This window comes from Ambystoma mexicanum, chromosome 4q, assembly GCF_040938575.1.
Source record: "Ambystoma mexicanum isolate Mex_15411 chromosome 4q, UKY_AmexF1_1, whole genome shotgun sequence".
In the NCBI taxonomy this organism is placed as follows: domain Eukaryota; kingdom Metazoa; phylum Chordata; class Amphibia; order Caudata; family Ambystomatidae; genus Ambystoma; species Ambystoma mexicanum.
In genome coordinates, this window is record NC_090928.1 from 1,066,664,023 (window position 1) to 1,067,798,680 (window position 1,134,658).

The 1,134,658-nt window shown below is 45.7% G+C and overlaps 2 protein-coding genes across 7 annotated transcripts; one reads left to right on the forward strand and one right to left on the reverse strand.

The window, feature by feature from the left end:
* Positions 1–39,299: 39,299 nt before the first annotated feature.
* SUSD4 (sushi domain containing 4) lies at positions 39,300–517,835 on the reverse strand. Of its 6 annotated transcripts, none has more exons than XM_069608625.1 (9): positions 517,713–517,835; positions 516,518–516,656; positions 321,734–321,946; positions 259,051–259,230; positions 248,074–248,262; positions 169,716–169,907; positions 119,086–119,230; positions 78,175–78,563; positions 39,300–39,810 (listed from the first exon to the last, which is right to left on the reverse strand). In XM_069608625.1, the coding sequence occupies exons 2-9, from the start codon at positions 516,618–516,620 to the stop codon at positions 39,782–39,784; spliced, it is 1,440 nt and encodes a 479-aa protein (XP_069464726.1). In that variant the 5' UTR covers positions 516,621–516,656; positions 517,713–517,835; the 3' UTR covers positions 39,300–39,781. The 6 variants fall into 6 exon arrangements, with proteins under 6 accessions (XP_069464726.1, XP_069464724.1, XP_069464723.1 ...); XM_069608623.1 differs by lacking the exon at positions 517,713–517,835 and adding an exon at positions 517,453–517,606; XM_069608622.1 differs by lacking the exon at positions 517,713–517,835 and adding an exon at positions 517,324–517,424.
* Positions 517,836–848,380: 330,545 nt separating this feature from the next.
* CCDC185 (coiled-coil domain containing 185) lies at positions 848,381–852,847 on the forward strand. Its single transcript, XM_069608628.1, has one exon. It carries the CDS (start codon positions 848,673–848,675, stop codon positions 850,410–850,412), a length of 1,740 nt encoding a protein of 579 aa, XP_069464729.1. The 5' UTR covers positions 848,381–848,672; the 3' UTR covers positions 850,413–852,847.
* The last annotated feature ends 281,811 nt before the right edge of the window (positions 852,848–1,134,658 follow it).

The window sequence follows — 1,134,658 nt, forward strand, 5'->3', positions numbered from 1 at the left end:
TCGGTTATGTACTGCAACCCTTCATCTAGCTGCCAGTAATTGTTCATCAAATATAATGTATTTACGTAGGTGTCTTCATATGGGAAGGTTCCTTTGGACATCAATCTCAATGTCGCTGTCTTTCCTTGGAATCTTCCTCCTGTTTGCACCATTGCGAGATACATCAGGCATTGGGCTTGTGCTGCTGGTATTTTGGTTGCTATGAACGTTAGGGAAGCACTCATTGTGTAGGGGATTACACAGTAGACATAACAGCTCTCCCTGGTGGTTTCCTTACTTACTTTGGTCATGTGTTTGCATCACATGTTGTTAGATACTCGTGCTGTGTCAGTGAGATACATATCATCTCCCTTCATGTCTGTGTCAATACTACACTTACCTCTCCTTACCTTATCAGCAGTGTCTTCTCTTCCACCTGATATGGTTGTCCCTCCTGCCTGGGATGAGGTTATGTTAGCAGAGGGCACAGGGGTAGTTCTAACAGTAAGGTAAAGTTGCAAGAACACAAATCCCATTAAGCCGCTGGGAATTAAGAGACAAACCATGATAATAATGCTCTTTATTGTTTCCTTCTTACCCAATTACGCTGCTTGATCCTTGCAGCCTGAAGATAAAGTTGCCCGCCTGAAATTCACGAAGAAAAGCATTATTGTATTAGTATTTGTCAGTACCCTTGAGCGCCACAAACTAAATAATGACTAATAGCGAAGGCAAAAACCTCCTCCCAGACCTTTCTTCCTGAGGGGTGTCTCAATGTGGGCAGAACCGGGAATTTGCTGTGCTCCAGTTGTGATAAAGCTTGGGCCAATTAGTCTACAAAAACAAGGAAATACACTTTAGGGGATCATGCTCTAAATCGTCTGGGTCTTCTTACATAATGCTCAAATTGGTTGGAGAAACTTTCAGGGTTATGAATGGGAGGTAACATTAGGACAATAACCTATACAACCCTTTCTACATTCACGTAGACCTGCATGTGCAAAGAGGAAAATAACAAACAGAAGTGTTTCACTCAAAAATATGTGTGTGCGCAAAAAGGAAAATAACCAACAGTGTCTCATTCATCAATCTGTACTAGTGTTCCGGTGGCCATTTCTGCTGCTTGGGATCGTCTAACCATGGGATGGCCAGGTCTCCCTAACTCAGTGAAATCCACTTGCACTTGTAGTTCATCGCGGCCCTGAACGTTGGCCCTGTCGGTTACTGCAATTCTGTTGCCAGGTGAGGCCACTGCTTTGTAGAGCTTGACGTCTTGAAGATGGTACCAAACGGACTTGCCTATGAGTTTGACGGCTTTGTCTGCTATGGCCACAACTATGTGAGGGTCGGTAAATCGAGGTGCATTCCAGCACCTTATGAAGTTCCGGAGAAGAACAATGTCTCCCGCTTTCACTAGGTGCTTTAGTTCAGTCTCTTGTGCTGTGTTGTCGCTGTCAATGTCTTCGTGGTCTTCAGGCTCTCCCTGGATCCACTGTATCTGCAGAGATAAAAGAAGCACTAGAAACCATAGAAGTAATACAATCAAACATTTCTTGTCCTAACACATCTGCACTGTTCTCACGATCTTTCAATGCCCTTGTGGGAGGAGCCAGAGGGAGATGCATGTGCCGACCTGTCACCACCTTGTGGGGCATTAAATGGTGGTCAGAACCTGGCTTGTTGCGCAGTTCGAATAATGCGAACAGCAAACAGTGAAGTCAGTTATTCTTTGTGCTCTGCTGAGTTTTGGCAATGCACTCCTTTAGCAGTCCATTTTAGCGTTCACACCCCCCATTTTCTTGAGGGTGGTATGCACAGGCAAATTTGTGTTTGATGCCTAGCAAGGTTGTGATGTGCTAAAACAGTGAGGGCTGTTGTCAGACCTTAGGACCTCACACACGCCGCATCTTGAGAAAACCTCCCTAACTAGCAACTAAGCCGCTCTAAGTGCATCAGCATGGGAACAGGGCCCAGCCTCAAATCCATCTGGAGAATGGGCAGACAACCACTATCATGTGGCGGTACCCTTGGCAGATTTGGATCATGTCTACATAGTCCACGTGGTGGTACAGAAATGGGCCTACGGGTCTTGGTATAGCTCCTCTCATAACTCTCAAGGTATGCCCTGCTGTAAATTGTTGGCATGTCAAGCAATTGCTAATAAAATATGCTACATGTTAATTCAAATTGGGGCAAAACCATGTTTCACACATGCATAAAGCAATGGCCTCCTTCCCTGTGTGTGTGTGGGATAATGCAAGTGTGCCAATGCGGTTTTCAATAATGCTAGTGGTATGACCAACTTCCCTGTGTTGTTTTGTCGCCATAGGGCATCTGTTGGAGACATGGAGCATCTTCTTTTTATCCATATCTCCTTCTCCTCCTGTGGTACAGCTTCCTGCAGTTCCATAATCTATGTCTCTGGTAGTGCATTGTATCCCCCCCTCATCACCATGTTCCTTACTCCTCCCTGAGCCTTTGGCCTCTCCTCCAGTTCCCACAGTTTTTCAAAATATGCGGCACACTTTGCCTCATAATCTACTGCTTAATTTCCTCTTGAGTATGGGTCTTACCCTTTTGTGTGGGCTAGTGCTACATGTTGTGTATATATGATCACATCAATCAATTAGCCCAATAGAAAAGCATGTTGCACAGGGGTCCCATCTGCTCTTCTGAATCCCGTCCTTAGCCATTGCGCCAGTCCTAAGTGTACTGTCAACGTCACATCTGCGCTTTCAGAATAAATTGTCACATACTTCTCTACATTGTGCTCCAGTGCTAGTATAAGAGCCACTAGTTCTGCTGCCTGTGTTGAGTGTGTAATGGGATGGTAGTCGTGCACTCACAACCACCTCACTTGTCCCATCCTCCTCCAGTCTTACCACTGCAGTCCCAGTACTTCTGATCCCGTCTGTTTGATCAATTGTCAACAGTCAATGTACAGCACATATTGCCATTCAAGTGAGTCTCCCTCCACCTTGTGTGTCTCACTGAGCATCTCTATGTTCTTTGTGCAGTCGTGTGCGTATTCTCCTACCTTGAGTACATTGCTAAAAATAGTGGTGGGTTTACAGTCCTGCACCTCACTATGTTCAGTCCTACATTTGATAGTATCATCTCATATCCTGATGCTCTCTGTGTGGTCAGTGTGCTCTTTGGGTTATGCAGTATCGCAAAGAGGGTGTGCTCCATGTATAATGTGGTGGTGCACACCATTGTCACTGCTGATGATGATGATTTTTCCACTCCGGAGGCTGCAGCTGCCAATGATTGTTCTCACAGATAATGTCCTCTCATTTCTGGGTCAAGTTGTCCACTGTAATCAGCAATTGGCTTGTGGCCCATGCTTGTCTTTTGTGTCAGTACCGCCTTCATCACTACAGCATCAGTGTGTGTGAACAGGAAAAATAGTTTTTGTTGTCTGGGGTCCCTAACACTGGAGCTGTACTTATTGCTTCCTTCAGTTCCTCAAAAGCCTCAGCCATGTCTGTGGTCCATGTCAGTGTCTTTGTTCCCCTTTGTGGTTCTTTCAGTGCGCTCAAGCGTGGCCTTATAAATGTGCTGCAGTCAAAGACCAATGCTCTGCAGTAATTGCACAACCTCAAGAACTTTTGCATTTCCCTTACTGTCCGGGGTTGTGGTGTGTTGCGTATTGTCTCTACTCTCTTTGGGGCAATGTTTCAGCCGTCCAATCTGTCCAATGAAGAGTACCTCCTTTTGACAGCACTGTAGTTTGGCCTTGTCCACCTTATGCCCCTTGTCAGCTAACACTGTCAGCATGTGCACTGAGTCCTCTCTTCACTGATACTCTGTCTGGCTGCAATTCAAGATGTCATCTACATACTGTAAAACTATACTTTCTGTCTCTATGTTGCTTCGATCCACCTGTATCACTCTGTTGAAAATGGATTGTGACTCGCAGTACCATTGTGGTAAACAAGTGTGTTTCCTCTAATGGTTTTGGTACATAAAACTGGTCAGGTCCTGTGAGTCTGGGTTTAGTGGCACTGAGATTAATGTATTCTTCAAATCAATGACCGTGAATCAGGTAGCTTCCACTTCCACAATGTTCAACATTGGAAGATATTAATAATAAATTGGATCAGTTTAAATCGGAAATTGAAACGTAGAAAATCAGAAAATTCTGGAGAGACACAATAGACTATAAACTTGACATTGTGTATACTTGGAAAGAGTATTACAATAAGAGGAATCCACAACCTTTTCCTGCAAGACCAAGGAGAACGTCAGTTTCACAAACGTCATCTGAAGCTTCAGGTTCTGAAACTGAAGAAGAAGCTTGTTTAAGACAGCAACAAACAGATTTGAGAGAGGGAGGAGAGGATCTGAGAAACCAACCCGGAACAAGTGCAAGCGGGCCTTTTTTAGACAAAAGAAAACCCAAAGATCCAAAAAGAAAAAATCCAGCACGCCAAGTGAATATTCCTCAAAAGAAAACCTAGTTATTAATATATCATCATATCAAGAGAAAATTGATCTTTTTAGGTTAATTCGAAAGATGAAATTGAAAGTATTTTTTGCTACTACGGAAGGAGTACAACCATTGGAACTCTCAAAATATCTTGAAATGCCACCAAAAAGTGTGTTCACACTGCATACACAGAATCATATTTTGGAAATCTTTTATAAACAAACATTAAGAGATTTCAAATCTATTTCCTTTCAGAACAGAAATATGATGAGTAATTTTTCCAAAAATGAAAGACTGGCATTGGATAAATTGTGGCAGAATCAAGACATTATACTGAAGCCAGCCGATAAGGGTGGCACATTAGTAATAATGGACCGAGTGAAATACAAATTGGAAGTGGAACGCCAATTGAACAATCAAGATATATACCTGGAGGTCAGTTTTGACCCTACAAATCGAGTGAGAACATTAATCAATTAATTTTTGGATGAAGCAGTAGATCAAGAGTGGATAACGGATAAAACAAGATTATTCTTAACCAAGGATTGTCCAATAATGCCGGTATTGTATATCTTACCAAAGGTACATAAAAATCTTCAGAACCCTCCAGGTAGACCTATTATAGCAGCAACCGACAGTCTTCTAGAATCATTGGCACAATACATTGATCAAGCAATTCAGCCACTTGTGCAAAATACTACAACATACATTAAGGACTCTACAGATTTTTTATTAAAGATCAAGGATCTTGAATTTGAAGAGACTACAGACATTCTTTTTACAATGGATGTTTGTAGTTTGTATACAAATATCACACATGATGCCGGCCTGGAGGCAATGGAATGGTTACTACTGTCATCACAAGAATGCAAGGCAAACAATATGTGCATACTGAATTTATTGAAATTGGTCTTGAATAATACTTTTTTCCGTTTTGAAAATAGATACTTTATTCAGATTGCAGGAACATCAATGGGGGCCGCTATGGTACCTGGGTATGCGAATACCTACATGGCGTATTTGGAACAAACAATGGTTTTGAACAATCCACAATATCAGCCTCACTTAAGAAGCTTTATGAGATTTATAGATGATATCTTTGGTATTTGGAGAGGTTCTCATCAAAGTCTCCTTCAATTTTTTGAGTACTTGAATCAGCTAGCACCAAGAAATAAGCTCACGACTCAGACCAACAAAAACCGGATCCAGTTTTTGGATATGGAAATCTATGTTAAAAACAATCACCTGCACACGACCATCTATAACAAACCCACGGACAGAAACAGCACATTGATGGCATCTAGCTTTCACCCATCTACTGCAATTCAAAGCATACCCTACAGTCAGTTCTTAAGGTGTCGCAGACTGATTTCAGAGCCAGCTGAGTTTGAGATTCAATCTAACAAACTGAAGGAGAAATTTTCTAAACGTGGTTATAAAACAACCACACTAGAAAGTGCCTTAACGAAAGCTTCAGCAGTCCCCAGAGCTAATACATTGGAACGGTCACCAAAGGAAGATTCGGAAGCGATGGTATACGTGACAACATACTCTCAACAGAGTCATAAAATCAAGAAAATTATCAGAAGAAATTGGCAAATGTTGAAAATGGATCCTTTGTTAGCACATTTGTTTGAGAAAGAACCAACCTTTGCATATAGACAGAGTAAATCTACAAGAGACTTTGTTGTTCGATCTGATTATCAAACACCGGTTATCGGCCCTAATGCGTTCAGGGGCACTTTACCCTGCAATAATTGTCAGCATTGCCATAATGTGATTAAGGGAGCAAGCATTAACCATCCTCATACAGGAAAAAAGATCCTCCTTAGACACAGTAGTACATGTGATACAAGCAATGTAGTGTATGGAATTAAATGTCCATATGGACTATTTTATGTGGGGCTGACATCAAGAAAAGCCAAATTGAGGTGGAGTACGCACAAATCTAACATCCGATTGTGCTCAGTCCACGCACCAGTGGCACAACACTTTAAAGAATACAAACACTCAGTGGCTCAGATGAAAGTGGTGATTTTGGAGCAAGTCAGATGCTCTAAAAGAGGGGGTGACATACAAAAGTTACTGAGACAAAAAGAGGTGGAGTGGATTGAGCGGCTAGACACACTTGAACCAAAGGGTATGAATAATGAGTTTGATTTGACTTGCTTTATCTGATGTGATTCTTTGTTGATTTTCTGTTTATTATTGCGAGTATAACTGCTTTTTTTATTCACTTTTGGAATTGCCCTATTTCCGGTCTTAAAGTATATATAGAACTGTGATAACTGAAATTGGAGTGTTGATCCACCTGTGAGGATATGTTCACGAATAAAATGAATATGAAGTATGTTAAATAAATAAGGGAAATGTAGTTAATTGTCTCTGTTTGCATGGCGAGCGCCCGTGGTACCTGAATGAATTTAGGCATTGAATAGATTGGAATACTCTGGTCGCGTTAATATTGGACTACAGTTAGCGCCACATTATTGTTGGGAGAAGAGAGGATCAACACCAAGGAAGCATGTCCCAGTTCACTTTTTTGTAGAGCAGGGATGGTTTTGGTTTATATTTATCATATATAGTTGCCCCTTTTGAGAATGGAATTTAGTGTAGTTATTGAATAGACATTGGTATAGAGCTTACCTGCACTGGATTTTATATCCACTGGGGGGCTTTCTTTCTCATACACGCAATATGTACATGAGTGTATTATTTTTTGATTTTCCGACAAACAAGTATTCACAACTGTCTGGACAATCCGAAGGGAGCTAATTATGAATAGTCTATGTTTTTTCGAATTGTGTGACCCGTCACGGATAGGCCGTCACGTGATGACGTTGGTATCACGTGGGGCGACACCAAGGGACAGGCATCATATTCACTCGCGATCACGTGATCGGGTTGATCACACGACTGATTTAATATATTTAACTTCACGCCCGCGGGACGGGAGGCTGTGATTGCAGCCAATGCGACGTTCCTGCGTTGCGTTTGATACATATTTGTATTTACAAGCATTGGTATTGTTGTAGGTCCCGTAAGAGAGGTACATTTGGTCACGTGATCAGAATCACGATCACGTGACTTATTGATATCCTATTTAAAACCGCACCGCGGGACGGGAGGCTGTGGTTTCAGCCTTTTTTCGCCGTCACTGCGTTACGTTTGTGATACCAGTTTAGTTGAGGGCAAGTAAGTTTGGGATATGGGATTTTGGCTTTTTTTTGATTCTTTTTAGATTTATTTTGACACAGATGTAGCGAATAGCAGATTGTGGTGGGTAAAAAGTTCATTATTATTGTTCTCTCTACAGAGTGATTGCAATATCTGGCCAGACCCTTGGAAGATTAATCAGGAAGTAACACAGAGTCAGAATTGACTATAGAGACCCTGGATATTTCCAAGGTCAGTGAAATTAGCTTAAAATTCATTCGTGGGATACTGGCGCGCTCGCTGGAATATAGAGGCAATATTGGTACAAATCTCTGATTTTTGTTAAATTTACTTTTAGGGTACAGAGAAATTGTTAAAAACAACACATCAACACCTGAAGAAGGGGTGAAGATAACCCCGAAACGCGTAGTGGACAAACATCATGTGATTGTGTGGGGAAACAAAACCCCTTTTGTTAAATTGAAACTTACCTTAGAAATTACAAATTCAGCAAATTTGCTGAACAAAAAAAGCTTTTTTACAACAAATATTGCTGTGGTTAAGAATTTTCTGCTCTTGTTTGATGAAATATCTTTGTATTTGATGAAATCGTGAAGTTCAGATGAGCAAGAATGTTGTAGGAATGATGAATACAATTACCTACTAAAAGACATTTACGGAGTATGTTTTTTTATGTTTTCTGAAAGTTTGATTGAAAAGAGGCTATATTTTCTGAATTGATTGAAACATTTTAAAGAGATTCTTTCTCAATTAGAGTGGCCAGATATATGCCCCATAGGTTTAGTATGGCATAAAGTTGTATTAGCTTCCACTGGGATGCCACACAATTTTGTCACCACATTTGCTGCTACTGGATACTCTGCTTCTACAATGTGGTAAAGAGGTCTTAAATCCTGAAAAAAACACCATTACACCCCATTGGCCTTGTGCACATGTTACACTGCTGTGTTGCATGGCGATTCTGATGGAACCAGAATGCCTCTCTCAATGAGGGTATTCACTGTCTCATAAATGACCTTGTCTGCTTCCTTAGTGAGGGGATATTGTTTTATTCTGGGCAAAATTGCTCCTGGTTTCAGTATAATCTTCACTCCTCCTATGCTCTTGATTCATCCCACGTCATAAGGATTTGTGGGCCATAACCTGTCTGGTACCTTGGCCATGTCCTCCTCCCAGAATGTGGGTGGCGCCTCCAGCACCATTGGCATTCTCTGTGGTACCTTTCTGTGATGAATCTGTAACCAAAAGGTTACACCCATTTCAAACACCATCTCCACTTCCAGTCTCTCCTCCTTTAACAGCTCCTCATCTGTCAGTGTGGTCAATCTGAACCATTCTGCAACTGCAATTATTGCTCTCCATGCCCTCCTTGTGTCATCCATTGAATGTACTGCAATACAATCCTCCCTTGCCAACACTGCCTCAATCTCTATGGACACTATTGTTCCTTCTGGCTCGTCCAATGGTGTCTCTGGCTTGAAAAGATATTTGTTTGGAACACGCCACACCTTTCCTGCAATGCCTGGCATCCACGCAATGGCAATGTCAGTCCCATATTGAAACATCTCTGGGTCTACTGGCACACCCCTCAGTACCATACGTCCACAATGTGCTTGGACAATCTGTTTTACATTTAGCATGTGAATGCCTGGTGCTGAGCACACTATGCCCTTTTCTGTAAATGAAATGGTCAGGTTTAGTCTGCTCATGATGTCTTGTCCCAGTACGTTTACAGGTGTCAGTCGAGAGTAAAGTGAAGGTAGTGATAAGTTGTGATCTCTTATAGATAGTGAGAAATTATTAGTAAAAGGAACCACTTCTCGAGCCCCAGAGAATCTTTGAGTGTTCATGGCATCGCCAGACAACTTAAATGTTCCTTCCCTAATACAGGACCTAGTCGCCCCAGTGTCAACAAGAAAGGAAAATGTTTTGTCACCTATCGCCACCCCTATGCAAGGTTCCTCCGCAGGGTTGGGTGTGGTGAACAGAATGGGACACATCAAAGTTGTCTGTGGGCTGTCCTATTGGGGGTAATAGATAGTCCATTCCCTGTAAAGGGGTTGTTCCCCACCACAGTGACTCCTCCCAGTCGTCGGACAAGTGCAGTTGCCACTGTGTCGTCTTTTTGTGTATCATCGTCCCGGATTTGTGCTAGCTGTTGTGTGCTCTCCCTAATCTGTGGTGCTTGTAAATACTGTGGTATTGGTGCTGACATCTGTGATACTTGTGTCTGCGCCTGTGGTTGTGGTTTTGCTTGTGGTTTATCTTGGGGCCTTTGCTGATATGCGCCTTGCATTTGTCTTTGTGGTTGTTGATCCTGTACATAATAATCTCATTGTCCCCCATGATATGAGTGCTGTCCTTGTTCTCCCCATTTCTGTAGTGTCCCTCTAAGTTGACAGGCCCTTGAAATATGTTCTAGCTGCTTGCAGGTCCCGCAGTGTGGTGGCTCTCCGCCCCGTCCTGGGAAACCCCCTTGAAAATCCCCTGGGTTCTGCTGCATCTGCTATCCATACCCTTGAAATCCCCCTTGGTTATGATGCATCTGTGGTCCGAAGCCAAGCCCCCTTGATAAACCTCCCCTTCCTCGGAATGCCTGCTGTGGCCGCTCCGCCCCATGTACCCTCCTCCCCTGGGCAGTGTGACTTGTTGTGGTTGTTGATACTATTGCTGTGTCTGTAGGGTGGGGCTGGTTATAACCACCCCTTCCATTGCATACCTTGATTGCTTCCGCTGAACTAGTTTGTCCTCATCTGTCTTCCTATCTTTGGCCTTTTGTTTAACCTTCTCCTGCCACAATCTACAATGGTGTACTATTATGAACTGTATTTTCGGCCAACCCTTCAGTTCCATTCCCACCAATTTCTTCAGATTCTTCTGTACTGGCTCGGGTAGTCCTTGCAGTAAAATATGATAGAATATTGCTATTGTTTGGTCTGAAGGCTCTCGAGTTTCAAGTGTCCTAAGCTCTTGAATTTGCTGAATGACTGCTCAGGATCTTCATCTTCCCTCATTTTACGTGACTTGATCGCCCCAATGACTGACTTGTCTGGGTATTGTGTTCGTAAGGCTTGCCATACTGCTGCCCTACAGTTTTCGAATGGCGTCCCATCATGGTCTGTGTTCTGTGTTGTCAACCATGGGAACCCCGCCCTCTTCCATAAATCATCAGCTGCATACCTACCCTAATATCAATACCATTAGTCCCTTTACGTCACCTATCACAAGCCTGTGGCCAGCTGTCATCTTCTCCATCTCATAAATCCATTTCCCTGCTCCCACGCTCAATGATGGTAACCTACACTTCACATTCTCCTTGTCAGTGTGCTTCCAGTGCACATACTGAGGCCTCAACTATCCCCTCTCTAATAAGGGCATCTGTGAGTGGGCTGCCCTCTCTTCCGGTGTCCTTTGGTACAGCCTAATTTGTCCCGGCCCTCTCTCTGGATGGGAACTGAGGAAAAGGGGAAAGGGGAAGTGATCCCTGCATTCTCTGTGTCTGGAGCTGGGAGGAAAACACAGGCAGAGGTGGTGGTGGCGCACCCTGTGATAGGACCAAGCTAAAGAAAGTGCTTCAGTGTGCGCCGTGTCCGGAGCTGAAATGAGTGTAGTAGGCTGAAAAAAACCCACAAGAAATAAAGAGGAATCATGTGCACCTTGTCAATGGGGCAAAGGAATATAACAAGACCAGAGGTGCCATGTTGAGCTCTCCATGCACGAAGCAGGAGAAAGCAGAGGCAGTAAGTGTTTTGGTGTGCTCTTGGACCGAATCTGAAAAGGAAAAGAAATACATGCTGTGCGCTCCGTCACCGGTGCTTTCAGCAGGGATAAATACATGGAAAGAAAGTTAGTGCTGTGCGCTCCATAATAGGAGCAGGAAAGTGAAGGAAATAATAGTCCAGGTTTGCCCTTACTGGATGGGAATAGTGGTGGTAGTGTACGTATGCACCTTCTGGAAAGGAAAGGCTACATACAGACAGTGAGTGGCATATTGCGTCCCAGACACAAGTACACCTGAAAGTGAACAAGAAGGTTGCAGCTCCAACGTGGAGTGCTTGTGCGCCCTGAGCATTTACAGAATGTATCCCCATAAAAGAGACTGTGCCAATCCAAGTATCCCTGTAAAAGAGACTGTGCCAATCCAGTCTCATCAGACCTGTCTGCGGCGTTTGATACGATCAATCATAAGACCATCCTCCAACGTATTGGAAAAATAGGGAGAGCCGCAAAAGTAGGACTGGTTTGACTCTTCCCTGCAGGATATAACCCAGCAGGTGGTCCTAGGAGCCTTCCTCTCAGAGCTAATATGGTTCAGATGCGGAGTACCCCAAGGCTCAGTGCTCTCACCACTGATCTTTAATCTTTATATCCGCCCTCTATTTGAGATATTGAGGAAACACGGATTAAGATTCCATTCATATGCCGACAACACGCAGATCTATGTGGAGACAGAAAATGTGTCAGACGCATTTGAAATGAGTGACCTGTGCATGCAAGACATAAAAAAATTGATGGCATGTAACCAGCTGCAGCTTAATACAGCCAAAACAGAGAGAATAATATTCGGATCAAAGAAAAAAAGGAGAAGTGAAGAACAAAATTTAATACCGCAGATTTTGGGTGAAGAAAACTTGGGTGCATACGGCAGGAAAACCTGGCCAGTGAGGCCCAGGTAGGGGCCAAAGTAAAAGCTGTATACCATTCCCTGCGTATGCTCAGGAACATACTCCCTTTCATTGCATCCCAAGATCACTCTGTGGTCGTAGGGGCACTGGCAAACTCCCATCTTGACTACTGTAACAGTCCGATTACAGGGATCCCAGCGATACAGATGATGAGACTCAAGAGGGCCCAGAATGTGGCAGTTAGGTTAATCGCCCATCTTGGAAAAAGGGACCATGTCTCAGCATCACGGAGAGCGCTCCATTGGCTTATGGTGGAGGATCGAGTTCAAGGTGGCATGCCTTATGTATAAATGCTTCTATGAACTCGCACCTAAATACCTGAGCACCAGAATCCACCACTATCAGCCAACCAGAGATCTCCGGTCTGGAGCCAAACTTCTGGTGGATATTCCTTGGGCCAAACTGATTTTGTAGGGGAACAGGAGATTCTCCGTGTTTGGCCCAAAGTTATGGAACCAGCTACCAACTGCCATACGATCATGTCCATCATTAGAAGGCTTTAGAAAGGAACTTAAAACTTTCCTATTTAAGTGAACCTAAGAGGTAGGGCCGAGAACAGTGCTTCACAGTTAAAAGTCGAATCATAGTTAACAGCTGCGCCCGAATGCAGTTTATTCTGCTTGGTGCACGTAAGAAATAACCAAAATCAAAATCAATCACCTGCGAGAGTGAACGGTCAGGCAGACCACATAAAGGCCAGTATTGCCATAGCTATATATCAAATCTGTATCAAGAAAGGCTGTATTGGCCCCACAGGGCACACCTGAGGCAAGTCATCACTGTTTAGCTCCCCAAACTGTTGCCATGGCTGAGGAAGAGGATGGAGTACTGGCGGCTATCAGAACACTCCGTTAACAGGGACAACTGGCACCATTAAGTGAGCTTGATGTAACAGGGGCCCCATCCAGCCTTGGGCCTCGGTGGACCTCATGGGTCAAAAGACTCAAACTGTATTTTGAGGCTGTTAAGGTAAATGAACATGCTAAATCTCCTACCCTGCAGTACTCAGCGGTCCAAAAGTTATCTAGGACACTTCGGCCCAGAGACAGCTCCTATGCTGTGGCCATCAAAGTGCACAATGACTATTTCACTCCTATGGTAAATCTCAACTACGAGCGCTTTAGGCTGAGTTCGGTGAGACAGAATGAGGGAGCCTGGACTCGTCTCACGGGAGGCTGAGGCATTGTGCATTATCATGTGCGTTAGGAAATAATGAGGATGAAGATATCGGGCAACAGGTGATCTTTGCCAGCAGCGCCACAAAAATGAGGAGACAAATCCTCAGGGAGCCAGGCGTAATGCTGGCCAGAATCCTAGAGGTGGGGCGATCCCATGACCTTGATGAGGTGACAGCATCTGCCATGGATGCAGCAATGCTGAATCTGAAGCTGGAAGGTGTCTGTGTGGTAGGGAAAACCCAGGGAGGTAGAACCTTTAAGAATAGTGAATGGCCCAGGAAAGAGGCTGGTGCAGGACATGCCCCATCCTGCCCACAGTGTTTATGAGCCCTACAGCCAAAGGTCACACATGTGGGAGGTGCGGAATGGCTGACCATTTTGCAAGGGTCTGTCGAGCCCCAGCCCCAGCACCAGCCACCCCCTCAAGGGAATATGCCATACCGAGAGCTGGAGGGCCACCGCCCAGCCTGTTGCTCAGCTGGTGCCAACAGAAGGCGAAAGGCCTAAGTGGGAAGAAGAAGATGACAAAGATGTCTTCTTCCTTTTCAGTGCACAAGATGAGCAGGAGTGTAGACATCACATGCCTGAAGACTGCAGCACTCTAGAAATGACCACCCATGGCAAATTATCCCAGCAACTGTCTCTACCATGTGACCACAGTGATCTGGTCCCTGCCGTGTGCTTACAGCAAATCTGGCCGGCCTGTGTGCTCCTGGGCCTGACACAACACTGGAGCTCATAAACTAGTGGACATTCAAATTTCTGTCAAATAGTCCCCAATGTCTGTGGTCCTTAGGGAATAGAGATAGGACATTGGGGGAGGGGGTAGGTTAACTGGAAGTAAATTGGGGCTGGTCTTGGAAGAGTAAACTGGACGACAGTAAAGTGCCATTGAATGATTAATGGCCGAGAGACGTACATGTTAGATGAGCAGTCTGAGGTAAAGGTGGTAAAGCAGATGATTTGGTTGTCATCAGCCAACATGCGGTAGTAGAAACTGTAAGAGGGGAGTTTTCCAAGAGAAGCGGTATAGAGGGTGAGGAGTAGTCGACTCTCGAAAGAGCATTGGAAGACTCCCACTGGAAGGAGAGTGGAATTAAATACAAACAAGTTTGTAGACTTGGAGAATGTTATATAAGATGGATCAGAGAAAAACCAAGTGCAGTGGCTGTGAAGTCATGGTTAGGAATAACTAAATATATGAAAGGCTGCGGATCGGTCAATAAGGATGAGAATTCACAGAATTTAGAGTAGAGGACAGTAGTTAAAACGTTAGAAAAATAGGTTAGTGCTGTTGATGTGGAGTGACCGCTCTGGATGCCTGATTGGAGGGGCTCAGAGATTGTTAACCTGAAGATAGTTGGTGATCCAGTTGAAGACAGTATGTTGAATGACTTTGTTGACAATTGAGGAAATGAGTTTGGTAAAATAGTTGGATTTAACTTAACCCAATGCAGGAGTCATCCTTACAGGAGGCCCAGAGTGAAAGGTAGTAGTCTTTGTGCCAGCAAAATAAATGAAAAAGTAGGTTGTTTTGCGGCATCGAAGTTAAAGGGGGAGCCAGGGCTGGGAGAAATGTGTAGCAGGCACAAAGATGAGTAGTGGTGTTTCAAGGGAAAGCTGAGGGCCGAGTTGAATTTGAGGAAGACTTGCTTAATAAAGCAGGGCATGGTTTGAAAGAAGGAAAATAGAGAGGACCAAACAGGTAGAGGTTGATCCAGGACACTAGGTTTAAAATATAATTTCGTAAGTGAGGATTTGGAGGGAGAGAACAGAGGGGGAATAGTGACCTTGAAGTTGACAAGTGTTCAGATGGAGGGGATTAGATGCAGAGAAAGACTGAAAGACATGGTAAAGGGAGTTGCATTGAATGCGTAATGGTTGGACATGGGTTGGACATGAATGACAGTAAAGGGGTGACCAGAGTAGATAATTAAGTTCAGATTGATCAGGATAAGATTTTTAGGAAGATTGAATCCTCCTAAAAGGGCAATGCTGCAGAGTTGGTGACACTGCTTATAGTTGGGGCAGGGTTACTGGAGTCAGCAGTCAGTTGTTGGGATGTGGAGTACTGTGCCTATCTTGGAGATGTCTAGAGAGATCTCTGATTCAAGAGGTTGAGAAGAGAGGAGAGGTAGGAGAAGGTAAATGGTCCCAAGTAGAGAGTGAAGCCGTTAAAAAATAAAACAAGAAACCGTGTAAGATCTGGGAGAGGGGCAAGATGGCCTGAAGAGCGTGTGTGCAGGTAGGAGCAAAATGGGGAGATGAGGTTGATGACATATTAGGCTTTGCATCAACTAGGGCAGAGAGAGCATCCTAATAGGCTACCAGGAGTGAAGGGCTGCAGTCTTTGTGCCAGCAATGGAGTTGGAGCTGCATGTTGGTTTTGTGGTGTCTAATCTCAGTGAAGATCCTGGGCTTGGGATGATGGCAAGCAGAGATAATGGTCTGAAATGGCTAATGTTGAAAGGAGGAGGTAAGGGCCAGGTTGAAATCAAGGAAAGCTTGCTCGTTAAAGCAAGGGTGGGGTGACCACAAGTAAAGAGGCCTGACAACAGCTAATATGGTGGGCCTCCAAGTCTCAATCATCTTGGCTGTTTAATATGTACCTGCAAGGGTTACTGTACCATTTAAGTCACTTTCATTCATCATTTCAAAACTATGCTGATGACAATTGCATTCAGACTAGGTGTCTGACCTTTGGATCCCCACTGTGTTATTACTTGCCTTTCCAAAATCCAAGGCTGGATGATTAATAATACCCTCTGTTTGAATGCCTCAAGATTGAGCATTCACGTTGACTGGCCCCCTCCACCTTTGCTTCCTTTGCTAAGGCTGTACACTCTTGGGGCCTCTCCTTCCTGCCGTCCAAAAACCTTGGAGTTGTTTTCAATGGTCTTCTCTCCTTCTCTGTGCAAGTTCAGGAGCTTAAACAAGTCATATGTACAGCTGCACTTGCTCAAATACATCCTTGCCCTTCTTAATAAATCACAAACAGCGCTAGTGACATACGCAACTGTCCACTCTTGCTGGACTACTGCACCAGTCTGAACTTGGGTCCACCAAAACCCCTTACAAACCAATGTCAATTAATTCAAAATAAGGCTGCCAGGTTGAGACCTTTGATCTCTCTTTAGTGGCTCACAGAAGACCCTTGCATTGCTTTCAAGACCATGTGCCTCATCCACTGGTATACCGGCCCCAGGCTAGCTCGAGAAATACGGTTTTACGAGAATCCCCACATGTGCCGGCTTACGGTCATTAATGCTTGGTGACTTCTGGAAGACTAAGCTTGGTGGGCACACTCTTGACTCACCTATGTAATAACCTCCTGTTTGCTCTAAGATCTGAAGAAAACCCTCTCCTGTTCCGGAAGAGACTAAGGGCCTCATTACGAGTATGGCGGAGCGGGAAAGAATTGGCGTTAACGGAATTACTGCCAATGTTACTGCTCCGCCATACTACGAGTATGGCCATGGAGTGGAGGATTTACCTTCAGCATCATGCTGGTTTAACACTCTAGCGAAAAATCGGCAGAATTACATCTGCAGAATAACCGCTGCAGCAATTCCACCAAAAAAGTCCCATTGAATCCTATGGACTAAAAGAAAATGGGGATTTACACTGCCACCGGCACTAGTAATCCAGCAGTAATACCGGTAGTCCAACTGGCGGTAATGGTAATTCAGTTTGGTGGTATCTGGGCAGATCTACCACCCAGATACCACCAAACTCGTAATAAGGCCCTAAGTATTTGTATTTATTGTGTTTATATAGCGTTTTACTCCAAAGCGCTTTACATTATAACAACAAGATACATAGAAGATTATAACGGTAGAAGCAATTTACAAGACATGAATCAAACCAACAAAACAGGGAGTAGAGAAATTAGCCTGTAAAGGTAAACAACAGAAGGAGGGAGTGAGGAAGGGGAAAGGAGGAGGGAGACAGAATGGGGATTAGGGTGCAGATGCATGGAGGGGGAGGTAAGGGTAAGAGGAAAGGAGCGGGTAGGGCGAGGCGAGTAGGGGGAGATGTGAGGGAAGAGAGAAGTGAGAGGAGGGTATAAGGGTGGGGAATGGAGAAGAAGAGATTTCAAGGAAGCACCAAAGGAGGAAAAGGTGGGGATGGTGCAGATAGAGAGAGGTAGGGAGTTTCAGTGCAGGGGGGGCAGGAGCCGAAATGAGACGAGGCACATGTGGAAGAGGGGACAGTGAGTAGGAAGAGATTGGCAGATCGGAGGGAGCGGGAAGGGGTGTAGAATGAAGGAGGAGAGATAAGGGGGAGCAAGATCATGAACAGATTTAAAGACAGGAGAGAGGAAATGTAATTTAAGTTGGGAGTGAAAGGGAAGCCAACCAAGGTAAGAAAGCATAGAGGAAATGGAGTCCTGAGGAGCAAGGAGACAGAGGGTACAGATGGCTGAGTGATTGCGATTCTGCAATTTTAATAGTACAATTAGGGGTGAAGACAGGGAAGAGGGATTTGAGGGGGGTGAGATGAGATGCAGGGAGTCCAAAGAGGATAGAAGAACAATAGAAGAGGCGAGAGAAGATGAGGGAGGAGATTAAATGTTTAGTTGCGTGGAAGGTGAGAGAGGAGCAGACTTTACGAATGTTGAAAAGGTGATAGCGACAGGCATGAGAGGTAAGAGAAATATGGTGGGAAAAGTAGAGGAAGGAGGCAAAGAGAATGCCTAGATTGCGAGCATGGGCAGAGATGGGAAGATAAGAGGGGGAAGTGAATAAAAGGAGGATGAGAGGGAGGGGGAAGAGTGTTGGAGGGAAAGAATAAGACTTCAGTCTTATCAGTGTTGAGAGAAAGAAAGAGGGATGACATCCAGTTTTTAATGGCAGTAAGACAGGAAGAGAGATGAAGGTAGAGGTCAGGAGTGAAGGAAGAGAAGGAAAGGAAGAGTTGGGTGTCATCAGCATAAAAATTGTGAGAAATACCGAAGGAAGAGATGATGGGGGCAAGAAGAGAGGTGTAAAGAGAAAATAGAAAAGGGTCAAGAACAGAGCCTTGGGGTACGTCGTAATCCAAGGAGAAGGTAGAGTAGGTACGCCTCCCCAAGAGACAGCAAAAGAGCGGGAGGAGAGGTAAGAGGAGAGTCAGTTGAGAAAAGAGCCTTTGAAACCATAGGAGGAAACAGTGTTGAGAATTCAGGGGTGATCGACAGTGTCAAAGGCAGCAGAGAGGTCAAGGAGGAAGAGGACAGAGGATTGCTTAGAGTAGCGAGCGGTGAGGAAGGAGTTGAGAATATAAGTGAGAGCCGTTTCATGGCAGTGTTTAGGTCGGAAGCCAGATTGAGAGGGTGGAAGCAGGGAAAGGTTAGAGACAAAAGCTGAGAGCTGGGAGTAGACTAGGCGTTCAAGTAATTTAGAGAGGAATGGGAGAAGTGAGATTGGACGAAAGTTTGAAGCAAGAAGGGGATCGGCAGAAGGTTCCTTCAGAATAGGTATAATAGTAGCATGCTGAATGCGGAAGGGAAAGTAGCAGAGGAGAGACAGATGTTGAAGAAGGAGGTTAAGTAAGGAATGAGAAGAGGGTAAATCTTAGGGATAAGGAGGGTGTAGAAGAGGATTGGAAGGGGCCACCGTAGGATGGGATTGGGACAGGAGGAGGGAAACGTCAGAAGGGGAGACAGGCGAGAAGTCAGACATGCACGCTGAAGGAGAGTGGGGGAATAGGGAGGGGGAATAGGAAGGAGAGCAGTTAATGTTTTGGTGAAGAGAGAGAATTTTGGAGGAAAAGAAGTCAGCAAAGTCAGAAGGAGAGAGGAAAGATGTAGCTCAGGGGTAATGGGCGGGCGGGGAGAGAAGACGGGAGAGGGTTTAAAAGATACGGCGAGGATGAGAGGCTTGGAAGTGTAGAAGGTTGGAATAGTTTGAACGTTTAGCAGAGCTAAGGCAGGAGTCGTAAAGAGAGTGGTAAGAGAAATAGGAGGTTTGATTAGATATAGATTGAAATTTGAGCCAGTGTCACTCAAGGCGGCGAAGCATGGAGAGAAGGTGAGGGGAAAGCCAGGGTTGAGAGGGTTTGCGAGTAGGTCGGAAGGGAGAGAGGGGGTAACGTTGACCGAGAGTGGAGGAGATAGAGGAGGACAGAGAGGATAGAGCATCATTGGCCGAGAGAGAAGAGAAGTCAGAGAGGGGGTGAAGAGAGGAAGAGCAAGTGTCGAAAAAAGAGAGAAGGACTAAAGTTGCAGAGGTCACGTCAAGAGAAGGAAGTGGGGGAGGGTAGAGGAGCAGAAGGAGGGAGAAGGGGAGTAAGGGAGAAAGAGAGTAAAGCATGGTCAGATAGTTGGGTAAGGTAGAGATGGAGGAGGAGGAGTAGGTTGAATTAAAGATAAGATCAAGAGTGGAGCCAGAAGAGTGAGTAGGAGAAGAAGGGAGAGGAGAGAGGAGGTAGGAGCCAAAGATGGAAAGAAGAGGGGAAGGTTGAGGGGGAGTAGGGAGGTGAAGGTTGAAGTCACCAAGTACAGTGAGGGGAGAGGGAAAGGGAGAGATAGAAAGGAGGTGGTCGAGGTCATTGTAGAAGGAGGAGAGGGGGCTAGGAGGTCGGTAGATGATTAGAAAGGAGATAGGGTGAGAGGAAGTAAAGGATTTGTACAGGTATTCGAAGGAAGGGAAGGTAGGAAGGGGCAGTGAGGCGGTAGAAGAAAGGTATTTAGGGTGGAAGAGGAGGCCAATGCCACTGCCATGACCAGAAGAATGAGAGATGTGAGAGAAGGAGGAGGAAGAGGTGGTGAGAGAAGCAGGGACAGTAGAGTTGTGAAGGGGTTCCAGGTTTCTGTTAAACAGAGGAAATTAAGGTTAAGTTGAAAGAACATGTCCAAGACGGCTACGGTCTTATTGCAGAGGGATCTGGCGTTCCAGAGAGCAATGTTGATGAGGCTGGAGGGTTGGACAATAGGGGGGTAGATAATGTTAGGACGAAAAGGGAGGGTTGGAAGGGGATGGGATGAATGGTGAAGGGGGTGCAGCAAGGGAATGGACATGAGAAAAAGGGGAAAGGAAAGTAGGAGAGGGAGGGGGGAGGGAAGGAGAAGGGAGGGGAGGAGGGGTAAGAGTAGTGAGGATGAGGAGAGAGGAGTCTGGCAATGCGCATGACAGAGGGGAGGAGAGAGTGCTGTGATGAAGAGAGAGTAAAGTGAAAGGGAGATGATGTATTGAAGAAGAGCGAGATTGAAAGGGAGAAGGAAGGCGTCAATGGGGAGAGGGATAGCGCTAGGAGCAGACAAGGGGGACCAGGTTGAGGCGGGGGGTGGTCCGCAGTCCAGAATGGCCCAGAATAAAGCAGTCAGGGCCACAGTAGGCCGGGCCCAAGAGAGCAGGCGAACCTCAGATCAGAGGGCTCAGGTGGAGGCAGGGGGACCGTGGGAAAATAAGAGTCCTGGTGGTGGGGCTAGCAATTAGGAAGGGTCAGATGGAATCAGCCGGACCACAGTTCAGAAAGTCCCAGGTGGTAGCAGACGGCTGTGGGAAATGAAGAATCCTGGAGGTGGCAGAGAGGCCAGCAGACAAGAAGGGCCCCAAGTGGTGGCAGGCAGATCACAGAACAAAATGGGCTCAGGTGTTAGCAGGTGGTCCACAGTTCAGAGAGTCGCAGGTGGTAGCGGGCGGTCCGTGGTAGATGAAGAACCCTGGAGGTAGCAGGGGTCCAGCAGACAGGAAGGGCCCAGGTGATGGCAGCCGGACTACTGAACAGAAGGGCACAGGTGGTAGCAAGCGGTACGTGGGGAGTAAGGGCTCTGGTGGATGCTGGGGCAAGCAGACAGGGATGCTCCAGGTGGAAGCAGATGAACCGTAAATCATAGGAGCCCCAAAGGCAGCAGGGGTTTGTGGCTAACTGCAACACGTCAGTAGATTAGTGAAGAGAGGAGCCAGCAGCGATGCCTCCATGAGGCGGGTGGCAAGGAGACCACTGCCGGCGGTGGAGGGCCCTGCGGAGGCGAGAGGCCAGCCACGGTGGAGGAGGAGTAGACACAGCAGCCTGTGTTCAGGAGATGAGGAGCAGGAGCTGGAGAAGGCACAGCCGAAGTTCCTTATGAACGTAGAGGGTCAGAGCTGACAGGAAGACCCGGGTAGAAGTGGAGCTATCCTAAGGCTGAGGCGTATGAGAGCGGGTGAAGAAGTTAAGAGCTGTAGGTGGAGGTCCAGTGTTCCCCTTAAGCACAGCATCAGTGTCCAAGAGGCGTGTGTAGCAGGAGCAGGGAAGGCACGGCCGAAGTGCCCTCAGACAGAGAGTAGCTCTGTCAGCACGGCCGAAACGCCACATAAATGCAGAGGGCCGGTGTTGAAAAGAAGGCCCAGGTTAAGGTGGAAGCCCGCCAATATGAGAGGGAGCAGAGAAGAAGTCAAAGGCAGCAGGCAGAGGTCCAGCGCTCCCTTCAAGTCGAGGGCGGGAGGAAGAGTGTCCGGTGGTGGCCGAGGACGACCCGGTGGAGTCGAGGGGCCCACAGAGGTGGCGGCTGGAACAGGAAGGATGCAGTATCTCCACAGATGCTATAGGGATCAGGGTTAGGAAAGGTCCTGCTGACGGAAGAGATAGAGCGGGTGAAGCAAATCCAGAGCAGCAGGCCTGCGTGGAATGAGGGCGGGATGAGGCCTGACCGCCAAGGAAGTGACCGGAGTCCCAGAGCTTGAGGGGAGGTCCGATTCTTGGAGAAACTTGGTCCGGATGTGCCCCAAGGATAGAACTGCAGGAACATAGAGTGGGGTTAAGAAAAATTGTTGCAAGTACTGTTTTTTTAGGGTTTGAAACAGCCTGAGCGGTGTCCAGACATTTGGTCGACCTAAAACTGGTCGAATGACATTTGGTCGACGCAATTTGATCGAAAACCAAATGGCTGAATTTTTTTTTTTAATTATATATTTATTTTTCGGGTTTTCGTTTATTACAAAAATGGGTTTTTAGAGGACCCCCCCAAAAAAAAAAAAAAAAAAAGGTGAAAAAAAAAAAAAAATTCGACCATTTGGTTTTTGACCAAATTGGTTCGACCATTTGTCTGGTCGACCAATTTTTTTCGACCAACTGTCTGGTAACCAGCCTGAGCTATGGAGACGCTGGGTCAAGCAGCCAAGCTTCTGCGCTCCTAAGTAGGTTCTTATTTAAAATTAACTTTGCTTTATGAACTTGATCCAAGTTCATAGGCATTCCGATTTAAAATGACCTTTCCTTTATGAATGTGTTCTACTGGCCATAACCTTTTGAGAATAGTCTTTTGTCCTATTGCCACCTACCCCACTTACTGTGGTTCCTGGTATTTTCTATTATGTTCTTTTTATTGCTTTTCCTTGTCACTGCTCTTCTCCCCTTTCTCAACCTTGACTTCAGTGATCCGAATATCTCAAGAACTGTAAATGATCATATTTGGACCCTCGCTACTCCATCTTGTAGAGCTACGAAGCAACTGCTCTTAATGGCCACCTTACATATCACTAATAAACAGACACATGTCAGCCAAAGGAATTGTGTTTAAAGTGTTGTTTAGGTAATGGGCAGCTGGAGGTGAGAGAGGGGGAGGAGACAGGGACCTAAAAGGAACAAGAAAGTGATCTAATGGAGCGGGATTGATGGAGAGGATAGATAAGAGAAGGGAGTAAGAAAGAAAAATATGTTCAAGGGAACAGTCATGGTTGTTTGTTTGTTGTTGATGGAGAAGAACCAAGGAGTGGTCAGAGAATACAGAATCAAAGTAAAGTTGAAGAGGTGACTGAATTTTGGTATGACTGAAGTCCCCTGGTAGGTCATTGCTCCTAAGTCAGCGATGTTGGGCCTGAGGTGCAACATGGAGCCCACCAGGATGTAATTCAAAGCATTCCTTACTTAGAGCAGAACTGGAGAAAACCTCACCTGTCTAATTCCTCAGTTCTGATGAAGTCCCTCGGTTTTCACCAAACACATAGAAACTACAATGCATTGACTGCTAGATTATCACACATTTGTATCGAATAAATATTGTTTGCAAAAACATATTCTCGTCTGTCCTAAATATAAATTAGAAAATACAAAACTACAAGCAACCCTTACTCAGCACAACCCAAGCACTTGAGGCTTTGCTCTTTACATAGCATCAAAAGGTTGCTATGCACAAAGCATAGTTCTCAACCATCCCCAGGGAATGGCGTGGCTATGTCATTGTGCCTACAAGAGGTTCTACAACCATGTGTAGCATGGCCTTCTGGTAGGACCAGGGTGCAGAGACATGCCCTTGACAAGAGCGGGCCCTGCCGGTAAGGTCACTGTGTCTTATGGGCACTGCAGGTACGATCAGTGAGGTCGGGGCAAGGGTGAAGAGAGACCAAAGCCCAGGCACATTTCCTGCAGAGCTCTGATGTAGGGTACACTGTATATTTTGTATAGTATTGTTTATTTATATAGTGCCTATACACAGGCAAGTGTTTCAAAGAGCTCAAGGAGGGTGGGAACACCGGGAAAAAAACAACAGTCGCTCAGAGCCCTTGAAACTCTGAGACGATAACAGTTTGCACAGGCAGAGTAAGTGCATAAAATACATTTAACAGTGTGGGAGACGGCAAATATGCCTGACAGCGATTCTGCAATTTTAACAGTACAATTAGGGGTGAAGACAGGGAAGAAACAGACGATCTTCAAGCGTGGTGCATACAGATCGAGAAGTGCACAGAGGGTCACAGGGAGGGGAGAGTCAAGTGCACTCTCTTCGGTTAATTTCTCAGTGTGTTAAATGAGGGTGGGGTGTAGGGCCCTGAGGCAAGTGCGAGAGGACTGGTGGGGGTGCCGGGGTCCAGTGAGACTCTGTCTTTACTGTGCTCCTATTGCAGCGTGTTTATTCACTGTGCAGGTCTTTACCATACATGTCCTTGTCATGCAGGGAATGGAAGGGAGGTAAGCCAGAAAGAGGAGGCAGGAGATGCTCTGGGAGCTGGGAGTGGACGGTGTAGCAGAGTTGGGTTCAGGAGCGCGACATCCTGGATGGGGCAAAAATTGGCAAACCAAGGGGTGGACTGCGAAGGGGGTCAAGGTGGCATTTTCCCCCAAGGCTGGCTGGGCTGTTACTCCCTGGGCCAGAGACTCAAAATGTTAAATAAATAAATGATAAAGGTGAAATCCTTCAGAATCTAGTCTGCTTGAAGCAACCAAATGCTCCCAGGCCTCCCCATCTTCTGTTTACGTAGGGTGAAACACTGGTCCTGATTACAGCGGTGTTGCAGATGTGCCTGGGTGGTCCTCCAGAGTGGGCAGGTGAGAGCAAGAAGAGCCTAAGCACATGGGAATGTTCATATCCACCAGCAGTAATTTGGGCATTTAAATGACAAGATTCTGTGAACCAGGATAGTAATTCTGGCACCACTGTGGGCTAAACACTATTGGCCTGTTAGTTATCAGCACCTTATCACAACTCCTTCTTGCCAAGGCAGTAAGGGTCCATATCTTAGTGTGTGTCCCGAGTTGTATTCTGTAAGAATGCTTCCCCTTTCCTCTGGTGAATTTCTTGATCCCTTGTGAGAGCTCATTTCAAAATGATTCTAATAGCCCACTGAATAGCACAGATGGAGATTACTATATAGGGCTTATAGAAATGGCTGTTGGACTGTTTGTGGGAATCACTATTGGCACAGTTGAAAAACACGACAGAAAGATCTAACATTCACATATTAATCGTTAGAAGACTACAAACTAAGGGGATCATCAGAGTTGGGTGGATTTTTTCAAGAAATACCGCTGGAGAGAGTTACCACCTCCACCAGTGGCATTTTGGAAATTCTGTCCAATTCAGAGATTACCACTGGTGGAGATGGTATTTTTGGAATACCTCTGGCGCTATTTTAGAAGTACCGCCTACGCAAGTAGTAACATAAAAAGGCCTGCACTTCCCATCTGTACAGAGAAAACAATTTTCAAAATATTGGGCCCCATTTGGCTTTTTTAACTCCACCTCTCAGGTGAATCTTCTTAGAATACTGCCATCGATGTTCCCGTGGATTGCCGCCGGTGGTACTTGAAACCCTGAATTGGGCCAACAGTAAAATCACCAATATTTGCCGACTGACGCTGATTTTACCATTACCAGCCAACTCTGAATGGCAACTACATTTTTCATTTTGTCTTGTCTACAACATTCTTATCTGACCAACAAGAAACATACAAATCAACATTTTCACATATGTAGTCACATGAACACAGATGCGTTCTTCCCCAAACACTTTACCCGATTGCAAAAACATTCATCCACATCACCACAGTCATACAAACTGACCATAAACACAGACACCAACGACCCTCCACCTTCCTTGAAAACTCAAATGACTATTGATTTCACTCCTTCTCCATCACCAGATCCCGGATAGACTTGCCGTTCCTTCTGGTTCCATGAACTAAACATGCAGCCAACTTTCTAGAAAGTGCATCGTGGGAGCACAATGAAAGTCATGTCCCCCATTTTGCTCTGCATTGTCGAAGGGCAGACCCTGTAGTCACATTTACCAGCAAGATCCCAACCACAGCTTTTTTCATCTCTGTCAGAGGCTGATTAGCAAATCAAGGTGTTCTATTGTCTACAAGGGAAATGGAAGGGGGTGTGTGAAGAGGAATTGTTGACTGAGCAATATGAGGACGTTAACGCGGAGAGACGGAAGGGAAATTGATTAAGGGTTAAGGGATTTCATTTAATTTTCATTTTATTGGTTATTTATAACGCGCAGAGTGAGCAGCAGAGTGAGGTCGCAGACTGTGGCAGACCGGAGTCTTTCTGCAGTGTTCTGTACTTTTCTCAGCACACCTTATTCATAAAAGGGCCTCCCACCCGCGGAGCGGCCGCAGAGCGAGCATCATAGTGAGGTCGCAGACTGTGGCAGTCCGGAGACTTTCTGCAGTGTTCTCTACTTTTCTCAGCACACCTGATTCATAAAAGGGCCTCCGCCCGCGGAGCGGCGGCAGAGTTAGCAGCAGAGTGAGGTCCCAGACTGTGGCAGACCGGAGTCTTTCTGCAGAGTTCTCTACTTTTCTCAGCACACCTGATTCATAAAACGGCCTCACACACCCAGAGCGAGCAGCAGAGTGAGGTCGCAGACTGTGGCAGACCGGAGTCTTTCTGCAGTGTTCTCTACTTTTCTCAGCACACCTGATTCATAAAAGGGCCTCCGCCCACGGAGCGGCCGCAGAGTTAGCAGCAGAGTGAGGTCGCAGACTGTGGTAGACCGGAGTCTTTCTGCAGTGTTCTCTACTTTTCTCAGCACACCTGATTCATAAAAGAGCCTCCCACCCGCGGAGTAAGCAGCAGAGTGAGGTCGCAGACTGTGGCAGACTGGAGTCTTTCTGCAGTGTTCTCTACTTTTCTCAGCACACCTGATTCATAAAAGGGCCTCACACACGCAGAGCGAGCAGCAGAGTGAGGTCGCAGACTGTGGCAGACCGGAGTCTTTCTGCAGTGTTCTCTACTTTTCTCAGCACACCTGATTCATAAAAGGGCCTCCGCCCGCACAGCGGCTGCAGAGTAAGCAGCAGAGTGAGGTCGCAGACTGTGGCAGACCGGAGCCTTTCTGCAGTTTTCTCTACTTTTCTCAGCACACCTGATTCATAAAAGGGCCTCACGAGCAGCAGAGTGAGGTCGCAGACTGTGGCAGACCGGAGTCTTTCTGCAGTGTTCGCTACTTTTCTCAGCACACCTGATTCATAAAAGGGCCTCCGCCCGCGGAACGGCCGCAGAGTTAGCAGCAGAGTGAGGTCGCAGACTGTGGCAGACCGGAGTCTTTCTGCAGTTTTCTCTACTTTTCTCAGCACACCAGATTCATAAAAGGGCCTCACACCCGCAGAGCGAGCAGCAGAGTGAGGTCGCAGACTGTGGCAGACCAGAGTCTTTCTGCGGTGTTCTCTCCTTTTCTCAGCACACCTTATTCATAAAAGGGCCTCCCACCCGTGGAGCGGCCGCGGAGTGAGCAGCAGAGTGAGGTCGCAGACTGTGGCAGACCGGAGTCTTTCTGCAGTGTTCTCTACTTTTCTCAGCACACCTGATTCATAAAAGGGCCTCCACCCGCGGAGCGGCCGCGGAGTTAGCAGCAGAGTGAGGTCGCAGACTGTGGCAGACCGGAGTCTTTCTGCAGTGTTCTCTACTTTTCTCAGCACACCTGATTCATAAAAGGGCCTCCCACCCGCGGAGTAAGCAGCAGAGTGAGGTTGCAGACTGTGGCAGACCAGAGTCTTTCTGCAGTGTTCTCTACTTTTCTCAGCACACCTGATTCATAAAAGGGCCTCACACCGGCGGAGCGAGCAGCAGATTGAGGTCGCAGACTGTGGCAGACCGGAGTCTTTCTGCAGTGTTCTCTACTTTTCTCAGCACACCTGATTCATAAAAGGGCCTCACACCCGCAGAGCGAGCAGCAGAGTGAGGTCGCAGACTGTGGCAGACCGGAGTCTTTCTGCAGTGTTCTCTACTTTTCTCAGCACACCTTATTCATAAAAGGGCCTCCCACCCGCGGAGCGGCCGCGGAGTGAGCAGCAGAGTGAGGTCGCAGACTGTGGCAGACCGGAGTCTTTCTGCAGTGTTCTCTACTTTTCTCAGCAGACCTGATTCATAAAAGGGCCTCCGCCCGTGGAGCGGCCGCAGAGTTAGCAGCAGAGTGAGGTCGCAGACTGTGGCAGACCGGAGTCTTTCTGCAGTGTTCTCTACTTTTCTCAGCACACCTGATTCATAAAAGGACCTCCGCCCGCGGAGCGGCCGCAGAGTTAGCAGCAGAGTGAGGTCGCAGACTGTGGCAGACCGGAGTCTTTCTGCAGTGTTCTCTACTTTTCTCAGCACACCTGATTCATAAAAGGGTCTCCCACCCGTGGAGTAAGCAGCAGAGTGAGGTCGCAGACTGTGGCAGACCGGAGTCTTTCTGCAGTGTTCTCTACTTTTCTCAGCACACCTGATTCATAAAAGGGCCTCCCACCCGTGGAGCGGCTGCGGAGTGAGCAGCAGAGTGAGGTCGCAGACTGTGGCAGGCCAGAGTCTTTCTGCAGTGTTCTCTACTTTTCTCAGCACACCTGATTCATAAAAGGGCCTCCGCCCGCGGAGCGGCCGCAGAGTTAGCAGCAGAGTGAGGTCGCAGACTGTGGCAGACCGGAGTCTTTCTGCAGTGTTCTCTACTTTTCTCAGCACACCTGATTCATAAAAGGGCCTCCAACCCGCGGAGTAAGCAGCAGAGTGAGGTCGCAGACTGTGGCAGACCGGAGTCTTTCTGCAGTGTTCTCTACTTTTCTCAGCACACCTGATTCATAAAAGGGCCTCACACCCGCGGAGCGAGCAGCAGAGTGAGGTCGCAGACTGTGGCAGACCGGAGTCTTTCTGCAGTGTTCTCTACTTTTCTCAGCACACCTGATTCATAAAAGGGCCTCACACCGGCGGAGCGAGCAGCAGAGTGAGGTCGCAGACTGTGGCAGACCGGAGTCTTTCTGCAGTGTTCTCTACTTTTCTCAGCACACCTGATTCATAAAAGGGCCTCACACCCGCGGAGCAAGCAGCAGAGTGAGGTCGCAGACTGTGGCAGACCGGAGTCTTTCTGCAGTGTTCTCTACTTTTCTCAGCACACCTTATTCATAAAAGGGCCTCCCACCCGCAGAGCGGCCGCGGAGTGAGCAGCAGAGTGAGGTCGCAGACTGTGGCAGACCGGAGTCTTTCTGCAGTGTTCTCTACTTTTCTCAGCACACCTGATTCATAAAAGGGCCTCCGCCCGTGGAGCGGCCGCGGAGTTAGCAGCAGAGTGAGGTCGCAGACTGTGGCAGACCGGAGTCTTTCTGCAGTGTTCTCTACTTTTCTCAGCACACCTGATTCATAAAAGGGCCTCCCACCCGTGGAGTAAGCAGCAGAGTGAGGTCGCAGACTGTGGTAGACCGGAGTCTTTCTGCAGTGTTCTCTACTTTTCTCAGCACACCTGATTCATAAAAGGGCCTCCCACCCGTGGAGCGGCTGCGGAGTGAGCAGCAGAGTGAGGTCGCAGACTGTGGCAGAACAGAGTCTTTCTGCAGTGTTCTCTACTTTTCTCAGCACACCTGATTCATAAAAGGGCCTCCGCCCGCGGAGCGGCCGCGGAGTTAGCAGCAGAGTGAGGTCGCAGACTGTGGGAGACCGGAGTCTTTCTGCAGTGTTCTCTACTTTTCTCAGCACACCTGATTCATAAAAGGGCCTCCAACCCGCAGAGTAAGCAGCAGAGTGAGGTCGCAGACTGTGGCAGACCGGAGTCTTTCTGCAGTGTTCTCTACTTTTCTCAGCACACCTGATTCATAAAAGGGCCTCACACCCGCGGAGCGAGCAGCAGAGTGAGGTCGCAGACTGTGGCAGACCAGAGTCTTTCTGCAGTGTTCTCTACTTTTCTCAGCAGACCTGATTCATAAAAGGGCCTCACACCCGCGGAGCGGCCGCGGAGTGAGCAGCAGAGTGAGGTCGCAGACTGTGGCAGACCATGGCCTGACCACGGCCCCCAAGGGCAAAACTACCAGCATGGACCTACAGCCTCGCATGGACGAGACTAACAGGACTGCCTCCGCACTGGAAATTTTGAACCAAATATCAACATCAAGAGAAGAGTTGCCGCTGCCACCATCGGAAGCGGTTCCAGGTACAGTGTTTTTTTCCCCTTCTTTTTCGCAGTTGATGGCACTTTAAAGTGTCCCCCTGCATCTGATACCCTAGGCTCTCCAGCCCTCTCCTCCCCCCGCCCTTCACTGCTTTGTTAAAATCCCCCCCTGTAACTTTCCTTCCCGTTATTCCCCCCATTCCCTTCCCCTTTCCCCGTCCCTCTCCTCCCGCCTTACCTGCCCGCACGCCGGTGTTGAGGCAGAAGCAAACCGCCGGGTGCTCCGGCCATCGAAAGAATCTCTCCCGGGAAGAGGGAACCCCCGGAAGCGTGGTGAAAAGCTACCGGCACCAAAACGGGTGCCGAAACGCACCATTTCAACGGATCAATCCGAGCTCGCCATGGACTCCAAACCTAAGAACGCGAGGCTGTCGGCGAACACCCCCAGCTGCGGTGACTTCTCCATTGAGACGGGAACGGAGCAAGTTCTGACACCGCCTTTGGGGATGCGGAGTAGCCATCTGCAAGTGGAGTCCCCGCCGACTGTTTCTCCCGAGACGATTGTGCCGCCCTCTCGACCTGCGTGTGGCCCCTGGCACGGGAGCGGCCCCAGGCCACACCGAAGCAGATGGATTGTGGCTCTCTGGTTGTGTGCATCACGAACATCAGCAGCCTAAAGGGAGATATCGGTCAGATCGAAAAACCACACAGAACTGTGCTCCCAGATGGCTACTGCTACTGATGGCGAGCCATTACAGCACACAAACAACGATGGTAACGAACAGGACATAACGATTGGCCCAACAGGGGCTGTAATGAAAACCCTCTGCGCTGCTCAAATACACAATGTGTTTCCACTGGAAAATCCGGAGAGTCTGACAGATGAGCCTCGACCAACACAAACTCCCTTTAATGAAAAGAACACAGAAATATTGAATTGTAAAACTCTGCACCGAAATCCTGCTGTTTTCAATCCTGTCACGGACGGATGCATTGAGGAAATTGTACTCGCCACTGAACTGGGTATTTCTAGTAAGAGCCCTGAAAAACCTACAGTTGCATGTATTCAAATGAAAACTTTATCGAAAAGAAAAAAAGAAAAATTGGGAGTGCAAAACAAGGGCCAAAACACTTTACCCTCAATGATGAACACCAAACCTCACCAATACAATCACAACAAGGTGAGAAGTAGAATGACCTCAAGATCCAAGGCTCCCCTAAACAAAAAAATGGGGCCAAAATTTGGACCTACTAAAGTTTGTACAGCGGCAGCTCTGAACGACTTCTTCAGGAAAAAGACGGAGCTACGTTTAAACCATCAGCAAGAGTTGTCGGACTGCGAAATCCTAGAGAGTTTGGACGAAGCAGAGGTAAATCCATTAAATTTGGACTGCCCTGTAGAAGAAGACTTCATAACTTCAGAATCTCCTAATACCATCTTACCTATGACAGAGGCAGTGGTTGCTCCGCCACTTAGATGGCACTATTCAAATAAACACACGGACATGGCTAAAAATACCGAATCACCGAGGAGGACCATTGAAAAGCAACCAGGATTCATCCTCTGTTGAACCAAGAACAGAAACAGAGAGTACCGAAGAGGAAGGCTCGAAGCAAAAGCCCAGTACAAGCTTGTACGAAACTGCACTCACAAAATGCTGTCTTACCCCAGAGTTACGAAATGTGGAATTAAGAAGTGGGAAGAGTGCTGGGTCTCAGGCAGATGAGAATCAAATGGCTTCGACAAGATCCCTGGCGCAGATAATGGAATGCGGCCAAATCAACTCTTTGAAAGAAAACGAGATTAAAGCGTCAAAAACAACCCCATTGCCCTATGTTCCAATTCCCATGCGGAGACTTAGCGAAACCCAACAGTCTTCTCCGCTAAATTCCGTTCAGCAAAAAGTGGACTTAACAACAATAATGTCCACAGTCACGATTGCCATGGCGCCATTCACAAAGATGTATGAGAATATAAACGACACGCTGCGTGATCAGGTGTCCATGCTGGCCACAATGCAATTAAAACTGCAATACTTGGAAGGCTACATTACGGGGTCCCAAGACCCTGAAGCAGGCAGAAGAACGTGTTGGAAAAGGCAGGTTGTAACCTGCCCATGTCACCATCTTCCTGATTCCCACTCACCTGCTGATGAACTTCCAAAGCGACGATTGCAATATATCAACGCCCAACAGACAGTTCTGTCTGTGACAAAGGACGAGACAGTGAGACCACTAACCCATCAGGATAGAGTTCCCGAAACCTCTATACACAAACAAGGGGTTGAGCCACTAGACGCCATTATTGCCATCTTAGAGGAGGGAGAAGAACACCTAGAGGCAACTCAACAAGTGCATATGGAACCGGTGGATCAAGAAATACCAAACCCCTTTTCCTACACAAAGACTGGGGAAAACGTGAAAAGACCAAACAAAGGCCTAGACATAAACCCAAAGATTTTTACATATGGCATATTTACTCAGCAAAAATCCATCGTTAATAGAAAACCGAAGAAGGACGACAATATGCCAGAGGTTTCACTGGTCTCCCAACTCCGACCAAAGCAGCTAAAGATTGCCGTCAGGAAAGTAGGCCCCTCTGCTAAACCAGAGAAGAAAGTTATCGCCCGTAAGAATGGTGAGACAGAAAAACGACCCCAATGCACAAAGGAAAACGCGCCTGTTTTTGTTTTAGAGGAGCAGTCAGATTGGAGCATCTTGACAGTGGATAAGACAGGGTTCGAAATCAACCCAAAGAAACCACCAAAGAGAAAGGTAAACAAAGTTATCACTGACTCTCCTAAAAATGAACCACTGCATAAGGTGCAGGTTTATGAACTCTCTGAATCACCATCAAAGTCCCCAGAGAAAATTCAAAGATCCCAAAAAGGGGAGCTTACGAACACCACAAAATCAAGGGCAAACGCCCGTGAAGAGAAAAGATCTGAGCGGGGACGTAGAGGTAGCACAAATATATGGAAGAGAAATAACTACCTGTCCACACCTGTCCATGCTCGAGGCTGGGGCCACAAAGAAGACGGGAAAAAGCCTATAAAGTCCAACAATGAAAAGGGAAAAAAAGACCTCGGATTCATATCTTCAATACATATCTGAGGTGAACACGAAGAAAAAAGAAGAGAGCGCACTGGAACAAGATCGAGATCGGAAAAATGAATCTAAACAAATCGTGAGCACTCACATGCTAAGGCTGAAAAACATTAACTCAAAGCAGGAAGATTTGATTATGAACAGAACTAACATCATCAAAATCCTAACTCGAATTCCAAGCCTGCAGCATATTGAAAATAAAGATCTTTGGATGGTGGAACCAAGTACTTCAGGGAGAACTGATTACTCCTATATACATCTTACCTCGGAAACTATCAAACGCTATCTATTGAGAGAATCCAAAAATCTGCTGTCCATGGGTTTCGAATTATCAGAAACCAAACGCTCTCATGAACAAGGGGTCCCAGCAAAAAGAAGTGAAAGAGAAACAAGAAACCAAAAGGACACTCAGCAGACGACTGATCATGAGCGCACCCGCTACATTAGCAAAATGCCTCACGCCCGTCCAGTACAGATCGCTCAAAGCACAAATAAATCAGGAACTGGTACCCTTAACCAGAAAGAAAGTAAAAGATCTGAGACAAACCTTCAACCGGAATTTTGTCGGGAACAAATCTTTTCCCGAGGCAAAAGGTTCCAGCAACCCTCTCGTAACGATGAAGCCCAAAATAGCTATGGAACATCAAGGTCAAATCAAGCTGAACCATGGACCTGGCATAAAGCAGATGCCAATTCTAGAAAAAAACACTAGCCACGAGCGACGGATAAGAAGGCCTACCTACACACGGGCCAGGAAAAAGCAAAGGAGAAGCAAACTTCATCACCAAAGCCATTAAAATTCGGTTGCTGGAACACGAGAGGCTTTGCTCACCTAACCAAGGAAACTGATGTTAACCTGGGAAATTTCGATGTACTGTGCCTACAGGAGACCCGACTAACCACCAAACCCCAGCTAGATGGCTATGAAATTATATTCACGAGTGCCAGTAAAGGAGTAACAGGACGACCTTCAGCAGGCCTTATTACCGCTATTAAAGCAGGGTCGGGCCTGGAAATCTCTGAAATACTAACATCCCCGTACTGGATTCAGGCTTCGGTACTCAAAAGAAAATCTTCCCTTTTAGATCAAAAGGAGAGCATGGTCCTCTTAGTAAATGTGTATTGGAATCCCTTGACAACAACGAAGAATTCATTAACGAATTCCAAAATGTTTTGGAGGAAGCCCAGAAGAAAAGGATTGACCATAGTACAATCATAAATGGTGACTTCAACGCCATTTGTGAAGGAATCGGAAATCGTTCTAATGTACTAACCCAAAAATCTCCAGCACGGGAGAGAGGAAAATTCCTCGATAAAATAATGTCTGACAGGGATATGTACAACCTTCATTGGCAGCGCATAAAAGCAAATCTGTCGATCCCGTCATGGCAAAGAGGTGAACAAACAGGGACGATAGACCATATATTCGTCTCGAGAGACATCTTGCCAGAGATCCGCTCCTTCATGATTGGACCAACAACCTTTAGTGATCACAACCTCTTAGTGATAGAAGGTTGGGCGTCCAGACCACAAACAAGTTTGTGTCCCTTACCATTGGAAAAAGGCAAACGAGTCAAGATATCTGAAAAAGGATTGCTGGAATTGGAAGCCCAATATACACGTTTTGGAAGTCAAACCACGACAGATCCAAAAAGAAAAGAGATCGACTTGGACTATACTCCCTTGCTAACCGGGTATCTTATGGCTCCAGCAAAAACATCGACCTTGAAGAAAGATCATTCTCACTCGTACAGCAAAGACTTAGTAGAAAAAAAGGAAAGAGCATAGAAGACTCAAAAGATTGTTACAAAAGGTACCTTCTCTAGAGAATAAGGAAAACTGGCTAAAATCAGTACGTCAATACAGAAGTTGGCTGCTAAACCACCGCCATCAATTATACCTGAATTACTCTCAGCAAATGCTGTCTGCCATCTGCGGAAATAAGCCCAAGGACTTTTGGAATTTGATCGAGGGAACACAAAATGACACCAACGATAATATCCAGAATAATGTGGGAGAGGCCCGTTGGATTGAACACTTCTCAAAATAATTTGCACCCACTTCGGATGTGAATACAATCGAACTTCCAAGAGGGACTGCCAGAAAGCGGAAACTCCATGGATCATCCCTGATGATAAAGACTCCATTTTAAAATAAACTTAAGAAATTAAACAACTCGAGGACACCTGGTCCTGACGGTATCAGCAATTTGGAATTGAAAAAACATCCTGAGCTGTGGGCCAACATCATGAGTGAGCTTTTTGCAAACTGCAATAAAACCAGAGCAATACCACCGACATGGCAAAAAGCAAATATTGTACCAATCTTCAAAAGAGGTGCAACTGATGATCCAAATCAGTACAGACCTATTGCCCTCCTAGACGTAATGGGAAAAGTTTTTGCATCCTTCACCCTAGATGCTTTCCAAAACTGGTCTCGCTCCACCAACGCAATGCATCCATTTCAGAACGGCTTCATTAGAAATTCTGGAACAACCACTAACATCCTGCTCATGAGTGCCCTGAAGGCTAAAGTTCTGCAAGGTGGCCTTCCAATCTACGTTGTCTTTATCGACCTGGTCCAAGCCTTGGACCAGGTCGACAGGCAGCGTCTCTGGATGAAACTGGAATCAAAAGGTTGTCCTGATTTAATCTTAAGCCCTATAAAGGCTTTGCATTGTGGGACCTCGATTCGAGTTCCCCTCAGTGCAGATGGCAGTCTGTCGGAGGAAATTGGAACAGCTCGAGGAGTCAAGCAGGGCTGTCCTTTGGCTCCATCCTTGAACAACTCCTACATTGCAGACTATGGAGATTCAATCCATATGGTCAGGCATTTTCCGCCGTCGATGGGTGGTGAGAAGATAGATCGCCTATTGTACGCAGACGACATCATCCTGATGGACCTAACACCCAGGCCTCCAACGCAGCTGGACAACATGGTATCTTATATGTCTGAAAATAACCTTCGCTTAAACAACGAAAAGACTAAAGTGCTCATCTTGGGCAGGCCCGTAAAGAAGAAGCATAAACTCATCTGGCATTGCGACTGCAAGAAACTAGAAATAGTCGAGGCCTTCAAATATCTCGGAATTACAATCAGCAACGATAGGGACGAAAAGACCATGCAAGAAACACTCTGGGTAAAGTTAAAAAACCTCACAGCACAAGCAAAGGCTTTGGCCAAGAAGCATGGCCGCTTCTCGATTATTCCTATTCTGAGATTCTTTAAATCTAAGGTTGTCCCTGCCTTAATATATGGCATGGACGCAATGCCTCTGGCTGCGCACACCATATGGGAGAAATTTGAAGGTTTTTTTTTGGCAAAGGGTCCTTGGCCTAGCTACATCTACACCGATTGCACTTATAAGAAGGGAACTCTGTATATCGTCATTGTTGGCAACAAAATTGAGAGCAACTTTGATGTTATACCGTAAGGTAATCAACAACCCAGAAGCACGTGTGTTGGATCTCATACGCAAAGAACTTTCTGAGGGTGTTAATTGGATGCTTGTAAAATGGGAACAAACTAATTTGAAGATCTTGGAAGAACTGGATCTGTCGGTTGAGACACTTATTCAAAATCCAAATAGAGTGTCGAAAAAACTGTTTGAAGCAGACTGGATCCACACACAAGAAGTGGCCTACACGTATTCTCTTACAGCTAACTTACCAACTGCACCAATGAAGCTCAACGCCACGTGTGGTTACTTGCACAGGTTTCCAGATAAGAGCCTTAGTCGTTTGTTCCTAAGATTCAAACTAAATCAGCTAAAAACCAACGAGATCCTGGCAATCCGCAAACAACCGCCATCAAACATCTGCCGCTTCTGTCATTCAAAGGATAATATTGAAAGCACAAAACATTTGATAATGGAATGTTTCAGCCTAGAAACTGAAAGGGTTCGGTTTCTTATGGACCCACTGAAACACTATTCAACTCTTGATGAAGAAAACCTGTGGACACTGTTGACCAACGGGAATAACACCCGCTGTGTCATAGGAGTAACTCTGTTTCTTAAATCTCTGAACCTTTAGTAGATGAAACGAGCTTTGTGAAGACGACTATGGAAAGAAAGGAATACGAACCCTCTGTAGGCCAACTCTACTCTCTGCCCTATATGCCGGGACTTAGAGTGAAAGAATAAAGAATAAGAATAAGCTAAAGATAAAATAAGGAACTGTTTTAAAGGAAGTTTGCAGATAGGCCTTCTGCAAACTATTCATTTTCTTTTTTTTTGTAAAAATTGTCGTACAATTAAATCAACAAAAAAAAATAATAATAACGTGCTTAATACCCAGAGGGTTCTAAGCGCGGACCTGGGGATTGAACCAGTGTTGCTCTGTGTCGTCTTGCTGCCAAGGCTAGCGCATTGCCTCTGAACTATCCTCCTGGCCCTCAGGTGCAAAAGAGGAAAGGAAGTCTGATGGTTAATTGCATGGAAGGTGCTGAAGGGGCACCAAGGATGTGGTGCAAAGGAAGGACACAGAGTCTGATGGGCAAGGAAAATAGGGTAAATGAGACAGAAGTACACATCTTGAAAGGTAGACCAGCAGATTGAATACCTGTTCCTGAGATCTGTGCAAAACTGCATGTCACTGTACCAGATTATGGGGCAGGCTCAACCCCTTTCTTTTTTCTGACACATTGATGCATAATTGCTCTATGAACATATGTTTCAATTAAGGCTTCTCTTATATTTCGTCTGGTTGCTTTGTCGTGTGACTTGGTGCTTTGAAAACCAGATTTATTGAACATTGTTCTAGTTTATATGACTAACTTTGCAGAATGCTTTTTATTGGTTCTATTATTGAAGATTGAACCGGAGAAGACGAAGTCTCCTCTGCTGACTAAGTTTAAAACTGTGCAGCCAGAATGCTAGCGCTTAATTCCTCACCTGCTACAATTGACACATTATGTTACCCCGGGCAAATCACATTTCATCACTGTGGCTTGTTTTCCTTAGCATTCTGTAGGGAAAGTCTCACTCATATGGGTTTATAATGGATAGTGGTACTCCAGAAACAAATATTCACCATTTATATAATGTGTAATCGTGGGGAGGCACTATGCCAAGTGAGGGTCTTGTGTTATAGGGGGCCGGTAACCAGTGTGCCAGGTATGCCTTTGTGTTGTGTGGTGTGGGGGCAGGAAGACGGGTATAGATCGTTTGCCATGCCAGTTCATGTTTGGCTCTTAGAATGAAGGCAGGCTCAAATCCCAGATTTCCCATTTCACCAAATTATATTATCCTGATGAAATCATTTTACTAGGTTTGGTGTATGGGGCAGGTGCCCTGGCGCCAGGGTCTCTAAAAAAACCACAAATATACCTGAAAGATTAGTGGCATAAAAGCAAAGCAATGTCAATGAGTACATGGGGGGACAAATTGGTATTATGTTAAGTTGTTCAGGAAGACGAGGACACTGCTTTGTGGTCTTAGGCCACTGCACCATGGGCCAGAAAATTACACTTGCCCCCCAGGACAAACGTTGCCAGTCCTCTCGTGGTAAAACCCCTTCCTGGTGAGGTAGAAGAGTACTGAGCAGACCGGGGCATGGATCAGGGAGTGGAACGACAACTGGGATGAGGTGGAAGAGGCCCGCCCCCATCAAAGCGAGGTATTGGCTATGAAGCAAGTGTGCCTATGATGAAAAGGGTGTTGAAGCAAATGAGCCGAGGGGAGACCAGGCCTGATAAAGTCATTGAACCAACGTAGGGCATTCCATGTGGGCAGCCAAGTCACTGTGAGAAGGTCAGAGTGTGGCAATGAAAGTGATTGTTCCCTGCACAAGTGCAATAGGAAACACTAATAAAATAACAAATAACAAATAAAACATTTGGAAATTCACAGACAACTTCAAATAGAGTGCATTATGGTGACCAATCAAAAGCATCATACATGACATCACTGATGATATCATATGTTCACATCCCTGGCGGCAATACTTCTATTGATCCTGCTGATTAATGTAGGTGGTTCATAATATTGCTCTGGCCATAATATATTTAGCAGGAGCATGTATATACACACTCTGTTAGGATGATCTTGATTGGCCTTTGTGGCTCAGCCATTATGACACGAATCCACTAGAGAAATATTGACAACGCAACACACTTTTGCAAGTAAATAGCTTCTTTGTTTCTGGAGGATTACACCTTTTTAGGTAAGATAATAGTTTCTCCATGAATCTCACAAGACAGCAACTGTTTAAAAATGTATATTGCTGCTTTTCGATTTTACATTGCTTTTGAAACAAAAAAAATATGAATGCAATAATTTAATTTAGAGATAGGTAAGAAAAGATAACTCAAAATGGTGCGCTGTCAAAGTAAGTGCCATAGTTGCATGGACGATGCCTCAAAGGGCATAGGAACCACCAGTCTTTGTAAACACATTTACCGTGGTCGGATGTGCTTCGACAGGGTGCGCGAGATAGAGAGCGCTAGAATCCTCCATAGTGATGCTCAGAGCCTCGTATGAACAGGCGTCGAGATTCCACGAGTGATTAGTGATGCTAAAGAAATGCGCATAAAGCTTGTTGACCGGCACCAGCGATACATGTGGTAAATAGGGGATAAGACATGGTGACAAAATCAGGCGTGAATATACCAAATGCACCACAACGCTCCTCTGTTCCAGTCTTTAAAGTCCACGGTCACGCGCCCGCTCATGACCTGTGTGTGTCAAGGATCCTCGTCCATCAATGGAATTTCTGCAAAACAAAAACAAACATGGTCATTCATGTGGCATTTTGAAATGACTTTTGTTGATATATTTGCGGTCTGTAAAAAAATGCACACGTGGAAACAGGGATTAACAATGTAGAATAACAAAAGCACAATAGAAAAAGTCAAAACCATGAATTGTTTTTTTTAACTTTATAGTCCAAGGATGTGCAGGAAAAAGGCAGTCCATGAAGAATAACGATTCATGGTTCCTGCAGGCAGTTGCCAATTAGGCCACACACGGGCAGACCAGGTCCAGCTGACACGGGTGCAATAAATACTCAGAGGTTCCACACTAATTATTCCAGATGACATCACTCTCACACAAACACGCACACACGCACACACGCACGCACGCGTTCAGCACCACCTATAAGCAAACACCATTGCTTAGGAGGGTATTGGCATAGTTGTCCTAATGCCAACTTCCCATTTGACCGCATCATTTTGACCTAATTTGGGAGGTCAAATGGTACACTTTAATTATAAAATAGTTGTGGGGTGGGGTAAGGGAATCGGTTGAAGTGGGGGTAGGTCAGGGGGCCTGAGGGGTCTCCCCCCACATTAGGGGAGTTGCGGGGGTCTCCCCCTGCAGTAGGTTAAATGGGCAGTAGGTCAAGTTTATTATGTCAAACAAACCATATCCCTTTGGGGTACAGCTGGGTGAGAGAGGACACGTCAGGAGGAATACACAATATTTTGGGTGTGGCTATTTACTCACCCATTGAGTGCCCATGTACATGCCAATTGCTGTGGCCTTTAACACCCACTAACTGCCCCTCCCCACCTAAAGCACATCCTCCAGGGATCTCTGAGCTTGGTAGGTCGGCAGTAACAACAACAACTATGGAGCAGCCAGTGTTATTTCTGCTGAGTTAATGGCTCAACTGAGTACGCCTTCAGTTACTTGATTTACATATTTTCTTTGCACTGAAGTCCTGGTAAAACGAGCACGGGCAAAGCCAGGTTTGGCTTGAGCAGAGGTTTTAGGTTTATAACCTGGGTCGGCCTGGATTAGATTTAGACCAACTGACAGAAACGAATCAAACCAGCGTGCAGGAAACTGCTTTATTAGGTGTAATTCAAGGATATTTAGGAGGCATTCCAAAAGGAGGCCCATGCTGTCCTCCTCAGCACCTCCGACTCCCACCAACATATGGCATCGAAGACACATGCGACACATGTAACCTAACGAAAATGCAAAGAAGTCTAAAGCAAAACATTTTACACAAACTCAGAAGAGTGAACTTAGAATGCCAGCACTTTAGGAACTGGGGCTTTCATTAAAACGACCCCACATGTATGCTTTGGGATAGTTCTATAGTCACCCCAATGGTACGTTTTATGAGAATTAAAAAGTTGCACATGCATATACCACATTCACCGCTCAGCCACAGAGAGATGATTAGGGTGTGGCACTTTAGCGGGCCTGCTGGTGGTGGGAATCGGGTCTGTCATAGTCTCTGAAATGTTCTTGCAGTGTAGAGAACATGCTAGCATGGGAAAGACACACTGAGGGCTTGGTACTCACAGGAGCAGAGAGACCTACTTGGCGGAGATCAGAGGTCACGAAGCAAAGCATTTGGGGCGTAGAGTACAATCTAATGCAGGGCTTGAAAACCCAGCATACTGTCACAAATATCAGCAATGGAGTACCCATGTCTAGCTCATCATTCGGCTAATTTGATTGAAATAATCCTTTGTCTTCATTATGTAGCTAGCCCTATTAGAAAATGCGACGGGCATTCCAAGCAGAACAGTATACACCGCGAGGGTCGCAGACACAAGATACCCAAAAGAATACACAGTCTTGCTAATGTCTTCATCTGCACCCCAGATCCCCCACAGTCTCGCTGCATTTTTCTGTGCTCAAAAAAGATAGATGATTACTCCTCCCTAAATAAATGTTCTCCCTAAATAAATTTACTATCAGAAACAGATAACCTCTTTGTCTGATTAGCAGACCTTTCAGTCACGTCAAAGATTCTGGTTGCAGAGAAGACATCTGAAGAGAGGGTTTGCTTAAGGAATGATTTTGGGTTGACTGTGTCCCCAGCTGACTCTCCAAAATCAGAAGCCATATTCAAAAGGTAAATAAATAACATTCCATTCATAATGCTTTAATTCAACAACAATGTTATAAAAGCCAACATTTCATCATATAAAAATACATTAAAATAATTTGTCCATAAATATAAAAAACAGAAAATAAAGATAAAAAAACGAATAAGATGTGCATCCCAGCTAATTCATAAAGAAACAAGGCATCATTGTCAATTCATATTGTGCCTTCTTCCGTATTAGCCTCCAGGCTCACCCAGTATTTGCAGGTAGCATAAAATGCAAATGGCTCACTAGAGCTGGTAAAAATAGTCATGGCCTCAGCAATCGTACGACAACCTTGGGCCTTCAATAATGGCCTTAAAAAGTGTTTTCTTAATGACAGGGTGGCAGGACAGAACATTAAACAAGCATTGGCAATGGCAACAATTTGGGCTTTTGTGGGCATCTAATAGCAGTGCCTGCAAAAAGCCTAATACTTTATAAACACGGTCAATCAATGGGTGGGAAAATAACCAAACGCCTACATGCTTTGTCTCGTCTCCAACATACAGTACTCAAACAATCCTAAGAGATGCAACAATATGCACCAAAACGGAAGCGCCTGCAACTTTATCAGTACTGGGTTGCAAGATAAGCTAGCAACCAAACAAGCGTTTGCCGCTGCGCCTGCAAGAAAAACATAGGTTTCAGCTCTGCACTACTAAAAAGAAAAGAAATATCCCGAAACGTGATTGTCCTAATTCTGTTCAATCACAAATGGCTAAAATCCTGATTCCACCTCAATGGGATTCAAACATGTGAACTATATATTGCATTCTGTGCTCAGTCAGCAGCATTTGCTCAACTCGGCCATCTATCCTAGCTAGAAAAGCTAACATTTTTCCCTTGCCTCTAACCTGCCTCTGTCCCTCACTTCCTATGCCTCCACTCTAGCACTTCACCCATTATGGTCACACCCTAAGCGCAGCTGGCCGTACTACCTACGTGCACTTAAAAATATCCAAAGTTGGTTGTCCTTAATCTATGTATGTCCACTTATCGGGGTACAGCCTTGGAGCAGCAGCAAAGGTGCAGAGATAGTTTGGTGAATTCCTGCCCTGTTGTAAAGTGGATGGGACAAGAGCCTAAAATGCTGGGAAGCCTCCAGACTGGTCAACAATGCCTACTGACTGGAACACAAGCAACCCTGAGATCCTGAGTGTTCTCCTCCCAAGGAGAAAACAAGATGCATGTAGCACCTGCTTTAAGAATGTCCCTTACACAAAAGCGCTACGCCAGAGACCACTGGTGCACAAGCAAGCCAATACGATTGGAGGAGTGGAGGGGCATTGGGAGATGCACACTTCTCAACGCAGTTTGTCAGTGCAGGTAATTCGCATAAAGCCTAGCTTCATCACAGAATGGCCAAGTAACCACCTTTGATTGACCCAGAAATACTTTCCGGGAGCTGAGCCTGCAAACTTACTGGCATTCTATTCTACTGTCCCGTGGATGGTATTGGAGGAGAGTTCAAGTCTCATATGTTTTCAGGTGATGACACAACAAGAGTTCAACCTCATGTATTCATCTGGTTCTCATCGTCACCTTTGGGGGGGCATACCTCGCTCACCAGGTGGCGAGGAGAAGATGCACATTTAAGCGCTATTATGTTTCAATCAAGGAGGTGGAGGGAAGATGAGTTTATTTAAAAAGATCTGGGGTAAATTTCTTCAGCTTTATTAGACTTGATGGTGTGCATGTCTATATAAAGGAGTATGGGGGTGGATATGAGTTGTTGGGATTTGCTTTGGGGTTTATCTTGTAATGTATGTAGCTGTTTAGAATACTGTTTTCATGAATTTGGAATTATTATCTTCTGGAGTGTCCTGTTGTATGTGATTTTATGGTTTTGTATCTACATTTTAAAATAAAGAGTTAAAAAAAACAACAAAAAAACCCCCGAGATCCTCTCCAACGTGAGCACTGTGGGTTTTCGTGTCTCATTGCAAGTTTCTTATATGATCACTTTACAGTTGGTTTAAAAGAGGCAGGGAAGAAAAACAGAAAGGAAATGCATCGAAGGACAAAAATAGCGATGGGTGAGCTAGACAATTTATGTGTGAAGCCGAGCACAACAAGTCAGATTGTGGGACCATGTGGGGCAAACATCTACATGACCGCTCTCAGCTAACAGAGGCAATCATTGAGGCAGTAAGTGTTCAAGCACTACATGACATGTATCATAACATTGTCGATTTTGTGTTGTAAGACATTGATAGATATCAAAACTGATTTAAAAAGGATGAGCAACAGACCGAGCTATATTAAAAAAACAAGGCAATGAACCACAGAAAGGATAGAGATTACTGCTGTCGAAAGTATTGTAAATTACTTTAGCGATTTGAAAAAAGATTATATTCATATGATTCAATGTATCATTTTATTTGGAAGATGCATGGTATCTTTCTTATTCAAAGATGGCTGCTAGTTTCGGCCTGTTTCCAGACAGCTTCCTTAGAGACAGTCATCCAAGATGGTTGCCTCCATGGAAGAGCTCAAATAATTCCGAGATGGGCAAGAATGGGTGGGATTAGCCATATTGATTAGCATGGCTAGGGTCAGGGAATGGTAGAGATTTAATAACCTAACAACTGTCCATCCCTTCTCAAATGTCATCTCTATTGGAAAAGCATTACCGACTCTCATTTAAAGCCCATATTTGAAGGTCTTATGTTAAAGCTCTTATTTTAATGACAATAGTTTCGGCTTAAAGTTAGTGCTTTCAGCGCCCCCTAATAGCCCAAACTTAAAATGGGCCATATTTTCAGTCATGCAACCACACAGCAGACAAGAGGAGGATACGTTATTGTTCATTTGTGTTGTAAACTTGCAATCAGTAAAATCCCAAAACGGAATTTCATGAACAGTGCTCATGTTTTGGGTTTACATAGTCCAAATAGACCTCATAGCCCTTGTTAACCTTTATGCTCCAAAAGTGTGTCAGAACCGACAAGTATGTTACCTTGGTGTGATTGTCACAGTCAGCCATACATAGGGATGCTTCCTTGATCACTGTGTGGCAGAGGTGGTTATAGAGCTTGGATTATTCCTATACTCCCGAGGCCCAAGCTGTATAACATGCACAAACCAAGGCAAAGAAGTCTCCCTGCCTGGGAGAAAACATCAGTCAGGGCTGCTAATCAAACCGAAATTGTCCAGATAGATTGACCAGGGGGAAATCTGGGCTGATGAAGAAAGGGAACTGCAGAGAATGCAATTTGAAAACCAGGGCACAACGGATGCTAATATCTCAATGTCCTGTGATCTACAGTGAATATTTTGTACTGAGAAACGAAATTTGAAACTGAATGCATTTTGGTGCAAATATAATGTGCAACTGCCTTTGTAAAGTTGGGTACTATTTCAAATGTAACTAGTGGTCTAAGCCGGTCCCAAGTTATTTTGTGTCATTATATTGTTGCAAAATATCATTGCCTAGGTCTTGCATTCATGTAGCTGGGGGAGCCATAGTCATTCATCAGATGTTGATGCAACAAAAATAAGTTTAGCAAATAATTTGATTTATTAAGAATTGTGTGAAGTGCAAACCCCTATATTCCCTTATCTTTAACACACAGACATATTCATGTGCAAGGTGAAACAGGGGATTTGTAACATTGTACATGTTACAGGGAATAGTATATTTTCAGCCCGAAAATACTTGTATATACTCTTGTTCAAAGGAGGTTTGCCTGGCATTTCGGTGCTGGACTGAGCTTGTGGACAGGACAAAGACTGATATGCAAATGGATATTCCTCCTTTGTAAAAAGTACAGTGAGCAAAAAGTGATGGCTGCGGACTCTCAGAGTGCCACGCTGTAGGCTATGCCCCCCCCTTCCCCACTTTGACCCTGGGTGTGAGCTGGTTCCCTGCAAACCTGATTACTACAGCTACTAGAAGTCCTTGCAGCAGAATCATCACCGATTGATAACACCTGCACTAGCTGTGAGCTGCAAGCAAAGAATGCCTCCCAAACGATTTGAAGAGCACAGAAACCGGTAGGAGGAGAACATCAGTCGCTGAGTAGGTTAACTGTGCAGGGAACCATTGTGCGCCCCCTCTTTCCTGGACGGTCAATATTCATGGATTTCTGAATGGTGGAAGCTTCAGAATCCCATAGGGTGCTGCACTAGGGTGACACATGCCTTGATTTAGAGTGCCACACTGTGGGCTACTCCTCCCCTCTTTCCCCACTGTGGGCCTGGGTGTGAGCGGGTTCCCGGCAAACCTGATTACTACAGCTACCAGAAGTCCGTGCAGCAGAATCATCACTGATTGATAACACATGCACTGGCTGTGAGCTGCAAGCAAAGACTACCTCCCTGACGGTGTGAAGAACACGGAAACCGGTAAGAGGAGAACATCAGTGGCTGAGTAGGTTAACTGTGCAGGGAACAAGTGTGCACCCCTCTTTCCTTTACTGTCAATATTCATGGATTTCTGAAGGGTGGAAGCTTCAGAATTCCATAGGGTTCTGCATGAGGGCGACACATGCCTTGCTTTGGAGTGCCACACTGTGGTCTACCCTCACCTCCTTTCCCCACTGTAGGCCTAGGTGTGAGTTGGGTCCCCGCAAAACTGATTGCTACAGCTACCAGAAGTACTTACAGCAGAATCATCACTGATTGATAACACCTGCAATCGCTTTAAGTTGCAAACAAAGACTGCCTCCCTGACGATGTGAAGAGCACAGTAATTCGTAGGAGAACATCAGTGAAGGAGTAGGTTAACTATGCAGGGAACCAGTGTGCACCCCTCTTTCCTGTACTGTCAATATTCATGGATTTCTGATGGGTGGAACAGTCAGGATCCCATAGGGGGCTGCACCAGAGTGCCACATTCCAGCACAAAGCTATTCACACACTTAGATTAAATTGCTCCTAGGCACAAGTATTATGCTTATGACTCACTTAGATAGAGGACGGATACATCTTTGCTATGCAGTAACCTTCAAGTCACACAAGAATACATATGAATTGCTTGCTGACGCTGAATGCAACAAACATGAGTGGCCATGTAAATCAAAACTGAAGCCACAGCCACACTGAAATTAATTGAAGGCACTGAAAGGACTCGAGAATACAGAGAGACCAGGCTGTCTGTGCAGCAAGCGTATATATTTTGGCCAGAGACACAGAGGGAGAGAACATTTCATGTGTAGAAGCTGAAAGTCCTCATAAATGTGAGCAGGCAAATTAAGTTTGTGGTCCCTGCACACGTGATCTGAACCTGGAAGACAAAGCCTATTCATTCGAGCCAGACAAAGACAGTTGTTTCCATCCAACTGAAGACAGATGATACAAAAGTAATACCAGGTTGTAAGCTTAATGTTCTGTCTCAAGGCCTAGAAGATCAAAGATTGCAACCCTATTGGGTACAGACAGCACCTTTGAGTCTATTCCCACCACCTTTAAATGTTGCTTATGGGCTGGTAGTTTTCCAAAGCACCAAGGCTGAGAAGACCCTCTCTGACCAATCCACCCACTTTCCATGCAATCTCACAGTTAGTTACAAGACCCAATGGTAGTGCGCTAACCTGACATGCCTGTAGTTGCAAGACTTAGGAGGTGGTCACAGAAGGGGCCACCAGACACTGTTTAGCCAATGAAAGTACTAACCCTACACGTTTTCTATATGTAGCCTACCGTACTACAAATCCCATTTTACCTTAGGTTTTTGAAATCTATCATTTATTTTGTGACATCACTTCACATTATAACCCCATGACGAGGCTCTAACCAGTGAGCGAGTATTGGAAATCATGGAATGTCCATTTTGAGTGCAGGGGAATTCCCCTGGACCAGTTCCTCTTGCGTATATTTGGGTAAATTAACAGACCCCGCCTTACTTCACAAGCTTTAGAATAAATGACGTAAATGGTAAATAACTTCCAAATGCTGCGTCCAACCTGGCGCTGGCATCCAAGCAGTAGTGTTTGCAAAAGGCAGATGGGGAAGCTCAAGTAGCCACCTTGCTGATCGTCTGTCATGGGACGTGTCTTTGGAAAGCCACAGCCGTGGCCTTTGCTCTGATGTTGTGGGCGTGCATGTTTGCTGGCAAAGCCCTGTGCTGCCCCTCATACACCTCCTTAAGGGCCATCACCATCCACCTTGCTATAGAAGCCTTGGAGGCTTGACAGCCTGGTCTTGATCTGCCAAAAGTGATGAACAAGGCATCCGATTTACGGAAGCGCTTTGTCCTGTCCAGATAAAATCTTAGAGCACGCCAGATATACAGACAGTTCACTAGCTTCCGATCCCTTGGATCCGCAAAGAATGTTGGGAGTACTATCTCCTCGTAAAGGACGAAACAACCTTGGGTAGAAAGGCAGGGTCCACCCTAAGCACCACCATGTCCCGGTGACATGTGGAATAGGGGTCTGAAGACACCAGAGCCTGAATTTCGCTGATCCGGCCTGCTGACGTAAGGCCAACCAGCAGAGCAGTCTTAATGATAACAAGCCTGATCTCTGCCAATGCCATGGGTTCAAATGGTTTGTGAGCCAGGGCGCCCAACACCACGTAAGGTCTCATACCAGATGTGGACTTTTGACAGGAGGGTATAATCTGGTCAGACCTGCCAAGTGCCTTTTACACCCGGATTGGAAGAGGAAAATATGTCGTCTCTGGAATTCTTGTAGGCCCCTATATCGCCAGATATGTACGGCAGGTGTCTTCCTGCACACCTGAGGGAGCCAGATCTGCAGAGAAGGATAACACATAGTCCAGTGAGCATGTCAGCGGATCAATCTTTTTGTCTTGGCCCAGTGGCAGAATCTGGGCTACTTGCTCCTGTACTGAAACGTGGTGGAGTTGCTTCATGCCCCTTGTAGGATAGCCAGGTTGTCCTGTGACAAGTGTAGATGCTTCAGGGTGACCTGTTCAGGAACCAAGCTGCCAGGGCTAAATTCTGCTGAGCGGGGTGAACCACTGTGCTGGACCCAGAAGGTGGTGTACTGGAGGTTGGTCCGGCAGTCGGAGGAGCTCTGAGAACCAAGGTCTCGCAGGCCACCATGGCTCTATCAGTATGAGTCGAAGGCTCAGAGATTCCCTGACCTTGCAGATGACCCTGTGAATCAGCGGAGTGGGAGGAAACGCGTATGCACTCATGCCGTTCCAGGAGATCTACAACGCATCCCCCGGAGATACCCTGCCTTGCTCCAGTCAGGAAGCGAACTAAGGGCACCTCCTGTTGTTCATGGTGGCGAATAAGTCTACCTGGGGTCGGCCCCACCTGTCGAAGATCCCCCTCAGGAATGCTTCATTCAACAGCCACTCATAGCTGTCGATCCCCTGCCTGCTGAGTCTGTCTGCCTTCAGGTTGGACTCCCCTGGAGGAGGACTGCTGATAGGTAAATGCTGTTTGAAAGTGCCCACTCCCAAATGCCGATGACCAGCTGGCAGAGGTTAGGGGACAGACATCTCCACTTGCATGTATTACATCAAAAAGCATCCCTGCTTGTTGATGTAATACATGCAAGTGGAGCTGTGTCTGGATGTAGACCGAGTTGCTGTTGACAATGGGGAGGAATGCTTTGAATGCAAGCCAGATGGCCATCCTCTCGAGTCAGTTGATGTGTTCCATATGCTCCTGTCATGATTACACTCCATGGACAATAGTTGTCCAGTGTAGTTCCCCATCCCGCTAGGGACGAGTCCGTGGTAATGGTGATCTCCAGGGAAGGTTGCCTGAATCGTCTGCCCTCTAATAAGTTGATATCTGCACTCCACCACACCGGGTGTGGGTGCTGTGGTATGCGGACTAGAGCTGCCTGGGAACCCGTCTCCTGATTCCAAGAGGCTGAGAAATGCAGCTGCAGCCTCCTCATTTTGAGTCTTTTTTTTATTTTTATAACACTGTTTATTTGGGTTTATACAACAAAACACCATGAACATAGGCATTCAATTGAAAGTTACAGCTGTAAAGACAGTAATAGGCAGAAGGGTCAGGGGGTACATTGGATATATCAGAAAAACAAAAAAGGATGGCAGTTCAACGTACATCGGGTGTCCAAGGGGGGGGAGAAAGGAGGGAAGAAGGGGGTCGGGGGGCGTGAGAGACATTTCTTAGTACACATCTAGCCATTTCCCCCATATCTTCTCGAATTTCTGGAGGCAACCTCGTGCGTTGTAGATGCGGTGTTCCATAGATGTGCACCTGCTTACTTCGTTGATCCATCGGTTCAGGCATAATGACTCTGCTGCACTCCAGGTTGCGGCGACAAGCCATTTCGCTGCTCCCAAGTCACCGCTAGGAATGCTAATTCATATTTGGTGATTTCCACCTCTCCCCAGATCACCAGGAGTGCCATTTTGGGGTCCTTCATGATTGGTGATCCTATTATGTGTTTATGTTTATGGTTATGTTTAGCATTTATATAGCGCACCAGGTACCCTAAGGCTTACGGGCGCTTAGAAAACGACAACACAAACAATACGAAAACAGACAAGAGTAGAAGCCAACTCCAAAACAGGTTCATATGCAGAAATCCTACACAGGTCAAAGTCTGTCCTACGAGAAGAGAGCGGTTTTCAGCCCCTTTTTAAAAATGTCTACGGAGGTGGTAGTCCTCAAAGTGACAGCCAACGAATTCCAATTAAGGGGGGCTGCTGAGATGAAAGCTGAGTCTCTGGATATTTTGGTTTTCACGCGTGGCATAGACAGAGTGTTTGTTTCGTCCGAACGAAGGGATTGGGATTATTTTTTACTGAGACTAGTTCTTTCAAGTAGAGTGGCATAACTCAATGTATGCATTTTTGAGTGATAAGGAGCAGTCTAAACATAATCCTGGCCTGTACCGGTAACCAGTGTAAGCTGCGCCGTGCCTCCGACACATGGTCTCTTCTTGATAAGCCCTTCACAACCCTAACTGCGCCATTCTGTATTACTTAAATGATGATTCCATTCCATTATGATGGAAATGTTATTGATGCATTCGTCCCGGAAGGATTGTAACACGTCACAGTCCCAGATCATTTGAAAGAAGATGCCCGTTCCCTGTTTACATCGTAGACAAGCCTCATCCCCGGTCGCTCCCCATTTGGCAAGGGCTGTCCGAGGACAATAGGAGCGGTGGAGTATTCTGAGTTGCATCAGCCTCAGTTTAGCCTCAATACCCATCTCTCGGGGGAACATCAGTGCATCTACCCAGTCCTTTGGTTCCAGCTCACCCAAGTCCCTTTCCCACTTCTCCTTCAATTTAGTAAGTTCCTTAGTTCCGAAAGAGTTAAGATCCTGGTAAAGCGTGGAGGTGACTTTGGAGATATGTTGCGGGAGAATGTTGGTCTCCAGAGGGGAGCAAGGAGGTATAGTAGTTATGTCCAGGAACTGGGTGTGCATGGCATGAACAAGTTGTGCATGCCTAAACTGGTCCATAGGCGTCTGGCCAAATTTATCGTTCAGGGTTTCAAACTCTAGTAGGCGTTCCTCTTGGATCAGGTGTGCCAGTGTGGATATCCCTTGCTTTTCCCAGTTCTCGAAACAGCCCATTCTTTGTATTTCTGGGAGGTGCGCATTGTACTATAAGGGTTGGGCTAATGTTGGTTTTGCTCCCCAACGAATATGTTTGTGCGCTTCCCTCCAGGTATGGCGGGTATGAAGTAACATTCTTGGTATTTTCGATACTCGTCCGTTGTCAGCGTATAGGGCCTGGAGGGGTGGTACAGGGTGCATAGCTGCTGTCTCTATGCGGATGTGTGGCAGTGTGGCATCACCATGTAGCCATTCGTTTACCACTCCCTACTGTGCCGCTAAATAGTATGTGCGAATGCATGGTAGTCCAATGCCTCCCTCGCATACTGAGCGCTGCAGTGTTGTGAGAGTGATTCAGGATTGTCCCCCCCCCACAAAGCAATGTGCGTAGGTTCTTGTCGATTAACGCAAAGGTTTCGTGGAGGCTGGGGAGTCGAGCATTTTGTAGGACATACAAGAGTCTCGGGAGTGTCATCTTGAACATCTTGAAGAGCGCTGCGCTGCCCATTAAGGATAGTGGGAGCGATTGCCAATGGGAAACGTCCCTACTAATTCTGTCTAGTACAGGTTGTAGGTTGAGCTGAAAGAACCTATCCACAGTTGGGCCAATACGTATGCCCAGATATATGAAGCGCCGAATGGAGACGTGGTAGGGGCAAGTCTAGGGGATAGCGGCGTCACCTCCGTAAAACAGGAAGTACACCGTTTTTTGGATGTTCGCCTTTAGGCCGGCAAAATTTTGGTATTCCCTAAGAGTATGGGACATAATTGGGCAGGAGCTCACAGGGTTGCTAAGGTATATCAGGAGGTTGTCTGCATATAGTGAGAGTCGATCCTCTCCTCCCCTGGGCAGGTGAATCCAGATGTTCGGAGTTTAATTGCTAGTGCCTCGATAGCTAATAAGGATAGAAGGGGGGACAAAGGGCAGCCTGCCTGGTTTCGCGGCCTAGTGGAAACAATCTGGAAGACCTGCCATTCACTCTCACAGTTACTTCTGGTGATGTGTAGAGAAGTTTAACCCAGGAGATGAAGCCCTGCCCGAAGTTCATCCGACCCATGATATCCCACAGGGGCTCCCACCGACCGAGTCAAATGCTTTTTCGAAATCGACCGCTAGCAGGGCTAGTGGGCACGGTATCTCTAGGGCCCTGTCGAGAGCAAGTTGGACTCTGCGTAGGTTCATGCGGGTGGACTTGTTGGGCATGAACCCACACTGGTCTGGGTGAACGAGGGATTCAATCACCCCAAGCAGTCTATTAGCAAGTACCTGTGCAAGGATTTTTGCCTCTCCGTTGATCAGCGAGATGGGCTGATAAGAGGCACAGTCTTCTGGGGGCTTCCCAGGTTTAGGAATGACCACTATGTACGTTCTTCTGAGGTCAAGGGGGGAGTACGCCCTGTTCTTTTCTCCGGAGAAACATGCAGCACATATGCCATGTTAATGCATTGCTGAGGCGTTTCCATTTTTCCACTGCGAACCGTTAGGCCCCAGGGTCTTTCCGGATTGAAGCTGTGCTAGCGCATCCTGCATTTTAATTTCTGTGATCTCAGTGTCTAGGAGCTCTGCCTGCTGTGTGGAAAGTCTCGGACCTCTATCTGGTCAAGAAAGTTAGAATGAGCGGGTGTGGGACTCACTACGGATGGGGAATAACTCTACTATGTCATAGTCTGCTGTCAGCAGCTCCCCATCGGGTGATTGGATGGTCCGCACATGCTCCTTAATTTGTTCGTGTCTCTCCAGCCAGGTGAGGGTCTTACTTGCCTTATCCCCTCTCTCGTAGATTTGGCTCTGGACCAGCCAATGAGCAGTCCGGGCGTTGTCTAGGGCTATGTTGCTGAGGGCCTCTTGTGGCGTTATCAAGGACTCATGTGAGGCCCTGGTTCCCTGCACAAGGAATTGTTCCTCACACTCGGACACCCGTCTTTCAGCATCCGCAATCTTCTGGGTGTGTTGCTTACTGTGGGCCGACACCAAGGAGATGGCTTCCCCACGTAGGACTGTTTTGCATGCCTCCCACATCGTAATCGGGCAGTCCACAGAGCTTTCGTTTATTTTGAAGTATTCTGTGGTTTTTTTCTCTAGTCCCTCTGCAATCTCGGGCAACCCCAGTTAGTATGTATTCAGACGCCAGGTGGTGTGTGGTCAGTGGCGTGCACTCTTCAGGGTTATAAGCAGAGTGGAGTGATCCGAGATACCCCTTGCCAAAAATTCAGCTGATATGACCCTATGGGACACATTGTGGGGGATGAAAGCATAGTCAATTCTCAAGAATGTCTCATGTGCATTGGAATAAAATGAGAACCTGGTGTCATTAAAGTGCAGTGTTCTCCAAGTGTCAGACAATCCCATTGTTTCGGCAAAAGTGTATAGCGCAGTCGGGGTACGCTGAATCCCGGCTCCCCTGTGCAATCTATCAACAGCGACCTCCATGACTTCATTAAAGTCCCCTCCTAGGACCCACAGGTCTGCTTGTTCCTCTAGCAATATGCTCTGCACAGAGTTCCTTCGTGAGTGTGGGGGGAGCATAAGCCGCAATGAGGCCCCATCGCGCTCCCCATATGTCACAGAGTACCACTACAAACCGGCCGCGGGGGTCGGTCCGCACTTTCCTGACCTGCAGCGGCACTCGTTTGTGGATGAGTATCATCGTGCCCCTGGCACCTCTTGAGAACCCAGCCTGGTATGTGTGCGCGCAGTTGGACCTTTTAAAGAAGCCAATGCCGATTCCGATCAAATGGGTTTCTGTGAGGAGGGCTATATCTGGTTAGATCTGGTTAGTATCGATTGAGGTATTGGAGCACTAGTCTGCACTTGACACAGGAACCAATGCCATTGACGTTCCAGGTCAATAGGGACAGTTTATCAGCGTGCGTCCTACGCGCGTGTGCAGCATTTTGAGATATCATTTGTCATTTATTTATTTGTAAAGCGCAGCCAGGCCCGGGGGCATATGGGCGCGTAAGTTAGATCTGGTTACAGTTACAATAGAAAGCAGTCAACAGTAGTTACGTTACAGTTACAGAAGGTACAAACATAGTATTGCAAGTGCATACAAATATACATTAAATGACATGGTGTGCCGGCATCAGTCTAGCGTGCTAGGATCCGGAGGATAGGCTGTCAAGGAGTCCAAATTGTGGAGCCAACACCTTGTGTTATGTTTGAACAGGTTGAATGAGGATTCTGCACGCAATGGCGCGGGGAAAGTGTTCCATAATTTGGAAGCTTGAACAGGGAAGCTAGCTCCACAGTTATGAAGTTTGAATCGCGGTATGGTCATGGTATTAGTTTGTGCTACCCTGAGTGTTCTTGAGGAGGTGTGGGGTGTAAATTGGTTTGTAAGGTATGCTGGGGCAAGGTTAGCCCTGGCTTTGTGTATGAGGGCCAATGATTTAAGAGCTATTCTGTGCTCGACAGGGAGCCAGCGTAGTTTACGTCTGGTCTCGGATATGTGTGCTTTTTTGGGGATGTTGAGGGCAGCCCTGATGGCATTGTTTTGGACTACTTGCAATTTGTTGATGTTTTTGTGACTAGTGCCCAAGTAAAGGGCGTTGCAGTAGTCTAATTTGGATAGGACTAGTGCTCTGGCAAGAGTAATGCAATTGGGTGTGGAGATGAACGGTCTGTATATAATATGTCCTAGTGACCCTGACTCGTGTATATGTCCCCTACCGTCCCCAGTCCCGGTGCCCCCTGCCCATTGGTCCCGCCTCTGCCAAGTGGGTATGTGATATAAGCTCTGAGTGTCTGGGTGTACCATTTTCGAGGGCTTGTTTGGAGGCTGCCATGTAGCTGCATAATTTAAACCAGGGCATTTTGGGTGCCCCAATCCCAATGGATGAAGTGTCTGCGCTTCCTGCGCCAATAACAGATATCTTGACTCTGTGTTCTATAATTCTTGGTAGCCAACACCCGTGAACTCCCCCCACCCTGTACTCCTCCCACCCCCAACGGGAAGCACCTGTCGCCCAAACATATAACCATGAACAATACAAACTTATTCGGGGAGCTCCCCATGGGGTTAGGCCGCTGCTCTTCCTTCCTGTTCTGGGCTGAAGGTGGCGGCCACAGTGTCAGACCCCTTGGGTAGTTGTGTTGCTGCCCAGGCATCACAGTGTGGGAGCGTTCACCCGTTCTCTGTAGTGCTTCACTGGGGTGCAGTGCCGACTCGGATTCCGGGCCAGCGGGGGTTGAGCGGGGTGAGGTCTGTTCGGGTCTAGGTTTCTGTCCAGATGGCCCAGGAGGCGATCGACGGGGGGGCCAGGCCCATTGAGGATTTGAGTTTCGACCCATTCCCATGCATCTTTGGGAGTGTAAAACAGATGGGCGACACCCTTATGTTGGACCTTGAGTAGTGCCGGGAAGAAAAGGGCATATTTAATTGACAAGGATTGGAGCTTTTTCTTCATCGAGTTGAAGGACTGGCGGGCCTTCTGGACCTCATTAGTGTAGTTGGGATAGAACCCCACGCGGTATCCGTTGTATGTGATGGGGCCTGAGGCGCGGGCCATCTGGAGTATAGCGTCCCGTTCCCAGAAGTTTAAAAGGCGTGCGAAAATTGTCCTTGGTGGGGCTCCGGGGGTGGTCTGACCAGGTGCGCCCGTTCGATGGGGAAAAACTCAGACAGCTTCTTGGGAGCAAAGACATGGGCAAGCCAGTCTTCGAGGAAAAGTTCAACGCTAGGGCCTTCTTTCTCCGGGATCCCGAGAATCCTTAGATTGTTGCGCCATGCCCTTCCCTCGCTGTCTTCTGCACGGTATTCGAGTTGATCGACTTTTTTTGGCAATTGCTGCCAGTTGCTTCTCCAATTGGCGGACTGTGTCTTCTGTGTCCGATATCCTTTGTTCCGACTCCCCAACTCTGGACGACAGGTTGTGTAGGTCTTGGCGGAGGAAGGTCACCTCAGAGGACAGCCCTCCTCTCTTCAGTTGTAGAGACATCCTCGAGTCGCCAATCACCTTTGTGATGTTGGTAAGGGAAATTGGAGAGTCTTGGGTTTCTTCCCTGGGTTCTCCACCATCAGGGGTTTGTGTTGCATGTCGGTGAGGGGCCCCTACCATGGAAAGGTCAATTTTGCTCTGCAGGTCCTGCCTTTTAACCTTTTTTACCCATGGAGCTGTTGCACGGTCTCAGTGAGGCGCTGGGTTCAAAAGAGCTGTATCTATCTTTTGATGGGTCCCAGCGTCAGGGAGCTGTGTGTGTGTCTAGGTCCTATTGATGCTGAAGTGGGTCGGGAGCAGTGGTAGCAATAGGACGTGCGGTCGCTCTGGTAGCAATATGGCGTCCCCCCGTTGCACCAAGGGTGGGTCACTCACCCCCAATCTGTCTGCACCCACAGGGCTGGGTGTCGCGTGCAGTGTAGTTGGGTGCGGTCTGGTGCTTCCCGCCAGGTTGGGCGGATATCAAGGGTGTCTAGCATCAGCATGGGAGGAAGAGGGGGAGTGGCCCAGGCAGTGCCTTGGATCCGGGTGCTGCCGCAATGGGCCCCAGTATGTCAGCTGGGCACTCAGGGTAGGGGCAGCCTCAGACACCCATCAACTCACGTGTCCAGGCCCAGGACTGCTACGGGTCGGCCTGCAGTATTAGAGGGCTGCAGTCAATGGCTAGGGGGCCGGCGGTGATCTCCAGTTACCCTGGTTCTCCTCCATGTGGCCCACTGCTGCAGATCCAATCCCTGGGCCCGTTCCGTTGTCCTTCCGGCCTAGAGGTCCTGATGGGGAAGGATGTCGGGACTCGGCGGGTGCTGAGCACCAAGTGTTTGGGACCGCTTGAGCGGCCGCGCTCATGCAGGTGGCAGAGCCACAGCGTTGTAGCGTCTCTGCAGGCACACGGTCCTCATTCTCCAGCCAGTATGGGCAAGGAGGAGGGTGGGCAGGTGCACTCAAGTCCGGCGTCTTTCAGCGTTCATGCCAGCACCTCGCAGGCTCTGCGCTGCGTCTCCGGGGTTTGGGGCACCTAAGAGGCACTGACAGTGGGTGGGCAGCAGGGAAGACTACAATTCCAATCCAGTCCCCCAGGATGGTGTGGTCAGCTCTCGGTGTGGCAGCGGGGGAGAGGGGTTGATGGAAATCCGCTGCAGGGGAGGGTGCTCTCTTCTATGTCACACGGGTGTCGGTCTGCTCCCAAGCTGCTCCTGGCTGGTCCTGTGGATCGTTCCCTTTGCGGAGTGTCGGTGCTGCCAGGGGTCAGGGGGGGCCTTGTTAGACCCGTCTGGGTACCTGCTTATTCTTTTGCAGGTTTCCCAGCTGCTCCTAGTGCATCAGAATGAATGGAGTCATTCCCTAGTTGGCGGGAGACTCGTGGAGGCCAGGCAGTTGTGAGGCGGTGCGCAGCTCTGGAGTTGCTGGGGCTGGGGCCTGGCAGTGAGTACAAACCCGGAGGGAAGGGGTCCCCTCCCGTCATAGCAGACCGTCACACGGCTAATGCTGCAGCCATGCAGACTCGCCGTTGCATATGTAGGAGGTGTGGAGGGTTGGAGATCAAGTGCCTGATGGGTCCGTTGGATGCCGAGTGGGGGTGGCCCTTGCCCTTCTTGACCGCCTGTGTCCCTTGCTTGTCAGGCCGTTCTCTGTGGCAGTTTCTGGGTTCCCCGAGGCTCCAGTGGTGGCCAGGCAGTGAGGCTTGTTGCTGTACGGTCTCAACACCAAGATGCTGCCGCAGGCACCTCAGATGGCCACTGGTGCGTTTATCAGCATCCAATCCCCGATTTCACTCAGGATTTTGGTAGTCCGTTGGTGGGATGGTCTGACGTGAGGGCAGTTGCTTTTCTTTACAAAGTCTGTTCAGGGGGTCCGGATATTTGAGGAGGTTGTCAGCAGCCGCTGGGAGCTACATTTTTCACGTCCTCATACGCAACTTGCGCAAGCACCTCCTTTTTCCTCATTTTGAGTCTTGTGTACGGCACCGCGGACAGACAAGCCACCATTATTCTAAGCATATGCTGGTACCACCATGCTGAGGTCACTGGTCTGCTGAGAAAATACCTGGGGACCTTCATGATTGCTGTGATTTTGTCTGCCAAGAGCAAGATCCTCTCCACCCTTGCACCCCAAATTAGCCCCAGGAATGTTAAGGACTGAGTGGGGAGTAACTGCAACTTCTTGAGGTTGGTAGAGAACCCCAGATCATATAGCAGGTGCATTAATGCTGAAGCTGTGTGTTGTACAGCTTCAGGAGATTCCGCTCGGACTAGCGAGTTGTCGAGGTATGGATAAAGGTGGTGGCCCTCTGCCCTGCGACAGGCCGCTACCAAGTTCATTAATCTTGTAAAGACCCTTGGGCCCGAATTGAGGACAAAAGGGAGGGATTTGTATTGAAAATGAAAGGCCATGATCCTGAACCTTAGGAAGGAACGATGGGGCTCCAAAATCGGGATGTGCAGGTAAGCATCCTTCAGATCCAGGGAGCACATCCAGTCTCCCCGAAACAGTGTCCCCGCGATGAGTGCTGGAGTAACCATCTTGAACTTTTGAAGGGGTAGGGAAAGGATCAAGGAAGAGAGGTCTAGAACAACTCTCAGGACAGCCTGGTTATTTTCCTGAATGGCTAATATCCGGGAATAGAAGCCCATGCCGCGTCGCAAGGCTGGAACCTCCTCCACTGCCTGACTCGCGAAAAGTGAGCAGATTTCCGCCAAAAGAGTTGCCGTCCCGATCTGTGGGAGTGGAGGAAAGAGGAAATTGCGGAATTGGCAAATGGAAGCCCGTGGAAACTACTGAGAGGATCCATGGGTCCACAAACATTGCCCGCCAGGAGTGGATGTGAAGGGAAAGCCTGCCTCCAACTGGAGTCTTGTGAATCTGGATGGCGTTGTCGGCGCTTTTTACCCTCGGAGGTTGGCACCTGGGAGGGGGACTGGAAAACCCCTTGTGGGAGGATTTGTGCTGCATGCCTGTGCTGGCTAGGAGACCAGTCGTAGTGCATTTCTCCTGAAAACCCCTGAAGCCACCGAAGGACTGGGGTTTTTCCGATCCCTGGTGACTTCGGGCTATAGGCCTTGGGCACCGATTTTGTGATGATTAACAAGGACTTAACTGTTTGCAAGCTATTTTTCTTCTGGTCAAGTTCCTCATCCGTGGTCGAGTGAAACAAGTCCCCCCCCCCCTCCTCAGATGGCAGGTTGAGAAGGCGTTCCTGCACATCAGGGTTAAGCTTGGTCACCTTAAGCCAAGCTGTCCCCATATCAGTGGCGATACAGACAGCTCTACCTGCTGTGTCAATGTGCGCCACAGGAGACTCCATGATATCCTGGCCCACGATTTTGGTCTCTGCCAACCCAGCCTTGAATCGCGCCTTACTATGAGTGGGGAGCACTGGTAGGAAGTCAGCAATCTCCCTCCAAAGCTTTTGATTCACTACAGCCAACATGGCGCCAGCGTTGGCCTGGCGCAGGTGGAGCGTGGCATTACAGTAAATCTTTTTGCTGTAGAACTCCAACAGCTTTTCCTCCTTCCCTAGGAGTGCGTAGGTGGGTGCAGATGAGGAAGACTGATTTGGAATAGTGTGAGGCCGCAGCTATAATGGAGGAATGTAGATGTGGATGCACCAACAGTATGAGTGAGTCTCCCTCTGCCTGCCTATACTTGGCATACAGGCGTTTCTTGGTAGGCTGTGTGGAGTGTGGCTTTACCCATCCCTTTTTGGCCAAGGATTCTACATCCTTTTGCAGGGGGATGCCAGTCCTTGAGGTAGGATGGATGGTCAGAACCTCGGCCAGGACCCCCACCTCAGGTTGTTCAATTTGTGGCTGCGGGATGCCCAGGTATTCTGCCACACCCGCCAGCCTCTCGTGGAAAGCCTTGGATGCGTCAGCGTCAGCTGTGTCACCCGCTGTGTCTTGCAGGTCGGGAGCTGTCGATGGAATGCTGGGTGCGGGCAATTGTGGCGTGCTGACTGGCAGTACCTGGGGCTGTGCTGGAGTCGGAACCACTGTGACTGGTGTGAGCACGGGAACCAAGGACTGAACCGGGCCCATGTCTGGACCACGGTCAGAGCCTGAGGTGGTACCTGAGGGAGCATGTCCTTGATGACCCCACCTAGCCCCCATGGATGGTGCCCATCTGCAGTGATTTCATGAGGGTAAGGAACTTTTCAAAGAACCTATCCTCACATGCAGGTGAATGGCCTGGGTGTTTGGTGCCGGGCCATGTGGCTGTTGAGGTCTTGCCGGTCCTTGTTGCAGCAAGCTGGGGGCTGCGTACCGCCCCTGTGATGTGGTCGGGTAAGACGTGGACCAGGTAACTAGAATTGTCTAGTCCCATCTAGACGTGCGTTCCCATGCCTGCATTCCTGAAGGAGGAGGCTCTGGGTGAGCCGCCATCTTGTCTGGCCTTATTGAGTTTACATGGGGGTTACAACAATCAACTTATTATGCCCGGCGACCAGTTTTCTTGTTGTTGCTTGTAGAGAGTGTTTCATACGTGAGGAAACGGAGGTCAAAGCCCCAGCTCTGATAAGTATAACAAGTGTTTAGTCCTCACCAAGAAGCTGCGCCACAGATCAACATCGATTTAGAACGGTTTATTTTGTTCAAATATTAGTCCCTCGTGTCGCGTCGGCTCTCCCCATCTTGTCTGGCCTGGTGGCCATTTTGTCCTGCCCCGCACCAAATGTCTGCTGCGTGGAGCCTGATGAGCTGGGCCCAGTCTCCACCTGCATGCTCAAAAGCGAAGGTTCGGACCTTCCCTGCACCTCAGGTAGAGACCTGGGAGGTAAATTGCCCTCACCCATGGTGCCGGTAGTGCAACTGCTATGTATTGGCGCACTCTCAGCGGGAGCCCGGTGTTACAGCAAAGTCCCTTGGGGAGGTGCCCGGTACCAGAGTCTTTTACGGCCCCTCAGCGGTGGGAACGGGAGGATCTTGCGACCAATTGGCCTGTTGGACGATAGCTCTAGGAGCCTCGGCCCGCCTGCTGGTCTTAGGACCTGGAAGGCCCCTCCAATTTGGGCGCTTCCCTGGGAAGAAGTAACCCTTGCGGGGGTGCAGAGGAAAACATGGCACCTACTTTGGGCCTGGTCTTCCTTTTCATGTATTCTTGATGTCCTCTGGAGGTGATCTTTCGAACAGCTCCCTTCACCTGGCCAAACGATTCTTCAGAGCTCGTGGGGTCATGGCATTGCACGCAGAACAGCCGTTCAAGCCCTGGTCGGGGCCAAGGCACCGGAAGCAGAGTGGGTGGGGACCGAACGTTGGGAAGGAACCCTCGCAGGCCGGACACCTGCTGAAACCCACCACCGTCGTTCCTGTCGACAAGGAAAAGGACCGAGGAGTGGCACCGGTGGGCGGTGTCAGGAGAGCACATTCTCCTAGGAGGGCCCCCGTGCATCTAAATTTAAAGGGGAAGACAATTTTTTCTGTTGAAAAAGGTTCTATTTCCCGTCCCTAGCGAGGGACGCTCCTACAGTATGGAGGAAAGGGGACGGGACATGGGAGTACCATTGGTACTATTGAATAGGATACAATTGCTGTACACACAGACATCAGTTCACATAAGATTAGAAAGCACAGGTAATCTATCAAAGTGAACAGACCCCACTATGGCTCTTGAAGAAGTCTATGATTAGCACCACTTATGTTTAACTTGTATATTGCTGACATGTCTTCTGCCTTGCAAACAGCTTGCATATTTCCACTCAAAATTGAGAGTGAGTATACTCTGTGGCTGGAATATACTGGCAACATTGTGTGGTTAGATCATACACCTACAGGTCTTCAGCGGGCCTTGAGTGCTATGCCTCATTACTCTAGATCTAATAAGAGTATAAATATTACAAAAACTAAGATCATGTGCAAAAATTAAAACTAAATAAACGAACTTGGATGTTAGATCAGAACAAGCTAGAGCATTGCATGATCAAAGGCGGTAGAAATATAGGAGCGATCGTGAGTTTTGTTAAAAAAACACAGTGGATAGAGCAAGATTTTTCTATTGAAAATATATACACAAAGAATTCTTCCAGGAATATTGTATGGAATAGAAGCAGAGATCTATGATGAATTATCTTGGCTTAATAAATTAGAAGCCAAAAATTGGCAAAATATTTTAGGTCTTCTCAAATAGATTTCGTATAAATAGTCTTTCTTGATTTGGCAAGTACTTCTTTACAAACTAAAGCACTAGAGAAGAACAATGTTTTTATAAAAATCATTAAAAACCAAGATAATCCCACACAGCAGTTGATAACACAAGCAATTAAATCAAATGGATCTGTAACTTTGAATGAAATGAAGAATAATTTTGAAGAGTGGCTAGAGTAGATTCATCTTCAAATTGATTGGGAACTTATTTTTGAATTCATCAAAAAACAAGTAAGTGTTGAGATCATAAAATGGGACTATAAAAATAATATGTGGGTTGAGCAAAACAATACACAGGAAATGATCTCTGTGACATATATTATCCAAGCCAAAAGTTATTTCAAATTCCCTTCTGCTTTATGTGAAAATTCATACTACCACGACTGAATTTTCTGCCTTGTCATGCTGTGCTGGGACCTAGACTTAGAAGTGAGAATGTCAAAATACACGTGTTAGTGTAAATTGCAAGACAAAAGGGAAACAATAGGACATTTTATAACAGATTGTGATGCACTATCAGTGCCAAGAAGACTCAGTGGGCCTCATTCCGAGTTTGGAGGCAGCTATGGCGCTACTAGCGCCATGGCTGCCTCCAAAATCTGTCCGACTCCGGTCTGGTGAAGGGAATAATTACCGATCCAGTCCAAGGTGGGTGAGACCCGTAATTCCCCATTCACCAGAGCCATTCCCCATTCCCATTTGAGCCCCTATAGGGCTCAATGGGAAGGTGGCAATAACGGTACCGCAAATTGCGGTACCCTTATTGACCCCGGATTCCCTTAACGGGTCCCGTCCATAACACCTGGTAAAACCAGGCGTTAAGGGAGGGACCCGCTAAGGGAACTCGGAATAGGGCGCAAAGGGATTACCGGCACCAGTGTCCTTACCGGTGCCGGTAATCCCTTTGCGCCCACCTCGTAATGAGGCCCAATGAATACCAATGAATTTTAGTTAGGTTCTCTGAGTGGGCAGAGTGCGTCTCTCATTGTTGCAGTATTACGGTTTTGGCTCTATTTGGAGGAAATGTGAAATGTGTGATTGTATAATATTGTGATATGAAATGAGTATGATGTTTTAAGGAATATTGTTCTTCGATAATTCTAGTGTTTGCACACGTCTTTTAATTAATGTGGACATTTTATTTAACCTGTAATGCATTTTAAATTTGAAAAAAAAGTTACAGAAGTTGCAGACTGAAGGACCCATTGAGCTGATTGAACCAAAGCTTGTGCACTGACCACCGCAGTGGGAACCAAGAAATAATCATGGACTGTTATCCTTTACTGAGTATCACTGAACGAATCTTCATGCTACAGGTGCCAGCACCTTTTCCCAACTGGACATGCATGATTCATACTACTAGGAAGGACTACACAATCAGTCCAGAACCCTCACAGCATTTATAACTTCTTATGGCACTTTCCATAATACCCAAATGCTTGTCTGCAACCTCAACAGTTCAGGGATTTATAGACCAGATATTGAGTGGTATCGCTACCTTCAAGATAATATATTAGTTTACAGAAGGAATATAACTGATCATATGCAACATTGAACAAATCGCTCCTCACATTGCATGAAGAGTAAAACACAAGATGTAAAAGTGCATTTTTTGATCCAAGACCATAGAATACTTGGGGGTACACCATCACGGACAAGGACATAAAATCAAAAGCGCGGGATGCTCAAGACCATCGACGAAGCCCCTGAACCTTCAAATAAAAATGAACTGTGAAAGTTTCTAGGCCATGCTGAATATTATCCCAAATGTGTATCTTCGTTCTCTGAGCGCACCAATAACATGAGCCACCTGCTCAAGAAGAAAAGTGAGTTTATCTGGACAACGGACCAAAACAGGGATTCCAAAAACATGAAGACGTGCATTATCAATGCACATTAATTGATCCACCATGGAGCATGTATATTACAACTGATGCAAGTGTGTATGGACTTGGGACCCCTCTAACCCACAAAAATGGAAAAAAAGGGAGAGTGGTAAATCTGAGTTCAAGAGATTGTCCTCTGCAGAGACAAATTACTCAATGATAAAAAAATAACTATTGATCTGTGTATGGGGGGCCGAATACTTCAGAATATACGTGTGGAGAAACAAGTTTTCATTATGATCAACCACAAACCCATAGTGCATTTATTAAGTCCATGTGGCACTAAAACGTCCACACCCAGGATAGAAGGTGTTGCAGCGAGATTACAAGAGCACACCTTTCAAATAAAATGTCTACCAGGATGGGAGCACTATCTGTCGAGACTACCTCTGAAAGAAAGTGACCAGGATACGTTTCTGAAAGACAAATGCTCCGTGGCCTCGAACGGTGATATGACTGGTGAAAAAGGAGTCAGAGTGGAAAAATGGCATGAAAAAGCCATTTTGAAAGATCGTTCCTGAACTGATATATATAGAAGACCTAATGGCACTGGTAAAACCGGGGCCAGTAATAACGGCTATTTTTTGCTGGTGGGGGCATGATTTACCTCCTGCTCTTAGATCAGTCGGTCCAGAAAAGTGCTGGTATACGGAAAGTGATGGTATATGGAAATACCAGCACTTTTTAATTCAGACGGGCAGTGTCCTAATGACCCCCTGAGAGTACATCCTGCTCCTCTGACCAACATAGAAGTAGGTTTTACAAGACCATTAGAAAGTTCAAACAGCTGCCAATATGGAAAAGTCAATATCTATTAAAATGGACAGGGATGCATTTTGTTTCAGACATCACCACCAACACAGTCATTGAAGTAATGAAACAAGTAATTTATCATGAAGGAATAGCTCAGAAGATGGTCACAGATAACAGGGTGAAGGTCCCTTCTCACTAAATTGAGAAATGCCTCGGTTTGAACAACATTGACAAAAGCAGCTTTATACCACTCCCAGGCCAATGGTTTGGTTAAGAGTGCCACCCCATACATAAAAGGGAGCATATAGCTTTGGTATCCCAAATGTATCCAATGAAGACTGCACTTGGAGCGGTAGCAGCACATCGCCTCATTACAAATTCGACCAAAGCAGTCTCTCTGTTCTAAGCAGTGAGAGGTCACAGGGTTATAGCCCCCCTCCCCCACTCATACCACCCTGTTGCTTGATGGCAGCGAAAACAAGTCCAATAGCTGCAGGCTCCATATTATGGCACATCTCAAAAGAACAGAAAAAAACAGAAGTTGCATGACAACAAGAAAGCGGTCCAGATGCCGGTTGTTGAGACAAGAGAGCGAGCCAAAATCAGAATGACCTAGAAGTATGCTTCTACAGGGTCCCAATGCAGTCTACTTCTGGGATTGATTAAGAAAGGTCCCAGTCATGTGCTAAATGAAGATGACAAGATGTGGACCACGCATCGAATCGTGCTGTATCACCCTGGTAAATAACATCATAAAGATAAAGAGCAAACCAAAGCAGAATTAGTGTGGGAGATGTAAGCAGCAATGAGAAACAATTAGTCTCCTATGCAGACCACTCTTGCTAATTGGAGAATGATAATTGAATATTCCACCAGAGATGAAACTCCTCACAAGTAGCCTCACGAGAAGCCACTACTCTAAACTGGCACATGAGCAAAGACTCCCCCAATGCCCGCCTTTTGCTTTTTCCCAGGTTACACCAAAAGAAGTGGAAGACATTATTAAAGGTCTAAAACACTCATGCTGTCAAGGAGACACTTGCCCTGCCTCCATCATTAAGGAAGGAGCCAAAGAACTGTCCCCATTCATCGCCACCATGATAAATTCATCATTCAAGTCAAGTCCAGTCAACAACAATCTTAAGTAGGCCTGGGTTATGCCTCTTTAAAAAAAACAATTTCGACCCCAACATTCCCACGAACTATAGACCTATCACTACCGTCCCTTTCCTCTTAAAAATCCTGGATAGATTTGCATACCTGTAAATCCAGAAACACCTGGAGGAAAACAACTTACTTGGCCTTAGACAATAAGGTTTCTGTCCCAGACATGGAACAGAGACAGCCCTCCTGGATTTGAAAATCCAGATGGATGAGGCGAAGGACAAAGGCAATTTGGCGATCTTACTGCTGCTATACTTGTGTGCGGCATTTGATTTAGTCGATCACCAAATCCTAACTGGCCATCTGACCACTGCAGCTGCCTTCTCCACCAACGCCTCCAATTGGATCAAATCCTTCTTATCCAATCGAACCACCAGAGTTTTCCCACCTTCAGCCTCAGCACACCCGATCCCTATACACTGGGCAATTGCGTTTCACCAACGCTTTACAACATATTCACGAAGCTCCTCTTCGATCGCCTGGACAACATGGGTGTCATCTACACAAACTACGCAGATAACACCCAGGTCCTCATCCCGCTTAGAGGCCACTATGATGAGGATTCCAAGCTAATTAATGAAATCTACTTAGAAATCTAGGCTTGGATGGCCACTAATAGTCTCTGCCTCAGTGACGAAAAGACTGAGCTCTTGATTGTTGGCACCCAGGCACGCCTAAACAAACTGAACCAGAGATACATCTCCTTTAATATTGATGGAAACATGATCAAAGTTGCTAAGGAAATAAAAACCTTGGGAGTTTATCTTGATTCCACCTTATCCCTAAAGAAACAAGTCAGCGCTGTGCCGTCTTCTACAGCCTATACTACCAAGTTAATTAACGGCTGTAAATCCTATGTGTCCACTAGCAGTTGCATAACGCTAGCCAGTGCCTTAGCGCTATCAAAGATGGATTACTGCAACACATTTTCCCTAGGATCCACTGAACGGATTCTCAACAGGTTACAGGTCCTACAAAATAACTCCCTGAGAGCAGCACTTAACATTCCAAGATCCAGTCATAGTTCAACTCACAGACGGAAAGCCAACTGGCTATCAGTTCGCGATAGAATCACTCTTTGCAACACTGGCAATCACACATAAATGCCTGTTAAACTCAGCTCCCAAATACCTTTTGGACAAATTCAGCAAACACAACCATCTCGGCATACCAGATCTGTGCATGCCGATTGCCTCTCAGTACCAAGGTTCAACCAAAAAACTGCAGGGGGAGTCAGCTTCCCAGTTCAAGCAGCCAAATGTTGGAACTACCTGCCTCTCACCATCAGGCTAGAACCCACCTTCCTTGCCTTCAAAACCAGACTAAAAAGTTGGCTTAATGATAAGCCCATCAGATGAGGCTATTGTCTCTATGCTGCTGTTCATTATGCTCTCCACCTATGACTGCCTATATCTCCTGCTCTCGCTTGTAATATTTGTCACTAGACCTAACTGTAACGATTGGTCTACCCGACTGCTTGCTAATATCTTAATACCTGCCTATAACACTTATGTTTTCCAGCACTCAGTTACCTGAGGGTTCGGTGCGCGATACAAATGATAAACAAATATAAATACAAGCAACACAAGAATGAAGGAAAGTGAGCCCAGCAAAGAATCAACAGAAAGGCATATGCAGCAGACTAAGCAGAGACGAGACAGCCTGCAAGTGAGACGTCGCAGAACAATAAGGCCTCTGTGCTGGTACTGACACTCCCAAATGAATGGAACATAGTGTCTCATATTTAAGCACCACTACACCAGTAGTCAGATCACATGATTATACCCCCCCCCACTCATACCACCCTGTTGCTTGATGGCAGCGAAGACAAGTCCATAGCTGTGGGCACCATATTATGGCACATCTCTACAGAAAAGAAAAAAACAGATGTGGCATGACAACAAGAAAGCGGTCCAGATGACAGTTGAGACAAGAGAGCGAGCCAAACTCAGAATGACCTAGAAGTATCCTTCTACACGGTCCCAATGCAGTCAACTTCTGGGAGTGATTCAGAAAGGTCCCAGTCATGTGCCAACTGAAGATGGGAAGATCTTGACCACACATCGAGTTGTGCTGTATCACCCTGGTAAAGAACATCATAAGGAAAAAAGAGCAAACCAAAGCAGAACTAGTGTGGGAGATGTAAACAGCAATGAGAAACAATAAGTCTCCTGTGCAGACCACTCCGGCTAGATGGAGAATGATATTGAATATTCCACCAGAGAAGAAACTCTTCGACAAGCAACGCAAGAATGAAGGAAACTGATCCCAGCAAAGAAGCAACAGAAAGGCACACGCAGCCGACTGAACAGAGCCGAGACAGCCTGCAAGTGAGACGTCACAGAAGAATAAGACCTTTGTGCAGGTACTGACACTACCAAATGAATGGAATACAGCGTCTCATATTTAAGTGCTGCTAGCTGTTAAGGATTTCAGTCAGGCGACGCACACCTTAGTCTCGGCCCAGTATGCAGCGCGCGATTGAAATGATTATGTTTTATGTTAGATTCAATATTGAGATGGTACACCACTCATATCACACCCCCTTTTGAAATTCCCCGGGTCACAATGGACCATGAACCAGGCTGGTTGATAACATGTAATATTTATTTATTTTTAAATTCAAAAGAAATCATACAATTTTTAATATGGGGCAGCAATCACCAATGGGGTGATAACAACAATAGAAATGTAAGCAATGCACTGAGTTTAACCTTCTACTGACAACTACAAAACACCAGGGAATAGGAGCACTTTTTGATTTTAGGTAAAATAGCACTTGAGTTGGAATGTCCCCTGCAATGTTCCCTCAACCCACAAATAATCAATTCTAAGTGGATAAACAGAAGCAGCAGGTAATCAGGAATGACAAATGGAAAACAGAATTGAAATCCGACTTTCTCTCCCCAAACAAGAGAGAAAAACGGATTTTAAACCCTGGCAATGCTAAAAATGACACTTGGAAATGGATGAATAAAACAATGAATGTTTATAAAACTCTTGCAACAAAAACAATTCTTTACTGGAGCAACACTGGAAAGATAGTAGCAATCACAAGCAATGGATTGAGCAAAATCATACAATTCGAAATTGAATGGAAGATTTAAAACAGTTTATAATCAAAATGATGCGTTGTAATTTTAGCTTCCCTTTGCAATTCCCGCCTGAATTTACCTAACCGGTTTTTAATAAAAACAGGTGGAATTTTGTGTTGGGGTGTAGCTATGAATCCTAGATACAGAATGGAAGTGTAATGAGGCCTCTAGCTGGTAAAGTGAGTGAGTTATGCAAGATCTAGTGAGGTGCGTTTTTGAGAAAATGAAGGTGCGAAAACGGAACAGAAATCAGTTTTGACAAGACAGTTTTACTCTACACTACAGCATTCAGGCTAGGCTACTAGATTGAGACACAGTCTGCTCCAGGGTTGACTCACATATTCGACCCTAGCACCTCTGCGCCATCCCTGGCGGAACCAGTCCGATTACTCGAAAGAGGACTAAGTGCTTAGGATTTCACAAGACAAAATTATTAAAGATGTTGGCGCTAGCACAAGGAATCAAAGGCAGGATTTCAAGAATGATTTTTGACAATATTACAAGTTACCAGGATAAGAATAGGATGACTTAGAGAGTGGAATTAAGGACAATGCAAGGCAAGGTATACTATAGTTTCCTATGGTTCCTATTGATACTCATAGTCCACTTTTTAGTTTGGATTTTGGACAGTCAGCGGTTCTGGTCACCACATGGATCTGGATTAACAAAGGTCAGCCTGACAAAATCAGCAGGACAGGATCAGCTGGGCAGGGACTGGATACCAAAGGATAGTTCTTCTGGATTGGCAATTCTGGTGACTGGATACTATAGGTCATCAGGGGAGCAGGATAGCAGCAGTATGCAGTGAGTGGCGGCACACAAAGCTGGATTAGGATGCCAAAAGTACCACAGTTTCTCCTGGTTACTGGGAGATTAGTGGGTTTTAATATTGTAGGGTAGGCCTTGCTGGAGCAGGATCAACAATGCTTGGGTTTTGCACTGGGCCCTGGAATAGGATCAGAAATGCCTGGCCTTGTTGTTGGGATCTGAAGCCTTGAAGATGAAACAGGAACACAGCACAGGAAATCTGGAAGAGTGTCTGTTCAGGGTCTTGTCAGGGACCCTTATTTATAATGCAAAATGCCATCATCAAGGTAGAGGCTGGGCAGGTTTAACTACACCCGCCCCTAAACTACTTGGATTGGGCAGTGGAGCTAGTCTCTGCCTCGCTCTCAGTGGGTTGGATTTCTAAGGGGATGATATCAGGTTTTTGAGGTGAGGTTTACAATGTCCCAACACTCCCACATTTACTTTACATAAAATCCGATTTTGCCAAAAACATACATTTCTTCACTTGTAATCTCTTGGCAAATTATACACACAGGTTACATATGTGCAACCCAGATCAGTCCAATCCTCAGGTCTGAGCGACATTGTTTTGCCTTTCCTACACATTTTTGTAATTTTACACATTAAAGATTTGGCCTAAAATTCCACAATTTTATACACAAATGCGAATTGTCCCCAGGGATGAATGTACAAAATGTTATGTTTGCCACATTAATACTTTCCTTGGAATCTGTCATATTTCATAACTTCTGTTCCCCATGCAGCAATGAGTTCTACCAAGTTTTACAAACTAGCCCACAAAATTAGATTTAACACTGAACTTTTAAAATTAAAAATGTTTCTAATTCTTGCTGCAGAAATAAAAGTCTCTAAAATGTCTTTATAACATAATCTTTGCAACCAAAAGGCAGTCCCTTTGTTGACAGATCCTGTTTTTTTGTCTTGCTCCAACTGCAAGCAGTTGCCATTTCCTTCCAGGCAAGGGGGTTTCCAGTCTTAATTGAAGGTTTTATTGTCCCTTCACACTTGACAGGTTAGTGTCCCAGGACTGCTATTATCCCAGCCTGGAGCACAGACGAATGTCTGACGAGCATGTGAACTTTCATTGTCCTGTCCCATTCAAAGTTTTTCAAGCTGGCACTTCGCACCTACGTGTCCTGGATTTATGGTGTATCTCCCTTTCTTGGAGGAGTTTTGTGGCTGGTAACTGGAATAACAGGGTTTTCTGAGAGCTTGCAATTACAGCCTATGTGTTTTAAACTGTTTAATTTCTTACTTTGGGTCTTGAATTAAACAAACCTATGACAGAAGATATCCTATGTGTGTATTATCACCACTAACATAATTGCTTTACATTGCTAAGTAAGCAGGCTTTCATCAACAGTTTATTTTAAAACAGGCAATTTTTTTCTCTTCAGTCAGCATAGCCCATTTTTCCACATGTGTTAGAAACTGCTAGCATTTCTTTCTTTAATTCGGTTTGCAGCTCCTCAGATTGCCACCGTCTTTGCAGCTGTAGTCATTTCCTCGCAGCAGGAGTTTTATCTAAAGTACAGATACATTTATCCTTGACCTGGCTCAGCACCTGGATACATTTTGGCAAGAAATAAACGCCTGTTCCCGTGCAAGTGAAAAGAAAGTTGCTTGTTGATTTCAAATCTACTTTGACAGGACCTGTCATTCAGGAATTATGCCCGGTTTTTCTGAGGTACACCGACTTATCCTGGGCTTGGCAGGGCCATTTCCATCACAGTGATTTCAGAGTGCACAGATGGAAATAGCATAACAAAGCATTTTGAAGGGGTGACATAAGGGGAATCTTTGGCTTTTGCAGCAATGCAGTGCTGCCGGTTCACTTGATTCCATATATATATGTCTCAGAACACACTGGCATACTTTTTCAGAATGTCCCCTTGTTCCATCTTGCCTGAAGTGTACTAGGCAGGATGGTGCAGCAGTCTTTTGTTGCTGCCAAAATGCAGTTGTGAGGTCCTGGTGCGCACAGGAGCCAGCGCCGCCAGGTTGCTGTTTCTTGCGCAAATGCAGTTTGGTGATGTGGTGTTATGCGGTTGAGTGGGTCAATATATCCCACATACCCAAGCCAGTGGGTGGTATTGGCTGGGGCCGAGTTAAAGGCCTGTGCGTAGGAAGGGCATTTAATGAGGGTCCCAGGAAAATACCACCCGATCTGGCATGCCGGAGAGGGTAGTAATGCTATTAGCCCCCCGGGTTGCCTATTCGGTAACCTGGGATGCTAAGACCAAAGTATTTCGTTTGAATGGAGGGGACGCCCCGTTCATTCAAACAAAAAACACATTAAATATGGCCACTATGGATCTGGAAGACAGGGCTTTGTACAGGGCCCCTCTTCCATTTCCATGGCACCACAGAAGACACTGGGAGGAAGAAGCAGCTGCGTGTGCCGCCACCGTGCAGAGGTAAGCAGGTAAGTAGGGGGGGGGGGTTAAAAAAAGGAACAGAGGGAGGGGGCAAGATGGTGGGCGCTGGAAGCAACAATCAGGTTGCTTAGTAGGCAGGCTTGCATTAGTAGATGCAGCCCACAATCCTTGCAAACTAATTGGTTGCACACCCATGCTAATTTTTACTAAGAAATAGGAGAATGTGTTATTCTGGTCTCAGGCGTTCCTCCAAGTACTGTGGAGACTTAAAACAAATTGAAAAGCCAAAGCACACGCAGGAGCAAGGGTGTGCCATGCAGAGGTGGGCAGCTTGCTAAGCATATGCTTAGAGAGATTCCAGTCACTTGCCCTTCTGCCGCTCATAAAACACTGATCGAACAGACATTAACGGAGAATAAAGCATGCGCTGCACACTACAGAATCATGAATCATCTCTACTTGAGTAACTTTGTGCATTGATATGCACACACCGCCAGGGTGCTGCTATTCCTTGGAACACCCCATCCACACAATATGCATCGCAGGGTGACCTGCAGCTTCCCCAAGCAGAAACACCCACATTGAGACTAGAAGGCATGTGGTCTAAATATGGGTGATTCTTTTCCATGCCATGTTTCCTCTATCATACGGGTTTATTATATGGAGCCGGTAGAGCATGGTGATTTCATGGGGAGCACAGTCATGCAATTGCGACCAAAGCTTCCGCTATCTGCTGTCTAAAAGAAGTGCGGAGTGGGGACTCCCATTGGGACGAATGACCCTGTCAGCAAAAACTGCTAAACGCCTGTTAGGCTGCTTTGATGGGTGGTTCCACTGCCAGGCAGCAGGCACGACAACTACTTGGTGGTAGGGGCCACCCATTTCTGTGAGAATGCGCGGACTTTTTTTTTTTCCCTGTACGATCTTGAACACTGCTCTCACACCTGTATTATTGCACATGATCCCCTTAGCTTTAGGATACTTCATTTAGTTTAGTTTCTTTATTTATACCGTGCCGAACCCTGAGGTACTTATAACATATTCAGTAAGTTACAGGCATATTGATAGTAAACCGGGACAATGGCAGGAAAAACATACTAAGTGCAGGTGACCAGGGTTAGATGGTGGTCACAGGTTGGAGAGATATAGCAGAAATTAGTTAAACAGATGTTAGGCAGTTCTGGTTGGCCAGACAGGTCTTAATATTGGCTCTGAAGGTCCAGAATGAGGGTTCCGTTCTGAGGTTGAGGGGTAAAGCGTTCCATTGTTTGGCAGCTAGGTCCGGGAAGCTAGAACCACCCGCTTTTTCTTTTTAAATGAATTTGGGAATGGAGAGGCTGTGTATAAGTATAAGGATCTGGTTGGTGTATCTGCACTTATGCATTTGACATAAAATTAATAACCAATTTGCTCAGTAAGAAAGTAATATAAATCCAAACATTCTTTTTCTATGAAATGTTAGTTTTATTTCATAAAAATAAATAGCGGTATTGAAACACTTGGGAACATATCCGAAAGAACATAAAATTTAACAAAAAAGGGTTATCCAACTCTAGGCCTCTTGCTGGATCCATATGGGATTTTCAGGACACCCCTCATTATTATTCATGAGATACATTTGCATACAGTGATTAGAAATATATTGAAATAATTTTTCATGAATATTCATGAGGGATACCCTGAAAACCCATCAGGTTTCCGGCCCTGGAGGACTGGAGTTGGACAACCTAAACAATGACTTTTTATGATACACAAAACCCTTTAACCGAGTTTTGGAATAACCAGACCAGCTTTCGTATTTGAACAGTTTAAGACAGTAACTAATTCCCTTCCTCCACAATGTTAAAACCTTCCCGCCAGGCAATTTAGTTTGCAGTACAAGTTAGCTACATGAATAAAAAAAATAAAAAGGTTTCCAGTAAGCCCACTCAAGATCCGAAGTTCTCATCTTCCTGCGTGACACACCGGTCTTCTCTATCAATCTACACTACCACTCGGCCAGTCTCCAAACACCAAGCACAGAGTACTAACACGGATACGTGTGCAGGCACTGGTCTGGTTTTGCGAGGCTCTTTTGATAACACCTATGATATGTTCTACCTTCTTCGATTGACGTGCATATCTGTTATAAACTCGGATTGGAACTTCCATTGCTGTAGGACCATTTAGTTGTATCAAACAGTTAACAATGAAGGTCCCAGAATTAGTCCCTACACGTGAGAATGCCTCAGTGGACTGGGAATACGTGTTTATGGGCTACGAGAAAATAAGCATGGGTCCAGGATCCCTCAACTGGAAGGAAATACTTGGCTTTGACCAGTCGCCTGTCAGGACCCTGTGCCTTACCAAGAGGCAAAGTTATCCTGGGTTTCCCTGCAATGTTTCCCATGGCAGAACAGTCAGTGTTTTATTGGCACAGGCTGAGCCCGATAACTATGGCATTCACAGGAGAGGGGAAACTCAGGAATGCTTCGCTCTGAATGCAAGCAATATAGTGCTGTACTTGATCGAGTCAAAGTGGTCCTACTGCTGGTGGATGGCAAGATGATGGAGCTTGGAAGAAATCGTCAACTGCAGATTAACTGGGGGACTTCAATACTAATCTCAACGTTGCAAGCACTCACGCTATCCATGAAATGCCCACAGAGGCACAGCAGAGTCTTTAAACACAATTGAGCACATGCCTTACAGACGAGGGGGGAAACATTACTGCAATTGCGTCATAAATTATGTCAATCATTGGATCGTGCTACAAATATCACTCTTGGGTGAGAAGTCGTGTACAAAGTGAACGTCTTCCCCGAGTTCCTGTACACTCCATGGCATTTAACATGCCAAAGAAGTGTACTATCGAAAGATATTGTGCCATTCCAGGGGCACCCAGAGTTGCATTAGACAACCGGCACCGACCCACGTTTTCCACAGCCCTTGGTCCACCTGATATTAGCAGGTATGTTTAAGCATCTGTGAAAAAGGATTAAAAGAACACAAATAATGCATCCGACTAGATTTCAGTGGAAGTTGCCTCCTTTTATGAGCTATAAAAGCTCAGAGACAGAAGTGTTCTGAAAATGGAAACAGCAATAATAAGGAAAGATTCTGAGTGCAGAACACTACCAAGGTTGTCATTTTTAAATGGCAAATGTCCATGAAGGTGTCTTTTTAGAAGTACCTGTACTTGCGTAATGGTTGCGCTCCTCTAAATGTTTAGGTGGCCATAGCATCTTAACCAGAGTTCTGAGCGAATATTTCTCACAAAAAAAGGAACTTGTTTGGCCACCTGCATTGTGTAGACCTCGTTGCAGTTTCTATAGGTCTCCCACCTCCAAGTGTTCACTGGCTCTTCAAACTCAGGCTGGAGAGCCCCCCAGAAACGGGAAGGTAGATCAGCTAGCTATGTGCTAGCCGCAAACATGGGGCCAGACTGCAGTTGGCAAGTCCGGATCCAGCAGGGCAGGTTTAGGCCTCCATCCTTCCCAGATGGAAAACAGTGGAACAATGTCAAACCATGAAATGGAGTTATACTTGCTTCTTGCATCTATTTGCACACCACTTAGCTATGGGCAACATCTAACATGATGGTGCCTGGGTTTGGAAGACCCAGGAGTGCTGAAGGAGCTAGCGTGAGTTTTTCACATGTACTTTGAGAGCAGGTTATACATTTTCAATATCTAGGTGATTCTTATGTTTGCAAATATTTTGAACAGTTGATACAACATTTCCCACAATCTTCAATAGTTTTTTTCGTAAAAAGAAGATTTTATTCCGGAAACATAGGCATTCTTTATGATGTCCAATGCATTTCAGTCTCGTGGACCATCTTCTGGGACCAAGTTCTATAAAAGTAGCCAAATACGTTGAGTAAATCTCGAGTGATTGTGGATATGGTTTTCATATCATCTCCAAGTGTATTATACAGGTGTGTTAGTTACCTGCCTGTGATTACGTCACTCCTACATAGGTTTCATCGTCTTCTAATGCGCTGTGCCCTGGTGGGCTATCGTTAGGTCTATGGACTAGACCTGGGATGGTCTTGTTTTACCTGAGATGCAAAATAAAGGTCGACTACATCTTCTTAATGAGGCGTGGGAATCTCAGAGTTCAAGTAAAACATGTTAACCTTGAGAAGTCAAGGCATGCTCTCCTTCCCCGATGTCCTTTATCTAGACCTTACAAAAGGAATAGTAAGCTCTTCTATCAATATAGCGTCTATTGGATTCTGAGCTATGTCCCTAGATTGGGATCGCAAAGGTATATATCCTTTAGCATACCATCGCTTACCTTAGAATTCTCCTCCAGCTTCCCCTCTGGACATCAGGATCGTTCTGGTGTTGAACACTGTGTCCAGAGTGGCCTTTTAAATTCAAAAATGGCACCTGCAATTGCGTGCGTGATGATGCAATCGTCCTGGTAACATCATCACGTGCCGGGTGACAACATCATGTGGCGGCTGTCAGTTTCGTTTTTTCTTGATTTCTATGTATGTAAATAACGTTTGTGCGCGCATTAAAGTGATCCCTTAGATTTATGGGCGTTCGGCTTGAAATAAAGTATTTATGGTCCTGAATGGAGTGTTTACTTGGTGGTGTAGTTCGTCAGGTTACTGAATAAGTGAATCAAGTGCATACATTTCCAGAATGGATCGACACATTTGACACGGTGCGGCGGCATTGTTATGTCTGCGTATATGGATTACACAGGTTAAACAATATTTACATAGTTTGGTGCGAAATCATGATGTTCATAATTAGGTTATGGTTACAAGTATTCTAACATGATGCAATGTAAATGAACATATATTACACAAATATGTATCGGGGATGTGGATAAAAAACGGGATGTGTAATACCTTGAATACATTTCTAGGATAACAAACGAACAGAGGCACTTATCACAATGACCCACTGATACGCGCACACACAGAGTGCCCAGAGAAAGTCTACAAAAATATAGAACGACTGGTATATACCCCAGGCCAGGGGGGGGGGGATGGGGGAATAACTATGCAAAGGCCACACCAATACTGGAGGAATTTTGCAGAAACTTATCAAAAATAGATAGCAAGACAAAATGACAGTACATAAAAAGCATGGCATGCATCTATGTGCTCAAACTACTCCAGGTTTGACTGTTGGTCTATGCAGGGGGAGAGTATTAGGTGACCACTTCTTTATTAAGGAATGATAGGGTGGGTGAGATACGGATGGCATTTGCTGCTTCGCCTGATCCTGTAAATGCATATTTTTGATGCTATTTTACATGGAACATAAATCATTTATTACAACAAAAAAAGAACACATTCTAATTGACTGAAACAAAAAAAAAAAAAAAAAAAAAAAAAAATCAGGTTTTTGCCAAGTGCGCATTCAAATCATTAACACTCTTATTGCTACAAAGATTACACTAAAAGGCAAACTGTACCAGAATTGCTGCATTTGAAAGATGCAGCCACTATGGTATTGTAGTTGCACGTCTTTATCCAGCTACAGAGTTCGATTATTGACTAGCTTTAAAGCATTACACGTGCATGCTATGAAGTGCTGTTGTGACTTTGCCGCTACTTGCACACTTTTCGAAGCAATTAATCCCAAAACAGTATATTAAATATTTACCGTCTGCAATGTCAATGCTTGGACTCGTGGATGCTGCTGTTGGCACTGAGTTTTCTATACCAGGGATGAGGCCTGTCCTGCCTGAAGAAGGAGCAGGTTCCTGGTGACATCCAGAAGAGAAAAGGAGGTCCTGAAGAAGCTCAGAAGAGCCTAGAGAGTCCTGGCATATCTGAGCTTCTCCAGGTAACAAGTCTGTGTCCAAATTGCCAGGGTATGCTGGTGGATTCTGATCATCTGCACGTGGAGGAGGCCCCTGTCCTGCAGAGGACATGTGTCCGGAGGCCAGTGCATGCAAATCACTGCTCACAGCCTCATCGTAGGAGGGCAACATTACGGGAACCCCATCCACCACAACAAAGTCTGGGTCCACTGGACTATCAAGAGTACCTCTGAAATGGAGACAAACACACCATCAGTTATCTTAAAGATAAATAATAAAGATAATAAGTGCGTTATTCTTGCAATTGTATATTTTTTTTAACAAACCATCTATAACGCTTCCCATACTCAACTGATGCAATTTATCAGTTAGACTACCCTCTGCTGTACAAATGGCAAACTGCTCCTCTGTGTGCCCTTCCAATTCAACAACAGCTATCATGCTAACAAACAGAATGAGCACGGTTCTACAGGGTCACCTTCACATTAACTATTACAAACATTCGGAATAATTTTGAGTTACTTCTTTCAACCCCCGGTACTCTCCTCACAGAGCACAGCGGTTCCGTGGTCGTCAATGAACAGTTAATTACAAGCTCAACATTTCAGTCTCTAAAGAGCAAAACGCTATAGGACGAATGCCTCCTCACAAGCTAAAACTGACAGTATGTGCTGTAATTATGCTACTTTGCAATCATATGCCATCACAGGGACTCTAATGGAACAGGGTTGACAATTATGTGTCTACAAAGTCACATCATAGAGGCCCGTGTAATCCATGGATTAAATTTAGATACTGTTCTTATACTGCTCATACCTCTCATTCCATCTGATACAAATTGGCCTTTCAAATTTAAAGTAGGTGCTGTAATTATTCTATTATGCAATCGTATGCCATCAGAGGGACTCTGCGATGGAACAAGGTTGACAATTACGCATCTATAAAGACACATCATAGAGGTCAGTGTAATCGATGGAATTTAGATACTGTTCTTACACAGCGCATACCTGTTATGCCATCTGATACAAATATGCCTTTCAAATTCAAAAGAAGACCGTTACTGAAACGTTTAGCCTTTTCAATGGACATTAATAAGTCACAGGGGCCTACGTCCCCTTTCTGGGAGCGATCTGTGGTAATCCAGATATTAAGAAGGGGGAAAGAAGTGTCACTATGAATTACCGACTGATAATGACCTTTAAAATATGCTAGAATGGCGTATGTTACGCAAGGAAAGGCTAGTATTTATACAAAACTTATGAGAAACTCCCTTTGCTAATTGCATACAGAGGCTCCAGCTACTGCAGAACACGGGTTCTAATACCGAAAGAAAGGCTGAATGCACGTTTAGTGCGTATTTGGCCTGGTAGAAAAGAACTAAGCCCATAATACAGAATAACGGGAGCGGGGGTGTGCCCCGCTCCTCTAGTTCGGTATTATGGGCTGCGGGGGTGCCTCCTACATAAATTAAATGCCCAGCGGGGACAAACAACCAAAATCCTTAACTCTCAAATTACAAAATGCGATCAAGTGGGCTTCGCAATTTTGTAATTCAAGCTTTTGGGATTTGGTTTTATAACACAGATCCGCAAAAAACAACTGACTAATATATCCTTTTGCTCAAATTCTGAATTTAGAGTATCGATTTAGTATGGAACTGATTAACAAATGGAAGTACTTTGGCAAAGTGGACACAGCACTGGCATACGCCAGGCTTCACGACAAGGGGACAGCAACATCTGCTCTGGAAAGATGTATCTGGAGTAATGAATGCAGAAGTTTGAGATTGCCATGGGTTGCTGCCCTTCTTTGACAGGTCTATTTGAGGCTTTAGTGAAGCATGCTCCAACTCTTTCAGTTACCAGCATGGTCTTCTAACTTCTAAAAGGTTTTGCCAACACATACAAAATAGTCTGACCGAGTTCCCATCCTGGCAGAAATGCAAGGCCCTTTCAAAATCCTGATTGCAGGCTGGTTCTTCACTACAACTCAAAGGCATGGAGAAAGAATGAATCCCCAGTTGCAGTGGCAAAGCACGATGAACTGCGGTAGGAGAATACGATCAGAAGAAGGAGGTTAACCACAAAAGTATATACAAGCAGGCCATTGATACCAGTCATTTTAGAAGAAATACATTTTCAGATAAAAACAAAAAATCAAACTGGGGACCTTCTGGCATTCCCTCTCAATCTCGTTTGGTCTCCCCTTCCTACATCTAAAGTTAAAGATCCACTGCCTAAGACATACCACCTTCATAATTTGGCAGTCCTTTTATAGGCAATGTGCCTGCTTTAATTCCCCTTAGACAGATCTGTACAGGGGTGAATTCAATGTACCTGCTTTCAATCACACACTGTATTGATGTGGAATAAAAAAGAAACGAAACCTGGGTTTCTTATTAGGGCAGAGAACATTTTAGTTGAAATGCAGTTTTCACTTATTGTACAGCACCAGTTTAGCTGGCAAAAGGTTCCCATAAAGAAATGCATAGCTTGAGGCTCACGTCATGGGCTGCACAGCAAGATGCGCACCACAGGAAACCACATTGTGAACCTTACCACGATGATCCAGCTCATCTTGCAAATTTCCAAAAATCTCACTTAAAAAGGAACTTAATTTAGGTAGATTTGAGGCATCACTCACCTCCCGCACTAACCATTATTAATACTTTTTTTTTAATGGGATTTTAGAGTAAAGCGAATGGTTATAATGTCGTTCAAAGAATTGTGAATTGACATCACGTTTCTAAGGGATTTTAGTGTAAAGCCAAAGGTTATATGGTTGTTTAATGTATTGAGTTTTTTAATCATTTTAGATGTGTTATATGTGATAAAGTTTTATAAACTAGAAACACAATAAATAAATAAGAAATAAAATAAATACTTTGGATCACCGCATGTGTGTGGGTAAATGAGCTAGATAAAAACAAATAAATAGGCCTGTTGGGGGCGAAATCGTATTTCCTCTCTGGCGCCCAAAATGTAACATGAAAACACTGAAGAGAGGAGCCTTATATCTATTTCCAAACCTGTGAACCTAGGTACATGTCCCTGCAGAGTCTACCTATCCCTTTATGCAGGTGTGCTAGCCTGAGCGAGCTGTGGTGGGCCGCCTATCTAGGTGAAAGATAGAGGGAGAGCTGTCCCCTTCTGCACCAATTGGTTACTAAAAAACAGCCATTCGTGTACATTAATGTACACATGTTGGTTTTGAATTGGTCGTAGTCTATTTTATTCTTGACTGTTTCACCATCATATATAAAACAAATGTCTAAAACAATCTACTGTCTGCAGACATGGGAAAGGACTGCTATGTATATTCCTATGCCCTTGTGTCTGTTCTTTATTATTCTTGGTATTATTTTCTGTTTTTGCTGAATGAAATTGGCAAAGGAAACAAGTGAGAAACGACCTTCACTTGCAATGATTCTGCACCCCTCATTTGCCCAGGTGTGTGTTGTTGCCTTACACATCAGCTGGTATTGTCAACCGGTTTCGGTGGAATGCAACTGGTTTATACCAGCTTCGTCAGCACAGTGGTTCCATCTGCAATCATGAACCTGGGTGAGTTACTGTTCCATTGTCACAATAATTCCGCAGCAATGTTTCCGCAGTCTGGGTCCCCTTGTCCCGTGTGTGCGCAAGTGTTCATTTGTTGCTCCCCACGTCGCGGCTCTCCTGTAGAGCCAAAAAAAAGTGTTTTAAACGAACCAGAGGAGAGAATAATTTTGAATGACTCCTTTTGTGACTGGGGTGTAAAACAGCGATAGACTGCTGTGTAGAGGGTTTGATGGGAGAGAGCAGGATAGTACATGGAAGAAGGCAGAATGGAAGATGTCTAATGCCTGACACGGAACTGCTTAAGGAGCCGAGAGGACTAGATGGTTGGGCAATTGCCAGCCAGGAGCTGAAGGGACATGAAGAAAGGTAAGAGCGGGAGCGATGCTAAGCCCTGACCGAGGACCTTTTTAGTTTTTTCAAAGTGTCCTGTCAGGGAGCCCTCTCTTCGTTAGTTGGGGAGAGGGAACCCAAAGATCAGACCAACAATAAGAGAAGGGAAAACAGAAAGAGACTTTATTAGACCGAAGGACGATGCAGCAGGTGTTGGAGCTGCAGGAACAGTGTGACTTGTGGGCTGGAGAGCAGAGATAGTGTAAAGGAAGCCAAGGAGCAGGGAACACTAGGGGAAGGAGAAGGGCATTGAATAAGGAAACTGCCACTGCACAGGAGTGCCTGAAAGGTACCCCAGAAGAGTTGTGAGGTGGATAGTGTCATGTGCCAGATTTCGCTGGAACCAACGATTGTAAGGTCCTTGGAGTTGGACACACTTCAGAATCCTGACAAGGGCTACAAGGTTTGCCAAGATGTAGAGAGTACGAGTACCTTAGAATTCAGTAGAAGGGCACTAAATTCTTAAGAGTGAGAAGGTCCCCATGTCCCTTGCGTAGAGAGAAGGCACTATATTCAATACAGTAAACAGAGGCACTTTAACCCCAAATCAGAAGGAAGGGGACAAAGTACTATTCGCCTGGTCTGGATTACAAATCTGGGTGCTGCGACCCTGTGAAGAGGACCTGTGGCAAATCAAATACGTGTGACTCGAACCTGAGCCCCAAGGATGGCTGTGACCACAAATGAGACCATGACCCATATTACTCTATTCTTTCTGTATTTTCCCTCTCAAACCACATCTCTCCTCTTTGGTCTTGGGTTTTGGCCTCCCTTCACTCTTATGACTTTCCTCTCCTTCGGTGTAGCAGAAGTGTCTCGTACCACCTCCAGTCTTCTCGGCCTCCCTTGGACTACCCTGGTCTGCTGAAATCTTCCTAGGCTGGCTAGCTGGTTTGACTTCTCCACCCGCCTCTTTCCTTTGCACTCGGTGGAATGCTGGTCTTTACTTTGCCAGTTCTTCTGCATGTCTTTCTCAACCTCTGAGTATCTGCCCGCCTACCTCCAATCTTGCTTTCCTTCTCTTTCCTATCCTCACCTTCACCTATGGAACAGCCTCCCTGCCACTCTGAAACTTGAGGAGAACCATCTCCAGTTCCGGAAGCACCTCAAGACCTTCCTCTTTGCTTCTGCCTTCGCCCCCCCTTCTCCCCTGCTGATCTGTTCTCTCTCGGCACCATGCAGCTGGTCTACCCTCTATCTTCCGGGCCCAGGTACCTGTTCACCCTGACACCCCCCGCACTGCCTCGGGTCCACCCCTTGCACTGGGGTCTGTATCTGCACCCATACAGTCCTGCCCTTTTTTTCTTCTGCACTTATCAGACACTGAATCTGCACCGTTTGCTGCCTTAAACCCAGCACTTGCCACTTACTGGCTGCATTACCACCGTTTGTTCCTTTATTATTTATTTATTTATTATTATTCATCAGTTTTCTCCTTTGATCCGCACTTTCCACTTCTCCCCCCACGCACTTTTCACCTCTCCCTCGCCCATGCACTTGCGCGTTCTCAATGTCACTGGGCCTAGTAAGATCGTTGGTTAGTTCTCCCCTGTTCCCCTCCCTTGCCTTGTCGCGGTCTGAAACACTTGTGTATGAGCGCGATATAAATAAAATATCAATATCAATACCTACCCAGCAGAAGTGTTTTAAACACCCCATTTCTCTCCTGACCTTCGTCTTCTGACGTCCAATCTTTCCCCACATCCTCCTTTCTCTTCGGAGGATCATACAACCACAATGCCAATCCTCCTTTACCTCCACCTTCTTCTCTTTGTATCTACCCTTCAACCACTGTCCCTCTTTACTTCATCTTTGCTCTCTCAGTATTCTCCCTCCAACCAAGAATCCCTTGTTCACCTCCTATTTCTTCGTTATTCAACCTCCATACACCAAGACTTTGCCTCGTCCACTCTCCTTCAATCACATATTTCACTATTCCCACCAGTCCTACTTGGTTTCTCCCATGGAATTAAGCACATGATAGTCGTCTTGAAGTTCTCGCATGAGTAATGGCGAAATACAGTATGGCCAGCTCCTGTACTACCATGAGACATTTGCAAAGCCTTCAAAGTTATTAAAGCAAGCCGCTGGGTCCTTTGCCTTCTGTATACTTTTGCAAGAGGGAGACCAGCAGTGTGGGCCCCATGGCCTGGAACTGCTGCTGCAAGGTCAGTTGCCCACTAAGAGTGGAAGTCCTTGAACTGCGGTTCGCTTTCTTATACCCAAAGGCTGAACACCACTCTGTTCCATTGGGCTCCAGTTGCTTGAGATTGTATAAGGTAGATGGAGGAGCCTTGCCAAATCTTACTCAAACTTCTTTCCTTTCTTTAGTCTTGGGGCTTCACCTCCCTTTGACAACTCTACTCCTGGTATGAGCATCCCACCCTTTGATGTAGCCGCACAGTCACATACCTTCTCCTGCCTTCTGTACCTGCCTTTGTCTGACCTGGTCTCCTAGACCCATCCTAGCTTGGCTAGCAGGTCTGACTTCACCTCCTCGCTCCTTCCCTCTCAGTATACCTCCTTCTCCCCTTCCCTGGGTCTGGGTTCCTAATTCCTCATCCTCTTCCTCCCCCTCACCCTCTCTGGTTATTTGCCTGCCAAATGCCAATCCCTCTTTACCTCTATCCTCTCCCGACATTCACCTCCTCTCATGTCCACATTCCAACCTCCAATCTTTCCTCACTGCCTCCTTTCTTTGATGTTGACCTCCAAATCACTCTTTCCTCGCTTGGTGTTCACACTAACCAACCACCAATCCATCACCTCTGCTTTCTTCTCTTGGCATTCGCCCTCCAACCACTAATCCTTCTCTCTTGCCTCTTTTCACTCTTGGTATTCACCTTCCAATACTTTTTTACCTTCTCCAACCCTGAAGTTCGCCAAATCTCATCTTTCACCATCCACTCCAGTGTCCATCCATCTCAAGTTCTCCTCTCCAACACCTTCACCAATGACCCACACCTCCAGACTGAGCTGCTACGTTTATATACTGTAATCTCCCCCCCCCAATTGGGTGAGCGTCTGAATATGTGTGAGCCTGATGAGTTAATGTGACATGGGTCAGGTGGGCTGGAAGCGGGCCTGGCCTGATATATTTTAAGGCCTTTGCCATCTTCTATTTTGTTTTCACCTCTGTGATCCTACCAGGTGAATTCTGCACTGATCCGGAGCACCTTGTTTCTAGCGTATGAAGTCAAAGAAACTTTTGGCAAGTGAATACAACCCTAGTTATCTCTGTAAACCCTTTCTGCGCAGGTAGGCTGAGGTATTGTGTATGCCGTGGGTACATTTTTCACCGGGAACGTCTTTCTCTATTTGAGCACCTTTAGATCAGTAACTTTATATCTGCTGGGTTCTGGTTTGGCTGGATGTATTTTTATTTACAAGAAAGATCTTCCCCTTAAGCTACATTGTGCTTGCAACTCTATCAAACCCCTCTTTATGTTGAGTACCTGAAATGTGTCTTTCTTAAAGAGAAATTCATCTTTGTCTATGCTGCTGGTTTCAAGTCTGGATATTGGTTGTGTTAGCTTTCATGAGGTCTGTCTAGCAGACAATTGGCCAAAGGGGGAAAGGTTTTTCTTGTGCATACCCCACCTCTTCAGATGGAGACTCAGTGAGGTACTATTCATTACACACCAAAGCAGCGTTTTTACCTGTCCCCTACGAAAACACAGAAATTGTATTTGTCACTCTATAAAGGGGCCATTCACATGACCAGTTGCAAATAATGTAAATCACAGCAAGGATCTTATACATTTGTTACTGCAAGTCCCTAGTTGCCTTTGTTATCAGCATGATAATGAAGTATGTTGCATATGACATTTTCAGCCCATTAGGAACTGGCAGACCCTTCCAAACGTTTCCCAATAGCCACACTATTCCCCATCTCCCGAAGCACCAGAAAGGTTAGCAACCATCATTAACTCAGTATTGCAACAGGGGATTATTGTCCCCAGTACCAGCCTATGTAACACTCCCATTTTAATGTGAAAGAAACAGCAAAGACACATATTGCTTTATGCAGGACCTGAGTGTTCCAAAGTCTGTAGTGCAACCTTTTCTGGAAGCCCTTATTCCTGCTACAATACTTTCAGATAGTTCACCTTTAACTATCTGCATCACTCTCATAGATTTATGGCTCTACTTTTCCCCCCACATGGATTCATCCAGACTTTCACTGTATGTTCACCTTTATGTATTGAAGGTAACAAAATAAATAGGCTAGGATGCCACAGGGGCACCCAGAATCGCCAACCTTCTATTGAAAAAGTATCTGGATGATATTTCATTTCCTAGACATTCTCTGTTAGTACACTATGTAGACAAGTTACTCCTAAATGTTACCCTGTTATAATTGCTGTAAACAAGATACACTAGCACTATTAAAGGTCACAAAGCCTCCAAACAGAAAGTTATGCCAGGCAAGAGTACATTATTTAGTGTCCAATATTTGTGTAGGGACCTGATATTTAACATACACCAGCGTAGCGGCCATTATCAGAAAATGCCCAAACCTGCTCCTGCTACTGAGAGCGATCATTTTTGGGGATGGCTGGCTTTTGCCAGCAATGGATATTGCGCTATGCAGCCCGTGTTAAGCCATTAAACAATCTCACATGTTCATCTGAGCCTTTTCCAGGGTCTCCAGAAGCAGGAACAAACATTGACCATTAGCTTATTATAGTACTGCAGTAGACTCTATTACTGCTGGATTTAGCCCACCACTGTCTTCATTCTGTAGCAGCCTCTGCTTTAGTAATGTAATTATAAGAAAATCTAGTGCTGGGATCCCTGTTAAGATTTGCTTTGCAACAAGTGGTCAATGCGTTGTTGCTTAAAACAAAAACACAACACCTGTCTACTTCCAGACTTACGAAATATGAACTGATTTTGTTAAACTCTCATATTACTTTGAATCGTTGTCCTGTTCACAACACTGCTTCTCTATTGCCAAACCCAGCTCAGAGTTGATCGCAGGACTGCATTATTGTCAAATCCAATGTCACAAAACCTAGAAAAGATGTCCTTCAAATAACATTACAGAATCCAGATTTCATTTTATTTATTTTGTAGATGGTTCTTGCCTTCATGATATTGGCAAACTAGTTGATAGTAATGCTGTATGTTCTTCTACAACTATAATAGAAAGTGTGCCAGTTCTGTGAAGGCATCATGAAGTAGACCCAGACAACGGAACAGTGTTTAAGTTTCAAACTTTTATTAACTTAATGAAGGTGTTGGGAAAAGACCTATCTTACCCTAGGCAAAGCAGGGATTTCCCTACCTAACTGAAACTAATCATAGTCTATGTCAGGAAGTCCAAGCAATATGTCTGTCTGTGTCCAAAATCTATTCTTGCCCTCACATCTAAATCTATACAATGTGTAGGGATGTCAGCACCAAATGAAAAGTGTTCAACATAAAAGTTCAGAGCTTCTTCCAGCTTTATGTTGGAAAGGGGTTCCCTTCACCAAGGTTCAAATAGTTCACACTATCAATGAGGGGTTCCCTTACCCAAACTTCCAAGTCCCTAAAAGTTGCTAAATAATTCAACTCCGTGGGACAATTTCCAGCTTCTTCAGGTTTGGTTCTCATTCAAAAACATTCAGCTCGTATTCACATGCATTTCTTTGGTTCAATCAAGCAGTGGCTCTCCTTAGCTGGGTATACTCGGTCTGGGCGCAGTTGTTGGACCTCACAGTCCACCCATTACAGGTTACACAACCGGCACACCTTACTTGTATTTGCTTCATGCCACAGTTTCAGCAACAGCCATCCTAAGCTTCCCTGTACACTCTCCTGCGAGGAAACACTTGACCAAAGCATCTGGAGCCCTTTACCAAGGTTTCTCTGCATTTTACTCTTGTATACAGGTTTCCGTTTCTCAACAGTTCATCTCTTTCATTATCATTCAATATATGCCAATGTTTGCTCATCTCTTGGCAAGGCTCATTTGCCTCTTGGCAATATATATCACAAACCTGGCTCTTGGCAATGCTTGTTTACCTCCCAACAATGTTAATTCAATATTTCTCAACTTACACTGTATGCTTGACATGGCCCGGGGTCGCCTTACCTCTGGGCAGAGTTACTGGTTTCCAGTTGCGTGTCTGTGGGCTTTGGTGTGGCGCTGAATAACCTCCTCTGGTTCTCCCTGATCTGCACCACCTTTTCACGGCATCAGGGTCCCTTTTCCCAAACTCCACTTCACCCTGCTGCTTTTCCCGGAACACTGGTAAGCGCTGTCCTCACAGTCTTACAGCTGTGGATGCCTAGGGAGCTTCTTTCTGCTCCTGGCGTCTCTGGAGCTTTCCACAACGCTGGCTCTGCTTCTCCGGGCTCACCCACAAGTCTCCACCTGGCTTCTGCTCCTCTGCTGCTGCCGTCTCTCTGGGTCTCTGCCGCTCGTCCTGTGTCCCACCGTGTTTCCAAAAGGAAACCGAAGTTCTCCCTCCACCCAGGTGATTTTCCCTTGCATAAGCACCCCCAGGGTCAGGATCCAAAAGTGATGGCCTTTACCTGGCCCCATGTGAGGAGAATATATTGGGGAAAGAAGTGAGGATGCCCTCAGATTCCTCACAGTTCCCAATGTGGTTTCTGTGCAAATAGCTGAACTGATTGCCCCAATGAGAGCATGTGCATTGGCAAGTAACAGACCTTTACTATATACACTGATTCTCGCTATGCATTTAGAATTGTGCAATTATGGAAGCAGCAATGATTTTGAACTGTGGCAACTTCCCCTATAAAGATGCACACTTTTCCTCTGCTCTCATGATGCTCTTAGGTTACCTAACCTAAGGAAGTTACTGTTCCAAACTGGATGGCTCACCAATATTTTCATACGGTTATATGAGGAAATGCTTTGGTAGTGATAAAGAAATGGCTCTTTCCTGCCCCCAGGCTGTATCCTTGTTTCTACAACCTGACCAAATACAGCAGCTTCCATTAACATCCCTAGAGGACCTTTCCATATAACAGGACAATGTGACAGAAATGAGAATAATCATGGAATGTTGCCAGGTGCCTGCTAGATCTAGATCTTTGAATTTTCCCAGATGGCTGCTTAGTTGCACCAAAGGTGCTACTAGCTTATTTTGCTCACGTGCACCATTGAGTCGGACACATGACAAAAGGTTTTTGGTATGACCCATTCAAACTATAGCAGAGCAACACTGTAAGCTATGCATTATGCATATTCTGGCCATCCAATAAAAACACTGACTGTTGAACCATTCCGATCACAGTGCCGACAGCCCTTATTTTCCTCTCATGTCTCATACCAACCGAATAAGAGGACAAAAACTGTGCTGCTCAAAGAAACAACAACTCACAGCAGGCACAAGGAGACGTGATCGCATAGCGTTGCGTATGGCATCTTCCACAACCTGGTCCTGCCTTTTGCCCTTCAGCCTTACCGCTACACCTCCCGGACACCGGGCGCCTAAGCACCACTTCAACTGCTGCTCTTCTCAACGACTCTCCAGCAGGGCACCGAGACCAGGCAGCAGAACAACAGTGATCTGCTTTGGGGGTCAGCACTCTGGAATGAGCACGTTCATCACCAGTGTTAAGAAGCCCACTGGACACGGCTTGGTTCTACTAAGTGTATTTATTACAAATACAATTATAGACTAAGCAACAACCAGCCTCTGGCACCCAGCTCTTCCAGCCATTATTCCAGCGGGTCCTCGAATTCCTCCCGCTCCCTCACACAAACATTCCAAACAGCTGCCATTTCCAAGGAGATGCATCACAACAGTTTCAAATACATTTTAGTCCTGGTAGACATTTTTCAGGATGTGATGTATCTTACCCAAGCAGAAAATGCTGATACATAAGCAGAGGTGAACATTTTGATTAAGAATTCATTCCAAGGTTCTGAGTGACCGCAAGCAAAAATAGTGACTGAGTAAGCCATTTTACTGGACAGGTGGTAATAATCTTTATGCAGTGCTGTAAATCCAGAAAAAGACCCACTACCCACATCATCCTCAATCAGCAGGGGCAATAGAATGACTGGAATTTTAAAGAATAATATAACAGAAATATGCCCAGAAACAAATCACAAATGACCAGATGCACTCCCATTGGCCCTCATGCACATGAGTAGTATGATAAAGTAGAATAAAGGTTTAAGCACATATGAACTACTCATGGGTTGTCCAATGTGTTTAGTTTAATTTAGTTCAGTGTGTTTATTTGTAAAGCGCAGCCAAACCCTGGGCTATCCAAGCGCATTCATATTTTAGAACATCATGGTTACAGAGGGTTGCACAACAAGCCACGGTACAATAAAATAAATAGCATATGGGACCGGGTTACAGGGTGGTCCATGACAATAGGGAGGCATAGAATTGATCAGAAAGGACCAAGTTACAGAGAGGTCCACAGTTGTGGATAATACAGTGTTAGGAATGACAAGAGTATGCTGTGGGTAGCCTGCCCGTTATTGCCGAGTTAAGAGCAGCTCTTTCACCTTATCTCTGAACGACCAAAATGATCTATCAGCTCTGATTGTCATGGGAAGGGCATTCCAACATTTTTCTGCGAGTACAGGGAAGCTTGATCCTCCCGCTGTTTTAAGGTTAAACTTCGGGATGTTGAGCTGGTGTAGATACGGGGATCTGGTTGGTCTACAGGAGCTATGTCTGGAGAATGTATCTGATAGGTAGCGAGGGGCTGTCAAGGAAAGGCACTTATGAGTAATGACTAATGTGCAAAGTTTGATTCTATCACGGATAGGGAGCCAGTGAACTTCCTTTCTGATTGTGGAAATATGGGCCTTACAGGAGAGGTAAAGCGCACATCTAAGGGCGTTGTTTTATAGTATCTGTAGTCTGTTCAAATTGCGGTTAGTCTAGCCTATGAAAAGGGTGTTGCAATAGTCCAAACTGGATAGTACCAAAGCCCTGGCTAAAGTAAGGCAACTGGCCGTTGATAAGAAACGGTTTACAGGCATTGATAAGTTTATTTGTATAGGCCGTGGATGAGATAGCAGCATTTATTTGTTTTTTGAGTGAGAGTGTAGAGTCAAGATACACGCCCAATGTTTTGACTTCTTTTGAGACTTTTATGACATTACCGTCAATGATGAATGATTGGTACCTGGGGTCAAGTTTGTTGAGACGTGACTGAGAGACAATGATGAGCAGTTCCATCTTGTCGTCATTTAAGCAGAGACTGTGGGTAGCCATCCCTGCTTGGATTTCAAGGTAGATCTCATTTTCGTTTTTCAACATCTTCCTCATAGTTCCCAGTGAGTGTAATGAGTACCTGGGTATCGTCAGCATAGTTGGTATATGCGACACCCAGGTCGTCGAGGCGGTCAAGGAGGAGCTTAGTGAAGATGTTGTAAAGCGCAGGTGAGATACAAGAACCCTCTGGGACTCCACATTGGATTGGGACAGGGTCGACTGCCTCAGAGGGGGCAAAGACCATGGTCGTTCTGTCAGATAGGAGGGAACAAATCCAATTGGTGGCATTCTGGGAGAATGCGGCAGCCGAGGAGAGATGTTTTGTCAGGATTTGATGGTCGACTAGGTCGAAGGCTGCTGACAGATTCAATAAGAGCAGGATGGCCAGGTTGCCCTTGCCCTAACTGCATCAGTAATGCTAGCTCTATCACAAACCTGTATTGAAAGGTACTAATTAAATGTGTCAGGCTTATTTACTAGCAGGTCAAGGAAGCATTGTCAAAAGAACCAGAACAAATGGATCATTTCTTTGAGGCGGTGGTTTGGATCTACGTGAAAGTACATAAACATATGATTTCCCTGGCACCCAGCTGGAAAGGTCGTAAATCAAGTCCTCCTAACAACTCGTAACACTGTCACATGTCAAGAATGAGCTAACTGGACCCTCATGTCTCACTGCAAAAGGTTTATGTCCTTGAGGATGTTATGCCTCTTATTGACAGTGTTTTATTTGCATTATTAAAGTATCACTAGACCAGAAGGCACTGTCAAGTACAAGGACACAGGTAACTGTTTAATGCTAATGAAACAAAGTATTGTGACTCTCCATGAGAGACATCATCAAACTGTAAATATAACTGACCCACGTACCGAAGACAGTCCATTGTCGCATGGCAAGGAGAGATATGTGGGACTGCTTTGTGGTTATGTGTAGTACATTATTATTTAAGGTTTCTACCTGGTGAAGCTGAATGCACTATTGGCCAAGTTCTCCCAGAATGCTATGCCCTTCATAACAAGATTTCTCATAAAGAATGCCAAGGACTATTGTCAGCAACTACCCCTACCTGCATAAACCAGCCTTACAAATAAATCCCACTATTATTACAACTGCACCCCATTCTGCCTTGACATAGAACGATGAGATCAGATCAGATGGCACAAGCCCATCCACATGAGTGATTTGTTGGCATGGCGCACAGACGTTCTCCATTTTGGAAACAAAGATAGAAGATATTGGTGTGTGTTCAAGTGGTATGAAGATGGTCCATCATGTAACAATTAATCAAATCCCAGACTTTTCCATTCCCCATCTCAGAAGGAGAAGACAGTTTAGCTGCTCCTGATTATTGGGAGGCTGATAAGGATCTCATTGTTTTCTGGCCACACAAAAGTGTGCAATGGCAACTCTACTGGAAGGGCATTGCGACCGAATTGACGAAATTCATCCCTTCTCCTCAAGGGGAAGTCCCCCCTGTGAGGCTATGAGGGTGAGCCTGCTCTGCAATATCCTCCCTAGGGGTATAGGCAAGTGGGACCTCACTGGAATAGACTCCCCATTAGGGGACAAGGACACCCGTTCTTGTGAGGAACTCCCAAAACCATGTCACATGATGGCCTACATGGGGCGATTTAAGATCCAAAGTAGCGACAGACCCGAGACCTGGCTGAAGAGAAAGCAATGTTATGCCATCACCAGGAAGAAAACGAAAATGTCTCTTTAAAAAAAAAAAATCTACAATCAACTGGGATGAGGAGGCTGAAGAGAGTGCAGGCTGATTGAAGCGGAGAGAGAGGGGAGGCCCCCTGGGAGCATAAGAGCTGGAGAAGGTGGAGCTGGAGAGAGAAGCAGAGCACGCAACATTCAGACGAGCTCTGAACATGGGAAACAAATGCTCAAAACCTAGCGTTTACAGAAATCAAGAAGCTGAGGCGAGTGGATCACAAAGTTGGACAGTGGCATGACTACGAGGATGTTGTGGTGGGCAGGCTGCCCATCTAACAACGCCAACACCGTACCAATCAGGAATTGGCAAACACTCTTGTCTCCCATCAGGAAACCGAGGCACCAAGAGAACCCACAAAGAGAAGACGCTGGCAGAAGAGAGCCGACATAGAAACCGAGCAAAAAAGAAGGTTGCACACCAGTACAGTCCCCGTTATATTTTCCCAACAGACTAAAGCTAACTGGGAGAATGAGAGAACGGGAGACCGAGCGGGGCTCATTATGCAAGCACAGAGACTCATCTCAGTACAACTGACGAAGTCTAAAAACTAAATCTGATGAACCTGAACAGTGTGGACATAGAAAGAAAAATCATAAATAATCCTGAGCGAGGGATCAATGGAATGCGATTTACACTATCCAGCGGAGGGAAAACACCCAGTTACTCAATGAATGTTGAGGAGAGCATAACAGAGAATTAATATTCTTAAGTGAAGGGCAGAGAAGTCTCAGGAATAAATAATATACAAGACAGATTACGCCAGGAAAGGTTGAAGCATAATTACATAGAAAACAGACATCACATAGGAAAGAACACTTTCCACGATTACCCAGAACATATTAGCCCGAACCAAAGGATTCAACAAGGGCCGAAGAAAGTAATTCTGAATACTGAGGGGAACGCGCATTTTGAATATTGAGGGAAATGGAGCAGAGAAAGCATTTTATAAAATGAAAGATAGAGCAGCATCAGGAATAAATGATATACAAGACAGACTACGCAAAGAAAAATGTAAGCCTAATTGTAAATAACACCTAAGAAAAGACACTTTCCACGGTTACTCAAAGTACATTAGTACAAATCAAACGATTCAGAAAAGACAAAATAAAATAATCATTAAAGAGGAAAGAACAGCCAAAAGTCTGCAAAGAGACCTTCAGGAACTGGTACAGAAAGTAACAAGAGAATATTTGAAAATGTAATATTAACAAGAAACTTGAGTGATTAAGAGAGTGTGTGGATGCTATGGGGAATGGGCCGCTTAGGAGATTCCATTTTCATCGCATGAAGGTGGTGTTTGCAGCTAAATGGGCAACATTCCCCATGGAACCCCCGACACACGAATGTACAAGAGCTATAACAGCAACAGACGGGCGGAAGGAAGGGGTATCCATTCTGTACTCTCTGGTTCAGGCTCATTCACCTTCTCACAACACCATGAAAGAGACATGGGAGCAGGATTTGGGGTGCACAATCAGTGACGAGAAATGGCTTAGATGTTGCCAGCTCACCAGATCTGTTTCCCTAAATTTGGGGCTGAGACTAATCCAATTTAAAATTCTTAATCAGTTACACTATTCCCCTGTTAAGCTTGCTAAGTTTGTGACCAACTGTACGTGGAAATGCCCTAAATGCGACGCCGCCAATGCAAATGCATACCACATGTATTGGGCCTGCCCCCTAGTGGCAACATTTTGGGGCGAGGTAGCAGAAATCCTGGAGGAAATCACTTCTATCCCCTTTTCACCCTCACCACTGAAATACTTGTTTCGGGACATAGGTGAAGCAGCTGAAACCCCTAGACGACTATTCAACGTAGCATGTATAGTTGCTAAACGCTGCTTGTTAAAGAACTGGAAGTCAATGAATGCACCCCGGAAGAACGATTTCCTTAGAGAACTCACCATGGTAAATGAGTGTGAAGAACAATTTGTTTTGACTGTCTCTGCACCATGCCGCCCAAAAGACATTTGGGCCCCATTTAGACATTACCTCTGTAACTAGCTGTCAGATAGTGACTTTTCCCCCCCTACTACCTCATGAAACGTAAAACAATGTTTGTTATGCCTTGATGATAAGGTTGTTGTAATGATAAACTATGCAGCTGATGTTGTGATGATCTGTTCTGATGTAACTCTCTATTAAATAAAGTTTACAAAAAAAAAGAAACTTGAGCAATTAAAGAAGTGAAGTGCGAGAAGCAGCCATTAGGAGAAGGTGGTCATTCTCCTGACCTTACTTTGTTGGAATAGTGATAGGCTCAGCTAGCATTAGTTTTGCACAGCAGCCTTATTCCTTTGGACTTTTACGGACAAGCACCTTAGTAAAATAGGTAGGCAATACCCCATAGTGATAGGAAAAGTTAGGCCTTATTCTTATTGTTTTAATAAACACATGTTGGAAACGTCCTCAGAGTTTCCGTGCCCTCATTCTGACTTGCCACAGTATGTTGAGATTATCTCTGAATATAACGTGATAACATGCTACCAGTTTCTAATGTGACCTGCACACTACTTCAATAATCGCTTTCCCATGCTCTAAATGTGACATATCTCAAAGACCATTCTGAATTTCTCCTTAGGACAGTTAGGTTTTCCCTACCCATGCCATGATTTAAGGTAACATTCAATTTACCCAATTGATCAAAAGATGCCACTATCTGTCTAGACTACAGAGAGGTGTGATCCTCAAGAGAAGCAGAAGAGACTGGAATGTTTTTAGAGGCCAATTATACAGAGGGAAATTAGGAAAGTTGGAACAGGCAACAGGCTTTTTTTTTTTTTTAATCGGGGGACAACGGACTCAAATGGAAACAAGTCTTGATGAACTGAGCACTCTCTCTGATCGGAGTATGTTGATAAAGAACATATTAACAAACATTGTTCGGAATATCACATCTGCAGGTGCACCGATTGAATGGGACATTGCCTGTGCTGAGGTGCAAAACGTCCTCAATTACCAGCTTTGGAAAAATCCATGACATCGAGAACCAAGTCTTGCCTAGGGCTCCTATGCAAAACTCTGTAATTCTGTCTGATCTGTGGGCATGTCGTTCACTCTTGAGGTATTCTGCATCGCAGTGCAAGCACTCAGGGTGTTCATTGCAAGCATACGGCCCATTTCAAGTAGTGTGGCCTCTGCACCCATCAAATACTGCAGGGATGCTGGACAGAATGCCTATGGGAGTGGGTCATTCATCCTGATGTATGGTGGATAAGGACTGCTGAAGTAGTAGTAGATTTTGCACAGGGGCCCCTGAGGTAACTTGTGATGCCTGGTTGGGAATTTGAAATCAATGGGAATCCTGGCCATTGACACCTCCACAGCTGTAATGCATATGTAAACTCAGCGCAGGTCAAATAGTACCAGTGGGAAATCTGTAGGGAATGTTGTAGGGTAAAGGGATTCCCCTACAAGGAAAGAAGCAATTTGGAAGTAAACTGGATCCTCATGCATGACATCACTTTTACAAAACACACTCTTTTCAGAGAGCAAGTAGCCTGTTGGCCAGGATAGTTATACAGGTAAGTATAAGTTATGACACACCCCATTTAATTGAACCACTTTAGTGCCTCATGCCTTCCAAAATGTACTTGAGCTCCTACCCCAGATAGACCATTTTGAATTTGGAGAAACAAATAGAGCAATGTGACTTTCAGGCAGCATATAGAGCAGTCACCTTAGGCACTCCAGAAGGACATTGTGTGCTTCTCAACAAAAGCTGTATCTCACGCCCTCTCTGGGCAATACTGTAAATAATAATAATCCTGAATGATCAGTGAAGTATGTTGCTGTTGTTTCGAAATAATTGTGATAAGCAAAATTCGGTGTACATCCACACACAACCAGATATCATTGAGTTACATAGTTTTTATAGGGCAAGAAAGCTCTCTCCGTGCCCCGTGAGACGATCAATGAAGCATGTGCATTGGAACTGTATGAATTCTATTAGCAAACAAAGTAGAGGTAGGGTCAGTAAAATAAAGGTCAATTCATATTTGGCCGGTTAGGGACAGAAGCATGAATTATGTAAACCTTTGAAAATAAAGATATAATGTATTCCGATGAATACTTGTGCTTTGAGCACAAAAGAATGGAATTGCACATTAGAACTGCCTTGAAATAAAGGCATTACAAGGACAGCTATTTTTGATGCAATTAAGACCCATACATTGTTGTTATGAAGCAGTCCTTAGCTCTGAGAAGCAGTAAAACCTAAAACCGCATGACCCATAGGACACAGCCTTGTGGAATAAGAGGAACATAGCAGTTGACTAGATTCAGTGAGAATGTGAAGGTGAGAGATGGTACACGTGACAAAGTATAGGGGAGGATGTGTAGGCAGGAGACAGTGCCGTCTATAAATTGTTACTGTGAAAGGGCATGAGAATCGCTATCTTAGGTGAGGTAATGAATGACTCCCTATTAGTGTTTCAAAAAAGTCTATATAAAGAGACGTTTCTCTGTGTCGGGAGTTCAAACTGACTGTAGCATTTTGCAAATAGAAATCGCATACTAGAATGTGTTCAATTATACAATTGCTATAAATGAGCCTTAGTAAATGACTGAAACACCTTTGTTGAATCCCCGCCAGGGGATCTGCTGGCGTGCAGGCCGCAAAGCCAATGATACGCGGGAGACGGGTATGGCGTACAACCTTCTTTATTGCAATACCGGCGGCAACTGCCGCAACCTTCCCTCGTCCCTCCCCTTTCCCTGACGTCACGTCCTGGACATTTCGTCCCAGGGTCGCAACGGCAGCCCGCCCACACAACGGTGTGGACCAGCTGACATCTCCCCCCCTTTTTAACATGCAAGGTTATTGTCTTCTTTCTCAACCCATTTCCTCGATGAGGCGAAGTGGTTTCATGCGGCTCCTCTGGGGCCGCCTCGGCTTGCTTGGGGTCATCCTTTCCGTTGCAAGTGTCGAAGTGTTTGCTTCACTTCCTGACTCCTCCCCGTCTCCATGGTAGGGTTCTTCATGAAGTCTTTCTACTTCACTATCTAAGTCCCTATCCCAACGGTCTCCTTGGTGCGGCATGACATGTTTGAAATGCAAGCTGTTCCTGGTCACTCCTTTGTGCCGTGACCATGGTGCCTTTCTTGTGTGTAATGATGAGCGGTGGGTGCAAAGGTGGCTTCTTCCTTTCTGTTTTTTGGTTGTCTGAGACATAATTCGTCACCTGGTTGCATGAGATTCTCGCGAGCCCGTCTCTTCCTGTCGGTGACTTCCTTTGTTCTTGCCTTGCTCGCTTCATCGTTCGCTCTCGCCTCTCGTTCCAGAGTTGTCAGTTCTTGTGGTCTTGAATCCTCTGGTAGCCTCGTTGTGATCGGCCTCTGGAACAGTAGGTCCGCAGGGCATAGTCCCGTCATGCTATGGGGTGTGTGTCTGTATTCCCAGAGCAGCTGGTTGAGAGCTTGCTCAAATGGCTTGTTTTGCACGTGTGCAATTTGCAATGTCCTCTTGGCGCTGGCCATGAACCTATCGGCCATGCCATTCGTCTGGGGCCAGCGAGGGGTTATTCGTCGATGTTGGAACCCCATGTAGTTTGCAAACTTTTGGAATTTGTGGCTTATGAATGTGGGACCGTTGTCTGACTTTATGACCTTAGGAATACCATACGCTGATAGCATTCGGTCGAGTGCTGGGATGACGCTTGATGTTGCGCTACTTTCCACAATCTGCGCATCTGGGTATCGAGAATGTTCATCCATGAGTACGACCACGTGTGTGCCATCGCTCAGCAGTCCAAACAAGTCTACTGCAAGCTCTTCCCACACTTTGTTCGGTAACGGTGACGTTTGTAATGGGTTTGGGTGTGGCATTGGGGCTACCTGTGCACAGATGTGGCAGCCTCCCACGATGGTTTCTACCAGGTGGTCAAGTTGAGGGAACCACACCTTTTGGCGGAGAAGGCGTTTCATGGCACCCACGCCTCGGTGTCCTTCGTGGGCCAGGTGTATTATCCTTTCCCAGAGGGTTCTTGGGACGATGACTTTGCAGCCTTTCAACAGTACGTTGTTTTCTATCACCGTTAGTTCCTCTCGAACTTGGTCGAGCAATTTGACGTCTTCCCCCGTCATCTCCGATTCTGCCCTTGCTTGTTGTCTCATGAGGGTCTGCTTGTTTGTCTGCAGGCAGTGCTTTGCGATTCGGAGTGCTGGGTCTGACTCTGACTGCACAGACAGCTCCGCCCATCCGACCGGCAGTGGCTGTAGATGATGTATGATGTAGTTTATGTAAGCGTCTGCAATGGATGGTTGAGACGCGGTTAAGGCCGTTGGGTGATGCGAGAGGTAATCCGCAGGATTTTCTTCTTTCCCCGGTCAGTGCTTTATGGTGAATTTGTAGTCCTGTAGTCGTAAACCCCATCTGGCTATTCTCGGCGGCATCCTGGCTTTGGGATTGCCGTAGATGGTGAGGAGTGCCTGGTGGTCTGTGACTATTGTAAATTCTTTGCCAAACAGGAATAGATGGAAGTACTTGCAGGCCCATACTACCGCCAGGCTTTCTTTTTCCACTTGTGAGTATGCCTGTTCCGTGGTCTTCAGGCTTCTGCTGGCATATGCCGCTATGTGGGTGTTGCGTGGTGCTTCCGGGTCCTTTTGGATAAGTATGGCGCTGAGTCCTACTGGGCTGGCGTCCACAATATTTTGGTGTCTCGGTTGGCGTCGAAGTAGGCCATGTCTTCTGCCTGCGATATGGTGCCTCGGACCGCTTCAAATGCCTCTTGGCACTCCTTTGACCAAATGAATCGTGTGCCTTTGCGCATGAGCAGGCGTAGTGGGTTGCTCATGGTTGCGCAGTCTTTCAGGTATCTGGAGCAGTAGCTAGCTAAACCCAGAAATGATCGCAGGTCCTTTGTGTTTGCGGGGGGAGGTGGGTGGCTGAGTTGAGAGCTTTGACTTTTTCCGGATCTGGTCTCATTCCTTTGTCCGAGAAGATGTAACCAAAGAATCTCAGTGATCCCCTCGAGAATTTGCATTTCGCTTTGTTTAGCGTTAGTCCTGCTTCCTCCATTGCCTGACGCACTCTGTGTAACTAGATCGCAGAAAGGCATCCAAAGGATACGATTCAAGGGTTTTGGTATCAAGGATTTTTATTAAACCTGATACAAATTTAATGTATGAAACAAATCATGATTTAATCTGCACTTGTAAAAAACAATTTACATAGCAGGAAACAACTTTTGTTAAAAAGAACACATCTAAATAGTAAAAATCATCCTATTCAATCGTCCAAGCATTCATCCACATACATCCATCCAACAAACCACTCATACCAAGCACCAATGGGTGTACAATATAAAATCTATAAGAAAATTCATGACATACAATACATCAGAAGAATTTATAGAAAGAATGCTCAATCAATCTGTCGGGCCACAATAGATAGTATCAGTGGCCTAGGCAATTGAAATGAGTCCCAGAAGTCTCCGACCATGACCTCATCCCAATCCACACTCAACCGCCAAAACCCTTGAATCGTATCCTTTGGATGCCTTTCTGCAATCTAATGTCATATTAATACTCCCATCCAGGGTGTGAGGTCCCCTGTGTCTTTCAGAGAACACACTCTGTAACGTCACGTCATGTTCCTCTTGCGTCTTGCCGTATACTAGAACATCGTCTGAATAGCTCAGGCAGTTATGTGTCTAATCACTTTGTGCATCTCTTCTTGAAAGATTTTGGCGGCGGAGGAAATGCCAAAGCCAAGTCTTTTGTATTGAAAAAGGCCAAGGTGGGTTACAAACGTGGCGATATATCGAGATTCAGGCGCAATTTCAATCTGGTGGTAACCTTTTGTCAAGTCTAGTTTTCAGAAGACTCTTGCTCAGTGAAGGAGGTGGATCATGTCCGTGATCCTGGGTGCTTGGTGCCTCTCTCTCTCAATGGTGATGTTGGCTCTGTGCATGTCGACACACAGGCGTATGGACCCATCTGGTGACTTCTTGGGGACAGGGACGATGGGCGATACCCACGGTGTGGGTCCCGATACGGGTTCAATTACGTTTGATTAATTTGTCAAGTTCCTCTTCTACCTGCCTTTGAATGTTAAATGGAATACCTCAGTAATGCTGGGCCACAGGCTTGATGAGTGGATTTATATGAAGATGTACCTTCCTGTTCTTTAGCTTCCCCAGGCCGGCGAATAGTTTCGGGAACGATTGCTCAATAGCATCTGGTTTGGCGAAATATTTATGAGCCATCAGCTGGTATAGGATGTGGACCAAACCCATGTCCACCGCTGTTCTGAAGCTTAAAATGCATCCACTGTTAGCTTTGGTTTTTAGGATGTGCAACGGGATCTTTGTTGTGTGCTCCTTATGAGTGCCCCAGGCCGTGATCATGCATTTGCACGGCAGGGGCGTCGTGGAGCCTTAGGAGTAGATGTCGACCGCAGCTTTCTTGATCTTTGGCGGCGGTGCAAGTGATTCATATGCCTGTTCGCTGATATATTGACTGTCGCTCCGGTGTCTATCAGAAATTTCAGCGGGGTGTTGTTCACGTGAAGTTTCAGTACAGGGCTGTGTAGGGTAGCTGCGGTGTTGTCATTTATGGCCCACACGTAGCCCTTTTTCCTTTGATCTTCCTCCTCCGACGGGGTGTCGCTGCTTGTGGGGGACCGTGTCTCAATGTATCTTACGAAACGCCTTCTGTGGTGTGAGCGTCTCGTGTCCTCGGACGACCGTCTGTCTTTGCGAGTGTAGCGGCTCTTCCGATCGCTGTCTTTTCTCCTCATGGGTTTCCGGTCATTCTCCCCTCTTGACCTGGGTGAGCTCTTGGGAATGTATCTGCGCCTGTCTTGAGTTCGAGGTTTGTTTGGCGTGTGTATCGGCGCATTCTTGCACATGGCCCTGTAATGATCCATGCCTCCACATGCAGCGCATTGCTGTCCTAGGGCTGGGCATTCCCCCGCATGGGGGTATTCGTACCCGCATTTGTAGCAAGTGGTCTCGTAGTGTTTTCCTCCTTGAGTGGGGTTCGAGTACAGTTTGTTGACTGTTTGAGTTCTCCCAGTGTTTTTGTTGGAGGGACACTTTTCCTAGATTGTCCAGTTGTGAGTCGACTGCGGCTTCCATGCGGGCCAGAGCCAGGATTTCTTCTAGGGATCTCTGTTTTTAGCTATTAGCTCCATGGCTGCCTCCAAACCGGGCTCCTTTACTGGGTTCCTGCAATGGGGACTTACCGGGTCATTCCGACATAGGAGGACCCGGTAAGTCCTCCTTGCAGGAACTATTCCCCATTCCCATTGAGCCCCCTTAGGGCTCAATGGGAATGGGGATGGAGGTAACAATGGGCACATTATGAGTGTCCCGTTGTTACCTCCCTCTTCCCCTCGCGGGACCCGGGCAGGACACCTGGTTTTACTGGCATCCGATCCGGGTCCCGCGAGAGGAACCTTGTAATCAGCCCTGACGGAATGAAGGGGAGCGCTCCCGTCCCGGCCCCCTTCATTCCGTGAGCGCAAGCCTCGTAATGAGGCCCATTGTCCAAAGCTTTTTCGGACCATTCACTTACTGGTTAAAGGCTTCACATTCAATATATCTGAAGCCACATCCAACTTCAATATATTTGATTTAATATTTAAACACAAAGCCAGTTACTATTGAACCTAGCGCATCTTCCAAGATCCAATCAAGGGTGATTAGAGAGATAGGTTTACAGTTTTCAGCATCCCGTTAATTTTTCCTTGAGGATTATTTGCAAACATTGCAAGAAGTATAGGGCAAAAATGTGCATCAACTGCTTTATTGAAATTCCTGTACTTTGAGAGCCTTTTCAATAGATAATTGTCACAACTTTATTATTAGGCCATCTGCCCTTGATTTTTTACATTATTTTTAATAAAAAAACATCAACTGACTCAGATTTCATCCAGAAAAGTGACCGATCCTCGAATGATTTTCCATTTCTATCTGAGGAAGGCACACCGGGCCTGTTATTGACTGAGGGCACATGAACTGGCATTATATGGAGCGCAAATCTGACTGAAATAATCTTTGAAAGCATTATTTAGTTATCTGTCGTGGTTGATCCAAAAAATCTGGAACCTAAAAGGGGCCCATTTTATTTTATATGCAAGCTAGGTTTTCGCTTAATTAACAATGTTTTGTTTAACTACATAAGAACACACATTTTATTTATTTAGTTAAAAAAGTTGAACATTCTTGAAAGAACAGTCCATGGGCAGATGAGGTTAAGCAATCCCAAAGAATAAACAGATTGGGCCTCATTACGAGTTTGGCGGTAGCCGTGCCTGCATTACAGGCACAGCTACCGCCGAACTCGCTTCTGGCACCGCCACCCGCGAAGGGGCACTTACCGGCCCATTACGAGTTGAATGGGCCGGTAATTACCCATTCGCGGGTGGCGGTAATGCTGGGCTCCTCATCCCCATTCTGCCCCATAGGGCACAGTGAGGATGAGGAGCATGGATGCACCGGCACCATTTATAACGGTGCCGCACAGCCCGGTAGGTCAGACATGGCGGGCTGTCAGGGACCCGTGAGGGAAACTCGAAATAAGGCGGCACGGTATGGACGGTGCCAGTTCCATACTGGCACCGTCCATACTGTACCGCCATGGTCGTAATGAGGCCCATTATAAATGCTGTTAAGGTTTGTGGTAATGAAGGTAGTTTGAACATATTCACTTGATAACGCAGTTTAGTTTCTAGAAGCTACAACAACAAGGCATACAATAAGCAGTGTCACATAGCAATTTGCTATGGAATTCTGTAGGTTTGCCAATTAAATTGACACTTGTGTAGCAAATCTAGTTATTTAATTTACCCTGTTCAATGAAAGCACAGCTCACCCTGCATTCCTCTCTTGACCTCAGGGAGCTCTCCACCCTCCTTTCTCTGTTCACTGCAAGTTCAAAAGGAGTGCAGCAGTAATCTTTTCTGCCACTCAAGTGCCAAAGGCAGGTGTGGGAGTGCAAGGCAAGAATTTGTTTTGTTTTTCAAATAATTGCAAACCAGAAGTAATTGGTATGATGCTTTTATTGAGTGAACTATATCCTGCCTGGCAAGAACAGCATGTCTCATCAATGTCCTTTCTTCTCCTGCTGTCCCCTCTTCCCCTCCTTTGCTTCCTAGCCTTCCCATGCTGCCTCCTCCTTGGCTATCTTGCCCTCTCCTGTTTTAGCCCCCCCCTCAGGCTTCTTCTACACCTCTGCAGGTTGTACCTCTGATTTATACCCCTCCCCGGAAGTCTTTCAAGGATGGCAACCTTCTCCATATTGCTACTCCAAACTCTTGCTCAGCTGTCAAACACTCCTCCAACATCTGCTGCCTTCTTGAGGAACTTGACCTCAATGTCCTCGGTCTCACTGAGACATGGTTCACGGCCAGATCTGCCACAAACTTTGACACTCTCCTCCACGACGGTTACAAGATCCTCTCCGATCCCAGGTCCAACCGTTCCGTAGGGGGTGTAGCCCTGATCTTCCCTGAGTGGATTCCTGCCTCCGTCATTCCTAATCAGGCCTACTCCTTTTTCGAATGCCTTGTTTGCAGGCTCTCTCTCTCCTAGCCATTCCCTTACTGTGGCTACTATCCATCGGCCACCTGACCAGATCTCCTCCTTCCTCTCTGAGTGGGCGGACCTCTCCTCTTCCCTCCTGGTCTCGACCACTCAACTCCTCCTTCTTGGAGACTTCAACATCCACCTGGATGCTTCCTGTCCTTCCTCTGGACTCTTTCGCAACCTTTGCGACTCTCTCTCACTCCCTATTCTCCCCTCTGGCCTGACTCACTCTGCAGGGCACACTTTGGATGTTCTGATCTCCTCAGACCTTCCCCTTTCTATCCCTCTCACCACTCCTCTCTCCTGGAGTGACCACTTTCTCCTTTCCTCCCAGCTCATGCTCTCTACCCCGCAGGCCAAACCAACTCAGCACTGCCACCCACCTTCGCGGTCATCCGACCCATGAAGCACGTGTCAGTTGAGGCCTTCGCTGCCACTTTCTCACCCCCTCCTCCCCCTTTGGCTTACTCACACCCTGACACAGCCCTTGCTATATCTGATACTCTTGATGCTCTTGCCCCTGTCATGAGGATCCGCCTGAAGCCCAAAGCCAAGTACAACTCCTGGTATGACTCAGACCTCATCACCCTCAAACGCAAGTGCAGGGTGACTGAGAGGAAATGGCGTGCTTCTGGTACATACTCTGACAAACTGGCCTGCCGCCTACTCCGAAGGCAAGACTGGCTCTCTGTTCTCACCAAGAAGAGAGCTCACATCCAAGCCCACGTCTCTGCGGCATCTAACAACTTGGCTGAACTCTTTAAAATCTGCAAGGAACTGGCCAATGCTGCTGCAAGTCGCTACCTCTCCTGTCCCCTCCCAGGCCCTCTGCTGGCCTCTCATTTCATCTCTAAAACTCAGGACATCCTGCACTCTCTCTCCTCCTCTCCCCTTCCACCCTCCACCCCCTTCTCTTCCTCTGGCCCCTCTTCGGCTACCTCTCCTCCCTCCTTCTCTTCCTTTCCCCTGTTCTCCCCAGACAAGTTTTCTAAACAAGTCCGATCTATGAAAGTCTCGTCAAAACAGGTTCATCCCTGTTCCTCCAAAACCATCAAGTACCACATTGACTCTCTGGCTCCTGCTCGGTCCAACTTCTGCAACCACTCCTTTGCCACTGGAGTGTTCCCCTCTCCCCAGAAGCACTGCCTTGTGCACCCTCTTCTTAAGACGACCCGTCCTGCCCGGCTAACTATCACCCAATCTCCATCACTCCTTTCCGGGCAAACTCTGGGAAAAGTTGGCCATCTTCCAGCTTAATCTACACATTGAAGCTGTTTGTTGTCTCCGTGATCATCATTCTGGCTTCAGAGCTGCCAGAAGCATGAAAACTGCTCTCCTGAACATCCGTGAAGACCTGCTCTCCAACCTTGATTCCAACACCCCCTGTGTCCTCATCTTACTTGCTCTCTCCTCTGCCTTTGACATGGTCAACCATGCCATCCTGCTCAACCGTCTCCATGATAACCTGGGTATCACCGTTCAACTTGCGTCCTTCTTCTCCTCTATCTCGATCTGTACCTCTGGTGTTCCCCAGGGGTCTAACCTCTCTCCCTGGCTGCTCAGCCAATACCTGGCACTTCATGCCTACCGCATTGCTGCGCTCAGCCTCAACTTCCAGTGCTAGGCGGATGACACCCAGCTCATTTTCAGGCTACCCTCAGCCACCTCTTCTCCCTCTCTCATCTCAGACTGTCTGTCCGCCATCCAGGAGTGATGTGCAGCCAATGATCTCTACCTTAATACCAGTAAGACGGAGATTCTCCTCATCGGCATACCCACTCCCTCGGTTCCTGTCACGCTCTGGCTGGCCTCTCTTGGCCCTCTCCCTACTCCCACCTGTGAGGCTAAAAATCTTGGGGTCATCTTCAACTCCACACTCTCCTTCTCTCCTCACATCTCTGATGTCTCTAAGAAGTCACACTACCAGCTGCACCTGCTCAGAGGTATTCTTCCTTTCCTCTCCTTCCCCCAGAAGCTCACTGTCTCCAGAGCTCTGGTTCTCTCTAGGCTGGACTATTGCAACAGCCTCTTTCTAAATCTGCCTTCTTCTACTCTTCGCCCTCTGCAACTCATCCAGAACAGGACTGCGACCTGGCACAGGAAGTGAGCTTGGGTCTGAACGCCACCATCCTGAAAGAATACCAAACCGACAAGGCAACCAGCGCCTATTTACAAGACACATGGCCAAAAGGGATTTCGTCAAAGGAACAACATGAGGTACAACCTCAGGAAGTAGGATATTATAAATTTAAAATTACTCAACCATTGAAGTTGACACGGTTCAGTCCTCAAACTGAAAACAATAGACATATGGCTCTCAACACTTGGGAATGTAGTTGTTCAAAAGAGAATGTATAACTATATGCTTGTATTGTATCACAATTAGGAAGGACAGTACCAATTGAACCTTGTACTAATTAAAATGCACTCAACTAGGTGTAACACTCACACCAATAATGTAATTCTGCCTTGAGGAAAATTCGGGAAAGAGCGAAACAATCGCACGTGCTTCCAAATGGAGCATGTTGGCACTTTCAAAACCTTTCCATTTGTGACACTGGACACATGTGGCACTTTGCAAACCACTTGCAACTTTGCAACACTGGACGCTTGCAACCATTTGTAAAACATGATAATGTGTAACAACTTATAAACTGTGATAAATTGCAAAGTCTTCTTGGTTTAGAACCAATACAATTACGCAATTGGAATCTTACGTGTAGACCAGTTTACTTTCATTCAAATGTTAGGCGCTGGGAACCCAACAAACACATCCGTGATGATCTACTTACTGACTAGTGGATTTCAGTCATTGCTGCGTTCTGCTGCCAGGCTAGGCCCCCGGGCACACTCACTCATTAGATACCCCAAAATTAGGGGCAGGCTCACTGCCTATTATACACTATCCTTTTCTCACAATAAATGATTAAGTAACACTAACCCATTTTGCAGTGATGTGGGGATTGTGCCAGTGATCATAGAGTGTCCCCATTTAAATTCCAAGTGTAATGAAGAGTTCATAAAATTATGTAGTTTTAAATGGCTTTAGAATGAATAAGAGCCGAAGAAAAGCTTTGTTCAAATTGACCAGGTTGCTGCTTCAACAATTGTGCAAGCTGAAACTGGTATAATGCCCCTGAAAAGTCAGCCTAGTGTAACTAGTAGCAACCAGGGAGTGCATATTTGCTGGGAATAGTAGCCTCTCATACTTAGACTATTAACAGTGGTGTGAGAAACCCAAGGGTGTTTTCACTAGAAATTCCCAGGGATCCTTTGTTGAGGTGGCCAGGGAAGGGCCATCGCACTTGGATCCCAACCCTGGGGGCGGACAAGTGAGGGAGGATCACCTGGGCAGGGGGCCCTTTGGAACTGCCGGAAGAACGCCCTTGGGCGAGACGCGGTATCCCCTTCTTGTCAACACACCCCTACCCGACATCCCCTCGGTGTTTGCGGGATCTTATCACCAGAGTCCCGTCCTACCCCAAACTTTCCCCTTACAGAAAAGAAGGCAAGGCCATCAATTGAAACTAAGACCATCTCTAAACATCAATGCAGACTATCTTCCCTTCCATAAAACTAATTTTTCAGCGACCTTACAGTCATACCACCTTTTCTGACAAATGTCTACACCCTCTTTATTCCTCTTTTATAGGACACTAGAACTCCCATAATACCATTCCCCTATTTAAATACCCAAAGACTGAGATAAGGAAGACAGGGACTAAGAGTATGAGGATTACCAAGGTAAAACCCTTTGAGAGACAGAAAACAGACGTTCACACCATGACAGTAGGCTGTCCCGATAATTGAGTCAGGCAAGGTCAGGCAGACCCAACACCTGCAGCCTATTAACATCTCCCAGGTGGTCTTGTTGCTCTTGGCAGGGAGGCTGCACGGCTGAGTTCGGCAGAGGATCCCTACCTAAATCCCAAGCACTTAGAGAGTACCGTGGGTCAGACTCAGCACGGGTACAGGGAGGCCGCGTGGCCGAGACCTGCAGGAGATCACCAAGTGTTGACAGTCTGCTAACCAGGAGAAGAAAGGGAGCCGCGAATGGGAGAGCAGAAGAGGAGGAGGAACAGTGTGGAGGCTTCCAACCTCTTTCCCCACCTACATTGGACTGGGTTTGTTCTCCCACCACGGGTGACTGGAGGATGCCTGTTACCCTCCCGGGTGAACGACAGAGTTGGGGAGGAGCCAGGCCAGCGAGGGAGACCCCAGTCGCATTAAAGCAAAAGTGAAGAAGGATACAAGGTGAGCACAACCAGTGAGTTCTTAAGTGCTATGGGAGAGAGCCGGGTTTGTGACATTTGAAAGTGTTGCAAGTAACAGAGTGGTCCGGCGAAGATATTATAAGTACCTTATCGAAAGTCTCTGTTGAACTGTGAACTTAGACTCCCAGAGACAGGATGAGTCGTGATCGCAAGAACCCAAAGTGCTGTGAAGGGCACATGTGAACTATTGTAAAGAAGTCAAAGTAGTTATGCATAAGGCTGAGAAGACAATTGTGTGAGCGCCTAGGAACTTGAGCCCGACTGAGGGAAGTTAAGCAAAGGCGCATGAGGGCTCGAACCCGGCCGGGGGAAGTCCAAAAAGAAAGTGTGTTTCAATTGTTAAAAGCAGGTTTGAACCCGATGGATAGAAGCCTGCAGTGAACTGTGTTCTTTAAGCTGGCAGGCTCGAACCCGACAGAGGGGAACCAACGGTAAAATTGTGCTCAACAGTAAGGATTGGCCCAGAGACAGGGGAGAGAAGCCGCTCGGGCCTGGGGAACATTTGAATCCAGAGTGTTGAAAGAAGCCCGGACTTGGGTGAAGGAAACCCGAGGGGCGAGTTATGAATATCGATAACAAAAGCTGTGTTGAATTGAAACTGAGGAAGCAAGAGAAGTCTATCGATAATTTTGACACTTGAATCCAGAGCCAGGAGGGTCAGCCCTGAGTGATAAACTATTCCAACTCTAACTTAGTTGCTTGAAGATGTGCTTAAATAAGAGACTGTATCCGCCAACCACATTATAGCAGCTCTCTAGCCCCCGCAGTTTATTCATGGGGAAGGGAGTTGCCACAGAACCCCATTTGTCATCCTGACTTATTTTGATGCACTTTTCTCTTACTACTAGTACATGTCCCTGCACCCAGTTTTGTATGAGTATTGGGTAGGGACGTCATTTCACCAAAATTCCAGGGGTAGCAGAAGTGACATCACACAACCCTTCACCTCTGATGACATCAGAGGATGTGATGTCAATTGACCCCCAGCCCACAGTGACATCACGGGAAGCAGTGGAACACGACACCTTGACAAAACAGGAGTGGCATCACAATGCATGGAAGAGGTTACAACATCACTATAATGTGATATACATTTCATACAAGAATGGATCACCTTATGTTATCGTTAATATCAGTGTGAATAGGCCCATATTACCAAATTACTGTGAATGCAAGCAGACGTCCAAGGCCAAATGATAATGATGTGTTATTATATAACAATTACGTTTAAGCGCTTTATACAGAACAAATATACTTACAATATCACCCAACCTGTGTTGGTACTCATTTATCGATCTCCGAAAGATGAAAGGCTGATTTGAGGTGTTAAAGAACAGACTAAATCAGTGACTCACCCCCTGAAGTGTGCCTGAAATAAACTTTAATGAGTCTAACAATTATTGTATAGAATTCCAGAAAGACAAAATTATTTGTTATTCCTATTCCTTCTTATTTAGGATCACTGCTCAAAGTGTTACACTTGTCGAACCCCCTGTTTTTTTAAGAGACCTGAACAAGAAACCCAGCAACTCCCAAAATAAAGAGCCACATAGTGCTGGCCACAGCCCAGGAGCTTACATCTAAATAAAAAAAGAAATCTATTTGTTGTTTCTTTTTTTGTTAGGAGTAGCAAGGTATACCACAGGGGTAGCAAGGGAGACCTTATTGTTTGACAAGACTGACTAGACTGTTTCTGTGTTATGTAATGGTCAAGCTTACTCCCATTTTAGTGATAGGGCATTTTAGGAAGTCTCCAAACCCTTTTCAAAATAATAAAGGTTTTCAAAACTTGCTCTTTGGTGTTGTGTTCATGCTTTTAAAGCCATGGGTTCCTCACAGCAACAAAAAACGAATTCCAGTGCTACAAATCTATTGATCTCAGCAAAAGTGCATCTGCAGGTATAAAAAGTACCCTCAAGAGAATTGTTTCTACAGAGATAAATAAGTAGTAGCAGTGGGCCGCAGTTTCTGGCTTGTGTCTGTGCAAAATCACATGCCTGCCTATGATGCTACCTGGGCACATAGTCTGAGTTTAATAATGGGAAAAGCCGAACTACAAGTCCCAGAATGCAAAGTAAAAAACAAGACTTTATAGCACCTACAGATTGGAATGGGTCATGGTGGCAACTATGTGGGCACACTCCTTTAAACGGGTGCTGGTGGATCCCTCCAGTGCAGCTAATCAGGGTTATTCATTCCAGCCACTTCCTTCTCTTGACAATGGGCCTCATTACGAGGAGGGCAGTAAGGGGTTAACGGCGCCGGTAAAGGTGCCGGAGCCGTTAACCCTTACCGCCCCATTACAAGGTCTGCTCGCGGGACCCGCTCAGGACGCCTGGTTTTACCAGCCAGCCTTAGTGGGACCCGCTAAGGGACCTCTGAATGCAGCGGTAGGGGGTTAACGGCCCCGGCATCCTTACCAGTGCCGTTAACCCCCTACCGCCGTACTCGTAATGAGGCCCACTGTCTTTTTCAGGGGCAATGCTTCTGATAGCACAATATTAATTATATATCTGGCAATAATGTATTTGCAAAGTACAGATCCCCAGGAGAATCCCATGACAATACTGATATATATGGAAATTTTACAAGCAATCAATTGTGTTGGAGTTAGGGACCTGACCCCCGACCCAGTGCATGGCGGGAACTTTGCAACCCCGGGAAAACAAACCTACCAGGGCCTTCCGGCCACAGACGTGAGCATTATGGAGGCGGTCGAGGGTAGGAGTCAAAGAATACCTCTTCTATTCCATGTCGCTTCATCAGAGTCAATCCGACAACCCCTGAGACTGGCCACTACTTCATTGAATCCTAGTACCACTCTGGAGGTCCCACACCGAAACAATACAGGAGGTCTATGCCAAGGATGCCATGTGAAGCAGACACCTATGGGACGCAGAGCCCGGGCCCATTGTTGAGATACTAAAATCAGCTACAAGTTCAACTGGCAGAGACACCTTACACAGCATTCTCCTGTGTGCCATCAGAGACCCTCAAATAAAATGTCACCATACCAGCACCTGGTAGAGGTCAACAAGAAACCAGACAAGTACATTGTGGGGTTCTATAGGTCTTGCAAGCATACCAACAGGTAAACATATCTTGGTCAAAACAGCATGCAAACCAATCCACCCAAACTGCAGGGTCCCATCTGCCAGAAGGAACCATTGCGGAGCTTCGCCTGCAATGGAGAAGGAAAGCTGCCCGAGTTGGAGGCCATATGTCGACCTTTATCTTGGGATGCCAGATGGGTCCTGTGGGACAGCATGGCAGCAGGAGGAGCAGACAGAGTGACCATGAACACTGAATCGAAGAGAGACGTGGCAGCAAGTAAAGAGGCAGGTAGAGAGGGTGAGCTACGGCAGAGCAGGTAAAGAGGGTGGCACTTGGAGCCCCAGTAGCCATCTTTGAATCATGCCCAGCAGTCTTAGAGATACTCTGAGGAGCCGAGGGTGAGATTAATACAGCAAGGAGATGGATAGGCCTATTAAAAAGGGCCAAAGGAGACCTACGCAGGGTATAAAAAGTAGGCTGCATGTAGTCATGGCTTATAAAAAGCTCTGGGAAATGTGTTTAGGAGTCATATGTAGCAGAGAGAAAGGGAGTAAGGCCCAGTGAACAGGAGCCCGACCCATCATATATCGGCTAGCCTTGCTGAAAGAGGCAAGAGCCTTGAGGAGATTAACTCCTGAGAGAGCAAAGCCAGTGGTCCTGTAGCTTTTACCAAGTGAGGTGGGCAATATACCCCTTAATTAAGTGCTAATGGCACTATATGTCATCCCAAGAGAGGCAGACGCTGTGTCTGGGACTGTGATTAAGAGACAAAGAAATAAAGCAGACATTCCGTATTTTGAAGGATTATAAATAACGAGATGCTATCTATATCCCATTGACTGTGTTTTGGAGCAAAGAAGTGGGCTGGGCTCTAGATCCCGGAGACTGCCTTGTAGAGTTAAGAAGAGTGCTTGTGCTATATACCAGAGAATGGAAAAAAGGAGCGTGCTGTGGGACATATCCCAGAGACAGCCTTTGAGAGTCGAGAAGTACGCTTGGAGATCTATGCCAGAGACTGTGCTTAGAGCAAAGGATCCCGAGGAAGACTAGTATCATTACGTGATAAGAAATCTGAATGCACCATAGTATGTCATGCTCTTCCACATTTTGATTACATTGGTATGTCTGGAACCTCATTTTCCTTTTTACGATCTATATGTGTTTATCATATTCCCATCCTTGCAGGGATGAATAGGATTTATAAAGTGTGAACCTAGCTGGAAAGCAACGAAGTGCTCTACATAGGGGATGCAGCCAGGTGGCTACAAGTAAGGGTGCATGGGTAGGAGAGAGGTTGGGATTGATAGGGGAGGCAATAATTGGGTAGGTCCAGATGGGGAAATAAGGATTGAGTAGAGTGATTTGTGAAATGCTCTTTGAAGAGTGGGCTCTTCAGGTCATTCCTGAAGTGTAGGCTGGAAGTGGGGATGGCAGTCTTATCTGCATTGGTAACTTGTTCCAAAGAGAGTGCACAGCATGCAAAGGTCTGTATCCTATATTTCCCTCAGTTTCAACATTGGCGATGTTGTGGCTTCTGATGGTGCACTGACCTCTGAAGTTGATGAATTTCTCGGCCAGGTGGAGTGATGTTCTGATTGCGACTGCTTTGTAGGGGATGCAGGATGTCTTGAACATGATGTAGCCAGCGCAGCGCCTTGAGAATGGGAGTGATGTGGTATAATTTCCACAGTCCTCTGGTGGGCATGCTTTAGCCTGCCGTTTGGATTTCAGAGGGGCCAAGCTGGCACCTGGGGCTCCTGCGAATGGGGTGTTGCTACAGTCCAGGTGGGAGATGACCAGGGATTGTTCAACAGGTCTGAAACCTGGGTCAGGGGTGAAAGGCTTCACTTTGCGAAGGAGCATGTCAAGAAGCAAACTGGGTGCTATATCCCTGAGCCTGTACTTAGGGATGCGGGTGTCCCTCTGGTTCCGTGATCGAATTGCTAAGAAATCTGAACTCTCCATTTGTTCACATCCGTCCCCCTTTATTTAGATTGTTGGGACATCATTTTCGTTTTTAGATTAAGCCCCCGATTACATGTAGATGTGTATCCCCATTCCCAATCTTGTGTCAAGAAGTGTTTTGGGTGTTATAACTCTCAACTTTCATGTAAATCTGAGGACTGAAGGTAGACAAATACCCAAATGCCCTATAGCTGGTCTCTCTCTTTCACATTGTTTTCAGAGTGTTGCAAGCCAGGAACACCCTTTTCATTTTGCGATAAAGCCCTAGTAACTAGTTTTATGCCACTCCGATCCTGACAACGTCAATGAACAACTTAAAAGCCTGTTTGTACTGTGAATCTGCCACCTTAAATGACTACTTCTAGTCAGGAAATCAGCCCTGTGATCTGCACAGATCTAACTCATACAGATGCTGGTCCAAGTGTGGCTGTCCAGGGAATGAGGGATCTGTTGGAATGTTTATAAACATCAAGGCAGTGGGTAGAGTGCCTTTTTTCTCCAATTTCGGATCCTCTTTAGGTAGCTAATAAAAGGCCTCATTATGAGGTTGGAGCTTAGGGTAAAATGGGAAGTATATGCCAAATACTGCCTGTTTACTGACCTCTACATTACAAGGTTGGAGGAAAAGACCTTGGATTTCCGTTATGAAAATCCACCATTTCTTACCTCCACCGCTCAGGTAGAGATAAAGATAGTAACATAGACCAAAAGCTTGTTCAAGTTTCTCCACTGTACAGTAGGGAAGCACAAGTGATTTCCTTCAATACGGAGAAAGGACATTTTTCATGGATTGGTGTAAGGAGGTAGAAAGGTGGTCATCTCTGATGCCTACTGACTAATGTAATGATTACAAGGGTCACATTTGATCCTTTCATACATACAAAAATTGTACATTAGCAGTATGAACCAGTAGTTTACTTTATTAATGTCCACCATCAATATGATGGTGGAAAAGGATACATTTTATTTACACAGCATTGGTTGCATCATCAAGAATACCACTGGTGGTAGTGTTAACTAGCACCGGCATAATTGCCGACAAAATAAATCGGCCCATCTCGTAATGACACAAGAAATGTAGCCTTGTCTGTCAATTTATTCAGTTGCTCATGTGAAAAATATTCCAGATAAAAGGGTGCTTCCAAAAAGTCACCATCACCCTCCACCTCTTTCCCAAAGAGACCATTTTTCCCACTAATCCCCCTTAAGACCAACACAATTGTTCCAAAGGTAAAAAGTTATGAGGAGTTGGGCCACAGTACTGCAAAAAGTAGCCCAGCATTGGCATGCTGGTACCAGTTAGTATAGGTTAAGGGAAAACAGAGGGGTGCCCACAGGGACTTCTTGGGAAGGGTATGTGTGTGGGGTAACTTGCCAGGAGTAATCAACATGAGTTTGACTAATTGTGCACATATTGGTAGCATTTAAAAGCGGTGGTGGCAGGTGGCTTGGGTGGGGGGTGCCACCCCCAATCCCGATAGGCAGCTTGAGGCAGTGTGCACTACACATACTCTTCAGCATACTGTGAATACGGAGTAACTTCCACTTGCTTTTACAGTTCACCAAAATGAATAAATGATCTTTGCTCTGCGCTGTTTATTGCCCATGTATTCATGGTGAGCAGGTGCAGGAGTGTGCCCATCTGCTACTCAGCATTTACTCTTCTCTCCATGGAGGCTTTAGGCTCCAAGCAGATAGCGTTAGGTATGGAGAGATTAGGATGCGGTTGGGGTTCAAGAGTTTTGGCCCCACCAGTATGCTTAAATTGGCACAGTTTGTTTTGATACTCTTAATTGAGCCCTCCTTATAACATTTCATTGGCTGGTCCACAGCCATTGAAATTCGGTATATTACGGGGTGGAAGGGCGTTGCGAGTAAAAAGTAGGTAGTAGCCAAAGAGCAGCTGAGCCATACCAGGTGCATGTGCAGACCTCCAGCATCTTGGAGGTAAGCTAACTGGGCCTCACTTCCTTGCTGTGTCTTTGTCTATCCATGCTGGTAAACTGCACAGAATAGAAAGTAAAATTTACTTTGAATTCCCTGCACTTGTACTGCTTTGCCCTGAGCCTCTCATTGGGGATATTTGCTTGTGTTTTTGTATATCCAGCCTTAGTTCACGGTCGAGGCACTTTAAGAGACAGACGAGAAGGCAAAGTCAATTTATTTTGTTCTAACTCTAAAAGAAAATAAATTGCATTCTCTTCTGTTCTGAGTGGCAGCAGACGTTGACACAGCAGGACACTGTTGAGACTCGACCAGTGGGGTCCCACAGGCCAGCCCTGATCAGTGCTGGGGGCACTCAGCAGATACCAAGTGCTGTGGTCACATGGCATGGACGGTTGGAGGGATCACCATAATTGGCATGGTCACAAGGCAAGACATCAACTGCCAAGGGCTCCCAGGCTAGCAGCTGTGTTGTGATCACACAGCTGGACAGTTGCCTTTGTGATCCCAGTTTACACATGCTGATCTGGGGTCACAGGGTGTGAGCCTGCAAACCCAATAATGAGACACAAGACAGAAGTGCCAGTCATGGAGTCTGCCGTCATTCTGAGACACATTTCGGCTGAGGCTCCTTTTCTTCACAGTCAGTCATGACATCATCATGACACATATCCTTAAAGGAGCAAACCCAACAGTCACCAGAAACTCGCTCATGTCTTTTTGCCTGTGCAAATGTGAAAAGTTATTGTGTGCGGTAGGTAGATGTTCATAGCCCCAGGCGGTCTCTGTTCAAATTCTGCTTCGTTCCGCAGTTCAGACCTGAACTGAAGTTACTCACCAACTACAGGCACCAAACTGATGAAATCTATGTATATAAAACAAAGTCGTGTTTGTTTGTGGGTTTGTATGTGGCATTTTTGGGGACGTAACTCCTCATGAATGGTGAGGTCTGGTGTCATGAATTGTACATGGCATATTATTTATTTAATTGCCCAATTAATGTAACTATTTCTGGCTCGATAGGTCATCCCGTTCTCGAGATAATTCATCTTTTTGGTTTTCGGATTTGTTTTTTGGTATTACTTTTGTGGTGTTACACCGCCATCTACAGGTCATTTGTAGAAAGTGCTCATCATCGCACATTGAAGCTGAAACATGATCAACACCTGATTAATTTCAATCACCAAATTTTGTAAAGGACAGGTACTTCACCCTCATGACATCAAAAGGAATTTTGTTACAATTTGAAGATGACATAGTTGATTCAGTTGATTTGAATGAGGTTCCATGTTTAACAAAATGACATCCTTCTTCTATATTCTCTCCTTTCATTAATGCTTTAATCCCACAAATGTATTTTTACAGAAATGCCTCGAAAAAAGAGAGCACTATTTAATCCCACCCGAATCAAAACAAAACATCAAAAGCTGAAACATGATCAACATTCTGAAGAAGGCAGATCACAAGATCATGAAGCTGATAGAATTCAACATGCTGTCAGACAGAACAATGAAAGAACCTGAAGCAAGACTTACTAATCAGAGAATTCTTGCGGCTAAAAAAATGACACTGTTGAAGAAACTGAAGTGAGACTTACCAATCACAGATTTAAAAATCTGAGAGTCGAAATCCCGAGTGAAGCCAGGTAGTTAAGCTAGTCAAATATAATTTGAATTGAGGCCGTGGAACAGGAGATTTTGGAAGAGTGTGAACGGGAGAGTTAAATAAAAATCCCCTTTGCTGCTGGTTTCACTTCAGCCTCTCGTCCACAATCTCATGTCCTCCCAGAACCAATTGATCCTGCTGATGAACTGTGTGAAGCCTGCACCCGTACCGCCATGGCCATTAATACTGGATGCATGTGCATGCGATTTGGGTGCATGCATGAAAAAGCATCAATGAACGGTAGTGTGGTGTCCTTTCACTTAACACCTTAAAGCCACACAGAATAAAGTGCTTCTCCTTCGGTTTTTAAAGTGACTTGAAAGTAAGAAGGCTGAGTTTTCAAAAACCCAAAGGTGATTTTACAATGCAAATAACCACCATGAGAGGCTCAAAGGAGAACAAGTATCTTTTCTTTCAATTGTGAACACTGGTAATGTACAAATCTGACAAACAGTCACTACTGCAAGAGTTAGTGCACCACTAACACGTCTTGGTGAGGAAGAGATATGAATGAAATTATCCTCCTGCAGACAACCTCAATGTTTTTGGTTTAAAAAAAAGCCAAAGCAAGAGTTTCCTCATGATGTGTGCAGGACAATTAAATATCTTCCAAATTGATCTTCCTCTTGTCTTGGAAAAATACAAGGTGTGCAAAGTGAATACTGTTTTTCTGATGTCAACATGCATGTAGGGGATTGCAGAGCGTAATATGAATTGGTGAAACCAGTTAGAATGTATTTTCTTACTGTGGCATAGCATATTTTACTTGGCATCAAGAGTGAAGGCAACTTGAGTGTTATGTGGCCAGTCCGGACATGTTGACTTACTGTGGCATGGCATTTTTTACTGGCAAAGGCAACAGATATCACCAGCATTATGAGCAAAGCAAACATGAATATAGTCTTACATCGGAATAGAATATTCGTATACACTGGTGTAGCCAGCATGGACAAGTATGTGCACAGCGAGCATTTCTGGCATTTATTGAGGGCAAAGGCATCATGAATGTGAATTGGGAAATGCTCCTGTGCACTGTTGGTGATTTGGCATCTATTGGTTTTGTTCATTGGTTAACATACAAAGCCAATTGTAAACTGTAGCTTTTTACCCAATATTTCACAGAATGTGTGCTGAAAAATGCACAATTTAAATCCACTTTCTTTACCATTTTATTTGGGGGGGGCTCTCAACCTTCCTTGTTTTGTTCAGGCTCCCTCGCTACACTTGATCACTCATTAAAAAATTCACCAGCAACCACTTTTTAAAAGCTTAGTAAAGCCCTCAGGACATGAGAAGAGGACTGCAGTTCTAAATCACTGATCGCACGAAGGAAGAAGCAACACCACTCTGGTACTTGCTTAGAATACAAATAACAGCATTTTACTGAAGCATTGCATTAAAAGGTTTTACAATAGATAAAAGCAAAACAACAAACCTTGGACGGAAATAGGTTTTAAACTTCGACTGGAAGATCTTTGCAATGATGACCAACAGAAGCACGAGTAGCACGCTGGAAGCAGTAAACGCCAGTATTTTCCACGTTGTCAGCAGGGTTTCCTGTGCATTTGGCCAAGCCAGCTCTGTTGCAGAAAAGGAGACAAACAACAACACACTCATTACTGGATCACCAATGCTTTCCAAGGAAACAGATCCGGGCATGGTTTGGTTATAATTAGCACATGAATACTGCCAACCCTAGCCTAAAGAAACCTTTGCTCGACCCTAGCCTCCTCACTAGCTACCGTCCCATTACCACCATAACATTCCTTTTCAAGATTATAGATTGCATGGCCTACCACCAAGTACAGATTTACCTCGAGCACCACAACCTAGTAGGCACCAGACAATCTGGCTTCCGTCCTAAACACAGTTCCAGAATCAGCCGTCTTAGACCTAAAACATCACCTAGACATCATTCAAGATTCAGGCAACGTAGCTATGCTCCAGTTACTAGACCTCGCTGCTGCATTTGACTTGGTCACCACGATCTACTCCAATGACACTTTGGTTCCAACTTCCACTTTTCAGCCCCAGCTACAGCCTTGATCATAACGTTTGTCAGTGAATGGACCCCGGGGGTAGCGATTGGCGACTCTGCGATTGACCCCATTGCTGAACCTATAGGGGTCCCCCAAGTCCCCTGTCGCTTGCTCACTCTGTACAAGTACACTAAACTTCTATTCAACCTGCTTGACTCCTTCGACATAAGCTACACCAACTTTGCGGATGACACACAAATTATCATCCCCATCTCTGGAAACTACTCCTATAACACCATCATGATTAACAGGGTCTACAACACCATTCAACATTGGATGGCAATGCACAAACTTTGTCTAAATGATGACAAAACTGAACTACTAATTGCAGGCTCCTCACACCGCCTCAAAGGCCTAGACCAGGCTTGCTCATTCTTCCTCATTGACGGTACCCCCACACCTGCCTCGAAACACGTCAAAGCATTAACAGTTCCCCTTGATGCAGACCTTTCCATGAACAACCATATCAATGCCCTCGCCTCCTCTACTGCCTACATGGCCAAACTTATCGCATTGAGCAGAACATTTACTCTCCACTGAAAACTGCCTCACACTTGCACAAGCTATTATCATCAGCAAGTTGGACTATTGCAATGCCCCATGCCTGGGCACTTCGTCAAAAAACCTTGACAAACTACAACTGCTACAGAACAAAGCCCTCTGTTCGGCCTTGGGTATATGAAAAACAGATCACATATCCGCAGCCAATGCACAAGGTTCATTCGCGTCCCATCAAAGCCTGCATTGACTGACGCTCGTTCATAGATGTATCTACAAAGAAGCCCCCACCTACCGCAGCAACCATATTGCCCCAAAACCCTACGTGCGTCTGCTATGTTCCTCATCTTCCCTCTCTGTGTCCACCGTTAAATTTTGCAGCAAAAAAGGGGAGGCGCAAGTTTCCTTGTATCCGCCCCCTCACTCTGGAACTCGCTTCCTCCAAACATCAGAAACGAATAGGCTTTCCTATCATTCAGAATACTGGTAAAAACCTGGCTGTTCAATAAATAGGACTACGCTGTCCCGGCCTTGCTCCGTTGGGTGCCCTCAGTCTGCTCTGCCTGTCCTATACTGAATAGGACTGTTAGGTTTATCCAATGGTTACCCGGAACTCACGCTGCAATACCTCTGGATCTGGGTGTTTCACAAATGTAATAAATAAAGTAAATAAATAAATAAAGCAGAATGCTAGAAACACTGGCTTTGTTCACCTGGCAAAGTCTGCCTTTCATCTGGATTGTTGCTGCCTTTTGCCACAGGCCCCCTTTTTCTTTTGCCATGCGTCTGATGGACACCTTCCTCGTACTCCTCCCAGCTCCTGACGCCAGCCACTTATGTCCTTTCCAAGGCCAGCAATGGTGCCTACACCACCATGGAAATGAATGAGGGGTGCCAGCTCGAGCTCTCTGGCAGCCATTTCCATGGTGGCAATGTTAAGGGGGGCTATGTGTGGGTGCAAACGCTGCTCACACGCTTGCTGGAGTCAGTGTACACTAGAAACAATACAACAGCCCTTAGCAGCCCTGCTCCTTTCCCCAGGGTGCGAATAGCAATAATACAGAGTCTGGCGGCCTATAGACCGGGGCGGCCATACCAGGTAGTAATAAACCACTGCACGCCAGCGTATTATCTTGGGCGGTGGGCTGTTGCTATCTAGTGCCACCCACTAAACTCTACTTTATTGCTTAGTTATTATATGGAGTATTTCTTTACATCTGACATAGGTAGCAAGGCAGTGCGGGCATATTGGACTTGCATCTCAGCGATTAAATGACACAAATAACTTTGCAAGATCTATTACTACTGGTTGAACAATGAAATAGCTAAAGTACAGGGGAGAAGGGCTCACATATTTCAAAACTCCTAGCAAACAGAGAAACAGTTACCCATTATGTGTTTGTCTGGAATGATAAAAACAGGCATCCATTGCAAATACCTATTTTTCTGCCAAAACCTAAGCTATGTACAGTATGCAGTATTCGGAGGACTGATCTTTTCGGTCACTACCACTCGATTATGAAAACAATTAGCTCATACATGTTAAGAGTTTTTAAAGTTTGCTCTCTTATGTGAAGAAAAGCATGGGAGCTTCCATGCGCAAAATTAGAAAGTTCATTTTGAGGGGATCCCCCACATCCCGGTTGCCCAACTTTTTCACTCCCTTTCCAATGGAACGTAGCATTTTCCGCATTTTACACAATTGTACAGTAGCGGTTTGTTCCACTTCTGTACAAAATGCGTTTCCATTCTCAAGCAAGTGTGGAATGGATTCAAACAATGTATGCAGATTTTCACAAATCGTGCATGCAGCGTTTCTGGAAATCCGCATCGGTCATCACCAGCCTGGCAGACTTCTGATCATCATGCAGATTCCAAGATGTCCCGAGTACAGTGAGCGCAATTAATGCATGCAGTAGCTCTTGGAAAGACATGCTGCACTCACAATAATGACCACACACTACTGCATACAAAGTGTCTTTTAGGAAGAAAACATGTATATAGCAACTTTGAGGGTAAAGATCAGAACACAAATTCAATGATCACATTTGAATTGAAGGAAAATATTGTTTAATGTGGCCCTTAATGATAAATTCGATCTGTTTGTGAGCACTGCAATAATAGTGTTATTATGAACCAATTTAATGGCACCCAATCTCTTTATGTCAAAAAGATGAAAGGCTGAGTCTGTCTTGATAGGCTTAAATTGACTACAAATTACAGCCGGATCTCTGCATCCATGCTGAATTCGCGGATCTATATTGAAATAAGCCATTTCTACAAAGATGCTGCCGATCCCATGCAGTACACTGTATTGCTCTAATGTACTTTACAAAGGGGCATCCACTAGAAGGTACACACAGCTGGAAATGAATACGCCATGCAGCATAGGGGCTTACACTGTCTGCATAAGCCAATGTTTTCACTAACAAATTTAATTGGATTAACAACTCTTTGGGGAGAAATGGCAAACCTTTTTTAATTAAACTCAGGATCTAAGAGGCGATTATACGGTTCTCTTGATACAATTGGGCCATTCTGCTGCACCGGTACCAGAAGTGCTGAGCTGACCTAGTTAGATATATTCGGCTGTCGTAATGCTTCCCCAAAGAGCACCGATTATTCTGGTACAAGAGTAGCTGCGAAAGGATTCATTAGTTTGAACTCTTCTGTGTGCCGACAATAAAAAACAGGTGGGGGAGGCTAGGGTTGGGAAGAAGCACATTGCAATGAGTGACCTAACTTCAGGAATTCTTGCCTGCGATGATGGGTGCATAAAGGAAGGCTGGGACAGACATCATGGCAGAGGATGCCTCCGTCGGCTGTGTGTGTGGGGGGGGGGGGGCGGGGTGTAAACACGCCTGCATTTTGCGGTTTCCTTGTTGATCTCTGGGTAAGTGGTATCTCAAATGTCCTCTTTATCCTTCAGCACCTTCAATTAAGCACCTTATTTTGCACCCCATCCTCCACCGCAGTCATTTAGAAGGCATAATATTTGAGCCATCTCTGAACTATTAATTAGTCTTTTGAGTGTGAGACTTCTAGCCATCTTGTGGGCTGAGCAAAATAATATTTTGGAGTGAGTCGTTTCATTTCATTTTGGCAACTGACATTGAACTCACCAACGAGTCCTCTGCTCTTGGAAATGTCACTGGTATTGAGGATATTTACTATTGCTCTCGTAAATAATCCCAATCCCTGGTTGTGGTCCAGCGTTTCCAGTTAAAGTTATGCAAATTTGTCCATAGTAAACATGTCGTCCATAGTTGTGATTTCGTGCATGCAAGTCTTTTTCACAATTCACTATTTCACACCGGGCTATCCTATCGCTCCCCGATTTCTTCAGAACTGATGTTGGGGCGGCCGGCAGAGACATCCATAGTTCAGCGGGGAATCCATCTGCATATCTTCCAGCCCTGCGCAGAGCAGCTTTTTTCTATAGGATGTGAACTAGCAGTCACACTGTTCCCCAGACTGTACGTCTAAAGCAGTTCGTTCTTTGGAGATATGGCATTTGATGGAAAACATCATTAGGGATTTTGGATGCACTCCATGATTGAGGAATATCCTCCCTTCCCCTCTTCCATAACAGTAGGCTTAATCTGTATGTATACATTATGTACTGCAAACCTAGCTGTAAATCAACTGAGCGCAGTACAAACAAAAGCAAAAAATACAGAGTTCAGGACAGGGTAGGAGAAGTGCCATCTAGTCAACAGGTGACGAGGTGCTCCTTGTAGTTTCACATTTCCACACACTCCACACATTTTATGCATATACCCGGGTCACTTTTTGGCTTCACAAAATCTTCACTCTTTCAATCACCTATCAATGCCACAGCAAGAGTAGAGGTACCTATAACAAGAAGACAAGCATGGGCAGAGTATGAACAGGCATTACATAACCCTTTAGCTATCTCTGTGAATCATGGAGGCAATGTGAAAGCCAGGTGGCATGCAGAAAAGATATCTCAACACATCCCCTGCTGCTGCCTTACTGAGAGGATCCACGCATGCTGTACATCTCATGCAGCCTGACACAATCAATCAGGTAAGCCCTGCTGGGCCTCCTATGTTGATCACAGAGGGTGTGCTCCCTTCCATCATGACTGATGCCACCTCCCACGCTGCATCACAGTCACAGATCTGCTTTGTTCCGTACGCAATGCTCCCTGATTGGATGGCCGGAGGTCTCCATGAGACCGGGAGCCGGCAGGCAAAGCCAGCCCCCACTGAAAGGCCTATACCAAAAGCTCCTGTCTTGGCCTGTCTGGGCATGGCAGGGCCTCTCCTCATGCCACCTCCACACTTAATGCCTCCTCTGGGATGAGATCTGCCCCAGCATACAACCTGCTCTCCGCTTTACCATTCCCAGGTAAACCTCATCAGTTCTACCTTTATCAGACTTCCCTGCACACTCCTCATTCCTGTACCCCCTCCAACCAAATTCCCCATAACCTCACTCTCCCAACCACACAACCAGACCATGCTCCATCCCCTCCATAGTCAGCCACCTCTCATTACCCACCTCACACCTGTCCCTCCCTCCTCATACGCCCACCCGCACTCACTAGAAACACTCGCCTACGCTTCTATGCCAAGCCATTCTCCACACTCATACCGCCACCAAACCCACTACTTGCACAAGTCACCTCAACCACTTCATCCAACCCTGCCACCATCCCCATTCATACCAGCTCCACATCACTCCTCTGTGCCCTAATGAACGCTCGCTCACTGTCAGCACATGCAATGAAACCTGATCCTGCAGCAGCAAGCCCTGCTCCATCTTTAGCCTTACCCACAGGCTACTCCACTGACTCACTGAGAAAGGTGGCGGAGTCGCAATCAACTTCAAAGACTGAATCCGCTTTAGAACCTCTACTTCAAAACGTACAACAACCAACTGAAACCTGCTCTCCTTGCAACTCTATCTCCCTCTATCACCATATCCTTCCTATACCACCCTCCAAGTCCCATATCCACCTTCAAAGACAATATCACAGAACTCTTAACCTCCAACCTTAAGCCCATCTCTAAACTACTTCTGCTTGGCGACCTAAACCTAGGCTTCAATGATCCCTCGGACACCAATGCTACCTGCCTCACCAACACCCTACATAACTTTGGAGGATTGGGGGGGCGTGGCTATCTGGCCATGGAATAGGACGTGCTTCGTGAGGAGCTCCTGATGATCCGACTTTATTTTTGCTAAAGTTACCCGCTGAAACTGTAACGAGCGCCTAGAACTTTGGGGATCACGCGTTGGAAGCTGCACACTAAGTGGAGTTTGTGGGAGAAGTTCATGGTCCCAGGGAATCGTGAGATATATATGTTTTTGTTGGTACGGCTGTGTGACCACTTCGGTGCCAAGATGGTGACTAACAAAGGAGAGGCCTCCGAGGAGAAACAAAACTGATTCCCCGGAACTGCGGGACATGGCTGTGGACGATTGCCTGGAGGACGAGTACAACAGGGCAATATGGAAAAGTGTTCGAGATAACTCAGAGAGAGTGCCCGGCCCGGCGTACGCTAATGGAGCCTTGGCGATCTGACTGCAGGAGGAGATAGCATAGGATACTTGGGCGACAAGGCCTACGGAAGTTGAATGAGGAGTGTGAGTCCATAGCCCACCCGAAAGACAATTCGGAGTGCCATCTTGAATGTGAGTTAGGAGACCTGGGAGCCAGACTATTGTCGGACCAAGGACAGTGCAGCAGCTGCACCAAGACCGAGCCGTACAGGAGTGGAGGGCAGCGCCATGTCGGCAAAAGGGTTGAGAGTCAAGTCCAAGCAACCCACGATGGAGGTCTTTATGAAAACACAGCGGACCCCCTCAACATCTGTGCAGATCATGGTCGTGACTCCCGCGGAAGATGCCCCCGAAGGGGATAAGCACCAGATCCTGGAGGCTATAACGGGACCGAGTGCTAAATGGGACTTAGCAATGGCGGACTTACGCACAGCTCTGGAGAACAAGATTGATGCTGTGGGTACGGAACTCATCCTGTTACCTCAAGATGTCAGGGAACTTGCAGAAAGAACTAGTGGTCTGGAAAGTGAGGTGAAGGTTAACACCGACGTTAGCACGAACAATGCGAAGGAGATTCATGTCTTAAATCAACAGGTTGCCAACCTGGAAAATCATGTGGAAGAGGCGGAAGGAAGGGCGAGGAGGAACAACATATGTGTGGTCGGTCTGCCGGAGGGGGAGGAAGGCCAAGACCCCACAAACTATGTGGAAAACATGATCCTACAAGGGATTGGAGCAGGGAATCTTTCGCAAGGGTTCATGGTGGAGCGGGCGCATCGCGCCCTAATGAGTAAACCCCGGCCGGGGGCCCCGCCAAGACCGATCATCGCGAGGATCCTGAATTACAGGGACAGAGAAAAGATCCTCGAATATTTTCGTACGGGTAGTACGATAGAGAGAGCATCCACCAACATCACAGCATACCCAGACTATACGATTCTGGTGCAAAGGCAGAGGTATAGTTACGTCGCCGTCAAAAGAAGGCTGAGGGCGGCAGGAGTCAAATATATACTGCTGTATCCGGCACAATTGAAGGTGCTACATAGGAACAAAGCGCTATTTTTTGATACACCGGAGGATGTTGTCACATGGCTTGACTTGCAGGGTTGCCCGGAACAAGAAGCGGATCGTGATCGGCAGGAGAATACTGAATGAAGATTTTGTAATACGGACATTATGAGGGTGAGTGGAAGGAGGACCCTGATTGTACAGGGAAATTGTAACTGGCTGAACTTTGAGCAAAATCCGAGCCTGGTGCTCGACATGGACTGGAATATAGTGAGTGTAACTGCAATTGGTAACTGTCTAGCATCTGTATGCGTAATATTTCTTAAAAGGAGCAACAGAACGTGGACGACCTACCCCGATAGATTATTAGTTTTAGCGGCCATTAGGGCGGCTTTACCCTACTGACCCCTGAGTAGAAGTATGTGGGGGTGCCTGAGATCCAGGAATGGAGCTGGGCAACAGTTGGGGAGGGTGTTGTTGAGGAAGGGATGGGTGGGTAGAAGGTGGGGGATGGGAAGTTGAGTGTGTATGTGGTTATGGGAAGTTTAAGTTTTGTTTCAAGCCTATTTGGAGGAATCAGTGTGTTGCACTCGCGTTGCATGCATGGGCGGAATCGGCGGAAAATCGGGGGGGGGGTGCTTATCAACGACCTATGGGAGACCTCAGGATAATCAGGTGGAATGTCAGGGGCCTTACCAGTTATTTGAAAAGAAATAAAGTCATGATGTATCTGAAAAGGCAGAAAATAGATATTGCACTACTACAGGAGACGTACTTGACGCGAGAGAAGTTGGACCTGGTTAAGAGAAAGTGGAGAGGGACTGTGGTGGGCTCGCCATACTCTGCATACGCTCGGGGTGTGTTGATCTGGGTGGCACCGCATGTCCCGTTCCAATCGATACAAGAGGTAGTTGAAACTGATGGAAGGATGGCTACATTGCGAGGGCTGGAGGTATGCATAGTAAACACGTATGCCCCCAACCAAAACACAGCAGCATATTTCAGAGCTCTGTGTACCAACCTTAGTATGTGTATAGGGAGCGCGGTGATCTGGGGTGGGGACTTTGTGTGTTGAATCCTGTGGTGGACAGATCTGATGGCGGGGTGGGTAAACCTAGCCCGGCGGCGAGAGCGTTGCAGACACTGCTAGTTGATTTTGGCTTTACAGATGTGTGGAGGATGAAACATCCCACTGAGAGGCAATACTCGCACTATTCAGCCCCGCATCAACTGCACTCTAGGCTTGATTATGTCTTTGCTACAGCAGATGTGATGTCTGAGATTACTCAAATCGAATATAAGGCTAGGGTCCTCTCAGATCACTCGCCCCTGATCCTCGGATGGTAATATTGCCCCCCGAGGGCGAGGATCCCTACATGGCGCCTCCGAGCAGAGGCGCTTAAAGATCCAGTCTTTAGGGAAGACATAAGGGAAGAGATTACTAACTTCTTTGAGCAGAATACTGGGAGTGTTGATTCCGCGGGCACATTATGGGAAGCTTTTAAGGTGGTGATGCGGGGGGCGGCCATTGCTAAGTCAAAGGGGTTACAGGGTGGGGTCTTGGCTGACCTACAGAGGACGGAAACTGAGCTAGAAACAGCATTGAAGAACGGTGACGTGGACACGGAGCTGGTACTCCACCTACAGCAACAATGTGCAGGGCATTGGGAAAGACTCTGCAATCTCAATTATAGGAAATATGTTGAGAGGCAGCACGCGGGGGGGAGATAAGACAGGCCGCCTTTTGGCCTGGCTATACAAAAGCGAGACCCCTAGGCCTCCGATTAGGACCATTATTAGGGAGGACGGGGATGAAGTGGCCACACAAGAGGGGGTTAACAAAGAGTTTGCGGATTATCACAGAGTGCTGTACGGGGATGATGAGACGGGTGACCAACGCAAGATGATTGAAACGTTAGAAGACATAGGGCTGCCCAAGATCAGTAAAGAGGGAGGAGCTAGATGAGCCAATTACGTTAGAGGAGTTAGAGGCAGTTGTGAAGCAGTTGCCTACCAGTAAGACCCCAGGAGCAGATGGGTTCCCAGCGAATTCTATAAAGTCTACCGAGAGGAAGTTCTCCCCCCAATGCTGGACATGCTTAACGATGCATTTGAGATTGGACGGTTGCCTGAGTCGCTCAGAGTGGTGATCATAATACCGCTACAGACCTTTGTCGATGCTAAATCAGGACAGCAAGATTCTAACGGCTGTCCCGGCAAATCGATTGCAGGAAGTGATTGGTAGACTGATACATCCTGATGAAACAGGTTATGTCCCGAATAGGAATATAACACAACCATAGGCGACTTCACCGGGTGGTCGAATGGGGTAGCAGGAATGAAGGTCAGATGGCGATAGTGTCTCTAGATGCAGTTAAAGCTTTTGATTCGGTCAAGTGGTCATGGCTATTGGCTGCCTTGGAAGGGTATGGAATGGGGCCGGGTTATATCAGGTGGGTGAAGATGTTGTATAGTGAGCCGCTTGCCAGGGTCCGAAGTGGAGCGGTGATGCCCCTGGTCCCTGATGCTTTACATTTTAGCCCTGGAGCCTCTGGCAATATGCCTTAGGGCAGAGTATGATGCGATAGGCATTGAGGTAGGAGGGGAACGACACTTGATATCCTTGTACGCAGATGATTTGTTACTGTACTTGCAATACCCAGAAGAAAATCTCCTATACATACTTGAAGGGATGGAAAGGTATGCAGAGTTGTCGGGCATAGCGGTGAACCCCCAAAAGTCTGTCATATTCCCGCTAGGTAACTATAAGGGGACCCCTGTAGATAGACTACCGGTGCTACAAGTACCATGGGCAACTAGCTCTTTTCGTTACCTGGGCGTAGATGTATACCACACGGTGGAGGAAGAACATAGACATAATACAGAAGTAGCCGTTGAGAAAATTAGGAACAGCATGCAGTTCTGGGCAAAGCTGCCCTTGGCGATGATGGGGGGGGGGGGGGCTATGCTCAAGATGGTAGTTCTTCCCAGGCTCCTGCATTACTTTAGTAATATCCCATACATGATACCCAAGAGGTTTTTCAGTAAATTGAACAGCATGTGTAGGGACTCCCTGTGGCATGGTACCCGAAATAGAGTGGCGTTTCGGAAATTGCAGAACTTTTATGAAAACGGAGGTATCAGACTGCCTCATTTTGAGGTTTACTATTTGGCGAGACAGCTACAGTATGTGGCTAAGTGGCTCTCTGATGAAGTGACCCCTGAGCACAGGGTGCTTGGACAGGACTGCGCCCAGTTTTATTTGAAAGAAATGATCTGGCTGCCTGAAACCGAAATGAGGGGGCATCCTGCGATGTTGAGGTTTGGGTGGAAAATCTGGCGTAGGGCATGTCGTTTGATGGAAGTCCCATGCCCGTGCCTCCCGCAGATACCGCTGGTTGCTTTGACAGGAGGGGATAATCAGTTGAGGGTGATCATTAGGACCTACTGGGAATCGGTGGGGCTGGTAACGCTAGGCGAGGTTTGGCAAAAGGGGTCAATTAAGGAGTTTATAGAACTCAACGAAGAGGCGGGGCTACATACGGGCCAATATGTCACATACATTAGGTTGGTGCGGATGATTAGGAACACCTGGCCAGATACAGTTTTGATACAAGAACCAGATGCAGTTTTGGGAGCAATATATGATATATCCGAAGGAGGGCATGAGATCTCGAGACTGTATGAGATGGTGATGGCTAAGGTGGGGAAGGTATTGACACATCTGAGACTGGACTGGGAGGCGGAAGTGGGGGCCCTAATGGAGGATGGGGTGTGGGAGCGTGCCCTGGGCTATCACAAAAAAGTGTCTAGAAATGCCAGATTAAAACAAATACAGCTGTATGTAACACATAGGGCATACATGACCCCCTTGAGGATATCTAAGTTTCGAAACACTAGAAGACAAGCGTGTCCTAAATGCAACCTAGAAAACGCTGACATGGTACATATGTTTTGGTCGTGCCCGATCATTGGGTGTTTTTGGGGAGAAGTAGCGCAGAAACTGGCTGATAAGGGGGTTACTTTTGTTATAGATATGGCCTGGGCCCGCTTACTGGGCGGGTTCCCTAGGCCACGGAAACTCAAGCATATTGAGAAACTGAGAGATCTAGCGTATGTGCTTGCAAAACGTAGGATTGCCATGGGGTGGAAGAAAAGCCACAAGCCTAAGGTGGATGTATGTTGGAAGGACTTGCAGAAATGGGCAGAAGCTGAAACGGTGGCATGGCAAGAAGCGAGTGGCCTGGCTGGAGAAGGAGAGGCAGGCACCTTGTTGGCTTGGAAATCGCTAATAGCAGAATTGTTTGGAGTAATATCAGATCCAACAGACTCCGAAGAGAACAAAACCCGGCCGCATGTACCAGACATTGAATGAGATTGACAAATAGGCTCATGGGGGGAGGGAGGGGTTGTGGGAGCAGTGATTAAGATAAAATGATGTGTAATGGAACTATTATGATTATGCTGCTTGTTTGGTTTGTATTGTTTTGTTTGCATGAAATCAATAAAAGAAATAAAAAATAAAAAAAAACTTTGGAGGATCACAACGTATCTCAACCCCCGCACACTCGCTAGGCCAGACCCTCTACTGGCTTGCTATCTGTAATACTTAACTCATATCCAACACACCTTGTCTATGGTCTGACCACCACATTATCACATTCACCATACCAACTGACATTCAACACACCCCTGACCCATCACCACGCCTAATGACCATATCAGTCTGCACACGCAACCTCACCAAAGAACATCTCCTACCCCTCCTCGCCAACTCACCTTGCCACTCTCCACTTCTACAGACCCGACCACCCTCAAGGCCTACAACGATCTGTTAGTAAACACAGTTGACACCCTAGCACCCCTTAAGCGGTGCAAACCTACTACACAAAATAATGCCTGGTTCACTCTGGCCTTGTGGCCATCAGGGCCAAAAAACGTGCATGTGAAATGGAATGGCTCTGCAACCCCTCTGTCTCGCCCTAACTGTACTTCTCTACCATTGCTAAGGAAGATAAACTAGCAATACATGCTGCCAAATCAGCAAGCCTCAACTCGATCACCAATGCCAACTCCAACTCGCGTGAATTCCTTGCCATTCGGCATGAGCTCGAAACCCCCACCATTCCTCCCTCACCCATCACCATCAGCGACACGGTGCAAAGAAATACAGAAACACCCTCTCTAGTAAGATTGCTTGTCTTCAAAATAAAATCTTGGCCAAACAACAAACTATCCTCGCTAGACCTGGTTGCCACCCCAAACCTCCTCCCATCACTCCTCCTTCCCACCTTTCAACTTCCACACAGTTACTGCAATGGACCTCGATTGCATAAGCAATGGACTTAAGCCATCCCGTTGCAAATGCAACACCTATCCAGCCCCACTCATCAAAGACTGCGCTGACCCTCTCCTGCCATTGATTCTTGCCATCATCAATACCTCCTTCGAAACTGACACTGCCCCCCCTCACTCAGAGAAGCCTGGGTTTCCCTCCTTCTAAAAAGAGAAACCTCCCAAGTCTCCCTCGGCAACTCCACTGCACCCACACGACTATCTCCTGCGGAGTCCCCCAAGGCTCCTGTGTCTCCCCCACCCTCTATAACATCTTCAGTAAACCCCTCTTCGATCTTCTGAACTCATTAGGTATCTCCTACACCAACTATTCTGACGACACCCAGGTCCTTATCCCCCTCTCCAGGACATACCTCGATTACACCACCAAGCTCAATACATCTATGAAACCATAGATGCTTGAATGACAACACAACAGAGATCCTGATTGTTGGCACAAACACTTCCCTGGCCAATCTAGACCCAGTCTATCAATCATTTTCAATTGATGGCAACACTATTCCGGTCTCCCCAGTCATCAAGACCTTGGGGGTTCACCTTGATGCCACCCTCAGTATGTCGCAAGATGTGAATGCCATCGCCCCCTCTGCTGCCTATCCTACAAAACTCCTTAATGTCTGCAAACCCTTCCTCTTCACTAACAACCTCACCATAGGGTGCTCCATTATTGGCGCCAAATTGGACTATCGGCTGGCACTACCAAACAGAACCTCAACAAACTGCAAGTAATCCAGAACAATGCCCATCGATCTACCCTGGACATCCCAAGCCATGAACTGATTTCTGCCCTAAAAAGATATGTCCACTGGCTCCCTATCCGCTACTGCATCAAATTCAGAACCCTTAGCCATCACCCACCAATGGATCTATAACTCTGCCCCATTGCACCTATCACAAAGGATCTACGTCTCTCAACACTCCAGACCAAAGCGCTCAAACCACGGCCATAAACTCCTTATTCCCAGATGGAAACGCTCAAGAGTAGGCAGCTCCAGCTTCGCAGGGGTGCCCCCCCCCCTCCTCTGGAACTCCTTGCCACTCACTTTATGATCAGAACCATCTTACATGACCTTCAGGAAGAACCTTAAGGCCCTTTTCTTCAACTGACCGACTATGTTACCGGCCATTGTCCATTCTCTTGCCACTCTTCGTCATGCAACCAGTGCCCAGCTACCCTCGGGTTTGTGCACGCTTTACAAATGTATAAATAAATACATATTAAATATATATTATTTCAAACTGACAAATCTGCATAGAATATTCTTCCAGGTCCCACATGTCTATGGTAACATTGCACATCAAGGTTGTCCTTTTTCTTTTAAAGGTGACTGCTACCGCCATTTTGTAACATAAGGACCACAGGAATCTGGGGTTTTACTTAGAATGTCTTTATTAGCTCAGTGTGTTTTAGACACATGCCTACTGGAGCTAGGGGAACACTCTTAAACTGATTTACAAAAAAAGGGATCAATCTGTAAAACCGTGTCAAAGATGGGAAAACGGTGCACTTCCCTGCAACTTGTGATAGAGCTTTTTTAACGCAACAAAAAGTCTTAAAGGATAGTTCCGGGACTTTTTTTTTTATTGTCCCTACGGTTCGGCCATGTGTTTTTAAGCATAAATCGGTAGATCGTAGAAAACTTTCCTATGGACCATACCCGACTTTTCGTCCATTAACGCACTCGAAATCAGCCGCCATTTTCTGATAATCCTCTCACTTGCCGCATCGCCCTGGCTCACCTGCTTTTGCGGCACTAAATCAAATCCCCCGCCCCTGAAACAGACTATCAAAACATTCATATTCCCCGCCTCTATCCGTGACGTGACTGAGCTGCGTAGGCAAACGCGCCCAGGCGTCTTCTACGCGACTCCACACAGAACCCGGAAATCAACACAGATGAGCTCACACAACACAGCGCGCCACAATCGGGAATATGAAACTGTACTTTTAAATTAAACTTCAAGATTGTAAATTTGGTAAAGTACATTTATTTGACATCAAATGTTTTCAGAATATTCAGCGATTTTCATTTTTATTTGCTCACGTTCCAAAAAGTTCGTTTTGAGGCACGCGATGTTCCTTTGCTGTACACAGGGTCTTAGATCATCTCACAATACAGCGCCACAATTCGGAATATGAAACTGTGGTTTAAAAGCAAACGGCAAGATTGTACATTTGGCAAAGTACATTTATTCGACATCAAATGTTTAGAGAATATTCTGGGATTTGCATTTTTCTTTGCTCTCGATCCAAAATAGTTCGTCTTGAGGCAAGCGATGTTCGTGTGCAGTACACAGGGTGTTGGTTTACGATAAAATAAGCTCTTCGGTCGCACTCATAATCGCATGGCTGTTCCAACAACGAGGCACTAGGCCACCACAACGGTCTGTATGTTGCATCTAGCCGTTAGTACCGCGTAAGGGCATACTTGTACTTGGCGATCGTCCCATAAAATGGTCAGGGTGGTAACGCTGTTCACGCGGAGAAGCAACTGGCGGTTAAAAAAACCACCCGCCGGTGTCTGGTACTCGTGACACATGCAGTAATGCATGATGTACCTGTTTGAAAAACATAAACAATGAAATTAGTCTCACCATCAGATCTTTATTAAAATTATTCATTTTATATATTAGGTCGGGAAATTATTTCATAGCTAGGACAGTGCAACTGGGTATTATACATCAAGGGGTGGCTGTAGGATACTGAGACAGTCCCCCAGTGCAGGGGTTGACAGGGAGGCAGTGCAGGTGGAGAGTGGAAGGGCCCAGGACCGAGGTCGCAGACAGTGGACCAGTTGTAGCAGGGGAGAGGGAGAGAGAAAGCAGAAGCAAAGAGGAAGGTTTTGAGGTGCTTCCGTAAAAGGAGATGGTTCTCCTCAAGATAGTGCGCGGTACAAAACAATATGCCACATAGAACGAACAAGTACAACTTAACCCGTCTTTAAAGCTACTGTATAGTAATTAAATTGCGGTATAAACTCATCTAAAGAGTTACTTACATTATATTTGCATTTTCCATTGTGTCTGTGCGTAGGGCAGCCCCGAAATACCACTCCTTCTATGCCGACGTTATTTCTTCTAATGAACGAACATTAAATGGCTATCGTTTCTGAAATTTTATTCATTATCGTTTCTTACGTTATTGCACCACACCCCCAAAAAGAAGTCTTTCGGGATGGTCCCGGCCTGTCAAGGTCAAATAACAATAGAACCTTATACTGAGTCGTGGGCCATTCCGGCACCCGAGCAAAAAATCAAAGCAGCTGACCTTCACTTTGAACGAGCACACATTCCAAGTTAGCTACATTCAGTGTAAGGCCATCTCACAGGACTTGAAATTTACACTCCATCTTTGCATTTTGTCTGCGTGCTTTGGAACCCCAGAGAACCATAAATACGGAGACATTGTATATTTTTTGAAAAATGATTTATATTACTGTTTGGTTTAATTTAATGCGCAAATGAACAAGGTTGGATAGACACATTGCATGTACACTGAGCAATCACTTTTATTTACACAATACATAGCTACACATATTCAATGGCCCTGCGACATGAGGAGACTCGAGAGCAAAGTCACAGGTGACACCCGGGTGGTTCGCACTACTGCAAGGTGAAGGGAGGGGCAAGGGTGGAGAGACACATTGCATGTACACTGAGCAATCACTTTTATTTACACAATACATAGCTACACATATTCAATGGCCCTGCGACATGAGGAGACTCGAGAGCAAAGTCACAGGTGACACCCGGGTGGTTCGCACTACTGCAAGGTGAAGGGAGGGGCAAGGGTGGAGAGACACATTGCATGTACACTGAGCAATCACTTTTATTTACACAATACATAGCTACACATATTCAATGGCCCTGCGACATGAGGAGACTCGAGAGAACAAACAATCAAATGACAATCATTTAAACCGTGATGTGTATTTCTCAATGAGCTCTGCTTTAGGTGGACATGGAACAGAGGCAATGTTGGGTGGCAATGCAGTTGTCCCCTGCACTGGTTTGTTCACTACTCCGTGTATGTGCCTATCTAGGACATCAACAATAAGTCTCTCAATAAACTCATATTGCATATCCTCAAACACTGGTTTGATCACCCATTGTTTACTTCTTTTAGTGAAGGCCTTATTGTAGCGAAGCGTCCCTAAAGTTCCGGTCGTCCTACTTTGTTGACGGCCAACATTATGGTTATGTGCCAAGACCGCTAGAAGAGTCCGATTTATCATGCCCTCCATGCCAAAATGCAATCGTTTTGGCCTGTACTTTAGGCACATATTGTGGAACACCTCCAAATCTCCTGTGTGGCAGAATTCCGTGAGTCTCCTCAAATCTCTTGTTATAGTTTTATCAAATACAATCTTTTCAATGGCTTTGTGAGTGGGTGATGAAGGAATCAACCACTTCTTCTTCCGTGCCTCCTCTGTGGACAAATGGCCATGTTCACAATTGTGGAAATGTTGGTTTGTGTTCCAAGTGTGAACGTTTGTACAGTGTAGCATTACTGACCGCCATTTTTCCAGTAGAATTTCCAACGACCCTCCACATGTTTTTGAGCTCCACCAAAGATGGTTGCTGATTGACTTGGACCACTGTGAAATACCTTGCGTTTCTTTTTTTTTACCTGCAGCAGACATTTTTTTATTGATTGTTTTTGCAAGATGCCAAACGTCAAATTGGTGATTTATATTTTTGTACTCTTCTCTCATTGTCTTGGCAATTGAAACGTGTCTGTCCGTGGCTATCAGGTCGATCACCATTCCCCGCGATTGTAGTTCTTGCAATGATGCTACAAAGCCAACTTTCTCCATGGCCACTGAGGATGTACTTTGTGACACCTGCACGACCACCGAACTCACAATTTTCTTACTTTCCATGTCCTGAAAGTGGTAGGTGCAGTACTTGGCTGAAAATCCTGGGCTGTCGCACTGTCCATCACCGGCTAGCCTGAACCGTTTGCCCGCGAATGTACTATCAATAGACATTTTTTCCATTCTCCAAGCTTCGCTAATGGCTGGAAATAGATAATCGGTTTGGTATTTGTAGAACTGAGTTTTCGCAATGAAATGGATTCCCACAAACTGAAAGAAAGACTCTTTTTAAAACTTGAACCACTAAAAAGTGCAGCCGCTGCACAAAGTAGATTGCCTGCTGGCAGTTGCCCCAGCATGGGTTGTGCAGACCATGAGAAAGGATGATATTTTGTACAGGTGGCATGTATTTTAAGGTTAGTGCCTCGAATTGCACGAGTCACATTAATCAATGGCTCCCCACATACTTCCCCACCAACCGAATGCCCACATTTCATTCGAATAATAATATCAATCAAACAACTATCGAATACAATGAATTTGGCCTCTTTCCTTATACTGTCACTCTGCATCCCAGCTGGTTCGGCCTGTAACGTTGAGGACATGTCACTCACATGAAAGGTAGAATCTATGATATCGTCTTCCGCTATGTTCAGTGATATTGATGGTGTTTCATTGTCGTCCACTTCATTTTCTTCCATTGCAACATCTGTTCCTTCTCCGGCGATGGGTGAATAAGACAATTTCTTCAACTTTCTCGCGGTCTTAGTTTTTGCGGGTGTGGATTCTGTGAACTGATCTCCGACTGCATCCGAACTACCAGGAGGACATTCACTATCAATGGCTGGATGTGGTATAGCTCCGTTGTCAATCACTTCATATTCTTCCCATTGGCACGATGCATCTCCAGTCTCAAGTCCCTGCCAAAAGGTTTGACAAGCAACATCTCTCGTTCGCTTCACTGTCTGTGTAGATCTAGTTCGTACACCCACTCGCAACTAGAGGACTGATTGGAAAAGGGATGTTCAGTTTATACACAACTTACAGTATTGAACTATTAACAGTGAAAAACAACATCATATAGTGACCAGGACACTAACCTTCTTTTGCTTTCTTTTCTTTGTAACTTTCTTGCCTCGAACTTCAACATCAGGACGCTGTTGCTCCGACTCGTGTGTGCATGTCTCCACTTCCTCTTGCGCTGTAACGACTGTATTTTCATGATAAGCACATCCATCACGCACTGACGCTCCATCGACTCCCTGAAACATAGAACTTTCATTAGTATGTATAATAATATCGAAAACACAAAATGTACTTGGGGACCAATACCCACGTACATCTCAATAGCAAAACACGAATGAACGCTTTGTGTAGAACATTCAAACGACAATTATTCACGCATTGTTGATCTAGTTAGATGGAACTGTCAAGATCCATACCTCGGGCTCCTCATAGACTTCCATTGATGATATTATTGAAGATGATGCTTCAGTGACTCCCTGAAACACAGTAATTGCATTAGTATGGTTTTCTATTTTGATAAAAAGAACAGAAACTTTGTGCAGGCGTCAACGGCTCATCTAAATAGACCTGCACAAATGATCAGTTGTCTAAAATAAATAATGGATATGTAAATATGATTCGATTTGCTCGATCGTTGGAAGTGTCACCACCCAGAGATCTGCATCAACTACTAGGGGTGATGTTCTTGTAGAAGAAGGTCCGTCATCTCCCTGAAACATAGTACTTGCGTTAATAAAGAAGGAAGTATAGCGGATGTAATCACGTCATATGATTTCGCTTGATCGAACTGTCAGTATCCATACCTCGAAATGCATAAGAACATCAAGGGACGATGTAACTGCGGTGCACACTTCTGCAAGCTGTTGCGCCGACCCGTAACTGCATGCTCCCCCTTCTTCTTGGACTAATGCTCCATCGACTCCCTGAAACGTAGGACTTTCATTAGTAATGAACACAATATTGAAAAAAGAAGACACATAGGAGGGGGACGACAGAAGGACATATCAATGGCTAAAAACGAAAGAAACATTGTGTGTAACAATCACGCTACAAGAATGCAAGATCTGATGATCTCCATCGATGGAACTGTCCGGAAACGTACCTCGAGCATCTGAGTGACATCAACGGTTGTCGTCAATACGTTGGACTCCTCAGCATCTCCCTGAAAGACAGTACTTGCATTATTTTGGATAACAATAATTATAACTGAAAACAAAGACTAGAGGACGAGTACAAGGGTGTACCATTAGGTAAAATAATTACACGATCAATTAAAACTATTGATTTACATGCCTAAAAGTAGTCAATGGTAGAATAGCCAAGTAAGATTACCCGATAGGCGCTTGAAGTGGCTGATGACTGCAATAACGACACGGATGGAGAATCTTCCGCCTTCATAGTGAGTGGATACATAAATGGGGAAATTATTGTTAGCTACTGCTACACACTACCGCAAGGCCGAGAGATAAATACGTAAACTTGACTCACCAGTGGAGGGATGTGGACGAATAGAGTGGGAATAGCGGTTGAGAGCAATTTTCGCCTCGCTCGCGGTGTGTTCTTCTTTATTAGCATTGATGTGGAGTACATGTCTGAGCTAAAGTGCCTGATGCAGATGCGGTATCGATCACCCCTCTTGTCCGCAAAGACTTCTAGGACTCTACTTTCAAGCTCAGACGGTGGATATCCGCAATATCGGACCCATTCTCTGATCTGATCTATTGTCTTAGGGAAAACATGCATTATAGTACCTTCAGATTTATTATGGGTCTTCGAAGGGCAACCGCCAATGGAACAGGCAGGCATTGTGGAAAGTTCTGAAAAGTAAAGATCAACAATTCTCTATGAATACCAATGTGTTAAAAAATTAAATGACACATAAAAGGTTCAATGCAAGGTTCGTTTTGTTTCTTGGAACTATACACGTTATTCACATGCGGATAAGTATTTGAATAACTTTAAAAAAATAGAAAGATAATTTGACTAGACTCAGAACATGTGACTAGTTCCTTGCATGTACTGTCTTGAACGAAAAGAAATTGAACGCAAAATGATTATGGTACCTTGACGAACAAACAGTTATATTCCGGGATCAGAGTAGTTTTTTGTCGTAGAACAGGGAGCAGTTCACAGGTTGCAAACTGACGAGTTTCCTCGAAGTGGTCACGGAAGTTCACAGAGACAAAGAGCAGATAACCAGCACCTTCACGGGTTGACTAGCAAAGCGCAAAGAAGTGCTCATTAGAAATATGAAGTGGGTTATAAAGAATTCGAAACAGGGGTGTGTTTGTGAATGAATGACGTCTATATGTCGTGGCATTATGCGGATTGCAGGGGGCCGTCCAGCGTGAGGGGGGATGCTTGGCAGGAGACACGGGGTCTGGAGGTAGACATGGGAACAACAACCCATGCTCTATAGACCACTTTGAAGTGTACATGGTCTTTGGCACCTCTTGGCCTTTATCGCTCCCTGACAGCTCCACTTGCCAGCACAAGTACCCCGGTGCGAACTGCCTTTGATAGGGCGGGGGGGGTGTGGATTGGGGCGGTGGTCGTGCAGACAAGACTCGTTTGCCGCAGGGCCTCACCAAGGAGAGGCCATCTAACTGCATGTAAGAGGCAGGCTGCAGGATCTAGTACATGGAAGGCAGGGGGTGAGTTTATAAATACCTCACCCTCCCAGGAGAATATATGGGTGCAGTTCACCCTGGAAACCCTGGATGCCTAGGCAGTTAGTCTTATTATGATCAACCATATTGATTATTTACCTATAACCATGTTTTGTGTCAATAAAATCCAACGGCCTTCCTTTTATTGCCAACGCTTGAACAAAGTGGTGTGGTAAAGTATTTTTGGGGGAGGAGGCAAGGCCGGGAGGCTTGATGCCAACCCGCAAAATAACATATGTATGTCTGCTGCATATGGGTTCAACGAGACATGTGGTGTGACAAGACAAGGCACAGGAAGACTATTCAATGGAGACACACTAGATTCATTTAAAAAATCAAAACAACCATTGTTAAAATATATGTTGGGTTTTATTTTAGATCTTAATTTCAATTGAACATAAATAATAAACATTACACATTGTAAAGTTCCGGTTGCAGCACATCCAGGGAAAATCCGCGGTATTGTCCACTGTCGCTGGGGAAATGTTGTCTAATGGCAAGTACCGCACAGGCAGGTATTACTCTCCGAACGCGGTGTCCGAGCCTCCCGTGAAGCCACCAAGTGAAGCAACGATAGGCCACCAGCCTGTACCACCTGTGAAAATGAAAGATGCAAACTGTATTAAAATGACAAAACTTTCATATCATTATGCTTTGAAAATTAATTCTATCTAGAAAATGCACAATATGGAAACAATTTACATGCATTCGAATGATATGTAGATGTAATTTTATATGTGGGAGACGACCATGACATAGTAGTGGCATCACTGACATCACAACCAGAGTATACTTACTCGTTACTCGGATTACGTGGACGAACAGTACCGCGAAGTTCGTGCATAAGCACCATCATCATCCTCAACACGGTCCGTGAGAGGCAGGCTTCCCTGAACTCTGGCAGCTCGGTGATGCATTGCGGACTTGGCTCGCCTTCCGAAATGTAGGCCAAGCACCCGGAATTTTCACGGCAGCAGCAGTTCTCCTCCTCAGTTGGCATTAGCTCGCACCGATTGCACGTGCACCAGGTGGAGACGCCGTTCATGCGACATGGTCCAGGCTCTTCATCCGTTGACTGGTCCTCCCAACTGCCGTCCGAATCCCCATCGTTTTCGCGTGCTTGCCTTTCCAGTAGTTCTTCCTCGGTGTACTCGGGCTCGTACATATACGGCATTATTGTAGCCATTGTGTGGTAAAGAAAGTAAAATAATTTACAGAGATGGTACAGGTGTTCACAAGGCCTAGAAGTGGCGAAGGTAGCTGACCAGAGCACAGAAACGAGTCACAGAATACTCAAAGTAACACAGAGAGAATAATGGAATCGAAAATCTGCTGCTGTGTGTTGTGAAACGGTGTGTTTATACTTATTGAGGAAAGAGGCGTCCTGCCATTTCCATGGCGACACGTCATTAGCTGAGGCGCAGCGATTGTTGACACGAAACGTGCTTTGGCGTTGGGAAATGGGCGGTACGCGTCTGCTGATGTCAGGCTCAGGGGCGGGGGATTTGATTTAGTGCCGCAAAAGCAGGTGAGCCAGGGCAATGCGGCAAGTGAGAGGATTATCAGAAAATGGCGGCTGATTTCGAGTGCGTTAATGGACGAAAAGTCGGGTATGGTCCATAGGAAAGTTTTCTACGATCTACCGATTTATGCTTAAAAACACATGGCCGAACCGTAGGGACAATAAAAAAAAAGTCCCGGAACTATCCTTTAAAACTAATTCTTAAAAGTCTTTGTCCCACCAGGGACTCACTATTTTATAAACCAAAATCCAAAAGCAAGCAAAAGAAGTCCAAACCTAAACTTAATGTGTCCTCTAGCCACCTGGCTAACCATAAACTACTAATATTCTCCAAACTCAGTCAGCAAAAGGGGTCATAAACCTAAGCTTTGACAGTCTATACCGGTTGTAGAAACACAAACATAAGATGCACCCTTGGATAATGACCTCCATGCTGTACTCAGTTTTCTTGGGGGTCCTTCAGTGCTTTCCTCAGCAACTTCTCCCTCAGCTCTCCCTCTTGTCTTTCTTTCTGAACGTGGGAGACCTCCACAATTATGTTCTTAAGTCACACTGCTTTTAGGCCTCTTCAAAGTCAGTGGTTCTCTTTTAGGCCAGCTCTGCTTTGGGGTTTCAACACCCAGCATGTGGGTCTTTCCGTTCTTGTCCTTCAGGTCTCTCTATAATCTCTGGTTACAACCTCCGGGCTCATGATAATTCTCTTCGGGGCCTGCTTGATGTCTTCTTAACAGATTTCTCAGCACAACATTTCTCGGGTCTTTTCACAATATCTGGTTCTCAACGCCAGACGCTTAGGCATGAGTATCGTCATGAAGTCTTGTTTTCCCTGGACCCCTTCACACACTATGGCTCCCAGTACAGTTCATTAGGTCTCTCCACAACCTCGGATTAATCACACAATTCTCTTAGGTCTCTCCATAACCTCTGGCTTTCAGTTACATTCCCTCATGTTTCTTCACAACCTCTGTTGCTTAGCTGATTCTTCCAGCTCTCTCCGGGATCCCTGATACTCAGTGCAGCGCTCTTGACTAACCAGGTTTTATCTCCCTGTCCTTTTCAGGAAGTGCTCAGTCTGGAGGCTCTCCGGTTTGTTGCAATCCTTCAGGAAGGACTTTGCCTCTGGATTTCATCCTCCAGATATCACTAGTCATCATGGCTTGGCCTGTGGTATGCATCTGCCAGAGCATCCACTGTATTGCACATAGCAGGCAAACTACCTTCCCCCAGGTAGCGGTCTTCATGTATCCAGGGAGCGCGGTGTAGCATGTCCGCTCCCTCCCAGCTTTCACCATTCTGTGCTTGTCTCCAGTTATAAGTAGATGTGATGGTTGGAAACCTATCCCTTATGTTCTTAGTTTGTTTTTCTACTGTGCTCAAAATTTGCGAAACGCTCGCGGTTCACCTTTTCTCTGTAAAGTTACTTGTCTGGTGTCCTGGGTGCGATTTACCAAACCTTTTGTATTCACTACTGCTGCACAGTCAGAGTCTAATTCTCCATAGGCATGTTGGGACTTGTAATCTTCTGGCCTCTTACGAGCTAGTGACATCCTCAAAGTGAATATGGGAATACCGCGTCTGAGGGCAGATTGAGTCCACAGCAATCCACCCTCTGGGAGACACATCAGGTAGCAGCCGGACATGCCCATTGCCCTGTGGCTCCCCTCTATAGAAGGATGGGGATTTCTCCAATAAACACACTACCTGGTTTCGGCCCACTATGAATTCAGATTTCTTTATCTATATCTTAGTATTACTTCTTCATTATGTTGATCAAAAGTTTTTTTTGCCAAGTGGATGGTCAACATATGTTCACACACATTATTTTTAAGGCCCTACCCAGGGAGACAGATTAAACGCCTGCGGGAGACCCTTTAAAGAAAAACGAAGAGAAATTTGAGTGGCGCGAGCGGAGCACTGTTGGTGCCAGTTGGAAAAAGCCTGACCTTCATTCCAGAGGGTCGAGCATTGTGCTCCCCTCAGCGCAATAAATAAAAAGCCACACATTCCTGCTTGATCCTGCCATTTCTGATGCACAGCGCCAAGTTTCCAGAAAGCATGCCGCACCATCTCCACCACTGCAGGCCCAGGCTCACTCGAGTGCACTCCCAGTAGGGATGAGGATTGCTCATCTTCATCGCCGCCTGCTCCGTAGGACGTGTCGCTGACGTGACGCGACAGCCAGAAAGTGGAGCGAGCGCCGTGCGACTGTTGCCTGGCCTGTTCACTGTTATGGTGGGCACGTTGTTAATCCCCAGGCTTCCGCTGGCATACATGCCCAGGGTGAAAGTAATTGTCTTGGGCCCCCCATTGCTGCAATTAAAGCTGGGCAGCACTTGAAATATGCAGTGCAGCCAAAAATGGCTGCCAGGGGCCGCAAAGCTACTGCCATCATGCGGGGCTGTCCCTGGCATGTGCAACTCGGTTTAACAGACATATGTGTCCCCCTCTACACTGCTGCTGCCCTTCCTGGTGTTTATATGACCCAGGGGCACCATACACCACCTGATGCCTTACAAATGACCTTGCCAGGGTGTCTCCCAGGTAAGGAGTTTTGTACATATTTTAGTAATATAAAGTGCACTTTATAACGACTTACAAAAATATTTGTAAATGATTCTTTAGATTTGAATGCAGCTGCTTAGGAATAGTATTAGTGTTTCCAGGGCACTCATCACTATCCCATGTGCTGACCATTTAGAAAGGGAAAGCTGTTTCGCTAGGGTCGTACGCAGGTGACATATGGGGTTATTCCAATCCAATCGCTCTGCAGACAGCGGAAAACGTGTTTCTAAGAAATGTTCTGTCACCCAGTCTACTTCGATTTATATATCTCACCTAGAAACCGGACAAACTTATGTAACAGATATTGTACAAGCCAGAGTGATCCTTTTTTGCCACCGCATCTGGACAGACAAGGGGAATAATTTATTTAAGGCTCTGATCCACAATTTGAAAGACCTTAAGTAATTGAAGGAAAATCGACTGGCACGTCCATTTTACCTTTTTGCTTCATATGCTGGGTCTGGAATCACGTTTCAGGGACCATGCACAGTTGGTTGGAATTTCAAAAAGAATGCAACTAGCTATAGTTGTGCGCCTTACTGATACATAGGAATGGATGATTATGATAATGAAATTGCTATGCACAAAAATTTGCGTAAAAGGCGCGTATGTGTACCGAAAATTATCACACGCCCTAAAAAAGGTGTTGTTCAGGGTAACCCTATTACTGATTATTTTGCCAAAACTCCAACCACTATCCCTACCATAAAGACACAGCATGTGCCCAGTGATAAGGAACTTTGAAATATGGCATCTGTTGATTTAGTGTCTGACCTGACAAGTGACCTTGGATGTGTGAGTGCCAAGCTCCTTTGCGATGTCTTTGGTGCCCACTTGAATACCAATTGTGAGGATCTTTCTGAGGCTAAGGGTTGTAACAATAATGCCAATCCTAGTGTCATCCCTAGTCATCTTGACCCTAATGCTGATGATTTTGTGCCTGATATCGCCAGCTCTAGCACCATTAACCCTACTATCGCAACGCTTGGGGCCACAAGTATTAGTGGCTTACCTGCCAATGGTAGTACTAACGCTATCGTTCATTGGAGCCATATTAATAATGGTACGAGCAATATTGACATATCCATCTCCGAGCTTGAGGAACTTGATATTGAGTACTTGGGCATTGATCCTGAAATTTCTTTAGCGGAGGTCGCTCCTACCCCAATGTTCTATACTCCGCCAACTAAGATGGCATTATCATTGGGACCTGATAATCCTATTGCTCCCAATGGCAATCCCGTATCGAAGAATGATGGCGGCTTTGACGTTGAGATCCCATCTATATTTTGTTTTAACACTATGTCATCACCTAAGGAAAAACACTGCTCTTTTCACAATGTTATTACTGACTATGGTGAAGGATCACGTGTAAATGATGATGTGGATTCAAGTATGAATTCAGATGAAATGTTCAATGCCCTTGAAAATTTGCTCACGATGTTACTTGAAAAATGTGCACACTTAGAAACTAAAATCGATGTCCAATCTCTACTAATTCACTCCTCATTGAAAGAGCATAGTTGTGAAGTGTGTGCAAGTAAGTGTAGTACTTCTCCCATTAAAACCCTGCCTGAAGTACATGTTAAGAGAAACGTTAAAGGTCAATGTGCGACTGTAGTGAAAAAGACTACCCTGGTCAAAAGGAAACCTAGTACCGTCCACCAGGCCATCATGTACAGTAAGCGTATTGTTAAAAAGCACAAACACCGAGCTATCGGATTAGCTGATGGATTACCAAATGGGTCAGAAGTTCCCACTGTAGAAGAAGCAGTGAATATCGGTGACCAAGTAATTGATATCACTCGGGTCAATGAGTTGCCCTCAAATAATATCCAGGTTGTTCCAAAATCTAATTGTGTGCTGGTAGAATCCTTGCAGTCTTCTGTAATGGCAATTGAGCCATTAACAAGGCCGTTAAAGGCAACAGGACCTACCAATATGCCTGTGATATCTAATCAATCCACATTACCCGATGCCTGGGTTTTAAAAAACACTGTAGATGCTTCTTTATCCAATGCTAACATTGACAGTGGTGGGGAGGGTACTGGAAGGCTATCAGCTCTTCAAATTACGTTAGTTCATATGGAAAAGTGCCCTTCCCCTCTGAACCGTGCTGCGGTATTGAGCCTATTCAAAACCATCGTTCCATTAAGGGTAATCACCTCCAGTGATATCCGTCTGGTTGATCAACTTGAACTTCCGAATCGATACATTACAAATGTGTGTTTTGAAACTGAAGCTACGCTGAACTATATCATGGGTTTTGAAGTTGAGCTATTGCGTCTTGGCTATGCTATCCATAAAGTATTTATACCTACTGTAAAAACGCGCAATTGCACTGTAGATCAGAGGCCTAACATTACTATCCCATTTGTTCCTATTGCCAACTCACAAACAAGTGCGGTATATGAGAAACGTCCGCCTATTCAAGGCACCAATACTGTGTCAAACAATACTGATGCCATCCCTGAAGGTTATTGGCAATGGCTGCCTCTGAGTTTCAAGCCCCGCTTTGCTGAATCTCGCAAATGACCAGATTCATTGCAGTTGCTCTACTCCTGGAATACCCGTGGGCACACGCATTTGTTCCAGGACGAGGGGTTGATCGAATGTATGGCACTCTTCAACATCCTCGCACTTCAGGAAACATGGTTGACTGTGGAAATACAGATAGATGATAGGAACACCGTTCATCAACTTGCCTCTAAGGGCCCCCTTGGCCGTCCGAAAGGTGGGTTGTTGATATCTGTGCATTCACCATGGATGATAACGAAAATCTCACTATCAACCGAGCATGTATTAGTAGCTAAAATAAGTTGGCTGTCGGTCGCTTTAATTGTCATCAACATATATGATCCTCCTAATATGGCTAATACGGCAAAGAACATTATGACGGTTGATACTGTGTTGAAACTATACAACCATCGCTACCCCTTATGGCTTCTGGGTGATTTGAATGCTAAAATTGGAGATTACTGCCAATCGGACGAGCTGTTGAGCGTCTCGTCTAAATCTAAAATTCACCCGTTGTCCAATAGACAAGGCAAAAAATGGTTAAATGTAATACAGACTCATAATCTTGTGAAACTTAATGGCCTAACTCCCAGTGATGTCCCTATGAACTACACTAGGGTGGAGGGTAGATCTGCAGCCACACTTGATTATATTTTTACCAATCAGTATGGTTTTCACTTCGTTATTGATATGGGTGTTGTAGAAAGAGATGAGAGCGACCACCTACCCCTGTGTTTATTATTTGCTACTCCAGGAAAAGAAGTAGAGAGTCATGACTATGATGAAAATGGGATGCTTAGCATCAATGAAGGTAATAATAGAATTGTCTGGCACAGTCGTAATATTGAGCATGTATCCCAACTTGTATATACTTTACTACCGGAGTTTATTAAGGAGGGGGTGTCTGGCATGAATGCTGGTAATTTAATCTTGCAAAACTTTACTGAGATTATGCATAATATACAGAAACAAGTGGGTGACCGTAGAAAATACAAATCATCTGGTGAACGCTCTAATATGGTTATTCCGCGTAGGCTTGGGAATGACAAAAAGATCAATGAAGCAAAAAAGAACCTACGTAAGGAAATTCGCAATGTAGTAAGAAACAATGATTCTCTGTTGACAGAGTTCGCGGTTGCATGCCATATTAAAAATCTTAAAAAGAACTATAAAGATTGGCTTAAAATGCACAAACGCAAATGTGAAACCAACTTGTGGAAAAAAATCGCATTGGTCGCCCTGTCTAACAACAAACAAGGTATCTGGCACCTGCTCAGGAAACACAAAAAACGTGATTTGACAATCAATTGTATTACTGAAGAAGTATGGGCCCATTATATAAATGGTACACTGGGTAAAGTCGAATTAGATGCTAATATCTCTCTACCACCTGAAGTTATATGGGATTGTCAATCTTCCGAACTCGACATAGTCAAGATTATTGAAAATCTTAAGAATTCCCGGGCAGCTGGACCTGATGGGGTCTGTAATTTAGTTCTGAAAAAGCAGCCTGAGTTGTGGGGTGCAGCACTAATGCTATTATTCAAACAAATAGGGAAGCTTGGTGCAATACCTCCATCATGGAAGACAAGCCACATTCTAACAGTGCACAAAAAAGGGTCATGGGACAACCCGGCAAACTTTAGAATGTTGGCTATGTTAGATGTTTCTTCTAAGATCTTTACCAAGGTATTGCTCCAGGAACTTAATGTATGGATTAGTGATCACAATATCCTTCCCTCTAACCAAATTGGCTTTCGTGCCAAATCAAGCACCACACACAATCTGCTACTACTCACATCATCGATTGAGCATGCCTGGAGTACACGCAATCTTAATGTCTATTGCGCATACATCGATTTCTCTGCGGCATTTGATACTATTCTTAGAAATAGACTTTGGAAAAAACTCAGCTCATGGGGGATCCCACAAGGTCTCCTAAAGATGCTTATGTTACTACATTCAGAGACCTCTGTACGCATTAGACTTAACGCGGCTGGTAAACTTTCTAAACCCATGGCCACTAGTTGTGGTGTGAAGCAAGGCTGTATGATCGCTGCCATCCTGTTCAACCTTTACCTGTCAGATATGATGAAAGCATTTCTCATCCCAGAGGCTAATCCCGTGAGAGTTAATGGTGTGACTATTGGTTGGCTTGCCTATGCTGACGACCTGCTGTTATTGGATTACACTCCGGCGGGTCTTCAACATATGCTTGACTCCCTGGTCACTTATTCTTCTGAAAATGGATTGACCATTAATATTGACAAGAGTAAGATAATGGTCTTCTCAAATAAACGTAGAACTAAGAAACACTCGTGGAACCTAGCCCTTAAAAAAGTTGAACAGGTAAAATCTTACAAATATTTGGGTGTTATTATTGATGAAAGGTTGAATTGGGATGAACAGTGGTCTACAATCAAAAGCCGTTGCACCGTAGCCGCAAATGCTCTGAGTGTATTTATTGGGAGAAATTGTTGTTTCTCTGCCATTGCAGTTCTTAATATCTACTTGTCAAAAATCAGATCAATGCTCCTCTATGCTGTTGAAATATGGGGCCACAAGTTTGTCAAACGTGGCGTGGTTTTTGAATCCAAACTTTTAAGAAAACTCTTGCGTCTACCCCGAAATGTGAGTGTTGAATACCTATACTTGGAATTTAACATCAGAAGTTATTTGTATGCATATATTTGTCAATGCGTTTTGTCGTATGAGAAAGCTGTGACACTTTCCACTAATACAATTTTTGTCCCATATGTCAAAGCCTACCTTAGTCTTGAAGGGAATGTGCTGATTGGTACAATTGGTATTATCCAAAGGCTCCATCGCATATGGTCTAATGGGTCTGTCCCAGGAACTATGTCTCTACTTGCCTTCAAAATGAGACTTAAGAAAAAAGTCCATGATTACTGCCATGAACTTAATACGGTAAATTTAGCATCTAAAAGGTTCAGTGGCTGGTTTTTAGATGAGTATTTGAGTAGAGTTTCGTCTCCTCAATACATTATAGCCTATCCAAACACAGGTACTTTTCGCACTTACCTTATGATGAAATTTAACTCGACTGTTGCATTAGAGACAAATTGTGTCAAAATGGGGTCTCCACCAACGTCAAAGTATTGTCGTCTATGTGGAGTAAATGTTGTTGAGTCCCTTCACCATCTCATTATGTGTTGTGAAAGCTTAAATGAACTACGAACCACGTGTTTTAAATCCTATAATAATGGCATTGTGTTGACTGACATATCTGATCAATGGATGATTTTTATGAGAGGAAATGATATGAATCTGATATATTTTATTGTTGTTTTTTATCTGAAGATTGTGGCAATTTTAAAATGTATTGTATAGGATATATTGGAAATGCAATATGTTTTTAGATTTTGTGTATATATGTTGTCTGTTTATGTGTTATACAAAGCCTATTGGCTAGATGTATATCTAATTAATAAATAAATATCTTTCCGCAGACACAAGGGAGAATGGAATGCTGAAGAGCATGCAGGTCAGGACCTAACACCCCCCCCCATCCTCCGCTTAGTCCCATGTGGGGTCTGCAGGTTTCTTTCTTTTGTTAGTAACCAACAGCATCAGAAACACTTGTGTACAGTCGCTTTATAAATGACTCATCATATCAATAAGCCTACTAGAGCATGGCTGGATGTCTTGCCCTTCGCAACACAAGATATATATTAAAGACAAAGGCAATGCCACAATTCTACTCCTCCTAGACCTCTCAGCGGCCTTTGACCTGCTCAGCCATGAAACCCTTTGTAGTCACCTAGCCACCGCAGCCCACTTCTCCGCCTCTGCCATCACATGGATACAATCCTTCCTGGCAAACGGAACCATGTGGGTTTTCTCAACAGCCGCAGCAGACCCCATCCCCATCACATGCGGGGTCCCACAGGGATCCTGTGTATCCCCCACTTTGTACAATATATTTACAAAGCCCCTATTTGACCAACTGGACCATCTGGGTGTCACCTACACAAATTACGCAGACGACACCCAGATACTCCTCACCATCACAGGCAATTACCAAGCAGAAGTCGCCCGGATCAACAAAATATTCCCTATCATTCAGGCATGGATGGCCTTGCATGGCCTCTGCCTGAATGACGAGAAGACAGAGCTCCTCATGGTCGGCTCCCCCAATACCCTAACTAAACTCAATCCCAACTACAACAACATCACGATCGATGGACACACCATCCCTATTGCCAAAAGCGTGAAACACCTTGGCTTCTATCTGGACGCCAACACCAACCTCTCCAAACACACCAATATGATCGCCTCAGCCTCTGCCTACACCGGCAAGCTCATTAGGGTCAGTAAACCATTCCTATCACCTAACAGTTGCCTCACCCTCGCCAGAGCCCTCATACAATCCAAACTGGACTACTGCAACAGCCTGTACCTAGGTGCTAACCAATCCGTACTTAAACTTCAGGTACTACAAAATAACGCTCTGCCCGCAGCCCTCAACATTCCCAGACGAGAACATATCTCTGCTACTAGGAAAGTCTGCAAATGGCTCTCCATACGCCAGAAAATTGATTTTAAAACCATCTGCATCACGTACAAGTCCCTCAATCACCTAGCACCACCATAACTAGCCAACAAATTCACCATGAAACCTGCTACCAGAACCACTAGATCCTCCAACACTTTATGCCCGACAGTGCTCAGATTCCACCTAATAAGAGCGGGAGGGGCAAGCGTCACAGTACTCGCCTCCAAAATCTGGAACACCCTACCTCTCAACATCAAAACTATCGAGTCCCTCCAGATCTTCAGGAAGCAGTTCATCAGCTGGCTCCTAAACAAAGAGTAGCCCCACTAGCATCTGACCTCTCACCCCCTGCACAGCAACTGGCTCTTGTACTGTATTATATTGTAACTGTATATTGATAACTGTATATATATATATATATATATATGTATGTATGTATTATAAATATGTATGAAGTATGCAACACATAGATACTTCACAATGTTGTAACCGTGTACTTAAGCGCCCTTCTACCCCTGGGTTTGGAGCACTATACAAATAAAATAAACAAACAAACACATACTTGTCACCTCTGCCCATGCAGGGCCACAGAGAACCTGGTTAATTTCATTCTATTTTGCCCCCTCTAGAAAGACATTAGGAAAACTTGGTGAATAAGTATAATTAAAGATAGTGGATTTAGACACTACAGACCAGCCCGTACCTTTCTATTGATGCGCTCAGAAGTGAAAGTTGCATTTGCTCTGGGCTCTTACTTACACTGGGCATGGTCATGTAGGACAAGGGCTAGCCTTAGAAGACTAATAACGATTAACCATGTCTGGGTGGGGGTGTCCGGGGGAAGTACCCATATTTGCATTGGCGTAGGGAATTGCACTATAGAGGAGTTCTGTGAAGGGCTAGCTTTGTGCCGAGGGGGCACAGGAATACCTGGTGGTCTATTTACTTCTACAGTCATACTGCCTGGTGAATTGTTTGTACTGTATTTGCTGCAGAGGATTTTATGATTCTTTTTATGAGATTTTTGATACCTACATTTTGAGTTTTAGAATAAGAATGTGTTTATGTTGTTACAACTCTAATCTGTATATATATGTAATCTTTTATGGTGGTTTCTGAAATAAAGAAAGATTAGTTTTTTTATAGTGTGACATGTGTTAACCACTTTTTATACAAAAACTAGAAAACTGCTGGTGTACTGAGGCCGAGTTAAGATGTCTATATTCCAAGCAATAACTAAACAGACCTGTACACCGGCATTCCTTGGTGTTCTATATTTCTTCTAACTTAGTGTTTTTCCTAAGGGTTATGGGAATCCTTATACTTATTGTTTTTTCCTAAAACGGTCCTTCCCATAGAGTTGCAAAACCAGGGTGATCTAGAACTCAGGTAAGCAGGGAGATGGGGCTGGGGGGGGTCGCTGCAGACCAGAGTTGTAGTCAGGAGAGTCTAACAATTTTGGCCTTAGGGTAATTTAGTTGGGCCCACCGCATTGATACCAACATATGTAAATGCCTACACAGTGCTACTGAATGGGCGTCTACAGATTTTGGGCGGGCCTTGCCCGCTCAGGCCCTACCCTGTCTACGCCTCTGCTGCAGACAGGTAAGAGGTGGGATAAGTACTGCATTATCAAGCCCACCTATACCTGTCTCCGGGTAAGTGCGAACAGACCATCCCCCTGATCCATACATTTTCTTTAAGTGCTTAATTTAGTTAGCATTATAAGGTATTTGCTTACATACATATTAATGTCATAGTTGTTTTCTCAGGGGCATAGTGTTAATGTGGGGAGAAACACTGATCGCTTAGGATGCCACTATTTTCTCTTTGGAGCACAATACCTAAACCATAACCTGACCGGATGGTGTGTTCCTTGATAAGGGGCACATGGAATGTTGAGCTGGAGAGGCAGAAGCCTGGACACCACTGTGGTGATTTTGAATGATTAACCTGATGCGGGGTCCATTGAGGAAGAACGGTTGGAAGGGGAAAACGGTGTGTGTGGGGGGCAGCCACTTCAGGAAACTACCACTGCCTATAGCCCTGCATGGGGCTGTTGTGTGCATCCCATGATCTAATCTTGGGCACCCCTCGATGCCTAATAAGTAACAGAAGCAGCGGAAACAAACTCGGACCCCAAGCCCGTCTTACTGGCTGCTGCACTGCTCCCAATGGCGGATAAAAGAGGGAAATGCAGCTCATCCACTTCCCTATCAATTAATATTGCTGGTGTTCCGCAACCTAGCCTAACGTTTGCCCTCGCCCTACAGTGTCCAGAGAGGAGGAGGGAGGTGTGTGGCATGAGGGGCAATGCTCGGTAGGATCCAGCGGCTCAAGCTCCCAGTGAACGCTGTACGGCCACCGCAACAGAAAAGGGAAGGCTCTTCTGGATCCATGGCTTAAGCACTGCCCTAGCACCATTGAAGGGCGAACGCAACGAAAGGGAGGAGTCATTGGCTGGGCTCGCTGATCAAGTGAATCAGCTATGGACGGAGCTCGGTTTCGGCTCGGTAGTAACACTGGGATCAACCAAATTGACACCCACAGCCTAGCAGGAACCAGAAGCAGGGCTGCCCTGACCATACCGCTGGACTATGACTTGGCAGAAGCTGAGAGAACATACATGGAAAGAGTCGTCAGACAGGTACCTGAGGTTGGGGCCCTGTCAAGGAATGGAGTAAGGTGGACCTTGGCAGAATGCAGTGGACCGTTTGTGGTATATAATGATAATATACATGCTTTATATGCAAGCCTGATTGTCCCCCCTCCTGTCTTTTTCTCACCTTCTATTGCAACCAAGGGATGGAAGGGGGTGAGCAAGCATCCAACTTACTGCTGAACACCTTGGGCCATGCGATTATCTCAAATCCGAGTCAGTGCTGTTAAATGTGTAGAGGTGACCCAGTAGTAGTTTGTTCTTATTATTTTGAATTTACATATATTGCCAAGATCTGCTTATGCCTTTCTCCCCGATGTTATAGGACTGAAGTAAAAAGGGGACTGTAGTAATGGGAGCCGTCGCTTGTGGTGGTTTGTTTTTGGTGCACTAACCAGGGAATTTAAGTTGCGCAGGAAACAGTGCCCAGGATTATTTGCTTATTACCAACTCTTGTCTACCAACCGGGTGGCTGAGAAGCATCCTACTAGGCATAGCATTGTCACAGGTTGCAGTAACATTTAGCCAATTCATTTCCAGCTGGTTTGGGGTGGGGTTAGGTCTGTAAAGCCCTACGGCTTTGCTTGGCAGCAGCGACTAGTTACCAGGCGTTGTGGTTATCAATTGAGTTACACGTTGACGGTTTTAATGCCCAGCTCCATCCACACAAGCTGGCTATCAACTGTATCGAACAATTGGCAGTAACTTAGAAAGGCTCTGTAGAGTGGCATGTTCCTTGCACCTCCCGTGTTTCCAATTAAGAGTTGTGAGCAGAAGATCTTGAAGCACATTCAGAATCTGGAGGATCTTGAAGATGCCCACTTCAACTGATGGCGGATGTTATTATCCTGCATCCATTTTAAGACTCCCTGCAAGCATATCTTGGTGTGTATGGTCAGGATTCTAACAATCTGGTTAATTGGTTATCTATATTATATATTATGCATTTATCACCTTTTCTATATGACGGAACATCGATGCTGGTCTAACATGTAGCAAAGAATTGCAATTAATTCAATAAAGGCGGCTTTCAACATGGGCATCCGCCAGTTCTGAAGCTCAATAGAGCAATCTGGAAATAGCATTTGGATCAGGGGCTTTGCTTCTTCGCAATTCACTCATATATGCCACAATACACCATTCTTTCATCTCTTCTATTGCTTCTAATTTACTTTGCTTCTTTTCAACCCTCTCGAACAGGCTTTTCTCCTGACCCACTTGTAATGTTTTATTAAACTTTTTATAAGATCTTCGGGAGAGGAGAACATGGTCTCAAAGAGGTTTCATCCGTTGAGTTTCTGAAACCTCTATTCAATAATGTTGATAAAATGTGGGATACCTTTCATTACTTATAACCCATACTATCTTCTGATGCTTCAGCCTCTGGAAATGTCCGCATGCTATCGGAGCTTATAAGCTTCCTTTTGTCTGATGACCTATTTAAGGTGGCTTTGTATGGTGTCTTGTCACGGTTTACGTGGAAGTGTAGACTGGCATGCACGTAGTTGCACTGGAGGAGAAAACCAGCTTCATGAAAATGACTTTGCCTTGTCTTCCCCCTTCCTTCTGGATGGATTTTAACGATGACTCTGGTAGTCGGGCAGACAGGGGCACAAACTGCCTGCCAGACAATGCTGGACAAGGGCTCAGGGATGTTAATGTCCCCATCTCCTCCGGAACATGGGGGAAATCTCTATTAGCAACCCAGAGCGTTCATCTGTGGTGCATATTTATTTTATTAAGTGTTGAGGACAATTGCGGCTCTGAGGAACATGAGCGCACAATTTCCCTTTTAAAAAAAACTAAACAAGATTACCGCCAGGGGAAAAGTAAAGGGAGTAAATCCATTTACTATTTCCATGGTCACGGCTGGGAGTGGGCCCGATGAGTAGCGAGACCCCTGCACTAAGGGTGCGAGGTAAGTGTAAAAGTGGGGGAAACAGGGAGGGTGGAAGCAATGTGGGGTGCCGGAAGTGGGAAAATGCAGACTGTGGACAGTGGCAGAGTGGGAGACTATGGTGGACATAAGGGAGAGGGGTGCGTGTAGACCAGGATAGAACACACAGGCAGTTACTGCTAGGTTCTACCTCCATTCCCAGCCTACTGATTGACCATCCCTTCTGCCCCGGGTGCTAATAGTTGTGGACAATTATTCCAACTTCTTGGTCAATTCCTGGTGTGCTTCTTTGGTAGTCTATTTTATGTGCGGGATCTTCACTTTCAATTTCATAATCTTCACAGTGGCCACGATTTCCTTTTCTTTGGTCTCCATGAAGTCAAACTCTGCTTCACAATTGAAGACCTGCACAACCGAACCCTAGTTTTCAGAATTTGCACTTGGATCTCTGCTTGGGGTTTAATGATTACTGCCCATCACTGCCCATTCCATATTACTATCAATAGTTCATTGCCATGCGCTGTTCTTTTAGTGATTTTAAACTCAGAATTTTTACAGGCTTTCAAATGTCGTCATGATGAAATTGATCACAGATTTAAAGCTATGAAACATGAGAAGGCTCAGCTCTGGGGAGTCAAATGAGTTCTACGCAGATATAAGGTTATGATTTGTGATAAATTAAGCAGCATCTCTTCTTTTGAATCGCTTTTATTTTGCATAGGGAAAAGCCAGGTCTTCCAAAAGCACCATATACCCCAGTCCATGCATAAATATTCTTGGGGAAATCATCTAGTATCCAAATTCTCAATTTTGTACTATTTTCTTTTTATCTGCCTCCTGTATCGAATCGGAGGATGTTGTCCCTTCTCCCCTAGAGGGAGACCTCTCCCATCGGGCCACAGCAGTCCATCCAGAGTACAACAGTCCCCTTGCAGTGGTGCACCAAGGGAAGATCAAATGGGGAAGGAACCCCCTTATGGGATTAGCGACGACTATGTCCAGAGAATGCAGTTTGCCCCTGCGTTAGTAGCCCTAAACCCCTCGCTAATTTTCTGTCCTCCCCTCCCTTCGGTTCATAAGGCCGATATCTGTTATAGTCAGGTTAGTCAATCTAATACACTTGACAAGCTTCAAACCTTAGAAAATACAATGTAAGTTACACCTGACTCTGTGATAAATCCGGAGAAGAAGAGTATTATCAGGAGTCCTATGGAGAAGCGATCTAGTTTCCCAACGAACGCGATTGGCCAAAAGCAACTCCCTTTCCCAAGGCGGGAGTTTAAACATCAGACAGCTGAGATGCAAAGGAAAGACTATCTTCCAAGGAGGAAACCGGCAAGCCATGCCGCGTGAGAAGGGCGAGAGCCAGCTGGAGGGAAGCCGAGAGCAGAGGAGGAGGAAAACACAAGCAAGATTCCCAGAATCCAGGGCTGTTCAAGTTGTGGCCGTCTGTCACCTCCGGACATCCGCAGCACCAGAGAATTGCCCTGCAGAGAGGAAGCACTGCCAGGAAGAAGCATATGTCAGGAAACCTGCTGCTCACCAGAACAAAGCCCCAAACGGGACCGGAGCTTCCAGAGAAGCTGCAGCCACTCAGGAAACACCAGTATCTTCCAGTGGGAAGCCAACAGGTACACAGGTTACCAGAGTGGTGCAAGTGGTCCGGGGTAGCAAAGGGGTGAAGACGGAGGCTGCAGAAAGAAGGTCTGGGAGCCTGGTAACATACACCCATTTGAAAGCCAGAAAAGAAAGACAATTCAACATTGCAAGCCTGGGACCCGCACCCATATGAGAATCGAAACAAGGCCAAACTGAATATTCAGAGTCTTGGACCTGCACCCAAAGAGCCATGCTGGAACTGTTATTTGGCAGGAGAGTAAACCAAACAACTGTGAATGTTACGAGTCTGGGACCTGCACCCATAGAGGGACAGTCCATGAGAGCACGAAGGCTTGCCAGGAGGGTACACCAAGCCAGATTGAATGTTGCAAGTCTAGGACTGCACCCAAATGAGAAGTTTCTTGAAAGAATAACTGCTTAGCAGAGAAGTGAACCGGGCAGTTATATTGCGAGTGTGGGTCCAGCACCCAAAATAAGTAAAGGAAATACAGGGCAACAAATCCTACACTTGGCAAAGAGATTGTTCCTAGATGGTAGGATAAATAGGAGAAGCATGAGGAGGATATTCTTGTGAACTGACTATTGACATTTGTAGAAGCAAGCACAGGCCTGAGGGGCCTCAGGAGGAGATAATACTATAACAAAGGACTGTAGGGGAAAGGATTACAACCCCAACTTTGGAGACGTACAGTTTTGAACATTCCTTTATTTGTGCCACTTTTCGCCCAAGAGACTGGGAACTTTTCTGTTACTTGGAACCACATAGAACACTTTTACTTTAGGAAGAGATCATCCTTGCACAGTTGGTTTATGGTGTTAGGGACATAAGGAGGCTTTCTGAGACACAATAGGGACAGACTTTATAATTTGGACATTCAGATAGTTTTATTTGTTTACTTAGAGGCAGGGAAGCCCCTCTTAGTTTTAGGGACAGAGGCATTTTTCCAACCCTTTTTCATATAATAAATGTTTCTGCCCAAAAACATGCTTTCATTGCGCCCGAGCCTTACTTCTGCACCGTCGCGCACCTTTAGTATTTTTCTAATATGCAGGGAGAAACGGGTGGTTTCCGCAATTCACATGTCTATCCCTGGAGAGTGGAGACTCTGATAAAGCAATTCTAGATTCAAAACATGTCAAGTGATACATAACAGGACACTCAGCACAGCACAAAGGACCCATCCTTGTGTTTGTAGTTTTAGGAACTTAATGGATGGAATTGAGTAAATTGGGCACTGATAGTTGACCATAAAGCCTATCCTGCAACACTTCTCTAACAGCAATGTTACTCCAGATCTCAACGTTCTGAAATCCTGTACCCCTCCACTTGTACTACACCAGAATGCCTCGTATGTAAAAGACTTTACCCAGAGTTTATGAGAAAGCATACCCAGTCTTCATGTCATAACAACCTTACATAATTTCCTTCCCTAGTATTTACCCTTTTACAATTTAAACAATTAGAAACTGGAGAATTGAGAGTCAGGATCAAGAGTCCCTTAGAGTTTAGCATTTGCTGTACATGTAAACAGGAATCTGAAGTGGCAACATTTAAACATCTGTTAATCCATTGTGAAATGATAAAGGGCAACACCAATAACATGTATAAGTTCAACAACCCTGCCTTTGTAAATATTGATGAGTTCCGGCATCCTATTTCACATGGTAAACAAATCTCTCTGCTCCAACATGTTTTATATTTTTGTCAATGGCCACATTCAGTATGGAATTGCAAATTAATAGGTATATTTAAATTTCCCTTGTCAATTATCATAATATTTTGTTATTTTAATAGTTTGAGGAAGTATGTGCTGTTAAGTACATATTGTGCTATTAAGTACATATTGTATACATTATTTTAAGTTGTATGGGGATGAAATGTGCTATGATTTTACTTATTTTGCTTTTATTCCACTTCCTTACCCCCCACACTCCCACCTTTTTCGTCAATCATGTGTATTTGTATTTTATTAAATTTATAAAGCGCCTTTCACAAAATCATCCATGCTCTCCCCTCATGCTCCTCTTCCATTCTCCCCTTTTTCACCCTCTCCCTCCTCTTACCACACTCATGTCCCCCTTCCCTCCACATAGTATCTCCCCCCACATGCCCGCCATCCTCAGGACTTTGCCCCCTCACCCACTCTCTTGCAAACTCCCCAACGAAACAAACATGATTTTTGACCTGCTCTCCGACGAAAATCCAGACATCCTTTTTATCACTGAACCATGGTTCTCTGATGCCTTCCTCCCCTCTGCACACAAGGCCTTCCCCCCCCCAGGCTACTTACTGATCACCCACAACAGAGCCAGCAGAGCAGGTGGAATAGTCGTCCTCCACAAACCTCATCTCACAACTTTAGATGTTGAGAAACAACCCTGCAGTGATGATTACAAAACCCTGCTAGCCAGATTCCAACTGTCTCCCACATTCTCCCTCAGTTTCTCCTTCCTTTGCAGAACCACAGGCTCTGAGTGACTCTGTACCGGCCATCTTGATCTCTCATCCCACGTTTACCGTTCTTGGTGATCTAAACATCTGGTTCGACAACCCGGAAGCCCTCAATATGACCCATCTCATATCAGGCTCCATACATTGGAGGTCACACCTTCAATATAGTGTTCAGCTCATCCAACCTGATCTTATCCGCTCTCACCCACCCCCTCATCTGTACTGATCACTCTACTAGGTTTTTCTCAGCCCCAACACTTGCGCCCTCCCTCTCTCCATCCCTCCCTCCCAGCCTCCCCCTGCCCCTGCAGACTGCCTCAGGATCCCGCTCTGGAACAAGTTAATCATCTTCCTGGAGTTATCATCCTCCCTACTCTCCTCCCTTTCCAATCTCCCCCTCCCCAGGCTATTTCAACAAATGGTTCTCTGATGCTCTATCCCTCTTAAACCCCATAAAACCCCCATCCCACTGCTCAGGTCCGTCCCACAGGTGGTTCAGACCTCCACTCTTTCTAGACATACGAGAGCCTCCAGATTTGAAATTAGGGAAGCCAAACATGCCTCCTAAACCTCCTGCATCGCCAATGCAAACAACCCCTGTAAAGAACTGCACAAGATCATCTCTGAGTTCAAGACCCCCCCTCTGCTCTTCCTCTCTGTCCCCTGTCCCCAAGCACACTGACATTTTCTGACCATTAGTTCAACATAGCTATTGAAAGGATCCTCACCATCCATGCTAAACTATCACCCTCTTCCACCCCATCATCGACCCCTCCCTTACCATGCCCCTGACACGCACACCCTTTAGTTCCTTCTCTGCAATCTCTACTCCAGAGTTTAAGGCTTCTCTGCAATAGCCACGCCTAAGGATCCCTGGGAGATCCTTAACCCCCAATCCCCGGTTCTCCTCAAAAACATTCTCTCCTCCACATGTGCAGGCACCCTTGCCAGATCTATAATCAACCACTCACTAACAGCTGGGATCTTCCCTACAGCTTACAAAACCTCTCATGTCAAACCACCACTAGAAAATCCCTCTTTTTACCCCCTCATCCCCTTAATTAAAGCCCATCTCTAACAATTGCTTCATAGCCAAACAAATAAATCGCATTGCATACTCTCAAGCTCAGTCTCTTTGCCGAACACCACAGCCTTCTTGACCAATCTGACTACAGACTCCCTCCATGGAACTGAATCCTTCCTTGTCTCTATCTGGGATCACCTGAAAAAAAAATAGTATATTCTTAGGGCTGTGCCACACTCATTCTACTTGACCTCTCAGCAGTCTTTTACACAATCAAGCACTCCATCCCCACAAACAGACTCTGACCTAGGCATCAGGTACTCTGCCCTCAGATGGGTCTCCTTCCACTGCGACTGCTCCCAAATGGTCTTTATCCAACCTTTCTCCTCCGCCCACCACCGGGTCCCCCGTGGAGTCCCGCAGGGAGCCTCCCTCTCCCCTCTCCACTTCTACCTCTATCTTTCACCCCTCCCCACACTTACCAGCTCCCACAATCTCACCTGTTACAACTACGCTGATGACACTCAGATCAAACTCAAGATGCCAAACTCAACTTCCTCCCCCACCCAGACCTGGCATCTTGCCTCTCAGACATTGAACTCTGGATGATGAACCATCAACTGCACCCACTGCATCCCCCTAGGATACACTTTCAGCTCGGACTTGACCCTCTCCAGTCAATTTTGTCTTCAGATCATCCACCTCCTTTCTCCACATCCTCAAGCGGATCTTTCCTTATCTCTCCTACCCCTATAGAGTCTCTGCAATCATGCTCATCATGCTAGCGCGCCTGGACTTCTCCAACTCCCTCTACCTAGGCGCGCTTGCATATCAACTCAGAAAGCTCCAACGGATACAAAACTCTGCAGCAAAGCTCCTCTTTGCACTCTCCTCCAGAGAACACATCTCTCCCCGCTCTCAGGATACTTCACTGGCTGCCCATCAGCCTGTGGGCCTCTTCATTTGCATTACCCACCACGCCATCCACAAGAAAGGCCCCATGCTACCGCCTCACCCAAATCCTCAGAATAGGCTCTGCAAACTTTCTGGTAGTCCCCCGTTTCAAGTTCTCCAGCTGAAGGTGGCTTTTACTCCATCCATGCACCCACCTTCTGGAACTCCCTCCCTCTCGCAGTCTGTCACAGCGAGGATCACTTGGCCTATAGGAAAGCCCTCAAAACATAGTTGTTCCCACCCTCCTACTGATCCCCCCCCTTTCCCCTGCCCACTCCCCTAACGCTCTCGCACAAGTTTCATCCAGAAGGCATATCCACCCCAGACTCTCGGCCACGTATCCCTCTCACCACTACCTGCCTCGTCTCTCCTTCATCCTCTGTGCTCCCCCACCTCTAACCCTGCCATGGGTGTCGCCAGCCCCACATGGAGGACTCAAGAAAGTAATCCAGTAATTTGCACATGATACAAATCCTGACAATGGGCTGAGTATTGCATCCATACGGGCTCCGAGGGTGGGCAATGCATCGGATCATCCGGGAGGAGGACAATCAGGCACTTCAGTTCCTTCTTTCATAGCTGCCACTGTATGTGTCTGTAAAGCACACGAGGGGGGCCATGCTGCCATGAAAAAAACATGAATCGGGGCCTTGCTCGCACTAGAAAGAACCAGGGTAAGCATTATGTATTCATTTACCACTTAGATCGTCTGTGAAACGTAGCACTGCTCTTTGTAGATAGATGGAACCCAGGGTGTAGACATTATTTGTACATGTAACCCATTTTCTCCCCTTGCCCACCGTACCTTATAGCATAGCGGAAGGAACGGTTCATTCCACACACCCTGCACTCACATATAACACAAATACTACAGCACAACACTTCTGCCAGTAGAATGAAAGTACCTTTAACGACAAAAATTCGAACTGTAGCTTCTCACTTAATTCTCTATCTCCTTAAACACAACCCACCCCTGTTTAGTTCATAGTTTACCTCTGCTGCGCCCAACAACAAGCCATTCAGACATGGGTGACTAGCAGGACCTTGGCCACTGTGAGAAACCTGAAGGTGTCTCACTTACTAGTCCTCTGGGATCTGTCATCCAGGTGGCCAGGACATGGTCATCGCTATTGGATCTGGTTTGTGGGGTTGACCACTGCGGGAGGATCACCTGAATGGGGGGGGGGGTCCTCGGGGAGTGGAAGTGGGACACTGATGGGCGAGATGCAGTATCCCCTTTCTAATAGCACCTTTTCCCCATCCTAACACATAGGAGTGGAAGTGGGACACTGATGGGCGAGATGCAGTATCCCTTTCTTATAGCACCTTTTCCCCATCCTAACACGTAGGATGCTCAGAAACTCTGCCCCTCCCCCCTTTCCCCAACACAAATACTGTCTTACACCACAAAAGACAATGGACTAACACCAGAGCCATTTACCCGACATGTCCGAACACAAGGGTCAGGCAGAGACAGGCAATTAATAATAACCGGCTGTGTGGAGCACGAGAGCAAACTACGAGCAAGGCAGACCGCACAACAAGACAGCTACTCCAGGATGGCAGTTCAAGAGGAGGAGAAAAGCGTCGAGAACTGAAGGGGCGACAAGGAGAGAAGCAGCCTTGCCCTTCGACCGAGACCCGCAAAGCCTCCATAGAAGGATTCATAAGACTGCGATCAATAGCCGACGTATGCTGTGGTCAGCGGTCCACAGAGCCCTCCTCCTCTGATGACCAAGGTAGGGAGAGACGCGTGCTACCGTGGTACCATCCTTGACTCCAGAGACAAGAAAAGCCAAGCAGTTCATCGCAGCCAGTGAGTCAAAGGGAGAACCGATAAGATACAGAACTGTGTTGAGCGAAAGTTGTAAATGGCAAATTACAAAGCAGTACAAACAGCTGTGAATGGGTAGCTTGCCAACAACTGACAAAGACAGGATGATGAGCACCAAACAGCAAGTGCTAGGTATCTTGTATGTCTCGGCCAACTAAAATATATTGAGATGTGGTTAACACTCCAGGGGAAAACCAGCTGCAGAGGGGCACGGCGCCACATGAGTGCTCACTCAAAAGACTCTGGCTGATCCCCTTTATTGTTGAAACTACTGATACCTTAAGGCCTTACGAGAGCCACAAGGAAAAGGTCAAAGTGGTCATACAGGGGTCCAGTAAAACCCCCTGTACAGTCGAAATTCTTTGACTGGCAAGTAATTGGAAAGCTAAGGGAAAAATCCTGTATCGTGATAAAGTAGAAGGAACTGTGTGACTGGCAAACATGAACCCGGCTGAGGGATGCCTGCAGAACGGGGTGAAGCATGATGCACCAATGAACATTGTGTTGACAAGAGTTAATCCTGCGGAGGGATGTCAACAGTGGATTGTTTAAAAAGATATTGAGACTAGTGCGTGCAACAGGTGAAATCCTTTGAATCCCCTGTCCCCAAGCACACTGACATTTTCTGACCATTAGTTCAACATAGCTATTGAAAGGATCCTCACCATCCATGCTAAACTATCACCCTCTTCCACCCCATCATCGACCCCTCCCTTACCATGCCCCTGACACGCACACCCTTTAGTTCCTTCTCTGCAATCTCTACTCCAGAGTTTAAGGCTTCTCTGCAATAGCCACGCCTAAGGATCCCTGGGAGATCCTTAACCCCCAATCCCCGGTTCTCCTCAAAAACATTCTCTCCTCCACATGTGCAGGCACCCTTGCCAGATCTATAATCAACCACTCACTAACAGCTGGGATCTTCCCTACAGCTTACAAAACCTCTCATGTCAAACCACCACTAGAAAATCCCTCTTTTTACCCCCTCATCCCCTTAATTAAAGCCCATCTCTAACAATTGCTTCATAGCCAAACAAATAAATCGCATTGCATACTCTCAAGCTCAGTCTCTTTGCCGAACACCACAGCCTTCTTGACCAATCTGACTACAGACCCCCTCCATGGAACTGAATCCTTCCTGGTCTCTATCTGGGATCACCTGAAAAAAAAATAGTATATTCTTAGGGCTGTGCCACACTCATTCTACTTGACCTCTCAGCAGTCTTTTACACAATCAAGCACTCCATCCCCACAAACAGACTCTGACCTAGGCATCAGGTACTCTGCCCTCAGATGGGTCTCCTTCCACTGCGACTGCTCCCAAATGGTCTTTATCCAACCTTTCTCCTCCGCCCACCACCGGGTCCCCCGTGGAGTCCCGCAGGGAGCCTCCCTCTCCCCTCTCCACTTCTACCTCTATCTTTCACCCCTCCCCACACTTACCAGCTCCCACAATCTCACCTGTTACAACTACGCTGATGACACTCAGATCATACTCAAGATGCCAAACTCAACTTCCTCCCCCACCCAGACCTGGCATCTTGCCTCTCAGACATTGAACTCTGGATGATGAACCATCAACTGCACCCACTGCATCCCCCTAGGATACACTTTCAGCTCGGACTTGACCCTCTCCAGTCAATTTTGTCTTCAGATCATCCACCTTCTTTCTCCACATCCTCAAGCGGATCTTTCCTTATCTCTCCTACCCCTATAGAGTCTCTGCAATCATGCTCATCATGCTAGCGCGCCTGGACTTCTCCAACTCCCTCTACCTAGGCGCGCTTGCATATCAACTCAGAAAGCTCCAACGGATACAAAACTCTGCAGCAAAGCTCCTCTTTGCACTCTCCTCCAGAGAACACATCTCTCCCCGCTCTCAGGATACTTCACTGGCTGCCCATCAGCCTGTGGGCCTCTTCATTTGCATTACCCACCACGCCATCCACAAGAAAGGCCCCATGCTACCGCCTCACCCAAATCCTCAGAATAGGCTCTGCAAACTTTCTGGTAGTCCCCCGTTTCAAGTTCTCCAGCTGAAGGTGGCTTTTACTCCATCCATGCACCCACCTTCTGGAACTCCCTCCCTCTCGCAGTCTGTCACAGCGAGGATCACTTGGCCTATAGGAAAGCCCTCAAAACATAGTTGTTCCCGCCCTCCTACTGATCCCCCCCTTTCCCCTGCCCACTCCCCTAACGCTCTCGCACAAGTTTCATCCAGAAGGCATATCCACCCCAGACTCTCGGCCACGTATCCCTCTCACCACTACCTGCCTCGTCTCTCCTTCATCCTCTGTGCTCCCCCACCTCTAACCCTGCCATGGGTGTCGCCAGCCCCACATGGAGGACTCAAGAAAGTAATCCAGTAATTTGCACATGATACAAATCCTGACAATGGGCTGAGTATTGCATCCATACGGGCTCCGAGGGTGGGCAATGCATCGGATCATCCGGGAGGAGGACAATCAGGCACTTCAGTTCCTTCTTTCATAGCTGCCACTGTATGTGTCTGTAAAGCACACGAGGGGGGCCATGCTGCCATGAAAAAAACATGAATCGGGGCCTTGCTCGCACTAGAAAGAACCAGGGTAAGCATTATGTATTCATTTACCACTTAGATCGTCTGTGAAACGTAGCACTGCTCTTTGTAGATAGATGGAACCCAGGGTGTAGACATTATTTGTACATGTAACCCATTTTCTCCCCTTGCCCACCGTACCTTATAGCATAGCGGAAGGAACGGTTCATTCCACACACCCTGCACTCACATATAACACAAATACTACAGCACAACACTTCTGCCAGTAGAATGAAAGTACCTTTAACGACAAAAATTCGAACTGTAGCTTCTCACTTAATTCTCTATCTCCTTAAACACAACCCACCCCTGTTTAGTTCATAGTTTACCTCTGCTGCGCCCAACAACAAGCCATTCAGACATGGGTGACTAGCAGGACCTTGGCCACTGTGAGAAACCTGAAGGTGTCTCACTTACTAGTCCTCTGGGATCTGTCATCCAGGTGGCCAGGACATGGTCATCGCTATTGGATCTGGTTTGTGGGGTTGACCACTGCGGGAGGATCACCTGAATGGGGGGGGGGGGGGGTCCTCGGGGAGTGGAAGTGGGACACTGATGGGCGAGATGCAGTATCCCCTTTCTAATAGCACCTTTTCCCCATCCTAACACATAGGAGTGGAAGTGGGACACTGATGGGCGAGATGCAGTATCCCTTTCTTATAGCACCTTTTCCCCATCCTAACACGTAGGATGCTCAGAAACTCTGCCCCTCCCCCCTTTCCCCAACACAAATACTGTCTTACACCACAAAAGACAATGGACTAACACCAGAGCCATTTACCCGACATGTCCGAACACAAGGGTCAGGCAGAGACAGGCAATTAATAATAACCGGCTGTGTGGAGCACGAGAGCAAACTACGAGCAAGGCAGACCGCACAACAAGACAGCTACTCCAGGATGGCAGTTCAAGAGGAGGAGAAAAGCGTCGAGAACTGAAGGGGCGACAAGGAGAGAAGCAGCCTTGCCCTTCGACCGAGACCCGCAAAGCCTCCATAGAAGGATTCATAAGACTGCGATCAATAGCCGACGTATGCTGTGGTCAGCGGTCCACAGAGCCCTCCTCCTCTGATGACCAAGGTAGGGAGAGACGCGTGCTACCGTGGTACCATCCTTGACTCCAGAGACAAGAAAAGCCAAGCAGTTCATCGCAGCCAGTGAGTCAAAGGGAGAACCGATAAGATACAGAACTGTGTTGAGCGAAAGTTGTAAATGGCAAATTACAAAGCAGTACAAACAGCTGTGAATGGGTAGCTTGCCAACAACTGACAAAGACAGGATGATGAGCACCAAACAGCAAGTGCTAGGTATCTTGTATGTCTCGGCCAACTAAAATATATTGAGATGTGGTTAACACTCCAGGGGAAAACCAGCTGCAGAGGGGCACGGCGCCACATGAGTGCTCACTCAAAAGACTCTGGCTGATCCCCTTTATTGTTGAAACTACTGATACCTTAAGGCCTTACGAGAGCCACAAGGAAAAGGTCAAAGTGGTCATACAGGGGTCCAGTAAAACCCCCTGTACAGTCGAAATTCTTTGACTGGCAAGTAATTGGAAAGCTAAGGGAAAAATCCTGTATCGTGATAAAGTAGAAGGAACTGTGTGACTGGCAAACATGAACCCGGCTGAGGGATGCCTGCAGAACGGGGTGAAGCATGATGCACCAATGAACATTGTGTTGACAAGAGTTAATCCTGCGGAGGGATGTCAACAGTGGATTGTTTAAAAAGATATTGAGACTAGTGCGTGCAACAGGTGAAATCCTTTGAATACAAGCCGTAGTGAACCCAACAGAGGGAGGCTAAAATTCGAGAACAATCGGAACCCGGAAGAGGGGGAGCTTGGGGTGAACAGCCATCACCCAATGACTTTTGAATACAGCAGGAGAAATCTTTTGTAATAAAAGCTGTAGTGAACCTGACAGAGGGAGGCTAACATTCGAGAAGGGTCTGAGCTGGGAAGTGGGGGACCAAGGGATGAAAACCATCACCCAACGTACATACAGAAGAGGAACTTTTGTTTTGGTATTTTTAACACATCAGGTCCTCAGAGACAAGAGACTTTTTTTGTAGAAAAAAGAGACTTCACCAACGAAGATCCTGATACCCGAGAACGGAACTGTTGTCTCGTGCTTGGAGAGCTCGAGAGTGTGCTGTGCTCAGGAGTCCCGTCTTGTCCAGTGCTCAAAACGTGGGCAAGGGAAACCCCTGGCTGTAACATCCTGACTTATCATTTGTGAACACTTCTTTCTTTGTTGTGAACCCTTTCCCACACTCTTCTTGTATTTAGTTGTAAAGATTGGCAATCGTTTTTTTTTACTATAGGCCCCTTTTCTTTGACAAGGCGCCACTAGGACTGCCTTATTATTTGATGGTCGTAGCTTGCTCCCATCTTAGGTTTAGAATAGGTGTTTTTTCAACCTACCTATGCAGTTTAATAAACATCCTTGAACTGTGATCACTTGTGTCTGTCTTTACTGTTGCCACCATGTGTTCCTTACACCACCCTCACACAACTTAATGGTTGAAATGCACCCATGCATAATAGCACCTCCCAAATATTTCCCAAATGTGGACTCTGGTCCCTCTGATGGCATTGAACCAAGAGCGTGTTGGGACCATAATTATGGTGAAAGGCGCTATACAAATGACTAAATGAATGAATTAATGAATGGTTTGTACCTTTTTAATTTAAACTAAACAGCAGTATAAATAAAGTATGTACACAGAAAACTCCTTAAAAACATAATTATACATTTCTACTGAGACAAAGCAGTACTAACAGCTGTGCATGCGTAACTTGCCAACAACTGACAAAGCCAAAATGATAAGCACCAAACAGCAAATGCTAGGTATCTTGTATGTCTCGGCCAACAAAAATATTTTTAGATGGGGTTTAGTACAATGCAACTCAATGCTGTAATCAGAAGAGAAAGTGCAGGTCAAACAAAGGTATTGCTTGCATTCAAGTCCTTGTGATGACCTACCTGTCTGAACACAGTAGACTTTGAAAGACGGGATCCATTCGCCATCCCGGCATGTGATGAACCGGTAATCATTGGTGAGCATGTAGCCGTGATCGCAATAGAACTCAACCACCGTCCCATGGTTGTAACTCTCACAAGGCTGTGGATGGCAAATGTAATCTCCGTGATTCACCATTGGAGGTAGTGGACAAACTTCGACAAAAAAACAAAAGAGAAGAGAAAGACTCAACAACAGCAGCCTCCTTCGTCTGAATATCTCCAAAGACTGCAACTATTGCTTTGGCAAGTAAAAGCGCATAGGCAAAGCAGCGTTTATTTTTACAAAAATGACATTATAACATTGCATCATCCATTCATGTTGGTCTTCAAATCACTGTAAACAATAACACGTGCCCCAATGATTTAGAATCTCAGTGGCAATGCTGTAAATAATGAAAGGCAAGGGCTTTCACCCTTGACACACGCCGTGCCTGAAAGTTTAATCTGTGTGGTTCTGTGCCTTACACTGGACATGATATTCACAGAACAACCATATCCAACATATTCAAAAGTTATACATGTAATTGCTGGGGCAGAATTCCCTTTCGGGGTTGGGGTGGGGGGGGATCTGCTGTCCTATTTTAGGGGAAACCTAGAATGTATGCACTTTCAGATAACTTCATTTAAGGATTTTGTCATTTGACACATGTAATTGACCTCCCCAACTACGGACCCACCGTGTGTTCCATAAATAGGGATAGTTTTCTAGAGTGCTGCTGCATCCATTCGCCCAATTTCCAGTGCTGCGTGGCATTGCAATTTTCTTTTAAATCAGGACAAGCACATGGACCCATTTTCCTGGGATTCAGCAGAACTTGTTTATTAACTCGCTAAATCTTCCCTTTCCAAATAAACTTAGAAAACAGTCTCTGGAGGTCTGTTTGGACCTTGTCTGGGACCGGTATCTGGAAGGTTTGAAATAGAGTCGTATTGGCAGCATGTTCATTTAGAAGATTGCTATCCTGCCCATTCACACATTGTTATGGCCTACCCAATGTCTCATGTCCATTCGTTTTTTTTTTATTATTTTAAAAAAAAATGTACTGTGTTTTAGTTCAAACAAGAACTTTTCCCAAATATACCAAAGGAAAATTGATCATGTTAAAAAAAAAAAACAAACACAAAATAAAACCACATTAAAGAACATCATAATAAAAAATAAATTACAGAACAACACTCAATCACAATACATCGAAATCATCAGTAAAATTTATTTTAAAAAACTCTGTTAATTTTCAGCAATGCGTACGTGCCATTCAGCAAAACGTACCAAAGTTTATACTGGTGTCACCCTAAATTCTTAAACAACATTTCCCAAGTGTTTCTCTCTCTAGGACCCATCAGACCGCCACATTCAACTGTTACATGTGGCAAGGTCTCAATAAGATTCAGATGCACAAAATCGACAAATGTGGGTTTCTCTCAGGGTATGCAGCCTTGCCCCTTTAATCTCATTGCTATTAAGAAAATATAGTCTCACTTTCATAAAAAATCTTCTCCAATGAGAGTTGGGGAATTTTTGTAAGTAGCATTGTAGTATGGACAAGGATTTCCGTTCTAATATATGAAGTGGTGAAGAGTTTAAGACTTAGCTGTTTTGATTGTGGGAATCCAGTCGGCTTGCCACAATCTTTTGTTCACTTGCAGGAGATTTATAGATAAATGTTCAACTGTCATCTCTAATTTATTCAGAGCATACTTACATGCATTCTCCCAACTAACCGAAGAGTTAACTCTTCCCTTTTGAGACTTGCTGCATATATAAAGAGATCGATCTTTGGCTGTCACAATTTTCCTAAAACGTGTTAGATTTTTCCAAGTAGCCATTACTCGCAGCAACAGTAGGACTAGCTCAAACCGGATCATAGAAACAAGCGTTCCACTCGGCACCCCTAAAAGATGTTTCCAATATAGTCCCTCTAGAAATTTGCAATATATCGTTTCTCAAATAATAATGGTTTCATAAGTTAGAATCGGGACTGCCTTAGCTTTATAAAAACTCAACACCGGGCAGATAGAACATTTACCAAAATGCTTGTCAATTGTTTTGGTCTGAACAGTTAGAATCTTCAGTTTTATCCTTAACAGGAGGATTTGTAGAGATTTGTTTTAGGTCGTGAAATGTGGGAATCACAGAGGGTAGGAGCCCCTCGATGATCAACTGAATCCTGTTCGAAGTGCCAGCATATAACTCTCGGATAATGGCAATCAGGTATGGTGCACGCACCTACTTTGAGAGCTTTGTTCACAATAAGGCGTGACTAACACTGTCAACGCTATGCTAAAATCTATAAAAACTGGTACAAAGACTGCTTCCTTTTCAAAGATTTCTGATTTAAGATTAATCATCAGACCATTTGCAGACGTACCCTTGTCCTTAACAAAACCTGTTTGGAAAGGATCTAATATTCCAGCCATCACAGCCCATCTTCTGAGTTTCCAGGGTACATCGAGGAGTGCTATTGGTCTATAATTGCCAGGATTTATCCTGTTAAAGAAGATTTCCAAGAGGAAGGGATTTCGCTTTGGGGTATAATCTTTCTAAACAATGTTGTTGGAAGGAAGGTCCACATGCCCGGGATACTCCTTTGGGTTATACTAGAAAAACCATTTGGCCAATGAGCCCTCATGTTTTTACTTTTGTTTACTAAGATAAGGGTCTCCTCCTCTATGAATTGTAAGATTCAATCTGCTTCCTTCAAAGGTAAATCCTCTCCTCAGGTAGAAAGACATTGTTGTCTTCATATATTTCCAAGTAAAAAGATATCCAATCAGCCTCCGAGACAGGATTCAACTGTAGCCTTTCTTGGAGGGTTTAAGTAGTTAATGATCCCCCAAAATTGTTCTATATTATGGACATGAGCCAGCATCACGCTGGTCAAGAGTTTGTTTATGTTACCAATTGTTATATCGGTTCTCAACTCTATGCTTAGCATTTAATTTAAATTCACAGGGAAGCCAGTTTACACTCTGTTGTTCTTTTGTGATAATGGAGATGTGAGGTGCACCCACCCATTCCTGAGCATGAACGAAAGTATAAGCTTAGAACCGGTCTATAAACAGTCAGTAAAACACTAATCGTTACGCAAGCTGCCACAAAGAGTAGAATCGTTTGTGCAACACAAGTAGAGTGAAAAGTAGTTTGCATTCACAGGAGTAGGGACAGGTTGCAGAATACCCAGAGATGGGCAGGCAGGGAGAGGTTGCAGCATACAGGGGAAAGGGAACAAAGAACAGTGCATGCAAAAGACACAAAGAACACCAACAGGGCAGAGAAAGAACCATTACTTAGACCAAACAATTATTAAGGTTAATTACTTTAAGTTGGTAGCAGTGACAAATCGATACATCCTTGAATGCCAGGTGCAAGTAGCTACAGTGCCAATTGATCCCATAATGAATGAATATACAGCACACCAAGTGGCTGCCGAAGGAAAGCGCGCACACACACGTTAGGATAGCAGAAACTCCAATAAATAGATGAAATTGAGTTCTGAACAGTTGTCCTCTAAACGTGATCGAAACAATGGTTATTATTTCCAGGCCCAATTAGATTGTGCACCGGTTAGTTTCTTAGTACATACAGAAAGAGATGACATGCCAAGGCCACCAACAGACTAGCAGATAAGGCCTCAAGCCTGGGAACGGTAAGGGAGTAACTTCTTTAACTTAGATCATAGTGATTCGCCCATCTCTCCTTCCCCGATACGTGCCTTGGCACTGCATAACAGTGCCCGAGGCCGGATGAGCATATAGCTGACCAATCAAACCCTGTTGTTCCTATTGACTAGTGTAGTAGAGTGCCAACCAATAGCATGCTACTCGAAAATGTATCCTTTGTAGAAGGATGAACCTAGGAAGAGTTATTAGTTCTAGAAGAGCCAATAGCAAAAGGTTTACCTATATATAACTATATGTTCTATATTCTACTAACCAATTGAGTGAGAGAGCAGAGTTTTTTTTTGCATGATTACCAACTATGACATTGGTTATGACATTCTCTGTGTTTAATAATGTCATTTTGAGATTGTCCTTTGTATGCTCTCCCAGCGGCCGTTTGGATCTGAATAAAGCTGGGTTTTCTCACGTACTTGAGTTAATCCATTATTGGGGGTTTTCTTTGATTGGTGTATTTGGGGCCTTAACATTCTCCTAAGTAGCCTTTTCCGCAAAACTATCTCATAAATAATTGTGAGAATGACGCAATTTTTGGGATTTAAATTGGTGGAGGATTTTATATCGGCTTCTTAAAAACTCTTCATAAGAATATGTAGCTAAGTTCTCCACTAAATAGGAATCCTGAAATACTAGAGCCAATTGGGAATTGAATTTGTTCACGGAGTATGTATTCCATGCTATACGGTTTCCAGCCATGTTACAATTCACATTCATCGCCAGGTAATTCAAGTGACCTCCATTAAAAGGAACTTTCAAAATTAGCCATAGGCAAACATGGTCACTTAATGGAGAATTCTGCACAGAGAGAGATTCACAACTAACAAAGATTTCTTAACAAACAAAAATAAAGTAAATAAAGAAGAAGTATGCCCATTACTCCACATATGTCTTGGAGGGACACCCCCTGTTATATTCCCATTAACCACAACTAGGCCCCAATCATTCAGGACCTCAAACCATACCTTACCCTGTAAATAAGAGGCCTTAGTGTAGTCCGATTGAAATTCCCACCTATTATCACTTCCAGGGAATCAAAGTTCCTGGTTAGACTCTATAATCTTTTCAATTACAAATAGCATTGCTTCCAAGCCAATAGAAGGGAGGATTCCAATAAAGATTAATAATCAGCGTAATGGGATAAGATTATCTTTTTTAATAAACCTAAGTTATTAAAAGTTAATGAAATGGGTTGAATAAAAAAAAAGGGGCTGCTAAACTCAATGGCTGTGATGCCTATACCATTGCCGAGGGGCACCCATGACCACCATAATTAGCCTGATGTAAACCCATCCAACAGTGGTTTTTGGAGTAACCAAGTGTCTTGTAATAGAAATGCATCTGCGTGTGTTAAGTCCCATGCCCCAGGTTGAAATAGGTGCATATGTCCCCTCGTATTCCAAATCAAGATATGCAGGGTGTACTCATAATTTAAGAGAATTGCTAATGATTATAAGATGAATTTCCATTTACAGATTTTTCCAACCACTGCCAATTATCCTCTTGCTCAGATTGGCCATTGTTAGTGCTCACGCTAGTTATTTCTCTAGTTTTCAAACCCTCCCCAAACCCTGTAATTCTCAAATTCTTGTCCTAAACTGGGTTGCTTTGTAGCCCATTCCTCCCTCCCCCGTTATCACTAAGATTTTGTTTCAATAGTTGCTCCTTGGATACAAATAAATCGTAACCTTGGCAAAGAAGTTGATCAGCAGCAGATAAAAGCATATTGTACACAACTGTCGATCTTAAGTGCAGAATGATCCTGTGCAGTATCAAATCGTCCCAAAAATCCACCCAATCTATGTCAGCTGATTCAATATCACACAAACGTTGAACAGACCTAAGTAAGGTAAGGACATTCTCTTCGTTTAAAATAATTTGGTAATTCACTATCGGATGTTTTTCCACTATTAAGTTCTCTCAAGTGATGAAGCAGGGTTTTTGGTGGACTTTCCAGTAGATCGAGGGGCTGATTTTGCAACAAGAGCTAGCCATCTCTGCTCCAAAGTCGTGAAACAGTTGCCACCCATAGGCTCCATCATTTTTATTTCTATAGTTTCAGATTTTTATTTGTGTTTTCCATTTTTATTTAGCATTTGTTAGGTGCTTATACAACTGAATAGTGTTTCAAAGAGTCACAAGGCGAAATGGGAAGGGAACAGGGGTAAAATAAAAATGGCAAAAACAGTAAAAGAAACAGTCATGGTCCTAGTAGGCCTTGTGGCATTCTGACGTGCAAGTGCAGTGAGGAGAAGTGCAGGATGTAGGGGGGTGGGCAAGTGCTGGTGGAGTTCCTTGTCCACCGGAACGGAACCAGTGTCTCGATATACCTCACTTCAGAACTAGAAAAAGTCAGATTAAAAAGCTCTCGTTTCATCATATTTACCCTACACACTGAAATGGTTGTGGGAAAATGCTTGAATTCCCTGCGCTGTGGGCGGGAGTTAGCCAGCACTGGGGCAGAGATTTTCAATATGTCATTTGCTAACCAGCACATCTTATGCTCTTCCAGGGACCACTGCGATTTTACTATTATGTCTGATGTGGGTTGCAAACCGACTATTACCAAAGCGAAAAAGAGTGGGGACACTGGACATTTCTCTTTGGAACCTCTTTTCAAAGGAAAACACTCAGAAAGAGTGCATTACCTCCTCATTCTAGGTCTGGGCTCTTTATAGTTTTTTTTTTTTTTTAATTTTATTGGTTTAAAACAAACCTTTAAAATATTGCACAAACATCTACACAAAACAAGAGTTTTACCGACTCCGTCATCATTTATCAATGCCCCCGACTGGATCGATTTCGTTCTCCCCATACCTTCGGACAGAGATAGTCACCCAGACCTCTCTTTGGAACCTCTTTTCAAAGGAAAACACTCAGAAAGAGTGCATTACCTCCTCATTCTAGGTCTGGGCTCTTTATAGTTTTTTTTTTTTTTTTTTTTTTAAATTTTATTGGTTTAAAACAAACCTTTAAAATATTGCACAAACATCTACACAAAACAAGAGTTTTACCGACTCCGTCATCATTTATCAATGCCCCCGACTGGATCGATTTCGTTCTCCCCATACCTTCGGACAGAGATAGTCACCCAGATTTCCCCTTAAAGATGGTTTTTAAGAGTTCTCAACCCTTTTCTCCGGCTCCTTATTGACCTGCATTCTCTTTTAATTTCGCTACGATAATAGCCAGAAAGGAAGTCAAGGGCAAGATTAGTTTCATGTCCAGTCCATTCCACATTTTCCGCCACCACTCTTCTGCACACGCAGAACGATTTGCATCTGACCATTGGCCCAGATGTATTGATCTAGCGTCTCTTAGAGCTGAGCAGAAGAGGACTAAGTGTTTTAAGGACTCTAGCTCCTTATTACAAAAGCGACAAGTAGAGGTTTGTCCCGCATTACACGCCCAATAACTGGTTCGCTCTTTAGTTCTTAATGCATTCAACCGGAACAGTAAAAATAATCTTCTTGCATTTGCGTTTGGAAAGCGGGACAAATATTTTTGCAAGATGTTGTACCCTCTTGCTTCCATAGGAGAGTCTGTCATCGCATTAGCCATCAATCGCTCACGACATGTATTTATCCAGTCAGCACGCCATAGTCGCACTTTTGCGGCCGCAGGATTACTATGGAGCATTTGTAAGCTGATGTTGTTGATCACCAGAAGATCTTCACAGCGTTTTATCCATTGAGAAAGGATATCTGGACTTCCTGGTGCCGCCTTGTGAAATATCTGGAATTGAAATATTCCCGCTTCTACACACGTTTTTCGAAATAGTGCAAGTTGATTCCAGCATATTCTCGCATGCAAAGAGATTAATGCTAATTCATACCGTATACAGGCAGTTGCGATTCCAGGTGGTAGATTTAGGGTCTTTGACCAGAACATATGTTCTAGTGAACTCCAATGTGTTGATGGACAACCAAAGGCATTTTCTGCACCATATACCAGAATTGGTACTACTTTTTGTTCATAGAAGTTGCGTAATGGTATCATTAAAAATTGCCCGTATTTTTTGTGAATAACCAGACCTTGACAGGCCAACTGGCCACATTTCCTTTTTGAATCGGCCACCCAAGGCTCCTCACAGATACTGGAATTAAGTGTCATGCCAAGGTATTTTACACTTTTTGATATCTGTAATTTCTCTTGATTTAGAGACCATGCATACTTTGAGCCTTTTGAATCGTGACTCGTTTTCAAGTTCTCGAGCACCAATATTTCTGTTTTAGATGTATTGATCTTCAAATTATTCTGGTAAACGTAGTTCTGTACAGCATCAAGTTTGCGTTGGAGCCCGATAGGTGTTAAATCCAGGATTACTAAATCATCTGCGTACAGCAGCCAGTTTATCTTCGATCCCTTGAGATTAGGTGGAAAGGATCTCACTGTTTGAATCGCTTCACCGATATCGGAGATGAATAGACTGAAAAGCGCGGCTGCTAGTGGGCAACCCTGCTTCACTCCTTTCAGTGTCTTGATTTGGGTGGACAACGTTCCTGAAGGATCCAACCGAATGGCAATTGAGGTGTTTGTGTGGAGCTCTTTAATTGCCGCTAGTAGGCCAACCGGGCAACCCCACAACTCTAGTTTTTCCCACAACAGTTCACGATCGATCATATCGAAGGCCATAGAAAAGTCGATGAAGGCAAGATACACTCTCGTGTTCGTTCTTAGGGCTTCCATTTTAAGCAGATTTAGAATCAGCAGGTTTAGCGAGCATCCAACAAATTTCACAAAGCCCGCTTGTCGTTCATCTATTTTTTTCGCTGTTTTGGCCCAGTCAGTTGCACTTGCAAGAGAGATGCAAAAATCTTACCCAACACATCAAGCAAGGCCACCGGGCGATAGTTTTTTGGTGATGCTCTATTCCCCTTCTTGAAGATCGGCACAATAATGCCAGTCTTCCAAGAGGTTGGGACTTGCTTTTGTTGGTTGATTCTCGTAAATAGATCATAACATGTATCAGTCCATAGGTCCGGAAATTGTTTGATCATACAATTAGATAACCCGTCAGGACCGGGCGCACGAGAGTTTTTAGCTCTCACAATTATCTCTCGGATTTCATCCTTGGTAAAGTGTAGGTTCCATGATGTTATGTTGGAGATTGGCACAATTGGAACAACGTCTTTGGAGTATAGGTCTGTAAAGTGCTTGACCCACTCCTTTTCTAATACTGGGCACGCTTGCAGAGCCATTTGTGAGGTTTCCATGCAGTTGATGGTACGCCAGAACTCGCCACTGTTCTTATTCCTGAGCATCTTCATCATTGCTTCGGCGTCGTTTTGCTGTAGTACGACTCGATGACTTTTAAGCCAGTTTTTATAGGCTTGTTTAACCGCTTTGTTTTTTGCAGTTCTTTCAGACTTGTGGCCCTGATTGTTTTTTCGAATCTCTGCTCTCATAGATCTTTTCCGTTGCATTATCGTAAGGTCAAAGCTATGTTTTTTCGCAAATGACTGGTTTTGAGACCAAGATTCTTGCTTTTGAACTGAGACAGAATTGGCGTATATTCAACCTCTTTCGTCGTTGCCTTAAACTGGCGGCTTATCTTCACCACGTCCTGTTCTTTCAGTTTTAAGCGAATACTTTGGAGTTCCACTTATTGCATTGCAGGCCTTTCGTGTCAAGGAATCTAAGTTCCAGCATATCGTGATCACTGTTGGGCATTGAGCGGATTTTCATAGTTTTTATTTTTCTATGCAACGTATCGGATACAAACAAGTAATCGATAGTGGAACTTTGCCCATCGCGCTGCCATGTGGACTTAGCTGGAATGTCACCCTGCGTGTGACCGTTTAACATCGCAAGCCCTCTCACTTCCATCTCTTCTCTCTATATCTCTGCCAAGCGGTTTTTAGAGGAATTCCGAGGTTTGAAGAAATCGATATTTAGATCACCACAAACTATCACTGCGCTTCCACTGCTTGATTCCAGCAACTTATCAAGGATTGCAGTAATTTGGTCGACGAATGGCAGTGAACCAGTCCGTTGATGGTTCCAGTATACATTAATGATATAGATTGCGTCACAAGCATTGGCAGCAGCAGGAGTTTTGCGTATCTCGCAGACTTGAATGAATGCAGTGTAATTGACTGAGTTGTGCAGTCGGTAGCCCGATGATCTTTTGATCATTGTTAACAGGCCTGCAACTGGACGACCCTTCTCGGCTTTAATTGCTGGATTTAGTGCACACTCGTACTCTGGAGCTATTGGTAGTTCGCACATCCAGGTTTCCTGTAAACAAATAAATTGAAGATCTTGTGCCCAATTGTTGTTTAGAAGATGTAAAAAACCGCGTGTGTTCCATGAGGCAAAGTAACATTCCTGCTCGGTAATAATATTTGGGCGTTAGCTGATCGAATGAGCATTCAAGGCCACAGCCATCCATTTCCAGTCTTCCGCCCGTTCGGGTTCCCTTTGGTTATTTGTTTGTGGTGGCACGTAATTTCCTGGGCATCTCCCATTTTCAAATGGTAATTTTAATTCTCTCCATTGGGACGATTCGACTATGCGGGTTCTTTTCTGCCGCCGTAAAGCCTTGGGACGGAAGAGATGGAAACTGGGCCGTGCACGAGCGATCGATCTGTTCAGGATGGACCTGCCGATTTGATTCTCCTTGAGCTAGTTTACTCACCTCTTCGTGAGCTTTAGACGTGCATTTCATGGGAAACTGGATATCGCCAAGCTCAGTTATCGTCGCATCTTTATCATTTTCTCGCTGTTCCGGGTTTCTCGCTTTATACGTGTCGAAGCCCATTGATTGTAGTTCTTCATTCACCTCCAAGATTGCATTTGCGATTAAGTTGGAATTTACATGTATAATCACCTTATCGGTGCGACGTTCCTCAGGAAATTCGATTATTTTCAAGTCTTTCGACTCCAAAGAGCGAAGTCGAGGTACATAGTGAAGCAGTTTTAACACATTTGATCTGTTCAAAATTAGTTTATCCTCGCCCTCCAGATGCTCAAGCACTAATTTGATCAGCAATGAGGGTTCTGTTTGTCTAAGAGCATGTGGCGCTGTCTTATTTTTCAGATTTAGTGTCGCCGGGGAGGCCTTATGAAAGACCAGTTTCTGGGATTTCTCTGTAATGGCGTCGAAAACAGGGGACACCTCTGAACAGGATTCTTTTTTTTTGGCAAATGGCCCAGTTAGATCAGATTTTTGAGACATAAGTAGGCCTTGAAGCCTTTGTCTTTCCCTTTTCGCATGCAAGGTCAGGAAAACTGGACTCCTCTGCTCTCTGATTATGTCAGGCTCCTCATTAACCTGTGGCATAATCTCGCAAATTCTATTTTTGGTTACTCGATTGGGGCAAGTTGAAGGAGTTTCACGTTGCTGTGCTTCCAACTTAGGACAACTTTGATTTTCTGGGGCTGGATTCTGAGGGTTATTACTCATGTTTTTACCAGCTAAAGAAGTACCCACTTCTTGAACGGCGCATATGTCATCAGCAGTTTTATTCGCCTCATCATCAGGATCGCTGTTATCTTCATACACGGACATGTTCAAGAGTTCTGTTTGTATGACTAAGTCATCATCATTCGACGGACTCTGCGACACCTTGGACTTTAAGTCATCCAATTCATGATGAGCATTTTGAGTCTCCTTAATAGTATCTGCTAATTTCAAGCTGGTAGTAATGGCCTTGTCAACTATTTGGAACATGTTTAAGTTCCGCAGAAATTTGCGAGCTCCTTTTAGTTGCGATTTTTTTCTGGCAGGCATGTTTTTTTGCTTTTTCAATTGTACGTTACCAGACTTTCTGCCAGCATGTACAGGCGAATGCACTTCGTTGTCTAAGCTTCCGAAGATGGAAAACAAGCCTACAAGCTTTGGAGTTGCCACTTTTGCGAGTTGCAGCTCGGGGGCCAACTCTGTAGTTTTCTGTACTATAGAAGTGCCAGAGGCCATTTGCACGTCCCCTAAAGCTGGATTGAATGCATTTTTTGTTTGCAGAAATGCTGTGTTAAAGGAAATATCAAGAGAAGATGTTTGGCCAACGTTTTTATCCCGAGGTTCACTCACAGTCATTTGTTTATGCGCCTCCATTTCCAGCGTATATGATCTGTCATTCAGTGATTCATGTGAGATGTTAATCACCTCACTTGATACAGCATCAACTGCCTTATCATCCTGGAGGACTTGCTTCAATTGGTGGATTGGTTCTGAACGTAGAGGCGACATCTTAGCCGACGGTGAGGAACTTGCAAATGTATCCACATTAGGGGGCAGGGCTTTACTTCCCGGCTCTTCTGGATTTTCGTCGCCCAGCCGGTCTTCGCTTTTTTTGATAACATGTGATCTATGAAACAAGGACAAGGCTTCCTTTGCAACCTCAGCGAATAATTTTTTATCAATCATGTCATTCTTTTTTGCCTCTTTTACTGCTGTGATGCCAGCCAAAATTTGATGCGATACATCTTCTTGTTTATGTCTCTCTATCTCTTGCATTGATTCAAGATGGATCAGTTTTGAATTCAACAAGGCTAGTAACGTAGTGACGTCCTTGACATTGTCGCTCAAGGATTCGTATAACTTAGTAAAGGGTGCCATTGAGATTGCCATTGCCGATGTAAGCGTCATCATGAGATCGCTAGAGGGTACATGAACACAAGGCGCAGTTCGATCTTCTGCTATCTTCCTCTCTGTCTCAGGAGCAGAACGCCTCCCTCCGGCCCATTTCCTCCTTATCTTTGGGAAGGGACGGTCTCCCATCGAGGAATCTGACGTTTCCGAATCATCAGACGTCACTTCACAAGTTGAACTTTCCCTTACACCGAACTGGGATTTCTTGTTATTAGAGTGACCGCTCGTGTGTGGGATCGGTATTCTTTTCTGGGAATCGACAACGTTACCATCTTGAGATTGAAAAAGGCTCTCAGGCGATTCTGCAGTGCATGCTTTGCTTCTTTTGTAGTTGCTCGATCCCCATATATCACGATTTAATTCGGTGACATTCGTACATGTTCTTTTCTGAGGGGCTTTTGGAGATATTTCGGCTGTTATGGTAGATACAGATGGCCGTTTGCACGATCTGGATTTATTTAAGTTAATCAGATTCTGTAACACGGCCGAGACGACCTCTAGTGAGTTTCTTTTGTCATTGCTCAACGGGGCAGCTTCTATAACGTGGGGTGTAAGCGGGCTCGAATTCTGATGCCAAACGGTCGTCTCACTGGGCTCTCCACAAGGGCTGTCGTTCAAAGCGTTATTACTGGCAGACCTAGCACTGTCTGTTCCACTGGACAGCCCGGTATGGAACTCGGGGCGAGCAGACGCTGCTGCGTCAGTCACCGCGGCAGCCAGATCTCCCAGGCGCAACACCAGCCCCGGGACGCCCACATTACCATCCCCACACGTGACCTTGGCTGCCGCTGAAGGCCGCGCCCCCCCGGCCGGCCCACCTGCGTCATCAACGAGCTCCGCGGCAGGAGAGTCAGACGCTGCACTGGACCACCAGGCCGCTGCGGCCCCCTCTGTAACCGGGACGCCTCCAGCCACACCGGCAGCAGCCGCCGCGCACAACGCTGGCAGCATGGCGCCACTGCTAGTCGGCTCATCCAGGTTAGATGTGCTCGTATTACTCGCCAAATCAAGGTTATTCTTTGCCCTCTTCGATTCGTTCGAGGATGTTATAACTATGCACCCCTCTTCCTCCGCCTGATGTATATGGAGAAATGGGGCGGCTAGGGGGGGTGAATTGAGTTCAGCCAACACTGGAGGAGCCAGGGACGATGGCGAGTTCTGCTTAATGGGTGCAACCTCGTCCATGGATTGCACGGGTTCAAACACCTCTTCCAACTGTGTGGCAGCGTTGTCATCAGTTAAGTCAGTATTACCAGATTGCGACCCGCAAGAAAAATATTCACTCACTTTTTGTTGCTTCTGATGATGTTTGCTTGGGCCATGGTAGTCGTCGCTGTTTGTCTTACTTGTGCTCTAGTCCTTCGTGGCACCTTAGACGTATGTAGATTTGATGGATCCATTTCTCGGGTAGCAGTTAACCTGTGCGATATCGCCGTACGCCGCTCGGCAAACAGCAAACAGTAAGATCCACAGCCCTTCGGTCCTCAGGGCTTAGCGCCACAAGGGTGAAAGAGGCGGCCTTATATACCTTGTGACCAGAGTCAGGTGACCAGGTCAGCTGCTGCTGTTAAAGGTATAGGCACACGCACCTCAACACCCTCTTCTCCTTCTCCTTCTCCTTCCACTCGGCACAGCAAACAGTAAGATCCACAGCCCTTCGGTCCTCAGGGCTTAGCGCCACAAGGGTGAAAGAGGCGGCCTTATATACCTTGTGACCAGAGTCAGGTGACCAGGTCAGCTGCTGCTGTTAAAGGTATAGGCACACGCACCTCAACACCCTCTTCTCCTTCTCCTTCTCCTTCCACTCGGCACAGCAAACAGTAAGATCCACAGCCCTTCGGTCCTCAGGGCTTAGCGCCACAAGGGTGAAAGAGGCGGCCTTATATACCTTGTGACCAGAGTCAGGTGACCAGGTCAGCTGCTGCTGTTAAAGGTATAGGCACACGCACCTCAACACCCTCTTCTCCTTCTCCTTCTCCTTCCACTCGCCACAGCAAACAGTAAGATCCACAGCCCTTCCGTCCTCAGGGCTTAGCGCCACAAGGGTGAAAGAGGCGGCCTTATATACCTTGTGACCAGAGTCAGGTGACCAGGTCAGCTGCTGCTGTTAAAGGTATAGGCACACGCACCTCAACACCCTCTTCTCCTTCTCCTTCTCCTTCCACTCGCCACAGCAAACAGTAAGATCCACAGCCCTTCGGTCCTCAGGGCTTAGCGCCACAAGGGTGAAAGAGGCGGCCTTATATACCTTGTGACCAGAGTCAGGTGACCAGGTCAGCTGCTGCTGTTAAAGGTATAGGCACACGCACCTCAACACCCTCTTCTCCTTCTCCTTCTCCTTCCACTCGCCACAGCAAACAGTAAGATCCACAGCCCTTCCGTCCTCAGGGCTTAGCGCCACAAGGGTGAAAGAGGCGGCCTTATATACCTTGTGACCAGAGTCAGGTGACCAGGTCAGCTGCTGCTGTTAAAGGTATAGGCACACGCACCTCAACACCCTCTTCTCCCTTCTCCTTCTCCTTCCACTCGCCACAGCAAACAGTAAGATCCACAGCCCTTCGGTCCTCAGGGCTTAGTTATAGTTTGACAGTATAAAATATCACCACCTCTCCAAATCCAAATTTGCTTAAGACCTGAGCTACTCGGCTCAAGGCTTTCTCTGCGTCTAGTCTGAGAAGTATAGCCTTGTCACTCTATCGGGTAATCTTATCAATTATATGCAGTACTTTCCTGATATTGTTGGCTGCATTACTATTGGGAATAAAGCCGTATTAGTCCGGGCCCACCACCGCTGGAAGCATGCTCTCGATTCTATTGGTTAATATCCTCATTAAAAATTTTGCATGTAAATTCATTAGCAAAGTGGGCCGTAAAATGAGCACACAGAAGGATCCTAGCCCGGATTGGGAATTATTGCCATTTTGGATTCCTCCAATAAAGTGGTTATCTGCCCTTTAGTGTTAAAGAAATTAAACAAGGCATTCAATGGCCGAGCCAGGACGAGGTCAAATGTTCTATAAAACTTAGCTATAAACTGGTTGGTACCGGGACTTTTATTCAACTTAAATAACAAGATTGTTCTCATCTCCTTGTTTATTTATTTTATTTATTGAGCATTCTGTCCTTCTAGACGATCATCTAGTCATCAGTCCTTCTAGACTTTGGGCCTCATTAGGAGTCAGCAGGTAACCCTGCCGGTGCTACCGGCGGGTTGCTGCCGGACTTGTAAAATGTTACCGGCGCCTGATTTCCTGGTGCCACCGGGAGATTACAAGTCCGCCGGCCCGGGAAGTGAGGCACCGGTAAAATGTAAGTTCACATTCCCATAGAGTTCACTAGGACTCTATGTGAGTGGGGACAAGGAAGCACCGGCACTGTTGTTAACAGTGCCAGCGCTTCCGTGGCGAGTCTGCCTAACCTGGCCACTGCGCTCGGCAGTGTCTGACCTGTCAGGCGCAGCGGCCACAGCAGGCAAACACTGGTGAGTTTACCGGCACCCTTGTTTCCGGACCGGCAAACTTGTAATGAGGCCCTTTACCTAGTTCCACGTTGAGTGCCAGCAGCTTGACCTCCTCAATGCATCTATCCTGCCAAGTAGTACTGGAGAGGTCGGATTTGTCAAGAGGAGTAAAGAATCCTGCGAAGGCTGCAACTTTTTCACTTTCTGGGCCTACCAGGCGGCCCTTGGCTGCCTTGAGAGCCTGAATAAATACTTGGTTATATTTGAATTGAAGTTGCCTTGCTAGCAGGGCCCAGCCTTCTTGCCCTTTTCGAAAAAGCACCTCCAAGATTTCAGCAATGAACTCTTTACCATCTTAATAAGCTGGTTGAGCTGTGCTCTAGTAGCCACCAGTTTTCTCTGGAGAAACAACATGAGACCAACAGGCACATTCAGCCACTTGCTTTCTCAATTCAATCTTTTAGTTTCTACTGAAAGCTCGATAAGATTCCCTCTAAAGATCACCAATGCATCTGTTGAATTCGACATTGACGTATCCTCTCTGGATAGTTCCCCTGAAAGAATGTGAGATTGTTTCAGAGAAAGCCTGCTAATATAGTGTGTTCCTATGTTTATAGCTCTCGAGTTTCCACTGGACTTCATGCTTTCTCAGTTTCCGTATCAAGGTCTCAACTGTCAAAGGGGCATAATCTGACTCAGAGAGACACTTTGCCAGATCGATGGACAAGAAAAATCATGTCAATGAGGGAATAAGAGCAGTTTCATGTAAAAAAAAAAAATTCAAATAAAATAATATTCCTGTCTATCCGGATGCAGCAGCCTCCAAATGTCTGCCAGCACCTCAGATTTTAATTTTGATCCAATTCTAAATGACATTGCCCCTGCAACCCTGTATTTATTCCTCCCAGAGCTACCCTACACCTGGTTCCCCACCATAATCAGATCCCCATCAAATATGAACTCCCCCTAAGCATGCTGTTCAACCAAGTACATACCACGGTTTATAAATGCCTCTTGGTTTTGATTGGGGCATTTACTACCATGACTGGGAATGCAGGGTGAGTAGAGTACTAGAATTTGCAAATCACAGTACTGATCTTATAAAAGTTAAGTAGAACCTGCTGCCAGTGAGGGGGTTCTTACAAGATAGTGCTCTTCTGTCTTGGCAAGGGATAGAGTGAATTTGGGTTGAAGAACCGGTATCACCCGGGCGCTAGTTCATTGAAGTTTTGACTCTTTGTATGATTGTATAAAGATTTTACAAAGAATTGGAGCAGTCTTATCACTTTATATTTGTTGGTGATTTATTAATACACTCAGCAGACATGTGTTTTGACCCATAATGGGTCTTTTTCAAGGCTGCAGTGACAGAACAAGGTGTGATGCATATGCAGTTTAAGAAAATAATCACCCGAGTGGAGGGGACCAGTGCAGTGTTTAGGACAGTGAATTTATATTGTTTAGTTGAAAATAAGACATTGTTGTGTCGTTCAGGAGTTTTCAATAGGCAAATTTACAGGCATGGTACAAGGTTGTGTGTAACAAAGTGGATGTCCTGATTCCAAAGGTAAGTTTAAGGAGCTTTATTGTCTTTGTCCTATACTCCATAAGTAACACGGGGATGGTAGGGGACACAGATGACACGACATCAATAGGGAAACATCAGGCTCACCCCCACCCCCATACTTCTCAGCTCTCTCTCACTATCTGTCTCTAACGGTCCCCAGTAGAACCTCCAAAACTAACATTCCACCAGCTCATGACATCACACACACAGCTGCCCTCTAAGCCAGATTAGAGCACCTCTCCTTCCCTAGGGAAACACAAGAGAATGACTAAGGTAACGCAACCAGCACCAAACCCTAATCATCCAAACACAACACGGTACCAGAAATACCACACACAGCGGCCGCCTATGCCCAGAACCCTTGGCAACTTCAACTTATAGGAACCACACAAAAGGAAACTATTCACAGGCCAAACCGGACCACGTAGAAAATGCCAACGGAACACTAACTCCATGACAACAACATGCCACAACCCACAACACAACTCACAAGTCCCTTGGTTCTCACCCTCGAGGCCTAAAAACAATAAACTATGCACTTACGCCTGTCCTGAGCTGCTCCTCAGAACCTAGGGCCGCCACCCCTAGCCACACTATTGTTAGATAACATTAACAACTACCTAACCAACCTACCCTCCTACACACTAAACACCTTCCACTCCGGTCTGCACCACGGAGTATCAGAGCAGCCCCTCTGAGCACAAACCAACCGCCCCCTAAACGGAGCAACAACAAATGCCCAATAGCAATCAAGGGACCCACACAGCACAACTCTGACTGCAGTACCACAAACACTCACCCATAGTGGTCAGCGTCGGCCCTTGGACCAAGCACTACGGAACAACATGAAGATTCAAATACATCTCAGACATAGCTACCAAAATGGAATTTAAAGTAAACGCTATGAAATATACCACAGCAAAACACTGCGCTGAGAACCACGCCCATAGTGACCTGCCCTGATATCCAACAAGACATTATTACCGCAACAACACACCAACTCTAACCACGACACACGGGAATATATACCACTGAGAGCAAAAACACCATAGCGACCTACCCTGGGGCGAAACCAGGAACTATGAAACAGATAAACCTGCCCTAAAATACACCACAAAACATAGTGACCTACCCCGGCACTAGACCAGGCACTACATAACAGAACAAAAAAATAAGGGCAGATCTGGAATGGCACACTGCATAAATTACGTTCCACACTGCAAGAACTATTGTTCCTAGAAAGAAAAAAAGAAAAAAAAGAAAAACTCAGTTCACGAGTGGCACCCGACATGTACGGGTGCAGTGCAGGACACCTGCCTCCCCCCCCTCCCCCCACACCAAAGAAGAGGGATGGCAAACCCTAAATTTACATAGGAGAAAGGGCACTAGCTCCACGGAAGGTCACAACAGAACACCTCACAGGCACAAGACAACAGCCTTTAATAACATACCTCTAACACTACTCCCTGGGACCTAAAATGGGGATGCCAGGTACCTATCCCTCTAACCTGGGCCACAACATATACTCTCACATAACCACACATACGGCCCAAACACTAATCTGGCTTGAATGTCCCATAGTCACGATTGGCTTGAATGTCCCATAGCCACGCCAAACAGCAGGCACCTTCCAAACTCATGACAGGTTCCAAAATTCGCCCAGAATGACAAAGTCACTCCGATAGCATAAGGACAGCTAACTGGCTACAAGTTGTCTCAATCCCAGTAAAAAGTTCTCGCTAAGGAGCGTAGTACACTGCCACGACTCACTGCGAACAAGGCTTGGGACGCAGGAAATTACGGTCGCCGCCACGTGACCAAGATCATGCTTCTCAATACGATCTCAAACAGTTCCGTTTGTAAACATCCGGAAACATCCAGAAGGCTGAGAACTGGGCGACACGCAGGAAGAAACAACGTTCCCTGCGCACGTGACTTGTTGGAGACGCCTCTGCCAGTTGTGACGTCACCAGATGAACTGGAGTCACTGTCCAATCAACATCAGACAGAGAGTTACATTTTCCTTCTCAGGCGCCGTCAAAGACATGCGCGTTGTACTACCAGCACAATCCTCAAGCGCCTGAAATCACCCACAGCGGACGCACCGCAGGAACTATAGAAGGCACCCCCAACAGCCACGCACCACTCCGCCAGCTGCATCAGGGAGGGGGCCACCTTCCCACAGCCACTATAAAAATAGGCCCTCATTACTCCAACTGGCCACAAAGGCCCAAGGCTGCCCCTCTGCTGCGATGTGAAGAGTTAAAACACGGTCCTCACTGGGGCAACAGACTTCAAGCGGCGGGCCAACTGCATAAAGACCCGCCTGTGTGCGGGGGATCTCACGGGGGTGGTGTCCCAGGATTGCTGCACCCCCCAGAAGCACCGTTGGAAGGGCAATCCACCTACCATCCCATCCTCGTTGTTAAGACTGATTTCCTATACTCTGGCCTGGTGGACAGATGTATAGAAGGCCAACCTATTTTGTGACAGGGGCAACTCTGGGAAGCTGTAGCCAAACCAGTTTAAGGTAGCAGTGACAGGCGGTCTAGGCGAAGATCTTCAGAGGGGTGAGATCGTAAAGGGTCACACAATAGGAGTCACAAATTACCCTTAGACAGGATGTATAAAAATACAGTTATTTAATTATGGCCAAATACACTATAAGGAAAATGAACACAAGCATGTAGACTTATCAACCAAGATCATCATACTAAAATACATATATACAATCACAGGTTCAAGTGCATAATGCACTCAAGATACTCATGCAATGGAATGAATAGATGAGTATTAAACACAAAAAGGTCCACAGAGAATTGTCCAACCCTACGTTGCCTGGGGCCTTGTGCCCTATTGTTCAGGATACAAAGATACAGCACTCAGGAGGCAGGAGAAAATGTAGTTAGGGTCTCTGGGGCCAATGATGGATTCTTAGAGCCAGGGTTCAAGATAGACAGTGTCCAAAATTCACCCCAACAGTTACAAGTCTTGCCAAGGCAAGTATTGGAAAAGCCAATAGGTTTAAGATAAAGAGTATTGTAAGTCATTTGACTTACAATCGGAGTGTAGGGGTATGTTAAAAGCTCAATAACTTACCCCCCTCACTCCGAATCTTCCCAAGACTTTCCAGAACAAAGGAAGGGTGTCCTGGTTTGCTTTCCACGCCAAATTCCGCAGTCCATGATTTTCATGGGTTGCAGGTTCGAGTGATTCTCCGGTTAAGATCTTTTGCTGTTGCAAGGACTCTTGATGAAGAAATGCAGAAACAAACAATGCAGTGCCCTTCTCGGGACTGGAGGCGGGTCAGAAAAGCAGGTTTCGGACCGTGCCCGACGGGCACAGCGATGCAGCAGGACTTGGTGGCCGCGGTCGGACTTTCCGGCGTTTCTCAGGTCCCCTTGGTGCTAGGATGCAGAAATTTCACAGAGGGTGTCTTTGCAGTGGCAGCTGAGGGTGTGCCAACTTTCAGGCGAAACTCAGAATGGCAACGAAGATAACCCGGTAGCCCCAAAACGAAGCTGGTCAGCCACAGGACAATTCCCAGGCACTTCCGAAGGCAGTTTTTATGTTGGGCACCGAGTAGGCTTCGGGAATCGATGGTCCCTTCAATCTAGGGGTCGCAGCACCTTCGCAGGCCTACTGGAGATCAAGAGACAGACAGGGCTCCACCGGGACTGCAGCAGAAGTTGGTTGCCAGGCCTCCTTCAGACAGGTTACATGTTTCTTTGTAGGTCTTCTCAGCTGGACGGATTCTTGGCTCCTTCAGGTTCTTCCAGTATCTCTGAGAATTGCATGCAGGGGCCCTCTTCTTATCCCAAAAGCCAGGTAGGAGTCAAAACTCCCACTAGCCAACGGCAGAACTAGCCCATACACACACCCCACAGTGGTCCAATCAGGTCCACTGGCAGGAATACTCATGCATACCACTCAGACACACAGGAACCAGGATGTGGATTGGGGTCAGATTGACCCAGCCCACATCCTGCCTGCAAACACACAAAGCCCTCCAGTAGGCCGCCAAAAGCTCCTGCTTTCCCGGGCACTGGAAGTCCTAATAAGAATCTTTCTGACCTCTGAGGCCAGGAAGAAGGCTAAACAACAAGATGCAAAAAGAATGGACGAAAAACCTCGTGGCACGGCCATGTTTGGCCAGTAGCCACAGTAAGTAGCCAAACGTGGTAAACGCGGTTAGGCTAACACGAAATTCCCCAAAAAGTGGGGAAAAGTCACTGCTGCCACCAGCCCATCTTTTAAGCACCTCAGAATAACCAAACAATCCTTTGAGTGTTAGTCTAGGGCAAAACCAAATTGAACCCCATTGCACTGCAGGGTAAGCTGCTGGGTGCAATGATAAAAAGTTACCACATGTGATACAAAGTAACCACAAGTAGCAACATAGTAACAATATTAAGGGAAACACGGTTTCCCAGTACCGATAGCCTTAAGGACATATAGTTTCCCCATAACATGTGAGCAAAGGCTAGTACAGTGAAGCTATAGGCTTCACTGCACTGCAAAAAGTACATGTCAGATTGAAAAATAAAAGCAAAAAATGTAGGGGTTCCATAAAGATGGAAGGAATGGTGCAGTAAAGAGAATCTTTCCTAACACTCGTCGCCAGTGTACAAAGTGGATGTCCAGATTCCAAAGGTAAGTTTAAGGAGCTTTATTGTCTTTGTCCTGTACTCCATAAGTAACACAGGTATGGCAGGGGACACAGATGACACGACATCAATAGGGAAACACCGGGCTCACCCCCATAGCCATACTTCTCAGCTCTCTCTCACTGTCTGTCTCTAACGGTCCCCAGTAGAACCTCCAACACTAACATTCCACCAGCTCATGGCATCACACACACACAGCTGCTCTCTAAGCCAGATTACAACATTGTGTTTATACAGAGTGGTGTGAACCAGGCGTACATTGGTTGTTGTGAGTGACATGAATTGTGAGTTGTTACAGTTAGGTAAGCGTATAGCATGGATGATTACATATGCATTGCAATGAAACATGTTGTTTTAACATTGTATTGTAGCACCAACGAAGGAAAAGACGGAAAGAACAAAGAAGTATGTTGCGGTTAATAATGGAGGGATTGATGCCAGACCGTATGTTTACGGGTAGCGATCCGTAATGTGTTTGTCTTACCATGTGTGGTGATCACAAAGCATAAATTATGTTTGATGAGCTTTGTCAATAGGCTCTTGTTGTATAAACCTTCAAAAGGAAATTGACGGTGGTGCAAGGATCAGCGCTGCCCATAGGGGAATTGTATCCCATGGCATGAATTGAATTGGCGAGAGTTACAGGCATAGGATGCAAACTTATGTTATGGCTGTGCATGGTCCGGGGGCATGGTATGCAATTGTTAATTATAGCCATGTAGTATTACAGTTAACGGGTGAGGCGGCAGGGAGCCTAAAGGTGCACCAGTAATTACAGGGCCGTAATGCATAAGGGAGAATCCAGGTCCGGGGTGAGGGCCGTAGAGGAGTGACAGGTCAATACCCAAGCAGTGACTAGTGAGCACAAAGATGTAGGTCCTCGCTGTTGGGAAAATAAGAGTGTAACTGAAGAGGGGGAAATGGGAGGGAGGTGTGGGGGGGAGGGGGTTTGTATATTTGCTGCCCCTATCGTTAAGTGCCTGGCCAGAGGGAAGGGTTGAGGAGGGGGTTGTTATGTGACACACCTATCTTTTAGGTATGGCGCAGTGGGAAGGTGTCCCTAAAATTATGCGCATCATGACGCATATGTTAAAATAACCCACAGCCACTCCTCAATGGTGGCAGAGGTAAATATAAAGGGGAAGGAAGAGAATTAAACTTCACCAGTAGCCCCTCCTGAATTGTGGCTGAGAAGTAAAGTAAGCATATATGAGAAGGAAGGGAATTTAACTTAAATGGGAGGTCAGACACGGCTGGATCAATTAACTGAGAATTGCGGCCAAGAACATGCTTGTTAGAGCGCTTACCTGTGGGCCACTGCATCAAGATGGGTCAGTCACAGCGATCATTCAATCCAGGCCATCATCTTGGATGGTGGCTTAAATAAGCCGGTGCTCTTAATTGGTTGTGACAAAGCGAGGCTCTAATTGGTCCTGGGGGTATCCAATGGGATTGGTGTGCTAGGTGCAACCTGAAGGTCTTTGACTCATTGCTGAATCACATTGGTGGAATGTGAAAGGATCCATTGAACTTACTAAACAAGGTTTTATTTTATTTTTTTAAAGAGGAAACCATGACAGTGGGTTTCTATGCGTACCTTTTAGGCTGATATGGGAATGATTGTCAGTGTGTGAGGGAGGCCATGGTTTGAGGATGACAATTACAAGGGGGTGAAGTCCATAGATGGCGGTGCAGATGTACCCGTACCTGTGGATGCCTGGGGTCACATCCATGTGGCCAAGTGGTGGCCAGGCTTGTGTGATAGTGCTGGCCGTTGTCCATCTTCATGGCAAAAAATTACACGGGGGGTTAGTGGGTGGGTGAATGGTGCATCAGGAGTGGTTAACGGGGTCGAAAGAGGGGAAGAGGGGCTGTTGGCTGCATTACATTCAGCCGGCTAGCTTGCAAAGTCTATCATGTGAATTATTGTAAAAGCAGGGTTGGGAGGCCAATTAGCATGGGAGGAAGGATGCAATGGAGGGATAGCATAGACACAGTTCACAGAAAAAAATTAATTCATGGTCAGTATTGAAACCCTTGCTGACACATCTATATTTGCATATTAGTCTTGCTTCCAGTTATTGCAGTCTTAACTCACGCTTAACTGATTAAATCCCGATGAATTGTATGTCGCTCTTGTTGTCTAGCTGGTGCATCTCTTGCCAATGGGTGGCCAGTGGATATCTTGCATCCTGGGAGCTTAGGAGGCTTAGATGTTCGTGAATCCTGGTTCTCAGTTCTCTAATGGTACTTCCAATGTACATACACATGATTACATAGATAACATTTTGTTTTGCAGTTAATTAAGTGTTCAATTCAATGGCGATGGCTTTTATTGCCTGATTTCGCTTCGCTTTTTTGGCGTGTGGGCACATGCAGCACATGCTACATTTGTGAAAGCCAGACGCTTGTGAGGCAGTGAGCCAATTATGGCATATTGGTTTCAACGGCACCATTTAAGATGGGCTGAGTATTGTTCTTAGGGTTGGATCCTTGGTGAAGGAGAAATGTAGTTTGTCTGGTACCCATTTCCCGATGTCTTCATCAATCGACAGCAGATGGCAGTGCATACTTAGGATTTTTTGCAATTTATAGCTGACTTGACTGAAACGTGGTACATACATTGATGGGCCTTCCATACGTTTGCTCTTTTCTTTGGGGTGTAAGTATCGCTGCCCTGTTGACAGTTGTGGCAGCTTTTATTGCAATTGCAATGGTCTTCTCTTCGTATCCTCTGTTAGGGAATCTTTCAGTGAGAAGTTTGCATTCCGTTCGGTATGCGGGATCATTACTGCAATTTCTTTTCGCACTAATAAAATCCTCTTTTGTTCTTTATGACAGGCTTCCTGTGACAGCTTGTTGCGAATAGCACTGAGGTAACCTCTGTTGGTTTCATGTAGGTTGTGGTGTGAAGGCCTTCGGTGTCAATGGAGATTCTGATGTCAAGGAAATTAATGGTTTTATAACTTTGATTCCCAGTCAGTTGGATTGAGTTTGTATTGAGGTATTCTTTGAACACAGAGTTGGTCAGTTGTGCCCGACCAGATCATCAGTATATCATCTATGTACCGATACCATTTGTAGATATGGCAGGCAAAGTCTGTGTTGGCAAAGGCAAAGACTTGTCCATAGTGGTTCATGAAGAGATTGGCCACTGCTGGTGAGTATGTTGCACCCATAGCAATACCTTTTGTTTGTCGGTAGTATATACTGTTGAACAGGAAGACATTGTTAGTTAACGAGAATTGCAATAGTTCTTGGAGCCCAAGCTTTGGAGTAAGTGAAAGCGATTGCTTTCAAAGCTAGCGTGTGATCAATCGATGTATAGAAGGACTTGACCTCTAGGGTCACAAGTAAGTATCCTGATTTCCACTTGATTCCTTGGAAGATTAGTAGGGTGTGCATTGTGTCCCTGAGGTATGTTGGGATCTTGGTTACCTCGGCGTCTATTACATTATTAAAGTGCTTTGTGATGGGTTCATTTACCCAACCAATGCCGCTTAAAATGGGTCTGCCTTCTGGGATTAGCGTGAAGGCCTTGTGTACCTTGGGCAAAAAGTAGATTGTCGGCATCTGCAGATGTAAAAATGACCCCTCGGTTCCCCTCTTCCGGGCACACACCCTTCTCAATTTTCATCTTCCTGCTTTCGGGTTCACTATAGCCTTTCCTTGGTTTACGAATCCTAATGTCTTTTTAAACAATTCTTCAGACTTCACCCCTTTCTGTAGGTATCCTTCTGCCAGGTTCACTCTTGCCAAATTTTGCTAAAAAGTTCACTGTGGACATCCCTCGGTTGGGTTCACTTCTGTCAACACACTGTTCATAGGCCATTGGATACCCCAGGACCAATCAGAGCCTCAGGCGTCACCCCTTTTTGTCAGCATCCTTCTGCCGGGTTCACTGTTGCCAACTTTATCAATCGTGCCTTTCACAATCACCCGTCGGTTAAAGACTTTCGACTGTACAGTAAATTTTGCAAGACCCCTGTATGACCACTTGGACCATTCCTTTGGGCCTTCCCGAGGCCTTCAGGTATTAGCAGTTTCAACAAACATGGATTGACCAGAGTCTCTCGAGTAAGCACCCACATGGTACTAGATCCTCTGCAGCTGGTCTCCCCTTTATTCTAACAGTTCTTTGAACTTCCCTTAAGTTGCTACTTTGTGGCTTTTGTTCAACAGTTCGGTTTTCTTATCGGTTCTCCCCTCAACTCACAGGCTGTGATGAACTGCTTGGCTTTTCAAAATAGCTAGAGTCAAGGCCGATACCACGGTAGTAGGCATCTCCCTTGGTCCTGCTTATCAGCGTAGGCACGCTCTGTGTACCGTTGACATCTGCTGCAACACACTTGAGCTATTGTCTGCGGTCTTACAATTCCTTCTGCAGAACACGAGCGCCTAAATATGGACAGCGTCGCCAGGTAACCTTTAATGGTACCCACTTGAAGGCCCCAATGGGCCAAAGAAAGCAAAAAAGACAGAACCATGGGAATTTCACATGCAAAAGGATCCACATTCTTAACCCTGCACCAGTCGCAGAACGTTCTCCAACGGCAACGGTACAGGGACTTTGTTGCGGGCCTTCTGGCCGAAAGCAACACCTCCATCACGTCTTCAGGGAGGTCCCAATCCTTATTCCTCAACCTTTCAGAAACCAAGCGTGAAGGTTGAGGGACCTGACCTCTGGATGGAGAACCTAACCCCCCTCCCGTGAGAGCAGATCGTCTCGGTAGGGAAGACGACGTGGAGGGCAGATGGACAAGTCGAGAAGGTCCAAGTACCACATCCTCCGGGCCCACGCCGGAGCAATGAGGATCATCCGGGAACCGAACCTCCGTAACCTCCGCAGCACTTGCGGGATGACGGGGACTGGAGGAAACGCATACAGCAGTGGGAATGACCACTCCACCACGAATGCGTCTCCTAAGGCTCTGTTTGGAGGAAATTCCCGTGAGCAGAACCTCTCGCACCTCCGGTTGACACTGGAGGGCGAAGAGATCCACTTGAGGGGTCACCCAAAGAACGAAGATCTCCAGGAGAATCTCCTGAGCCAACTCCCACTCGTGAGAGATCGCGCTCTGCCTGCTCAGAGCGTCCGCCGTATCGTTTTCGTCTCCTGCCAGATGAACTGTCGAGATCGAAACTTCCTGCTGGATTGCCCAGAACCAGAGCTGCATTCCCTCCCTGCACAGAGGAAGTGACCCTGCCCCCCCCTTTTTGTTAAGGTAGTGCATGGCCACCGTGTTGTCCGTCAGGATCAGGACATTCTTTCCTCGCACAGTCGGCAGAAAAGCCTTCAGGGCTAGCCAGACGGCCCTCAGCTCCAACAGATTCATATGGATTCTGGACTCTGACGGAGACCAACGACCGCTGACTGTCAACTCGTTGGCATGAGCTCCCCATCCCGTGAGGGATGCATCCGTCACGATCGTCACTTCTGGCCAGGGCAGCCAAAATGGAGCCCCCCCCTCATCAGATTGCCTTCATCGGCCTACCATAGAAGGTCCTGGCCGACCGAAGAAGGCACCTGAACAGGGTCCGACATCCTGTCGGAGGACTGAGACCACTGGGGCTTGAGTGCCCATTGCAAAGATCTCATCCGCAACCTGGCCTCTGGCACCAGAAGAATGCAGGATGCCATGAGGCCGAGCAGTCTCTGAACTCGAACGCTAGGAGAGTCTGGGCAAGTTGAAACTTGTGCACCATCTGCTGAATGTGATGAGCCCTCACCTGGGGAGGATAACACTGCACCAGGGACGTGTCGAGCACTGCTGCGATGTACTGGAGCCTCTGAGTTGGTGTAAAATGGGACTTCAAGTTGAGGGAGAAGCCCAGCTTGTGGAGGGAGTGGCAGGTGACTGACAGATGATCCAGGACTTGCTCGGGAGAGCGCGCCATCAACCAATCCTCCAGGTAGGGGTAGACATGAATCCCCCCCTTTCCTGAGGTGCGCTGCCACCGCTACCATGTGCTTGGTGAAGACCCTCAGGGCAGAGGTCAAGCTGAACGTCAGGACCCGAAACTGAAAGTGCGAGTCGCCAACCGCAAACCTCAGGTACTTCTTGTGCTTTGGATGGATCAGCACATGAAAATAAGCATACTTGAGGTCGAGACACACCAACCAGTCCTGAAGTTGAAGGGCCTGGAGGACTTGAGAAAGAGTAACCATCTTGAACTTGTCCTTCCTGAGGAGTTTGTTGAAACCGCGCAAGTCCATGATGGGTCTCAATCCCTGGTCTTTCTTGGAAATCAAAAAATAAGGGGAACACCATCCCTTGTTCCTCTCCGCTGCAGGCACCAGTTCTATGGTACCTTTCTCCAGCAGGGATTGAATTTCCTGCGCAAGGAGCGGATCCGGACTCTTCAAAGAGAGATTCCCCGGTGGATTGTCTTGAGGCCTTTGCCGGAAAGGAAGACAGTAGCCGTGGGTTATGATCTCCCGAACCCACACATCTGAAGTAATGGCGCGCCACTCTGCAATATGCTGTGCCAGCCTTCCCCCAACCGGCGAACCATAGGACATGGCCTCATGACTGAGCTGAAGCGGCTGCAGCGGTGCCTGAGGGCAAAGAGGCAACAGCCAGCGGCCTTGGCACCTCGAGTACCTTGTTTTCCACCTCTGGCACTCCTACGGTGGCCCCTTTGACTGGCAGCTCCTCTCGCTTTACCAAAGGATGAGTAATAACGAAAGGAACCTCCCCTCCATTGCTGTCCCCTAGGACGAAAAGGCGGAGGTTGTCGAACTGCAGCGCCCAACGACTTTGCTGCAGCTTTGGAAGTCTGCAACCCCTGAAGGGTCATGTCAGCCTTGCTGCCAAAAACATGTTCCCCGTCAAAGGGCATGTTGAGGAGCCGGGCCTGCACATCAGGAGCAAACCCCGACTTCCGCAACCACTCAAATCTGCGTATCACGGTGCTCACCGCCATGGACTGGCAGACGCAATCTGCCATGTCCAAACCCGACTGAACGGCCTCACACATAGCATCCTTGCCATCCTGAACAATGGCATGGAAACCATCCCGTTCATCCCCTTCGGGAATATGTTCAGCCGCCAAGGAAACACAGTTCCACAGAGTGTGCGTGAAACGAGACAAGGCAAAAATGGAGTTGGCCGCCTGAAGCGCCATACCCCCTGCAGAAAACACTTTCTTCGCCCAGCCGTCAAAACACTTGTCGTCCCTATCAGGAGGGATGGTAGGGTACGATGACTGCTTTGCCGGGGCCGTAGCCGTCTGCACCACCAAACTCTCCGGAGTAGGATGCTTGGACAAGTAGCAGGGGTCACTACTGGCTGGGCGGTATTTTCGCGGCAAAGACTTGCTCACTGCTGGGAGCAGTCCAAGCCGCTGCCACCCTTCTTTGCAGAGCCATATGGAATGGCAGTACCGGGTCAGTTGGTGGACCAATGTCGAGGATATCCGTAAGGTCATCCATGAACAAACTCCCCTGGGGGAGGAGACCAACCTAAGTACTCGGTGACCCGTGACATAAGTCGCCGGTACGAAGAATCGGCATGAGTGCCAGGCTCAGGCCTACAAAACTACACCTCCAGAGAGGTGTCCACCCCACTAGCATCAAGCAGGGACTACCTCAGGTCCTCAAACTGGCTATCGCCCAAGAGAATCTCGTCAGGCACCATGCCATCATCAGAGCCCTCATCCACCTCTGAAATGAACTCCAGATGGCGGTAAGAAGGCACAGAACTGGAACAAAAGCCATATTTGACCTTGGCCAGAGCCTTTCTAGGTGGTTCCCCCAAGCCACGGGGTACCCCTGTCGACACAGCCCCGAAAGGCGTCGAGGGCGTCAAGTGAATCAGTGCAGGCGTCGATGACAGACGCGGCGTCGACAGCATCGACGGCTTCGACACAGGCCTCGAAGGCGGAGCCCTGAGCGTGTCCCTCGACATCCTGGACGATAACGGCGTCGACGACTTCCTCGGAGGCGGAGCCTCGAGAGAGTCCGTCGACGACCTTGGCGCCACAGGCGTCGAAGTCTTCCTCGAAGACTTCACAGGTTCACGCGGTCTCGAGCACGTCGAGGACCCAGACCTGGACCGGGCATGCCGAGAACGATTCCCCTTGTCCGAGCGGGACCTTTCCCGCAAATCTTGATGACCACCCGAGCCCGAAGGCGTGCGAGCGGCGTCTCTCGGCTGAACACGACCGACTCCACTCGGAGGCGCGGACGGAACAGTGCCCTGCGATTTGAGAATCGCCAACATTTTCTTCCCGAAGGAAGCCCATTCCTCTGGTGTCGCATGCTTGGTTGGGTAAGCGACCTGACGACGGGCAGAGTCCTCGGATGAGGACGGGGAAGGCGACCGAAGACGGCGCTTCCGGGAGTGCCTCGAAGAGGCAGAGGAGTGGCGAGACCGACTCCGGGACCGAGACCCAAAGGGTTTCCGACGACGACGCAGAGAGTCGCCCCTCGAGTCGTCCGTCGAAAGCCCCGCAGACCTCGACTTCCGGTGCTTGGACACCTTAACTACCGACAAATTCTTCTTGCGCTCCTGCAAGGCATCGATGTGAGCGACTGGCAGTCGACACAGTCATCCGTGTCATGGGCCTCCCCGAGGCACCAGAGGCAGGCGTTGTGCGAGTCTGTGACCGACATCTTGGACCCACAGTCCCCGCACTTCTTAAAGCCTGGACGCGGTGTGGTAGACGAGGTAGACATCTTCACGAAGAATAACTTCACAAACGAACAGGTTCGAAGAACCGAGATGAACAACAGAAACTCCAAAGAGTCGAGGCGTACCGAGATCCACGAAGGGAACACGTTTGCAGAAAAAACAGAACTGAGGCTACGGGCGTCGTGCGTCCTACTTATCACATCGGGTGACGTCCAAAGCAGCACAGCTGTGGTGATCACTGTCATAGATATGGAATACGTCGGAGGACCCAATCCCCTTGAAGTGGTACATACCCCACATCCTAACTTGCATCCTCCCGCCCCCCCCCCCCACCCCCCCCCCCCCCCCCCCCCCAAGTATCATCGTTTGATACCGGGAACGCCACCACCCCAGAGCAGTCCACCCATGACCACACAGAGGGACATCTCAGTCCAGTCTTCAATGTTGGGGAGGCTGAGCAGGCTGAGCATGACAGCCAGGTGCCCAACACATCCACAGGTGCACCCGCAGGGCCACAGCGGGCAGACCTGCTCACTGCACTCGTTTGTGAGTTTGTACAGGACAACTGTCAGGCCAGAGAGGAGTGGCGTACAGAGTTAGCTGCACTAGGCCAGTCCATTTCAGACAACACAACCTCCATGGTGAGATCCTTCTCGGACAACACCAGCCACCTCTGCGAGGAGGTCTCGGCCCTCCGCCAGGTGCTAGGGCGCATCGCGGATGCAATGGAGGCAGGGCATCTGGCCACACAACATCAGCAGGCGGCCACACCGTCGACCTGCAGTTCAACACAAACGAGCCCGCTCTGCAGGTCAGCCTGTACACAGCACCGACAGGAAATGCCGCCCCCTGGGTCAGGGAGTGCAGAGTAATTGTTATGGCAGCCTCATGTAGGCTTCGGGGACCCAATGGGACTTGTGTGGGGGAGTTGTGGGGGGGGCGGAGGGGTGGAGGGTGTGTGGGGGAGTCTTGGGAGAGGCAGGGGGGTGAGGTTGGTTGAGGGTTTATCACTTAAGTTTACTTTCTTACATTTAATACACCGGTTGTTTAAAAAAAATACCTGAGTGGACATTCATCAATGCGCATGTGTCAATTATTCTGTTACAGTGCATGGTGTAGATTTACCCCCACACCCAGTGCCCTCTGACCAACCATCATGTCACCCTCTGCTGCCATGTGTGTCACAAATATTGTGCAATCACGGACTTGCACACAGTACGGGCCTCCTGTGCATCGCCATCGCGATGATGTCCAGCCACGTCTTCTTCCTCCCCTTCATCATCACCAGGTGATAGCAGTTCAATGTCAGGGGGCAGGGGTGCATTCCAGCGGATACACATATTGTGTAGCTCGACACATGCCATGTTGATCTTGGCCACCATCTCATTCCTGTAGCGGAGTGCCCCACCCGACCGGCTGTGGCAGTGAAATCGTGCCTTCAACAGGCCAAAGGTATGCCCGATGTCGTCACAGGTACGGGAATGGGAACAATTGTAGTCCTCATCGTGCCTGTTCTGTATGTTACGGACAGAGGTGAGGAGACATGGCTTCAAGGGATAGCCACCATCAGCTGCATGCGAGGCAATTGTAGGTAATTGTCATGTGAATAATGTTGGACAGCTGTACTAGTCATACTTGCCAGCAGTAGATCGTTGGTCACATGCACATGTCCCTGGTTGTATGCAAGCAATTCTATGGCCCTCAATGTGTCATGTGCCAGGGAATAATGGTGTGGGTAGCATCTTCAAGATGATACACGGTGTGCTCTGTAGTATTGCACTTCATGCATTGTGTGCGCATATTGCTGTGTTTGTGTGACTTTGCTGATTAGTTGTGTTGTGTATGATTTTCTGATGGCGAGCATTGGCAGTTGCCTCTGCAGTTTTTGCCATTATGCACTGGTTTTTCCCATGGTGACATACAGCATTCCTGTGGTTGATGCGGGATGATGTGCACCACAATGTGTGATGATCTTGCTTGTGTCACCTTCCATCTCAACCTGTTTGTGTTGGTGTAGTTTGTGATTGCGTTAAAACACCTCCATGGCATGGAGGCCACTTTGTGTTTCTGGTATCTCCTGGGGAGTCCGTGGTGGAGATATGTATTCCGTTGTGTGCTTGGGGTGGAGCACCGACAGTACCTTCAGTTGAGGGGGGGTGGCGTGCATATTTCAATGATACTGGCAGTCGTATATCATGTCCACAATGGTATTGATGGTGTCACGGTCCAGACGGTATGGGGTGTGGTTGTGCTGCGGGGTTGGATGGACTGTCTATGATGTTCGGGATTGGGGGCTGCATGCGTGGTTATGCTGGCTGCACTGGTGGGGCATGCAGGGCCTCTCTCACCCTCCTTCTCTTGCTGCATCTCCTCTGTGGTGCCTGCTGTTGTTGCTGGTGTTGGAATGCATGCATGTCCTCCAGCTGAAGTGTTGATGATGCTGTTGTATTGATCTTGGTGCGGTAAGGTGTGTGGGTGTGCTTATTTTGTAGTGGGGCAAACTCCATTGCCTCCACCTGTGCTGACTGTGTGCTCCTGTGGCATTTTGGATCAATGCACATGACATTTTACGGTAGGTCTGCGATGCCGGTATTTACGCCATGCCGGTAGGCACTTTTTACACCTTCATGAAGCCGTAATTTGCATGTCCGCTTACCTTGTGCTCTACTCCACTTTACGGCATGCCGCTATTGCCGGCATGGTGGGTCGCGTGCCCGCACCCAGACCGCTATTTACGACATCCTACTTTACGATGCCGTTAATAGCAACGGGGAGGTCAAAATGGGCCGTAATGGTAATCGATGCCGGTATTCCTTTACCGGCATCGTTGTTCCCTTTGCACCAACCGCGGATGACCCCCAAGGTCTTATTCTTACCTAAACTAAAAAATAATCACTGTCCAAAACACTGCACTGGTCACCTCCACTCGGGTGATTATTTTCCTAACCTGCATATGCATCAGACCTTGTTCTGTCACTGTAGCCTTGACAAAGACCCATGTTGGGTCGAAACACGTGTCGGCCGAGTGTATTATTAAATCACCAACAAATATAAAGCGACAAGACTGCTCCAATTCTTTGTAAAATCTGTATACAATAATACAAAGAGTCATTACTTCAAGGAACCAGCATCCGGGTGATACCAGTTCTTCAACCCAAATTCACTCTGACTTAGAATGTCCCCCCACAAGCTATCCACAACTAGGAGGTTGCTCTTGTGTATCCTTCTCTCAACGGGACTCCCCAAGCACTGGATTCACCCAAGATGGCAGGAGTAAACCACCCCCTCACTTTCACATGTGCTCTGCTAAAAGCCCCAGCGTCCATATCAGGATACCCCTCAATGTTCATGGGGGCACACTCCCCCTGATCCCTGCCCGCTCGGTACAGGCTTCCAGCCAGTAGCATGAGCTGGACCCCTGGAGTAGTGCGAGGGGTCAGAAATGAAAGCCAGACACTAAGTTGTCATGTTTTTGGTTATAGACTTGTGTTCAACTTAAATGGGTTGGGAAGAAGCCTCTCTGACCGTATTCTAAAAAGGAGTGACGCTACCTAAAACCAAAAACTAAGGATCTGTCTGTCAGGATGTCATAAATCAAAAAGCTGTCCTTGTGTCTTATATCCTGACACTCACACCAAAACAAAATTAGGTGACAGGGGAAAGGTCTATAACCTGGTAGTGTTCTTAAACAAAAGTAGAATGGCTCCAACGTAAATGGCCTCCAAAGTGGAAAAATACCTTAATTCCAGAGGGTGATCCTCTTACCCTGGATTCTTCAAAAGTATCACAAATGTATTTGGGACTAACAGTTTTTTTATGCCTTCCTTGGTTCACAACAATCATGTTATAATAACACAGTTCAACCTTGTAATTTCTCCTGTAACACAAGATCCTTCTTTGTTCTAGAAAACACTGTTTCTGCTTGACACTCCTAGTACGTTTGCAATTTGCCTGATATACTCTCCTGCCAGGACTTCTGCTCGTCTTGCACTTTCACTTTATTTTCAAGTAGCATATACCCTTCTTGCTGGCTTGGTATATATACTTGATAAACAATCCTCTTTTTATTTAATTTTCTGAAATTGTATAATGTACAAAATCTTCTGCTATTTTGATTCATAAACAACCTTCTTGTTGTTTCACTTTTAATAGCTTCCCAAGGTTCAAATTCTCTTTTGTGTGGTTGATGCAACGCCCCAGCGTCCCCACTCTGCTCTTGCAGACTCACCAGCTCACTGTAGCATTTCCAGGCTTCCTCGCACTTCTGTGGCGCACCTTTGATGCTGGTCTCCCACTGTGGGTGGCTTGGACGTCTCTCCAGGCTCTCTCGTGGCTCCGCTCCTGCACGCTGGCTTCTCTCCGGCTCCCGGTAAGGACAACAATGTTTCTCCTGGCTGCCGGATGACCAGGGATGCTCTTGCAGTTCCTGGCCTCTCCACAGTATGTCCTGCTCGCACCACATTTCTTTCCTTCTTCTCTGTCGGTGAGCCGTTTCACTTCACCACACCGGCTCGCACCTCCAGCATCAATCCAACTTCCCTGGAGATGTCAAGTCTTCTCCTGAGAACCTTCTATAAGCTCATTGAACATTTTTAAACATTTCACGCACAGGTGATTTTCATCCAATGACAAGCACATTCACCATGCTTGCTGCTCTGTGTAAATTCCTTTATCCTTCTCATCTCAGTACTTGGGGGGTTTGTGGGAATTGAAGTCCAAAGATATTAACTGAGGCTTTAGGTGTTTGTGGGAATCAAAATGATTGATGGTTGCTGATGCATAATTCTTAAAGGGTCTTTCTTAATGAGCCCACATGAATGATCACTTCCAAATGCAGGAGAACTATAACTGAAAGAGGTTCTTTTGGAGCTTTTACTCTTCAGTTATGGATGGGAGTTTGGCCTAAATTGAATTGTATTGGGAAAAGGTTTCTTCCTTACAGGGGGAGGAAATAGATGATTGGCAATAGGCCATGAAGGTATTGAGCAATAGGCGGTTTCCCTCATGGGGATTTGGGTAACACTGCAATCTCATCCAGTGGAGCCAAGCCCCCCCTCCCCCCCGGTGGCCATCTCCTCCCATGTGTTCCTCTCTCTTATAGCCACCCCCAGGGTCAGGATCAGGTAGCAGCTTCGTCCCCTGCCCACATGGGAGGAGCCTAGCACCAGGGAATTTGTTATGACTCCACTGGATAGTCTAACCTAGCCACTATCTTGAACAGGGATGCTTTTTTAGCACACCGTTTTGATCCATTGGTTTATTAGATCCCCCTACAGAAATGTTGTTCAGTTGAATGGTGGCAGCAGCAGCAGCAATTTAGTTTTGCCTTCACCAGAGGTGTAGTCTGCTTTACTGCATTAGTAGCTCAAAGCACCAGTATTTTTGAAGTCCTAACCTTGGACATTGTGTTTTTGTGCCTTTCATTTGTTTAGGGAAACTGTGAAACACTCCTAAAATGGCCGTTGTGCAAACATGGACTCCCTCAGAGCACAGATCAGCACCATCAGGAGAAGTTTGGACTGGTCTCTATCCCTAGGGAGGCCAATATGCACTCTGTCTGGGGGACCTAAGTGTCTGGCGGTATTTAGTGCCAGCCTGATTGATGGCCACCAACACCTTTGTATGGCGGCCCTCTTGTGAGACTGGAAGGCTGGTTTAGGCCAGTCAATGATTGAATGGGCATATCTGGGGGAGATTGACTATTCTTTGGTTCTGCTGGATCTATGCAGGGTACAGTTAACTGCTGCCGTATTTTGCCTGCTCTTAAGGATCAGGCCTGAGCATAATGGCTTGGTCTTGTGCCCTTTACCTTAGCATCAGTTTCCTCTTTTGGCTACTTGATATCCTTGCAGTGCCGTCCTTATCCTCCCTGAGATTTCCTTACTGGATGGGCTGGATCTCCCATCCTGGGATCTGTTTCCGGGCCATTTTCCTGTTGCTTTCGCAAGATATCCTCCCAGTTTTGCATCTAGCGGAATGAAGCTGCTGTCATCTAGAAGGGTGGTGGGACACAACTACCACATCTCTGCTGTTCGCCTGAGCCATTCTGGGTCACCTCCACCATTGTCCCCATTATGGGCCAATTTTCTGCTACGTGGCTGATAGGAAGGCCAATTATTTGTCTTTTGAGTTGTTTTTGGTGTTGTTTGTCCAGGGTTCAAGTCCCTGGGTGACTGGATCCTGTATCGTGACCTGCAAGAGAAATTATTTACTCAATGGTTTGTTTTGCCATTCATACGACTTTTTTTTGGAAGTGCTGCTCTGAGTACTTCCCTTGGGGATCTCGAATTTTAAGGATTTCCTAAAATGCACCCTCAGGGGTCTACTGTTCCCACAACGTGGGGCGTAGGTTTTTGCAGGTCCCCTTATACCACAGTTCACCATTAGTTAACAATGTCCCGAATCCTGCTTGCCTTTATTCTGTCCTGTTTCTTCTAGTCCTCGAACCGGAAACTCTTCATAAGATCTCCTCTGACGTTCCCTGGGTTTGGCTGCACATTTCGACACACCTGTGAGGTAGAAAATAGACTTACCTGACTTTATTCCTCAACCATTGCTCTGCTTATTGGATTTTTCCTGTTACTTCCAATGGGGAATTGGTCTTCAACTATAAACACTTAAAAGGTTAATCTTGAATGTACTCATCTGAGCAGAGACATTTTTCCGGAGTCCCAATTGGGTTCCTGAATAGGGGGATCAATCACTGTCGAATTTCTGGGGGGTAGCAATATTACCAGATGTCCATGTAGGATTGTGACCGTGGAGCATTTTAGCAGCCCTGCTTCACAAAATTACTCTGATCTATTGCAATGTGAAATAGCTGTATACAGTGATAATATGCTTGAAGCCTGCAGGAAGGAACTTTTGACCTGTATGTAGGATTGATTCAGTTAGGACTGCTTCTTACTTGGGAAGGATGTGTTTTTGAGATAAGCTTTTACATGTCGAAGGCATGAGCTAAGGGAGTTCATCAATCCCCATGAGCCGTCACTGCAAAGTTTGATGGACTTTAGGAGTGTGGCTATGGATAGCAAATCGTCACTTGCAGGGGATGGAGTCTGGAGATTTTCTCATGGACAAACTACCCTTCACCCCTCAGGGCAGATGGATTCTAGGCATTATTACCAGGACAAAACACTACATGTTACCTAGGAGTATAAAGTCTGCCCAACATCAGACTTCATTTCACCTGCTAAATTCTGGCCATTATCTCACTTACAAGAAAGATGTACAACACTCATTTAGCCATTCAAATAATGGGTTTCAGAGAAATTACCGGGTCGCAGGAACAAAGCCAGTCTTATTACCTAAAGGAGGGATGACTCTATGGATTTATAGAGTATAAGAATCTGTCCCCTATACGGAGAGTGGATTCAGGGAATTTGCTTGGGAAACAAAAAATAATATTCCCCTTGTATAAAGTAGAGGTTCTTGGGATTTACCCATTGACAAAGAAAACGTCAACTATAGGAAGATAGGTTTCACCCATGTACGAAAGAACCTAATACTTGTCGAAGGAATGGGCTGTGGGGATCAGCATAAGAAGAGAACCAGCCATTGAACTTTGAAATTGTGCCAGTAAGCATTAAACAAACACAAGTTATTGTTATTGTTTGGGAAAAGGGTTTCGATACTAAGCAAAGAGGTGGTGAGCCAGTCACCTATAGCGAGGATTGTTTCTGGGCAGTGGCCCCAGGTAATCTAGTTGCTTGTGGGAGGGATGGGTGTTGGGGTTTCACCAGAGACAGAGAAATTGGTGACCAGCAGGAGGACGGTTCTGGAAATGTAGACAATTCAATAGCACTCAAGAACCTGTGTGGAACAAGCAGAGTGGATTATTTACTTAAGGTGAGCTCCCACAACACCCTATTCAACCAACCAGAGACAGGCCAGGTTCCTCCGCAAAGTATCCCTATCTTACACATGCGTGGCATAGACCAGCCTCAAGTGTTATCTCTGCCAGATGTGACGGGGATTAGCGACCCACAAGTACAATGCAAATAAGACGTTTTTAAAAAACATCACATGTTCATGAATGGATTCATGAGATGAACACAGGCGACATATGTTTGTTAACTGTAAAAAGTATAGATTCTGGGATTCACGTACCCCGGGATATAAAACCCGTCACTCAGAGGAACAACCAGTTCTGTGTTTTCATCTAAGGACATACAACACGTCACTTATAACAAGGACATCTTCTGACCAGTCACCAGGGGATATAAAACTGCTCAAATGTGGGATGGGTTCATAAGGATGGGGAAACGATTGACCCTAGAGCGGATGTGTTCATGCAGGGAAGCCAAATGTGCTTTCTGCAGAAAGAACGGGTCTGGGCATTCTCTCTAGAGACTGGGGACTTGCAGCAAGGATGTTTTCTGTTGATTAAGCATGTAAGATAGCTTGGACGATTAAGCACTCTCCTCAGGCATTTGTACTTTTAGTCTAGAAGGCACAGGCTCAAAACCCGGCAAGGCCAACTCAGCCCTTCACTAGTCTGACGTCGATAAACTAAGTACCATTGAAATGGCTAATAACTACACTTATTATTACAAGGCTTAAAGGGTCAACAGCAGGAAGTGCTTCATAAAACAGTATGTTTAACCTAGTGGCAGAAGACCTGTCAAACAGTATAGACCTGTAGAATCAGCATACAGGTACAGAGCTTGGTTACAGGTCATTTGGTCGAAAATAAATGGTCGACAGGACAAATGGTCGATGCAATTTGGTCGAAAGACAAATGGTCGAATTTTTTTTTTGTATTTTCACATTTTTTTGGGGGGGGGGGGTCCTCCCCAGCCCCCTTTTTTGCTAAAAAACCCTTTTTTTCTAAACGAAAACCTGAAATATATATATATATATATATAAATAAAAAAAAATATTCGACCATTTGTCTGTCGACCAAATGACTGGACAGCACAGAGCTTCACATCTCTCATACTGGATGGTCCATTAGACTGTCACAGGGATACAAGGCCCCCCCTCCAAGACAGGATGAGTTGAAGGGATTATCCCAGGGATGCAGAGCATTTCACCTGCAGTGCAGATTGAGCTCAGTGGGTCAGAGCAGGCGCACAGCTGTTCACCTCCTAGTCTACCGCTAGCTTTTGAGTGGGACAGTGTGTATCCTTAGGATAAATGGCTTCACACCCCTCACCAGAGGGTTGTGGGAAAATCTCCCCAGCGGTCAAAAATTGTCAATTTAATTGGAACACGTACATGACAGAAGTACTCCTACGCCTCCATTTGTGATTGCACAGGAGCATGATTAATGCGAAGCATCAAAAAGCACTCAGAAGGATACACAAAGGAATGTAGACATGTTAACGTTTAATTACATTTTTCCTAATTGCTACACATGTTTTATTAACCGTTTCCTTCGTCAAAAAAGCAGCCACATTTTTTTTATAACCTTTCATTTTTTTATTTTTTTTTTATACATCAAAAACCTGTACTACCAGCACAAAAATGCAGGCAATTTTTCAACAGTTGCTGCACTTTCCTACACTTACTGTATCGCCTATGGCTAGATTATTCCGTTATAAGTTAGTTGTGCAGATTCTTGTGGGAAAATAACATTCATGTAATAACAATCTTTAGGTGTCGACCACGATGCCGACTTCCCTTTCCTAGATATTCCATGAATGGGGCAACAGTCTCGGCTATGCAGTCCCTACCTCATGACTGGCCCCTACCTCATTACTGGCCCCGAGAGGTGCGACCTCATCAGCCCAACTCTCAGAGAGTGACTGGTGCCTGCAACTTGGCCTGCAAGAGGAGACATTTACCACCTTGGTTGTAGTGTCCTTCCTGAGCCAGGACTTCAGGAGCTGATCTCTTTGAACTCTGGGAGAGCGTTTTTCTCTACAGACACATCTTGAGGGGGGTCGCCTGGGTCCATGGTCATGGGTTTCTTCAGGTCGCCAACTACCACGGTTTAACTTTGGGTAACATTGGTCGAAATGCTGCTTAGCTTCCTTTCCCCCTGGGTCTTCTGGACCTTAAACCTGGAACTAGAGATCTGCGTGGGGGTCTCCTTTGAAGATCTCTGGAGTTGGTTGAACTTTCATTGCATCTGTGGGGTACACAGACTTACCTGAATTTATTACACAACCGTGGGGTACACAGACTTACCTGAATTTATTACACAACCACGGTTATGCACAAAAGGTTTGTCCCATTACTTCCTTGGGCAACGTTTCTTCAACTCTAAACTCATAAAAAGTGAGCCTTGAAGGTACTTACTAAAACAGTGACATTGTTTCTGGGTCCCCCTTGGGTGCCTGGAGATTACTACCAAGAACACAAGAACAAAAAATGTAGCTGGTATTTCTCCAAGCAAGCCATACCTTCGAAATGCATCTACAAGGCTATGACACACCAAGTTCCACCCTCTTTGGCAGATTCGTCTTTTACCAGAACCCACAAGATCACCAGACTACAATGCAAGAGATGCATGAAGGAAAATGGTCTTTTCCTTCAATTTAAGCATGGGAACCGAGCTAATTTCGAACCCTTTGCTTGTTCAGAGCTCGCATATTTCTCATGGAATGCATGAGAAGGCCATCCAGTCCTGTCTTTGCTTGGAGTTCTGGGAATTGGTTTCCTAAATTTCAAATTGAAGAGAAATTCTACAAGTCCTAGAATCCAAAGAGGAAAACGCAGCACTGAATGGCCTTCTCACGCATGGCCACCAGAAGCTTGAGAGCAGTGTTTCTTATGTTCAGGGATGGATCTTCCCAGGTTCATTCCTTAGAATGCTAATACTGCAGACAGCCTTGAGAGTTGAGTGTGATACTCAGAAAGTGGAAATCATCTCTGTGCTCAAAGTGGATGGGGGCGACCACCATGGAATGCATCATGCACAGAGCAAGAGCTCATGGGACATCGTTTAAGCACATGTGAAAGAAAGATCTTTACTTTTATGACTTGAGGTTGCTCAGGGAGAAAGTTTAGCGGTTTGCTTTATTTTTCCGTGAGAGATCTCCTGAGCTCGTGGGAACTAGGTTAAAACTATTTTCAAAGTTTTGATAAGTGAGTGTATGTAAGTTTCACACCATTGGAAGGCAAGCTCCAAATGTTGTTTTTTAAATATTTCTTGTGTGTATTTATTTCTCCATTGCATGGTACCAAAGGGGTCCACAGATAATGTACCCTGCAAAGAGTTTGGCTTTCAGCCCACCCCCTGTCACACTACTTCTACTATGCAGTCTCAAAACTGGCTAAGTGTTTGAATGTGTATAGCTCACCATTAAAGGCATTTCCCCTTAGACCTATGCATGTGAAGATACTACCCGCATTACATAGGTTTGAATAAGTGTTGGGTTTACATAGGTGCAAAAAAGGAAGAGTCTGGCAGCTTGGAAGTAATATTAAAATGCTGATAACAATGTACATCGTGCATATATCACACACAATACCCACATTTCCGATTAGATACATACAGAACAAGTGTGGTTACACAACTTAATGGTCTTACTGGCTCCTTATACAGATTCTGCTCACTGTACAGCCGAGGTCAGCAACCTGTAGCTTTGTAAATGTTTTGGACTACAACTCCCACAATTCATCACCATTCACTAAGTTGGATAGGGATGATTGGAGATGTAGTCCAAAAGTCACACAGAGCCAAGGTTGGAGTCGTCTGCAGTATAGGCTCACATTTTGTTAAGACATCATCACACCTTGAACATCGCTTTCACATGATTGGAAAACATGAACTAGTGCATTAGCAGGGTCAAGTATTAATGCTATTAATGTAGTCTTGCAGGCAGTCCTGTAAACAACTCCCACAGAGCAGCAGATCAGAAACCAATCTCCTTTATCCTTTCCGGGTTTGATAAATTAAGCCCCACACCAACCTCGGTGGTAATAACACCTTGTGCCATGTTCTGGTATGAAGATGAGTGCGTGTCGCGAGAATTGTATCACACATTTGGATGATGAGTCTCTAAGTGTAGGGCCTTACTTTTTTTCCCCCTCTGATCGTTTTGCAAGCTATTCACTGTTTGTACAAGTGCTTCCAGGTTTGATGTTCCTTTCGTGATGCCTTTGGATACATAATTCGATGTGTTTCTATTTTCAAATGCTCATGATTCCTTTGCTTGCTGCTGGGCTTTTAACACTGTGTGGCTGGCTGATGTACACATCTTTTCCACGTGGGATTTATGCCTGGAAACAGCTCATGTATTATGCATGCATAAATCATGAATGATTCACAGAAGGCGAATGTAACGCACAATATAAGCAGGCCAGCCCGTAATGCATGTACACATGTGTGCAGAAGAGATGTGGACAATTTGATGTGTGTTGGCTTATTATTCCGGAGTCCGCTGAACATAACGAGTCATGGGGCTAGAATTCATTCTCGTATCTCTTCCACAACCACCACCGCTATCTTTTTTGCACTGCCTAAATAAACCTGTGGAAATATGTTGAAACTTTTTGCCATCTTTGCAACAAGTAGGTACCTGCAGTTGATGTGGCATGCATATTCAACAGGGTCTGCACTACTGCTGGAAGGACCTCGTCTTCTGTAGGAGGCTGCCATTTAAGGTATATTTCCCTGGACTTTCAACAAACCTGATTCCTATACATCCATGTCCAGCTCTTTGCTCCAGTCAACCCCGCAATTGCCAACAACCGACATGGCAGAAGTAAAAGTCTTTAGCTAAACGTAGGCCTTTGTCATCATACAGGATTCCCCTTTTATGCCAATGGCCATGCAAACTTCAAGGCTTCCGCAATAGCCTTTGGCCCTTTTGACCAGATGTTTATTGCAGGCACAAATAATCGCATAGTTCATACTTATGTCTCGGGTAACTTTAGGATTTCATCACCACGATCCCAAGGAATTGTGAGAGCACTAGGATTTCAGCTCGGATCCAGGAATCCCACAATACAATTCTCCCTTTGGCCAGGGGCCAGGAATTATTCCAAATAGAAGTGGCTTTTGTAAGATGAAACAACACTGCATTTACCAGCAAGTGAAAGAAATGCCCTTTTTCAGTTGTAACCTGTTCCAAAGAGCCTACAGGAGATTTGCAATGCATGTATTTTGCTTTTATTAAGCACACAAAACCCTGAAACATCTGAGCGCTGGTTACAGAAAGTGTGAGGTGCATTACATAAAGTGTGAAGAAATCATGCGGTTACGTTGTAAAAAGTAAGTGGTATAGGCCTCGCCTCAAGGTACGGGGGGGCTGCAGTAGACATACTAAGCAACATAGAGTCATATTAGGTAAAAACGCATAACTGGAGAGCTTCACCTCATGGTGCGGGGGGATTACAACAAGCATACAATGCAGCATAGAGTCAAATTAGGTAAAAGTGCATAACTGGAAAGCCTCAATCATGGTACGCGGGCTACATCAGGCATACTCTGCATAGACTCCAAGTAGGTGAAAGTGCATAACTGAAGAGTCTCCCCTCATGGTACGGGGGATACAACAAGCATACAATGCAGCATAGAGTCAAAGTAGGTAAAAGTGCATAACTGGAAAGCCTCAATCATGGTACGCGGGCTACATCAGGCATACTCTGCATAGACTCCAAGTAGGTGAAAGTGCATAACTGAAGAGTCTCCCCTCATGGTACGGGGGATACAACAAGCATACAATGCAGCATAGAGTCAAAGTAGGTAAAAGTGCATAAATTGACAGCCTCCCTCAAGGTACGGGGCTACATCAGGCATGCAAAACAGCATAGAGAAAAAATGGGTAGATGTGCATAACTGGAGAGCTTCACCTTATGGTGCGGGGGACTACAACAAGCATACAATGCAGCATAGAGTCAAAGTTGGTGATGCGTAGAAAGACAAAATCTTGAGCATAGCTCAGGTCCAGAGGGAGGGAGTAGTCAAAGGACCGTCGGCATCGGGGTGTGCACCAGGAGTACAATGGATGGCAGGGGATCCTTGAGGTGGTGCGATACAGTGTTGGCAAAGAAGGGGGAACAGCAGGGAAGGGCGGATAGATGGCATGGGGAAGAATGCTGTGACCTTGAGAGCATGGAAACAAGGCACATCAGAGCGTTCTGCAAGGACCCCAGAAAGCAGGAGGGACAACCGTATGGAATAGTGCTGGGGCAGGGTGTAAAAGGGAAGCCATGTGTCTGAGGATAAAGCACCAGTCTTACCAGTGTGAGAGAGACAGGGTAGCAGGGGAGTTGCTAGGTCTGGAAAAGACCCGGGGCTACGCTGATGTCGGAGTTGTTGGGACTCGGGGCTAGCTAGTCTTTTGGCTGTAGCTCCTGAGATTCTATCCGGGGCTACAACCAAAAGATCAGGGGCTACAGCCCCCTTAGCCCCCCCCTAGCAACGCCCCTGCAGGGTAGTGCTGTACCCAGGAGTCACGGAGCAAGCCGGCATGTTGGAGAAGAACGGGTTATGGCCTGCATGCCGGACACGGCCGGACAGGCCTGCAGCCTTTCCCAACGGCCTTCCCCAGCAGAATGAGCGGCTTTGCCTGCCGGCTGTGGGGAGGCTCGAGAAACAGGCAGAGGCCAGCCAATCAGAGCGGATGGTAGGAGGCACTCCTCCCTTCTCAAGGTGCAGTGCTGGATGGTCGAATATAGCAGTGGCCATCTTAGCAGGGCAACGGGGTTCGGTCTGGACTATGATGGTAACAGGTGCCACAGAGACCAGACCCGTCGACTCCTTGATAGTATGGCGGAGGAGAGGCAGGCACAGGCACAATCGAAGCAAAATGTTGAAGCAAAAACCACCTCCACAGGGAGTTGAGCATGCGCTGCCGTCTCGATCTGGATCTAGTTTGCAAAGCTTCAGGTAGAAAGCAGCAGATAGCCTTTATAAGGAGGTAGCTGCCATGTTACATAGGTGCTTGTAACCTCTTCAAGTCTTAGAAAACTACCTCACATTTTGAAATGGATTGCTTTGGAAATTTTAGGGTGAGGTCAGTACTAGTGTAGATATGTTTACGTAGTAGGTTTATTTTAATTCAACTTTCCCCACAACCTCAAATTCATGCATGACATGTTAGTATCTCTTTATAAGAGTCTTCTCTGGATTTTTATCCAAAATGTCACATTATGTCCACTGCAATTGCCACAATTCATCCTCTGGAAGAAGAGATCAAGAAGAGCAAGCGTGGTCCGTTCCTAATTAATTTCATAAACACTACTGGCTCTAAACTCTGTTCCTCAAGGAATCAGGGAGTTGAAGTGGCAGGGTCTCATTCCAGGAGCAGCAGATTTGATAGTTTTACATTCCTCCTTTTTTAGTAGTGTACTCTTCGTACCTCAGGTTGTCCAGTAAGGAGGCAAGTGTTTCAATACTTCGATGGTGCAGAAAAGGGATTCAGAGGACATCTCTCTTTAGTACCACTTTCAATACAGATCATCCCAGACAGTAGTCCATCAACCATGACTTCTGCAGTGGGACCGGCGTAAAGAGGCGCAAGACCCTTTCTAAACTTGGGGCCACATCTCATCTCTTCTCCAGGGTTCACAAACGTTTACAAAATGCTTTCTGTGCATCAAGGCAAAGCGAAACCTGCAGGGGACATGTGTTGGAAATATCAAGCAGGTCCTGCAATTGTGTGAAATTATTATACCCTCTTATTCTTTCTATCAACAGGTTTAATGGCGCAAGCGTTCAGGCAACTGAAGAATAGTTTAGTTAACCTTTTTCAGTCAATATTCAGTACTAGCTGGTCAGCATTTAGAGAACATGCGGGTTTGTTTTTTCCAGCTTCTTGATAACACAAACTATGCTGTGCTTCATCTCATCTGGAAAGTCACAAAATGTCTTACATATGTCCATGAGGACCTAAGAGAGTCTTTACTGTATCGCTTAGTGGTTTGTTGATGGCAGCGGTTTCTTCCTGAAACGTGAAATCTTTATCCATCTTCATGGCCTCATCTTGAAACACAACTTCCTGTGACTTTTAATATTTCATAGGAAGTTGTCCATTTAATGCCCGTCCACTTCCCTTTTCCTGTATACAGTCGCTGAAAAGGACTTAAACTCTGCACACATTTTCCTGTCACCAGTAGGCAATGCACTAGCTGACTTGTTGACTAAACGGATTGTTCTGGAAGCCACGATATATATAATTCTGTGGGCAAGGACCTTTCCAGATTTCTCACCTGTGTTCCAGGACGTTTGATGAAGGCAGAAGGTGCACCTTCAGGCATAGCTGTGTGCGTTTATTAATCTCATTTTAGATCATTCAATTGACCCTCCAGTTCTCCATCATGTCTGTCTTCTTGCAAAATCCCACCTTTGTGAAAGAGGCGACCATGGAAAGAAGCTTTTCTTGAAAGACCTTCATTGAGAGCCGAGATGAGCTATAGTGTCCACTGAGTGCTCATTACTTGAGATCTTCGCACCGATGCATTAAACTCAAAATATTTATTGTCAACGACTTAACCTAGACCACTAGATTTTTTATCAGTAAAATAATAGAATTTTGGTAGTAAGGAAAGAGAACTTTTGTCTTATTTCACAAGATTTAAATTTGCTTAACGGTAGTCATCACCGTTTCAGCATTTTTTTCAGGACTAGACGTAAAGCTCACATAAGGGTTTCTCACTAGAATTCCTCAAGCCCTGGTACTGGCGGTCTCAACAATGTCATTCTGAAATTAACTAAAAATTATCTTCACCTGCAAACCACATTGTATTGGGTCCTGGTGATCCTGGCTAAACCATTGACAACAAATATTTGCGATTTAGCGAATCAGTGCACACATCCCTGTACATACACTGGTCTCGTGTCCCCAAATTCATAGCAGTGGACTAGTAACAACATTAACACATCTGCAGCTCGTTTGCCAATTCCTTCACATTGGCTGTTCTGTTGCACCAGAAAAGACATCAAGCTCTCTGTCCTTCTAAAGATAAGTCATCCCGCTTAGGATACAAGAGTGTGTGTGAATGGAAAATCAGCAGCATTCGAGTCTCTGTGCAAGAGCCCATATAACAGGTGTCAAGGAGGCAGGAGAATGCCGGAAAGCAAGATAAACATTTCTCAACAACACCCCATGGACAATCCTCTGTAAAGCTGCACGTGACGACGTGTCAGAAAACTGCAAAAGCCCACAAGGAGTCCAGAAGAAACCCTACTGGGAGGTACTACACAGTACTTCAATGGACTCAGTAAAAATACATGGTTACACTTCCAAGATGAACTACAAACTATGTCCGATACAGCTGTAGATGATTTAATCCCACCACAAAATGGGCACTGCTGCAATACGCATCAAGCAGAGTCCGAGGCAAATTTACTGCAGCAACCATCCCTGGGGGAAAGCGAGTGCACGGAGCTGAACATGGATCTGGCTGTTATCTTTCTCAGATACTGAAAGGTCTTGACCCCTCGGCAACGGTGTAGTCAGAATATCACCACAGTTGGGCGGAGCCATAGAAACATTGGCCTAGGGCTGGCATCCCCATAAACTAAGGGAAGTATATATTTCTAAATGGAACGTTTGCTTGTGCACGCTCATGCGACCTGGCCCATATTTAACTTTGTTAGGCTATCTTCATTGCAAGTAATAGATGATACAATTGCCCAACTAAATGGGACTCATGTTCTTGTCTCTATAAGGAACCAAAGAAGAAAGGACCATGCCCAAATTCAAACATATGCAAAGGTTCCACAAAGATCTCTAGAGATCTACAAATCTTTGAACCTGGTGCCATTGCTTGCTATATATACACATATTAAATGTATGCATATCTTCAGAAGTAAATTTTTTTTAACATCTGTAATTTTCAACCAAAATAACTGCCCAGTCGGAACATTCTAAAGCTACTCATACAGACAAACTGCCCCCCTTTATCACACCATTACTGTTGCAGAGGAGGAGCCAAATGCCTCTACAGGAAATCCTGCCCCTATTTTGCCTATATGTTTGAAGCCGGAAATTGCGACATGAACAACGATAGTAACTATCCCAATACCACAAAGAATCTTCAAAACAAGGTATCAATTGAGAAAGCCCTACATGATGTACCCACTGAGGGATGACAGTCTCTTAGGGGAGATCCCTGAAGAAGTGTAAAGATGAATGAAAGAAAAGATTGGTGAAATCACATGAAGTAAAGACGACGCACCAAGAAGTGATGATGAAGAAGAGAATGCATAGACCTTATAGAATCGGACGAGATAAAGAATAGAGTAACAGTTCATGTGCAAAATGAAGATTGCATTTGCGTAGAACACTGAAGAAAATATAGGTCGATTTATAACTGTACAGATGCTGCAACGTAAGTAGACTAAGTAATCATGAAGGCTGGCTATACGTAGTGAATAGACTGCAGGCGGTGACACCAATATATATATGCGCAGAATCTGGATATTCAATGTTGCAACTTTAGTAAGACAGGACCCGTGGAAGAGAAGGGCTGAAAGTGTGGCGCAGTCGAGAAAAGCAGCTGAAAATCAAGGAAGGATCAAGAAGGTTGTCTGGCACAGTGTCAAGGGTTGGGGCAGCCAAGAACTGGTTATCTATTCAATGAGATACAAAGAACATGAGAAACGAGGCAAGCTCCTGTTAAGGTGTGACGGAAACACTGAGTGCCAAGTTTTATTCATTTAATATCATTAAATGTGAAGAAAGGTGCTCAAACGTGGTCTCCTGTCACGTGGGATGTATGGAAATAGAAAATGGGCAAGCTGCAGCGAGACTTGAAGATAAGAATGTGCTCGCACTCCCTTCTATTCTCAGGAGCAGTGATACTTTGCAAGGCCAAGTTCAAAGACAATTCAAATGGTAGACGGCATGAGTGATGATGGATGGTGGGCTAATTGGGTGGGGAGGCATGGCCAAGTCCACCCATAAGCATCTGGGGTACCAGCTTGCATGCTGCTAGCGGGTCGAATATTCCTTAAGGGCACAAACATGCCAACCAATTATACAGGGCCATGTATTGAAGAGCCCTATAGTTTGAGAGCCAATGGTGTGTCATGTATCTAATAAATATTGAGTATGACTTGCACAAGGGGTGTGCATAAGTTGTCCACCTGACTGTAGAGACCCAATCATAGTCCAATCCCCTACAGAAAGTATACCTAGATGTTCCCTGTAGACATATCACAATCCCAAGTAGGTTTTCTTAGTTTGCAACGTAGTATGACGTCAAAAAACCATCCTTGTATAGCAAAAATGTAGTATATGTGATGCTTCAAGATTATGCTGCGAGACGTCCGTTGATGTCCGGTGTACTCCCTGTTTTAGACAATTGAAATTAAAACAGGTTACATTTTGCCAACTTCCTGTATCGGTCTGGTTATTGGTGTAAGAGTTATTCTGCATCCCCATTCAGCTAGAAACGTGCTACCTCATTTAAATGGACCCAACGGTTCACTGTGTTTACATAAGTTGCCTAACACATGCTGAACCTGAGCTTCCAACTCATCTACAGATCACCTGAGCCCAACACTGTCATCGAGACTTCACATACTTTATCACCACCATGTCTTTCATGCATGCAAACTACATATTCCTCAGCAACTTCCACATCCCCGACAACCCAGCAACATAGGAAGTGAAGGTAGATCTCCACCCCCTTCGACACTCGGAACCTCACACAGTACACGAAAAAAAACAATGCACAGGAAAGAGAATATCCATGACCTCATCATCACTGCCCTGCTCACAGTCCATTACAGCTCTCTAAATGTGTTTGGCTGGTCAGACCATCTGGCAATCCCCTTTAAATGAATCATACTTTCCCAGTCAAGCAAACCTATCTGAAACCCAAGCAACAAGCCTTCAGTTTATTCAAGAACTTCCAAGAAGCTCTGACAGAAAACCTTGCCACTGCACACGGGCTGATCTATCTCAGAGGAACCAGAACTGAGACTTGCTTCACCAACTAGTCAACACCCTCAAACCAACATCAACTGCTATGCTTCGGTGTAACAATGCATCCTCAAGCCTGAACCTTCTGCACCCAGGTACACTCAAGAACTCAACCTCAACAAAAGAACCATTAGAAAACAAGAAAACACTTGGCGACATTCCTGAAGCGCATACAACCTCTTCCTGCTCAAGGAACACTGTGCTACACACAGATGTCTGTTATCACTGCCAAGGCCAACAGCAAAGCCCTTTTCAAAGCCATCAGGCATTGCATCATCCCTCTCTACGGCCCATACTTCACTCCATTGAAATAAATCCTCTGCATCAACTGCCATTATCAAGAAGATCAGCATGATCCACCAGCACAAAGATACCCCATCCTACAACTGACAGCACACAACATACCCCATCTAAAAAAAACACAGCTAACTGGACAGCTTTCTAGACACTCACCATGGAAGACCCTACTGCCAGCCTAGCATTTCTCAAGACCACATCGTACATGGTCGGGGCATCCCCCTACTCCTGTACTGAAGGCCCTTCCGATTGAATCACTCCTCCCTTACCTGCCAATTGACATTTCCCTTACTCAAGGCACCATCCCCCTCGATCCTAAAAACCAGACAAATCCTCCTGCTTCTCAAGAAACCAACACTGTCTGGCTACCACAGCAACTACTGTCTCAGCATACATCTTCCTTTCCTAGGTGCGATCCTTGAGAAAGCAGTAGGGATGCAACTCTTCCAGCACCTAAACACCAACAACAACCTTCAATCCTACCAATATGGCTTCAGACACAGCACATAAATGGGTATCATCAAGGTGATCAACATGCTCTTAACATCCTTGCCAATGACCATCCTTGCCGCCTGTTACTCCTCGACCTCTCAGCCATGTTCAACACAGTATACAACCAGATACTCACTGACATTGAACATCACTGCATGGTGGATGGGGGATACCATCCTCAGCCGGTGCAAATCGTACCTTGCTAACCACCACCAATTCATCTAAGTGGATTCCTCCAGATCATCAACTCTACTCATCACCTGTGGAGTGCCCAAAGGATGTACCCATTCCCCCTGGCTCTTAAACCTTTACATGGAACTGCTCAGATCACTCCTGGCTCCACACAACATCCAACTCCACCAATATGCAGATGACACGCAGCTCTACCTCGATATCTGGCCCATCATAGACATAGGTGCAAACCTGCCTTTTAATGATCCAGTACTTACCTGAAGCACAACCCCTCCAAGGCCGAATTCCTACTACTAACCAACAACAACGAACACTCAACACCCTTACATCCAGACCTGGCTCCATGCTATGAACCTTGATGGATTCACACCACAGTTGACCACCTATGCCAAGTCCCTTGGGTTCTATATCAACAGAAACCTCTCTTTCAAGAAGCATACAGCAAGTAAGACACAAACAACTTGGTACCAACGACTCTGGAACCTCCCTTTCAACACCAGACTTTCCTCCTAACTTCTACATTTCAAGAACAGGTTCAAGACCTTCATCATCAAGGAATGGTTCCTCCTGAACACTTCGGTCTACATCCCCGCCACTCTACACCTAATCCGAGAATGGCCAATCTGCTCCCAAGTTTCCTCTGCTGATTACTTGTAGATCCCTAGATGCCAAATTGATTGATGGCCTCTCCCCTCCCCTTTTAGTTCCCTACTTCCTTGTATTAATGCTGCAATCTTCTTCCCTCGCCATGTACTTCCCTCTATGACTTGTGAAGTGCCACGTTGATTCTCGGTCTTGGTCCATGCTCAATACTCTAAGAAGAATTGCTCGAAAATGATATTCATTTAGTGCAGTTGTTAGCTAATGCCATGTTGCATTACTGTACAGTGTGCAAATATTGCACAAGTACCATAATACAATATGTGAGCCTAAAACCAGACCTGGATCATTACTTTATACTTGGCATGGGATCACTGTAGATCATGCAAAATGGTCTGTACCATTGGACTTAAGTAGAGCCCAGAAGAGTCAGTGTGATAAAGTTAAATACGTGTAGTCATTTTGATGCAGGCATTCGGTTGTTGCCATGTGTAAAATGCATAACATTTGTAGGAAGGGAGAGTGTTCTCCTGGCTATCTTGCTTTAGATCCGTGATGGCTCCTAGTGCATACCAACTGAATGTAGAACAACCCATCACTTGCACAAATAAAAGCGGAAACTGTATCGCAACAACCAGTGTGTTAGAACTATCCTTGAAACTACTAAAGCAAGATAGCCAGGAGAACACTCTCCCTTCCTACTCAACAATTGGGGTACTGGCTAGACCCCTAAAGCTCCTGTGATCTTGCGGCACATGAATCCTATCAGTACGCAAAAGGAACAACTGAGCTCAAAGGTCGCTTCTAAACCTAGAGCCAACCAAGTTTCTACATGCATAACATTTGTAGTTTTATACAAAAGCTGATCACTTTTTTCAAGTATCAAATGAGCAAACATGCATCCTCATCACTTTTCAGAAACGGGTCTGTAGTGTTCCGGGGAAGGGTATTCCCCACCCAGACAGATGCTACCCTAGTCAGTGCCCCCTTTAACCTTGTTCCAGCCCATGCTCAGCAAGCTACCTATGCCCTCACCATTGGCATGTCAGCACAAACTGGTAGATGACAGGAGGGATGTGATGTCAGCGAGAAATGGAATGGAGCTGAATTCCCATGGATGTGCAGTCAGCAATACGAACACTGATCCGTGAATGTAAAATGCACTGATGCTACTAACCACCTAGTACGGGGAAAGGTTAACTTGCATAAAAGGCACATCTCTCAACGCTTATGGGCAGAGTGTCATATGGCTACCCTTTGTAACTTAATGAATGATGTTTCTACCGAGCCAGAGAGAGTTCAATATAATCAGAAAGACTGAGAAATGAACTGTGGAGCTGAACAGGGCATTATGTTAGGTAGAGAGAAAAACGGACCGTTGATCACCTTAAAGAAAGGCACTGTTCTGCCGGGCGTGCGCAAGGGCGGAGTCTGACGCAACACATGCTGGCCATAGGAAGAAAGGTGCAAGAAACCAAAGGGCCATGTTCACATGTTCCTCAGGGTCAGTGGCATTACCTGTGACCACCTTTAAGAAGAGTGACATCACCTTTAGGATCATGCATTTGAAGAGACCATCCTCAATATTAATGATACCATCTATGGCACTAATGCGTGACATTTTCAGAAATAAATGCGCGATATTAGACTTTGAAACATTTGGACACTGTTTCTAGACTGAGCAGCGCCCATTTTATCTCTGTAGTTTTGGTTATTTTTGATGCTTGCAGATTATTTACTTGCAATATATTTGATTGATCTGTGCCTGAATGAACCATTTTCATATATCTCTTTGCCTTTTTTAAAAATGTTTTAGCTTTGAAATGTTTTTTTTTTTTTTTTTTTTTTAAAGAGGTGTTCAGTTGTTGTTCTACTCATTTTCTTTTCGATCAATGTTGGAAATATTTTTATTGTTGAAGTCTCAGGATGTACTTTATTCATGATTTAATCCTATCCTCTAAATTTTTGGGGAAATAATGTTTGATTTATTGCTACCAGGGTTTGCAACATTTACTGCTGGTGTGGTGCGATTGTTTAGGACACCCCTGGCAGCGAAACAAACTCGTTTGAAGTGATTGTGTCTAATGCACTTCCACCCGGAACCGTTCTTATTCCTGCCATTAATTGCAAGCATATCCATATGGAAAAACAGGAAGTTATCAGGGACGTTATTTCACCAAAGTGCCTGGGGTAGCGGAAGTGACATTACATGACATTTGACCATCACAGGAAGTGATGTCATTTGACTCCCCACCTTGAAGTGACATCACAGGAAGGGACAACACATATTGTTCCTAAGTACACTACTATAAGTCATACTCCAAAATAAACAGCCACATGACACTGGACTCAGCCCAAGGAGCTTACATTAAAAAAAAAAAGTAAACATTTTTTTTAAAAAATATCTTTTTTCATAGCGGTAGCAAGGGAGATCACAGGGGTAGCAAGGGAGACCACAGGGGTCGCAACTGCCACCCCTTCGACCCCCCCCCCCCCCAGTGCAGTCCCATTTATCGTGTATGCATGTACCAACGCCACCGTGTGTAGGATTCGAAGTTCCCCACGTGATATTACGTGCGGGGTGAATTTGCGTGTTAGTTATGTAAAGAGGCCCTGATTGGAGGGGTACCTCAAGATGCATATAGACGATGTGTGTAATTCCAAGTACTAGGAACATTGAACGCAAGTAAGAGATGCGTTTTAATCTGATCCTTGATTGGGAGGGGTGGCGTGTTCCTGGCTTGAATAATAGACCTATGGCTTGCCGTCCAAACAGATGCTGCTTCTGCCCCTGGCCGCCAGAGCCAGCCGAGACTGGCAGACGCACTTCTCGCTGCATGTGCTCAGAGGCGGCTTTCCAGGCGTTATTATAGGCAGTGTGACCTTGTTCGGGTTGAATAAATCAAGATAAGTTTATCTGTAAGTATATGGATTCATCTGGTAGCAATCTGGGAGACAGGCCCCCTGGAGCAGACATATAGGAAAAGACTGCACACTCCCATTCCACGTATTGATGCCCTGTGTGCATTCATGAAATAAGCCTGAGCAATGTTCCCACATACTGCGGGAGAGCAGCATTACTAACGTGTTTTTTGCACCTACCATATCACCGCACCAATCATGAGGCACCGGTGTACCCCCACCAACAGAGGGCAGCCAAAGAGGGAGGGGAGGGGGCTATGCCTCTATAAGAGGTATGGACAGTTTCAGAGTAGTGCATATGGAGTGAGTTGGCGAGCAAGTGACAGAAGCTCCTACAGGCTGAGAGGGTGGCGAAGGAGACACCAAGATGGTGGAGAAGGAAGGCAGAGGAACCAGTGAAAGGTAGAGAGGAGGCCGAGGCAAGAAGGAGTAGGAGAGAACAAAAGGAGGTGAGAAGGATAGAAGTGACAGACAAGGTAGAGAGAGGAGATCGGAGAGGATTAAAGAGAGGAAGAGGAGACAACTGGAAAGAAATCGGAAGGATGCTGGAGAAGACATTGAGAAGTAGGTTGAGAGGTGGCATTGGGAGGATATTGGAGAAGATACCAGAGAGGATGTTGGAAGGAAACACATTGTCTCGGGAAGATAGCTCAGCAGCAACATGCTCGCCGTAGAAGCAAAACGACACAGAGCAACACAGGTTCAATCCCCGGGTCCACGCTTAGAAACCTCTGGGTATTAAGCGCATTATAAATAACCTATCATTTCACTGGATGCGTTCAGGAGAAATATCAAAGGGGAAGCGGATGACCACTGTTTCCTCCCGTGGTTGCTTGTAGATCCATTGCTGAAAAATTGCTCACCCTACCCTGTTATAGCCCCACTCCCTTGTTTTTATGCTTCCGTAACCATGTTCTTCCCCCTATGATTATAAAGCACTCTGTTGCTTCCTGGAGCTAGATCAACGCTCAATGAATAACCTAAGAATAATAATAAAAGTTGAAGACAGTGTTTAGAAGGTGGGTGGAGGAGAAACTGGTATTGGTGGAGGTACAAGCTCAAGATGAAACAGCAAGAAGGTTCCGGAACAGAAACAGGAGGAAGAGGAGAGGTCAGGGGGTGCTAGGAAGGTTCCCTTAGGCAAGAGAGCCTTGTGGACCCATCAATGAGCCTGGGAAGGATGGGGATCTGGGGAAGAGCCAGGAACCTGAAGCAGGGAGGTGTTTAGGAAGCTGTAGCAAACCCTCCGAGTAAACTCATCTTACTGTCTCTTGGTAGAACCTGTTCAACACAAGGAGAAGTAATTCTGGTATTGATAATGTGCTATTCCACTTTGTTAAATTGCCCCAAACCTAGAGATATCCCCAATTACACCTTTTATCAAACATAGCCTTTCTATCAACGTTGTGTTGATCCTACTCCGCTTCATGGCAGTGTTTACTATTAGTCATTAACCAGTTTAATGTAGAGCCAAATAGAAGGCTTTGCTGTTCTACACAGAACCTCAGATCATCACTTACCCATCACAGTAACTCCTACTAGTTTCATCTTCATGCGCATTTCTAGGAGGACACTATCTGAACGGAAATGTCTCACCAGGAGAGCAGCTTTGCTGTGGCCAAAACGTCAGATAACATCTGGAAACGGGGATCTAGTTCCCCCATCTGTTCCTGGGGCCCGACCTTAAAACCAGAGGAGCCTTTCTCTTATTTCTGTCAATTCTACCCTTATTGTACCTTCATAAAAATGTGTAGTTGTGTGCTCTGCTTCTTTCTTCCTGCAAAGACATAACCAGTCGCTCTCAGATAATGCTCCATGCAAACCCACTCAGAAAACACAGGCTTTGGCGCGGGGGAGGTCTTGAGACCTGGCCGCACCCTTAAGGAACGGATGCCAAAGGCAGCACCCCGCATTAGGCAATCGATAACCTGCTATGAATGCCAGTCTACCGCTCTTATCCAAGAGAGTCACTAGCAACAGGCTGGTTCCATGACACACGCCATAACACACGAAGTGCAAATGCACTGTAACAATACCTTGCGCTAGAAACCAAATCTGCTTTTGAACGTTGTGTGCCCCCAACATGCCAATCCGGTGAGGGGAAACCTTACCCCAGCCACGGATTTTGTAGGGAATGCAGATTCAGAAAACAGCGTTTCTATGTTCTGTTCCTTTCCAAAGTGGGTGCACTATGTTGATTATTCTTTACGAAACTTCTGCAACAAAACACAAACAGGCGCACAAACACTGCCCCAGCTTTGACACCAGTGGAGATCTCGCACCCTCCAAGAAAAAACTACACATCTGAAATCATATCTTAGCATTCAAGAGTCACAGAAGGACAACTTGCATTCGATAGAACACATTTCGTTTCTCTAGAGACCTTTCCATATAAATATATAAATCCTCAGAACAGCCTGCCACGAGCCTGGAGGCATTCCAGATGCCTCTACATTCTGTAGGCGGGGACATTCCGAAACCTCACAGTTCTGTTATGTTTTGTTATAGATTTTGGAATGTTTCCCTCCCCATCACCAAAGGCACGCTTGACAATGGCTATTCTCTGGGGATTCCTGAACATGGACCCACACCTATTCTGTGCCTGCTGAGAGAACTGGTTTTATACAAACCTACACCTCGTACAATTTTAGCCTCGAGGCACAGAGGTACCTTATTTTTGTATTCACCTTACACGCCGATTCTTTTTTGTTGTTGTTCGAGAAAGGCAGTGCAAAAATGTCCACCCTGCTGAACGAAATATGACAAAAAGTGTTCCCCTTTAGAGCGAGGCATTCAAATGAGGCAGTCAAAAACGGAGCGGCTTCGAGGATTGTTACTCACCGAGGTCGCACATTACACAATGATCTTGCGTCTGGTTGCAGGCAGCCCATGTGCTGGGTTTATTCATGGAGGGAGCATTGCACCATTGTAGGTCTAGCGTTCAGCTATTCAGACATGCAAAAACACTGGCTTTGTGCTGCTAGAGCGGACATTGCCCAATGCAAAACTATGCCCATTTCATCTTCCAGGACTCTTTCTAGGGTGTATGGAGGGCTCTTAGGACAATCTACTGTAGCGCACCAAGAGAAGATCTTTAGATGTTCCTCAACGTCCTATGCAGGCCCAGATTGCACCAATTGGTAATTATGGAATAATACATACTTCGTCTAGAAGCGTTTGGTGCCATGTTGTAGAACGCCTTACGGTATTGCGCACAGATACAAGTCATAGTAACCGGAAATGAGAAGTAGTCCATCGTCAGACCAGACCGTCTGCTACCAAACCACCAATTCTGAGGCAGGGTGGGCGCAAGGCTCCCGGATTCTTGGTTAAGCCATCAGGGGAGCAAAGCTCATGAGTGAATGGCATGATTGGGGGCAATGGACAGCATAAATGAACCTAATCTTATACAAAAATATACAATAGTACAATGTTCACGTTCATTGTGAAAAAGAGGACTCTGTTGCAAATGATAAACCTCTGCATTTGCTATCTATGCTTGATGAGCAGCTCGCCTGTCCTTGCTGGATGTGACCTGAGCCGAGGGCTCCATGCCAGACCTGCGGGCACAGCCTGCTTACTGTGCAATGCCGCCGTTGAAGCAAGCCATTTCTCCTCTGCAGTTCAATTGGAACAGCCTGCACGGTCTCCTGTCACTCACTGCCATATGCAATTAATGTCCAGTGTCACCGGGCAGCCAGGAGGGAGAGCCACGATTGGCTTGGCTAGATCGATGCCTCAGCACATCTGGACCCATCACGTCAAATGCATTATCCCATCCATGAGATGCAGCAGCACACAGCTGTGGGGCTGGTGATGCCTGGCTGACTCCATTATCAGTGAGCAAACACTGCAGCCAGCTCAAGTGATAGGACTGCTTGAAAACAATAACTTATGTTGACAGTACTCAATATCCATCACAAAATGCTCAATAAAGTAGGACATCAAACAATCAGGCAGGAACCAATGTGTGCAGTGTTTGCGTAGGCAAAACAGCATTACACAAACTAATCCAGCACTCAAAGTGCAAAGCCTTGTTTAAACAAATGATGCTTAACACCATCTATTGTCACAAAAACAGACATTTAATATTGCCTCAGTTATCTTTCCAATAATAATGTTCCCACTAATCTTCAACCACTCTCCAAAAGCACACCTCTTAGAACTCCTGTCTGTTTCATACACACTAGAAAATGATTCTAACTAAACAAAAGGGAATACGCCCCTTCTAGGGACTAGGGAGGTGAGCCTGCTATTCTTAACACCCCTAGGGGACAAGAAAAGCGGGATATCAATGGGGTGACCACCCCCTTCAAGGGACAAGGAAGCCCTGGGTTAAGCCGTTACCATACCGCCCCCTCTAAGCCCCAGTCCCAAATCTTAGCAGAATATATGGGGGTAGAGCCGTGCCATAATGTGCAGGGCCCTTTAAAGGTGACTGGCTTGGTTTCTGACCCAGTTCGGTTTAAACAAACCATTAAAGAAAGGGACCAATGATATGTCTTCTCTCATTCTAAGAAGAAAGTTAAAAGGTCAGAAACCCATATAGAAGCGGAGAGAGCTAGCCTGAGGGCAAAACACAGAAGCCTGTGCTGGAGCTCAGAGGGAGGGACATCTCCCTTCCAGGAGGAGGCAGGGCCACAGGGGGCATTAGGAGAATGATCCAGGATTTGCGCCCCCTAAATGATGTGGTCCAAAAGGAGTTTACCATGGTTACTAACACTGCCACAACCTTGTGTAGCATCCCCAAGGAAGCCACCAACTTTATGGTGGTGGATCTCAAGAATGCCTTTTTCTCATTACCATTACATCCAGATTCACAGTACCTCGCCGCCTTTACGCATGGGGGAGGAGGTTTGAACACACCAGATTGCCTCAGGGGTACTGTGAGAGCCCCGGCATCTTCAACGGAATACTCCATTCAGGTTTAGGCAACATCCAAGTTTCGAGCATGATTATCCAGTATGTTGACGACCTGATGGTGCGCAGTGACACTAAGCAACACTGCAGACATGACTCAATTACACTTCTACAGCTCCTGGCTCACAAGAGGTACAAGGTTGACAAGGCAAAACTACAATAATTTCTACAAGAAGTTTTATACCTAGGGCAGTTTATATCAGCAAATGGTAAAAGAATAATCCCAAACCTCTTTGCCTCTATGCGTGACCCCCCATAGCGCATGACAATAAAGGAGTTGCAGAAGTTCCTAGGGTTATGCAATTATTGCAGGACATGGACCCTTGATTATCCAGCATATACCAGGCCGCTTTTACAGGGCCTAAAAGAAGCACAAAAGACTGACAAAAAAATAGTGTGGACTGAAGACATTTTACAAAATTTCAATGACCTCAAAAAAGTGATTTCTACTGCCCCTGTGCTAGCAACACCAGATTCTGCTCAGGAATTCTACTTACTCTCACACTCTAACGGCCAAATCATGACTGCTGTGTGGACACAGAAAAGCACAATTGGCCACAAGCCATTGGCCTATTACAGTGTCATGCTAGACTCAGTGATGCTAGGGTAGTTAACTTGCAAACAGGCACTTGCGACAGCAGAATTTGCAATTGAGAACATTTCTGCCATTGTGATGAGTTGCTCCGTTACACTCTACGTGGAACATGCAATTTTTGCCATTTTAGAAAGAACAAAATCTACTCTAACTACCCAAAGAACATCTGCATATGAGATCATTCGCTCCAGAAATAAATATCCATATTGTATAGTGTAAAACAGTGACTCCCACACCATTCATAACAGAAATGTGCACTGATGAGGATTTGGACAGATTTGACTGTGATGTATGAGGGGGAAGAGGATGACATTCCAAGGCAAAAGACAGCCCACTTGAGGGGGCGGGACATCCTTTATTGATGGGGCAGCTAAAATTGACCAGGAGACAGGCCTCAGACATACTGGCACAGCAGTGGTGTACCTAGTGGATGGTGAATACGAGACATTGATTATAAAAATACGAGCAATGCTTTATTCTGCGCAGGCAGCAGAGCTTATTTCGGTCATTGTAGTGCTGCAAACATCGCAGGGGTGTTACGTGACCACGGGAGGATAGCTTAACGGCAACGTGCGCACCTTGGAAGCAAGAGGACACGAAGCAACACAGGTTCGATCAATGGGTCTGCGCTTAGAAACCTCTGGGTGTTTAAGCGTGTTATAAATACGCAACTAAGACAAAAAAAACAAATATGCAACTAAAAAAATTAAAAACTATTCTTGTAACAGCGCCTCGATGCCCGTGGGCTGTGTGAGCGCTTTAAAAATACAAAATAAATAAAAAAATAAAAATGTATTCTGTTTCGGCATACACCACTACAATGGTGCATGCCAGTCTTTCGTGATGGAAAACAAGAGGCTTTAGGAGGGTGTATGGGTCCCCAGTACAGCATGCTGCATTACTAGACAAACAAATGGTCACACTTTCACAGCGTTCTGTGGTGGCGAACAACACTGAAGAGGTGTCACTCAGAAACGCTGCCGCAGACACAGCAGCCAAGATGGCAGCATATCTCCCAGTACCAACTGTAGCTGAGTATGTTGTCACACCTGCAACTGACCAGCCACCAGTCTCATACAATGCCCTGCCCATAGCACAGATTATTATTACCTGAACACTCTGCTTTTATACTTTGTTAAATCCCTTTATCTGGATAATACTGTACAGATCAGAATAAATCAGGAAGGTAATTTAAGTGATGTTTTTAAGATTAATCATGGCTTTAAAGAAGGATGTATGTTAGCCCCTACCTTTTTAAATACATATTTTACTGGCTTAGGCTTGGTTCTGCAGAACTGCAAGAATCATCCGCCATGTATCGCACAATACCCGGTTGCTTGGCTCTCCTATGCGGAAGATATGGTTTTATTTGATCAGTTTTGGGCGTACAAAATATCTTAAACGCACTAAAAAAGATTTCTTTAGAGAATTAATTAATCATTAATTTAGCTGAACTAAGATTATGACTTTTAAATCCAATAGACTGAGCACAAAAAGGTTTAACTGGGCCATTCAAGGGGAAAAAATGGAAGTCTCAAGGTATGTGTATCTTGGTTCTCCGATTACTAATAACATGATTACAGAGGTTTATCCCCAAATCCCTCACAGATAGAGTATCAGACAAGTTTAAGGCAATTCAATATTTTATTAAAAAATTGGGGGGCTACTCTATTGAAGAGCTGGTACATCTGTATAACATGTGTGCTTCTGCCCATTTTATATGGCCTAGAGGTTTATACCTCAAAAGCAACAATATGGTTAAGCATCCTAGAGGGTAAGATTTGCAGATCTACGCTAGGACTTTCACATTCTGTTCCGGTGGAAGCAATCTGTTGTGATCTAGGTATTATTTCCCTACCCACAAGGAAAAAGATTTGAACATGTTTGTTCTATATTATAATCCTTATGAATCAGGATAAAACTAAAACCTTACATGTGGATTTCTTGACTAGAGAAGGTTCCTTTCAAAGCTTTGCAGCTTTGAAAGAGTGGAGAAATGACAGTTTTTTGGGGCTAATATAGGATGTCCATGTGTTTCTACTGATAACCTTGCCAGCAAATTTAATGAAATTAAATAAAATAAAAAACTGAAATCTGGGACATAAATGAAAGATAAACCTATCTAAGAAGAGAAGATATACTGAATATTCCAGACAATGCATCCCAGTGGACACCCCTTGTAATTATATGAAAAGCATGCAAAATGCTCAGGTCAGACGCTTTTTAATGCTTTTAAGGTTCAATGAACTCCCGACATTTATGAATCTGAGTGCTTGGTTTAATTTACCTTACAAAGATCAGCAGTGTAGACTGTGCAAAAGGGAGGTGTGCAAAAGGGAGGTTGAAACCCCTAAACATCTTTTTATTAATTGTAAGAAGCTAAAGCCACTATATGAAAGAGCTTATGGTGATAAGGTTTACTCCCTTGTTTTTATCCATACTGATGAATTCTGGTCTTATATTTTTATGGCAGAGAATTTGTAGTGCATGCATTAGAAGCTATATGGTAGATGTGGGTGTGAACGCTATCTTGCGAACAGCAGCCATCTAATAAATAATAATAATAATCTGGCATTTATATAGCACTACAAACCCTCAGGTATCTGAGCGCTGCTTATTATTACCCACGGTGTGTGGTGCTCAATAATGCACGATAATGGTTCAATGTCTTAAAATCGTGGCAAAAATGGCTGTGTTTACAAAATATTACAGCAGAAATGCCATGGTTTTGCCGCCACAATCATGTAAAGGATGTGGGAGACACCCCCGCAACCCCCAGACCCATTATACCATTTAAGGGCAGTGGGGGACACCCCCGCAACCCCTGCTCCCCTTAAATGGTATAATGGGGTACACCTTTACTGGATCAAACCACAGCATTTTGGGCGCAATTTTGTTTTACCAGTGACATTTTTGCAGTGATTTCATTACCTGATACCCTAATAATGTAGGCCCAGGTACGGCAAACAGCATTATGTGTGTTAGTATTAGATCCTTGCATGAGCGTGGACACCACCCCCACCCTGGCCAGGTTTCAGAGATCCATAATATCCTCCATTGTCCAAAAAGTTACAGGCTTTCTCACCCTGGGAAGAATGCACCTTGCAAGGTCCTGAGAATAGAGCAGAGCACCACTTGGCAGTACCATCCCACGGAACAGATGGTCAAGGCCCTACTGCCCCCAATGATCCCCACATGAGAAATACAGCATTGCAATACTTTCATCCCAAGACCCTTGCATGTCCCAGTACCATCCAGACCCAGACCACTGACCATAAAACCTTTACACCCCTCGGTCGATCACTAAAATCAGAAGGCAAGGCTATCACGCCTTCAGATATGGGTCATGTGATTTGTGCAGCAAGCTGCAGGGTGGTGTCAAATTATAGCCTAAAACGAAGATGAAGGACCATGGGAGTTGCTGATCTGTCTAGGAGTGAGTGGAGCATCTGCCAGGGAGTGAGTGTAGCATACGAGTTAGTTAGACCTCGGCTCTCCCCCCGGGCTCATCCTTGTATCTGCCAGGTGCATTGTTACAACGATAAAATAACATTGCTTTTGCAAGTAACTAATTAATTGTTAGGCCAGCTTCACTGTGGATGACAAGGCCAGTAACAGCCACGTGGACGAAGATGGACAGACGAAGACGGACCAATGGCCTGGCATCCCATATGGAGCAGGGCCTACATGTATGGGACTCCTCCAATTAGCATTGCAGAATTATAATGTATATGATTACATCATCAGTGATGTCGCTTGGGATTCTAATGTGCCGCACATGCCTATGGAACATCAGAACGTTTGGCGGCAGTAGAATTGTTTGCTGATGCACTTCTATTTTGTTGAAATAAATACTTGTTATCCTTGCAAGCGTTGTCTTGGGCCTTTTTTCCCTAGCGTGTTGTATTTTTTCTGGTGTGAGCGTGCAGGGGCGGGCCTTCACAATTTATAAGCTTTGTAATAAGTAGTCATTATTGTTCAGAGGCAAATATATAGGGAGGTGGGTGGTGGGCTCAGAAAAGTTGCGAATCTCGAGAACAGGCTGAGTCGAGTAATCTCAACCCGATGACAAAGACCGACCTCGAGTCATACTAAAGTCATACTAAAGTCGTGACTGTATTGTACCGGGCAGGGAGCCTGGGACGCTAGAGTGGGCGTGGCCCAGATTATCGGCTGCTATTATTGGGGATTACCCGTGAATACATAGGTAATTCATGGGAGGTTTAATGGAGTGATTGATTGGTTAACCGAGGTGGAGTGCAGACAGCGTCCTTTCCGCAACGACTATTGCGACTTTCTCCCCAAATGCCTAAACCTCAGTTTGCCATGACTGGTGCCTCTCCGCACATGTGTTTATACAGCCGCCATTAGCCACTCGCCACACCAGGTCGAGTGGAGTCTTTTAAGGGCTCGCCCGAGCTGGCGTAGTGAAAAAAGGTAGGCGCCCTTTTGTTATTAAATGTGCATGCAGCGGTGGGTCTCATTTAGTAACAGTAGGGTGCTGATGCAGAGATGTAGCACCCTAGTCACATGATACCTCCCTGCACCGATGCAGGAGCCAGGAGGTTTTCATTGGAATAGGGCGCTCATGCATTCGCATGCATGCACGTCCTACTCCAGTGATGAACCCCCTGCGAGGTGCCAGAGCAGGGAGCGACAAAACAAATGTGGCGCTCCTGTCCCCCGTCCGACCCCGCCTCTCTCCCTGTCGACCAGGGGCGCACAGGGATGGGGGGGCACCAATTCGCCCAGGGTGCTGCTGCCTCCAAGGCTGGCCCTGACCACCGCTCACGGGGATCACGATAACAAGATACATTTGCCTAGTAGGGACACTTGCAAAAAATCACCACAGGAGAGTCGAAGAACACCACCAGTAGGAGGTTCGGGGGGTGCAATTTTTTTTAGGCTGCAAAGTGCGCTACAGCAAACAGGCTTTCCAGGAAAAAGCGCGTCTTGTGCGTATGTGCGACAGGAAAGCAGTTAAATCATTGCAGGACAACTTCCTGCAGTGCTTCAGTTAAGCCTCCTCGGACGGTTTGAAGTTCAGAAAAAGCCACATATCTTCGGAAAATAGGGTCTGGAAGTCAAAGACTTAAATAGATAGCAGAGTGTTTATAACAGGACATCCAGTTCTGGCACCCGAGAGGTATTCTTAAACGTGCTGTTCTTCCCTTCACTGTGAGCACATTGGGGGTTTACAAATACAACTACTCATTTCCTTTCCATTTTGGTGTCAGGCTTAAAAACAGACGTAGGAGAAATCTAACGGTCATTTGTATGGGGCTTCCATTTTGGATGACATTTGCTGGCAACATTTGAAGCACGGACGTTTTGGGATATTGAAAAGAATGGAATAACTTCCACATTTTAGGCTTGGACATGTATGACTTTCTTCAAAAATGGCACTCAGAGAAATTAACTTTATATCTTTGTCTTCAAGGGAGGTATTTACTTTAATTTTGGTTCTTGGCTGGCGCTCGCGCTAATTGACTTGGCAAAATAATGCTGTATCTTCTGGATTGGTCTCAGTAGAGCACATCTTTCCTTGCATGTTCCCTCTCCTCCGAACACCCCTCCCCCCACACCCTTTGCACCTTCCGCCTCTGCACTCTTTCTACCACCGTCTAATTGTGTGTTCCGCGAGACCCACTAGAGCACAACTTTCATTTGCCCATTGTTTAGGTCTTGCTTTGGAAATAAACCTTGGGTTGCATTGCTTTCCTTTGGTAAATTCGCTCTTTAATTAAGTGCCAGGCGCGGCTATGCAAAAAGGACGAGCATCCTCGTCCTTGGCAATTAAGGGGTTAAGGACCTCTTTTCAGGTGGCATGTTAAACCGAGGGAAATAGGGCACTGCCTGTGCTCTCAGTTTCAACCAATAAAAGCGTCTAGTAAGCCCCAGTCACAGGAGCCACGCAGCAAGGAATCGCGAGTTTCACTATTGTGGCACCAGCGCGATGGGAAGCCGGTACATTATACACTGGAGTACAGCTGTTCAACAAGAAAAAAGCTGAAGTGACAAATGAGGGACTGTAAACAGAGTTGACCTACAACAGCTCCCCGGTTTAATAATCTTTTTAAAATGATATTCTTTTTTGGTTTAGCACCTTGCCTTCTAACAAAGTTGTGGCCTGTGGGGAAGTGGGATCACGACACGGGCCAGGAAAATCCCAATCTGGAGATTGTCAGTGAAGTGTGATTTGCCAAGTAGCCGGTGTGAACGCTTGCTAGGTACTGCTGCTGCTGCGAGGCCTGTGACTGATGGCTGTGCTGCTGATTTCCCTCCTGGGGGGTGTTGTGTGGTGAAGCTTTCGAGTCAGCAAGTATAACCCAGATTATAAATCCCTCAGCGGCAGGGCCCGGGCGTGCTGGGCTGGGGATTTCCTCGTGGTGAAGACTATTTCTGCGTCAGTGTAACTGAGACGGCTCACCGCCCTTCCAAAAACGCAAACATGCATCACAACTTTCAAATCGCATATATGAGAGACTGACAACCATGGCCAGCTTTCCTTGGGCCTCATTACACGGTAGGCGGTAACCATGGCGCTATTAGCGCCATGGTTGCCGCCGGTATTTTACTGTGTCCGCCTTGGTGGATGGCGGAATTACCGCCCTACTCCAAGGTGAGCGGGGGCGGTAATTCCCCAGTCACCAAGGCACTTCCCCATTCCCATTTTTGCCCCCACAGGGCATAATGGGAATGGGGAAGGCGCTAATTATGGTACCGCAAATTGCAGTACCGTAATTAGCACCAAGGTCCCTTTGCGGGACCCTACTTTAACGGATGGTAAAACCAGCCGTTAAGGTCGGGTCCCGCAAAGGGAACTCGTAGTAAGTAGTAAGGGTTTACCGGTACCGGTGCCCTTACCGGTACCGGTAAACCCTTACCACCTACCGTGTAATGAGGCCCCTTGTGTCAGATTAGTGTAAGGGATAGTGTAAACTCCCTTGTGCCAGGGAGTTTTACACCATCACTCTTTAAGATCTGTAGTGAAAACGCGCACTAAAGCAACACGTGCACTAGCCTTCGCATACTAATAACATTCGTCCGAATTTCCATAGGAAGGCACTGATGTTTTCCCGCTCAGACTAAGAGGCCCAAAGATGCAGCCCAAGGCATGTGGAAGAAGCTGTGCTAATGTTTTCTCCCATCACTGCAGTGTTACATAGAGTTGCTTTGAGTAATTATACAGGTGCACCGAAGTTAACAAAAAGATAACACAGAGTGCAACATAATAGTGGGCTTTATCCTCCAGCGGTGGTGTGGTCTACGACTCACATTTTCATTTTATATCGAATTCCTCAGACTATGTGCCTCTTAATGAAATCAGATTAAGCAACCTAATGTGCTGTTTTAAAATCTTGCGGGCATCCATTTTGGATTACGTCTATATGCTTTTTTGAGTCAGTGCCCTGGTGGCAGTAATCGAACAACATCTCCCTTCCCCCTGCTTGCAGGCCCTCTTTAGGTAGAGGGGGCTCAGGCTTTTTTTTTACTGCTGTCAATGCAGTGAACTCTGAAGACCACCTGTGGTGTTATAAGTTTCAGAAGACTGGCATGTCTATAGAAATGAATTTGAAAGATACCCACCAGTCTTATGAAAGTTATAACGGAGCATCAGCAATGGACTAGTGTTGTGTAGTAATTTAGTCTTATCCCTCAGCGCCACCGCCCTCCCTCTCCAACCCACCCCTTTCTTTCAGTTCTCAGGATGTTCCCCGAACATTTTCAGCAAAGTTACTCCACTGTCTGAGACTCATGCATGGTTCGTATAGCTTGTGCGATACAGTCCAGGCCATCAGGGTTCCTCTTTCCCCCATTTCCCTGCTTTACTCTTGCAGCTCCATCACAAACCCCACACATGGGGCTCTGGTTTCTGAAGAGAGGTGTGTCCAAAGATGACTCTAAATCCAGGTCGTGGTGGTTGAGGAGTCTGGACTGATCAACTTCCATAGGCTGCTGAGCGTTCAAATGTATTGGTATTTCAAAGAATTTTAACAAACTAGAATCAACGGTACAACAAAATTATGCAAAACAATTAAATGAACATTCCAGTGTATAGCAAGTGATCCATGAAAAGAGAATGAAATTGAGTAAAGGAAGATAAAGATAGTAGAGGAGAAAGTGTGTTCCAATTGTAGGTGCAAGGAGAGTAAATGAGCAGAAATGAGGTTGGAAACACAGACGTGGCGAAATTGAGACAGAGAACACGGACAATGAAAATGGTAATAGAAAGGAATCAAGGTAAGGAGCCATACCATGAAGGTATTTAAAGACAATATAAAGAAAAGTAAATAATAATACACAAGATTTGAAAGAAAGTGCAACATATAAGAGAGCAGGGGAAAAAGAAACATAAGGTAAAAGGCAGACAAGAAGGCGAATATAATCCCAAGCGACATCAATGATGATGTAATTATATACAGTACAATTCTACAATGCTAATTGGAGGAGTCCTATACATGTATTGTCTGATCCATATGGGATACTAGGCCATTTGTCCGTCTTCGTCTGTCCATCTTTGTCCACGTGGGTGTTACTGGGCTCGTCATCCACAGTGAAGCTGGCCTAACGATGAATTAGTTACTTGCAGAAACAATGTTATTTTATCATTGTAACAATGCACCTGGCAGATACAGGGATGAACCCGGGGGGAGAGCCGAGGTCACACCATCTCCTATGCTCCACTCACTCCCAGATAGATGCTCCACTCACTCCTAAACAGATCAGCAACTCTCAAGGTCCTCCACCTTCATTTTAGGCTATAATTTGACGCCAACCTACACCTTGCTGCACAAATCACGTGACCCATATCTGAAGGCGCGATAGCCTTGCCTTCCGATCTTAGTGATCGACCGAGGGGTGTAAAGGATTTATGGTCAGTGGTCTGGGTCTGGATGGTACTGCAAGGGTCTTGGGATGAAAGTATTGCAATGCTGTATTTCTCATGTAGGGATCGTTGAGGGCAGGAGGGCCTTGCTATCTGTTCCGTGGGATGGAAAAAAGAACAAAGAGGTGAAGGCCGAAAACCAAGAAGAAGTCTCGAGCAATAAAAAAAGCCGAATGATGACAAGGGATAAAACCAATGTTTGTGGAGCATGAAACAAGTTAGACAAGCTTATGTGATGTTAAAAAGATGGAACTGGCAGGACCAGCACTAGCATAAAAGTGAGAGGAAAAAGGAAGTGTAGGGTCAAAAAGGACTCCAAAGTTGTTGGCAGAATAATAGACAAGCAGATTAGAAGAAGAGGGTATGAACAGAGGAATTGTCAAAGCAGGGAATAAAAGGACCTCAGTCTATACAGATTGCGATGTAAATAGTGATCAGGCATCCAAGATTCTATTGGCAGTAAGCAGGCAGAAAGTGCAATGAATAGTGTCAGAAATAGAAGAAAACGAGACCAATCTGCAAATCGGCGGTGTAGAAATCATGTGATAGAGCAAAGGTAGAGATAATGGAGGCAAGAGGAATAGTAGAAGGTCCAAAAAAGAAAGAGACCCAGCCCTGAGCCCTGAGGGACACCACTATATTGAAGAGGAAGTTCTAAAGAGGTTTTCCCTAGTGAGGGATCAGAAAAGCCACGCTTAGGAAGATAAGATGTAACCAGTACAAAGCCCCATGAAACCAAGATGAGAAAGAGAAGGCAAAATAATGTGATTATTGACAGTGTTGAATGCCACTGACAAATCAAGCAGACCCAAGATTGCTTAGAATATCAAGATGAGAGTTGCAGACTGAAAGAAGAGCAGTTTCAGTTGAATGAAAAGGGCGGAAACCAGTTGGTAAATTGGAAGAAGAGCCAGGTTATTTAGGTGAGCAGAGATCTGAGTGTAGACAATATTCTCGAGAAGCTAAGAAATGGAAGCAATAAAACAGGACTACAGTTTGAACATAAGGAGGGATCAAGCAAAGTTCTTTTTTTCAAATAGGATGAATAGAGCCATGCTTTAAAACGGAGGGAAAGGTTAAAGTACACAAGAAGGCACAGTAACATATGGAAGAGAGGCATAGACCTTGGGAATGAGAGAGGACAGTTAAACATCACAAGACTCAGAAGTGGGATGAGCCCTTGAGACAAAAGAAAAGACCTCGGCATCATGAGAGAGAGAAAGGTAGTCACAGAAGAAGAAAGAGGAAGGGAAGAAAAAGGCATAACCGGGAGAAGGAGAAGAAGGGATGATAGATGAATGGAAAAAAAGTCACCTTCCATGACAATTTGTAGGCAAAGTCTGAGACATAAAGAGAAAAAGTAACGGAATCAGGAAAAGGATGGGAAAGGATACAATTCAAGGAGGACAGGAGGAAAAAAATAATCAAAAGCTGGCCACAGTAGTATTGTAGTTTGGGACAAATAGCATGGTATCATAAGAAGTATGAAGGGAAGTTAGCAGACTACAGTCTGAAAACGATGGTGTTTTCCTCCACCGATGCTCCGCACAATGCAGGATGAGATGAGGAGTGAAGAGAAGGGGTGATCCATGGCAAAGGCGGTTTGTGTGATGGAGAGAAAGGAGAAGCAGTATAAAGAGAACTGCGGGTGTCACTCAATCCAGAGCTGAAAAGAGAAGTCCCAGAATCAGTGAATAAGTAGGAAAAAGGGAAGAGTGAAGTGTAGAAATAAAGCTCGGGAACTGGACACGTTGGAGATCGCAATGAAGAAAAGTGGAGGAAGTAGAATGAGAAAATAAGAGTAAGGAAAAGAATAAAGGGATCAGAAGAATACATTGGACAGCAAGTATTATTTAAGTAACCTGGACAGTAGAAAAGAAAATTCAGAGATGAGCCAGAAACATGAGATATATGAAGGCAGCAGGTTGGTTGTCTTCCTGGATTTGGAGGATATTCTTGCTCATATCAAGGATGTTCAGCGCAGTCCCCTGGATGGTTAAAAGCCCCATTTCCAATTATAGAAGAGAGCCATGTTGTCATTAAATGTATGGATCTAAAAAAGTAATGCCTTTTCTGGGATTTAGATATCAAAAAGCAGGTTGACAATTGGTCAAAAGTTGGTGCGAGCCAGAGGAAACACATTCTCCTTTTTAGGATGGGGATCTGTTTAAATCTGGAGAGACTGTGCTAAATAGCAATGAAGAATTGGACAAGGTGCTAAACATCAGACCCATAGTGTTGATATGTTCTTTTATTCTGGGGCATGTCTCTTTTGGGCTGATGACACAATAGACCGAGAGGTGATCTTGCGGATGTCCACTTCTTAAATGGGCCTCAGTGTGTCTCAGTACTACAAAGATTTTTACCCCGCCTTCAACACTGCAATGAAACCCGAGTGTAATCCCTTCATGTTGGAGCAATGGCTGCACTTTTCCACCTGCATAACACTGTCAAATCAAAGCGTGTTATGAGAAAAGTGTGGGACCAACTTGGGAATCTTTTGTGGCCCCATATTACGTAGCATCATGATCATGTTTGTGGATAGTTTTTAGGGCATCCCAGGTACTAAATGACCAGTTATCACAGCAACCATCACAATTTCAAATGGCTCTCCCACCTACCAAAGCCATGCCCTCAAGCCATTTCCTCATTGTTTCTCGCTCTCCGTCTTCCAGTCTCAAACAGAGCTGCACCACTCCCAAAATATATCAACCCATCCCCACATAGCATAGCTACATTAAATCCGTTCAGGCTGCACCCCAGAGCTGTGCCACTCCCCCAAAGTATCAACTTCCCCATTTCTTCTAGCCCTCCCACAGAGCGAAGCTTCTCCCTCTGTTTGAGGCATTAAAAGAATAGCTAAGCCACTCCCTCAATTCTTTCAAATCTCACAGAAAGAACAGCCACTCATTCAAGCTGTTGTGGCCTGGAAAATCCACTGATAGCCCAGAAGGGGCCAGAGACCCTCACAGGAGACCAGACAGGAATAAGCCACTCAGAGGCCAAGCTGATAGATACATAGATTGTTATTAGAAACAAAATAATACAGAATAGGCAGGAGTCAGCTGAGGCTTGGAAAGCACGCAATGACAAGCATACAGATTGCAATTAGGAGCTCTGCGGTTGTGGCTAAGAGATGTCTCTTTTAAGCCATCTATTGGCATGAGCCCAAGTGACATGTTGCATAAGAGGGACAGACCCCTTTCCTAACTGGAATCTAAGACAATAACAAGTCAGGTAGTTACACGGTCAGTATTTATTTGGCAAAAACAAGTTAGCAAATGTCCCATTCCATAAATGGCATTGGCATAGTATACGGAAAGAAGTGCAGCCGGTCATGACGTGTGTTGAGAAGTTATGAGTCAGACTGGCTGTTCTGGAGCGGTGTGCAGAGTGTACGCTGCGGGGACAGAATGGACCTAATGTAATATAGATAATCAGGATAAATATGTTTTCACCTCTGCCCCACATTGGTCATACCCCGAACAGGGTGTAGATCAGAGAAGCCAATCACAGAAATAAAGAGGAGAACGCAGAAAAGACAGTGTTATGTTATTTTACACCTTTGCCTCAATGTCCAAAGCGACAGCCATAAATCCATAAATCTCATGCTGTGTAGCTTGTCGGAATTCTGCGAGCTCAATACCATCGTCAAGGCACATCAACTTGGTGTCTGTCGGCATAGGAGATGCTTGTCCAGGACAACAGTTGAGGAGGAAGCGGATAAAACAACCAAGAATGGCGAGAGCCACAATAAAAGCCAGGAAAATCATGATGCCGTGCAGGATGGAAGAGCCAATAGAGCCAAGCACAGCATTAATCCATGAAAATAGAGCCCATGATCCATCTGTATATGCTACATTATAAAAGTATATTTTGCATGAATACTGCCTGATAGTATACGTTGGCCCAAGCACATTCATATTGCACTATAAATCGCAATGAATGAACCTGAAACAGGCTGACTACATTGCCATTTTGAGTTATCCGCCATTTTGATCGCCTCTTGCTTTCTGTCCCATGTTTAGAATTGTGTTTTCAGCTCCAGCAGAGCAAAATGAACTTTGTACTGTCTCCATGATGTCAACGTAGATAATAATGTTGAAGCTGCTAAAGTGGATCGTTTGTCCTACAATGAGAAACCTTGGAGTTAAACAAAAGCCGCACTAATCAGTAATTTAGATACCATCTGTTCCAATAGTGCCTTCTCCGTTCAAACAGCAAAATAAAATGATGAATAGTTGAACGCGGTCTTCTTGCAGAAATCTTTGTTTTCGCTCCTTGAAACTAAGCTGACTTTAAACTCAAGAACAAATGATAGACAAATATAAGCGAGCAAAATAAGTAATGTTACCTTTGTGTCTTATTTCCCATGTTTTCCAAACATATTTAAGGGAAAACAATGAACTATGTAAAGATGTTTAAACATGAATTAGTTATGTGAAAAGGCTATGAACGCTAGGTAAATGTATTACACGAAGAGGGGCTGGACGATGTGTCCGGGATTGTGGAAAACTTGTATAAATACTTGTGTTTTTGAAATATCCACACTCTCTCATCTCACAGTGTCTGGTTGCACACATTGTGGGGCGTTGGGAGCGAGGCAGCTGCCTGTTGATAAATAGTACATTGTACCTTTGGACTCATGACTGGCGTATTTCTATTATGTGGTATTAATCCTCGATATTCTTTAATCTATCAACATGTAGGGCAGAACCAAATGGTCTGTAGGTGGCTGATGACCTCACTTATCCCTGGTCTCCTGTGTGGGTCTCTGGCCCCAACTGGGCCGTCTGTGGCTTTGCCAGGCCACAACAATAGCGATCTTAGATTCTGTAATGCTGGACAATAGGTTAGCAAATATTCTAATTTTTTGGTGGCATTCTCGTTGTTACAGAGACCACAGCCTTTAATGTAACGGGTACCTTTTGACCTAATCGTTTACATTTCTCTTGTGGGTAGTAAATATAGCCTAAAGCATAGAAATCGGAGTGACCAAAACTAATTTGGTAATTTCTATAAACACCTCAGGATTGAACCCAAACTCTTATACAATTGATCATACATTTTTTTTAACTAACATGGGATTTTCCACCAAATGGTCCGATGTTTCATTGCTATCATTAGGAATAGCTTTGGCCACCTTCCTAAAGTCAGCAATTGGCCCAAGATCTTCAGTGAATGCATTTTGTTTGAAATCCTTAAAGACTGAATCAGTTGTTGGCTTCAGAATATGCCTGTAAAAAGAACGTATTTTCTATTTAAGCCATCCCGTCATGGGAGCCAGGCCGTATTTACATCCTAAGGATACAATCAGTAAGCAATCTGGGAGATTAAGTGCTCGCTTCCAGATGATAGCTCAAGTGTATTCCATTCGACTGACCTAGACACTTTGCCTATTTCCTGGCCATACAACATGGCTGGAATTACTTTTAAATCTATAAAACTCACTGAGAGGTATCATAGAAAATCTACAGATCTTAATATTAATTCTGTTCATTTGGGCAGTGAATTGAATTGACTTGTTTTTTGGTCTAGTGAAGACCAATCCTTTATTTTGTGTGGAATCCATATTGGATCCCAGGTAGATGGTATTTAATACTGGCAACAGAGTAGAAGTACCAATCTTCCATGTATAACCATAGCCTTTCTTTGCGTTCGAGGGAAACAAAAATCAATAGTTTTATCACCATTAATTATTACATCATTACTTACAGCATAATCATTAATTGCATTAAGACGACGTAATATGAACTGCGTACGATCTAACAGGACGACATTGTCTGCATACGACAGCCAATATACAGGAAGACTGCCAATTCTTGGTGGAGCAAAAGTCGACGGAGCAAGTAAACCCCCAAATCAGAAAAGTATAGATTGAACTTTAGCACACTTTACCATCTTCTGCTCAGTTGACTCATATCAGGGAGAGCTGGTTATTAAGTATTTTAAGAGTAAGTGGCATAAGGCATTATAGCCCTGCACTCACCTTCCTATTGGTGTGCTCAGAGGTGAGGGTGGATTTTTCCCAGGCAAATTATTTAAGCAGGACATGGAAAAGATGAACCTACTTAATGTTGTCCACATCAAAGCTTTGCAACTCTCTCATAGAACGGACTACTTGAAACATTTTACTGGCTCAGCAAATCCCGGTCTCCTAAGCAGCGGCAGCCACATCTAGACCCTCTTCCAAGGATGGGCAGCCAAAAGCTTCCCTGAGCAGCTGCTCCCTTGCCACTATACATTGGCCAAAATAAATGTCCACCAAATAAAACATAATTAAAACAAAAACAATCAATACATAAAGGGGTCAGAAATAAATGAAATAAAATGTGATCACCACACAAATGTTTTGACAAACAATTATGAAAGACTGAAAGGAAATTAAGAAACGCAAAGAAATGCCCCCAAAATGAAAGTATAAAAAAATGACAACAATCATCAGATAAAGGGGTGAAAGAAACAGATTCAGAAAATATATCAAAACATAAGCAAATGGGAAAGGACAAAGGGAATCCAAGGAACATATAATTTGGCCTATGATAGAAATAGAAAAAAACAAATACTATGTAAAATAACTCCAGATCCTACCCAAAACTATTCCCTACATGGTTATTTCTTTCTTGTACACACTCACCCTCTGAAGTCATCACGAAGTAAGACACAAGCAACAGAATCCATTTTCTAAAATGAAGTGTTTATTTTTCAAATGTCAGGATGAAGTAAGGCCTAACTGGCCCTATGCTAACGTGGAATTTCCCTACCTAAAGAAACTGAGTTGAACTTTAATGACAAAGACTATCCTTAAAGGTCCGTCTGTGTCCAAAACGTATGCTTGCCCTCACAACTAAATCTGTACAATGTGTAAGGATGTCAGCAACCAAAGAAACCGGGTTCAAAATAAAGATCTGAGCTTTGTCCGGCTCCTGGATAACTTTCAGCATACTCTTCCCCAAGTCCCAAACAGTTCCACAAAAAGATCTCGAGGCTCCCTTCCCAAGTTCAACCCAATTCCAAACAGTCTTGAGGTTCCCTTTCCTAAGTTTAACACAGTTCCTAATATCCTCGGTGTTCCCTTCCCCAAGTTCGACACAGTTCATTGTTAATTCAACTTTCTCAACTTGCAGGATTATTTCAAATTCCACTTTTTATCCTTTCAAGCATTTCAACCATTCACTTGGTGTATTCTTCTCTTTATCCACTGTATCACTTGTTATGCAAAACAACTTCAACCACTTGATTTTCTATGGCTCACTCCAAGTAGGGATCACTCGGTCTAGGTGTAGTTGTTGGACACGGTCCACTCATCACAGGTGACGCAACCAATAACCCTTGGCACTTTGTAATGTTCACTGATTCTCATTGGGCTCCCTTGTCATCATAGCTTTCCTCTCTGCACATGTGACATTAGTCCATCTGTATTCTGGTTAATCCTTAAAAGTCCCTTGACTCTGCCAATGCATGCCTTTCACCCAGTACAATTTGTGGTGTTTATTCCTCATCACCACCTTGCTTTCACACCATCCAATAGTGCTTATAATTTGCCTTTCACTTGCTTCACAAACCCCCACTACTAAGTTTTCCCTTGGCTTTGTAATTTCACATTGTACATATAAAGTCTTGTTCCTGGTTTTCACTGTGTTCATAAATACACATCACTTTCTCTCCACTCGTGCAGCATTTTTGCATATTTTGCATAGTTTAAAGCTTTTCTTAAGTTCGGTATTCAAGAATTCATTCAACTCTGTGTAGCTTATTCGACATTCATTAATGCCCATTTGGTCTCCAGACCCATTCATTGTTCACTTTCACCTTCTCAGCATCTTTCTCTGTCCACGCTAAGCCCCTGGAGCGCTGCGGCACGAGTGCTCTCTCCCTGTCACTCACTGGTGACCACCAGGGGATCCGCCCCTGCATATCCAACCCCAGGGTCAGGAGTCAAAAGTGATTGGCCTTTCCCTGGCCAACTGAGCAGAGGAAGTGAGGACACCCTCAGATTTCTCACAACTCCCATTGTGAGCTAGCTTGTTCATCTGCCCCAGGCAGTAACAGTACGTGAGTTTGTACTTTTATTAAGTCCCAAAGTGTTCTTTATGGAAGTTAGTTGCTGATAATCGATGTGAATTCATATATGAATTGTAAGGTTCCTGACTGGACATTTTACACCATTGTGAGATACAAAATTAGGGCCGGAAAACGCTGCAGGGTTTTCATAATTCTGCTTGAAGTTCAACAGTTTAGCAGGCGTATCTGATCAATAATAATCAAGAAGCCTGCAATAAAAAATGTTTGCCTCCCTTCTCTCCAATGCAAATCTCATGCATATTTGAGTACCACATTTGTAATGCTCGCAAAGCAGCTACAAATATTTAGCATGTACCAATCATACACTGGAATATGGCGGCTCTAGAAACAACAAACATTGAAAACTGCTCAATGAATTACAAAAAAGGAGCAGATTGCTGGAAAAAAGGAAGCTAGCCGGCGGGTGTGAAACATTCGAGAGACCCAAACAACTGCAAAGGATCTTGAGTCTTACCTTCTATGAAGAGAGCTTGAGTGAAAAGAGGCTTGGTAGTGGGACGAGTGCCTGCACAGGTGAAATTGCCTGTGCTCGGGTATCATTTTATTAATGCTTGTCCAGGACCCTGATGGGTATTTACTGAAGGATACAGCTATCCAGAGACTGGAGTTTGGAGCCAATCAGCTGCATTTAGAAACACTCAAGTTGAGGGTGGAGCACATTCCAGTGTAACTGTACAATAAAGAAAAACAACAAAACAACTACCGATTCTCGTTGGGTTTTGCGTTGGTGTTCTGGATGTGAGAGGAAGGGACGTCTAGGTTTACAGAGCAATGCTGGTGGTTGTTGAAAAGGGCAGATTAAAGAACCACAAGTCACAGGTGCATGCAATCACAGGCATCTGACTGCTACTGCCACAATAGAAACAAATACAATGAATCCATTTGGGTGCAATTACCTTCCACATCAAGGCACTTGGGTGGGCTGTCAGACCAGATGAGGTTATACATGCACTCCACAAACTCTGCCCCTTCCAGTTTATATCCGGGAAAGCACTGGTAATACACCACCCTTCCCACTGGGAAGGAGGACTTGAATTCCGATATGTTAATAAAACTGTGTGGCAGAACCAAAGGTCTCAGGCAGCCTGCGAATGAAGAAACACAACCTTTATTCAAGCTGCAGGTGAAGGGTGTCAAGTCAACTTTCATGAGCATCTATTAAATTGCATCTGTCATAACTTACATTGGATTTAAAATTAAAAAGTATATTATCCAGTATTTATTTATGCATTCACACATAATTTAACATTCAATTTTTATATGTAATAGGATTCCCAAATGCAAACTGTACCACATCAACAGAAATAACATCAAACGGGCACATCTTTGAGAGATATCCCCATAAAGCATAGAGCAAGTGAACGTAGGATAGCACAGGGGCAACGCGCGGGTCTTGGAAGAACGACCACGCAAAGAAACAGAGGATCAAATCGCGGATCCACGCTTAGAAACCGAACTCTGCTACGGCATTAGGTGCGTAATAAATAAAACAATTAAATAAAAAAACAATTAAATGTTCCTATTAAATATGACCTAAACCTAAAACCTGTGTGAACAACTAAGGCATAACGAGCTGATCGTGTGCAGGCTGGAAATACTTGCCTATTACAGATATATTTCTCAGTTAAGAAATGTCCGATACTTCTTTTGCCAAGAAAAAAGAAGTTACTATTAAAATAAAAAGCACACGTGGCAATTTTTTGATTGGAGATCTGTTGAAGTCATGTGAATATAGTGTTATAGGTTGTTGTGAGCAAGCGGCAAGGTGCCGCGAAAGGCGTAAACGTTGCCACTGTGGGCTAAAAACGATGGGAGAGCCACCGTTTGATGGTGGCTATTGTGTGCTGTGATGTTATGACCAATTGAAAAATAAAGGAAGATCCAAAGAACTGGAGTCCTGAGGATTATTCAAAACTGTGCTGGAGAGTGCTGCTCAATTGACTGGTGGATTAATCAGCTTGAAAAAAGATAGTATTTTAGGGGTGCCTTCTTGTGTAGAACAGCTAATGTTCAAGGGCATTGTGTAAGCCTTTAAATTTGAGATGGTCTTTCCCCTCTGAAAACACCAGACAAATGATTTTTAAAAAAAATGTTTTAAATCGAATGAGGTTATCCTGTGTAAGAAGTTTATTAATCAATTAACTCGTAATCCCGTACAATTGTATTAGGTTTGAAATGCAGAAAAAAAGTAATTGAAAGGAGGGATCGGCTGTTTTACCCACTCAGCCTTTTATTATTTTCACAATGAATAGGAGCAGAAAAAAAGTAATTGAAAGTAGGGATCGGCTGTTTTACCCACTCAGCCTTTTATTATTTTCACAATGAATAGGAGCAGAAAAAAAGTAATTGAAAGTAGGGATCGGCTGTTTTACCCACTCAGCCTTTTATTATTTTCACAATGAATAGGAATGAGAAATGTTTATAAAATATTGAGTTCAGTGGAGCTAATTGGCATTTGAGACATTCTTACTACTCCGTTGGCATGACATGTTCAGGAAATGGACACTAAACCCTTTTGAATAATCATTGTTTCAACTGACTTTTCTACCATTAAACCATCATTAAGGATGAACTGCAATTTTGTATGGTGCCAACTGAAGCTGTGCATTTAGCAAAGTATATCTTCATGTATTATGCAGAAAGAGGATCATAAACACTGTATATGCGATCAGGAAAGCACAGTAATCAATAAAAAGGTTCTTTTATAGGGTGTAATAGGGGTTGGCAGGCAGGCAATGATCCAGGTATTACAAGGAAGCAAAAATATCAGTATAGATATCTAAGGAACAGCATAGACTGGCCTTTTAAATAATGGTCAATATATTCAGCTCAATCAAGAGAGAGGACACCAGAGTATCTGGGACTAGTTTTGCACTGGAAAACCAATAAAGTCCTTGATTACTCACATCAGGCGCACAAACCTATTTCAACATTGATCTATTTCAGAGACAGGCCAAAATGTATTATGTACCAGGAAAAAACACTGCATTCTGGATTCCCTCCCTACCCCTGACCACAGAGCCGAGAGTCTTGAGGCTTTTTTTTTTTTAATTCAGTGTGACACGGCAAGCGATCTGTCCCTGTTAGGTGGGGGAAGGGAACCGTCTCAGCCTAGTGTAGGAGCCTTACCAAGGTTAATGGAATAACCAGTCCCCCCAGACCCCGAATAGGTGGGGTGTGGGATTTGAGAGGGCCCTAGTTCCTGCCCTGGCCCTTGTGCCTGGTTGTAAGACAGCAATGCAACACTCCATCACCCCATGGCTGCTCATCGTCATTCTGGCCAGTGCCCTTCTCCTTCAGCCGCCTAAACCCCATTTGCAGGCAGTGAACACCCTGAAAGAGAAAGATTGACACCCAAGAAGCAGAACGTGCAGCGGAGCAGCAGGGATAGCGTGCCCTGCTCTGGAAAACACAACATGGCAAATTGGACTGCGGAGCCCTCTCCCACCATCCACCCACCATTAACGAATCCTTGCCAGCAGAGTCCCAGCACAAACATGGGCATGGAAAAGGGCAGTGCTTCGGAAGGATATTCACTAAAACCAGAAGTAACCACAGGCACGGATGTGGCAGAAGTGGCCTTCCTTTTCTCAAGGCGCTCTTCAATCCATGTCAGTGTCATTGAGTGACTTCTGACTTCAGAACCAATTTTATACAGTATGGCCATAAAGGACAGCACTAAACTACGAGCTGTGAATGTATAAGGACCGTGTTTTAAAGAATCTCGCAAGGTTTCCAACATTTCACATAGTGAAATGGCCTGTAGTGATAGTGATTTGTTGAATGGTTCTTGTTGGTCAGGTAACAAGGTCGGAGATCGTGAGCTGTTAGCGGAAGGGAGTTGTCCCGAGATATCTTTTACCTCTTTCACCATATTTGCACCCTCCGCAAGTTCCACTAATGTTGTAAGTAAGAGAGAAAAAGATTTGCCTAAATGTTCTGACAAGTTGAAGGTATTAAGGGAGACAGATGTGCCAGCCAGTTGTGGACGTTCGGACGCTGCTTTAGTGAAAATGTTTGGAACTTCATTGGCACCTTCTCGTGATCTGTCCACTAAGGATCCTTCTCCTCACTTCAATTTTTACTCGGCTCTCTTTGTTACAAGAATCGGAGGTCAACTTAGAGTGAGATGGACCAAAAGAGTACGGCTGAAGTGTGAGGTTGATGGGAGGGGAAATGGTCTAAAGAGCTGCTACGTCGTTTGCATGGTTTTCTCCCAAGATCATACATTGTTGGCATTATTGGGAGGCAGTGTGTACTTCCTTAACAGTTACAAAATAGCAGACTAGTCCCCAAATATCAAGCAATCCGGTATGACGAAAAAACACTTACAGATCTCTGCCGTGTCGGTAGAGCACGTTGCTGATCCAAGACTGTTGTAGAACAAAACTCAATCGCTTACCGCCCGCCACGGCATTCACAGACGACTGTACTTAGACCTGCACTTGGCCGCTCTGCACAGGACAAGTTATCCCTCCAAGCATGGGACATGTAACAGCACTCCTGCGCTCTGACAAAAGACTTCAGAGGTACTGCAGCTGACACTAGGAAAACATGTAAAATGGGAGTGCTTTGGTACACAGAGTGCAAAGATGAGAATGAATGCTGCGCAGAAAGTCTCCCTTGAAAGACATCTTTTGGGGGGATCCACATTGCCATCTGTGAGAAAGGAAATGGTCACCACTCCGATATAAACAGATTGATGACCAGCGTATGGTCAAAGGATGTGTGTGTGCTGGGAGCTACAGTGAAGAATGAAAGCAGAAGCAAGTAAGTACAGGCTGAGGGAATCTAGGAAACCATGTCTGCCATCACGAAGCTTGGAGCCAACAGAAGCACAAGTGCCCTCTTGGAGCATAGCCAAGAGAGACAGTGATCTACGGTCGACTTCCTAAATGGAGCCATATGCCACTGGACCAAGCAAAGAGCTGCCATTGAAGAAATTCCCTCATGAAAACGTAGCGGGACACTCTTTGCTTCAGCTAGAAAGGGAGCAGTAAGTGTGCACGCGCTTTTCAGTGCTGTATCAAATGCAATCTGCTGCTTTTAGAAGAGAAGATCACTTTGTTCAACTCAAACCTGCTCCCTCTTCTAAATGACAATTGCGCGCCAGCGCTGCTTCAGAACTGGTGAATATGTCCAGAATAACATGGTTTGCTGATCTTTGCCATCTGAAAACTGCGTTTCCTTCCATGCCCAATCGAATCGCACTCTGCAAATACCTTCAAATCCTACTCTTGAACACTTGGGCCTACTGTGCGGTATCATAGACCCTGGAGTAGGCAGCATGGCGATGATGGCGTGCACACATCATCTTATAGTAAGCAGGCTATAGCTCTAGGATAATGAGTGGGGTGTCTGCCAGATCCAAGGTCAAAATCCCAAATATTTAAATATTTTAGAATTGGTATAACACATTCCATCCAGTAGGAGCAGTTGATAAATGTGTTTCTATTATGTTCCTTGATTCTAATTCCGCTAATAGAGTTATAGTCATTTGTATACGAGTGTTTGGGGTGCAGGTGGTTCATGTCCCATTATGGTGTTTCCTCATTGCTTCCATGTACCCCACTGGCCTCTCAACCAATTATCCACCTAGAGCAATCCCACCAACATATTCCCGTATACCCAGTGCGATGAAAAGGCTATGTATAGTCAATCCTCCCTCGAGGCCCTTTTGCAATGACATTACTTCTGAGAATTGATAGTCGGGCCATCGCCTCATGCAAACCAAATATGGCGGATAATTTAGCATCAAATACTTGACCATTCATTCCAGGACGGAGACTTTCGGTGCACTATATGAACCCACATGGTTTTAAATATTGTTGGCTTACAATACGGTATTGCTTTTGCATGAGCTATAGAGAAAATTACGCTTGTGCCTCATTGCATATTGTATCAACACTGATTTGGCCATATGCTTCTACTTTAGTGTTTAATTAAGAAGGCTTATATGTGCAAGATTAAAGATACTTGCAGCGTAATACCTTGGGTAAAATGCAACATGTTAATTCACATCAAACTGATGAGTCCCTAAATAGACCAATTCTGAGGAGATAGTTTATCAGCAATAAAGCAGGCATAGCAATGTCTTCATTGGTATAGCTATGAATTTGTGATTTAAGTTCTATGACGAACCAGGGCACAAGTAATGGGGCTCCTCACGCACAACGCCCCTCTTCTGCATTAGGCACCAGCAATGTCAGTAGCAAAGCAATGACTTGCTATCCATACACTACCTAAAGCATTATGAAAAGTATCAGCTAGAAAACAATAACTTGGGTACAAGATTATTGAGCAATACAAATACTTGTAGGCCTAGATCATAGACTCATTATGTTCTATACTAACCCCATACCTGCTCTCAAGGGGGCGTGGGAAGAGAGCACTGTGCACACTGAGGAATGAGTGCCACCTTGTGGCTCCACCCTCACTTAACTCCACCACCTCATGCACCATCAGGCTTTGCCCGTTAGTATTTATCCATCTAGGTATATGATCTTAAGGACACACGACCCTATGTAGAGAGGGTGGCGGGATGGACCTATGCATGAATGGGGACTATGAACTAGTATCACAAGGGTCACTAAATGGAGTACCTTTTCCTTTTTTTTACGCCCTTTCCACCACATTTAAGTTATGATTATAAAGCAATCAAAGTAAGAGCGAGAGGTGGCCGCAAAAGAGAGCACGATTGAAACTAAAATACTTTCATCATATGCCTAGATTGCGTGTCTACTCAAATGCAATGCTGCGATCCAGGGAGAATTCGTTTGCAAAAAGCCTCAGAAATACAACTTAAGACGCATTGCCCCCCATATCCCATTTGGATGCATAGGGAGAGTCTAAAAAACAAAATAGCTCTCCAGGATACAGCAGAAAAGCCACTGAACCTTAAAGGTCTCCTCTGAGAACCATTTGAGGTTTTGGAATCTCTTGTGCAACTCTGACATTTCAAAACTCTGTGCATTTTCAAATAGTGCAGAATACCTTTTGACTCATCTGTTGGGCTTGGAAGAATGCAATCAAAATATTTCTTGGTTAACATGGACATCTCTTAAAAAGTACAGCCCAAAAAATAGTGGTGGGATTCGAGGTTCCTCTTTTCCTATTGTCATGAAGTTTTTTGGGCTCTTCTGCTGGTAGAGCCGTTAGTCCACTCATCTGGCTATCATGGCAAACCTCAACAGGGGTGAGTTCAGAGGCGAATTTAACGGTCGCCAGGCAGACAAATGGCGACCGGGCCCCTGTGCTAGGCCCCGCCTCTTCCACACAGCACAGGGCCCTTTCTGCTGTGACGACCCTGCTTTGCAGCGGAGAGTTCTCTGCTCGCTATCCCTGTGACTGCTGCCAGGGAGCGCACATGCCATCGCCTTGTGGCTCAGTGTGGATCTTAACACTGTTTGTCAGCTCTCAGCCCTGAGATGGCAGGCTTTTATGTGACAGCTTCCACAGTAAAAACAAAGCCAAACAAGGTTGGTGCACAATGAAGAGAGGTTTGGTCACTGATGAAAAATAAAACGCAGTTCTTGTGGCGTGTTTCTCATGTTAGTCGTCACAGCGTTAGGGGCTTTGTTATATACAAATGTGAGTATCTCCTTCAAAATACATGCTGCAATGTTATTACGACAATCCACATCAGCACGTTGTTCTGTGTTGCTTTTTTTTTTTTTACTTTTCCTTTACTTAGGAAGTTTACGGAGCACAGCCCTATCCTAGAAGGCACCATATGGCCTGATTTACAAAAGCACTTTTCAATGGAAAAATCCCATTGGAAACGTTTTGTAAATCAGGCCCATAGGGGTGTGGTATGGTTGGGGTGTGTCACAGCAGTCTATCATCTTTCAAAAAAAACAAAAAAAATGAATAAACTAACAGATACAGTATCTGGTCCTGCAGCGATCACAAGCAGCTCATCACACTATTGTCACAAACATCGTCCACATTGATCTGTTTTGCATCTAAAGTGCACGCAGATACAAAATATTGTAAAGGGCTCTGTCATTCCATACTAGTAGACCCTTATACAGATCCAAGGTTTTCACTCTCCAACCCGTGCAGCAAAAGCTTAACACTATGCAATTCTGCCGTTTTGCAATGCATGGCTGCAGCAACGCCCGCCAAACAGAATGACATCACATTTCTGCTACAAGGACACGTATGTTCTCTAGGTTTACACTATTTACCATTGATAGCAAAGCCTGCTGAGGAGGCCCAGCTGTTTCCAGTTAGTCAGAAGCCTAGGTAACTATGATAAAGACAACTCAATAAAAAATAGCTTTTGTCCATAAAGTTTGCCAGTGTGCACTTGTGACCACAATTAACTTCGCCCACCCAAAGCTCCACCTCCATGACCCGCCCACCGAGGGCCCTGTGTCAGGTGCTGCCCACGGGGCCCTTTGCTGTAAATCTGCCACTGGGCGACTTCCATAGATTTAAATTCAGATCAGAAAATGGAGAAGAAAGGCCACAGGGAGTAAACAGGCCTACATGTCAAGGCAGATCAATTAAGCAGGAGCCCGTGTTCTAGCCAATAGGCAGAATGTTGAATTGCCTTTGCTGCATAAGATTGCAATTGTGCGTCATGGGTGGTCATGGACATAATTTAGGGACCAAACAAGCCCCATCTGTAGGCCAGTGATCTAGAAGGTCTTTATTGGGAAACCGATAGAAATGCCCTGTGATGCGGTGGGGGGGGGGGGTCTCGTATTTAATGCACCATTTTTGCTTAATGTTTGCATTGGTCCGGGGGACCAGAATCCTTCCGACTCCTCAACATCTTTCTCACCAGCTGCATATTGCCAGATGGAACCCGTACATTCACAGTGAAGCTCAGTTGAGAGCCACGGTGGATGTGTAATCAGTTCACCCTAGAAGCTCCTCTGCTGAACTATATGAATCCATTGGGTTTGTTCTGATGCTTGGAATTCCCTTGGAAAGCTCCCTTGAAAACAAACTTAAAGAAGACCTCGGGACAAGCACATCTGTGAGGCTCTGATGGGCACTCAGTGAAATCCTCAGTGTTAGGTCTAGCGTGTTGCTTAGGCGGCAAGAGTACTTCGGTCTGAGGATTGTTAGTGGACCACAGAGAAAGCGCTTCAGGAACTGGTGTTTCATGAGTGCCAGGAGTGCCCCAGCACCAGAGGAGTCCTCTCCGTTATCACCAACTGCTCTAGGGAATGTGTAACAGGGACAGGGGGGCTGTGGAAATACCAGCCTACTTATCTTCTCTGCTTCCTGGGAGGTGGAGGGAGAGAAGACCCCCAGAAATGCTGCACTCATCAACGGAACACATAGGGAAGAATGCAAGAGGAGCTCCAGGGTACCACAAATGGCCAGGCCCCAGAAATGCAAGACTGATTGTGCCAGCCAACGTCAGGACACTGGCACGCATGGAAAGCACATTTCTAAATGGGGGCTGTGCGACAAGAACAGTAAAGATTATCAAAGTCCAGAGGAGGATGGTTTGAAAGAGAGCAGAAAAAGAAGGTGTCACGTTACTTTAAAGTACTATTTAAAAGGGGTTTAAAGGGATGCAGTGTCCTCTCAACAACACTGGGGCTGGTTAAAAGGAACTTAGCGAAACTGTGGGGATCTAATGTACCCTGCAATATGAACAATGGGTAACAGATGTGAATATATGCATATCGGGGGAGCAGCGCGTCTACACTGCCAGGGGTGCCCTGGGAAAGCCCGAAAAATCTGGCAGAAATGGGAAGATGCACAATAAACTGCCAATTCCTATATACTAGGCAACTTTGAGTAAATAATGCGAAAAGGATAGAATGCAAGGTACTGTAATTACTGGAGGTGACGGATCTGAATCCACGTCTTGTTGTTGGTTCTTGGTTTACTCGCTAAGAGATACAAGTCTTGTTATGTAATGCTTAATGTGCAAAACCAATTAAATGTGTTATCAAAAAAAGGTGATGCAGCGTGCTAACGTGACAAGGCCAGTATGCTGGCCTTGTCAGGAGGGGCAAAGGGTGGGAGGACTTCGGAGAAGTCCAGCACCAGTCCTAAACCTGGTGACACTGGAAAAGATGGATCAAAGTCCTGCCTAACCCAGAGGGAACACCAAGCAGCCGCCGAGGGGAGCAGGCAAGTTCACACGCTCTCACAGGGGCTTCCTAGAAGAACAGAGACCAATAGGAGAGAGGGCCCCACCCTGCCCGGATGAACTTAGCAGGAGACCCCAGCAACCTGGGCCCCAGAACATAAACCTAAACAAACAAACATTGGCCTACACAGGCCATCAACCTTACACAGCAATGCTGAGCAGTGGGAATGGGCAGGGCTTAGCCCCTTCTTTTGCCTTTTCGGGTGCCACACACGCCCCGGGTGGGGAAGAAAGGGTCAGCTTGGCCAGGGAGCTATCCACTCCTGGCAGGAAAGAAGGGAAGGCGAGATCAGAGGTGAAGGACGACTAAGATAGCAGTGGGAGGAAAGACGGAGTGGTGGCTTGTGCAGACGATTTGTAGAGCAGGTGAAATATTGGCTTAAGAGTTAAAGTGGTACTACAGTTATAGTGTGCGTGTTTGTCTGGTGAATGTGTAGGTAAAGTAGTATAAGGAGTGATTGTGAAGCGGATGATGCTGAGTGGGAGGCGGCTGACTCAGAAGTGGTTTGGAGGGAGGAGGTTTAGAGCAGAGGAGTGAGTAGTAGAGGGAGGAGTAGAGAAAGGAGGGAGGAGTAGAGAAAGGAGGGAGGAGTAGAGAAAAGAAGGGAGGAGTAGAGAAAAGAAGGGAGGAGCAGAGAAGAGGAGGGGCGAGCAGAGCAGAGGAGGGGAGGAAGGATCACAGTAGGGAGGAGTAGAGTGGAGGAGGGAGTAGTAGTGTAGAGGAGGGATTAGTAGTGTGTAGGAGGAGGAGTATTTGTGTGGAGGAGGGAGGACGGGAGAAGTAACATCAAAGAGTGGAGGCGAGAACTAGAAGGAGTGCAACATCATAAAGCCAGGTAGGAGTCGTCAGGAGGAGGAGGGAGGTAGAATGAGGTAGAGAGAGTAGAGGGGCATAAGTGAGAGTGGGCATGCTAGAACCAGCCTGAAGTCCCATTAGAACACCAACCTTTGGATAGAGAAGAGACAAGTAGGAGGTCCCTGAGGGAGCCTAGATTGCTGGCATTTAGACCATTGTAGCACAAGATAGCCGTTTGAATAGTAAAGGTCAACATCCAGTAGCACTAACCAGTGCTTATGAATGCATGAGTAGGGGAGGAGGGTCAGATTAAGAGGAGGAGAGGGATGACCCTTAGTCCCACAAAAACCTTTGGACACTCTACAACTGAGCGATTCTTGTGCCATCTGTGACACTAAGCATACAGCAAAAATCAAATGTGCATATTTTGGAGGTGTATATACCGTTCTTACAGTACATGCCTGCCTAGAAGAGTTTCCAACCCTTCAGCACTCGAGCCTCTTAAATTGAGACACAAGAGAAATCCCCAATTCTCCAAGAGCCTAAACATACACTGAAGGAGCAAGACCCTAACTTCAATACACTCAAATTCCACATCCATTTTCTTTCCATGCAAAATGTGCAACATAGGAGGCTATTTTGGAGGTCTTACTTTTTCAGATGTTCTGTTTGTTACCAAGCGATTGTGAGTGGATTCAGAGATAATGACATCCATGAAAACGATTGCCACTAAAAGACTACAATCAAAGCATTCTTTATTGCAGTGTGGTCCCTTTCCAGCAGGTTTTGCTAGAGGGAATGAAAATAACTAATGTAAAACACGTGAGGTTTGCTAGATGAACCCGCTATGATCTCGAATCAGCAGCCTCCACCATCTGGATAATGAGGTGTGGCATTTAGTGCTGGATGCAGGACATGTCCTATGGGTGCACAAAGACATGAGATACACCTCACCTTGACACACAGGCAGATTATCCCAGGAGCCGTCGTCTTGACACGTTGACGCCATGCTGTCCAGGTCTGGGTAGCGCGTCTGGAATCCTTCGTGACAGCTTATTATCAACCTACTTCCGGGCTTGTACGTCTTATTGTGTATGTCAGCATCTTGGACGTGAGGGATAAGGCAATCTGAAACTTTACCAAGAAATCAAAATGATTCATCTTTCAGAAACATCAAGCAAGCTACAATGAAAACTAATACACATTTTATTTGACCTCAGAGGCATACAAATAAAAGAAACGCATAAATCCATAGTTGCATGCCCTTTACGTGAAAGTGTGTAACCAGAATGCATTAAGCCGCATAATTGCTCCAATGGGCTGTGACTCATTCGAGGCAAAGATCCCTTAGACAATTGACATTTTCTTCTCCATGTAATAAGGTGAATGACAAGGACCCGTCTGCCTTCACCAAGCACAGGAATTATGCTGAAATGATGTGGGTTCTAGCACTCTCGCTATACACATTCATGGCACTACATCTATCTGTGCGCCTGTCTGTGTGAGCGCAATGATGTCCACCTGTCTGTCCATCTAGCTACCTATGCGTCTTTCCGTCTTCCTGTCTGTTTATCCGAGTCCAAATGTCTACATATCTTCAAAAACAAAATGAAGCATCATTACTGCAGTTATTGGTTTTCATTCATTAATGCCAAAAAGCCATGTGTTGCATATCTGATCAGTATAAATGATATGCACAAAAATATATAGTTAAACTGAAAATGGACGGATGCACCATTATGCAGAAGTACAGCGAATCGATGAGCAATAGTAACATATTTAAATAGTGCACTTAAATAACAGCATATGCACGGAACAATACATTACTGATTTATCTACATTTAAGGGCATTTTGTATTCGACGACTTGCACTGCTACTTTAACAACATTGCATGATTCATCAATTACCCGACATGTGAGGAAATAGGCGTGCATCTATTACAATGACGGCAGAATATCAGTACAACTGGTGAACGGGCACCCCGAGATTTGATGTAATCACAAAAACATGTATAAAGCTGGTTACCTGCGGTGGAGTCATGTACATTAACTCCTATGAGAATGTGCACTGCATGACTATTCCACCAGTGATCATTAATCATATTTCCACATGGGAAGAAATAGGGATTTTGGATTAGAGATTTAATACATTTGAAATAATTGCACTTGGTGCAAAGCCAACCTATGAGACTTAGAACAGTTGTAGAACCAACCAAGCAGAACATTTTCTACGCTTAGAGTAACGCGAACCTACTTCACCAGTGAAACAATATTCAAAAGTTACACCAATATGACCAGAACCACAACTAAACGATCCCTGAAGTCTTAAAGCACAACATAGCAATCACAGTGGAATTACCTAGCATGGGTGCACTAAAAACTCCTCAGCCAACAGGTGACCGCAAAATGGCCCTCAATGTCCCAAACCAGCACCCCCATGAACAACCCAGCACATACAACCAGACGCAACTATCAATAAAATGTATGACAAGGTAACCCCTCCAACTGGCGTATAACCCCGAGTCATTCCAGATGCATATTCCCCACAATTGAAACCCTATAATGTTATGCAGGTTAAAAGCTACAATGTCAGATTCCCAATTTTGTTCCAAAACCAGGAGGGCACACTGATGCTAGGAGAACAGACCAACCAGAGTCTTGCCACCAGAAAGATCAGCTACCTTGGGAGCTGCAGAGTCCCCCACCTGTTCCCACTACCCTTTCCGAAACAGAGAGCTTAGTTTTGACTGTTGTGGCTATATATTTGATTTTTAAGACCCTCGGTCTTTGACCTTATGTAAATATAAGGCAGTGGGAAGGCATCATGAAGTAAGACACAGAAAACAGACTCACTTCTCTAAAATGAAGCTTTTATTTCTCAAATACACGCATGGAGTAAAGCCTAACTTGCCCTAAGCTAAGGTGGGATTTCCCTACCTAAAGAAACTAAGGGCAGTCTGTGTCAAAGTTCAACTCAAAAGCCTGTGTCCAAAACCTATGCTTGCCCTCGCAACTAAATCTATACAATGTGTAGGGATGTCAGCAACCAATGAAACAGTGTTCAAAATTAAGGTCGGAGCTTCTTCCAGCTCCTGGCTTGCTTATAGCTTCCTCTTCCCAAACTTTAAAACAGTTCCACAAAAAGACCTTGGGGTTCCCTTCCCAAATGAAACACAGTTTCAAATATTCTCTGGGTTCTGTTCCCCAGGTTCCACACAGTTCAGAGTTAATTTTCTCAGATTTCAATATTGATTCAAAATACACTTTGTAACATTCCAGGCTTTTCAACCATATAATTGAATTATTCTTCTCTTTAGTCACTTTAACACTTGTCAGGCAGAACCAGGCCTCAGGAAGGCCAGAGACCACAACCCACTTCAGTCAAGCTGTAAACGAAAGGTGGTGTTTCTGTCCTCAAAGACGGCCAGCAAAGCCTTTAAATGTTTGTATAGATGTTGACTCAGAGCAGATGTGGCAAAAAGTGATTGGAGGTAGAGCTAAGAGAGGATCCATACAATCAGAGCATAAGGTCAACCAATCAACAGCTGTGATAGTTCAGGCCCCAAGAAGGGGGGGCTATATAAAGCTGCTAAAGACAACAGAGACACTGGCAGCCAACCATATGCAAGAAAGCAGCCTGGACATTAATGAGCGCCAGGAGAGTGTAGAACAGCTTAGGCCAGGAGAAGTGAGCTGGGCACTCGATTCCCGAGGGAGCTGATCAAAATGACCGACATAGTGGAACAATATACCTCTGAAGAGAGCTCAGTATGCGTTCCATTGAAGCAATAAGAGGTGAGCCAGGCACTATCCTCCTGGTTGGATTCAAATAGCAAGCTGGGCGTTCTAGCCCTGTGCCTGTGAGGTCAGCCATAAAGCACGCTCTGTGATTTCTCCCTGTGACTGACTTGTGCGGGGAAGCGTGTTGGAGATATAACTATCAGGAGTGACTCGAGCACAGGCCTGAAAGTAGCAACTTTCATACTTGTTAACACGCTTGCGAGAGAATCCCAAAGAATATCCGGTTCCTGAGAGCAACAGGCAACCGTGTACCGCAAGGGAAACCCTCTGTGGGAGGAAAACGCTTCTTTCTCTTGGAGATGCAGGAGTGACAGCCCAAAGCTCCGTGGCTTCCAGGTGTAGACAGGAAGACGACTCGAGAGAAGTCCTCAGGAGGGAATGAAGAGCACTGCAGCATCAGAGGAGTGGGCGCGTAGAGGAAGGCAAAGAGCAGAAACCGGAGGACCTGGGAAGTCAGGAAAGAAAGGGAGACTGGAGTGCAGGACGAAGCGGGACAGCAGGGCAAGGAGATGCGCTCGGGTGGAGACGTCCGGCACTATCTTGGAGTGTGTGTCACAGAACAAAGTGCAGTGTATCTCCATTTGTGCCACAAGGACCAGGTCAGATTCTTTTCCTGACAATAGCTATGCGAGACTGTGTTGAGAGTGGGAACCGATGGGCGGCCAGTATCCTCTTAAGAGATTCCTTCTAACTTAGATTTCTGCCCATCTGGCCATCTTTTGGTGGCTTTTCCTTTATTATGAACATCCATTTCTGTTACAGACAAACCACCAGGTCTCAAAGGTGTCTCTACCGATCCACCCAGAATAGAAGGATTGTGAAAGCTGCTTGGTGTCACTTGTAATTTACAGATGGAATACATCTGATTCAGGGGGGAGTTCTGTAACTCTGATGTATTAAGTTCCAGAAATAATATGTTTTTAGCAATTTTTACACCTTTCTGTAAAGTTGCTCTCCACAGAGGAATAACCCTTTAGTAGTAGATAAACCTCGATTTCCCACATGCATTTACCCAAGCTGCCTCCTGATCGCACTAATACAATCTTTGAAAGAGTTTTGTCAATTCGATGCACCCATAAAGTCTACCATTGCTGCAGTGCGTTGTGCTTGATGGCAAACTTTAGAAGATATGTGGTTGTCTGACGCCTTCACTCTTTCAATGACCTTGCGGTCTTTGTGCAAGCTTACCTGGATCCCTTGCAATTGGACTTGCAGGGAATAGGAAAGGGAACCGTAAAAAGCCCAGCTGTACCATAGCCAGGAAAATGAACATAAGCATGCTGTGAAGATATGCTATTTTATACTGATGTGACTATTGTGTGGCAGTTTCTTAAATTAGAACAGATAATAGAGTATATGTGGCAATGTTTTATTTGTTGGCCCGGTGGTCAAGAACACTAATCTCTTTGTTTGGCTGCCACAGCGGTTCCTTCTCAGGCTCTCCATCGAATGCCCTTGGGAACTTTAACCTAAATTTTCAATGTGTATTGGTCCTCTAGTCTTCCATGTCCATGGTGGCAACTGGAAACTGGGATAGTTTATTTGATTTGATATGGCATTTATAAAGCGCCTGCACACAATAGGTTCGAGCATGCATCACTTTCTCTAGGGCTCTGGGGAGTGTGCCTTGACATTCAGACGTGTAGAACTTTCAAGGCTCATTCTCTCAATGTGAAGCGTCTCATTCGCTCTAGGAAGTATTCCTGCGAGTTCACAATGCTCAGCCTTTCAGTGGGTCTAGAAACTATTCATTCAAGTTACGGGTTGTAGTACTTTTCCATCAATGCTTTCAATGTGCTTCAGCCTCACCCTCTGGACCTCCTGACCATCACCAGTGTTCTTGCCTTGCAAGCCCCTCGAATGATCTGTAGCTCTCGGGCCTTACTTCTGGTCTCTAGATGCTCTGTCAGTCACCACTTCTGTTGCTCTTCTTCCTCCGCCTTTTCATTGCCTCCTTTCCAGTGTTCACTTGCTCCGTAATATGTCCGGGTGTTGCTTGCAGCATGCAGTGTTCGTGCACATGCATGCATGCATCATTTCATGCATGCAGTAGCTCACCATGCACTGAGGCATACAACACAGTCCGTTTTCCAGGAAAAGCCTGTACCTTGAAATCTCAGTGACCGCTGTCCTCAGAACAAAGGTGTCAGTGCTAGAACTTCAATTCACAGAACAATAATGCTAAAATACTTCTATATACTCACACAAACACACACACGCAGTATTATGTACTAATAGATATCAGTTAGTGGTCTCTGCTGTATATATTATGTTTTCCGGTGCAATTACACCGGGCTGTGAGTTGCACTCCCGGAAGGCTATGTTCAATTATTATCCGCCAGCGTCGAGAAAATTAAAAATATTAATTTATTCTTTAAACATAAAATGTACAATCCCAGATTTTTCGCCAGAGAATCTGGAGGCATGACGCATTTCGCTAGGATCCCGTAGCTTGTTCAAAATATATATATATATATATGTATATATATATATATACCAACAAAATGGTACTTCATTTATCAAGGACTGTGTCAGATGTGTACGAATTCAAGCTTGTGACTGCATATTCTACAAAGATGTCGGCATTGCGGACGAACTCTCATCATACAATACACTCTCGATTGAAAAAACGATCTAGCATGAATTAAATCCTTCCCTAACAGCAACGCACAAGAACCTGCTACAGCGATACACCCATAACCTTAAACAGTACTTAATCATTCGGACAGAGAGAATGAAGAAACTGGAGCACACCTGCATAAATCCCAAATGGTCCAATGATAACTTCAATCTATTATGCATAGTACCTCCTTTAACAATGACACCACACCCACAAATCTAACAATACATTGATCTTCCGACAACGATAGAACAGCTTTCCCTCAATGTCACTTGTTGTAGAACCGGGAAAGCATGTGCTCTTTGACATGAAGGTCCCAGCCTTTATCAATATTCCCCTGCTAGTGTGACCAATCGATTCCCTTCCCTTCTGTTCCTCACAACATTCACCTTTATACTCAGTCTAGATCGTCGACACTCAGACGTGGCAGTCACAGAATTAACAGTATGGAGTTTCACCAGGGGCACAACGCCTGGGCAAATAAGCCACCAAACGTCCAGGATCTGACATATTGTCATACTTTGGCAGGGCATTTTCAATAGCAAAGCCAACAGGAGTATGTTCTTACGTGGGGATTCTACCATACATTGGCAGAACTAGCGTGTACATGTTTTCTTATAGTATCATTACTGGCATTATGCAAAAATCACACAGAAGTATGTTCTTAAATAGGAATACTGGCATCTATTGGTGGAGCCACCATGGAACAGTATGGGCAAAGCCATCTTGAAAATGTGTTTATGCTGGCATATATTGTGGGCAAAGGCATTATGAAAAAATGTGTTGGGGAAATGCTCCTGTGCACTGTTGGTGACTTGCAGCTATGGCATTTTATTCATGAGTTGCCCTACACCACCAGGTGCAGACTGTCTGGCTATTTACCCAACTCACTCAAAGTGTGCTGGAAGATTCAGCATTGTAACCTGTTATTAAAAAGAAGCTTCTTGTGCGGTGGAAGTGAGAGGAGAGAACCACCATGAATCCCTCTTTTTAGCTCTGGCATATCTGTGGGAAATATTTACACCCCTTCAATTAAAAAATGGACCAGTCACCACTGGTGAAGGGGCTGAAAAAGCATTTCAGCATATGGAGACGTAGGCCTCACCTCTCCCACAGCATAGCAACATGAACATGTTTCTGCTTTTAGGGAAATGCCCAATATCTAGCCCTGATTTGTGCATCTCATAGATATATCCCCAGAAGCTTCTACGGCGGCCAAGTACACTAGGTGGGATCGTAGGAGGTGATGTTTCAAATTATTATGAACCTCCCCCTAATTGCCTGTTTACATAAACAGTCCCGACTTCTCCCTTTTCCCATTCATAGGATCTTCTCTTTATTGACCGATGCATTGATTTAGGGGAATGTGGTCAAAGTGTAATTACCAAATAAAATGCACCTTTTCCACAGGGGACATCAACTGTCCACAGGGATTACACCTTTATCATTGTACAATAATGGGGTGCCACCTCCTTTTCACTGGCTGTATGTTTCAAAGTTATCTTCTATTTGCAGTATATCATCCCAGTTCCTAGTGGAATATGCTCAGTAGGGACCCCATTTATGTCAAAGCTTCAAGGAGTATCCAAAACTGGAAACCAACTGCCTTGAGATGCCTTGCTCTCTATTTAGTTCAAGGCATAGTGCAAATGTAACTCTTAATTAGACCTCATATGCTGGCATAAAAGAACCTTGGTGCAAAAGCTACAGCATGATGAGGGTGCTCTGAGGAACTGCCGACGTGCATGCAAGAACCTATTGGGGACATGCTGTACAAAATCTGTATGCATTCAATCCCACGCCTAACCACCATGCAGGACATTTGTAACCCCAGTAGTAGCAGAAAAGGGAAACATTCAATGTTTTAGGCAGTTGGAGTTTCCAACTGCTCAAATTGGCAAATGTCAAACTGAAGTAAGAACAGTGATTTGCAACCGCATTCTTCTCCACATTAAAATTACAAGTGCCCTTCAGTTGAGACTGACCGCACTGGACAAAGTATATTTCATATAAATTAAACTCATGTTTACTAAGCCAACTGTATTGTGGATTGATTTAGGGGCTGATTCATGGAATTATTTGTGTCGAAAAACGGGGATTTGTGCGCCATTCTGCCCGCAAATCCCCGTTTAACAAATGTGGATTTGCGGGCAGAATGGCGCACAAATCCCTGTTTTTCGACGCAAATAATTCCATGAATCAGCCCCTTAATCTCTGTAAAGTGCAATCCCATTGACATTTTTTAAGCAGAAGGTTTACCATATGCACCGTCAATTATTTACAATATACGCCATTTCATAAAAATTAACTTTAAACAATGTTCAAATTAAAGTTTGCGTGCCTTCAAAAGTAAAAGAAAAATGAAAAGGTCTTTGAAATGCTTTAAATAATGTATGTGTTAAATTGACTTTGTTTACAATTGGAAGTGGGACAAAAAGCATTGCCATTGCATTGTCCCTTTAAGAACATAAACTTTGTTCAGATCTATGACAATACATAGCTTTGAGGCACGGTTGCCAAGGCAAAGAGTGCTTTATATGGCCAGAGGTCAGCCACCTGTCAAGAGCAAAGCCTATCATCAATAATTAAATATACCGATTAGGCTGGGTTGCACACAACAGCATACACAGGAATCCAGGATCATCTAAAGAAAAGAAAAATAACTCCAAAGTTGTTTCTCATGGTATGTGCTATCGTGCAACTTCAAAAATCACTGGATAATTTCATAACGAAGGTTTTGGGTCCAAAGCGGACTAAAACCTAGCACTATCACATTAACAAATATTTTGGAGATATAAAACGAGATATCACTGGTGGTGTTCGCAGAGTAAGAGAACCAAAGTTGAAAAAAACTATCAAATGATCCTGCATGAAATGACACTGGATGGGTACATTTTGTCAGCCACATCAGCACAAACACAAAGACATTCTGGAGAGTTCTGCCATTCTTGGCGAGTCTGCAGATAGGGAAACCTGCCTGACAGGAGAAGTGCTGGTGTGGGATTACACCTTGGCAATAGCTGGAGGGTCCCCTTAAGAAGGCCTTTCGTCAAGAGGAAGCCTGATGCAGAACATTTTGCCTAAAAAAAGTAGATTCCTAGAGAAGGACTTTGGAAGCATGGGACAGATTGGAGGACCAAGGGGACTGGGTGAAGTGGCCTGGAGTTGCAGATGTCCTACCTTTCCTGGGCCTTTGTACAACAACTCCCCCAGTGCACACTATTGACACATAGCTTTGGGTGTACTTATTGCCAGAAAATGAAATCCCTCTCTCGCTCACTCTTTCAGACTTTCCTACTCCTCTTGCTCTCTTCTACTCTCATCCCACCTTTGATCTTACTGGTATTTCCCGCCCTCAACCATTCGCTTCCCTCTCGCTCAACTCTCCCCTCTCAGTCTAACCATTTACTGCTTCTCCATAACTTCTCCTCCTCTTCCACAATCTTTAACTCCTCTCTCCCCATGACCTTCCTCTACTTATATGCGGCCTACTTCAACCTCCTCTGTCCCCACCCTTTGGTCACGCACTCTCCTAGCTAATGTCCCCCTTCATACACCAAGTTCTCTATTGCCCTCCTACTCTCACTTCCTTCTCCATTTCTCTCTCACACTCTCTTCCAGCCACCCGCTCTCACCCACAATAACTCATTGAAGACCTTTCATCCTTGTTTTGTCTGGCTGAGTTTTTATAGCCCAGCCTGTGCCATGTCAGTCCTCCACGGGTTCCTACTGGTTGTTGTGGTCACCTGTCTTCCTCTCCCCCTTTTTGTATGCTGCTGCGTTCCTCAAGCTGGAAGGGAAAAATCAACTCTTGCTGCATGGGTTTTTCCCACCATGTAAGTTTGTAAGAGTTATTTTCCCATTTTCATCTGGCGAAGCAGAGGATGGAAGCCTCTGCTTGACTGGGTGGTGATTGGAAGCAGCAATCATAGTGTAGTGTTCCATTTTTTCTGCAGAATCCAATCAGGATCCTCTTTGCTGCCGCCCAGAGTCTTCTTGGATGAGAAGTTCTTAAAGAAAAAGAGAAGAGACGTGGCCAGAAGGGAGTCTGCAAGGCAGTGTGGTCAAGACAATGGCGAACATGCTTTCATACCATACACTTTCACGGACGTCAGGGGCTAGACTCCTCCCACACTCCCCAGCGCCCTCACACCACCTCGGGGGTAGGATCAGCTCTGGCAACTGCTTTGGTAGGTCACCTACCCCGAGGCTGGGAGGGGGTCTGCTCCCCTTTGACAGGGTCAATATCCTGACCCAGTCACACCACTTACCAAACTTGGAGAAGGACCACCTGCCCTATTGAAGTCCATCTCCTGTGAGTAAACAGCTGATGCCAATCTTCCCATCTACTATTGTATTTCTCAGTCTCGGAATACACTAGAATTCTTGTTCTCCAGCTTACTCCCCAGTGCCATCACCGAAGCTTCAATGTTATGCAATGTTGGTTGGACCACTCTTAGGGCGTCCATGAGAAGAGACATGTCATGGGAGAAAGCCGTATCAGGCCCCCCTCTCTGTGATCCAGGACTTGTAGGAGTCCTTAACACGAAGGGTGTGCTCCTGTTCTCCCGGAGGGAGGGAGGGTGGGGGATCATAGCGGTAGAAGCATAAAAGGAGATTGTTGTGCTATTTGCAATGTTTAAGGGAGTTAATCTCACAAGTCAGCCCAAGAATCCCAACATCCATCCAGGCCTGGTATGTTCTGGATGCAAGACCAGCTAACAACTCCCTTTGATCCCACTCACCTCTCGAGCCCCCTTCCTTCTTACACCACAACCGTCTTAAAGGTACACAAGTCTACAATGTCGGCTCACCAAAGGTATAAGTGGTTGTTTGTGCTGCCACTGCGTGTTTACCACTCTCCCCAAGATGAGCAGGACCGCTAAGTGAACACCTGTGAAGGAACCCCGCACACAGAAATCGCTCCAATGGGGTCTGCCGCCCCGCCATCTTGTGGTCGTTCGTGGTAAAGGGGGAGCAGCCCAACAATGATCTCCTGCAGGCGTGAATCACGCGGGAACGTTAGCATGCCGAATAGCCAAATTCGGACTTTTTTTAAGTAGCAAGATTAACTTTCCTGTTGTTGAAGTTTGCTCACACTGGATGCAGTGCATCGGGCTGCAATGTGTGTTTGTTCTCCGTATTTTCCTTACTACTGTTGCAGGCACACTAATAGCACCTGACCTGCCAAGAAGACGTTTAGCTTCCCCTCAGCACAACGTTTATTCAGCAAGGATAAGCAGTTGCGGGACCAGTGTTATTGAATTACCAGATAATAGTGTGCTTTTTATATAGCGCTTTAATCTAAAGCGCTTTAAATATGACATATTTTCTTTTCCTGTTATATTCGGTTTGAATAACCTTTACAAAATAGAAAATAAGCAAGTATATATCTTACATGGGACATATTTACATACATTACTATGATGTTATGTTTCATACAATTTATAAAGTGCACACACTATACACCAAACCATCAAGGATTGGAGACGCCAACACGAAAAGTATGTCCAATAAGAAGAAAGGTTTAACGTTGTTGCCTAAAACATAAGGGATTGCTTTCAATATCTTATGATTCTGGCAATTGATAACACATGCTGCACCAGCAATTATGATCCCACATGTGAGTGTTTTGAATAGATATTACACGGTGTGCGTCTAGTAAATCGACTCCTCTCTTGCTGGATTCATTTCACAGGTGACAATAGCGCCACCCTATGTAACTGGTTGTTTTGGAGGCAGTACCCAACAAACTGCAGACACGTTTAACCCCCACCCTGATGAATGCTGATCAGAATTCATTTATTTATGGGTTGTTTATAATGTGCCTATACACAACGTGTACAGGCGTCAATATAGAGCTGAAACCCGTCAATGGATTCATAGATGTTGGAAAGCATTGTGACACAAGTGACCAACAGCCTTTTATTTTAGGGGTTTCTAAGAACGGACACTAATGGCCTGATTAGGAGTTTGACAGTAAAACATCTGGCAATCGACAGTATGATCATTACCGTTACCACGCGCAGTAACTGTGACCATTCCACGCGGTTATGCGTTCCCTGCCAAGCATTCAGTAACAGAAATAATAATTATCTGATGCAGATGCAGGCAGAAACAAAGAACGGACATCTGTCAAACAGCACACTGCTAGCAGACACCACAGGATTACAATCCATTGAAAATATCGCAGGGAGTAAGACATAAAGGGAAAATGACCACCTCCCAGGAGTAGGGATGGACGCTTGAGGAAATCCAAGTTCACTGTCCAGGAGCTTGACAAGGAAGCACACAGGCCCTCTCATTTCCCACACGTGCTCAGCGATGGAGGCAGGGTAAGTGACAAAGTTGCAGCTGTGTCTGAGCATCACCATAGCAAAGACATCAAAAAGAGGAGGAGGAGTTACTCGAAGAGCCAGGTACCTTCCATAATATCCACACTCCGGCAGGAGTGCATGGCCACCGGGGGCTCGGCGCCAGATCCATTCATCACAGACCTTACTGGAAACAGTGAGGCAGATGTTGGGGCAGAACTACAGGATGCAGGTGGCGAGGACAACTCAAGGAAATTACTTTGGGTGAAAGTCGTGCATTATCGCATCATGTATTCTGGAGGGGCGGACCACCTAGGCGATAAGAAGAGCATGGCATAAGCTACATGATCACTATTCAACAAACCTATATGCAGAGCTCTTGGATTTCCCCTGGTCATACATGGGACAGTAATATGATGTGTGTACATGACATACCTGCTCACACATGCAGGACTAATGTGCAGAGAGACATTCTGCAGAGGACGACATGGCCCTAATTTATAGAATAAATATGAATATCTAATGCTCACTGTGATGAATGAACTTCCGGGGGAACCAGTGGTCCAGGGATGAATATCAGTTTCTAGACCATCAATCAGCCCAACACCTCTAGTACACCAGAAGAGATCTGAACATATTGGAAACACAAGCAAATTATTAACCTCCTTGTCCAATTTTGGTTATGTGGACGGAACGGCAGGCTTATCTCGGCAAGGTCGCGGATCGTTGGTTAGTTACAACACAGCGAAAATACAATTACCCATTTTTTATTTATTTGATTTATTTATTCATTTCTATTGCGCCGGTAACGGTTAAGTCTCGGGGCGCAGATACATGGACACGAGTGAACAAACATTAAAAAAACGAGACAGACTATGTGGTTATTGAAGTGTCTGGGGGGTGTCTCTGTTGATTTTAGTTGAAGAGATGAGCCTTCACCATTTTACGAAAGCGTAGGTAGTTAGTTTCTTTCCTCATGTTGGTGGGCAGATTATTCCAGAGGCCTGCTGTAATGATCGGGAAAGATTTACCCAGTCCAAGATTTCGTTTGTGTGTGGCTACCGCAATCTTGTTTTGGTCCGTTGATCTTAAGATACGGCTTGGTGTGTATGTGTGTATTTTAGATCTTAGGTAGCCTGGTGCCTTCCCATGAATACATCTATGGGCTAGCCTGAGAGCCTTGAATTGGGTTCTACTTTCTACTATGAGCCAGTGCAGCTCTTTCCTGGATTTGCTGATGTGGTCGGATTTGGATTTGCATTTGATAATCCTGACCGCATTGTTTTGGATGGTCTGATAGACTTGTAGGTATTTTTTGTTTACTCCTACCATTAGTGCATTGCCGTAGTCCAGGCGGGATAGAATGGTTGCCCTGGCCACAGTAGCGCAGTTGCTCTCAGAAATATATGGTCTGATCTATTTTAGGAGTCTTAGGTAGTAGTTACATGTTTTTTTAATGTATTGTGTTTGTGCTTCGGCTCCTAGAGATGCTTCCATCATCATACCTAGTGTTTTCACTTTGTCAAGTACCTTGATCTTTGTTTTTTCAATCTGGAACGTGCTGTAATCTGGAGAAAGAGAGTTTCTGGCCTGTTGGGACCCACAGACCATCAACTCAGTTTTCTTGCCATTCAGGCACATCCAGTTTAAATCCATCCACTGTTCAATGATATCGTATATCCTGAGTAAGTTGTCATTATCTTTTTTTGTGGTCCCCGCTGAGTTCCAACACTAGCTGTGTGTCAGCAGCGTAGTTTGTAACGAAAATATTTACGTCATCTAATATATAGCATAGATATCCGATATATAGGTTGGAAACTAGGGGTGACATGCTGGCTCCCTGTGGGACCCCGCAGAGTATCTCTCTTTCCATGGAGAAGTTGTCTCCCCAGTGAACCCGAGATGTCCTGTTTTTTAGGACATTTTGCTATATGTGGGTAAGACTACACATGAAATTAGACAGCGTATATCTGAACACAGGAGCTGTATACGAAATAGAGTGGCAGATAAACCGCTAGTTGAACACTTTGTCAAAATGCAACACAAAAATACAGACATGAGGTGGTTTGTACTTCAACACATTAAGACCAACATGAGAGGAGGCGACATTGGGATAACATTGCATCGCATTGAGCAGAAATGGTTCCATACCCTGAATACAGTGCATGATGGTTTGAATGTTTCGGTAGAATGGAACAATTTGATTACAAAAAAGTGACTTCCATATGAGGGGCCAATATGAATAACAGATGTGGTTATACTTTACAGCTGAACATTGCTCTAAGGGGTATATACCGAGAATGTTACACAAAATGTAGGATTCGGATTTACTGTATTTGTTCTCCTATTCTTTGCATTTGCTTGACTAATGACTATTATGTACATGAAAACAAGGTTTTAAATGTCTAATTTTGGAATATATAATTGTGTTAGGAAAAATATGGTAATGCGAATGCTATGAGCTAATCTATTGGTACCTCAAAGTCCATGCTGAATAAGTGCTATATGTAACATATGAAGGGGTTTAAATGATATGTAATAGATTCCATGCCAATGCAGTAAGAAATCAGCTGTTACAATCACCCACTTGTTTATATTGAGAAATGTCGAAAAATATTGGAATGTGAATGCAATAAGCCAATCTACTGGTACCTTTGAGTTCATGGCTATCAAGTGCTGTACGAAACCTATGAAGGGGTTCTAGATGATATGCAATAGGTTTTATCCCATTGCAGCAAAAAATATTTGTTGGAATCATCCACATGTTTACATTGAGAAATGGACCCAGTTCCCTAAATTAGGGAGTCGGGCAAAATACGCTTTACCTTTTGTTAAGGTGTTTTACATGTGGCGCGACCATGCGACATACTGGCCTTTTGGCCATACAGCAGGTTACGCTGTGACATATGGGCACGTGCATACCTTGTTGTGAGTCCCGGGGCTGATCTAGACTGTAGGTTGGTCCGTCTGTAGTCCTTTTTTAGTGTTTGGAGCACCGTTTAAATAAAGTAGTCCTTCACCTAGGTTTAGCCCACACGGATCTTGAGCTGCGTGTTTGCCGGAGCCGAGCAAGTGATTACAGCTGTGTTAGAACTCAGTCTCCTTACTTAAGCTAAACGCTAGGTGTGTTTATGTTAACATGTCGTTGATAGCATGCCCGAGAGGTATGCGAGCAGCCGTTATTAATATTATGAACAACACAAGTGATGTGGCGGTTTTGATACCGGGGGGTCAATAGGAGCAAGTGATTATGGTTTTGGAACTTAAACTGTTTATTAAAAGTACACTTTGCAAGTGCTTGTGCTAGCACGGTTTTGACAGCATGCCCAAGAGGTACGCGAGCAGCCATCACTAACATTACTAATAACACAAGCAATGTGGTGGAGTGACTCTGGAGGGTCTATAGGAGCGCCGTGTATCCCACAACATTTTGTCTTGATTCATAGACATCTTTCATTTTCTTGAATATACGGCGTGCGGCACGCAACATGTATGGAGAATTAGCACTGAGGGTTAGTGGATATGGGGACCGCCAAGGGGTCTTTTCTCCACAGAGCATCTTTATATGTTTCATTTCCCATTTGTATGGACCTGCACACACGGTGACATAGGCTATGGGTAATGAGGTGCTACTGGCATTAGATGGTGAATTCCCATTTCCTAACCTTGGGAATATGAGAACAAAACATCTGGTTCTCAATACGGGTATTATTCGTTTCCCCTGTAGCACCGTGAATGGTCTATTGAGTCGGTTATTCCTACGCCGGTCTGAGAGAGATTGGTTGGTTGCGACTCTTCGGTGAAGGATCCCGGGCCGCACCATGGGTGCATGTAAGTGTTTTTCATCTTCATGATAGAAAATAATGGGATTTTAACATTGTCATGAACACTAAGGTGTGTGTTTATGTTGGTTCCATAGGTACAGTATTTGCACTGATTCCAAAGGAGGATTAATGTCCACTATCCAATTCACCTGCCCTCGATTTGGAACTTGGGGGTGAGTAGGGACCTGTGTGTTGATTGATCTGTGACACATTGTGACATTATAAGTCACTGTTTTCTTAAGAAATAGGGATGACACCTTGTTTTTATTATTGTTTTTAGATTTGCTACGGGCCCATACTTGTTAAGAATAGGGCGAAGTATTCTTTCTTTGCTCTACGTCCTGGAGAAGGTCTCCGACCGAAACACGTGTCGACGTTTTTTTGAGAGTGTTATCTGACCTAATATGGTATCGGATATATCACGACACCTAATATCAGGGACTGGGTCATTGTCCAATGTATTAAATGAAGGGAACTGGTATAATCATACTTCCAATACCTACTGATGTATGAAACACCACAGGTGTTCTTATTGTGTAAATGGTTGAATGTGTCTTGTATGTGGTTTTGATTGTTGGTATGACATTGTTTTTTTATCAATTTTTAGGATATTTAGATGATTTTTTCCTGTGATGAATTTACTGAACAAAATTTGAAATGCATTAAAACTAAGTGTCATCCCATTCTCCTGATCCAATCTTGGATATAAGTGAACTGTTTTTTAGGAAAGACATTATCCATTTTTTTGTTGCTGGTGAACAGCAGGTTATGGTCTAGCAGATCAAAAGCTGCACTGAGATCCAGTAAGATAAGGAGACCTGCCATTCCCTTGTCCTTGATGCTAAGCATCCATTGATAAAAGGGACTGACCAGTCAAGGTTGTGATAAAAATATCTACTTTATTATTATTACAACAGACAGCTCTAGCACAATACAAAATACAACCCACCCTGTAAAGCAATGCACAGGACAGTTCCAAAGAAGGAAAGGGGGCGCACTCTGGATACTGACAGGAGGGTAGTCGGTAAAGTAATTAATTACAATAGTTCAAGAATACTTGGTTTCAACACAAAGGGAGCAATGGGTGTTAACACATCAGTTGGGTCCTTCGGAGAAGGACCAGGTGAACAGAACCACAATGTAACTTGTGCTGTAGATGTTCTTGGTGCTGGACAGGGCCGTGTCGGTTTCAGGGCACCTTGCAGCTTCGTGGACAGAGATCAAGATGGGAGACAGCTGCAGGTATCAGGCTGCAGGCAGTTCAGCGAGCGAGGATGTACAGATGGTTGCAGGCTGGCCTACATGGCCCTCAGCGTCACAAAATATTGTCTTAGTGCTGGTCGGCAGGTCTGAAGCACTGGTCGAGGCATCTCGGATGGCATTATCGACTGCCATGTAACAACAGTTAGCAGTGCAGTCGGTTGCAGCTCGAGGGGCTTGACTGGCTCTAAAATGTCCTTTAAGGCAGACATCGGTAGATGCTTGTCGATGCCCCCCCTAACTTATTCACTGGGCTTGTGGTTGAAACCATGCATATCAAAGGTTGTTGGTGTTTCCTGGTTGCCAGGCCCCATGTGGGCCTGTTTGAAGAATACTCTATTAGTATGCTAATTATGTTAATCCCTGCCACCAGTATGCAGGGCTCTACAAAAGGACAGGGTGGATCCATGAAGCCTTTGATAGTTACCTAGGCTGGCTATGACAGAAGGAAAGTTTTCTTGGCTGTCATATCCCAACTAAATATGACAGTGGGGGCGGAGCCTGTAGGACATGTCCACCCAGAGTGCACAGGTCTATGTGTATGTCATGCGGTGAGCATAGAAAATGTTTCCAGATTAGCCCCCACACATTTTCCAGAGGTTGATCTACCATCACTCAATTTCATATAAAATTTCAAAAAAGCCAGTTGAGCGCACACCCACCCTGCCGATGGTCAGATTCCTCTACTTGCATGTGCTGTAGACCTTGCAGGGTGCTGTGGAAGTCCCCACCACAGATCCCACACTGGCTACTGGTAGACAGTAAGAGGGATCTGAGCTGGAGGGGTATGGTTGTGCCGCTGTATGCACCGCTGTACTCTTCCCCGGTCATTTGGCTGGTACGGTGGGAGGAGTCCCCGATAGGTAAGACAGTGATTTGTCCACCCCTTCACCCCCTCCCTCCGATCATCCCCAATGAGAGTGTGGTTACGTTTAGTGAGAGTTCAGGAGGCCTAGAAGCTGGTTCGGACCAGTTACCTCACTAAATCCAAAAATGAAGTCCTGCTGGCGTCAGCTTCTGCAGAACAGGACGGCTTGCCTCGTTGCTAAAATGTCTGAATTGTTCGCCTCTCCTGAGGTCCCTATGTACAAATGTCTCAGCAAACTTCTGTTTGACAATGTCTCAGTATGTAGATCTGCTATCTGTTGTGCTTTACCTTCTGCATAACCTCTCCTTAAGCTTGCAGGTGACTGGTATGGAGGACAGTGATGAGGGCCGGGAACACCATGGAGCAATATCAGGTTAGCAGACATAGGGTTTTGCATGCATGTCCGTTTGCTCATGTGGAGCAGTGGTGGAGTGTCAGTGTGGCACCTTCAGAGTTTGTGTCCGACGCTTTCCCTCTATTCTTTTCCATGTATGAGGTTCCCAGGGATCCAGTGGTGCACCATGCTGACCGGAGCTGAAGCTTTGCAAAACGCCAGTAAGAAGCAACGGAGCCCATGCGAGACAGCGCTACTGATGGTAACATGAAGCATGCGCATCAGTACAGGCGTGGCATAAATAGTCGTGCCCAGCAATATGGCACCCAATGATTCCTGATCCCGCGAGGCTGCAAAGTCTCTCAAGGAAGTAACAGGAGTCTGCTGCTCTGCACAGTGGTTGTGGGACTGGCTGTGATCACCGCACCCATGTCCAACTTTGCTCCAAGAAGTGGCCTTATGGTGAATCAGGGGGATTGATTTGGTTTGAGTTATGCGGTGTGCCTTGAGGTGGGCCCTTTCCATGACAATATCATCTCACCCCTGTTAATACTCAATGGACACACCCATAACTGCCATATTGCACCCTGCAAAACATGTTGCACTGACCAGCGCATCATAAGCACCACTGCACCATCCACAACAACAGGTAAGAAGCCCCTCCAAAAACCAGCTGTCACTATTTCTGCCAAAGGTAAGAAAGGGAAGGAGAAGCCCTCTGCCCATCCTGCTCAGCCATTCCTACTAGCAGAGCCTGTCCAACCAGCCCAGCCAGAACAACCTTTCCAGCCAATGCAATCCAACCAGCCTAAATAGGCACTTGTGGCATGACATGTGGCTGTGGAAGCAGTCTAGAATGCGTTGTGACTCATTGCTCCTCCCAACTGACGTCCTTGGACATATCTGAAGAACTCATGAAGCCAACCCACACACAACACCTACACATGTAGGCACGGATGACACTGGTGGAGACCAAGGCAATGCAGGTGTGTGGTCAATATGGGATTACTACCTCATGACCAGCACCATGTCACTCCTGCACAACATTCCACACAACCCATGTCAGTCCATATGCCATCCGGGATGGATCCGTCTGATAGACTGGTTGACTCAAGTGTTAGGCCATCATCACTCGCTTGACAGAGATGGAGACACGGATCTAGCAACAGGAGGACCTATCAAAGAAACATCTGAATGTGCTGCAGCACATCAGAAAGGCGGGAATGCTGCATGGCAAAATGTGTGGTCAGCATGTGTCTAGTCTGAGAGAAAATTGATATCCTTGTGGGTGCAAAAACATTTTAAAGCCAACGAATGAGGCTATCTGGCAGTTTGGGGCAGATTGAGTAGTCCATGCAGCAGTTCCATTCTGTGGTGTCAAGGACCCCCATGTCATCAACCTATGAACGCCACAGTTGAAGGTCATAGGCGGCACCTACAGCTGACCGCATTCTCGCAAGCAGACTGTGTGTTGGGTTGACTTCTGGGGTAGTAGGTGCGTTGGGGTGGACTTGTGTGGGGGGCGGAGAGTGGTTGCTGTGAATGACTTGGTGAAGGCGTGTGTTAGGGTGGCAAGCAAAAGACATCTGAGCATCATTTACAATAAATGGTGTGATTGAAACATATGCTTCAGAAGAATCCTGAAAGAGTATGCCCTTCATTCATTTTAGCAGTCAATGGTACAGTTTTGTACGTTCTGTTCTATTGCACACATGCATGCATGTACTCCTTTCAAGGTGACATGCTGCATATCACCTAATGCATTCAAACATGCAGCTAACAGGTGAAGATTTGGAGTTGCAAAGCTACTTTGGGGCTTGCCGTGTCCGAAGACAGCTATTCCTTGTCCTCAGGTTGGCTTGCAGTACACAGATGTGTGTAACCAAGAAAGAAATCAGATGTCACCTCTGAACGGGGAGAAGCCTTGTTACACCATTTGCGGCCTCATGATCAGTCCTTCCCGCACAACATTCTGGGGATGTCTTGCTAGTGGTTCCTCCAACTCATCGCCCTCATCACTTAGGTGGAATATTCACATTGTGTGGCATTGACACATTGGGCTTTTTGCACAGATTATGGGGCAGTCAACATGCAATGATGATGTGGCGAACTTTCTATGCTGTTGGTACTCTTGTTCAAAGGAGGTTTGCCTGGCATTTCGGTGCTGGACTGCCCTTGTGGGTGGGACAAAGACTGATATGCAAATGGATATTCCTCCTTTGTGAAAAGTAGAGTGAGCAAAAAAAAGTATGGCTGCAGACTCTCAAAGTGAGAAATAAACAGAACAGGTTATCATGCCATGTTCTTTGTAGAGAGAGGCGCCTGCTACCTTTTTTGCAACTGTCTATGGTGTATACAAAAGGGCTCCACTCGTTTTCTGGAGGAAATGGAACCTTGATTTGAGGAGTCCAAAAGGCCTGCTTAATGATGCCGCATTTTTGATTGTGGGCTGCATTGTACCACCTCCTCTCTAACCGCTGTGTTTTTTGTAGGATGTCAAGAACCATAGCCAAAGTGGATCTTCAGAATCACCTTTAAGGTAGTGGGTAAATTGTCAACATTTCAATTAGTTCTACTTCATAGACATGGCACATGTATGGTCATGCGTGGGTTGGATGCAGGGTTGCTGGAGCTAGAGGGTGGTCTTGCATCTCAAGCACAGCGCATAACATTTGTGATCCCCTTCACCAGGCACTCCCAGTGCTCAAACCACCTCCACTCACAAGGCACTTCCTGTGCTTAGCCCTCCACCAGGCACTGTGGGATACATTTACCCATTCAGTAGAATTCCGCTCCATCTCCAAGCTGCACTTCAGCAGTTACCAGCAGAATGTCTGCACTGGCTCCTTTTGAGCACCATTACCTCGTATCAACACTGCATTTGCGCCTACAAAATTATGGTTGTGCTGTCTTGCCAAGCACCTAGTGGGCAAGATGGAACAAGGGGCACACTCAGAAAGGCTGTCAGTGTGTTTTCTTACATGCACCAAGAAGAAAATAAAAAAGCAGCGCTGCTTTGCTGCTAGCTCCACATTTCCACTTTGAAAAACAAAATATTTGGCTTTTAAAGGGATGGCGCCCTGATGCTCTTTTTCATCTATTCAAACTTTACACAATTCTGATCCAGGGAGATCCAGCTGTGCCCATACACATTCAGATTGTGCTACAGTAAAAAAAAACATTATCACTGAATGACAGGCTGTGTCAGGCAAGATCTGGGAAATCACCATAAACATTACCCTCAGCCATGCAGGATAACACTCGACTTTTTGCTACAGAGGGGGTCATTGCAACCCTGGTGGTAGGGGGCTAATGGGGCCAGTAGAGCTGCCAGCCCTGTTAACCCCCTACCGCCTCATTACGGGGTCCGCTCGCTGGACCCCGCTAAGGATGCCTGGTTAAACCAAGCGTCCTTAGTGGGTCCCGCGAGCGGTCCAGCATGCTAACAACGGGCCTGTCATTGTTGTTAGCATGCTCCCCATTCCCATTTAGCCCTATGCGGGCTCAAATGGGAATGGGGATGCACAGGGTCTGGGTTCCCTGAATGGGGAACTACCGGGCCATCCAAGGTCGAATGTCCTAGTATTTCCCCATTCAGGGAACCCGGACCCAGTACCCGGATGGGGGTAGCCATGCCGCAAATAGCGGCATGGCTACCTCCAAAGTTGTAATGACCCGCCAAGTGTCCAAATAAACCCTTCAAAAGAAACCCTAGCTCTCTGAGCATATGTCAATTTCAGTGGACCTTTGACTTGAACATACTGTTGTGTGAGAGAAACTGATTAGGGCTGCAAACTATGTTTGGAATCCAGATGGGAGACAAAACCGAATTTGAATGGGACATCCCGGCAGAAGTCAGCATGTGTCAAAATGTGCTTTGCAAACAAGAACAATGCCGGTTTTAAAAATGTAATGATGAACAAGCCCCTGTCCTTGCATACAAATGTAAGGGGGGTTTGGGTAAAATCTAATATAATGTTTTATTTCCACAGACTTGCTTCTGCTTCCGAACAAATTAAAATAAATAAATGCATTGGCTGTACTGGGGAACCAGCCAACAGGTTTCCTGCTCAATTTACATGGACATTTGTGTGCTAGCAACAGGAGTGGCCTTCCCCCAAAAGGAGCCACAATGAATTTCTGGGACACCTACATGTTACCTTTTGCCCTTGGAAACTTTGAATGGCCAAGAGGAAGAAACATCACAGACTTTGTGGCTGGGCTCCAGCTGGACACAATAGAGTTCCAGGACACCTATGTGGTACTTTGGAAGTGACACTTACCATTCACTCCAACTGGGAAATCCCATGGCAACCCTGGGCTAAACTGACATTTGGTGGTAACCTGGAATAGAATTGTCCTAGTTAGACTTGGCTCAAAAGACTATTTTATGAATAAACTTTAAAGACTTAATTCTATAACCGGAAAATGCAGAAATGTAAAAGTTGTACATTTTAAAGGTACATTTTGTGGCTTTAAAACTAGATATTGCAACTGTCCATAGCATGTACGAGACAAACGCCAGGAGAATGTGAATCATGGGAAAAGTATATATGGAGCGTTAAAAATTCATGGAAATATGCACTATGATAATATGTACACATGTTTAAAATTGTGGGATTTTGGGTGAAGCAGTTCCCACTAAAAAATCGCGAAAAACTATTAGAAGGGCAAAATAATGTCATACAGACCTGGGAGTTGGATTACCATGCTCTGTATGAAATACACCCTTTGCCTATGTAATATACAAAAGTGCCACAATTGTACAAATGTGTGATTTATGTTAAGATTGATTTTAGGCAAAAAGGACTTTGGGATGGCTTTGCACCTCATAAAAACGCAACCTGATACTGAGTCTCCTCCTTGAGAAGGCGACTAACATAGGCTGACCTATCCAGTTCTTAAGGGTAGGTCTAGCCTAGTTCTGCCCAACAATAAACCCTGTGATGTCATCCGCCTTATAAATAAGGTGGGAAGCTCACAGAGAGACTCTTCTGAATTTGCCAGCTCCTACATATCCTGATATTCACCATTCATCTTGCCAGATTCCAGATTCTACTGCCAGGCCAGGGCATAGCTGACCCTATCCAGGAAAGACCATTGATCCAGAAACCCCACTAAAAATCCCAATAATCAGGAGGAACAGCTGTGGTACCCTTTTGGGAGTATCCTATGACCAGACCGGTTTTTACCCACTATCTGCATGCCAGCTGTACCCCTGCTATGCAGTGACCAGACAGGCCCAGCTGTTGTTCTGCTATGAGAGTCCCTCGCCTTGCTCTGACAGAGCCTTTGAGTCCAGAACCTGGTTGGCTGTCCCAAATCCCAAACTCAGGTGCGGATTGTGAGTATGTCCCCATCCCATAGCTAGACATAGCCTACCCCATCTTGATACTTTGTCTTTGTCATAGTCTCTCAGCAGCCCCATCAATACCCTGATAACTTGTTTAAAACTGTTCAAATTCTCTGTGCATCCTCTTCTTGATTTCATAGTGTTAGCTCCATTCTTTCATTCACTTCTGTCCTGTAAGTCCTTAGCAATATTTTGATTAAATAAATTAATTTTCCCTAAAGAAAAGAGTCACACTGCATGAACGGTTACAATTGCAGCGTAACTTTTCTATACTTGGGCAGCGTTCCTCTTTTCTAGCCATTAAATTTAGTTTAAGTGAAACTTGTTTTATCTTTCCAATACGATTTTATTTATTTTGTTAACTGCTTTATTTTACCAAAACCGAATTCCATTCACCTTGAATTTCTCATCCAGTTCTTCAGCTATAGTCACTCTCACACCTTCCTATTGTCCCTGTGATGTGCATCCATCACCCAGCCTAAAAACCGCATTCCGATTCGGTTTATTTCACCTGTTTTTCTGAAAAAACTTTTGACATTTAAAACTGCAAAAAGAGTAAATTGCAACTTTTCAACGTGTGATTTTCGCTGCATCGTGTTCGTACTTTCAAGTTGTTTTTTTAACTGTATGCTCTTTGTTGATACCTTGCCTTGTAGTTGCTAGTGTTTTACATTCCTGACACTGTGATAAATCATATTTACCCCATTGATTCAACCGCACATGAATTAATTATTTACCGATTCCGAAAATGATTTACTGCAATTGCAAAGGTTTTAACACCCGGTTTGGCTCCCATTTCGTGAGGGAAGGTCGGATTTTAATTCTGTTTGTTCACCAGTGTCCCGAGTCCATGCTGCTTTTTTGCATCCACTCAGATTCATTCGATTCATAGGGTTTTGAGAGAGCATTTCAGGGGGAAATCTTAACTCTGGTGCCCTCTACCCGAACTGTCAAACTGACAGAAATTCATCTGTGCTTTGGATATGTTTTAGTAGAAGGTTAAGCAAGTGTATTTCATAAGTTTACATTGTAATTATCACCCCATTGGTGATTGCTGCCCAATAATTAAATTGTGTGATTTCATTTGAATTTTAAAATAAATAAATATTGCATTCCCACCAACCGTCCTGGTTGAAAAACTGGGTTACGCTGTAAACGCGCCTCCACAAAACAAAGATCTTAAGTACCAGGCCTGTGTATAAAACGAAAGCTAAATCAACCCCCAAATAGACAAAAAGCAACATAATACAGATTAGCCTTACATAAATAAAGTAATAAAGAAAGAACACTTTCCAAAATGACCACAGTACAGATAAATAGGGCCAGGGAGAACCTTCTGCACAAGTTATTTGTCAGAGTGGAATGACAGCAGCAAGATGAGGAAGTCTGGCTAGGAGAGATGATGCGACAGGTATCCGCCATGATCACAGATGTGTGGCAAGAAGGTAGCCTGTTACATCAAGCCTTAAGGGAGTTCTACATGACTTCAAATCTAAAAGAATAGCATATTAAAATGGATCCAAATCACATCCTACATGTATTTCCACATGATGGTGATGCAGGCGAAATTTGAGGAAAATAGAACTCTGGTGCAAAACCAATCTGAATTCTTAACTCAAATTCAGACTGAGCTAAAACTAGAAGAAGACAAATTGAAAAAGAGACAAGATCCGAAGGTCCAAGTTGAGAACGATATCAACAGTTAAAAGAGGACTTGGCTCTAGAACAGCAAACTAATGTAGACCAAGAGGCCCAATTAAATGCCTTAAGAGTGGAGTGTCAAGAAAAGGTTGACTCTTTGGAAACACTCAACTGAAATTAAAACAACAACTAAAATATAACAGAACCTGCTCAGAACAAATAACCATTTTACAAAATCAGATAAAAAATCTGGAAGAGGAGAATAGCAAATTCATCATTAAAGAACTCCACTCTCAATCAGAAATTGAGGAAGAGCGCCAGAAATTAGGCGTCATAACACAACAAAGGGATGACCTGGCTGAACAAAGGGGCGCTCTGTATCAGGAAAAAGAGGCCCTTTACCAGGGGATGTGCAGTTTAAAAATCAATCTGGGGAGAAGGGAGTCAAACCTTCTGGTGCTGACTGGCATAAAAGAAGAATGTGATACATTAATGGGACATAGGAGACAAATGGAACTCTAGTTAGAGCAGGCCATAGAGGCTCTAAATGTGCAGAAAAGGGAGGTTCACCTCCGACTACAGAAATTTTCTCATTGTTCCCAGACCATACAGGTAGCACAAAGAGATAATGAGGCCCTCTGTGACAAGACCGATGGACTCCACAAGCAGGTGGCAGCCCAAGAACGGGTCATAGAGGCCAGTAAAGTCCCGATAGCCGAGCAAAAGGCTCAGAACTTTGCCTATTATCAAGAGGTAGGGGCTGAGAAGGAAAAGCTAGTGAGGGTGGAGAAAGAGTATGCTAGATCTAATCCAAACTGGAGGGACCCCGAACAGGTAGAGGGGGACAGGGAAAACCCTGATCATAGTATGATGACCGCTGTACTAAGGGACTCAAACCCATGTAATACTTTATGCACTGCTGACTTCATGTCTACTGGTTCATATGAGCCAGAAACCATGAGGCCGTCAGAATTAAATAGGCATAGCATGAAGGAGCCGACAGGTCAGCGCCCCCCCTGAAATTGATAGAAGGGCGTCCCTTTATAGATACAAAAATATAATGGCTGATGTCTCTGACCAGGAAGCCTCCTAGGACGAGAAAGTCAAGGAATTAGATGTGCAGAAAGACTATCTACAAAAGGGACCAGTTGGTTCGATTTGCACAAAAACAGCATGAAATGAGGCCCAAAAAGAGCATTCTGAAGACCTCCACCCAATCAGGGCAGTGAGGGGGATCCTCTGCAAACCATGGAAGCAGGGAGGAGTCAGAAGACTACTCTCCTGTGCGCCACAGGGGAGAAGAAACTAGGCCCCAACATTCTGCGAGCCCCTCCCAAACTCACAGAATCAGGGAGCGCCTAGAAGATTATGAGGGGACTTCAAACAGTAGCACCTATGAGTCTGAGGGCGAATGGACTCAGGTGATGCGGCAAAAGAAGGCAAATAAACTAAAAAGAGTTCTGGTGAAAGACCCCAATAGGCAGATCAAGGCCATTAGGAATTGTATAACACTGTACCATAAAAATGCAAAATATTCTGTCTGGGAGCATTTGGAACTCTATGAACAAATGATGGACACTTTTCACATAAAAGATAGCCAGAATTGTATAGATTATGCCAAATGGACATGCTCTCCAGAGTACTCCAGCTTCTTTGCTGGACTGGAAGACAAAAACCATTCAAGATGGTCCACCTACAAGGCGGCCATCTTGAAGCACTTTTCCACATACAGAAACCCTAAGAGGCTCGCAAAGCGGCCTACAATTTACAATGCGGAGAAGATCAGGCATCACAAGAATTTGTGCAGGAGCTAAAACACGCCTTTGCACAGACCACCAGGAGGGTGCACACGGATAGCAGAGAGTTTATAACTACCTACTTTCATGCGCTCCCAAAATACATCATGACCCAGCTGGTGAGGGATTTTCATGATAAAAGGTCTCTGGGCTGGGTAACAGAGCAGGCTACCCGGATATATGAGGTCCAAAAACCTGCAGAAAATAAAAACCAGGTAAAGAACCCCAAACCAAGCAACCCCCCTGCTGCTGCTAAGGTGGCAGAGGTGAAGATTGCCCCCATTTTGGACCTAGAAATGGAGGAGCCTAAAAATGTACCTACCCAAAACCAGCTAAATCATAGTGCAAAAAGGCCTTCTGGCCAATCAGCAACAGGTGGCAGTCAGGGAGGTAATCCCACCAATGGGACCCCTAATTCTCCTGATTATATAAGTCCCAGATACAAGGGCAACCAACCTTGGGGTATGTATGGACTCCCCCAGCCCAAGGGGGTATCCAACCAGATAAGTACTGCCCCGTGAAATATCCCTCCTAACTTCCCTCAGGAAGACAGTAATCCCCCGAATACTGGGTTAAGCTTCTTTCCCCGGTATCCACAAAACCCCAACCTGCAGGACAACCCTCCTTTCTTTCCCCGCTTTCAGGAGCCCAGACTACCCAAACCAGGAGAGGGGAGGCCAAGAGTGGAGGGTTACCAAAATCCCCAATACCCAAGGTACTCCAGGAGAAGGGATAGTTACCCTTTCCGAGAACCACTGAGGTATGAACAAAGACCCCCGTACCAGCCGGAACGGTTGTCCCAATTGGAGCGCCAGGTTCAGAACCTCACACAGGAGCTTGGTCACAGAACCCTCAGATGAACATGGTGGCTCAGAACCCCTCAAACCAAGGGTCTAGCACTTCCAGAACAATGCCAGGAAGAGAACCCAGACAATTCACCGGTTCTAGAGGAGGTGGCACGGGGAAAGGTCTGTGTAAAACCCTAGAAGAAGCTTCCTTCCTCACCCGTGAAAAGCCCCTGAACACCCAGGAACCAGAACTAAAATCTCTTGCCCCTGTAAATCTGCAACCCAGGGAACAGAGGGTGAGTAGGAGAAATAAAGACCTCAAAAAGGCACATTTTGTGGAGGAAGTTAGTGTCCCCCAGTTTGAAGGGGAAGAATCCTTAGAGGATGCTGGGGAAAAAATCTTCTCCTTCAGGGATAGGGGAATTCCACCCAAAGAAAAATGGGTCCCAAGAGATCTGCATGAAGACTGGGTGGGTGTGGGGACTGATCCAGAGTCACCCATCCCTGAACCCCAGAATTGTCATCCTGAGAAAAAAAATAGTAATAGAGTGATCCTCCCCAAAAATTGGTTTTAGTGATTGCCACCAGGTAAGAGGGGGCAGAACAGAGCTAAGGGAAACAGGGGATTCCAAAATCTCCACTATTTCAGGATGCCAAGTTTTTATTACAGATCCCCAGACTCTGGCACAGAAAACTGTCCAAAACTCCACTGTGTCAGAGTCCAAAATAAAGAAATTGACCACTCAGCTTGCCTAAAATGCCCATTACCTTTGTCCGCTTGAGGAGAAGGAGGGGAGGTTTTATGACCCGGTGTGAGTGCAAGAGCAATGTGCATTTTCTGCACTGGTGGACACTGGATCCCAAGTCACTCTTCCGTCAAAAAAGGCCTTTGAGCAGCTAAATTCAGGAAGTGGGAGAGACACCAGATCCCTCTCACCCCTCTTCCTGGACAACTGCAGAACTTTGATGGGAATGAAATTCCTGATGAGGGGGCTGCGGATTTGGAAATTAAAATTGTGAGACACAAGGTGAAACACCCGGTCATGGTCATGACTCCAGAGGGAACACCCTGTCTACTAGGGAATGACATCCTGCGCAGTTTGTCCTCCCTAATAGACTGTGTGAACAAGGTCCTCTGGACTCAGACTAACAGGCCAGTAAAATTAAAACAGAGTGTCAACCATATTAGTTTAAATGGCACATGCCACATGGTTGAACAGAAGTCTGATCATATTGAGTTTCATTTCCAGAATAATCAGATACCTGACGCTACAGTAATTGCTGTAGGACAAAAAACTGGTGATGGGAACTCCTCTCCATTCCTGAAAATCAACCTTCCTTCCAGTTTTAAGTGGCATTCCACACTGGAAGGAAATACTTTTAAATTGTATACTGATCCCCAATCTGAAGATCCCAATTCTATAGTCAACAGTGATGAGAAACCAGCTCAAAGTTTAGCTGACATTCAGAAAATTAGAAAACAGTTGTTCCTCCCTATTCAGTTAAATGAGGGGAAGTAGTCTGTTCTCGCCCGAGCGTGCATGAACAACGGAAAGAGCATAATGAGCGAAGTCATGTTCAGAAAGCTCCCAAAGGATCCAGCAATTCCCACATTTAAATGAATCGATAAGTGGGAAATGGGCGGGAAACTCCCAATTCCAGACATCTCCTGCCTAGCAGGTGTATGCTCAAAATGTCTATAGGTAACAAAAGCATAGAACAGAATTGTTGGGTCGTGCGAGATGTCCCTGCTGCATTCTATTTAGGCAGTGACATTCTCAATATGTTTGCAATTCATTTGGACCATATCATTTACAATCCCTGGACCCGACTACGGGGCAATCCAATGGGCTTTGATGATTCTGAGAAAGTATTTTGGTCAGCTCAGCTGCTGCCGTATGCAGTTGAAGCTCAAATTGGGGAGAAGGTCACCATCCCAGCAGGGACAAGACTATTCCCACTTGAATTAAAAATTAAAAGAGGACAGAAACTGCAAACTCCTGATGCATATGTACACCTACAACAGCAGGGGTTGGGGTTAAACCCAACACCATTAGTCAATGTAGAACACAACACCATTCTAATATTGATGGATTACAGAGACCCTAGGAGTATCACTCTGGGCGCAGGCACCATTATTAGAATGGCAGTTGATGACCAACTGTTTTCCATGGATCTAGGAAATGAACTGTAAGGACCAATCCCCAATGACTGTTTTGACAATGACATACCACCAGAGAGGATCTTCACCCGGCAAGGGGATAATTTCCTGGTGTACTCTTCCTGCCCTTACGGGGAGGATGAGGTGACCTGTGACATCAGGAAGGATGAGGTGATATTCCAGGTCCACAATGACTGCTTCTCCTACCTGAAACCCTCTGTGCAGGTCAATACTCTAACCAGAGACCTCTCGACACAGCTGGAGGAAGCCGCTGCGATAGCAAAACCCAAAGTTTTTCCAGGCTTCAGGCAAATGGTTGAAGAGCGGGTCAACCTAGCTGATGCCTGTCAGACTCCGGAGCAAAAGAAAAAGTTGAAACAGGTGTTCTTAGATTTTCAAGATCTCTTTGGTGTGGACTCTTATGACTGTTGTCGCACTGAGATCCATACTACAACAATTCCCATGGACCCTGGAATGACTCCTGTGTTTGTGAAGCAACATCGCTTGCCTCTCACATCCATGGAGTCCCTGACAGAAATCCTCAAAAACCTGGAGTCCTGTGGGATAATTCGTCCAGTCCACAGCACCTTTAATAATCCGGTGCTAGGGATTGGAAACCAAATGGCCAATGGAGACTGTGCCCAGACCTTAGGGAGCTCAATAAACGGGTTCACATGTCCCGATGGCCTCTCCCATACATTGAAAAGAGGAAATTGGACAGATATGGCACAACCTATTAATGTGGGTAATAGTGTATTGGATTATTGTCTAAGTAGGAAATTTAAGGAAAATAGAAAATAAATATGAGGTGCAGAGGAGAGATAGGCAACCTTGACACCTAGGTTGCACAAAGTTATAAGAAACAAGATAAATTCCCAATTAAGGAACTCGCGTCCCCTGCACACTTTCCAATGTCTGGAAAACCAGACCAACAATTAGTTTGTATACTAAACAGTGTTTCTAATAATATCTTTTGAAATCATTCCATTAAACCAAACATAAGAAGGTGATTTATTAAACAAATCAACATTCAGGCAAAGTAGGTCACAAGAACCAAAATTAATATTTATTCTTGATGTTGAAACTGTGGATGGCCCAACGCGTTTCGAGTGGTACAACCCTCTTCATCAGGGGCAAATCAAAAATTCTAAGGAAAGATATGTACAAAATTTACATTAGAGTGATATTTTCTGTTAACAACAATTTTGCAAAACAAGTTGTTTCTGCAAACTTCAACTGGTATACAGACTAATTGAATGAGCATAATAAACAGTAGATATCCAAAGTTCTGGGTACATTGACGTAACAAATTAACATGTTTTAACTGGACAGCTATCATAACATTTCTATTAGAATAAAAGCAGTAGATCGGTGTCATGGGATTACTTTATAGACTGTGCTGTGCACAAAGGTGACTATATGATCATGGAATAGATATAACCAGTGTAGACTAAAGAGTAACAGCAGATAGAAGTAGCTCTAACCTTGTGAATTTAGTAAAATATCTTCAAGCAAAGAGGTAGTAGGTCCGGGGAGAGTATCCCAGGTAACCGATGAGACAGTACAAGATGAGCATTGGCAACGGACTCATATCTGTAAAAGAGGAGTGAGTATCAGAGCTAGTAAGAGGGTGCAGGAAGAGAAAACTAAGGCTAAAAAAATAATAATCAACGTACAACTGATGGCGATCTATCTGGACACTGGTTAATACGTATAGTCATGGTATAGTTCCCAAGTTTCTTAGTGGTCCAAGCAGGTGACTTGAAAAACCCAGATTGTAGTCAATATCTTTTCCAATGTTCAGCAGGTATCCACTGTCACTAAAAGAAATAACAATGGGAAGAGTGGAATAAATCTTAGCAGGAAAAAAAATTGTGAAGAGTGTAACTAAAGAGGTGGAGGACTTAGTGGGAAGGAGGTACTGCACAGAGAGGGCTCCTGTGCATATTAAGAATACCTTTGGTAGGTAATATCTTACCTGTTTAACAATAGCGCTGCCAACTGGAGACCGGAGCCCAGAAGTAAAGCCGATGCCATTTGCAACACTGTGCATGTTTATATTGTGTTGTAAGGCGTGACGCCATCACGCGGATGCATGTGACGAGGCGTGCTCAAATTGGAGTATAATTAGAAGATATGCCATACGTATTATGTGAGGAAGACATCACAATAGTGGAACTATTGTCACTGTCACAAAGTGAGTAATTGTTGCGGAAAAGTGCGAGGCAGAGTAACGGAGGCCCGGGATGTTGATAACATGACGTCATCACGTCAGCGCGTGCATGACGTAATGTGTAAACAAACCCGAGACGGCGAACTTGCAATCCCTACAAGGCACATGGGAACTCAGAGTTGAGTATAAAGGCCCATGAAAAAGATGCAGGAAAGCAAAGTACTTCTAGTTCGGCTGGAGACAAGGCCAATCATGCTAATGGTGTGAACAGCGCCAAAACATGGCATCCGTGTCACGGAGAGTTAATGTAATTAGAGGAACATAAAAACACTATGTGAGCAGCCCAGAAAATGCCCCCAAAAAAACAACCTAATAATATCCGGGAGAGGGAGATCAAAATCGAGGTATGGTAAAAAACAGCTTGCTGTTATGTTAACCAGCTAATAAAAGGCCCCTGTAAGGGGAAGAAGGTGGTACTCGTTGCTCAGAATGAATGTACCAGAGGATATCCAGTGCACAGAACAAAAGAGTGTTCTGTTAGAATAGTGAGGACTTAGTGTAGGACCACTGTAATTGGTTAATAAAGCGACCATTATGTAATTATTAGAGTACATTGACCAAGGACTGGCCCTGATCCAGGGGTCAAAGGTATACACTGCCATTGACCTGACAAAAGGGTACTGGACCGTGCCTGTCAGTAGGGAGGACCAATACAAGCTGGCCTTCACCTTCGGGGGCAGCAGTACATGTGGACCCGGGCTCCCTTCAGATACATAAACTCCGGCAACAAATTCAACATCTTCCTACATAAGGCCATGCCCGACTTGGGTTAAAGTGGTAACCTGGCCTATGTGGATGATGTCCTGATAAAAAGCTCAACTGTGGAGGAACACATAGCAGAAATCCGTTATGTTCTGACCCCCCTAAAACTCAAAGACCCCACAACTCTGCGTGAACTGCGAAGCCTCCTTGGACTGACGAATTACAGTAGGAAGTTCATTGAGGATTACGAAGAGGTCACAAGACCCCTGATCCATCTGTTGAAGACGGGGGTCAAGTGGGAGCGGGGTCCAGAACAAGCCGAGGCAGTAAAGCAACTCAAAAGAAGTCTCACAAGCATCTTTTCTAGCTTACCCTGTCAGAAACAAGGAGTTCTTCTTGGAGACAGGGTTCTCGAATACCTGCTTGACAGCAGTATTATATCAAAAGCACGACCAGGTTAATAAAGTAATCTCCTATGCAAGTAAGACTTTATCCTCTGTGGAGGAAAAATTCAACGATTGTGATAAGGCACTCCTGGCAACGATGTAAGCATTGAAAAATTACCGCCTGTTTATAGAGGGGGAACACATCACATTAGAGACTCCACACCAGCCTTTGCAATTCCTCCAAAGTGACAGAATCCGGCCAGGCAACGCTAGTAATTCCAGAATTACTTCCTGGATTCTGTCAATGCAAGCCTTTCCTGTGTAGGTCAGATATGGCCAAAACAAGAAGAGTGCCCTCGCACAAGATCTGGCTGACTTGCATGATTGTGCCAGAGAAAACCGTCTCGAGTACGAAAGTCGTCTATGAAGAAGACAAGTGCGAGGGAATGCCCACAGTTTATGTGGACTGGTGCTCCTACCATGTTGACAACAACGGGGAAAAGGAACTGGTGGCTGGTGTTGGGAATGTCTGAGTGAATGATGCCCCAGAACCCTCCGCTGGGTACAAAATCGGCCCCATAGTCGTCAGGTGGCAGAGTTGATGGCAGTTCATCAAGCAATCCTCACTGACGTCCAACACCAACTCCATGAAATGGTCATGATCACCGACTCAGATTATGTCCGGAATGGGTTTGTGGAGCACCGCATTTAATTGGAAAATCAGAGGCATGCTATGCGCTAATAACAAACCGCTTAAACAGGGCAAGCTAATACAAAATATTGATGATCTGGTCACCTTTAATGGATGACCATCTATTGGAAAAAAGATTAAGGGTCATTCCAGAATAGAGGGGCCAGACAAAACTGGAAACGACCTAGCTGATCTGCTGGCCAAAATGGGAGCCATCCAGGGGTATCTCCTTGAGATAAAGTCCCTGTTGGGGGAAATATGGGTCACTGCTGTCACTAGGTCCCAGACAAATGCTCATGGTGAACTCTCAACTTCCCAATGGAGTAAGGAGACCCCAGATGCTGATTTAATCATGGCACAAAAAGGGGATCCGATTATTGGAAAATATTATCAACACATTGAGGACCCTGAGAACTTTCCTCTGACGGACATCGATTACATTGGGAAGGAGGACCTCTGGGTATTGATGAAGTGTCCCAAAATGTTCAGAATCCAAGACGGTTTGTTGGTAAGGAGATCCATCTCTGGCTGTGACCAGTGGGTGGTACCTACCTCATTTCAAAGCCTGATGCTTAGTCACGCCCATGACACGGCCACAACCGGTCATTGGGAGTTTCACACTACTCTAGTAATCTTGTGGGAGGTTGCATACTAGCCACACATGGGGCAGGACATTGACCAATATTTGAAGGGGTGTCTTGTGTGTGCACAATTTCAGCCAGCTTCACTCACACACCAAGCTCCCCTCCAGAAGAGGGGGATGACACTGCCTTGGTCAGATTTACAAGTAGATTTCATCGCGACCGTGATTCGTTCCTCTAGGGGGAATAAGGACATGCTAACCGTGCTAACCTTAACATTCTTGATTCCAAATGGGTATAATGTCTCCCGGCCCCAAATTGCAAGGCAGAAAAAGCAGCTGCCCTAATGATAGACCACATCTTCTCACATTTTGGCATACCCCAAAGGATTGAGCCAGACCGAGGTAATCACTTTCCAGCGAAGTGAACACAAAGATGTGGGAGATACTTGGGGTAAAAAGGAAAGTTCACATTGCATACCACTGTCCTCTAGTGGGGGAGTTGAGAGGTACAATAAAACAATTGTGAGCATTCAAACAAAGTTTGTGGCAGATTCTGGGACTAGTTGGGACATACGATTACCGCTTGTCCTGATGGCCATCAGATCTACACCATCTTCTGCGACCAAGATGTCTCCATTTGAGCTAATGACCATAGAACACAAGAGCAGACACTGATAAACGCCTCCACAACACATGAGTATGTTGAGACTCTAAGAAAACACCTTCAACATGCTTTTGCGTATGCTCAGCGGAATCTGGAAAAATCAGCAAAGGGGATGAAGACTCAATATGACTTAAAAACAACCAAAAAGGAATACCAAGTAGGAGACCGGGTCTAATTGTACAATTTCGAAAGGAACCTGACCAAGGAGCAGAAATTTCTCCCCAGCTGGAGCGGACATTTTGAAATTGTAGATAACATTTCACCTGTCACCCACAGAATCCGTATCCCCAAAGGAGAGCTGACAGAAGAGAAATGGGTCCATATTAATCAGTTAAAGAGTTGTCACCCTAGGCACACTTTGCTAATCGAGGAGCCCAGAGAAAATCAAATAGAGGAGACATCTGGAGAATGACAACCAGACAAAGAAGAACTAGAAGGGAACAGGTAGGTTCATAGGCATATCTGTCTAACAGGGAGTACTTTTCTTCATTATCAGTGCAAAAAGGATATCACCAAAAATTCAAGTAGAAATCAGTATTTATCTGGGTCTTGTGAAGGATGTGTTGTTATTGTCTTCACACTGTAATGATCATAATGCATGTGTGTTCCACTGCTGTCGACCTTCCGGGAAATGCAGTCAGTGGGAAAATGTTGTAACCGGTTCTTATTTATTCATTAGATTCGTACTGGTTCCACCCCTTCATATACCAAGGAGGACTTCCCCGTGGACCCAGAAAGGAAAGGCTGAAGGAAAATCTGGGGGTGTCACTCCACACTACAAAGAAAGACCAAAGGAAAAGATGTGGTTGTCTCTCCACACTCCAATGGAAGACAACGGGGGGATCGTGATGCATCACTCCCCGATTGAAGAAGGGCTCCACCTGATGAACCCCACTTTGCCCTACTCTCCCACGACAAGAAGTCTTAGAAGAGTCGGGGGGGATTTGTGGGATACATTTAACCACTCGGCAGACTTCCCCTCCATCTCCAAGCTGCACTACAGCAGTTACCAGCAGAATGGCTGCGCTGGCTCCCTTTGAGCACCATTTCCTAGAATCAAAACTGTGTTTGCGGCTACAAAATGATGGTTGCGCTATCTTGCCAAGCACCTTTTGGGCAAGATGGAACAGGGGGCACACTGAGAAAGGCTGCCAGTGTGTTTTCTTACATGCACCAAGAAGAAAATGAAAAAGCAGTACTGCTTTGCTGCTAGCTCCACATTTCCAATTTGAAAAATATTTGGCTTTCAAAGTGATGGCGCCCTGATGCTCTTTTTCATCTATTCAAACTTTACACAGTTCTGATCCAGGGAGATCCAGCTGTGCCCATCCACATTCAGAGTGTGCTACAGTAAAAGAAAGCATTATCACTGAATGACAGGCTGTGTCAGGCATGATCTGGGAAATCACCAGACACGTTACTCTCAGCCGTGCAGAAAAACGCTTGACTTTTTGCTACAAAGTGTGAAAATAAACCCTTCAAAAGAAACCCTAGCCCTCTGTGCATATGTCAATTCAGGGGACCTTTGCCTTGAACATACTGCTGTATGAGAGAAACTGATTAGGGCTGCAAATAATGTTTGGAATCCAGATTGGAGAAAACAGAATTTGAATGGGACATCCCAGCAGAATTCACCACTTGTCAAAATTAGGGGTGCACCGAACTTCGGCTTCGAGAAAGTATTCGGCCGAACTCCGGCTGAAAAATTGTTATTTGGCTCTGGCCGAATAGTTTCTCGATATTCAGCTCTTGCTGAACACTTTTTCTTCTCGTTTAAATGAAAATCAACATTTGAGAGAGACAGAAATATGTTGGAGACTAGAAAATAAAAATGGAATGAAGCAATGGTGCTATTTTTATTTTTGTAATCCTGAAAGTACAAAAGCGAGACTCAATAGAAGAGCATAAGCCATTTATGCCTCAAGTTTACACTTTGGGGCTTTTCTTATTTAATTTGAAGAGACAAAAGTGACATGAAGCAGAAATCACATTTCTGCTGTGCTTTCCTTCTCTGCCTTCATATACTACATGTTTTAAAACCAGCATGTATTCTCATGCTGGCATTTTACTAATGGATTTCTTTTAAATGTACCTGCATGCAGCCCCTCTCAAAAGTAGGGCGATTCCATAGCAATCCATTCAGAATGCTTTCTGTAATTCTAATTTGTGGGCAGCATTTACAATTTTAACAAGCGGAGGAAAGAGTAAAGGCGATTGTGCCTGTTAGTACTCTTTCATTTAACATTCTATTTTGTTAGCATGTACAATTGCATGCAAGTGACCCACTACCGCATAAGTGCTACCGTTAGTGGCTCCTTGCACCCAATTTACACTTTGTCTGACAGCATCCCGATAAAATGTCAGAGTAAAGTGCATTATATGTGTGTATTGGAGTGAATGAGAAGCAAGTATTATCTTTTTTATAATGGGAATGTCTTTGAAGGAAATCACAACAGTTAGTTGACAACGGTAAGTTGCAGGTAGTCAGTTATGCCAGGCAGAGTGATGTGCCCCCGCCTAAGAGGCATCTCGGAGGAACTTCATGTTGGCAAATCTATCCAATTTCCTTGGGTGCCAGTCTGCGAGAGGGGGCATGGAGAGATAGATGTGAGGACACACTATAGCACATAGTCAGAGAGCTATGTTTTACTAGTTTATTGATTTGGAGACCGAGGTATTTGGAAAATGGAAAGCATCCCAACAGGTGGGCTGCCTCTTCTAGGTCAGTAGGGCTGGGGGAAAGTCAGATACATATCAGGCAGTGCAAGATGTGACTGACATTTCCCAAACCACATTAGCCTCTTGGGCAAATTAGCTTCTTGTGAAATCTGCATACATGAAGCCTCACACTTTGTGCATCACTGGATTTGCATACACAACATCGTTCCATACATTTGATCCCGGTTTTCTCGTTAATCTGTTTTTTTCTAGCCAAGTTTGTATGCTTTAAATAAGGATATCTTGATTAAAATGAAGAGAAATAAATGAAAGATGGGAAGATAGCTAAACTGGTCCTTTCATGTTTGTTTTAAAGTGTTTTTCTAAGTTTGTAAGATGATTTATGAAATAAAACAACTATTAGGCTTCACATTCGGCTCTGACCAAATACTTCATGAACTATTCGGTATTCGGCCGAATACTAAATATGCTATTCGGTACACCCCAGGTCAAAATGTGATTTTGCAAACAAGAAAAGTGACTGTTTTAAAAATGTAATGATGAACAAGGCCCTGTCCTTGCCTAGACATTTAAGGGGGGGTTTGGGTAAAATCTAATATAATGTTTTATTTCCACAGACTTGTTTCTGCTTCAGAACAAAGTAAAATAAAAGAAAGAAATAAATGCATTGACTGTACTGGGGAACCAGCCAAACATGTTTCCTGCTCAATTTACATGGACATGTGTGCTTGTGCTAGCAACAGGAGTGACATTCCCCCAAAAGGAGCCACAATTAATTTCTGGAACACCCACGTGTTATCTTTTGTCCTTGGAAACTTTGAATGGCCAAGAGGAAGAAATATCACAACCCCATCAGACTTTGTGGCTGGGCTGCAGCTTCACACAATAGAGTTCCAGGACACCTACATGTTACTTTGGAAGTGACACTATTCACTGAAACTGGGAAATTCCATGGCAACCCTAGCTAAACTAACATTTGGTGGTAGCCTGGAATAAAGGAGTGCTAGTTAGAGGACAAAGGCCTGCCCATTTTGGCCCAAAAGACTATTTAATGAATAAACTTTAAAGACTGCTAACTCTATAACCACACAATGCAGTAATGTAAAAGTTGTACAGTTTAAAGGTACATTATGTGGCTTTAAAACAAGATATTGTGGGTTGTCCATAGCATGTATGAGACGTAAACGACAGTAGAATGTGAATCATGGGAAAAGTACATATAGTGGTATGTTAAAAATTAATGGAAATATACCCTATGATTATATGTACACATGCTTAGAATTGTAGGATTTTGGGTGAAGCGGTTCCCACTAAAAATCACAAAAAACTATTAGAAGGGGGAAATAATGTGGTACAGACCTGGGAGTTTGATTAGCATGCTCTGTATAAAATATACAATTTGCCTTTGTAATTTGCAAAAGTGCCACAATTGTATAAACATATATCACAGATTATGTGCAATATATGTTAAGATTGATTTTAGGCAAAAAGGACTGTGGGATGGATTTGCACCTCATAAAAACACAACCCCAAAAACTAAGTCCCCCCTCCTTGAGGAGGGGACTAATACAGGCTGTCCAATTTGGTTCTTAGGGGTAGGTCTAGCTTAGTTCTGCCCAACAATAAACCCTGTGATGTCACCCACCTTATAAATAAGGTGGGAAGCTCACAGAGACTCTCTCCTGAATTTGCCAGCTCCTGCGTATCCTGATATTAATCATTCATCTTGCCAGATTACAGATTCCACGGCCAAGCCAGAGCATAGCTGACCCTATCTAGGCAAGACCATTGATCCAGAAACCCCACTAAAAATCCCAATAACCAGGGGGAACAGCTGTGGTATGCTTTTGGGAGTATCCTGTGACCAGACCGGCTTTGCCCCACCATCTGCATGCCAGCTGTACCCATGCTATCCAGTGATTAGACAGGCCCAGCTGTTGTTCTTCTAGGAGAGTCCACCACCTTGCTGTGGCCAGAGCCTTTGAGTCCAGAACCCAGTTGGCTGCCCCAAATCCCAAACTCAAGTGCAGATTGGGAGTATGTGCCCCATCCCATACCAACACATAGCCTACCCCATCTTGATACTTTGTCTTTGTCCTACTCTCTCAGCAATCCCATCAATACCCTGATAACTTGTTTAAAACTGTTCGAATTCTCTGTACATCCTGTCCTTTATTTCATAGTGTTAGCTCCATTCTTTCATTCACTTCTGTCCTGTAAGTCCTTAGCAATATTTTGATTTAATTAATTATTTTCCCTAAAGAAAAGAGGCACAGTGCGTGAACAGTTACAACTGCATCGTAACTTTTCTATTCACGGGTGGCGTTCCTCTTTTCTAACCATTACATTTAGTTTAAGTAAAACTTGTTGTTTCTTTCCAATCCGATGTTCTTTTTTTTAACTGCTTTATTTTACGAAAACCAAAATCCTTTCACCTTGAAAATCTCATCCAGTTCTTCAGCTATAGTCACTCTTTCACCTTCCTATTTTGCCTGTTATGTGCATCTATCACCCAGCCTAAAAACCGCATTCCGATTCTGTTTATTTCACCCGTTTTTCTAAAAAAACTGTTTTGAAATTTAAAACTGCAAGAAGAGGGAAATTGCAACTTTTCAACGTGTGATTTTCGCTGCACCCTGTTCGTACTTTCAAGTTGCTTTTTGAACTGTATGCCCTTTGTTGATACCTTGCCTTGTAGTTGCTAGTGTTTTACATTCCGGATACTGTGATAAATCATATTCACCCCATTGATTCAACCTCACATTAATTAATTATTTACTGATTCCGAGAATTATTTCAAATGCAAAGGTTTTAAAACCCCATTTCATGAGGGAAGGTCAGATTTTAATTCGGTTTGCTGCTCAGTGTCCCCGACTTCCTGCTGCTTCTTTCTATCCACTCAGAATTCGATTTATATGGGTTTGAGAGAGCATTGCAGGGGGAAGTCTTAACTTTGGGGCCATCTACCCAAACTGTCAAATTGCTCCTATTCATCTGTGCTTTGGATATGTTTTAGTAGAAGGTTAACCAAGTGTATTTCATAAGTTTACATTGCAACCATATAGACCCAGCTGCCAGGCCACGTTGCAGCCTTAGGACATTTTTTGAATCCTTACAAATTCCTGCCTCTTTACCATATTGAGCAATTGCCAGGGAAAGATACAGGGATATCACTTTAGGACACCCACAATAGGGTGCGCAATAAGGAAACTGAATTGAAGTTTTCCTTTTTTAAACGCAATTTTCAGGTCACATTTTGAAACTAAGAGGGTAATTCATAGAAATTTGCACAAAAGTGGTGCAAGCGGCTGGCGCACAGTGTCCCCGTGCGATACACTGCGCCAGCCGCATGCGAAAAAATCCTTTTCATCGCACAGCGAATTCATGGATTTTAGCCTCCGAAACCAGCCGTGGTGCAGAGTGGCGCAGCGACCCTGCAGCAGCATCAGTTACGCCCCCAAGAACGCCCTCGCGCAAGGAAAAGCCTTCAAAATTCCCAAATCATCGCAAAGGGCTGCGCTAACCCTGGACCAGTTCACAGGGCTGCCAAACAGCAAACGCCAAGCTGGGAATGTGTATTTCAGTGGTTCTCGGGAAGTTTTCACACGCGATTGTCCTGGGTACGTGTACATCAGGGGTGTGTGGGAAGTATCACACGCAAAAACAGCAGGGTACGTGCATTTCAGGGGTGCGCGGAAAGTATCACATGCGATTCCATCAGGGTACGTGTATTCCAGGGGTGCGCGGGAAGTATCACACGCAAAAGCAGCAGAGTACGTGTATTTCAGGGGTGCGCATGAAGTATCACACGCGATTCCATCAGGGTACGTGTATTCCAGGGGTGCGAGGGGAGCACCACACGTGAATTGCACGTGTGGGTCCTCCCAGGTGTACCCTCTACACCCTCCACGGCCCCTGCAGGTGGCCCACACCACAGGGGCCTACCCTGCACATGTCCCGCAGGCAGCCCATTCACCATGTCCATGCCCCCCAGCCAACCCACATGTCACCTTGCACTTCTGCCCACCAACGCATGTCCCCCTGCACCCCCACCCCCCAGCATCCAGGGGCACCCTCCACCAGGCCCCCACTCATGTCCAACTCATGCCTCCCAGCACCCCCACCCCCCAGTAGTGCAGGGGAACCCTCCACCAGGCCCCCACTCATGTCCCCCTGCACCCCCACCCCCCAGCAGTGCAGGGCACCCTACACCAGGCCCCCACCCATGTCCCCCTGCTCCCCCACCCCGCAGCAGTGCAGGGCACCCTCCACCAGGCCCCCACTCATGTCTCCCATCACCCCCACCCCCAGAAGTCAGGGGCACCCTCCACCAGGCCCCCACTCATGTCCCCCTGCACCCCCATCCCCCAGCATCCAGGGGCACCCTCCACCAGGCCCCGATCATGTCCAACTCATGTCTCCCATCACCCCCCACCCCCCAGCAGTGCAGGGCACCCTCCACCAGGCCCCCACTCATGTCCAACTCATGTCTCCCAGCACCCCCACCCCCAGCAGTGCAGGGCACCCTCCACCAGGCCCCCACACGTGTCTCCCTTCACCCCCACCCTCCAGCAGTCAGGGGCACCCTCCACCAGGCCCCCACTCATGTCTCCCATCACCCCCACCCACCAGCAGTGCAGGGCACCCTCCACCAGGCCACCACTCATGTCCAACTCATGTCTCCCAGCACCCCCACCCCCCAGCAGTCAGGGGCACCTTCCACCAGGCCCCCACTCATGTCCAATTCATGTCTCCCAGCACCCCTACCCCCCCCCCAGCAGTGCAGGGCACCCTCCACCAGGCCCCCACACGTCTCCCATCACCCCCACCCCCCAGCAGTCAGGATCACCCTCCACCAGGCCCCCACTCATGTCTCCCATCTCCCTCACCCCCCAGCAGTGCAGGGCACCCTCCACCGGGCCCCCACTCATGTCCCCCTGCACCCCCACCCCCAGCATCCAGGGGCACCCTCCACCCGGCCCCCAATCATGTCTCCCATCACCCCCACCCCCCAGCAGTGCAGGGCACCCTCCACCAGGCCCCCACTCAGGTCCAACTCATGTCTCCCAGCACCCCCACCCCCAGCAGTGCAGGGCACCCTCCAACAGGCCCCCACTCATGTCCAACTCATGTCTCCCAGCACCCCCACCCCCAGCAGTGCAGGGCACCCTCCACCAGGCCCCCACACATGTCTCCCATCACCCCCACCCCCCAGCAGTCAGGGGCACCCTCCACCAGGCCCCCACTCATGTCTCCCATCACCCCCACCCTCCAGCAGTGCAGGGCACCCTCCACCAGGCCCCCACTCATGTCTCCCATCACCCCCAGCCCCCAGCAGTGCAGGGCACCCTCCCCAGGCCCCCACTCATGTCCCCCTGCACCCCCACCCCCAGCATCCAGGGGCACCCTCCACCAGGCCCCCACTCATGTCTCCCATCACCCCCACCCCCCAGCAGTGCAGGGCACCCTCCACCAGTCCCCCACGCATGTCTCCCATCACCCCCACCCCCCAGCAGTCAGGGGCACCCTCCACCAGGCCCCCACTCATGTCTCCCAGCACCCCCACCCCCCAGCAGTGCAGGTCACCCTCCACCAGGCCCCCACTCAAGTCTCCCATCACCCACACCCCCCAGCAGTCAGGGGCACCCTCCACCAGGCCCCCACTCATGTCTCCCATCACCCCCACCCCCCAGCAGTGCAGGGCACCCTCCACCAGGCCCCCCACGCATGTCCCCCTGCACCCCCAGCAGTCAGGGGCACCCTCCACCAGGCCCCCACTCATGTCTCCCATCACCCCCACCCCCCAGCAGTCAGGGGCACCCTCCACCAGGCCCCCACTCATGTCCAACTCATGTCTCCCAGCACCCCCACCCACCAGCAGTGCAGGGCACCCTCCACCAGGCCTCCACACATGTCCCCCTGCACCCCCACCCCCCAGCAGTCAGGGGCACCCTCCACCAGGCCCCCACTCATGTCTCCCATCACCCCCACCCCCCAGCAGTCAGGGGCACCCTCCACCAGGCCCCCACTCATGTCTCCCAGCACCCCCACCCCCCAGCAGTGCAGGGTACCCTCCACCAGGCCCCCACACATGTCTCCCAGCCCCCCCACCCCCCAGCATCCAGGGGCACCCTCCACCAGGCCCCCACACATGTCTCCCAGCCCCCTCACCCCCCAGCATCCAGGGGCACCCTCCACCAGGCCCCCACTCATGTCCAACTCATGTCTCCCAGCACCCCCAGCATCCAGGGCACCCTCCACCAGGCCCCCACTCATGTCTCCCATCACCCCCACCCCCCAGCAGTCAGGGGCACCCTCCACCAGGCCCCCACTCATGTCCCCCTGCACCCCACCAGTCAGGGGCACCCTCCACCAGGCCCCCACTCATGTCTCCCATCACCCCCAACCCCCAGCAGTGCAGGGCACCCTCCACCAGGCCCCCACCCATGTCCCCCTGCACCCCCACCCTCCACCAGGCCCCCACTCATGTCCAACTCATGTCTCCCAGCACCCCCACCCCCCAGCAGTGCAGGGCACCATCCACGAGGACCCCACTCATGTCTCCCATCACCCCCAACCCCCAGCAGTCAGGGGCACCCTCCACCAGGCCCCCACTCATGTCCAACTCATGTCTCCCATCACCCCCACCTCCCAGCAGTGCAGGGCACCCTCCCCCAGGCCCCCACTCATGTCCCCCTGCATCCCCACCCCCCAGCATCCAGGGGCACCCTCCACCAGGCCCCCAATCATGTCCCCCTGCACCCCACCCCCCAGCAGTCAGGGGCAGCCTCCACCAGGCCCCCACTCATGTCTCCCATCACCCCCACCCCCCAGCAGTCAGGGGCACCCTCCTCCAGGCCCCCATTCTTGTCTCCCATCACCCCCACCCCCCGGCAGTGCAGGGCACCCTCCACCAGGCCCCCCACTCATGTCCCCCTGCACACCCACCCCCCAGCAGTGCAGGGCACCCTCCACCAGGCCCCCACACATGTCCCCCAGCCAACATGTCATCACAATCTAGATCCCTGGCCCTTATGGTCAGCCTCCAAATGCCAAACACCCACCCGAGTATTGCATCCACCCACTTAGAAATGGCACTAACATGATAGAACCCCAATTGCAAGTGAACTTGAAAATGAACACATGTCCCTCACATAAACCCAATGGGTGTCAGTGAATGTCAAAACCATATCTCAATATGCATGAAACCAATGAGATGATACAACACATTGAAGTTTGAAGAAAAAATATGTATTAAAAGCAACATAAATTGAATCAAAATAAACAAAAAATGGGAATTTAAAAAAATAAAAACCAGCATGTCCGTGAAATAATGCAAAACCACAAATCATAATCCAAAGGAAAGGTGTCCAAAGTCACAGTCCACAAAAGTAAATCCAATGGAAAATTAAAATCGAAAACCATTGCTCCATGGGTAAATCATAAAAAAAATGAAAATCCAACAGTCAACTATATACAGATCAACAAACCTATCTAATAACACTACCTAATAAAAAAAAAACTATATACAAAAATGAGGCCCATTGTCCAAAAGGTCCCAAAAAAATGCAAAACCAAAAGGAAACCTAACACTAACTACAGAGCTATTTACAAGGGCAGCGGGCTAGTCCGACGGCTCACTTCGGGATGTTCCGGGCTAGGGCATCATCGAACTCCTGCTCAATGTCCCGGAGGCGGTCCTCCTCCATGGCCCTGAGGGTCCGCAGGGCCGTCGACATGTTCACCTCCAACTCCCTGCGGATTGCCTCGAGGCACTCAGCCCGCCTCAGGGCCCTCCGCATGGAGTTCTCCGCCCTGACCATCGTGAGCCGTGCCTCTTCCGCCCGCTGCCGCTCCGCATCTATAGCGTGGCCCAACCGCTGCCACACGGAAGACACTTCCCGTCCTGGGTCCTCCTGCCCTCCGGCCGATGCCTGCCCCTCCGATGTCAAAGGCCCCGAGCCATCATGGCTCCCACCACGTTGCTGCTGCTGCTGTGCCTCTGCCCGTGCACTGCCTCCTGCTGCCTGCACATCCTCCGCTGGCTGGGTTGCAGTCGTTGATGTGGCCAACCCTGCTGGACGTCCGACTCCCAACTGTGGCAGGGATGCCTCCTCCACCAGACTGGCCGCACCGTCAGAGGCAGCTCCACAGCGCACCCAGGTGACTAATGGGTGGGAAGATGGCACGGAGGACGACTGGCGCATAGGGGGTTCAGTTGAGGAGGGGGTCGGAGCAAGCCCCATCAAACGGAGGAATCCGGCCTGGGTGACCTGTCCCAGTAGGCCGACGCGGTCAATGAGCCATTCGAGATGACGTGCAGTCTCCTCATGAAAAGACTGCAGGTCACCTCGCATGGCCCGTTGACGCAACGCCACACCAGTCAGGACAGGCTCAACCCGGACCCGGATAGCCACGTCCGCAGGCAGAGGAAGGCCAGTTGTTGTGAGCTCATCCCCTGCCTGAAAACGTCTCTGGACGTAGGCATCCCTGCTGGTGCAAGATGATGCAGTGACAGGATCAGGGACAGGTTTGCACACAGGCACCTCCGCGGCGACCTGTGCTGCCTCCTGTCCCTGGTCCTGCACTGCACCACTAGCACCAGTGGAATCCCCACCTCCAGACCCCGTCTCTGTTGCTTGCACGGCCTCCTCCTCCACCAAACCCCCCCACCAACCTGGATGACTCCGTGCCATCTTCCCCCGTTGGGCCCTGTGGGGTCCCAGCTGCCCCTTCTGCTGCCGAGGAGTCCAACTCCGACCTCCGCCTCTTGGACCTCCCCCCGGCAGCTGCGGCCTGGGACGCGGCACCGGACTCCTCACTCCCCGACGAGATCACAACCTGGGAGGGGAGCCGGGCCTTGCGTCTCCGGCTGGCGGTGCGATCCCTGCTGCTGTGCTCCACAGCACCTTCTCCGCCCTCTTCATCGGTTGACACTGCAGACAGGGAGAAACAAAACACAGGCATCAGGGCACTGTACAATGGACACATACACACATGACAGTTGTACATGAGTGGCATTGGCAAACCTCAGACATGGCATCACAATCACCAACACACATATTATTTCAACTTGCACACATGAGCCATACCACAGCCATATCGCAACTGCCAGCACCATCCATACACATACAACAGCATGAGCAGGCAAAGGTGAGCCAGAAATCACATGCAACACAGGGAGTGCACTACACATGCACGCACACCACCACACTTGCATGCATGTGTACACCTCTGCCAACTGTCGCAGTGTTCAGATGGGCATCCATGTCACATCTGCCAATCAGGCTTCCACATCCCGCTGTCACATGCATCCATGTTGCATCACTCTTGCACCCTTGTCAAATACATGCACATGTACACAGTGCTGATACATGAAGCTGAAAACAACATACATGCGTGACATCACGAACATGCCTACTTACATACACATTCATCCAAACATGCGTGCCCACACAACTGCATTTGGCATGCAAGCCTACACACACAAGCACCATCCATGTCTCACACATGACAGCCCTCGCATGTGTTAGCCTCACGGCCCTGTACACCCCCACCAATACTCGGCCCCATACAAACAGATGTGCAACGTGCACACTACTGGCAGATCACCACACGCACAGCTTACAATCATGATGCATGTACACTTACCGCTCGACTCCAGACGGGTCTGCCTCTCAAGGACCTGGACGTGGAGCACTGGGGATATGCGTTCCAGGACCCTCATCTGATCTTCCGACAAGTGGCCCCGGTGCCCCTTAGCATCCGCTGCCTTCAAGAGGCGCCGGGCCTTGTAGAGGGTCCTGGACCTGAAGTCCTCCCAGCGCTTCTTGACATGTTGGAAGTCGCGGACTGCCACCCCCTCCACCAGGACACCAACTTCGGTGGCAGTGAAACTGGTGCCCCTCTGCCTCTCTGGCCGGGGGTCGTCAGTGGTGCCAGATGTTGCAGTGCCCGACATGACAACCCCAGAGGCAGGAGTGGGTGGGCAACTGGGTCCTGGGGCTGGGCTGTGGCACGATGGAATCCCAGTCGGGAGTCTTCGGTTCCAGCAGGGCTGGTCACAGCAACAGCACCCCTGGCTGATGTGCAGGCAGCAAATGGCAGGGCACGTGGGCAGCAGGCAGTCAGACAGCAGCAGATGGCAGGTGGGAGCGTGCTCGGGGCACTGGGGGGCAGTAATTCGGTCTTCTGGGCAGGAGCGTGGTCTTCTGTGTGCTTACGCATGGCCAGCTTGATACGGAGTGATTTGGCATGTGAAAATCATGCACGTCTGCGTGTAATTCGAGGAAAGGCCCTTAGCGCGTAAGCACGTCAGCACACGTACGTTAATTCATTGGCCCAAAGGCCCCCATGCGCATCTATGATGTCACGCGCATGGGCGTAGAGAATGGCGCGTGTAAAAAAAAAATACACGTATGCGTGTCAAAGCGTGCAATTGGTGGAAATGGCCTCATCGCGTATGCGCGTCTGTGACGTGTGTATAAAAGGTACGTGTAGAACGCCATTTCCTTGTACGTGCTTTTCGTGGAGAGCGAATGTGTGAAATCTGTACTTCTTGTCGGTTCACACGCGATTTACTTCACGGCGTTTCAAGTTCGTACTCCCTGTTACCTCTGACAGCTTTTAATCTTTTCCTCTTTTTCCTAGGCCTGTTTCCTCAAACAGCATTCCCTTCTACTGTTGTCCTGTCTCCTCAGACAGCGTACAATTCTTCTTTTGGCGGGGGTGTTGCCAACGCGCACACGTGCATATTTTTCACGCTTTTGTTCCTGGCAGACGGTGAGTCACGCACGTATTTAACATCTGTGCTTGCCCCGTGTGTCGCATATCCCTTCAGAGGTCATTCTAGGCTGCGTGTGACACGCATACGTTCATTCTTGTGTTTCTGGGTGCCACAGCGTAGTGCAGGTTTATTTTTCCACACACGTGGTCTAGGAGGGGTTGCGTGCACCTTACTTCCTTTTTATGGGGTGCCTGTGCGTTGCGTGACCCGTCATCTTTTCCCAGGGGTGTCATACAGCCTTGCTAGAGCACTAGGGTACGATTACCATCTGGTACCCAACCCCTTTGACCCCCCAATTGCCCAGGACAATAGTTCACAGCGACTCCCATACACACAATAACATCAGTGCCATGGCTGGGAGGCGAACAAGCCGTTAGGGTGGCAAAGGTGGCCGAGCCCCAAGTGGTGGCCGTGGTGGATCCGGTAGGGGACGTGGCCGTGACTTGCAGGGTGCCCCTAGCCCCCCATGTGTGGAGGACCAGTCAGGGACACCCATGGGTCCACCCCCCTGGTTGAGGGTAACGTGGCTGACACCATCCATGCTCAGCCCTTGTTGGACCAGCCCACTGTGGAACCAGACCAGGCACAGGGTGACTCCATGGCTGACTTCCAGGTCAGCAGGTCTAGGCCACGTGCGCCGGTGCACGTTGGTGTCATCAGGCCACGTGGATCAGGGGCAGCTAGGTCATCTGCTGCCCTGCCTAGGCAGGCTGGGGAGGCTGCAGGGGCAGCTGCGGCTCCATCCACCCCACCTCTCACACACCCAGCCAGGACAGTGTCGGTCCAAGTCCATCCTGCTGACATTCCCCCTGACACCATCACACTTGAGCTAATGCCTGCACCAACTCCCATGCTGAGTGTGCAATCCCACACTCCTAGTACAGAGTCTACCGGGGCTCCTGCCCCTAGTGTCCAGAGCAGCGTAGGACACTCAGGATTCCCACCACCTTCCAAGCGGAAGAGGAAGAGTGCTCGTCCAGTAGAGGCTGATGCCCCAGACACGGCTACACAGTCCGGCCCGTCAAGGAAGCCCAGCTTCAATGAGGCCGAACTGAATGCACTTGTAGAGTATGTGTCCGCACATGACCGCGAAATGGTGATTGTTGCAGGATCCAAGACCACACCTGCACAACGTCTGGCACACTGGCAGACCATCGCGGACATCATAAGTGCCCTTGGAATCGTGAGGCGCACAGCTACTGAATGCTACAAGTGCTGGAATGACCTGAAGCGCAGGGCAAAGAATAAGCTGGCCTCAAGTCATGCCGCTACTCTAGTGACTGGAGGTGGGTCTCCAGCAGAGGACATAGAACTCACTCCACATGAGCATGTTGCTGGGACCTACGTCACGGAGGAACAGATCCAAGGCGTGGGAGAACTGGCAGATTACGAGGCATTGTCCGGTGAGTGCACATGCATGTGTGTGTCATCCATGTGCATGGTGTGTGTGTGTGTGTGAGGGCTTCTGTTTGGGTGCCAGATGAGGGTGTGTGTGCCTGAGTGGTTTGGGTCACCAATGTGCCTCATCCAATACATTCTGCGCACCAGCATTTGGGTATAGCAGTATCCCTTCTGCCAACATTAGACATCTAGCCAAACACCACGCCAGTTGCCCTTGAAGTGTCATCTTGCCACAACATTGTTGCTTATTTTCCTCTGTTTATTCAGGCAGATTGTTTGCATACCACCACTTTTACTAGGCATTTCTCAGTCCTATTGTCACGTCCGACATGGCTATGGTACAGTGGACTGGCTTTGTTTCCTGGATATGATTTGTTTAGACATGTCCCTGTGCGGAGGGCCTGAGCCCCCTCCTGGGTCTGCACCATCTCCACAACCCCAGCAGTATCAAGTGCCTCATCCTCCAGGTTAAACATTTGAACCATTTCAATGAAAATAATCAATTTCATGAGCAAACTAGACTGAATGAACAATTGGTGCCCTCCTCTCCCTCTTCACTTAATGGCTAGGGTACATGCCATCTGTGTGATGGCATGTGTAATTGACCTGCCAATCACAGGCCAATGTGTGATGCCACTGCTAGGCAGCATGCAGCAAATGTGTTCATCTTCCATCTTGGTGTCATCAATGTGTGCCATCTGCCTCCCCTTCACACGCAGTGACGGTGCATGCATGGGAGGGTTTTAGTCATGTGGGACATGTGTCAATCAAGTACTGTTTCTGTAGCTTCTCAGCCCTAATTGTGTGCCATAGTGCTAATGCCTGTTTCCATTTGTTTTCTGTTATGTCTTTGCAGGGGATGAGGCACTTGATACTGCTGGGGTTGTGGAGATGGTGCAGACCCAGGAGGGGTCTCAGGCCCGACCGACCACCAGTGAGGGACGTGGTGTGGTGGTGGGTGAGAACCCACAACTGCTGCAGGTCGTGCTCTCAAGGGGTGTCTCTGGCTGCACCTCCCCCGAGCTGTATTCAGGTGTCGATTCGGATGATGAGACCTATGTGCCGTTGCAGGTGAGTGTTCCTGGGAGGGATTCTGTTCTGTCCGACCCACCTGCACCAGGTTTAGAACCCTCAATGGGGATGTCAGTGTTGGCAGGTACGCCTTTGGTGGTTACGGATGCAGGGTCACACTCCGCAACATCTGATCCTGTTCCTGGGCCAGCAGATCAGAGGGGGAATGCAATCCTGCAGCCTCAGGCAGTGCCGGCACAGCAAGGCGCAGTTCGCCTTGCCCCAGACAGGTGTGGTGCCCGCCGACGTGGTGGCCGTACGCCACCTGGCAATACCGCATGGGAGAAATCCATATACAGTATGGCAACCCAACAGGCAGCATCATCAGAAATGATGGCTCAGGCCATGGATAGGGTGGCCACTTCCATTGTCCCCCCCGAAAGGCTGATGGAGCGACTACAGCAGGCAACAGACTCCATCTGCCAGTCACACAGGGAGGACATGTTGGCGTCTGACAGGGACCGGCGGGCGGCACTGGCGACTCTGCAGGAAGCCATTTCCTTAGAGTCCCAGGGCCACAGGGAAGCCCTGAGGGTGGAACTCCTTCACCTCAGGACGACTCTTGTTGAGCTTGAGGCTTCAACAAACAGAAGGACAGAACAGCAGCTGGAGCGTCTCACACGTATGCTCTCAGCTGAGATGCAGGCAACTAGGGCGGAGGTCCGGGCATCCCGTGAGTTGTTGCATGGGGACCTACGCACAATTATCCTCCAGAACGAGACCTTCCACACCCGCATGCTTGCTGCCATGGAGAACCAGACTATGGCTTTGCGTGGGCTGCCTCCCATAGTGCCACCACCTCCTGATGCAGCTGCAGAGGGTGAAGAGAGCGACAGCAGTGATTCTCTCACAATAGGGTAGCCGTGCAGGCCATGAGCCCATGGAGGTGTTTTTTTTTCGCAAGATCCACACAGGTGGGTTTTGGTGTGCACCCTGTCCACGGACCTCCTGGGTGGCCTCCCCAACCCCCTCCCGCCCCCCCCCCCCCCGGGCCCATTAATGGCCTTTTTTTTTCTCGACAGTGTGTTGCCTTGTGTGGCTCCCGTGGGCATGCGCTGTATTGTGGCTGGGCACATGCAGGCTTGTCATGAATTTGGGTCAGATGCTTGGGTTTGGTGACACACCCCTCCTGCTTCCCGTTTCCATGGGCTTGCAAAGGGTGTGCCCAAGTGACATTGACGTACATGGTGACGTTGGACTCCCATTTGATGTGTGGGCAGTCTGTAGTCAATACTGTGTATACATTCATAGTGCATATTGTTGTTGTATTGTGCACTGCATGGTGTATTGATCTGTGCCTCTACATCCATCTCATCCTCCTAATTTTCAGGTCCATTTCTCATGTCTTCACAAGGCGGTCTACCTTGGAACTGGAGTCCATGTTGTAAGCAGTGCACCTACACTCTTGCGTGGCGCTAACACTGTATACTTGGAAGTGTTCGAAGTGCTGGCATTATCAGGTAGTGAGGCTATCAATTTTCTAAGTCTGTAATGTCATGTTTAAGGTAGGTTGGAGGTTGTGTAGGTGACTGGTATTCTTGGTAAGTATTTGGTAATGTGTGTTGTAGGTCCTGCATTACTGTGAGCATTTCATGTGTGGCCATGTTTCCATTAGGGACACTGTAGTTGGTGACACTTGGGGCATGTTGTGGGGATTAATTTGTTTGCTCTCACATTGCATGACATGCCATGGTGTGTTGTGTGGCCGTGCCGGGGAGGGGTTGGGTGACATGGCACTGTTCTCATGTAGTATTTTGCAAGTGGGTATTCATTTCTGCTGCATGGAAGTGTGTCTTTTGATGACACGGCATTGGTGGTGTTTGTGTAGGTAGGGATGCACACATTCTGACACTTCCACATGAACAATCTCAGGCTGCTATGGTTCTGACAGTTGACTGTCCCTTTGTTCGTCATAATTGTCAGGTCGAGTCATCATTGCTTATCAGATGGTATGTGCCAGGGCTGTGTGCACTCCACAAGGGTGTGATTTCTATGTGAAGTAATTAGCCACCAGCTGCGTACGGGCTGCCTCACTCCGTGCCCTTTCCCCTCCCATGCGCAGCGGGCGTGCATGTGGTTGGGGATGTGGGGGCACCACCATGTCCACAGCCAGGCCCCGGCGTGTTGCAACATTGTGCAGGACGCATGCTGCCACTATGATCCTGCACACTACTGGGGGCGCATATAACAGCTGCCCGCCAGAACGGTCAAGGGAGCGAAAGCGTGACTTGAGCACTCTGAATGTGCGCTCCACTATGCCCCGGGTTGTAATATGGGCTGTGTTGTATCTTACCTCGGGAGGCGTGATGGGGTTCCGAATTGGCGTCATCATGTCGGTGCTCAGAGGGTAGGCACTGTCCCCTGGTGAGGAGGTGATGGGTATCATTAGTGGGGTAGTGACATAACTCTGCATCTGACATGCATGCATGTGCAGTGGCTTTCATACTCACCAAGCAGCCATGTACCGCCATGCCGCCCAGCTTCTAGGTCCCGGCTTAGGGTACACATTCGGTAAATGAAGCTGTCGTGGGTGGACCCTGGATAGTTGGCATATACTGAGGTTATGATTCCCTTGGCATTACATACTACCTGCACGTTGATGGAATGCCAGTGCTTGCGGTTCCTATAGATGTGCTCAGATGCCCTGGGGGGGGAAATAGTGCCACATGGGTGCAGTCAATGGCACCTAGCACTTTGGGGAATTGTGCGACACCGTAGAAATCCAGGGCGGCAGCCTGCCTTTCTGCAGGTGTCCTGGGCAGGTATATGTGCCTGCGGACTGATGGGCGTGCAGTGATGATGTTCAAGACCTGGTGTAGGCAGCATGACTGCGTGGCCTGCGACACACCACCCACTATGGCACTTGTCCGCTGAAATGATCCAGTGGCCAAGAAGTGCAGTACATTAAGGACCTTCTCCAGCGGGCTGAGTGCTTGGGAGCACAGGGGGGGTGATGTGAGGTCATCCTCCCACTCACTGACCAGGTCCAGTATTATGTGTGGTGGAAACCTGTACCTCCCATACACCTGGTCATCTGGCATCCCAAAAAGGCTGATTCTGGGAGTGAAAATTCGGGCCCTCTCTATCCTCCTCCTCCTCCTTTGGTAACCCACGGCCACTGCTGCTAGGAACGGTATATTCATCCTGGCGTCTGAGCTTGTTTGTTGTTTGCGCGCACTTTTATGCTGCGCGGGTCGACGTACGCCTGCTTCATGCTGGCGTACGTGTTTCAGGATTGGACCATTTATTTTTTGGCGCGTTGTAGGCGACCGTGTGAATCTTCCCGCCCACCCCAGGAATACACGTAACACGCTCTCCCAGGCCCAGTCGCGAGTAAATATTCCCGGCCACCCCTGGAATACACGTACCCCACTCTCACAGGCCCAGTCGCGTGTGGAACTTCACGCGCACACTGAAATACACGTACCCTGCAAATTTGCGTGTGAAACTTCACACGCACCCCGAAATACACGTACCCAGGGCTATCGCGTGTGGAACTTCCCGCGAACCACGTAATACACGTAGCCTGCTGGTATCGCGTGTGGAAGTTCACGCAGACCCATAATACACGTACCCTGATGGTGTCGCATGTGAGACTACCCACGCACCCCAGGAATACACATACCATCGCACAGCTGGGGGGTGGGGGTGATGGGAGACATGAGTGGGGGCCTGGTGGAGGGTGCCCTGCACTGCTGGGGGGTGGGGGTGCAGGGGGACATCATGAGTTGGACATGAGTGAGGGCCTGGTGGAGGGTGCCAATGGATGCTGATGGGTGGGGGCGCAGGGGGACATGTGTGGGGGCCTGGTGGAGGGTGCCCTGCACTGCTAGGGTGTGGGGGTGATGGGAGACATGAGTGGGGGCATGGTGGAGGGTGCCCCTGGATGCTGGGGGGTATGGGTGCAGGGGGACATGTGTGGGGGCCTGGTGGAGAAGCCCCTGGATGCTGGGGGGTGGGGGTGCTGGGAGACATGAGTTGGACATGTGTGGGGGCCTGGTGGAGGGTGCCCTGCACTTCTGGGGGGTGGGGGTGGTGGGAGACATGAGTGGGGGCCTGGTGGAGGGTGCCCTGCACTGCTGGGGGGTGGGGGTGGTGGGAGACATGAGTGGGGGCCTGGTGGAGGGTGCCCCTGACTGCTGGGGGGTCGGGGTGATGGGAGACATGAGTGGCGGCCTGGTGGAGGGTGCGCCTGGATGCTGGTGGGTGGGGGTGCAGGGGGACATGAGTGGGGGCCTGGTGGAGGGTGCCCCTGGATGCTGGGGGGTGGGGGTGCTGGGAGACATGAGTTGGACATGAGTGGGGGCCTGGTGGAGGGTGCCCTGACTGCTGGGGGGTGGGGGTGATGGGAGACATGAGTGGGGGCCTGGTGGAGGGTGCCCCAGGATGCTGGGGTGTGGCGGTGCTGGGAGACATGAGTTGGACATGAGTGGGGGCCTGGTGGAGGGTGCCCCTGGATGCTGGTGGGTGGGGGTGATGGGAGACATGAGTGGGGGCCTGGTGGAGGGTGCCCTGCACTGCTGGGGGGTGGGGGTGATGGGAGACATGAGTGGGGGCCTGGTGGAGGGTACCCCTGGTTGCTGGTGGGTGAGGGTGCAGGGGGACATGTGTGGGGGCCTGGTGGAGGGTGCCCTGCAATGCTGGGGGGTGGGGGTGATGGGAGACATGAGTGGGGTCCTGGTGGAGGGTGCCCCTGGATGCTGGTGGGTGGGGGTGCAGGGGGACATTGTGGGGGCCTGGTGGAGGGTGCCCTGCACTGCTGGGGGATGGGGGTGATGGGAGACATGAGTGGGGGCCTGGTGGAGGGTGCCCCTGGATGCTGGGGGGTGGGGGTGCAGGGGGACATGCGTTGGTGATCAGTAGTGTAAGGTGACATGTGGGTTGGCTGGGGGGCATGGCCATGGTGGATGGGCTGCCTGCGGGACATGAGCAGGGGTGCAGGGTAGTCCCCTGTGGTGTGGGCTGCCTGAAGGGGCCGTGGAGGGTGTAGAGGGAACACCTGGGATCACCCACACGGTCAATTAACGTGTAGTACTACCCGGCACCCCCGAAATACACGTACCCTGCTGAAATCGCATGTGGAACTTCCCGCGCACCAGGAATACACGTACCCTGCAGGATTAGCGTGTGGAACTTCCCGCGCACCCCGGAATCCACGTACCCTGCAGAATTAGTGTGTGGAACTTCACGCGTACCCCGGAATACACGTACCCTGCAGAATTAGCGTGTGGAACTTCACACGCACCCCGGAATACATGTACCCTGCACAATTAGCGTGTGGAACTTCCCGCGCACCCCGGAATCCACGTACCCTGCAGAATTAGCGTGTGGAACTTCACACGCACCCCGGAATACATGTACCCTGCACAATTAGCGTGTGGAACTTCCCGCGCACCCCGGAATACACGTACCCTGCAGAATTAGCGTGTGGAACTTCCCGCGCACCCCGGAATACACGTACCCAGGCCAATCGCGTGTGGGACTTCCCGCGCACTCCGGAATACTCGGACCCAGCGAATTCACGTGTGGGACTTCCCGTGCACCCCGGAATACACGGACCCAGGCTATTCGCGTGTGGGACTTTCCACGCAGCACAGAATGCACGCATACGCTATTTTTCACACAGCGGGTGTCCGTGTTTGTCGCGTACCCCTTTGCACATCATTTGTCTTAGAGGGCCACAGTATGTGACATTCATCATAGCTGTATATAGGTGCTTTTTGTTGGCGCTCATTTTGGTGCACATTTATTTCAGGGGCAGGGACACTACCGCCTGCTTTCTTGTGGCGGACGTGTTTGGGCCTGTGCGCTGGTTTGACAGTGCGCTGGTTTGCACTATTGGATTCCATGAATACGTGTTGTAGGCGAGCGTGTGGGCGTTCTGCGCACTTGCCTCCTGTACTTCCCCCGTGACGCCAACATTTTGACGAGTTGTTCCCCATTCCGAGTGTTACGCCCCGTGTTCCGCCTACTTTTGTTGTGTGCGCCGCGCTATGTGCGATTTCGCTGTGGCCGTGGTGCACGCCGTTAGATATCCTATGCGCCGGCGTGCGCTGTGCACTTTTTCAGCGCACATCCAATATTTTTCTCGCGCACGGCCTTCCATGAATCGATGTGCACTGGTTTCCCTGCGATTTTTGCACTTTTACTGCGAATCGCACGTTTTGGCACCTCTGCGCGGGAATTTTCGGCACACATTAATTCCATGAATCGACACCTACTTTTTTGTGTGTTATGTTGTTCAATGTTTTTGTCATGAACCATGAAGAAAAAAGGTTTATTTTTATTAAGAATTGCTTAATATGAAATGTTACAGAGACTACATTGTTTAATTCAAATCCTCTTGTTTTTGTATTTTTGTGTACCAATGCACTTTATTGACGTGAATTAAAGAGCATATATGAGTAAATAATGTCTTCCCTATCCAACCAACTCAAATTTCCAAGTAATTGAATTGGATGATTGATGACACTTTGAGGTCACCAATAATAAAATTGTGTGATTTCATTTGAATTTTAAAACAAATAAATATTGCATTCCCAGCAACTGGCCTGGTTCAGGCACAGGGGTATTTGTAAAAGGGGGTGTGAGACGGGTTGGGTCACAGCTCAATCTGAATTCACAGAAAATAAAGAGAAAAGGCATTCTAATTGCACGCTACATCTAAGGCAAAGGGCGAGGGTCCTGGACCAGTGTGTGACGCCCGATTGGAATCCTTAACAGCACTCCCTGTGCTTAATCCCCACAAGCACCAATATTTCAGCTTAATTAAAAGCCACATCTGTTGACCCCTGTGTGTGGTCATTGTTGCTGGCAGGAGGATATTGCACAGTACCATTGAATTATGTGTGGAACCAGAGAAACTGGCACAGCAGATTCTCTGGTTCCAGCCGATTCCGAGGTCTCTTGACGATTCTTGGACACCAAATCTGGAAGAATGGGGAGGGGCATCAATGGCACATGTGTGCAGTGCAGAGCCCCTACATTAGGTCATAGGGGCATCCTTTGAATGCATGAATTGATTTGAGGGTTGTCAATAGTGCTGTGTGTGATGTTGCATACCGTAGTAAGGCGCACACAATACTTGGGTGAGGATTTGCAAAAAGTTGACCGTGTAATGTCATGCATCATGCCAACTGTGTGTTGGTATGTGCCCTTGGCTCAGAAATGGAAGACAGCCACTAACTTCAATAGAGGGGGTATCGATGTGTGTATCTTTGTTTGGCTTTAAAGGTCCCCCTCATTAAGCTGCAGTAAATAACTTATAGTAGGCCTGTCCAAGAGGTATGTTTGTAGGATCTGTGAGTCAGTTAGGCCCCATGCAGACAATCTGCCACTGGGGGTGGGTGACCAGTTTACACCCCCTCCTTCGTTGCATGTCCCTCTGCAGCCCAATTGTTTCATTCCTCCTGTACTAAAACAGTAGTTATAGCTCGCAAAGGTACAGCAGCAGTGCTCCACCAGCCTGCATGGTGATATGTGTGTTGTGTGAAGTTTGAGGTGGCCTTTTCTGTCCTTTTGTGGTGAATGGCATGCACCTGTGTTTCTTGTCCCTCAACTGCCAGGTTGAGGTACATTAGTTAGGTGTTTGTGTTTATTTTACCTGGTATCTGAAAGAGGAATCATCCTGTATTTACCGCATCCATTAGTTCAGGTTCTCCGCATCCAGTATATTCTGCATCCAGTGTGCCATGTTTATCGCATGAGTTACACCCGCAGACTTCATGTCTGGATTTTCTACATGCGGTACACATCTCCAAATCTATTTATTTATAGGTTATTTTTAAAGGCGCTTGTACAACAATACAGTGTTTCAAAGTACCACAAGGCAAAAGGGAAGACCACAAGTGAGTGAATAAACAATGGAAAGCCAATGAATAATAAAGCAAACAGTGGTCCTACTAGGCCTTGTGACATTCAGAACGTGCAGGTGCAGTGAGAGCGAAACAGTGGTGTGTGGCAGAGGTGGGGTAAGTGCTATTAGGGACCCAAGGGGGGGATGTGCAAGAGGTGCCTGTTGAGGGTGGCATCAGGTAAGTGCATGGGCGGACACATCCCAAGTGCTGAGTGAAAGTCACCCACCCAAGAGGTAAGTGCAGGGTGGAGAACATCCTCCCAAGGCGGGTGTGTCCCCAGAGGGCAGTGCCAGGGTGGGGGGTGATGGTGGCGATTTGGCAGAAGGCCAGGCCCCAAATTGCACGGAATGGTAAAACAACCGCTATTCAAAAACACCTGCGGTTTTACTACTACCAGCAACTTTGTAATCACGCCCCAAATCTTGTACCATGAGTAAAATTACTGGAAGCGAAATTAGAGCTATGTTTTTTTATCTGATGGTATTTACTAACTTGTTTTGTTGCACCATGTTTCACTTGGGTTTCCAAGTACAGAGATTCTTGAATTTTTGTTTCCACTTTTCTTTTTTAGTAAGTGGTGCATTTCCACAAATTAGGTATAGGACACTGGTGCCCTACAAGGGAAATTTCGTTTTTCTGATACATTCCTTCATTTATGAGTAACCAAGGCCTTTGACACCATGCCTTTTTTGCACCTACTGCAATTTCTTCCAACACTACGGAGGAGACACTAATCCTTGCCTTGGCCCTCCTTAAACCTTAAACTTCCATGGGTTTTCCTCCCCAGTTCCAAGGCCTTTTTTTGTGATTTCGGTTTGTCACCATGCAATGCCTTCTAATGTTTTCTCTTTCATTAACCCCTTCAGTGCCAAGGACGATGTATCTCGTCCTTGGCAACAGGGAGGTAATCCCAAGGACAAGATGCCTCGCCCTTGGCACTTTTAAAGAGTGTATGTTCTACATTTGCTTCAAATGTATTTATAAATGGACCAGTCTACAGAAGGTGAAATCCGAAAAGCAAATGAGAACACACGAATTAACACTTTCATGCTGGTTTCCTGTACCAAAAAACAGAATAATTCAACCGTTTTTAATGTGGTACCTAGAACGCAAACTTGCACATTTCTTAATTTATTTTCAAAATTCATATTGTATTTTCTTTCATTAAAGCCTTAATAAAATAGTTAAAATAGTGTGCCCTTTATAATAAAAAAAATGGAAACCCCCACATTATTCAACCCTTAGATGAACTTGCAAAATAATCTGTTCCAAAGCCGTAAACCTGCTACTCAACCCACAAAGAGCGGATCCCAATTTCATGTACTTTACGTTATGTTATAGACTTTTGTACAGCACACATATGTGAAAAAGGCTTCATGCCAGTGAGCAGCAGCTGACCAACACAACGGTCAATAGGCGGAAACCTTTGTATCCTAGCCGTGAGTGTCGCAGGAGTATTTTAGTAGTCAACACAAGAGTGAGTGCCCCTGCACACAGTACAAAAGGCAACTCCTTCAAGAGATGGCCAGATAGAAGAAGCTCTGCCTCCCATTCTCTCCGATTTAAACTTAAGTGGCATCATAAGCAGAGATTGAGAGGAAGGAGTACAAGCAGGGCCAGCCTTAGGGGTGGGCTGCCGGGGGACCACCAAGGGCACCATTACCCCACCTAGGCGGCAGCTCGGGGGAGCCTTTCAAGGGCTACCCCGAGCTGGCGTGGTGGGAGAAGGCACCCTTTTGAAATTAAATGCGCTCGGGCACTTAGATAATTATCTCACTGCACTGATCATCTCAATAGGGTGCTCCGCAGAACCCTATTGTTGTTAAAGGCGCCTGCAAGCGCATTTAATTTCAAAAGAGTACCTTCTCCCCACCACCAAAAAGAAAAATGTGGGGCCTCCAAGACCCCTGACCCCCATTGACCAGGGGCGCAGGGTGGTGAGGAGGGAGTCCCATTTTTCTTTTTCACTAAGTCACTAAGGCCTGCACTGAGTGCAAGGGCACAAAGGAAAGCAGCCAGAGAATCTATGGATCTCTTTGTTCATAGGTGTATAATGGCAGCAGCATAATCGCAAATTTAAAAAAAAATGTACAGCTTTGGTGTATAGAGTTTTATAATGCTAATGTTGAGATGCTTCTTTCTTAGTCGATAAAATCCCCATTCGCAGTTGGGTAATCACTAGAAACGTGACAACATTTTTGCAAACCTCATGCACATCTCATAAGGTTTTATCAAACTTTGTATAAGGTATGTCTAATGTTGTCCTCAGTCAAGGCCACAGCCTATCTTACACCAAGGAACCTATATCATAACAGCTATGAGTATATAACAGCTCTAGTGCAGCCCATTTCTCCTCAAAAGCCATAACATGGATAGAATCTTTCCTCTCAGAATGAACAATGAGAGTCTTTTCCAACACAGCAAATGCCGCTCCTGCCCCAGTTCTCTGCGGCGTGCCCCAAGGATCTTGTGCATCACCTACACTATATAATATCTTCACTAAGACCCTGTTAGACCGCTAAAATGAACTTGCAGTGTCTTATACCAGCTATGAGTATGACATGCAGATCCTACTGCACATCACAGGCAACTATGAAAAGGATTCTACCACACTCAACAACATCTATCAGATCATCCAAACTTGGACGGCTCGACATGAATTATGTCTAAATGATGAAAAATCCGAGCTGCTAATGGTAGGCACCCCAACATGTCTCAAAAAACTTGACCCAAAATACAAAACCTTCACAATAGACAGTAAGACCATCACCGTCCTGAAGGGGATAAAAACCTTGGGAGTGTACCTCGACTCATCACTATTGCTCTAGACAAGTCAACGCAACTATTTCATCTGCAGCATACACAGCTAAGCTCATTAATGCCCGCAGACCCCATCTCTCACCAAACAGCTGCAAGACTCTAGCCAGAGCCCCCATCCTGTCCAAACTTGACTACTGTAACATGCTCCTCTCTGGAGCCTTGACCAGCAACATCAAAAAACTTCAGGTCACATAAAATAGCGCTGTACGAGCAGCCTTAAATATCCCCAAGAGAGAGCAGATCTCTGAAACGAGACGCAAAGCACTTTGGCTACCGGTCCAGGACAGGATTAGATACTAAACTATGTCGATTATTCACAAATGCCTGGCTAATACTGCCCCGAAATACCTCTCCAACATACTCATATCATCCCAAATGACGAAACATACACGTGCCTCCACTGCTCACCTGCTAACCGTGCCCAAATTCAAGAGAGCTAAGGCCGGGGACCAGAGCTTTCCTGTCGTGGCTTCCAAACAATGGAACGCCCTCCCCTTAGCCATCAGATCCGACCCCTGCCGCAAATCCTTCGCCGAAAACTCAAAACTTGGCTCCTAACACACCATCTGTACAAAACTTCCCAGGCACTCTCAGTCTTTCTGAACTCCTGTGCACACTGTACCTCTGTACATCCTGTAAATATGGTCAATTATGCATAACTGTATTATGTTTCCTAAGATGCACGAGGGACTGTGTGCTATCTGTGTGGATATTGCCTTTGTGTGCGCACCGGGACGTGTGTGGTCTTTTTATGGGGCATGTATGTGTCGGATTGTGTGAATTTATGACAAGACACGGCGGCTCTGAATTCTTGTAGTCTGTTTCTCGACAAATGCATATAGTTGTCGAACTGGATTGGTGCCTGGAACTCAAAACTAAACAGGAGCAGTTCCATGCAAATGCGCGTTATTCCACTCTTTTAGAGTCAGCAATGAGGCATCCATTTTAAGATGGCCGCTATACATCGATCACTGTAGTCTTGGAAAGCGGGACTGGCGGGCTCACCTTCCTGTAGGCACGCAACGTTCCCGCTCGGCTTCCAGCCCAGGGAGCCATTGTAGTGCCTCGTGCACTGCTTCTTTGCGGGCCCCTGAAGCCGGTGTCCTTCCAGGCAGTGGAATCGCGCTACCGCGTTCTCGAAGAAGAGTCCCGCGCTGGGGGTCCGATAGCCGTGTTCTGGAACTCTGGGGTCAGCACACACATCGAAATCTAGAAACCCTGCAGAGGAAAGAAATTGGTCTCAGTGAAATAAAGTTATGAATAGGCTGCAACATCTAGTAAAGGCTGGGGAAGTAAGACACTTGCCTGGCACTGAACATTTTCACCACGGGCACTTTTGGCCCACGGCACCCCGTTATTACAGAGAAAAGCGACAGAGCTGCCCAACCATTGATGCCATTCTGCGGTCATTTCCAGATACTGCATGCAAGAATTCCACTCTCACAATCCTGGTACATCCCTTCACTGCAATACAGGTCTTATGCAGTCACGGGTGCCATGCACTGATAACCCACAGCATGCCTTTAATGGAGGTGAGTGATGGGCACCTGCACACATGAGTGCTCGCTAGTAGGTATGTGTAATAGTGCACCTCTATGTGGGTGCCAACAGGGCATTTTCCAATTGAAGAAGGGACACAAAGTTAAGATTGAGGTAAGGAAGAGGAGAGGGTAGGGCCGGGGGCGTGGCAGGGAGGCTGCACGTGCTGCTGGGATCCGGTGATCCTCCACTTGAGGGGCTAGTTTTTAGTGCAGGCGTATCCTTACACCACACATTAGAAACGTATGAGATTGGTTACTCTTAGCTGTACTTGACCATTCTGAGTGGTGTAAGATCACAGGTCTGTAGCAACCAAAAGAGGCATTGATGGTGGAGTCCAGACACCAACCTGCTGTGAGCCTCTTGGTTAGAAAATCCTGCTAAGCTTTATTTTACATATATACCTTAGTTCACAGGTTCCAGTTAGTCTTAAGTGTATATACAGTAGAGAGAGAGCGCACCCTGCCCGTCCTGTGCACTCCAGCTCAGGCCCCCAGCTGACACGTTCAGACTCCACACTCGCCTACATTCTCCAGAGCGGTCAGTCGCTCCCATTCTAACCACATTCCCAGACGGCCAGCAGGACAGGACAATATGCAGCAAGTAACTACAGGAGCCTAGTGAAAAAAGTGCAATGTAGAAGCTCCTGCAGAAAGAATAGGAGCAAGCATTGGCAACGCTTTCATATGTCAAGTGGAGCCTCCAATGCACCAATATTAACCCAATAGGAATGTCCTCCTCAAACACCATCTACAGCCAGGGGTGGACTGGCCTTTAGGGAACTCTGGAGATCTCCCAGTGGGCCTCTGCACCCTGGGCCTCTTTTCTGTGGTATTTCCAAGTTTTCCCATAGGAAAAGCATTGGGCTTGCTGAAAATGTGTCATATAGGGCCACTTTGAACTTTATTTCCAGGGCCTCTTTTGGTCCACAGTAATTATTTCCAGGGCCTCTTTTAGTTCCCAGTCCAGCCCCGTCCATACAGAACCTCAGGGGCATCTTTACTCCAGTGTTTACCTGCAAATCCAAGTCAATATAGCTGCGAAAGTTGCGTAACTCTCAACTGCACGGGTTACATGTAATCTTCTGCTATTGGATTTCTGACACAAAGTGGATGCGCTCCAGACCCTAGTTCTGTCCAGGCGACTACTGTAGAATCATATGTGTGGGAGGTCCTCAAAGTACCTTGAAATACTTCCAGCTAGTCCAGAATAGGGTAACATGGATGATCCTGGCATTGAAAAGAAGTGTGCTATGGTCTCAGGGATCTGGCTGCTATGCCAGTGATGTCAGAGTGGAATGTGGTGTGTGCAACTGAGAGAGTGTTCTGCCAGTGACTGCTCTATTGAGGCTGGCTAAGTGTAGCTGGCCAATGGTCTGTCTGAATGTATCTACTTACCTTGCATGGCTACTTACCTGCCTGGTGTACCAACGTACAATAAACTACTTATACACAGAAGCCGGATCCGGTGTCTTCTTTAGCTCAACAAACCCACAACCAAGTGATAATAGCGGCTTCACATGTCTAGAGACACACCATGGCATGGCTTCACATGTCTAGAGACACACCAATGGGCTGCCACTTGCAAGGGGGGGGAGGGGGAGTATGCTTCAAAACCTAACGCCCTTCTATGATTCTAGGGAGCTAAGCTGGTCCAGGCCGCAAGTCTGTCAAGGAACCTCAGGCCTCCTCACAGGGCCAAGATACCAATGAGATCACAATGGGTGTATCTGGCGATGTGTTGGTCTTAGATCTCCGCCATTGCCTACTGCCAGCCTCTCAGCACTCCAGACCCCAGAGCACTGGCAGCAGACAAGGTTCAGAGTACGTTCAGCTGAAGGGGGGGTCGGAGGAAAGCAGCTGTGACGTCCTATAAAACTCACCTTCTTGCCAGCAGCCCCTGGGCCAACCACAAAGCAAATTCATTAGCAGTGTTCCCAGTCCCCGTGCACAGGAAACACCTTTCAGTCGGTCCGATTGGGCTACCCGATGTCGGGTTGCGATTAACTTCCCTGAATATATAATGCAATGCCTTGTAGATCAGCGTGGTTAACCTGCATAATGGACGCAGCCCCTTGGAAAGCAGTACTCGCAGTCATGCCTTAACCTCCACGCATGCAGTGTGGCCCAGCCGTTAAGCTGCTTTGCAGGGTGACTTCATGAATGCATATTGCTGCCATCAGGGTTCTTTTGTATGATCTGCTTTTGGTACATTGTTGAGACATTACATATTTTACTGCATTGGTGCTGTCGCTATCTGAGGGAAAGAGGGTCAGCCGCAAACTCAACCTCCCGAGGGCCACGCAGGATGCCCCTTGCCCTGCCACCTGGGAAGTCACTTGTCTCATTCTTAGGGCTGTGAGAATTTCATGAGATCTGAAAAGGCCGACTGTTTCTACTGAAGTTGACTATTTAGGGCACATCCCATCTGTGAAAGAGGTCAGCCCCCCGAGCGCGATCCAGGACTCCCCTTGCCCCATAAACAATCAGGAACTGGTTTCATTCTTAGGGCTGTGTGAATATTCTGCAAAGTGCGCAAGGAACCTTGCCAACATTTAACCTTTATGTAGGCTCACAAAGAAAGGGGTGCATTTTACCTGGGGTCGGGCAGGTGAAGATCAGCAATGCTAAATATACATGCCTTACTGTTGCTCAGTGCACACTACTTGTGCTTGTATCACATCTGCATTGAAAGGGGAGTGGAACAGTTCAATTTCATTTTGGCATGTCATACTGTACACTTATCTATGGCATCTAGTTTGCTATGCTTAGTTCATTATTGATACTGGCCCTACTGTTGCTTTCTTTGCTTAGTTCTAGTTTATTTATTTATTTTTGTTGCTTATATAGCACGCCAAGCCCTAAGGCATCTTGGCGCTTTCTTCAGATAAGGTTGCAATTGTTACACAGGTTATGTTTCTGCATTAAAAAGGGCAAGTGCTAATATATCTCCACACTGGTCTACTGGCAGCTTCTGGGCATTGCTCATTCTAGTGTTAGCAGCAGACAGGGTGCGGCGGCTTGCCAGATGAAGCTTGGACGAAGGAGAGAAGCCGTGTGTCCGCCACTACGATAAGTCTCACGTTTCTTTCCGTGTTATTATAGTTTTTGGTCTCAAACATGGAAAAACTGCCAACGACGTTCGATTACAGGAAAATAACATACGCTTCAGGGAAGAGTCGAACGCTCTCCCCACAAAGGGTTTCCCAAGGCGAACCTAGACCCATCGGAAGAGCTTCCTTGGCATGTTTGATCACCGATATGCCCTACTACTCGTTTCAGAAGCCAGAACCACCCCTGCAGACACCCTCCTTAGAAGCGCCCCAAATCTACAAGCAAGGTCCTCCCGCACTGCCCCCCAAATAACCCTCATCCAAAACCTCTTACTCACATGTGGTTGGAAAGGTGTTTTCTATTGGTAGTTCATTATTTATATACGTTTATGAAGGAAGGTGTGGTCCTCCGATTTGTGGACTTCAAACCGCATGATTACTGTGTTCCTTTTGTGAGCCAAATACAGACTTACTTTAAAGTTATGCCCTTATTTGTTATGTTACTTTGGTAATCCCTGGGGAAGGGACCTACCCAGGACAGTTGAAGGTCAACCAAAATACTGTTTGATTATTGTTCATTCTTTTATGTTGTTTATTATCTTTCAATGTTTTGTTGTTTAGTGTGATGGCCAGTTTCCTTAGTCTTTAGACCATAGGGAATTCCCTGATAGAGAAGGACAAGCAAGGACACATTTACAAACGTTTTCTTTTATAAAATGTCAAATCTTGAGAAACAACACAAGCAGTTGTTGGCCTCGCATTACTGACCCCTCACACTATGTAGTTATGTTGCTGCTGGATGTTTAACACTAGTACTCAAGACTATGTGCCCGGGGAATATTTATGCAAAGGTAAAGCTGCACTTCTTGCAGAGCCTAGTTGCAAGGCTTTACACTGCCTCTACAGAATGTAATGATTCATGATCCTATATGCAGGTTTATTCAGACAATAGTTTGACTGCAACAATATAATGATTTGTGATTGCTAATTATGTACATAACGTTGGTACTGCACAATGTATGTTTAGCCTTGGGATTAAAGATCATAATGAAATTCACTAAAGCGTGGCCACGACTTATCAAATCAAAAGAGGAGAACACAATGTTGTAAGGCATATGTAGGAAGTTACCTGCCATAACAAACACATGTTTCTTATCCAGGATTTTACAGGAAGATAAACAAGCGTGTGCTGTCAGATTATCTTGTATAATTTCTGGGCATCAAGGCAGCAGATTTTCATGTGGAACTGGAGAGTGTGCCCACTTGCAGACCTGGACTCTGCAGCCAGTCAGCTGATTATTACAACATAAAGTGCCTCTGATTGGTTCATAATATCTCAACACTGTTCCCTGACTGGAGAGAGGGCTTTGGAAATGTGTGCAAGGGCCTCTGGTAAAGGAGGCCAAGGGCAGCCACAGTAGTTTCAATGTTTGTACTCCTTTTGTGCACTGGACATGGTTCAGGCAGGAGTGGTAAGGAAGGGCCTGACGAGGCAACAGCCCTGTTCATTCATTTGAATATGGTCTCTCGGGTGTAGAGAGGTGGAAAGGATTCTCCTGAGGCAGATTCCACCTACTACCTCAATCACACACCGGCCCTGCCAGGCTGCAGAGGTGGCAATGCTCCCTCCACAGTAGCAAAAGAAAGTGCAGACATATTCTGGACTTGCTGGACCACATCAGTGAGCTGGATTCCCTCAGCACTGTGAGCATGTCCCATTCAACAAATCTGAGGTGGCTCGCTTGCTGGATCCTGCCTACAGTTGGTTGCCTTCCCATGTAAAGAGGCATAGCAAGGCTGTTTAGTCTGGACTACTCCCTTTTGAGCCAGGACCAAGACTGATTTGCATTATTGTTAGTCCCACTCTGTAATGGAGCAGATGGGATAACAATTGTAATGTAAGGCTGTTACAGGGAATATCTAGTGATGATTATCAATTCCAAGTTTTCCATAGCCGGTCAAGTGGCCCAGCGAGTAGAGTGCTCGCTTTGACATCAGTGCAGAGCTTGTTAACGCAGGTTCGAAACCCGGCAGGGCCAAACTCAGCCTTTCATCCTACTGAGGTCGATAAATGAGCACCACACACCGTGGGTAATAAGAAGCAGCGCTCAGATGCCCGAGGGTTCATAGCGCTATATAAATGTGAAATTATTATCCATCACGTTTTGGTTTATATAATAGGTCCCAACAAACGTAAACTAGCAAAGTCATTTAAGGGACCTGGTGAGGAACTCTGTATGCAACTGTATGTCACAGATTTAATTACCAACAATATATGCAAACATGCTATGACAAAATGGCTTCTGCTCTGCAGGGGTACAAGGGCGAGTTGTGGTAAAACCACTTACTCAGCACTCACTTCTACAAAGCAATAGTGAACCCAATCATAAAAGGTAAAACAGACACAGTTAAGAGATATACCTCCTTCGCCTTTTGTGGTAACGTTGGCCAAGGGAAGGTTATAGTTTAAGTAAACACACCATCTGCAAGTAGAACTGAATAGAAAAGCACTGTACAAAAACTACCACTGTAGAAACAGAGAATATGCGGAGAACGAAAGATTCAGCACCCTGGATAAGAATACAGGGGTGAACGGCAATTGAACAACCACAACTTTCTTTGAAAAGGGTAGGTCTTTGGGGGAAAACGGTACACAAGTGACATAACCAATTCCTCTGGTCAAAAATGGACTGAGGCAGTTATGGTCAATAGTACCTTTTTGGCAGTTTGAAGGTGCCCAACACGGCTTCGAACTGTTGCGAGAGCAGGTTGGGCTTAGTTTGGGTGCTCCGAATCGCGTTGGCCCAAGGAACAAGCTTAGATTTGGTTCAGATGCAGTAGCTCAGAGCAGTTCAAGGACGGCATTTGGTGATGCACATCATGCTGCTCACCAGGTTGGGCTTGGAGGCAAGTCATTTTGAGACATGATGAAACTGCTAGGCAGAGTCGATCCATGATGCTCCAGTGATTCATGTCGAAGGTCGGTGATGGCTCGAAGTGGTGATTCTAATGTTCTAATGCGTGGTTCAAAGTCCAGATTGAGTTGTTCACTAATGGCTGGTTCGAGTCAATGAGTGACACTCCAGCATTTTGGGTCAAGTCTGCTGATGAACAGTTTATTCCAGCTGAGCGGATGACGGGCTCTGCAAGGACACAGTGCAGTATCAAGCGGGCTCAATGTTACAAGCACATTGGTTTGAAGGTTCCATTCAGTGCCAAAAGCAGCACTGGCAGGTCCTGGTTCAAAATGCAGCAAACCCGGTTTGAATGCATTTCAATCAGTTAGAGACAATGAAAAACAGGGATCTTGGCTCTCAGGTTTCAGTGAGTCCCACTCTTTGCCCGCAGGGACAAGTTCAGTCCTTATTCTCGGGCTCCCAAACAAGGGAGGCTAGCCACCACATTCTAGAATACTTCACTACGGTGAGGTCATGTGCAACAGTGTGGCTGGCAAAAATGCAGGTCTTATTCCAGCAGCAGGTCACCCCCAATGTGCCCTGGGGTTTGATAGGGAACACACACAACTTGCTTCTGCCTTAGACACTCAGTCGTCATCTTACTGGTGGAGGGCTCTGGAAGGTCAACTCCCCAACAGAGGTCCAATGATTAATTATTTCTTAAATGTTAGTTCCAAAGTGAATCGGAGAAGGAGTGGGATATCCCTTCTTTTAAAGGCAAAATCCCACATGCGATTGGTCTAAAGAAAGCCTGCTTTAGTCATCCAATCCCTCTCCTGGGAACAAGTGTATGCCTTCTGACATCATACCCAAAGTGCATTATATTTAAGTAGGTGGAGGGGGACAGAAAGCGTGTTCGAGAGAAAACAAGATGGAGGAAACTTCCTCCAGCTGGCATAAGTTCCCCTTTATCTACACTAACTCTGCCCCTTTAACTTCTTAATAGCATCAAAATCCCTTTTGGTAGGCAGCCCCCTGGTGTGAGGCTAGTCCTTTTGGAATGGGTGAACCCTTTTATTCTTATTTACCAGGACAGCTCCTGCTGGGAGGCGGGCTCACTGCAGAAGCCATTACATGCTCTCAGGAAAGGGACAGCCATCCAATCTACTACACAGTCACTTGGCTGTCTGATAAGAATACACAAAACCCTTCCACAGCTAAGGTCACAGTACTGACACATACATGATATCAAATGGACGTGGCTGTAATAAGTGAGAGATGCTAGCCACAACAGAAGAGTATGGTTTACATTTAAAGTTTACAACTGCGACCAGGATAGTAACTATTATATTGAGGCAGTCTGTGAACAGAGGTGCACATCATAAATGCAGTGCCCTGCTGCAGCGATTTGGCTGTCACTGCAGCTATCAAGAGGGCACCTATGAACTCAACCTGCCATGTGCTACAGGAGCAGGGGCGGCAGATCAGCCTACTGATTCAAGAGGGCATAGGTGTATCCTATGCTTTTGGTATGGAGTCTGTGGAAAGGGGGGTATCTAGGCAGGGTTTTTCACCAGAGCCATTCCTACCCCAGAGGAGAGGTGCAGGATTTGGGAAGGCCTCAGTCCCGGTCACTGTATACTTGTAAAAGATACAACTATGAATCACCCCATTCCTGCAGAGCACCATTATGGCCAGTGTTGTTCTCTTTGTCTCATAGGATCTCCAATATCCCTTACCAATGGCAGAGCCAACAAGCAACCAAAGAGACAAAGCAGAGCTAGAAAGATCGAGAGTAGCCCTTGCAGCAGCCTGAATGAAGAAAGCCGATGCGTAACCTGCACCACCAAACATCAGCATGAGTCAGAGCACGTAGCACTCCAGTTTAGCCCACATGTTCAGACACATTGTACTGACCTGAGAGCGGGAAACGGAGTGGCATCCTTCCCAAACCAGCATCTCAAATGGGCTGCAAAGCGCTTGCATGCACTGGGACTAACTGAATGCAGGCCACATTGATGGAGACCAGTGGCGCAGTGTATGAAAAAGGGGATCAAACTTAAGAAACTTTTTGTATGTACACCTCTCCAGTGAAAGCAGGGCAGGCACCATCTAGAATTGTTAACAAAAGGAAATAAATCACTACGCTAGGGTCTTTCTTATCTAGATAGATCTGCCTGTCTATAAAAAAGCTCACCGACTAGTTGGCTTATTTTTGTACAGCCCAAAAGATCTCAACAGAATCACAGGCAGTGGATTATCAGGACTGGTTCCTTACAGTTCAAACTCTAATTGCGAACAATTTTTCCAATCCAATATGATAATTCCACGGAAAGTCTGATACTATTGCTCCTCTTAAACTTAGATTAACTCATAAAAACAAGACCAAAAAATGGTACACAGACTTGGTAATGGTAATGTTTATGTATAAAGTGCCTATACACAGGCCAGTGTCTCCAAGCACTCAAGGAGGGTGGGAGCACCGGGAAAAAACACAGTTGCTCAGAGTCCTTTAATTTCTGAAGCGATAATGGTCTGCACAGAATAGTGAATATGGTACATTTAACAGTTTAGATACAGCAAATGGGCCTGACAGCGATTCTGCATTTCTTTTCAAGTGCACATTAAGTGGTGAGACACGGAAGAACAGACAGAACGATCTTCAGGCAGAGCTGTATTCATATCGTGCAAGTGCAGGCAGGACAAGGGAGGGGCAGGGGACCAAGTGCACCAGTTGGTAGAGACTGGGGGAAGTGCAGAGAGATAAACTCTCAAGGATTTGTTGCAAGTGCAGTGAGTGGGTGGGGTGCAGGGCCCTGCTGCAAGTGCAGGAGGACTGGCAGGTGTGCCTGGGACCTGTGAGACTCTGAGGTACACCAGGCGGGCAGTCAGTAAGCTGTATGGAAAAGAGGGAGAGAAGGAAGAGCAGAGAGCAAGGTTAGTAGGGTGGGGTGTGAGAGAAGGAAGAGGAGAAGAGGAAGGTCTTGAGGAGTTTCCGTAATTTGAGAATATCAGGCTCAAACCGGAGGGTGGTAGGGAGGCTATTCCAGAGGGAGGCGCCTGCTGAGGAAAGACATCTCCCTCCAAATCTCTGCTTAGAGAACCTGCTCACTCGCAGGAGGTTGTAGGTAGATGAGTGGAGGGATCGGTAGGAACAGTATTTAGGAAGGCAACGTTGAAGATAAGTAGACCCCAGCCCTAGAAAGCCCTGTGGACAATGTAGAGGGTCTTGAATTTGATCCTTGCAGCCAGGGGGAGCCAGTGGGGGGATTTCAGTACCGGAGAGATACGGTCCCTAGGATTGAGACCAAGGATAAGTCTCACGGGTCTGTTCTGGATGAGTTGCAGAGGGTGCAGGGCAGAAGCAGGGAGGTTGAGGAAGTGGCTGTTGCAATAGTCCAGCCTAGAGAGAACCAGGGCTCTGGAGACAGTGAGCCGCTGGGGGAAAGATAGAAAAGGTAGTGTGCCTCTGAGGAGGTGTAGTTGAGACTTTTTTGAGATGTCAGAAATGTGAGAGGAGAGTGTGGAGTAGAAGATGACCCCAAGGTTTTTGGCCTCACAGGCGTGGGTGGGTGTGGGGCCAAGGAGGCAGGCCAGAGTGAGAGGGGGAAAGCAGGTGCAGGGGTCCCAATGCGAACAATCTCAGTTTTACTGGCATTGAGACAAAGGTAGTTTGCAGTGCACCATGGCTGAATAGCAGACAGTCAGGTATGCGGGAGGAGGAGGATGCAGCTGAGGGGAACCTGAAGGATAGTTGCATGTCATCCACGTAACACTGGAAATTAGAGGTGAAAGTGGCAATCACACATGCCAGGGTGGCCATGTAGACATTGAAGAACCAGGGGGATAGGTTAGAACACTGGGGAACGCCGCAGGTTCAGAGGGTGACAGTCGAGAGAAAGGCACCAAGTTCAACCTGGGATGGGCGGTTGGAGAGAAAAGAGGTTAACCAAGCCAGAGCCTGACCTGTGAATCCCAGGGTGTCACAAAACTGTGAGATCAGGATGTTATGGTTAACCGTGTCAAAGGTGGAGGAGAGATCAAGGAGAATGAGGACAGAGGGATTGTTAGTGTCAAGATTTGAGAGCAGGTCTTCAGAGGTGTTTAGAAGAGCAGTTTCCATGCCTCTGGATGCTCTAAAGCCAGACTGATGGTCGTGGGAACAACAAATTGATTCTGTGTGCCGGCTTAGCTGAGAAATAGCCAGCTTCTCCAAGAGTTTGCCAGGAAAAGAGTGATAGAGATTGGATGGTAGTTCTACCGGAATGGAGGGGTCAGCAGAGGGTTTCTTGAGCAGAGGGTGCACAAGGGAGTGCTTGAGAGCAGTTGAGAAAACTCCAGTGGAAGATTAGAGGTTGCAAAGGTCAGCCAAGGATGGTGCGAGGGAGTCAATGTTGTCCTTAATGGTTTTGCATGGGCCAGGGTCCATTTGCTTGTATGAGGCCTTCATAGACCTGACTTGTCTGGCGACCTCATCAGGTGTGACGGGAGAGAGAGACGAGAGCGGAAGTGGAGGTGGGGCCAAGGGAGGCACAGGTGCTAGGGTGTGTAGTGGTGTGGGGGGAAAAGGAGGAGAGGATGATTGTGGTGAAGTGTGCTGCCAGGGCCGAGCAGTGGTCCTGGGTGGGAGTGATAGAGGAGGAGGCTGCTGCAGGATTGGCCAGTTCCATGCAGACTTTGAAAAGTTCAGTTCTTTTTGATGTCACAGAGATACAGGCTTGAATAAAGACACTTTTCTTGGAGCGGATGCAGAGTCGATATTGCCTTTGGAGGAGGCTGCAGGCCAGTTTGTCAGATGGTCCACCGGACAAATTCCATTTCCGCTCAGCTGCCCTGCACTTGCGTTTACAGGCAGCCATGTCGGAGTCATACTAAGAGTTGCACTTTTTGGAAGGCTTCCGTCAGACCCTCATGACAGGGGCTTTCAAGAAGGATTATCACAAGAAAGAAGAAATCTGATGCAAATCCAAAAATCCACTTGATTGCTAGGCTGTGAGGATGGAGCTTAGCATCTACTTCATTATGCCAAATCAGGTTTTTTACAGAGTCTGATTGACACTGCAGACAATAAGCCTTTGAAATTATAAAAAACCTCTCCAAACCTTCATGTTTATCAGTGAGCCTGTCTCCATCTCAAACAAACTTATGATTTTAACAGGTTTTTCAAGAACAAAGTTCATACAATTCGATCAAATATTGACTAACAGCTTTCTACTTTTCAACCTTTTCCCGACATGGACCATCCAATATCCTCTCACTTGAAATTATTTAACTTTACGCCAATCACCCCAGAGGAAATCTCTTTATTAATCGCAAATCTAAATACTACGGACTATGCATGTTTGGCCAAACGACATGCTGCCGAAAAAAGTGAATGAATTGCCCGTTTTGTTAAAACTCTTTTTTTTGCTCAAGGCATAGTGCCAAAAGAGCTTAAAAGATCCACTCTGACCCTTTTATTGAGGAAACATTCATTGGATCATAACTTGCTTACAAACTATCGTCCAATCGCAGATTTACTATGTCCCGCCAAGGTCCTTGAAAAGGTTACTTGTCAACTCCAAAGTTTTTGGAAAACATCAATTGCTTGACATGTTTCAATCAGGCTTTAGGCCCCATCACAGTATGGAGACAGCACTTCTTGCCATCTGGGATGATATTTTAAGATCAGCAGATGAGGGTGATCTTAATCTGCTGGTCATGTTTGCTTACCGGTGGCATTCAACATAGTCAACTGATATACTCATACCTAGACTGACCGAAGTCGCCAAAGTGCCGGACTACTCCCTACAATGGTTTATGTCTTTTCTATCAGACTACAAGTAAACATTAGAGCCTATCACTCTAGCTTTTTCCCTGTTCCTTGTGGTTTTCCACAGGGCTCCTCCCTCTCACCTTTATTATTTAACATTAACTTTCGACCACTATGGAGTATCTTTTTTAAAAAAACTCGTCCTATGCTATCACTCTTGCGCCAATGATGCACAGATTTATGTCAGGATCAATAATCCACCAGACTCATTGAATGGTTATCAGACTGTGCTCAAGATATTGTAAACTGGATGTTTGCGAGCGGGCTGCAGCTCAATCCCACTAAAACAGAAATTTTATTTGGCACTAAACACCTTCTGGCAGATTCATACCACCTCTCTTCCTGACAGGTCTTATTCGATCTGCCTATTGCCTTCTCACCCAAAGTAAAAAATCTTCGCTGCATTTGGCAGTAAAATCTGAATTGCAACCTGCAGGTTAGCGAGACACTAATGTTGATTGAACATCAGCTTAGATCTAGTCTCCACCTTATTGCTGAGAAAGATCGACCTGTTTTCGTTGGAGCATTGATAAACTCCAAACTTGACTATTGTAATGCTACCCTAGCCAGGATTCCGGCAAGTCAGATTTACTGCTTGCATGTTTCCCAAAATGCAGCCATCAGACTCCTTTTTAATTTGTCTATATGTGCCCCTATGTCCTCTTATTGCAAATCGCTTCACTGCTTACTAGTACAACAGAAGATCCTCTTTAACATAGCCTGCTTTGTTTTTAAGTGCCTCCATAGTTTGGCTCTTGTTTCTAAGATCAGTTATCGGCCAGCACGACCGCTTCGATTCTCGGCTCAAAACCTGTTGGCAGTACCTACATCCCGCTTTGTACATGGTGACGACAAGTGCTTCTCTGTATTTGTTCCTCGCGCTTGGCATTCATTACCTCCTGATCTTCGGAAGTTTGAATCCCTTTCCTTATTCCAGAAAATGCTTAAAGCAGACCTTTTTCTTTCATTCTCCAACAATGCGGTTACATGCTTTCATTCCCCAGCCAACATCTGTGCCTTGATACAGTCTGTTTGGTTTTTCTCCTTCGAAGAATTAAGCATACTACAAATAAATTCAAAATTAGATAAGGAGTTGCCTTAAGGCCATCACCCTTAGCTAGGCAGGTTAATTGACAGTAGGGGTTACTGTTCTGTAGTGACAATCCTGTGGTTGAATGATGCCTTTCTTAAGGAGGGAATGCTCTTCATTAGACTGGATGGAGAGGGCCGATCCTCATCAAACCCCTTCACTAATCTAAACATGAAAACCCTCAATCTGTCATCGAAAGATGGTGTGTTCTCGAGGTCACCTGTGCCACTGGCAAAGGCGTGCTTTACCCCAAATCACCAAAGCATAACACATTTGAAACAAGTGTACTCTTTCTCTTTACACATATTATTACAGTACAAAATGTACAATATCTCCATGTTCAGCAGACACTTGCTTTTTGCTATATAAAGTCGAAAGCAATTGGATTTGCCAGTGCTGATTACTGATGCACTGGTAGTTGCCCTCCTATCAACTGAAGTCAGAATCTCTAGTAGTGATCATGCATGCTTACTTAAGAACTCTAAACAAATAGTGCAGAATCAATATCTGAACCTACAAACTCCACACATGTTAAGAACCGTGATGATGCAAAAGGACATCTAATGCTAATTCATCATCACCAGATTCAACAAATACTGGAAAAAAATAAAGCAAGTATGATACGTATTTAGTAAAATCAGAACCAGGGCTTTTACAACTAAGCAGTCCATCAAGAGAGTGCATCTGCAAGTGCAACTCTGTGCCTTTAATTCCACTGAGCAGTAGGTGTAAACCCTGGCCGCGCACATCAGCATGTCGTCACATCAAGGGAGTGCATCTGCGAGTGCTGACTGGCTGGGGCTTGGCACTTAAGAGGTTTGTTGGATCTGTGGAATATCCTTTGTCTGTCAAGGTCAGATCTTTTCTGCTGGCTAACCTGCGTTGTATTGACCCTTCTTTATCTTGGGCTGAGGAAATGCAGTCTCGTACTCGTAAATACCAGCTGCGTAGCTCTCTACGAAAAGAAGCTGGTAACCGATGTAATCATTTAAAAGGGTCTGGATCTAAGGAGTTGAACTGAACCATAGATCTACACTAACTCCTACAGCCAAGCAAGCAGCAGGGAAAGGAAAAATAAATCTGCTAGCCATGCTGGAAAAATTACTGCCTTCAGAATCCATAGCATCGCTGACAACGGGGAACGTGGACACCTCTTCACCTCAGCCCGCCAGTGCCCAGACTTCTCCTCGGTTCCCGACAATTGAGGATAACAATTCACTCATTAACCTGTGCTATTCACTGCAACAGGGAATCAATTGGCTATAGTGAAGATTTGGTACAATCGGACAGGGCGCCTGGTGGCCAGCTTGACTAAATTACCTGATCTGGTTAAAATTGTAGAGGATGCACACAATGCTATTGATCCACTGGACAATTTGAATGATGCAGGCATATTATAAAACTGAGCTGATGGACCCGTCAGTAACTGTTAAAGGTCACCTTATGTTATGTTCCAACAAGGACTGTTAAGAAAACAGTTTAATGGATGGCTCAAAATATGGTCCCTTGGATAACTGGCTAAAAGAAAACAACTTAGCCTAATAGTGGAGCAGGAAATATATTGGTCTGACTCTAAACACAGTTAACTACTTTGTCTGGTCCTTTTCCGAGTTCACGACAGTGAAGAGATATTGGCCCAAAGAAGAAGGACCTTCTCAAGCCTAATGACTCAAATAAAATGACCTGACAACTCTTGCTGGTAAAGTTGTATTAAAATAATGTCAATAAGATCCAAATCGTGGAATTGTTTAGTGGAATTGTTTGTTAATGTAGAAAGTCCATATTTGAACAGAGATATGGTATTGCAAATTATTTGCTCTATGCCACAGCTTGCCACAATTCCTACTAAAGATATTGCCTTGGTTGAGCTCCCAGATATTGATAGCCAACTAATTGGCCACTGGTTAATTTTACCTCACCTATACTTCTTGGCTATTTATTGTCATTTGTTACAGACATTTTAAAGATGGGTTTTGAAATTATAGCTATCCAAACTATTGTCAAGGGTTTTGACCCATGTTGAATCAATAGACTGGGTAGATGTGGGGATGAGCTGTCGCCGCCCATTATTCTATCCCAGAACAAACTAAATCAATAGACTGTGTGGATGTGGGGATGAGCTATCGCCGCCCACATTCACGCCAGAATAGGAGAACTGCGCAGTTGGCACGAGACCACTCCAAAGATACAACCTTCTTGTGGGGGGTTCCACATAACCACTCTACTGCAAGGATTCCATCAAAACAATGTTAAGCAAGGGTCCTATACTATCAAGCAAAAGACCACTCTATTGAAATGCAGTAATTCAAGACAACTCAAAATTGGATGCAGTACCGACAAATTCCCCAAGGTGGCGCTAGCGGTCTAAACTCTGACAGGGAAACTGTATTTAGGAGTTGCAAGAGGGGCAGGGACTTCAAAGCTTGTTAATTGAAAATATAGCCACCTGCTGTTCCCAGAGGCCAAGGGGCTGGGAAACCTTAACACCTCAGAGATTCCACCCCAGGAGGCAGGATATCACATGACCCTGTTGATTGATTGAGGAGAGACTTCCAGGCAGCCTGCTGGAGCCCACACAAAAGGCTCTTTCTGTTGAATGGCGTATGTTAATTTTGAGTGTTTCCTGTCAACAGCCCTCTGCCAGCAAGGAGAGACATGTGATCACTGACCCGCCCAGACTCCTGGAGGCGGACCCAAACACTTTGGGGGAGTTGAATTGCAACAAATATATATTTTATAGAAACAGTGATAATTTATTGTAACCAAATGACAAGAATGTACAACTTTGAGAGTCTTAGTTTGAAAAATGCCCTCACGATTTGAGTCCAAACTCCAATTTGTACCATGTTCTGGGGCAAAACCCTAATAATTATGATTATTGTAGACAATGTGTTTAAGCTAGAGACATGGAAAGTTACTGGGATATATGTGGAAGGGAAATGTACCTTTGTATAATTTTTGATGAAAAACCAATGTTGCAAAACCCACTAAAATCGAAAAATAAGTTGCCATTTTTTAATGCAAGCTCCTAGAAATGCCAGAGTTGGGACAGGGACTATCTTCAGTAATATATGATGTGTGTATGTGATGTCAAACAACTGTGTACGTGGGAAATAGGTATTTGGGTCAGAAATAGATTTGTGTGCAAATTGACCAGTGGAGGATCCTCTGACCCATAAACAGACCTCATCATGATGACAATCCATTTCCTTCCCCCAATCATGGGAGAGGGGAGAATTGGGCCAATGACAAGTAGAGAGGGGCAGGCTTAGCTAGGCCCAGGCACACACCCATTTTCAAAGCACATAAAAAGAGACTGCTGGGACAGGTAGAGACATTCAATTCCATTTGCTGCGGAGCATGCTGACCGACGACTTCACATCCAGAGATCCAGACTTCAAATCCATCAATCTCCAGAACCTGTAGCAGAAATTAACTCCAGAATTTGTAGCAGAGAGGCCTTAATCCACCAACTGAATCCTCTTCAGCAGGCCTCAAAACCAACCAAACTATTCAACAGCCGGGGGAGCTGTTTGAACTTTTAACAAGAACTTTTGCCAGTACCCAGAAAGCAGTGTTACATCCAGAATCCACTTGATCCAGACCGGAAAGCAGAGCAGAGCTGACCCAGACCGCTGTGAGCAGAACCAGAGATCCGGATCGCTGTGAAGTGCTGAGACCAGAACCGGAGTCCAGTCCAAAACCTGACCAGATCCGTGGCGAGGCCCATTCCTGCCCAAAATATATTGTGAGTACCGCCCGAACTGTGCAGAACCCAATCTCTTAGATAAAACAATCTAATCCAAACTATTTTAACCTAAGTAGAACAGCCTCCTAGAAATCGTGTCATCTGTCATTTTTAAAGCTGCACAACTGTCACCTGTCAATTCTGCAGCTGCAAGCTGTCACCTGTCATTTTGAGTTTTACTTTAAATCGAAAATCTACCTTTATTAAATCGTCCGTATCTCTGGAACCGTTTGGGCTAGGAACGTGGTTTAACTTTCATCTTAAAGCTGTGATTCTAGGCTTTCCAACGAACCTAGAACCTAATTTTTCCGCAATCATGATTTACGCACCCGCGAAATTTACCACGATTTGCGATTAAACTCATAGAGCATTGCTAAAGTGAGCCTCCTGAACTAATACCAACACTAATACCAACACGCATCTCCCACTCACCCTGAATCTCTAGAAGGAATTAAAATCAGTTGGCACATTTTCCATCCATTGCCATCACATTTAAAAAGCATTTTGAGCCTGTGTTTCAATCAACATCATATGTCTAAGTGTACTATCAGATATTAATTTATTATAAAGTGTGATATATATATATTGTTTAAATTTTCAAATAAACCTTTTAATTTGCAAAACAAACCTACTTCTTGGCTCAGTGGGGTCAGGGGGATTCTAAGAGGGGGTGTTATACAAGGGTTGTCATCCAGAGTACTGAACTGAACATAAAAATACATCAATAAGGGTTTTCCTCAGCATCCCAGACTAGGCATTAACTTAGCTGTAGTGTTGATTGAATATCGCTTACACTATATAAGCTTGAAGCTGACCCATCTTGGACAATGAGAGGCCTGAATAATTTGAAAATCGTTAGGACAGATATTGGCCGCAGTGTAAAACAACTATAATTTGGATTTATTTCTTTATTTTATTTTTGTCATTTATAAAGCGCACTAAACCCAAAGGCATCAAGACGCTGTTACAACCAGTTACACGATCTTGGAACATGTAGCAGTTCATTACCTGCGAGTGTGGTTCAGGCAAATAGCCACGTTTTGAGGGAACTACTGAAGGCCCAGTAGGTCTCAGCTCTCAGAGCTCGGGGTAGCAGGTTCCATTGTTTGGCTGCAAAGGTTGGGAAGCTGGCCCCTCCGGCTTTAGCTCTGTTGTAGACTGGTTGTAGTAGTGTGTTGCTGTGGGGTCTCTTGGATTGGTCTGATGATTTTCTGTGATAGTCTGGGGCAGAGTTGGGTAGGCATCTATGTGTGATGGACAATGATTTTAAGATAATGTGTTCTCTGATTGGGAGCCAAAGAACACTTTTCCTGGCGGCAGAGATATGTTCTCCTCTAGGGATGTTGAGGGCCCCTCGAATGGCATTGTTCTTGATTACCTGCAGTTTTGCAATGTTGCGTGAGGAGGTGCCTGCAAATAAGGCACTGTAGTAGTCCAATCTTGATCCTATAATGGCTCATGCAATTGCGAGGCAGCTGTCCTTGGAGAGGAAGGATCTAGCAGAGTTGATCAGTTTGGTGGTGTGAGCCGTGGATGAAGCGATGGCATTCACTTGGCGTGTGAGCGAGAGTGTCGTGTCAAGGTACACACCAAGTGTTTTTACTGAAGCCGATACTGGAATTTGGTGACCATCAATGCAGAAGGAGGTGCACTGTGGGTCTAACTTTCTTGTGCCCGACAGTGGCCCCACTAGAAGGAGCTCTTTCTTATTGTCATTGAGACAGAGACGGTGGGTGGCCATCCAGGTTTGAATGATAGAGTAAACTTTGTTCAGTGCTAGGGAGTCTTTGTTGTAATTGCCAGATAGGGGGAGAAGATTTTGAGTGTCGTCTACTTAGTTAGTGCAACTGATGACGACTGAGTCAAGCAGATCAAAGAGGGGTTGGTGAAGTTTTTTTAGAGGGTGGGGGGGCACACTTCAGAGAGGAAAGCTCTGAATGGAACTGGCTCCCAGCTGCGTTATGAAAAAAGGACTGAATTTCGGAGCCCACGATTAAATCAACTATGTGCTTCAAAAGGGCTGTAAAGCTACTTTCATGTAATACATTTGGCTCTCGGTCCTTTTTGGTTTATAAGAAAGGACTACAGATCTTAGAGACAGTTGATATTTTTATTTTACAGAAAACTTGGTTAGCTCAAATAGTTAGTATTAATGGTTTTTCGATAAAACAGAGCATGGCAGCAAAAATAAATATTGGAAGGCCTAATGGAGGGCTCGTTACTGGGGTTAAATCGGACCTGTATGTCAATGAATCTTTCTCAGAACGGTAATAAGAATGCTCTGGCTGTGGTAATAAATATATCTATGGCTGCTTCAGAAGTAAAAATCCTAGCGATAAATGTATATGATCCTCCTCGGCGTGGTCATACTAGGGTGCTTCAGAATTATGTGGAAACTATTTTGAATTGTTGGTTGCAGGATCCTATAGGACAGTAATATATAGGGGCTGGGGATTTCAATACTAGAAGTGTTGCTTTCACTTATAATGATCAAAATGCCCCAAGTAATGTTTTAAAAGTTGACGTCTGCTGGTCCACCTTTCTGGATGGTTTCGGAAGGGTATTTATAAACCCTGGGAAACCATGCCAAGAGGAGCAACAATCAATTATTTCTACTTGGCAGAGAGGCTGTCTGTAAACCAGAATCAATTATATTTATGTCTCTCATTCCCTTAGGGATGTTTTTGAGGATTAGGAGTCTCTGAATATGGATTTAAGTGATCATGTAGTCTTGAGTTGTTAATATTCCCTTGTAATCCATGACATGTATACCATGGACTTTAGGCCTTGTAGGGTGTGATTCACAAGATAATCGTTTATGTTGCTCTGTGAGAAACATCTGGCAATGTAATGTGTTGCTGCAGGATATGCTCTATGTGGATGGCTTACATGGACGTGGAGATTGAGAAATACTTGGACTATACCTCTAAAGAAATTGTAGGCAAAATCAACTGGATAGCTTCCAAATTTAGGATTACTGAAAATAAAATAGTGCTACCTCGTATTCATAAAGGTGCTATTTATGATGTCTCTAGAAGAAAGCAGCATAGAGCTGATATAAGGTATGTGAAAAAGTGGGTTAAATATGAGACTTTAAGAGATGAGTATTAAGAAACGTTGTACAAAAAATAAAAATTGGGTTAAGATGCATATCCAGTTTTAACTCACTGCCTATACACAATGCGTTTCAAGGTGCAACAAGACAAGGGGGGGTGGCAGGGAACAATAATGGTCCTACTTGGCCTTGTGACATTTGGATCGTGCAAGTGCAGTAACAAGAAGTGCAGGGGAAAGGGGTGGGTGGAACGGCCGGTCAGAGTGGATGGGACAGTGGATGATGCGAGTGCCAGGGGAGGCCAGGTGGACAGAGCCAGGGGATGCAGAGAGTGCAGGGAAAGATGGCCCACATGCTAAATGCGAGGAACAGGGCTGGAAGGGCTCAAGGGGTGCAGGCCCAGAAGGACAAGTGCAGATTGGGGGGTTAGAGGGGGAGTCAGGGTTGACCAAGTACAGGGCTAGACAGGTCCAGGAGGGCCTGGTGCCCTGTAGGAATCTGAAGGAACCAGGCAGCCAGTCCAGAGGCAGAGGGGGACATTAGAAGGGTAGGGGGAGAGGGAAGGAGGAAGAGAAAAGGAGGGTCTTGAGAAGCTTCTGGAACTTATGGAGATCTGGCTCCAGTCTGAGAAGGGCAGGGAGGCCATACCAGAGGGAGGCACCTTAGGAGGAGAGAGATCTACCCCCCACTCTCAGCTTGAAAAAGCAGCTGATCTGCAGGGAGTTGGAGCTAGAAGACCAAATGACTCTAGCGGGGAGTATTAAGGGAGAGAGTGTTGGATGTAGTGGGTACCAGGCCCCAGAAAGCCTTGTGGATAATGCGGAGGGTCTTAAACTTGATCCTCGCAGCAACGGGAGCCAGTGGATATATTTTAGGGCTGGAGAAATGCGGTCCCTGGTCTTGAAGCCTAGGATAAGTCTTGCAGTTCTATTCTGGATTAGTTAAAGGGCGCAAAGGGAGGAGTTCGGCAGATTGAGGAAGAGACTGTTTCAGTAGTCCAGCCTGGAGAGAACCAGAACCTTGGAGACATTGAGTTTCTGGGGGAAAGTGAGCAAAGGGAGAATGCCTCTGATGAGGTAAAGCTGAAAGTGGGCCTTCTTGGCAGGGTCCGTAATGTGAGGAGAGAAGGAGAGAGGGGAGTTGAAGATGACACCAAGGTATTTTGCCTCACAAGAGGGTGAGGGAACAGGGACCATGGAGGGCTGCCAGTGTATAAGAGGGAAGGAGGGAGCAGGGGTTCCAATGAGAAGGATCTCAGTCTTACTGGCATTAAGACAGAGATTGCTAGCAGTGCACCATACCTGAATAACAGACAGGCAGTCAGGAATGAGAGAGGACGAGGCAGAGGAGGAAAGCTTGAAAGAGAGCTGCGTGTCATCCGCATAACTATGGAAGTTAGGAGAGAAGGCAAAGATCAAATGGGCTAGAGGGGCAAGGTAGATGTTGAAACGCCAAAGCGAGACAATTGAGCCCTGAGGGACACTACCGGTGGATAGTGAGATGGAGGAGAGCAAAGGGCCCAGTTGAGCCTGGGATGGTTGGTCAGAGAGAAAGGCGGTCAACCAGTCCAGAGCCAGGTCTGTGATGCCGAGGGTATCACAGAGTCAATTTATGAGGGTGGCATGATTGACCGTATCAAAGGCAGAGGAAATGTCAAGAAGGATGAGAATGGAAGGAGAGTTGGAATCGAGATTACATAGGAAGTCGTCACGGGTATTCAGGAGTGCAGTTACCACCTCTGCCAGCTCTGAAGTTAGACTGGTGGTCGTGGAGACAACCAACAGATTCAGCGTGGTGGATAAGCTGGGAGATGGCCAGCTCTTCAAGAGTCTGCCCAGGGAGGGGGTAATGGATATAGGGCGGTAGTTATTCCGATAGGAAGGGTCGGGAGAAGGCTTTTTGAGCAGAGGGTGCACAAGGGAGAGCTTGGAGAGTAAAGGGAAGGATCCAGTGGCAAGGGAGTGATTGCAGAAATCAGTCAAGGCTGGAGCAAGGGAGACACTGTTGTCCTTGATAGTTCTGGAGGAGCAGGGGAGCACCTGTTTGGATGAGACTTTCATAGAGTGTACTTGTCTAGAAACCTAATCAGGTGAAATGGGAGAGAAAGAGGAGAGTAGGAGGAAAGGGGCAAGGAGGGCCAAAAGGGGTCAGAGAGCGGGTGAGGGAGAAGGGAGTGGTATAGAGGAGAGTGAGGACAGGATGTCCTGAATTTTAGTAATGAAGTGAGAGGCCAGTGCAGTACAGAGGGCCAGGGAAGCAAGAGGAGAAATGGGGACTGCAGTAGGATTGGCGAGTTCCTTACAGATTTTGAAAAGTTCAGCAGTGTTGTTAGTGGTCGCAGAAATGCAGGTTTGGATATAAGCCCTCTTCTGTATTGCCTTTGGAACAGGCGGCAGGCCAGTTTGACAGAGGATGTGCTTGAAGCCTGCCACTTACGCTCAGCAGCTCTGCACTTGCATTTCAGAGAGGCCAGGTCAGAGTCATACCAGGTGTTACGCTTGGAGGCAAGCTTCATGCGGATCCTCATGACAGGGGCAAGGATGTCAAGAATGTTGGAGATGGCGAGTTGAAGGTTAGTAAGGGGTGTGTCAGAGTGAGAGTATGTGGCAGGAGTTGTAGGAGGAATGAAGGTGGTGGCAAAAGCAGCAACTGACACTAGCTTCATAGGTCAAAGGACTGAGAAGGAGACTGGCAGTGCAGGTGGGGGCTTAGCCAGGGGGCCCAAGAGGTCCAGGTGAGGGGAGAGGACAGCATGATCAGACCAGGAGAGTGGAGTAGTGCAAGGGTTGGAGATGGGGATGCCTGCAGAGATGAGAGATTCCAAGGTGGGCCTGTAGATGGAGGCCAGAGACAGGGAGAGGTTCGGAGAGAAACAAAGCCTGCAGACGAGGCATTAGAAGGAGGAGTAGGACTGAGTGGGTATCATAATTGTAGGGACCCATGCAGAGAAGATCGGTCCACTCAGCCCCCAGACCGGTTAGGCCTGGGCTTAGGGAGGAATTTGTAGCCACCTGAGATGAGTGTCACAACTTGTGACAAAGCTGGATGTGAACCACGTCTCAGTGATAATGAGGATATTGAGTTCTTAAAGGAGGTGGCAGATGTCGGAGTGTTTGACAGCAGAGCGAACCTTGAGCGTAGCTATGTACAGCTGGTTGCCACTTTCGAAGGTCTTCCTAGTAGGGGTACAGGAATGTGGTACACCCGTCAGTGGTGGCAGAGGAGCCTGAGGGGTGGCAGAAGGAGGAGTGGCAGGAGAAGGGAGGAAGTTGAGAGATGAAAGACGCCTATCAAGGAGAAGGAGTTTGTGCTGAGAGCCCTGGACCATGACAATGCCATTTAGGTAGACATTGATGGCCCTAGAGGAAAGAAAGTATGCCAAGAGAATTTCCGAACGGGTGCCACCAACAATGGGAGAGGAAGAGAAAGGGGAGAGCACTGAGACGATATGGAGAATCCAAAGGGCCGCAGAGGGAACGATAAAGAGGAGGCTGGTGACAGTCTGCCTGGAAGAAGCATTGGCATAGGTGTTACGCTCACCTGGTGTCTGCGGGACGTTGGGGCACGGTTGGAGCCCGTCCAGGACTTGGCTCCCTTGAATCAACTCTCTCCCCCGGCTGCTACGAGGCCTCGGGATGCTGGTACTGCCCCTGAGGGAAGATGAGAGGCAGTGAGAGTGGCGTGGTGGTGTTGTGACCCCTCGCAACCCTTTCATGCCAAAATGAAGTGAGCAGGAGTTTGCCCATGCAAGCTCACCTGTTTTAATTTAAGGATGAGCTCTCTGTCCTGCTTTCTCTCAGCAATGGTGCCGCGGATTAACCTAGTTGCGTCACTGGTCCTTGGTGTGGAGGTCCTGACCAGCTGCGACCTATTCCACCTTGAAGGTAGGTGTTTATAACAATGAATATTGTCTGTATCCTTTGCGGTGATTTCCCCCCCAATGATTAATGTCCTTAATGTTATATTGCCCTTTCCTCCCTCTCTATGTATGAAGATAGCCCACGAGAGCGTGGAGATGAATGAGAGTCCAATCTGGGAAACCTACATGTGGTAAATTAACTTTCCAGATGATGCGCCAAGTTTGCGAGTTGCGCTGCCCAGCGTTTAAAGTTTATGCTATTGCAAACCTTATGCTCTCGGTCTCCTTTGCAGGTGATGGCTAGCGGTTCTCCGGACTCCTGCCGGTTGCCGATGAGAAGATCCACGCGGAAGCTGCACCGGAAGATGACCCCGTGTTGGTTGGGAGTTCGGGACAGATAAGTGTAAGGCATAGCCCGAAGTGGATTTGAGGAGACAGGTAAGAAGTTTGCGACCGCTGCTGGGTTGGAAGCGAGTAGAAGTGTTCCAAGCGATGGCGAGGCTGATCTCAGGTAAGATGCGCGCGGTAGCTGCAGAGTTGGAAGCAGGTAGCAGAGCTTCCAGCGATGGGGTGGCTGACTTCAAGGTAAGATGCTTGCGGCAGCTGCAGAGTGAGAAGCGGACAGTGGTGCTTCCAGCAATGGCGTGGCTGATTCCAGGTAAGTTGCCAGATGGTTTCCGTGGACTGAAGATGCTCGTGCTGAACAGGTAAGGATCTGTAGACGGCGGTAAATGTTACGCTGCAAAGGAAGACTAACGCGAAGCGCCACCATACGGGTGGGGCTGGCTTATATAGCCTAACCCCAGCCACTCCCTTCAGGCCCCGCCTTGTGGCCCCACCTTGCCACTCCCCCTGTCTTCTGCATGTGCCGACCATGTCTTTGTATGGCCCCGCCCGGCCCAGATGCACGTGCCCTGAGCATACTGTGTGCAGAGCACACTTTGAAATGAGCTTGGTGCCAGAGGCGCCAGGACTGGGTCCATTGGGACCCTGCAGGATATAAAGTGGATGGCCCATGACCAGTGGCCATGACAATAGGTGTAAGGGATAGGTAGGCCTGGGTTGGAGACCATGATGAGATCTAATAATGTTGTAGCCAATCCTATTTCAGAAGCTGAGTGGATTGAGCATATTCGTAGACTATCATAGGGAGCCTAATTGTGATCAAAGGATATTGGGCCGTGATGTTTTTGTGGAGATGGGCTGTGATCTTGAAGAGACTTGGTATACTTATGTGGCTGAAGATATTGTTGAAATTACAAAAAACCTAAAATCTTCACGGGGCCCTTGGCTGGATGGCATCCCCAATGTTGTGATTATGTCTTATTCAAACGTGTGGGACAACTTACTTCAAATCCTCTTTGTTAAAACTGTTAAATCTGGTATCTTGGAACAAGGATAATCCAATTCCGATTTTCAAAAAGGGTCCTAGATCTAATCCTGGTAATTATAGGCTGCTGGCCTTACAAGACCCGGGGCCTAATTCACAGAGCGTTTGCCAATGGGGTTTTGCCATTATAAAACACCCAACATTTTTGTAATGCGTATTTGAAAGAAATTAAATGATGGGTACCGAAACACAACACATTGCCATACCAGCAAACTGGTTTCAGAAAAGGCTTGTGAACCACACAATTAGATCTACTAGAGCAATGAAGGATAGAAAGTTATATATTTGTTTTGCAGATCATACGGCCGCTTTTGATTCGTTATCATGCACACTACTTTGGAAGAAGCTGGCACATACGGGTTGCAATAGTTTGCTTTTAAATATGATTATACAACTATAGTAAGAAACAACTGCATGCATAAGATTGAACCAAAATGGTTCTTCAGTGTGTGCTGGTGCCCCAGCTTTACAATATCTCTGTGTCTGAGATGTGGAGAGTTATGGCAATTGTAACAATGTCCCTCCTAAAGCTGGTGCTGAGGGGCTCCCATGGATACCTTCTGCAGAGGAAACCCTGCTTTTGGATAAAACAGCGGTTGGCCTCCAACGCAGCTTCAACACCACAGCAGCTTATTCCATGGCTCACGGGCAAACCATAAATGCTAATAAAACATGCATTATGGTTGTGGGTGAGTGCAGAGTAAGATGTAACTTTGTACGGAAAATTGATGGGTTTGAGGTGCTTAACACATTTATTTATTTAGTTATTCCCATCAGTCCTCGTCTAAATATGAATGTGTTAGCTGGTTATGTTGAGTTAAAGGTTTTGAAAAAAAAAACTAGGCTGATTAAGTCATTCATACCCAATAAAGGAGGATTTCACATTACGGGCTAAAACTCTACAAAACGTTGTATCATCCCTAGTATTTTGTACCGGCTCGAGGCCTTTAAGGAGAAGGAGATACATTGGCTGCATGATATTTAAGGTGGAATTTGGAGAGGTTATCTTTAGCCAAGTGTGTATCCTTTGAAGCTATATGCTGCGAGCTAGGACTTCCCTCAGTGTTGACATCTAGGAGGGTGGCTCACAGCTCGTTTTACCTGAAGATGCTGGAGGAAACTGTCTCCTTGTTGAAGTATGCTGTACTTTTGATTAATGGAGAGGTTCCGAAGTCACCCATGTTTAGTAAACTGGAATTGGATATTCTCAATTTTCACAATGAGATTGAGGTTATATTCAAAAAACATTTTAATTTGAATTTTGCTATACGTGATATGAAAAGAAAGGCGCGTCTGTGGGATAGAAGCTCGCCATTGAATTGTCTATTGCTAAAACCCAAGTTTAAAGAGTATGTGAGGCAAGGATTCCCGTTTCCGCATCCTTTAAACTATTTAACAAACATTCCTGATGTCTCATTAAGAAATGTTATCATGCAAATTAGTTTTAATCAGCAGCATATATTAGACATTTGCAGTGCTTAGAAAAATATTCCTTATGGCCAAAGACTATGCAGATTATGCAAACCTGATGTTGAAAATATTCGACATGTGCTTACTAATTGTGTTAAATTAATTACATGTTATGAGAGAAGATACGCATCATTTGTCTCCGAGCTAGACAATGTAAAGTTGGATCAGTTTTGGAGTTCGATTTACTCAGGAGAATTTTTGGACATTATTTCTGTTAAGAGTTTGTGAAAATGATTGAGCGTGCATCAAATAATGTACATTTGTAATGGTTTGCTTTTATATGTGAAGATTTGATCGGTCCGTTTTATAGTGAAATGTATTAATACGTATTGATATGTTTTAAATCAGATGTGTTAAAGGTTTGTAATAAACCAAACAGACACACAAAAAAGGAAAAAAGTGCATGTTTAAGTAGGTTTTTAAAACAAGCATTGGCAATCCCAACAGTTTTGGCTTGTGTGTAGATTTGCCAGGCATTGCTGTAATTATACTAATTGGCCGTTAATGTGCTTAGGCATGTGATAGCAATGCCTGGCAAAAGCGTATCTAATACCTAGTCACAAGCCAAAATGGTTTGCTTTAATGCTTGTTTTTAACAGGCAGCCATTGAAGGACATGCACACTGCTTATAAATCAAGTGGCTAAAGGCAGACCATGGTTAAGAAATGTTTATGACACCAGTAGCGCCTTTACAACACCAATTTACACCATTAGCTCTCAGAAGACTGCTTTGTAGGAACCTTGGCAGGCACTTCCAGTGCAAAGTTTGATTTGAAGGCTTGATAAAGTTAGCTCAAAGAGATCCCAAGAGGGTGTGTTTTGGGTGGGGATGGCACAGGAAGTGGGTGGGACTTGCCATATGGATTTGCATGACAAGGGGCAGTCAATGGGTAGGTGAATAACCAAACAACAGCTACAATCATTGTGTCCCTCCTCATATCCCATCTCTCCCTAACTGTACTCCAATGCATTTGGTTCAGCTTATAGGTGGAGCTAAAGAACTCACCTTATAGCCAAAACTAAAAAGATGCAACTTGAGTTCAAGAAATGTTCAGTTAATATTGGCCAAGCTGGCAACACTGCCGCTAAAAAATGTTCCCCAGATGTGAGGCCTGTGTCTGAAAGTGCTCTTTATTGCAGCAATTCACCTTGAACCCTTGACCCTTATTCTCATTGCTGTCATCTGTAAATAATTTTAAACAGAAGTTTAGGCTCGCAAAAGCAGCTTCCTAAAATGTAATGGATTACTTTGCTGTTTTCATTTGCTTTTCTTTTTGTGAAAAGGTGGTCCAATCTCATCACTGTTTTGCTTTCTAAATCAAAGATTGAGACACAGTAACATGTTGTTACTATTATTTGAATTGTGAAATGAACTGTAATATATGTAAGTATTAATGTACATCTGGATGGGAGAACCGGACTGCTTACTGAAAATCCAATGATGGCTGCCAGGGGAGGAGTTTGGGGAGGGCTCAGTTGTTGGCTGGGGGCGGTGTGGTCCAGAGCTTGGTGATTTGGTTACAAACGGTCTTTCTCCTGTGAAACAAGCTGTTTTTTCTTTTGCCGAGGATTCCCGGCCTGACTGGGAGTGTTCATGGGAATCCGTGCCGGACCCATACTGGAGAATAGTTCCAGGTAAGTAACGTGTTCCTATCTCAGCAAGAGAGGTGGTTTAGGGTCACTACCACTGTGCAGAGAGGCAATGCAGCTCTGGTTCTGGGTAATTCAAAAAGGAGTCGCCCTATAGGCAGCGCACCTAGCTGGAGAGGAGAATATGGCGACGGACGCTCTGAGCAGGCAGAGCAGTCTCCCACGAGGGGGAACTAGCTCAGGAAGTCCTTCAAGCGATCTTCACTCTTTAGGGAACCCCTCAAGTGAATCTGCTTGCGACCGGTGTCAACCGGAAGTGGGAACTGTACTACTCTAGAGAAGCTCCCCCCAAGAGCAGCTCTAGGAGACTCTTGCGTGGTGGACTGGGAATTTCCACTCCTATGCGCTTTTCCTCCAGTCCCCGTCATTCCTCAAGTGATCAGGAGGTTGAAAAGGTTTGGGTAATACGTGATCCTAATTGTTCTGGATTTGGCCAAAATGTGGTGGTACCTGGACCTTCTGGACATGTCCATCTTCCCTCCAATAGGTCTGCCACAAGGAGAGGACCTTCTTTCGCGGGAGGAGGGTTGGGTTCTCCATCCAGTGGTAAAGACACGCAACCTCATGCATGTTTTCTCAGAGGTTGACATATAAGGATTGGGACCTCACTGACGACGTAATGGAGATTTTGCTTTACCAGTCCTGGGTTGTGCAGCTGCACAATAGAGCTATTTCAGTGCAGTGTCTGTGCTGGGGGTGTGCTTGCTTTTGTTGTGATGACAATGTAGAACAAAAAATCGTGAAAATTAGCCTGAGTCACATCTACATAGAAATGTGATGGTTAGCATGTGCTACACTTAGGTGAAATTGTGAATGACAGCATGTGCCACACTCAGATGGAATCGTAAGCACTAGCCTGTGTAGCATCTAGATAGAAATGTGAAGGTTATTATGTCCCACACTTAGATGGAATTGGGAATGATAGCATGTGCCACACTTAGATGGAATCGTGAACATTAGCATACGTCGCATCCAGATAGAATGTAAAGGTCAGCAGGCGCTACACTTAGATGAAGTTGTGAATGCTAGCATATGCCACACTTAGTTGGAATCCTGAACATTAGCCTGAGTCACATCTAGACAGGATCATGAAGGTTAGCAAGTGCCACACCTAGATGGAATTGTGAATGTCCGCATATGCCGCACTTAGAACTGTGAATGTTAGCATGTGCTGCAACATGGAAATCTAGCACATCACCTCTAAGCAACGATGCCAATAACCAACCACTAACAATTTCACCCCTCTGCATACACCTCTCAAACTCAAAACAAACACAACCACAACCCTATAGCACAACAAACCGCACAAACTTCACTACACCGCAACAACAAAACAAATCACACAGACTCGCACAACAGCACCCCAAGTCCAGCAAACGTTGTTACCCCGGTTGAGGCTGCCAACAGCACATCACTGCTCTCTTGCACTTTTCCCGCTCGTTCCCACTAACTCACCCTCTGTTCCCTTTTCAGATCCGCCAGAGAGCCAGGGGACCACTCCAGTGATGATAGTGCGTGGTACAAATATCCTTTAACATTAACATGTGCTTCAATTCATTGCAGCAAAAGAGATTGTGCATGGAGACCGATGGGAGGGTTGGCGGTTTACATTGCTTTAAGTGCGGTGAGAAATCGAGGGGGGCTCTCACAAGCAGCATGGCCCAAGGGCTGGGTGTGGCCTAAATAGTGGTAACATTTTTAAGATGAATTGTAATACCTTGTTATCAAGGTGAAAACTGCAGGTTTTTGAAAAAGTAAACACAAACAGGATCTTAACGGTTAATACCTTTTGTAGAAAAGGTATTAATTCTTAAAAGACTGCCATTTATTTTTCCAACAAAAAACCATCCACACTTTTCGTCTTAATAACAATATATTGCAACCTCTTTAAAGAGATATAATAAATGAAGTAACCGAGTAGGCTTTTCTTAAACTGAAAATCAGGTTGAATAACCGTGGCCAACAGCAGAGAAAGCAGAGTCGTCAATGGCGAGATGAGGCCTAACAGCCTGTCACAGCAGGTTGGTACTTCACTCTGCACATGCTAATGGCCGCCTATCAACCCGCTGAGGACCCTGCTCTGTCTGCTGCTAGCAGCAGTTCATCACTGTGGGCGTGGGCCCCTCTTATCCATCACTGCATGCGATAGTCTTTGGGGGCGAGTGTTCAAAAAGAGCTGCACAGCCACCCCCAATACATGGGAGCTGCATGCACTATCAACACACACTTCACATTTTAGCCACACAATGACGACATATTGCAGAAATCATTAGGGGGGTTCGAGGGGAGCCCAGGAGAACCCTGGCTCAATAGCAGCTTCTTGATAGTGCCATGGCTCTTCCCGGCTAGACCCGGCCCACTCAAAACCCTGGGGATTTTTGAGCATATGGTCATCTTTTATTCCCTACCTTTTGATCCCATTTCCAATATAATTCAAAAAAGGTATTGCTGCATTACAAAACAATGAGGGATTCCAGCCTGGCTCGGCGGCTCTAACAGGTTTTATTGGCCAGCTCCCAAGTTAAGGGTTCAAGGAAAAGCTTCGAGTGCTTAACAAGGGAATAGAGCTGGTAACACCGGGTGTTACAGCTCAGTCAAGGTGGGCTGTAACGCAAAAGAGCAAAAGTGAGCAAAAAATAAAGAGTAAAAGACCGGGGCAACATTGTTGGTGCCAGTGTGGAGGTGGGTCATTTAGTAGACTGCAACATGAATACAGGGGACGAGTAAAGCAAAGGCTACAGAGCCATGAGTGGGCACCAGAATAAGTGGCAAAGGCAGAGCGGCGAACCGGGAGCAGGGGGAGTTTAAAGAGCACCTCGAAAAGACCATCAGGCAGCATTCCAGAGAGGGATGGGGGAGGCGGAGAAACAGCAAGGGGGTATAACGGGAGGGAGGGAGAGTGGCAGGTAAAGGTTAGGGAAATGGGCTACAAGGCGATAGTGGCACTATAAAGGACAGAGCCAGAATCAAAAGGTGGGCATCACAAAAGCAGAGAGGAATGTGTGCTGTGAGGCAGGAGCGGGCCTTGGCGAGGAAGCCCCGCTGGGGCCACACTCGTCCGAATGGAACAGCCAACATTCCACAGCTGTAATGTACAATTGCGAATGAACAGCTCCTGTACATCATTAATTTCCATTATCAACATTTGGGTGAAAACAAAATGCAGACAGACTAACTACTGCATGCAGAATTTCTAATAATCTGAATCCAGACTGCCAGCATGGCGTTTCATCTATAATGATGACGCCCAGTCCATTGTCTAGGCTTTCAACTAGGTTACAACTCCTTATAAGCAATTTTACAGTGTCTTAATTTACAGTAAATTCCCAGTGAAAGATCAATCTCCGTCTGTTCTATTGGTTATCGGCTTTCACAGGCAGCGTTGACCTGCTGAGCTCATCATGAAAGACCCCACCTTCTTTACGCAGATTTCTGTAAATGTTTATAATTTCATTCTCTTTAAAAACAACTCAAAATTGAGCACTAAATCAGAGAGAGCAGAGATGGCAAAAAAAGCTGTGACTAACGAACTGACGAGAGTGGAGAATGCTAGGAGCAGACCAATGAAAATGGTGTGCTTTACAGTTAGGAGGCCGCAGTTACTCCCATCTACAGTCTCTGTAATAGTTATAAAATGGCAGCAAATGTTGCCTGAGGATTGAGCGAGATCTTTAAATATACCCTGAATACCCTCTGAATACGGGAAACGGAGACCGGAGTCAAACTATGGAATGGTAAAACGTACACTGCAACAACCACTAAAAAGCGGTTAGATGCTTAAAAGGTTGCACGCGCGTAAGTACTATTTGGTAATACATGACCACCAGGCCGGTCTTCTGGTTCCGATGCAGTCCAGATGAGTAGCAGAAAAAGCGTCACCCAATATGCTCAGGCCCAGTGAGGCCGATAATGTTCTCATGAGAGAAGCAAGGGCTTGGTCATCATTTTTTTTTTTTTTGCCCGAGCGAACACTCCAGAACTTGTAGGAAAGTCTCGATTCTATTAAAGCCATGCAGTGGGCATTATGCTTTCCCTTTATTTTATTATGAAAGCTGAAATAGAGAGATTTTAAACAAAATGTACTGCAAACTTGTCTCCCAGAAATGTCTGTAGTCCAACAGTCACATACGATCCAACTCTAATCCACAATCGGGATGACTCCAGTGCTGGGAAAATTCCGATCATGATCCCAGTCACCCTATGTCTTTGATGCGATTAGGTCTATGCCAGAGCCTCCAGTCAATGAAGCAGGAACCAAAACTGTGTGAAGCCAGTGAGTTATTGTCCAGATGTTCTGGTCTGGCTTAACCCCTGCAAGAGGGCAAAACACTTGGCTAGGAACGTGTGGACGTGCATGAAAGTAGCAATTATACAATAACGGCCTTTGTCAGGATCATTAAAGAATACATGCCACAACAAAGCACACATAGACACTCATTTGTGCCAGAATGATACAAATGAACGAACTGTATGGTATATTTGCCTCTGTGTCGTTATTGGAATCAAGACATCCCTCCAGGTTATTCTGGAAAACCTTGTTTCTATGACAAGCGAGGCCAGGTGTGATCATTATGCTTGTTTAAAGCTTAATCACCATCACCAAAGCTGGCGAGTCAATAGGTTCAAAATCATTTCTGAACACGGATTTGCTCGACCAATAGTCCATCTCCAAAATATCCTCCAAACATACTCGCAGTTGGCAGGTTTTGGATCCTACAGCCCCTCTGGCTGCATGCATGTTGAAGCACTTGGTATCTTTGACTGCCTGTGCCAATGTGCAGCACTAACTTATGAGGGAGTGGAGGAGAAGTGATGGCCTGCCATCCCCTCATGGTTATGAGTAGTTGACGCATAACCATGCAGTATCTGCGAACAGTGGCTGTGGTTTCTCCACAGAACCAAATAAAGTGATGAATGGAGGTTTAGAATTAATTGTAACCACTGGCATTGCTCTGGGCAACTTCCAGTCCTAACTGGAAACACAAGAAACCCTTTATAAAACTAGTATGGGCCCCACACTGTACTCTAAGCATGTCTTTTCACATTGAACTAACACAGCCATTGGTGGCAGATGTATTGGCCAGTAGACCCAATTTATACTGATATGACCCTGGGCTACCCCGGAAATTGTCAAAATACAGAGAGGCCATGTGGTAGCAGCATCCAGTGGTGTATGTATGCAAGGACAGAACTGGGCTCGCTGGGCATGCTGCAATTATAGCCCATCCCGGAACTGAAACTTGCTGATGAAGGTCCAGGTAAAAACAAAAATACTGGCTCAAATCTCAATGTAACATTGGCAGTTACTTTACATCAACGGCCCAGGCAAGGGAATATGCATGAAGCAAACCAACCCCAGCCAAGGAGGAACACCTGCATAACATCACCACACCTATGACGAGATCGCTGTATGCAAAGCACAGGCTGGGAATGTTGCCACTCAATATCCTACTTCTTAGGTGGCGGGGAAGGAATTCCGATCTCTGAAGTATGTTGATCTGGTAGGGAAGACAATGTGCATTTTCTGTTTTTATGTCCTTACTATCTGGGACGTAGAAATACCCTATTGAAGCCTAAGTTATTGAAATATAATGTCACACATGTACAAGAAGCACTGTTGCACGGCCGACAACTTGGTGTCTTCTACATTTGCGACTTGTATATACTGCGCCTGGTTACTTAGAAATAAGTTCCTTAAACTCACCTAGTCAGTATTAACTACTTTTGAAATTTTAATTGGTTATTTATAACGCACTTAATGGCCACAGGCTTCTAAGCACGACCACGGGATCGAACCTGTGTTGCTTTCAAGGCGAGAGCATTGCCCCCGAGCTACCCTCCCAAGATAAAAGTACCGGCATAAGAAGGATTGGACTACTCTTTATTTCAAAGGAGTGGAATTGGTCCTCATAAAATCAGCCATTTTTGCCGTGGCACAGTGACCCAAAGAGGATGAGGTTTAAAGTAATTCCCTTTTATTGCGGTTCAATTACTTTTTACTGTGATGTATCTAACATGTATTTATGTACTCATGTATTTACTTTTTGACTGTGGTTGTGTTACACTTTTCATGCATTTGATGATGAGGATAAGCAACCCCAGACACTTTGCTGACTTGTTCGGCCTCATCAGTGAGGTGAAGCTTGGCTTCCTTTGGCACAGCAAGCCACAGCACCATGTTTGGGCATACCGTCTCTCACATACGACCAACTAAAACCAAAATACAAAACTGTGATGGATGGAAGGCTAACCACTGTGTCATCCACACTTACCCCAATTACCATAGCCATTCCTGAACCACAATGCCATTGACCACTGCCATTATTCTGGGCAACCTTTCACACACCCATTTTCTATGCTGCCCGCGCCATTGCAGAATGCGACCAGCCGTTCCTTCGCAAGCTTTGAGGCAACGCACTATACATAGTTATGGATGATCTTGAAAACCAAATTACAGGACCTCTCTGGAGTTACCCTTCACGAGTCTTGACATGTGAAAGAGGACACCATCTGGGGGATAGGCACTCTCCAATTGGTCCAATGCTCGTTCACCAGATACTCTTCAGCAAGACATTAGGCCTAAGACAGTTATCAATTTACCCGTCCATGCCATCTGGTAGAGATGTGCATTTTTGGACCAAGACTGAAACAAGCGCAGTATGTAACACAGCCAGGCAGAGGAGTAACAATTCAAAGCCTTATAACGTGCAGAATACTTGGCGGTGTTCACCAAGAGAAAGGCCGCTCGCAGTGTCATGCCCTGCAGATCTAGGGAAACTGTATAGTGTCATGACCCATAGGGAAACAGTATAGTGTCATGACCAGCAGATATACGGAAACAGTATAGTGTCATGAACCATAGGGAAACAGTATAGTGTCATGACCAGCAGATATACGGAAACAGTATTTATTCACTGCTCTGCAAGCTTCACTCTCCTTAGTGAGAGAAGCTAAGAAGTTCACGATTGATGCTAAAGGGACTGAAGCTGGATCCAATTATTCTTCTGTGCACCAGTGACTTGAGACTGCTCAAGAGTCTGTATGGCACCTTGAATGTGGAGAGGGTCCAGCTCTCTCTGATGGGGCTGGCAAAAGGCCTGGAATGCTCCTACGTGCCTTAAAATCCTCAAAGCAGTTAGCAGTAGTGACATGTCCACTATTAGATGGTGTGTGTCCCTTTTGGGACTTGTCAGAGCTGTAGGGACATAATATTGAAGAATCTCAGAAAGGTTCCTGAAGAACTGGAAACTATGCTTTGGGCCATTCAAAAGGGTACAATCATTTCCACATATGCTTGCTCCTGGAAATTCTTTGCCAAAGTGCAGGCTATCAGAATGAATGAGGGCAGGAGGGTGCGAAATTCATCCTCACTGTCCACACCTATAAGAAGGTACAATAGGCCACTGCCTTCGAATACAGCTTGCAACTGAAGAACCAGGGTAATTGGATGTTTTGCTAGGACATGAAACGGTCTGTATAAGAATAACGGACCACAGCGCTAATGCAAAAGAGCGAATATGTATTCCTGCTGCCTCCAATCACTGCATTACACAAGGTACCTTGGGTTTAACGTTGGAAAGCCCAGGTAAGTGTTCTGCTGGGACTGGGACCCGATCGTACAGACAATAATCTGAAGGTCTTTGGTCAACTCTGCCAGGAGTTTTGACCTTCAGCCACTGAAGTCATTGACACACCTCACTTCTGAAATATTGTCCTTCTTTAGGAGGTGTTCAACAACTAACTCTGAATTAGACAAACAAGTGCATTCTGAAAGAGTTCACTAAAATATCTCAGAAGTTGATATTTAGGTCCAACTCCCACGGAGACCACTTGCCTCCTGTAGCTAACATTCCGCACCTGGGACCCTGTCCTTCTATGCCACTGAAAAATCAGGATCTGTTACAACGATACAGACTTCCTGCATCCCCATCAACCCAATAAGACACCTAGAGATGGACAGGGACCTACTGAAGTCGCTTAGGTAGAGGAAGGTGGCTTCACTAGTCGAGGCAGGAATTGTTCAGTTTTAGCAGCCACACCAATCAATGCAAAACCACAAAGGTGCAGGGTCCTTTAAGCTTCCCCTAATAATAATACCACAATATTGATCATCAACATCGCAATACACTATCATGGCATGTGCCGAAAAAAATGTAACACATTAAAACAACATTATGCATGAATCAATTAAACAACTGAATCTGTTGGCTGCCTTCATGACCATCAGTCGGAAACTTCTCTCATGAACATCCATGAAGACCTGCTCTCCAACCTTGACTCTAACACCCCTTGTGTACTCATCCTGCTTGAACTCTCTTCTGCCTTTGACAGGGTCAACCATGCCACCCTGCTAAACAGTCTTCGTGATAACCTGGGTATCATTGTTCAGGCCCCAGCATTGCAGACTTCTTTCCTCTCTGACTGACCCTCCCAAGTCCAACTTGGGTCCTTCCTCTCCTCTATCTCTACCTCTGGTGTTCCCCAGGGGTTTAACCTCTCTCCCTGGCTGTTCAACCAATACCTGGTGCTCCTTGCCCACCACATTGCTGCTCTCTGCCCCAACTTTCAGTGCTATGCGGATGACACCCAGCTCATTTTCAGGCTACCTTTAGCCACCTCTTCTCCTTCCCTCATTTCTGAATATCTGCTATCCAGGAGTAGTGTGATGCCAATGACCTCGGTCTTAATGCCAGTAAGACCAAGATTCTCTTCATCGGCACACTCAATCCCTCCTTCCCTGTCATTCTCTGGCTGGCCTCTCTTAGCCCTCTTCCTGCTCCCACTGCAAGGCTTAAAACCTTGGGGTCATCTTCGACTCCACACTCTCCTTCTCTCCTCACATCTCTGACGTCTCTAAGAAGTCAAACTATCAGCTGCACCTCCTCAGAGGTATTCTTCCTTTCCTCTCCTTCCCCCAGAAGCTCCCTGTCTCCAGAGCTCTGGTCCTCTCTAGGCTGGATTACTGCAACAGCCTCTTTCTAAATCTTCCTGCCTCTACTCTTCGCCCTTTGCAACTCATCCAGAACATTACTGCGAGACTTGTCCTTGGCTTCAAGCACAGGGATTGTGTCTCTCCAGGTCTGAAATCTCTGCACTGCTGCCAGTGGCTGCGAGGATTAAGTTCAAAACCCTATGCATTGTCCACAAGGCCTTCTGGGGCATGGGGCCTCAATACCTTCAACTGTCTCTTCCTAAATATCTTCCTTCTCGAGCCCTTCGCTCATCTGCTTCCAACTCCCTCAGGGCCAGCCGCTTCTCCAAGCAACGAGTTGGTGGTTGATCTCTTTCTTCGGCTGGGGCCTCCCTCTGGAACAGCCTCCCTGCCTCCCTTAAACTTGAGGAGAACCATCTCCGGTTCCGGAAGCACCTCAAAACCGCTCTTTGCTTCTGCTTTTTCTCCTCCTCTCCCTGCTGACCTCCTGGCTGTATCCGAATCTGCACTGGATTACCTGGACACCCTCTGATCCTGGGCGCAGGTCCCTTCCCCACCAGTCTCACTCACCTGCACTGCCTCCCTGGCAACCCCCGCACCTGGGGACCGTTTCTGTATCCCTACAGTCCCCCTAACAGCACGTGACACTTGTTGTCTGCACTTACCCTTGCAAATTGTTGGCCGTTACTTACCTATTGTTACTATCTATTCCCATGTACTGCACTGTCCCTTCCCACGCACTTGCGCGATCTGAATGACACCTGGCCTACTAGGATTGTTGTCTGTCCTCCCTCTGTTCCCCGCTTGCCTCGTCGAGCCTTGAAACACTTGTGTATAGGCGCGTTATAAATGCCAGATCATATCATATCAAACCTAGTGACAAATTATTAACCCCTCACTCCCTATGCAACGTAAAAGTAAAACCACATTCTTATGGTTGGATCGACAACTAATAAAAATTGCAGGGCCCGGTCAGTGTTTCTAATACCCACAGGTTTAAAGAAAAGGAGGAGGGTCTTCTGACTAATCTTTCTGTACAAGTCACCCAAAAGCATAAACTGCACTGCATCCTCCTCAGCTTGCAGACAATGCGAGCAGCCCACCCTTTGGAGTAATATATGTATGCTGCAGTTAGACACCTTCCCCTTGGCCAAACATCAAACCTAAGCAAGTTGTGTATGGCCTGCTAACATGTAAAGCGATCACAGCCAAATAATCACTCCTTTGGCCTGGGATAGAAATGGTAGCATGCTTCCTATTTGACAATTTGTGGAGTTCCCTTTCCCTCCTTTCAACATCCCACAAGTGTTTTTATTTCCCAGTAATCCGCTCGATATTGATTTTGGAAATGCTACTGGGATCCATGACCAATCCTCCAGCATCTACTTTCTTAAGGGTGTTGCAAACATGTTATCCAAGGGATCCTATGCAGATTTTCTTTAACCATAAAATCATTTAATATTTTCTGGGCCAAACCAGTTGCAGGATTAATCCATAGCAATAGCCACATGCAAATAGGTCTTAACGTGAGCTCATAACATATGAAGGAGTGGTTCAGTTCTAAATGCATGGCAAAAAGCGGGGCTGATCGCGGGAGATTGAGGAGATGCCTAACAAAGGCATCCTCCTTTGCTTGAATTAGATGCAGATCCTCAAATCCCCATAGCTCAGCGCCGTACATTGCTGTTGCAGGGGCGCTTTGCCCTGTACATTATTGCAGCATTAATAGCACCACATGTCTGGCCCATATATTGGGGTTGATTGGTAAGATGGTCCCTCCCCTGCCATGTATTTGAAAATATCACCCCCAAATCACTAAAGTGGTCTACCCATCCTGGTTTAAATTTATTCTGAAATAAGGAGAAAAAAGATCCTATATTCTCCCCGATCCAACACCACCTTAGAATTTACCTGCATTAACCTTTAAACCTATTGCTGCCATACATTGTCAATACTATTTGCTAATAAGGGCCTGCAGTGTTTTTGGTGTCCTAGCTACTAACACTGAATCATGTGCATAGCTCAGGACTGGGATGTTCGTGCCCGCAATCAAGGGAACATCGGCCAAGGTAGCCTTCAACTCCCACTCCAGTGCAATGGTGTAGAGGTTAAACAGGAGTCGAGCAAACACACACCCCCGTTTCACCCCCTACCCGAGTAGCACAATGTAAAAGCTTTATAAGTCTGAAGGTATTTGTAATCCTTTGAAGACCACCCAAAGTCTAGCCCTATCCACCAGGTCAAAGCGGTCTAGAGATCCATAAATGCCAAGTACATTGGTGCATTGTACAAGTAATAGTATTTGGCCACTAAAAGATATACATTGAGAGTTTGCTCTCTTGTGTCGAGGCCTGCACAGAAACCTCCCTGGGTCTGAGCTAAAATAACCACACCCACTCAATAAGCCTGGCAGCTACCAATTCAGCAAATAATGTGCTGTGTCCAGAGGAGAAATTGGATGATTTGATTGCGGGGCTGCCCAGTCCACCTTCTTATATATTGGGACAACTACAGCCTAAAAGCCCCTTCAATACGAAGACATTCTTGAACTTCCTAAAAACACTATTAACCTGCAGACCCCGGTTATTCACTACCCGGAATTTCCCTTTCCTTCAAAAGTCTGCATTATCTGTACATCTCCTTAGAGGGGTGGTGTTATGATTTGGCAATAATCAGTCCACACCTGTGGCCCCTGGTTTTGTGTAACAAAGACAAGGTGAATACGGCCAGTCTCTAATGTGCTGCAACTGCCTGCTAATTATACAACTGGCAGCTGAAACCAAATGGCAGCTGCCCAAGGGAAAATCCCAGGACTGGGTAAAAACCCTCAGATGGTGGATCTTCTGATAAAGTAGTGCAGCAGGCATGTAAGGATTCATTATGGGAGAGATGCCTGCAGCAGGCAGCATCCAAGAAGCGAGGTAACGAGGCAGCAAGCAGGAAGGAATAGGAGGGGACGGCGAGGGATTAGAAGAAAGCTGGATGGGGAAACAAGAAGGCAAAGAACAAGGCAGGGCTCAAAATTAGGATTGGATAAGCAGGAGCTACAAGTAGCCCTTGGGTATCCAGCAGTAACCGGGCACCAGGAGCTATCACTGTTGAACGAGGTGCTAGTACATAGCATTACACACATCTAACTGCCCCATAAAATGCAAACATAATTGTATTCATTATTTAGGAACCCTTGTGCTTTAAATGTCACATAGATGTGTCCTAATGTTTATTTATAGATTGGCCCAAATGCACAAAGTTCATTCACATGGTGTTTGTTTGCCATCAGTTGGCCTGGGGAGCCAAAGGTAGCTCCTGGCTTCTGCTGGTTTTAAGCTAACCAGGCTCTTCTAGGCTACAAGCAAAATAGCTCCCAGAACCCCTCAACTTCGAACTCGGCTTCCCTTGAAGCGCCGATCACTGTTGCGCATTGTGTGTGGAGTGGGGTGGCGCAATCTTGGACTGGCATCTCGATGTAACGTGGTGCCCATATTGATTGTGGCAGGTCTTCATGTAGTGCCTGTTTCACCTGTATGATTGTGATCTCGCACTGTCTAGTAGTAGTGTGGGGCTGAGTAAAAGACTTAAAGCCATTTTTGATCCCTATACTCCTGCGGGCCGTAGTCATTTTATCACAGCTACGCCCAGCATTGAGGCGTGTGAGCTCCTCACCACTGCCATCAGTTCAAGGAGCTGTTTTTACCTCGAACACCTTTAAGCATCAGTCATCTCACATTCACCGTGAATAATGTGGATATCAAAGTGACTGCTCAGAACGTATGTGGATTGTATCCTGGAGCCAAAAACATAGGTTCACTTTTTAGCAGTTTTAAAATGGTGATAGTCCAGATAGATCACTGTTGCATACGGTTTGTCAAAATATATCCTTCCGGATGAATCCCATGCAGTGTTTTTCCCCTGAAAATCCATGTTTTTATTACAGCAAAGGTGCAAGGTCAGGCGTGGCTTATAAATGGGTCACTCTGGTCCTACTTTTTATACAAATCTTTGGGGAAAACTTACTGCAACCTTTTTGATGTATTTTTGTATATAACACTTAAGTTAAATCTAGCAATGGTGAGGCCCAGGCCCTCCAGTTCCCAAATTCCTAGCTCCGTCCCTTGCACTAGCAGTATTTTAGGTTAGCAATATTTTCTCTGCAAATACCACCTAACTCCATATGAGGACAAAATGCTGCAATACCTGTGGCGATAGATCGGAAGTAGAGCTTTTTTTTAGCATGGGAGGTTCACATTGACTGGTATGCGTTCACATGTGTATGCTGCGATCTGCTTTTCGGACCTCCTAATATCGGGCATTCGTGTTTATGCGGCCACAACCCTCTACTTAAAATGGGACCAGGTACGTAGAGTGGAAATTCGTTTTTTAGGCACAGTTAAGCGAGACAGTCCAGTCCCGGAAAAGCCCTGCCCGCAAGGCTGCGGGATCTCCAATAAGGTTTCCTGGCCTTAGCCGGACATCACTCCATGGACTGGCTTCCCGACTGCCGGCTGAGGTACCAGGCTTCACTGGAATCAGCCATGACGACTACATGCCTGCCTTCAAACTTCTGAAAAGAAGTCTTGTTGCTTACCCCAGAACCAGCAGCCACCTAACACTTGCTCTATTCAAATTAGTAATCATTAGGAAAATGATCATTAGTTTATTGTAGGATGCAGACTATGGGCGTGGCTGACGTTTCAGAAAGCTGCACGAGACATCCCGAGAGAAGTGGACGCATGAATTGCGGGTACACGCCAGAAGAAAATGGCAGATTGAACATGTCAGTCAGTTTGGTATTCAATGATGTATAAAAACTACGCAGTGGTCGATGCCCTAATGAAGGTATTCTGCGTCAAAATACCAACACCACAGTTCGTGAACAAAGTAACACGAAAAGTAAATAAACCTCTTTTGAAAAGTAGGCGCACCTGCTATAATGCACCAGTAGATGGCAGTGGTACCAGAGGTTTACAACAGCAGTCCTAATATGCAGCAGGAAATAAGCTAACAAGACAAGCACTGACCAAGCCAAAAGGCTGTTTGAGAAAACCACACCCCCCCCCCCAAAGCAAACACAGATAACATGCTACCATACATATAAAGACAACCATGTAGCCACAGACAAGCCGCATGCAAACAACATTATGGGGCACGTTGGCACCGGGCCCGTGGGTGTAGGGCTGTGTGGGGGAGGCCCACAGCATGTAAGGAGACATGGCAGTCAGAGGTGCAGTGGTAATTAACTGCCCAGCGGGAAGCCGCTCTGACCTTTATTGAGCAGATGACACGTTTCACTTAACACGTGGCTTCTGCACGAGTGCACGAGGGGCTTAGGCTACAACAGTGACCCTCTAAAAATCAATATAAGTGTATCTTTTATTTGCAGCATTGCAATAATGACTACTACAATGCAGAAAAGGTATGGTCCTAAAACGCAACTTACACAAAACTGGCCCCCAGACATGCACTTTGTGCATCGTAGGGAATGTTGACCCTACAAGTGAGCATTGAAATGGTCCCATTAGGCAATACAGCTCCCATCAGGAAGTACAGGTATTGACCTAGGATACTACATAGCTAACAATGACCCCAATCACACATTACAGGTATGATCCTATTTCACAGTTCAGACTAGGCAACAGGGACTACCGCAGCTTGAGCTCATTTGGACACCGCTGAGGGAGAGCACTTTGAGATGCTTACAAGTTTGGAACATTTGCCAAATCCTCACAAAAAATAATTAAAAAAAAAGAATGTACTTCCAAGTGATTTAAAAAAAAAAAAAAAAAACGTTTTGTGAGCTTATCTCAAGGAGGAGGAAAATGATAGGGGCTGTCCTAAATTTACTCACCATCAGCCCAAAACACTGCACAGTTTTGCCGCAAACTTCAGCAAGGACATCACATCTAGGTCTTACTCACAATCATTTTGTGGCTTAGTGCAAATCTGCTCAGCGCTTAGTTTTCAGTATGACAAAATTCCATTACAGGCATCAATGTTCACATGGAAAAATCTGCAAACCACCCAATCGCTTCTAAACAAATTAATTGTCTTATGTGACAGCAGACAAGGTCATGCTATGCAGAGACTGCAAAGGGAAGCCTAATTGGTTAATTCAAAGGCCAAAAGCCACACCGCAGGAAATGCAGCCAGTGGTCATGATGGATAGGTGGTTTGAGGTGCTGGGGGGCATGACCGAAGACCATGCCCAGGGCATATGCGCCACTGCCGAGGGCAAAAGGACCAATGCCAATTCCTGCAGGCCATCGCAATGTCCACTTGGTACGGCATGGTGGACGCCAAGGAATGGGTGGCGGCCATGTCCACATACAACATCTTTGGCCGTGGCCAATGGTCATTTCAGGTGGCTTGAGTGCAATCAGTTGACCTGCTTGGTCACACAGTAAACTAAACTTTATTTTTGTAGTTTATTTCGCCTCTTTATTTATACATTATTGGCCATCTGTGCTTACTTGTTTCTTTGTTTCTTTGTGCAGAGACAGCATTTAGTTTTGGGCTGGTTCCTGCTCACTCCATGACAAAAACGCTGTGTTTCACTGGGCCGTGTACACCAACTCACGTGATCACAAGGTTAGAGACTAAGGATAATATACTAACCAGATATACCCAGTTTAGAGAAGAATATGCAGATACATTAAGGGTTTACCCACCCTAGAACCTAATCCTGTTAAGCCAAACATCCTATGTAATTATACCTAGGTGGCTAAATAGATCAAATACATTGGGGATCATTTGCTAAAATGGAGATTTTTTTTCCAATAAATAACATCAACTGCTGAGTGGGAAGATTGTATAATATTGCATCAGTACTGCGGCTGACAGTAATGAAGCTAAGTTTAATCTATTGCATGTCCGTACCATCTGGTACAGGCCAAGATGGCGGTGGCTTTAGAATCGGCATTTTGGACGATGTATCAAAGCCGCGCATCACGTTGGCACTTGAGTTGTTCTATACAGCATGGTGAAACGCAGCATGTGGGGAGATTCCAATTTGATGTGGTGCTGCACTGGACGCATTATAGAGATACGCAAGCCAGGGCCGCAATAAACATTTATCATGGAGTAAGCTGGGATAGGACTAAAACTAAACGCAGTCACTGCACAAAGAAACAAGTAAGCTCAGAGGGCCACTCATTTTAAATAAAAGGGGCAAAATAAACTACAAAATGAAGTTTAGCTTACTGGGTGACCAAGTAAGTTAACTGGTTTGTTTCAGGTGCACACAATACGTATGGGAAAATTCTCAGAATAATGGAGAAAACCAAAGTAGGAGATGTTAAGAATATACTGCAGGGAGAGAGATACATTTGATAGACTTGGAGGGAAGAGTGATAGAGCCCATTAGATATCCATTGCTCCCAGAGAGCGGTCCAATGAGTGCAGAAAGGAACATCCCATATGTAAATAGATTAATAGATTTTCCACGCTGTAAAAAGGTGTGTACGACAGTAGCACCAAAAAGGACAAAGGGTGCAGCTGCACCCATGCGTAGAAGTGGGATTGACAATTCCACTTATTACAAAAAGTCAGAAGACTGGCACAACATATACTTTGGCCACAAACAAAAATAATTAAGAAATATGCCCCAAGTGGCGGTGGCATTACCGAGTCAGGTTATGCCCTGGGCCCATTGTTATAGGCCAGAGTGAGGCTACCATCGTCCCCCGCTGGGGACGATGGTAGCCTCCAGCCGTGTGGAGGTGCAGAGCGGGGATGGCCCCGCTTAGAGCATCCACACGGCTGGAGGCTGCCACGCCACCCGCCGTGTACAACGGAGGCAGAAGGTAAGTGGGATGGGGAGAGCAGGGAGGTGGGAGAAAAGAAGGATAAAAAACCTTACCCGAGTCCCCGGCAGTGGGCGAAGGCAGCTTCTCAGCCGTGGGGAGGCTCGAAGCGGAGGTGGCCCCCCTTCGAGCCTCATTGGCTGTGGGGGTACCACGCCCCCTGCCATGGACAAGATGGCTGGAATCCCAGCCGAGAGTCGAGGGATTCTCGGCCGGGTAACGACCCAGCGAGAGCCAATCAGAATGCATGTTGCATTCTGCTCGACTCTCGCCGGGTACAAATGTAATATATAAACTGCCTTCACTTACAGCAGGTGCAGGGAAATTGATCTATGAGTTGGAAAGAGAAACATTGGGAGTGACATTGGCAGTAAGGGATATGAAGAGCTTGTTTGCTGCCATATTGGGAGAGCAATCAGAAGACATTTGGAAAAGGGGAGGGTATCTTGGAGTGACAGCACAAAATACCTGACATGATGGTGCACCTTTTAATAATTGTCGAGCAGATGTTTGGAAGGCACTCTGAATACAATTCCCAGCTACATCAGATATAAGTGCAATAATGACAGAGATAATTGGGCCAGATGAGGAACCAGCTGCTACATACAAGAAATAAAAGAATTGGAGGTTAGAAACAAGGGAATATTGGGACAAAAATAGACAGAGATACAAAGACAGTTAAGGAAAATTTAGGGGATTGAGGTAAAACCATGGCCCGAGATGCAATTGAACATCGAACATCAATGTTGGTTAAAACAAAAGAAATACAGAAAAAAAGTTGAGGAAAGAAAGCTGGAGAAGGCAAAGCTGGTACATACATTTTTTCTAAATTGCCAGTAGGAACAGTAATAACAGGTACTGGGGAGGACAATAGAGTACAGGAATCACAGAAAACACAAGAGTCGAATGGACATTTTATTGGAAGAGGAGAATACATTAATTACCCCTGGGTGTGAGGGTATGCACCAAGAGGGAAAGGGTTTGGATTTCAAGCACCACAACCCGGGGGCGGGGGGAGGTTCAATGGAGGAGAGCCATGATTTGGGGGCATTTGGACCACAGTGTTGGACTTGTGGAAAACATGGAAACATTTCAAGGGTTTGCATAAGTAGGGGAGGAATGCAACAAAATTAGCAACATTTGGCCGAAGAGGGGATTTGGGTTTCCAGCGCCACAGAGCACAACAGAGCAAGAGTATAATATCCATGATTACACACAGTAGCCATCAACCGAGACGCAGGCGCAGCAAATACCGGAAACACAAACAGGCAGCACAACCTCAGATACAGCAAACAAGTACAAACACCAGTAACACCAGCACCCCAAAATACAGTGTAACAATGGGACGCAAACATTTTGCTGCAGGCACAGACACAGAGTAGGTGGTATGACAGTAGTGGGAGGGAATCCCTACACTGGAATGGACTGAATATGCACCCGCAATAAGACAGCCCACAGAGCTACCTGGCGTGCCAAATTCTATCGATTACCCCAGAACCGAAAGAGGAACCGATGGTGGGGGTGACCATTAGGTGACAAGATTTGCTATTTTATGGTTGACACTGGGGTGACAAGATCCTGTGTTAAAGAGGGGGAAGTTTCCACTTTCAGGAATATAAATGGACACACACTATTTTCTGGGGCTATGACAATGATTCCTTTTACAGGCACTTTGCCCATAACAATAGGAGAACACAAGATGACTGTCACTATTGTATTCTCGGAAAACACCAGTTAACATATTGGGGAGAGATTTGATGAGATTTGTTCACTGAAGAGGGACTAATATGTTCAACACCAGTTATCCATCATGTGAATGTGCATTTTATGGTCAGAAGGCACAAAGAGGGGTGCCGCTAAATGCTGAGATATTCCTTTATGGGGTACATGTGCTATTGGCATGATTTCCAAGAATACAAGACACATTCTTGAGATTATCCACAGAATTTATGTTTAGACCAGGGGTGCTAGAAGGACACATTATTACACTTGAATTAGAGGCAGCAGTAGTGAGAGAGGACAGAGTGATTTTGCATGAAACTGATGGCAAAGGAGAACGTTGGAACACAGTAATAGCGCTCGATTCAGCACACAGACCTACAAACTTGACTGATGATGAAATGTTTCAAGGTGAGTATTCAGGCGACGAGGTGATGGAAATTTGTATTAGATACCAGTAAAGTACAGAGAGATTCCCCAGATTATATTGTTGGAGAGAAATATACCATAATTTTTGCAGAAAGATTTGGCAAAAGGGATGCACTCTCTGAGCAGTCAACATAAAACTAAAGGAAGGTGCTATACCAGAGGTCTTCAAACTGTGGGGCGCGCCCCACCCCAGGGGGCACGGCTGCCTCTCAGGGGGGGGTGCCGGAGCCCAGCATTTAGATTGGAGGAAATGGGAAGGGGCAGCTCATATGATCAGACTGGACCATAAAACGGTCTTAGGCACCAATGAAAAAATGGCCAGCAGTTGCAAATGGATATTCAGTCCCTTAGTCACAGACTGTTGGAATAGTACCCAAGGGGTTGTTTTTTGTTCAAATGTAAACAAATGGTGATATTTAAAGAATATTTATTCAGCAACAATGGTCAAAACTACTAGCTGCATAGTGAAGTAACTCCTCAAACTGGCCCACATTGGACACTAAAGTAGCCCATTTTGACTGTCCTACACTAGTATTTTGCATTTTTGGTACGGTCATCGCCCTATAGGCCAGTCCAAGCCTGCCGGCTCATCCATAATGGTTGAGGGGGCGTCCACCCACTGGCCACCTCACCCATTATGGAGGAGCCAAGGAGCCAGCCCAGTGAAACACTGAGCACTCCTTCAGCTGCTTTTTCCAGCTGAGGGATTGCTCCTGGGCTGGCTGAACTGTCAAAGGGAAACACGGTTTGCCTTTGACAGTTAATTTCCCCAGCCGCACATGATCACTGAGCCATACAATGCTGGGGGTGTTTTGCTTCGCCAGCCTTGCATAGCTCATTGGAAATGCTGCCTGGGGCACTGCATGTATGTATGTGCGAGGTGGTGCTCCTGCGCCTCCTCGCACATACGGGCAGAGCAACCTGGAGCGGGGCATTTTAGAAACTAGGCACAGGCCCCTGCAGAAGGTACGTTTATGACGATTTATTTTTTATTTAAATGTGTATGGATTTGTGTTCGCTTGTGTTATGGGAGTGTGGTGGGAGCAGGATTGGCGGCAGCACTGGGATAGTGGTGGGAGTAGGCTGGGGAGAGCCCAGGGAATGTACTGTGAGTAGGGTGCGGTGACGGCACGCTAAAGTTCATAGCGATTTCTGCCCATCTGGCACTTTTGTGTGGGGCCCGGCCTGCCCAAACTTTGCTCAGGGGGGGCCCAGGCCACAAAAGTTTGAAGACCACTGTGCTATACTAACATGAATAAAACAGTATCCCATGTTCAAAGAAGTTGACAAGGATATCTATGAAACTATTGCCGCCTTGGTGAGACAAGGTATATTGGTGCCTTCAGAATCGCCATGCAATATGGTGGAGTACCCAATAAAAAAGGAAAAAGGAGGGTCTTGTAGATTCATACAAGATTTATGCCCTTTGAATAATATTGTTGAATCAGAATTTCCATTGGGCATATTGATAACAAATCGGTACCAAATCCAGCCATGATATTATGTAACATACTGCCCACAACCCAATATTTAACAGTGATTGATTTAAAAAATGGTATTTTCTCTATTCCTATGCATGAAAATTCACATTATTTGATCGCATTTACTTACCGTGGAATTAGCAGCACAGTCACCTCCCACAGGGGTACTGTGTATCTCCCAGTGTGTTCAATAGGGTCTTGCAGACAGATTTGGGAAATATAAAAACTGATAGCACGATCATACAGTATGTTGATGACCTGCAAGTTTGCAGTGCCACAAAGAAAGAGTACAAGAAGGACTCAGTGAAATTATTGTCAGTATCGGCTGAATAGGTGAACAAATAAAAACTGCAATATTGTCAAGGAGAAGTATTGTGCATGGGCCAGAAAATATCAAGGGAAGGGAGGAAAGTGACACCTGAAAGAGCAAAAGTTGTTATCAATATGCCCATGTCAAATACAGTAAAAGAGCTACAGCAGTTTTTAGAACTCTAAAACTATTGTCAAATATGGGTCTTCGACTGCAGCACATATGCTTGGCCCCTTTTAGAAGGACTGAAAGAAGCACAGAAAGAGAAAAAAGTGAAATTACATGGAATTTCAAGATGACAGATGCCTTTGATGAACTGATACAGCTCCTGTGTTAGGAATCCCAGATTATAATAAAGATTATTGCCTGTTCTCTGGTTCAAATGGAGTTGTGATGACAGCTGTTCTCAAACAGACAACGTCAATGGGACACAAACCATTGGCAGTTTACTGCGGGATCCTGGATCCAGTAATGAGAGGCCATTATCCATGTGAGCAAGCATTGGCTGCAGTGGATTTTCCATTGAGAAATTATACTTTTGTCATCCAGTTCCTGTTAGTTCCCGTTTAACCAACTCATTACACTAATTTCAACCAGTTGAACTGCGGCGTAGTGCTACTATTACAGCACTTCGTAGAATCCATCAGCCTGGTGCATTAAAAAAACAAGAGAGTCTCTTGGGCGTTTAGCTACCTACTTCACACTACCCAGTAATATCACTTAAGTATCCTCTGGAGTGGAGCCAGGCCAGACACTATTAGAGTCAGCAGTCCTGAATTAACAATCACCAGGCCATGTTGAACTGCGTTATTCTGCGGAAACCACCACATGATATTCCAGTGCGTTATAATAATAACCACGCTTGAATGTCTACCAGGGGTATTAAAGAATCATCGTTTGATACTAAAGAAATCTTTTGTCCTGAAGATGGGCAAAAATCTATGATCTAAAAGACACTAGGGATAGTGTCTAATGTATTAAAATAGGCTGAAACATGTCGACTATCTGAGACACCCAGAGTATTAGGTTTCGGGTTCTCTTCTTTTGAAACTGAATGTTGATTAAGTTTTCTTTGAAACATATTAGTCATTATTCATGCTATTTCATCTAACTCTCCCCTGTTTTATGTTTTATATGTTGTGATTTATTCCATTTGTCTTATGGACAGTGTTGTAGTCCAGTGGTTAATATGTGTGTTAATCATGATAACACAAATTAAGTCAATATGTGTGTTCATGATACACTTTTTATTCATTTGATAATTAATAAATCCGTTTTGTACTTAAGTCATGCTTGGGCTCGACCACATCTTTCGTTTGTAATATGGTTTATTGAAATCATGTTTGTCTAGTTTGTGAACATTCTCACTCTAATTGTGAGGTGACGTAAAGAGTAATCAGGCTTATTGTTGTATCTTTGATGATTTCAGTTCCCTCCGAGTACTGATCCCCATTAACAAAAAATTGGGAACTTACCTGATTGAGGTAAAACTACCAGTACAGAATGCATCATTGTTAGAGAGGCTGCTAGTGGTACTTTAATGTCACTCGCCAGTCGCCATAGTGAAGTGTGCAACACACACGAGAGCGCAGACAGGATGTCCTGCGGCAGCAAAGCTGCAGAAGCAAAAAGGGCAGCATATTTCCCCCCAAGATATCAGACATTACAATTGCCCAAAATAAATAAACACGTAACATGGTGATGAAATAATGTTTTAATACAGTGCCAGTAACACAAACTACAGAGCACAGGGAAACCTAACCTGTCATGCCTATTGAGTTGCTCATGGTAGCGCTGGACCAGTTACATTACCCAGTACAACCACAAGGGTATGTCTTGCAGCAACCCTTTTGGACAAATTATTTGTCGCAAATTTAAATGAGCATGTGGTTAATTCGATCATTAACTGTATGGTTTGCAAGATGTTTACTGCCGGCCATACATTAAAAACATTGAGAGGAACAATATCCCATCCTACTGGACCATTTCAGCATTTGCATATCGATTATGTGGATATGCTACAAACCTGTAATGGCTACCAATATAGGATAGTGGTAGCATGTTCTTTTACCCGCTGGATAAAAAAGGACCATGCGCACATCCAGATGACATATCAGCTGCAACATTCCTTATATGAGAGCTATTTCCTATATGGGGAGTATGAAGTGCCACATTCCAACCGCAGACCCCATTTTGTAAACAAAGTGTTTGAGCAGATTATGTTTATTAGGGATAAGACACACATTCTCATGTGCTTATCATCCCCAAGCAAAAGGTATTTGTGAGTGCCTAAACGGCCTATTGAAGGAACACATTGCAAAAATAAAAGAGACTTTGCATAAGAATTGGTTGCATTGCCTTCCCTTGGCTCTTTTTGCCTTATGCAATCAGCGGGATCTGACCATCACCAGATACCCCGTTAGCTGGTGACAGGATGAAGAATGAATGCACAAACAGATGCTAAGAATTCAGTAAAAGTGCTTGGAAATTAGATGCATTATTATATGATGGCCATAACTAAATATCTGAAATGTATCTACCAACAGGTACAGACAAGACACAGGGGCTCAGCAAGAATCACAGAAGATTTAAATGGACATTTTAACCCAGCTACTTTATTACAAAATCCCTCCATTGTATCCGGGAAAGCAGGTCCTGTGTCTAAATTGTACTTGGAAGTGGCATAAGCAGAGATTTGAACGCCCATGTACATCAGAAGTAGCAATGCCTTCAGCAGTGAAGATTATGGGAAAACATGCATGGTTACATCTTAGTGATGTAAAATAATATTGTCCTGTCAGAAGATCTATAGCCACACAAAGAAGACGTACAGAGACCTCAGACGAGAGATGACCAGAATGAACAGGCAGAAAGAAGAACACCACAAATAGAGACAGTGTGTGGGTTCCTTTCCATGGTCTATGGATGTGCCCCTAATCACCTTAACCCAAGTAAGCCCACCATTTAAGGAATGAGTGCCGTAAAACATGTTTATGTTACAATCGTCCTGGGAGCAGCTAGATGACCAAGCTGAGCCAAACTAATCCAAGTCTCCCTCAACCAAATAAACTGGCACATTATATACATTTTTGCAACAGTTAAAACACTCCCATATATTTTATTACAATCCACCCACCACATGTGATTGGACAAAACCTCTACAAAGAAAGCACATCTTTTTCCCATTCTTCCTGTCGCATTGGCCACTTGTTATCTTAACTACCATCTTCAGATCGTATTCATAGCATGCCCCTTCTAGGGATTCGTCCATGGTAGGTCATATCACATCACACAGTTAAACATTTTTGTGCAAACATAATTCATTATTAGTAACAACTGGCCTGGTCCTTTTAACGCTAAACATAATTGCACATGGTTTGATAATTTGAGTAACATGAGGAAGGCTGAATAAACAAGTTCTCTTTGAACCGACGATAACCATCTCATTCACCTCTCCTTACTGGTGCCATAGACATTTTTTAATCTAAATGACTGCAATTCCAACACGCACAGAACATCTGAGAATACAATTGAAACGCCTCCATATTAATCACTGTAGCCTTGAGTGTTATTTCACCAATGTTTTATTGCTAGTCAAAACAAATGGCAAGGTCCCTCTGCAAAACTTCAATGTACAAAAGAGATTACATCTACCTCCTGTGGATTTACCAAGCCATAAAAACACTGTTCTGTTCAACGGCTGACCATCTGCTTGGTTAATCATGGTTGCTCCTTTAACTGTCAATCCTACATAACTAGATTTTCCAAGCTACCTGAAATTCCCTGCACGGACTGCTGGCTGCAAAGTCTAAATTAATTCATAAAAGCTCACCACAAACAGATTTAACAATTCCCTTTGCATATTCCTTGGTGTGTATGCATGTTTAATAAATATTATTTCTCCTTTACAATGGGTTCTTCAGGACAGGCCTGCCTTCCTTGCATGCGCGTTATAAAGCCCCTCTTTGGCAGTTTCTGAGCACTCTGCGGCAACCCATGTGTGAATCGCATTTATATTTCATTATGCAGTTTTAGCATTTTATCTTTCTACATGCATGCAAATCTAATATGTGTCAACTTAAATAAAAAAAACACTAAAGTAACATATCCCATTCACAATTAACTACACTGAATACATATGAAATTGCAACATCGCGCTCAGTTCATCACACCCGTCACAAATATGGCACGCGCAACATGAACCCCTCTTCATCATGGGGACCTTTCCTGACCATCCCAGCAGTTCCAAGAGGATATTGGATGTTCCCCAGATTGTTTTCCCTGTTCTTTCATTTTGAACAGTAGGCCTTTTCCTGGAGTTTTTAACATTTGTATGGCAGATTCACTGTGCAATATAAAAATATTTGTTTAGAAAGTAAATTACTCTTATTTTTAAATAGGTTTTTATTGTGAATGTTTTTTTTTTTTTTAAATGACACGCATTTTTTAAATTAATACTAAATATTTTCTTTTGTTTTCCAAGCGGGCTTACAGACATTTATATTTGCAAAAGGTAGATTATTTAGCCATTATGGTTTTAGGCATTCTTTTTTGCATATTGTTTATATTTTGCTAATTGTATTGCAGTAAAGTGGTTTAGCACTAATGTTGTACCAAGACTGATTAATGATAATATAAGCATGGTTTCTGAAAAAACTGTTGAAATGACACCTGAAACACGTCCTGAAGTAAGCACATCCCGTACAAGGTTAAAAAGTGTGCAGGATGGCCCACATGACGCAGTATTCTGATCATTCCCTCCATGTCACTAATAACATCTGGTACAGTAGTATGAGAAAAATGAGGGAAGGGAGAAGTCTAATGAGAGCGGTTTCATCTGTTCCCTCATTCTGTATGCCATGAATGCCTCCAGAGTTCATAGCATAGTGACAGAAGTATGTACACACAGCATATTGCTTGACCCATCTTGCATTATCTTGCATTATGCACAACAAGAGGACAATTTCAGGGCAGATAGGCCATTATACGGTGGGAGACAACAGCAGACTCACCACATGAGGACCGTTTCATAAAGCAAAAACCCCTGATGACCAACAGAAAACTACAACAAGAGATAATGAAATATGTATTTTCAGGCCCAAATAGGGAAGACGCGATAGTAGAAGACCACAAATTGCTGCAGTGCACGGATTCCCAAGGGAAACAAATATCTGGCTCCGGGAACAGACCCCGGTTACACATTATTAACAGACCCCGGTTACACATTATAGGAGATGTATTCACTGCAGAGTGATGGGTTGATAGCATCATGGGCTGCAAAGTACAAATAACAGTATCAAGAGAGGTTGTGGAGAATGAAAATAGGGTGTGTCTCAATGAATTAATGATTTGAATATTCTAAATTGCTTACCTGGGTAAAGGATGAAGGAGGACCAGTACCTATAATACAACTAAAAGGTGCAACCCTCTGTTTCAGGAACAATAGTTATGTGAAAGTATGGATGAACAAAAGCTGCCAATGCATTATGGACCCACCAGGGATGGAGCTGGCCACAGCTGTATTAATGATCCAATATTGGGCTTGTAGTTCCAAGGCATATATGCAGCCCCTACTGAATTGGGGAGGCTTATGTTCTATAGTAGTAAAGTTTACCAGCTCTGGTGGGGCTACAATGTGAGGTGCAGATAGGTGATTTTTCCCCTGATGAACACAAACACCACAAAGAAATGGGCTCAGCATAAAATGTACTCGATGGGAGAATTACTTTTCAGCAAAATCAATTGTGACGTATGATGACATACCAGACGAACATAAGCTGTTTGGCAGAACTGCAATGTTCTTTACCTCCTATCAAGCAACCAATGCCAAATGGCTACAAATAACAAGATGGGAGTTGCTATAGGCAAGAAATGCAACAGTGAAGGGGTTTAATGCAATAAAGGAATAGTTTAGAGCAGTTAGATTAATGACTCTCCAAAATAGGTATGTCCTTGATCTCATAACGGCTATGGAAGGAGGTGTTTGCACCAAGATGGGATCATCCTGTTGCACTTTCATAACAGCAAACAATGAGCAGAACGGGTTCCTTACGGAGGATGTAAGCACACTGCAAGTGTTACACATCAAAATGGTGTTAGAGGTGGAAGACATTAAAAACGATTACTGGTTTGATTACTTGTTCTCACGGGTACCCACCAGGTTAGCAAGCACAATCCAGCATTTTATTGGCTATTCTGGTACTCGTCCTGACAGCCATTTGTTTCTTGAAAATAGCACTGAGCCAATGTAAAAAGGCTGGAAAAAAAGCACTGGAAGTGACAATAATAGTAAATGTGGGCAATAAAATACCTTGTTTGAATGTCCTGCTGACCCCCCGATAACTACACGGAACATAGGGTAGATTGTGAAGGGGATGAGGACTTTTGCATGATATGTTGCCCAGAGGAGTATGAAGCACAAGGCGGTAGCCTGAGGTGGGGAGGGTCACAAAAATATTACTGGCCATGGATGGCCAGTACCAAATTCTGCCCCTCCTCCATGTCAGTACTCTAAAGAGGAGAAACCATGTAAACGGGCCCAGCCGCCCTGTGAGTATAGGGGTGAGGAACGATACACGTTGAGGCAGAGTCTATAAAAAGTCAAACTATTAATTCACATCTGTCAAAGGATTAGTTATGTTGAACGACACTAGTAGGGAATTAATAAAGGCTGAAGAATGTACAAGGAGTGTACTAAAAATAACATAGGTTCCTGCACACCAAGAGAGGAACTTGCTACACTGGTTGGGTTGATGAAACTATACATACATACGGGTTCAGCATGCATGGGTAGGGAAACCAATGTATTACAGATGTAGAAGGTGAATGTGAAGCAAACAGACTCCAATATAAGTCACCAACGTGAAGGTGAAAGTGCAGTAGAACAGCCATTGTCTTAACATGGAGGCAGCAGCAGGCCCAAGAATTAGCAAAAGTATTAGAATCCAAGATGCTGACATTTCTGACAATTCATCTATTTTAGAAGCATCCAAAGCTCCACAGATAGTCGTTCACAGTGAGTTCCAAGGTCGGAACACCGGGAAGGGAGTAGTGTGTGAGCAGAACCTAGAAGAAGGTAACAGTTCCTAGGATGCAAAACAGCAGTCCCTCAAGCTAATTAAATGGACCGAAGCAGAGACAGCCATTGATGTCCAAGTGCATGAGAATAGTATGCCAAAAGACATTACAGAGAATAGACGAAGGGTGTCCCAAGTGGTAACAAGAAATACAACATTTGCTAGAATTAGCTGGAAAGTTCAATAAATAGGAAGACATGAATTCTCCAACATGGTCCTTTAACTTGTGGCCAAGGCACTAACAATACTGGTTCTTCATTACGAGACAAGCACAGACACCTGCCTAACACCCTAGCACACAGACACAAGATGATACCCAAGGCCATGTAGAAAGAGAAGGGAAGGCCTCATCACCTGCGAATGACAAGGGGTTGTTTTAATTGCAATTGGTATAATATTTTTAAATGATTACCATTGAACGGGAGAAGGGACTACATGTAGTCCCTTCTCCCTTACCATGGTGGATTTTTTGTTTGTTTACTTTTCAAAAACTATTTTCAATGGCTGCCATAGAAAGGGGGAACAGACTCCCTTTCCCCTTCCATTTAAGCCATTTCTTTTTCTTTTTTCAGCTGCAAACGCTGGAGCGTTTCGCAAATTAAAAAAATTGCTTTTAGTACCCCGGTTTTACGGGCCAGGGTACTAAAAGCAATAAGCACCTCACAAGGGCCCTTACTGCTTAAGTTAATACCACAGGGCCTGTGTTAAGACCTTTGCTTTGCTCTGGACTGTAACTATGTGCCTGCACTATTACCTGAAGTGGTAATGCTTATGGCCTATCACATAATTATAGCAGCTAATCAACTTCCTTCCCCCAACTTATGTATCTCATTTGTATTTGGATGTCTGTCAGGAAGTCCAAGGTTTGTGAGCAAATTGTCAACAAATAGAAATCCTTTGTGTTACCCTGCCTATAATGAACGATGCCAGCCAATTAATTATCAATGTAATGAAGTTACTGAAAGTATTATCTGAAGTAGGATGGGCCAAGGAGGAGCCAACAAATAGGTCTAACCCAATCATAGAACTAACAACTATATACTCTATATGTAGTTTACGATGATAACCAAACAAATGTATTCATATGTTTTGTAATAGATATTGTATTATGAAGACACGGTTGACGTGTCTTGTCTAAGGAACTCATGGTGGCAACAGTAAAGACAGACGCAAGTGATCTGAGTTTAAGGGTGTTTATTAAACTGTATAACTGGGTGAGAAAAATGCCTAACTTAAATCTAAGATGGGAGCAAGCTACGACCATTAAATAATAATAAAGCAGTCCTATTGGTGTCTTGTCAAAATAAAAGGGCCTACACTAAAAAAAAACTATTGCCAGTCCTTACCTCCAAGTTACAAAACAGTGTGGGATAGTGTTCACAAGAAAAGAACGAAGTGTTCACTAATGATAAATCAGGAGGTTATGGCCGTGGTCTCCCTTCCCCACGTTTTTAGCACAGGGCAAGGCAGGACTCTTGAGCACAGCACACTCCTGGGCTTCTCCAGCATGAGGTTACAGTTCCTTTACTCAATATCAGGATCTTCAGTGGTCAAGTCTCTTTTCCACAAAGTCTCTTGCCTCTGAGGGCCTGATGTGTGAAAACAACAAAAGTTCCTTTCAGTAATGTCCACATTGGGCAATTTATCTTCAACCTTGGATCCCACTCAACTGGGCTCCGATCATTCTTGCAAAGTTGGCCTCCATCAGTTGGGTTCACTACGGCATTTCACTCAAAATCAGCAACTTGTAACTTTCAAGAATCTCAGTGTCTTTTTAAACAACTATTCACTGTGGACCTCCCTCAGTCGGGTTCACGTTTGTCGACACAATGGTTGTGGGTGTATCACTGTTCACCCCTATTCGTAGGCATCCCTCAGTCGGGTTCACACTTGCCAACTAAACAGTTCACTTAGCTTTATCACTATGCAGGATTGACTTCCCTTAGTCTTTCTCCTGGCATCCCTCCATCGGGTTCACATGGAGCGACATGAAATGTGATAAAATGGCTATCATCTCATCAGAAAAGCGGGGTTCCCTTACCCTAGCTTTCTTTCAGAATCCCTCCATCTGGTTCACACTTTCCTCATTTCACAATTTTATCAGAAAGTGGGGGTTCCCTTCCCCTAGCATCCCTCCACCGGGTTCACACTTGCCACAGTTCACTAGACCCCGTAGGTTCTTTTTTTTAACGTAAGTCCGGGTCTCAGCCCTGTTAGAAACCCGAAAGTGTCTCACTTACTAGTCCTCGGGGGGTCTGTCATCCTGGTGGCCAGAATATGGCCATCACTATTGGATCCAGTTCCTGTGGCTGGACCAGTGGGGGAGGATCACCTGGATGGGGGGGTCCTGGATTACAATTTACTGGGGTATTATATATTACATGGCTCTCTTGTCCTGCACACACTCCAGATTTGGATGGAACCCATGGAACATTGAACTAGAATCACTGCGCAGTGAGAAAAAACTGGGGTACCAGATTAGAACATTTCTGGACTCGGCCACATGAGGCGAGAACAGGGATTTTTCCTCTTTGGATTTATTGACTAAAGACACACAACACCCCCATACCTGAATCTTTGATCAGTATAGGCGCAGAGTTATCTAGCACCACTGCAGGATTTAGTCCATCGTTGACACGCGTCTCCATTATTTCCCGTGGAGATTGAGGTTTGATGACATCCTCCACCTTTTGACATTTTGGAGTGGTTGCAACAGAACCATCCGTCTCCTGAAGAAGGTCGCTTATATTTACCGGCTTAAATTAGGGGCCTATTGTGACGACCGAAACATATGTTGAGTTACAGCAAATAAGCAGGATGCTATTTGTTTTTGTATTAACACTTACTGTAATCACCAAGAGGTGTTGAAATGTATGTTAATATATTGGTTCTAGGTAGTACCACAATTGTGGAATATTGACATGTATAGTGAGTGTGAATGAATGATGGAATTAATGGTGGTGTTTAAATGGGGATGTTGAGAACAATAAATATTTATGTAAATTGTTTATAAATAAATATATATATATTTTTTGACAAGACCTGGTATTGTTTAAATGTGTACAGATGTTCTGATCTCATTTCGCCCAGGTTCATTTTTGTTGTTCCTTTATATTTAGCCTGAAGAACCTGTGGCAGTAAGGCAATCCCCATTTTGAAACTTTGACTTGCTTTTGCGACACTAAATCATATCTCCCACCCCTAACCCTGATATTATCAAAGCATTCATATTCCCCGCCTCTCTCCGTGGCGCTACAGGGTGCGTCATCAAACGCGCCCAGTCCTCTCCAGTCCTAAGTGACTTTACACAGAACCCGGAAGACAACACATATTATGTCACAACACAGCGCGCCACAATTTCGGAATATGAAACAGTGAGTTAAAAGCAAACAGCAAGATTGTACATTTTGTAAAGTACATTTATTTGACATCAAATGTTTAGAGAATATTCAGCAATTTGCATTTGTCTTTGTTGTCGATGCGCAAAAGTTCATGTTGAGGCACGCGATGTTCCTTTGCGGTACAGAGGGTGTTAGATCAGCTTACAACTCAGTGCGCCACAATTCGGAATATGAAACTGTGGTTTAAAAGTAAACAGCAGGATTGTACATTTGGTAAAGTACATTTATTTCACATTAAATGTTTAGTGAATATTCAGCGATTTGCTATTGTCTCTGCTGTCGATCAGCAAAAGTTTATTTGGAGCCATGCGTTGTTCCTTTGCGGTAGATAGGCTGTTGGTTTGTGATAAAAGCAGTAAATGGTCGCTCTGATAATCGGAAGGTTGCTCCAAAAACGAGCCATTAGTCCACCCTATTGGTTGGTATGTTGTTTGTAGCCGCTAGTACTGTGTAAGGGCATATTGGTCCTTGGCGATTGTCCCATAAAATGGTGAGGGTCATGAAGTTGCATATTTGGACCTGCACCTGGCAGTTGAAGACCCCATCCGCTGGAGTCTGTAAATCGTGACATAGGCAAAATGGGGCCACATACCCGTTTTAAAAAACATAAATCAGTCTCACCAGCCGATCTTCATTAAAAATCATCAATTTATTAGGACGTGAAACTATTTGCTATCGAAGATAGTGCAACGGAGTATGTTAATAATAAAATAATAATATTTTCCCATTCATATAGCGCTAAGAACCGTGAGGTATCTAAGCGGTGCTTATTATTAACCACGGTGTGTGGTGCTCATTTATCGACCACGGAAAGATGAAAGGCTGAGTTTGGCCTTGCCGGGATTCGAACTTGCATTAGCAAGCTGTGCACGGATGTCAAAGCGAGCGTTGTACTCGCTGTGCCACTTGACAGGCTACAGGGAAGTGGCACAGCGAGTAGAGCGCTTGACCGCCTATAGACCGGTTAAATTATTTATATTAACCCACCCTGTGGCGTCTGCCTTTTTCAGAGCCCTCTAAACAACAGGGGATCAATTCGGCGGTGATGGTGCGCGGTAGAAAACATTATGCCACTTTCAACGAACAAGTTCAACTTGAGCGGTCTTTAATGCTACGCTATTGTAATTATATTTGGTATAAAATAATCTAAAGGGTTACTTACAGTACAATTGTAATTTCCATTGTCTACGAGTGGTGCAGTCCCAAAATACGACTCTGCGTGTGCCAACGATCTTTCGCATAGTGATATAATATATAAAAGTGGTTTTGTTTCATAAATTTCATCCTTATCTTCTCTTACGTTTTAGCAACACTCCAAGAGAAGTCTTTCATCACAATCTCTGTCTGTCAAGGTCAAAACACAATACAACCTTATAGTCCGCTTCGTGAGCCTCTCCGGGGCCCGAGAAAAAAATGGAAGCAGCTGACATTCACTGTGAACGGGCATAAATTCTTACTTTTCAACATTCTGTGTAAAGCCATCTGTGAGAAGTTGGTTTTTGCACGCCATGTTTGTATATTGTTTGCGTGATATTAAAAAAGTTTGTTTAAGGGACGTTATGGTTCTAAGTACAGCCGAAAGACCCCTGAAAATCGCAAGTTATGGTTAGCTATGAAAAATAACTCGCGCCACCACAGTGCACTGCTAAGACTAACACCCAGGACATCAAAGATGACATCGCAAATGTCATTGATGAAATCACTGATGACATCACATGTGTATGTACTTTTCATGGAATTTGTGTACTAGGGATTTTTATTATAATGTTGCGAAAAAAGTGTCAAGGATATTGCAATAAATATCATACCGTTATTAGTGCTTTGAACGATGCATTGATATAAATAGCATTGTATTATGGGATTCTATCTAGTATACTGAGCTACTAATGGATAAACATAGCATTGTGTGCAGAGTACAAGATGAAAGTATAATATTTGTAATGTTAATATGTTGAATAATGAAATGATAATTGTCCTGAAATGTTCGAAAATTCACAAAATGGGGGTGTTCTGAGGATGTTATTCGTATTGTGTGATTGCTTAGCTGTATGCAATGAGGGAATGGCACAGAGTAAAGTGGACGCCGTCCGCGGACACCGCGGCTGTTCGTGGACAGGGCGTGCTACATCCGGGTTTTTCCAGGAAATTCAACATGGAAAGAAGACTGTACGGATCAGCCAATCAGATGTCGAGGTTGTGGATTTGTGTTGAAAGAGACTGTGTGTGGTGAAGATGGCATTAGTGGAGAAAGTCAGGGTGTTGGTGCTCGGAGATATGTTTGTGCATGGTTTACAGCAGTACGCTAAATGCAGGCATGTTGTAAAGAACTTTGATGTGAAAGGAGTGGAGGTGGTGTGGAGCACTGTGCCTGATTGCAATGTACAGGGAATTGTACAAGTTTGTGAGGATATGGCCACGATGAACAGTCCGCATGTGGTAGTTTTGCACTATGGTGCTTTCCATTTGGGCAACGTCAGTGCCCCTACTTTGTTGGCTGATTTGGAACGCTTGGTTCAAGCCGTAATGAAGATCCTTCGAAATGCGAAAGTAATTTTTTCTGGATTACTACCTAGGCAATATGGGACAATAGTTCAGTTTTTTGTCCTCAGCAAAACATTGCTAGGTGTGTCATCAACCGAGGCATGTGTGCCTTCATGCTTAGAGCTGGTATGTTCTTCTGTAACAATGAGAATATTGATGCCAGTAATGCGGTTAATTTTAAAGAAGATGCCATTTCTTTATCTTTTATGGGAAATGCCTTTCTATTTTGGAATGTAAGGGTTGCTTTGGAGAAGGTTATGTAAAGATTTTAGGAGTAAAGTAAGAAAAAAAAACAAGAAAAAAAATAAAAAATAACATGTGTCTGTCAAGCATCTGTAAAAAAAAAAAAAAACGGCTCTTTTCAGAGCCAACTTCAAAGGGGAAATGGGGCACACTATTTAAATTTACATTCACCACGCTCAGATTTTCGATGTGTCCGCGGACATGGCGGTAGTCCGCGGACATGAAAACCACTACGAGCGAGTTAGTATGTTCTATGTTACATGTATATGAAGTCAGGGATATTATGGTTAAGTTGCGCTACTAAAAACCTATGAAATTCAGTAAAAAAAACTTTGTTAAAGGGACGTTATGGTTCAAAGTAAAACCGAAAAACCCCTGAAATTCGCCAGTTATGGTAAGATAGGCAACCATAACTCGCGCCGCCACCGTGCACTGCTAACACTAACACCCAGGACATCAAAGATGACATCACAAATGTCATTGATGACATCACGTGGCTGGCTCTCCCTTTTTTTACTTTCCTGACATATCTAGGCCACATGCTTTTCTTCAGTAACAGTCAGGAACTAAAAATTGTAAATGACTATATTCGTCGACTTATCCTTCAAGTATGTTCTTAGAATAATTCCCTTGTGGTCCAGTCATATCATATGAAACATATACATAGGAGAAGTCACAACCTTGAAAGACAGCAATCCTTTTTGTGCATTAAAATTATCAGTAGATTTATCAGCACTTTCTGATACTTTTGATGTTTTTTTATTACTGTACTTTCCCTGTATATGCTCATATTTTTATATGTTGTACTCACACTATTTTCCTTAGGGTCCAGACACATCATGTGATATATATAGATAGGGTAAGTAACAGCTTTGAAACAGAGCAATCATTTCTCTCCATAAAGGTAATCAGTTAGGTTATGAACACTCTCTGCTACTATTGCTGTTTCTTTTTCCTACTTCAATTCCCTTGTATATATTCATATGTGTATGTGGTGTTGTCTCTTTGTGATTTGGATATAATAATGCAATTATGTAGTAAGTGGGTTTTATTACTTACTTATCACAAGTTTCACTGTACGCAAAACTCTAATATGAAAACAGTTATTTCAATATTCAACATGGCAAGCTTATGAATATTGCACCTCCATCATGTATGCTGCACACAATGCATATGTTTCTACATGAGTACCTTAGTATACTGGATTGAAGTTAATAATAGAATGCTATTTATATCAATGCATAGCTTAATGCACTGATTAGCACTTGATATTTATTCCAATAATTTGACACCTTTTTTATTAACATTACAATAAGAATCCCTTGTACAGACTTTTCATGAAAGGTAAATGCACATGTGATGTTATCAGTGATGTCATCAATGACATTTGTGATGTCATCTTTGATGTCCTGGGTGTTAGTGTTAGCAGTGCACGGTGGTGGCGCGAGTTATGGTTGCTTATCTTACCATAACTGCCGAATTTCAGGGGTTTTTCGGTTTTACTTTGAACCATAACGTCCCTTTAACAAAGTTTTTCACTGAATTTCATAGGTTTTTAGTAGCGCAACTTAACCATAACGTCCCTTTAACAAAGTTTTTTTTACTGAAAATATATATATATATATATTTTTTTTTTTTCAAGGAAATAACATTAGTTGCAGTAACATTATGGTGAGAACTTAATGCAACAAAATCCCTCAAGCCTCCTTAATTTAGCACCCCCTGCTGCACAGCCTATGACCACAATGATGACATCACAGATCACATCACTGACAACATCACTAATTACATTACAACAGGTACTGGGATTACGCATGGCCTTCAGCCATTGTCAGTGTGCATGGCCAAATATATTTGAACACATGTATGGGTGCTAGTTATGGCCTTCAGTTATGGACAGTGGTCACAACCTGCACCCATGTGCACTGAATATTTTTAAATACCATACCAACACTACCAACCATGGATTTTGTCTTTACCAGTGGATAGAGCTTTCAACTGTGTCCACTGTATAAACACTAATCAGGCACCAGCCATAGACCTTAGCACAATATTGGCCTGTGGCCACAATCATTGGCTGTGCCCACTATATATTCTAACATATAAAGGGGCCATTAACCATGGCCTTTGACCTTGAGCAGTTTGCAATCTTTTTGCCATGTCCATTGTATATTTTATAATAATAAAATTCAGTAAGCAATGACCTTCGGCCGTGCCCACTGTATATTATATACACAAACCAGATACCAGCCATGGTCTTCAACAAAACACTAGCCGGTGCACAGGGCCTTTGGTTGTGCTGACTGTATATTCTAACATATTAATGGGCACTAGCTATGGTCTTTAGCCATGGCCACTGACTACAGCCTTCAACGTTGCCTACTGTATATTTTAAAAGTATGTATGTGAAAATACTGAAAGAGAAAAGTAGACGCCGCAAAAAAACAAAATTAATTTGTTCGTAAAGTACAATAATTTCGTATTGGCAAATTAATGCTAGTAATACATATGCGGGCATAAACGTTATTAAATTAAAAGTGAAGTTAGTGCACAGGATTAATGATAGAAAAGAGGAGACATGTTACACAATCGTGTATGATGAACTCCCCTGTCTCCCTGCAATGCCAGTTACCTTAACTAACGTGGACGGGAACCGACGGCACAGGGTCCTTCTGAAAAAAAATTCTTTGTCTGCCTGAAAGTAGGGGACACCCCTGGAACCCAAATCCTTTTATAGCAAACAAGAGTCAGCAGTGGAAGGGCGGCATAACGCGAGAGTGGCCATGTGACCTGCTCTCACTTAGTCTGCTGCTGAAGGCTGTATCAGCCAACGCCGTGGGGACCTCTGGTAAGGATGAAGCAAGAGTCAAGCCCAGGCTGGGGCTTGCAGGAAGTGACACCTGGGAACAACCATTTCCGTCTTCACGACTACTGCACACTTTGACATACTATCACCGAGATGCAGCCAGTACAGATGTGGCTGGTGGAATTTCAAATATTAAATGACTGGTGCCATTAGATCAGAGGGATTGATGACATTCAAAATAGAAAATGAGCGTCAATGAAGCAGAAGGAGTAGTGAGAGTGGGACAGTGCTGGGATTTGGAGCAGCGCAAGGTTTGTATGGCTGCCATCATGAGGCATTGTTTTGTGATAGTTAAAGAAATTACAACAGTGTTGAATCATAAAATGCCATTTGTCATGGTGCACTAATGAAGTGAGAGCATGACACATGGGAATGATGAAAGTGGTAAAACAAATTTAAAAAAATGAAACGTAATACTTGTGTGGTAAAAAAAAGACCATGAACACAAACACAGAAAATAAAAATGGTATTCCACTTGCAGGCTAATGAATCAAATTGTGTTTTAGCTTTTGGGTCACAGGAGACAGCTAGTGGGGAAAACACTATTGCAATAGCTAGTGGTAGAAGCAAATGCCCATTAATATAATTATTTCCTCTTTTTGTAAGTTTCTGGAATTGTGATTTGCTGAAATTTTGTCAGTGCCTTTCTTGCAATGGGTCGCCTATACTATCACTTTAATTGAAAGTGGCTCAAATAACCAGGCTTGAAAGAACACGGTTTGCTTTCCTCTACTTATTTTGTTGGAAGCAGGTGCCTGCCCGTTTTGTGTAACGTGGTTTATTGTTATCAGTTGTAATGGTGGCACCTTCATTGCTTTCATTTGGTCATGGAAAGAGGTGCATTAGGGCATTTGTATCTGTACGTGGCATAACATTTTGTATTACGTTACATGACTTTAATGCTGCGCCAAACTACCACTCTGGTGATCTCAGAACGCCTGGCTTGTCTGGAGGATGGCCTATTCTGCCCACTGCCCGGGGTATCCAGACCATAGTCTGCACAAGGAAAAGAAGTAGGGAGAAGATAAAAGGATGGGAAAGCAGGTGAAATGCAACAGATGTAGGGATGGGGGGAGGTAGAAGGGGAAAAAGGATGGTTTTTGAAAGCTTGCTAACTATAGATCACGATTGCAGAAAGGTGAGTATATTTAAAATGTCTCTGTATCAAAAGGATTGTCTATGTGCACCAGTTCTGAGGCGTAATGAGTTACTGCAGATGTGCTGAACCCACCCAGTTAAATAAGTGGTGAGATTTTGACCCAGGATTACCCTTTAAATGTTTCCACAGGGTAAACTCCTGCATATGTAATACCGGTGGTCCGATATGGCCCGGCCAAGGACAAAACATGCCAGAGTTGTATGTAGATGGAGAACAAAAATGTAGGATGGGCTGCTATGGCTGTGTAGACACATTCTAGGATATTGTGCAAGTCAGACACTCAGAAAGGTGGGGAAACGTGTGATCTTCTGATAATAAACTGCTTGAGAGTGCATTCTCTGCACAGCTTAGGGCCCTTGTACAGGAGACTGCCCGTTACATGAGTGTTACCATAAAGTTATGACATGCTTGTCGCTAGCTCGGTCCTTAGTCCTGCAGGAAGGCCACCTTGCAGGAATGAGGAGCTGGGATGGAATATTTTAGGCTTCAAACCAACGTAGACACCAGCACGGCCAGAGAACAGCAGTAAAGGGCCCCCTCAGCCTCCAAGGGGCCAGTTCTATAGGAGGGATAAGTGGGTGACAGTGAAAACACTTCCTGGGTAGGGTGGCTTTCATTATGTAGGTCCCCGGCTGAGGATATAGTCCATAGGCTGATGCCCGAGCAGACATTGGGGCCCTTCTACAAACCTTCTGAGGAGTTGTGGAGACTGATCCCCCTCAGGCGGGTCCTCAGATCCAATAGGAATAATCTGCATATAGACCACCCCTTTCCAGAGCTGAAAATGCCTATTTAAATTAACAGGTGGCATAGGTCGAACCCAGGCAACTTTGGGTTAACAGCTATGTTTAATGGATAACCTGCTTTTTGTACAGCATTAAGCAGTCATCGGGACCGTAGTGCCAGGGCTTTCATTAAGCCCAAAGCGGAGACAAGGGGCTTGAAACATAATTAAACACAACTCACAAATACTCTCAAAGGCAAGAAAAACGGGGATCTGTCAGGGTTAGTTGTAGGTCAAATGTGGATTTCACCTTTCTGCAACTCCCAGAAATAAAATGCTCAATTTTAATTTTCTCAAAATTCATTCATTTCTTTGATGTGTTATGAACTATTTATACTGCACCAGATCAACACCGTAGTAGTCTCAGACCTGTCCAGAAAGTGGTGTATTGTGCCCCAGAGAGGGAACACGGTAAGGGTGTGGAGGTGAAAAAAGGGTACAAAAAATGAAGGACAAACCGGGAAAGACAAACTATTAAGTAAAATAGAGAGTGGTGATCTATGTGAGTTTGGGCGTCGATGCTCCAATAAGCCTGACAAGTGAAAGAACTTCAAACATTTAAGAGTAAGTTCAAAGGTGAATATAGATAAGAGAATTTACTTGGGAGCAGGTTTAATAAAGACTGTTAGAGGATGTAGAGTGTGGCTGCGTGATGTGTTTGAGGTGTGCACAAACAACTCCTTGAAGCGTTTCAGCCTCCATTGCCATGGAGTACATCTAGTTTCTCCCACAAAACAAACTCCAGAATTGTAATTATGTGTCTACCAAGCCTACAGTCTAAAAGAAGGCGAACGTGGATGGCGATAACTATGATGAAGGGATGGGAGAGGGGGTGGGGGTGAGAGGTGGGCCAAATGTCTGTTCTGCATGCAGCAACAGTCGGCCAAGTTTCTGGCTCAGCAGTGGTCATGCCTTTACGCATTCCACAGTGCTAGGGTTCGTTGTGAGCCAGGTCCCATTGAAACCATATGCAGCAGGAATCAGGAGAGCAAGGCCCTCCACTTGCTCCCCTAGGCCTCAGTCAGCCAGATTCTATAGACGGGAAGCTGGGAGGAACAATGGGCACTTTAAGATTCGGTTTTCAACTCTGGCTCGTCTGCGAGCAAAGCCCTGGACTGCACTTCCTGAAAGTTCTTGAGCCCCACCAATGACACCATGGAGTGCATATAGTGATTTGTAAAGAACGACTCCTCTTGGTCTGGCCCCTTCTGGAAGTTAATCTACATAATCCATCCTTTTATATTCATCTATCCTGACATAGGCTGTAGTCACCCAGTCCTGTTAAAAGAGGGCAGTATGGGAATCATATTTCCAACAGTTATTGAGTCTGATTATCAACGTAATGCGCAGTTCTACTGTAGGAGTAATGCCCCTTTTCATGAACTAAGCACCACTCCAGGTGTCCTTTTGATTTAGATGTTATTTGGAGTGCTACTTGTCACATTCTGACTGCTCCCAAGCCCTGGCCGGCCTTCTACAGAGCAACATGACATTCGTGATAAACAAAATGACAGAAAATGGCACAGAATAAAAAGGCATAAAATAACATATCCAGCTTGCGTACAAAAGCTGCCATGTTCCAAAAAACAAAAGTGGGAAAAAATAATCAATGCATTTGAGAACAAAGCACATTGATTGTAACACAACACATCCCAGCACTAAATAGGACATGGCGTAGGATAACAGAACATAGCATACCATACTAAAACTGGGAAAATCCTAGCATTTTCAAAGCAGGGCAGAGTATAGCGAAGATAACAGAGGGTAGCATAGAAAAGTTGCATGCAAAAACATGGCATACCGTACCATAAGAGACAAAGAATAAGGTTAACACAGCAGGACGGCACCATAAAGCTAGAAATGCTCGTTTGTCAGTTACATCAATGACAAAAATTGTCAATACAGAGTTTTTGAGCTAACTTAAATCTGCAAGCAAAATACCAGAAAGGCCCTACTATAGCTCTTACAGCCTGCTGTAACCATGTCAAGCCTGGCTGAGCTTGGGGAATTTAGCTCCGAGAGACACACAATAACAAGCTTACTACTGATAAGCAGTCTAACATGCTACATTTCATTAGAGAGGGACTGAGAAGAACAAGTTACTCTCTTACCTGGTAACGTTCTTTCGATGGGATGGTCCGACGACGTATTCCATATCTATGACAGTAATCACCACAGCTGTGCTGCTTCGGAAAATCTTTCGGCGTCTGAGTCCTGTGTTGATGACGTCGATACGCCGCCCTCGAGGACCTCCTCCGACAGCCGACGTCACTGGATGTTATAAGTAGGACGCATGACACCTGTAGCCTCAGTTGTAGTTTTTTCCCAGAACGTGTGGCACCAGTCTTCTGCCAGTCTGACCACACAAAGCCTTGCGGAAACGTAAGCTGCAATCGCATAAGAAATTCTGTAGCAGGGAAGGCAGGGAGGGAGCGATATGGAATACGTTGTCGGACCATCCCATCGAAAGAACGTTACCAGGTAAGAGAGTAACTTGTTCTTCGAGGGGATTGGGTCCTCCGACGTATTCCATATCTATGACAGACTCCCATAGCAGTACCAATGCAAGGAGGTGGGAAAAGAATTTAGAAAACTGAAATTTAGAATGCCCAATCAAATTGCGGAGTAAAGGACCGCCTTGCCAAAGGGCAGATCCTGCTCCCGGATGGAATCGAGGGAGTAGTGATGTACAAAAGTATGTACCGAAGCCCAGGTGGCTGCATCACAGATGTTACAAATAGGAACACCCCCCTGTAGGGCAGTAGAGGCAGCCGTACCCCTGGTAGAATGGGCCCGCAAGCCGACCGGTGGGTCCTTACCCGCCAGGCGGTAACTCAGATAGCCAAAATAATCCAGCGAGACAAAGTCTGTTTCATCACAGCTTGTCCCAAACGCTTTCCATCGTAACCAATGAAGAGTTGATTGGCCATTCTGACCCGGGACATGCATGAAATATAAAAGCGCCTCTTCTCTTCCTTACCAGGATGTGGAGGAGGATAAAACGCCAGAAGAACAACCTTCTGGCCTAAATTAAATTCTGACACCACCTTCGGAAGAAAGGAAGGACGAACTCCAAGGACAACCCTGTCCTTATGAAACAAAGTGAAGGGTGGCTTAACTGAAAGTGCCTGTAACTCACTCACTCTGCGAGCAGAAGTGACCGCAACCAAAAATACAGTTTTAAGAGTTAACAGTCTCAAAGGGCATGAATGCAAAGGCTCAAACGGAGCACCCATCAGAAACTTGAGAACAAGGTTCAAATCCCAACTGGGCAACTGGAAAGGTGACGGAGGGAACACATTAGTGAGCCCTTTCAGAAACTGAGAAATTAAAAGAATTTTAAAATAGGAACACTCATCAGACGAGCGCTTAAATATGGACATCACTGCCAGGTAACCTTTAATGGCACCCACTTGAAGGCCCCTGTGGGCCAAAGAAAACAAAAAAGACAGAACCATGGGAATGTCACATGCAAAAGGATCCACATTCTTAACCCTGCACCAGTCGCAGAACTTACGCCAACAGTACAGGGATTTTGTTGCAGGCCGTCTGGCCGAGAGCAACACCTCCATCACGTCTTCAGGGAGGTCCCAATCCTTATACCTCAACCTTTCAGAAACCAAGTGTGAAGGTTGAGGGAACCGACCTCTGGATGGAGAACCTGACCCCCCCCTCCCGTGATAGCAGATCGTCTCGGTAGGGAAGACGATGTGGAGGGCAGATGGACAAGTCGAGAAGGTTCAGGTACCGCGTCCTCCGGGCCCATGCCGGAGCAATGAGGATCATCCGGGAACCGAACCTCCGTAACCTCCACAGTACGGGATGACGGGGACTGGAGGAAACGCGTACAGCAGTGGGAATGACCACTCCACCACAAACGCGTCTCCTAAGTCTCCTTTTGGAGGAAATTCCTGCAAGCAGACCCTCTCGCACTTCCGGTTGACACTGGAGGCGAAGAGATCCACTTGAGGGGTCCCCCAAAGGGCAAAGATGTCCAGGAGAATCTCCTGAGCGAACTCCCACTCGTGAGAGATCGTGCTCTGCCTGCTCAGAGCGTCCGCCATCTCGTTTTCGCCTCCGGCCAGATGAACTGCCGAGATCGAAACTTCCTGCTGGATTGCCCAGAACCAGAGCTGCATCGCCTCCCTGCACAGGGGAAGTGACCCTGCCCCCCCCCCCTTTTTGCTGAGGTAGTGCATGGCCACCGTGTTGTGTGTCAGGATCAGGACATTCTTCCCTCGCACAGTCGGCAGAAAAGCCTTCAGGGCCAGCCTGACGGCCCTCAGCTCCAACAGATTGATATGGAGTCTGGACTCCAACAGAGACCAACGACCGCTGACTGTCAACTCGTTGGCATGAGCTTTCCATCCCGTGAGGGATGCATCCGTCACGATCGTCACCTCCGGCCAGGGCAGCCAAAATGGAGCCCCCCTCATCAGATTTCCTTCGTCGGCCCACCACAGAAGGTCTTGGGCGACCGAAGACGGCACCTGAACAGTGTCCGACATCCTGCCGGAGGACTGAGACCACTGGAGCTTGAGTGCCCATTGCAAAGATCTCATCCGCAACCTGGCCTCTGGCACCAGAAGAATGCAGGATGCCATGAGGCCGAGCAGTCTCAAGAACTCGAACGCTGGGAGAGTCTGGGCAAGTTGAAACTTGTGCACCATCTGCTGAATGTGATGAGCCCTCACCTGGGGAGGAAAACCCTGCCCCAGGGACGTGATGGAGCACTGCTCCGATGTATTGGAGCCTCTGAGTTGGTGTCAAATGGGACTTCTTTAAGTTGAGGGAGAAGCCCAGCTTGTGGAGGGAGTGGCAGGTGACTGACAGATGATCCAGGACTTGTTCGGGAGAGCGCGCCCTGATCAACCAATCGTCCAGGTAGGGGTAGACATGAATCCCCCTTTCCTGAGGTGCGCTGCCACCACTACCATGAGCTTGGTGAAGACCCTCGGGCGGTCAATCCGAACAGCAGGACCCGAAAATGAAAGTGCGAGTCGCCAACCGCGAACCTCAGGTACTTCTTGTGCTTTCGATGGATCGGCACATGAAAATAAGCATCCTTGAGGTCGAGAGACACCAACCAGTCCTGAAGTTGAAGGGCCTGGAGGACTTGAGAGTAACCATCTTGAACTTGTCCTTCCTGAGGAGTTTGTTCAAACCGCGCAAGTCCATGATGGGTCTCAATCCCCCGTCTTTCTTGGAAATCAAAAAATAAGGGGAATACCATCCGTTGTTCCTCTCCGCTACAGGCACCAGTTCTATGGCGCCTTTCTCCAGCAGGGATTGAATTTCCTGCGCAAGGAACAAATCCGGACTCTTCAAAGAGATTCCCCGGTGGATTGTCTCGAGGCCTCTGCCTGAAAGGAAGACAGTAGCCGTGGGTTATGATCTCCAGAACCCACACATCTGAAGTAATGGCCCGCCACTCTGCAAGATGCTGCGCCAGCCTTCCCCCAACAGGTGAACCATGGGACATGGCCTCATGTCTGAGCTGAAGTGACTGCGGTGTTGCCTGAGGGCAAAGAGGCAACAGCCCGAGCAGCCTTGGCACCTCGAGTACCTTGTTTTCCACCTCTGGCACTCCTATGGTGGCCCCTTTGACTGGCAGCTCCTCTCGCTTTACCAAAGGGTTAGTAATAACGAAAAGAACCTCCCCTCCATTGCTGTCCCCTAGGACGAAAAGGCAGAGGTTGTCGAACTGCAGCGCCCAACGACTTTGCTGCAGCCTTTGAGGTCTGCAACCTCTCAAGGCTCTCGTCAGCCTTGCTGCCAAAGAGATGTTCCCCGTCAAAGGGCATGTTGAGGAGCCGGGCCTGCACATCAGGAGCAAACCCCAACTTCCGCAACCACGCAAACCTGCGTATCACGGTGCTCGTCGCCATGGATCGGCTGACGTAATCTGCCATGTCCAAACCCGACTGAACGGCCTCACACATGGCTCCTTGCCATCCTGAACCATGGCAAGGAAACCATCCCGTTAGTCCCCTTCGGGAATATGTTCAGCCGCCAAGGAAACACAGTTTCACAGAGTGTGCGTGAAACGTGACAAGGCACAAATGGAGTTGGCCGCCTGAAGCGCCATACCCCCTGCAGAAAACACTTTCTTCGCCCAGCCGTCAAACCACTTGTCGTCCCTATAAGGAGGGATGGAAGGGTATGACGCCTGCTTTGCCGGGGCTGTAGCTGCCTGCACCACCAAACTCTCTGGAGTAGGGTGCTTGGACAAGTAGCAGGGGTCATGACTGGCTGGGCGGTATTTTCACGGTAAAGACTTGCCCACTGCCGGGAGACTCTCCGGAGCAGTCCAAGCCGCCGCCACCCTCCTCTGTAGAGCCATATGAAATGGCAGTTTCAGGGCCAATGTCGAGGATATCCGTAAGGTCATCCTGAACAAACTCCCCCGGGGGAGCAGACCATCCTAAGTACTCGGTGACCCTTGACATAGGGCACTGGTACAAAGAATCAGCATGAGTGCCAGGCTCAGGCCTACAAAACTCCACCTTCGGAGAGGTGTCCAGCCCACTAGCATAATGCAGGGACTGCCTCAAGTCCTCAAACTGGCTATGGCCCGAGAGAATCTCGTCTGGCACTGTGTCAGGCACCATGCCATCATCAGAGCCCTCATCCGCCTCTGAAATGAACTCCAGATGGCGGTAATAAAGCACAGAACTGGAACCAAAGCAATGCTTGACCTTGGCCAAAGCCGTTCTAGGTGGGTCCCCCGAGCCACGCGGTACCCCTGTCAACACAGCCTCGAAAGGAGTCGAGTGAATCGGTGTCGAAGCCGAGCGCAGCGTCGACAGCATCGACGGCGCCGACAGAGTCCTCGAGGCCGGGGACCCAAGCGTGTCCCTCGACGGCCGGGACGCTGATGGCGTCGACAACTTCTTCGAAGGCAAGCCCTCGAAAGAGTCCGTCGATGACCTCGGTGCCACCGGCGTCTACGTCTTCCGTGAAGACACCACAGGTTCACACGGTCTTGAGCGTGTCGAGGACCGGGACCTGGACTGGGCATGTCGAGAACGATTCCCCTTTTCCGAGCAGGACCTTTCCCGCGAATCGTGATGACCACCCGAGCCCGAAGGCGTGCGAGCGGTGTCTCTCGGCTGATCACGACCGACCCCACTTGGAGGCGTGGACGGATCAGTGCCCTGCGAGTCAAGAATCGCCATTTTCTTCCCGAAGGAAGCCCATTCCTTCAGTGTCGCATGCTTGGTGCGGTAAGCGACCCGCCGACGGGCGGAGTCCTCGGATGAGGACGGGGAAGGCGACTGATGACTGCACTTCCGGGAGTGCCTCGAAGAGACAGAGGAGTGGCAAGGCCGACTCCGGGACCGAGACCCACTAGACTTCCGACAACGACACGCCCCTCGAGTCGTCCGTTGAAAGCCCCCCAGACCTCGACTTCCAGGGCTTGGACACCTTACCTACTGATAACTTCTTCTTGCGCTCCCGCAAGGCTTTCGAAGTGAGGGACTGGCAGTCGACACAGTCATCCGTGTCATGGGCCTCCCCAAGGGACCAGAGGCAGGCATCGTGCGAGTCCGTAACCGACATCTCAGACCCACAGTCCCCGCACTTCTTAAAGCCCGGACGTGGTGTGGAAGATGAGGTAGACATCTTCACGAAGAAATACTTCACAAACACCAACAACAGAAACTCCAAAGAGTCGAGGCGCGCCAAGATTCCCGAAGCGAAACACGTTCGCAGAAAAAACGGAACTGAGGCTCCGGCCGTCATGCGTCCTACTTATAACATCCAGTGACGTCGGCCGTTGGAGGTCCTCGAGGACGTCATCGACGCAGGATGCAGAAAGATTTTCTGAAGCAGCACAGCTGTGGTGATTACTGTCATAGATATGGAATACGTCGGAGGACCCAATCCCCTCGAAATATGCTATATTTGCATTTGCAAAGTGCCATTTCAGCAAGGGGAAATTCAAAGAGCTTGAATCCCAATATGCCATCAAATCTGAGCATGAGGCTCCATTGTAAGGCAGCTGAGCACCCAGGGCGGGCACCGTAGCCAATCAGACTGCTCAGATTGTGGGCTGAATCCATTGATCCAAGCCTACATTCTGAGCAACTTCAGAGCTGCAAGCAAACACCCAGTCATTTCCTCCACTCTACTCCATGTCCCCTACCTACCACTCCCAGCGGTCTCTGTTCCTCCTCCAACCCCTTCTGAATCCACTTATCTGATACCTTTGGCAGAGGTGCCATTCCTACTTCCGCATTCTAGACCCCCATGGACATGGAAGAGGGGCTCTGCATGGAGCTCTGCATTCCATTTCCATGGTGGCCATCTTAGTTGAGTATTTGCTTCTGCCGGGTCGGGTGTTATTGCTTCATTACAAAAAAGGAACTGGATTGCAAATATGGCCACAAAATATAGATTAATATTTAAATCAAACCTCCTAGATCAGAATTTTTCAAAATGTTCAAAGATCATACAACTAACTTGGCCATATGCATGAGAACAACATCTGGTGGTTATATATAAAAGACAATGGGCCTCATTACAAGTGCGGCGGAACGGGTTAACGGGACCCGCTAAAGGAGGCGGACCCGTTAAACCTGTTCTGCCTCATTACAAGCTCCCCTTGCGGGACCCTGTAAGTAACGCCTGGTCAAACCAGGCGTGCTTACCAGGTCCTTGAGGGGAAGAGGGAGCAAACAACGGGCCGCTCGTAATCAGCCCGTTGTTTGCTCCCTCCCCCATTCCCTATGGGGGCTGAAATGGGAATGGGGAAGGTCCGGGCCCGGGTTCCTGGAGAGAGGAAACTCGGAATGGCCCGGTTATTCCTCATTCTGGGAGCCCGGACCCGATTTTGGCAGCAGCCATGCCACCAATAGCGGCATGGCTACCGTCAAAATCGTAATGAGGCCCAATGTCACGTCAGATTAAAGTTAATTAAAAACACATATTTCGTGGACGTGAAAAACACTTTCCCTCATCTCTTTATGTTACTGATTCAGTCATTGTGCCAGCAGATTTTTGTCCACAAGTTTATAGGCAGGGTCTCTTGTCATTGAAGCCCCTTACTACGGGCAATGCACAGATGTCCTATTGATTGCTCACCGATTGTGTACGCTTGACTCCTGTAGCATGTTGCCTATGTTTTTGACGGCTGAAAATTGACTTGTCTCCATTATCGTTTCTTTTTGTTCTTACATGGCACTTTAGCCGTATATAGAGTGGGCTCAAATGTGTGTGTTTTGAGCAATCTACGAATTCAAAAGAGCTTCCTTGTATGGTACAGCACTGAGGCTCCCATTATGCGGTATTCTTTCTTGTGTAACAGGATTTCAGCAGCAAGAACAAAGGAAATGTTCAAGTCCCATAATTCACCATTACTAGCTACGCCAATTAGAGGGTGAAAGTCAATATCAAAGCAATCCCCTCCCACAACATGTTTGCTTTTCTTGCTGCTCGTAATCCAAGGTAAACATTCCACTCATTTAACTTACTTTTAAAAATCTGCATTTACTTTCTGAATTGATCCTGCAGAGCAAAGACCTCCATGTATTTATTAGGAGACCCACAGGACAGGAAGCAGCTGTCTGACACAGAAAGGGGGATTATTGTCATGCCTTTCTTTTGCAATCCTTTCACCCTGAAGAGAGTGGTGGATTCACACCCTTAAGTAACTTGTGTGCACGAGAGACCAATGAGCCACAAGGCGGATCAGAAAGTGTCCAAAATTGCTAGATATTCAATCCTGAAGATGCCACCAGTAAACTCAGATGATGAGCATTCCCGGGAAGTCCAGGAAGATGAGGAATATTTCAAAGCGGGAGAGGACAACACCCTCCCTCAGGAATCCCAATAATTCCGTCAGTCAGATCCTTCTCAAGCATATGACAATAGACAGGGAGGATCTTATGTTTAATTCTGGTGACTTGATGCTTGCCAATTTCAAGGAATGAACCCGGAGGCGAGAATTATCCCTCCACATTTAGCCATCCTGTATTTTATTTCAGCTTTGTACCGATTTGACAAATCAGCCTTTTAAACATGGCAGCCCTGTAGTCTCCGTGAGAACCAACATGAGATGTCAGAGAGGATACATACTCGCATAAAAGAGTAAAGAGAACATTTTTGGAAGGGGAACTCTAAAATCATGATATTAATGCTCTTATCGGCAGAGCAAGTAATGGTTAAGTATAGGAGTTGTAGTGTTTCTTTATTGAAGATATCATCAAAGCGGAAACAAGACTGTATAATATTTCTCTCCATTTCCATTAATAAAAGTTGTACTCTTCGCCTTCGTAGTTTGAATCCATCGGTATTCTGAGACAGGGGTCTTGTTGGAGGGTGGCGTCGTTTGAGATAGGTTAGAATATTACCACACTGAAAGTGAAGCATGTGTGGCAGCTGTAAGGATTGAGAAAAGAGGCACAGTGGTGGGACTCCACATACCTGTTGGGGTCCAGCCAGAACAATTTACTTTTTTCGGTGCATTTGGAGGAGGGGAGAAATTGGTTGAGAGTAGAGCAGTTGTAATCAATGCTGGCTCTCAGCTTGCACAGGTTAGCTTTGCGTTAATGTATGCCGGGGGTTTCCCATGCACTGTCTAATGGGTCACAACTATGGATTTAAAGGATTTCAGTTGTCAAATGAGCCAATGCAGCTTCCTCTGGATAGGCCACATGGGCAAAACGGGCTAATCTGGAACTAAGTCTTGTTGCTACACTGTGTTTTATGGAGTAGGTCTTTTAGCTTCTAAAACATACATCCTTATACCGTAATCCCATCATAAATGATTTCCCCGACAGGAGTGCTTGCGATACAAACACCTCATCTCCGAAGGACTTCAGTCTTTGGAATACTTTGTTTATCTGATACTTCCTAGTGAGAAGAAGAGGCCACAACGACGCCTAAACTATTACATTTTTATTAGCATGCGAGATCGCTATGGACCTCCTCTCAGCCTATCAGAACGTTTACAGTGCAGTCAATAACCACTAGTATTGACTGCATTCTGATATTTTTGTCTTCAGAATCAGACCGGGAAACAACAATGCAATCTCCAGGCAAGATGTTTTTCTTTTTGATAAAACAATTCCTCTCTGGGAGGAGTTTTCTTTTGCTCCATCATCCTATTTAACACAACACAGAGAAAGCTAAAGCATGGGAAAATACTTTCACTTTCTTAAAGGGAAATACTTTACTTTTACATGACACCCAATGCATGCTCAGTTGCTCATTTTAAACCTGCTCCAGTATAACCAAGTTTACAATTTAAATACTTACCTTATGAAGACAGCCTCATTTAAATATTGAAGAGAAAAACACATGTAATTTACTAACTCAGTTTGTCTATTTACTTTACTCACTAACATTTTTCTTCACCAAGAAAACGCCAAAACATGTACTGCTATTACCACTATATGCCAATAGCCTTGTGGACCTCGGAAAGGCTTTGGATAGTAGCCCATACCCAACATATGGCCCTCGGCTTCACCCGGGGCGATAACTTGGTGACAGGTGATTATCCTGCGATAATGACCCCTCCCTCAGGCTCTAAGGCTACATTATGTGAGAATATAACTGCTAACCCATAAGAGCGTTTTTTAGATGCACTACACTGTAGCACATGTATTTTTCAGGCAAGAAGGATTGGCTGTTTTGGCAGACACCCTGTTAGAGCAATTTGTACTCTCCAATATGTCATGTGCCTGAAATGCTTATAAACGAGGATTGTATCGTAAGTACTGGGTAATTTGAAAAAAGCAAAGCATTACTGGCTAAAGTCTGAAAACCTGTGCGTAGGATTTACAGACTGTAAGGAAGTGGATTGAATCACACAATAAAAGCAGGAAACGATATACCTGCAGCCATGTGGCACTCCCTAGGAGGATTCTCTTTGGGCTGGGAGTCAAATAGAATTTGATGGACCTGGTTATGGTCTGTTAAAGGAATAAAGCCATGAACTGTTTGCCTCCAATTCGTCCTTCACCTTCTTCTGCCACTTCAGAAGAACTGAGCGGTCAATGGTATGGAAGGCACTTAATGAATATAATATAATGAGCAGCACGACAGACCTTACTCTGCAACCTATAACTTTCCAGGTGTGTTGGACTACCACTCCCATGATACCTCACTAATAACCATGCTGGAGGGCTAAAGTTTGCAGACCCCCTTCAGACCCAGAGGGCCATGTGCTTCACGGCCCAAGCCCAACTAATGAAATACGTTTACATTGTTGCCGATTAATTTCTCCATTTATTTTTTATTGTCCCTTTGAGCCGGGTATAAACGCACCGGGTATAAACGCACCTATAAGTCACCAAGACCTCCTTTGTAATGCTCGAGTGACAGTCGTAGGAGGGAATCACATGGGCTCTGGGCTACTTGGCGTGATGAGGATTACTGTAGGCCAGGCTCAGACACGTGTGCCAGATGCCCTCCAGTGCGATTCGGTTACCCCTCGCCCACCCAGCAGGCAGATATTCCAGAGAGAGTGTTGGGTGTGCCGTGCCCCCCACCCCACTCATTTATTTTGGTCAGTTAAGGAACAGTGCGGATGAGGGTGTTCGGCTATTGTTTAAGAGTGGATCTTCGACTGTGCGATGGATGGGTTCCTCAGCTGTGAAATCGATGAAGGCAGTGGTCCTATTTAATATTTCATCAGGTTGCAGCGGCAGGGGTTGGCCGCACGGCGGGAAGCGTTCATCTAGGCCTCAGGCTTTTCAATTTGCAATGAAGTGAGAGTCTGGGAACTAAAGATTAGACAGTTCTCATCTGCTACCTTATCCAGAGGATCTCACCACACACATTAGATACCCATAGGTTTCACTTGAATTGAGAAAGTCGTCTTGGATTTTGTTGTAATGGCTCGGGTTGGCATGTGTTCTCTTCACGAGCGTGGAATTCTCCTGAGAATTCCATGCTCGTGCCGAGCTGTTAGGGGATTTTGAATGGGGTGAAAAGACAGGGAGGGAGCTGGAGAGTCACACGGCTGTTCAGGTTGAAGATTAAAGTGTTGCTCAACTTACCTGGCTCTTCGCGTCATTACACTGGCGACGAGCTTCAACCTGATACCCACGCGCCTGACAAAGCCGTGTGTCCGGTTGTCTCCGAGGCTCTCCTTCAGACCCCGCAGCTTTGCTGCACTCTCTGCAGCAGACGGTCTTCAGTGCCTTACGCTGGTGTCTCCCGTGCCGCGCTCCCGGGCTGGATTGAGCGCAGCGTTAACCGCTTCCAGCTCTCCTTGCAGGTGAGGCCGCGCACGCTCTGGTGGGGATCATAGCCCGGGTGGGTTCCCCTTCCTCGTCACCTCTCCTGGAGGTTTCCCAGCGTGACTGTGTCCTGCGACAAGTCGATTCGACACACCCCGCCCCTAGAGGAGGAGAAAAGCAGCCCTGTGTGGCTGAAAAGGGGCGGATTTGACTTTTCTCTGCTGAGAGTTAACCCCTAAGGCCCCAGGAGCGCCAATGGGCCCATTCCGAACTAACTCTCCACGTTCTAACCGCCGGAGTTCTGTTTTTGCTGTTTCTGCTGATTTTGTCCAACTCATTGACTCTGCTGAGTGTGTCCTTGGGCCCGCATCTGTCCTATCGACTGTACTGTACTCCTGTAAGTGGTCCCGTCAAGCTCCTCGTTTTCAAGATTGCCTCTTCTACATCATTGTTTAGTCATGCAGCATAGTAATGCCCGTCCTCCCTCCGCCTTTTTACCCAACCCGGGTGAGCCTTCCATTGCATGGGAGCTTTGCGTGGACACTTTCAAAGTGTACCTTAGAGCCTCAGGGGGTTCCAGGCTGTCAGACGACGATAAGGAGGCAGCCCTACTTAACTGTCTCGGCACGGAGGGCCTAAGGATCTTCAGACATCTTCCAGGCCATAACGTGTTGGCATTGCCCACTGGCGATGGCGAAGGGGAGGGGGTCCAGGTGGTGGTGTTGGCTTATGAAACTGCTCTCAAGAAACTGGAGGCCCGTTTCGGCAAGAGAGCCAACGTAGTGTTAGAGAGGTATCACTTTTTCTCGAGGGCGCAAGGTCCTGGTGAAAGCATTGACTCCTACATGACGGCCCTGCGTACCCTTATTTCGACCTGCAAGTTCACGGGCCTTATAGAGGAGTACATTCGCAACCAGATCATGAGGACAAGTGAATCGAAGGTTAGGGAGAGGTTATGGACGGAAAAGGACCCTCCCTTGGATAAAGTGATTGAGATAGCCCGCGCCCTCGAGGAGTCCAGAAAGAGCGTCAAGGAAATGACTGAAAAAGTCGATGTGGTACACATGGTTCAGCCACGCAAGGCAGAGGATACCCGTGCCAAGGACAAGGACCAAAGAGGAACGTTTAGCGCCAAAGACCTTTGCAAGAAGTGTGGCTGGCGAGGACATGTTGCAGGATCCAAGGAGTGTCCTGCTTCTGCAGTTGTGTGCAGGAAGTGCAAGGGGAGGGGGCATTACGCCCGCATGTGCAGGGGTGGTCCACAGAGGGAGGCTGTGCGCATGGTGGACCCCGACGGGGCCGATGAGGATGTAACCGTTGTCAGATATGTCAGCCCTTTGCAGGAGCCGGGTGTGCGTGCCAAGGAGGGGGCGCTATTGGGTGTGGGACCCACCAAGAAGTGCGCATGGGCTACTCTCAGTGTGAATGGGGTTCCCCTTAGTGTATTAGTTGACACAGGCTCTCCTTATACCATGGTCTCTCCCGAGCTGTACAAGGCTAAGTTTCAGAAAAAGATGTCCGACTTGATTCCACCTGACATTAACCCTTGTGCTTATGGGCGTGTCCCCATTAAAGTGTTTGGTTATGACTGGGTTGACATAGTGTTCCACGGGCGAAAGACTAGAGGCAAACTTTACGTGGCACACAAGGGTGATCCTGTTATTGGTTGGGATGAACAGGCAGCTCTTGATATCGAGGTTCGCCCGGGCAAGGCGGTCCCAGTTTTGTGTGTGAGCAAGGAAGGTGGAGATGAGTGGAAGTATGCTAGTCTGTTGACGGCTGATGTTCTTCAGGCCAAATTTCCCTCGGTTTTCTCCTCCGCTTTGGGCAAGTTGCGTGGTTTTTCCCATAAAATAGTTTTGAAGAGGGGCGCTACCCCGGTAGTGCATAAGGTCAGACGGGTGCCCATTGTTGCACGTGAGTCACTCAAGGCAGAACTGGACAAGCTCTTGGAGGCTGGTGTGATTGAAGAGGTGGAATCCTCAGAGTGGCTGGCTCCTATCGTATTGGCGCGCACATCTGATGGAGGCATGAGGATGTGTGTCGATCTCAGAGATTTGAATTGCAATATCTGGATTGACAGACATCCCTTGCCAAACATCAACAAAATGCTCTCTCTTGTGGGGGGAGCGTCTCATTTTTCCACTCTTGATCTCTCTTCTGCCTATCACCAGGTAGATCTTCACGTCGAATCGCGCCCCCTCACCTCATTCATCACCCCATTTGGGGCCTTTCGTTTCCGGTGAATGCCTTTTGGTTTAGCCTCCGCCTCTGCTGTTTTCCAGCGAGTGATGCAGAAGCTGTTCTCCGGTGTTGGAGGTGTAGAGTACTTTCAGGACGATATTTTGGTGTGGGGCAGGTCACGCAGGGAGCATGATGAGAGGGTCATGCAAGTTCTTGGCATATTGGAGAAGAGTGGCTTGACGGTCAAAATGAGTAAATGTAAGATTGGAGTGGAGAGCGTCACTTATCTAGGACACACCTTAAATGCTAAGGGGAAACATCCCAAGGCTGATTTGGTGAAGGTATTGTGTGAGGTGTCGCCTCCCGCCAGTAAGGACCAGCTGGGATCATTCTTAGGTTTGGCCGAATATTACAGCAGGTTCATTCCCACATACTCTGAGAAGACTGTTGCCATGAGGGCGTTACTCAAAAAGGGTGTTCGTTTTGACTGGTCTGAGTTGTGCCAGCGCGAGTTTGAAAATTTGAAGGCTCTAGTCGATCAAGCTCCTTCTTTAGTTTCCTTTTGTCCCTCTAGGAGGACGGTTTTGACCGTAGATGTGAGTGAATACGGTGTGGGTGCCGTACTTGAGCAGTGGCTTGACGGGGCTTACCGCCCCGTTGCCTTTGCTTCCAGGGTGCTTAGCGAGACAGAGCGCAGATACGCTGTGATAGAAAGGGAGGCCCTGGCTGCGGTCTGGGCATCGAAGCACTTTAGGACATTTTTGTGGGGTGTGGAATACACTTTGCGCACCGATCACAAGGCGTTAGTGCATGTTTTAACGACCAAAGGATTGTCCCAGGCATCCTCCAGAGTGATGCGTTGGATGGCTAACATGGGGGAGTATAATTTCAAGGTCGAGTATGTGCCTGGTGAGAAAAATGCTGTCGCGGACTGTCTCTCTCGTTTTCCACGCCAGGATTCGTGTGTTGGGGATCCGGTCCAGAATGTAGCAGGGGACGAGTGCACGTTTGTGGCCAAGGTGTTTCCTGCCATCAGTGAACAGGAGTGGGGTGTTGAGTGTGGTCGGGATCCCGTTTTGAACAGCATTAAGTCAGCTCTCGCGACAGGTACTGGCAAGGAAGATTTGAGTAAGTCATTTGATCAAGTGTGGTTGGAGTTGTCGGATGGTCCATGGGGCATCGCTAGAGGTTCTAGGTTAGTTCTGCCAGAGTCTCTAAAGGCTAGGCTTGTGGAGTTGGCGCATATGGGACACATTGGAATTGGTATTGGTGGCCCAAGATGGATGAGGAAGTTGAAAGGGTTGTTAAAGACTGCGCAGCCTGTTCCGTCAGTGATTAAAGCAAGATGACCTTAGCACAGCCAATCCACCCTGTGGAGGTGCCTCAAGATGTATGGTCCAAGGGGGCGGTGGATATCATGGGGCCCATAGACGCCTTGGGAGGCGGGTTGAGATTTTTTGTGGTATTAGTTGACTACACCTCCAGGTGGGTGGAGGCCACGGCTTTATCTTCCACGACTACGGAAAAGGTAATTGATTTTTTGGCATCGGTTTTTGACAGGGAGGGTGTACCTGCGGGCGTTGTCACCGACAATGGTCCCCAGTTTGTATCAAGTGTCATGCAAGAATTTTTCTCTAAGTTAGGGATTCGTCACCACAAAGTGGCTTTGTATAACCCAGAGGCCAATGGGTTAGTGGAGCAGATTAATCAGTTCGTGAAAGGAGCTGTTCAGTTGGCAATCGCTAATGGGTTGCCGTGGTGCAGTGTGGTGTCCGAAGCACTCAAGGCATATAGGCTTACCTCTTCGTTCCTTACGGGTTTGTTTCCGTTTGAGCTAATGATGGGGAGGAAACCTGGGTCCAAGCTGAGGGTCGCTGCCTTGGGGGGTGGTGTTCAAACTCGTGTGAACATGCAAGAAGTTCTCGATAGAGTGCGGGCCAAGCAGGCTCTGTTTTGGCAAACTCAACTTAAACGGAGGAGGCCTTTGCGTGTGAAAGTGGGTGACCATGTAGTCGTGAAAAATCCCAGGTTTGTGGCCAAGGGTTTTAGCAAGTTCATGCAGCCATGTGTGGTGACCAAGGTTGGTCGTGGCTATGTAAGGTTACAGGACGGTACCAGGTGGAGTTTGCGACGTGTGGTTCCCGTGGAAAAGCCTGGCGGCGTCTGGCGGGAAGAAGATGCCTCCTACGCAGGGAGTCAGGATAGGAATTTTGATGGGAGTTGGACAGCTGCTCCTTGTGAGGAATCGTGTGGCTCCGCAATTAACAGTAGTGGTGATGGTGCAGCTGGATGTGGCGAGGGAACGGCTAGGTCTGGTGATGGTGCAGCTGATTGTATTGCACCCGTTCCGGGGTCCACAGGGGTCAATAGTAGTGTGGTAGCGCCAGCACCGGGAGGTGCAGGGGTCGATGAGAGTATGATGGTCTCTTCCCCGGAGTGTGAGGGTGTTGCGCCTCTGAGTGGGGGAATTGATGAATTTTCTGAAGCTGGCTCTGAGAATTCTGTCCTGTTTCCAAGGGAAGTGGGGCCTACTGAGCCTACTTCTTCTGGGGAGACTGGCAATGACAAGTATCCGCCCAAGTAGAATGAAGAAAGTGCTAGCTAAGTATAAGGACTCTGTCCTAGAGTTTGCTGATGATTGAGGATTTTAATTTATGTCTTTCCTTTAGGCCACCCTTCTCCTCTTTTCGGTTAGGCAACCTCCTTTTCCCCCTGTGTTCCCTCTTTACTTCCCCAGTTTCTTGGTGTGGTGTTTGGGGCATGTTCGCGCTCTGTTTCTTGTGTGTGTGTGTGACGGGGGGAGAAGTGTTGTAATGGCTCGGGCCAGCTTGTGTTCTCTTCACGAGCGTGGAGCCATTAGGGGATTTTGAACGGGGCGAAAAGACGGGGAGGGAGCTGGAGATTCACACGGCTGTTCAGGTTGAAGATTAAAGTGTTGCTCAACTTACCTGGCTATTCGCGTCATTACAGATTTCAAGAGGTCATTCAGCAGAGTGCAGTGCCTAACTGCTAGCGGATTGGTCATGGTGAACTCAAATACTAAAAGATTGTTTCAGAAGACTGTCAGTATGAACTTTCTCTGTATTGAATTTATTTTGCCACATGCACAGTACGTTTGTGCATCTAGAAGCACCTGGCTAATTTTCTGCAAGAGATCCTGAGTTGCATTTGCTCCGTTTCTATTTAGTTTCACTTCCTGACTTCATTGTCCGTACTTCCTGGTTGTGGCAGCCATTGTTGGCAGGGTTTTGGAATATGTAGACCTGGAGTTCGAGAATAAAAAGATCTTTTTGGATAGCCTATAAATATTGTTGCGTTTTCTAGGGATCGGTGCAGTAATAATCAGAGTGCATTCGATCTTGCAAGGTAAGTATTGCACTGGATTGCGGTTTTTCCTGCTCACTAGTCGAAGGTGAAAGAGGCTGATGAGTCCTGATTTCTCTCATGTGTATTATGTTTACAGTCAGACTTCCATTGGGGAGCAGACAGCGACTTTCCATAAATGTCTGCACACTTTGCCCTCAGCTGAGCAATCCCCTTATCTTTATTCTTTGTATGTGTGCACCCACATGCTTGGTGTGTGAGGAATGGGAACAGCTGTGATGGACAAGATCACACTGGACATCAGGCTTGGATGTGGAACTTGCATACGATACGGGCCAACATACCCTATGTCGCCCTTTTCTTGCTTTGCTGTATTTTGAACACAAAAAGCAAAAGTACAATTCCCAGAATTAAGAAGAAAGAAACAGGAATGTGTGACCATCTCCCGAATGACAGGTGGCGTGTTGGCAGGAGCTGAGGGTGTGTGGCGCAAAGTCTGTTTGAGAAAAGGCAGGGCCTCAAATGCAATTGACATTTCTTCTGCAAGATTGCCTGCATGTGTTCATCTGCTGCCTGGTAAAGATGGGAGGGGTAATCCTGGTAAGGGTCACCAAATATCACACAGTTCAGCAGCTGTGACCAAGCCCCATGCCAGAGGATAGATGATGGGGCAGGAGAGGTACCACCCACTGTGTGATGTAGGCCCGGCGGAGTACAGGGGGGGATGCGCCAGACTCACAAATTATTCTCCAACTTCACCTTAAATGGTCAATTCAAGCAACATAGTTATGCCGGGCCACTAGGCAGAGGCAGGGTGGGGCAGACCAAGGTATTAATTGCCTGCATAATACTTTGCCTAGTGGCCAAGGGAGGGCTGAAGAAGAGTGCTTACCAGGGAATGCTATAGAAAGGATCCCAGACTCTTAAGGTCCAGAGACACCATCACTGGTATCCCAGCAGCTGTAAGGGCCAAACCGATGCCCCCTTGTATCCGGAAGGAAGCCCAACACCTAGCCTGCCTTTACTTGTGCTCATTGCAGACTTAGGGAATGCCTGTCGGTTTAGCAAGCAGACTCCCACGACCATAAAGAGAGGCCAAGTCATAATAACAAGCAGAAAGATCTAGCCAGGATTTCTACAGAGGATGTCATGCATAAGAGGAGAAAGGATTTTATGGAGAGATCTGGGAACTGTGTGCCTTGAACCAGGAGTCAAGTCCTAAAAATTAAAGTGGGGGACTCATCAACAAATGCAATGGAATGTGAGGTCGTCAGAAATTAGCATATCAAGGTGAAATATGCACATTTCATCAAATTGGCTTTGCCTAACCACCGCAATTGCACAGGATGAATGGCATTTGCCTTTTATAAAATCAACACACACACAAAACCAAGACAGGATATTTTCTTCTAATAGTGTTTTTGAAACGTTAAAAAGGTGCGCATGTTTTATTCTCTAGAACCAATACGAATGGTTTCTCTGGGGCTTGCAGTACCGATACGGGAAATTTTACCTTTAGTTGTTTATTATTTTGCATCAGGTTATATAGTGAAGTGGTAAGTGTCTGGCCTACAAACCTGACAACTGTGGTTCGATCCCTGTGGGCGGCTTTAATGCATAAATTCAAAGAAGACATTCAATGTTTCTCATTTTAGCTGGGGGGGACTGAGTCCACCCTCTGAAAAAAGTGGGTGGACTCCGTCCCCCCACGTGTACCCTCGACTTAAGCCCTGCCTTGAACTGCTGCAGGCCCTCTACCACTGGATCCTGCAAAACAAGATCAGCACGCTTTTGCAGAATGGCTTCAAACGGCAGCATCGCTTGCACATGCAGGCATCCGCCAATCAGGGCCACTGGGGTTCGTGGGACCCAGCGTAGCATGAGAGAATGCTAACTTTCTCACAGACAGCTTGCCAGGCAGGACTTGGAACACTGTAGTGACTGACAGTGTAATTCATGAATGTGACTTCAAAATGGTGTCCCATCTTGTTGAAGGTTTGGGGCACAAAGCTGTGCAAAGACATCCAGGGAAAACTAACATCAACTGGAGAGTTTATAGTTCCCCAATGAGCATTCCAACCACATCACTTGTTTGCGGACTATAACCAGCTTATATTATGCACATGCTAGCGTAAATTAGAAGACAGAAGTCAAGGACAGGTGTTGGAGTCTGGAGTCAGAGGCATGGCAGCACGAAGGACAGAGGCAGAAAGAAGGAAGCGGAGAAACAGTAGAAGTGGTGGAGGCTAAGAGGTACAGTAAGGGGGTGATGGAGTTTGAGGGGAGAAAAACAAAATTAATTTATTTTTTTATTTTGTGCTTCAGCGCCGGACAGGGTATAGAACCTGTGTTGCTCTGCATTGTCTTTTTTCCATGACAAGTGAGTTTCCCCCGACCTATCCTTCCAGCCCAGGAGCAGTGAGGAGGCAATGGAGACTAGGAGGAGCAGTTGGGAGGTGGTAGAGACTAAGAGTAGGAGTTGATTTAAGGGAATATTGAGGAGGCAGCAGGAGGAGCAATAAGGCAGAGTTTGAGAACACATCAAGAGAAGATGGAGGAGTAGAGGTGTAAGATGATGTGAAGAACAACCAGGAGGAGGAAGAAGAAACATCAAGGAAAGAGTGAGTAAAGGAGGGAAAAGAGACTGAGGTGCTGTAAGGAGGAGCTGGAGAAAACAAAACAACCCAGGAGGAGGGAGGAGCAATAAGGAGGGGAGGCAAGAACTGTGAAATGGAAGGGCAGTGGCAACACAATTTGTATATGGAGTGCTAAAGAGGCAGGAACATTTTATCAGGAGAGGAAGAAGAAAATACAGAACAAAAAGGAAAATAAGAGTGTGGTGATCATTGAGGAGGAGAGGCAAAGAGAGAAGCACGAGGCAATAGGAGGAAAATGCCAGGGATAAGGATAAATTGCCAAAAGGTAACGGTTAGTAAGATGCAGGGACGTTTTTATGGGAGGGCAAAAGGGGCACTTGCCAAGGGCCCCCACCTTGTACGATGCCCCGCAAGGCTGCCTGATCTAAAGAAGTAAGATTCTCTTGTTCACCAGACTTAAATAGCACACACAAGGATATTGTATTGCATGGTGCTGAGGCTCTAAACCTATTGCCTGTCTGTTTTGGAAAGTACATTTTACCTCAATCAATTTCATCATGTAATGCTTTCTGAGTTGACTGTGGTATATATATAGTTTGTGTGTTCCTTGCGGCATAACTCTTGTAGCATTCTTTCCTTTCTGTGGGAATTATGTTGATCATGTGCAATAGCCACATTTGAAATGCATACTGGTAAATTGAGTGCCACAATGGTTCAGGAGTTAGCTCAGTGTGTTAAGCACTCATTGCAGTGATATGTGTTACTATGCAAGATTAGAATAGCATATTCCTGTAAGGCTGGCTGAGCCTTTCCTATGTCTGAAGTTTATAAACCTGCCTGCATATGTACTTGGTCTTGCAGCACGACAGGTGGTTTAATTAGCAACATACCTGCACCAGATATGGGCTGCCATAAAAATGAACATGTCATCCTTATGGTGAAGGTCTAGAAATTGGTGTACTCAGATGGGGTGTTGTAAAACCTGGGCAATCACCTCCAACGTTGAGCATAAACTGTTAGTCCAAGAGATGAATAAGTATCAAAATTTGGAACCAAAGCATTCATGCTTGTATCCTGGCTTTGCCAGCAGACAATACAGTGATCCTATCAATCATCTTATATCTCGTACATTAGTGTACTGTCTTCTGTGAAGCTTGCCTCCTTGCATGGTGGTGGCATCGTTTAGTCCATTACTTGATCTTCCTCCTTATTTAGGCCATTTGAGTGGAAGTAGTGGTAGACAGAAGGGATTTCCTTCTCAGGGTATGATCTTCAAAGCAGCGTCACTCATGGTTTCACTGGCTATAGTGTTGCTTCCACTATAATAATGAGCGTTGATATATTGCACACCACAGGAACTTGTTCCTTTGATCTCTAATGGCAACACGATTTGAAAACTATGTCCCACTTATAATCTCAGTCTGTCTGGATACAGACACCTTCCTGGTAGCTTCTAATCTGCATCCACTATCCATGCTATGGTACATGTAGTTTTCTCCCTCCTACCAATTTGTCTGCTATATCCATGCTTGAGCACATCTGCATTCTGCGAGGCAGCAAATGTGAGATCGCTGTCTATTCTGGGTTACATGTACCTTGTGCATACAGTCCTGCATTAATACTACAGGCTGCTTACCTTCCTGGATTCTATTGATATAAAGTCTCCTGTATCTATGCTAGAACAGAAATAACCTCTTCGTAGACTGATAAACAAGTAGCATTTGAAGACCAACATTATCAGTCTGATTAGAGCAAGAAGGAAGAGGGTAAGGGGACCTAAAGGGAGTAAACATCCTTATTTTTAATGCTGTGAGGCAGCATATCAACCTATGGGTTGTGATTGTGGCTGGGGGGGGGGGGCAGCTCAGATATTTTTGATCACTTAGTTCCTTTGGTTTGGTGGAGGGGGGCCCCAATGAAGTCCGTGCCCAGGGCCCCAAAGTGCTTAAGATGGCCCTGGTAAGATGGAAGGGTGGTTGGGACACAAGTTCCTGGTGAAACCGTGGAAAGACCCATGGCCACGACAAAGGAAGTAATACCCGTCAACCTCAAGGCTCAGCATCATCTTTGCTAAGGTCGTAAGTAGTCCAATGCCATTGCCGCGTTTAGGTGATCATGGGAAACAGTTGTGGTGGTAACGATTTTACTACAAGAAAAGAGCAATATCCTGACAATTTTACAAAAGCTAAGCAGCCAGCTTCAATCCCAAAAGACAAAGAGGCTTCTTATTCATGAGGTGAGAGGAATCACGGGGAGCGAGAGAAAGATGGAGGACCACAGTCCTTTGGAAAAAGCTTTTATTTCCTTAGGGTGTCTGAATTCCCTCTGTGGCCTCAGTTAAATCTAATCCCAGGTGAAATGCAATGATCTATACAAATGTTAATTGTAAAATGCACAAAAATGGCACACACTGTCAAGAAAAAGTCAGGAGATTCTTCCCATCAACAACACATGCATGAGGCACACATGTAGTCAATTCAACTTTAGTTGGTGTCCAGAAAGAATGAAATACCTAGGAATCTGGATTGGCCCAGAGGTGGTAAAATTACCAAAGATGAACTCGGACCAAATATTGCTCAAACTTAAATCAGCTCTGGACAGATGGGCACTTCTGAGACACTCTCTGTAGGGCAAAATCAATTGCATCAAAATGAACTTGGCACCGCGATTAACGATAGCCTCTCGATGCTTCCCGTAAAGGTGCACAAAAATATTTTCATAGACCTCGACTCGGTCATGCAAAAGTTCATATGGGATGGCAAACCACTGAGGCTAGCTTCATGGAAAATGCAGCTCACTCTAAAATAAGGAGGTATGAATCTGCCTAACTTCTTTGAATATCATTTTGCATTCATGGTTAGACACCTGTGCAAGACTATAGGCACGAACAAAGTTCAAATGGATGAAATGGCGGCGGAGAGTAATAACTTATCCGAACTTGCTCCCAAGGCCTTGCTGACGATGGTGGTAAAACCATGTAGAAGGCAGAACCCACTGACAGCCTTTATTGCTGAATGCTGATGCAGCATATCCTATCGTATGGGAAACAATCAATTTCTCTTCCAGGATGCATCGATCTGGCTTAATCCAGCATTGACCTCCCAAGGGAAAGTTCTGTTCTGGCCATCATGGTTTTTAAGAGGAATTAAATACATAAATGATCTGGTTGAGGATGAGGAACGGATCCCATTTGCATGACTACACTAACTTTGATTTGAGTGAATGTACTTATGGAGCGTATAGGACATTGAGGGGAATCATCGCTGCCAAGGTAGACCCTTTGCACTTAGCAGCAAAGAGTGCAATATGGTCAGTGTTGGAGATCTGCAAAGGTGCTCTGCACCCAGCCGCCACTATGTATGGAATTTTGAGATCCTGTCGTAAAGGAGATCCGAAGTTAGCCAATATCTGGGCTGAGGAGTTGGGCGAAGCAATTGATCAGGGCTGCTGGCTGAGATGCTGTGGCAATGTTCGATTGGTTAGCATGGATTGGGGCCTAAGAGCATCACAAACCAAACTCCTTTTTAGAACTTATTGGACTCCACAGCGTATGTTCAAGAGGCGTCTTTTGGAGAGCGATATATGCTGGAAATGCAATCAAGCAAGGGGCACTGAGTCATTTAATCTGGTCCTGTCAATAAATAAAAACTTTTGGGAAGGGGTCTGTGAAAGGCTGGGCTTGGTCTTGAGTTGAACTATCAGAATGAATGCTTCACTTTTAGTGCTTGGAGAGGTGGCTACTCCAAGCTTTTATGGTTGCAAAAATAATTATTTTAAGGTCTTGGAAATCTTCTGCATTGATGGCTGGGTGGAAGAGTTGTTAACCGTTTCCACCTATGGGAGGGCAATTTATAAACAATCAGGAGACACTGACAAGTTTCTGGACATATGGGGATGTTTCCTTGATTACTTTGGCTAATGTGTCCCAATAGAGTGTGGATTTTCTTTTGCGCGCTTATCCCTTCGTATATCGCTTCAATTGCTCACCCTGATGTTTACTCGGTAAGATTACAATTTTGCACCTATTTGTATCACCACAATGGCTGTGCTGTTTTCAAGGTTATTAGACATCTTTGTTGTATTTCATGATGTTTGCTTTGTAAAACAAATAAACCTTTTATAACTAAAAAAATAAAGTCCGTTTTTATGTGAAAGTTGTAAACAGCCACGAGCCTTGTTTAAAGCAGAGCAGGTCGCAGCAGGGTACAGATATAGATGAGCTGTTAAAAGCAGTAGCATAAAAGAGACCTTTGAACATTAAAGCGAGCCAAAGATTTCAAGTGAATTATTGAATAGATCGAAAGCTCATTGTACTTCCGTGGTCATTGCTCCATCTAAGAGCTTTCTTACTCTTCCCCGTCTTAATGTTTCACTTGCCTAACATTGCTCGGTTAAACATTGTATTCCAGTATTTCCCACTCCATGGCAGTACGCACACATTTCCTTTTACTTATAGCAATCAATAACAGTGTTTTACCATTTCCAGCTGATCCAAATTGGGATAAAGTAACTGATTTGCCAGAAAATGCACGATTTAGCAAAGATTGCACAATTTGGTTAAGAAGTCAGACGAGAAAAGAACTCTGGTCTAAAGTCAAGAATGAGTAGATCACATCCTCCACACACAGAACACGCATGTGAAAAGCCAATACTTACTGTCTTTCTATAGTGCACCAGTCTCAGCATGAGGAAGGGAGGGGATGGGGGGAGATGGGCAGTCAAGGGGATGGACGGTAAAGTGGATGGATGGATAGACGGGAAAGTGGATGGATGGATGGACGGGAAAGTGGATGGATGATGGATGGGCGAGTTTGGATAGTAGATGGACAGACAGATTTCATGGCTTGTTTATTAGTGTTTCATATAGGACACCATCTGCAAACGCAATCACTGTGTAGCATTCCAGAGTTAAGGGTAAACAATACATGTAAAGTGCCTGGGGCGGAGAGGCAGACACGCTTACAAGGAGACTACACAGCTTTGCTCAGTGCCGATAATGCAGGGTTCGAAATGGAGGGGAGCTGGAAGGCATTTAGCTCCTGCTTCTAGCATAGGAGAGCCTGGTTAGCTTGAAACCAACAGCTACCAGGAGCTGCTTTTGGCTCCAGCGCCAACGGGTCCTGAACAAACACATGTGGATTTAACTCTGTATTTGTGATCATCTCTAAATGAGCATTAGGACACATTTATACGACATTTAAAGCAGAAGGGGTCATAAATAATGGGCAAACTGATATGGCTGTGTTTTATGTGAAAGTCAGATTTGTGGAACACTATGTAGTAGCTTCATGTTCCCCAGGGTTGGCTCCTGGTCACTGGTTAATGCTAGATACCCAGGATCTACTTCTAGCTCCTGCTTTTCAAATCTTGATTTTGATCCCTTTAATGAATACTGGCCAACTCGCTACCACAGGACAAGATGTGGCAGGCTTTGTAAGAAAGGAGCCTGGAAAATCAGTAGGGCATTCAAGAGACACTTATTTTTCTTTTTTAACAGCAATCTTGTCGAGAACAGATGATTGGTAATTGTTCTAAGAGTACTAGATAGAGTGTTCCATAATGTCGATGGAGGGAATCAATGTCCTGACTTTATAACACCCTTGTAAAACATCAGGTTTTGCTCATAAAAATGGAATTGCGTGAAATACATACATGTAGTAGCATGTATTAGCAATGCACAATACATGCAGTCTCACTTGGATATTAGCGGTTACTTTTCAAAAGTACAGCAAGTTCCTTGACAGTGCATATCGTAGAAAGTTATTCAAAATGCACTCCACGAGTACGTTTGGCGGGGTGAGAAAAGTGCTGGTAAAAGTGGCAGTAACTCTGCCACCTGCACTTTTACAGCACCACCAAACTGCACGTTTGCCGGGGGTGGGCGGTTGCCAGATTTAGCTCCAGGCAAGAGCTGGAGGTAAATGAGCCCCCCACCGTAAAACCCCCTCCCATGGAGCCCTCTGGGACTCCATGAAATGGGAATTTACTGCCATTTTCGCCACCTGGAATATCCTGGTAATACTGAAAATACTATCATTTCATCGATTTTATTAAATGGGTTTTTTAATTAATATTTTAGAACGAAAAAAACTCATCGAATTTGAGTTTTTCTTTTTTGGGGGGATCCCCCCCTCAAAAGCCTCCATCCTCTATTATTTTTCTCTATTCACGGACCCACTCCCTTTATATGCACTTTTGCAAACCCCTTCTATATTTTTCAATTCGTTTTTTCATTGAAAGATTTTAATTAAAAAAACATCGAGACAAAGTTTGTTGATGAAAGGACGCTGTACCATACTGGTATATCAAGTGGCAAAAACGGTAGGGCAGTTTGCAGGTTTCCCGCTGATATTACCGGAGGGATACCGGCAAACTTGTAATGACCCCTAGTCTCCTTGAAGGGAAATGGTCAGGAATTAGGGAGCTATATAGTCACCATATCACATTCTCATGCAAAAAGTATTGCACTGCAGTTGCGCTGTGCATCACGCATGCACCCAAAATGGCCTACTCAGCACAAAAAAATGCCCGAGCTACAAAACACTAGCTAGCGGTGTCAGAGTTTTGATAGATACATCTCTCCTCTTTAGAACTTTGAAATAATATTTTATATAGGCACTTGTGGGTTCAGAAAGGGTGCAGGGGCAAAGGTAGTCTTCTAAGGAAAGTACTGCTACCCAGTAGGGCCAATCAACCCTGTAAAATCTGCCTTTCAGGACAATGAGTGTTCAATTCCATGAAATCATTTTAAAATATGCATTAGTCATTCTTAAACCAGATTGTATTATTGGATAGTTCTATGGTGAACCAAACGCTCGCCCAAGAGCCAGTCACATCCTAAACTAATCAATGAGCAAAGCATTTTGGGAGAATGTGTGGGGAAGCCTGTATGCTTGGAGGACCACACACTAGTCGGAGTGAAGGGGGACATAACTCCACAGAGACCTTGAGCAGAGGCTGCTGTGGTTTCAAGAGCACCATGAGTTGCAGAGCTGTATTTTACATGATCCTGAAAAGGCCTTTTTCAAATAAGGAGCAAACAATGCATTTTTGACACATAAATCTAGTCTTCCCTTTACCTGTCATGAGTAAATAAAAGGGTGGGTTTGGGGTAATATAAAAATTACCACATCCATCTATGTTTTCCTCATCTTGAGCACCCAGTGAGACAGCCTACAGCAACAGACAGGTAAGGTGGCCCGGGTTGCGAGTACAGCCATTCCTGTACTCCAGTAAAGCCCTACCACTACATCACCTTTGATTACTTGATTAGGGGCAGAGCACCGCCCTTTAGCTGTACTCTGGGGCTAGGATGTGTTGTGCTCAGATAGATTTTGGAGGTAGGAAATGTGTTGCACTTAACTAACCGTACTAAAAACCCACTATTCTGCAAATTCAGCCTCCAATTCCAAACTAAACATAACCCAACCTCCACCACACCAGAAACTTCACACATTTTACAACACAACATCAAACCAGACAAAAAGCACCCATGCAAAATCAGACACCAACACCACAGGACGGCTACCAACCAAAAACGTACCAATGCTCAGCAACTTGTTTTTCCAAACTGAATCTGCCAACAGCACCTCAAAGCTCTCTTGCACTTCTCCCGCCAAACTCCACTAACAAACCCCCTCAGCCCTCCTTCCATTTCAGATCCACCAGAGCACCAAGAGACCACGCAAGTGGAAGCAGTGTGCGGCACAAGACCAAATAACAGAACATGACACCTCAGCCACAGAATGTCACGAGAGACCTGATGAATCTAGGTGGTGAGATAACTGGATGTCATTTTGAGTTGGCCAAGATCCGCTTTAAAGACTATAGTATTACAACAGGCTCCTGATCAAATAGGACAGAGCAGTCACTTACCTAAATTATTTAACATTTGACACAGTTAAGAGAAGCCATTTCAAATAAGAATAGTATAGATGTTGTAATGCAAGTCTTGTCCTGTCCTACTGGCCATGGATGCAGGCTGGTAGAATGTTGGTGAGTGTGACGATAGGCAGCTCGGGAGAATGTTGGGCGAGTGTTCTAACTGAGTGTTCCATGTGTGTCAGTTGGGGGCCTGAGCTGGTTATGTGAGGATGGCCGGTGGGTGTACTGCGTGATCTGTGTCCTGTATGTAACTACAAGTAACTGGAACTGCACTTATATATAAATGTACCATGAAGCTGTCCTGGAACTACAACAGAGGCTAACCGGCTGGTCTGTGAGTGAGCCCTACAATAGAGCTTCCATATCACAATAGGTCACGAGAAACAAAAAACCAATGGGGTAACAGATAGGCAGATGTCTGCCCCTTGCTGTCCCCTGGACTGCTGTGTTTATGTGTTCAACACCATCAGCAGCACATGCCACACACCACACAGAGGAACTCCAGAATTGTGTTATCTCTTCTGAAGAACACACATCAGATTAGGAGTGTGGTAATGTCTGGGCAGAAAGAAAATAAACGCATTTTAAAATTAAAAAGTAGTTTTATTTGCCTACACATATCTCAGTTCACAATAAGAACTACATTTTTACTCCAAGAGTAGCCCTTCCAATCCCATGTAAAATACTCACACCTCACAATTGCCTCAGGAGCACTGGTTACGAAAGTTAGTAGTGCTGGAAATTGAATTTTTTAGTGGGGGATCCCACCCAACAAAGGGGATCGTGGGGTGGGAGTGCACACAGAGCAGGTATTTTACTCACACCCCCCCCATAAATATTTGCCTCTCAGCCCATTTGTACCCCTGGAAATAGCCCAGTGTCTTGGAATGTTGTCAGCAAAGTATAAAACCTATATACTTTTTAAACCTAAAATAACATCAATATTTCCTGTAGAGTGCCATATTAACACAGGCTTTCACAGTGCTCCTGCTTGTACCCTGAACTGGTCTTGTGGGGCAAGTGTCTTGCCTCTGAACCTAGCGACCATAATTCAAATCCTGTCCCTGCGGCATAGTTTAAACTGAACAAACCACAGCATTCTAAATTAAATGTAGAGTACACCTGGATTTCCCCGGATTGGGTGGCTGGATCAGAGATCCGGGGAGATGTTTTTTGCTGGATCCAGTATCCAGGAAGGTTCGGCCCAATGCCAGCACAGAGGGTTAACATGTACTGCTAGCAACTGAATTGGTTGCATCTCTAACAAGTAAAAGAAATAGTTAGAGTATTACCAATATTAATACACAGCCTCACTGTGGAGGAATGTGCTCATAATTGATTTTAAAAAAAGAAGCCCGGCTCACATAGGTTGAGAATGAGCACGCAACTGCACCTATTATTGCTACTCTGGACCTCATCACAAGTTGAGCAGTATCCCGCCTGGCATACCGCCCAACTTTATTTGCGTTAGTGCCCGCCCCTCCGGCAGTATTACCATCGGATCACGGGTTGGGCGCTAACCATTACTCCCTATTACTCATTGGGTCCTCCACGCACAAAAAAGGCAGCACTCTAGACTTAGTCTGCATATCATCCCCCTGCATCACCTGTGCAGACCCTATCCCACTTGGCAGGTCTGACCACACCACCATCCCATTATCAGTCACCCACTCGACTATGGCTCACAAAGGTCAGGCTAAACGCCTCCTCACTCAACGCCGCTCATTCAAAACCTTTGCGGTCAGTGAGCTGGAATCAAACTTTTGCAGACTTCCCCGCCACAGGGAATGCCTTGGGCCTCCTGGAATTATTCAGCAACTCTGCTATGAAACTGGTGCCCCCCTAAAATCCAGCTGGGCTAAGACCAAACCATCGGTCCCATGGTACACCCCCAAGCTAGCCTCCAATAAATGCTCAATCAGAACCCCAGAGAAATGGTGGAGCAAAAACCATAACTTGGGAGACCACAGCACCTAAAATCTCTGCACGCAAATTGTAGGATCCGACTACCGAGACCAAAGCTGCTTACTACTACACCACCATTGTGGCAGCCTCCAACAGGTGCAAAGTCCTCTTTGAAGTAGTAAAGCATTGTACCAAACCCTCACCCGACCCAAAGGTACCAGCAATTTACGACAAAATCCGAGAGACAATCGCTGCAAACTCTCACAGCATTAGCATCCCCTGCACCCCGGCACGCACATTGCCCCTCTGTACCAAATGCTCTCCTCTCTTTCCCCCTGATGTCCTAAACAGGATTGCCTCCCTCAAACCTACTTCTTACTTGGATGATATAATTCCGGCCTCCATCATTAAACAATTGACGGGCCCAATGCTCCTCAGCATCATCAATGCCTCCCTCACAGAAGGATAATTCCTGGACACCCTCAAAACTGGTCTCATACGACTTCTTTTGGAAAAACTAACCCTCGATCCAGATGATTTAGCAAACTACCAGCCCATTATGAACCTCCTGTTTATTGGCAAAATCTTGGAAAAAGCTGTTGCGGTTCCGTCCCAAGTGCAGCATTGAGACAGCCACCATCCAGGTGGTGGAGGATGCCCTCCAAATCATACATAAGGGCGACTCGTGCCGCTTCAACCTCCTTGATTTATCAGCTGCATTCAACACAGTCGACCACCGCATCCTTCTCTCCCTCCTTGCTGAAAGGATGGGATTCTCTGGCACTGTCCAGAATTGGTTTACCTCCTACCTCTCAGGCAAACAGGCTGGCCAGATGAACCTGCTGCATTCTAACCAACTCCAGGTCTCGTGAGCAGTCCCCCAAGGCTCCATCCTCTCACAAATCCTTTTTAACCTTTACATGGAGCCTTTGGGCACTCTCCTCAAAGATCCCAATATAGCCATCCACTAATACGCAGACGATACTCGGTTTTACATGAAAGTAAATAGCGCGCAGGACATCTTCATCTCTGTGATTACTTACCTCAAACTAAACCCATCCAATACTGAATTTATCCTCATTGGTCTGCCCGCTAAAGAACAACTTGTCCAACGATGGCTTAATGATATGCATCTAGCAGGATTTGATCCACAACTCTCAGACTCAGCAAAATCCTTACGCTTTACTATTGACAACAGCCTGTACTTCCAGAAACACATAGCCAAGAAGGCCCAAATAGCCTGGCTCAGAATCTCTTCCCTTCAAAAAAAAAAATCAAACCCTTCATCCATCTGCAGGACTTCCAGACCATAGTGCAGGCCCTTGTGGTCTTGCACATTGATGGGGGAAATGCTCTGACAGGGCTGCCAGCCGCTCACTTAGCTCCCCTAAAGGAGGTCCACCACGCTACAGCACGTCTTATTATAGGAGCACATCAACATGCCTAGCGGCCAAGCTCCACATATCTGGTGGCACAAGCTCCTCGTGCAGGAATTCAACCAATTGGCTTGAATAACAACTCTTCCGCAAAGAGAGGACCAGCAAACAATCCTTTTCTTGTCATGCACCCACCTTCTGGAACTCGATCCCGGTGTCAGCTCGGAATGCCTCCACAATTCTCCAATTTCACAAATCTCTCTCAGAACATGGCTCTTTCAACAACACCTTACCATGGACTAAATCCAATGTAATGTAATGTATTGAGAGGTTTAAAATGAAAGCTAATGCCATAAAGCATCTAGGCGCTGATAGGAGACATTTGAGGACTGATGCGGAGCAAGGTCAGAACAGATATGTCTTCAGGTTCTTCCAAAACTGAAGATATTCAGGTGTGTGGTCGGAGATGCACCGGCATGGAGTTTCAAAGTGTTGGGCCCAACACTGAGAAAGACCTCCTTCCTGCCCGGGCCCGATGAAACCTTGGGATACATAACAAGGATCGAGCAGAAGAGTGGAGAGCTCCAATAGGCTCGTAGAGAGTCAGCTTAGACCTTAGAAATTGAGCACCAGAGTAGTGGATGGCACAGTGCACGAGGCACAAGATCTTAAACTTGACCTGGCACCTGATCGGGAGCCAGTGCAGTTGACAGAGCAAGTCCTTCGAGTGCAAATGTCTAGGAGCTCCTAGAGCCAACTGAGCGGCTGAGTTCTCAGAATATGTAGACCTAAGAGAACTTAAAGGTGGTTTAAGGTAGATGCCATTGGAATAGTCAACAGAACCCATAATGGAAGAAGTAACCACCTTAACCTTAGATTCAGGAGTGGGAAATGGTAATACTTATTAGGACTTTCAGCTTAACAAAGCCTGATTGATAAACTGAAGAAAATTGTGCTGGCCATGGGTTTGATACCCAAACCTTTGACTGCTAGAACTGGCTCAGGACAGGGACCCAGGAAGGTCAGCCAATAGTCGGAAGGCCACAGAGTCCCCATAGTGTGAGACCCGACCAGGAGGACCTCCAATTTGTCCCTGTTTTAGCCAGTTCTTGGCCATCCACCTTCCAACCAAAGAAAGACTGTTCTTCAACCTACAGGGAAGGTCTGAGGCTGGAGCATTTAAGCAGAAGAGGATCTGCGTGGTCGAAAGCCTGATTGAAAAGGGTGCAGGAGACAGTTTGATAACAAAGATTCTGAGAACTGAGGAGTCCCAATGGCCTCCATCAGCTTCATGAGGACCGGGAATAGAGAAATCAGTCGATAATTCTCTACCACAGAAGATGTGCCTTCTTCAGCAGTGTGGAAATGACTGCATGTTTCAGGGACCCTGAAATCAGTCCTGTCGAGAAAGAGTGTTGCAGAGCAGCGGTAAAAAGAGTAATAGCCTTATCTGAAATGGATTGAATAATACAGAGGGGGATCGGATCAGTGGGAGAAGCGGATCTAAGTTCCAATAACGAAACTGAAACCATGCTGTCTGTCACTATGTTAAGCTGAAAAGCACTGGTCCCGTTAGCCTCAGCATCAGGGACTAAGGAGCAGGACGCACATACTGACTGACACACAGACCTCATAGTACTGCGCTACTGTTAAAAGATGGCAGCCCAAATGCTGGCTACCCAACACTCTGTAAAGCGCTATGCTGCGCTCGAGCTAGGTCCATGCTTTAAAATAAAAATAAAATATTTTAAACTACTGCACCTGATAGCTTACTTTCCATCAATGCACATGGACCTCTTCTGTTCAAAGTCCATCATTTGGCTAACAAATATATTTTAGATTTCTTTAAAATCTTTTAAACTTAGGAGACAACCAAAGGTTTTTGGGGGGATGCTGTACTTAAGGAGAATAGTAAGGGGCCAGCTTGTCCTGTTTGAAATGTGGATCCTAGATCTATGTAACCTTTTTATGGTTAAGGTAACAAAACTTTCAAGGCCTGTTTAAAAATGCGTGTTTCATTAGTCTTTTTGTAGCATACAGTCAAGTCTTGTGGGGTATGCATTGCAGAAATATATACATGGAGAATTGACTAAATTTAGATGCATTTGGGATGGTTACTTGCAAGGGATTTTGGATTAGGTGGAGGCCATGGACTGACCGTTTGGAATGAATTAACATGAATGGAATAGAAATACATTATCAAAGTTAACGGTTTTGGTCCCCTCATCAGTCTCTGCCAGAGACTGCACCAACAGCCAACAGAGCCAAACCAAAACAAACGCATTGCTAAAGATTCCCATCCACTTTACAGGAACCGGGCCACTGCCAAGAATTGCCATCAAATCCCCAGAAGCGCGCCTCATTCCAAAGATTGTCAGGTTCCCAGATAATTGCACCATTACCAAGGATGGTTGTTCATCCAGCTGCTTGAATCATTAACATCAAGTGCCTAGAGACATGCCCCTTTGCCAACGATTGTGATCAACTGTGATCTACTGTGAGCTACACGGAACTGCCGGGAAGGAGTCTTTGGCTGAGTGCCACTTCGAGGCTGCTTCTAAGCCCTCAGTATAGAGCGCCCACATCCCTTGACGCAGTCACATGTAGCACACAATCGCCATTTCATAATGTTGCCACACTTGCTTGCCAAAGTCCACTTTCTCAGTCTATGGCCTTTTCAAGAACACTGTGCGGAGAGATGGAGATAACAAAGTCATGAATAGTAAATATGAAAAGGACGGGACGCTGTTGAGCGAACAATTAAGTAGGCGAAACTCGTGTTGCTCTGCCCCGGGTCCCAAAGAAGTGCTGCCGAAAAGCCCCAAAAGACAGGGCTTGGCCCTACATTTTCACAGCTGTAGCTGGAGAAAGGCACCAGGCATACCGGGACAAAGCTTGAGGCGCATACTGCACACCGGTGCGGAGCAATCCGTGAAGCCAGAGACCAAGAGAGACACAGGCAAAAGGACAGAAAATTGCAACCGCGCAAGCGTGGCAGTGAGGGGGCGTTGCGGCGACGTCCATCCAGCAGCAGAGAGGAAGAGTGGTGAGCAGGACTGGGGAAGTGGCGTCCTAGGGCCGAGAACGGTGCAGTGAAATCAAAGACCCAACTACATGGGATAAAAAGCCTTGAAGGTGCCGGGCAGAGGTTGGCGATGCGGTAATGGTCCCTGCCTCTCCGGCCCTGCCTCCATGGCCTGCAACACAGGAGTAACCTTGTAGGGCACATTGGAAGCAGCAGCGCCCTGAAAGCTGAAAGCGGCAGGCTTGTGCGGCCCGTGACCACTCAGGAAGTGCCATAGAGAGTGGGCCCCCGATGACAGGGCGACCGGAGAGGACCTGGCTCGGCTGCAAGTGAATTGGGGGCGGGAGACAGCCGGGACCCACATGCAGCCCCACAGGAGTTAGGACAGTGCTTTCTTGCGAGAGACCATCAATATTAGCAAGCAAGCGGCATGCACAGCGGGGGGCCAGGACAGAAAGGGGTCAGGACTCCCTATAGACTGTGCAGGTGGGGGAGGCTTGTGAAAACAGGGTGTTGAGTGGAGGGGCCCACCCAAAGCACAGTGGGGTCCCTCGGGGGCACCACGCAGTCGCACCAGAGACCGCCAGCATTACTGGGCCAGTGGAGAATACCCAAAGCATCTGCTGAGAGACCAGGCTGAAAAGGGGCACAACGCCAGCAAGGCACTTGGCCAGGGGGTCGTGGCCTGCTGATATGTGCACGGGAGCGCGAGGGGCCACAGAATATGCCAGATATATCGCATAGTAGTTAGTGTCATCACCAGACCCCAAAGGCAAAGGAACTGGTCTGGTGGGCACCCTCCTCCCCCTTCGCCCGACTCGACCATCAGAGCAGACACCTCCAATTGACAGCTGCACCAGAACAGACACCTGCAGAAGTGTATCCCATTCCCGGATAATCGTAAGAATAACCAGGGACAAGGACGAGGTTAAGAAAACAGAGGGCCAAACGAAGATGGACGCATACACCACAGGAGGAGCGGCCGGACAAGTACGCCTGGGTGGAGAAACAAGCACCATGGGCGACACAAGCACAGCAAAGCAGACAATTCTCCAGGCCATCCGGGACTCCAAGGAGCACAGAATTGACTTGGTGGGAATACACGTGGGGATCTTGAGACAGGACTTAAAAAACATATTCACCACAGGCCAGGACGCTGAAGGCCGTATCACATCGGTGAAAGATGCCTTAACGCCACTACAGAGAGATACTCAATCATAGCTAAAAAGAAAGGCAATGCTCGAAAGCAGAATGGAGGACGCACACGTCAAAATAATATAAGACTGAGCGGGCTACGAAAGAGCAGAGGGCCCCTCAATGGAGTTGTTCTTCTGACAGCTTATCCAAGATTGGATGGGGCCGCAGGGACTGTCAAGATTCTTTTCCATTGAACATATGGTGCCTGGGAAGGAGTTACCGCCGAGGGCCCTACCCAGACAGGTGATAGCTAAATTACTAAACTACAGAGATGCTGTTCTTCAAATGGCTTGGAAGAAAGGGCCCCTGGTATGTAATGGAACATCGACTGCAGTAAACTCAGACTTTACTAGAGCAGTTCAGAAAGCGAGACAAGACATTTCAAGCTGCCAAGAGAAATCTCCAGGAGAAAGGGATAAAATACACAATGATGTACCCAGTCACACTACGAATTTGCGGGCCACAGGTGATACATTTTTTCAACAAGACTTCGGGAGCCTGGGAGTGAGCAGGAATGGTGGTGAGACAATTGGTTGGCAGTCCTCAGTCGGGGTTACCAGGCAAGGCCAATTCGGGGCCGACCAAGACAGGTCCCCTTGAGCCAGGTGGCGTCGCAGACAACCGATGAAAGGAACTCGGCAGGGCTAGAGAATTAACTGCCATTCAGATAGCAAGATGGTCGAGAGCACAATAGTAGGGCAGGACCCCATTCATAATTGTTTATGTTATCTTTAGGTGATAAAACATGGTGGCCGGCGGTGGGAGAAGGGGTGACTCTTCTGCGTGGCCCCGCAAACTGAGTCCCGTTTGCGAAAGGTTGGAAGAGGGACTGTTCAATGTGTTTACCGTTGGTGGGTTAACAGATGCTTCGGAGTTGGGAGAACAGTAGGTGTGGTGGAAGTTGGGGTGGCATCAGGGAAGAGGGGTGGGGAGTCAAGTTCTGGGTTTATAGCACAATTTGGATTGCCCATGGGTCAGGAAGAGTGTGTTGGTGGGCCCGACGAGCCCGGGTGACACAGGCAATGGGAATGGCATGTAGACTGCTCCGGTGCCTGACGTGGAACATCAATGGCATTTAAGAACAGATAGAGAAGCCTGGCAATGCGCCACATTAGGGAACAGAAGGCAGATATTGTCCTGCTTCAGGAAACGCACTTGATAGGTTCAGTATGTAAATGTCTCGGGTGAGGTCAATATGAGGTGGTGGAACTCGCGTGTTACCACAGAGGGAGTTTGGGGGGTGGCAATCATGATACATAAGTCGGTTCCCTTACAGGTTAGTAAAGTGATTAGGGACAACAGGAGGCGATATGTGGGCATTAAAGGGACCAGCGCCTACACGCCTCCGTCAATGTGGACAGACCATTTTACTGAACTCTAGACACTACTACTGGGACACAGGGCAGATCTCACACTGGTGGGAGGTGACTTTAATGAAGTTTCAAACATGGGATTGGACAGATGGTCCAGGGGAGCGATGTGCGCCTGGGGAGGTGGAGCGCCAAGCTTGCGTCTTTCCTGGCGACAACCGGGTCAAGGGACACATGGAACAACGTCCACCCAGACCAAATTAATTTCTCTTACCACTCGGGGGCCCATGATTCAGGCTCCAGGCTGGATTACATGCTAATGCCCTGAACGCCATTGGGTAGAGTGACGGAGGCATGATACCTCCATAGAGGCTCATCATATCGCTCCCCACTTCTGATGTGCTAGTGGCAAGAGGAATTGTGAAGATCTTAAACCAAGGCCAGGAGAGAAGTGAAGACATTGTAATAGTGAGAGGGGAAGGGGCCCTGTCACAAGTTGGGTTTAAGGAATGTTCCTGAGTTGGTGTATGAAAGTCAGCATAAGTGTCCGCAAAAGAGTTAAAGAGCATATGTTTGGGGGAATATTTAAAATATCTTTTGCGACCACATGGGGGTGGCGAGATCCGACAGTACCTTGGGGGTCTAGGCAGCTGCAAAATAGCCTGATGAGTGTCAGAAGGTTCAGAATTGGTATAGGTATATAGGACGACCAGCACATCCTCATCTACAACAGCCAACAAGACAGGGCCAAGAAAATGTGTTCAGGCACTATGACTCGCAGAAAATATGAGTGCATTTTTTCCTACCAAAGAAGCAGCACTGAACAAGGGAGACAAAGGGAAAGACAGAGAAACCATGTATTTTTGGCGTAAACCCTAAACCCATCTTGCGGGCTCAGTCAAAACCGAATCCCTGTTTTATTTGAACCGTAAAAAGTGATAGTTATCTACTATATGCTTTCTAGTGGTCCGTTGATCCTATGGCTTTGACACTGAAGGGGCATGCGTCAGGGAGAAAAAGAGCAGAGGAAGCCAGGAATAAGCTTGAAGTAGATGGAAAAAGAATGGTCAGTAAAAAAAGAAGAGAAAAACAGCCTGGAGCTGAAGCACAGGTTTGAGCGGTATATATACACTGTATTACCAAACATTATGCAAGAGCAAAATATGTCTCATTTTGAAAGAATCTGAAAAATTGGGATCTGTGGGAACAAATATGTAAAATTGTTGGCCCATCACCTTAGAGTGCAAAAATCAATCACTGAGTGTAACTGAGATTAGAAGAAATGAAGGTGTGCTTTTTTTTGATGAAAAACCAAGTGATCTGTAAACAATTCAAAGAATTCCATCACAAATTATATTTCCTCCCAGGAGGAACGTGATGTGCTGGAGATGTAAGAGTATGCAGGTAGAATCAATATTCTGTGACAAATCTGAGGATATCATCCCTCCTCCTGAAGGGGGAGACCCTGGCGATGTGTCCACAGTACAATAATCCCACTGGGATCGGTGCACAGCGGGAGGATCACCTGGGAAGGGAAGCCCCTTATGGAACTGGGGACGATCATCTACAGGAGACGCAGTATAAATCCGCTGAAAATCCACGAGTTAAATTCCCCTCTCACCTGCCCTGATGCAATTGATGTGTTATTGTAGAGCCAATCCAACTAACTCATTCATGCAGATTAAAGAGCAAACCAGTACGGATTTATTTTGAAAACAATGTACATAGACAAGAAAGGGGACTGTGAGGATGACGACCACTACAGTAAACCAAAGTGAGCAGTCTAGTTCTACATTGAATCTGATTGATCCTGAAGGACTCCCTTTTTCAATGCGGGAGTTTAAATGAACTACAGCTGAGAGCCCAAGGAGAAACACTCTGGGTAGCTGTGACCCGAGAAACAAAGCTGTCAGCTGGGAAGCAGAAATGCCAAGCAGGCAAACTGCGGGACACCGTGTGTGGAGGACAGAAGCAACACGGCAGTCTGAGTAAGAAGTCTTACCCATCCAGATGTCCAGGAGCCCCTCCAGGTGTCGCAACATCTCAGGAGCTGCTCACCAAGAGGCCTGCAGCCCTAGAGGCACTGTGTTGACAGAAACAGAGTCAGTGCCGACAAAACCCAGAGCAAGAAGAAGTGATTGGCAGGGCCGCAGCCGAATAGCACCAGAGCCTCACACCGTAGTAATGCCAGTTGGAAGATGTTGACCAGACAGCCTGGTACATGGGCGGCTCAAGGGGTGTTAGAGGTCCGGGATGAGCTAGAAAGCCAAAACAAAGTGCAAGATCAAAGGGTCTGGGACCTGTAGAAATAAAAGGTGGTACACTCGGCAGAGAAGTGAACCAAATTATCAAGGGACATTACTGCAAGTCTGGGACCCGCATCCATAAGGCAAGAGCCAAAAGTGATCAGCAATAAGAGGGTCTTTGGCCCCATAACACAAAAAGAGACAGCCTGCGAAGGGCCCATTATTTGGCAGGAGAGTAAACCAAGCACATCAACAGTTAAAGAAAGAAAAATATCCTGTGAAATGGCCACTGCTTGGAAGGAGAGTAAACCAATCGCTTCAGCATACTGCGAGTCTGGGACCCCGGACCCACATGAGCGTTTGGAAATAAATGGTTTGAGAACCCTGGAACTGGAAAAGAACTGTGAATCCGAGAAATGTGTTATAGTATTTGTGTGAGATTTTTGGGTGTTTTCTGAGAATAGACTGAAAAGACATGTATTCCTTTTGAAGTCTAGGGATAATGAGCAACCCCATATTGGAACATTATTTTTAACATTGTTGTTGAATCCATTTGGAAGCCTGGCTAGCAGCCAACATTTATGTTGGCTTCATGAGCACCATTTTCTTTAGAGTGAGATCACCCTTGCACCATGTTGTTAGTTTATAGAGTGAAGGACATACATAGGTTTTGGGCGTGTGACTGGGACAGACTTTTACTTTTGGACAGCATGACTATTTTCAATAGTTCTTTTGAGGCAGGGAAACTCCCCTTAGATGTAGGGATAAAGAGGCCTTTTTCCCCAACCTTTCTTGATCAATAATCGTTTATACCCAAAAACATGCCATTCTTGTGCCCGAGCCGTACTACTTCTACCTCATAATTCCTAAAGTTCATGTTAGAGCCATCACTCAACTTTGAGGTGTTATCAAGTTTGGTGAAGTGGACAAAGTGATAGATGATATGCAGACAGGGAAGACCAGGGAACCAGATGACATCGCAGTGGCATTCTATACGGAATGCAGAAAAGAACTGGCGCTGATAATAACAGATGTTTTAAAAGAGCGCTGGGGAGGAAAGGACATTTCTGAGAGAAATGAAGACACCCATCACTCCAATTCATAAGAAAGGTTGGGATCTTGAAATGTCTGGCAATTATAGACCAATCTCACTGAAGAACGTAGGTTTTAGCATCAAGGTCCGAGATTGGTGTGCCCAAATTGGCCTTCCCAGAACAATCAGGTTTTACACAAGGTAGGAGGCCTTCAGATAATACATGACAACTGAGAAATATTATGCAGGTGACCAGCAGGCACGATAGATCGAGTGGAGTACTATGCCTTTATGCAGAAAAGACATTCAACCAGTTCTTCATGCCAAGAGGTTTTTACATCTATGTTTGAGATCCAAAACAGGAGTCTCAATTTAAGGAGGAACTGCACACTGAGAAAGGGACAAACCTGGGCTTTCCCCGATCACCAGCCTTATTTGACCTCACATTCAAGGCTGCTCTTGCCTGTACAATCAAGGAAGATTGCGCTGTAAAAAGGGGTGTCAGTTAGTGGTCACTCATATAAAGGTCCTGCTGTTTGCAGACAATCTTTTACTAATTTGGCAGACATACATGCATTAGTGCCGCATGCGTTGGACATTATGAAGGAGTTCACACAATTCACATTTTATATTATAAATTAGTCGAAAACCAAAGTCATGGGGGGTGTGGGTAGGGGGGATACCAGTAGGACCTAAGAACCTGCTAGAAGGTTCAGGAACAGAATAATGTGATGAATCTAACAGTCATTATGGATTCCCTAGTGGTGACCTCCTCCCATGTGGCCAGGGGAGGGCAGCCGCTACCTGATCCTGACCCTAGGGATTGTTGTATGAGGGAGGATCAAATGGGAGGAGAGAACTAGCAGGGAGATGTTTTCACTTCATTGGGCACGACGTGGTATTCCCCCCCTTTCCCATGAGGAAGACCCTCTAATACCTGAGTTCTTCATGGCCTATTGTCATTCTGGTCAGAACCCCACCTTTGACCCAAACACCCACAACCCACATACAACACCTATTGCTTCTGATGTGTCTTCATGTGAAATCTCTGAGAAAAACCCTCCAAGAGTTAAAAGTCAAATGACATCCATGGACACACTCCCATAACTACCCAGGTACTCAGACGAGGAGGATTATGAGGGAGTTTGTGCAAAGTGACAGGAGCTCGAAGTAGAACATGCCGGTTATTTCATTCTCCAAGTCTTCAGTGCGCGGGACATTAAAAGATTCCAAGCGCACTAGTGCAGGAGGAGACGTTGATCCTCATGCTGGGACTCACGCAAAGTGCACGGACAGGCTTGGAGGAACAAAGAAGGCCACTGGGACAGAAGGAGAGAAGCCGCATGCAAGCAAGAAGGGGCGTGGAGATGCTGGGAACCACACAGGAGCTCCTGGATGTCAGGCCGCTCGACAGCGTTCTTCAGTCAGGTGTGAAAGGAAGGCCAGTGTGTGACTGCAGATCCACACAGGACACTCGAAGAACGTCTGACCACTCCAAAGTGGAAAGCGGGTGAAGAAGTCCCACCGCAGAGGCGCAAGCAGAATCGAGACACTGGAAGAGACCAGTGAGTCTGCCCAAAGCAGCTGGGGACCACGGGGCGTTCCAACAAGCATGCCAACAAACGTTTGAATGGTACAAAATTGCTGCAGAAAATACACAAAGTCTGTTTGAATGCAGTAAAGGCAAAGTACAAATTCAACACCCAATAAAAAGAATGTTTGAATGCAGACACGGCAAATTAGAAAGGGAAACCCCAATCAAGTACAGATTGATGGGATGCCAGTGTGGGAAGAGGTTTTGAGCAAGTGTTACCATAGACTGATATAACAAGCACCTCACAGTATACGCTGTTGTAGTTTAACCAAAGAACTATGAAACGCTTAAGAAGTCCTGGCAGGCGAGTACACCAGGCAGCAGAAATTGTATAAGGATTCCTGGCAGGGGAGTATACCAGGCAGCAGAAATTGTATAAGGATTCCTGGCAGGGGAGTATACCAGGTGATCTACAGAGTTAAAAGAAATTCTACAGAAAGACTGCTGCAGAACGTATTGCTTAAACAAGAACTTTGGGAGTCAAATGAAGAAACAAAAGAATCTGTTAGAGATATTTTTGCCATCCTATTTAAGAATCCAGGGGAAGGGCACCATCCTCTGGATCCAAGGGTCTTTCCCTTGAAGAACATTTTCATTGGAGTCATTCTTATCCCTTTGATTTTTAACACTTGAAATTCCCTTGCAACCTTTGTTATTTTATTTGTAGTGTGAGGGCCAGGATGAGACGTTTTGAATACAAGGACGATTTTTCATTTACTGATATCCTGGCACAGACAGGTCCTTAGTTTTGATTTCTAGGTAGGGAAATTCCTCTTTAGAATAGGTCCAGAAAGGTATTTTCTCAACCCATTTTTATTTAATAAATGTCTTTGTATGAAAGCACGACTACCTTGTGCCCGGCTCTCATTTCTGACCCCTCACAATAAGAACAAATAAAACACCTGGGAACACTGATCCCAATGGAAATGAGGAGAATTGGGGAGGCAGAGGGGGAGGGACAGAATCTGGAACTACTTGTGTTGCTTGAAAAAAGAATTTCAAGCACCACTTAACTCTTGGGATAAATTGAACGTGAACAAAACGTACTACCAAAAGTGTTGCATATGCTGTGAAATGTGCATGTCGTGATTCCTATAGACACTAATATAGATTGAATCAACTAGTAAAAAGATTCTTATAGACGGCAAGAATCTCCCAATTCTCTCAAATGAGACTCTGGATGCATATCTGGTGAGGGGATTCAGCCTGAGGAACTTTAGGCTATACCAAGAGAGCTTTGCCTTGTTGCAAACTAGATATTTCAAGATGAACGAGGAGAAGGTGCCAGCTTGGGTGCTGATCGAGTCAGTCTTGGTCTTTGAAGCAAACACAGTGCTCGCCCTGCTGGGAGCAGGATTAAAAACTAAGTGGCAAATGTCTAACCATCACCCAGACTACACAATGTATGGTACACATAAAATGTCACTTCAATAAAGGAGACTTTCACAGTACAGGACAGGACAGGCATCCATTCGCCAGAACCTGCTATTATAAATAGGGGGATAAGATGATCAGAGAAAACTGGATTAGGAAATGAATCCTCCAACATCGACAAACACAGTAAGATCAGACTAGAGTGGTGAACTTCACCTTGGTATGCATGCACACTGATTTTATCTCCAACTTCATCACACCTTTAATGAGTGTCGGTTTGAAACTATGGGACCAGTAAGGACCATACATGGCATACTGAAATGTATTTTGTTAGAGAAAACATCAAAACTATGATACTCTGAGAACTAAAAAGGTGGAGGCAACCAGGACAGGACACCATTTTGAAAATGCATGGATCTCTTGTACAGTGAGCTGGACAGCCTGGTCAAAGAGCCTGGGTGCTGAAGAGTATATGGAGACAGTGTAACAGAAACTAGGTTTAGAATGTACAGGACTCTGTTGAGGATGTTTAAATCCATGCCGGCCCCTTCTGGCACATGCTGGAAGTGCTGAACAGAGAAAGGGACATACCCACATGCATGTTGGCACTGCAGGCAGATAGACTGGACTGGGAAGACATTGCTGATAGGAAACATTTTCTTAAGGGTTCGGAAGTGAACTGGAGTTTACGATCAATCATTCAATGACGTAACACACGAAGACCCTGGGGAAGGTACACAAACTGAGCAATGACTTTGAAAGATGACAATACTGCGTAACTGGAAGAACAACAAACATTGGACAGTGAAGGACTGTGACCGAAACAAGGAGGATGGAAGACATGGAATGGGTGAGTTTCCTAGCAAAGCACCACGAAGAGTACTTTAAAACAGTGTCGGGGGAGTTTTATAGACTGCTACAATGGAGGAACAGAATTAAAAAAAACGGTTTGTTACAGTTTTGTTTATTTCAATCATTCTCTGCAATCTTCTCTTGATTAATGTTGGAAAAAGAATACCACTTCCAATCAGTAAATGAGCATTGACATATCACAATAGTTTTAGGTTGCTGATGAACATGGAATTGTTCCGGGCGAAGTACTCATTGGCATTTGTCATAAGGGATGGGCATGACATGCGAGAAGACTTATTAAGAAGTCATGTTATGATCCATAAGAACACCTGGATTTTATATGATATTTCTGACATGCAAAAATCTCAAAAGAAATAATGATTTCATTTGTTCATAACAATAGGGGCATCATGAGAGTATTACATACATTTGTTTTCGAGGCAAGTGATAGAAAAACACGATTACACAGTGACTGAGAAGTATTTATTCAGAACATGCTATATTTTAGAGCACAGCATTCAGCAGGAGCATATTATTATTATATTATAATTGGTTAATTATAGCGTGCTTAATACAGAAGAGGATTCTAATGGCGGACCCAGGATTCGAGCCCATGTTGCTCTGCCTTGCTTTGCTTCCAAAACAAGCGCGTTGCCACTGAGCTATACTACCCATGTCAATCTTGGCACTCTGGACATTGAGGCAGGCATGAAAGACTGTAGAGAAGTGTGGATTATAAAAGGAAAATGAGAGCACATTGAACATTCAGAATTGACGAGTATGTAGATATTTAAAGAACCGTAAAGTCCCCTACTCAAAATGACACAAATTTACATTGCACTACCCAACCGTTTTGATAAAGAATGAGGAAATCCTTGATAAGGAAATGGAGTTTGGGGAATTTAGATGGTTTTTCTTGAGTAGTTAGTTAGGAGCTCTGGACAATGTACTGCAGCAACCCACTCTAGGAAGATGTAACTGACTAAATGGCCAGCAGCATGTACAAAGCACAATAACACCTCCAAGACCCAGGGTTAATATACAACAAGATAGTTTAAGTGCAGTAGGTCAATGGCACAACATAGGAGATTGTTTATGGACTTGTGGTCAATCGTTGTGCACTTTCAAAGTTCACATTCTTTTCATGCACTTTTAGTTAATGCTCAAACAAGCCTTTTTCTGCCTCTTAGATGTGGTTTACCATTAACTGATTCTTTACTTTCAAACAACATTTAGTTAAGCAATTGGAGGTTCTCAGTGCCATTTATTTGCAGAATATGAAGGCCTACAAGGACAGCCAGATCCATCCAATCTGCCATTTCCTAAATGGTCTTTTCTCAGTTACCCCACATGGCTTAACCCCTGCTTATTTAGAAGTACTGCTGAACTGTTTACGTCCGGACCTTTCTGAACTCATGAGCTGGTTTGTCTCAGTCCCTTCTGCTAGGAGACTGGGAGGAAAAGAATCAGAAAGGGAAAATGAATGAATCAGAAATGGGGGCAGGTAGAGTGAAGTGCAGGTGTATTACAGACTAGATGAGACATGGCATTTGCTATGCAATAAAAGAGTAATAAGAAAATGATATAACAATAGGACATCCTGGGCGAGTGCAGGTGGAGCAGTAAGATCAGGCCATCATGTGATTAAGGCTTAAAGTTTTCCGTTTTTACACATAAATACAGACGGAAATCAATCTGCTTTCTGTTTGTATTGATTGCTAAAAATGGAGAAAAAAAACTGAAACAGGTCTTTCTGTATGGTTCTCTGGGATGTCACTCATACATCGTAGACCAATCGCATTGCAGATTGGTAGCATGGAGAGTGTAAAAGCTGTATAGAAATAGCATTACAGTACTTTAAATTGCTGAGAGCATATATCTTAAGGCAGCAGCAGTCACAGGAGCAACCGTTTTATTGTTATGGAATAAATGGAGCTAGCATTTCTTTGCTATATGGCTGCTTGTGTGCTTTAATAAATGCATATTTTTATTCTAATAAATGCAGACAAATACTGGCTGCAAATTATCTTTTTATATGTCAAAAGATAAATGTGGATAAATGCAGAAAAAAAGGGCAAAAAATAAATATGGGTAAATACAGACGGGAATAGCAGAAAAATGAATACCATAAAACCGGAAGCCTTACACATGATCAAACCAACAAGAAACAACCCATGCCCCACATGCTTAATTAAACAAAAATCCATGAGGGTGCAATACATTCATGGGGAATTATCAATGCAAAGTTTATTCAACAAATTAAAATTGTGTGCATAGAACAGACCAAAGGTTTAAACACACATATCAAAATTGCAAAATAAAAATTGTTTTCCCTTGACAAACCACCCACCAAAGCCATAGTGTCAAATATCTATCCACATTCTAACTTCAATCATCCACATACATTCCAAAAATACATCGATCCTCTTAAAAAGCACAACAGGTTATTATTGCCCATCGGCGCCATTATAGCCCATGCTGTGTGCCATTGTTGTACAACTTGTGGCAATACATGTGTTGTAAACCCACATATATGCTAATGAACAAAGAAACAAAAAGACAATTTATGACCATTGATTACTGGTACATGGAACATTTGATTGTGCCAGTAGTTGATGCCAACTCGAGTTTCGGCATGGGGCTACCTCTGTTTCCATAGAGCCCAGCCTTCTTCAGGGCAAAAGAGTTTGTTTGGAGGGGGGGGTTGACATTTATTCTTTTCACAATTGTGTGCTAAAAAAGCAATGACAGCTAATTTTCATAAAATCACAATGGTAAACAGAAGGTCAGCACAGATTAAGATCATCCTTTATAATGGGGTCCTAGCCCAATACACCAGATTTTAAGCAGACAGGCGATGGAGGAGGAGCAGATGTCTGACTGGAGCAACCTCCCATCCCAAAACACCAGGAAAACCCCCACTTGAATTAACTCCAATTGATAACATAGAAATAAATTGAAACAAATACTGCTCACCAAAGTGCCCAAAATCAAGAAAAATGGAAACTGAAAAGAAAAAAAGAATCAACAAAGCCAATCCAAAAAACGCCCCTAGGTACCCAAAGACAATTCACCACATCGTACGACTACACAGAAGAAACGCATACATAAAACCCATTGATTGATTGATTTATAGAGCGCTTTACACCAGGTTCACCACTGGTGAAACCTTCACCCCATATGGTATCTTATAAGCATTTGTACCTCACTATATAGTCAAAGCAGCACTCTGCTACCGACTATTGTGGACTCGCTGCTTCATACATTTCATAAGCTGACATGCTGACATACACCATTCCTAATTCTGTGAATCAAAATGATATGAAACAATATATGCCTGTATGTCTGAATCATGATGATGCAACTGCACATAAGGGTACTAGGAAGGTGCCAAGATAAAATGTTCTAGTTGATAAAATGTTTTAATTGCCTATTAATGCCAGTGACCCCCATTCCGGCAATTAAACCCTAACGCACCCCATAATGGCATAGATGTGAGGGAGATACTCCTGTTCAGTGGCTCGCCTGTGAGTCGGGCTTGGGTGTTAATTGCCCCTGCAGAGTTTTCTGCTTTCAACAAACCTGCAGGATCAATAAAGACACAAGGTAAATTACTCCCCTGTATCCCAAATACTGCACTAAGAACGTCTGACTGAATCATGCTGTGCCGCAAGGCATATCTATTCATCTCCTCTTTTTCTCCTGGTAACACCTTAGCTGCTGGATCCCACTTATGGCCGCACTGGGATCTGGCTCAGCTGTCACTAAGGTGCACGCATGCCCAGCTCACCTTTGTATTCACCAGGGATTTTTATTAAACAACCTTGACGGCCATTTTGTTCTTCACTGTAAAGCAAGGTCTGCACACAGGCGGTTATCTTGGCCTAGTCAATGTGCATTTTAAAAATGCACCTTGCAGGCAAATCAAACATACATGTTTATTTTTTTACGGTGCCTCTTAATGTGGATTGCTTGTATCCAAACATCCGTGCAATAGATTGCTGTCAGGACAAACAGCGGCCTGTGGGCTCATGAATGGTAATAACTATGTTAGCTAACTGTGGTGGTCCAAAACCACAAACTCACATCTGGTACCTCTTGTTGTATTAAACTAACTCATTTACTGTATGAATGAATTCATATTCAAATTTAAAAGAAGGTAAGCAGAAACGATGGGAAGGAACAGCTTAGGCCAGTAAAGTTGCCCAGAGCATTTAGTTCTTAAGGCCAGAATGGTGTGTGTCCAGTCTGTGAATCCAGTCTTGCTCTAGTGCTAAAATGGAAAAGCCAATCAAGCCGGCTTGTATATGGTCGATGACAAACTATTTTAAGTCATCAAGACCATGTTTATGTTCTCCTAGAGAGGCAGCCATGTTACCAGTTCTAATTCTGCTGTAGTGTTCTCCAACACTCACATAGATCTTCTGAGTGGTCATGCCAACATATAGTAGTTTACATGGACACAAAATGATATAAATTAGGTTTTTTGTATTGCACATGGTGAATTTCCACAACTGGTTTTGTTGGTGAATCTTCGAACTCCACTGTTACCACAAGGATGACGGCCCATGACTGCCATCTGAGGTTTTGGCCATCTTCTGCTAATGTGGATTGGAATGGCCATGTGTCTCTTGATGTAAATCGAGGATGGGCTAGTTTATCTTTCAGGTTAAAACCACGCTTTAAGGTCAAGAGTAGCATACGGGACATGCACACAGTTGACAACACTAGTCACCAATATTTTTTGATCAATTGTCAAATCTTGTTAGTGAGAGGAGAAAAAGTGGTGTTGCAGACTATTCCATTTGTATTTTCAACCTAGGACACAGGGTCCAAAATGTATTTCCCTGTGAGCAAACCTTTTGACCACATGCTTGATAAACTTATGTGGGTAATCAAATTAACTCAATCTTTGAACTAGAGCTTGCACTTGCTCCACAAAATCCATGGTGTATGTGCAGTTGCGTCCCAGCCTCAAGAATTGTCCATAGAGCAAACTGTCCTTTAAGAGCTTTGGGTGTTGGCTAGCATAAGCCAGTAAGATGTTACAATCCGTCGGCTTCCGAAATAAATTGGTTCAAATCGCACCCTCCTTATGGCCAATATGTAGATCTAATAAAGGCTAGCAATGTTGGTCGAATTGACTAGTGCATTTCAAATCCGGGTGACGCTGGTTCAACCAAAGGACGAATTCCAAGAGAATCTCTTCCGGACCAGTCCATATAAAAGATATCATCAATACACCGCAGCCGGATTGTTGTATTTATATATGAGGAGTTCCTTGAACTCTGACATAAATGTTTGCCAAGCAGGGGCGAAAGTAACCAACATGGCCATTCTCTTTTTCTGAGTGTCAAAGAAGTTATTGCACATAGCTATTTTCAACAGTGCCACGATAAAGGTGGTGAGCAGCGTGTGGGGTAATGGTCAACATTGAGCACCTCGCCATGCAGTATACTGTTAAAGAGGACAGTGATATCCAATGTCAGCAAGAACTGTTCCTTACGGTCAAATAAGAGGCCTTTGAAGATATTGATATCTGATGTCTTTCAAGTGGGACTTTGTGGCGATAGCCAGTGGCTGTAAGAAAGCATCAATGTAATGGTGAACAGGTTCAAATACTGAGACGCACAACAAAACTATTTGTCTACCCGCGAGGTTGTCCACCAATGTATGCATTTTGGAAAGGGTATAGATTGCAGGCACCCTACAATCTCCCAGGGTCAAAAAGGCTACCTCTGTATTCATTAGGAAGCCATCTTCCAGCCCATTGAGGAATATGTCTGTCAGTTCTGTCAGCATTCTGTCTGTAGGATCAACCCTAATTTTGATTCAATGATCCTCATTATGAACCTGGGTTCTTACCATGTTGGTGTAACTAGGAACGTTCATAAGGACCATGTCACCGCCTTTATCAGCAGGTCTTATAACAAGGTTTTTATTGCCCGCTAATTGCTTCAAGGCCTGATTTTCCTCCTGAGATAATGATATGATATATGATAAGGCATTTGTAACGCGCCTATACACAAGTGTTTCAAGGCGCGACGAGGCGGGGGGGGGGGGACAAGGGGAGACAGACAACCATCTTACTAGGCCAGGTGTCATTCAGATCGCGCAAGTGCAAGGGTAGAGGGGAAGGGAAAAGTGCATGGGGGAAAGGGAGAGGGGAAAGTGCAGTACAGGGTTATAAGCATACAGCATACAGGATAAATAACAAGGGCCAGCTGGTGGCAAGTGCGAGGAAGTGCAGACAAGTGCTGGGAAGGGGGGCTGTATGGATACAGACACAGTCCCGTAGTGCAGGGGTTGCCGTGGAGGCAGTGCAGGGGAGAGTGGCTGGGCCGAGAACGGTGAATGGCCCAGTTGCAGATTCAGTGCAGTTTCAGTAGTATTAGCAGGGGAGAGGGGGAGAGAAAGCAGAGGCAAAGAGGAAGGTTTTGAGGTGCTTCCGGAACCGGAGGTGGTTCTCCTCAAGTTTCAGGGAGGTAGGAAGGCTGTTCCAGAGGGAGGCCCCTGCAGTGGAAAGAGATCTGCCCCCAACTCATTGTTTGGAGAAGCGGCTGACCCTGAGGGAGTTGGAGGCGGATGAGCGAAGAGCTCGAGAAGGAAGATATTTAGGAAGAGAGAGTTGAAGGTATTTTAGCCCAAGGCCCCAGACAGCCTTGTGGACAATGCAGAGGGTTTTGAACTTGATCCTCGCAGTCACTGGGAGCCAGTGTAGTGATTTCAGTCCTGGAGAGATACGGTCCCTGGGCTTGAGGCCAAGGACAAGTCTTGCAGTCCTGTTCTGGATGAGTTGCAAAGGGCGGAGAGTAGAGGCGGGCAGATTAAGATAGAGGCTGTTACAGTAGTCCAGCTTAGAGAGAACCAGGGCTCTAGAGACAGTGAGCTTCTGGGTGAAGGAGAGGAAAGGAAGGATACCTCTGAGGAGGTGTAGCTGGTAGTGTGACTTCTTAGATACGTCGGATATGTGAGGAGAGAAGGAGAGTGTGGAGTCGAAGATGACCCCAAGGTTTTTTGCCTTGCAGGTAGGAGTAGGAAGAGGGCCCAGAGAGGCCGGCCAGAGAGCAGCAGGGAAGGAGGGAGTGGGAGTGCCGATGAGTAGAATCTCAGTCTTACTGGAATTAAGGCAGAGGTCGTTGGCGGCACACCATTCCTGGATAGCAGAAAGACAGTCAGAGATGAGGGAAGGAGAAGAGGAGGCCGAGGGTAGCCTGAAAATGAGTTGGGTATCATCCGCATAGCACTGAAAGTAGGGGCAGAGAGCGGCGATGTGGTGGGCGAGAAGTGCCAGATACTGGTTGAACAGCCAGGGAGAGAGGTTAGATCCCTGGGGGACACCACAGGTAGAGAAGAAGATGTCAGAGAGGAAAGACCCCAGTTGGACCTGGGAGGGTCGATTTGAGAGGAAAGAGGTCAGCCACGCCAGAGCCTGACCAGTGATACCGAGGTTATCACGGAGACGGTTGAGCAGGATGGTATGGTTGACAGTATCAAAGGCAGAAGAGAGATCAAGCAAAATGAGAACACATGGAATGTTAGAGTCAAGGTTCGAGAGCAGGTCCTCACGGATGTTCAGGAGAGCAGTTTCTGTGCTTCTGGCAGCTCTGAAGTCAGACTGATGGTCATGAAGACTACCAACACATTCAGCATGGAGATTAAGCTGGGAGATGGCCAGTTTCTCCAGGAGCTTGCCCAGGAAGGGAGTGATAGAGATTGGGCGATAGTTAGCTGGGCAGGAAGGGTCGGAAGAGGGTTAAGAATGGGGTGCACAAGGGAGTGCTTGAGAGGGTAAGGGAAGACTCCAGAGGCGAAGGAGTGATTGCAGAAGTCAGCAAGGGCAGGAGCCAAGGAGTCAATGTGGTCTTTGATAGTTTTGGAGGAACAGGGGTGGACCTGTTTTGATGAGACTTTCATAGATCGGACTTGTCTTGAAACCTCGTCAGCAGAAAAAAGGGGAAAGGAAGAGAAGGAGAGAGGAGGGGTGGCTGCAGAAGAGCCAGAGGAAGGGCAGGGAATAGAGGGGGGGAGGTTATAGGAGGAGAGTGAGGACAGGATGTCCTGAGATTTTGAAATGAAGTGAGAGGCCAGTGCCGTGCAGAGGGCCTGGGAGGGGACAGGAGAGGTAGAGGCTGCAGCAGGGTTGGCCAGCTCCTTGCAGATTTTAAAGAGTTCGGCCGAATTGTTAGATGCCGCAGAGATGCGGGCTTGGATAAGGGCTCTCTTCTTGGTGCGAACGGAGAGCCGGTATTGCCTTTGGAGCAGGCGACAGGCCAGTTTGTCAGAGGATGAACATGAAGCACGCCATTTCCTCTCTGCTACCCTGCACTTGCGCTTAAGGGTGACGAGATCCGAGTCATACCAGGAGTTTCATTTGGCTTTGGGCTTCAGGCGGATTCTCATGACAGGGGCAAGGATATCAAGAGTATCAGATATAGCGGAGTGGAGAGTGGAGAGGGCTGTGCCAGGGTGGGAGTCAGCCGAAGGGGGAGGAGGGGGCAAGAAGGTGGCAGCGAAAGCCTCAACTGACACGCGCTTCATGGGTCGGATGACCGAGAAGGAAGGTGGCAGTGATGGGGGTGGCTTTGCCTGTGGGGTAGGGAGGGTGAGGTGGGAGGAGAGGAGAAAGTGATCGCTCCAGGAGAGAGGGACAGAGAGGGGAAGGTCAGAGGAGATCAGGGCATCAAGAGTGTGCCCTGCAGAATGAGTCGGCCCAGACGGGAGAATAGAGAGTGAGAGAGAGTCGCAGAGGTTGCGAAAGAGTCCAGAGGGGGGACAGGAGGCATCCAGGTGGATGGTGAAGTCTCCAAGAAAGAGGAGTTGAGTGGTTGAGGACAGGAGTGAGGAGGAGAGGTCCGCCCACTCGGAGAGGAAGGAGGAAATTTGACCAGGTGGCCGATAGATAGTAGCCACGGTAAGGGAATGGCTAGGGGAGAGAGAGAGTCGGCAGACAAGACATTCAAAAGAGGAGTAGGTCTGCATGGGAGTAACAGTGGCAGGAATCCACTCAGGGAAGATAAGGGCCACACCTCCCCCCGCACGGTTGGGCCTGGGCACAGAGAGGATCTTGTAACCGTCGGGTAGGAGTGTGTCAAAGCTGGTGACAGAGCTGGCCGTGAACCATGTCTCAGTGAGACCGAGTACGTCAAGGTCAAGTTCCTCAAGAAGGCGGCAGATATCAGAGGAATGTTTGACGGTAGAGCGAGAGTTAAGAGTGGCAATGTGGAGAAGTTTGCCATCTTTGAAGGACTTCCGGGGAGGGGTACAGAGCAGAGGTACGCCCTGCGGAGGTGAAGAAGGAGCATGAGAGGGGGGGTGGGGAGGGAGGGAAGAGGCAAGTTAGTCAAGGACAGAGGAGGGGGCACAGCAGGAGAGGAGAGGAAGTTGATGAGGCATATTGCTGTTTCCACTGTGGTGGTTCTGATCCTGAAAGAGCAATGCAAGGTCCCTCAAAACCAGTCCCTCGAAAGTCACTGCCTCTGGTGGGACATCCGAGTCATTGGGGAAAAGGTTGGATTTGGGTCTGAAGGTTGTAACAGCCTGCTCTTCCGTGTCTTCACAACCTTACAAAAAGGGTTTTTACGGTATCAACCTAACGAATTTCCTTAGTTCTAATTCAGTTTGCTTAAGGGAGGGAGGTGAACTGAATAGGAAAAAACCTTACACCCCTCAATAGCACTCCAATCTGTGTGCTAGTAAGTGTGATTTTAGCTACATTAAAGATGGGAATGGTCAATGTGGATAGTTCCACTTCCGAGCATGGAAAGAGCTCAACCTCCTCTGGAAATGCTTGTGTCCACCCCTCCTTGGGGCTCTCAGGCCACATGACTGACCGCAGCCTAAAAAATCTTGATCAGTTGAACTAGCCTGTTGTGGGTGTTCAAAGCTACAACCTTCCTCTACAGAGGAGCTAGTGGTGTCAGAAAATGTCACCCAATGTCATCTGGGTCGATTTAATCCATTGAATTTAGAAAATGGGGGAGATTTGTAGTCATATAATCAAAGACAGGGCGATGCGTTGGCATTTGTACTGTATCTATTTTTGTCCAACCTTAAAGACCTCAAATTGGTAATATCCACGCAGGGTTGTTGATGTATGCAGATGGCACTGTCTGCATGGACCCAACATAATTGAGGTATACATGCCTTTCGCCGACCTATTTTTGGTCGTGGTACTTTTCATCGCCGACCCTTTCATCGCCCACATTTTTATTTTAAATCTTTTTTTTAGGGGGGGGGGGTGTTTGTGCGGGTTGGGGTATGATTATTTAAGTAAGGGGGGGTTTAGGGTGGCGCAGCCCCCCCCCATAAATATAACAAATAAAAAAAAAAAAATGTTCGTCGAAATGGTCGGCGATGAAAAGTACCACGACCAAAAATAGGTCGACGAAATCACGTAGAACCCATAATTGGTGAGCAGAGAAAGATATTAATATTGGAAATCAATTGTAGAGGGACTACGCTCTCAGTCCCACTTAAACAAAAAACAGAAAATAAACTAACATTTTGGGGCAGACTGATAATAGGTAACTATTGGCCAAAGGGTGGGCACAAAAGGTCGAAGTGAAAAGCAGTTCCCATGCGGGTTATTCACGCCTCCCTTGAGGCAGAGGGTGTTCATATAATTACTCCTATACAAAATGATGTTATGTTGCCTTAACTGAATTGTGATGTACTGTGATGCTTATGAGTGGCTACCGATACACTGATCAGTCCCATTTTTTGTATTGTTGTTTCATTTCATTACTGGTTTTAAAATACAATTCATGAATACACATTTTTTTTTAATAATATACATGAATTGTTCAACTGGATTTAAAGGGTCCATCTTGAACTGTTTTTAAAACTCTGTTTGGCAAAGATAGTGCCTATACTGCTTTATGATCTTAATTCTTGGTAGCACTAGCTAACAATACTGGAAAAGGCGCATTTCCCAACAACGTCCAGCCTTCTGTCTGCTGTAAGTGACACTTAACACAAACCAAGTAAGGCAATGGTATACAACTTGGCCGCAGTATTGGAGACACAACGATCAGAAAGAAGCTCTCATAAGAAATGGCCAAAAGGGTGCAAATAATGACAATATTTTGTAAAAGGACCTGCAACAAGCGCTTAGTGTGGCCAAGTGATAGAGGGCACTGATGATGACAGATGCCAATGTATTTGGTGTGGGAATAGTAAATAGAACCGCAACACAGGTCTCACTTGGGAACCGAATAAGAGCTGACCAACTGCCACTTTACAATAGCTTTGCACAATGACATATTGAAACACTGGGATGTCATTAAGCGCCCTATCCAAAAATACAACATATGTTCCTCCTTATACAAAACACATAAATAATGTACACACACCTATTGAAATAAAAATGTAGCAAACTAGAACAACATTTGATGAATGGCAACATCCATGAAAAAGATGAGCCCTTCATTTCATAAACTAAGGGTACACCTGGCTACGCTCGCTTCAACCTAGTCGACCACAAGGCATCTTACTAAACATCTTTTCCTCCGACATTGTGTTCGGTGAAGCAGTCCTGTAACGTTTGACCTCATACTTTACATATAGATACCAGTAAATACAGATTGGAGCATGTAGATGAATGCTCTAGTCACCTACAGGGTCCCACAAGGGTCCATTCTCTCCACACGTTCAACCATTGCAGGAAGACACTGGGGGAACATCCATCTCAACATCAATTCCACCACTATGCCGATGACACAATTTTACCCTTGGATTAACGCTGCTGTTGGTGTATACCAATTGAGACTCTACCTCTCCCTCAATCATGCCTGGATGACAAACACCTATTTGCAAAATTACCACGTGGACACAATTCTGTGGAACCCCTTCAAGGAAGCCCAATTTCAGACCTGGCTGAAGGAAATGAACATAGAGATTTACATCTCTTCTCAGCAGCCCTCAAATTCATCACTGATACTGACCTCTAATTCAAGACACACCGCTAAATACACCTGAAGTCATTGAAATGGCTCCTCCTTCTGTGCAAAGTCAAACCACTGTTGCCCACAACAAAACCATTGTTCAAGCCCTGGTACTCTACCATATAGACAGCTGCAGGGTTTCCTCTACACATCTCCCTGCCACCACTTTGCTTCCCACTCCACTAAATAACAGAAAAGCTGCAGCCACCCTCTTCACAGGACAGAAGGAAGTTGACCACATCGCACCTCTCCTTAAAGAGCATCAATGTTTTCACCTTCCAGCCTGCATTACTTCTAAGGAATGTGCATCACTTACAAGGCCTGGTCTCCCAGCACACTGCCCAATTTGTCCGAAAAGCTCACCATCTCTATTGGCTAACGAAGCACAAGGAGCCAAAGCATTGCAGGATCACAAATAAATAACTGCAAAAGAGGAGAAACGCACAAAGTAATCTGACTCCTGCTATGCCACTGGAGCGCGGAATGGCACATTTCGCCTCAATTCTTGTTGATTTTCGGAATGGTTTCCCATAAAATACATGTACATAAAATAAATGTACATAAAACTTTAAAAAACATATTACAATTGATAACAATGAAGACTCTAACCCGGATATAAAAACAAAAGATACCATTTTAATTGAACATGAACCTGGTTTTCCCTACACTTGGTACGATAAAGACTTAAAACCACTCCTACATAACCAGCCTACTGAAATGTGACTCTCTATAAACAACTCTTGGCCCATCCTCCCAATTCCTGTCTTGCGCATTCCAAATATAGTTAACGGGACCTCAAACAAACACATAAAATGGAATAATCGCCTATTGCACAGGTACATCTATTCTTTGATCCGTATGTGGCTAGAGGTTTACTTAACTAGTTTGCCAGATCCAATCTTTAGGACTGCTCATATAAAGGCCATCCATTTGTAGCAAATGTTTTGGATATTCAAGAGTTAATCCAGCAGCCTCTTGCTTATAGTAATGGAATAAGCTGCCATTGCCTAATTGCCTTATACCATAAAGAGAAAAAAAAAAGAAAGGGTCTTCTATCTTCCTTTTGTGTGAATTCACAATCACATACTGTAGATCTTCCCTGGAGCTTGCCTCTTTTAATTAGATTAGGTTTTAGTGGGAGCAAGTCATGTTTAAGTCTGGTATGTAACATACGGTCCTCTACTTTCAATATTGTGTTCAAGTAAACAGGCTGGCGACCCTACTCTACAAGAACGACATACCTTGGCAGCCGAGATACCCTAGTCTGTGCACAGCTGGCTATTTCACTGTGCACAAGGTACAACACAAGTTCATTATACAACACTTCTGCATTGCTCAGGTCTTGCAAACCAATCTTCTTTTCCTATTTGGCTTAGGATACATTTTATGTCGAGGAACCAAGCAGTCTTGCTCGATGAATCAGAAGTCATAAATTCTTTCAGTAAATCTCTACAGAGAGAAGCAGTATCGTTTTACCAAATTTGACCCAAAAGACAATGATTAATGTATAGATTGGGCAACTTAGGCCCAGCTGTCCCACCCCCTGTAGAACCATCTGGTTAGATACAGAGTTCACAACTCATAGCGAGCATTTGCTCACCATCACCTCCAGGAACACCAGATTTCTGGTACCTCAGATGTCCACGCCTTTAAACGTCTGAGCCGAAGTTTTGCCGGAAATGCGTTGATGGAGGTGCTTATTGAGGAGTCCAAACATTTTCCAAAACAGTGAAGTTATTGCGCTGATATCTTGGCACATTTTTCTTTAACTTCTGCCAATTGCAGTTGCCATGACAATTTTAAATAAAGTCACCCCGTCAGTAGGTATTTCATTTTCGATGTATTGAAGTTGCAGAAATCTGTTAAATAGCAGCACCACAAATCCTTCCATTCAGGTTACACAGTGGGGACACACGTATGTATGTGGAAATGGGGTTTATAAAAGGCTGAACGCAGCTGGGACGTGCTGGAGTGCTGTACACAGCGGACTTTGAGGAGTCCGAAATGTGAGGCAGACAACTTTCACATGATTTATTAACCAATGCCATTTTATTCAATTCAAAATGTAAACCAACACCTCACTTGCCCTACTCTAATGGGGACTTCCCTTCCTAAATTAACTAAGGGAAATACTTTTGAGATACATTTCGGCCCCTCACACTTATACATAAACAAGAACATATATGGCAATTCCCAATGTCAATATTTATATTCACAGCACTTTCAAAGTCTCTGATTGTAACCGGAGCGAATTCCCCTTCCCCAGGTTTTAAGTCAAAGTCAATTCTGTGGATGAAAACAAAACAGCAAGGAAATCCGGGGTTGAAACAGAGTTCCAGGACAGTTCTTGACAAAGTCAGGATGTTAAAGAAATAAACTCCCACTACTTCACAGTTCAACATGGAAGGATTCCTCTCATCCGGAAATATAGATAGTTCAAAGTTCCTTAAACAGTACCAAAGGAATTATTGGTCAGGATCTATGTTGAAACTTAAATACTGCACAAAATACAAATAGGTTGAAGTTGGCTTCTCTTCATAGTGCTTCTCTGTCAGCACCATGAAACAAAAACTTTACAGGATATTCAACTTCTACCGGAGTAGTCCACACCCAGTCCTCTATTTGCACTTCTGACTGGTCCACTCTCCTGCCAAACCCAACTCCTACAATGATACATCATGTAGTTTCACTTCTTTGCTTCACAGTATTTAAATTGTACTGCTTCTGAAGTCTCAGTCACACTGAAATTTCTAAAGTGTACCACTTCTACTTTAAACAGCTTTAAACAATTCTTCACAACTCATTAGCAAAAACAAGATGTATACCGATGCCCTTTTAACTCTGGCAGACAGACAATGTCTTTCTCTTCTTCTAGGGCCATTGTACACCCACTCTTGTCAAGCCACAAACCAACTACTTTCAATTTAAAACCTCTATTGCCTTCAGTAATGTGAGTTCACGACTAACTGTTGGTTCTTTTACATCATAGAAAGTAGAGGAGAGCTAGGCTTATTAGCCTTCGGTGTGGGCCCCACACCATATTTCCCACAAAGGGTTTGCTTAAAGTAGTCTTACAAAAAGGTATATAGAGTCAAAGGAGTTTCATAATTCATGTTCACTTTCAAGTTTTGCTATTTTAATTCAATTGAAATGCTGATGCAAGAAATTGCCAATGCATTTCGGACTACAATCATCCTTCATTAGGGCCTACTTTTCTCGCCTGATCCAAAGTTCAATCATCATTTATTTATATTGCCACAAAAATAATATGAACCAGAACAACAAAACGGCATTATGAAAACAAAACAGAATTATTCAATTGGTGGTCAGCAATACAGATCAACCTGTATCCGGTCTCCTCTACTTTCTGTTATCTCTAGTGCTAGCACGGTGGCACCAATCAGTGGGCTACTCCCCACGCACATAAATCAACTTGCCAAGATAAAGTATGAACGTTAAAAATATAAAGAAGGATTGAAATAAGCTGTGCCCACTCACAAAGCTCGACATTCTTTTACATCAGAGTCATTCATTTACAAGCTCTACCTTCAGAGATATTATATGAGCCCCTTTTCTTCTGGTAGCAACAGTTATTTCCATAGATGGCCGCCGTGGTTTTCTTTGTTGTGTAGGCAGGCTGTGCTGAATCACCTCTCCCTGTGCTGCACTCCCATTGGTTGCTGAGTGTTTTCTTCCATCCAATCAGGGACCGGCAGGCTTCAGCCGGCCCTCTCAGCAAAGGCCCACTTCCAAGACCCCAGTCTGCTCCCTGTCCACTTCCGGAACGCTAATTGGGGTCCTCCCTGCACCTTAATCACAATGATGCTGCCACCTCACTCCTCTAAGAAATCCGGACTACCTTGACTTTGCCACCTCCAGAACTATGGGTTAGTTCCCTCCTTATGGACTCACTTCTACTGCATTTGAATATCACTGTTCTTTCTGCGTGTTGCTCCCATGTTGTTATCCTGCTGCACAGTGCTTCCTAAAACCCTTTGCTAACATCCGATTCCAAGATTGAAAAAGTCAAATCTTGCTATTTTTGCTTTGTGCTAAAAAGTCATATCTTGCTGTTTTTGCTTTGTGCTAAAAAGTCATATCTTGCTGCCCATTGCGAAATTCTCTGTATTTTGCTTTTATACTGTTTCTTCTCTGTAACTTGCCAGCCCAGTGACCTCACCACTTTCTTGTCTCACACCTACCTGCCTTAGCCCCCCCAGTATCTCCATCCTCTCCTTACTTCCACCCCAATGGCGCTTTCTGTTTCTCCCATCTTCTCCAACTGCTTCTCCATTGACTATCCTTCCCTTCTCACTAAGTCTGGTAGGAAGAAGTTCAAAAAGGATATCTTGGCCTCTAATCCTGGTCTTCCTATCGCCGACACCTACTCCAATGCTTCCGCCAGACAGACCCTTACCAATATCCTCTTTGTCGTTCCTTCGCCAGATCTATGGACTCCTCATATGGTCTCTGTGCTCTGCCCCATCTCCTCCTCTCCCATTAATGGTGGCACTCGCTGGGAAGTTCTCATGGCTTCCTTCGACTCCTCTAAAGTCATCATTAATGTCTACCTAAATGGCACTGTCATGGTCCAAGGCCCTCAGGCCAATCTCCTCCTCTTTGATAGGCGCTTCCCTCGCCTCATCAATTTCCTCTCATCTCCTGCTGTCCCCTCCGCTCCCCCCTTGGCTACCTTGCCCTCTCCCTCCTCCTCCTCTGCCCCTCCTAGGGCTCTTTCTCCACCGCAGGGCGTACCTCTGATCTGTACCCCTCCCCGGAAGGTCTTTAAGGCTGGCAACCTTCTTCATATTGCCCCTCTCAACTCTCGCTCTGCCGTCAAACACTCCTCTGACATCTGCCACCTCCTTGAAGAACTAGACCTTGGTCTTACTGAGACATGGTTCACGGCCAGCTCTGTTCCAAGCTTTGACACTCTCCTCCCTGATGGCTACAAGATCCTCTCAGCACCCAGATCCTCCCAGTCCGGTAGGGGGGTTGCCCTGATCTTTCCTGAGTGGATTCCTGCCTCTATCATTCCCACTCAGACCTACTTCTATTTTGAATGCCTTGTCTGTAGGCTTTCTCTCTCGCCTACCCATTCTCTTACTGTGGTTACCATCTACCGGCCTCCTGGTCAAATCACCTCATTTCTCTCTGAGTGGGCAGACCTCTCCTCCTCCCTCCTGGCCTCTACCACTCAACTCCTCCTCCTCGGTGACCTAAATATACATTTAGACTCTCCTTGCTCCTCCTCTGTACTCTTCCGTGACCTCTGCGACTCCCTCTCCCTGTCCATCCTCCCCTCTGGCCCGACTCACTCTGCAGGGCACACACTCGATGTCTTGATCTCCTCTGACCTCCCCCTCTCCATCCCTCTGACCACTCCTCTCTCCTGGAGCGATCACTCCCTCCTCTCATCTCATCTTTCCCTCTCTTCCCCCCAAGCTAAGCCTTCCCCAACACTGCCACCTACCTTCTTGGACATCCGTCCCATAAAGCGTGTGTCAGTTGAGGCTTTTGCCACCACTTTCTCTCCCCCCTCCACCTTTGGCTCTGTTTGAAGTCCAAAGCCAAGTGCAATTGCTGGTATGACTCTGACCTAGCTACACTTAAACGTAAGTGTAGGGCAGCTGAGAGGAAATGGAGGACTTCCTGTTCATCCTCTGACAAACTGGTCTGTCGCCTGCTACAAAGGCAATACCGACTCTCTGTCCTCACCAATAAGAGAGTCCATATTCAAGCACGTGTCTCTGCGGCATCTATAACTCGGCCAAACTCTTGAAAATCTGCAAGGAGCTGGCCAACCCTGCTGCAGTCTCTACCCCTCCTGTTGCCTCCCAGGCTCTTTGCAATGCCCTTGCCTCTCAATTCATTTAAAAAACCCAGGACATCCTGTCCACCCTCCCCACCCACACTCCTCTTCCCTCTCCATCTGTGCTTGCTGACCCTCCTTTAGCCACCCTCCCACCATCCTTCTCGTCCTTTCCTCTTTTCACCCCTGACGAGGTTGCTAGACAAGTCCGGTCTATGAAAGCCTCTTCAAAACAGGTTCATCCCCGTTCCTCTAAAACCATCAAGGACCACATTGACACCCTCGCTCCGGCCCTTGCTGATTTTTGCAACCACTCCTTTGCCTCTGGATCCTTCCCCTCCCCTCTGAAGCACTCCTTTGTGCATCCTCTTCTCAAGAAACCCACAGCTGATCCTTCTTGTCCAGCTAACTATCGCCCAATTTCCATTACTCCCTTTCTTGGCAAACTCCTGGAAAAGTTGACCATCTCTCAGCTTAACCTTCATTCCAATTATGTTGGCTGTCTCCATGACCACCAGTCTGGCTTCAGAGCTACCAGAAGCACGAAACTGCTCTCCTAAACATCTGTGAAGATCTGCTCACCAACCTTGACTCTAACATTCCCTCTGTCCTCATCCTCCTCGATCTCTCTTCTGCCTTCGACACTGTCAACCATACCATCCTGCTCAACCGTCAACGTGAAAACCTGGGTATCACTGATCAGGCTCTGGCCTGGCTGACCTCTTTCCTCTCAGATCGACCCTCCCAGGTCCAACTTGTCCTTCCTTTCATCTATCTTCCGCTCTACCTGTGGTGTTCCCCAGGGGTTTAACCTCTCGCCCTGGCTTTTCAACCAATACCTGGCAACTCTTGCCCACTGCATTGCCATTTTCTGCTCACATTTCCAGTGCTACGCTGATGACATTTCAGGTTACCCTCTGCCACCTCCTCTCCCTCTCTCATCTCTGATTGCCTAACTGCCATTCAAGATTGGTGTGCCGCCAATGATCTTTGTCTGAATGCCAGCAAGACAGAGATCCTCCTCATCGGCACACCTTCACCATCCTTTCCCCTCACTCTCTGGTCGGCCTCCATTGGCCCTCCTCCTACCCCCCCACCTGCGAGGCTAAGAACCTTGGGGTCATCTTTGACTCCACTCTTTCCTTCTCCGCCTACATCTCTGAGGTCTCTAAAAAGTCAAATTTCCAACTGCACCTCCTCAGAGGTACTCTGCCTTTCCTCTCCTTCCCCCAGAAGCTCATGGTATCTCAAGCTCTGGTTCTCTCTAGCTTGGTCTATTGTAACAGCCTCTATCTAAATCTACCTGCCTCTACTCTCCGCCCTCTGCAACTAATCCAGAACAGGACTGCGAGACTTGTCCTTGGCCTCAAGCCCTGGGATCGTATCGCTCCAGCTCTGAAATCTCTCCACTGGCTCCCAGTGGATGCAAGGATTCAATTTAAAACCCTCTGCATTGTCCAAAAGGCTTTCTGGGGCCTGGGTCCAAAATACCTTCAACTATCCCTCCGCAAATACCTCCCCTCTCGAGCTCTTCGCTCCTCTACCTCCAACTCACTCCGGGTCAGTCATTTTTCTAAGAAACGAGCTGGGGGTAGATCTCTCTCTTCGGCTGGGGCCTCCCTCTGGAACAGTCTCCCTGCCACTCTAAAACTTGAGGAGAACCATCTCCGGTTCCGGAAGCACCTCAAGACGTTCCTCTTTTCTTTCGCCTTCGCTCCCCCTCTCCCCTGCTGATCTGTTCTCTCTTGGCACAGTGCACCTGGCCACCCACTGTCTTTTGGGCCCAGGTACCTGCTCATCCTGCCATCCTCCCGCAATGCCTCCGGGCCACCCCTTGCACTGGGGTCTGTATCAGTACCCATACAGCCCCCCCTTTTTCTTCCTGCACTTATCAGACCTACCCGGTCTGCTGCCTTAAACCTAGCACTTGAAAATTGCTGGCTGCATTACCATTGTTTGTAGCCTTTATTATTTATTTATTGTTATTCATCTGTTTCTCCTCCGCTTCGCACTTTCCACCTCTCCCCCCTTCATGCACTTTTCCCCTCCCCCCTCTCCCATGCACTTGTGCGTTCTCAAGTCACTGGGCTTAGTAAGATCGACGTTTTGTTCTCCCCTGTTACCCTCCATTGCCTTGTCGCGCTCTGAAACACTTGTGTACGAGCGCGATAGAAATAAAATATCAATCAATAGAAACCTTTTCTTTAGCCTCTTTTGGCTGAGGGCAATGCTTGTTCAATTCTGGGCTTAAGGTAATGCTTGTTTGTTCTCTTTGATTCACAATATTGAGGTTTAACACTTGATTTTACTGGATACAATGTTATTGCGGCTTTACTTAGACTCGGTCTTCGTGTTAGAATCACTTTTACATACAGGCATCCATTATTAACGTGGTTAAAGCCATTTCTGTAATTTATAATGTTCGAAAGCCTATTTCTCTAAACGCAAGTGCTACAATTGTTGCACTCCTTTGTCAGACACGCTCCAGTCAGCTTCAGTCAATTTCACTCCTTCGCGAGTGAAAAGCAACTGGTTACAGTTGCCCGCCTGCGATGCTTGAAGGCTTGGGAAAGCGTGGGATTTTTATCCATGCAAGGTATGATGGGATGTTGCACCCACTTTGCCCATATTTCTAAACTTAACACAGGGTTCAGATACCTTACAATGGCAATAGGCCATTATACGTTTTGGTATACAAGAAAGGTTACTCCCTTTCAAAGGAAAATACCGTGCCACACCCCACGGGATCCCTTCACCCGCTTTGACCCCCATCTCTTCCCAGGTGATTCTCCCGCAGTACACCTCACTCAAGGTCAGGATCAGGAAGCGTCTGCCTTCCCTGGCCACCTGGGAGGAGACTTTAGATAGGGGTACCAGTAGGATTCGTCACAGGACACACCCAGACGTTACATGCGGGGACAACATGGTTTATTGGAATACATAATGGAAGCAGGGGAGAAGAGCCCCAGAGGAAGCGAGATGTATGTTTGTGTGAAGCGATCAGTGAATTGGATGAATTGTGGCGATTAAATATTTTCCCTGCCTAAGCTTCACATTGCTAGAACCTTTAAGACAGTAGTTTAGCAGCCCCTATGCGAGCACAGAGAGGGGGGGGGGGGTTTGCTGGGAGCGCGTTCGGCCATCATGCCTGCAGCTTTTATGTATTATTAAAAATGAACAAAGAACATTCATAACAGCTTTGATATAAATACTTTATAGATTTTCAAATTGCACAATGGTATTAGTACGCAGGGCTGACAGGCTAACATCTTTTGAGTAGATACACTCTTACCACTACAAGATTATGCACTCACTTGTTTTCAATGGGGAGCTGATCAAAGCTGCGGCCTCACAGTCCATTATCCAATTTACTGAATGCAGAAATGGCCGTCATCACTTGAGAAACACTGAGCTGGCAAAGGCATGCAAAGCGTCTTTCCCAGCCCACCAATCTCTTTAGCCATTCAATAAGAACGATGTGCTTACCTCAGCTGGCACGAAACCACTCTCAGGCTCATTGTGCATTTGTGGCAAGTATATTGCATCTTTCTTCGGTATTGGAATATTCTGGGTTTATTTACATTATTTTATAATGGTATGTTCTTATATAGTGCTTCGTGTCATACTCCTCCAGCCTCCAAGAGCTGTGATAACAGGTGTAATTACTACCACTGTTTAATAGTGCATGATATCTTGACCGCAGAGGGATGCAAGGATAAGTTGCCCTGCCACTGGACCGGAACTTCCGAAGTGCAGGCTGGCCTGGGTCAGAGGCCAATGCTTCACTGGCTTAGCTATCGACCCATGCCGACGATATGCGAGAAGGCGAGTTTCTTCCTTGCATCATAGCTCTCTGGCATTACTATCACTAAGTTACTAAACAGCTTTCAATATTACACCAGAGGAACTTGGAAAAAAGGACTGGAGTGGTGTGGAGAGAACCTTAATTTTGAGTAGCCGTAACATTATTTGTCACTACCCGGCATTTGGGAGACCTTTAGAAAGCAGGCTGCCTTAACGTTATCTATTTCCTTTGTTTTTTCTGACGTTTTTTAAAGAAGGGTTTCAAATATAGTGTAAAACCGCAGTGATGGGCAATGCTGCATGGGCATCCCACAAGCGAGGCAGGGTAACTGCTGTTACCATCGGCAGCTGGGTGAGGGGCAGCCCCAACCTTCTCTGTGCCTGCTCCTCTCCTCCCCCCAGCTACGGAGACACGCAGTCTCGACAGCACAAAGCCACGGAAGGGTAAGGTGCAAACAGTCATCACACCCTTCCTCCAAACAGCAAGGTGCTAAGCACCATAAGGAAAACAACCGTCAGGCAGGGCCCAGGTTCAAAAGATCTGCCCCCACCAGGGGGCCAGACAGTCGGCTATCCGGCCAGGGGCTGCGACAACAGCAGCCCCCACCACATACACAACAAAGACCCAGGGCCACCCTGGGTCCTATAAATATGAGCAGCATGCTCAGAGTAAACACAATCTGTTTGTGGACCCTGAACGGGGACCCAAGCAAACAGAAGGTTCACTGTTTACTATGTGTCTTCCAAATCTTCTTGCTTCTTTAGCAAATCTGAAGTTTGCTGTACACAGCAGCGTCTTTTTTCTTTCCTGAACATTGTACTGTTCAAAGCAATTGCATTGCAGCCTTAACGAAGGAAGAAGAGGCAACCGAACAGTCGGCACAGAGGAAAAGCAAGCGGCAAGCGTGTCCAAAACAAAACAAAGACGCGTGCTGCAGAATCATCCTAAGCCAGTACGAACGAAAGAGAGAGAGGCACCCGAGCAGCCCAGCGCGGACGGCGGCCGATTCAACAATTTACAGGTGAGCCACCGCGTTGGGGCTACGAGGGAGGAAAAATAGACACTTGTGTCTGGGAAGAGATACAATCGGTTACAGTGGACCAGGGCCCCCGCGTTATAAGGCAGGCGGGGCAAGATGACACAAGCCAGTTTTAAACTCGGGCAGAGCCACAGCCAGCCTGGTAGCACGGCGAGCCAGGAGCTAATTTTTTATTGACATCCACGCAGAGCTTGCGAACACAATTTCAAGCTCGGCGGGCCCAAATACTGCAGATTAAAAATATTTTCTGTAATTTTGCATGGGCGCCCTCACAGCGAAACCAATTATTTAAATACCAGTGAAACAAGTCTGGGGGCTGCCCATTTAATAAAATAAACACTGCACAAAGCGGACACTAGGAGACAATTTTTCTTTGAACCCTTTCAAGAAGCCATCAGCCAGCAGTTACCCAGCACGGGCAACAAATAGAACAGGCTCAAAGAGCTCGCCGATAGCAACAGTTCTAACTCCTTGATAAAACTTTTTCCTTTTCCTATGACAGGCATAAAAGATCATGGGGCCTAAACGGAAAGCACAGGCACCCTCAACACCGGCGCAAAAGCCCAAATCACCACAATGGTTAGCAGCCATTGAAGCAGCAGAGCACTACGGATGGGCATGGGTTAGAGAAAACATGCACGGCCTACCCAGGGAAGGAATTACCAGCCCACCCAGCCAAGATGAGGGTTCTGCACCATTAAAAAGGAGAAAAGTATCGGAAGGCACCAAAAAAAGGTAACAAAAAATTGTCAAAACTATGCGAGAATGTAGTGGAATTACAGCAACTAATGGTAGAAGTAAGGGGGAAACAGTCACCGCCCACAAGGGAACCTGGGGCCTCAGACCTACCATCTCAGTAGAACCTACAATAACGGTTGCCAACCCACCCATAACCCTACCTACAGCAATCCCGCCACAACAAGTACAGCAGTTGCCAGTAGCACCCACAGCTATAAATACAACAGCCTCCACAACTCCAGCAACAGACTCAGCAGGTGCTCTAAAAGCATGGACAACCCCCAGCACAGACAATACGGGCATGACAGGGACACCCGGCAGCATTACAACCGACATTGGAACAATCTGTAATGCACAGTTAGACCAAAAAATGAAATCTTTCCAAACAGAGATATTAAATAGATACAAAAGATGCCTGGCATGGAACATTGATACCACAATCAAAGAAGCCATATGGGCCAAGGAATTTATAGAAATCTTTTCCTTAATAGAAGCCCAACGCAAAGGGAAAGACGCTTTCAGAGACCCCAAAAAGATAGAAGAAAAAGCTATTGCCAGAAACGCCCAGGTCGAACAAAACTGGGACAACTGGTTACAAGCCTTTGCCATCTTGGCAACAATATGTGAAGAAAAATTCCCCATGGATGGTAGGAAGATCTGGGCATACGTTGATAAAATAAGGGAAGTAACCCAGAGGGGAAAGACATGGCTAGCATATGACATCAGATTTAGGAGGAGCATGTCAGAAAGGCCGGCCATTGAGTGAGACGAAGTCCAGAACGATTTATACACCCTCAACGCCGAACCTCCCCAGGAAGAAGATACCATGCATGCTTCTTCCAAAAATAGCAAATATTCGCAAGGAAGCAAATCCCATGACAATGATAAATCCAAAAAAGGGGAGCAGCCCTTTAGGAGGAACCAGCCTTGGGCGGCTAAAAATAATGCCCACAGACAGAACAAACAGCAGGCTGCCAAATCCAACATCCCATGCAGACATTTTGGGAAAAAACAGCTTACATGGGGCAAAGAATGCTGGTACAAACATGCCTGCACAAACTGCAATGGCGACCATGCAGCAAGCAACTGCACCAGACTACCAGCCAAGAAAGAATGATAGGTGCCAACCCCCAATTTTAGAACCAGGACGAACACCCATCAACCCGGGCAACTTTAGGGATGCTCTAAAAAACTATCCAGACAAGGAAAACAGCAGGATACTATGGAAGGGTTTCACCAAAGATTTTTCCATCCCGATGAACCTGAAGTCAGCCAGGGACAACCCTCAGATAGTAGAAACCAAAATCAAGAAAGAACTGCAACTGGGCAGGGTAGCAGGTCCCTGGGACAGCATGCCTTTAAAGAACTATTTAATATCTCCACTAGGCCTGGTCCCCAAAAAAGAACCCAGGAAAATGAGGCTAATTCATCATCTCTCCTACCCTAAAGGCCAGTCTTTAAACAACGGCATCCCACACACAGAATCCGCCATATCTTACACACATCCAAGAGGCGGTAAGGCTCATACAAGAGTGCGTCAGAAATGCCTTGATGGCCAAACTGGACATCGAATCTGCTTTCAGACTTGCCAGTTCACCCAGATTCACAGCAGTGGCTAGGTTTCACTTTTAACAACAAATTCTATGTTGATAGATGCCTCCCCATGGGGTGCGCAGTATCCTGTGCATTATTTGAGCAATTGAGTTCCTTTTTCCAATGGGCTTTCCTAAAGCAGAGACCAGGGACAAAAATAGTACATTACCTAGACGATTTCATGGTCATAGGGCCACCAAACTCCGGGAAATGCGGCAGGGCTTTAGCAAAACTTGAGCACATGGCCGCACAGTGGGGAATTCCCCTAGCGAAGGAAAAAACCACCAAACCAGACACAAACAATTTTCCTGGGCATCGAAATAGACACAGCAAAGGGGCTCTGCAGAATCCCCAAAATAAGCAAAGGGGCTCTGCAGAAACCCCAAAATAAAAATAGCAGAACTCCTGTTTAATATACAAAACCTGATAACAAAAGAAAAGGGGACAGTAAAGGAAATACAATCCTTGGCAGGCAGCCTCAATTTCGCATCCAGAATAATTACTCAAGGGAGGATATTTTCCAGAAGCTTCGAGTTCAAAATCAAATCACTCACCAAACCACACTTGCATATCCGGCTAGGCAGAGAGGTGAAACAAGACCTGGAAACATGGGGAAAATTCCTCAGAGATCTCAACGTGTCTTTACTTTGGCGAACGCCTTTAAATACCTGGTCAAACAGGGTCCTATACACCGACGCAGCCGGGAGCAAGGTGTTTGGAGCCATACTAGACTCTGAATGGGTGGCAGGACACTGGCCCAATTCATGGCAAGCAGCAGGGTGGACAAGAAACATCACCCTACTAGAAATATTTCCCATCTGGCTAACATTACACATCTGAGGCAGGCAACTAGCGAATACGGAACTTTTGATCTGGTGCGATAACATGGCTGTAATGGGCTCCATAAACAGAAGGTCTACGAAATGCCCTTTAGTACTGAAAGTATTACGAGCCATTCCAACAGTCACACTACAAGAAAACGTAGTCAAAGCGAAGCACATTTCAGGGGCAGATAATAACATTGCTGATGCCTTATCTCGCTTCCAGTGGACAAGATTCCGAGAGCTAGCGCCGCACGCCCAAGAACAGATGACGCCAATACCAGCAGAATGCTGGGCAATAATGGGAAGACAAGAATAACGGCATCAACGGCAGAGAGCACAGGCCGGGATGCCCAACGAAAACCAGGCACCTCTAAAACGGGTGCCAATAACACTTTGGCATCAACGCCAGCACCAGAGAGAGCAGGCCGGGATGCCCAACAAGAATAAGGCAGATCAACGGGTGCCAACAACCTCACAGGCTTCCTAACGGAGATGGCAAAGAGGGCAGTGGCAAGCACTACTGCAACACAGTACAGTAAGTGTTTGCAAACAGTATTTAAGGCCACAGGTGTAAACCACGTAGAATTAATAACGATTAAAGATATAGAAGTATTTTTAAAATGGGCTCGGGAACAAGTTTCAAAAGGGATTGGGCCAAAAGACACCTGGTCGCAATTTCATATTTTACAAAAATACGGGGCGATTCAGACCTCACCCAGAATGCCCTCATCTCTTATGCAATGAAGAGATGGGGCAGAATAGAGGGTGCCCAAGTGGACACCCGCCGACCCATTGATTTCAGCAAACTGGTGCAGATAGCAAGCCAGTTGGAAGCCATATGTTGGCACCCATACGAGATAATGTTATTTAAAACAGCCTTTTTCCTAGCCTACTTTGGGGCTTTCCGGGTAGGAGAACTCATCGCTTCCAGCACCAAGGCCACAAACGGCCTGGGTGTACTGGAAGTCAGGGTGAGACAGGAGAGTGTTAACATAGAAATGCAACAGTCGAAAGCGGGTGCAAAAAGAACCATCAACATTTGTTGCATTGATGAAGCAACAAACTGTCCGGTTTGCATCACCAACCTCTATTACGCACAACGACCCAAAGTGGGGGGGAGCCTTTTAATCCACAAGGATGCATCGGCTCTAAGCTGCTACCAATTTAAAGGAGTGCTGATAAAAGCAATCAGCAAAGCAGGGTGGGATCCCAAACAGTTCGGCACCCATTCCTTCAGGATAGGTGCCGCCACTGCAGCATGGCAGGGAGGCTTAGCACCGCAACAACTAAAAAACATAGGGAGATGGAAGTCAGACTGTTTTAAAAGATACATCAGACCACAACTGATATAGCCATCCTCCCTCAAATTTTCTTTTCTTTTCTCTCCCACCACCACAGAAACAACAGGCAAATCGAGGACCACACTCCGATTAGCATCGATAGTTGGCCACTGATTCGTTTTCAGGACAGGCAGATGGGCAGAAGAGACTAAAGAAGGGCCACCTTTCAGAAACACCATTACTTCATGGTGGGGATACAGAGACCTACGGTGGGCCGACGTCCACGAAACACTAGCAGAATTGGTGGCATACAGGGACCCCCCAGAATTCCTGATCATTGATCTAGGGGGCAACGACCTAGTCAACACGGCTAGATGCATCCTATGCGAAGAAATCTGCTCCTCCCTAGCAGGCATTTCGCACAACTGGAGGGGTACTGAAATATACTTCTCAGCCATTTTACCAAGAAAAAAATGGCTAGGGGCCAACTGCTACAAATCTATAGACATATCCAGAAGAAAATTGAACAGGGGGATAGAGAGATTCTGTATGACAAGAGACGGCACCCATTTGTCTAACCAGGGCATGGAGCATTTCTTTCAGGAAATCAATGCAACACTTGCTCACAGGGGCTGTCTCTAGGGCATACTCTTGGGGGGAACACGGTCAGCCGTCAACCTGCCCGTGTGTGGCGGCACGGGTCAGAGGGGGTAACCTCAGGACCGGTGCCCAAAAGTATGATACCATCATGATATGTGATATTGTGTATTTGCCATAACTCATATCTGTACAATAAAATCCTACTGCCTTTTATTGCCAACACTTGACACAAGTTGTGAGCCTATCATTACAGGAGAGGGTTTGGGGTTCGGCCAATACTAATGCATGCATATGGGTTCAGCAGTTATGGGCAATGCTGCATGGGCATCCCACAAGCGAGGCAGGGTAACTGCTGTTACCATCGGCAGCTGGGAGAGGGGCAGCTCCAACCTTCTCTGTGCCTGCTTCTCTCCTCCCCCCAGCTATGGAGACACGCAGTCTCGGCAGCACAAAGCCACGGAAGGGTAAGGTGCGAACAGTCATCTCACCCTTCCTCCAAACAGCAAGGTGCTAAGCACCATAAGGAAAACAACCATCAGGCAGGGCCCAGGTTCAAAAGATCTGCCCCCACCAGGGGGCCAGACAGTCGGCTATCCGGCCGGGGGCTGCGACAACAGCAGCCTCCACCACATACACAACAAAGACCTAGGGCCTCCCTCGGTCCTATAAAGATGAGCAGCATGCTCAGAGTAAACACAATCCGTTTGTGGACCCTGAACGGGGACCCAAGCAAAAAGGAGGTTCACAGTTTACTCAGTGTCTTCCAAATCTTCTTGCTTCTTTACCACAGAACCCGCCCACCCTACAAAAAGGGGAGAAGAACAAAAAGAAGTACAAGGCACTGTACGGTGCCCACAACAAGTCGTGGGACACAAGAAGGCAGCACGGTCAGAGGGGGTAACCTCAGGACCCGGTGCCCAAAAGTATGATACCATCATGATATGTGATATTGTGCATTTGCCATAACTCATATCTGTACAATAAAATCCTATGGCCTTTTATTGCCAACACTTGACACAAGTTGTGAGCCTATCATTACGGGAGAGGGTTTGGGGTTCGACCAATACTAATGCATGGATATGGGTTCAGCAGTTATGTGCTTTTGTAGAATAAGTGACTGTAATTTGCCACTTCCAGAAAAATGTAAGTAAAACTAGACAGCCACGCATGCCATCTTGAAAGTTTTCTCCATGCGAAACGTGTTGGCATCCGGCCCAGCGAGCCAAGCTACTCCTCACGAGACCCAACAAGGCCAAAAGATATCTGGGGGTGCTTGTTGTCTCGTGCAGAAGGGATGCGACCAAGCTGTTTGGGCTGGACTGCCCTTTTTGGGGTGGGACCAAGCCTGATTTGCATATGGTCCTTCACCTTTATGTAAAGGCTTTGCAGGCAAAGAAAGATGGCCTGGAAGGGTTTCCCACAGCAAAGCCAGAGATTAAGATTCATTCTATACATTCCGGGCATCACCTCGTGTTTTTTATGACATCCAGCGCATAAGCACATTATTTAGTGCCTTGGTTTATATTCGCCAATACCGCCATAGTTCATCATCAACGCTTGCGGTAAACACACGCGGTTGTGTTGGAAAACGCTGCGGTTTTCTTTCCAAGTTTCTCAGGCTCCTCCGAGCCGGAGGAGCCTGAGAAACTTGGAAAAAAAAAAACGCAGCGTTTTCCAACACAATAACGTTGTATTTATGTTTGCGGTCGCTTCAAAAGCGACCGCAAACATAAATATAACATTTTTAAAGCTGCGGTTTTATTTCTAAGTTTTCCGGGCTCCTCCAGCCCGGAAAACTTAGAAAAAAAACCACAGCTAGTGCTTATTTTTTAAAAAAAAAATAAATAGCACTTACCGAGATTCAGCTGCAGCTTTCCTGCTCTGGTCTCCGGTCCCCATCCTCCGCCTACAGCACTAATGAAGGGAAAGCCACCCAGCGGTAGCCTTGGTTTACTACAGCTGGCTGGCTTTTCCTTCATTAGTGCCGCAAAGCAAAAGCCAGCGCAGGAGGGCCTCCATTTCACAAAATGGATGCGCCCATGTGCTTGCTTTTGCGAATTTTGAGCTTGAATAGCTCAAAATTTTACATAGGAAGTTTTAAAACGGAGAATGCTAGTATTTTTTTATGTTGCCTATCTATTTTTTAAATAAAAATTTTTACTAGACCATCCCTTTAAGTAGGATTTGTAGCAGCCAATATGTGCATCACATCAGCCCTTTCAGAAAATGAAGGCTTGTGTGTGTCTCGCCCCTCCCTACCTCATGCTCCCATGAGTTCCTCTCTGGTTCTATTCTCCAACCCACCTCACCCACTCCCTCCCTCCCTCCCTCCCAACCCGGCAAAAGTCACAACCCGGCAAAAGAATCAAAAGAAAGAGAAATTGACTAGAGAGAGGGGGCTGTTACTGCCCCGTCTGCCATGGGGGAGGGGCCTTCCCTAGCACTGCTTTGAAACCCCCCCCACCCTAACCCCAGTGCATCCATGTGCTTCCGTCTCACGCGGTCTCCTACTCCAGGTGGCAGACAGAAAAGGAGTAGGGCAGAGGAGCATTTTGAGAAACTCTTCTGCCGCTGTGTGTTCTGTGTCCGGTGCCAGAGTGCAGAAGCAGCACTTTCAATGCAGGGCCCCAGTGCAGGGGAGAGCACGACCCCTTGCTTTCCCCAGTCTATGCAGGAGGCAGGGCATTGAGGTGTGGGAGAGCGAAGCTTTAGTGCCCCCACTTTTCCACTTCTGCTGAGAGCACAAGGGGCCTCCGTAGTGCTTTAGGTCTGGTGCTTGTTTGAAATCGAGTGACGTAGGTTGTACCCAGCTTATGGTTTCTGTAACTGGGCATATGAGCCTTGCCCTGGTCCTGTGAGACAATGTGGGCGATCCGAGAGTATACCTGAAGAATATGGGTGAAAGATTTAAAAGAAACAGAAATGTAAACATCGGACCATGATGCTGGGACGTGAATGGAACGGAGGCACAAAAGTGCTGAAGAATTCGTTTGTTCCATGTGAAAATGGGCAGACCTAGTACTGTGGAGAACATTCCAGAGGAAAATCGTGGCCTGCATGCTGCACCAAAAGAAGCATGGTGTGAATTATTAAATACAGTGGAAAAACAGATGGAGAGGACTTCAAGAGTCAATGAAAGAGTTGATGCAAAAGAAAACAAAGAAACAAGAATGCTGGATTCCCGGATGGCCAATGGGATCAACTATATTGTGAAAGACATTACTATTGGAAGACAGTACCAACCAATCGCACTTTTCAGTCATTCCCAGAACTTGCATCAATAAGGAAAGAAAGTGGCATGGGGAGTTGTAAGATAATGTGAGAGGCAAAAAAAGATATGGTCACAAAGAGGAAGAAAGTAATGGCTCTGCAAAGGGTGTGCTGGAGGCTTTTGGGAGGAAGGATTTTGAACAGGTAGGAAAAAGGCTATTAATATCACAATTTAGGAGAACTGAGAATGTTTGTTGCCCAAGGACTTGTGTCGATGTAGTAAACACCTCCTTGTGACGACAAATTCCTAGGAAGAGGGCGTCCGCTAAGATATGGAAGTCCGGTTATTCCAAGGATCTCCCACATACATGGATAACCAGACTAGGCATAGCCAATGAAGCGACTGATTAATGAAGTGTGGTGTTCATTCCCACATTCAAAGGAAGGAGCGATTTTATGAAATTGTGGTGAGGGCTACAAAGAGGATAACCCACCCTCCAGAGCATTTTGAAGCTTCCAGATGCACCAATAACAAAGCAATCAGAGTCCCAGATGAGTCTTGGCATGTTGTGACCAAATCTCACATTCGCTTCCCCGGGCCCTCCCACTCCACCCCAGAACCCCAGACTCAAACAAAGTATAAATACCCGGCCTTGCATCACCTTCTCCCACTTCCTTCAGGAGTCCCCCAGTGGCTCCATGCATGCTGAAGGAAGCCCTGGTCTCATGTCACTCTCCTTCCATATAAGTGACCCACCCCACCACCTCCTTATGCACAGAAAAAAGACCTAGGGCCTCATTACGACCCTGCCGGTCCGGAAACAGTGGCAGTAAATCCGCCGCCACCGTTGTTTCCGGACCGGCTGATTCCGAGTCCTGCAGGCGGAAGGTGTCAGGGATGACCTGGCGAGAGTAGTGCCACCCGTCTGCAGGCAGACATGGAAACACTGGCTCCGTCATAGACGGAACCAGTGTTTCCATTGTCCCCATCCCCATGGAGTCCTATGCGACTCCATGGGAATGGGGATTTACGGAATTCCGCCTCCGGAATTACCGGGTCACCGGGGTTGTAATGCCCCGGTGATTCCGGCAATCACAGAGGCGGAATGGTATTTCGTGTCCGGCAGCAGCCTGCCGGTTTTTCCGGCATGGCTACCGCCAGACTCGTAATGAGGCCTTTAGTCTGCCATTCTCCATATCTGCCCTGTGAGGGCCCTTCCCCACACAAAATTCCTGGCCTCGATTTCTCCCTCCTTAAGGTCTCCGATTGATCAAACAGCCGTGAGAGTGCTGCATTCCAGAGATGGGTAACAAATGCCTTTGAAAAAGACCCCCCCCCCCCCCAACTCCCCGTCCTCCAATGACGGCCATTGGAAAATATAACAGAAACTGGGCAGTGCATGCTTTGAAAACTTGCCTCCAAAGGTCATTCCAAACATGACATTTGCTTGGATTCTGGTTGTTTTGTACGAGCTAAAAACAATTTTGGAGCTCTTTTGCTGACTAAGTAAAAAAAAAAGCGATCTTATTTGAGAGTTGCAGTTTAAGGGAGTTGGATAGTGTGGAGGAAAATAGTTATTGTATGAACAGGGAGTCTCAGAGAAAATAGGCACACTGCCTTTATTGAAGCAAAGTAACCCAAGTGAGGCGGGGGCTACCGTGTGACGATGGAAGAGAAACAGCATCCTAAACATAGCATAAAATGGGCAGACTAAAGAGAGGAGGCAGTGAACAATTTTGGGTTCATGAAAAAAAAACTATTGAAGAAATACCAAACTGGATTTAGAAGTGGCTGTAGCGCGGTTCCTAACCTATGTGAACTCCAGTGTGTGGCAGAGGAAATAAATCATCGGCCGGATCGTAGATATTACCTATGTTTTATTGACTACGCTAAAGCCTTTCATTGTGTATCCATGCCCACATTGTGGTAGAAATTGGAAGCTTGGGGTTTAGACCCTAGATTAATATTTCTGCTAAAATTGTTCTATTCAGAGACGACAGGAGGTGTCAGGATGAACCAAACTGGCGACTTATCCCACCCTATTCAGACAAATCAGGGTTTGAAGCAGGGCTGTGCATTGGCACCCCTGCTATTTAACATGCATGTCTTGGATATGGGTAAGGCACTTAATAAATGTCGTAATAATTGCTCCAAGCTTGGTAACGAACGTAGATGGTTGGCATATGCAGACGATACAGTGCTTCTGGATCTCACCCCCATTGGACTTCAGCGGTCATTGAATGCACTGTTTGATTTTGCCTCAATGAATAATATGAAAATACATGTAGCAAAGTCCAAGATTATAATCATGCGGTGAGGACCAGAAGTAAGCCCACTTTCTCTTGGAATTGGCAAACAATGTTTTGGATATTGTAGACAGCTACACTTACCTCAGTCGCCCAATTAAATCTCACCCGGCTTGTCAATTCTTGGTGAATCTATTACAATGCGCACCATGAGAAAGATTCATTAAGCGTGAGGTTTGTTATGAAGGGGGTGGGGGGTGAGGATTTGATGATTCTAGACAGAGCTAGTGCTGTTATATTAACAACCGTGCCATGATACTATTTGGTTTGTCCTGCTGCGCTATACAAATATCTCAATCAAATCAATCAATCATCATCAGGAAATTAATCTCTAACATAAGGGTGATTCAGCATTGAAAGGCTTCTAACTATTTATTGTAAGAATATAATTCCAGGCATACTATATGGTTTGGAGGCTATTTTATCTAGCCACTCTTCCTGGTTGCAGGCCATTGAGAGAAATATTCTGCGCTCAATACTGGGGGTACCAAAAACTGTCCCAGTAGTAGCACTTCGTTAAGAGCTCGGGCTGTAGTCACTTATATCATTATGGACTCTCCAGCATGCTAAATTGTACTTTAATCTTATTTCGACTGGGGATGTTGGTGATACATTACTAGTCTTGATTGCAAGGCATTTGGTGGGAGATACAAACAGGTGTATGCATGATTTCCAACAGTCGGTACCTGCACATGTAAAAGATATTGGTTTGAGTTTGGATTCCATCCTTGAGTTACGCAATATTAAAAATAAGACAAGGGATTGGGACTTGTGTGTTAATCTTGACACTGCACACTAAAAAGCAGACTATCGTGAGCAGAGCTTTAGGGCACGGCAGAATTTCACTTATTTGACAAAGTTATGCCCAATGAAGTTACAGATATTTATAATATATCTCCGATTTAATATTCTTCCAATTTACGAATATTTGGGGGCATAGAGATGGATAAAAGTGGAAGAAAGAAGTGACTTTGTCAGCAAGCAATCGAAACCAGCCGTCATTTATTGTCTCAACGCTCTATCCTGCGACAGAAATATCTTATGGGTTACATGAAAGTCTTAATAACCGAAGATGTAATCCGATCTGACCAATTTTGGGGTTGAATCTTTAGTGCAGATCCATTGGTAATTGTGGTTGCTGCATATCAGGTATGGAGAGTAGTGCTGATATTGCGTGATGTGTAACATGCGTTGTCATAAGGAGTTCATTTATTTCTTACGAGGAACTAACTTTCTTTTCCCCAGAATAATTTCCTTTTGAATAATGTACAAATTAATATTTAATATTGATAAGGTGGATTTCATGTAAAAAAAAAATTCTCAGGTTAGATTTGTGTGCGTCATTTATTTTGATCATGCTTATGTGTTATACTTTGTTTTTATTTTGTGTGTGCAAAAGGTTATTTTTTAGCCAAATGCGCAAATAAATAAAAATAAAAAATAGGCAGACTAAAGACGGGAAGCAATGAACGCTAATGTTCCAAAGGGGGGAGAAAAGAAAGTAGGCCAACACAAATTGGAAACACTGGGCGTCATGTCAGCACAGTTGGGGGCATGGTGTTGGAGTTAGGCTGCGCATCTCCCAAGCTCACATGGAAGTTCTCATGGCTGCATCCTGAGTTTAGTGCCACGTTGTATCATCCAAGCACCCATCACCTGTTCGTGAGCAGAGCTCACAGCATGAGCACGATGTTGACCAATTCCTTTATGTAGAGCCTGTGCTTGTGTAATTTTACCTCATCTTCATTCCTCTTCCTCATCCAGGCCTGTCACATATTGACCGATTCCACTTGTGTACAGAAAACTCTGCAGCTCGTGACTTCTCAATTATCAACTCCACCCAATGTCACGTCAAAATACTCCCACTCCAAATTACACAACAAACCCCCTCTCAGATCCCCCACCATCCGGTGCAGGATGTAGAGGTAGGAGTAAGATGTCCTGCTGTGGCTGGTACGCATGATCCTCAGCTTTGGGCCAGCAAGTTGGGTCCCCGAAAAAGCAGACAGATGCACATGCAAGATTGTTGCCTGGTGTGGGTATTGCCTAAATGTGTAAAGAACCCAGACTGACGCACAGAAACTGTGCCGCTACAGTAGCAACCTTTATATCTGTAGAAATGGAGCACAGGAGCAAGGAGTGACCATGACAGGCCATCTTCTTGAAAAACAGTGAATATGGCTGTGTACTGGCTGGGCAAAGCAGATACTCTTAAAAGCTGGCCGAAGAACCAGATCATGGATTTAGCCTCTTCTCCCAACAACATAGACATGAACCACTTAAGCGCCACAGAGGTCTCCCCCTATCCCTATCCCTCCAGCTGTACAACCAGCTGTTACTCCATCACAGATGGAAACCCTAACTGGAAAATCTGCAGGAAATGAGGGACTGTAGCCCTAACAAAAGTAAAGAACCTAGATCCCCTGAAAAAGGGGGTTAACCCTACCCGGGTCCTGGCATCGGTCCTTGATTGTGGGACTGATCCAGGCACTATACTTGATGCGGCTTGTTGATACATTCATAAGGAGGTGCTGGAGGCGGTTGTGTCTCATATGAGATTAATATGGCTTCCATGCACCTTGATCAGCTGCCCACATAGGGTGATCCACAATTATGAGAATTTTAGACCCCAGTGGCTGGATGATTTACATGGTCTGGAACGGGTAACGAACAGCCTCGCTAGGAAGTGGAAGAAAACTGACAAAATGATCCATACGTTCCTCACCCAAATGCATCTGCTGCTTGGCTTGGAGGGTCAATTCCCTACCACTTTAAAAGTTAAATGCTCTTCTTCATAACCCGTCCGGTCACTTTGTCGCCCCAGGGGATAATTTGACATCAGGTGTTTGGAGAGAAGAGTAGAGGTTTCTTAATGACATTGTGTGCATTTCTGTTCGTTTCAAGCATCAACATATGCAATTAACACATCACATTATGTAGGAATTTCAAGCGCAACAGCTTGGCAGCTTCATCCACTGTTGTTGAAAAAAATGCAGCATTAGATCTGGTATTGCCTACTTTTTTCGACCAACCATTCAATTGAAATACCCGTTGCTGAATTTTGACTCTTAAAAAAAGGCAGATGGTGGGTTTGGGTTACATATATAGAAAAGGGGAGGTAGGAGATGTAGGGCTACAGGGGTGTCACCCTTCTTTATGCAGTAACAAAAATACAAAAAACTACAAAAAAAACAGTACAAATGGTTTGATCTAATTTGCCGAAATACAATTCGGCCCAAAAAAGTTGGACACTTCATAGATGCTTAGATGAGATTGGTCTAGGTTCATGCAGCACATGGGCAGAAATAGTTTTGCAACATACAAGGAGAGATGATGAAGAAGAAGGCTGTGGCAGAAGCTGCCTCTTTATTTACTCTAAGTCCCATTTAATGGCCATGAGTTTATAGGAGAGTTAGGTCCTCCCACTCGTCTTTTGTGCAGTCATCCGGATATTTGGAAAGAGGGCAAGATTGGGTTCACGGCGTCCATCCGTCTTCTCTCTGAATTTTTCAAAAACAACCATAATCCCGACTATGACAGCCTCCCTCCTTACTACCACAGGGTCAGTCTAGTGGTTTGGCTGGGAGGCTAATCCAGCCCTATTCTGACAGTCGGGAGGATCCATTCCTGATCTCAGGACATTGGGCATTAAGGTACAGGTGCACAGCACAAAGTTTCATCAGGCTGTTATGGCTTAAGGCTGCCTAGTCACCTACGTAGAGAGAGAGCGAGGCAGTGAAATGGGTCTTTCCAGTGCTAATAAATGTTCTGAGCAGTGACATATTGAATTCATCAAAATAGGAAGTAAAATGCTCTTACCTCATTCTTATCTTGAGCACCGCCTTATTTACATTCAAATTATTAATTTGGGTTCCAGAAAAAAACACAATTATGCAATACAGTCGAAAAGCGTAGTGCAACAAGTGTATCATTCTAATTCATTAACACAAATAATCCACGTTTTCCCCTTTAGCTTAATTCAAGATGACCACAAAGGAGTGTAATGAAAAACACGAGAACTAGGGGTTACAAACAAGCTTATTGTGAGAAATCCCTGAAGTGTGGTATCCACCACGATATATTCCCACACCATCCTCATCCAATCTTCAAGCTACGACCAAGGACCTGCACAGGCAGATGTGATGAGTCCCATGATGTTGTCACTCCTTCCTAAGGGGGGGGGGCCCCTTCCCATGCGGCCAGGGTGGTGAGGCCACAACCCAGTAGTCCTCCTCGGGATGGTACTCCACGGCTGGATCACATGGGAGGGGAACCCAGTATTCCCACCAACCAAAATGCTGGTACCCCTGTCCAGAGTTATCCCACCTTTCCTTCCTCTCCTCATTCCTGTTCGAACCAACCCTCATAATCTATATACGTTGCTAAAGCATTACAGATACAGAGTACTGAGACAAGGAGGGGTCTTAGTGAGTTGCCACAGCAACACTGACTTAGTACTGAGACAGAGCAATACTGAGTAACCAATGGGACCACTTTCACCAGTCTAGTGGTTCACGAACAGTAATTGGAAGAAACAAGGAAAAAACCAATGAAGGACTTGACAGGATGTAAAACAATCCGTGGAGGAACCACCAGAGCCAGGACAAACCAGACGTTCAGGTGGGTGCTGACCGGGATGCAGAGAGGAAGCAGAGAGAGTCCAGGGCCGGTCCACAATGGGAGAACTATGCGGCCCGCAAGTGAACCAAGACTACCACAAGGGTACGAAAGCATGGTCCGGAAAAGACAACGACTGCAGAGAAGTTGCAGGGAAAGCAGGCTCTGGAAAGTTACTAGAGTGCCGCGAACAAACTCAACTGCCTCGAGGGAGCCAGCACTCGTGTAACCCATACCACAAGGTACACAGGAAGCCGAAAAGGCTCTGAAAACTCAAGGAGGTGGGCACAAAGCTGGGAAAGGAGGATTTGGGGCTCTAACAAACTGGCACGAACGCAAGAACGTACATGGACCTGTACTAAGGCTTGGCAAGAGAGTAAACCAAATTTACAGAAGGGAAAAGTAAAGCCGGAATTGTGGGGCTGGGCCTCGCACTAAAATAAGGAGAACTGGAAAGTAGTGGAAAGTCCACACAGTACTTGGCAGGCTAGTGAAACAAGTCTGTACGACCCACTACAGCCTGAAAAGTGCATCCAGGCGAATCTTCTTCATCCCAGTACCTGGTGAGACGGAACTAGGACTGCACACCAGGGTCAGGGACCCACTAAAGCTTGGAAAGTGTTCAGGCTATTCGTCTTCGACGCAGTATCTGGGGAGAGGGAACCAGGTCTGCCCACCTGGGTCAGGGACCTACTACAGCTTGGCGAGTGCATCCAGGTTGTTGTTCTTCAGCGCAGTACCTGGCGAGAGGAAGCCAAAGCTGCCCTCCGGGGTCTGGGACCTCAAGGAGTTACATTGTAAGCCAGAGGAAGGCTGGGGAAAGCGAGACATTTCTCCAACAGCCAAGGAGCGGCTGAAATCATATTTGGAAAGTCTTATCAAGAAAATAACTGCCTTTTGTCCAGGGGAAGGGAGTCACCCCTCTCCTTCGATTTAGTTAGATTGGTGTGTAAGGGACAGAGTTAGGATTTTGACACTGGGACTATTACTTTGGATATTCTGACACTAGCTTTTTCTGTTGAGGCTGGGAAAACCGTTTTAGAGGTAGGACGAGATCCGGTTTTCTTTTCCTTTTTACCTTTTAAATAAAGGTTCGTAGCAAACAACAAGACACCTCCCTCCGTTTCAGAGTCTTACCTCTGCACCATACACAGATAAGCTGTGTCAGGTCCACAGAAATATACACAGGAGAAAAACAGTAGCAGAGTCAGGCGTGACAGAATCTCAACACGTCGATCGCTTCGCATCTGTCCTGTATCTGATAGGTAGTATTTGTCTAGCGAGGCCGCTGGTGAACCAGAGAAGTACACGCAGCATCTCCCGCATGAAAACATGCACACCCGCGCTCTCCTGCAATATTATAGTACAAGACCAGATGCTCCACAAAAGGCCTGCGGGCGATGCAAGCCTTGCCCTGCATGCATCGGGGGAAGACACTTCCAGAAAAAGAACTGGATTGAATAAATCTGTAAATGTGCGCACACTTTTCCACATTATTTTTCTTAAACATATGATCTTCATAGAAACCCTGGAGTTATAGGATTAGACGCAACGGTTGTACGCTTTTACAAAGACTTTCTTTCAAAAGCCTGCAGTTTGGTCGACTAGTTTAATTGGACCGGAATTTAACTTTTTTTGTTTTTTGGGGTGGTGGGGGGGATTTCCCAGTACCTCCCTTCCTATTCACGCCCACACCCCCACCTCCCTATGCCTGTATTTGGTTGAATCGACCGAAAGTGGTTGAGTTAACTGCAAACTTTTAAAAGAGTCTACATATCAATAGTATATTAGACAGAACAAGGATTATTCACGTGTGTGTTCATGCAAAATATTTTTGGGATTTTAGGTAACAAATGAAAATGTTTTATATTTTTTAATGAATTGACAAGCTACACTTTAAACACAATATAATGTGCTGATGACCACCTGGACATTTATTAAGGGATATTTTGTCTCCTTTTAGGTCTGATCAATTTCTTTGAAGTTTTGGATAATATGTATGAGCTGCAAAAAAGCAGCGGGGTGCAAAACTTGTGTCTCTCATTAATAACAAACCAAGGGAACAATGGTTAATTAAGAAACATTAAAAAGGGAACAATTCTTGGAACTCATTAAAAAAGATTGATCGGAATAACTAACTGATGCCGTTAATTAAAATGAACAATTACATTCTACATCTCCGCCTGATGTCTTAATTTTCTATGCAGATTCAAGTTCCACAGATTCCTCGTAAATAAAGATGTTTTCAGATACAAGAACACCCAATTTGGCATTCAATAGCTTCAAGCGGGCCACTGGAGCACTGGCCCTCTTCTCTCATTTTTTAATGCGGCAAGCCTATATATGAGAGCAGTGCACTGCACAGGTTTACTCCCTAAAATGCAGGCAAATTCTACTAACAACAAAAGTAGAGGGTACAAATATTCCCCACAGAACAGGAAGCACCCGACAGGCAGCAGTCTGCCCCCTCCGCCACTTCCAATCAGAGTTCCACGGATGTGTTCGGTTCAATGGTGCCAGCAGCGCTGTGCTATGGGGCAGGGGCCTTATTTTTGCTGCCTGATCCGATGCGGAGCAATATAGCAAAAAGGCTTCTTTTAATATGCAGGTATGACCAGGTGCAATGAAGTATGGCTCTCAAAAAATGAGATTGGTCTTAGAATCAAAATGTAGTTTTACTTGCCTAAAAGAAATACCGAAATCGAAAGATCACTGCAACCGCTCATCTTTTCCCCGGAGGCCGTGCTGGCCAATAAATTTGCTAATCAGCATCCAACCACCTTGGTCGTATATAACTGCTAAGTCACCATTTGCCTTGACAAAGACCCTATGATTGAAACACGTGTCGGCACCTTCTCATGAAATTTGGCACTAAAAGTGCTAGAAGAACTTGGCAACCTTTAGCCAATAAAGTAAACACTGCATACACACTAAAGTACCAAGAGGAATCATGTATCTGTGCCTGACTTACTACCCTAATTGGCGATACTATTCCGAGTCCAGTGCCACAACAAACAAGGTTCCTACTATCCTCCTCTACTTCACAATACGGTACATCAGGAACACGGTCCCCCAAAACCTCAGTCACTGGCAGCTGGTCACAAACAGCAAGATCAGGGCATAGATCCAGTTTTCCTTCTATGCTCTCACCACTGCCTCCACTAAAAACATACCCCCATTGGGAATGAGAACTAATGTGTACTCTGTGAAATTATTTAATTCACAACGTTGTAAAATTGGGAGTGAAATTCTCCCACTTCAAAATCTTATCTCGAGGCCAGAACAGAGTGTGGTTATTGGGCGTGTTTCAATTTAAATATGCAGTATTTAATGGTAACCAAAAAGTATATATTTTAATATCGACTACACCTACATTTCAGAAAAGAGCCTATACAGTTCAAAACAGTAAAAGATATCAGAGTGTATTTACCAGAGAGCAAATATATTAATGCTTTGTTAAATTAAAACAAAATCACTAACCATGGACCCAACTGATTATTTACCTAATCGGGTAACAGCACAGACGATAACGCGCTTTTAAATAATTAATACAATCAAAAGCTACACGCAGTCATCTCTGGACTACATTAGTACAGAAATTACACTGATTCTTACCATGGGCCTCCGACTGAGGAGCCATTATTTTGTCAGGATACGGTCTTGGAACCAAAGTTACGTTTAATGGACACCTGGCACAATTGGGGCGGTATGGTAAATCCAAAGTAGCCGTAAAAGAAATATACATTGTAAGATTTCATGCCCAATATTCGTTTACTTTCCTTTAGGATAGCAAGCTTAGAGATCAGCCTCTCCAGAAATCACACAATGCCTTTCCCAAGACACTCCTATTCCAACCAAAGCACAGATATTCTCGAAGATGTTATTAATTATAGTTACACTCCGATTCCTGTAAGTTTAGAGCATTATCGGCGCACTCTACAAATGTGAATAAATAAATAATTGGCCATTTTATTAAGAACAAAACCTTCACATCGCCTTTGCTTTTGCCATATACCATGAGAGGCCCTTTGAGATAAACATGGAAAGCCCAAGTAGACCAACGATAGGGGCACTTTTTGACAGACTCGAGGATCTACCATAAAATTTCTCTTGAACTTCTCTAGTTCGTCCATACTGCCCACGCCCCAACAGATACAGCATAGGATAGAAAAGTAATCCCTGTTGCACGGTATAACTTAACCAGCGCTTGGAGCCAGTATTCTCAATTGTGATGAAAGAAACTATGCACTAGGACCCCAACCGGCCCATACAGCTGGGGGTTTCCAAAATGGCAATTTAAGAAGAGGCAGCAGCACCCGTTAGATAGATGGGGATGCAGATTAATACTCTCGCATCAAATCAATAATGGCAACTCAATGGTTTGGCAAAGGGAGTCTGTTTAATGACAAGTACAAAAAACAGGGAGTTCATGAATATCACCATTCGCTCAATCTTCCTTCTTGCTTAAGAAAATCCAATTAATTTCAGAGAAAACACATCATTTATACTAAAAACTCGTCATCATTGACGTGTAACGCTTAACATCCATCATGCAATTCTATTGGTTCTATGAAGGTAACTTTAATATAGGTACTATATCTGTATATGGTAACGGAGTGAGGGGATTCGACAAACACGGTCAGGTGGGGCATCTAAGGCCTACCTTCAAAATGGCTACTGTAAACGTCACTAAAAGTACGGCGTCTCATTGGTTTTACTAACTATAGACCCTAGATTACTTGGCATGATTTGCCTCTGTCCGAGTTTCTCTTCTGTCTTTAATTCTCGACTTGTTCGCTGCAAAGCTCTTCTCTTGAGACCTTTAGTAACCTTTGATTGATTGTTCTGCTCTTGTGCATAGTTGAAGTATACTTATATAAAGTGCTCCTTTTGAGGTAGATATGTATATTTGGCGCTTGCCGCAATCTATTTTACTACTAAGCATAAGCAAGCCTAATGAATTCTTGCTTCTTGCGGTTTCTTGCATATGTACACGTGTAAACTAACTGAATATCTTCATTGAGCATGTGGCATTATTTCTGACATCTTTGATATTCTTTATTTCACTTTAGGCTCAGGATGTCACTTATCTAGGTTGTTGCATCTCTTTTCATCAGTCGCAGGTCGTCATATCTTCAATACGCGAGTCAGTCTGGGTTCTTGTGACATCACCATTCATCTTCCTTCAGTATCTTTTTAGTTTCTTCAGGGATTGTGTTCTGACAATCTTCATTTTGTTTCATTTGTCGATATGGCTTTCTCAATGGGTACCTTACTGTCCAGATTTTCTTAGGTGTTGGTACTTCAACAGGTGCTGTTCTTCTAATAGGTACTGGACAGAGCCCAACTGTGGCTCTCTGCTGGTTTATTTACTCATCATACGTCACATATTTAGGCGTGAACGCTCCTGGTACTTCAAAATGGACAGCTGGAGTGTCGGTCGTGCTTGGGACCTCCTCTACAAAACGCAGTATTCATTCTGCTTCCTCTGATTTGGCGAGGTGGGAATATTGGGCTAACCACCTCAAATGTGGTAACCCGTTGCTTTATCAACAGTAATTTCTTTGTGGTAATTTACATCAGAAAATATGGGTATTTATGGGTTAAGAGGTAAAAGGGGTAAAAGGGGTGGGGAGGAGGTAATGGGGGAACCCCACAAAATAAAAATAAAAACATTTGATGAAATGACATGAACCCTCAAATTTAAAACAAAACATAATTTAAGGTCGACAAAATGTTTACTCATCCCAACGATTTATTTTGGAATTCACCAACCTAAACTCTTACAGTTTTACATTAAATTAGTTTTGTTCAATTGCTCTTCGCCCCATTAACTTTAACATAAGACAATAAAGGGTCTATATTTCAGTGCAAACTCAACCAACACAAGGCCATCAACAACACGAGCGCTACCGTTCTAGACTCACATATACTATGCAAAAAGGTACACGTCTGGGCCAGATTGAGCAAATCGGCTATGGGGATATAAAAGAATAACAGGGCCAGTGTAGAGCCCTGTTTAACCCCAAGCCTGCCCCACAAAAGGTGGGGCAGGATCTCCCAATAGATGGGGCAGTAGGGTTTGGGCACCCTGGGGGCAGATTGGCACACTAATGTGGCCATTTGCGCCAAGCGAAGTTGAGTAAACAAAAAATAATACAAAATCGTAGGCTGCTTTTTAGGGGGGGCTGAGGGCCACCCTAAATTGGCAGCAAACGATGTACTGCAACGGGGGGTGGCCCTCACCCCCCTAGCCCAAATGGAGAGCCCCACCTCATGCAACCTTCCCTGGGGGCAGATATCTGCTCCTAGGAAGGGGCATCTGACCCCTGGGAGGAATGCATGAGGTGGGGCCTCCTCTATCTGATGCCAGGGAGGGTTGCATGAGGTGGGGCCTCCTCTATCTGATGCCAGAGAGGGTTGCATGAGGTGGGGTCCTCCATTTTGGGTGGGGGTGGGTGCCACCCCCCGTTGCAGTATAACATTTTCTGCCAATTTAGGGTGGCCTACGATTTTGTATTATTTTCTTTGTTTACCCAACATCGCTTGGCGCAGATGGGCACATTAGTGTGCCAATCTGCCCCCAGGGTGCCCAAACCCTACTGCCCCATGCATTGGGGGGCCTGTCCCACCATTTGTGGGGGCCCTCTACCCCCACCCCAAATGCACCCCAAACGCAGCCGTTTGTAGGAGGCCCAGGGAGACCTGTATGAGGTGCCTCTGCCACCCATTTGGGGTGAGGGGGGGAGAGGGCCCCCAAAAATGGTGGGACAGGCCCCCCAATGCATGGGGCAGTAGGGTTTGGGCACCCCGGGGCCAGACTGGCACACCAATGTGCCCCTCTGCACCAAGGCAAGTTACGTAAACAAAGACAAAAATGGAAAATGGTGGAATGCTTTTTAGGGGGGCTGTGGGGCACCCCAAAGGGTCTGGGAAGTTTCTAATGGGTTGGGGCATTGACCCCCTCCCCCCCAAGCCGCAATGGAGTGGGTGCCATTTCATGCAGCCCTCCCTGTGACCAGATATCTGCTCCTAGGAACGGACGCCTGAGCCCAGGGAGGAGTGGAGGAGTGCAGGACAGCCCCACCCCCCCCCCCATTATCTGCCCCTGGGGAAGGCTACATGAGATGGGCCGCCCCTCCAATTTGGCCATGTGTGGTTTCCCACGGGTGTCCTCTTTTGGAAAATGCGTGGGGTTCCCCGTTTTCCATGCTGGCTTCGACAACCTAGGCCCAAATCTGTAGGTTGCCCACATGAACAAAATGGGCAGTGGCGAAAGGCTTGGTGTTACCAGTGGGTTACCCTTTTCCTTTTGCGCCTCCGGTAGGTGCACCCACACATGTGAGGTACCGTTTTCATCGGGACACCTGTGGGAACGCGGGACGGTTGGCCATGTGTTGTTGGGTGCGTGTTTCGATGGGTGAGCCGAGCGAAATGTGCGGAAAATGTGTTTATTTTCCCACATTTCAGACTTTGCGGGGGTGTCTGGGTAATAAATTCTGGGGCGATTTGCCCAAATCATACCTCTGTGGATTCCCACGGGCATCCTCTTTTTCGAAATGCATGGGGTTCCCCGTTTTCCTTGGTGGTTGGACACCCGAGGCCCATATCTTTATTGTGTGCCAGTCGGCAGAGCGTCTGAAATTCCGGTCTGAAAACAGACTTGGGGTTACTTGTGTTTAAGGCTTGCCCCTTGGCGGCCAGGTAGGTGCACCCACACATGTGAGGTACCATTTTCATCGGGACACCTGTGGGAACGCGGGACGGTAGGCCATGTGTTGTGTTTGTGTGGTTTTCATAACGTTTTGACCCATTTGCTGGTGCCCTTTGTCACACAACCCTTTCATTTCCCAAATGTCGCTGCTTTAGGCACCATACTCTTTTGTAACCTGCACAAGTCATCTACCCTTGAAAAGGTCTGTCTATGCTCTTTCAAAAAATGTATGCTTGCTGTTCCTCACCACATTGGTTTTCCCGATTTACACATGCTAAGTGCGTCTGTTCAGGCCGTGAGCGTAAAACTTCTGTGTACCATGGCTCAGTGTTTGGCTTGTGGTATTGCTTGTTTTGTAAAACACTACAAGAAATGTGTGCTCTCCTAACTGCAAGAGTCGGGGGAATGTAGTGGAGCATTGCTTTTCTCAAAATTCATAGAAGCCTTTGCCGTACCAAGCCAACCATGTCCAACACATACCTTTTTTTCTGTCATTTTCCCGCTTTTCCCCCAATCTATGGCAGTTTCCCCTACCTACTTGTTGCCCGACCTATGCAAATCACCCCTTCCTAAACTTAGAATTTTGTCTACTTTTCAGAAATATATGCCTTTCCATCCTCCAAATCGGTTCTCCTACCCTTTTCTTCCATTCCGTCCATGCATGTCCAATTGGCAAAAATGACCAAAATCGCCTACCTCTCACAAAACGGTTGATAACCACATCAAAATAATTTTTTTTCTGTTTCCACTCAACCTGTTCTTGAAAGCCAGGATGTTGGGGAATTCAGCACAGCAAACCATTCGTTCCTAGCTCTTACAAGGAAAAAATCATATCAGTTTATTGGCATTTTTTGAAAAAACACAACATTTTCCCCCTTTTTGGTTATTTTCTCTCACCCCCCCTACAGCAACCTAGGATTCCTGGGTGGCGTTATGACCGCCTACATGTGGGGAAAAAAAGGAGCCGAGATATCTCAAGTAACAAAAAAGTTACAAGCCATTGAATGGCCACATACCGAAATCACCAGAAAAGGCCCTGGCACTGGGGAGAAATACCCATTGCACTTAAAGGGTTAATCCCACCCAATACCAGATGTGGATCATCGTCAGAATTTGCAATTCGCACCCGAGAACAGGACAATGGCCAATCAGATGGCTGGAACAGCGGGTGAGAATATATATTCTCTGCCCGCTGTTCCAGGCACCCGAGGCCCTTCCTCGGGTGGTGCAATTTCTTTTTTTCTTTTTAAGTGGAGGGTTAACAGGGAGCCTCTCCCTGTTGTCTACCCACCTCCCCCTGTGCCCCCAAACCAAAAAATCATCTTCCCCTGTTTCTCCCGTCCTCCCAACTTACCTGCGGGACCAAAGCTTTGAACTCCAGTCCCAACACTCCTCTAATCCAGACTGCCGCCAAAAAAATGGAAAAGGGACTCCGGTGGCCACATTTTGTTTTCTCATTTTTTCTTCCCTCAGGAGATTGGCTTTGCTCGGGCCTACCATGGCTTGGACTGGTGGGATTTTACTGGCCATGTACGCCCCCCGCTGCGTCGTCAAATCCATATTCTTGTACAGTTTAATTTATGAAGGCGATTAGTCTGTTCTGTTTTGTGATGTTTTTGACTTTATTCATTGACTGGACGAGAAGTACTGGAGTAAGAAAGCACGCCTATGTTATCGGTTGTGTTCTGATGCATTTGCTACAACACAATGGTGCGTGCTAATGATGTTGCAACCTGATTTGCTCTAGGGGTTCCGAAGACCTGTCTGAAGTGAAAGTCCAGGCTGCGTTTTCTATTGTTTTACTTGTATTATCTGCATAAAAACTCACCTACTGAGCCCCCAATCACATCACCACAGGCCTTTCAGGAGACGAGGTTCACCAATGGGAGAGGAAAGCGAACAGGGACCCAAATCAACAGTCCTTCCTCAGTTCAGCCTGAAATCTTTGCATTTGCTACCCTCCTCTTGCCCACCCTTGCATTGCCTGTCCTGCTTCAGTCGTACGCCTGCCAATTCAGCCCTTCCAGGCTACTCGCTACTATTTCAGAATAACAAAAGAGCACCCCTTTGTGCAGTGGGCCCCTCAAAAAAGTGCTGCTTTGTTATGTGGATATTCTCTCTTCATTATATCCTACTTCAACATATTGAAAATCAAATACGGAGAGACACTAAAATCATACACGGGAGGTATCTTGTTTAGGTGGTGTCCCCTGGCCCAGGAGATGACGAGGGACAGAATATGGGAGGTGTTGCGTAAGGACTTGCTTCCTTTGGAGTCTTCTGGGGACAATGAGCACAGAAAAGGGTGTGAAACATGTGGGATGATTTGATGGATGACTTGACATCTTGCGGACTTCTGGGTGATTAAAAGGGAACATACTTGGCTTCCTCCCTCATAGCAGAAGGCGAAAGAGGGAACAACCGAGGCAGGCACGCTGGGACTCAAGAGTGCAAGAAGGAAGTTCAGATGGCATGAAACCCACAGGTACATACCAACAGCAGGAGCAAAGCTGCGGGTTTACCAACAAGTTATCAAGAATTGGTCCGCCTTTCTCTCCCCAACATGTATCCCATGCCTTTAACACTGTGCGTTCCCTCTCTCCATGTCTTTCCAGGAATACCCTTAAAATCTATCCTAATTGGATACCCTTGCTGTATATTTCTGTGCTACTACACAAACAGATCCACGCTATAAAATAATCCAATACACATAGCACATAGTATACAATTACACCCCGCAACTGCAAATGATAAAGTGTCCCGCTCACCTACAGAACTATGGCATTGATGTGTCCGTCTGTCCCAGAGATCAGTGAATGTTTTGCTTTCAAAAGAGGTACATGTATATGCAATGCATTAGTACATTCTAAATAAGTAACTACACCACCACGTCCAACATGGAGACCATTAGGGGCCACTTCCCCCACAGCAATTGGGTTGCATGCACCCTCACGGTTCATATTAAACATTTTAAGTTTGCAACAAAAAATGGGAACGTAGAAGGATGACCAATTGCAACTACAGAGCGGCGGTGTAATGCATTGAGTGCACGTGTTCCTTAAGATATATTGGGCAAACAGTTTGACGGATCAAGAAAAGAATTGGGTAGCACAGATCCAGAGTTAGAGGCCACAATGTGAATTCACCATTTTCACTACATTTCTTTGTAAGAAGGCCACACGGAGGAGGTCGCCAATTGGTGGAACATAGAGAAGACATCTATTGATCAATCATCGGAAAATATAATCCACAAACTACTTTAGGGAACAGCTGTGGATCCACTGTTTAGGAGATCACATCCAAGGGCTTAATGAATTCATCAATTGGTCTTCTTTGTATACATAATAGACTGATTGAGTGAAGCAGATCTTATGAACCAGTGTTTAGCATCTGGTATCAGATGCATTGTTTAATGGGGCTCCATTGTTTTAGTATTAGTGACTATTCTCTCTAGAAAGCAAAGTATATTTGTTGGTCAAGTAGGCACGTGTTTCAGTTAATGAAATTATTTTCCACCGTTAATATGCACCTACAAATGGTTTCAATGAGTACACCAATTTGCCTTATGTGGGTTTACAATGCTTCAACTAAGCAGTTGAGGAGCCAGATTTGGGCGGGGGGGCAGCCGCCCCTTTGCTCCCCCCTGGTGCCCAGTGTGCCCCCAGCCTCCCGGTGGCACCCTAATGGCTGCCCGCTGGCACCAAAAGCTGCCACTGCTACTGAAATGGAGTAAAACACTATTTGAGTGGCCTAACTATTTACAAATGGACAGGGTAGTATTTGGAATTCTCCGTGCAAGCATTGCGGTCTATAATATGTACACTCCCCCCCCCCCCAAGCAGGGGATTTCAGGTTTTTTTAGAAGCAGCATTGTGACCCGACTTCAATGATGCGGTTCTCTGCCAGAGCGGCATTTAACTTTGCAAATCTCTCACGACATGCAAGTGCAGCGAGTAATATGTGTCTACACATTATTTGCAGCAAGGATCCATTTGGGAGCCCAATATGCTGCTAAGCCTCACTGCAGATTTATAGGTAATGACACTATATGCTGCGTCACTGGCCACATTTTTAGAATCATTTTCTTATTCTTGCATGCATGAGGTTTTTACTTATTTGGCCTCTCTCCATCAGAAGCCTAATGCCCAGAAGGGTATGTACTCGCTTGTCTGAGCGGTAACAAAGGGACCCTTTTAATTATTGCATACAGCCAGTAAGTAGTAACGCCAAAGGCACTAGAGTACTTCACGCACATTTAGGGTATACCATAGAGACTGATTCTCCATTTCCTTTCAGTTATGCTGCATGAACATCAGGCCCGGCTCCAGCAGGGGGAGTGGGGGGCCAGGCCCCCCCAGATCCAGCCCCTGCCCCCCCCCTAGAAAGGAGGCCATGTCAGTGGTGTGATACACCACTAGTAACCAAGAGGGTGGGGGGATGGACGGCACTCTAAACATTAATCAGCAACCTCAAAGACATTCTGAGAGGCTGAACTGCAGGATTTGTTTTATTGCCCTAGACAATGATTTGTGCCCCACAGCCATGAAAGTACAAATAACCAGAGAGATGGAGAGCCACACACACCTCTAAGTGAGGTAGCACACATGTTCAAGCAGGCTGCCTACAACTATTTTCTCAAACCTACAATCACAATGTTGGTTTCTGTATTTTAAATTGTGTTTATTTTTTGTGAGAATATAATGGTTTTTCACATCATGCTTAATAAAATGGTTAACTGTATCAAGTTATATAAATGACAGGTAAGATGCTTGAACACAGATTTCTGCGCAAGGTGGGTCACCTGACTTGGGGTCCTTACAAATTACATTCAAAGTATATATTCTGCTGCATTAACTACTTGAGTATAAGTGAAAAGATAAGGTTGGTTGTAACAAAAATGTAATTCTGGAGGGGAGAGTGTAGTAAAATCAAAAAGTGACACATGCAGGGCTTTGAATTAAACATTACCACTACCGTTGCTCTGCACAACATTCCAAGACATAATTTTGCAGTATGTCTGTACCATTAGAGAAGGGGAAAAGCCATTAGCAAATGACTTTTGGTGCTGCCACCAAAAGGTGCAGGTCATTCTCAATTTCCATCTTCACTGGAACTCAAGTAACCACATGGATTTTTAGGCCCTGTGGTCTAGAAGTTTGGGACGGGCTTCTGATATTAGTGACAGGGCCAAGGCTGATATGCAAACAATAGTACGCAAGGCTAGCCAGAGCAATGACGGTGGTTTTAATTGATTCATAGACTTTTTACCTATTAGGTACAACCAGAACGCATGCAGTGAAACACAGCTAGGATGGCGTTAAAATGTGAGAAGAAACCCACATCCTATGGGTGCGTCTGTTCATTTACCCACCTAATGACTAGCTATGGCTGGGTTAATACCTCACCAGAAAAACCTAACGTTTCTAGAACTCTAGGAGCAAGCTCTATAACAAAGTAACACCAAACATGTTGCTGTATAGGGCCTGTCAGTGTTATATCTGAGCATTCTTTTGAGGGTTTAATTACCTGTGTAAATAAGCTCCTGGTGTGATAAAATTCTCTTAATGTAGGTCTTCAGCCAGTTCATTTTATAAGCAATATATTTGTCAATGCCTCTGTGATTGCACTGAAGTCATGTCTTAAACAAGCAATCACATTCCATCCGTTTTGGCTTGCTTATAGGTATTAGACATTTGCCAGGCAGTGCCATCATATGCCCAGTTACTGCCACCATTTTCCAGCTGTTTCCATCTTATGACCAGGTGGTACCCTTATGTGGTGCCCTTATGGAAGTGTCTGGCAAATGCCTATCCATGCCTAATCAAAAGCCCAAGCCGTTTGCTTTGCCGATGCATGTTGGCTTCTGTTTGTCTCCCTAAGTTAATGTGTAAATGCCCAGATGTGGGTGTCTTGCTGGCTACGCCTTGGGAATCAAGCTGCACTGAGCTGGTCCAACAAAACCCTACCTGAACATTATTAGGCTAGGTTGGCAAGTTTTAGATCTTCTCATGCATACTTATCAGTGGGGCTCCGACCTAAATAGAATGTATCTTTGTTTGGAAGCCTATTCTACTCTGACAGAATGTTTCATGATTCAAACTGATAAGTACTGACTTCATAACCTTAATCTGTTGAGTAACTTTACAGAGTTTGCAAAGTATGATGTAAATCCTGGGTGCTGGTTGTTTAGGCAGTGCCAGAAATTAAACATGAACACCCACAAAATAAACAAAAAAGAGGAGAGTTTTCTATAATGTTCCAGGGCAAAGTATATAAGGTGTACATCTTTTATAAATAAAAATCGGTATTTCAATATTTACTAAAGAGTACAATCAGAGGTGGATTTAACATTTAGACAAGGGACACATGCCAATGCCCCTCCCCTGCTCAACCATCACCCCTCACATACAAACATCAGGGCTGAACAGGCCCTACCATTGAGGTTGTATCTTTTAACAAGTCTCAGAGGCAGATTATTTACAATAGGATGTGCTATGCCAAATATGCTATTGATACTCAGTGTCTTTTCACTTTATCAGGTGACCACTCCAAAGACACTGAGGTCATTAATGCCACATACAACCAAATCGAGCTCTGGATGCTGTATAATGGCCTAGCCCTGAATAACTTAAAAACTGAGATTACTCTCCTGGGCACCAGCCTCAAGTGGCGCCAGCTTGATCAGTCCTATTCATTCTTTCAAATCGCAGAATGTCTGCTCCCCACTTTGAAAAAACAATAAAAACCTTGAGAGTCACGATTGAGGTCCCATATCAGCACCTAGTGTCAAACAACATTATATTACATTATACTTTTGGCACAACTCAGACAATTCCTTGAGGCCTGTAGTTGTGCCACCCTAGCCATGGTGATCATAGGGAGCCGCCCGGACCTCTGTGGCAGCAGTCTACTTGGGGTAGGCAAAGGAGAGCTCAATCGTCTGCAAGCTGTCCAGAACAATGCAGTTAGGGTCGTTATGGGGATGCGCAAAACAGATCATGTCTCAACAGCAAACCGAGCATTACATTGACTCCCTAGTACAAAGAGAATCAAGTTTCGTACCCTTTGCATTTCAGGGGCTTGCATGTATGGAATAAGCCCTTTTTATATGGCAGCACAGTTGAAGTGGCGATCTAACAGCCGTAATCTAAGATCCAATAACACAGGGTTGCTTTTCACGCCAAAGGCCAAACTGGTACAGGTGCAAAATGGATGCTTCCCAGCCACAATTCCTCACTTGTGGAATACTCTCCTGTCTGATTTGAGGCTGTGTGCCAGTCTTCCCAGGTTCAAACATGTCCTGAAAACCTTGCCTTTTGAGTAAATGGATCCTTGACCTCCACTAGTTTCTCTCAGGTTTCTCCTTGGGCTTCGCTGAGCTTTATGTTTTTTATTGTATGTCATGTCAGCACTCTTATGCCCCCGGGCCACTGTCATTGTGCTTTAGAAATAAATTCAATAAATTAGAAATGAGAAAAGGTAAAAAGGCAGTGATCTTTGCTGTGGCACTTAAAAAATATATATAGGGTTTGAAGAAGCTGTTTAAGTGTGATTGTTAGGTGATTAGTAATTAAGGGGATACAGAACAAGCTGTGTGAAACAATAACCTTGACATGCATTTCATTTCACTTTGTGTCTGTAAGAGATTTTTTGTAAATTCTCATTCATTGCTATGCTGGAGCTTGTAGGCTTCCATTCAGGATGGGGAAAATAAAGCTACAGTCATAAGGGATTCTTTTCCAGGTCAAGCAGAGTGGAAGAAGTGGCGCTAAATGCATTTAGCTCCACTTTGTATGAGCTACAGGATTTTGTATGATTTGACAAGTGAAGTTGGAGAGCAGATCAGACTTAACAAGGCCCCCCTTTCAAATCCTATTGGCATTCCAGCAGCATGTATTTTTAAGTTGGCTGAAATCCAATGGATTCCTATGAGATCTGCCGACTTTTACACGTGGTAAAAGCGGACAGAGTCAAAAGGAATCCATTGCGGATGACTCTCACAATCATTAATTGTGGAGGTGATTTAAACTTTTCCAGACACGTAGTGGTAAAGTAAAGATCAAAAGCAATTTTCACCTGTTTTAATCTTTACTTTTCCAGTACTTGGTGGAAACAATTAAAATTAATGAATGGCCCCTTTTGCAAAAAAGCGCAAACAGGAGAATTCTGCTCTATGCAGTTCAGGATTCAAAATAAAATGCCCCACCTTAATCTTTTCATCATCATGTTTCTACAATGATGAATACATTGTCAAGTTGGTTTATCATGTGACTGGTGCATTTTTTTAAGTAAACTGTATACAATTTAGTATTATTTAAGTTATTGAAAGCCAAACTTCAACACATATTTGTACCAACTTGATTTCTGCAGATGTTTGGTCAAATATCTATATTTTAGGCTACGCTGAAATTATGGCTTTACCACTCAACCAAAGTGTGTGATCCTCAGCATATTGCTTTAATTTCACTATGCCTTGCCTGTTAAAAGTAGGTGCCCCTAGAAGGGATTCAGTTTGCATTACAAGCTATTCCAAAAAACCTCACTCATGATTTAATAGATGGCCAGCACAGGCATTAGGATACACACACACACACACATCTAACATTGAAAATATCCAGGCCACATTTATTGAACAAAATTGTGTCATTCATTACCAGTGAACACATCAAACAAAGAGTCATCTCGGACAATTGCATTTTATAACCAGTATGTACCAGACAATGATGTATAGGGGCATGACAGAGGAGCAAGACCCGCTCATTCATGCCATACTCCACCAGGAGCGATACCAGGAGGCTGGAATACCCTCAACCAGCACCGTCTGCCTCCTGATGCAGCCCTTACAACCCTAGCACAGCCTTGCACTCTCAAATGAATTAAAATGTGCTGCAAAAATGCAACATAAAATAACATTTTGTGTTTCAAATTTAATATTGGACATGAACCATTGATGGGAGACATTCAGAATGGGGCTAATGTAGAGGTTCAGTTGGAAAGGAGGGGGCATTTGTGGAATGGGTGGGTGAAGGGAGAATTGTATACATGTGTATGTTATTGGAGGATATGTTGTTGTGCTCTAAATATTATTAAGATCAACAAGACTACCTGTATTGATTGGGCATGGCATGTTCTGTTTATGAAATAAAAAAAAGTTAGAAAAAAAAATGTAATTTTGTAGGAAACAAAATCTCCTATTCCTTGCTTCAGTATTGCGGGGGGTCTATCTTTCCCAACACGATGGAGGGAGCACAAGCATCCCCTTCGGGGCCCGCTGGGAGTAGCCACAGCGCTCAGGAAGGTATTTGTTGGGCAGACACCATCCATCTGCTCAGCCTTCTCAGAGGAAGAGGAGGAGGCATTGCCCTGAATTCTCTTAAACCAGCCCAGGAAATGCATGCTGGGTGCTGGTGTGAACAGGTGAAAGGGTAGGTAAATGGGAACAGTGATTAGGGCAGCTGAAGGAACGTGTCTGGATTGTGAAAGGTGAAGGAGGATCAGATATAACAGAAAGGGGAGAGCACATGGGAAGGGAAGACAGGTAGATTTATGTTGCAACACGATTTTCCTTGCTTCTCTTTTGCTATGTACTTTTTTTTATAGAGGAGTGCAAATTTATTTTTGGAGATCTGCAAAATCTGGATCAACGGCAGCACTTTGAATAGGGTTCTCCTAGACCCACACCCAATGGAATGTGGGGCCCCCCTGGTCACAACCCTGGTCCACACAGAGGAAAATTCCTGGAGCCGGGCCTGATGAACATACTGTAATTATGACTCTGCACGAAATCCAGTTACGGGCATATAGAACATGGTTCAGAGATAAGTGCATCATAACTTAATGATGCACCAAGATCACAGACATAGAAATGATCTGTCCAGATGAAGGCACAAGATACATTTTGTGATGCGCTGAAACATTTAATAAGGCGGTCATAGGATCACAGCCTTCAAACAGGATGGTTATGCAGGAACGCATCAAATGGGAGTATGGGCAAAGTCATAAGGTGTATATTCATTCTATATTAGATAGGCAGCAATGTGATAATTGTTGCACATTGATTATGCATTTGCCCTCAACAATTGAATAATTACTTGTTTGTTAACAGTACATTTCTTATCATTTGATCTGTGTGTACCCATGTGTGGCCCGTCCAATAATTTACTGTATGTAATTGATGGTGTATAGAAATGTGTGCATTTTTCACACCAGTTTTATATGAGATACATTGAAATGTCAAGATATATATTAAATTTTGAAGCTCATAATTATCCAAGTGAATTGTTTTTGTGCACTAACAATTATTGGTTAGTAGGGGAGGGTGCGTTCTTAAACATTTATTGTTTTTAAAGACATGTTTGCTAAGATTGATGGATTTAACTAGCAATCTGGAAGAAGCATCTTTTAATGTAGGTTTTACATTGCCCCAGCTTCACTTCCTTTATTCAGGCCCCCCTTTGGTATCTTCAAATACAGAATGACATCAGAGCACGCTTTCAGTGGCACATTGTAGCCATGTGTTCACTTTCAGGTGGAAATAGCTTCAGCTGAACAGTGTCAGACTTTGATTCATCAACCTATCCTTGTTACTTTATAACATTGTTGTGTAGCGGCAAAGATTTGTTTGAAGACAACCCACAAGAGTCAATTTGGGGGCTAATTTACATAGTGTGCACCGCTATTCTTAAAGGTGGCACTGTTTGGGATGTATTGACCTACTAGGCTCTGCCCTGCGACATCACTGTGTGCTGGTGGCACCAGAACCAACAAAATGGCAGCAAAAAGCCCTATGCGTGCTAAACCTCAGAATTACGCAGTGAAACCAGAAAGTTGGCTGCCAATCTACTTTGCCTGTGTCAGTAGTGGAACAGGAGACCACACTGCTAAAATCTGTCATTGGGCTGCTCACAGAGTGAAAATCGAAACTACATGAAAGGCAGTGCTTCATTGTAAGGAAACCCAGAAGTGCTCTGAACTCAGTTTCTCCTTGGTTGCTGAAATTACAAAATAATGATTCCAAACATCAGAAAATATCCAACATCCTTGCTGGGTGTTACCCGTCACCTTATTTAAAGAATCCACATAAGCACACAATGTCAGGAAAAGCAGATTCCATCACAAGAATATCCACATTAAAAAGCGTGCTTGTCTGTAAAATTCTGTCAGAATATGGGTGCAGTACCGCCGGCTGCCTGTGTGACAGCTGTCAATTAAGTACATTGGAAGCTTAAACTTGTGCAGAAAATCAAATGGTTGGAATTAAGTGACTTGCCATCAAAAGGAATATAAGTTGCAACTACTCTATGTTTAAAAGACTGGAATTAGAGATTTGTTGGCCTGTTTTGAAAATATAAGTTTATTTTCATCAAAGAAAAATTTAAACAAAGTGGATTTTTAAAGTCAACCTCTGATGCCAGTCACAGAACGTCAAAGCAAATTCCACAGCGGCCCCCAAACAAAAGGCACCTTCCTCCTGCTCTCTGCCCCAGGAACTCCCAGTCAGATGTTAATGAAGAGGGGAGGAGATTTTGCTCTGCTGCTCTGGGGAGAGACACGACTCCCTTGATTGAAAAAGGATATGCAGATGCAACTGTCAGCAGAAACTCCTGCCAAAGGAAAGAGGCAGGGATTGCTCTTGACCCACCAAAACTTTTGGGGGCGGGGACAGACAGTTATGTGTGCTCTTAAAGCACAAGAAAGTATATTTTTGAAAAGGACTGACAGAGGACTGTGCAAAATTGTAAACATTTGTAAAATGACTATTGTTAATATGAAAATTCTGGTCATGTTTTAAAACTACTCAGAACTCTGTGCTATGTTCAGGGACATGACTACAGAATTTGTGGTTTTGTAGCAATTGTGCGGATGCCGGAAACATGAACTTTCACATGATTATGCCCAGATGTCATGCACACATATGTGTAAAAATGTAGACAAATCTGACATTGGGTACCGGACCAAAAGTGCGAAAAATTGCCAAAATTAGACCCAAGCTCTCAACGAGATGGGGTTCGGATGAATACTTGCTCCACCAAATCTGTGATATCAATATGGTGTTGCTAGCAAGTTTGTAAAATTGTAAATATATCTTGTATGAAAAATAGATTTCATGTGCAGAAACAAAGGGGAGGTTCTCCCTGGATCATAAAATACAGCGTCATCATGACACCCAGTTTTCTTCTCAAATCAGGGGAGAGGAAATACCCTAACCAATAGAATATCTAGGAGGGTGCCTAGTAGAAGTCAGCATACCCACCCTTTTAGAAAATAAACAGAGTAGCTTAGGACCTAGAGACACAAACATTCACCCACCATCCGATTGCTGGCGGAGCACTTTGCAAGAGAAATCCATATTCCAGACTCCAGAACTTTCAAAGCAGAAAGGCCCATTTCCAAAGCTGAACCCTTCTCAGCTTGGCCTTTAATAAATCCTGAAACCAGATTTTACCCCAGATCTCCAAGGGGAACAAAAAAAAAAACAGCATGGCTGAGCTGTGCTGCTTTCTTGCTAAGAATTCTTGCCAGAATCCAGAGATCCGACCCAGTAGAGCAGAGCTGTGACCAGATAGCAGCGAACCAGAACCAACCCGTCAGATCCAGTCCAATTCCCACCGTGCAGTGTCCAGAGTGCTGTGCTGATCGCAGAACCAGAGCGCCTTGAGTCCAGTCCAGTTTGCTAGCAGAATTCCAGTCGAGAAAGTATCCCTGACCAGATCTCTGACGGGTCCATTCCAAACAGTGGTAGTGAGTATCCTTAGCATAGGATTGTCGCTAGCAAATATCTTATCCATAAGTAATCCTATCCAAACCCATTCTATTATATCCAGAACTGCATTGTAGAAAATCTTTTGTCTTTCCTGAATCTTTCTCTTATCCCAATAGTCCTTTGGTAATGGTAGTGTTAAAATCATCTTTGCGCTAATATAATTTGCTGAAGAAAGGCAAGCGTCTCGGCGGGCAAAAACCATCCAGAGGCGTCGCTGGGCTGTTGGTTGTGCTGTCGTGTAGTTTGTGGCTTCATAGTCTCCCTAGTATAAGAAACTAGGTTTGTAATTTTAAAAAGCGGAACCTTGTTTTACAAATTTTGACTCTTTCTGAAAAAAACGACCTCCAGAACAACCTTCATAACTTCTACACTGTGTATGCTAGAAACGAAATTTAAGTGTCAAATTGAAGCTAACATCCTCAACTTTCCAACAAATCCAAAACCTTATAGTTATACCGCAATAGCGCTTACCGCGCGCGGAAAAGTTTGCCACAAATTTTTCATTTGACTCAAATCTATCACGTGTGAAACAGCTGTACATTGCATCCAACCTCAGAATTAAGTTTTCAACCTGATAATTACTCATTAATCATTGCTAGTGTTTATCAGAAACTATATAAAGCGGCTCCCACACGTATTGAATCCATTTTAGTAAATTAAATCCATTTTCAGTGTTTTTTTACCATTAATTCAAAGCCTCATTCAAAACTATTTTGACAAGTTGCAATCATTCCTGTTTTTCTCTGCGTTTGGTGGGGGGAAATTGGGATTGATATTATTTTGTTGCATTCTATATTCCTGAAACCTGTTTTCTCTCCTTCCATCTCTTTATATTGCATAACAATTTAGCTACAAAGTTATAAAAAACGAGAAAAAAAAATACAACAAATTCCCTAAACAATCAAACCATCATGTCTTCATCTCATAACTTTTAGAAAACAGTAGTTACGGTTTTAGCAAAAAAGCATACAATGCCTCATAATAGCAGCTAATCTTCAGGGCGAGCTTCCAACATATAGTTAACAGGCAATAATGGTTTACCATTATAATAGTTTTTACTTAGATGCACACCTGTGATAAATGGCGGGGTCATTTAGGCTTAGACAGTAACCGTTCAGTAGTTCATCTTTGTGTCCTCCTATATGGTTGTATTAAGGCTCGTTTCCACCTTCAGCCAGATATTATACAATGCCATCAGGAGTCTCATGCTGTTAGAATTGATGCAATGATACCAGAATAGTTCCTCTTTGATATATCCATGATTATGCACAAAATTGGCCAAGCCGAGGGTAATGGCACTTAGCATCAGGTGGCATTCAGTCAGCAAATGTCTGGCCGTCTCTGGTTGATTCATTTCCTTACATAAACGGCAAAGTCGTAGTTCAGGGGCGATCTTGTCTCTTCTCCCGGTGATCATTAATGTGGGTAGTTGTTCGAGCCTTAAAAGTAAGATGAAGCATCTAAGTCTCACATCAGGGCACGGATTGAGGTAGCTCTGAGATTTTTTAAAGTTGTATAGTCTATACTGGACAAACTGATAGCTTTTCAGTTTCCGGAGATGGGCATAGTTCTCGAGCCAGTCCCAGAGATCTATACGTTTACCCAGGGCCCTCTGTACTTCCTCTGTAACACTACCCACCCGGGTTTGCCACCCAATGGCCGTCAGTAGTTTGGACATTTGCTCCTTCATGGGACACGGGGGGGGCATTCTCCTTAGAGATCTCTTGGTAGACGGCCTTTAGCAGCCCATTATTTGTATCACCACTCATTCTCAAATAGAGTAGGGCTCGCTTTTTTAAGACTTGAGTTTTCAGCAAGTTCAATCCCAGTTCTAATCTTATTCTTGCCATGGGAATTCCTGGTGGTAGACCCAGGATAGAGGACCAAAATGTTCCTTCTATCACCTGTAACCATTTCAAGTCAGTATTAAGGAGAGCGTCCAGACCATAGATGATCATAGGCGACAATACTTGAACATAAAGTTGAGGTGTGCCCCAGATAGTGAAACCCCCCTGATTTGCTGTGAATTTATGGAATAGGGTGGTTAATTGTGCCGCTCTTAAGATACGCGACTGTTAGCATGTTCCATAATCCCCGATGGTCTCAAATTCGACCCCTAAATAACGATAAGGAATGTAGGCAATGATATCGAGGCCCACACTCAGGTGGACATGAGAGGTATTCTTTTTGGTGAATCTCATGGCCTTAGTTTTTTCCAGGTTAATTTTAAGGCTGTTTCTCTCGGCATATTACCTCAGGGCAAGGGCCGATCTGCATAGCCCACTGATGGTGTGATCAAGTATTACTACATCGTCTGCGTAGGCAAGAACAGGACAGATGGAATCTCCTCATTTCGGTGGGCAGTTGGTCGCGGTCCTAATGGCTACAGGAATGTCGTATACGTATAGATTATATATTAAGGGAGCCATAACACAACTTTGTTTGACCCCTCTATTTTGGAGCATGCTTCTGGTGGTATGACCTTCCTGGTCCAGTTTTAATTTTACAGGAAGTATTCTGATGGAGCAGTCTGAGATAATAAATCAGGCCCTCAGGGAAGCCCATTGATTTTAACTTCTGCCAAAGACAATCTCTGGGAATAGAATCGAATGCCGCAGAGAAGTCTATTTCAATTCAATCTTATATTTCCTTAGCAATTGTGCGGTTGATAGAAACTTGCAATGGAGCGCTGTGACCTGGAGAATTGGGCCTTTTAATGGTTCCACGAATTGGAAGTCGTCTGACTTAAGGACCCTCAGTTGCGGTACGTAGCTCAGTCTAGATAACAGTTCTGAGAGAGAGAGCCATTTTGGCTGTTTACTTAAGTATAAGTTCTTTATCAAACATTCGATTTCCTTCCGTGGCAGCTTTAGTTTCAGTTGGTAGAGTTATATTAGTTGTTGAAGCCAGTGGCTCGGATATTCTGTCGAGGCACTCCACCTCCGAAGCATCATCCTCGTCGTTCACGTTGTTTCCCTCCAGTATACCATCCTCCTCATCAGGCTCATTAATTTTTTCCCGTTCAGATATTAACCAGCTGGTCAGGCTGCCCTCTCACAGTTCCTCCTTTTCCTTGCTCTGGCCGCTCTTTTTTTGGCTTTCTTTGAGGGATGCCCAGTGGATTCCTTACCGGCCTGGAAGGAGCCATTGCTTTGGCTCTTTTATTCTCAGCCGCCCTCCTAGCCATTCTTCGTTGCTTACGCGAGAAGAAAGGTTCATTGATTTCATTATCAACCTCTGGCCCCGGAATATGTTGTTCCTCGGTTTGCTGTTCTTAAATTTCTTCGACCAGTTGTATAGCTTCTGAAAGGTGGAATCTGCTGAATAGTCAACGTCGGTAATTCCATCAGCTTTCTCCCTTTTGACCATATCTAGGGTTAGAGCATTGGAATTGTCCAGTATTCGCCCAGTCATTTTCAGTAGGATTTTAAGGGCGAATTGCAGGGATGCAACTGAAGACTGAATCTCTGCAATCTCAGCCGCCCCTGGATAGGTATTAGCTAAACATTCACTTTCGACTTCAGGGCTATCTTCCATAGAAGCCATCGCGGGTTCGGAGATACTGATAATCTGCCCATTGATTCCACTTGGGTAGGAGTTTCATATGAAGTATTTCCTTGCTTATTTGCTTGGGTACGATCAATGATAATAGGCAGTGATCCTGGTGCCGGTGTCATATTTCTTTGTATGTTTAGGCATAGTTCCGGTAATGAATTGTTATCTATGTCATCATAATTTGAGGCACATAGAGAACCAGCGTTATGTGGCACTGGAGCAATAGCCTCCTCGATAGTAGTGGAGTTGGTTTCAGGGAGAGGGTTTTGTGGGAAAAACTCAGTAATCATGCCCTGGTCAGCGGTTTAGCGTTCTTGTCTTTCTTCCTGGGTTTTGCCCGTTCTGTATCATTACTCAGGGCTCTTTACTTTCTCAGTTCCCTTAGGTCTTCTAAGATTATACTTAAGCTGTGTGGATCTCTTCATTGGAGGCATTCAGGTTTTCAACAACTCTGGTCCTCCGCACCTTGATTGTGTCACAGGTCAGTATCAATGGGAATAAGTTCCACAATCACCTATCTATGGCAGGATGCGAGATCAAGAAGGAACAAATCCCTACCAGCTCCTTAATATGTCAGTGGTCAGGATCAAAGGGAACAAGTCCCAGCAGTCTCCTGGCCCCAACTGCTCACTGCGTGTCAGCTCTTTATTAAGGGAGGGGATTAAGTTGACCGCTGCTCCAAGTAGCACCCTGCCACTTTATGCAGTCAAATCGCTACCTTCAGTAGTGCTCAAAAAATGTATGAGCACACACATACATACGCTTACAACCAAATATAAAAAAAAGGGGGCAATCAGCAGGATAGAAGCTAATGGGCATCAATAGCACATATTGGTACCCAATGCCCACCACAGAGGCGATGTTTAACACCTCACAGTAATTGCCCACAGCAAGTCAATCCGTAAAGTGCCCCTCAGCTCAACTCCGGGGCCCTGCGGGCTGCTGTCAAGTTATAATTAATATCAGCAGCCCTGCAGTCCCACTCAGCAGTTTGCTGCTCAGCGCAGTTCAAGCACTGTTCGTGCACCGCTCCCTGGCTGCTACTCATGGCACAGGACTCCCAACTCGGCCCCCTTCTCACCAGATGTGATCTGAAGATCTTAAGGCAGCAGCAGGCGGCAGCGGCGGCGGGCGTACTAGCACCGTCAATCCACTCCGGGGCTATGTTAATGACCAAAATGCCGAGTTGCGGTCGTAAACGCTCTTGAGTTCCAAGGCTCTACATTTCAGTATAAATGGCGGAAAACCCCTCGTTTGGGAGCCGCGGACCGAAGGCTGCAAACTGCAGGCAGCAAGGGGCAGCAGCCCGCCGAAACTCCTGCTTCCAACGGAGCACGATACACGATACAGCTTTGCTCTTCGAGCTTCGAGTCAGGGACGTCATTTCACCAAAATGCCAGGGGTAGCGGAAGTGACATCACCCGACCCTTGACCCCCTGATGACATCACAGGAAGTAATGTCACCCAAAGTGATATAGCGGGTAGCGATGGAACATGACATTTCACCCATTGACAAAACAGGAAGTGGCATCACATAGCATTGTACACTACGAAAAATATAGTTACGATATCACTATATGATGTACATTCATACAAGAATGGATCGCCATATGTATCATTAAATTCAGTGTTTATTGGCCCGTATTACCAAATGACTGTGTATGCAAGCAGACGTCCATGACCAAATGATAAGCGTAAGTGCTATATAATAACACATCATTAAGCGCTTTATATAGAAAAAATATACACCCAATACCACCCAACCTGTGTTGGTACTCTTATCGACCTCAGAAGGATGAACGGCTTAGGCTTAGTGAGGCGTTTAAGAACAGGCTAAATCAGTGACTCACCCCCCTGAAGTGTGCCTGAAATAAACATTTAATGAGGCCAGCAATTACTGTATAGAATTCCAGAAAGACACATTATTTGGTATTCCTATTCTTTCTTATTTAGGGTCAGTGCTGAAAGTGTTAGAAGAAAAATAAGAACAGGAGTTCCTCAAGTCTTTTTTTTAAGGGGCCTGAACAAGAAAGACAGCCACCCCAGAAGTAAAGAGCCACAGCCCAGGAGCTTGCATTACTAAAAAAAAAAAAAATAATAAAAAAAATAAATAAATAAATAATAAAAAAAATGTTTTTTTTTTGTAGAGGTCGCAAGGGAGACCACAGAGGTCGCAAGGGAGACCACAGAGGTCGCAGTTGCGACCCCTGGCGACCCCCAAATGACGTCCCTGCTTCGAGTGGGCGTGTCAAGCTGCACCTCCACCCACAATAGCAGCAACGTAACACAGCTCAGCAACGCAGAGACACGCAAAGGGGGAGGCCGCTTCCGACACTCAATCCGACAGTAAAGCAATAGGCTCTACTGAATGACACGTTGCATTTTGATTGAACCACACAAAGTATTATTCTATGCTGCATTTTTTGTTTCATATTACTCCTTCTGATTAAAGAGATTTATTGGGACATCACCCCATTGGTGATCATTGTATAACCATTCAAATAGTGTGATATATATATTGTGCAAATACATAAAATAAATATTTTAACTTTGCAAAAAAGCCTGCTTCCTGGTTCAGTGTGACTGGGGGCGGGAGGGAATTCAAAAAGAGGGGCGTGATATAAGGGTACATCATTCAGAAATAAAAGAACTTCTAGACATAAAAAATTAATTAAGGGTTTCAATTGTGCATCCCACGCTAGGCGTTGACTTAGGTGAAGTGCCGGGTTGAAATCACTTACAAGATTGGGGGCTCGTCACGAGATTACTGAATTAGATATACCACTTGTGATTAGGGATGTAACGGTATAATGGTATACCGTTAAAGATACCGTGAACCACTTAATTGAACAATAATAACCGTTACATTGTTTATACCGTTAAGTGTGCTTTTCAATCTGATTTGGAAAGACTGCAGTAAGCAATTGCTGTGCAGTCTTGGTTTTGCACTGTTGGATGTGCCGTCTACCAAGTAGTTTCAGTTGGAGCAGTTTTTAATGCCATTCCATAAACCACACGTGCCTTACACAAAATCAATATGTTAGCAATAGGAAGAATAGATACAGTGCCAAGAAGGAATAGGGTTTACTTTGGGGTGGCGGCTTTGGGGTTTATATATTTATAATAGACAATATTCTCTAAAAATATGGCAATGGGGGATTTCGCTGGTTCTATCATTGAATTTACATATAATAAGTCACACTGCGAAATTCACTCATCTCTGTGGGTATTCCCTGCTGCCATACCAAAGGGTAACATGTCAGTGATTACTGAACACCTTTTGGCCCGAAAGTAAACTAAAGGCTGTAACGTAAAGAGAGAGAGTGTGTGTGTGAAGAGAGAGTGTGTGTGTGTGTGAAGAGAGAGAGAGAGAGAGTGTGTGTGTGAAGAGAGAGAGAGAGAGAGTGTGTGTGTGTGTGAAGAGAGAGAGAGAGAGAGTGTGTGTGTGTGAAGAGAGAGAGAGAGAGTGTGTGTGTGTGAAGAGAGAGAGAGAGAGAGTGTGTGTGTGTGAAGAGAGAGAGTGAGAGAGTGTGTGTGTGTGAAGAGAGAGAGAGAGAGTGTGTGTGTGTGAAGAGAGAGAGAGGGAGTGTGTGTGTGTGTGAAGAGAGAGAGAGAGAGTGTGTGTGTGTGAAGAGAGAGAGAGAGAGTGTGTGTGTGAAGAGAGAGAGAGAGTGTGTGTGTGTGAGGAGAGTGAGAGAGTGTGTGTGAAGAGTGTGTGTGTGAAGAGTGAGTGTGTGAAGAGTGAGTGTGTGAAGAGTGAGTGTGTGAAGAGTGAGTGTGTGAAGAGTGAGTGTGTGAAGAGTGAGTGTGTGTGTGTGTGTGTGAAGAGTGAGTGTGTGTGTGTGTGAAGAGTGAGTGTGTGAAGAGTGAGTGTGTGTGTGTGTGAAAAGTGAGTGTGTGAAGAGTGAGTGTGTGAGTGTGTGAAGAGTGAGTGTGTGAAGAGTGAGTGAGTGTGAGTATATATATATATATATATATATATATATATATACACACACACACACACACACACACACTACATCAGCCTCCTTTGATCTGTGGCATGCAGGTTACCAAGATGGCAACATGTTCATCTTCACCAGTAGCCAGTGGGGAAGCAAAAAGCTTAAATGACCACTTAAGAAAAGCTATTCAGTTTGCTTTGCCAGTTGTGGCAGGCCTCCACCCCACCCCCTCCTCTCCACACTTGTGTTTGGTGGAAGCAAGGCATTTCAGTGGAAAGTATGTTGAAAAGCCCAATTCTGGCCCTGGGTGCCTGGTTTTGTTTGTGATGATACATCTGTCAATTTATGACCTTTTAGAAAATATTTGTTAAGATCAGTTAACTCCACCTGCTATACCGCGATAACCATGATATACCGTCATTTGGTAAGAAGGTTATTGTACCGTCATAAAACGAATACCGTGACACCCCTACTTGTGAGTCTAATACAGTGTGATAACTGACGGGGTACATAAACCCTGTTGGGCTACCACGCTACAGAGGAGCCATGAATCAGAAAAAGAAAGTAGGCAGTACCTAACCAAAGTAAAAGAAGATATGGGTATCCTGCAGCAGGACAAGGTAGAACAGGATACCAAAATGCTGGCTTTGCAGAAGGAGTACCAAGAAAGTTTGGACTCTCTACTACAGAGCCAGACAAAACTGGAACAGCAAATACATTTCGACAGGGCATGCGCGGAGCAGGTAGTCACCCTGACAAACCTCCTAGGCCAAGAAAAAGAAGAGAATAATAAACTAATTCTCAAAGACCTGGACACCCAGGCAGAATTGATGAAGAGCGCCAGAAAGCTGGTGCGCTCCAAAGACAGAGGGACGACCTAGCTGCACAGAGGCAGGCTCTTGCTCAGGAAAGATACACCTTAGGCCAGGAAGTCTGTTATTTAAAAGAGAACATAGAAGAAAATCACCTGGCCGTTCAGGGACTGGGTGACCTCCAAATAGACCATGAAAAACTGTTAGAGCACACCAGGAGGGCGGAAGATGCTCTAGCAAGGAAGGACCAGGCCAGTATGGACAGGACCCAGGAGATAAACCTCCTGCAGCAGAAACTGGCCCAGTACACTAAATTGATGCAGGAAGCGCAGAGAGACAATGAGGCGCTCTGTGAGAAAAATGACAGGCTCCACAGACAGTTAGCTATGCAAGAGCAATTGATAGAAACTAGCAAGGCCTGGATAGAGTAACAGAAAGCTCAGGTTCTTGCATGGCAACAGGGAGCAGGGGCTGAGAAAGATGAGGTTCGTTGGGAAAGGGAAAGACCTGAGCATAACCTCAGGAACCCTAGTACCAGAGGCCCTCATCTCTACTAATCCCTGGACTCTGTCAACCCCATGTCCACTGGCGCACATGAGCCAAGGGCCACGGGGATAGCAGACTTCAATCCAATGAGGAATATGGGCCTCATAGACCAGCACCTCCCAGGAATGAATGGGCTGGCATCTGGGTATGGGTTCCCAAGTACTGTAAAATTTAGTGGGAAACTCCATGAGAGTAGACCCACTAAGGGCATCCTGAAAACCTCTTCCCAGCTAGGACAGTGGGGGTGGGGGGTACTCATCAAATCCTGGCAGCAAGGAGGAATCAGAAGACTCCTCCACACCCTATCATAAGAACGTAAAGTATTCAGTTTGGGAGCACCTAGAGCTCTTTGAACAGATGATGGAAACTTTCCATTTGAAGGACAGCAAAAGCTGTATTCAATATGTGAAATGGACCTTCTCCCCAGAGTACTCCAGCTTCTTTGCGGGGTTGGAGGACCAGAATCATTCTAGATGGTCCAGAAATCCTCAGGAGGCTCGCAAGGCAGCCTACAACTTGCAATGTGGGGAAGATCAGGCCCCACAAGAATCTGTTCAGGAATTAAAGCGTGCTTTCGCGCAGACCACCAGAAGGGTGCGCACTGACAGCAAAGAGTTTGTGAATACTTTCTTCCACGCTCTCCCCAAGTACATCATGACTCAGCTAGTGAGAGACTTTCACAAGAAAAGATCCTAAGACTGGGTCATTGAACAAGCCACACGCATTTATGAGGGGCAAAAGTCTGTGGAAAACAAAAATAATCCAAAAAGACCCAAAACAACCAACACTCCTGCTGCTGCTAAGGTGGCGGAGGTGAAGGTTGCCACATTTTAGATTTGGAGATGGGGGGCCTAAAAACCTGACTGCACAGACTCAATGCAACCCCAAGCCCAGAAGGCCCTCGGGCCAGTCACAGACAGGGAGCCAGGGAGGCAATCCCACAAATGGGACCCCTAACTCTCCTGACTACATCAGCCCCCGCTACAAGGGGAACAGACCTATCCTGGGTTATGTGTGGACTCCGCCAGCCCAAGGGGTGTGATCCGACCAGACAGCAGCTAACCCAGGGAAGTGCCCTCCTCACTTCCCCCAGGAGAGCAGTAATTCCCCAAATCCTGGACAGAACTTCTTCCCCAGGTACCCGCAAACTTTCAACCCCAAAACAAATCCTTCTTTCCCCACTTTCCTGAGCCCAGACAACCCAATCCGGGAGAGGGGAGGCCAAGGGTGAAGGGGTACCCAAATTTTCCAAACCCGGGGTACTTGCAGAGAAGGGATAGCTACCCTTCCCGGGATCATCCCAGGGGAGACAACAGAACCCCGTATCAGGCTAAGCAGGGGTCACAACTGGAGCGCTAGGTCCAAAACATGGCACAGGATATGGGTCGCATGCTGAGGGCTCAACAGAACCCTCAGATGAGCATGCCAGTGCAGAATGCCTCAAACTCCGGACCTGGTGCTCCAGAGCAATGACGGGGAGGAACCCCGACAACCCACCGGTTCCCATGGAGGACGCATAAGGGGAAGGGAGGTGTAAAGCCTTGGAGGAAGCTTCCTTCCCCACTTGTCAAAAGCCCCTGCAAACCCCGGAACCAAAATCTCCTGCCCCTGAGAGTCTGCCACCCAAGGAGCAGAGAGAGGGTAGGAGAAATAAAGAACCCAAACGTCTCCATGTTGAGGAGGAGGTACAAGTCTTCCAGTTTGAAGGAGAGGGGTCCTCAGAGGATTCTGGGAAAAAGATTTTCTCCTTCAGAGATGGGGGGGGGGGGAACTCCTCCCAAAGAAAAATGGGTCCCAAAAGATCCAAATCCAGACTGGGTAGATGTGGGGACTGAGCTAGCACCGCCCATCATCCAACCCCAGAACCAACAACATGAAAATCTCCTGGTTCAAACCCATCCTGGTGACTGCCTCCAAAAGGGGGAGGGGGGTGGAGCCCAGAATCAGAACCAGGGGAACCCAAAACTTCTCCCATATCTAGCTGTCACCTTTTCTTTTCAGATTCCCAAGACTCCAAACAGAATTCTGCCCAAATCACCTCTCTATTAGTGTCCAAAACCAAGAAAGTAGCCCACCAGTTGTCCAAAAATGTACATTATCTATGCCCCCTTGAGGAGAAGGAGGTAAGATTCTATGCCCGGGTCCAGATACAGGGGCAGTGTACAATTTTGGCACTGGTGGACACTGGATCCCAAGCTACCCTTCTGTCAAAAAGGGCTTTTGATAAACTGAATTTGGGAAGGGGGGAGAATTAACAAATTCCTCTCACCCCTCTTCCTGGACAACTTCAGAACTTCGACGGGAAGGAAATTCCCATTGAGGGGACTGCGGATTTGGACATTAAGATTGGGCGACACAAGGTGAAACACCCGGTCATAGTGGTAACTCCAGAGGGTACCCCTTGTTTACTAGGGAATTACCTCCTGGGAAGGTTGTCACCGCTCATAGATTGTGTGAACAAGGTCCTCTGGACCCAGATTTGCCGACCCATAAAATTGAAACAGAGTGTCAACCATGTTAGTTTAAACGGCACATGGTTGAACAAACCTGACCAAGTAGAATTTCACTTCCAGAACAACCAAATCCCAGACGTGACAGCAATAGCAGTAGGACAAGAAACTGGTGATGGGGGGGGTCCTCTCTATTTCTGAAAATCAACCTTCCTTCTAGTCTAAGGTGGCATTCCACACTGGATGGAAACACTCTGAAATTCTTTACAAATTCACAATCAGAAATTCCCACTCCTATAGTCCAGAAAGATGTAAAATCAGCTCAAAGCCTGTCTGATATTCAGCAAATTGGAGAGCAGTTGTTCATCCCTATTCAGTTAAATGAAGGGAAGGACTCTGTTCTCGCCAGAGTGTGTGTGAACAACTGTAAAAGCTTCATCAGCGAAGCCATGTTCCGCCAACTCCCAAAAGATCCAGCCATTCCCACATTTAAACTGATAGACAAATGGGAAATGGATCTGGAAACACCCAATTCCAAACATCTCCTGTCAAGCAGGTGTATGCTCAAAATCTCCATAGGCAACAAGAGCATAGTCCATAATTGTTGGGTCGTGCGAGACGTCACTGTCGCCTTTTACTTAGGCAGTGACATTCTCAATCGCTTTGCCATTAGTTTGGACCTAATAAACTTCAAAGCTTGGTCCCGATTAGTGGATAATCCCATGGGCTTTGATGACCCAGAGAAAGCATTTAGGTCAGCTCAACTGCTGCCTTATGCAGTTGAAATTCAGATTGGAGAGGAAGTCACCATCCAATAAAGGACGTGACAATTCTCCCTGGAAGTTAAAGAGGACAGAAATTGAAAAACCCTGACGCCTATGTTCATCTGAATGCTTATTTTCAACGGCAAGGGTTGGGGGTAAACCCAACACCACTAGTCAATATAGAACATGACACCATTCCAATAGAGGTGGATAACAGCAACTTAAAGAGTATCACTATAGCCGCAGGCACCATTATTGGAATGACGGTTGATGACCGAAAATTTTCCATAGATTTAGGCAATGAACTGTTAGGACCAATCCTCAAGAACTGTTTTGACAGTGATAGTGACGATGACAGGACACCAGAAAGGATCTTCACCCGGCATGGGGGGAACTTCCTGGTGTACACTTCCTGCCCTTATGGTAAGGAAGATGTGACTTGTGACTTCAGGAGGGATGACGTGATTTTCCAAGTCCATGAGGGCTGCCTTCCCCACCTGGAGCCACCAGTCCAAATCAGCACTTTGAGCAGGGACTTCTCCACCCAGCTGGAGGAGGCCGCTAAAATAGCAAAACCGGGAGTCTTTCCAGGCTTCAGGCAGATGGTTGAAGAGAGAGTCAACCTAGCTGATGCCTGCGAGACTCTGGAGCAGAAGCAAACATTGAAACAAGTTTTCTTAGATTTTCAAGATCTCTTTGCGGTGGACTCACATGACTGCGGTCGCACCGACATCCACACGACAACCATTTCCACGGACCCGGGCAGGACTCCAGTGTTTGTGAAGCAATATCGCTTGCCTCTCACATTAAAGGAGTCCCTTACTGAAATAATTAAGAACCTTGAGTCCCGTGGGATAATCCGTCCAGTCCACAGCACCTTCAACAATCCGGTGCTAGGGATTTTGAAGCCAAAACGGCCAGTGGAGACTCTGCGCCGACCTTATGAAACTCAACAAACGGGTCCATACTTCCCGATGGCCTCTTCCCTACATTGACCAAGGGCTGGCCCAGATCCAGGGGTCACAGGTATTCACTGCAACAGACCTGAACAATGGGTACTGGACTGTACCTGTCAGTAGGGAGGACCAATACAAGCTGGCTTTCACCTTTGGGGGGGCAGCAGTACACATGGACCCCGACTCCCTTCGGATACATCAACTCCGGCAATTAATTCAACATTTTTCTGCATAAGGCCATGCCCGACCTGGGTGAAAGGGGTAACCTGGCCTATGTAGATGATGTTCTAGTCAAAAGCTCAACTGTGGAGGAACACATAGTGGAGATCTGTTATGTTCGGACACAGTTGAGGGCTGCCGGAGCAAAACTCTCCTTTCAAAAGGCACAGTGGTGTAGAACCCATGTCAATTTCTTGGGGCATGAGGTTACTCCTCAAGGTCTCTGTCCCCAGGAAAAGAAAGTGGAAGCACTCCAGAAATTAAAAGACCCCACAACTCTGCGGGAACTAAGGAGCCTCCTTGGACTGACTAATTACAGCAGAAAGTTCATTGAGGATTACGCAGAGATCACAAGACCCCTTATCCATCTTTTGAAGGGGGGGGTCAAGTAGGAGTGGGGTCCAGAACAAGCGAGGCAGTAAGACAACTCAAAAGAAGCCTCTCACAAGCGCTGTGCCTAGCTTACACTGTCATAAACAAGGAGTTCTTCTTGGAGACAGGGTTCTCAAATACATGCTTGACTGCAGTATTATAACAAAAGCATGACATGGTAAATAAAGTAATCTCCTATGCGAGTAAAACTTTATCCTCTGTGGAGGAAAAATTCAACGATTGTAAGAAGGCACTCCTGGCAACGGTGTGGGCATTGAAGAATTACCGCCCGTTTATCCAGGGGGAACACATCATAGTGGAGACTCCACACCAGCCTCTGCAATACCTCCAAAATGACAGAATCCGGGCATGAAATGTGAGTAATTCGCGAATTACTTCCTGGGTTCTGTCCTGTGGAGCCTGTAAGGCTTTCCTGTGGAGGTCAGATAAGGCCAAAACAAGAAGAGTCCCCTTGCGCAAGGTCTGGCTGACTTGCATGATTGCGCCAGAGAAAACTGTCTCGAGGACGAAAGTCTTAAAATCAAGGACAACATGGAGGCATACCTTCATTCCTCACAAAAAGTCTTTGAAGAAGACAATTGTGAGGGAATGCCCACTGTCTATGTGGATGGATGCTCTTACCAAGTTGACAACAACGGGGAAAAAGAACTTGTGGCCGGCATAGCGAATGCATGGATGAATGAGATTCCAGAACCCTCCGCTGGGTACAAGATTGGTACCCGAAGAAATCAAGTGGCAGAGTTGATGGCTGTGCATCAAGCCATCCTCACTGCTGTCCAACACCAACTCCACAAACTGGTCATAATCACTGATTCGGATTATGTACGGAACGGGTTTGTGGAGCACCTGGTTAACTGGAAAACCAGAGGCATGCTATGTGCTAATAACAAACCACTGAAACATGGGAAATTAATCCAAAATATTGATGATCTGGTCACCTCAAATGGGATGACCATCTACTGGAAAAAGATCAAGGGTCATTCTAATGTAGAGGGACCAGACAAAGCTGGAAATGACTTAGCTGAGCAGCTGGCCAAAACCGGAGCCATTCAAGGGGATCTACTTGAGATCGAGTCCCTGTTGGGGGAAATCCAGGTCACTGCCATCACTAGGTCCCAGACAAATGCTCACAATGAACTCTGCACAATGGAGTAAGGAGACCCCAGATGCTGATTTGATTACGGCTCAAAAAGGGGATCCAATAATTGGTAAGTTTTATCAACACATTGAGGACCCTGATAATTTTCCCCTGACGGATACCGATTACATAGGGTAAGAGGACCTCATAGTGTTGATGAAATGTCCAGAAATGTTCTGAATCCAAGACGGTTTGTTGGTGAGGAGATGCCTAGCTGGCCATGATCAGTGGGTGGTCGCTACCTCATTCCAAAGCCTGATGTTACATCACGCCCATGACGCAGCCACAGCCGGTCATAGGGGGTTTCATACAACACTTGAAATATTAAGAGAGGTTGCATACTGGCCACACATGGGGCAGGACCTCGACCAGTACTTCAGGGGATGTCTTGTGTGTGCACAATTGCAGGCAACATCCCTCACACACCGTGCGCCTCTCCAAAAGAGGGGGATGACACTGCCATGGTCAGATTTGCAAGTCTATTTTATCGGACCCGTTATTCGCTCCTCTACGGGGAACAAGTACATGTTGAACGTGACATGATTGTTCACTAAATGGGTGGAATGTCTCCCGACCCCAAATTGCAAGGCAGATGATCAACCCCATCTTCTCGCATTTTGGACTACCCCAAAGGATCAAGTCAGACCGAGGTAGCCCCTTCACTAGCGAAGTAATGACAAAGATGTGGGAGATACTTGGGGTCAAAAGGACACTACACATTGCCTACCGGCTAGCCTCTAGTGGTGCAGCAGAGAGATACAACAAGACAATTGTGAGCATGTTAAAAGGTTTGTGGCAGATTCTGGGCCAAGTTGGGATATTCGATTACCTCTTGTCCTGATAGCCATCAGATCTACCCCTTCATCTGCAACTAAAATGTCACAGTTTGAGCTGATGACTGGACGAAGGATGGTGCTTCCCCAGCATCTGCTCTACAGGACCCAAGAGCAGACATTGATCAATGCCTCCACAACTCATGAGTATGTTGAAAATCTGAGAAAACACCTTCAACATGCTTTTGCCTATGCTCAGCGAAATCTAGAGAGATCTGCAGACAGCATGAAGACTCACTATGACTTAAAGAATACCATGTAGGAGACTGGGTCTACTTATACAATTTTCAAAGAAACCAGGCCAAACAGCGCACATTTTTGCCTAGCTGGAGGGGTCCTTTTGAAATTGTAGACAAAGTCTCACCAGTCGCCTACAAAATCCACATCCCCAAAGGCAGTTTGGCAGAGAGGGGAAGATAAGTGGGTCCATATCAACCAACTGAAGTGTTGCCACCATAGGCACACTCTGCAGCAACTACAGGATTCCTCTGGGACCTCAGAGGGGGTCACTCCAGCTCCCTAGAATTCCAACTATAAAACTATTCCATCTATATTATCAATAAATTGCCAATAGAAAAAAATTGTCCTGATTTGTCAAAATATATGTGTCTGCCCCACTACATAAATAGTGGTGGGGAAATGTCTACAAATATGCTTTTGATTTGTCATCCTAGAATTGGAAACCATGGAGACTAAAACCAAGGAGGACCACCCAGGGACCGGAAGGATAGATCCAAAGGGGCCCAGGGTATCGCTCCATACTCTCATCAGGAATTGGCGAGGAGAACCGGTCGATCCACCACTGATGGGAGAAGCTGATGAATTTTGACATTTGAACCAGAAAGAAAAGAAACTGATCATCCCAATCTCACGACTTCCCTTGACGGGCGGTCAAAGCCAAATCGCGAGGGGGGGGGCTTGTGGGATGCATTGACACACTAGGCTCTGCCCTGCGACATCACTGTGTGCTGGTGGCACCAGAACCAACAAAATGGCCTCAAAAAGCCCTATGCACGCCAAACCTCTGAAAATTGTGCAGCGAAACCAGAAAGTTGGCTGCCAATCTACTTTGCCTGTGTCAGTAGTCGAACTGGAGACCACACTGCTAAAATCTGTCATTGGGCTGCCTACAGAGTGAAAATGGAAACTACATGAAAGGCAGTGCTTCATTGCAAGGAAACCAGAAGTGCTCTGAAATCTGTTTCTCCTTGGTTGCTGAAATTACAAAATAATGATTCCAAACATCAGAGAATATCCAACATCGTTGCTGGGTGTTACCAGTCACCTTATTTAAAGAATTCACATAAGCGCACAATATCAGGAAAAGAAGATTCCATCACAAGAATATCCACATTAAAAAGTGTGCTTGTCTGTAAAAATCTGTCAGAATATGGGCGCAGAACCACCAGCCGCCTGAGTGACAGCTGTCAATTAAGTACATTGGAAGCTTAAACTTGTGCAGAAAATCAAATGGTTGGAAGTGACTTGCCATCAAAAGCAATATAGGTTGCAACCATTTAATCTCTATATTTAAAAGACTGGAATTAATGATTTGTTGGCCTGTTTTGAAAATATAAGTTTATTTTCATCAAAGAAAAATTTAAACAAAGTGGATTTTTAAAGTCAACCTCTGATGCCAGTCACAGAACTTCAAAGCAAATTCCACAGTGGGCCCCAAACAAAAGGCACCTTGCTCCTGCTCTCTGCCCCAGGAACTCCCAGTCAGGTGTTAATGAAGAGGGGAGGGGATTTTGCATTTTGCTCTGCTGCTCTGGGGAGAGACAAAGGACTCCCTTGATTGAAAAGATATGCAGATGCAACTGTCAACAGAAACTTCTGCCAAAGGAAAGAGGCAGGGATTGCTCTTGACCCACCAAAACTTTAGGGGCGGGGACAGACAGTTATGTGTATTCTTAAAGCACAAGAAAGTATATTTTTGAAAAGGACTGACAGAGGACTGTACAAAATTGTAAAAAATTTGTAAAATTACAGTATTGTTAATATGAAAATTCTGGTCACGTTTTGAAACTAATCAGAACTCTGCTATGTTCAGGGACATGACTACGGAATTTGTGGTTTTGTAGCAATTGTGGTGATGCCAGAAACATGAAACTTCACATGGTTATGCCCAGATGTCATGCGCACATATGTGTAAAAATGTGGACAAATCTGACATTGGGAACCGGACCAAAAGTGCAAAAAAAATCGCCAAATCTAGATCCAAGCTCTCACCGAGACGGGGCTCGGATGAATACTTGCTCCACCAAATCTGTGATATCAATATGCTGTTGCTAGAAAGTTTGTAAAATTGTAAATATGTCTTGTATGAAAAATAGATTTCATGTGCAGAAACAAAGGGGAGGTTCTCCCTGGATCATAAAATACAGCGTCATCATGACACCAGGTTTTCTTCTCAAATCAGGGGAGAGGAAATACCCTAACCAATAGAATATCTAGGGGGTGTGCCTAGTAGGAGTCAGCATACCCACCCTTTTAGAAAATATATAAATATAGTTAGTTTAGGACTTAGAGACACACACATTCACCCACCATCCGATTGCTGGTGGAGAACTTTGCAAGAGAAATCCATATTCCAGACTCCGGAACTTTGAAAGCAGAAAGGCCCATTTCCAAAGCTAAACCCTTCTCAGCATGGCCTTTAATAAATCCTGAAACCAGATCTTGCCAGAATCCAGAGATCCGACCCAGTAGAGCAGAGCTGTGACCAGATAGCAGCGAACCAGAACCAACCCGTCAGATCCAGTCCAATCCCGCCGTGCAGTGTCCAGAGTGCCGTGCTGATCGCAGAACCAGAGCGCCTTGAGTCCAGTCCGGTGTGCTAGCAGAATTCCAGTCCAGAAAGTATCCCTAACCAGATCTCTGACGGGTCCATTCCAAACATTGGTAGGGAGTATCCATAGCATAGGATTGTCCCTAGCAAATATATTATCCATAAGTAATCCTATCCAAACCCATTCTATTATATCCAGAACTGCATTGTAGAAAATATTTTGTCTTTCCTGAATCTTTCTCTCATCCCTATAGTCCTCCCTAATATATTTGCTGAAGAAAGCAAGCATCTCGGCGGGCAAAAACCATCCAGAGGCGTCGCTGGGCTGGTGGCTGTGCTGTCGTGTAGTTTGTGGCTTCATAGTCTCCCTAGTATAAGAAACCTTGTTTGTAATTTTAAAAAGTGCAACCTTGTTTTACACATTTTGACTCTTTCTGAAAAAAACGACCTCCACAGAAACCTTCATAACTTCTACACCGTGTATGCTAGAAACGAAATTTAAGTGTCAAATTGAAGCTAACATCCCAACTCCTTATAGTTATTCCACAATCGCGCTTACTGCGTGCAGAAAAGTTTGCCGCTCATTTTTCATTTGGCTCAAATCTATCACGTGTGAAACAGCTGTGCATTGAATCCGACCTCAGAATTAAGTTTTCAACCTGGTAATTACTCAATAATCATTGCTAGTGTTTATCTGAAACTATACAAAGCGGTTCCCGCTAGTATTGAATCCATTTTAGTGAATGAAATCCATGTTCAGTGTTTTTTTTACCATTCATTCAAAGCCACATTCAAAACCATTTGTACAAGTTGCAATCATTCCTGTTTTTCTCTGTGTTTGCTGGGGGGAAATTGGGATTGATACTATTTTGTTGCATTCTGTATTCCTGAAACCTGTTTTCTCTCCTTCCATCTCTTTATATTGCATATTGGGGGGATTGAGTAGTGTGCAGGGGGAAAGAGTGATCACATTGCATTTTGATTGAACCACACAAAGTATTATTCTACGCTGCATTATTTTTCCTATTATTATTCCTTCTGATTAAAGAGATTTATTGTGACATCACCCCGCTGGTGATCATTGTATAACCATTCAAATAGTGTGACATATATATTGTGCAAATACATAAAATAAATATTTTAACTTTGCAAAACAGCCTGCTTCCTGGTTCAGTGTGACCGGGGGGATTCAAAGAGAGGGGCGTGATATAAGGGTACATCATTCAGGAATAGAAGAACTTATAGACATAAATAAATAATTAAGGTTTTCAATTGTGCATCCCATGCTAGGTGTTGACTTAGGTGAAGTGCTGGGTTGAAATCACTTACAACTGGTGATGACTTTGGTGATTTAGAAAGAAAATGGTGAACAATAACACTGCTTTAAGGCAGTTTTTCATACGGAAAGAAGGATATCCAATATATTTGGGAAAGAGGGAAAGGAGATCACCCCTACAAGAACAGCGGATTTTAGGACAAGACATTGCTGATGTCGAACAGTTCCCAATCAATATAAAACACACAAAAAGAAAAAAAAAGATACATACATAGAAATACATTTGTGTAACAACCTCAAACATAACCAAATATGATCTTGTCAGAGCCGTCGACATGTTACGGCTACAGGGATTCTGGTTTATTGTCCAGCCTTCACTAGGACCAACGCATTGATTTCAGAATCCCTCCCTGTCGGCAGAAAGACTCATCTTGCCCCAACTGGGTGGAAATGCCACAATGCATAGTGAGTGAATAAATGTATAGGGTTTTCCTTTGCATAAAGATCTTTTCAATAATCCTAATCTTATTAATATGGATTCCACAGTCCCTGTAACAGACAATGAGGCCCAAAAGAGGAAACCTCTTTGGCAAACCTCCTTTGTAACACTTAACTCGGTGCAAACCTTCAATGTAGATACCTTGAAAGTGTATGTGTGTTCACCATTTCATGTGTACGGGTGATATTTAGAATCACACATTTCCAGGAGGCTGCCAAGAAATGGTAGATCTGTGCTATACAAGATCACTTTATATTGCATTACAAATACAAGCTTGATGAAATTAACTGAATTGATATTTTATTTATATTGCGCTCATACACAAGTGTTTCAGAGCGCGACAAGGCAAGGGTGGGGAACAGGGGAGAACAAACAACGATCTTACTAGGCCCAGTGACATTGAGAACGTGCAAGTACATGAGGGACGGGAGGGGGGGGGGAGTGCCAGGAGGGGGCTAAAGATGGCAAGTGTGGAGCAAAATGAGAACAGAATAATTAATTAATAATAAAAAGTAACTAAAGTGGTAGTGCCGCCATAAAGTGGCAAGTGCTGAGTTTAAGACAGAAGACAGTAGGTCAGATAAGTGCAGGAAGAGAAATAAGGGGGCGGGCTATATGGGTACAGATACAGACCCCAGTGCAAGTCTAGGCTCTTTCCTAAAGTAAATCAGTACATGTGACAGCGTGTTCTAAAGGTTTAAGCCCTCCTAAACATGTCACGCTATCAATCCTTCACCTCTTATTTACCCAACATGGTAGACCTATAGAAGGTATGTACTCTATCATTTTTTTGTACACTAATTTCCTCTTACAATAAGTAATGGAAGGCAGAACCCACAATATACAATCAATGTCAGGTGTGCCTTGCACACCACCACCTAAATCTTTCTCTCGCCTACCTTCTCATTGAGATTTCAGAAGCATTTGAAACCCCTCAGACAGATAACTTAGCCATAGATGTAACCTCACAGCACATCACAACTATATGCACAGCATCTACTGGCAATCTTATTGCTAAATTGTTGGCTCGCTTAATTCTGTAATTGCTCTATCATCATATATACTGTCAGTCTACATTCTACTGGAAACGTGCACTTCCTAACAACACTCAATGTGACAAGACCGCACACCTGGTAGCAGGGGTGGACTGGGAACCAAAAGAGGCCCTGCAAATAATGTTCAAAGTGGCCCCATATTATACATTTTCCGCAAGCCCAACCCTTTTCCTATGAGAAAATGTGGAATTACCAAACAAAAGAGGCCCAGGGTGCAGAGGCCCACCGGGAAATCTCCAGAGTTCTCGATAGGCCAGTTCACCCAAGCCTGGTAGTTTAGAGCTCGACACATTTCCACATGAGACAACTTGAAAGCAGTCAAGGCATCTTGTTGAGAATGGCAACGAGATGCAAACCCGCCACCCATTATGGATGAGCAAAGCAGTGATGTTGTGGAAATAAGGTTTACCTTTGCTGAAACTACCACAGCTGTGCATGCCCAATGATCCATGCAAAGGGCGGAGACGTTTTGCAGCCCTAGCCTTTCATGGCCCATTGGCCCTACTGGCTAGGTTACTGCAAAGACCTGCACCTAACAAATCAAGTCTGAGGAATTGCCGAACTCTTTTTTTGTAACCCCATGATGGCAGTTGTGGTGCTTATCTCCCTTTGTCTTATCCTGTACTGGTGAATGTTATTTGAAGTTTTATCGATTTGTGCTGGAAGGTTCTTGTGAATCTTGTTCGACGAATTACTGAATGGCAATTTTAATCTTTTAAATGATATTATGTGGTTAGTGGTTATGTTTTTAGTGATTAACTACTGTATAATTCTGTGTTTTTTACTTCTCTCTCATTTTTTGTACCAGCGGGATCTCTATCGTTTTTTTTGTAATATTTATCTGTGCTGAATGTGTTAGCATATTTGATTTTTTTTATGGACATTTTTGTGTTAACAAAGGATGTATTGCTTTGTGTTTTGTTTTCCATTTTGTAAAGGTTTGTTGTAAACCTATTGCAAATAAATAAATGGGTTACTGCACGCTAATAATGCATAGGCAGTGCTACAGTCCCTACTGGCTGATTAGGAGGGCCTGGGGTGGTGTGATCCTGTCGTTCTGCGCTTACATCAGCCACCAGTACTCAGGAAGAGCATGGACATGTTTTCATGCAGTTGCTCGTCATCATGGCCAGTCTTACGTGTAGATACTGACAGTCATGGGCACAGCTAGCATAGACATCATGTCTTGCAGTAACATAGCAGTATTACTGGAATTAGGAGAAAAGCCAACAGGGTGAATGTTTGTACCTAAGGGTACTGGCCTACAGGGGCCCGAAAGCATAAATATGTTCAGCTTAAGTAGCATGGCTTTAGGGGAAAGCCAAAGTTATTCTACTCATTTGGGTACAGTGATCTATACAGACACAGCCACCATGGAGATGTTTTTTCGAGTGGCATACCATTATTACTGAATTCATGAGCACACAAGTTGCAGATTTTGATACGTTTCATTGGACTAGCAGAAAATCCTAGGCAGTGATGGAACAAAACATTAGGTTGCAAAGTTCCACAGACCTCTTCATCAGATGTTGCAGAGTGAAAATATTTGTCAAAAGGAAAGACAGAGCACAATGCATTCTCAAAACAAAAAGACAATAACATTTTAAAACGTCATTGGCTGGAGGAAGAGAAATGATGAGCAAAAGCAAAGTCAGTATTCTCACATGGGAATACCTGCCTAAATGGGTACAGACAGCAAAGACATGATTTCTTGAACTGGCCAGGCATTGTCACAGGCATTATGGGCAAAGCGAAGGTGAGTGTTGTCAGATGGAGATACTAGTCTACATTGGACAGCTATCATGGACATATTTTCGTGCAGTGGCATAATATTGTAGACAAAGCCAAAATAAGTGTTCTTAAATTGAAACACTGGGATATATGGGAATACTGGCATGTAGTGGACTTTTAAAAGTCCAGTATGGACTTTTATTTACAGTGGCATTACTTTCATTATGGGCAAAGCCAATACGAGTTATTCTTACATGAGAATACTTGCATATATTAACACAGCCAGCACAGGCTTGTTTTTTAGGTGCAAAGCTTTCAGGGGTATGATCTTACATAGTAATACTGGCATCTGTATTTGTGGTTACAGGTGTGTCTGCCCTTCGTGGTATCTGACTGCTCCCTGCACTAAAGTGCTCAAATTCTACATTCCAACACAAAATACGCGAGCCCACTGAACAACCCACATTTAGCAACTGAACACCCCTCACAATAGACATCAGAACATTGTGCTTCTATATCCAAATTACATAACACACCCCAAGGCAAAGCATCCTAGCAACATGGCTCCCGAGGATCCCCTTCAATGATCTTAACACAGAACATCTATAAATTCACCCACACACGCAGCTCAGGCTACTTCTGGTCTGCATGCATCAACACAACAACAAAGCTACCTTCCATTTCCCCCTCTCTTAACATTACCCTAACCCACCCCACCCCCTCGCTTTCAAATCCACCATAGCTCCTGGAGACCATGCAAGTGCAATTGAAAGCTATATTAAGCTCAATGGCATAACAGACATTGGCAAATCTCAATGGCATAACAGACATTGGCACAGGCTGTATGCATGCAGCTTCTTACAGTGGCATTACTGCCATCATTGGGCAAGGCCTGCAAGACAAAGTTTGTCCAAACTGGTAGAATGATGGCATATATTAGGGCGCACAGCCAGCATGAAAATGTCTTCTTACGCTTGCAAAATACTGGCATATCTTGTGTGCAAAGACATCATGAACATCAATTGGAAAATGCTGCCGTGTACTGTCTGTCGGTGAAGCAGTCACTCTCATGGGCACCGTGGCCTAGTGCTTAGAGGGGAGCATAGTAAAGAGAGCCCCTACGGGAGTTTTTTATTTTTAAGAGCTTTGGTGTGGGTGGGGGGCTCCAGAGACGCGGGGTTACTCACCGGGGGTGGGGTGCGCAGGGCCGAGGCTCAGGGAGAGGTGCACACAGAGCAGCAGGGCGCCGGGGGAGGGCCCGCCTCTTCGGGACCTCATTCCATGACACATCGTCGGCAGCAGGCGGCATCCGGAGGCTGAGGCAGTCTGCAAGAGAGGAAGCAGCACCGGCTGAGCTGTCAGCGCTTCACCGCAGCAGGCAGCATCCCCAGCCGCTGGGGCTCACGGTCCATCATCCCCCGCGCCGGTCTAGAGCCCGGGGCTGGAGGGGGGACGCGGGGGCGCGAGGCAGCACCCGCCCACCCGGCCTAATGCCACTGGCAGGAAATGAGCCGGTGGAGGGGGGATTCCCCAGGGTACTGCATTCACGCGCGCATCTTCCTGGAGCCTCCCTGTCTTCTAAGCCTGCAGGAGAAACATGCCGCCCCATCACAGCTACCACCCCATAGGGGGCACGCAACCTCTGCCACTACCCTCTCTGGTGCATGCCCCCGCCCAGATGCGCCCTTTATTAAAGGCACCTTTTTCTTCCACAGTATATTCCCCTAAGAAAGCATGCAAACCTGCCACATGCATTTATATATGCACCTTGAACCCCTTTACCCCCCTCCCCCCACTTAGACCCTCTGTCTGCCCTTGCGTGCCTCTCGCGTGCCAGCAAGCAAGCACCAACCCTTTCATGAGGAACTCCCTGCCTCGCACCCAGTCACCTGCCTGCCTTACCACTGTATACACCCCCCGCCTTCATCTAGCCCGACCCCTCGCCACCCTTGCGCGGGCACGAGCCCTGCCTTTCAATTCCCTATTGCCTTACCTGACAGACAGAGCGTGCACAAGACCCGTCCGCCAGGCTCACACATTGCCACTGCAACATGCACGAGCCCCCGCTGCCCCCTCATGCGCGCGCCCTGACCTGTCGTGACCCCTGCCAAGCCCGCGTTACCTGCTGCGCGCTCCGCGTGGTGTGAGACCGACGCCGGTGCGCGACCCCTGGCGCGCCGAGTCAGGATACCCCCTCAACTCACATGGGATTGGAACAGCTGGTGGGCGCAACGCGCGCGGCCACACACCTGTCAGTGACACGGACGCGAGACCACGCCGCGGGGGGGGGGGGGGGGGCGCTCCTGCTCGCCAGCTTCACCTGTGCGTGCGTGCGTGCGTGCGCGCGGCCTCACCATCCCCAGCACACACACAGACACACACCCCTCCCGCGAGAGCGCGCCCCAGCAAGGACGGTGCATCCTCTGGGCGCTGAGGCGTGGATAGCGGAGGCTTCAGCGGGGTTTCACCCTGGCTGCTGCGTCCTCCCGACCACTGGTGTTTATGTGACAGCTTCACGCGCTGTGCATCCCTGAGCTAAGCGCTCGCATCTGACATCAAAGGGCTCTTATATCCTTACTCTGCCAAATGCTGCAGCTTAGCCCTGCTATTACAGCGCTTGGAAGCAGGAGGAGGCCACATATCCCACTATATAAAAACGACATCTGTTATTATCAGACAAAATCACTCTTTTGTGTCTGACTTTGGTTTAATACCAAGCCATACGTTTGGAGCTGTAATTTCCAGAACATAGTCTATAAAAAGCACGGACTGCTGCATAAAGGTGTCGTGGCATTTGACAGCTGCACGCCTTGCTGTGCAGCGACCGTGCAGTACACGCCTGTTGGGTTTCATTGTGTGGCGCTGTGACAGTTCTGTATTCACCGAACAACTCTGTATACCAGAAAGCACCAAATATGAAGTTCCGCTTTATCAGTGGGACGGAAGACAGTCGCACGCGTACGGACAGTTTTGGGGCTACATGTTAAATAATAAAAATAAAAAAAATGTCAAGCGCTTTATGTGCACTTTGGGCAATTGCTTTGAATTAACCGTAACACGCTTTAAATAAATATATATATATATACCCATATGTAGATAACAGAATTGGAGGAAATAAGAAAAGTGTCCCTCGATCGCGGAATAGCGCTCTTCTTATTTTACATGGACCTCAAAATAAGGCCATAAGTATTCTAGTGCAAAAGCTACACATGAGCACACACATGAAAATGAACGGCACATGATATTGTGGAGTTAAGAATGTTTGATAGGTACGGTTGTCCCGGGAGGATAGCTCAGCGGCAACGTGCTCGCCTTGGAAGCAAGACGGCATGAAGCAACACAGATTCGATCCCGCGTTCGCGCTTAGAAACCTCTGGGTATTTAAGCTTATAAATATGCAACTAAGACAAACAAAAATCTGTAACAGCGTTAAAAATGAAAATAGATAAATACATGAGCGCGATTTGGTGCCCAGGCTCACTTTGTGCTGGTTGCTGGTGAGTGATTGGCGCGTTAGACCAAGTCATGGCACGTTTTGCTGCAGCAGCATCGACGAGTGAACGATGCCAGAGGAAAACGTTGCAGAGACCAACGTGCAGGCAGGAGCACATGTTCAAAAACAGTGATCCCAAAAGCAGGCAGCAGAGGGGCTATTTCTTGGTATGCTGGATGGCCAATCTGTACAGACCCAAACCATCGTGTAGTTAGAACTTTTGAAGACAGATTTGGAAACAAGGAGCAACACAACAGCTGTGCTGTACATGAAATCTACATTTGGACGTATGTTTCTTTTTTATGACAGGAAAGGCTGGTCTCAGCCAGAAAAAAGAGCAAGATAAATCCAAAGAGATACCGAGAACTTGCCCGGGCATGGAACTGCATATGTGCAGTGCCTCACATCCAAATAGTGGTTAAAATGAGGAGCACGGAGCAATCAGAAAAAAAACAATAGTACCTCGATTTATGAATCGTACTCCGCCTTCCTGTCCTGTGTTCATTCACAAAAGTGAAGAAACAGTTCGTGAACACAAACTGAGGGCATTCACATTTTAATTAATAAGGTATTGTAATGACTTCTATCTATGGCAGTGGTGGAAATGGAAAAAATGTGGTGGGAGATCCCACAAGTGCCGGAGTGGGGGAAGAGTTGGGGGGGGAAGATGGGGCGCGGTCTAGAGGGGGCAGGGTTGGTAGTGGCCATCAGGTCAGATAAATACTTCAAAAAAGAAAGAAAAAAAGCGCCCACAAAGGCAACATTGCCTTTTACCGCTGGCCAGGGCTTTAAGTGGGATGGGGCCTGCTGGGGCTCAGCCCCAGCAGGCTCCGAAATTTCGATTTGAGGCGGGGCCTGTGGGGGCCACTAATCTCCCCTGCCAGCCCCAGGCCACTACACGAAAAGGATTTTTTTCTGAAGCCTGAAGCTCTCCCTCGTGTGCGAAAGCTTCAGGCTCCAGAAAAAAATGTCTTTCAGCCATAATGGTGGCGTCGCACCTGCGAGGCATCCCTTTAATCAAGTGATGCACGTGGGCCGGCACCACCATTATGGAGAAAACGTGAGGCCGCTGGAAGCAGAGGCTTTGCTTTCTAAATACTGAAGCTCCCGCAGATTCGCGGGGGTTTCAGTCTTAAGGAACATGGCTTCTGCTTCCAGGGCCCTCACCTTTTCAGTCTTAATGGTGACGCTGCCCCTACCCAGCTGGCAAGGGGCAGCGCCACCATTAAGGCTGAATAGGCGAGGCCCTGTCCCCTGCCAGGCAAGCCTATAGAAAATAAATGCAGAGATGAACACCCTCTCCCCAAGGGTGAGAGTGTGTTGATCACTACAAAAGGCTGCCTGGCAGGGGTGCCAGTGGCCCATTGAGCCGGGGCTCCTCGGGGGAGCATGGCCTAACGGGCCAGCAGGACCCCTGCAGTTAGGCCAGGCCCCCTTGATGAGTCCTGGCTCATTTTGTTGTGCCAAAAAAATAAAAAGAAAAAAGAAAAAAACGCCCGCGAGGGCAGCATTGCCGTTTACCGCGGCTCTGGCACTGGTGTGTAAAGCACAAGGCTCGCTACATGTACAACTGACTCCTTTCAGTTGTACATGTAGTGAGCATTGTGAATTACACATCAGTGCCAAAGCTGCGGTAAACGCCAGTGCTGCCGTCGCGGACGCTTTTTTTTCATTTTCTTTTTTCCAGCGCAGTTCATGGGCTTGGGCGGCTGACTCTGGCCGGATCCCGAGATCCGGCTACACATCTGGTGCCGGATCTCGGATCCGCCGAGAGCCGGCCCAATGACCAGCACTGAAGATAACATATTTATATCTAAAATCATTATTTATTATTAGAAAGAAATAGCCCTGAACTAATACCCCCACCGTGGCAATCCCACTTCAGAATGTGGGGCAAGAAACAGACTACTTTGAATCTGAAAATTCTGTTCAGGAAGAAATGACAGGAAATGCCCTAAGGTGCAATGCTGGGGAAGTCTCCCACAATATTCCACCTTCATACAGGCAGCTTGTGTACAGAAAAGAAACACATCTTCCCGCATTGTCTCGCTAATGTTTACAATCCACTTCACACAAACATCCATATATCTATATAGGTGTATATAGCCGGGGCGGCTCGTCCATAATGGGCGAGGGGGCGTTGACCCGCCTGGTCTTGGCTCCCTATCACCCACCATTGGTGCAACGCCACCATTATGGCTGAAAGACAATTTTTTCTGGAGCCTGAAGCTTTCACATACGAGGGAGAGCTTCAGGCTTCAGAAAAAAATCCTTTTCGTGTAGTGGCCTGGGGCTGGCAGGGGAGATTAGTGGCCCCCACAGGCCCCGCCTCAAATCGAAATTTCATGATGGAGGAGCCAGCCTAGTGAAATACGAGTACTTCCTCGACAGTTTTCCTCAGCTGAAGGAGTGCTCTTAACTGTCAAAGGGAAACACTGTTAAAGTTCCATAGCCGTGCAAGCTCAATAAGCCATGCAAGGCTGGGGGCGTTTGTTTCCCCAGCCCTGCATGGATCATTGGAAATGCTGGCTGGGGAACTGCACGTCTGTATGTGCAAGGGGGCGCTCCTTCACCTCCTTGCACATACAGACAGAGCAGGCTCGAGTGGGGTATCTCGTCACCCACGTTCAGGCCCCTCTGCGCATGAGGAAGCTTCCTGATTCAGTTCAAGCTTGCAAGGGCCTGAGCGCTGGTGAGGAAAGACCCACGGCAGAAGGTAAGTTTATGTTCTATTTTTTTAAATTTAAATTATGTGTATGGATGCATGCATGCTTATGTTGTTAGTTGAATGAATGCATGATGATGGACTGTGAATGAGAGCAAGTGCTTGCTGTGTGTATTTTGTGTAAGTGTGTGTTTATGTGTGTGTTTCAGCTGGTCCAAGATGATTCTGGTGAGTGGGGATAGGAGGTTTGTACAACAAAAGCATTTTAAAAATGCCTTTGTTGCACAACCCCTCTCCCACTGGCCAAAATCAGCTCTCTGTCTGAGGTGCTGTGGGGCCCAGGGGACAGGGATGGTATTTTCTTACTGCATATCTATGATAGATGTCTAGTAAAAAAATACCCTATGTGCCCTCTGGCCCCCCAGCACCTTGCATACACACATAATCACTTTGATTGTGTGTGTTTGGCGTTGTGGGGCCCAGGAGACAGGCATGGTATTTTTTTACTGGAAATCCATGATAGATGGCCAGTAAAAAAAAAAACATGCCTTACACCAGTGCCCACTAGCACCTCGTCTACATATAATCACATTCATAGGGAGAGTGTTTGCGTGTGTGTGTGTGAGTCATTGTGGCCTAGGGGGCAGGTATGGCATTTTTCTAGCGTCTCACATGCAATGTCAAGCCTAACCCCTATGCCCCTCAGCACCCTTGCATGTACACACAATTGAACATCTGTGCATGTGAGGCACTAGAGGGCAATGAGGGAAGGAATAACTGGGCCCCCCAGCACCTCACAGGCACACAATTAATGTGTGTCTGTGATGTGCTCGGGGCTTCAGGGGGCAGGCATGGCAGTTTTTCCTTGACCTCTATGCACAATAAATAATGCCCTGACCGTACCCTGGGACCCCAGCTCCTGACACGCATCTGCCTACTGGGCCACCCAGTGCCTCACAATCACACATAATCACATTAATCATTAATGTGATTATGTCTGACTGCAAGGTCCAGGCACACCATAGAGCAGGCATGGCATTTTCTAATGCGCATGGTTGATAAAGCAAGCATGATAAGTGTCATTATGTAGCTAGACTTGCATTTTAATGCAGCCAATCTAGCCATTTCTTATTGTGGTATGACATTTTATGTGGGGCAACTTTGATAATGCAAGCATGGTCACTGGTATTATTCTTTATGTGGCATAACAATGTGTATTGGGCAACTTTGATAAAGCAAGCATAATAAGTGTTAATATGCAGCCAGACTGGCATTTCAATACAGCTAGTTTAGCCATTTCTTATTGTGGTATGACATTTTGTATTGGGCATCTTTGGTAAAGCAAGCATGATACGTGTTATTACGAAGCAAGACTGCCATTTTATATTCAACCAGTCTAGCCATTTCCTGCTAAGGCATGCCATTTTGTGTTAAACATCTTTGGTAAAAACAAGCATAAGTGTTATTACGTGGCTAGAATGGCATTCCAATGCAGCCAGTCTAGCCATTTTGTATTGTGGTATGACATTATGTATTGGACATCTTTGGTAAAACAAGCATGATAAGTGTTATTACGAAGCAAGACTGGTATTTTTTATGCAACCTGTCTAGCCATTTCTTACTGAGGCACAACATTTTCTATTGGGCATCTTTGATAAAGCAAGCAGGACCAGTGGTATTAATCTTACTGTGGTATGACATTGTGTATTAGGCGTCTTTGGTAAAACAAGCATAAAAGTTATTATGTAAGTAGACTGGCATTTCAATGCAGCCAGTCTAGTCATTTCTTATTGTGGTATGACATTTTGTATTGTACATCTTTGATAAAGCAAGCATAATAAGTGTTATTATGTAGCTCGACTGGAATTTTAGTACAGCCAGTTTGGAGTTCTCATACTTTGGCATGCATATTTAATGGTAAAGCCAAGGTAAGTATGTTCTTACATGGGGATACTGCCATATATTGGCAGATCAAACATGGACATGTTTTCTTATAGTATCATTACTGGCATTATGCACAAAGCAAATATGAGTATGTACTTATATGGGAATAATAGTGTATAATGGTGCAGTCAGCAATGAAATGTATGGGCACAGACAGTGTGAAAATGTTTTATACTGGCACATATTGTGAGAAAAGGCATCATGAAAATGTGTTGGAGAAATGCTCCTTTGCACTGTTTGTGACTTGCACCTATTGGATGTTTTTCATGAGTTACCCTACAAAACCCAATTGCAAACTGGATTTTTACCCAATTTTTCTAAAAGAGTGTGCTCTAAAATGCACCATTTTCACACATTATTTAAAAAAATGTCTCGGGGGTAGGGGAGAGAACCCCCCAAACTGTCCTCCAGTGGTGCAGGTTCCCTCACTACACTTGGTCACTCTGGCATATCTGGGACAAATATTTACGCCCCTCCAGTTAAAAGATTCACCAGCCGCCACTGATATATAGATATCGATGTATGAACGCACACATATATATGTATATACATATATACATACACTTAGTTAAGGTGCAGTTAAGGTGATCAGATTTAACACAACCCTTGACATTCAGCGGATGTGGGAGTCATGACCATCTTAATTCGGCACGCTCAGATTGATGTCCTCCATAATGCCATTTTGTATGTCATTGTGAATCGCTTCTTTTATAATATGTATGTGCTCAAGGGCTTTGCAATGGGAGCGTGCCCAGCTAAGATGGTCAAGGCTCTGCTGAATTTCAAGGATTTTGTTGCGTTAAATCTGATCACCTTCACTGCACCTTAACTTATGTTTTTTTCATAGAATTTCAAGGTTTTACTTTTTTTATTGTGTATTATTGGTTTATTCAAACCTAACACAACAATCTACATCAAATAAAACTATTAAATCAGTATTTATTCAAATGTATTTGCTAAAACGAAACTTTTACACATAACGACGTCTTTAGACACTATGGGGGTCATTACAATTTTCCTGGTGTGGTAAAATGCAGGTAAAAGTACCGGTAAATCTCTTACCAGCACTTTTATTGCACTGGAAAAATACACATTTGCCAATGGGCGTTACTGAATTACCTCCAGGCAAGAGCTGGAGGTAAATCAGTCCACCACAGGGAAAAAGATTCAGGAATACCGGCACAGGTAAGACCGGTGCTGGTAATTTCTGGTAATTCCTGCAATCCCCTCCATGGAGTCCTGGAATGGGGATTTACTGCCCTTTCCACCGCCTATAATATTCCAGTATTACCAGGATAGTATAGGCGGCGGAAACGGTAGGTAGGTTCGCCGATACGCCGCCGGAATTACCGGCGGGATACCTGCAAACTTATAATGAAATTAAAATGACATAAAATTACAGTATATAAATTCATCCATTCATTTTCACTAACTGGTAAAATGTCATCAATGTTCACGGTTTAAAATCAGCCAAGTTAATAAGTTTTAAAAATGTTACAACTTGAGCACCTTTAGTCCCATTAAACAAATTAAACCACTCATCATCCTGTAAAATATCTGTTCTCCTAGCCATTAAATCTCTAAAACTGTGATTTCTGAATTTGGTCAACCCTGGGCAGAACATAACAGCATGTTTTAGGCTTTCTTCAACATCTAATTGATTGCAAGGATTTTTTGTTATTTCATAGTTTTTTACGGGCCAATAGCCATGACCTTCGGTTGTGTCAACTCCACATGTACCACCAATAGGTTTTTTTGGGGCCCATTAGGTGGCCATGCCCGACTGGATGTGTTCCACCTCTAGATTTCCTTCGGCCTTGACCATTCGCGCAAATGTTCCACCAATAACTTTCTTTGACGACCACTAGCCACAGGCTTTGGCCATGGCCACTGTACATATTCTACCAATACTTTTCTATGAAGTCACTAGCCATGGCTGTTCCTGTTCCATATGTAGTTTTCCTTCTGGGCCACTAGCAGGGAAGTTGCTAGGCCTGGAAAAGATCAGGGGTTATGCTTATGTCTTGACTGTTGCAACTCGGGGCTAGCTAGCCTTTTGGTTGTAGCCCCCGAGTTTCTATCTGGGGCTACAACCAAAAGACCAGATGCTATAGCCCCCTTGCCTCCTAGCAACGCCTCTGGCCACTAGTCATGGCCTTTGACCCAGGCCAGTGAGCAGAGCCTTTGGATGTACCCACTATATCTTTTAAAATACTACCTTTCTTCGAACAAGTCTTACTTTTTTTTTTAACTCATTTCGCATTCCTGTGATTATTACGTGGCAATGACCGCAATTACGCTTGAAAATGCAAAAGTCTTCTCGGTCCTCACAGGTGCACGCCATGTGCCTCCTTCCTATTCCTGAGGTCCACCACGCCACCTTACCTGGCCATTTTCTGGTTCTCTTTACTCCATTTCTGTGTTTATTTTGTTTGACACGTTTTCATTTCCGAGCGCATCTTCTGTTGTAACCGCGGTCATCTCGCGAGATGACCATGGTATTCCCTTGATAAGCAGGAAATCCATTTTCTGTAACTTGGAGCCCAGACCGCCACCAAGTTTCCAACTCTAGCCTAATGCTTTTTTTAGCCTTTCCCCTCTCTAAATAGCCTTTTCACTGCTTTTTGTTTTCAGCTAACCCCGATATAACCGCGGTTATCTCCTCCATCAAGTCAAAAACAAAAAAAAGTCTGTTTTTCATTTCTGAAAAGCCTCTCTGCTGCAATGCACCATTGTAGAAATAGCTATAATTTTGGCAGAAGGGGGCACACCTTCCCCGTCAAATATCTTCAAAACTACTGGATGGAATAACCCCAGAACCTTCCCAGAAATCGAGTCAATGTGTTGTGCCCAAGTTGTTTCTTATTTGGTCCAATTCCGTCCAGCAGTTTTTGCCCTGTGAAGAAATGTTGACTTTTTCTCTATGGGAAAATGAATGGGAGTAGCCTGAAAACAGAAGTTTTTTGTTTTCTTATTAACTTTTTCATTTGTTAACAAATCTTTCCACACATTACCAGGGGCTGGTGCTCTGACAAATCCTTTTGTTTGAAAATGTAATACAAATCCATCCACCAAGTCAAAAGTTATTAGCAATTCTATTTTCAGGGTTTCCTATGGAGCTAGGAACACACCTTGACTATAGAGCGACCGCCACATTATAATAACTATTCTAGACAAAATGGGATCTTCTAATATCTTTGGATATCCTTCTCTGTTTGAAATAAGCCATAACGTAGAAGGAATAATTTTATAATATGGAGAACATAATTCTACTGTGTGCTTATGAAGTTATACCAGTGACCTATGGTGTCTAATAAGAAAGAAATAAGTTCCTGAATTTCCACACAGTAATATCTAAATGAAATTCATAAAAAATGACAAGGAGCATCGCAAGTGTATGGCAATCTCAGCAAACAATTATTTATATCCGTACCATAGACAAGGCGTTCAGAATTGACTTGGGTACCCTTATTGAACTATCTGGAAATCAGTACCAGGTAAAAGTGTTCACTTTGGAGAGCAAAATGCCTTAATGCATTAACGTGTCACAGAAACATGAGATTATGAAACTGAAAGAGGATGGAAATCAACAACTTCCTTTTAGTGGGGATTAGGAGTCCACCTACGGCAGAATCGTTCTCTTTGGAAAGGTGACATTGGTAATTCAACTTGACATTATTTTCCTAGGAGGGAAGGGGAGAAACTAACTTCCTATTCCACAGTGAGGAGCAGAACACACGTATTCAGGATTTTTCTTTCATGCAATAGTCAGGAATGTTTTTATGTAAATTATGGTTTTCACAGGTCAAGAAGTTTATCAATCCCTTCAAATCTCTGAGTCACCTTGTGCGCTGTGCTTGCAAACAGAGATATAGCTCGCTCATGTGAAAACTCAGGCAATTTATATATAATGTGTTACTTTCAGAGACAAATATGCCCTGCAGAATTTTGCATTCTATGATAGTCTTCTGAAATATACTTCCACATGGTTTCATTTACAGCCCCGGTCTCCATTTCAGTGACTTAGCTTGTTACCGGTTTCCCCAAAAAGACATCAAGTTCACTCCAGGATTTGATTTATTATTGGAGCAAGTTTATTATACTCACTTCTGGTTTGTGTTTCAAAGGCCCAGGACAGGTAAGGACATCAACTGACTCACAGCATCACCACCAGTCAAGCTCTTCCTTTCTGTCTGTCGACCCGCTAGCAAATTCCTGTAAAGTTATTTGGTCTTGTGCCTCACACTGCTGCCACTTGGATGATCTCTTGGCACCCTGGCGGATCTGCAATGGAATAAGGTTGGGGGGTTGTTAGTGGGGTTGAGAGAGAAAAGAGCAAGAGCGCTCTGATGTGCTGTTAGCAGCTTCAATTCGGTGAATCCGGTCACTGTGTGGTGGTGCGTTTTTGGTTGGTAGACGTAATGTGGTGTTGAGGTTTGATTGTGAATGGGTGTTTTGTGTGAACTTGTGTTTGTTTTCAATTTGGGTGTTGTGGGGTGTGGGCAGTTTGAGGTGCGGTAGAGGTAGGAGTGTTTTTTGTTAGAGTTTGAGGCTGCATATGCAGAATATTGAGGTTTTACATGTTTTCGTTTTAGTAGGGTTAGTTGAGAGTTGCATCAAATTTGGCTGTGCTCAGTACCGTGTCCAAACCCAGGGTTGGCCATCTTGGTCCAGATCGGCTCAACCGTTGGTTTCAGGAGGTCCCTTTCTGTGTGTTTTACTTGTTATGCAGTGGGTGAATGTTGTCGCTCAGATGTTCTCATCAGCTTGGGTGTTAAAAAAACAGGTTTTTAACAGATTCCTGAAATTTAGGTGGTCCTCTGTTGTACGTATTTCCTTTGGGAGGGAGTTCCAGAGTTTTTCAGGCAGTGGCAATTTTCTATTGTACAGAGGCTATGATAGGTTCCCTTCACTTACTCACACCTACTAGGATCCACCTCTTGCTTTGATTGGACCACTGAATTATATTTGTCATAAGGGGATGTGTTCTGTGAGGAATCTGATATTGTCATCGCTACTTTCCCAGGAGAAGCTTCTTCCCATGTGGTCAGGGGACGCAGCCGCTACCTGATCCTGACCCTGGGGGTTGATATATGAGGGAGGATCACATAGGGGAGGCAACTCACTCATGGGAGAGTCTCACAACATCATTGGATGATACATGGTACTCCCCTTTTCCTTTTAACCCCTTTAGTGATAAGGACGAGTATGCTCGTCCTTTCTGCATAGACTTTATTAAAAGCTCAGCAGTTAAGCCGTTAAGGATGTCCATTCTATTCCTCATGCCTTAACAGCATACTGTTATAGTTCTCCTCATTACCCCTTAAAACCTACTAAAGACACTTCCTCAGACTCTACCTGTAATTTATCACAAACTGACTTTCCTTTTTCTAATAATGGAAATACTTCCATGAGTACCAACAGGCATTTCAAGTTACACGTTTATGAAACCAAGTATTTGAGAACAAATGTTTTGGAAGTAAAGAAATTCCTGGCAGGGGAGTATACCAGGCATTTCAAGTTACAAGGTTATGAAGCCAGGTATGTTAGAACAAGTGTTTTTGCAAGTGGAGAGAGTCCTGGCAGGGGAGTATACTAGGCATTCCAACTCACAAGTATATTAGAACAAGTATATGAGAATATGTGGTGCATACAAATAAAGCCCTGGCAGGAGAAGTATACCAGGCATTCGCAAGTCAGAAGTGTTTACATATAAGACATGCCCCAGCAAGAGAGTGTGGCGAACAAGATCAAGCTGAACAATATATGAAATAAGATTACATGAGAAAGTCATGACAAAGTTATGACAAGAGATAACCGAGGAGTGTGAGTGAAACATATCCAGGAGTGGAAGAAGTCTGGCAGGAGAGTACAAAAGGCAGTCCTCTAAGAATTCCTCTAAGAATTTAGTTTGGCAATCCAGATACTTTGTATACTAATTCTGTTGATTAAAAGAAACTCAAGGAACTGCTATTGAGTGAAGAGAAATCGTGTAGATAATTGCCCCTTTGAACTGTGAACCATGTCTACCTGGAACTTTTGTGTTGGAGTTAAAATGTCTTCTGTACATTTGAATCCTTTTCAAGGCCTGTGGGATGTTTTCACCCACGCATCCAAGCCCTACAACATCGCATGCAGCAGAAACATTAGAGTGGTCACTGGAAAGCATGCTGCTCGGCAGAAATCACCAGAAAAAGCGCAGTGAAAACCTGACAGATAGGCCACCATCCACTTTTGCCTCTGTCAGTGTTAATACAGGAGACCATTACCAGACCCCATCCTTTGGCTGCACACAGAGCAAAATCAGTGCAAAGGAATACAGAGCTGTTCAAAAATCCGTTTTATTTGGTGTCAAAATTGCTAAAACCATGGCTCACAAAACCACCAAAAGGATACAACTTCTTGTTGGGTGTTCTACATTACTCTACTGCAAGAATCCACATCAGTACCACGTCAGCAAGAATCATATGTTATTAGGACAAAATCCCAAGTTAAAGACATTTGATTTAAAGACAGCTGTCAAAAATGGGTGCAGTACCGGTGCTCGCCACTGACAGGTGCTGGCGATTTCTAAATCCTGACAGGAGAGCTGTCTTGCAGAAGCTAAATATGCCAAAGCAGAGAAGTCTATCAAAATGCCATATAGAGTGCCATACATTGATTTAATGTTGAAAAAGACTTGATTAAAGATATGTTGCTTATTTTCAGTTTATAATGTTATATTTTTTTCACAAGGAACTAAGTTGCAATTGATTAGAAGGCAGTCTGATTTAATTAAAAGTTCAAGAGGCCTTCTGTCCCTGGGAAGTCTTCACACCTGGTCTTACCACCAACAGCACAGGATATCGCTTTGACATGTAAATCAGGAGAGGAGGAGATTTTCTCTGCAGCCCGGAGCAAGGAACAATGGGGGCTTTGGGATGAATAGAATATGCTGATTTGAGGTGTAACTGTCAACACTGCTCTGGGAGAAGCAAGACCTGTGACCATCTGACTCACCAAGTTTCTAGGGGCGGACCAGACTGGGTGGTGGATTTAATATTGCACCAAATATATGTTTAAGGAAAATGCTTCTAAAATATTGTATTAAGCTGACAGAAATGTACAACTTTGGGATTCTTAATATGACAAATGCCCTCACAGTTTGAGACGAAGCTGAAATCCGTACGATGTTCTAACACCAAACCCCGGGATTTATTAATATTGTAGACACAGTGTTTATGCTAGAAAAATGAAAACTTACAGTAACATGCTCTGAGAGGGTGTGTACCTCTGTGTAAGATTTGGTGCAAAACCAATATTGCGAAACCTACCAAAATCGCGAATAAGTTGTCATTTCTGAACCCAAGCTCGTAGAAAGATCAGAGACCTGTCTTAATTAATATGTGATATGTACATGTATTCTCAACAACTTGTGTACCTTGGAAACATGTTTGATTATGAAAAATTGATTTTCTATGAGAAACCAAAGGGGAGTGTTCTTTCCTTAAGCCATAAACATGACACCTGATGACTCATTCTGACTCACTACTCCGTTCTCCAGTCAGGACACAGAGAATCCTCTAGCCTATCAAATCCTTAGTGGGTTGGGCATAGAAAGTCAGCCTCCACACCCCCTTTGGAAACACATAAAAGAACCGCTGAGACCCAGATAGGGACACTCACTTTCCACTTCAACTGATTTTTAAAGCTAAGATCCTCAGCTTTCCAACACACCTAAAACGACATTCCAACTCCTTATAGTTTTTCCGTAATCACAATTTACGCATGCGGAAAAATTGCAGCGAATTGCAATTTAGCTTACTTTCACCACATGTTAAAAATAGCTGCTCTTGCTTTCCACTGCTGAAATTCATTTTCAATCTGATAATCATTCATGTATCATTGCTAGTGTTGACCTGAACTATTCCAAAGTATCTATCACTTATCCTGAATCTCCTTTAGTGAATTAAAAACCTTTTAGCATATTTTTCACATTCAGTGCAACCACATTCAAAGTATTTTTTGCCTGTTTGAAATCATACCGGTTTCTCTAAGCGTGCTGGGGGGAACTGGAATTGAACTGCATTATTAGTTGTATCTTTGAAACCTGTGTGTCCTCATTTCCATCTCTTCCTATTGCATAAGGGGGGAGTGAGTTGTCACAAGGGAAAAAGTGATCATATTATCTTGTGATTGAAATCATATCAAGTTTATCCTGTGTTGCATTCTTTCATATCTTGCATTTCCTTGAAACCATACAAAGTATTCTCTGCTACCTTATTCTTTCTATACCAACTCCTCATTGATTAAAGAGAGTGTGCTATTGTAATATTACCCATTGTTGACCACTATTATATTTATAAGTGTGCTATCAGATATTATCTTGTTAATAAAATTGTGATATAGATATATTGTTTAATTTTTCCAATAAACCTTTTAATTTGCAAAACAAACCTACTTCTTGGCTCAGTGAGGTCCAAAGAGAGGGGCGTTATATAAGGGTTCATCATCCAGATTCAAAGAATTTGACATAAAAACATATTAATAAGGGCTTCCATTGGGCATCCCAGACTAGGCATTGACTTAGTTGGATTTCTGGATTGGAGTCACTTACAGGCCAGAGACATTTACCTTTCACCTTAGAGTTGCTTTTAGGATGTGAGGGTCAGAATAGGACTTTGGACACAGGACTGGTTGTTTCAGACATTCTGACAAAGGACTGACCCATTTGTTTGGTTTCAATAGGGAAAATTCCTCTTAGAGCAGCGACAGATAGGCATTTTCCAAACCTATTTTTTTTTAATAAATGTTTATGGCCAAAATCATGAATACACTCTGTCCGAGTTTCATTCCTGACTCCTCACAGTTCGCTGTGAGGAATATTTTAGGAATATAACATACAATTAAGGAATATCAAATTTGAACTTGACTGAAATATATCTTTCCCTTATAATTCCTGGTATGAATCTGTTCTATGAATAAGAATTATATATTCAGAATCACAAGAACATTCTGAAATCAGAGCCATCCTTCATGTGTTTGTGACTGGAAGCATACCATGGTTATTAAAATAAATGTTCATGTGATTGGGGCCGCTAGGCATAATCTATCTTCGGTTTTGAAACACTAGAGCCAATAATGTATTTCATTATTTGTCACTTTCAAATGCATTGTTCCCAATGCTGCACAGAATTACACGTTTTACTAGGGTCTTGCTATCAATAGAAAATATTTGCTGCCATGAACAAAATAATTAAAGGAATTGTTTGGTCAAAATGTTTTATTAGCCCTACGGGTCGGCCATGTGTTTTTAAGCCTAAATCGCTCGATTTTAAAAAATTTCCTATGGACCTTACCCGAGTTTTCGTCTATTAAACACACGCGAAAACAGGCAGTAGGGCGCCGCCATTTTGTTATAATCCTATCACTTGCCGCATCGCCCTGGCTGACCTGCTTTTGCAGCACTAAATCATGTCCTCCGCCCCTGAGCCTGACATTATCAAAACAGTCATATTCCCCACCTCTCTCTGTGACGTTACTGTGCTGCGTAGGCAAACGCACCCAGTCGTCTTCTACGCAACTTCAAACAGAACCTGGAAACCAACACAGATCAACTCACAACACAGCGCGCCACAATTCGGAATATGAAACTGTACTTTCAAATCAAACAGCAACACAGTACATTTGGTAAAGTACATTTATTTAACATTAAATGTTTATAGAATATTCAGCAATTGGCATATTAAATCGGAATGTGATCTTTTTTCTTTTCTCTCTATCCGCAAATCCTGTTCCGTTTTATCGTGAGTCACACGCTGTTCCTTTATGGTACACAGGGTGTTGGTTTTCGTTAAAAGAAGCACTTTGGTCGCACGGTGAACCGCAAGGCTGTTCCATCAACTAGGCACTAGGCCAGCGTGAAGGTTGATATGTTGCTTATAGCCACTAGTACCGCGTAAGGGCATATGGGCCCTTGGCGATCGTCCCATAAAATCGTCAAAGTGGTGCAGTTGTTTACGATGAGCTGCAGCTGCCGGTTGAAAAAACCATCTGCCAGGGTCTGAAACTGGTGGCAGTAGCAGTAGGGTAGGATATACCTGTTTTGAAAACATAAAAATTATAATTAGTCTCGCCAGCCGATCTTTATTAATATTATTCATTTTATTTATTACAGCCGATCTGAAACTATTTGCTTTCAAGGATAGTGCAATGGAGTATGTTCGGCTCTAAAATCAATGTGAAAACTAACAAAATAAATTGAGGTTAACACACAATGAGAAATGACTGTCTACATGCGTGTGGAATGTGGACCTGCATGCCCATGTGCCTGGTACAAAGACGATCCCACAAATGTTTTACTTGCTCTTCATTCATTCATTCATTCATTCATTCATTCATTCATTCATCCATTCATTAATTCTTCATTCCGGTATAAAAGCGTCTAAAGAGTTACTTACATTATATTTGCAATTTCCATTGTGTCTCTGCATAATGCAGTCCGTAAATCCCACTGTGCTCTTGACAACAATTTTTCGTATACTGAACTAACATGAAACTCGGTCTAGTTTCAGAATTTTCTGCCTTATCGTCTTTTACGTTATTGCACCCCTCCTTCAAATGAAGTCCTTTCGGCATGGTCCCTGTCTCTCAAGGTCAAAAAACAATAGAACCTTATATTGCCAGTGCGAGTTGTGGGCCTCTTCAGGCCGCCAGCTGAAAATCAAAGCCGCTGACCTTCACTCTAAATGAGCATACATTCTTACTTTGAAACATCCCGTGTAAAGCCATCTTTGAGAACTTGAATTTTCGAATACATCTATGTACTAGGCCTCAATGTGCAAATGCGAACTGGCTTCTCTCCCATCTGCAACGGCTCGCTTGGCGCATTCTGAGGCCCCCAATTTTGTCCTCGTTGTCCGCGAGCTTTGCAGCCCTAGAGAACCATAACTATGGAGACATTGACTTTTTGAGGGAAGGTCAGGGAAAGTATAACGTACCCGAGGAGTTGAGTTGAAAGTGAGATTTATTGTTTGTTTGTTTTATTATTTGCAATACGCAAGCCTCCCCTCGGTTAACAGTGCGCAGCATTTACATGAGATTGCGAAACTTAGTTACAGCAACAAAATAAATACATACACATATTGACAAGGTCAGCGATATGAGGTGACTAGAGAGAGAAGTCAAAGATGACACCCAGGTTGTTCGACACCCAGGATGGTAAAGGGAGGGGTTAGGGTTAGCATACTTTGTATGTACACTGTACAATAACATTTATTTACAAAAAGACAATCATATTACAATTATTTAAACAGGGATTTGTACTTCACAACCAGCTCTGCTTTGGGTGGACATGGCACATTGGCAATATTTGGTGGCAATGCATCAGTGCTCTGCACAGAAACGTTCAAAATTCCATATCTGTGCTTCTCGAGTACAGCAACAATAAGGCTTTTTACAAAGTCGAACTCCATTTCCTCATAGACTGGTTTGATCACCCATTGCTTACTTCTTTTAGAAAACACCTTAGTGTAGTGAGGCATCCTTACTTTACCCCTAGACCTAGATTGTTCACGGCAGAGATTCTCGTTAGGGGCCAAGACCGCAAGTAGAGTCCTATGTTTCATGCCCTGTATGCTTAAATGCAAGCCCTTTGGCCTGTACTTTAGGCACATATTGTGGAACACCTCCAAACCGCCTGTGTGACAGAATTCTGTCAGTCCCCTCAAATCTCTTGATAGAGTTTTATTGAAAACAATCTTCTCAATGGCTTTGTGTGTCGGTGAAGATGGAATCAGCCACCTCTTCTTCCCTGCCTCCTCTGGGGACAAAGGGCCATGTTCACATTGGTGGAAATGTAGGTTTTCTGACCAGCGGTGAACGTTGGTACAGTGGTGCATCAGTGACCGCCATTTTTCAAGTAGTATTTCCACTGACCCTTCACAAGTTTTGGAGCTCCACCGAAGATGGTTACTGACAGGGGTGTTGCTAGGTCTGGAAAAGACCCGGGGCTACGCTGATGTCGGAACTATCGGGACTGGGGGCTAGCTAGCCTTTTGGTTGTAGCTCCTGAAATTCTATCCGGGGCTACAACCAAAAGATCAGGGGCTATAGCCCCCTTAGCCACCCCCTAGCAACGCCTCTGGTTGCTGATAGACTGGGACCACTGTGAAATACTTTCCAAACCTTTTTTTCCCTGCAGCCGAGATTTTCTTATTGATTGATTTAGCAAGATGCCATACATCAAATTGATGTTTAATATGTGGGAACTGCTCTCTCATTGTCTTGGCAATTGAAACGTGTCTGTCCGTGGCTATGAGGTCGATATGCATTCCCCTCGATTGTAGATATTCCACTGATTTTATAAATCCTAGTTTCTCCATGGCCACTGAGGATGTACATTGTGTTACCTGCACGACCACCGAACTCGCAATTTTCTTACTATCCATGTCCTGAAAGTAGTAGGTGCAGTTCTTGGCAGAAAATCCAGGGCTGTCACACTGTCCATCGCCGGCTATTCTGAATCGTTTCCCTTCGAATGTACGTGCTAGAGACAATTGTTCAATTTCCAAGCATCACTAATGGCCGGAAACAGATAATCATGTTGGTATTTGTAGTACTGCGTTTTAGAAATGAAATGAAGTCCCACAAACTGAAAGAAAGACTCTAACTTTCTAAAACTGGAGCCACTAAAAAGTGATGCAGCTGCACACAGTAGATTGCCTGCTGGCAGTTTCCCCAGCATCGGTTGTGCAGACCATGAGAACGTATTATTTAATCTACAGGCGGCATGTATTTTGACATTACTGCCTTGTTTTTGACAAGTCGCATGAATCAATTGCTTCCCACATACTTTCCCTCTGACGGAATGCCCACATTTCAGCATACTTATAATATCCATCAAACAACTGTCGAATACTATGTATTTGCCCTCTTTCATTAGACTGTCATCCAGCATCACACTTGTTTTGGACTGCAGCGTTGAGGACATAGCAGCATTGAAAGAAATATCGCCGATATCAGGTTCTGATGCGTCGGGGAATGCTGCTGCTGGTTAATTCTCTGTCATTTCAACATCTGTTACTTCAACATTGATGGGAGAACACAACAATGTCGACAGCTTTTTTGGTGGGTGTAGATTGTGTGAATTGATCTGTGACGAATACATTCCGTATCATCTTCTTGTGTTGCAGTCGCACTGTAGCAATGGTCCATTACAACTTTACTGGATTCTCCGGACACATTCATTTCATGTTCCGGCCATTGGATATGAGCATCTCTAGTCTCAACACGCGGCGTCTGAATTAATAGTTCCTCCATAGTGTAAATGGTCTGGCAAGCAACATCTCTCATTCGCTTCACTGTCTGTGTATGCATAGTTCGTACACCTACGGGTAACTAGAGGACAGATTGGAAAAGGGATGTTCAGTTTAAACACAAGATAAAGTATAGTACAATTGACTGGAAAAACATAAAATAGTCCCCAGCACAAAGAAAGTCTAAACTTATGAACTGTTTGTAACTAACCTTATTTTTGTTTCTTTTCTTTGCAACTTTCTTGACTCGACCTTCAACATCTGCACGCTGTAGCTCTGATTCGTTTCCTCATCTCTTCCCTTCCTCTTGCGCTGCAACGACTATATTTTCTGTATCCGCATAGACAGCACGGAATGAGGCTCCTTCGACTCCCTGAAACATAGTACTTTCATTACTATGCATCACAATATTGATAACATAAAACACACGTGAGGACGAACACACAGGTACATCTCAATAGCTCAACACGAATTAAACATTGTTTAGAACAATCAAACGACAAGTATTTGAGCTCTGATGACCTAGTTCCATGGAACTGTCAGTATCCATACCTCTGGCTCTGCATGGACTGCCATGAATGATTGTATTGGAGAGGAGGCATCAGCAACTCCCTGAAACACAGTACTTGCTTTAGTATGGTTTTCAATATTGTAAACATAACACACACTTGGGGTCAACGGCACAGGTACATATAAAGAGATAACCACAAATTATGCATTTTCTAAAAGAATCAAGGAATATTTAAATATGATCAGATTGAATCGACTTATTTCTCCGATTTCTTTACATCTGCATCATCTAAATGGGATCTTGTGATTGTAGTGGAAGCTCCATCGTCTCCCTGAATCACAGTACTTGCCTTAATAGGGAAGAAAGTATAGCAAATGGAATCACGTTATATGATCACGCTCGATGGAGCTGTCAGTATCCATACTTCGTGCTGCTGAAGAATATCTATGGATGTTGTAAATGTGGTGCGCACTTCCGAAAGCTGTTGAGATGATTCGTATCCGCATGGTCCAGCTTCCACTTCCGCTGGAATTACTTGAATGTCAGGCTCTGCATCAAGTGCATGGGTGACACTTCAACAACTGCCTGAAACATAGTATTTGCATTAGTAAGGATTACAATATTGAAAACACAACACACACTTGATGTCGACCGCACAGGTACATATCAATGGCTATAGAACAAAGAGATAGAGTAATTCTGCTCTATCAAGAAATGGTGCTCACAGTTGCCCCTAAAGAGGGCTGAACATTCGGAGGATAATGTATCAAATAGTTTATCCACAACCTTTATAGTAATAAATTATCGCCATCAGATGTGATGATTTATAGAAATGTTTATTCACATCCCCTTTTCGTAGCTCTTTTTGAATATTATTCTGTCATATTCAATGAGGCTGCACCAAATCAGGTTAGGATTATATGTACAGATGCCAATGCATTTCGGTTACAAAAAACCTTCATCAGGGCGGTACATTGATTCAGTGATCTATCTACATTAACCAACATTTCAACAATTGTCAACCATTGTGTAACAACAATGTTTCAGATGAACACATTTTAAACACATACCAAATCCAAGGGTTCCACAACGGAAAGAACACTTATTTTGATGACACAAAAATACAAGACTTTACACATTGTACAGGTCAGGTTGCAGCACAGCGGGAGAAAATCCCCTGTACTGACCACTGTCACTTGGGAAAGTTTCTCTTATGGCACAAATGGCACAGGCGGGTATTACTCTTCGAACGCGGTGTCCAAGCCTCCCGCGAAGCCACCATGTAAAGGAACGATAGGCCACCAGCATGTACCACCTGTGAAAAGGAATGAAACAAACTGTTTTTAAATGACCAAGATAAGTTTAATACACGTTAGTTGTCAATGACAATTCTTGTAACTAATGGCATTCTGCTCGGACAAATGCTATCTAGACACTGCACACTATTGAACAACTTTCATGCGTTACAATGATATGTATATGTCATTTTGGATATAGTAGAAGACCATGAAATAGGAGTTGCATGACAAGCAGAGTATACTTACTCGTTACTCGGATTGCGAGGACGAACAGTTGCACGAAGTTCGTGCATAAGCACCATCATTATCCTCAACACGGACCATGTGAAGCAGGCTGCCCTGAAGTCTGGCAGCTCAGTGATGCATTGCGGTCGTGGCTCGCCTTCCGAAATGTAGGCCCTGCATCCCGGGTTTTCACAGCAGCAGCAGTTCTCGTCCTCGGTTGGCATTAGCTTGCACCGATTGCATGTGCACCAGGTGGAAACACCGTCCATGCGACTAGGTCCAGGCTCTTCAGCTGTTGAATCGTCCTCCCAACTGCCGTCTGAAGACCCATCGTTTTTGCGTGTTTCCCTTTCCAGTAGTTCCTCCTCGGTATACTCAGGCTCGTACATGTAGGGCATTATTGTAGCCATTGTGTGTTAAACAAACTAAAATAATTTATAGCGGTGGTACTGGTATCTGTTCACACGCGCTACAAGCAACGAAGGTAGCTGACCAGAGCACAGAAACGAGTCACAGAATACTCAAAGTAACACAGAGAGAGGAATGGAATCGAAAATCTGCTGCTGTGTGTTGTGAATCGGTCTGTTTATACTTATTGAGGAAAGAGGCGTCCTGCCATTTCCATGGCGACACGTCATTAGCTGAAGCGCAGAGAATGTTGACACGAGACGTGCTTTGGCGTTGTGAAATGGGCGGTACGCGTCTGCTGATGACAGGCTCAGGGGCGGGGGATATGATTTAGTGCTGCAAAAGCAGGTCAGCCAGGGCGATGCGTCAAGTGATAGGATTATCACAAAATGGCGGGCCCTACTGCCTGTTTTCGCGTGTGTTTAATGGACGAAAACTCGGGTAAGGTCCATAGGAAAATTTTCAAAAAATCGAGCGACTTAGGCTTAAAAACACATGGCCGACCCGTAGGTCAGGGTCAGGGTCTATTAGAGGCCCCTGGTATTAAGAATGCACTTTACTGATCAACTCCATTAAATGGATTGATTTCCTGATTATCTGACAAATCCAAGTACATGAAAAACTTGATTTGGAATTCATTTGGCTTATTGTTGTTGTATTTTACATAGATTCCTCTGTTCTAGATGCACCTAGATGTTCACATTAATATCGTTAAAGGCTTACTTACAGTGATAGATGATAGGGCATGCTTTCAAGATTTTCAGAGTTCAAACTAAGTTGACCATTGCAAGGTTACATGTAAAGAAAAAACTCTCTTTGAGTACCTTTTACTGGCAATGGATATCTAATGAAGTGAAGTCTCTCATTCCCTTACAGATTACTACAATATAAATGCACAGTTTACCATATTCTTCAGGCAATATGTCTTCATAAATACAGAAACAGCTTTGTGTAACCAATTTTGTTTTGGTAATAAAACATTTAAAAAAGGTATCTCTGCTTTTTCCTACCATCCGGGTTCTCAAAAGGGTTACATTGAAAACAAAAACATTATGGGCTAAATTGCAATGATTGAGGGTACCTTGGTATCTACAGGCTACCCAAGAATGAAATAAGGAGAAACAGAGTTAATCATTTGTGCAGGAAAGAGGCAATATGTGTATTTCAATTTAATTCAACAAAAGTTGGTTTAAATAAAGAGAAAGAATTCTAACTGTTCTTAAACAACTGACATTTGATAACACTGGCAAAACTGTTCATTACTTGAGTTGGTGTTTTGGTTCTTTGAATCATTAAGGATGTACAATTATTGATCTTACAAGAATGTTAGTTGATTTTGAAACACACATATTGTGCAATTGTGGTTCTATGTGATATTTCTGTATTTTAAAGGCTGAATGCAAAAAAGACCAAGATTTTGGGGTCATTTTGTGTGGCCTTTAAAATGCTGATATGTAACATTCTGATCCCCCCATCAGCACCTGGGAAGATGATCCTGCCCACCAACTTCTGTTGGTTTTTCTAGAAAATGAGGGGGGTTTTACTCGCAACCCCTCCATTTCATAATCCACCCACTTCCCAGCCCAACACATTCCCCTCCTCTCCCACAGTCACCCAAACACACATGTACCCCTACCCCTTCCCCATGACAAACATTCCCCCTCCTCACCTGCATAGACATGCACACACTTGCAAACACACACACACACACACACACACACAAACACAGCACTGTGAATACACTTGTGTGTTTTTACAGAAATCTCTCCACACAACTGACAAATACTGTTCAGAGATCTGACACAGTATTTATGCATGTTTTCATATGCTATCATAGCTCAACACTTCGGTTCTTTCATAGTGGAATTAATAATAAAATCCAACCATACTGAACGGTATGCAATAGAAGCAGTCAGATGAAATCAGGTGTTACAAAATGTAATTCAAATTATGTTCTAGCATGAGATAATAAATTGGTAAACATTCAGATTGAATTTTAGATTTAAAACATTGTTTATTAACGTTTCGGACTGCAATGACACTGAGAAACCAAAATTTGAAATTGAGAATCATCTGGTCACCTAACTTTGATAGTCATAGAATAAATATCTGTATAATAAATTAAAATGCATGAGTTCCTTATTGATCAGGACAAATTAGTAAGCAGTCAAACAACATATTGGCTGAATACATTTCAATTAAACATCATACTCAAAGACATCATTGCTATTTTCCAGGCACCCAAATGGCCAGATAGAAAAGATTGTCTTCTGAATAAGGAAGAAATATGACCATGATTATTTTGCTATATAAGTAAGGTACATATAGTGCAGAAAGTAATACAAGAATAAATAATATTAGAAACAATCAAACACTAATACAAGCACACAAGGGTGTTTTAAAGCCCTTGAGAAAGCAGGGAACTGCGGCAGAATTAGATTACGCAAAGTGTGAAACACATGTTGGGCATTGGGCACTGAAATCATAACATAAGAGGAAGCTCAGCAACAGTTCAAAATGTGCCAGCTGGACTAAGATCCAAGCATGTATAGATCCATAGACACATGGACAATCAAGAAAATTACGGATACAGATCATGATTATTTATTATTTTGATTTGATCTTGTGAATGTTTTTATTATTAAGGAAGTAACAATAGCAATTGTTCATTAATGAAAATTAACTATAAAAGAAACAAATGTGTTTATAATTCAAGAGTATTGTTAATCCTTTTTTGATCAAATGCAATGCACATTGGTATGCAATCTAGCTTATAGCTTATAGCCTACATTTTCTTGCAGCTGGTTTCTATTAGGGAAATGTAGCAATGTTGACAGGTGTGTCACTGATAAATCTCATGCACAGCAGTACACCAACTGAAATGAAGGGAGTTTTTTTTTACACAATCAAAAGGTTCTCAAATGCTGTTGGCGCAATTGATGGCACACATATTGATAGAGTAAACACCACCATGAGCTAGAGAACATTTGTATCAAAATCAGAAAATGTATCAATCCCTAAATGGCCAAAAGACCTGTGAAGCTGATCATAAGTTTACCCATTGTTTTGCATATTTCCCTGGTTCACTCTAATGACTTTGTTCTTTGTTCTTTGTGATCAGAGACCTATATGCCTTCAACTTCTATTGAACAACTTATGTAAATACTTAGTGTGACGAATCAACTTCCGGGGCACCAGTCGTCCAGGGATGAATATTGGTTTCTAAACCATCAATCAGCCCCACACCTCTAGTACACCAGAAGGGATCCAAACAGATTGGAAACACAAGTCAATAATAAATCTCCTTGTCCAATTTTGGTAACGTGGACAAAAAGGCAGGTTTATCTCTGCAAGGTCGTGGATCGTTGGTTAGTTGCAACACAGCAAAAATACAATTATTACCCAATGATCAAAGGGACTGTCCAGTCAAGGTTCAATAAAAATATCTGCTTTATTATCACAACAAGCAGTTCTAGTACACTACAAAATACAACCCACCCTTTAAGGGAATGCAGATGACAGACAGTTTCAAGAAGGGAAAGGGGATGCACTCTGGATAGTGACGGGAGGGTAGTTGCTAAAGTAATTAATCTCAATAGTTCAAGGATATTTGGTTTCAGCACAAGGCGAGCAATGGGTTGTAACATGTCACTAGAGGCCTTCGGAGAAGGACCAGGAGGACAGAAAGACAAGGGGCATCATTACAAGTTTGCTGGTCCGGGAACTACGGTACCCGTAAGCTTGCCGGTACCATAGTTCCTGGACCGGCAAACTACGAGTTGTGCTCTCAGGTGCCCTTTTGCCCGCCAGGTCTGAACTGGCAGACAGAGCAGCACCTGCAAGCACAGCATGTCTGATGCACCGGCACCATTGCAAATGGTGCCGGTGCATCCGACCTCCCCATTCCCATTGAGCCCTATGGGCCTCAAATGGGAATGGGGAGCATTCCATTCGGGGCCCGCGAAAGGGCAATTACCGGGTCCGGCAGGGGTGTAATGACCCGGTAATTGCCCATTCGCAGGCACCGGAAAAAATTGCAAGTTTGGCGGCAGCCTGTCGGTTTTACTGGCAAGGTTACCGCCAAACTTGTAATGAGGTCCAAAGTACCTTGTTCTTGTAGTAGAAGTTCATGGTGCTCTACAGCGTCGAGTCGGTTTCAGGGTACTTTGCAGCTTCTGCAACAGAGTTCGAGATGGGAGACAGCGGCGGGTATCAGGCGGCAGGCAGTTCGGTGAGCGAGGCTGGAAGGATGGCTGCCGGCTGTCCTACACAGCGGCTCCGGTTCAGGAATCATTGTCTCTGTGCTGATTGGTGTGTCTGAACCACTGGTGGAGGCATCTCAGACAGTGTTAGTGACTGCAGCATGACAACAGTCAGGGGTGCAGTCGGTTGCAGCCTGAGGGACTCGACTGTCTTGAAAATGGCCTTTCACGTGGATGCTGGTTGATACTTGTCAGTGTACTCCTCCTAGCTTCTTCGCTGGGCGTGTGTCGTCCTTTAAGTTAAACGGCTCAAAGTTGAGGAGAGTGTTGCAGTGTGGGATGTATTGACCCACTCCGCTATCTTATGCGGCATCACTCTGCTACTTATGGCGCAAGGAACAGCAACAATGGCAGCAAAACTCTTGTGTGCGCCAAAAACCTCCAAAACCGTGTGTTTAAATGCACAAAACGATGGATGCACAACCTGCCACCCATGGTGCATACGTGGTTGGAGAGAGCACACACTGCAGAAAATGTGCCAGTGGGCTCCATGACCAGAAAACAGAGTGCAAAGAGAGAAGCAGCACTTTGCAAATGAAACTCCAAAATGTGCCTAGAAATGACATTTGCTTTGGTGCTAAAAACCCCAGAATACCTATACACAACACTTCTCAACATCTTGATTGGTGCTAAAATTCATGTCATTTAATGAAGCATGGCGAATATACAAAGTCCTAAACTGAACTGTCTGTAAACTGACAGCTCCTGTCAAATTCTGTGTGCAGTCAACTGGGCTACCTGGGAATGACAGCTGTCAGATGAGCTCCTGATGAAACTTCAAAGTATCTAAACTAAAAGTCTGCCAGATTAGCAAACATAAAATGATTGTTGCTAAAAAGGATACAGATCTCAGTTGTTTTTGATCCTACATGTTTAAAGCTAAGAGAGTAATGTATTTATGTTATTTGATACAACAAATTTGGTTTCTGCTGGATTGAAGAAGTTAAGAATACATTAGTCTGGCTGAGCTGCAAGGAGTGGAAAAACAGGTTTCTCCCAAGGGGAGGGAAATCCTCTCAGCAGAAACACACTGGTAGATGATAATTGTGGGTTAGGCCAGACTTTTGTCTACAAAAAGAGAATGAACAATGGCAGATCCTCCTGCCCAGGAAATGGACGAGTGAAAGAGTCATAAACTGCTCCTGGAAGGAATTCCCCAAGGAGGGGGCTACTCCTGGACTCCAAGGAGAGACAAAGGGGCAGACCATTTGCTGTTGAGAATGAACAATGAACAATTTTTAGAGACTCATAACGTGTTATTCAAAGGGGTGAAAAATATAAAAAGGACAGAGTTGTTAGTCTAATTTTTGGCTGCACATTTTAAGAGGTGGTAGAACTGTGTAACATATTCTGGACAGGAATGGCAACATATGTGGTTTTATGTGAACTGTGTCAATGCTAGAAGTGTGAAAATGTACACACACATCCCTATGTTAAACGCACACATTTCTGGACATTTGCAGACAATTGGGAAAATGTGTTCATGGCAAAAAGGGCAAAATTCTGTACAAAGGTGAAACAAGATCCCACAGCTGCGGAATTTTGATGAACAGATGCTACATACAATATGGAATCTTTGTGTGTGATTTGTGTAGAGCTGACCAATGTAGAAATATGTATTTAGGATAAAATCTGGTTTTGACACTAATGGCTGAGAGGAGGTTTCTAAGGACTGTAAAGCTAAACCATAAATGTGACATCATCCGGTTTTGATCCAATCACTCAGATCCAAGGCGGAGATAAGGTCCTGATCCAATCCCAGCTCACAGGGGCAGGCTTAGTTAAGCTGGCCCATACACCCATTTTGTGATGTCATTTAAAAGGCTGTTCCACTTCTTTTGAACAAAGTTTGCTTCAAAGGCAAAACGAGAAACTGACTTTGAAAAGTGCTTTGTAAAAATCAATTTTCTTTTTGATTCATACAAATAAATTTAAAAAAAAGGATAGAGACAGCTGACAACAAATAGGCACTCAGTGATTCACTCACTTTCCTGATTCCGGCGAAGCACTTTGACTTCTACATCCAGCTTTAACATCCTTCCAGATCCAGATGCCCAGAATCTTGCCAAGCAGTAGAGAACTATTGACTTTCAGCAAGGCCTAAATCCTCAAACTTATTCCCACAACCCAGTGGAGCGCTGTGGTGTGGGAAGGCCTTCTGAACCAGTATCCTGAAACTATCTGGCTTGGTACCACAAGGCTTGCCTGGTGAACTTGCTATCCAGCTGATTTGAAATACCCAGAAACAAGGGGGGCAGATCCTGTGCAAATCTGGTGACCGGCCTAGCTGACCCAGTCCCACGCCTGATGTGCTGTCCTTTCCTTGATAGACCCAATCAAATGACAAGAACTGACGGTCCAATTTAATTACAAAGGACTGTAAGTATTAATAGGAAGAACAGTGACCCATAATATATCTTCATTGTATGATCTCAATCTCAAACCCATCCCCTCTTTAACTCAGAACCACAGTATTGCTAGAACTATCCTTGCGATTACTTTTCTCTCATCTGTGTTACTAAACCCTAACTTCTTATTGATTTGATTAAGAAAAGTAATTCCCAAACCAAACGGAAACTAGAGTATCACGCATGAATGTTTTTGAGCGGCCATGAATAACTGATTCCTGTGTGGCATTCTCCTTTTTGTAGTCCTTAACATAGTATAAGAAAACCTATCTGTCAATTTTAACCCGAATTTATGTTTTCCATTCTCGCACCTATTTTGCAAAAACGACTCTTACTAAAACCTCTATAACTTCCTCAGTTTCTATGATAGAAGCGAAATTTCAACTCCTATATGTACCTAACATCCTTGGCTATCCATAGCACCCTGAATGCGATTGGCCCGTTTTAGCAAATATCGCACAAGGAAAAGTTTGCTGCGATTTGACATTCTGAAAGATTTTACACGTGTGAATTAGCTTTAAATTATTTCCTACTTTGACTTTGAGATTCCAAATGTTTTCGTTTGACTAAATGATTGCTTGTGATTGTGTGCATCTGTTCAAAGCGGCTCCCATAGAAATGTATCATAATTTAAGCATTTGTAACCACATTTGGTGTTTTGCTCAGACAATTTCAAAGCCAATCTGACAGTTGAAAAGTCAACTCCGTTCTTCTCTGGTGTTTAAAAGGGGGAAGGTGGGAGTGATATTCTGTTTGATTTGTGTTATTCCTGGATACCTGCTCTCTCCTCACATCTATTTAAGTTGCCTATTGGTGGGTTGAGGGGTGTTGCAGGGGGAACCTCTAACCATAGTGCTATCTGTTCCAAACCAACACAACAGTATTCTTTTCCATGCTGCATTTGTTTTTGTGTTCATTATTTGACTCCTAGTGCATTAAAAACATTATTTAGTGTTCTGTCACCCCATTGGTGATTGTTGTTACATATTAAAATATATTGTGATTTAAATTCTAAATACATAAATAAATATTTACCTTTGCAAACTAGCCTGATTCCTGGTTCAGTGTACCCGGGGGGTCTCAGGAGAGGGGTGTGATATAAGTGGTATATCGTTCAGAATATTGAACTTATAGATACAAATAAAAAAGGGTTTCATGTGTGCACTACATGCTGGGCGTGACTTGGGGGGTGCCTGATTGAAATCACTTACAGCTGGCAATGGTCTCATCCTTCTTTCGGTTCAGAGACTCTCTGGCACTTCCCACCTAGGAAGCTTGCTTACTGAGCCTAGCAGGGCACGCTGCATGCTGGCTGGGTACAAGTTCTGGAGCTGCTGGAGGGTCCTCTGTATTCAGTGTCTCCCTCTGTTCCCTGGGTGATGTTTAGGGGAAGGATCTTGCTTTCCTCTTGGAATTCCTGGCCTTTCTTCACTGACGCAAAAGCTGTAAGGCAGACTGTACCATCTGCCAGGGTCCAAATTAGTTTTTCTTGTTATTCCTTGCAAAGCCTTCAGATGATCTGATAAGAAAGGGGCTCAGCCCTCTTTTAAAGCCAAATGGGCTCCAGTGATTGGTGCAAGCTAAGCGTACCTTAATGATGACTACTGTCCAAAAGCTATCATTTATCGTGAAACTAATAAAAGCAGATGCAAAGTCATTATTGTATAACTCGAAGGCTGTGGGGTAATGCAGGTGGACTCCTGCTATTACTGCATGCACTAAGAAATGTTTGGGGAAACTACCCGACTTTGGGTTTAACCTGACAAGACACTATGAGCCTTGATAGTATCCTTCAATGTGACTTCTAAAAAAGAAGATGTTGATATATGACTAGTGTCAAAATCAATGAACATTGGGGGAATGAGTCTCTTTATTTGAATATTCAAAATGTTTGCCCTGCGATTGACGAGTTGCATAGAACTTTTTCCTGGTAGAGAGGGATGTGGGCACTTGATTTTTCGATGTCATCCTCTACATACCTGGGAAGTTATAGGCAGGGCATTAGCCGGCTGGAGTGAGTGGACTTGTAAGCCATGCAAGGGAAACTCTGAGGCCATTGTGCGTCGAGTGTCCTGTTATGTAGAACATTAGATTAGTAATGCTTGGTTGACTCGTGCATAACGTGGGCGCCATCTCAGAAGAACACTTCCGGCTATGATCACTGGGCCCACAAATATGACTAATCCGGAGTGTAATTGATTTTTGAAAAAAGGTTGTATGAAATTGAAAGAGTACTGAATTGGATGTTAATGTGATTTCTTTTCCCATAATGCCTGAGTCATTCGCTGCTAAATATATTTATTTTAAACCGTATTTCTTTGACTGCAATGTGATATATCGTGCTATTTCGCAGAATGCACGTATTCTTCTTTCAATTGCTTTTTTAATCAAATGTTGTATTATGTTGGTGGTTTAAGGTTAACTATTCAACCAAAAACACAATAAAGAAATATTTCCCTGGTTTAGGACATCATGCATGCCTATTGCGGGGCAGCAGTGTCCCACTAGCCATTTCAAATATAGTGCAAGATACGGTGAATGCTGGGTGAGTAAACACAATATGCAGGGCGGCTTGCCAGTGTCATCAGCTATGTTTGGTTCCAAAATATCTCATATGCATTCAGCAGCAGTGTGTAGTTTAAACAGGCACACATTACACTTTCGCATGCCAACGGTCTTGCTGTTGTGTACCATCGAATGAATACACACATGTGTGGCAGCACAGGTTTCTAAGTACATCTGCCTTCCTTTTGTGAAAGTGACAGCACCCACCCTCTGGAACCATGGCCTATGGTGTCTATTCTCCCTGCCATATCTATACAGGAGACAACAATCTCCACGTTAAAACCCGGAAATTGTTCAGCGTAGACTTGGCACCCAAAAAAGGCAGATGATAACCCACCCACAATATAGGGAGGAAGACATGGGCGCCATGAGAGATGACATGGTCTGTACTTCTTTCTCATAAACGCGACCGTTCAAGAGTGTACGTTAACGTGGAAAGTGTACATATAGCATGAAATCTTGCTCCACACACGCATGTGCCTCACAAATGGTACATACACAACAGTACTACGCTAACGAAAGGCATGCCTCAGTGAATTTTCAGATGCCGCCCGCAGTAAACAAAGTCACAATCAATAGGAGCACAAAATGAAATACCATTGTGCATGTCTGATGTTCTGTCAATCAACGTGTGACGCACATAACATAAAAACATCCTGCCTCCCGTTAAGCGGTACACGTGTATGATGCCTTTTGGCTTACTGCACAAAACACCCAGACTTGCTTGTAGTGGAAAAGGTTGCTTCAATGTGACAGGCCAAAGCTCACAACTAACCGCTGACCTGGCTCCCATGGCCTTACAGACTAACAAAATGTTTTAAACAGCCAATTTAATAATTCAACACTTTCATTTTCCCAACAAATAAATAATTTAATAGTTCCACTTCCTCCCTAACCATTGGTCCCTACCGTCTCCTAACCATCTTCTCAAGGCGTCCTGCTTTCTCCCCGCGGCCATGCCCCCCCAGGTTCAATACCTGTTCCCCCGGGGTAGCCCGTTTGTGCAAACAGCACCACCCCGATCCTTTCCCTCGCTATTCCCCCATTGTGCTTCACTCCCCCCCACATCTAAAGGGGCCATGCCCTCAGCAACAGAAAAACCCTCCACCAAGGTGTTCTTTCTGCCCCACCCCTACCACTTCTTTCTACTTCCAACTCCTTACTATCTCTTCCACCTGCAAGGTCAAATCCGCCAGATAATAACTATTCCCGTAAACTGACAAGTGGACACCATCCTCTCTGAATATCTTGAAACCTTCATAAACTATTTTTTTTTCCATCTCTCTATTTATTCTCTTCCTTTCCCGCTGTATTGCTCCCTCACTTCTCGCTCCCCTCCAAACTCTCCGCGGCAACAACTTAGTCCAAACTCCACATGCTTGGGGCCACATTTCCCGGACCCACACCAAATCCCTTTTCATTTTTCTAAGAAGAGCCACACCTGTATCTCTTACAAGGTCATTTCCCCCTGCATGAACAATCACCCCCTCTGGAGATCCATAGCGTTCCCTCAACCCCGCCAACATAGGCAGCAGCTGATCCCAGCGAAGCCCCCCTAAACCAGACCATCTTACTAATGCCATTATGTAGCTGCAACCCAATTGCCTGCCAAAAACCCTCTTCTCTGCCTCCTTCCCTGCCCACTTAACAATAGAGTGGCCCACAATCCATATCTGCGGTATCTCCCCCGGCCTCCGAGCAGCATCTGAAAAAGAAATTATAATATCACTTTCAAATCACAACCATCCTACCACATTTGACATTCCTGCAATCCCCCAAAACCTTATTTCAAATGTCACCTTTAGCCAAGTCCCTGACATACCCTTTGTTTTTCCCGGACTTCCACTGTCCCAAACTTTTCACCTTATCCTCCGATAAGCCCAATCCACTACCTTCAGATGCTGCACACATCCTAAATGAATGAGTTCCAAACTCCTCTGCCTTTTCCCCTACCGCTACCAAAACCTTCCGTAGCACCCCCAAAACTTGCGCAGCTGATACTGCCGCCCCATCCTCATGCTGAAAAACCAAACCTGTCCTCCCCCCACAAAGCTCCTTCCACGCCAAAACTGTCCGCACCAGGCACAAATCCTTGCTCCCCCGACCCAGCAAAACCCAAGAGCCCTTTCCTTTTTGATCTGTCTTAGACCTATTAATCCTGATGTCCAGCCCTAACTCGGTAAAATAAACATCTTCCCAGCGCAGTCCACTTCTCCACTCTTTCCTTCCACCAGCTCAGAAACCCTAAAGGCTGCAAAGAAAAGCCATGTAAAGCAAGTCGCAAACAACTCTCCTTCCCAGGCCGACCAGCAAACCCCCCCCACAGCCCGACACAATCTGGCTAGTAGGTCCGCCGATACTGGTCTCCTCTTGTCCTTTTCCCTCCTACTCTCCCTTGCCCACCCTTCCAACATCCTGGTCGCCATTTCTCCACCGTGTTAGGGAGAATTCTCATTTATGGCTAATTTCCCTCACCTAGTGAGTCCGTCAGCAGCTTTGCTGGATTTCTGGAGTTTATTTTTTCCACTTGGTAAGAGTGTGAGCCTTTTTCCCACTCTTACATGTGTTTTGCCATGTGTATTTTTACTGTTTGTGTGATCCTGGGCTCTGGAGCACACCACTCCATGAGACCCACTTTTTGTGTGTGTTACACAGCACCTTCAGTGCAGTGACACAGGGTTGTCTTTTAGACTTCTCACTGACTCCACTTTTCTGTGGCTGACTACTGTCCCCCAGAAACATGTAAATTTGCCATTAACTTTATATAGTCACTTTAAAACTACAGACCCAGTACACTTCATCTTACATTGAGTATTGGAAAGGGTTAGTTTGTACCCCTTTTTTGTCTGTGCCTCTCTGAGCTTTGGTTTGCTCTTTTAACATTTAGACTTGGCTGGTGGCAGTGGTATCTACCCTTACCTTTCTACCACGATTATACTACATAAACGTGGTATTGTTCCAGGCTATTGTGGTAGCCTCGAACTTAAACCTGCTTGCCCAAATACTTTTTATTTCAGCTCCGGTCGGGTTTAGTCACCATTTCCTTTTTGTTAAAGTCCTTCTTGTGTTTTACTTTGCGTGGCAAACCTGGTTTGCCTTCTTTGTTCACCGTCTTTTGGCTGGCTTCTACAGAGAAGCCCACCTCTTGGCACCTGGGTGTCTAGGTGGGCTGAATGTGAGGGGAGGGTGTAGTCACCCCCTGCACAGGGTCTCCATGGAGACCCAGGTTGCACTTTGTGTTGATTGGCTGAGGTGGTTGTCCGGGCTGGACAACCCCCCTGCTGTGTGATTGACAGCCAGGCTGTGTGAATGGGGGATTTTCACATAAAAGGAAGGACTCTTGAGCTGGAAGTCAGAGTCGCCACTGGAACTGCAAGAGAAGCGGAGAAGAAGACGGCTGCTGCAACCCCGAGTCCCGGTGAAGCCCTGCTGCAGTCCTGACCTATCTACCCTTCAACGACCAGAGAAGATCCAGTCCAGAGTCTTCTTCCCTTGAGCCTGGTGGGGTCAACCAGCTCATCTTTCACAGCCAGAGAATCCTCTTTGTGGTCGAAATTGCTGCACACTGCTGTAGTGGTCCGGATAGCCATCTGAAGAGCCTCTCCTGTTTTAAAGGAGCGCACCTTTTATTCACCCTCCCTGCTGCTGGCCTCATCCCTGGGTAGTGGAGATCCCTCCAGATGTCCTCCTTCTTGTCCCCATGACCGAAGCTCCAGGAACCGTGGGTCTGCAGGAAACTACCAGGAACAACTGCCGTGGCACCAGCTTCTTCAAAGAATAAGGTACTGTGTCTGACTTCGAGGAACTAGGTTGGACCCTTTTCTCCTCACTAAAGGCTTGTCCTTTTCTTCCCTCCCTCTTATAACTTTTGCTTCCTCTTTTGACAATATCCAAGTACTCCTGGCAACCTTGAATCCTGAACTGTCTGACTGTGTGATCCTCGAAAACAGGAACCCTGTTCCACTTGACACTGGCGCAGGCCTATTGACTTTTATCTTCTTGTTAGAAAGTGTTCTCTGATTCTGTCTGCCTTGACAAAAGTATTGCCTATGATTTTTATCCCCAACTCTCTTGTGTTAACTCAGGTGCTAAGTGTGTTTTAATTCTGGTAACCTTTCTTTCCACAGGTACGCGTATCTTTAGTAAGACCGAACTGTCATTACTGTCAAAAAGTGATCGCGTATGTAATCCCGGTAACGTCTTTTGTTTCATAACACCGGTTTGTCAAATCCTAAGGTACTTATCTTGAGTTGTTCTGCACAAGTTGTGTGTAGTGTATTTGAAGTGTGGTTTTAATTTAATAGAAGTGAAGTGTTTTGTGAACAGATGGTTTAAAATAAATATACTTTTACTTTTTTACCAAAAACCTTGAGACAGTGTTTGCTTGAGTCACAGTAATTGTAGTCCTTTGTGTAATCTCTACTACTGCTCATTTGCTCTTGAGATAATTCTGGCTGCTCTGCTACTGCTCCCACTTTAACAGTGTAGTACACGCTTGTACCAAAGGTGAACTTGTATTACCACTTGTAGTCTTAATTGTGTGTAGTGGTCCCTAAGGGCACTGCATAGGATTCTGCCTAACACACTGCTCGGCTGAAAACCCCCAAACCATTTCCCATAGAAAGCGATCCCTGCCATCTTCCCCGTTATGGTTCCCTTAGACCAACCCTTATCCATGCACCTCAAGAGGAAGTTAGTGACATCACCCCATTCTCCGCTCTTCCGCATCCCCCCTACCCTTCCAACTACGAGCTCCCCCCTTTATGAAATCCTCCCATGCTCTCCTGTATGCCTTCCTAGATGCTGGGGCAAGCGAACCCTCCACCAGGGAAAGCGCTCTCAGCTTCCTATTTTCCACAGCTCATCCGTAATCCGCTGCCCCTCCTGTTCTGCTCCTGGAGCCAATCCACGGAATCCCTGCCATTGAAAACGAGATAACGCATCAGCAATGCCATTATCCTTCCCCGGCACATGTGTTGCCTTAAACACCACATTCCATTCCATGCAACGCAGAACAAACTCTCTCATCAGTCTCGCCACCGTCTGATCCCTTGCTGACTGCCTGTTCACTACATGAACCACGCATTCATTGTCAATGTTGAAATACACTTTCCTGTTCTGCAACTCCTTCCCCCACAACTCCATTGCATCCAACAAAGGAAAGAATTCAACAAATGCTATGCTCCTCCCTTCCTTCAAACAACGTGATGGCCACTTCTCTGCGCACCATTTTCCTCCCCAAAACACTCCAAACCCTCCTGCTCCAGCTGCATCTGAAAATATTTGCACTTCCCATGACACCGGATCTCCCTGCAACCACATGGACACCCCGTTAAAACTCTCCACAAAATGCAGCCAAATCCTACACTCTTCCCGAACTGCACCTGATACCCTTACCCGATGATGTGGGCACTCGCCATAGACCGTGCCATGTTTCTACAAAAAGTCTGCCCTGGGGGCACCACCTTGCATGCAAAATTTTAATGCCCCACCAGTCTCTGCATGTCCACTAGCGTCATCTTCCGAGACCCCACCGTTTTTTGAAGCAATCCTACCAGTTTGCTCACCTTGTTGTGCAGCAAGCGTGAGGTGATGGCCAATGAGTCTAGCTTAATCCCTAAAAAGGTTAACACCACTGCCGATCCCTCCGTTTTGTCTTCTGCCAAAGGCACCCCCACCTCTCCCATCGGGTCCTGAAACATCTTTCGCATCTCCCTGCACTCCCTCTCTCTGTCTGCCCCACTAATGAACAGAAAATTATCTAGGTAATGCAGTACGCCATCCCAACCAGAACTGAGAAAACCCACTGCAAAAAGGAACTGAAACACTCGAACAAGGCACAAGAAATTGCGCACCCTATTGGCAAAGCTTTGTCAATGTAGATAAGGTCCTCGAACTGCATCCCCAACAGCCAAAAATCCTCCGGGTGCACCGGCAACAACCTGAAAGCCGCCTTAACGTTGCACTTGGCCATGAAGGCCCCACACCCCGCTTTTCTCACCAAATCTACTGCCTGATCTCCACTTGCGTATACAACCCCACACTCTTCTGGAGCAATACAATCATTGATAGACATGCCCTCAGGCCATGACAAGTGGTGTATCAATCTAAATTCCCCTTGGACCTTCTTGGGCACAACACCCAGTGGGGATACCACTAAATCTCGTGGCGGATCATCAAAGGGCCCAACCACCCTCCCCACCGCTATCTTCTTGCCCAATTTCTCCCTCACCACCTCTGCATTTTCCTTGGCGGACTTAAAATTCTCCACCCAACGACACACCCTTGGCCCCTGGTAACCCAGCCTGAAACCATGTCGAAAACCGTCTCCAAAATCTCAGCCCCTTCCCTGTCCGGATAAAATTCCAACCACTTCTCCAACACTTCCACTTTAATTGGAGTAAAAGCCTTTCCCCACAACCCCTCTGCCGGAACCTGTCCCCCTACCCCTCCCCCTGTCTCCTTGTTGGAAACACTGGGTAAGTGGGTACTTCCCTGCACACTTGCTACATTCATGTCTGAACCTACACACATTCCGTGTGCAGCCGTCCTTATTAAATGCCCAGCATGCTGCTGAGGGTTGCCCTCTGACTCCTCCCCCGCCCCTTACTGGGCAGGGTGACCAAGAAAGGGCCGGAAAGGCACAGGCAAACCACTTGCTGCATGCAATGTCGGGGCAGGCCTCGTCGGTGCCATCCACGCAGCCAGAGATCCATATCTATTTCCCCCCGACCACCTGGCTGTACTCTGCCATCCTTGCCCTAAACTCTTCATCGTAACGCACCCACGCAAAGCCCCCAAAACTTGTAAATGCCTTTCTAATCACATCCATGTATTTTAGCAGTGCCGCACATCTCTCTGGAAATTTCTCGCAGTAGACACTCGCGTATATAATAAATGCTGATGTCCAATTCTCGATCGTCACTGGTACCCTTGGCCGCGAGGCCAGCTCCCTCTCCTCCTCCTTAGAACCCTCTTTTGCTCTCACTTCGCTATGAAACAACTTAAACACATCCACAAATTCCCCTGCTGGTAACTTCTCCTTAGTTGCTGAAATCAAATGTGCTCCCAAAGGTTTAGTGAGGCCCATGTATGGCAGCTTTTTCTCCTTGCTCTTCACTTCTACATTTTTCTTTTGAAACCTGTACCTCGAGCGCCAATGGCTCAATCACCTTGTCCGTCTGTACCTCCACCGAGCAATTTTCCCTTTCTCCAACCAAGGCTCCAATAGCCTGTACACCAATCTCTCTCCTCACCCCTTAAAAACTTGACCCTTCCCTTCTTGCCCTCGTTCACGTGTCCCCCCTCTGCCATGCAGTTGACCAATCTCCTTCCCTCTCACCTCTTTCTGCCCTGCCGTCGCTCAACTGCAGCCTGGCCTCCTCTCCGACGCTCCTCCTCTCTTTCCTTACTGGGCTCCTGCTGCAGGGACAAAACATGTCAGCGGTCCTACCAAGCCAGTTATTCCCCCGTCCTCTTGCAGCCCTACCCTGTTGCACCTGTCTTTCACAATCCCACCTAGGGCCCCTTCTCGTCCGCCCCCCCTCCTTACCGATGTATCTCCTTCATCCTCCCACTGCCCCACATAGTCTTCCAACCCTTCGTCGTCACCCAGGAAATACCATTGCTGCTGCGAGCACATGCTCAGGCCGACTAGATCCTCTTCTTGTGAGCCCGGGGTGTCCGCCCCGCCACTCCTTCAGCGTCTTCTCAGAGGGGCCGCCGAAACCCCTTCCTGGTCCTCTTCTCTCTGCACCCCGTCACCTACACCTTCCTGCCGCACCCCACTTGCCCTTTCTGCAAACTCCTGAAGTCCCCTATCTCCACCTGGTCATCCTGTCCCAGATCCCTATCAGGCCCCTCACCCAAATGCACTCCCCATCTAGATGCTCTCCTGTCCATCTCCCTCCTCAACTCCCTACCCCTTGATTCCCAGACCTCCCCTGTACCCGCCGCAGGGCTGCAAGCCACCACAGCCGCGAGAGCGCCATCAACTGCTGCTCTCCGCTGCGACCTACCCCCATCTACCTCCCCCTCTCCCGTCACCTCAACCACCGCCCCTTCCAGCTGGGCTTCGGATGCCCTGCTAATGATCTCTAGGGCCTCCCTAAGCGCCTTGGCATCCACCAGACCCTTCTTCTTACCTCCCTGTCCCACCATGGCACCAATAATAATATGGTTGTGCACTAAAATATGCCCTTTAAATGGTCACCTAGCTGCACCACGCCCCGAGCCAGCACCAGACCAGGGAAGAAAATACCAATAAAATGGTATGCCCTGGAAAAAGACCCATGTCCCAAAACTATGCTTCTAATATAAAAAGGCTTTATCTCCTCCTAATCACCTTACATAATTATTACCTCCTAAAGAAAACATTTTTTTTTTATGCACCCCAATATTTACTAAAAATGCCCCTGGTGCCCCCTCTCTAGCAACTCGAAAAGAAAATACCCAAAAACCCCAAGGCCAGACAGCCCTTTGCTCAAAAAGGAGCCTGGAACGGCCAAAAAGCGCTGCCCCCAGGCGGCATGCGGGATGCAACGAAAAGATATGACGTGTAATAGCGTGACGTTTAAGGGAGCCGCACTGCCACCTACGGCCCTCGGATGCTACCGCACGCAGGAGCGCCGCATAGCCGATGACACCCGGGCTAATAAGGCTGAACCTCCATCCAGAGGAGCGCGACACCAGTGGCAGGATGGCCCTGGAACGGCTCTCCCTACCCAGGAACCGCTACACTTACAGCGACACGGGCCGGCTGTAACCTGAGCACACGCCCAAAAAACAACATGTGCACCAGGCAATGAGAAACCGTGCTCCCCCGTCCACCAAGTAAAGTCTAAAGAACTAATGAGGCCGATGGAAGCTCCGGTAAGGGAGGTACCTTATGTACGGTACCCCTGACTATTTAAGAAATTGAAAATTAAAGACCACAATATTCTTACTGTTCCTAACCTCCCCACCTACCTAACAACAAAACGCCCTCCTCACCTACACTACCTCCAACAACCTAAGCCCAGCTACGCAGGGAAGGCTCGGGAGCAGACGACCTGGTCAAACTCACATCCCAACCGTCGCCTGCTCCAGAACCTTCGCTGCCCCCTTAAGTACCCCGGAGAGTGGTCTATACGCAGGCCAGCTCGCTGGCCTGTGCAGTGCCAAAAATCACCCCGCGGGGAAACGCTTTGCATTTCCCTCAGTGCCTCCCTTCTAGCTAGGCGCTCTTACACACCCAAATGCAATGTGTGGAATGTGATCACATTTCATCTCTAACAGCACCTCTTTGTGTAGTCACCACGAAGGCTTGCATGGGCATCCATTACCTGCAAACCTTTCATCCCCATTATTACTCCCTTCTGTTACTGTAAGTGCCATACACTTTTCATCGCTTGTTGAGCTGCCTGCTAAAGGTGTCATTGTGCTGGTTGTTAAGTGTGTGATCCCTATTCTACACTTCCAACGTGCAGCCCAGGGGCCAGATTCTCATAAATGAGTGGCAGTCAAAGGTGCACGGGGTGCGCTCGTTGCATTTGCGCTCATTGCTGAAAAGATCAGGTCACCTTATTCTCAAAGGTGACCTGAGCATTTCAGGAGGGGCAGAACAATAGCGCAAAGATTTGCTGTCCAGCACTCTTCCAATGTCAGCACGACATTTGAGTCATTACACTGGACCTGGATGAACTCAGAAAACAGGAAGAGAGCCTTAGGGTTCCACTCTCCTATTACCAAATCTCATCTCCCATTTTTCCCCTATTTCCAGCTACATCACCTCTTTGATTTCAGGTTTGAAGTATATCCCAGGTATCTTTTGGGTTATACAGTTGCCTTTAACTGAAAAAGACATCTTTGACATGATTCCCTTTCTGTCCTATTCTGTTTTGCATGCAGTGCCTTTCATTGCTTTCCTTTTCCTGTGCAGCCCAGTTTGCCAATGCTCTGTATTCCTTTGACTTTGCCCTGTCCTGCAGTGAAACCTTGATCCTTTAGACACCCCTCATTGATAGATTTCCTATTTTTTACCCTTTTCCTTTCCTTCCCTGGGTGTCGAGTGGGAAGGTTTTGCACTTTTCGTTTTCCCTGCTCCTGTTCCTTTACTTTCTCTTGGAGTCTGCACCTGGATTCTCCTTGCACTCTCTCTTTGTTCCTTAATGATTGATAGGTGTATTACCCCCCCACCCCCATGCTGTTGTAGCCTTTCTGGGTTCCTGTTTGATCAGCAGGGTGTCAGACTCTGCAGTTGGGCTCACCTGTATTTTCTTCTGTGAAGTCTTACTTGTAGTTGATCCTTGATGGATCTTATTCTTTAAGTGGGTGTTGTGCAGATATGGGCGAGACTCTCGGGACGTCACCCTACCTGTTAGGCGATTACGCAGGCTTGGTGACCTCCAGAGTGGAAGGCCAGCTACAGAAGAAAAAAAATACTTTCCCGAAAGAAAAGGAAAAAAACAGTGTGTGCAGAGATGGATGGTGTGTTATGAAGCAGTCCCATTTGATTGAAGAGTAGATGAGGGGAAAGGTATGAAGAGTAATCCAGTAGGATCCAGGAAGTCTGTATTCAAGGGATTCAAAAGGGATACACATGAGGGGGGGCGGGGTGAGACAGACATGGAAGGCAGCCAAACAGGAATTCAGGAAGCAAAGAAAGGAGCAAAAAGATGAAAGCAAAAGGAACTAAGAACAGAGTAAAGTTATACCAAGAACATATTCACTAGCGCTGAGCGAGGCAAAGTATTACCTGCGTTGAGACGTGAGTTCCTGTGTCAGTGGCGACTGTTCTAGTTGTCGAAATGACTAAGCGCAGCAAATGCTTCTGCACAGAACGACGGAGAGCCATGTTAGGAGGAATAATGGCTCCTGCTAAACGTGGTGACAGTCTGCATGATGACCACAGGGACCAGAGACGATAGATCATGATACAGGGTTTGTAGGCTTCGCTGACACTTCAGGTGGTGTTTCTCGTCCTCGTGAGTATTTGGCTATACAATACCATCAAGGGGTTCTATGTTCATTCATCGACAGTGTTTTTTATTTAAGCTCACAGATCCTGACAGTGCTTGTCCTGTATGTGGGCTTAGCACTGACAGTACCTGTAACAGCAATTGTGGGAGAGGAACCTGCTGACTTTCTTTGTAATCATAGGGATAAGGAGCTTCTAAGGGCTACCCCACATCCCCTTTAATATATTTGTATTCTTGCTTTACTTCCCCATCCTGGGTTGTAGTGCACATGTATCGTGGTTCCTGAGTGCATGTTGTTTGACACAAAGCTATTCACTTTGTGCTCTTGTGCACATTTCCCTTGCCATATCCACTGCCTTTGTACACTCATGACAATAACAAAACGAACATGGCTCCCACTTAGATTTCTTCTCCTTCGGCTGAAAACAGCCCAAATGAATCACTGGATGGATTCTCCTTGGGTTGAAAATAAATATTCAATAAGTCACTGTCTGCAATCAACAGTCTCAAAGTCTGCGTCCCCCGGCTATCCACAGGGGATGATAATATCTCACAGTCTCAGGTGTTCCCAAGTGTCCTCAGGACATCTTTCCACCAGTCCAGTTATTATCGTCATCTTCCTCTTTTTTGGCCTTTGATGAGGTTGGTGCTGGAGTCTAGCCGGATGTACTCCAAATATGGGGTACTGCAGGTAGGAGTGCAAGAGTTACTAAGTGCAGATTTAATGGCTTCTGCCTGGTCAATGGAAGATTTGCTGGGATCTTGGGAGAGAGACTTCTGACGTTATCTCCGTGGCATACTGACTACTCGACAGGCCCCCCCTCAGGCTATCTTACACATGCTACTAATACAGTAATGTCCGAAAGGAATCTTCTGTTCTCTCACTACTTCCACCTCTTTCACTCTGGACTTATACAAATTCCTCGATGTTCAGACATGTCCCCACACTGTCCCCCAATCTCCTGGTCAACAAAAAGTAGGTCACACCTGGGAGACCTTCCTCTCTGTCTCTTCCACCTCAGGCTTTGCTTCCGGTCTTCTCATTCTTTAGCCTCTACTGTGCCTTCCTCCATAGAATCCGTGTTTCTTCCTGCCGCCCTTCTGTTCACTGTCACCTTCCTTGTGTGTCTTTCTTCTCTATGTCTTCCTGTGTTCTCACAACACCTCTTTGTCTGTGGAAAAAACCCATCTTCCTCTCTGCAGCAATGTTCGCCATTTCTCTCCCCTTGTCTTCCACCTCCTACCTCTCTTGAAGCTCTCGCCTTCTGTATTTTCCTCATGGGTTCCTATCCTTCCAAACCTCTAAATCTCGCTCTCCTCTAACTCTGGACTCTCTCCATAACCATTGGGTTTATTTCTCTCCAGCCTCTGGGTTCTCTGCAACCTCTCTGATGTATCTCAGCTGCATCTTTCTGTTCCAAAGCCCAGCTTTATGCTCTCCCCCAACTTTCCTACCCCTACCCCTTCCCAGTTACCTGCAGTACTCTCCTCCAACTTTATTCTGCCTCCTCTCTCCTAGTCACCACCTCTCCTCTCTCCTCTCCCACTCACTGCCTCTCCTCCACCAAGTAAACTCTTTCCTCTCCATGGACTGAGTCTTCTTAGCAGCAGTCCTCCCTCTTGGAATTTCAGACGGTGCATAAGATCAGAGGGAGTGTTTGGTAGTCCATGGGCCGTGCAGGTTCTTCACTTGGCTTTCCTGGAACTGTGAAGTAATGCAATGGATGGAACTGAGATGATGTGATGCCACTCCATGTAACGCTGCTGCAGTGCCAATGGAGCCACTTCTGCTGCAGCGCCGATGGATCCCGCTCCGCAATCAGGGACTCTACCCTGCTTGGGCCGTGTGGAGCTACAGGCAGAGCACATAACGCATCTCAAAGGACTGAGGGTCCGGAGGCCGCTGTGCCCTTACCCACAAGAGGGAAGAAGGTGAACATGGTGTCGTTGCCAAGCTGTGGTGAAGCGATGTGGGAGACCTGGCATCTGGGTGCTGCTTTTGTGAAGCTTGGGTTGCATATCTGCGACTGCGGTTTGTGCAGTGGTTGCATGGGCCCTGGTTAGTGGGCCCTTATCCGACAGTGACCTCCCTACCATCGTGCATAGCAGACACTGAATGACCTGGAAAACTTGCTTGAGGACCTGAGCAGTAATGTTCATCATGGCAGGTATTGTTTGTTGGATCCAGAGGGGTTGGTTGATGGGATATTGGCATTACCTTCTCTGGATTGATGGACTTTGTCTGGAGGGATAGGAAAGTACTGTCCCTGCAGAGCTTTTGCTTAGAGCTTGACCACAGTGCATCATCTGGGCCCTCATGCCTTTCTGGCCTGCAAGCTTGCTGTATATTAGAATTTGTTAGACTTGGCCCCTTTACCCTCTTAGTGGTCATCTAAATTTTGTGTGGTTTCACCTGATTTTGTGCGTCTCTCCCCACCTGTCGCCTCACCCTGGTTCGGTGTAGTATGTTGCGATGCATTGCGGTGCAGATATCTTGAAAAGTGTGTGTTCTAGAGCCTTGAAACATGGGTTTGAGGGACCTTGAAGTTCTGTCCCTTGTGTCCAGATGCTTCAAATGATGTTTTGCCGCTTCCAGCAAATCGTCTCATGTGTGCAGGGGCCGAAATCAGGGGAATAGGGTTGGGTGTCTACATGTAATGTAGCCAGTGACATCCGGAGGGTCCTAACAGGAAACTGTCCAAAATATGGTGGAATTGTGTGGAATTGTATGAGGAACAAAAAACCAAGCACACAAACTATCATATTTTCCATGATAGATAGATAGATAGATAGATAGATAGATAGATAGATAGATAGATAGATAGTCATTGTTTAATTGAAAACAGTTCATGTACAAGCAATAACAAAACAAACAGACCAAATCACGTTACATCACCACTTGATCTGCTCCATGACCCCATCGTCCTGACCCCAGACCTACCTCGCTTTGATTTTGGTACCTCTTGATCGTTCGCTCGGGAATACCTTTGTATGTTTATATTTACAATAAAACATCAGTTTATTCAACAATTAAATCAGTTCAAGGTTTTTCAATAATAAAGGTTTGTGGGTTTGATGCTCAATGTTCATGAAAAAGTTTGACCTTGATTATAAAGAAGTTTGATATGTATCATTTCAGATCGCTGTGATTTTTTTTTCATAGCTATCATGATCCAAATCCTAACACACCACTGCGCTAGAGGTGGGCCTGTCGGGTATTTCCACGATTGTGCCAGGTTCAGCCGGACCGCCATTAGGAGATGGGTGATTATTCTAGCTGTCGCATCTCTTAGAGGTTATGATCCTTCTTGATCTGTGTCGCCTAGAATCACTACTTTAAGATCCACTGGAAGCAGCACATCCGTCATTTCTTTTATATGTGGCAGCACTTCCTTCTAGTATACAAAAAAACATCTGGGAGCCCCTATACCAGGAACAAACACAGCCAAATAACCTTTTCTATGGCAAAGTACACACTTGGGAGGATCTACAACCGCATTCAGCTCACTGCACCTTTCACAGAGGAGAAATAGCCAATTGCATATCAGCACTTGGGCAGTCCAGCACCGAAATGCTAGGCAATTCTCCTCTGAAAAAGAGTACCAACAGCAACCAAAGGCACGTGTTTCGACTTGGGACCCATCAAAGAGGTGAAGCTGTGCCACTCTAAGCACAGTGAGCAAGGGGTCCACGTCTGGATTACCATGGGTAATTTAGGGCGAAATCCCAAGTTCCTAAAAATACACAAAAACATCTGGGAGCCCCACTACTGAGAACTACCGGGAACGAACACGGCCAAATACCCTGTTCTCTCGGAAGGTGCCCACTCAGGAGGGTGTATAGCCATGGTTTAGCGCACTGTACATTTCACAGAGAAAAAATAGCCATTTTCATTTTCTCCTAATATATGTGAGACATAGTACATGACCACCATAGACACTCCATCGTAGCTTTCTCTTTAGAAGCCCTCTACCATTCTGCAGGTACCTTCCTATCAATCCCATGCAATCTGATCAGTGACACATGCCACCTGAAAAGGACCGTATAACCATACTTGTTCTCATCTGTGCTATGGGGGGGATTGTTGTGCCCTTTCCCAGATATGGTTCCATGAAGATGCCTGCTGTTCAATACCTAGATCTGCTTGCCACATTTACATTCATGGTAATTTCTTTTTTTAATTTTATTTTTTTATTTGTTTATAATCTCTACAGATTTTTTAACAAAACACTGGAGTAGCAGAAACACATCGACAGTCCAACAGTCCGGCATGCTTGGAAGTCGAAAGGTAACGCAGATTAGTTTGAAGATGCGAGTGGAACAATGGTTTGGGTATGCAAAGGGAGGATCACGTTGAAGATGTGTTGCATGATGTTTATTGTGGCTAAATGTCATGTCTGTTTATCACCACCTAGCAGTTTGTTCCAGCAAATTTCCTCGTCTTGAAGAGTAAAATTTGAGAAAATGTCTTTCAGGTAAGTAAAGCGAATATCTTGCGTCACTGGACAGTTCAGAAGGAGATGGCGAATAGTTTCCTTTACAGTGGGAGATTTACAAATTTGGCAGCAGTTGGATGAAGATAATTGTCTGATAGCTAAAACTTTGTTAGTTTCTAGAAGGTTCAGACAGGTTTTTAAGGAGTAATTTCGCGCCAACCTATTCGGAAAAAGTTTTAAGTAAGGTTGAACAGAATCCAGTTTCTTGGAAAAGGGAGGGAGGTGGCTGGTGAGTTTATATTTGGCTGCGGTTTCATTGGTGTTGATCCAATCCTGCTCTCTAATCTTTTAGATGACTCTAACTGGGTTAGTTACAAGCTCTTCTATGTCGCATGCTACTGAGTTTAAGATGGTCAGATTCTTAGTTTCCCATCTTGACAGCATTTGGCAGGTTCCAAGCCGAATTTCCTCACTTATCCGGTGGTAAGCATAAGGAGAGTCTTTCTGTATACATTTTCGGTACAACAAGACGCTGTTACAGTCTATAGTTGTTTTTAAAGATGAGAGGGTAAGTTCACGTCTGATTAATGTTATCGGTGTTGATTTTGGGAGGCCAAGGATTGATCTCCAAAAAATTGCTTCACGTTTTGGCCACAGTTCTGGAGGGAGATTCGGCATTGCGTTCACACCATAGGTCAAAGATGGTATGACCTTCTTTTTGTAGACGTCTCGCACAGGAATGATTGAAAATCTGCCGAATTTGATGTCAATTGCTTTTCCTTGGGTTGCCAGTTTAGTAGTTTTTGCATACAGGGCCAATTGCATCGCTTTTTCTTTGGGCGTGCTGTCTAATATAACGCCAAGGTACTTAAAGTTAGTGACTCTCTCGATTGTGGTCGTGCCCAATTTAAGGAGAATTTTATCTTTCTTTTTCATAGACTTTTCATTGACCATCATTTTTGTTTTCGATTTGTTGATTTCCAAGTTGTTTACCGTCATATATTGTTGCAGGTTTATGAGTTGGCGTTGTAGGCCTATAGGAGTGTTGTCCAAGAGAATTAGATCATCTGCGTAAAGAAGGCGACTGATCAGATCACCTCCAAGTTTTGGAAGGAAAGCTTGTACAGATTTTTCGGTTTCCTGAAAGTCGCCTAAATAGGACCAAAACAAGGCCGGAGCCAAGGGTCAACCCTGTTTGACACCTCTGGCCGTTGTTATTTCCTCGGATAGGGCCCCTTGTTGATTGAGGCGGACCTGCATGGACGTATTAGTGTAGAGAGCTTTGATTGGATGAAGTATGTCAGGTGGACATTTCCATTTGATACGTTTCTGCCACAATCTTGCGCGATCCACTTTATCAAATGCCTGGGTAAGGTCGACAAAAGTGATGAATAAACGGGGTCAGACTTGCAGAATTTTACTTTTGAGCGAGCTCAGTATTAAGATGTTAGCGTTTGTGCCCAAGTTCTTTTTGAATCCAGTTTGCAGTTTGTCTTGGCAAGGGGCTTTGTTGGCCCAAGAGGTAAAGTTTTTTAGGAGAAGAGACCCGAACAGTTTGCCTATGGGGTCAAGAAGGGCGATAGGGAGGTAGCTGGCTGGGTCTGACCTGTTTCCTTTTTTGTAGATGGGCACTACATTTGCACATGTCCACGATGGAGGGATGGACTTAGTGGAGGAACAGCGTCTAAAGATTTGGCTCAGAAGAGATGACCAGGCTTCGGGGTCTGATTTCAGGTCGAAGTTGGTAATTCCATCAGGACCTGGAGCGCGTGATGGTTTCCATTTTTTAATCAAGTCTTGAATATCTTCAGTGTTGTCCAAACGAATCCAAGGAGTTTCGCTGTTACCCGTAATTGGTTCGATGGTTGTGGGGCTCTGGAAGAGAGTTTCAAAATAAACTTCCCAAGCCGATTGACCAATTCCATTTAGTTGGCACGGACGAGCACCTGGTGTTGTCGAATGGAGCAGGGACCAAAAGTCTCTGGCATGATTGCCAGTAATAGCCTTAAGGATGTCTTCAGCGTCTTGTTGGTAAAGCTTGTGTCATGGCCCCTCAACCATGATTTGTAAGTTTTTTCGGCTACTTTGATGATGACAGAAGACTGCTGAAAGTCTAGTTTCCGTGCCTGCCTTTTTGTTTTTCTCAGATCTCTCTTTTTTTCAGCGATCAATTTGTGGTAAATATGTTTTTGGTCTGCCATTGTTGACTTTTTTTCCTCTGTGGGACTCCAAAGGTGGTCAATAGTGGGGTATAGTCCACGTCCGTCCTGGGTAGTTGGTTGCTACTGTCTTTGTATAGAGCTCTTATAGAGGTTATGGCCTTTTCTGTCATCCTGAGTCTTGTTCCCTGAGAAGTTACTTCAATGTTTGCACTCATTGTTTGATTAATCGGTGGACTCGTAGTCCAGGTTGTTTCTAGGAGGTTGTGGTCGCTTTCTAGTGTTTTGACCACCTTATATGAGGTAATGTGCGGTAGTAGAGAGCGTGACGCAAAAATATGGTCAATTGTTGAGTTTGAGTTCCCTCTTTCCCAAGTTGGTAATCTGTTTGGGTCGAAAAGCAATTGTGGGAGAGGAACTTGCTGACTTTCTTTGTAATCATAGGGATAAGGAGCTTCTAAGGGCTTACCCCACATCCCTTTTCATATATTTGTATTCTTGCTTTACTTCCCCATCCTGGGTTGTAGTGCACATGTATCGTGGTTCCTGAGTGCATGTTGTTTGACACAAAGCTATTCACTTTGTGCTCTTGTGCACATTTCCATTGCCATATCGACTGCCTTTGTACACTCATGACAATAACAAAACAAACATGGCTCCCACTTACATTTCTTCTCCTTTGGCTGAAAACAGCCCAAATGAATCACTGGATGGATTCTCCTTGGGTTGAAAATAAATATTCAATAAGTCACTGTCTGCAATCAACAGTCTCAAAGTCTGCGTCCCCCGGCTATCCACAGGGGATGATAATATCTCACAGTCTCAGGTGTTCCCAAGTGTCCTCAGGACATCTTTCCACCAGTCCAGTTATTATCGTCATCTTCCTCTTTTTTGGCCTTTGATGAGGTTGGTGCTGGAGTCTAGCCGGATGTACTCCAAATATGGGGTACTGCAGGTAGGAGTGCAAGAGTTACTAAGTGCAGATTTAATGGCTTCTGCCTGGTCATTGGAAGATTTGCTGGGATCTTGGGAGAGAGACTTCTGACGTTATCTCCGGGGCATACTGACTACTCGACAGGCCCCCCCTCAGGCTATTTTACACATGCTACTAATACAGTAATGTCCGAAAGGAATCTTCTGTTCTCTCACTACTTCCACCTCTTTCACTCTGGACTTATACAAATTCCTCGATGTTCAGACATGTCCCCACACTGTCCCCCAATCTCCTGGTCAACAAAAAGTAGGTCACACCTGGGAGACCTTCCTCTCTGTCTCTTCCACCTCAGGCTTTGCTTCCGGTCTTCTCATTCTTTAGCCTCTACTGTGCCTTCCTCCATAGAATCCTTGTTTCTTCCTCCCGCCCTTCTGTTCACTGTCACCTTCCTTGTGTGTCTTTCTTCTCTATGTCTTCCTGTGTTCTCACAACACCTCTTTGTCTGTGGAAAAAACCCATCTTCCTCTCTGCAGCAATGTTCGCCATTTCTCTCCCCTTGTCTTCCACCTCCTACCTCTCTTGAAGCTCTCGCCTTCTGTATTTTCCTCCTGGGTTCCTATCCTTCCAAACCTCTAAATCTCGCTCTCCTCTAACTCTGGACTCTCTCCATAACCATTGGGTTTATTTCTCTCCAGCCTCTGGGTTCTCTGCAACCTCTCTGATGTATCTCAGCTCCATCTTTCTGTTCCCAAGCCCAGCTTTATGCTCTCCCCCAACTTTCCTACCCCTACCCCTTCCCAGTTACCTGCTTTACTCTCCTACAACTTTATTCTGCCTCCTCTCTCCTAGTCACCACCTCTCCTCTCTCCTCTCCCACCCACTGCCACTCCTCCACCAAGTAAACTCTTCATCACCTCTAGCATGCACCTTCGCCTTGTCTCCACTCTTTACAAACTCTCACACTAACTGATTCCTCTCTTTCCTCTCCATGGACTGAGTCTTCTTAGCAGCAGTCCTCCCTCTTGGAATTTCAGACGGTGCATAATATCAGAGGGAGTGTTTGGTAGTCCATGGGCCGTGCAAGTTCTTCACTTGGCTTTCCTGGAACTGTGAAGTAATGCAATGGATGGAACTGAGGTGATGTGATGCCACTCCATGTAACGCTGCTGCAGTGCCAATGGAGCCACTTCTGCTGCAGCGCTGATGGATCCCGTCCGCAGTCAGGGACTCTACCCTGCTTGGGCCGTGCGGAGCTACAGGCAGAGCACATAACGCATCTCAAAGGACTGAGGCTCCGGGGGCCGCTGTGCCCTTACCCGCAAGAGGGAAGAAGGTGAACATGGTGTCGTTGCCAAGCTGTGGTGAAGCGATGTGGGAGACCTGGCATCTGGGTGCTGCTTTTGTGAAGCTCGGGTTGCATATCTGCGACTGCGGTTTGTGCAGTGGTTGCATGGGCCCTGGTTAGTGGGCCCTTATCCGACAGTGACCTCCCTACCATCATGCATAGCAGACACTGAATGACAGGGAAAAGTTGCTTGAGGACCTGAGCAGTAATGTCCATCATGGCAGGTATTGTTTGTTGGATCCAGAGGGGTTGGTTGATGGGATATTGGCATTACCTTCTCTGGATTGATGGACTTTGTCTGGAGGGATAGGAAAGTACTGTCCCTGCAGAGCTTTTGCTTAGAGCTTGACCACAGTGCATCATCTGGGCCCTCGTGCCTTTCTGGCCTGCAAGCTTGCTGTATATTAGAATTTTTTAGACTTGTCCTCTTTACCCTCTTAGTGGTCATCTAAATTTTGTGTGGTTTCACCTGATTTTGTGCGTCTCTCCCCACCTGTCGCCTCACCCTGGTTCGGTGCAGTATGTTGCGATACATTGCGGTGCAGATATCTTGAAAAGTGTGTGTCCTAGAGCCTTGAAACATGGGTTTGAGGGACCTTGAAGTTCTGTCCCTTGTGTCCAGATGCTTCAAATGATGTTTTGCCGCTTCCAGCAAATCGTCTCATGTGTGCAGGGGCTGAAATCAGGGGAATAGGGTTGGGTGTCTACATGTAATGTAGCCAGTGACATCCGGAGGGTCCTAACAGGAAACTGTCCAAAATTTGGTGGAATTGTGTGGAATTGTATGAGGAACAAAAAACCAAGCACACAAACTATCATATTTTCCATGATAGATAGATAGATAGATAGATAGATAGATAGATAGATAGATAGATAGATAGATAGATAGATAGATAGATAGATAGATAGATAGATAGTCATTGTTTAATTGAAAACAGTTCATGTACAAGCAATAACAAAACAAACAGACCAAATCACGTTACATCACCACTTGATCTGCTCCATGACCCCATCGTCCTGACCCCAGACCTACCTCGCTTTGATTTTGGTACCTCTTGATCGTTCGCCCGGGAATACCTTTGTATGTTTATATTTACAATAAAACATCAGTTTATTCAACAATTAAATCAGTTCAAGGTTTTTCAATAATAAAAGTTTGTGGGTTTGATGCTCAATGTTCATGAACAAGTTTGACCTTGATTACAAAGAAGTTTGATATGTATCATTTAAGATCGCTGTGATTTTTTTCCATAGCTATCATGATCCAAATCCTAACACACCACTGCGCTAGAGGTGGGCCTGTCGGGTATTTCCACGATTGTGCCAGGTTCAGCCGGACCGCCATTAGGAGATGGGTGATTATTCTAGCTGCCGCATCTCTTAGAGGTTATGATCCTTCTTGATCTGCGTCGCCTAGAATCACTACTTTAAGATCCACTGGAAGCAGCACATCCGTCATTTCTTTTATATGTGGCAGCACTTCCTTCTAGTATACAAAAAAACATCTGGGAGCCCCTATACCAGGAACAAACACAGCCAAATAACCTTTTCTATGGCAAAGTACACACTTGGGAGGATCTACAACCGCATTTAGCTCACTGCACCTTTCACAGAGGAGAAATAGCCAATTGCATATCAGCACTTGGGCAGTCCAGCACCAAAATGCTAGTCAATTCTCCTCTGAAAAAGAGTACCAACAGCAACCAAAGACACGTGTTTCGACTTAAGACTCATCAAAGAGGTGAAGCTGTGCCACTCTAAGCACAGTGAGCAAGGGGTCCACGTCTGGATTACCATGGGTAATTTAGGGTGAAATCCCAAGTTCCTAAAAATACACAAAAACATCTGGGAGCCCCACTACTGAGAACTACCGGGAACGAACACGGCCAAATACCCTGTTCTCTGGGAAGGTGCCCACTCAGGAGGGTGTACAGCCATGGTTTAGCGCACTGTACATTTCACAGAGAAAAAATAGCCATTTTCATTTTCTCCTAATATATGTGAGACATAGTACATGACCACCATAGACACTCCATCGTAGCTTTCTCTTTAGAAGCCCTCTACCATTCTGCAGGTACCTTCCTATCAATCCCATGCAATCTGATCAGTGACACATGCCACCTGAAAAGGACCGTATAACCACACTTGTTCTCATCTGTGCTATGGGGGGGATTGTTGTGCCCTTTCCCAGATATGGTTCCATGAAGATGCCTGCTGTTCAATACCTAGATCTGCTTGCCACATTTACATTCATGGTAGTTTCTTTTTTTAATTTTATTTTTCTATTTGTTTATAATCTCTACAGATTTTTTAACAAAACACTGGAGTAGCAGAAACACATCGACAGTCCAACAGTCCGGCATGCTTGGAAGTCGAAAGGTAACGCAGATTAGTTTGAAGATGCGAGTGGAACAATGGTTTGGGTATGCAAAGGGAGGATCACGTTGAAGATGTGTTGCATGATGTTTATTGTGGCTAAATGCCATGTCTGTTTATCACCACCTAGCAGTTTGTTCCAGCAAATTTCCTCGTCTTGAAGAGTAAAATTTGAGAAAATGTCTTTCAGGTAAGTAAAGCGAATATCTTGCGTCACTGGACAGTTCAGAAGGAGATGGCGAATAGTTTCCTTTACAGTGGGAGATTTACAGATTTGGCCGCAGTTGGATGAAGATAATTGTCTGATAGCTAAAACTTTGTTAGTTTCTAGAAGGTTCAGACAGGTTTTTAAGGAGTAATTTCGCGCCAACCTATTCGGAAAAAGTTTTAAGTAAGGTTGAACAGAATCCAGTTTCTTGGAAAAGGGAGGAAGGTGGCTGGTGAGTTTATATTTGGCTGCGGTTTCATTGGTGTTGATCCAATCCAGCTCTCTAATCTTTTAGATGACTCTAACTGGGTTAGTTACAAGCTCTTCTATGTCGCATGCTACTGAGTTTAAGATGGTCAGATTCTTAGTTTCCCATCTTGACAGCATTTGGCAGGTTCCAAGCCGAATTTCCTCACTTATCCGGTGGTAAGCATAAGGGGAGTCTTTCTGTATACATTTTCGGTACAACAAGACGCTGTTACAGTCTATAGTTGTTTTTAAAGATGAGAGGGTAAGTTCACGTCTGGTTAATGTTATCGGTGTTGATTTTGGGAGGCCAAGGATTGATCTCCAAAAAATTGCTTCAAGTTTTGGCCACAGTTCTGGAGGGAGATTCGGCATTGCGTTCGCACCATAGGTCAAAGATGGTATGACCTTCTTTTTGTAGACGTCTCGCACAGGAATGATTGAAAATCTGCCGAATTTGATGTCAATTGCTTTTCCTTGGGTTGCCAGTTTAGTAGTTTTTGCATACAGGGCCAATTGCATCGCTTTTTCTTTGGGCGTGCTGTCTAATATAATGCCAAGGTACTTAAAGTTAGTGACTCTCTCGATTGTGGTCGTGCCCAATTTAAGGAGAATTTTATCTTTCTTTTTCATAGACTTTTCATTGACCATCATTTTTGTTTTCGATTTGTTGATTTCCAAGTTGTTTACCGTCATATATTGTTGCAGGTTTATGAGTTGGCGTTGTAGGCCTATAGGAGTGTTGTCCAAGAGAATTAGATCATCTGCGTAAAGAAGGCGACTGATCAGATCACCTCCAAGTTTTGGAAGGAAAGCTTGTACAGATTTTTCGGTTTCCTGAAAGTCGCCTAAATAGGACCAAAACAAGGCCGGAGCCAAGGGACAACCCTGTTTGACACCTCTGGCCGTTGTTATTTCCTCGGATAGGGCCCCTTGTTGATTGAGGCGGACCTGCATGGACGTATTAGTGTAGAGAGCTTTGATTGGATGAAGTATGTCAGGTGGACATTTCCATTTGATACGTTTCTGGCACAATCTTGCGCGATCCACTTTATCAAATGCCTGGGTAAGGTCGACAAAAGTGATGAATAAACGGGGTCAGACTTGCAGAATTTTACTTTTGAGCGAGCTCAGTATTAAGATGTTAGCGTTTGTGCCCAAGTTCTTTTTGAATCCAGTTTGCAGTTTGTCTTGGCAAGGGGCTTTTAGGAGAAGAGACCCGAACAGTTTGCCTATGGGGTCAAGAAGGGCGATAGGGAGGTAGCTGGCTGGGTCTGACCTGTTTCCTTTTTTGTAGATGGGCACTACATTTGCACATGTCCACGATGGAGGGATGGATTTAGTGGAGGAACAGCGTCTAAAGATTTGGCTCAGAAGAGATGACCAGGCTTTGGGGTGTGATTTCTGGTCGAAGTTGGTAATTCCATCAGGACCTGGAGCGCGTGATGGTTTCAATTTTTTAATCAAGTCTTGAATATCTTCAGTGTTGTCCAAACGAATCCAAGGAGTTTCGCTGTTACCCGTAATTGGTTCGATGGTTGTGGGGCTCTGGAAGAGAGTTTCAAAATAAACTTCCCAAGCCGATTGACCAATTCCATTTAGTTGGCACGGACGAGCACCTGGTGTTGTCGAATGGAGCAGGGACCAAAAGTCTCTGGCATGTTTGCCAGTAATAGCCTTAAGGATGTTTTCAGCGTCTTGTTGGTAAAGCTTGTGTCGAAGGCCCCTCAGCCATGATTTGTAAGTTTTTCGGCTACTTTGATGATGACAGAAGACTGCTGAAAGTCTAGTTTCCGTGCCTGCCTTTTTGTTTTCCTCAGATCTCTCTTTTTTTCAGCGATCAATTTGTGGTAAATATGTTTTTGGTCTGCCATTGTTGACTTTTTTTCCTCTGTGGGACTCTAAAGGTGGTCAATAGTGGGGTATAGTCCACGTCCGTCCTGGATAGTTGGTTGCTACAGTCTTTGTATAGAGCTGTTATAGAGGTTATGGCCTTTTCTGTCATCCTGAGTCTTGTTCCCTGAGAAGTTACTTCAATGTTTGCACTCATTGTTTGATTAATCGGTAGACTCGTAGTCCAGGTTGTTTCTAGGAGGTTGTGGTCGCTTTCTAATGTTTTGACCACCTTATATGAGGCAATGTGCGGTAGTAGAGAGCGTGACGCAAAAATATGGTCGATTGTTGAGTTTGAGTTCCCTCTTTCCCAAGTTGGTAATCTGTTTGGGTCGAAAAAGACTTGCTCAAGGTTGTCAAATGATCTAGATTTCATCAGGTTTTGCCATTTAGTTGACCTCTGATCTGTTGGTAGTTTTTTTGGTTTAGTAGCCGTAACTTTGGCAGGAGGTTGGCAGTTAGTGTTAAGGTCACCGCATAAAACTACGTGATCCGGCTGATAAATGACTTGGGCTTGGTCTAGTTCTTGTTCGATCGTATTGATGAATTTTGAGCAGTCTATGTTAGCTGGGTTCCAATAGATTGTGACGACTATTATTATCTTCGTCGATGTTTTGTTAATTTTTTCATCCCTTGTTAGCCAATTTAGTTTCACCATCAGCATGAAATGATTTTCCTTCAGTTTTTGTATTTCGGTTAAGCCACGTCCACTGCGGATTGCAATGATAAGGCCCGCTGTTGGACGACCTGAAGGGCCTTTCTTGCCCAACACTATGTTGGTCTCGTAGCCGTCAAGAATTGGAGGTTGGAGAAGCCATGTCTCTTGTAAACAGATAATGTCATAGTCATTCAGGTTTATGGAACCAGGCGCAGTCAGAAGGAGAAATCCTTGTGTGTTCCATGAACACATTTTTATTCGGTCTTGATCGTTGGATTTCTGAGTGTCACTTGTGTTGCTGTAGATCTTGTTCTTGAGTGGCTATTTTTGTTGATTTATCTTTAGGGCTTTTGGGAGCCATGACCAAATAGAGTGCAGTGATGAACTTGGGGGGAGTGTGGTTACCTCAGAGCAAAGCTCGTTCTGGACTTTCCTCTGAATTTTCAGGTCTTCTTTTGGATATTTGGTCCTGACGTGAGTCAGGGACTTTTGAGTTTTTATGCACCGATTTTAAGAGGTTGTCAGGACGTTTTGAAGACGATGTTGTTTCTTTTTTCTGGGAAGCTTTGTTGGAGCTTTCTTTAGGTTCCGAGGTGGTAGTGATGGTGGTTTCCTTCGGTAAAGAACGAAGTTTTTGGCGTAGTGTGCAGGGTCGATCGGTTGCTTTTGCATTTTCCTGAGTCTCTTTGTGTTCCCAATAGTTGCGTGGTTTTATTTTCCTCGAGGATTCAGTAAGATCATAACCCATTATTAATAGTTCCTCTAGAGCGGATTTTAGGAGAATATTTGTTGTTAGTGACGCTATGTACAGATGTGAGATCGCCTTAGAGCCATGATGACTTGGATCGACTATCTGGAGGTCGGCTGATTTCACTGAACATAGTTTTGGAATGTGACTGAATAAGTCAATGACTGCTCTTCTGTTTAGTATCACTACGTCGCGGTTCCCAGGAATTTGCTCTAGTTTTAATATCCATCGAATTTGAGGTTTCATATGGTATTTGTCAGTTTTTGATTTGTAGACCGTCCTCGGAGCTTGCCTTGAATAGTCTCTTAATGGAGGTTTCTCTTGCTGAGCTTTTGAGCGATGTACCTGGGGGCTTCTATGTGTTCTGTCTTCCTGTCTCGTGGACTGCCGATATGTATGGCTTCCACCCTATCTCTCTCTTGTTTTTGAAGGTTAGATCTGGGTTGAGGTGTGGCGCAAGGCTCCACAGGTAGATGTTCTTTTGAACCGTAGCTGTTCATGATCGCTCAATGTCTTCGTTCTTCAAAGGTAAAGAATGGAGATTCAGTGGTCTCTGTTTCTTTGTTGGTGTTTCGTTGTAGATGTGAAAGAATTGCGGTGGAGTCAGATATTTTTTGAGACTCCGAATGAGAAGTTGTTTTTATATACGTAATGTGTTGGGTGATGTTCATCATATCCTCATTGTTTAAGAAGGCTTCGACCCCTCTCGGGGATTTGTTGAGTATCACAAGTTCATCCTTGTTTGAGTCACGTGTTTCTTTTACTTGCACCTTCGATTTCAGAGGGTTCGGAGGGCATTTTTGAGGAATTATCACCTTAGGTCTGGCTGGCTCTTGCTGATGGAAAATTGGTTCCAGTAGTGAAGTTGTTTTACGTTTGGAATTAACTTCTTTATTTCCTTTAGGTGACCTGAACTTTTCAGTCGGAAGAGACGACGGGACTGTTAGGTCGATAAATGGTAGTTTGTGTACATTCTGATTTTGTAAGTGGCTTTCCTGGGGCCGTAGATCTCGTGGGCAGGACTCGTTCTTGAGTTAGAGGGGTAGGTAGGTCTTGAGTGGATTTGTTAACAACCAGTGATTTCTTTGCCTCTAAAGCCATAATGTAACCTTCCAGAAAAATCAATTTATTTAACATTGACGCCTGGATCGATGTGTGATCTTTCATCGTGTCTCTGATTGTTTCGTACAGTTTGATGAATGATTAAGGGCTATCGTTAATGCTGACCTCAGATTGCATGTGTCAAATTTTTTTGGTTTTGGGTCATTTGAAGATGTGGAACAATGGGGGGCAGGTCTACCCCTTATTGGCGATGGTGGGCGCGTAATTGGCATGTTTACAGACGACAGCCTTCTAGGTGGGTGATCTGAAGAGTGTCTTCTTTGGTTATTGTAGTTGTCTAAGTTTGAATAAAAGGAATCTAAAGTTTTCTCAAATTGAAGTATATTTTTGGGTTTCAGAGGATACTTGTTTCCGAGGTCCTTTTCTAAAGTTTGTATGTTGGGTCTGCAAGGCTCACTTAAGGGCGAAGTTGAAGTGTCAAGTACCTGGCCTTTATAGTTGTCAGTGTCACTTGATCGGTGTTCTGGATCGCAATCGAGCGACAAATCTTGTTGCGAAGGTTGAATTGGTCTGGCTGTATCAAGACGCTGTAGCAAGAAGCCCGCGCGTTGGTAGAATCAGGCTGTTTGGAGGGGGTGTGGACCTCTCCGCCTCTGCTACCTCTTGAAGGTTGTTCCAACTTTGATTTCGTTAATGTTGGAGTTTTGTAGAGCTTCTGGAGTGGGGGCAGAGGGTTTGTCCTTTTCCTTGGTGGCTTTAGGCGTGGCTGTTGTTGGAGAAGACGTTAAGGGAGAATTCAGATTTTGGGCAGGCTGAACCCCCAACTCCGCCGGTGTTATTTGTTCACTTACAGGAATCACATTTCCTGTGAAGTGCCAGTTAGCCCTGTCTATGTTATGAGCAAACCTGTTTTCTTCTTTTGAGGAGGGTGGAGAAGGTTTTCGTTGTGCTTGTATCAGATACTTGCGGGGTGGTGTGATTTTGTGTCAGGAATCGAGGGTGGAAGCTGTGGGATCGATGGAAGCTCTAGTCCTCACCCATCATGGCTGCCTCCACTATAAATCTAGGCCCCGCCTCCAGCTCGGCGCGTTGTATCTGTGTATGGCCTACACTTCTACCAGCGCTCAGAGTTGCTCGTAACTTTCTTTCCGAGTTTTCCTTCACGCTCTCGTTTTCGGCGTGAGCTTGTGTTTTCTCCTTCTGTCCGCTCTGTTTTTGTCTATGTGGTTTTCGTAACCGACTATCTGAGTTCTGCCTTTCTCTGCTCGCGATCCCTTTCACGCTCCGCTCCTTGCTTACCTTTCTGTTTACTTTTTCTCCGCTTGCGAAACCCTTCGCACTCTGCTCCTCGCTCTGCCTTCCTGATACCTTTTTCTCCGCTCGCGATCCCTTTCGCGCTCCGCTCCTTGCTTACCTTTCTGTTTACTTTTTCTCTGCTTGCGAAACCCTTCGCACTCTGCTCCTCGCTCGGCCTTCCTGATACCTTTTTCTCCGCTCGCGATCCCTTTCGCGCTCCGCTCCTTGCTTACCTTTCTGTTTACTTTTTCTCCGCTTGCAAAACCCTTCACACTCTGCTCCTCGCTCGGCCTTCCTGATACCTTTTTCTCCGCTCGCAATCCCTTTCGCGCTCTGCTCCTTGCTTACCTTTCTGTTTACTTTTTCCCCGCTTGCGAAACCCTTCGCACTCTGCTCCTCGCTCTGCCTTCCTGAAACCTTTCTCTGCTCGCGATCCCTTTCGCGTTCCGCTCCTCTCTTAGCCTTCAGCTAACCAGTTCTCTGCCAGCAAAACCTTTCGCACTCTACTTCTCGTTGTTACCTTCCTGTACCTTATACCGCTTGCGGCTCCTATCAGTTTCTGTGTCCGAGGCATCTGGCACTCCAGACATTCTACAGTGTCCTAACTTTGTAGAAAGCCCTCACTTTTCGATCCATCATTCCTGAATCTTCATCATTTCAGCCTGGGAGTACCTGCCTTATACCTTGCCTTAGGAACCACTCCTTACCTTGCCTGCAGATCTTCATTCAAGGGTTTTTTCTGCCGTTCTGGCTTTTTCCCTTGGGCACCGAGGCTGGCCCACTGGGAGCCCCCCACGGCAGGTTTCCACTACTGCCAAGGTGGCTTTCGGAGGGGCCAGACCTTACTTGCACGATAAGAAGGTTAGAACACCTAAGGATCTTATCTCTACCAAGAAGAAGGAACGTCCCCGAATCCGGACTACGGTAAAGGACTCAGTATCAGAAGATTCAGGTGAGGAGAAGGGGGAGGTGGAGCCGAAGTCTGACAGCATACAACGCCCAACTACAAACATGGCATCCTTGGAACAATACCAGGAACTCGTAGCGGCTATACAGAACCTGACAGCTGAAGTACAATCCCTACGGGCTGAAAACATAGTCCTTCGCCAACAAGTAGTATTGCGTCGAGATGACCACGGAGACCTACCCACGATGCCTCTCTCATTCGGCAAGTATGATGGTCTTCCAGGAGGTCTCAAGGATTTCCTGGACGCCTGTAAAGTATACTTCACATTCAGGCCTCATGCATATGAGACTAGCCGTGCCAAGGTCGGATTCATAATTGCCAATCTCTCTGGGAATGCCTTATCATGGGCAACTCCACTGGTCTCCAATGATGATCCATCCCTGAATGGCTACGATCAGTTTGTGACATCCTTTAAGGATAGATTTGATAGACCTGAGGTTCTATACTCCTCATTAGAAGCCATTCTTGATGTCCGTCAAGGAAATACAGACGTGCAAACATATATCTCACGCTTCCTCAGACTGGCTGCAAAGGCGGACTGGCCGGTCTCGGCTCAACAGACGATCTTCAGAAGAGGACGTCAGGACGAGATCAAGGATGAGCTTGCGAGGATAGCCAGACCACAGTCATTTCGTGACTTGATGACCTTGTCTCTCCAGATCGAGTTCAGGCTGCATGAACGCAGCAAGAAAGGAGACGCCCACGGGGAACCTCACAGACGATAGGCCTGCCCTCCCAGACTCCAGTCCAGAGACCGATATCGTCCACCGAAGAGTCAATGCAGATCGGAGCAGCTCGTGGACCTCTGACTCCTAAAGAAAGGAGACGGCGCCGAGAGGCGGGATTGTGCATGTATTGTGGATCCTCTAAACACCTGTTGAGAAACTGTCCAGAAGTTCCTCCTAGGAAGAAGGAAAACTTCCACCCCCGGGCTGCTGCAAGGGAAGTCTCGGGGGACCTGCCAGTTACCCTTGCAACCACTCAAGAACCCTAGAAGAGGGCGAAGACAATAGTTTACTGGTTTTCAAGGTCCACGTGAATTTATCGGAAGCGACATCAGTAGAGGTACTGGCAATGTTGGATTGTGGTGCCGCGGGTAACTTCATGGACCTTAACTGGGCTAAGGAGAACCTAGTCTCTACCAGACCCAAGTCCAGACCCATACCTGTTGAGGGTGTTGATGGTGTACCTCTTTCTTCGGGTCCTATCCTGTGGGAGTCGATTCCATTGCAGATTAGAGTGGGCAATCACCAAGAACTCCTGGTATTCGACCAGATATGTGCAGCACATTTTCCTTTAGTTCTGGGAATACCTTGGTTGAGGAGACATAATCCTCTTATCGATTGGTCTGCCAACAAGGTGTGCTTCGACTCCCAATTCTGCAAATCAAACTGTCTGATTTCGGCTGCGGCTATGGTGGTGACTGGGGAAGGTCCTGAAGCTCCCGGCTCCTTAATCGTAGCAACAGTTCCGCCCCAATACCATGAATACACCGAAGTCTTTCTGGATACTCTCCCCAAGCAGCTACCCCCACACCGGGAAGAGGACTGCTCTATCGACCTGGTGCCTGATTCTATCGTGCCTTTCGGAAGGATGTATCCCCTGTCCATTCCGGAACGAAGGGCCCTCAGAGAATATCTGGACGCTAATTTAAAGAACGGGCTGATTCAGGAATCCAAGTCATCCTGCGGTGCATCATTGTTTTTTATCCCCAAGAAGGATTCGGATGAGTTGCGCCCATGCACAGACTTCAGAGGCCTTAATAAGATCACTATAAGGGATAGGTACCCCATACCCCTGATACGAGACATCCTGGAGGCGGTTCAAGGGGCTAGGTATTTCACCAAGTTAGATCTAAGAGGGGCCTATCACCTCCTTAGGATCAAGGAGGGGGACGAATGGAAGACCGCCTTTCGCACTCCGTTCGGCTTGTACGAGTATAGAGTCATGCCGTTCGGTCTTGTCAATGCCCCGGAAGTTTTCCAGAGGTATTTGGACAAGGTGTTTGCTGACATGTTATACCTATCCGTGGTGGTCTACCTAGACGACATCCTCGTCTACTCCAAATCCCTTGATGAACACAGAGCACAGGTCAAAAAGGTGTTGAGAAGACTCCTTACCCATCGGTTGTTGGTCAAGCCCGAAAAATGTCAGTTTGAAGCTACTTCTGTGTCCTACCTTGGGTTCATCCTTTCTCAAGAAGGGATCGAAATGGACCCAAGAAAGGTTAAGGCCATTCACGATTGGAAGGAACCCGGAAACATAAAGGAGCTACAGAGTTTTCTGGGTTTAGCCAATTTTTATAGGCGTTTCATCCCCAACTTCTCACAAACTGTGCTCCCCCTTACCTTTCTACTTAAGAAGGGAGTACGGTTTTCTTTTGAAGGAGAACCTCATAAGGCTTTCCAACTTCTTAAAGAAAGATTCTCCACGGCTCCCATCCTGATCCAACCTGACCAGACAAGACGGTTCATCATGGAAACTGACGCCTCCATTGGAGCAGTGGGAGCCATACTCCTCCAAGAATCTGAGGACGATCTTGAGCATCCTGTAGCTTATTTTTCCAAGACCTTAACATGTAGCGAACAGAACTATTCCGTATTGGAAAGAGAGCTACTAGCCATCAAGCTAGCTTGTCAGGAATGGCGTCATCTCCTACAGGGAGCTGCTCATAGCTTCTTGATTCGTACCGATCATAGAAATCTCAGGGTACTCCAGCAAATGGAATGCACCAATGCCCGTCATGCCCGATGGGCCTATTTCTTTTTACAGTATGACTTTGTGATAACTTACATTCCTGGGACGGAGACAAGAAGGCTGATGCCTTATCCCGAAGTAAGGGGGAGGTGTCAGGATTATATCAAGGGCATGACTTTGTTCTCCCCAGGCTCAGGATTTTGGCCTCCACGACCACTTTTCTCAAGGAGCTTATACCCCTGTATCAGAGTTGCCCAGAGCTCGCGCCTACTATCACCAGGGGGAAGGATGGATAGTATTACCATGAGGAGGCGCTTTATGTTCCCACCAAGAAGCTTCAAAGAATGGTTCTTTCCTGGTGCCATGACTTACCCTTGACAGGTCATCCTGGCATCAGAAAGACATATGACTTATTATGTAGGGGTTTCTGGTGGCCAACGCTAAGAAAGGACGTGAGTCAATACGTCTCTACCTGCTCTGTTTGTGCTGCAAACAAGTATCAGACTGGTAGGCCAATAGGTTTGTTGCAACAGCCTCCTCTAGCTAATCACCCCGGGGAACATATTTCCATGGATTACATTGTGGATCTTCCGGTGTCTTCTGGTATGACTGTAATTATGGTCACTTGTGACTCCTACAGCAAGTTGGCACACTTTTCAGCCTTTCAGCAACTGCCTTCGGCTTCAGAGACAGCTACCGTCTTCCTCCGTGACGTAGTCCGCCTGCATGGTTTGCCTAGGACTATAGTCTCTGATCGTGGTTCCCAATTCACCTCAAAATTCTGGGCCACTCTCTGTCGGGTTCTGGGAATCCATAGGGCTCTCTCCTCGGGCTATCACCCTCAAAGCAACGGCCAAACGGAAAGACTCAATGCCAGCTTGGAACAGTACCTTAGGTGTTTCTGTAGTCCACAGCAAGAGAGGTGGTTTGAATTTCTCTCCCAGGCCGAGTTTGCTTATAACAATGCAATTCACACCACCATACAGATGAGTCCGTTCTTTTATACATACGGTTTCAACCCACACCATCTACCCTGGGTTAATACACGATCGACCAAGGTTCCGGCCTTAGATGAGGCTCTCAGAGATCTGCACGAGGTACAGGAGACAGCCAAGAAAGCTCATCTAGCCAGCCAGAATGCCCAGAAGAAGTGGGCAGACAGGAGCAGACGCTCAAACCCCGACTGGAAGGTGGGACAATTGGTATGGCTGTCAACCAGATTTCTTCCCAGATGGATTCACAAGGGGAAGTTTTCTTCTAGATTTCTAGGACCCTTTCCCATAGTTCTACAGATCAATCCGGTGGCTTTCAAACTTAAACTCCCGGATTCCCTCAAGAGGATTCACCCTGTCTTTCACACTTCTCTTCTCAAGGCGTACAAGGAAGACCCATTTCAGAGGCCTGTTCATAAGGGACGCCCTAAGGTTGATCCTGCCCCGGACGAGTACGAGGTGGCTCGTTTGATCGATTCCCGGTATCGTAAGGGCAGATTACAGTACCTGGTACATTGGAGGGGCTATCCTAAGGAGGAGAGAACCTGGGAGCCTGATTACCACATACATGCTCCTCATCTTGTGAAAAGGTTCCATCGTTTTCACCCAGGCAAGTCGGGGGGACCCCCAAGGAAGAGGGAGTATACTGTCAGGAATCGAGGGTGGAAGCTGTGGGATCGATGGACGCTCTAGTCCTCACCCATCATGGCTGCCTCCACTATAAATCTAGGCCCCGCCTCCAGCTCGGCGAGTTGTATCTGTGTATTGCCTACACTTCTACCAGCGCTCAGAGTTGCTCCTAACTTTCTTTCCGAGTTTTCCTTCACGCTCTCGTTTTCAGCGTGAGCTTGTGTTTTCTCCTTCTGTCCGCTCTGTGTTTTTGTCTATGTGGTTTTCGTAACCGACTATCTGAGTTCTGCCTTTCTCTGCTCGCGATCCCTTTTGCGCTCTGCTCCTTGCTTACCTTTCTGTTTACTTTTTCTCCGCTTGTGAAACCCTTCGCACTCTGCTCCTCGCTCTGCCTTCCTGATACCTTTTTCTCTGCTCGCGATCCCTTTCGCGCTCCGCTCCTTGCTTACCTTTCTGTTTACTTTTTCTCCGCTTGCGAAACCCTTCGCACTCTGCTCCTCGCTCGGCCTTCCTGATACCTTTTTCTCCACTCGCGATCCCTTTCGCGCTCCGCTCCTTGCTTACCTTTCTGTTTACTTTTTCTCCGCTTGCGAAACCCTTCGCACTCTGCTCCTCGCTCGGCCTTCCTGATACCTTTTTCTCCGCTCGCGATCCCTTTCGCGCTCCGCTCCTTGCTTACCTTTCTGTTTACTTTTTCCCCGCTTGCGAAACCCTTTGCACTCTGCTCCTCGCTCTGCCTTCCTGAAACCTTTCTCTGCTCGCGATCCCTTTCGCGTTCCGCTCCTCTCTTAGCCTTCAGTTAACCAGTTCTCTGCCAGCGAAACCTTTCGCACTCTACTTCTCGGTGTTACCTTCCTGTGCCTTATACTGCTTGCGGCTCCTATCAGTTTCTGTGTCCGAGGCATCTGGCACTCCAGACATTCTACAGTGTCCTAACTTTGGAGAAAGCCCTCACTTTTCGATCCATCATTCCTGAATCTTCATCATTTCAGCATGGGAGTACCTGCCTTATACCTTGCCTTAGGAACCACTCCTTACCTTGCCTGCAGATCTTCATTCAAGGGTTTTTTCTGCCGTTCCGGCTTTTTGCCTTGGGCACTGAGGCTGGCCCACTGGGAGCCCCCCACGGCAGGTTTCCACTACTGCCAAGGTGGGCTCCGGAGGGGCCAGACCTTACTTGCACGATAAGAAGGTTAGAACACCTAAGGATCTTATCTCTACCAAGAAGAAGGAACGTCCCCGAATCCGGACTACGGTAAAGGACTCAGTATCAGAAGATTCAGGTGAGGAGAAGGGGGAGGTGGAGCCGAAGTCTGACATTTTGTCTGCTGCCTCTAGAATTTCAGCATCTGTCAGCTCTTTACATTTCTCTTGGATGGCTTTTGAATGTTTATGGAAAAAGTCTGATAATAGTTTTAAGGGATGTTGGGGCTTTTTAATACCCTTTCTTGTGCCTTTGAGGCCAACACGGACCGTTTTGCTAGGTTTGTCCTGTTTTTCTGTGATCTTGTGAGTAGTCGAGGATTTTACTTGTTTGGTTATTTTACCTTGAACATGGTTTTCCTTAATTAAATCTCCAGTAGGTCGAGTTCTTTTTTTTTGGTTTTCAAGTGGGGTTTCCCCCTTTTCATGAATCGTTGGTTGTAGTGATGGGATGACAGTACTTTCATCCGGACTCACATTTTCAGGGGATAGATTTGAAGAATTGTCCCTGTGGATCGTTGCTATTACCGTTAATACGGTAATAGGTGGAGCTGTCATGTTTTCGCTTACAGGTGCCGGCGCTGAACACACGGCTCCCGGCACACACAAGCGTCCTTGCTCTCTCGCACCAGGCTGGATCTCCTCGATGGAATTAGGACCCTGGGCCTCTCTCCTCCCAGGCCGAAGACCGGCCCGCCGCTCTCCTGAGCGACAACCTCCTCTGGCCCCGGCATGTCGAATTCACGCCTCGCCAATACCGGAAGACCGCGGAGCGCCGGCCGCTGCAGCAACGATCACGGCCGCCTCAGGGGAGGCACCATTTGGCAACGACACAGGACTCAAAGCGGGCCCCCCTCTGGGGGACCGCTGAGCGCCGGCCGCGGCTAAAGTCGCCACCGCACTCTCAAATGGGGCGCCGCCCGTCCTGACCGGAGTGCTCGAAGCAGCCCCCCTCCCAGGGGCCGCGGAGCTCCGGTGAGGACCAAGCCAGTGTGCAGGGATTCAGCAGTCGCAGCAGGCATAGAGGGGGAGCGAGTCTTGTCACGACAGCCATCCTGGGCTATGATGCCTCCACAAAGTAAGTAAGCTTCACTTTGAAGTAAAGAAAGTTTATCGTTGGAGAAGCATAAATGATTTTCACTGCCCATTTTGTGGGGAAAAAGAACGCTGGCTCCGTTTCCATTTCTGTGGTGTAGTGGTTGATTAAGACCCGAACTCGGGTGGATAACCATGTCATCGGTGGTTTGAGTAGGAGTAGGAGAAGATTGTTTGTGGTCCTGTGTAAAGATTGTAGTTGTGGTTTGTGTTGATGACAACTTCGAATAGCTTCTTAGGCAGCGTCCTGTAGTATCTCTTGGGTCCAGGAGCAGCATCCGTGTCCGCTCCGCGGAGTAAGTGAGTCTTTGTAGAGTCAGGTGTAGCAGGAAACACACCTCCAACAGTAGAACTGGAGAAAAGACTGGTGGTGGGAGTAAGTTGCAAGACTGGCACTCACCGCCACTCTGTGTCCGCTCCGCGGAGTAAGTGAGTCTTTGTAGGGTCAGGTGTAGCAGGAAACACACCTCCAACAGTAGAACTGGAAAAAAGACTGGTGGTGGGAGCAAGCTGCAAAACTGCCACTCACCGCCACTCTGTAGTTTGGTAGTTTCTCTGTGCTGTGCTTGGGTTCTAGTAATTAGTTTTTTAAAATGTATTTATTGCTTTATTGGCTTATTAAAAACCTTTCACCATCTTTAACAATACACATAATAAAATCACACCACATTTCATGTACATCTTTCATAATCATCAATAAACAACATAATCATTAATCGCATTCCTTCAATATTTCATCTAATCATCTGATCAAAGCTAAAATTTGCTATACTCTTTCGCTCATTAAAGAAATATTCCACTATTTATTTGGTGCCAAATTGCTGCTTTCAAAGAAGTATTTCCCCAAACATTGTGTTTTTATCTCAGTCAAGCCTGTAAAAATAACAAAACGTGCTGAAGTGCCTCAACATTGTCTCCCTCTGTGCAGAATCTGCAAGTTGAATCCTTTACACCACTTAATTTCCTAGAAAGCAAGATTTCTTTTGTCGGGTAGAGATTAATTCGAAACCGTAGAAATTGGGCACATCAATGGCAACTTGGAAACTTAGCCAAGTATCCAGGCAGGGCATTATCACCCTGATTCATGGAATTATTTTCACGTAAAACGCAGATTTGCGCGCCATTCTGCCCGAAAATCCCCATACCTCAAACAGGGATTTTCGGGGAGAATGGCTCACAATTCTGCGTTTTACGCGCAGATAATTCAATGAATCAGGCTGCATATCTTCTGCAATCAACACTACAATGATGATACAGGTTATGTTGCTCTGTTTCTTCTCTAGTTTGTCCATCTTCCATAGTTTCACTTTCACTCCAACTGAATTTTCCACTAATCCATCTTCAGTTGTGCCCAATTTCACAAGCACGCGGTTACAAGCATGTTTCCATTAATTAAGGATGCACTCACTCTGGTTTACAAGTGTTCCCCTCAAAATCTCAAAGGCAATAGGAGCATCCTTCATTATGCATTTCCTATACAGTGCTATGTTTTTTCACTCAACCATGGCATAAAGAGAAAGGAGACCCAGCTTTTTTACCTGGAATTACCTGGACCGGTAGGTAGTAAAAGCACTCTCCTCCAGAACAGGACTTCCAATACTGGCCATGAGTGAAACAGCAGTGCAAAGGGGGCCTCCGCCCCATAAGTGAGTATAGCCACAACTTTCATCATATAGAAGTTTAAAACTAGTACTAACAAATGGCGGCAATACCTCCTCAACACAACACCACCTTGGGCGGCTAGATTTATAGGCCTTGCTCTTAGGATTTTCTCTCTCTGGGTGTCAATCGAGCTAATATTCACACACGTACCCAAGTATGAATAGGTGCCCAGCTTCTGCACGATCTCCCGGCTAAGGCGCCACTGAAAGTTTCTTTCGCTTGGATAGAGGGGATCGGAGTGTCAAAAGGTAATAAGGAAAATATCTCCTTGTAAATGGACTAATTTGAGAAGGCTGCAACTTCAAACGATCCCCACCCCATGTGCTCTCCCTCCACCTGATCTTTATAATGTAATTCTTGCAACGTCTCCAAAATTCCTCAGGTCATTTGTAAAATATTATGATCACTGTTTGAAGGAGTCCAAATCACAAATCTTAGTACCTGCTGGAATAAGTTCCTTCATATTAACGTATAATCTAAAATGTCCAATTGACTACCCCTATGCCAAGTTGGGCGTGCTGGCTTTGAGGAATCTGGGGCTGTCCTCACTTCCTTCTCCCCATCATCCTCTGCTCAGGTGGCCCTGGAAGGGCCATTGCTCTTGGATCCAGACCCTAGGGGTAGAGATGCGAGGGAGGATCAGCTGGGTAGAGGAGACTAGGGGAATGTCCTTGGGTGAGACATGGTATCCCCCATAAACCCATTCCATGATGAACCTTCAGTCCCAGCCACATTTATGGGATATTGTTACCCTTTTCCCTCTGGCCGGGATAACACCAGAAAACATTATCAATCTGGAAACACTAGAAAGAGGGTCAAAAAGAGAAGGTCCACAGGCGAGACATGGTATCGCCCTTTTGCCTATCATAACCAACCTCCCCCTGTCTTTATGGGCGATAGCAAACCATTTATCCACACTCATACCATTATAGTACTGGGACTATATAGTATTGAGACGAGGAAGAGGCCTGCAGACTGTTGTAAGGGTCAGACAAGTCCAGAGTACTCCATTAATTATGGTCAGGCAATTTGGACTGTTGACTCACACCTGCAACCTGTCAAATGGTTGCAGGTTTATAAAAATCATGCATTTGCAAGAGTGTGTTGAGAAGGGCAGATAAGCAGACCAGATCACTACTGCCAACATGGAAATACTGGGATTTACTTGGACGCATTGAGACAAACGAAGTCTACCCACTCGGAAGAAGCGTAAAGTGGGAGGGAGCGCATTCGTTTGTTAGAGTGCTTTGTGGAGGGCAGAAACGCAGACTCGCTGAGAGCAGGAGGAGGGGAGTGACCTTCTAAAACAACAAGTGAACAAGTGAGTAACTTGGTCTAATAAATTTTGATGGTGAGCCCACACCTATCCTTGCTGTATAACCGGCCTGTGTAACTCATGTTTAGTATAATGAAAAGTAAATACAATCTGCGCAAGGGACAGCATGCGCAAAAAGTGCAGTTGAGAAGGCTGGTCACAAATGACACACAAAGTGTGCCCACTTATGTTGGAAATATTTCAGCTGCAAAATCACATCCTAAAGGGAAAATAACAGCCTTTGTTTAAAAAGGTTGTTGTTGCAGTTGACATTAATGGGCCGGATCTAATGGAAGTGAGCTTGCATACTTTTAATGGCCAAATAAGTACAAGCAAAGATACAAAGTGCGAGGAAGCTTCTGAGGCGTGGGGGTGGGGGCATTGATAACAACTCACTTCTGGATCTATGTTGCCCCCTGCAGCAAAGCATTGCAGGGAACGCAGTACTAGATATACAGAAGCTGACAGTGAGGGCTCCTAATGAAGCAGTTAAAGAGCGAGATCCTGTGGCTAAAGATACTGCCAGACTATCTGCTTCTCCTAATTTGATAATCCATACTGGTTCAGACAGGTCCTTGGATGTGGACAATTGCGACACTGACAGATGGGAAGAAATGCATTCCTACATGACTAGAACTGAGTTTGCCATGGAAATCCTACTAAAATTATGTGGCATGAATTTTGATAACATTAAACCGTTATTTGCCCAGAATGACACAAGTAGAAGGGGAACACACCCACAGGGATGTCATTTAAGGGTCGCCAGAGGTCGCAATTACGACCACTGAGGTCTCCCTTGCTACCCGTTAACAAATAAAAACGTAACATTATTTTTTACAAATTGAAGCTCCTGGGATGTGGCCAATGCCATGTGGCTCTTTGTTTCTAGAGTGGCTGGCTTTCTTGTTCAGGCTTCTTACAAAAAACAGGGGGTTCCACAAGTGTAACACTCTGAGTAGTGACCCTAAATAAGAAAGAATAGGAATAACAAATAATGTTTCTTTCTGGAATTCTATACAATAATTGCTAGACTCATTAAAGGTTTATTTTTCAGGCGGTGAGTCACTGATTTAGTCTGTTCTTAAACACCTCAAATTCACAAAGCAGACAAAATCCTCCAAAAAGCATTTAGAGTAGCATAAGCATACATTTCGGACTATGCATTTTGCTTTTCACAAGTTGCAGCTATAGCATGTTTCTTTCTGCCGCTACGTATGATGACCCAATCTTGTATGAAAAGTATATCACGTTACAGTCATATTGTAATAATATTTTCATACTGTACTTAGAAACAATGCTATTTGATGCCACTTCCTATTTTGTCAAGGGGTAAACAGTCATGTTCTATCGCTTCATGTGATGTCACTTCGGGGTGGGGCAAATGACATCACTTCCTGTGGTGTCATCAGAGGTCAGGGGTCATGTGATGTCACTTCCGCTACCCCTGGCATTTTGGTGAAACGACATCCCTGCGCAGCCACTAAGAGTTTTGAAAGCCGCAAAAAAACTGTAGCTGAGATGAGAACTCTGGAGGCTGAACCTCATCGAGTGAGTCGTATAGAAGCTGAAGAAGATGAGAGTCAAACAGTGATGAATGGAAACTTGTCTCTTACCGTTTCACCTTAACAAAGTCTGACTACAAAAGAGAAAAGACGGATATTGAAGCTATGTTTGGCACAGCAGAAAGAGTCCTCTAACCCTGAGATATCATCTAAAAATGTCAACCTGAACATCTCTAAACGAGCTAAAAAGAAATTGACTTGTAATAAGCGTAGATAGAGTAAACAAAGAGGAACTCTCACTAGCTGGTTAATTAATGATGTGACTACTAATGAAAGTGTATCTGTGATTAATAATACAATATCACCTTTTTCATGTGTTGGGCAGGGTAGAAGATCCGAGTACGAAGGGAGCTAATGGTAGCTCTACACCTGATCATAAAATATCCAAGTCGTTTAATCCTACAGCAATAACTGGGGGTGTTAGGAGTGGAGTGGGACCTACTTGTGATAAATAATGATATGAAATGTTTCAATGTTAAGAATTTAAACCAAAGGACTAGGAATAAATGGTTAAATCTGTCAGGCCTTTTAGGAGTATTAAAATCAGTACCACAATTGAGCGTTTTAAACTCTGATGATTTTGATTTTATAGAGCCTTTGTGTGTTAATTCAAATGTTAATATGGTTCACTGCCGCTGTTCAGCAATTGTGGAATTGATAATAAGTCAATATATGCAGTTGCTGTTGGCAGGGATTGAGCTAGATGTTGACATAGAGAAAGAGGATGATGGGTGATGGAAATGGAGCAATTGAGGTCAGCAATCCAGTCCAGCGTTCTGCTTTGGAGTGGGTAGGTGTGGTGATTCTGTGTGTGAAGCCTAAGTTGGAAATGGAATTGTCCAATGATAGGGCGTGTGGGTCGTTGGGGTCGTGGAGGCTGAGGTTTAGGTCACCTAGGAGGATAGTTTTAGATGCAAGTTTATTGTGGGTGGAGAGGAGGTCAAGGATGTCGTCCTCGAAGGAGGGTGCCGGACCAGGGGCCGGTAGACAATATGCATGAGTATTGTGGTGGAAGGTGTTAGTGATAGTTTCACTGATAGGAGTTCAGCAGATTGGAGGCTGGTTTGGGGCATGGCTCTGAGAGCTAAGTGGGATTTGGCGATGAAGGCCACTCCACCGCCTTTGCTGGAAGTTCTATCGGCTCTGATGATGGTATAGCCTCCTCGTAGGGCTAGAGAGAGAGCAGGGCCTGCTGCCTGATGAGGCCAGGTTTCTGTGGCTGCTAGGAAGTCCAGGCTGTTAGAAGTAATGAGGTCAGAGATCTCTATGGCATGTGCCACAAGGGAGCGTGCATTGAGGAGGGCTCCTTTGATGTTTATAGGTGGTGGCAGGGAGCTTGGGTCTTTAGTGGGCGCGTGGGGAGGAGGATGAATGGAGGTGCTGTGTGTATTCTTGGGCTTGGCTGTAACTTGGTATTTGATAAACCGTGTACCAAGTCTTTGGTTCCGGATATGAGGTGGGAGTGGGATAAGTGGTGTCGGTCGTGAGGCGTAATGATGTATCCATTCAGAGGTGCTGAGTAGATCAACGTAGACTATTGGAGGTGCAGTGAGGCGAGGAAAGGGTTTAGGTGAGGGTAGAGTAGATTGAATAGGATGTGGAGGTGCTGCTGTGACTGTGTGAACTAGTGGTTAGAGAGAGGCTAGGGCTAGTGTGGCTCTGTGGAAGAAGGACATGGTGGACTGCTATAAGTGGACAATGTATACAGTAGGCTGGTTCTAAGGCTAGCAAAAGGACAATGTATATAGTAGGCTAATTTCAAGGCTAGCAAAAGGACAATGTATACAGTAGGCTAATTTCAATGCTAGAAAAAGGACAATGTAAACAGTAGGCTGGTTTCAAAGCTAGCAAAAGGATAACGTATACAGTAGGCTGGTTTCAAGGCTAGCAAAAGGACAATGTATACAGTAGGCTAGTTTCAAAGCTAGCAAAAGGACAATGTATACAGTAGGCTAATTTCAAGGCTAGAAAAAGGACAATGTAAACAGTAGGCTGGTTTCAAAGCTAGCAAAAGGACAATGTATACAGTAGGCTAATTTCAAGGCTAGCAAAAGGACAATGTAAGCAGTGGGCTAGTTATAGAGCTATCAAATGGACAAATGTGAACAGTAGGCTTGAGGCAGCGTTTAGGGTGTGTTTGGATGTGAGCCCGCTGGGCTGAAACCAAGGTTGGTAATATGACCAAATAGACGGGAGAGTTGAATGGTGGGGTGGACCAATTGCATGCGGTAACCTCACTTCCAAGTGCGTCATGTGTATACTAGAGCGAGGTCAGAGTTACGTGCAGTTAGCAAGGTGTGCTTGTAGTATGTGCAAGGAGGAGTCTGGATACGCAATGTGGGTGTGTCTGTGGCGTGATGTGGCCGCGGCAGTAGTGTAGAGCACAACTGCGATGTGCCGGTTTGCACAAAATTCACTTGTTCAAAGAGCTTCATACGGTGCTGGCTAGTAATCTAAAGGGGAGGTAACTGGGCGTATTCTAGTCTTACCTACATGAGCTAATCGCCAAACCCACTGGGAGTGCATGTAATGTCCATTCCGATGGGAGGTCCACCGGGCAAGAGCAGGAAAACTTTGCACCATTAGTGAGGCCCAGTGAAGTGACCACTTCCCCCAGTCTTTTGAAAACTGGGATATTGAAATGAGTTCCGAACAGAGTGATGTCCAATATAACTATAATCCTGCACTAAAAACAGCAGGTGAAGATATCATTATTATTATAAGGAAATTAAAGGCTTCAAACGCATTTGGTATGAATGGGCTTGCAAATGTAACACTTAAGGTAGCGCCTTCGTTGTAGGGTTCCATCTCTGGTATCCTTTTTGAAACGATTCAAAGGAGTGAGCTTATCCCAAACTCCTGGAGAATGGTGATTTTGATCCCAATTTACAAAAAAGTGGATGTGTTAAATCCTGGAAATTATCATCTGTTGTCAATGCTAAATACTATGGGCAAGATCTTTGCCTCCTTTATCCTGAATGGGTGAACTCAATTGGATTGTTAAATTGGTTTCAAACAGGCTTTCGGCCAGGGGGCAGCACTATGATCAATATAAGAATGATGGATATGTTGATGGAGAAAGCGCGAAAAAGGGGTAACCCAGTTTTATATGCCATGTTCATTGACTTTCAAGCCGCATTTGAAGACTGTGGACAAAGTTGGATTATTACAATTGCCCACGACATAATTTGCATTTTCTTTGAGAATTTTGCATGTGAGTAATACTGCCCAAGTTAGGATGGCTGGTGTAGGGGCCTTGACCGGCCCAATGATGATTGAAAGGAGTGTTAAACAAGGCTGTTTCTTGGCCCCTTTACTATTTAACATATATCTGGATGACTTCTTTTTCCAATGTTATCTGAGGCAAAAGCTGTCCTCCTAAAATAGATGTTCAGCATTGCCCACGTCTTGCCTACGCTGGTGATCTAGTACTCTTTGATCACACCATCATGGGCCTAACTAGATCCGCCAGGGTATTGTGGAAACGTGCTGATGATAATTATTTGAACATACATTTGAATAAGACTGAAGCAATACTAACTAGTGGAAGAAAGGTTATGAGACAAAGAATACATGTTGATGAAGTTACAATGAAGTATGTGGATTCCTACATATAACTTGGAGTTGAACTGGAGCCCCAAAAGGGGTTATTTAGATTGTATTAATACAAAGAAGATTAAGGCAAGACAGATGACAGCATTGCTCGCACAATTTGTTTATTGTGAGGGTGGAGATAGATACGTGGCAGCAGGGCCCTGTATGATCAATGTTTGGTACCGGCAGTGGTATATGGATTAGAGTGTATTACTGCTGACACTGGTGATTGGCTACAGAAAATGGAGGCAAAATATTGGAGGAGAGTCCTGGGTTTGCTGAAGCTGTTCCTATGGCAGTTACGCCTGCAAGTTCAGCGACTGTGGGTCGTGGTGGAGAATGGTGCCTCCTTCTCTGGAGAGAAGATCCGCGTCCGCCGGCAGCCTGACTGGCGGGGACGTTGACAAGTCCAGAAGGTCCGGGAACCAGACCTGCCTCGGCCACACCGGTGCGATGAGGATCATCCTGCACCTGGACTTCTTGAGCTGGTTGATGAGGCGGAGCAGCAACGGCAATGGAGGGAACGCATATAGAAACAGGCCGTCCCAAGGGAACGAGAAAGAATCGCCCATGCTCCTCGGCTGTGGGAACCTGCTGGCGAACACTTGGCACTTGGAGTTCGTCGCCGTCGCGAACAGGTCGATCTGGGGTTTGCCCCATCGTTGGAAGAGTCGATCTACTTAATCCTGGTGCAGTTCCCACTCGTGGCACGAGCGCAGCTCCCTGCTGAGTGAGTCGGCAATGGTGGTTTTTATTCCTGCCAGGTGGAAGGGAATCAGAAACATCCCCTGGGCCATGCACAGATCCTGGGCCTCCTTGGATAGGGCTGGGGATCTGGTGCCCCCCTGCTTCCATATGTAGAACATTGTGGTTTTGTTGTCTGTGAAGATCCTCACCACTTTGTCCTTGAGGGACGGGAGGAACGACTTGAGCTCCCAGAACACTGCTCGGAGCTCCAAGATGTTAATGTGAAGAGACCTCTCCTCCGGGAGCCAAAGGCCTCTTGCGTGGAGATCTCTGGTGTGGGCCCCCCAACCCTCCAGAGAGGCGTCCGTAGTCACCGTCTCTTGAAACGCCGGGGTTTGAAAGTCCGTGCCCGTCGTGAGGTGAACCCGGGTGCCCCACCATAGGATCGCCCGACGGAACTCCTTGTTGAGGGGGATCCTGTCCTCGAAGCAGCCCCTCACCTGAAACCAGCGGTCGTCGAGGAACTCCTGTAGCGGACGCATCCGAAGTCTGCAAAGGGGCACAAGGTAGATGCATGAGGACATCATCCCAAGTAGGGACTTGATGGACCTCACCCTGGTCACGTCCGTGGCTAACAGGCGCCGCACCTTGCCCAGGATGGACTTGGTCCTCTCCTCTGAAGGGGAGGCCAATTGCTCCACTGTATCGAGCTTCGCCCCCAAAAACAGTGCTACTTGCGATGGGACCAGGTGGGATTTGGGGTAGTTGATGGCGAACCCCAGCTCTGTGAGCAACCGGACGGTCCTTGCCGTATGATCGACATCGAGTTCCCTTGACCTTGCCCGGATTAGCCAGTCATCCAGGTAGGGGTAGACGTGGATCCCCTGCAAGCGCAGCTGCGCCGCCACTGGTGCCAGGCACTTGGTGAAAACCCTGGGTGCCGACTTTAATCCGAACGGTAGGGCTCTGAATTGGTAGTGGCGTCCCTGAACCACGAACCTGAGGAACCTTCTGTGCTTTTTTAGAATGGGGTTGTGGAAGTAAGCATCCTCCAGGTCCAACGATGATATGAAGTCGCCTTCCTCCAGCTGTCCCGGTGCCCATCCTGAATTTCTGCGCCTTGATGTATTTGTTTAACTGACGCAGGTCCAGGATGGGGCGCCAACCGCCTGTCTTCTTTCTGACGAGGAAGTACATTGAGTACACTCCGGAGCCCCGGAGCCTCCTGGGGATGAGCTTGATGGCACCTTTTTTGAGCATCGCCTTTACTTCCAACAGTAGTTGAGGGACGTGATTCTCCTTCCTGGCCACGGGAGGAATGCGAAGGAACTTCTTTTGGAATTCCAGCGAGTGCCCGTTGGCCAGGGTGTCCAGCACCCATCGGTCGGTGGAGATGGACTCCCACACGCTGATGAACTTCGTCAGCCGGCCTCCCACCGGGGTGCTTCGGTGGGTCCCCAACAACATGGCCGGGTCAGTCTTGTTTGGAGGAGGCCTTGCCGCCTTGGCCTCCTTGACGACGGCGGCGGGATCCCCCTTGCTTGCCGCAACCTCAGTAGGCCTCCTGGGAAGAGGAGCGGGCCGCCTGGTGGTAAGCGGAGGAGCCACCGCTGGATCCTTTGGAGGCACCCTGTCTGCCTCCGGGGCTCCGAAAGGGCCGTCGCTGCTGAAGCACCCCAAGGGCCCGGGCTGTCTCCGAGTCGGTCTTGATGGCCTGTAGGGACTCATCCACCGCCTTACCAAAGAGTTTCAAACGGCATGTCCAACACTCTGGTCTGGACGTCCTGGGGAAAGTCTGTCGCCTGGAGCCATCCCTGTCGTCGGAGGCAAACTCCGTTACCCAGTTGGCGAAATCCGGTATCGGCGATGTCCGTCGCCACCGTTATGGCGTGATCCGACGCCACCTCGCCCTCCTGCAGAATTTCTAGGGCCTCCGCCCTTTTGTCATTAGGCAGGAAATCTAGCAGGGGAGCTATCTTGAACCAGAGCTCCCTGTCGTAGCGGGCTACGATCGCTAAGGCATTGGCCGCCTTAATCGTCATTGCCGCTGACAAGATGACTCGTCGTCCCATAGAGTCTAACTTCTTGCCCTCACTGTCCGGCGGGGAAGTGGAAGTTGAAGCCGCCGTGCCCACTGCCTTCTTCTTAGCTGCTGCCGAGACGACCGAGTCCGGCGTGGGCTGGGCCCTGAGGCACAAGGGGGAGGCATCGGGGACTCGGTACTTCTTCTCGTACCTGTCCCTCTTGGCGGGTGTCGTGGCTGGGTTCTTGAGGACAGCAAGCCCCTCGTCCCAGATGTCGTCGAGTAAAGGCACCGCGAGGACCGTCTTCCTCTTAGCCTCTCGTTGTTGGTACAGAAGCCCCTCCTTTTTCTGTTCAGGGCAGAGCTGGAAGAGCTCGGATGCCTTGGTTATCATGGCGTGGAAAGAGCCAACTTGGTTTGCTGGGGACGCCCGTGGGCGGGTGACGACGGGATGTCTGCTGTGTCATCGCCGCCGTCTTCGTCCGTCCCTGTCGCCGTATCAATCGCTGTATGCTCTCCCGGCGAGGGGGATGAGGGGTCCACCGGTCTCGCAGGCACGAAGGGCGGAGCGGGGTGGACTCTCCTCCGCTTATTCGGAGGGCTTCCCGACGGGCCTGGTTCTGGCTCCTCCGTCAGGGTGCGTGGTAATCTCGTCCTTATCTCGGTACATAAGGATTAGATTGCCAACAAAATGGCCACCGAGCTATCCTGGGGCTCGGGCAATGGCTGCGACGGATGGGATGGCCGCTCCATTGGGCCCTGTTCATCGTCGCTATCTTCGATCACGTCAGCAGGGACCGCCCCCTGGGATCGAACCTTCTCGAACCTCTCGTTGAGGTTTCTGAACCTCTCGTTGAGGCCTATGGACCTTTCGTTGAGGCCCTTCTCGGTCTCCACCAGTTCCTCCTCAGAGGCTGATTCCGAGTCTGTAATGGCCACCGCCCCCCCCACTCTTTTTCAGCCGTGGGCTTTACGGGGGTCTTAGCGATGGTCTGGAAAGAGGATTCCCTCTGCGGCGGCAGGGATACTCTGGGCCCAGAGGCCGTTTCGATTGGCGTAGTCTCAGCCAGCTCTGCCAGGGTCGCAGCGACCACTTCGGTAGAGGCCTTAGCCGGGTGGATCAAAGCCCTCACCACCTTAGGTGCGTCCTGGGCCTTCGCCTTGGGAGGAGGGTCAGCGCCTCGCTCCCCCTTCGAGATCAACCAGGCCCGCTCCAGCAGCCTACCCGGGTTCTCGGACTTCCTCTTCCCCGAACCAGAGCGCTGGCTCGTGGTCGAACGTGCTGGGGAAGTAGCGCCCTGCTTGGCAACCGAAGAGCCCGACCTTTCGGCACTCCCGGAGTCCGCGGACTCGCGGTGCTTGGCCTTCTGTTGGGCCCCGGTCGCCGGGGTGCCCTCAAAGGACTTAGAAGCCCGCTCAGACGACTTCTTCGCCTTCTCACTTGCTGTGCCCTTCTCCAGCCAGGTGGCAAGGTGGGAACGACGATCTTGTTTGGTCCGTTCCGAAAGGTTCTTGCAGAACGCACAGTCCTTCTCCACGTGCGTCTCGTCCCCATGGAGGTAGTAGAGGCATCGCGAATGCTCGTCCTCCTTGAAACGTTATATAATCCGCATCCAGGGCAGTCCCTGAACAGCTTGGATCCGGGCGTCGAGCTCCCCTTGTCCTGGGCCATGTCCGTTGAGGTAGGCCGCAGATCTTCCGGAATCCTCCAAGAAGTGTAAACTCGATGAACACTTCACCCTTGAGGGGCGTAGAAGAATTCCGAAACGGGTCCCCGTTATCGGAAGTAGAAACGGTGGAGCTTGAGGCTCGATTAAACCGAAAAAATTAGAAATACTCCTGAAAAAGCGTGAAAACGCAGTAAAAGTCTCGAGAGCTAAACACGAGGACTCCCAACACTTGAGCGTGCGGTAAAAATCTGAGGATGGCTGCCAGAGGCGGGGCTTAGGGAGAGGGCAGTCATTGGCTGGGGGCAGTATGACCCAGAGATCAGTGATTGGTTACTACTAAGAAAGACAGATCAGAAACGAAACTGATACTGATTTTTTCTTTACCGAGGATTCCCAGCCTGACGACGGGGAATATTCATGAGCATGTGAATCCATGCCAGACCCCATGCTGGAGAATTACAGACCCATAACTAACGTGCCCTATGTTCTCAAAATACTTGATAAACTGGCCTACTTACAGCTACAGGCCCATGTTAAAAAATACGATATCTTGGGCACCCATCAGTCGGGATATAGGGCTCGTCATGGAACTGAGGCAGCTATGCTTGATCTCAAATCTACACTTGCTAGCATAGCTGACAAAAACCAAGCTGCTCTGCTCATGCTATTGGACCTCTCTGCGGCCTTTGATCTAGTTGATCACAGCTTAATAGTGTCAAGGCTCGGAGGGGTTGCCAATTGCTCTGCAATCGCATCCAAATGGATTGCTTCCTTTTTGGGTCCCAGAATGGTAACGGTTTGCGTGGGTGATAAACAATCTTCCCCTATCTCCCAGACATGCGGTGTCCCTCAGGCCTCCTGTCTGTCGCCGCTGCTCTTCAACCTTTACATCCGGCCCCTTCTCGATCTTTTGAACAAACTGGGAGTGCACTTATGTGTCAGTGTTAGCGATTTGAATAAGATCTTATCTTCAAACTTCAGCCAGTGTAATTCACATATGGCCTCGCTAATATATTCAGATCTTGCCTTTTACTTAATTATTCTGACCGTGTTGTTTTGGGTCAGTTGATATTTCCTCACGCTTTGTTTTCCAGCACCAAGGAGCAACGCACTGCCGTAATCCAGGTGCGACAAGATGGTTGCTCTGGCAATTGTTGTGCAGTTTTGAATGCTCTCAGCAATCTAATATAGTAAGAGCAGTTTTTACTTACATACATGGCTTCAGCATCTGAATTCAAGGATGCTTCCAAGGTCATATCCAGGGTTTTGACTTTGCTCACTACTTTAATGTGTGGGTTTCTGATCCCAAAGGACTCATATTCTGATGTGAGTTTGTCCCTGGCTTAATTAGAGCTGAAGACCATCAGCTCGGTCTTATTGCTATTCAACCACATCCAGTTTAGGTCCATCCATGTTTCTATGTTGTTATAAAGATCGTTTACTAGTGTACTGTATTTACCATAGTCCCCGCTCAATTCCACCACCAGCTGAGTGTCATCAGCATAGTTGGTAAAATAGGCCTGGATGATGTTTAGAACCTTGTAGAGAAAGCGTAGGTACAAGTTTTTTTTTTTTTTTTTTTGATGTCTTAGTTTAGTGATAAACTTTTGCATCATTGTGAATCGTATACGATATCAAAGAAGATGTAAGAAGGGCTTTACAATTTTCTTTGCTTGAGATCCAGAATGTTAGACAGAAAGCGGACAACTGTAAATATGTATTTGTTATTTGTTCCGCTGAGGATAGTATTCCATCTTTCATCTTCGTCCAATTCTTGTGAAGCCAGGTCGAAATGGGAACCAAATTGCCTGCGTTGAGCTGCCAGCGCCGGACACTCCATGACTAGGTGGAATATGGTCTCCGGTATGGTTTGAATTTCGCAAAACCGACAGTAGTTTCTTGCTTTGGGGATCTGGTTTGTTGTGGCTAAATAGTAGTTTGTCGGCAGGATATTCAATCTGATTCTCAGAAATGTTGATCTAATCACTGGATCGGGGAATAATCGCAGGTATGGTTGTGGTTCATTTAGTTTTCTGTTGTCCTTGTTACAGTATAATGTCCGCTTATAGGAGTTTTTCTGTTCGATGGTTTTGATCCAGTCATTTTGTAGGAGTTTGACTTTGGCATGTTGGGGGCGCTTCGTTAAAAGTTCTTGAGATATTTCTTCTTGTTCCATTTCCTTAGTGATAGATCTTTTCCATTTTGATAGAACTGTGGTATTTAAGGTCGCCGTTTTAGTTTTGAGGATGTTGATTGCTGGTGTCTTGTCGTCCGACAGGAGTTTACGATAGATGTCCAGACGTTTCCATCGTACTATGGAGCCGATAGATTGAGTTGCAAGTTCGTACCTTATTCGCGGCATGGGGTACGATTTTGGTAGTGATAGAATCTTACGCCAAAATATAGACTCAAATTTCGTCCAATTTACTTCTTGTGCGTTCAGCATTGTTTCAGTGCCATAAGTTATTATTGGAATGTATTTTTGCTTGTAGTACGCAATTATCGGTTTAAATGAAAACTTTCTGAATTTTCTGTGTAGGATGCAGCCTTGGCGTGCTAATGTTTGCGCCTTCTGTTCAATTTTGTCCAACCATTCTGCTTCTGTATTTGATTGGTTAATCGTGATACCAAGATACTTGAATGTTGTCACGTTTTCCAACTTGTTTCCATTGATATTGAAGGTGGGTTGTTGTTTAACTTTATTTTGAAATTTCGTCAATTGCATGGATTTTGTTTTAGTGATATTGATTGTTAGGTCATTATGGGTCATGTAGTTGCTCAGAGCTGTGAGTGAGAGTTGCAGTCCATATGGGGTTTTGTCCATTAAGACGATGTCGTCTGCATAAGCCATTATGGATACAGGGGTTGAATTGATTTTTGGGGGGTTTGCTCTATTATTTTTCAGATGTTGTTCAATATCTGATGTGTAGAGGTTGAAAAGAGTCGCTGCTAAAGGACATCCTTGTTTTAGCCCGTTAAATGTTGGTATTGCTTCAGTGGTCATTCCTTGTTTTGTGAGCCTGACTTTAATTGAAGTGTCTGAGTATAGTAGTTTGATGGGCTCAAGAATGTTCGGAGGACAGTTCCATGCCTTAAGCTTCGCCCATAATTTTTTTTTTGCCGAGATATTGTATCAAAAGCCATCTTTAAGTCGATGAACACGGCGTATATCATGGTCCTGGTATTAATCGCTTCGTGTTTAATGAGATGGAGAAGAAGGAGATTGATGTTCGTTCCAAGATTGGGAGTGAATCCAGTTTGCCGTGTTGAGAATCTACCTGTCGAGTTGACCCAGGCAGTGAGTTGTTTTAGTAGGACTGATGCAAAGAGTTTCCCTAAAGGGTCGAGTAAGGCAATGGGGCGGAAATTTTGTGGGTTGTCACGCGGGCCTAGTTTGTGTATGGGGACTAGTGTTGCCGTTTTCCAAGTAGTAGGAATTTGGTTGTGTAAGTTTATAATATCAATTATCTTATGCAGAAAGTTTGCCCATGCCGAGGGATCTTGTTTGAGCATGGCATTCGAAAGTCCATCAGGGCCCGGCGCTCTTGAGGTGTTCAGTCGATTGATCATGAATAGAAGATCTTCGTATGAAATGGGTACTGACCATTTTGTGTTGATTTTACTTTCCTCTTGTTCAGGTGAGTGAGGAAGAGCTGCATACATAGTTGCAAAATGATTGACCCATGTCTCCTTTGGTACGTTGGCTGTTAGCTTTTGTTGTTTTTGATGATTTTCGTTCAGAAGATTCCAAAGTTCTTTGGTATTATTCGTCCGATATGTTTTCATCATTGTTTCTGCATCTGTTTGTAGTAATATTGCCTTTTGAGATTTTTTCCAGTTGTTGTAGGTTTGTTTTAATTTGGCAATCTGAATGATGTTTCCTGGTTGTCTATTTTTCTTGAGCTGTCTTATCTGTTTCGCCAGCTCCTTTTTTTTTGCTGCTATTTCCTCGTTGTAGCTATGCAGATGAGTTTTTTGTGAGCGATTTACACCTGTTTGCTGGAACGGGAGCAGAATCCATTCATAATTCAGTTTTTCCAAGTCCGGTTTTTTGGAAGTTGATAATTTCTGTGGAAGCGATGGTAGTATTGTTTGTGGAATGCGGAGTCTTGATGATGTACCGTCCAGTTCAAGTATAGGTTGTCCTAGAGATGGCATTTGATGTCCGGTAAGGTATGACTGAACTGTCAGCTTATTGTGATCGCTGTTGTCGCAAACTATGGTTTGAGCAATGTCGACCGAATCTTGGAGGGTTTGTGAGAGAAAGATGTAGTCGATAATTGCTGCAGAGGCGGCTCTTCTCCATGTTGGCATAAAGGGCGTTAAGTTGTTTTTTGCATGATTTAAGAGGGTGAGATCTCGAATCTGGATTTCTTTCATCCATTTTGACGCTTTATCCGATAGGTATATTGGTCGTCGTGGAGTGCCGTTAGATGTGATAAGACTGATGTTTAGGTCTCCGCAGAGTATTAATTCTAAGTTTCTGTAGGTGGCAGCTATGTTGTCGACTGTGATAAATACAGCGTCGATGAATTCATTAGTTGTAATGGCTGCAGGATTCCAGTAGAGATTCAATATTGCGATTTTTGTTTCGTCGTTTTCTTTTTGGTCTTCGTGGGTCTTTATTGTTATTATAGTCATCTGAATCCAGGGGTTTATGTTTACAGTGGTCAGTACTCTCCAATGTGGATTTATTTTGATTAGAGTCAGAAGTCCAGATGCTGGTCTTCCTTGTTTTTTTTTTATTGCAGCCGTCACATGCTGGTGTGTCGGTGATCCAGGTTTCTTGTAGACATATGATTTGAAAGTTTTCAAGATCATTTGATGGCTGAGTGTATAAGTGAAGATTCCCTCTTGTGTTCCATGAACAAAGTGACCATGTGAAAGTTGTGTTGTTTAATTGTTATGAGTATGAGTAAACTGAGCTTCTTGAAGAAGTGGTTTCTGTAGTTGAAAGCTCTAGGTCATATATCCTTTTAAAGGGGCGATCCTGACCGTTCGATTGTTCTGCTGTTTTGTCTCTGATCGTTTTTTCATTGATGGCGTGGTGTTCATTTGTGCGAACGGGTCTTTGGTTTCTCGCCGGGAGTTTCCTTGTTGTTGTGGTGGCCCAGCACTTGAATCCAAGTTTGAGAAATTGAGCGCCTTGTGAAGCAATTAGTTCTTGGTCATCCTGATTCGAGATTTCGGCGACAATTTTGTCTGGGTACTTATGATCTGTAAAGGTGATTAAGTCGATCTCAGCTGTTGTTATATGTTGCAGTTGTGGTATTGCTCCAAGCAGGCGGAGAGTGTTTGTTCTGTTCAATATAAGGGGTTCTTTTCTGTTGATTCGATTTTCAATATGGATTTCGTAGATTTGATTTTGTTGCAATGGGTTTATAAACGTGGGCAAAATGCAGTCCGATGTGAGTGTTGTATGTATAGTGAGAGAGTTGTCCATGGCTTGATCATAGTATTCCACTGATAAGGAGCCATCGCTAACAAATGATGCGATTGAATTTTCCTGTAGTGAACTTTCTGAGATGTCTTCATATGGCAGTCTTATTTGCAGGTCTCGGGCGCTGTTATATTCATCAATTATTATGTAGCTTGTGGATGTTTCAGATTGTATATCTGGTGGCGTATCTTGTGGTTCTTGGTCTTCGTGAGTTGTCCAGTTTAGTAGGTCGACCTCTTGCGCAGCGGAGTCTGGTTTGAGTTCATGGCCTAAAAGTGGTATTTCGTTCTGTAGCTGCTTAGCAGTGACATTGATCGGGCCCGCTAATTTCTTCTCAGGCGATCTTATATTGGTTTTTTGTCGCAAGTCCACTGTTTTTGGTTGTGGAATAAGTTCAGTGGGTATTATTGCTCTGAGGAACGCTCTAGAGCCTGTTTGTCGTTTTTTGATAGCGTTAGGGTGTGTTGATTTTGCAGCATTGGTTTGTTTTTTTTTGAAGATCTTGTATTGTTCTATTTTATTCTCTTTTAGCTGGCCGTCGCCTTGTACTTCTTGATGTCGAGTTAAGGCAGCTGCAGTTCTCTGTTGGATGGTGTTTATGCCCGGCGTGTGTAGTTGTGCTTTTGTATTTTGTACAGCATTTTCATTTGTTTGTTGCACTAATGTTTGATTATATCTTATATCCATCGGTTGGTTTTGTTGTTGTTCTCGCTGTGTTTTGAGGAGGGTAAGTAGTTCAAAGTTTAAGTTTGTTTTTTCCTGTCGATCGCTTCTAGCCATTTCTGCTAGTCGTTGTTGCCAGCGATTTGATTGCTCCGCTTCCGAGTTCAGTCGGGCTTCTATTGTGTTGATGAAATTCTCGATGTAGATCTGCTTTGAGTGAATCATGGCTAACAGAGTTGCTTGATCCTTGATGTTATCCTTCATTGATTCTTGGATCTTGATGAAAGGTATCATTGTTTGCGAGAGCACTGCAATCAACGTATTTTGCAGGTCGAGCATCGTGGTTGGAATCCTGGGGATGGGATGTTCATCCTGTTCGTTATGCTCAGTCGTTGGGTTTGAGGGTTTGGTTTCTGAGACATATACTGCGTGTTTTGATTGCTCGTTTTTGTTGAAGATGTCAGGCGTGTAAAATGATTCGTCTGTATCATAGTTAAATTGTTTGGGTAACTTATGATTTCCTGGTTGGATCTTCTCGTGTTCTTTTTTAATTATTCTATTTCCAAATTCTTGAAGAAGACAAGGCGTTGAGGTCATCTGTGAGTTATGAGTTTCTGTTGTTGTGCCGAATATTTCTTTTCGCTTGTCAAGATTTAACATGATAGATTCGATTTCTGTTATGTCCATTGATAATCTTTTAGCCTTGGTTATAATTTGTTTGTTAATATTTTCAGACTCTTGTGGATATTTGCTTGAGTTGTGGGTTTGCAGCCATGCAAGTTTGGCTAGTCTGGCTTTCTCTTTTTTAGCTTGTTGAGTTACAGTTTGTGAGTTGCTTGATGTTGTGGGAATCCGTTGTTCTTCTAATTGCGGTTTGAGAGGTTTATGAGGCTCACTTCCGATAAAAGGTTCATGCAGTCCAATTCCAATGGCAGTTGGGTCTGTATGATCTGTGTTAGTAATCTGTGCAGCAGCTGTTAATGAAATGGGCTCTCCTGTGTATTCGTTTGTTTGAAGTGCGTGTTGGTCATTGACTTTGTGTGCTTGTTGTCCTTTTATTGCGGCACTTGGAGTCTCTTGGCTTTTCTTTTCTTCGTCGTAAGGTTGCGTGTGTTCTCTAATGTTCTGATAATTTGAGGCAGCATACATGCTGTGTATGTGTTGTTCTTTATTGTGCGTCTGCCTTTGAGGAACTGTAGACAGTTCTTGGTGTCGGTCCCGAGTTGATGCTTTAGGTGGTATAGTTGGTTCCTCAGATTGGCCTTGTCTTGAGTTTATGTTTGAAGGATCTTGTTTTCATTTAGCCTCTCGTCGCAGAATTTTTTTAGTTCTTTTCCATCGAAATGTTCTTCATCGGTTTGTTTAGTGCTGTCTATGGATGGAATGATATTCGTTCTTATCGATTTTTTGCCAATTTCTGCACTATCAGGCGTAATTTTTTCGGGCACTATGTTTTCCTTTAGAAGAGTCTCGGTTGTATTTAATGAGCTTGGATAGTGTGATGTATTAGAGATGAGTTCTGACAAGGTTGGTTCATCATAGGTTTTAGGTTCAGATAAGTAGTTATCCTTTGGGCATTTGATTGGAACAAGTTTTACTTGAGCTGCGCTTAACACTTCGTCATAATTGTTGTCAAGTTCGCAAGTAATCCGGTATTCAGCTTTCAGCGTACTGTGCTGAGGCTGTGCTGTTGTGTTGGTTTGAACTTGGGGGCTTGGATGGGCGTCTATTTGAGTTGTTGTGTCATTTTCTGCTTCGAACAAATCATCTTCAATGAGGTAGTGTTCAGTGTCGTGGGAGGCGTGTTGTGTCTGCTGGTTCTGTGCGAGTTTTGCTGATTGAGCTCTTGATAGTGATTGTTCTAGCGTCAGCTGTGATGCGTCAAGGACAGACAAGGCTGCTGTGCATAGTTTGGTTCTTAATCTTGTTTTCGGCCGCACGGTTGGTTGTTGTTTAGGTCTAGTTGAGGTCATTTCTTCTTTATGTAAGTCGCCTGCCAGAGGAACGAAGCTCTGTGTGAGACGTAGCAGGGTTGGTAGCAGGAAATTTGCTGTCAGGTTCTAGGTGGATAATACGGGTTTCTACGCAGGATGCGTGTGAGCTGTTGATTTGAGGTTAGAGGGACGAGTTGCAGGATCCAAGGAATAATCCTTTCGGTCTCCTGTAGATGAAAGGGTTGTAAAGTTGAGGTGCAAGGCGATTGCCTTTCCGGTCTCTCAGGTTAGGAGTTCTTCCAGAGAGGTTATCTCTTCGTTAGTGGTGCTACTGGGTAGAGAATCTCCAGTTATCTCGGGTTAGGAGTTCTTCTGGGGAGAATTCCTCTCCGTTAATGATGCTACTGGGTAGAGGATTCCAGGGCCTGGTCTTTTTCTGTCTCCTGTTCACTGATCCGAGAAGGTGGCCTAATGGTCTCTCAGCAGTACTTGCAGTTTCCAGGGGAGTATGTGCTCCGTTGTTAATAAAGACACCCACGGGATTCACAGGTCAAGCTCTTCCTGTCTCTTGTGGGTGAGGTGGTTAACGTAGAACTGGTATCCTCTGGAGTCAAGGACTTCAGCCGTTGCTTCCGGGGAGTGTTGTTCACCACAAGATCCAAGGGTCAAGCCCTTTCGGTCTCTTGTGGGGTGTTAGGCTGGGAATTTCGTTAGTGGTTGCTTCCGAGTAGTGTTGTTCACCACAAGATCCAAGGGTCAAGCCCTTTCGGTCTCTTGTGGGGTGTTAGGCTGGGAATTTCGTTAGTGGTTGCTTCCGAGTAGTGTTGTTCACCACAAGATCCAAGAGTCAAGCCCTTTCGGTCTCTTGTGGGATGATAGGCTGGGGGTATAGGGAGGTACTGTAGGTGACAGTCGGGCGATCGGGCCGTGTTGTTCACCACAAGATCCAAGAGTCAAGCCCTTTCGGTCTCTTGTGGGATGATAGGCTGGGGGTATAAGGAGGTACTGTAGGTGACAGTCGGGCGATCGGGCCGTGGGAGAGAGGGGGGGGGGCTCGGCGGGTGCTGGGGTGGTGGGGGAGGGGAAGGTGAGAGTACAGAGGGAGGTGAGGAGGTGAGAGAAGACGAGAAGCGAACGAGGTAAACCGAGCCGGTGCCGCAGGGGGAGTGAGGGGAAGGGTGGAAACAGAGGAAGAGGTGAATAGGAGCGAAGGAGCGGAGGAGTAGGTAAGAGGACGTGGGAAGCGAGCGGGGTGGCAGCAAAAGAGAGTTAAGAAAAGGTTTACGAGTACCGGGGGGGGGGGAGTAGGGAGGTGGCGAAAGTGAATGCAGGGGGGGTTTGTTACTTGCGCGACCAGACAAGTGGTCAGGGTGAAGGTGTGTTCGGGCTTAGTTCAGAGTTAGTTCAGTTTTTCTCCTGCTTCGAGAGCGGTCCGGAGTGTGATTATGACACTTTTGGAAGATCTTCTGAGGGAGGAGGCAGACGTCGCAAGAGCGCCGCAGAGCCCAAAGACCAAAAGACTCTGCAGCAGACTCCGCGGCCGCTCCGCGGCTTGCTGGGTAATTTGAGTCCTCTCAGAGTAGAGGTAGAAAGAGGACTAAGGGTATATCCACCCTGGCTGGAAACTGGAGAAAACGCTGTAGGGTCTCTGCCCAACACTGTCCAAAAGACTCTGCAGCAGACTCTGCGGCCGCTCCGCGGCTTGCTGGGTAATTTGAGTCCTCTCAGAGTAGAGGTAGAAAGAGGACTAAGGGTATATCCACCCTGGCTGGAAACTGGAGAAAACGCTGTAGGGTCTCTGCCCAACACTGTCCAAAAGACTCTGCAGCAGACTCCGCGGCCGCTCCGCGGCTTGCTGGGTAATTTGAGTCCTCTCAGAGTAGAGGTAGAAAGAGGACTAGGGGTATATCCACCCTGGCTGGAAACTGGAGAAAACGCTGTAGGGTCTCTGCCCAACACTGTCCAAAAGACTCTGCAGCAGACTCCGCGGCCGCTCCGCGGCTTGCTGGGTAATTTGAGTCCTCTCAGAGTAGAGGTAGAAAGAGGACTAAGGGTATATCCACCCTGGCTGGAAACTGGAGAAAACGCTGTAGGGTCTCTGCCCAACACTGTCCAAAAGACTCTGCAGCAGACTCCGACAAGTTGAATAGGAGTGTTGAAAGGCTGGCTCCTTGAGGGATTTCACAGAGAATGTTAGACTCTGAAGAGAATTTGTCCCCCAAATGTACTCTTGATATTCTGTCCGTGAGGAACAAAGTCAACCATCCTATTTCCTCCTTAGAGCAGTTGGCAACTTTCTCCAGTGCCTGTTGTAATAGATGATGATCCAACAGGTCGAATGCCTCACTAAGGTCAAGTAGAATCAGGAGGCCGGCCTTACCTTTGTCCATTATCTCGAACATTTTTGTCGGCAGATCAAGCATGGTGGTCTCCGTGTTGTGGGCTGCATGGAAGCCCGATTTTTGAGGGTGCAGAGTCTCGTTATTTTCTACGTGAGCCTGTAGTTATGCAGTTGCAATCTTATCCATACATTTTATGGTGAAATTGCAGTTAGTGATCGGTCTGAGATTATTCGGGTCACGTTGATCGAGGTTGGGCTTTTTACTCAACGGAGTAATAGTGATGTTTTTAGGGACTATTTGGTCTTGGAAGGAGACGTTAACTATTTTTGAAAATAGTGGAGAAAAAATGTCAGGGTTTTCAAGAATAATTTTAGGGGGGAGTTTGTTCTCAGCACAAGAAGATGGTTTCATGGAGGCCAATGTAGTTAGCATGTCCTCTGTGGAAATTCATAGAAATGGAATTTGTCTGTGTGTTCAATTGTCCTAATCAGTGGAGGTTGGTTTGATTTAGTCTTATTAAGTTGGGCGTAAGCTATCCGTTCCCTTGCTTTGGTGGTCTTATTCGTGAAAGCTACCTGAGTTTTTTCGCACTCTATTTGGGATGGTGTAAATGTGGGTGTCAAGGCCGAGGGCTTGTCTATGGATTTGAGAATCTCAAAAAGTTTTCCTGGCGTGTTGGAAGCAGACTCTATTTGAGCATTGAAGAAATTCTTCTTAGCCTCAGTGATGTTCTTTTTGTAAGATTACTTGCCGTCTTTCCAGCTAGATTTGTTACAAGTAGAGGGGTTCTTCAACCATCTTGATTCTCTATGCCTTTTTCTTTTTTTTGCATTGATAAATCAGGGGTATACCATTTTTGGTGTTTGGGGTTGGGTCTGGCTAATTTAGGTTGGAGAGGAGCTTTCTGGTCTATTAATGATGACACATGCTGATCATATTTACTTATGATGGCCTCGCATGAGTCCTTATCCTTAATGTCAGCAAAAATATCGTTAATACAAAGTTCCAAGTTTGATCTTTCAATTTTCTTAAAGTTCTGTGATAAAACTGTTTTGGCCTTGTTTACACATTTCTTTACTGGCACGGCCATTGTGAAAGACACTTTATAGTGATCCGTCCAGATGCCGGCGGTAGTCACATAATTGTTTGTCTCTATGTTGTTGGTTATAACCCGGTCCAATTGGTGTCCATTTGTCATAGTAGGACTCTTGTTCATAACATAGTAGTGTATGTTGTGAATGGCTTTTTCCAAGCTTATAGCTTGAGCTGTACCAGAACACAATGGTTCCCCTCGAATGTGTGCCCACCTGTAAACTTTTCTTTTGTATACCGTAAACTTCCACCTTTTCTGTGGAGCTCTGCTGTATGAGGACAGGATTATTATTCTGGTCTGGAGGCCTCTGGTTAAAATAGGCTTGGTTATCGTCAATAGAATATACTGACAAATCAGTGAGTTCCTCTATGAGCTCATCCTGCAAGTTCATTGATCTCCCTCGGTCAGATGGGAGTTGGCTCTCCTCTGAAGCATGTAGCACTAACTCTGTTTGGACATTCAGCCAAGTGATTTTGGGCGCTTTTATGATTTTTCATGTAGTTGACTTGGCTGGTTCTTTTATTTTGGTTGCAAGTGTTCTGTTTTGCAAAAAAAATTCTAGAACCATTGGATTTAATCTTTTTCCCTTGGCTTAGGTTTTTAGGTTTCTTTTGTTGTACCTTTGGGACTTGTTTCTTTTTCCTTCTTCGAGAGAAGATGCTGTAGTATCTTTGGGGAATCATATCAACTTCCGTGATGTTGGTTCACATGTTGCCCTGTTCAATGACCGGTTCCTGATCGCCCAAAGGAACTTCTTGTATATCCACCTCTATATCTGCAACCACTTGAGTAGACACTGGAATTGGATGAAGGGTAGCAGTGGAATCTGCCCGTTCACTCATGTGCAAAATGTACACTTCTTCTGAGAAATGCAAACAATTTGTCTAGATCGTTTCCTTGAGTGCCACAGTGGGTCCAACTAGATCTGTGGGTGTTGTAAGATTTTTCCCATTAGCAACGTTCAATTTCTCTGGGTTGCTATTTCTAGTCTTTCTCGTTGAACTTGAGTCACTTTGGATCCTATGATCTCTCCTTCCAATCCTTTCGATCCTTTCACTCTTTTCTTTCGTTATGGGTTCCATTTCCTGCTGCACTGCTGTGAGTAAATGATCTGCATTCTTACCAAGGTTTGGTTGCACCACAGTAATAAACCCGTCTATAAGAGTTATCTTAGAGTGCAGCATTGCAAGTAATATCACATGGTTCTTAAGGTTATCATGTATAGTTTCATATAGTTTTAAAAATGCAGACAACTTAATAGTTAAAACCGACATTATGTTAAAATTTTCACGGCTATGTGGATTTAAGGCATCCCCAGTATGAGCTTCATATGGTTTTCTTGTGGGCACAAGAGTTGCATATTTCGTTGATTCAGAGGTAGTGGAGGTTTCAGAACTTTCCAAATCCCTCATAGTTAAAAAAACATGTATGGGTATGAGTATGAGATCTACGCCTGTCTCTTAAAGGATCTGCAGTTACCTGCCAAACTGGACTCTCAGATAAGACTTTGGCCAAGTTACTCCCAGGTACTCCATGAACCTGGGCAATATTGTTGGCAGCGTTTGGAGAATGTGGAGTAAACATTATGACCTCTCCCACGACCCCCCCCCACATCTCATCTGTTTTTCTACACCAGGTGAATCTGTATTCATTCTCTCTTCAGCCATCATCCTCGTGATACAAGAAATGTCACAATTTAAGAGGTCTGCCAGACTCGAAAAGGCAGGAGGGTGGAGTGGGGAGGAAGGGGGAGGCAGAGGGAGAGAGATCATGTTCCTTGTAACTGCACTAGTTGATGCATTTGTTGAGGCACCAACTTGGAGGGAGGGCAAGCACAGTTGGGATCCGATCATTGCGGTGCTTTCAAGGAGTTCAGCATCTGCTATCTTCCATCCTGCTGGTTCTGACCCCAGTTGCTTACCTACAACTGTCACCAGTGATTTTGGGAAGTATGCTGTGATTTTGCTCACCCCCGTCTCTGGTTTGGGACTTTGGAAGCCTAGTAAATCTTATGACCCCTTTACAAAAGGGTCCAATCCAATTTCAAAGCACATTTCATAAAGTACAACAATTAAGAGGTTGGTGTGAATACTCCCACTAACGTCAGTGACTTTTCTAGTAAAGTTCCTTTTGTAGCAACTAATAAGGAGATATCATGAGTTACAACGTCACTTAATGAAGGTTCTGCTTGTTCTAAACCCTGGTTCTAAGCATTCAGGCCCTGATTCTCATCCTGGTGTTAAGTACCAGAAAGGTTGTTAAGGCCAGGCCCACTTGAGAATACTGGTGGAGCCTGGGCGTCCTGATTTGGCTCAGTGAATCATGCTCTTTAGCACGTTCACTGTGCCAAGTTAAGAATCGGGCCCTCAGAGTTGGTGTGCAATAATGGAGTGTGCTTCAAGGAAGGCTGCTCTATAAAATTGAACACGTTCTGGGTTTCAATGTCCATAGCACCTCTCTCCCTCATGATGTCACTCACCTAGATCATGCGTTGTTTAATATTCACCACTCCACTGGATGCCGGAGTTGCCCTCTGTGACACAGGTTCATCCCTCTTAAGACCGCAGCATGATTTCACTCCACCAGCAATCACCAAGGGCTTACAGATACCCTAATCTGAGCTTGTCATCTTTTTCCCAAACTCTGAGGTGTTTTCGGTGTTGTACAACCGGCTTTGCCTGGGGTGAAATCTGTGTTTGTTAAAACTGGGGAGAGTGGTCATAGCCCCATTGGTATCTTCAGCATTCCAAGTCCCTTATAATATGTGAAGGTGAAGAGTATTAGAGGGTCCCAATTAGGCCTGTGGCTCTGTGAGACAGGGAAGGCGAGTTGTCTAAAGGGAGGGAAGTATCATTGTTTTCTATAGATAACCATTTATTATTGTTACTTTCCTGAATCCAGTTGAATAGCAGATTGATTTGTGCAGAGCATAGGTATCTTTTCACTGAAGGGACGCCCAGACCCCCTTGCCACGGTGAGTGGAGTAGTGTTTTCCTGGCAACCCTTGGCCGGTTTTTGCCCCAGATAAACATGAATATCTTAACCTGTCGTCTGCTAATGATTTTCCAATCAGAAGGCACGAAAAGTGCATAATAAATTAGAATTTAGGGTCATTTTAATCACAGTGATTCTGCCTAACCATGAGATTTGTTGATGGTCCCATTTCTTTAGATCTTCCTAATCCTTTTTTAATAGAGTCTGGAAATCTGCTTTGTATAGGACATCGTAGGTCAGTATCAAGACGATTCCTACATAATCCAATGTATCTTTTGCCCACTTATTTTGAAAAGGTTGGATAGTGTCTTTTGCTTGGTTAGACTCATTGATATTCATTTCCACTGATTTGTCACATTTAATTGGGAATCCCGACGCCTCACCAAAATGTGCGGTAGTGGAAATCACCTTCGATAAGGATTTAATTGTGCTCCTAAGGTATAACATGATATCATCCATGAGCATATCGTGCCAGTTATGGTAGGTTATGCTGATTATGGAGGCATCTTCCATAATCTTTTGAGCTAAAGGTTCGAGTGCCAGGATGAATTGGAATGAGTACAATGGACAGCCTTGACGTGTTCCTCTTCTAATTTTGATGGGCTCAGTATAGCTTTGATTAACATTAATTCTCATGTGGAGGGATTGAACCTCTGGCCAAATCCGTAAGAGGACATAACACTTTGTTTAGATAGCATCAGTTTAAGCATCAAGAGATAGAATAATCACTTTCTTCTTTGCACGGATGCTCCATTTCATTAAGTTGATTGTTCACCTGATGTTGTCAAAGGATGAGCAGCCTTAAATGAAACCTGTTTGGTTTGTTTATCTGCTTAGGAATTACGATCATCATGCAGTTGGGCTTGGGGAATATCTTTGTATCGCTATTAGGGAGTGTGATACATCTATATGATATACATTCGTATGTATCTTTCCCAGGTTTCAGTAGGGTGGCCCAGATTTCGACATTGATTCCGATATCTTGCCAGAGAGTTTTGTTGAGGAGGTTCCAAAATCCCATATTGGCCCAGAGGTATTGAACTTAGTCCAAACAAGACTCAATGACGGAGCAGACAAAGTACACAGCAAAACCCAGCTTTATTCACATCAAGACAAAGCCGGGACAGCATACAAGTATTCAAATCTTGTTGCTCTTAACATGTTAATCAAAAACAATTGCTTAAGTATTAAAAAACCGTTATGAATGATATCAGTTCACAAAACATATGGGGAATCGGGATATGTTAGTGGGTTTAGCTACAAATAGTTTCCATAGGGGTTAATCATTTAATTGGGTTACAAGTATCTGATGGCTCCACCTGGAACCACCCCGATTTTGATAAAGGTTAAAACACATCATCTCTATTTCAAGTGGTTGGTTGGCAAATTACTTCATGGGTGGTGTGACAGCAATGATTTTGATAGGTTGGCGCTTTACTAAACATCCTTGGACACTTGACAGGTCATCAAGATAGGAGCCAGATGTAGAGTGGAGGGCGAGAGGCCCATGGACTGCTCTATTTCCAATTAAAAGTTACCATCCCTCATTCTCAGGCCATGAGACCGGGCAATCTCTTTGCACTTGGCCTTGTGCAGTGACTACTGTCTATGTGGGATTTCTGGGAGTATCTCAGGTGCCATATCTGTGTTTGCTTCTAATGAATAGCCCAAGTTTTCCATGTCTAGGCCACGTGTGAAGAGACTGTGTATAAAATTGAATTACCTTCTATTTATTAAGTTATTAGCTACTGCTGGGGACACTCTTGGGTTATTCTTCATGAGGTTTTTTGGCATACTGTGATACTGCATCTGGCTATCAAAGGTTGTTCATGCCTTTCTGAAACCTTACTTTATTTAGGAGTATGCTGCTTGCGTCTTGGGAAGCGTTATCTCGTGGCTTTGTTCCGTCGTCCTCATCTTCCCTTATTTCTTCTAACCTTGATGTTTGTTGCCAGCTACTATCTGAGTTCTGCACAGATATGTGTTTTTGTGAATTCAGTATTTTGAGGTTTTCGAGTTAGCCTTGAGGCCTTTGCTATTGGTGAGACATGCTGTGGCTTCCACCTTTAAGCAGATGGCTTCCCAATTACACTGTCATTTCCATGAGCCCTTCTGCTGTTATATTGTTACACAAGGCAATTTGAAGATGGTGGTCGGCTTTGACTGTGGCTAGAGGCCACTTGCAGTGCCCTGCATCGTGCCTCCTGTACTCCCTATTGGCCAACTGGGCCCTGAAACCCATCAACCCGGGACCAGCAGGCTTTAGCTGGCCCTTGCCCGGAGGCCTTCCTCCTTGCTTATTTGTCTTTTGATGCCATCCTGTTTGGCAACATCGTAGAGCAAGGTCCTGAGCTCCTTCTCACCTTGCAGCTTCACTTGTGGAGTTTGTGCCTTTCTCTTTTTTGGTGCATCTTAAGGTCTGTGGCACTGTGTGGATTGCAAAATCTTCTCTACTGCTGCTCATGTCACTCTTTTTTGAAAAATTAAAAATGGCTTTTTTACTTTTCAGCACAGCAGTTTTTGCGGTGTTTGTGCGATATCTGCACATTTCTTTTGGCTCGCCACAGTGCCTCAGGGCATCATACAGCAGCATTGAGCCCTTCTGCTGTTATATTGTTGTGCTATCCACAAGGCAATTTAAAGATGGTGGATGGCTTTGACTGTGGTTAGAGGCCACTTGCAGCACCCTGAATTGTGCCTCCTGCACTCCCTATTGGCCAGCTGGGCACTGAAACCCACCAACCCGGGCAAAGGCCCACATCGAAGGCCACTGTCTGCTCCCTGTCCACGTCCAGGACGCTATTTGATTTGGGGTCCTCCTTGCACCCTAGCACCTTAACTACAATGATGCTGTCACCTCACTCCACTAATGAAATCCTGACTGCCTTGACACTGTAACCTCCTGAACTATGGGTTAGTTCCCTCCTTCTGGACTCACTCCTATCACCTTTGACTATCACTGTTCTTTCTGCTTGTTACTCCATGTTGTCATTCCGATTCGCAGTACTTCTTAATACTCTTTCCTAACAATGAATCCCTAATTGGAAAGTCAAATTCTTTTTTGCTTTTAGCTGCAAAGTCAAATTTTGCTGTTTTTGCTTTTAGCTGCAAAGTCAAATATTTCTGTTTTTGTTTTTAGCTGCAAAGTAACATTTGCTGTTTTTGCTTTTAGCTGCAAAGTAAATTTTGCTGTTTTTGTTTTAGCTGAAAGTCAAGTTTTGCTGTTTTGTCTTTTGCTGGAAAGTCCAATTTTGCAGTTTTTGCATTTTGCTGGAAAACACATTTTGATGTTTTTGCTTTTAGCTGCAAAGTCAAATTTTGCTGCCCATTGCTAATTTCTCTGTACTTTGCTTGCAAACTGTTGCTTCTCTGTATCTTGCCGGCGCAGTGACCTCCCCACACTCTTTTGTTGCACACCTACCTGCCTTAGACCCCCCTGCTTCTCTCTCCTTTCCTTGCTTCCACTCCCACTGCGCTTTCTGTTTCTCCTATCTGTTCTAACTGCTTCTCCATTGACTTCTCACTAAGTCTGGCATGAAGAAGTTCAAAAATGATATCCTGGCCTCCAACGCTGGTCTTCCTATCGCTGACACCTACTCCAAGGCTTCCTCCAGACAAACCCTCACTGACATAATCTTTGTCGTTCCTTCGCCAGATCCATGGACTCTTCATAAGATCGCTGTGCTCTGTCCTATCTCCTCCTCTCCCATTAATGGTGACGTCATCGCGCCGTGCTCATTAACGTTGGGCGCAGCGTGGTGACGTCATCACGCCAGCCTGCACGATATAAATGACGCACTTTAACGCATTTAAAATGCGAAAGCATCCGAGGAGAAAGCACGACTCACCATAGCCTCACTTAGCTACTTTTTTGGATAACTAGGTAAGTCAGAACTGGACCTTTTTGCCTTCTACTTTTTAAATCTCAAGCTCCCATTGAAATAAGAATGTTTTGATCACTCAACTCTTATTTTCTCCTGAAGCCATAGAACTTTCAGAACAAATTATTCTTTTCTTTTCTTCTATTTCTCTTCTCCTAGCATTTTTTGAAAAATGAAAATTACTATTGAAACCTAACTAACTATATGGGACCAATATATGAACTCCTGACCTATGACACCAAGCACAATTAATAACAAGCAATCGGGTACACCAAGTGGGTAAGTCAATAAATTTCAATAACTTAAGTAACATAAAAGCAACATTTCTTTTTTGAAGAAACAGTAACAGACTAGGAAGACATTTATCTTAGACACATTTTTCTTTCTTTCTCTCCTTTTCTACTTTTTCTTTCCATAGACCAGTATTATCTCATTTTTCTCCTGATGAACCATTGTAACTGTCAATGGGGAAACACGTGTTGAGATTTGATTATGGAATTTGATTTTGGATAATATGACATGTGGAACCAGTGTGAAGATAACATTGAGAATTGATTTCTGTATAACAACTATGAATTGAAGATCGTGTCAATAAACTCTATTTGACTCACTTAACAGAAACCTTCTATTTCTTAAAGAGCTGGCACATTTGAGTAACTTTTTTCCCACATACCATTCATTTTTTGCATCTAGCTTGTGAAGTAGCCACACAAATCTATGGGACTACTCATGCTGACAGTCTCGCAACTTTAACATTTATCCCCACTACCCAATTGATGTCGCTAAGGTTGAGCTTAGACTGGCTACAAACCTAAACTTTTCAAATTGTTTTTTCATAAGCCCCCCAGGCTGACACCAACAACATTGTACTAATCAATATGGAAGAAGCTTTCAACTTAAGAGATGCACAAGCAGAGGAACTTTTTTTGAGACATCGACAAACAAATATTTCTAACTCAGCACAGAAAAACAACTACTCCTTGAGGCATCTTTTTGAACGACTAGAGAACTTAAGTAAACATGAATTAAACAAATGGTGGGAAATTAAAATGCTCAAGATGTATTTGGACGTTAACCGTATCCCAAGGGGACTGCGCATTTGTATTTTTCCACCATTCGAAGGAGAGGAAACATTAGCATTTGAAGATTGGGTGAATCTATTGAACAACACATCAAAAGAGATGATGATAAGACTCATCAATCAAGCAGCTCAGACACATGAAAAAATAATGAAAGATATAGATGACACAAAAGAGGCAATCAAAGCATTGGAATGTCCGGAGATTACTTAAAAAAATTACCAAATAATGGATGGCTTTCTAGCGAATTATGAGAAAGACCTGAAAATTAAAAAACAAAGAACCTTTATTAGGGATGAGGATGATTACATCAACAACAGAATCTTTACTTTTCATAGAAAATATGACAACAATCCAAAACAACAATTTAAACCTAAAGGGTATAAAGGTCAAGCTTCGCTACAAAAAGCAATTTGTCCACTTCATCATCGTCTGATATTGAAACTACCAGTGGTAAAGAAACATCAGAAAATGAACAAGCACTTACAGCACCATCGTCAAGTATTGTACCAACCGTAGATAAAGATTCAAATGTGAAATCATCAAAAAAATTTCCTTTTTTGGAAGAAGTTTTAAGATACAGAATAAGTTTGAGGTCCAACACTCTTACATATCGGGGAATATCACCCAATCCAAATCCTCCTCAAAGTACCTCACAAACAAGCGCCTTAGAGGTAAGAGAGGAGGAAGCAAATCACGCTCTAAAAAACCAAGGAGTAGAAACAAGAGCACAGAAGCAAGGGAAGAGAAGATAAATGTAATCATAAATCTTTCAGACCACAATGTCACACCGGCATTAACAACAGCCCTTAGCAAAGGACTGTCATTTTGTCCAACATATCAAGGAGACTATTTTCAGACTCAACTTGACCTTTTTCGCTTTTGTAGAAAATTGAAGCTTAAGAAATATTTTGAGGGAATTTCCTTCAGAAAAAAGCAAGAAGTGATGCCATTTCCTTCCACACTTACGGAGAAAATGGTCGAAGATACTGTAGACTTGCTCAACATTGAGGAAGAGCATTCTTATAAGAAAGACATTTTCTTGGAAGAATTAGGAATATTAACAGACCTCTCGGAAGAAACTAAACTAAAACCAAAATCAACATTCACTCCTATTCTTTCTTCAGACAATGTGATTGAAGTGTTCCAGAAAACAGTGAGCAATAAATTACGGAAGAATTATCTTAATAATAAATGCACCAAAACAAAGAATAACTTGACCAAGGAAGAAAGACTTGCCTTAAGAAATCTAGCAAAGGATACATCTGTAATAACAAAGGCTGCAGATAAAGGTGAAAAAATTGTTCTTTTTAATAGAACGGACTACATTAGGGAAGGACTAAAACACCTAAACTTGAAAGAATGCTATGAAGTATTAGCTCACAATCCGCTACCAGAATTGGAACTTGAATGGAATGATAAAATAAAAAACTGGTTTGATCTTAATCTCCTAACTGAAAAAGAATATCAATGTTTGTTTTGCAAAGACACAATACTTGGAACTATGTATTTTTTGCCCAAAGTGCACAAGGCATTCAAAGATTTTCCATCAATGCGTCCAATTATCAATGGAATTGGCTCAATTACTGAAAATACTTCACAATATATAGATGCTCATCTTCAACCTTTAACAGCAAATCTTTCATCCTTTGTTAAAGATTCTAAACATATTATTCAACAATTGAACCAAATACCGTGGGACAACAATTACTTATTTGTAACATTGGATGTACTGCAATTATATACTAGCATCAAGCATAACAAAGTTCTGGAAAATATGCTGTACTTTTTGAAAACAAGATCTGTCTCCTTCCTTCAGCAAAACTTAATGATCATAGAAATGCTACATTTTTGTCTTCATCATAACATTTTTATTTTTGACAATGTTTTGTATAAACAACTACAGGGCACGGCTATGGGATCTAAATTTGCCTCTTCTTATGCCAATTTATTTATGGGACTTTTTGAGTTGTAGCATGCTTGGAAACACCCCAGCTTTTCTAACAACATACGCTTCTGGGGTTGTTTTATTGATGATATTTTAATTATTTGGGAAGGAGACCTCATGCAACTTGACACCTATGTTTTGTTTTTGAACAATAATACTTTCAATTTATCATTTACCAAAACAGCTAGTCCCACGAACATTGAATTTTTAGACTTGGAACTTTTTGTGGAGGATGACCAGGTCCAGTCCAAACTATTCACTAAACCATCAGCTGGAAACAGTCTCCTTTATGCTACATCCCATCATCCTAAACACACGATTTACAACATTCCTTATGGGAAGATCTTAAGGATAAAAAGAAACTGTAGCACACAACCCACTTTTCAAGAAAAGCTGAGGAAAACAGTCACAAAATTTAAACAAAGAGGATATGGATCCAACAATATCAAAACGGCGATCAACAAAGCAAGTAAAATCCAAAGAGAATCCTTATTAATTGACAAACAGAAGAATGGATCACCAGAATATAAGATTCAGTTTATCACAACCTACAGTACTGAAGCAAAACGAATGAAGCACATTTTGTCAGACAATTGGAACATTCTACTTACTGACCCAAGTTTGCAAAAGCATCTTAATAACTCGCCTAAAATTCGCTTTCGAAGGGTGCCAACAATTAGGAACCTGATCAGTCCTAGCTTCCTAAGCCCGATTCCAACTGTTAAAAAAGGATTTTTTCAAACCAATATCAGGGGTACACACAAAAGTGGGCACTGCAAGTTATGTCTACTGATGTACCAAGGTAAGAAGGAAATTCACTTACCAAATGGCAGGACAAAACAAATAAACCAATTGATTAATTATAACTCTACCTTTGAGATCTATGGTATTGAATGTGTTTGTCAAAAGCTTTATATTGGAAGCACCATACGCAAACTTAAAGTGGGGAAACAAAGAGGAAACATTACGTAAGCATGAAAGTAAATGGATTTGTATCCTGGATGCATGTGCTTCAGGATTAAATTGTGACTCAGAGATGTATAGCTGGTTATAAATAATGTCTATATGTTTCATATAATGTAGTAATCTGAGAAAATTGATATTTTATTTGTATTTTTCACACCATTAATTTTTGCTCCTATCTTTGTCCTTTTCTTTTCACACTCATTAGTTGAACAAACATTGTCCAAATATTAGCCAAAGATCTGGCATTTGTTATTAATGCCCTTCTTTCCTATAAAAATAATTAATACATATAATTCATGCCATACAACTTGTTTTATACAGACCAACCATTCGACATAGGATTGGCTATCTTTGCCCCCTTTTTGTTTAATAAATAAACAGCGCTTTGAATATCCAACACATATAACTGAAATTGATGGAACCACGTTGCGCTCGGTTTCCAATGGAATTACTGTTCCAAAATGGGCGCCGGGAGCGTTGCGGACGTTCCGGCGTGGTGACGTCATCGCGCCGCGCTCATTAACGTTAGGCACGGCGTCGTGACGTCATCACGCCGGCCTGCACGCTATAAATGGCGCACTTTAACGCATTTAAAATGCGAAAGCATCCGAGGAGAAAGCACGGCTCACCATAGCCTCACTTAGCTACTTTTTTGGATAACTAGGTAAGTCAGAACTGGACCTTTTTGCCTTCTACTTTTTAAATCTCAAGCTCCCATTGAAATAAGAATGTTTTGATCACTCAGCTCTTATTTTCTCCTGAAGCCATAGAACTTTAAGAACAAATTATTCTTTTAATTTCTTCTGTTTCTCTTCCCCTAGCATTTTTTGAAAAATGAAAATTACTATTGAAACCTAACTAACTATATGGGACCAATATATGAACTCCTGCCCTATGACACCAAGCACAATTAATAAGAAGCAATCGGGTACACCAAGTGGGTGAGTCAATAAATTTCAATAACTTAAGTGACATAAAAGCAACATTTCTTTTTGATGAAACAGTAACAGACTAGGAAGACATTTATCTTAAACACATTTTTCTTTCTTTCTCTCCTTTTCTACTTTTTCTTTCCATAGACCAGTATTATCTCATTTTTCTCCTGATGAACCATTGTAACTGTCAATGGGGAAACACGTGCTGAGATTTGATTATGGAATTTGATTTTGGATAATATGACATGTGGAACCAGTGTGAAGATAACATTGAGAATTGATTTCTGTATAACAACTATGAATTGAAGATCGTGTCAATGAACTCTGTTTGACTCACTTAACAGAAACCTTCTATTTGTTAAAGAGCTGGTGCATTTGAGTAACTTTTTTTCCCATATACCATTCATTTTTTGCCTTGACACTGTAACCTCCTGAACTATGGGTTAGTTCCCTCCTTCTGGACTCACTCCTATCACCTTTGACTATCACTGTTCTTTCTGCTTGTTACTCCATGTTGTCATTCCGATTCGCAGTGCTTCTTAATACTCTTTGCTAACAATGAATCCCTAATTGGAAAGTCAAATTTTGCTGTTTTTGTTTTTAGCTGCAAAGTCAAATTTTGCTGTTTTTGCTTTCAGCTGCAAAGTCAAATATTTATGTTTTTGTTTTTAGCTGCAAAGTAACATTTGCTGTTTTTGCTTTTAGCTGCAAAGTAAATTGTGCTGTTTTTGTTTTTAACTGAAAGTCAAGTTTTGCTGTTTTGTCTTTTGCTGGAAAGTCAAATTTTGCAGTTTTTGCATTTTGCTGGAAAACAAATTTTGGTGTTTTTGCTTTCAGCTGCAAAGTCAAATTTTCTGCCCATTGCTAATTTCTCTGTACTTTGCTTGCAAACTGTTGCTTCTCTGTATCTTGCCGGCGCAGTGACCTCCCCACACTCTCTTGTTGCACACCTGCCTGCCTTAGACCCCCTGCTTCTCCCTCCTTTCCTTGCTTCCACTCCCATGGCGCTTTCTGTTTCTCCTATCTTTTCTAACTGCTTCTCCATTGACTATCCTTCCCTTCTCACTAAGTCTGGCATGAAGAAGTTCAAAAATGATATCCTGGCCTCCAACGCTGGTCTTCCTATCGCTGACACCTACTCCAAGGCTTCCTCCAGAAAAACCCTCACTGACATCATCTTTGTCGTTCCTTCGCCAGATCTATGGACTCTTCATATGATCGCTGCGCTCTGTCCTATCTCCTCCTCTCCCATTAATAGTGGCACTTGCTGGGAAGTTCTCATGGCTTCCTTCGACTCCTCTAAAGTCATCATTAATGTCTACCTTAATGGCACTGTCAAGATCCAAGACCCTCAGGCCAATCTCCTCCTCTTTGATAGGTGCTTCCCTCGCCTCATCAATTTCCTCTCATCTCCTGCTGTCCCCTCCTCTCCACCCTTGGCTACCTTGCCCTCTCCCTCCTCCTCCTCTGCCCCGCCTAGGGCTTCTTCCCCTCCACAGGACGTTCCTATGATCTGTGCCCCTCCCCGGAAGGTCTTTAAGGCTGGCAACCTTCTTCATCTTCTAACTCTCAACTCTTGCTCTGATGTCAAACACTCCGCTGACATCTGCCACCTCCTTGAAGAACTAGACCTTGAGGTTCTTGGCTTGGTCTTACTGAGACATGGTTCACAGACAGCTCTGTCAAGAGCTTTGACACTCTCCTCCCTGATGGCTACAGGATCCTCTCTGCACCCAGATCCTCCAGGTCCAGTGGGGGAAGGGTAACCCTGATCTTTCCTGAGTAGATTCCTGCCTCTATCATTCCCACTCAGACCTACTCCTCTTTTGAATGCCTCATCTGTAGGAGCTCTCTCTCTCTCCTAGCCATTCTCTTACCATGGCTACTATCTACCAGCCTCCTGGTCAAATCACCTCAATTCTCTCTGAGTGGACGGACCTCTCCTCCTCCCTCCAGGCCTCTCCCACTCACCTTCTCCTCCTCGATGACCTCAATATCCATCTAGACTCTCCTTGTTCCTCATTTTTACTTTTCGTTGACCTCTGCAACTCCCTCTATCTGACCATCCTCCTCTCTGGACTGTCTCACTCGATGTCTTGATCTCCTCTGATCTCCCACTCTCCATCCCTCTGACCACTCCTCTCTCCTAGAGCAATCATTCCATCCTCTCCTCTCATCTCTCCCTCTCTTCGCCCCAGGCCAAGCCTACCCCAACATTGCCACCTACCTTCTCGGACATCCGGCCCATGAAGCGTGTGTCAGTTGAGGCTTTTGCTGCCACCTTCACTCCCCCCCTCCACCTCTGACTCACATCCTGACACAGCCCTGTCTCTGCTCTACTCTTCTATTTCTGATACTCTTGATGCTCTTGCCCCTGTCATGAGGATACGTTTGAAGACCAAAGCCAAGTGCAATTCCTGGTATGACTCTGACCTAGCTACACTTAAACGTAAGTGTAGGGCGGCTGAGAGGAAATGGAGGACTTCTTGTTCATCCTCAGACAAACTGGCCTGTCGCCTGCTCCAAATGCAATACCGACTCTCTGTCCTCACCAAGAAGAGAGCCCACATTCAGGTCCATGTCTCTGCAGCATCTAATAACTCGGCCAAACTCTTTTAAACCCTGCTGCAGTCTCTACCCCTCTTGTTGCCTCCAATGCTCTTTGCAATGCCCTTGCCTCTCACTTTATCTCAAAAACCCAGAATGTCCTGTCCACCCTCTACTCCCCTGCCCCTTCTCTCCCCTCTCCGTCATGCATGCTGACCCTCCTTCAGCCACCCCCACCTTCTTTCTCATCCTTTCCTCTTTTCTGCCCTGATGAGGTCACTAGACAAGTCCGATCTATGAAAGCCTTGTCAAAACAGGTTCATCGCTGCTCCTCTAAAACCATTCAGGACCACGTTGATACCCTCTCTCCGACCCTTGCCGATTTCTACAACCACTCTTTTGCCTCAGGATCCTTCCCCTTTGAAGCATTCCCTTGTGCATGTGTTTCTCAAGAAACCCACAGCTGATCCTTCTTGTCTGGCTAATTATCACCCAATTTCCATGACTCCTTTTCTAGGCAAACTCCTGGAAAATCTGGCCATCTCTCAGTTTTGCCTTCATTCTGATTCTGTTGGTTGTCTCCACGACCACCAGTCTGGCTTCAGAGCTGCCAGAAGCACGGAAACTGCTCTCCTGAACATCTGTGAAGATCTGCTCTCCAACCTTGACTCTAGCCGGTCCGATAGCACAGCGAGTAGAGCACTCGCTTTGACATCTGTGCAGAACCTACTGACGCAGGTTTGAATCCCGGCAGGGCCAAACTCAGCCTTTCATCCCTCCAAGGTCAATAAATGAGCACCACACACCGTGGGAAATAAGCAGCGCTCAGATACCTGAGGGTTCGTAGCGCTATATAAATGCTAAATTATTATTATTATTAATTATTATTAACATTCCCTGTGTCCTCATTCTACTCACTCTCTCTTTTGCCTTTGACACAGTCAACCATACCATCCTGCTCAACCGTCTCAGTGATAACCTGGGTATCACCGGTCAGGCTCTGGCCTGGCTGACCTCTTTCCTCTCAGATTGGCCCTCCCAGGTCCAACTTGAGTCCTTCCTTTCATCTATCTTCCTCTCTACCTGTGGTGTTCCCTAGGAGTCTAACCTCTCGCCCTGGCGTTTCAACCAATACCTGGCAACTCTCACCCACTGCATTGCCATTTTCTGCTCTAATTTCCAGTGCTATGCTGACGAACCTCAACTCATTTTCAGGCTGCCCTCAACCTCCTCTCCTTCTCCTTCTCTCATCTCTGATTGCCTAACTGCCATTCAAGATTGGTGTGCCACCAACGATCTTAGTCTGAATGCCAGCAAGACAGAGATCCTCCTCATCTGCACACTTTCACCTTCCTTTCCCCTCCCTCTGTGGCCCGCCTCCCTTGGCCCTCCTCCTACCCCCACCTGCGAGGATAAGAACTTCAGTGTCATCTTTGACTCCACACTTTCCTTCTCTGCCCACATCTGCAATCCCTCAAAAAAGTCAAACTTCCTACTGCACCTTCACAGAGGTATTTTACCTTTCCTCTCCTTCCCCCAGAAGCTCACTGTCTCCCAAGCTCTGGTTCTCTCTAGGTTGGACTATTGTAACAGCCTCTTTCTAAATCTACCTGCCTCTACTCTGCCCTCTGCAACTAATCCAGAACAGGACTGCAAAACTTGTCCTTGGCCTCAAGCCCTGGGGTCGTATCTCTCCAGCTCTGAAACCTCTCCCAGTGGATGCAAGGATTAAATTCGAAACCCTCTGGAGTGTCCAGGCTTCTGGGGCTTGGGTCTAAAATACCTTCAGCTATCCGTCTGCAAATACCTCCCCTCTCGAGCTCTTCGCTCCTCTACCTCTAACTTCCTCAAGGTCAGTCGTTTCTCAAAAAAGTTAGCTGGGGGTACATCTCTGTCTTCAGCTGGGGCCTCCCTCTGGAACAGCCTCACGGCCACTCTGAAACTTGAGGAGAATCATCTCCAGTACCAGAAGCATCTCAAAACCTTCATTGTTGCTTCTGCCTTTGCTCCCCCCTCTCCTGCTGACCTGTTCTCTCACCGCACAGTGCACCTGGCCACCCTCTGTCTTCCGGGCCCAGGTACCTGCTCACCATGCCACGCTCCCGCACTGTCTCCGGCCATCCCCTGCACTGGGGTCTGTATCTGTACCCATTCAGTCCCCCTCTTTTTTCCTGCACTCATCAGACATACCATGTCTGCTGCCTTAACCCAGCACTTGCCACTTGCTGGCTGCACTACCACTGTTTGTTGCCTTTATTATTTATTTATTTATTATTATTTATCTGTTTGCTCCTTTGATCCGCACTTTTCACTTCTCCCACCCCCCATGCCCTTTTCCCCTCTCCCTCTCCCATGCACTTTTCCCCTCTCCCAAGCACTTCCACGTTCTCAAGGTCACTAGGCTTAGTAAGATCGTTGTTTTGTTCTCCCCTGTAACCCTCCCCTGCCTTGTCACGCTCTGAAACACTTGTGTAGGAGCGCAATTTAAATACAATATCAATATCATGTTAGCAAGCTATATTTGCGTGTCGTTCGTGTTGCATTTACTTTATACATTGGTCATTTTAATATTCTTCATGTCCTATGGATGCTGTGCTAATATTCTTCATGTCTAAATGCACATATTACATTTTGTATGTGTTCTTCATGTGGAGTGCATGTATGCTATGCGTCCCTCGTGTGTTAACTGCCCTGGCGTTTCAACCAATACCTGGCAACTCTCACCCACTGCATTGCCATTTTCTGCTCTAATTTCCAGTGCTATGCTGACGAACCTCAACTCATTTTCAGGCTGCCCTCAACCTCCTCTCCTTCTCCTTCTCTCATCTCTGATTGCCTAACTGCCATTCAAGATTGGTGTGCCACCAACGATCTTAGTCTGAATGCCAGCAAGACAGAGATCCTCCTCATCTGCACACTTTCACCTTCCTTTCCCCTCCCTCTGTGGCCCGCCTCCCTTGGCCCTCCTCCTACCCCCACCTGCGAGGATAAGAACTTCAGTGTCATCTTTGACTCCACACTTTCCTTCTCTGCCCACATCTGCAATCCCTCAAAAAAGTCAAACTTCCTACTGCACCTTCACAGAGGTATTTTACCTTTCCTCTCCTTCCCCCAGAAGCTCACTGTCTCCCAAGCTCTGGTTCTCTCTAGGTTGGACTATTGTAACAGCCTCTTTCTAAATCTACCTGCCTCTACTCTGCCCTCTGCAACTAATCCAGAACAGGACTGCAAAACTTGTCCTTGGCCTCAAGCCCTGGGGTCGTATCTCTCCAGCTCTGAAACCTCTCCCAGTGGATGCAAGGATTAAATTCGAAACCCTCTGGAGTGTCCAGGCTTCTGGGGCTTGGGTCTAAAATACCTTCAGCTATCCGTCTGCAAATACCTCCCCTCTCGAGCTCTTCGCTCCTCTACCTCTAACTTCCTCAAGGTCAGTCGTTTCTCAAAAAAGTTAGCTGGGGGTACATCTCTGTCTTCAGCTGGGGCCTCCCTCTGGAACAGCCTCACGGCCACTCTGAAACTTGAGGAGAATCATCTCCAGTACCAGAAGCATCTCAAAACCTTCATTGTTGCTTCTGCCTTTGCTCCCCCCTCTCCTGCTGACCTGTTCTCTCACCGCACAGTGCACCTGGCCACCCTCTGTCTTCCGGGCCCAGGTACCTGCTCACCATGCCACGCTCCCGCACTGTCTCCGGCCATCCCCTGCACTGGGGTCTGTATCTGTACCCATTCAGTCCCCCTCTTTTTTCCTGCACTCATCAGACATACCATGTCTGCTGCCTTAACCCAGCACTTGCCACTTGCTGGCTGCACTACCACTGTTTGTTGCCTTTATTATTTATTTATTTATTATTATTTATCTGTTTGCTCCTTTGATCCGCACTTTTCACTTCTCCCACCCCCCATGCCCTTTTCCCCTCTCCCTCTCCCATGCACTTTTCCCCTCTCCCAAGCACTTCCACGTTCTCAAGGTCACTAGGCTTAGTAAGATCGTTGTTTTGTTCTCCCCTGTAACCCTCCCCTGCCTTGTCACGCTCTGAAACACTTGTGTAGGAGCGCAATTTAAATACAATATCAATATCATGTTAGCAAGCTATATTTGCGTGTCGTTCGTGTTGCATTTACTTTATACATTGGTCATTTTAATATTCTTCATGTCCTATGGATGCTGTGCTAATATTCTTCATGTCTAAATGCACATATTACATTTTGTATGTGTTCTTCATGTGGAGTGCATGTATGCTATGCGTCCCTCGTGTGTTAACTGCCCCTTTATTGTCGCACCGGTGGTTGTTACTGAACCCGCAGAGTTTAAGTTGTTATCCTGGAATGTGGCAGGGCTGCCGGGGTTTTTGTCATACTCGGAATGGTTAAGATTGGTTCACTCCTTTGATCTTGTTTGCTTGCAAAAACATGGACTGTGACTCATATTGAACTACATGGTTTTAACTCTTTTTCTATTTCTGCAAAAAAGAGTGTACGAGGCAGACCTAAAGGTGGTCTGGTAACTCTGGTGAGCCCATCACTTAATATTGATTTTAAAACGAATCACGGAATCAGGGAATCTGATGACCTCCAGTGTACGGAAGTTGATCTCCTGAGCTGGAGGCCTGTGCTGATCTTTAATATTTCTAACAGACCATGTGGCCCTGCTCCTTTGGAAAGTATTTAGACAATGGTGGACATGATTAAAGTATATCAAAGCAAGTATAAAATGACTTGCTTAATTTTGGCAATGGAAGATTTTAATCTCCAGTTTGAACCAATTGATGATCTAAATGGTGTATGGGATGACCAGGATACTGCTCATGGGATACACCCTCTAGATAGAGAAAAGCCCACAGGCTTCGTCAATATGCCATTAAGGCCGCTAGATTGTTGTATGAGGCTGGAATGTAATGGAAGAGTTTCCCATGATAGGCCGTTGGTGTGCACATTTGTTGGCCATCAGGGGAGCTCGAGGATTGACTATGTTATGATTAGTATGCAAGACTGGGATGGTGTGTTGAGTCTTGAGGTACTTAAGCGTGGTGATAGTAACCATAACCCTTTAAGAGATGTCTTGCATTACCAGTGGAGTGGACTGCACAATAACCCAGGAGTAAAAATGGCCACTCAGGTGGATATTATAGGGTATGTAAGAAAAGCTGTGAAATGGTCCTCTATTGATTTTGTTTGTTGCAAAACCAATTATTTATGCAAGTATTGAGCCATTATTACAGGCATTTGTATGGTTTCTGTTTTGGATTGCCAAATTCTGGAGCTATTTATTAAATGGGGAGGGCTTTGTATCCTTCCTTTACCAAACCAGTCAGGAACATTAGAAATGTTGTCCTAGGAACCAGGGGTTGGTTTGATGAGGACTGTCAGTCCACTAAACTTGAATTGTTAACTTATTTAAGGAGTCCTATTGAGACTTATAAAGCCAGTATAAGAACTTTGAGGGCAGGATATAAGCCAGTTGTAACAACAACAAAAAAATAATATGCCAAGAATAAGCAGGATGTTCTAGCGGGATGCTGCTCAAGGGGGGATCAAGTGAGATTTTGGAAGCTGATCACTGGGAAAGACCTGAACCCTGAGGACATGATATGTTGTCATAGATCATCAGAGAGTTGGTGCCTCCATTTTAGTAGCTTGTACAAAACCTTTGGGGGTATTGGCCCAGGCTCGAATATGGATCTCCATCTGAATTATTCAGTGGAGAATCCCCCTCCACCATTGTCAATTAAGGAAGTTGAGGAGGCAATTATTTCTCTTGTTGGGGGAAAGCCACAGGCCCAGACACAATACAAATTGACCTGGTGAAGGATGAAATTGGCATTTGGGCTCCTTTATTGGCTCGGATGTTTGATGCTGTTGCTAGAACGAGGAGAAGCATTCCAAAATGATGGCATGCGGCAGGTATCATGCCTATTTTTAAGAAAGGGGACAAGAAAATACCAGGAAATTATAGACCTATCTCCTTGTTGGATGCCATGGGTAAAGTGCATGCCAAAGTCTTGATGACTCACTTGCACCAGTGGGTAACCGAGGGGCCCAAAATTAATCATCTCCAAGCTGGTTTTCCAACGCAGGGTCAGCACGGTTGACCAATGTTTTCGGTTGGGACTGATTTTGGCAAAGTATGTCTCTCTAATGCACAGCAAGGTTTACGCAACTTTTGTTGACCAACAAACAGCATTTGACTGTGTTTCTAGAGTTAAGTTATGGGCTACCTTGAAAAGTAAAGAAGTCCTGAGGGATCTGTTAGCTTGTGTCCAAGCACTGTATACCACTAACAAGTCCTTGGTCAGATGGGGCTGGAGGGTGGGACTGCAGCGTGCCTTGAGGTTGAAATGGGGAGATGCCAGGGCTGTGTGCTGGCCCCCCCCCACTTATTCTGTCTATATATTGATGTGATTGGAGAGGGTTTATTGGTGCACTGTCTTGATCCTCCCAAATTGGGTGGCGACAGGTTGCCTGCATTGTTCTATGCTGATGATGCAGTGATAATGTTGACCACACCAATCGGTTTGAGGCAGACTCTGGCATTCTTCAATGACAAATGCAAGGAACTTGATATGGTTTTAAACACTGAAAAAGTTGATGGTGTTTGGCCATAGGGCAAGTAAGAAAAACAAGCTGATGGTTTCAACAGAATGGAGTCTCCTAGAACAAGTTAACTCTTACAAATATCTGGAAGTCAAACTGTCTGAAGAGCTGTCATGGATGGGCCAACAACAAAAGGCTGAAGTGTCACTTGAAAAATACAGTGGGGGTATCTCCCGTTTCTTTTCTAGTCTCGATAGAGGCACAATCTCCCCAGCACTCCAGTTATATGAAATTCAGGGTCTGTATGCAGCCATGTATGGGGCAGAGCTATGGGGCATCGTAAGACACCTTCTCTGAGTAGAACTGAGAATAATTTTGTAAGAGTCATACTGATGCAACCCGTTGGAGCCCCGATGGCTAGCCTCTGCTGGGAATGCAATTTTTTGCCTATTTCCGAGGTTTTAGCAAATAAACCTCTAATGTATTGGATCAGGATCTGGAGTGTCCCTGAGCTGGTTAAATATAGAGAAGCTTTGAGTAATCTGCTGAATGTGTCTGGTTCTGGCTCGCTCACATGGTTCAAGGTTTTTCTGTTCTAGACTCATTGACTTGGACCTAGCGGATATATGGTTAAACCCTGTAGCAATTGTTCTGGTTAAAAGGGCTTGTAATGAGGCCGGCACCACTAGGATGAGGCAGGCCTGACAGGACCTAAGACGGGCTGTCTGTTTTACCAATATAAACAGACCCAAGATTTTGAAATGTATCTTGACTGTGTTAGTCCGAGCTATGTCTGTGAGTTCTTCCTTCAGTTACGTACCCATACTTTGAGGTTGGCCTCATTTACCTCCAAATGGAAGCAAGATAATGTGGCATTATGTCCAGCCTGTAGTATTGCAGAGGAAGCTATTGTTAACTTTTTATTATTTTGCCAGAGATATCCCGCTTTTTAAATTGAAAAAATGTCAGATTGACTGGTGCTGCTGTGGATCTATGTGGAAATACTGTTGACCTCAATTTGGTGTATTTTGTCTCAAAATTTGTATATTGGGCCTGGCTACGAAGAATGAAATGACCTAAAGCCTGATCCTGGGAATTATATTATGGATTTTTATGCCATTTTAGGCTTTTATTCAAGAGTAATTGTAATTGTTGTATTTGTTGCTCATGCTGTACTTTCATGATTCCAATGCCGAATAAAGCTTTTGCAAACCAGTACACCAGTATGCTACGTGTCTAATGCAAGCGCTTTTACTGTTACAATGTTAGTTTGAATGCTTTTGTCATCTTCAGTTTACACTATTTATTTATTTATTTATTTAGTTATTTATTTTATTTCTATAGTGCTGACGACATAAGCCCTCAGGCATGAGAGCACTGGGACAAACATACAACAAAACATACAAAACAGTAAAATTAGAGGGAGATTATAGCATGCGAGAGTTCACTTTCATTCAATTAGGAACGTTTTCAGGTTGTTTTTTAAACGAGGGAGACTAGAACACAGCCTCAGGTCAGGTGGAAGGGCATTCCACAGACGTGGGTTTGAGAATGGAAAGCATCGTCTTTTACTTGTGACAATTTTGCCTTAGGTATCTGGAGAAGGCCAGTGTAGTTGGATCTCAGGCAAGTTCTGTCCGGTAGCCATTTGAGCTGTGATACCAGGTAAGATGGGCTCTTACCATGCAATCAGGAGTGTGCAATACATAGAGTATAAAACATGACTCTCTTTGATATAGGAAGCCAGTGTAGCAATCTCTGTGCTGCCGACACATGATCATTTTTGTGCAGATCTACTACGACCCTTTCTGCGTTGTTCTGAACAACTTGCAGGTGGTTTATTTATTTTTTCCCCACACCAAGTAGAATACTTGGCACAATAGTCCAAGCGGCTCCCAATGATAGCCCTGGCTAAGGTGGCACAGCAGGATGCATCAGAGTACGGTCTGATCTGTGCCAGAAGTTTTATGTAATACGATGAATTTGCCACTAAACAGCTGATATGGACCCTGATTGAGAGCTCTTGATCAATAGTAACTCCCAGGGTTTTCACTTTCTTGAGAGTAGGGAGAAGACAATCAGCATTTTGGAAGGAAGAATAGGCTTGATCCAAGTGGTGCAACTTGGAAACATTGCCCAAGATTATGATCACTGTTTTGGAGTTGTTTAGGGCTAGGCCATTATGCAGCATCCAGCAGTGTATTTGATTATATGTGGCGTTGATGACCTCAGTGTCCTTGATGTAGTCACCTGAAAATGGAAGAATGCACTGAGTATCATCAGCATAATTGGCATAAAAGGTGCCTTCATCATCCAATCGATCAAACAGGGTGAGTATGAAGATATTGAAAAGGGTAGGGGATAGACACGAGCCTTGTGGCACTCCACAATTCAGAGCAACACCTTCTGACATAGCATCCTCATGGAAGACCTTGGCAGTCCTTTCTGATAGAAATGAAAGCACCCAACTGACTGCTTCATTAGAAAAAGAGGCCCTTTCTAACAGTCTGTTGGCTAAGATGGAATGATCCACTAAGTCGAGAGTGTTCTTTAAACCCCTCAGATGGATTGTGGAGGCAAGACAGCACTGGTAAACCAGTAATGCCTGTCGCCCTTCTAAAAGTAGCGCTAGAACAGCTTCACTACCCCATACACATGTCAAGAGAAAATCTTGCCGCAACGCTCTCCGAAGACTGGTTTATACCGAATTTAGCCGAGCATGTTGCATTCTTTATGGTAAACTGCATTGTCTGCCAACAATTTACCTCTGGGCACACGTTAAAAGTAGTGAGAGGAGTCATCCCCAGACCAAATTCCAGCACCTTCATATTGAATATGTCGATATGATTCAGGTGTGTAATGGGTACAGGTATTTACTTGTGGTGGTGTGTCCCTTTTCCAGATGGGTAGAAGCAGGTCCATGTGCACACCCTGATGCTGCCTGTGCTGCTAAATTCCTGGTGAGGGAGGTTTTCTCTAGATGGGGGGTGTGCGAGGTAATGAGATCAGATAATGGGGCTCATTTCATGAACGCAGTGTTCGAACAGATTAGCTTGTTGCTTGGTATAAAGCACAAGTTCTCGTCGGCGTATCATCCAGAGGGAAATGGGATATGTGAACGGATCAACGGCTTGCTCAAGGAAAGGATAGCCAAGTTGAAGCTCGCATTAAGAAAGGGATGGATGCACTGCCTACGACTGGCATTGTATGCGCTTCGGAACCAACCAGGCTCCGACCATCATCTCACGCCACACAAAATAGTTACTGGGAGAAGGATGAGGACTCCCCTTATGCCCCGAGACAGAGCTAGATATGATGCCCAGACAACTAGGGAGGTTCTAGGAGAAGAAATGAAAGCTTATCTGGACTGTCTCACATCCGGTGGCCCTGTCATTACAGGCCAGCTGCAGTGACGGCGGGAAGGGGCCAGCACGGCGCAAACCACAACAGATAGTGCTGATGCAGGCGCAGCTCACAGCCTTTGTGCACCTCTTGTCTTCCCTGGAGACAGCATCCTCGTGAGGAATTTTACAAGGAAAAGATGGGACGAGCCAAGGTTTAATGGCCCTTTCTTCATAGAGGACTGCTCCCTGTCCGCTGTTAAGCTCGTGGGCAGAAGAGCCTGGACCTTCCTGAATGATATCAAGCCGTTCATAGGAGAGAGCACTCCTACTGAATCCACAGACAACGGGGAAGGGCCTCAGCACGTGCAGACAAGGGGCCTCATTACGACCCAGGCGGTAAGTTACCGCCTGGGCCGTGACTTTACCACCATGGCGTAAACTACGTTTACGCCATGGTGGTTGGCGGACTTACCGCCCCATTCCGACCTTGGCGGGGCGGTAAGTCCCCAATCCCCATTTACCCTTCCCCATTCCCATTTTTGCCCCATAGGGCATAATGGGAGTGGGGAAGGCGTTAATTACGCCACCGTAAATTACGGTGGCGTAATTAACTCCATGGTCCCTTAGCGCCATGGATTTTAACACCTGCTAAAAGCAGGTGTTAAAAGCACCATGGCGCTAGGGGACCTCGTAATCAGGCGGTAAGGGTCGGCGCTGTTAACGCTGCCGTAAACCCCTTACCGCCTGGGTCGTAATGAGGCCCAAGGTCTATGGCGAGGAAGAAGGACGCACAAGCAGAAGAGACAAACTAAAGAACTTGCTGTGAAAATTGTGGCTATACACTGAACTTTTCCTCCAAGCACTGAATGAGATACAAGACTTTCAAACGAACGCAATGTGCAGCTGAAACTGCAGGCTAAAGAAGAAAACCGCATATTCTGAAACCGCAGTGACATGGGTAGCTTGATCACGTTGACCCACAAAGCATTGAACATGAACTCTCAGACTCTGATAAACAGTAAAATCGGACACTCCTGTAAACTAAAACCGTTATCCTGAAGCATCCAGTATCAAGACTTTGTTCACGGATATATGATTCACCACAGCAGAAGTCTTAAGTGGGATGTACTCACCTACTTTGGTTAGTAATACTGACCTATCCGTCACTCATAGGGAGAGAAACAAGTGTCACAGAATACATCCAAGATCCAGAAAATAAGAAGGTAATCAAGCAACTACTGACTGTCATCACAGAGGTCTTCGCCGAGTTGCCCGAGCACAGTGAACAAAAGACTAATGCTCCCACCTCAAGCAGTCATTGATGAATTTACCTACACTTTATTCTTTCGAATCATAGAGGAGTGCCCAGGACTGGTCGGGAGAACCACAGATACACTGACTTTCATCAGAGATCCCCGAAATAATGACTTCTTGAATCAAATGTGGTAGCAATCCACACAGCAGGAAAGTGCAAGAACTGCTCACGACAACAAAAAGACTTGTGATCAGGACCCAGCAAAACAAAGCAAATGTCCCTGTCCCCTGCAGACATGCAGCAAGCCCACAACATCCTGATAAGGCTAGTCACAGACTATCCAGAAATAGTGGGAAGGCCTTCTGATGTTGACATTGTCACTTTCCTTAGAGATAAAGTCAATTTCCTACACATGAAGACCCTTCTCCATGGCATCATGCTCCAAGTGGAACTGTCCAATTTACAGTGAGAATTCCTAAGGAGATTCCAGTGAGACCTTTCGCAGAGGGAGAGATCAAGGAGACAAAGACTGATCACACTGCAAGAAAGGCCTGTGACCTAAGAGCCAAAGAATCAGAGCAAATGTCATTAACACCTGAAGACAGTCGGTATGCGTTTCGTGTTTTCTTGCATCTCATTGAAGACTTTCCAGAACCAGTGGGCAGACCCTGCAACATTAATGTGCCCGCTTTTCTTAATGATCCAGCAAAAAATGCTCAATTGAACAGACTCCTGAGGGCTATTGCGTCACAACTAAGAAGCAACTCTGGACATCCACTGCTAAGAAGAGCCTTAGAAGGGGGAGATCCAAGATAAAACTTTTCATCATCCTCCCACCGGGAACAGAGCAAGGAAGCAAAGACATAGTTCTTCATGCTGCTAACGTAGAAAAGCAAATCGAGAAAAGCAAAATCGAGGATACCAACATCTTGGTCTCATTTTTCTTATTTTTTCTATTCCTTCATCATCGTTCAACAGTGGAGTAAATGAGGGAAGGAGAGACTGTTCAGCAACTCGACCTGGAAGGACCAAATGAAAGGAACAGAGACACAAACTTCACAGCCGGGTTTAACTTTTTCAACCTTTTTCTTTTTCTTTCCTACCTTGTCACATGTTCATTTTTATTTTTTCAATATTTTATTTTTGCATGATTTGTAACGAACCCATCCTTTCATGATGTCACTGTGAACATTTTCCTGCATATCCTCAGGGCCAAGGCGAGTTGGAAGAGTGGCCTGGGAATGCGGTTCCCACAACAATACAGAATAAATATGATGTGCTGAAAACGATAGTCTAACGTTTTCCCATAATCTAGCAAAGGAACTGTACTCCATACTCAGAGACTATCATCATCACTCGCAAGAGGGGGGACATTGAACAGCACTTGTCACTTTAGTGTTTATTGAACTTTTGAACGACGAGATTAGAATAAGAAGAATAATAAACTATTGACTATGGACTTGTTTGAAATGGGGGCCCAAAACAGTAACTTAGTCGTGCCACCAGCGGAAGGGCGCACCCGGTTTCCTGGAAGGAGATGCTGTCAACTGCATTTCAAAACAATTATATGTATTTACATAGTGATTATTGTAGTATTTTTGTCTCTAACTATCAGAACTGCATTTTTTATTGGTGCACGAAGCGTCCCAATGTCTGTGCATCCACCAGGTAATGAACGTCTGGGCCCCACAAAAGCACCCAGACCTTATATTGTCATCCCTGTCCCAAGAAAAACTGATGATAAAGCAAACGATTTACAGTTGAATGTAATTAGCAGTAATACGTATACACTTGAAGTAATGAATGGTGAGAAAAGCTGGAGACAGGATCAGCACGGAATGAATGGTAATGCAGCACTGTCCACGGCATGCACCCATACACTGAGTGCACACGAACAACGGCAAGAGTCAATGGCTACACAACCGCAGGCCAAAACAACTGAAAGAGAAAAGTCACCCGTGGAACAAACAGCTCCAGAAAACAGGGAACCAAGCAAGAAACCGAATAGAGATGGCATAGCAAAATCCCTCAATAGAACGGAGGAAGCCACGAAAGAACTCACTGAGAAAACACATGCGGTAGTCGAGTATGTGTTTCCGCTCAAACTTAGAGCAAAGAAGCTACATGAGGAGCTGGGCAAGAAAACCACTGAGACAGTAACAAAGAGCACGCCAGCTCCAACGCCAGAAGTAACTACCAAGTCTACGGCACTGCCACGTGGTGGGAGGATGATAAGCCAAATGTGGTGGGAGGAGTTCTACAAAAGAGTGCATGAGGGGAGAAAAAGAAATGCAAGCCTTTCCTCTGCTACTGCAGTGCAGGAAGTGAGACCTGCACCACCAAGGATAATACCTGAGAGACTACCTGAACGAAAGAGCAGCACAGACGCATTCAGAGACATAGTAATAGCCAATTACAGAAAAACGTTAAGAATCAAGAGAAGCCCATATGAAACTGACAATGAACTAAACGATTACTTGGACAGCACAGCCCATCTTGAAAACAACATTTGGTACCAACACATGAAGGAAGTAGGACGAAGGCAATCAGAAGGAGAATGTTTCGTCTGTGCACTCTTGCCGTACAGCATGGGCAAGTCCAAAATCTTTGTGGCTGTAGAAATCGATGTCCCCACAGCACACTGTATGTCACACGTAGCAATGTGCAACACCAGAGGACAATTTATGGGAAGAAACGCCTCGTTGATATGGGCCAACGAAAAGGACTACCCTGATGAAGACGAGTTTGTCCAGGACATCAAAACAAGAAACAGGGTGCACACCAAGAATCATGTGATTAGATATGAAAACCCTGACGTCAAAGGATCAGGAATAAGGTGGGAAATAAACTCAAGACTGAACGTCCAAGGGAAAACGGCAGAAGAAGCTCAAATCTGGAAGACCCAAGGTCAAATGCAGATCTAGGGATCAGTAGTTTCCCCAGACGGTTGGGAAGAAGGAGTTGTAATCTGCCAAGCTTGGATGGTCCTTGGAGCCTGCCAAGAAGCAGTAGAAAATTCACAAAGACTATGTAAACCACTATGGCCAAAATTGGTAACGCTGTTAACGTGGGTCGAAGACAGAGGAGGCCCCCTGCAAATAGTACAGCTGGAAAACCCAAAACTGTGCTTTGGAAGCAATGGCACGAGGAAAATGGGGGAGAACCAAAACTGCGGATGAATATATGAAGCCCCAGGGATATCGCAAGGAACCGCAGTCCTGATGGACCATTACTGGGCATGTGGATCCAAGGCCTACATAAGACTACCGAGGAACTGGGGAGGCATATGCACACTGGTGAACGTCCACGTTCCTGCACTAGTGATTCCAAAAAATTAAATGAATTTGGACAGTTTCCTGAAAGCAGATGCTCACCTCAGGAAAAGGAGGTCTGTGGAACTAATGTCAAGGATGAAGAGAGAGAATTACTTCTCTGCCAAATCAGAGGACGCATTTTATGCCATTCCCTACGAACACAGGCTGTTTAGCCTGACTTCATCCGTATTTACAACAATACTCTTGCCACATATCCAGGTTGGTGCAAACACCAAGTGGTTGCAGATAACGAGATGGGAATTACTGCAGACCATCAATACCACCATAAAAGGATTCAACGCGATCAAAGAAGAACTAAGAGCAGTCCAGTTGATGACTCTCCAGAACAGATATGTGCTTGACATGATCACAGCGATGGATGGAGGTGTTTGTGTAAACATTGGAGAATCATGTTGTACTTTATACCATCACACGACAAAGAAAATGGAACCCTCACAGAGGCCATAAGCATGTTGACAACCCTAAAGAACCAGATGATCAATGAAACAGATGAAGTGGACGACAAGAGCTGGTTTGGAAACCTATTCTCATGGGTCCCACAATGGATGGCTGATATATTCAAGTTTCTGGGAGCCTTGCTAGTAATGGTGCTGCTAGGATTCTGTGTTATCAAGAGAATCATCACACAGTGCCAGAAAACTGCAAAGAAGGCCATTGGGACGGAAATTATGGTCGATGTCGAGCCATACTGGAAGCCCAGACACCTGACAGATGAGGAGATAAAGGACTTTGTGAAGGCCAGTGAATTTGCACCAGATGGAACAAAATTCACTTATCACAAGAAACGAAGAAGGTATGAAGGCAAATGGATTTACTGCAGTCCAAATTGACAATGCCAGTTGATTACAGAGAACAGCAGGAAGCTTGAAAAGGGGTGATAAAGATATGGACACCAAAATTGCATACTTTCACGCCATCTTGTGTAAACCCAGAAGACGATGAACACGAATCTGAAGAATCAAAGAAGCTGAATATAAAGGAGGAAGCAGAAGTGGTCGATGAACCGACCAGAGGGGGGAGTGTAGAGGAGGTCCTAGATATGACCTGCACCCCTGCCCCTCATTGCAAGTTGCCAGTAAAGTACTTGCCGAGGTATGTGACGTATGAGGAGCAAATTAACCAAAAGAGAGCCGCACTGGGACTTTGCCCCGTGTACATAAGGAGATCGGTACCGGTTGAAGCAGCCAAAACACGACAACCCTGGGCAGCACAGTACCCTATCACACAGCCGTACCAGCCGCTGATGCAACATGAGGAGTACCTGCACACGGTCCACGAGGAGACCCCTAAAGCCTTAATGGAAGGCCAATGGAAATAAACCAAGGGCCTGAGCAGCCCCGAGAACAAACAGAATTGGCTACTGAAAGCATGTATGCCAGTATTAGTAACTGCAAGGATAATTATAATGGATACACTGGTAAAACATAAGAGAATGGTGCAATGAGACAAGATGGAAGCAACCGCCCTGTTGAATGTGTGTAAATAAGCTTGAAACGCAAGATGCTAAGAAGTCGATACTGCCTACAATGCTTAGTAGGAGAATAGAGCAGCAAGCGCCAACCATATATCTACCTCAATACAGCACAATGTACACGTGCAACTCAATTTTGTGAAAGCAGAAATGTATCCAGGCGGCCAAAGGCCTGACAGGCCAAGTTTCAAAACTCAGCAAAAAGGCTCATGCCAGGGAAATCGAGAATGACCAGAGAAGGGGAGGTGAGCATGAGCTCACGAGACTCCAACTACAGAGCATACCAGCCCGCCCATGAAGGTCAAGATAAGAGAGGCCCATGCAGGTGGCCAAGCGAACACGGAATTAAATGCACAAAAGGCTGGAAACTGAAGCAGATTCATGGTGAACCAACACGTGACCAGACAGGCGCAAAGATGTACCACCGCCTGATGTCATCCAGAACCCAAGGATGCCATAACTTTTCCTGATAAGAGACTACAGATCTGAGGCCATACCCAGCCAACTAATTGACACATAGCCCCAAAACACTGATTGATGGAAGGGAGGAAGGGTGAATCTTGGGACACTAGGCACCTGGGTGTCTATTATGCATGCTGCTAATTAAAATGGAGATTTATGTTTAGGGGTGTAACTTGCCCAATCACAATGGGCCATGTAATCTAGGGGCCTATATACACTGTAACCAATGAGATGTCGTACTTGTAGTGACGTCATTCGCGTGTATTGTAGAGGGATGGGCATAGACGCATAGGCATAGAGTCATCCAATCCACTCGCTTTATTTCCATATATAGATTTAACACCTATACTTAAGTTAACTTTCCCAACCAATTATATTGCGTGATAATTTTTTGTAGAATTAGACGTCAATGATGATGAATTTTGCCCATAAAAGAAGCTGTTTGACTGAAGTTCAGGGAAGTCGGGGTGAGGCAAGTGTTCGTGATGCTGCCGATTTCCATTTGCTAATGTGTGTACCATTAAACAGACTTCCCTTTGCCAATTTAATGAGTCTTGGTTATTGAATCTTGCTGGAGTATGTGAATCCTGCACTCTGTTCTCACATGGTGCAGCTATCTTGTATAACTGGTTTTCGAGGGTGAGTACTGACCAATGGGCCCGTCAGTAATTTCCTCTCCTCGTCAACAGGTGGTGTGACAGCAATGATTTTGATAGGTTGGCGCTTTACTAAACATCCTTGGACACTTGACGGGTCATCAAGATAGGAGCCAGATGTAGAGTGGAGCGCGATAGGCCCATGGACTGCTCTATTTCCAATTAAAAGTTACCATCCCTCATTCTCAGGCCATGAGACCGGGCAATCCCTTTGTACTTGGCCTTGTGCAGTGACTACTGTCTATGTGGGATTTCTGGGAATATCTCAGGTGCTATATCTGTGTTTGCTTCTAATGAATAGCCAAAATTCTCCATGTCTAGGCCACGTGTGAAGAGACTGTGTATAAAATTGAATTACCTTCTATTTATTAAGTTATTAGCTACCGCTGGGGACACTCTTGGGTTATTCTTCATGAGGTTTTTTGGCATACTGTGATACTGCATCTGGCTATCAAAGGTTGTTCATGCCTTTCTGAAACCTTAATTCATTTAGGAGTATGCTGCTTGCCTCTTGGGAAGCGTTATCTCGTGGCTTTGTTCCGTCGTCCTCATCTTCCCTTATTTCCTCTAACCTAGATGTTTGTTGCCAACTACTATCTGAGCTCTGCACAGATATGTGTTTTTGTGGATTCAGTATTTTGAGGTTTTCGAGTTAGCCTTGAGGCCTTTGCTATTGTTGAGACATGCTGTGGTTTCCATCTATAAGCAGATGGCTGCCCAATTACACTGTAATTTCCATGAGCCCTTCTGCTGTTATATAGTTACACGAGGCAATTTGAAGATGGTGGTCGGCTTTGACTGTGGCTAGAGGCCACTTGCAGTGCCCTGCATCGTGCCGCCTGTACCCCCTATTGGCCAACTGGGCCCTGAAACCCATCAACCCGGGACCAGCAGGCTTTAGCCGGCCCTTGCCCGGAGGCCTTCCTCCTTGCTTATTTGTCCTTTCATACCATCCTGTTTAGCAACATCGTAGAGCAAGGTCCTGAGCTCCTTCTCACCTTGCAGCTTCACTTGTGGAGTTTGTGCCTTTCTCTTTTTTGCTGCATCTTAAGGTATGTGGGACTGTGTGGATTGCAACATCTTGTCTACTGCTGCTCATGTCACTCTTTTTTGAAAAAAATAGAAATAGCTTTTTTACTTTTCAGCACAACAGTTTTTGTGGTGTTTGTGCAATATCTGCACATTTGTTTTGGCTCGCCACAGTGCCTCAGGGCATCATACAGCAGCATTGAGCCCTTCTGCTGTTATATTGTTGTGCTATCTACAAGGAAATTTAAAGATGGCAGACGGCTTTGACTGTGGTTAGAGGCCACTTGCAGCACCCTGAATTGTGCCTCCTGCACTCCCTATTGGCCAGCTGGGCACTGAAACCCACCAACCAGGGCAAAGGCCCACATCGAAGGCCCCTGTCTGCTCCCTGTCGACGTCCAGGACGCTATTTGATTTGGGGTCCTCCCTGAACCCTAGCACCTTAACTACAATGATGCTGTCACCTCACTCCTCTAATGAATCCTGACTGCCTTGACACTGTAACCTCCTGAACTATGGGTTAGTTCCCTCCTTCTGGACTCACTCCTATCACCTTTGACTATCACTGTTCTTTCTGCTTGTTACTCCATGTTGTCATTCCAATTCGCAGTGCTTCTTAATACTCTTTGCTAACAATGAATCCCTAATTGGAAAGTCGAATTTTGCTGTTTTTGCTTTTAGCTGCAAAGTCAAATTTTGCTGTTTTTGCTTTTAGCTGCAAAGTCAAATATTTCTGTTTTTGTTTTGAGCTGCAAAGGTAACATTTGCTGTTTTTGCTTTTAGCTGCAAAGTAAATTTTGCTGTTTTTGTTTTTAGCTGAAAGTCAGGTTTTGCTGTTTTGCTGTTTTGGCTTTTGCTGGAAAGTCCAATTTTGCAGTTTTTGCATTTTGCTGGAAAACAAATGTTGCTGTTTTTGCTTTTAGCTGCAAAGTCAAATTTTGCTGCCTATTGCTAATTTCTCTGTACTTTGCTTGCAAACTGTTGCTTCTCTGTATCTTGCCGGCGCAGTGACCTCCCCACACTCTTTTGTTGCACACCTACCTGCCTTAGATTCCCCTGCTTCTCCCTCCTTTCCTTGCTTCCACTCCCATGGTGCTTTCTGTTTCTCCTATCTTTTCTAACTGCTTCTCCATTGACTATCCTTCCCTTCTCACTAAGTCTGGCATGAAGAAGTTCAAAAAGGATATCCTGGCCTCCAACCCTGGTCTTCCTATCACTGACACCTACTCCAAGGCTTCCTCCAGACAGACCCTCACTGACATCATCTTTGTCGTTCCTTCGTCAGATCTATGGACTCTTCATATGATCGCTGTGCTCTGTCCTATCGCCTCCTCTCCCATTAATGGTGGCACTTGCTGGGAAGTTCTCATGGCTTCCTTCGACTCCTCTAAAGTCATCATTAATGTCTACCTTAATGGCACTGTCAAGATCCAAGGCCCTCAGGCCAATCTCCTCCTCTTTGATAGGCACTTCCCTCGCCTCATCAATTTCCTCTCATCTCCTGCTGTCCCCTCCTCTCCACCCTTGGCTACCTTGCCCTCTCTCTCCTCCTCCTCCTCCTCTGCCCCGCCTAGGGCTTCTTCCCCACCACAGGGCGTTCCTCTGATCTGTACCCCTCCCCGGAAGGTCTTTAAGCCTGGCAATCTTTTTCATCCTGCTACACTCAACTCTTGCTCTGTTGTCAAAGACTCCGCTGACATCTGCCACCTCCTTGAAGAACTAGACCTTGAGGTTCTTGGTCTTACTGAGACATGGTTCACAGACAGCTCTGTCAAGAGCTTTGACACTCTCCTCCCTGATGACTACAAGATCCTCTCTGCACCCAGATCCTCCCGGTCCAGTGGGGGAAGGGTAACCCTGATCTTTCCTGAGTAGATTCCTGCCTCTATAATTCCCATTCAGACCTACTCCTCTTTTGAATGCCTCGTCTGTAGGCGCTCTCTCTCTCCTAGCCATTCTCTTACCATGGCTACTATCGACCGGCCTCCTGGTCAAATCACCTCATTTCTTTCTGAGTGGACGGACCTCTCCTCCTCCCTCCAGGCCTCTCCCACTCGCCTTCTCCTCCTCGATGACCTCAATATCCATCTAGACTCTCCTTGTTCCTCATTTTTACTCTTTGTTGACCTCTTCGACTTCCTCTCTCTGACCATCCTCCTCTCTGGACTGACTCACTCTGCAGGCCACATACTCAATGTCTTGATCTCCTCTGATCTCCCACTCTCCATCCCTCTGACCACTCCTCTCTCCTAGAGCAATCATTCCCTCCTCTCCTCTCATCTCTCCCTCTCTTCCCCCCAGGCCAAGCCTACCACAACATTGCCACCTACCTTCTCGGACATCCGGCCCATGAAGCGTGTGTCAGTTGAGGCTTTTGCTGCCACCTTCTCTCGCCCCCTCCACCTCTGACTCACATCCTGACACAGCCCTGTCTCTGCTCTACTCTTCTATTTCTGATACTCTTGATGCTCTTGCCCCTGTCATGAGGATACACTTGAAGTCCAAAGCCGAGTGCAATTCCTAGTATGACTCCGACCTAGCTACACTTAAACGTAAGTGTTGGGCGGCTGAGAGGAAATGGAGGACATCTTGTTCATCCTCAGACAAACTGGCCTGTCGCCTGCTCCAAAGGCAATACCGACTCTCTGTCCTCACCAAGAAGAGAGCCCACATTCAAGCCCATGTCTCTGCAGCATCTAATAACTCGGCCAAACTCTTTAAAATCTGCAAGGAGCTGGCCAACCCTGCTGCAGTCTCTACCCCTCTTGTTGCCTCCAATGCTCTTTGCAATGCCCTTGCCTCTCACTTTATCTCAAAAATCCAGGATGTCCTGTCCACCCTCTACTCCCCTGCCCGTTCTCTCCACTCTCCGTCTGTGCATGCTGCCCCTGCTTCAGCCACCCCCACCTTCTTTCTCATCCTTTCCTCTTTTCTGCCCTGATGAGGTCACTAGACAAGTCCGATCTATGAAAGCCTTGTCAAAACAGATTCATCGCTGCTCCTCTAAAACTATCAAGGACCACGTCGATACCCTCTCTCTGACCCTTGTCGATTTCTACAACCACTCCTTTGCCTCAGGATCCTTCCCCTCCCCTCTGAAGCACTCCCTTGTGCATCCTCTTCTCAAGAAACCCACAGCTGATCCTTCTTGTCTAGCTAATTATCACCCAATTTCCATGACTCCTTTTCTAGGCAAACTCCTGGAAAATCTGGCCATCTCTCAGTTTAGCCTTCATTCTGATTCTGTTGGTTGTCTCCACGACCACCAGTCTGGCTTCAGAGCTGCCAGAAGCACGGAAACTGCTCTCCTGAACATCTGTGAAGACCTGCTCTCCAACCTTGTCTCTAGCCGGTCCGATGGCACAGCGAGTAGAGCACTCGCTTTGACATCTGTGCAGAGCCTGTTGACACAGATTTGAATCCCGGCAGGGCCAAACTCAGCCTTTCATCCCTCCAAGATCGATAAATGAGCACCACACACCATGGGAAATAAGCAGCGCTCAGATACCTGAGGGTTCACAGCACTATATAAATGCTAAATTATTATTATATCCTGCTCAACCGTCTCAGTGATAACCTGGGTATCACCGATCAGGAGCTGGCCTGCTGACCTCTTTCCTCTCTGATAGACCCTCCCAGGTCCAGCTTGGGTCCTTCCTATCATTTATCTCCCTCTCTACTTGTGGTGTTCCCTAGGGGTCGAACCTCTCGCCCTGGCTTTTCAACCAATACCTAGCAACTCTCGCCCACTGCATTGTCATTTTCTGCTCTACTTTCCAGTGCTATGCTGACGACACTCAACTCATTTTCAGGCTGCCCTCAACCTCCTCTCCTTCTCCTTCTCTCATCTCTGATTGCCTAACTGCCATTCAAGATTGGTGTGCCATCAACGATTTTAGTCTGAATGCCAGCAAGATGGAGATCCTCCTCATCGGCACACTTTCATCTTCCTTTCCCCTCCCTCTCTGGCCGGCCTCCCTTGGCCCTCCTACCCCCACCTGTGAGGACAAGAACTTCAGTGTCATCTTTGACTCCACACTTTCCTTCTCTGACCACATCTCCGATGTCTCAAAAAAGTCAAACTTCCTACTGCACCTCCTCAGAGGTATTTTACCTTTCCTCTCATTCCACCAGAAGCTCACTGTCTCCCAAGCTCTGGTTCTCTACAGGTTGGACTATTGTAACAGCCTCTTTCTAAATCTACCTGCCTCTACTCTGCCCTCTGCAACTAATCCAGAACAGGACTGCAAGACTTGTCCTTGGCCTTAAGCCCTGGGATCGTATCTCTCCAGCTCTGAAATCTCTCCATTGGCTCCCAGTGGATGCAAGGATGCAGTGTCCAGAAAGCTTTCTGGGGCTTGGGTCTAAAACACCTTCAGCTATCCCTCTGCAAATACCTCCCCTCTCGAGCTCTTCGCTCCTCCACCTCTAACTCCCTCAAGGTCAGTTGTTTCTAAAAAAAAATTAGCTGGGAGTATATCTCTGTCTTTGGCTGGGGCCTCCCTCTGGAACAGCCTTGCGGCAACTCTGAAACTTGAGGAGAATCATCTCCAGTACCAGAAGCATCTCAAAACCTTCATCGTTGCTTCTGCCTTCGCCCCCCCTCCCCTGCTGACCTGTTCTCTCAAGGCACAGTGCACCTGGCCACCCTCTGTCTTCCGGGCCCAGGTACCTGCTCACCCTGCCACGCTCCCGCACTGCCTCCGGCCACCCCCTGCACTGGGGTCTGTATCTGTACCCATATAGTCCCCCCTCTTTCTTCCTGCACTTATCAGACATACCATGTCTGCTGCCTTAACCCAGCACTTGCCACTTGCTGGCTGCACTTCCACTGTTTGTTGCCTTTATTATTTATTTATTTATTTATTATTATTTATCTGTTTGCTCCTTTGATCCGCAGGTTTTCACTTCTCCCACCTCCCATGCACTTTTCCCCTCTCCCTCTACCATGCATGTTTCCCCTCTCCCGGCACTTGCACGTTCTCAATGTCAATGGGCCTAGTAAGATCATTGTTTTGTTCTCCCCTGTATCCCTCCCCTGCCTTGTCGTGCTCTGAAACACTTCGGTAGGAGCGCAATATAAATGCAATATCAATATCATGTTAGCAAGCTATATTTGCGTGTCGTTCGTGTTTACCTTATACATTGGTCATGTTAATATTCTTCATGTCCTATGGATGCTGTGTTAATATTCTTCATGTCTAAATGCACATATTACATATTGTATGTGTTCTTCATGTGGAGTGCCTGTATGCTATGCGTCCCTTGTGTGTTAACTGCCCCTTTACTGTCGCACCGGTGGTTGTTACTGAACCCGCAGAGTTTAAGTTGTTATCCTGGAATGTGCCAGGGCTGCCGGGGCTTTTGTCATACTCGGAATGGTTAAGATTGGTTCACTCCTTTGATCTTGTTTGCTTGCAAAAAACATGGACTGTGACTCATATTGAACTACAGGGTTTTAACTCTTTTTCTATTTCTGTAAAAAAAGAGTGTACAAGGCAGACCTAAAGGTGGTCTGGTAACTCTGGTGAGCCCATCACTTAATATTGATTTTAAAATGGATCACTTAATCAGGGAATCTGATGACCTCCAGTGTATGGAAGCTGATCTCCTGAGCAGGAGGCCTGTTCTGATCTTTAATATTGATAACAGACCATGTGGCCCTGCTCCTTTGGAAAGTATTTAGACAATGGTGAACATGATTAAAGTATATGAAAGCCAGAATAAAATGACTCCCTTAATTTTGGCAATGGAAGATTTTAATCTCCAGTTTGAACCAATTGATGGTCTAAAAGGTTTATGGGATGACCAGGATACTGCTTATGGGATACACCCTCTAGATACAGAAAAGCCCACAGGCTTCGTCAATATGCCATTAAGGCCGCTAGATTGTTGTATGAGGCTGGAATACAGGCTTGTAATGGAAGAGATTCCCATGATAGGCCGTTGCTGTACACGTTTGTTGGTCATCAGGGGAGCTCGAGAATTGACTATGTTATGATTAGTATGCAAGACTGGGATAGTATGTTGAGTCTTGAGGTACTTAAGCGTGGTGATAGTAACCATAACCCTTTAAGAGGTGTCTTGCATTACCAGTGGAGTCGACTGCACAATAGCCCAGGAGTAAAAATGGCCACTCAGGTGGATATTACAGGGCATATAAGAAAAGCTGTGAAATGGTCCTCTATTGATTTTGTTTGTTGCAAAACCAATTATTTATGCAAGTATTGAGCCATTATTACAGGCATTTGTATGGTTTCTGATTTGGATTGCCAAATTCTGGAGCTATTTATTAAATGGGGAGGGCTTTGTATCCTTCCTTTACCAAACCAGTCAGGAATATTAGAAATGTTGTCCTAGGAACCAGGGGCTGGTTTGATGAGGACTGTCAGTCCACTAAACTTGAATTGCTAACTTATTTAAGGAGTCCTATTGAGACTTATAAAGCCAGTATAAGAACTTTGAGGGCAAGATATAAGCCAGTTGTAACAACATCAAAAAAAGAATATGCCAAGAATAAGCAGGATGTTTTGGCGGGATGCTGCTCAGGGGGGGATCAAGTGAGCTTTTGGAAGCTGATCACTGGGAAAGACCTGAACCCTGAGGACCTGATATGTTGTCATAGATCATCAGAGAGTTGGTGCCTCCATTTCAGTAGCTTATACAAAACCTTTGGGGGTATTGGCCCAGGCTCGAATATGGATCTCTATCTGATTTATTCAGTGGAGAATCCCCCTCCACCATTTTCAATTAAGGAAGTTGAGGAGGCAATTATGTCTCTTGGTGGGGGAAAGCCACAGGCCCAGACACAATACAAATTAACCTGGTGAAGGATGAAATTGGCATTTTGGCTCCTTTATTGGGTCGGATGTTTGATGCTGTTGCTAGAACGAGAAGCATTCCAAAATGATGGCATGAGGCAGTTATTATGCCTATTTTTAAGAAAGTGGACAAGAAAATACCAGGAAATTATAGACATATATCCTTGTTGGATGCCATGGATAAAGTGCATGCCAAAGTCTTGATGACTCACTTGCACCAGTGGGTAACCGAGGGGCCCAAAATTAATCATCTCCAAGCTGGTTTTCCAACGCAGGGTCAGTACCGTTGACCAATGTTATCGGTTGGTACTGATTTTGGCAAAGTATGTCTCTCTAATGCACAGATAGGTTTACGCAACTTTTGTTGACCTACGAACAGCATTTGACTGTGTTTGTAGAGTTAAGTTATGGGCTACCTTGAAAAGTAAAGAAGTCCTGAGGGATCTGTTAGCTTGTGTCCAAGCACTGTATACCACTAACAAGTCCTTGGTCAGATGGGGCTGGGAGGTGGGACTGCAGCGTGCCTTGAGGTTGAAATTGGGAGATGCCAGGGCTGTGTGCTGCCCCCCCACTTATTATGTCTATATATTGATGGGATTGGAGAGGGTTTATTGGTGCACTGTCTTGATCCTCCCAAATTGGGTGGTGACAGGTTGCCTGCATTGTTCTATGCTGATGATGCAGTGATCCTGTTGACCACATCAATCGGTTTGAGGCAAACTCTGGCATTCTTCAATGACAAATGCAAGGAACTTGATATGGTTTTAAACACTGAAAAAGTTGAGGGTGTTTGGCCATAGGGCAAGTAAGAATGCAGTAAGAAACAAGCTGATGGTTTTAACAGAATGGAGTCTCCTAGAACAAGTTAACTCTTATGAATATCTGGAAGTCAAACTGTCTGAAGAGCTGTCATGGATGGGCCAACAACAAAAGGCTGTAGTGTCGCTTGAAAAATACAGTGGGGGTATCTCCCGTTTCTTTTCTAGTCTCGATAGAGGCACAATCTCCCCAGCACTCCAGTTATATGAAATTCAGGGTCTGTCTGCAGCCATTTATGGGGCAGAGCTATGGGACATAGTAAGACACCTTCTCTGAGTATAACTGAGAATAATTTTGTAAGAGTCATACTGATGCAACACGGTGGAGCCCCGATGGCTAGCCTCTGCTGGGAATGCAATTTTTTGCCTATTTCCGAGGTCTTAGCAAATAAACCTCTAATGTATTGGATCAGGATCTGGAGTGTCCCTGAGCTGGTTAAATATAGAGAAGCTTTGAGTAATCTGCTGAATGTGTCTGGTTCTGGCTCGCTCACATGGTTCAAGGTTTTTCTGTTCTAGACTCATTGACTTGGACCTAGCGGATATATGGTTAAACCCTGTAGCAATTGTTCTGGTTAAAAGGGCTTGTAATGAGGCTGGGACCACTAGGATGAGGCAGGCCTGTCAGGACCTAAGACGGGCTGTCTGTTTTACCAATATAAACAGACCCAAGGTTTTGAAATGTATCTTGACTGTGTTAGTCCGGGCTGTGCCTGTGCGTTCTTCCTTCAGTTACGTACCCATAATTTGAGGTTGACCTTATTTACCTCCAAATGGAAGCAAGATAATGTGGCATTATGTCCAGCCTGTAGTATTGCAGAGGAAGCTATTGTTCACTTTTTATTATTTTGCCAGAGATATCCCACTTTTTAAATTGAAAAATGTCAGATTGACTGGTGCTGCTGTGGATCTATGTGGAAATACTGTTGACCTCAATTTGGTGTATTTTGTCTCTAAATGTGTATATCGGCCTGGCTACGAAGAATGAAATGACCTAAAGCCTGATCCTGGGAATTATATTATGGATTTTTATGCCATTTTAGGCTTTTATGTAAGAGTCATTGTAATTGTTGTATTTGTTGCTCATGCTGTACTTTCATGATTCCAATGCCGAATAAAGCTTTTGCAAACCAGTACACCAGTATGCTACGTGTCTAATGCAAGCGCTTTTACTGTTACAATGTTAGTTTGAATGCTTTTGTCATCTTCAGTTTACACTATTTATTTATTTATTTATTTAGTTATTTATTTTATTTCTATAGCGCTGACGACATAAGCCCTGAGGCATGAGAGCACTGGGACAAACATACAACAAAACATACAAAACAATACAATTAGAGGGAGATTATAGCATGCAAGAGTTCATTTTCATTCAATTAGGAACGTTTTCAGGTTGTTTTTTAAACGAGGGAGACTAGAACACAGCCTCAGGTCAGGTGGAAGGGCATTCCACAGACGTGGGTTTGAGAACGGAAAGCATCGTCTTTTACTTGTGACAATTTTGCCTTAGGTATCTGGAGAAGACCAGTGTAATTGGATCTCAGGCAAGTTCTGTCCGGTAGGCATTTGAACTGTGATACCAGGTAAGATGGGCTCTTACCATGCAAGCAGGAGTGTGCAATACACAGAGTATGAAACATGAGTCTCTTTGCTATAGGAAGCCAGTGTAGCGATCTCTGTGCTGCCGACACATGATCAGTTTTGCGCAGATCTACTACGGCCCTTACTGCGTTGTTCTGAACAACTTGCAGGTGGTTTATTTCTTTTTTCCCCACACCAAGTAGAATACTGGCACAATAGTCCAAGTGGCTCCCAATGATAGGCCTGGCTAAGGTGGCGCAGCTGGATGCATCAGCGTACGGTCTGATCTGTGCCAGAAGTTTTATGTAATACGATGAATTTGCCACTAAACAGCTGATATGGGCCCTGATTGAGAGCTCTTGATCAATAGTAACTCCCAGGGTTTTCACTTTCTTGAGAGTAGGGAGAAGACAATCAGCAATTTGGAAGGATGAATAGGCTTGATCCAAGTGGCCCAAGATTATGATCATTGTTTTGGAGTTGTTTAGGGCTAGGCCATTATGCAGCATCCAGCAGTGTATTTGATTATATGTGGCGTTGATGACCTCAGTGTCCTTGATGTAGTCACCTGAAAATGGAAGAATGCACTGAGTATCATCATCATAATTGGTATAAAAGGTGCATTCAGCATGCAATCGATCAAACAGGGTGACTATGAAAATATTGAAAAGGGTAGGGGATAGACACGAGCCTTGTGGCACTCCACAATTCAGAGCAACACCTTCTGACACAGCATCCCCATGGAAGACCTTAGCAGTCCGGTCTGATAGAAATGAAAGCACCCAACTGACTGCTTCATTTGAAAAAGAGGCCCTTTCTAACAGTCTGTTGGCTAAGATGGAATGATCCACTAAGTCAAACGCCACCATAAGATCTAGGAGCATCAACAATGATGTTTTACCCATATCCATGAGTTGTAGGATGCTGGTCTTGTGGTCCAGCAGGGTGGATTCAGTGCTATGCACACACTGAAATCCTGACTGTTTATGGCCTAGTATGCTATTTGCAGCCAGGAATGCCTGTATCTGCTCATGCACAATTTTGTCAAAAACCTTCAGAAGAAAAGGAGAGTTAGTAATCGGTCGATAGTTTCCCACCATACATGGGTCTAATGAGGGCGTCTTTAGAAGACGCGTGATCCATGCTTTCTTGATATCTATAGGGACTGACATTTCTCTGGACTATGCATTTACATATTTTGTGATCAGAGGGGCAAGCAACTGAGCACATGCTTTGACTATTTTAGCAGGGCAGATATCTCCTCTGCAGCTAGTAGGTTTTGTCCTAGTTAATATACCCCGTACCTCAGCTTCAGTTACCTCTGAGAAAGTAAAAGGCTTAGGTGGAGCTGGCCGGTACTAGACCTGAACAGTAGGGGGAGGAAAATTCACTTTGGCTAGCCTAGATTCCACGTCCCCCTTGATAATGGATATCTTACTGGACATGGCCTTTTCAATTTGAGTGCACCAGTCTGTGTCTTTCACAACTGTGGTGTTTATAGGGCAGGGGCCTTCAAGCTCTTTTAAGATCTTGAAAAGTTCATGTGTGTCTGACGAAGCAGTCTTAATCCTATTCTCATAAGAGCATTTTTATGCGGTACAGATAGCCTCCTTGTGCTCTTTGGCTGCCTGGGTGTAGTTGGACTTGTCATTAGAAGATAGTGTTTTTTGCCATTTCCTCAAGGCCTTACTTTTCTTGAGTTTCAGGTTTTGTATTTCAGATGAGTACCAGCTTTTAGATGGAGTAATCGTCTTAGCTTCTGGGGAGCTAGGCTATTCACCACTTTAGTTATTATCTTGGTGTATACATCTGACAAGTCAGCTGCTGACTTAAACTGAGCAAGGTTACTTAAATATGGGGCAAAGAAAGGAGCTAACGCCCCGGGAGTATGTTTTCGAAGGTTGCAAGAAAGCACTTTCCCCTGTGATCTTTTACTTTCTTTAGGGTAGAGATCAGAGGTATTTCAAAATGTATGAAATTGTGATCGGACCATGAACATGGTTTCACTTCTGCCTTAACAAGTTCAATTCTGTGAGATACTACCCAATCGAGTATCCTGCTACCGGAGTGGGTTGGTTGCAAGATATGTTGCGTGATATCAAGATTTTCCAGTGCAATCATAGTCGCTTTTGCCAAGGGGTCTGATGAGTCATTAAAACCCAGGTTGAAATCTCCAACCAAGACCACTTTGAATTGTTAGGGAGAATTCTCTGTATAGGCTAAGAGTGAGACTATTTTTCTCCCACTCTTAGACAGACATCCTTTGACTTTGTAATGTGTTTTATGGGCTATGTTGTTTTTTTTTACTCCATAGGGTTTCATGCGTTTTTGGTAAGTGTGTTACACAGCACCCTCAGTGCAGTATCACAGGGGAGTCATAGTGACCCCCAAACATAGACTCCATACCCTGGGACTGACTACTGTCTCCCAGGGCATTTAAAGTCACCATTGACTTTCCTAGTCTTAAATTATGAACAGAACCAGTACAAACCATCATATTGTGGAAATGCTGGTAGGGGCAATTAGATTGCCCCTGGGTCTGTTTTTCGAGGGGACACTGTGCAGTCCCCCTCATCGAGTTTCTGGCTGGTGGCAGTGGTTACCACGCGAAATATTGCATATAGGAATATTTCCTATGGGATTTTCCCATTCATTTTAAACGCACCACTTTTTTGGTGCAATGTTAAAGATACCTCAGGGTTATTTATTTAATATTTATTCCCCAGTTGGGTCTTTTTGCCAAGACTCGGTTTCAAAATGGCGTTTGTGTTCGCCTCTGTAACTCCAACCCAAGTCGAGCCCTTTGTTCCACTTTTGGCAGGCTTCTGCACAGAAGCCACCAGAAGTGGTGCCACTCTGTCTGGGTCTAGAGGATGTGTGGGAGGTGGGGTTTAGGTACCCTGGACTGAGTTGCCTCGGCAACTCAAGTCGCACTCTTGTGTGATTAGTCCAGTGGTGAGCCGCATGTTTGAGTGACGGCTAGGACTGATGAATGGGGGTTTTCTGCATAAAAGCAGGGCTTTGGGTACTGGAACTTCAGAAGTCGCCACAGGACCAAAGAATCTGAGGAGGGAGAAGCTGAGCCGACCTGCAATGACGACACCACCTGTGGAGCCCTGCTGAACCGCCTTAGCACTTCCCGACGACAGAGAAGATCTTCATCCCAGAGAGTCTTCTTCCTTTGAACTGGTGGGGATAACCAGTTCGCCCTCTTTTTGCCTTCCTGGATCATCTCGTGCCAAGCACCCCGGCGGCCGGATAGCCACGCTTCACCACTATCGCAAATAAAAGGGTAGTAACTTTTAACCGGGAAACTCCGCAGCTGGTTTCTTCCCTGGCAGTGCAATGACCTCCAGCTTTCCTCCACGTCGAGATCTTCTCTTCCCCTGGACGAAGGACCAACTTGCACCCGATGCCAGGAACAACTGCCCCCGCTGGAGCTTTCTCACCATTTCAGGTACTGTGACCCGCCTGGTCTCCCTTGCAACAGACTGTTCAAGGTGTCCCGTAAATCCTTGACTCTCTATCCTGGGGTGACCTGGGACATGTTAACTAACTTTCTCTGAGTTGATCCAACTCTTTTTGAACTATCTGCAAAGACTTTTAAAGTATAATTCAACTGTGTGATCTTGGACACATTGCGCCTTGCTCTCTCCAGGAGTGGGCCTGGCCTATGAACTTTCTTGCTCTACCGTAGACTCTGCCTTTCCTGACTTGCTGTGGTTCTTTTAAAAGTGTTGGTATTGTGTGCTTTCCTAATTCTGCCTTTTTCTCTCCCTTTTTAACTAACTTATTGGAGTGCCATCTTAGGTTAAGCGCTCACCTCTGTCTGCAAATAAGTGGTGTTTTAACTAAGACTTGTTCAATAAGTAATCAGGGATGTATATAGATTGATAGTGACTGTGTTTGAACTTGCTTGCCATATTAGTGTTAGTGTATATTACAAGTGTGTTTTTAAATAAATAATTATTTACTTTTATACCAAAGCTCTGGTCAGTGTTTGCTTGTGCTACTGTATCTTTGTACCTAATTTGTATACTCTATATACTGTCTAACTCTTCTTGAGAAAAGTCTGACTGATCAGCCACAGCTACCAGGTAAATCTGGGTGGTACAGACTGCTGCCAATTGGGTTTACTGCCAACACCTGTAGTCCTAAGCCTTTTGCAGTGGTCCCTAAGGAAACTGCACAGGTTTCTGCCTAACACAAGACCCCTTTGAATTAAGGTTTAAGAGTAGAAAAAATCATTTTGCTTAGGTTGGCTACAAAGTCCGGCATAGCAGAAGGCGGACAATACAGAATGTATAGGGTTGGTGCAGTATTAGAATTTAGTTCGATCTTGACAGTAAGAGTTTTGCAGCTAGGTATTTCCACCGCCTCTCCCAACAAGACAGTCTTTCCTGAGGATGCTGTATCCCTCTGGGATCACTGGAGACGCGAGGGGCCTGCTGCTGCATGTAGCCATGTTTCAGACAGGGCACTGATGTCAATATTCTCCTCTATGATGGAGTCTGCAACTTCTAAGGCAAGTTTTACTAGTGATCTAGTGTTAAGTAGAGAACATTTTAAGGGGTGCATACACCTAAAGTGATCGGAGGAGGTTGGTGGCCCCTTACCAAGGTTGGTTTCTAGCAGCGGGGCATTGGTTACACTCTCCTTAAGGAACAATCAGACTGCCGGCCAAAAGTACTGAAAGCCCTACAAGCTGGCTGACACATATGTTGGAAGTGGGATAACCAGCAGTTCCCCTTCAAGGGCTCACCCATATAGCGCGTCATGCCCGTCCGAGCCCGGACGCGAACCAGTGAAAAACGGCCGTTGCATACGCATGGCCGCTGACGCGCCACTGGGGAGGCTAAATAGCCTTGCTGTACCAGTGGGGGAAAAGGGCGGAAAGGCTGTCTCGGGGAGTAACGTCTGTCACCTTTGCAGTATTTGTGTGGGGATGGGGAAGAAGCTATGGAAGACGCATTCATCTGCCTCCAAGAGCATAAAGGAATTAAACACTTTAGTCAATTAGGGTGCCAGAGGGGTGCAAAATGTTTTATAGAATAGATTTGAAAATCAATCTGGTCCTGGTACTTTGTTTCTCGTGTGACCATGGATCACTTTGTCTATTTCCTAAGGTGTGGCCGGGTTTTCCAAGTTGTCCCCATCTGTATCGGATAGATTTGGGCTAATCCCCAAATGGAAGAAATGTTCATCGAATAGTGGATTTCCCTGTTTCCCTTATATCAATTCTGTATAAAAAGCTTCTATGATTGGAATCTTTTCTTTTTCCCTGTGTGCCCTTTCACTCTATAAGTGACGCAATCTGATTAGGTGTTTGTATGTGTCTTAATTGCGGCACTAGTATTCTGTTGGCTTTGTCCCCTTTAGTATAATACATTTGTTTGGTTTAAGAGAGTTTTGACTGATTGGTCTACTTATGTGTCTCCAGCTTGGATCTAGCTATTCTGAGGGCTCTGAGTGATTTTTCTATATGTTTCCTTTGTGTTTCTTTTCCTTGGGTCTCACATTCTAGGTCCCTATGGATCCCTTATTTTGCTTTCATAAGTGCTTCTGTTTTCCCAATCATTTCCCCTCTAATTACACCTTTACTGCATCCCAGATCTATGAGACCCTGGTAATTTTCTACTAAGTAATTGGTGATTACTTCTTCTAAGTGTTGTCTGATGGATGGGTCTCTTAATGATAAGTGTGAAGAATCTGGAGGTTTCGTCCCTTCTTCCCTTGGGGTAGCCACCCCATTTGAGAGCCTGATAAGCAAAACCCTCCCTAGGGGTTTGGGAAAGCGGGTCCTCACTGGGAGTGACTCCCCACAGAGGGATACAGACTCCCATTCCCATGGGGAACTTGCTACAACAAAAGCAGTGTCTGCATATTTGGGAATCAAACTGAAAACAATGTTGTAAGTGCCTTTACTAGTTTGGCTCAAGACAATGCTATTTTCTCTGTGAACTTAAACACAAATCAGCAACATGCCCCCACTGGATCCCAGAGTGAGAATAAAGGCACAATTACCCTTGACTGGAGGAGGAGAGGAAGCAGTATGCAGATGCGAGCCCCCAGTGTGAAGACATCACTGAGGGGCGGGTCTGCACTTCACAGCGAAACCAGCTGTAGATCGAAAAGAGAAAGGAGAAAGGAAATGCTGCCAGCAAGGCAGAGAGCTGGGCAGAGTTGGCAACGCCAAGGCTAACCAGAGATGGCCTTTCCTGGCGTTGTGACAGCAGGAAAGCCATGATGGGCCCAGGGTCCAAGAAACTGCACCGAATCCAGAACGTGAGTGAGGAACAAGTCCTCCGCCCACAACAAAGAGAACGAACAGCAGAGAAATGATGTGACGAGCGCACCGTGAAGCGTATTCATATCCAGAGGTGAAGAGCCAAAAAGCATGGAGAACGCTGCTGCTGTTAAGAAGACGCCACCTCGCTGGAGCAGACCTGACGGTAAAGAAGGTACCTGGATTGCTCATAGTGGAGGGAGGCAGACAGACCAGGGAACAAAAGAAGAAGAAAGAAGGATCTCATTAAATACATAATAGGGGCATAGCAGCCCAAAGAGGAAGAAGGAAATAAGTAACAGTGAGGGGCACAGGAAACCTAGAAACCAGAGTACTGAAAATTGCCAAATGCCCAGGAAACCTAAGGGAACCATAAGACAAGAGAAACACAGATAGGACCCCAACGCAAATCTGCCCAAGCGGTATAGAGGGATTAGGGAGTTATCCCTCCACCTAAGACAGCTTGGACTTTGAATCTTTTCAGGACCTTGAGATTTTCAGTTGCAAAGTAGAAAGACTCTTCTTTTTGTTGAACTTTGACAAGACCACATACACACCTTTAATCAGAGTCCAGGAGGGACTCCTGGAGAACTTGGAAAGACGTCAAATTAGACTACTCCGACGGCAGGATATTCGGCCCAAAATTGTTTTGTGTTTTCTTTAGTGGTAGTTTAGAAGCTAGGTTTAGACAGAGGACACTTTTTATTATTTTGTCTTCTGAGGAGCACCTTAGTATAGTTTGATGAGGGAACTCCCTTTAGCAGTAGGACTAGAAAGGCGTGCTTTCTTTAAGTTAAATAAATGCTGTAAAAATCATGTCTTCTGGGCGGAGTCCTCCTTCTGGTTGCTGCACAAGCTATCCAATTGCCATTGCGAGCGATTCATGAGAGGGGGCACTGAATCTAGTATTGTTAGCAAAACCGGCGCATTATCAGAAACATGCGTGGGTTCTAGCTCTATAGCAGAGATTTTTGGGACTAGTGAGGACGATGTTTAAAAACATGTCTAACCTCGAAGGACTTGTGTGAACTGCAGAGTAATGCATGCAGTCCGTTTCACCCTGTTGGTAGAACCGCCATGTCTCTATTAGACCCAAGTCCCTTAATAATTTTGCAGCTGCTTTAAATTTCCTTCTAACTGTCGATGAAACTGGAGTCTCTTTGTCCATATGGGGGTCTACTACACAATTGATTGAAGTCCCCCACCAGGATCAGTTCTCCCTCTGCAAAAGATCTTATTATTGGGAGTAGCCGCAGAAGATACTTTCCTTGCTTGTCATTCAGGCCGTAAATTGACATTAGGGTCTCTGGTGTCCCGAATAATAAACTCTTGATAGTTAGATCTCGGCCCATTGGTCTATTAGTCTGTCTTTTAGTCTGAACTGTATTTTGTGGGAGAGGAGAATGGCAACTCCCTTTGTTTAATTCCCTTGAGCTGGTGAAGTATTTATGTGGGTAGAATTTGATTGCCAGCCGTGCCTCATGTTGAGAAAGTAAGTGTGTTTCGGGAAGGAATCTAATTCCCCTTTACATGTCTATCATTCACCAAAGAACCGCTTTTTGTTTTATGGGTGAATTGAGACCCTGGTCATTCCATGTCCCGATTCATAACCTAGCCCTTCGGCTAGTGATTTACCCCTCTTCCAAGGATCAATTCCTTTTCTGGGTGGGGTGTGTGTCAAAGGGATTAGTAGGTTGCATTACAGCACAATGGTGAAAACATACACTTTCCAAGGCAATCCAGCAGAATTTACAAGTATCAAAAACGTACGTTATATAAAACTACAACATTTTACATTGCATGCATCCCTCTCACAACAATGCCTAACGGCCAACTTCCCTTACACAGAAACAGGCCCTCGCCTCAACCCCTTCATAAACCCTCAAGGTAATAATTGATAACATGTTCTTTTTGGTATTCGGTCAGAACTCACCTGGGTCAACGCAACACCTGGTGCCGCTGGCCATTGAGGGGTATTCATATGTGCTTAACTGTAACATTGTATCAGCACTTAAGTGACCTTCCCAGGATGGCGTCCTTCTATGGTTGAATCCGCCTCATCCAACATGGCAGCCTTCAGTTTACGGTTTGGCGCTGCAATCACAGTATAGATTTAACCAGAGAGACAAGCGGAGGCTGTGTGTGTTAATGTGCGTAGATGTTAAAGCATTGTCACTGTTATTTAAAGGTCTTGCAACAGTGAGGTCCTGTACAATGTAGGTAGCAAAATGTGGATCAAATCCATTATTCTCTATAATCTAGAAGAACATGGGAAAGTGTTCTATGGAAAAATGATATTTCAAAAGCATCGCCTTCCTTTGCCATTGAGCCTGGCGAAACACATGATATGTGGGTCAACTGGAAACACCAAAGAAACACCTTCCATATAAATCTTTACCATACAATCTGACAGTAAAAGTATGTCCCAAGGTAGATTAATCACCAGTGTTTGTGTATCTGTATCTGTACACACTGAAACTTTTCAGAGACTTCAGATCTATTACAAGACTCAACCCCTTGTTTGCTGTGGGAAGCAGGAATGTGGTGCTTAAGGAAGGAGACGTGAATAAAGTTGTCTATTAGGACTTGCTTGTCTTCTCTGAATGCTAGTGAAAATGGGGCTAGTAATTGGACTGTGAAAGTAAACCACTGTAAGCATCAAACATTGCAGATGCCATAGTCTAAAGGAAATGGCTGAGCCTGCCACTCATATGTTTCGCAGAAGTGACATTTATATGCAGTAATCTTACCTGTTGAGGGATGGGGGTGGCAATGATTCCTCTGCTGCCTCCTTGCCCATTGATCTCTTCATTCATTCATAATGTGGTCCGTGACATGTGCATTGAAAGGCTCCGAATGAACCAGACCAGAGGAGAAGTGGCCAGAAGGCAGACTCTGACTCTTCCTGCCATGGGGAAATTATTGGTGATTTATCCAGAGAGGCGAACAGCTGGATATTTGAGATCTTTAATGGCCCAATCCCCAACACTCCCTGGACTTTGGCATGTGTCACATTTGCTGCCATATTCACCAGTTTAGGGTCTATTCCCATCAGCAGGACGTTTCACCTTTACTCAATATGGTTGTGCTTGCATTGATGAGCAAATGGTTGTCTAAACAAGAATCAGAGTTTTTGTTAGCCTAACGAAGAATTAGCTCTTCACAACCTATCAGACCTATTACCATTGAACATGGGCTGAGATAAGTGTACATTAGAAACCATCATTGTTAGACATTTTAAAAATGATGCATTGATTGCATTTCTAATTTGTAAAACTCTCAGTGCAGACAATGTAGTATTACGGGCTTGAACATTCATCATACCTGGATAACTGCCATCTAGAGACATTTTCATAGCTATCCCGTAATTTGAGTGGGTGTAGCTACTTACAGTAAAGAAGGCTATTTTCCCATGATGAATTTCCTTATATCAAGACCATTTATTTGGAGGAATGAAACATGTTGGGTGTTTTTAATTAACATACCTATTGTGTGTGAATGTGTTAGTATTAGTTAGGTGCGTTCGAAAAGTTGTTCATAACATTTACCAGTATTTAGCACAACCATTTGTGTAATTGTGTACCTGTAGTTGTAGCTGTTTATTTGGTATAGTCTGTTCTATGTACTGTTGTCTTGTTGCATTAATTCCTCTGCAGAATAGTTTGACCACACATTTAAGTGTGGCATATTGTTGAAAGCACTGGTCACTTTATGAATTACACTGTATACTTCCTTCTATGTGTTGAGCAAGTTTTTTAATATATTGTTGAAGATGTCAATAAATTAGAATATTTTGTACAGAAGAACGAGGATAATTGTATTTTTTATCCTTGCCAAGGTTTTGCTATTTGTTGCATCATAATTATCCATACACAGGTATAGGGTCAATGTCTGTTGAATATGAGTGGTATGCTTCTGTGAACACATGTTTGTGTAGAGAGGGTTTTCAGTAACTGAATATTGTACTGAATAAAAACCTTCTAGGAATGTATGAGGGGGATAGCATTCAAAAATCCAATTAATGGAGATATCAAAGGAAGGGAACAGTGCACTATGTAGGTCCCACATAGCCTTATCCATGATATTAGATGCTAACCCTCCACACAGAAGAGTTCAGAGGTGATGAAACCCAAAGAAATCATACATTAAAGGAGACATCTGCGGAATTGTAGGGCAGTTTCTGTATCTCTTATTTCCCCAGAGGGCTTTGATAAATACTCTGACATATCACAATCACATGACAATTCTTTCATGACTACATCATCGACTCCAATTGCGCAGCAACTCTCCCAAACCTAGCAGTCACAGACAGTTTTATAAACTCTTCCTAATTCTCATAATTGCATCCCTCTAACAATAATTGGATCCCACTACATTCCAAACAACAACATGCATCCCTTGTACCACCCACCCAATATATGCCTCACCTAATGCATTTAAGCTCTTCTGTCTCTGGTGACCCATCCTGCTCCCTACATGGTCTGTCCTCTCCTCTGTCCTCTCCCTAGGCCCTGTGCAGAGAGACTACAGTACACTCCTTGCCCAAATTGTATAACAATTCCCCCTCTCAGCATGACTCTACCTTGTTGACCACACTATAACATTATGTCTACGTGCTTGTGTAGCATGCGGCCCATGGGGGTCCGGATAGTGCAGCTACATGCTTGTCCTCTGAGGGAAGGCCTAGAAATAAAGGCTCAGACACCAGGGTAATAAAGGTGTTAGTGAAAGTGTAGTGGAGCTGGATGATATGTCGAAGGTAAAGAGAAGAAGAAAAGAACAATAGGACGCAACTCCCCAGCCCAAGAATTGGGTGGACAGGGGAGGGAAAAAGAATCCAAAGAGGATTTAAAATAGAAAGACAGTTAAAAAATAGAGTTGCATCAATGACATCCATCAACTCAAGCACTGTCGGTCTCTCATACAATCCTGGATGTAAAGTGCCTACCTGAAGGGAATCCCAGCAAGAATGCGCAAGTCCAGAATTGGCTGCCTGACATGATGCTCAATGGATTCACGCATAAGCATTCACCCAGTGGAAATTCTCTCAGCTGTACCAGCGACTGTGACCTTTCATTCAAAACACACATCATCGAGAAGACCCAAATAGCATGCAACAAACCCGTGCTCCTCTTCGAATTTCAGTTTCACAAGCCTGGGCCATCTCTCACCTGGACAGTGACAACACCCTACTAGCAGCTGTCTCCAATGCCGTCTTGGCCCTCCTGTAAACCAGATACCATGCTGAGGCATCACATCACAAGACTAGGAATATTCAGCCACATCCACCCCTCCCCCCACCCCATACTCAGGGAGCTGCAGTGGCTACCCCTTTAAACAAGCATCATGTTCAAAACAGCCTGTAACACAAAGCCGTCCCAACCAAAGCCCCACTCAACCTGGTTGAGCATCTCAACATCTTAGAAGGCCAGCACACCACGAGAAGCCACAACATTGTCAGACTGGAAATAAAGTATTGCAATTGTCTATGATTTGATGCATTACTTATATGACAGTGGTGCATCTGTCCTGGCTAAGAAACTGAGTATTTCTGGTAGCCCTCAGCTTGCCTGCAGTGTAAAGATTCTGTGCTTGAATGTCCCTCTGTTAAAGCATGCTTGTTACGTATCTGAGGACTTCTCTGCAGCTGCTCCTCGAGCCTAAAATTACCTTCCTGTATTGATCTGTACTCCTCCTACTTTATTTGCTTTCAGGAAAGCTCTGAAAACACTTATTATCTTTAGCTTATCTTAACTGACATGATGTGTTTATAGATTTGTTTTAATTCTGATTGTGTTTGTAAATGTTTGTACTTCACATTACTTGCTTTTCATTTGTATTTCATCTCACTTGTTTTACTCTTTTTTTAATAACTTGTATAGCACCCCACTGCCTTCTGGGCCAGGGCTCCAGTTTAAAAAAATTGTAAAATAAATAAATAATAAAAAAGAGGAAACATGCAAGGCCAGCTCATCCAGAATGGACGACGGGGCAAAGTGTGAACTCCAGCACCTCCCTGCACTTTCATAGGGTCTGGGGCATAGAGATTGACTTACTCCGGCTCCACCACGCATGTGCAGGAACCATGTGCAGCTTACTGTTTCATAATATGGAGGAGTTGGAGGACTGTTGTGGGAGGCTGTGGTGGAGCAGGGTCTCTGGACTTGGGCTGCAGTTAAGTATGTGTGTATGCGTGCGTGGCCGTGTATGAATGAATGGGTGTATGTTGTTTGTGTAAACGTGTGAATGAAAGAGTTATGCTGCATGGGTGCTCGTATGAATGAGAGAGTGTATGTTGTATGGGTGCGCAGAAGAAAGAGTATGAATGCGATATGGGTGCATGGGTGAATTTATATGAATGGTGTATGAATGTGTGTGTTTGTGTGTGTGCCGGGGAGTAGGTCTCTGATTCCTGGGGATGGAGAGGATTACATATGTGCTTTGTGCAGCTGCAGGCAGTATGTACATATGTACTTACTGTGGCATGACATTTTCTACTGGTATCAAGTTTAAAGTGAGCATTATATTACGTGGTTAGACTTGCCTACATTGCTGTAGCCAGTAGTTATATTTTCTTACTTTGGCTTGACATTTTGCACTGGGCATCATGGGTAAAGCCAGCATGATGAGTGGCATTATGTGGCTAGACTGGCCATACATTGATGCAGCTAGTCTCAACGTGTTTTCCTACTGTGGCATGGCATATTTTACCGGGCCTTCAGGGTAAACGTGATATGAAATTAGGTGACTTGATTGACCTACGTTGGGGGAGCCAGTCTGGATATTTTTGTAATTTGGCATGGTATATTTTACTGGTCATCAAGGAAAAAGCAAACATGATAAATGTTATTATCTTGCTAGAGTGGCCTACATTGGTGCAGCCAGTCTGGAGCTATAGTTTGGAAGCATAGCATGTCCTATTGGCATCAAGAGCAAAGCCAACATGTTTAGTATTCTTACATATCATACTGCCTACTTTGGTTCAGCCACACTGAACATGTTTTCTTACTGTGGCATGGCATTTGCTGGTGGCAGAGCCAACAGCAGTATGTTCTCATATAGTGATATTGGTTTATATTGATGCAGCCTGAATGAACATTATTCACATTGGCATACATTGTGGGCAAAGGGATCATGAAAATAAGTTGTAAAATGCTCCTGTGCACTGATGGGGACTTGCATCTATTGGATTTTATAAATCCAACTGCTATTACAAAACCTGATTCAAACTGTGTTGCTTTTTATGCCAGTTTTCACAGAAAGTGTACAGAAAAAAAATCACAATTTTAACGCATTATTTTCTTGGGGGTAGAATCCCCCAACCCCCACCTTGGTTGATTCAGACTACCTTGCTATGCCTGGTCGCTCCTGCCAATTTGTGGTAAACATTTACGCTTCACCAATTAAAAAATTGTCCAGCCACCACTGGAAACTGTCTCTTTATCGTACACTTGGGGAAGAACCTGAAGACCCTACTCTTTAAAGAACAGTGTGCCAATTGCTGATTGCTCTACTCAACTCCAATTCTCTCCCAATAGAGTGTCCACCATCTCCTGCTCCTCCTATCCATGGCAGGTCCTATGCTACTCTCGCACCCTTACATATAAACCCTTGGTTTGTACCCTATCTGCAGTGCACCATTGCTTTCCAGATCGATTTCTGCTTTACAAATCCTAAACATACATATGTGCAAAATGTCTATTTTTTATTTTTTGCAAAAGCACATGGGGTCCTTTCACCATATGTGACGAATCTGAGGATGGTGTGCCTTCCTCCCTACAGGGGAGACCTTCCCGATGTGTCCACAGTACAATAATCCCCATGGGGGAAGAGCACTGAGGGAGAATCACCTGGGGAGGGAAGCCCCCTATGGAATTAGGGATTATTATTATTAGGGAACATGGTATTGCTCCGCCTTGATAAACATAACCCCTTCTCCAATACCAAGAAATGTAGGGAGAAATAACATACTCTGTTGCATGGTTTACCATCTTGATACACTTGACAAACCTGAAATATCCAAGAAGTCTCTCGCTTCAGAGTGGGAAACTAGTGCTGGGACTAAGAAGATCACTCAGAGGAAGCAAAGTGAGCAGTCTAGTTTATCTTGAGATGTCAATTGCTGTAAAGGAGGCATATGGCTGATGCATGAGTTCAAAAGGACCTCAGCTGTTGAGCAGCTGAGAGACGAGTCTGAGGGAAATGAACCTTCCGAGAACAAGCCTCGGGAGAACGGCTTTTGTAGGAGACATTGTGGGTTGACTGCACCGAGCAGACAGAGGGAAGCTGAACTGGAAACCACAGAGCGAGGTAGAGGAAAACCTGACAAAGTTTCAAGTTCGAAGCACCAAGTGGGTTGTTGCAGGTACTTACCCTGAGGCTACCCAGTCTCCAGTGAACCACTTGCAAGGCATGACGTGCAGCTGGTATAAGAGAGAAGCCACCCGAAGCACTGCAGACCCTGCCACCCTCCGGGAAGCTCCTGGAGACTCAGCGAGCAACACAGAGACTGGGGAAATGCTGGTACCATTCAGGAAAAAGAGAACAGGTACGCAGGTTTACCAGAAGGTGTTGGAGGTCCGGGGAAGCTTCAGTGTGAATCTCAAAGGGTCAGAGACCAAAAAGTGAATCAAAGACAGTTACCTACTTGGCAGGAGCATGAACCAAGGGGGAGTAACACTGCTGTGTGAATGTGGGACCCACACTCAAGAGGGAAGGGACGGGACCTGAAATGAATCAAAGATATGCACTTGGCAGGAGAGTGAACCATGTGGGAGTAACTCTGTTGTGCGAGTCTGGGACCTGTACCCATATAAGAAACTAAGGTCTAAAGTTCAGTGGGTCTAGGTCCCTGTGAAAGACATTTTATGAGAATCACCTGGTTTGACAAGAGAAGACGCCAAACCACCTTTGCGAGTCTGGGTCTAGGACCCATATAGAAAATTGGCAACCACAGGGACATATACCCTGGGAATATTAAAGTGAATCCTATGCTTGGCAGTGAAGGATCTCAAGTGAATGGGATATAAAGACTGGAAATAGAAGAGACTGTACATTATCTGTGATCCTGCATCCTAATAGAAGAATAAGTCTAGGGGAGAGGAGTGCCCCACTGTCTTGGAACTTTGTTGTTTTGAACATTTCTTTTGAACACTTCACTGCCAGCGAATCTGTGAACTTTTCTGTTAATTGGAAACCTCCGGAACCCTGTTCTTTTAGTAAAGAATACCCTGGGACAGAAGTAGGTTTTTTGACACGACGGCGACAGACTTTTTTCGGACTTCCTGACATTTTCATTAGTTTACTTTGAGGCAGGGGAACCCCTCATATCATTAAATGATAGAAAGGTCTTTTTCCAACCTTTTTGTGTTCATAAAGGTCCTTGCCCAGAAGTATGCCATCATTGTGTCCGACTCATACTTCTGCACCCTTACACATATTATTACATATTGGATTGTTTGCATTAATAATTCTCTTTATTTTTTCAATTTTGTTGCAAAGTTTAATAGTTCTGCCAGGTGAGAGTCTAACTATAAAAGAAACCTTTCTGTAAAGCCATTTGCGATAGAAAGAGTCCAGTAAATAATGATCTTTCCAATTGGTATTGTGAGCTTGCAGTTACTGCTCCCCGTTTGCCAAGGGCAGGGATTTCTCTGGTGCTGCAGCGCATTCAGTATGTAAGGCGCATTGTATTGTGAATCCTTTGTTTCTACCTTCTGCTTGTTTATTATGGGACATACAAGGTCAAATGGATCGTTTCTAGTCAAGTAGCATTCTGTGCCAGCCCTCCAGTTCACTTCATGAAGGAACTGTGATCAGCGACTAGAGAGCACTCACAGCCCAGAGGTGGCCAGAACCAGAGCCGCCCACTATTGATCCGTTCAATTCATCCCCGCCTTGAATCATGTCACGACTAGTTTGTGCCTCCCTAGGTAGACTACTGGAAGCGTTGCCTTATGCCGTAAAAGCCATGCTCTCTATGTTGCTTTTGGAGCCGAGTCAGCACATTTTGACAAGAGGCGTCTTCCTTGACTTTGTTTCATGTTCATTCGAGCTCAGCTGACTTCAATGCAGACTATTCTTATCTGCCCTCCCTGTCATAGTGTACTCTTTAGAAAAGGTGGACCAAGGGCAAATGAATTGACCTTCAGCGTTGATTATTTTAATGGATCCAATTTATTCTGTACAAAGCTGTGTGATGACCTTGTGAGTCCTTTTATAAGCTCCAGAACAGTAAAGCATGGTGTAAACCAAATGCACAAATCAGCTTACTCCTTGCTTTGCCCCTCTGGGGATTGTCTTTCTTTTTGAATGTAGAGTAGGGGCACAACACGGAAATAACGCTTCCGCCATGCATCCTGCTCAACCCCTAACGAGCACATGGTTTAACGCCAGTCTGGAGCTCCTTTCTAAAAGGGCATAAAGTGAATGGAAGGCATTAAAGCCTTGAGTTAGACTTTAACGCAACTCTGCATTTTCATTAATTTCTACAAGGGAGAGGAGGGTGGCGGAACACAACTTGCGTTTCCGCCACCTCCTTCCTCTGCGATATGCAAATGCATGGATTTTCATGCCGGCGCAAATGCTGGAGATCCCTATGGGGGGCCACACGCTTGCATGATATGATATTACATTTATAACGTGCCTATACACAATTATTTCAATGCGCGACAAGGGGGTAGATGGGGAGCAGGTGCCAGTGGATCTAGGTCACCTGGCCTAAACACCGCCCACCTGGCGCCTTCCTGGTTGCCGCTCTTTTTCCCTACTTAAGGAGCCCGCCAGCCTCTTTTCCTTTGCAGATGGGGAGCAGGGGCAAGTGGACCTAGGTCACCTGGCCTAAGCCCCGCCCACCTGCCACCTTCCTGGTTGCTGCTCTTTTTCCCTATGTAAGGAGTCCTCAAGCCTCTTCTCCTTTGCAGATGGGGAGCAGGTGCAAGTGGGTCTAGGTATGGTGGCCTAAGAAGCACCCACCTTCTTAGCCCTGCCTCTTCCTTCCTGCTCCTAACTCTTAGATCAAGGGCGTCTCTCACCTGAGCATCAAGGGCTGACAAAGAAAAGGACAATTCCTGTTTGGACCTGTTCGGACCAGGAGGTCCCAGGGCCCGACCACCTGCTCATACAGCAGGTAAGCATGCAGCAACATGTGTTTACCCTCTCTGTCCCTACAGACCATCCCCACCCCCTCTCAGGTCCCCCTGTGATGTTCCCTTGTGCCCCCCACCCTTCTTGCACACAGGTGTTGCCTGTTTTGCTTGATTCTTCTACCCTGCTCCCCTTCCCCTGCCACCCCTACACTACTTCTGCAGAAGTCTGTCCTGATACATTCTGGTTTCACCATCACCATCTTATGGCCAATGCTGGATTTGACTTTTATGGACTTCATTGATTCACGGTGCGTTGCCCTTTGCCAACTCTCATGCTGGACTTCCTTTGCATCTTGTACTTATGGTGGCCCTGAATCATGCTGTTCCAATCTTCATCTTTTATCATGGCTTTCAACATGATGTGTTACTACTGACTTCTGTAATTGTATTCGCTCTCCCCTCTTCCTTCTCCACTCTTTTTAACTGCTTACACTCTGTTCTCTGCTCCTCGCCCTTTCTCCCTTTTCCTATCTCCTCCCCTCCACCCCTTACTTTAATCTATGCACTTACTCTATCATAATTGTTCCTGGACCTAGTATGATAGCAACCTCGCCTGTCTCCTCCCCCCTCACCTTACTTGTTTTTTTTACTCACCTTCCCCCCGCCCCTCCAGCACTATCTGAAATGTTGTCAGGCCTAGTACGATAGTCGCTTGTTTTGTTCCTCCCCTCCCTTTCTACACCCCTCTCCCTCACCTCTTGTTTTTCTCCGGCTCTACCAGAAATGTCATCAGGCCTAGTACAGTAGTCACCTGTCTGTTTCTATTTTCTTATGTCTTAGCTCTTGCACTATCTGAAATGTCGTCAGGCCGAGTACGATAGTTAATTTCACATCCTTACTGTTCATGGCCTGTAAGAATGTCCTTGTATTTTCCATTGCCTTGAAGCACTTTCAAACACATTGTATATAGGCACTATATAAATAAACAATCATATCATATCAACGCAAGCGAGGGGAAACAGAGGAAGGACAAAAATAACAGTCTTACTAGGCCTAGTGACATTCAGATCACGCAAGTGCAGCAAAGCGGGGAGGGGAGAAGTGCCGGGGGGGAGGGAGGACAAGTGCTGGACACAGAATCAGGAAACAAGTAGTGCATCCAACGGGTGGCAACTGCGAGTGTTAGAAGTGCAGACAAGTGTCTATTAAGTTCAGGAGAGGGGACTGTAGGGTTACAGATACAGACCAGAAGTGCAGGGGAGGCCAAGAGGCGGTACAGGTTTGCAGCTGGACAGGCAGGGACCTGGGCCGAAATTCAAAGTGTTGCCAGGTGACTTTTGTGTGTATCAGAAAGGAGATCAGCAGAGAAGAGGAAGAGAGAAAGCAGAAGCAAAGAAGAAGGTCTTGAGGTGCTTCCGGAACCAGAGCTGATTCTGCACATGTTTCAAAGAGGTAGGGAGGCTGGTCCAGAGGGAGGCACCAGCTGAAGAAATAGATCTGCCCCAAACTCGTTGCTTGGAGAAGCGACTGAGCCTCAACGAGTTGGAGGTGGAGGAGCAAACAGCTCAAGTAGGAAGATATTTTGGTAGAGAGAGTTGGATGTATTGTGGTCCCAGGCCCTGGCAAGCCTTGTGGGTGATGCTGAGAGTCTTGAACTTGATCCTTGCCGGCACTGGGAGCCAATGAAGAGATTTCAGTGCTGGAGAGATATGATCCCTGGGCTTGTGGCCATTGACAAGTCATGCAGTCCTGTTCTGGATGAGTTGTAGAGGACAAAGAGTAGAGGAAGGTAGATTCAGAATCCAGCCTAGAGAGAACCAGAGCTCTGGAGACAGTGAGCCTCTGGGAGAAAGTGAGGAAAGGAAGAATACCTCTGAGGAGGGGCAGCTGATAGTTTGACATCTTAGAGCCATCAGAGATGTGAGAAGAGAAGGAGAGTGTAGAGTCGAAGATTACCCTGAGGTCTGAGAGTAGGCGGCCAGAGAGAGGAAAGGAAGGTGCTGGTGAGCAGATGAGGAGGATCTCCTTCTTACTGGCACTAAGGCAGAGGTCATTGCCAGCACACCACTCATGGATTGCAGATAGACAATCCGGGATGAGAGAGGGGGTAGCGGCAGCTGTGGTGAGCCTGAAAGCGAGCTGGGTGTCATCCACATAGCACTGAAGGTTGGAGCAGAGAACAGCTATGCGGTGGGGGAGAGGTGCCAGGTATTGGTTGAACAGCCAAGGAGAAATATTAGATCCCTGGGGAACACCGCAGGTAGAGAGAGAGAGATAGAGGAGAGGAAGGACCCAAATTCGACCTGGGAGGGTCAGTCAGAGAGAAAGGAGGTCAGCCAGGCCAAGGCCTGATCAGTGATGCCCAGGTTATCATGGAGCCGGTTGAGCAGGATGGCATGGTTGACAGTATCAAAAGCAGAAGAGAGATTGAGGAGGATGAGGACAGAAGGATGGTGTGTGTCAAGGTTTGAGAGCAGGTCTTTACGGATGTTCAGGAGAGCAGTTTCTGTGCTTCTGGCCGTTCTGAAGCCAGACTGATGGTTACGGAGGCAACCAGCAGATTCAGTGTAAAGGTTAAGCTGGGAGATGGCCAGCTTTTCCAAGAGCTCGCCCAGCAAAGGAGTAATGGACATCGGGCCATAGTTAGCGGGACAGAAGAGGTCGGCTGAGGGTTTCTTAAGAAGAGGGTGCACAAAGTAGTGCTTCAGGGGGGAAGGGAAGGTCCCAGTGGTGAAAGAATGGTTGCAGAAGTCGGCCAAGTTTGGAGCTATGGTGTCAATATGGTCCTTGATGGTTTTGGATGAACAGGGAAGAACTTGTTTTGACAAGACTTTCATATCTCGGACCTGTCCAGAAACATCGTCAGGGTTGAACGAAGGAAACAAAGAGAAGGGAGGAGGAGAGGCTGCCACAGGAAGCAGACAGATCCCATAGGGGTCCATTGTAAATGCTGCCTGCCAGGTAGATCCTCCACTTTACCACCAAAACCTGGTGGATTGACCATGCATGCAGAATTGCCATGTTATGTTATGTGCATTTGTACAGAGCGCGTATGCCCAAAGGCATCATACCTCTAAAAGTGGAGGAGCGGCAGAATCCAGGGGCTTAGAAAAGTAATGTCTTCAGGGAGCGACGAAAGACCAAGTGCTCGTCCATGGCTCACAGGGCTGGAGGAAGGTCATTCCAGGCCTTTGCAGCTAACACGGAACTATACGTGCTAATCAGATACGAGGAACAGATAGCACAAAGGCAAACTGGGAGCGCAGGTGGCAGGCAGGAACATGCAGTGGAAACTCTTCCTGGATGTATTCTGCCCCTAACTTATAAAAAGCCGGTGAACGATACACATGGACTTGAAGAGGATCCTCTTAATGGGAAGCCAATGAAGCTGTCTGAGAAACTGAGACATATGAGCTCGAAATACCGAGGCTGTCCAAAGTAAAGTGAATTACAGTAATCGACCGTGCTGAGCATCAGTGCAGCCACCACCTGGCCATGAAATTTGACAGGGACAAAAGGGAGCACTTTGCGTAAAGTGCGTAACTTAAAATGACCAGATTTGCAAACAACCGCCACTTGTTTTGCCGTGGATAAAGAAGATGACATTATTACCCCCAGATTTTTCACTGAAGCGGCAGGCAGTGGACAGGAGCCCAGGGAAGGAGGCCAGAACTCTGGTGTCCAAAAGGAGAGAGGGCTTGAAGTTCCTACAACAAGCACCTCTGTCTTATTGCCATTGAGTTTTAGCCAATTGGCCGACATCCAGGCACCCAAGTCCTCAAAGCATCTCTTCAGCCGAGCCGAGCCGCAGTATCAGAGCGAGTAAGGTCCAAACAAACCAGAATCTGCATATCGTCAGGGTAGGAGTAGTATCTAAGTCTGTGTGATAAAATGAGAAGAAGAAGAGGTCTAATGTAGATATTGAAAAAAATTGGAGAAAGTGCAGATCCCTGAGGGACTTGCACGATAGCAGCCCAGATTTAGACCAGAAAGGGTGGGAGTGATACTGAGTGGGAATGATCTGCCAAAAAAGCAGAAAGCCAGTCCAGGACCTGGCCAGTGATACTGGCAGCCGAGAGTAGGGAGAGCAGGGTGGGGTGATCAACCGTATCAAAAGCAGCAGACAGATCTAACAGTAGTACTGCTCCCACCCACCCTAATCCACCAGACGGGCAAGGTCGTTCATGACAGAATTAAGAACAGATCTAGTGCCCCTCGCAGGCCGGACACCGGACTGGAAGGGATCAAAGAACCCAGACGATTCAAGAAAAGATGAAAGAAGAAGGGGACATCAGAGCCTCAAAAACCTTCATAGTGAAGGGCAGGAGAGAAATTGGGCGAAAATTGGCCAGCATCGCAGAATCCAAGGAAGGCTGAATGGTAAATCTCATGGTAAATATTCCACGATCCCCAGGGAATCCTAAGGACTCAAAATTTGGTGATCTACGCCACCATACCACCACTCTTAGTTTTAATACGGTTGATTATGACAGTAAATCGCTGGATTTAGTGTTGGTTTACTACCAAAGTCATATTGAGGCCATGGGTAAGTGGCAGAGTGAGGAGTATGGAAAATGGGAGGCCACAGAGTTGATAGGGAAGAAACAGCTGTGTAGGGCAATGCCGTTCAGCATGGGGACAAAGAGAACATTGGGTGTGGCCGGCCACAGGGAGGTTAGAATTCTGGGATATGTTTGAGGTTAATGCCCAGAATCTAGCCTTCCTGATTGTCTGGGTCACAGCTAAGGTTGTGAAAAGAGTGCAATTATTTTTCTGCACTTCTTTTCAATCTAACAAGAGAAATGAAGTGTTCATGCACAGAACCTTAAATAAATGCACATCTCCTGGTGTGGTAAGCCATAATCAGGAGGCGGACAAAGAGGCTTGATTTTTACAGGTTTTGTTCTCTTGTCTGACTCAAAAGCCCTAATCTTTCCCTGAAGTGTGGGGAGACAGACTTCCCCTAAAGTGTGGGGAGAAAGTGAACGGAGGATAGCATAGGGGCAACGTGCTGGTCTTGGAAGCAAGACCACACAGAGCAACATAGGTTTGAATCCTGGGTCTGCGCTTAAAAACCGAACTCAGGTATTAAGCGCATTATAAAAAACAGATTAAATTAATTAATTAAATTAAATCTGCAATACTAAGTATTGCTCTATGCAAAGGAAGGTCAAAAAAGGTGCTAGTCAGGGTGTCAAGGTGGTGCAACATAAATGAAGTCCTTTGTCCAGAAATCCTACTCTAACCTACTTTCTCTATGTACTATTCGAAAGGAAAATAAACAACCAAAACATACGTTTGGGCCTTGCCCATAGAAAAAGGATGGCTGATGGCTTCAGCCACCCACCCCTGTGTCTCCTTACCATAGTCCCTTGCCTGTGTTTGTAGTCCTCAGCCTCTCTCGCCACTCGAGGATTCTTTGGTATGTTCCCCACACTGGGGCTTATCTCAGTCTCTCTCCCCACTCTAGGATTCCTTAGTGCTCTCCGCACACCGGGGCTCGTCTCTTTCTCACTCTCCACTCTTAGACTTCTCTGTATTTTCCCCACTCTGGGGATTTCCTCTTTGTTGCTCCTCTCTTTGGGTCTTCTTGGTATTCTCCCCACTCCAGGGTTCTCCCTCTCTGTCTTTCTCCCGACTCTGGGGTGTCTCATTTCTTTCACAGCTTCGAGGCTTGTTTCTCTCACTTTTGCTATTCTGTGGGTTTTCTAATCCCTTCCCACTCCGGGGCAGTTTCAGTCTTGTTTCCCTCCCAACCCAGGGGTTTCTTGGGTTTCTCCCCGCTTTGGGGCTTCTTGCATTTTCTCTGGCCTTTTTGGGGCTTCTCAGTGTTTTCCCCTCTCTGGGGTTTTTATCACTCTTCTTCCTCACCCGGGGTTTCTTAGTGTTCTCCCCCTTTGGAGATTTTCTCACTCTCTCACCACTCAGGCTTCTCGGGTCTGTCCCAGCTCCAGGGCTTTTCTAACCCTTTCTGCCAACTCTGTAGCTTCTGTCACTCTCTACCCACTCTGGGGTTTCGTTCTCTTCTGCCCGCTGCAATGCCTCTCTCACTCTTTCTCTCCACTCCAGGGCTTCTGTCACTCTGTCTCCCCACTCTGGGGTCTCTTAATGATCTTCCCGTTCCAGGGATTCCCTCAGTCTCTTCTGCCATAACGCCCACCTGCCACCTCCCATTCCGTGGGAGACACTGCATATGTGTGATGTGCTGTGCTTCTCGGGAGGCTGGTGCAGTCTAGGCGGCACTCCTCTCTTTGCAGAGCAGTGTGCCCCGGGCCGCATGAAAAGCGGGACGATGGAGGGCCTGGGAGTTTATGCGCAGGGTGGGGGGAAACGGCGCGAAGGCAGTAGGGAGGGGCGTCCGAACGGCGCCACAAGAAACAAAAGCCCAGGAAAGGGCAGAAAACAGCACCTGGGGAAGGTGTGAAATATAACAGCAAGGGGCCGGGGGGGAAACCCGGCCCCCAAGAAGGAACAAAAGGCCTAGGGTATATAAGTAAGCCAGGAAAAGGAGAGGCGGCACAAACCAGGTAAAGAGCTCACTTCTCTCGGGTAGGCTCTTAGTGCCTGGATAAGGGGAAGGAAAAACGTTTGCTCTTGCGGGCTCACGCATTTTCCACATCCTCTTAATTCGGTCTAAAGGCAGTGGCTACGAGTTCGCCCAGCCGTGCCAGAGCAGGAGCGACGCAGAAGTACCAGCCAGAGGACAGATAAGGAGACAGGGCAGTGCGCTGGACCACGAGGACACAAGTGAACAGAGCACTTTCGCCGCGGACAGGCGAGACAGGCGAGAAAGATCGGTAGTAGAAGACTAGGAGAAGCAGAGGGCACACGGTGTGCAGGAGCAGGAAGGCGTGGCTGACAGAATTCAGACGAGAAAGATGGCGGAAGGAAGAGCAAAAAGGGCTCAAGAATTCTCAGAATGGGCAAAGAAGGCAGAGAAAGAATATGGGGCACAATGGGTGCTGGAGATAATGCAGAAGGAAGAAAGGGCGAAGGCAATGTCACCCTTGCTGTTCATAGAGCACAGCAGCAGCGAAGGAGAAGACGAGGTACCGCAAGGCCAGAAGAGGGGGAGAGAGGAGTCGAGGAGATCGGAGGAACAGACAGAGGCACCTACCAAGAGGAGGAAAAGAAAAGAGAAAAACAAAGGTACTGTGAATAATGATGTGGGGAATAAAATCATAAAAATGTTAAAAAATTGCGTCACGGTTTCGGGTAAGTCGCCCAGAACCAATGGCAAGAAGAGCAGACGTGATAAGGGAGCCAGGGAAGAGCAGCAGGAGAATTCTTCAACTGAAGAAAGCAGTGATGACGAAGAAAGGGATCATTTAACGGCTTGGGTAAAATGGAGAGGGGTGGTGAGCAGGGAGAAACAGAGAGGAGCAGGGGGGGCAGTGGCAGATCCCAGGGAAACCCCGGTCCCGGTGCCACAAGGGGCACCAATAGTCCCGGCGCCACATGGGGCACCAATAGTCCCGGTGCCACAAGGTGCACCAGTAGGACCAAACACAAGGGGGGCACCGCAAGGACCCAACCCACAACCGGTGGTCCCAACAGGGACACCAGCGGCACCAGTGGCAGGGGACCCACCGCCGGGGGCAGTACCACCAGGGGCAGCGGCAGAAGTTGGGGGACCACTCATGATGAAATATGGCAAACCAACCATGGGTAAAGATGCACAGGGCAGGTCAATGAAGGCAATGGCTTGGTATCTAAATGTCAAAGTAAAGGAGAAAATATGGAGGAAGGAATTGATTGATATTTTCACATTGTTAGATTGTCAAAAGAGGGGGATGAATGTGGCACTAGATGACATTAAGGAGGACGAGAAAAGCTTACTGAAAAAGGGGCCAGTAGTAAGGAATTTTGACAACTGGATGGTGGCCTTTACCATAATGTCTACAATTATATTACAGAAATTCCCAGAAGACGGGGTAGCATTAGTTGCGTATCAGCAGAGGGTGCTGAAAGTACACACAGCATTTGGGGGAGACGCATGGCTGGAGTACGATCACGAGTTCAGAAAGGAGATGGACTGCTTTCCGGATATGGGATGGGATGAGGAGAATTTTAATCTCTACATATTTAATGTGCTGAAGGAGAAATGGGATTCCAAGGAACGAAGCGCAGGAGGGCAGCAGAGAAGACAGTATTGGCAAAATGAGTACAAAGCTGATTATAGATACAATAACAGAAGATACGAATACAGCTATGACAGAAATAGAGACCAAAATTGTCGGAGCAGGAACTATGGGTCACAGAGAGGGTGGCAGAGCAGCCTGCCCCCAACCACGCAGGGGGGGGGCAGTGGGAGCACGGGGGCAACATGGGCAGAACCAGGACAATGTCGGAATTTTGAGAAGGGAGTACCCTGTAGCTGGGGATGGAAGGGCAAGTTCAGCCACAAGTGCGGGAGATGTAAGGGTGACCACAGCAGCTCCAAGTGCACAAGTACCGCATCTCCAAGCGGCAGAAGCGATGAGAAGCGAAAATAAGAGCTGGGACGGGAAGGGGGCCACGCCAGTAAAAATTGAGATGGAAGTGTGGCTCCAGAAATACCCAGACCAAAAAGCAGCAGATGAGATCAGGCAAGGCTTTAGAGAAGGTTTTAACATCCCGTTTACCGGGCAGGGAGCGCAGGACATTCCCAGAAACCTGAAGTCTGTAACCGAGAACAGAGATATAGTGACCAGTAAAATCCGAAAAGAGGTAGAACTGGGTAGAGGGGAGGGACCTTTTACAGCCTTACCATTTGAAGAATTTATATGCTCTCCACTGGGGTTGGTGCCAAAAAAGGAAGAAGGGGAAAACAGGCTGATACACCACATATCCTACCCCCCGGGTGCCTCAGTGAATGACGGCATTGCCCAGAGCGATGCAACAGTATCATATCCAGACTTCGAGGAGGCAGTAGAACTGGTCAGGAAAGCAGGAAAAGGGGCATGCATGGTGAAAGCAGGCATTAAATCATCATTCAGGCTGTTGCCAGTCAACAGTGGTTGTGTATGCATTGGGAGGGGGAATACTTCATCGACAAATGTCTCCCTATGGGGTGCGCCATCTCATGTGCATATTTTGAGAGGGTAAGTTCATTTTTGCAGTGGGCAGTCACAGAAGAGATGAGGGAGGCCATGATGGTACATTACCTGGATGACTTTTTATTCGTAGGGCCCAAAGGTTCAAAGCTATGCAAAGCAACCCTGGATAAATTTGTGGAGATAACGAACGAGTGGGTTTTTCCGCTGGCGGGGGAGAAAACAATGGGCCCAACGCAGTTCATCCAATTCCTAGGAATAGAAATTGACTCAAGCATGGGAGTGTGCCGGATCCCGGATGACAAGGTGACGGATCTGCTGAAGACAATAAAGGAACTACAAGGAAGAAACAAAGTGACAGTGAGAGAATTGCAAGCGCTGGCAGGAAAGCTGAACTTCGCAGGAAGAGTCATACCACAGAGGAGGGTGTTCCAGAGAAGCATTGAGCTAAAAACAAGAGGGGGCACCACAGAGTCAGGCTAGGGGGAGGAATCAAGAGAGATCTGGAAGTGTGGGCAGAATTCCTGAGGTACTTCAATGGGTCAGTGATATGGCGCTCACCCGTAAACGAGGAAGGGAAAAGGGTGTTGTTCACCGATGCAGCAGGTGGCCTTGGGTTTGGCGCAATACTGGGGAGATAGTGGTGTGCAGGCAAATGGCCAAAAACATGGCAGGTGGTGGAATGGACAAAAAACATAACGCTGCTGGAGCTCTTCCCAATATGGGTCACGTTATGTGCATGGGGTAAGAGCTAGGAAACAAGGAGTTGGCAGTATGGTCGGATAACATGGCGGTGGTGCACGTGTTAAATAAAGGAAGTGCGTCATGCATAATAGTGTTGGAATTAATGTGGGCAATCACTCTGGAAAGCCTAAAAATGAATACATGCATAAGGGCGAGGGAGATCGCTGGGTAAGCGTGGTGGCTGATGCAATCTTTCGCTTTCAGTGGGAGAGATTCAAGGAGCTGAGACCGGCCGCCGACAAGGAAAGAACGCCCATGCCGCGGAAGGCATGGGTCCTGTTGGAAGCACTGGAAAGGAAAGCACGGTTGGCTACAAGGTCGACTCTAAAGAAGTGGGAGAAACACAGAGAACGGAACGGGTCATTGACTAACGTACAAAACGGGTAAGCAGTATGAAAAGCATGTAAAAGATATGTTGGTGGAAACAGGTGTGCAAGAGGTGGAAAGAATTTCAACCGAAAAAATGTGTGAATTTCTCAAAGGGGCATTTGCCAAAAAGAAAAGCTGGGCGGCAGTGCACCTAGCGGCGGTGGCATATACCACAAAAGTGGCAGGCATACCGGACCCACCCGACAGCGCTAGAATAAAATATGCTATGAGAGGATGGGCTAAATTAGAGGGGAAGAAACCAGATAGCAGAAGGCCGGTGAACTTTGGGAAGTTAATAATTCTGTTAAAAGTGTTACGAGATACATGCAGCAGCACGTACGAAACCGCGCTGTTCAGGGCAGCATTCTCGCTGGCATATTACGGGGCTTTCAGGGTAGGGGAGCTGGTGGTCAATAATACAGTGGCAGGAGACGGCTTGGCAAGGAGGGAAACAAGAGGATGTCTATAATGTTAAAGAAATCTAAAACAGACCAAACGGGGAAGGGGAGAGCAATAGACCTCAATTGCATCAGAGAGAAGGACCACTGTCCCAGATGCATCACCCAAGAATTCCTAGATCTCCGACCAGAGGTCGACGGGCAGCTATTAATACATAGGGATGGCAGCGCACTCAGCAGGTACCAGTTTCAGGCGGTATTAAAACAGGCGGTGGCAAAAGCAGGATGGGATCCAGCCGAATTTGGAACACACTCATTCAGGATAGGGGCGGCCACCTCTGCATGGGTGGGGGGCCTGGGAGCAAAGGGAGTGAAAAGGATTGGGGGATGGAAGTCGCAATGTTTTAAAAAATACATAAGGGAGGAACTGATATAAACGCTTATCTCCCCCGTTTCCATAGAGGCCTGACCCTACAAATCGGCATGGATAGTGGGACACTCTTTCGTGACCCGGGCAGGCAGGTGGCTGGAGGAAGTGAAGCAAGGACAACATTTCAAAAACACAATTACATCCTGGTGGGGCCTACCGGGGATGCACTGGGAGGACATTCACGACAGGCTGTCGGACCTGATAGGTTTCAGGGACCCCCCCCACCGAGTACCTGGTTATACACCTCCGGGGAAACGACCTGGTGAGCACAAATAGGGGTAAATTACAGAGGAACATTTGCGAGTCACTACATAGCATAGCCCACAGTTGGTGGAAAACCGAGATTTTCTTGTCGAAAATAATACCAAGAAGAGTCTGGTACGGGGCACAGAGGAGGCACACAATCGAAATAGCCAGAAAGAAACTAAATAAATCAGTAGAAAAGTACTGCAAGAGCACAGGGTTACACTTCATAAAACATGGACTACACCGGAACAATCCGGATATGTTTCACCAGGATGGGGTTCACCTATCAAGGAAGGGGATGGGGGTTTTTTCCGACAACATTTTTAGGGCACTCCAGGAACAGGGTTGTAGGTAGGGTGCTTTTGGGGGGGACCTGAACTGGCGCGAATAACACCCGCTCAGGTGTGGTGGCATGTGCCCAGGAACGAAGGCCCAGGGATAACAAGGACTCAGGAGGAGGGAGCCTTGGGCAACTTCGAGCCTGGACACAAGGTGCCCAAAAGCATATGGCAGTGTATTGATTTTTGTTGTTTTGTATTTTCTGTAAGAAAATAAAATGCCTACGGCCTACAACTTTTCCATAAACATAATTGGTCTGTGATTTATTACTGAGGTAGGGATCTGGTAAGAGGAGCAAAGCGAGCCCACACTACTCAGCCTATGACCCAGGCCCCAGGCCGCATGAAATGCGGGCCGATGGAGGGCCTGGGAGTTTAGGCGCAGGGTGGGGGGAAACGGCACGAAAGCAGTAGGGAGGGGCGTCCGAACGGCGCCACAAGAAACAAAAGCCCTGGAAAGGGCAGGAAACAGCACCTGGGGAAGGTGCGAAATATAACAGCAAGGGGCCGGGGGGGAAACCCGGCCCCCAAGAAGGAACAAAAGGTATGGGGTGTATAAGTAAGCCAGGAAAAGGAGAGGCGGCACAAACCAGGTAAAGAGCTCACCGCTCTCGGGTAGGCTCTTAGTGCCTGGATAAGGGGAAGGAAAAATGTTTGCCATCCAACCCACCCTACAAGAATAACGGAAGAAGAAGGGAGCAGGCAGGAGCCAGAACGCCGAGTACTCTTTCGGTACACGGTCCAAAAAGAAGGAGCAGGCGGGAGTGGGAACGCCGAGTGCTCTTTCGATACACGGTCCAAAGCATGTCGTAAGCGGCATGTGCCCAGGAACGAAGGCCCAGGGATAACAAGGACTCAGGAGGAGCCTTGGGCAACTTCGAGACTGGACACAAGGTGCCCAAAAGCATATGGCAGTGTATTGATTTTTGTTGTTTTGTATTTTCTGTAAGAAAATAAAATGCCTACGGCCTACAACTTTTCCATAAACATAATTGGTCTGTGATTTATTATTTAGGTAGGGATCTGGTAAGAAGAGCAAAGCGAGCCCACACTACTCAGCCTATTCACAGTTCCCCTGCAGGAGTCTGCGTTGACCACTGGGTTCTCTTCCTGTCTGGCCTCTCTGCGTTGGGACCAGTGAGCAGGTTCTCTGTGGGGCCTTTCCTCTGCCCTCCAGTCCTCGGTGCTCTTGCTCCTCCTGCAATGTGACGGCCTGGGACGCCAAGTGTGACGTTCGCCTTGTTCTGCTGGCCACACCCCCTCAGTGTACTGCAGCATCTTTGAAGTCCTCAGACTTTGCAGATTCTTTGATTTGGTCCCTTCATTGACGTTCCTCAGGGAAGCTTTTCTGTGGTTTTCCATAAAGCTCGAGTACAATATGGGTCAGAAGCTATGCTAGCCATTAAAAGGACCCTATGATTATCATAGCCCTCAACTCCTATATACCCCACAAAGGTGTTAGTGTCTGGGGAAAGGGCATGGTGACTTAAATCCCTCCCTAGTGTTTTCTTGACCCCTAAGGGAGAGTCACCACCAGAGGAATCCTGCTTACCCTATCCCCCAGAGGGTTTTAAGTGTGGCCGGCTCACCTCCCTAGTCCCCTGGTGAGTGGCTCCCCTTTGGGGAGAGTTGATGAACTCCTTGGTCACCCTCACTCTCCCCACCTCACTGCCTTTCCTTTCCTATCTACTACCATGTGAATCGTGCTCCCGCTTTCTTGAACTCCCTCTCAACCAACCACCTCATCTTCCCTCCACTAATTAAGTTCTGGTAACAAAGGCATGGGCACAATATATATATATCACATTATTACAGCTCTAAAATCCCTACAAAGGTTGTCTGTTGAATCCAGAATTAAAAGTAAGACCCTCTGCATTAACCGCTGTGCTATTCGGGTCTTGGGTCGACCTTCCCCAAGTAGAACATCTGAGAAACACTGCTCTGTGATACTCCTTAGATAGTTCTGTGACTCTTATGCGGGCCACTGCCAAGTAGAAGAGGCTCTGCAGCCAAACGTTTGCAGTTCTGAGGCCACCCTGTGGGATAACCTCCCTACTGGAATGAAGAAATTCACCTGAGATTCTGCAAACAAAATTAAGGAAGTTTCTCTTCAAAAAACATGTTGATACTTAACTTTGCTGCAGTTAGATCAACCCTGCCCTCCCACCTTCGTGTCCTCCCGTGGGAAAATTAACTTATTCAATTCAATCAGCCTGAAGTCTCACCTAACCCGCGGTAGAGATATGCAAGCCATAGTTATGAATGTAATGCCCTCCTCTTCTGCATAGCACTTATTCTCGATTGTTCTCCTGCCAGAACCTCTGTAACCTGCGCTTATTTCACTGACTGCAGCATGTTGTACCTGGTACTGTTGTAACCTGCTGTAGTATTTCAAAACCTTTGTTCCTTACATGATCTGTAACATATTAACAGGCCGATTCATGGAATTAATGTGCGCCGAAAATTTCGGCGCAAGCGTGCGAAAACGTGCGATTCGCAGTGAAAGAGCGAAAATCGCAGTGCAAGTGCGAAAATCGCAGGGAAACCAGCGCACATCGATTCATGGAAGTCCGTGCGCGCAAAAAATATTGGATGTGCGCTGAAAAAGTGTGCGGCGCACGCTGGCGCACGCTGGCACACAGGTCATCGAACGCTGTGCGATAAGGCCACAGCGAATTCGCACATAGCGCGGCGCACATAACAAAAGTAGGCGTAACACGGGGCGTTACACGCAGAATGGGGAACAACTCGTGTCACGGGGGAAGTACAGGAGGCAAGTGCGCGGAACGCCCACACGCTCGCCTACAACACGTATTCATGGAATGGAATAGGGAAAAACAGCGCACGGCCAAAGACGCGCACAGGCCCATACATGTCCGCCACACGAAAGCAGGCGGTAGCGTCCCTGCACAGGCAAAAAATGTGCGCCAAAGTTCTACACGCGCGAGAAGTTCCACACGCGATCGGGCCTGGGGGAGCGTGTGCGTGTATTTCAGAGGTGCGCGAGAAGTTCCACACGCGATCGGGCCTGGGGGAGCGATTGCGTGTATTTCAGGGGTGCGCGAGAAGTTCCACACGCGATCGGGCCTGGGGGAGCGTGTGCGTGTATTTCAGGGGTGCGCGAGAAGTTCCACACGCGATTGGCCTGTGCGCGTGTATTTCAGAGGTGCGCGAGAAGTTCCACACGCGATTGGCCTGTGCGTGTGTATTTCAGAGGTGCGCGAGAAGTTCCACACGCGATCGGGCCTGGGGGAGCGTGTGCGTGTATTTCAGAGGTGTGCGAGAAGTTTCACACGCAATCGGGCCTTGGGGAGCGTGTGCGTGTATTTCAGGGGTGTGCGAGAAGTTCCACACGCGATTGGCCTGGGCGCGTGTAGTTCAGAGGTGCGCGAGAAGTTTCACATGCGATCGGGCCTAGGGGAGCGTGTGCGTGTATTTCAGTGGTGCGCGAGAAGTTCCACACGCGATTGGCCTGTGCGCGTGTATTCCAGGGGTGCGCGAGAAATTTCACACGCGATCGGGCCTGGGGGAGCGGGGTACGTGTATTTCAGGGGCTCGCGGGTGGTTTTACACGCGATCGGGCCCGGGGGAGCGGAGTACGTGTATTTCAGGGGCTTGCGGGTGGTTTTACACGCGATCGGGCCTGGGGGAAAGGGGTACGTGTATTTCAGGGGCTCGCGGGTGATTTTACACGCGATCCGGCCTGGGGGAGCGGGGTACGTGTTTTTCAGGGGCTCGCGGGTGGTTTTACACGCGATCGGGCCTGGGGGAGCGGGGTACGTGTATTTCAGGGGCTCGCGGGTGATTTTACACGCGATCGGGCCTGGGGGAACGGGGTATGTGTATTTCAGGGGCTCGCGGGTGGTTTTACACGCGATCGGGCCTGGGGGAGCGGGGTATGTGTATTTCAGGGGCTCGCGGGTGGTTTTACACGTGATCGGGCCTGGGGGAGCAGGGCACCACTCACCGTCTGCCTTGCGTGTAGAAGAACGCGTAGCCAACACCCACCCGCTGTGAAGTAATAGCGTGTGAACCCTAACGCCTGCAAAACACACACACAGCACCCCACGAAAAGCAACGCCCGTGCGCGATACATCACAGACGCGCATACGCGCTAAGTGCCTTTGGTCCAATGGAATGGCGTATGCGTGCTGACGCGCTTACGCGCTAAGGGCCTTTCCTCGAATTACACGCTGACGTGCAGAATTTTCACGTGCCAAATCACTCCGTATCAAGCTGGCCACGCGTAAGCGCACGGAAGACCACGCTCCTGCCCAAAAGGCCGAATTACTGCCCCCCACAGCCCCGAGCAGCCTCCCACGAGCCATCTGCTGCTGCCTGCCTGCCTGCTGCCACCGTGCCCTGCCATTTGGTGCCTGCACATCAACCATCTGCAGGGGTCCAGTTGCTGTGTCCACCCCTGCTGGAACAGAACACTCCCGACTGGGATACCATCGCTCCACAGCCCAGCCCCAGGACCCAGTTTCCCACCCACGCCTGCCTCGGGGGTCGCCATGTCGGGGCAAACACCATCCGAGACCACTGGCGACCCCCAACCAGAGGGGCAGAGGGCCACCAGCTTCAGTCAGAAGGAAGTTGGTGTCCTGGTGGAGCTTGTCCTGGGGCATTATGATGCCCTCTTTGGATCACCACGCGCTGACAAGGAAGGACGGGACAGGATCTGGGACGACTTTGTGGTTGCCATCAACGCGGAGGGGGTGGCAACCCGCAACATCAAGCAAGTCAAGAAGCGCTGGGAGGACTTGAGGTCCAGGACCCTCATAAAGGCCCGGCTCCTCGTGGAGGGGGGCCGGGGCTGCATGAGTACCATTCAGCTGAGGGTCCTGGAACGCGTACGCCCAGCGCTCCATGCCCAGATCCTTGAGAGGCAGACCCGTCTGGAGTCGAGCGGTAAGTGGCCAAGAATTGCTGTGTGAGACAGGGCATGTTGCAGTGTGCTGGTTGTCTGATACTTGCCTGTATGTGTGACATAGGCCATGTACACGTGTGTGTGTGCAGGGACATCATGGTCATGCATGTGAGACCAGTAATGTGTGAAGCACACGGTTGGTGTATGTGTTTAAATGCAACATGGGGAGCCCTATGCAGAATGGACACATGAGAGCATGCCAGTCTCTGTTCCTGGACATGGGTGGGTGTGAGGGATGGGTGCTGATGCCATGTACATGTATGGTGTCCATGTCTGTGTTTCTGACCTGCGTGTCTGTGATTTGTGAATGCCATGATGCATGACACATGTCTGTGACAATGTTCAGATTCACTGATGCAGCCTAGTTATCCTTGCATCCACTGTGTCTGAGGTGTATGAGTCCAGATGGATGAAAGTACGTTGAAGTGTGTGCATGTGATAGGCATAACCCATGATACATGTGAGTCCAAAAACAACATTGTATGCTTCAAGAGTCCCTTGGACATGTTTGCTTATGTCCATAGCATGCGCCATGCCTGTTACTGCATGTGTTTTGCCTGCACTGACCCATGTGTTGTGGAGGGACATGATGGAAGTGATCTTTGACAATGCCACTCATCTGCTATTGCTTCCTGTCTAGGGGACCATTGTACAGTACCCTGATGCTTGTGTTCTATGTCTCCCTCTACACAGCGCAAAAGGAAGAAGAGGGCGGAGACGGCGCTGTGGAGCTAAGCGGCGGGGATGCCCCCACGGCTGCAGCGGAAGGGGTGGGTGAGCCCCCACAGGGGCCTGCAACGGCGGAAGACGGTTTGGAGCCCTCCAGGTTGGTGGTTTCCACAGAGGAGGAGGAGGCCGCTACTGAGCCGCACATGGGGCCTGGTGGGGGCATCCCTGCTGGTGCAAGTGGTGCAGTCCAGGGGCAGGGGCAGGAGGCAGCACAGGTCGCCGTGGAGGTGCCTGTGCATGTCACTGTCCCTGACACTGTGACTGCACCACCATGCACCAGCAGGGATGCCCCATCCCAGGCCCGTCCGCAGGTAGGGGGGATGTCCATGTCATCTGACTCCCCTCCACCTGCGGACGAGGGGACCCCTGGCCGTATGGAGAAGGTCCTGATTGGTGTCGCGTTGCGCACGGCTGTCATTCGTGATGAGGAGCGTGCTTCCCGGGGGAGCACGCACGTCATCACGAAGAGCACCGTGCCAACGTGGCCCAGTTGGGAGCGGTCATGGTCGGGGGTCTCGTACATGTGTCGGGCACTCTGGCGTCCCTCTCCTCCTCTGTGGAGGCTATGCACCAGTCGTACTCCATGCCGTCTTCCGGCCCAGATGCCACCAGGGTCCCCTGTGGACCTGCCCCGACCAATGCAGCCACCTCGGTGGGGATCCCATCCCTGCCACAGTCGGGAGTTGGAGGTCCAGCAGGGGTGGACACACCGGCAACTGGACCCCAGCAGATGGAGGATGTGACGGCATCATCGGGCAGGGCACGTGCACGACGGCGTCGGTGGATTCCATCAGCCTGGATGCCGTCGTGCTGGCACAGGCAGTTGCATCGGAGGCAGCGGCAGGCTCGACGTGGGAGGCATCATGGCTCGGGGCCATCAACATCAGGGGTGCAGGCATCGGCCGGAGGGCAGGAGAACCCTGGAATGGGAGTGGCTTCCGTGTGGGAGCGGTTGGGCCAGCAGATAGGTGCGGAGCGGCAGCGGGCAGAGGAGGAACGGCTCACAATGGTCAGGGCGGAGGACTCCATGCGGAGGGCGCTGAGGCGGGCTGAGTGCCTCGAGGGTCTTCGCAGGGAGTTGGAGCTGGACACTGCATTATCCCTGTGAGACCTCGGGGCCAGGGAACATGCCCGCCTCCAAGACATTGAACAGGAGTTCGATGATGCCCTGGCCCATGTCAACAACCAGTGAGCCGTCGGACTAGCCCGCTGCCCTTGTAAATAGTTATGTAGTTAGTGTTAGGTTTCCTTTGCTTTTTTATTTATTTTGGACCTTTTGGACAATGGACCACATTTTTGTATATAGTTTTTTTATTAGGTAGTATTTTTATGTAGGTTTCATTTCTTCAGTTGGGATCATGGACCCGGGTTTGTTTATCTGTATATAGTTGACTGTTGGATTTTTTTTTTTTTTTTTGGATTTACCCATGGAGCAATGGTTTTCGGTTTTGTTTTTACCTTGGATTTACTTTCTTGAACTGTGACTTTGGACACCTTTCCTTTCGATTATGATTTGTCGTTTTTCATTATTTTACGGACATCCTGCTTTTGGTTTTTGATTCCCATTGTCATTTGTTTATTTTTAATTCCATTTATGCTGTTTTTAATACATTTTTTTCATCAAACTTCAATGTGTAGTATCATCTCATTGGTATCATGCATATCATGATATGGGTTTTGAGATTCACTGACACCCATTGGGTGTATGTGAGGGACATGTGTTCATTTCCAAACTTGCAATTGGGGTTCTATCATGTCATTGCCATTTCTAAGTGGGTGGATGCAATACTCGGGTGGGTGTTTGGCATTTGGAGGCTGACCATAAGGGCCAGGGATCTAGATTGTGATGACATGTTGGCTGGGGGACATGAGTGGGACATGAGTGGGGGCCTGCTGGCAGGTGCCCCGCAATGCTGGGGGGTGGGGGTGCAGGGGGACATGAGTGGGACATGAGTGGGGGCCTGCTGGCAGGTGCCCCGCAATGCAGGGGGGTGGGGGCGCAGGGGGACATGAGTGGGACATGAGTGGGGGCCTGCTGGCAGGTGCCCCACAATGCTGGGGGGTGGGGGTGCAGGGGGACATGAGTGTGACATGAGTGGGGGCCTGCTGGCAGGTGCCCCGCAATGCTGGGGGGTGGGGGTGCAGGGGGACATGAGTGGGACATGAGTGGGGGCCTGCTGGCAGGTGCCCCGCAATGCTGGGGGGTGTGGGTGCAGGGGGACATGAGTGGGGGCCTGCTGGCAGGTGCCCCGCAATGCTGGGGGTGGGGGTGCAAGGGGACATGAGTTGGTGATCAGTAGTGCAAGGAGACATGTGCCTTTGCTGGGGGGCATGCCCATGTTGGGTGGGCTGCCTGCGGGACATGACCAGGGATGCAGGGTAGTCTCCTGGGGTGTGGGCTGCCTGCAGGGGCCGTGGAGGGTGTACAGGGAACACCTGGGAGGACCCACACTGCCAAATCACATGTAGGACTCCCCGGCACCCCTGAAATACACGTACCCTGCTGAAATTGCGTGTGAAACTTCTCGCGCACCCCTGAAATACACGTACCCTGCTGAAATTGAGTGTGGAACTTCTCGCGCACCTCTGAAATACACGCACACGCTCCCCCAGGCCCGATCGCGTGTGAAACTTCTCGCGCACCTCTGGAATACACGCGCCCAGGCCAATCGCGTGTGGAACTTCTCGTGCACCTCTGAAATACACGCACACTCTCCCCCAGGCCCGATCGCGTGTGGAACTTCTCGCGCACCTCTGAAATACACGCACACGCTCCCCCAGGCCCGATCGCGTGTGGAACTTTTCGCGCACCCCTGAAATACACGCGCACAGGCCAATCGCGTGTGAAACTTCTCGCGCACCTCTGGCATACACGCGCACAGGCCAATCGCGTGTGGAACTTCTCGCGCACCTCTGAAATACACGCACACACTCCGCCATGCCCGATCGCGTGTGGAACTTCTCGCGCACCCCTGAAATACACGCGCCCAGGCCAATCGCATGTGGAACTTCTCGCGCACCCCTGAAATACACGCACACACCCCCCCAGGCCCGATCGCGTTTGAAACTTCTCGCGCACCTCTGAAATACACGCGCCCAGGCCAATCGCGTGTGGAACTTCTCGCGCACCTCTGAAATACACGCACACGCTCCCCCAGGCCCGATCGCGTGTGGTACTTCTCGCGCACCCCTGAAATACATGCACCCAGCCCGTTCGCGTGTGAAACTTCTCGCGCACCTCTGTAATACACGCACACGCTCCCCCAGGCCAGATCGCGTGTGAAACTTCTCATGCACGCGTGTTCCCGAAACCCATAATACACATTCCCCCGCTTTGCGTTTGATGTTTGCCAGTCCGGTAAACTGGTACAGGGTTGGCGCAGCCCTTTGCGATGGTTTTGCGATCTTGATGGCTTTTCCTTGTGCGAGGGCGTTCTTGGGGGCGTAACTGGCGCTGCTGCAGGGTTGCTGCGCCACTCTGCGCCACATCTGCTTTTGGAGGCGAGAATCCATGAATACGCTGTGCGCGGAAATTGATTTTATCGCACGCGGCTGGCGCAGACATTCGCACGGGCACGCTGTGCGCCAGCCGCGTCCGACACTTTTGTGCGAATTTCCATGAATTACCCTGTAAGGCTGTGAACTATCAGCCCCAAACTATCACTCCACCAACTGATGACCTGTTGCAGCGGCACAGAAATACATATATGAATAAGCAAATACCTAAGATACTCGAGTTAGTTCTTGCACAAACAGGAACATTTACTGGGCAGGAGGAGGTTGGGCGAGGGGGGGTGGGGGTGGGGGGCTGGGTTTCTCTTGATTACACAACTTTGTCAAATCGAGAGACCAGCATTAGAGACAGATTCCCTGGATCCACAAGATGCTTATTTTGATTCGGACCGAGTTTCGCACAGAAGATATATTATTGGTTGAGACAAGCACTCCACCAGTAAATGATGCTCCATGCTATCTCGTCTAGCCTAATTTTGCCGACCTACACTTTCGGTGAATACATTGTTACTGATATTTTTCTACTGTTTTGCAACAAAAATGCACATGCTAAGTGGGGGTAAAGTACATATGGGGGTGGGGTAGTAAGAAGGGGTTGGGGGCAACTCTCCCCGCATTTTTGCAGCAAAGACATTGGAAAAATCTGTAAAAGAAGAACCGGCGAAAGTGTAGGTCGCAGGGCTGGACTGGGAACCAAAAATGGCCCTGGACATTTGTTGCAAAGTGGCCCCATATTTCGCATGAGCCTGACCCTTCTATGAGGGGATTGCGAGTATCCCCCAAGAAGATGTTGAATAAAATTAGTCCAGATTAGTGCATTTATACCATATTTTAATCATATATGGATTTAGAAAATTCATGTTTTAAATAAGTTCATGACCTCACAAAGTAGATCTTCAATGACAGAGTGACAAACCATGAGTGCAATATCAGTCTCAATAAACTTAAGAAACATATCAAATAAAGCACTGATTGTAACAAATGTCTTCCTTCTTTTTTTTACCTCCTTGTTTCCTGACCTCCCTCCCAAACCTCCTTAAATCATATAGCCCTCTTCCTCTTTTCTTCAATTCCTACTTTGACAAATCCTTTAATTTTTCAGTGATTTGTATCTTTCTTTCATTGCCTCCTTGCTGAAGAGGGCCTCAACTCTCAAGTCAGTACTGCATAAGTGACCACCAGACACACAATGCATTTACATGCAAATCCATGCAGTGCCACGCGCTTACAAACCCTTTGACGCTACTTCTCTTCATGAAATAAAGAGATCCTAGAAAGGCTCTCTTGACAGATTGCTGACGGGCGGCCAATTGCAGGAACCCCAATGTTTGTGTGGGAACAACCAGGCTGCTGGCCTGCATGCAGTCTGTGTTGGAATTGTACGAAAGAGCACTAGGCCACTACAATTTAATGTGCGTTTGTGTGTGTAGTCTAGCTTCCCTCGCCAGCACACACTACCTAGCGATGAGGAATGCCAGTGGCCAGAGTGCAGAGCTCTTGTCACACCCAGGTGAACAAAAGCAAAGGAACGGCTCCAGGAACTGGCCAACAAAAAGGTGGGAGAGAGAGGCCATGGAATCAGCAGAGATTGGCCCCTGCATCACGTTCAACACTGGGACAGAGACTGGGCCAAGACCAGCAGCTGGCAGAGGCTGCCCCACCACAGCTCAGCCACAAAGTCAGACCAGGAGCATGGAGAGGACGTGTGCAAACGTTTAGCCACCCCCAACAAGTTGTATTTTCTTCTGTTCTTCAGTATAGGAAGTGAATTCCATATCCAAGAAAGTACCAGGCAGGATTTTCATATAGTCGACTTTGACAAGGTAGCAGTACTGCAGCCATACACGTCGGGATTGAACCACTATGCCAGTGACCCACTTTTTGTTTCTCCAAAATGTAAACTGTTCTTCACACCATAGGTCAAGAATGGAATCGTTGTCCTAAAGTGAAAAACGACTCTTTCAGACCTAAAAGCAAGCATGCATATAGCCGTGTACCTCTGGTAGTGTAGAACAGCTTACATTTACATTTTAAGTATTTGGGATTACAGATAGGCATGTTTGTCTGCCAGCACTGTTAATTTTCAAACTCTTTACGTAAGAGGTGTGGTACAATTTGAGAAAACAAAATTCATCTTTACTTATGTGTGAAAGGCTCTAGTTTCTAGTTGACAGATGTGAGCGCCAATGCAAGCACACAAGCAGAAGGTGCAATTTGGAAAATGGCAGCGCTCGGAACCAACCCGGCTGCCTCGCCTTGTTGTAGAGCCACTGTTCGCTTATTGGGTGATGGCATCCATACTCTAAAACCCTCATCAGCTGACTTTTTCAGCACATTCCTGAGTGCAGCAATTACCATTAACTCTTGCGGTCATTCTTGAAATCTGCCAGTTTTAAGGTAATGTTCCTGACTGATGTGAACATCCTGCCTGCAGTACATATCAGTGCCGCCACAAGCTTAGTCGTGGTCACACCGCTACTGTACAATGTTTAATCCTGGATTACATCGGAAAGGAGGGTAGAACGTGGGCATTATAGATGACATCTTTTTAACTTCCCCTCCCCCGGTGTTTCCATGGAGGAATATGTTTTCTGCAGTGAAAGGATGCATTTGTGCTGACCTTCACTACAGCACAAAAGCCATAAATCTTCAGAACACAGCTTTTATTCAAGTCTACTTGTTGGTTGGAGTTAAAACTTGGAAGATTTCTTTGGAGGTGTTCAACTTTTTAATTAGGGAGTACTTACCTCATAGGGTGATGTTAGTGCCACCAAACCCACAACCTGGTGGTTGTAAAAACAGCCGATATTAGACATGTTGGCATCTTTTTAATGTTCCTGCCAGGCTCAAGAAAAGGCTCTTAAGTAAATGCCAGGAACGGCAGCACCATTTCCTTAGATCTATGGGTGAACAAATCCTGCGTTCCACGCACGCGCCGTGCGGTGTGAGGATTGAAGAGGAGCCTGATAAAGACTTCCTACAGGACACACTGGCAGGGATACCCAGGGGTGGGGTACACAGCCTGCCATCACACCTCCCTCACTATGAGAGGCAAAGAAAGGGATGAGCAGCCACGAGCCAGCCCATACGCTCCACCACAAGAGGTGGGTGTTTCTCATTGTTCAATCACCGCAGTAATGACACAGTAGAATACTAAGCGTCTGCTTACCTTTAACATCACATGCTAGCCAAAGGCCTCACCACCGCTTCCTTGGCAGTGGCACCGTACACCAAACACTTTGCCCGCACCTAGCTGCCCAGGCCCGGCTGCTGCAGTCTGCCCTGCACCTGACCTGCGCAATGTGTGTGCAGGGCATGTGCACGTACCCTTTGCCCAGGCCCTCATGAGGAGGCGCGAGCCGTCAGCGCAGCTGCCCATGCGGAGCCCTGCTGGGAAGCAAAAAGAAATGTGTTAGCGCCTGCCTCGGTCGGTGGTGGCAGCCGATAGGCAGCCAATTCAAAGCAATTTCCCAGGCGGAATCATGCATGGAATGCTTTGTATCCTTCTGCGCCAAAGAGATCCTGCGGCGAGAGGCCTACTGGGGGATGTCCCGGTGGGGCAGTGCAGCCCTGGTAGGTCAGCCCAACGTTAACAGAACCTTCTATCTTCATCATGCACTCTGCACAGACTATGCAGACGGAGCATACATTCAGCTCCGTCTATGCAAGAAATACGACAGCATCTCAGCCGCATCGAATTTTCTTGTGGGCAGAGAGGCTTGGAACGCTATGAATGCCACCGTGTTTACACCTGTAGAAACAAAGCATGATCTCCGGCTGTATATATGGCAGGCAAGCATTAACAACTGTTCTGTGTCTCGGGTGAAATAGGTATAGGAACCCCGAAGCCCCAAAATCATGTGCCTCTTTTAAACCCAGCTCATAAAATGACTAAATTTGCATGGAGTCGGTCATGAACACACACGTGTTAGTGGCAGTGATGATCTCCATACAATGTGCATGGATCTCCGACCAAATCTCACCCCCCTACCTAACAGGTGCCTGAAAGCCCTCTTTTAAAATCACAGTCCTTGACATGCATGTGGTCAGCAACAAACCAGGTCAGCAGCCATAAGTGCTGTGGGAAAGCCTTTCGTGAAGGCTTTTACGCATTACGCTTATGCTACACCACATTTTCCTGCATTTATATGGTCTAATGTAGGGGCGGAACACAACTTGCATTTCTGCAGCCTCCATTCCATTCCGCCGTACAAATGCCCCAGAATTTGTGCCGGCATACGTTTTAATGGCGGCGCAAATGCTGGGGATCCTTATGGAACCCGCCAGCTTTACGTGCCAGCATAAAGAAAGCAGACTCCACAAGGATCTATTCTAAACGCTGCCTGCCATGTGCAGCGTTTACAATTAAACACTGACTACCTTGCATGCAGGGTAGGCAGCTGTTACAATTATACTTAAACGCTACCTATCATGCTCACATGGCAGGCATCAATGAATTGTACTTGTAAACACTACCTACCATGCGATCATAGTAGGCAGCGTTTACTCATTTGCACGGCGAAATGCAAATTTGCTGGGGAAAAGGCAGAAAATATACTTGTACACTGCGTGTGCCCTACAATGCGCCATGCAAATGATGAAAATTCGGGGGCCGGGACCCATGCAGGCCAAGGTGCATGCATACAGGTCCCCGCCAACAAATTACGTGGAGGCTCTACAAAGAGCCATTCCAGTCGGCAGGGAGCTGCTTGCTTTCTGAGTTGCAGAAGCGTGAAGGCATGTCCCTTCTCAGAAGGTGAAGGTCAGCTAGTGAGCCCAAGGGCAGAGTAGTGAGGGAATTCATAGACTGTATGTGCGGTGGTCATCTGGGAGGCAAAGGTCGATTTGAGCTGCCGAGACCACACACTGATGTTTACATTACAAGCGCCTATGCTTGGAATAAGTAGATACGTAATTTGAATTTTATAAGTTTTCTGAAAAGCTTTTGAGACTTTGGGTACTGGGTTTTCAGCTGTTTTATTCTGGATTTTTGGGCTTTTGTGGTTTTCATTGATTTTGAAAGATTGCCTTTGAGCCCCTTATTAGTAAACTTGCAATTGACGTCCACTTTTGCACGTGGTCTATGTATGTCACTGCTAATATTTACACTACCCTGGATCACCAGAGGGAGATGAAAACGCTTTTCCATCCTTATTTCAGTATGCAGTCATTTCCAGGAGCAACCAGCAGTGTGAGCTCTTTCCTCCACTCTAGGGTCTGTGGTCCTTGGTGTCTCATCCTCTTCCATCAGTGGTTTACTTTGGGTGACAGTTATTCCCTTAAGTATCAGCGGTAGATTTTCATTTTCTATAGTCAGCCTGGTCAGTTGCCACTGGATTAACGTAGCTGACTGTTGCCTGGGTTTCAGATTCCAGCCAGCCCTATATATGTAGTCAATTTAACTACCAAAATCCTACATCAGAAGCGTACTCGTGGAAGTCTCAGCTATCGCGATAGTGAGTCGGATGGTTCGTGGCATGCATTAAAATGTAAATAGGCAGTAGGCTTAGGGTTTATGTCTCCCTTGTCATACTCACCCAATATCCCCGTAGATAACTGGAGTCAGCAATACATTGACATGTAAATCAAATATCCTTCTACAGTCTGCTTCCATGTTGTGCCCCATGCAGGAGAACCTCAATGCTGGATTGGGAACAAAGTTAGTCCTCTTGACTTTCATGTGGAAATGATTCCAGGCCATTCTTGAGGACAGGTTCTAGGCTCCGATTCTACTAGGCCTGTCAGTTGCATTTGGCACCGACAATGCCAACATGCGACTTCTTCACCTGGCACGCCGTTGGGTGGGTCACAGGGGTGGCCTTGGAACCAGAAGTGGTACTGGGACGAATTTACGAAGTGCTCCCATATTACACCGTGCAAGCAAAACCATTCCATTGAAGTAAAGTTTGGGTGGGGGCGGGGGAGAGGTTTACCCACAATACATCATGATGGAACTGTTCAATAGATGTGCCAATTGCTTGTAAATTGGCTGTGTATATTGCAAAGGTTTGTTTAAACCAAGAGCAATTAATTAAATAAACAAATAAATAAATAAATAAATAAATAAATACCTTGTGGACCGTATGTGTGCAAATGGCGAATGTTAAAGCACGCTTGCCCACTTATACGGATTAAAAAGTAGCTAAACAGCACACAAACTGATATATATTTGTTCAGGGTGAGGAACGCCACACTGTAAGTTTTATAACAAATTCTTTTTTCCAAGGGCTGTGGTGGATGAGGTGAGATGGAAGGAAAGGGGTCGTGTGCATAGAAGAGAAGGCAAGAGGCTCAGAAAACTAGGGTGCACACACAAGAGGCCCAGGGTGCAGAGAGCCACCGGCCAATCTCCAGACGCCCCTGCAGGCCAGTAGAGTACATTACACGAGAACTGAAGGGCGGGTGGGGGGGGGGGGAGGGGCTTTCATTTACATTCAAGTCGCTGACAGGGGAGAATTACAGAGGCCCCAACTGACACCAAGACAGCAGTGGAGGCGTAGAATCTGCACAGGGGCGCTGATGAGTCCCCGCTCATGGCTTCCCAGATGGCGCGTGCATCTTCCAGGTGGAAGCTCTCCTGCAGATTTCCTCGGACATATCCAGAGCAGGGGAAACCTCCACGCTCATCTCATCTCGGTGAGTTTTCTTTGGCTGCCTACTTTGCATGGCTATATTTCGTCAATATGTTTTGTGTTTCTTGGCCTCTGGCTGGTACCCAAATCCCAGAGCATACCCCCTCCAGGCCTAACTTTCATTGGGCTGCCAGTGGACCACCGAACTGCACACCGCACTCTGCATAGTGCTCTAACCTTGACATCAGAAGGTCATGCTTCTTGGATGAGTGCTTTGTACTCTTCAGGGAGCTTTTCACTGACCAGCAGTGGCCACTCCGTTCCCTTCCTCCCTCCCTTCTTCTGTGCACCTCTCCTTCGATTGTTGGGCGCTCCATTGCTTTCTAGTGAGCTTTGCGCTATACAAGATTCCATGTGGACTAGAAGAACGCTCTCGTGAGTATTTCTGCTTGTACCGAACTGAAGTTGGAGAAAACTTTATGGTGACCACTGTCATGTGTATAGCAATGATGGTGATAGCAATTTTCTAAAGAAAACAAAATCAACACACTTCAGCTTCAATTCTGTGTATTGGCTTTCATGTGAGTGTCTTGTTTAAGCTGTGTTATTTTGTATACTGCCTTATTGCGTTATCCAAATCAATTCAGGATAATGGTGTAAGGACACAGCAGTAGTTTAGTTTCCCGTGTCTTGCCTGTAGAGCATTCATCCAATCAGGTTTCTGCCTGACCCTTACCTGACAGCATCAGGCACACCCTGATTGTGTGAATACTCCTTACACCACCTCTGTTGCCTCCTGCCACTCAGAGCCCCATAGCTGAAAGAATGCGCACATTCATACCAGGTAAGTGTGCAGTGAATCCGTTTTCTTTTATACGAAGCGCCACGCTGTGTGTTTTAGCAGACAGAGGAAGAGCGTGGACGCAACGTGCATCACCCTCTCCTGCCTTCCTCCTGCATGTAGTAAATACACTCAGACGAGACCCTCGCTCAATTATACATCTTTGCGTGTGTATTCAATAATTCATTCATTCTTAGAATACGTATGCTTATATCCTCACACTATCATATGCCCTTAATCAAACGTTCATTCATTCATCGAGCTTCAAAATCTTTATGCATCCTTCCAATGAATACTAGGCCCTCACTCGTTCACCCAGCCGCATAATCATTCATGCACACATCTTCCCTCGCTCTCATTCACTCAGTCATTCACCAATTCTCATATTTGATTTAATTCATACACCCCACATGCACGCTCTCCACTATTTTGCCTGTGTCCGTGTTATTTTCTTTTCGTTAAGCTTGTCTTGCCAGCCGTGCAATGCAACCTGTTGTATAATGTTTCCCTCTTGTGGCGATTTGTGGTATTACGCCATCTCCTTTGTTATGTCTTTTTCTGTTTTGACCAATGATCTGGCATTATGTTCATAAAATACCTCTTTCCGGAGGTCTCAATTCAGCAGTGTTTTTCTTTCATGTTTTTGTCATGCTAGTAATTCCATGACTTATTTTCTGCGAAACACCATCATCCCCTACACAAATCGCCTATCCCTACCGAAAGCCTAAACTCTGCCAAAACATCTGAAAAGGGGTTTGTAGGATGAGTCCTGAAGGCAAGGAACCAGATTCTCACAAATGAGCACAACTGAAAGCAGCACAAAGAATGCTCTCCTTTCATTTGCGCTCATTGTCGAAATGCTCAGGTCACATTATTCACACACAAAGGTGACCTGAGCATTGTGGCTGGACAATAGTGCAAAATGCGCTGCCCAGCCCCTTACTCTGAACACTAGGATAGCTCAGCAGCAACGTGCTCGCCTTGGAAACGACAAAACGACACAGGTTCTATCCCCGGATCCGCGCTTAGAATTAAGCGCGTTATAAATAGGCAACTAAGACATAGGGCCTCATTACGAGGTTGGAGATAGCCATGGAGCCATTAGCTCCATGGCTGCCTCCAAAACCCTACCGACTCCGCCCTGGTGAATGGAGCAATTACCGGTCCATTCCGAGGTCGGAGGGACCGGTAATTCCCCATTCACCAGGGCCATTCCCCATTCCCATTTGGGAATGGGGAAGGCGCTAATAACGGTACCGCAAATTGCGGTACCGTTATTATCTCTAGAGTCCCTTTGCGGGTCCCATCCTTAACGCCTGCAAAAACCAGGCATTAAGGAAGGACCCGCAAAGGGAACTCGTAGTAGGGAGGTAAGGGATTACCGGCACAGGTGCCCTTACCGGTGCCAGTAATCCCTTACCTCTCACCTCGTAATGAGGCCCATATTCCTGTAACAGCGCCTCGATGCCCCCGGGCTGTGTAAGCGCTTTAAAAATGCAAATAAATAAAATAAATACATACAAATATTTGACAGGCTCCCAGAAACCATGTGGTTTCTTTCACTGACAGAGGCTGTTGAAGAGACTGGGCCTCATTACACGGTAGGCAGTAAGGGTTTACCGGTACCGGTAAGGGCACCGGTACTGGTAAACCCTTACCGCCTTACTACGAGTTCCCTTTGCGGGACCCCGGTGCTAATTACGGTACCGCAATTTGCGGTGCCGTAGTTAGCTCCTTCCCCATTCCCATTATGCCCTATGGGGGCAAAAATGGGAATGGGGAAGTGCCTTGGTGAATGGGGAATTACCGCCCCCGCTCATCTTGGAGTAGGGCGGTAATTCCACCATCCACCAAGGCGGACACGGTAAAATACCGGCGGCAACCATGGCGCTAGTAGCGCCATGGTTACCGCCTACCGTGTAATGAGGCCCACTGTCTGGGTGAAATGGCAGAGAAAAATAAAAACATTTCCATCCTTGTTTGGGGTCAGAAATGAAAGTGTGACAGCTGTGGTTTAACCCGCAGCTGTCACACTTAAAGAAAATTCAAAATCTCGATACAAACAGGATCTTGAAATTTGAATTTGCGACTCTCGCTATCATCGGGGTCGTCTTCAGTACTTAGTCGACTGGAAGGGGTACTCTCCTGCTGACCGTACCTGGGAACCAGTATCTGCTATCCATGCTCCTAGCATTGGTCCTAAGAAGTGACAAGCCCAAAAGTCACAAAATTAAACACATAACAAAATAACGACCACTTGCGCCACACCCTTAGTTTTTTCAATAGTGTTTGCCTTCAAATACAAAAAACTACTCAAATGAAAAAGCAGTAATCAGTTTTCAATACATATATTTTTTACTGAATTGCCAACACGTGTTTCGACCCTGTTACTTCCTCAGGGATTCAATACCAATGAACACATTTATATTTAAGCAAAACATTACATAAAAAATGTAATTAAACACAAAGTGGACACGTTTTTACATACCCAATCATTTCATATGCGGATAATAACACCAAAAGAAATAGGGGGTCATTCCGATTCGGGTGGTAAGGGAAAAATGATGCCGGTAAAGGACTACCGGCATCGTTTCCCGTTACGGCCCATTCTGACCCACCAGACCGTTATTTACGGCGTCGTAAAGTACGATGCCGTAAATAGCGGTTTAGTGGCGCGCGCCCGACACGCCATGCCGTAATTAGCGGCATGGCATAAACCGGAGCTGATCCCAAGTAAAGCGGACATGGAAAAAATGGCCTCCACAAGACCGCAAAGTACCTTACCGCCATGGAGTAAATACCGGCATCACCGAGAAGGTGTTAAGGACCCTGAGCAGTGTTTCCAAGAGGAACAGGTGCACTCAATCAGCACAGGTGGAGGCAATGGAGTCTGGCACAGCACAAAAGGAGCACACCCACACACCACACCCCCTCCCACACCAAGATGATACCAATTGTAGCAGCATTCCTGGAGCTGGAGGCCCTGCTTGCAAGGCAGCAACTACAACAACAGCAACTACAACAACCACAACCCCCACCACAGAGGATACACAGGAGGAGAAGGAGGGTGAGACAGGCCCAGCATGCCCTACCGGTGCAGCCACCATTACCACGCCGGCAGCCCCCAATCTCCCGCATCAGAGCCACCCCCTTCAACCTCACACCAGAGCAGATCCACACCCTGTACCGGCTTGACTGGGACACCATTACCAGCATAGTGGACATGATACATGATGATATAGTGAGCCGCATAGAAATCCGCACTGCCATCCCCCCTCTACTGAAGGTAGTGTCTGTGCTCCACTTCCTTGCCACAGGCAGCTACCAGCATACAGTGGGGCACATGCATGGCATTTCACAGCCCATATTTTCACGGATACTCAAACAAGTGCTGGATGCCCTCCTCACCCACACAAGGGAATACATATCCCTACCCCGTACTCCCCAGGAGATATATGACACCAAAGCTGCCTTCCATGCACTGGCAGACATGCCAAATTGCATAGGTGCCATCGACTGCACCCACGTGGAATTAGTGGTCCCGCATGCCATGGAGGTGCCGTATCGCAACCGCAAGCAATACCACTCCATCAACGTCCAGATGGTGTGTAATGCCAGTAAATCCATCACACATTGCAATGCCCGATATCCCGGATCCACTCATGACTCCTTGGTCCTGCGGAACTCAACACTACCACGCTACATGGAGCGACATGCCGGATGACGTGCCTGGCTGCTTGGTGAGTAACCTGAATGGGCCATGGCAGTGCATTGGGGCTGTGAGTAGGTCGCCTGCATACTCCACCTGGGTGGGAAAAGGGGGGGATGCATACTCCACCTGGGTGGGAAAGGGGGGGATGCATAATCCACCTGGGTGGGAAAGGGGGGGGGGGTGCATACTCCACCTGGGTGGGAAAGGGGGGGGATGCATACTCATCCCAGTAGTCATCTGCGGCCATGTAAGACTAGTACAATTCTCCACCATGAATGCACACACAATTACCTCCTTTCCACTTCCATGCAGGTGATGCTGGCTACCCTCTAAAGCCGTGGCTCATGACCCCGGTCCGCAACCCACAGAACAGGCACGAGGAGGACTACAATAGATCCCATACCCGTACACGGGTGTTGATAGAGCAGACCTTCGGCCTGTTGAAGGCACGATTTCGTTGCCTCAGCCGGTCTGGTGGGGCACTCATCTACAGCCACGAGAAGGTGTCCAAGATCACCATGGCATGTGTAATGCTACACAACATGTGCATCCGTCGGAACGTGCCACTGCCCCCTGACGTGGAACTGCTACCACCAGATGATGATGAGGGGGAGGAGGAAGGAATGGCAGGACAGCAGCACGGTGCCGATGCACAGGAGGGACGTTCAGTGCGGCAATCATTGATTGGACAATATTTCTGACTCACAAGTCAGCTGAGGGTGTGAGGGTGAGAGGACATTGGGCACTGGGTGTGGGGATACATGTACACCATGCAATGTGCGACATTAAAAGACACAAGCAAAATGAGCAATGTCCACTCTGTTTTTTGGGAATGAACAACCAGTGTAGTCAACATTTATGTAGGAACGTGTACAACAAAACCACCCCCCTCACCCCCGCCCCCTCCCTCCCAACTCCCAAACACACGCTCACCCCTCTCCTCCTTCCCCCAACTCCCACACACACCCTCACCCCCCTCCCCCCCAACTCCCACACACACACCCTCCCCCCCCAGCTCCCACACAAACCCTCCCCCCCTCCCCCCCAACACCCACACACACCCTCACCCCCCTCCCCCCAACTCCCACACACACCCTCACCCTCCTCCCCCTCCCCCCGCAACAACCCCACAATAGTCCCATCAGTGCAACATAGACCACATGTGTGTGGCAGTATGGTCATTGTGTACTTCCAGAGCCAGGGGTATCCATGTTCTGGCGGCGGAGTGTGCGCATTGACCGACAGACAGGGCTTGTCTGCGTGGAGGAGCACTGTGAGGGTGGGTACTCCCACTGGGGCTGTGGTCTGGGGGGTGCTGCCTCCAGGGCATCAGCGATCCGGCCCAGCACCTCACAGAGCCGGTTTGTGTTGGCAGTAATGACTTCGCCCAGGGCCTGCAGGTCATTGTGGCACTCCGACCTGGATTCACGGTTGTCCCGGATAAATTCCTCAATCAGGCCCGTGAGGTGCTGGGAGTGCAATCCATCCATGGCCGGTGTGGCAGATGTGCTCGGCAGCCGTGGTGTTGAGCCTGCAGCCTTTCAGGGCTTTCTGCAGGGGAGGTGGATCCAGGACTGGCAGGTGGTGCTCCTTGGCCTGTGAGGCCTGGGGTGTCACTCTCCCCGGAGTCGCTGTGTGCAACTTGACTGTAGGATGGGGTGTCTGGGCTGTGTACAATGTCATAGGGCTCCTCCACGTTGGATACGGGAACTGATGTTGGGCTATCTGGCTCCTCGAGGAGGCACATGGCAGCATTCTCCCCTGCCACACTGGACTCCTCTGAGTGCACCGTGGGGCATGTCTCCGTCGGCAGTGCAGGCATGGGTAGGGGTGTGGGTGTGGGTTGTGCAGCCTCCATGGGGGTTGCTGGTGCAGGTGGTGTTGCCTGTGCCTTCTTCCTTCCTGCAGGTTTACGCTGTCCCCTGGCTGTGCCCCTGGAGGTACAGGGCTGCGTGGCTTCCTGGCCCTCACTTTCATGGCCGCTGCCTGTGTGGGGGAAGAGAGAGATGGCATGAGCTATGATTTGGGGGTCAGCATTTCTTCAAGCCTATGGTATAACAATGGGATTGCAGCATTTTGTTGACATTTGGGTGGGTAGTGGGACAGTGATCTGGGCTTGGATGGTAAATGCATGCAGGTGTCTGGGTCACTCATGTTGGTGGAGTACTGTGCTGACTCACATTGACTGCCTCTTTGTGTGCTATGGCCAATATGGGTTGGAGCCTTGCACCTGGCATCAGCCTGGGTCTCACTTGTGACGGCATGATTTGATGGGGGGGGGGGGTTCCCATACGTGATGTGACTGCTTGCCCAGCCCTTGGCGGTGCCTTACATTGGGAATGCATTTACTATCTTCACTCATGACACTCACCTCCATCTGCGGATGACGGGGCACCGCACTCCATCTCGCTGACCCCCTCTATGGCTTCAGTGCCCATCATGTTCGCACACGTTTGCTCCCAGGGCATCATCTTGATGGGAGAAGCTGGGCCTCCTCCTGTCTCCAGGGCCTGTGTTCGGTTGGCCGATAGGATGGCCCGCACCCTGAGACGGAGGTCATCCCACCGTTTCCTGCAGTCCCTCGTCGTACGGGGGGTGTTCCCTATGGCGCTCACCCTCTGTGCAACCAAGTCCCAGATCTCCTTCTTCCTGGCAATGGTGGGCCTACGCATGTCACTGCTGAATACTATCTCAGCATTTGCGTGCAGGGTGTCCACCAGGACCTGGAGCTCGTCCTGCGTGGAACGCTCCTTCCTGATGCTGGCGGCACCTTTCTTCAGTGCTTTCGGCATGATACTTGTCAGTGATGGCTTTTTTAAGGGTCAAAATATACCTCCGGGTACTGTATTAAGAGGATGGCAATGGATTGTGTTTTTAAAGATGGCCGCCGCGCTCCTTCCCGTTCCTGTGTGATGACGTAATTTCCGTACCCGTTAATTAGCGGTGACCGTAATTTAAGGATACCGTAAATTACGGTCACCGCTAATAACGGACAGCGAAGCTTCGGTGGCGGTGTTGTAATGACCGTCTCGCTTCATGCCGCTAAGGGGTTTTACGGGCCCTTTAGCGATATGCTGCTAGGGGATTTACCGGCATGGCGGAAAGCTCGTGCCCGCGAAGTCGCAATGGCCTGTAAATTGCGGCGTCGTACCAGACCGGACTCGGTCTTTCCGCCATGCCGGTAAAAACCCATACTTACCGCAAAACTCGGAATGAGGCCCATATTCATATAAAACATAATACAAACCAGATGCAGGAACAAAGATTGGTTGTAAAGAAAGAAAAAGAAATATACAAAATGTATGTTACTATCTTTCTATTCGTAACAATTCATTAAACACTCATAGTATACCTTAAATTCCAGTGCTCAACGTTTTAACACCATGGGGGTCATTCCGAGGTTGGAGGTAAGGGATTACCGGCGCCGGTAAGGGCACTGATGCCGGTAATCCCTTACCTCCGTATTTCGAGTTCCCTTTGCGGGTCCCTCTTTACCTCCTGCTTTTAGCAGGAGTAAATTACGGGACCCGCAAAGGTACCTCGGAGGTAATTACGGTACCGTAATTTACGGTGCCGTAATTACCTCCTTCCCAAGTCCCATTGAGCCCTATGGGGCAGAAATGGGAATGGGGAAGGGAAAAGGTGAATGGGGAATTACCAGTCCCTCCAACCTTGGAATGGGACCGGTAATTACTCCCTACACCATGCCGGATTTCATGGTTACCTCCTAACTCGGAATGAGGGCCCATATCTCAAAAAGAACCTCCACCCGCACCATTACAGTCATGTGACCACCACCAACATATTAAATTAAAATATTCATGCTTATTAGCCCATGCTTGTGCACCCTTAGGCTACGGTGACCAATTCAATATAGTCTAAAAAGATTATTCCAATAGTTGAAAAACGAATAATTGGAGACCAACTCCACTTCGATAATTAACATTTGCTAAATTTGGTTGGTTGTGATTGACTGACAACCAAGACATACATCCGTTTCTCTTGCTTCATAAGTATTCTCAAATGATAATGAAGGTTCTTTACTTGCTTGAACCCCCAGAAGCAAACATATTTAATTACTCAAATACAGGTCCCCAAATGGACACAAACGTTGTCTTTCAACACACCCTATGAGAAAATACAACAATACAACAATGGCGTCTATTATGGCTATTCTGATACAAGTTCCACTCTCATGGGTTAATTCCCCTAAAAACCAACATATTTATTTGCTCAAATGCAAATCCCTACCAAACACACAGAATACCTTTCACTGGATCACCCGTGATATTGGGTAAACACCTTACCTTATTCTTGAAACCAAAGTACATTCAATAATTACGTCTATTATTATTGTTGTGTAATAAATGTAATTCTTCACCGTTCAATACCAGCTCAAAAATACCTAAAAGTAACATCAATAACAAAAGCCGAATTAAATATAATGAATCTTGTTAACCAATGAATTTTTAATCTCTTGATAACTGCATTAAACCTTTATGTCTCTAACTGCAACTTACATTTAAAGTGGGTTTCTTAGGCCCATCTACCTAGGTCAAGAAATGTGGCGTTCTGTGTGGCGACATCCGGCACCATTTTGTTTTCATACGTATTTATGGTCCCAATGACGTCAGAGGCTCAGCTCCTGACTGTTAAGTGTGTAATGAGACAACACACACATTTGAGGGATTATGAACCTATCCTTTACTCATGAAGACATCAGCAAGGTAAGGCAAGCTGCATACTAAGTGACCCGCAGCCAGTGCACCTCCCCTTCAACTGACTGGGGTGGAACCTAGAACCCTCCATACAACTGGGCTCCAAGTTCCACCTGAGAATACAGCCACCTTCCACGCAACCTGGAATCCCATAGCTATTAACAGATAAACCATGACAGATCACCAGGCAACCTAGCCTGTGATAACTATTTACATTAAACAGACACTCCTAACACTGATGTCATACCATATTTGCATAAAATAAACCGCTTGCGCTCAGTAATACGGAGCATCCATCCTTGATAGAATACAATCTGTGTATGGATTATTTCCTTCCCATCACTCATTCTAACACCACTAAATGCATATTCAATCCTTTAAAACTCAAAAGATGTCATCTAATGCATAACAGCATTTATAAAAGCCTAAGGGTCAGCAATCATAGTACAAGACTCCCTCCTTTTTCACAGAGCACCTTATTAAGTGTCTGGTCAATTTATTAAAAGGCACAGCGCCAAGTGAATCCACCTTACATTATTGTTAACTGACTAATATTTCTACTCATTAAATGCTAAAATCCACGGCCAAAGACGGCCTCATTACCACTCTAGTATCTTGTTGGTGGCCACCAGCTAAAATTGTGTTGGCATCTCTCTAACTACTATGTTGCAATTGTTAGGTCTTACTCATTGATGGATCCTACCGTACATCTGCATGCAACTGCGCTCTCATTATAGATATACACTCCTGCAACATCTGCCAGATTTTGGCCTTACAAATTGACATTGTTATTCTTCATGAAGTTTAGACACATTGAACTGGACCTCATCCAGTTATAACACTTATTACTAAATCTCTTCTCATTCAAGGGTTTATAGAGGGTCCTCCAATTAAACGGTACAGATATGTTCGCTTTATCCAATTGGTAAAAATTAGGGTTTCACATTTTTCAACATACATCAGTACATCATATCTCAAAGCAATTTTCAAATGTTCCAAAACAATATGGTCCCTGGACAATCACAACCTTCATATACATGTATAGTATCCCCAACTCTTGAGTGTATCACATTCCTCTAATACACTTACAGCAACTCCTTAGTAGCGCTGTACACTTAATATTAAAATTGCACATGAAGAGATCTTCTCTCCCATGATTTTCAGAGCAAGACCCCCATCTCATGATCCGAGTTTAGCACTTTAAGCATAGTTCTATAGTTACAAATGACTCTTGCCTCCATCCTTCTAAGAGTTTTTTCTGTGTCTCCCCGTCTAGGGTCTCTTGGTACTTTTCTCAATACAATGAATTATATACCTGCTTAGTCATCCATTTGATGACATTCTTTCCAGTGAGCAGATAAAGGTAGCTTCGGATACTCTTTGCCCGATGCAATCAGATGCTTTCTAATTCGTGTCCGAAGTTCACGGATCAAGCTCCCAATATACACTAGTCCACATAGACACACTATGCTATAAACCACAAAGTATGAAACCAGTCATTTTCAACTCTTCATCAATGTTAATCTTAAAACTCTCACATTCCTTAGTATATTGGCACATGCTGCGCATGTACCGCATGTGTGGAATCCACTTGAAGTTTGGTGTAGCCATGTTTTAGGAGTTTCTGTCGATTTAAGAAATGATGGCACTTTGGTATACAAAAAAGTTGGGCTGTCCTCTATCTAGGTTCAGAAGGTTGGAGTTGAAGGTAAAGGTGGTCACCTGCGCAACCAGCAACTGTTTTAGTTGGTGGTTGTGGTAAAGCCTGCGTCCTGGCACATGGTTTGTCGGGGAACCAAAACTCCAATGTTCCCAAGGGGTTAGATACTGAAGGGTGTGACAAACCTTGTTTTAGTGGTGGCGCTGGCTATTGGTTATAAACCAAGGTTGTGGTCTTCCATTCCTGGGGTTTTCAGCATTTGTAGAGTTAATGAAGAAGCGACTCCTAATTTATTAGCATCAAATCTGGTTTTAATGTGGTAACAAACATGGATCACATGTCTAGCAAAATATGCTGAGTGATGGTCAAACAAAATCCGGCACAAGTTTCGACCGTAGTATTTATCAAGGCTGTGATGGGTGAAGTGTGGTGTGATAGTTGTGGAAATCATATGGGCACAGTGGTGAGTGTCATTTCTCACAGACATAGTATGGAAACAGTGAAATAATGATATCGTCCCATTCACATTGTAACATTACACATTGGGGTGATGGTGTGTGAGTTGTGTTGGTGGTCAAAGACAAAAGCAAGCAGGCAATTGCCAAGGCAGCACATGTGTGTAAAGAGACAGATGCATTGATACATTTGTACAATTAGGCATATAGCACATATGCAGTTTGCATGAGAAACAGGGTCCCAAGGAGAGATGAATGGGAGGGTGAGAAAAGGAAAGAGACAGGTAAGGATTCGAATGAGAAGGAGCTGTTTAAGTCGGTTGTAGAGGTGGGAAAATGCTGGTGCTTACCAGAAATTGGTAGCAATCATCGTTGGGAGTGGAGAGCCTGTAGAGCCACCCATTAGGGTGCTGGTGGTGTGCTTGATACCAATCTAAAGGAGGTAATTAATGTATGCCATTAATAATGCAGCGGTCCAATTGATCTACCTCAGTTTAAAATGCAGACTGTGGAGCAGCAGAGGGACATGGGGAAGTTAGCAGGGCCCAGTCATTAGTAGATTGTAGTGTCTGTGGGCATGGTCCCGATTGTGTGGCAGCTATGTGAATTTCATCCCGGCACTTGTAAGTGAGTTGGTAGGGGCAACCCACTAATAGAGATACCAGCGGTATCTAAAGCCTAAAATGTTGTGGTGTGATCAAGGGGGCTGGTAAGTGGCTGTGCTTCTGTAAGTTGGTGGGTGCTGCCCAGGAAGCATGATGGATTGGTTGAGCTCCTGTGTGCTGCGGCTTGTGCAGAGATTGGGGTTGGGCAGGGGTCGGGTTTGTCTCCTGACCAGCTAAAGGGAGGTGGGCTCCCCTGTTCAGGTTAAAGGCCACACAATGCCCATGAAAGGCAGGGAGCCTAATGTCCCGCTGGAATATGGCCGGTGTAAGCTGGTGTTGAAGGAAGCCCAGGTGTGCGCGTCGGCACGTGGGGCCCAGTTACTGTTGTCCCAGCCTTGGTGCAAAAGTGGTGGGCTAGGTGCAAGAGTGGTGGGAGAGGGATGGCAGCGGCACCCGGTGTACAGTGACATGCAGGCTGGTCCGGGATCCCGGTGGCCCCGTGGGCTGCGTGCTGACCCGTGCGAGGGGTAGGGCAAGGTGGTGAACAGGTCAAGCGACCTGTGTTCCATCATGCTTGGTAAATGGACATCCTACTTAGGGCGGGAGGAGCGGAGGAGAGACTGGGCGGGGCCAAATCCGTGCAGAGCTGGTCTCCTGATACAGACCCATAAACGAGGAGGAGGACTAAGCCGCCTCTTGGAGGTTACAAGAAGGAGCTAGTCCGGGCGAACGAGGGTCGTGGCAGCCACTGAAGCGAGGTTAGCAGCATCATGGGCATCATCGATGAATCGTACCCATAGTTTGATGCATGATGTAAAAGCATTGTCCGAGTACACAAACACATTCTCGAAGAAACCCATAAAAAGGTTGTCCAATGCGGGTGCATAATTTGCACCCACAGCCACACCTCTGGTTTGTTTATACAAAGTATTGTTGAACAAGAACAACAGCATTTCCTTCAACATCATAATGTGTAAAAAAGCAGGAGTCAGATCTGTTAGCATACGTGTAGTCTATGATTTTCAGTACAAACTTATGTTCTATGGACGTGTACATGCCTTAACATCCACATTTACAAGGCAAAAATCCTCGGCCCACTCAGAACTTTCTAATAACTGCAGTAGATGCTATGTAACCCTTAGGTAACCAGGTAATTTGGGAACCTCTTTAGATATAATAGTGTCTATATATTTTGAAAATGTTTTCATTATCCACACCATTCCGCTCACTATAGGTCGTCCCGCTGTTATTGTCTCAAATGTGTCGTTCACCTTTGTAAAAAAATATATTGTCGGTACGCTAGGGTTTTCAAGTGTCAGATCCCTTTGATCATCATCAGTGAGCAAACCTGTCCTGGGCCATTTTTCCAACCAACTCACCTGTTTTCTTCATAATATCCTTGAAAGGATTAGATTTTAGTTTCTCATAAAATCCTGGTACACTTAGATGCATTTCTGCCATTTGTATGTAGTCTTTTCTATCCATTACCACAATGTTACCCCCTTTGTCTGCTTGCTTGATGACAATTTGGTCATCTTTCTTTAAAGAGCCTGATGCCGGTCTCTCAATCTTTGTTAAATTGTTGTATCGTCTTGTTTGTTTGGTTTTGTCCAGTATTATGTGAATGTCTCAAGTAAATGCTTTTTGGAAGAGATTAATAGAATTTTCAGTCCCTAAAAATGGCGTAAACTTAGATTTGTCTTTCATCTCCATGTAGGTTAAATGCTTGGGGTCTATTTTGAGCTCATTCAAAATATCAAAATCTTCAGTATTCTCAGATTCTTGCAAAGACAGCAGTAGATGTATATCGTTAATGTCTGTAACTGTGAGCTCGCTGTCTGGTCCTTACCTCGGTTCTCTGGCTGTTCTAAAATTTTTCTGATGAAAAACCTTTTTAAGTTTTAGTTTTCTAGTGAATTTATAAAGATCCAACTGTGTGTTAATCCAATCGCTCTTCACTGTTGGAGCGAAGGACATTGCTTTATTTAGGACTGCTACATCAGCACCAGTCAATTCTCTATGTTATAAATTCAGGACTAGATTCACGGCCTTCGTGTGCGTTGTTTCTGCATCCATGATCTTTTCACTTTATTCTTCGTGATTGGGATTTCTCCCCTTTACTCATACCCCCCTCTGGTTCTGCGTCTAGTTATGAACTGATTTGTGACCGGCGGATCCTGGAATCGCACCCTTTTGGTTGATGCTTTGAAATTTCCTTTCTTTATTCTTTCTAACTACTCTAAAATATCTTTTTTACTAAATGGTTCCCTGTTCCTGGGACTGTCTTCACCTACATTAGGGTCACTTTCTGGGTCTAAACTCGCTGGGGATGTTTGTGGGGTACTGGATTGACCCTATCCATTCTCGTCATATCTTGTCTGGAAGAAAATAAACCCGATCTTCACAGTAGTCCTTGTCATTTCTAAAGAACGTCTGTGACTTCCTAAGTTTGACCTCATTTTGATGGGTTTTAAGGATATCATACATTTTTGTATAATTATTTTCCACAGTTGCGGGTACCACATTAATTTGTTCCATTAGTGGGACCACTCTGCCATGCTCTCTACTGGCGTGTTTGTTTGGTTCTATGTGATTTCGCCGACCTATTTTTGGTCGTGGTACTTTTCATCGCCGACCCTTTCATCGCCAATATTTTTTTATTGCGGCCTCCCAAACTCCCCCCTTACTTAAATAATCATACCTCAACCAGCACAAACACCCCCCTAAAAAAATAATTTTAAATAAAAATGTTGCCGATGTAAGGGTCGGCGATGAAAAGTACCATGACCAAAAATAGGTCGGCGAAATGCGTGTATAGCGTTTGTTTAGTAGTTCCATCATAATCCTTGACCCTAGGTTGAGATTTTCCTCCAACTTCTCAGCCAGGTTAGCATCCCCAGGATTGTTAAAATCTGGGAAAACTAATATTCTTAACCCTCTTGGTATTTTTTGTTGTTCAAGGTGCTTCATTGTGTTTTTTCCCCAAAATGTATTGATTTCTTTTTTTGGATAACCTTTCTAACTTGATGAGTTTCTGTCTCAATCTTTCAGTAGCAGAGGTCATATTTTTAAAAGCTTTTAGAGTGCTTCATCTGGGTGAACATAGAGCGTTGATGTCCTCTTCTCTTGATGTAATATAATCTGCCATATTAATTTAGATTTATGGTAATGTGAAAGCTCAAAATGAAGTTAGAACCAAGACATTTGAATTGGGGCTTACACTAAATTGAGCTATCTACCGCACAAATGAAAAGTTATCTGACCATTAGAACTGATCTTTATAGTTAAATGCGTACAGAAGGTAGTCCTACCCCCCACCCCCCTCAAACTGACTATATAGGAAATGGACGCCACCCACCCTCAAACCAAATGTAGATAATTTACTGAGTTGATCAATGACTCCAACACTGCGAAAATCAGAAATATTGTGCCTTTCAGAAAAGCGCTTTAAAGGCGATTTATTTTGTGAGGTCATAATGTCATGCATAGTAGAGAATATGCTAAGTAGTACATGTTTATGATAAATTATCAAACAATCCAGATTCAAAATTGAGCAGGGACCACGTTTTGGGTAAAAATAAGTTGGTCAGGCATCTTGTAATTTGATCGGCCATTTTTGATAAGACAAGTCAGGCAACTCTAAGATGGATGCTTGAGCATATAAAAAGGGCGATTTCTGCTAGGCATGATAAGGTCAGTGGAAATCATTTTTTCGTAGAAGTTCATGAAGAGGCCACTGGTGTAGAATGAGTTAGATGAAACCTGTTCAGACTGGGTCTGAGTGACAGCTAAGGCAACCAACCATGGATTGGAAAAGGGGTTGTCTTCAAATACCAAAGCCAATCAGGATGTCTTCCGATGATCATTGCATTACCTCACCTTTCCAGATTGTATAGAAGTGGGTGAGAGCTCAGGGAAAGTTGGGAGATTGTTCTTCAGTATGCTCTAGCCTGTGTCCTGCTCAGCTGCAAAGAATAAACAGATGACTTTGAAAATCCAGTCTGCGGGCCTCATTAGGACCCAGGCGGTAAGGGGTTTACGGCGCCGTAAACAGCGCCGACCCTTACCGCCTGATTCCGAGGTCCCTTAGCGCCATGGAGGATTTAACACCTGCTTTTAGCAGGTGTTAAAATCCATGGCGCTAAGGGACCTTGTTGTTAATTACGCCACCGTAATTTACGGTGGCGTAATTAACGCCTTCCCCACTCCCATTATGCCCTATGGGGCAAAAATGGGAATGGGGAAGGGTAAATGGGTCAATGGGGACTTACCGCCCCGCCAACCTCGGAATGGGGCGGTAAGTCCGCCAACCACCATGGCGTAAACGCAGTTTACGCCATGGTGGTAAAGGTATGACCCAGGCGGTAACTTACCGCCTGGGTCGTAATGAGGCCCTGAGTGTCTTGATGTGCTTCAGCCTCCCTTTCCTGATCCGGGGGTACCAGGACCCACAGAAGGTGCTGAGACCTTCTGTACAAAGGTAAAGTTGGTTACCTATTATCACATGGGATGTGGTAGAAGACAATTTTTGTGTCCATTCGGGGACATGTTTTTGAGTCATTAAATATGTTTGCTTCTAGGGATTCAAGCAAGTAAAAAACTTTGATTATCATTTGAGTATACTAATGAAACAAGAGAAACAGATTTATGTCTTGGTTGTCAGTTAATCACAACCAGCCAAAATTTAGCAAACAGTAATTATTGAAGTGGAGTTAGTCTCCAATTATTAGTTTTTTTCAACTTTTCAAATAATCCTTTTAGAACATATTGATTTGGTCACTGTCACCTAAGGGTGAACAAGCATGGGCTAATAAGCATGAATATTTTAATTTAGTATGTTGGTGGTGGTCACATGACTGTAATGGTGCGGAGGGAGGTTCTTTTTGAGATATGGTGCACAATTCATGGAATTAACTGTACGGTAAAAAGAGACTTTGCGTGTCAAACCGCTTGCAAAATCCTGTTTGTCGATTCTTGTAATTGTCTGTTCAGGAATTTTTTCGTACATAATTGAGCAGGCTCAGACGTCTCTGTGTACAGTCGATCGCCCTGCGCCAGACAACTTGCAAAGCATGGGAGTGGCCTGCGCAGAGGCCAGAGTAGGGGGCGGAACACGCAAAACGGGGAAGAACATGGGAAAATGTGGGTGTTACAAGGGAGGACCGCACAACCTCATGTCGGAGATATTACCATGGAAAGCTCTCTATGTTATCACCACCCGATGGCAGACACTTGCGCATTAGAATCATCGTGCAGAGGTAATATCGCATGTTGGATTTAGGGGTGTGTGCACACAATTGGGGTTCCGATAGAAATAGGGGTGTAGCAGGCTGCAGGATGGATTACGGGGGTCCACACGCATATTTACGTGGTAATGACAACATTTATGGGAAATGTCACATATGTAGTTGGGATTCTGGGAATAGTCACGAGGGACCCTACGCTATGTGGCCGGGGTGCTGGCTTGATTGCAGGTGACCCCATGCAGGATTGCAGGGTTGCATGGGTTTGCACCCGAGATCCGCACACAGGTAGGTATTAGTGGCTATTTGTGCTTTGCGGGGGGGGTGTGTCGGGGGTGTATTGCACAGAGTCGTTCTCGGCGCGCAGTCTTTCGAGGGTCTATCCGCACTTTTCCATGAATCGGGCCCATGGTGTTAAAGTGTTGAAGGGTTCAAGGGTTGAGCAGTGGAATTTGAGTTATATTGTGAGTGTTTAATGAATTGTTACCAATAGGAAGATAGTAACAAATATTTTGCGTATATATTTTTCTTACCTTACAAACTATCTTTGTTCCTGCATCTGTTTTGTATTATGTTTTATATTAATATGTCTTTTGGTGCTATTATTAGCATATGAAATGATTGGGTATGTAAAAATGTGTCTTTATTATATTTAATGACATTTTGTATGTAATGTTTTGCTTAAATATGAATGTGTTAATTGGTATTGAAGCCCTGAGGAAGACCTAAGTAATAGGGTCAAAACACAGGTTGGCAATCCAGTAAAAAATATATGTATTGAAAACTGATCAGTGCTTTTTCAAATGAGAAAATATTTTGTTTGAAGGCAAACGCTATCAAAAAATTAAGGGTGTGGCGCAGTGGCCGTTATTTTGTTATGTGTCAAAAAAGGATTCGGTCATAATTTGCACATCCCCCGGTGCCCGTTTCAAAAGGAGCAGGGGGCTGACCCTCATTTCAGGGCAATTAAAAGCACATCCCAGTTGTGACATCGGGATGCGCTTTCAAATGTCCTGAAACACCGCCTTAATAGCTGGCCAAAGGTCTTTTCTCTCAAGACCTGGTGGCCTGAGGAGAAGCCAAAACCCATGCTCCTTGGAAGGGAAACTGAAGAGTGGTCACCTCCTCACTCTCCCCAATTTAGAGTTCATGTTGAATTATCAGCCAACAAACCGCACAGCAATCAAGCGCTAAATAAAACAAAATTGCATCACACTACATAGACATAATGCTGCACATATATTGCTGTGACACATTTCATGAAAACTTCAATTCTTTAAGCCGGAAGGCTCCTTTGAGTGCACCAAGCCTGATTATTCTCAGCACTCAGACATGGCATGTCTGCCATGTGCTTAGGAAGCTGATGAGGAGACATTCAATAAAGGGCCCGCTACTTTCATGGGTCTCTGTTTGCCCCCCCCCCCCTTTGACACCTATGTTGTGATGCCATTGCCAATACATGGCCTGCTGCTCTTTTTTCTTTGGTTTCCGATGAAAGTTCTTTCTAAGACACAAGCGCCTCGCTTTCATGCACATGCTTTCACAAGCACCTTAGCTCGCACACCCCCTCACAAAGGCACCCTCAAAAGGTACACACTCTCTCACATGCATCCATGATCTCACACACACTCCCATAGGCACTCATGATCTCATACACCCTTTCAAGGGCACCTCAAGCTCACACACCCTCTCATAGGCACCAGCTCGCTCATGTACTGTCTCACAGCAACCCACAAACATGCATGCCTGTAGTGTCACAGAGGCACTGCGTCACTGCGCCCCTGGATGCCCGGGCTCTGCATAATCACGCTGCAGTGTGCGAGAGAGAGCGTGGAGTGAGTAAGGCAGCAGAAGGGAACCAGAGAGTGAAAGAGCAGACACTCTTTCAAAAAGCACACGTGTCGGCATTCAATGACACATATATTGAATTCATGTAAATAGTTGATAAAGAAGACCTGCATCCATTCATACTGTCTGTGAGAGTGTTAGTAGATGATGCACAATTCTACAATGGTGACGAGGAGAGGTATCTAAAGGAAAAGAGGTAAAAGCAACCAACCACACAAAGAAAAACAGGAATCCCAGTGCCAGTAAAATAGCAGAAAAAAGAAGCAAAGAGAGAAAATGGTTCAACAGGTGGCAACTCCACCAGTTTTCCTGCAAAATCCAGGTAGGCACCAAAACTTAATGTATACATACAAGCATCAGGGCTCCAAGAACTGAGTGAAAAAAGAAAAGCAGCCATTTTGACAAATGCTTTGGGGATAGAAGGACAGCAAATATTTGAAATGCTCCCAGTAGAAAAGGAAAGTGATGAATCGAATATAGAGAGTCCATGCGAAGAGGCCTTCAAAAGGCTGAAGAAAAGATTTCAGAATAGAGGGAAAAAAAATGAGGTACAGGTTACACTACTATGGAAGGAAACAAGGGGTAAATGAACCAGTGGATGACTACCTCATTGCGCTAAAGGGAATAGCAACAGATTGTCACTTTGGGGATTCCCTGGACATGATGTTAAAAGATTCAGTGGTAGTAGGATGCAGGAGTTCGAGGATACAAGAGAAAAAATTAGAATGCAAAAAGCCCACATTAGAGGAAATCCTGAACCATAGCACATAGTGTGGAAGAAAGTAGGCTGCACAAACAAAAAGAACAAATGCAGAATCCAGAGAAGATCATCATGCATGACAACAAAGTGAAATGGGAAACCAACAGAAAACATCATAGAAACAGTGGAAGCGATGGAATGGCTAATTACAGCGGTAATAACCAGAAAGAATCGGCCCGACACGCTCAGAATGTGCATAGAACTTAGAGCATTGAATCAAGAGGTAGTGAGTGACAATGTTCCTCTGCAGAACATATCAGAGAGGATGCAATCATTTCAAGGAGCCACTCTATTTTCAAAACTAGATCTAACCAGTGCATATCACCAAATTAAATGAAATCCGAAGTCAAGACAAGTGACAGTGTTTGTGACACCATGTGGCACTACCATTTTAAATGCATGCCATTTGGATTGTGTTCAGCAGCATCTCCATTCCAAAGAACCATGACCAAAACACTGCAAGGCATAGAAAATATCAAGTTCTTACAGGACAACTAATTGATTAATGGCATCACTAGTGAAGAGCATGACTCAGCTCGAGAGAAAGTATTAGACTAAGAGAGAAAGGATCCAGGCTAAAAAGAAATAAGTGTAAACTACACAAAGCGAAACAGGACTTCCTAGGATACACGCACTTTCAGCAGCAGGGATGGAACCAAAGGAGAGCTTGGTACAAGAGATAGCAAAGACCCCAGAGCCACAAACCAAGGAACAGATAAAGTCCATCAAGAAGATGGCTGAATATTACGTGAAATTCATAAAAGATTTCTCCAACAAGATGGAGGAACTGAGAAAGCTAATATGAAAAGGCGAGAAAATGGGAAATGGATGGATCATTGAAGGACAGCATTCAAAGACATAAAAAGGATATAATAGAAGCACTCAATTTCAAACCATACCACGTAAAGAACGGAACAATCATACCAATAGATGAAAGTGCACATGAAATAGAGGCAGCTCTAAAGCAACAAGCACAAAAATAAGCCTACACAGCAGCATTTGCCTTCAAAGCGTTAACTAGCACAGAGCACTACTACTCAGTCATATAGAAGGAGATGCGAGCCGACACATCATTTCAGGACGTACCTAGGCGGCAGAAGGTTTTAACTGTGGACATATCACAAGCCTTTAGTTAAAGTATTGAGACCCAGAGGAACAGGGAATCAGACATCCAGGCTAGCAAGATTAGCATTAAAAATACAGGAGTATTTCTAGCTTATTCTCATTATACCATCTAGGAATGTCGGTTACATTAGAGAATCCCGCTCTGCCACTGTCACGCACGCACGGCTACGTAACGTTATAACAGTGTTACCTCCTATGGCTCCCTTATCACTCCTAGACCACTTTACAACTGGGTTGAGCCCTATGGTCGCCTAGAGACCACACTGCTATTTGTTGTGCCCCACGGTTGCCAGAGACCACATTACTATCTATTGTGCCCGATGGTCGCCAGAGCTGCCTTGCCTTGAAATAACATTAGCCTTGTGATAGCTGCATCTAGACTATATGACTATCGCATTCAGCACACGTGTGCCCTATTCTGACTATTGCTCTTAGCCCATTTGTCCTCACCTGCATTAAATAATTGTTCATTAGATTATTAAGCACTAGATAACTGTGCCAGCCCTGATTACTCTCACTGCTATTTGGCTGTATTTGATTCTCTAATCTAGATGTGCCGACACACTCAGTTTCCATGACCTGCTACCTCGCCTGCTCACCCAGAAAATTAGACTAACTAGCCCCTCACTTAGTTACAGGACACCCTACACATTATACAATGCACCTTATGTTGTCCAAGCTACACTACTGGGACTACACATTATGTCGCCCTTCACAGTAACAACATCACAACAACCTATGACACAATGTAATATAGCTGAGAGAAACCTAAGATTACGAGCACAACTACCTAGAATCTTTGATCCTCTTATCAAATATGAAACTAACAACAATCGAACCAAAATGGCCACTGAACCTATTCTGAAACGTAACTCTCATAATCACAAAAGGCATAACAACCCTCAAATAAATAGAAAAAAAAAACTGCACCGCCACAGCATCAATAAACCAGGCCTCACTCCCACCTACAAACCCTACACCCAAACTTAAAGGAGCCTTAATAAACGCTAGATCTCTAGTCGCCCATGCCATAGAAATATCCAAAGTCATCTCTACTGAAGACTATGACTTCCTAGCCATAACAGAAACATGGCTGCATGAGGCATCAGGCCCAGCACTTTCCCTAGCTGTTCCTGACAACTACACCATCCTTAGAACGGATAGATGTGGAGCTCGAGGTGGCGGAATAGCCATTATTGCCAAAACCAAGCTTGGGATGAGACTTACTCCTTCAACAACCATTGAATCTTGTGAGATAATGTCTACTAAGACTCCCACAGCCAACTCTCAAACTCTTAACCTTCACATGATATATAGACCTCCAGATCCCATCAGGACCTTCATAGAAGACCTATCGACCATCCTTTCAGTAAACCTCAAAGACACAACCCAATCAATATTACTTGGTGACCTCAATATTGGCTTCAATGATATCAACAACCCACAAGCCATAGCAGCATCCAACATTCTAACTGAAATGGGCTACATCCAAAGAGTGTTTGAGCCCACACATATCAAAGGGAGAACCCTAGATTGGATTGCTGACCATAACTGCAAAATCTCCACCCCTATTATCTCACCTCAAATATGGACAGATCACCATCTAATTTCATTCTCATTGGACACTACAACCCCTAAACTGCAACAACCTTGCGCACCACCTGCACTTACCAGAAACAAAAAAAATATGACACTAGACAAACTACTCCCCGGCATCATGCCCACTTTGAACGTTCTACCTAACAACCTTAACCCGAACGATTTAGTGGAAGAATTCAATAATATTATGAACAAAACCCTTGATGATATCGCTCCGCTTAAGCTCAGAAACGGTAAACCACAGAGCCACCTGAATAACTGGTTCACCCCTCTCCTAAAAAATCTTAGACTAGAAAAAAGGAAATGGGAAAATACCTGGAAAGCTTACCCTACTCCAGAAAATAAACTGAAATTAATCAACATTTCATCTCAATATAAAAAAGAAATCATCTCAGCTAAACAAGAGACCTACAACAACAGAATTACACAAGCTAATTCAAGTACAAAAGAATTGTTCTCCATACATAGAGGACTGGAAAACCCCATAACGCCTCAAGATAACTGCCTCAAAGATAAAAAAAAATGGTGAAATCCAGCATGCATTATCTAACAAAGTCCCAAACCTCCAAAAGAAAATAGATCGAAAACGAGATACCTTAGCCTCTGCCACATTACCCTCTACTAAGACGCTCTCCAAACCCTAAATCCACCATCCAATTCCACTTCTCCAAAGTCTCTATATTAGAGGTGGAGAAAGTAATACTCGGCCTAAAACCGTCCAACTGCAAAGGAGACCTTTGCCCAGCACAACTCATCAAAGACGCTGCACGAGATCGAGCACCGTTTATCACAAAGCTGATTAATGCCTCCTTTACCACGGGCACTATCCTGAGCAACCTAAAAGAGTCGTGGGTGCTCCCACTCCTTAAAAAGGTAACTTTAGACCCAGCCATACCCACCAATTATAGACCGATTACTACCGTACCGTTCCTCTTGAAGATTCTGGATAACATGGCATATATCCAAATCCCGAACTTCCTGGAACAAAACCAACTACTAGGCTCCCATCAATCCGGTTTCCGCCCACTGCACGGCACAGAAACTGCATTGATTGACCTAAAAGCCCAAATAGACAAAGTACGAGATTCTGGAAAACCAGCACTTCTCCTGCTATTAGACTTATCTGCCGCATTCGACTTTGTGGATCATAATGTCTTGTGCAACCACCTAGATACAGCAGCACACTTCTCCACTGAGGCCATAGTGTGGATCCAATTGTTCCTTAGTGACCGTACCATGAGGGTCTTCTCTCCTATAGCAGCAGCAGACCCCATTCCCATCACCCTGCGGCGTGCCACAGGGATCCTGCGTTTCACCAACGCTGTATAACATTTTCACTAAGCCCCTGTTTGATGACTTGGACCATCTGGGTATCACGTATACCAACTATGCTGACGATACCCAGATCCTCCTCCCACTCACAGGGGACTACGAAAAGGATTTAGCACTGGTGAACAAAATTTACAGCATCGTTCAGGCATGGATGGCAACCCATGAATTATGCCTGAACGATGATAAAACTGAGCTTCTTATCCTAGGTACCGCTTCCCTCATTAATAAACTAAGTACAAACTACTCCTCCTTTATCATCGATGAACTCTGTATACAAGTAGCCAAAGAAGTAAAAACGCTAGGCATATACCTTGACTCTACCTTATCATTCTCCAAACAGGTAAATTCCCTAGCCTCATCAACAGCTTACACATGTAAACTAATTAGAGCAGGAAAACAATTCTTATCTCAGCACAGTTGCCTAACACTAGCCAGAGCCCTAATCATATCCAAACTAGACTACTGTAATGCATTGTACATAGGAGCCACTAAATCTACCATTAACAAAATTCAGATACAGCAAAACAATGCTCTCCGAGCTGCGTTGAAAATTCCCAAGAGAGAACACATCTCAGAAACAAGAAGGAAACATAAATGGCTTTCCACCTACGAGAAAATCAGACTCAAAACTGCATCCCTCACACACAAATCAATTTATAATAAAGCCCCGCAATACCTAAAGGACAGATTCACCAGAACTCACGCCACAAGACAAACAAGACTAGCCAACACCAATCATCTCCAAGTACCCCGATTTAAACTTGCCACCATAGGCGGAACCAGCTTCCCAGTCAAAGACGCTCAACTGTGGAATGAACTACCCACCAATGTGAGGCTAGAACAATCTTTTACCAAATTCAGGCAAAATGTGATCAACTGGTTGACGACAACAAATGTTAAATGAATGCATGAACTTGCTCCCACTTGCCTGTTACCTGTCTCATGTATTACATGCCTGTAACCGATGACCTGCAACCTGTAACCTGTAACTGTGCTCCAAGCTGTACATCTTCTTACCTTTTGCACCCTTATACTCCAGGGTCCGGTGCGCATAATAAATACTAAACAAACAAACAAACAGGAGTATGACTTCCAGATCAGGCATATACCTGGATAGGATAATAGACGAGCAGACTGTGTATCAAGACTGCCACTGACCAAGGACAAAGAAGCAATGTATTTTAAGGAAGAATGCATAGTTGTGTCAATAATGGAAAAAAGTGGAACAAGGAACCAAACAATAGCCTCGGATGAGTGGCACAGAGAAGCAAAAAAATATGAGAACATGCAGTGAACATTGGATTACACCAGAAAAAGAGTGGCCAGGAGAAAGAGCATTAGTACAAGAAAATACAAACAAAATGACATGAGCATAGAGGTGTTCTAATGAGAGGGAACCTGTTGACATCTCCTACCACTCATAGATACAACATAATAGAAGAATAAGAGAACAGTACTGGTGTCCTCAAATGGATTCAGAAACAAAGAACATTGTTCAACTGCACCCTTTGTAGAGAGGGAGACAAGAGAATAACGACAAGCGTGGCACCGCTAGGAATATTGGAATGTCCCAAAGAAGTGTAGGATCAATGGGGAGTAAACATCATAGGACCAATAGAACACCTCCCAGCAGAGCACAAATACGCCATTATCATAGTGCACTATGCAGTGATAGCGACCTGGTCATCCATAGAATGCTTCGAATCGATTTTCAGGAGCGAAAGATATCCAAAGTCAATCGTCACTGAGAATGGAGTACATTTTGTCTCAGAGGAAATGAAGGAATACCTTAGAAAGAATGAGAATATCATAAGAAGTCCACGTTTCTTCACCCATTGGAAATTGGACAAGGAGAGAATGGATCAATACGTTAAAAGAATAATACAAGCAGCCGACAGAGGAGGACTATATTGTCAAGCGGAAGTGAGAAAAAGTATAGCAGCACATTGGTTGACCCCAAGTGGTATCACCAGAGTCTCTCCATTGTACATGATGAGGAAAAGACTGTCAAATACAACGTTATCTCCACAGTGGATGATGAAAAATGAAGGGCCAATGGAGAAGAGATTGAGAGAAACGGAAGGTAGATTGAAAGAAACCCAAAGGAAAAGAAAAGAGACACATAACACAAGACACATAACACAAGGAAGGCAGTCAAAAGACAAGACATTTGTCAAGGACATTGGGTGAAGATTCGGATGCCCCAGAAAGACAGACGGACAATGTCTTGATATAGTACTCCCATTCAAGCAAGGAAAGTTCATGAGTATTACATCCAGACAGCACATGGGAAGAAATAGAACAGTGTGTTAGGCGATCCTCCCCTGCACATCAGTCCACTCCACATCAGAACACTGCGCACATTCCCCCAACATCTCCTCCCACGGTTCGAGGCTCAAGTGATTCGGTAAACCCAAAGGACCGAAAACACCGTACCAGCTTTAGTGTACGGGCTCGGATGCAACCCTTTCTGCATTGGCAATTGCCTTGGAGAGCATATAGCAGAAGGGGCGGCGTTACGTCTTCACGTCGGTCACGTGATCCATTGTGGCGTTCCTCACGTGACCTTGGTGGACGTCACATGACCCAGAGACGTCACATTACCCAGAGACACACAGTATAAAGGTCTGAGAGACAGAATGCTCATTGCTTCTCAGCTGTCTTCAGACCCTGTTTGGCGTTACGAATTGCTCCTTGTTACTTTGATCACGGAACTCTATCTCAGACTCCTTCGGACACCCCTTTGTACCTTTGCTTGGAACTGTTTACCTGTTGCCGGATTTTGGACTTCACCTCGACTTGTCTTTGGATCATCCCTTGATATCTTGCGGAACTCCTACGTCTTTCCCTTCTTGGGATTCAAGTCAAGCCCTCTCTCCTACAGGTGGCTAACCCTACATCCACGCTCACCTGTGGTTCTACTATTCCAGGGACCGCCGCATCATCTGAGTCTCGAACCTCTCCACTAGGTTACCTGGGTTTCCCCAACACCAGATAGGTAAGACTCTTTAGATCCTATTGTTTACCTGATTGTATTGTAATTGCCTGGTACTTAACCTCGTTCCCTTTTGACAGCAGCATCGGTGTTCCAGAGGTTCCGTGGATCTGGGAAGACATCTCTCACCTGTGGCCTCAAAGGTCGCACAGCGGGTTTCTATTAGTTCCCCTGTGCGTCACTTGGGGACGGAGGTCTCATCGGTCTACACGACTCTCAAGTCAGAACACAGTGACAGAACAGCGCAATAAAGTTCAAAAGAAACAGAAGAGAATGCTAGGAGAGTTGAAGTAATCTAAAGAGATGAAAAGTGAGGGACTGGAACCAAGGGAAGAGAGGAGAATGGGGCAGTACCAAGAACATGAAGAAGAACAGTCACTTACACCAGAAGAACAAAACGAGGAGAGTACCAAAACAAGCAGCAAGCACAAAGGGAAGATCTGAAAATGCCAAAGAGAACAAGAACGGCAGGCAAAGACAGACGGGTCCTAAGTATGTGCCAAGTAAGAAGACCTCCCAATAAATATAAGGGCTTCATTATGGACTGACCCATTTAGTGTTAACAAAAGGGGATAATGTAATGTCGCAGAGACACTGCAACCGGTCGCCCGAGCTCTGCGTCATCATGCTGCAGGCATGAGAGAGCGTGAAGAGAGAGGAAGGCACCAAAAGGGAGCGGGAAACCTAAAGAGCAGGACCTTCTCAGAGCTCTCTATTAAAGGTGCGGGTGTCTGCACTCAATGATCCTTCTATGTTCAATGAATGTAAATAGTTAATAAAGCAGACCTGCATCTATTCACACTGTCTGTGAGAGTGGTATTACATGATGAAAGATTCTATATTGCCCTCAATCACCCACGTTCACACACACCCTTCACAGGAACCTGCTCCCTCACATACCCTCGCAGAGGCAGCCAATATCTCACACCTTGAAAGGTACAGCTTCCCACTATCTTTCAAAGACATGCTCAAGCTCACATGCCTTTCACATGCATGGTCAAATCCCTGCACCCTCTCACATTCACCCTCTTGCACCCTTCCAGGAATCCTCTGCCTCCTCCCTCTTACGCCCTGCCCCAAGGCACCCTCCCTTTTTCCTCCGGGCCTTGCTTGTGATTCTGTAGCTTTGCTGTGCCCTACTGGTCCTGTAGTGGTTCTCCTGACATATATCGCTGTAATTAAAATTCACACCTGCTTTGTGAGTTCCCACAGATTTATGGAGCAACAAATTGAAGATCATGATTGTGCACCTGCGAGCGATTTGTGAATTTGGACAAAAAGCTCCTCCACACCTGAGAATACATGGAAGTATAGTTTTATTACTGCATTGGAGCTTTCAGGTGTACAAAATCATACCTTTTCAGCAATAAAAAGTGCCACAAAAATGTCACAAATAATTGAACTGTGTGCTGCAAAAGGATTTATGTCACAAAATTGTACATTCATTGCCTAATTATCCTGGGAGGTCCGAAATTGCTGCCTACAACGGTTGGTAGGTATTTAATAATGAGGGGAGGGAGGCATGGCAACAGAGCCTATGTAATAACCGGAAGAGGCCGTGTGGCAGGCCACGCAGCATGGTCACCGACTGCTGGAATGTGTCAGCGGCAAACGAGTGTAGGGCACCAATCTCCGTGTAGGGGGGTATGTCTGTGTATGTGTTGATCAGACATTCCAAACCCCCTCCATGAGCTGCAGTACGGGAATGATGGTGTACCTTAGTAGCACGTGTGGACATGCATGTACCATCCTTAATCAACCTGATACTGTACTACAATCCGCATCATGATGTCCATTGGCAGAAAACCGCTGCAGAAGTATAAGACTCCACATACACACACCTAATGTACCTGCTTTGGAAGCAATATCATGGATTCCAAAGACAATAACAATGAGATTGAAAATGACTAACCGTCTACGGTGCTCATGCCACACGCACTGTTGCATTGTCAGACACATGAACATAACTGTGTACAAGTCTTTTTCCACCCCTGCACTCCGTTCTTCACCCCCTTACACACCGTCCACCCACCACTCCCTTTACCTAAATACAACACACCCCTCCACCCATCACCCTCTTGCCAAATTACAACACACCTTCCCCCTCCACCAATCTCCCCCCTTTCCCAACTACAACACACCCCTCCCCTCCACCAATCTCCCCCTTTCCCAACTACAACACAGCTCTCCACCCTCCACCTACTTTGTTGCATGCCTGTTCATGGTTAGCAGATTATTGTGGACATGGCACCTCCCAGTCCTTTCTGAGTGATCTAAGGACAGACCGTCATTTTGTGCAGAGACGCTCTTGAGATTGGGTGCATAGGTATTAGAAGTGGATGAATCAATGCCTTGCGTGCATGGTGTGTCCTGATTGCATGTGTGAGGGGTTCTATTTCAAGGAATGTATGTATCATGCCAGTATCTCTTCATTGCTGTACCGACACTGGTACAGCAATGAAGTGGCAGCAGCATGCAATGGCGCCAATCTTATGGCATGCCAGCTGGCAGCATCTTTACTTAAGCATTCAGGGACATGTAGTGGCTGAGGAAGTGTAGGTAATGTTTTCTGAATTTGGTATTGTTGGCTTCATGACAACCTACTGACACAATCATGTCTCTGGAAAAAAGCTGAAAGGACTATTGTTTTGACACATGGTAGTCCTCCTGCATGGCTTTGGGGGAGGGATCCAGACATGTTACACTAATGATAGACACCTGAGCATGACTACAGGACATGTATATGTTTATATACTCACCATCTGTGACCTGCACTCCCGGTCCGTGTCTCCAGTGCCAGCCACGTCAATTACAGAGGAAGCCTTCGTCTCCAATGAGTGCATGAAGAGATCTGGGACAGATCCTCCAAAGGTAGCAATCCTTTCCTGCCCACATTGACCTAATATGTTGCAGATACGTTATTACTCATGCATCCTGTCCCCTTTCCTCCCTACTTATGGGAGGTTTCCAAGCACTTGAGAGCATATACTGGGTGGATGGAAAAAAGAAATCCCTACTTGAAGAGGTTTCTGAGGACCGCTTCACCAAACTGAGCATCTGCTCCAGAGCTTAGAGCAAGACAGTAATGCCTACAGAAGGCTGATGGGGAGGCACAAGTGGCGGCCTTAGCTACGGCCTCTCACAGGACATACTTTGAAAAGGTAGTGACACAGCGTTCCGTTGCACTTGTAAGGAATTCATGGTGGCAAAAGTAAAGACAGACACAATTGATCACAGTTCAAGAGGGTTTATTAAACTGTATAGGTAGGTTGGAAAAACACCTAATCTAAATCTAAGATGGGAGCAAGCTACAACCATCAAATAATAAAGCAGTCCAATCCTTACAACTAAATACAAAGAGTGTGGGATAGGGTTCACAAGAAAGAAAGAAGTGTTCACAAATGATAAGTCAGGATTTAGTAGCCGGGGCTCTTCCTTCCCCACTTTTTGAGCACGGGCAAAGCAGGTCTCCTGAGCATAGCACACACTCGAGCTTTCCCAGCATGAGACTACTGTTCTGTGCTTGGGTATCAGGACCTTTAGTGGTTAAGTCTCTTTTCCACAAAATGTCTCTTGCTTCCGAGGACCTGATGTGCTCAAAATAACTAACAAAAGGTTCCTTTCCGTATGTACGTTGAGTGATGACTTTTCCGGGCTCAAAATCTTCACGAATGTTAGCCTCCCTCTGTCAGGTTCACTACGGCTTTTCCCAAAACAACTTCACCTGTATCGTTCACAAGTCTTGATGTCCTTTTAGACAATCCACTGTGGACATCCCTCTGTCAGGTTCACTCTTGTCAACACAATGTTCATTGGGGCATCATGCTTCACCACTTTCTGTCGGCATCTCTTCTGTCATGATCACCTCCAGGGTTGTAGGTCTGTGACCAGGTATGCAGGCTAGAAAGGGTTCTTTGTGCAGATCTGTGGGGGCTAGATGGCTACTAGCATGGCGTACCAGGCACTCACAAGCCTCAGTATCAGATTTACAGTGGGCTCCCATAGAGATCTAATAGTTAAGTCCCTTAAGAAGGCTGCCCTGTGGGTCGCAGACAGAGTAGCAATAGAGGACTAGTAGTTGGGCATGGAGGACTATATAAGCCCCGCCCGTGCAGTAGTGCAGTAACACACGCTTCGTGTTAGTTCTGCTGACAGTGGTGTAACGCTCACCGGCGCTCTGCTCAGAGACCTGTAAAGACAATAGAAAAGTCATGTTATGAACTTATTGAGTTAACAGAAAATCCACAGACCAAAGGTTCACCGTACTTGACAAGAATTTCCATAGCAGCAGTCCTCCAGCAGGTGGAATCTTCCTCTGAGTTCTGCTGTTCATTCCACTACTTTCTTCCTCAGCCGCGGCTCACTGTGGATCCTTTGACCTCCGTTTAACCTGCAAGACAAGGTACAAAAGTTAAAGAAAAACATTTAAAAATTAGTCGCAAGTGAGAGTACACTTACTTACATGAAGTTCCTACAAACATTTCCAAGCATTCCAAAGCTTGGCATCACAGTGAGAGAACCTTCAGTTTGGTCACGAAGGCACGTATCAAAGCACGCCTTTCCAATTAGGCACGCATGCTTACCTCAAGAGAAGACTTCATGTTTTTTTGTTCAACACCTGTGCTTACCTCAAGTGTGATTCTCTCCTCGTCGAACCTGCAAAATAAAGAGAGAGATTTGAGACTTTCATCAAGAGAAGCTATCTCCCAGTTAATATTTTCCCTAAGAGGCTACAACACCCAACTGACTACAGCAAAAGCACCTTGTTGAGGCTTTTCAACCTTTTCCACTCTGGAGTTTCCTTGTGCCTCATCATCAACGCACCCCTGCACGAAAGCAGGATGCAGAGCTCCCTAACAAAAAAACACAGGTGAGGAGGGGAACCGGACATGCAGATATTATATGGGCACTCAGCAGAGTGGGAAGGGGTGACCCCATAGTTTTATTGACCCACATTAGATTAATTCCTTTCCCCCCCTATTCTCTCTCTTTTGATGACAGGGGGAAATTCCTGTTTATCCAGTATTGGCAGATCAAGAGGGTACTCAAGCCATTTACGCTCCTGCAGAGATAAGGTAAGTGTTACAGACCGCAAAGCCAGTACTTAAAATTACTCTGCCCGAGCATAATGGAGACCACAGATATAGAGAATTGTGTCCCAGTTGTTGGGGGAACTACGTGCTGAGGTCCATGCAGCACAGTCTGAAACCAATTCCTTGAGGCGAGAGTTGGTAGTTAATAGGGATCACACTGATGAATTGGGCCGACAACTACTACAAACACAGGCAGGTCAGGCCCATTGGGCCGACAACTACTACAAACACAGGCAGGTCAGGCCCCAATTCCTGGTGGTCTTCCCCCAATCCAAGTTCCTCCACCAGTGCCCCCAGTTCAGGTGGTTGTACCAGGAAACATTCAGTTGGCACCCCCAGAATGGTTTATGGGGGATCCTAAGCAATTTGCAGTGTTCATGAATCAGTGCCATTTGCATTTCCTGTGCAGACCACGGTTTTTCCTTCAGACCAATCTAAAATGATCTTTTGTTACAAAATTTCCCAGGGTTTCAGCAGGAACTAGAGAAACTCTTGGTCCGTCATAGACAGGCGCAGGTCTTGGACAATGAATTACTTTCCCTGCGACAAGACAGTCACAATTTGGTGGCTTATGTAGCTTCCTTCAATCAGTTAGTAGCAGAAACTAACTGGCCTGAAGAAAAGAGAACAACGCTCATTTACCGGGGTCTGCGGGGGGAATTAAAGGACATTCTTGCTCAGGTTGTGAATCCTCCTACAGGATGAGCGGAATACATTGATCTTACCATTCAGCTGGACCACCGCTTGCAAGACCGTCAAGTGGATCGCTCCTGCTCAGATCATACTATGTCCGTCCAAAAGAACATGGAGGCCGCCATGCATCTGAGAGCCATCCGGAGCGTATGCAATTGGGGGGAATTCGGGGCCCCATCTCAAAAGAGGAAAGGGAAAAGAGATGATAGCAGCATGTATGCCTCTAGTGTGGTCCAGCTGGACATTTCCTACGCAACTGTCCTGTGAAACCTCCCTGGAAACCAGTTGGTGCCTTGGATAAGGCTGAAAAAGAAGCAAGTAGAGAAGATCAGGCAGAAAACTCCAACGCCCGGCAAGCTTAGAGATCGGCTTGTCAAGCCAGAAGAAGGAATCTCAGATCTCTCATTTCGTTGTACCCGTCATCCTGATTAGTCATCCTCCAAACGGCATGCTTTAGAAGCATACGTGGACAGCGGTGCGAGTGGCAACTACATGGATCACAAACTAGCAAGCAAGATTGGTATTGTTATGTAACCTAAGCCAGTGGTTGAGAATGTTACGGCGGTAGACGGTAGCCCGTTAATACCAGGACCAATGACACAGTGCACTGAGGTTTGCACCATGCTCTGCCAGGATGGACATTGAGAAAAGATATCGTTTGACCTAATCAGTGCTCTGCAGTTCAAAGTTATCTTAGGTATCCCATGGTTAGAAGAACACAACCCACAGATTGATTGGCGCGCCAGGACCTTGACGTTCGCCGAAGAGTGCAATAGCTCATGTTACAGAGTAGAAGAAGACTCAGGAAACCAGGTTCAGGCAGTACATAAGGGGGGGTCCTACATTGGGGTTGTTGGGAATCCTATCCCCAGAATATCGAGACTTCCAGGATGTTTTTGAGAAGGAACAGGCCAATGTGCTACCACTGCATTGTCTCTACGATTGGCAGATCAATCGAATCCCTGGATCCATGGCCCCATGTAGCAGAATCTATGCCTTGACTGAGCAAGAAAATACTAATCTGAAGACATATCTTGATAAGTACCTCGCTAATGGATTTATCCGACCTTCGAAATCGCCTACAGCTTCTCCTCTATTCTTCGTTCCTAAGAAGGAGGGAGACCTTTGCACCTGCATAGATTACCGTGAGCTAAATCAGATCACAGTAAAGAACAGATTCCCACTTCAACTCATTTCGGTGTTGTTGGACCAAGTCAAGCATGCTAAAGTTTTCACTAAGTTAGACCTTCGGGGTGCCTACCATCTAGTGCAAGTCAAGAAAGGTGATGAGTGGAAGGCTGCTTTCCGCACCCGGTATGGATTATTTGAGTATGAAGTGATGCCCTTTGCACCGGCAGCATTCCAGAATTTCATGAATGGCGTGCTACGAGAATTGTTAGATGTGTGCGCCGTGGTGTACATTGAAGACATCTTGATCTACTCAGCTTCAGCCCAGGAACACATTGCCCTAAGTTACGGCAATATCAACTGTACGCCAAACTGGAGAAATGCTATTTTCATGTGACCTGTGTGGAATTTTTGGGATTTGTTTTGTCACCAGAGGGTATTCAGATGGACAACAGAAAAGTAGAAGCGGTCCTAACCTGGCCATCTCCCACATCGGTGAAAGGAGTACAAAGTTTCTTGCGATTTGCCAATTTTTATCAGCGCTTTGTACCTGGTTTCTCTCAACTAGTCCATGCAATAACGTTGTCACTTCAGAAAGGCAGAACATGTGATTGGACAGTTGAGGCAGAAGAAGCAGTCCAGGCTTTGAAGAATAGGTTCACAAGTGCCCCAGTTTTACGACATCCTCAACCTGATCTGCTGTTTAGGGTGGAGACCGATGCTTCTATTGCTACCATGGGAGCAGTACTGTCCCAAAAGGAATCAGACATCGGACAGTTGCACCCAGTGGCCTTTTGGTCTAAGAAGTTTTCAGCAGCAGAGTTAAATTATACTATCACAGACAAGAAACTATTGTCTATCAAGAATGCATTCAAGGAATGGAGACATCATTTGTTAGGAGCACAGCACACTATGACTGTCCTCACAAACCAGATGAACTTGCAATAGTTGCGATCTGCAAAGGCCCAGTCATCGCGATAGCTCCGTTGGGCTCTGTTTTTTGTGGAATATGATTTTGTCATCACGCACCGCCGTGAAGTGCACAACGGCAAGGCGGATGCTTTATCACGCATTGGAGAAGGTGAAGATGTCTATGTTGCCCAAAATCAGGTGAACATCATTCCTGAAGAAAAGATGTTGGGAGTTACAGGCTGCTCCTTGGAGGACTTGAAGACAAAGATCTGGCTTAGTATCACAACCTCAAAGTTAGAAGCCTGGGAGTACAAAAGGCCTCAGTGTTCAATACAGAAGAACCTATCATACTTCCAGGGCCGTCTTTATCTACCTACACGGGTCCTGCAAGAGCAGGTCCTGGCAGATTATCATGGGGCGCTATTGGAGGGTCATCCGGGCATTGCTAAAACAACAGCCAAAATTAAGCAATTATTTTGGTGGCCCACATAGTGTAAGGATATTATCGCTTTTGTTCAAACTTGTGGAAGATGCGCTCAAAATAAAGGTTCTAAGCAAAGACCTGCAGGGCTTCTTTAACCTTTAGCTGTTCCACCAACCCCATGGTACACCATCTCAATGGATTTCATTACAGAGTTGCCACACTGTTATGGTTACAACACAATCCTGGTGGTGCTGGATTTGTTTTCCAAAATGGCCCACTTTGTAGCTCTAAAAGTAATTCCGTCTGCATCAGTCTTGGCTAAGGTTTTCTTGGAACACATTGTACATCTACATGGTTTTCCGTCAGTTGTGGTCTCTGATAGAGGCAGCCAATTTGTATCCCAGTTTTGGAAGAGGTGCTGTGAGATGGCCAAGATAGAGGTACGTTTGTCCACTAGTCACCATCCACAGACCGATGGACAGATGGAGCGAACAAACCAAAATATCTCCGATGTCTCCTCAATCAAACGGATAACACTTGGGTTGATTTGCTTTGGATTGTGGAGTACGCCTGTAACAATTCAGAGCACGCATCTACCGGGCATACTCCTTTTTACATTTTGAATGGTTGTCATCCACGAACCTCCGCCTTCGATCCAGCAGAGCCCTCAGAGATGCCAGCAGTGAAGAGTTTACATGAGAACATTGCTTGAGCTAAAAAGGAAGCCTTGGTACATCTGGCTGCAGCGAAGGAGAGCCAGAAAATATTTGCTAACAAGCACCAAAGAGACACTCAGGTTTATCAAGTGGGGGACAAGGTGTGGTTAGCTTCTAGACACATTGCTCTTAAGGGACCATGTAAATTTCAACCTAGATATTTGGTCCCATTTCCAGTGGAAGTAATCATCAGCCCTGTAGCTCTGAAGTTGACTCTTCCATCTCAAAAGCGAATACACCCTGTGTTTCATGTTTCCCTATTGAAGCCGATGTGTTCAGGAACCAGAATGCAAGAATCCCCAGACCCATTGGTTATAGAGGGTGAGCCCGAGTTCGATGTGAAAGACATTTTAGATTTCAAAGTGGTCAGGAGGAAATAGTTTTAACTGGTGGATTGGAACAGGTTTGGTCCGCAGGACAGAACTTGGAAACATAGTTCTAACATTCATGCTCCTCAGCTACTTAAAATATTTCATCAGAATCATCTGACTAAGCCCAGGGCAGAAGGTCCATCTTTAGGAGGGAACTTGCGGGGGGGGGGGGCGCTGTCATGATCACCTCCAGGGTTGTAGGTCTGGGACCAAGTATGCAGGTAGAAAGGGTTATTTGTGCAGATCTGTGGGGGCTAGATGGTTACTAGCATGGCGTATCAGGCACTCCTCACAATCCTCAGTATCAGATTTACAGTGGGCTCCCATAGAGATCTAATGGTTACTTAATTCCCTTAAGATGGCCGCCCTGCGGGTGGCAGACAGAGTAGCAATAGAGAACTAGCAGTTGGGCATGTAGGACTATATAAACCCCGCCCGTGCAGTAACACGCGCTTCACGTTAGTTCCGCTGACAGCGGTGTAACGCTCACCGGTGTTCTGCTCACAGACCTGTAAAGACAATAGAAAAGTCATGTTATGAACTTATCGAGTTAACAGAAAATCCACAGACCGAAGGTTCACTGTACCTGACAAGAATTTCCGTAGCAGCAGTCCTCCAGCAGGTGGAATCTTCCTTCGAGCTCCGCGGTTCAGTCCGCTACTTTCTTCCTCAGCCGCGGCTCACCGTGGATCTTTCGACCTCCGTTTAACCTGCAAGACAAGGTACTACAATTAAAGAAAAACATTTAAAAATGAGTCGCGAGTGAGAATAAACTACTTGCTTAGTTACCCGAAGTTCCTACGAACATTTCCAAGCAGTCCAAAGCTTAGCCTCACAGTGAGAGAGCCTTCATCTTGTCCACGAAGGCACGTATCCCTGCACGCCTTTCCAATTACGGGTGCATGCTTACCACAAGAGAAGACTTCACGTTTTTTCTTCGACAACGCCCGTGCTTACCTCAAGTGTGATTCTCTCCTTGTCGAACCTGCAAATGAAAGAGATTTTAGATTTTCATCAAGAGAAGCTATCTCCCCTGTTAATATTTTCCCTAAGAGGCTACAACACCCAACTGACTACAGCAGAAGTCCCCAAGCATCAAGACTCTTAACTTGTTGAGGCTTTTCACCCTTTTCCACTCTGGAATTTCCTTGTGCCTCATCATCAACGCACCCTTGCACGAAAGCAGGATGGAGAGCTCCCTTAAAAAAAAAAACACAGGTGAGGAGGGGAATGGGACCTGAAAAAATATTATGAGGGTAGTCAGCAGGGTGGGAAGGGGTGAGCCATAGTTTTAGTGACCCACATTAGATTAATTCCTTTCCCCCCCTATTCTCTCTCTTTTGATGACAGGATGAAATCAAGCAGATCAAGAAGGTACTCAGGCAATTTACACTCCTGCCGAGATAAGGTAAGCGTTGCACCTTCGTTGGGTTCACTCTTGCCAACACAGAGTTCCTTCTCCTTTCTCACTATGTGGGATTCGTCTCCCTTAGCTTCCAATTACATTCCAGTCAAAGACTTTCGACTGTACAGGGGGTTTTCCTAGACCCCTGTATGAGAACCTTGACCTTTTCCTTGCGGCTCTCCTACAGCCTTCTGGTTTCGGTAGTTTCAACAGTAGGGGAATTGACCAGAGTCTCCAGAGTGAGCACCCACGTGGTGCTGGACCCTCTGCAGCTGGTTTTCCCCAGAAGAGTTAACAGTTCTTTGATGTCCGGTTCGGTTTCTTATCGGCTCTCCCCTCGACTGACTGGCCGGGATGAATCACTTTGCTTTTCTTGTCTCTGGAGTCGAGGACGGTATCACGGTAGCAAGCATCTCTCCCTCTCCTGATTAGCAGTGTAGGAGGGCTCAGTGTACCATTGACATCTGCTGCAACACATGCTGACTATTGTTCGTGGTCTTATGATTCCCTTCACAGAGCCTTTGCGGGTATGGGTCAGAAAGGGCAAGGTTGCTTCTCTCCTTGTCACCCCTTTGGTTCTCGGCACCTTTCTCCTCCTCTTTAACGGCGGTACTTGGATAGCTCTCTCGTCGTGCAGTCTTCCTTGCTCATAGTGTCACGATGCCTGCCCCCGGAAAGCCAGATCAGGCCCAGCAACCCCGGAAGCAGGCATCATGCCACTTGAAACATGCCCAAAAACCCCAGTTAGGGGCTCTTTGGCTACAGTCCTGGCACCTATGGCGCCAGGCTCAAAAGAATAAAGTCAGTCCTGGCGCCATGGGCGCCAGGCTCATTACAGAAATTTTACCTGTTGCAGACCATGCTGCATACCTACCTGATGCAGACCATGCTGCACGAAGCCACAAGCCAAATGAGGCTTAAAGGGACTACTTTACCTCAGGGATTCCTTTCCTCTCGGGTACGGCTGTGGAAGAATACTTACCTGGGACTTCTTCCAAGGCTATTTAAGCCACACCCGGACAGCCACACGTGCTTCGCGTTATTCTGCTTGCTGCAGCGTAACGCTCACCGTGTCTTTAGCAGCTCCAGTCTTCAGCCACGCCCGCTTCAGCCATGGAACACCTGGAACAAGAAAAGGAGAAGGAGAAGAGGTCAGAACAAAACTCTTACCTGAATCCTTGATCCAGCACATCGTCGATCTGGAAGAGAGAAGCCTTCTTAGGTGCATTGCCACGCACCTTGCAGAGCCGCGCTGAACTCACCAACCGGGGCTGCATTCCTTTACTCCATCGCGAATCCAGCATCTCCAGGCCATTCTTCAACACCTGGGGGAGACAAGAACAGATAGGTGAGCAAGGGCAATACGAACCACCCCCAAAGACTTACCTGATTTACCACAGGGGGGTACTCACCTCATCTCGGGTCGGCGTAGTCAATTCTGCATCATTGCCGCACCGCAGCCCCTAAGGGGAAAAAACAAGGACAATACAACCTAACCCCAAAGACTTACCTGATTTGCCACAGGGGGGTACTCACCTCATTTCGGGTCGGCGCAGTTAATTCTGCATCATCGCTGTACCCCGGTCCCAAAGGGGAGAACCACAATAGACTTACCAGGATCTTACTAATTGCCACTTGGAACTCTTCTGGTAGTTTAAATCCGCAACCTGCAAGGAATCTGGCAGAGTGAAGATCAGACTTTTGAACTCTTACGAACAATTGGACTTAGAGTCAATACTGGAACTCACCAATTCCTCCACGCTAGTGAAGTAACTGGTCGTCTACGCGCCCCTGCGCTCGACGCAGGATGGAGAGCTCATCTTTCCAAATCTTCAGGTGAGATTAAGAGGGAACTTCAGGAGTGTTCTGTGGGCAGACAAGGGGAGTGGGAAGGCGGGTTAACGCTCAGATTACGGGAGGTTAATTCCCTTTCTCCATTGCAGAAAGATATTCGTACGAGTCCAACAAACGAAGCTAAGTGGGTCTGTCCAGTCTGTCATCTCGGCTCTACGCGTTACTCTGGTGGAAGCAACAGCGGGCCAGTCCAGATCGACGCCCCCGTGGGAATCAGGTGAGTGTAACACATAGTGTGCTCTTGTGCTCCACCTTTTATCCCTGTGGGGAAGGGAAAGGGCTGTCAGATTTGTCACATGTGTGATTCTGGTCAATTGCCTGACTTTGCCTGACTCTTATGTTTCGACTTGTCAGGTAAACGGCTCTGGTGTTAGTCCGTTGTCTTTCGTGGTGTGCAAAAGTGTTCGTGTCAAAAAAGGGGGGGTAGAGATTCTGATTATCCTACGTGATAGGATGTGGAAAAGGTGTTATAAGAAGGGGGATACCGCATCTCACCCGTAGTGTCCCACTTCCACTCCCCGAGGACCCCCCCATCCAGGTAATCCTCCCTCACTAGTCCACCCCCAGGAACTACATCCAATAGCGATGGCCATTTCCTGGCCATCTGGATGGCTGATCCCCGGGGACTAGTCAGGGAGACACCTTCAGGTTTCTCACACACTAGATGAGCATGGACACCTTTGGGTGCGGGAAGGCCTTGAACTGAGTGAGCTTCCATGATGCAGTAAACAATCCAACTGAAATGATAGCCTTGGAAGTGTGGCCCCTTTTTGAGAGTTCCCAAATGTTACAATCAGGTCAGAGGACGTCCTAATGCTCTTTGTCCTGTCCAGGTAGTACTTGCGTCCATCTGCTTTTTTAAAAAATGTATTTCTTTACAATAACAATCAATAACTTAAAAAGCAAATACATGAATTAGTGACCCACTCCTCAAATACCAAAATGGGTTAGCAAGAAGCCAATGTTCAAATGTAAGTTTTACCAGTCAATTCTATGAATCTTTCCTATATTTCCTTGTACAGCTGAAACCTTTTCTGCTGTGTAAAATGTACTTCCACAACCAATGACAAATTATAAAGTTTTCTAGTTCATTCCCCTGTAGAAGGTATCTTATAAGATTTCCAACTGTTCAGAATCTGCTTTTTTGCCGCCATTCATCCATTGAACAACCATTTCTTTTGTGGGCTTGATATTTCATTTATGAGAGTGTCTTCCCTAGGATAAGGGTTTCTAAATCATATGCTATATTCAATCTCAATACTTTATTAATCATTGAGCGAACATCTTCCCAGATGCTGTCACTCTATTGCATTCCTAGATCATACCTTCTCCACCTTTACAGCCCCAACGTGCACTGGAATCACATATCGGCATCTTAAACATTCTGTACAGTGTCCAAAACGTTCTGTTTAATAGTTTAATCTACCATGCACGTTCCCCAACACTTAGAGACATGTGTGGGATATTTCTACATAGCATCGCCCATCTCCTTTCGTCCATACCATTCGAAAGGTTGTGTAACCATTTTTAAATCAGTGCTGAGTTTTCTGTTGAAGCTCTTAGTAAGAGATCATAAACTGCTGAGACTATATGATCTTGCTTCACTAATTATTTAATAGTGCTTCCCAGGTTTTCCTCTATAATTTTTCCTAGCAATGCACATTATATTTTTTTTATGTTCGATATTCTTTGCTTATATCACTTTCTAGGTTATGTTTTTCACTTTTAACGTTTTTGAACAGATTCAGGTGTATTCCTCAACTAAGGCCTTGAGCCAATTTAGACCTCTTGGATACCGGTCGGGAAGATGCTTCACCTTCTGATTAAGCCAGATAGAAGCATTATCGGATTGCAGAGGGCCTTAACCCAATAGCTTTGTCATCTCAAACCAAAGTCTACTCAAAAAATCTGTTAGAGTGTATGACTCTGTTTTGTATCTTGTTCTGGTCATCAGTATAGCGCTAGGCTCCAGCGGGCAGACCAGATTTGTCTTGGCCTCATTACATTTATCTGCGGCATCTTCCAGGAAGGGTAAAAACTGGTGAGTGGAGAAAGCTCTAGTGTTGTGCCGCAAAATTGTGTTCATTCATCTCTCTTTTGGTAATAGCTCATTGCAATTTCCACAATTTACACGTTGGCTTGTTCTCCCATAAAAAAAATGTGTATCAGTCTTTCCATGTCCCTTTTCTTGGAAGGAGAGCAATCATTTCAATAATATTATTAATTTCTAGGAGCAGCAGTCATTTTAATCGTGTTCACTTTACAGCATAATGTCAATTTCAGCTTAGACCATCTTTCAAAGTCGTGTTTCAGTTTCTCTGTTGCCCACAAACATGTTTTCATTCCTCATTTGTCCAAAATCATTGGTGAGCCAGATCCCAAGATATTTAATTTTTGTTGTGCACCATCAAAAACTTTGATTGATTGTTTTATTACAAAATGATGTTATGCTCATAGCCTCTGGCTTCTGCCAATTAATTGTATATCTAGGGAATTTGCCAAAACGTTCTATTATTTTCATCATCGTAGGGATGAAATCTTTAATATCTTGTATCATCAACATAAATCCGCAATTTCTGCTCTGTTCCACTGAATATCACGCCTTTTATCTGTTCATCTTCTCGAAAGAAAACTGCTAGTATTTACCTCACAAGTATAAATAACAAATTTGAAAGGGAGCAGTCTTGCCTGGACCCTCTCTCCAATTAAGGGGCTCTGAAATATTGCCATTCATCACAACTGCAGCTGTCTGCAGCGAGAACAACAGTTTTATCCATTTAATGAACTCTTCTCCCATTCCAAATCTTTGAGAGTTTTAAAAAGGAAATTCCAGTCAATTCAGTCAAATGCTTTTTCTGCATCCAGTGAGAAGACCATAACAAAACACCTTTCACACAGAAGAAATAACTATTTGCATATCAGTCTGGTGCCACCCACCTGGGCAGTCCAGCACCAACATGCTAGGCGATTCGCCTCTGAACAAGAGTACCATCAGCAACCCCAGGCACGTGTTTTGGCCTTGTTGGGCCTTTCTCATTGAGGTGATGCTGTGCCTCTCTGCATACAGTAAGCAAGGCGTCCACATCTGGATAAGCCTTGGTAGCTTACGATGAACCCCTAAGTCCGTAAACATTTCAACAAAGGTCTGGTCTTGTTCAGAGGAGAATTGCCTAGCATTCCGCTGCTGGACTGCCAAGGTGGGTGGGACTAGACTTATATGCAAATGGGTATTTCTTCTCTGGGAAAGGTACAGTGAGCTTTGACGAATCCAGGGAAACCGTTCATTCTTCCCAAGGGTGAGCCCCCCCCTTGTGAGGGTAGGAAGGTGAGCCTGCTCTGCAACACCCTCCCTAGGGGTTGAGGCAAGTGGGAACTCACTGCCTCACCTGGAGAGACTCCCCATTTGTGGACAAGGACTCCCATTCCTATGAGGAGCTCCCTAAGAAAAAGAAGCTGAGTGGGAGAAAAGAAAACGCCTTGCCGTCCTTTGCTGGTTAGGGGAGCAGTCTTGTTGTCGGGACTTCGGTCCTAAAAGCCGCGTAATCCAGCAAAGGATCTAGAACAGAAATCCGATCTTTGTTGATATAATGACTTCCTGGTGCAGGATTTGTATGGACTGAGTGCGAATTGGCAGTTAAAGTGCATTGTTCTAGTCAGCTCGCCATTAGTTAAGCTGTGAAAAAGTTACTTGTCCTGGACTTCCTTAGTGAACTTGTTTGCATGGACCCACATGGAGTCGACAAGCATCTACGCCAATCATGCGGCCTGTGGCTGATGCATCAATATGATGGGCTGCAGATTCAACAAGTCTTGAGACAGACCCTGCCATTTTAGAACCCTGTTTTGAAATGGTCCAGTTTATCCTGCAGAATGTACTGTTCGAATTCTTTTTTTATATTATTAAGTTTATTGAATTTTATAGAAAACATACAAAAAACAAACTTATCAGCATTGTAATCGAAGAACTCATTGCATAGAATCCACACCCCATAACCACCCCCAACCTTCACAGAATCTAAAAAGCAAAACAGACCAACCTATTATCACATGTCATCCGAAAACCCACCCCATATATCATCAAACAATTTCAACTTTTTGTTCCTGCGAAGGATAACCTTCTCAATTCTGGCCACTTGCCTCAAGTCCTCCACCCATTCTGAACATGTCGGCCTCTCATCACATTTCCATTTTCTCAAAACAATTTTTTTCGCAGAATTTGCAGCCCTAAAAAACCAGCATTTCTGTGGATAAGTGAGATCTTCCACTTTATCATCATCACCCAAGATGATAGTGTTATAATCAAAATCCTCTTGCAGTAATAGAACCTCATTAATCTTCTCAGTGACACTCCTCCAAAATGTCCTCAGTTCATAACAGTCCCAGATCAAGTGTTCAAAGGAGCCGACATCATGCTTACACCTCCAACAGGCCTCTGAGTCAATCATCCCTCTCGCATAAAGTCTCTGGGGAGTCCAAAACACTCTATTAAGAATTTTGATTTGGCGGCATTGCTCTCCAAGATTAATGGATGTCAGAGTTACGTTTTTACAAAGAAACCTCCTCCTCTCCACAGTCATATCAGAGCCAAGGACCTCAGACTACTTAGTTAACAACCCCGCTGCTGGCGTGTACTGTTGGCTCAGATTTCTATATACTTTGGACGCCATACCACCTAATGCCCTATATTCAGGTAGCCATAACTGCCAACCACCGCCATCAACAGTTCTCTGGTTCCGCAGCAAACCTCTCAATTTTCTGTATTCACCCATTGTACAGTCTCTGAGATCTTTAATTTGTGCAAGTCTTCTATAGCTGATCCATTTGCCGTCTTCCATCAGATCACTCAACCATAGTACACCACTCAGGAGCCAGTTCAACCACAATAGCGGCCTCCCATTCAGCAAAATACCTGGATTCAACCAGATAGGGATGTAATCATTATCACATACCTTGTGCTTACTTTTCTTCCATAGTTCCCTCCAACAAGTTCTCAGGAATCTTGTCGGCGGAAATGAGCGATAACCAGATCCATCCACCGTGGACAGTATGGCCCTAGGCGGCAACGGAGAAGAACTACTTGATTCCGCCAGTGTCCCAACATCCTCCGAATCTTCAATAAATGGAACCAGATGCCTGGCTCCAAAGGCCAAATGATAATTCTCAGTCAGGAACCCCCAAACCTCCACAGTCTTGGGGCAGCTGCAATTTCCACAAGCTTTACACTAGTACTGTTCGAATTCAAAAAGCTCTTTCCACAGTTTTAAATTGCAAGCAGCTAGAACATCTTCTCTGTTGGCTTGTCTAAGCTGTAGCACAGAGTTTGAAAATACCTTTTTGTCTAATACCTCCGAAATCATATCATCCTTTGACAGGAGTTGAGAGGTTGAAGAGGACTGAGATTAAAGAGTCACAGCAGCCACGACTGTGTCTGAAGGGAGAGGATATGTGGTCAAGGGTATCTCATCCAAAGATAGAAGCTTGTAACTGTCATATATCTTTCTGTTTACGTGCAGACTTAAATAAGATGTCCTTCTGCAGGATGAAGCCTGATCAATCAGGGGCTTTCAAGGATAGAACTCCCGACAACACACCTGTTTGAGGTGGAGGAGGCTCTGGTGTTGGAATGTCCAAGTAGGACATTAAATCAATGACTCGGGAGACCACTAGGGGGCGCGGAACAACAAGGTTGCAAAAACAGCTCGCTCCTGGCCCAATAAATGTGTCACCAATGACAGTTGGCCTGATAAAGTGCAGTGAAGCCTGTCACAAATTGTGGTGCATTGCCAGATTGTCCCATAGTGCGAGGGGGAGCTGGAGTGTCATAGCCCAGAGACCTTGAGCGACTGCAGTTAAGATCTATATATATATATTCACTATAAAAAAAACTTTGTCAAGGGGACGTTATGGTTAAGTTGAACTACTAAATACCTTTGAAATTCACTAAAAGAAACTTTATAAACGTGACATTATGGTTCAAAGTAAAATCGGAAAAACCCCTGAAATTCGACAGTTATGGTAGGCTAAGCAACCATAACTGCCAGCACCACTGTGCACTGCTAATACTAACACCCAGGACATCAAAGATGACATCACAAATGTCATTGATGACATCACTGATGACATCACATGTGCATTTACTTTTCAGAGGAGGGGTTGTGAATGTAATTTTAGCAAAAAGATATCAGGGATTATCGGAACATATGTAATAAAGTACATACTTCATCACGCAATGTAGTGTTCTAAAGAAAATTCCATTGTAGTGTTCTTTCTAGTACAGGAACCTACTCATACAGAAATGTAGGTATTGGCTGCAGCATACACCACAGAGGTGCTAAGTTTGTACTTTCCAAAGTTGTATAATAGAAAGGTGAATGTTTCTGTATCACACTTTTGTGGTCTGTGAAACATGTACTAAGTTGCTAATAATGCATCACTTACTACATATTTCTAGTAATACACACAAAACATAAATAGACCACAATGCATACAAAGATGGGGCTTATATGTGGAGAGTAAAGTAAGCATACAAGAGGCAGTATCATTATCAACTGTGTATAATCTACATGATTGGATTCACGCACAAAAATGATTGCTGTGTTTCAGGCCTGCTTCTTCCGCTTATATATGTACATCAAACGATGCGATTAAATTCAAAGGAAAGTAGTATAAGAACATGTGAGAATAGCAACATTTATAAATGTAATACCTTTTGAAAGTTAAGTTTCTGACTGTCAGTAAATAAACCCACCTGGCCTAGATATGGCAGTGAACAAAAACGAAGGGCCTACACATGTGATGTCATCAGTGATGCTTAGCCTCACTGTCCATAACTGTCAAATTTCAGGGGTTTTTCGATTTTACTATGAACCATAATGTCACATTTATAAAGTTTTTTTTTGTGAATTTCACAGGTTTTTAGTAGTGCAACTTAACCATAACGTCCCCTTAACAAAGTTTTTTTGTAGTCAATTTTACATGTTTTTAGTAGGGCAACGTAACCATAACGTCCCTTTAACAAAGTTTTTTTCACTGAATTGCATAGGTTTTTAGTAGTGTAATTGAATCATAACATTATGTTGTTAGAAACATTTTTCTACTGCATTTATGAGGCTTCTAATAGTAACAAATAAGCATACTACATTTGAAGTAACTGCCCACCTTCTGAAGAATGCTACATTATCATATGCCGGCGCACAGCATGGGGGCGTGTTCGAAAACTCATACACACTTCACAATAACATGTGTGCCTGGTTGATAGTGCGGAAGTACATTGTATATTCCTGTAGGAACTTGTAACTGCAAAATTTCCGGCGCAGAACTCCACAGGGCAAGTTTGCAGTACAATAGAAGCAAGAGTGCATAACAACGTCTCTGGATCATTAACCCCTATTCCTCCCCAAAAAATGGGGGATGAATGCCATTAGCAATCGAGATTTTACAGCAGTAACCCGTGGTACCATAAAAGAGGATTTTTTGTCTTCAACCGGAACGCCTCTGGCGTTCCCGTCTGAAGAAAACAAATCCTTTTCCAAGATGGCCACCATAGAAAGGGAAGAAGGATGTTGGATAGAAACCCTTCTTCGCTTTCCATTACAGCCTGCAGAAAGCAAAAATGAAACCGTGTGACCGTAATGGCAGCACCACATTTTTGTTCCTTGAGAAATGTGTCGTTATGAGCAAGACCTTTACCAGAAAGCCAGTCCCTGGTGGACATGGCGACTTCAAAGCAATGTTTTGTCCCTTCCAGAAAAGGGCCAGTACCCACTTCCCCGACATTGTGGCCACTAACAATACATAGAACCTACCCCTCAGAGATGGACGCTATACCATTGATTTGTTATGTACATGACGACACTTGTTAAAGAGCAAAACACTACCACATGCACAACACAAAGCTTTTCGGTCACTGTCAATGACCTTTACATACATGTGTTGTACATGCAGTAATTTTTGTCTATAAAAATATGTGTACAAAACGCAAAGGATTAGTCTTATTACGTCTGCACAAAATCCCAAGAGACTCTGTGATGGCAAGCGCAATCACATCAGAAATACTGCAAGCAACACCATTACCACTCACCTTTCTACACATAATTTCTTAAGTGGCACAGGTCGAAAGGAGTGAAAATATGTGTATTAGGAGGGTGTAACCATGTATTATTTTACGAACATTTATGTACAGCAAACACTTTGAGTGCACCTTAACTCATTTTTCCTCTTTCAGAAAGATACCAATCATTCTGAACTAATGTTGGTTAATGGGTCATCTGGGTGACAGAATGTGGCCTGATGGTGACAGAAATTGGCCTGACGGTACTAAAGCATTTGAGATTGGCCTGACCCTCCCGTAGTCAAAGCAAGTGGTATGCAATACCTTTCTCCATAACGTTCCTTGCAGCGTAACCAAATACGTCCATAAGGACTTACGTGTGATGATGCATCACCTACAAAAGAACACATTAGGACCTGCAACGTAGCACGCCACATTTTGAAATAGGAGAGTAAATTTGTAAAAAAAACACTAACATTTCAGAATTAGTAAAGTAGTTTTATTTCACAATAAACTGAGCGAAATCATCGCCCTATGGAATTAGTAAAGTAGGTTTGTTTCACAATAAAGTGTGTGAAATGATCGCCCTATTCACATTTCCATAAAAGTAGCAAGTTTGTCTCTTTGGTCGACAATGAAAATGTTAATGCACATAGAAAGTAAGCGTTGCTGGCACAGTAGTCGTTTTCATCGCACATTGATTTGCAAGACGACGTCAATGGCTGTGATCTACACCACCAGAAAGGATGGAATGTTACTCCTTATGGCGACAGCAGCGTAAGGCCTGACGGCACTAAAGCATATGAGATTGGCCTGACCCTCCCGTAGTCAAAGCAAGTGGTATGCAATATCTTTCTCCATAACGTTCCTTGGCAGCGTAACCAAATACGTCCATAAGGACTTACGTGCCATGATGCATCACCTACAAAAGAACACATTAGGACCTGCAACGTAGCACACCACATTTTGAAATAGAGAGTAAATTGGAGAAAAAAAACACTAACATTTAAGAATTAGTAAAGTAGTTTTATTTCACAATAAACTGAGCAAAATGATTGCCCTATGGAATTAGTAAAGTAGTTTTGTTTCACAATAAACTATGCGAAATAATCGCCCTATTCACATTTCCATAAAAGTAGTAAGTTTGGCTCTTTGGTCGACAATGAAAATGTTAATGGTAATGGCCACGTTGTTGTTTTCCCACACAGAAAGTAAGCGTTGTCGGCACAGTAGTCGTTTTCATCGCACATTGATTTGCGAGACGACATCAATGGCTGTGATCTACACTACCAGAAAGGATGGAATGCTACTCCTTATGGCGACAGCAGCGTAAGGGCATAGAGGTCCGACACGGTCATCCCACTGAATTATGATACACAGACAACGATGACGAACAGTTGCATTTGACGGTTAAAAAAGCCGTCACTTGGCAACTGCAATCTGTGACAATCACAATAGGGAAGGAAGTAGCTGAGGGGGGAAAGGGAAATAAAACATGTATCAATACGCAACCTTTGAACAAAACAAAGTTGTAATGAATAACATTTTCTATAAAAATGATTGCAATAGGAGGAAATGTACTGGGAACCTATGGACAGCGACAATGTGCAATCTCCATAATGTGAAAAAAACATTTCAACAGCACAGAAAGCTGGACCGTCTTTATTAATAATAACATTTTTGTTTGGAAGTAGCTGAGCGGTGAAAGGGGAAATGAAACGCGTATCAATACACAACCTCTGCACAAAACAAAGGTGTAACATATACCATTTTCACGAAATATTAATTTAATTTGGGGAAATGTAGTGGAACCCTACAAACGGCGACAATGTGCAATGTCCATATGGGGAAAAAATAATTTCAATGGCACAGAAACCTTGTAATTCATTAGGAAAAATAAATGTTTTCTTTTCGAAAGTAAAAATTTAAAGCCAGTTCGGTATATAGGCGTCAAAAATAAACTTACATGATGTGGACCACCTCCATTGCGTTCAGAACAGTCAACCAGTAGTGTATTTGGAAGAGTGCCTCTTCGGGAACTGGTATTTCATGTTCGGTACAAACGTTTTTGGAGCATAACCTTATCAAACGATATGTTTTTCTAACTGTTACTCCCTGCATTCTTTCTACTTTTTCCCTGTAGCTCAAAGTTAAAAAACAAGTGACCCTTATGGGTGCCGACAAATATGTGGCCGTACTGAGCTCGTATTGAAAAGCGAAAATCAAGTGACCTTCACTCCGAATGGAAATACATTCTCACTTTGCAACAACATATCAGCAGCTATTCATGAGAACCGCTACTCCCATACACGTGCAGAAGTGCTGTGTGTACGAAATAGTGCAGGTGCCTGGCTTAGATTTTAAACTGTAGGCCGCCAGTCTGACCGCAGTGTTGTTGTTTATGTATTTTAACATGGACGCAGTAAGTTCATTTCGTACAATGAGTAGCAAGTCCCACTGTACCGTACGACAGTGGTAACAAGAATACATCAATGTTTGACTTTGTACTGCCACATCTCATTAACGCTCACCTTTTGAAACAGTGTTCCATAAGTGTAACAAGTGCATTGGTGTCTTCTTCGTTTATGTATGTTAGCCGCGATGAGCGTGTACAACAGAAAACAAAGTAAACATGGCGGACGTATTGAAAGATTATGACGCACTTCACGCTGTGGCACAACCAATCGGTGAAAGCGCAACATGGTCGTGGGCAGCACGCCACGGAATAGCCAATTGAAATCTTCTCCACGGAGCGAACAGGGAAGTGTGACCGCGGAGTGGACATAGATATCACTAATTTTTAGAGACATACTTTTTGATAGTTTTTAAGGAAACTACTGGATGGATTGTCATCAAATTTACAAAAGCACGCATTCGGGACCAAGCCCCTACCCCTGCCGCAAATTTGGTGAAAATCCGTCCAGCTGTTTGGCCTGTAGCCGTGCGCAAAGTTTTTCCCCCATTCAATCTATGGGAAAAAAAGAAGTTTTGGGACCCCCCTTATAACTCCCCCACCCTAGACGAATCCTCACCATATTTTGCAAATAAATTCAGAGTGGCCCATATACTTTTTTGCAAAGTTTGGTGGGGATTCGCTCAGGCGGAGCGTAGTTATAGGCCGCCGAAAAAGTGCTCTTCCTATGGAAACAGCAAACTACTGTGGCTGTGTAATATATATATATATATTCAGTGAAAAAAAATTTGTTAAAGGGACGTTATGGTTAAGTTGCGCTACTAAAAACCTATGAAATTCAGTGAAAAAACTTTGTTAAAGGGACGTTATGGTTCCAAGTAAAACCGAAAAACCCTTGAAATTCGCCAGTTATGGTAAGCTAAGCAACCATAACTCGCGCCACCACCGTGCACTGCTAAGACTAACACCCAGGACATCAAAGATGACATCACAAATGTCATTGATGACATCACTGTGTTCTTTAACAAAGTTTTTTTCACTGAATTTCATAGGTTTTTAGTAGCGCAACTTAACCATAACGTCCCTTTAACAAAGTTTTTTCACTGAATTTCATAGTTTTTTAGTAGCACAACTTAACAATAATGACTTTCACTTTATATACATGTCATATAGAACTGACTAGATCTCTTCTTATGAACTTGATGTCCGCGAACTTATTTAATGTTCGCGGACATGTTCGGAGAACAGTACCACTACCTAAAAACTGTGGGGGTGGTGGGGTGGTGGGGTATGTTTGATTGTTATATCATAATATAGGAACATTTAACAAATTCAAAAAGCAGCACACAAACACATTATATATAGTAATACATAAGAAATGTAACCCATATATGTAACACACTAACCATTCATTTAAATACAATATGTTCTGAAATGGAATATACTACAAGAAGATAAATTGGCTTCCAACATAATTACCTCACAGACACAACAGAACTGAGAACAAGACCAGACCCACTGAATACATAGGACTTATCTTACCAGAAATAGTAAGTGTACTTCATTTTACTCATATATTTATAAACTTTCTGTATTAGATTAAAAAATATATTATCTTATTTTTTTTCTCACAGAAATGTCTAGTACTCTGGAATGGCTAGAGGACAATTTCCCACATGAAGAAATGTCACAAGATAGTGAAACTAATGGTAAACACTTTATAATATAAACCATTTATTTATTATTTTTTTATATACATTTAACATATATATTATTTTTTTGTACAGAGTATACCAGAATAGAAAAAACTTCAGAAAACCCTGTTGTGGATAACAGTCTTCACAATATAGAAGAAAAAATGGATGTATTGTTGGCTAATTTTAATAATTTAAAAACTTTTGTAGAAAATCATTTCAAACCAAAAACCTCGTACCATTGCCCCACATGTACTTGTCCCTCCTCACCATATCCCAGTCAATTATCCCCAAACCCTCTCCATAATCCAAAACGTTTTGATGAGATTTCCATCCCTTCTTCACCTAATACCAATCATGTTGAAACCCCAAATTCTCCTGTTTTTGTTTCTGTTTCTGCCTCACCTTCTCTGTCATAAATTATTAATATATGTTAAATAAAGTTTAATTTTTATATTGTATTGTGAATAGTTTCCGTTTTTTTTTAAAAAAACAATAAAAGTGTCCGCGGACAGTGCGAGTGTTCTGAAATGTTCGTACATAAACGAAAATGGAGGTGTCCTGAAGAACACCACACCTGTTCGTACTGTTCACTAGCAAGTTGAAACTGTTCTAAGAACACACGTGGTGTCCTGAAATGTTCGTAAAGAAACAAAAATTAAAGTGTTCTAAAGAACACTATATCTGTCCGTAATGTTCGCTATCAACTTAAAACTGTCCTAAGAACACAATTGGTGTCCTGAAATGTTCGTAAATAAACGAAAATGATGTGTCCTGAACAACAGTACAACTGTTCGTAGTGTTCGCTAGCAACATGAAACTGTACTAAGAACACACGCGGTGTCCTGAATTGTTCGTAAACAAACAAAAATTAAAGTGTCCTAAAGAACACTATACCTGTCCGGTACTGTTCGCTAGCAAGTTCAAACTGTTCTAAGAACGCTATTGGTGTCCTGAAATGTTCGTACGTAAACGAAAATGGAGGTGTCCTGAAGAACACTATACCTGTTCATAGTGTTCGCTACCCAATTGAAACTGTTCTAAGAACACAATTGGTGTCCTGAAATGTTCGTACATAAACTAAATTACACGTGTCCTGAAGAACACTATATCTGTCCTTACTGTTCGTTACCAAGTTTAAACTGTTCTAAGAACACACGCGGTGTCCTGAAATGTTCGTTTCACGTGTGACCCACTTTTAATTACTTCAGAACCCGAACAGTGTCCGTAGGACATCAATGCGCATGCGCTAACCAATCTCTGTGCACTTGGTGTCCTGCGGACAGGCGCTTCCTTCGCGGACTAGTTCGTAAACAGATCATATGACCGCGCCCACGCTCATCGTGTGTCCTGAAATGCGGACACTGTTCGTGTCCCCGAACAATTTAAAAGTACATTTTCAGTTAATCCATAATATTTTTCAATAAAATCTCACCATGGCACAAGTCCCACATAGCAATCTTGAGTTTCTATATACCTTTTGAAACTTTCCGATCCTTTTTTTGTGTTCGATCTGTCCGCGGACAGTGCGCATGTCCGCGGACCGCGCACAAGCACCCCTATAAAAGACCACGCCCAAGAGCTTATTCCCATTGTGTTTCTGGCTATTCTTCAGAACACAGTGATTTTTGCTGCCACCTGCAGACTACACCATCATCGAGATGGCATCCTTGGCTGCTGAACTGCCACTTGGTGCTGCACCTGCTTCAGCACCACCCCCACCCCCTCCACCACCACCACCTCCCCAAGGGCCTGAAGAGGGGAACAGGAGTGAGGATGCGGAGGAGGAAGAAGAGGATGATGAGAATGAGGTAGAGGAAATCCCTACTACCCGCACTAGGCGTGAGTCTTGGGTGTGGCGGTTATTTACCATTCATGGGCTATGGTCCTAAGGCTTGTGCGAACCGTGTTACCTGCAATGAGTGCAAAATGATACTCAGTCGCGGGAAGCACGGTAAGTACAGCTTTGGGACCACTACTATGAAGCGACACCTGAGGTCATTTCACTCTGGGGCTATTCGCAGGGTTGTACCTTGCGAAGAACGTAGCAGGTTGATTTCCTCTACTTCATCCTCTGTTTCTGATCCTGTCACCACAAGGACCACCTCTGTGGGACAGCGTCTTTCTCAAGCTGCCTCACAGGCCATACAGAATGCTGATGACCCTTACCTTTCGAGGGTCACAGTTGTATGTATGTACTGTGACACAGTACTCTGCAGGGGGGATCGACTTCGGAGTGCTTTTGAGACTATCGTCTCAGAGCACGAGAAGACATGTTCACTACCCAAATAAAACCCACTCTACATCTTCCTCTCTCAGCTCGCCATTTCTTATCCCTGTGGTTGGTGTCCCCCCCTTTACCCTCCTTTACCCTCCTCTCCTAGTGTGTCGTGTCTGAAAAACCAAAAAAAATACAAAATTACAAAAATTTAAAAAAAATAAGGCTCTTTTCAGAGCCGCCTTTCCCAGTTAAAAAATAGAAGTGAAAATAAATGAAGCAGGGCTCTTTGTATTTTTTAGAAGTCCGCGGACAGTTCGCGAACATTAAAAAAATTGGGTTGCTACTCCATCACAAACATTGTAATTTTCTCTGGAAAGAAGTGGTGGCTCTGAAAAGAGCCTTTGTGTGGTGTTTGTAAGTCAAAAATTGTAAATGCTTAACATCTACTTCAAAATCGTTGTAATTCCAAAAAAGGTCGCAATGCATTTTGTACATTTCTCAGAAAAATCTGATTGCCAGCATAAGTAAGATGGACTCCATCTCTGCGAAAAATGTATGTACTACAAAACATAATATTTTCATTGTGAAAAGAAGACATGCCAAAATCTCTTAGAAAGCCACAAACAGCCTTATTAACATTGCGCCTCGCTTTTTCCATTTGTGGACCAAATGAAGAAGAACGAAGCCATATTTGTCTCTGCGCAATCCGTGAAAATATCACTTGAGAATTAGGAAACATGTCCATAACCTTCCTAAGTCCTTCTATCATAGCAAATTGCAAAAAAATTCCAGTCACATGTCCTAAACTGTTCCCTCCACAATGAATTACAATTATGTCTGGATGTTGCTCTGTCTCCAAAGTAGCACAGAGAGGTAGCAAGTCCAACCACTTCATTCCACGTACTCCATGCCAGTGTACTTCCACATGTGGGAATCCAAGATCTACAGCTACTCCACAGCTTTCTGTATGCACCTTCAACCAATGTATCCACAAATCTCCTAAAATCCAAACAATCTGTTTTCTGAAACACACAGCCATAGCTATCTTTTGTTCTCTCAGCAAAAAGAGTATCTGAGAAAATCTCTCCTGGCACAACACACCCACCAAACTTTCCTGACCAATCCCTTTCAGTGCTTATTCTCATTTGCATGACTTCTGAACCCAAAAATCCCCGGATGTAACTCCCGATGTCCGCGAACTACCGCCATGTCCGCGGACATATCGTAACATGAACAGCCCTTCTACCATTTCCACTACACTCTCTCTGCCATTCCCTCATTGGATGTACCTCAAAAATCACATGACCATGCACCAATCACATTCAAGACCTCTACATCTAACGGTATCATCATAGATCAGCACTGCAAATGTACTCTGAATCTCTCTGAGTACAAGTGACATATCATTGGCAAGCAGCATCTACCAGAAATACTGTACAAATCTTCAAGATTTCTACTTGCAGCTCCATGCATATCCATATGCATGAACACAAACTTCAGGTATGCATATTTTCTGTATAGTAGATGAACACATTTTCAAACAGACTTTTACCTTGTAAAATCTGTAAAATGAATTTACTGTACTTTTTTCAATTTCCTAAAATCAACTATCACTTATAAACCTTTATACTTTTTTCTTTCTTTATACACACACACTCAAATCATGTTAAACTAACATTTTTTAAATGAAATATATAGACTACATATATTCAAACAAAATTGCATGCAAACACAATCTATGTTTAAACCTTTATACAAATACTTATACAATTTCATATTTTTTGTTTTTATTTATTTATTTACTTAATTACTTTAAATTAGACATGACATTGAGGCGCTATTACCTAGAACAGTTTACTTACAGAAATAGTGGTATTCACTAATATATTATAAATTTCACAAGACATAGTAAAGATATTTTTTTTTTGCTACAGTTAGTCATTCAATACAATTTGTTTATTAAGAACATGTCATATGTACTGAACTGATGCAATGTATCTTATGTAAATAAATTAGTTTCATGGTTTTACAGAAGGCACTGAGGATTTCAATTAAAAAAATCAATATCTAAATTAAAAACAGTGCTATATACAAACAACGTTACTAATTTGAAGCTTTTACAATTGCAGTGAAGACCAGTTTCCTGAAAAGAAGCAGCCGAATTCGAAGAAGAAAAAGAAGTTACCTGTTAATTTTAAAAAAAAGTAAGCAAAATATCACCATAATATTTGTATTATTAATCAAATATACTATAACATTAATACGAGCTATTTTGGTTTCTTAAAATAGAGATTTTGTACCATTTTGTCCAAAAATTTCCATGTCTTAAACAGCGATTTACAGCCAGAATGGCCCACAAATTTCTATTTTTGGACACACAAATTTGCCAACTGAACCACTACAATTTTCATATTATAGAACAAACAACTGTTTTAATTGTATACATTAGATTTACTATTTGTACTTTTCCACACCACTAGCTTACTTTTTTTGTCATCTGAACCCCAGTTTAGTAACACATAAATTCAAGAATACCTATCCCTACTAGTTTTAGTTCCCAATGCACAATCACACACCATTACATACATCTTTATCATCTTACTCAAACACTCATGCACACAGCACACATACATTCCAGAACACCCCAACCCATATCTTCTTTATTTTTTTCAACAGACCCTAAAGAATGCCTACCAAAAGTCAAGTCCGTAGAAAGCAACGCAAAAGTAGAGCAAATGAAAATAAAGGTGTCCAACATAAGCATCCATCTCTAGCAGAATTTGTAAAAAAAGTTGAAACAAAACAGCTAATACAATCATTTAGTGAAACACAAGAAGTTTCAAGTACAACAACTTCGCTTCCTCTATCAAAATGTAAAACAAACCAAAAAACAATTAATAGAAAATCAGCTATCAGTACAGATAAAACTACTTCTTCAAATTTTAATATAGTGCAAAGTAAGCATACCAAGAAAAGTATTTTAGCCAAAATATACCGTCACAAAGTCCTTCAAAATCTTATAAAAACAGGAGAGAAATCAGGTTCAAAGCTTAAAACCTATCGTAGGAAATTAATCTTAGAAGCATTGATGGACAGTGCAATTCTTCTCAAAAGAAATGTATTTATTTTACTGTTAAACAAAATGAAACCACTAACAAAACTAATAACTAAATTACAAAAAAGACTTCTCAATAAGCGAAATGTCAACAGAAAGAACTTCTTAAGTATCTGCGGAGGTGAATAGAATCACACTACGAGCACAGAACCATATTTTAATGAAGAAGCGTACAAACAAAAGCAAACGAATACAATTGCCATAAATAGCAGTGGTCGAGGTTATGAAAAAGTGAATAATACCATAATGGAACAAGAAGTACTCCTTACAAAAATATGCCCTGAAAACTTAGAATTACCCCTCCATTCAACTGAATCAGAACGTCTAGTGTACAAATGGCCATGCACGTCAATGTGTAACATTCCCAAACAATGTTTCAAATCTTTATGCCAATTCCTCAATAAATATGTAAAAAGCAAAGACAAAATCAAAATTAAATTACTGCAAAATATAGATACCTGTCCAGTGCGCAAGTACACAGGACTACAAGGACATTCATTGGCCTGCATTACAGGACCTACTTGTAAAACCACTTTCCATGATATCAAAAGGATATCAACACATCATTCAACTATAAGAAATCTAGTCTATAAACTGTACTATGCTAAAAGTCCTGCTTTAGCATTAGCAAAGTTAAATAACATCCTTCTACATGGTACAGCTAAAGACCTACTTGAAGAAATTCACTATATCCAGAAAAAATATTTTGGAAGTGAAAGCCATTTACAGAATGAAATAGCTTTAAACCAATTAAGCAACAATTCTACACATGGCAACCTTTTGCTAAACACATACAAAAAAGAAATACTAAAATTTAAAAGTACATCAGCTGAAGTACCAAACCATGTATGTGTATGTTGCCGTAGAATTTTTTATAAAAGTAACACAAAAACTGTGGACCTATCATACAAAATAGAAGACAATGAAGATTCTAAATGGTTTGAATTAGCTCTCTACCTTGTAGCAGAAAACAAATATGAAATAACTGAGCCCTTAATACTTTGCAGTTATTGCACTACAAAATTTGACAACAACCAAACTCCTTCACGTTCTATCACAAATAATTTGGAATTATACCCAGTACCAAAACCTCTACAACAACTTAATTTATATGAGAGCATCATAATTCAAACAGTACACCCATTTCAAGCAATAATACGCCTTCAACCAAAAACAGCAAAATTACCTCCCTCTGAATTGGTAAAAGGCATTTGTGGAAAAGTAGTTTATTTACCATTAAATCTAAAAGAAAATGCGCATACTCTAGGAGTGCAACATCCAATGCAGCAATCTTTAATTATATTAGTAAATGGATTACCTACAAAAGACAAAAAAACATGGCAACAGCTGGTAGATTTATATAAAGTTAGACAAGCCTTCCAATATCTTAAAGAGAATAATGAATATTACAAAGAAATTAATATTGAAGAAAACTTGAAAGATACAACTGAAATAATTCAAGAAACACAAGAAGCTGGTCAATTTGAGCTACTAGATCCTGCTACAATATCAAATACTTTAGACCATTATACAATTCATCCTTTGCACTGTAATGACACCGTACAAGATGTACTGGAAACTTACCAAATGCGTCAAACAAAAGGATCGCCAATCAGTATATGGGAAAAAAGTATAGAAGCACATGCTTTTCCTCTACTCTTTCCTACTGGCAAAGGAGGAAGGTATGATGATAGACCTATTCAAATATCAGCTTCAGAATACCGCTCATTACGGATGTATTCTGAAGATCCCAGATTTAGACAAAATGTGGAATACATATTCCACCTACTCTTTGAACGTGAACTAGCAACTTTATGTTACGGAGTTGCACACATATTAAAATCAGGATCACACTTTCAAAATATGACAGCTACACAATTATTAGAGAAAGTGCAACAAAAGGATGAGGTTTTACAATCCAATATTACAAATCTATTAGCAAATATGCGTGGTACTAAAGAGTACTGGATTCGACGTCATGAGATGTACGTTGTATGATCAGAAACCTTGGCCCACCCACTTGGTTTGTTACATTAAGTTGTGCAGAATATGCATGGGAAGATTTACATGATTTCCTACGCATATCAAATAAAAACAAAACAAACATCGATATTCTAACACCTGGAGAACTTTGTTCTTTTGATCCTGTTAATGTTTCAAGATATTTTCACCATCGCTTCATTGCTATGCTACATTTTATTTGCAATAAAACTGTTCCTCCCCTTGGAGAAGTGCAACACTTCTTTTGGAGAAAAGAATACCAAGCCAGAGGAGCACCACATATCCACATGCTTTTATGGATTAAAGATGCTTCTAAATTAGGTCAAGACAGTGATGCCACTGTTTTACAGTTTATTGAAAAATATGTCACTTGTGAAATTCCATCAGAAGCCACACATAGTGATCTTCGTGCACAAAGTTTACAATTTCAAAGACACAAATGTGGAAAATATTGTTGTCGCAAATACAAAAACAAAGGCAAATACTACACCAAATGCCGATTTGGTTTCCCTAGACCAGTTACAAATACAGGTCAAGTAAACAACCCCATGTCTTCAGTTAGACATAGTGTTAAAGGTAAGTCACCTAAAAATACATATTACATAAAAAGAAAAGAAGAAGAAAAATATATCAATGATTATAATGCAATCATTGCCCACTCATGGAATGCAAACATAGATGTGCAGTACATTGCAGACAATTCTACTGCAGTTGCACGATATGTCACAGCATACTTAACTAAAGCAGAAAAGACAGAGCTCCAAGAACTCTGGAATGACCTGTCATCAGATAAAACAGTATCTCAGAAATTATACAGCTTGGGCATAAAAATGCTCACCCATAGAGAATGTGGATCCTATGAAGCAGCTGATCGTTTAACTGGTACTTCATTGTATGGTAAATCTGAAAATATAGTATGGCTAAGTCTTGGTCCAGCTAAATCTAGAAAAAGAGTTCTAAAATCATATGAAGATATAGATACAATAGCCAAACATGATCCCAACAGCCAAGACATTTTAAAAAAACAATTTATTGGACACATACTAGCCAAACAGAAGTAATACTTTGGAAAACATGTGTCTATACCAAATAGCCCAAAACTACACATACAAAAATAATATGAAACCTGATGAAAAAAAAGGTAAATATAGAGTGACAGACTGTGAAGGCAGCTTAGTTAAACTCACTAAACCAAATTTAATTAATCATATCAAATTGTCATTGAAGACTCCTCAACATAAAGAAGTATATTACATGTCCCTGCTACAACTCTTCAAACCATGGAGAAAAGAAGAACAATTACTAGATAACTATGACTCATATGAGGATGTTTTCAAAGCAAATGAAAGCACTATAACTGATGTAAACCTTACAGAGTACAAAACAATGTTGCACAATGAACAGCAACATGAAGAAGAACTCCAAGCCCAACTAGATAAGGATACTCCTGACAGTAGTCAACCTTCTGTAACAGGAAGCCAAGAACCACTGGGAGAACCACTAATAACAAATGAGGCAGAATTAGCTATGATAGAAGTAGAAAAAACCATGTGTCAGTATGAAGATAAGGAAGACTTAACTATACTACAATCAAAACTAAACAATGAGCAAAGTAACATTTTTCAAGAAGTAACAAAACAAATTGCACATGGTGTAAAACATGAAAATAAAGAATGTTCCTGCCATAATTATAAACCTATACTACTGTACGTCAGTGGTGAAGCTGGTTCTGGCAAAACATTCCTAATCAAAATCATTAGTAAGTTCCTTCAACAATTGACAAACAACAAACTGTCAGCTGTTGTCACTGCCCCCACAGGTTTAGCTGCCTACAACATAGGTGGTGTTACATTACACCGATTACTACTATTACCAGTAGAACACCAGAACAAATTAGACTATTACAAACTTTCTGCAGAAGCTGCAATGGAATTACGCAGAGTATTGAAACAAATGAAAATGCTACTAATAGATGAAGTGAGCATGGTCTTCAACCTGATGTTAGCTTTTATTCACCTCAGATTACAAGAAGTACTCAAAACAGACTATGAAGAGCTCTTTGCAGGAAAACACATTATTGTTTTTGGAGATCTGCTTCAATTAACACCAGTAAAAGGTGAACCTATTTTTAAAACATTATGGCACAAACTCTGCCGTAAAACTGTTGGCAGCATTGGAAATGTCTACCTTTGGCAACATTTCCAATACAGAGAATTAACAGAAAACATGGGCCAATCTGCAGATCTAACTTATGCCAACATTTTAAAAAGTTTGAGAGTTGGTATACTTTCTAAAGAAGCAGAAGCAACATTGAAAACCCGGCACATTAATGCACATTATGGCGATAATGCATGTGCTACAGATGTTATGGAACAATTAGCCCACAGAAATGTCAATTGTATGGCCTTAATGCCAACTCTTGCAAGCTGTCTCAAATTCAATGAAATAATGTTAAGTAAAGAAATGCAACCAATAATGGAAATTAGCGCCACAGACAAACTAGATGTACATGGTATGACACTATCCATGTGTGACCAAGCCACAACAAGACTAAATAATTTAGAAAAATCAATCTCAAACACAGCAGGCTTAGAAAAGATTTTAAAATTATCCTTAAATTGCAGAGTAATGCTTAAACGTAACCTTGACGTGGACCAAGGACTAGTTAATGGAGCACTGGGTACAGTTGTTGGCTTTCAAACATACCCACGTGACAACAAAATTCAGTTTGTCAATATACTCTTTGACAAACTTTCAGAAGTAAAACGGATAGGACGCTCAACAGCTAGATTCCTTCTCTTCAAAGATATGTATGTACGTAGAGAACAATCTTCTCTAACTCTTGCATACGCAGTCACGATTCATAAATCACAAGGTCTTACCCTAGACAAAGCAATGATAGATATTGGTAACACAGTCTGTAAAGAAGGCATGAGCTACATAGCACTATCACGCTTACGTACACTTGACGGTCTATTTCTAATCAACTTTGATGCAAGTAAAGTAAACGCTGATATTCCTTGCATTTTAGAATGTAATAGACTTCGCTCACTATACACTCCCCATCTAAACACATATTCTGTTCCACAAAAACTAAAACGTTGTAAAAGAAAACTAAATCAAACAGAAATGCAACAGGACGTCACTGCAAATCCTCCAAAGAGAGTAAAAGAAACTAATACTTCATCAAGTACCACAAACAAAAAAGAATCAATTAGATAAAGTAAACCAGGTACTTCTTTAAAAAAGTTAGACAAACTCCAAAAAAAGCAGTTAGATACAGAACTACCTGGACCATTTAAATTCTCAAATATAGTTGGTGTAAATTGCTATGCAAATGTAGCAATGAATATTCTATTTCAATTACCACCAATTGTTGACAACATTTACTTACACAGTACAGACCCATTGGGCCTCATTACGACCCTGGCGGTAAGGGGTTAGCGCCATCGTTAGCTGCGCCGACCCCTTACCGCCAATCACGAGTTCCCTTTCCGCCATGGCGGTTTTTACACCTGCTTTTAGCGGGTGTAAAAAACCATGGCGGTAAGGGAACTTGGTGTTAATTACGCCACCGTAATTTACGGTGGCGTAATTAACGCCTTCCCCACTCCCATTATGCCCTATGGGGCAAAAATGGGAATGGGGAAGGGTAAATGGGGATTGGGGATTTACCGCCCCGCCAAGGTCGGAATGGGGCGGTAAATCCCCTTACCGCCATGGCGTTAACGTAGTTAGCACCATGGCGGTAAAGTCACGGCCCTGGCGGTAACTTTCCGCCAGGGTCGTAATGAGGCCCATTGTGTTTGCAAATGTTAGTACTTCACAGAAATGCAGCAAACAATCCTGACAACACATATAGTGTTTTTGGAATAAGACGACAATTGGACTACTGTGCTGGAATGGTAAAATTCACTATAAACTCACAGGAAGATCCACAAGAATTTCTAATGTACTTACTACAAGTACTGGAAAACAAAAACATACCTATAAATGAATTCTTTCAGATTTCATACATGTGGAAACATACATGAACTCTCTGCAACAATGTGACACAAGAAGAAATCCCCAATGAACGCTTCATATATATATCAATACCAAATTGTGAATCCATTCCATTTCAGCAACTTGTACAAAATGCAAACCATGGTAGATTATGCTCTACCTGCAATTCAGATAATCGTTCCACGTTAGTAATACAAACACATAGTAAATACGTAATACTAATGCTTCTACGTTACAATGCAGATGGTACCAAAAACAACTGCAAGCTGACTGGATTCACACATGGTCAAATATCACTTGGTAAGAAAACCTTCATAACAATAGGTATAATCTACCACGCAGGAGCCACAACCAATTCAGGGCACTACACTGCATATATAAAAAAGAAATGTGGATGGTTTGAATGTAATGATAGTACCATTACTCTAAAGCAGAGATTACCAGCAAATCTTACAAACGCTTATTTGATGTTCTTACAACCAAAATTTGATAAATAAACTGTATTTAAACCTTTAAATAAATTTGTGTTAAAAAAATATAAACTGTTAGAATACTCCAAAAGCTATCTAACTGCTCAAAGATTCTACAACAACTAATCAGATAAATGAATACCACTAAATTAGACCAAAAAATACACAGTTAGAATACGCCAATTGGTATCTAACTGTCCCAAAATTTAACAATATCCAAATAGATAAATCAAAACCACTAAAATATATTTAAAAAAATAGACAGTTAGAATATGCCAATTGGTATCTAACTGCTCCAAAAATTTTATAATATCAAAACAAATGAAGAATCTGTTACTGCTCCAAAAAAAATACAACAAAACAAAGTATAAAGCATTAGCCAGAAACAACAAGTGAACACTGAAAACAAACAAACAAATAAACTGTAGCATAACAGAAAAAGGTTTTTTTTTTTAATCCAACATGGATTTTTTTTTCTCCCACAGACACAATGATTTTAGCAACAAATACACAGTACTCTGATTTGTACTCTACTAAATATGAGGGTCGAAAAAAAATAAAAGTATATTGCTTATACAATGTAATAAGTCATTACAAAATACTAATACTAACATGCTATTTTCTTTTATCACAGAAATGAAGAAGAAAAACATGGACTCCCATTACTAGACCAAACAGTAAGTATACAATAATAAGGACAACCATAGCAGCATATCACATCCATAGTATCTAATACCTTTGTTCCTTATACATTTGTTTTTCACCCAAAGTTATAAGCAAATATGAATGTGATATGCTGCGGTGGTTGTTGCCAGGGCATAGAGTCTTGGGTGCATGGCCACATGGCCACATGGCCATGCACCCAAGACTCTATGCCCTGGCAACAACCACCGCAGCATATCACATCCATAGAGTCAAACATTTCAACTATGATCTATGGGAAACTTTTAATGTCCGCGAACAATGTGAGTGTTCTTAGAACACTTTGAACTTGCCAGCGAACAATACGGACACCGTTTTCAGGACACCCCCTGCGAACATTTCAGAACAACGCGATAGTTCTTAGAACACTTTCAACTTAACAACAAACAATACGGTCAGCGTCCTAAGGACACCCCGTACGAACTTTCCAGGACACCGGGAGTGTTCTCAAAAACGTCTTCAGAACACCCCCATTTTGTTTATTTGCGAACATTTCAGGACACCGCGGGTGTTCTTAGAACACATTCAACTTCACAGAGAACAATACGGACAGCGTCCTCAGGACACCCCCTACGAACATTCCAGGACACCGGGGGTGTTCTTAGAAGCGTCTTCAGAACACCACCATCTTGTTTATTTGCGAACATTTCAGGACACCGCAAGTGTTCTTAGGACACATTCAACTTGACAAAGAACAACATGGACAGCGTCCTCAGGACACCCCCTACGAACACTCCCCGGACACCGCGAGTGTTCTTAGAAGCGTCTTCAGAACACCACCATCTTGTTTATTTGCGAACATTTCAGGACACCGGGAGTGTTCTTAGGACACATTCAACTTGACAGAGAACAATACGGACAGCGTCCTCAGGACATCCCCTATGAACACTCCCCGGACACCGCGAGTGTTCTTAGAAGCGTCTTCAGAACACCCCCATTTTGTTTATTTGCGAACATTTCAGGACACCACGGGTGTTCTTAGAACACATTCAACTTGACAGAGAACAATACGGACAGCTTCCTCAGGACACCCCCTACGAACATTCCAGGACACCGGGAGTGTTCTTAGAAGCGTCTTCAGAACACCACCATCTTGTTTATTTGCGAACATTTCAGGACACCGCAAGTGTTCTTAGGACACATGCAACTTGACAAAGAACAATACGGACAGCGTTCTCAGGACACCCCCTACGAACACTCCCCGGACACCGCGAGTGTTCTTAGAAGCGTCTTCAGAACACCCCCATTTTGTTTATTTGCGAACATTTCAGGACACGTGAGTGTTCTTAGGACACATTCAACTTGACAGAGAACAATACGGACAGCGTCCTCAGGACACCCCCTACGAACACTCCCCGGACACCGCGAGTGTTCTTAGAAGCGTCTTCAGAACACCCCCATTTTGTTTATTTGCGAACATTTCAGGACACCGCGGGTGTTCTTAGAACACATTCAACTTGACAGAGAACAATACGGACAGCGTCCTCAGGACACCCCCTACGAACATTTCAGGACACCGGGAGTGTTCTCAAAAACATCTTCAGAACACCCCCATTTTGTTTATTTGCGAACATTTCAGGACACCGCGGGTGTTCTTAGAACACATTCAACTTGACAGAGAACAATACGGACAGCGTCCTCAGGACACCCCCTACGAACACTCCCCGGACACCACAAGTGTTCTTAGAACAGTTTCACTTTGCTTGCGAACAAAACGGACACATATTGAGTCCTTAGAACAACCCCTAGTCAGTTTTTTTAGAACGTTTCAGAACACCTGTGATGTCCGCAAACAAATCGAACACAAAAAGAACGTTTAACACATAAAAAACACAACTTTCATCCTATCTCATACACTCCCACCCTCCCAAAACACTCCTACACACCAACACACTCTACAAAATACACATTTTGAACAAAGTTTCACCGCGCTGTCCGTGGACGTCCGTGAATCCAAGATGGCGGGCGCTACCGAAAAATCTGACGCGCTTCACGCTCCACGCCGTCCAATCAGCGAACACGTTGCATGTCCGCGAACACCACGCAAGACGATTGGCCAATCAGGACACTGTCCACGGAGCTAACAGGGAAGTGTGTCCGCGAACCGAACACAGATATCACTAATTTTTTTTTACCTACTTTTTTGTCATTTTAAAAAGAACTACTGGACGGATTTTCACCAAATTTGCAAAAGCACGCTTTCGGGACCAAGCCAATGCTCCTGGTCCAAATTTGGTGGAAATCCGTCCAGCGGTATGGGCTGTAGGCACGAGCAAAATCTTTTTCCCATTCAGTCTATGGGAAAAAAAACGTTTTGGGACCCCCCCTATAAGTTTGGCCCCCCTGGACGAATCCTCACTTTGCAAAACAATTCAGAGTGACCCAAATACTTTTCTTGCAAAGTTTGGTGAGGATCCGTCCAGGGAGAGCGAAGTTATAAGCGAAGTTATAAGCCACCCAAAAAGTGCTCTTCCTATGGAAACAGCAACTTAACCATAACTACATGGCCACTACCATGGCCATGTAATATATATATATATATATGTATATATATATATGAGACATAATGCGGCCCCCTCCAAGGACGGTGACACTTCTCCCTGGCGGCAGAGTCTAGGGCAGCTGTAGCAGCTGATACTGGTCAGTGCACGTGTGCCTGTGGGGAGGATTGGCACACTGCCTGACCAGTCTGGATAACCTGCACCGGTCGGGTGAGTGCTTAGGTGGTTGCCAAGGGAAGGAGGACTACCTGGCTCTGCGGATTGCTGCATTGGAGGCAGCGGTCCACCCAGACAAGAGACAGTGCAGGCCCGCTATGTCTGCTTAGAGTCTACTGTGATCCCTGCTGAACCTGGTGAGGATACATGCTGTTGGGTTTGCTGTGACTGAAAATGGGGAAAGGTGGAGTACTTGGCGAGGCGCAAGAAAGGGGATGAGAACTGTGTCCGCCCTCCTGATTGAAGATCACCTCCAGTGTTGGAGAGCTTAGACTCTGTGTGTCTGAGCTGCTGTGGACATTGGGGTCAAAGAGCTGCTTGACAGCAGGAGATCGAATAGATTGGAGTAAAGCTCTAGGTGCACCGGTGAAGCAGGCAGCTAGGACGTAGAGCCCCAGAGCTTCTCCCCCTGATTGCAAGTGGTAGTGCTCATCATGGCAGATAAGCAGCCTCTACAGGGACATGAAGATCTGGGGATACTCAAGTCAGATATCCACTCTGTCCTTTTAGAAATAAAGGCATTTCGAGGATGAGGTTCAGACTGCAATGTCAGACACCCAGACACGAATGGATAAGATTGAGGACAGAGTGGAGGATTGGGGGTCTGCCCTAGGCAGACGGTGAGCCGCTGGTGGACCTGGAAAGGAAGGTGGGTGCTATGCTTTGTGACCTCCTGTGAACTGGAGACGAGAGAACTCACAATTTGATCCAGCCCACCACGGAGCTGGCTTGGGCGAGGGCCCCAGATCGGTCATGGCAAAGTGTCATTATTTGAAGGACAAAGAGGACATCCTCTGGAGTGCAATAAAATTGGAGACTTTTGAATGGGAGGAACCAGGATCAGGATCTTTCAAGACCTGTGAGCACACACTCTTGATCAATGACGGCTGTCTGGACCCCTAACGGCCTGGCGGCAGGTGGAGGGTGTCTGATACCGATGGAGGTATGCCTTCGCTCTGTCCTTCGAGATCAGGGGGGACCCCTTATGTGCTGAAGGAGGGGGGCATGACAGAGCAGATTCTCCAGAAGATGAAAAGGGGCTCAAGTCTTCCAGGGGGGGAACCAACATAGGGCTAAGGAGAAGTTTAAGCTGGTGTTCGCTCCGCAGGGAGGCCAGAAATGGTTGTGGGTTCTCTCAAATTCTGGAAGACGGCTGGATCCGTGAGAAAGAAAACATCTTGAAGAGAGTGTCTCGGCCGACAGTCGAATTACAGACTTGCCTCATTCGGGATGGAATGGTCGACAGATATTTACCCGTCTGGGGCTATGGTGCTGCAGGTTAAGGTGAATGTCTGGCAGTAAGATCATGGCTGACCTCAAAGTCGCAACCTTGAATGTTAAGGGTTTGAATATGCCCCATAAACACTCTCTGTTGCTTAGAGAGTTTAGGATGCTACACCTAGGGGTTTTGTTTGTGCAGGAAACCCACAATAGACGGAGCGGAAATGTCAGGTGGAGGGGTTTTGGTGGGACAATCCTTTTGGGCCTCTCAGGAGTAGAGGAAGAAAGGAGTGGTGGATATTTTGCTTGCAAAGTCATGACCCATGCAGGAAGTACATATCAAACAAGGGATGGAGGGCAGGCTGCTGATGGTTAAGGGACTCCTAAAGGGTGAACAAAAATCAGACAGGCCTCACCGTATGCTCCCAAAATGGATCAAATACCTTTCATTGATGCAGCATTCGGCATGTTGAAACACTGGGCAGAGGGCTTTATGATTGTAGGAGAGGATTTCAATATGATCCAAGACTCTAAAAGGGATTGAAAATCAGGTGGGGAAACGATGCGGACCAGCTCCACCAGAGCTAATGCTCAGTTGGTATAACTACTTGCTGACTACCTCTGGATGGATGCATGGAGGGTTCTACATGATGGCCCTGGAAGGTACACATTCTACTCTCCTCCCCATGATGTATACACTAGAATAGGCCTCCTCTTAGTGCTCAGTGACTTCAGAGACTCCCTGGTAAATGTGGTCCTGGATCCGATTGCATAGTCAGACCATGACATGGTCACGATGTCTCTCCGATTCACACATAGTGAGGAGCGCGAGACCAGATGGTGTTGCAATGACACCCTTCTTAGAGATAAACTGTTTGAGAAACAATGGAAGGGGAGATTAAGAGGTTCTACGAGATGAACTATATGGGAAAGGTGTCTCAGAAATATGCGTGGGAAGCGTCAAAGGCCACTTTCAGGGGGCTTCTCATTGCTGAGGGGGCTAGGAATAAGAGAGGAGGTATTCATGAAAACAGGTTGAGGGAGGGAATACGGAGACTGAGAGCACGCTTGACTGCAGGGAAGGGGAGCAATGATTTGATTCTCCAAGACATCAGGGTAACAAGGCAAGAGCTACACCACCTATTCATCGGTAGAGGTGCATCGAAAAAACTACAGCTTATCAAACAGAGATACTACGAACATGGGGAGAAGGCGAGTACGATACTAGCCAGGCGTTTAAAAAGGACGCTGCATGATAGCTGGGTTCTGGACGGGTACTGCGGAGGGAACCAAGGCGTATACTCCAGAGGGTCACAGAATTTTACAAGGAGCTATATTGGGGAGAAGAGGGAACCTCAGAGGTGGCAAAAGAGCAATACCTGAGTGACATAACACTTCCGAAGCTCACTGTTGAGGAGAGGAATAGTCTGGACACAGACATCACAGTAAAGGAGGTGAAAAGGGCCATTAGGTCTCTGAAATCGGCTAAGGATCCAGAAAAAAAAATGGCTTCATGGCAGCATTTTATAACATGTTTTTAAACCGGCTTGCCACCCCCCCACTAAAATATTCAATACCATACGAACAAGTGATTACATTCCACCTACTTTCCTAATAGCACTGATGACCATTATTCCTAAAGAAGGTAGGGAGGGACGCGACTTCCTGTTCGGCTTACCGGCACATGAATGTAGATGCCAAACTCTTTAAGGTTACGCTGATGTGCCTCGAGGTAGTGTTGCCGAAACTGTTCCACCCTGACCAGGCGGGCTTTGTGCATAACAGGCCGAAAATCTCTGGAAAACCCTGGACCCTGGACCTGCTGGCTTTCACCAAGGTGCTGTATGGGCGTAAAAGGTGGAGAATAACACACAGGTGGTATGATTGTTATTAAAGACATTTATTTTAACAACAGAAAGGAAAACCCTATCTGACCCTATTTCTAAGATAGGGTCGCCCTGCCTCAACTCAATACTAAAGACGTGTCAGAATGTCCGTAACTCAAAGATCCACAGACCTGTGTCGAAACCCATTTCCTTCCTTTACATCACTAAGTAAACTAAAAGGGACGTGGCTTTTCTTAATGCAGAAGAATAGCTTCCTTCTTCTGGGGCCTCATAGGAAGGGGCTCCCTCTAGGGGAGAAGGAATGACATCCAAGGAGTCGCAACATACACTTCCCCTAATGTCAGTGACTTCCCCATCTGAGAATGTACGGGAGGTATAATGTCTTCAGCCCACGTCCAACTAGGTCTGATCGATATGAACTCCTCTCCCTCCCAGCTGCAAAGGGGGGAGTAAGTAGGTGTGGAACTATGTATCTCTTGCCAATGTGCTGTTATTTCACTGGGTTGGGCATATAGGATATTAGCGAAGGATTGTCCCATAGTCAATTCCTTAACTCTCTCCTCCTGACTGTGTTCTTTTACCAATAAGTGCAACGGAGGATAGCACAGAGGCAACACAATGGTCTTGGAGGCAAGACCACGCAGAGCAACAGAGTTTTGAATCCCATATCTGCACTTAGAAACAGAACTCAGGTATGGTATTAGGTTTGTTGACTCTATTTGAGGGGCAATGTCGTGACAGATGATCAGCTTCCCCACAAGAGAAACATATCTTGTTCCGGGGAGGAGATAGGGTATTAGAGGATGGCATATTTCCCATCTCCTACTATGAGCACATCTATGTACAGTTTACTTTCCCTAGATCTTTCAGGTATATCTAACTCCTGGGAATTATGAGGAGTTGTTAATAGGACAGTTAGGTCTCCCTTCTCATTCTGTCCCATTTGGAAGACATGTTCGAGTAAATTCTTAGAAGGGGGGGATTTCAGGGGTTCTCTTTTCTATCCACCAGAAAGGACAGGTGTTGATCTTTTCCCAGCATGGGGAACTGTGCTTGTATGGATGTGGTGAACAGAGGGTAACTCTTGTCCTCTTGTCTTCATTCTGCCACGGGATCGTATATGGGTTCACCAACAGAGGGTAACAATGGGTAAAAATGGTACTAAGGAGATAGGGTGGTTGAGGTTTTCCATGGCAGGCATCATAACTAGGGTCTTGCTGATCTGGAGAGTAGGCTGGATGTTCTAGTTTGATTGTTTGGATGTTTCAATCTTCTCAGAGTATAGAGTGACATTCTCATTCCCTCTAAATTCTATAGGGCTGTCACCGCAGGGTGATGATATCGAAACTTAACCTCTAGGACTTCAGGGTTTTCTACTCCCCGGGGCAAGGGGCTTTCCAAAGATGTTATGGGACTGGGAAGGTTGTCATTTTCCCACATGGACCCGCCTTCGGTCTGGTCGTAATGAAAGTTAGAGTCTAGCTCAGTCCCCCCTTTTGAACGAAGATATTTTTTATTTGGATTCTATTCGCCCCAGGTTGATTCTCCAAAGGAACTTTTTATTTCACCTTATGGGTCTGGCTGGACGAAAACTCCCATAGGTTTTCATATATCAAATGCCCCACCAACTTACCCCTTTCAATCTTAACTAGACTTGAAGAGAAGTTCAAGAGAGAAAGTTTCATTTCCACTCTACATATTAGTAGGGGTAGTCATTTTAGCTCTCTCTATTGGCCAGTTTCCCCAGGAGGCATAATCTAGATAGCAAAATTAGTGGGGAGGTATACTCGTAGACCCAAATAGATGATGATCTTGTCTCCGGCGTGAACCAGATACTCTTGGGGACATACATGATTATAACTGTTGCCCTCTATGGCTTTCTACACCGGAAGAATGGGCAGGGAGGTCAATGCATGAAATATTACTCCCATTCTAGGGTTGGGGATTGTGTGTGCTACACTGGTCCCCAACTCGATGGTGATATTCCTGCTACTGGAGAGGTTAAAAACCATGGCCTTGTGTGTAGCTACAGAGGGGTTGAATGCCCTGTCACTTAGTTTTGAGAATTTTAGGGTCTCCCAGTTTGTGTCAACCAGGTCAGATCCCACTCTGACACCATATATAAGGGTGTGGAAGGAGGAGACTGTGACACAAGTGGTATGATGGTTATTAACGACTTATTTTAACAAAATAAAGGAAAACCATATCTGACCATATTACTAAGAGGGGTTTTCCTGGCTCAACCCAATATGAAGTATGTGTCAAATTGTACTTAACTCAAAAGTCCACCATCCTGTGTTGAAACCTATTTCCTTCCCTTACATCTCTAAGCAAACTAAAAAGTAAGTGGGTCTTCTTAATGCAGAAGAAGAGCTCCCTTCTTCTGTGGAGCAGGCTACTATGACAGTAGTTTGGAAGGAATATTCCCTTGAAAAATGACTCCCTTCTCCAGGCTGCAGTTCTTGTCAAAGGCAGCACTCAAACCATTTGATTCCTTGGTAGCAAGAGAGTGACTCCTGTCTCCTGGTCCCTCTCAGGTCTCTCACAATGTTCACAAATAAAGCAATGTTCCAAATGCAAAACCTAGATTTCAAGAGAATAACTATTTTCCCTTTGTCTCTTCCAGGCTTCTCACAGTGTTCACTTGCACTGCCAAGAGAATGACTCCCTTCTCTTGACCTTTGTCAGAATGACTCATCCTTTTTGCAATGCCAAGAGAATGACTTCCTTCTCTTGGTATTTGTCACAGTGTACGCAACCACCAGGGGGAATGAATCCCTTCCCCTGCCTCCCTTTATGCTTCTCATTCATGGGCCTGAGACGCCTTTTAAGACATCAGGTGTAATATGCTTCTTCCCCAGACTACTTTCAGGCTTTCACAGTTCAAAATGCCCGGGCTATGTTTCTTCCCCTGGCCTCTTTCAGGTTTGCATAGTTCAAAATGTCAGAGGGCATGCTTCTTCCACCAAAATTTCTCAGGCTTTCTTAAAATTCACAGCCCACCTGGTTCACTACCTTCCCAGCTACTATGACTATGAAGATGGCTTTGGAAGCAACTCTTCATAAGTGGGTGAAAGTTCCAGACCCATGAGATTCTTTTCTCTTGACCTGGTGTGATCTCATGCCAGGTACTGTGACTATGAAGATGGCTTTGGGGGCAGTTTGTTGCTTGCTGTGGGTCCCATACTCATTCCATGCAATCTCTCTGCCCCTCTGAGTTCCCAATAACCGTCTTGGTTACCCTGACCTCTCCTGGCTCCCTACTAGTGACCTCTGGTTGTCCATGGGCTTCTCTTCCTCTCTCAGCCTCTCGTGATCACTCCAGGAACCGGGATTCCTCTGGACGGTGCCCTTCCAGCTTGCCGCACATACCAGCTCACCACGTCAGTTGGTTATCTGGCTTTCTGCCTCTTTCTCTTGCCAGGCCACGGTGGGTTTACCGGGGATGCTTCTCCCTGCGGCCAAGTGTCTTCGCTCCTGCACTCCCAACGTCTCCAGAGCTTCAGCCATCTTTGAATTTCCCAGCTCCTCCAGGAAGGATCTGACAGGTTGTGAAGTCCCTCTTCCCTTTTTATCCTTCGAGAGTACTTGTTTGTTTCAAATTGTCTGGACCACTCATGCTGGTTTTGCGGGTCACTCTGCATTACTCTGCGCCTCCTCCTCATCTCAGTATTGATATTACTCCGACATAGGTTTCTTGCATTCTTCTTTGTCTCAGTTTCTGTAGATGATTCAGAGGTAATCCCTATTCTTCCTCATCCCAGTACTTTCTAGGGAGGTCAGGTCATCTATTTTACAAAGATATATGAAAGTGTGTGGGATAGTTGGATACTGTGAGGGGTTGGAGAATGAGGGAGGTGGGGGATGTGTCTTGGGCATACCGCATTCTTCTTCGACAGTTGTCCCCAGTCCCATAGGGAGGATACCTCCCCATGAGATCCACCAGCTGAGTACCACCCCTAAGGGGACTATCGGGTAGCAGCCTCACTTCACTGGTCTCATGAGAAGGAGCTCCCTTTAGGGGAGAAGGGACGACATCCAAGGATTTGTCACAGCATGTTTCGAGGTGGTACATGTGCTTTCTCTCGATGCAGGGAAGACCTTTGATCGGGTCAATTGTGGATTTCTGAGGGTGGTAATTCAGAGGTTTGGGATTGGCCCAATTTGGATGGGTTGGAGAGAGGAACTGTACTCTTCCCCTATGGCTAAGGTGTTGGTTAATGGGTTGTTATAAGGGGCTTTTCACCTCTGGTGTGGTACCAGTCAGGGCTGCCATTATCCCCGTTACTGTAAGCTCTGGTGATGGAACCATGAGCACATATGGTTCAATGGACGATGGGATAAGGGGTATTGCGGTTCAAGGCCAACAATAAAAGTTAGCGCTTTTTACAGACGATGCTTTGCTCTACATTACCACCCCGAGGAAACGATTCTGTTATTGGGTCTACAGGTTTACAGGGACCTGTCAGATTTTACAATAAATTTCACCAAAGCCTCCTTTTGCCCACATTTCCAGCATTTTGAGCTGACCTTATGCATATGTGGTGGCAGTTTGTAGTGATAGAACGCTTCTGGAGGAAAGTTATTGGATGGCTGGAGGAACTGGATGGGAAACCCAGGAAGTTTTCACCATTGATCTCGTAGGGGTGGAGGAATTGGAGGAAATGGATCCCTGTGCTAATCACCTATTCCATACACTCTTGATAGTCACGAGGAGCTGTGTGGCCCAACGTTGGAAGAGGTCTGAGGCCCTGTTGCAGAGTGAATTGATCCAAAAAGCAAAAGACATTCATGCCATGTAACATCTCACATGCCTTATGGACGAGTCCAGGGAGAACCTTGAAGTGTGGAGGCTTGTGAAAGGGGTCACTGTGCATCAGTCAATGTACCCCTGTGGGACCAGAAGGAGGTTCATACTGTTAACTTTGATCACGTGGATGAAAGAGGGGAGGGAGAAGGCAGGAGATGGGTAGAGGGTGGGAGGTTATTACAGGGAGTTTCTTCTTTGATGTTTTCCCTTTATCACTGTGTTCTGATCAAAAAAAATGACAAACACAAATTTGGAGAAAAAAATCAATGACTCCGTTATGAAACGCCCTGATTGAGGCTGGTAGCTCCTCCACCTCCTTCTGTGCATCCGCGGTGTCCTTATCAGCAAGAATTACTACAGTGCCTGCCAGCCATGGCGTTTGTGTCGTTGGCTCACCTTACCTCGGTTCAGGAGTCCATTCTAATGGATCCTGAGGAGATGGCGGATGAGGCGGTAGATCAGACGACTTTGGAGTTTCTGAAGGTTGAGGAAAAAGTTCCCTGAAGAGGTCTTTGAAGTATGTCCTCATAGGATCTGAGTGCATCAAGTTTTGGAACCTGCTAAAGAAAGCATCCTCCAAGGACTGCTTCGGCTGTGGAGTTGGAATACGTCTGCTAAATGGATTCTGCCAGCAAGACTCGGAAGACACAGGCTGCCATGAGAAGGCCCCCAGCCACTGACCAACGTAATGCAATGGTGGCAAGGTGGGGGGAAGAGAGATTGTTGGTGGTAATGGCATTCTCGTGTGATGTGGTGGCTGTGTGGGTTAACAAAATGGCAGATACCGTCACGGCATGAGGAACCGCCATGTTGAGGCCGTCTGTGGTAATATGCGTCACAGGTTTGGTCATTTAAGGTTTTGCCCATTATTTTAGGAGTTTTCGATGGTTCCTTACCCCTGGTTTCAGGGATACTCAGCAACACCTGTATTTATGGACTTTCGGCGGACCTCTGAACGTTTGGTACCCTGACTGTGGCTGGTCCTTTGTTTAGCCTCTTTTAGGGGAACCTCGAATGTATCTATGGTTCTTTAAGCCCCTAGAAGGGGATCCTCGGCCTTGCAGGTAGAAAACCTAGCCCCTTTATGGGGAAGCTTGGGGGAGTTCCCGGTACCTTTGGTCCCAAAGAGAGGAACTTCAGGGGAGCCTCCGTCATATAGTTTAGTCCCGAATGCAGTACCTCGGGGCAAACTCTGGTGGCACCAGAGTCAACATGACCACTCCCTACACCAGACATGCATCACCTGGGAGGGGGGCCCTGAAAAGTAAAGTACTGCCGCTGCTGCAAACTGATGCCCACAAGAGCCACACAACATGAAACACTTTTGCTCTGGCATAAGTGGGGAAAAAGAAAACAACCACAAGTACCAGTCAGGGTGATTAACTGAAAGACCAAAGAAGCAGGTAGAAATAAAGAATTGCCCCGCAAGTGCCGCGTGTGTCGATCCCAACCGCACAGAGAAAAGGACTGAAGGGCGCTAATTGGGGGGGCCTGAGGAAGGCAGAGCCAAAGCAAGTCTCTTGCTGGCCCACGAGTAAAAATAAAAAAGGGGCACACTTTTTTGGTGCTGCAAAGTAGTGCTCCAGTCCCGTCCAGATGGATGGAATATCACATAAGTATGGAGGAAGGGGAACGGGACATAGGACTACTGGATTTCATTCCCCTGCAGCACCTCTTGGGAGAGATCAAAGGGACAGCAGTGACTCGATCAAAAACTTGTGTTGTGAACGTGCAACAGGCCTGGAGTAGAGATGCTGCAGATGCAGACTAAATTACTGATCAAAAGAATGATCCCATTACTGAGACAGTCTACCAATAGCTGCAAGTCGGTGCAGAGTCTCTGGAGCAGTGTGGAGTGTGGACACTGTGTTTTCCCCATTGGATTTTTGCTGACTTGAATACCTCTTTCCTTTCCATCCTAAGAAGGAGGTTACAGGACTCTTAAGCACCCGGACCCGCGGAGCGGAATCGGTGCAGAGTCTTTGGAGTGCCTGGAAGTTCCTGGAAGACCGGGAAGCCTCTGAAAGCTTCTGGAAAGTAGACAGACGAGGACGGGGCTGCCACCCTCAAGCCAAAAAAAACAAGTAAATTGCACACAAGAGTTATAGCCAATTAGTATAACAGACGCAAACTGCTGCTGCCACACGGGGACTGTGGGATATTCCTTTGACCCACGCGGCAGTAACACTCCCGATCTCAGTTCACATTACTAACTTGCCTGGTTTGCATTGCAAGCCAAGTGTAGCGACATTGCGGAAAAGTGTGGGGAGTCCAGGAGGCTTAAAGAGGGTGCTATAACATCATCATGGACCGGGCTCATTCAAATCCTCCAGCTAACCCCACCCCACGTACATGTAGCCACACCAAATGTAATCTGATGGACTCTGAGGGAAAGAGTTTCTGTAACCTGTCCACTTGCAATCACGTAAGAGGCCCCACCGCAGAACAATCCAAGTTCTGTGCAAAGAAAAGCATGAACCTCACAAACTCATCAATCTTTATGGAAATAGTGGGGGAAACAGCGGAACAGAAGATATGGAAGCCATAGCCTCGCGGCAGAATCTTCACGATCTCGCAGAGGCGATGGAAGCGCCGGAAACGGAACCTACACAACCAGACTTTCCATCCATAAAGGATCAAGACATGCGGTTTACAACAACCCCTGTTAAATCCGTACCCCGCCCCCCTACGAGTGCCATCTCGATCAGCGACCATGCAGCTTACCTTGAGGTTGGTGGGGTCTACCTCCCGACTTGGACGCCGCTGCTGACACCCGCCGTGAGAGTAGCGGGGTCCTGTGGGATGCATGCGCAGAGCGACGGAGTCGTGGAGGCTGGGGAGGAGGAGCGCTGTCGCGGCTCGAAGGGGGCACCACTGGAGTCAGCGCTCGCAATGAGTCAAGCGAGCGCCGCCGACTTGCATGGTTTAACACAGGAACATGAAAATGAAAAACGACAAGGTCCAGACTTTCCATCAACAGAATCACCGACATATGTTGATGCAGCTTGTGATTTTATAGACAGTCCCTTGGATATACCACCAAGCAAAGAAAAAAATGCAAACAATCCAGAAGAGATCAAAATAAACAGACAGCAGCTAAAAGAGTCAGCAAAAACTCTAAAACTGTCAATAGTGCCACTAAGAAATCCCAGCCAAACGAATTGGCCCTTACAGACGGAGACATGGGACAAAGAAGTATATAGCCCCGTAACAGACAAAGCCATTGAATCACTTCAAAGAGAAGAAAAAAATGGAGTTTCCAAGTTTACCCAATCAAATGGCTCAGGAACTCAACATCTTAAACTGAACGAAGTTCGACAAAAGCAGAGAAAGAAATCCATGTCAGACATGAAGTCAATAAAATGGCACTTCATGCCAAAGGACAAATTCATGATAGACTCTAGAAAGTCAATTGAAAAATATAAGGCAGTGATTTTAGCGCAAGCAGAAAGTAACATTTGGCGTGAGGTCTCAGATAAAGAGATATTGACAGCTTCAGGCAAATGTGACCTACTTACGATAGGTGACATAATTCATAATCCTGTGGTAGAAATTCTAACACCAACAGTACATAATTCAGACAGAGGAAAAAAACATACAGAAGACCTACTGTCACAAAAGTAAACAACGGTGGGCGAAACAGACAAAACAAGAAAATAAATTCTACTGGTCCCAGTCATAATGGTAGATGAAGAAGAAATAAGGATGCCTATGAAGGCTTAACTATCTAAAAATGAGACTCCAGTAGGCAGAAGAGAAAAGCGGCCAATGGATGAAGATGACACAAATAAATCAACAACCCAAATGGAACTAGGAAAAAAATCAAAGAAAACTAAATTCGGGCCATCTGAGGAAGACAAGTTATAAAAGCTATATCAGAACAACGGTACCCACCTGAGACTAATAAAAAGGTATCAAGAGCGTCTGTCCAGGGACAACAAACCAAAGACGATGAGGAAACTGCTTCATCGAGAGAGGAAGAACTAGAAAGCTCGGACTCGAAACAAAATTCTATTCCGCGAAAGAGGAATAAAAGAGATCCCAGGAAAAAACAACAGGGAAGAAGAAGACAAAGACATAATAAAAAAAACAGAAAGACAAGAATCACCTGATATAACAGAGCATTTTGCAAATTTTCAAGCCACTGTGGGCTCCATGATAACAATCACGGGGGCCCCCTTCCTCAAATTATATGAGGCCTTACACGAAAACTACCGGGACCAAACAACACTGCTTGCTCTTATGCAGTGAAAATTAATTTACATCGAAGCCTACATAGAGGCAACCAAAGAACGAAGGAATAGAGAGAAAGAAGCTGAAAACAACTTTGCCAAAACATTGGCTGACCTTATGGAGGAAGCGTGCATAGACAAACGGGCTGCCTTAAACAGCTTCAATGAAATAGCACACTTATTAAGAGCTGATGTAACAAGAAAAAGCCAAAATGAGACTCAAAATCAAGAAAAAAACACTAACAATGAAAATCAATGCCAAAGTGACTCTGATAAAAATTTGCACAAGAGAGTCCAGCCAAACCCAGCAACCGGAGATAAAGACAAAGACTTCAGGAAAGAGCAAACACTGGGGAGAATAATTACAGAGACAGAGAATATAGCGCAATCGTTCCCCCAGATGATGGTGGGGCCCTAAAAAGATCCACACCTACTAATACACCCTTAAATCAAATGATGAACAAAGACCAACAATGTCAACCATCAACCATAATGGTGCCTCCAGAACCTATGAATCCCAAGAGAAAGGAAGACTAGACCAAAAGTTTGGACTAAAACCTAGGCAAGCTACTTATACCATCTTCACGACAGAAAAGCCTGCCGTGGAACAATGGAAAAGATATGGGAGCAAGAAAAAAATCTTCTGTAATACAAACTAAAAAAACAAAAAAACCTACCGCCGTGTAAACACCAAACTGCGGAACGAGAAAATGCATTTGTAACATAAAACCGATCGGAGATCGGCTTGATTTGAATAGTCAATACTCCCACACGAGTCAGACACAAAACAGCGAGGAATAAAATAGGCCAACAAGTGATGAATTTAAATCTACAAAACAAACTCAGCACAATAAGCATGAGACTTCCGTGATAAGCGGGAAGGAAGATGACTCCCTACTGTACCTGTCCACATATGAAGACAAGAGTCTTATTGAAGTTGAAGACGAGATTCCACAAAATATGCAAGCTAGCAAGGAACAGAGAGAGTCTTCCGTCGAACCTAAGAGCCACATACACTTCGCAACTCTACAATCCAAACGTGAACTCATGGAATCCAAACAAATAAATTAGAGAAAATCACAAGTTCTCTTGGCGATGATAAAAAATTCTGGAACAGAACATTTACGTAAAGATTCTCAAACAACAGACCGCCACATCAAATCCAGGCCTAAAAGCTCATATGAAAAAAGAAGTCCTCATAAAACCACCAAATGGGAAAAAGAAAAAAATGCTACAGAAGTTTACAAGTTAAAGATAGAACGTATCTTAAAAGCCAAAAACGGTCTAATTCTAAACTGCTCAAATTTGATGAGATTACTACACTCAATACCTCAAGTGCGTGTAATAGATCCAAAGGACATCAAAATAGTGGCTTTCCAGAATGAGAGAGAAACTGACAATATATGTGTCCATTTTTCCTCGAAGGTGGTTGCAAACCTGATTCTATCAGTTGAGGAAGAACTGAGAATCTTAGGATTTGATGTTACAACCGTCGAGAACGAAAAGAACACTCCAGCGTACAGAGCATCCAAAAAAAATAACAAATATGGACCCGAAGAAAATGGAAAAACCGGATGACCACGAAGAAGATGATCTCAGACCGGTTAGGTTTGCTCTGAAAGTTTTGTGAGGACCAAATTCACTAAATATCCTTGTCAAAGGAAACCCTAACACTGCGGTGTCATCAAGAGGACTGTCAGCAAATGAGGTAAACTCCAAAATTGATGAAAATTCCCCATGGGAATGGTTAGCTTCATCCTTGGAAAGTTCAAGAAAAAAATAGAGCGAAACAAAGTGGACCCAAGAGGAACTTCGGATAGCATAATGGAACACCAGAGGATACAAACATCTGCTTGTCAATATTAACATGGACCTAATGAAAGCAGAAGTCATATGTTTGCAGGAATGCTGGCTTTTAAACAAACCAGTAATAGACGGTCATTCTTGCTACCTGAACAAAGCCTATAAAGGAATAGACAGCCGACCTTCAGGGGGACTTTTGACGATTGTAAAGAACAACTTAACCTCAAGAATGATACACCTATTAGTGCCTTCACCTCTTATTCAAATACTAATCTTCCAAGATGGAAAAGCAAATACCAAAGCCGAAAGAACAAAAGCAATCTTCAATGTGTATTGGAATATTCAAGCGAAGGATGGCGAAAACTTTGTGCAATTAGTCATGAAGAGTATAGACGACCTTAGAACTGAGTTTAGAAATCTGCAAATCATCCTTTGTGGAGACTTAAACATTGATTGTCTAGATCCTAAAACCTTCAAGAAAAAAATGCAAAAGAACCCACATAAAGAATCTTGATCACTAAGGTCGATGGACGAAATTGGAATCAGAGACCTCAATCTAGTAAACGGTAACGTAGATGGTGACCGACCAGGTGGAAAAACATGCATTGCCTATAATGCCAGTGCAACTCTCGATTATTTTTTCTTAGACACAGTCACCTTCCAAAACATCAATTCCTTAAAAATAATAGATTCCATCAAAAGTGACCAAAGACAGCTAATTCTAACTTACAGAGAACAAGCCACTGGTAATGGGACCAAACAAATGAAGGTTCGGGAAAAATTGGCCTGAACCGTCTGAAGATAACAAATAAGCAGATCCCTCAGTTAAAAACAGCAATAGAGCACTGGATAGCTCCTCCATCCCTGGGGGTAGAATACTAATCTTGCCTTACACTATTCAGAGAAAATGACCAAGAACACCGGGAAAAAAAGAGTCACGTACACCATTTTGACCTAAAAATAGCAACTAAGAAAAAACAACTAGCGAAAGATCTACGTGTCCTAAAAAAGTTAAAAAGCGACACAATGGAACAAAAGGGTAAGCTCCTGAAAGCAAGTTTTCACAATTGGGCAAAAGCCCACAGAGCTCAATTATACCAACAGGACTCGGAACACATGATGATGACTCTAGAAAAAAAAAACACAAAAGCCTTCTGGTCATTGATAAACAAACAAACAGCTTTAGGAAATGAACAAATAAACTCTGTAGATGAAAATCAATGGTTGGATCACTTTAGAGAAATCTATAACCAAAACAGTGAGGAGCACAAACAACAAAGACCCTTGCAAAAGATGAAATTGTGGGAAATAAACTTCATGAAAAATGAAATATTGGACTTAATTAAGAAAGCTAGCAAGTCCCGAGCTCCGGGACCGGATGGTCTTTCAAATTTCATGCTAAAAGAAAACCCTATACTATGGACTAACCTCTGTGACAACCTCTTTAGGATAATTGGCACGAGGATGCAAATACCGGACTCTTGGGTGAAAGCGGTAGTAATCCCAGTGTTTAAAAAGGGAGATCGAATGAAACCGGCAAACTACCGCCGAATATCTCTAGTTGTGCTCGGAAAACTGTATGCTGGCATCCTACTTAAAAGATTAAATTAATGGTTAACAAAGAGTGAAAATCGTGACCCAAGACAGACAGGTAAACTATGCACCTTCGATAGGGTCAATCGTGAAATCCTGTGGTACAAGCTGAAGAAAAAAGGATGCCCCCAAAACCTACTTGCAGCCATCATTGCCTTGCGCTCTAACACAAGTCTACAGATCAGGTTAGACCTACAAAGCTCTCTGAGCGACTGTCTGATCACACAAAGAGCCTAAAACAGGGCTGCCCATTAGCGGCAATCCTCTATAACTTTCACATATCCGATATCAAAGAATGGATAGAACCAGCGAGAGCATGCCACCCACGCATGAGTGGAAACATCTTGGGGCATCTATTGTATGCAGACGATCTAATGCTTCTTGATTTGACTGCAATAGCTCTACAACATAAACTGAATGCCCAACAACATTATGTGGATGAAAATAAACAACAAATAAATGCTGACAAAACAGACATTTTCATTCTCGAAAAAGGGCAGAAGAAACATCCAAAAAATTCACATGGACAATACAACAGATGGTGATCAAAGTGCAGAAGAGCACAAAATATCTAGGCGCCATGATAAGTGACGATAGTGGAGAAAAACTGTGGATTTCAGCTTTGAAACTTAAAATGGACCAGCTGATAGCCCAAGCTCTACTTGTGAAGAAGAGATATGAGAAATTCTCATTACAACCAGTGGTAGATTTCTACAAATACAAAGTGATCCCTGTGATATCATACGTGAGTGACACATGTTTAGGAATGCCATGGGAAGTTTGGGACAAATTAGAGGCTAGATACTGGAGAAGACTTCTGAATCTGGCAAACTCAGTGCCAAAAGGAGTAATCTGCCACAAACTCGCCTACACACAATCCACATACAAGTGATTTGGAAAGCACTCTCAATGTGCAGAAAAGTAGATCTAATGGAATGCTGTGTGCAATACAAAATACTGAAACAGGAAGACAATGCTCCAGATGTCTGGCCCCTTGAAATGTGGAGAGATGAGTGCACCATGATATTGGAAAATCTATGTACCCGAGCTGAAACTCTACGTGACCATCCGAAAAGAGTTAAAACCCTCCTGCTATCAATAGATTGGGCACAATCAGAAACAAGTCGGTCAACCTCCAAATCTCACACCTTGTCAAAAACTCTAGTGAACTTCGCCAATCAGCTCCCTAGCTACCTAAGGAAGAGTGCCAATCAGAAGCACAGGGACCTGATTCTTTGTTTCAGGCTAAATGTGCTACTAACACGACAGATCCTAAAGAAATATGGCCTAAAAAAATCTGATACGTCGACTATGAAAAAAAATGAAGAGTCTTCACAACACCTCTTAATGTTCTGTAGTGAACTAAATGGGGAAAGAGAAATATCTCCAGACCATTTTGGCCCCAACCTGCGGTCAAGACTTTGACAAATAGTGGCAATCCCTATATGACGAACTGAATAAGAACACTGCAAGAGGACTTGGCATATACTTAGAAAATATGCTAACAAGAATAACAAACATGGATAGGGACCCGGACAACAGACAAACCTAAGCCGAACACACGGCTTGGAAAGGACCTTTGACAGATAATCAACGAATAGGAGAAATTGAACAAGGACAATGATTACCTCTCGTCAATACTTGTGTTTGGCTATGCAGTAAACTGACTTAAAAGGAAATCGTAATGTCTAAGCAAAAAGTTATGTATTAATTTACGCTAAAATGCTTAATAAAAAAAAAATAATAATAGCTGCAAGATCCAGTGAACAGCATTATCAGAGTATCTGAGAGACTGGTGAGGACATTTCATAAGAATGTGCAATTCAGGAAAGGCTATTGGTTGGAAATTCTCATTCAAAAGGTGATCAATGATTGGTGCTCAATCCTTTCGATGTAGCCAACTGAACAATACCCACATTGAATAGACAGTATACCAAACATGTTACCAATTCAAGAGAGTATGTTGTGACATGAGGAACCATCTCAAGGATAGAGGGGCCTGGAGGACCAAATAAACTGTTCAGAGCTGAGGATTAAGGAAAGTGCACACGTGAAATTCCTACTGTGCAAGGTTCATTCAAATTCAGCAGGGGGACCCACATGCCAAGGGTTTGTGCGGTGACCCATGAGATGAGGTACAATGGACAAATGGATGCAGTGGGGAGGGGGACTAATAACAGGCAAATTATCTTCCATACTGCCAGGGGCGTAACCCGGATGCCATGCATCATTAGAGAGTGCTGCTTATCTATCTAAAGCGACGGCCTTCAAGAACTGAAGAAAGGGCGTCAGACCCCTGCCCACAGCAGCAGGGGCCTCAGTTCCAGACGCAATCACCTCTATTCTCCTCTTCAATTTGCCAGAGCTGTTAAAAGCCTCTGCAGCCATTGTAAAACTGCTCTATGCCACGCAAAAGGGGGGGCTGATCTGAACTCGTAAAATGTGCTGGCCAGTGACTGTTGGCAGACACAGGGCTTGGAAGCGAGGTCATAAAAGTAAACGTTTTGTCACAGAGTTCAGTGTCACAACTGGGTTTGTCAGTCTGCTTTTGTAGTGTCTCTCGGAATGATTTCAAATGTTGCACATTGTTAACAATTTCTGCCCATTTTCTGCACAGAGCTAGGGGGCGAATCTTGGAGACTTCATGGCCTTCACAGGCCGCTCCATGAGGAAAATGGACATGCATCTCCACCCACATGGAATGTTCTTATGGGCAGAGAGACTGGAATCCGCATAGAATTCTGCGTATTCCAGTGTTGCACCTGTCAAAACGTGTAATTCATTGGGAAGCATGTTAATACCACCTGCAATGCGCAGACACTGGGGCCAGCATTATGATTGCCTTTGTGAATGCGTTTGAACCTTTCGCAGAAACCAGACGCCTGGATTTAGATGCCAAATGAATACTCAGTCACAAAAACAATCACAATAGCACAGAGGAGGATTGCTAAAACAGGTGTGAGTGATCTTCTGCATGTTACCTGCGTTTCATTGTACAGTGACGCCCCCGCCCCCATTGTCCACATGTGCCGTCAATGACTATTTCCACTTCCTCAGTGGAAGAGAACTAGAAAAACTTTACAATTAATCTAAGGAACCTAGAGTGGGTCAGCGCCTTAGGGAAAGGCCTGGTGTTATGCTAGCAAGATAGCTCAGCAACTTAGGCACTAAGCCCAGACATATGTATTTGAATCCCAGATGTCAGATAGTCGGGAGTCTGACAGTATGTCAGAGCGGCAGCCTGCACACTGTCAAGGTCACTTTGCCTTTCAAAGCGTGGGAGCTATAGTGCTGCTAAACTGTCAGACTCCCGCTCCCGCACTCTCAGTGAGCCATGCTGGGAGGTAGGGGGTGGTGAAGGGGTGGGGTGGGTGGCAAGGTGTGTGGTAAGTCAGATATAGGGTACGGACCAGAGGACATGTTAGAACAAAGTATTTTATTTAAAAAATAAAGAAAACCTCCTCTAAACCCCACGTCTACGACAGGTTCCCAATTCTAGCTTGTCAGGAAGTCTTACCAATAAACACTGTCGTCTGTCAAAACCCTATGCTATGCTAATATCTGCCCTACCACTATTGAAAGAAAGAATGACAATTTAAGTTTTAACTTATGTGATGAATGCATAGATGCTGCCACTTTTCCCTAATGGGGAGACCCTTCCCTTGAGGCCAGGGAAGTGAGGCTGCTACCCGATAGTCCCCCCTGGGGGTGGTACTCAGCGGGAGGATCTCATGCGGAGAGTATCCCCCTTTGGGGACAAGGACGGCCATATAGGGCATGGCCCTAACAGAACCGTCACACCTTCACATACCCTAGCCTCTTTTCCATCTAAAAACTTCTTGATTAAAAGCATGTACTGTTCTAAGGCTGAGGACTCTTCTAACAACTACTGGGACGAAGAAAAGTGAAAAGCTCCCAAGTAGTACCTGTATTCAGAAGAGGAAGCGCATTGGAAGCATAACGAGTAAAGCCCCAATAGAACCAGAGTGATATAGACTTCTGGAGGAGCAGCTTGCTCGCAGTCATTAAAACTAAAGGATCACAGCAAAGAGAGCAGAAGCCAACCAGGACGCACAACCGCGAAGCCTGCAAAGTGCAAATGAGAATACAGCTGAACAGTCCACTCCCGTTATCACAAGGATACCGGAACTCCTATACCCGGTGGCGCAGGCAGAGTCCTGGAGAAGGCAGGCAGAAGGACGGAGATGTACCAAGCAAGGGTGGCACCTACATCATCCACAAAATAGCATAGCTTGAGACAGAGGGGAGAAGGGCACTGAGACCAGAGAATGCTGTGCAACGAACCAAAGAGAAGCCAGACCCCGGGAAGAACCAGCCAAGCATCCTGTAAGTCCAGAAGGTAACTGGCAATGCATTGGGACCAGTAGGGGTAGAGGAACACAGGAGGTAGCAACCCTGTATGGGTATAATTAATGGATACACCCTCCCTTTCAACACAGTACTTGGCGAGAGTGGGAACCAAGTTTCTCATATGAAAAAAACCAAAAAACAGGGTTGAAGACCAGAAATAAAACAGTGGGAAATCAGAGCTCCAACATCCTCTTCCCCGTGGCAGTACTTAGCAGGAGGGTGAACCAGGTCTGCCAAACTACAATGACAGAGGAATATGGGGGGTCTGGGATCCGCACCCAAAGAAGGAGAAAGACATTTCATCCAAAATCATCTTCATCGTGACAGTACCTGGCAGGAGAGGGAACCAGGTCTGCCACAACTAAATCCTTAGAAAGGCACAGGAAAGGGAGACATTCCCCCTGGTGTTGTGAACTTTGAAAATAAGAATAAGAAAGGCCTTGGGAAGGGAGTAATTCCCTCTGGTGTTGTGAACTGTGAAATAAAGCCAGAGAAAGACATGGGGAAGGGAGACATTCCCCCTGGTCTTGTGAACTGTGAAATAAAGCCAGAGAAAGACATGGGGAAGGGAGACATTCCCCCTGGTCTTGTGAACTGTGAAACAAATTAAACAAAGTCTGAGAAAGGCCGTGGGAAGGGAGACATTCCTCCTGGTGTTGTGAACTGTGAGAGCAAAGCCAAGGAAGGCCAGGAGAAGGGAGTCATTCTCCTGGCAGTTGAACTCTCAAGAAGGATCAAACCAATGCTCCAGGGGCAGGGAGTCATTCCCCCTGATATAAGGAAATAGTGAACTTTCTGAAGCAGAGAGTTGGAGGATCAGCTATCATTTTCTTTTGTGAAATATTGAAATCCGGGGAAGGGAGTTATTCCCCCTTGTTAAGAACTTGCAACCAGAATTGTGCTACCTCGTCCAGGGGGAGGGAGTCAATCCCCTGGATCAAGAACATTGGCACAATCTTTTTAGTTTTACGTGTGACAGAAGTAGGCTTTTGACACAGGATGGTGGACTATTGATTTACACAGAGATCCTGACCGATACCTTGGTATTTTAGTTGAGGCAGGAAAAACCAAGAAAGTTAGGTTTACTCGTTATTGTCTGGAATAATAAATGTTTATAACAACAACAATGCCACCTGGGTGTCAGTCTCCTCCTTCTGCACCCTTACGCTTAAGATAAGAGTATTCTCCCCCTTGGATAATTCAGTGGTGGCTGGATGTCTGACCCCAACAAATAGTTCTTAAAGTATTTTCCAGCTCTTGGTTCCAACAAACAAAGAAAAATGTTTCTTGCCTCCTTTTTGTTAAAACAACAGCCAGTCCAAATAGCCTCTACTTTATCCCTTCTCCAGGTATGTATTCTCCTTATTAAATATCACAGGTTCTTCTGATACATATATAGGTCGATTTCACAAAACAAACCTTTCTCCTTATGCTTGATTGGATATTTCCACTTTCAGTCTCTGGTATGCTATGGACTGGCTTAGCCCGACCTTCTGGGATTTTTTTATTATGAGCATGGCGTAAACTACTGGTCTGCTCAGCACAGTTCTGGTTGTGAATTCTCTCAACCCATCCTGGGTTCTTCGGATAATTAGCCTGACGTGGGCTGCATACCTGTTCAGCCTTGTTTCGGCTCTTGTTCCTCTCACCTCTCCTCGGGTCTTTGGATTGTCAGTTTGGTATGGGCTATACAAATATCCCTTCCTATCCAATTCTCACTACTTCCCCTTTACTCAAAATACCACCCCCTTTACTCAATAGACATGTCAGAATTTCAACAGCATTTTAAACTTAATTACAACAAACTTATGGACCTTCATGTAGGTAGGAGGCTTGCAGAAAAGAAAGTATGTTCAACATATATGTAGGATAGATTCACTATGGTAATGTTTCTATTTAATTGTTGTGTAGAAGCATACCCTTCTCACATTCAATGGGAAACCTTAAACGAAAGAAAGGGTAGCAAATAATTACCCTCTCCCATTGGCTTTAACAACAGTATTCTACTTGATGGCATATCCAGGAAGTGACTCCAATCACTTTTTCTATTTATGCACACTGTGAGATGTCCTTTGCTCTTCTGTGCTTGTGCAATGCACAGAGATGGAGTCAGGAGATCTCACTATAAACAGATCATAGGTACTAGTTCATTGATCTATAATTCTGGAACCACATTCGCTTATAAAATATTTACTTCTTCCCAAGATATTCAGTCAGTTTTAATACCCCCACCCCTCAGTACTTACAAATAACAGGACCAGGATTGAATCTTATTCTCTTTATAGTATCACTCCCCTCATACGCACATATGAGTTTCTTTTTGACTGGATCACAGACAGATGAGCACCCTCTTAAGGACTGGCTCAATTCTACCCTCTAGGAACAGGTAGGAATCAGTCCACTAGATGGGATTAGCTTTCCTCCACAGCCTGTCTGCCATTTCTTCAACTGACGAACGTCTGGGGCATTAACTCCTTCTAGGCCTCACTTTCAGGGCACTGAAAATAATCCACAAAGGGTCCAAAGGAGAGCAATCCATTCCTTCTCCTTCCTGTTGTTATCAATCCTTCGTTCTCTCCATCAATCAGGGATTGAGAGGGTCTGTTTTGCACCTTAAATTTCTATTTACCCTACCTTTTTGAGTTATTTACACTTTCCTCCAATCTAATTGGTCAATGTATTTGATTATACAGCGTTCCAAGAGTGACATCACAGTAGAGATCCCCGTCCACAGTCATTGGGCATATTAACGAAGGAGGCAATCTGATGGGAACAACTCCTACACCCAGTTGCCCTTCCATTTAATGTGATGTCATGTCAAAGATTTTTGCATTAAATATTGCCATATCCTTAATTAGTAATTTCCACACATATGACGACTTTACTAATTTGCTCACCAGATTCCTCTGTGAATGGGGCAGATTCAACAGGGTGAAGCGGGGGGGGGCGCACATTTAATTTACATGAGTGACACAGTGATGTAAGGATTACGTGTTTTTGATTGGGTACTTCTAGTATGTCACTGTCAGGAATCGGTCCGGGATTACTAGAATGCAAACTAGGCTAGCGCCGTCCCCATTGTCTCAGACACAACAGGGACAGTCTACATTGCATCAGCGGACACAATCCCTTCGGATTCCTTATAAAAGGGGATACTTCACTGCCGCAAGTAGTTGGTAAAGCCTCATCCCTCCGTTTTGTTGTACTGGCGGTTGCCATGGAAATTAGGGCAGGGACGTCGACCCGCACCACGTCAGCCGCACGTTCCGGTCATGTGACTGCAACTAGATAAACGCTAGCCTGCAGCGAACTCGTTGCTTCTGATTTTGAATTGGAGTCTGCTACGTATCCTGTGTCAAGTCTTGTTGCCTGCTATGACCCCTGCGTGACCCCTTGCCTTCCTGTCTCTGCCTCGCTTCCTGCTTTCCCGCTTCAGCCTTGCACTTTGAGTTTCCTCGAAATTACGGCTCCCGTAATTGGGATCCCCATTGATCTCCCTCCTCCTGTCTGTGCTCTCCCCCTTACCTGCTGCCTGCCTGCTCCTTTCATCCTCCCAGCCTACCCACGGAACTATCCCCGTTCTGCTCCGCTACTCCTTGTTGCCAAACCGGACCGCGCCCAGGAATTGCCATTGCCTCACGTTTTGATCATCTTTAAACTTCCCGTTGCCGACTCGGAACTCCTCCAGGATTGCTTTGCCTCACGTTTTGTCTTTGTGAATTTCCTCAAATACCGACCTGGACTGCCTTATGGATTGCTATTGCCTCTCGCCTGATCAACATTGTTTATAACTCGTCATCAACATGGACTGCATAGGATTGCCTCCTCTTTCTTGGGATCCACGTGACCAGTGCTCCTCAACTAGACTGCGATACACAACCTTTCCTGAACTCCTAGACATGGTACTCCAAATTGACTCAAGAAGAGCAGAAAGGAAAGGAGAAAAGAGGTCTCATACCCCTTGGCTATGTTACCTCCAACTCCCGTTCAGGGAGGACCAGAACCCATGCAGATTGGAGCTTTTTGGGGTCCTTTAACTCCTGAAGAAAGAGAACTCCGAAAAAAGAACAATCTGTGTTTCTACTGTGGGTCATCAGAACATCTGTTAAAAACCTGCACTAAGAAGCCCAAGCGTTAGGGAAATGCCAAAGCCCGGCAATAGAAGGTGTCACTCTGCCGAGCTCAACGTTCCTTGACTCCATGACTAAGAGGCCTTTTATTGTCCCTACCGTTGTGCTCATTCCTCAGACCAGGAATGGTTCATTGATGCGGTGTTAGATTCTGGAGCCACCGGAAATTATATTGATGACGCGTTTGCCAAGAAATTAGGCATCCCAGTAGTTACCAAGTCTCAGCCAGAAATGGTCAATACTGTGGATGGTTCGATTTTGCTCTCCGGCTTAGTTACGGAACAAATGGTCGATTTATTGTTAACCACCTACCAGGGTCATGAAGAGACAATTAGCTTCAACTTTATCGCAGCGCCACAATATCGACTAATCTTGGGTTTACCTTGGTTGAGACGCCATAATCCGGTGGTAGATTGGAACTCCGGGGAACTGGAGTTTGTGTCCGCCCATTGCGAGTCCTCGTGTCTTTCCTCAACTTCCGAATCAAAGAATCCACGTCGGCCATTGTTGCATGGTATCTCTACTATCGGAGTCATTGTCACTAATCAAATACCCGAAGAATACGCTTCCTTTGGGGATGTCTTTGATGCTAAAGGAGATCCTCCCTCCTCATAGACCATATGTTTGTTCTATCGATCTGATTCCTGGGGCCAAAATACCTGTCGGTCGTATTTACTCTCTGACGCAGAAGGAGGAAGGCATTCTAAAGGAATATGTCGATAAATCCTTGAAAAATGGGTTTATCCGTCACTCACGATCACCGGCAGCTTCTCCAATGTTTTTTGTACCAAAAACGGAAAGAGATCTCAGACAATTTATAGACTACCGTGCCTTAAATGCTATTACCATCAGAAATCAATATCCAATTCCCTTAATATCTGTTAACCAACTCGGTTCTTCCAAGATCTTCACTAAACTAGACTTATGAGGGGCTTACAATTTAGTCAGAATGAGGGACGGGGACGAATGGAAAATGGCGTTTAAGACCAAATATGGTGTTTTTGAGTATTGTGTAATGCCCTTTGGGCTGTGCAATGCCCCGGCTACGTTTCAACATTTCGTTAACGACATTTTCAGAGATATGACTGACCGTTTCCTTGCCATTTATCTTGATGATATTCTCATCTATTCCGATTCCTATGACAATCATGTACAACATGTTTGCCTAGTTCTACAACGATTAAGGGAACATTCCTTGTATGCTAAACGAGAAAAATGTATCTTTAACGTGAAATCTGTGGAGTTTCTTGGGTATGATATAACAGACCAGGGAATACAGATGAGCAAGACCAAAGTAAAAGCAGTTCTGGATTGGCCTGTTCCAAAGGATCTAAAAACATGGCAGTCATTTTTGGGCTTTGCCAATTTTTACAGGCGTTTTGTAGGTTCATTCTCTGAAATTGTCGCTCCTCTGACATCCTTGACTAGCAGCAAAAATACATTTGTCTGGGATCAGAAGGCTCAGGACGCTTTTGAAACCCTCAAATTAGCCTTCACTATGGCCCCAGTACTCCAACAGCCTAGCCCACTTCAGCAATATGTGGTCTAGGTGGATGCTTCCAATACAGCATTAGGAGCCGTTCTATCAAAGGCTTGTCGTGACTTTACGGCCCTACATCCTGTAGCTTACCATTCCAGGAAACTCTCCGTTCATGAACGGAATTATACTATCACTGAGCGAGAACTTTTGGCCGTAAAAGACGCAGTCTGGAGGCATCATTTGCTTGGTACCACAATTTCTGTCCAGGTATACACTGATCATCGCAATCTAGTTGCCATTCGCTATGTGAAATGTACCACTGTCAGATTAGCTCGGTGGCATGAGTTCTTTTCCGCTTTCAATTTCACAATCACTTATCGCCCAGGTTCTTGTAACTCCTGTCCCATATTCCAGGAACCGATACATCTAAACCGGTTCCTACTCCACTTTTGCTCCCGCATCAGGTGATTTGTGGGTGTACGGTCTACCCAACGTTAAGATCTCTCCTGGAGAACTGGGTAGAGCAAAACCCACAGACCATTAAGGATGAGGGTATCGTGGTCATGAATTCGCTACCCTATCTTCATGAGAAAATATTTCTTCCTAACGACATGACTCGTTCCATGGCATTAAAATGGTGCCATGATTCTAAGTTTTCTGCACACCCAGGGATTAGAAAAACCATGGAATTAATAAACAGATGGACTTGGTGGCCTACCACGAAGTCTGACACTAGCCAATACATCAGGACTTGTGCTGTATGTGCTCAAGGCAAGTCATCTCATGCAAAACCTATGGGGTTGCTGAATCCCTTGCCCGTTCCCAGGTTGCCATGGACTATGATATCTATGTATTTCATTGTGGATTTACCACCGATCAATGGCCACAACACCATCTGGGTTGTTGTTGATTACTTAACACAGTCAGCCTTGTTTATACCTTGTTCGGGATTGCCTTCTGCCCCAGTCCTAGCTGACCTGTTCATTACTCATGTGTTCCGGCGTTTCGGTCTTCCTGGTGCCATTGTCACGGATCGGGGGTCACAATTCACGTCGCGTTTCTGGAGGGCTATCACTTTGTCCTTGGGCATAGAAGGCAGGTATTCCAGCGCCTATCACCCTCAGACTGACGGGCAAACTGAGAGAATCAACGCCACTCTGGAACAATACGTCCGTTGTCTTCTGCTCCATCACCAGGGTTCTTGGTTATCCTTTTTGGCCATGTCTGAATTTGCGTATAATAATTCTTTGCATACGGCCACAGGGGTCACCCGATTTTTTGCTCTTTATGGACATCATCCACGTACATTGCCATTGCCTTTGTCCTCTGGATCCAGTAACCCAGCAGCTAATTCTTGTGTCCAATCACTTACAATCTTGCATTCCCGAGTGAGACAACACCTGTTGGAGACCCAACGGCATAGTAAACGACATGCGGATACCCATCAGTTGGCATCTCCAGCTTACTCCCGAGGTATGCAGGTCTGGTTATCCACACGGAATTTGCGCTTACCTGGTCGCAGCTCCCTCCTGCCACGATTCTCTGGTCCTTTCACGGTGTCTGAAGTGATTAACCCGGTAGCTGTTCGTTTACAGCTTCTTTCCACTTGGAAGATCCTCCCCGTTTTCCATGTCTCGCTTCTGAAACCTGTTCTAGGGGGTTCTCGGTTACTGGTCCCGAAACGTCCCTTACCTATCATTGGCTCGGATGAGTATGAGCTGTGTTTTTGATTTTGCTGCAGAGTACGAAAACTAGAATAGCAAGGTCAGGATGGCAGAGGATGCCAAGCAGTGTCAATAAATGTGGCAAGGAAGGAGGTTCTCATGGTAATGCAATCCAGCCATAGCATTCCCCAGACGATAACCGGATGGCTAAGGTGCCTTGTGCAGACAGGCACAGGTGGAATTTCAATGGTGGAAATAATATAATAGACGAAATTCACTTCCAGCAACAATGCCTTCACAGTACCTCGCAGGTTTTTGCAGAGCACAGTTGGCAGCATGTTGTGGGAAGAGAGCTGGTGAGGTAGAATGGCTGAGCACATGCAGGGGATGCGAGGAGCACAGTGAACCAATCAGAGGACATGTTTTAGTTTTCCAGGGTTGCAACAATATCTATGGCCTTGCTGATGTCTACAGGGCATACTATTGGTTTGGCTCTGCAGGATGCGCTGTCTCCAAACACAAGGGTCTAATCAGGTTTCAGCCAGTTATCCAGTTGCATTATGAGCTGTGTGTAACGCTTACCTTAACTCTGCAGGAACACTCACAAGGAACAAAGTCAATGACTCTTCTCAGCTAGCAATGTTCATCAATCTACAACTTCTTCAGTGAAAGCGTTAACCTATTAATAAACAATTATTTCCTCGTGTGAGTGCAGAACAGACTTCAAATGCAGTACTGTCTTAATTTCTATTTCCTTGCTAAAACTATCTTCCACTAGTTGTCTTACCTAAAGTACTTTTGTAGTTGGCTCTCCATCCTGCATCTGTGCAGGGGCTCTAGTTCTGAAGAATTACGATGCTGAGGTGTTATTGGAATGGAGAGTTAAATTCTGCACTAATAAGTGGATGAGGGTTATAGCTCTTAACAACATGAAACGAGGCTTGAAAAACTATTGCCCTAAACCCAAGGGTGGAATTACTAGTAACCTTGACTTTAAGTTCCTAAGTGACAGAAGAGACAAGAAAGGAACCTAAATAAACCTTCCTAAAATGTCTTCATGGTTAAATGCCTAGGGGTGGGGTGAGAGAGTACAGCTAATGTGGAGCTAAATGTACTAATAACTCAATAGAATTCCTAAACTAGTACACATAGTTTCTGTCGAAGATTAAGGAACCTAAAACTCTAAAGCATCAGGAAAGGCGCTTCTTTGAATTAGCCTAGTAACGTATACAAATGAAAGTATGAAAAAAAAACAAATCACTACGGAGAAATTCTACACGCAAAACGCTCAAAAACAAACTAACAAAGAGCAGCTGTTAAGCTAACATTTATGGAAAATACTTGCAGTGACTGAGGCCGGCTGCAGCTTTTCCTGAGCGCGGAAGGCTTCACACAGCAACCGCTCGCAGCACAGCTGCCTGACAGGAACCAAGGAATGTGGACTGATGGGAAAAACTTGCAGTCACTGAAACCGGCCGCAGCTTTTCCTGAGAGCGGAAGGCTTCGCACAGCAACCGCTCGGAGCCCAGCTGCCTGACAACAATGAAGGAACGCGGACTGCAAATAACTCGCCATGACAGAAATAAGTATTACAAAGGAATTTCCATTAGCTGACTCGGAAAACTATGAAATATAACTGCAACAATGTAACTGTGTTCTGTGAAGTGAAAACTATAGCTATTTTCAAGTTGACTGAAGTAACTGGGCAATGGTAAGCGTTAACATGAGAGACACGTCGCGAAGCTACGAACAAACGCTGGGAGGGGCTTATATATCACTGGAGTGCTAAACACTAGACCTGCTCTGAACTAACAGGAGAACAATTAGAAGAGCCATGTTGTGGAGTCAGGAAGTGACTATTGTAACCTACCCACTACACTGTTTTGCTGTCCTACCATCCAGCAGTGATAGGCAGATGTCCAATTTTTAGGGGTAACTCTAAGGCTCCTTGCTGTGATCATGACACTGTGCCAGGTAATCCAAACTGAGAGCTTTTTTGCTGGTCAGCACATGGTTATGTATTTGAGGGGCGGTATGTGAAGGGTCATGATGTCAGGAAGGGGTGTTGTGATTTTTGTTTGTTCGTCCAATGAAATATAACTAATGTATAGAGTTAGGAGCCTGATTACTCTTGTCCAATACTTTGTTTTTGAACTGCCCCAAAAATGTAACTAATGCATTGTATGCAAATATGTGATTTTGTTGAATAAATATAGTAGCCTGTGATTGGTCCAGTTGGGAATGTTTCATCCAGTACAGTTCCATGGGACTGCCTGCTTTTTTCTCTCAGCTGTTTGGACCAATAAAGCTTTGTTCTTTCTTGCACAGGGTAATTTCCTTTTGGATTACATTTTTGTATTATTCTGGATTCCTTATCATGGAAAGCCCTTCTCAACATTTGGTGGGGAATGCAGGCATCCAGTTGTCCTGGACAGCTGGGGGCACCCTGCCGCACACCTTTGGGCACAAAGCAGGCCTGCTGAGACCAGATTGAGTGTACTAAAACAAGAGCTTTTTGCATTTGCCTGATTTATCAAAAGCTGCCTGATCCTGTGGCCCCGTCGTGACCTGGGGTGTGGTGCAGGCCTTTGGCAGGGGAGTCTCAGGGTCGGAAAAACTCGGAGAGCACTTATAAATCACGTGAGTATGTCCAGTGCACGAAAGCATGGCGCTGTGCATGCGTTGTTTTTTATGGTATATAGTTGACATTGAGGCTCCCTCTTCTTTTATGGAGAAAGATGCACTGCATAGTTTTATGTAGTAGTGAACTGTTGAAGGGGGGGATCTCTTCAGCTTGGACATATAATGTATGTCATTTTTTCTTTTCGTTTTGATTTACGAAATGCAAATATGTAGATTGACATTGAGGTTATCTCTCCCAATCTGGAGAAAGATGAGCAGCCTTGTATTGTATGTAGTAGCAAACTGTTGAAGGGGGGACGCTTCTCCGCTTGGAGGAACGGCGGCCATGTAGTGCATGTCATTTTTCTTATCCTTTTGTTTTTGAAAAGATGGGGTTAGCGGAATATTGATGATGTTGTGAGGGCAGCACTAGGTGAAGATAAGCGTTTTGAGATTTCTCCATAAGAGGAAAGACCATGCAGTGTAGAATGTCGGCCTGAGGTGGCAGGGCTTGCGCAAGGATGTTGCTGTAAACAGTAGGGCTTAGAGTGTGGTGGCATGTGGGAAAAGGAGCCAGATAGTTTTGTTTTTGGGAATATCAGCGAGTTTGGTTTTGTGGGGGGGGTGTAGTACGGAGTGGTGTGTTGAAAGTATAATATTGGTTGACCATTCATATGTTTTGTTAACAATTTTTGACACTTGTACAAGTGAAGTAATTATGATCATCATTTTTCTAAATGTGCGCTCTAAAATTGACAGAACAGAGAGGAGGGAATCGGATGGTCCTGTTAGAATAGTGTTGGTGAACACAAAGTGGTAGGGATGGGATTGATCGGGATTATGGAAATGCCCATGGAATATTTGTCTACCAAATTGTCCCAATATAGAGACAAAATAATTAAATATCAATTCCGGTGCATGCGGGACATGGCAGGACAGCACTTCCAAGAATTGCTCAGAGAGGGTACCTTTGAAGGTGACATCGTAGAAAATATTTATATTTATTGGTAAATTACAAAAAGAAAACAAATTGAAGGGTAGACAGAACATTTTGGAAATTAACGGGGCTTACATTCAAGAAACACTACAGAGACTCTGGTAGTTCACATGAGAATATTGTTATCAGGATCAGGAGCTGAACAGTGTGTTAAGACAGTGTTTGATTCGTATATATAATTTTTAAGGTTACAAAACCAAACTAACTTTTAAACTATTGTTTTGCGTTTGTTGTTGTGTGAGTTACATTTTTTGTTTTAAATAAAAATATTGGTGAGGGAAGGCAGGTTTTAAATAAAAGGTGTGTTGAGGGAAGGCAGGCAGCCTGGTTGTGAAACTGCATTCCTGAAAGAAAAGGAGGGAGTGCGGATAAGAGCAGAGCGAGAGCTTGCAGAGCCACATTCCTGAAAGAAAGGGGGGAGAGGGAGCGAAAAGTGGAGCAGTAAAGATAGTTCAGTGAGGAAGTGCTCATGGTTGCCCTCACCAATTGTTCTGAAGTACTATCTTTTTTTTTAGATAGAATAATAGTAAACAGGGGACAGGGTTCATTGTTCAATTAGCATTGTTTGGCAATTTTAAAATGAGCATAAATTATCAGTGTAAGGGCCCTGAAACAACACATGAGAAAAAGCTGGCACATAGACAGACCCATTGCTGCAACGATCAACTATGTATGCGCACGTGTATAGCAGAGGTACATGAGGGCTCGCCTACACACAGACAGACTGCAATAGCATACACATGTAGAGACATTGTATATTGAACAAGGAGACTTTAATTGAACTGGTTTGGAATGGTTTAGTGGTTGTATGTTTAAATGATAATTATTGGTGCAAGCAGGTAGGGGGGATTTAAAAAGAAGAGAAAGGGGTTGGTAATGGTGTTTTAAGGTTTTTAGTTTGTTGCAGGCCAACATAGGGCAGAATTGAAAAAGCACCACATCTGCTCTTCAAAAGGCAGTAACATAATTGTAAAACATGAAAGTGGATATTTAAAAAGATAGCAGCAAACGTAGGTATAATTGGGCATAACGTGCAAAACCTGGGTGTAGAAAAAGGAGGTCTATGGGGAACATGGATTAAAGGGATCTCTTTTACTAAAGGTGTTATCTTGGGCATAAAGAGTGTGCATGAGATAAATGAATTGACAGAAGTTGAAACAAGGAGTTTGTTTAATAACACTATAAGCATTGAGTAGGTTTGGCGTACATTTGGTTATTGTAGACATGTTGAATTATAGATTTTATATTTTTTGAACAGCAGTATGAAGTGAAAGGTGGGGTTGGGTGCCCAACTTTCAGGCATTGGTGTATTCAGAAAACATGCAGTAACAGAATCACATTGTGGGTAGACTCTGAAGAGGGACACACCCCGTCACTTAGATTTAGTTCTTTATGTAGTAAAGATTTTTATCAGGGTAAAGTGCCAGGCATCAAAAGTATAATATTGTGTTTTGGAGTAGTAGAGTGTTTTTAGACTATCAGTAACAGTAGTAAGGGTACCAGGAATGCAGACCAGGTACACTAATCAACAACAGTTGAAGGACAATGAAGTGCACACTGTAGTGTGCATAGAGCATTCACACAGATAGAAACCCATATAGAAACCCATACCAGATGAAGGAGGATAAAAGTTTTTTAAAAGTTCAGGTACCCCTCTAAACAACTGAAAATAGGGAGGTGCCATATACCATGCTTTTAGCACATGCAATGACACATCAACAGCTGGAAGCGCTCTCGAATGTGCCAGCACATTTGTGCACAGGTATTTGAAAATGATAGAGCAGTAAGGACCAAATAGAAGCAAAATGCCATTATACTGCGAGAAAGACAGTACCACATGTTAAAGGGGAGTATAAGGGCACGTAGCAGGCCATTTTGGAACTATGATACAGCCATCAGATTATTATTCAAGGCCTGGGACCTCTAAACAGCAGGTTGATGCAAAATGCAGTTCCTGCATCCAGAACTACAGCATTCAATTGCAGGGCATGAGAATGCGGCACCCAAGATTACCACTAGGGTATTGTAAGTGAATAAACAAGGTGAGAACACCATCCACAGGAAAGAAGAGTATAGGGTTGTCAAACTGAAAACATAAGAGTACATGCAGAGTGAGCACAGGTCACATCCATAGTGCATTTGGGGTTTTCAAAACTACAGAAGAGGGGTTACAAGAAATACAGCACAGGGAACAACGTATTAGAGCTACAAGAAATACAGCACAGGGAACAACGTATTAGAGCAAGTCATTATTGTTGTACATGAAGGGAGGGGATGTTCAATTTCCACTAACGTTTTTCTTGGGAGACAAGAAAGAAAGGGTTTTTGTGGACACGAAGGGAATGTGAAAGTTCCCCTATTGATCTTTATTGGATAAAAGAAGGTGCAGGTAAGCACAGATAACGTTGTGAGATGTAGTACTATATTTATAGTGGTTTTAGATCAATTGCATTGTTTAGCACATTGTAGCAGGCTTGTAGGTAGAGATGTGTGTGCCTAGCTTGGCTATATGGCATTTTGGAGGCATTCTTTTGATTGCACGTAGAACATAATGGAGACCCATGGAAAATATAGGTAGGACAATTGTGCATGTTGTGTATGTTGTTTTTATGTTGAGTATTGAACATTTATGTGTTTAATGGATAAAAGACAGTATTGTGTGGTGGTTGTGTTTTAGCTAGTGTAACGGCATCATGAAGTAGACACAGTATATTCTTTCTTTCAGGATAAAATGTATCTTATCCGACACAAGATTATTGCATCACAGGGCGGTCGTTCTCTGTCTCCCCTGCCTTGCTCTGTTTCTGCGCCCCTGGCTCTCTAGTCTCATTTACCAGTTTTCTCTGAAGCTTAAGTCATCACGGCTATGATGCGCCTTAAATCAGCCTCCAAGTCTGACCCCATTCCACTCAGGGTCGTTAAAGAGATCATTCCCCCAGATTGCCTCGTTGGTGTCTTCTTCTGTTAACTCTTCTCTGGCTACTGGTGTCACTCCACCCTTTCAAGCACGTACTGGTCATTCCCCTTCTAAACAAACCTAATCTGGATCTGGCACTCCCAGCTAATTTCCATCCCATTTCTCTTCTATCTTACTCAATGAAACTGCTTGAATCTCTAGTCACACCTCTACTGTCTTCCTTTCTGGAAAATTCCAGCTGCCTCAATGCTTTTCAGTCTGGCTTCAGGCCTAGCCAAGGCACAGAGTCAGCGGTTGATGATCTCGTACAGATTGCAGATGGGGAAAGGGGCGGCCCTCCTTCTCCTGGATTTCTCCGCTGCGTTTGACACCATAGACCATGCCATTCTGATCCAGAGGCTCTCCCAACTGGGCATTTCCGGCATAGTTCTGGAATGGTTCACTTCCTTTCTTACCGATCGTTCGCAATCCCTGTTTCTGTCCCCTTTTACATCTTCTGCTCTTCCCCTTCTCTGCGAAGTCCCACAGGGCTTGGCTCTTTCTCCCCCTTCTTTTCAATGTGTATATTCACCCTCTTATCCACTCTTTTGGTTTCTGCTGTTACTCCAATGCTGACGATAGCCAGATCCTGATGTGTCTAGATCTGGCTTCACCTGATACAGTCTCCCAGTACCATTCGTGCCTCTCTGCCATTCATGCTTGGATGGTACTCAACTGGCTCTGCCGCAGATGTCCTTTTAGTCGGTCCCCATCCTGATGCCTCTCTTTTGTCTGAAGCCTTCTGGCCCCCAGTGCTTGGGCCTCTTCCTAGCCCTTTGCTTGTTGTCAAAAACCTGGAGGTTAAACTCTCCTCTCTCTCTCTTCTCCACCAGGTGAGCGGGGTCTGACAAGCTGTTCATTTCAAACTCTGTGTCTTGCGTAGGTCCTTCCTTTTCTCCTTAACTCCCTTTGCCCGATTGTCATCTCCTCCCTTATCTCTTGACGACAGCAACTCTCTGTGCTTGGCCCAAACTAAGAACCTGCTCCACTGCCTTCAGATTCGCCAGACATGTGCGGCCCATCTGGCCCTAGGGGCTCCCCGGCTCTCTTAGGCCGCTGCCACTCTGGAGGCTCTTCACTGGCTTCCGATTGCCAGCAGGGTACATTTTAAAGCCCTGTGTATTGTCCACCAAGCCTTCTACAAAAGCAGCCCAGCCTATCTACAGGCAAAATTTGCTCGGTATGTCACTTCCCATTCCCTTTGCTCCGCTTCTTCACCCAGTATTTCGGTTCCTGCCATCCGGCGATCACGCTTCCATACGCTCCTTCTTTGTCTGCTATGGAATTTGCTTCCTCTTCCATTACGCTGGGTACAGGACCACCTCACTTTCCGCCGCAGACTCAAGACTCTGCTCTTTTCACCTCGATTTATATTACGAACCTGCCTGCTGCCGTTTCCCATTTTTACTGCCTAGCACCTTCATTCCCTCGTTGGTGAATGCTGCACTCTACAAATGCCCTTAACATAACATAATGGACAACTGAAAATAAAGTTTGAGTTATAAACATGTATTCAACAGAAAGAAGGTTGGAAAAAGGCCTAACTTGCCCTATGCTAAGGTGGAATTTGCCTACCTAAATAAACTAAGGATAGTCTGCGTCAGGAAGTCCAAAGTAAAAGTCTGTCTGTGTCCAAAATCTAAGCTTGCCCTCACAGCAATTTGTATACAATGTGTAGGGATGTCCGCATCAAAAAGAGAAGTGTTCAGATACAAATTCAGAGCTTCTTCCAGCTCTTGGTTTGGACAGGGTTATCCTTCCCCAAGAATCAAGATAGTTCACAATGCAAAGGTCACCCTTCCCCAAGCTTTCATGTCTTTCAGGTTTTCCAAACCTATGTTCTTTGTGATACTTTCCAGCTCTTCTGATTTGGTTAGCTTTCACCAATTTCACAAAGTACAGTTCCTTAATTTCAGTTCACACCAAATGTCCTTTATATTCAATTACAAGCTTCTTTGTGGGTATTTTAAGTAGCTTTCCCATACATAGGTGTCCTCAGTGAAGGCACAGTTTTCAGAACACAGGGCCCACCCATTACAGGTGACGCAAACCGACACGCCTGTCATGCCTCTTCTTCCTTGTATGCATGTTGTCACTGTTTTAGCTCTACAGTGTAACTTGGTGTATTCCCATTTCACATCCTCATGATGCTTTACCATTATTTGTTTTGCCACTATTCATTTGTTGCACTTTCATATCTTTCTATAGCTCTTGCCAATGCTTGTTCTCTCAATTTAAACAGTTACTTTATAGCGTAGGATTCCACAAAACTGCTTTCAATCAGATCAGTTTTCAACAGTACTTGCTTTCATTCAAATCGGTATTCAAAAAGTGCATATATTCTTGCTTTCTTAACTCTTGGCAAGGCTTACAACATCCTCTTGGCAAAACTTGCTTAGCCTAACACATTTGTTTGGCTCCAGGTTAGACTTTCTTTCATCTCTTTTACAGTTCAGTATTCGCAAAACCTTTCATTTGGTTTCCTTAGCGGTTTCATGTCATCATGATTATCAAAAGTATTTAGTAAGTTGAGCGAGTTCAAACTCGACCGGCATTCATATTGCACAAACAGTCTCTCACTCACTTGCGAGTGACCAGAACTGCAGCAGCCACACGGTCTACACCTAAGTGTCCTGGAGTCACTCAGTCTTCTCCGACTCACTGGGTACGCTGTCTCCAGGTGCTCTTCTCCATGATGGCAAGCATGCTGTGGCCATCACTTCTCCCGGCTTGGCGTGCCTCTCCTCCATGGGCTCTGCCACCTCTGCTGTACGGAGAGAGTCTCTCTGACTCCAGGAGGTATGTAGGCCATCTCTGTTACCAAGGACCTCTCAAATTCTCCCACCACAATCACCTTCCATTGCAATGGTTCTGCAGCTCGTAGGAACTTGGGGCATGCATCTCTATAGCTTCACCTCCAGCTTCTCCAGTAAGCGTTGCACTGATGATTCTCTTGGCCTCAACTGAGTGTGCCATTTATACCACTACCTTGGTTTCAGGTGTAGGCAATGATCATTCAATAATAACGATCTTGGTACTCAGCATCCCTCTTCCTCATCCCTGTACCAGCGTGGAGTTTATTAGGGAAAGATGTTCAGGAAAAATAGGGAAGGGATTTACACCAGCCTATAAAAGACCTGAGGAATGGTGAACTCATTGTGAAAGGGGAATGGGGGATACTGTGTCTCACCCAAGGGTGCCTAGTCTCCACTCCCCAAGTCTCCTCCACCCAGGTAGTCCTCCCTCACATATCCACCCCTAGGATCAGGATCCAATAGCGATGGCCTTACCCTGGCCACCGGGAGGGAGGATATATTGGGGGGGGAAAGTGAGGACGCCCTCAGATTCATCACACTATGGATAGACAATTATTGTAGTGAAGGAATAATCAAAAGGCAGTGTGATGAATCCAATGAAGTCAGCACGGATTCCCTGGCGGTAAACTCCTCCCATGTGGCCAGGGGACAGCGGCCGCTACCTGATCCTGACCCTGGGGGCGGCTATATGAGGGAGGATCACATGGGAAGAGACAGCCACCTGGGAGATGTCATGGCTTCATTGGATGAGACGCGGTATTCCCCTTCATTTAAAACTGATCTTTCATCTAAAATCATTGAGAGAGATTCTCCAAGTACTATGCATCAGTTGATACGTGGACTGCAATTCCCACAACCACCTAAGTACTGAGACGAGGAGGATGGAGAAAATGACAAAGAGCAACAGGAGCAAGAAGCTCCATGAGCGGGCTTCTTGTTTGGAGAAGGCGCCTGTGCATCGAACATTTAAAAATGGAACCCAAACTATGGGACGAGGCTGAGGAGAAGACGTTGGATCTCCCTTGAAGGCATGCAGAAGTTGGAGGCATGAGTTGGTCTGGCTTAGCCAAGGGGCTCACCAGCAAGGAAGAAAAGTTGTTGCGCAAGCAGGGCCACAGAAATGCCAGGAACCATGAGATGATTCCTGGGCGTTCGGCGGCTGGAGAAAGCAGCGTTAACCTCACCAAGACCTGAAGGCAAATAGGCGTGCAGGAGCAGAGCCGCGGGAGAAGCCGGAGACAAGTCAAAGCGGTCCAGAGTGGAAGGCAAGCGTGAATCGGACCGAAGATGCCATACAGAGCAGGTGAGTCAGCCCAAGCAAAGCGGGGACCCCATGGCATTTCAGCAAACGTGTAAAACACAAATTGAACTTTGTAAAGCCCCCGAGGCAGAAACAATGAGAGGATTGTGAGTCAAAAGGCAGAATACAATTGCAACCCCTGACAAGATATGAGTGTATGGAATATCGATCTGAGGAAAAGCTATACAATTGTGAAAGTAAAGAGAAACTGTTATAAATATTTCGTGACAAAAAGTCCTGGCAGGCGAATAAAGCAGGCAGCTATGAGTATATGAAGTCCTGGCAGGCAAGTAAACCAGGCAGTTGCAAGTACTTCAGAAGCCCTGGCAGGAAAGTACAACAGGAAGTTGGAATTGCATAAAACGTCCCGGCAGGGGAGTATAACAGGACACTGAAAACCTTCAAATAAGTCCCAAGAAAGGACTATATCTGTTGAATAACGATTGTGCAGGCAACCAAGGAACTGTTGCTTATAAAAATTAATCCTGGTAAGGGAGTATACCAGGTAGTCATACGAAATAGAAGTAGTTCTGGTAAGGAAGTGGACCAGGCAAACACAAGAGTCATTCAATTGGAAAAGAATGCAGTGGAAGGGAGTAAACATCGGGAGCCAATGCATGTTACTCTTGGTGCATTTTGTGTTAACAATGAACTGAAAAGAAGGAAACTACAAAGCTAAACAGCTTGGCACCTAACAGGATTGTTATGAGCCAAGGAGAGACACAAAGAACTGTTAGAACAGAGACATTGCCATCCCATTGAAGAGTCCAGGGGAAGGGAACCACCCTCTGGAACCAAGCTCTGGTTACAATGGAAAACATTAATGTTGAAGCAGTTATATTTTCATTTATGACTACTTTTTGCCAATACCAGGTTAAAGACATTTCCCTCATCACCTTATTATTACGTTTAAAAAAAAAAGTATTTATTTATTACACGCCCAGACCCTAGGGTATCACAGCGTGGTTACAGACGGCTTTGATATTGATATACAAATACTTACATATGAATGGAACAGTAATACACAATGAAATTACAGAAATATATACATATTTAAAACAGAGCATGAATCATACATATTTACAGTTATCAGGATCGGACCACCGGTGGTGAGGCGGCTTTCTGGCCCTGGGAAGGAAAGCTAGTGTTGGCTGTAATTTCAAGTTGCTAAAATTGTTTGAATACCCAGGTTAGTAACAATTTTTAAAGTCGAGGAAGGATTCCTCATTTTTGATATTGACGGGGAGGGAGTCCCAGTGTTTAAGGGCCAAGACTTGGAAACTGCTGCCCCCAGCTCTAATATTTTTGTAGCGGGGGATCACAAGGAGCAGGTTGTTGTTGGATCTTAACGATCTGATATGTTCTTTTTTATTTGTGGCATTATTCAAATATATGGGGGCTTTTTTGGAGTGATACACAATGTATTAAAGATGATTCTGGCCTTAGGATGTCAGAAATCAAAACCGTGCTTGTGTCCAAACATTCTATCCTGACATTCACACTACAAACAAGTCAGATTCTTAGGTTTTGGTTTTAGGCAACCCATTTTTGTTAATAAAAGTGTTTAACCATGCGCATAATACAGCTCCAGTGTTGGGTGCAGAATTTTAGGGATACTTTAGCCAAGTAACAGAACTTGTTAGATTTATATTTTGTTAGGACAACAGAAAAGATTACGATCCAACGTCATCTGTAAAAGGGCGGAAAACATCAGCGCGAAGAATCTTTACTATAACAACTTTCACAAGAGGACCACATGTCCATCTTCATATGGAGCATTCCCCACAAGTGGAGGGTGTAAACAGCTTAGATTTTTGACAAGGCAAAGGCAACACCTCCCTTGCAGGAGAAGAAAGGAGGGGCAAATAATGGGAAGTACAGTTAAACGCCATGTGACTTTTTTGTCACTGACAGGAAGACTAACGTTTCTTTCCTAGCAATGCAGCAAGACGGAACAGCAGGAGGTTTTCAAAACCAGAACTATGTAGATTTGTTAGGTTTTATTGTTGTTTTTCTGGTTTTTCTCTTCCTTTCCTTTGGTTGAAATTAGAATGGGGAGCTTTTAGTTTAGCCCCACTGAGAATGACCTAGGAAGTAGTAGCAAGAAATGATGGAAGGTTTATAAGAAACAAGAGGGAGATTTTTAATACTGACCTGTGTGGTGTGACCCTGTGCAGACAGTGGGGGAGAGAGAGCACATTTTGCATGTGCTCTCTCATCCAACATGTCATGGGCACACCAAGGTTCTTTGTTGTTCTGGAACATCCAAGTACAGATGGGTCGCTGATTGGTATATCTGGAGTTTTGTAAACAAATGGGGCTATTTCAGGGACACAGGGTTCACAGGCAGTGGGTGGGAGAAGGGGGAGACTGTCCTGGGGATAACTATATTACATAAAAAAAGATGGCTGGGGGATTCCAAGATGGCCGACATCCTGGTACCACTGTGAGGGGCACACTCCCACCCGTCACTCCCGAATGAAGGCGCAACAAGCAGAGACACCCCCTGGACAAGCGCAGCAACACTGTGGGACCCTGGGGCATAAGGTCCGCTACCCTCTGCAGGCAACAGTAAGCCATGAAAAGGGGCTTACAGGCGAAACGGCGGGCCCAAGGCCCACGGCGCCAGGGGCTGGGACAGCTGGCACACTGCCTGGGCGAGATGAGTGCACACCAGCGGACAGGCCGGAGGGGCCCAGCTGAAAGCTATCCCCCTCCTCGGGTGGTTATTAGAGAGTGAGAAGAACTCCATAAGGCTCTCAGAGGAGCCTAGACCAGATGCGGCTGGCGGTAGGATCTGGTCCACGGGTGCCCTGACACACAGGGGTCCGTGTCAGCACACAGCCAGGAGGGGACACGAGGATACTTCCCCAAAGAGGCTGAAACCCCCGGGCTCTGGGGTGAACAGAGTAAGTGAGGGAGCATTCCCCCCTCCCCCGCCGGGAGTCCCTGAGCCCTCTGGAACCACGGCGGACCCAGGGGGAGCTGTACCATTCTACAACACCCAACAGGAGAGGGGGATCTGGGCTGCTCTGCCCCCTTTACCACCATGGAGGCCACAGACCATCATAGCAGCCCACCCCTGGGGGCGCATACCCGGCTCACATCCTGAGCTACACCGGACTGCACGGTGGTGACCTGCGTAACGTGGGGGCTCCCTGAGGAGGAACCACACACAAGAGTATCTCAGCACTTTGGTGTGGGCAGCCCCCGGCCAGCAGAGCGGTGAGGCTCAGGGCTCCCCGGGCCCGCAAGACATGGAGGGCGGATTACGACAGGGGCCCCATGGGGCCATTAAGAAATCCCTGTCACCGGCGGATCCACTGGAGGTGAGGGATGAGCTCCTATCAGGAGGCACGGGGCATACAGGCCTGTTAAGGGCAGGCTAGCCCCCAATTCAGACACCCAGGTTGAAGAGCAGTGCCCCACCAGTGGACAAGAGCACCGGAGCAATAAGGTGACCCAGGCACAGTATATCAACACCCCCCCCGAACCAACAACCTACCTCCCAAAGGCCCATGCCAGCAACTGCCGGTCTCTACAGCGCCTAAGTGAGCGGCGACGCAGCAGAGTCGTCCCCCCCCCCCCGAGGGGTCCCGTGCCCTACAGGGGAAGCCCCCAACAACAACCCAGCTACAAGCCCAACAGGGACGAGACCACAAGAACAACAGTGCGCCACGGCATGGTCAGTCCGTGCTTCCGCCCTCATATTCCAAGCAAACAGTGTACTCCCATAGGTACCTACTAGCACCCTGTGGACACTCCAATGCCTAAGTGTGAGGAGTTGCCATTTCGCCCCTGCGGGGACCTAGTAGCAGAGCGCATTGGCAGGGTGCCAACACGACTCCCCCTGGCTCTGGCCTACCTGGCGGCATTGGGCTGAGTGACATCTACACTCCCACAATCCGACATCTTGGATGGCTGTAGCTCACTTCCCAGGCGCAGCGCCAGCTAGCCCTACTATCAGCTCAAGAAAGCGGTGGGATCTGTAGACTCAGAACAAGCAAGGAGAGCCCAACCCCCCCTCCGAGGTACAGCGTACCAGGGTCTAGACCTCACCAACAGGACCCTGAACTCGACAGCAAGCCGCAAATCATACCTACAGACCTGAGTCATGTTGCGGAATAAACCTAAGGAGCTCAAGGAGGGGGCCCCAGCGACCAAATCAGCGAAAAAACAAGAAGGAGCCTTCAGAAACTCTGGTGGAAAGAAGGTGAGAGCGTAACGGAAGAAGAACAGTAGGTGATGGACTACCCAGGCATGGAAGAGACCACAGAGCAACCGTAAGGCCAGGTGGTCACGAGTGACGTCCTGGAACAGTGCTTCAAGGCTTTTACGGACCAGATGATAGACACTCTGCAAACACAACCCGAGTCTAATACGGAAAGATCTTCCTCAATCACTGCCGGAAATCAAAAGTTAAATAGTGGAACTGGGGAATCGTGTTGATACTACTGAAAACACCATCCAGGAACTCACCAAGGACACTCGTAAGATTGACACCTTGGCGGACCAACTAGAAGCAGCAACAGACAATCGTGAGCTTCAAACGAAGGATCTGGAGAACTTGCTCATGAAGGTCGAACATTAGGGTTAAAGGACTTTCAGAAAAAGTAAATAACCGCGACCTGCGTGAGACAATGCATCAAGTATTAAGGGACCTCCTGTACATAGAGGCAGGGGGAGAGATCCCTATCTACAGAATTCACCACGTTGGCCCACTAAGATCCGAGCCAGGGGCCAGGCAAAGGGAGGTGGTAATGGCGCTCCAAAGATACAAACAAAAATAAGCGATCTTACAAGCGGCAAAGAAAGAGACCCCGTATTAAGGTCAACAGCATGGAGATCCAGCTCTACCAAGACCTGGACAAAACTACACTTAGAAAAAGAAGGCCATTGGGGTCAGTCGGTAAGGACATTTCCCAAGCCCAGATCCGGTGCAGATGGACCTTCCCATTTGGGGTGGTATTCACGTGGGAGGGCCACCAACACCGCCATCACCACACTGGAAAAGGGGCTCAAGATTTTGAAGATTGAGGAAGAAGGGGCAGCCCCTGCAGGGAGAGCCACATGGCCGTTCCATGAAAAGCTCCACGAAAAGCCCTGGGAATGGAGGAAAGTAGGGGAGGTCAAATTCAAACGAAAACCCCCTCGGGTTCCGGAGTGACTGCAGCCAATGTCTCCTACCTGGAAGTGCCTGAAACAAAAGCCATCCCCAAGACCACATAAAGGTATGGGGAGACCCTGAGAGTGGATTTATTCTTAGCCGGGGGAGACTCACAGATGTAAGGGGAGCGCATGGGTGGAGGGGTGGTTACAGCACTTCGATCCAGGGGAGGTCACAGGAATCAGCCGACCCGCACTGTAGTCCTCCGGGTATTGAACGAAACTCGGCACCTGTGGCTGAGAGCATGCGGAAGAAAAAGGGGACCCAAGTTTAGCCAGAGGAGGGGTGAGGGGGAGAGAGTTCAAGAGGGAGGAGGACCACTTCATGATAGGAGTGTACAGGGCAACCAAGGGGACGGGCAGTAAGAAGGGGATTCACCTGCTCTCATTGAATGTTACGGGCCTGAACACACCAACCAAAAGACGGAAACTAGAGAACCCCCCCTGCATGAGGCAAAACCTGAAATAGTGACCCTTCAAGAGACCCACATCCGAAGGAAAGATGGGGATAAACTGAGGCTAAGGAGCTATCACCATGTTCTACAGGCGAACGACAAGGGTAAATTATGAGAAGTCCTTATAACGTTCAGAGAACTGGCTGACCTGAGAATAGAAGGGACAAAGGCCGATGACTAACTCGGATCAGGATGGTTTTCTACGGGGATAGCGGCAAAATTAGCACAATACTCGATGGGGCAGATCATCTTAAAAGGGGATTTAACATGGCTTGGCACCCAGGGGAGGACCAAAGTGCCGGGGGGACCCCCGGTGGCTAGAGGACTGTCCCAGAATCTAAGGGCCAGTATGGACTGGCTAACCCTGGTCGATGCCTGGCAGGAATCGAAGGGGTGTGCTCAGGGATTCATGTTCTACTCCCACATGCAAAGAACCTTCTCAAGAATCGATTATGTCTGGGTCTCCATCACACTTCTTGGCCAGAGTCAGACCATGAAACTGGGGCCTATAGCTGTTACGCTCACCTGGTTCCCACAGGGGCGTCGATCGAACCCGGACAGCAGCGGCCTCCACCAACGTGAAGCGTAGGGCAAAGATGGCTGCCTGGACGGACCCGCCTAGTCTCGTGTGCTTGACTCGTAGGAATATTCTCCTGTAGATGGAGAAAGGGATTTAGTCCCGTGGATTTGATTGCAGACCCCTCCCCACTGCTCCCGCTCTCCCCGCTGGCCACCTCCGATATTCCCACTTAGTGTCCTCACCTTATGTTTTTAATGGATGAGCTCTCCATCCTGCGTGGCTTGCAGGGGCGCGTAGATACCAGTTACTTCACTGGTTTGGGGTATTGGAGTTCAGGAAGATTATTGACTCCGGAGTTTACCAAGTTTAAAGGGTTCAATATGTCCAATGTTCACTCTTGCACCCCTTGGTGATTTTGTGGCAACAAATACTGTCTGGAGGTTGCTGGTGGCGTTCAGGTAAGTGTCTGTATTACCCAACACTATCCGGTAAAGTTGCGTGAGTTTAACTTGTTGTTTTTTCCTCCGTTCATAGATGCAGCGTAAGAAGATGCGGCGTATTGAAGGATAATGCCTCCGGTGGTAAATCAGGTAAGCCTTGTGGTAAAATGATTGTCTTGGTAGTCTCTCTAGGCTCACCTCGCTATTCCTTTGTCTTTTTTCCCCAGGTGAAGATCGGCGAAGAAAATGATGGAGGCAGCATCGAGTCGAAGATGCTGTGGACTGGCGAGAATGGAGCGGCGCCCCAGCTGCGAAGCGATGCGTGTCGAAGTAATGTCCCTTCAGGCTCGGAATGGTGCAAGATCCGGAATCAGGTAAGGAATTAGATTAATGTCCATAACCTAACCTGTTCTCCTATTTTCCCCTTTCTTCTCGGAGCTCCGGATGCAAGGCGGGCGTGGCAGAAGACTGGATGCAGGTTCGCAGGCACGGTGAGCGTTACGCTGCAGAATGCAGAATAACGCGAAGGGTGTGTTGTAGATCGGGCGTGGTTTAAATAGCCTCAAAAGTAGTCCCAGGTAAGAAGTCCCTAGAACCACACCCAAGTAAAAAATAGTCCTTGCAGAAAAATAGTCCCTTCCAGGTCTCACGTTGGCCTGGATGCATGTGCAGCATGGTCTGCCTGAGATAATTGATGACTATCAGCCTGGCACCTGGACTGATTTCTACCATGAGCCTGGCGCCTAAGGCGCCAGGACTGAACCCAGATAGCCCCTAGCCGGGGCTTCTGAGGTTTTACTAAATGTCTGGATGCCTGCTTCCAGGGCGGATGGGCCATGTCCAGATGCCCGGGGGTAGGCATCATGACAATAGCTTTATCGGATCACGCCCCCGTGCTCATGTTTCTCAGTTGGGAAGTGGGAGGATCGGGGCTCTGGCGGTGGTGTTTCCCTCACCACCTGCTGAGGGACACGGTCATATGTAATGAGATAGGGGACTTCATCCACAAATTCTTTACAAATAATAGGACCTCAGCGCAGAAGGAGCATGTAGTGTGGGATGCCTTTAATGGGGGGGAATTCATAGTTAAACAAGCGCTGCAGTCTAAACAGGAGAGAGCCCTACGAAAAGACCTAGAACAATGCATTAAAAGGGGTAATGTAATGGCCACAATGGAAACCGATAAGGGGGTAGCAATTAGAAAGGAGTACAGACACCTCAAAGGACAAATTAGTATACGCCATACCAAACAGGCAGATAAGTCCCCACTATTCACGATACAGAGATACTACATACAGGCCAATAAGGCCGACCAACTTCTGGTGAGACAGGTAAGAAAAAAAAGGAGGCGGCTAGGACGATCCTCCGCATCCAGACCCCACAGGGACCCCGCGGCCACCGCCTCGGCGGAGATCCTCCAGGCATTCATGGAATACTATACAACTCTACTCTTCGGAGGCCCCAGAACAGGAGCTCCAGGAGGCCCATCCTGAGATCATGTCAGCTACAAAGTGAAGCTTTGGAGTGTAGAATCTCTGAGGATGACGACAGGGCAGCAATCTGATCTTTACCTCCGAATAAAGCCCCCAGTGCTGATGGCATCCCTGCACTGTTTTCCAAGACCTTCCAAGATATAATGGTGCCGGCTAGGATGGCCCTCTTTTACTCCTTTGTCAACAAAAGGCAAATCACTGAATCTATGGAAAAGGCGAAGGAGATTCTTTTCCCCAACCCCAATAAGGATAAAACCCAGTGCAGTCCATACCGCCCAATAGCACTGATAAATTTGGATGGCAAGATTTTTACAAAAATCCTGACCACTAGGTTAGACAAAATAGCCCCAGGCCTGAGTCACCCCGACCAAGCAGGCTTCATTAGAAGGAGGCAAACGTTCGACAACACAAGGCGTGTGTGTCATTTGATAGCAAAAATAAACAAGGCCGGCCTCTCAGCAGGAGTATTGGCCCTGGACGCCGAGTAGAGTGGTTGTTTCTGTTTCTCACTATGGAGGCCATGGTCAGTGCCAATTACAAATCTCCTCATAAGGCTAGCGATGAACGGGTATATCTCCAAGCTGATAAATGTACCCAGGGGCACCAAGCAGAGCTGCCCCATGTCTCAGATATTGTATGCATTGTACTTCGAACCCCTGCTTGCGAGGATCAGACAGGAGTCGGGGACAAAGGGGGTCACGTTTGGAGGGGAAGACCACAAAGAAATGGCCTTCGCAGATATTTTTTAGCGACAATGAGAGTTGAGCTGCTCGATTACGAGGCTTGCGTCCCTCCTGGGGGAATTTGGAAAGGTAGCACGTCTCAAAATCAACAACCAGAAGTCTGAATTGATTATCCTACTAGGAGATAGGCAGGCACCTCCTGACCTCCCAGTCACAGGTCACTTTGGGTGAACAATGGGCCCTCTACGATACCTAGGGGTGGTGCTTACGAACTCCTTAGGCGGTGTGTACCAGGAAAACCTCCCCCATCTTTTACAATCGATAAAGATATGGCTCAGAGAGCGGGGCCCCCTGAGAGTGTCATGGATGGGTCAGATCAGGATCATCAAAATGATAATACTACCTAAAGTTTTGTATTTCTTCCAGGATCTCCCCCTAGCGATACTTCAAACATGTTTTAAATCCCTGAACAAAATGGTGGGGAACTTCGTTTGGCAGGGGAAAAGACCCCAGGCGAGTGGAGGGTCCCGACAGCCCCGGTGGGAACGGGCAGAATAAGTGTCCCTAACATTCAGACATACCTCATTACAGGTCGGGCAGTCCGGAATTAACAGTGGCGGTAAACCCGCCGCCACTGTTAATTCCGGACCGCCCGATCCCGAGTCCTGCAGGCGGGAGGTGATCTTCCTGCCAGGTCTGACCTGGCGGGTTGAACACCTCCCGCCTGCAGCGGACGTGGAAACACCAGCACGAGATGGTGCCTGTGTTTCCACTTCCCCATTCCCATTGAGTCCCACAGGACTCAATGGGAATGGGGATTTACACCATTCCGCCTTCGGGATTCCCAGGACACCAGGGTCGTAATGCCCTGGTATTTCCGGGAGTCATGGAGGCGGAATGGTAATACAAGTCCAGCGGTAACCAGGCAGTTTTACCTTTGCAGTTACCGCCGGACCCGTAATGAGGCCCACACTACTGAGCGGCTCAGTTAAAGGTAATTCGAAAGTGGTTGAGAGGAGACCAGGATAAGATCTGGCGAAGGATGGACAGGGCGGTGGTGGGGAGGCCTTTGAATAAAGTTCTGTGATACCGTAAAGCGGATAGACCTCCCGCACCCCGCCCCATGTACAGAAGCCAGCTAACTGCCTTGGTTGGAAATACGTGGGAGGCACCGGTGAAGGAAGCGGGCATTACATCTTACCCATCCCCATTCACACCTTTATTTCGCATTCCCACAATTCACCCAGGGGTTGCATAAGGGGGCATTCGCTAGGTAGGAAGAGGCTGGCTGCATCCCAGCAGGAGATATGATGGACGGGCAAAATGTTAAGTCACTCCATCAGTGCAAACAAGCTACGGGCCTGTGGGAGGAGGACAGGCACACATACGTACAACTGAAACATTGCTTGCTGGCCCCGGGCATGAAAACAGCCATAACTAGGGAGCTTACCCAACTAGAAAAATATTTGCTGACAAACTCGGGAGACCACCAAATGATAAGTAAGTCATAAGAATTGTTCTCCACATGAGCGGCCCAGCCTCAATGGGGCTACTTGAAGCAATGTGCGGACGTACTGCCCCTCCCAATCTCTGAGGAATAATGGTGGGAAGTATGGTAGAGAAGTCCAAAGTTAATGAGGGGGATGCAGATCCGGGAAATGTGGATTAGGATGCTAGTTCAGTGGCATTTGACCCCAGAGAAACTGAAAAGATTCTACCCCTCGGCCTCCCGGACTTGCTGGAGGGGCTGTAAGGAGGTTGGCACATGGACTCATCTGGTGGACCTGTCCAAAACCGAAACCCTCCTGGGAGGTGGTTAATAGGGCAATGAAAGGTATCTTTGGCTCCCAGATTTGTAGGGTATGTGGGGAGGCCCTACTGGGGCTGGGTGATGATCTGGGCACTTTCCAAACCCCAGAAGAAGGCCTATATGGTTCTGAGCGTGGCAGCCACATATCTAATTGCGCAAAAATGGAAACAGGCAGCGATTCCCACTGAGATAGAATGGATTGCAAAAGTCTGACACTATACAGCGCAAGAAGGGGCCCCCTACACCATACAAGATGCCTACGCTAAATTTAAAGAGGACTGGGATGTGATTTTAGACTTTCTGCATAAAGACTTCTGTGAACAATGGTGCCCTCAAAGAATCCGAATTCTGGATTTCCTAAAGATACACGCCCTGATGTTGACCCTCCAATAACAATGATTAGAATGTGACGCATCTATCCAGGGGTTGTGGGGGGCAGTTTGTCATTGTTCCAGTTAATAAAAATTGTACATAAAAACTAAAATAAAGATGGCTTACCAGGAGGGAAAATAAAGCAATATGAGAATATGTAACAGAGTGGGCAAGAAGAAGAGAGTAACTATTTACCACACAGCACAGTATCATGCAACAAGAGGGCTAGCAGGGTTTGTTGAGGACATAGCAGTGCCCATGAACAACAAATGTTTAATAATGGAGTACTAATGTCCGGGCCCTGACCTGGATTGATGATAAAAAAAGAAACACTTGCACATCAGGACACTCACACGATTTTCTTTGTTTCAGAAGGAAGGGTCCTAACAACCTGGATAGCAACAGAGCATGTGTAAGAGTGATGTTAGCACCCAAACCTGCGAGCAGGGAAGGCAGGCCTAATAAAAGTATCATCGGGCCCAGATATTTGCCCAACTCCCACCGAACTGAGGCAAGCAATGCGCCCTTGTACTCCCCGCCCTCATGTCTCCCACTCAGACATTGCTGACTAGGCAGACCATCCTGCTCTTCAAGATCCAGCTTTTTGAGGTGGGGCCCACACACATACTGAGAGGTCCCTGAACTTGCTACGAAGCAGTAGAGGAAACAAACAGCCAGCCGATAGAACTACAGCTATTTCAATAGAATTTCAGGTGGCGGTCAGTTTTGCCTCACTTATTTCACTGAGTATCCAGGTAGCTGGTGAATGGTACTATGAGAGGGCTGAAAGATATGGGGGTTGATTTACAGGCATATTGGTTAACAACTCTACAAGACCAATCAGACTATGATACAAGAAAAGAACAACGTGGTTGCCAAGATTTGGTTTCATACTGTTTTTGCTTGGGCCCCCCCATGGTTGTCTAAAATCGCAAAAAAAGCAGTCACAATTCTCACGGTGGCACTGATCACTCTTTGCACATGTCAACTGGGGTTTCAATTATGCAAAGGGGGCAGCATGCATGGGGTGGCAAGGACATGGATAGCTAAAAAGGGACATGACCGCAAGAGCAAGGAGAGGGTCGGGGAAAAGCAGCAGATTCACCTGGGCCAAGGGGGGCACATGCATTAGCTACATGAGTGACAGTGACACAAGGGACACATGGCGTTGTTAGGGTACTTCTAGTGTGTCACATGTCAGGGAGCAGGTGCTGAGCAGAGAAACACATGCGCAAGAGTATTGGTGCTATACAGTAGTGTTTGTAGCACTTATATTACTTGAGTAGGGGTGTAGGATTTATATAGGGGTAGGGAAAGGGCACATGGGTGCAGTGGGCTTTATGGGATAGAGTGGCAGGGGTTTTTATGAGCAATATTTGAGTAGTAGGGTGACCATGTTTTTGTAGGCCCATGGTACAAAAGGCATTGTTAACCAGCCCAGGTTGAAGGCTACAGGTTTCATTTTGAGGTCAGAATGGCAAAGGATGCTAAGCAGTGTCAATTCATGTTGCAAGGAAGGCGGTTCTCATGGTAACTCAATCCAGTAAGAGGGTTCCCCGGACGGAAACCAGAAGGACAAGGTGCTGTGTGCAGACAGGCACAGGTGAAATTGCAATGGTACAATTAATAGATGAAATTCACTTCCAGCAACAGTGCCTTCACAGTATCTTGCAGGTTTTTTTCAGAGCACAGTTGGCTGCATGTTGTGGGACGAGCTGGGAAGTGGAATGGTGGAGCAAGTGCAGCGGGGGCGAGGAGCGGAGGGAACCAATTGAAGGACAAGTTGTGTGTTCCAGGGTTGCAACAATGTCCATGGCCTAGCTGATGTCTACAAGGCATATACTATTAGTTGGGCTCTGTAGGATGTTCTTGCCTCGTGCTGTCTTTAAACAAAAGGGTCCAATCAGATTTCAGCCAGCTAACCAGTTGTAATGCGCCAGCTAATTTAAATCGAGAGCTTTTCTGCTGGACAGCACATGGTGATGTAATTGAGAGGTGGGGTGTGAAGGGTCACAAAGAGGGACAAAGGGGTGCTGTGCTTTTTGTTGCAGGGAATGTGTTTGCCCAATCAAATTTAACTAAGGTAAAGGGTTCTGTAGGGGCCTGATGACCAAACATTTGTTTTGTACTGCCCTAAAAATGTAACTAATTTAGTGTATGCTAATTTGTGTTTCTGTTGCATAAATATGTTTTGGCCTTTGATGGGAAGAGTTGAGAAGGCTTCACCCAGTTCAGTTCCACAGGACTGCCTGAATTTTTCTCCCAGCATTTTGGTCCAATAAAACAGTGTTCTTTCTTGCATGGGGTACATTCCTTTTGGATTACTTTTTTGTATTTGTTGGATTACGTATCGAGGGAATCTCCTCCCAACACCTATGGCATGAATCAATTGATTCAATTTTTATCATGATAGGACCAATGATTAATTACCTACAGATTTTGGCTCTTGACTCGATACTTTTCTGTACAAATGATTTTTCCATCTCAAAGTGAGAGGCTAATCTCTGCAGATGCTATGACATATAACACATTAGCCTATATGTTTCCAGGTATTTTCTTTCTCTGCCTTCCTGAGAGTCTGGGAGATTAGATAAGGCAAAACAGAATAGTCGCACAGAACAACCATTAGTTCATCATCCTAAACCCATCATACACTGATGGAACCCATAAACGCCGGTTTAGGATTTACATTCAGGTCCAGTTATTTTCTTTATGGCTTTATGCTCCCACCAGATCCTCTCTGTGAGAAAGCATGGTACTTTCACATCTCAATTTGAGAGAGGTTGCATCTACAGAAAACAATTAAGTTCTAGCTTCCTTTAATGTTGTCTCATTTACCCTTTCAGATGTACGTTTTTCGGTTCCCCTTGATTTTACATTTTCCCCCAAAACAGCAGCGTAAAATGCAAATTCATTTTCCTTTCTTGAAACTGTTCCTCCTCAGGTTAAGAGGTTCCCCATTTTAACCAAGGTTACAGGTTATTTTCTGGTACTTGAAATGTTCATTCATCTCAGGCCTTGCCAGATGAAGTTGTTATTTGAGCGGCTACAAAATATTTCACACGTTCTTTTGTGTACATTTTCCAACTGCTGTGCGCAGGCTGCAGCTTATATGTTGGTTTTATTTATATCATTCATAAAATCACTTTAAGAAAGTCCAGTACAACGATTGTTCATGAAATCTCATTAGTGTTCAAAATGCATAACCAAAACCAAGGAGCCAAAGCCCTGTCACATTCTGCACAAATCTCTCGAACGTTTCTTGTGGACTGCTGTTAGACCAGGGCATTCAATGCAAAGGTGTTTCGGAGTTTCAATATTCGCAGCACAGTTAACGGCAGTGTCTCCTCCCTTTTATAATTTTGTCTCTGGCTCCTAAAACATCACCTGTTGGGAATAAATTCAGTTTTATTCTCAGAGCACCATTGCAAAATTAACACAATGGGTGCTTCTTCAAATAGGTTTCTAAAACATTACAACCTTTAACCAACCAGTTAAAATGATCATCAAAATAAACATCCCTATTTCAAATGCAGTCCCTTCTAAACAATTTCTGTTTTGTTTTTCTTGGGTTAGAAGGCAGTTTGTCAAAAGGAGTGAATGCTCCCTAAGAATTCATCACATTTCTCTTTCCAAGTCATCAGGACAAAGCTTGTCTTCTTTATCATTCTTCATGCAATTTAATATAAGGAAGCCTGCAGAGGACACAAAATTTGCTTGAAAATCTGTAAGATCCTCCAATCCACATGCGCTTGCAGAGATACCATGCGCATTTTGTGTCCCACTCTGGACTTTGTTGCCGACTTGGGCACAGACTTTCCTCCAGACCAAATCTAATTTAGACGAATGTATAGCTTTATCTTGCGTTTCTGCCACAAACACGTATTGTGGGAGTAATATTTGCGTATACATCTTAAAAACAGGTAAAACAGAAAATCGACCAACTGTTAAAACAAATTGACACAGCTGTGTGGTGGCTGCTAAAAATAATGATCTAAAGTTTTCTACAATGCCAATTTTTCACTTCTTCTATGCACATAGCTCCCAAGGTACTTCGAATGCTCAACCACTTCTCAAAACCAGGCCTTCTACCTTCTAATTAAAAATGTTCCTTTTCAATTTTTCTGCATTAAGTATTCACATTCTCAATTTTGTAATATTCATATGCAGGTCCGGGTTCAACAAATATGAATTTAAACATTCCAAGGACCTTTGCAAATCAATTGGTGTCAGATCACAAATAATTATTGCATCTGCATAGTTTAAATAATGCACCTTAGTTTAAGCAATACATGGCGTGTTAGTCCACACCTTCTCCCAACAGAAACCCATATCACAGATGTAGAAGCTAAAAAGAGAGTGCCAGGACACATTCCTGACAAAGTCCACAATTTGTGTTAATCCATTTTGTACAGCACCCGTGGCTATTTAACCTGATTGTAATGTTCATATCTTGATGTAATGCTATTAAAATACTGACTAGTGCAGGGGGGAGCTTCCATAGAACATTTTCTTCCACAGTTTCCCTGATTAACACAATCGAAAGCTTTAGATATATCGAGAAATGCAAGGTGGGTCGGTCGCCCCTGTACCCTTCAATGCTTATCTAGCAGAGTAACAATAAAACTCTTCAGGGCCATCCCTACCCCATTTCTTGAACAAAGACTGGTAAAGACCCAGGCAGCCAGAGTTAGCTGGCCAACACTGGAGTTCCAGCAGAAGTATATTTCCAAAAATTGATATCCAAAAGTGATTATAGTCTAAGACCAACACTGCAGCTTTCCAGGAAGTTGGTATGACTGGAGGAATAGAGCGCTCAACATTTTTATTGACCCAAGCGTTCTGGCATGTGGTTTTAAGCAAACTGTGATCGATCGTAAAAACATTTCATAGGCACCTCACCTTCGTTTTCCTCACTTTTACACATGCAAAATCAACAAACAGGGCATGGTCATCTTGTGCTAATTTTATCCGTTGTTCGATCATCCTAAATTCAAGTGTTTCTGCAGTACCAAATCATGTCCCCCACCCCTAAAGCAGACATCACTACTTCTAGCGATATTCTCCACCTATTTTCATGACATTTGTGGGCAGCATAGCCAAACGCGCCCAGTCCTCACCTACGTATAAACATCAGTTGACGCAGAACCCGGAATATCAACACACACATCTCACAGCACAGCGATTACCCAAATCGGAATAGAAAAGACTATTTTTAAAGGAAATACCAATAATCTGGAATTTATAATGTGCTTTTATTTCACAATAAACGCTCCAAGAACATCCCCTAATTTCGATTATCAACCAAATGTTTAATTTATTTGTGTTTGAGCATCAAATCTTTATCATGAAGTGAACGGTGTGCCTTTCGGTAGAAGAAGCGCATTCGATGCACCTTGAATCACAAGGCGTAGGCATCAGCTTCTTACTAGACCACCGTAAATGATGACAGGTTGCTCCTTGTCGCTGGTACCGCCAAAGGGCATATCGGCCACGGACAATTGTCCCACATCAGCGTAATAGAAATCCACCCGTTTAGGTGTATCTGCCATTGCATGTTGAAGAAATTATGACTTGGAATCTGGAAACAATGACATTCGCAGAAAGGAAGAATGTATCTGTGTAGAAAAATAACAAATATATTTCAGTCACTGTTCTTTATTAAAATGTATCCATTTACCCTTTAATTCTCCCCCGGTTGAAACCTAATAATAATACAAACTAGAAACAATGGAAACACAGACAAAACACTGTGGAAAATTGGAGTCTACGGTGTGCTTGAGAGGTTAGTGCTGTGGAGTAGGTTTAGCACGTAATGGGATACGGATGCTGACTGAAAAATTCGAACAACACATAGACAGCATTATAATGGAATATTAGCAACGAACTTGGGGTTGGTGGAACCTGGGGGAACCCAGACGTGGACTCCATACTCACTGTGCGCAGAGAGGCACAGCAAGGCCAAAACACGTGTAGGGGGTTGCTGTAGGTACTCTAGTTCAGAAGGGAATTGCCATAGCATTTCGGTTCTGGACTGCCCATGTGCCCGGGCCAAAGACAAATACATACAGGTTGTGTTTGCGTGTCGTCACAATATGCCCCAACCAACAACCCATTACAATGTAATCTAGCAATACCTGTCAGAAAATGAAACCTTGACTCATTAGTCTATAAACTAGTCTTCAGACAAACTTACATTATATTTAGTATTTCCATTCTCTTGGCGGAACGCAGTGTCTCCGCTCAGATCAACGGTTGTCAAATAATGAAATTACATGTTCCTTTCTCCACTTTTAAAATGGTGAATCTAATCATTTTTGCAGGAATTAAATACCTTACCATCCTTCTATCCATAACAAATCTTCCCTTTCTTCCAAGGTCGAACAACAATTGAACCTTGTTTGTAACACGTATGCAAGTTTCGTTATGCTGAAGGAAACCCACAAATCAAAAACATACTGTACAAGATGTGTCGTGTGAACTTCTCACAAGCAACATCAAACGCTGGGACCTTCACTCCATGGGAGTGATTTGGCGCCCAACCACCATGGCATTTGAAATAGGTTCGAAAAATGAACAAATTGTTTGCTGGCTTACACCAATGCCGCATGATTGTGAATACTTTTTTACTAATCCATATTGATAGTGATGGCTGGCACTTCAGCATGCATGTGTCCAAATAGACAGAATAAAAGACGCATCCCACTAGGGAATGAAACCAGGAGAGTAAATGCAAGGGAACCAAATTTTAGATAAGCAAAATAAATGGAAGCAGAGAACTCTGCTGCCCGAGAGCGCTCTGCCACATAATACACAGGCAGCACCTTAGGAGTACAAAAAACGTCAGTACAAACTAAGAACGGTCATTGTTTAACTGGCCTATTACAGTATGGGGTATAGGCAATGTCTGTCTACAATTGACCAAGGTTTCAGAGGCGGTCAGTTGGCACGTGGGTGAGCTGGGCTCATCTGCATAGGGTGAAGGTTCCAGACGGTGCTAAACTAAACAATGCAGATGAGCATGTGAAGAATAATAGCTGCCATAATATCTACTACATCAGAAAGAGGCCGTTTATACAATGAGGGGAAATTTATGTGCCTTCTGACCTGAGGTGAAGTGGGGGCATGGGGCAAGAATCCAGCTTTCAGGGGTCTTATCGGAAGGTTTAATCAGTGACTTGTTGTCTCCGGGCCTCTTGATTCCAGACACATGGGAGATAGGTATTGATTTCAGAAGAGAATTTTTGGCCACACTGGATTTGTTATATGGTGGGCAATCTAGGGTGGTCCAAGGGATGGGTCGGGTAAGCGGAAGTTTTCAAAGGGAATTGGGGCCATTAGGCCTGTGGACCATGTCTTAGCAGGGAGGGGTTAGAGAGGGCAGGAGTCAGTCAGCAGTCTGCGTGCCCCCTGTTTTCAGGGAGGAATGTGCTCTGCGGATAACATGAGACACTGAAGTCGTAAATCAAAGTGCCCTTCCATCTTCACTAAACTTCCCATGCACTAAAAACCTACACCACGTCGGGTCTGAGCCCGCCACTCACACCCTGCAGTTCCTTTCATGATGATATCCAACTGACCCTCCCGTGCCCTGATCAATTAAGGACCCACAAGAGCTGGCCGAAAGCGGGAAGGGGGAAAAACACAGAGTTACACCGTATGGTTTCCTACAATAGGCACTTATTGCAACAACAAAAAAACAAAGAGGATACATTTGAAAAGTTAATTTGTACGCTATGGCCACCTATGTCGAGATTTACAGACACCAAGCAACCACAGACTTGCATGTTATCTTTCGAGATTTAAATTCATGTTTTAGAAACAGGATTACATGTGCATAGTTAAAAACTTCTTAATACTTTTAATAGCTTTGAAATGAAACGTTAATAGCATACCATTGTTCATGTACAATGTACAAACATTGGCGAACATATCCCAACAGTTATAGTCAGTATATTAAGAACATTGATGCAAATTATTAATACCAGGAAGTAAACTGTTCAACGAGTTCAGCTTTTAGGTGGACAGGTCTCGCTTGCAATGTTTTGTGGCAATGTACGGGTCCTAGGAACAAAATCAGGATCGATTCCATGAGTATGCATGGCCAACACAGTCAAAGTGAGATCTTTCACAAAATTGAATTCCATTTCCTGGTATATTGGCTTGGCCACCCATTTTTTGCTTCGTTATGTCAAAACCAAGGTGTATCGAGGCATCCCAAAGTTTCCTGCAGTTCTCGAATGTTCTCTCCCTTGGTTCTCATTATGCGCTAATACGGATAGTAATGTCCGAGCTTGCATCCAGTCTATGCCGAAATACAACCTTTTGGGTCTGTACTTTAGGCCCATATTGTGGAACACCTCCAAATCTCGGGTGTGACAGAACTCTGCAAGTCCCTTTAGGTCTTTTGAAAGAGTTTTATCAAACACAATCTTCTCAAGAGCTTTGCGTGTAGGCGAAGATGGAACCAACCACTTCTTCCTGCTCCTCCGATAAAGGTCCATGTGCATATTTGTGAAAATGTTTGTTTTCTGTCCATAAACGTTGGAACAATGGTGCATCAATGAGCGCCATTTTTCAAGTAGAATTTCCACCGACCCATCATAAGTTTTGAAGCTCCACCAAAGATGGCTGCTGAAAGACTGAGACCACTGTGAAATATTTCACAAACCCTTTTTTTTAACCAGCAGTCATTTTTGGTATAGCAAGGCTAATATCAGCGTTCTCAGCAGAGCACAGAGATGTGACAGAACAGAAGCTGATAGTAACAGAAGGGACCCCACATTGGGTAGCAGTGGGGGGGAGAGAGAAAACAGTAAATGAGGACTTTTGAGTGGAATGCACGCTGGCACCCTTACCTTTAGATGCACCATGATAGAATGCATAGGTCGAAGCAACGCCGCGCAGCAGGCCTTGCAACAGGTCAGGAAGGCAGGCATCGCACACAGGATTCGGATCCCCTCCAGAATCCAGACAGGCCAACACAGGCCAAGACAGGCACAGAAGTGAGCCTTTGTGTAGAGCCTTGGTGTAAGGCTGGCTCTGCCTTCTGGCTCTAGGAAAGGTCCTTTCCTACTGCGGGGAACCAATCGGGTGGCTCGGTGGTAGTAAGTGGCTGCAGGGCTGTGAGGCCCAAGTCAATTCCTGTTGGTTTCACGTCGGCCATGATGGAATCCTCATCAAAATGAGCCAATGAATGCTGGCATCCTGGAAATGCTGCAGGGGGATCAGTGTTGCTCTCTCCAGGGGAGATGGCTTCAATGCCACAGCCCAGTTTTTAAAATTGGTTTTCCAAGGCATAAATTAGTTTTCAAAAATTGATCAGCTGAATTTGCTAATTAAAATGTTCTTGATTAGCAAAAAACTGATTTGATTAGCGATTCAGTACTAATATTTTAAATGTCCCCAGATGTTATTTACACCAAAGTCAGAAAATTAGCAACAATACAGCATTGTTGTGTACCGCTAAAGTAAGACAATTGTGAGATTGTCTGTAGATTGTAAAAGGTTGGGTGCATGAACGGACACAAATAAATAGATATGATAAAAAGGCCCTGAAAATATATTTCATTGCAAGGTTCTGTGCAGCTGGGTGCTGTCAGTGTTGCACAGGTCAGCGTCCTGTATTTTCTATGCTTCACCTAAAATGTGCTGCATAAGGAGAAGTTCAGAGATTACATAAAACCCAAAAGTTCATAATGTTAAGGGAAAGTCCTAGCCTGAGACTGAATACATAGTATGGTTTTGTGGTAGGCACGGTAATTGTCAACTTCAGGGGAATAAGATGGCCCTTGCTTGGCACCGATATCAACTGTTAACAATATACTGTTAATTACCACTTCGATGGAGAGGGCAGGGGCGCCAACAGTCCTCAAGGCTGAGTCAGGTAAGCACAAGTGCAGCATTCCAGCCCTGCACACTCATGAAAGTGATATTTACCACTATTAGAACTCAGAACTGGCATCTGGGGTTCTGATACTTTTTGTTTTGTTTTTGAAGGGAACCAGGCCTTGCACAATTCACGCTTCCCTTAACAAAAAATAACCCATATGTCCGCGATTGGAAATAAGTATTTCCAGGACCTGAATGCGAGCAAGGAGGTGTGCAAGTGAGCGAGCAGGGGGTTGAGGTTTGGCACTCCAGTAGAGTCTTGGCTTGGGACTCTGCCTCCAAGGACAGGGTAAAGGCTGGGCATATGCGCCAATCCTTACGCTAAATACAAAAGAAGTGTGGGATAATGTTCTTAAGAAAGAAGAAGTGTTCACAAATAATAAGTCAGGATGCGGTAGTCAGGGTCTCCCTTCTCGATGTTTTAAGCACGGGACAAGGTAGGATTCTGGAGCACAGCACACGCCTGGGCTTTCCCCAGCACGAGCCAACGGTTCTGTTCTCAGCAATCAGGGCCTTCCAAGGTTAAGTCTCTTTTCTACAAAATGTCGCTTGCCGCCGTGGACCTGATGTATTCAAAATAATAAACAAATGTGCCTTTCTGCTTGTGCGTTGGGTGATGTTGTTCCACCCTTGTATCTCCCTCTTCCGGGCACGGATCCCTAGAAAGTTCCTTAGTGATACCAGGACATACGATAGCTATGTTATCTTGCTTGCGAGGACCTGACCGTTTCAAAATATCAAAACAAAGATTCAATAAAAGTTCTAGTGTTCTTCTGTGATTTTGTGTGATTTTGTGTGATAGCTCTTCACCCCTGGATCCCCCTCTTCCGGGCTCAGCTCCTACTCGACTGTTCGCATCTCTCGATCGGGTTCTCTATGGCTTTCAATGCAATTGCTTCTATGACCTTCACAAATCAATGTCTTTTTGAACAGTTCACTGTGGACATCCCTCCACCTGGTTCACTCTTGTCAACACACTGTATTTCAGGGATTTAGTCTTCGCCCCCTCTATCAGCATCCCTCGTTCGGGTTCACTCTTACCAATCGCGCCTTTCTCGTTCAATTCTTACAATGCGAGATTCACGTCCCTTAACTTTACAATCATCTGTCGTCAAAGACTTGACTGTACTACAAGACCCCTGTATGACTGTACTAAAAGACCCCTGTATGACCACTTTGACCCCATTTCTCTCCTTTCCCAAGGCCTTCTGGTACTGGTAGTTTCAACAATTGGGTAATCGCCCAGAGTTTCTCGAGTGAGCACCCATGTGGTGCCAGACTCCTCTGTTGCTGGTTTTCCTCCCATCTGGTATCAACAGTTCTTTGTACTTTCACAGTTCAATTAGCAGTTTGCTACTGTCATTCAATAGTGTTTGGTTTCTTATCGGTTCACCCCTCGACTCACCAGCTTTGATGGACAGCTTGGATTTTCTTTTCTCTAAAGTCAAGGCTGGTAACATGAAGACAAGTGTCTCTCCCCGGTCTGGTTATCAGCGGAGGAGGGCCACTGGTATGGTTGATATCTGCTGCAACACACGCTGGCTATTTTTTGCGGTCTTACGGGCCTTGGTTGCAAAGGGCAAGGATGCTTATTTCCTTCTCACCCTCTCGGTTTGCAGAGTCTTTCTCCTCCTCTTGAACTACAGTGCTGAGTTAGCTCTCTCGACATGCAGTCTGCCTTGCTCATGATATGCTCTCATGCTCCACCTTTTATCCCTGTGAGAAAAGGAAAGTGCAGTCATGTGTGTGTGACTCTGGTCATTTGCCTGACTTTGCCTGACCCTTGGGTTGGGACATGTCAGGTAAACAGTTTTCGGTTTATTAGCATAAAATGAACAGGGGGGGTTGTGGGAACGGTAGTGTTTTGTTAATGCCGATTGAGAGTTTGGAAAATAATGACAAGAGGGGTGTGGAAAAGAAGGACCGGGAGTATTTGGGTGGAAAACAGGAAAATAAGGATTCTGGGAGTTGTGATTTTCAAGGGTAACAAGGTTTGTGCTCCAAGTTTGTTTACCATAGGTATAGGGGTGGTTGGATTTTTTTAAAGGGAGCTTCTTTGGGAGAAAGGGAGGTAGATGTGGAATAACCAAAATAAAAAGCCTCACAGACCTGGGGCATTCCTCCAAGCATAACCCCGGGCTCCTCTACCCAGGTGATCCTCCCTCGATCGTCCACCCCCAGAGCTGTGATCTGAGAGCTCCAGCGGTTCCCTGTCCACCTGAATAAGGGATTTCCGAGGTCTGCCTGGGAGAATACCCTCAGGTTTCTCAGACTAGCTACTATACAGGAACAGGGTGATAAGATAAAATGTCGAAAAACTTTGGGAATCAGCTCATGGGTTGAGCACCAGTTGCACAGATGCATGCAGCCAGCAGATCACCAAACTAGGTTTGCCATTAAAAGTATTTGGCCATGTAATCATGCACATTTTCAAAAAAGTTCACGCGTCAACATGAGGCATTTCCCCAACAAATTTAAATATAGTTTAGACTATGAGGCGTAGCTACACTAACTTTAACTTTAGTGAAAAACATGGCGACAATGATGTGTTTTACAGTAGCAATGCTGTAATTTTCTATCATAACAACTTAAATCTTTAGGAAGGGAATTGCAGGATTGTCTTTTAAAATAATTAAGATAACACATACTGGTCTTTGCCATAGATCATATAGTTAGCTTAATACATGTATCGTCTCAATGACTTCCACTGCAATTTTTTTTAAAGAGTTTTTTTTCCTAGCACCCACACATAGGCCTTTTGCAGTATTAAAAGTGGAGGAGATGAATACTGTGGCACTATCTCCCATTAGCAGTGTTGAACTTACAGTGAACACATAAAAGAAGATGGTTGGAGCCCCAAGGGTATGAGGATTGCAGGTTGAGCTATGCTTTCATTGAACAAGTGAATTTTAAATAGCAAGTTGTGCTACATAAGTGTCCATTTAATTAGCAAACCTATAAAAATGCATAGCAAATTTCTAGTCTACACTGCTTATTTTATGCCTTGTTTTCAGTTTACGTATGGCCATAACCGGCTGTGGCTTAGGTTTTCGTAGCCGCTTAAGTTTACATGGAGTTCTTGAACACAACATTCCAATCCATGGCTGTGAAAACAGCCACCAGCCCCATTATTTAAACCTTTATCAGTTATTAGTCCTCCCAAAAGGTGTTGCATAGTAGGCCTACACAGTTGCTTGTTGTTTGCCTCTAGCTGCATTAATAACAGGACATTAAATACTGGTGCTAACCTAGGGCACCACAGCATTGTATGGTCTCTTGGCCCAATTTCCACATTTAGATTATCCAAATCCACAATCATAAATAACAGAATAATATACTTATCCATACAGTGGTCACTTAGACATTTTGGATAACCAGCAAATCCACCCCTCCCCCCTCTTCAGAATCAAATCAGACACAAGAATGTAATCCAAGGTAGATCTACTCCAATCATTGAGCCAAGTAAAACCCAGAGGGTTATCAGCATGTGTATTTCCATTTAACTGGAACAAATCCCGGGCCTCGAGACCCCGTCTTATTCAAAAACATATCTCACAAGCCTTCCTGGACAGTGTTGACTTAACTGATGCCATATACCTAGAAGTGTCAAGGCATTTTGGGTTAAAATCAACCGTCACAACAGTACTTGCCCCTTACTCCGGTGTTTCTGCAAGCATTAAATACAAAATATCTGTTCAAAATCTATCGATCACAGCACTTGCTGGATTAAAATACACAATATATAAAAACAGATTTTTGCTACACATCTGTGTTGGACTCCCTCCACTCTGATCCAACAAGCAAAATATAATTTTTCGTGCCCTTAATCTGGTGCACCGGGAAGCCTTGCCCACCCTTAGCAGTAAACACCCCTCGATTTGCCTTAATGTGAAAAACATCAAACCCCTCTATCATAGGAGGATCAATCATTAGTGTTTCTTGCAAACGAATGGGAGAATAGTTCTCGAAGACTGCCCAATTATTCATTAAATGAGAAGCCCCTGGTTTTCCAGGACAACAATGTCACCCGTGGGCCTCATACTGACTCTTCAACCATTGGGCCTTTTTGAATGGTGTCAATAGCTGGCCAATGATCTTTTAGATTAATGTTGTTAACCTTTTCTGAGCAAGCAGCATCTAACTGCAACCTTACCGTCATATGTCTATCTGATTTAGTGGTCACACTGTAAAACCTGACCTTGAATGCGGGTCTCGAAGATTTCTGCCACACATAACAAAATCTTCAAACACTTTATACCCAAGTATTAGAAAAGCTTGGTGTTCAGCTAGGATTGCATTTCTAACCATTTGAGAATGAAGTGACTTTTAACCACATCCACGCAGTTGTATACAAATTCCACCTGTAAGAGGTCAAGTGAATTAACTACTTGCAAGCTTAGTAGCTCAAATAACAAAGACATAAAGCATTGTCAATTTAGAGGTTTTCCTCCCATCTTCCCAAATAAGCGGGCAATAAATTAGTGGTAATCTGTACTGGGATAGCCATTCGCTTTATCTGCCTCTCTTCCATCAACCCTGTCGTGGCCTGAAGCATAAGGTACCATATGACCTCAGGCCATCAAATTTGTATTTGTCTCTGTATTTTTCTTGAATAAGACATTATTCAATGGTCGCTCCAATCCCCTCCTTTACTCAAATCAGAAATATTTTTTGTGCCATCCCTCAGGCTAAACGCTGGTGCAGCTGGTCATAAATTGCTACCAATGTTTCCTGAGAGCTGTGGTACTCAGCCTGCAATACTTGGCCTTACCTACTGCAACCCAGCTTGTGTCCTTTTCCACATTTGTTGGTTCATGAATTTCCCGTGACAGCAATTCCCCCCAGAGTATTACTCAAGTTAAAAAGGAGCAATTACCATCTTGTACAGGCTGTATGAAATGTGTAATTACTCCCCGAGCCGGAGTCAATAGACTGGTTGGCATCAAGTCTGGCACTTTCCCCTCTGTTTACGTTAGAATTCTTCACATTAACAGGGTAATTCATAGAATTTCGCACAAAAGTGGCGCACGAGGCTGGCGCACAGGGTCCCCGTGCGATACACTGTGCCAGCCGTGTGCGATAAAATCCATTTCATCGCACAGCGTATTCATGGATTTTAGCCCCCAAAACCAGCCGTGGCGCAGAGTGGCGCAGCGACCCTGCAGCAGCGCCAGTTACGCCCCCAAGAACGCCCTTGCGCAAGGAAAATCCATCAAAATTCCCAATTCATCGCAAATGTCTGCGCTAACCCTGGACCAGGTAACAGGGCTGCCAAACAGTAAACGCCAAGCGGGTTCTGTGTATTACTGGGCTGCGTGGGAAGTTTCACACGCGATTGGCCCTGTGCGAGTGGGGTACGTGTATAACTGGGAGCGCGGGAAGTTTCACACGCGATTTCAGCAGGGTACGTGTATTACTGGGGTGCGCAGGAAGTTTCACACGCGATTGGCCCTGTGCGAGCGGGGTACGTGTATTACTGGGGTGTGCGGGAAGTTTCACATGCGATTTCAGCAAGGTACGTGTATTACTGGGGTGCGCAGGAAGTTTCACACGCGATTGGCCCTGTGCGAGCGGGGTACGTGTATTACTGGGGTGTGCAGGAAGTTTCACACACGAATTCAGCAGGGTATGTGTATTTCAGGGGTGCGCCAGAAGTTCCACACGCGATTGCCCTGGGTACGTGTATTACAGGGGTGCGCGGGAAGTATCACATGCAAATTCAGCAGGGTATGTGTATTTCAGGGGTGCGCGGGAAGTTTCACACGCGATTCCATCAGGGCACGTGTATTTCAGGGGTGCGCGTGAAGTTTCACACGCGAACTCAGCAGGGTACGTGTCTTTCAGGGGTGCGCGGGAAGTTCCACACGCGATTGTCCTGGGTACGTGTGTTCCAGGGGTGCGCGGGAAGTCACACACGCGAATTCAGCACGGTAGGTGTATTTCAGGGGTGCGCAGGGAGTACTACACGTGATTTGGCCGTGTGGGTCCTCCCAGGTGTTCCCTCTACACCCTCCACGGCCCCTGCAGGCAGCCCACACCACAGGGGACTACCCTGCACCCCTGCTCATGTCCCGCAGGCAGGCCATCCACCATGGGCATGCCCCCCAGCCAAGCCACATGTCACCTTGCACTACTGATCAACAATGCATGCCTCCCAGCACCCCCACCCCCCAGCACTGTGGGGCACCTGCCAGCAGGCCCCCACTCATGTCCCCCTGCACCCCCACCCCCCAGCATCCAGGGGCACCCCCCACCAGGCCCCCACTCATGTCTCCCACCCCCCAGCAGTCAGGGGCACCCTCCACCAGCCCCACTCATGTACAACTCAGGTTCCCCTGCACCCCCAACCCCCAGCATCCAGGGGCACCCTCCACCAGGCCCCCACTCATGTCTCCCTGCACCGCCACCCCCCAGCATCCAGGGGAACCCTCCACCAGGCCCCCACTCATGTCTCCCTGCACCCCCACCCCCCCAGCATCCAGGGGCACCCTCCACCAGGCCCCCACTCATGTCTCCCTGCACCCCCACCCCCCAGCAGTCAGGGGCACCCTCCACCAGGCCCCCACTCATGTCTCCCTGCACCCCCACCCCCGAGCAGTACGATTTGCCTGGGTATGTGTATTTCAGGGGTGCGCGGGCAGTCTTACACGCGATTTCATCAGGGTACGTGTATTATGGGACCGCGTGAACTTCCACATGCGATATCAGCAGGGTATGTGTATTACGGGGTTCGCGTGAACTTCCACACGCGATATCAGCAGGGTACGTGTATTACGGGGTTCGCGTTAACTTCCACACGCGATATCAGCAGGGTACGTGTATTACGGGGTTTGCGTTAACTTCCACACGCAATATCAGCAGAGTATGTGTAATACGGGTTCGCGTGAACTTCCACATGCGACTGGGCCTGGGAGAGCGTGTTACGTGTATTCCTGGGGTGGGCAGGAATATTCACTCGCGACTGGGCCTAGTAGAGCGTGTTACGTGTATTCCTGGGGTGGGCGGGAAGATTTACACGGTCGCCTACAATGCGCCAAAAAAAAAAAAAGGTCCATTCCGGAAACACGTATGCCAGCATGAAGCAGGCGCACGTCCTGCGCAGCATAAAAGTGTGCGCAAACAACAAACAAGCTCAGACGCCAGGATGAATATACCGTTCCCAGCAGTGGCCGTGGGATACCGCAGGAGGGGGAGGAGGATAGTCAGGGCCAGAATCTTCACACCCAGAACCAGCCTTTTTGGTATGCCTGATGACCAGGTGTATGGGAGGTACAGGTTTCCACCTCACATAATACTCGACCTGGTCAGTGAGTGGGAGGATGACCTCACATCACCCACCCTGTGCTCCCAAGCACTGAGCCCCCTGGAGAAGGTCCTCAATGTACTGCACTTCTTGGCTACCGGATCATTTCAACGGACAAGTGCCATAGTGGGGGGGTGTCACAGGCCACGCTGTCACGGTGCCTACACCAGGTGTTGGCCATCATCACTGCACGCCCATCAGTCCGCAGGCATATATACCTGCCCAGAACACCTGCAGAAAGGCAGGCTGTCAGCCAGGATTTCTACAGGGTGGCACAATTCCCCAAAGTGCTAGGTGCCATTGATTGCACCCATGTGGCTCTACATCCCCCCAGGGCATCTGAGCACATCTATTAAAACCGCAAGCACTGGCATTCCATCAATGTCCAGGTAGTATGTGATGCCAAGAGAATCATCACCTCAGTATATGCCAACTATCCAGGGTCCACCCACGACAGCTTCATTTACAGGATGTCAACCCTAAACCGGGTCATGGAAGCTGGGCGGCATGGCGATGCATGGCTGCTTGGTGAGTATAAATGCCACAGCACACGCATGCATGACAGATACAGAGTAATGTCACTACCCCACTAATGATCCCCATCACCACCTCCCCAGGGGACAGTGCCTACCCTCTGAGCACCCACATGATGACGCCAATTCGGAAACCCATCACGCCTCCGGAGGTAAGATACAACACAGCCCATATTGCAACCCGGGGCATAGTGGAGCGCACATTCGGAGTGCTCAAGTCACACTTTCGCTCCCTTGACCGTTCTGGCGGGCAGCTGTTATACGCTCCCCCAGTAGTGTGCAGGATCATAGTGGCAGCATGTATCCTGCACAATGTTGCAACACGCCGGGGCCTGGATGTGGACATGGTGGTGCCCCCACATCCCCAACCACATGCACGCCCGCTGTGCATGGGAGGGGAAAGGGCACGGGGTGAGGCAGCCCGTACACAGCTGGTGGCTAATTACTTCACATAGAAATCACACCCCTGTGGAGTGCACACAGCCCTGGCACATACCATCTGACAATCAATGATGACTCAATCTGACAATTCTGATGAATTAAGGGACAGTCAACTGTCAGAACCATAGCAGCCTGAGATTTTTCACCTGGAAGTGTCACAATGTGTGCATCCCTACCTACACAAACACCACCAATGCAGTGTCATCAAAAGACACACTTCTATGCAGCAAAATGAATACCCACTTGCTAAATACAACATGAGAACAGTGCCATGTCACCCAACCCCTCCCCGGCACCGCCACACAACACACCATGGCATGTCATGCTATGTGAGAGCAAACAAATTAATCCCCACAACATGACACAAGTGTCACAAACTACAGTGTCCCTAATGGAAACTGGCCACACATGAAATGCTCACAGTAATGCAGGACCAACAACACACATTACCAAATATTTACCAATAATACTAATCACCTACACAACCTCCAACCTACCATAAACATGACAGTACGGATTAAAAAAATTGGTAGTCTCACTACCTGATAATGCCAGCACTTTGAACACTTCCAACTGTACAGTGTTAGCGCCACGCAAAAGTGTAGGTGCACTGCTTACAACATGGACTCCATTTCCAAAGTAGACCGCCTTGTGAAGACATGAGAAATGGACCTGCAAATTAGGAGGATGAGATGGATGCAGAGACACATATCAATACACCATGCAGTGTACAATACAACAACAATATGCACTAGGAATGTATACACAGTATTGACTACAGACTGCCCACACATCAAATGGGAGTCCAACGTCACTGTGTAAGTCAATGTCACTTGGGCACACCCTTTGCAAGCCCATGGAAACGGGAAGCAGGAGGGGTGTGTGTCACACAAACCCAAGCATCTAACCCAAATTCAGGACAAGCCTGCATGTGCCCAGCCACAATACAGCATATGCCCACGGGAGCCACACAAGGCAACACACTGTCAAAAAAATAAAAAATAAAAAATAAAAAATGGCCGTGAATGGGCTAGGGGGTGTGGGGGAGGCCACCCAGGAGGTCCGAGGACAGGGTGCACACCAAAACCCACCTGTGTGGATCTTGCGAAACAAAAACACCTCCATGGGCTCATGGCCTGCACGGCTACCCTATTGTGAGAGATTTGCTGCTGTCGCTCTCCTCACCCTCTGCAGCTGCATCAGGAGGTGGTGGCACTATGGGATGCAGCCCACGCAAAGCCCTAGTCTGGTCCTCCATGGCAGCAAGCATGCGGGTGTGGAAGGTCTGGTTCTGGAGGATAATCGTGCAGAGGTTCCCATGCAACAACTCACGGGATGCCCGGACCTCCTCCCTAGTTGCCTGCATCTCAGCTGAGAGCGTACGTGTGAGTTGCTCCAGCTGCTGTTCTGTCCTCGTGTCAGTTGAAGCCTCAAGCTCAACAAGAGTCACCCTGAGCTGATGGAGTTCCACCCTCAGGGCCTCCCTGTGAGCCTGGGACTCAATAGAAATGGCTTCCCGCAGTCTCCAGTGCCGCCCGCCTGTCCCTGTTGGACGCCAACATGTCCTCCCTGTGTGACTGGCAAATGGAGTCTGTTGCCTGCTGTAGTTGTTCCATCAGCCTTTCTTGGGGGACAATGGAAGTGGCCACCCTATCCATGGCCTGAGCCATCATCTCAGATGATGCTGCCTGTTGGTTTGCCATACCGTATATGGATTGCTCACATGCGGTATTGCCAGGTGGCGTACGGCCACCGCGTCGGCGGGCACCACACCTGTCTGGGGCAAGGCGAACTGCGCCTTGCTGTGCCGGCACTGCCTGAGGCTGCAGGACTGCATTCCCCCTCTGATCTGCTAGCCCAGGAACAGGTTCAGATGTTGCGGAGTGTGACCCTGCATCCGTAACCACCAAAGGCGGACCTACCAACACTGACATCCCCATTGAGGGTTCTACCCCTGGTGCAGGTGGGATGGACAGTACAGAATCCCTCCCAGAAACACTTACCTGCGACCGCACATAGGTCTCATCATCCGAATCAACACCTGAATAGAGCTCGGGGGAGGTGCACCCAGAGACACCCCTTGAGATGATGGTCTGTAGCAAGTGTGGGTTCTCACCCACCACCACACCACGTCCCTCACTGGTGCCTGGTCGGGCCTGAGACCCCTCCTGGGTCGGCACCATCTCCACAACCCCAGCAGTATCAAGTGCGTCATCCCCTGCAAAGACATGAAAGAAAAGAAATGGGAACAGGCATTAGCACCATGGCACACAAATAGGGCTGAGAAGCAACAGAAACAGTACTTCATTGACACATGTCCCACATGACTATAACCCTCCCATGCATGCACCGTCACTGCGTATGAAGGGGAGGCAAATGGCACACATTGATGACACCAAGATGGAAGACCAACACATTTGCAGCATGCTTGCTAGCAGTGCCATCACACATTGGCCTGTGATTGGCATGTCCAATACACATACATGACACATGCCATCACACAGATGGCATGTACCATAGCCATGTCACACATGTGTCAATAGGACTGAGAAATGCCTAGTGAAAGTGGTGGAATGCAAACAATCAGCCTGAATGAACACAGAATAATACGCAACTATGTTGTGGCAAGATGACACTTCAAGGGCAACTGGCGTGAGGTTGGGCTGAATGTCTACTGTTGCCAGAAGGGATACTGCAATACCCAAATCCTGGTGCGCAGAATGTATTGGATGAAGCATATGGGTGACCCAAACCACTCAGGCACACACACCCTCACCTGGCACTCAATCAGAAGCCCTCACACACACACCATGCACATGGATGACACACACATGCATGTGCACTCACCGGACAATACCTCGTAATCTGGCAGGTCTCCCACGCCTTGGATCTGTTCCTCCGTGACGTAGGTCCCAGCAACATACTCATGTGGAGTGAGTTCTATGTCCTCTGCTGGAGACCCACCTCCAGTCACTAGAGTTGCGGCATGACTTGAGGCCAGCTTTTTCTTTGCCCTGCGCTTAAGGTCATTCCAGCACTTGTAGCAATCATAAGCTGTGCGCCTCACGAATCCAAGTTCACTTATGATGTCCGCGATGGTCTGCCAGTGTGCCTGACGTTGTGCAGGTGTGGTCTTGCATCCTGCAGTAATCACCATTTCGCCGTCATGTGCGGACACATACTCCACAAGTACATCAAGTTCGGCCTGATTGAAGCTGGGCTTCCTTGGTGGGCCGGAATGTGTAGCCGTGGGGCATCAGTCTGTACTGGACGAGCACTCTTCCTCTTCCGCTTGGAAGGTGGTGGGGATCCTGAGTGCCCTACGCCGCTCTGGACACTAGGGGCAGGAGCCCCGGTGGACTGTGGACTAGGAGTGTGGGAATGAACACTCATCATGGGACTTGGTGCAGGCATTAGCTCAAGTGTGATGTAGTCAGGGGGAACGTCAGCAGGATGGACTGGGACCGACACTGTCCTGGCTGGGAGACTTAGAGATGGGGTGGATGGAGCCGCAGCTGCCCCTGCAGCCTCCCCACCCTGCCTACTCGGGGCAGCAGATGACATAGCTGCCCCTGAACCACGTGGCCTGGTGACACCAACGTGCACCGCCACACGTGGCCTAGACCTGCTGACCTGGAAGTCAGCCATGGAGTCACCCTGTGCCAGGTCTGGTGCCACAATGGGCTGGTCCAACAAGGGCTGAGCAGGGATGGTGTCAGCCACGTAACCCTCAACCGGGGGGGGGCATGGGTGTCCCTGACTGGTCACCCACACATGGGGGGCTAGGGGCACCCTGCAAGTCCTGGCCACGTCCCCTACCATATCCACCACAGCCACCTCTTGTGGCTCGGCCACCTTTGCCACCCTTACCGCGTGCTCGCCTCCCAACCATGGCACTGATGTTGTTGTGCGTATGGGAGTTGCAGTAAACTATTGTCCTGGGCAATTGGGGGTCAAAGGGGTAGGGTACTAGATGGAATTCGTACCCTAGTGCTCTAGCAAGGCTGTATGTTTCCCCTGGGGAAAGATGACGGGTCACGCAACGCACAGGCACCCCAAAAAGGGAGATAATGTGCACGCAACCCCTCCTAGACCACATGCGTGGAAAAATAAACCTGCACTACCTGTGGCACCCAGAAACACAAAAATGAACGTATGCGTGTCACACGCAGCCTAGACTGACCTCTGAAGGGGTACGCAACACACGGGGCAAGCACAGATGTTAAATATGTGCGCAACTCACCGTCTGCCAGGAAAAACGCGTGAAAAATACACGCGTGTGCGCGTTGGCAACACCCCCGCCAAAAGAAGAATTGTACGCTGTCTGAGGAAAGAGGCCCAGGAAAAAGACAAAAAGAGAAAAAGCTGTCAGAGGTAACAGGGAGTACGAACTTGGAACGCTGTGAAGTAAATCGCGTGTGAACCGACAAGAAGTACAGATTTCACCCACTTGCTCTCCACGAAAAGCACGTACAAGGAAATGGCGTTCTACACGTACCTTTTAAACATGCCCACACTTCCAGCGTCACTTCCGCGTGTATGCGCAAAGGCCCTTTCCACCAATTGCACGCTATGACACTCTGACGTGCTTATTTTTTCTACGCGCCATGGAAAAGGCACGTGCGCGTAACGTCATAGACGCGCCTACACGCTGGGGGCCTTTGGGCCAATGAATTTGCGTACGTGTGCTGACGCGCTTACGCGCTAAGGCCCTTTTCTCGAATTACACGAAGACGTGCTTGATTTTCACGTGCCAAATCACTCCGTATCAAGCTGGCCATGTGCAAGCACACGGAAGACCACGCTCCTGCCCAGAAGGCCGAATTATTGCCCCCCAGAGCCCCGAGCACGCTCCCACCTGCCATCTGCTGCTGCCTGATTGCCTTCTGCCCACGTGCCCTGCCATTTGCTGCCTGCACATCAGCCAGGGGTGCTGTTGCTGTGACCACCCCTGCTGGAACCGAAGACTCCCGACTGGGATTCCATCGCTCCACAGACCAGCCCCAGGACCCAGTTGCCCACCCACTCCTGCCTCTGGGGTTGTCATGTCGGGCACTGCAACATCTGGCACCACTGGCAACCCCCGGCCAGAGAGGCAGAGGGGCACCAGCTTCACTGCCACCGAAGTTGGTGTCCTGGGGCAGTATGATGCCCTCTTCCGACAAGAAAGGATGGACTCGGATCTGGACGGACATTGTGACTGCCATCAACGCAGAGGGGGTGGCAGTCCGACTATTCCATCATGTCAAGAAGCGCTGGGAGGACTTCAGGTCCAGGACCCTCAACAAGGCCTGGCGCCTCTTGAAGGCAGCTGATGGTAAGGGGCGCCAGGGCCACTTGTCGGACGATCAGATGAGGGTCCTGGAACGCATATCCCCAGCACTTCACGTCCAGGTCCTTGAGAGGCAGACCCGTCTGGAGTCGAGTGGTAAGTGTACATGCATCATGATTGTAAGATGTGCGTGTGGTGGTGTGCCAGTAGTGTGCAGGTTGCACATGCGTTTTTATGGGGCCAAGTATGGAGGGGGGGGTGTACAGGGCCGTGAGGCTAACACATGCAAGGGCTCTCATATGTGAGACATGGATGGTGCTTGTGTGTGTAGGCTTGCATGCCAAATGCAGATGTGTGGGCACACATGTTTGGATGAATGTGTATGTAAGTAGGCATGTTCGTGATGTCACACCTGGATGTTGGTTTCAGCTGCATGTATCAGCACTGTGTACATGTGCATGTGTGTGTATTTGACAAGGGGGCAACAGTGATGCCACATGGATGCATGTGACACCGGGATGTGGAAGCCTGATTGGCAGATGTGACATGGATGCCAATCTGAACACTGCAACAGTTGGCAGAGGTGTACACATGCATGCAAGTGTGGTGGTGTGTGTGCATGTGTAGTGCACTCCCTGTGTTGCATGTGATGTCTGGCTCAACTTTGCCTGCTCATGCTGTTGTATGTGTATGGATGGTGCTGGCTGTTGCAATATGGCTGTGTATGGCTCATGTGTGCAAGTTGAAATGACATGTGTGTTGGCGAATGTGATGCCATGTCTGAGGTTTCCAAATGCCACTCATGTACAACTGTCATGTGTGTATGTGTCCATTGTACAGTGCCCTGATGCCTGTGTTTTATTTCTCCCTGTCTGCAGCGTCAACTGATGAAGAGGGCGGAGAAGGTGCTGTGGAGCACAGCGGCAGGGATTGCACCGCCAGCCGGAGACGCAAGGCCCGGCTCCCCTCCCAGGTTGTCATCTCGTCGGGGAGTGAGGAGTCCGGTGCCGCGTCCCAGGCCGCAGCTGCTGGGGGGAGGTCCAAGAGGCAGAGGTCGGAGTTGGACTCCTCTGCAGCAGAAGGGGCAGCTGGGATCCCACAGGGCCCAACGGGGGAAGATGGCACGGAGTCATCCAGGTTGGTGGGGGGTTTGGTGAGGAGGAGGCCGTGCAAGCGGCAGAGACGGGTCTGGAGGTGGGGATTCCACTGGTGCTAGTGGTGCAGTGCAGGACCAGGGACAGGAGGCAGCACAGGCCGCCGCGGAGGTGCCTGTGTGCAATCCTGTCCCGGATCCTGTCACTGCATCATCTTGCACTAGCAGGGATGCCTACGTCCAGACCCGTTTTCAGGCAGGGGATGAGCTTACAACAACTGGCCTTCCTCTGCCTGCGGACGTCGCTATCCAGGTACGGGTTGAGCCTGTCCTGACTGGTGTGGCGTTGCGTCAACGGGCCATGCGAGGTGACCTGCAGTCTTTTCATGAGGAGACTGCACGTCATCTCGAATGGCTCGTTGACCGCGTCGGCCTACTGGGACAGGTCACCCAGGCCGGATTCCTCCGTTTGCCGGAGCTTGTTCCGAAACCCTCAACTGAACACCCTATGCGCCAGTCGTCCTCCGTGCCATCTTTCCACCCATTTGTCACCTGGGTGCCCTGTGGAGCTGCCTCTGACGGTGCGGCCAGGATGGTGGAGGACACATCCCTGCCACAGTCGGGAGTCGGACGTCAAGCAGGGGTGGCCACATCAACGACTGCACCCCGGCCGGTGGAGGATGTGCAGGCAGCAGTAGCCAGGGCACGGGCACAGCAGCAGCAGCAACGAGGTGGGAGCCATGATGGCTCGGGGCCTTCGACATCGGAGGGGCAGGCATCGGCCGGAGGGCAGGAGGACCCAGGACGGGAAGTGTCTTCCGTGTGGCAGCGGTTGGGCCACGCCATAGATGCGGAGCGGCAGCGGGCGGAAGAGGCACGGCTCACGATGGTCAGGGCGGAGAACTCCATGCGGAGGGCCCTGAGGCGGGCCGAGAGCCTCGAGGCAACCTGCAGGGAGTTGGAGGAGAACATGTCGTCGGCCCTGCGGACCCTCGGGCCATGGAGGAGGACCGCCTCCGGGACATTGAGCAGGAGTTCGATGATGCCCTGGCCCGGAACATCCAGAAGTGAGCCGTCGGACTAGCCCGCTGCCCTTGTAAATAGTTCTTTAGTGATAAGTTTCCTTTCGGTTTTGTTTTGGGTCACTTGGACAATGCCCCAACTTCTTGTATATAGTTCTTCATTAGGTAGTATTTTATTTTATAGGTTTCATTTAAAGGATTGGGTACATGGACCCTGGATGTTCACCTTGTACATAGTTTGACAATGGATTTGGATTTTTGATTTTTTTTTCACATGGATCAATAGTTTTTTTCTTATTTTGGAACATTGGATTTATTTTCTCAGACTGACACTTTGGAGACTTGCTTTTGGATTGCCTTTCATGCATCTTTTTCATTTATTGGACATGCTGGATTTCATTTATTATTTCCATTTTCTTCTGTTCCATTTCATTGCCTTGCTTTTCTGTTTAATACATTATAATTTTGTACTTCAATGTGTGGTATTCTCTCTTTGGTTTCATGCATGTCACAATGTGTGTTCTATCATTCACATGCTGTCATTGTGTGGGTTTGACGGATATGTGTTGATGTGCAGACTAGCCATTTGGGATGCATCATGTGCTGGTGATTTCTTTGTCGGGTGTATGTCATACCTGGTGGTGTGTTCGGACTGGGGTGGCGTAGGCAGTGTATTGAGTGGGCAAGGGGGCCATGATTATGGATCGTCATGAGGTGCTGGGAGGACATGTATGGGGGCCTGCTGGCAGGTGCCCTGCACTGCTGGGGGTGGGGGTGCAGGGGGACATGAGTGGGGGCCTGCTGGCAGGTGCCCTGCACTGCTGGGGGGTGGGGGTGCGGGGAGACATGAGTGGGGGCCTGGTGGAGGCTGCCCCACAGTGCTTGGGGGTGGGGGTGCTGGGAGAAATGAGTGGGGGCCTGGTGGAGGGTGCCCCACAGTGCTGGGGGGTGGGGGTGCTGGGAGACATGAGTGGGGGCCTGGTGGAGGGTGCCCCTGGATGCTGGGGGGTGGGGGTGCAGGGAGACATGAGTGGGGGCCTGGTGGAGGGTGCCCCTGGATGCTGGGGGGTGGGGGTGCTGGGAGACATGAGTGGGGGCCTGGTGGAGGGTGCCCCTGGATGCTGGGGGGTGGGGGTGCTGGGAGACATGTGTGGGGGCCTGGTGGAGGGTGCCCCTGACTGCTGGGGTGTGGGGGTGCAGGGGGACATGAGTTGGACATGAGTGGGGCCTGGTGGAGGGTGCCCCTGACTGCTGGGGGGTGGGAGTGCAGGGGGACATCAGTTGGACATGAGTGGGGGCCTGGTGGAGGGTTCCCCTGACTGCTGGGGGGTGGGGGTGCTGGGAGACATGAGCAGGGGCCTGGTGGAGGGTGCCCCTGGATGCTGGGGATTGGGGGTGCTGGGAGACATGCGTTGGTGGGCAGTAGTGCAAGGTGACATGTGGGTTGGCTGGGGGGCATGGCCAAGGTGGATGGGCTGTGCAGGGGTGCAGGGTAGTCCCCTGTGGTGTGGGCCGCCTGCAGGGGCCGTGGAGGATGTAGAGGGAACAGTTGGGAGGACCCACACGGCCAATTCACGTGTAGGACTTCCCAGCACCCCCGAAATACACGTAGGCTGCTGGATTCACGTGTCGAATTTCCCGCGCACCCGGAGTACACGTACCCTGCTGGAATCGCGTGTGGAACTTCACGCGCACACCGAAATACACGTACCCTGCAAATTCGTGTGCGAAACTTCCCGCGCACCTTGGAATACACGTACCCTGCTGAAATTGCGTGTGGAACTTCCCACGCACCCAGAAATACACATACCACGGACAATCACATGTGGAACTTCCCGCGCCCCCCGAAATACACGCACACGCTATTTTTCACACAGCGGGTGTCCGTGTTTGTCGGTACACCTTTGCACCTCATTTGTCCTAGCGGGCCACAGTATGGATCATTCATCGTAGCTGTATATAGGTGCTTTTTGTAAGCGCACATTTATTTCAGGCGCAGGGACGCTACGCCTGCTTTCTTGTGGCGGACTTGTTAGGCCCTGAGCACGTCTTTGACCGTGCGCTGGTTTGCCCTATTCGATTCCATGAATAGGAGTTGTAGGCAAGCGTGTGGGCGTTCTGCACACTTGCCTCCTGTACTTCCCCCGTGACGCCCAGATTTTCACGCGTTGTTCCCCATTCCGAGTGTTACGCCCCGTGTTACGCCTACTTTTGTTATGTGCGCCGCGCTATGTGCGATTTCGCTGTGGCCATGGCACATGCCGTTGGATGACCTGTGCGCCGGCATGCGCCGCACTTTTTCAGCACACATCCAATATTTTTCTCGCGCACGGACTTCCATGAATCGATGTGCGCTGGTTTCCCTGCGATTTTCGCACTTGCACTGCGATTCGCACGTTTTGGCACCTCTGCACCGGAATTTTCGGCGCACATAAATTCCATGAATCGGCCTGTAAGTCTTAATTTTCTTTAAAACGTACAGGGGCTATTATTTCTCCGTTTTCAGGGGTGCCTTAAAATTTTTTTATTTCTTCTGGTTTATTACCTTTATTGAGCCCCGATTTGACCGACCCTGCCCTACTATTTAGGAACTTCAAGGTCATGTTTTCATTAACATTACCTAGTACACACACACACTATTAAAGGTAAAAAGTATTTAACAGTTCTTCCTCAACAACACCTTCGAGGCAAATATAATCCTAGACTCAAGAGGAACAATTTCTTCAGGAAGAGGGGCCGAGGTCCAGTCAGTTGGACCTGGGAATACAGGAGACAGCATAGGTTCAAAATTAAATCCTCCTCCTCTAGTGCTCCCACTAGCGGTCTCCCCACTAGACCTAGGTTGCCCACAGAGGTCTCAACTCGAAGTAGTGATAAATCCCTCTACAAAATGTATTTTAGCGCATTATGTCCTTTAAAACCAAATGGACCTTGCGCATTTCTAAATTGAGGAGCTCATTCTCCCTATCCATTGTATTCAACAACTGTGACAATACTGGGAATGATATTGCGTCCATAATATGGTTCCTCCAACCCATTTAAGACATGGTGAGGATAATGTTTTATATCACTTATAATCAAATGTAAGCGTGTTGGGCCATCTGTAGAACATTGGGGGGTTCAGGGGGCAGTAGTATGATCCATGGGCCTAAAAAATCTATGTTTTGTACTTTACCCCCTAACATGCTTTGTGAGTTTATGTCAATAAATGAAAGCAGTTCTGGTTGCACATTTAATTCAGTGTCAGAGCCATGTAAAAACAAAAAAAACACCTTAATTTCCACAGGCTGTGAATCAGGCTGGTTTCAGATTTAAAATCTAATGTGTTACCTAATTCATGGGAAATATTGTGGCCAATATCGAAACATCAGAAACCAAGTCCAGTTCGCCCTCGATAATGAGATGTTCAATGATCGCAACATGTGTCCTTCGGTCTTTCACAACCTAGTGAATTAGACACCATGCACTCCAAATGTATGGTACAATTATTTTAGTAAATCAATTCAAGAAAATATAAAACAGGTTTAAGGTGCAGAGGAGAAAAGAAACAGCCCTGGCATATGGGTTGTCAATACAACAGAACAAGAGTAAGTTCCCTGTTGGGGAACCCCCGTCCCCTGCACACTATCTATGGCTAGAATAGCCCAGTAATTTTCGAATAGTAGAAATAAGTATTTCAATTCAGGTCACTGTTTTCTCTGCGGGTCTGTTTATGCAAATAAGACCAAAAGTAGTCAATTCACAAAGTCTTTTTTTCTTTAACAGTGATTTATTGCAAATGTATGTGCACAACGCGTCTCGAGATTCATTCTCTTCATCAGGGGCTGTGAGTTCAATCAATTTCCATTTATCTATAAATATTCAACAAAAATATGAATCAATAAGTGTATAACATCCAAAGTAATCACAGTGTAAATCATCTAAAAACGAAATCAAGTTCAATCATCATATGTCAACACCTGATCAGATCTCTCATAATGTGACAATTTAAAGAAACCAGAATTTTTTACTATGTTGCCCATCCTAAATTATAATTTCTGAATATAATTCATGATTGTACACAATAGGGAAGTTTTGGAAAATGATAAATACCATGTCAAAAATAAAGAAAACATATGTTCAAAAATTCATTCAATAAAGCATTCTGTAAATGATGAAATATGCTCGAAATTAGCCTCAAAGCTAATTCCCTATTGTGTTCACAATCATGAATTTTATTCAGAAATTATAATTTAGGATGGGCAACATTGTAAAACATTCTGGTTTCTTTAAATTGTCACATTATGAGAAATCTGATCAGGTGTTGACATATGATGATTGAACTTGATTTCTGTACAAGAACAATTTTTAGATGATTTACACTATGATTACTTTGGATGTTATACACTTATTGATTCGTATTTTTGTTGAATATTTATAGATAAATGGAAATTGATTGAACTCACAGCCCCTGATGAAGAGAATGAATCTCGAAAACACGTTGGGCACATACATTTGGAATTAATCACCGTTAAAGAAAAAAAGACTTTGTGAATTGACTACTTTTGGTCTTATTTGCATAAACAGATCCACAGAGAAAACAGTGACCCGAATTGAAATACTTATTTCTACTACTTACTCTTGTTCCTTCTGCCTTTCACCCCAGCCATAGTCAATCCCCCAGAGGTACAGGGAGGGCCCCTCTCACAAAGCTCCTCTCCAGCACCCGAGGCCACAACATCGGCATACATGACGTCTGACAAGCAGCCACCCCCACGGGCCCAGGTAGCCGCCGCGTCTGCAACTTCCCTCTTAGCACACAAAGACTTGCCAGGCTCACGCGCAGGTATTTCCGAACAGTTAGGATGTGGCATTTCAGCTATAAAAGGCACTTGCCTTGTAATATTACCACCAACATGCTTAATTTGCTCCCAAGAGTTCATATTTGTCAGCTGATGGTTAACTTTACTTCTAAGAACAACAACCCAACAACCCATAGGGCTAATTAAGCATCGGTTTATTAAGACAAATCGTTGCTGTGAACTCTGCAGTGCCGTACTTGGGTCAGCAATACTTTCCCCCACTACAATAGTTGGAGGCCACTTACAGATTCCTTAAATACAGAGTGGGGGAAAACAAGATTACCTTTTATGCCACTCCCACCGACCCCGCTGCCCACTGCAGACCACTCACTTGGTGCTCCGCGTTGTACTAGGGATTTTAATTCCTTCCAGGTGAGTAGCCCAATTAGGCACCTCCGCCGTGCACATTCACAGAGGATAGACTGCAGCAAGTTATCCAGCCACTGCAGACCACTTACAATAATTGTCACTCACGATCATCAGATCTACCCTACCCTAATCTGTTTTTAAAATGACGCCTTGCTCTGCATCTTTCCTTACGAGTGAAACCTCACGACAATTTAGGCATGGCAGGTGTTAAAACACTGTAGGGGTGCATAACGGTGCTTGAAATAATGACAAGTCGATGACATAAGAGATTGTATTTACTTTTACTGTGTCTTTTAGTCTTTATAAAGCAGTTTTAAAACCCAAGAACATTTGTTCAGGGTCACATTATTTTGAATGATGCTACTGTACTTAACCCATTCATGATAGGCGAAATAAAAGTGGAAATAAAGCTACAACTGCACATTCAAGTACATAGATTAAATCAATAGATCACTTTCTCATGTCTTTACACAGGTCGATCCAACTATGTACCAAATCAAATGTGTCCATCTCAAGCAGGCATTTTTGTTCAATGTTACTACAATTGATTATTTATTATGCACTTATACACAAGTGTTTCAAAGCGCCACCATGCATGGGAGGGGAAGACAAGACAGATGATTTTACCAGGCACGGTACATTCAGATCATGCAGGTGAACAAAGCAGAAGTGCATGTGGGCAAAAAGGAGCAAGTGCGCCCAGTCCCGTCAGAACATGGGTCAAGTGAAGAGAGATACCACTCTCATGGGTCATAACCGAAGTACAGTAGTGTTGTAGCAACTGCATGAGACTGGCGAGGAAGGCTTGGAACCTGTGAGGCTTGGAAGGTATGCCAGGCAGCCAGTCAGTGAGAGTGAGCAAAGTATAGGAGAGAGAGCAGAAAGAGTTGGTTAGCAGGGAAGAGGCGAAGAGGAAAGTCTTGAGGACTTAAGGAGATCCGGCTGAAGACAGAGCTTTAGGGAGGCTGTTCCAGGAGGCACAAGCAGTGGATAAAGAACCCCCACCCCCAGTCTCTGCATGGAGAAGCGGCTCATCCGCAGAGAGTTGCTGAGTATTTAGGAAGAGAGCGTTGCAGATAGAGTTGGCCCAGGCCCCAGAAAGCCTTGTGGACAATGCAAACTGTCTAACTTAATCCTTGCAGCCACAGGGAACCAGTGAAGGGATTTCGACGGCGGATAGATGTGGTCCCTCGGCTTGAGGCCAAGGATAAATCTTGCAGTTCTGTTCTGGAGGAGTTGAAGAGGGCGGAGGGTAGACGAAGGCAGGTTGAGAAAGAGGCTGCTGCAGTAGTCCAGCCTAGAGGGGACCAGTGCTCTTGAGATGGTGAGCCTGTGGAGGAAAGTGAGAAAAGGTAGAATACCTCTGAGAAGGTACTGTTGGTAGTGGGACTTATTGGAGATGTTTGCGATGTGGGACGAGAAGGAGAGAATGGAGTCGACGATGGCCCCTACACTTTTTGCATCGACGGTAGGTGGAGGAGCAGGGCCAAGGGAGGCCGGCCATAGAGAAAGAGGCAAAGCGGGAGCAGGGGTCCCGATGAGAACAATCTCTGTCTTGCTGGCATTCAGACAGAGGTCGTTTGCAGCACACCATGACTGAATTGTGGACAGTCAGGTATGAGTTAGGAGGAAGAGGCAGAGGGTAGCCTGAGGAGAGCTGCATGTCAATCCCATTGGAAGTTGGAGGGAAAGGTGGCTATCATATGGGCCAGAGGGGCCATGTAGCGGTTAAAAACCCAGGAGGGATAGGTTACATTCCTGGGGGACACTGCACATAGAGAGAATGATAGGGGAGAGAAAAGACTCCAATTCCACATGGGATGGGCAGTCAGAGAGAAATGAGGTTAGCCATGCCAGAGCATCACAGAGACGTGCAATCTGGGTGTTGTGGTTTACTGCATGGAAGGTGTAGGAGAGGTCAAGTAGAATGAGGACAGAGGGAGAGAATCAAGATTAGAGAGGAGATCTTCACAGGTGTTCAGAAGAACAGTTTCCGTGCCTCTGGATGTTCTAAAGCCAAACTGGTGGTCATGGAAAGTTCGTTATTTCTTTCCTCAGGGAATGGTCACTGGTTTTATCCTCCTTGTAAACTCAACTACCAGGAGAATTACACCCTTCTCCTGGTGTCACGCTCAGAATTATCCCCTTCGTTTGTTTTCATTATTTCACAATTCCAGGGTAATGACTCCCTTCCCCAGGCATTCCTTGGCTTTGTTCTCACACTCTCTTGGATTTTACTTCCACAGTTCACAACAGCAGGGGATGCCCCCCTCACCCTGGCCTCTTCTGGCTTTAGTTTCACAGTTCACAATGTCAGGGGGAAAGTCACCCTTCCCCTGACCTTTCTCAGACTTTTTTAATCACAGTTCACAATGCTAGGAAGAACGTCCCCCCTCCTCTGGCCTTTCTGATATATACACTTGTTTGTGTGGGTCCCACACCCGGGTTTCTTTAGGGCTTTAGGCAGACCTGCTTTACTCGCCTACCAGGTACTGCCATGAACAAGATGGCTACTGAGGATCTCTTCCCCAGGTTGCAGGTCCCCCACCCAGTTTCCTCCTCTGTATTTTGTTCCCGATATGCCTGGTTTACTCTCCTACTAGGTACTATGATATGGCCAATTGCTTAAAGTATTCTCCTTGAGTATATTGAGGTTTCTCTTGCCCCATTTCCCAATCCTGACAGCCCATGTACCTACTGGGTTGCATGCTTCTCTGATGTCTCGTTTGGCTTTTCACGTTCGTGTGCCGCTTCTCTCTGCGCAGGTTGCATGTCTTGACACAACTGTGCAGTACAGTTACTGCTTCTACTCGGACCGCCGCTCTTCCAGTTTCTTGGTCTGCCCAGGCACAGCAGACCAGATTGGGACTCTTGCAAAGGCGCCGGGGCGTCCCTATCAGCAGCAGCCTCTCTTCCACACTGGAGGTCTGACAGCCTGCTCCCCTATTGGTCAGCCCCTTCTGTTCTCCACGCTAAACGTCTACTGCGCTAGCGTTTCCGGCAGGGAAGGCCTGACCAAAGGCAAGTCCTTCCTCTCTCTTTGTTGAATGAACAATGAGAGCTAGAATGCTCATTCAAGTTCTTAGGTGGACTTCATTGTTCTGCACATCCTCGACGTCTCAGTACCTGTCAAGGAGTTTTTCTTTTTTTTTTTGTTTCACAGATGTACATGGGTTTTCCTTATTTTAAACCTTTAATCTGTTGTAGACAAAGTTTCAAGTTTTTTGTTTACCACCTTTCTGTAGTTCATCCAACTTTGTTATTTGTTCCGTTGTCTGCGTCACTCCGAAGTCCTTCCAATTTTTTAAGTATTAAGATCACCATTCTTACAAGCGCTAAGTTGATCTTCATTATTTCTCCTTCTATAAGGATCTTCCACCAGTCTTCCAAGCTCCTTGTGACATAGTTTCTAAGTAAATTGCCCAAACATTGCTCACGAGCTTCTCGTAGTCCTATGCAATGGAGTGTGAGATGTTTCAGGGTTTCTTTTTATCCTTTGAGCTCACACACTCTACATATTGCGTCTCTGCTCATGACTTTCCTCCTTTGTAATATTTCTCCCGTTGGCAAGATGTTCTGTCTAAATCTTAGGAAGAGAGTTCGAAAGTACCAATTCGGGAAGAAGGTCAAATAGCTCGGAATCTGTTTCAGTTTTCTTGGTTGTGCCCAGAAATCTTCATAGCCTTTGTATTTGCCGATGGTTTCCTGGGTTTCTATCCAGTTTGCCATGTACAGTTTTTTCTTGGTTTTGTTTGGGTTTATCCACAGATCATCTTCCGATTCATTTAGGTTTACCAAAATCTCTCGGCACGCTTCTTGCCATTCTGTTAGTGTTGCATCTGTTTTTTTCCTTTATTGCTTTGTTCAGCACTTTGAAACCTCCGGTTGCATTTTTTTCCAAGCATTTTCGATAGAAGGTTAGCGTTTTCCATATCACTATGGTTTTAAGCAAAGTTAATGCCAACTCTCTCCTTATCAACTCTATTGGCACAGATTTGGGAAGTTGTAGCACTTTTCGGCAGAATTGGCCTTCTAGAGTTGACCAGGTTTGTGTCGATATGGGTCTTGGTGATTCAACTCCATATGTCAGGGTGGGCACGACTTTCATCCCATAAAAAGTTACCAATGGTGTTAGGGTAAATCTGCAGTATCTTTTCATCAGGATTTTCCCTTGAGACGCTAAGTTGTTTGCTTTTCGTTTTAAACCTTTGATTCTTGGTTTTTCACTTTTGGTATTGTTTATGCAAACTCCCAGGTATGCCAGTGCCTCCACTTCCTGAATTTTTTTTCCGGTCAGCAGCCAGCCTGACTTACTAATTTTGTTTTTTCTCCCTCCTGGGCGCAGCTTCAGGATCCTCGATTTTCCTGGATTAATTACCATGCTGTTTGTGTCCACGTAATGTTGCAACGCCGTCAGTTCTTCTTTAAGTCATCCCTGCTCTTCCTCGTCTCAGTAACTGGAGGGTATTCAGTCTCACATGTATAGATCGATGTGGTATGGAAGTGAGGAAATATAGGGTGGGCCTCATTACTGAGTGGGGTAAAAAAAAAAAGATTTTGCAAGCAACCGACTCTGGTAACCAGAACTCAGTGTTTGCTCTTTGGGTGAAACGATGCAAAGATATTATGGCAGATGTTGACATTAAGCTAGACATATTACAAACTAATCCAGACCATGCAAAAAAAATGTTATGGAGACATGATTGGTGCTCAACCTGTGATCAAAAAAGTAACCACTGAATAATGAAATGCATTCCACATGATAAAAGAGCCCTTAACGAGATTCAAAACTTCTGGAAATTATTTCCCCGATATACAGCGAAGTACATACTTGAAATTTCATTTATTCTTGTTTAAAAAAAAAGAAAACACAAGTGTCTGGTGTGAAACTAAGAACACGAAACTAAGAACATGAATGTCCATTGCAGGCTTTGCAAATCCAACAAAGAAACACAAACACTTGACGTCGTTTTGCCCATTTCTCCGACAAGAAAGGACAAAACATCTGAGAAGATTTATTGAAAAACGTCCCGCTAAGCGCCAAAGGTTGATGGCAGATAATGTTCGATGAGACGGACAGGGCTTGGACTATTGCACTTTTTCTAGTGCTTATAATTATTGTAGATCTCCAAGTATTCTTGTGTGGTTCCAATATGAGCAAGTTTCCCCTTTTCTGTTTTTTTTTTGCAGCCTCTTCCACTATCTCGCCCTTAGTCTTTCGAAAGATTAATCTCAATAGAACACGTGTACAATCTGAAGAGTTTCTTTTCAGTATGTGGAGTATAAATGTGTAAGAATTTGATGTATTTTAAAAGGTTTGTAATAAATCGTATAAAATAAAAATAAAAATATATATTTATTAATTTTTTTTAAAGTAGGAGTTTGAGTGGTGTTAACAGCATTCTCCCAAGATCCTAGAAGGGGAAGTCTCTCCCCATGAGATCCTCCCGCTGAGTGCCAACCACAGGGGACTATCTGGTAGCAGCCTCACCTCACTGGCGTGATGGGAATGGGGCTCCCCCTCTGGGAGAAAGGACATCTCAGGATTCATCAACAGGGGCCAAATCCTAGTTTCACCACTAAACCCTAGTGTGTGAGCTTAAAAAAATACATTTTTTATCACTCTTGTATCTGCCAAAAATGGTTGCGTCCATGGAAGTGATTCAATTTTCATCTTTTCCTATTTACATTTTTTTTAAAAGCCTTCCACGTTTTACCACACAATAGAGTTGCTCCATTTATAATAGTGACCATTCATATGTTGCTACAAAGTTATTTGTCCCTTTGCAACATCTTTTAATGTCACAATCCATGATGCCCCCAACTATCAGAGAATGGCCACACTCCTTGTAATGTCATTTTCAATGATGTCATATCTGATGTGAATACAAAAGGTAAATTACAGGATTGCTAGGTCATTTGCCCCAAAGGGACTCAGATTTCTCTCCAGGTCTTGTCCTGGGATTTCCATCAGGTCAGTGCCCAATATGCACAGAATTTCTGCATGTTAATTTTTGTTATATGGTGTATGTTAAAGCCACTTAGAACCAACGTTATCGAAAATGACTACAAAGATAAATGATTGACTTTGTATGGATCCGCACATACGGCAGACTGCTCATGATGCGCATCCGCATCCAGGATCCTGCACAACTATTTAGCAAAGTTTGCCACCCTAGCAAGGAAGGAAAGAATTTAAGCACAGAAGAAAAGCGAGGCAAAGGCAGCAATTGATTAAAAAGTCAGCTGAAGAAAATATGTGTAGGTAGTGCTTTAAACGGGGTGAGAAATCGAGGGGGGGTGAAATGAGGGTGTGTGGCGTAAATGATGCCATTTCATTGGTGAAAATAATGGTGCTATGTCGTGGGTGCACAATTTCTTTTATTCAATAAACTGGTTGACACACAAAACCCAAGTAGTCAATTGGATTTAGTTTGTTTCATTCAACACCTACGGAATAGCAAAGTCCAATGTGGCGCTATCTAGTCACCTGCAGTGGACGGGTTAGAATCCCCTGCACGAAAATAAAAATAAAGAGTCCCAGCTCGACTGAGGTTTTGGGAGCCTGCTTAAAGGCCTGGATGTAGAAAAAGTGACTGGCAAAATAAATTAAGACACAAATGGGAGGAAACTACAGTTGGTGGGGAAGAAGAATTTCAACAACTGCTCATTCAAACCTGAATGAGGAACCCCGGGCACTATGGTGGAATAATCCCAAATAAATACCTCAATTAGCCAATAGAGTCAAGAAAGGTGGCTCAAAAGGAATTTTTAGAAGATAATTTTTATAGATTGGTATCGTCAAAAATACTTTGCATATGTTCATAACAAATTAATATATTGCATGTCTTCATAGGAAAACATGTTTTAAACAAAAGATTTCAATCAGTCAAGAAAAAAAATGAATAACATCACACAATTAAGTATGGATGTAACCAGTGCACTTACTTGCCAAGCACCTTACACTTTAATACACTTTAATAGGCTCTCAAACGTCAAAAAGAAAATTGGCTGTTTTCACCCGCCTGGGGAAAGAAACAGGTTCAGAAACGTGCGTGTGAAGTCCACTGGTACGAACTCAAGTCAAAAGATGGAAAGAAAGTATAGTAAGAGATGTCTAAGAAGCAGGAAAACAAGCACAAAAAATACATACAAGATAACAACAAAAAAGTGTAGGAGTCGTGACAAGAATTATGAGTAGTTTCGGGCAGAATTGGACATTTTTACAAAAACCTGGTTCCGTCAGTCGGAGTCTCGTACCCCAACGTGAAAAAATCGTGCCTCTGGGCGCTACCCCCGACAGGGTGTCTTATTGTGACGGCTGTCCGCGGTGTCAGTACCACGGCAGGAGGAGAGGCGAGGGAGGGGCCGGCCTGTCACTCTCCGGCCCTCAATGCTTCTCCGTCTCCCCGGTTACAAAGGCCAAGTGGCGTCTGTCAACAGAGCGCCTGAGGCGGCCAGGGAGATTAGCTCCGACTGATCCCTGAGTAGACACTGGCGCTACCCCGCCGACCCGCTGCCGCCGCCACGCACACCGCAGGACTTGTGACGCTCGGATGCACGCTGCGCCCCCCAACCTGTCTCCCTTCAGGTCGGGACAGTAAGCCGGGGGCGGGCGGGCGGAGGGATGGGGGACGCCGAGCCAGCGCAGCCGGTGCACTTGGACCTGTACAACTTTGAGGAGAAGCAGCACGAGGGCAGCCGCTATGTACTAACCAGCCCCCGGTCCCTGGAGGCCTGCGCCCGCCAAGGCGTCCGGCCTGTGCAGCTGCTGCACCGCCCCCTGGAGGAGTTCATGGACGAGAATCCCGGGGCACCCTTGCAGCTGGCGGCTGAGCTGTACGAGGCGCACGAGCGAGCGCGGCGACGCACGCTGCGTCTCTGCCAGGAGGAGCGTCAACGGCTGCAGTCTGACGAGAGGCGCGAGGAGCCGCCCGGCGACCACGGGGATCGCGCCAACTACCCCCGCGCCGCCCTGCAGCACGAGGAGCCACGGAAACCCGAGAAGCCAGCAGGGCGAAAGGAGGAGAAACCTGCCGTGCACAACGCACCCGACGCCGTACTGCGGCGGGTCACAGAGAGCAAGGATCCACCTCAGAATCAAGCCCGGCCAGTAAGGAAACTACCCGTGCGGCCAGAGGTTGCACCTGGCAAGAGCTTAAGCTTGGGTGACCTAAGAAGCTCGTTCTCTGCCGCGGGTCGCCAATTGCATCAGCTGGCGGCGGAGATCGAGCGTGAAGCGCAGGTGTCAGTACCAAAGCGTGACAAAAAGATTGCTGCATTGATGCTGCTCAAGCACCAGGAGGAGTGTGCATTGGAAAGAAAGCGGCTGGAGGCTGAGAAGGCATGGGAGGAGGTGAGGCGGCATGAGGTTCGCAGTCGGCGGCGGTTAGAGCGTGAACGCAAGGTGCAGCTGGGCCGACGCCTTCAGCGGTGGCAGCAAGACCTTGCAGAGCGGCGGGCACGCGTTTGCAAGGAGGAGCAGATGGCAATTGAGGTTGCAAGTGGTGAGAACCGTCGGCAGCAACATGCCGAGGAGGAGGTAGACCGCCGTCGCCAAGAGCTGGACAGCATTCGGCAGAGAGCCGAGAGTCGCCGGCAGGGCCTGGAACGGGTGCGGCGAGAGCGTGATATTTCGGGTCGAGTGGCACGGGAGCGAGGTGGGCGACGACTGCAACAGCGCCTAGGCCGGGCGTTGCAGGCCAGAATACAGCACGAGGCACAGGAGCGCCGAAGACTGCGGGTGCAGAATGAACAGGCTAAACAACGTCACTCAAATTTGCGTGATATAGTCGAAAACCAGGCACGTGCAGAGGAGCTGCTACGCCGCCTTAGCCTCGAGCACAAGGCGCAGAAATCACAGGAGGCCTATAAGCAGGTATTGGGGGAGCGCAGTAAGGAGCTGCGTGAGAGAGCAGCCCGAGAGGAGGAGCAGATCCAGCGGGCACAGGGTCGTGTAGAACACCAGCAGAAGGAACAAGACCAACACAAGCGGCAGCTTCTGCGGCTCAGTGAACACAGGATACAGCAGGCCAGGGAACAGGCCCAGTTGAGCCTCCAGGACAGAGCAGAGCGCACCCGCGAGGTCAACACCCTGAAGGAACGTGTGCACCATATCCTGCTTCTGAGGGTGGCTGAGGAGGAGGAGATCCACCGGCGTGAGGTGGAGCATTCCATCCTCAAGAAGGACCGCAAGAGTGACAAGCTGTTGCGGGAGAAGGAGGCCATTCTAGAAGAGGCCCGTAAAGTGGCTCGTGCCTCCTTTCAGATGCGGGAAAAGGTGCGGGAGCAGACCAAGGGAAGAACATTTGACCAGATGGTGCTAGAGGCTCAGCTAAATGCCAGCCTCATTAAGGAGAGCAAGTGAGATGGGGTCCTGCTGCTTAAATCTTCAGCCCAGTCATTGGCTACATTTTCTCAGGCACACACTATGGCAGTGGTGGATGACACATAGACTGCACAAATATGAATCACAAGGACAACTTTTTCAACCAAAAGAAAATAAATGACTGCTTAAAATGGCATTTTGCTGTTACAGTTGAGAATGTAAAGCTGTTCATTGTAGATTTATGTGAGATTTCAAGCTTTCAAATTGTTATTAGACCACGAATGTTAGGCAAGAAGGATGTATATTCCTGTTGGTGCTTATTTTGTACTGGTACCTCCAACAGGAACAGAAATGTTGTACAGAGGTTACATGCAATTGAAACTGAAAACGTGGGAATGAATACTTAGGAAAGCCTAGTAAGGACTTCATTAGAGAATGCTACATGCTTATAATAGACTGCTAATTTGGTTAAGTGAACAGCAATGAATAGAGCGTGTGAAAAACACAATTTTAAAGTTATGTATACTTAGAAGACGATGGCCCTCATTATAGGTTTGCCATTATGCCGTCGGTAATTCTGGCATGATAACGGCAACCCTGCCTTACTGTTTCCGCCAACTGATATCCCTGTAGTGCCGGGATGTTACGAACAATGGAGTGCCAGTAAGTTCCCATTCCCATGGAGTCTCATAGGATTCTATGGGATGGAATTACTGGTAGTACAGGTGCTGGTGATTCCAGCAATTATTTGCCGTTACGGACCTGATCTACCAGCAGGTCAGGTCAGGTCTGCCGGGAGATCCGTGGCCCCCACTGGCAAACTTGAAGTGTACTGGTTCGGAAAAAATGTCAGCTGGAATTAGCAGAATTATTTTCAGAACCAGCACTGTTGTATTAAGGCTCAATGGCCCTCATTACGATACTGGCGCTAAACCATGGCGCTATTAGCACCATGGTTGGTCCCGGTATCGTAATGAGTCCGCCAATTTTCAATGGGGAATTACCACCCCATTCCAAGGTTGGCGGAGCGGAAATTTCCCATTGAACATTGGCCCATTCCCATTTTTGCCCCATAGGGCTCAATGGGACTGGGGAAGGCGGTACTTACCTCGAGAGTCCCTTTGCGGGTCCCTACTTTAACGGCTGGTCTAGACCAGCCGTTCAGGTCGGGTCCCGCAAAGGGACCTCGTAGTAAGGCGCTAAGTGTTTAACGGCGCTGCAGCCTTTTACGGCGCTGTTAAACACTTAGCGCCAGGGTCCTAATGAGGGCCAATGTCTTGTAAGTGAACTTCACTAAATTGAAAGTGGATGCAGTCATGCATAGACTTAGCCTCAAGTGTCTTTAAAACAGTTATTGAGCAAACGTAGGTGTCCCAGATTTTGTGGTATAGGGCATTAACATGAGTTCCTGATTTAACTGTTTTAGCCACTCCTAGAATTAGTGAAAAAATTAAAATGCTTGGTCTATTGGGTGAAACATTGTGTTAAAATGGATCAAACAAATGAGCAGAACAAATTGTTATACCAAATAATAAGACATAAGAAAGGAATTGTATCATTTGGAAATGTAATGTCTACTGGGACTTGTAAGAGTCAATGTAATACGTTTCCACGAGCTGGGAGTATGATTCTATTGAAAAAAGTAGCTCGAAAGATGAGCTGCTATTATCTACTGTAATTAAAGAACTTAGTGAACGCTATCTTTTATTACATGTTATATTAAATTTAAAGAAGCTTCTCAGACGGGCAATATGCACTTGAAAATGCAGTACCTGAGCGAGATTAAGGGCCTGATTTACAAAGCCTTTTTCAATGGTATTGTGCCTGCGTCAAACGCTTTTGTATTGTTGGGAGCTGGTGGAGGAGGGAGGAAACTGGGAGGAATTGGGGACAAGTAAGCAGCATACTAGTCCAGTGGCCTAATCTTAAAATCCCAAAAGAAGGACACTTGGAGAGGCATTTGAAATGCTGCAAGAGAACAACAGTTTTAAGGGAATGTGCAACATTAAGCTTTTAAAGCAAATTGTATAAAAGAATGACATTTACATTTGTAAGTCATAATTATGTCAAAACAATAAACATTTTAAAACAATAAATACAAAAGTAAAACCAGAGGCACCCTTTAAAATGTTCCCTAAGGAGTTCTTTGAGAAATGGTCATAATTGAGGGGTGACATTTGTATGTATGTACAGGATTTATAAAGCACAGACCTAGCTTAAAAGCAACAGAGCGCTGTTTATAGTGCTGTAGCCACAATGTTACAGGCATGGTTCACTGATAAAGGAGGTTGCCGGTATGTGTAATGGAACAGGGGTGCTTTGATTTAAGTTATCAGCATTTGGCTGAATGTTATTTGAAGAGTAAGGTCTTGTCCTTCCTGAAGTGTTGGAGGGAGGAAGCCAGTCAGATGTGCTTTGCTAACTTTTTCTAGACACTGGGTGCATAGCAGTAAAATAAATGTTTCTTATTTTTCCTTGTTCTGTTTCCATTCTAGCAATGGTGTTTCTGGTGATGCGTTGGTCTCTGGAGATTGTGAGTTTCTCCAGCTGATGGAGTGGTGTTTTGGATAGGACTACTTTGTAGGGGATGCATGCTGTCCACATGATACATACTTGAAATTGAAGCCAGTGAAGTTCCTTGAGGAAGGGGGTGATATGATATGAGTGCACTTCCACTGCAGCAGGACCAGAGCGAGCAGCCTGGTAACAACTTCCCTGCCCCCATCTGCACAACGAGGCGCCTGTGGTGAGGAACATGGCCGCTGCCATGTGTAATAACATCAGTTGCTCCTCGAAGGCTCCGGAGAGCCCCTCAGCTGATTGGCTGTCTTCCCGGACATCAGGAAGCGCATCCCCAAGCTGGGAGGCGCAGGCGGTGCTGATGCAAGGCCGTGATTTAAGGCCAGGAGGTCTCTCTGCCAGTCTTAAGCGGCGACGCAGAGCTCATGCTGCCTGCTACTTTATGTCCTCTGCACAGCGGTATGATCCGGTGCCGTACCATAGGTCAGCCCGAAAGCCTCAGGCTGCTATCTGAATACCAAGCAAACAAACCGACCTGGCCACTTAAACTTATATTTGCAACATATATCACTGTTTGCCCCCAAGCCCATTCCTTAAATCAGCCGCACCCTTTAACCATGGGCTCCCCCACCCCAAATGTATCTGCCGCCATCAATCCAGCCAAAGAGTCCATGTTACACTCATCCCCTTCAGCTGCCCCAGAAGCTTTGATATTGCATGGGCTGCCGCCACAAGCCCTACATGCTCCTCCCAGATGTTCAAGGCACACCCTCATCAGCCCTAAAATTGTGCAAGGCCACCCAAGCCTACTGGCTTGCAGCATCTCAACACTCATAATAAAGGCCCAACCTACTGGCTGCACAGTGAAAGACAATGCCGTAGACGAGTCTGCCGTGCCGCAAAGCCTTGAATCAAGAAACAGCAACCTGCGTCTCCCCACATACCAGTTATTCCGACCTGCATATCCCAGCCCAACTATTTTAAGAAACTACTGTCTCAGAGTGCGCACAGTGAGGTACTCCTCAGTGGCACACCAGCCCTGAATGCCTTACAATTGTTGGCAAACCCACACAGATAGCCAGTGTTGACTCGATTCTACCATCGTACCCTCATCATCAAAAGACTGCCCATGAACACCCCCCAACAAGTAGGAGATGGCCTGTCCCAATGCCAGAGCCGTTCTTTGGATCACCAATGACACTGTACCCATCAAAGAGCTGAATGCAGCCAACTCTACCCATATGCTCTGCCCAATTAATGGGCACAACCCCCTCTGCTACAGCATCCCGAACTGCCACAAACAGGGCATCACCAACCAACATGTTAGCACCCTCAGCAGTGCTTGTATCCCACCTGAAAATAATATGAATGTCGCCAGCACAGCTTTGACTACCTACACTAAAGGCAGCTGCCGATCTGTAGATGTACATGAGTATGCCCGTAACCCAAATGTGACTGTGAGCATAAATGCTATAAATGTTTTCCCCTTCTTGCCTCCAGCCACACTGTTATTGCCTGTAGCCCAAATGTTCATGCCAATAACAGCACTCCTAGCCTTATCTCGAATGACACAATTGTTTACTTCCTAGCTCCTAATGTGAACATGCATGCCCATAGCCCAAATGCTTACACCTACCCTTAAACCACCAATCCTACCAACCATAACCCTTACATACCGTCTGATAACCTAAACCCAGCCAACACCATTGCACCTAAGGAGACAACCTTAAGTCCACTAGCAGGGGACCACCACCTGGACTATGCATTTATTAATGTTTTCTCCCTACCAGCCCACGCCCTAGACTTCCCGACTCTACAATATATTCACCAGACCCCTCTTTTACATATTTGACACCATGGGCATAGCCTGAACCAACTATGCTGATAACACTCAGATCCTTCTCCCACACACTGGCAATTTTGCAGAAGACACTAACTCCCTCAACACTGTATACTCTACCATCCAGACATGGATGGCGGCTAACTGCCTCTGCTTGAAAGGAGACAAAACTGAGCTCCTTCTCCTAGGGCCCGCAACACTACTTACAAATCTTGATTAACAATACTCGGCATTCCACATAGATGACATCCTTGTCCCTGGCTTTCCTGCTGTGTAAACCTTATGGGTTTAACTTGATGCCACCCTCTTATTATCCCGCCAGGTTAATGCTATTGCATCTTCCGCAGCCTACAGAACTAAATGTATAAATGCATTTAGACCTTTCCTTTCAACAAATAGCCTTTCCATCGCCAGAGCAGTGATTGGCTCCAAGCTTGTCTAATGCAATGTCGTCTTTGCTGGCACATCTGCCAGAAATATTCACAAATTACAAGTGATACAAAACAATGCTCTCTGAGTAGCCCTACAATCTGAAAAAGGTACCACATCAGCACATCTAGGAGAGCAGCCCATATGGAAAAGGATCAACTTCAAGACTTTATCCATCATCCATAGATGTCTTACCGATTCCGCCCCCCCAACCTGGTACACAAAATCACTAGTGCCCTTTCAACTAGGACCGCATATGCCCACTGCCTCTGCCAACCCAAAGTCAAACACTCCAAAGCAGGAGGTGTAGGTTTTCTATTCATTGCAGCTAAACAGTGGACTTCCTTGCCACCTACACTTGGTGCAGAACCCTCATACTGGCCATTATGAAAAGTCTTGAAAACCGGTTGTTTACCTAGTACCCACCAGGCTCACTTGATCCGACCGCATGCGTACTGTCCTACCTCTTAAGTAATGTCTGTACCTAGCCTCATTTTATGCAGTGCGTCATGAACTGTAAGTAACTGGATTCTAACAGCGCTGTGATGACTCCCGGCTGTCTGTGCACTTCTTAAGTTAAATAAATTAACGGTTCTGTGTCATATGATGGAATATGCTAGATAGTTTCAGAGGGGACAACAGGGATAGAAATTAAGATTCAATGAGCAGCAGCTAAAACCAGGAGCTACCGCTTGTGAACCAGGAGCAAGTACGCAGCACACCGCAAACTTAACTTTTTGCACATTCTATATGATCCAGTATGCTTAAATGTGTATTAGATGTGTGCAAATTCTGTATTAGCATTCCCAAATACTCAGTTAATTTCACATATGTATGTTTATAAGGCACCAGTAGGCCTGGTGAGCCAAAGGTAGCTCCTGGTTGTTGGTTTTAAGCGAACCATGCTCTCTTAGGCTAAAAGTAGGAGCTAAATAGCTCTCAGCAAGACTTTGTGATTTAGCAAGAGGGGACCTCTCTGATAAGTCGACTATGATTGAATGACTACTTGAATCAAATGGTTTCGACTCAAGAACAAAAATGAACATTTAGGCTCAAACGATTTTTAAGGCCAAGGCACAATGCCTTCAGAATACTGTTTCTCTGCAGCCTCCTCTAGAGGTTTCTTCTAATTTTGTCTATCAAAAAAATTCAAAAAGATCACAGTACTCAAAATAAAGGGGAGGAGAAAATTAAGAAAACAAAAAAATACGCATAATGGGAAAAAGCAGAAATCTAACAGCTCTAGGGCCTTTGTACGAAACATGAGCACTCCACCACCTCAGGAAAGGCTTATGTCAAATATCCCAAGAGGCAAAGGGATTGCTCCTGTGTACCTACAAAAAAAGAAATTATTATAAATAAGAACGATCAAGATGTGCCTGTATCGGCCATAGGCCAATAGTGGAAACCAATGACCTGTCTCCACAGGATAATGAAGCTGAAATGGGCATTCTCTTGGATTTGTTGAGGAGGAGGAGTCAATGATATTTCGGTTTCACACCCAAAAATATCGAAAATTCAAGGGGATTCATTTACACTGCCTACTGAAGCTAATAACGAAGGGAAGTTTCCCAAATTAGCAGCTGATTCAGATTTCAAACGGCAGATTGGCCATTCAAACATTGGTCCAAAAACGTTGTGTGGCAGATAAGACATATTAAACTAAAGTTGAAGCCTATTTACGTAAAGAAAGAAATCGATCTTTATTAATGACAAAGAATTGTGATCCAATGACCATCAAAGAACGATCAGTGGGGGACTCTCTGCCCCTTCATATGTGGTTGCAAGACCATTATGTGGCAGACACGAAAAATACATCTAAATTTGAAGCCCACTTACCTAAAGACAACATTCGTTCTTCAGCATTCCCAAAGAACATCGTGACTTCAAAAAAATTATTGTTAGAAAGAACCTTACTACTTGATGATGACATGATCCTATATCAGAGAAATGTCATACAACTCCTGCACTGTGTTCCAAAGCTCTGTCTAATTACCCCAGAGGACATTCAAATTGTGGAATTTGTAAAAGAATTGAGGATTGATTGGGTAATGCAGCATTTAAAATCATCCTTGGTGAAATCCACTTTATTGGATGCAACAGATGCGCTTCTTCCTTTAGGATATAAACTAAAGGAATGTAATGTACAAAATCTCGCCTCCGCTACCTGCGACAAATGAAAGGTTTAAAAGCAACAATCTTTTGAAGGCTTGCACGTTGCCTTGCAAAAATCAGTAAAGCAAATGAATACTGTATCTAATCCTCCTTCCCTATATATGAAGGAATACATACATGGCGAGAATATCACTAGTCAGTATGGTGCAAGTCTTGGCCCATTGAAATTATTTTTGCATGTGGTAATGTTTTGGACAGAAAAGTCATTCAACCTAGGGAATGTTCTGCATCTGGTGGAGTTCAAGAGGACTGATCGTGGATAGTTGGGGTAATAGCAGCCCCAAATAAAGAATAGGCAGAGAACTAGGACAGCCCTAGTTTAAGGGCGATGGCTTCTTGGAATACAAGAGGGTTTTTGTATTTGTATTTATTCGTGTTTTATAAAGAGCCTTAAGCCAAGGCACTCTACAGAGAACAGGGAACGTTACAATAAAATGAGTAAGCAGAAAATACAGAAAATGCACTAAATCAAGCATAATAATAATAATAATGATAATAACTTGGCATTTATATAGCACTACGAACCCTCAGGTATCTGAGCGCTGCTTATTTTTACCCACGGTGTGTGGAGGCTGAATTTGGCCCCGCCGGGATTCGAACCGATGTCAAAGCAAGCGCTCTACTCGCTGTGCCACTTGACCGGTGTTGCAGAAGGTGAAGTAAGTACAGAGAGGTTTCTTAGACATAGATAAGAAAAAGCTAGAGTGGGTACTCTTTGTTTTGCTGACTTGAAGGTGTGGTCCCTTCTTATTGATAGATACTGAGAATAATATTGTGCCTGGACTGCACATTTGTACACTGGTTGAACCAGATGAAGAGAGTGGTGCATATCATTTATATACACAAAGAACAGCTAAAATCATTTAAAGAAATACAGGTTGTCACTCCAGAGAATAACCAACCAGTAGACGTTTTACTTTTGACCCAGCAAAATGTTGGGTTGGGAGATAGAGGAAATATAGGCAAGAATTCCACAATCAATTGGATCCTGCCGATTAAAAAACATTTAAGGTTTTAAGAAACTCTGGGACAACTATCCCACGAGACAGAGAGGGTACCCCCTCACTGTTAGAAGATCTTTCTAGCAGTCTTCAGAGCCATTTGGAATAGAATCAACACAAGACATTTGATACCCCCTGAAGAATGCCTTACATTTCTGTGTTTAAGAGACAGAAACTTGTACAAGTTGGGAACCTATAAAGTACAGCGAACAATATGAAATAGCCATAATTTCTTATGGCATAAGGATCTGTATGTGAATAAGTTACACTCGTTTTGACCTAAGAGAAATCATATTATTGGGACCCACTTATAAAGATACACTTGTGTTGTTGTCTTACATTTGTATTTGTTTCATATGATATGACCATTTTTTATGATTGTCTATCAACAATTTTATTGTGTGTGATTAATAAAAATTGAATTATATGGCAGTGAAAAAAATATATAATGGTATTGATTGCCAGATAGGATATCCATTCAGATAGGCACTTTTGTGTTATTGAACTTCTTTTTGTATAATATAAGTACTTCTCCATGGAGAAAGAAGTTGTGAATCCCCTACTGTGGATCAAGCCGACTTAAGAATAGTGCATAAGGTGAGACTTCAGTGACTTACGAAACAAAGAGTAGACAGAAATAGAACTAAGGGAGTAAGGACGAGTGTTCCAAAGAAGAGGAACTAGAAGCGTGAAAGTACAAAAACGAGATTGAGCACAAGTGGGGGGTGAGGTCCACTAAGAGAAATTGAGAAGAGCGGAGAGAGCGAGAAGAGGTATAGAAATATACCAGAACAGAGAGATAATTGGAGCAAGACCATAGAGGCATTTAAAGACAAGGCAGAGAAAATGTAATTTAAGTTGAGTGTGAAAACATAACCAGTCAAGAGTGGCAAGAGAAGAGGCGATAGAATCTCAGAAAGAAAGGGGGCAAAGAAGACGAATAGAAGAGTTAAAGATAGATTTAAAAGGGGCAAGACAGGAAATAGGAAGCCCAAAAAAGAGCAGAGGAACAATAAAAGAGTCAGGAAAAGATCAAAGAGGAAATCAGCAATTTAGAGGCTTGAAAAGTGAGAAATGGACAAGCTTTACGAATATGCAGGTGAAAGCGGCAAGCATGCGAAGTTAGAGAAATGTGATAAGAGAAGGAAAGACTTGAATCAAGGTAAAGCCCAAGATTTTGAGCTGTGGATGAGATTGAGAGCCAGGATGCAGGGAAAGAAATAAAGGAGGGGGCAGAGGGAAGAGAGTATTAGCGGGGGAAAAAGAGAACTTCAGTTTTCCCAGCATTAAGTCTAAGATAGTGAGTAGACATCCAAAATTGAATAGCCAGAAGACAGGTAGAAAGAGTGTGGTGAAACTCGGAAGAAAAAGAAACAAAAGGAGAGAAAAAGTTTAATGTCATCGGCATAAAAGTTGTGTGACAAACCAAAGGACAAAATAGCAGCAGCAAGAGGGGAAGTGTAAAGAGAAAACAGAAAGGGGCCCAAGACAGATCCTTGTGGAACGCCTTGTGCAAGCAAGAAAGATTGAGAGGATTTGCCCACCCAGGAAAAAGAAAAAGTTATTTGAGATAAGATTGAAACCAAGAAAGAACTGAGCCCATGAAAACAAAGGCAGAAACGCCAGTAGAAGAGAGTGGTTGACTATTGTTGAACGCGGCAGATAGATCCAAAAGGATAAGAAGAGATGAGTGTTTGGAATAGCGTGCAGAAGGGAGTGAATCCAAAACCGAGAGAAGAGCAGTTTCTGTGGGGTGAAGAAGACGAAAGCCAGACTGGAATTGTGGAAGAATAGAAGAGATAGAGACAGAGGTAGAGACTTGTGAATAAACTAACCATTGAAGAAGTTTGGAAAGATAGGGTGACAGAGAAATAGGATGAAAACTTGAAACAGTTGGTCAGCGGTAGGTTTCTTTAAAATTGGGATGATGGAAGCATGTTTAAAAGACGTAGGAAAAATGGAGGTTGAGAGACAGATATTAAAGAAGGAAGTAAGGGAAGAAACTAATGGAGGGTACACTTTAAGAATGAATGCAGAAGGGATTGGGTCAGTAGGAGAGGCAGTAGGGTGGGCTTTGGCCAGGAGAAGAGACGTATCAGCGTTAGAGATAGGTTGAAAAGAAGAAATGGAGTGGGAGGAAATGGGTAAAAGAAGTCGCAACTTCAGACTTTTTGCACTTGTTTAACAATTCTTGTCTAGATCTAGCTTTGTTTGACATGTTTACAGGAAACATGGTTGCGTTCAGCACCAGTATATGATGGGTTCTCGACTTTCTAATCCAGCGGGTTCTCGACTTTCTCTAATCCAGCGCAGAAAGGCACGAGTGGTAGACCCTTTTGAGGCTTACTAACCAGGTGAGGGCCTCTCTATGCTTGAGTTGAGAAACCCAAATCTGTCTATACAAATGATGCAAATGAAGTGTGAGGACCATTTAATTAGTGATTGAAGAATTCTTGTTTTGTTGAACTTATACAGGAACTCAGCTATGATTGATTCACACTTGTTTGTGAAATGTGTAACAGTCCTTATGGATGGATTTTGTATCCAACCTTACTTTCTTATTCGTGTGGATCTAAATATTAGGTGTTTGGACAGTTACAGCATCCCACTGCCTTTCTCAAAAACCACTACTTCTCTTTCTCAAGAGAAGGCAGCCTTATGGGTGTGTGAATTGAGTGCCAAAGATTGTTATTTGCTGAATGGGCAGATTAAAGGAGATATTCCGGGTCGACCGAGTTGGGTGCAGGGACAAGCTCACCCGACTCTGGATTATTTCTTTACTTCACAAAATCTTCTCTATCGAATTGAATCCCTTGCAGTCCTTACTATGATTAATAGGGATCACTGCTTGTTGAAAATGTCACGGAGGACCTGGAGCAAAAAACTTGAAACGACTAACTTGGAAACCCTCATAGTCAATCAAGGGAGAAATAGATTAAGGATAAAATCAAATGATTTGGATGTAATTCTATTCAAATATATAGAAACACTAGAGGAGGGACAATCAGGTGTGAATTATCCACCTCTCTCTTTTTTAAGAGGCGAGGGGAGATATAGAAAGCCTGACTTCTGCTCTAAACATCCATATAATAAAGAGGTGGTGGTACAGTGGAAATGATTGCAAGCAGACCTTACAATCTTAAGGAGAGCGGTGGGGGGACCTTTAATCTCATGGACGTCATTTAGGAGTTGCCAGGGGTTGCAACTTTTTTAATTGAGGCTCAGCATGTGGATCTTTGTTTCTGGAGTGGCTGGTTTTCTGATAGCTACAGCTGGTAAGATTGAGTGCTGTCTGCTGATATCTGTGTGTGATCTGCAGTTTGCAGGTTCGACTCCCAGCAAGGTCAGCTCAGCCTTTCATCCTGCTGAGGTTGATAAATGAGTACCAACACAGGTTGGGTGATATTGTCTGCATATTTGTTCTATATGAAGCGCTTAAACATAAGTGCTATATAATAACACATCATCATCATCCTTTAGCCTTGGATGTCTGCTTGCATTCACAGTGATTTGGTAATATGGGCCTTTACGCACTGATATTAACGATACATATGGTGATCCATACTTGTATGAAATGTAGCTCACTTTACAGTGATATCGTAATCCTATTTTTCATAGTGTACTTAGAAACAATTCTATGTGATGCCACTTCCTGTTTTGCCAAGGGTTGAAAGGTCATGTTCCATCGCTTTCCGTGATATCACGTCGGGGTGGGGTCAACTGACATTACTTCCTGTTATGTCATCAGAGGTCAAGGGTCGTGTGATGTTACTTCCGCTACCCTTGGCATTTTGGTGAAATGACGTCCCTGTTAATGCCTCAAATAAAAAAGTAAACATAAATGCAAGAACTGGCTTATTTCGTTTAAAATGATCAGATACAAGGATGAGGCTGAAGTAATGCTGAGAGTCATTTGCAAAACAAATTAGAGACAAATGTAGTCCCTAATTAATATCAACGTTACTTATCAGACCTCGCTTCTGAGCAATGGGGTGTCTGAAAGCTGTTGTGTCAGCCATTTTAAAACTCTTTTTGCTCCAATATCCCGCAACAATACGATATTGCATATGAATACTACTGATGCCTAGTCCTTGGACTATGAAAGAGAGGATATTATGAACTTAATAGTCAATTTGAACCCCTCACGTGCACCAGGGCCGGAAAGACTACTGATAATAATAATAATTCTTTAATGTGATATAGATTGAAAATAAATTCAAACTTTACACATAATACAAATTACATACACTAATATCAAATCATGCAAAACAAATCATCAACAAATGTGATATGCAGGGAAAAGAAAAAGAAAAAACAAAATTAATTTAAAAAAAATTTAAGTAAGCAGATAGGGAAAGAATCATATTAAAATATATATATGTTGTTATCTTTTCCCAAAGTTATATACAATCTTAGCAGCACAAAGTGATAGAAAAACATCTTTCCAAACAGATGCTTATATTAGAGTCATGTAGAAAATAAAATTGGTAATAGACCTCTTCCCAGACAGTATGACATGTCTGTTCTTGACACCACCGTTCTCAAATAATTCAAATCAGGGAGCCCAAACTTACTTCAATCTGTTGCCAGACATTATACAGTGCAATAAACAAGTGCATATTGCAGGTGTTAGTGCAATAAAGCCAAAATTATGTTTCACATATGGTTAGAGGATTGTGTGCAAATTCGCTAAGGTATAATAAGATTGTATAATTTAATGTCTGACATTCAGTTAAAAGATGTTTGGCTGTCTCCAGGCAATCTGGGGATTTACACAAGCGACAGACTCGGTCTTTGGCAGGGATATTTTCCCTGGCTCCCAAGTTGCTCAAAGTGGGTAGTTGTTCCAGTCTGAACAAGATGATAAAACGTCTGAGCCTTTTAGTAGGGCAAAGATACAGATATGCTTGGGGTTTCATAAAGGTATATAATCTGAATTTTACAAATTGGTAGGTCTTTAGACTGCTCAAATTTGAGAAATTCTCGAGCCAATCCCACAAGTCCACCTTTTTCCCAAGTGCATTTAGAACTTCCTTGGTGATGGTTATCTCTCTATACGTCCAGCCTATGTCTACGAAAAGTTTGGTCATGGCTTTTAGCAGGGGTGAAGTGGTATGTTTTTTGATCACTTCCTGGTGGATCACGGACAATAAGGGATTGGTAGAGCAGCCAATCATCTTAAGATAAAACCCTGCCTTCCTTTTAAGTACCATAGCTTTCAGTGTTGGAAGGCCCAGTTCAAGTCTAATCAGGGCCATCGGAACTCCCGGGGACAGCCCCAGTATCCGGCACCAAACTTTGCCCTCCATCACTTGAAGCCACGCCAGATCGAATGAGAGAAGCGACTCAAGGCCATAAATGATCATGGGGCCAAACACTTGGATATATAAGTGTTGTGTCCCCCAGAGAGTGAAGCCACCCTGCTTATTAGTGAATGTGGATATTAATGCGGTGACTTGCGTAGCCCTGGTTATGCGTCCCTGTCTGCAGTGAAGGTAATCACCATGGGGCTCGATTTCCACTCCAAGATACCGGTAGGAGGGGGCGTAAAGCATGTGATTTTGATGCACCATCAGGTTCACTCGGGATGCTCTCTTCCTGTTGAATCTAAGCACCTTGGTCTTATCTAGGTTAATGGTCAAACCATTAATCCTAGCATAATCCCATAGGGTGGAAGCAGAGCGCCTGAGTCCACCTATGGTGTTATCAAATATGACCAAGTCGTCCGCATACGCCAGGACTGCGCACAGTGCCTCACCAATTTTCGGAGGGCAATTGTCAACCTCAGCTAACACTGCAGGAATGTCATACACATGCAGGTTGTAAATAAGGGGTGCTGGAACACATCCCTGTTTTACCCCCCTATTTTGGATCACCTTTTTGGTCATGCTGCCTTCGTGGTTTAATCTAAGACGAGCGGAGGTGTTCTGGTGTGAGAGTCTCAAATAGTATAAGAGACCTGAGGGGCATCCCATTGTTTCAAGCTTAGCCCATAGTCTCGCTCTGGGGATAGAGTCGAAGGCAGCCTTGAAGTCAATGTAGAGGGCATATAGTGGGGGCTGCCCCTTGCTAAGCGCCCGTGTTCGAAGTATATCCATCACCAGTAGATTGTGTGAGGTGGAGAAGTCCCACCGAAAGCCACATTGAAATCTACTGAGTATGTTAGTCTCTTCTACTCATTTCTGCACTTCACTTAGCAGTAATGAGGCAAAGAGTTTTCCTGTGATGTCGAGCATAGACAGAAGCCTATAGTTATTCAGGTCCGTGCGACTACCCTTTTTAAAGACAGGAATGAGGATTGCTGTTTGCCAGGTTAGGGGAATTGTCCCCTGTGCTGAGATCTTTTTAAAGAGTAGGGAGAATAAGTTGGCCCAGAATAAAGGGTGGTTCTTGATTACTGCATTAGCCAGCCCGTTGGGGCCTGGGCCTCTAAAAGACTTAAGAGCAATTATTTTGTTTAGGATGGCCACCGCTGAAACGTCAAAGGGCGGAAGGATAGGGGCCTTATTCCCCTGAATTACAGCCTGGTAAGAATTTTACCCATACCTCCTCGCTAATAGGAATGGCTAATGGGCCTTTGACCTTCTCTCTATTCTCATTTAGGAGTGACCAAATACTGTGAGAATTCCTAGAGCAGATGGTCTGTACTAGCCTTTGCTATGTATTATTCCTCTATGCTCTTTTTATGCTCTTAATGCTAGCTCTATATCTGTTTTTAGCTTTTCTTACTTTCTCGCAGTAGATGACTCCCGTAGACTCAAGATCTTAAGGCCCCAAATCTCCGCTCTCAGCCCTCTCTTGACATCCCTAATTCCCTTATTATAGGGAGATTTAATGCCCTCAGTTCTTAACATATGCCCCATTTTAGCCGTGGCATGTTTGCCTGAGAATCCCAGGATCCAATCTTCTATGTCATTTGCAGTCATGAGATTGGAGTCAGGGAAACTATCTGCAGAGGCAGGTTTGAGAGCTTCAGTGGCCGCTCTTATATTCTTCTCAGACCAGGCTATTCTTGATCCTGTGCAATTGATTTTAATGCTACCAATATTCAATAAGGAAGAGGGAGGGATAGGAAGGCGGAGTGAACAGTGAAGCAAGGCATGATCGCTCCATTTGTTAGCGGTCACACTCATATCAACAACTCTAGACTGCATCTCAGGGCACATAAATATGTAGTCCAGAGTGCTAAATGATGTTCCATTTGACCAAGTATGTTTCCCGGGCCGGTCTCCGGGAGTACGGCCATTAATCATCGTGAGGTCCCAAGAATCAAACAATTGGAGCCAGCTAGTCCTTCGACCTCCCTTTTTCCATGGGTCATTAGACATATTGCACTGAGATTAGGATTAGTAGATATGAGTGCATCACCTGTCATGTGGCAATTAAAATCCCCCATAACAGCCACCGCAACATTACCAGGCCTCAGCGACCAAGAGGACAGTAGATCCTGTATTGCCTCTTGTAATAGTTCTCTCACTACCGCTCCTGGAGGGTCATACAAATTAATAAGAAGTTCCTCTTTATATTTCCTAATCAGTCGCGCAGTAGACAGGAAAGTACAATGTAATGCGTAGACGTGGGAGTTGGGGCCCATCAGAGGTTCGACAAACAAAAAATCATCGATTTTAAGACACAGAGTTGGGGGGGTGGTCAGTCAAAAGGCCGAATCAATAATACCGAACGACAAAAATCTCGAAACAAAAATATCGAAAAAAAAAATATCGAATAATTTAATTATTTATTTATATGTGTTTTTGGGGGTCAGGTAAGTAAAAAAAAAGGGTTAAAATAAAAAAAAAATAGAAAAAAGGGGGGTTGGGGGGAACCCCCCCATTTCGAAAAAAAAACGTCATAAAAAAAAATTCGATATTTTTGTTTTCGACCTTTTTTTTTCGATATTTTTGTTTTCGAGATTTTTGCGTTCGGTATTATCACTATAAACCAGTTGGGGGATGTAATAGAGTCTGACTAATAACTCGGAACGCGCCAGCCAGGGGTTTTTGCCACTCAAGTATAAATTCTTAATAAAGCAGATGCGGTTATCGTTAATGTCCTTGGCTATGCTCTTCTGGTCAGGCAACACAGGCACAGATGATTCGCCCTCCACGACTAACCCGGGAGGTTGCTCAGGGCATACTGACAAACTAGATACAAGGCCCTGCTCCGAGTCTACCAGAGAGGCTTTGTCTGAGTCCAGGCAGATGGACTTCTCTTCCAGCGCAAGCCAGTCTGTAAGGAGACCTTTGGTCGTTGACGCCCGTGCAGCCGCTCTCGCAAGTCTTTTCCTGGCTTTTTTCGAGCGTATTTCTGGGACAGGCCTTGGTCCAACAGTCGGGAGTGGGGCACTCATTATAGATTTCTTATTTTTAAGTGCCTTCTTTGCCGATCTTCGTTGTTTCCGTGAAGGGAGAGCCAAAGCACTTTGTACTGGCTCATGGTCGTCTACACGCTCCGATGGTACATCCTCAGCTACAATGCTTCTGATGGATTCAGAATGCTCAGCTACCACCTCTACCATGGTTTCCTCATCTTCAAACCCCTCGGCTAAATGCAAGACGGCAAATAGATTAGCTTCCGCTTCTTCACGAGGGAGATCCTTCAGATCTGACGCCATAGTGAGGGTATTGGTGTTTGTCAAAATACGCCCTGACACTTGCAAAAGGATCTTAAGCACAAATTGAAGAGGAGCAACCGATGATTGGAGCTCAGCTATCTCAGTTGAGCTCGGATGCAGACAGTTGTTATCCTCAGCCTCTTTATCGGGCACATCCTCCATCAATGCCATTCCAAGATTAGGAGAAGCAGACACGCGACCACTGCTTCCCCCAGAATTATGCAGGCCGGGGGGGTGCTCGTGATGTTTTCATTCAGGGGCATTCTGCCACTAGTTGCCATCTGGGAAGTTTGTGACGACATTCCTCTCTGTATATTTAAACAAAGATCTAAGAGGGAATTGTTGTCGATGTCATCAAAGTTGGTAGTATTTAAAGAAATGCAGCCACTTAGACCCGGGGCTGCAGTTTCGTCAATGATAGAATTTATTTCAGGGGGAGGATTCACAGGGAAAAACTCAGTGATGGCACCTTGCACCACTGGTTTGGAGTATTTTGCGTTCTTCTTGGGTTTATCACCCTTCATGTTGGTCTCCTTGCACTCCTTTATAGGTTGAGGCTTGATTTTCTGCAAGTTATAAATCGAATGGGAAGACCTTTTACCCCGCTGCATATCTGCGGTGCAGCTCACTGTCCGCCAAATGGTCACTTGTCAGGATAAGGTAGGGCTACAGTGTAGGATGTAATAGTGGTTGCTGTAGTCAGAGAGGAGGAATAATTATTCCGATAGGTCACACAGAGGAAAAGGGGTGGTGTCCCACCGTCTTCCGGGGTCACCCCAATGATTCCTCTCACCAGACAGCCCTGAGCTTAATCACACGGTGCCTATGTTCCGACGCCCAGGATCAAAGGCAAAAAGCACGCAGTCTCTGGGATGTACCCACTGAATCCAGTTCTCCTCAGAATCAGCCCAGGGACAGTGATATGTAAAAAGGCACCGAGCTGTGCAGAGGTAAGGCCAGGGATAAGCAAACTACTAATTCCATGCTTAAGGCAGCCCCTGGGCCATGGTCTGCCTTCACATTTTTGCTCTTTAGCCAAATCTTGAGGGCAAAAAATATTCCCTTCTTGGAACTGTTCAATAATAATTCCGATTTTCAAGAACGGGGATAGAACGAATTTGAGAAATTACCGCCCTATAACTTTGTTGGACGTGCTGGGTAAATTATTTGCGTCAATTCTGCTCCAGCATCTCATTTGTTGGGTACAGATAGAAGGCCATTTTTACCCACATCAGGCGGGTTTTATGAAGGGTGTAGGTACGGACTTAAACCTCTACTTACTAAATATTTTTAAATTACGAGCTATGAAGAATAGAACAAAAACTGTTTCTAGCCTTTATCGACTTGGAACAAGCGTTTGATAGCGTAGATAGAGATACTCTGTGGAAGAAAATGACAACCTGGAACTGCCCGAGAGATTTGTTTCAAGCCATTAAATCTTTATACTCAAATACCTCGATGCAAAATAGATTAAACTCTCAGGGTTTACTTTAAAAAAATTCAAAACTTGTAGTGGGCTGAAGCAAGGTAGCCCGCTTGCTCCTGCCCTCTTTAATTTATATGTATGGTACTTCCGATATGACAAAAGCATTTCTGCCTAAGATCAAAGGGAATCATTTTCCATGGTTATTCTATGCGGATGATTTGGTCTTGATAGACCAAAGACCGATAGGTCTCCAAAGGGAAGATTGGACCAATTACAGCTTTATATGACGACAAACCATCTAACAATAAATGTAAAAAAATCAAAACTATTGATCCTTAGTGCATTTAGAGAAATGCGTAAAGTACATTTAAATGGCACACAGGTGGATACAATTTGTTATCTAGGGATTCGAGCCAATAGAAGTCTTAACAAAAATCCTTGGATTGTGGAACTAAAATCGAAAGTTAATATGTTTTCGGTTGAAGGGACCATTTTGCATAGGAGGTATGGCACATTTATATTGACGCCAATCTTGACCTTCTATAATCAGAAGGTTGTACCGATTTTAACATATAGAGTTGAGACAGGTCTAAATCGTTCTTGGCAAATTTGGGTGGCCCTTGAGGGGCTTTTTTGGAGGAAGATACTACACCTTCCCAAGAGCTTCCTGATTGTTTCACGTTGGAAATGTTTGTCTCTCACACGGAAAATAGCTATGCCAGATTCTGCCCCCGACCCCCCATTGAAATGTTAAGGTCTAGAATGGAACTAGAGGCCTTTGGAAACAAAAATGTGTAAACTGCCGAAGGCCCTTGACACAAAAATGGAGTCCTTGATAAAAAATCCTTTTAGCAGTCAAAAGAAAACTTAGATGCTAAGATTGGATTGAAACCCAAAAGAAGAACAATGGCTATAAATTGGCCTTCAATCTTTCTTCCGAGTCTCAAGCTATGAATACTACACTTAAATATCTAGTAAAGGTTCCTAGCTCCTATTATTGGAATCAGCTTCTATGTGTAAGACTGAATCTTTATCGAACGAAAGAAGAACTATTCTCCTAGAAGCGGGGGGTTAGGTGGGGTGGAAGTATAGGGGTGTAGATTTTGTTTGGATTTGTTCTTAATGGAATCGCTGAAACATATCTTAACTTCCTGTTCTGCTTTAACTCCTTTAAGAACATCACATTTGAAGAATGTTGTGGAGAAGGTCAGTTTATTGTGAGTTGAGGAATGGTGGTATTTATTCCTTTTGGGTGAAAAGCAGTCTTTGGTGTATGCAGGAATAACGTTTTTAGACAGTGTTTTTAATTTGTAATGGGGGAAGCATTGGACTACTCATGATGTTGTAGAATGAATGATGCAGTGCTGACCTTTTATCTTTTTTGAAGAAATCAAATGTTCCTTTACATTTTCTGTAATGTGAAAGGTTTGTAATAAACTGACCACAAATAAAATATAAAAGAAAATTGCTCTCAGCTCCCATCAATTTCAAACCCTAGGCCAAAGTGGCATCAGGCACTACTGCAAGTAGGGTGTTGACACATGTGTGAGATAACCAGGGATTGAACTACTGTTCTGAAACTCTAGGTTGGGGATGAAGAGCTTGACCTTGTCGAGATGTTTCAAATGAGAAGTTACAGTCATGGTGAAGCCGAGAAATTTCCCACTGGCTGAAAGTTGAGGCTTAATCCATCAATCTACATTTCCGCAAGCCAATGCTGCACTTGGGCATGCTTGGTGGGGTTTCCTAGGAACATTAATTCAGTCTTTTTTTGTATTGAGTTTCAGGTAGTTGCTTGACATGCAGGCTTGAATGAGGGACAGCCTGTGCTTGTGTAAGTGGATTTTGTGAATGCAGTTGCTCCTTAGGTAAAGCAGCTTGTCATCTGTGTATTGCTGTATCTTGACATCCGAGTTAGTAAGGCGTTTCCCAGCTAGTGGTTGAAGATGACGGGGGACAGGGTGGAGCCTTGTAGAACTATGCAGCTTTTTAGGGTGAAACCAGAATATTGTGTCTCACCCGGATGACTTGTTGTGTGTTTAGACAAGTAGAACGTGAATCACTGCAGAACTGTTCCATCAAAACCTATGGAGATGGCGAGGATGTTGGGGAGGTCTTCTTGGCCAATACTATGGAAATCCTTAGAGAGCTCAAGTCGGATGAGTAGGCAGGGGCTTTCTTTGCATAGTATGTGAAGGACGTCGTTGATAACTTGGATGGTGGGTGTGGTCGGAATCTGAATTGGTATCCTGTAGAAAATTGTATTACATGAATTGTTCATGCAACTGGATGCCGATGGTCTTCTTGATTGATCTGTTTGCTGAGGAAAGGTATACATGTGATGGGGCATTAGTAGGCTATGTCATCCGAGTTGAATGTGTGAATCTTCTGCAGGGTGATGTTGTTTACCAATTTCTATCTACCTTGGATGCCGTCTTGTGTGATAGATCAGTTGATGATGTTGAAAGGTGTTAGTGCTTCAGCCGGGATGACCTGCACAATTGAGGGGAGCAGGATGTTGTCTTAGTCGGTGGACATTTTCTGGGTTGCAGGAGTGTTGGTCGGGTCTTCTGAAGTAATCGTCCTGAATTTGGTCTCTCTTCATATATTGTGGTCTGGTATGCGTGGGACATCTGTGGTGTATTTGGAGTTGCCAATGTGTAGCCTTATCTTGTCTCTTTTCTATGCATTTGTCTGTGGATTGTGAAATTGCAATGTTTTATGGCTTGGGAGATCTCCCTGTTACTGATTTGTTCCATGATGGTTGTTGTGCAGTAGTTTGCTTTCGATGTGGTACACCATAAGATAGCTGTTATCAGGATGAAAAGCTCTTGTTACTTAGATTCTCTCCATAAATTACTTGCTTTCGATGCTTACCAGTGTGTGGAGGGATTATGTTTGTTGTGTGTTTAGACAAGTAGAACGTGAATCACTGCAGAACTGTTCCATCAAAACCTATGGAGATGGCGAGGATGTTGGGGAGGTCTTCTTGGCCAATACTATGGAAAGCCTTAGAGAGCTCAAGTCGGATGAGTAGGCAGGGGCTTTCTTTGCATAGTATGTGAAGGACGTCGTTGATAACTTGGATGGTGGGTGTGGTCGGAATCTGAATTGGTATCCTGTAGAAAATTGAATTACATGAATTGTTCATGCAACTGGATGCCGATGGTCTTCTTGATTGATCTGTTTGCTGAGGAAAGGTATACATGTGATGGGGCATTAGTGGGCTATGTCATCCGAGTTGAATGCGTGAATCTTCTGCAGGGTGATGTTGTTTACCAATTTCTATCTACCTTGGATGCCGTCTTGTGTGATAGATCAGTTGATGATGTTGAAAGGTGTTAGTGCTTCAGCCGGGATGACCTGCACAATTGAGGGGAGCAGGATGTTGTCTTTGTCGGTGGACATTTTCTGGGTTGCAGGAGTGTTGGTCGGGTCTTCTGAAGTAATCGTCCTGAATTTGGTCTCTCTTCATATATTGTGGTCTGGTATGCGTGGGACATCTGTGGTGTATTTGGAGTTGCCAATGTGTAGCCTTATCTTGTCTCTTTTCTATGCATTTGTCTGTGGATTGTGAAATTGCAGCATCAGGCAGGGGGTTGATGCAATTTTTTATGGCTTGGGAGATCTCCCTGTTACTGATTTGTTCCATGATGGTTGTTGTGCAGTAGTTTGCTTTCGATGGTGGTACACCATAAGCTAGCTGTTATCAGGATGAAAAGCTCTTGTTACTTAGATTCTCTCCATAAATTACTTGCTTTCGATGTGTACCAGTGTGTGGAGGGATTATGTTTGTTGAGTCGAAGTTTCGGCAAGAGTGTTGGTGGTCTCAGGATGCTGTGAAGTGCGCTGAGTGGGGCATTGGCATTCTGTGAGGGACTGGAGGGGGCTCAGTGATGAGGTTTGCTTTTCAGTATATCCATTGTTTAGTTCTTGGAGGACTAGTGGGGAGTCATTAGGATGGGTTTGGGTTGGCCCTGCTGGGGAATGGGTGTGTTAGGAGCCGAATGGGTATGGCTATGTGTGCTGTCCAAGACAGGGGAAAGACATTTGATGGCTGGAGGTGTGAATGCCAGGTTGAGTGTTGCCTTTGCGCAGGTAATTTCTGTGACAAGTTGATCAATGTTGATTGTGCCAAGCTTTGTGGGTCTCTGTTTTTGTGTGATTTCTGACATCTGTGAGGAAGATGTTATTTCTGTTGTTCATCAATGCTGTTTTATTTTTTTATTTTTTTTTTTTAAACTCTTTATTTCTCATTTTCAACAATATTCAACAAGCAGTATCATCATCATAAGTCATTGAACTGCAAAATATACAATAGCAGGAAGCAATACAGCAGAATTTCATACCATGACCCCATATCCCACCATATCAAAATGTAAAATTAACTTAAAACCAAACCAGATATATCAAACAAATAACAACAGACAAACAAGACTACACAAAACAACCACATAAACAACACAATTCCCCCCCCCCCTATATGTAAAGTACCTGAAAGTAAACCATTTCACTCCACTCTATAATTCTATATATCAATGCTGTTTTATTGAGGTTAATTGTTTAGAAGAAGGCCTTGTTGGTTTGGAGTGGTCAGTAGATCAGGTGCAAGATGGCTATGTGAGCAGAAGTGGCAGGAGTAGTGTTCTAGGGATGCAGGTGTATTGTGCTGCTGAAGGGTGGATCTGCACAACATTTTGTGGGTGATTGCAAGCTCTTGTTGGGACTGCATTGGGAAGTAATTTGCAAATGAGTCTGGGGCGACGCTTTTTGGTGTACTTTGATGGTTCGTACGTATCTTCTGAAAAGTGCATGCTTCAGACTTGGAATTGATTGCCCCTCACGTCATCCGAGACATCTTTGGCTCTGCTTTCAATCTCAGACACTGGAAATCCGCAATTCAACACCCATGTTGTTATTGAATTTAAATCCTTCAGAAATACATGCAAAACTGCACTATGACCTTTGGTATGGCTGATATTAAAGCAACCCAAAATGATACACACTTTCTTTTTTCATGATATAAAATGCCACCTAAGTCAAACATGAATTGAAAACATGCACTATGAAAGATGATTACATTTGAAAACAATACTCTGTAATGTTATGTGCTAATTCCAGAGATAAAATTACATGGGATGGTTTATAATGGTGAAGACTTTTTGAATCAATTAAAATGAGAATATGGTGTACATTGAGTATAAAGCAATAGAAAGTGACTGAGCAGAGAACGTTGACACTATAGAAAACAATAATAATAGTTGACTAACTGTTACTTAGAAGAACAGATGAGTCGATTCAGCAAGCAAGGTAAAAAGTGGATAGATGGCGATATCCGTTGCCGTTTTCAGAGATGCTTTCTTGGTCATTTTCACAGTGTTTATAAAGACTTACAGAAGTGGGTGTGCAGGTGAATGTCTTGACGTGTTTGTTGACACCCACCAGGCCTTTATGACAATGTTTGACCTCCTCAATCCCGCCAGTGCAGCCCCATTGCGAGTGCACGGTCAAAAGTGCAAACTGCAATCGATAGCGGAGCAGGGATGGATCTGGATGAGGGGAGCATAATATGCCCGGAATCAATGTTCGAAGGACACAGAGATATGTAGATTGCAGGGACGGGGTCCTTCAAAGGGGAGTCTGAAGACACAGAGATGTCTGGGGTGGCCATGCGGTCAATGTTCCCTGTGCCAAAGAGGTGTACATGGTATTCGGCACCTTGAGCGTTCCCATGCAACTAGCCCCCTTGTGAGTGCACAGCCACAGGTGCGAGCTGACATTGATACTGGTGGGGGGATGGTTGTGGATTAGGGGAGCACAATAGGCCCGGAATCAATGTTCAAAGGACACTGATCTTTCATGATCTTCTTAGATGTTTATACGTGTTGTGGACTTACAAAAATTATAACGACCTTTCTTATTAGCTCTTTTATTCTTTTAATTTACTTTGGTGAAGTGGATGGCAATGACAAACTACAATTGTACTGCTGCGGTCAAGGTATTGTCTGTAGAATCCCTGGTATTGCCCGTAGTCACTGGGGAATTTCTCACAAATGACTTGGACCACACAGGCAAGTATTACTCAGGGACATAATTTGGGGGTCGCAGCTGCAACCCCTCCGGATGCAGTTGCGACCCCAATTATTAAAAAAAGAAACACGTTCTTGCTGTAGTGGGGGTCCCTGCAGCCCCCGCGGTGAGGCGGCCCCCGCTGCACCAGGTCTGGTGGGTCTCCGGCCCAGTCCTCACCCATCAGGGAGAGGTGCTCAGTAGGTGTTGGCTTTGGAACTGACCGTAATATGTGGCACATGTCACATGCCACGTTCAGCTCCAACCTTTTCTCCCTAAGCTTCTTTGCTGCTCACATACCGGAAACTGGAAGCTCTTGCAGCTTCCTGGTTCCTGTTTGTGAGCAACACAGAGGAGCCGAGGGTGGTCTGGAAGCACGGACCGAAGCTGAGAGAAAAGGGTAAGAAGGCTTTTTTTAAAATATGTGTATTTTGCATGTGCGAAATGCGTGTCAGATGTATGTATGTGAATGAGAAGTAATGTGATGTGATGTGTGTTTTTGAATGTTTTGGGTGGGTGTGGGTGTGTGCCTGTGTAGAGAATGCAATGTGTGGATGGAAGAGAAGGTGTGAGAGAGTGACTGGTGGGTGAATGCATATGAATGTGATGGTGTGTTTTTGAATGTTGTGGGTGGGTGTTTGCGTGTGTAGAGAATGCAATGAGCAGATTTAAGAGAAGGTGTGAGTGACGGGTGGGTGAATGAGTATGAATGTGATGGTGTGTTTTTGAATGTTGTGGGTGGGTGTTTGCCTTTGTAGAGAATGCAATGAGTGGATTTAAGTGAAGGTGTGAGTGACGGGTGGGAGAATGAGTATGAATGTGGTAGTTGTTATAGAGTGCGTCACGAGGACGTTGCGTACCTGTTCGTCTGGTTGAAGATCTTGATGATGATGCCAGGCTGTCAGGAGTCCTGCGTGGATGTGGTTGATGACGCGAGAAGCCAGCCCAGCTCCCGCCCGAATGGAACCGGGTTGGAGATGAACCAGCTCCCAACGCCACGAGTCTGCTCACCCCTGATTAACGTGGCGTTAGGACAGTGCAAGCACTGACAGGGGGAGCCTTTCCAGATGACGATACTGAGTCCCCAAGGAAGACTGGATCCGGAAGATGGAAGTCCCAAGGGAGACTGGATCCGGAAGATGGAAGTCCCAAGGGAGACTGGATCCGGAAGATGGAAGTCCCAAGGGAGACTGGATCCGGAAGATGGAAGTCCCAAGGGAGAGGACACAGTGGAGATTGGTAGGAGGCAGGATCCGGGAAGGAAGGTAGAAGAATGGCTCACAAGGTAGAGGGAGGCTGAAAGTGCAGGCAGACAAGGTACAAGGGCAAGGACCAACTGATAACCACAGGGGAACCACCCAACTCAGAAAAGGGGAAGGGAACCACCCTACCACAGGACAAGGGAAGGAAGGACAAGGCAAGGCAACTGCAGATGTACCCGAGGGTACCAGGAACAAGGAGGACAGGAGTCAGGTAACAGGTAAGGAAGGCACAAGGCAAGGCAACTGCTGATGTACCCGAGGGTACCAGGAACAAGGAGGACAGGAGTCAGGTAACAGGTAAGGAAGGCACAAGGAACCGGCGAGGAAACACGATCCTAATCAAACCGCGTTGAGACGCAGTTTGAATGAACGACCGGGCTCCTTAAATAGGACTGCCAACCCCTAGGAGGCTTGGAACGCAAGCCGAGCCGACTCCCAAGCGTTGGTTGGCTCGGAGAGAGGCGTGGACCGCAAGGTCCTCCAAAGCGAGTACTCCGTGCAGCGCGCATGCGCGAAGAGCGCGGAATGGCCGCCCGCGCATGCGCTGACCAACCTGCCCAGGAAACCCGGAAGCGCGCGATGACCAGAACAACCCAGGAACCCCTAAGCGAAAGCGCGGGTACAGCCTCCAGGACGGGGCGCGCCGCTTCAGGTAAGTGGACCCCAATGCGGGCGGCGTGACACTATGCCCCCTCCCAGAAAGACCCGGAGCCCCCGGCTTCCAGGGACAACGAAGGAAAAAGTCACGAACCAGACGGGGCGCATGCACATGACAGCGGGGCTCCCAAGTGCGATCACAAGCAGGGTAACCTTTCCAATCAACAAGGAATTGGAGCACGCCCCGACGAATCCGTGAGTCACATATTTCCTGTACCTCAAATTCAGGGACCCCCCGTACTTGAATGGAGGAAGGCCGAGGACTGGAACGCCCAAAGACATCCTTCACAAAGGGTTTCAAAAGGGAGACATGAAACACTGGATGCACTCGCCAGGATTGGGGTAACACCAGTCGAAAAGCAACTGAGGACAAACGTTTGGAAATCCTGAAAGGCCCATAGAATCGGGGTGCCAATTTGGTGGGCAGATTGCGTACTGGCAGGTTCTTAGAGGACAACCAAACCAGATCGCCCACCTGGAGATCCGGCTCCGTAGTCCGACGCTTGTCTGCCTGCTTCTTCATGCGCTTCCGTGTCTCAACCAGGGTACCCCGGGCCAGGCCGTGCTGCTTTTGGATGTCAGAAACCAATTGATCCGCCGAAGGAACAGCACTAGGTAGTACTGGAGTAAAAGGAACCAACTTGGGATGTAGTCCAGTAGAGCAAAAGAAAGGGCTGATACCCGTGGCAGTATGCGATGCGTTGTTATAGGATACCTCAGCCAAATCAAGATTCTTCACCCAGTTGGATTGAGTAGCATTGGCATAACAGCGTAGGTACTGCTCTAGGGTTTGGTTAGTTCTCTCCGTCTGTCCGTTTGTGTGCGGATGATAACCAGAACTCAAGGCTCTGCGGATACCAAGATGATTGCACAATTGATGCCAAAACGAAGAGAGAAACTGCGAGCCACGATCAGAGATGATCTTCTCCGGTAATCCATGTAGCCGGTAAATGTTGTGTAGAAATGCCAGAGCCATCTGAGAGGAGGTAGGTATCTTAGAAAAAGGTATAAAGTGAGCATACTTCGTGAAACAGTCCACTACTACCATAATGCAAGTATTGCCCTCAGAAGGCGGAAGCTCGACAATAAAGTCAGTGGCGATGGTGTGCCATGGGTAAGGCGGTGTTTCAGTAGGCTGAAGCAATCCCAAAGGTTTTCTTCTTGGCGTTTTAGTTTGAGCGCAAACTGGACAACTCTCCACATACCGCTTGACCTCCTTAGCCCAACCCGGCCACCAGAATTGTCTGGAAATCAGCTCTTGAGTGGCCTTGACGCCACGATGACCACCAACATGTGAATCGTGTAAACCTTGAAGGATGTCTAACCGGAGTGAACACGTCGGTAAGTACAGACGTTTCAAAAAGAACAAAAGATTGTTGTGTTCAGTGATCTGTGCTCGCTTCAGAACGTCGGCTCGATCAGGGTCCACCGATGTTTCTTGTACAATTTTCTGCAGATGAGGAGAAATCGTCAAAAGAAAATGCTTAGGAGAAATCAATGGAGTGTTCTGACTGCAATCCTTCTCTTCCTTCTCCAGAGAGCGCGATAAGGCGTCAACCTTCAGGTTCTGAGAGCTGGGGATGTAAGTAATGTTGAAGTCGTAGTGAGAAAAGAAAAAAGCCCACCTGGCCTGGCGAGCGGTACGACACTGCAAGGATCGCAAATATTGCAGGTTACGATGATCAGTGCGGACTTCTACAGAAAAACGACCTCCCAGCAAGTGGTGCCTCCACTCCTCAAACGCAGTCTTTATGGCCAAGAGTTCCTTCTCTATGACAGCGTAGTTCTGTTCGCTCGGAGCGAGCTTTCGTGAGAAATAGGCCACCGGGTGTTCTTCGTTAGATATAGGATGCTTCTGTAGGAGAACAGCACCAACAGCGAAGTTGGAAGCATCAGCCTCAACGATGTAAGGCATCTCGTCGTTGGGATGTCGTAAAACAGGAGCTGTACTGAACGCCGTCTTCAAACGGTTGAAGGCTGCTAAAGCCTCTGAATCCCAAAGGAACGGAGTCTTAACACTGGTCAAACGTGTCAACGAGGCCGTGATACGGGAAAACTGAGGAATGAAGCGCCGATAAAAATTGGCGAATCCCAGGAACCTTTGGAGGGACTTCAAGTCATGTGGTTGTTTCCAGTCTCGGATTGCTTGTACTTTATCAGAATCCATGTGGATTCCGGCCTCGCTGATTACATACCCCAGAAACTCCATCTTGTTCCGATGAAATGAACATTTTCCAGCTTTGGCGAACAATTGATACTGTGATAAACGTAGAAGGACCTCTCGTACATGTGAAACGTGTTCCTCCCGATTTACTGAGAAGATCAGGATATCATCCAGATAAACCCAAACCGAGATGCCAATCAAATCGCTGAAGATGTGATCCATGAACCGCTGGAAGACGGCCGGGGCATTACACAACCCGAAGGGCATTACCCTGTATTCGTAATGCCCAAATGGAGTCTTAAAGGCCGTCTTCCACTCGTCGCCCTCCTTGATTCTGACCAAATGGTAGGCTCCGCGAAGGTCTAGTTTGGTGAACTCTCTGGCTGACCGCAATGACTCCATGATGTTTCGAATCAAAGGTAACGGGTACCTGTCTTTAAGGGTGATGTCATTCAGTTGACGATAATCAATACATGGCCGTAGAGTGCCCTCCTTCTTCTTCACGAAAAACAGCGGGAATCCCGCGGGGGATTTAGAAGGTACGATGTATCCTTTCTTGACACATTCATCCAAGTAGTTCCGAAGTACCAGTCTTTCGGTCTGGGTCAAGGAATAAACCTTCCCATGTGGGATCACCGCACCCGGGATCAGGTCAATGGAGCAATCAAAAGTTCTGTGAGGTGGAAGGGGTATGTCTCCAGGTTCAGAAAATACTGTCCTCAGGTCAGCATACGCATGTGGAATCTGGGACAAGGAGCACAAACCAAGCGGGTTCTTACCGGTGGTAAGCGAGGTTGAGGTGGGTGGCTTCAATGACTTGCCGGAACCACAACATTCCTGAATACAAAAAGCAGAGGTAAACACTAGAATACGAGACTCCCAATTGATCGAGGGATTGTGACGCTGAAGCCAAGGTAATCCCAACACCACTTGATATGAAGGCGATTTGATGACATCGAGAGCGATCTCCTCCTCATGAGCCTCGATTCGCAATAGCATGCCAACAGTATGCAATCGAATAGGTCCGGAAGACAAAGGTGTACCATCAATGACCTCCACAGGTATCGCATTTCTTCTTGTGAGCAATGGTATGCCGTTGTTGATGGCGAATTCCTTGTCAATATAATTACCGGAAGCCCCACAGTCAAATAAACCATGAACATCAATTGTCTTCTCCTGCCACTTCAGACTGATTTGCAAAATCATCAAGACGGCTGGCTGCATAGGCGGAAACGCCGTACTGGCACAAGAAAGGACTTGTAGCAAGGAAGGACCTGTCGTGGCCTTTCCAATAGACGACAGGCCTCCTAGTTTCCCCCTTTCTTGATAGGACGCAAAGGACAGGTACTCAGATAGTGACCGGCAGCTCCACAGTATAGACACAATCGCAGTCTTCTTCTGCGCTTCTTCTCTTCTTCTGATAAGGGACCCCTTACTGCGCCTAATTGCATTGGTTCGGTAGAGGAATCCGAAGGTACTGGCAGACCAGTCGGTAGGGTTGGTGGCCTGGGGAACACCTTCTCAAACCGACGTCTCTCACCCTTTCTCTCGGCCAATCTCTGGTCTATCCTCAAAACCTGTTCAATAAGTTTCTGTAGATCTTCGGGTTCAGGAATATGCAACAACTCGTCCTTGTATTCCTCTCTTAATCCCCGGCGAAACAAGGTCTTCTGTGTTATCTCTGGCCATAGGGAATCAGTCGCTAGTTGACGAAAACGGCTGATATAAGTTATTATATCGGAATTTGCCTGTTGAATGTCCATCAATAGATTCTGTGCTGTGGAAGCCAGATTAGGAGACTGAAAAACATCCAAGAACGCTTTCTCAAAGGCCAAGAAATCGCCAAGAATGGGGCTATTAGTAACAACCAGGGGTGTAGCCCAAGCAAGAGCATTCCCAGATAAATTGCCCAAAATGTAGCCGATCTTGGCTTTATCATTGTTGAAATGAGTCGAACGGTAGAGGAAATGTATCCGACAATGATTGCAGAATTCACCCACACGTCTGGGGTCTCCATCGAACTTGATGGGTGCGGTGTGGGCCATGGTGTTTTCAGACTGTGGAGATGCCCCTATGTTCTGTGTCACCATCTGACGTAAAGCCACGTTCTCCTGACGGAGTGCTGTCATCTCAGCACGAAGAGCTTGTACTTCAATACGAAGACCTGGGTCCTCTTCCATCTCAGAGTCCGAAGTATCCGAAGGCAGGCGTCTCAATCTGTTATAGAGTGCTTCACGAGGACGTTGCGTACCTGTTCGTCTGGTTGAAGATCTTGATGATGATGCCAGGCTGTCAGGAGTCCTGCATGGATGTGGTTGATGACGCGAGAAGCCAGCCCAGCTCCCGCCCGAATGGAACCGGGTTGGAGATGAACCAGCTCCCAACGCCACGAGTCTGCTCACCCCTGATTAACGTGGCGTTAGGACAGTGCAAGCACTGACAGGGGGAGCCTTTCCAGATGACGATACTGAGTCCCCAAGGAAGACTGGATCCGGAAGATGGAAGTCCCAAGGGAGACTGGATCCGGAAGATGGAAGTCCCAAGGGAGACTGGATCCGGAAGATGGAAGTCCCAAGGGAGACTGGATCCGGAAGATGGAAGTCCCAAGGGAGAGGACACAGTGGAGATTGGTAGGAGGCAGGATCCGGGAAGGAAGGTAGAAGAATGGCTCACAAGGTAGAGGGAGGCTGAAAGTGCAGGCAGACAAGGTACAAGGGCAAGGACCAACTGATAACCACAGGGGAACCACCCAACTCAGAAAAGGGGAAGGGAACCACCCTACCACAGGACAAGGGAAGGAAGGACAAGGCAAGGCAACTGCAGATGTACCCGAGGGTACCAGGAACAAGGAGGACAGGAGTCAGGTAACAGGTAAGGAAGGCACAAGGCAAGGCAACTGCTGATGTACCCGAGGGTACCAGGAACAAGGAGGACAGGAGTCAGGTAACAGGTAAGGAAGGCACAAGGAACCGGCGAGGAAACACGATCCTAATCAAACCGCGTTGAGACGCAGTTTGAATGAACGACCGGGCTCCTTAAATAGGACTGCCAACCCCTAGGAGGCTTGGAACGCAAGCCGAGCCGACTCCCAAGCGTTGGTTGGCTCGGAGAGAGGCGTGGACCGCAAGGTCCTCCAAAGCGAGTACTCCGTGCAGCGCGCATGCGCGAAGAGCGCGGAATGGCCGCCCGCGCATGCGCTGACCAACCTGCCCAGGAAACCCGGAAGCGCGCGATGACCAGAACAACCCAGGAACCCCTAAGCGAAAGCGCGGGTACAGCCTCCAGGACGGGGCGCGCCGCTTCAGGTAAGTGGACCCCAATGCGGGCGGCGTGACAGTAGTGTGTGTTTGAATGCTCTGGGTAAGTTGGTGGGTGTGTGCCTGTGGCTGGTGAATGCAGTGTGAATGAACGTATTTTGTATTCGTTTATTATTTGTATCGCGCACTGAACCCTGAGGTAACTGGGCACTGGAGAAAACTTAGAGTTACATACAGGATAAAAAGCAAAAAATACAGTAACAGTTAAGAAGAGCAATGGTTACAGATAGGTCTGAAATCAAGAAGCATTTGTAGAGTAAGCACAAGTGCATTAGACAAAGCATATGATGAAGTTCGGGGTGGTAGCAAGAGACAGACGAAGGGACCTTATTGGAGAGGCTTGTTGTTCACCGAGTTTTTTATTCCGGACTTGATTGTCAGGAAGGAGGGTTCTTGTCTGTAAGCGAGGTGTATGGAGTTCCAGCGTTTGGCTGCTTGGACTGGGAAGCTGGCTCCTCCTGCAGTTTTGAGGTTGTACCTAGGTACTGCAAGGCAGTGAGATAGGGCAGATCTGTTGGTTAGAGATGATTGGTGCTTACAGAATTTATAAGTATTTGGGGGCTGTGTTCGTGAGGCACTTGTGCGTGATTACCAAGGTGCAGAGAGTGATTCTGTCACAAACTGACAGCCAGTTAGCATTGCGCCTAGGAGTTGAAATGTGGCTGGATCTGGGCAGGTTGAATGCTGCTCTCAATGAATTACTTTGAAGGACCTGAAGCCTGTTTAGGTTGAGTTCAGAGGAGCCTAGAAAGAGTGTGTTGCAGTAGTCCATTTTTGACAGTGCTAAAGCTCTGGCTAGCGTTAGGCAACGGCTGGTAGACAGGTAGGTTTTACAGCTGTAAATTAGCTTATTGGTGTAGGCTGTGGAGCCACCACAGAGCTGACTTGTTTCTTGAGGGATAGTGTTGAGTCAAGATAGACCCCCCCATTGTTTTTATTTCCTTGGAGGCTTTGATCATGATACCATCAATATCAAGGGATGTGTACCTTTGGTCAAGTTTGTTCAAACGTGCCTGAGTGCCGACAATCAGGAGCTCAGGCTTATTGTTGTTAAGGCATAAACTGTTGGTAGCCATCCAGAACTGGATTTCTAGGTAGATATTGTTCAATGGCTTAGAGTCTTGATAATAGCAACCAGTGAGGGGGATGAGGACTTGGGTGTAATCTGCGTAGTTGGTGTAGATGACACCCAAGTTGTCCAGGTGATCGAATAGGAGCTTTGTGAATATGTTATATAATGTGGGTGACACGCATGAGCCTTGAGGGATTCCACAATGAATGGGGCTCGGGTCTGCTGAAGCTGATCGAGAAAAAACTCTGGTGGTCCAATTGGAGAGAAAGGAGTTAACCCAGTTAGATGTATTGGTGGAGAAGGTTGCCGCTTTGGTGAGGTGCCCAGTTAGGATTTGGTGGTGAGAAGGGATGTATGGGTGAGTGGCCTATGGGTGACAGGGGATGCGTGTGTACATGTGTTTGTAAGGCCCTGGGAGACAGGGGATCACTAGAGCATTTTAGCCACATCCTTTATTGACTTTGCATGTTTTACTGGTACTTTCTGTCAAAGCCAAGTTCATGGGTGTCATTATCTGGCTAGACTGACATTTTGGTGCAGCAGTTCTAGCCATTGCTTACTGTGGCATGACATTGATTACTCAGCATCTTTAAAAAAGAGAAGCATGATATGTAGTGTAACCTCGCTAGACTGATGTTTTGGTTTAGCCGCTCTATGTATTTTACTGTAGCATGACATTTTATTAGCTGAGCATCTATGATGAATCAAGCATGATAAGTGTTATTTTCATATTGTGAAATGTCACTGTTAATGGCCAAACCTACGAGAGTACATTCTTACATAGGAGTACTGGCATATATTGGCAGAGCCAGTGTTGTGCCCAGTGCCAGTAATACTATGAAAAAAAAACATCTTAAAGAGATTATGAGTATGGTCTTATATGAGAATACTAGCATATGACGGTGGAGCCAGCATGGAAATATACGGGCACAGCTTTTTATACTGGCATATATTGCAGGGACCGGCAAGACAATGCCTTTGGAAATGTCCTATGCACTTTTGGTGACTTGCATCTTTTGTACTTTTTTCATGATTTACCCTACAATTTGTATTTGTATTTTTATTTTACTTTATATAGCGCCTTTAACCAAAGCGCTTTACATAGAACTGTTGATGGTACATTAAAATCAGCATTCAGAGTCAGCCAGTATCAATCAATCAGACGACTGAAGCAAATTTGTTTTTAAATAAGAACGGAACAGAGAGGAAGAAGTAATGGAACGAAGAGATAGAGGAAGAAGGTTCCAGTGAAGAGAAGCAAGAAGCTGGAAAGAGCGAAAGCGGGATTGAGAACAGGGTGGACGGGGGAAATTAACTCAAAAAAGACCAGCAGAGCGCAGGGGACGAGAAGGAGAGTAAAACAAAAGGAGAGATGCAAGATAGTCAGGGGCAAGACCATAGAGAGATTTGAAAACTAGACAAAAAAAATTATATTTGAGCTGAGAGTAGAAGGACAGCCATCCAAGTGAGGCAAGAGAAGAAGAAATTGAGTCCCTATAAGAGAGAAGACAAAGTGAATGAATAGAAGAATGATAGATTGATTTAAGAGGAGCAAGACATGAGCAGGGAAGACCAAAGAATAGAACAGAACAGTAAAAAAGTTGAGAGAAACCTGGCGAGGATACAAGAAGCTTTGTGGCGGAAAAAGTAAGAAATGGACAAATATTGCGTATGTTGTAAAGATGAAATCGACAGCCGCAACAAAACCGATGGTTGGCCTTTTACCGAAATTGTTGGCCTATTACACAAATTGTCACAGAAAGTTTGCTGTGTAATGCACCATTTTAACCCATTATTCAAAGCATTTTCTCAGGGGAGGGAGAAGAATCCCCTCTTCCCCCCGAACCCATTTTCATTCATTCGGGCTCCCTCTCTATGCTCAGTCACAATCGTATACTTATGGCAAATATTTACACTCTCCAAAAAAACAACTCACCAACCACCATTGGTGGCTGGTATATTTGTGGACCAGGCACCACCCCCTTCTTTCTATGCTACGTGAAACATTTAAGCTTTGTTTAAAAAACATATTTACTTCTTCCACTTGCAGTAGTGCATGCCCCTGCAGCGGCATAATCATCATGGACATTGCACACACCTGGTAGTCCAGGCCGGCCCCGGTGATGTGGCGTGCCCTGTGCTTTAAGGAGCTTGGTGGGCCCCCACAGCATGGTTTTGATGAGCCTACCAATGAAATGCAAGTATGTGTGAAACACACAAAGTAAATGTTGAAAGACAAAGTATGAAAAAACCCTTCAGAGTCCAATGCCTTTATTATATCTTGTCTGTTACTATAAGATTCAGATAATACTGCTTTCATTTACGCTGATCTTAGTAACAACCAAAAACAAGATCTGTATGATCACATAAGATATTTTACTGATGTGTTTAAGGAAGAGCCTGGAAGAGTGAAGGATATTTACCATCACATCTGCACTCCAGAAGGCAAAGTGGTACATTTAAAACCTTACCGATTACCTGAGTCCCGAAAACATACCATCATCCAGGAAGTTGAGCAAATGCTAGAGGCCCACATCATTGAACCTTCTAATAGACCCTGGCCCTCCCCAATCATTTTGGTGGAAAAACCCAATGGAAGGTGGAGGTTTTGCATAGACTTTAGAAAGGTGAATGCCATCTCTTCCTTTGATGCTTACCCAATGCCAAGTATTGATGACCTTATCAAGCACGTTATAAATAACCTATCATATCTTACTATCAAGTGGAGGATATTGTTATTTCAAAGGGCCAATTTGGCCTCTGAGTTGTCCACAGAGCTCATGCTAATGACCAGGTGCACACCATGTGACTCGGCCAATAGGCCGGGTAACATCCCAGTTAGCTTGCCAATCGAGTAGCTGCGAACCCAGCTGACAGACTAGGGGGGCCATGTGTTAGAAGGAAGGGGTAGATTAGGATGTGGCCCATCGGTCAAGGGAGCAATAAGCCTTTTTCCTTGGAGGAATGTTTTTTTATTGTCTGGTTGTCTGGAGGTCTTGCCATACACAGTTTAGCTTGTCAAGGCAAGTGATTGGCCCAAAGCAGTACAACAGTCCCATGCAGGAGTTTGAATGAAGCTCAGCTGGGATGCTAGAGAGAGAGAAGGATCCTCTGTGTAGGAATAGTAGGAGCCGTGTACCGGAGTGGCAGACACAAACAGAAAGGGGAGTTGTGACCGGAGGAACAGGAGAAGCTGAGGTTGGTGTAGGATGAGACGACTACTTGGATGGCTGATGAGAAAATCCTCTGGGCATTCCAGGGCCCAGCAAAGCACGAGAGGGGGAGAACACACAGCCAGGAAGTGTCAAGCATCTGCAGAGCTGCTGCAGATCCCACTGATCAACCAATCGCTACCAGAGCCTCAAGAAAGGACAGAGCTGCAGGGGTAATGCCAGTACCTGCGCCAAAGAAACACAGGAATGCAGGTTGTCCCAGAGGTCTGGGGGAGCAATGGGGTGGACACAGAAACTGGAAGGAGAGGGACAGGGACCATGAAAGTGATAAGATGTTGAACACAAGAGGGTCTGGGACCCTGAATATAAAAATAAGAAACCAGGAAGAGTTGTATATTTGGCAAGAGAGTGAACCTAGTAGAGGCGAGGCAATATAGTGGGATACAGATGTATGAATCCAGGTTAAAAGGAATCCTATGCTTTGTAGCAGAGTGTGCCAAATTGGTTATACAAAGAACTGTGAATCTAAGAAGTATATCATTCTGAGTAGCCCAGTGGCATTTTACCAAAAGGGCGAAAGGGGCTCAGGAGCTCCTAAACAAAGGAAAATAAGATAAGAAGAAATCTAGGGGAAAGGAGCATTACCCTAGTATTGGAATCTTGCATTTCTGAATGTTGTTTATTTTTTCATCACTGTTTTCTACCAGAGAGGCTGGGAACTTTTATATAGGTTGAAACCATAATGAACACTTTTACTCTGAGAAGCAATCATCCTTGCACAGTTCTTTTAGGTTATTACTGTTAGGGACAGAGGTAGGTTTTGAGACACAGCATTGACAGACTTTTTACTTCTGGACATCCTGACAATTACACTCTGAGATAAGGAAACCCCTCTTAGTTTTCGGGATACAGAGGCATTTTTCCAACCCTTTCTTGATCAATAAAAGTCTATACACAAAGGTATCCCACCATTGTGCCCAAGAGTTATTTCTGATTCCTTACTGTGCTTAATAATGTTACTTGTGTGGGATGGCGCACACCAGAACCTTCCAGAACAGGAGAACATTCTACAGAAGATGTGTGTTACTCTTTCAGAAGTACAGTCTGACACAACCAATTAATTGTACTGCCAGTGGGGGGCAAAGGGGAAAGAACTGGTAGCCAGGATTATGTACACAATATGTAACAAGAATATTTGTTTAATTGATCTCTGAAAGACGAAAGGTTGTGTCCGGCCTGCTGGGAGGAAACACAGTATCTCTTCATTTAACCAAAGCCTGGCGATTTAAATACAAGCGAAGAGCATTTTGAGCGAGTAATGGAAGTTGGACTGTGCTCTTTTCATTGGTCACAATATTCAAGCAAACAAAAAATGTAAGTAAATTTGCAGACGTATATATACGAATTTGGACAGCTTTTAAACAGGGTGTGAAATTTTTGATATTTCTGAATTCAGTGAGTTCACAGCGTGGGAGCAGATCTGGGAGTTTCCTGGGCTCTCCTGGGCTTCGGGATGAAGTAAAGCTGCAAGACACACTCTGCTCTGCCTTGTTGCGGCCCATTTCCTACCATGATATAAGGATGACATAGATCTACTTTGTGCTTTTTACCAGCATCTAGCCAGTTTCCAACTGTGCTGATAGCAGAGAAGGGGACGGAGGCAGAGGGAGGTAAGCAACAGGATTTGCCAGAGAAACCACAGTCTGAAAGGTAATTTAATTGTAATTTTTAATTGGTTATTAATAACACGCTTAATACCCAAAGGTTTCTAAGCACGGATCCGGGGATCAAACCTGTGTTGCTCCACATCGTCTTGCTTCCAAGACGAGCGTGTTGCCCCTGAGCTATCCTCCCGGGGTAGGTGGGAAAGGTCTCTCGGCTATGAAATGGGCAACATTGCTACACTGCATCTCGCTGTGGTCATGAGTTCTGTGATGAATCCGATGGTGTCATAACTCATTTCCTAGCAGTACCTCTCCTTATATGGCCAGGGGACGGCAGCCACTACCTGATCCTGACCCTGGGGGCAGATATATTAGGGAGGATCACAATTGGGAAGGCAAACCTCAAAGGAGTGCTACGACATCATCAGATGAGACATGCTATCCCCCTTTTCCTTTTAGGTATACTCCCTCCATTCCCCATGCCTTAATTGCATGCTATCATAACTCCATTCACCCACCCAAGGATGCTACTAAATATATCATCCAATGCTCTCTAAGTCACCAAGAACTGACTTCCCTTTTCATGAATACAAAAGTACTGTGACGGGAAAGCTGAGGGGAGTAATGAAGAGCAACCATGACCAAAAGCACACAGTGCGCGCTAGTAGTTGCGAGCGCATAATTGGTGCTGAGATGTTTAAAACTCAGAACCAGTTGACAGGAGGTAGACGCCGGCTGCGAGAACCTTGTCCTCATGGTGCTGACGGAGGAACCGCTGTCTTGCTGAAAAGACTGTGGAGCCAACTGGCTCATGGAGAAGGCCAAGGAAAGAAGACTGTTGGAGCCGTTCTTTCACAAAGATGCCATGAGGGGAAGAGAAGGAAAGACTTCCTGGCATTTGCGGGTACTGGAGAGCAGCATCCATGCCGCTAGAATGTAGAGAAGCACCCAGCAGGTACGAGGGATGCGAAGTCGGCGAACCCAGAGAGAAGGAACAGGATGCTGAGAAACCGCTGCATGCTTACTGTGGGAGAACCAAAGCATGCCACAGAAAGCAGAGGAGTCTACAAGAGGGAAGCTGGGACACTGGGGCACTTTGGAATAAAGAATCAATGAATCATATAAGACAGAATGTGAGGCTCAATATTTCCAAAAGAGATATAACAGAGTGAATACAAGATATTGTCAAGTTTGCAAGTGTGTTAAGTAAAGCGCATGATAAGTCCTGGCAGGAGAATATACCAGGTAGCTTCACGTTTGAAAGTGTGTTGAGTAAAGCTCATGAGAAAGCCCTGGCAGGAGAGTAAACCAGGCATAGTCAAGTTTGCAAGAGTATGAAATGAAGCATATGAGAAATCCCTGGCAAGGAAGTATAGCAGGCAATGTCAAGTTGGCAAGTATGTAAAAGTGAACCACAAGAGGAAGTCCTAAGATAAGGATACATCAAGTATAGCCAAAGACTGTGTTGAATTTACATTAAAGCGGAGAAGAAACCTGGCAGGGGAGTATACCAGGTATCCTACAAAACTAAGACTGATAGCCAAGTTGTTTTGCAATCAAGTTGTTTTGTTGACCAAAGAAGCCCAAGGAAAGCTCATATCCTTAAGAGTTTAAAGTGCGTGGAATAGAAATCCAGGGAAAGGGAGCCATCCTCTGGAACTGTGAACTTTGTCCATGGGGAACTTTTGTGTTGGAGTTACATCTTTCTGTTTTATGAACATTTCTACACCTTCAAGGCTAAAGACATTTCCCTTTTTCACCTTAGAAATTATTGATTTAGAATGTGAGGGCCAGAATAGTGGTTTGGACACTGTACATTTTGCTTCGGACACCTTGGCATCGGACAGACCCTTAGTTTTGGTTTTAGGTAGGGAAAATATCTCTTAGAGTATGGACAGTGAGGCCTTTTCCAACCCCCTTTTCATTTGAAATAAAAGTCTATAGCCAAAAGTATAAACTCTTTGTGTCCATGCCTCATTCCTGGCTCCTCACAAATGGTGTCAGGAGTGGGATCAGGCTTGGTTGACACAAACTGGGGAACCCTTAAGTTTGGGAAATTTAGCAACAGAGCCACAATCCATTGGTAACTACAGGAAAATCTATATGATTTTGACTATTAAACCATTCCAGGGAGAAGTCTTTACACTTGATATAGCTCCCAATGAGACTGTCTTTCATGTGAAACAGTCAATAGTGGATAGATACCAAATCACTATTGGATGCCAATGACTACTCTTCCAAGAACGTCCCATATCTAATGCTCCGAGGTTATCTGACTATCAGATAAAACCAAATAGTAAGGTATATATCTTTAAGAAAGCTGGGGGAGACTACTCCTCAATAAGCTCTGCAGGGATTAAACCAAGCCTTAGGAGACCCATACGAGTTGCATGGGGAGAGGAATCTTCCAAGCTACAGCAGAAGAGGGAGGCATGAAGGGACTATTAGAGGGACTTACCAAACCCAGTATTTCCCCTGATAAGGAGGTGGTAAGAATCTCTCAAGGACCAGTAGAGGAATTTGTTTTTACTCTCCTGTTTGGGCAGGAGGAGGGCCCTATTGAAACGGTAGATCATTCTAGCAAAACAAGGGGTGCTGACCTTCCCAGGGATAAACCCATTAGAACGCCCACCTCTATTGAAACCCATCTGACCTACCCCTTCTTGAATCCCTATATGACTACCATAGAGAGCCTATCAACACAACTGACAGCTCATCAAATCCAGGCCGAGATACACTTCCAGAATAGGCTAGATCAAATTGTTGCTGTCCAGCAAAGGCCTATTCTGCCCCACAGAGTATTACAGCCTTATAGAGATAGGGAGGACTTGGGAAATTTCTTTCTCAATTTCGAAAGTCTGGCACTCAATTTTGTGGGGAGACGACTTAAAAACATGTCACCTGGGTCCCCTATTAAATTCATATAAACCTTTGCCCCCTTTGAGAACGGCAACATTTATTGAACTAAAACAAGGATTCTTACAAAGGGTAGACCAACCAGATAACTTCTGTCAAGTGATCTCGCAAAGTGTTTGGGTACTGGATGTGGACGATACTTCAGAGGCTCCTGCTGTTATCTGGTGTTTTTGAGATTATCGCTTTAGGGGCAGGAGCCCTTAGAGGCATCCTGGGAGCACAAAGTGCCCACGCAACGTGATCTCGCAAAGTGTATGGGTGCTTGATGTGGACAGATCGTACTTCACAGGCTCCTGGTCTTCTCTGGCGTTTTTTTTAGACTATTGCTTTATTGGTTCAGGCAAGCCCTTAAAGACATACAGGGAGCACAAAGTGATCTCGCAAAGCGTTTGGGTAGGCAAGTAGACAAGGGCCGTGAAGCTGTGAAGACACCGGTAAAGTTGTCTAATAAACTGACAGTTTGCTGAAAGAAACTCAGTAAACGAAAGTATGGTAATCATGCTCCACTTTCCTTCACCGCCCGGATTCTAAATATTATATTAGGAATCTTAATGTTGCAGGGCTACATTGCCATACATATAACTTTTCTGAAGTCTGGGAGCCTACAATTAAGGCATATGTTGTTTAGAACGGGCTGATATAATAAATCAATTAGCTCATACTATTGAATCCCTACTCACTCAGACGCAAGGCTCGAGTGATAAAGAGGGTCTAAAAGCGTGTGACCCTGCATTCGCATTTGGCTCTCAGACCGGCAACAGGGGTTGTTAAAAATTGCCTGCTGAGTAAGGAACGGTTGTGGTATTGTGTTAAAAAAAGTGGACTAACACCTTTCCCAATGCCTCGATAAAGGGCACGTCTATAAAATAGCAGAACAAACTATGACCTACGCAATAAAAGAGCGAAGCAGGGGGGCAATAATTTCATCCAAAAACACAAAAGTGGTGCCGCAGTGATCCCTGAGAGAGGAAATTCTAATAATATACATTGCGAGGGTCATGAAAACAAGAGCAAAGAAATCACAGCATCTTTCCCCATTGGAGAAAAGCTAATACCGCAAAATAACTGAGGAGAAGATATGCTTAATGGCTGTGACAAGTCTGACTCTGTAATGATCAATAACAACTTTTCATTAGAGTTATGTTACTCACTTCAAAATGCTGCAACAACACAATTGACCTGTACAACTGCATTTATCACTGAACACACTGTGACACCTGAGGCGAGCTGTAACGCCCTGGCATATATGCAACCTGGCCAGTCATCATCACCTAGGCTGTCAAAATCACCCAATTTGGACTATGGGCAAGACGAAACAATACAAACAGTTGGAGAACTTGTTCAGATGGAAAAAATGCATCAATTGATCTCGACACTCCAGTTTGTGACAAAAATCCTGTTGAAGTTGTCAGGGGCATACATGAGTGTCAGCAAACCAACAGTGTGAAATTTGGTAAAGTGGAGTGCAAAATGGATAAACATCATAATGTAACCGCAGCTAATCTTGAATCATTAGAACAAGCTGTGGAAGATATAGAGCAGCAGCTAGGGACGAAAGCAGGACAGGAACTAAGAAGAACCAAACTAACTATCCAGAAGGCAAAGTCATAAGTTAATAAGACAAGATATACTCAACCAATGTGGAAAAGAGATTGATGACAACTCTAATATGGAGCATGGGGGGTTAACAACAAGATGAGAGTCCTGCAGAAAAAAGAAAGAAAATCAGCAAGAAACAACAACGACATAGAAAGAAGCTCCTGGAAAATGTGGGGAAACTAACAAGTTGGTTGTTACTGTTACAGCTGGCGTGAAGAGTAAGATGAGAGAAGTCGTCCAGTTGGAAACACTGAATGAGCAGCCCAGTGAGGTTGAAACGAGTACCCTGATGGAGAGGTCATTATCGGAGGAAAAGTTAACTGTAATGCCAATAGGAATGCAGGACAAGAGCTTGTCAGTAACGGTGCAACCCCCACTGGACGCAAAATCATTTACAATTAGTGATATTTTTACGAATAAAGAGCGTAAAAGAATTAACAGATCGTACTTTCTGAGAATATTGCAGCTGGTACCGCCATCGAGGATCTATGACACGCGTGATCTTTACTTCATTGATCCTATGGATGAAGAAGATGTACCTACTTCACGGGTACAATTGGCCAAGTGAATTTTGTTTGCCTAGCCCACCTTTTGCATATTTTAGACCAAGTGAATTCTTGCCAGACTAGCCCGCCCTTGAACTATCATAAGTGAATGCTTGTCAGACCTGCCTATCCTTTACCTGATCTAGCCTCGTAACAGCCCCGTTATAATTCCTGTTGACCATCCTAGTTGAGCCCACTCCCATAGTGCCGTCTTCGCGCACCTGGATGCACTCAGTGCATTATGCACATCCCATTCACCCTACCTCTTCTGTTACCTGCTCTCATACTAATTGTTCACTGGCTCACATCGCTCGAACCACAGCTGAGCATCACCATGCTCCCCCTGAACAACATTGACCACAGAATTAAGGCCACCCCTTTCCTACCAGCACTAAATACCCCTATCATAGATGCCAAAATGAAACCTACCTCTTTCCTACCCAAACTACTCATAAACACTTTGAGGACCAATAAGAAGATGTCACCAAATCACACCACTGACAGGAGCCCCACAAACTCTACCATCAACCTGCCATCCACTCATCCTAGCACCAAACTCAGACATTTCAGACTTCACACCAGGTTACACTCATACCATCAGTCTGTCCCCAACGGTAACCACACTAGTCATGCACACCCTAATATTACAGCGAACTACCCCAAGGGGCTTGGGCCCACGAACCTTGCCCATTCCAGCAAGCATGTATCTACTAAACAAGCCAAAACTGACACTACTGCGCCAGTCAACCTAGAAACCCTGAAACAAGCAAAAACTGTCAATACTGAGCCAATCAATCCTGCACAGCCCCTCAAAGGAGCCTTAATCAACACAAGGGGCCTCATTACAGGTCGGGCAGTCCGGAATTAACAGTGGCGGTAAACCTGCCGCCACTGTTAATTCCGGACCGCCCGATCCCGAGTCCTGCAGGCGGGAGGTGATGTTCCCACCAGGTCTGCCTGGCGGGTTTAACACCGCCTGCCTGCAGGTGGACGTGGAAACACCAGCACCATCACGAGATGGTGCCGGTGTTTCCACTTCCCCATTACCATTGAGTCCTATGGGACTCAATGGGAATGGGGATTTACCAAATTCCGCCTCCAGAATTCCCGGGACACCAGGGTCGTAATGCCCTAGTATTTCCGGGAGTCACGGAGGCGGAATGGTAATACGAGTCCGGCGGTAACCGAGGCGGTTTTACCGCCTCGGTTACCGCCGGACTCATAATGAGGCCCAAGGTCTCCAGTTGCTCACACTACCAATGTAGCTGATACCATATTATCCAACAACTTGGACTTCCAAGCAGTAACGGAATCCTGGCTGCATGCGATAGCAAGCCCCTTACTACTACCAGCTATCCCAGACAACTATTCCATCATTAGAGTTGACAGACCTACAAACAGAGGAGGAGGCATTGCCCTCATCTTCAGGAACACACTTCATATGCGATTAGTCCCCTCACCATCATTATCTTCATTTGAAATCCACTCGGCGAAACTACAAACCTCACACAAAACTACCACCTCCATTCACCTTATCTATAGACCGCTTGAACCCTCAGATACCTTCGAAGAGGATATAATGACCCTACTGTCTGATAACATCAAAACCACCTCTCAAACCCTAATCCCAGGAGATTTCAATCTAGGTTACAACAACACTAATGACATCCCTGCAACTTCGCTAGCTTAAACTTTGGTCGAACATGGATTTACTCAAAATAGCACCCTACCTACTCATGAGAAAGGAAGGACCCTCGATTGGGTAGCAGATTTAAACTGTAACATTTCAGTAAATGGTATTACACCTCAAACCTGGACAGACCATTACCTTATCGAGATTGAGCTCAGTATGGCCTTAGCTCATAACAAAATATGTCCAAAAGCACTTTTGTGCCCCAACAGAAATAAACTGAATATTACGGTTGAGGCAATCATGTAATCCTGACTCTAAACTCATTACTTAACACAAGTGACCCTAACGTCCTTGTAGATGCCTATAACTCCTCCATGGTTAAAGCCATTGATTCAGTAGCACCTCTCAAAAGGCGTAAAGGGAAACCAAGAGCCCATGTGAATTCATGGTTTACCCCCGAGCTGAAAGTACTCTGCACTGAAAAAAGGAAACTAGAAACTCTCTGGAAACTCTCACCCTCCCCTGAGAACAAAACCAACTTAGTTTCCATCTCCACTGAATACAAAAATGAGATCATCTGTACCAAACGTGAGACCTACAACAACAGAATAAATCAAACAGGCTCTAGAACCAAAGAACTCTTCACTATCCTGCGAGAAATGGAGATGCCTAACCCACCCACATACATATGCCTAAAAGACAAACTTTGGTGCACAAACATTCAAAATACCCTTACCAATAAAATGACCAATTTATAGACCAAAATAGCGGACAAACGTAGACTATTTACCAAGCAAGCAGCTAGTAAATCCCCCATGGAAGTACAGAACCACCCATGTCTTTCCCCACAGCCTCACGGCTTCACATTCTCAAATGTATCTGTACATTTAGTCAGGACATTGGCTTGTAAAAGGGAGCTCACTCATTGCCTCTCTGAAACCTTCTAATTGCCAGGGTGACAGTTGTCCAGCACAGATTATCAAGGATGCAGCCAGAGACCTGGCCCCATTCATTACCAAACTTATCAACTCCTCCTTCTCTAGTGGGGTAGTACCCAGCAACCTGAAGGAATCTTGGGTATTCCCATTACCCAAAAAACAAACTCTAGACCCCACCATTCCCACGAACTACAGACCGATCATCACGGTCCCATTTCTGCTAAAGATTCTGGATAGGGTTGCATATCTGCAAATCCAGGACTACCTTGAAGCCAACAAACTTCTGGGTTCTCAGCAATCTGGCTTTAGACCTCAACATGGGACAGAAACCGCCCTTGTTGACCTAAAAAGCTAGATTGATGACCTGAAAGATAAAGGCAGATTTGCCATTTTGCTCCCCCTAGACCTGTCAGCGGTATTTGACTTGGTTGACCATAAGGTACTTTGTGATCACCTGGAAACGGCAACCTTCTTTTCCAAATCAGCCATCACATGGATACAATCGTTCCTAAACAAAAGAACCAGGCAAGTCTTTTCACCCACCGCAGCAGCTGACCCCATACCAATCACCTGCAGTGTGCCCCAAGGGTTCTGCATCTCGCCCACTTTGTATAACATCTTTACAAAGCCGTTGTTTGATAAACCGGATCATCTGGGTGTCACCTACACTAACTATGCAAATGACACCCAGATACTCCTACCCCTCACAGGCACATATTACACAGATTTACTTTGGGTAAACGAAATCTATACCATCATTCAGGCATGGATGGCCATCCATGGCCTGTGCCTGAATGATGATAAAACGGAACTACTGCTAGTAGGCTCCACAGCCAAACTAAACAAACTTGGCCCAAACTAAACAAATATTCAATATGGATGGGAACAACATTCCAATCGCCAAAGCAGTAAAAACGCATGGCTTCTATTTTGATGCCACTTCTAACCTCAGCAAACAAGTAAATATGACTGCCTCAGCCACTGCCTAGACAGGCAAACTGATAAGAGCTTGCAGACCTATGCTATCTTCTGAAAGTTGCCTCACTCTTGCCAGAGCTCTTATAGGTTCCAAATTGGACTATTGTAACGGGCTACATTTAGGCGCCAACAAAACAGTAATTAACAAACTTCAGACTCTGCAGAACAATGCTCTCAGAGTTGCCCTAAATATACCCATAATGAACACATCTCAGCAACCAGGATACAACACAAATGGCTATCCATAAACGAAAAGATCAAACTCAAATCCTTATGTCTTACCTTCAAAGCACTGAACCACATAGCTCTCCCTATCTTACTGAAAAATTCACCTGGAGATCCTCTACACGTATCACTAGATCCACAGACACTTCCTACCTGATGGTTCCTATGTTTAACCTAAAAGATCCAGCAGATCTAGTTTTCCGGTTCTGGCCTCCCAACTATGGAACTCCCTCCCATCTGAAATCAGGGCCAGACAACTTCAGGAGTAGCGTTATATCTTGGATACTTAGCAAGAACTAAACAACTACTGCATATCACATGTGTGCAATAACTATCTGTTTTTGACTAGTATTGATGTATGTAATTTACCCTTAGCCAACGTGTTATACCCATTTGAATGTATGTACTCTACCCTGTGACAAACTGATTGGCATATTCATGTAACTGTACTCTAAAGTACCCAGATACTTCTGGGTCAGGTGTGCTATATAAATAAAATAAACAAACAAACAAACGGGTCGATTGCTATAGAGCTGAAACGGTGACGACAATGACAGCTCAACTGCAAAGTTTTCGGATGCTGGGGTATGACCTGGATGCCACATCCAGTATAGCTATTCCTGCAACTAACCTGAAGGAGGAAAAGAGTAACACCTGTCAAAATCCATCTCTACTTGCCCTCCTCGTAGTGTAGCTGACGGATTCTTCCCAACAATATAACCTACTGTCTGTAATGTAAACAAGACAGCAGGATCTATTCTTTGAAAGAATGGAACCAACGAACACCAGGTTGAAGAATGGACTCAACGAACACCAGGCTACCTAAGAAGAAATGCACACTAATTAATTCACTCCCTGAGATCAGTTGGACTATAGTCTCAAAGAAACCCAGACTAACCTATGTAATGATAGATGAAGGCTGCTGATGATGTCCCAGAATGATGTAAGAGTAGGTAGCTTCTATGGTATGTCCCTTCCAAGGTGTAATGACACAATCTGCAAAACATGTACTCTGATGTTAGGAGCGTGGGGATGTAGCAGGATGTAATATAACAGGACGGGGGACAAATGTCTTAGCATGGCTCCAGCAATCTTCACCCAGGAGGACGAATTCTATGCAGGATCGTAGATGCAGCGCTGAGTGGAGATGGAGCAACCCCTTAGACCTAAACCCGATGGAATGAGGATGCCTAAACAGTAAGTCTATAATCCAGGCTCTAGCCCGACAGAACGAGGACACCTAACAGGAGGCCACTAGCACACACAGGAAGTCTCTAGTCCGTGTGTAGCAGCAAGGGGGTACTCCACTACTCCTCAGCGAAGGATTCCAAATAGACTAGCAGGGTCAGCAAAATGCAAGAAGCAACTCAGTAATGAAACGAAACCAAAGCAGTCCAAAAGCGTTCCGGGTCGAGGAGGATGAAGGCAAAAATATCACGTAACCGTAGAAGACCAGGAAAAAACAAAGCAATCCAGAAGACAGGCAAAATCCAAAAACCAGGTAATCCAATACAACAAGAGTAGCAAGGCAGAAATCCAAACGCACTTCCGCAAATTCAGAAGCACTGCGGTTAGGGAGAGAGGAGCTTAAATGTCATGGGATTAATCACGTGACAGGTAAAAACAACGTGAGTTAGAGACTGGAAAGAATTTCAAGGCATGGACGCTAATCGCCATGGTAACCGCCAGTCTCGACTGTAACGTCCCCTCTTGCAGGCTTGTAATTGTCTCTGGGCCTTGTAGTAGGGAGATGGCATAGGAGGACAGAAACGTATGTTTTTGTGCAAGGAAAGCAAATGCGGCTGTAAATGTGACTTGTGAGTATGTGCGCTCATGGTGTGACTGTGCTCCGTGTTGCCCAAATGAGGGAGGCATAACTTAGAGCTAGTGGAGGAGTGCGTGATCCTGACAATATTAAACCCCAAGAACCAAAGATAGTAGTCAATATCCTAAATCAGAAGACATACAGCGATTTGTGAAATGGATAGCTAGCATGATACCGCAAGATCCTCTAAAGCAAGTATGAATACCAACTTTAGGGACTTGGAATACTTGAGGGTCAGGACATTGGCTTGTAAAAGGGAGCTCACTCAAGCTACTGGAGTCCAATGACATCTTCTTACTCCAAGAAACCTGGCTAGTCAAAAATGTATCTATAGATGGATACAGTGTTTATCAGCAATGTACAACTCAAGGTCCACTGGGAAGACCTAGTGGTGGTGTGTTGGTGGGTATAAAACACCATATACCGTCACAAATAATAGTGCCCCCAGTGTTAATTACAAACTTTTTAGCTTTGGAGATTCAGAGGACAATTGAGTGCCACTGTAGAAGAACACTTATCATAACCATGTACAACCCTTGTGACGGTTCGGAGACATAGGACATTATAAATATGACGTATGCTTTATTATCTGAAAGGATAATTGATGTGAATATGGACACTATCCTAATTGTGGGAGATCTGAAAACATATTGTATGGATGAGCCACTAACTGAGGCCACAGGGATGCTACAAATCCATTTAGTGTTACAACCAGGGAAAATTAATAGTAGGGGAATTCCTGGGTAACTGCCTTTAAAGATTGGGGCCAGATAATGTTAAATGGCAGAACGCCTGGTGACATACTCGTGAAAGCGGCATGGACACTACATTAGACTATATCTGGGCTTATGCTTGCCTCGCAGAAGAGAATGCAGAGCTGAAGGTCTCTCAGACGATATATAGCGACCATGCATTGATTTCGGTAAAACTGTGCAGGGCTGAGAATCTTATGGCTAGAAATATGATTGGGGATATTAAGGTTAACTCCTCTAATAATCAAACTACATGGTCTGAGTAGAAAATAAGATGTATGAAAGAATACACTTCAAAATGTAACTATGAGGAGTGGGAAGCTAATCAAAATAAGTCCCCTGATGAAAGAGATGTATAGATTACTGAGTTAACTTATATGTTTGTGGCCCAGAAAGCTAGATATGCTTATACAGATAATAAGGCCATACAGAAGAGATATGACCCTGAGATTAGAGATGCGAAGAGAGTTAAGATCTTTGGCAGGAAGTCCCTTTGAGGAAGGTATAAAAATTGAATGTATATGAGGTATTAAAAATCGGTACAGAAATTGGGTGAGTAGAAGGGGTTACTATACAGTTAATTGTGGATGGCAAATTATTCAGGTGTTAGCTAAAGGGGACAGCAGACTCATATGGCAACCATTGAATAAATACTAACATGAGAAGTTGAAAAGATAATTAACCCTATACAAGAAAGAGAATGGGCAGAATTTGTCACTAACCACTTTAATGGGGCATATAATACTAAGGAAGCTCCTGATACAATGAATAAAGAGTGCAAACTTCTAACTCATGACGTTGAACTACTGTATTGGTTTATTAAAAAAATTGAAAACATCAAGGGCACCTGGCCCTAATGGATTGGCTAATGTTGTTATTAAAGCAGCACCTGAATTCTTGGCAGTAGTAATAACATATCTAATAGAGAAGGTTTATCAGACCATGCAAATTCCTAGCTCATGAAGGACTTCACTATTAATTGCCATGTTTAAGGCAGGTAATCAACGGGATCCGGCTAATTACCATCTCCTCTCGATGACGGACGTCACTGGGTAGGTTTTTGCCAAAATACTGTTGAAGGCCCTCCAAGATTGGGTGAAGGCAAATCATATCTTAGATGATATACCAACAGGCTTCAGGGAAGATGTCTCAACGACCCATAACCTTTTGCTCATGGACTATATTATAGGAAGAGCTAGACAAAAAGGAGAACCAGGACTGTATGTGACGTTTTTCTATCTGCTGCCTTTGACACAGTAAATCAGGGTAAACTTTGAGCTAAAATGGCCAAATTGGGTTGGACAGAAATATTACTCTCCTTTGTGATGAGGTTGCACACTAATACCAGCATTAAGGTGCGGTTGAACGATGGTGGAGCCTTCACTGAACCTATTTGGACCGGAAGGGGGTGAAACAAGGTTGTGTGTTGACTCCACTACAGTTTAAACTGTACCTCTCGGACCTTCCTACTACATGGCTTGCAGAGGCAAACTGCCCACACACAATTGGAGGCACCCATGTTGTCACTGTGCTTTACGCACATGATATTGGGATACTAGACCATACATTTAGGGGAATTAATACTTCCCTCAGGGCCCTAGAGCAATATGCTATAGCAAATGAACTTGAAGTGAATGTCAACAAAACCAAGGTTATGCAGTTCTGTAGTAGGAGGGCCCCCAAACTGACCTTGAACTTAATGAGGAAGAAGCTGGAGTATGTTGAGAACTACAAATACTTAGGTGTGACCTTTCAACAAAGGAGTGGATGTGAGAATCTGTTAAGAGCTAGGAAAAGATTGGCCCTTGCCTTCACAGTAAGGGTTGCAAAATATGAATGAGAGACTGCTTGTTACATTATGGATGTAATAATTCGACTATATAGACAATGTTTTTGCCCTTGCATGCTGTATGGTTTAGAGGCCCTCTCGGTTATTGATCCAAAATGGCAGCATATTGTGGAGGGGCAATTTTTCAGGAAATTGCAGTCCTTGCCAACCTTCTGTGCCTATCTAAGTTATAAGGCTTGAAACAGGTGTGTTATCCCTTGAAGGTCAGGTCAAGGAAAAGATGGGCCTATTATATGCCAAAATCTTGAAAGACCCCAAAAGCACAATCCTTATGGTGATGAGACCTATAATTACTCATGCTGAAGTGGTAAAGTAGATGGAATTCTGTTTAGAGGCCCTGTGTACAAGTAACTATGAAAGGCTTAGCTGGAAACTTGATCCAACTCTTGATTTATTGCCCTTCAGCGTAAAGTGGAAAAGAAAACATAGAACACGGAATTGGAACATGAACTATGAAAGTTTAAGAAAGCTAAACATTTTCTCTGAAATATTTCAGAGGATGCATCGATTTTTAGCACCGCAGAGATTGATAATTTGGCCATCTATGGAATTGAGACGATTTATATTGTTGCTTCGAATAAACCATCTGCCGGTTCTAAGTGTAGTAGGACCCAGGCCGGGAATAGAATCAAAAGACAGATCATTTTGTATAAGCCAAATTTCCAGTAAATTGGAAACCCCTAGGCATTTGATGACACAATACAAGAGCTATTGTGAGTTGTATATGAGAGATTTGAGCAGGTTTGTATACAAGCTGGAAACGATTTAGAGTGGTACTCTGTGGAAACATTGCTTGGTTATCAAAAATACCTCCATGCACTTTATAGAATATGGATTGTAGTTGCTGCTAGATTAAATAGACGGTTAGATGATATGTAAATGTATGTTTATTTAAGTATGTTGAATCTTTATTTGGATGTATGTGAAAAGTTTCTTTGAAACTAAAAATATTAAATAAATACATTTAAATTAACTTATATAAACAAGTTAAGAGAAATCAAGCTAAACCCCAGAGAAACACCAATAGAATTGGTGTCTTGAGTACAAAACACGATCTCTTTATAGCTCAGAAAAAATCTGTACCCGAAGTTAAGAGAGACTTTAACAACTGAGCAGTATATTAATTCCTTACCGCCTTACTTGCAGAGGGCAGTCCTTCAGTTAAATATACCTAGCCTAGCAATGGCTGTAGAGACCAGCCAAAATGATTCAGAAGCCAATAGACAATTAAAAATAATCCACCTGGGTGAAGAAGCTAAGAGAGATCAAAAGGGCCTTTCCTGTCCCACTTACTCCCCAGGAGACAGAAGAACCACAAGGAATAGGAGTCAAGACAGCTTCTCTAAGTCAGCATTAAAAGATCCCAGCAGGAGAGATTAAGCCAACTTCAACCGTGTGTTTCTCCTTTGGGCAGTCACAAACACCTTCAACCGTGTGTTTCTCCTGAGGGCAGTCTGCACATTTTGCTAAGCAATGTCTGTTAAATAAAAAGGAAGAACCCATGGAGATTGGTTATATGACCGGAACAGAGTGGGAGGAATCAAGCTTCCCGGAAGAGGAGTATATTGAAACTGTGAGTAAATACTTCTGCAAAGTTTCCCCATTTAAAACACTCGATTCTGCAGCAGTGAATGGGGTGCCAGTCAAGGTCCTAATTGATTCTGGCAGCAAACAGACAGCTCAAAGGGCTGAGTTAGTCTCAACTAGAAAACTGGGGAGGAGACATCCTGTGAAAATTACCTGCGTCCAAAGCGGTAAAGAGATCTATCATAAGACCCCCAGTCACCATCCGAGTCCAGGGGGAGTCAACTCAGATAAACACTGCTGTTATTCTGGGAATTCCAGAAGATACCATAATTGTTACAGACTTGCCAAGGTTTGAGACCCTAAAAAAAATGCTAACAACTCCTCCCTTCCTTATTCCCCTTTTCATACCTGAAAGCCCTGTTTGCAGATAGGAAACTAAGGTTGAGGAAGAAACTCCTCCCCTGGGAGAAACATCAGGTCAAAGCAAGGAAAATAGCCCTTTGGTAGCAATCCTGGTCATTAGGGGAAGGGTATGTGATGAATCCAATGGTGTCATCACCGCATTTCCTAGTGGTGACCTCTCCCCATGTGGCCTGTGGAGGGCAGCCCCTACCTGATACTGACACAGGGGGATGCTATATGAGAGAGGATCAAATGCGGGGAGGCAACCCTCAAGGGAGTGACACAACATCATTGGACGAGACATGGTATCCCCCTTTTCCTTTTAGGGATACCACCTCCATTCCCCAGGCCTTTATGGCATATTGTCATAACTCCCTTCTCCCACCCATGGAGGTTACTAAACATACCTTCCCATGCTCTGTATATAAGCCACCAAGAACTGACTTCCCTTTTCATGAATACAAAAGTACTGTGACAGGAAAGCTGAGGGGCGCAATAAAGATCAACCAAGACCAAAAGCACAAGGTGCGCTCTAGTTGTTCGAGCACATAATTGGTTCCCTGGATGTTTAAAACCCAGAACCAGTTGACGGGAGGTAGACACTGGCAGGGAGAACCTTGTCCGAGCAACTGGTGTGTTACTGAGAAGACTGTGGAGCCACCACATCACAGAGAAGGCCAAGGAAAGAAGAACTATCCTTCGTACCCGTGAACAACATGGACTGGTTCAACACAGAGCTGGAATTATGATGTTTTTTCAGAAATATTCAACTTAAAGTCTTCTTCCTAAATTAGGATCCTCAGGAGCCAATTGAAGATACAGTGCTAAGGATTACATCCACTTTCTCAATGCAGGACAATCTGATCCCGAAAGAAACCTTAGCATTTGAAAAATGGATCTTACAGGAACTAGAAAAATAGATCCACCCACCACAATAACTTGTCAAACAATGAGCGAGCGACTGTCAAATCTCATTAAACTAATAAAGATTTGATAATAAAACTGGCTGACCAGGGGGGCAGGATTGTGGTCATGGAGGTCAATCCATACCACAAGATGGCGACTGATCTGTTGGAAGATCAAACCAACTATAAGAAACTTAAGAAAGACCCTATGCCAGACATACACCAAGACATACTAGAGATTAAAGGGACTGGCCTAGCAAACAAGTAGATATCGGAAGAAGAACATGCATTTTTAAACAGCCACAATGCCCGTGCCCCAACAATGTACCCCATTCCCAAAATCCACAAGAACTCACAACACCATGTGGATCCATCATCGAACCTACATGCACATTTCTGGACTGTTTCTTCAAGCCCTGCAGCCAAAATACAGAATCATACCTTAGAGATACAGTGGATACTATTAAGTTCTTTGAGGGGACAATAGTTGAACATCAAGTTGACCTTTTGGTGACCATGAACATTCAGGCACTCTACACCAGCATACCACAGACTGCAGCTATTGAGTGTTTCAGAGAAGAACTAACAACTCAAGACATACAGAACAGAGTACCGACCCAATTTCTCATTGATTTGCTTACAGTGGCATTAACTAGAAACGTCTTTACTTTTGATAAAGCCTACTACCAACAGACCAGAGAAACGGCAATGGGCGCGGCCTTTGTGCCCAGTTTAGCAGTTATATTTATGGCACAGTTAGAAAAGATGCATGTCTTCAGCACTAACAATCCATTTCATGAGAAGATTCATAAGTGGAAGCGCTATATATCGGCAACATCATCTTTCTATGGCAAGACACACCAGAAACCCTAGAAACCTTCCTCACATGGCTCAACACCAGGAATTCTAACATTCAGTTTACCATGTCATGGCACCAGGACTTGATCCGTTTTCTTGATCTAATCATCTGGGTCTGGAACATCATACTCAAATGCACTGTGTTAAAAAAATAAGACCCCGACCGCAACACTCTGCTTCACTATTCAAGCCATCACCCGACCACCCTGAGGAACAACGTACCATACGGCCAACGGTCTGCTGTAACTTCACTCTGATAAAGGACTACTATGAGCAAGCCCAGCTTGATGCCAGATTTCAGGCAAGAGGATACCCAAAACAATTCATTAAACATGCCTGAAAAAGAGCCATGTGCAGACCCACTGGTCCCCAAAGCCAAAAAACCACACACGATAGATTGATAGGTCTTCATACATACAATCATCAAACTACTAAAATCAAGGCCATGATAAAAACATTTTGTCCATTGGTCCAAACCGCAATCCCGAATGAACCTGTGCCTCTGATGGCCCTAAAAAGATAAAAATATCAAAGAGAATATTTGATACACTCGTGCTTCAGAAGCCCCACAAGCAGAACCACATTGTGGAATGTGAGACCAATTATGGGCTACTTCCCATGTAGTACATGCTCTGTGTGTAAATTCACCTAGAAAATGTCAGATTTTGAAATCAATGGAAGGGAATTGCAGTTTAAACATCATTCAAACTGTAAAACAGCAAATGTCATTTGCTGCATATGTGGGTCAAACTACACGACAAGTGTACAAAAGAATCCCCGAACACAGGTTGAGCATTGGATGCCGGACCATGACAGCCCCGCTGGTCCCCCACTACATCAGAAATCCCTATACACAGCAGGAAATGCGTTGGTGGGTACTTGAGTTTGTAGCAAATGCAGTGAACACAAAGGCAGATGCATGGTGGATACATAAATTAAATCCACACACAACAGCCCTCAATAAAATATACAGTATGATTTGAAGGGTCCCATATCAGGTCGCCAATGTGGTGAACCCAAATTTCCGACAGTAATGCGAAAGCACCTTTATCTGGGCGGCACCAGGTGCACACTGACCAGCACCTCCATGTGCACGACCTCAAAATAGGCAATCAGGCTGTAAATCAATATGCAAAACTACACCGGGCAGCACACCCACTGGAGAAGCGGCTGATATCAAATCATGTGTTGTTCGCCGGCAAGCAGATAAACAAATTTCGCTTACGTTACTCAACAGGACTCAAGCAGCCCATCCCCTGGATAGGTTGAGTAAAGACATCATTGTGTCATGACGAGTTACCTTGATAATGAAACGCAAGCACTACACATTTGTTTCCAGCCTAGGACTACATGGCCATTCACATACAACATCGGCCATTGGACAGAGAACCACTAGCCCATGTTCCATTGCCACAGCACTCCTTAGCCTGAGCATCTCGCTCCTTCACCACCTGATCTTCAGGGTATCTTTCCTCAGGCAGTGTGATGTGTGGCAGTCGAGTTCTGACATTTTGCCCTGAACATAACATTGGACGTAGTCTTTCCCCGTGGTGCTATGCAGCGTGTTTCTGTAGTCTCTCAAGAATGGATAGAGTATCTTCTCTACTGGTTCTCCAGTTAGATAGGCAATCTGGACTGTTCATTTGACATTGCTCATAAAGCGTTCCACTTTCCTGTTGGCTTGGGGCCATGGCAGCATAATCTTTCTGTGTCTAAAGCCCATGTACTCAGTGAATGTCTTGTCCCGTGAATGGGGAACCATTATCAGATTTTACCATTCGTGGTACTCCATATGCCATGAACATCCTATCAAGGGCCAGGATGGTGTGATAATCCACTGTGGAGGCCACTATCTGTATGTCAGGATAATGGGAGTACTTGTCCATGGTCAAGAGTATGTGTTAGACTCCCGCAATGGGTCTAAAGAAATCGACGGCCACTACATCCCATGTATGCTCTCCTCGTTCTGTCATTCATAGAGGCTCAGGTCTTTTGTGCAGATTTCAGTGCAGGTGGGGCAATCTTTGAGCAAAGCTTTGACCCAACCATCCAGGTACGAAAACCAAATCTTTTGGCTTAAGAGCATTTCTGTTGACACTATGCCCTGGTGTCCTTCGTGTGCCAGTTCTAGTACCTTCTTGCTCAGATTCCGAGGTATCACTATGTTTGTTCCTTTTAACAGCAGGACTTCTTCAGCTCACGTCAGTTCTTCCTTTACTAGGAGCAACCCGATAATGTCTCATTGTGTCTCAGGACATGTATTTTCCCCCATTTGTTTGAGTTACTTCCATCTTCCAGACTGTAGGCATTGCAGGATAATCTAGATAGCCGGGTTATTTTTTGACTTTTGCACAATCTGTTTGACGCCAACCACTTACGGGGTGGCCGCTTGGATCACGTAGTGTATGTACTGGTCTGCAATTGTGGAGCTCATTTTAGTTGATGTGACTGAATGATGGGATAGGAAATCCACCATCCACCGGATTCTCTTCCTTGACAGGCCTGTGAACTATGCAAAATGGATAGGCCTGGAGTCGGAGGCCCCATCTAGCAATTTGATGAGGCATTTTTGACTGTGGGTTTCCAAATATGAACAGGAGCGCCTGATGGTCAGTTGCAACGGTAAACAGTTTCCCATAAAGGAACAAGTGAAAATGCTCACAAGCCCATAAGATTGCCAACAACTCTTTCTAGGCCTGTGAGTATGCCTGTTCTGTATTCGATAGGCTCCTACTGGCGTATGACACTATGGGCCTTATTACGACCCTGGCGCTCCCGCTTAAAGGGGGCCGGAACAGCACTGGCCCCCTTTATTCCGGGAGCGCCGATTACAAGCTTCCCATCGAGGGACTCGGAAAGCACGCCTGGTAACACCAGGCGTGCTTTCCGGGTCCCGCGAGGGGAAGAGGGAGGCAATAACGGGCCAGATGTAATCTGCCCGTTATTACCTCCCTCCCCATTCTCATTGAGCCAGACACCAAATGAGTGCCGGTTTGGTAGAATGCCAAAAGAGTATTTTGAAAAACAATTTGAAATGGCAGATGCATTACCACTAGCTGTACTGTGCATGCGTACATCTGTGCAGGCAAGGATTGGCCTCTCCCCATATGAAATAATAATGGGGAGACCAGCGAATGTCTGGAATGTGCCACATCTAAAAAGATTGAAGCATGTTGAATACCCATTGCTAATTGACTATTGTAAACAGTTGACTCAAAACTTATGTTTGATTCATCAGCAGGTGCAGGAGCGTCTTCCTGTCAGATATACAGGCCCAGGACATTGTCTGCAACCGGGAGACTGGACCCTGGTTAAAAACTTTGAAAGAAAATCTTTGATTGCACCGCGCTGGAAGGGCACCTACCAGGTGTTACTGGCTACGTAGACTGCAGTCCGAGTGAATGGTCGAAAGCATTGGATCCACGCAATACACACAAAAAGAATCCTGTTTCCTTTGCCACATGAAAAAGAGAACGATAGTCCTGATGTCGAAAGTAAAAGAGCGTGATCGATCACAAAGACATCGCCGAATTTCAGCCAGAAGTCCTTCCTGATCCCTAGAAGGGGCATGGGGAGATTGCAACTAAAATTGAAACATCAGTGTTACCTCAACATTGTTCGATTGCTGCCTCATCATCAAGAATTGCATCACCAACTGTCCCTGATTTTGCATCTACTGCAAACAACGACAGTGCATTGTTCATTGATCATACCATACCTGGAGCTGTGAGGTACAATCTGCGTTGACGAAATCGGAAGTAATCAGCAGCTTTTGTTTTGCCTTTGTTTCTAGCTCACAGACAGAGCTGGGAACGGAGGTCTATGGAAAGGGAGCGTATGAACTGTATCGGATGAGAGCTCTGACACGTGGTTTCCTAGTGCTACCATTGAAAGTGAAGGCCTTGCAACCTAGCGTGAACAAGCGGGGGCAAAAGGTACCAACACTATAAAATTGAGATTGACACTTGCTCCTGCCTTTTTGGAGCTGTCGAGGTAAACACCAGCTTGCTACCATCATAAACAGGCTGAACTGAACTTGTTTGAACTTTGCTGCCAACGTGTGTTGACGTGGAGAACTTTCCGACGGACGTTGAGAAACTTTCCTTGATCATGCCTGTATTCTCTCCTGCTGCCACCTGCACTGATGTTGCCATTGATAGATTTATAGACATTGACATTGAGCCTGCCACAAGAAAGACTTGGTCTACAAAGACTAACCTGCTCTTGATTACCATACCTATCTGTATTATATTTACATTGACCCCAACTTTTTGGTACTTGGAAACTATGCATCCTATGAACACTCTAGTGCCAACTGCAAATGCTCCCACTACCTTTACCCCAGCTCATGTGCTTTCTTACACTCTTCCGTCACGAGATGTGAAACACAGAAAAGGTTATGATAATAACACTTTATTACTGATTATGAATATGACTCATGCTATTTTGAATAGATCCAACTGTTGGGTTTGTTCACATTTACCCCAGCACAGGGAAAGAGGAAAGGGTTGGTACATACATCCTCTACCGCTTAATACTGCCTGTTATGCATCATTGAGAGCTCTGTTCTTTGGAAAATGGAATGATAGTGTCACTGGAAACTTTGATGGAACAAACATAAATGAATTTGAAAGATTGGTATTAACCTGCTAAGTTGTTCTGTGTTCACAAACCGGAGCAAATGAACACTGCATCGACTAGTCCCATACATAGACTGTCAAGGCCTTACCAGTCCCTGATTACTTTCAAAATGGCTCCGGTTGGAAACAAGGATGCCATGCCATGCCTCCCTCCTATACTATTAATCATAGTCCACATTTTTTTCCATTTTGCTTGAATAAAAAAGGCTCCCACCCGGTGGGAAAATTTACTAGGTGTATCAATACTGCTGTACTTGAGCAAGAAGAGACACCGTTATATATAGAAGATTCTGTCTATTTTGAGTGTGGAGACCAAGCTTATCCATGGTTACATAGAAATTGGGACGGTACCTGTTATTTAGGGATACTCTTACCTGGTGTATTCCTTGCCAAAACCTCTGAAATAGCAAAAATACATAGATCTCGGCCACAATGAGATAATACTGCTGGGCAAATTTTTGGGGACATAGCAAAATTGCTTATACCTTTCTGGGGACAAACAATAAACTCATGGAATATAAGAAAATTATCCTGGATATTAGAGAAAACAATAAATGGAACCACTGACATACTTTACAATATGCCACTGGAACAAAAAGCAATCAGACTAGTTGACCTTCAGAAAAGAATGGTTCTTGATATTATTTTGGCTGATTGTGGAGGTGTATGCAAATTAGTGGGGTCAGCATGCTGTGTATTTGTAAGTGACTCCTCCCCTACTATATTTGAAGCAATTAAGAAATTACATGTCCTAATTTCTGAAATCCATGCCCCCACAGGTGGCTGGAATCTGAACATAGGTTCATGGTTCTGGGAACTGCTACGATCCTGGGTATGGAAACTAATTGCAATTTTGGTTATGATATTCGGTATCCTCATGGTCTGCTGTTATTGCATACAATGCTTGCCAGCCATGTGCTCCATAATTTCGAATGAATGTGTACAAACAATTAGTACAACGGTTGTGAAGCTTCCTCCCAGAATGATAAATGATGGTCCGAAACACGAAAATGAAATAATTAAATCATTTATGGCAATCACTATTTCTGATGATGATGATAGCGACCTGGGTAGTTCAGAAAGTGACACCTGGTCTGATGAGGACGCGATGTATGGAAAATTATGCTATTGGCTTAAGGCCAAAATCAGGGTTTGTTATACCGAAAAGGTAATCGCATAGCCCAAATGATATGAATAGTATGTTGGCCATAAGCGAATCGCATCATGTAACAAACTTCGAGAACTAAGAAACCTGAATGTGACCATAGGGAGTCCATTTTGTAAATGCAGGCCATTTTCTTTGTTTTGTAAACGCTTGGCAAATATATTATATGCTTCAGACTCACACACGGTGCGAGGCCACAGCTTGAACTCTGAAATACTAACGTAGGCAGGAATGTAGAGCCATGCTGAAATACATTGTTTCACTGAGGCCTTGAAGCTGTGCAGAAACCGTCCCTAATCAGTAGTCCAGGTGCCGGTTTGTCTTGCAAGCACTGTTGTAAAAGGCAGTTAAACATGAATTATATACAGCTAGCGGTGCTCCTTCACAAAGGATGGTATTTCTGCCTCAGAACTGTCTGACCCTTAGCACATGAGTTGCAGCAAACAGATAACATTGTATGGAATGTTTCTCTGCTAAGAACAAGATATCCTTCCTGTGCCAGTGCTCCATGTTCCTCATAAAAGAAAAGTGTCTCTGCAGCCTTTGCTAGAATAACTAATGTTTAGACTAACTGAAGACGTGTCAAAACTCTCAATTACTGAACCCTAGCCTGTATGACATTTATAAGGGCGGGACGAACAGCATTAACAAATGATGATGTATTATGTACATATATATGACTGCTTGAGCGCTGTTCGTTCTCTCTCTCGCATCTCACGGTGTCTGGGAACACACGTCATGAAGCGTTGAGACCCAGTCGGCTGACTGAGATACTTTGAATAAAACCAGACTTGTTTGGAAATTGAACCTCACGACTGACATGTCATTGGGTATATGGTTACTGTGCCTTATTTCCATGTATGGCCTAACACCTTTTGCTACCATTCTTCCCCACCCCTTGCAAATGCAGACATAAAGGGCAACGCAAAAAGGGAACGCAAGTCGTGCACCAAATCAACACACCTTCTGCTCACTTGTGCAGTGCTACAATCCCTATTTTGCCTTTTCTATGCCCTTTGACACAATTACTAGTTCTACGCACCCTCAGTGTACTGAACGTTATAATGGCCACAGGTGCACGCAGCGGTCAACTGGCACACAAACATCGACAGCTCACATTTCATTCACGCACTTCTTAGCAAAGTAGCTCCTCCATTCTCCAGCAAACCAAGGTGACCCCATGAGATTTCTTGTTTTCTTATTTTCTTTGCAGACAGACAGACAGACACATTGTGCCGTGGGTCGAACAACAGTCACTACCACTGTATGTTTTGTATAATGGAAACACAGCAAAAGAGCGGTTTATAGTCATAATGTCGAAAAAAAAATGTCGACAGACAAAAATGTCGAAAAAAAAATGTCGGAAATAATAATGTCGACATCCTATACTTATAATGTAAAAAGTCATTTTTTCGAAAAAAAAATGTCGACATTTTTTTTTGTTGACATTATGACTATAAACCCTTAAAACTATCAACACCTCACCCAACACCCCCCTGCCACCCCCCCCCCACACCCCCAACCACCCTTTCACCCCTCATACTCAACACATACCAATTATTTATTTATTTATTTATTTATTCAATAAATAAATAACCTAAAAAAGGATCATTTACTATGGGGGGGTCCCCCCCCAACCCCACCTCAACCCCCCCTCACCCAACACCCCCCTGCCACCCCCCCCACACCCCCCCAACCACCCTTTCACCCCTCATACTCAACACATACCAATTATTTATTTATTTATTTATTTATTTATTTATTCAATAATTAAATAAATAAAAATTGTATTTACTATGGGGGGTCCCCCCCAACCCCCCCTCACCCAACACCCCCCTGCCACCCCCCCCACACCCCCCCAACCACCCCTCATACTCAACACATCATATATATATTTATTTATTTATTTATGCATACACTAAATTAAATTTCGAAAAAAATATCGAAAAATGTCGACATTTTTGTTTGTCGACATTATTGTTTTTCGACATTAATTTGTCGACATTTTGACTGTCGACATTATTGATGTCGACATTATGACTGCACACCCAAAAGAGCATCTGGTGGCAATGTTTCCAAGACATTTTGCTTTTGTGGAGCCGTAAAATCACAGTATCTCCTACAAAACAGAGAGCAAGACAGTGGGGTAACATATGACGCTACTCACTAACACACAGTACATGGTCCATGAGGCAGCCAGCTATCACAATACCTGACAATAAGAGCTAAGTGGAATGTCTTAGCGACATCTGGATTCTACTCCAACTGAAATGTTATAAACAATATACAACTATGGAATCCAGCCGTCCCTCTCCTTTGTCACCTTTCTTATTCCCTACAGAACTCGGTCCATGAACCAAATAGGTACCAAGTCAAAAGATGGTGAAAAAATATTATCCAATTTATTAATATATCAAAACATTTACCATCATCTCATAAACATACATCAAAGATAAAAAATGTGTAAAATCTCATGCACATTTCTGAAAACCAACAGTACAAAAAATAATAAAACAGTATAGATGTACCCTTAACACCCCACAGAAAGTTCACAGCCCATACAAATCTAACAAATACAATTTGTGACAGCCAATATCCCAAACAATGTGCAAAACAAAGCAATGGTAAGTAGCATCTTGGAATCCTTTAATCAGGAGTTGTCCCAGGAATATTATTCTTGGTTTAATCTAAGTGGTCTTCTACCCCAATTCAGGCTACTAGGGTGAATACAACAAACCAATAAATTATTGTCTGGTACCGCTACTATTTCTGGTGCCTTACAAAACCCAACATGTCTCGTTCAAAGATTAATTAGCATCACTTCTTGAACTTCATCAGGGGACCAAAAGTGCCCATGTCAACACATCCTCAACTATAGTTGTTTGCTGTCAACCAACATCAGTAGGTATGTAGTCAGTAAGGTGCTGTTTCCCAATTCAGCACTTCAAACCTTGATGTGGAATGGAACCACCAAGAAACAATGGCACAAGGAGAGAAAGAATACAAAAACAGTCATCAGAAACCTTATTAAATACTGTATGCTGTTCATCTTACTAGGTTATCATTCTCCTAAGTAAGACTTACCATTAGCAACAAGAGTGCACTGTCAATCCTGAGCCTGGTAACGGGGAGAGCGTCTTGTTAGTAGACGGTAGTCACACTGATCACAAGAGAACAGAGTGGAAAGAAAAAGAGAAAGACAACGGAAGAGGAGTCAATTCAATAAAAAGTGCTCAACAAGCCACAACTATATCTGTGGGAATTAACCACTTAAGTGTTGTAGTCATGTTCATATGCCAACACCATTATCTTCATAAAGCTAAAAAAAAGCGCGTAATATCAGGTGAACTAACATAATTTCGCTCTAGCACTAATATCCAAACGCTATTGAAATGGACAGTGCCTTATGGCTGTAATTTGCAATGATGCTTTTCTTTCAAAAAACTAAAATAAAAATAAACCCAAGTCATGGTTTACTGTATTATCCATTCGTACCTTCAATGATACTGTGTGAGTCACCGACACTCGATTGTCAACTGGTCCATTCTAATATTGTACGCAATTGTGTCAATCCTTGTTTCCAATTCCAAAACGTGTGTTTGCTGAAATTACATAAAACGGATCACCCAGTCCATATTATTACAAACCTAAATATGGCCTTGACACAAACTAACAATTTTTTGCATTCATTAATCAGGCGAAATAGGTCACTTACTGCATCTCTGCCTTATTACACGGAGAACAATGGTACGTCTTGCTTCCTTCCCGAACACGTGACAGTTCGCGCATCATGGCTGCGTCCAATTGTCAGCTATCACAACATCCTTCCCGCAAAGTCTTGTCCTGTACACTACCACTAATACCGGCTACTTACATCTACTCTTATTCCTCTTTCTTCTCAGATATCTCGCACCTTACTGCGAGTGGCACACCTTCCAATAGACGGTTGGTGGACCAAGCACTGGAAGTTTACCATAAGTGATTTCTTTTCCATCGTTATTATCTGGGCCGACTGATATGGGCCATTGTGTCCATTTGCGGTTCCGGCAATACGAACCAACCTGCAAACATTTATGCTGGAAGGCATCCCATAGGCACAAGCTGCTACTTTGTCTACTTTTCAAAGAAAATGTGCTGTTCCACATGGCCCACCAAGCACCACTAAGTACTCCTTTTTCCACTTTGCTAGATGAGAACAGAAGTACAGAAGTGCACAGAAGGCATTGGTCACAGAATTTTGTTTGCGAAATAAAAGAGGAGTGAATGCAGTCAATTTACACGTTGTCGTTAACATTCTGTAGCAAAATAAAGCACTTCCAACAATTCACTGTGCTGATACTAAACTATGGCAATGTTCTGGAACCATATGCTCTGTGTGCATGTCTGCTTTTGCTTTTGTTTATATTGTTCCTTTCCGGAGCTAGGTGCTCACATGACAGAGTGCGTTATGCTTGGCACGCAACTACCTGGAGTTCACGCCATTAGGAACGACTGTCCATGGTGGCATCTTAGTCCCTGAATGGCAACAAGGCCAATGACGCACACCATATGCAAGTGCAGGCCCTTCACGCTACCTCTACTGGTGAACCAACTGCAAAATGTCCTCCACAACCATTCTGTAATAGTGAGCACCAACAGGAGACATACATATTTCCAGGAGTGTACGCTGGAGTTACATATTAGTATAAGAACAGACCCAAAGAAGGCAACATTCTGAAACCTACTTCCAACCACTGGACAGCCTGTTAGGTCCAAGAGCCCCAGCCATGCACACAAGCCAGTAGGGGTTTTGGAGGCACAACACGACATAGCACACCAAATATCCTCATATTGTCTGCAATGCACTCCCCATTCCCAGTGGATTCTGCCTACACTCACCAAAAAAAGATAGTGCCTCTACAGCTGCCTGCCAATGAAGTGTATGTGAGTACCTGCGTAAAAAGTCAATATCGTAAAACTGTGATGGTATACAATTCCTTCCATATACCAATGTCTGCCTGGCCTCCCTGAAGCAAGGCTGTGGCAAAGCCCTAGGTTCCCGGGTACATGTGGAGGACTACAGCCTCTGTCCATGCACCCAAGAGCCTATTCCTTCAACACACCCACTGCACAGAAGCTAGTAGGGGTTTGAGGACCTGCGTAAAAAGTCCATATCGCAAAACTGTGATGGTAAAAAATTCCTTCCATGAGTCAATGTCTGCCTGCCCTCCTTGAAGCACGGCTGTGGCCAAGCCGTAGGCTCCTGGGACCCAAGAGCTTACTCCTTCAACACACCCACTAGAAGGTGTTAAGACGGATTTCTGAACTCTGACCTGGAGGGGCAGAGGTTCAGAAGGCCTGCCTAGTTTCTTGGAACAGGATAACCTCTGGACAAGCCAGACCAATCAGGGTAGCTATGGCAGGCGCTCAAGACTAAGTTTCAGGAGGGGTGAGGGTGACTGAAGGACCTCAATGAGCACACAAAGCAATGACACTTACAAATTACTCCAGGCAGGTGTTATATCAAAAATATAGACACATTTATTACAAGGCCTTTATAACATAGACCATGGCAAAAGAATCACAGTAACACTAAGTAAACCAACACAACACTATCAACACAATGTATATACAAGACCATTGGGGTCTAAAGGGTTAAATGCACAAAATAACCTAGATGGGAAGGAAACAAGCAGTGCAGATAGTCTTTAGGCCCCTTTCGACATTGGCAATACACCTAACTAAGAGGTAGTCCAAGCCCTAAGAAGAGAGGAGCCTTGTGCTTAATAGTACATGCAATGCAAGAGCACACGGTTGTTCCAATTAGCAAAATAGGCTCTCTTCAGGTGTCTCTAGCAGCTCAGGAAGGTGGATGAGGCGATGAAGAACAAGTTCCCACTATTCAGGGAGGACCTCCACTTGAAGGCAGAGGCAGTTCCAAAGAATAGCATGGAGTCGCTAGTTCACACTAGCAGTGGAAAGGTGAGGGGCCCCAAGTCCACCTGTGCGTAAAAATGGACCCTTGCACTAGGTGCCACTAGTTAGGGTAAGTAGTACTCACTGGTCCCCAATGCAAGCAGACCCAAACTTCGTCCCATTCAGTCTACTCGGGTTGCAGGTTCGAAAACAACAAAAAGGACGTCTCTGTGGCTTTCAGTTCCTGTGATACAGCGATGATTCCCAAACGGGCAGTGGCTATTTCTCCGCTCTGCATGGATGAATCGACCCAGTTTCACTGCAGCAGGCTTCAGGGGCAAGAGGGTCACAAATGCAGCATACTTGCAAAAGACGTTGCCGTGGCAGGGCAACACGGTAACCACATTCACTCCGGTCCAGGCGCACTCGTCTCACTTCAGACCTGGGAATGCCAAGTGTACGAAATTCGGTGTGAGAGTGCCGGGGACACAGAGCTAGCAGTCTATCATGTTTCGAGGGCCTCCTCGAAACGGCGGCGGTGGCACAGCAAATCAACTGGGTAAGCTGGTCAGCCCACTGGTTGACCAGGGACACTTCAGAGAAAGCTTACTTGTAGCGTTTGATGAAGGTGCCGAGAATAGGTGGTCCTACTATTCCAATGGGTCGAAGCATCTATGCAGACCTTCTAGGATGACCAGATGCAGAGGGGTCCCACGGGACGACAGCAGGCTCAGGGTGCCAAACCTTCCAGCGGGTCACTAGCGGCTCCTCGACTCAGCTTCGTAGTTGCAGGATACTTGATCCTATCCTTTGTTCAGTGAGAACTCAGGAGAGCGACATGGTATGGGTGTTTTTGGCCTCCTCTTATCCAAAGTTCTGTTTGCGCCAAAACGAAGAGGACCCAATGGGAGATCTGCTCACAAACACACACTCCATACATGGACCAATCACGGCCCATGGTGGTCCCAGTCATTCAAGGCACTCCAGATTCTCTGGCACCCAGGATGTGTATTGGAACTAGACGTTCCAGCCCACATCCTGGAGGAACACACACAAGGCATACAGAAGCCAGCGAAAGCATTGGGTTTCGCGGCAAAGTGCATAACCAAATAAGGACTGACCCAGGTCGACTTGACCTGGGGAAGATGAAGGGGCAGGTTGGCCAAAGGACAGGACAAAGAACCTCGTGGCATGGCCATTTTTAGAGCCAGGCCACCTATTTGTGCCAAATGCAGTTAACATGGCAGGAAAGGACATGACACATCTGTACGGTTCATGAACATTCCAGCAAGAGTATCTGGGGCCTTGGGAAAATGACTATAGACCCAAGTGTGCTGTATGGTAAAATACATTGCTCACTTGTTACATGTTGCAAAAAAGTTACAACACAGGAAAAGGACTAAGGGAAATACAGTCTCCCAGTACTGACTGTCTTAAGGGCATGTCAGTTTCCCAGTAAAAAGTGAGCGAAACCCAGAGGAGTGCAGCCGAAGGCTGTGCTTCTCTGGCAAAGTCAGTCAATGGTGTCTAAACAGCAGCAAACCGTTTGGGGGTGTACACATAGAGGGAAAATTGCATACAATTATGAAATCTTTCCTAACACTCGGCCCTCCCAAACTAAGGACAGGGGGAATTAATCCACCCTGGATGAGTTTCTTGTTCAGGTCGGTTAACCATTCTGGACAACCCATCAGCATTGTTGGACACCTGGCCAATGGTCAATAGTTAAGTCAAAGCCTTGCAGACTTATGGACCACCCAAGCAACTTTGGAATCACACCCTTCATGTTCATTAGCCAATTTAAGGGCTTATGGTCAGTTTGCACAGTGAAGTGGGTCCCATAGAGGTAGGGCCTCAGCTTCTTTAGGGCCCACACAACAGAGAAACACTCTTTCTCTACTGTGAGCTCTCTGTCCTTAAACTGGCGACTAATGAAGCCAATATGGTGTTCCTTACCCTTCTCATCTACTTGTGATAGTACAGCTCCTATCCCAGTGTCAGAGGCATCTGTCTGCACAATAAAAGGTCTTTGGTAATCAGGGGCCTGGCACAAGCAGTCTTTTAAGCCATTGAAGGCCTTCCCACACTCTTCAGACCAAGTTACCTTCTTGGGTTTCTTTGGAGTAGTGAGAGCAGTCAGAGGGGCAGCTATGGTACCATAGTCTGCCATGTAATTTCTGTAGTACCCTGTGAGTCCCAAAAAGGCTCTCACTTGGGTCTGTGTAGTGGGGGTAGGCCAGTCTTGTACTGCTTGTACTTCAATGGGTAGAGGCTGTATCCTCCATCCACCTACTTCATGTCCAAGGTAGACCACTGATCCTTGTCCACTCTGACACTTACTGGCCTTTATGGTCAAGTGGGCCTTCTGAAGAGCCTGTAACACAATCCCAAGGTGTTTCACATGGCATTCTCGGGTGGCACTGAAAACTGCTATACCATTCAGATATGCAAGACAGAATTCATCCAACCCATTCAACACATGATTCAGAAGCCTCTGGAAAGTGGCAGGGACATTGCTCAACCCAAAAGGCATTACCCTGAACTGGTAAAGATCCTATGGTGTTGAGAAAGCTGTCTTCTCCTTGGCATGCTCTGCAAGGGCTATTTGCCAATAGCCTGCAGTGAGGTCAAACATGCTGAGGTACTTGGAGGCACCCAAAGTAACCACCAGCTCGTATGTTCCAGGCAAGGGGTGTGCATCTGTCTTGGTGACAGCATTCAGAGCCCTGTAATCCACACAGAACCTAAATTCAGAAGTACCTGTCTTTGGAACCAAAACCACTGGGATGAACCAAGGACTACTAGAGGGTTCAATCACCCCAAGATCCAACATTTTGTTGACCTCTGTCTTAATGTAAGAGGTTACTTTGTCTGACATTCTGTATCCCCTACTTTTGGTAGGTACACTGTCTCCTGTGTCAATGTGATGTTTGCACCAAGGTGTCAAACCATGGGACTGTGAAAACAAGGGGGGATATTGCCTAAGCAAACTTTTCACCTCAGCCTGTTGATCAGAAGTCAGGGGAGGGGCCACGTGGACACCCTCAATGTAGTTGTCTGAAGGACTGCTTTGGAACAGGTCAGAGAGAGGTTCTGACTCCTCTTCCTCAGCATCTGAAGCCAGCAGCAGTGCAGCGATTTCAACTCTTGGGATGAAAGCCTTCAGCCTATTTACATGGAACACTTTGGGAGCCTGACCAGCCCTTCCAAGGTCCACTAAATAGTTGACCTCACCCAGTGACTCCATCACTGTGTAAGGGCCTGACCATTTGTCCTGTAAAGCTCTAGGCCTTATAAGATTCATGATCAGGACTTGCTGATCAGGTGTGAAATTGATGAGGGATGCCTTCTGGTCATACCATTGTTTCACCAGAGCTTTCCCTGCCTTCAGCTTTTCACTAGCCAGACCCATCAGCAGTACCATCCTCTTTCTGAGCCCTAGCACATAGTCTACTACATTGGTAGTGATGGGGGAGTGGGCATCTCCCATCCCTCCTTAACTATGGCTAAGGGTCCCCTTACAGGGTGACCAAACTGAAGTTCAAAGGGGCTGAAGCCAACACCCTCTTGTGGTACTTCTCTGTAGGCAAACAGTAAGCATGGTAACAGAAGATTCCATTTCCTTCTTTGAGGTTCTTCCAGAGCCGCAATCATGCTTTTCATGGTCCTGTTAAACCTTTCAACCAGACCGTTGGTCTGTGGGTGGTATGCAGATGAAAACATATAGGTGACACCACATTCCTTCCACATGGCCTGCATATACTTTGACATAAAGTTGCTGCCCCTATCAGACACAACTTCTTTAGGGAGGCCAACCCTAGTAAATATGCCAAGCAAAGCTTTTGCAACTGACTTGGCAGTCACAGTTTTCAATGGCATGGCCTCAGGGTACCTGGTGGCATGGTCGACCAGCATCAGGATAAACCTATTGCCTGAGGATGTTTGGGAGTCAAGGGGACCAACAATGTTAATCCCTACCCTCTCAAATGGTACCCCCATGACTGGGAGTGCTACCAATGGAGCTTGGATTGTTGAGCCACTCTTACCAGATAACTGACAGGAGGCACAACTCCTGCAGTGACTTTCTACTTGCACCCCCATCTTGGGCCAGTAGAAGTGCATGGATAACCTTTGCTTGGTTCTAAGATTCCAAGGTGACCAACAAGGAGCACTTCATGCGCCAGCTGCACGAGGAAGGGTCTTTCAGCAAGTGGAACCACCAACCTCCTATGGTTTCCTTCTGTAGACTCTGTAGGCTCACTATACAGGAGCCCACCTTCCCAATAAATCCTGTGCTTCCCAAGATGTTCGCCCTCAAGCTGGCTGCAGGCCTGTCTCCTTAGGCCTTCCAGAGATGCTCACTCACGTTGGCCCTTACTACATTCTTCCCTGTCAGGACCACCTTCCACTAACAAATATTTTAGTTCAGGATGGTCATTTGGGTCAAATACTTCAGGTATCACCACCTCCTCATCAGGTCCAGGTGATTGACCGACTACCGCCACCTCAGTGGTAGGTGAGTTAGGGGGAATGTTTTATTTCCCTCTTTTGGTTTTTCTTACTCCTTTAGCCTTGGGTTTCCCCTTTGGCTGAGGCACTGCAGTGGTCTTGGCCAATGCTGCCCTCATTTGAGACCTTGTGCAGGGTCTTTCAGCTGTATCTCCCACAAGCCTTATAGCTCTGAGATCATTTCCCAGCAAGACCTTTCCTGGGACACTCCTCTGTATGCTCTCAGGAACCCTGACTGCTGTACGATTTATAGTAAGATTTACAGGTATTACTGGGAATATGTGAGGTGGGCCATCAGACAATTTAGTGGGTAACAGAGGAACTCTGGCAACTTCCTCTGGGTCTACCAAAGTAGAATCCACTACAGTTTGACTACACCCACTATCCCTATGAGCTGGAGTATCTACTCCATTGATCGGCACACTGTCCTTAATGTAGTACTTGGTATTATCTGGTATCCTAGCATAAGCCTCTGAGACGTTAGGCTCCCAGGAACCCAGGGAAACTAAAACTACCTCAGCTTCTATCCCACTGGGGAAGGAGTCTGAGGAGAAGGATGCCCCTGATAGGAGGAGAAGGCCAGATTAGCAGAGTGGACCCCCAAGGTTTGACCTTACATTTGGGATCCCCCTTCATATGGTCAGTTGCTCCACAAGCAAAACAAGATCCGCTGGGTCTTTTTACATAGGGAGGCTTACTATAACCAAAGTTCTGTTTTGGAGGCTGTCCTCCACTACCTGTGAGTTATCTTGCGTCTTACCCTCATTTTCCCTTTTTTGGCCCTTCTGGGAGGAAATTTTATCAGATTCTCCACCCTCCTTATCTTTGGACTTGTTCCCCTCTTTCTGCTTACCAGGATGAGTCTTCTCCTTATGGGGCACTCTATGTGACACCCACAATTCTGCCGCTATGGCAAGCTTCTTAGGATCTATCTCCTTTGAATCTGCCAAGTGCTGCTTAAACTCAGGGGAAGAAGATGCAAAAATATGTTCAAGCATGACAAGGCATATCATACCTTCAAAAGTAGAGACCTTATAACCTTCAACCCAGCCAGTAAAGTTTTTTAAGGATTCAGTTACATAAGATACCCAAGTCCCACCTTCTTTCTTTTTGTACTCTCTGAATCTTTTTAAGTATTGGGCAGGAGTCTTTCCAAACTTTAAGATGAGAGTTTGCTTCAATATTGCAAAATCTGCTCTCTTAGCTTTTGACATTTCCATAATGGCACTGCAGCCAGAATGGGTCAGTCTGCTAAGTAACTAGGCAATTTTATCAGCGTTGCAACTTGTTGAACTTCACATGAATACTCAAATGTATTCAGCCAGTCCATAATGTAATTCTTTTCCTCATAAATACTGAGCACATCCTTAGTAAATCTTAGATGAAAGGAAGACCCAGACCCATGTCCAGGACATCCGAGAAAGCTTACTTGCAGCGTTTGATGAAGGTGCCGAGAATAGTTGGTCCCACTATTCCAATGGGTCAAACCTTCTTCGCAGACCTTCTAGGACGACCAGTTGCAAAGGGGTCCCACGACAGCGGGCTCAGGGTGCCAAACCTTCCAGCGGGTCACCAGCGGTTCCTCGACTCGGCTTCATAGTTGCAGGATAATTGGATCCTATACTTTGTTCAGTGAGAACTCAGGAGATCGACATGGTATGGGTGTTTTTGGCCTCCTATCATCCAAAGTTCCCTTCGAGCCAAAACGAAGAGGACCCAATGGGAGATCTGCTCACAAACACACGTGGACCAATCACGGACCACGGCGGTCCCAGTCATTCAGGCCACTCCAGATTCTCTGGCACCCAGGATGTGTATTGGAAGTAGACATTCCAGCCCACACCCTGGAGGCACACACACAAGGCATGCAGAAGCCTGCGAAAGCATTGGGTTTTGCGGGAAAGTGCTTGACCAAATAAGGACTGACCTGGGTCGACTCGACCTGGGAAAGGTGAAGGGGCAAGATGGCCAAAGGACAGTACAAAGAACCTTGTGGCATGGCCATTTCAGAGCCAGGCCACCTATTCATGCCAAACGCGGTTAACACGGTTATCATGGCAGGAAAGGATTAAAAATAATGCGAAAAGATAGCTGCCACCAGTCCTGTCCATGACACATCTGCACAGTTCATAAAATGTCCAGCGAGAGTATCTACGGCCTTGGGAAAATGACTATAGACCCAAGTGTGCGGTATGGTAAAATACATTGCGCACTTGTTACATGTTGCACACAAGTTGCAACATGGGAAAAGGACTAAGGGAAACAAAGTCTCCCAGTACTGACTGTCTTAAGGGCATGTCAGTTTCCCCATAAAAAGTGAGCGAAAGCCCAGAGGAGTGCAGCAAAGGTTGTGCTTCTCTGGAAAAGTCAGTCAATGGTGTCTAAACAGCAGCAAAAAGTAATAGAGGCGTGCATGCTACCATGTGGCCACATAGCTTTCCTGACTAGCGGTATGTATGGGTACACTAACAGACTCAAACAAGGCTACATTCTCCAACCTACTCCCAAATAGTGGCCACACTGTTAGGTGCAAGTGCCCTAGCCATGCACACAAGCCAGTAGGCCTCTGCAGGCGCAACACAGCATAATACATCGACTGCAAATGCCCTCATATTGTCTCCAATGCACTCGCCATCCCCAATGGAGTCTACCTGCACTCACCAAAAAATGATAGCCGCCTATGCAGCTATCCCCCAATGAAGTATAAGTGAGTAGCTGCGTAAAAGGGCCATATCGCAAAACAGTCATAATAAAAAATCCTTCCATGTGCCAGTGTCTTACTGCCCTCTGTGAAGCAAGGCTGTGGCCAACCCCTAGTCTCTTGGGTACATGCGGCGGCCTACGACCTCTGTCCATGCTTCCAAAAGCCTAGTCCTAGTACACACCCACTGCAAGGCAATAGAGGCATGCATGGGATCATGTGGCCACAGAGCTTTTCCTCTCTACAGGTACGTATGGGTACACTGACGGACCCAAACAAGACAACATTCTCACAGCTACTTCCAACCAGTGCCCACAATGTTAGGGCCAATGGCTGTAGCCATGCACACAAGGCAGTAGGGGCTTTGTAGTCACAACACAACATATTACACCAACAGCAAATATTCTCATATTATCTCCAATGCACTCCCCATCCCCAATGCAGTCTCCCTGCACTGACCAAAATATAATAGTCCCCTGTGCACCTAACCACCAATGCAGTATATGTCAGTAGCTGTGTGAATGGTCCACATGGCAAAAATGTCATAATGAACTTCCATGAAGCAAGGGTGTGAGCAAGCCCGAGCCTCTTGGGTAAATGCCGAGGCCTATGGCCTCCGCCGATGTACCCAAAAGCCTCGTCCTTGCACATCCAATAAAGGTCAATAGTGCGTACACTAACGGACTCACACATGACAACTTCCTCACACCTACTTCCAACCTCTGCCCGCAATGTTAGGTGCAAGGCCACTACCCATGCACACAAGCCCGTAGGTACTTTGCAGGCACAACACAACATAGTACACCGACATCAAATATCCTCATATTATATCCAATGCACTCCCCATCCCCACTATTAGGGCCAAGGGCCGTAGCCATGCACACAAGGCAGTAGGCGCGTTGCAGTCACAACATAGTACACCAATGGCAAATATCCTCATATTATCTCAAATACACTCCCCATCCCCAATGCAGTCTCCCTGCACTGACCAAAATATGATCGTCCCCTGTGCACCTAACGGCCAATGCAGTATATGTCAGTAGCTGTGTGAATGGTCCATATTGCAAAAGTGTGCTGGTATAAAATCCTTCCATGTCTCAATGTCGTAATGGCCTGCTTTGAAGCAAGGGTGTGAGCAAGCCCTAGCCTCTTGGGTAAATGCAGAGGCCTATGGCCTCCGCCGATGTACCCAAAAACCTCGTCCTTGCACATCCAATAGAGGTCAATAGTGCGTACACTAACGGACTCACACATGACAAATTCCTCACACCTACTTCCAGATGAGTACACTAACAGACCCACACATGACAACTTCCTCACACCTACTTCCAACTTCTGCCCGCAGTGTTAGGTGCAAGGCCACTACCCATGCACACAAGCCAGTAGGTACTTTGCAGGCACAACACAACATAGTACACCGACATCAAATATCCTCATATTATATCCAATGCACTCCCCATCCCCACTATAAGGGCCAAGGGCCGTAGCCATGCACACAAGGCAGTAGGCGCCTTGCAGTCACAACATAGTACACCAATGCCAAATATCCTCATATTATCTCAAATACACTCCCCATCCCCAATGCAGTCTCCCTGCACTGACCAAAATATGATAATCCCCTGTGCACCTAACCACCAATGCAGTATATGTCAGTAGCTGTGTGAATGGCCCATATTGCAAAAGTGTGCTGGTAAAAAATCCTTCCATGTCTCAATGTCGTAATGGCCTGCCTTGAAGCAAGGGTGTGAGCAAGCCCTAGCCTCTTGGGTACATGCGGAGGCCTATGGCCTCCACCGATGTACCCAAAAGCCTAGTCCTTGCACATTCACTAAAAGGCAATAGTGCATACACTAACGGACCCACACATAACTTCCTCACACCTACTTCCGTATGAGTACACTTACGGACCCACACATGACAACTTCCTCACACCTATTTCCAACCACTGCCCGCACTGTTAGGTGCAAGGCTCCTAACCATGCACACAAACCAGTTGGGACTTTGCAGGCACAACACAACGTAGTACACAAACTGGAAATATCCTCTTAGTATATCCAATGCACTCCCCATCCCCACTGCAGCCTGCCTGCACTGACCAAAATATGATAGTCGCCTGTGCAGCTACCTGCCAATAAAGTATATGTGAGTAGCTGCGTGCATGGAAGCATTCAATTGTCGGGGTGGTACCCAAGTCCTAGGCTCTTGGGTATAAGGGGAGGTCTGCCGCCTTTGCCCATCCACTGAAAAGCCTATGCCTTACCCACAGCCACTACAAGGCAAGGCAGCCAAGCATGGGAACATTTCACCGCCATAAAACAATGCAAATGCACAAAGTCAACATGAGCACTGGCAGCCCTAGGCTACAACACAACACATGGGCAATTTCTTTCTTCGCTTCACCCTCTTTCACCCACCCGAGCCTGCAAACCATGTTTTGCAACCCCTTCTGCCGCGGAACTATCCTCAGATACACCATGGCAGCGTTTCTCAAAACCTTTGAAGCACAGCCAGCTTCCCTCCAGCAAACCACCGGCCGCGTCCGCTGTTCGCCGACAGCACGGCGTACCGCAGGCCAATGAGACTTCGGTCCGTGGAACGAACAGGGAAATAGGTCAGCGGAACGGACCCAGATATCACGCATTTTTGGGACATATATTTCAGTCCTTTGCAACAGAAGTACTGGTCCGATTTCCACCAAACACACAAAAGTACGCTTTCTGACCCAAGCCCCCTCTCCTGCTGAATATTTGGTGCAAATCCGTCCAGCCGTTTGGGCTGTAGCCGTGCGCACAGTTTTTCCCCATTCAGTCTATGGAGAAAAGAAAAATGTGGGACCCCCCTATAACTTTGCTCCCCCCTGCACGAAACCTCACCCAACTTGGTGAAAAAATTCAGAGCCGGCCATATGCTCTTTTTGCAAAGTTTGGTGAGGATTCCTCCAGGGGGAACGAAGTTATAAGCCGACAAGAAATTGCTCTTCCTATGAGTTTAGCAACTTAACCATAACTACGCTGCCGCGGGCCGTGTAATGTCATCAATGAAATTTGTGATGTCATCTTTGATGTCCTGGGTGTTAGTGTTAGCAGTGCACGGTGGCGCGAGTTATGGTTGCTTATGTTACCATAACTGCCGAATTTCAGGGGTTTTTCGGTTTTACTTTGAACCATAACGTCCCTTTAACAACGTTTTTTCACTGAATTTCATAGGTTTTTAGTAGCGCAACTTAACCATAACGTCCCTTTAACAAAGCTTTTTTACTGAATTTCATAGGTTTTTAGTAACGCAACTTAACCATAACGTCCCTTTAACAAAGTTTTTTCACTGAATTTCATAGGTTTTTAGTAGCACAACTTAACCATAATATCCCTGACTTCATATACATGTAACATAGAACATACTAACCCCCTCGTAGTGATTTTCATGTCCGCGGACTACCGCCATGTCCGCGGACATATCGAAAATCTGAGCGTGGTGAATGTAAATTTAAATAGTGTGCCCCATTTCCCCTTTGAAGATGGCTCTGAAAAGAGGCGTTTTTTTTTTTACAGATGCTTGACAGACACCTGTTATTTTGTATTTTTTTCTTTACTCCTAAAATCTTCACATGACCTTCTCCAAAGCAACCCTTACCTTCCAAAATAGAAAGGCATTTCCCGTAAAAGATAAAGAAATGCCATCTTCTTTAAAATGAACAGCATTACTGGCATCAATATTCTCATTATTACAGAAGAACATGCCAGCTCTAAGCATGAAGGCACACATGCCTCGGTTGACGACACACCTAGCAATGTTTTGCAGAGGACAAAAAACTGAACTATTGTCCCAGATTGCCCTAGGTAGTAATCCAGAAAAAATTACTTCCGCATTTGGAAGGATCTTCATTACGGCTTGAACCAAGCGTTCCAAATCAGCCAACAAAGTAGGGGCACAAACGTTGCCCAAATGGAAAGCACCATAGTGCGAAACTACCACATGCGGACTGTTCATCGTGGCCATATCCTCACAAACTTGTACAATTCCCTGTACATTGCAATCAGGCACAGTGCTCCACACCACCTCCACTTCTTTCACATCAAAGTTCTTTGCAACATGCCTGCATTGAGCGTACTGTTGTAAACCATGCACAAACATATCTCCGAGCACCAACTCCCTGACTTTCTCCACTTCTGCCATCTTCACCACACACAGTCTCTTTCAACACAAATCCACAACCTCAACATCTGATTGGCTGATCCGTACAGTCTTCTTTCCATGTTGGATTTCCTGGAAAAACCCAGATGTAGCACGCCCTGTCCACGAACAGCCGCGGTGTCCGCGGACGGCGTCCACTTTACTCTCTGTGCCATTCCCTCATTGCATACAGCTAAGCAATCACACAATACGAATAACGTCCTCAGAACACCCCCATTTTGTGAATTTTCGAACATTTCAGGACAATTATCATTTCATTATTCAACATATTAACATTACAAATATTATACTGTCATCTTGTACTCTGCACACAATGCTATTTTTCTCCATTAGTAGCTCAGTATACTAGATAGAATCCCATAATACAATGCTATTTATATCAATGCATCGTTCAAAGCACTAATAACGGTATGATATTTATTGCAATATCCTTGACACTTTTTTCGCAACATTATAATAAAAATCCCTAGTACACAAATTCCATGAAAAGTACATACACATGTGATGTCATCAGTGATTTCATCAATGACATTTGTAATATCATCTTTGATGTCCTGGGTGTTAGTCTTAGCAGTGCACGGTGGTGGCGCGAGTTATTTTTCATAGCTTACCATAACTTGCGATTTTCAGGGGTCTTTCGGCTGTACTTAGAACCATAACGTCCCTTAAACAAACTTTTTTTAATATCACGCAAACAATATACAAACATGGCGTGCAAAAACCAACTTCTCACAGATGGCTTTACACAGCTGCTTCCATTTTTTTCTCGGGCCCCGGAGAGGCTCACGAAGCGGACTATAAGGTTGTATTGTGTTTTGACCTTGACAGACAGAGATTGTGATGAAAGACTTCTCTTGAAGGAGTGTTGCTAAAACATAAGAGAAGATAAGGATGAAATTTCTGAAACAAAACCACTTTTATATATTATATCACTATGCTAAAGATCGTTCGCACACGCGGAGTCGTATTTTGGGACTGCACTACTCGTAGACAATGGAAATTGCAATTGTACTGTAAGTAACCCTTTAGATTATTTTATACCAAATATAATTACAATAGCGTAGCATTAAAGACCGCTCAAGTTGAACTTGTTCGTTGAAAGTGGAATAATGTTTTCTACCACGCACTATCACCGCCGAATTGATCCCCTGTCATTTAGAGGGCTCTGAAAAAGGAAGACGACACAGGGTGGGTTAATAGAAATAATTTAACCGGTCTATAGGCAGTCAAGCGCTCTACTCGCTGTGCCACTTCACTGTAGCCTGTCAAGTGGCACAGCGAGTACAACGCTCGCTTTGACATCCGTGCACAGCTTGCTAACGCAAGTTCGAATCCCGGCAAGGCCAAACTCAGCCTTTCATCCTTCCGTGGTCGATAAATGAGCACCACACACCGTGGTTAATAATAAGCACCGCTTAGATACCTCACGGTTCTTCGCGCTATATGAATGGGAAAATATTATTATTTTATTATTAACATACTCCGTTGCACTATCTTCGATAGCAAATAGTTTCACGCCCTAATAAATAAAATGATGATTTTTAATGAAGATCGGCTGGTGAGACTAATTTATGTTTTTTAAAACAGGTACGTGGCCCCATTTTGCCTATGTCACGATTTACAGACTCCAGCGGATGGGGTCTTCAACTGCCAGGTGCAGGTCCAAATATGCAACTTCATGACCCTCACCATTTTATGGGACAATCGCCAAGGACCAATATGCCCTTACGCAGTACTTGCGGCTACAAACAACATACCAACCAATAGGGTGGTCTAATGGCTCGTTGTTGGAGCAACCTTCCGATTATCTGAGCGACCATTTACTGCTTTTATCATAAACCAACAGCCTATCTACCGCAAAGGAACAACGCGTGGCTCAAAATAAACTTTTGCTGATCGACAGCAGAGACAATAGCAAATTGCGGAATATTCACTAAACATTTCATGTGAAATAAATGTACTTTACCAAATGTACAATCCTGCTGTTTACTTTTAAACCACAGTTTCATATTCCGAATTGTGGCGCACTGAGTTGTAAGCTGATCTAACACCCTCTGTACCGCAAAGGAACATCGCGTGCCTCAACATGAACTTTTGCGGATCGACAACAAAGACAAATGCAAATTGCTGAATATTCTCAAAACATTTGATGTCAAATAAATGTACTTTACAAAATTTACAATCTTGCTGTTTGCTTTTAAATCACTGTTTCATATTCCAAATTGTGGCGCGCTGTGTTGTGACATAATATGTGTTGTCTTCCGGGTTCTGTGTAAAGTCACTTAGGACTGCAGAGAACTGGGCGCTTTCGATGACGTACCCTGTAACGTCACGGAGAGAGGCGGGGAATATGAATGCTTTGATAATATCAGGCTTAGGGGTGGGAGATATGATTTAGTGTCGCAAAAGCAAGTCAGCCAGGTCAATAGCGCAAGTCATAGGATTATCACATAATGTCGGCGCACACCAGCCGGATTTATCATTTCTTTAGTGGACAAAAGGTCGGTTGACGCCCATAGGAAATTGTACTATTAGCGGACAAAAGGAGTGGTCTTAAAACACTTTCACCCTGACAACGAACAATACAAACAACGTTTTCAGAACACCCCCATTTTGTGTAATTGCAACCATTTCGGGACACCGCGAATGTTCTTAGAACACATTCAACTAGACAGATTACAATACGGACAGCGTCCTGAGGACACCCCCAGTTTGTGTATTTACGAACAATTAAGCACACCGCGAGTGTTCATAGCTCATTTTTACCTTCCTTGCGAACAAAAATGACACATACTCCGTCCTCTAAACACCCCACCATTTAGTTTATTTACAAAATGTCAGAACAGCCGTGTTCTCCGCGGACAAATCGAACGCAACAAAAACGTCTAGCACATAAAAAAAAAAAACATTGAACCTATCTCATACCCCCCACCCTCCCCAAACACTCTTACACACCAACACACGGCACTAAATACAATTTTTTATCCACGTTTCACCGCGCTGTACGCGGTCGACGGCGAATACAAGATGGCGGGCGCCACAGAAAATCTGACGCGCTCCACGCCCCTCGCCGTCCAATCAGCGAACACGTCACATGTCCGCGGACATGACGCAAGGCCATGGGCCAATCGGGGTGCTGTCAGCGGCGCGAACAGGGAAGTCCGTCCGCGAAGCGAACACAGATATCACTAATTTTTTTGCCTTACGTTTTGGTCATTTTATAAAAAACTACTGGACAGATTTACATCAAATTTGCAAAAGCCCGCTTTCGGGACCAAGCCCCCGCTCCTGCCGCAAATTTGGTGTAAATCCGTCCAGCGGTTTGGCCTGTGGCCGTGCGCAAAGTTTTTCCCATTATGTCTATAGGAAAAAACAAAAGTTTTGGGACCCCCCTTATAACTTTGCCCCCCCCTAGACCAAACCTCTCCAAACTTTGCAGACAAATTCAGAGTGGGCCATATACTTATTTTGCAAAGTGTGGTGAGGATTCGTCCAGAGGGAGCGAAGTTATAAGCCACCCAAAAAATGCTCTTCCTATGGAAACACCAACTTAACCATAACTACATGGACGCTACCGCGTCCATGTTATATTTATATATCCAGGATTGCAGAATTGCAGCCTGTCTGTTTAATCTTATAATAAACACTAGCTGTACTTGGCATATTATACGTCGATCCAGCATGCACCCCCCTCCTCTATGTCTCTTATCTCTTTGATCTCCTTCTCTCTCTTTCTCACTCTCTCCCTATCCCTGCTTCTCTCTCTTGCTCGCTCTCTCTATCTCTCTTCATGTCTTTGATTCTTTCTCTGTGGGTGAGAGTTGCATAGTCAGGTATGTGTTTCCTAGAGCCAACCCAGCTGTTGCTGATAACTGCAGGACCGAAAAAAAAGATGCCTGGGAGAAGGATGCTACTCATTCTGCCCTTTTTTAATTGTACCAAAATTGTAAAGTGACTCTTTTTTAATGTTTACTTCTAATGATCACTTCCCTTTATACACACTGTATAAATCAACGTAACATAACATTACAGCCATAATATCGATGTTACTGCACACATCACATTCATAAAAACCCAAAATGACCATACAAGTTGTTTTCGGATGCACGGTTATCATTCCAAGATGGACAATATGGTTTCCTTCTATTGTACTATATTGAATATCCCTATAAGAAAGGACCAGGGGACAAACAGCATTTTGGGACCATATGTTTGTGGTGTAAATACTATTACAGCTACCCTACTAGAATCCGAGCAGATTCCAGGTCTCATCTGGTGGCAGGATGCTAGGATAGCACTGATGAGCGTGAGCCACTCTACACACGCAGCATCTATCATCCTTCCCTTGCTTGTTAAGGCAGCGTACAACTGATAAAGTTACTGTACGTTAAATATTTATACATTCATGACAGTAGATACTTTAGCTTACGCTTAGCGAAACCCCAACCTATTGTAGACTTCCATTTAATTAACAGCACATGACCCCCCCTCAGGTTCTTTAATTATTATAGTGTATAATTACATCTCCTTGAGCAAAGAGAATATTCCAAATAATTCCCACTGGAGCAGAGGGCTTACTCATTCTTGCTTTTTCGATTGCAGATTTTACCCCCTTTGCCCCTTATTTAAGAACATAGATCTGTACTGTAAACATGATCCTGGCATCTTCTTCACATGGCGCCACTATGCCTGACTCCTGCCTCCCCACCTTTATGCTTAATTTGGAACTACAACGTTTGTTTATAATCTTTACATATGTGTGCGACTCAGCTTCTCGTTCCAGAAAAGACTGAGGGCCTCATTACGACCCTGGCGGTACGGGGTAAACGGCGCCGTAAAAGGTGCCGGCACCGTTTACCCCATACTGCCTCATTACGAGGTCCCCTCGCGGGACCCAGGAAGCAACGCCTGGTCAAACCAGACGTGCTTACCGGGTCCCGCGAGGGGGAGAGGGAGCAAACAACGGGCCAACTCGTAATGGCCCGTTGTTTGCTCTCTCTCCCATTCCCATTCAGCCCTATAGGGGCTGAATGGGAATGGGGAAGGACCGGGTCCGGGTCCTTGGAGGGAGGAATTACCGGGCCTTCCGAACTCGGTATGGCCCGGTAATTCCTCATTCTGAGGACCTGGACCCGGACGTGATTTCGGCGGCAGCCGTGCCGCCAATAGCGGCATGGCTACCGCCAAACTCGTAATGAGGGCCTGAGTGTCAAAGACCTATGATAAACATAGCCATGGTCAAATTTATGAAAGCTATTAATATACCAGAGTATAAATCACAAAGTGATACTGAATAATCCTGTATGATTTATATGAAGGGTCATGTAGGCCATCATAGCAATGTTTTTTATTTTTTTATTGTAACATTAGTTTAGAAAAAGAAAACAAACTTTTAGTTACATTTCCACTCTGTAGCTTATCATATCACATTAGGTTGCTCTCAACGCCTAGAATCACGATATTTAAACAACCAAATTGACAAACAGTTAAATGAATTGCCAACTTGAATTATCTGTCAGTCACAACAGCATCCATAAAATTAATAACTTCACAGGTCAGTTGAGCATTATTGCCTGAGATTAAGTAGCACCACCAATCCTCCATGTTGCCATTTTGAGGGGCAGATGTAACGAATACTGTGGTGTGATTACTTCGCATTCAATCACCAGATGTTTTACAGATTCCACAGCGTCCTTACAGTACCGGCATTGATTATTAAATGTTTTAAGGTCATGCTTCATCATCCTCATCTCTTTGGTTTTGTTTAGATTTATTTGGGCCTCATTATAACCTTCGCGGAACGGGTTAACGGGCTCTGCTAATGGAGGCGGACCCGTTAAACCCGTTCCGCGAAATTACGAGGTCCCCTCACGGGACCCGGTAAGGACGCCTGGAGAAACAGTACACAAGGGACTTTTTCTCCATTAAACCATGAATAGTTTAGATCATCACATATTAAAATGGCTGGATCTTCAAAGGTTGATAGACAATCGTCAATTAGGGATGTCACTGATGAAATTACTTTGCCCTGAGAAATCATTGCAGGGTTCCAATAAGCGTTTATGACCTATAACTTGTTCTGTTTTAATGAGTTACTGTGACTGTGTTGTAAGGTGGTTTCTTGGACAAATAGGTTTGGATTTATGGAGCTTAACACCTGCCAACTACAGGTATGTTTGATCATTGTGATCAAGCCAGAAAATGGACGACCAAATAAGTTTTTTCCTGCAGCGTTTAGGAAGATTGAATACCCATCACGTATAGGAGTCTCCCGAATCCAAGTTTACCGGGTTCCGCGAGAGGAAGATGGAGCTAACAACAGGCCGGTCATAATTGGCCCGTTGTTAGCTCCCTCTCCCATTCCCATCTGAGCCCTATGGGGGCTCAGATGAGAATGGGGAAGGTCCGGCCAGGATTCCCAGAGGGAGGAATTACTGGGCCCTCCGAATGGCCCGGTAATTCCCCATTCTCGGAACCCGGTAAAGGAGCCCGGTTTGGCGGCAGCCATGGAGCTAATAGTTCCATGGCTGCCGGCCAACTCGTAAGGAGGCCCAAAGTCTCATAAACTGATCACGATGGTAGCGGGATGGAAAGTATTTTGGAGTTGCGTCCATTCCGTGAATAGTGGTACCAAAGTCTGTGGTTGTCGCCAGTTTTATGCGTTTTTCACTGTTAAGTATCCAATTCCAACGGCAAATTCTTTTTTTTACAATTTGTGGTGTTTACAATACTAAAGGCCTCATTACACGTTATACGGTAAACCATGGTGCTATTAGCACCATGGTTGCCGCCGGTACCATACCGGTACCACCATGGAGAAAAGGGGAATTATCACCCCATTCCAAGGTTGGCGGGGCGGTAATTCCCCCTTTCTCCATGGCCCTTCCCCATTCCCATTTTTGCCCCCTAAGGCTCAATGGGAATGGGGAAGGGGCTAATTACGGTACTGCAAATTGCGGTACCGTAATTAGCACCAAGGTCCCTTTGCGGGTCCCAACTTTAACGGCTGGTCTACACCAGCCGTCCAGGTCGTGTCCCACAAAGGGACCTCATAGTAAGGCAGTAAGGGTTTACCGGTACCGGTGCCCTTACCGGTACCGGTAAACCCTTACCACCTACCGTGTAATGAGGCCCTAAGTCTAGTGGCACGTCTGCCTCGTTTAGAATTTTTAGTATTTTCGTCTCCCATTGAGCCAGTAGATCTGATGGAAGTTGAGTATGTTTTGCACTTAAGATTTTATAAGGTCGCGTAGTGGGCACTAAACGCATTTTGCGCAAAGCTGTGAAGGCTTTCCAAAGGACTGTACCGTATAATGAGTCAATACAAAGTTCGTAACAAATTACTCTTATAGACTCGTTCTGTGGAAGGTTAAGCACCTTTCGCCAAAACTGACCTTCTAGTTGACACCAGATTTTTGCAGTAATGTTCCAACCGGCTTCACTACCAAAAGTTAAAGCAGGAACCACTTTTTGGAGGTAGAATGAAAGCACCCTAGTCAACGTAAATTTTCCATATGCAGCATGCAATTTTGCCCCTTGTAGGGCAAACATTTGTGTCAGAGAAATCAGATCTTGCATCTAGCTCCATTCTCGTATCGAGGTGTTGAATATCACTCCCAGGTAGCGAATAATAGTTGTTTGTTCTAGCAGTTCTTTCCCTACTACCCAGGTGAAGTTCTTATCTCGTCAATGGATTTTTGCTTTGATTTTCTTACATTTATTTTTAGACCATTTTTCTCGAGGTATCCTTCTATAGCTGTAAGTAGTCTTTGTAGCCCTATTTGAGTTGAAACCAAGAGCACAATGTCGTCAGCATAGATGAGCCAGCTACGATGCTGCCAATTTATTTTTGGTGGAAAGGTCTTTGGTTGTTTTAGGGCTGTGGGTAAATCGGCGATAAAGAGTTTAAACAAGAGAGCCGCCAGTGGGCAAAACTGTTCTACCCCTTCTATGTTTGAATTTCATCCGTTAGATCGTCTTGTGCATTTAAACGCACACGGATTGAAGTGTTTCAATATAGTGCCATTAGAGACTGCAACAGCTCATCAGGACAGGCCTAGGAATGCAGTTTATCCCACAAAAACTGCTGATTGATGCTGTCAAAGGCCTGTTTCAGGTCAATGAAGGCGTGACACAGTTTTTTTCCGCATTTAAAAGCTTCTAATTTTGCCATGTTGAGTAGGATCAATTTTAACTCCAATCCGACTCCCTTTGTGAAGCCTGTTTGTCGCTCATCCACCACTGAAGCGCTTTCTGCCAATTTAGCTAATTTTACTTGCAGAAATGTTGCAAATACCTTACCCATAGTATTGAGAAGGGCAATCGGGCAATAATTTATTGGGTCGTCTCGACAGCCTTCTTAAAAACTGGAACAACTACTCAGGGTAATTCATAGAATTTCGCAGAAAAGTGTCGCAAGCGGCTGGCGCAGAGTGTCCGCGTGCGATTGCCTGCGCCAGGCACGTGCGCTAAAACCGATTTCCGCGCACAGCGTATTCATGGATTTCAGGCTCCCAAACCAGCCGTGGCGCAGAGTATCGCAGCGACCCTGCAGCAGCGCCAGTAACGCCCCCAAGAACGCCCTCGCGCAAGGAAAAGCCATCAAAATTGCTAAATCATCGCAAAGGGCTGCGCTAACCCTGGACCAGTCTACAGGGCTGCCAAACAAGGAACGCAAAGCGGGTAACGTGCATATCAGGGGTACGCGTGAAGTCATACACGGGATTAGCCAGGGTACGTGTACTACAGGGGTACGCGGGAAGTACTACACGCGGTTGGGCAGGGTACGTGTATTACAAGGGTGTGCGGGAAGTTCTACACGCGATTCGGCTGGGTACATGTATTACAGGGGTGCGCGGTAATTCTCACATGCGATTTGGCCAGGTATGTGTATTACAGGGGTGCGCGGGAATTATCACACGCGATTTGGCCTGGTACGTGTATTACAGGGGTGCGTGGGAAGTTCTACATGCGATTGGCCAGGGTACGTGTATTAGAGGGGTGCGCGGGAATTCTCACATGCGATTTGGCCAGGTACATGTATTACAGGGGTGTGCGGGAAGTTGTACACGCGATTCGGCTGGGTACGTGTATTACAGGGGTGCGCGGGAATAATCACACGCGATTTGGCCTGGTACGTGTATTACAGGGGTGCGTGGGAAGTTCTACAGGCGATTGGCCAGGGTACGTGTATTACAGGGGTGTGCGGGAAGTTCTACACGCGATTCGGCTGGGTACGTGTATTACAGGGGTGCGCTGGAATTCTCACATGCGATTTGGCCAGGTACGTGTATTACAGGGGTGCGCGGGAATTATCACACGCGATTTGGCCAGGTACGTGTATTACAGGGGTGTGCGGGAATTATCACACGCAATTAGGCTGGGTGGGTCCTCACAGGTGTTCCCTGTACACCCTCCACGGCCCCTGCAGGCAGCCCCCAAAACAGGGGACTACCCTGCACACCTGCTCATGTCCCCCTGCACCCCCACCCCCCAGCAGTGCAGGGGCACCCTCCACCAGGCCCCCACCCATGTCCCCTATCACCCCCACCCCCCAGCCACCAGGGGCACCCTCCACCAGGCCCCCACCCATGTCTCCCAACACCCCCACCCCCCAGCAGTGCAGGGGCACCCTCCACCAGGCCCCCACTCATGTCTCCCACCACCCCCACCCCCCAGCCACCAGGGGCACCCTCCACCAGGCCCCCACCCATGTCTCCCAACACCCCCACCCCCCAGCAGTGCAGGGGCACCCTCCACCAGGCCCCCACTCATGTCTCCCACCACCCCCACGCCCCAGCCACCAGGGGCACCCTCCACCAGGCCCCCACCCATGTCCCCTATCACCCCCACCCCCCAGCAGTGCAGGGGCACCCTCCACCAGGCCCCCACTCATGTCTCCCACCACCCCCACCCCCCAGCCACCAGGGGCACCCTCCACCAGGCCCCCACCCATGTCCCCTATCACCCCCACCCCCCAGCAGTGCAGGGGCACCCTCCACCAGTCCCCCACCCATGTCCCCTATCACCCCCACCCCCCCGCCACCAGGGGCACCCTCCACCTGGCCCCCACCCATGTCCCCTATCACCCCCACCCCCCCGCCACCAGGGGCACCCTCCACCAGGCCCCCACCCATGTCCCCTATCACCCCCACCCCCCCGCCACCAGGGGCACCCTCCACCAGGCCCCCACCCATGTCCCCTATCACCCCCACCCCCCAGCCACCAGGGGCACCCTCCACCAGGCCCCCACTCATGTCCCCTATCACCCCCACCCCCCTGCCACCAGGGGCACCCTCCACCAGGCCCCCACCCATGTCCCCTATCACCCCTACCCCCCAGCAGTGCAGGGGCACCCTCCACCAGGCCCCCACCCATGTCCCCTATCACCCCCACCCCCCAGCAGTGCAGGGGCACCCTCCACCAGGCCCCCACCCATGTCCCCTATCACCCCCACCCCCCAGCCACCAGGGGCACCCTCCACCAGGCCCCCACCCATGTCTCCCAACACCCCCACCCCCCAGCAGTGCAGGGGCACCCTCCACCAGGCCCCCACTCATGTCTCCCACCACCCCCACCCCCCAGCCACCAGGGGCACCCTCCACCAGGCCCCCACCCATGTCTCCCAACACCCCCACCCCCCAGCAGTACAGGGGCACCCTCCACCAGGCCCCCACTCATGTCTCCCACCACTCCCACCCCCCAGCCACCAGGGGCACCCTCCACCAGGCCCCCACCCATGTCCCCTATCACCCCCACCCCCCAGCCACCAGGGGCACCCTCCACCAGGCCCCCACTCATGTCCCCTATCACCCCCACCCCCCCGCCACCAGGGGCACCCTCCACCAGGCCCCCACCCATGTCCCCTATCACCCCCACCCCCCAGCCACCAGGGGCACCCTCCACCAGGCCCCCACTCATGTCCCCTATCACCCCCACCCCCCCGCCACCAGGGGCACCCTCCACCAGGCCCCCACCCATGTCCCCTATCACCCCCACCCCCCAGCAGTGCAGGGGCACCCTCCACCAGGCCCCCACCCATGTCCCCTATCACCCCCACCCCCCAGCAGTGCAGGGGCACCCTCCACCAGGCCCCCACCCATGTCCCCTATCACCCCCACCCCCCAGCCACCAGGGGCACCCTCCACCAGGCCCCCACTCATGTCCCCTATCACCCCCACCCCCCAGCCACCAGGGGCACCCTCCACCAGGCCCCCACCCATGTCCCCTATCACCCCCACCCCCCAGCAGTGCAGGGGCAGCAGGCAGTCAGGCAGCAGCAGGTGGGAGCGTGCTCGGGGCTCTGGGGGGCAGTAGTTCGGCCTTCCGGGCAGGAGCCTGGTATTCCGTGTGCGTAGGCGTGGCCAGCTTGGTACGGAGTGATTTTGCACGTGAAAATCCTGCACGTCAGCGTGAAAACTGAGGAAAGGCCCTCAGCGCGTAAGCGCGTCTGTGACGTGACCCGCACGGGTGTTTCCCACACAGCACGTGATGACAGAGCACACGTGGAAAGACTGCACGTCAGAGTGTAATTGCGTGTGATTGGTGGAAATGGCCCTACACGCAGAAGTGACAAAGCGTGTAATTGGTGGAAATGGCCCTACACGCAGAAGTGACAAAGCGTGTAATTGGTGGAAATGTCCCTACACGCAGAAGTGACAAAGCGTGTAATTGGTGGAAATGGCCCTAGCGCGTACACGCCGCGTAAGTGACGCTGGACGTGTGGCCCTGTATAAAAGGTATGTGTAGAACACGTTTTCCTTGTACGTGCTTTTCGTGGAGAGCGAGTGGGTGAATTCTGTACTTCTTGTCGTTTCACACGCGATTTACTTCACGGCGTTTCAAGTTCGTATTCCCTGTTACCTCTGACAGCTTTTTCTCTTTTTTCGCTTTTACTGGTTTACCTGGGCCTGTTCCCTCAAACAGTGTTCCCTTCTACTGTTGTCCTGTCTCCTCAGACAGCGTACAAATCTTCTTTTGGCGGGGGTGTTGCCAACCAAACGTGCTCCTTTTACACGCTCGTTTACCAGGCAGACGGTGAGTCACGCACGTATCTAACATCTGTGCTTGCCCCGTGTGTAGCCTACCCCTTCAGAGGTCATTCTAGTCTGCGTGTGACACGCATACGTTCATTCTTGTGTTACTGGGTGCCACAGCGTAGTGCAGCTTTTTCTTTCTGCACACGTGGTCTAGGAGGGGTTGCGTGCACGTCATCTCCCTTTTTTGGGGCTCCTGTGCGTAGCGTGACCCGTCATCTTTCCCAAGGGGTTACAATCAGCCTTGCAAGAGCACTAGGGTACAATTACCATCTGGTACCCAACCCCTTTGACCCCCAATTGCCCAGGACAATAGTTTACAGCCACTCCCATACGCACATTTACATCAGTGCCATGGCTGGGAGGCGAGGATTCCGTAAGGGTGGCAAAGGTGGAAGAGCCACAAGTGGTGGCCGTGGTGGATCCGGTAGGGGACGTGGTCGTTACTTGCAGGGTGAGCCTGTCCCCCCATGTGTGGAGGACCAGTCAAGGGCACCCATAAACCCCCCCCCTCCCGTTGAGGCTGATGTGGCTGACACCATCCATGCTCAGCCCTTGTTGGACCAGCCCATTGTGGCACCAGATCTGGCTGACTCCATGGCTGACTTCCAGGTCAGCAGGCCTATGACACGTGCGCTGGTGCACGTTGATGTCACCATGCCACGTGCATCTGGGCCAGCAAGGTCATCTGCTGCACCAAGGAGGCAGGGCGGAGAGGCTGCAGGGGCAGCTGCGGCTCCATCCACCCCAGCCCTCACACACCCAGCCAGGACAGTGTCGGTCCTAGTCCATGCTGCTGACATTCCCCCTGACACCATCACACTAGAGCCAATGCCTGCACCAACTCCCATGCTGAGTGTGCAATCACACACTCCTGATACAGAGTCCACCAGGGCTCCTGCCCCTAGTGTCCAGAGTGGCGCAGGACACTCAGGATCACCACCACCTTCCAAGCGGAAGAAGAAGAGTGCTCGTCCGGCACAGGCTGATGCCCCAGACACGGCTACACAGTCCGGCCCATCCAGGAAGCCCAGCTTCACGGATGACGAACTGAATGCACTTGTCAAGTATGTGTCCGGACATGACAACGAGATGGTCATTGTTGCAGGATCCAAGACCACACCTGCACAACGCCAGGCACACTGGCAGACCGTTGCCGACATCGTAAGTGCCCTTGGAATCGTGAGGCGCACAGCCAATGATTGCTATAAGCGCTGGAATGACCTAAAGCGCAGGGCAAAGAGTAAGCTGGCCTCAAGTCATGCCGCAACTCTAGTGACTGGAGGTGGGTCTCCAGTAGTAGACATGGAACTCACTCCACATGAGTCAGTCGCTGGGACCTACGTCACGGAGGAACAGATCCAAGGCGTGGGAGATCTGGCTGATTACGAGACATTGTCCGGTGAGTGCACATGCATGTGTGTGTCATCCATGTGCATGGTGTGTGTGTGAGGGCTTCTGTTTGTGTGCCAGGTGAGAGTGTGTGCGCCTGAGTCGTATGGGTCAGCCATGTGCTTCATGCAATACTTCCTGCGCAGCTGCATTTGGCCATAGCAGTATCCCTTCTGCCAACAGTAGACATCTAGCCCAACTGCACGCCAGTTGCCCTTGAAGTGTCACCTTGCCACAACATAGTTGCTTATTTTTCACAGTTCATTCAGTCAGTTTGTTTGCATTCCACCACTTTCACTAGGCATGTCGCTGTCCACTAGTCACAAGTCTGACATGGCTATGGTAAAGTGGAGTGACTTTGTTACCTGGATATAATTTGTACACACATGTCCCTGTGCAATTGGACCATTTCAGACTGGCAGCTCCAGGTGAAAAATCTGACCTGTTAGAATTAGAAAAGCGATTACATGCGGGAACTGGACTGAATGAATAGGTGCTGCCCTCCTCTCCATCTTCACTCAATAGCAATGGTACATGCCATCTGTGTGATGGCATGTGTGTATCACCTGGCAATCACAGGCCAATGTGTGATGCCACTGTCAGGCAGCATGCAGAAAATGTGTTCATCTTCCATCTTGGTGTCATCAGTGTGTGCCATTTGCCTGCACTTCATACGCAGTGAGGGTGCATGCATGGGAGGGTTTCAGTCATGTGGGACATGTGTCAATCAAGTACTGGTTCTCTTGCTTCTCAGCCCTCATTGTGTGCCATGGTGCTAATGCCTGTTTCCATTTCTTTGTTTTCATGTCTTTGCAGGGGAAGACGCACCTGATACTGCTGGGGTTGTGGAGATGGTGCAGACCCAGGAGGGGTCCGAGGGCCGACCAACCACCAGTGAGGGACGTGGTGTGGTGGTGGGGGAGAACCCACAAGTGCTGCAGGTCGTGCTCTCAAGGGGTGTCTCTGGCTGCACCTCCCCCGAGCTGTACTCAGGTGTTGATTCGGATGAGACCTACGTGCCGTCGCAGGTGAGTGTTCCAGGGAGGGATTCTGTTCTGTCTCACCCACCTGCACCAGGGTCAGAACCCTCCATGTGGATGTCAGTGTTGGCAGCTACGCCTTCGGTGGTTACGGATGCAGGGTCACACTCTGCGACATCTGATCCTGTTCCTGGGCCAGCAGATCAGAGGGGGAATGCAGTCCTGCAGCCTCAGGCAGTGCCGGCACAGCAAGGCGCAGTTCGCCTTGCCCCAGACAGGTGTGGTGCCCGCCGACGTGGTGGCCGTACGCCACCCGGCAATACCGCATGGGAGCAATCCATTTACGGTATGGCAACCCAACAGGCTGCATCATCCGAGATGATGGCTCAGGCCATGGATAGGGTGGCCACTTCCATTGTCCCCTCAGAAAGGCTGATGGAGCGACTAGAGCAGGCAACCGACTCCATCTGCCAGTCACACAGGGAGGACATGTTGGGGTCCAACAGGGACAGGCGGGCGGCACTGGCGACTCTGCAGGAGGCCATCTCCATTGAGTCCCAGGGCCACAGGGAAGCCCTGAGGCAGGAGCTCCTTCACCTCAGGACGACTCTTGTTGAGCTTGAGGCTTCAACACACCAAAGGACAGAACAGCAGCTGGAGCGTCTCACCCGTACGCTCTCAGCTGAGATGCAGGCAACCAGGGCGGAGGTCCGGGCATCCCGTGAGTTGTTGCATGGGGACCTCCGCACACTCATCCTCCAGAACCAGACCTACCACACCCGCATGCTTGCAGCCATGGAGGAGCAGACTAGGGCCTTGCGTGGGCTGCCTCCCATAGTGCAACCACCTCCGGATGCAGCTGCACAGGGTGATAATAGCGACAGCAGTGATACTCCCACAATAGGGTAGCCGTGTGGGCCATGAGCCCATGGAGGTGTTTTATCTTCCCAGGATCCACGCAGGTGGGTTCTGGTGTGCATCCTGTCCTCGGACCTCCTGGGTGGCCTCCCCAACCCCCCCGGGCCCATCAATGGCCATTTTTGATTGTTTCTTATTTTTATTTTTATTTTTATTTCTTTTATTCCCAATTTTTTTGGGACGATTTGTTGGCTTCCGTGGTTACTGTGGGCATACGCTGCATTGTGGCTGGGCACATGCAGGCTTGTAATGTATTTGGTTCAGATGCTTGGGTTTGAGTCACACACACCCCTCCTGCTTCCCGTTTCCATGGGCTTGCAAAGGGTGTGCCCAAGTGACAGTGAATTACACAGTGACGTTGGACTCCCATGAGCTGTGTGGGCAGTCTGTAGTCAATACTGTGTATACATTCCTAGTGCATATTGCTGTTGTGTTGTACACTGCATGTTGCATTGATGTGTAACTCTTCTTCTGTGTCTACCTCCCAATTTGCAGGTCCCTTCCTCATGTCTACACAAGGACCTCTAGTCTGGAGATGGGGTCCATGTTGGCAGCAGTGCACCTACAACTCTACATGGCGCCAACACTGCACAGTTGGTAGTGGTGGGAGTGCAGGCATTTCCAGGTGGTGAGACTACTAATATGTAACATTTGTGATGTCATGTTAATGGTACTACGTGCTCAAGTATGTTGTTGGTCCGGCATTGCTGTGAGCATTTCAGGTGTTGCAGGTTTCTAATAGGGACACTGTACATAGTGAGACTAGTGTCATGTTGTGGGGATTACTTTGTTTACCTGCAATTAGCATGACATGGCACGGTGTGTCGTGTGGCGGTGCTGGGGTTGGGTTGGCTGACATGGCACTGTCCTCTTGTTGCATTTTGCAAGTGGGTATTCATTTTAGCTGCTTGAATGTGTAACTTCACAAAACTGCATTGGTGGTGTCTGTGTGGGTAGGGATGCACACATTGTGACACTTCCAGGTGAACAATCTCAGGCTGATATGGTATTCACGGTTCATTCTCCAGACATTCAGGATCAGTGTCAGGTTGAGTCATTATTGATTGTCAGATGGAATGTGCCAGGGCAGTGTGCACTCCACAGGGGTGTGATTTCTATATGAAGTAATTAGCCACTAGCTGTGTACGGGCTGCCTCCCCCCGTGCCCTTTCCCCTCCCATGCGCAGCGGCTGTGCATGTGGTTGGGGATGTGGGGCCACCACCATGTCCACGGCCAGGCCCCGGCGTGTTGCAACGTTGTGCAGGACACATGCTGCCACTATGATCCTGCACACTACTGGGGGAGCGTATAACAGCTGCCCGCCAGAACGGTCAAGGGAGCGAAAGCGTGACTTTAGCACTCCGAATGTGCGCTCCACTATGCCCCGGGTCGTAATGTGGGCTGTGTTATATCTTACCTCGGGTGGCGTGGTGGGGTTCCGAATTGGCATCATCATGTGGGAGCTGAGAGGGTAGGCACTGTCCCCTGTGGAGGTGGTGATTGGTATCATTGGTGGGGTTGTGACCTTGCTCAGTATCCAACATGCATGCATGTGCAGTGGCATACATTTTTTTTTTTTTAAATATATTTTTATTGTTTTTTTCAAGAAACATACAACCAGTATCATCAACACGACAATCAATTAAATATCCGCAATAATTCCCATTCCCTCCCTCCCCAAGTGAACCCGGACCGGGGTTACGCAGTCTGCTGCTGGCATTAGGGTGAGCCCGGGCTGTCCGGGTCCTCACCTGAGGTGCTGGCTTCCTTAGGACTGAACAGGGCCGTCGTGAGGGCAATCCACTGCAGGAGGTCCTCCGAGTCATTTATTTTTTGCTGTCTTTGCGCCAGCTCCCAGGCCCCGGTTTCAGCCACAGTCCATCTGCGAAGGTCCTCCCACCATGTTACAAGTTTAGGGGCTCTGGGACACTTCCAGGCCATTGCGATGCGCCTTTTAGCGAGGATGTACATCAAATCTTTGAGCCTGTTGAGAGATTTGTTTTTTTTCCTTCGTGGGTACGAGCCCAATAGACATGCCTTGGGGGATTGCACGTCTAGCGTTATGTCCTCCTCTGCTACCTTGGTCTGAATTTGCGACCAGAAGGTTCGTATGTTCGGGCAGGCCCAAAACATGTGGGTCAGGGAGGCCGCAGGTTCTTGGCACTTGGGGCACCGCACCACACCAGCGCCATTGAATCTCGAGATGACAGCTGGGGTAAGGTAGGCCCTATGGATGATGTAAAATTGGATAAGTTGAAATCGGGCATTCCTAGAGACCTTTTTGTGATAGTGTGTTATTGTTTCCCACTCCGTGTCGCCAAATAGTGTGTTCAGCTCGGCCTCCCATTTGCTCTTGCATGTGAGTTCGCTATGTGTGGTGTTGTCAATTAGGATCTCATAAAGCCTAGAGGTTTCGTGTCCCCCTTCTGCCACACCTATCAGGTTCTCTATGGCCTCGTGTCCGGCGCATTGGGATTCTGCATCCGGCCATCGCCTCCTAAGTCTGTCCAGCACCGCCCCGTATAGAAGGAACTGACCCAGTGGGACCCCAGTCAATTCGTGCAGCTCGGGAAATGTGTGGATGCCCTGGTCATCCACCAGATCGCCCAGAGTGGCGACGCCAGAGGGCTCCCATATATTCCGGATCGCCCTCCGGTCTTCCGGCCTAGTGAACATGATGGCGGCTATAGGGATCTGTGGGGAGTAAGGGTCGGACAGCTTGACCAACTTGCAGGCCCGACTCCAAATTTGGGTGCCTAGGCGGATGAGGTGCGCGTCCAGCGTTTTGGGCATTGGTCCGATCCAGAGGAGGTCCCTGAGCAGCCATGGTGCGTCTGGGGGCTGCAATAGGCGTGTGTCCGTCATGGCATCATCAGCCATCCACTGGATCACGTGCTTAAGCTGGGCCGCTATGTAGTAGAGCTCAAAGTTAGGTGTGTTCAGGCCTCCCCTCTCGTACGGTCTTTGAGTAATGTCTAGGGCAACTCTGTGCCTCCCCTCCCGCCATAAGAGTTTCCTACATAGCATGGCCAGGTCTTTGAAAAAACGCTGGGGGATGTTGTAGGGGACGTTGGTGAAGAAGTGTAGGAGACGGGGGAGTGCTACCATTTTAAGGAGTCCCGCCCTACCAGCCATCGAAAGGGGCAGTTTGCACCATAGGTCGATTGATTTAGCCAGTCCCTCCTTAGCCCTGCCCGTGTTCAGAACATGTTCGGTCTCAGGGTCCCGGTGGATCACGACGCCCAGATATTTGAACGTAGTGGGTTCCCATTTAAGGGCCAAAGGGGGGAGGTGTTCTTCCTTGGTTCCACTAAGTGCAGCCAGGGGGAATAAGCAAGACTTGCTGTGGTTAATCTGGACCCCTGTACATCTGTGGAACCCGTCTAGGGTTTCCAGGATGTAGGGGAGAAGGTGTTCGGGATCCCTCAGGTAGAGGAGCATGTCATCCGCATACATGGAGACAAGGTGGTTCACACCATTTATCGTTATTCCCCCGTCACCGTATTCCTGCCTAAGGTATGCTGCCACTGGTTCAATCGCTAAGATGTAAAGTAGAGGGGATAGGGGGCACCCTTGTCGAGTGCCCCTGGCCAGGCTCCATTTTTCAGAAAAAGTGTTGTTGGTACGCACTCTGGCGGTGGGGTTGGTGTAAATGAGTTTTACCCAGTTCAAAAAAGCCGTTCCGATCCCCATCTTTGCTAAGGTGGCATAAAGCCATGTCCATCGGACCGAATCAAAGGCTTTAGAGGCGTCGAGGGACACAACTGCATATTTACCGGGCATGCCGTTTGTGCTGTGTATCACGTGGTGCAGCCTTCGCAGGTTCTCGGACATAGAGCGACCCTGCATGTAGCCCGTCTGATCCTGGTGTATGAGGTATGGGACGGCTGCACGAAGCCTTCTGGCCAGTAATGCGGTGAGGATTTTGTTGTCTACATTCAACATGGATAGTGGGCGGTATGAGCCGCAGTCAGAGCTGTCCTTGTCGGGCTTAAGTAGGGGGATGATGGTGGCTTCAATCATGGTGTCGGGGAGGTGGCCTATGTCATACGCCTCGTTATATACTTTGGACAACAGGGGGGCCAGTATATCCTCATAGGCCTTATAAAATTCGCTCGGGAGACCGTCCGGTCCCGGCGTTTTACCCGAGGGCAATGACCTAATGGTGGCTGTGACCTCGTCGGGGGTGACGGGGGCTCCGAGGGGATCTGCCAAGTGGTCCTCCAGGCATGGGAGCCAGATGGCGTCTAGGGCGTCCTCGATCGCGTGGTCAGGGGGCGGGGCTGGATCGGAGTAAAGGGTTTGGTAATATTGTTTGAACGCTGCATTGATACCCACTTGCGTGTGGAGGGTCAGGCCGTCTGTATTACGAATGGAGCAAATGGGGTATCTGGGGGTTTCTCGTTTATAAAGCCATGCAAGAAGCTTCCCGGGTTTATCGCCCAGGGCATGATTCCTCTCCGTGAATTTAGTATAGCTCAACTTCCCCAGCGTCTCCCAGTGTGTTAGGCATGTTTGTTTAAGATCAATCATCTTTTGCAAGTGGGCGGGATCAGGGGACGGGGTGGCTTCGAGATCTTGGAGTTCAGTCTCAGCGTGCGCTAGCAGGGACGTGACGGATTTTAGGGCCCCTCCAGCCGCGGCTATCATTTCCCCCCTAGTTACCACCTTGTAGGCTTCCCAGGCTGTGCCTAAGTATCTGACGCTATCAATGTTGGTCTGCCAGTAATGTGTGGAACCCTCCCTGATTTGTTCGCTGAAGGCTTTGTCCAACAGCGCTTCGCTTCTCAATTTCCACGTGGGGATGGGGGGCCTGGGCGTCGTGGTCACCCACGAGGTCATCAAAGGGGAATGGTCTGAAAGTACCCTGGCTAGGTACTGCGTGTCCTCAAATCCCGCCACATGCTCTTCGCTAATGAACAGGCAGTCTATCCTGGTATGGACCTTATGTGGGGGGGAGTAAAAGGAGTAGCCTCTGGTTTCGGGGTTTTGCACTCTCCACAGGTCTTTCAGGGCATATTGCTGCGTGAGGGCGTTCAATATCTTGGCGGGTGGGGAGGGGTCCCCGTGTTTACCATCCGACCTGTCTATGCAAGGGTTCAGGGTACAGTTATTGTCACCTCCCCATATCGTTATGCATTCATCACTCGGGGTCAGCCGAGCGTACAGCGAGCGAAAGAAAACAGTGGCATCATGATTCGGGGCATAGGTGCAAATCAGGCGGACGTCCCTCCCCTCTATGGTGCCCTGAACCAGGGCCATCCTACCTTCATTGTCCGTTTTGGTGTGGGTCAGCTTGACTGGGACAGAGGGGGCGATCCATATCAAGACGCCTCTGGCGTAGGTGGAGTAGGGGGAGCCCACTAGGGTGCCCCGCCAGACCTTGGCCAACGCTGCAAGCTTAGGGCCACATAAGTGGGTCTCCTGAAGGAGGGCGATTCCGACCCTGTGGCGTTTCATGTAGGCGTGGATGCGTCGCTGTTTGATATAGCTGTTTAGCCCCCTGACGTTCCAGGACATGACTCTGATCCTCTCAGCCATGGTCTGTGTGTGGTCGTGCGGCTGTGGGAAGCGTGAGGTTGAGGGGTTTGACGAACCTGGTCGTCCTGGTTGCAATTCTGCTGCGCTTGGTCCCGGTCCGGTTTGTGTCCAATTCAAACTGCAATCCCAACTTGGGGTTCGAACCCCCACAAACAACAACGTCTAACTTAACAAAAAACACAACTTCAAACATAACACGTCTAGCGAGGTTGCCCTTGCTCTGACATCCCCGTTTCTGCCCCATCAGACCAGGGTCTTCCGGTGCCCTACGGGCGGGTGAACTCACCCAAAGTATCCTGGGGTTAGGAAGGGGGCTGCCTCCGAAGGTGTTGTCAGGAGGTGCGCCACGACCGGCGCGGCTCCGGTTCCATCAGTGTCGCCACGACTATTGTCATATGAATGTACAATCGGCGACTGCAGTCAATGAGTGGAGAAGTTCCTATGTTGCGGGCGGCTAGGGCCCGCGCTGCTTCCGTTCGATGTCCGGGATCTGTTCTCTGTCCATCCATTCGCAGGCCTCTGCTGGGTTATCAAACAAGTGGGCCTTGTTGTTGCGCAGGACCTTGAGTCTAGCCGGGTAGAGGAGTAGATAGCGCAGGCCTGCTTCCTTGAGTCTCGCCTTGGTGTGGTGGAACTGGGCCCTGCTCCTTTGAACCTGCAGGGTGTAGTCAGGGTAGATTGCTATCTTTGCGGCGTCCCTCTGTATGGATCCGCCCATCCTGGTGAAGGCCAAAATGGATTCCCTGTCCCTATAGTTGAGGACTTTGGCTATTATGGGTCTTGGTGGGGTCCCCGGTGGGGGCCTCCTGGCTAAGGAGCGATGGGCTCTTTCAATAGTGAAGCCCTGCGACAGTTTCCCGGCCCCAATTTCCTGTATGAGCAGGTTCTCGACGTAGTTGGTAGGGTCGTTGCCCTCGATGCCCTCGGGCAGGCCGATAATTCTGATATTGTATCTGCGGGCCCTTCCTTCGGCCTCCTCAGCCCTGTCCTCTAGGTTCTTCACTTTCTGCGCCAAAATGTCTACATCCTTTAAAAGTTGAGTTTTGGCATCGGTATTGTCTCGGACTTGGATCTCGAGAGCGTCCGTTCTGCCGGTGATAGAGCGCACATCCTGCCTCAGTAAATTCAGGTCGATCGCAACCGCATCAATCTTGTCCTCCATAGTTTTCTGGAGTGTCTTGATGGCCTCTAGCAGTTGGGAGTTAGCTGGCTCGGGTCTCGCGGCGCCCGGCACCTCCACAGGGGCAGAAGCCTCCGCGGGACCGATCGCTCCAGCGGCCGCGAAGGACTCCATGGTAGTTTGGCGGTGTCTGCTTCGGGCGCCCTTAGTGGTCATGTCCTATCTTCGTGGTCCGTCAGGCCTCGGCAGGCACTACACAGTCTGTGTCCGATGGCGCCGTGCTGGGGATGCTTCGTGGGGGGGGTTGTGCGTCGGCCGCCCGCCGGGCTGCGCCAGTGGGCCGCTCAGCAGGGCCCGGTGAGGGTGTAGTTAAGGCCGCATCAGGCGCTCCCCCCTCCGTCTCCTCGCTGCTCTTCTTCGGGACACAGGAGCACAGGTCTCAGCTTAGGCAATCTCTGCCACTTCAGATCGAGTTCCATAAAGGCTGGCCCCTTGCGGGTTCCTCCCGGTCGGTCACAGGGCTCCGCTACAGCGTCAGGCTGGGCATCGTCATGGCCGCCATTTTCTGTCCTCGTACGACGTTCCGTTTCTTTTTGATGGTGCGGGCCCTCAGAGGGTCGTGAGGCTCCCAAACTTCGTCAACAGGCGGAACACTCCTTCACACGACCTATATTCTGTTTTCAAGTGGCTGCAGTCAAGTTTAAGCGGTAGTTGGTGGCGGATCCATAATCGTATCGAGCGGAGCTGCGCCGAACACGTCCTTCCTACATGGCGGTTAGCCACGCCCCCTCCGTGCAGTGGCATACATACTCACCAAGCAGCCATGTATCGCCATGCCGCCCAGCTTCTAGGTCCCGGCTTAGGGTGGACATTCGGTAAATGAAGCTGTCGTGGGTGGAGCCGGGATAGTTGGCATATACTGAGGTGATGATTCCCTTGGCATTACATGCTACCTGCACGTTGATGGAATGCCACTGCTTGCGGTTCCTATAGATGTGCTCAGATGCCCTGGGGGGACGTAGAGCCACATGGGTGCAATCGATGGCACCTAGCACTTTGGGGAATCGTGCCACACCGTAAAAATCCAGGGTGGCAGCATGCCTTTCTGCAGGTGTTCTGGGCAGGTATATGTGCCTGCGGACTGATGGCCGTGCAGTCATGATGTTCAAGACCTGGTGTAGGCAGCGTGACTGGGTGGCCTGTGACACCCCACCCACTATGGCACTTGTCCGCTGAAATGATCCAGTGGCTAAGAAGTGCAGTACATTGAGGACCTTCTCCAGGGGGCTGAGTGCTTGGGAGCACAGGGTGGGTGATGTGAGGTCATCCTCCCACTCACTCACCAGGTCCAGTATAATGTGTGGTGGAAACCTGTACCTCCCATACACCTGGTCATCAGGCATCCCGAAAAGGCTGGTTCTGGGTGTGAATATTCTGGCCCTGACTATCCTCCTCCTCCTCCTTTGGTAGCCCACTGCCACTGCTGCTAGGAACGGTATGTTCATCCTGGCGTCTGAGCTTGTTATTGTTAAAGTGCGCAAATTTATGCTTTGCGCGTGTTCTAGGCGAGCGTGTGACCCGCGCACCCCTGGAATCCAGTTCCCAGTCCAATAGCGTGTGGAAATTCACACGCACCACGGGATACAGGTTCGCTGACGTACTTGCGTGTGTAAGTGCCCGCGCACCCATGAAATACACGTACATAGGCCAATTGCGTGTACGCTCACTTTTGTACAATTACACGCGATGACACTCTGACGTGCAGTATTTCCACGTGTGCCCCGTCATCACGTGCTGAGTGGGGAACACCCGTGCGGGTCACGTCACAGACGCACTTACGCGCTGAGGGACTCTGGTCCAATAGAATCGCGTATGCGTGCTGACGCGCTTACGCGCTAAGGGCCTTTCCTCGGATTTCACGCTGACGTGCAGGATTTTCACGTGCCAAATCACTCCGTATCAAGCTGGCCACGCGAAAACACACGGAAGACCACGCTCCTGCCCAGAAGGCCGAGTTACTGCCCCCCAGTGCCCCGAGCAGCCTCCCACGTGCCATCTGCTGCTGCCTGCCTGCCTGCCTGCCTGCTGCCACCGTGCCCTGCCATTTGGTGCCTGCACATCAGCCATCTGCAGGGGTCCAGTTGCTGTGTCCACCCCTGCTGGAACTGAAGACTCCCGACTGGGATTACATCACTCCACAGCCCAGCCCCAGGACCCAGTTGCCCACCCACACCTGCCTCTGGGGTTGCCATGTCGGGCACTTCCACATCTGGCACCAGTGGCAACCCCAGGCCAGAGGGGCAGAGGGGCACCAGCTTCACTGACACCGAAGATGGTGTCCTGGTGGAGCATGTCCTGGGGCAGTATGATGCCCTCTTTGGATCGTCCCGCGCCAGCAAGGAAGGACGGGAGAGGATCTGGGCCGACTGTGTGGTTGCCATCAACGCGGAGGGGGTGGCAACCCGCGACGTCCTGAAGATCAAGAAGCGCTGGGAGGACTTGAGGTCCAGGACCCTTGTGAAGGCCCGGCGCCTCGTGGAGGGGGGCCGGGGCCGCATGAGTTCCATCCAGATGAGGGTCCTGGAACGCGTACGCCCAGCGCTCCACGCCCAGATCCTTGAGAGGGAGGCCCGTCTGGAGTTGATCGGTAAGTGTCCAAGCATTACTGTGTGAGACAGGGCATGTTGCGGTGTGCTGGTTCTATGATACTTGCCTGTATGTGTGCCATAGGCCATGTATGCATGTATGTGTGTAGGGACATCATGGTAATGCATGTGCGACCAGTGATGTGTGACCCACATGGTTGTTGCATGCGTTCAAATGCCGCATGGGGAGCCCTATGCAGATTTTGAACATGAGAGCATGCCAGTCTCTGTACCTGGACATGGGTCGGGGTGAGGGATGGGTGCTGATGCCAGGTACATATATGGTAGCCATGTCTGTGTGCCTGACCTGCGTGTCTGTGACTTGTGCATGCCATGGATGCATGACACATGTGTGTGACAATGCACAGATTCAGTGAAGCAGCCAAATTACCCTTGTATCCGCTGTGTTTGGTGTGTTTGGGGCCAGATGGATGTGACTGAGGTGAAGTGTGTGCATGTGATAGGCATGAGCCATGATGCATGTGAGTTACATATCATTGAATGTTTCAAGAGTCCATTGGACATGCATGGAAATGTCCATGGCATGCACCATGCCTGTTACTGTGTGTGTTTTGCCTGGACTGACCCATGTGTTGTGGAGGGACATGATGGAAGTGTACTTTGACAGTGGTGCTCATCTGCTATTGCTTCCTGTCTAGGGGACCATTGTACAGTGCCCTGATGCTTGTGTTCTTTGTCTCCCTCTACGCAGCGGCTAGTGAAGAAGAGGGCGGAGACGGCGCTGTGGAGCAAGGCGGCGGGGATGCCCCCACGGCTGCAGCGGAAGGGGTGGGTGAGCCCCCACAGGGGCCTGCTACGGTGGGAGACGGTGAGGAGCCATCCAGGTTGGTGGTTTGCACAGAGGCGGAGGAGGCCGCCACTGGGGCACACATGTGGCCTGGTGGGGGCTTCCCTGCTGGTGCAAGTGGTGCAGTCCAGGGCCACACAGCAACTGGACCCCCAGCAGGTGGAAGATGTGACAGCATCATCAGGCAGGGCACTTGCACGACGGCGTCGGTGGTTTCCATCAGCCTGGATGCCGTCGTGCTGGCAGAGGCAGTGGCGTCGGAGGCAGCAACAGGCTCGACGTGGGAGGCATCATGGCTTGGGGCCTTCAAGATCAGAGGGGCAGGCATCGGCCGGAGGGCAGGGCAACCCTGGGATGGTGGTGTCTTCCGTGTGGGAGCAGTTGGTCCAGCGGATAGGTGCGGAGCGGCAGCGGGCGGAAGAGGAGCGGCTCACCATGGTCAGGGCGGAGTTCTCCATGCGTCGGGCGTTGAGGCGGGCTGAGTGCCTCGAGGAAGCTCGCAGGGAGTTTGAGCTGGACATGGGGTTATCCCTGCGAGACCTCGGGGCCAGGACAGAGTCCCGCCTCCAGGACATCGACATGGAGTTTGATGATGCCCTGGCCAGCAACATCACCGAGTGAGCCGCAGGACTTGCCCGCTGCCTTTGTATATAGTTATTTAGTTAGTTAGTGTTAGGTTTCCTTTATTAATTTTTGGTTTTTTGGACCGCTCGGACAATGGCCACTTTTTTGTATATATTATTTTCATTAGGTAGTAGTAGGTTTCATTTATGGTGTTGGGCTCATGGACCCTGGAATTTTCGTGTATATAGTTTGCTTTTTGAAGAAACATTTTTTTTATTAATTATTGTGTTCACCATGAGGAAATGGTTTTTCATTATTTTACTTCCACATGATTTTGCTTTGGACAACATTTGTTTTTGGATTACTTTTTTTTTTTTTTTTACATTTGTTCTCGGACATGGACCATTTATTTTGTTATCCCCATTGTTGTATGTTTGATTTTTTTACTTATTTTTCATCTTTAATACATGTTCTTTTTAACTTTCACTTGTGGTATTTTCTCATTGGTTTCATACATGTCATGATATGGGTTTTGACATTGACTTGCACCCATTGTGTATGTGTGTGTGACGGACATGTGTTCATTTACAGACTTGCCATTGGGGTTGTATCATGTAATTGCATTCACTATGTGGGTGGATGCAATCCTTGCCTGGGTGTTTGTGCTGGGTATGCTGCCCATTACTGCCATGATTGAGTATCGTCAGGACCTGGGGGCAGGGGGACATGTGTGGGTGCCTGGTGGAGGCTGCCCCTGCACTGCTGGGGGGTGGGGGTGGTGGGAGACATGAGTGGGGGCCTGGTGGAGGGTGACCCTGCAGTGCTGGGGTGTGGGGGTGGTGGGAGACATGAGTGGGGGCCTGGTGGAGGGTGCCCCTGGTGGCTGGGGGGTGGGGGTGGTGGGTGACATGAGTGGGGGCCTGGTGGAGGCTGCCCCTGCACTGCTGGGGTGTGGGGGTGGTGGGAGACATGAGTGGGGGCCTGGTGGAGGGTGACCCTGCACTGCTGGGGTGTGGGGGTGGTGGGAGACATGAGTGGGGGCCTGGTGGAGGGTGCCCCTGGTGGCTGGGGGGTGGGGGTGGTGGGTGACATGAGTGGGGGCCTGGTGGAGGCTGCCCCTGCACTGCTGGGGTGTGGGGGTGGTGGTAGACATGAGTGGGGGCCTGGTGGAGGGTGCCTCTGCACTGCTGGGGTGTGGGGGTGGTGGGAGACATGAGTGGGGGCCTGGTGGAGGGTGCCCCTGCACTGCTGGGGTGTGGGGGTGGTGGGAGACATGAGTGGGGGCCTGGTGGAGGGTGCCCCTGGTGGCTGGGGGGTGGGGGTGGTGGGTGACATGAGTGGGGGCCTGGTGGAGGGTGCCCCTGGTGGCTGGGGGGTGGGGGTGGTGGGAGACATGAGTGGGGGCCTGGTGGAGGGTGCCCCTGCACTGCTGGGGTGTGGGGGTGGTGGGAGACATGAGTGGGGGCCTGGTGGAGGGTGCCCCTGGTGGCTGGGGTGTGGGGGTGGTGGGAGACATGGGTGGGGGCCTGGTGGAGGCTGCCCCTGGTGGCTGGGGGGGTGGGGCTGGTGGTAGACATGAGTGGGGGCCTGGTGGAGGGTGCCCCTGCACTGCTGGGGTGTGGGGGTGGTGGGAGACATGAGTGGGGGCCTGGTGGAGGGTGCCCCTGGTGGCTGGGGGGTGGGGGTGGTGGGTGACATGAGTGGGGGCCTGGTGGAGGCTGCCCCTGCACTGCTGGGGTGTGGGGGTGGTGGGAGACATGAATGGGGGCCTGGTGGAGGGTGACCCTGCACTGCTGGGGTGTGGGGGTGATGGGAGACATGAGTGGGGGCCTGGTGGAGGGTGCCCCTGGTGGCTGGGGGGTGGGGGTGGTGGGAGACATGAGTGGGGGCATGGTGGAGGGTGCCCCTGCACTGCTGGGGTGTGTGGTGGTGGGAGACATGAGTGGGGGCCTGGTGGAGGGTGCCCCTGGTGGCTGGGGTGTGGGGGTGGTGGGAGACATGGGTGGGGGCCTGGTGGAGGGTGACCCTGCACTGCTGGGGGGTGGGGGTGGTGGGAGACATGAGTGGGGGCCTGGTGGAGGGTGCCCCTGCACTGCTGGGGTGTGGGGGTGGTGGGAGACATGAGTGGGGGCCTGGTGGAGGGTGCCCCTGGTGGCTGGGGGGTGTGGGTGGTGGGTGACATGAGTGGGGGCCTGGTGGAGGCTGCCCCTGCACTGCTGGGGTGTGGGGGTGGTGGGAGACATGAGTGGGGGCCTGGTGGAGGGTGCCCCTGCACTGCTGGGGTGTGGGGGTGGTGGGAGACATGAGTGGGGGCCTGGTGGAGGGTGACCCTGGTGGCTGGGGGGTGGGGGTGGTGGGAGACATGGGTGGGGGCCTGGTGGAGGGTGACCCTGGTGGCTGGGGGGTGGGGGTGGTGGGTGACATGAGTGGGGGCCTGGTGGAGGGTGACCCTGGTGGCTGGGGTGTGGGGGTGGTGGGAGACACGAGTTGGACATGGGTGGGGGCCTGCTGGCAGGTGCCCCACAGTGCTGGGGGGTGGGGGTGGTGGGGGACATGAGTTGAACATGAGTGGGGGCCTGCTGGCAGGTGCCCCACAGTGCTGGGGGGTGGGGGTGCAAGGGGACATGAGTTGGTGTTCATTAGTTCAAGGAGACATGTGCCTTTGCTGGGGGGCATGCCCATGTTGGGTGGGCTGCCTGCGGGACATGACCAGGGATGCAGGGTAGTCCCCTGTGGTGTGGGCTGCCTGCAGGGGCCGTGGAGGGTGTACAGGGTACACCTGGGAGGGCCCACACTGTCAAATCATATGTGGGACTCCCCGGCACCCCTGAAATACACGTACCGTGCAGAAATCGCGTGTAAAACTTCCCGCGCACCCCTGAAATACACGCGCCCATGCTATTCGCGTGTGGAACTTCCTGCGCACCCCTGAAATACACGCGCCCAGGCTATTCGCGTGTAGAACTTCCCGCGCACCCCTGAAATACACGCGCCCCGGCTATTCGCGTGTGGAACTTCCCGCGCACCCCTGAAATACACGCGCCCAGGCTATTCACGTGTGGAACTTCCCGCGCACCCCTGAAATACACGCGCCCAGGCTATTCGCGTGTGGAACTTCCCGCGCACCCCTGAAATACACGCGCCCAGGCTATTCGCGTGTGGAACTCCCCGAGCACCCCTGAAATACACGCGCCCCCAGGCTATTCGCGTGTGGAACTACCCGCACACCCCTGAAATACACGCGCCCAGGCTATTCGCGTGTGGAACTTCCCGCGCACCCCTGAAATGCACGCGCCCAGGCTATTCGCGTGTGGAACTTCCCGCGCACCCCTGAAATACACGCGCCCAGGCTATTCGCGTGTGGAACTCCCCGCGCACCCCTGAAATACACGCGCCCAGGCTATTCGCGTGTGGAACTTCCCGCGCACCCCTGAAATACACGCGCCCAGGCTATTCGCGTGTGGAACTTCCCGCGCACCCCTCAAATACACGCGCCCTGGCTATTCGCGTGTGGAACTTCCCGCGCACCCCTGGAATACACGTAGCCCGCTCCCCCAGGCCCGATCGCGTGAGGAACTTCACACGAACACCTGTAATACACGTAGCCCGCTCCCCCAGGCCCGATCGCGTGTGAAACTTCACGCGAACCCCTGAAATACACGTAGCACGCTCCCCCAGGCCCGATCGCGTGAGGAACTTCACGCGAACCCCTGTAATACACGTAGCCCGCTCCCCCAGACCCGATCGAGTGTGAAACTTCACGCGAACCCCTGAAATACACGTAGCACGCTCCCCCAGGCCCGATCGCGTGAGAAACTTCACGCGAACCCCTGAAATACACGTAGCCCGCTCCCCCAGGCCCGATCGCGTGAATAACTTCACGCGAACCCCTGTGATGCACGTACCCTGCAAATCGCGTGTGAGACTTCCCGCGCACCCCGGTATACACGCACACGTATTTTTTGTCAGCGGGTGTCCGTGTTTGTGGGTACCCCTTTGCACGTCATTTTTCCTGGAGGGCCACAGTATGGGACATTCATCATGGCAGTATATAGGTGCTATTTGTTGGCGCACCTTTTGGCGCACATTTCTTACAGCCGCAGAGACGCTACCGCCTGCTTTCTTGTGGCGGTCGTGTTTGTGCCTGTGCGCTGGTTTGAGCGTGCGCTTTTTTGCCCTATTCTATTCCATGAATACGTGTTGTAGGCGAGCGTGTGGGCGTTCCGCGCACTTGTGCCCTATACTTCCCCCGTGACGCCCACGTTTTGGCAAGTTGTTCCCCATTCCGAGTGTTACGCCCGTGTTCCGCCTACTTTTGTTGCGTGCGCCGCGCTATGTGCGAATTTCGCTGTGGCCTGTGCGATTTTCGCTGTGACCTGGCGCACGCTGTTAGATGGCCTGTGCGCCAACGTGCGCCGCGCACTTTTTTATCGCACATCCGCTGGTTTTCTCGCGCACGGCCTTCCATGAATCGACGTGCGCTGCTTTTCGTGCGATTTTCGCACTTGCACTGCGATTTTCGCTATTCCACTGCGATTCGCACGTTTTTGCCCACTTGCGCCGCGCTAATTATTCCATGAATCGGCCTCTACTGCCTTTTGCCAAGAATCATGTAGTACCTGTGTCGCAGCAATTCTTTCGAATAGGGCTTTGATAAAGGTTGCCCACAGAGGTTTATTTAATTTGGGCATAACATTAGATAAGCCGTCGGGACCCGCAGCTCTTGAATTTTTTCATTTTTGATTACCCTTTCGATGTCCTCATGGGATTCAACAACATTCCATCTTGACTTTTTTGATGTTTGAGTCATTATGCTAGTGCTTCCATCTGCATCGAAAACAGTGGAGAAATGCTCGATCCAGTCAGCGGCATTTACTCCGTTTGACATATTGAAAGCTTGTTTTAACAGACCTGTGTTTATAATTTCCCATATGTGTCTACTATCATTTTGCACAATTAGCCACAGTGGGCCTAATTCCGGGTTTGGAGCTAACCATGGAGTAATTAGCTCCATGGTTGCCTCCGAAACCGTCCCAAATCCGGCATGGTGAATGGAGTAATTACCGGTCCATTCCAGGGTTGGAGGGACCGGTAATTCCCCATTCACCTTTTGCCCCTCCCCATTCCCATTTCTGCCCCATAGGGCTCAATGGGAATGGGGAAGGAGGTAATTACAGCAGCGTAAATTACGGTACCGTAATTACCTCCGAGGTACCTTTGCGGGTCCCGTACTTAACTCCTGCTAAAAGCAGGAGGTAAGGATGGACCTGCAAAGGGAACTCGGAATACGGAGAAATTACCGGCATCGGCACCCTTACTGGTGCCCGTAATCCCTTACCTCCAACCTTGTAATGACCCCCAGTATCTTTTCTGCTCGGTCTTGATCATAAATTTGTTTGAATCATTTCACCCAGTTACGGTAGCGTTGGTGCCTTTTTCTCATCTGGACGGCATAATTTCCTATTTGGGCCTTTTTCAGAAGCCTTAGATCTTTGTTAAGCAACTTCTTTGCAGCACCAAACAAAATACTGTACAGATGTTTGTTAATGATGATGTTTCTTTATCTTCCGTTTTGACCAACTTTGAATTGCATCAATAACGGGGCATAGTAACCTGGGCGTCAGAATCCTCAAGTGCCTGAAATTTAGATGTTAATACACTTAGCTGCTTCGTGTTCATTCGTAATCTGTTTGCATTGCTGTTGGTGGCCAACCTCCCAATGTATCTAGCTGGAACAAAATTGGGGAGCCACTGCCAGGTTAATAACAATGTGTCATGATCTCTTTCTGATTTCTTACTTATTGATAGGTTGGTGATTCTGCTTATAAGGTTTCTTGATGACCAGATATAATCTAGCGTCTTCTTACTTGCTCCGCGATGCCATGTGTCAGAAGCTGGGATATCACCCCTTGTACAGCCATTTAACATTGAGCAGTCTCTTAAAGCTAGCTTATTAGCCCACCGTTGACCTCTGCCTAACTCTTTGACTGGTCCCACAGGGTCTTTCACTGCACAAGGTACTTTTTCTCCATTAAACCATGAATATTTTAGATCACCACATATTAAAATGGCTGGATCTTCAAAGGTTAATAGACAATCGTCAATTAGGGATGTCACTGATGAAATGAATTTGCCCTGAGAAATCATTGCAGGGTTCCAATAAGTGTTATTGACCAGTAACTGCTTGTCAGGCTGAGATCCTGGTGTCTGCAGAAGCTGCTGAGCCCCCGACAATCCACCCAAAATGTGGCACTCTGAGCTGATACTATAAACTGCTCAGTTTACCTCACTTCCAGGGGAAAGGGGGAAGGGACAAATTAACAAACACCAGGCTGGAAGCTAAGACTAGCTGGTTCTTCACCTGTGGTAAAACATAAACATAAAATACACCTTGTTATTCATGAGGCACTATACTAACCTTAAGTATCAATATCCTTTACCAAATAAAGTAAAAACCATACCTGGAACTTCTCTACAATATGCCCAGAGAAGTGATAAGCTGACTAGACTTCCTTACTAGTTGACTTGAATCTCAACGATCATTCAGCCTTCTTAGTAGGTCCATGAATGTGAAATTAACTTTGCAGGTAATCTTCTTTAAACTCAAGAAGCTTGAACAAAGTCTTAAGTTCATTAAAAGTAAATGGAAGTTCTAGTGTTTCTGGAAAGTATTTATATTTCTTCTTATAAATTTCTTCTTAGAGTGTTTTTACTTAAATTAACAGTTCTTGAAACTTGCGTCAAAAATCTCACGTAGAAATCTCTTGAACTCGCATAGGGATCCAAACTGAGTGAAGATCGTTGAAGCGCTGTAGATTAAACCACAGAAAAAATCCACACGCGATTAAACGAAAGCACGAACACGCGCTGAAGTTCAACCGCGGGTAAAAATCCACACGCGCTTAGTCCAGGATGCGAACACACGCGCTGACGACAAACCGCGGGTAAAAATCCACACGCGCTTAGTCCAAGATGCGAGCACACGCGCTGACGACAAACCGCGGGTAAAAATCCACACGCGCTTAGTCCAAGATGCGAGCACACGCGCTGACGACAAACCGCGGGTAAAAATCCACACGCGCTTAGTCCAATATGCGAGCACACGCGCTGACGACAAACCGCGGGTAAAAATCCACACGCGCTTAATCCAATATGCGAGCACACGCGCTGACGACAAACCGCAGGTAAAAAACACACGCACAAGAGTATCACGCGACACCAAAGAGCTCGCGCTAGATACTCAAGCGAAGTCTCTCACGCGCAGGCTTCTGTTAACGGAAAAACCACGCGCTTGATAGAAAACGTAGCGTAACAAAGCCAAACATGCGACAGCAATAAAGTTCTTAGTAAATATTTTTCATATGAACTTGAAAATCAGATTAAATCTTCTACAATGACATTATAGAAAGAGTCTTGAGTTTTAAAAGGACTTATCTTGTGGAGAGTCTTTGAAACCTTTCTTTTTTCTTGGATAACTCAAAATCTTCTTACTCCTGTTCAGTGCCAAAATGAATCTCCGCAAGATTCCTGTTTGCTTTTCCAAATAAGCCGCTCGACCGCTTGAAACTTGAAACTCCTGAACAAGTTAAGCAGGAGCAGCTTAATACGCGACCTCTCAGCTGGGCAAAGACGATGAAAGGCAGTTTAGAATGTTCATTGTCTTCCCTATAAACAATCACCAGCCAATCAGAACTTAGACTGAGGACCTCCATCTTGTCTTGGGGCATTCTCCATAGACTGCAATGAATGTTAAGGGCAAAATTGGCTGTTTTAAAATTAAACTCATAATAACTTCCAAAAACCTTTCTATACTAATTTTCCCCAGACCTAATGTCTCAGATTATGTCACTGTATCCTAACAGTACCTGACAGTACCCCCCTTCTAACGCCCAGTCCCTGGGCCTTTTTTCAATGGAAATTTCTTATGGAATTTTTTAACCAAATGAGGAGCATGTACATCACTTGCTTTCTCCCAAGTGCGTTCTTCAGGACCAAAACCCTCCCAATCAAGGAGATACTGTAGCTTTCCTCTCACTATTCTAGAGTCCAGAATTTTCTTAACTACGAATTCTTCTGAATCATCTTCCTCAAATACAACTGGTGAAGGAGTAGGTGTCAATCTAGTTCCTTTAACCACTGGTTTCAACAAGCTAACATGAAAAGTTGGATGAGTTTTCATATGTCTTGGTAATCTAAGGCGAACAGCCACTGGATTTATCACCCTTTCAACCACAAACGGCCCTACAAAACGAGGGCAAAACTTATTTCTTCCCTTAATTCTCAAAAATTTGGTTGATAACCATACCAAATCTCCCTCCCTATACTGGGGACTAGTCTTTCTTTTAAGGTCCGCAAATCTTTTATATTTCTGTTTACTCTCCACCAACACCCCTTTTGCCTTCTCCAAATTTCTTTTCATGATCTCTAGTCTCTTTTCCACTTCCGGGTTTTCAGCATCATAATCGATCTCTATACTAAGAAAACGAGGATGAAAACCTCGTCCCAAATAAAATGGAGACATTGAGGTGGCATCCTTACTACAGTTGTTATATGCAAATTCTGCCACCCACAACATATCTACCCACTCTTCCCCTGTCTGTAGATAACATCTCAAATATTTCTCCAACTCCTGATTTATCCTTTCCACTTGCCCATTGGTTTCGGGATGGTAACCGGATGATAGGCATACCTCAACTCCCAATCTCTTACAGAAAGCTCTCCAAAATTTAGAAATAAATTGAGACCCTCTATCTGAGATGACCTGACTGGGAATTCCATGCAGTTTAACTACTTCTTGTAAGAAACTGTGAGCTAAACTAACAGCGGTAACCTCTCCCTTCATTGGAATGAAATGTGCTTCTTTAGTGAGTAAATCCACTACAACCAATACTGATGTACACCCCTTATCTAGTGGTAGATCCGTGATGAAATCTAAAGACACTGAATACCAAGGCCGCGGTGGAACGGGCAACGGTTCCAATAACCCAGAAGGCTTTCCGATGAGGTTCTTAGATCTAGCACAAACTTCACAGGTCTTAACAAAATTAAGAGTATCTTGTCGAATTTTCTCCCACCAAAAATGTCTTCTGACCAACTCAAGTGTTTTTCGATATCCTGGATGTCCTGCCAGAACTGAATCGTGACATTCCTTCAAAATCTTTTCTCTAAGTTCAATAGATGGTAAATAGAGTCTGTCGTCCAGATAAGGTAAACCATCTTTAATCTTGCGAGCTGGATCCAAACGAACCCAATGTTCAAGTTGTCTCTCAGATATGGATTCTCGTACTTGTTTAAAGATTTCGTTTTCTTTCTCAATTCCAGCAAGAACAAAACGTTCTGGAGCGATCAGAGGAAGTGACTCACAAACCGACTTAACTTCACTTTCTGGAAATTGTCGTGACAGAGCATCTGCTTTTTTATTTTGATTTCCTGGCTTAAAAGTCACTATAAAATCATAATCTGCAAAAAATAAAGACCACCTTAGTTGTCGAGGTGTCAGAGTTCTTGCTGTCTTCAAAAAGAGTAAGTTTCGGTGATCGGTTAATACTGTCACAGTGTGACGTGCTCCTTTTAAAAAATGTCGCCATTCTTCAAATGCTGCTTTGATAGCAAGAAGCTCGCGATCTGAAATGGTATAATTTTCTTCCGCTGGTGAAAACCTCTGAGAAAAGTAGGCCACAGGATGCAATTGTCCAGTAACATTATGCCTCTGCGACAACACTGCTCCCATTGCCACATTGGAAGCATCAGCCTCTACAAAAAATGGCTTGGAAGTATCAGGATGAATTAAGATAGGAGTAGTTATGAATTTCTCCTTCAATACTTTAAAAGCCTCATTAGCCTTAACGTCCCAAACAAAAGGAACTCCTTTCTTCAAAAGTCGAGTAATTGGAGTCACCAAACTGGAGAAGCCTTCAATGAATCTTCGGTAAAAGTTGGCAAATCCCAAAAAACTCTGGATCTCCTTCACCTTCGTTGGAATAGGCCAATCACGAACCGCTTCCACCTTTTTCGGATTCATTTCCAGACCACTAGGAGTGATCACAAAACCTAAAAATTCCACCGAATTCGTATGGAACTGACTCTTCTCCAATTTAGCGTAAAGATTATTCTCTCTCAATTTTCTCAAGACCTGTCGAACGTGAATTTTGTGTTTCTCCAAACTTTGAGAAAAAATCAAAATATCGTCAATATAAACAATAACAAAAATATCAAGAAATTCCCGAAGAACCTCATCGATAAAAAATTGAAAAGCCGCTGGGGCATTGCAAAGACCGAATGGCATCACTTGGTACTCGTACAGGCCAAATCTGGTCTTAAATGCCGTCTTCCACTCATCCCCCTCTTGAACTCGTACCAGATGATAAGCCCCCCTTAAATCCAATTTAGAAAAAATGGTGGCACCTTGAATTTGATTTAACATCTCAGAGATGAGAGGGAGCGGATACCTATTTTTTACTGTCATTCTATTTACCGCCCTATAATCTATACAAGTTCTGAGGGAACCGTCAGATTTTGGCACAAAAAACAATGGTGAGGCAGCCGGCGATTGAGAGTGCCGAATAAAACCCTTAGCCAAATTTTCCTTTAAGTATTCTTTCAAATAGTCATTCTCTTTTTCTGTCAGGGCATAAACCCTACCGCTAGGTAAAATAGCTCCAGGCTCCAAATCTATCCTGCAGTCAAACAGTCTATGAGGAGGCAACTCTCCAGCTTCCTTTTCATCAAATACATCCCAAAAATCTTGATAACAAGTAGGAAGTTCACCCACTACTGCTCCAACATCAAAACCTATTGCCCCTCTTTCTGCAAGTGAAAACGAAACAGAATTCACAAATCTTTCTTCCTCTCCATGACTTTTCCCTAAGAAACAATGTTCCTTACAAAAAGTTGATTCTAGGGATACAATTCTTGCACTCCAATCAATTCTAGGATTATGCAGAGTAAGCCAGGGCATACCCAAGATTATTTTCAAGATTGGAGCATCAATTAATTCAAAAGAGATAGTTTCCTTATGACCTCCAGTTAACTCCATCTCAAGTACCTCTGTATTATGAGTGATTGGACCTGAAGAAAGAGATGTACCATCAACTGCTCTTACCTGCTCAACTTCTTTCTTAGCCACTAAAGGAACACCTAAACTCTTTGCCAATCCTCTGTCCATAAAATTTCCTGTAGCCCCTGAATCAATAATAATTGGCCCAGAACCTAAGATTTTCTTTTCAAACATTAAGGATACGTTCACAGTTATATGAGGAACAGCTGTCTGTATCGTGTTAGCAACTTGTTGTACTCTGCCTGAAGAGTTGAAGATCTTATTGGAGGTAAAAGGACAGTTTTCAAGGAAATGACCACTCCTACCGCAGTATAGGCACAAATTATTCTCCCTTCTTCTTGTCTTCTCTTCCTTTGACAACGGACCTCTCACCCGACTCTGCAGCTCATTTCCCTTTGACTTAACTTCCCTGTTCACCACCTCAACCTTAGATCTCTCTACTCTTCCTGGAAACCTAACTTCCCCCTGAGAACGTCTACGCTCTAAACGTCTTTCGGTTAAACGAAAATCTAACTGAACCACCAAATCAATTAGAGCATCTAAAGTAGTTGGTCGTTCCAAAACACCAGCCAAAGCATCTTTCAATTCATCTTTTAAGCCCCGATAAAATAAGGAAGCCCTCTTCTCCTCTGGCCATCTACTCTCTAAAATTAAAGTTCTAAATTGAGTGATATAAGAAATCAACTCCTTTCCTCCCTGACGCAACTCCAGTAGTTCTCCATCTACCTCTAGAGATACCTGTCTCTTATCAAACATCTTTTTAAATTCGGCCTGGAACAGGGAATAATTATTCAAAGCCAAACTCTTTTGACTCACCAAGAGACTTCCCCACGCAGATGCTTCTCCTGATAAATAAGATAATGTAAATGTGACCTTGGAAGCATCCGTTGAAAATAACTCGGGACGACTTAAGAAATGTAATTCGCACTGAGTCTGAAAAATTTGAAACTTTCTCGGATCTCCCAAAAAACGTTCAGGAGCAGCCAAAGGAACAGGCATAACTAAAGTTCCTAAACCACCCACCACTTCCCTTGAAAGTCTAGGTTCTTGTTCTTCCCCTACTCTCACTAGCTCAGGTGGGTTTCCTGCACCTTCCGAAACTTCCTTTTCTTGTATTTGTGTTACCTTTAAATTTAACTCATCTATTCTTTTATTAAGATTTGAGTATTCTCGATGAGCCACCCGTAACTCTTCTCTAATTTCCCTAACCATTTCTCCCAACGCCTCCATGGCTGTCTCATCGGGGTTCATACAGCTTGGGCAGACTTTTTCTTTTTTATAGGCCTTTCATTCTGTCAGGCTGAGATCCTGGTGTCTGCAGAAGCTGCTGAGCCCCCGACAATCCACCCAAAATGTGGCACTCTGAGTTGATACTATAAACTGCTCAGTTTACCTCACTTCCAGGGGAAAGGGGGAAGGGACAAATTAACAAACACCAGGCTGGAAGCTAAGACTAGCTGGTTCTTCACCTGTGGTAAAACATAAACATAAAATACACCTTGTTATTCATGAGGCACTATACTAACCTTAAGTATCAATATCCTTTACCAAATAAAGTAAAAACCATACCTGGAACTTCTCTACAATATGCCCAGAGAAGTGATAAGCTGACTAGACTTCCTTACTAGTTGACTTGAATCTCAACGATCATTCAGCCTTCTTAGTAGGTCCATGAATGTGAAATTAACTTTGCAGGTAATCTTCTTTAAACTCAAGAAGCTTGAACAAAGTCTTAAGTTCATTAAAAGTAAATGGAAGTTCTAGTGTTTCTGGAAAGTATTTATATTTCTTCTTATAAATTTCTTCTTAGAGTGTTTTTACTTAAATTAACAGTTCTTGAAACTTGCGTCAAAAATCTCACGTAGAAATCTCTTGAACTCGCATAGGGATCCAAACTGAGTGAAGATCGTTGAAGCGCTGTAGATTAAACCACAGAAAAAATCCACACGCGATTAAACGAAAGCACGAACACGCGCTGAAGTTCAACCGCGGGTAAAAATCCACACGCGCTTAGTCCAGGATGCGAACACACGCGCTGACGACAAACCGCGGGTAAAAATCCACACGCGCTTAGTCCAAGATGCGAGCACACGCGCTGACGACAAACCGCGGGTAAAAATCCACACGCGCTTAGTCCAAGATGCGAGCACACGCGCTGACGACAAACCGCGGGTAAAAATCCACACGCGCTTAGTCCAATATGCGAGCACACGCGCTGACGACAAACCGCGGGTAAAAATCCACACGCGCTTAATCCAATATGCGAGCACACGCGCTGACGACAAACCGCGGGTAAAAAACACACGCACAAGAGTATCACGCGACACCAAAGAGCTCGCGCTAGATACTCAAGCGAAGTCTCTCACGCGCAGGCTTCTGTTAACGGAAAAACCACACGCTTGATAGAAAACGTAGCGTAACAAAGCCAAACATGCGACAGCAATAAAGTTCTTAGTAAATATTTTTCATATGAACTTGAAAATCAGATTAAATCTTCTACAATGACATTATAGAAAGAGTCTTGAGTTTTAAAAGGACTTATCTTGTGGAGAGTCTTTGAAACCTTTCTTTTTTCTTGGATAACTCGAAATCTTCTTACTCCTGTTCAGTGCCAAAATGAATCTCCGCAAGATTCCTGTTTGCTTTTCCAAATAAGCCGCTCGACCGCTTGAAACTTGAAACTCCTGAACAAGTTAAGCAGGAGCAGCTTAATACGCGACCTCTCAGCTGGGCAAAGACGATGAAAGGCAGTTTAGAATGTTCATTGTCTTCCCTATAAACAATCACCAGCCAATCAGAACTTAGACTGAGGACCTCCATCTTGGCTTGGGGCATTCTCCATATACTGCAATGAATGTTAAGGGCAAAATTGGCTGTTTTAAAATTAAACTCATAATAACTTCCAAAAACCTTTCTATACTAATTTTCCCCAGACCTAATGTCTCAGATTATGTCACTGTATCCTAACAGTACCTGACACTGCTGCTGTTTTAATGATTTACTGTGACTGTGTTGAAAGGTGGTTCTTGGACAAATAGGTTTGGATTTATGGAGCTTAACACTTTCCAACTACAGGTATGTTTGATCATTGTGATCACGCCAGAAAACGGACAACCAAATATGTTTTTTCCTGCAGCGTTTATGTCAGGAATAAGGGCTGGTGCCGAAGGGGAGTGACAAGGTTTGCTTATTAGGCTGGAGGTTGTGCAAATGTAGGAAAAAAACTACAACTCCCAGCATTCTGTGGGAGGAACTGTAGTCATACACGTGCGCGCTGCCAGCTGCATTTGATTGAGGGCAGCATAAAGGAAGCAACGGTGCGCACGCAGGTGTGGCTTATTTTCCTTGGGTGCGGCAGGAGCTGGACGCGGAACGAATCTACCAGGAGTATGGAAGGCTGACATTGTAATTCTCGTGTGGACGCTGTGCGCGAGGAATGAGCGGGCAGGCAGGCTGGCAGTCTGAGTACGGCATTCTACTCTTCCTCCGAGAGGTCCTGCGGGGCCTCTCGGAGCTCAGATAAGTACCATTAGCATTGTGGGGTGGAGGCAGTGTTTACTTAGAGCGGTCAAATTACAATACTGTGAACACTGAAACGACTTACGTTATCACGGGGACAAAATGCGGAGTGCTCCTATTTACATCAGCTGTGTGCAATCAAATGAACAATGTGTCCACAACAAAATATGAGTGCTGTTAACTCAGCAGGCATGGGGGAAATTATGTTACAGGTCACTCAGTAGGAGCTGCTTGTGTAAAACGCTACAAGTGTTCTCATTTCAGGGGCACCGGGTACTATGACCATGTATGTTATGTGTTGCTTCAGCTTGCCCAACGGGCCATGTGTCTTGTACCTCATATATGGAACATAATTCCATTGTTTTTGTGCTCATATTGCTTGCTATATGTGTTGGTCTATGATGCATGTTCACACGTACTAAAGTGTGTTTAGGTAATCTGGTAATTTAGTCAGGAGTAAGTTGTGGGTAGGTTTTGCAGGAGGTTGCATATGAGTTGCTTATGAGTCACTAACCAGGTTATAGATAGGGAAGGTTTTTTCCCTGTGCTTCCCCTTTCCCTATCCAATTTAGGAGTTCCCTAATCCTCTATCCGGTGTTCCTAACTCCCCCACCCCATCCACAACCACTCCCTAACTCCTCTTCCCCCCATTGGCTGCCACGTGGTGGCCTGTGTATTAATATCAGGCGCCTGTGCCAACCACGGTGGGAGGGTCGAATTCATTAGGCTTCTGTGGTTCGTGGGAGAGTGTCGATTCCTCTTCTCCATTATTGTGTGCATTTTGACAGTTTAGGAAGATTGAATAACCATCACGTATAGGTGTCTCCCGAATCCAAGTTTCCTGCAGACAAATTATGACATTTTGGTCCATTCCTTGGCAGTCATCTTGGAATAAGTGACCAAAGCCTCTGGGGTTCCATGAAGTTAATATGTATGGTGAGGCATTATCACTGACCTTTTGCTAAAGGTAATTTTTTGATTTATGGTGTGTTTGCAGTGAACTGCTTTGACGACTGCTTTTTTGTTTCTCGCCAGTCAGGAGGGTTTGATTTAAACTGCTTCCATAGTTCTTCTCTCCTTTGTTCGTTGGCAGTTTGATCAGCTTGGATATTTTGTGCTGACTCATAAGATGAAGCCTTGTCATCATATGTTGACAAGTCAAAACCAAAAAATATCAAGTCTTATTTTGCATCAGTTAGAGATTTTGCTATCAGCTTTGACTTAATGTGTAGAATCACTCAGTCAGAGCGACTTTTTGACATGTATTCCACGATTGCAATATCCTCTGAAGTGATTGTGAGTAAAGCTGGAATACTATGAAACAGCTTCATTGTATTACATCTGTTGAGGTTAACTTTGTTCTTTTCTTTTAGAATGTTTTCCAATTGCAATTTCCACAGACACTTTTTTAATAATTGAGCCTTAGTTTTTTTTGGGTTTAATTTCAGCACAGGATTGACGGCTTTTAGTTTGGCTACTAGACTGGCTGTGGTGAGATGTTTCTCTTCACCACCCTCACCAAGTCATAGCGACTCCTGTGAACTTTTTATCTTTTTTGCTACTGCTCTTGCCTGGATTCCACGTAGATTTGCATTATTGTTGTCAGTATGAGTTGGATTACCCTCGTTACCAGGATTTGAATGTGGTTCCTCAGCTGTGTCATTGACTGCATCATCGACTGCATCATCGTCGTCATCTATTGAGTATGTTGAGAATTCACAGAGGTCAACCGAGGCATCTGAGTTTATTTCTTCTGTTTCATCTAACTCCACTCATGCTCTTTTGTTGGATTTGGCAAACACGTGAACTTGCTCTGCTTCAGTCTGTAAAGACATTGAACTTTTTGGAAGTACCACCTCTTTAACACCACGCTCAAATAAACCAAGTCGGGTGGAGTAGTAAGTTCTAATGAAGTTCTTTGCCTCGTTAGTACGCACTCTTTTACCAACTTCTGTTTGCTTCGACTTTCTCAGTTGGCTCTTGCTTTTATCTAGTTTTTGCTGTTTTTTTCATTTTCGTTACTTTTAGAGATTTTGCTGCACCTGTAAAAATTCCAAATGATAGTTTGCTTGTCAAAATTTGGAACTTCTGATACAAACAGTGCACTGGACATCACGTTTTGAAGCCGCAAGATCATGCGGTCGCTGTTCGGTCGTTTTCATGTTGTTTTTCTGTCGTTTTCATGTTCGTTAAAGATGCCATTTGATTGGAAGTAACATTTGCTGGTAGAGTGCCGTTTACCGACGGAGGTAATGGAGTAGCCATGTTTAGAAGGACACTCTCCTCTCTAGAGCTTGACGCTTCATTTACTTGCGCTGTACCTTGGAAGGTCGTCCTTACGTCAGCGATTGTGTTTTTTCCAATCACTGTTTGGAGCCTCTTTGTCTCAACAGAATGTGGCAATGACTTATAGCCATCCAGTAGGGCATTTCGCTCTTTTCCGCTACAAGGGTAGCCGCATTCATGGGAACATGACTTCTTCATTCTCAACGTATTGTGTCTCATCCACTTGGTGCATTCGATCACCACGTCTATCAACTCGGATTTCTCACCAGCTTCATGTTGCGCCACATTGGCCAGACAAGATTGCCATCTTGATAAAGTTTCCGCTTCATAGTCAAGTCGTTGGGAGAGAAGTTGTGTACATCTTTCTAGTTCTTGAAGCTTGTTGTTTGCCATTACCAACAGCGACCATTCATCTCGCAGTGTCATTCAATGAATCATAGAGTTTCATAAATGGTAAAAGCGCAATGGAAATTGCGGCCAACACATTGTTGTGGATTTGGATTCCAGCTGCTATTGACAAGTTTCCTTTGCTGCTTGGGTCCTTGTCTACTTCCATTTTTCGCCGGTGTTTCAAAGCAGGATGTTTTGCTTTCGCTCGGATGACCGGACTGTGAATGGTCGGCTATACTTAAATCAATATTGGCTGTCTTGTGACCCACATATCTGTCTTCTAGCTGTTCCGGCTTCTCAGTCGATACAGTCAGTAGTAGGATATAATTATGTGCGGTACTAGTGCTTTGTAAATGTTTATCAGGTACTACCAATTGATCTGTAAACCTTTTTTTGGATGATTTGAATGATTTCGGGGTTTATGCATGTAGCTGGCATTCAATCGTTCACGCATCAGAAGGAAGTTGGATTTTAACCTTTCTGTTAGGCACGCTTTGTGGGCTGCAATGTCAAATACCGGGATTTGATGGCGCAGCATTTTTTCTGATGAAGCATGAGCAGCTTTTACGGGTGAGTTTGCCCCCCTTCCTTCTTCATTTTTATCATGGTTCTCAATTCCTTCAAGTTCATTTGTTACGTTGACTAGGGATTCACATTGTCTCTGTGTTCCGTTGTGGTTGGGGTTTTTAAAATTATATTTCCATTGTGTCGAGAGGAATTCTCGAGTCTTTCGGCCCCCTGCGCTCTAACTTCAACACTTTGGTGCTGTGGGCCTATGGTTGAAACCTCAGTCATGTAGACAGGGAGCTGTGTCTCTAGAGGCCTGCTTATTTTCAGCTAGTCGCCCCGACATGATCACGGCTGTGGTGGTCGGAATGTTGATAGCAACACTCTTATCGAGCAAACTTCCCTCACTCCCCCCTGCTCCCAAGTTCAGAGTTGCAAGCGCTAATAACGCTAAAGAGGGTGCATGTTTGACACCCTCACCGACACCGTCATCAACGTGTGCGCATAGGTTCTCAAGGGTAGTGCTTACCTCTAGAAATGTCCCGTTGGCAAGCTTTCACCGATGTTGAAGGAATTTGTGGCGTGTTAATGGTCCCTGCACCCCCACATATGCCACTGCAGAGCACTTCATTGCCCTGGAGCTCCCCTGGGCGGACTGGGGCAGACTGAACTCTGCTTCAAACTGCCCGCCGAGCAGTATTTAAGGGCAGCTTCCAAACACAAGACGTAGCTGCAGCTCCTCGTTGCTCACAGACAAAGCAGAGATTGGGGCAGACTGAACTCTGCTTCGAACTCCGCGCTCAGAGTCAGTATTTAAGGGCAGTCCTTGGAATTAAAGGTGCAGGCTTCCAAACACAAGACATAGCTGCAGCTCCTCGTTGCTCACAGACAAAGCAGAGACTGGGGCAGACTGAACTCTGCTTTTAACTCCACGCCGCGCTCCACACTCGGAGTCAGTATTGAAGGGCAGTCCATGGAATTAAAGGTGCAGGCTTCCAAACACAAGACGTAGCTGCAGCTCCTCATTGCTCACAGACAAAGCAGACACTGTAGCAGGCTGAACTCTGCTTCGAACTCTGTATCAATATGTTAGTACACTTATTGCCCGAAAATCAAGATTAATTGGCTTCTTCTATCATGTTTCTGGACCTGTTGAATAATCCTGAGTACTGTAATTTAATAATGCCTGTACAAAATATCATGTAAAACTTGCTGAATGATAAAGTAATAATTAGGTATTATTTAGGATTTAAAGATTTTCTCTGCACTGTATTAAGGCTGTCAGGCTTTCCTTTTAGGGTTTATGTAGGGTTTATGTATTATGTAAATAGCTGTAAATTGATGTGTTATCTTCTGTTAACACTGGAATGGCTATTTTCGTTTTAGCCATACCAGATAAAAAAGAAAAAAAAGAAAAAAAAGAAAAGAAAAGATTTAAGGCCCCCACAAGTTTGGTGGTTATGTAAAAAAAATGTGGTATTTGAAATACAGCGTGTGCTTAATAACATCTGCTCATTTATGATTCCTTTGGTATTTTACTCAGACCATATTACAGAAATACTGCTAGCAGTAAATACCTCATAACTATGAGGTTGAAATCAACTTCAAAATACCACACATGTTTACCTACCCCCAAAAGGCAAAGGTAAAACATTCTCCTCCCCCTTAGGATAACATGTTCTATCCTTTAAGCACATTAATTTACTAGCACCCCAGCCCCTTAAATCTAAGCAACACAAATTAGATGAAGGGGTGATCCCAAATGGAGTGATAATGTGGGCATCGGATGCGCCCATTTTTACAGATTATGCAAAGTAGGTAACACAGGAGAAGAGTGAGTCAAGGTCTAACTAATGGGTTTTATTAATCTTTTTGCAAGGAATAACATGAGTTAGGTAATTTAACTGTAGGGAATAACTGAAAGGTGAAAGGGGCACAACACAATAATGAACCTAACATTCAGCTGGTTTCATTCGGAAAACCTCTCTGAGCCCTCTAGGCTGTTGGTGACAGTCTCTCAGTGAAAGTTAAAATATAATACAGAGCTTATAACACAGACCCAATGGTTGGATTTGGCCCAGTACTGCTTAGATGTCTATTTGAGAACCCTGGTCTTTGTCTTCGGGTTGCAGGTTTCAAGAAGTCTGGAACCTTGGATGATTGAGTACAGTGACCAAGGCCTCTGTGGCTAACACATCCTGGCTCTGTGGAAATGGCAGAAGAACTCCCCCTGAAGGTCTAGGTGATGGTGTTACCCCTTTGGCTCATGGCTTGTTGTCACCAGTCTTGCAGTCAGGCTCAGAGGGTTTCCTATCTGCTGGGATCCTCAGGGCGCCCCTCTCTATGACATCTTCTATGATATGCTTCCTGACCGCTGGTAGGATTACACCATTTACCACCTCTTCCCACAGGTTTTAGATTCTGTCCTGGACCGACCTGTTCCACCAGAACCTCCTTATGGTCTCTTTCTAGAAGGGGCTTCTGACTTTCTCCCCCCTCCTCAGGTATAGTGGTTGTATGACGCACCTCTAGTTTTTCTCTCTCTCGGACGCTGGTGGTTAGTGCATTCACCTCTTTCTTCCTCTTCTTCCTGCTAGTCTGCTATCTCTGGTAGTTCCTTTCCTCTAACCTTTCCACCTGCTTTTTTCCTAAATGATACCAACCATTGCCCATCCTCTTCACATCTATATTACTCCTGATAACAATTGCCTTCCTTCTTGATGTAAGTTTCTCTCTCCAAACTCTGTGATGCACTTCCTCTAACCTCCTCCTCTTTTTATCTGATGGTCTGCCTACACCACTCCAACAACCCTCTTCGTCCCGAGGGTAAATATTTTTTGCTCCAACTTCTGCCTCTAAGTCTCCTTCTCTCTAATGATCTGCAAACTCTCCTCCTTCTAAAGGTAACTGTCTCTTCTCCAGCCTCCTTAAAACTCTCCCTAGAGCCTCAAGCACACCCCTCTCTCACCATCCTCCATCAAACTCTTTCCTCGGACTGGAACTCAAACTCCCCACATTGCCAGTCTGAACTGACTGTTTTTTTTTTAGTATGGCCACTCCTCCACTTATGTGGTGCTTAATGCTGTTAAGGACACCTATGTACTGAGGGCTGTTAGGTGATGTAGCCACAGGTTGGTGGTCATGTGACTTGGAAGGGGGTTTACCTGAGATTAAGTGAAGGCCTGCCACCATCTTGGACTCCATTGGGTTTATGGATAATTGTGAAGCCACCCTCTCACTCCATGTGGACCTTATTGCTATTGTCTGTGTGTGTCTGGGTCCTTCTGCTCTCCTAGAATTTGATTCTAAAGTTGGAAAAAGCTTTGTTAAGCATGGGAAGCTTTAGGCTTAGGGGTGGTCAGGGAATAATCGTCCGTTTGACTATCCATTTTCAGATTCTGCTTATGAGTATAGCAGTGTTGGAATGAATGACCTTGTGCATCCTACTAGGACTCCTGTATATCTACAGAGGTTGTGTGGATGAGAACTCCAGTGACAACCTTTTTGGGACTCTGTCATATCAGAATAAGTGGTGGGAGGGGGAATGACCGAGCGACTATTCAAATGGGATCTCTGTATATCAGTAGGAGCGGTGGAGGTGTAAAAGCTTGTGGAATTAGGAGACCATAGACATCTGAAGGGTGGATGTGCTCCTGTGATTGCCCCCTGCCTTAATGCAGGGACCCAGAATGATAAAGGGAGCCCTCAGCCCCTTTGACATTTCCTTTGTCAGTCCCCAAGGACAGGCAGGGGACTTTGTCACACCACATTTACATCCACTTTATGCACAATGTACTGAAGAATCATTTGGAATCTTTTGTGCTTTTTAGTTTTGGCTATTAGGTGGCACAGAAAGCACTACCTTTAAAGCCAAAACTAATGTAATTAAATGAAGAGCTTGAAATATGGGCTTTGAATGAGGGTTTGTAATGCTGTTTCAATAGAGATGATATTTGAGGAGGGTTACAGAGTTGTAATCCCTCCCATGCCCTGCCCCTAGCCAATGTAATCCTTATGGCTAATCCCAACCATTCCTGGCCATCTCAGAACTCTTTGATTTTGTTTGAGCTCTTCCATGGAGCCAGCCATCTTGGATGACTGTCTCTAAGGAAGCTCTCTGGAAACAAGTTGGTCATCTTTGAACGGAAAATATACCATTCGTCTTCCAAATAAAATGATCAGTTGAAGCATGTGGGTGTAATCTTTTTATATAGCTAATATACATTTATTTGTTTTCCATGTTTTTCTTTTGTGGAGCAGTTCTCTGTCTCAAGTTCCATGGCAGGCAGCGTGTATTTTCTACAGATTCTCTGCAGATTACGATTTTCCTTTCAAGGCTCAACTAGTTTAAATTGTTCAAAGTTGCTAGTGCCTACAAGTGTACACAAGTGTATTTCATTTCTCTACACTCATATTCATGAAATAACTGCTCATGGGAATTGCTAGTCACAGGGTTAAAGGCCAGGTGCTGCTTGTGATGTTTGTCTGCTCAGCAAGCCTTTGCGGAATCATCCTGACACATGGATGGTAATGAGCTCCCACACTGAGCACACCATGGAAAGGACTTTTCTCTTTTGTTTTTGAATCAACACGAAGACGCTGCCGTGTGCCATGATATGTGGACTGCTGCATAGCTCTGTGTGGGGCTAGATTGAGAGGCGGTCACGAGTGGTCACAAAGGTAAGTCTTGATTTTGCAGGAGAGCGCAGGCAATGGTAAGAACCTTCGCCGGCCTCTCCTTCCAACGCTCTGGTGTTCCAGAAACAACCATGGCTCTGTAACTCTACCAAAACACAACACATCTTCCCCCTTAACAAGGAAATAACCACAAATGCATTTACATATAACCCCCCACAAACATGAACTGAATCTTAAAACTAAACTAAGTGACTACTATCCCCCTAAACCAATATTCTGTCATACATTTATAATCAACCAGGAAGAAATTCCTTTAACTTATTTGGGAATGTTTGAACTCTTGTACTGACACATCCAACAGCACTCTTCACCTCCTCACCAACAGTCTTCATTTCCACTTCCGCACTCCTTACTTCTCCCTCCTCACCACTACTCTCATTCTCTCCATCCTTCCGAGATTCCAATCCTTCTTCACCTGACACCTCCTCACTTGATGCCAGCCTGCCCTTGGACCACGCTTCTCCCCCATCAACCACCAGCAAACTGTTTTTCATGGTGGCAATCCGTTTTAGTCCCAAAAATTTTCACTCTAGACACTTCAGCCCATACCTGGGATTTTTAATCAGTACTCGATCCCCAACTTCCCATTTTCTTTCCTTCACTTTGAAGTGTTCATCAAACACTTCTCTATACTGACATTGTGCCTCTTCCACCATCCTCATCATTTCCTTCCGATTGACATTCATACTGCACTCCAGCCCTAGCCAACTGGGACACAACTTTGTCCCCAGTTACCTCCCCTTTAGTGGCACAAAGGGAAACACCTTTGTTACTGAGTGAGGAGTAATGCAATAAGTCCATACCATGTGTCTGAACACTTTACTCCACACCAACCCCGACCTCATGGCCAGTTGAATGCCCCCCCCTTTAGAAACCTATTTGATCGTTCCACCATTCCATTAGCTCTACGATGATACAAGGCCGTACACGTCTTTGATGCCAAATTGTGCCAAAAACTCCTTCATCGGCCCTGAACAGAACGGCACACCATTATCCATCACAATCTCCATGGGAAACCTTCAAGGAAAAACACTTCAAAAAACGCCACCAACTCCACCTTGGATGCCTCTCTTAGCCCCTTCCACTCTATCCACTTCGAATGATAGACCACTAGAACTACTACAAATTTGAATCCCTCACCCAAACCTTGTATGGGACCCATTAAATCCAATGCAACCTTTTTCCAAGGTTCCCCAGGTACTTGCACAGGGCGAAGTGGTGTTTCACGTACCACTCTGCATTTATCACTTGCCAAACACACTCCACAACTCCTTATTTCTCTATCAACTCCACTATCGATTGCTGGCCACAAATAACTATGTATTAACATCCTCTTTGTGCTATTCATTCCACAATGCCCTTGATGAGGAATCTCTATCAACTTTTTCCTGACACACTCAGGAGGAATCACCTTATTTCCTCTTCTGAGCTACCCTCCATATAACGGTAACTCCTCCTTCACTTCAAAAAAATGATCAAACCTCCTGTCCACTTCATTCCTGCAAGGCCATCCTTCCACTGTACATTCCATCACTTTGCTAAACACCAAGTCGTCTCTCTCAACCAACCGCCATTCTTCTTCATTTAAAGGACCCTGTTCAATACTGGCCACAATAATTTCTTCATCCCTTTTTTCCCCCTGAACCTTTTTACTGTCACAGCCCACCAGCAGACGTGAGAGACAATCCGCCACTATATTTTCCTTGCCCGGAAAATAGCACACTTGGAAATCGTAGCTTTGAAATCATATGACCCATTTCAAAATTCTGGGTGAGCCCTTAGACCAATTTCCACCATTTAACATCTGTACCAACGGTCTGTGATCAGTTTTAACCATGAAACATTGGCCACACAGAAAGAACTTAAAATGTGTGACAGCCTAAAATACCGCCAAGGCTTCTCTCTCCACTATTGAATAGTTTTTCTCAGCACCCCTCAATGGCCTAGATGCAAACGCTATGACATGTTCTTCTTTCAAGCAGTCTAACTGTTTGTTTGTTTGTTTATTTATTTGGTATTGCGCGCCAAACCATTAGGTAGCCGGGCGCAGTAGAGGTCAAGATAACTTAAGCTTGGTTACATAATGAGTACAAAGAAGCATATAATATACAAGACAGTTTAAGAATAGCTGCCAGGATGGTTACAGAGGCATACAGAGGGATGCAAGTAAGAGACATGCAGCAGAGACAGGAGTGCAAGGTACCAAGAAGGTAAGCTAACAGTCATTCGTTCGTAGCCATTTAATTACATTGAGTCTAAATTTAGGATATGGTTGTTCCTTTCTGAGGTCATACGGTAGTGCATTCCAGGTTTGTGCTGCAATAACTGGAAAGCTAGATCCTCCAGCTGTGGCATGTTTAAATCTAGGCATTTCCAGGGTATAGGCATTGGCTGTTCTCGTTGGACGTGTGGACGATCTTCTATTTATCCTTTCAGCAAGGTAGGGTGGGGCCAAGTTGTTTAAGCATTTGGAGGTAAGGGAGGCTGTTTTTAGAAGTATCCTGTCAGATATTTTTAGCCAATGAACCTCTCTTCTGGCATCAGAGATGTGTTCTCTCCTAGGGATATTCAGAGCTGCTCTTAGGGTGTTATTTTGCATTCTTTGTATTTTGTCGATGATATTTTTGTTGGCACCTGAGTAGAGAGCGTTACAGTAGTCTAATCTCGACATTACAAGGGCATTGGCGAGGGTGATGCAACTCGAGGTAGATAGGAATGGTCTGCAAGCTCGGATAAGATTAAAGGTATAAGCTGTGGAGGATGCAAGTGAGTTGACTTGTTTCTTGAGCAAGCGAGTGGCATCAAGATAGAAGCCTAGTGTTTTGACCACTGGCATCACCTTGATGAGATTGTTGTCGATATTGAAAGCGGTATAGTTAGGGCTACGTTTTTTTATGTTAGTTTCAGAGCCTAGGATTAGTATCTCAGTTTTATCGTCATTCAGGCAGAGGCCATGAGATACCATCCATGCCTGAATGAGGAGGTATACTCTGTTTACTAAGGCTGTGTCCTCCAAAAAGTTGACCGAAAGGGGAATGAGGATCTGGGTATCCTCTGCATAATCCTCTGCAGTCTGTCCAATTTGTCGAACAAAGGCTTAGTAAAGATGTTATACATAGTGGGTGAGACACAGGATCCTTGGGGTACTCCACAGGAGATTTGAGTTGGGTCAGCAGCCGTTAGGGGTGAAAAGACTCCCATTGTCCTGTTGGCCAGGAAGGATTGGGCCAGGTTATGGCTTCCCCTGAGAAGTGCGCCGCCGACCTAAGATGGTTACATAAGACTGCATGATCCACTAGGTCAAACGCTGCAGAGAGGTCCAGGAGAAGTAGCATAGCTGTTTGTCCCTTGTCCTTCAACTCGTCAATTTGAGTCTTAAAATGCTCCTAAGCCCATCAAACTGGCATCTACAGTCAACACTGTTTTGCGTCCACTCACAAACCCCCCTAAAGAGGGTGCATTGGAGATCCCTTCCTTGATCTCCTGAAATGCTTCCATAGACTCATTTGACCACACAAAATTCACACCTTTCTTCAATAATGCTCTCAAAAGAGTTAAAATAACAGCAACATTGTTGACAAATTGGTATTTTAAACTCTGCCATTCCAATGAATGTCCTCAACTGATCTTTAGTTTGTGGAGCTGGTGTCTTACTAATCGCTTCCACTAGTTTTTGTTTGGGAGAAATCCCTTGAGCTGAAATTCTGCACCCAAATACTCCAGTTCACACACCCCAATCTTACACTTGCTGCACTGCACTGTGAGCCCTGCTTAACTCAACCATCCCAATACATTCCTCAATGCCCTGTCATGCTGTTCAACACAATTGGCAAAAATGAGAATGTCATCCTTGAAACGCAATCACTTTACTGACGCACTCCAAGACCTTTTCCATTGCACGCTGAAACACAGCCTCAGCTGACGCCAACCCAAATGGCATTCTAATGTATTTAAAGGTCCCTTCTGATGTGATGAATGCTGTAACATCTTGACATTCCTGTGATAGAGGTACTTGGTGGTAAGCCGTGGACAAATCTATCACTGTAAACCAATTTGCTTCTCCCAACACTGCCAACACTTCAGATATTACTGGCAAAGAGTGTCTCTGTACTAAAATATTCTTATTAAATTCTCTCAAGTCAACACATAAGAAAATCTTTCCAATGCTCTTTGCTACAAGCACTACCTTCATGTGGTGGGGAACTGGTCATACTTTGTGTACCGTCAGTTGCGCTCTTGCTTTCAGCTTGATACAATGTTCAAAATTCTTTACATTTCTCAAATTTTCTTTGAACATCATTGGAAATTCTGAGGCCTGATTGTCTGCTACTTCTGCTATCGTCCTCCGAATTTGTGCATTCGCCTGTATTCAAAACCCTAGGCTCTTTTACTCCTCCCATACCAGCAAGGAAGATCCCTTTTTAGCTACCATGATGTTTGCCATGCACTCCCTTCCTTTATAGCCAACATGTCCATGGAACGTCCCTGTGCTGGGGCTTCCCTTTCCCGCCTTGAGTGGTTGTCCTTATTTCTTGTTCTGTTGACTTTGCTTGTATTCTACGGTGTTGATAATGTTCTCCTTACACAGGCGTGCAAAGTGGTCTTCCGGTCTGCACTTGATGCACTCCGCATTCTTCGCTGTGCAAAACACACTTGTCGATGCATGTCTCGCATTTCCCCATCTGAAGCACTTGTACCTGGGCCCCTCCCTCTCCGTGCCAGCGCCCCTTTTTTCACTCATTGCACATACTTCTTGGCTGTACTTTTCTACTTTCATTTCTTTCACATGTTGTGTCGTGTGTTCAATACCTCTGGTGAGCTCTACAGCCTGTTCTAAGGACATGTCCTTTGCCAGTTACTTTTCTTGCACCCTGGGGTTGTTGGTGCACTTCACCAGTTGATCCCGGATTAGGGAATTTGTCAAAGTGCCAAATTCACTTGTGTGACTCAATAAACTCAGTACAGCTACATACCCTTCCACCGGTTCCGAAGGGTCTTGTGTTCTTTGAAAGAATTTATGTCTTTCGAATGTCCCATTATTTTTTGTCTCAAAATGTTCTTCGATTTTTCTGATGGCCATTGTAAACTCATCAAGGTCCCCTGCTCCTTCTCCTTGCGATTCTGGCAATCCATCAGATACACTGCAGTCCTGCGGGCCCAAATTATGAAGTAAGAGTGCTTTTTTCTTGCAGCATTACATTAATCTCCACCTATAGCCACGAATTACATCTCAAACATCTTCTTCAACCTTTCACACCTTATTGGAGGTGTTCCTGGTTCAGTCAGAAACAGGGTTGGGGGTGGTATTGCTGCAGGGCTCCGATTTGCTCAGTTGGCTAGGTCTTACTCCTCTGAGTTTAGTGAGTTGCTGGGCACTGTCCAGATTTTATTATTTTTTTCAGTGTTTCTTGTTGAGCCTTTCAGGCCGATTCATGGAATTAATGTGCGCTGAAAATCCCTGTGCAAGCGTGCGAAATCGTGCGATTCGCAGTGAAAGAGCGAAAATCGCAGTGCATGTGCGCATATCGCAGGGAAAGCAGAGCACATCTATTCATGGAAGTCCGTGCGCAAGGAAAATGTGGGATGTGCGATGAAAAAGTGCGCAGCGCACGCCGGCGCACAGGCCATCTAACGGCGTGCGCTAAGGCCACAGCGAAAAACCGCACATAGCGCGGCGCACATTACAAAAGTAGGCGGAACATGGGGCGTGACACGCGGAATGGGGAACAACTCGTGAAAATGTGGGCGTCACGGGGGAAGTACAGGAGGCAAGTGCGCGGAACGCCCACACGCTTGCCTACAACACGTATTCATGGAATCGAATAGGGCAAACCAGCGCACGGGCAAAGACGCGCACAGACCCAAACCCGTCCGCCACACAAAGGCAGGCGATAGCGGCCCTGCGCAGGAATAAAATGTGCGCCAAAATGTGCGCTAACAAAAAGCACGAATGTACAGCTTTGATGAATGTCCCATACTGTGGCCCCATAGGACAAATGATGTGCAAAGGGGTACGCGACAAACACGGACACCCGCTGTGTGAAAAATAGCGTGTGCGAGAATTTCGGGGGTGCGCGGGAAGTTTGACACGCGATTGGGCCTGGGGGAGCGGGGTATGTGTATTTCAGGGGTGCGCGGGTGGTTTCACATGCGATCGGGCCTGGGGAAGCGGGGTACGTGTATTTCAGGGGTGCGCAGGAAGTTTTACCCGCGATTGGGCCTGGGGGAGCGGGGTACGTGTATTTTAGGGGTTCGCGTGAAGTTTCACATGCGATTGGCCTGGGTATGTGTATTTCAGGGGTGCGCGGGAAGTTTTACCCGTGATTGGGCCTGGGGTAGCGGGGTATGTGTATTTCAGGGGTGCGCGGGAAGTTTTACACGCGATCGGGCCTGGGGGAGCGGGGTACGTGTATTTCAGGGGTTCGCGTGAAGTTTCACATGCAATTGGCCTGGGTACGTGTATTTCAGGGGTGCGCGGGAAGTTTTACACGCGATTGGCCCTGGGGGAGTGGGGTACGTGTATTTCAGGGGTGCGTGGGAAGTTTTACACGCGATCGGGCCTGGGGGAGCGGGGTACGTGTATTTCAGGGGTTCGCGTGAAGTTTCACATGCGATTGGCCTGGGTACATGTATTTCAGGGGTGCGCGGGAAGTTTTTCACGCATCGGGCCTGGGGGAGCGGGGTACGTGTATTTCAGGGGCTCGTGGGTGGTTTTACACGCGATCAGGCCTGGGGGAGCGGGGTACGTGTATTTCAGGGGTTCGCGTGAAGTTTCACATGCGATTGGCCTGGGTACATGTATTTCAGGGGTGCGCGGGAAGTTTTTCATGCGATCGGGCCTGGGGGAGCGGGGTAAGTGTATTTCAGGGGCTCGTGGGTGGTTCCACACGCGATCGGTCCTGGGGGAGCGGGGTACGTGTATTTCAGGGGCTCGCGGGTGGTTTCACACGCAATCGGGCCTGGGGGACCGGGCTACCACTCACCTTCTGCCTTGCCTTGTAGAGGAACTCGTAGCCAACACCCACCCGCTGTGAAGTAATAGCGTGTGAACCCCAACGCCTGGAAAACACACGCACCGCACCCCACGAAAAGCACGTACAGAGCAATGGAAAGGCACGTGGGATCTTCAAGCCCTGCCAGGGCAACGCCCGTGCGCAATATGTCACAGACGCGCTTACCCGCTAAGGGCCTTTGGTCCAATGAAATCGCGTATGCGTGCTGACGCGCTTACGCGCTAAGGCCCTTTCCTCAAATTACACACTGACGTCCAAGATTTTCACGTGCCAAATCACTCCGTATCAAGCTGGCCACGCATAAGCACACGGAAGACCACGCTCCTGCCCAGAAGGCCGAATCACTGCCCCCCAGAACCCTGAGCAGCCTCCCACCTGCCATCTGCTGCTGCCTGACTGCCTGCTGCCCACGTGCCCTGCTATTTTCTGCCTGTACATCAGCCAGGGGTGCAGTTGCTGTTACCACCCCTGCTGGAACCGAAGACTCCCGACTGGGATTACATCGCTCCACAGCCCAGCCCCAGGACCCAGTTGCCCACCCACTCCTGCCTCTGGGGTTGCCATGTCGGGCACCACACCATCTGGCAGCACTGGCAACCCCCAGCCAGAGAGGCAGAGGGCCACCAGCTTCAGTGCCACCGAAGTTGGTGTCCTGGTGGAGCAAGTCCTGGGGTAGTATGATGCCCTCTACGGAAGTTTGCGCGCTGACAAGGAAGGATGGACCAGGATCTGGACGGACATCGTGACTGCCATCAACGCGGAGGGGGTGGCAGTCCGCGACTTCGAACGTGTCAAGAAGCGCTGGGAGGACTTCAGGTCCAGGACCCTCAACAATGACCGGTGCCTCGTGAAGCCAGCGGATGGTAAGGGGCACCGGAGCCACCTGTCGGAACATCAGATGAGGGTCCTGGAACGCATATCCCCAACGCTCCATGTCCAGGTCCTTGAGAGGCAGTCCCGTCTGGAGTCGAGCGGTAAGTGTACATGCATACGGATTGTAAGCTTTGCGTGTGGTGGTGTGCCTGTAGTGTGCAGTTTGCACATGGGTTTTTGGAGGGCCATGTATGGATGTGTATGTACAGGGCCGTGGGGCTAACACATGCAAGTCCTCTTTTGTGTGAGACACATGGATGGTGCATGTGTGTGTAAGCTTGCATGCCAAATGCAGATGTCTGAGCACACGTGTTTGAATGACTGTGTATGTAAGTTGTCATGGTTGTGGTGTCACACATGTATGTCGGTTCCTGCTGCATGTATCTGCACTGTGTACATGTGCATGTGTGTGTATTTCACAAGGGTGCAACAGTGATGCAACATGGATGCTTGGGACACTGATATGTAGAAGACTGATTGCCAGATGTGGCATGGGTGCAAATCTCATCACTGCGACAGTTGGTGGAGGTGTACACATGCATGTAGGTGTGGTGGCGTGTGTGCATGTCTAGTGCACTCCCTGTGTTTCATGTGATGTCTGGCTCACCTTTGGCTGCTCATGCTGTTGTATGTGTATGGATGTTGCTGGCTGTTGCCATATGGCTGTGGAATTGCTCATATGTGTGAGTTGACATGCCATGTGTGTTGGGGATTGTGATGCCATGTCTGAAGTCTGACATTGCCACTCATGTGCAACTGTCATGTGTGTATCAGTCCGTTGTACAGTGTCCTGATACCTGTCTCCTATCTCTCCCTGTCTGCAGCGTCAACTGATGAAGAGGGCGGAGAGGGTGCTGTGGAGCACAGCGGCGGGGATCACACCACCAGCCGGAGACGCAAGGCCCGGCTCCCCTCCCATGTTGTCATCTTGTCGGGGAGTGAGGAGTCTGGTGCTGCGTCCCAGGCCGCAGCTGCCGAGGGAAGGTCCAAGAGGCGGAGGTCGGAGTTGGACTCCTCGGCAGCAGAAGGGGCAGCTGAGACCCCACAGGGTCCGACGGCGGAAGATGGCACGGAGTCATCCAGGTTGGTGGGGGGTTTGGTGGAGGAGGAGGCCGTGCAAGGGACAGAGACGGGGTCTGGAGGTGGGGATTACACTGGTGCTAGTGGTGCAGCGCAGGGGCAGGGACAGAAGGCAGCACAGGCCACCGCGGAGGTGCCTGTGTGTAATCCTGTCCCTGATCCTGTGACTGCATCATCCCTCACCAGCAGGGATGCCTCCGTCCAGACCCGTTTTCAGGGAGGGGATGAGATTAGAACAACTGGCCTTCCTCTCTCTGCAGACGTGGCTATCCGGGACCGGGTTGAGCCTGTCCTGGGTGGGGTGGCGATGCGTCAACGGGCCATGCGAGGTGACCTGCAGTCTTTTCATGGGGAGACTGCACGTCATCTCGAATGGCTCGTTGACCACGTCAGCCTACTGGGACAGGTCACCCAGGCCGGATTCCTCCGTTTACTGGAACTTGTTTCGACCCCCTCCTCACCTGATCCCCCTATGCGCCAGTCGTCCTCCGTGCCATCTTCCCACCCATGTATCACCTGGGTGCCCTGTGGAGCTGCCTCTGACCGTGCGGCCAGGCTGGTGGAGGAAAGATCCCTGGCACAGTCAGGCGTCGGACGTCCAGCAGGGGTGGCCACCTCAACAACTGCACCCCAGCCAGAGGAGGATGTGCAGGCAGCAGGGGCCAGGGCACAGGCACAGGCACAGCAGCAGCAGCGGCAAGAAGGTGGGAGCCATGATGGTTCGGGGCCTTCGACATCGGAGGGGCAGGCATCGGCCGGAGGGCAGGAGGACCCAGGATGGGAAGTGTCTTCCTTGTGGCAGCGGTTGGGCCACGCCATAGATGCGGAGCGGCAGCGGGCGGAAAAGGCACGGCTCACAATGGTCAGGGCGGAGAACTCCATGCGGAGGGCCCTGAGGCGGGCCGAGTGCCTCGAGGCCATTCGCAGGGACCTGGGGGTCCGGATGTCATAGTCCCTGCGAACCCGCGGGGCCATGGAAGTGGACCGCCTCCGGGACATCGAGCAGTAGTTCGTTGATGCCCTGGCCCGGGAAATCAGGAAGTGAGCCATCGAACTAGCCCGCTGTCATTGTATATAGTTAATTAGTGTTAGGTTTCCTTTTGGTTTTCATTTCATTTGGGGCGCTTGGACAATGCCCCACCTTTTTGTATATAGTTTTTTTCGTAGGTAGTTTCTTAGGTAGGTTTCTTTTCTTTCGTCGGGCTCATGGACCCTTGAACATTGTTTGTAAATAGTTGGACATTGGATTCTTGTGGACTTATAATTTGGATTTCATCATGGAGCAATGGATTTTACTTCTTACGTTTCCTTTGGATTTGATTTGGTGGACAGAGAGTTTGGACAATGGATCATTAGGATTTCTTTGGATTGCTTATACTTTCCATTTTCTCATTTTTTTGACTTGCTTTTCATTTCATGTTTGACTTTTTTTATGATTTCATTTCATTGCATTGATTTTGGCCATAATACATTTTTATATTTTACTTCCATGTGTGTGATTTGCTCATTCGGTTCATGCATGTCAAAATGTGGGTTTACAGTATCAATGGCAACCGGTGTGTGTGTGTGACGGACATGTGTTGATGTACATAGTTGACTTCTGTCTTGAGATGGCCAAGTCAGTGAGGGGTGGATTGGGAAGATCATTGCGTGTCAAGACTGGGATGGCGTTCTGTGGTATTTTGGTGGACATGAGGCCCATGATTGTGCATCTTCATGTCATGTTGGGGGGGACATGAGTGGGGGCCTGCTGGCAGGTGCCCCTGACTGCTGGGGGGTGGGGGTGCAGGGGGACATGTGTGGGGCCTGATGGCAGGTGCCCCTGACTGCTGGGGGTTGGGGGTGCAGGGGGACATGTGTGGGGGCCTGCAGGCAGGTGCCCCGACTGCTGGGGGGTGGGGGTGCAGGGGGACATGTGTGGGGGCCTGCTGGCAGGTGCCCCTGACTGCTGGGGGGTGGGGGTGCAGGGAACATGTGTGGGGGCCTGCTGGCAGGTGCCCCTGACTGCTGGGGGGTGGGGGTGCAGGGGGACATGTGTGGGGGCCTGCTGGCAGGTGCCCCCGACTGCTGCGGGGTGGGGGTGCTGGGAGACATGAGTTGGTGATCATTTTGCAACGTGACATGTGGCTTGGCAGGGGGGCATGCCCATGGTGATGGGCTGCCTGCGGGACATGACCAGGGGTGCAGGGTAGTCCCCTGTGGTGTGGGCTGCCTGCAGGGGCCGTGGAGGGGGTAGAGGGGACACCTGGAGGACCCACACTGCCAATCGCGTGTGAAACTTCACGCGCACCCCTGAAATACACGTACCCAGGCCATTCGCGTGTAAAACTTCCCGCGCACCCCTGAAATACACGTACCCAGGCCAATCGCGTGTGAAACTTCCCGCGCACCCCTGAAATACACATACCCAGCACATTCGCGTGTGAAACTACCCGCAAACCCCTGAAATACACGTACCCCACTCGCCCAGGCCCAATCGCGTGTGAAACTTCCCGCGCACCCCTGAAATACACGTACCCCGGCCAATCGCGTGTGAAACTTCCCGCGCACCCCTGAAATACACGTGCCCAGGCCATTCGCGTGTAAAACTTCCCGCGCACCCCTGAAATACACGTGCCCAGGCCAATCGCGTGTGAAACTTCCCGTGCACCCCTGAAATACACGTACCCAGCACATTCGCGTGTGAAACTTCCCACGCACCCCGGAAATACATGTACCCAGCACATTCGCGTGTGAAACTACCCGCGAACCCCTGAAATACACGTACCCCGCTCCCCCAGGCCCAATCGCGTGTGAAACTTCCTGCGCACCCCTGAAATACACGTACCCAGGCCAATCACGTGTAAAACTTCCCGCGCACCCCTGAAATACACGTACCCAGGCCAATCGCGTGTGAAACTTCCCGCGCACCCCTGAAATACACATACCCAGCACATTCGCGTGTGAAACTACCCGCAAACCCCTGAAATACACGTACCCCACTCGCCCAGGCCCAATCGCGTGTGAAACTTCCCGCGCACCCCTGAAATACACGTACCCCGGCCAATCGCGTGTGAAACTTCCCGCGCACCCCTGAAATACACGTGCCCAGGCCATTCGCGTGTAAAACTTCCCGCGCACCCCTGAAATACACGTGCCCAGGCCAATCGCGTGTGAAACTTCCCGTGCACCCCTGAAATACACGTACCCAGCACATTCGCGTGTGAAACTACCCACGAACCCTTGAAATACACGTACCCCACTCGCCCAGGCCATTCGCGTGTAGAACTTCCCGCGCACCCCTGAAATACACGTACCCAGGCCATTCGCGTGTGAAACTTCCCACGCACCCCGGAAATACATGTACCCAGCACATTCGCGTGTGAAACTACCCGCGAACCCCTGAAATACACGTACCCCGCTCCCCCAGGCCCAATCGCGTGTGAAACTTCCTGCGCACCCCTGAAATACACGTACCCAGGCCAATCACGTGTGTAACTACCCGTGAACCCCTGAAATACACGTACCCCGCTCCCCCAGGCCCAATCGCGTGTGGAAGTTACCACGAAACCCGTAATACACGTTCCCCACTTGGCGTTTGATGTTTGGCAGTCCGGTAAACTGGTCCAGGGTTGGCGCAGCCCTTAGCGCTGGATTGGGGATTTTGATGGCTTTTCCTTGCGCGAGGGCGTTCTTGGGGGCGTAACTGGTGCTGCTGCAGGGTCGCTGCGCCACTCTGCGCCACGGCTGCTTTTGGAGGCTTGAATCCATGAATACGCTGTGCGCGGAAATCGATTTTAGCGCACGCGGCTGGCGCAGACATTCGCACGGGAACACTGTGCGCCAGCCGCGTGCGCCACTTTTGTGCGAATTTCTATAATTACCCTGTTTGTATTTGTGGGAGAAGAAAACATATTTTTTTTAAAAATGTTTCTAAGGCGCTACTTTGTTGAGCTATTGCCTTCTTCCCTGTGCTCTCTGCAGAGCCTCTTTGTTGCCTTGCCAATGTTTGTCTGGGTGGCCTGTGAAGGGAGAGGGCACTCGAGTGCTTAATGTATAGCACTGTCCTGGCAATGCTCACGCTGGTGTTGTTAGAGCGCGGGAGTCGCTCGTGAACTCACCTTCCTCCGCTCGTGTTGTTGCTTCGTTTTCTTCTCTTTTTGGTTTGTTTTGGAGCTGGTGCCGCCCCCTTTAGCAGCACCGCAGCCGCTCTCCTATGCTGAGCGGTGGCGCCCCTCCCCCCTTCTCACCTGAGACCACGGAAGACAGGAGCTCGGTCCTCCAGAGCCGTCCCTCCTGAAGGTACTCGTCGCCAATGTTGGGCTAGATCAGAGGTATTCAAACTGTGGGTCGCGACCCCCTAGGGGTCCGCGGGTGCATCCCAGGGGGGCCCTGAGAGCTCAGCATGAAAAAAGATTTTTTTTTTTTTTTTTTTTTTTTTTTTTTTAGATTGGAAGAAATGGGCAGGGGTGGCCCACATGGGCGGGCTGAAGCATGAAACTGTCTCAGGCAACAATGAAAAAGTGGCCGACAGTTGTAAATGGATATTCATTCCTTTAGTCACAGACTGGGCCTCATTACTACTATGGCGGACCAGTAACAACGGTGCTGGTAAGCTACCGGCACCGTTGCTACCGTTCCGCCATAGTAAGAGTTGTGCTCGTGGGTGCTTGACAGCCCCCGCCAGGTCTGACCTCAGCTCGTCGGATGCACCGGCACCGTTATTAACGGTGCCGGTGCATCCGAGCTCCCCATTCCCATTTCAGCCATATGGGGCTCAAATGGGAATGGGGATCTACCGGCACCTTCGAAAGGGCAATTATCATGTCCGCCTAACTCGGCATGACCTAGTAATTGCCCATTCGCGGGTGCCAGACCCGGATGCAACTCCAGTGGCAGCCGTGCCGGTTTTACCGGCACAGCTACCGCCAGAGTAGTTATGAAGCCCACTGCTTCAATAGTACCCAAAGGGGTGCTTTGTGTTAAAATGTAAGTAAATTGTGATATATTCAGCAACAATGGTCAACATTACTAACTGCATAGTTAAGTAACTCATCAAAATGGTCCACATTGGCCAAAATGGTGGCCCATTTTGATTGGCCCAAACTAGCATTTTACATTTTTGGTACAGGCATTGCCCTATAGGCCTGTCCGAGCCTGGCGGCTCATCCATAATGGCAAGAGGCGCCCACCCAGTGGCCCCTCACCCATTATGGAGGAGCTAAGGAGCCAGCCCAGTGAAACAGTGAGCACTCCCTCAGCTGCTTTATCCAGCTAATGGAGTGCTCTTGGGCTGGCTGAACTGTCAAAGGGAAACACTGTTTCCCTTTGACAGTTCAGTTTAGTTCCCCAGCCGCACATGCTCACTGAGCCATGCAAGTGCTGGGGCGTTTTGCTTCGCCAGCATTGCATAGCTCATTGGAAATGCTGGCTGGGGCACTGCATGTCTGTATGTCCGAGGGGGAGCTCCTGCGCCTCCTCGCACATACGGACAGAGCAGCTGGAGCAGGCCGTTTCAGCACCCACACACAGGCCAATGCAGAAGGTACGTTTATGTTCATTGTTTTTATTTAAACATGTGTATGGATGCGTTATGAGTGAGTGTATGGTGATGGATGCTCATGTGAATGATAGAGTGATTGCTGTATGAATGTGCAGCGCCTTGCATATACACATAATCATGTTCATTGTGTTAGGACCAGTGGGGCCCAGGGGACAGGGATGGTATCTTTTTCCCGACATCTATCATTCAAAACCCTCTGCCTTGTCCACAAGGCTTTCTGGGGCCTGGGTCCAAAATACCTTCAGCTATTCCTCCGCAAATACCTCCCCTCTCGAGCTCTTCACTCCTCTACCTCCAACTCCCTCAGGGTCAGTCGTTTATCAAAGAAACGAGCTGGGGGTAGATCTCCGTCTTCGGCTGGGGCCTCCCTCTGGAACAGCGCCCTGCCACTCTAAAACTTGAGGAGAACCATCTTTCTTCCTGCACTTATCAGACCTACCCTGTCTGCTGCCTTAAACGTAGCACTTGCAAATTGCTGGCTGCACTACCACTGTTTGTTGCCTTTATTATTTATTTATTGTTATTTATCTGTTTCTCCTCTGCTTCGCACTTTCCACTTCTCCCCCCTTCCATGCACTTTTCCCCTCACACTTGCGCGTTCTCAATGTCATTGGGCCTAGTAAGATCGCTGTTTTATTCTCCTCTGTTCCCCTCCCTTGCCTTGTCACGCTCTGAAACACTTGTGTACGAGCGCGATAGAAATAAAATATCAATGCCTGCCCCCTGGACTCCCAGCAACAATTGCAAACTGTTTGGCTATTTACCCATTTTTTGTTAAAAGTATGCTCTACAATGCAACATTTTAACCTATTATTTAAAAAAAAATTCACAGGGGGAAACCCCCCCGAACCTCCCCTTAATGCCCCTCCACTTAAAAAAGATTCACCAGCTGCCACTGGCCCTCAGACTGTGTTGGGAACGGGATGGGGGAACCGAGGGACTATGGTGGGAGCACAATGGGCGGGAACCATGGGATAGTGATGGGAGCAGAGTGGGGAGAGCCCTGGGTGTGTGATGGGGTGGGGAGAGACCAGCGACTGGGTAGGAGTGGGATGAGGGAGCCCAGCGACTTTGATGGGAGCAGGTGACGGCGCGCAATATATACTGTCCATTTGGCATTTCTGGGGGGTCCCGACCTGCCCAAATTTTGCTCAGGGGGGCCCTGGCCAAAAAAGTTTGAAGACCACTGGGCTAGATTGAGAGGCGGTCACGAGTGGTCGCGAAGGTAAGTATTAGGCAGGAGAGTGCAGGCAGCGGTAAGCACCTTTGCCAGCCTCTCCTTCCAACGCTCTGGTGTTCCAGAAACACCCATGGTTCAGGAACACCTGAATCTTCAATCCTAAAGAATGGATGCCGCTGCAAGGATCATAATTGCTACCATGCCCAGTAAAGGTAATAATGAACGCATATGAAGGGCATAGCATTCCAAGATTGCGATTAAAGGGAAAGACGCCAGTGCGTGTTTCCATTTCTGGTGACAGCTTGGACCATTACTGCGTTTGAAGAGCTGTGGCTGACAAACAGTTGGGCGCTCCAATTACTGCTTTATAATGGGAAGTGGTACAAGAAAAATGTGAATACAAAAATGAATGCTCTTTAAGGATGACAACTTTATTACCACATGCTTCCTGTAGGTGCGTAGCGTCTTAAGTTTGCCACTGAAATGAAATACGCGCTGTGTGCTTCTATTTTTGGTAATATCTTGCACAGTTACTGCGTGTGAAGGGCTGTGGCTGCCAAATCAGTATTTCTGTGGTTTCTAAAGTTGAAGACGGTGTGAAGAGTGGTCGCTTTTCTAACTTCAGTGTAACAAGCATTGACAAAGCCAACAGTTTTGGCTTGTGTACGAGTATTAGGCATTTGCCAGGCACTTCTATTAGATTTCCAGGTACCCGCATCATTTTGCCCCCACGACCATCAATGGCCTGTTATAACCACTATAGAAGTGCCTTTCCCATGCCCGCACAAATGCCCACACTGGTGGCATTGCCAATGCTGGCTTTTATCTTCAAATGACAACTTTATTAAACGTAGGTATATTGGTAATGGGTGGAGAGGAAATTGTCAGCTTCTTTACCCCAGGAACATCGTTAATGGCAGCAGCAATGTGGCAGCGTGATCGGGGATGTGGCTCCATTTCTCCTGCCCTGCCCCCTAGCCTCATAGCTAAAGCAATTAGGACTGAAAGAGACTGCGCACCTTGTATTGTTTGGTTGGGTATCAAACAAAATGCTAATTAATTGTCACATGCGAGATATCCAATTGGTGGAGCATACAATGGTGAGGGCGGTGGTTAGTCATCTGCACCACTAATTCCTCAATGCAGAATAATACCTTATTGACGTTGGGGCTCTCATTTTCTCTGGCAGAACTATCTCTCTCTCCATGCACTGTCACTCTCTTTCTGTGTTCGCTCTATGTGCACGGTCTCTCTCTCTCTGTGCTGTCTCTCTCTGTACGCCATCTCTCTATGTTCTGTCTCTCTCTGGGTACTCTCTCTCGCTGTCTGAGTCCATGTGCTGTCTCTCTATGCACTCTCTCTCCTTGTGCACTCTCTCTATGTGCTCTCTCTCGCATCGCTGTCATTTTGCGATGCAGGGGGTGAGACAGAGGCGTGCAGTGATTCCTCGCACAAGAGCCACACACTGGGCCCTCACTGACAGGCAGATACTAACCCTGTACTGGCTAAACAGGGAGACCATACTTGACCTCCTGAACCACATCATTAAAAACATTGGGAGCAGGATGGGAATCGGGCAAACCATACCACAGCTGGTAAAGCTGGTGTCAGTCCTGCACTTCCTGGCCAGTGGCATGTTACAGCACACTGTGAACCAGCTGCATAGCATTTCTTAGCCTGCCTTCTCCAAAGTGCTGGTTCAGGTTCTGGAGGCCCTCCGGCACCATGTGGGCCAGCACATTGCCCTCGTCACCACCCAGGTATAGTTCCACGCCACCAAGGCCGATTCTATGCAATTGCGGGCATTCCCGATGGGGTGACAGCATTGGACTACACGCATGATTCAACTGTAGCCACCATCTCCCACCCCATGCATCAGAGGAGGCCTACAGGAACCGGAAGCAGCTCCATTCCCTGAATGTCCAGGTCACCTGTGATGCTGATCTTACCATCACGCACTGCTGTGCCCAATTCCCAGGATCAACCCGCGATGCGGAATATCATGCTGCCGGCCTACATGGAGCGTCACAGAGGACAAAGGACCTTGATGTTGGGTGAGTACATGTGCAGTACCATCTACCTTGCAGCATAAGTAACAGGCAAATGAGGGGGCCAACAATGTCACAAATGCATGTCCGGAAAGCACCTTGCATGCAGGACCCACCAGTGCACCCCTCAAGTGGCAGGCCACAAAACACAGGAGTAGCAAATGACTGGAGATGTAGCAGCCACTGACCAGGCCATTTCAAACCCAACAGGACATCCACACGCAATGCACTACAGGTACCAGAAAGCAGCACCCCCATGCTATGACAGTGAATTGGCAGACATGGCCACCTAAGGTCTTCAAATGTATGCCCTGGGGCACCCCAAGAGCCCGGGGGCATGCCTGCAGATGGCATGGAACAACAACGAAGACCAAGGCAGAGGAACAATCACAGGGAACAGCGCAGTTCAAATGATGCACAATTATCCGTACCTAATCAATGACACATCCATAACCGGAAGAGGTGGCCCAGGCCTACACACACTTGATGTAAGCCCTGGGAATTGTGGTAAGGCAAGGTGCAGGGCCCACAAACAACGTTGCCTATGGTGTTGACGTTATATGAGACACCCAAATACACCCTTAAACAAAGGATGAGAGACTGCCTAACAACTACTGTGGACACTACCCTGCCATCAGACCTGGCATGCACTCAGTCCAGAAGTAACGACACACCATCATGGTTGCCACACAGACCATATGCACATGCAACCCAGACTCCAGTCAGGTACTGTGCATGGTGGCAATGAACAGACCCAGAACACCACCCCGTGGCATACCGCCCTCATAGTCAGACACCAAATTGCAATGAGCGTTGACCGTGAATTGTGTGCAGGTGTTACCTCATCAGACTGAACCCCCTCCCCCCACAAGCAGTGCAATATGCATGCATGAACTGGAAAGTTAAACAGTGTGGCACAATGAGACATGGGACATGCATGCAGACCATTGAGATGCTGCCGTCAGAGGCAACACCACTGGTGAGCATCATCACACAAACCTGTGTCCTTACCCCTTGTAGGTGACTCTGGATACCCACTGCTTTTATGGCTGATGACTCCTCTGAGGAATCCCCAGATGCTGAAGGAAGTGGCATGCAACAGGGCCCATGTGAGGACCAGGGTGACCATTGGGTGGGCGTTCAAGCTCTTGAAAGCACGTTTCAGATGCCTACACCATTCGGGGGTGTGCTCAAGTACAGGCCAGAGAAGGTGGGGAAGATAGTCCTGGCCGGTTGCACAACATCTGCGTCAGGTGCAACATAACCCTGCCCCCAGATCTGGACATTCCTCCACCAAGGGATGAGGAAGGTGCAGTGCTAGCCGGGACCATTAACGTGCACCCGTAGGCCAGGGATGGGCGCATGGCCCACCAAGAACTGCTTCAGGAAATGTTTTGAGTTTCCCCTCCACTCTGCACACCACTTACACCTTTGTAGTTATCATGCACCACCACAGTAAACACTTGTTTGGAAAAAAGGAATGTACCGTCAGTGCTTCAGGTAAAAACAATGTATTTATTACTAACATGAATGCACACAAGCCCTTCACCCTTCTCCATCCTCCTCCCTCGCCAAATACCCACATTCCCTCCTCCCCAAGAATCCCCTTTGACCTTCCCAAACACACCCAGTGAAGTTGGAAAAAAGAAAGAGCTTGCAGTGTTTGTCAAGGTGTCCTCTCCTATGTTTTATTTGTCAGTAATGTGCCGGGACATTCATTCAGTAAATACAAGTAGCGCTGTGTCAGTGTCTGACTTGTCCTTGTGACAGGTTACAATTATAATCATAGACGCAGTAGTGCATTGGTGAAGGAACAGAACAGCCAACACGTGTTTCGACCTAAGATTCTTTTACAAGGCTGTGGCAGTTAATGTGATGTTATTTTACCAGAGTGACAAAGAAAATTCACATTGATTGATTCCAGAGCATAGTATGAGCATCGTTCAAAATGGTGATAGATACATTTTATTGGATTCCATGATTCATGGGCATATATACATACATACATACAAGTGACATTGATTGAGGCCAATTTGCATAGTAGTAGAAAAAGAAGGAGGGGAGAGAGGGAGAGGGGAATGCAGGGATGTAAACAGTATTTTTTCATCTGTATTCCTGTTATGGTACTGGTGAGCAGGTCGTGGTGTCGCGTGGTGCCTAGTATACTATGGTGCAATAGTGATACACATATGTGTGAGCATATATGTGACATTTCCCTTAGGTGCTGAGGTCATGCGTAACTAAACAGATTGAGCCTTCGTCTCCGGGTGGGTGGATTGTTGAACCGAAAGAAAGGGTGCTCTCCACAGAGCAAGTGCTTACATATATGAATTAATTGCATTATACGTCCTGTGAGCAGAATCGGATAGATTAGGTAGTGAGTCGTGTCTCTGGGCTGGATTGATACCTGTAGGTTTGGACTCAGTGATTTGCTATGCTGGTGATGGAGGTGCATAAAGGGAGGGCGCCTCTTATCTTACCAAGGTGAATTCAATATGTGGTCCCCTGCTTGGGATTGTGTTGTGGCTGAATAGAATGTGAAATGCAGGAGAGTGAAGACTCGAAAAAGGGAGGTCGGTCGGCAGTGATGGAATGTGAATAAAGGAATAAGGACGCAGAACAACGTGTCTTGTGATTATTAATTGATGGTGTGCCGAGTACTTATAAAAGGTGTCTTTCACAACATAACAGATTGGTCAGATGGTTTCTGGAATCCATGGTTTTGTACAAGGTGTAGATGCACACAATTCTCAGAGAAGAAAAATTTATTGATAAAGATTGAATGAACACTGTGTTCATTGGATATGGGAGGAACCGGCCTACTCCGGTGGTCTGCTCCCAATTGGTTCTATTTAAGAATTGATAATATTACTTACCAGTTTGATAACTGGTTGTTGATTGGATTAGATAGTTGCAGGATTCTGTGTTTTAATGTCAGTTGTTCGCTGATCGAGTTCCTCAAAGGTTCTAATCCTGCTGTTTTTTAAACTGCTAGTAACCTAGGAGTGGAGCAGAGAAATGACTTACTTCTCCACTTATACAATGAATTCAAAGTGTTCTGCCACTTGCTAGTTTGACATACAAACATTGATGTATGGAAAAATTCTCAAAGAAAAGGGCTGGAATGAGTCAGCCTTACAAACCCTTCAAAGGCCTGCTATTAAGTTCATAGTGTTGTACAGGTAATAATATTCTCTACTGATTTGGCCAATATCTGAAGGCCTTTTTTTGTGTGAAAAAGGCCTTCAGAAATTGGCCAAATCAGTTTTATTCTTCTTTGCATATGCTGATACCTAAGAAAGATGCTTTTTTTATTTTAAGCAGACTAACCTTACACTACTATTTTCTTTTCCAATGTTTTCGAACGATTTTACCCTTGTTTTTCTTTACGTTTTTGTGCATCCAAGACAAAACATATGATAGTAAGAAATCAAAAAGTGCCTACACAGGCAGCATGTGTCTTGTACGCCGTATGACACCAGTTTAGTCCGCTTCTTGTGGTGGTTTAGCTAACAGGTTTTGCGCTAAGAGCGCCCGTTGTATTGCGCCGAACTCAAGAGTCATGCAAATACCCTTTTCCTAATATGGGGAGACATTCTTTGACTAGATTGCATAGGTACCTTGCATTAAAAAGATCTCCAGCACTTAACCTTCTTGTACATTTCGGCTGAAATTGAAGTGGCTGTATACTGTAAATACTATAGTATCTGTGCAGGGTTCCGGGGAGTGGATTGTTACCTTAGCTGCCCAAGTGCAGGCTCTCCAAACTGCGCATGCGCGGGTTAACCGCTCTTCTAATGTTGCGCTGCCTGATAAGAACAAAGTGGCCTAGCCACCTGGGTCATTGTAAATCGATTTTTAATACCTTCTTCTGACTGGAAAGCAACATCGATTGACAGAGCTCAGTATGCCTTCCATGCAATTATGTCGGGTTATGTGATTCATGTAGTCACGTGATCGCGGTCAGTGACTCAGGATACATTCGGGTCAATGCCATGCAATGGAGGCTGCCATCTTGAAGAGTGTTTTCCTAATGATATTTGAAGCTATGTGTATAGTAAAAAAGTGGGGCGTGGGACCTGGTAACTTCCTATATCGATTATGCTGCGTGCATTTCAAAACAGCGTTAGGGTAATTCTGCTAATTCTTTGGCAGATAATTCCAAGTTTTTCTAATGTGGCGCTGCCTGATAAGAAAAAAGTGTACTGGCCGGGGGGTTCATTGTAATTCGTTTCTTAATATGTTTCGCTTCTGCCTGGGAAGCAACATCGATTAATAGAGCTCAGTATGCCATCCATGCTAGGCTTTGACTAATGCTATGTGCTTGCTGGCTGGAGCAAGTCGCTGGTTGCATATGATAACCTTGCTGGAGGAATTCAAAGAAATTGGCAGACACTGGTGACCGCCATCTTTACGTTTTTCACATTTGTTAGCTTTAGCACTGGATGTCCGGGTTGGAGGGTTGAATTCACATTTTAAGGAAATGGCACATATGAGAGTCCACCCTCTTTAAGTTTTTTTCCATTTGTTCTCTTAAACACTTGGTGTGTTTGTGGGCGATTTTAATTCACATCAAATAAGTATATGTTTTGCCAGTCTCAAAGTATGCTTGAATAATTATATGATTGCCTTCGGGATGGTGGCAAGGCTTGTGGTGTGACGCTGCCTGGGGGGCATGGGTCCTAGAAGTGTGGTTCTCTATTTTATTGTACAATAATTCATGGGTGGGTTCTATATCGTTGATTGCATAGACTTGATTATTCTTGCATAATAAATAGTAGAAAAAATAATCTGCACTTTGGGACAACATGCTGGTCGGGTGTATTGGGCTGGCTGGAGCACAATATTAATAGCGCAGTGCTAGACTTTGGATGTTATGGAGGTTGGCGTGGTAGTGCTGAGTAACGCAAGAATTTTCTGGGGAAAACTAAATGATTAGCATATGGTCACCTTGTTCAGTGTTTTTTGTGTGTGTCAGTATATGTATAATCAACAACACTGAATGACATTTACACTCATTTACACAAATAGGATAGTTCATAAGAAAACACTGAATTTGTGGTTGAGGCCATGGCCAACAGTTCTATATTTGCAAACCATGCGTGCTTCAGCCTCACAAAGTTGTAGCTCTCCGTCTCTGCCACTTTTTTGAGTCCTGCAAATCTGATATCTTCTTTTCGATCCATTTGGTGTGATTCTTGCCAGTGTATGGAGATTGACTATTTTGATTCCTTCGAGTTCCGCATACTGAGGTGCTTGCATATCCATGTCCTGAGCTCCCTTATCCCGCTTCATATCTACCTTTGCTTGCAAACACATATTATGCAATAAATCACATATTTTGATCAGCAGTTGATGAATTCTTGACAATGGCGGGTGCCAATGTTCTCAAACTCCAATGTCCGTGTTGTTAGTGCATGTCTGCATATACCGCAGAACCTGCACTTGTGGAAGCCTGCAGCTTGGCTGGTTGTTAGCCAATTGGGGCTAGGTTTTGTGTTGTCTGGCATAAAATATGGGCATAGCAGTATTTTGAGTGCCAAGGCTTTACAATGCAAAATACTGGGCTTGGGGGTTAACCATTTTCTAATAGCTGGGTCCGATGGTAGAATGTGCCAATGTTTTCTGAGTGTTCAATGTATCAGGTGGCTGTCACTGCAATTCTGCGCTGTGAATATTATTGTGTGATCATTCTGTTTAGGAGCCCTGTTTCGTGGTGTCAATGAGGTGCTTCTTGGCATCTGAGATGCCTGTTCTTCTCCTCGTACAATGGTACTGGTGGCGTATCCTTGTGACTGGAATCTGTCTTTCAGTAGGTTACATTCTTTTTTTTAAAGTGGTGGTTTCTCAGCAGTTGCACCTAGCCCTGAAGTACTCGGGATATTATTGACAACTGTCTTCCTGTGGCAGCTGCTGAAATGCAGGACAGAGTTGATCTTAGTCGGTTTTCTGTAGGTGTCGGTTTCAAGTCCATGCGTGGTCACTTTGATTCTAATGTCTAGAAAGTCAATTTACACAGGCCCCGAGGTGCAGGATAGTTGTATTCCAAAAGGTGTTTGTGTTCAGGTATTAGACAAAGCTGGACAGTTGTTCAGAGTCACCCTCCAATATCATTAGGACATCGTCGATAAACCAATACCATTTGTGGATCTTGGGTTTGTGTAGCTTGTTGGTGAAGGCATGTTGGCTTTCATAATGGTGTATGAATAGATTTGCTAAGGCCGGGGCATATGTGGCTCCCATTGTGATGCCGCTGGTCTGGGCATAGTATAGGCCATGAAATAGGAAATCATTGTTTGGAGAGTGGGAATTGTGTCTCAAAGCATACATCAACACTAGCAAGGGCTAGGTGATGTTCAATAGGTGTGTAGAGGGACTTCACATCCAGAGTCACCAGAGTGAAGTGTGGCTGCCATTTGACAGTTTCCAAAATGTTCAGTGTGTGCATCGTATCTCTCAAATACATTGGGATCTTTGATGCTTCCTTCTCTATCGCTAAAATCATATATTTGGCAAATTGTTCAGTAACCCATCCATTGCCACTGAGACTTAGTGTTCCCTCAGGTATTTTGTTTTAGGTCTTGTGCACCTTTGGGAGGAAGTAGATAGTTGCCATGCAGGGCTGCTCAACTGTCAGATGCAGGCGTTCATCGTTCATCAGTAGTCCCGTTCCAACCCACTTCTGAATTAATTGGAGTACATTGCTGTTGATTTGTTTGGTTGGGTTGGATGAGAGTTTATGATATCTAGTGGGTGTGTCTAGGTGTGTTTTGGAAATCAGAATGTAGTCACATCTGTTGAGACTTACGATATGAGCACCCCTATCGCCTTATTTTATGATAATATTGTCTTTTTCCTGTAGATGATTGAGCGATTTTGTATCTGCAATGTTGAGGTTGCTGCAAGCATGCCTGTCATTTTTGTGGGTGTCATCCTCTAGTTTGTGCAGGTCTGATGTAACGGCCTGCTGATAGATTTCAATGGTGTGTTCTGGCCATCAGAATGTAGTCACATCTGTTGCGAATTATGATATTACTGCCCTTATCAGCTTCTTTTATGATAATATTGTCATTTTTCTGTAGATCATTGAGCGATTCTGTTTATACGATGTTGAGGTTGTTGCAAGCACACCTATCATGTTTGTGGGTGTCATCGTCTAATTTGTGCAGGTCTGATGGCGTTGTCATTTAAGAAATTAGGTGTGAATTTCGATTTTCTTTAATTTCAGGCAGGTTGATGCTTTATTCCTTGACATTTAGATATTGTATCATGTCTTATTTTGCGATATACTCCCTTAGTTCGGATTCTTCTAGGATCAACAGAAGGTGTGTGTTCCTGAGGTTTTCCAGTGTTATTTCGGACACCAGTGACCTGTGCTCTTGTCTTACTTCTATGTTGACCTTGTTGGTGAAGAATTTTTTAACTTGGGTTTGTGTGTGAATTTAAAAAGATCAATTTGTGCCTCAGTATAGTTGTTATTGGTGTTATTAACCGATGGTGCAAAAGATAGACCCTGGTTGATGACATTATGCTGAAGAGGTGTGAGTTCCTTACTAGATAGGCTGACTAGGCTTTTCATCTGCCTTGGCTTTTTGTGGCTTTAGCAGCCATGATTGAGTGACTCAGCTTTCTGATTCTGGTTCTACGTCCCAGTGTCTGTTTTCGTCCTCTCTTCCCCCTAATCTCCCTCCCTGAGCAGATATTTCGGTTTCAAGAGGGTCTTGGAATCTTACATGTTTGTTTGTCATTGTTCAGTTGCCCTTTTTGTAGTGGCAAATTTGTTCTAAAAAAGTACCCTTTCATGTGTTTCCGGTTTGCGTGATCGGTTGTCCAGCTGAAGTCTCAGTTTCACTGTCAATGTCAGAGCTCCCAAGTGATGTATTGGGACTGCTTTACCTTGAGATTGGTCTCTGCATTTCATCATATTTTGGCTGGAATGTGTAGACTCTATCGTCGCAGTAATCTTTGTCGTCTCTCAGGAACTTATTGGGTTTGTGCATGTTTACCTCGTCCTGATGTTTCTTGAGGATTTCATGAATTGTGTTGTAGTTTTTCTCTTTGGAGGTGCTGGTGCCGGCATGAATGCAATTTTTTGATTGAGGGTGTCAATCTGTGTGACTATGTTCATGATCTGCCTGTTCGACTAGGATTTTTATCATCGTTTGTTAGCCCTGCACAAGGTTATCCCCCCATTTTTCTGCTAGATCAGCATCTTATTGGTTGTTTAAGTCAGGGAATATTAATATGCGTAATCCTCTAGGTACTTTTTCTTGTTCTAGATAGGATGTCATTGTAATCTTTTCCCAACATTTATTTATTTCTCTGATGCATAATCTTTCAATTTTAACACATTTCTGTCTTAGATTCTCGGATCCCTGGGTACTGGTTCTGAAGGCATGTTCTGTTGACCCTCTTGGGGGTAAACAGGGACTTGATGTCCTGATCTTGTGAAGGGTAGGTATTCTGCCACAGTTGATCGATGCGCACCCTTTTGCTGCAGGGATTGTGTTCAGGAAACTAGAGAACAAGGCGATTGGGTGATGAACTGTGGAATCACCTGTGCTGTGTGTATGTTTATCATATTGTTGAGGGGTTCAAGAATGCATGCAAAGCTAAATCCAACACAAGGGAAATCTTTAAGATATTAAAGGAACAGGAAACTGCTCCAGTCTCTCCCGATTCCCTAGTTAAAACTGATGCGGAATGATGTCAACAGATTCAAAAAGGTTTATATAATAAACTTCACAAAATTAGGGAATCCATGCTTGAAAAAAGGGACTTAACCATCGATACTGGCGAGGCTGGTACTGATGGTTTAACGCGTGACCCGTCAGTCCCCCAGTTTAATTTTCATTCAATCACAGAAAGTGAGTTGTTACAAATCATAGAGCAAACCATCGCAATGTAGAGGCGATGCTTGCTCTTCTATGATTATAAAAACATGTCCTCCGCAGCTCATCAATGCCATCTGTAATTTTATAAATGCCTCCCTTAAGGCAAGTAGTGTGCCTAACAAATTAAAAGCAACCATGGTTACCCCTATTCTAAACAAAACAGGACTGCCAATGGATAATACTTTAAATTTCCGACCTATTTCCAACACACCCTTCTTACTTAAGATTCTGGATAGAGTGGCTTACAGTCAACTTGCAGAGCACTTAAACCTGCAGAATTTTAGCTAGGCCTCTGCGTAAGGGCTGTGTGCATGCTCAGTTCACAATGCACAGACATCCTACGAGAACTATGTATGTAGGATAACACATATTGCCTTTTAGTTTTGTATTCCAGTGTGCCGTCCTGTTTTTGCATTCTACAGTTCATGTATTTTTTTCTACAGTGCAAAAGGCCCTGGGTCATGAGAATAATTTACATAATAACAATAAAGAGACACCTATCGTGAGAAAGGGCTTTTCTCTGGCATTAAAACATATTAGAAGAAGAGGTCAGGAGAGTGGAGTGAAGAAAGGCAGAGTGGAATAGGGAAAGGCTTTAGGGGTCAATAACAGTTAGTGGCTGTTACAAAGTCACATATTCTGATGAAGAAATTGGTGCTTAGATAGTGACTGGAGTATAGGATGGTAAGTTGAGTGTGAATTACTATCAGCTGCTGGTCAATGCAAGTTTCTGATGCAGTTGCCCATAGATGGTTTAGTTGGAGGGTTGTTTGGCCTGAAAGCACTGATGTGATCATGACAATTAAGGATTTGTCCTGGGCCCTGTGTCTTTGCCTGATATGTGCTGTAGGTCTGCTAGACATGGATATGTGTTGTTGAGAAAGGTTTTGAAGGTGAGGCAAGCACAGTTAAAAGGCATACTGGCTTCCAGTGGGAGCAAGGGGAGATCTTTGAGAATTGGTCTAATTTTGGTCAAATTATATAGGGCCTCATTTGGACCCTGGTGGAATGGGTTTAACAGGGCTGGTAAGGGTGCTGTTGCCGTTAAACCCATTCTGCCCTATTACGAGGTTCCCACGCGGGACCCACTCTGGACGTCTGGTCAGACCAGACGTTCTTTCCGGGTCCCGCGAGGGGACCAGGGAGCTAACAACGGGCCCGCTATTAACGGGCCCGTTGTTAGCTCCCTCCGCATTTCCATTAGACCCTATGGGGGCTCAAATGGGAATGGGGATGGGTAGATTGAATGAGGAATTACAGGGTCCTCCAAGGTTGGAATGGCCCAGTAATTCCTCATTCAAGGAACCCGGAACCAGACCCGAATTTGGAGGCAGCCATACCGCAAATAGCGGCATGGTTGCTTCCAAACTCGTAATGAGTTCCATTGTCTTGGTGGAAAGGCTGAAAGTAATGTTGCCATTAGAGGGGCTATTGAGCAGTTGTATAGGACAAGGTCAATAATTAATTAATCGTTTATAGCATACTTAATACCAGAGACCAGTCTCTAAGTGCAGGACCGAGATTGCAACCTGTGTTGCTCTTCGTTGTCTTGCTTCCAAGAAAAGCATGTTGCCCTGAGCTATCCTCCAGGAGGAGAATGCTAATGCTTTATGTTGGAATGAAGAGCACTAGGTGGCAGTAGAGTTGATAGTTGGCCAAATGAGCTAGTTTGAAGCTGATTTCATTGGGCTGCTAACATCAGATAAGCACCTCGGCTTGTTATCATTAAATATTCTTGTTCAAGTATGAATCATCTACATATCTCTATGTTTGCTGATATTTTTGCAGTTTGAGAAGTGTGAAGCTGATATAGACTCTCAACATTACAAGAGAACAGAAATGTGGCCATGCTGCAATGGGATGGGGGAATTAATAATTTCATAGGGATATAGAGCCAAAGTCAAACTTCAATGGATTAAGCACTGAATTAAGAGCTGAGAGTTAAAGGGAAACATTTCCGAGCACCTCCATTGTATGCTCAGTCACACTCATGCTGAGTCGGAAAGATCATACATGCTTACCGGTCTACTCAGAGGTTGTACACAAGTTCTACACAAGGAGATACAGGATATTAGGCAGAGAGATAAACAGCAAAAAGGAAAGATGAAGATCCGTGCTGGAGGGCGCACAAGAGAAATAGATGCTGGAGTTCAAGTAGGTCACTGGGTTCCTGTCCCAAAAATAGGAGCGAGGAACTCAAAGACTTGCATAGATTTCAGAGTGTTTGAAATATGGCTTCCTTTCTTGAGTGTGTGCACTAACACCTCATTTTTAGTTTAGGCTATTAGCATCACCTATAAGGCAAAACAATTGCATCAGTTCAGATAGTGAGAAATGTCATATGAGGAGGGACACAAAGTTTGTAGGTCTTTGATTATTTGCCCACTCATTGACTGCCCATGGCCATGTTAATTCCTGTGGCCATTCCTGCCCTAAACACCTCCACATGATACTTTTTAAGCTCGCTTCGTTCAAGCCTTACCATCAAACGTTGCTCTTAAAGTTTGTTTGTTTGTTTGTTTTATTCATTTTTAGTGCGCGCCAGACCCAGGGGTAGCAGGGCGCAATGGCAAGAAAATATGAAACTTACAAGGTTACATCATAGCAAAATGTACATTAGAAAATACAATAAGATCACACAAATAATTACAGAATATACAGGTTCAAGTAGGTCAATCAGAATTACAGTTGTATAGAGTGAAGGTCTAGTGATTAATATCAGTAGGAGGTAGGTAACACCGGTCAACTGAGGTCAGTCGAGGTAAGGAATTGAATGACTTTTTTCCTGAAGCAAAGGTAGGGCAGGTCCGCTCTGAGGTCTTGTGGTAATGAGTTCCAAGTTTTAGCAGCCTTTACCGGGAAGCTATTTCCTCCAATAGTAGTGAGTCTAAAGTTCGGTATTGTCAAGCAATTAGAATTGACAGCTCTGGTTGGTCTAAGAGATGTTCTCCTGTGGAATTTGTCAGTCAAGTAACTAGGGGCAGAGTTATTAAGGCCTTTGTGGGTCAGGGATAGCATCTCGAGTTTTATTTTGCTCTCCGTGGTCAACCAGTTGTGGTGGCGTTTGGCGGAGGAGATATAGGATCTTTTATTAATGCCTAGTGCTGCTCTCAGGGCATTATTTTGTAATGTTTGTAGTCCTTGGGTTATTTTTTTATTAGCTCCATAGTAAAGAGCATTACAATAGTCAATTCTGGAGAGAATTAAGGCTCTGGCCAGGATTAGGCAACTCTTATTGGAAAGGAATGGTTTACCGGCTCTTATCAGTTTGCACGTGTAGGCCGTGGAGGAGGCAAGGGATTTTAGCTGTTTATCAAGTGATAGGATAGAATCAAGATAGAATCCCAGGGTTTTTACATCCCATCTATGTTGAATGAGGAGAATTCCTGACCTAGTTTTTTGATATTGGCTTGGGTACCCAGGATAATCAACTCTGTCTTATCATCGTTTAGACAAAGGCCGTGAGTGGCCATCCATGCCTGGATGATAAGGTGTACCTTGTTCACAAATTCCGTTTCTTTTGCATGATCCCCAGAAAGCGGGAGGAGGATCTGTGTATCATCTGCATAATTAGTGTAGGTGATACCAAGATGGTCCAGATCATCCAACAGGGGCTTGGTGAAGATATTGTATAGAGTTGGGGATACACAAGAGCCCTGGGGAACACCACATGAGATAGGGGTGGGATCTGCCACTGCTGAGGGGGAGAAGACTCTCATCGTTCTCTCGCTCAAAAATGACTTGATCCATCTAATGGCTTCCGGGGAGAAATGGGCGGCGGAGTCCAGGTGACTGCAGAGGACTTTGTGATCCACCAAATCAAAGGCAGCTGAAAGGTCCAGGAGTACTGTTCTCCCTTTGTCTCTCAGCTCATCAATTTGAGATTTCAAGTCAATGAGGGCAGTTTCTGTTCCGTGTAGGGGACGGAAGCCCGATTGTCTTTCGCCTAATAGGTTATGTAATTCTAGGTGCTTTTGAATTTGGTTGTATGCGGCTTTGTCCAGAATCTTAAGAAGAAACGGTACCGTAGTAAGAGGGCGGTAATTAGTAGGGATGAGGGGATCTAATGTCTGTTTTTTAAGGAGGGGGAGTACCCAGCACTTTTTAAGGTTGGCAGGGATGGTGCCTGAGGCGAAGGAGGCGTTAATCAATTTAGTGATAAAGGGAGATAATTCTCTGGCAGCGTCTTTTATTAGCTGTGCTGGGCAAATGTCACCTTTACAATTTGATGGTTTAAGCGACAGGATAACTTTTTCTACTTCCAAGGTGGTAATTTTGGAGAAATGGAAAGTATTGCTGTGCCCCAGTTGGTTATTGGTGTGAGGCATTTTAGGCGAATCCTGAATTTTGAGTACTTCTTTTTTTTGCTGGATTTTATTTTGGAGTGTGATAATTTTATTTGCTAAGGCTTGCTGGATATCCGTGCACCAAGGTTTGTCCTTGGTACAAGTATCCTGAATGGCAATGAGAGACTCAAGTTCCTTTAGAATGGAAAAAAGCTCTTTCATGCTGGAATTAGATTCAGCTATACGGTCATCATATGAGTTCCGTTTTGCCTGACAAACTTATTTTTTGTAAAGTGAGGAGAGAGTGGATAGTTTAGCTTTGTTATCGACTGATGGGCAGAGCCTCCAGATAGTTCCGCTCTTTCTTTTCAGAATGCGTAAATCTCTTAGCTGTGGAGTAAACCATTTGTTTAGATGAGCTTTCGGTTTGCTTGGTCTAAGTTTGAGAGGAGCCACTTTATCAAGGGTAGTGAGCATGATAGTATTAAATTCTTGATAGAGCGTTAAGGGTCGGTAATATAGCGGGGATCACTTTCTCTGCAGTGATACATTTTTTATTTCTGGTTAGGCAAGGTGGCGCTGGTGGAAGGGCCGTAGGGTTAGGTATGGCAGTAGCTAGGTTAAAGGACACCAGGGAATGGTCTGTCCAGGGTAAGGGCATTATAGATGAAATAGTGGCTGTACAGTTGCAATCAGCTATCCAGTCTAGTGTTCTTCCCTTCAGGTGCGTAGGCTTGTCAACTCTTTGAGTTAGGCCAAGTGCGTGAATAGTGTTGGCTACCAAAGTAGCATTGGTATCTGTGGTGTCATGGAGACCTAAATTAAAGTCCCCAAGAAGGATTAATTGAGAACAAGGTTTGAGGTTATTTGTGAGTAAGTTATGGAGATCCTCTTCAAAGGTGCCTAGAGGGCCAGGGGGTCTATATAAAAGGTGAATGATAAATGTTTGATTATTATTTAGTTGAAGTTTGGCAGATAGGGTCTCACAAGATTGAATCGATTGGGTAGGTACTAATCTGAGTGAAAGGCTTGTTTTGTAGATTATAGCGATGCCGCCACCTCTAGCACCTTCCCGGTCGTGTCTAACTATCGTGTAGCCATCAGGGATAGCTAGCATGAGCGAAGGTCCTGCTGCATTGTGTAGCCAGGTCTCTGTGATAGCGAGAAAGTCAAGGTTGCCTTCTGTAATTATGTCGGTAATGTCAAGGGCATGGGCGACAAGCGATCTCACGTTAAGGAGTGTTCCAACAATAGTTGGGGTCTTCGTGACCTCTGTGGCTTGAGGGGGTAGAATAGTGGACATATTGGGTGTTTTTGACTTATTGTTCTGAGGTATGCAGATATAGGAAAGAGGTTGTGAAGGTCGTCTAGTATGGCGAGGTTTACAGACCTGCTTGAGGTTTGTTTTAGTGTTGGTAGAGGGCAGATATCTGCAGAGAGGTTCATGCAGTTTAGATAGTCTTGCACGGAGTCTAAGGTTTCTGCTAGGTGTATCACATGGGTGAGATATCGCGGTGTCTGTCTCACGGGGTTCATAGCTAGGACGTAAATATTGGTCAGGAGAGTTATCGTTCAAGTGTACTACAGACGTCAAAGGTGGCAAGGAATTGGGTATGTTAACATCTGGCATGATGAGTAAGTGTAGGATAGTCCTCAGTACGGTTGTGTAAATGGCTGGTAGATACATAGTTGTATAGTGGTGGGCTATCTAGAATACCATATTAGTAATCGGTACGCAATTATTCAAGTAAGGCCGACTAGGTGAGTACATGTGCAGGCAATCAATGACTCAAATGCAATACTCAAATATGGCCGACTAGGTAAGTACATGTGCAGGCAATCAATGACTCAAAGGCAATTCTCAATTATGGCCGACTAGGTAAGTACATGTGCAGGCAATCAATGACTCAAAGGCAATTCTCAATTATGGCCGACTAGGTAAGTACATGTGCAGGCAATCAATGACTCAAAGGCAATTCTCAAATATGGCTGACTAGTTAAGTACATGTGCAGGCAATCAATGACTCAAGGGCAATTCTCAAATATTGCCGACTAGGTAAGTACATGTGCAGGCAATCAATGACTCAAAGGCAATTCTCAAATATGGCCGACTAGGTAAGTACATGTGCAGGCAATCAATGACTCAAAGGTAATTCTCAAATATGGCGGACTAGGTAAGTACATGTGCAGGCAATCAATGACTCAAAGGCAATTCTCAAATATGGCCGATTAGGTAAGTACATGTGCAGGCAATCAATGACTCAAAGGCAATTCACAAATATGGTCGACTAGGTAAGTACATGTGCAGCATACGAGTAATGACTCAGGGCGGTAGTTCAGATAAGGGCGACTGTGTAAGTACATGACATGATGTCATCTAGATTCGAAATCTTTAATGGGAGCTGGAAGGCACTAATGCAGAGTGCATAGCATTGCATCTTAAATGAGCAGCCAGTGACTGTACTCACGTATTTTGCGGTCCGGTATAATGTCGATCACTGCTAGGAACCAAAGCCAGAGCGTCATTATAGTCTCACCATGCAGCGATAATAGTACCTGTGGTTGACCATGTAGGGGGCGTATGCATAGCAGAAAGCAGGTGGCAGAGCTTAGGGACCTAACGCAGCCCGCAGCACGGCACGCTCTGTCAGCTCAGTCAGCAGCCTTAGTTCCTTGGCCTTAGCTGACGAGGCCGGCTTCGCCTGCCGGCGGGGTCAGATTGGCTGAAAAGCTTCCGGGCGGCCAATCAGCTACTGCCATTCGCCATGGTGAGGAAGTGGGGTCAGGCAGATAACAGAGCAGCCATTTTCGAATATGGTTGTCCTTGTGGTTAACAATGGCGCTTGCTCGGTAAAATGGCCATAAAATGGGGGTTCAGCAGAAGTTGCACTTTGCAATACTTGAGGTTGCCGGTGGTTAAATGTAGCAAGCAGCTACTCGATTCTTAGTGATATGCGCGGCCTCAGCGCGGCATCAGCTGGTCGGGCTGAACGCAATCCTAAGTACCTGCCAATGTTTTTTCAAAGCAGTCTTCTGATAGTTAATGACTTAATTGAAGCTGTAAACATGTTACTGGTCTAATAGAAATGTCTTAACTAGGTCTGCCTTCAGCCACTCCATTTATAGGCACTCTACATGTACTTCACTGGCCTTCGCGGAGCACTGTTATTTGATGCCAAGGTACTCACACCATTTTGCACCTGCTACCATCAATGGTCAGTAAATACAGTGCCTGACAAGTGCCTTTCCCGTGCCTACACAAAAATCCAAACTGTTGGCATTGCCAATGCTTGTTTTATTAGTAGGTTAGCTAGTGCAAATAAATGTACATTAGTCGACCGTTGATTTTAAAACTGGTTAGCTAGTGCAAATAAATGTACATTAGTCGACAGTTGATTTTAAAACTATCTAAAACTAAACATTAACAAACACAAACTTCAAACTGTGGTTCCTCAGAGGTTTTCTTAAAGATGCTTATGCTATTTATTTTCCGTGAAGGCCTACCGGAGTCACTCCCTCTATTCCTTGTGTGCCAATTCACTTTTACCAATCCAATTGCTAATTGATCCCCAGTTTTGTTTTAAAATTTACCAAACAGAATCCAAGCACATACAGTTCAACATGGCTGCCTTCCAGCTACGGTGGTCAGTAATAATTAAAAAACAGCCTAAATCTGCTTCCAGCTACGGTGGTCAGTAATACTTAAAAAACAGTCTAACATGGCTTCTTTCCAGCTACGGTGGTCAGTAATAATTAAAAACCACTCTAACATGGCTTCCTTCCATCTACTGTGGTCACTAATATTTAATTGTCAATTCCAGGGCCATCTTAAGCAATTTTGGGGCCCTGGGCATGAACATCGTTGGGGCCTCCCTCCAGCAAACCAAAGGAATTAAGGGATCAAGAATACTGGTCGCGCCCCCAACTGGTTGTGCTCACTTCCTATAGGTTGATATGCTGTCTCGCAGCATAATAAGCATGTTTACTCCCTTTAAGTCCCCTTGTCCTCTTAATTCTTCCTCTAATCATAATGATAAACAAGTAGAATTTGAAGACCATTATTAGCAGTCTACAAGGGGGTTACTGTTCTAGTACATACAGGATACCTTTTATCAACAACATCCAGGAAGTTAGATGTTGCATTAATGCAGGACCGTATGTAAAAGGTACATGTAACCCATAATAGACAGAGAACTCACATTAGCTGCCTCACAGAATGCAAAATTGCTCATGCATGGATAGAGACCACGAATTGGAAGGAAGGAGAACGCTACACATACCGTAGCATGGATAGTGGAGGCAGATTAGATGCTACGAAGAAGGTGTCTTTATCCAGACAGACTAAGATGGTTTTCAACTAGTGTTGCGATTAGATATCAAAGGAACACATGCCTATGGTGTGCGATATAAATATGCTCACTATTAACACAGTGAAACCATGAATAAGGCTTTTATGAAGATCAAACCATGAGAAGGAAATCACTTGGAAGGGCTGACAATTTTGAAAGGTTTAGGGACTGGCCATATTGAGAGGTTAGGCAATACAAGATTAAATGAGATGCCCAGGATCACACATTGGTTAAGGGGTGAAGCTGTGATGTGTGCCAACTCTGCAATTTATGCATTTGAACGCTTTCTTTTCCAGTTCTTACCATGAACTAAAACAATCTCATTTTATAGAAAAAACGGACTTGGAAAGTACACAAATCACATTACCAAAAATTACAATTTTTAAACAAAATATTATAGAAGGGTGTTATGCAAAATGGGAACGATTCTAGCTTCATTCTCTCCATCATCAAGGGAAGTATATAAGAACCAGCCTACCAATTGATGTGATTTAACAAATTTAATTTGGATTTGTCTTTTGTATTTTAAAGCTTTAAATACTTCCAAAACAATGGCTTGTGATATTTTCATTTATAAACGTGCATAAAAACCTTTGACTTTTACCAAAAGCAACCCGTTTTTGAGTCATACAAGCAGACCTTAAAATATGCGTGTCTGAGGCCTGCATAAATCTGGTCCGCTCTCTTCTGTCTACCAACCCTTCCACCCAAATAGCCTACATAAGAAGAAAGATCATGTAATCGGCTAAATGATACCAGCAGCATGCAAGAAGGCACACCTCACAGAATACAGCACAGTAATGTAAGATATAGTAGATGATTTGACCAGGATCACTGTATCGTCTGCTGGCAAATCCAGGATACAAACATGAACACTGTTGTTTCATAGTCTTGAATTTGGATACTTATTCATCAATTGGACCAGCAGTTTATGCCATCGCTGGCAGGGCTGTCACAAGATGTGGTGAGGCCCGGGGCAAAACATTTGGTGAGGCCCTCTTATGATTTTTAGCACTGGGCCAGCTGCGGCACCCCGGCAAATAGGAGACTCGAGAAATCTCCCCTTGAGTTTGTGTGGAGGAACCCAAATATGGTTTATTTTTACAACTGCAAATCATCAACTACAGCAAAGTTAGATTTCTCTACTGAAGAAAGGTTTATATCAGACTAGCCTTTGTATCATATGCATAAATACATATATGATGGCATCACGGCATGTGGTGCGTGATGCCAGCATTAAGGAGCACCCTGTCCCTGTGTGCACATTAAAACACACATCATACACAGTGGCTGTCAGATAAGATGATGTACAGTGGAGGCTAATGAATTTCTGAACTGAAGAGGCTTAAATGTTTAAGCCAATTATGCAGGATCGACAGAGCACAGGGAGGGAGCCCAAACCAAACAAGGGTTGCTTGATGGGGTGTCTCACTCCCAAGAAAATGTTTGAAACATTGGGTTAAAATTATGCATTTTACAGCACTTTCTTTGCCAAATTGGGTAGAAATCCATACAGTTTGTAATTGGTTTTGTATGATAGCACATGCAAAAACCCAATAGTTGCAATTCATCAACCGTGCACAGGAACGTTTTCCAATGCATTTCATGCCGCCTTTGCACACAACATATAATAGTACAGAAATATACTCATGCTTGTTTTTCGCATGTATGTCCATGCAGGCTGCACCAATATATGCCATTATTACCATGTACGTACTCCCAGCCTGTAAAAATGCCATGCGCAGAAAGTATGTCGAGGTTGACTGTGCACCTTAAGTGTTATTACTACCTAGACTGGCCTAAATTCAAGGTGGGCCAGTTTAGCCAAATAGTATGTTTGCTTTAACCTTGGTGTATAGTCCTGTGCATCAAGAGTAAAGAAAAACAAGCATTGGCAATGCTAACAGTTTGGACTTTCGTGTAGGCATGGGAAAGGCACTGCTGTATTGGTATTTACTAACCATTGATGTTAGCAGGTGCAAAATGGTTTGAGTACCTGAGCATCTAACAGCAGTGCCTGGCAAATGCCTAATACTTGTACACAAGCCAAAACCGTTGGCTTTGTCAGTGTTTGTTTTTAACAGGACTTCAGTAAAAGACACACAGGGTGCTTTTAAATAGAGGGACTGAAGGCAGACCTGGTCAAGACATTTGCTTTACACTGGTACTGTGCTTACAACTCCAACTAAGTCCTTAACTCTCAGAACAGTCCTTTGAGAAAACACTCACAGACACTGTGAGGGTAAAGTCTGATGGCAAGGCTTGAGTAAAGCTAGCTCAAAGAGTTCCAATAAGAAGTGTATTGGGTGGGAAGGGCAGGAACTGGGTGTAAATTGCCATAGGGATTAGCATGGCCATGAAAAATCATTGGATGGCCAAATAACTAAACAACATCTACAAGCTTTGCGTCCCTCCTCATCTGCCATTTCTCCATATCTGTTCGCAATGCTGTCATCAGGACTGGAATTTGACAACATATTACTCACAGGATCTCAGGTCCAGTTCCACAATCCTTGGAAATCTATGTGCACTATATGTTTATTTTAGAATGCTGCGGTGTGTTCATGCTTTAAACTATGTTGTTTGAACTGTGGTCGCTGGTTCGAAAGTGAGGCACTGTACTGGAAATATTGACGTGCATTTTTTAGGTTGAAAAGGGGTGCAGATTTTGAACTTTGCTGATGATAAATCCTCTGAGGGGAAAAGGTAAATATTATGACCTGGCATACGTCATTTATAACACGCCTGTACACAAGTGTTTCTAGGCACGAGAAGACAATTCAAGACCAAGGGAGGTCAATACAAATAATCTTACTAGGCCTTGTGACATTCAGATTGTGCAAGTGCGATGGTGCTACAGTGCAGGGGGTATCGAAAGGGAGCGGGAGGGGAATGGGGAGTGGAGTAGAAGATGACACCAAGGTTTTTTGCCTCACAGGAAGGCAAAGGAAGAGGGCCCAAGGAGGGCGGCCCGAATGAGAGGGGGAACGCCGGCGCAGGGGTCCCAATGAGAAGGATCTCAGTCTTGGAGGCATTATGTTAATGGGGGTGCTTACAATACCTGTCTTACACCCTCCTAATCCTACCGTCGCTGTCCTTTCACTGCGGTAGGATGGATGCCACAGTAGAAAAAGTCTATTTCCACCACTATTTGTTCGATAAAGCAATAGTTTTGGCTTATTGGTTGCACACCTAATAACCCAAACAAAAGGAATCCATGCAGTGGAGCAACACATTTGAGCACAGTGGGCTCTAGCCCTCTCCTGAAATGTTGGGCTTTGTTGGCCAAACCTGGCTGCATGGGCAGTGCCAGCCCTTGGCTGGGGAGGGCTAAAGCCCTCCCGCTTTGAGGCAGATGGCCTCTTTCGATGTGTCACCAGCACGTAGCACTCATTAAGGAGCGGCATCAGCATCAAACATGCAGAGCACAAAAGCCTATTCACGCGATATTAACAGACTCACTTTGATAAAGCCAAAGTCTTAACTTCTGTTCGCTTTTAGATGGCCCAGCTCTCCTGAGACTAGCATAGCATTATGAAAGTAAACAACCTCTGAATTGGGGTGAAAGGTGTGACAATGGCCAAAGGGAAGGTGCAATAGCTATTTAGCTTCCTAGCTGGGCTCAGGGAATTGGGAAGGACATGGGAGAAGGGCTGGCGGAAGAGATGTCAGGGCTGGTGGGGGCCCATTTCTTTTTGATGTTTGTGGGGCACCCCTTACATTACAGATTGGAAAAATAGGCCAAGGCACCTGTGGGGTGCTTAAATCAATAATACAGTCAAATTAATGCAGCAAGGTGGTTAAAAGCTGCAGATTATAAGTAAGTTTCTGTGTCATAATACTGCCAACATGGGGGCAGCTGCTTGGGGGCCCATTTCAGCTGTAAAAGCTGAAAGGCCCAGATGCCCTCCCTCAGTGGGGAGACCGACAGCGCACTGGGTTTATTGGCCCCACCCAGTATCCGCTTTCAGAACTGTCATCCAGCCCCTGCCGGGCTGTCCCACGAAGCCATGGCCAGACGCAACAGGACACAGACATTAATCGGTGCCTGGGCTTCGCTGTTAAGAAAGGCCCCGCAATTACTAACATAAAACATTTTGCTGTTAGAACCTGCATTCATATGCATACATATTTAGGTAATTGAAATTGTGATGTGGGGTTAGCACTTGTATACCAGGCGAGTGATTAGAAGGGAAATGGTGATACGAGGCATCTCATTCTCACTGGCAGTAGTCCTTGAGTGCAGGGTTTCAGAAATGAAGGCGATAGCTGCTTTAACATTGAAGCTTCACCACAATAGTCTCATTTGAATGAGGAAAGATGCTAGATACCTCCACAGTAAGTTTGCCCCTCTCCCAACATTTGAAGTGTTAGTCCCAACCCACCCCCCGAAAGTTTAGCCTAGGTGCACCTCTGATGCAGTGACCCCACCTCACAATTATGTGGCCCGCAGGGCTGCTAAATTTAGGGGTGGGGGCTGGCACACATACCACACTTTCATACATGCACTCATCCATCAGTCACACAACTCCTTACATGCATGCATACAAAAAAGCCAAACACAGAGTTGACCCAACATAAACACCAACATGCATGCATGCATTCATACACATATACATACTCATTACACATATATACACGTTTAATAAAAAAGTAAAAAACACTAAACTTACCTCCATGCACCTTTCAAAAGCGGGTGGCCCTCCCATCACTCCGACATGCAGAGATGCTGCTGACTGATAGGAGAGAGCTCTCCTATGAGTCAGCGTGTTCACGCTGAGCAACGTGAACACACTGACTGACAGGAGAGGAGTCCTCTCTTGTCATGCAGCACCACGTTGTCAGCAGAATAACGGGAGGCAGCAGAGCTCACTTCTGAGCCCTGCTGCCTCCCATTATTTTGCTGTTTGTTGCGCAGCCAAAAGGCTTCGCAACAAACAGCAAAACTATTGCTTTGTGCAGAGAGCAGACAGCCCGGTCCCCCGTGAGAATAAAGAACACGGTGGACTGTGCTGCCTTCTTACTACTCAGGAGAGGGGGCCGTGAGGCCCCTGGCAAGCGCGAGACCCGGGACAGTTTGCCCCTCCTGCCCCCCACCCCTCGTGACGGCCCTGATCGCTGGAGGCGATTACCTAGGTTTTACAACCTCCCATCTGAACAAACCAATTTCTAGACCTCACCATACGGATGATATGTTAAGTTTTATAGCAATCCCTATCTTGTACAGGTACATTTCTGATAATACCAGATGTTGCTCTGCAAAACCAAGTACATATGCAGCCAAGTTTATAAACTTCAGACATAGGAAAGGCTCAGCCAGCCTTGCTGGAAAGTGATATTCTAATTTTGCATATGAACACATATCTCTGCAATGGGTACTTCACACACTGAGCTAACTTTTGAACCATTGTGACACTCAATTTATCAATATGCATTTCATTATTGGCTATTGCACATGATCAACATTATTCCCACAGGAAGGAAAGAGTGCTTCAGAGTTGTGCCATAAGGAACACACAAGCTATGTATACCACAGTGAACACAGAAAGCAATACATGATGAATTGATCAAGGCAGAATGTACTTGCCAAAACAGAAAGGCAATGGGTTTAGAGCCTCAGCAGCACCCCATAACATATCCTGACGTGTGCTATTGAAGACTGGTGAACAATGGAATCGTACTTCTTCAGATCAGCTAGCCTTGTGGGGGCCCCTCCAAGGTGGTGGCCCTGGGCAAGTGCCCCTTTTAACCTCCCATAAAAACGTCTCTGATCAATTCGCCAAGCACCGGGACTGTGGCTTAAATCTGAATGAAGCTGGGTGAGTGACTAGGACTCAAACTTCTTTTTCTTTTTTGCCCCAGTGACCTACTTACCTGACACAAAAAAAGACTGCCTGATGCATGTAACCTATTTTTGCCAAGAAATCCTGTAGCGCAGCTAAAAGGGCCCTTTATGTTTCAGACTCGATTCAAGCAGTGGGGGAAAAGGAGAACACCAACGCATTCTCTAAAACAGCAAAGTAACAGCCTTGGCAGCCATGACAAATCACCCCCTTCCAAACCTGGGAGAGAGCAACATATTCATTCCACTCTGAGCCAGTTCCAGCCGCCAGATACAGAACAAAGGAGAACGCCTCCGTTTTGAGACTGGCAAAATGGCGGTTGGTTCAGGGTTTGACGTCATTTCTCATTACTACCAATATACGTGTTTACTTTTTCTTTTTATTCTTAAGCGAAATTAAGATTCCAGAGTGTTCCGCCTTCATTACAAGTTTGCTGCTATTATCTTTCGAAATATGATATGAATTAATAAACCATGCGATGTTATGAGAGGTCAGCCTGAAGTGCAGCTTCACTCCCGCCAGACGAGAAGCGCAGTTTTCCTAAAATACCCCACAGTATGTTTTTGAATATTTTAAAAATGCATTTCCATTCCTGTTTGAGGAAACAGAATGCAAATCCAACACGAGCAGCCCCTTACCATTTACTCCTCTGGGAGTTAAACGCAGATGACACTTCTTGGCATCACTCACCTTGGGGGTTGTCACAGTTGAGGGATATCTCAGAATAAGATGTACATTTTCGTCCCTTTTAAATGTACATCTGGGATTAGGGTTTTAACTGGGCCCATAGGGTGCGTTTTAGGACAGATGGCGTTTCTTTGGGATCATGGTGCCCCCTCCTCCCCCCTCTGCCCCCTAAAGGCAGATCACAGTGTCTAGGATTTATAGTGTCACCCACTTATTTCTTGGCCTTCCATGTGTCATATCAGATTCATCTTTAGTTCGAAGGTTTGAAATAAAAATCATAAAATAAAAACAAGTTGGATGATAAAACAGCATTAATCAACAAAAGACAACAAAAAGAAAGGCAAAAAAAACACGAAAATCACCTCTACTGTTTAGGTAGGTAAACCAGATATTGCAACATTAAATCCCATTCCAGTGCGCTCTTAATATTAGAGAAGTTTCAATGAAAGAGCGCAGTGCAAATGCAGGAGGTCCATCTGGGAGAGGTAATAAGGATTTCTCAGCAGCTCCAATTTGCCTAAAGCCAAGACCCCCAAAATAGGAATGAACTACCTCCTGCTCAAATAATTAAGTACAGGACAAAACATTAAGACGTGTGTTAGGTCCTCAACTGAAGTGCCATCTCGCATGTATGTTACAGAAAGAAATTTTGTAAGGTTGCCCAAACCAAACTCAAAAAAATAGCTGACTGAGCATTTTGCTTGACCATTTTTCATTCTCGTGAGAAATATATGCTGGTTCAATGTTTTAATTTTTAGCAGCAGTAGCATCAGGATCAATGCCACGGTCTGCAAAAGTCAGCATCATACCAAAATAAACAATGAAAAAATTTTCCAATCCCAAAATACAGAATATCGAAAACCCCATTTTAGTGTGGGGGTTGGGTGGCTTAAGTTTATTAAAAAAAAAAGGTGGAGGAGTGTTGGGAGGGGTAGCAGGAGGTCTCCCCAGTCATATATCTGGGGCAAAAAAGGGATAAAAAAACCAAAACTAAACAAACAAATCGGTATTTTGGGATTCGAAAATGTTATGTTTCGTAATAATCATCTAAATCCCTAAAATCAATATCTGAGAGACGCAGGTCTTGTATAATCCTGGAGTGAGATTGCTGCCTTCAATAGTCTCCCCAGAGTTGTAGGTTTCTAAGGAAAATCAGACCGGTCATGTAACTTAGGCCACCCAGTTTACCCCCCACCCCCATACAAGGGCCTGAAGGCATTATGTCTGACTTACCTACATTCAGGCAGAGATTACAAATGTGCATGTAGTATACATAGCCATTAACAAGCGCCTGTAAGGCTAGCAAGGGGCCGGATAGCAAAACAACATCCACTGCATATGCTAGGACACAGATGTTCAGTCCAGCACATTTTTACACAGACTTGTGCCCTTTTGCGTTGCTTTTTTTGTGTGCAGCTGTCCCCCGCTCCACCCATAATAAAAAAATAATAATTCTTTGTGCATGGGCCATGATTATATTTACTGGTTTCTGTAGTCGAATCCCTCCCTTGTGAGGCTGATCTTCTCAGTGAAGGCCCCCACTTTCCTGCAGTCTCTGGACAGATGACAGCAGTAGATCCTCAGAAGTCACTGCTCATCTTATGTTTCCCTCCCCCTCCTTTACTCTTGAAGGACTTCCCACACCTGAGGCATTCTGAAAACTAACTGTACGTTTCGTTGCATTGCATCCCAAGGAGATAGTAATACTATCCTGGGCACAGCCTGAATCAGTGCTCTCAAATGATCCCCTCCCATAGCAAAGCAAAACGCCAAACAGAAACAAGCATTGGCAATGCCAACAGTTTTGGCCTTTGCGTAGACATAGAAAAGTAATTTTCCAGGCCCGGCATAGTAGTATTAACTATCCATCGATGGTAGCAGCTGCAAAATAGTGCGAGGCTACCCCTTTCCGCCAATACATGTTCAGCAAAGGTCCTGTAGACTCTCACAGTGGTGCAGCCCGGTAAAGTTTACTTAACCTGGCTGACCTATGGAGCCGTGACAGGACATCTTACACACTTTGGAGAAGGGCAAGATCTCACTACTGATGCTGCTGGATTTAACAGCTGCATTTGACTTGGTCGATCACTCCATTCTTGAAAACAGGTTACTGGAACTAGCATCGTTCTCGAAGGAGGCAGTCAAATGGATTGTCTCCTTTTTGATAGAACGAACGGCTAACGGCTAAAGTCTTCCATGGAGATGCTGCATCAGAGGGCTATACTTTACGTTGTTTAACCTATTTATGCTCACCCTGCTTGATCTTTTGTACGCAGCGGGTACCTGTTACGCAAACTACGCTGAAGACACCCAGTGTCTGTTCCCGCTTTCAGGTGACTGTATAAAAGACTCTGAAGTCATCAATGGTACCTTCAATCTCATTTACTGTTGGAAGGCGCTGAACGGACAAGCCCTGAATAATGCCAAGACTGCGATTATGATTCTAGACACAGGCCCCAAACTGCGTCTTTTAGACGCAGCCTACGCACATGTCCAAATTGCAGATTGTCTTCTCCCCACCGTAAAAAAAGTAAAAACCCTAGGTTTCACTCTTGACCCAGAGCTCTCTATGAAACATCACATTGGCTGTCTGGTTTCCAACGCCTCTTACTACATCCAACTCCTGACACAGATTAGGCCTTTCCTAGACACACCGAGATGTGCCACAGTGGCCATGGCCGTCATTGGTAGCTGTCTGGACTACTGTGCTAGCAGTCTGTTGGGTGTGGGCAAGGGCGAACTGAATCATCTGCAGATGGTGCAGAACAAGGCAGTAAGAGCGGTAATGGGACTATACAGATCTGATCATGTGTCATCTGCACAGAGGAAGCTGCACTGGTGCCCATCGCCAAGAGAATCCAGTATCGTACTTACTCGGCAGATCAGTTGAAATGGCTCCCTGACAGACGCTGCCTGAGGTCAAACAACTCATGGCTACTTTGGGTTCCGAAAGCCAAACTGGTACTAGTACAGAATGGCTGTTTCCCATTTTCGACTCCACATTTGTGGAATACCCTTCCACCTGACATCCGGCTCTTCCCGAGCCTTTCTATCTTTCAATGAAAGCTGAAAACAGTCCTTTCTTAATAATTCCTGGGATGCTTGACTCACCACAGCTCCTGGTCTATCCCTGACACTCTCTGCTTTCCTCTTCTTCTTATCTGTTGTTTGTCTTGTTGCAGCGCGCTTATGCCTCAGGGCCTTTGTCTCCGGTGCTTTAGAAATAAATAAAATAAATACATAAATAAATAAATACAGAACAAACATACAATAGTGTGTGCGACTTGAAAGTTAACAATGGGCTGGCAATTACTAATGCAAAGTGTCTCATTGAAAGTATGGCATTTGAATGCATACGTTTTTAGGCATTAGAACGAACATGTGACACACATAGTAGGTTTAAACTCCCACCGCACTGCCACATAGTACACATAACCAGCCCCCATACATACTTCAGATCCAGCCCACATAACCCCACGTTACACTTACCATATTTTTGGTGCATCCGAAAAAACCTGCTAGTCTCACGCGCCTCCTAGCATGAAGCATTTTATCTGTGGCTTTTGAAGGAGGGCGGAGAGAACCTGAGTAGGTGACCAACGCAATTGCAGGAAGTATGTATCTAGGATCCGTAGAAACATGGAGGGTCACATCGTTTTGGAACTGCGTCAAGGTAAGAGAGGTTCCAAAAAGGAGGCGGGTGTTGAGTATTTTCCATCGTTAATACTCCTGGCAATGAAACAACAGGACAACGCGAGTACCTAGGCTTACAAAAGCAGTGCATGGCAAATAAGTAATACTTATACACAATCCAAAACTATTGGCTTTGCCAATGCTTGTTTTTAACAGGATTCAGTGAAGGACACGCATAGTGTTTATACATTGAGTGGCTGCAGGCAGATCTGGGTAAGGCATTTGTATTACACCAGTAGTGTATTTACAGCTCCAATTAAATCATTGGGCCTCATTACAAGATTGGCGGTAACCCCCTAACACTGAATCCGGCACCTGACCTCCCAGTACCACCGGCAGATTACAAGTCCCGGCGGTGCTGGAAGTCAGGCGCCGGATTTTGTAAGTTCCCATAGGACTCCATGGGAGTGGGGAGACGGAAGCACCGGCACCGTTGCTAATGGAGCTGGTACTTCCGTGACAATTCTGCCTTCCATGGCCGATGCGTCCGACAGGATCAGACCTGCTGGGTGCAGCAGCCCCCGCAGGTAGACCCGTAGTGTGGCAGTCCAGAAACAAGGGTGCCGGTGAGCTTACTGGCACCCTTGTTTGCGGACCACCACACTTGTAATGAGGCCCATTGACTCTCAAAAGACTGCTTTGGAAAAACACTGGCAGGCACTTTAGCACAACGTTTGATGCTAAGGCTTAATAAGGCTAGCTCAAAGAGTTCCAAAGAAGAGGTGTTTTGAGTGTGGAGGGGTAGGAAGTGGGCATAGGGTGGGTAAATAACCAAACAATACCTACAAGCTTTGTGTCCCTCCGCATATGCCATTTGTCCCTAGCTGCACTCTAATGCAAGCGTTTTGCGAATAGCCAAAACAACATAAGTAGATAAGTTGCATGATAGAACTTCTACTGATGTGATTTGAGGTAGAGATTCCAAGTGCTACCATTACTGCTGCTTGAAGCCCGAACATTGCACGTTCCAAAACCTGATCTATTTACAACACCAACCTCGAAACAGAGAGCAATAGATTTCTACAATAGGAGCACTAGGCCTCACAAACTACTCAAATTCATCGATAGACAAGTGTTGGGACATGAGGCGCCTACCATGAAATGAAAAAAACTCAGAAAGAGAAGGAGAACTTTCCTCCCAAAGACCAAGAAATTATCAGAGCATCTGAGGGAGTACAAAGTCTTCTTCATCGCTAAGAGTAAATTACTGTGCCATACAGCATGTCTCTTTCCAGTCTCTTCCCCTATTGTAAACAATTCAATTTTCCATTGGCACTGGAAGTCTTTGACAGTCGGGAACAATACACTCTTGTTTTCTTCTCAGCTGTGAGGATCCATTACATTAATATGCTGCATGTTTGTTTCTTTTTTAGTGCCAATAGGTCTACTGCTTCTACCTGTAATGGACCTCGTCTTAGTGGAGGCATTTCCACTGCATGACATCATCGGGTGGAATAAGCAGTGGAGCCCAGAAAAGCCTGACAAGGATGTCAGTGATGGAGCTGAGGATCAGGAAGTGCAGGAGGAGAAGCCGAGAAGCCTTCAAATGAACAAGTCGTTTTAACTGCTGGTAAAAGAGCTGGGCACCTGCAGGTCTGCTGCTCCCCCATCTGCACCTGGATGCAGAGGATTTTCAATGAATCTGTTGTGATCCCATTTTATTTATTTATTTATTGGTCATTGCTATAGCACCTGTACACTTAGCAAATGTTTCAAAGCGCTCCAACGCAGGGAGGGCGAGTAGTTAAACAATAAATTGACATTCTTAATAGGCATTGGAAGATTCGGAATAGGTAAGTGCTATGCGTTTAGCGGTACAACAAATGACAAGGAGGAATACAAAGTTTAACAACATATGACATCATTATTGTACGTGCCTGATGGTCGTTTCAATAATGCAAGAGCTATACATGAAGAAAGGAAGAAGGGGCGGGGTAGGGTAAGACGAACAGAGCAAAGTCAGTGCAATGATTTTCTCGACCTTTTTGACTCCTATGTTTATGTTTGTGTATTCACAATAATGATGTGCTTTATCCACATGTGGAATGATTGGTTTAATATGAACCTTTGATCTGGGTATCCATTTTGGTTCTACAAACAAATATGAATCACAATATGTTGGTGTAATTTATCGATGTGTATTTCTAATTTGGACTCTGATATTGTTATACTTTGGATATGGTTACACTTTGGATATTATACTGTGGATGTGATATGTGATATTTGAACATCACTATAAACAGTGCCCCAGCCCTGAAGACAGACTGGTTCCGAAATGCACAGGCAAACCACACACAGTGGCACTGGCTTTATTGGATGCAGTTAGCCTCCAAGCAAAATAAATCATTCATAAACATGACACAGAAGAGGTCTAGCCTTTTTTGTGGATCCTGGAATGGATTAAGATTGATGTCAACAATTGAAATATAAACATCATTTGAATACTCTTGCAGCTCCATAGGAGAGCAGTGTGTGAGCACACCTTGGACTAGATTGCATTCTAGTTCTACTTTCAGAAAGTATGTATCTGCCACCTTCAAATTATTCTGCCACCCATGGGCGCAATTCATGGGAGGGGGCAGACGTGTCTGTGCCCCACAACTTTGGAGCACTGCAGATTGCCCCCCCCTCCATTATTCTGCATAGCTGCTAACTGAAGCATGACAACAACGCTGTCAGAAAATATGCGAGCAGCGCAGGCTGAGCAAAAAGAATGTCACGCTACTGAATTGATGATTCCAATGCACCCAATGGGAATGGGGACTTACCGCCCCACTCGCATCTTGGGATCTGGTGCAAATTGCGCTGGACTGATTTGCGGTAACGCTAATTGCCTTGGGCGGTATAGCGCCGGAATACCGCCCAACTCATGATGAGGCCGCAAGACACTTAAATGGAGTCACAAAATCATCCCTTTTCCCGATATCAAACACATTTATTTCCATGATGTTATGGACAAAAAATGATTTTCTTTTCCTATTTTGCAACTTCACATTTTCTTTACAGTCTGCATTATCACAAGTTCTAGGTTGTGTTCTTTAAGCTTTCAAATTAAGTTGCAGAAACAAGAGGGGAATTATTAGTCTTAGATAGCATTCTGTTACTTGCATACTTCCATTCTGAGTGGGGAACACAAAGCTACAATAACACACTTTTTACCTAATGGATTTACACATTTGTCAGATTTGTTTATTTTATTTTTTTACAAACCCAGGCTAAGAAGCGATGTGGTCAATCAAGGGACCTCGTTGAAGTATGGTCTCAAATCCCACCTTCTTGGGCAAATCATGTGCTCTTACTGCACCTTATCTGCCAAACTTTTAGTGCATAGACCATAGAAGGCCATCGTTAGTCCAGTTTATAGTCTGCTCTTTTCGAAAAAGCCTCAATCACAGTTTACTAGACTATAAATGTTGCTCCTTGTATAATATTAGTGACCACTCATAGGTGCTTCAGAAGCCTTTGATGCTGGCAGATGCTATCTCCATATTACCTGTAAACTGTTAAAATTTGTACAATTTAAGAGATTGATGAAAATGCATTGATTTGTTTTGTCAATATTAACTGTTTGTAATGGAAATGTTGTTTCTTTCTGTGTGCTCTATGAGCAATTGCTAATTCCAGTGTCAGGTCCTCATGCAGCACTTTCCCACCACCACCACCAGATCCTCACACTGCCCACCAGTACAGGAACCACACGCTGTTCACCAGTGACAGACACTATCTATTAGTGCACTAGTGGCAGCTCCTCACACTGTCCACCCAAAGCTGAAGTCTGTTACTGTTCATGCATGCCAGTGCTCGACCCACTGTACTACCTTGTGCCAAAGATCATTGGCGGTCAAATCCAACCATACCACCAGACAGACCTTGTCCTGAAAACGCACTACTTTAAGCACCTTATTACAAAATGTCCTACGTGAAAGGCCCCCTCTTCTACCATAGCCCCTTCTTTCACCTGCCCATATTCACCCCTTTTTTCACCTGCCTCACAGCTTATTTTTCAGCTATCACAGCCCCCCAACTTTCTCAGCAAGAATGACTCCTCTGCTGCCACCTATTTCTGCTCGGTCAACCCTCTTGTGTCCTAGTCTCGGCAAGACACAGGACCCTGAAGCATATGTTTGAAGTTCCTACTGCCCTTTTCCCAAGCCAGGCTCGTAAAACCTCTGATTTCCTGCTAAGCAGGTTTCTCCCTCTGAATTCCACAGCAATGGACACCCAGTGGCGGATTGAACTCAATGGAGGCCACTAGGCAGTAGAAATGTCAAGACACCCCTCGCAAATGATCTCCTTATACGTTTTGAATTTTCCGCAACGCTTTATTTTGATCCATTATTGCGGGCCCCTAAAAAGAGTGGGGCCATAGGGCGGTGCCTATTTGGCCTAATGGATAATCTGGCACTGCGGGCACCCTAGGAAAGGGGCGGCAAGAGGCAGCGTTCTCATTTCTTCGGGCAGGATATTCAACATCGTTCTTATGTTTCTCGCATAGGCGTAAAGGTGCGTACGAAGCTTTTGGCCTGGGGTTTCAGCAAAGGGGAGGGGTCTGATGAGCAGACCACCCTTTCTGAGGCAGAATTATCTGCATCATTTTATTTTAAAAATCGAAAAAGCTATGGCTTTCACCCCCTCAGCAGATGGCAATCCTTCACAGCGAGAGGCACAGGAAAACAGTTCTGCGCACCACCAATACATGCTCCAGCATCACCATGCGGAGTTGGAAAGCTCATACATACCTACTGAGCTGGTCCGAAGTGTACACAAGGAGATGGAGATTATTAGGCTGTATGTGAAATTTCCGCAGATTGACGATCGCACGCAAAACATACTGGGCCTCATTACAACCCTGGCGTTGGACCATGGTGCTATTGGTGCCGACTATGCCGGATTCTGCCATGGTGGATGGCGGATTTACCGCCCCATTCCAAGGTTGGCGGGGCGGTAAATCCCCATTCACCATTGCCCCTTCCCCATTCCCATTTTTGCCCCATAGGGCTCAATGGGGATGGGTAAGGCGCTAATTACGGCACCGTAAATTACGGTGCCGTAATTAGCACCAAGGTCGCTTAGCGCCTTGGACTTTAACGCCTGCAAAAAGCAGGCGTTAAAGTGTGAATCTGGCGTTAAGGGTTTAACGGCGCCACAGCCTTTTACGGTGCCGTTAACCCCTTAAGGCCAGGGTTGTAATGAGGCCCACTGTTTCCAGCTGATTTTGGTGCGACTGTCAATATGTACATTTCAATAAACTAAATAATATTAAAAAAATACTGAAAGTCCACGTTTTTAACCCCTGACCTTTTTGCCCATCTTTCCCCCTCCTTTACTCTTTAATTCTGGGGGGTTTCCTGTGCAGCAGGGGCGTAACAGTTTGCTTTAGAAAGACCGCAATTAACGGTCTGAGCACAGCCTTTCAAAAGCGATCTTTTTTATAGGCGGAATTATAAAAAAATAAATTGTCACTCCAGGCCGATTATTAGGTAGAGAGATAAAAAAACAAAAGGAAAGATGATTCTTAGGACAGATGATGCTCATGAGGCTAGGATGAAATGAGGGGCCTATGGGTTTCTCCATATTCCTCCTTCAGGAACTACATCTCAGAGCGCATGGTCGTCACCGGCCCCCAGGATGACCCCAGATCCATCGCCTCACCCCCAGCATGTAACTTCATCACAAGGTCCCTGGCATCTTTTTTCCCCATGAGTTCAATGCCTGCTTTAACTTACTGGACAGGGGCATTTTAACACGATGGGAAGGATAACATTTTTAAACCTCGTATTCAACCACATAATCGTGAGGTATTTACAGCATGCAATATTACGTGTTTAATACATGTGTTTAATACTGCATGCACCCATTCACCCATAAGCTGGTGAATGCTAAAATCAGGTGTTATTCGCAACTCCTAATGACCCCCTTGGTGTAGGTCATTCTTTTGTATTCTGTCTTCGATATTCTTTTATATTCTATCTACTTCCTTTTCATTGAGGCATGCAGCAGTGGCAATGGAGCCTTTCCAAGTGTTAAGGTGGTCCCAATCGATAATCAATGATCAATGCCAAACAAACACAACTAAATTGAGTAAATACAAGTGCACGAGGACACCCAGCTTTATTCAAAAATGAACAGCCGGGGGAATACAAAAAAGCATTCTCAATCGTTATAGTGTAAAATACATGTTTTTAAATAGAATGCACGTAATAAACGGCATCATGGCTGGAAATAAGAAAACCCTTATATTGATTTACACTATTGGTTAGTAGGATATAAATGCTGTATGTTCTGTAGGCGAAGGCTACTACTATTGGATATTCTTTAACTGATGGCTCCTACTAAGTTCATCCTTTTAAAAATGTTACACTTCATACTAGCGTTGTATTGGTTGGCACTATACTATGGCAGCAAACCTGGCAGACAAAATCCTAATTGGTCGGTGGTTTGCTCATCCGACCTTGGGCACTTTGATGCGATGCCAGGATGCATGGTGAGGAAGGAGAGATAAAAGGCCTGCTATAATTCAGTTTGAAGAGGTTTACTCCATTCCAGACCTGAGAATTTTATCTGCCAATTTTTTAGTGGCCTTGGCGTTGTCCGTGTGTCTGGATGCACCAAGGAAATAGCAGGTGCGCTGTCTTGGAGAGCCAGAAATAAATGATCAGTGTTCCGATCATGTGGTAGAGGAGCACTGCTCAGAACTCATTTTTGTAAATTTATTGAGTTTTCTGCTATTCTAACCCTTGTTTGTTGCACTGTGTGTTTATTTATTAAGAGACTGCTTGGCACGGTAGCTGCTTGCACCTGGAGATCAAAGCTATCTGTATTTTCTCACTGCTACCAAAAGAGCATGCTGTGTGCTTCTGTGAAATATTATCTAGTGGTTTTGATTCCCTGTTGCTGCCCCCTTGCTTACAGGCCTTGATGCTCCTTCACCTCGAACTCCTTGAGGGTCAGTCACTTTTCCAAACAACGAGTTGGGGCAGATCTCTCTCTTTGGCTGGTGCCTCCGTTTGGAACAGCCTCCCTGCCTCCCTGAAACTTGAGCAGAATCATCTCTGTTTCCAGAAGCATATCAAGACTTTCCTCTTTGCTTCTGCCTTCTCTCTTCTTCTACCCTGCTGATCTCCTGTCTGATACTGCACTGGTCTCCTGTCCTACCCTCTGAACTACGGGCCAAGGTCCTGTAGTATAATTTATAGTGTTTTGAAGTATAGCGCTTTGCTGAATGTGATAGCATTCTATTGCCAGCAGTAATGTGGCACACATATAGCCAGCCCTATGTTGCTAGCATAACATATGGGTATGCAGATGGAGACAGGCTGCAGGTTTAAATGTGCACCAATTTTTTCTTTTCCTCTTACTTGAAATGCCTCATTCACAGGAGACTACATTAGCTATCTAATTGACTGACTTAATTAACAACTACTAATCGCTAGTACTAAGTCAGTAACATTATAATGTAATCTCTATGTGGAAATGTGGTGGAAATACATGTTTTGAAATTCGATTTTAAATGTGCATTTTTCTCTGATTTTCTCTGGCTGCGCAAATGTGAAGGACATGAAGTCAACAGGAAATCAAACAGAAACAGTTATTACAGTATGAAGATCCCATTGTTTGTGACACAGGGGTGGCAACCTAATACACTTTCTGCTAATATGATTGGAGGGAAGTATATCTGCAGATAGGCTGTATAAGCAACAGAGGTTTGCTGGAAAAGTCTGACAGAAAAAAGTTCAGATTGCTTTTTGCTGAGCTGCTGACACGGACCATCTGAGACTGGGCTGTGAGGAGGCATGCCCAGTCTCACTTAGCACCTGCTTAAGAATTCCATGTTCTCGCTGTGCACTTCAAGCTTTCAAGATTACAAAGACAACCCTGGGCCCATTCTTCAGAGGCAAGCGAAGGGAGGTTGTGTGGGGGACAGATAATTGGTAAATATCCAAAGTGAATTGAGGTTACTGCATGCTGCTGTACGAATGACCTTCTAAGAATATCAGGCAGATTAGAAAAAGGGAATCCCCTGGGTTTAATTGCCACGCTGTAATGTTGCAAAGTGAATTTTGTTCTAACGCTGTATTTATTTTCTTCTTCTTGTTACAGATAGTGCGGTAATACCAAGGGGTAAGATGTTATTTTGAAATGCAACTGTTTATAATACAAGTGATACATATACAAATCGTGTAGAGTGTTTTTGCTTTTGTATTTTTTTGGTGCATTTGAAAGAACAAAAGAACCCTGTATGAAATAGGGAGGACTTTTAAGTAATACATGTGTTATGTTTCCCTGCAGATAGAATAATAGAACTAGCAGTGATAAATAGCTGTGTGCGTGTGTTCACTCAGTGCATGGTGTCTGAGTGGAATCTAATACAATAGACATTGCTGGGGGTCCGTGAACCAGCAAGGAGGCCTATGGAAGCATATATCACTGATGTATATAAATCAGTGATAATACCACAGGTTATTGAGAATGCTATATGTGAAACTGTGGTGTTTCTGAATGTAGGTCCGAGGCCTCTATAGATCACAAGAACAGTCTAAGAATAAGAAGGGTTTTGTGTATATTGGGGCCACAAATAAAACAGAAAAATCATGCTCCCTACTAAACCACCGACAATAATGTATACCACTAAATCATCCCATATAATGTAATAAGGAATGGTCACTGAAAGGAAATAAGGCCAAACCCAATCTAAATGCAAGTAGTAGTCATCACCAAATTACGATTATTTTTGGTGGTAAGAAAATACCGGCAGACCCCAAATCTACGCAAAATATCCTACAGTCCCTGACCTCCCAGCTGCATACCTGCACTGCCTCCTGGCAACCCTGCACTTGGGGCTGTATCTGCATCCCTAGTGTCCCCTACCTGCACTTATCAGACACTTGTTGTCTGCCCCTAAACTTGCACTGCCACCTACTGGCCGCACTACTTGTTCTTTGATGTTTGATCCTGTGTCTTGCACTTCTCTTCCTCCCCTTCCACTGGCACGTGTCCCCTTCCCTCTCCCCTGCACTTGTGCGATCTCAATGTCACTAGGCCCAGTAAGATCGTTGTCTTGTCCTCCCCTTGTCTCCCCTCCCTTGCCTCGTCGCGTCTTGAAACACTTGTGTATAGGCGCGTTGTAAATACCATATCTCCTACGGCATAGGTGATCGGAAACATTCTCTTCTCCATGCCGTCAAGTGCTCTGCCCTTTACCCCCCAACTCCCATTATTTCCTTTAACTCCCTGAACGTGGATCGACCTGGATTTCTGTAGGTAGGGTTTGGCTATTTGGAAATAATATCTCCCTCTGGGGGCTTCCTCTTCTGCCATAATCTACCAATCTGCTTTTTTTTCTAGTTAGATCTGCTCAGTCAGCCGCGTAGGTCTCTGGGCCAGCTGTTTAGCATGTAAACCTTTTTAAGGAAGGATTGACCACTTTTCAAGAAGAGACCATTTCCACTGGTAAATCTCCATGTTATTCGTCTCTGAATTCTTCAATCTGCCGAAATAAGATTTTACAGGAAGTTAGTTCTCACTTGGTTTTGTATCTTTGGAAATGTGTGAAATGTCTTGTGATGGATGCTGTGTTTTAGCCAATTCTTCCTTTCATGGCCACAATCTTTGCTGGCTTTTTAAATTATTTGCTGCCATTGTTTTCTTCTGACATTACTCAACTGGCATATCCAGGCTGAAATGTAGCCTTTTGTGTCTTCCTCCTGTGTTCAGTATAACCCGTAGATTTATTTTTGTATTCATGACCCCTCTTTCAATTCGCCCCATTCTCCTTCAGTGCACACATTTGTAGCATGCTAACCTGGTTCAAACCTCTTGGGCTAGCATTCGTTTGGCTGGAAACGTGTTTGTGCTACTATACAGGGTGTCCCTGTATTGTCTTATGACTCTGCACTTGGGCTGCTGGACGGGCCCTTCTTTGAAGACCACTTTTTGTATTTTCTCCAGCAATCTTTGTGAGAGATGGAGTATTCTGTCTTGGCGCTCTGCTGTTGTAATAGTGAGGGAGGTAGAGATGTAGAATTCTGTCTTGATGCTGGGGGCCCTGTCTATGTCATGATGTCAGAGTTGGAGACATCACGGCTAGAATGCTATGAGGTTGGACAGTGTTCAGGTGTGTGTGTTCTGCATGGGACCGTTGGTCTGGCAGTTGGAGAACAGCTGGCTCAAGGCTGTGGGGATACCAGTGCTTCCTGCTGCCTACCTCCTATTTGCATGTGTGTCTTCCGTGTACCTATACTACGTGTGCTGGCCGACTAACTGGCAATAAAGCGCCCTCTTAAAGGACTTACCTGATGGCAGTTATCTGTACAGGCATACCACCAAATGCTATATGTTTTGAGTCACAATGGAGTAGTTTTTCGATGGCTGAATTTAAGGTAGTGTGTACATTTTCTGATTGTGTGCCCCAGGTGTGCAGTCCCGTTGTTCTGCTTAGCATCCTCTGATATGCCCTACTCCATGAAGGTGCCACCCAGTATTGCAGTTACTGACATGAGTGCAGTTGACGAGGGCATTCGCACTGTCAGGGGAAAAAGAGAGAACTCCTAAAGACCCCTTCTATGTACCTCTCTGATTGCAGAGGGCCAAATAAGTCAGTGGCCTCTTTGCCAAGCAAGGTCTGGGAGCTGCAACACTTGTCACAGTGTAGGTACGTCTTCCTTCAGCGTGCACAAATGCAGTTTCTTACTGTGAGCCTCATTAGGACCCTGGTGGTAGCCGTGCCCTTATCAAGGGCACGGCTGCCGTCGGTAATGAAATTTTACCGGGCCCATGGAATGGGCAATTACCGGGTCATGCCGACCTTGGCGGACCTGGTAATTGCCCACACCATGGACCTGGTAAAAAATATTAATGACAGGCCCGTTGTTAGCATGCTGGTCCCCTCGCATGACCCGCAAAGGACGTCTGGTCTGACCAGACGTCCAGAGCGGATCCCGCGAGGGAACCTCGTAATAGGGCGTAATGGGTTTAACGGCACCGGCACCTTTACCAGCGCCAATAAACCCATTCCGCCAGGGTCGTAATGAGGCCCTGTGTCTTCTACCTTGTGATCGATGTTTTTAGGAAACGCAAATAATCATATAGCCTCCCAGAGGCGTTGTTAGGGGGTAGCTGAGGGGGATATAGCCCCGGGTCTTTTGGTTGTAGCCCCGGAAAGAAGCTCAGGGGCAACAACCAAAAGGCTAGCAAGCCCCGAGTCTCGACAGTCCCGACAATAGAGTAGCCCCAGATCTTTTCCAAACCTAGCAACACCCCTGTAGCCTCCTTCTGATTGCAATCATCCCACAGTGTCTTTCATGCCCTAAATCTTCCATTTGTTTTTCGTAGGCTCATGGGAACTTCGATACAGGCTTCTTCCAGGATGACTTGTCATTGACAACTCCTGTTGTATGCATTTCATCACCCTCAGCACTCTTGATCTGACCCAACTTGGATGAGTGTGCATGTCACTGACGGGACTGCACCAACTTCCCTTCATGGCGAAGATGATCCTTGACCATGTGACCTCTTCATTCAATGCTTTTGCAGTCTCCTGTATTGAGCCAGATAGATGAAAGATTGCTTGTGTAATTAGACCTATTCTTCGAACCTTGTTTGATTCAGATAATACAATGATTCTGTGGCACATAATGGCAATCTATTTCATTTAACTGATCATAATATATTGACCATAAACTCCGTTTACCTTATTAGTTGTCCAAAGAAAACATAATGGTGCTCACAATCCCTATTGAGGTTCTTTATTACTCATATGTACATCTTAATGTTGTAATGGTATTGTAGTCTGTGGAAGGAACAGCTAAAGAAGCACATTGTCTGATTGAGGATTATTAGTTTTAACTTCAATATGAAAAGAATATTGATAGTCTTTCAATTTGAAATGTACATGAATTAAGAGTGAACACATAATGGATTGAGACTTCACGTGTGAAGAGCAAACTATCAGTACATCAATTAAAGGTACATATTCCACCAAATCGAATGCCACTGAGAGGTCCAAGGACAGCATTAGCATGGTGGATCCTTCATTGATTTTTGACATCATATTTGATTTAAGATCCAGGAGGGCTGACTCTGTGCTACAACCCAGACAGAAGACTGATTGGCCATTGTTCAGGGTTGTATATTCCTTAATATATGCCGCCAGCTGTTCATATGCTACTCTGTCTATAATTTTTAGGATGAAAGGAGAGTAAGTAATAGGCCGATAGTTCTTTGTCTCTCCAGGATCTAAGTCAGATTTTTTTAGGAGGGGGGTGATCCAGGAACTTTTCAGCCTGGTAGGGACTTTGCCTTCTTTGAATGATGAGTTGACAATCTTAGCTAGGGAGCCAATAAGCAGTTCTGAGCAAGCTTTAAAGGATGTTGCTGGGAATTGGTCTCCTTTACAAGTGGACGGCTTCAATTTAGCGAATATGACTCTAAGTTCATCCTCAGATATTTTCTTAAAATTAAACTCTGGTATTGTTTGTGGCCTGTTAGTGGTTTGAACCCCTTCAATAAAATTAACAGGACCTATTTTTATATTTTTTTCAATTCCTTATTTTATTTTGGTAGTCTTGTCTATCGTGGCTTGTTGATTTTTATCCAGATATACTTGATGGATTGTATCTGTTTTTTTCCATTTCCCTTAAAATAGTAACATTTCTTTTGTGTCATATTGAGCATCCTTGCCTCATAACATAGCTGTTTAGCGTTAATAACAGCTCTTTTAAAGGTACTGGCAGAACCTGAGTAAATTAGTTTGTCCTCATTTGTTTTAGTATTTTTCCATCTATGTAAACCAGGTATTCTTTATACGATTGGTTACCTTGCACTTTTTTAAATGTGCTAGTACCTCCATAGCATTAGCTAGTGAGTTTAGCAGGTTGTCAGTCAATACCTCTGCACCCATAATGGGTAGTACCCTTGCCACAGACCCACAATCTGGAACAACCTTTGTGTAGGCTCTGATGATGTGTTAGGACATGCACTTAGGCAGTTTCCCACTCATTCTCCCCACAAAAAGAGAGGCATCGCCTGCATTTGCTTAAACGTTATACAAAGCTTCTTTCTACTTTCCACATTGCCTCATGGCTTAATTTCTGCAAGAACAGAAGTGTACTGCATTAGCGACTAGCTGGTCGAAAACATGGAGGCATTTGCAGTTTCAATACTGCTACCCTTTCGTTCTCTAATTGGGAAGCCAGCAGTGCCACAGACCCAGTGGTTACCACATTTCGAGACTTATGTGGAGGTGTTCGGGGGCATGGGGTACAGTGCACAATGGAAGAAAGCCATGTTACTCAACATGCTGTGCACAGAAGGTCTGTGAAGGTTTGCTGGATTGAAAGAAGAACTGCCCATCGCAGGTGCGGCTATTATGATGACACAGTGTATTTGGAGGCAGTGAGGATATAAGCATGGTAATGTGTGGATAAAAAAAATTGTGTGCTACATAAAAGCAAACTCTACACGAGAGCTAAAGGGTGCAATTTATTTATTTATTATTGGCTTGCTAGGCGCTTATACAGGAAGTAAATACTGTTTCAAAGCGCCTGCAGGGTAACAGGGAGGGGAGACAGGGATGAGAAACAATGAAATACATAACAGTAGTAAATACAATGTGGGGTGGGGGAGAGGACGAACCTGCTATGCCTTGTGAGTGTTCAGAACGTGCAAGTACAGAAGGGAGGGTGAATGGGGTAGGTGCTGGGGTGCTCGTGGGTGAGCAACAGGTCAAGTGCAATGTAAAGTAAGTGCAAGCCTCCAGGGAAGAGGGTGAGCCGAGGCAAGTGCTGAGGATAGTCAGAAGCTGGAGGCAATTAGGTGTGGGAGGTCAGGGACCCGAGGATGCATAAGGGCCTGAACGCCAAACAAGCAACTGTGAGATTAGCAGAGGAGAGAGGGAGCACAGGAGCAGGTAAAAGGAAAGTCTTGAGGGGCTTCCAGAATTTAAGAAAGTCCTGCTCAAGGCAAAGAGGGAGGGAGAGGTTGTCCCAAAGAAGGGAGCCAGCTAAGGAGAGCGATCGACCTCCTGCCCTCTGTTTAGCAAAGCGCTTTACACACTGGTGCCAGAGGAGCACAGAGGTGATATAGATGATAGGCAGGTGATTATGTGGTGAAATTAAGAGGATTGGCAGTTTTATTCGAGTGTGAAGATCCCTGATCACGGACATGTTTCCGATGAACAAAAACAACCTAAACATTCAGGAGAAGTTCACTCAGGAAAAGGAAATGTTGTGAGACAAAGCACTACAGATTGCAAGTGCTGAAGAAATATTCACCAGTTCTGTGCAACACAGTGAAGGGCAGGCCATCACTCGAAGAAGAGGTCGTACAAGCACTATGCAAGCGACAGAGAGGATAGGAAAGTTGGGGGGAAACAAGTATGATCTCCACACTGTAACCAAATAACCACATATTGTAACCGCAATCTTCACTATGTACACTTCCTCTTTGTAACTAAGTAATTTCAGCCTGTAACCGTAATCTTGAGTATGCACACTTTCATGTAAAAGCGCCTCAATGCCTATGGGCTGCAGTCCGCTATACAAATGTCAAATAATAAATAAAATAAATAGGGTGGGAGTGAGATTCACATGGCCAATGATAGAGCATGTCCTGCAAGAATACAGGAATGTGCAGCAGAGACAATGTGCTGCCATGAACACAGAAAGTCCATAGCTGCTACCGAGTGTACAGACAGGGAATGCATTTTCCCCCTTTGTGAAGAGCCTACTATCCAAGCCATAGACATGGTACAGAGGAGATGGCCCAAACCACATTTTAGGGTTTGAGTAGATGATAAAGAAGTTGATCTAATGGCGGACTCAAGCTCCCATGTGACAGTCACCTCATAGACATATAAGAAAATGGTTGGAAAATGAAAATTCTATTCAAGATAGTGAACTTTAAACCCTTAGCTTAAGCAAAACTCAACATAAAACTATACCCATTCAATGAGGAATTTGAATGTATTTTGGCAAGCAAATATTATCCTCCTGCATCTGGGAGCCAATTTTACAACATTGAGTTGAGACTGGAGCAGAAAATCAGTTAATGGAAGGGATAGGTTTTTAGGTTTTAATGAAATGACTAGTAGGAATCCTTCATTCTAAGATCAATAGGTAGTGAGTGTGATAAGAGGAGGCCCAGAACCGAGAAGCGCTTGTCAGTATTATGAACATAATGGGAAGCAGATACCGCTATAAGATGTTGATCAGAGGATCGTAATGATTGTGCTGGGCAATAGGGTACCAGTTTTGCCACGAGATATGTAGGAGCAAGTCCATTTAAGCATTTTAAGACAAGACTGAGATTATTAAAATGAATTCTCTGATATATCGGCAGGCGATGAAGGGCCCTCCAATAATGCAAGATGGATGCAAATTTAGGGACATGGAACACAATTCTCACAGCTGCATTTTGTGCCTTTTCTAATTGTGCAAATTGCTTTGCCGGAATCCCGTTAGGATAGCATTGCAATAATCCAATTAGGAATTTATCAGTGTACTGACCACTACCGGTCGGTCTACCACTGGAATAAGAGAAAGGAAAGGTCGTAAAAGCCAAAGGCGAAAGTAGATCGATTTTACTATTTCACCTACATAGTGATCACAACCCAGATGGTCTGGTCGGTGATTCAATTTAGGTCCTTATAGATGTGTGAAGGGTGGCAGGTAGGGTGCCCACATTCAACAGTTCTAGGATGATCAGATCGATTTCAAAGATCCTAGCAAAGTGATCAGACCAGGGAATCAATAAGACACTAAGGCCCTCATTACGACCCTTGCGGAAATTGACTGACCGGACCGCAACAGCGTAAATAGCGTTTCCGCCATTGCACGAAGGAGCAAAGTGCGGCTAATTACGACCCATCGGGCACGAGCATTACGCCATGGCGGAATCCGAAAGGCTGCGATGGCGGAAATGACCCCAAAACGGCCCTTACCGCCGCCGTACGCTGCACCAGGTGCAATACCGCCACCCATCTTAGCGGTCACCGTAATGAGCGGGCACCGTAATGAGCGGGCACCGCAAATTACGGGCACCGTAAATATACGGAAACGGAAGTAAAAGCATGTGGCCGGAACGGGAAACAGCACGCCGCACAACTATAAAATCCGAATCCCAACACAACCATTAAAAATCCGACCCTGACACACATCCCAACCCGTTAGCAACCCCAGTTAAAAAAATAAATATGGGAAAGGTAGCCAAGAAAGCGTGTGATCGCAAGCGGCAGGTCCACTTCTCCCGAGAGGAACTGACCGTGCTGACCGAGACCCTGCAGGAAAATGCCGCCGTCGTCTTCTCCAGTCAAATGACCAGGACGGCCCTTGCCAACAAGAAGGCCATATGGGCCCTTGTGGCACAGCGCGTAAGTGCGGTGGGGACAACACCCCGCACGCCACAGCAATGTCGCAAGCGGTGGGACGACCTGCGGATCCGCGTACGCAGCATACTTTCTGCGAACAGGAACATCGCCACAGCTACCGGGGGGGGATCAGAGTCGCCCATCAAGTTGACCCCCTGGGAGGAGATCTGCGCCTCCACCATAGGAATGGAGAGCATAGAGGGAGTCGGAGGGATGGAGAAAGGAGTGCCGACATCCGGAGAATCAGGTAGGTTGGCCAAGAGAAACAATGCGAAATCCACAAACCACGAACATGTGCAGTACCATGTGACCCCATAGTGCAATACATACTTTGCCCTGACAGCGCCCTCTAAAAGTCAGAATGAATAAACAAATTAATCAAGATGCCATAAACAACCCCTACATGTGCAGCATGCACCCCCTAACTGCAGGCAGCCAAATGAATGCATCCTCAATCCACACGAAAATGAGACCACCTCCAAGGCCCAGTCCCATATCAGCCTCATGTACCACCCCAATGCATTTGATACGTTGCCATTCCAAATCCGACAGACCCATAACTAACGCTCGCCCCTCTTTACTCCACCACAGGGTCCGATACCAACGACGAGCTGCAGGACACCCCTACCAGCACGCCTGCAAAGAGGGCCAGGACCAACGTCCCAAGAGCCTCCACCTCAGGTGCAAGGATCAAGACACGGCAGCAGCAGGAATCAAGTGCCAGCACACTGGAGGGGACTGCAACAGGCACCCCAGCAGCCAGCAAGTCCACAACCCCAGCACCACAGGTCCCCCCAAAGAACGTATCTGATGGCACTGCCTCTGGTGGTAGCAGCACCATAGGTGACACAGCTGTCATGCCAGCATGCTCCGACACGGAAAACAGTGCTGGCGACGTAGGTACCATCCATGACCTTTCCCAATCCCCCTGCATGTCCCATCCCCTACACCATGACGAAACCACGCAGGGGCACCCAGAAGACGACGACTGGCCAACCCCCACAAGTCCTGTGCCAAGGCAACATGTGTTGAGCAGCCCCCCTGTCACACCACCGCAAATGTCCATGGCCCAGCAGAGGCAACAGTCCCTCGACCTGCTGATCGAGCAACAGCAGGAAGTGTCCACGCTACTCAAGGACCATGCGAATGAATGCGGGGGTTCCAGGGCAGCCATGGAAACATCCACCGAGACACTCAGGGCACAAATAGAGAAAAGTAGTGAGAGCCTCAGGGGAGAAATGGAGAGAAGCACCGAGAGCCTGAGAGCACAAATGGAGAGAAGCACCGAGAGCCTGAGAGCACAAATGGAGAGAAGCACCGAGAGCCTGAGGGGGGAACTGAATGCGACGTCCAAAGACGTTTGTGCTGAACTTGCTGCTGTGCGCCGTGTGCTCTCGGAGCTCTCACAAACCCTCAGAGACATGCATGGACGCGAGCAGGCAGAGACGTCATCCGTGGCAAGTTCCGTCCAGGGCAGCCCCCAACGCAGATCTGGCAGGAACCTGCGCTCCACGGGCAGGGGTGCCCCTGATACCCGTAGAGGGGGCTTGCAATAGCGTCTACCCACGGGCAGCATGCATATTTGGACACTGGTGTTGGGGGGGGAGGAAGTAGGGTGGAGGGGGTGTGTTGGGCTTCACTGGGTGGCGGGTCCATAGGGTGTATGAATCAAATCACATTAACAATACAGCACTTCATTATCATCCAATGACATGTGTGGACATTGATATTTGCGTACGAGGCCTTCATAGGCGTACAGTCCACTATGTGCCTGTACTACACACACACAGTGCCACAGGTCCCCTTTCCGTGTAATAGGCACCATGCGTGGTTGCTAGAAGCATGCATCTATGATGCTCTGTCGGATTGCACGTGCATCCTGTGCCTCATGGACTCCTTGGGGTGCCTCCACATCCCCACCCTCATCATCATCATCTTCAGGTGCATGCAGTACAGCGTCAGGGGGCATGGGCACATTCCTACGTATGCACATGTTGTGCAGCATGACACATGCCATGACCATCTTAGAAACCCTCTCATGGCTGTACATGAGTGCCCCGCCAGACCTGCTGAGGCTGCGGAAACGAGCCTTCAGTAGGCCGAATGCCTGTTCAATGACCACACGGCTACGTGAGTGGGCATGGTTGTAGTCCTCCTCATGCTGGTTCTGTGGGTTCCGGATTGGTGTAAGGAGCCATCTCTTCAGTGGATACCCGGCATCACCTGTATGGGACGAATAAAGGGTGTCAGTGGAATGATAGTGCTAAGTAGCCCCCCCCCCCTCCTGCAAGGTCATTGACGCATCAAATGGGCCACGATGTCATGCATGGAATGAGACTCACCGAGTAGCCAGGATCTGTGCCCTGCGTGTCGCTCCATGTAGCGTGGTATTCTTGTGTTCCTCAGGACCATAGAATCATGGGTAGATCCTGGAAATCTGGCACAACAATGCGTAAAGATCTTGTTGGAGTCACACACCATTTGCACATTGATTGAATGAAATTGTTTCCGGTTGCGGTACTGGACCTCCATGGCATGTGGGACAACCAATTCAACATGGGTGCAGTCGATGGCACCAATGCAACCCGGGATGCCGCCAAGTGCATGGAATCCCACCTTTGCGTTGGTAATCTCCTGGTACGTGCGTGGTAGTGTGATGTGGTCGTCGGCGTGCTTCAGGAGGGCATCGTGCACTTGGGAGAGTGTCCGTGAGAACAGTGGCTGTGAAATGCCATGCAACTGTCCCACTGTGTGCTGGTAGGTGCCTGTGGCCAGGAAGTGGAGTACAGACACCACCTTCAGTAGGGGTGGGATGGCGGTTGGGCTATCTATCATGCTCACGAGGTCAGCATGTGTCATGTCCACAATGGCGATTATGGTGTCCCGGTCCAAACGGTAGAGGGTGTGGATCTGCTCAGCAGTGAGGTTGAACGGATCAGCTCGGAGGCGTGGGATTGCGGGCCGCCTGCGTGTTGGTAGTGGCAGTGCTTGTGGGCCTTGCTGACCCTGCCTTGCCCTCCTCCTCCTCCTTCTCCTCCGTCTCCCCTGTGCGCCCGGTTGTTGTACCTGTTGTTGTTCGTCGTCTTCTTGTAGTTGTAGCACTTGCAGTGCTATCTGGTGCCCCAGGCCCAACATCGCTAGTCCTGCCGGTAGCATTTTGGAGTGGGAGTGGTTGTGGGAGGGGTTTGGGTCTGCTATATATGTGCTGTCGGCCTGTATGGCCTCCACCTGTGCTGATTGAATGAATCTGTGGCGGATGCAATCCCTTCTGGCCGAGCACGTCCCGCACGTAAGGCTGCATTTGGCCGCATGGCATCTTGGGATTGGAATCATGTATCAAATCCCGATGGCAGTGTGATGTACTTTGACTGATTTTCATGCTATGCTCCCATTGTTACACATGCTATGATTGCAGCCGCTTACATACCTGTGAAGAGTCAGTGGTATGTAGGGCTCGATCGATGGCCGACCCTCATGCAGCACAGTATCGTACTTCACCGACGGGCGTGGCGTCCCATTTGTGATTGCAGCCAGTTAGCATTATGACACACAGCCGCACTACATTGATGTAATTGTGAATGCAAGCGTTCACAGAAGCCTTTTCGACGTAATGTTGCAAGTGAGGAATTCGAAGGCCAGGATTTTTGGTTGCGAAGTAGCGGTGAGGAGACGCCCACAGGTCTGCCTGGAAATGTAACGTTCTATTGTTGAATGTCCTTGGGACAGGGCCCATTACGAGCAAGCAATGAATGACATGAATTGAATGGGATGCGCAATAGCGTAGTGGACGATAAGGCAGGACGTTCCCAAGTCCATCTAGCTTCACGACACTACAGATCCGGCCAGGAGCACAGTGGTTTTTGCAGACTGCATTACGCACAGACGCGATGGAAGTTTCACATATTATGTGAGTGAATGTTCATGCGTTTTCATTGCGGGATGAGGGAATGATGAATGGATGCATGGACAGATGATTCCATTTAGGGTCTGCCATGTACATGTGTTTTTTGATTCAATCCCCTTCCCCTGCGCTATGTGATGCAAGGCTGCCATAGTGGGACTTACGTCTATCTGCCCTTGTCGGATCCTCCCTGTCTCGACGCGCCTTCATACACTTGTGTCTAGGCACGTTACTAATCCCATGTCATGGGTTCTATCTTGACGGACGCATGCACAGTAACCGACGTTGCCAATGGTGTATTAACCTCGATTGGTTTCGTTATGTATCGATACTGATTTAGGGGTGTGTATATTCCTTTGGAGTGGGCTAGCATGCATATGGGTGTGGATTTGGTGTGTTGAATGAAGATAGTGATGCATCATGTGTCCTGTAGTGCAATCGGTTAATTTGTGTTTCATTTTGGTGACAGGTATCTCCTGCCCTATTGCAGATGCCATCTGTACGCCACTCCTCCAGATGGATTTTACTCTCGACACCTGCAGCTTCGGGTGAATCAGTGGAGCACCATTACGATCTTATGGGACGATCGCCAATGGGCCACATGCCCTTACGCTGTTCTGGTGGCTAGGTGCAACATTTCGGCCTTTCAGCTGGACTAGTGCCTGCCTCATGGGACGGACCTGCGGTTCTTGCCGCTTCCATGTTGCCTTTTGGAACGTTGATGTTGGCCCTGTGTGCCATGATGGTACAGGGCGTCACACAAGTGGAAGCTGGTCAATTATTGCAGATGCAGCCCTCGGTGATGATGGATGTTTTGGTGTTATTTTACAAATTGCTGTGAGGCCTTTGTCATTTGGATGTGCATTTAAATTGTATTCCGATATTTGGCGTGTTGCGTTATTCTTTGCAGGTGATGTGGCGATTTTCGATTTGTGGCGGTATGTATTGCGAGATGATCTGCATTGTGTTCCGCCTTCTGAGTTGAGTTGTGTGGTACAGTACTGGCCGCTTTTGCCTACGTAGCACAGTGTGGTCACGGATAGGGGCTGCCATTGTGACTGTTTACATGATGTGCTGTTCAGGGGCGGGGGATTGGCTTTTGGCCGACTGGTGCCTGTCAGCCAGGTCGATTGATGGTATGATGGGATGTTCAGTATGTGGCTGGTCACAGGTGCCTGTGTTTGCGTGCGTTTGTTGGAGGGGGACTGGGGTCATGTCCATTGGAATAGCTTCTGTATTGATGCCATCTGTGCCCTGCAGCTCCCATCGGCCCCTCTTGGGATGTGCCTGGCTGCTCAGTCACTCTGCCAACTTGTGTGGTACATGCTTCTGCTGATGGTTGGTTTGTTTACTGGCAAGAGTACAGGGCTGGTGCAATCCCCCTCAGGATGCTGTTTTGGATGTTGCCTTGCGCTGGTGGCAAGCGATGGGGGACTACTGTTGTTTTGTGTCATGTGTTCTTGATTTCCATTTTGATGTCTTGTACCTTCACATGCCTGTGCTGCATCAGTACGGCTATGGTGACATGCCGTACATGGATGCCCACTCACGGGGCGCTTTGAACACCTGCATGCATTTCTACGTTGGCATGCATGGGTGAATTGTAGATTTCACTGGTTGCATGGTGTGAGTACATTGCGCCTGCCAGGAGTTGTGCAATGTGGCCAGGGAGTGGAGTACAGGCACTCAGTGGGCCATTTACGGTTGGTTCACGATGCCGTATTTCTCGCCATGGCGGGATGGTCCATTCCGCCATGCCTGATGGCGTTAGGTACATGTCCGCTAGGGTCGGAATTGGCGTACCGTTGCACCATGGTGGTGTTTGCGGTTTGGCATGGTGCGCGCGCGCGTGCTTAGTGCAGTTAGCGTTGGCGTTCACTACGGTGTCGCTAATGGCTTCGTACTTTGCGGTGACGGGTCATAGTCGCACCGAGCGCTTTTCGATGGCGGTATTGCTTTTCCGCCATCGTTTTCCCCTTTCCGCCAGGGTCGTAATGAGGGCCTAAGAAAGTTAATTCCTGGGCCTTTGCAAAATGCCCCTGGTAATGAGCATGTGATGACACATTATGCATATAAATTAGCTCATTTAATTCAACTGCATCAGGGTTATCTAGAATATTGTGCCATATGTTAAGATCTCCTAGAATAAGTAATTTAGACCAATTAATCTTTGGTCCCAAGAAATTCATTCAATTCATCTAAAACCGAAGTTAGCCAGGCCTGTGGACAGTAGCACAGCACAATATAGAAAGCGTAACAAGGGGATAAATGTAGATTAAAAGTACAGATCTGGGACAGTTCACTCCAGGCATGAGATCCAAAATTGATTAAGGACAAAGAGGAGAGAAAAAAAAATTCAACTCCTTCCCCTCTTTGGGTGTCACAATTGAACCACCTAATCTGGAAATGTGGCGGCACAAGTAAGTGAAAAATGGAGCTAGAGCTTCCAACCAGTAATGAAAACCAGGTCCAATTTATGAAGTTCAATACCATGATCCCGTGCCACAGCATTCCTGATAGCAGAGCTGGCATTAACTTATACTGCGCGAATTTGGCAGCGACAGTAATCTGAAACCCTTGCCGTAGGTGAGGTGAGATTATACTTTTGTTTTGTGGGATGTTTTTACCCATGCATCCAAGCCCTACCATAAAACTGTGCAGTACTGGCATGGAAAACATCATGATGGCCAGAACTCCCCAGAGAGTGCACAGGGAAAACATGAAGAATAGGCTGCTACCCATTTTTGCCTATGTTGTGAGCACAGGAGGGCACTGCCTAAAACCACCATTGGGCTACACACACAGTAGCCTGAAACCATTGGGAATGGCAATGCGGATTGCCAAAAAGCAACTCAGAACTGTGGGGAATTCATTTTCTTAATCCCAAAAATGGTTGCAATACCGGTACTCACCACTATCAGAAAGCTGGCGTTTTAAAACCACCAGACTTTTGTGTAAAACTGAACAAATTAAACAAAACCAGGCCAAGGAAAGACTTGCTAAGAGGTGGATACAATGTAAAACTATATTCTGAAATGACTTGAAGGAAGTAATTATTTAATGTATATGTAAAAATTGTAAGTTTGATTTAAACTGGGAACAAAAAGTGACATTTAGCTGAAACCTGGCTTAATGAAACTGGATTCTGCCTGACAACTACCCCCGACAGGAGTTGAAACCTGCTCAGCCACTCTTCCCAGGCCTAGCTGCATCCTGCTGCCCCTTGCCAAAAGGAGTTGACACCTCTCTGATTGAATTAATGGAGGGGACCTGGGGACTACAGAAAGTTGAACAAAGGCCTGTCCTGGACTCAGGCAAATGTTATATTTGGGGGGCCCTAAAGTGGCTTCCTCTTGAGAGAAACTGGGGGGCAGCTGTGCCTCTGTGAACAAGCTGGCTTGGGGGAAAGGGATAAACCAGTTATTCCACCATGTGATGTGGGAAGCCACACCCCTTTTTGACCAGGGCATAATTTTAAAAAGATGGATAATTCATAGTACGGACTTGTCAGAATTCTATAAGTAATATCATTATTCTTGTGATTTTTCTGTGCACATTTTAAGAGGTGTTAGGACCCTGTGGTATGCTCCTGGGGATAGTAACGGAAAAAAGGTTGTTACTCCAAATGTATGCATGTTAAAAATCGGACACTTTATCATCTGTAACCCATATCCCTGGTGCACATTTGTGTAAAATCTGGAAAGGTTTAGAGGTTAATATCTGGATGAAAAGGGGAGAATTCTGTCATCAGTGGACACAACATCGTACAAAGACAGGGATCGGATGGTTTGGTGCTACAGAAAATATGTTAACTGGATCTATAATATTAGAAAAATGGTACATAGATAAATATGTATTTGGGTCAGAAATAGATTTGTGTGCAAATTGACCAGGTGAGGATCCTCTGACCCATAAACAGACCTCATCATGATGACAATCCATTTCCTTCCCCCAATCATGGGAGAGGGGAGAATTGGGCCAATGACAAGTAGAGAGGGGCAGGCTTAGCTAGGCCCAGGCACACACCCATTTTCAAAACACATAAAAAGAGACTGCTGGGACAGGTAGAGACATTCAATTCCATTTGCTAAGGAGCATGCTGACCGACGACTTCACATCCAGAGATCCAGACTTCAAATCCATCAATCTCCAGAACCTGTAGCAGAAATTAACTCCAGAATTTGTAGCAGAGAGGCCTGAATCCACCAGCTGAATCCTCTTCAGCAGGCCTCAAAACCAACCAAACTATTCAACAGCCGGGCGAGCTGTTAGAATTTTTGCCAAGAATTTTTGCAAGAACCTGTAGCAGTATCCAGAAAGCAGTGCTGTATCCGGAACCCGAGAGAACCACAAACCAGACTGTTGTGAGCAGATCCGGTGCTTGACAGACCCAGAGAGCAGAGCTGACCCAGATAGCCGGGACTTCAGAACCACCCGTCGGAAGTCCCGTCCAACCTGACCAGCTGTGACGAGGCCTATTTCAAATTGATATCGTGAGTACCTAGCAGAACTGTGCAGAACCAATCTCTTAGTTAAAATAATCTAATCCAAACTATTTTAACCTAAGTAGAACAGCCTCCGAGAAATTGTGTCATCTGTCATTTTTAAAGCTGCACAACTGTCACCTGTCAATTCTGCAGCTGCAAGCTGTCACCTGTCATTTTGAGTTTTACTTTAAATCCGAAAATCTACCTTTATTAAATCGTCCGTATCTCTGGAACCGTTTGGGCTAGGAACGTGGTTTACTCCTTATACTTTTACCGCAATCACGATTTTCGCACTCGCGAAATTTACCGCGATTTGCGATTTTGGCTCAATTTCTCCACTTGTCAAAATAGCAGCTCCATTCTTTCTTTTGTTAAAATCCGTTTGCAACTTGGTAATAACTCATAGAGCATTGCTAAAGGGAACCTGAACTAATACCAACACGCATCTCCCAGTCACCCTGAATCTCTAGAGGGAATTAAAATCAGTTGGCACAGTTTCCCGTCCATTGCCATCACATTTAAAAAGAATTTTGGGCCTGTGTTTCAAACTCCTACCGTTTGTGCTAGTAACGTGGTTTAACTTTCATTTTAAAGCTGCGATTCTAGGCTTTCCAATGAACCTAGAACCGACTTCCTACTCCTTATACTTTTTCCGCAATCACTATTTACGCACTCACGAAATTTACCGCGATTTGCGATTTTGGCTCAATTTCTCCACTTGTCAAAATAGCAGCTCCATTCTTTCTTTTGTTAAAATCTGTTTGCAACTTGGTAATAACTCATAGAGCATTGCTAAAGTGAGCCTGAACTAATACCAACACACATCTCCCACTCACCCTGAATCTCTAGAGGGAATTAAAATCAGTTGGCACAGTTTCCCATCCATTGCCATCACATTTAAAAAGCATTTTGGGCCTGTGTTTCAAACTCCTACCTGTTTCCTCTAAGCTTGCTGGGGGGGGAACTGAATTTCGTATTGTATTTGATTGTATTTCTGTATACTGTGTGTGTTACTTCCATCTCCTTGCATTGCATATACAGGGGGGGGGGGGTGAATTGCCACCAGGGGAAAAGTGAACATATTATCTCTTGTGAAACCATATCAGTTTATTTTCTGTACTGCATTTATTCCACCTTGCATTTCCTTGAAACCATAAAGCATTTCAGCTACCTCATCCTCTATACTACTCCTAAGTAATCAAGTGTACCACTGTAACATTACCCATTGTGGATCCACATCATATGTCTAAGTGTACTATCAGATATTAATTTGTTATAAAAGTGTGACACATATATATTGTTTAATTGTCCAAATAAACCTTTTAAATTTGCAAAACAAACCTACTTCTTGGCTCAGTGGGGTCAGGGGGATTCTAAGAGGGGGGTGTTATACAAGGGTTGTCATCCAGAGTACTGAACTGGATATAAAAATACATCAATAAGGGTTTTCCTCAGCATCCCAGACTAGGCATTGACTTAGCTGTAGTGTTGATTGAATATCGCTTACAAAAGTGGGGGCTCAGAGCCGGGATATACTGGGTTAGATTTACAACTTGTGCAGATTAATACAGTGTGCCAACTGACCAGATACACATATCCGGTTAGATCACCACGCTGTTTTACACTGTGAAAGCATCCCTCAAAGGAACGCTCTAAGGAAACGGTCTGTTTTGCAAAATAAAATACAAACTTCTGTAAGTCAGGAAGGAACTCAAATTCCAGAATGGCGACCTTGGTAGATATGAAAATAGCCAGAGAGCACTTCTTACATAAGCTATTTGTGAGAGGTGAGTGGACTCATCAGGACCAAACGGTCTGGTTGCAGGCAATCACGCAACAGGTCACTGAAACAGGGTCAGATATATGGGGAGATCAGGGTCCCCTACATGTGGCCCTGAGTGAACTATATATGGCCCCTAAAGCCAAAGATGAACATAATAAGATTGCCAGGATAGCGGCATATTTGTATCTATATATGGGAGCCATGCAGGACAAATGTGCTGAAGGCCAAGATCTGGCAAATAGGCAACAGATGGCGTTAGAAAAGGCCCAATCTGACCTGATCACTTCTGAGCAGAGGCTGCAGAGGAGCCAGGAGTCAGAAAATGATAGTAGGCAGTATATCATTAAAATAAAAGAGGACATGGATATACTGCAACAGGAAAAGACAGACCAGGATACCAGAATTCTGGCTTTGCAGAAGGAGCACCAAGACAGTTTGGACTCCTTACTGCAGAGCCAGAAAAAGCTGGAGCAACAGATCAATTTCAACAGGGCATGCACAGAGCAGGTAGCCACCCTGCAAATCCAATTAGACAGAGAGAAAGAGGAAAGCAATACATTTATTTTGAAAGACCTGGATACCCAGGCAGAGTTTGATGAAGAACACCAGAAAGCTGGTGCCTTTCAAAGGCAGAGGGATGACCTGGCGTCACAAATGCAGGCTCTTGGTCAGGAAAGGGATACCTTAGGCCAGGAAGTCTGCCATTTAAAAAGAAAAATTGAAGAAAATCACTTGGCCCTCCAGGGGCTGGGTGACCTCCAAAAAGATCATCAGGGCTTGCTAGATCATACCAGGAGGGTGGAGGAGGCTCTGGCAAGAAAGGAGCAGGCCAGTAGGGTTGGGACTGAGGAGGTAACCCTCCTGCAGCAGAGACTGGCCCAGTACTCCAGGACCAATCAGGAGGCACAGAGAGAATATGAGGCTCTCTGTCAGCACAATGATAGGCTCCAGCAACAGGTAGCCATGCAGGAGAGACTGATAGAGTCTAGTAAGGCCTTAACTGAGGAACTGAAAGCACAGGCTCTTGCATTGCAACAGGAAGCAGGGGCGGATAGAGATGAGGTTCGCTGGGAAAGAGAAACTCCTGAGCATAACCTCAGGAGCCCTATTACCAAAGGCCTTCATCTCTCCCAGTCCCTGGACTCTGCCACCCCCATGTCCCCTCGCGCACATGAGCCCAGGGCCACGTGGATGGCAGATTACTATCCAGCTAGAAGTATGGGGCTTATAGGCCAGTACCTCCCAGGAATGGATGGGCGGGCATCCGGGTATGGGCACCCAAGCACAGTGCAATTTAGTGGGGAACCCCAGGAGAGTAGGCCCATTAAGGGCATCCAGAAAACCTCTGCCCAGTTGGGTCAGTGGGGGGGATACCAAGCAAATCCTGGTAGCAAGGAGGGATCTGAAGACTCCTCTGAGCGTCACAGGACACAGGAGACCAGGTCCCCACATTCTGCCAGCCATTCCCAGGCTCGCAGAATCCGGGAAAACCTGGAAGATCAGACGGGCACCTCTGGGAGCAGCGCTTCTGAGTCGGAGGATGAATGGACCAGGGTTACCCTAACCAAAAAGGCCAATAAGGCAAAAAGGGCCTTGCTTAAGGACCCATTGAAACAAATAAAGGCAATAAGGAGTGTCATCACGCCTTATCATAAGAACGCAAAGTATTCTGTTTGGGAACACTTGGAGCTCTATGAGCAAATGATGGAGACTTTCCATTTGAAGGACAGCCAAAGCTGTATTCAATATGTAAAGTGGACCTTCTCACCAGAATACTCCAGTTTCTTTGCGGGGCTGGAGGATCAAAACCATTCAAGGTGGTCCACATAGAGGGCGGCCATCTTGAAACATTTTTCTGTGCACAGAAATCCTCAAGAGGCTCGCAAGGCAGCCTACAATTTGCAATGTGGGGAGGATCAGGCCCCACAAGAGTTTGTGCAAGAATTAAAGCGTGCTTTTGCGCAGACCACCAGAAGGGTGCGCACGGATAGCAGAGAATTTATCAATACGTTTTTCCATGCCTTACCCAAATACATAATGACCCAGCTCGTGAGAGATTTTCATGAGAAAAGATCTTTAGACTGGGTCATTGAACAGGCTACCCGGATCTATGAGGTGCAGAAGCCCATCGAAAATAAAAATAATGCACCGAAAAACCCCAAAACCAACAGCACCCCTGCTGCTGCCAAGGTGGCAGAGGTAAAGGTTGCCCCCGTTTTAGATTTGGAGATGGGGGGGCCTAACAACCTGCCTGCACCAAATAATTCACAGCCCAGAAGGCCCTCGGGCCAGTCACAGACAGGGAGTCGAGGAGGTCGTCCCACAAATGGGGTCCCCCGCTCCCCTGGCTATGTAAGTCCCCGCTACAAGGGAAACCGACCCATCCTGGGTTATGTGTGGACTCCTCCAGCCCAAGGGGGGGATCCAGCCAAGCACCTGACCCGGGGAACTTCCCTCCTAACTTCCCCCAGGAGGGCAGAAATTCACCAAATCCTGGGTAGAACTTTTCCCCAGGTATCCACCCAATTTCCAGCCCCAAAATCATCCATCCTTCTTTCCCCAATTCCCTGAGCCCAGACAACCTAATCTGGGAGAGGGGTGGCCAAGGGTGGAGGGGTACCAAAATCTTCCCAACCAGGGGTACTACCAGAGAAGGGATAGCTACCCTTCCCGGGATCAGCCCAGGGGAGAAAATAGAGCCCCGTATCAGACTGAGAGGGTTTCACAACTTGAGCGCCAGGTCTAAAATATGGCACGGGATCTGGGTCACATACTGAGGGCTCAACAGAACCCTCAGATGAGAATGCCACCGCAGATTGCCCCAAACTCTGGACCTGGTGCTCCAGAACAATGACGGGGGCAGCACCCTGATAACCCACCGGTTCCCAGGGAAGAGGCACAAGGGGAAGGGGGGTGTAAAGCCTTGGAGGAAGCTTCCTTCCCAACTTGTAAACAGCCCCTGGAAAACCAGGAACCGGAAACAAAATCTCCTGCCCCTGAAAGCCTGCCTCCCAATGAGCAGAAGGGGGGTAGGAGAAACAAAGGACCCAAACAAACCCACTTTGTGGAGGAGGTACAGGTCTTCCAATTTGAGGGAGAGGGATCCTCAGAAGATCAAAAATGGGTCCCAAGGGATGCCAATTCAGACTGGGGAGATGAGGAGACTGAGCTACCACCGCCCATCATCTCATCCCAGAACCGACAATACCAAAATCCCAAGGGTTAAACCCATCCTGATGACTGCCTCCAAAAAGGGGGGACGGCCTAGAACCGGAACCAGGGGAACCCACAATGGCTCTGATCTCCAGTTGCCAACTTTTTCTTTCAGATTCCCCAGGCTCTTCACAGAATTCTGCCCAAATCTCTTCGCTAGCAATGTCCAAAACCAGAAAGTTAGCCCACCAGTTGTCCAAAAATGTGCATTATCTCTGCCCCCTTGAGGAGAAAGAGGGAAGATACTATGCCCCGGTACAAGTACGGGGGCAGGGTACAATTTTGGCACTGGTGGACACTGGATCCCAAGCTACCCTTCTGTCCAAAAGGGCCTTTGAGGAACTAAATGCAGGAAGGGGGGAATTACCGTATTCCTCTCACCTCTCTTCCTGGACAACTGCAGAACTTTGACGGGAAGGAAATTCCTGTCGAGGGGACTGCAGATTTGGACATCAAAATTGGGCGACACAAGGTGAAACACCCGGTCATAGTAGTGACTCCAGAGGGCACCCCTTGTTTACTAGGGAATGACCTCCTGAGAAGGTTGTCACCCCTAATAGATTGCGTAAACAAGGTCCTCTGGACCCAGACTAGCCGACCAATAAAATTAAAACAGAGTGTCAACCATGTTAGTTTAAATGGCACCTGCCACATGGTTGAACAAAAACCTGACCAAGTAGAATTTCACTTCCAGAACAACCAAATTCCAGACGTGACAGTAATAGCAGTAGGACAACAGACTGGTGATGGGGGGTCCTCTCTATTTCTGAAAATCAACCTTCCTTCCAGTTTAAGGTGGTATTCCACACTGGAAGGAAACACCCTGAAATTATTTACTAATCCACAATCAGAAACTCCCACTCCTATAGTCCAGAAAGATGTGAAATCAGCTCAGAGCCTGGCTGGTATTCAGCAAGTTGGAGAGCAGTTGTTCATCCCTGTTCAGTTAAATGATGGGAAGGACTCTGTTCTCGCTCGAGTGTGTGTGAACCACGGTAAGAGCTTCATCAGCGAAGCCATGTTCCGCCAACTCCCAAAAGATCCAGCCATTCCCACATTCAAACTGCTAGACAAATCGGAAATGGACCTGGAAGCACCTAATTCCAAACATCTCCTGCCAAGCAGGTGTATGCTCAAAATCTCCATTGGCAACAAGAGCATAATCCATAATTGTTGGGTCGTGCGAGACGTCACTGCCGCCTTTTACTTAGGCAGTGACATTCTCAATCGCTTTGCCATTAGTTTGGACCTAATAAACTTCAAAGCTTGGTCCCGATTAGCAGATAATCCCATGGGCTTTGATGATCCAGAAAAAGCATTTAGGTCAGCTCAATTGCTACCTTATGCAGTTGAAATTAAGATCAAAGAGGAAGTCACCATCCCAGAAAGGACCCGACAATTCTCCCTGGAAGTGAAAGTTAAAAGAGGACAAAAATTGAAAAACCCTGATGCTTACATACATCTAAATGCTTCTCTCCAACAGCAAGGGTTGGGGGTAAACCCAACTCCATTAGTCAACATAGAACATGACACCATTCCAATAGAGGTGGATAACAGCGACTTAAAGAGCATTACTCTAGCAGCAGGCACCATTATTGGAATGGCGGTTGATGACCGACATTTCTCCATTGATTTAGGAAATGAACTGTTAGGACCGATCCCCAAGGACTGTTTTGACAGTGACAGTGAGGACAATACAACACCAGACAGGATTTTCACCCGGCATGGGGGGAACTTCCTGGTGTACACTTCTTGCCCTTATGATAAGGAAGATGTGACTTGTGACTTCAGGAGGGATGAGGTGATTTTCCAGGTCCATGAGGGCTGCCTTTCCCACCTGAAGCCTCCAGTCCAAATCAGCACTCTGACCAGGGACTTCTCCACCCAGCTGGAGGAGGCCGCTGAGATAGCCAAACCGGAAGTCTTTCCAGGCTTCAGGCAGATGGTGGAAGAGAGAGTCAACCTAGCTGATGCCTGTGTGACTCTGGAACAGAAGCAAAAAATGAAACAAGTTTTCTTGGATTTCCAAGATCTCTTTGCGGTAGACTCATATGACTGGGGTCGCACCGACATCCACACAACAACAATTCCCACGGACCCTGGAATGACTCCAGTGTTTGTGAAGCAATATCATTTGCCTCTCGCATCCATGGAGTCCCTTACTGAAATAATTAAGAACCTTGAGTCCCGGGGAATAATCCGTCCAGTACACAGCACCTTCAATAATCCGGTGCTGGGAATATTGAAGCCAAACGGCCAGTGTAGACTCTGCGCCGACCTTAGGGAGCTCAACAAACGGGTCCATACTTCCCGATGGCCTCTGCCCTACATTGACCAAGGGCTGGCCCAGATTCAGGGGTCACAGGTATTCACTGCAATAGACCTGACCAATGGATACTGGACCGTGCCTGTCAGTAGGGAGGACCAATTCAAACTGGCTTTTACCTTTGGGGGCCAGCAGTACACATGGACCCGGACTCTCTTCGGATACCTCAACTCCGGCAATGAATTCAACATTTTCCTACATAAGGCCATGCCCGACCTGGGTGCGAGGGGTAACCTGGCTTATGTAGATGATGTCCTTATCAAAAGTTCATCTGTGGAAGAACATATAGCGGAGATCCGTTATGTTCTGACGCAGTTGAGGGCCGCCGGAGCAAAACTTTCCTTTCAGAAAGCACAGTGGTGCAGAACCCGTGTTAATTTCTTGGGGCATGAGATTACTCCTCAGGGTCTCTGTCCCCAAGAAAAGAAAGTGGAAGCACTTCAGAAGCTGAAAGACCCCACAACTCTGCGGGAACTAAGGAGCCTCCTTGGACTGACTAATTACAGCAGAAAGTTCATTGAAGGCTACGCAGAGATCACTAGACCCCTGATTCATCTCTTGAAGGGGGGGTCAAGTGGGAATGGGGTCCAGAACAATCCGAGGCAGTAAGACAACTCAAGAGAAGCCTCTCACAAGCGCCTTGCCTAGCTTACCCTGTCAGAAACAAGGAATTCTTCCTGGAGACAGGGTTCTCTAATACGTGCTTGACGGCACTATTGTACCAAAAGCATGACAAGGTCAATAAAGTAGTCTCCTATGCGAGCAAAACTTTATCCTCTGTGGAGAAAAAATTCAACGATTGTGAGAAGGCACTCCTGGCAACGGTGTGGGCATTGAAGAATTACCGCCCGTTTATCCAGGGGGAACACATCATAGTGGAGACTCTATACCAGCCTTTGCAATACCTCCAAAGTGACAGAATCCTGGCCGGAAATGTGAGTAATTCCCGAATTACTTCCTGGATTCTGTCAATGCAAGGCTTTCCTGTAGAGGTCAGATATGGCCAAAACAAGAAGAGTCCCCTGGCGCAAGGTCTGACTGACTTGCATGATTGTGCCAGAGAAAACTGTCTCGAGGACGAAAGTCTAAAAATCAAGGACAACATGGAGGCATACCTTAATTCCCCACACAAAGTCTTTGAAGAAGACAAGTGTGAGGGAATGCCCACTGTCTATGTGGATGGATGCTCTTACCATGTTGACAACAATGGGGAGAAAGAACTGATGGCCGGCGTAGGGAATGCATGGGTGAAGGAGTTTCCAGAACCCTCCGCTGGATACAAAATTGGTCCCCGAAGTAATCAGGTGGCAGAATTGATGGCTGTGCATCAGGCCATCCTCACTGATGTCCAACATCAACTCCACGAACGGGTCATAATCACAGATTCGGATTATGTACGGAACGGGTTCGTGGAGCACCTGGTTAATTGGAAAACCAGAGGCATTTTATGTGCTAATAACAAACCCCTGAAACATGGGAAGTTAATCCAAAACATAGATGATCTGGTCACATCAAATGGGATGACCATCTACTGGAAAAAGATCAAGGGTCATTCCAAAGTAGAGGGACCAGACAAAACTGGACATGACTTAGCTGATCAGCTGGCCAAAACCGGGGCCATCCAAGGGGATCTAATAGAAATAGAGTCCCTATTGGGGGAAATCCAGGTCACTGCTATCACTAGGTCCCAGACAAATGCTCACAATGATCTTTCAACTGCACAATGGAGTAAGGAGACCCCTGATGCTGATTTGATTACAGCTCAGAAGGGGGATCCAATAATTGGGAAGTTTTACCAACACATTGAGGACCCTGAGAACTTTCCCCTGACGGATACCGATTACATTGGGAAGGAGGACCTTAAAGTGTTGATGAAATGTGCAAAGATGTTCCGAATCCAAGACGGTTTGTTGGTAAGGAAATCCCAAGCTGGCCATGATCAGTGGGTGGTTCCTACCTCATTCCGAAGCCTGATGTTAAGTCACGCCCATGATGCGGCCACCGCCGGTCATAGGGCGTTCCACACAACACTGGAAATCTTAAGAGAGGTTGCATACTGGCCACACATGGGGCAAGACCTCGACCATTACTTGAAGGGTTGTCTTGTGTGTGCACAATTCAGCCATCATCCCTCACACACCATGCGCCTCTCCAAAAGCGGGGGATAACACTGCCATGGTCAGATTTGCAAATCGACTTTGTAGGCCCTGTAATCCGCTCGTCTAGAGGAAACAAGTACATGTTGACCGTCACATGCTTGTTTACCAAGTGGGTGGAATGTCTCCCAACCCCAAACTGCAAGGCAGAAACAGCAGCTGCCCTGATGATTAACCACATCTTTTCCCGTTTTGGTCTACCTCAAAGGATTGAGTCAGACAGAGGTTGCCACTTCACCAGTGAAGTAATGACAAAGATGTGGGAGATACTGGGGGTTAAAAGGAAGCTACACATTGCTTACAGGCCAGCTTCTTCTGGAGCAGTGCAGAGATACAACCAAACCATTGTGAGCATATTACAAAAGTTTGTGGCAGATTCTGGGCCAAGTTGGGATATCCGATTATCTCTGGTCCTAATGGCCATCAGATCTACCCCTTCATCTGCAACCAAAATGTCACCATTTTGAGTTGATGACTGGACGCAAGATGGTGCTTCCCCAGCATTTGCTCTACAGAACCCAAGAGCAAACGTTGATAAATGCCTCCACAACTCATGAGTATGTGGAGAATTTAAGGAAACACCTTCAGCATGCTTTTGCCTATGCTCAGCGGAATCTAGAAAGATCAGCCGAGAGCATGAAGACCCACTATGATTTAAAAACTACCCGAAAGGAATATAAGGTGGGTGATCGGGTCTATCTATACAATTTCCAAAGGAACCAGGGCAAACAGCAAAAATTCTTGCCTACATGGAAGGGACCGTTTGAAATTATAGACAAAATCTCCCCTGTGGCCTACAAGATCCGCATCCCCAAAGGCGGTTTGGCAGAGGGGGAAGACAAGTGGGTCTATATAAATCAGCTAAAGTGTTGCCATCCCAGACACACTCTGCAAGAACTGGAGGAGTCCTCTGCAATACCAGAGAGGACCGCTCCAGAGTAAATCAATTCCAACCCTAAAATATCCCACATATAGTCTCTAAAATATTATGATTTGGATAAAAAAAATTTCTTATAATTGTATCTTGTTTTGGTTAAAATAAGAACGCAAATGTTTTGACTATAAATGCCACCCCACCATATCAATGGTGGGGAAGAAATGTCTAGGAATGTGTATTGCCGCTTTGCTTTATCATCCTAGGAGAGATGAAACCATGGAGACTGACCAAGGAGGACGACCGGGGACCGGGAGCAGAGACCCGAGGGGCCCGGGGTACCACCCAATCCTCCCATCAGGACCAGCCAGGAAAACTGATTGATCGACTGGAGGGAGGAAAAGATGCTGAACTGTGCCATCTATGGAATTGGAAGAAGAGGAGGCGAACATCCCAGATCTTGCGACTTCCATCAGTGAAAGGACAGAATGGCCATCGCAAGAGGGGGGGCTTGTGGGATGTTTTTACCCATGCATCCAAGCCCTACCATAAAACTGTGCAGTGATGGCCAGAGCTCCCCAGAGAGTGCACAGGGAAAACATGAAGAATAGGCTGCCACCCATTTCTGCCTATGTTGTGAGCACAGGAGGGCACTGCCTAAAACCACCATTGGGCTACACACACAGTAGCCTGAAACCATTGGGAATGGCAGTGCTGATTGCCAAAAAGCAACTCAGAACTGTGGGGAATTCATTTTCTTAATCCCAAAAATGGATGCAATAACGGTACTCACCACTATCAGAAAGCCGGCGTTTTAAAACCACCAGACTTTTGTGTAAAACTGAACAAATGAAACAAAACCAGGCCAAGGAAAGACTTGCTAAGAGGTGGATACAATGTAAAACTATATTCTGAAATTACTTGAAGGAAGTAATTATTTAATGTATATGTAAAAATTGTAAGTTTGATTTAAACTGGGAACAAAAAGTGACATTTAGCTGAAACCTGGCTTAATGAAACTGGATTCTGCCTGACAACTACCCCCGACAGGAGTTGAAACCTGCTCAGCCACTCTTCCCAGGCCTAGCTGCATCCTGCTGCCCCTTGCCAAAAGGAGTTGACACCTCTCTGATTGAATTAAGGGAGGCGACCAAGGGACTACAGAAAGTTGAACAAAGGCCTGTCCTGGACTCAGGCAAATGTTATATTGGGGGGGCATAAAGTGGCTTCCTCTTGGGAGAAACTGGGGGCAGCTGTGCCTCTGTGAACAAGCCGGCTTGGGGGAAGTGGATAAACCAGTTATTCCACCATGTGATGTGGGAAGCCACACCCCTTTTTGACCAGGGCATCATTTTAAAAGATGGATAATTCATAGTACGGACCAGGGGAGGATCCTCTGACCCAAAAACAGACCTCATCATGATGACAATCCATTTCCTTCCCCCAATTATTCGAGAGGGGAGAATTGGGCCAATGACAAGTAGAGAGGGGCAGGTTTAGCTAGGCCCAGGCACACACCAATTTTCAAAACACATAAAAAGAGACTGCTGGGACAGGTAGAGACATTCAATTCCATTTGGTGCGGAGCATGCTGACCGATGACTTCACATCCAGAGATCCAGACTTCAAATCCATCAATCTCCAGAACCTGTAGCAGAAATTAACTCCAGAATTTGTAGCAGAGAGGCCTGAATCCACCAGCTGAATCCTCTTCAGCAGGCCTCAAAACCAACCAAACTATTCAACAGCCGGGCGAGCTGTTTGAATTTTTGCCAAGAATTTTTGCAAGAACCTGTAGCAGTATCCAGAAAGCAGTGCTGTATCCGGAACCCGAGAGAACCACAAACCAGACCGTTGTGAGCAGATCCGGTGCTTGACAGACCCAGAGAGCAGAGCTGACCCAGGTAGCCGGGACTTCAGAACCACCCGCCGGAAGTCCCGTCCAACCTGACCAGACCGTGACGAGGCCTATTTCAAATTGATATTGTGAGTACCTAGCAGAACTGTGCAGAACCAATCTCTTAGTTAAAATAATCTAATCCAAACTATTTTAACCTAAGTAGAACAGCCTCCTAGAAATCGTGTCATCTGTCATTTTTAAAGCTGCACAACTGTCACCTGTAAATTCTGCAGCTGCAAGCTGTCACCTGTCATTTTGAGTTTTACTTTAAATCCGAAAATCTACCTTTATTACATCGTCCGTATCTCTGGGACCGTGTGGGCTAGGAACGTGGTTTAACTTTCATTATAAAGCTGTGATTCTAGGCTTTCCAACGAATCTAGAACTTCCTACTCCTTATACTTTTTCTGCAATCACTATTTACACACTCGCGAAATTTACAGCGATTTGCGATTTTGGCTCAATTTCTCCACTTGTCAAAATAGCAGCTCCATTCTTTCTTTTGTTCAAATCCGTTTGCAACTTGGTAATAACTCATAGAGCATTGCTAAAGTGAGCCTGAACTAATACCAACACGCATCTCCCACTCACCCTGAATCTGTAGAGGGAATTAAAATCAGTTGGCACAGTTTCCCATCCATTGCCATCACATTTAAAAAGCATTTTGGGCCTGTGTTTCCTACCCATTTCCTCTAAGCTTGCTAGGGGGGAACTGAATTTCGTATTGTAGTTGATTGTATTCCTGAAGACTGTGTGTGTTACTTCCATCTCCTTGCATTGCATATAGGGGGGGCGAATTGCCACCAGGGGAAAAGTGAACATATTATCTCTTGTGAAACCATATCAGTTTATTTTCTGTACTGCATTTATTCCACCTTGCATTTCCTTGAAACCATAAAGCATTTCAGCTACCTCATTCTCTATACTACTCCTAAGTAATCAAGTGTACCACTGTAACATTACCCATTGTGGATCCACATCATATGTCTAAGTGTACTATCAGATATTAATTTGTTATACAAGTGTGACACATATATATTGTTTAATTGTCCAAATAAACCTTTTAAATTTGCAAAACAAACCTACTTCTAAGAGGGGGGTGTTATACAAGGGTTGTCATCCAGAGTACTGAACTGGATATAAAAATACATCAATAAGGGTTTTCCTCAGCATCCCAGACTAGGCATTGACTTAGCTGTAGTGTTGATTGAATATCGCTTACAGTTTATGAAGCTCATACAGTCTCATTTTATTTAGAGAGCGTGAGGAGCAGTTAGTGTAGTGAAGAAACCACATGGGTGGACAAAGTGAAGGCATGGAAAAGGCATTCGCCAAGCACTGCCGTAATGGTATTAACTGGCCATTGATGATAGCAGGTGTAAAATGGTGCGAGTGCCTGGGCATCTTAAACAAATGTTTAATATGTATACACAAGCCAACTCTGTGTGGCTTTGGCACAGCTTGCTTTTAAGAAGCCTTCAGTCAAGGGCAAGCATAGTGCATATAAATCGAGTGGCTGAAGGCAGACCTGGTTAAAGTACACTATTAGCATGTTAACAGCCCCAACTAAGTCACTCATTCTCAGAAGACTGCTTTGAAAAAACACTGGCAGGCACTTTGAGTACACAGTTTGATGTTAAGGCTTGATTAAAGTGAGCTCAAAGAGTTCCCATGAGGAGGTTTTTTGGGAATGGAGAGGCAGGGCCTGGGTGTCAATGGCCATAGAGATAAGCATGGCCATGGCAGTCAATGGGTGGGCAAATAACCAAATAATAGCTATGAGCTTTGTGTCCCTCATTATACGTCATTTCTCCCTACCTGTATTCTAATGCAATAGTTTTGGCTTGTAGATGGTGCAAGTGCCACCTAATAGCCCAAACTAAAAATGACATACACAAAATCAAGTTGTGCTCAGGAGCGGTCCCATTGAAACACAATGTTTGCCCAGTTGCGGCAACTTGGAGGATCTCCTGTTTAAATTAAAAAAGGACCAGGCAACAGAACCAGTTGAGGCATCTGAGCCCATTAATTCTGGGGGCCTGATTAAGAAACCCTCATCATACTTTTATTATATGTGGACCTGTGAAGCCACAACAGAGAAAAGATCACAGAGAATGACCCAACATCACAGAATTCATGTCGATGCTGCGAGGTGCGTACATGCTTATCAAGCTTGACATGAAAGACATCAATTCAAACTGTATGAAGAATGCACAGAATTCATAACGCCATTCTCTGCATGTAGGTACACACACACATGCCACTTGGTGTGCCATCCGCAGCATCTGTGTTCCAATGGATTATGGACTTGTTACTTTAGGATCTAGGCAATGTAGCATAGTTCCAGAATTACCTCTTAATTTATGGGCAATCTGTAGAAGTGGGGGCAGGGCACAGCAGTCCTCTACCTCAAGAGCTTCCTTTTCGCTTCCGCTTTCTCTATTCCTCTCCCCTGCTGATGCACCTGACCACCTGACTGCTCCGCGCACTGGTCACCCTCTGAACCCGGGCCCAGGCTCCTGCATGTCCAGCTGCCCTTGCACTGTGTTGTAATGTATTGCAGGCGCGTGTGGAATGCTGATGGGCATTCAGGCATCAACATTCCACATGGGCCAGTTGGTTTCTGGACCTCTTGGTGGCGGCGGCTTGTCTCCAGGGTTCACACAATAAAGATTTATACACTTACCCGTGTGTCTTGGATTTCAACACTGGCGATGAGGACGTTGCGCTCCAGCTGCCTGCCGGATTTCTAGTGACAAGCTGCCGAGCGTTGGAGACTCGCCCATCCCTGTCTCGGTTGGTGTGACCGGCGCCGGGCCATGGGTCCTGGAAGGGTCCCGGTGTACAACAGCCTTACGTGCAGGTTTGGCCAGGCTGTGGCGGCTGTGAGTTTTCAGTGCTCACCCTGCGGCATCCCCAAGGGCCGCTGGCACTCCAGCAGGCGTTGCAACGGTCAGTGTGCCCCAGCTGTGAGCAGTTTTACGTTGCGTTTCCTGGATTGTGCGGCCAGGGATACGGCTGCGGTGATTTCTTCCGGGACAGATGCTCGCTCTGTGGGCGTGTGCTGTCGGTGGGAGACTGTGGGCAGTGCCGAGCCTCTGGTCCGGGTTGCGCATTGGTGGTTCTGCGCATAGGGGCTGAGCCGACGTCCGTTGCCTACTGTAGTTGGCTCTCAGGAACGGTGTCCTTCCACCTACTGGAGTCAGAGGAATCTGTGGGGCGGTGGCAAGTCTTGACTCCTGCTTCTGCATTGGCTGCCCTGTGAGGAAGTCTGCAACCGACGTCTGCCTCCCAGTGGCGTACTGCAGTCAGCGCCCCTGGAGCGGGTGCCGCTGTTTGTTTGCGGACTGCAGGTTTCAGGTGGATGTTTTTCGGCAATGTTTGCTTTGTTTAACGTGTGATTCCACTTTGGTGTGTTAGGCTGATTACTAACTGCTGCTGTGGGTGATCGGAACTTTCAAGGAGGGAGCTGCCGCAGGTCTGGTCTATATTGGATGTGTTTCTCCACGTTGTTTGGAAGGGATTCACGTCACTTGCGATTGGATACTCGAAAGTAGAGGTACTTTACAAGTATTGCCAAGTGGGTTGGGAAGTGGTTTGTTCTGCAGTAGCGTGGCATCTGAAAGGATTTGCTCACACAAAGTTGGTTGTGGTTTGCAGTACTGTTGCCAGGCCTCCACATGCATTCCTGCCAACTCCAGGAGAGCCCACTGCTCCATGGGATCAGTGGGTTGGCGCATTTAAGGTGTATTTGAGGGCAGCTGGCGGCGCCAAATTCAATGATGATGAAAAGGAGGCTGCGCTTTTGAACTGCATTGGTACTGAGGGGTTGAGGGTTTTCCGTCATTTACCAGGAGAGGATGTGTCAATTCCTGGAGGTGGGGAGGGAGAGATGGTTGTAAGTGCATACGAAACGGCCTTAAAGAAACTCCAAGTTCGTTTTGGCAAAAGAATTAATGTTGTGCTGGAACGGTACAAGTTTTTTTCAAGGGCACAGGGATCGGCAGAATGTATTGATGCTTATGTTACAGCATTACGTGCACTTATGGCCACATGTAAGTTTTCTGGTAACTTAGATGAGTATATCAGGGATCAAATAATGATGAAGACATGTAATCAAAAAATTAGGGAAAGATTGTGGATTGAAAGTGATCCCCCCTTGGACAAGGTTCTTGAAATTGCAAGAGCAATTGAGGCTTCCAAAACAAGCGTACAGATAGTTACTGAAAGAGACACGTCCAGGGATGTTGTTCACGCTGTGTTGCCACGGAACAAAAAAGACCTTGACAAGGTTAATAGCCAAGCCAATAGGTGGCCTAAGGCCAAGGATGTGTGCAAAAATTGTGGTTGGTCTAACCGTTCGTCTGATTCTAAAACATGCCCTGCGGGTAATATTGAATGTAGAAAGTGTAAGCGCATTGGTCATTATGTCCGTATGTGTAAAGGGCAGATTGTGGCCAATGTGACTTCGGAAGAGTGTGCGTCGGTGCAAGAGTGTGCCTCGGGGTGTAAGCCTGAGCAAGGAATAGTTTTGCATGTGGAGGGGAAAGGCGCGCAAGGGGCCATGTGTCTCGGTATTGGTGGATGATCATCCCTTAGATATGTTGGTTGATTCCGGGTCACCCTATACCTTGGTAGCTCCAGAGGTGTATCAAGAAAAGTTGGGAAAGGAGATATCTGCCTTGATTGGGTCTGACATCAATCCTAGTGCTTATGGGCAGAACCCTATTGATATACTGGGATATGGTTGGTCAAATTTCTCGTTTAAGGGCAGTCGAGCTACTGGAAAGTTACATGTGGCATCGAAGGGTACCAGTATCCTGGGCTGGGATGAGCAAGCGGCCTTGGACATGGAGATACATCCTGGTAAGGAAGTTCCTGTGCTCAGCATTGGGGAGGGGAGTCAGGAGAGTACCTCGGTGACTCCGTCTTTACTTATGGCTGAGTTTCCAGAAGTATTTTCTGATATACTAGGTAAGCTTAAGGGGTTTGCCCATCGCATTGTATTGAAGAGGGGTACCATACCCAAGGTGCACAAAGTCAGAAGGGGTCCGGTGTCCGCAAGGGAGGGTTTGGAGGCGGAGTTGGATAAGTTGCAAAGGGCGGGCATAATTGAACCTATTGAGTCATCAGAATGGTTGTTCCCGGTTGTCCTGGTCAAGAAGGCTGATGGCAGCATCAGGATGTGTGTGGACCTCCGGGAGCTTAACTCCAGTATTTGGGTGGATCGGCACCCTTTGCCGAACATTAATGAGTTATTGTTGACATTGGGTGAGGCGAAGTATTTCTCCACCTTTGATTTATCTACGGCATACCATCAAATTGATCTACACATTGAGTCCAGGCCCCTCACCTCATTTGTGACTCCTTTTGGGGCATATCGTTTCTGCCGCATGCCCTTTGGGCTTGCATCGGCATAGGCTGTTTTTCAGCAATTGATGCATGAAATGTTTGGTGGTTTGCCCGGGGTATGTTATTTTCAGGATGACATATTGGTGTGGGGTGGCTGCAGGGAGGAGCATGATGTCAGGGTTCGGAGAGTGCTGCAAATTCTGAAGGAGAGGGGTCTGACTGTGAAACTCTCTAAGTGTCAAGTGGGGGTAGATAAAGTAACGTATTTAGGACATACTCTGAGTGCAGAGGGCGTTAGTCTGAAGGTGGAACTGGTCCAAGTGATGAGAAACACGCCTGTTCCCACTAACAAGGATCAATTGAGAGCGTTTTTAGTTCTTGCAGAGTATTACGTTAAATTCATACCTAACTCTGCCGAGAAGACTGTGGCTATGAGAGCCCTGAAGAAGAAGTCAGCAAAATTTGTATGGTCCGGGGAATGTGAGATGGAATTCGAGTTGGTTAAGAGAGATGTGGAGAATGCTCCATGTTTGAGGTCATTTGATCCAAAAAATAAGACGATGCTCACGGTGGATGCTAGCGAGGTAGGTTTGGGGGAGGTATTGGAACAATGGTGTGAGGGGCAACGGAGACCTGTTGCATTTGCTTCAAGGACTTTGAGAGAGGTGGAGAGCCGGTATTCAGTGATCGAAAGGGAGGCCTTGGCGGTGGTGTGGGCGTCGAAGCATTTCAGGACATTTCTTTGGGGTGTTCCGTATAGAGTTAGAACGGACCACAAACCTTTGGTTCAGGTACTTTCCACCAGGGGTGTTGTAGCGGTGTCCCTGAGGATAGCAAAGTGGTCGGTTGAGCTTCAGGATTACAATTTCACTATACAGTATGTTCCAGGTAAGCTTAATGTGGTGGCGGACTGTTTGTCGCGCTTGCCTACGGGGGATGGTGGTGATGGCGATCAGGAGGTATTGGAGAAGGAGGAGGACTTGCAAGGGTGTCAAGTTGCTTATATTGCATCTGCTATGGAAAAGTCGGTGTGGACGTTGAGTGTGAGGCTGATGTTGAATTGAAGTGGATCAGGGAAGGCCTCGTTAAAGGCTAGGAGGCAGTTAAGGACAGACCGGAAGGGAAGGGCTATTCACAAGTCTTGCATGAATTAGCAGATGGTCCCTGGGGTGTCTCTAGAGGTGTGAAATTGGTGCCTCCCATCAGCCTTAGAGGTAGAATTGTGGAATTGGCGCATGCTGGACGCTTAGGTCGTTCTTTAAGTAAGAGGAGACTAAGGGAGGATTATTGGTGGCCTTCTATGGACAGGGATGTTGAACAGGCAGTGAAGGAGTGTCAAGCTTGTGCCATTAGCGATAAGAGCAAGGCGGTGCATCCCCAACCAGTACATCCTGTAGAAATCCCCAAACAAGTTTGGTCTAAATTGGCTTTGGACATCATGGGCCCCTTTGAGTGTCTTCAGCCAGAGTGTAGATGTCTATTGGTTCTGGTTGATTATACGTCTAGGTGGATTGAGGTTGCAGCAGGTGGAAATGTCACCACTGAATCAGTTATTGCCTTCTTGAAGAAGGTGTTTTACAGGGAAGGGTTACCGGCTAGCTTAGTGACAGATAATGCCATGCAGTTCACGTCCAAAGCCATGAACGAGTTTCTAGATCAATATGCCATTGCACATCATCGCACTGCCTTATATAATCCGAGTGCCAATGGTCTTGTAGAGAGAGCGAACGGTACTGTTAAGGCTGCCATACAGTTGGCATTGGCCAATGGTCTGGATTGGCAGGAAGTTTTGTCACAATATCTGGCAGCATATCGCAGGACTCCATTGGTGGCCATGGTGTTACGCTCACCTGGCTCCCACAGGTGCGTCGGTGGGACCCAGACTGCTGCGGCCTCTACCAACGTGATGCTTAGTGCAGAGATGACAGACTGGACTGGCCCTCCTAATCTCGTCTGCTTGACCCATAGAAGGATTCTCCTTATATTCTTGATAGATGAGCTCTCCATCCTCCATGGATTGCAGGGGCACGTAGATACCCGTTGCTTCACTGGTTAGAAGGCGTTGGGGAGTTTGGGACGAGAGTTGACTCTGAGGCTCCTGGCGAAGACCAGTAAGTATAGAGTTCATAGAGTTCAATATGTCCGATGTTCACTCTTGTCCCATTCCTTTCTTATCTTGCAGTGGAGTTCAAGAAAAGATGGTCTTGTGGCGGTAGATGGTGTTCAGGTAAGAGTCTGTATAACCCGATGCTGTCCGGTAAATGATGCATGTATTTAACGTGTTGTTTTCTCTCCGTTTTCAGATGCAGCGTTTGAAGATGTGGAGAGTTAAAGAATAATGCCTCCGGTGGTAAATCAGGTAAGTCTATGGTGGTAAGAGAGATTGTATTTGTTGGCTCTTTCGGCTCACCTGGTTATTTCTTTTGTCCCCAGATGCCGGAGTCCGGCGAAGAAATGATGGAGGCAGCGCCGGATCGAAAGGTGCTATGAGGACTGGTGAGTATGGCGCGGCGCTGCAGCTGGCGATGCGACGCGTGTAGAAAGAATGTCCTTTCCAGGTGCTGAGACGTGATGGTTCCGGAATCAGGTGAGAAACTGGAATAAAATTTGTTTTCTAACCTTGCCTCTGCTTTCCTTCTTCTTTAGGAGCTCCGGATTCAGGACAGGCGTGGCAGAGGTCTGGATGCTGACTTGTAGGCACGGTGAGCGTTACCCTGCTGGATGCAGAATAATGCGAAGCGTGTGTTGCTGATCGGGCGTGGTTTAAATAGCCTCAAAAGTAGACCCAGGTAAGAAGTCCCTAGAACCACACCTGAGTAAAAAATAGTCCCTGTAGTAAAATAGTCCCTTCCAGGCTTCACGTTGGATTGGAGTCATTTGCAGCATGGTCTGCCTGAGGTAAGTAGTGACTATGAGCCTGGCGCCTTAGGCGCCAGGACTGATTTCTACTATGAGCCTGGCGCCTAAGGCGCCAGGACTGAACCCAGATAGCCCCTAGCCGGGGCTGCTGAGGTTTTAATAAATGTCTAGATGCCTGCTCCTGGGGCTGATGAGCTTGGTCCAGATGCCTGGGGGTAGGCATCATGGCAGCACTCCCCCCCAAGGCCCCTCCTAAAGTTGTTCTTCCCCTGGGCCCTGGTGTGTCTGGGAAGTTCCGATGGAATCTTTTCACCAACCGAGGTGCATGAACGTGGTCACTGGGCTCCCATGACCTTTCTTGTGGTCCGTAACCTTTCCAATCAATTAAATAAAAAGGTTTTGATTTAAACATCTTAGAGTCCAGGATATTTTTACCTCGAATTCAGGTTCTCCATCTATCAGGATGGGGTCAGGTGGTTTGGTTAATCTTGTTCCGGGTTGAACTGGTTTTAGAAGTGAAACATGAAAAACAGGATGGATCTGCATATTAGAGGGTAGTTCTAATTTGACGGCCACCGGGTTGATAATGGCCTTAATGGTGTAAGGTCCCAAATATCTAGGATTAAAAGTTTGAGTTCCTTTTAGAGGTATGTGTTTCGTAGCCAGCCAAACTTGATCTCCAATTTGGTACTGGGGAGTGTCATTTCTATGTTGTTCAGCATTTTTCTTGTATTTCTCTTTTGCTTGTTTCAAATGTTCAGTTGCCTCCTTAAAGGCCTGTGTAATAGTAGAGTGCAGATGGGTCACTGCCGGCATTTCTAAGTGCTGGGGTGAATCGAGTTCTGAGGTTCGAGGATGATGTCCATACATGGTATAAAAGGGGCTTTGTCCGGTTCCTGAATGTACTGAGTTATTGTATGCGTATTCAGCAATCCATAAAATTTCCTTCCAATTGTTTTCGGTCTGGTGTAGCATGCAACGTAGGTATTGTTCAAGAGTCTGGTTGGTCCTCTCCATTTGACCATCGGTCTGGGGATTTGACCATCGGTCTGGGGATGGTGACTGGTTGATAACCTCAGGTCGATTTGCGCCAATTGACAACATTTCTTCCAAAATTGCGAAATGAGTTGACTACCTCGGTCAGAGACCAGTACGGAAGGAAATCCATGTATTCGAACAATGTTTTCAAGAAATTCCTTGGCCAAGATTGAAGCGGAAGGTAATCCCTTTAAAGGAACGAAGTGGACCATCTTGGAAAAAAAATCAACAATAACCAGAATGGTGTTAAACCCATTACACGGAGGTAGATCTGTAATAAAGTCTAAAGACAAAGTGTGCCAGGGTGCGGGCGGAATATCTAAAGGTTGTAAAAGACCGGCTGGCTTTTTCTTTTGACTTTTGTTTTGGGCGCAGATACCACAAGACAGCACAAATGATTTTACGTCTTTTCGCAAGTGGGCCACCAGAATTGTCTTTTAATTTTAGCTTCAGTCTTTGCAATACCTGGGTGTCCTTCCACCAGAGCATCATGGTAATTAGAGATGACTAGTTCTTGTAGTTCCTTGAGTGGTAGAAATAGACTCCCTTGATAATAAGGTAAGTCATTGATGACTGAATAACCATGGCCCTTTTTCACCCAATCTTGTAGGGCTGCTGAATCGAAAAGTTGTTGGATTTTTAAATTAATATCTTCTAGAGTCTGTAGAGTAGTTATACCAAGAATTCTTTGTTCTGGAATTATAGGCACCGGTTCTGGGTTCGAATATGCTTCTCCCATCCCTATTCGGGATAAGGCATCTGCCGTACCATTCTTTCATCCTGGTCGATAAGTGATCACGAAATCGAATTCGGCAAGGAATAATGCCCATCGAAGTTGACGCAATTATTGGGCCTTGGCTGTCTTTAAATACTGCTGGTTCCTGTGATCGGTGATTACAGTAATGGTGTGCCTTGCCCCGAGAAGATAATGCCGCCAGGCCTTGAAGGTGGATTTGATGGCTAACAACTCTTTATCGGTAACCGCATAGTTTAACTCGGGGGCTGAAAACTTCCTGGACCAAAGTGCTTCTGGATGAAGTTGACCGGTTTCAGAATCCTTCTGGGACAGGACAGCTCCCATGGCTAAACTGGATGCATCGGTTTCGACTACATATGGGAGCTCGGGGCGTGGATGGTTCAAGACAGGTGCCGACGTGAATTTCAATTTCAGCTCTTGGAAGGCCTTTTCAGCCTCCTCGGTCCACAAGAAGCGTTTGTTTTTTTGCAAAAGTGCTGTGATGGGGTGTACAACATGTGAGAAGTCAGGAATAAATCTGCAGTAGAAATTAGCAAATCCAAGCATGCTTTGTACCCCTTTAACTGAACTGGGTGATGGCCATTTGAGAATTGCATCCATCTTTCGAGAGTACATTATGACTCCTTTTGCAGTCAGGATAAATCCAAGGAATTCAACTTCTATAACATGAAAAACACATTTTTCCAATTTGGCATATAACTTGTGCTGACGTAGTTTCTCGAGGACTGCACGAACATGCTTAACATGGTCTGATTCCGAGGAGGAGTATACTAGAATGTCGTCTATGTATACGACAACACAGACGTCAATGAGTTCATGAAGGACATCGTTCATAAAATACTGGAAGGCTGCTGGTGCATTGCACAACCCGAAGGGCATCACCTGATTTTTGAATAACCCGTACTTGGTACGAAAGGCAGTCTTCCATTCGTCACCCTTTTTTTTACGTACCAGATAATATGCCCCTTGGAGATCTAATTTAGTGTAGATGCAAGCATCCTTTACTTGGTCCAGTAATTCGGGGATCAGAGGCAATGGGTATCAGTTCTTCACCGTAATCTGATTTAATGTGCGGTAGTCTATACACGTTCTGAGGTCACCTTCCTTTTTAGGTACGAAGAATAAAGCTGAGGATGCAGGGGACTTGGATGGACGAATGAAGCCGTTAGCGAGGTATTGATCTAAGTATTGCCGTAGGTGTAGGTTTTCGGGTTCCGTAAGGGCGTAGATCCTACTGCAAGGAGGTTGCGCACCGGGTATGAGGTCGATTTGACAATCGTATGATCAGTGAGGCGGTAAGGTGTTTGCCTGTTCTTTTTGGATAACATCCTGGAATTCTAGGTATTCCTGAGGTAACTGCACGACTGGATTAGTGACTGTGGCCAGGCCTTTGTTCAATGCTTTTTCCGGGTAACAGGTGTGCGCACAATCCGGGAAGGTTATTCTCTTCTCTCGCCAATCAATACAACCAACCAAGGTATCCCCAGTATTATTTGGAACTGCGGGGCTTTGATTAAATCAAACACAACAGTCTCTCAATGCCCATCTTGACCCAGCAATGTCATCTCTGTAGTGGAATGAGTTACAGGCCCAGAAGCAATTTCAGTTCCGTCGACTGTGGTGATGACATCCGAAGTGGTCTTTTTGCAGAGAGGTAGATTCATCCTAGAAGCCAATTTGTGGTCCATATAGTTTCCTAGGCCCGCTATCGATGTATGCCCTTACTGCGTGTATACGTGATAGCTGCCTTGGATCAATAAGGACCATTGGTATGATAAGGTGCGAGGTCTGAGTGTCCTTCTTCAAGCTCGGCAAGCAGACCTCTACGCTTGTCGGGCGTGGTCGTTTCCCGAATCAGGCTCTGTTTGATTTTTAACAGCAACTCCAGCTACTTTCTTGGATGGTTTTATAGGGCAATCCTGTAGAAAATGTCCTGAGGCCCCACAGTACAGATACAATTGCATCTGCCGTCTCCTTTCTCTTTCCTTTTGAGTTAGGGGTCCCTTAACCCCCCCGATATGCATAGGTTCTGATGCATCTGTTCCTTTGGGGTTAAATTTGGTTTAACCAATACCCGATTCTCGAACTTAGCTCGATCAGCCTTTCTATTCTGAAGTCGGTGGTCTAACTGGACCACTAAGTCTATATATTCTGCGTAATCCTGAGGTGGGTTCACAACTTGGGCCAAAATATCTTTGAGGTCACCCCGAAGTCCACGATGAAATAATGTGACTCGTTTTTCTTCTGGCCACCAGGTTTCCACCACTAACCTATTGAAGGTTGCAATATAGGCTAGCAGATCCTGATTACCTTGTCGTAGGGATAAAGGTTTGTTATCCAGGGCCTGTCCTTGTGAATGTCTGGCGAATAGTTTTTCCATGCTCAATTGAAAACCCTGAAAATCCTGAAGAAGAGGATCATCCTGGTTGACTAATGGAATTGACCAATCCGCTGCGCTACCACTAAGGTATGATAGTACAAAGGCTACTTTAGCTTGATCGTTTGGGAAGGCTCCAGGTCTGCATAAAAAGTGCAAGCGCCATTGGTTCATAAACACAGCAAACCTTTTCGGGTCCCCAGCAAAATGTTAGGGTGGAGCTAAAGGAATGCTCCCTGGTAGAACCACTTGCACAGGATTGCTCGATGAAACAGGAGTTGGATTCACCCCGAGTCCAGGTAGCGGTGTTTGCCCAGCTTGGTTTTGCAGCAGTTGTTTAGCAAGATCATCAGTGCGCTCCTTTGACATGATCAGTTCCCTCCTGAGGGCATTAGTTCCTTGGCGCGCGGAGTGCACTTCAGCCCTAAGTTCCCCTAACAATTGGGCTAGTTGGTCGGTTTCTGAGGTTTCCATGGCGCCCGGGTGGGTGTTTGTAGATAGGCTTTGCGTTCTGTTACACTCACCTGGCTCCCACAGGGGCGTCGGTCGGACCCGGACTGCTGCGGCCTCCACCAACGTGATGCGTAGTGCAGAGATGACAGACTGGCCTGGCCCTCCTAATCTCATCTGCTTGACCCGTAGAAGGATTCTCCTTATATTCTTGAAAGATGAGCTCTCCATCCTGCGTGGATTGTAGGGGCGCATAGATACCAGTTGCTTCACTGGTTAGAAGGCGTTGGGGAGTTCCGGACGAGAGTTGACTCTGAGGCTCCTGGCGAAGACTAGTAAGTATAGAGTTCATTGAGTTCAATATGTCCGATGTTCACTCTTGTCCCATTCCTTTCTTATCTTGCAGTGGAGTTCGAGAAAAGATGGTCTCGTGGCAGTAGATGGTGTTCAGGTAAGAGTCTGTATTACCCGATGCTGTCCGGTAAATGATGCATGTATTTAACATGTTGTTTTCTCTCCGTTTTCAGATGCGGCGTTTAAAGATGTGGAGAGTTAAAGAATAATGCCTCCGGTGGTAAATCAGGTAAGTCTATGGTGGTAAGAGAGATTGTATTTGTTGGCTCTTTCGGCTCACCTGGTTATTTCTTTTGTCCCCAGATGCCGGAGCCCGGCGAAGAAATGATGGAGGCAGCGCCTGATCGAAAGGTGCTATGAGGACTGGTGAGTATGGCGCGGCGCTGCAGGTGGCGATGTGACGCGTGTAGAAAGAATGTCCTTTCCAGGTGCTGAGACGTGATGGTTCCGGAATCAGGTGAGAAACTGGAATAAAGTTTGTTTTCTAACCTTGTCTCTGCTTTCCTTCTTCTCTAGGAGCTACGGATTCAGGACGGGCGTGGCAGAGGTCTGGATGCTGACTTGTAGGCACGGTGAGCGTTACGCTGCTGGATGCAGAATAACGCGAAGCGTGTGTTGCTGATCGGGCGTGGTATAAATACCCTCAAAAGTAGTCCCAGGTAAGAAGTCCCTAGAACCACACCTGAGTACAAAATAGTCCCTGTAGTAAAATAGTCCCTTCCAGGCTTCACGTTCGATTGGAGTCATTTGCAGCATGGTCTGCCTGAGGTAAGTAATGACTATGAGCCTGGCGCCTTAGGCGCCATGACTGATTTCTACTATGAGCCTGGCGCCTAAGGCGCCAGGACTGAACCCAGATAGCCCCTAGCCGGGGCTGCTGAGGTTTTAATAAATGTCTAGATGCCTGCTCCCGGGGCTGATGGGGTTGGTCCAGGTGCCTGGGGGTAGGCATCATGACACACGGGTAGGTCTCCGTTTGAACTTATGAGAGGTAGAAAGGCAGGCACCACAATTAGGACTTTGGCCTTGGGTGGTGGTGGTCCATGTGAGTTGGACTTAGAGAGCATTCACTGCAATATTTTGGCATGCCAGGAAGTTGTGGCTTCTTCTCAGAAGTCAAGGAAGGAGTTACAAGTTATGCCTGGGGATGCTGTGTTTATAAAAAATCCTAGGTTTGTTCAGAAGGGCAGCAGCACATTTTTGCCTCACAGCAAGGTCGCAAAGACGGGTAGGGGTCATGTGCAATTGGAGGATGGCTCCATTTGGAGTAAGAAATGCGTGGTGGTGGGTGGTGTTGCTAATCCGTGCATTAGGGAAGAGGGGGAGCATGTTGCCCTAGACTTTGACCCTGTGGGCATGAAGGTGCTGTGGCTCGGACCCCATGGGCAAAATTGGTTGTGGAAAGTTAGAATGTTCCCATTCTGGAAGCTGAGGAGGGGCATGAGAGTGAGGTGGGGCGTCCTTCTAGGCGATGTAGGCCGCCTATAAAACTTAGAGACTATATATGGTAAATGTTACATCATGCTTAGGCTATTTTTCCTGAATTTATTATTCTACCTTCAACAATGATACAGATGTGGCATGAAATTGTGTGTTGTTTACTAGTATGTTCAAAAATTTCCCAGTTCTAATTTAGTTTGTTCTTTTGCATTTATATTAGCAATGATTAATTGGTTATGTAAGGGAAGAGGATATGTTGTAATGTATTGCAGGCGCGTGTGGAATGCTGATGGGCGTTCAGGCATCAACATTCCACACGGGCCAGTTGGTTTCTGGACTTCTTGGTGGCGGCGGCTTGTTTCCGGGGTCCACACAATAAAGACTTATACACTTACCTGTGTGTCTTGGATTTCATCACACTGCCTCCGGGCTCCCCAGCTCTTAAGGGTCTGTATCTGCAACCCTGCAGTCCCTTCTCTCTGCACTTATGAGCCACCTGCTGGCTGCACTTGTGAGTTAACTGCACTTCCTCATTCCCGCTCCCCCCGGCACTTCTCCCTTTCCCTCTTCCTGAACACTATCTGAATGACACAAGGCCTAGTAAGATCGTTATGTTGTCCTCCCTTGGTCTCCCCCTCCTTGTCTTGTCGCGCCTAGAGACACTTTTGTACAGGCGCGTTGTAAATGCCACATCATATCATATTGTATAGAGACTACTTTCGGCAGGTGTAAGCCTCTGGAAGGAAAAGTACATGCTTCCTGCACATTCAGTGGACTATCTCAGATGCACATTCAGTGGAATATCTCAGATGCAGACTATCTCAGATGCACATTCAGTGGACTATCTCAGATGCACATTCAGTGGACTATCTCAGATGCACATTCAGTGGAATATCTCAGATGCAGACTATCTCAGATGCACATTCAGTGGAATATCTCAGATGCAGACTCTCTCAGGTGCACATTCAGTGGAATATCTCAGATGCAGACTATCTCAGATGCACATTCAGTGGAATATCTCAGATGCACATTCAGTGGAATATCTCAGATGCAGACTATCTCAGATGCACATTCAGTGGAATATCTCAGATGCAGACTATCTCAGATGCACATTCAGTGGACTATCTCAGGTGCACATTCAGTGGACTATCTCAGGTGCACATTGTTGGCTGAGGGCATGAAACTCAAGCTCAACTTGCCATAGATGATGCCCAGGCACCAACTTAAAAGAAGAGCTCAAGTCTTTCTTAGGGTTGTCAGGGTATTGTGCAAAATGTGTACCTGTGTTTTCGGGGAAAAACAGAAGCATGAAGAGAGCCCCCGAAGAAAGGTGCTGAGTTTGTAAGGGCAGAGGCATCAGAGTCCGTGAAAACACAGGTCCTGAATGAACTGTGTCTGAAAGTGTGTGTCTCTAACCTGGGGTATTTTATGACAGTGCATGGCAGTGCCTACCAGCATCAGAGCCACCCTCACCCGGATGAAGCAGAAAATGTTGCTGCCTTTGCATCCACACCTTATGCCACACAGAGCAGAACTACTCCATGATTGAACAAAAGATGCTGCTATGCGCATGGTAAATGGGCATTTGGTGAAACAAGTTCCACCTACTGACCGATCATAGACCCCTTGTGCACATGTTGAGCCCAAGAGGACTACATTCAGCATTCAACATGTTCCAGGGTGGAAGAAAAGCATGGCAGAGCGCACGTCCAGACTTCCCCAGAATCCACTACATTCCCACAAACAAATGCATAGTAAACTGTAAGGGTACAGAAGTAAGATTCTGACATGGAGGGGTCACAGTGTTGGCTATAAACATTTATTAAAAGGTGAAAAGGAAAGGAAAACCCTAACTCGCCCTAACGCTAAGAGGGGTTTCCCTGCCTCAATGCAAATAACCAATGTCAGAATGTCCAAAGTAAAAAGTCCCAATGTCTGGTGTCAAAATCCTACCTCTGTCCCTTACACACTAAACTAACTAAATCAAAGGTGATGTCTTCTTGATCCACAGAGGAGACTCCCTTCCCCTGGACAAAAGGCAGTTCTTGTCTTGATAAGATTCTCTTCATATAACTACATCCAATCCTTGGCTGCCGGAGAATTATCTTGCTTTGTCCAGCCTTCCTCAAGCTCACAAGTCAGTTCCTTGTGGTCCCAGACCCTGGTTGGCAGCTTTGGCTTCCTTTCGCCAACACCTGCACGAGTGTTGGCACCCTTGAGGCAGCTGGGCACGTTCGCAGCACTCCAGTAACTTTCTGGAGCTTCTTTCTCCCTGCAGCGGCTCCACAGGTTTCTTCCTTTTGGGGGTGGTGTGCTGGGCACTCTCGCAGTCCCCTGGTCACTCTGGTAACTCTCCGGAGCTTCCTTCTGCCGGCAGCAGCTCCACAGGCTTCCTTCTTTCGGGGTTAGCGTACTGGTGTACTTTCATGGTTCCCCGATGTCTTGGGTGCCTGGAGTTTCAGTCCACTTGTGGGCCACGCTGTCCTCTCGTCCTGGACCGGTCCCGGACTCTCTCTCCTTCCTCTTGGCATCCCGGTCAAAACCCGTCTGCACGTTGGGTTTGTCCTGGCTCTCGAGGTTCCTCCAGGGAAAGCTTGACGATCTGTCAAGTCCTTCATTGGTTTTTATCTTGCTTCTGCCAATCACTGTTCATGAACCACTAGAGTGGTAAAAGTGGTTCCAATGCTTACTCTGTATTGCTCCGCATTCCCTCCTCATCTCAGTACTAATTAAGTGTTGAGGTGGTAACTCACTAGTACTCCTCCTCGTCTCAATACTGTCTATTTGAGTTGCCTTGGCAAAGTACATAGGATATGTGCGAAGAAGGACGAGAGGAAAGAAAAGTGGAGTAACTGTGGGAAGGGTTACCAGGGTCATATGTTTGTTGGGAATACCATGTTCTCCCGATGTGGTTGTCACTGGTCCCAAAGGGGGTTTCCCCACCCATGAGATCCAACCCGCAGAGTACCACCCCAAGGGGGACTATCGGGTAGCAGCCCCACCACCCTGCCCACATGGGAAGTGTCTCCCCCTTCAGAAGCAGTGATGACATTACAGGATTAGTCACAAGACACAATATCTGATATGTTTGTGGCGATAGGCCTCAGGCCCTCCGTGAAAGTGAGTGGAGCATAGATCCAGTAAGATGAAATTCTTAAATAAGACAAATGTAGCACTGGTGTGCAAGGGAAACACAGGAAGAGAAATGCTACCACCCAGTGAAAGTTCAACAGGGCCATAGATGCAGAACACAAAATGTATCGTACACGGGAAGAAGTTGTGCAAGACAACATGGTTTCTGAAGGAAATACGAATATGTAGGCAAGCTCAGCTATGATTCAGCGAGGCCTCCATAATGTGGCTCCCAGTAGCCCCAACATGGTAAAAAATGTTGCCACAAACTATCTTGAAACCAATGGAGAAGTCCTCAAGTCACCCAGCTACCTCGTGGCGAAACTCTGCATCTGCGGTGGACAGCGGCCTACCAGAAGCCAGGACACGTGCAGACTTGAAATCTGCTGCTGCAAAAAGGAAAGCACCAGAAAACAAGCCTTCTCTGCATACGCTCCAAGACTACAGCACCTCCTGCCGTCAGCATCAGACTCGCCACCAACACTCCAACAATTCAGAAAAGAACTCAAGACCCACCGCTTCAAGGAGTCTCTCCTCCTCAACACCTAGGCCATCAAGTCGCCCCTTGCGCCACGTGACTCGTTAGATGCAGCACGCCCCTCTGCTCCCCGCCACCCGGTACAGCTGTACCCCTCCTCTGCCCCCTCTGTATCCTACCCCCGCTGTATATCTGTTCTGTTGTTACCTCTGAAAGGCGCTCCGTTATGCATCTGTAATGTTGTGCACCTCTGTAAAGTGCTCTGTATATTCTATTATTATAAAAGAAAAGACCCGTGATGACTGTGCCCAGCATCCCAGAAGATGTGACACAAGGGACAGCGCATGTGCGATGATGGACATCCTCACTGCATACATGGAGACAATAACGTCATATGCATGTGTTTAATCAAAGCTTCTTTCTGCATACCACACTCTCCTGGCTTCCTTTATGCAAGAAGGAAATCACGCTACAAACCTGCCACCCCACATCAGACAAAGCCCTGCCCGTTACGCTTCAGCGAACAACTCGCAACCCTAATCTTCACATGAACAATAAATCAGGCCTATCTTTGTGGGTGTCGGGATCTGTGAAAAGGACCCCCTGTGGTGCATGACTGTACTGGTTTCCACCCAGGGGCCCTAGGGAGAGCATAGGAGTGCAGGAGGCACCCAACGTTAAGGTGCTCCAGGATGGCCTAAAGTCCATCTAGGTCAGTGGTTGGTGGGAATCCCAGGGGCTCCTCAAAATATTTTGCAGCGCCCCAGTCATTTTGTGTTACACCATGGCCTGCTGGAGGGTTCATGGCTGCCAGACTCTTAGCCGTGCTCTTACTATGCAAGGCTCTGGCGAGCCTGGGCTTCAGGCAATCTCTGTTTATTTAATGCATGGCAACAAAACACTTCTATTGCTATATGCGCCTTGCTCTGCACTTATGCCGCTGCAACAAAAGACAATCCCCAATAAATAACTCACACAAAAGGCGTGTGTGTTATAAACAAACTGTTATGAATCGCTGCCAAGCGACGAATAAGGGGTTTGAAACAAAAGTCCTCAGTGAAAAATGAAAGGCGTGTCCCTGCCTTCAGCCAGCGCACCATTAAAAAGAAGGTGGAGAATATCACATTAAACATTGAAAGAATTAGATGGGAAATTAAATAACTCGGCCATATTCAGGGCATTTTTTAACGTTGTCAGTTATTAGTATTTACAATTCATTATGAATTCTGTCCACTGTACTAAGTACAGAAAACCTATTGCTGACTGATTCTGTGGTGCCCTCCCACTTCACTTCAGTGTGCCAGGATGAGCTCAGGGCAGGCTCGGACTGGCCTATAGGGCAATAGGGCAATGCCTGAACCAAAAACGCAAAATGCTGGTGTGGGCCAGTTCTTTTGGTCAAAGTGGGCCACTTTGATAAGTTACTTCACCATGCGGCTAGTAGTTTTGACCAATGTTATGGAATTAATATTCTTTAAATTGCTCAATTTGCATCACAATTGATCAGAAACCTCACCCTTGGGTAGAACTCAGTCTGTCACAAAAAAAGGAATGAATTGCCATTTGCAATATGGAGTAAATTTAGCTCTCAATTAATGCATGTGGCCAACTGTGAGAAAAAAGTCCACTCAACATGTAAAAGATTATATATGTATATATGATTAAGGGAATTAATGTGGCGTTAAGCACCCGTTCCAAGGACTGAAACAGGTGGTAATGGGCCGGCAGCCCAAGTTAAAGGCCTGAATGAAGCCTTTGGAATGGGTGTTTAACGCTATTAGCACTCGTCCCCTCGGCTGAGACAAGGCTAAAAAAGGTATTTTCTTCCCACGAACGGGTCGCCTCGCGGGATCCAGTTCAAAGAAAGAAAAGACTGTTCCAAGATGGCCACCATGCAATGGGAAGAAGCGGCTCCTTACGGAGACTCTCTTCCCTTTCCATGAAGGCCATCAGGGGCAAGGCGCAAGGAGCGGCAGCAGGTGCGGCGGCCCTCGCTGCAAAGCAGTAAGTGGGGAATCTGAAAAAAGGGAACAGAGGGCAGGGGGAGGATGGTGTCCCGAGGTACCAGCCATCAGGCTGGTTTCAGACCACGTTCCTAGCCACTTGATTGGCTGTCTCTCCCAAGCAGGGTGCTAATGAAGCAACAATGCCTGATTCCAAGGGCATCACTCAGTAAGCGCTTTTAACAAGAGCTAAGAGACGTTACCATAATGCCCAGATAAGGGGGTGGGGTGATTATTGTTATTGAAATATTCCACTCAATGAGGGTATATTGTTCAGTTGAAAACAAGGAGAAGCATTGTAATGTTCAGACAGGTTACATCTGTTATTGAGCTCTGCAACAGTATTGTCTGCGCTGAAACTGGCAACATTCCAAAGTTCTGAACACATGTAAAATCTACAGACTAAGATAACAACTCTTAGAGTAAACTCTTGCTATCATACTGCTGTCTTCTAAGTATGGGAGAGAGTAACAACAAGGTGGGTGTAGATGAGATCAAGGCAGGCCCCATTTATCTGCAACTTTGCAACACAATCTGTGAGATTTGCAGCAGCCCCTGAAAGGTCAGGAGTTGCCAGAATATCAACACCTTTTCAGGTTCAGAAAATACAGAATTATTATAGTATTGTGAATATATGTATATTCGTCCGGAGCCAGGATTCATGTCTTTGATATGTGAACAACACAATATTTAAATATATATCACTGGCCCCATCAGCAATGCCAAACTGATGGTGCTCGATTTTACGCCAGCTGATATCGAATTACAAATAAGTAACATTGGTTCTGAGAGAGCTGAATAGGCAGGTCTGTATATGACAACTTGTAGTGTTATGGCATATATTGATGCCTCTTGCACTAGGTTGCTGAGTTTTGTTGGCTCTGAGATGTCTGGTTACTGGTTGAAAAGCCGGCTTTTTAAAGATGTTTGGGATTTAAAATTATCCTCAATGTTTCTAAGACATTGGGGAATTCAATTCTAGAGTGGTGCCTGCTATTAAAAACCCCTGCCACCCATCATTGAAAGTCTAAATGGGGGGCAATAACAAGGTTGTATCTAAGTGATCTTGAAGGGTCATGAGCTGTTTGTTTTACTCTAATCAAAGGAGGTTGAAGCTTTCGTAAGACATGGTGAACAGCACATAATTGATGAAACTAAATACAATTGGAAATATCTAAAGACTGGAGAAATATGATGGGGTTGTGGCGTGTCTATATAAAGACCAGCTGCTACATTCTGCAGTGTCTGTTGCTTTTTACCAAAGATGTATGGACTCCCAACTTAATGCCTTTTAGATAGTCCAGACATGATAGCACAAGTGCAAGGACTTCCCGGATTCAGAATTGTCACCACTTTAACAGGTTGGGGTACCGTCATAACAGGGAAGGACAAAGAGTACCTACAGCTGCCTGAGGGGAAACACCTAGCAAAATATTTGTTTTGGTCAGGTTGAGGCTATGGAAAGTATGACCCAGTCAATGATCTAAGGCTATGATGCAATTAGCACATTTATGTGGGTTGTCTTGTTTGGGTCCAGCTCTTGCCTGTATGGAGGTTTGCATGTCATCAGACTAACTGGGAATCTTAAGGCCAACAAATGCAATCAGAGCCGCCAAACGCGGTATATCAATGTTTATATAGGATAGTGGACAATGCACAGCCTTGAAAGACCATATAGTTTATTCGGAAGGGTTGAGATGAGAGTTGAGAGAGAACGTTTTTGTGACCTATCTGTAAGGTAGCATCTGAGCCAATAAAAATCTGCTCCTGAAATTCAAAGGATATCATTGTTTCACTTATTGAAGGATGCCAAAAGGACAAAAGGCACTGATACAGTATTGGATCCAGCAATACTTTGAGATTATCAAAGCTGCAGTTGGGACCAGCTCAATCCCTCTGACTTGGCTGAAACCAGCTTGAAGTTGGTCAGGACAGTTGTAACGTTCTATAAAGGATTTTAAGTGCTTACCAACTGCATCAATCAATATAGAAAGAATTGCAGATTGGACATAGGGTGATCATTGATTGGTTCTGCGAGATCGAAGTTGGATTTATTCAAGAGGTCAGCGATCATAGTAGTCTTAAGGGATGCTGTTACACTGCTATCAAGGTACGTATCGGATCTGCTCTAAATGCTATTGTTTGTAAAAATTGTACAGATCTGCCGGTTAATGAGTTGAGTGGAAGCCGGACCAAATGCTAGGAGTGAAAAGGTCAGCAAGCCCATCATTTGAGAGTAGGGAGGGGAGGAATGGTAAATGGGTGGGTAGGGTTGATGTTTGGGGTCTATGGTTAAGTATTCTTATGGAGATAAAGGAATATGGATTGCACCGAATTTGCATCCAATTGCTTCGTAAATCAATCTTTAAGAAATTTTGAACCATCTGATAGTTTGATTTTTTTAGGCCATTTGTACTCAACCTCTCTTATTTGTTTTAGCTTCTTTAGGCAGTAGGTTGAACATATATTTTTTTAATGTAACCCTTTTATTAGAGAGTTTTTCTAGGAAGAAAAAGAAGTTAAGGATCTCATTATCACAGGTGGTCACAAAGTCTGCTTGGCAGAACGACAACATTGAGAGTGTTTTACTTGAAAGAAGCTATGCCACATTAGCTTCTTAATGTAATTGTGCGTCATTTAGCGTCTTCCATAGTCTTTTGTTTAATACATGGGTGTGTCTACTTCCAATGTGGGGAGGTGAGATGGAACAATTACAATTCTAGGCTGTAGGTTTCCAGAAGGTGTGCTTGTATTGTGCTTTCTACTCCTATAATGCAATTCAGCCCTTATAATCTGGTTGTACCTCACACTCCTTGATGGATATCCTGACAGTCTTGATGGTGTAGCAAGTAACGAGGGGCAGAAATCCTTAGTTCTTCAGCCCATACACTATATTGAAATCTTCCAGAATGTTGAGGGAGGTATGCTTAATTATGATATCTGCCTCCCAGTCAGTAGAATCACCATTTCAAATATCATTATATTACTAGGGGGGATCACAGCAGATTCAATCTTGTTAATATGAAAGATATTTTTGAAAATTAAGGTGACAACACACTCTTGACCAAAGTTATGAAGGAACTTGTATGATTCTGGGATCATATTTTTAAATATGCTTGAGCATTGATTGGTTGAACACGGAAACATAAATCAGTTATCTCTGGTAGTTGGAGATTAAATATAAACCCAGTATGCTTTTTTGACGACAGATCACTATTGGGGAAAATGCTTTCACAGACTTCCATATGACTATCAGCAGTCTGTGAGGTTTTCAGAATGGAGAGGTGGGTGATGCTGGAAGAGGTAGGGCAGAAGAGAGAGAATCGAAATTAAGCCAATTAATTTCAAGCACACACAGGTGTTATGTTAAAGGTTATTTATACTGTGCACTATTTCCACCTGTGTGGTCCCGAGGCGCTCTAGCGGATCTGTAATGCAAGAGGAAGATGGGGTTCAGGTTAGTGGGACTGAGTGGGAGAAAAGAGCAAGAGAGCTGTGATGTGCTGTTGGCATCTTCAGTTCGGTTTACACCGTTCACTGAGCTTAGGTGTGTTTTGTGGTTGGTAGCCATCATATGCTGTTGTGCGAGGCTATGTGTGGTTTGTTTTGTTGTTGCAGTGTTGTGAAGTGCATTCAGTTTGTTGTGCTGTAGAGGTATAGTTGTGTTTGGTTCAGAGGCTGAGAGGTGTATGCAGAGGGAGAGTTTTCTTTAGTGGGATTGGCAAGTGGCATCACTATCTAGATGTGATGCTTTCTAATCCCCTACAATTCATTTCTGACGCATGCTAATCTCCACAATTCTGTCTAGATGTGATGCATGCTATCGACACAATTGTATCACCTTTAAACTGCCCGAAATGCAAACTGTGGCCAACTCACACAATTGGCTTAGTGACAAGTATTGTCTCCCTGCAGATAGAGGCTAGATTCAAAAGGCTGCCTAATAACAGGTGGCTATATGCTGACTATGGCTGATAAGCATACAAAGGCTAAATACTGGGGAAGTAGGATACCAGGTAATGAGGTAATGCGAGGTGGTGTCGTTAATGGGATACAGTGATGGCTGTACCTCATACCTACACCACACTTACCTTATCAGTGGCTGCTGGTTGACGGCTGCAGGCTTCCCAGGCAAACAGAGGCAAACACGGACAAGAGCTGCTTCTTCAGGAGCTGCCTTTTGCCTTGGTGTAATAAAACTAGTTCTGAAAACTGCTGGAGCGTTTATTTTATAACTTGTTCAGCTCACGTAACATATGCTTTGGGTGATTTAAGTTAGAGCAATTTATTGGGTAGTGATAATTGGCATCTGAAGGGTGGAGATGATATTTCACTAGATTTCGTTTCAAAATATAATTACTACAGAGCAAACAAATATCATGTGAACTAACGTATTGTGACAGGCTCAAAGACTTGAACCTGTCATGGGGGAACGGGAACCCCCTCACAACCTGTAGGTGGCGTCATACCAAGGTGCATGCCAGATACGTTCCTACCCAATAACTATTCTACCCTTTCGGCATGGGTAGTATAGCTCAATGGCAACACGTTCATCTTGGAAGCAAGACAATGCAGAACAACAAAGGTTTGAAGTCTGGGTCTGCACTTAGAAACCTCTTCGGTATTAATTAAGTTATAAATAACCAATTATACAATTATACCCCAGAGGCGGGGTTAGGGAGTTGTAGGGGTCCTGGTCCCTGAACTTCCTGAACGTGCCTGGCATGCTTGTAGTTGTGATATCACAGTCAGTAACACCTTACCTTCTAGCCTTTTAACCAGCAAGAGTTTTTCTTTTTTTTCAGAACCACTGGGCCCTCGTTCCTGTTCAGCAGCACCCGAGAGCTTCATGAATGAAGAACAGAGGACCACATGCAGATCTGAAACCTATGACAACGTCCACATTGCAGCCAAGGACATTAAATTCCTGGAGCTACGGGAAGGTGACGTGCGCCACAGACCCGCCGAAGACCAGGCAGTGAAAACTATATGAGAACTGGAGAGTGAAAAGTGGACGGGGCCAAGTGGGGTGTTTGAAATCGTGGGCCAGTTTGACCTGATCGCTTGAGGAAAGAAAGGAAGAGATTGGCCAATGCAGTCAGGTGTCAGTAGGGACCAATGGGCAAGAGAAGGAGACAATAGAGATGGGAAGCCCTCATATATAAGGCATGCATTCACATACAGTGATGAAGGGTATATGGGTGATGTCACGAGGTAAGTTCAAGGTGGAAGGCAGAAGTTGGAGCAGATTGCAAAGTTACTGGAGATATCGGGAAAGAGTGCAGGTGAGCTATCGAGCAAGAGAGAGATTGGTACCAACCATGAGGGAGTGGAGTGACTGTTGACTGAGTGTTAAAATGTGGTGGAGAGCGAGAGTGTGAGAGTAGAGGGTGCAGACAGATATTGGACTGCAAGATTGAGAGAGTGAAAGAGTGCAAGTGAGAATGAAAGAGAAAGGAGACATGTTTAGAAGGGGCGGTTGGAGAATAGGAGGGAGAGAGAGAAAGAAAGAGAGGAAACAGAGAAAGATCAGATTGACAGAGGCAGAGAGAATAGGAGGGAGCAGTAAGAGAGAGGGAGAGAGAAAGTAGAGAGAAAGGGCTGAGGGACAGGTGGGCGGAGAAAGATACAGGAGGCAGTAGTAGATGGTGGGAGAGAGGGAAATAGAAGAAGGTGATGTGGAGGGAGAGAGGGGAGACAGGAGAGGAAGAGAAAAGGCAGGAGTAGATGGGGTATTAAGAGGGAGGAGGGGGGAAAAAGAGAGGGGAGGCAGAGAGATATGTTAATGTTAATGTTTAAGGTATTTGTACCGCGCACTGTCACCAACGGAACTGGTCCCAAGGCGCTCTGGCGGATCTGCAAACGAGAAGATGGGGTGGGTTAGTAGGGTGAACAGGGAGTAGGAAAGTGAGAGAAGTGGTGTGTTGTTGGCAGCTTCAGTTTGGTTTTCACTGTGCGCTGAGATTTGGTGTGAATATCGGATCGATGCAAGACCTCGTGTGCTGTTGGTGCAGTTTATGTGTTGTTTGTTTGCTGTTGTGGTGTGGTGAAGTGGGTGCGGTTTGCTGAGCGAGAAGATGGTTGTGTGGATTTTCGTCTTAGTTTAAGTGTACAGAGATATGAGCATAGGGTTAGTGGGTTATATATCTCTTAGTCCTTATAAATCTTGTTGTATGTGTCCGGTTGTCCTATCGGTAGGCAAAATTTCCACTTTTCTTTAGTGTTTTGAACTTAGTGTGATAGGAAGTGGCGTCTCTTGTCCCCCACTCTGGTATTGGTGCTGTAAATTAGCTGTCACCCACTCCCTTGTTAACCTATTTTCTGTTGGTGGTCCATTGTTGCCTGTATGTGATGTGCAGGTCAAGGTGTTATTGATATATCATCCTTGCACTTCCATCCCAATCTATCTGTATTCATTCTAAGGTATCGTCCTTTCATATCTATCTCTAAAATTGGTAAGTTGATATGCCGTAGGTTGTTCTTCCTTAACTTCTGTTTATGGGTGATAGCTTAGGAGGATTGGGGGGGATCGGTTTCTTCACTCAGTATTGTTTCAGCTGTGTATATGCCCCCATAGGCGTTCTTCTAGTTATGGGGTGAAAAGCCAGGATTTTAGGAGTTTCCTGAATAGTAGTTGGTTTCTTGTGTTACGTATGTTCTTTGGTAGCTCGTTCCAGGTTTTTGGGGCGATGTGAGAGAAAGAAAATCCTCTGAATATTCTTTTGTTGTAGGGTTTTGGTTCCAAACGGATGTCGCTACTCGATCTGAGCGTCCTCAGTGAACACACTGAGATAAAAAGTGTGCCTGAGAGAAAGAAGGCACACCTGAAAGAATATGATGTGTGACATCAATGGCTAGCGAGTTCCTTAGCAAATTCACAGAGGCAGTGAGATAAAGAAGTCCACAGTCACAAGGCCCTTACTTTAAGTATAGGAAAGTGTGAAAATAGTAGGTCTTAACTATTGCTAGCTCTAGCTGAAGACTGGCTGTAGAGCAGGGAAGCCTGGGCTAAGGAGCAGAGAGCCCACGGGAGGACAAGGTATAGATCAGGTCCTCCCATTACTCTGCCCTTCTGCAGTTCATCGTCAACCAAGTCAGTGGATTCTTAAAATCTAACTAGGGTATTCATTTTTAAGTATTTATATTGTGCCAAACAGACCGCAGGCATCAGGGCGCGTACATTTAGACATAGACATACACAGTTAGACATGGACAGCGTGTTCCTAGTAATTGTTTCACCTATCTAGCTTTATTTACGAATAATGGTTTTTAGTTTTTTTTTGAAAATCATATTGTTTTCTTCAAGTCTGAGGTTAATCGGTAGACCATTCCAGGTCTGAGCTGCTCTCACAGGGAAGGATCTTCCTAGTCCATTTTCTCTTTTTGCTGAAATACATATGATTTGTTCTTGTGTCTCGGATCTTAACGATCAACTTGGAGTATAAGGAATAATCCGTTCTTTCAGATAGCCAGGTGCCTGTCCAAATAGGCAGCGATGTACCAGGGCCATAATTTGAAAAGTGATCCTATCCTCTAGTGCAAGACAATGCAAGGCTTTCCTATCGGCTGTAACATGATCCCTTCTGGCCTTCTATCTGATGATTCTTACCACATTATTTTGGATATACTGACATTTCTTTATGCAACATTTGCTTGCTCCCAACCAGAGGGCCTTCCAGTATTCAAGCCTAGAGAGAATAGTGGCCCTTGCGATAGTAGCACTGTTCTTTTCACTCAAATACCGTCTGATGCCTCTTAATAGCCTCAGATAGTACTGGCAATTTCGATTTAGATTGTTAACATGTGCATCTGCACCAAGTGATGCCTCCATGTGAATCCCCAATGTTTTGACCTTTTCTGATACCTGGAGGAGGGTGTTTTTGATCTTGAAAGCTGTGTTTTCTTGGTTTAACTTAGCTCGTGCCTGATATGATCCGAAGATCTTCAGTTCGGTTTTACACCCATTTAGACACATCCAGTTGTCTTTCATCCAGGCATCGATGATGATATACAGGTTTGTCACCCTGTTACTATCAGTGTCGTAGCACCCACTCAGCTCCGCCACTAGCTGACTGTCATCTGCAAAGTTGGTAAAGTAGTCTCTGAATTCTTCTAGAAGTGAGCAGAGACACCTCAAGTACAGGTTGAAAACAGGGGGATAAACTGGCTCCCTGTGGAACACCACAGCTAATGGTGATAGAGTCTGAGAATTGTTCCCTCCAGTGTATTTTAGATCTACAATCCGATAAGAAGTATGGCTTCTTTAGAACAGTTACCTGAGTGTGCCGGAGCCTGTTTGAGCTGTTGATGATCCAGCAGATCACACGCAACTGAAAAGTCCAACAACATCAGCATGCCTACTTTACCCTTGTCCATAATGCTTATCAGATGTGATTGAAGGTTGAGCAAAGCTGTTTCAGTACTATGTGACCTTCTAAACCCTGATTGTTGATTATGTAGGTGGTTGTTGGATTAAACAAAGGATTGTAACTGATTGGCTGCTATTCTATCCATAACTTTCAATAGAAAATTCCAATTTGTATTTTGGCAGAGATTGCCTGGGTCTTTCTGGTCCATACCTGTTTTTTTTTTTTTTACCAGTGATGTGACCGTTACTGTTTTGATATTCTCTGGGATTCGGTTATCTCTAAATGATGCATTAACCATCCTTGTAAGAAACGGGCTAATATTGTCCTGATTTTTGAGAATCAGTTTAGATGGCAGAATGTTTTCAGCACAAGATGTCTGCCTCATGCTAAATAGATGCGTTTTCATGTCTTATGCGATGATAGGACTAAAGGTAAATTTGTCAATCTTATTCTGCATTTGATGGATTTCTATTGAAATTTGCTGGTCAGGCCGACTTACTTGGGTGGCACTGATCATCTCTCTGGCTTTCCGAATTATATTGCTGAAAGCCATCTGCACCGCTACACAGTCTTTTTTTTTTATAGACTTCAGGATCTGAAACAGTTTGTTCATAGAGTTAGAGGATGATGATATCTGATAATTGAAATAATTTCTCTTTGATTCCATAATATTTTCTTTGTATTGTTTTTCTAATTTCTTCCGTCTGATCTTATTGGCTTCTGAGGGTTGTTTTATCCACCTATTTTCCAGTCTTCTCTTCTCTCTTTTTAGTCTAGATTTCTCTGGGGTAAACCATTTCTGATGGTTTATATTGGCTCTTACGAATTTATCTCTCAGGTGCGTTCTGATCCACCAGCTCTTGTATTTGTATTAGGTGATCGCAAGAGCCACTCTCAGGCGTAATTGACATAATATTACCCACACATTGCTCGAGTAGATCTGGTGTAATTTTTTTGAAATTTCTGGTAGTTATCTTTTTTTGTTCATTTTCCATCTTAGGCATTCGTTTTTTCGTGGTCATTACCAATTCCACTTTGAAGTGGTCTGACCATATGCAGGGTATAGTGTTTTGTAATGTGATGTCCAGCTTATTACCCAATCCAGTTGGTTGCTTTTTTGCAGTGGTTGCTTCTTTGTTTTCACCTGTGCAATCAATAGCATTTAAACCTTTCTCGGGCATCAACGCTTCTTTATCCTTGTTATTTCCTCTTCATCTATTAAAGTCCCGCAGGAGAAGTGTTCCTGTGTTAGGGCCCCTAAGGTTATTTACCAATTGAATGATTTCTTCATTGAAATCTGATATTAATGAGGGAGGTCTATATACTACAATTATATTAATGCAGCTGTTATTATTTGGAGTGTGTTTGAGAAGAAGTATTTCACATCCTTGACATACAATAGTAGATGAAAACAGATGAATGTTGTCTCTTGCAACGATTGCAACACCCCCTCCTGTCCCTTGGTCTCTGTTATTACAATACATTGTAAATCCATCGGGGAGTGCTAGGGCTATGGTGGGTCGCATGGCTTCTCTATTCATGTTTCAGTAAGGCAAAGAATAACAAGGTCTTCCTCGATTATGTAGTCATGAATGCATTGTGCATGTTTATTTAAAGACCTCATGTTAAGCAGACTCAATTTAATCTCAGGGCTGTTGGTTATCCCATTATTTTTCCTCTCCCCTTTTGCATCATGGGCCCGCTTCTTAGTTCTCCTGGCCTCTTCTTGTGATTTCACTTTAGTAGTTATTGATTCCACAGGACGTTTGCGTCCTGTTTCTTCCTTCTCCCTCTGACTTGTTTGATCGGCCTCTGCAGTGAACAATGTTTGCTCTGTTGAAGTTGTTGTCAGATACTTATTGACCCCGTTCTGTTGGAACTGATTGTACATAATGCTGTATCTTGCTCAAGCGTGTTAGTCTTTCAATATCTGTTACAAGTTTAGCATTTTTTTAAGTAACCCATCACTTACTTTTATGCACGGCACAGCCGCGTCCAGATAAATGGAACAGAGTAACTGGGCCTCAATGCCGATAACTGCACAGACCGTCTTGACTGCGAAGCGCCTGACGTTTCGGAATATAGTCTGCAAGTGCTCTTGGGAGCTGTAGTTTCCCTCAGCAGAGCGTAAATTACACAGATCAATACGACTGCATCTTTGTTACAATTCACCTGCACCCTCAATACTAGTCAGTGCTGAGCAAATAACAATGTTCCCAACTTGTGTGGCGTGATAATAAAATGCCCCGTTCTGTCTACAAAATCTGTCGTCACTCAATCAAGTTTGCCAAAGAACAAACAAGTCATGCAATTTTCGTTTTCCTGACTACACATTCAAATATAAAAGTACTATTCTTTCTGTGTGTGGATTGCACATGCATACAATGCCACAGTATCGCATGCATGGGTTGCCAAAGTAGCCTCCTCAAGTGGTGTTGAGGAAGCCAGCAGCTCTGGAGATACAGGTAATTCCTAACCACTACGTAGAATATACGGGTTTGAGAAAGAGGTAAAACCACTGCCAGCGGCCTGGGTTGCAGCTATAAACCCTGTGTTGCCTCGGTTTCCTCTTTACTGGAGAGGTCTGATGGGCCTACATCAGGAACATATTGCCTGCATTGCTAGGGTCAGCTGAGTGAGTGAGATGGAAGATACTCCAGTTGAAAATGCCATGGAGGTGTATATCTATCCCATCACCCCAACATCTCCCACTAAATTGAGAAAGGGGGAACGACTGACTAGGGCTCCATATTTGTACAAGCTCCCCCTCCCCTCCCAACACCAAATCTGGCTCCTCCGATCTTGCTGCATTCTCGTCATGGCATCCTACCATGGAAGCCATCCTAAATTTCTGCATCTTGTGCATTCTCTCATTTCCATTACTCCTTGAATGCGCCTGCCCCATCAAAGGAACTTACTACCACTTGCCATCAGAAATACTACCAACATCCTAGCTTTTAACTTGAATTATATTCATCCTCTGACTCCATTCTATTTCTGTTTATTATGCGCCAAAGCCCACAGGCATCAGGGCGCTGCAGGAAACAAAGAACGAAACAGACCAAAGATAAAAACAAACGAAGAGGGCCAAAAGGTCAACCCCAGACCCTACTTAGGCAAAGACCCGAGTTTTCAAGCCTTTCCTAAATACGAGGTGATTCCTTTCAATTGGCTGACGTCCGGGAAGCTCATTCTGTGCCTGAGCCATCAATACAGGAAACGGATGCCCAATCTCCCTGGGTCTCTTGAACTGGGGGGGGGATGCTGAGGCTAAATGTATCTGAGGACCGTAAATTAAGGGCCGGTTTACAGATTTCCAATTTCTCCATCAGGTAGGAGGGCGCATTTCCAAACAAACACTTATTTCCCAACGTGAGCATCTTGAACTGAATCCTTTTGACAACTGGGAACCAATGGAGCTCTTTTCTGGCCCCAGACACCGGCTCTCTCCGAGCAATGTTACATACCGCTCAAACAGCATTGTTTTGGATCCTTTGTAACCTACCCAGGCATTCCTTAATTGCCCCCCCCCTAACAAGGAATTGCAGTAATCAAGTCTAGGTAGGACAATGGCTTGAACCAACGTCTCAAAGTTTTCTACAGTATGAAGAACTCATACACTTTACTAGCTTAATCTTTCCCCCTTTAATCCTCATTCACTGACCACCACAGTCTATATGCTTGTAGGCTGCAAGGGGAACCAGACAGAACAATGATCATACTAGTGGCTCTTAGGGAGTGGGAGGAACCTGGAAAATTGACATGTTCACAGCTCTCAGGTAGACAGGAGAGCCCACACAATTCTAAAGTATAGTGTGAAGAATACAAATGTTTCTCATTTTGATTGCACTCAGGTAGCAGGGGGAAACTGGAAAACAATCTCATGTTGTTGGCACTCGTTTCTGTTGAAAGTTTGCTCTCCCCACCAATAATAAGGTTATAAAATAGGAGGAGCAGGACTTAAGAGCAAGACAGTAGCACTACAAATACCAATGGCATCTCGTGTTAGGCACACAGCAAGGAGGGCCACAAAAGCTAGCCCACATGCATACCCTGCCCTAACTCCTGGACAGTAAACCCTTACACAAATCACAGGTAGAGGAAAGAATTGAGGAGGAAAAACATCCTTATTCCAGAAACCCAGAAACAGTGTTTCAGATTAGTGGACAAGATGTGCCACTGGGAAGCATGACCAAAGTTGAGAAAATGGAAGTACCTGTGATGCACATATCAATGAACCTAAGGAAGTCAGAGCAATACCTCCAGGATAGTGCTCCACAGGATGGTGACCGGAGCTAGAGAAAAGATCGAAAAGGCCCAATGACATGAGGATGGACAGAGGAAGTTCACAAAACACCAACCTCATGAGTACACACAAAAGAGGCAACCGGGAGCAAAAAGTAATACAGTGAAAGCAAGAAGGACAGAAGAAAGAAGAGGCCAAAAGGGAGCGCTGAATGAAGAAGCACCAAGGCATTCAGCGGAAACCAGAAGAAGGTCAAACATGCAGAGGTAAAAACTCCAACATCCAAGGAGGAGAAGGGAAATACAGGCTGCTGAGCCAAAAAGCAGTAAAGACGTCCAGTGCCAAACCAAGGAAGAGGCATACCAGGTCAATGAATAACAGGCAGGTCAATAAGATGGAACAGTTCAGTAACTACATATATAACAAGCACGAAGAAAAGAAGCACTGACACATGTTAAGTAGAATTCCACTCCTGCTCTTTTCAGTTTTAAATATACTATGGAGCACTGCTGACTCTTGCGTATTGCATATGAGCTGTGCATGCCAGGATATGTAGTTCAGAGGAGAGTTGTACATGTAAATCACATTTAAGGAAAACAGTTAGTATTGTTCCACCTTTCAAATTCTAAAACACATATTTAATATCATAATTTGAGTTTATTAAACATGTATGCACATAACAAAGACACAATATAATATACAGATAAAATCCATATAGTAGAAAAATAATTAATCTCTTGAAACATAAAAGTTATTCAAACCAACAGTGCCATTATGCACACCTTTGTTTGTTTAAAAATAGGAGCAATGTACAAACAGTATGCAACTTTATACTCCTCCTTTAGCCCAACTTGTCCAAGTTTCTGTCATCAAGGCTTGATTCCGCCGGACATTCCTCAGGGGCTGGTACAATATATACGTGTAGTCTACTTGACTTAATCAGTGCATCACACTCCTCTCAAAGTCCCTTAAATACATAAACCAAATATGTTTCCTTAAGATTGGTCTATAATTGATCCAATACATAAACACTCCAGGGTTCCCCAAGTATATACATATGTGAGATAGTCTCTCAATATCTTACCAGTGTGTTTCAGAAACTTCTTCCCGCCACCATCAACTTAAAATGTTCATCATGCTACCTCCATTACTTAAGGTGCGTCAAAATAATACACCCACTTCCTATTCTGAAGAATACAAGGATAGCCCCCACCCAAGTTATTCAACAATATTCATAGTCTACCAACTCTGTTGCTTACATAATCATTCAATTCAATAAGGCTGTAGCGGTCCACTCTAGCATATTGTATTCAATGCCAGCTGGGTATGGTAAGGTCTATCCCTCTGTGAGCAAGTACTCCAATTGTTTCTATCAAAAAAGGATAAAAACGAGGAAAGCCTCTTGGTCGAACCTGATCTCCCTTGTCCTCAAATATAGTGTTTTCATCAGTTTCATTTATGCCCCCAAAAAAGGACTTATCTACTTGCTTGCTTCATTAAGCACAAGGCAAAGTATTAGAGTCTATTTCTCAACCTCTGTTTTCAAAATGGCCACCCTTAACGCCTGATTACGAGGTCCCTTTGCGGGACCCGACCTTAACTGGCTGGTTTTACCAGTCGTTAAAGTAGGGTGCCGCAAAGGGACCTTGGTGCTAAGTACGGTGCCGCAATTTGCGGCACCGTACTTAGCGCCTTCCCCATTCCCATTGAGCCTTATGGGGCAAAAATGGGAATGGGGAAGGGCCCATGGTGAATGGGGAATTACCGCCCCGCCAACCTTGGAATGGGGGGGTAATTCCGCCATTCACCATGGCGGACCCCGGCATGGACCATGGTGCTGATAGCACCATGGTTTAGCGCCGGGGTCGTAATGAGGCCCAATCACGTGATTACGTGACCGCATGGTATTGCGGTTCTCTTTAGTGCTGACCCAAACAGCAGAACAATCTTGAAGGTACACATACACGGATATATAAGGGGTGATGTACAAATTCTAATTATGGAATCAAAAACCACTAGTTTCCCTTTTATTATAAGTAAAAATACCAGGATCAATATGAATTGTAACATTTTGCAAACACAGAGCCCTAATTTATAAGTTATGTTCGCCTGCAGCATTTCCCATTTTGAAAAACAAAGAAACTAATTTGGCGCGGTCATCACCTGCCGCACTTCTCATGTAATGATCACATTGACATACAATTAAAGGAATTGGTGAACTCCAAATGTCAGGTGTAACCAATTATTCCACACATAGGAAAACACAAAAGCCCACAATTCATGGGTCCCCTATATTATTTGTCTTACTAATGAGGACCATACTAACTTGGCCAAAAGAGCACAAAGACGTGACTGAAATGGCAAATCTCTTAAGTCACATTGTGCAATTCCACATAATGGGTTGGGGTTGCCATTTTTGTTATTAGTGCAGAGGAGCGTGTCATGGGAAATGAAGAATGCTAATTCAATGTGGGATATGCCACACGCACACCTCCATATAGCTCTAGTGAAGCCCCCCACCTTCAATGCCAGAGTCAAACAGATGATAAAAGTACAGTGGGGAATAGGAGTGACACTCCATGCTTATCCCTGTAGGAGTTATACATGATTCCCTGATATCTTCATGACATGCTAGTTACTCCCCAACCACACCAGTCATCAAGCACTGAAGAAAAGGAAAGATGTGAATCAAATATCACCCCCCTATGGGTATACCTTTGAAGAGATATTTGGGAGATCCCCCAGCCTAGGCATCATGAAGCAAGACACAGACAACAGATTCAGAATTTACAATAAAATAGTTTATTAACTTAAAGTCAGGATGCAAAAAGGCCTAACTGGTCCTAGACTAAGGTCAGATTTCCATTTCTAAATAACACTAAGGGCCTCATTACACGGATGGTGGTAAGGATTTACCGGTACCGGTAAAATACCGGTACCGGTAAATCCTTACCGCCTTACTACGAGGTCCCTTTGCGGGTTGGGGGATTTAACGCCTGCTTTTTGCAGGCGTTAAAAACCAACCCGCAAAGGGACCCAGGGAGCTAATTACAGTACCGCAATTTGCGGTACCGTAATTAGCGCCTTCCCCATTCCCATTGAGCCCTATGGGGCAAAAATGGGAATGGGGAAGGGCAATGGTGGAAGGGGGAATTACCGCCCCGCCAACCTTGGAATGGGGCGGTAATTCCCCTTTCCGCCAAGGCAGTGCCGGTATTTTACCACCAATAGCGCCATGGTTCACCGCCATCCGTGTAATGAGGCCCTAAATCTGAGTGAAAGCGTTCAATTTAGGAATCTGTCTGTGTCCAAAACCTATACTTGCCCTCACAACTAAATCTGTACAATGTCTAGGGATGTCACCAACCAAAAGAAAACAGTGTTTAACAGAAAGTTCTGAGCTTCTTCCAGCTCGCAGCTTTCTTTCAGCTCCCTTCGCCAAGTGTAAAACAGTTCCAGAAAAAAGTCTCATAATTACCTTCCTTGGACTTAAGATGAAATAGGCTTAATCAGGACTCAGGGTTCCCTTCCGAAAGTTAGGACTCTGGGGTTCCCTTCCGCAAGTTCTAAGTAACACAGTTCAAACACCCCCGTTCTCACTTCAGCACATATCTAAAATCTCAAGAGTTCCCTTCCCCAAGAATTAGTTGAGCAACAAATTTATAATAACAAAGTATCCTCGTCTTCTCAATTTAAAGCTCCAAAGTTTAGCTAGTTTTGTTTTCAAATATTTGTTCCTATAGTTTGTCGCTTTGACACACGTTGAGATCAATTCTCCTTTTAACTTTAAAAAGTACACTGTAAATCAAGCTTCAGTATCTTTTGTTCTTTAAAGTCACATTTATTTTAGAACTCAGCATACTGTGGTTTGCTTATCCTTTATTAGTACCCGGCAAGAGTCAAGCAGAATGCAACATGCATTCTGATTGGCTCTCGCCGGGTCCTTACCCGGCCGAGAATCCTTCGATTCTCAGCCAGGACTCCAGCTGCCTTGTCCTCGGCGGGGGGCGTGGCAGCCCTTAAGCCAATCAGGAGGCTCGAAGCGGGGCCATCCCCGCTCCGAGCTTCCCCACGGCTGAGAGGCTGCCTCCGCCCCCCGCTGGGGACTCGGGTAAGCTTTTTTTTTTTTCTTTTCCCTTCCCTCCCTCCTCCCTACCCCACCCCACCCCACTTACCTTCTTGCTCCTGCGTCCCTGCCAGGGGATGATGGAAGCCTCCAGCAGTGTGGAGACTCCGCGCCTCCACACAGCTGGAGGCTTCCATCGTCCCCTGGCAGGGATGAAGGTACGTTTCTTTTTTTTTTTTCTTCCCCCCTTTCCCTCCCCTCCCTCCCGCCCTCCCAACCCATCCGCTCCCGAAGGCTGCCATGGAAAGAGAAAACGGACTCCCGTTTTCCCTTTCCCGGCGGCCATTTTCTTCGTTTTTTTTTTTTTTTTGTCCCGAAACGCTGTGGCTTTTCGGGACAGAAAAAAATGCTTTTAGTGCCCCGGTCACGCATATAATGCGGGCCGGGGTACTAAAAGCAATATGACCCTCGCTTCACTCGGGCCTATAACGATGGGCCACAGGGCATTACCTGAGTCGGTAATTCCCCCGCCGCTCGGGTCATATTGCTTAATGAGTACCCGGCGAGGGCGCAATCAGAATGAAAGAGCCATTCTGATTGGCCCTTGCCGAGTCGTTACCAGGCCGGGTATCCCTCTGTCGGGATTCCACGGCCTTTGTACCCGGCGGGGGGCGTGGCAGCCCCTCAGTCAATGAGGAGGCTTGACGCAGGGCCATCCCCGCTCCGAGCCTCCCCAAGGCTGAGAGGCTACCTTCGCCCTCCGCCGGGGACAGAGGTAAGGCTTTTTTTTTTTTCTTCCCTTCCTCCTCCCACCTCCCTGCCCTCCCCACCCCACTTACCTTCTATGTCTTGGTCCCCGGCAGGGGATGATGAAAGCCTCCAGCCGTGTGCAGACTCGGAGCGGAGCTGCAGCGTTTCGGGAAAAAAAGCTTTTAGTGCCCCGGTCACGCAGTTTTTGCGGGCTGGGGTACCAAAAGCTATATGCCCCTCGCGGCAGGGGCATTACCTGAGTTGGTAATGCCCCTGCCGCTCGGGGCATATTGCTTAAAAGTTCATTTCAGCGCTTCAACATAAACTTGTTTGCTTGGATTTTAAGTTTTGTTCCCTTTCTGGGTCCGAAAGGTCTTAATTCTGTTTGCTAACAAGGTTTTGATTCAGTTTGGTATGGGAAATGCTGCGTCTCACCCTTCCTTCCCATTCCCCAAAAACCCTCCACACAGGTGACCCTCCCTCGCTTCTACACACCCACGGTCAGGATTCAAAAGCAATGGCCTTTCCCTGGCCACCTGTGCAGAGGATCCAAGGGAAATAGATGTAAGGACACCCTCAGGTTTCTCACAGTGGTAACACAAACAGGATTGAGTTGTGAACCCTTCCACCCAGAACCAAGATCTCTGGGTTGGAGCCATTGACACAAAGGAACATTTCTTTGATCCACTGGTGAATGCAATCAAGGCTTCTAGAGATGTGTGTTCATTATGCCAGGTTGCTCACGACAGATGTGGATGTGGGTGTCATCAGAGTACATTTGAAATTGGACAAGGTGCATACACACATTGAAAAGGAGGGAAGAGAGCGATTACCTCTATGGAACACTCCATGGCACATTCACTGAGGGTGATGCCTAAGAAATGATCCAGACGTCTTGTCTTCTATTGTGGAAGAAGGAAAATACCCATTGTAGTGCATCCCTACCCATCCTCACCCAGTGTTCTGGTCTATTCACTAGTTCCGGGTGATCTACCATGTTGTATATTGCAGGTTGGCCAATGAGGGTCAATTCAGCTTCCTGGACTTCTTCCAAGGGTGTATATCCCTCATATTAGCAAGTGGTAACTCCTTAGCTCTCACTAGCCTGACTCTACATCAATAGTCATGGAGAAGGATGTATTGTGGCAATAAGACCCGAGGCGGTGGGCCAATACCGCCCCAGGTAAAGCCCCCGGGCATTACCTGCGCCAGTATTGGCCCACGGCCAAGGGTCTTATTGCCATTAGTACCCCGGCCCGTTGGATCGGGGTGCTAATGGCATTTTTTTCTGTTCCGAAACACGTTTCAGAACAAGAAAAAAAAAAAAAAACGGCAAAAGAAATGCCCGCCGCCATGGAAAGGGAAAACGTAGTCTGTTTTCCCTTTCCATGGTGGCCATCGGGTGCGGACCCGCTGGGAACAGAAGTGTTCCCAGTGCGTTCGCTTCCAAGACCAGAAGAAAAAAGAAGGTAAGTGGGGTCGGGAGGGCAGAAGGGAGGGGATGGGGAGGAAGAATAAATAAATAAATAAATAAACGTACCGCGGTCTCCGGCCACGTGGAGGCTTGGAGCGGGGATGGCCCCGCTCCGATTCTTCACATGGCTGGAGGTTTCCATCATCCCCCGCCGGAGACCGCGGGATAGAAGGTAAGTAGGGTGGGGCGGGGGGCGGAAAGGCTTGGGGGAAAAAAAAAATCTTACCTGAGTCCCCGGTGGGGGACGAAGGAAGCTTCCAGCCATGGGGAGGCTCGGAGCGGGGATTGCCCTGTTTTGAGCCTCCTCATTGGCTGAGGGGCGGCCACGCCCCTCGCCGGGAACAGAGTAGCCGGCACGCTTGGCGTGGACGGGAATACCGGGTGCTATGGCTCACAAATGAGCCAATCACCACACAGTATTCCGGTTCAGCCGCGCGTGCTGGGTACTAATGCTCTATGCACTCTTGAAGTTGTCTGGTTACTACTCTCTGCAAACCTTTGCTGATGTAGGGAAGATTAGGTATGTGGGTATAATTGGCAGGGTTCTGGGGATATGCTATGGCTTTCCTCCAGGAGTGGTGTGATGGTAGCACCTTCCAAAGTACAGGGAGAACACCTTCCAGGAGAAATGCGTTTAACAGATTTGTGGTGTCTGCCGCAAGTGTAGGGAAGAATTGCCTCATGCATGCTGCCAGGCAGGGATCCTCTGGTAGGCTACATGTTTTGATTTGGTGAACCAATTATACAGTCTCATCCACTTTGAGTGGTTTGAAAGATGTGAATGCTGGCTGAAGGAGAGGCGGTGTAAAGCGGGGATATGGTGATAGTTCAGATCAGTTTATGATAGACTCAGGATAGTTGCAATTTTGTATTCAAACAAAATGAAAACATCTTTGCAGTGCTTTGGGGTTCTCCAAGGATGAGTATTCAGTGTTTCTACATAGATCAGCTCATGGAATATAAGAACGCTCTCTCTTGATGTGTTGAGAGCTGCATTAACACGCTTAGGGAAGTACATTTATTCACCCTTTGGCAGTTTTGCTGTGCCTCTTGCCCCTCGTTTTATCACTTTAGGAAATGAAGATGGGCCACTCTCATTCCAGGTTGTGGCATATCCTCTTTACCTCTATCTGCTTCCTCATCGTACCATTTGTTAGCAACTTTGATTCCTTGTTTATGCTTTTTGTGATCCAAAGCACGGGCACCTTGTTGAGGATTCCCAACTGAGCGAGAAGGGTATCCTACGGGCTCTCCATCTTCAGCCTTTCGCTATATTCCAAACTTTTTACAGAAGAAGGGCCATGTGGTGTAGGCCATGAAAGCAACATGCCCCCTGATGATGGACAATGTTCTTGACAACTCTGGTGGTGGTGTGCTGATTACAGGGGGGTGGCAAATTTAATTCATGATTGTTCTCCATGCAATTTCCTTTCCACCTGGTACTTAAGTGCATCTTTGCACATCTTAAGTGTATCTCCTTCTGTTGTGTTCTCGTGCAGATGAGAAGCAGTCACTTTGCTCTTCAAACATGAGTTGAGAAACATTGCGGCAAGGCTTGGGTCGGCACATGAGATTGTGAAAACATCCCTCATCCTCCACACTGTCTCCACCTAGCTAGCTAATTCATAGGCTCTTAAGTTGGACATGTTGAGTTCTAGCAGGTAGACTTTGGAAATACATTACTGAGTGGTGCCCTGTGTCAACTAACACACTTAGCAGCTTCCGCTAAAAGCTGTAGCACACAACAGACATCAGCTGCCATGCTCCAATTAAAGCTCAGATGGGAACATTAATCAGTATTGGCACTGCATTTTTCACATAGCTGGTCCAACTTGTGTAAAATAGAATTATAGTGGGTGACAATTGCAGTCTTCAAGTAGTGCTGTGGCAACCTGCGGTGGTCCTATTATTGGTTTTTGCATTGTAGATTGGGCTGATGTGTGAGCTAATCTTCTGGGTTACGGAAACCATGTCATTCATGATATGATATGATAATTTATTTATTTATTATTTACTGCACTTATATGCAGTTCAGGCAGGCATGCAATCTGCAATGTTTTTGTTCATGCTCAAATGCCTCCATTGCACTGACCTGCCACACCGGGGTAGTATCACTGTAGGAAGCAGAGATGGGGCTCGGCCTCTGGAACATTACTGGCAGAGGCACATCAGCAATGGGTTCTGGGGTGACAGCATGGGGTGGGATGGCAATTGGCCGATGGGGGAGGGCTGCAGGTAAAGACTTGTGTTCATCCCACTAATGTGCATGGGGCCAAAACATGTGGGACTGCAAACATGCAGTACCCAAGTTGCCTCTGGCCTCCCAACAGCAAACAGTTCCCTTGAATGGAGTGCAGGTGGTGAAATGTTGAAAAAAAACCCTGACTTTGAAATGGATTGGTGGGCGAAGAAGTGTCCTACTACACACATTTGACTGCAATGGTGTTGGTCTGACTACCACACGCTGACATACTTCCATACTTTCAGATCTTGGAGATTGTGTTTGAAAGATACCGCACACAGCTGTACGAGTAGTTTTGTCTTTTTCTCCCACCCCTGTAACTGTGGCAGTGTCCACTAGTGGTTTCCAGACTGATGTGTTGCTGCTGCCTGCACTCGGATGGGTCACTGTTTTTATTAAGCTAATCATTATTCTCAGACTTTCTGGATCGGAGTGATGGAGACAAAGACCATCCTATATCACGCTTCTCTACACTGTGCGCTATTTCTCCTGCCTCATCCTGCTTCTCTACACTGTGCGCTGTTTCTCCTGCCTCATCCTGCTACTCTACACGGTGTGCAGTGTGTTTTCAAGCGTTCTCCTCTCACTCTGTTCCTTCTTTCTAAACATTTTATGCTTACAAGAGGGAATTCGTAAAATAACTCGGGACAAGATCAGGGAGTTCTAAAGTCTTCTAATACGTTTTTAAACTTGGCTCTGCCAGCACTGAAGGTCAATGCATTTTAGGGCATGCAGAAGCTGAAGGAACAATTGGTGCCCTTGACTGGTACCTGTATCCTTGTACTTGGTTATTTATAACACGCTTAATACCCAGAGGTTTCTAAGCGCCGACCCGGGGATCGAACCTGTGTTGCTGCGCGTGGTCTAGCTTCGAAGGTGAGCATGTTGCCCTGAGCTATCCTCCCGAGACAGGTAGGAGGTTAACTCTACTTCCAAATGTGCAGAATCCACTGGAACTGAATGCATGGTTCCAGAGAATTCTGTACCCACAAGCATCTGATTAATGCCAGGAAACCCTAAGCCTAGATTACGGGTTGTCAAAGATGCGTTTATGACCGTCGGGCCCACAGGAACTCCGATCTAAGAACCAGAAGTTTACCCCACAAGTACTTACTTGCATTTGTGTCTGTGATGGAATCTCAAATCTCAAACTGGGTGGATGAAGGCCCAACGTGGAGCCTTGTGGCCTTTTTCTGAATGAGACACTCTCCCCTGCCACCATTTCCTTATTGGACAGGAGCTGCATTCCTTGTCCCCAAAGATCTAAACTGCAGCGGTGCACACAGTGCTCACTGGATAGAAGATTCGGAAATATGTTGCACAAGTTCATTGAGGATCAGCTGTGGAAGAATGCCTGGCACAAATATAAAACTTAAATATAACCTTCTCCAGTTCATATCGCTAAGGTGAATTACCTTCACTACAAAACAATAAACGGGTGTTCGTCAGAATGTCACAACATAAAGTAAAGTCCTCGGTCTAAAACCTAAACTGACCTATCACTTACTTCTCTAGAAAGAAAGAAGACAGAAAATAATTCAAAGCTAGTGCTTATTCCACCCAGGGGACTGTAGTGGAGGCTGGTTTCTGAAACCCACTCTATGGTGCATGAAGTCTCTGAAGAATCTTAAGTAGGGATTCGTCACCATTAATGTAGTGTCTCCTAAACTTCAAAGGAAAAGAAATTGTCTCTCCATTAAAATAACATTTCAAAAAAGAATTATTTCAACAAGCTCTTGCTGTCCTTCGATTAGCTCTAGCAGGGTATGGTGTCTGCGGTTTGTGAGGGCTCCGTAATGTGAGGTGGAAAACGGTGTGCAGATTTTTCAAAATATGCCACTTTATTAAAGAAATGATAGCGAGAAAATACCTTGCTTGCCCTACTCTGCAGAGGAATTCCCTACGTAGTCTAGATGCTTAGGGAACATTCACTAGCATGGGTAAACTGTCTCTCAAACTAACCAACAAATATAGGATAGAAATTATATAGCAACACAATATAATAAACAATTTTAACACAGTGTCTGAATGGCCTTTTCCTGTCTTGGGTAAGGTCCCGTCCCAAGACTTTCAAGTCATGTCAAAATGTTCAACAAAAGAAAAGAAAGGTTTTGAACCCACTCTTGAAAGTTCAAAGTCTAAGCAAAAAAGTTCATCAAACAAAAATCCACTGGTAACACCTCTTTGTTCCTGGGTGAAAAGATCCCCTTACAACTTCCAGAAAGAAAATAGCACCAATGGCAATCCTGGCCCACCTCTACTCTTCGCCCTCTTCAACTCATCCAGAACAGGACCGCAAGACTTATCCTTGGCCTCAAGGACAGAGACTGCATCTCTCCGGCCCTGAAATCCCTCCACTGGCTCCCAGCGGCTGCAAGGATCAAGTTTAAAACCCCCTGCATTGTCCACAAGGCTTTCTGGGGCAGTGGCCTGCACTACCTTCAGCTCTCTCTTCCTAAGTACCATCCTCCTACAGCCCTTCTCTCATCTACTTCTAACTCTCTGCGGGTGAGTCGCTTCTCCAAGCAGAGAATGGGGGGTAGAACTCTCTCCTCCGCAGGCACCTCTCTCTGGACTGGCGTCCCTGCCTCTCTCCGCCTTGAGCCGGATCTCCTTAAGTTCCAGAAGCTCCTCAAGACCTCCCTTTTCTCCTCTTCTTTCTCACGCCCTCTCCCCTGATAACCTTCCCTTGCTCCTTCTCCGTCTGCTGACTGGCTGCTAGATGTCCTCTGAGTCTGACAAGACACCAGGCCCCCCCCTGACCAGTCCCCCTGCACTTGCCTCCTGGCCCAACTTGCACTGCCGCTTGGCTAACCTTGCACTACCAGGCTGGGACTGCCTCTTGTAGTCCCAGCCTTCCTTGCACTTAACTCAGGGCACTGCTGCTCTGGGTGCACTTCTCCCTGTACCCTCCCCCCTGCATTTCTTGTTGCGCTCTTGCACAATCTCAATGACTTGCCTCCCTTGCCTTGTTGTGCCTTGAAACACTTGTGTCTAGGCACATAATAAATGACAAATCAATCAATCTTCTCCAAGATAATTTGCCACAGTACAAAAGAAAGTGTGAAATGCCTCAAATGTCAATAATACACAATTATGACTTATTCAGTTACAACTTTACATTTGGTAAATTTAACAGGATGCTTTCTCTGTGCTGTTGCTTCTGTTTCCACCAACCACTATTCTACTGTTGGTACTATGAGAACAGTCACCATTGTCCCACAGTATGCTACTGCTTCCAATACTTCAATGTGACATCTGCTGACAACTTTAGATACCACAACAGTTCAAGTAGAACTACTACTGCTTCTGTACTGTTGAATTTTAGGTACATTTTAACCAGACACTCAACCTCTTCAAGCAGGAAAGGCAATCTTCCTTTTAATGGCTTTCTAAAAGGGGCAACCTCTTTGCCTCGTCAGTTTAACTACCACAAGAACAACCTGCTTCTGCCCATCACACTCTCTCAGTTCTAACTTCAGCAGTCTTTCGAACCAAAGGTTGTATTCTACTTTAGGGTATTCTTCACAAGCATTTGTTTCCTCGACCCCAGCCTTATGTCCACCTTTCCATCAGGTATCAGCCCAAGTAATTACCCAGAACCTTATGTGCCCCTCTCTCAGCTTCAGGTTACGATGGGGTACTTGCGTCTTAAGTCACTTGATGGTTAATAACTTTACAGTGGAGTTAGATGGCTCTTTAACTCTTAGCAAGACTGATTTCAATGTAAAAAGGGGATGCCTATTGGCTTGGGTTATGCTTGTTCTTCTCTCCAATATTTTAGACTCTTGACTTCTTTGGTCATTTCTGGATACAGTATAGAGTTCAGTCTTAAGTGAACACACAATTGGGCACACACAACCTCTCCTTCAAATAGATTTTAAGGTTTAAAGTTGAGTAATGAATTATATTCCCTCGTAACAGTAAACATTGAGATTCTGACTTCCGTTGGGAATTATAATTAGGCACAGGCGACCTCTCTTTCAAGCAGTTTTCACTCTCTGTAACTTGTTTCTTATATATGAACAACGTTCAGTATTTAGTAAAGGCTTAGGAAGCATTCCCTCTTTTAGTTGGAGACACACAACCACTTGTGATACAGCCACAGTCTTTCAAGGCTTCAACAATGGGTTTAAGGTACTTTACCTTCTCACACGAATAGTGATCGTCAACGTTATACACAAATGTTACAATTCCATTGTTCGAAAGACTTCTGATATAACGATCAGCTTTTACTCACATTTACTAATACGAGTCAATTAGGAGCTGGCTACAGTTACTGGCAAGGGTCGGGCAGTGCAACTGAACGCTGTGCTTCACTCACTGGCTTCAATGACCAGGCTTTTGTGGGTTGCACTGCTTCCCCGACTACTTCTGCTTCTTCTAATACTTTTGGCTCACTGGGGACCCATACCCTTCTCCAGCATGGGTGTCTCTGGTCCGGCCACTTGACTTGGGAGTTCACTGGGAGTTCCCTTTTCTCCCAAGACCCTCGGCTTCCCTTCTGCTTTTGGCCTTAGTCTCCTGTACTTCCACGGCTCTGCAATCACTGCAACACGGCTCACATGGGGAAAACTTGGCCTCCTGCACGTCTTCCACTGAGCAGCCTCTGAAATTGATAGTTTGACAGAAAAGGACTCTCTCAGAGCTTGCAGCTAAAATCTGCTGTCTCTACGCTCCGGTGTCCCTCCGGTGTCCCTTCTATTCTGCCGCTTTCCCATCATTAGCCAGCCTTGTGCTTCTCTACTTCTGCTACTGCAGCCAGCCTTTCAGTGCTCATTCTAGATCCTTCTACTACTCCTTTACTGCTGTGGCATTTCAAGCCTCACAGGTTTGACAATAGGCTTCAGGTGTAAGCTATTAGCCATAATTTTCTGATTACTGCAATGGCTACTAGGCGTAATTACCTGACTGAAACATCTGCACACTGTTTCAGTCCTCTTCCTCATGTAAGTACCTCTAGGACTCTGGGACTTGTAGTTTCTTCTACAAAAGTTAGGTTGTTCAAAATCTGCACTATTTATAAGGGGATATTTTATTCCCTAAGACTTTTAACAGAGGGGCTATGAGAATGAGCTATCATAGAGGAAGATGGTTTAGTGAAGACATTTCCATAATCCTTTACATTGTACCCTTGGGTTTTAGAAAGGTATTTAGTCTGTGATACCAAAAAGGATCTTTCTTTCAGTATAGTTTGTGCCGATTTAATAACCTTAGGGTTCACAACCTTAGATCTCATGTGAGGTTGAGGGACATTAAAATGGTAATAAGCCATAACCTCTTTATGTACAGTGGTAAGAATCTTCCTGCCAGAGAAATAATTCTGTGTCACATCCCACGGAATCTCCTCACCAGGTGATCCTCTCACGGTACACCACCCCAGGATTGGAATTAGGAAGAATCTGCCTACCCCTGGCCACCTGGGAGGAGAGTTTAGGCAGGGGTTCAGTGAGGGCTCAGTAGGGTTCTTCACAAGTTTCTTGTTTGACCCTTCTGCGGGCTATAGGCTCCTGTAGCCCCAGTAGATTGTTGACCCACCCCTCGTTTGCTATGGCTGTGTCTCAGCCCGGCTGGCCCTCTGTTGGCTATGGGCTTCTCTGGCTCCAGTAATTTCTTGGTTCGCCTCTCGTGGGCTTCAGCCTGAGTTGGTTTGCACATGTTGGAGGTGGTGGTCTTTGTTCGTTGAGGTGGTGGTCCTCTTTGTTCGTAGTGGTGGTGCTCCCTGCCTTAGCGGCCACAATGGTGCTTGGGGAGTCTGCTTTTGTCAGAGAGCCAACCTCCTTCTCCCACATCAGTGCATATCTTGCACAGGTCTCCTCCCTTGTATGGCTCTGCCAGTCTGAGGTTCATGCTATTCCGCAGATGGTCTCCTCTTCTTTTTGGATATTCAGCTGACTTTAAGTTCCTCTGTGGATTTGAAGATGCAATCTGGTTGATCCGGCCATTCAGTGAAAGGTGGCTCCATAACCAGGTCAGAAACCTAGTCTCTCACTTTAAGAGGATCCTGTACCTAATGGTCCGGTTTAGGCCCCAAATATCCTACAAACAGGTATTAGTATTAGTCAAGGGGAGGGGATGTTGTTGTCATTAGGCCATTCCTTGTCCCCCAAAAGGGAGACCCTAGGCAGGGTATTGCGTAGCAGCCTCACCTCCTTAGTTCAAAAGAGGGGTGCTCCCCCCTAGGGTAGAAGGGATGAACTCCCTGGATTTGTCACAGTACACTGTACGACAAGTAGGGCTTGGTAATTTGGGGAACCATTGTAGCAGAGTGTCTATCAATGCATTTCTTGAGAGGGGGGTGGGGGGTAACCATATTTGACAGAATAGGGAATGCAACAGCGAAGAAATGTTTTTGACCTGCCAGATTGATGGAAAAGGCGAGCAAAGGATGACGGTTGGATGGCCTATTTATCCGAGACAAGGTACGTGCGTGAGTGGATGCAGCTCACAGAGCTTTTTCTAAATATTTTAAAGTGACAGCACATCTTTTAAAAATGTGTGTGGCCTGCCTGGTTGTGTAGGAATATCCCAAACAAGTTTGGAAAGAAGGAGAACAGACCGAGAAAAACCTAGGTATTATGCTGCTGCATGCCGCTGTGGGAATTTCCCAGGCCAAGTAAGTCAGAGTGGCCACTGGGAACAGGACAATTTGGGCTATGCTTCAACTCTCCCATAGAGGGCAGATTTACCTCTGGTACAAGTTTCCAGGTTATTCTACTTTTCCGCAAATATACCTTCTATAATCAGGTTCTATATTTAATCGGTCACTAGATGGGGAGATCCTTCATCTACACTGGACGGAGGGAACATCCATGGTGGCACTTAGACCTTCAAGAATTCATAATCAAAGGGGGAGTTTTAGCTACCGGACTATGAGTTTCATTATTTGTATTCCCAACTCCTTTATGTATTGTCGCAGGGTACAACCGCAGATCAAGCAGGTCAAGACTGTATCTCAGTGTTACTATTGCCTATTCGACACAGTTACAAGATTGTTGAATTCTCCTTTATTTTAAATTGACCAAACAAACAAAAAGGTCATAATGGCACTCAGTTCAGTGGAGTTTAGATTCCTTGTTATCAGAAACTTCCTCACTGTAGGCATTTTGGCTTTCTGGGCAGCACAGCCAAATAATCCAGTGTATACAGTTCAAGAGGCGTATCTTGCCTCCTCTGACATTGCGAGCTCTAGGTTGATCTGATCCCTTCTTCTGAGCTAGTTGTGGGCTTTCCAGGCTTCCCGACTAAACCAACGACAAAGTCTTGTAAGTGGATGCAGCAGGCAGGTAGAGCAAAGGGGAGGCCTCCGGGATAGTTCCTGGTCTTCCTTTCCCACCTGTCTAGTCTCAACATGACCAGCCAGACCCCTGCTTGTAACTTGTACAACATCCTGGGGTCAACCATGCTCATTGGCTAGGTCTGGCTACCACCTGCATCCCAGTCTCTTTCCATTCTAACTGATTTTCCTGGCGCCGCTTCTTTTTTTTCCCTTTTGAAGGCATTTTCTCAATCACCTCTTGTTAAGGATTTCAATCAGGCGACACACACTTTGGACTCGGCTTAGTATGTAGCGCACAACTGAGATGCCTTTGTCCTTATCTTATGCAGATTGAATTTGAGATGCTACACAACTCGTATCACACCCCCCTTTCAAATATCCCGGGTCACAATGGACCATGAACCAGGCTGGTTGATAAAATGCAATATTTATTTATTTCAAAATTCAAAATAAATCATACAATTTTTAATATGGGGCAGCAATCACCAATGGGGTGATAATTACAATGAGAATGTAAGCAGTGCACTTGGTTTAACCTTCTAGTGGAACATATACAAAACACCAGGGAATAGGAATACTTTTTGATTTAGGAAAGATAGCACCTGAGTTAGGATTTCCCCCTGCTATGTTCCCTCAACCCACAAATAATTGAATTCTGAATGGATAGAACGATACAGCAGGTAATCAGGTAAAAGAGGCAGAAAACGGAATCAAAGTCTGACCTTCCCTCACCAAATAAGAGTGTAAAATGGCTTTTAAACCCCTTGCAATGTTATGAAATGACACTCGGAAATGAACAAGTAAATAATGAATGTGTGTTAAAAACCTTGAAACAAATACAATTCCTCACTAAGGCAACAATGCAAAGACACTAACAATCACAAGCACTGGATTACCAAGAGCATACAATTGAAAACTGAATGGAAAGTTTAAAACGGATTGCACCCAAATGACACATGTAAAAGTTGCATTTCCTTTCAATTTACGTGTAAATTTAGTCAAACGGTTTCTTTAAAAAAATTGGTGAAATATTGCAAATCGTGATGCGGTTTTTACTCTGAAGAACAGAGGTACATCACAGGGATATTACAGAAGTGAAAGAATGGGGGTAGCTGGTGTGTTGAGAGAGATATGGAAGGTAGAGTGAGGTTTGTTTTTAGGGAAATATAGCAGTGAAAAAGAGAAAATCGGTTTTAAAAGTGAAAGGCACATATGACCAAAACTAGATTTAAATGGCTAAGAAAAGAGGAACGCCACCCGTGAATATCAAAGTTAGGCTGCAGTTGTAACCCTTCACGCAGTGTACCCCTTTTCTTTAGGGAAAATTAATTTATTTAAACACAAAATCGCTAATGACTTATGATCTATGCAAGACAGAAATGAAGAGAAAAAGTGGCGCTAACGCTTTGAAATCAAGGGCAAGAACACAGAAAATTCTGACAGTTTAAACAAGTTACCAGGATAAGGATAGTATGGCTTAGAGAGTGGGATAAGGACAAATGCAAGACAAGGTAGACTATGGATTTCTATGGGGTAGGGATTATACTTACAGTCCACTTTTAGTTTTGGGATATTTGGACCGTAAATGGTTTCTGGTCACTACACGGCAGCGCGCCTGGCAAAGGACAGCTGGGCAAAAGACAGCTGGGCAGGGTCGGGTCCCCGGATGGAAATTCTGGTCATTGGATGGCACAGGTCAGCTGGATGCAGTTAGTGGGCAGCGGTTAGTGGGCAGCTAGCCAGGCTGGTTCAGGATGCTTCCCAAAAGAATACCACATCTTTCCCCTTTGGTTATTTGAGAATTTAAGTGGGGTTTCAGAATTGAGGGCTTGGTGGAATAGGATCAGCAGGATGAATGGAACAGAAACGCTGATGCAGTAAAATCAGGAAGTGTGTGTGTGTGTGTAGAATCTTGTAGAATCTTGTCAGGGACTCTTATTTATAATGCATAGTGACATAATCAAAGTATATGGCTGGGCAGGCTTAGCTAAGCACACCTCTAACCCACGGGATTGGTCAGGGGTGCTAGTCTCTGCCTCACTCTCAACTGGTTGGATTTCAAAGAAGGAGGGCAGATTTGTGATGTGAATTTACAATGTTCAAAAACCTCCCACAGTTATTTTAGCCAAAATCTGATTTTGCCACAAATGGTACATTTATACAGTTGAAATCTCTTAGCAAATTATATACACAGTTACATATTTTTTGTAGAGCATAGCACTCCAACTCTTCAATCCGTGAGACATTGTTTCACCCTTCTAATAAAATTCCATAACTTTATACACATGTGTGGATTATCATAAGGGATGTGAGTATATAAATTTGCATTGGCATCATGGATACTTTCCTTGTAATCCCTGATTCTTTGCCATTTCTATTCTAAGGGGTCAGTGAATTCTACCATGTCTTAAATGAAAGCCCATAAAATCACGTTTAAACTGCAAAATCTTTACATTTCTACAAAGTCTTGCGGCAGAGATAAAAGTCTTTACATTTTTATTCATAAATAGTCTTTGGAAGCAAATGGCAGTCCTTTGTCTATCACTGGACCATTCTATTCGTTCTTCAGCTGACACCAAGTGTCATTTCCTCCAGAGCAAGGTGGGGGTTTCCAGCTTGATTGAAGGTTTATGGCCCCTTCCCCACTTCACACTTCCTTGTCCAGGAAATTCCAATGTCAGTGGGTTCAGCCTAGACTAGATTCTGTCCAACCTAATAATGATCACTGGGGTGTTAGTATCAGATGAGAGCGGCCTTCCTGTTCCCTGTTCCTGTTGGTAGCACCCCCCGCCCCAAGCAGAAACCTAGTTTTCTTTTGGAACTTGCAAAATTCATCCACTATAGTTCAACAGTTTTAATTTCTTATATTTGGTCCTGAATTAAAAACAAGCCAGTTGAATAAAATAACCCATGTTTGTATTTTCCCTATCAACAAACCCCTTCACAATGCTAGATAATGACAGGCTTTCATTCAACAGTTTACTCTTTAAAACAGGCATTTTTCTCCTTGAGTTTGTTTGTTTGTTTGTTTGTTTATTTTATTTGTATGGCGCTCCAAACCCGGAGGTAGAAGGGCGCTTAAGAATATGGTTACAGTGTGCATACTTCGTACAGGTTTATAATATATACATATATATACAGTGGTTAATAAACAGAACATATGCAGTGCGTACAATATACAATTTTCAGAATAAATACAGTGTCTAAGCCAGTATCCGCACGGGTCTAGAGTTAGTGGTGTTATTCTTTGTTTAGCAGCCATCTGATGACCTGCTTCCTAAAGATCTGGAAGGATTTGACAGTTTTGATGCTAAGCGGTAGGGAGTTCCAGAGTTGGGGGGCCAGCACTGTGAAGCTTACCCCTCCTGCTCTTTTTAGGTGGAACCTGGGCACTAGTAGGCAAAGAGTGTTGGAGGATCTGGTGAGTCTGGTGGCAGGTTTCAGGGTGAGTTTATTAGCTAGATAAGGTGGTGCTAGGTGATTGAGGGATTTGTACGTGAGGCAGATGATTTTTAGATCAATTTTTTGGCGTATGGAAAGCCATTTGCAGGCTTTCCTAGTGGCAGAGATATGCTCTTGTCTGGGTATGTTGAGGGCTCCGCGTAAGGCGTTATTTTGTATTACCTGCAATTTATTGAGTACGGATTGATTAGCGCCTAGGTACAGGCTGTTACAGTAATCCAGTTTGGATTGTATTAGGGCCCTGGCAAGGGTGAGGCAGCTGTTGGGTGATAGGAAGGGTCTGCTGGCCCTAATGAGCTTGCCGGTATAGGCAGCGGCTGAGGCGATCATATTGGTGTGTTTGCTGAAGTTGGAGTTGGCATCTAGATAGAAACCTAGGGTTTTTACGCTTTTGGCTATGGGAATGGGATGACCATCGATGGTGATGTTATTATAGCAAGGGTCAAGTTTAGTTAGAGTGTTGGGGGAGCCGACAATTAGGAGCTCTGTTTTCTCATCATTCAGGCAGAGACCATGGGAGTCCATCCATGCCTGAATGATGGAGAATATTTTGTTGATCCGGGCGGAGTCTTCTTGGTAATTACCGGAGATAGTGAGGAGTATCTGGGTGTCATCTGCGTAGTTTGTGTAGGTGACACCCAGATGATCCAGTTGGTCAAATAGGGGCTTTGTAAATATGTTATACAAAGTGGGGGATACACAGGAACCTTGTGGGACCCCGCATGTGATGGGGGTGGGGTCTGCTGCAGCTGTGGTGGAAAAGACTCGTATGGTTCTGTTAGCCAGGAAGGATTGTATCCATGTGATGGCAGGGGAGGAGAAGTGGGCTGCGGTGGCAAGGTGATTACAGAGGACCTCATGGCTGACCAGGTCAAAGGCCGCTGAGAGGTCCAGGAGGAGTAGGATAGCGGCATTGCCTTTGTCTTTAATTTCATCAATCTGGCTTTTGAGATCAACAAGGGCGGTTTCAGTTCCGTGTTGAGGTCTGAAGCCAGATTGACGTATTCCTAGCAGTTGGTTGGATTCTAGGTATTCCTGAATTTGGATGTAGGCGACTCTGTCCAGGATTTTCAGTAGGAAGGGGACTGTGGTGATGGGCCTGTAGTTTGTGGGTGTGGCCGGGTTGAGGGATTGTTTTTTCAGGAGGGGGAGAACCCATGATTGTTTTAAGTTGCTGGGGATGGAGCTACTGGTGAAGGATAGGTTGATGAGTTTGGTGATGAAGGGGGAGAGCTCTCTGGCTGCATCTTTTATGATTTGAGCCGGGCAGCTGTCTCCTTTACAGTTAGAGGGTTTCAGGGATGTGATGATTTTTTGAACTTCCAGTATGGTGACTTTTTTGAACGAGAAGCCTGCGCTAGTGTAGATAGGTGTGGGTGGGCTAAGGTTGGTGACATTGTTGTTGAGTTGTTGCCGTTTGTTTTCGATTTTAGTTTGGAGTCCTAAAATTTTATTGATGAGGGCGTTCTGGATGTTGGTGCACCAGGGTTTGTCTTTCAGGCAGGTTTCCGGGGGCGAAATAGGGTTTTCTAGTTCCTTCAGAATTTTGAATAATTCTTTAGTGGAGGATCCTGCCTGAGTGATCCTGGTGTTGTAATTATCTTTTTTGGTCCGGATTATCTCGCTTTTGTAAAGTGAGGATAGGTTAGTGAGGTTGGATTTGTTTACTGCAGTGGGGTTAGTCTTCCAGGTGAAGTGAGCCTTAGCTTTCTTTTTTCTAAGTAGTTTGAGCTCAGGGGTGTACCATGAGTTCAGATGAGCTTTGGGTTTAGCTTTGCGTATTTTCAAGGGGGCAACGGTGTCCATTGCTTTGGCCATGGAATCATTGAAGGTGTCAATCAGCAGGTTTAAGTCAGCGTTAGCTGGGAGGGCATTGAGGGTAGGTAAGACCAGTGGTAGTAGGGCTTCAGCAGTGATGTTGCGTTTATTCCTGGTGGGGTATGCTGGGGCCATGGGGTGCTTATTGGGCAGTGCTTGATTGGTGTTAACCTCAAGGGGGATCATGTGGTGATCGGTCCATGCCAGAGGTTGGGGGTCTTTGCAGGTTGTGTTGCAATTGTGGGTTGCTACCCAATCAAGGGTTCTGCCTTTTAGGTGGGTAGGGAGTACAATGAGTTGAGTGAGACCGTGATCGGTTAGGGCATTGGCCAGGGATGCAGCAGGTGCGTCGTTTGGGTCTTGGTAGCCGAGGTTGAAGTCTCCGAGGATCATGAATTGTGCTGTTGGTTTGGAAATTTTGGTGATGAGGGATGTGATGTCTTCTTCGAAGGTCCCAGGGGGACCTGTGGGTCTGTATCTGAGGTGGATAGTTATCGTGGCTGTGGGGGAGGTTTGTAGTTTGGTTGTGAGTAACTCGCAGGAAGTGAATGCGACTGTGTCGGTTAGTCTGAGGCCTAGAGCGGATTTGGAAATGATTGCTACGCCTCCACCTCTGGCGTTAGGTCTGTCCGCTCTGAGGATAGTGTATTTGTCTGGGATGGCTAGCGATAAATGAGGTCCGGACGCCTCATGAAGCCAAGTTTCTGTTAGGGCTAAGAAGTCAAGGTCATTGGTAAGGATGATGTCTGCAATTTCTGTGGGGTAGGCAGCCAGGGATCTGACGTTGAGAAGGGCGCCTTTTAGTGGGGGAGGAGTGGGTTTGCTTGGTACAATGTGCTTTGTATTAGTTTTGGTGTAAGGTCTGGAGTAAGGTTTAGAGTTTGTGGTGGGGAGCCTGGAGCCTAATCTATCGTTGCGGGTTGTGATGTTGGGAATAAGGGAGAGGAGGGTTGGTCCGGGCGGCTTAAAGCGGGTGAAAAGCCCATTGAACATGTGTGGTGGAAAGCAGGCATTTCTTTTTAAATTTGGTTTTGCATCTCCCTGTGGATTCCCACACTGTCTTGCAGCTATATTTATTTTCTTTTTTTAAGCAGGAGTTTTGTTTGAAGCACCCATGCATTGAAATTGACATGGCTCAGATAGCTGGAGTTTCTTTGAACTACTGAGCTTTGATACTTTGTAAAGAAAATTAATGTGTTTTCTCGTGCGGGAAAAGTGAAGCTCCTTGTTGATTTTTCTCAGAGTTAATTTGACAGGGCCTATCACTCAGATATCATGCCTGGTTTTGCTGAAGCACAATGAGATATACTGGGCATGGCAGGGCCTTATTAATCACAGTGGTTTAAGGAAGAACAGATGGAAATAGCGTCAGAGCAGCATTTTTTAAAGGTGAAAAATGTTTCCTTTGTAATGGGGATTTTGGGCTTTCAGCAAAGCAGTGCTGCTTTTTCACTTTATTCCATTTGAATGTGTCAGAACACACTGGCACGCTCTCTCAGTGTGTCCCCTTGTTCCATCCTGCCCAATGTAGGCTTGGCAAGACGGTGCAGCCATCTTTTTGTTGCTGTAAAACACAGTTTTAAGGCCATGGTGCTCACAGGAGCCAGCGCAACCATTTTGTTGTTTCTGCGCAAATGCAGCTTGGTTTTGGCAAAATTCTGTTCAGTGGGTCAATGTAGCCCACACTCTATACTACCTTTTGTGCACCTACCACCTCCTCATCTGGGAATTCTCTCCTCGGTCACTTCAAGATTGGCCTCTTCCCCTGGTGTTACTTCTTCCATGTCACTAGATGTTGAAGAGCTCAACCTAACATTCATGCAACTTTATTTCAACAAAGGAAATATGGCTTTGGGAATATGGACACACTTGTGGTTGCGCTGGGTGAGTACTTCATGTGGTTAGATGTACTTTATAGTATGAGGGATTTCTGCACACACAAAATATTCGACCATGACAAACAAATGCCACAGTTTCAGTCAACTATTATCACTGGTGGAAAACTGTGGCAGGTTTGGTGAGGTTTCATCAAGGGGGGCAAAGTTATAAGGGGGGGGTCACACATTTTTATTTTTATCCATAGACATAATGGAAAAATGTTTGCTCACGCTTCCTACAGCCCAAACCGCTGGATGGATTTTCACCAAATTTACACCAGGAACAGTGGCTTGGTCCAGAAAGCGTGTGGTGTAAATACGTCCAGTAGTTGTTTTTAAAAGGACGAAAAAGTAGGTCCAAAAAATGTGTGCTATCTGGCTCCGCTTCGCTGACCCATTTCCATGTTCGGTCCGCGGACAGCATCCGATTGGCCTAGAAGGCGAGGTGATGTCTGCAGACATTGGATGTGCCCCCTGAATGGATGGTGAAAAGCGTGAAGTGCGTCAGAGCTTTGGAAATGCCCACCATGTTGGATTTGCTGACATTCTGGCGGTGTATGGGGACACCGCAGTAGAAAAATATTAAAAAACACAACATTGCACTTATCAAACAATCTCTGGGGAGGTAAGGGTGATGACGATGGGATGGGATAGGGCCGTAAGAAGCCAAAATAATGTCATTTTTCACCCCGAAAGTCTGAACAGTCTGGATGTTCAGGGACAGCCGTGTGGTGTTCGTGAACACTTCAGATGTTCAGGGGCCTCTGTGCCTATTTCTGCATTACTTGGAAGGCTTCTACCTTTGACGCCACTCAATGAAACTGCATGTAATTTTGGAATTATATTCTACACTTGATTCTGAATGGTTTTGTCAAGAGGGAACACATTTAGGGGGTCCCAAAATATTGTAAAGGCTTATAAATGTGGTGCCATTTGACAAATCTGCACAAAAGTTTAAAAAAACTATTTTAAATCTAGATTTAAATGTTTTTGTAAGGTTTGGTGGGATTTTCTTAAGAGGAGGCTTAATTAGAGGGGGGTATCAACATTTTTAGATGACTTCTAACTTTGTTGCCGTTTGACAAATGTGCACAAACGTTTTCAGAAACATTATAGACCCAACCTTCAATGATTGTGTAAAGACTGAATGGATTTTGTCAAGTGGGAGCTAAGTTATATGAATGTGTATGTACATACATTTTGACACTTTGGAAAAAATAAAGCATGTGTGGATTTCAAGCAAACTCGTGTAAAGAGCATTGGCAAGCACCTTAAAGCATGGTTTTGCAAATGTGCCTGTGTTTTATTTTTTGACAAGTGTTATAATGTACATACAAAAAATAGTGATATACCTATGGTGACTCAGGTATAGCCTGTGACCATGGCCAGTGGCCAGATTGTCCGGGTGATGGTTTAAGGTCATGACCCAGACAATCTGGCTACTGGCCATGACTGCGAGGGATGGAAAATGGTGTTAAAGTGGCCTATGTCCACCTGGGACCGGCTATGTGGTTAAGTTATTTGAAAGTAGAATAGGTTTGAATGGGAAAAGAAATGTGCTTGTGGTAATATGGTCATAGGGTTCTGACTTTGCCTTCTGCAGGCTGCCATGGAAAGGGAAGAGGGGTTCTGTACGGAGCCCTATCTTCTCTTTCCATGGTGGCCATCCTGGAATAGGATTTTCCTTCCTACAGCTGGACGCCTTAGGAAGAAAAATCTATTTTTTAGCACCCCGGGTTCCTGCTTTGGGAACCAGGGGTGCTAATGGTCTTTATCCCTCATTGGAGGGGCTGCAATGGAGAATAATGGTCCGGAGCCCTCGTTATTTATTTATTCATGATACACCGAAGCCCGCAGGCATCAGGGCGCACACAGACACTTCACTTGGGCCGATAACTTTGGCTGTCGGGCCGTTATCCCATGTTCTGGTCCCTGGAACGGGGGATGATGGTCACATTATTCACATTAGCATAACACAGAATGCTAATGTAAATGTTGGAAAAACGTATTGAGTCTATGTACTTTACGCAGAAATGCAAAGTAGATGGAGCCTATAAGATTTTTTTAGTTCTATCTTTTAACAGTGAAAGATGGTTCCTAAAGGAACCTTTCTTTTGTTGTTTAAAAAAAAATGTTTGCAGGAGAGGTTAGAACGTAAGTTGAGGAGGGAAGAGTCACCAAACACTAATATGGAGGGGCAGGTGGACAGGGGAAGATGTTGCGCGTGTGTTACTTCTAAGGTAGTGGGCAGTGTTTCTCATGCTCGTTCATTACAGCTTCAAACACACATCGAAATTGCTTCCCCCTTCAGAGTGGGGTGTTTCAGTATATACAGAGGATTGTTGTCTTCCAAAGATATGGATCAACAGCCTCTTTCATTGCTTGCAAGGTAGCTGGTGGGATTTTGTGTACCACAAAGTAGGCTGTGTGGTTACAGTATTAGTTGAGGAAGATGATGTGGAGGAAGACAGCCTAGTACTTACTAAGAAAGGAACAATCTTTCTGAGAGCATTGCGGTCATTGGATTTAGTGTGGAGGCACATGGAGGTGGTCCTGTAGGAGTAATGTCCAGGTAGTCTGTGACTGAGTACAAAGTTGCACTTAGAGCATTTCACTTTTGTAGCTTTACCCTTTGGTACATTCCCAACAGTGGTAAAGAACTGCCACACCCATGATTCTCTCTGGGTGGTAGAGGTAGGCACTTCCTCTACCTCATCTTCTTGGTCCTCTTCCTTGTCTTTCGAAATACTGTGCTTTTTTTGTTGTGTGGGTCCTCCAGCTGGTGGTGGCTCATGGGGAGGTGGCATGGCAATACCGGTTGCCATTTCTAAGCTAAACAGCAGTTTTACTACTATTCTTCCAAGTATGTGCGTTGTACTAGATTGTTAATGAATAACAGGTAAGAATAGGTGAAGGAGCTGTGCAAGGGTACATTTTGAGCTTGAAAGTTCCTAGATCAGTAGAAAATGCAGTTCCGAACTGTCCTCGAAGAAAGGACCCAAACACGAAGTGCAAACGCATTCATGGACACGTCATCATGCCGCACACAAGCACATGGTCACGTGGCACTGTCCCGAAGTACGACAATGACGTCCGTGGATGTCGACGGGAGCAAAAACAGTGGAAAAAGTATAGAAGCGTTAAAAATGATGCTAGAAGGTGGGAAATGGCAGGGTTTTAAGGTGAAATGTTGTAAATTGGACAAAAACGTTGCTATATTGGGGTACAGAGGATATTAGTAGATTGTAGGAAAATTGCATGCACTGGTAAAAACCCATGGAATTCTCTGAAAAAAAAGTTGTTAAAGAGACGTTATGGTTAAGTTGCACTAATAAAAACCTATCAAATTCAATGAAAAAACTTTGTTAAAGGGACGTTATGGTTACAAGTAAAACCAAAAAAAAAAGAAATTCACCAGTTATGGTAAGCTAAGCCACCATAACTCGCGCCACCACTGTGCACTGCTAAGACTAATACCCAGGAGATCAAAGATGACATCACAAATGTCATTCATGACATTACTGATGATACCACATATCTGGCCAACTTATGTTTGTTCACTGACATATCTAGGCAGGTAGTTTTGTTCACTGACAGCCAGAATATTAAAATTCAAAAGGTGCTGTATATCTAGATGTTAACCTTGTCACATGTTCTTAAAGTACTTTGCTTAGGGTTGGGTCTCAGCTTATGGTGCACATAGATGGGGCAATAGGCAGGCCCCAAACACACAATTCATTTGTATACATGAAGATTAACTTTAATGTTATTAACATTTTCTGATGATGCTGTTTCTTTCTTCATTAATTTAGTTGCGCTGTATGTGCCTCTGATCTGTATGAATTGTAGGTCTTGTTTGTACTAGCACAAGTGTGCGGTAAGTCTTGGATTGTTAGCTAGTTATTACATGTTTAACATTACACAATTACCCCTGACATCTTGTTACCAACATTATAAACACAACTCCTTGTAGGGACTTAACATCAACATAAATTTCACATGTGATGTCATCAGTGATGTCATCAATGACATTTGTGATGTCATCGTTGATGTCCTGGGTATTAGTCTTAGCCGTGCACAGTGGTGGCGCATGTTATGGTTGCTTAGTTTACCATAATATGGCGAATTTCTGGGGCTTTTTGGTTTTACTTGTAACCATAACGTCCCTTTAACAAAGATTTTTATTGAATTTCATAGGGTTTTATTAGTGCAACTTAACAATAACGTCCTTTTAACAAAGTTTTTTCATTGAATTTCATAGAGTTTTATTAGTGCAACTTAACAATAACGTCCTTTTAACAAAGTTTTTTCATTGAATTTCATAGGTTTTTATTAGTGCAACTTAACCTTAACATCCCTTTAACAAAGTTTTTTCATTGAATTTCATAGGGTTTTATTAGTGCAACTTAACAATAACGTCCCTTTAACAATGTTTTTTCATTGAATATATATATAGTTTGCCTCAATAATATTGTAGACAAGATTCATGCATATGTTATTCTTGCAGCCGGTCATACAGACATTTTTACAGCTGCAGTGGGTTTCCCATCCATGCATTAACCAGGACCAACCTGGCTTAGCTTCAAAGTGAGGAAGGGGCCAGCCTCCTAAGGTCATGTTGCCTAATAAATTAGTCCACATTACAAGACCACTTAGAGCAACATGGCCTGAGGGGGCCGGATCCTTCCTCGCTTTGAAGCTAATCAGTATCAGTCCAGTTACGTTAAGTAGAAAACTTTACACATGTCAAAAAAAATCAAACAGATCAATATAAAAAATATACTGAAAGATAAACTGAGTCGAACATTTCCTGATACTTATTCATAAATCTGTAACAGTATAAAAATATAAAACTCATTTTCAGCTCTAAGTATTACAGACCAATTTCCTTGGGGTAAAAGAAAACAAACAAATAGCGTAAAATAAATAAGATAGAATTCAAATCCCCAAACACATGTAAAATTAAAATAAGAAAACAGTAGCAATCAGTGCAACATTTAACAAATAATCCAAAGTGGAAATCATACAGGTATCTTGCTTAAAAGATATATGTACAAATTAATACCAGTTTTAGTATAGTTTGAGTATTCATATCTGACTTTCTCAGTTATCGTCTAGTGGAATTGACCTGGTGCAACAGTTCATGTAGACTTCACGCCTTACCTGAAAAAGGGCTAAATGTAATTTAGGATTCAGTGAGTTAATACACTGATACCAGAATTCTACCTGCCCTAAATATTAAAGGTTGTTGGAAAACTTCCCGAGGATTTTACACAACTTCTACTCATCGTTCGATATTGGGTAAGCACATGTCGGGCAGTTTCAGGCTCAGTGCATAATGCACATATTCTGCAGTACCTTTCTGATTCCAGTAGGCCCATTTCAGGGCTTCTGGAAACCACAGTAGGCAAATGATTGATACGTAGGAGCAGAACAAAGCGCCTTAATGAATCAGAAGGGCAGAGATTTAGATAGGGTTGATCCTTTTTAAAAGTAAACAAACACATGTGAGATGAATTTATAGCTTTTCAGGTTCTCTAGATGTGCAAAACTGTTTTGCCAGTCCCAGAGATTTAGACGTTTATGCATACAATGGAACAGGTATTCGTTCTCCTGGCCCCACTCCAGAGACCAGCATATTTTCTCGAACAAGGTATTCATTTGCACTTCTAGGTCGTGTTGTCTACCAGCTCGCACATCTTCTTCAATTGCCATGAGGAGCAAATTAGTAGGCTTGTTGTTAATTCTAACATAAAATTCAGCTCCCTTTTGTAGGACTATAGCTTTAAGGGAGGTAATTCCTAACTCAAGCCTAATCACAGCCATTGGAATGCACTGAGGAAGGCCAAATATGTTCCTCCAGAACATGCCTTCAACTAACTGCAACCATTTCAGATTCATATTAATCAGAGGATCTAGGCCATACTTCACCATAGGTATCAAACATTGTATATACAATTGGTGTGCAGCCCAGATAGAAAAAAACACTCTGATCCCGTGTGAATTTGTAAATTAGCGCTGTGAGTTACACAGCTTTGGTTTTACGAGCCTGGATGCAAGTGATATAATTTCCCCTGCTATCGAAATCAACACCTAGGTATTTATACGAATGTGTATAGTTAATTTCAATAATACCCACATGCATTCGAGGCCTGGCCACCTTGCCCGCTGTATATAATAGAAGATTCATTTTACTATGGTTGATGACTAATTCATTAGCCTCGGCATAGCGCCAGAGTTGTTCCACAGATCTTAGAATCCCACTAAATGTGTGATCTTGGATCACAAGATCATCCGCGTATGCCAATATCGTGCAGTGGCAGGAGCCAATTTTCGGAGGGCAGTTGTTAATCCCCCGGAGATACTCAGGGGCATCAGAAACAAATAAATTGTATAGAGTGGGGGCCGTTACGCAGCCCTGTTTTACACCTTTCAGCTGTGGGATAGAGTTGGTAATGGACCCACAGTTATCGAGTCTGAGTTGTACCAATGTATTAGTATGAAGAAGCTCAAGATAATATAAGAGAGACTCAGGGCAGGCCAGACTTCTCAATTTTCTCCACAATAAGGTTCCATTGACCGAGTCAAAAGCTGCCCTGAAATCTACATACAAGGCGTACAACAGAGGGCTAGAGTGTAAGAGAGCCTTACTTCTAAGAGAGTTCATAACAAAGAGATTATGGGATGTGGAGTAGCCAACTCTAAAACCGCTTTGAAAGCAGTCTAAAATTCCCACCCCATCGGCCCACTTTCGTAATTCCTTCAGGAGGAGTGCAGCAAACATTTTGCCAGTACAGTCCAGCATGGTTAGTAACCGATAATTCCCAGGCTCGGTTCTGTTCCCTTTTTTAAACACTGTAATGAGAATGGCAGCCTGCCAAGACACTGGAATACGCCCCTCTGCCAGGATTTTCTCAAATAGAATTTTCAGTAGGCCAGCCCAGAATTCGGGGTTATTCCTCATAACAACATTTGATAAACCATTGGGACCTGGGGCACGGGAAGAGTTTAACTCTCCAATTCTATGTTGTAGCTCCTCAGTCCAAACCACAAAGGGAGGATTGATAGGTTTAACGTTTTGAGGAATGCTAACCTTATTGCATTCCATACCATTACGATTTTCCAAAAAGGTAGACCATTCCACAATACCTATAGGATTAATCGTATGGGAAGTTTTACTCCCCTTAGCCTCCCCCAACACAGACCAAATGTTTGGTGTATTTCGACTGCATAAAGTTTTGACACTATGCTGCCATCTTTCCAGTTTCCTGTGCTTGTGCTTATTATGTATTTTTAACCAGGTACGGTATCCATTTTTTTTATTTCCTAATGCTATTGGAGATTACCACATAGGAGAAGACCCCTAATTTAGTCTTACGAATGTCTTTTCTGAGCTTCCCTTTCCTATCTCTGATGGCAGGATCAAAAGTAGCATCCTTCGGGGGTTTCCCCACCATCATCTGCAATCTGCAGGAGGCGTGTGCCCCAGAGAAAGCACATATCCATCTCTCAATTTGCTCAGAAGACATATGATTAAATCTGTGTACCGGTTTCAAATCCCAATCGCCTGTAGCCTTGGTTGCTTTCAATATATTTTTCTCTGACCATGTGATGCGATTCAGAGTATGGCAGGCTGAAAGATCTCCCAGTTTAATACTCCCCGCCTGAGGGAAGAGTCCCAAATTTCATTGCAAGGGGATCATGATCGCTCCACTCGGTTTCCCAGACCCCCATGTCTTCAACAATAGAGGCAACCTCAGCACTGGCAAATATATAAACCAGGGTGCTCCCCCCCTCTCATTCCTCCAAGTAACCTTGCCCGGTCTATCACTCTTGGTGCGGCCATTTATGATCAAGGTCCCAGCACTTAAAGAATCCAGACCAGCAATCGCCTTCAGCGTCTGGGCTCTTGTGGTCCCAGAGGCTAATGTTACTTAGGAAGGGATTATTGCCAGTACCGCTCCTGCCTTTAATATGGCAATTCAAATCACCAGCCATGATGACAAAATCATTCTCAGTGTCAAGTCTCCATCTGCCCAAAAGCTCATGTATTGATTCCTGAATGAGTTCTCTGTGCTTAGCCCCAGGCGGATTATATATGTTAACTAATTGCATTTTTTCCCAGGTTGCTTTTTTCAAGAGGGTCACCTCAACAGCACAGATATAGTTACCATATTCAGTTGTGATCTTCTTACTAGGAATCATGTTGGTAATCCCGATAACAACCCCCCAAACCGCCGCCCCTGCACCCATTTTTGAGCTGGGGTGTGGTACAGGGTAAAGCCGTCCATGGCAATCAGTGACAATAACCACGTTTCTTGGAGGAAAAAAAATGTATGTTTATTAATGAGAGGGAGTGAGCCCTTGGATGTCAAGAGATGCTGGTGACCATGCATATTCCAACTAAGTAAAGAACAATCTCATGGCTGCTGCAGTACCATGGGCAGAGAGTCAGCCAGCCATTTCAGGGTACTCTGAATGTCACTCATCTGCACCTTCTTTCTAGATGGTTGGGCAGGCCTATTTTGGTATTTGCAGTCTCCCAGTCAAGATGCGGGGGATAGTGCCACAATAGTACACTTTTTGCCTAATATAGATCTTTCGAGGATTTATATATTTGAGTGAGACTGTGGTATGTGTACTTTTCAAGTTAACTTTATAAAGATAAAGCAGAGTATTGTTGAAACCCAGACATGGGGTTGAGAGGAGAAATGATGAGAGGGCAAGTAAGTCATGGCTATTTGCCAACGATGTGGCAATAGATTTTGCAATCCTGGACACTGGTGCAGTTATTCTCCCCATAATGGTATTGGTATTGTTTATTTGTAAAGCGCCTGTAAACAAAGCAAGTGTTCCAAAGCACTCAAGAAGGGAGGGGGAACAACAGTTATTCAGAGCCCTTGAAATTCTGAACGATACATATCTGCACTAGGTAGAATAAGTGCAAGGAATAAGTGCATATAATACAATTGACAATGTAGATAACAGCAAATAGGTCTAACGATTCTGCAGTTCTTCCAAGTGCATTGAGGCGCCACCATGCAAAGGAGGGGAGACAAGGGAAAGACAGATGGGCGATCTTCGAGGCATGGTGCATTCAGCTCGTGCAAGTGCACAGGCAGGTGGAGGAGGGGGGTACAAGTGCGGGGGGTGGTGAGGGGCAGAGGGGGGACCAAGTGCGCCCAGTCAGTCAGAAGCTGGGTAGAAGAGCTGAGAGATGCCACTTTCAAGGGTCATTTGCAGTAAAAATGAGGAAAATACAAGGTCCAGAGGCAAGTGCAAGAGGACTGGTAGGGGTGCCCGGGACCTGCGAGACTCTGAGGTACACCAGGCAGCCAGTCAGCAGGCTGTGCGGAAAAAGGGGGGAGAGAGGCAATAGAGCAGAGAGAGAGGATTAGCTGGGTAGAGGGAGAAGGGAGAGGAGAAGAGGAATGCCTTAAGGAGTTTCCGGAACTTTGTGGCTGCTTTTCAGGGAACATGTAAAGGACACATGTGGGTGGACAGCGTAACTTTTTTTCAGAGGGCAGCCGCAATCCCTTGTTTTTTCTTTTAGATTGGAAAGCTTGCTCAAGTATTTGGCTACTAGGATTTTACTCAGCTTGTCATGTTCCCAGTGCAGACACTTATCCACAAGACCACAGGCACTTGTTTCCTATTGAGATTTTATTTTCCATGGAATATTTCACGACAGATTGCTGGGTTTAAAAGGTGAGCACCTTTTATACTTTGCCAGCATATTTATTGGAATATTTCCTTTTTCAGGTTATTTTTGTGGTGTTCATTACTTTTTTTTAAAAGTTCAATGCTATTTTGCCTTACACACTTTCTTCTAACGAAAAGGTCAATTGACCTACATTTGTATATTTCACTTTAAAATATATGTTCACTTACTGTGCAAGTATTCATGGGTGGCAGCTTTTGATAATTACTATGGGGGCAAATGTTCCTGGGCATATGTTATTCTTACAGCCAGTCATTTTATCACCTTTTACGTGCTGCTTAAATGTGGTAAATTGGGGTTGTGCGATGTATCACAACAGTCACCAAGAGTCCAGCCATAAACCAAGGTGCTTGTAGCACCCTGCTTAACAAGTGTGTGATCCTTGGCAAATAATTTGATCTCATTGTGCATTGACTAAAAACATTGTGAGTTCTCAAAGCCTGCAATATTTTGTACATAACAATACCACTGTCAAAACAGGTCAGAATCAGTTTGGGATTGATTAACGTCTTTGAGTGTTGGGTTGCAAGTGTTTTAAAATATGTGGCATGGCCAAAGGCCATTGCTAGCATTCTGGTAGTGTTTTAAAATGGCCAATGGGCACGGTTGAAGGCTGAAGGCCATGGCTAGTGGTCTGGTAGTGTTCTAAAATATACAGTGGGCACAGCCGTAGGCCGTGGCCACTGGTCATGTGCACTATGGAATAACAAAACCCCTGAAATTCAAGGACAAAACATTAGTTGCATGGACGTTAAAGTGAGAACTTAATGCAAAAAAGGTCAAACCATACAGGTCAACCCTGCTCACAATCCTAGCCTTCCATTTAGAAATCTTGGTCATCTCATTGATGATATACATCTGGCTCAGGAGCCCATATCTTCGAAGGCCAGCCAGGCATTTAATTATACTCCTTTCCTCTCAGATTGATCCTGCTCACAATCTAGGAGTTAACCGCACCCTTAAACAAAACACATGAGGTCCCATTCACAATTCATTCCCCTGGATGTCAATGAATCCAACAGATCGATCCATGCTACATCTCTTTGCATTAGTTTCCTGTTCAGGTCCCCCCCTCTATCGGGCAATGTAACCTGTTCCAATAGTATGCATTTCATTTGTGCAATATAATTCCTGACCTCCACAAAATGTCTTCCTACCAGAGACTTGAGGTTTTTCGTTCTTATGTTGGACTTGTGCCAAGTCCATCGAATCATTCATTGCTATACATGTTGTCATTCCCACGCAGTAATATCCACATGGGCATTTCAATGCATAAATCACATTCATCGAGTCGCATGTACAGGAGTGTCTTAGTTTGAATTTCATTTTTTTACCCGAGTGTGGATGTGTGATTTTATTCCATTTCATGATGTTTCTGCAATGCTAGCAATTACAACATGGTTGTGTTCCTCTGAAACGTGTGTGCGATCTTTTAGTCAAAACAGATTCCACTCTCAAAAGTGTGCTCCGAACAGCCTGGCTATTTTTGTAAGCAAAGGTTGGCAATTCTGGGAAAAGTCTCTGTAGGGTTGGATCTGTTTGCATCATGGGCCATTGTTGCTTTATTACTTTCTTGATTCTAGTGCTCTGTGTAGAGTGTGGTGTTACATAAACCTAGGATAGATTTATCTTGGGCTGTTCAGATGTCAATAGAGACTCCCTCGATATGCTCTCCACTTTTTCTGATCTAGTGTTAATCAAATCCTTATTGTATCTCCTCTCCAGGTACTTATCCTGTAACTCGTGAACCTGACTTTTGTATTCCCCCAAATTAGATATATTTCACTGGTACCTCAAAAATTGACGGTACACTATCAATTGTGCGTTTGGGTTGGAAACTAGTTGCTAATAGTAGGCTATTACGATCTGTTGGTTTGGTAAACATCCTGGTGTTGAGTGTACAATTCTCATAGTATATCTCCACATCAAGGAAGTGGATCTTGGTTTCACTAAATAATGTGGTAAATTTGAATTGTGGGTGTATCTTGTGTATAGGTGCATTATAAATGCCATATCATATCATCTGGTTCATCATAGTGAAGAAATGATCTAATTCAATGATAGGTCCCGTCCAAATACCAAACATCACCAATATACCTCACAAACCTGGACAGATGTTGCATCCACCTTGTCGAGTTCAGGACATTTTCTGTCTCTATGTAAAGCATGTCAGTGTTTGTATAGCTGGGAGCCATGGCCGCACCCATGCTGGTCCCAGAGACCTGTAGAAACTACCTCTCTGTATATTTTAAAACACTAACAGGCCACCAACCATAGACTTTGGCCTTCACCAGTGGCTACAGCTTTCAGCTGTGTCCATGGTATATTATATATACCAATCAGCCACTAGCCCTGGGCTTTAGCACATTACTGGCCAGTGGCCACAATCTTTGCCTGTGCCCACTATATATTCTAATATATAAATGAGCCACTAGCCATGACCTTTTACCATGAGCAGTTTGTACATCTTTTGGCCATGTTCACTGCATATTTTAAAATACTACCATGCCATAATCGATGGACTTGGGACGTGCCCACTGTGTATTATACAACACCAGCCAGCCCCTATCTATGGCCGTCAGCCGTGCCCACTGTATATTGTATACACTAACCAGCCACTAACCATGGTCTTCAACACAATACTAGCCAGTGGCCACAGCCTTTGGCTGTGCCAACTGTATATTCTAACATATTATTGGGCACTAGCTATGGCCTTTAGCCATGGCCACTGACTACAGCTTTTAATTTTGCCCACTGTATATTTTAGAACAGTGACGGGCCACTAGGCATGGCTTTTAACCATGTATATTGGTATTTTGCAACACTAACTGAACTAGCTATTGTGATTGATGATGGCCAGTGACCACAACCTTCGTCATGGCCAAGTCCATGGCCTAAATTGTTATTACGAAAAATCAAAGTTTTTATGAGCTAACTTATTCATCGTGTTATTTCTAATGTCCTAATGTCATTATTGATGTAATCTATTATATACAATGTAATTTGTGTTATCACCAGTGATTTTATCAGTGTTCGCCTACAACATGCAATTAGTGAACAACATGTTATTGGGTAGGTCATCAGTGATGTGATCTGTGATGTCATCATTGTGGTCATAGGCTGTACAACAGGGGGCGCAAAGTTAAGGTGACTTTAGCTGAATTTCAGGCTTTTTTTGCATTAGGTTCTCACTTTAACGTCCATGCAACTAATGATTTTTCCTTGAATTTCAGGGGTTTTGTTATTCCATAGCGCACATGGCCAGTGGCCACGACATACGGCTGTGCCCATTGTATGTTTTAAAACACTACCAGACCACTAGCCATGGCCTTCAACCATGGCCAGTGCACACAGCCTCCAGCCTTCAACCGTGCCCATTGGCCATTTTAAAACACTACCAGAACTCCAGCAATGGCCTTTGGCCATGCCACATATTTTAAAACACTTGCAACCCAACACTCAAATACCAAACTGATTTTGACCTGTTTTGACAGTGGTATTGTTATGTACAAAATATTGCAGGCTTTGAGAACTCACAATGTTTTTAGTCAATGCACAATGAGATCAAATTATTTGCCAAGGATCACACACTTGTTAAGCAGGGTGCTACAAGCACCTTGGTTTATGGCTGGACTCTTGGTGACTGTTGTGATACATCGCACGACCCTAACTTACCACATTTAAGCAGCACGTAGCTGTAAGAATATGTTGATGTCCTGGGTGTTAGTCTTAGCAGTGCACTGTGGTGGCGCGAGTTATGGTTGCTTAGCTTACCATAACTGGCACATTTCAGTTTTTTGGTCTTACTTGTAACCATAACGTCCCTTTAACAACGTTTTTTCAGTGAATTTCATGGTTTTTTACCAATGCACGCTAATTTCCTACAACTTACTAATATCATACTTACCCCAATATAGCAATATTTTTGTCCAATTTACAAAGTTTTCCCCTTATTTTCCCCTTAAAACACTGCCATTTCTCACCTTCTAGAACAATTCTTGACACTTCTATACACTTTTTGCACTGTTTTTGTGTTTGTCGATGTCCGCGAATGTCTGTCATTAAGGACTTTTCGGACAGTGGGCCTCATTACACGGTAGGCGGTGAGCCATGGCGCTATTAGCGCCGTGGCTCATGCCGGTAAAATACCGGCACCGCCTTGGCGGAAAGGGGATTTACCGCCCCATCCCAAGGTTGGAGGGGCGGTAAATCCCCCTTCCGCCATTGCCCTTCCCATTCCCATTTCTGCCCCATAGGGCTCTATGGGAATGGGGAAGGCGCTAATTAAGGCACTGCAATTTTGCGGTGCCGTAATTAGCTCCGAGGTCCCTTAGCGGGTTGGTTTTTAACGCCTGCAAAAAGCAGGCGTTAAAGCTCCAACCCGCTAAGGGACATCGTAGTAAGGCGGCAGGGATTTACCGGTACCGGTATTTTACCGGTACCGGTAAATCCCTACCGCCTACCGTGTAATGAGGCCCAGTGTCACATGACCGCGCGTAGCATGATGACGTGTTTGCAACACGTCTGCATTTGCAACTGGGTCTGTGCTTCGCAGACAGTTTGAATCTGCATTTTCTGCTGATCTAGCAACTTTCAAGCTCAAAATTACCCTTGCACAACTCCTACACCTATTCTTACTCATTGTCCATTAACAATCCAGCACAAAGCACATACTTGGAAGAATATTAGCAAAACTGCTATTTATCTTAAAAATGCCATCAACATTGCCTCCTCCCCAAGAGCCGCCACCACCACCACCAGCTGGAGTACCTACACAGCAAAAAAAGTGCAATACTTCCAAAGAAAATGGGAATCATGTGTGTGGCAGTTCTTTACCACTGTTGGAATGTAAAGCTAAAGCTACCAAAGTGAAATGTCCTGAGTGCAACGTTGTACTCAGTTGTGGACTACCTGGACAGTTCTCCTACGGGACCACCTCCATGCGCCGCCACAACAAATCCAACCAGTGCAATGCTCTCAGAAAGGTTGTTTCTTTCTTAGCAAGTAGTAGGCAGTCTTCCTCCACCTCATCATCCTCAACCAATACTATAACCACACAGCCTACTTCTGTGGGACACAAAATCCCACCAGCTGACCTTACAAGCGATAAAAGAGACTGTTGATCCATATCTTTCGAAGGCAACACGCCACTCTGCAGGGGGGAGCAATTTTGTTTTGAAGCTGTAATCAAGGAGCATGAGAAACACTGCCCCCTATCTTAGATGTCACACACTTGCAGCATCTTCCCCTGTCCACCTGCCCCTCCATATTATTGCATGGTGACTCTTCTCTCATTTCCCTCCCCACCTTACTTTATGACTTCTCCTGACAAAAAAACTAAACAAAAAAGTTCCTTTAGGAACCACCTTTCAAAGTTAAAAAATAGAACTAAGAAAAATAATCTTATAGACTCCAACTAATTTACATTTCTCAGTAAGGTAAACTCAATAAGATTTTCCAACATTGCCATTAGCATTTTGTGTTATACTAATGGGAATAATATAGTGTTTATCCCCCATTCCAGGAGCTCCAACAGGGGATAACGGCCCAGCAGCCCAAAGTATCATCCTAAGTGAAGTGAGGGCAGATAACGAGTGCTCCAGACCGTTAGCCCCCGTTCCAACCCCTGCAATGGCAGATGAAGGCCATTAGAACCATGGTTGCCAAAGCCGTAACGTGGGGTGCTAAAAAATAAAAAGGATTTTCCTTCCTACAGCGAGACGCGTGCGGCATCCCAATGTAGGAAGGAAAATGCTTTTCCAAGATGGCCACCATGGAAAGGGAAGGCGGGGCTCTGTATGGAGCCCCTCTTCCCTTTCGATAGTGTCCTACAGGAGGCAAAGAGAAGGGGCAAATGCGGCGGCGGCACCTGCCGCTGCTGAAATAAGGTAAACAGGGAGGGTGGCGCCTTGGAATGCAGTCTTGTAATGGCGGTTTAAGCCTGCATTCCTAGCTACCTGATTGGCTAGCTCCCCCACCCAGAGTGCTAATGTACAATTCTATATTAAAGAAAAATATAAAACGACAGAAACAATTTTCTGCCACAAATACTTTTCTCTAGCATATAATAAGGAACATAATCAATGGATCTTTATAACTGTCCATGGTTTCCACATTCCCCTTTCCATGCTATGGATCATTAAAAGATCCGGATGGCACGTGCACACCATCGCACAGGGCAGCTCTTCTACCCTTTTTAATGTTATAGTTGTAACACTCCCTCAATGCCTGCTTTCAAACAGTCACACATCCATCCACCAATCACTTCCAAAATCTGTACATATGTATGTATGACCATGTTAAGCTTCCACACACCAACTGCCACTTAATCTATTACAAATCATTTTCATTACCATTTCGCTTACGTGTACAAAAAAACTGTAAACAATGCTCCTATAAATGAACATATGCATTGTGCAGTGAGGGAAGTGCATAAATAGAACAGGCAGTACGAATGGGCAAATGCTCATGAGAACCCAGGAGGGAAATACCAAAGTCTGCCATGGCGGGATGCATCTTAATCATAACATCCCTTTAACAAAGTTTTTTCTGTCAATTTAACAGGTTTTTAAACTTGAAAATGTTTCATGGTGTTACATCACTATACATAAGTTATCAATAATTCCTCTTTCCATATATTTGAAAGAACTATAAACCTCCTTTAAGATACATATATTTGCAACACATACTTATGTCTGTCGTTATGAGCAGCGCATGCTGGGGATGGCAATCAGCGTTGAGTTGCCTATGGCATAAGCCTCCACTATGACCGCAGCCGAAGCAAACCACTCCTATGATTCATTGCACCTACCCTGCATCCTAGCTCAGCGTCCACGATACCCTAATGATGTAACCAATGGCCAGTGCTCATAGCTTGCAACCACGGCCAGTCTCCAAATCCATGGGGCATAGGCATTTCCATGCTGCAATCCCCAGTGAGCAAATCATAGTACATATTTGCATTTGCCGAGGACCGGGCCCACTACCCGGACACCAAATGTATATCACTAGTTTTTCTACTTACATTCTTATACGTTCAAAAGATAAAATGCAAGACATTTCCAAAAACATGCTTTCAGGTCCTTGCTAATGCTCGTTACGCAAGTTTGTTGTAACCTAGTCCGCCACTTCTGTCTGTAACCGCAAGCAAAATATTTTTTCCCATTCAAACCTACTGCTTCGGCCATGCTGCATGCCCCAATAAGCAAATTACAGAACACATTTCTCCTTGCTGACGGCCAGGCCCAGACACCAATGATATATCACTGTGTTGTGTACTTATATTTTACACTTAAAAAATAAAACAGAAGACATATTTGCAAAACCATGCTTTCCAGTTCTTGCTGACCCTCCTCGTGCATATTTGCTGCAATCCCATCCAGCACTTCAACCTGTACCCACAAGCACATTTATTTTCCCTTTCAAACATATCCCCATTTAAAAAAAAACTTTACCACATAGCTGGTCCCTGGCGTCCATGCCCACTTTAACCCCATTACTGGCCCCTCGTAGTCATGGCCAGTAGCCAGATTATCCATGGCCTTAGGCCATGACCCAGACAATCTGGCCACTGCCCATAGCCACAGGCTATACCTCAGTCACCAAAGGTATATCGCTATTTTTTGTACCTAAATTATGACACTTTTCAAAAAATAAAACACAGACACATTTGCAAAACCATGCTTCAGGTCCTTGCAAATGCTCCTTACACGAGTTTGCTGCGGATTCGCCCATGTTTTATTTTTTCAAAAATGTACGTACATACAATAGTCATAACGTAGCCCCCACTTGACAAACACCATTCAGACTTTGCACAAACATTCAAGGTTGGGTCAAACGGCAACAACGTTATAAGCCATATAAAAAAGTTGATAACCCCTCTAATGTTGCCCTCCCTTGACAAAATCCCATTGAACGTTGCAGAAACATCCACATCTAGAGTTAAAATCTTTTTGCACACTTTTGTGCAGATTCATCAAATGGCACCATACTAATAAGCCTTTACAATATTTTGGTACCCCACCTCTAATTTTGTTCCCTCTTGACAAAACAGCACCACACTTTGCGTAACCATACGAAATCAGGTTTAGAAATAAATCCTCAAATTTCATGCAGTTTCATTTAGTGGGGCCAAAGTTATAAGCCATTGAAAAACTGCTTTTCACCAACCCTGTAATGCTGAAATAAGCATTCATGTCCCGGACCATCTCAGATGTCTGCGAACATCCCAGGGATACCCCAAACTGTTCGTGGACACTGGAGAAGAAAAACACCAATTCTTTTGCTTTTTAAGGCCATATTTCATCCCATCCTCATCACCCCACACCTCCCCAGAAATTGTTTGATTAGTTTCACAAGTGCAATGTTGTGTTTAATATGTTGTTACTGCAGTGTTCGCAGACATCGGGCGCTGTCCACGAATCCAACATGGCGGGCGTTTGTAAAAACATGACGCATCTCACGTATTTCACCATCCAATCAGCGGGCGCGTTCAATGTCTGCGAGCAACACGCCACCCTCTGGACCAATAAGAGGCCGATCCGCGGACAGAACAGGGAAGTAAGGCCACGGACTGAACCCAGATACCACTAGTTTTTGTTTACTTTATTTTTGGACAATTAAAAAAAGACTACTGGACTGATTTACACCAAATTTACAAAAGTACACTTTCAGGACCAAGCCACCGCCCCTGCCGCAAAGTTGGTTAAAATCCATCCAGCAGTTTCGGCGGTAGGCGTGAGCAAACCTTTTTTTCAATTGCATCTATGGGAAAACCACACATTTTGGGACCCCCTATAGCTTTGCCCCCCTTTAACAGAATCTCACCAAACTTCGCAGAATCAATGTGATGAGCCATATACTAGTTTCGCAAAGTTTCATGAGGATTCGTCTGGGGGGGGGCAAAGTTATAAGCCACCCAAAAAGTGCTCTTCCTATGGGTTGAGCAACTTAACCATAACTACAGGGCTTCTGCCGCAGGCCCTGTAATATATATGGGACAACTGAAGACATTTTCAAGATACCACACAGTTAATTGCTGGATATATAGGTCCTTACAAGAGATGAGACCCAATAATGCCTGGTAACATTGATCCAATAATAATTAGTACACCAAGAGCAACTTGGTTATTATCAGAGAATTGTACGAAAGCCTTGATAAAGACTGAGTGGGTCAAAACAAATGTCAGACAGTTTTCAGTGGTTTTGCAAAGAGATTAAACTACCAGCTTGGTATATATCTACCTAATGAAACTGGTCTGCAATATTATTGAGGTTGAAAAATATAGCTATATCATGTTAAGGGAACTTGCGCCTGTGAACATTTATTCACCAGTGATCATCATTTCACCAAAGCATCCCAAAAAAAGGATGCTACTAAATGGGGACTTGTGGCACATGTGGCTTGTCAAATGAAATGACCTATTCTAGTCTTACATTTATAAAGAAAGACATGAGGATGGACTGATATAAATGAAGGTTTTTGGGAAACATTTAATTTAACTGCAATGGTGGTCTCTGCAAAGGTCAATATTTGTAAAATCTTCCACATACGGAAATATCAACTAACACATTTAAAAATTACCATATTCAACAGACACCTTATGTGAAGGAAAGATGGCTATGTTCACCTCAAAAGGATTGCAAACACACAAGATGTGAAGCGCAAAGAGGGGGGCTTACCATACGTCAGGTATAATCATGTAACCAGTGGCGGCTGGTCAACTTGTTTTCCCTACCATTTTTGTTGCAGAGAAACATAATAAGATAGCTCAGGGGCAACACGTTTGTCTTGGAAGCAAGACAACGTGGCGCAACACAGTTTCGAAACCTGATCCAGTGCTTAGAAACCACTTGCCGCTATATTAAGCGCGTTATAAAGAAACAATAACATAAAATGTATAATAAAGCAGATTTGTGGTTCTTTTAACTCCCTCGCTTCCCGTCCCCTTCCAAGGCGTACAGCCTAGCTGAATTTTGGGGAGCACCATTGTGCAGCTAGTAATAGTTATAATATTAGGGGAATAGTTGAATTAGCCCCCAGGCCATGCCCATCCCTCACGAGATCCAACAAAATAAAGTCTGGGTTTGCAGCAAAGCGAAAGCAGACCAACTCGCTTCCAGATGGACTTGACTTCCAGCGAAAACTACCACCACCACACATGCAAAGTACTTTATTCACCACCTCTAAGAAACCCTTCTCGTACAGAACCGGGATAAATCCATAGAGTAACGTATAATGCGATAGGAAAGTACTTGATAAAGCCTTGCTACCTCATTCCAAGTTTTTTATAATAAGGCTGGTGATTTGGATAACCAACATTTGCCATGTAAGGAGATGAAAGCCAGGGCTGTA

What these genes read in the sequence shown, in the direction of transcription:
- SUSD4 (XM_069608622.1), bottom strand. Translation starts at nt 517,383, where the DNA reads ATGTTGCAGTGGCAATGTGTGAGCCTGGCGGACGGGTCTTGTGCACGC. An exon ending in CGTTGCGTGCCTACAGGAAG is followed by an intron (nt 259,231 to 321,733) that starts GTGAGCCCGCCA and finishes TTCTTGGTAAAG; the next exon opens with TTTCAGATTGCCTTATCCCT. An exon ending in AAAACCTATTTCCGTCCAAG is followed by an intron (nt 78,564 to 119,085) that starts GTTTGTTGTTTT and finishes TCTCCATTTCAG; the next exon opens with AGGTACTCTTGATAGTCCAG.
- CCDC185 (XM_069608628.1), top strand. Translation starts at nt 848,673, where the DNA reads ATGGGGGACGCCGAGCCAGCGCAGCCGGTGCACTTGGACCTGTACAAC.